Source organism: Pipistrellus kuhlii, unplaced genomic scaffold, assembly GCF_014108245.1.
Source record: "Pipistrellus kuhlii isolate mPipKuh1 unplaced genomic scaffold, mPipKuh1.p scaffold_m20_p_1, whole genome shotgun sequence".
Classification (NCBI taxonomy): domain Eukaryota; kingdom Metazoa; phylum Chordata; class Mammalia; order Chiroptera; family Vespertilionidae; genus Pipistrellus; species Pipistrellus kuhlii.
The window spans coordinates 152,561,146-153,650,446 of record NW_023425404.1 but is presented as its reverse complement, the minus strand read 5'-3'; the positions used below and the strand labels follow the sequence as shown (position 1 = coordinate 153,650,446).

General features: G+C 39.8%; 5 protein-coding genes, 2 long non-coding RNA genes, 1 other non-coding gene and 4 pseudogenes across 17 annotated transcripts; 7 read left to right on the top strand and 5 right to left on the bottom strand.

Moving 5' to 3' along the window:
* Positions 1-16,236: 16,236 nt before the first annotated feature.
* Positions 16,237-65,829, top strand: MRPL1 (mitochondrial ribosomal protein L1). 3 transcript variants are annotated; one of them, XM_036412826.2, is made up of 9 exons: positions 16,242-16,423; positions 18,520-18,637; positions 32,121-32,379; positions 34,739-34,822; positions 36,586-36,657; positions 37,548-37,659; positions 54,142-54,248; positions 63,978-64,059; positions 65,634-65,829. In XM_036412826.2, exons 1-9 carry the CDS (start codon positions 16,384-16,386, stop codon positions 65,750-65,752), a joined length of 993 nt encoding a protein of 330 aa, XP_036268719.1. In that variant the 5' UTR covers positions 16,242-16,383; the 3' UTR covers positions 65,753-65,829. The 3 variants fall into 3 exon arrangements, with proteins under 3 accessions (XP_036268729.1, XP_036268739.1, XP_036268719.1); XM_036412836.2 differs by lacking the exon at positions 34,739-34,822 and having other exon boundaries at positions 16,237-16,423; XM_036412846.2 differs by lacking the exon at positions 63,978-64,059 and having other exon boundaries at positions 16,237-16,423.
* Positions 65,830-126,956: 61,127 nt separating this feature from the next.
* FRAS1 (Fraser extracellular matrix complex subunit 1) lies at positions 126,957-572,987 on the top strand. The gene is made up of 74 exons (XM_036412793.2): positions 126,957-127,324; positions 134,168-134,199; positions 291,095-291,202; positions 298,472-298,564; positions 306,068-306,227; positions 308,684-308,817; positions 320,685-320,768; positions 322,372-322,473; positions 322,784-322,975; positions 328,801-328,890; positions 330,905-330,940; positions 332,355-332,502; positions 333,941-334,084; positions 335,988-336,122; positions 350,494-350,637; positions 358,381-358,521; positions 359,702-359,842; positions 361,327-361,503; positions 377,846-377,986; positions 381,580-381,723; positions 401,760-401,912; positions 402,323-402,469; positions 406,506-406,652; positions 409,994-410,134; positions 411,278-411,418; positions 412,902-413,042; positions 416,534-416,804; positions 420,192-420,276; positions 423,021-423,347; positions 435,105-435,258; positions 442,332-442,510; positions 447,804-447,920; positions 456,118-456,232; positions 457,761-457,898; positions 460,007-460,039; positions 465,303-465,434; positions 466,453-466,578; positions 469,109-469,356; positions 475,849-475,997; positions 476,850-477,012; positions 478,494-478,629; positions 481,232-481,422; positions 482,434-482,587; positions 483,772-484,035; positions 486,626-486,814; positions 488,261-488,380; positions 488,750-488,929; positions 498,461-498,585; positions 498,846-498,986; positions 501,419-501,646; positions 504,256-504,369; positions 506,808-506,958; positions 508,060-508,219; positions 508,615-508,783; positions 510,781-511,027; positions 513,031-513,375; positions 516,346-516,506; positions 517,079-517,226; positions 525,654-525,859; positions 529,868-530,024; positions 532,866-533,066; positions 534,753-534,940; positions 536,311-536,586; positions 540,209-540,441; positions 542,284-542,444; positions 544,926-545,140; positions 547,970-548,120; positions 549,744-549,851; positions 551,104-551,263; positions 556,303-556,419; positions 561,959-562,125; positions 565,712-565,917; positions 567,521-567,667; positions 569,159-572,987. The coding sequence occupies exons 1-74, from the start codon at positions 127,249-127,251 to the stop codon at positions 569,750-569,752; spliced, it is 12,039 nt and encodes a 4,012-aa protein (XP_036268686.1). The 5' UTR covers positions 126,957-127,248; the 3' UTR covers positions 569,753-572,987.
* LOC123651563 lies at positions 277,882-289,828 on the bottom strand (annotated as a pseudogene).
* Positions 547,361-547,668, bottom strand: LOC118704844 (annotated as a pseudogene).
* Positions 572,988-578,690: 5,703 nt separating the features above from the next.
* On the top strand, positions 578,691-625,833 carry ANXA3 (annexin A3). 3 transcript variants are annotated; one of them, XM_036412770.2, is made up of 14 exons: positions 578,720-578,836; positions 579,359-579,414; positions 582,718-582,770; positions 596,715-596,802; positions 599,915-600,009; positions 600,262-600,375; positions 602,905-602,995; positions 607,490-607,569; positions 610,671-610,727; positions 611,067-611,160; positions 612,743-612,838; positions 614,943-615,001; positions 616,956-617,078; positions 625,442-625,833. In XM_036412770.2, exons 3-14 carry the CDS (start codon positions 582,756-582,758, stop codon positions 625,499-625,501), a joined length of 972 nt encoding a protein of 323 aa, XP_036268663.1. In that variant the 5' UTR covers positions 578,720-578,836; positions 579,359-579,414; positions 582,718-582,755; the 3' UTR covers positions 625,502-625,833. The 3 variants fall into 3 exon arrangements, with proteins under 3 accessions (XP_045427393.1, XP_036268655.1, XP_036268663.1); XM_036412762.2 differs by lacking the exon at positions 579,359-579,414 and having other exon boundaries at positions 578,692-578,836; XM_045571437.1 differs by lacking the exons at positions 579,359-579,414; positions 616,956-617,078 and having other exon boundaries at positions 578,691-578,836.
* Positions 621,095-621,221, top strand: LOC118710506. The gene has a single exon (XR_004985427.1). It is a non-coding gene; the product is annotated as a small nucleolar RNA SNORA9 (small nucleolar RNA).
* A 26,986-nt stretch (positions 625,834-652,819) lies between the features above and the next one.
* On the bottom strand, positions 652,820-675,133 carry LOC118704810. Its single transcript, XR_004983525.1, has 3 exons — positions 674,982-675,133; positions 664,656-664,665; positions 652,820-652,834 (listed from the first exon to the last, which is right to left on the bottom strand). It is a non-coding gene; the product is annotated as an uncharacterized LOC118704810 (long non-coding RNA).
* Positions 675,134-711,902: 36,769 nt separating this feature from the next.
* Positions 711,903-712,506, top strand: LOC118704800 (annotated as a pseudogene).
* A 61,812-nt stretch (positions 712,507-774,318) lies between these two features.
* On the top strand, positions 774,319-892,986 carry BMP2K (BMP2 inducible kinase). 3 transcript variants are annotated; one of them, XM_036412682.2, is made up of 16 exons: positions 774,319-774,676; positions 812,335-812,453; positions 815,731-815,836; positions 825,744-825,886; positions 828,678-828,799; positions 831,493-831,574; positions 835,708-835,840; positions 849,472-849,575; positions 849,821-849,900; positions 854,285-854,445; positions 859,210-859,382; positions 860,780-860,878; positions 863,247-863,431; positions 864,455-864,612; positions 872,921-873,031; positions 888,834-892,986. In XM_036412682.2, exons 1-16 carry the CDS (start codon positions 774,499-774,501, stop codon positions 890,267-890,269), a joined length of 3,390 nt encoding a protein of 1,129 aa, XP_036268575.1. In that variant the 5' UTR covers positions 774,319-774,498; the 3' UTR covers positions 890,270-892,986. The 3 variants fall into 3 exon arrangements, with proteins under 3 accessions (XP_036268575.1, XP_036268565.1, XP_036268584.1); XM_036412672.2 differs by having other exon boundaries at positions 859,207-859,382; XM_036412691.2 differs by lacking the exon at positions 872,921-873,031 and having other exon boundaries at positions 859,207-859,382.
* On the top strand, positions 788,160-788,285 carry LOC118710667 (annotated as a pseudogene).
* PAQR3 (progestin and adipoQ receptor family member 3) lies at positions 889,646-919,236 on the bottom strand. 4 transcript variants are annotated; one of them, XM_036412706.2, is made up of 7 exons: positions 918,854-919,229; positions 915,376-915,538; positions 908,975-909,130; positions 905,762-905,959; positions 902,847-902,937; positions 897,079-897,191; positions 889,646-890,299 (listed from the first exon to the last, which is right to left on the bottom strand). In XM_036412706.2, the coding sequence occupies exons 1-7, from the start codon at positions 919,036-919,038 to the stop codon at positions 890,228-890,230; spliced, it is 978 nt and encodes a 325-aa protein (XP_036268599.1). In that variant the 5' UTR covers positions 919,039-919,229; the 3' UTR covers positions 889,646-890,227. The 4 variants fall into 4 exon arrangements, with proteins under 4 accessions (XP_036268599.1, XP_036268624.1, XP_036268633.1 ...); XM_036412731.2 differs by lacking the exon at positions 897,079-897,191 and adding an exon at positions 900,237-900,385 and having other exon boundaries at positions 918,854-919,225; XM_036412722.2 differs by lacking the exon at positions 889,646-890,299 and adding an exon at positions 900,237-900,385 and having other exon boundaries at positions 897,073-897,191; positions 918,854-919,225.
* LOC123651183 lies at positions 892,995-897,071 on the bottom strand. Its single transcript, XR_006739716.1, has 2 exons — positions 894,652-897,071; positions 892,995-894,614 (listed from the first exon to the last, which is right to left on the bottom strand). It is a non-coding gene; the product is annotated as an uncharacterized LOC123651183 (long non-coding RNA).
* Positions 919,237-1,089,301: the final 170,065 nt, after the last annotated feature.

The following is a 1,089,301-nucleotide window of genomic DNA, read 5'->3' as shown; positions in this document are numbered from 1 at the left end:
TTATATTTGTGAATTGAATATTTGTTAACTTAGGGAGTTTGACAATGTTAAAATCAGGTAAGAAAATTTAGTAAGGTCATTTATCATGTGGATTAAAATCTTCATTAGCTCGTGTGTGTGTGTGTGTGTGTGTGTGTGTGTGTGTGTGTTATATTTTTATTGTTGGAAGTATTACAAATAGGAGTACATGTGTCTCTTTTTTTTCCTCCCATTGACCTTCCCCCTGCCTCCCCTACACCCTCACACATGCCCTCACCACCCACCCCACCCCATGTCTTGTGTCCATTGGTTATGCTTATATGTATGCTTCATTAGTTCTTCTATGATATTTTTATCCCAAAGATTATGCATTTGCATACTAAAGATGTGCCATAAAGAGAGCATTAGAATAGAAATATGTCAGCATAATTTAATCCTTCCTTTATATGAGTGAGAAGAGAGCTTGACCCAAGACACTTAATAAATACAGCAGGCCCTTCATGTCCCCCTAAGAATTTTGCATCGGGTTTTGTTCTGCCTGTTGGAAAGTCTTTAGATCTAAAACATGATCAGTTTACATGGGCTTATAAGAGGCTCAGAAAGGAGACTAGATTATTAATCCCGCTTTTGGTGTTTTTTGTATGTTGCTCTATTTTTCTGCTCTCAGTAGTAATTTCTTGGAAGTCATAAAGGATTGTTAAGTACCTAATCATTCTACTTTAAAAAATATATATATTTATCTTAAAATGTTGCCCTTTTTTCTCTCTCAAATGTTGTTCTGTTTTCTTGGAGAGCTTACATCTCCTAGAAGCTCCCTTCCATGTCGTAGTCCCCTAACCTGGATACCGACCCAGGTCCTGAGTTAACGCTTCTGAACCAGTCAACTGTGTAATTTTGAAAAAAACCTTCACTTCTTGGACCTCAATTTTCTTATCTATGAAAATGAGAATTTTGGCCTTGATGTCCTCTCAGGGTATTTCTTCTTAAATGTTCATTGACATAAAGAAGGTTTCCAAAAATACTCATTGAAGGAATAAGTATTAGCCTATTTTTTTTTTTTACGTGCATGTTTGGTCAGAGTTATCATAATCTCTTAGATATCAATAGAATAAGAGCACCAGCTGAAAAATGGGGCATGTTGAAGGCCTCTCTGCTGGTAATATGCAACATGGGGTGTCATGAAGTTCTAGGATGTGCTAAAGCCTTGTGAAGAGCAATGACCAAATTTTGATAATGTGATTGTTCTGAAGTTCTCAATTCTTACTTTTTATCAACAGGTCTAGGAAGGGTTGAATAGATTTGTTCTCTGTACCCAGATACTCTTATACTACTGTGGCAAAGAAGCACAACAGACCACTGATAACAAGAGAGGCATGCAATGTTGCACTGTTGGCAATCTTTGGGTAACTAGAGATTGTCCTGGCTCTCATCAGAGAAGAGGTTTGACAGTCAGATTTCTCAGTACTTTAGAAATATCTATTTTCTTTCAACTGTTATAATTTATTGCATAGAAAAAAATCTGGATGTTTACTCATGTTAATAGTGTTCCTATGCCAAAGGAATGAGATAACTGGAGAGTTCCATTTTAACTTTACACTCTTTGGAATTATTTATATTACTTTTACTATTAAAAAAAAACTTCAGTGTGCCCTTGATGGTTTGGCTGAGTGGTCAGGGCTGAGAGGTTGCAGGTTCGATTCATGTTAAGGTCACAGACTTCAGACATCAATGTTTCTCTAGTCTTTACCCATCCCTTCCACTCTCTCTAAAAGTCAATAAAAATATCCTCAGGTCAGGATTAACAACAATAACAAAAAACCCCACAAACTTTAATGCATTATATTAATAGTCCAAAGTTGAAAATAGGCTTGTTATCAAGACATTTTAGTAAATGAGTGTGATTCTCTGGCTGAAAAAGAAGTACTCACTACTATCTAAAGCAAATTTTATCAGTATGGTTTACAATTATGGGTGTTTGGCAGAAAATATTTTCATTCACTTCCTTCCCTTCACCAGCACATTATTTTCATTCCCTTCACAATATTTTATTGTATCCAGAGCAATATGTCTAATTTTTCAAGGGATAGACTATAGTCTTGACACATAGTAGGTCATTATTAAATGTTTCCTGAATTAAAGCATTAAATAAGCCTTAGTCCTATTCTATTTTGAAATCAGAACAATTTTAAAAATAGGATACCAGTTTGGGCTCTGAAACAGTTTTTTTTTTCTCCATAGTAACCTAAAAGATTTTACAATATCTCTAAAAGTTTATTTTGAATTTCCTAGTTATTTTTAAGGAATAGTTTAGATAATTTAAAAATCTGATTTAACAAGTAAGTTGTATATGATATTTCAATGTTTAAAAGAATTATTAAGTAAAGCATTTTATGTTATTCATATTATTCATTTTATGTTATTTGCTCATATTATTTAGTTAGCTTTTCCTTACAACTACTGTGGTGTCTCCTTTGAGTCCAAAGGACGTGATTAAATGAATGAATGGACGTATAAATAAATGCTTTGCTTAAGATCCCAAAGGCAAGGAATGGCAAAGACAGGTTAGTGTTCATTGACCCTGTCACCCCAAACTACTGTTTGGTCCCCTGAGCCCTGTTGTCTCCCCAGAACAAAGAGGCTCTGCAATGCTTTCTTTCTGTGGCAGTAAATAAGTGGGTCATTTGTTATAGTAAATGCTTGACAGGAAATCATGCAAGACTAAGTCAGATAAGAAATGTCTTCTTGCTAGAGGTACAGTTTAGCATCTTGGTTTATAACCAATCTATAGTAAACATTCTGATTATCATTAACAAGACTTTGTAGTCTTTAAATATGCAAACTCACACTTCTTGTCCAGTGCCAAAAGATAATTTCCCTTTGTTACATGCCTGGGAAAAAGGGGTGGGAAGAGAGGGAGGAAGGGAAAAGATTTTCAGTGTTTTAGTTCTTTTGATAGAAGAAAGCTTCTTTTGTAACTCAGTTGGAATCAGTAGCTGGTTAGTAAATTATATAAAATGATAACTATATATCTTCAGTTAGTAAATTATATAAAATGATAACTATATATCTTCAACAGTTTTTCATTTAAAATGTACATAACTCATTGATTTACTAAACTGTTCTTTGAATATAGATCTAATGATTATTGTTCATAATCATCTTTTTAAAGAATAAAGCAATACCTATATTATCTGTTTTCAGCTAGAAGTCAGACTTCTTAGGTTTAAAACTGGGCTCCAATATGCAATTATTTAGAACACTTAACATCTTCGAACTCTCATTTCCTCATCTATAAAATGAGAGTAATAGTAGTACCTACCTATAAGAGAATACAATTTATACTAATAAAAGGGTAATATGCTAATTAGACAGAGAGACTGGTCCTCCTTCTGGACAAAGCCAAGGTGGCAGGAGCCAAGGCAGAGACAATTAGGGGCAATCAGGCAGGCAGGAAGGCAAGGTGGTTAGGGATGATCAGGCAGGTGAGTGGTGAGGAGCCAGCGGTCCCAGATTGCGAGAGGGACGTTCCCCAAGGAGTCCCTGAGAGCCCCCCTTCCTGTGCATGAATTTTGTGCACTGGGCCTCTAGTGAGCTAATATATGTTAACCACTTAGAACACTTGTATGACACATAGTAAATATAATATATGTATTTGCATAAAGTGAAACAAGAACTTGAGCAAGAGCAAGCTGAGGAAAAATTCCTCTGGTTTTTTATCCTTTTTTTGTGTGTGTGTCATATTTTTATAGTTGGTACCCCAAATTTGGCAGCTATGATTTTTAGCAGCATGACTTTATTAATTCTTTCTGAAATACTCAGGTTAATTTCCATATTTAAAAAACTTTCTTTCTTGTACATATAGTTCATCAACAAACATAAACAGATTTGCGGAAACAGTGAAGTCTTGAGTATAAAACTTTACTCATGGGAGAATTGCTGGGCAGATTACAGAATAGATTGCTAGCCAAGATTTCAAGGTGCTGTGGGAATCAATCAATGTTTTTACTAAAGCACTGAAAAGGTTCAGTTAATTTAGTTAATTGATTACCCGAAAGTTGTTTAATAATGTGTGCACTACAAATGCAACAAGACCACCTTTTCTTTATTGTTGTTTTTAAGCCAGCACTGAGTGACTAGACCATGACAAAGTTTAAAGGAGCACTGTGCGATGCACCAGTGCACAAACTAGTCTTACAAGTTTTAGCACCTTCAAAATATAAGTAAAGTTTTCCTTGGCAATGGAGATTCCATTTAGCACATAACAATCTTATTACAATTCCTATCTAATCAATTAAATGAAGTGCCTCATTATATTTTCATATGTAATGCAGGAGGTCAAGTTTAAACAATGAGTTGGAATGGTCGTGGAGGGCCTCAAATAAGAATTCTGGATTTGGGGATAAAATGTCTCAGCTAGCACTATAATGTATTCCACAGCATGTAATTCAAAATTGAGAAAATACAGGATTCAATTAAAAAAAAACCTTTTAGTAATTCATTCATTTAAAAAGCATACTTGAGTGAGTTTAAACTAATTTACTGATAACTAGTTTACCTCAACCAATTTGATTGAAGTTTCTAAGGTGTTCCAGTACATAAAATGGAAAAGAAAGCATCAGGATGCAAAACATCCACCCACTTACAAAAACTAGAAAATTTTATAAATACCATTAAACAGAAAGGTTGAGGTGGAAACACCTTTGGCGAATTGCCTAAAATATGAAAGGTTTTAGTTGGACACTTACAGATGATAATTGCAAAGCTGTAGCCTCGTGTTTTTTGCTAATGAAACCAACATTATGAGGTTTGTTCTTCAGCAATAGGCCTATTTCTTATTCTGACTGACTGCAGAGGACATCATTTGAAAAGGAGTGAGGGTGATGTTTGCAAATTCAAGTGTCTGCAGGGTTTAGGCAGACACTATAAAAGAGTGATGTGTCTAGAGAGGCATACAAAGTGGTGATGATTGCTGTACATGGGGACTATTTAGATGCTCCATCTGAAAAGTGGGCCATGGCCATGTAGAAATATGAGCCCTGTATGGCCTGATCAGCAGATTACTCACAAAAGAAGAGGGGTGGGGGAACCTAGATTTTTAGCTTAATTAGTTATCAAGTTAACTTAAAAAGAAATGTTTGTAGGCCAATACTGTATTAACAAAGTATATCGTCTTTGAGAATTCAATTTCTGCTTAGGAGTTTGTGTGTGTGTGTTTTTAATAGTTACCTGCTAGACCCATGGTTGGCAAACTGTGGCTCACGAGTCACATGTGGCTCTTTGGCCCCTTGAGTGTGGCTCTCCCACAAAATTCCATGGCCTGGGCGCATCTATTTTGAAGAAGTGGCATTAGAATAAGTTTAAGTTTAAAAAATTTGGCTCTCAAAAGAAATTTCAATCATTGTACTGTTGATATTTGGCTTTGTTAACTAATGAGTTTGCCGACCACTATGTTAGACAATTGAAAGAACAAAGAGGGGTTTTTGCAACTCACACTTGAGAGAAACGTTAAAGAGGATCTGACTGCAGTACCAATGTCCTCTGGACACTTCTATAGGCCTTTATAGAATGCTAATGTGCTGGGGCTGACCAGCAGACGTGAGCAATGGATGAACAGATTACTCGGATACATATTTCTGTGAAAGAGAGGCTAAGGGGCTGGTTGGCTTTAGAAACCAAAACAGCCTTGATTGCCTGCCTCGTTAAGCTTTTTTTTTTTTTTTTTTTAAATATATTTTATTGATATTTTACAGAGAGAAGGGAGAGGGATAGAAAGTTAGAAACATTGATGAGAGAGAAACATTGATCAGCTGCCCCTTGCACACCCCCTACTGGGGATGTGCCCACAACCAAGGTACATGCCCTTGACTAGAATCGAACCCGGGACCCTTCGGTCCAGAAGCTGACGCTCTATCCACTGAGCCAAACCGGTTTTGGCCTTGTTAGGCTTTTATTGTAACAACAGCTTGAGCTAAAATTAACCTCTAGATACAATCAGCAGGTTAAGTATCCTTAAGAAAGCTCATGCTTTTCTCTAAGACTAAACATAGAGATTCCAGCAAAACACCTTTGCTCAGAATTGTTTGGAAAAGTCAAGGCAGGGCTGCTGCCTTCAGCAAGGTCCTTTAAGAGGCCCCGGACCTTTCAGAGAATCCTCCTTACAGACTTTCCAACCAAGCCCCATGCTTCCCCACACTAAAGGATACAACAAACTGTCTTGTTGGATTCCCGTGTTCTTGACTAAACAGTTCCAAATGCTGGACACATATTGTGTTGAAAAGGTTGTAGATTATGAAGGGATTGCCATCCATTTTATGTATGAAAGGGGTTTCAGCAAAGGCTGAAAGTGTAGCATTTTACATAGGAGGTACAATGAAGATAATTTTCTTATTGGAAGACACAGACCCCAGGACAGAGTTAAAAACTAAAGCCAACCTGCTGTGAATGGTTTGACCTCTTGCCTACATTTCTTTTAACCTGTGGGAATTGTTATTATTAGCAGAGTATTACATTTTCCCCCCACCAATTGTTTATCTCACCCCTGCAGTTAAAGTCTGATCTAGCAATATATTGACTAGGTGTCTGCTTTTAGTTACTTCCTGTGTATAAGAAAGGGGCTAAGTGTGCCACAGGCTACAGCATGTTGCTTTGGAAAGTTTCTCTCATGACCTTCCTCTTTGTTACCTGGTTCCCATAAACAAGATGTCCTATGCTCACAGGTCCCTCAGAGATTTCAGAGAAGTGTCTCTTTTCCATAATTTTCTTTTGCCTGGCTTGCCCAGCTAGTCACACTTGTCCCTGGAAGGTACTGGGCAGAAGCAGGGCCCTGAGGAACACCCTGCACATTGCCTTCCCTTTTACGCTAGACCTGGGCCTATCAAATGCTCTCACGTGTCCCTTAAAATAAACTGCTCCTCAGAGCCATGCCAAGACAGCAGGCAGGTCCTCTGTGTGTCCAACGCATATCTGAATCTCAGGCTGCACACAGCTTGGCTGAAGCACAGCCTTCCTATTACGTTGCTGCCACTTCCTGAATCTGGTCTGTGAGCTGTTTAAATGGTGAGTTGTGGTAACACTGTGAAAGTCCCCACCCTCAAGGCAACCACCACAGAAGGCAGATGGCGTCAGGCCTGTTCCTGGAGCAGAGCTTTGGGAACCAGGGCGTCTTATTCGCCCTAATCTTCTGTAGCCTTCCTTCTGGAGAGGGCTTAGGAGAGCAATGCATTCTGTGTTTTCTTGAAGAAGTACATGTTTTTTACGACTGAAATATATTTCTAGGCTCAACATGGAGCTGCTCCAGCCTGGGGTGCCACGTAAGCAAAACGAAGGTTAGATAACGTTCTTGTCCCAGTAAATGCTCACCTGCACTAGAAACCCAGTCAGCTAATCCCCATCTCTAAGTCAACTCTGAGCCTTCTCGCCCTAAGTAAGGCCCAGTGAATTAGATATTTTTTATTTTTTCCCTCCTGTTCTCTAATATATTTTTTATTTATTTCAGAGGGGAAGAAAGAGGCAGAGAGAGATAGAAACATCAATGATGAGAGAGAATCATTGATCAACTGCCTCCTGCATGCCCCTCACTGGGATGGAGCTCTCAACCCACACATAACCTCCTGGTTCATAGGTCCATGCTAAACCACGGAGCCATGCAGCCCCTTCCTGTTCTTTATCCTATAAAAGCTTCCGGCCTTTTGTCCCGTTTTGCAGTTCTCTGCAGGAGACCGTCGCTTCATGTAGTGTTGAAGTTTTTGTTTGTATCATCTCAGTTGTCTTCTTTCATCATTCTTGAAGGATACCATTTACAATGCTTCAAAGGAAAGATAAGCAATTGTAGTACATATTTTAGAACCTTTAGATTATTATAGCTGAATAGAAATTTTAGTTAGTGACCCATCTGTCCTTATCTCTATGCCTAGCCATTATTATTTTCCTTTGACCCATGGAGAAATCCATTAATTTTCCTAAATACAATCTATTGGAATATTTTTCCTGATGGATCAGGCTGTTACCCCCTCTTCTTGGGTGCCAGGGTATTCATTTGATCTTTTTTTAAAAAAATATATATTTTTATTGATTTTTTACAGAGAGGAAGGGAGAGAGATAGAGAGCTAGAAATGTTGATGAGAGAGAAACATCGACCAGCTGCCTCTTGCACACCCCCTACCAGGGATGTGCCCGCAACCAAAATACATGCCCTTGACCGGAATCGAACCCGGGACCTTTCAGTCCGCAGACCGACACTCTACCACTGAGCCAAACCGGTTTCAGCTGGTCTTTTTTTTTTTTCTTTTCTTTTCTTTTCTTTTTTTCTCTCTTGGATTAGAGCTCTGTCATCTCTCCCAGAGGAGTCCAAAAGCAACTTTTATTTCTCTATTAAAAAGTAACCCTTAACAATTCTCCATAGTTGTTTATCATAAATTAATGTCACCAGAGCTGAGGAACTGCAGTGGAGAATCCTGTGGCACAAAAATGTTGTCATTCCTGTCTTCAGGTGGGAAGCGGAGGCACCACGTGAGGACATAATGCGCCTGGGTTAGCCGTGTGGAAAGCCTGACATGAACTTCCTTGATTGTTAAAGGGTCCTCCATGCTGAGCCTCTTCTCCCTATCTCTCCTCTCCTTCCCTCCAACACCACAACTGTCCTACCTTTACCACTTGGTAACTATAGGAAGCAGAAAAACGCTAACCATAGCAATAGGGAAATAATTTGTTAAATGGAATAAAATAATTTAGACAAAGATGAGATGCTACTAGACATGGGTGAACATTGGAACATTTGGACTTAATATTTTTGGGATAAAAATGACTAAGAAACAGTTTCCAAGATTCCCTATACACCGTAGGCTCCTGTCCTGAAGCAGCCACGGAGCCTTCTGGAGACAGAGACAGCTTATTAACCCCTCCGGGCCCTGGGGCTTGGTGAGGAACTCAGCCTCAGTTTGAGCTCACCTAGAAGAAAGACAGGACCTGCAAGGAGTACAACAACAAAAGGTCAAGTTCACTTCTAAGTCTACAAAACAAGAAAGCCACACAGTACAAAAGGGAGGAAGGGAGTCACATCCTTTCAGCTGCTAACAGCCTCCTCTTGTGAGCGGTGCACACTCTTATATAAAAATAAAACGCCTTCCTGGGAATTTGCTTTGTGGATATTTTTATTTTCCTCAGACCTATACATTTTAAAAAATGCATTTTCATATTTTAGATAAGCATTTCAAACAAGTTTTACTCCTGCCTGCATTAGAGATTTTTAAAAAATTAACTCTAATTAGTGTTTTGTTGGTGCTTGTAATTTACATGCTTGGCTTTGAAGATCAAAAAAAAAGTACATGTGCTTCCATGTTATTTACTTTCTCCCACACCCACTGATATTATCTGGCCATTTTCAAATTTAAAACACTGGCATCAAAAATATTGAGTCATCACCGCCAAACTAGTATTATATGAAACGTTGAAGGGTATTCTTTAAGAAGAGGAAGAAGAAGAAAAAGGTAAAGATAAAAATTATGAACAACAAAGTGACAACAAATTCCTATCTATCAACAAGTGAATCTAAAAATCAGGTGAATAAAATATCTGGTGAACAGAATAAACTGGTGAATATAATAGAATCAGGGGCATAGAAAGGGAGTGGACTGACAATTCTCGGGGGGAGTGGGTATGGGGAGTGCGGGAAGAGACTGGACAAAAATCTTACATCTATGGACCAGGACAGTGGGGCAGGGTAAGGGCATGGGGTGGGGTGGAAACCAGGTGGAGGGGAGCTATGGGGGGGAAAAAAAGGAACAACTGTAATAATCTGAACAATAAAGATTTATGAAACCCTAAAAAAATAAAATATTGAGTCATGAATGTCTATAGGTAAACAGCAGCGTTTCAGGGCGGCAGTCAAGCAGGAGGAGGTACAGTGATGAGATGCACTGCCTCTGCTCTTAGGCTTTGATACTAGTCATGTGGCCTTGGACTATCTCTTTGGATCCTCAGTTTCTTCAGTAAAATGACAATTAAGCAAGATATTATATGTCCAGTACTTTCACAGCTTTCAGCCCGAAATATGTATGTGATACACATATAGCAGTGATCAAGAACATAGCTTCTTGCCATAACCGGTTTTTTCTCAGTGGTAGAGCATCGGTCTGTGGACTGAAAGGTCCCGGGTTCGATTCTGATCAAGGGCATGTACCTTGGTTGCGTGCACATCCCCGGTAGGGGGTATGCAAGAGGCAGCTGGTTGATGTTCCTCTCTCATTGACGTTTCTAGCTCTCTATCTCTCTCCCTTCCTCTCTGTAAAAAATCAATAAAATATATTTTTAAAAAAAGAAAAGAAAAAAAGAATATAGTTTCTGGCCCTGGCCAGTGTGGCTCAGTTGGTTGGACATCATTTTGTGCACTGACAAGTTGCCGGTTCAATTCCAGTCAGGACACATGCCTGAATTGCAGGCTTGATGACCGACAGGAAGCATGCAGGAGTCAGCCAAGCAATGTTTCACTCTCACATCAATGTTTTTCTTTCTCTCCCTTCCTCTCTCTCTAAAACATCAATTTTTAAAATAGAATAAAAACAAAAACAATATAGTTTCCATATCCAGGCATCCTAGGTTCAAATCCCTACTAATTAGGCAAGTTATTTAACTCCTCGGTACTTCTGTTACTTCATCTATAAAATGAAAATAATTGCAGTGTTTATCTCATAGTGTTACTGTAAATATTTAAAAATTTTAAATATGCAAGTTTTATAAAAGCATCTGGCATACAGTGTGTCAAATAAGCATTACTGTAAAATTGTGCTGTCTAATATGGTAGCCAAATATGGCTATTGAGCATTGATTCCTAAATGTGACATGCTATAAGTGTAAAATACATATCAAATTTGAAAATCTTACTATAAAATATGTAATATCTCAATGATTTTTATATTACATGTTAAACTAATAATAATATGGTGAATATACGGGGTTAATTTATTAAAATTAGGTTTACTTGCTTCTCTTTGCTTTTTTAATGTAGCTACTAGACAACTTAAAAGTACATATGTGCCGAAACCACTTTGGCTCATTGAATAGAGCATCGGCCTGCAGACTGAAAGTTCCTGGGTTCGATTTTGGTCAAGGGCATGTACCTTGGTTGCGGGCACATCCCCAATAGGGGGTGTTGCAAGAGGCAGCTGATTGATGTTTCTAACTCTCTATCCCTTTCCCTTCCTCTCTATAAAAAAAATCAATAATATATATATATATATATATATATATATATATATATTTTTTTTTTTTTAAGTACATATGTGATATGCATAGCCCATTAACATAGACAATAGTGTGGTGAAGGCCCTGGGTGTGGGGCTGGGCTCTGTGGAGGTAGACAAAGAAATAACGTCAACGATAAAAAACAAAAAGTTTTTTTTAAAGTACATATGTGACTTGCATTGTATTTGTACTGGACAGAACTATTCTAGAATATAGAAATCTTAAAGCAAGAAACTTATCAAAAAGAACCTTCCTAGTTCAAAGTTTGGGATACTTTTGGTATGCTGTTCATCATAAATAATATTGCAGAAAAGCAAGGGAATCTAAGTACTAAGGGAAGCCATGGGATTGCCAAAGAAGTTAGTGCAATTTTAGGTTGTATTGATTTTTACCAGGAAAGATTAACTATTCTTTTCTCTTCTGAAGTGTTTTTGTTTGTTCGTTTGCTTTGGGTTCATATTTTAAGAAAGATATAGGCAATCTAGATTGTATCCTTGGTAAGACTCCGACGAAGACGAGAAGGCCTCATCACCACCCCATGGAAGGCAGCAGCTATTGGTGGGCAAAAACAAACATATTCAGCCAAGTGCGGAGACTCAAGAGACATGATCGCTGTTGTCACTAGCAGGAAGTTTGCCATGTGAAAGTGGAATTGACCCAAAAGGTTCAATTAGGTCCAAGTTACTACTAGAGAAGATGATTGTAACTTTAATACTATATGGAACAATTTTAACAATTTGGGTTGTCCAAAAATAGAAGGAACTACCTTATGAGAGTTTGTCACCAATAATTCAAGCAGGGAATTATACAGAGGGTTATACTTCAGGTAGACAGACTTTCCAAGTTTTTCAACCAGTGAAATTCCATGATTAGGTCTTTATTTACAACTAATTCTGGCAGAGAGCTGCCAATTCATGGATTATGACCAGAAAAACTACAGTTCCATGACTTAAATTCGCTTTTTGTTTAAAATATATAATAATTCATTTGATTAAGTTCAAGGAACCAGGGATTATTGTAGGAAAATGTATGGTAAATACGGATCTCACAAGACACAGGGAGAGGCACAGTGATACAGCAGACTTGACAGAAACTGTAACAGGAACTGAAGCAGCATCTGCTATCTTCCCCTCAGGCTGGTCAATCTCTTTCTTCTTTATGGTATCTGCCATTCTCAGCCTTCTCCTGCCATTCTATTCTTGATACTGACTGGCTTCATGTAACTCTACTCAGGCATCATTTCTGCTTGTTAATTCATTTTGGCTTGCCTTTCAAGGCTTCTATGACCTTATAGCATGAGTCTTCCCACAGCAAAGAAAATGATGTCTTTCTCGTTTTTCTCTAGTCTTCTATTTTCCCAATTTTAGTTTCATGAGAACAATTGGCCCAGCTTTTCTTTTCAAGCCCAGATCACTGGCTACAGAATGGATGGACTTTTCTTGGGTCAGATGGCTTCCACTGATCCAAAGAGCCAGGACTGGGGAATTTTACTTACATAGGAGAAGGAGGTTTCCACCAGGAGCAGATGTGGGTTGGGCAGGAAATTACTGATATTTCTGTAATCTCCACTGTTGGAGATCATGGAGGTTATACTAAAAATTCAGGGATCTACTTAAGTTATTCTCTGTATAGGAAGAGAGAACCTATTAAAAAAGTTCTGGTTTGGGGCTATTGATAAAAATATGAATTTTGCAGTAGGATGTGTTGTAGGATCCTGCTACTCAAAGTGTAGTCCATAGAGCAGCAATGTACACACCACTTACAAGCCTGTTGGAAATCAGAATCTAAGGCTCTACCCCAGACCTACTAATTTAAAATTTACATTTTAATAAGATTTCCTGGTGATTTGCATTCACGGTTCAGTTTGAGAAGTGTAACTCTAAGATGAACTGATTTGATTGATCTATAGACATGTGAGAACCAAGTGTGAAGTTGTCAGAAGTTTTGTGAGTTAGCTGATTTCATGTTTGGTAGCTTGAAATCAGCTATTGTGTGAACATTTACACCATGGAGATAGGCAGATGTTACAAATTCATTTCCTTTGTATCAGGAGCCAGTCGTCAAACACTTACCAGCAATTCCACTGAGCAATCTAGGATTTAGTCTCCTAGGGGTTTTTGAAGAGAAGCATCCGTTCATGGGGGAGGGAAGACAGAAAAAATGAGTTCCAATTCCTTCCAAACTTTCAACTTTATGGCTAAGAAATCATTATTCGAGATAGTAATTTCTTTATGAAAAAAATAATCTGAGTCTGAAGTAAGCCCAAGGAAGGAAGGGAATCTAGGAGGTGGTAATACTTAAAATCCAAAGAGGCAGATAGGCAAACATTGGACATTTGCCCAGCTGACAGATGGCTAGTTTAGTAGCTGCAATCAGGTGTGCAGAAGCAGTTTCTGTGTAGAGGAGATAGATAAGAGTGGATAGATTCTGGTCCTAAATACACCATGTGGGGGAAATTCATGTTTTTATTGCCTTATTATTTGGAGCATTAAATTATTAAACAAAACAACAACTCCTCCCCAAGATAATGACAGGTAGGATGCAAATGTTTCATAGTATTACAGAGGGAGTGGTACTGGACCAGTACATCAACATCACCTGAATACTTATTATATCCTCGTACATGCAAATTCACAGGCCCACCCTAGGCCTGTTGGATCAGGAACACAGTAGGGTGGAGCCTGGCTATCTGAGTTTTAACAGGTCTTCTGGGTAACTCTGATGCACACACGGAAGTAGGAAGTGTCATGGAGTTCCTTTTTTTTGGTCCAGTAAGACTCATTTCCCATTTGAACCCCAAATGAGAAGTGACTCTTCTTGCAATGAAGTCTTCAGCTCAACTGGAAGATGGTTGGTTGAGGGAGGCAGAAAACACAGATCAGGAGAATTACAGGGCTAAGCAAATATTTAAAAGCTTTGCTTAGCCAAGCAGGCAGGCAACTGGCATGTTGCCAAGACTCCTAGAGAGTATAAGCCTCTCTAGAAATCAACTGGAAAAGGTTGTTTTAAAGTGAACTTTGAGGAAGTGCATAAACACAGCCTAAAGATTTCCTTCAAATACAAATAAAAGTTCTGATATAAAGTGACTTCCTAGTACATAGGGATAAGAAGAGGGATAAGAATAGCAGGTATCATATTAAGAAATAAGCAGATATTGGAAAAAGGGATATTAGAACAGCATATTCATTTTGCCTCTCTGGTTAAGAACACTCACTGGTTCCTTACTAATAACAACATTTAGCATTAAATGAGTGTTGATTCTGTGTCAGGCACTGTAGTAAGTACCTCAGTAAATTATCTCATTATTAGTTCCAGATGAGGAATCTGAGCTCAGAGAGATATAGTAACTTGCCCTGGGTCATATGGCTAGTTAGTGGTGATACTGGGATTCAAAACCCAGGAAATTTAGCTTTCAGAGCACCACTGCTTAACCAGAATGTTCTACTGCCTCTCTTCAATGAGAATTTCACATGTATTAAACATTTAGAGTCTTGGAGTTCCCCATTTCAGAGTGTGGATTTCTGTAGTTATTATAAGTTTCAAATTAAATAACCTCTTTCTATGGTGTTATATATAGATAACGGGACTCTGAATCCCACCAATTAAAGTCATTTAATTCTAGTGCTCCGAGTGAGTAATTAGGTAAAGAAGCTGCTCCTCTATAGGACATTGTTTTAATAGGGCTTACAAGCATAGTACATGAGTTCCACATTGAATGTTTAAATTCTCTTGTTTTGAAAGAAGACACAAAGAAGTACACAGATGGGGGCCAGCTCACTCTGGCTACAGAAAGGGCGGGCTGTCGAGTCTAAGGACCAGCACCTCTAATCTGGGTGTTTGTTTTGTCTGAATGGATTTGGTAAATTTGCTCCTATTCTGGCATTTGTCCACAAGTAAAGTTCATTTTTATACAGAGGTTAAAAAAATAAACAAGACATGATTTCTGCCCACACTGAGCTCAGAATGATGGGGAAAACAGAAATATTGTGGGGATGGTCGCACGGCTCTGTGAATGTTTGAATTGTACAATTTAGATGGTTGGGTTGTTTGGTATGTAAATTAAATATCAATAAAACTCTTGAATCTATTCTAAAATTGACTTATATCTGGTTTTGTTTGTTTGTAAACAGTTTTATTGATATTTAATTTAGAAGAGATGGTTATAACTCAGCCTGGGAAGAGAGAAGGGAGGCTTCACCAGTGATTAAAGTCTGCACTGAAATCTTTAAAAACAGTTACCTGGGTGATATGGTACAAGATATTCTAAACAGAGGGGCCAGAATGAGCAGCCGAGCATGGTCGGCAGGAAAATTGAGGCTGGGGAGGTAGGTGGTGGCAGAAGCAGCTTCAGAGGTAGTCCCTGGAGGGTTTTGTTTAAACCGGGAAGTGACACAATCTGTGACCAGATTTGCTTTAGATAAACCACACGGTCAGCTGTAATGTAATGGGAAGAATATGGTTTCTTTATCTCCTCCCCTCCCCCCCGCCAGTCTGAATAACCTGTGCTAGGTCTTACATCTTGCCATATTAAAACTAATAGTGTTCTATCAACTTAAGTCTTGTTATTCAGTTGATCCTAATTTAATGCCATAGTTAGCCAGCAGGGGCAAAATGGAGAGCTGATAAATATGACCGTTCCCTCTCTGACCTTGCGCTGAGTTAAAAGGTTTGTCAGTGATTGGGGCACCCACCTCGGGTGTAGTGGAAAGCCTCGCGAATTTTTAAAATCTTTACAAGATTGGCAAGGTGGCGGTGGAAGCTGGTGAGATTCTTCAGAGTTTCTATTTTTCATACTTTCCGGGGTTACTTTCACAACCTATTAAAACGATCGTCCCGAGTACACCTGCAGAATCAAACATTAAGATGGTTAGGACATCGCCAGCAGGACCGTGTTCTGCAGGAAGAGCAGATTTCCTTGAACACGGTCACGTTCTCCAGCCGGAACCTTGAAGCTGCGGCGTCCGGGGCAGCACGGAGCGCTGAGGGGAACACCGCCACGGGGCACGCCGTCAAGCGCCCTTCCCACTCAGCACCGGAGCCGGTTGGGGTATCGCCCCTTTCTTGCGCCTCTTAATCACCTTCCCCCTCCGCCAATTCCGGAAGGGAACCCTTTCAAAATTTATTCCACGTGGGAGCGTAGGACCAATTTCATCAGCACCATCCGGAATGGCCAACATGGCGGCGGCCGTCAGATGCCTCGGTAGAGGTAAAGCCAGGCGTTGTGTGGGCTTGGGGGACAAATGACCTGTGGCGCGGGGGTCTCCTGTGGTCCAGGGTGCAAGCCAGACTCCTGCGCACGGGTCTGCGCTGGGGGCTGGAAAGCCTCCTGCTCTTTTGGGCTCCAAGTTCTTCAGGGGGTCATTACTGTGGAAAAGCCACTTTCTCCGCGGTCTCCCTCCCTCTGGAGCCGTCCACAGAGGGAGTGCAATGGGAGGAGGAGGTACATGGACACCCCTCCGGCCGCTCGTGGCGGCCGAGGCTGTTTCCGATGCCGGTGGGTGCAGGGAGAGAGAGGAGTTGGCTGCGCGAAGGGAGTTGTGATCAGGAAAAGGTTCTGTATATGCAGGTGTGTGGCTCACCCCTGTAAACTTTAATGTTTACAGAATGCTGGGGCGTTCAGGGTACTGCATGGTTGCAGCTGATTTCAGTTCTTAAACTTCCGAAGACCGTTGTCTAATTGGGATCAGCAGTTGTCATCTGATGGCTAATTCAGGCATACTTCTTTTAAAAAATATATATATATATATTATTGATTTTTTATAGAGAGGAAGAGAGAGGGATAGAGAGTTAGAAACATCGATCAGCTGCCTCCTGCACACCCGCCACTGGGGATGCGCCCTCAACCAAGGTACATGCCCCTGACCGGAATCCAATCTGGGACCCCTCAGTCCGCAGGCCGAGGCCCTATCCACTGAGAGGCATCCTTCTTGGTAGCAGCTCTTCCTCAGCATTTCACAAGGTCCAGTGAAGGGCTAGGATGCCAGCCCTTGTTTGGCACATTGCTTTTTAATTTTTGTTCTGTGTTGTGTTTTTGAAGCACAGGAATGTGTATTATTTAGTTACGACGGATCTTTTGGTGGAAGCATCATCTAGCATCACCCCCATTTTATATATGTCCAAGATCCATACGTGCACGAATCTGTTGTTGGGCTGTTTATTGTTTTATTACGTTGTCTTTCTATACCTGTGCCAATACCACAGTCTTAATTACCATAGCTTTATAACAAGTCTTGATCTCTTGATCAGTTCCTTCACTTTTTAAAAAAAATATATTTTATTGATTTTGTACAGAGAGGAAGGGAGAGAGATAGCGAGTTAGAAACATCGACGAGAGAGTGTCATCGATCAGCTGCCTCCTGCACACCCCCTACTGGAGATGTGCCCGCAACCAAGGTACATGCCCTTGACCGGAATCGAACCCGGGACCCTTCAGTCCCCAAGCCAACGCTCTATCCATTGTGCCAAACCGGTTTCGGCCCTTCACTTTTTTTATATCTTTCATAAGCAACTCTGTGAATGTATTATCTATTTTTAAAAATGATTAAAATTTTGCCGAAACCGGTTTGGCTCCGTGGATAGAGCGTCTACCTGCGGACTGAAGGGTCCCAGGTTCGATTCCCGTCAAGGGCATGTCCATTGGTTGCGGGTGCATCCCCAGTGAGGGGTGTGCAAGAGGCAGCTGATCGATGATTCTCTTTCATCAATGTTTCTAACTCTCTATCCCTCTCTCTTCCTCTCTGTAAGAAATTAATATAATATATATATTTTAAAATGAGTAAAATTTAAATTATTTTATATATTCAGAACAGACATACATATTCTGTAACATACTTTGAGCCTGAACTGGATTAAGTTAAAAATAAGTGAAGGCAAAATTGTTCAGTTAGTTGTGTTTACTTGGCTTTAGTTTTAAGAAGTGGAGTGTCCATTATTACACTTTTTAAAAAATATATATTTTATTGATTTTTTACAGAGAGGAAGGGAGAGATATAGAGAGCTAGAAACATCGATGAGAGAGAAACATCTACCAGCTGCCTCTTGCACACCCCCTACTGGGGATGTACCCGCAACTCAGGTACATGCCCTTGACCGGAATCGAACCTGGGACCTTTCAGTCCGTAGACCGACGCTTTACCACTGAGCCAAACCGGTTTTGGCCATTATTACACTTTTTAAAGAATGGTTAAGAATCACAAAATATTGAATGTTTTTGTTTTGGAAAAACGGTGATTAAGAATATAAAAATTGTGAATGTAATTATTATTTAATATTAATATTTTACATGTTTTTTTTTCTTTCAAGTCGTGATACATCAAAGGCATAATCTTTCCAAGACGGCTTATCAGACCCGTCTTTATCCTTGTTCTGCATCTGTTCATGTGCTTAGTAGACATTTCGCTGCTGCTGCTGCTGCTAGGAAGTAAGTATTTTTTTTTAGTTATTTCGTTTGCTGTTATCCTAAACTTTGATTAAAAAAATTATGCTCAGTTCCATAAACAGATATAGGGACATATAGTTGTAAAAGCCTATCATCTCTGCTTTTTTGGCTTTGTAGTACTGAATAAAGTATATAACTTAAAACAATACTTAATATTGACATTCAGTTATTGAATTTAATCCCTACAGCAACCTTATGTGGAAGCTATTGTTATTATATTCTCTTTTAGAAACAAAAAGCAAGGCACGGATAGATTATGTAACTTGTGTAACATCACAGAGCTAATACGTGTGGAGGCTAGGATTTTGTGACATAATACGTATTTAGTGATCCATTGGTCTCTGCCCAGTTCCTGACAGAGCTTCTAAAAGTTTGTAAATCTCCTAAGTTATAGGGATGCTAGGAGCATCTTTTGTTCTTATATCGGGATCTTTGACCCTTTTCCTGATACGAAGTTTCTAAAACCCTCGTAATCTCCTGGGCGATAGGAGCACCTTTTTACTAACAAAGCAACTCTTGGTGGGCTCCTGGATTGGGGCTGGTCACCAGAGAGACCAAAACATGGTTAGAAGCTAAGAACTTTCAGGTCCACTCTCCATCCTCCAGACTGTAGAGGTGTCGAACTCAATCAGAGAAGGGGCCAAAATCTAAAATTCAGCCTAAATCGCGGGCCAAATGGTTTACTGAACAGTCATAAACTATCATTGTGATGGAAACGCAGCGGAGTGCAGTGATGACAGCGCAGTGAGGGCCACATTGCAAGGCCTGGCGGGACGGATTTGGCCCGCGGGCCTTGTGTTTGACACATGTGCTCCAGAGGAAAGGAGAAGGCCTAGAGATTGAATTCATAATTGAGCATGCCTACATGATGAAGCAGCCATTAAAATCTCTGAACTATGAGGTTCAGAGAGATTCTAGATTGGTGCACACAACTTATGTGTCAGAGGGTAGTGCTCCCAACCCAATGGGGACAGATCCTTCTGGATCTCGTCCTATATACTGACTTACCTAGCTGTTCATCTGTAATCCTTTATCATATTCTTTGTTATATAAGAAACCAGTAGCCGAAACCGGTTTGGCTCAATGGATAGAGCATCAGCTTGGGTACTGAAGGGACCCGGGTTCGATTCAGGTCAAGGGCATGTACCTTGGTTGCGGGCATATCCCCAGTAGGGGGTGTGCAAGAGGCAGCTGATCGATGACTCTCTGTCATCGATGTTTCTAACTCTCTATCTCTCTCCCTTCCTCTCTGTACAAAATCAATAAAAATAAAAAAAATAAAAAAAAAAAGAAACCAGTAAATATTTAAGGGTTTCTCTGAGTTCTCTGAGGCTTTCTAGCAAATGATGAAGTCTGAGGAGGGGATTATACTTCACCGTGATTTATAGCTTGTTGGTCAGAAGTACTAGAGGCCTGGACTTGAGGTTGGCATCTGCAGGGAAGGCAGTCTTGTGAGACTGAGCCTGTAACTTGTGGGATCTAATGCTAAACCAGGTAGCTACCATCAGAATTGTATTGAATTGTGGAACACCTAGCTGATGTCAGAGAATTAGATGGTGTGGGTAAAAAGCCTGTGCATTTGGTATCAGAATTCTTGTGAGTAGAGGAAAATAGTTTCTATTTAACCAGATACTCTGTTCTGTTCTTCCTTACTTTTAACTTTTAATTTGCTTATTACTTTTAACTTTTAACCATATACTCTGTTCTGTTGTTCTTGCTTACTTTGAATAATCTCCAGGTCTATCTCTACATATCTCAGAGATTGTTTCAGATAGGACTGTGTAGTCATTCTTTTGTTATTGAGTTGTAATGAACATATAACATAGTTTCAGGTGTACAGCATAATGATTTGGTATTTATATATATTGTGAAATGTTCACCACAATCAGGCTAGTTAACATCTATTATTATAGAATTACAACTTTTTTTTCTTAAAATGAGAACTTTTAAGGTTTTCCTCTGCAATTTTCAAGAATACAGTACAGTATTATTTATACAGTCACCATGCTGTACATTACATTTCCATTATTTATTGTAAGGTTTATACATTTTGACCATTTTACCGACCCCTCACCTCTGACAACCACTAATCCAGTGTTTTTCAACCTTTTTTAAGCAAAGGCACACTTGTTTCATGAAAAAAATCACGAGGCACACCACCATTAGAAAATGTTAAAAAATTTAACTCTGTGCCTATATTGACTATATATAAAGTAATTCTCTTGAATAGGAATCAAATAAACACAAAGAAAGTATTTTATAATTACTTTATTATGAAATATTAAGTAAACAAAATAGTGAAAAATTATAAAATTCTTGTCTTGTCTGCACCTACGGCACACCAGGCACACTAGTGTGCCGCGGAACAGCGGTTGAAAAACGCTGCACTAATCTATTCTCTTTTTTCCCCCTATTCCACATATAAGTGAGATCAGATATTGTAGTACTTGTCTTTCTCTGACTTATTTCACTTAGCATAATATCTTCAAGATCCATCTATGTTGCAAATGACAAGATTTTGTGGCTTAATAATATTCTATAGTTATGAGAACATGAAACACAGAGTTTGTTATTTTATTTTCTTACATGAGCAACTGTAAACCAACTTTTGCCCTACGCTGTATATACCACATTTTCTTTGTCCATCCATCAGTTGATACTTAGGTTGCTTCCATGTTTTGGCTATCTGAAATAATGCTGCAGTGAAAATGAGTATATTTCATTATGTGACTTTACTATAATTTAACCATTTCCTATTGCTCTACATTTGTTGTTTCAATTTTTTGTTATTACAAATGATCCTGCAATACTAGTCATGTACATAGATCTTGTCAAATATTATGAATATGTTTATAGTGTAAATTCTGAGATAAAGAATTTTTGAGTATAAAGATGTGCCCTGGCGTTGAACGTTGACATATGAACCAGGGTCATGGTTCGATTTCCAGTCAGGGCACATGCCCCGGATGTGTGCAGGAGGCAGCTGATCAGTGATTCTCATCATTGATGTTTCTATCTCTCTCTCCCTCTCCCTTTCTCTCTGAAGTCAATAAAATATAAAAAACGAACAATTTTAATTAAGAACAAAAAAACTCTTCTCTTTGATATACAAAAAAAGATGTGCATTTATGATTTTGATAGGTAATAACAATTTGCCTTTATAAAGATCTTTTCAGTTTATGTCCTTACCATCAAGTATTATTAGAATGCCTATTTTCCCATATACAGTGTGTAGTTACAATTTTTATTGTTGCCAATTTGCTAGGTAATAAATGGCTTCATTATTGTTTTAATTTATATTTATTTTATTATTGAGGTTGTATGTCTTTCATGTTTAAGAACAATTTTAAAAATATATATATTTTATTGATTTTTCAGAGAGAAAGAAAGGGATAGAGAGTTAGAAACATCGATGAAAGAGAAACATCCATCAGCTGCCTCCTGTGCGCGCGCGGACACACACACACACACACACACACACACACACACACACCCCACCCACCCCACTGGGGATGTGCCCTTGACTAGAATAGAACCTGGGACCTTTCAGTCCGCAGGCCGACGCTCTATCTACTGAGCCAAACCGGTTTCAGCAAGAACAATTTTTTTTACTGTGAATTTTCCGCTCATGTCCTATTCTCGGTTTTTTTTTTGCTTGTTGATTAACAGAAGCTCTCTGTATATTATAAATTATCAAATATCTGCATGATAACTCAACATATTGTAACTGTTATGGTAGAGGAATGGATCCAGTGCTGTGGGATCTCAGATGGAAGGTCATTTAATTCCACCCGTAGTGCAGGGAGTATTGATGTTTGAGCTGGGTCTTGAAAGATAGTTTTGAAGGGGAATTTGAGAATGGTGTTTCAGTGGTATAGAGGCATGAGAGTAAATGATATGGATGTAATACAGTCTGATATGACTTGAATATAGATAAAGAGAGATATGGTGGGAAGTGTAGGTGGGCTGGAGGGGGTTGATGGGGTGGGGAGGAGACATATGTAAAACTTTCAATAATAAAGATTTTTTTTAAAAAGAAAGAGATGGTGGAAATATAACTAGAAAGGAAGCTTCCTTTGAGTGTGAATAGTACCCGGATTATCTTTTCATGTTGAGAAGTTTGAGGACTATTGGTTGTGCCAGTTTACAACCCTACCAGCAGTGAGTGAGAGTGTCCAGTTTTCCATATTCCTAACAACCCTGGATATAATCAATCTTTATATTTCTTTAGTGTATTTCTAATTTATATATTGCCCATGTTTTTATTGGGTTGTTCATTTATTTTTCTGCTTAAAGTATTTGTTTATTAGGGATAGCAATTATTTTGAGAACATTTCATGTTTAAATGTGTGTGTGTGTTTTTTGTCCTACAGAAATTTTTCATTTTATATTGTATTTTCTTTAAATTTGTATTCTAGTACAACTTTTTTTTTTTTTAATACATTTTATTGATTTTTTACAGAAAGGAAGGGAGAGAGATAGAGAGCTAGAAATGTCGATGATAGAGAAACATCAACCAGCTGCCTCTTGCACACGCCCTACCGGGGATGTGCCCACAACCAAAATACATGCCCTTGACCGGAATCGAACCCGGGATCTTTCAGTCCGCAGACCGACGCTCTACCACTGAGCCAAACCGGTTTCGGCATGTATTCTAGTACAACTTTTAAAACAATTTCAGTAACCTAAAAAACATAGTATAAGAAGTTTGCATACTTTAAAAAAAATGAAAAATTATTACCAATATTTTTATGCCTGACATTGAGTTATTCAGTAGCTTGAAGAGGATCATAGTATTCATAATTCTAGTTGTGGTTTTAATTTTTAAATTAAATATACTGACTTTATAATATACTAAAGATAGTTTTTTCATGGCTATTTTTTTTTTTTTTTAAATCAGGGTCTGAGACAGAGGGGCTTGCTTTTTTTCTCTTATCTCTTATCATTTCTGAATCTCCCTGCTCCTCCATACATATAAACCACGGTTTGCCAGTGGCAGTTTCTGGTAAAAAAAAAAAAAAAAAAAAAAAAGCCACTGTATCTGGTTCTTTTTCTCTCCTGAGGTTATTTTTTTCTTCAAGTATTTAAAAAAATTTTGTGGACTGCCAGACATTTTGTGTAGCATGGTCGAGATTGAAGTACGTGGTATTTATGCCTGGAAATGTGCATGCCCCTTCTGTCATAGCCTTGAATCAATCCAGTCAGTTGATCTAGGTTTTGGTTTTATTGTTGCCATGGTTACCATTGGCTTCATATTTCTGTACTGTCACTGTGTGCTTTCAGTGGGGGCTGGGCTGTGGAAGGTTTGTCTTCAGTGTTCTGGGTCCTGATCAGTTTTCTGTCTGCAGTTTTTGGGGGAGAGTGGGGAGTACAGCGCAGAGGTTTGGGGGGTGGGGTGTCTCTGCATACTCCTACCTCTCCCCTAGACTGCTGTTGCTTATTGCCAGTGCTTGTTAGTCTGGGGATAGGTATGTGAGGGAGTCTGTTTTTTCAAATCCAGCATTTATCCTAAGTAGGCACAGTGTGGCTAGACCTTGGGGATGGGTCGTCTTAATGTTTTTGTTCCTTGTCCCCATGGTAGGTATCTGCCACAGACCTTGTGCGAGAATGTCCGGGATCTTTCCCGTCTTTATTGATAGAGGATACTGCTTGCAGGGCTGTTTCCTTCCCTACCCTCAAGGGTAGAAGTTTTAGTACTTTTTTCTTCTTTCTTTTTCCTGCACAGAATGGATGTTTACCTATGCCCTGGGTTTCAGGGTTATGTGCTTTTCTGGCAGCAGTGGCTGATCTTCTCCTTGTCTGCACCCTCAAGGAGGGATTTCTAGTCTCTTGGCCTGCTCTCGTATTTCCTAAGAGTACCAGTGGAGGTCTGTGGAAAGGCCCTACGAATGAAGTGTGGACTTCCCTTGTGTTTGGATCTTCCAACGAGGTTTATACTGACCCTCGCCCTAAAATGTTAGCTGATTTCTTTTCCTTACCTGCTTTCCTTTCTCTCACATCTGCTAGGAGTGAAGCTTGCCCCGGTGGTATGCATGGGGGCGGGGTGAGAGTGTGGACCGGCTCCTTGGATTTCAGGCTACTCATTTGTCCTGTGATCTCAGCTCTGTGATGGATTCAAGAAAGGTGGTGATTTTTATTCCACTCTTTCTTACTGTTAAAGCCTTTTTTTTTTTTTTTTTTTTACTTTCATTTATTTGTATTATTAATGACTGGGTTTTATTCTGTCAGCTTTTACGTTGTAAGTGGAAGCAGAACTTATGCATTTAGTTTAATGAATAAACCAGCATCAGAAATGTTAGTGGATTCATTTATCTGATGTACACTGAGAAATACAAATTCCAGACATTTGCATTCCATTAGTAATTACATGCCCTAGGCATTTTCTCTTTACTGCTGTTTAATTCAGTTTACTTTGCCAGAAGTTGTATGCTTTCCTCCCTCCTCCCCATCCCAACCTTTCAATTCTTCAATGTCAGGTTTCTTTCCTTCAAAGAGCTTGTATCTCTGGAGTCATAGATCTTCAAAGGTCTTGTAGCGAGCTTTATTATAGCGCTGATTTTTTTTTCCTTGTAATTCTTTATTTGGGTGTAACCATGGAATTATTTTTTCTTTCATGCTTTTGGAATTAGGGGACAGATGAGGCAAGCAGAGAGTTATTACCTGAGCACAGTCCTTTTTACTCATTTAATCTTTGTGGTTTGGTTACCCAGGTAACTGCAGCTGAATTCTGTTCTCTTTGATTCAGGCTGCCAGGTGTTTCTCCCTCATTTTCCAAAAAAAGCCTTTCTAGTATGATTTATTTTAGGCTCTGAGAATTAGAGTTTTTAAGCTCTCCTGATAGGGCCTTGCATAATTACATGAACATGAACAACAACAAAGTTCTTCTGGACGTGATTCTTGTGAATAAAGATGGACACTTTTTGGAGAGTCATGGAAAATAAGCAGTTGGTCTAAGAAATTATTAATGGATTTTGTTCAGTTGCAAGTTTTGTTTTTTGTTTTTTGTTTTTGGAAGAAAGTATTTTCCTTAGAGTCCTAGTCAGTCTGTGCTATAATGATTTATACATTAAAGAAATGTTCCATTTGTAACTTAAAAATATTTTCACTGGCCCTGGCCAGGGTGGCTCAGTTGGTTGGGCATCCCATGCACTGAAAGGTTGCTGATTCGATTCCCTGTCAAGGCACATGCCTCAGTTGCTAGCTCCTTCCCCAGTAGGGGTTGTACAGTAGACAGCTGATTGATGTTCTGCTTTCACATCAACATTTCTCTTTCTCTCCCTCTCCCTTCCCCTCGCTCTAAAAAAAAATCAAAAAAAAATCAATGAGTATTTTTAAAAATATATATTCACTGAATCATCTCAAATATGTATTTTGTGAAACAAGGTTCAAAGCATAAATAAGTAAATTGTTGTATACCCAACTCAGTTTCTTCCTTCCTTTCTTTTTTTGTCTGTCTTTACGTTTTGAAAATATTTGTTAATTTAAAAATTATATTTCAGCCCCTGGGAATTTCATATTAATTGCAAATTAATGGTCAGGTTCAGCCATGAATGAAAATTTAGTGGTGAAATAAGCATTTATGTAAAGTAAATCTGTAGGTTACAGCTTGGACTCATTTAAAAAAAATTCTTTATTACTTAAAATATTACGTATGAATCCTTTTCTCCCATTGACCTCTCCCCACTCATTCCCAGCCCTATCCCGTACATGCCTTTCACCCCCCACCCCTCACCCTCCTACTGCTGACTGTGTCCACGGGTTTTGCTTATATGCATGCATACTAGGCCTTTGGTTGATCCCTCCTTCCCCTCCACCCCCAATCATTCCTCTTTTCCACTGAGGTTGGATGGTCTGTTTGATGCTTCTCTGTCTCTGAATCTATTTTAGTTCACCAGTTTATGTTGTTCATTATAGTCCACATTTGAGTGAGATCATGTGATGTTTATCTTTCTCCTATTGGCTTATTTTGCTTACTATAATGCTCTCCAGTGCCATCCATGCTGTTGCAAATGGTAAGATTTCCTACTTTTATAATACAGCAGCTTAGTGTTCAATTGTGTAGATGTACCACAGTTTGTTAATCCACTCATCTGCTGATGGGCACTTAGGCTGTTTCCAAATCTTAACTATGGTGAATTGTACTGCTGTGAACATAGGGGTGCATATATCTGGTTTCTGGTTTTTTGGTATTTCTGGTTTCTTGGGATATATTCCTAGAAGTGGGATTCTGGGTCAAATGGGAGTTCCATTTTTAGTTTTTTGAGGAAGCTCCATACTGTTCTCCACAGTGGCTGTACCAGTCTGCATTCCCACCAGCAGTGAAGGAGGGTTCCTTTTCCTCTGCATCCTCGCCAGCACTTGGCGTTTGTTGATGATAGCCATTCTGAGGTGTGAGATATGACCTCATTGCCATTTTGACTTTAATCTGATGATTAGTGACTTTGAGATGTTTTTATATGTTTCTTGACTTTCTGTATGTCCTTTTTCATAAGGAGTCTATTTAGGTCCTTTGCCCATTCTTTGATTGGGTCATTTATTTTCCTTTTGTTAAATTGTATGAGTTCCCTATAAATTTTGTAGATTAAACCTTTATCGGATATAACATTGGCAAATATGTTCTCCCATGCAGTGGGCTTTCTTGTTTTGTTGATGGTTTCTTTTGCTGTGCAAAAGTTTTTTATTTTTTTATTTTGATGTAGTCCCATTTGTTTATTTTCTCTTTACAGCTAGGACTCTTATTCGTGTGTTTTGTTTTTTTTTTTTGCTTTTTTAATTTTAGGTAGAGAGTTTATTACTAAAACAGGTTCTCTAAGCTTCTTCTATTGGCTTCACTACTCTTCTACTAAATGTAAAATAAAAATGGGATTTCTCCAGTTTGGAAGGTTTCAGGGTTTTGTGGGGTACTTCCCAGGGAGCTGAGGCATGTTGCCTCCGTTCACTTGGGCTCCTGCTTAGACTTAGACAGTGAGCTTTGGCATTGTCTCCTGTTCTGTTAAATTGCTCATGAGCTGAGAGAATATTATTATTAGTTGAGGTAATGAGGTTTCATTGAGTCTAAAAGTGAGAATGGAATTAACTTTGGAATGGTTTCTGAGGTACTTTTTAAAAATTTATTTACTGCATCCACGTCTTTCACATAAATGTTATAGATCCTTGTATTAATTTTCTTTTGCTGCTATTACCAATTACCTTATATATTGTGGCTTATTATCCTGCAGTTGTGTAGGTCAGAAAGCTAACATGGATTTCACTAGGCTAAGATCAGGTGTCAGCAGGGCTTCATTCCGTTCTCGAGGCTCTGTGGAGGCATTTGCTTCCTCCCATTCCCAGCGTGGAGAGGCCACCTACATTCCTTGGGTCCTTACCCCAGGTTCTCCACCTCAAAGCCAGGAATGGCAAATTGATTCTCTTTTCATGCTGGGATGTCTCTTATCTCTTACCATCTCCGTCAGATGCAGGTGGGAAAGGGGAAAGTTTCTCTGCTTTTAAGGATTTGGTATGATTAGATTGGGCCCACTTGGATAATTCAGGATACTCTCCCATTTTCAGATCTTTAACCTTAATCACATCTTCAAAGTCCTTCTTGCATGTAGTGATGGACATTTTTGGGAAGCCATTATTATGTCTACCACAGAACCCAAACATCTTTATAGAATACTAGAGGCCCGATGCACTAAGATTCATGCAAGAATAGTCCTTCCTTCCCCTGGCTGCCAGCACCAGGTTCCCTCTGGCACCTGGGACCTGGGCCTTTGCTTTGGCTGCTGCCTTCTGCCTTTGCTCTGGCCCTGCTGCCCTCCTGTAGCTCCATCCACCTCCCATCCCTCCCCCCCATCATAGCAGCCACCCACCCCGCCCACTTGGAGCAGCAAGGGTGGGGCGGAATGCCTGCACCATAGCCATGGTGACAACACAAGTGTCCCTGCGTGGCCGCCTCCATCTTTGTCTTGTTAATTTGCATATTCCCTCCTTATTGGCTCTGGGTGCCACCATTTTTGTCAAGGAATGATGGTCAATTTGCATATTGCCCTTTTATTAAATAGGATTATTTCACTGATTTAATACATTAGCCTCCTGTCAGTCACCAGGAACTGACACTATACTTTCCATCTGAAAGACAAAACAGGCTGGGCGCTTAAGGTGTTTTAAAGTGCTTATGGTTAAGAGATTATAGGTGTGATTTGACTTAATGCTGAGAAAATATATCACCTCTAGTTCTGTCTTTTCTTCTTAGCTTCAAACTCTTACCTGCAATTACCTGTTGAACATATTTTCTTAGATATTTTTGTAAGCACCTTGTTAGCTTTTGCTATGTAACAAACCACCCACAATTATTTGTCATTGCCCACATATCTGTGGGTCAGCTGATGTAAGCTAGGTTTGGATGGGTGTCTCTGATGACCTTGGTTGGGCAAGCCGTGCATCTGTGAGTAGGCAGCTCAAGTGAGAATTGTCTAACTTAGCCTGGGGCTCTCTGGGGGCAGCTGTGTTTCACATGTCTCATCTTCCCACCTTTGGGCTAGCCCAGGCATGTTCTTGTGAAAATGGCAGAAATACAAACATGTAAGTGTAAACACATGAAGCCTCGTGTAACCTAAGTTTAGAGCAGAGAAACGGTCACTTTTGCTTATTCTATTGTCCAAACTAGTCACATGGCCAAGTCAACATGCTGGGAAAGCTACTTTTATCTTTTTAAATAGGAGGAATTTAGCAAAGGAACTTGAATGGATAAAGGGGTGTAAACAATAATATAAACAGAGCCACTTTAAAGAAGTGTTGGAGCTGTCATCCCAGAGGAACTTGCCTGGCTGGTCTTCTCCTCAGACCTTTGGAATGTTAAAATAACCTTTAGACTGGCCTAAAGCAATCTTACATCCCAAACAATGTTTGCAAAGGTAACAGGAAAGCTGTAACTATTTGAGTTTCTGCCTGGGTCAGTTTTTCCAGAATCACTATTAGTTTGTATCTCAAATAAATGCTTGCTGCCTCTCTCTCACTCTGGTCTTTTATTTTTTGGTTAACAGGGGATAAAGAATTGGGGCCAGTGATATAATTAACCCCACATTCACCTCTGTTTTTTTCTTAATTACAAATGTTATTTTATTTTTTTTTAATTTCTTTATTGATTAAGGTATCACATATTTGTCCTCAACCCCCCATTCCAATCCCCCATCCCTCCACACTCATACCCCCACTCCATTATTGTCCTCGACCACTGGTTAGGCTCATATGTATGCACACAAGTCCTTTGGTTGATTTCTCCCTTTTATTCCTAACCTCCCTCTGAGGTCCAACAGTCTGACCCATGGCTCCTTGTCTCTGGGTCTGTTCTTGTTCATCAGTCTGTGTTGTTCATCATTTCTTTTAGAGGAGTGAAACCATGTCCTACTGGAAATATAAGAGTAAAAAAATGAGATAATCAATAATGGTTATGCTGAAAGGCAAATTAATCAGTCTGTAGTGAGTTCATCCTCGTGTGTCAGGATGGCCGAGTGGTCTAAGGCACCAGACTCAAGCTTAGCTTCCCACACTCACCTCTGTACTACTTTCCCGTTTTACTTTATTTCTGGTCTTAGTAATGATACTACTCTATGCCTAGTCATCTAAGCCAGAAACCTAAGAAGTATTTAAAATCTTCTCTTTCCCTTTTTCCTATATTCAGTAGCTACCTTGTAAATATCTTTCTAAACTCTCACCTATTACCCTCACTGTTCTGGTTCAGGGTGTCATGTCTCTTGGAAGAAAGGGACAGAATAGTCTCTCATGGTCCCTAATCTAGTTTCCTTTGAACCATTCTTTGTATTGCAGCTGGAATACTCTACCTGAAATACATTGCCTCTAGAGGATGCCCTCTGGGATGAGAGCCACCAACTTTTATTTTCTGCTGTTTCCTGTCTTTTGCTTCACTCTTCAGTTCAAGAGTGAATAAAATAAGGCCAGTGGGTCAAAAAATCTAGCCCACAATCTCTGTTTGTGCAGTTCATGAACTAAAAATGGTTTTACGTTTTTAAATGACTGGAAAAAATGAAAAGAACAGTCACTTAAAAATGTAACATTTTTGTGACACATGAAAATTATGAAATCTAAACCAATAAATAAAATTTTATTGGAATACAACTATGTTCATTCATTTTTGTATATGGATGCTTTCATATTATAATGGCAAAGTTGAGTCATTGAAACAAGAGACCATTAAATGCTTGCTATCTCATCATTTTCAGAAAAAGGTTGCCAGCCCTTGCTCTAGTCAAGTAGAACTTTCTGTACTATTCTATTTCATGCCTCAACATGTTTATTATGTTGTTTCTTTGCCTGGCTAACTATGTTCTTAAATAATAGCTTTATTGAGATACAACTAACATATTATGAAGTTCGTCCATTTAAAATGTACATTTCAGTGGTTTGTAGTATATTAAGAGTTAATTTTAGAACATTTTCATTACCTTTCAAAAAAACCCCATGTTCATTAGCAGTCACTCCCCATTTCCCTGACCCTCTCCCCCAAGCCTTAGAAATCACTAAATCTACTTTCATCTACATAGATTTGCCCATTCTTGATATTTCATGTAAATGGAGTCATACAATATGTGGGGTTTTGTGACTGTCATCTTCACTTACATAATGTTTTTAAGGTTTATACATATTGCAGCAGATATCAGTATTTCATTCCTTTCCATTGCTGATTAATATACCATTGTATGTATGTAACATGTACCCATTTGTGATATAATGGACATCCATTTTGTTTTTACTTTTTGACGGTAATGAGTAATGCTGTTATGAATATTTGTGTACAAGTTTTTGTGTGGTCATGAATTTTCATTTCTCTTAGGTATATACTTGGGCAAATTCTTCATTATTCTTCAAGAATTGACTTTGGGATCTTCTCTTGCAGATCCCTTTGCTAGCTTCCTGATCTGGATTAAATGTTCATTCCCTGTTGCTCAAATAACACTTGTAGTACTTTACACATGATAGTGACATTATCTGTTTGCATGTTTATTCCTCTGTTCCTCTAAGTTTTTAGAGAGCAGCATCAATGCCTTTTCTACTTTGTATCAACTGCAAACAGTCCAAAAATTCACTTAACCTTTATCGGACAAAAGGGAACTTTAGTTCCCGGCGAGGAGTGGTTAAAAGATAACTTTAATACATTTTCTTTATAAATGTTTTTACTTTTCATAAATAACTCAAAAAATAGATAAGATAGAGGCAAAAAAGTAAATGCCTGCAGCGCTGAATTTATTGTAAATGCCCAAAAAGGCTCCGGCCGGGAGACCCCACTACGGGAATTTAATATTTGTTGAACTAGAAAAACTGTAATGCAGTCTATGCTTTTAAATTAAAATAAACTTTATATTTTGTTATTTTTTTTGTCTTATATACATGGGTCTTTTTCTTTTCTTTTTTCAGTTTCTTGGAATACATATAGAGATAACTGATCTTGAGTTTCTCTTTTTTCAAGGCCTGAAAGGAAAACAAAAAAAGGTACCAAAGAAAAAGCACCAACTGAAAAACAAGAAGACATAGAAAAAATAAAGTCAATCCCCTTTATGGAAGGTGAACCTGAGGATGATGTTTATTTAAAACGCTTATATCCAAGACAGATATATGATGTGGAGAAAGCTATTCATTTACTTAAGAAATTTCAGATTCTGGACTTTACATATCCAAAGCAAGGTGTTTATCTTGATTTGACACTGGACATGTCACAGGGGAAGAAGGTATATAGACCCAAAATAAATTTATTTGTGAACAGTAGTTATATGAATCGACATTTCTTAATGTTTTAATTCTTGCCTTTTATAATAATTTTTAGAAAAACTTATGCTCTTTCTATAGTTTAGCATGAAAAATACGTATATTTGTTTTTTAACTTACAAATATAAAACAGAATGTTAAGCATACTCTTCATAGTTTATGAACATATATCTCCTATTCAGCAGAAAATCATCATTGGTATAAAGTTCAACAAAAATAATATTAAAGTTAATTGAGGTGTTACTATAACTTTGAAAAATTACTTATACTGCCTGTGTGTCCTGTTCCTTCTCTGTAAATGAGAGTTTTGGAATAGATCATTGCCCTTCAGATATTTCCTTAGAGTCCTAGATTGAGACCAAGTTTGCATGAGTGGGGTGCTTCAATCACAATTTCTCTGCTTTATCTGTTTGTATATTGCAGTTCTGTGGAAGACTTTTGTTTATAAAACTAAAAGTAGGAAAAACACTTGATTAGATTTGATGTCCATTATAGCTCTAAATTTTGTAAGCTTCTCACTCAAAAAACCTAATTTTCTTGGAAATGATATTTAAAGTTTTATTCTCAAGATCTTTTTGGTCAAACTAGAAAGTGTAAGTTTTTTGAATACAACTGAACAACCTCAATAATAACAATAATGATTGAGCATGTAAGAGGAGGCAGGATAAAGTCAGCTTACAGTACAGGCCAGCATCTTGTTGTTAACTCTTTGAGCTTGAGTTACTGGTTTTACCTCTTCAAATCTCACTTTTTTCATCTCTTTTAAAAAGGGAGATAAAAAGCTTTGTTCATATGATTATAGCAGATTGAATATGGTCATGCATGTAAGGACTTGGTAGGTGTTTAATAATAACAGTCAACATTTATTGGCAAGTTTTTATGTACCAACCACCATACTAATGCTTTGCATGCATTTTCTCATTTAATCCTTTAATAATTTCAGAAGAAGCCAAGACACAAAAAGTAAAGTACCTTGCTCAAGGTCAGAGAGTAGGGGTAGAGTTAGAATTTGAATTAAAGTCTGTCTCATGTCTTAGAAACAGTTTATACTAGCCTTGTTATAATTTTATTTTATATCACAGTGTTCTGTTAGTTTGTTTATTTAAAAAATGTTGTGGTGTCCAAGATGATCACTCTCTCAGTCAACTGTTAATATATTTCATAAGGAAGCCACTTGTAAGCTAGACACATTGGAAGGATACTGTTTTCTTCCTAAGACATTTTCTTAATCTTGATAGACTGCTTGTAACAGGCTGGTATTCTGCAGGGAATGCTATTATGATTGCTTGCCATTGAAAAATTTACTGGAACCAGTTGTGACATGTTAATGGCAAAGGAATGCCAGTGAATAAAATTGAGTTTCATTGTCTCATAGAATGCACACTTAAGAGTTGGTGCTTTCTTGTCTGAAAAACCCTCAGAAGGTTATCTCAAAATAAACTAAAAACACAGTCTTTCAGTTTTAATTAGGGAACACCCCTTTTCTCTTTTTTTCAGATCTTAAGACTCTATCAAAACTATGGACTTAGAACTTGTTTCCATGTAAAGTTTCCCTCAGAGATCTGAGCCACAAGCCTAGACAGGCAGGATTTTGACCAAATGACTGAACAAATTAGTTCTGAGGCCCTGTGGAATCTCTGTCCATATTAGGGTGACTCAAGTGCATGCTACTCCTTATTTTAGATGTTCCATTTTTCTTCACACAGATGTCTGAAAGTTGGTAGGTGGATTAGGTTGTTTTCAAATAGACCCACTCAGAAGAGCCTTTCAGGCTTGGCATTCTGTCTTGGATTTAAAAGTTAATATCACCAGATTGTTTAGAGTCAGTGATGGAGATTAGTGTGTCCTACTGAGCAGATCAGCTGGATATTGTCTATTGCTCAGTATGCACAGTTGCTTTCATGTCCTCTTTGATGGTGTCAAAAGATTACACATTCTTTTAAATTTAATTCATGGTGGCAAAAATTATTGGCATCCATGTAGAAAGCATTGTACTAGGTGCTGGGGAAGATATGGATATGCAAATACATCTTTCATTATATGAAACACTGATGAATGATGTAGAGATAGAAGCCAAGTACCATGAGAGTATGGAGCTGGGAAGAGGGGTTTAGATTTTCATGATGGTTTCTTACAAAAGAAATAAAATTACTTATGCCTTAAATTATAATCAGTGAATAGTTCTGGATTAAGGAGAGGATATTTGGTAGAATTGAAACATTGAAAAACAAAACATGTTAGTTCTGTTTTTTTACAGATGTGAGAGGCACCAAAAAGATGAATGAATTTTTCACAATTATTTTTCCATTGTTGTGTGTTTAGAAAAAAGTGGAGCCATTTTCCAGTGTTGTTAGTTTGCCATACCCATTCGCTTCAGAAATCAATAAAGTTGCTGTATTTACAGGGGTGAGTAACCTTTACCAACTTTTTATATCGTTTAACTTGTTTAATATAACATTGGTAAGTGATTAGAATAACTGAATGGGTAGAGTTAGAGAAAATTCTAGCATTCACCAAATCTTATTTTCTCCATTTGAACCTCAAAGCAATAAGGTGACTCATTTGAGGTTATGTCATTAAAGTAAGAAAAAGCTAAACTAGAACATTAACTTCATCATTATTTATTCTACCATATTCTGTTACTCACAAAAAAAGCTGAAGGGAAGTACAAAATTTATTCTATTAGCTCCTGCTTCTGACTCAAACTCTTCAAACAATAAAATTATTTTGGCCCCATGCAGTGCTTTGAAGTCACAGAAACCACACTTTAAAAAATATCTAGTGTGGAAAGTGAAGGACGTCAAGGCTATAACAAATACAGTAACAACAGTTTTTTTGGTCAAACTTTTTGTGTTTATAAACATCTGTTTATAATGTGTTTATGATTTTATTTTGTAAGGTATTTTGATTCTTCTCCATCTGTCTCACTTTCAAGGAAGAAATTCTTTACTTTTTCCCCCCTAGAAAAGTGGAGCATATAGCTGTTGGAATGCCACAAAACTTGAGTAAGGGCGTGATACATTTCATAGTATGGTATAAATGGAGTATAGAGGAAGAAAATAACTAATGCTGTGTATTTTTCTTTGAATTTTCAGACAACAGGCTAAATTTTGGTTCTTTAATTTATTAAAAATATTTTTCTCTTCCTAACCAGTATGGCTCAGTTGGTTGGGCATCATCTCATGCACTGAAGGGTTGCTGCTTAGATTCCTGGTCAGGGCATAAGCCCACGTTGTAGGCTTAATCCCTGGTAGGGGGCATGCACGAGGCAGACAATCTATGTTTCCCTTTCACATCCATGTTTTTCTCTCCCTCTCCCTTCCTCTCTCTAAAAATCAGTTTTAAAAATATTTAAAAATAAAATTTTCTCTCTATATTGGTTTGGTAAAATATCTTCATGGAAGGATCAAAATTAAATATATTTTAATTTTTACTTTTGGAAGATGATATATTTATGGTATTAGAGACTTAGGCTGAACTACCTCATGCATTTTTATTTTTATTTTTATTATTTTAAAAAATATATATTTTATTGATTTTTTTACAGAGAGGAAGAGAGAGGGATAGAGAGCCAGAAACATTGATGAGAGAGAATCACTGATCAGCCGTCTCCTGCACACCCCCCATCAGGGAAGCGCCTGCACATGCCCTTGACCGGAATCGAACCTGGGACCTTAAAGTCTGCAGGCCGACTCTCTGCCTGCTGATCCAAACTGGTTTCAGTTCCTCATGCATTTTCAAAAAATATTTTTATTGATTTCAGAGAGAAAGGGAGAGAGAAATAGAAACAGTAATGATAAGAGAGAATTATTGATTAGTTGCCTCCTCCATGCTTTCTACTGGGGATCGAGCCTGCAACCCAGGTATGTGCCCTTGACTAGAATTGAGCCTGGGACCCTTTAGTCTGCAGGTCAATGCTCTATCCACTAAGCCAAACCGGCTAGGGCCGCATGCATTTTTTAGGTATTTGCTCATGTTATAAGAAATATCTCAATTACCTAAAAACTAAACTTGTTCTGGATGTAATATTTCTGATGCATCTCATTGAAAATTGTTGCATTTCCAATTAAAAGTAAAAGCCACAGTTTTTATTTTGAGCTGTAATACTATTTCTGACAAAATACTTGAAAGCAGACTGAATTGATGTTTAAACTATTGTGTTTTGGTAGAATGCATCAGAGATTAAAATAGCAGAAGAACATGGAGCTGCGTTTGCAGGAGGAACTAATCTGGTTAAGAAGGTACAGTGTTATTTTCACGTTCATTAGTTATATGAATTGTTTTGTTATCTTTGCCATCCATTTATTTATTACATGTTTTAGAACTAGTATTGGAAAGTCTTAGAGTAGAAATTTCACATACCGTTCTTTGACATTTCAAAATTACCTCTGCTTAATATTTCTAGCGATAAGAGCCCTGGTTCTGGATCCACACTGCCTTTGTTTGAATTCTGGGTCTGTCCCTTATAAGTATACAGACTGACTCATCCTCCCTAAGTCTTCAATTTCTGCATCAGGAATGTGTGGTCAATATTAGTACTTGCCTCATAGGATTATTGTTAAGACTGGATTTATTAAACTATGTTAAGTATTGAGCCAAATGCTTGGCATGTGATAAGTGTTTGCTTAATGTAAGTTATTGTTAAGAGGAATACAGAATGTTATTTAGGGAATAAAGAATTTATAAAAATAAAGAATAGTAACAAGAAAATGAAATTTCAGAGACACAGCTTAATTTTGCCAGGGTTCAAGTCTTTAGGGTTCATTGTAATCCCAAACCACAGCTTTGAATGATATATTGTGGTATGATTGAAGCAAAAGGAATCATTGGTAAAATATTTGTTTTTGGAAGTACTATTCTAAAAAGTTGCTTCATTTTATAATCAACTAAATGGAAGAATTTAACCCATTAAATACATATATTTTAAATGGATATGACTATTTTTAAGAGAAAAGTTCAGAAAATGTTTTGCTTCTAATACTGGTAGTTTTCATAATTTGGTAAATGTGTTCATATGATCCTTGTTTAAAGGAAAACATTGTGTTTAATGTGTGTTTTCTAAATTATAAGGGGAATTACTACATTATATTAAATTTTCAGAATGAAAGTTATCTTTTATCTTGATTTTTAGATTTTGGATGATGAAATTGAACCAGACTTTTATATAGCTGTTCCAGAAATTATGTCTGAGCTTAATCCATTAAAGAAGAAATTGAAAAAAAGATTTCCAAAGCTTAATCGAAGTAAGGGAGAATTCTTTTTCATTATTTCAATATGCTATGAACAACTTTCTAATTTATATATTTTGTTAGAAAACAAAATTGCTAATATATATGCAGAATAAGTAATATGTCCTGCTATTTTAGTTTTATGTAAGAACATGTAGATTTTTTTTCCTCTTGACATTGATATTGGTAATCTATTGTAATTTGCAAACCTCATTACTATATAATACTTTAAATTTAGGCCATATTTTAATTTGAAATTAAGTGAAAGTATTACCCACTAGACATGTTGTTATCATATTGTGTATGTGTGTGTATGTTTTTTTTTTATCATTGTTTTTGACTTCTTTATCAATATAATAGGTATGCTAATTTATGTCAGCATTCAACTTATATGAATGCTTACAGTGTGCATGGGTCTGCAGATATTTTCCATAACATGTTAAGTGCCATATCAGTCACCAGTGACTGACACTATACTTTCTATTTGGATCTCGTCAGTCTGGCCACCAGCATATCAGTGAAATTGGATATTGTGGGCTAAATGGAAAAGAAGAAAAAACAGGCTTTGCACTTAATGTGCTAAGGAACTTTTCTCTTATGGATATTTATCCCTTATGAAATCTAGTAAGCAAAGTAACATCCTATATAATAAAAGCCTAATATACAAATTGTTCAACTGGGAGTTCACCACTTGCTATGACATGCACTGACTACCAGGGGGTGTCATGGAATATGACAGGCATCAGCAACGTGGTGCTGGCAGCGGACTGCAGTGGAGGTTCTGCCAGCCCTGATGGGCCCTGATGAAAGGGGGACTGTGACGGGATGGCAGAGCAGGTGATTGGGAGGCGCCAGGCCAAGGTGGGTGCAAGCAGGGCCCGATTGCTCTGCCAATTGCCTCACAGACAGAGACCATCAGCAGTGGCAGTGCGGGGGTGGGGCCACCACCTGGCTCCAGGTGCTGAGGGAGCTGGGTGGGGACCCAATGACTCAGGTGGAGGGGAGCACATGGTGGCCCAGGGGCCCAGGTGCTGCCCAGGGCCCAGAGGTCAGCTGGGACTTGCCCTTCCACGCCAGATGCTCGTGCTTCGATTGCCAGCCAGGCCTAGGGATGAATTTCTTGCACCGGGCCTCTAGTTGCTACATAAATAGCTATGTTTTAAAGTCTAACATAAATGATAAACTCACAAGGTGCTGAAGATTTTCAGTAGAAGAATTTACATATAGGTGAGGAAGTTAGCGTTTAAAGTGATCTTGAATAATTGGATGAGTAGATTAAGGGAAATACATTTTAAGTATGAAACGGAACTATAGTTCTGCTGCCTGCTGCAATGAAAGCCAAACTTGTGAGACAGGTGCTGGCAAGAAGGAAAGTGGTTTATTCAAGTGCCCGCAACTTGTGATGGGGGACTCCTGTCCCAAAGCCCATCTTATTAGTCCTTGTCAAGCCAGATAATTACATAAGATAAAAGGGAAGTGGGAATTGAGTTGAGGGGAGTAGCAGGAATTTTTCTGTGGACCAGATGTGCAGTTTGACTCAACTAGTCATCCTGTTCTTAATACTAATTTTGCTCTCTTGTGGTTGGCCAGTGTGTTGCACATCTGGTGGTGACAAGAAACAGGAACAGTGTGCTCTGCAAAGATACTTAGGCAAAAATATGTGATTTTTTTTAAAGCATATAAATCTCTATTATTAGTTAGCTTTTGCTAGAATTTCAATGTTAGTTTGGTAGTAACAAGAAGAAAATCTATTAATCATAGACATTGAAGTAAGTCAGAAATTATAGTCCATGTATAAGAAATATCAGTTAGTTCTCTTTAGCTGTATTGAAAAATATTCCTACATTGATATGAAAGAGAATTGGAAATTGTGTTGGAAAGGTAGATTGATGTCATATTGAGAAGGATCTGGAATAAGATCCTAGTAAGCTTGGACTTTAATTTTTTCTGTATTCAGCAGAATCCCTTAGAAGTTTTTAAGGTGGGGAATACTTTACAGATTTAATCTAGCAAGAGTTCATAAGATGTATTGGCATCAATCAAAACTAGAAGCAGGGAGACCAGCTTTGACACAATCACCAGAGACTAATAAAGTTAATGTGTAAACTAAAGTCTCATAATGAGGCTGGAATAAAGACGATAGATGTCAAATATATTAGGACTGCACTAAGTAATTAAAAATGGACAGGAAAGACAGAAAAGAAAGAGTCAAATGGTGCTGGTATTTTTATTTATTTTTTTTACTGTATATCTGCTATAGATAGATATTATTTCAAATAAAATTTCATTTTAATACTGTTTTAGTAGCTTGGTCTTCACATTTTAGCTATACTTGAGCTGAAAATTCCTACCAAAATTCTTCAGACTTGGTAGCCACTAAACCATGGATCATATATTATGTTTTATACTTTAAACAATTTTATATGTACTCTCAAATTCTTTGTTGTACTAGAGTTTTATTTGTTTATTTTGATAGCCTGCTTTGAATAACACATCCTTATTAGATATTGAACTGAAGTTGGGCACTTTTTATTAGGGATTTCCAGTACAATAATGTTTGTCGTCATGTAATCAGGTGTAATTTTTCAAAGTAAGACCTGAAATTGAACATTATTTTCAAAATTAAATGTGAATTCCAGTTCAGTTTGATGAAAATATTTCTCATACTTTTTTTCTAATTAAATTAAAGCTCAACAAAACCAGACATACTAAATATAGTCAATTAAAACTGAAACTAAATGCTAAATATATCTATATTTATCTATTTCCTTTCTTTGAACTGGCTTTACACAGAAGTTAATTTTGTCACCTTTGCTACTTTATCTATTTTCTGAACAACCCTTTAGGCCTTTATGGTTTTTAGCCTGAGGGTTGTATTTTTTTTTATTTTTTATAATGAGATGTTCATCACAAAATTAGGCACTGTTGTTTTTAGTCTGAAAGGTTTTCAAATAACTTCATTTCAAATAAGAAAAGTTTCCCTTCAAATTGCTAATTTTTGTTAATGGGCTTTATTTTTACTTTCATAATGAGTCATAGTTTCTGTACACCAAGGTCAAGTTACCTAGGTGTACTCCCCCTTCTCCTCCTCCACCTTTGTTTAACAAAACATCTTGAAAAAACAGAGAGACCTTTCTCCTCTAGCTTTTTCTATTCACCCCTACATGATCTGTGTAACAGCACTGGCAAAACATTCGTGTTCTTTAAACATGAAGACAAATGATTAACCTGTCAAAAATGTTAAAACAAAATACACCAGATGTGCATTAGAACAAATGAAGCTTGTATTATGCATTTTCAGAGCTTGTTCTGATTTTTGTTTAGGAACATTTGATTCTCCTTATAGCCAACAAAAGACTTTAGGGTAAAATAGAAATTACATTTTGAGCAAATGGATGAAATTAAAAAACAAACAGGCCCCTACAGCTAAGCTCGTTAGTTTCCCATTTTGTCCTACATTTTGTTTTAGTAATGGGAGTGGGTGTAACCATCTTGGCTGGATTAAATGTTCACATTTTGCAGCATGGTTAGTGCTGCAGCTTTATTTGTTTTATTTATTATCTTAATTGCTCACATAACTGTAGGCAAGTTCTCTGTTTTTAAATGCACATTTGGCTTGTTTTTTAGTATTTCCTTTTTATTTCAGAAAAAAAAGACATTTAAAACTTTTAAAAATTTCTTGGAAGAAAGTGGGTTTCCTTATACTTGTAAACTACAATAGCTTCCCCCTAATCCCATAACATCATTGCCCTCTGAAATTCTTTTATCTCTAATATCAATATGTTTTGTTGATATTTTTAACATTTTTATTCTTAATTTTATATGTTATTTAGAATTTACTTAAACAAAAAATACTAGTATGAAAAATATCTTGATTTAATTGAGTCAGTCTTCTAATAATGCATATTGGACCATGGTAGATGGTATCTGTATATATAAAAGCATAATATGCAAATAGACTGGTCAACTATGATGCACACTGACCACGAGGGGGCAGACGCTCAACACAGGAACTGCTCCCAGTCCGCAGGCCCCAATTGCCTAATGGGGAACAGGGGAACCGGGGGTGGGTGGCCCTGGGTGTGGGCGGCACCAGGGCCCCAATCACCCTACTGGCTGCCCCACACATAGAAGGTAACCAGCGGTGGTGGGTGGGGAGCAGGTGGGAATAGTCATCCTCTTGGTTCCTCCCCCTGGCCGGCAGGCTCTGATCGTCTGATGGGGAACCAAGAACTGGGGGTGGGTGGCAGCTGATGTGAGTGGCACTGGGGCACGAGCACCCCGCCGGTTGCCTCACACACAGGGCGACCAGTGGCAGAGGGTGGGGCCAGCTGCTGGCAGCCAGGGAAGATGGCCCTGATCGCTGGCCAGGCCTGGGGACCCTACCTATGCATCAATTTGTGCACCAGGCCTCTAGTAGTATATGAAAATAATTGAATTCTTTTAAATCATACTCAGTTATTGATAGGTGGGAATAGGAACATGATTAAAAAATTGGACCCTCTAGTGTGTATTTCTCTTAATATATAGCTCTTAGAATTGAATGTTAGTACTCTTATTTATAGTCTTATCAAAAGGATATTCCAGCAGACTTGTCCAAAGTGTATTCACTTCTGCCTTTTGTAAGGAAGTGGCATTGCATCGTATTTGAGAGTAATGGATGTAAAATTGTTGAAATCTAATGTGAAATATTTTTAACACATAGACTAAACATGGTATTGCTTGCATTATTTAAACAATTAGAACTCTTCTTGGTTCTATTAAGAAATACTGAAAAAGGACCTTTTGCAGAGTAATCTATTTGAAATTTTTCTGTTTTCCCCCACTTGTGCATCAGTTTAAAAAGTATTTATGTGTGAAAGATTCCAATGATGATTAAGTATGGCTATAATTATTATAGATGAATTATTGATGTATTACAGCTGTTTCTGTTATTCTTTCCTTCATTTCCTGTACTACAGCTGCCCTTCCTCATACACACTAAATGTTCTCTCTTCTCAGGTCTTTGGACTTATTGTCTCATCTGTGTATAATGCTCTTTGCTTATTTTCCTGGCTCACTTTCTCATTCAGATATCACCTAAACAAAAATGCCTTCCATGACCAATTTTTTTTTTTTAATCTCACCCAAGGACGTGCTTGAGAGAGAGAGAGAGAGAAATGTCACCGTGAGAGAGAAACATTGATCAGTTGGCTTCCGTCCATGCCCTGACTAGGGATTTAAGCTGCAGCCCAGATATGTGTCTATGATGATGCTCAACCAACTGAGCCACTCCAGCCAGGCAATAACCACCTCATATGGGATATTACCATCACTTCCCATTAACACTGGCTTTCTTATTTTATGTTTTTATATTACTTTTAGGACTTACACATAGGCTTCTTACATTCTTTATTTGTGGTTGTGTGTTTGGTTCTTCCCATTAGAGTAAGGGCTTTTTTTTTCTTCCCCCCACTACTGTATTTCTATGGCCTAGAATAGTACCTGGCACATAGTAGGTACTCAATAAATATTTGTACAGTGCATGAACATTTAGTGCAGCATTCAGTTGATAGAAGATATAGATTAAATACTGCAACTGAAGAGTATATTTATCTTTAGTTTTTTTTTTTGTTTTTTGTTTTAAGATTAGGATAATTGTATTTATAGTTATTGAGTATCTGCTATGTGCCAAGCCTGGAGTGTAATGGCTGTGAAAAAGACAGACAAGACCCTTGCTGTCTCGGAGCGAAGTGTTTTGTTTTCTGCAGTATATAATTTTTTTTTTATTAATATATTTTATTGATTTTGTACAGAGAGGAAGGGAGAGAGATAGAGAGTTAGAAACATTGATGAGAGAGAGTCATCGATCAGCTGCCTCTTGCACACCCCCTACTGGGGATATGCCTGCAACCAAGGTACATGCCCCTGACCGGAATCGAACCCGGGACCCTTCAGTCCCCAAGCCGATGCTCTATCCATTGAGCCAAACCGGTTTCGGCTTGTTTTCTGCAGTATATAAACTGACTTAACTGAGCATTTCGCTAAACAAACAAAACAAAACACATCTCCCAGCATTTACATTTGATTCAGCTGTCCTTTCTAGCTATAATCTTAATCCTTTCTTTGGTTTCATGCAAGTTTTTCAAATAGTGGTCTTTAGTGCTGTCTCAGTTTCCTTAGCTAGTGTTATTCTTTCTTTTATCCTTCTCTCCCGTATTCATCTAAAATGTGGTTCTTAGTAATAATCACGGGTCTTTCTTTTGCTGCATTTAAAGATTTGTTCTTAGTGTTTTTTCTTTCTTGCAACCTTCTTTTACACTTAGTAATCTTCACTTACCTCCTTTCTCAGTAGCTATTCCTTCTTTGTTTTCCCTAGCTTCTGTTATTTGACTTGCTTCTTCCCTGCAATATTCCCTAGTAAAGAAGAAGAGAGAAAGTACATCTCTGTGAAACATCCGACAATATAGTTTCTTACATGTTATGTTCTTTATGGAAATCAAATTGCAGGAAGAGAAAGTAACAAGGAAGGAGAAGAACATAAAAGTACAGAGAAAAAGGAGAGCAATTTCATAGCAATAAGGGATAGCAAATTCCTAGAAATAAGAGTGAAGATTTAACATTGGATTGTACTGAAAAACAGAATAGATTAGTGGTTAACATAGACCTCTCTCAGACTTGGCTTTGACACTTACTGTGACCTTAAATTATTTAAAACATTTTTGTGCCTCTGTTTATTCATCTACAAAATGGGTTTTATGCTCCCCATGGTGTTTTTGTTATATAATGTATGCAAGAGCTTTATATAACCTGCGTACATAGCAAGTTTGTAATATACATGTGCCTCGGTTATTATTGACTCCCTACAAGTCCTAAAGTGACTACTTATGCTCCATAATTACTTAGGAACTCATTCTTTTTCATGTCTTCAGATATCATTCTTACCTTCATAATTCATTTATTGATTAAGCATCTAATATTGAGTGCTTACTGTGTTCCAGGCAGTACACTTAGTATTGAGGATTGAAAGATGAAACTATAGTTCCCATCTTTATGGAGGTAATGAGAGAAATGAGAACAGAAATGCTATAGTAAAATGCAGAAAGTGTACCAATGGAAAAGGTACAATGCACTGAGAGGAATGAGGGACTTCTTTGTAGAATCAGGTCATATAAAGAAAGTATAGCTATGTTGAACATTTAAGCACACATAGGCATTTTCTTTCCCAACATGCCTGGGGAGAACATTGCATGTGGAGGAAATGGCCAGTATTAATGCACAAAAGTATGTGTGAGCCAGTTATGCTCAGGAAATTAAAGATAGCTTTCTTTCATTTTGTACATAAAGTATTATTAGGTTATTGTGGTCACTGAGGTTAGATAGTGATAGGTAGTGGGCCAGATCATGGAGGGTATTCTGTACCATGCCATGGAGATTTGATTTTATCCTCTATGTAGGTAGGAACCATTGAAAAATATTGCTCAGAAGGATGATATAAGATTTGCTTATTAGAATATCTATATATACAAACTATGTAAATGATAGAGTGGTGATTTGAGGACAATGAAACCTTAAGGGGTGGCCAGTGCAGTAGGCTGGGTCAAAGATGGATAACAGAATCTGAACAGTGGCAGTAATGACAGAGAAGAAGAAGGCTGTTGTGGGATATAGAGGAGGTAGGAATAACAGGAGTTATTGATAAGCTGTTGGGGTAAGGGATAGGGAAGAATCTAGAATGATTCCCTAATTTCTATCTTGAGTAGCATAGTGAATACTATTTTAAAGGTAGATACACAGGAGATGAAGCAGTTTGGGTGAGATAGGGAGGATGGAGATAGGCTGGTACAAACTTAATGTTTTCCTGGAAGAAGTCAGTATTAAGATGAAGTAGGTTGTGTTAAATAAATGTGCACATTGTAATCTCTAGAGCAAATGAAAAACACATACACAAAAAAGAGACATTTCTTCAAACTAAATAGAGGAATAAAAATGATATACTAAAAACTTTTTGTTTAACATAAAAAAAAAAGGCAGTAAAGAATGAACAGAGGAATAAATGAGATGAGACAAATAGAAAATACATTAAAATAAAGAACTAAATCCAACCATATCAAAATTTATGTTAACTGGAAAGAGAAAGTACATCGGGGTGAAACACTTCAACCAAAAGGCAGAAATGATAAGACTACAAAAAAGCAATCCAATTATATATGTCTACAGGAGACACACTTGATATTCAAACAGAAACAGGCTGAAAGTATAATGAAAAGTAAAGATACACCATGAAAGCAGTAAGTATTAGAGAGTTGGGTTAACTGTATTAATATCTGACAAAATAGACTTTTAAGACAAGGAATTTACTTGAGAAAAAGATGGATGGATATCTTATAATAATAAAAGGACATACTTGTCTAAAACAGAACTACAAAATACATGAAGCAAAAACTGACAGAATTGAAGGAGAAATGGACTGATCATCAAGTACAGTTAGAACTTTTTGTATTCTTTTCCCAGTAACTGATAGAATCCTATAAAATAAAAAGCTAATATGCAAATAGTCATCATGCTCTCACACTGTAATGACCAATCAGCATGAGGTTGTGTGTACGGTGAGGCGTGTGTGGGTGAGCGGGGCTGCGTGCACGACCAGTCACCAGGAGATGCATGGAGCACCTCTTAGTCCCTCCCCATCAGCTCTTGTAGGTGGTGGTGGCTCGCTCCCACCTCCCACGGCCGATGGCCTTCTGTGCAAGATTTCATGCACTGGGCCACTAGTCTTTATATATAAAAGCCTAGGTGATTGTTATGACCAAAGGACCAGACCAACCAATCAACCAGTTGCTATGACACACACTGACCACCAAGGGGCAGATGCTTAACATAGGAGCTGCCCCCTGGTGGTCAGTGTGCTCCCAAAGCCAACCTTCCGTGGCCCCTCCCCCTGGATGGCTAACCTCCTGCAATACCACCCCATGGCTGGTCGGTCCCCCAATAGGTTTTGATCACTGGCCAGGCTGAGGGACCCCACTCGTGCACAAATTCATGCACCAGGCCTCTAGTCTATAGATAAGAAAAACCATAAAGATACAGAAGGCTTGAGTAATACTACCAACAAACATGGCCTAATTTATAGAACATTTTCTCCAACAATAAGAAGTGTTTGGTCTACACTTTTCAAGTGTACATGAAACTTTCGCCAGGTTAGACCATTTATTGGGTTGTAAGGCAAGTCTTAATAAGTTTATAAGTATTGAAATCTTACAGACTGTGTTTTCTAATCACAATAGTTAAATCAAATTAGGTAACCAAAGGAAGTATGAGAAATCTCAAAATACTTTAAATTTAAAAAAACCTAGATAACTGATAGATCAAAGAAAGATATCCCAAGGTAAATTAGAAAATATTTTGAACTGAATGACAATGAAAACAGAACACATCCGAACTTGTGGGGTGCAGCTAAAGCAATAGTGTAATGCGTACATTATAATCTGTAAAGGGAAATTTATAGTTTTAAAGTCTAACAGAAAAGAAAGGTTTTAATTTTCTTTGTTCTAAGCTTTAACCTTTAGAACTTAGGAACAAAGAAACAGATTAATAAAAAGAAGAAAATAATAAGTGGAGTGGAAATCAATTACAAAAGGGTAAATAATACAGAAAAGCAATGAAAGGATAACTGATTCACTGAAAATGTTATTGAAAAGATCAGTAAAATTGGACTGATTTCTTTAAAAGAGAGAATGCAGATTATCAAAATTAGGAATGAAAGGGGGACTTCAATACCAATCCCATAGACATTAAAAGATAATAAAATAATATTACAAACAACTTTATGTCAATAAATGTGACAACTTACATGAAATGGGTAAATTCCATGAAAAATACAAATTTCCAAAAGTATCCAGAAGAAATGAAAATATCTAAATTGATCTGTATCAAGTAAAGAAATTGAATTAGTGAGTTCTATTTTCCACAATGAAAAGTTCAGGCCCACATGACTTCTCACTGGTGAATTCTGTCTAACACTTATGACAGAAATAATATCAATTCCTCACAACCTCTTTTTAAAAATAGTGGGAAAGGAATACTTACCAACTCATTAATGAGCTCAGTATTACCCTGGTATCAAAGCTAGACAAGGACATCACCAGAAAAGAAAACTTCAGATTAATATCCCTTATGAGCAAAAGCAAAAATTCTTAACAAAATAGAATCCTGCAGTAAATATATATGTATATATATGAAGATTAGTAAATCTTAACCAAGGAGATTTAGTCTAGGAATACAGTTAATTTAACATTTGTTGGACATCAATATAATAGGTCAACAGAATAAAGAATAGAGACTTTAAGATCATCTCAGTAAATGAAAGAACTTGACAAAATCAAATATCCATTTGCAGTAACTAGAATTATCAGAATACTAGAGACCTGGTGCATGAAATTCGTGCATGGGAGGGGGGGTCCCCTTAGCCCAGCTTGCACCCTGTCCAATCTGGGACTCCTCAGGGGTAGGGGATTCTCATAATATGGTACTGCTGGCTCTTAACTGCTCACCTGCCTGCCTGCCTACCTCCCCTCCCCGCCCCCTAGCCTGGTCACCCCTAACCACCTCTGCCTGCCAGCCTGTTTGCCCTCAACTTGCCCCTGCTGGCCTGGTTGCCCCATGCAGCCTTCTGTTCAGTCGTTTGGTCATCCCTCACTAACCCTCCTGCCAGCCTGGTCACACTACGCAGCCAGCCCTTGACCCATCAGTCCACAGCAGGGGTCCTCAAACTTTTTAAAGTGGGGGCCAGATCACGGTCCCTCAGAGAGCTGGAGGGCCGGACTATATGAACTACTAATTCCTACTGTAACATCTCGGCTGCGCTCACTGCCCAAAAAACCTGGCGGGCCGGATCAGACTCCTCTGCGGGCCGCATGTGGCCCGTGGGCCGTAGTTTGAAGACGCCTGGTCCACAGGCTCTATCCATTGAGCCAAACCGGCCAGGGCTCATTTTGATATTTAAATGGAAAGACAAAGAACCTGGAATAGAAAAATGATTTTAAAAAGGAAGAACAAAATTCTTCAAAATTTTTAATCTGGTTTAAGACTTTACTAGAGAATTATAGTAATCAAGAGAGTCTGGTATGGCATAAGGATGGATGTATATAAACTAGAGGCCCAGTGCACGAAATTCTTTGTCTCACACCTCACCTGGGGCCCAGAATTCCCGACTCCGGCCAGCTGCAGGCACCCAGGACCCTGGCCCACTTTGTCCTGGCCAGCCTCAGCCATAGGAGACCGCAGGGTGGGTGACTTGTCCCTCTCCCGGGCCGCAGCCTCAGGCACTGGCTTGTCCTTCTCCCAGGCCGCAATCTGGCCAGTCCCCATTCCTCTCTCACAAGCTCATTTGTGCCTGGCTGGTCCCCATTTCTATCTTGTGAGCTCATTTGTGCTTGGCTGGTCCTCATACCTCTCTCCCCAGAGTTGAGTGTCTGCATGAGGGAGTGACAACCATTTGCATATTAGCTCTTTATTATATAGGAGGATAAGCATTGAGAGTTCAGAAATGACCCAACCCTTAGGGATACATTTTTGTATCCTCACTGTAGGACTTGTATCCATTGATTCTACAGAGAGAGGAAGGAAGAAAGAGAAACATCAAACATCAATCGATTGACTCCCCCACATACCCCTACCGGGAATTAAACCCACAACCTGGGTATGTGCCCTAACTGGGATTTGAACCTGAGACCCTTTGGTACATGGGAAGACATTCTAACCAAATGAGCCACATCAGCCAGGTTAGGGTCAACTAGTGTTTGACAGAGGTGCCAAAGTTACATAGAAAAGAATGGGTTTATCAATGAATGATGCTGAAATTACTCGATATCCTTTCCCTCAAATCAAACACATAAATTAATTCAAAATGGATTGTAGTCCTAAGTGTAAGGACTAAAGCCATGAAATTGTAAAATAAAAATTTCTAAGAAAATCTTTATGACCTTGGATTAGGTAAGGATTTATTAGGACACAAAAAGCACAAGCCACAGAAGAAAAATTTGCTAAATTGGACTTTATCAAACTTAAAGTCTTTACTCATAGAAAGACATCACTAAAAATGGAAAGACAAGGTACAAATTGGGGGGGAGGGGGAATACTTGGCATACACATATCTAACAAAGGACTTGTATACAGAATATTTAAAGAACTCTTATAACTCAGTAAGAAGACTGTCTAATCTAGGGGCCAAGACTGTCGAACTCAATCAGAGAAGGGGCCAAAATCTAAAATCCAGCCTAACTCGCGGGCCGAATGGTTTACTGAACAGTCATAAACTGTCATTGTGATGGAAACGCAGCGGAGTGCAGTGATGACAGCGCGGTACGGGCCACATTGCAAGGCCTGGCGGGACAGATTTGGCCCGCGGGCCTTGTGTTTGACACATGTGGAAAGAGGAGGCTAAAGAATTGAACAGACACTATACAAAAGAATATATGCAGTTGGCATTAAGAACATGAAATGATGCTCTCAACATGTTAGTCATTAGGCAAATGGAAATTCACATCAAGAGAAAGAGAGATAGAAAATATTTTAGGTCAAAGGAAGGTTGTGTTTGTTTTAGGATAGAACTGGCTTAACAACTCAAATACATATCATTATCCCCAATCTCTCAATTTTTTCCCTAGTTCTTCTAACTGTATACAGTATCTCATGGGCACCTTCACTTCATTATATTTTAATACAGAACTACAGTGGTTCCCTTTCATCATTAAGCCCTATTTTCCCCATTTCATTATCACTATAACATCAGTTTGATATCAGACTCAAAATTATGAAGTAATTTATTTGCTCATTCTTTCAGCATACATTTCAGCATACTCAAAATTATGAAGTAATTTATTTGCTCATTCTTTCAGCATACATTTGTCATATTGTATTCCTTACTTTTTCTATATATATCTATGATAAAATGGAATATATATATATATATGGAACAGTTCTAACAATATGTTGTATTAAAAGTTAGGTAAATGTAGTCTCTCTCTGATGATAGAGACAGTCACTAACTGTCTGACAGACTGGTAGCATATACAGTGGGGGTGCGCTGGACAAAAGGATCACTCATGTCCCAGTGGGATGATGGTGTGAGGTGTCATCATGCTCCTTAGCACAGCATGCAATTTAAAACTTAAGAATTTTTTACTTTTGGAATTTTTCATTTAATATTTTTGAACTGCAGTTAACCATAGGTAGCTGAAAGCATGGAAAACTAAATGGTTGAAATGGGGGACTACTGCTTTAGCATCTTATTGTTTATTATTATAATATCTATCATACTATTTAGTACTCAATTATATCAGAATGTGATACTAAGAAAAACCAACTTTTCAGTAGTTGCTTCTAGGTCCTTTGCCCACATCCCTTTTCTCCTAATTAGATTTGAAGCTCTTTGTGAGTAAAGTGCTCCTGAGCAATACGGAATGACTCAGATGATCCTTAGAAGTAATATATGCTGAGTATATATTGTGCTTTCTATAGAATAAGGTTTTAAAAACATTTTTATTAGGGTGGCATTGGTTAATAAAGTTATATAGGTTACAGGTGTTCAATTTTATAATACATCATCTGTATATTGTAGTGTGTATTTACTACCCGAAGTCAAGTCTCCTTTCATCACCGTTTATCCACCCTTTACCTTCTCCTTCCCTCCCACCCCCTTTTCCTTTGATAATCACCATACTGATATTTGTGTGTATGAGTTTTGTTTTGTTTTTTATTTAATCCCTTCTTTTTTCCACCCAGCCCTTCCTCTCTCCTCTCTAACAGCTGATAGTTTGTTTTCTGCATCTGTGAATCTGTTTCTATTTTCTTCCTTAGATTCCACATATAAGTGAAATCATATGGTACTTGTTTTTCTCTGACTGGCTTGTTTCAGTTAGCATAATACTCTCCAGGTCCATTCATGCTGTTGCAAAATGTAGAGTTGCTTTTTTTAATGACCAAGCAGTATTTTATTATGTAAATGTATCCCAGCTTTCTTTTCTTTTCTTTTCTCTTTTCTCTTTTCTCTTCTTTTCTTTTCTTTTCTTTTCTCTTCTCTTCTTTTCTTTTCTTTTCTTTTCTTTTCTTTTCTTTTCTTTTCTTTCTTTTCTTTTCTTTTCTTTTCTTTTCTTTCTTTTCTTTCCTTTCCTTTTCTTTTCTTTTCTTTTCTTTTCTTTTCAATATCTTTTTACTGAGGGGGAGAGAGAAACATCAATGATGAGAATCATTGATTGGCTGTTTCTTGCATGCCCCCTACTGGAGGTCCAGCCGGCAATCTGGGCTTGTGTTCTAGGCCGGAATTGAACCCAGGACCCTTAAGTCTTCAGGCCAACACTATCCATTATCATAGCTTTTTTATCCACTCATCTACTGATGGCCACTTGGGCTGCTTCCAAACCTTAGCTATTGTAAATGACACAGCAATGAACATAGAGGTGCATACATTCTTTTGAATCAGTGTTTCAGTTTTCTTTGGATATATTCCCAGAAGTAGAACTGCTGGGTCATAAAGCTATTCCATTTTTAATTTTTTGCTTTCCATAGTGGCTGCACCATCTGTATTCCAACAAACAGTGTACAAGGGTTCCCTCTTCTCTGCATCCTTGCCAACACTTGTTTGTTGATGTATTGATGTTAGCTATTCTAGCAGGTGTGAGGTGATATCTCATGATTTTAATTTGCATTTCTCTGATGACTAGTGACATTGAGCATCTTTTCACATGCCTGTTGGCCATCAGTATGTCCTCTTTGAAAAAATGTCTATTTAGGTCCTTTGCCCATTTTCTTTTAGTAATTGGATTGTTGGGGGGTTTTTTTTGGTGTTGAGTTGTGTAAGTTCTTTATAAATTTTAAATATTGACATCATGGGAAGAATTGCTGGAGACACAGTGATAGTAGTGTGTCTTTAATAGCACATTCCTTATTTGACTTCCTACCCTTCAAGTAATTCCCATTTTCTATGTACAAAATCAAAAAATTTTCAAGTCAATTATAGTATTGTAGAATATTAAAAATATGTATTTATTTTATTTTATTTTTTAAATTTATTTTATTGATTTTTTACAGAGAGGAAAGGAGAGGTATAGAGAGTTAGAAACATTGATGAGAAACATTGATTAGCTGCCTCTTGCACGCCTCCTACTGGGGATGTGCCCACAACCAACGTACATGCCCTTAACCAGAATCGAATTAGGGACCCTTCAGTTTACAGGCCGATGCTCTATCCACTGAGTCAAACTGGTCAGGGCAAAAATATGTATTTTTATGTATTAAATTCAAGTTAAAATTTTAATGACTAATGATTAGGAAAATTAGCTTATGTTTGGAGTTTCCAATGTGATTTTTTTTTTTTTTTTTTTTTACCTTGATTCTGTTTTTCTTCTTTCTATATTCAAGTGCATCTTTTTTTTTTTTTTTTCCCCATGTTGAGGGATGACAAAGTGACATTAGAATTCAATAAATTAAGTTTTAATTCTTAACTTGTTTTTCATGCCAGCTTTGTACAGTAATGAGCTGTATCATTCACTATGATATTATTTCTGCTGCTAAATCTTGCTACTTTTCCTAGTTTCTACCTTTCTTTATGGTAAGGCAGGTCAGGTGAATTTTATACAAAGGTAGGCAAAATCTTAAAAGATCTCAAGACTCCACTGTTACCTTTTATTATGGATTACAGGCCTGGTGCATGAAATTCGTGCACGAGTAGGGTTCCTAGGCCTGGCCAGTGATCAGGGACTATTGCAGCCTTCCTTCCCTGGCTGCCGGCTGCCAGCCGGGGTCTTCCTTTGTTCCATGCTACCCCCTGGTGGTCCATGCACGTCATAGTGAGCGGTCTGAGGGGACACTTTGTATATTAGCCTTTTATTATTATATAGGATTGTTTTAGAGACTTTAATTTGTCATTAGTGTTTCTAAAGTAGATAAGCACCATAATTACACTTACTTTTTTATTAGTTATCTATTACTGTGTAGCAATATTACCACAAATGTAGTGGCTTATAACAACACACATTTATTATCTCAGCTTCAGGGTCTGAGGCGTCAGTCAGGGAGTAGAGTAGAGCTGTGGTCTCATCTGAGATATGACTGGGGAAGGATTCACTTCTATATTCAAGTGACTTTTTGGGCAGAATTCAGTTCCTTTCTAGCTGCTGGACTGAGGGTCTTAGTTTCTTATCTTGTGGCCATATGCACCTCATAATTGCAGCTTGCTCTTTCACAGCCAGTAGGGGGAGAGTCTCCTCTAAAATAGGCATTGTAGTTCTATTTAATGTAATCTGTACACATAATCATCCTGTTGGTGAGAGCAAGTTGCAGGTCCCATCCCCACTCAAAGGGGGTTACACAAGGGCATAAACTCCAGGAACTAGGACCACTCTGGAATATCTCTGCCACAACTTATTTAGTATATCTTAACATGAGATTAATGCTTTTCTTATTCATTCATTTTTGCTATGGAATGATTAACTTTGGATATTTTATTTTTCTAACCAGATTCCATTGGCCGTGACATCCCCAAAATGCTTGAATTATATAAAACTGGAATTGAAATTAAGGTAGATGAAGAAAGGGAGAACTTTCTCTCTACTAAAATAGCAACAGTAAGTTAACAGTGGAAATTATTCAATAACCCTTTTATATTTTTTTGCTTAAGTGATTCATTGATAATTTATAACGTATCAGTCCTTTGAACTTGTTCTTGACACTAGCATTAGAAATGGCACATAGATAATTTTTTTATTGATTGAACTCATAAATTTTAATGGTACTATAGAATTCCTTCTGAGTTAGGTGCTACTCTCTGACATTTACTTGTTACTTTGCTTTATTTCATTATCTATTCTATGTTATTTCTGTCCCCTAATAGAGTAGGGTCTAGATCTTACCTATGCCCTATAAGACTTTGCATAATACTGAGCCCATAATAGGTATTTAATACTACTTTAATGGAATTGAGTAATTTCCTTTATTTTTATGAATTATTTCTGATTATCTCTGAATAGTTTTAAAACCTTTTTGTCTATTTACAGAAGATGCTAGAAATCAATTTCCAAAGCTACTTTTAGGAAACTACTATAGACCTGTCAAATACTTATAGGATTATGTTTTTAAATACACAGTTATTTGCTAATATCTTTTTTTAAAAATATATTTTTATTGTATTCCTAGAAGGAGGGAAAGGGAGAGAAAGATAGAAACATCAATGATAAGAGAGAATCGTTGATTGGCTGCCTTTTGCACACCCCCCACTGGGGATTGAGCTTGCAACCTAGGCATGTGCCCTTGACTAGAATCAAACCCAGGACCCTTCAGTCCGCAGGCTGGCGCTCTGTCCCCTGAGCCAAAACCAGCTATCTTCTTTATAGTAAAGAATTTCTAAAATATCTATGTAATGTAATTTTATTTTGTGCAATAACTATAGGGATAATAGTAATATTGATAGCAAATTTTAAATTGCTTACCAAGTGTCAGGCACCATTCTAAATACTTTTTATATACTGTATCTTTTAATCCTTAAACGTGTGAGAGGTCAATTATCCCCATTTTATAGATGAAGGCGTGGAAGCTCAGGGAGGTTCAATACCTTTTCCAAGGTCTCATAGCTAGTACAAGGCAGAATAGATATTTGAATCTTGGCAGTCTCCTCCAGATGTTCTTTACCTCTGTACCACCCAGCCTCATGGCTGGAATTATGTGAATAGCTTTTATATTCCTTCTCCCATCCTGCTCCTAAGAGGAATTATGCATTATAGCCAACAGGTAGTAGTCCAAGTTAATTGAACTGTGCCCACTGTAGATCGTCAGCAATGTGGAAAAGGTGCTCAGATAGTTTTATGGAAAAAAAACTTGCTTTAGAAAGGGGTAAAGCAGGTTTAATTCAGTCAGGGATTGGGAAACTGCTCATTGTCGTCATTACCATCAAAGCTCAGCTCCAGTTCATTTAGCTTTGACCTCTGCTAGAACCTGATGTAGGAATTTCCTTATTCCCCATAGGCTCTTGGCAGTGCTTCTTGTTTCTTAGGGATGACAACATTGTAATGTAAAACCGCCCCCCCAAAACCAACCAACCAAACAAACAAACAAAAAATACAAATTTTAAGAAAATATTCTGGAGCTATAGAGACATGAGTTTAAATACCAATACTGCTACTTAAGGAATGGCAGATTTTAAACAAGTTTCTTAATGTTGTTGTGTCTCACATTTCCTCATTCATAAAACTTACATGGTAATATCTGTTTCACAATGTGGTTTTAAAGATTAAATAAAAGTTTAAAATGGTAGCAGCTATTGTTACTCTTTTGGTTGGACTTTTGGGGATTATAGAATAGCTTTAGAAAACTCTTTACAGCTAGATTTTTTCTTTTTAAGTAATGTTTTCAGTATACCCAATAGTTAGCAGTTTATATAGTTTCAGACTTAGAATATACTAAGTCATGGCAACTTATTCTTTTCAACAAATACTATAGTGACTAAGACATGGGCTTCAGCTCAGCCAGTGTGGCACAGTGCTTGAGTGTTGACCTATGAACCAGGAAGTCAGTTCAATTCCTGGTCAGGACACATGCACAGTTGCAGCTGAATACCCAGTATGGAGCATGCAGGAGGCAGCCGATCAATGATTCTCATCATTGATGTTGCTGTCTCTCTTTCCCTCATCCTTTCTCTCTGAAATCAATAAAAATATATTATTATTTTTAAAAAAAGACATGGGCTTCAGATCAGACTCCCTGGATCTTTTAGAGATATAATCCTATATAATAAAATCCAATTATGGAAATCAACTGAACACTAGAACCACCAGAAGAACGACTGGTTGCTATGATGCACACTGACCACCAGGGGACAGACGCTCAATGCAAGAGCTGCACCCAGCCCGCAGAGGAAGGCGACAGGTGGTGGCGTTGGGGGGGTGGGGAGCAGGGGAAAGCTGGTGAGTGGGCAGCACCAGGCCGGCCAAGGTGAGTGGCAGTGGAAGCCCCTTGATCACCCCTCTGGTCTCCCCAATGATTGACCCTGATCACCGGCCAGGCCTAGGGACCCTACCTGTGCACGAATTTTGTGCACTGGGCCTCTAGTAATTTTTATAATAAAAAACAACTTATTCTGTGTGTTTAAACTGAATCTTTTTGAATACTACTTAAATATTGTAGTATAATAATGGGTTTTAGATTCATACTGTCTGCTTCAAATCCTAGTTCCAGATTAGAACTCTGCCACCTTGCTCTCTGAGTTGCAGTTTCTTCCCATGCCCTGTATATGTACAATAAAATGAAGTTAATAGTGATACAGACTTTCTAGGCTAGGAAGGGATAGATAAAATGACATGGTAACTATCAAAGACTTTCTAGGTTGAATTGGAGTTAATAGGAACAGAAACATCAATGATGAGAATCATTGATCAGCCTCTTGCATGCACCCTACTGGGTATCGATCCCACAACCCAGGCATGTGCCCTTGACCAGAATCAAACCCGGGACACTTCAGTTCACAGGCTGACTATATCCACTGAGCCAAACTGGCTATGGCAATATATTAACACTTCAAAGATGTGCAGCAGATCCATGGAATACCATTTAGCAATAAATAGGAACAAACTATGGATACATACTATGTTGTGGATGAACCTCAAAAACATTATGCTTAGCGAAAGACATCAGACATGGAAATCACTTACTGTGTGCTACTACTTATATGAAATATCCCAAAAAGATGTTTGGGTTTTTTTTGAGACAAAAAGTAGATTAGTGTTTACCGGGGGTGGCAGCAGGAAGAAACAGGCATAACATTAAATGTGCATAAGTCATGTTGGGTTGATGAAGATGTTTTAAAACTGCTTGCTGGTGATGGTTGCCCAACTTGGTAAACATATTAAAAATAATATTTTTAAGCTCATTTTCTAAAAAGAAAAAACAGGGTAGGACAACTCAAGTGTTTATACCAGATTATGTCAAGACCTGAATTAAACTAATGTTTCTTGTCTGGGTTTCAAATATACTTGGATCTTTTACATACTTAATATAGAGGCAGTGTCTTTGATGTACTTTTCTCTCACTTGATTTTAATGTAGACATGGTCCATTCATAGGCATGTATCACTATACTTCACTTGAGTAATAGTGAATTATTTTGTGGCAAGAATATTATCAACCTGGAAGCTGATAAAAGATGAAGTATATTCTAACAAAAATAAACAAGTTCAGGGAAAGGGGATAAGCATCATAAATCTTGTGTTGAAATCAGAGTCTTTAGTTTCAGCGAACATGTTAGAACAGGAAAAGTGAATGTGTTGGAGTTCCGTTAAAATGTGGATTGCATATAGTGCATGGAAATTGAAGACTTATTTTAAAGCATCTAGGTCCATAAGTTGGAAAACTGTCAAGCAAGGAATATTGCTTAAATCAATTAGAAGCAATCAAGGATCACTGTTATTTCCCTTCCTTTTCCACCATTCCTTCTAATTGATGATTAACTTTTTTTTGGTTGCATTATTTTTGGTGTATGATAGTGTGCAGTGCCATGGCTCAGAGGCTTATAAAAAGAAGGTAAATTATAGAATGTAAAAATCAAATTCTGTACTTGTTAGTTCTCATTAAAATCAAAGGAAGTAAATTGGCAATAGATCTTAGACCTCCAATAATATGGGACTAAGAATAAGGGGAAACTAAGATTTATTTAAAACTCAATATATGCCAGCATTTTGCTTGCTGCTTTGTTGTGAAAGATATATATTTAACTGGTAATCCTTGTAGTATTTTAGGTTGCATTCGTTGGATGATTTTTATTAGTATTCTTACCATTAGGAATATTAGAATAAAAAATAGTTTATTATTTCCAGTTTTCTTACCTATACTTTGTGAAATCAGATGATAATTTCCAAGATTTGGGGGAATTGAAAGTGTGTATCTCCCCTTCTTTAGATAAATAATAGCATAAGAAAAACCATAGTATTTGGGAAAACAGCTAACTTGCTTCTTTAATTCATTGCATTCACTCAACATTGTAGTGACCACCAATCAATAGAATAGCACAGATGACAAATATAAAATGGCATAATGTGTAAAAGGAAAGTGAATTGGCATGCTTTCCTTTCTTTGCTCGTCCATCCTATATAATCCTATATAATAAAGATGTAATATGCAAATTGACTGTCACACCCTCACACAAATAGCCGCTCCCATATGGTAACAAGATGACCATCACAAGATGGCTGGCAGAGGAGGGCAGTTGTGAGTAATCAGGCCAGTAAGGGAGGGCAGTTAGGGGCAACCAGGCCAGCAGGGGAGGGCAGTTGGGGGTGACCAGGCCAGCAGGGGAGGGCAGTTGGGGATGACCAGACCTGCAGGGGAGGGCAGTGGGGCGATCGGGCCGGCAGGGGAGGGCAGTTAGGGGCAATCGGGCTGGCAGGGGAGCAGTTAGGCATTGATCAGGCTGGCAGGGAAGTGGTTAGGGATGATCAGACTTGCAGGCAGAGTGATTAGGGGCAACCAGGCAGTCAGGCAGGTGAGTGGTTGAGAGTCAGCAGTCCCAGATTGTGAAAGGGATGTTCTTATGGGGGATCATGCCTAAACTGCCAGTCAGACATCCCCTGAGGGGTCCCAGATTGGAGAGGGTGCAGGTTAGGTTGAGGGACATTTCTGGCTCCCCCAACCGGGCCTCTAGTTTGTTAATAAGTTGTTGTCAGTATCCTGCCCACACAGCTTTCTTTTGTAAACTTTATTTAAAAAAAAAACCAAAAACAGTGATAACTATGGTAGCTTTTACAGAATTTTGTTTTTAAACAGCTTTATCATAAGCAATGGTGAAAGCTATTTATTCCTTTAGATTTTGGTCAATTATTTGTTAAAGTGACATAAAACATAACTCATACCACAACTTGTCTTTGCATGCATTTTTATACATTTGTAGACAAATAGTGTATACTAATACAATAGTTGGCAAATCATGGCTTAATTGTCATTTTTAAAGTCATATTTGAACTTACAATGGCCTTTTAAAGGGTTGTAGAAAAAAAAAAGAATATGTAGCAGAAATTATATGTGGCCCTCAGAGCCTAAAATATTTATATCAAATATAAATATCTGATCCTTTACAGAAAATGTTTGCCAACCCTAAAATATAAATACATAACTCATAAGCTTGGGAAGTTCCAGTTCCAGATGAGGAGGTATAATGACATGAACCCATCTCTCTCAGGATGCCACTATTATAAACCTGCACAGAATGCATGGAGCAGCTGTTCAAAAATGCTGAAAAGTAAATAGTGGCAGGGAAATTAGGGAAGACCAGAATTTGAAGTACCACCAAACTGGCTGTGAGTTTGCCATTTTTCCCTTGTGTTGTCACATGGCCTGGTCTCAACTTAGACTGAAACAAGGCAGCAGACAGCAGTGCAGGCAGAGCGCGGCAGGCTTGAGGAGAGGTATGGGTCCTAGTAGTAGCAGTGGGTGCAGAGGGGGACCAGGTATGCTGAGGTAGGGAGCCTTCCTTTGTGACTAGAGGATCTGTGGTCACAAGAGGGTGGGGCGCACTGCCTTTGCTTTTTTTCTTTTCTTTTCTCTGTCTGCCTACCAGTTGGCCCCACTGCAGGAACAGTTGCAGATAGTGGCAAAATGGGGGAGGGGGAGGTTAAAATAAAGCTCCAGCTTTCTGGGCAGACTGCCAAAAGGGAGAGCCCCAGGGAACCAGACAGTCCTAGGGAGATCAGGGAGAGATAGGAACTTGGGAAAGGGACCTCATGAAGTTATTTATGTCTTAGGAGACATGAATGATAATATCGTTGTAATGCTTAGAATGGAGCTTGAATAAGAGTAAGACCCAATAAACAGCTAGTTAATAAATCAGTTATTATTTTCCTTAGTGTTATATAGGAAACACAGATTATCTTCCTTTTCTTGGTTTAGATTGTTAGGAGCCATGGGGATTAAGAGTGTTGGCCCATCTGCAGCAACCATATGCCAGGCCACATTCATTTCATCTTAGAACATTGCACTTGGAAGCGATTTTGGAGGTCAGATGTTCTAAAACGTAAAGGAGCAGCCCTCTCTGCAGTTCCATTTAGAGATGATCAGCCACATACAGTGACAGAGTTAGCCACTTCGGGAGGCTCATGTGATTGTCTAACAATCGTGTATTCATATGTGCCCTTTTTTTCTAGCCTCTGTAAAATAAAATAAAAATTAAATTGAATCATTTTTTCACACTGTAGTCCTTAATCATTCAGAATATTTGAACAGACTTCATTCTGTTTTCATGATTCTCAAAGTGTGGCCCCAAGATCTTGCTTCACTGACAGACTTTTCTCAAGACGCCTACTTTTCTCTTCCCCCTTCTTTTAATCATGAAGATATACCCTGATTTTTTTGTGTGTGCCTGTGTGCATTTTTCTGGAATGAGGTTTGATAACCTGAAGAACATTTAAGAATCACTGCTTTAGACATGCTCACGACTCAATTTGTCCTGCATACATTTGTGTCTCAAAGGGACAGAAAATGTTGTATAATTTTCTCATAGTGGTAGAAAGTGATTGAAGACAGAGTTTAGGAGTTTCACAGAAAGAGGAAAATCTGAGAGTTAAAGCAAAGAGGTAGAGTTCATGTATATTCACTGCACGAACCTTCTGGTTTCTGTGGTCAGTCTTCCATCTAGTCTGCTTAGGGAATTATTTCTGACATAATAAGAAATGTTAAGCAGAAAGTAGGATTCAGTGAAGCAGTCTTTTCTTGAAAACATCTATGCTGCAGATGAGGAATGACTTTTGTCCTGCAGTGGATAATTATTTTAGCTAAAGATAGTTAGTATTGTAACTATTATATATTCAAGTACACACATTATGCATATTGCCAGATATGGTGCTTAACATAGTTCATTTACCCTTCAAGGTCAACCCAGTCCTGTTTTGTTGTTGTTTTAAGCTGCTGAACTAAGTCTCATGCTCTGCTGTTGAGAATAGAACAGGTATTGTTTCCTCATAATGGTCATCCTTGACTTCCTTCGTAAGACCACAAAATGTAATTGCATGGGAGAGCACCATTGGAAGTGCATAGTAACTGATGTTGCTTTCATGAGTTATCTCTAGATTGTTATCAGCCCAAATAAATTTTTCATGCATGCATACATTTTATAACTGTACAGAGTTATGTCATCAATAGCCAATTAAATAACCACAGTTATGCCCATAAAACATATAACTTTTTAATAAGATTGCAAAGTACCTAAAAAAAAACATATAATGAAGTATTATGGCTACAAATATAGTTTTAGTTCACTAGAGACATAGTATGCAGTAAAGATAGAGGTAATATAATTTGCATAAAAGTATTAACTATTTTAAAATTTATTGAAATCATCCTACTGATGAAAATTCTAAGGGAAATATTTGTTTTTCATTTCTAAAGCCATGTCATTATTAGTTGACTATAGGATTGGCAAGATAGGTCAGCAGAAATTATAAAGTAGTTATAAAGATCTGATAAATTTAGTCTATATAGCATAACAAACTATTTAAAAAATTGTGATGCACATCTTGCTTTTCCTTGTGTCAATTGCTATCCTAAATTTAGGGTAGATCTTTAGCAAAGGGTAAAAGAACTTATTAGATCTGTGGTGATTGCTTCAGTTGATATAGAAGGAAAGCCGATTTGAGGTAAGGTGGAGAATTAAGGGGGAAATGAAAGGAGTTAGGGACACATATTGATACCTTTGGCGTTTTGTTTTGTTTTCTAACATAACAAATATCAGGTGCCTTGCCTTCAGTGTAGTACTTGCTACAATGCAAATTTAAAGACTATCAGGTCTGTGGGCTTGGTAAGGTGAACTAAGCATTGCTTGATACTTTTCTTTTTCTTTTTTCTTTTTTTTAAATATATATTTTATTGATTTTGTACAGAGAGGAAGGGAAAGAGATAGAGAGTTAGAAACATCGATGAGAGAGAGTCATCGATCAGCTGCCTCTTGCACACCCCCTTACTGGGGATGTGCCCGCATCCAAGGTATATGCCCTTGACCGGAATCAAACCCGGGACCTTTCAGTCCCCAAGCCGACGCTTCTATCCATTGAGCCAAATCGGTTTCGGCTGCTTGATACTTTTCTTCCCAGATTGGCATAAAAGTGAAAATTCCTAGCCGAAACCGGTTTGGCTCAGCGGTAGAGCGTCGGTCTGCGGACTGAAAGGTCCCAGGTTCGATTCCGGTAAAGGGCATGTACATTGGTTGCGGGCACATCCCCAGTAGGGGGTGTGCAAGAGGCAGCCGGTCGATGTTTTTCTCTCATCGATGTTTCTAGCTCTCTATCTCTCTCCCTTCCTCTCTGTAAGAAAATCAATAAAATATATTAAAAAAAAAAAAAAAAGAAAGTGAAAATTCCTCAAGTAATGACCATATCCTCTTATATAGGGTTTGGTACTGCATCTTGCCCAAGAGAGTGTCAGGTAAATGTTGTCTGAGAGGATGAGGATATATTTTTTCCCTTGAGGTATTATCTTTATGGTTATGGGACCCATTTCTCAGGGTCATTGGAAAATAGAAATCTTGTTTGAACTTGAACTCTTACTATGTGGCTTTTTCTGGTTACACTATTATAAGTTTTAAATGAAATTTTAAAAAATGGACTTACTTTATAAAGTACAAAATCCTCTAAATATTGAAATGTAATATAACTGGTTTTAAGTGGGATATTTAAGAATACCATGCATTGAATATGAATAATAAACATAAGGACTTTCTGAAGATGTGATTTTTCCCAAGGTTTAGGAGTTTATGAATAGATCTTGTTTCCTGTATTTATTTGCTTGCTGTATTTATTTTTGGTAAATAGCAGGATAATTATTATGGCATAGAGTGTTAGCATAGCATCCTGAAAATGTCTCTGTGTGAGATTTGTGCTTGTCTGAATGTATGTAGTCAAGTCTTTTTATTTTGATCTTATGAAAGCATTAATTTCTAAACGTTCTCTTTTTGTTTTATTCAAAAGTAAGTTAGTAACCTCAAAAGAAAATATTACTTATTTCTTGAGAGTTAGGGGTGAGAGGTGTGCCTGAGGATAAGTTTTGGGGAAATTACTTGGAAATCAAGGAATCGCAAGTGTAATAACTTCAAAACATTTAGCTGTAATATGTTCTGTAAGGTAATTAAGTATTGGCATATAAAGACATATAAATGTAGCATTCTAAAAGAAGAGTTAGAGGCTTTTCTTTTACAGTAGGGACTCTTAATAGGTAATTTACATTGGTTGAATATTTGAAAAATACTGTCTAGAATAAACACTGGTACAGTTACCAAAATTGTATTTTTTTTTCACCTTCACGTCATTAATGCTGTATTTTTTTTTAAAGCTGGATATGTCAGGTGACCAGATAACTGCCAATCTGCAAGCTGTTATCAATGACGTTTGTAGGCACAGACCACTGGACTTGGGTGAGTGGGTAGCAGGGTTAGACTTCCCTGTAGCCCTGTGATACTTTAAAAATGTAAAATATTAAGACAATTAAGTCATATGCAACTACAATAGCAACAGTATTTCCAGGGATTAAATAAATAGCATTTAATTCTTCAAGGAATTCTTTTCTTTCTTTCTTTCTTTTTTTTTTTTTTTTAATATATTGATTTTTTTACAGAGAGGAAGAGAGAGGAATAGAGAGTTAGAAACATCAATGAGAGAGAATCATCAATCAGCTGCCTCTTGCACACCCCCTACTGGGGATGTGCCCGCAAGCCAGGTACATGCCCTTGACCGGAATCGAACTGGGGACCTTTCAGTCTGCAGACCGACGCTCTACCACTGAGCCAAACCGGTTTCGGCTCTTCAAGGGATTCTTAGTTGCCTTATTAACAACTGTAGTTGAGAAGACCTCTTTAACATTAGTGGGAGTACTCTATATCCCTGAAACCCTTGTAAATTCCCACCTGATTTCTTCCATTACATGTAATAAATAAAATTTGAAGGAAAACGGTAACTGATGGCCTTAAACTTACAATGGCATTGAATAGAAAATAAATAAAACATAGAAATGGTATGAAGCCTCACCACTCACGTTGCCACTGGCACTAGCTTTCTAAATCTTATTCATTTCAGAAAAGAGACGAGGTTTTAATCATGTCATGAGAACGGTGAGACGTGATCGGGGCTGTGTAGTAGACTAGGCGCACGTCCAGTGCCCCTGTCATTGCGTACTTGCTACGCATTCCGTCCCGAGGCAAGTTTCACCCGCAGCTGTGTGAAGCCAAGCAAGTGTCTTTATCTTCAGTGGACTATCCACTTATAACTCTTTCCTTAGAGGAATCTGCCACTTTGAGTTTCATAACCAAGTGACTAACTACATCACAGTATTTCACAATTTTTCACTTTCTTTGAGAGTTAAAACATACTGATGATAACTACTTTATTTGCTAAGTCTGTTGTCCTAGATTTGACCATAGTGCCTAGTAATGGTATATGTATGGATTCTTGTATTCCATGGATTACTTTGGTTTGAGTATGGGCTCCTCTGAGACTCTGGCGGAGTAGAATGATAGTAAATCTCTAAAAACAATGTAGTTGTCTGGTTTTTGCCACTTTGAACAAAGTCCCTTAACATTAGTCATAGGGAAAAACCTAATTCTTTTAATTTTTAGGAATTTTATTAAATCTGTGTTGACTACTTTAAATAAATATTTAGACTATTTTCATCAAATGTAAATATTACCCACCTGCTCTTTCATTGTTGACTTTGCTATAAAATAAATTGTTAAGTGATCATTTCTGGAAGAGAGAAATGAATTATTCGTGATTATGTGTAGTTTAAAGGATAAATCTGATATTCTATAGTGTAGCTAGTTTGTCTTCTAGAAGTAAAATGATTTTTCCTTTCTTATACTTAAAAATATTAATTCAGTAATGTCAGTACTTACAAGCTATCTCATGAGTTCTATAAGGTATATTGTTTTATGTTTATATTTGCTTATTAGGTATCTCGAATAAAATGAAAGTTGATTATTCTCTTTGTTTCCAGGACCCTTTGTGGTACGAGCTTTCCTTCGTAGTTCGACAAGCGAAGGTTTGCTACTAAAGATGGAGCCATTTTTGCCTAAAGAAGTGGAAACCAAAGAAAGTAGCACAGTAGCTGCCTGATTATAAGTGTTATATTGTGAAATTATTCATAGTGGATGAAAAAGCAACAGAAAAATCATAAAACTGTATAATTTTTATGTTTGGTGTCTTGTTATTTATTTATGTACTAGGGGCCCATTGCATGAATTTGTGCACATTGGAAGGAACTGTGGGCTGCAAGGCTGTGGTAGGCACAGGGGTGGGTCTCAGCCCATCCTCCATGCTCCCGCCTGGCTCCTTCTGCTGTGGCTCCCAGTCCCTTGTTTGCCAGCAGCCCTGCTTCTCCTCCTCTCCCTCATGCTGACAGCAGCAGCCCTGCTTGCACTCACTGACAGTGTGGAGTGATGGGAGCCGGCGCCAGTAGTAGGTGCGAGTGACGGCTGCTGCCCCGATCGCCCCTCATCAGCAGAGGAAGGTGGAGAAGCCCTTGGGTGATCAGGACTGGCAGCTGCAGCTCGCACCCGCTGATATTACTGAGTGATTGGGACTGTCGCTGGGCACTGGCAGTGGATGCGAGTGGTGGCTCTGGCGCCGGTAACAGGTGCAAGTGTGACCAGTGCCAGCAGAAGGTGTGAGAGCTGCATGGGACTGTGGTGCACGGGAGCAAAGAATTTTCAGTAAACATCAGAGGCTCACTCCGCTAACAGCAACCGGCGCCCCGACTTGGTCTGGCGCCCCTGCTCACCTGCTTCACCATCCCGCTGCAGTCAACCCCCGCCATGTTATTATGCACATGCCCCTGGTGGTCAACACAAGTCATAGTGACCAGTTGTCTGGTTGTTCCACTGTTCGATCCTTTTATGATATAGGATGTATGTATTTATTTATTTTGTTAATCCTCACCCATTGATTTTTAGAGAGTGGAAAGGAGGGGGAGAGACAGAGAGAGAAACATAGATGTGAGAGAGAACCATCAGTTGGTTGCCTTCAGCACAGACCCTGACCAGGGCTGGGGATCAACCCTGCAACCCAGGTACAAGCCCTTGACCGGAATTGAACCCATGACCCTTTAGTCTGTGGGCTAATGCTCTATCCACTGAGCGAGACTAGCACTTTTTTAAAAATTTTTATTTACTAGTATTAATTTCAGAGAGGAAGGGAGAGGGATAGATAGAAACATCAATGATGAGAGAGAATCTGATATGCCACCTCCTGCACACCCCCTACTGGGGTAGAACAGGAAACCTGGACATGTGCCCTGACTGGGAATCATGACTTTCTGCTTTGTACTTCGTAGGTGGATGCTCAACCACTGAGCGACACTGGCTGGACTAGGCTGTCTTGTTATTTTTTGAACATCTTACTTAGAAGTGGATTTTAACACTGGAAAATCTTACAACACTTTCAAAAATAAGAAAATTAAATTTTCTCTGTGTCTGAGCCTGCCTTTAGATCTTTTTAAATCTTCCTTAGAATTCAGCTTTTACATGCTGAATTATTATGTTATTATAGCAGCAATTTTTAGCTTAATAACTTTGCCTTGAGAACTATAACATCTGAGGGAAAAGAAACATCCTCAATTCCCATAAGAGAGAATGGCAGAGTAGTGAAGTACATCACAAATATGACTATTTTCTAAAGAAAAAATATGGAAAATGTTCATACTAAAAAAATTCTGAATGTTATTTGATGTAACATGAATATAGAAAATGACTAAACCATTTAAATGTCGGTATAAAATCTTTTTATTTCCTCTTAGGAATCAATATATAATATTTTTATTTTTATAATAACAATACTTTTTGTTTTTATGGTGCTTTGCGATATACAAGCACTGTGTATAGTGTTTTCATACACTTAACCTCGTTTGATTCTGAATTCCTCTGCTTAATAGGAAGTGATCACTTTGCTTAGTGTTTGTTGAATGAACATCCCAGGAGGTAGCTAGAGCAACCTCCTGTATGGATGAAGAATCAGGTTAAGAAGTTATGTGTCTTTCATCAAGTGCCAGTTTGCAAACTGGTATTGGTCCTCAAGTGTTTACTGATAGAGGACAACCCAAGGGGTGGGGGGAAAGGTAGATAAGTTTGTCAAACAGTTGCCAACTGTCCTTTCTTGGTAATGATTTCTCATTCTGAGGCTGTCTTTCACCATTTTTAGGATGTTCAAATGCTCTTCGTGAAATAACAGTACTGATAAATTTGATGGTGGGTTTTAGTAACAGCCAGTTGGTGAAGAATATTTTGACAGCTCCATGTAAGTCTCCCAAGTTGGTTTTGAAATTTTAGTATTTTGAGAAGTCCAAACAACTGCAAGCACTGAACCTCGGTAGGCTTTTTTTCCTACAGAGAAATTAAAATGTAAAGGCTGTTCACAAAAAGCAGCTAACCACATTAACTATAAAACAATCATGGCAGTCGCCTTCCATCTTATGCTTTATCTGCGTGTCTCATTTCATCCTTACAGCAATCCAGGGAAGAGGAGAATATTGCTCCCATTTTATAGATAAGGAAGTTTAAACTTGTAGGTGGTCCCATACATGGCAAGCTAAGATTCTAAACTAGGTCTGTCTGATTTTGCAGCATGTTCTTTTAACCATTAGGCTATTTTACTTTCTGCTTGTACATTTTAGGTAAATTTAACAGCACTTAAAATTTAAAAATATTGAATAATTACACCTCAGTTTCTTAGTATCTTAGATTATGGGGTAATGATGGCTGATGGGAAGAAAGTAGAAATAAAAGGGGTGGGATGAATAAGATACGAATAATGCAGGATGGATAGTAACACTAATTTTCAAAATCACATAATCCTACCACTCATAGGTAACCAGCATTAATATATTTCTAATATATTTTTATTGATTTCAGAGAGAGAGGGAGAGGGAGAGAGGAAGGGAAACATCAATGATGAGAGAGAATCATTGATAGGCTGCCTCCTGCATGCCCTCTGTTGGGGACAGAGCCAGTAAACAAGGCAGGTGCCCTGATGTGGAGGGAATCCAACCATGACCTTTGGGTTCATAGGTTCATGCTCAGCCACTGAGCTACGTCAGCCAGGAGTATTGAAATTTTGATGCTTTCCATTGTCTTTTTCAACTGACAGAACATTAACACATGTATTGTTATCAAACAATTCTCCTTATTATATAAATTGTATATGAAAAACACCCTTTGAATGGTTAAAAAAGATTCCATCCTGTTGATGCTTTAATTTATGGAGTCATTTCCCAGCTTGGGAGCATGTATTGTAGTAGCTTGGGTCTTCCTTCCCCTCTTATTTTTAATGCTTTACAGAAACTCTTTGGGCAAAATTTATTTTCTCTATTTCTGGAAGTGACATTCCTGGGTTAGAAGGTATGACATGGCTTAAGGTCTTATGTTTTAAAAAGATGCCTTTTGATCAGAACAAGAGAATATGGTGGGAAAACTTTCTCTGGGCAAGAACATTCCAGGGTCTTACTAACTGGCCTATCCTATCTAATAAAAGAGTAATATGCAAATTGTCATCACTCCAACACACAAGTGCTGCCCCCATGTGGACACAAGATGGTTGCCACAAGATGGCCAGCAGGGGAGAGCAGTTGTGGGGAGACCCAGGCCTGTAGGGGAGAGCAGTTGGGGGACCAGGCTTGCAGGAAAGGAAAGTTGGGGGCTACCAAGGCCTGCAGGGGAGGAAATTTGGGGGAGGGGGGAACCCAGGCCTTCAGGGTTAGAGCAGTTGGGGGGGGGGGGGACCAGGCCTGCAAGGGAGGGCAGTTTGGGGCGATCAAGCCTTCAGGGGAGGGCAGTTTGGGGGGGACAGGCCTGCAGGGGAGGGCAGTTAGGCATCAATCAGGCTGGCAGGGGAGTGGTTAGGAGGTGATCGGGCTGGCAGGCAGAAGGGGTTAGGGGCAATCAGGAAGGCAGGCAGGCAGGCAAGCAGTTGGGAGTCAGTAGCCTGGATTGTGAGAGGGATGTCTGACTAGGATGTAAAGTTGTGATAAAAATCAAGATTTTAAAAGACTGAGATAAAAATAAAATAGCAACATATTTAAGAGCCAGGACTAGTTTCTAGCTTTCTAGTTTATCCTTATGTGTAAATAACTTAATTCTGTGTTCCAACCCCTCTGGAAAACTATTTAAAATAGGGATTTTCTATTAAAGAAGGACATCATTCAGTGATCACCAATGTACTTTCAAACAAAAATTTTGATATACCTTTTGCAGGTGGCATTTCATGCTGTTAGAAATTGAATCATATAACATTTTTAATTAATATTAGGAGTGTAAACACACACACAGAAACATAAATTTAATAGTACTGGCATTATCTTAGAGACCAAAGGCTTGGGATAGGATAGGACTGTGGTTGGCACACAGGCTCGTGAGCCACAGGCGGCTCTTTGGCCCCTTGAGTGTGGCTCTTCCACAAAACACCACGGCCTGGGCGAGTCTGTTTTGAAGAAGTGGTGTTAGAAGGAGTTTAAAAAATTTGGTTCTCAAAAGAAATTTCAATCGTCGTACTGTAGATATTTGGCTCTGTTGTCTAATGAGTTTGCTGACCACTGGGATAGGAGAATCTATTCAATAGTGATTTTTAAAATATAAGTAGTTAATCACAATGTCCAATAGGTGGCGATAATAACCTTTCATGCAACTTGAAAATAGTGGATTTAATGGTAAAAGATTTTTTCATTTTACTATACAAATTAAATAGCAAGAATACTTATAGACCTCTTGGCGTTTTGTTTTGGAATGATTTTTTGTTGTTGTTGTTTATTTTCTATTTTGGGCACTACAGTGGTTGCTTTAAGTTGTTTCTGTAACTGCATATTAAGGGTTTTATCTGTTTTTGTTTAACTTTTAATGTAGAATCAAATATTTAGAAAATTTAAAAAATAAATTAACACCTATTTAGTCACTACCAAGCTTTCACAAATATCAATATTATGTTGTTCTGGTTACATTTATCCATTTCATCTACCCACCACCCCTAGCTTGTCCTCAGTCCTGCTGGAGTAATTAAAGGAAGTTCTGTATATCATATCCCTTAACCTATAGAGTTCTAAGAATAATCAAACCATAATTACAGGAAGATTTTAGGTCCATTTTGCAGAACCTATTGTGTTTGTATTCTATTCTGGCCTTTGAGAGCATTTCGTTCTTTTGGTTTATATTTTTTATGTAATAATGAAAAAAATAATATGTTTTTAGTGTTTTGAGAACTTAAAGAACATAGTTATACAATTAGCCACAAACGGTGGATTGAGTGTCAGTACTTAAAAAAAGAAATTAATATTTCCACTTAAATTTTTATTTTTGAATTAAATAGAAGATTGGAAATAAGATTAGAAATTTAACTATGATTATAATTTAAAACATTAAATTTTCATCTGAAGGTATCCAAAAGAATGAAATTTTTACTGTATTTTATTTTTAAAAATTGATGCACATTAATTAAGTTTGGCAAGTAGAGAAAGGAAGAACACTGAAGAAAACAATGACCTCACAATTCTTTATGTAAGGACATTTTTTAATACTTCCCTTTTCTCTCTTCCTGTGTGGAGGCCTTTCTCACATCACAGGCTGAGGCCATGGCGGGGCCCAGTAGGAGAGAAGACGTCTTGGCTCTGGAGATCGGTCGGATCTCCAGCTCTTTAGTTACTTTCAATTGAGAAAAGCCAGCCCAAGTCCTTTCCAAGTAATTACTAATTGAAAAATCTGATTCTTTTTGTATTTCAGTATGTGCTGCATAAAGTTTATATTATTCTTTTCTAAGTTGGTGACTGCTTTAATGAAAATTAATTTATGCAAATATTTACGTTAAATAGAATATAACCTAATGTTTCCCAGAGGGCACTGTGTATAGTGCATTAGTGGCACGAGAGATTAATTTTATTTTTAAAATATATTTTATTGACTTTTTACAGAGAGGAAGGGAAAGAGATAGAGAGCTAGAAACGTCGATGAGAGAGAAACATCTATCAGCTGCCTCTTGCACACCCCCTACTGGGGATGTGCCCACAACCAATATACATGCCCTTGCCGGGAGTCGAACCTGGGACCTTTCAGTCCACAGACCGACGCTCTACCACTGAGCCAAACCGGCTTTGGCGAGAGATTAATTTTAATAGTAAGTGATCCACATTTTAAATTAATAGTTAAGTAATAGTAAGTGATCCACTATTTTAAATTAATAGTTAATGTGTATAGGACCATGATTTCATGCATATTACTGCTTAGGATAACATTACAGTAGGTGAGTCTTTGTAGTCCATTTAAAAATATTAATTACATCAATATGTAAATTACATAAACTGTTTTTCAGAAGTGGCTGCCTCATTTTACATTCTCTCCAGCAATGTATAAGAGTTCCACTTTCTCCACATCCTTGTTAACACTTTGAATGGTCGGTCTTTTATACTGTAGGCATTCGCGTGGGAGTGTGGTAGTCGTACATGTTTTAATCGAGAAAACAAATTAATTTGCTGAGAAAGTATTTAAGGATAAATGAGAGTAGTTTTTAAATACGTGCCATTTGGAAGGTAGAGTACACTTATGCTATGAGCTTCCAGAAATAGAGCTGGGACTGATGTAGACAATAGAGAAGCAAATTCTGGAGCAAAGTTAAACAAAATGCTGTGGATAGTGGTGACCTTTTTATTTTATGTATTTACCTGCAGCCCTGTCAGTGTTCTTCAGTTACAATCAACATCAGTGACTGACTGACTAACCCAGAGAGGACTGTATTGTGAGGACATGGGGTAATTCACAGAATTGGAAGCAGCTCAGCTCAAGCAATCTAAATAGGAATCAGTTGGCAGTGTCCCCAGAGAGATGCTGTCAAGGCAAATCAGCTGTTTTCTGACCTCCTGTTCCTCCACTCAGGATTCTAAGGGGAGAGAGTCTGCTTGGCCTAGTTTAGCTTACATGTCCACTCCTTGGTCAGGAGAAGGCAGAGTTGATAATCTCACCAAAAGTATATGTGGTAGGGTAGAAGAAATCCCAGGGGGGTATTGAAGTACCTTTACCAAAAGAAAGGGCTACTGGGTGCTGGGCTGGCAAAACCAATAAATGCCCACTGTACCAGGCCACCACCTCTGATGAATATTTAGGGAGAATCAGTGACAATGACAGGAGGCTCCACAAACCTCTAAGGCCCATTCATTCATTGAATATTTATTCAGTGTCTCCTAGGATGTCTGAAATCCATAACTATATTAAGTTTGTTACTCTAAAAGTTTTTTACATTCAAAAAATAGAAAATATTTTAATGTAAAAGAAATGTTGCCTTTTTTGGAGGAGAGAAATGTCAATTTCATTTTGTTAAACGTACACACATGAACAGATTCCATGGTAAATCAGAGCAACATTTGCATGATTTCCCCACCCATCCTCCCTGTGGCTTCATGAGGATCTTCTATACTTGTACAAATTATGTTCCTTGATCTATACAGTTTATTGCCTTTTGGCATATGGAGGGTTTCCATATTTATAAATAGATAGTATTATACCGTATACATCACTTTGCAATTTAATTTTTTAATTTAATTTTTAAAAAATCTTATTGTTGAAAATATTACATACGTCTCTTCTCCCCACAACATTGATCCTTTCTAGCCCACCCCTGCTCATCCCCTTGCCCCTGCACCCTTACTCATGCCCCCTGCCTCCACCCTGGGCCTTCACCACACTATTGCCTGTGTTCATGGGTTATGCATATATGTATGCAAGTTATTTGGTTGTTCTCTTCCCACACACCCACCTACCCAGGCCTCTCCTTTGAGATTTGACAGACTGCTCCATGCTTCTATATTTCTGAATCTATGTTGTTCGTCAGTTTATTTTGTTCATTTGATTCCACGTGTGAGTGATATCATGTAATACTTGTCTTTCTCTGATTGGCTTATTTTGCTCAGCATAATAACTCTCTAGGTCCCTCCATGCTAGAATGAAGGGTAAGAGATCCTTCATTTTTATTGCTGCATAGTATTCCATGATGTAAATGTACCACAGCTTTTTTATCCACTCATCTTCTGATGGGCACTTGGGCTGTTTCCAGATCTTAGCTATTGTAAATAGCGCTGCTATAAACATAGGGGTGCATATGTTCTTCCTGATTGGTGTTTCAGGCTTCTTAGGATATATTCCTAGAAGTGGGATCACTGGTTCAAATGGCAGTTCCATTTTTAATTTTTTTGAGAAAACACCACACTGATTTCCATAGTGGCTGCACCAGAATGGCTGCCTCTGGCGAGGCTGTTGAGAAAAAGGAGCCTTAGAACACTGCTGATGGGGATGCAATTAATTTTCTTACTCAACATTATATAGAGCAGTATTCCATGCCCACTGCATTTTAAAGAATGCTTTGTGGTACTCCATAATATGAACATACCATGGTAGATAGTATATTAGCAGATATGTGTTACAGTCCTTATTGATAGGCATGTCATATTGAAATTGGTGAGAACCAGTGATAAAATGAAACTCAAAGAGCAGTCAGAGAAACAAAACACTAGGGTTACTGAGATCAGAATTACTACAGATTTCTTGTCAGCAATCATGCAAGCCAAAAGGAATGGAATGATAACTTTAGCATGTTTTTTTTTTTTTTAAAGTTAACTTAGGATTCTAAGTGAAAATATCCTTACAAAAGCACAAACATTTTTTTCCTCAGCAGACATGAATTATAAGAAATATTAAAGGAAGTTGTAGGGAAGGAAAATGATGCCAGATATACAATCAGTTCTGAACAAATGTTGAAGAATGCTAGAAATATGTGGAAAATACAAGATGTTTTTCTCATTTTCTCATTTATATTTAAAAAAATACCTTTTAAAATAAAATGTAATAACACTAAATAAGTTTAGTGAACATTCATCACCACACATAGTTATATATTTTTTTCTTATGATGAGAACTTTTAAGATCTACTCACCTAGCAACTTTCAAATGTACAATACAGTATTCTTTTTTCTAAATATATATTTTATTGATTTTTTTTTTTTTTTTTACAGAGAAGGGAGAGGGAAAGAGAAACATCGATGAAAGAAACATTATCAGCTGCCTCCTGCACACCCCGCACTGGGGATGTGCCTGTAACCAATGTACATGCCTTTGACCAGAATCGAACCTGGAACCCTTCAGTCCCCAGGCTGACACTCTAGCCACCGAGCCAAATCAGTCAGGGCAGTATTCTTAACTATAGTCACCATGTTGTACATTATATGCCCTGGACGTACTTATTTCATAACTGGAAGTTTTTATCCTTTGACAACCTTCATGCATTTTCTCCACTCCTCATTCCCCAACCCTACCTCTGGCAATCATTAATCTGGTTTTACTATGCTTTTCTGCATGGTTGATACCGTGTTTCCCCGAAAATAAGACATCCTCCAAAAATAAGACCTAGTGCATGGAAAGATAAGACATCCCCTGAAAATAAGACCTAGCGCAACTTTGGGAGAAAAAATTAATATAAGACACTGTCTTATTTTCAGGGAAACAGTAATGTCTTCTTTTTCATTCCTGGTTTTAATTACTTTACTCTTTTATTTGCTTGAATAGTCTAAAGTTTGAATTTTATTGATCTTTCAAAGAATTAAGTTTTGGTTTTAGTAGTTGTTTCTATTATTTTTCTATTTCTTACTTGATTTATTACCACCCTATTCTATTATGTCCATCATTCCCCTTGTTTTTTCTAATGTCTTCAGGTGAAAGTTTAGGTTATTGATTTGATATCATTTTCTCTTATAGGCATTTAAAGTTATCAATGTTCCTTTAAGTGCTGATTTAGTTAAATTTTAAGTTTTGATATGTTATATTTCATCATCTCAAATTATTTCCCAGTTTCCCTTGTGATTTCTTCTTTGATCCATTGGTTATTTAGTTTTGTACTGATTTCTATATCTTTGTTAATTTTTCAAATTTACTTGTTATTAATTTATAATTTTACTCAATCTGATAGTTGGAGAACATACTTAGCATGATTTCAATCCCTTAAATTTATTAAGTTTTGTTTTATGGCCTGGAATATAGTCTATCCTATAGAATGTTCTGTATGCACTTGTGAAGACTATATGTTCTAATTGTATTGGATAAAGTGTTTTATAAATATCTGTTGGTTTAAAGTTGTTCAAGTGTGTTATCTTTTTATTAGGTTGTTTTTGTTTGTTTGTTTGTTTGTTTAGTGTATCAATGACATAGTCTTTGACTATTGTTCTCCTCACCCCATTTTCCCCCTGGCCCCTTTATTTTCCTATTGTGGGAATTTATATAGCACTATTTTTTTTTTGAAATTTAATAAATCTTTATTGTTCAGATTATTACAGTTGTTCCTCTTTTCCCCCCCCTCCATAGCTCCCTTTGCCAGGTTCCTACCCTATCCTCTGACCTTACCTTCCCACTCTGTCCTCATCCTTAGGTGTACGCTTTTTGTCCAGTCTCTTCCCACACCCCCCACTCCCCTTTTCCCCCCGAGATTTGTCAGTCCACTCCTTTTCTATGCCCCTGATTCTATTATATTCACCAGTTAATACTGTTCATCAGACTTTTTTATTCCCTTGGCTTTTAGATTCACTTGTTGATAGATATGTATTTGTTGTTCATAATTTTTATCTTCATATTTTTCTTCTTCTTCCTCTTCTTAGAGAATACCTTTCAGCATTTCATACAATTCTGGTTTGGTGGTGATGAACTCCTTTAGCTTTTTCTTATCTGTGAAGCTCTTTATCTGACCTTCAATTCTGAATGATAGCTTTGCTGGGTAGAGTAATCTTGGTTGTAGGTTCTTGTTATACATCACTTTGAATATTTCTTGCCATTTCCGTATGGCCTGCATAGTTTCTGTTGAGAAATCAGCTGACAATTGTATGGGTGCTCCCTTGTAAGTAAATAACTGTTTTTCTCTTGCTTCTTTTAAGATTCTCTCTTTGTCTTCTGCTCTTGGCATTTTAATTATGATTTGTCTTGGTGTGGTCTTCTTTGGATTCCTTTTGTTTGGGGTTCTGTGCACTTCCTGGACTTATAAGTCTGTTTCTTTCACCAGGTGAGGGAAGTTTTCTGTCATTATTTCTTCAAATAGGTTTTCAGTATCTTGCTCTCTCTCTTCTGGCACCCCCATAATTTGGATGTTGGTACGCTTGAAGTTGTCCCAGAGGCTCCTTACACTATCTTCATATTTTGTATTCTTTTTTCTTTTTGCCTTTTTAGAGGAGTGTTTTTTGCTTCTTTGTATTTCAAATCTTTGACTTGATTCTTGTGATCCTCTAGTTTGCTTTTAGGTCTCTGTATAATATTTTTTATTTTAGTCGGTGTATGCTTAATTTCTAGTTGATCACTTTTCATATCCTTGAGGGTCTCATTAAATTTATCAGTCTTTTCTATGAAATTCTTGAAAAATCTTATAACCATGGTTTTAAACTCTATATCCCGTGGTTTGTTTTCCTCCATTTCTTTTGTTTGTGATCTGTTTCTTTGTCTCTGCATATCACTGCTTCCCTGAGTTGATAGAGTGGTTTTGTGTGCTAGGTGTCCTAGCAGGATCCAGTGGCTCAGCCTCCCCAGTTACCTGAGGTTAACACTCCTGGTGTGCCCCTTTGTGGGCTATGTGTGCAATCTTGTAGTTAAGCCTAGATTGTTGTTAGTATCACTTGGGGGATTGACCTCCAGGCCAATTGGCTCTGAGGATCAGCTGTGTCTCTGCTGTGAGAGCTTCTGTGCTCAGCTTAGTTGGGGTGGAGTCTCAGGGTGGAGCCTTGGTTTCCCGTCAGCCCTGCTCTAAGAGGCACCTGTGTCTCAGTGTCCCATGGCAATGGCTGCACACACCTCTGAGAGAAGGCTGCTCTTGAGTTTTGTCTGCTGCCAGACAGACCAGTTTCTCCCCCAATGAGTCTTGGTACCCAAAGTCTTGCCCAAAATTGATTTCAGTGCAGTTGGGAGGTTTTGTTTCCCTCCTGAATGAGAAAGCTAGTTGAGTGCTTGCTGCCTGCCCTCTGCACACCACGAGTAAGCCAACAGTATATTCAGCTGCCCACCCTTTCCACACACTTGGGTCTCCACACCTCTGTCCTCCACAGCTCCTCTGGGTCTCAGTGCCCTTTTCTCTTTCCTTCTAGTTGTAGAATTTCCACTCAGCCAGCTCTCTGGTGGTTCTGGATAATGTCCGCTCTGTCTTCCAGTTGCAGTTTTGAAATTATTATGCAAGGCAGCAGTGTAGGTGTTTACTTGTGCTGCCATCTTGGTTTCTCCTCTAGCACTAAATTTTTTAGGAATATTTATGCTGAGTTATAGAATAAGTGACCATATGCTTAAAATGGTATATTTTATTTTATATACATTATGCCTTGATATAGTTGATTTTTAAAAGAAACTAATTTTGGGGAAGAGTTATTTAAAACTATAAATTGCAGTTTTTTTAGAGTAACAAATTATTGTATTGAACAGAAAGATTTTTGAAAACTTACCCCTTAAAAAAGATTTTAAAAAATCTATCATACCTTTCCTAATGAATATTTAAATCCATTTTTCTACTTCTACTAATCTTGTCATAAAAAAATCTATATTTTTTTTCCCTCAAAGGCTTGATTATTTTTTTCTCTTAAATTATTTAGTGAAATGCTTCTGCTTTTATTATTTGTTTTAAAGATTTAAAAAACTATTGATAATTAGAAATATCTGAACTTAAAATTTTAGCTGTCAACCATGTCAGGCTAAGAGAGCCTATCTACCAACAGTTGCTCTTTAATACAGGATACAATGTTCTCTTTCTTTATGTGCATTTAAAAAGAAAGGGTTGATTTCAGCTATTGGTCTTCTCCCAGCATTGCCAGCAAGTTAGACAGTAATTTCACATAGATTAAAAGCCTAAATTAACCATTAAAAGCAGGTGGACTTGTCAAGTGATCTCAATGGCTTCATTGAGAATTCAAAGGAATGATAAGACAGAGCCTTCATTACATGTCTTTAGTTTGGAAAAAATATTTTTTTAATGAGAAAGCTAATCATTTAACAAATATGTGTTCCCATGGGAAACAGAAATTTGGCTATCCCAGTGGTAACTCTCACCATTCTAAAAGAATATAATTCAACACAACAAAATCCTTTGAGTGCCTACTAAAAGTAGGGCAAGGTGTGAGTTTGGTTTAATGACCGTATTTGTAATTTTGGAAACAAGTTTTAAAATTTATAGCCAAGTTTTTAATATTAAGGTTAACAAACATAATTGAGCTTATAGTTGTTAGAACAAAAATGCAAGGATGAGTGAATAATGTCATTGTTTTTCCAAATTTTTATTTTAATAGATTTGTCTTGGATGGTTCATTCTAAATGATATTAGAAAGTTTCTCCTGACTGGGTAATATCTAGAAACAGTGACAGTATAAAAATGAATGAGCATTCTCTAAAAATACATGTCTTGTCAAAAGAGTGAGCTGTTTTTGTTGATAAAGCTTAGCTTAGATGTAAATTATGGCACCTTCACTTCCTGTTTTCCTTTCATCAGATGCTGTTCTTCATTTATAGCACTTATTAAACTTTGTGTGTTCATTGGTTTAACATACAGCTATGTCCCATATCTTACTATTATGAATCATATACATTTTTACCACTATAAATCTAGTTCCTAATATTATGACTGGTGTATAATATGTACACTAAAAATTTGGTGGATAATCAAATAGATAAAATGTCTAGACCTCAAAATCCAGTCTTAACTTCATTCTGACTTAAGAAATAATATAAGCTATTCACTTCCTCTCTTTTTGCCATTTCTGCCTTCTGTAGTTTAGTGAATAATAATAAAACATTACATACATTACATGTCTTTAAAAATGAAATCATTTCATAGCACTCACTGAATGATTATGTATGCCAGATACAATTCTAGGCATTAAGCCAAAACATGAGCCAAAAAAAGACAAAACTGTTTGCCTTTGTGAAGCTTACATTCTAGTGAATTGTTTGGTTTTGGTCTTCACAACAACCTTGTGAAGTGGTAAGACTGATGTTATTAATAATTTACTAATGTGGAAATAAAGACTTGGTGCAGTTAAGTATTTACTCAAGATCAACCAGCTAGTGAGTCCAAGAAACAGCTCCTTTAGCCATTGCTTTTCCTTCCTCCCCTAACACCTCATCTATCAAGTAGGAGTTTCTTGGGGAAAAGTAATATCCAATTTACTCAACATCTCCTATGAAATATATGACATAAATGCAAAGTGATGGCATGATTCAGGTTGTTATTGTTTTTCTAATTGAGGCATAATTGACATACAGGTGTACAATGTAGTGATTCTATATTTGTATATATTGTGAAATGAGCACCACACGTCTAGTTAACTTCCAATCATAATTCAGGGTTTTAAAGCTATGGAATTTCAACCTTAAAAACCAAAGAAAATTTAGAATTTAAATCTGAACTCCTGCCGAAACCGGTTTGGCTCAATGGATAGAGCGTCGGCTTGGGGACTGAAAGGTCCCGGGTTCGATTCCGGTGAAGGGCATATACCTTGGTTGCGGGCATATCCCCAGTGGGGGGTGTGCAAGAGGCAGCTGATCGATGACTCTCTCTCATCGATGTTTCTAACTCTCTATCTCTCTCCCTTCCTCTCTGTACAAAATCAATAAAATATATTAAAAAATAAAAATAAAAATAAATAAATAAATCTGAACTCCTTTGTTTAGATGCAGCTGGCTGTTATGTAACATCTGACTCATACCCAGACCCGTGACTACAGGAGCTGGGGCTTCCTATTGTTAAATGTTCTAACACTGCACATTAGTATGGAAATCTAGACAGTGCTTATAGTGGATAAGGTATTAGTTGCCAAGCAGGGGAAATTATTATGCCATCTGCTGCCTCTTACAAGGTGTGTTATTACCTAACTCATTTTCTGAATCAACATTCTGAAAGTACCATAGTAAGTGAAGTAAATTATAGTAGCTTGCACACCTCTCAATTAAATGAGCAGTTTATAAGAAAAAACCCTCACCAATTTTGTGCCTCTTCTCAATTTTAATGGATGCCTTGAAAAAATCACTTTTGTCCTTCAAACTTTGTTTTCATAAGATAACTTTTATTAGCCATCAGAGATCTCATATTCAAATTTAAACAAGAATTCTTCTTTGTTATGAACTTACAACAGTTCTTTAACTCTGAGAGTAAGATACTCATGGAAAATTTGGTATTTATTTTGACTTGAGCACTTCAAATTCTAAAAGCATTAAAATGCCCCCAGCATAGCTGTAAACTTACATAGAAGAACCTAGATATAGAAAATATATGTATTTGACAGAAATGACAAAGTAATTTCTTCATAAATCTACCCTAAAAACCTCATCTTTGACATAATTCTATTTGACCTTTTATTCTATTGAAGGATTAGATTATCATAGAAAAACACTTCTCAAAATGTGTTCCTTGGGTGTGTTTTTAAGATAGTAACAACGATTATTGAGGGAGAAGAAAGGTGTCTGTAGCCAAATATAATTAAAATGTTAAAGGTTTCTTCACTCTCAGACTTCTCAGAGCCTTTATGTTGATATGTTATTGTGTACTATTATAATTTCTAGTGGCCGAAATTTTTCTCAACATTTTGCCACAGAACAATTTTTTAGGAGTATCTTGTAGGACTAAAGTGCCACAAAACGTAATTTGGAGATCACTACCTTAGAGTGTACGTTTGCATAATAGCCTAGGAAAACTGTGTGCTCCAGGTTGCTCCTCAGATTTCTGGTCTCTGGGCACTCTCAGTTGTACCAATGGCTTTCAAAGTGATTTGTAGTCTGATGATGCCCAAATATGTAAAGCCACCCCCTCTGTCTCCTGAGCTCCACCTCCATATGTACACCTGCCTTTTCCAACTGGATATTGATGTATTCAAGATGGAACTCAAAATTTTCCTCTTAAATCTGCTTCTTTTGTTCATTTCCTAGCTCATTAAAGACTATGAGTATCCACTCAGTTATCTTGCCACTCATTTTTTCTTTTCATCCAACTATCAACATGACCTAATTATCCTCATCATTCTCTATCATTGTTCATGTTTTTATCTTTTCCTCTCCCTTCTTCTCTCTGAAATCAATAAAACATATTTTTAAAAATATTTCAACCTTTATATCTGTTACATTAATTTATGATTTACATGCATTAATTTATTTGAACATAGAGGACCTATCATGCCAGATACTGCTAAGCAACAGGGCTATAAAGATGAATTAAATATAGTTCCCATCTTCAAATAACTTAGTCTTGCATGAAAATAGTCATGGATGGGTAATATGGAGAAATTGGGGTAAGCTTCATAGAAGAGATTGGCCTAGGATAAATATTAATTTACCCATTGGATATGATGGGGAAAAGTTCTAGAATACCAACAGAGGGAATGGCACAGGAGCAGGTACCAAAACAGAAGAGAGGCATGTAAGTTTAATAACTACATGTAATTCAGAATTTCAAGAATATTGTGTTCTTGTGTGTGTTTGTTGGGAGAGGTGGGGCAGAAAGAATGACTGGTGATAAGACCAGATAGGCAAGCAGGAGTCAGATCATGAGGGCTTTGTATACCAGGACCAGGGATTTCAATTTCATCTCGTGTACAATGGGAATTCATGAAAAGTCTCAAGCAAGGGGCTGCAATGGTCAGATTTCCATATTAAAATGAGCAAAGGGACAAAGATGATGAGAACAGCTGGTAGGCGAGTTAAACATAACAGCTTGGTATAAGTAGTTCTTTTGAAGTTTTTTTTCTCCTCCACCCCAAAGATTTGGGGAGTGTTTTTTTCTCTGTGTGCTTGAGATACCTGAATTATGTGACAATTTTGTGAGTTTATTATGAAGTCAGAGGTCAACCATGTAGGGGAAAGGAAATCTATTCCCTTCCTTTTTACTAAGATTACAGCGTGAAAGTGGGAACTGGAAGCACACATTCCAGGTTTTACTTTACTAGATAATGTTGAGGCAGGAATTTCTTTTTTTTTTTTTTTTTTTTGATTAAGCATGCTAGAGTTTATTACAGATTGAATCCAGGCTCAAACCTTGGCTGACGCAGCAGCCGGTAAACACCCAGGTGAGAGCCCCGATGGAAGGGCAGTCCCTCCAGTGCGCTCACACAAAAACACAGACAAATACACACCTACCGAGGCCAGTCAGACTCTCCGGATTGGGGTTCCTCATGGTTCTGGCTGGGGATTCCAGACGAATTCATGATCCCCAAGGACCACCAGGGAGCCGAGTCCGATGCAATAAACAAAAGAGCCTTCTCCATGCTAGCATGGGCTGTCCCACTCACGCCAGCAGCATGGCGGAAGAGAGCAGGAATTTCATTTTCTTAGAGGGTCCTCCAACTAGCATGAAGTGAATGGCTCCAGGGCATACAGATGAACACGTGAGTCATAAAGTGTCTAGTTCTAGCAATCAATGCGCGAGAAACAGCAACTCACTCTTTGATCTATAACAACAAGAACCATTCCCTCGAAGAAGTAAAGTGTCAGATTATAGATGAAACTCTCATACCAGTATTGTGACAGTTGGTTCAGAGAGTGATGTGATCCCAAATTGCTGAGCCTTGTTTCTTCAACCAGAGAGAGCATCAGAAATGAAGGTGAATAAAAATTGAGCTATAACGCAGGACAGACAATCCAGCTGGAGCAGACTGCCTTCTCACTGGCAGCGCCCCTGCTCTGCTGTGGTTCTGCTGTAAAAGGCAGCCTGCTTGACAGCACCATCAAGTAAGTGTATGGTGCCAAAGTGTCTAAGGATCCCACCAGCATCTACTGCAGTGTTTTTCAACCTTTTTTGGGCAAAGGCACACTTGTTTCATGAAAAAAATCACGAGGCACACCACCATTAGAAAATGTTAAAAAATTTAACTCTGTGCCTATATTGACTATATATAAAGTAATTCTCTTGAATAGGAATCAAATAAACACAAAGAAAGTATTTTATAATTACTTTATTATGAAATATTAAGTAACAAATAGTGAAAAATTATAAAATTCTTGTCTTGTCTGCACCTACGGCACACCAGGCAACATCTCGCGGCACACTAGTGTGCCGCGGAACAGCGGTTGAAAAACGCTGATCTACTGATCTAACACGGTTCTTTCTTCATCACTCACTTCCTAATAAATAGAAACAAAGCCAGAATGATTGAGTGCCTAGAAAGGGTCAGTGTTTCTAGCTCTGGCAACACACCCTGTTTTCCTTCCCCATTGACTTCTCATCAGTGGATTTTTGCCAGCAGTTATCCGGCAGCAGGGAGACCATTATTGCATGAAAATGTTCCATGTCAGTGACATTCATTAATTTCCTAAAACTAAGCATGGACTCAGGGTCCCTCTGTATAACACAAGCAGCTTACATTTTGAATAGTCATTGAACACTTTTAAAATTTGGAAAACTCAAGTTTATTCATATTTAGTAACAGCAATGGTTAATTTTCCATTTGTAAGACCTGGAGATATCAAAAACAATGAAAAATTCCTGAAATTTTCAAAACATTATTTGTACTATTGTGTATACCTCAGCATTCTCTTCTAGCAAACTCTTCCATTAGAACTGCTGTGGGATAGCAATATTAATGTTGACCTCACCTTTCTGCCTCTCTACAAGCCCTGGGTGAAAGGAGGAAATGGCAAATAGAGAAGGTACAAGTAGCACGAGGAAGAGAAAAGGGAGGAGGAAAAAAAAAGATTTCTAGATCACCCACACTGAATTAACTAGCACTGACTTTCCTTAAGGCATTTGTGATTGTAAACCAATCTACCCATTTCAGTCTGTCTGTCTTGAACCAGCATCTTGTATGATGTGGTTTTATCCTGTTATTTGAATAAAGGCCCTGATTTTAATCACATGGAAATTGATGTTTACTATGAGCTTTTATGAAGAGTAATTATTGCATTGGAAAAGGATCCAGAGCATAGTCATTTATCTTTACAGTCTTTTATTTGTCTGTAAACATGTCTGATCTCTAAGGTTTAATACTAAGAATGAATTTGTTCATTACATCCACATTTACATATCTCTTTTTTTTTTTTAGTTATCAGATTCTTGGTGCATTTGTAGTTTTTACATATTCATACATGCTGACATCAAGGCTTTGTTTAAGTTACTTCCTTTTCAATATATTGCTCTCCAAGAATGCTTGGACAAATCAGAATTTTTGCTTCCATGACTAGATGTTGCCTTCATCAAGGTCAGAGATCCCTATCTTAACCGTCTTTGTGAATCTCCCTATAAAACACAATGCCTAGCTCATAGGAGGCATCATATATATATATATATATATATATATATATATATATATACACACACACACACACACACACACACAGTGGTGCCTCACACAACGAACTTAATTCGTTCCAGGAGCAAGTTTGTTGTGCGAAAAGTTCGTTATGTGAAACGCGTTTTCCCATAACAATACATGTTAAAAAAAATAATTCATTCTGTAGCATAAAATATGCTAAGATGACATAAAAAAAGATAAATTTCTTGTTATTATTTTTATTTAGATACATCTAAAAACATAATTAAAAAACAAACAAACACATTTTTTTAATTTTAAGACAGACTAAGTAGAGTCTACCGAATCTTGCACATCTTCATCCATTTTCTGCTTTTTGGCCGATGGTTTCATGAAAAACCTGTCCAAAGTCGTTTGTTTTTCTCTTTTCTCCAACATCTGCCGGAAATAACGGACAGAGTATCGGAGTAAAGATCGTTGATCCTGTTTGCTTCAGCTGAATCCGGATAGTGGGCATTGGTAAACTCCGGAACTGCTTTCCATTTGACCAGGATGTTCTTGATGTCAGCAGTTGGGATTGGTTGATTGTTTGATTGTTGCTCCTCGTTATCAGATGATGCTTCCCTTTGAGCATTGTCCTGTTGCTGGACCAGAAGTGCTTGGAGCTCTTCAGTTGTCAGCTCTTCTTCGTGTTTCTCAATAAGCTCCTCTACATCCTCTTCCTCTACCTCTAATTCCAACCTTTGGGCCACTGTGATGATGTCCTTCACCACTTCTGTGTCATCAACTACTGCTTCTTCCTGGGTCCACGAAGGCACAAGCATCTTCCAAGCAGAAATGAGGGTCCTTTGTGACACTTCTTCCCAGGCCTTCTGTATAAGTCGTATTGCCATAAGGACATCAAATTTCTCCTTCCAAAACTTTCGGACAGTCATATTGTCTCCACCAAACTCGCATTCTTCAAATACCTTATTAAAGAGGGCTCTAGTGTAGAGTTTTTTAAAGTTCGCAATAACTTGCTGATCCATTGGCTGAAGAATGGATGTGGTGTTTGGTGGCAAATACTGCACCTTGATAAAAGGATAATTTTCCTGCAATATTTCCTCTAGGTCTTTTGGGTGAGAAGGGGCATTGTCAAGTATCAGAAGGGCTTTGAGCGGCAGTTCTTTTTCCAGCAAGAATTTCTTCACAGCAGGAGCAAAGGTTTCCAGAATCCATTCGTTGAAGATAACTTGGGTCACCCAGGCTTTTTGATTGGACTTCCAATGGACGGGCAGTTTGGACTTAATAACGTTATTTTTCTTGAAAATTCTTGGATTTTCAAAGTGATAAACCAATAGAGGTTTGATCTTGAGGTCTCCACTGGCATTAGACGAAAACATAAGGGTAAGTCTGTCCTTCATGGCTTTGTGTCCTGGCAATTTCTTCTCCTCTTTTGTAATGAAGGTTCTGCTCGGCATTCTTTTCCAGAAAAGACCCGTTTCATCGGCATTGAACACTTGTTGTGGGCAGTATCCTTCATCCTTAATACATTTTTGAAAGTTAATAGAGAACTTTTCTGCTTCTTTCTTGTCAGCACTGCCAGCCTCACCATGCATAGTAACTCTGTGGATTCCACACCTTTTCTTAAATCTAAAAAACCACCCCCTGCTGGCTTTGAATTCTTCTTCATTATCTTGATTGCTGCTACTTCCAGGGACGTTTTTCTTTAGATCATCATAAATTCTCTTGGCTTTGTGACAGATAATATCTTGGGTTGTTACGTCACCTTTCACCTGCCTGTCCTTAATCCAAATCGCTAATAGCCTCTCCATTTCCTCGTGGATTGAAGACCTATGTTTTTCATGAAATAGTTTTGATACTCCTTTGGCTACTTTGGCTGATTTGATTGCATCCTTATTTGTCAAAGTGGTGAAAATGGTGGTCTTGCTGAGGCCAAACTCTTTGACGAGGTCACACTGTTTTACCCCACATTCACTCCTTCTAATTATTTCCTGCTTCATTTCAACAGAAATCACCTTCCTGCTTTTTTTAGAAGCCATGATATAAAAAAAATATTGAGTTTAACTTAAAAGGACGACTGCCGTGATACGTGAGTGATTTAATTCGTAATGAAGAATGATTGCCACGATACGTGCTTAAGTTAAGCGCAGTGACTAACGACTGCCTGCAGTGCCTGCGCGGAAGGATGCAATACATCGGCAGCGATCGTGGAAGCTCGGGCGAAGCAGTCGTGGAAGCTTGGGCAAAGCGGTCGTGGAAGCTCGGGCGACTTCGTTGTGTGAAACGAAGTTCGTTGTATGAATCATGAAATGAAGTTCGTTGTGTGCAGCGTTCGCTGTGTGAGGCATTCTTTATGCGAGGCACCACTGTATATATAAAACCAGTCAAACAATTGCTATGACATGCATTGACCGCCAGGAGAAGATGCTGTAACCAGTAGGTGAGCTTGCTGCTGGGGTCTGGCTGATTAGGATTGAGCAAGATGGGCTGAGCATGCCCTGGAGCCCTCTTGCGGTCCCTCCCAGTGTGGCCAACCTCCCACATCCTCCCCTGCCCCGATCATGCACCAGTGGGATCCCTCAGTCTGGCCTGTGCCTTCTTGAAATCCAGGACCCTTTGGGGGATGTCAGAGAGCTGGTTTTGGATTAATCCCGCAGGCCAGGCTGTGGGACCCCACTGGTGTATGAATTTGTGTACCAAGCCTCTAGTTTATTTTTTTTTATAGTATATTTTATTGATTTTTCACAGAGAGGAGGAGAGAAGGATAGAGAGCTAGAAACGTCGATGAGAGAGAAACATCAACCAGCTGCCTCCTGCACACCCCCCACCGGGGATGTGCCCACAACCAATGTACATGCCCTTGACTGGAATTGAACCTGGGACCCAACACTCTACCACTGAGCCAAACCGATTTTGGCCCAAGCCTCTAGTTTAAATATAAGTTGAAGAAAATGAATCTAGCCCAAATGGATGATTTCAGACAAATGAAATAATCTGTTTGACTGCATTGCTTTATCTGAAAAAAATAGGCAAATAGCTTGATGTAAATAGCTTGATTTACATTATGGGTATATGTATTTTAAGGTTCAATATATAGTGGTAAGAGAGTAATTGCTCAGAAGATGGTTGTCATACAAAATACAAGGGGAACATTTTTTCCTCTGAGTCTCTGCTTGATATGTCTATATGAAATCCTTCTCTGCTTGTTCTGCTGATGTTGCAAGTACTTGAGCAATTTGCTGTTCCCACCTATCCCTGGATCCATATAGTATTCATGCTTTCTCAATTCCATTGAATAGCAGCTCTTCAGATTTAGTATAATTTGAGAATTTAATTAAGAATCAGAGCAAAGGTCAATTGGAGTCTCACTGTTTGGGCTGATGGGGCCGGATGGTTGAAGGTGATTACATTTTTGCCTGGTGCCCATGCTCATTTCAAAGAAAAGTTAAGCCAGCAATAGTGTGAGGCCAGGTGTGTTCCCATCTGCTGTCCCCGGTAGCTGAAGCTACTTCATCAACATTGCTTAATATGCTCTGGCAGGTGCAGGTCTTTGGAAATGAGTTTAAATGATTAAACACTTTATTCACCAGGGGGTTCCTAGAATATACATCCCAACTTCACTTTCTGCCCATGGTCAGAGGATCCTGAGGGGGCTGAACCATCCTTTGTGACTCTTCCAATCCAGTTGGGATTTGGAGTCATTATTTAAAGTCTCAGCCTGCCTTAAACATGCTCTTACCCTTTGACCCAGTAATTCCCCTTCTTGGAATTTAATAGAACAAAATAGTCAGAGATCCATGTATCTGTCATTTGTTTTAACATGTTTATAATATAAAAAACCTGGAAACAATCAAAATGCTTAAGTAGAAGATTGATTAAGTGGTATAATCACACAGTAGACTCCTATGTAGCTACTAATAATTATTTATTTAACAAGGTGGGGAAATGCTTATTATATAATATAAAGTGAAAAGAGAAGACTGCAAATGTATTATAGTTAGACATAGCCATAATTGTGTAAAACAAGCTGTACATGTAAAAATGTATTTATAGTTGGTGAGATTATAGATGTCTGGGAATATTATTCCCATTTAAGTCTATCTGTATTTTCCAAGTTTTATTTTTATAATTTTATCAAAACAAGTTAATTTATTAACAATAAATTATTTCAGCTACTTTTTTTGTCCTGAGTGATAACCAAAAGGCAGTGATCCGCATGCAGAAAGTATGGAAACTGTCTATAAAGCAGAGACTGCAGAGGTAAGAAACAGGGGTGATAGCTCAATAGGGTCAAGGTACCAGTGTGAGAGAGGAAACTCTCTCACAGACTGGGGTCACTCTAGCCTGGGAATCTCTGAGAAAAAGGGGAAAATCCCATGTCAAGTCAAATATATACAGAGACACCACCGCTTTCAGATGAACCATTAATATACCACTGATGTTTATAGGGAGACAGCCAAGTCTGGCTCTGCTGGCTGTAGCCGGGGGTGCAAGAAGGAGGAAACTTAGCAGGCAGCAGCCTGCCAGGCTAAGGAAGAGTTTGGAAGTAGAGATGAAGGGACAGAGGCTGTTATAAGTGGAGAGGCAGAAGGGAGCCAGCCAGCAGAGCAGGAGTAAGATTTCCTCACCAAACTGGCACAGCCCAGCGATGGGAAACACAGGACTGAGGAGTATCTGGAGGCCCGGATGCAGCAGAAGGAGCCTTGGGAAGTTCAGGTCCTCGGTCATTCCTCTGCTCAGAACCCTTCAGTAGCAACTCCGTTCACTCTGAGGAAAAGCCATAGTCAGAGCAGCTACATTTTAAAAGGTGTCCTTGGATATCGGCTTGAGGCATCACACTGCCTCCCTCAACGAGGTTCTTGGTCTGGGTGAGGATGGCAGATCCCCGAACCCTCAAAGAGCCTCATCTACTAAGCCTGGGACCTCGGAGCCCAGAGCACATCTAATCCAGAAGACAGCGCAGAGGGAAACCTTGAGTAATAGTTGCAGGTTGGATTCTGGGCCTGGGGCTGGGCCAGGGGATTCAGCGAAACTGGTGATGTGGGTCTGGAATATCAGTGTCCCCTTTGGGATGTAATTGCTTTTGTGCCGAGGTGGAATTCTCTAGTTGGAACATGGTCACCAACGTGCTCATCGGCTCCAAGCAGTTTTAAGTCATGGGATTGTGTATTTAAAAAGACTCAGCTGCCTATATTTTATTAACTTGTATCTCCGAGTTCTGAAATTATGCCATAGTCATTCTTGCTATTACCGGTTGTACAAGTGGCATTTTAAGCAACCTTGTGGACATGTAGAGCGAGGGAGAGGAAGGGATGTGGACGAGAGTGAAAGGGGAAAGGGACTGGTTAAGATGGTATGTGGCTGCACCCAGACCTGCTCCATCAGAGCAGAGTGAAAAGCGCTGCTGTTCAGAGTTTTGAGTGAACGTTCTGACTGTACACCCAGGAGCCCTGGGTCTAAATCTACCCCAGCTTTTCTGAGGTCACAGTCTGAGTCAGTGAGAGAGCTAAGAATAGAGCCCCTGAGCACCGGTGCCTGCCGGTGACCTGTCTGTTAAACCACAAGGAGCAAGGTGTGTGCACACAAAGCATTTTTATTATTAGTGGTGCGAAACCGCCTTGCCAGGTTTAGAGACTTCTTTGAAACCAGAGGTTCAGTCTTGACAACCTGAATACTGACATATACCTGCCCAAAGCATATATTCCTTTTTCTCCTTAGGAAAAGGGGCTGTCTCAAATAATAAGTTATCGAAGATGTTTTCCTAGACATGAATGGTTGTCTTAAAGCAGCACTTTAACAAATGGAGATGCAAATGAAAGGGCTGGATTTAACGGACAAATGCGTTTCTAAATCACATTGTTTTCCACCCAAGCCTACCCAGAGAAAACCGGCAGTGAAAGCCAGAGCTCAAAGCTCCTCATAAACCAGTGTAAAAAGCTCACCACTTCAAGGTGACCACACAAGGCTTCTGGTTCTGTCTGTGTTGTTTGGGTCTTTACTTTGAGTCAAATAAGAGAAAAGCCTTGTAACAGCCTGGCATGGGGCAGACCTAAGCCAAGTGGCTAATAATTCTGAGCATCTACCAACTGTTACTAAATAAATATTTCTTCAACTGAGTGCAGCAAGGAGGGAGAGAACTTTGTGGCCACACCTGATATCTTCTATCCCGTGCTGGCCAATATGGTAGCGATTAGACATATGTGACTATTTAATTTTAAACTCAAATTAATTAAACTAAATTAAAATTTTAGTTATTTATTCACGCTAGGCATGTTTCAAGGGCTCAGTATCCATCTGTGGGTAGTGGCTATTGTACTGATGGCACAGAATCTTTGCATCACTGCACGAAGGAAAGTGCTCTGGGCACCATTGTTATGTCCAAGTTATTTAGGTTCCAGATGTGTGTGCCCCGCACAGCATAGCAAGAGCCCTACCGTTTGTCTACTGACAGGGCAGTTTAGTGGCATTCTGTTATACTCGAACATTCACTCATTCAAAAAATGTTTATTGAGCACCTGTTACATTTTCTGGCTTTGCTTGCCTTTGGGCCACCTGGATTCAGGTTTCAATGAAGGACCTTGAATAGGAAATGGGGAGACTGGTCGTGGTGTTGGAGGTGAGACTGTCAATGATCACTGGTGATCAGGAGGGGGCTGAAAGGATGTGACCATAGAGATCAAAAGTACCCGCTATCAACACTTTGCAGCTGCAACATTTTGCCTTGATTTTAGCATTTGCGGATATAACTTAAAATGCTTTTACTACCCAATAGAAATGCCATCAAGGCGCTCCAGTAAATGTGCTGAAAAACTAGGCCTGAAAAATCAATGTTTTTGGAATGGAAGTTAGATGTGCTGAAATAAGATGAAACACCCTAATGCACTAGGCTATTACCTTTGGAGAAAGCACATTATGATATATTAGGGTAATCTTGAGAAAACTTAAGGCAAAAATAGGCAACAATGATGATAGATGCATATGCTGTGAGATTTCATTTCTTGCTAGTTTGTTTCTTCCCCTTTGGAAATATTAGTCTGAATTATGAACGGGAGGCTTAAGGAACATGGTGACTCTCACATGGGATAGCCCTGAACAACTTTCTCGGTCTAGACATATTGCCAGTGAAGGCTCCCTATAGAGTGGCCCCCTTGGCAACTGCCCAGCTAGCTCACCCTATTGCTCAGCTTCAGTCTGGTAGTAAAACCTGGTGATAAAAACCTTTGGTTTCCTCTGTAATATCCATTTCACCCTCTTGCTTGGGTTAGAAACCATGGGGCTGGGCAGAATCAGCTGCTTCAGTAGCTCTAGAGGTGGGATGTCATTAGATTAGTCTAGCTTTGGCTATGTTATTGGCTCAGGCCTGAAATTAGTATGGTGCATGACTTCCCTGGCCACGGTGATTTTTTTCAGAGGTGGGAAAGTCCAGACGGTGTAAAGCCCAAGAATTTGGTTTTATGATTGGAAGGAAGGATAGCCCCTCATAATTACTCCTCTCCCTTCGCACCCCCTCCCCCCCGCATGTAAATGATGAGAAAGCAGTTAGTCCTGGGAGCTGCTGGCAATCACTTTGCTACCATAAGGAGCACCAGTCTAAGAAGCTAATACAAGAAGGTGGGCACAACCAAGAGAATTGCAAAAATTGAAAAGCACTGGCCCTGATGATGTTACAAACCTTTGGCTCAAACTGACCCTGAAGTTTGCTCTCTATCTCTCTGGTTCTGAGTCAATAGATGCCCCTATTCTCAGCCAGTTTAAATGGTATTTGTGCTACAGAAAGCTTCCAAACTGATAGCAGACACTTAGAAATAACTGTCCCATCCTCTCCCTTCCATCAGCGGTGTCTTCAAAGCAACCAGGACTTCAAACCAGAAAGTTATACTTGAAGCCTGTTGGAAGACTGTGTTTTTTTCATGACCCAAATCAAATGTTCTGATCTTTTTCCACTCAAACTGTTTTTTTGTTTGTATAACCTTATTATTTTATTATCAGTACCTAATCACTGGCAATCCACTTCTAAATTGGTTTACGTTGCTAATAAAGTGAAACATCATCCGATACTCAGTTTAATTATTGAATTCTGATTGCTGACATAAATAAGCAACTCTCTGCATGTGACAGCCCAGGCACTGCTGACCTCAGATTGGTTCCCATGGTGATCAATGATGTGCATGGGTTGAACTTCCGATTATAATAATGCTCTGGTGCAACAAAGGAATGCTGCATAGTTTCATATTTTACAAAGAACATAATTGCTTCCATTTGTCCTGGTTATACAGCTAACAATGTTTATTTCAACAGATTCTGCAAATTATCTCCCAATAGAAATGACTGAAAATATGAATGCATTTTTATGTTATAGTTCACGCAAAGCCATTTGTGTAAATGTAATGCATATCCGCTTGGACTCTTTCTGTTGCCAGTAATGAAGGACCCAACTTTAGTTGGTTTAATAAGAAGGAGGATTGGTGGGCTTTCGGGAGGGAAGGATTTGTGGTTCAAACGGTGCTCTCAGAACTCAGCTTTTCTCTGTCTCCATCTCTGTCCGAGCTCTTCTCTCAGCTGCTTTGGCTCTATCCTGAGGCTCTACTCCGTGTCCTCTGGCAGCTGCAGTTTCCCTCAGATCTCTTAGCCCAACAGAAGTGATAATATTCTCCCCACAAAACTCAGAGAGGCCCCAGAATTTAGGTTGTAGGCATTGACTGGCCTGAACCAATTACAGTAAGTGCCAAGAGATAGAACTCATGGATTGGCTTAGAATAGTGCATGTTCTCAACCTCTGCATTAAGTGGAAGAGGCAGTTCACTTGAACCATATTCACATCTACTGAAAGTAGGGAGAATCCTAACTATGTATATATTGTATGTTCTTATCTCAAAAGAGGGTGGGAAGTGAAATGAATATGAACCATCACAAAGTGAGGCCGTATCCTATTCTCGTCTGCCCTGTGGGGAACTTACTGAGGTCTAGCTGAAGCCCTGAACACTTACTAAGGCTTTTTCACATCAGATTCCCAGAAAGTAACCATGTGGCCTTTTGGTGGCACTTCTTTGCCTTTCCTTCTGGCCCAATTTGGGTCCCATCTGAGCACTGATTTCTGGGTAAGGTCAATTCTTACTCTGTCACACAAAGTTCATGATTATAAAGGAACTGTTAAATCCATTGGCTCTTTGCTCTTTCCTTTAAAGCTATTTGTGTTAGCCTCACAGTATGATTGATGGGTACCAATAGTGGTTAGGTAGAGAAGGAATATTCTGCCTGATAGGTTCTGAGGCTGCTGGCTAATCTTAATTAATAGAAAACAATTAACCTCAGAGGTCAGGGAGAGTACATTGGAACTATCCAACATGATGCATAGGTTTGTGTTCCCCATCTCCCCCCATCCCCAAAATAGTTAAATAGGTTCTGAGAAATTTGCAGGCCTGAGGCTGCTGCTGGATGATCTGCTTCGGATCAGTGTCCTGAAGAGGGGTTGTTTTCACTTTTAAATAGGGTAGTGGACATGCAAGGGCATTTCCAAATCTGGAAAGTTAAAATTGCCCCCTGAGAAATGTGCTAAGCTTCTAATTTGGCCATTTAATAAAATAATCTAAAAATAAGGACTGCTTTAAATAAAAGACCAAAATAAATCACCCAAAGGAAACTCCTATATCTGTTCCTATCAAGCAGTCCAATTACACCATTTAATCATTTATTTCCCACTAAAGCTAACATAGTTGCATTTGTTCTTTTCACATAACTGTATGAACCCCCCTTTTAAAGTTATGTGCAAAAAAAATGATATCCCTCTGTTGCCTATTAAGAGAGCATATTTTGTTAATATTTTTTTGCCAAGGGAGATGTTACTTAGAGTGAATTCAAGGAGTCCCAGAGAAGAAGCTGAAATAATATAAGCAACTGGGAGCTGTTGAGACAACACAATGAATTCAGAGTGAAAAATTGAAATTTTAATTTTGTTCACTCATTACTGTGTTACCTTGACCAGTTTACCTAACCTCTCTGAGCTTCAGTTTTTGAAGAAAACAGAGAACAAGCAACAGAGTATCTAAAACAACATGGTAATTTGAACTTCCTGGAAAGAACTGGAGTCTGAGGTGGCCTTTATATCCTATCTCTTCAGACTTAAATCATTGTGGGTAGATGGATATTTACTCTATTTTAAGATATAACAATAATATCTTTGGTTTATGTAAACTTTGCCCTCAAAAAACTTTTCTGAAAAGGGAATAACATTCTAACATCTTTAATACGAAGGAATAAATGACATCTTAAAATTGTCAGCGCTTTGTTGTCATATTGTTATAATGATAAGCATGAAGTCCTGAGAACTAGATATAAGTCAAGTCCCACTAAAATCATAGTTTTCTCTGGATCGTATCCAGGCATTGCTGAACCTTGCATCCAGCCTGAGCATGAAGATGGAGAAAATAACGTGATGGGCTTGGGAGGAGACGGCATCCAAATGCCCTGGTGAGATGTTTTGCATTCCAAGTCCCAAACTCAGCATTTTAAAAGTAGCCTCTTTATATGAAAGGAAGGCAGGGTTTTTCTGGCTCCATTTTATTGCTCAGAACTTACTTTTTTAATGGGGGGGGGGGGGAAAAAAACTAGCTCAAAAAAACATTTCTTCAGGTTTGGTTTTGTTCTTTTCCTTTCCACATCACTTTTTTGGATATTATCTTCTCCTGGTGACCAGATTAGAACTATTTGAAGTGGTTATAACCAATCATGGTTAATTTTGAAATAATTTCATCCTCCTTATTTCCTTCATAATTCTATACTCTAAAAAAATCTCATATTACATACATACTACATTATTTAGCTAATACTTTTATTCTTTTGAAAAATCTTTATTGTTGAGATTATTACAGATGTCCCTTTTTCCCCCTGCTATTGCTCTCCTCCACCAGTTTACTGCTCTACCCCAGGCCTTCACCACCCTATTGTCTGTGTCCATAGGTAATGCATATATATATGTATATGTTGTTTGTTTAATCTCTTCTTGTCTTCCCACCCCCTCCTTACCTCTGAGAATTGTCAGTCTGTTCCATTTCCATGACTCTGATTCTATTTTATTCACCAGTTTATTCTGATCATTAGATTTCTTATTCATTTACTTTTATTTTTATATTCAATTGTTAATAGAAAATGTATTTGGGGTAATTTGTTGTTTATATTTTTGACCTTTTTTTTCTTCCTCTTCTTAAAGAATACCCATCAACATTTCATATAATACTGGTTTGGTGGTGATAAACTCCTTTAGCTTTTTTTTTTTTTGTCTGTGGAGTTCTTTATTTGACCTTCAATTCTGAATGATAGCTTTGCTGGGTAGAGTATTGTTGGTTATAGGTTCTTTGTATTCATCACTTTGAATATTTCTTGCCACTCCCTCTGGCCTGCATAGTTTCAATTGAGAAATCAGTTGACACTAGTATGGGCATTCCCTTTTCTCTTACTTATTTTAAGATTTTCTCTTTGTCTTTAGCCCATGGCATTTTAATTATGATGTGTCTTGGTTCCTCTTGTTTGGGTTCCCCTGTGCTTCCTAAACTTGTAAGTTTTTTCTTTCACCAAAGGAAGTTTTCTGTCATTTCTTCAAATAGGTTTTCAATATCTTGCTCTTTCTCTTCTTCTGGCACCCCCACAATGGAAATTTTGGTATGCTTGAACTTGACCCAGAGATTACTTACACTATCTTCATATTTTTGGATTCTTTTCCCTTTTTGTTCTTCAGGCTGGGTGTTTCTGCTTCCCTGTATATTATTCTTTATTTTAGTCAGTGTGTACTTAATTTCTGACTGGTCCTTTTCCATTTTTCAGATGTTTCTAAAAGATTCTTGAGTAACCTTATAACCGTGGTTTTGAACTCTATATTTAGTAGTAACATTAAGAGATATTACCACACCTTAGTTTTTTTTATTTTATCAACTATAGGTGTTGTTGACCACCCATCTTATCAGATGAAAACACTAGGGCCTCCATCCTTCCATTTAGTGTTTCTCCACTCCTTCCCTTTCCTAACTTCTAACATCTATACTTTTTCATTTGCATTGTTAAAGTTGTAACATTTATAGTCTATTCTGTAACCAAAATTTAGTCTTTCATATGTTACCTATAAGTTGAGCCAAAAGTTGAAAAGCAACAAAATGTTATTATTTTGACTTTGTAAAAATCTAAATTGCTACATTATACTATGATTAATACAATATTTTTCTTGTATAACATTTCTTACTGTGATGTTTTAAAAGTCCCCCTTTTCTTGCACTTTTTCTTTATAATAGTCTTATTATCTCCATATTCTATATAACATCAGTTATGCTATTGAGTGCATACTTTCCCTGGAGCCTCCTTCCCACCTTTCCCAACTAATATGTTCTATCATTATATTTAACTAGAGGCCTAGTGCATGAATTAGTGCATGGGTAGGGTTGGCTGGTCTGCCTTAATCAGGGCAGATTGAGCCAGGCCGGCCGGAAGGAGGGGCTTCGGGCGGTTAGTGGGCTGGCCTCACCCCCTGGTGGAACTCCCAGTTGAAGTACCCATTGAGGGGACAATTTGCACATTAACCTTTGATTATATAGGATTTGAATTCCTCTCAAGTCATTACAGGAGGGACTTCCTTTCACTTTATTGAGTTATTCTCATGTTTTAATGGAACACACCCTCATAAAATTTTCTAAGAAATGGTGTGGAATATAAATTTTCTCAGCTGTTGCACATTTGAAAATGGGTTTATTCTACCTCTTACTTGATTGACAATTTGGGTGGGTATAGAATTCTAGTTTCAAAATCCTTTCCCACTAGAATTATAAAAATATTATTCCACTATTTTCATGCAACCCTCATTGTCATTGAGAAGCTGAACACTATTCTGAGTAACACTTCTTTATTTCAGGGAAAATTTTATGATCTTAACTTTATTCTTTGTATTCACAATTATCTATATGGATATGGTTCTTTTTTCATTCATTGTGCTGGGCAGGTGAGGACTTCTTTAATATGCAGACTTATATTCTTTTTCTCTAGCAAATTTTCTTATTTATTTGAAAATGCCCTTATTTCTGTATTTTTTCTGTTCTAGGACTCCTAATAGATGATGTTAAATCTCTTGCATTGATCATGTTCAATTTCTCTAGAAAAGAACACTCTATGTTTTCTTTAAGATAGACACTACAAAAAAATTTGAGAGTTGGAGAGGTAAAGTTTTCTGAAAACACACTTTAATTAACCCCTCTGTTTTTACCCCTATAAGTCAATGCCACCATTTGTTGTACCTGGTACATCTGTATCCTATGCCACTCTTGTATTCTTCAGATTATTTTTCTCTTTGTTTGTGTTCCCTGCCCCATCCCCAATACTTGCATGTATACACCCTCTCCTCTCCCTTTAGATTGAGGCTTCTTCCTTCTTGCTTCACCAGTAAACACTTCTCTGTCAGCACTCATTCTTCCAGAAATTGGTCTTAACTATTGCTCACCAATGGAGCCCTTCCTCTGTGTTATTATTTTTTGGGGGGAGGTGGGAGGGGCAATTAAAAATTATTCTCTTTATAGTCTGTTTCTGTCATTTTAATAGCACCTCAACAGAAAGAGGAGATAAATGTATGTGATTGTTTCCCCATATTGACCCTCTAACAAATCAAGCTCTTCATTTGACATCATCCGCAATTGCTCTGCCCAGATCCTTATCGTTAATTACTTCTTCTTCCTTCAGATTACATGATTGGCTCTACATGATCCATTGTCTTGACTTAATTGCTCATTATTCTTCTTGGTACAGAGAATTTTCTTGGTATATTACAAAACAGGTCTGAGAATCACTGTCTAATGTTGAAGACTACTGATTTCCAAGTGTAGAAAGATTACTCCTTTATTTCCTTTCAGAGCAATGAAAGTGTTGGAGCAAATAGCTGTGTGTTGGGGGTGGGTCCCAGGGGTGTGAGAAGGGAAGAGGAAGACCAGGCCATAATTTTCTTCAAGCACAGCATCTGCAAGATCACTAAATAGAGTGATACACTGTTCTCCATCCACAGTAAAGACAGCAAGGAGAAACAGGCTGAAGTTGCAACATGAGAGGTTTTTAGGAAACCTAGGAAACATTTCTGAGTGAACCAGAGTTCCTATAGGGAAATCATATACTTTCTTTTTCTTAACTACCCTTAAAAATAGGAGAGGGACTCATTTTGTTTTCAGTAAGTATTTAAATGTGATCCAAATTAGAAACAGAGGGATGGGCCAGAAGACTTATCTAGTGCTCCTTCTCCTGCTAGGATGATGCTAAGAAATAACAACAAAAATGATGATAGCTATCATGTATTGAGTGCTTACAATATGCCAACTTCTGGGCTAAGAACTTCATATGCCAATCTCATTTCATTTCTACTATAAGCCTGTGAGGTGGGAAATAATAACGTTTCCACTGTGCAGAGGAAGAAGTCATTGTCCCAGATCCCTAAAGTAACACAGACTCGGATCTGGGTCTGTTCCGCCACAAGATCCTTGCTTTGACTCGCCACACTAATTTCTTTCTTCTGGGATACCATGATTTCCATTTTCAAAACAATGCCTTTCCTGAGGACCACCCACTCCACTTCACTGTTCTGAAAGAGATGTGTAATTGTAGGTGCTTCTAGGGGATTTGTTCTTTGTTCTGCATTTTACCATCCTGTCAGAGTGCAATGATGCCTCCTTATTTCTGGGACTTGCACTAGTTTTCCAGTCTTATAAAAACGTGCCACCTGCAAGCTGTCTTTCATGTCAGATAACTTTTCACTGTCTACACAGAAGATTAGCAAAACCCCTCCTCCAGTGTGGAGCTTAGCCTCTGCCCTGAATGGACTGGTTCAGGAAATGGCTTCCTGCCCCACCCCAGGGCAGTCCCACCCCAGGGCAATCCCAATCCCAGGGCAGCCCCAATCCCAGGGCAGCCTGCCAACACTTAACAGGCCCGGGAGTGCTGGCAGCTTGCCAACCAGAGCAGGTGAGCATTTCTTCCTCATGAGGACACTCTTCCCATTCGTCTATTCCCGTGTGGCTGCCTCATGGAGGGCAAAAGATTGCTGGTTAAAGAAAAACCTTCACCCCACAGACTCTTCACTTGGATTCTATTGTACTCTACCAGCTCAATTGTATGTTTATTCTTTTTTTTTTTAAATATATTTTATTGATTTTTTACAGAGAGGAAGGGAGAGAGATAGAGAGCTAGAAACGTCAATGAGAGAGAATCATCGATCAGCTGCCTCTTGCACACCCCCTACTGGGGATGTGCCCACAACCAATGTATTGTACATGCCCCTGACCAGAATTGAACCCGCGACGCTCTACCACTGAGCCAAACCGGTTTCGGCAACAAGTGTAATTAAAAAGAGACAAATAAACGTAGGTAATAGGAAAAGAACCAGCATGTATAAAATCTTAATAAATGATACTGGAAGGCATGACAAATCAATCAAAGAGGGTAAAATTGTCCATTAAATGATCTTGAAAGGCAAGATTTGATAGTCAGAAAAAAAAGATCAATTTCACTTTACACTGTGTGTGAAAATTTATTCCAGGCTGACTAAATATAAGTTATTAATAAATAGGGAGAAATTATAAGTGACTGATGTCTGGAAGGGAATGTGTTCTCTTGGCATTAGACCAAAGATAAAAATTATAAAGTAATTTATACATTTGAATAGATGACAATGTAGAACTTCTGTACAGCAAAAACCAATTATGACACAAAGGGCTAATATCTTTTCTCAAGAAAAACACTTAGACCCCAAGAGGAAAATTGGACAAAGAACATGAATAGTAAGTTCACAAAAGAGGCGATGTCAGAGTCTAATAAAGATAAATATTCACTCAAATCTGTAATCAAAGAAATGAAACTAAATGAATGAAATGTCTTTTATGTGCCCATCAATTAGCAAAGTTTCTATATGGTTGGGTCCTCTGGGGAGCAGATGCAAGGTGGGGTTAGGAATACAAAGGTTTGCGAGTCAGTTCTCTGAAAGACAGAAGTGGGAGGAAGCAGGGTCTGACATTTGTGGAGTCTAAATATTCCACCACACTACATGATGACCTATCAGGAAAAATAGAGGCAATTAGTGCTAATAACACTCAAATATAAATGCATTCAATATTCACTTAAATGTAGTCTATAAGGCACATCCTTTTGAGCTCCAGACCAGTGTATTAGAGATGAAGAAGCTAATGCACAGAGAGAATAAGTAAAATGCTCAAGGAGAGTTGGAACTTGAATCCAGGTAATCTGGCTCCGGAATCTTTGGTCTTGGTTTTATATCGCACTGCCTGTTCAATATTAAATAGTTTTTAAAATGATGTTAAGAAAAAAAAGTTAGTCATGTGGGAAAATGCGTATGATATAAAATTAATTGCAAAGAGTGAAATTCTAAATTAGCTACATAATGAAATCTCTATTAATTATAATGTGCATGAAGTACTGGGTGAAAATAGCATACATTATTAATAGTGACTACTGAGTGAGAGATGAGGTATGGGGTAACCAACTCATGCTTGATTTTCTGTTTGTTTTTTTCCCCCCTATGTGCTGGGAATTTCTTCTCCTCTTGGACAAACTAGAATCTTAGTGATTTTAATTATCTTTTTATATGACTTAGGTTTTCCACCCATATTTTCTAAAATGGACATCTATTAACTAGGTAATTAGGAAAAATAAATACATTATTGAGAGAAGAAGAGAAAGCATGTTGGCTGTATTTTGGCTGAGAAGAGATCAGGAATAGAGGAGAAGCATCCAATAAAATGACCCAGATCAGAAGGACTGAAAACGAGTAGCAGGAGCTATTAGTTCATTTTCTCATTCATTCCATCCACTGCTAGGCCCTGGGGAGACAGGAATGGAGATGGTGACAAGTCACTTGCTCTCAGGAATTTACACTCTAGTAGGCTCAGGCATTCAGTGAACAATGGCAATACTTACACACTGTGATGAATCCTAGGAAAAAACGAACCGGGGTGATGTAATAGAGAGCAATGGGATTGCAACACTCTAGAGAGGAGGGTTAGGGAAGGCCTCTGTAGATTGGTGACATTTGATTTGGGACTGAATGAGAAGTGCCATTATAAACATTATTAATTCAAGTGTAAAATGAAACCCTGGGGGAAAGAAAAAAATTCCTGGCAATGTATTTCTTCCCAGACCTGAGATTAAGACATTCCATTTCTGGAATTCCTTGGCCTCATGCTTCCAACTCACATGAATGATAACACAGAGTATGTTCACATTTTTGAAGTCTGGAAGAAACTGGGCAAGTTTGCAAAAATGGAGATTTTTTAGAGGGGAAAATAGATGAAACGTCAGTTTTCAGAGACCTTTTTCCTGAATATGTGAAGCAGTAATAAAACACCTTGCATGTATAATTATTCACCAAAATAAGGGTTTTTGAAAACATTTTCATGTGTTTGAGTGATCTCATTTTTAGCATGATGCTGCTTAGAAGCATTACAAATCTTGAATGGCTGAAGAAGAGCATAAAGGAAGCTGCAGGCTGAAACCAGTTTGGCTCAGTGGATAGAGCATCAGCCTGCAGACTGAAAGGTCCCAGATTCAATTCCGGTCAAGGGCATGTACCTTGGTTGCGGGCCCATCCCCAGAGGGAGTGTGTAGGGGGCAGCTAATCGATGTTTCCCTCTCATCAATATTTCTAGCTCTCTATCCCTCTCCTTTATTCTCTGTAAAAAAATCAATAAAATATATTTAAAAAAAGAAAAGAAAAGGAGGCTGCAATCTCCCTTTCTTCACTTAGCAAAAGTACCTCCCTTACAATGAAGACTGAGTGTGCAGTTTCCAGGGGGGAAAACAAAACATGCAAGTCTTGCCCAAGTCAGCAGAGCTTCTCTGGGGTCATCAGAAGTAAGGTCTTCACCAAAACTGCTCTTAAACCTTGAGAGCCTGTTTTGTAAACAGTGACAAGGGGTTACAGCACTCCCTGCCTTCTCCTCAAGGTGAGTGACAATTAGCAAAATAAATTATTCAATAGGAAACACAGAAGGGCCACACTGGAGCGGAAAAGGAGGGGTTTTTTTTGTTTGTTTTTAGATTCGAAGAGGCTGATATGTTCCTAAAGTCTAGCCTGGTAATAAATTAAGACCAGAGTGTCAACAGTCTATTTTAGATGATCGTGCTCGTTAGAGAATCCATCCTAAAAAGACTGTCGTGTTTGTTCTTCCACATTCCTCCCCTGCTGCTACTCCTCTCCTTTCTGAAATACTCGCTAGGAAAAAAATTGTTAAAATGCTTATTAAACAATTTTTTTTTTTTTTTTTTTTTTTTTTTTTTGCTTTAAGCTGATTATGAGTTTGGACTTTTAAAAAGGAAAACAGCAGGATGGATTTTTTTAAATCCTCAGAAAAATGTCTATGGAAGGGACGCCTTTTGGGGGGTAGGAATTCAGGTTGGATATCAGTGTCTGTTGGTAGGCTTATCGTAACTGAGAACACTGAGCCTTTTCTTAAAAAAAAAAATTCCTTGGCTGGAATGAATAATTGAAAATGCTGATCCATTAAAACTTCAAAGATTAATCTTCTCCATTAATGGCACAAGGTGATAGAGAGAAACAATTAGGCTAAAGAAGAATAATCAGACTAACCCACGTGGGGCATTTCATCTGATATTCAGAGTTGCTGGGCCAAAAAACTTTGATCTCCTTCAGTTTGGTTCGAGGGAGTTTTAGGTCATTTAAACCTGCAGAAACCTTCTGTCTTTGTAACCCAGAACTGTGTTCTGATGTATGATTTTCTTTTAATCCCTTCAGGTAATATGATACAAAGTGCTATTTCTGGGCACTGTGAGCTGCAGGATGGGTATTTAATGACCAGCCTCAGATATTCCCAAACGGCCTTGGCTATATTTTTAATGTGCTTACTTGATAACCACAAGTCCATTCCGTTATATTAAACTTGGAGACAGACCATCTCACTTAGCTAAAGAAAGAACAATGATGCAACAGGAAGTCAGATGGCAAAGACAAGACTCCTGTGTTCTAAGAAAAACCAAATAAGGCAGAACAACTATAACTTGTGTTTGAATAACAGTTGGGATGGGTAGATTTAACTTAAAGCTTTTCTTGTTAGCAGCCAATTCTCCCAGGCATGGTTAAGGCTTATAACCAAGAATATAGAGGATAGGTTCTTTTACTATCAGGTGGATTATATTCCCTCTGCCAGTGAAATTTTCATACTGTGTAAGTCTAATAAAAATGTGTCATAAGTGCTTATCAGGATTATTTTATAGTTATGGAAACTTTCTGTTTCAGAAATTGTAAATCAGATCATTATAACGATTGTTGTCATTAATATTGGCAAAATCAATGGCATAATATAGTTATATATTATATAGAGTTTCTGCCTATTTTATTTAGTTACTGTTATGTCAGAGGCACTGTTTTGGGCCTATTTAAAAATCTCTATTTCTTACAATAATCCTGCAAAGTAAATAAGTATAGTTAGTTTCATTTAATACTTGAGGAACTAGAGTTTAAGTCATTTGCCCAAGGATTACAAATGGATGCACGGTAGGTTTCAAGAGTCCAGTAGGAGCTTCTTGGGTTCCCAAAAACAAATTCCATCACAATTACTCTCTCTCCAGTTTTTATGCTGCTTTTCCTTCAGAATTAATGGTTGGAGTGGTTTTCCTTGTCAATGTCACTTGGGAGCGAATGTTCTTTCTTTGCAGCAGACTGAATCTACTGAATATTCACAAGTTCTTTAGTGCCATGCTATCTAACTGGTGGGAGCAAAAGAGACAGATAAGGGTGGAGAACTCCAAAGCATCTTCATTATCATCAGAGTCAAATCCAGCACACACATTACTTTTAACCCTAATACTTGGAACTCTGGTGGGAAATGCACACTACCATTTGAGTTTTTTTACACAATGGGCTGCAGAACTTAACAATTTCCAACTCTGAGTCCTTTCCAGGTCTGAGGCATTTTGCATAGATAATCTTATCAGTCAACACCTCTAGAGTTCAGTACTATTGTCATTATCATCACCATATTACAAATAAGGTTAAGGTCATTCACAAAGAGTAGAATTGTTCATAATTTGATAATTCTTTAGTGTTTTCAAGTATCTTGACACTCTAATGTATTGTAATTTTCAAACAATCTGAGTTATTTATAATCAAAATAGATACAATACTAAAATTTGCAAATAGTTGACCTTTCTCTTTGTAAACTAGAGAAAATTTTAGGATTTCTCTTGAATACCATCATCTGCTACTGTTTGCATTCAAATATATTTCCTTTTGTATGAGAGAAATATGTGTAATTGCAGCAATATTCAGGAAATTAAACATAACCCTGTCTGTTATCCCTTGTGCTGCTGTATCTATTTCCTGTCTTGGTTCTTTGAAAGCTGTGTGAAGACTTTCTGCCACCTAAAGGGCTAGACACAAGTCCTTCCTGACATGTAGCAAGTGCAGTAAGTTCTTGCTGAAAGCATTGAGTAAGGAACTGGGTGGTTAAAAGCACAGATTGCAGGGCTGAGCCAGCCTGCCAGCACTTACCACCTCTGTGATAGTAGGCCGTTATTTACCCTCTCCAAGCCTCCGTTTCCTCATTAAAGAAATGGGGTAATAGTAGTACCTAAGTCATGGGGTTGTTGTGAGGATTAAAGAAAATAATGTAAATAGAAGTGTTTAGTACAGTGTCTGACTGACAGTAAATGCTCAATAATATCAGCACATATTATCTGCTATTCTTAAAGGTTTCCCTTCCCCCTCCCTTAAAGTCTAGTTACATCATAACCACACAAAATAAGGGGCTATATTTTTGCCTTTGGGTTGAGCTAAGGAAGTCTGGGACATATTACTAGAAATAAATATATATTATTTTATTTATTTTATAAGAAATGCCATGTATTGTGAGGGGAGGGAGGACACGTAGTCAACAAGTAATTGGAAAGTTTAATAAAATATTTACTCTTTGCCTCCCAATCTTGTAAACTAGTGGGGGAAAAACCCAATTTTTAAGTCTTGTTAATAGCTACGGTGCACTGAAGATGATAAATCTGTGTGTGGGCAGGCCTTTAATCATTTCTTGAAAGTTATTGATTAAAAAAAACTAATTATCAACATAATGGAAATTAGTGCACTTTGAATTCTTAAGGAATTTTTTCTTCTTCACTTTATAAGAGACTTGAAAATAGCTAGCGCAATCTGCACAGAAAACTAAAGAAAAAGATCCACACAGTTGCAGAGGCACTTGGTGTAATAACCAATAGAAGGAACTGGGAAGTCTGTTAACAATACACACGGTAGGAAACATCACTCAGAGGGGAACTTCCACAAAGGTGTTGTCAGATATCACTTGCTGTACTGTGGCAGTCAGCACAATGGCTCTCATTTTCCTGATCTGTAGCATGAAAACATAGCTCGCATGTCTAGGTAAGCTCTGACTTCAACAAGTGCCACACAGATTTCTCATCTTCAATAATATTCTACTAATATTTTTTGTCTCAGCATCACATACCTTACACATACTACAGGACAGCAGCAAAGATTTCTGGCTTCAGAGACGAAGAGTAGAGCTTCTATGGGTAGCCTTATCTTTCCAATCTCTTTAGTATCTACCTCTCTGCCACCTGAGTGTCCAGCACAACCTTTCCTGTCTAGGTCTTGACTGAATGCCTTCTTACTGCCTGTAGTTAGTTATTCTTTCCAGCAGGAGGAGTATGATGATTATGCTGGTATCAGGTTTCCTTCTTTGACTTATAAAACACAAAAGGCACTTTAACAACAATAAAATGATGTCAGAAGTTGTAAATGACTAAAAATTGGAGAAAGCAATTTTGCTTTTATTGATATAATCTTATTAAGCAAATGAATTGAATAGGAAACTTTATTATACAAACTCCACTTCTGGTGAGGAAGGCAGAGTGATGAAGTAAAAGAAACATACACATAAACACACACAAAACAAAAACTGAATCAAGACAGGGAAATATGAGTTCTGGCCCTAATCTGGCCAACCACAAGTTAGGAAATTTCGGGTTAGTTACTGAGCTTTCCTAGAACACAATTTCCTTATGAGTAAAGCTAGAATATTGGGACAGGTGTTCTGAAAGACCTCTCATAACCCTATCATTTGGTATTCTAAGATAAACAAAGCCATCATCTCTAGTGGACAATTTCCCAAGAGATGATCATGAACCTATCAATGTAAATCAATGTTATAGTTTTTTTTTTAATGGCTTAATTCTACCCAGAGGATTTTAAGATAAATAGAAGTGAAATAAACAGAGATATTTCAGACCAGAGATAAGAAACAGTAGATTCTCAGTGATTATAAAAATCTCCATAACTAAACAAAGTAACTTAGCAAGAAAAGCAAGCAAAAAAAAATTTTTTTTTTTCAAAGTTCAGATCCCAAAGAATTATTAACAAAATTTTACATAGAACAGACTGTCAAACTACAGTGGGAAGGCTGTGGAGGGTCGGGGGAAGAGGGGGAGTAAGAGATCAACAGGAGGACTTGTAGGCATGCAAATAAGCATAGCCAATGGATGCAAGACACTGATGGTAATGGTGGTGGTGTGAGGGTGTGTGTGGGGGTTTTGAGGGCATGTGTGAGGGGGACGGGTAGGGGAGGCCAGGGGGAGGTCAATGGGGGAAAAAAGGAGACATATGTACTATTATTTATAATACTTTAAGCAATAAAATAACATAAAAAACAGAAAAGTTTATTTATATTCCTTTTAAACACTGAAAGTGTTCCTTTATAAAAACGAAGATAGACTTCCATTTCTGGACTTGGGGGAGGAACTGGTACCAGACTTTTCTTCCTACTAGGAAGAGCTAAAAATCTCAACAAAACAAATGGAATAGCTGTTATATATATTGGGCAATAGGCAGTGCAAGAATATGATTCCTGAGAGAAGGGACAAACAAAATGAGCCCCAAATCACCTGAGTTTCAGTTGGAAGCATTTTCTAGATCATGATGTAGGGAGGGAGAACCCATGTAGAGCATATATGAGCCTCCCACTGAATTGAAGGGATAGAGTTTGAAGTTTGGGGAACACTGAAGTGGCTGAGACTTGTGGGGAGAACAGTAGAAGAAATAAAGTTACCTAACAAAAAACAAACAAACAAACAAACAAACAAAGCACAAAACTCCAACAAATATGAATAGGACCCCCCGTGAGTTGGCTGCTGAATACTAGACTATGCATTTTGGTAAACCCTCATTAGTTAAAGTAAAGAACAAGAAGGGTGTTATACATGCAACAATTTCCAGAATTAACATTGGGAGAAGAAATTTAAATTCTCATCATCCAGAATGAAGAGACTTTGAATTCCTGGGACATTCATAGAGAACCCAGAGGATCATGCATTAGTAGTATGGCTAAGCCAGCTCTAGAATAAAGGTTACTCTAGATCCATTCTAACAAAGTTTAAAGAGAAGCCTTAAAATGATCTAGTTGATCTTCAAGTAACTTAATTTTCAGTAATGTAAGTAATTTAATGAAATGACATAACAAATTTCAACACTAGATGAAAAAGTTGAGACAATTAATATAATATTCAGAGTCCCAAATCCAATAAAAGTAGTTACACATACAAGGAAACAAGGAAATGTAACCTATAACCAGAAGAAAAATCAATCAATAGTAATAAGAGAAAAAGTGAAAGAGATAATGGAGTTCTAACAGATAAGAGCTTTAACAGAAACATTAACAACACATTCAAGGTTTTAAAGGAAAGTATAAATATAATGAGGAAGGAAGTCAAATTTATATGTATATATAAAGATTGAGTGGAAATCTGTAAGGTAAAAAATTAACAAAGCCTCATTGAAAGAAGGCTGAAACAAAAATCTGTCTGCTCCCTCCCATGCCTCTCCCCCCATTATAAGCCAGATACTTACCGTGGGTAGAAGGCCAAAGGCTACAAGGGGAAGGGTATGACAAATGGGTATTTACAGATAATGGGGACTAGAGATTTGCAATGGGCCTGCAGGTGTGCAAAGGCTGGAGATCTTCAAAGGCCTAGCAATGTGCAAAGGGCTGGGATCTTAAAAGGGCTAGTAGTATGCAAAGACAGGATCTTCAAAGGGCTGGGGGCTCTGATTTCTGGCTTTGGTTTCTGCAATGATTGCTAAGCTTTCCACAATAGTGGGCAGTTCCCTGATGGTGAGGATGGGCTGCATTTCCACGTGAGCTCCTGGTGCCAGCCAGGTTAAAATGTGCCTTTTTTAATCAGAATAGAGCAACCATGGTTAACAAAGCATGATTAATATTTCTTACATTATAGTTGGACTCCAATATTCTATTTCTGCCCCTATCAACTATAAGAGGAGTCTATATTGCCGTAGTGAAATCCATGTGTCCACCTCTCTACCATTACAGAAAAGAGCAGGTGACTCTAGCTGGCTAGTCAGAGCAACTCATTTGTCTAGAGTCTAGACATAAAAATTGAATCAAGAATGAACTCATCTCTGATAAAAATCTACCCTGGAATAAAAATGACTATAACCTCCTTCTTCTTTCACTAAAGTGACCTGTTTTGTTGAAATCATTTTAGATCTTAATATGTTTTTATATTATAGCTATTTCATTTTCATGATATTTAAACAATTCTTTATCAAGATTTATATCCATAATAACACTTCTTATACCTTTCTATAAGTTTATTAGTTTCTTTGCTCAATGCTATTTCTTTTTTTATGTCTTCTTACCTCTTTCGATAATTTATTTGTAGAAATGTGTCTTGAAGTTTTTCAGAAAGATTGTGTGAACAGGAGGTATTTAGTAGTTGAGTAAAAATTTCTCATTTGTTTTCACATGTCAATAATGACTTATTTGCCTTTGTATAAAATTTTTAATAAAATTTTAGGTTCAAAGTCCCTTTCTTTTACAACTCCACAAAAATTATTCCATTGTCTCTTTGCACTCCCATGTAAAAGATGAAAGTATAAATCCTTCTGAGTCTTAATTATGTAGGACTATTTAAAAAAAAATAAGTTTATTCCTAAAGCTGAGAAGTCTTACTTGAATGATCTTAAGTGTTTCCTTTTTCAGTATTCCTGCTTGGGACTAAATCTAAACATTCTCTGTCTCCCTGAGTCAAAGAAAATTTCTTTTAATATTATTTTAGAAAGTGTTTTAAAATAATTCAAATTACATATGAACACAGATTTAACATGTTCAATTATAGTACCCTGTTTCCCCAAAAATAAGACAGTGTCTTATATTAATTTTTGCTCCCAAAGATGGGCTAGGTCTTATTTTCAGGGGATGTCTTATTTTTCCATGAAGAAGAATACAGTACACATTTATTGTTAAATGAAAATAAAGGAAATTTCTTACCTGTATACGGTATGGTAGTACGGTAGTTGTCAACACAAACCAGACAAACTGTGAATCTTACAGTATCAAGAATTTACTCATTTATTCAATGACAATCATGTCATCATCTTCTGGAACATCATCATAACAATCCAATTCCTGAATTTCTGGGTGAATTTCTTGTGACTCCATTTCTTTCAGAATCAGTGGACCAAATCTCTCATGTTTAGCCTGGGGGGGGGCTTATTTTCTGGGGGGATGCCTTATATTTCACTCAGAAGGAAACCTGTAAGTAGGTCTTATTTTCGGAGGATGTCTTATTTTTGGGGAAACATGGTAGTACGCAGAGTAAAAGCTTTGAGTCCTTCATAATCCCTTTACTTTCCCTGTGGTCATCTGGACCCGTGCCACCTTTATCGCCCTGCAGGAAGAGCTTCTTGTCCAAGCAGTCAACAAACAGCTTCTTGCTTCGAGGTCTGGCTCAGTGGCAGAGAGCATGGCTTCCTAAGATGACTTACATTCAATGAGTTGTTAAGTCGGGGGTATAAGGGCCCAGCAAAGTCTGCCCAGTGTGATTTGTCATGCCTGGAAGTCTATATTCTGCAGAAGTTCCAATGGCATTGGCCAAGGCTTTGTCTGGCCCTCATCATCGTTAAACTTCTGCCCAGTCCTGTTTTCTCTCTCTGAGATAATGCCTAAAGCATATCATGTCTATCAAACTCGGGCTTAGCATCTGCTGGAAGAGAGCCTAACTTAGAAGAGTTGGCGGCAGAAGTTTTATGAGAAAGCAGGTGATATGCCAGCGTTTGAGAAATGGATAATTTATTGGTCACCTGGCAGTGAAGACCCCATTATTAGTGGGAGGTGGAGCACAGCCCTTGGCACAAAGTACAATTCTAAAACTCTCACTGATGGGAAATTGTAATGGTATATTGGTGAAAGGGGATATACTAGATGGTATAACTTATCAGGTATTTCAGTAGCGTATGAGAAATAGTAACGCTAAAGGCAATGGGATTGGATGCTAAAAGCTCATGATTAACCTTTGATTAATGCTTCCCAAAGTATCTACTGGGAACTTGTGTAAACTACAAATTGTTGGGCCCCATCACAGACATACAGAATCAGAAACTGTATAGATTGGGTCCAAAAATCTGAGTTTTAACAAGCCTCCCATGTTAAAGTTTTACAACCACTCTTCATAAAAAAAAGATAAGGAAAAGCTGCTGGCATTAGCAGGCAATTGGAAGCCAAGTGTGAAAGTCAGAAGGCCTCTCTCTCTCTCTCTCTCGCTCTCGCTCTCGCTCTCGCTCTCGCTCTCGCTCTCGCTCTCGCTCTCGCTCTCTCTTTCAGCTTACAAAGAGGCTCCTATCTCTTGCAGAGTACGCTGTGGACTGGTCCCAGGGAGAGATAAGAGGCTGAGCTCCAGAGAATGTATAACTCCCAACTAAGGCAGGCCTATTATGCCGAGGTCAGAGCCTTGGGATAGGGACCTCTGAACAGATTTTGAGCCCCTAGAATTATCTGATTTTGCAATAGATTACTCCACCATATTAAAAGTTAGCATTTCCCTCTTGCCTGAAGAAAATTCAGATGCCTCTTCCAGGCAAGACAACACGTGGTTCCCTCAGAATCTACTTCCACATCCTTCCTTAGACACAAGGTTTGTATCCTAAGTGACATACATCATGCACAGTTGGGCCTGATAAGGGAGGAAGGAGAATATATCCCAGAGGAGCTATAAATCTAGCCAGAAGCTGCTAGTCTGAATTGTGGGTGCTTGATTAGAGGGCAGGGACATAAGATTAAACAGTAGAGAGTTTACTGTATTGAGAGCATGCACCTGAGACTTAGAATTTGATGCCCTGGCACAGTCCCCAGGAGATGGTATGGACTTGCCATGAGGATGCTTCTAGAAGCATGAAGAAAAATGATGGCTAATACATATGAACTTGAAGAGCCAGAATTTCTGTGGGCGACAATAGAGGAAGGGTGCTAAAGACCCAAGGAAGTGGGCATGTTGAAGTAGGTGTAACATGTGAAGACCCACTGGAGTATCACATTCCACAGGTGCCCTCAGGGGATATACCACCCATCAAGGTCATAGAGAACGTTCTGGAGGCAGAGTACCAGTTTCACTAAAAATATTCAGTGCTGCAATCTACAATAGCCAGAATTTGGAAACAGCCTACGTGCCCGTCAGCAGATGATTGGATCAAAAAACTATGGTACATCTACACAATGGAATACTATGCTGCCATAAAAAAGAAGGAATTCTCATCATTTGCAGCAACCTGGATGGAATTGGAGAACATCATGCTGAGTGAAATAAGCCAATCAATGAAAGAGAAACACCACATGACCTCACTCATTTATGGATGATACAGAACATTATAAACTGATGAACCAAAAGATAGATATAGAGACAGTAAAGCAACAAGCAGATTGTCAAATTACAGTGGGGAGGGGAGGGAGATCTGGGGGAGATAAGAGATCAACCAAAGGACGTGTATACATGCATATAAGTACAACCAATGGACACAAAACTCTGGGGAGGGAGGGTATCTATGGGAGGGAGGGAGGGGGGCAAAAAAAATCAATAAAATATATTTAAAAAAATGTTCAGTGCTGTTTCCTAGGACTGATGGGAGGAGACTATTCTAGAACTAGGCTGATAGGAACCCCAAACAACAGAAGTCAGGTGGATGCAATTATTGTAATCATCCTTAGGGATGATAGCCAAAGGAATACGACCAGAAGAGGGTTGTAGAATAGTAGATGATTAATCAAACATGTGACCCAAGGGGCAAAATAGATTAGAACCAACATAGATACTACTCAGTGTGTATCATCATAAAAAAATTGAGGACAAAGGACCAGAAGGCTGAGAGCAATTGGCACAATAAAAAACCATGATACTTTGCCTGAATCCAGATCTGAACCAGTGTTTAAATCTGGAGCATATTGACTAGAGTGGAGGCTGGATCCACAGGAAGAAGAACCTGGCAACACCATTGACAGTTATGACTTGTAATAATTCTCCCAGTTCTTCTCCAAAGGATGTGGCCACATACTCAAGTAACTGCACTCTCGGGAAAGAGTTCTTGTGGTCATAATAATAGTCTCCCCAAGGATGTCCAGGTCCTGATCCCTGGAACCTGTGACTGAGTTATGTAACGTGCCAGGGAGAATTAAGGTTGCAGATGGAATTAAGGTTGCTAATCAGTTCACTCCGAAGGTGTAACAGTGATAAGAGACAGGGCGTTTGGGTGGGTGATGCAATGTGAGAAGGACTGAACCTGCTGTTGCTAGCTTTGAAGATAGAGGGAGACCATGAGCCAGGAGAGTATGGGCAAAGCTGGAAAAGACAAGGAAATGGATTTCAGGAGAAATGCTAACCTTGATTTTAGTCCAGTGAGATTCATTTTAGATTTCAACTTCCAGAAATGTATGATAATCAGTTTTTGTTGTTTAAGCCACCAAGTTTGTAGTAATTTGTTACAGAGGCAATAGGAAACAAACAAGCAATAGAATACATACACTAATACTCATCCATTTTATTTACAAGTCTGGCCACAAAAGGAGCCCGATGAATCATAGAAAATCCCTGCAGACCAAAAACTCAACCAAGCAGCTGCTATTTCAAATGTAAATTTGCTAGCAGATTAACATGGCCTCAGGTACATGGAATGTAGTCCCTGAGTTGGCAAACACATTCTTTTCTATTCCAATCAGAAAAAACATTCACATGAAATGGGCAATAAGACATATTTGCAGTTTTCCCCAGGCTATGTTAAATCTATCTTTTATCGTAATACTAGAGGCTCGATGCACAAAATTTGTGCATGGGTGGGGGAGGTCTCCTCAGCCTAGCCTGCATGCTCTCCAATACAGGACCCCTTGGTGGACAGCCCTCTTACAATCCTGCCTGCCTCGTCACTCCTAACTGCCCCTCCCACCCACCAGCCTAGTCACCCCCAACTGCACCCTCCCAGTCGCCACTCACTGCCCCCCCCACCAGTCTAATCGCCCCAACTGCTCCCCCTACTGACCTGGTTGCCCTCAACTGCACCCCCCCACTAGACTGGTCACCTCTAACTGCCCCCCCGCCCTCATTGGCCTGGTCACCTCTTACTGGTCCCCCCTGCCTGCCTGGTCACCCCTAGCTGACCCCCCCCCTGCCAGCTGGTCAACCCCAACTGCCAGCTTCCTCCTCCCCCCATTGGCCTGGTCACCCCACTCACCCACTCAGCCTGCTTGTTCAGTCATTTGGTCATCCCTCATTAGCCCCCCTGCCAGTCATGGCAGCCATCTTGTGAGGGCGTGAGGATTAATTTGAATATTACCTCTTTATTATATAGGATAGTCTGAAGAGATCTAGACCATGTGGACACTCCCCCAGAAACTGATATGAAACATCAAAGATATTATTCTAATAGGGTCAGAGGTGCAAAAAGTGGTAAGCACACTAGAGGCCTTGGAAAGTCACCTTTGTGCCTGATAATGGGAGATAAACCCTACAAAGATTCAAGAGTCATAGGTGTGCCCACATATCCCTTTAAAATGAAAGACAAATTGCCGAGACCAGTTTGGCTCAATGGATAGAGCGTTGGCTTGCAGACTGAGGGGTCCCAGGTTTGATTCCAGTCAAGGGCATGTATCTTGGTTGTGGGCACATCCTCAGTGGGCGGTGTGCAAAAGGCAGCTAATCAATGATTCTCTCTCATCGGTGTTTCTAACTCTCTATCCCTCTCTCTTCCTCTCTGTAAAAAATCAATAAAATATATATTAAAAAAAAAAAAAGAAAGACAAATTATTGCATCTTGCAACTCCACCATGAAGACGGGAATACAATGCCTGGTAGGCCCCTTTGAAGTTTGGAAGCAGCAGCATATTCTGCACCTGGGAATCCTGCTCCAGCCTCTATCCTAGACAACACTGAAGACTGTTATCATAAAGTAGAGTGCAGAGCAAGAGAGAGTTCTAGAGCAGGACCTGCAGTGATGTAAGCAGCCCAGCTGCGTGGCCCAAAGGACCCAGCAGACTATTAGATTGAAGCATAAGTGGTGGGAATGATGCTGCATGGTGTTCATGACAAACTGCTGTAGGCCCTCAGCATTCGATAGCTAGACTATGCCCTCGCGGAAGACACTGGTGTTTTTTGAAAAACAACTCCAGCTGAACCACTGGATTCTGATGGAGACGTTCACTCCTGAGAGGGCCACACTATGTTCCACAGCCCAACGCCCTCTCCACATCAGCTGTTTCCCTCACTATTGGTCAGGAGAGAGGGGGATATGTGTTCAGCCTTCCATTGTCTCTGCATGAATAACTACTGTCCTTTTACTGCTATCTTCCTTATGTTATCTCTGTTTTCCCCAGTGAGAACTCTTATTAGATAGTTACAGTGTCTCCTGGAGCTATATTATGTTTTATAGCTCTAAGTTTTGAAAAGATCCTGTTTTAATCCTTCAGGCTGATTAAAGTTTGCAGCTATGGATGTTTTATTATACAGAACTTCTATTAAGTTGTTCTTACTTTGGAAATGATATCTTTGTTTTCCAGAAACTTTTTTGTGTTATTTTGCATAGTGACTAGTGGTAGTATTTCAGTAATACTGTCCTTTCCAATAACTATGAGAATATAAATCCATTTTGTGTGTGTGTGTGTGTGTGTGTGAAAGTTTTCTTGTGTTTCTTGCATGATGTTTTTTTTACTCAGGGAACAGTTCTTCTTATTTTTGGTTCATTTTTATATTCTTACTTCAAGCTGTGGCTCCTTTCTCAGAGGTGTTTTGATTTTGGTTGTGTTTTTCTATTTACAGCAGGACTAGCACAGGTAGCTGATAAGTATTTCTTCAGCAAACCTTAGTTGCTTTCTTCCTGAATGAGCATGCATATTTGGGGATGCCAGAAGGTAGGTTAGTTAGGAGCTCTGTGGATAATTGCCCGCAGGTAAGATTCCTTCCAATCACATAGCCCCTAGCAGGCAGGCTAGCTGGGAACCTCTATAACTGTTCACGTTGAGAGGCATTATCCTGGGTAGACTCTATGCCATGAATAATACTAATTGATTTGTCTATTCACTGGAGCGGCATTTTATTTCTAATTGATGTAGGTAGACACTTATGGAATCCCCACATTTATAATGAAAATTAAAATGACTGAAGTTATTTTTGATGATGTATGTAAAATACCATCATGTTGACAACTTTCCAGTTCAATTCAAAGCTTATTGTAAGTCTTTTAATATATTCATATTAAAAGAGGATTTATGAAGACAATTTTGGATGAAAACAATTGCCCTATTTTTCAAATTAATTAGAGAAAATCAGAGAAGAAAACTTTTATTTGTAATTTTTTTCTATGAAGGGAAGAGCACACAAAATATCATGATATTCTGGCCATGCTAGGTCACCTAAGTACATATAGGTATAAACTTTTCTGTTCTCAGATATCTAGGTAATTAATTGCATTGTTTGCAATTCTTCCCCTTTACTTATTAGAGTGACATCTCTTTTATAGCATCTTATGTAAAGTAAGACAATATATATCTTTACATTTTGATAAAAAGCTTTGGCCATATTCATTGCAAGTTAGATTTTCTATGCCAACACTGCATTTGATGCATCATTGATTCAGATCCATGTTGATACAATTTGATGAGAAGAGGCATAATGGTGGTTCTGATGATCATGATGGAATTGATAAGAAGGGGCCATCTACGGGAGATACAAACATTTCTCCCATCTCCAAGGCGCGTTCAAATTCTGTATACCTTTTGGTTCTAAGCCAGGTGTGAAGGGACACAGGGACATGGCTCTTCACTATTTGCTTTCCCACCTTCTTCTTGTCCTGTCCCCACAAGGGAAATATTTATCAACTCTGTAACCTCCTAAAAATGACAGCAGGTCCAGGACTGCCTGTCTGCCAGGGGACTCCCCTGAGAACCCATGGCCAGCTCTTACCTGTCTTTTCAAAATCCACCATCATTTTAAGACTGAATCACTCCAGAGGCATCAAAGCCAGACATATAGCAGCTCAGATGCTACTAGGTACTCACAGGATAAAGGAGAAAAACAGCAAAATTAAAAGCCAATGGATTAGCATGAGCAAACATATTAGACTCCCTTTGCTAGTAAAAGTTGCAGCTCTGATTATATCATTACTGAAAATCTATTAAAAAGTAAAGATGCTAAAAGGTACTTAGTCTTTTTCCATGGATTAAGGTGTGAGATCATTATCTTTGCTCCCTGCCTCTCATTCACGATTAGAGAAATATCATCATGTCATCATCAACATCATCATCATCAGTTTTGATTTATCTGAATAGCCTGCTGAAATAGACCTCTGAGAGCATTTACATATCCAATTACCACAGAATGATTATTCACAGCCTTAAAACTGCCTTGCACATAAAAATGCCTGACCTAGCTGAAAGTTCTCAATAATAATTCTTTTACACTGTGTAGTGCTCTTAATATTTCAAAAGATTTTCATATCCATTTTCTTAATTCGAGCCTCCAAAACAACCCAGTTGAATAAGTGGGTTCCAAGTATTATTGTCTCCCTTCTACAGATGAGGACTTAGAAGGACATCTCATCTAGTAAGGGTTTGTCTAAAGTCAGTCAACCAGTTAGTCTTAGAACTTAGACTGCATCCTGGGTGCCACTTCCCGGGCTCAGTGAGACGATCCAGTCTCTTGTTCCTTGAATTGTGGAGGCTAATATCTTTGGGTTGCAGTGAAAATGATCTCAAAGCCATGATTCTTTACTTCTGAGAAGGTGTTGTTCTTTGTCGTTTCTACACTGAAGTCGTTAAAAAGTCTCAGGGAGCCCAGGACACATCAGCAGGAGTGAGCTCCCTAATGCAGATTTCCTTACGTTACCCTGGAAAGAATTTCTTGAAAACAGGTTGGATTCAAAAGCAAGCTTTGCAGTTTGCTGAATTTTCTCTCATAGAGAGTATATGGTAATTATGACCTCAGGGACTCTTTGTTTTCTTTGTAGGTGTTATGGACTGAATGCTTATATCCTTCCACCTCCCCCCCCAAATTCATATGTTTAAACCTAATCCCCAATGTGATGGCATTTGGAGGTGAAGCCTTTGTGAGGTAATTAAATCATGAGGTTGAAGCCCTCATGAATGGGATTAGTGCCCTTATAAAAAGAGACCCCAGAGCCCTCCCTCACCCCTCTTGCCTTGGGACGACATAGCAAGAAGGCAGCCATCTGTGATCAGGAAGCATGTTCTCACCACATACTGAAATTGCCCATCTCAGACTTCTCCGTCTCCAGAACTGAGAACAATTTTTGTTCTTTATAAGTCACTCAGTCTGCAGTATTTCAGTATAGCAGCCTGAGTGGACTAAGACAAATAGGTATGGATGTGGTTTAAAATAATTTTTTAAATGGCCATTGTGATTATCTCTCCAATATTCAATCCACTTTCTCTTACTAGATACCCAGTTTTCATTCAGGTACCCACATCTTCCTTAGGAAGCCGTATACTTTGGTAGCCCTGGTTTGCTAGTGTGATTCTTAATACACTAGAGGCCCGGTGCACAGGCCTCTAGTGCATTAATTTGTGCACTCTGGCGGAGTCCCTCAGCCCACTCTGCATCCTCTCGCAGTCCAGGAGCCCTTGGGGGATGTCCACCTGCCAGCTTAGGCTTGCTCCCAGGGGATCAGGCCTAAGCTGACAGTCAGATATCCCTCTGGCAGCCTAGGAGTCCTTGAGAGATGTTTAATTGATGGCTTAGGCCTGCTCCCTGAGAACTTCCTTAGTGTTGCCGCAGAGGCGGGAAAGGCTCCAGTCACTACTGCTGCACTAATAGCATTAGCCCCTGTGGGAGCACACTGACCACCAAGGGCAGCTCCTGCATTGAGCGTCTTCCCCCTGGTGGTCAGTGTGTGTCATAGCGACCAGTCATTCCCGGTAACTTGCATATTTCCCTTTTATTATATAGGATTATCTATTACCTTCTAAAGTAGGGGTGTCGAACTCAATCAGAGAAGGGGCCAAAATCTAAAATCCAGCCTAAATCGCGGGCCGAATGGTTTACTGAACAGTCATAAACTGTCATTGTGATGGAAATGCAGCAGAGTGCAGTGATGACAGCGCGGTGCGGGCCACATTGCAAGGCCTGGCGGGACGGATTTGGCCCGCGGGCCTTGTGTTTGACACATGTGTTCTAAAGCATCTTGGTTTGGCTAACTAACCACCTTAATGTGGGGGGGAAGTTAACTTTACTTCTGACTGTAGGGGTGGGGCATTTTTGATGACTCAGATCTTAGCTAGTTCATGAAATTTCATACTCTGTCCAATGTGTTGAATCAGGGATGAGCATGGGAAAGAATGTGGGCCAATGAAACAAAGAAATGTTTGCTGCACGTGCGCAAGAAAATAGGTTCCTTGCTTTTCTTAGATAACTTGCCATCAACCTCTCTATAGATTGGTCAAATAAATGCATGCTGCTCTGAGAATTACTGGCAGTTATTTTTATTTTTAAATTTTATTTTTTAAAATTTATCTTTATTGGAAAGTGTTACAGATGTGCCCTTTTCCCCCACATTGACCACCCCCCCCCCCCCCCCGCCTTATCCCTGCCCACTCTCCTTCCCAGGCCTAAGGGGAACCCCAGTGGAAGGTGGAACTGACGCAATGAAAGGCAGCATTCTTCAGGATGGGCTAGGGCATGCGGAAGTAACAAACAACCCCCAAATCTTTGTTACTTAACAAAATAAAGTTTATTTCTCACATTATCTGTCCAATGAATGTTGGCAGGGGCCTTTTTTCAAATAATCACTCAGGGACTTGGGCTTATTGAGGGTTCACCATCTTACGATGCTGCCATCATAAACTTTGGACTTCACTGAGGCAGGGGAGGGGAGCTTTGCTGTAATTGTTTTGGCCTCAAAGTGCCAAAGCCCATTACATAAAACAGTGATCTCTAATAAAAATATAATGTGATCCATATGTGCAAGTATTTCGGCTAACTCTATTATTGCTGTTCTTTTTACCAAATTTGGAAGTAATGCTTGTTTGCTAAGATTTGCTTGTTTTCCATGCTTTTAAATTAGTGTTTAATTTATAGACAGTAAAGTTTACAACTTTGTAGTGTACAGTTCTGGGGGTTTCAACAAACATACAGTCAGGTAATTACCATTTCAAGCATGTTTTTGAACAGTTCCATCTCTCTCCAAAATTACCCTGTGCCCTTTGTAGTCAACTCCCTGCTTACCCTCTGCCTCTGGGACCTCTGATCTGTTTTCTGACCCTATGGTTTTACCATTCAAGGATGTCACTTAAGTGGAACCAGAGTATATAGTTTTTTGAGTCTGGCTTCTTTCATTTATCATAATGTATTTGAGATTCATCTTTGCTGTGGTGTGTCTCAGTAGTTTGTTCTTTTTTGTTGCTGACTAGTATTCCATTGTATATGTATACCACCGTTTGTTTATTCATTTTCCAGATGAGGTTGTTTCTAGTTTTGGTGACTGATAAAGCCAAAGTAAACATTCATAAATAGGTTTTTGTGGAAACATGAGTCTTCATTTCTCTACGGTAAATATTTAGGTGTGGGAAGGCTATGCCATATGGTAACTTCATAAGAAACTGCCAAACTTTTCTAATGTGTCTGCTCCATTTTGCATTAATACCAGCAAAACATATGAGAGTTCCAATTGTTCTACATTCTTGTCAGTTTTTAAAATATGTATATTTTATTGATTTCAGAGAGGAAGGAAGATATATATATATATATATATATATATATATATATATAGAGGAGAGAGAATCACTGATTGTCTGCCTCCTGCACGCCTCACACTGAGGAATGAGCTCTCAACCTGGGCATGTGCCCTGACCGGGAATTGAACTGTGACCTCCTGGTTCATAGGTCAACACTAAGCTACTGATCCACGCAGGCTGGGCTCAGTATTTTTTTTTTCTAATTGCCATGGCTATGTTGTATTTATTATCTGCGTGGATTAGCTATAATAGTTAGGTTATTCAAGGTGGTTGAGGTGTAACTAGAGGATAATTGGTGATACAGAGAACAACCAAGTTTTTTTTTTTTTTTTTTTTAAAGTTAGAAGTTAATATGCAATGGTGAAGTTCAGGATGAATCAGGCCCAGACCTATAGGACTTTTCTTTGTAAAACAAAGCCAGTGTAATCTGTGCAGAAAAAAGTTGATTAAATGTGCTGAGATGACCTAGCAACTTCCCTTTATTGGCTGCTGTGACCATTTGTCATTTTCAGTGGCTTCTGATGTTTGGCTTTCTGCTATGTTGTTGTGGTAGGCAAGGGGTTATATTAAAATTATTAACCACTGATGAAGCGGGGTATTGACCAGTGGAAAAGACTGAACCAGTGTGTAAGGATTGGGTGGCTGTTCCAAATGGGATTTTGTTTATTTTATCCCAGGAAGAAAGTTTTAGATAAAAAGCCTTTTTTCCCCTCTTTCTTGGTTTTGGTCTTACATGTCCTTCCGGTAACACATTACTGAGGGACCTATCATTTTCCACAAAAATAAATGGTCAGTGGCCACTCCCTTTCTGCAAAGCAATGTCCACATTCATAAAAAAGGATTAGTATTCTGAATATGTATTAAAAAAAACCCTTATAATTCTACATAAAGTAAAAAACCCTATTTACACACACACAAAGAAATACAGTAAGTATAAGAAAAAGTTTTACCTTACTAAAGAGCAAAGAGATGCAAATTTAAAAAATACCCGTATTTCACTTGTCCAACATCTGTGAAGTGGCTAACGTGTGTCAGGTATGGTGCTTTTATCTTATTTAATGCAAAAAAAGTCCTGTAAAGTTGGCACCATTACAAAGTCTATTTCATAGACAGGGAATCAGAGGTTCAGGGAGGTTAATATGTCTGAGGTAACAAAGTGGTATTAAGCTAAGTGGTATTAAGCAAAATGCTATTTTACCTTTTGAATTTGCAACGATTAAATGACTGTATGAAAATGGAAAATATGACTGCTTCTCACACAGCAATTTCACCTACAAAGTTTATCCCAGGGAGATAATTAGGTAAGTACATAAAGAACTTTTATAAAGATGTGTTAGTACCATATAATTTATAACAGCAAAAAATTGGAAACAACCTAAATGTTCTTCAAAAGCGGTTTGCTAAATAGGTAAAGACATATCTGTGCAGTGTAAACCCAAATGGCCCTTAAGAATGAGGTAGAGAAATATGATTAGGCTTAGAAACGTGTGGCCTAGCTATTTTGCTCAGTGGGAGAAAAAAGGCAGGTTACAAAATAGCATGTAAACCCTGAGTCTATTTTTATAAAAAAATAATTACATTAGTCAACACAGAAAAGTGCCAGAATGTATTTTCTGCAGCTATCCTGTGTGTGTGTGTGTGTGTGTGTGTGTGTGTGTGTATGTGAAGGGAGAGGGGAGGAGAAGTATTTTAGATTATAGCAGAGCCTATCAGTTTATACTCTGCATTATCTGACTATTCTTTTTTGATCTAACTATTTGAAGCAGAAAAAAAGGCAACAAATATTGCCACATGCTGAAAGTGACAAGCCAGGACAAATGCACTAATACTGCAGGAACACTGCCGGAGCAGGTGGAAGGAATCCAGAGAAGGCACATCTAGGAGAAAGATACAAGACTTAATCCTTCAAGTGGGGTTGTACAGAAAAAAAGAACGTGAGACGCAGAGGAAAGGGGGATGGAGGGAAAAGGGGAAAGGAGAGCAAAGTGGAAGGGTTGCAAAGTGGAGTAAAGACAGGTTGGAGAAACAGTAGAGCATCTGCAATGAAGGTCAGCAAAGCTGAGTGTTCATTGAGAAGGTTTGGTGAGACTGAGCTGGTGTAGCTGGGGAGTTAAGAGGGTTAGAGCGTGGGCGCTGGAGTGGAGCAGTACAATAGTGCTCACTAAATATCCCTGTGTTCCCCTCTGGCCCCCAGCCCTTCTTGCAGTCAGGTTGGGGTCATGTGACTTATTCTGTCACAGGATGCTTGAGAGAAAGACTTAGGTACTGCATTGCCTCTATCACTCTCTTGCCCATTTGCAGAAGCAGTGCATGTGTTCCATGATGGCCTTGCAACAATAGGTCACCAATATCAGTGGCCAGCTATGGGCAGCGGCCAGGATGTAATAGAGAAATAAACTTTTGTTGTTTCAAGACACTGCAGTGTGGGGGTTTGTCTGTTACTGCAGCTAGAGTTGCTTGCTCTAATACGCTTTGTCATTTACTAGCTGTCTACTAGTAATTTTGGATAGATTACTTAATCCTCTGAACATTCATGATTTCTCCCGTAAATGGAAAAAAAATAATAGTACTTAAATCATAAGGCTACTGGAGGATCAAGTGGGAAAGTGTGCAGTGTTAGGAACAACGTATTCAATATGTGTTAGCTGTTCTTGCTGTTATCACTATCATGCACGGCAGGAATTGATAAATCAGTCCCTCAAGACCAGGGCAATGTCAGTCGATGACAGCAGGGCTGAGCCAAGGAGATAGATATTGTGGGACATATGAACAGAAGTTGTAGAATCCAGATGTGTGAATGAAGAGCACTGGAGATATAGATCCAAGTATGTGGCTAGTGAATTGCCAACTCCCTGTCACTGGAAGCGTTGGTTGCTGAAAGAAAGCAGTCATAAGTAGAGGTTAGCTTATAGAGATGAGCTAGTTCTGAGTAGCTGCTTATCTATAAAAAATGCTTACTAGCCTTGACCGGTTTGGCTCAGTGGATAGAGCGTTGGCCTTCAGACTCAAGGGTCCCAAGTTCGATTCTGTTGAAGGGTATGTACCTTGGTTACAGGCACATCCTCAGGAGAGGGTGTGCAGGAGGCAGCTGATCAATGTTTCTCTCCCATCGATGTTTCTAACTCTCTATTCCTTTTCCTTCCTCTCTGTTAAAAAAAAAAAAAATCAATAAAAATATTTTTAAAAAATGCTTACTAAACGTCCATCATAATGAAATAGGTTGTGCTAATATAATTCTTTTTCCAACATCTCAATTTAAATGGACACCCGATATGCCTAATATTACTAAATTATTAGTTGATCCTTTTAACCATTTGGTCATTCAAGGATCTTGGTGCAGGGACTCTGGGGCTACCAACTAGCTCTCTGTCTAATTAGGGTAGAGGGAGGATGATTTCAATGAGCTAGTGCACATGTGTCAAACACAAGGCCCGCGGGCCAAATCCGTCCCGCCAGGCCTTGCAATGTGGCCCGCACCGCACTGTCATCATTGCATTCCGCTGCGTTTCCATCACAATGACAGTTTATGACTGTTCAGTAAACCATTCGGCCCGCGATTTAGGCTGGATTTTAGATTTTGGCCCCTTCTCTGATTGAGTTTGACACCCCTAAGCTAGTGTGTGCCCCTGTGCCAGGCTGATGGTGGAAGGGGGATGCTATCAATATTTATAACTATAGCATATGATGAATTCGGGGAAACTTGGTGATGCCGTTCTCCTCCCTCCCTTCCCTCCTCCTTTCATTTCCTTTCCCTTTTTAAAAAGCAGCACATTTGCATTTAACATGAAAATAACAGATGTCTTATTGAGACTAATTCGAGTGTCATGATTGTATGATTTTTTTAAATAATAAAATCATATTGACTCTTGAAAGAGCCAAATCGTCTAAGTTACTCTTATTCAGTGGTGGCTTCAAAACTTCTATGAGGGATAGGGGTAGGAACACTGTTTGAAGCGGAGTTTTCATAGCACTTTACAAGGTAGTGAGAAAATGTCAACTTTCTAAAGAAAAGAGGGAGTGGATCCTTTTCTGGGGAGGGGGGCGGTTAAGACACCTAACTTCACTTGACATGGCCACTGCTCTCAGGGACTTACCGTTTTTCTCAGTCCATTCTGTCAACAGACTTTTAATGAACATTTACTATGTGCTTCAAACATACAAAGCTGAAAAACAGCCTCTGTCCCTGAGACCACCACAACCCAGGAGGGCCAGAGAGCCAGCTGCACAATATCTGGGACCTCTCAGTACTCACAAACCAGTGCCAGGTTGTCAGAGATTTCCTCTTAGTTCAGGGATCCGCCAGTTACAAGTTAATGAGTCAAACAGTGGGACCCCTCTTGGCGTTCAATGCTTGGACAAACTCTACTCCTTGGACAAACTCCTTCCCACAGGCTCGTCCATCTCAGGTCAGCGGAGCGGCCCAGAATGTCTCTTCTCGGAGCCAATCAGAAGCCAGTCAGCCAGCATCTCCTAGATGCAAACATTCTCATCTTAAAGAATGCTTATTTAACCTTAGCTCAGCTATTTTTATTTTGTTAAAAAAAACACCAAAAAAACTAAAAGCAAACAAAAACAACAATAAAAAAAAATACAAACAGCTTCGGTTACTCAGTGCTGACCGGGAATCAAGGCCTCCGAGTTATAAGTGTGCGCTGGAGTCTGCCTTGCCCTGACATTTACTTCCCAGTCGGGGGCGTTTGGGGGCGCAGAGCCCGCATCCCGGGGAGGTGGAGGTGCTCTCTCGGTGGGAGGCCCCGCCTGGACACACACGCCCAGAGCCTCCCAGGCTGCTGGGTAAACCCGCGACGCGGCGACGGAGGGTCCCAGAGCGAGGAAGATGGATCGGTTCTGCCTTTCGCACTTAGTCCTGCAGGAGTGGCGGGGTGTGTGTGTGTGTGTGTGTGTGTGGGGGGGGGGGGGGGTGAGGGGAGCGCCAGGGCCTTTGAATGGGGGTGCACCCTACTCCGTTCATGGGTCTCTCCCTGCGTAAGGGGTGTGGACCCGGCTCACACAACCCTCCGCTGCGCCTGAGCAAGGACCATGCCACCTCCCCTCCCACCCCTCCTCGGTGGTGTGACCACTTCTGATCCCGCTCCAGACAAAGGCCATCTGAACTCCTGCAGAACGCAGGAGGGGATCAGGTTGCTCTCTAGGTTTCCCCTCACCACCACCGCCCCTCCCCGCGCCCCCCCTTCCCCACGTGACTCTCTGGAATCTTTGCCAAAGCCCCGTGTCCCTGGGTCCGTTTTCACGCCCCGCACTGGAGGGAGGAGAGCGGGGAGGGAGGCGGAGCGTGCCTTTCGCACACCGGCATCCAAAGGGGGCCTTATTCTGTGCGTCTCCGCGCTCTTGGGTGTGAGTGGCATCGAGTTCGGGGGTCCTTTCCAGCCCCTGTACCTCTTTCCCTCCGTGCATTTACCATGATGGCTCCTCCCCCTCTCCCGTGAGCACACCTCGACCCCGCAGACCCGCTCCGCGGCGCTCAGTGCGGAGGCAGCTGTGGGCGTGGAGCGAGCCGCGCCGCCACAGCCCCGCTCACCGCGGCGGCGGGGGTCGGGGGCGAGCCCAGTAGCTGCAGCGCCCCCCGCGCCGCCGGCGCCCGGGTCTTTCCTCGGAAGCTCCGGGACCTCCCTGCTGCAGGGAGCGCAGCCCGAGGCGGCGCCCGGCGGCTGCAGCGCCCGCGACTCCAACACCCGCGACTCCCCGGAGCTGCCCGCAGCGGCCGCGCGTCCCCGGAGCTGCCCGCAGCGCCGAGCAAAGTTTCTTGCGAGCGGCCCCCCGCGGCCAAGGTCCGCCGAGCCCCGCGACCCGCGGAAGGGTGGGTGGGTCCTTCCGGGCTCCTGGCGACCCTCTCTGCCGACGCAGCGCCGACGTCAGGTGCCCAGCGAACTTTCCAAAGCCGCTGCTGCAGGCGCACCAGCGCGGGGAGCTCCGCGGCGGGGAGACCCCGGAGCGCAAGGCGCCGGCCTCAGGGAAATAGACGTTGGGCGAGCCCGCAACTTTCCTGCGAGACCAGCGCCGGAGAACTGCGCCCTGCCTCCTCCCGAGCTCAGCCCGCGCGTTGGCGCCCAGCTTGGCTGGAGAGCTGGGCGGAGAGGGGATCGGATCCCCCGCCCACCCCGGCGGCGCCTCCGGGGCTGGATTGAGCGAGCTCTCCATCCAGCGCCTCGTTTCCCAGGAGGGGCCGCCCGCCCTCTCCCCCCGCCTGGAGCCGGCGTGTTGGCCGCCCGCGGGCTCTCGGATGCTGAAGGCTGGGCGCCGCCAGCGCGGGTGCCGAGGCGGCGATGGGTGCCTGGAAAGTGTGGCTCGGGGTGACCCTCGCGCTGGCGGAATTGGCAGGATTGCCTCATCCCTCTGAAGGTGAGAGCGCGGCGGTGTGTGTGTGTGTGTGTGTGTGTGTGTGTGTGTATCCGTGCTGTTTAACAAACCAGCGGCTTTATGGGATGGTGGGCCAGGTGAAAGTTTTTTTGGGAGGATGGGTAGGTGGGAATAGAACAGGAAGGGGCTTTTTCTGAGACTTCCACTCCTGATGGTTTTGCATTTGGATCACCAGCCCATCTCTCTCTTCTCTCTCTCTCTCTCTCTCTCTCTCTCTCTCTCTCTCCCTCTCTCCCCCCCCCCCCCCCCCCCAATGCGTTTGGGTGGGTGGGTGCCGGGTTGAGGTGGAGTCTCTGAAACTGGATTCTCTATCTTCCCACTTACCCGCTGCTCCCATGGGAAAGCAACTACATGGAGCGTAGGTGCCGAGCGAGCAAGCGCTCTCACCTGTGTGAAAACACGTTTTGCTGCTCCCAGGAAACATGCAATCGGCACCCAAAGCCCCCGTGGCTCCCCCACCCTCCTCGTCCCAAAACATCTCCCTTCCAGCCCAGGGGAGATTTTTTTACACCGAGCTGCTGAGAGCGTGTTCTGGACGGAGGCAATTCCATGGCACGGAAAGGAGTCTTCCCGGTACAGGGAAGCAGGAAGCTTCCTGCCCGGAGAAGAAGCGGTTAATAAGTTTCGCCTAATTCTCTTACTTAGCCCCCCCCTCCTGCCTCCAACTTTTCTTCCCAAACACCCCGGGGCTCGGGTAGAGAGAGGAGGCGGTGGGGATTGTTGTCGCCATGATAGCCAAAGCCATCTGGGCGCGGGGAACTAAATGAATTAATAAGTAAATCAATTGATCCGGGGGCGGGGGGATCGTGGGGTGGCGTCCCCTGCGCCCACCTGCTCGGAGCAGCCGGGAAGTCGCCCCTCTAGCGCGCAGGGAGGGAGCAGGGGCCGGCGGGCTGGAAGGAAGGCGGCTAATTCCCGGGCACTCGGCTTCCCCCCTGGGCTCCATTCATTATTCATCCAGCTGCGGAGGGAGAGCTCACCTGCCCCGCCGCGATCAGAGCCGCAGCCTCCGAGTGCGCGGGGCGGGGCGGGGCGTGGCGCCTTCCGGGTCCCGGCGCCGCGTGGGGGCGGCTCGCGGGTGCTGAGCCTCCGGCGCGGGACTGGGGACGGCGGCTGGCTCCCCGCCCCCCAGGTCTCCTCGACCCTCGGGAGGACAAAGCCCTGCCTTGGGTCGACCTCCAGCCGCCAGGGCAGGTGCCTTTTCCTTGCTAGTTTCCTACTTTCCCGGGACCAAGTGGCATAGCCTGGGAAGTCCATGCAGAGCTGTGAGGACTTTTCCATGGATCAAGGAACTGCCTGGAAGTATGTCAAACGTGTTCTTTCCCCCGCGAAAAGCACGTCTGAGGCCTGGGCAGCCTTCCTTCAAAACAGGGCAAACCTGTACAAACATGTCTGTATTCTATATGTGCGTGTGTATGTGCACACTTAAAAAATAAAATAAAACGTATAGGGCTTAATTATGACAATAAACCCAGATGGGAGAATCGATCCAGGCCACCCGAATCAGAACTGGAGACTTAGAAAAATGACGTTTTCCTTTGGTGGTGACAGTGTCTGATTCAGAGTCACATCCCAGCAGCGCAGGAAAAAACGTGCTACCTTTCCCAGATAGCTCACCAGGGGGCAGTTGGAATGAGTCAGTTTTACAAAACCAAATCTTTTGAATTACAAAAGCCATTATTATTAAGAGCCTGCAGGGTTCACTCTCTGGAAGACTGGTTGATGTACTGGGCAAAGTTCAAGAAACTTTTGAAGGGGGAGGAGGAGTACAGGGCACAAGGGGGCTATTCTTCCAAAGCCCAAAGCCAGAAGGCAGATATCCCCTGAGGGGTCCCAGACTGCCAGGGGGGACAGACGAGACACCCGCCCCCCTCCCCCCACCACTGTATGAATTTTGTACACCGGGCCTTTAGCTATTGATAAAGGCCCGGTTTCCATCTTTCTCACTTAACTGAGGGTTTAATTAGGATGGGTCCTAATTATTCTTATATATCCAACTCAGTTCCTACTATACAGTAGGTGCTTAAAAATATTGGTTAGAAGTATTGCCAAATCATATTCTTTTGAACTAAGATGGACTGGCTTCCCCCATAAGCTTCCCTATGACTTTGAATGAATCTCCTAACTTCTTTGGGTTGTAATGGTTACCTGTCTTACCAAATGCAGAGTTGGACGAGTGATAGTTCTAAAATACTTTTGCTAATCATCCAGACTAGGGGGGGGGGGGGGGGAAATCAATATTTGCTGTCTTATTCTGTGGTCAGTTGCAACTTCCTCAATCTGAATTTTATTTTAATTATTAAGAGAAACATGAATTATTGGCACAGATAATTTACGTTGTCTTATATTGCCTTCTGACAAACTATTATGGTTTGAGAACTATATAAAATTAAGATGTTACAGAGACACTTCTAGCAAATATGACTGCTTTTTTAATCTGACTAGTTCTGCCATGGAATTTTCTGGAGAAGTGCATCTTGAGTTATATTGATGGGGAAGACCTGTGAACTTTCACGATAGAACATGTTGGCTTGGGGACAGGAAAAGACTACCTAATTGGCTGTTAAGACAACTGAATTCTAGCCTGTGTCCCATCACTGCGCATGTGACTTCCACCAGTTCCACAATCTTCCAGGCTTCCCCTTAAATGTCATTAACAGAATGCAATGAAAAGGATCAGTTGATTGTGTGTTTTATTCAAGGGTGTACCCGCATGTTTGCTTCTACTCTTGGCTGGAGAGTCTCTTCTGTGTAAGATTCAATCCTCAAAACTCAATATTAAGAAAGAAGACATTGGCTGAGAAAAATAGCCTCTCTTCACTTTTTTTTTTTTTTTCATTCTACAAATCTTTATTGAGAGCTTATGTGTGAAGTTATTTCTGTTAGGGGGATACAAACATAAAATAATAAACCTGTCCTTAGGAATTTAAATATCCAGAAATCATCAATTCCATAAAGTAGCAGTAGGGGTATGTGAATATTGGTCCTTGGTGGGTTTCCCAATATTGAATAATGGCAACTTTGCCTCTTTTCGTTTTCAGATTTTGGGTGTTGTACACCAAATATTCCTTATTCAGTGAGGGCTCAGCCATCTGCATTCACTGTTGTGGACCTGAGTGGCAATATCACTCCATTTTGCTCAGGCAGATATAATCATAAAGCTTCCAGGAGAGAGGAGAGGACTTCCCACTGGCAAAGTTAGAGCCCTGTGCCAAGTCTTGGAATAGTTCAAGAACAGTTGCCCCATTTTCATTTTAACTACTTTATTAATTGATCTGAATCCTGATTGGTAATAAACAGGATGTGGATAGTCCTGTCAGTCTAGAAAATGGATCTGCTTTAATGCTTCCATATAAGCCATATGTTGAACTGTAACATGACATAAAGCTCAAACATTTAAATGGCAACATGTGGCTGCTTGTTCCTAAGGAGTCATGTTTTTGTGATACCATGCTCTCCAAGTCTCTTTATATCTTACGGTCATATCTGTTCTTTGAACTAATGGGTCTGACTTTTGTTTGGATTTGACTTCTCTAACTTACTTAGTTTACCAGGTTCAGTTTCTATAGTGAATAATACTGGTGCAAATTATAGCTCAAATTTTATCTGTAAACTTTAGATTCATTGTAACGTGCAAAAGGGATTAAAAGCAGACACTTACTCGTTTAAATGATATGAAGTAACATTTTGCCTATGAAACTTGCAAGAAAGGAGCCAACCACCTGGGAGAAAGACCTTCCTTCTTGGTGCATATGATCACTTCACCCTGCAAAACTTCATGTGCTTTCTCACAGGGTGCTAGAAATTAAATCAGTTAGCATCTCAGTTGTATTCGATGCCCTGACACTAGCAAATATTTTGGTCAGAGAACGCCAGGTCTCGTTATCTGATTTTTCTTGTTTTCCCTTGAAGAAGGTTTGTTTCTAGATGAACACCATCTGTCAGAAGTCACCTTGAAGAGTTTTCTTTAAAGTTCAAGAACTATCTAATAAAGAGTGAATATGCAGATTGACCACCACACCATCACAAAGACAGTGGCACCCATAGCCACAAGATGGTGGTGCCCAGTCCCCTCAGCCTCGTTGGAGTCCTTTCTGCCCTGCTGAGTGGGGTGGGCAGCAGGCATACAGTGTGGCCAGACCTTCCCTCAGCCCCCTAGCCACTCAGGGAGAGCCTTAGGTGCAGGCAAACCTTGGATGGTGGCTGGTCAGCCAGCCAGGGCCACTCAAGCTCAGGTAACCTGGGCTGGCTGAGGCTTGCACTGCTGGCAGTGGCAGCAGCAGAGGTGTGATGGGGGCATCACCTTCCCCTGATTGCTGGGTTGCCTCCCACCCCTGAAGGCTTCCAAACTGTAAGAGGGGGCAGGCTGGGCTGAGGGGCTCCCCTCCAGTGCATGAATTTTCATGCACCAGGCCTCTAGTGAAGTCATAAATGTAAACCTCAGATAGAGCTGCAATCATTCCAGTACTCCTTACTATGAAAGAAAGTGATGAGTGGAGTGAGTAATTTTGTTTTCTGCATTATATGAGTTGATTGATGATGGAAAAGGCCTGTGTGCTAGGTCAGAACCTGAAGCTGCTCCCAGCATCCAATGCCAGCAAGCCTCCCAACTTCATCTGCTGCTGGGTGTGAAGCATGTGCCAGTGTGGGAGAAATAAGCTTGCTTGGAGGACTGCATCTGGCCATGGGTGGTGATAAATGTTTGATAGGACTGGGCATCACTGGAATGCTTTATTTTCTCTAGAGAGTAGAAATGAGGTTTTGGAAGCTGTGTTAATGAAGACTCATTTGTGCAGCTGCCTTCCGGGGAAAGCTGTTCTGGTTTAGGAAAGCCCTCAGAGGGCAAAGCTTATTCTTTTGGAATTGTACATCATGGAGCGACCCACATTGAGTTGTTTCCCTTTCCTAATGATGGGATTTACCAGCACTTACACACCATTTTTGACTTGAGTCTCTAGCAGATGTTTGGCTTCACCAAATGTGTATGTGGTGGTGGCACACGCTCAATGCTGATTTATTTATTTATGTATGTATGTATGTATGTATGTATGTTATAGTGAGTTTATAGCATCCACCTAAAACTTCCAGAAATGGACTTTGATGTGGGTACTTGAATACTTCTTTAGACACTTGATTTCTTTTGGAGCTTTGAAAAGATATTGGCTTGTGTAAAGCAATGCAATGAAATTATTTGAGGATAGTCTCATTCTAATGGTTAACTTTTGTTGTTTATTCTAAAGGTTAAATTTTGTTAAATTGTGCCTACGTGATGATCTTTATGTTTATTTTTAAACATCAGAAGTAATTAAATATATCTATTTAATTTAGAAATGCAGTTGTCTTGATATATATTTATTTTGAGTTATGTATGATTATTTTATATATTGAGTGGGACAAAAATAGGTTTGTAGTTGTTCAAATGGAAAATAATACAATAATCAATAAGTAATAATACAAGAATAAACTCTGTTTTGCATACTCACAACTATAAATCTACTTTTGCCCTACTCTGTGTACATATATATTTCACATATGAATATTCATCCTTTTTAATGGCATACTATAGACTGAAATACTAAGTCTTAGGATTAGGGTTTCTTAAAGAAAAATAAGTCAGTTGGATTCAAGGTTTTTATCTTGAGTTATTCTTAGTTGAATGTCAAGGGCACAAAAGTTATTTCAGTAAATTTGTCCACAGAGATCTTTGATTCAAATGCTAAGTGTAAATAGCCATCTCATTTTTTTTTTTGAAAATTGTTTTTAATTCCATTATTAGTGGATGAGATAGACCAGTCTTTTCCTGGTTAATATTTTTGAATGATCTGTTGAAGGCCAAGCACTGTAGTAAAATTAAAATGTTTCCTTCCCTCTGGACACCAAGAGTAGCCTGGTGTGAAGCTGCGCTTCTGCTAACCCAGTCTCAGTGCAGCCTCAGTCTCTGAGTGAGCAGCTGTTAGCACACAACCCACATGTTCCTAGATTAAAGCAACAACTATTGTGCTGTTCAAACACTGGTTGTGAATATACGTGAACGTTTTTGTTAATTAATGTTGTAATTTCACATTGTTTTCAAATATAAAGCTTAGAAAAGATTTATTTTATAATACACTAGTTATTCAGACTATATAGGCTGCCCCATTCAAATTCAGCCTTATTTTCTAACAGAGCAAATCTGTGGGGGTGGATACAACACTTCCACATCCTTAGCAAGGCTGTCACAAGGGAGTCCACAAGAATGAATTCATAAACCGTGGATACAGGCACAAAGTGCTATGAGCTCAAAGGAGAAAGGGCATAATCTTATGGACTGGAAAGCTTCACGAAGGAGGTGGGATCATGTTCAATGAACTTGAGGAGACCGCATGCATCTCCTGCAGGTAACACAGATGAGCAAAGGCATTGAAATACGAAAGCATTATCACAGGATCCTAAGTTGGCCTCTTGAGTTGAGCTGGAGAACTCATGTTAGCAAAGAGTGGCAGAGAAGCCTGGATGAGTCAATTGGGGCTGGATTATGAAGGCTTTGCTGATTTATCACAAATGAAAATAGACACTGTAATTATAGCATGTCATTATAAATGCATTTATTTTAAAACTCAAATACTAAATATTAATGATGCTTTTTCTCATGTATACACAAGAAGTCTTATTTTGGTGTATGAGGTTATTTCCCCCAGGGTCAGGATGCTCAAATTTTTAAGGTTTTGGGAAGTGCAGTTTGCTGATTACGATGCATATAGACTCAATATTTCCGTAAGTCTGTTGGGGTAGTGCCAGTTGGCTTCCTATGCATCCCTTTTAATTCTTATTTTGTTTTCTCCACAGGTGCTTGTGTCTATCAGGGTTCCTTGTTGGAGGTAGGTCATTCTTAATATTTTTTGGCTTACTTCTTTTGAATGTAAAATGCTTGGCTGAGGTTATTGAGTGAGTGAGGTGACCCTGTCAACCTGAAATATGTTTATTTTCCTTCGAAGTTTGAGGATTATCCCTCATCCTGGCACAACCATACTCAATTACTTGATACCTTTTTCAGAGTGAATTAGTTCCATTCGGATACTCAGGTATTGAAGGAGAAGTATAAACACTCTGCACAATTTGCATTCCATGGCTGTCGTTGGTGTTTTTTCAATCAGAGAGAAAATTAGATCCCGTTCTCTTGTCAGATATGCACTAGGGCACAATTTGTTTATCTTCCTGTTGCATTTGCCTCTTCTCTTGAACACTCTCCAAAAAAAGGTGTGATTATTAAATTGAGTGCAATGTGGAGGATCCTTGACTGTTGCTTGGAATTATAAATTTAAGGTTTGGTAAACAACAAACAAATTAACATTTTATTGCTGAAACTTTGCCATGTAGAGTGGAATTGATTTTGAATTTAAAGTCAGGATAACTTGGGGGAAAAGCTGAGGCAAGTCTCAAGCATTTCTTTTCATTAATAATGTACTATGGTGCATAACAGTGTGTTAAAGCCTTATTGAAAAAACTGTCTATGCTCCATCAACTCTAATAAATGGTGCGACAAGTCATTCTTCACCACTTTTTTATTCTGGTTTAATAAATGCTGTAATAAAAACAGAACTGAAATGGTTGGAACGAGTTTGCTCATTTCCATCACAACCTGCTGTTGACATGTGTGATATTAATAAGTCATCTTGGATTATCCTGGTGGTGTTGAAATAGATGAAAGATTTCTGAAATATCTAGGAGTCCAGATAATTGTAGATGTTTACAGTAATATTCTTGAATCTGAACTTTATGCAATATAGTAACTGGAGATTTATGGGATTTTCTTTTTCTGTCTTTATGTTTCTCTATTGAAGAATCAGGAGAAAGACATTTTCCTGTCTTTCTCATTTCATACCCTTAAAAACCTACTTTTCCTTCTGTTTATTCTTTAATACATTTTAGGACTCATTTAAAAAAATCAATGTGCTTTAAAATACATCATCAGTTTTGGGGAGCTATAGTAGCTGTTATAGACAAGTCAGTTATCCATGTTAATACAAAGAAAATTGCTTATTGTATAGAGTGTTTTATAATTTTTCAATATATTTTCATAGCTATTGATCCACCTGATACTTACAATAGACCAGTGAAATAAGCAAGCCACACATTAGTTTACACCTTCCCCCTTTTTAACAAAGAACCAAGGATGAGAGAAAGATTAAAAGATTTGCTAAAGGTAATCAACTATTAAAAACAACCCATCTTTTTTTAAAAAAAATATTTTATTGATTTTTGTACAGAGCAGAAGGGAGAGAGATAGTCAGATCGATGAGAGAGAGTCATCGATCAGCTGCCTCTTGCATATCCTTTATTGGGGATATGCCCACAAACAAGATACATGCCCTTGACCGGAATTGAACCTGGGACCGTTCAGTCCCCAAGCCGACGCTCTATCCATTGAGCCAAACCAGTTTTGGCCAAAAAGCAACCCATCTTTTTTTCCCCCCTGTCGTTCTGCTTTTATCTGAATAAAAGTGACTAGACTATCTTGTATATTTGACGTTGTTGTGTGTTATTGTACATTTGAATATGAAAGCATCAAGTACTTGGAGAGGTCAATTTGATCAAGATAAAGTAGAGGCTGTCTAGTCCATTTGTATTTAACAGATGATCTTGCTCCAATCTTTCAGGCCCCAAGGTTCATGGCTGCCCAGGTCTAGTATTTTGTACTTTAGTGCAGCATCAGCACAGTCTTGACCCTTCTGGTTGGCTTCTTGGTTTACCAAGACTCTGCTATGTTTGTTCCTAAACCTCCTCAAGCGTGAGGTACTTACTATTGTAGTTCTGCAATTCAATCAGAAAGGCAATACACTTACTGCAATCACAAACGTTATTTTTAAATTATTTTTAATTGTTCAACTATAGTTGACATACAATATTAGATTAATTTCAGGTGTAAACTCCAGTGATTAGACATTACATAACTTACTAAGTGATCATCCTGATAAATCTTGCACCCATCTGTCACCATATGTAGTTATTAGAATATTACTGACTGTATTTCCTATGCGGTACTTTGCATCCTCATGACTGTTCTGTAACAACCCATTTGTACTTCTTAATCCCTTCACATTTTTCATCCATTCTCACAATCCCACTTCCATCTGACAACCTTCAAAATGTTCTCTGTATCTATTGGTAAGTTTCTGTTCTGCTTGTTGGTTTATTTTGATTTTTAGATTCAATTGTTGCTAGATATGTATTTATTTCCATTTTATTGTTCATATTTTTTACTTTTTTTCTTCCTCTTAAAGAATACTCTAACATTTACTGTAATACTGGTTTGGTGTGGTGAATACCTTTAGTTTTTCTTGTCTGGGAAGCTCTTTATCTGTTCTTTGATTCTAAATGATAGCTTTGCTGGGTAAAGTAATCTTGCTTGTAGGTCCTTGCTTTTCATCACTTTGAATATTTCTTGTTAATCCATTCTGGTTTGCAAAGTTTCTGTTGAAAAATCAACTGGCAGTCTAACTCCCTTATTGGTAATTAACTGCTTTTCTCTTGCTGCTTTTAAGATTCTCTCTTTGTCTTTAACTTTTGGCATTTTAATTATGATGTGTCTTGGTGTGGGTCTCTTTGGAGTTATCTTGTTTGGGACTCTCTGTGCTTTCCTGGACTTACCAAGTTAGGGAAATTTTTGTTATTATTTTTTAAATAGGCTTTCAATTTCTTGCTCTTTCTCTTCTTCTTTGGATACCCCCATGATGCAAATGTTGGCACTCTTGAAGTTGTCCTAGAGGCTCCTTACACTGTCCTCATATATATATATTTTCTGTTCTGATTGAGTATTTTTTGCTTCCTTATATTCCAACTCGCTGATATGATTCTTGGCTTTTTCTACTCTACTGTTGACTCTCTATAAATTATTCTCATTTTTGTTAGTGTATTGAAGATTATTACTAAACAAACATTTACTGAGTGACAACTGTACCTGCTATTCTAGGCATTAAGAGTGCATCAGTGAACAAACAAACAAAATCCTTGCCCTCATGAAGCTCTAATTCTAATGAATAAAATATATACTTATGCCAGATAAGTGCTATGGAGAAAAACAATATAGGGTAGAAAAGGCTGAATGGGGGCAAGGATGGCCACTTGAAATAGGATGATAGGGAAGTCTTCACTAAGAAGGTGACATTTGAATAAATACCTGATTATAAGAGCTACCTTCCTAGCTATCCAAGAGAAGAGAATTCCAGAGAATGGAAGAACAGCAAGTATAAAGTATGTGTGTCCTTTTGAAAAAGTGTGTGGAGGTCAGAGTGACTGGAGCACATGACCAAGGGGGAGGATGGCAGGCGATGAAGTTAGAGAGGTGGGCAGAGTATATGTCATTTTAGTAAGCGTGTGAGTCATCGGAGGCACTTGACTAGAATGACAAAGTCTGACTTACAGTTTAGTTAAACCGCTGAAATGTGAATGTGAAAAGAAATAGCATTCTTGTTTCTAGGGAAACAATGTTGAACACTTTAAAAAGACTCCATAGAGGTGAGTCACTAAAAGTTTGCTGTCAAATTAAGTGTGAGAGAAACAACAGCAAAAGATTGGGGAAAAACACAAAGATCCAGAGAGATTTTGCATTTGAATTTATTTGCAACCATTTTAAGGAACTTCACACTGGAAATGGAGATGATGCATTTTGGAGAGATAGTTAATTGTCTGCATAATCCATTGCTGCTCTCATTGTGACCTAATCTTGAAGAAAGGCATATGCTAATGAAATGGAGTGAAGGCACATTTACATTTTTTAAAATTAAAATAAAGAATTTAAGAGCATGTATATTATTCTAGGATTCTCTGATTAAACAACATGGTGAGTGAGAGGATTTCTACTCAGTTGGGAGCTGGCTCTGAGGATGGTGGTGTGGTGTCCTTGTGCCAAGCTTTGTAATTTCTCCCACAGCATTTTAGAACTAGGAATGACTTCAAAGAGCATGTAGTCCACACTTTCTATCTTATGGTGGCAAGAAGATGAAATTCTTGAACTTCATTCATTTCTCAGAATGGAGAGTAGGTCTGTGAAAATGGCAAAGCATCAGTTTTACCTGGAAGAATTCCGTAAAAAATATCAGGCAAACCAGGACACTGATCTAGGCACCAGCTGCTAATTGCCAATTCTCAACCTGTCTAGTTAGGCTTCCTTGCACTGATAACTTTTCAGTTGCCTAGGAAGCTGCCATGTTTAGTCAGATATTCATGGCCCCATGTTTCTCTTCTCCCTCCTCTGCTAAAGACCAGCTCTGTGACCTGGAACAGCTACATGGCCTTCCCGAATCTCTTTCACCTCATCTCTGAAATGGGGATAACTAAAGCCTCTCCTGGAGTGTTTTTGTGGAGTAAGAAGATAATGTGGAAGATGCCCAGAGGCAGCACCTAGCATGTGCTTTTCCACCCTGACACATTCCTCTTTACCAACCAAGAATAAGAAGAGTCAGGGATAGTTATTAAGCATGTACTATGCATTTCATACTCTCCACTTTGTCCTTTACAGATAAGGAAACCGAGGCTCAGGAAGTCTGAAACATTTACCCAAAATTACACAGTTAGTCAGTGTTGGAGGAAGAGAGGGTTCTAATCCAGTTCCGGCTCTGACACCATTTAACTGAGCATCTTGTTTCTCACTGCCAAGCCAGCCTGCTTGTTGTCTCTGAACACAACTAGCTTATTTCACCGTCAGTCCTGTGTGCCCACCCCCTCCCTGCTGCACCTGCCACGCAGTTGTCTCTGCCAGTCTCTGTCCTGACCTGCAAAAGCCAGCTGTCCCTGGCTAACCCCTTTCCACTTCGCTGAGGCTCAACTGCGCTAGTGTGTATGAGATTTGCATACCAGGCAGAAACATTTAGGGGGTCACTTCATCTTAAAAAAATGTATGATCACACACACACACTCACTCACACACACACTCACACATTCCCAACAATATATTGTGTTTCCCAACTTTTGACAACTCAGTGGACTAGCGGTGACATTCTGGATTATCTGGTTCTTAGCCACCTGAAACTATCTCATGTATGTACTGACTTCAGCTGTCTCTCTTCTCCCTTCTTTAACATTACTTCCTCTACCTTTCTTTCCATGCCTCAGGTCAGAAATTACCTGAAGGCATTCAAAATACCCAGGAAGGTCTTATACCTTCAGGAACACTGGCTACTCCACTTGGGGGTATTTTTCCTCCCCTCCAATATCCCTGCACCTCTGGGCTCTCAGGACTTTATTTTTATTTATTTATTTTTTTAAGTCAGCCCTTGTGGAAAAGAGAGCATGGCTGGGTTAAATCAGAAACCTATCAGAGGAAAACTACATGCTTAATATGTTCATTTGTCACTGGGGCATTTAATGGGAAGAGGAAAACACATGTTGTATATCAAAGTTTTCACCTATCTTCTGTTCTTTTCCAATTGTCTGAGTAGAAGAATTTCACTTTATTTTGGCATCGCCACAAGCAAACATGCCTTTGGTAGGTTCTTCCTGGGGGTAGATGGACTTTTCACCTCAGTCTTTACATCTGGAAAATGGAGGTGAGCTGTTTCCTTCACTGGGTTGTTGTGAAGATTAAAGGAGATAAACAGGAAGCCGTACACTTCTTCCCTAGACCAAAAGTATCAAATGTTTGGATTTTCCTACTTGGGATAGTTTTACTTACAAATGCTGGCAGAGTGAATCATGAGGCACTAAAGTATAGCACACTTGAAAGGAAAAAAAAAATCAAGGATAATTAAACACATGGAGTGTCTCCTATATATGGTATAACACTGGAAAGACCCAGACTTTGGCGCTGGAATCTCGGTAGTGCTGCATGCTTGCTGTGAGTCCTCAGATGTGATATTTAGTGCAGAGAGCTATGTTCCTCATCCTGCTGATGTGAAGATTAACCGAAAGTATGCATGGGTGTGAACTTCAGAGCTGTGCTCGGCAAGGAACCAGCACTCATATCATCTTAGTTGGCAACACAGTGTCAGAGTGGAAACAACGGAGTGATAAAGCCCAGGTCCTGTCTTGGTTTTTGGGCCCTGGCTCTGTAATTGCGAGCTGTGTCACACTGAGTAAATTGTTTGAATGAAATGAGGTCTCCGTTTCTAAATTTGTACGATGAGAGAGTTAGATTAGGTCCTCTCCCAGATTCCTCAGGGCAGTGCTGTCCAATGGAACTTTTCACTGCTGATGGAAATGTCCCAGAGAGGCTTTCCAGGAGGGAGCCACGACCCGTATGCGCTCAGTGAGTACTTGAAATGTGGCTAGTGACACTGAGAAACTAATGTTAAGTTTTTTGCTTGAAATTAATGAATTTACATTCAATAGCCACATGTGCCCCTTGATTACTATATTGGACATGCGGCTTTAGAGCTTTAAAATTCTTAACACACTTGCGTACTTACACTTGAATTATAGTATCATGGGTGGTTCCCACCCTGGTGAAGGCTCACTGTAGTGTTGTTAGCAGTTGAAAGGAAGGTTGCAAGGAATTTGATCCCTGGTCAGGGCATATATAAGAATCAACCAATGAATGCAACATAAGTAGAACAACAACCAATGTTTCTCTCTTTCCCTTCCTTCCTCTCTCTCTAAAATCAATAAAAGAAAAGAAAAGAAGCCCAGCTGGTATGGTACAGTGGTTGAACATTGACCTATGAATCAGGAGATCATGGTTCAATTCTGGCCAGGGCTCATACTGTTTTCCAATAGAGTTTTACTAGTTTCCATTCTCACCAACAGTGTACAAGGGTTCCCTTTTCCCCTTGTACCATCCTCACCATCACTTGTTATCTTTTGTCTTTAGTAATAGGCAACTTAACAGATATGAGGCGATATCTCATTGTGGTTTTGATTTGTACTCATTATACTTTTTACCAAATACTTTTGGTGTTTTATCAAAGTCTGATATTTTGTGGGAGTGTTATCCACTGCTTATGTTGTTGCATAAAAAAGTTGAGAACTTCTGGTCCAATCTGTAAGCCTTGTTTACTAAGTTTAAGGAAGATTAAGGAAGACAGAGCTCTTCAGTGCTAGTGTTCTTTTAAAAAATTTGGTGTGCTATTGCATTACTTTTATTGAAACAAACACAAAAGAGACAGCTCACAGTAGTGAAAATGCCTGACTTGCATTTGTGCTGGCATTCACCAACATGCTCAAGAGGTTTTATGATGAAGAGAAATGACAAAAATTTGGAAGCTTTCTCTATTAAGTGCTCAAAGATCTGCTAAACATGAAGTGAATCTCGGTCAGTGGCTACTATTAAACACCCTAAACTTCTCAGCAGTAGGGGATTACTTGGTATCCTGTGGATATACTCAGAGGGGAAGCAATAAAACCAGCCATTTCTTAATTTCCTTTAAGAGCACTACTGGGTATTGTAGGATATTGCTCTTTTTTGTTATTGCTTAACAAGAATTCATCACTTTTTAATACCTCTGGTCCTTCATTTATTTTTAAATACTGAATAATATGATTTTAAGTGGGGAAGCTACTCTTAATTTAAATGTACTTATTCGGGGGTAAAACCTTTATATATATATATATATATATATATATATATATATATATATATATATATATATATATATGGGAAACCATTGAGCACATCATCATTGTGCTAGATCTGGAATAAATCTTGGGAAGTTATAAGCTTCCTTTGGGATGAAAGTGGAGATGGGACAGCCACGTACGAGAAATGGCAGATGACTCCCAAGGGGCTTTCTGATTTGGGTTCTTACCGGTGTGGACTGAAGGTTAGAGCTGAGTGTTTCTGCCCAAGACGGCCCCTATAGAGGACGAGGGAATCTCCAGACTGTACAGTGACTAGTTTCTCTCCTGCATCTCTTCAAAGGCAGCAATGGTGAGAATTTGGCTCTAGGTGATTCAGATTATTCTTTTTTTTCTTCCTGGGTTTTTTAAATTGTTCATCATAATCAGATGTGCTAGCTTCATTTTGGGAATTTATATCTTAGAATGCTTGTGTGAGAGGAATAACATAAGAGATTTTGTGCTTTTTATTGATGAATAATCCATATGCACTTTCATTCTTATTCATATTCTTTTGGTAGGAACATATGTTTAAGTTAACAAACACGTATCTTATGCTTTGTTTTGAATTTAGAAGATGCAACTGAGCTTGGCAGCCATATTAATTTGTTCAAATAATGGTAGGCATGATTATATATCTCAGTTTTTCAGTCAGAACATACATTCATCATACTTTAAAAAAAATTGTGTCATTTTTTGCTTCAAATTGCCTTATAATCTAGTACCTCATTTTTGTTTATCATTTGTTTATAAATACATGTGTTTATTTTATACATAGTACATTTATATGTGCATATGTATATATCTCCTAGAGAAAACTTTCACTCATTTATGACAATTTATGGTATAATCTTATCATTTATTTACTTTGTAAAGCCATGTGCTTTCTAAGGGAAAAGATAATATATAAATATCAAGTTACAATTATGAGTTAAGCTTATGTTTTCATGGGAATTTGAATGACAAATATTTTTTAAAAAGTTGACTTTGAAAATTTCATATGGATGGCATCTTGCTTCTGTGATATGAAGGGACACTTAAATATAAAATTGGCACAAAATACATATTTTAAAATCTGAGCAATTTTATGTAAAATAAGTGCATAGCCTCTGGTGTCCCGGCTAAGTCCTTTTCAGCAATGATTTCTTAGGCTCCCAGAGTTTATAAGCTACATGAAAGGAAGGAGAGAAAAACTATCACAGTAAGAGACAGTTTATTGTTAGTATCCAGGAGGTCCTTGAGTTTGGGTCATGACCTGTGAGTTCTTTTCTGATAGCCTCCAAGATTGGTTATTTATTAAATTTATGTCATTTCTTTCTTCTAAAGAGAAAAAGAATGGGTGGAGGAGGTGCTGGGGAGAGGAAGGCATCAACCTTGGAGAGCAGATTTCACAATTCTCCTACCTTACATTCTTGAAATGGTTTTGTAATAGTGAGCAGGAGAGAATTATTAACAGAAACGGTTGCTTATTCTTTGGTGCTTTTACTGTGCTGAGTTTCCCTATAATCCAGGAGGAACTTGGTCTAAGAGATCAGAGAGCAGGAATAGAAGGAAACCTAACCTGGAATTAGTGGTTAAGAAGAAACCTCTCTCTCTTTCATATTTGCCATAGGTATATGGTAGCAGTGGAGATCCCACCATATTCCAGATATATTTATCGGTCAACCTCCAGGTGCTAGAAGATAGCAATTATATCCCCCAGTCACATAGTAGCAGACCCGATAGCTCCTCTTCTACTTTTCTCTCCTGGAAAAGTCTTAGTTTTTTTTCAGTCCCCACCCCCTTTCCACATGACATGTGTACATTCTAAGTATATGCTAATTAGGAAGTTTCAATCCCTGGCCGAGATTGGTTCAGGAGTGGGTATATGACCTATATGGCCATGAGATATGCATGGATATCTGCCAAGTTGTGGGTGTTTGAAAAGACCCTCATAAAGAACACTTCTCTCCCCCCAGTTCTGAACAAGTTAAGAAGTAAACTAAGAGTAAATACAGAAGTAAAATACCACTTTTTATTTTTTAATCAGTGAAGCTAGGGTGGAAGATATAGCTTTAAATTTCTTAGCCAAATGGGCACACTCACGCATTCACAGGTAGAGCTTTACTAAGGAAACTTCCATACATACAGCAGGGCTACTCAGGGAAGAATTAGAGGAAAACTTATCCTCTTGGTTGGTAGGTTTGCTTCCTAAAAGAGGAAAGAAGACAAAACTGAGGTAAGCATCCCCAATTGCTTTTTTAAGTTAACCAGTTATATAAATCAAGCCACCTTCCCAGGGCTAAGAAAAGTCTGGTTGATGTGTTGATATCTCTTCACAATAAGGAACTGCAAGAGAAAGAAGAATACTCCATTAATGGGAAATAGTAAAACTTATTCTTTGAACATTGGCACGTGGATATGTGATCCCTGGAACTGTTACAACCATTTGCAACCATTAGAACACCTAGCCAACACACAGAGGTTGATGGAGGAGAAAGATGAAGAGAGTTTGGTTCCTCAAGGAGTTTAATGGTTGTTCTGCTTACTTAACTACCAGCACAGAACAGACCTTTCTGGGGAATTGATATATGACCTAAAAAATACACTCCTTGACCTAACCAGTTTGGCTCAGTGGATAGAGAGGTGGCCTGTGGACTGAAGGGTCCCGGGTTCGATTCCGGTCAAGGGCATGTACATTGGCTGTAGGCACATCCCCAGTATGGGATGTGCAGGAGGCAGCTGATGGATGTTTCTCTCTCATCGATGTTTCAGCTTTCTATCCCTCTCCCTTCCTCTCTGTAAAAAAATCAATAAAATATATTAAAAAAAAATACCCTCCTTGTTTAAATCAATATAAAAAGGATTTTATGTTACTGTAGCCAAAAATATTCTGACCAGTGCCCTATAATCAAGTAATTAACTCAATTCAAAGCACTTTGGAATAAATATCAGGAATATAATAGCAGGTGAAGATTCAGACTTCCTGATCTTGAACCCGAGTTCTTCACTGTTCTTTGACCTGGGGTAAGGTTACTTACCTCCTCTTTAAAATGGAGACGGTAGTCATGCCTATATTACAGAGCGGTTACAAAGATAATTGAGTTAATACATTCACGTACCTGGGATATATAGTAAGTAGTACTAGTAAGAATGTGCTAGCATTTGAGAATACTGTTATTCACAAAGAAAACTTTACTTTTGAGATTGGCCTTGAAATTTGGGTTAGTTTAGAATTGGAAGATATGCGGGGAAAGCTCTTAAGATAGAGGATCTGTATGATTAAAAACGTACTGGCAAAGATAGTCCAGTTTGATTGAAACGTGGGAAGTGATGCGATGAGACACTAAGAAGAGATTTTTAAAGTCCGGATCACATGGCCCTGGAATAAGGCATTTGAATTACATTCTGCAGGCAGTGGGGATCCTTTGAAATGGAGATCATATGCTCTTGAATTCTAACTCTGTCACTACAGAGTTGTTCGGAGTGAGATATCAGGGCACCCTCCTCCCTCTTCTCATTTTCGCCATGGTCCAGATGTAGTTGCTCTGTTAAGCTTTGGAGAAAGTGTGGGTGGCTCCATGTAACTGATCATCACTGCTGGGGAAAAAAGAAAGATCAGTTTGCAGTTTGCAGACATATTCTTACTGTGAGTCAGAACTGTTATGTTCATTATTGGTTCAGCAAAAATGGGTTCATCTGGCCTTATGTCAACTGAAGCTCCCTATTAATAGGCACTAATCCACTTCTTTAATACTGATGTTCATAACGATGCCCCTTGAGGTGGTGGCATAATCCTTCCCTTATTTAACTCAGTTGGCATTTCTTATTTTTCTTTCACAATTTGCAAAGGTTAAATTATGTTCTGTATAGTATTAGGATAAAGTACATTTTATTGTGTTAAAAACATTTTTTTTCTCCCTGCTGAAATCGGTTTGGCTTGGTGGATAGAGCATCAGCCTGCGGACTGAAGGGTTTTGGGGTTCGATTCCAGTCAAGGGCATGTACCTTGGTTGTGAGCACATCCCCAGTGGGAGGTGTGCAGGAGGCAGCTGATGGATGTTTCTAGCTCTTTATCCCTCTCCCTTCCTCTCTATAAAAAAAATCAATAAAATATATTAAAAATATTTTTTTCATGGAAACCTAATGATTTGACATATACTGTCCCAGATTTTGAAGAGCATGGTTTTTCTCCCAGGATGGACAATACAAATTGCTATCTGTTTGTTTGTTTGTTTTCTAGAATTTTATCAGAGTATTAATTCCTACATTGAAAATGTTTTCTAACTTTTAAAAATGATTTTTTAAAATTTAGTTTCAATTACAGTTGATATACAATATTATGTTAGTTCCAGGTATACATCATAGTAGTTAGACATTTGTATAACTTATGAAGTGATTACCTGGCTAAATCTAGTACCCATGTGATATCATATATAGTTATTACAATATTATTGGCTACAGTTCCTGTGCTATACTTCACATTCCCATGCCTATTAAAAATGTGTAATTGTTACCGGAGAATCAAATTCCTTCCTCGCTCATGGGAATGAGGCTAAGGTTCTTGCGATATCTTTAGAAAATGGATTTCCTAAGGTTTACATGGGAGAATGAGATGTGACAAAAGGCATTATTTGTGTGAAGTTACATTTCTCAGGTTCTAAAGTCCCAGTCCTGAAAGAGGTTCAGCTGGGGGTCCAGTAGAGCCCAAAGCAAGGCCAGCGGACAGAGCTTCCTTCCGTTCCTGTTGCAGCTGGGTGAGGTTCAGCATTCAAGCCAATTAAAGCCCAGTAGTCCGTTTTGGAGGCCCATGTGGCTGTGAGCCACATGGGTTTAGGGGAGTGCATCCTGCCACAGGAAAAGGGGGGGGGGGGGAGAGAGAGAGAGAGAGAGAACCAAGAGCTCATGCTTCTTTGTTCAGAAATTTAATTACTTAGGTTTTGTGCACTTGCCGTGGCCACGGACTCACTCCTAGCTGAGGTTGATGGGACAGTGCCTCCCCTACAGCGCTCAGACCTTTCTGGGCATGTGTCTCACCTGCCTTTGTCCAGTCCCTTTCCCCATCAACAGGGAACAGACTTGGATAGTGTAAACGCAGCTTTTTGACGGCAGCATAAGTTGATTCTTAAAAAGATTTTAAAATGATTTTTAGAGAGAGAAGAAAAGAGAGGGGGAGAAACATCAATGTGAGAGTGAAACATTGATGGGCTGCCTCCTGCATGCCCCCTGCCAGGGGATCCAGCCTGCAACCCAGGCCTGTGCCCTGACTGGGAATCGAACCTGCAACCTTTTGGTACATGGGATTACGCCCAACCAAATGATTTGTAATGGCCAGGGCCTGAGTTGATTTTATTTTTTTTTTACTTACATTAAAAGCATTTAATATTATTGCAAATTGATAAACATTAAAACACATCAATTTTAAATGTAATTTTTAGTTAAATTTATTAATTTTTGTATGGATAGGAGATTAGAAGCAAAAAGTTGTGTTTTTTTTTAAAAGAAAGATCAAGTGTGGTAGGATACTTTAAGGAATACTAGGACCTTTGGAAAAACATGAACTGCTGAAAAGATTCTTAATAGCTTAAGGATTTAGGAGAGGAAAGAAGAGGAAGATTTTATGGGCATAAGATAACTCAAGTGCATATGAAAAGAGAAACTCATTTAAACAGCTGCTTTGGTTACTACTTTAGCAGAGTAAGTTAAGCTGTTAAAAAACTTTTTATATTTCTTACTGTTTCACTGTTGACTTGAAAGAAAAAACTTCAATAATAACTTTCAAGAGATAAATATAAAACATAATAAAAGAAATTCTGTGAGCATTAAGATGTGTGGTGCTTTTATACAAATTAAGGTTAATGATACTTGCTCAGTAAGGGAGAGTGCATCTTTAAATCGAAGAATTCAGTTTTTTATGTACTATAAATAAATTATTGAGTTAAGAAGAAAAAAATTAAAAAGGGTAAACAATAGTGTTTTAAAAACCAAACCTCATAAGCAGTCAATGAAAGAGAAATACCACATGACCTCACTTATTTATGGATAATATAGAACATTATAAACTGAAGAACCAAAAGATAGATATAGAGACAGTAAAGCAACAAGCAGACTGTCAAATTACAGCGGGGAGGAGAGGGAGATCTGGGGGAGATAAGAGATCAACCGAAGGACTTGTATACATGCATATAAGTACAACCAATGGACACAATCTGGGAAGGGAGGGCATGTATGGGGGGGGGGCAATGGTATATGTACACAGATAATAATTTAATTTAAAAAATTACTAGAAAAAACAAACAAACAAAAAAACCAAACTATAAAACTCATCCAACTTTTGAGAATGATATCTTTCTTTTCTGTTTTTTTTCTAAATGAAAATGAACGTATTGTTTTTTTATATTAAAAATAATTCAAGTTTGTTTTAAAAGAAAAGAAACCAAATCCTATATAATAAAAGCCTAGGTGGCATCACACCTTCGTGCGACATCATCACAAGATGGCCATCCTCATGTCATCACAAGATGGCCACCACAAGATGGCCAGCAGTGGAGGGCAGTTGGGGGCGATCAGGCTGGCAAGGGAGGGGAGCTGGGGCAATCAGGCCAGCAGAGGAGCAGTTAGGCATCAATCAGGCTGACAGGGGAGCGATTAGTAGGGGTGTCGAACTCAATCAGAGAAGGGGCCAAAATCTAAAATCCAGCCTAAATCGCGGGCCGAATGGCTTACTGAACAGTCATAAACTGTCATTGTGATGGAAACGCAGCAGAGTGCAGTGATGACAGCGCGGTGCGGGCCACATTGCAAGGCCTGGCGGGACGGATTTGGCCCGTGGGCCTTGTGTTTGACACATGTGGATTAGGGGGTGATCAGGCTGGCAGGCAGAAGTGATTAGGAGCAATCAAACAGGCAGGCAGGTGAGCAGTTAGCACCCCCTAATTGCTCCTCTGTTAGTAGTCCAGGATTGTGAGAGGGACGTCCGACTGCTGGTTAGGGATTGGGCCTAACCTAGCAGTTGGACATCCCCCAAGAGGTCCCAGATTGGAGAGGGTGCAGACCAGGCTGAGGGACACCCCACCCAAGCATGAATTTCATGCACCAGGCTTCTAGTATAAAATATATAAAGAAAAGTCTCCAGTAATTCCACAAACAAAAATAATTACTACTAAACATTAGATGAATTTATTGCAGAACTTTTTCTATAAATATGTATATGTATGTGTCTGCTTACCAAAAACAGGAATCACAATATACACATTGCTTGGCCATTTGTATTTTTTATTCAATACTGCATAATGACTATCTTTTTATGTCAATATATTGATTTATATAATAAATTGATCACGGAAAAACTGTAAGTTACTTTAACCAACCCTGTTGATTAGTATTTATATTCCAATATTTTGATATTATAAACAACACTGTGATGAACATCTTGCATACCTTTTAGTTATTTCTGGAGGGTAAATTTTAATTATTTCCTGCAGGTAAATTCCTTAAATATACACTTTTTTGAGTCATGTTATATATAAATTTTAAAAATATATTTGTGTACATGTTTAATACATATTACCAAATTGCCCTTCAGGGAGGTCATACAAGTTTTTGCTGCTATTAGTTGGTATTAATAGAGAATTTTGAGGGTAAAACTAACAGTTGATTTTTGAATGATTGATTTTTAAAGGTTGATAGAATTAGATGAGAGCACTGACAAATATGATACAATTCTAAAATTTTATAACAATGTAAAACTAAAAAACCCAAAAGTATACAATTTCAAATAATTATGTTATAAAAATTTACTTAATATTCATAAGGAATTCATGCAAATATTTAAGAATATCATGAAACTTTTGGAATTAAACTGACTAAAATTAAGAGTAGAGAGTTCACATAAGAGAAAATGCAATAAGCACTAACTGGGTGGCTTAATTGGTTGGAGTGTTGTCCTATACACTAAAAGGTTGCAGGTTTTATTTCCTGTCAGGTCACGTACCTAGGTTGCAGGTTCAATTCCCAGTTGGGGCACTTATGGGAGGCAACTAATTGATGTTTCTCTCTCACTTTAATATTTCTCTCATTCTCTTTCTCTCTTCTTCTCTTTCTCTCAAATCAATAAACATATCCTGGGGTGATATACACTGAGTGGCCAGATTATTATGATCTCTGAATGCATAATAATCTGGCCACTCAGTTTGTGTGTGTGTGTGTATAAAATCTTTATTATATATAATAATCTTTATTATATAGGATATATTATATATATAAAGTATATATATAAAGTATATATATATATATATATGAGGCTAGGGGGAGGGGACATGGGCAGTTGGCTAGCCTGCCTGCTGGTCAAAGGGACAATTTGCATTTTAGCCTTTTATTATATAGGATATACACTGGGTGGCCAGATTATTATGCATTCAGAGATCATAATAATCTGGCCACTCAGTGTGTGTGTGTGTGTGTGTGTGTGTATACACCAATCATGGGATATTATCTTGCACTTATTAGAAAAAAAATTTAAATGATCAGATTCAGTTTTGATGAACCTTCTAGGAATTTGACCATAGGAATTAATTTAGAAGAAATAAAAATTATACCTAAAGAAGTGTTCTTTCCAGCATTATTTATAATATAAACTAAGAAGTTCTCTTGATGTCTATATTAGAGGAGTGATTAAAGAGGAGTGAGTAAGTCATTATGGACTATGTTGACACAGGACATCATAGAGCTATCTAGCCATCATGTGAAGAGCATCTAGCTGTGTAGCTGCAATTTGAGGTCATGTTAAGTGAAAGGCAGAGCACCTACTTCAAACCCCATGATTAAAATTATTTTTAAAAATGTGCCTTTTCGTGATTGGAATCTGGTAAGGGGGGAAAAAACCCCAGTTTATGTTAAAAGGAAGGAGAAAGCTTCTAAGTAGAGGATATGGAACCAGAGGAGAGAGAGGAGAGAAGTTATGAGAATAAAAAGACAATGGATGGAGAAATGGAGAAAAGACGAGATGGATAGAGGGATCAAACTATAAATTGAAATGACAGGGATAATCTACACATGGTTCTTTTTCAAAAACAGAGGCAAAGCCTCAGAAAGTATATGAAAATTACATCATTTAGGGCTCTTAGTATGAGTGATGGAAACTCAACTCAAACTGGCATAAGTAAAGCCTGAAATTTATTGCTACCATAACCTGAAGTCCAAAGGCTTAGCTCCAGATGCAGCTGCATCCATGTATTCACATGACATCTCTCTTGGCTGTGCTCTACTCTGGGCTGACATCCTTCTTAGGCAGCCTTTTTGTGAAGGCGATGTTGGCCTACACAGTTCAAATAGCTCATATTCACAGATAACTTTTTTTTTGTGTGTGTGTGTGTGTGTATGATATTTCCAGTCAAAGTTCTAGGCTTGAGCCAAGCATCATACCCCCAGGTGTAATCACACCCTCACTGAGGAGGAAGAAACCTTATGATTTACCAGACAGTCAAGTAGAGGAGGGCAGTTCTAACAATGAAAGCACCCTGGCTAAAGGGACAGAGCAGATGTTCTCTACAAAAATGAATAGACACTTGGAGTGATTAAAGAGAAGTGAGTAAGTGGCTTAGCTGGTTGGCTTAGTAAGTGGCTTAGCTGGAGGCAGAGTGGCTCATTCAGTAAGTCTTAAGTGAGAGCTACCATCTGCTTGATTGGCCTAATCACGAGGCTGGAGAAAGCATCTTTGGGACCAGGTCCCCTATCTCTTGCCTACCCTATTGTGGTCAGCCCTAGACTAACATCCATATTTCCTTTCTGTGATATTTCTTTTCATGCTTTTATCTGAAGTGGAGAAAACTTCTTGGGCTTCTTTTACTCTACAATAAACTTTTACTTGTTTGAACAGAACACTCAGCAAAACCATGGACATATTTGATGAATTAGGGCCATGTTGATGTCCTTTTGGTAATTTAGAGGGGGCAGTGGTGAAGTAAATGGGTGGTAGGTTAGTTATTAGTGCATTTTGAAATGAAATGTTTTATTGCTTGCTTGGAACACTTTTGGGTACTTACAATAGTTCTTTGTTTCATTTATTTCCTTGTGATAAATGACTTGTAGAAAGAGAAAACTGTCTGAAATGGAGACTGAAAATTTATTGACTAGCAGGCTGGAGCCCAAAGTGTATGGGACCAAACATTTTTCCAGTCCTCTGAAACGAGTCAATGATTTGATGGACAACTTCCATGGCAAAATCATTGTCCTGCCATGAGGAGTGAGAGTAGGGTAGGTTAAACCATGGTACTTCATATGTTTGGGAACTTTAGACTATTATTTGAAAGTGTTATGATTTCTAGCCTTTTGGGAGTTACAATGTCCTCTTTCTCCCTTTCTTCCCCTTTAACTCCTAAGTGTGGAAGAATGATAGCTTTGTGATATCGGAAATTGAGAAGTTTGATAATTTCCCTTGACTTAATTTAATGCCTTATATTGGCTATAAATTAAGCTTCCCTCTTTTAGTGTAAGGAAGCTTTCTTTGGTATATTTAGCTTACTTGCTTGTATTCACTGAGACCCTCAAAAAGTACTTTTAGGGAAAGAAAATTAAGACTTGGCCTATTTGTCTTTAATCAAAGATAGAAGGTTAGTGACTCAATGTTTACATTTGAGGTAAGTTGCGTTTCACTCTGGTGCTAATATTTCTCCACATGGGTTTTGTATAGTTGAAGGAGAGTGCTTGTGGCTCAAGGGTTATAGATACAACTGATACAAAGCAAAGAGAAACTGGATGAGTTTGGGTAGTTTAGGCAAAGAGCATAGGTAAGGATTGAGCAGGAAAGAATAGAGTCTTGACAATATCCTGGATAGAATGCCCCATGTAATTTTCTGTTGGTGTGAGTCAGAAATATTTATGAGTATTTATGTAGAGAATATTTTAAAAACTTTGGTGGTATACTGGAGAGAAAGAACAAGGAAACAGAAACGTGAGTCAAAAGGATCTTTTTTAAAAGAACTTTGGGTGCCACTGCCATAGCGTAGTTTTTAATAACTGGAACTGTTCTTTCTTAGAAAACATGGCATACTACATTGTTCATACTTTATTTTTTAACCTCACTGTAAAGATTTGTGTATGGATATAAGAAGTAGCTTGAATGTTAATATCGAGATTGTTCTATGTCTCTGTCTTTTGGTGTGTTCTCTAAATTTTGGATTATTTCTCCTCTCACTCCCTTCTCCCCTTCTCCCCTCTCTCTTTCTTTTCCTCTTCTTTTTCCCTTCCCCCTCTCTCTCCTTCTCCATCTTCTTTTCTGTATATTTCCCAGCTTCCCCCCCCCTCTACATCCCTCTACTAACATCTCAATTTTTACCTCAAACTGATGATGTAATAAAACATGGAAGTAAATCAGGAGCCAGAACTAAGAGTTGTTATTTTCAATATTTACAATCATCTTCTTATTGTATTTGATGATGATGATGATGTTGGGGTGTGTGTGTGTGTGTGTGTGTGTGTGTGTGTGTAGCTATAAAAACTATTCTTCCATTAGTTCTGTCTTAAAACCTGATGTCTTCTGGATCCCTGAGTGGTCCCAAGTATTAATACACATGATATTATATACAACTGACACCACGCAGACAGAATGACATCTCTCCTTTGGTAATTCAGTTTTTGGCAAACTCAGCTAAGAAACAGGAGCTAACAACAAAGGTCTGTGAAGAGTCAAACTAGATACGACAACGATGTATATGTCCAGAAAGGCTGATTGATTTATTCCCGTGGGGCTGCTGAGAGCGGTCCAGCAGCTGTGGGTTGGAGGAGGAAGCATAATTGCAGTGTTCAGCAGTGTTGCTTAGAGAAGAGGCTGATGCACTCAGGCGTTGAGGTGAAAGAGTGGCAGGCATAAGTGAATGCATTGGGCAAATATTCTGAGTCTTGTTTCTTTGTCATTATATGCATTTAAAATAGTTTTTTTTTCTATCATTGTTAGGATGTCAATAAAAGAAATCAAATCTTCACTCAGTGAATAGGCTTTATCTTAATAACATACATTCAGTTGTCCAGAGTTGGTACACATGAACTGCTGGTGATGGATGTGCTTTGGAAAATGTGCAGTTCTGCTCTTGTTATGAATACATAGTTTAAACTCCACAAATTCATTATACAAGCATATACATGTAAACATTCCATGAGATGTATTTTGGGATGCATTCATTTTGGGCTTACTGACAGTTTCCTGCTTGAAATTTTTTTGTAGTTATGGAATATTTATTTTCAGTTCACTTTTTAATCTCCCATTTGTGTGGCAAGGCTGTTTTTCTTTTTCTTTTAAATTCTTCATAGTTTCATTGCCTTTCAAATTGGCCGTAGGATGCCGTGCTGGGTCAGATCTGAAACTGGGAAATGCAGGCGGGTAGAGCTGGGGTATGCCTCCCTGAAATCTGTCCTCCTTTCCTGTGCTGGAAAAACAAAACCTCCCCAAGTGACATTGAACATGTTGGGATATTAAACTGGTGTTTAGCTGCAGTCCCTGGTTTTGGGCCTGGATCTTCCAGGGAAAGAGCTTACTTACATAAATGGAATTCAGACAACTGATGCTGTATCTTAAAAGCTCTGAGGATGGGATCAAGATGGTGGCAGAGCAGGTGGAGTTAAATTCATCTCCTTCCAGGACCAAACTGGAATTGCAACTAAAATACTTGGGTTGCATAATCAACCCAAGACTAACTGAACAGAAGTCTTTTTTATTTTTATTTTTAAAAATATATTTTATTGATTTTCCACAGAGAGGAAGGAAGAGGGATAGAGAGCTACAATAGAAACGTCGATGAGAGAGAAACATCGACCAGCTGCCTCCTGCACACCCCCTACCAGGGATGTGCCCGCAACCAATGTACTTGCCCTTGACTGGAATCGAACCTGGGACCCTTCAGTCCGCAGACCGACACTCCATCCACTGAGCCAAACCGGTTTTGGCTGAACAGAAGTCTTATAAGCAGGGATTTACAGAAGAAGCCACAGGGACACTGAATGTGGAGGAGAAAGAAGGCTCTTGCACAAAAGTTGTGGGAGATGGAAGAGGCAAAAATGGGAGACGCTGGGATGTCTGAATCATGGAGAAGCCCACCATTAAATATTAGTTGAATGAAAAATAAACATTTATTGCATTATTACAAAAAATAGACTCTGAGGGTGAAATAGTGTGAGGCCAAGGATAAAAAAGCTAGGTAAAGAGGGACAACTGGTTTCCTGAGAGGAGAATTCCCACAAATGAGCGTGGCGTTTGGCATGGTGGAATCTTCTAAGAGTTCTTTCTCAACAATGGAAATGTTCAGTAACTGTGCTGGTGGCTTTTGAGCATTTGACCTGTGGCTACTGGGAAAGAGGAGGAAGTAGATTATAAATCTTATTTTTAATTACATTTCATTAGCTGCCTGTGGCTAGTAGCTACCATAACAGACAGCATGGGCATAGACTCTGTAGTAAAAGTGATGACTGAAGAAAGCAGTGATTCTAGGTATAGTTTGGGGCAACACATCAACTCATGACACCCCGCCTCTCAAAGCAATTTTGTACCTGGAAAGAAGATGGCGGTGGGGTTGGGGAGGAGAGATAAAATGGAAAGAATCCTATTACTTGGGATTCAAACCCTCTTAGATACCTTGGAGAAAAATTGATAAGAACCTTCACTAGCTTTCCCAGCCCCCACTATTCACCTGCTCATGTCAACTAGAGATAGATGGGCTCCCAGAGTCAGGAGGTAGGGGACAGGGGGTGCCATACCTTGGCAGCTGATGGAGCGCCTTATGGGTCAATGACAGATGAACAGAAACTCTGGTTACCTAAGAAGCCTTCATTTCTCTTTCCCCTTGGTTCCTTCCTCAAGTAGCCCTGGTTATTTTCAGGCATTTTTCTTTCTCATGGCCATATCCTTTCGAAGAGAGAGGCCTCTCTCTCAGGCTTAAAGATATGTTTCCTATGGTCTGAGTCAGGGCTCTTATTCTGCTATTTTTCATTTTTACTCATATCTCCTCAAAATAGTTTTGAAAACCATGTATCTCCTCACACATTTACAATTTTATATCTAAATTTTTTACCATAAGATGCATGAGTTGTAATGTATGTAATTATTTGCATATGGAAAACATTGACATTTTAGGTCTTACAGCTCTAACCTAAAACATCAGTGTATCTGATAGAATCTGAATACTGTAGCAATTTGATTCCCACTGTCTCCCATAAAAAAATGCACAAACTTATCTTCATAGAAATGTACATTGTATTTTTCTTCTTAAACTTTCATTCCTGATCCAATTTTCCCACTGAGTTTATCCTCATGTAATTTATTTTTATGCTTGAAAGTCTTTTATTGATCACCTTATTATACTTCTCTGCAACAAAATGTGTATATAAATTTTATTTTAAAACACTTGTAATGTTTTGTTTGTTTTTTTGGTGTGAACATAAGGCCCTTAAGTGTAAGTAGTTTCTTTTGGATTGAGTTATCATGGTTGAGCAAAACAACATAAATACATTACAAATTTTGATAAATACATGTTAAACATTATAAAGTACAGTCTCAGTGATAATGCATCCTTAATGAGATGGATGGGGCTTTTCTTCCTTCAGTTAGTTTATGTAGGATGCATATTATTTATTGCTGGATGATACTGGTTCAGCATCAGTTCTATTTGTACTTTTCACTTGTCTAGGTGTAAACTCCATGAAATCTTGTTCCTATAATAAACAGATAGAAAAGGAAGGAATTTGTTTTATATAATCTCTGAATTCATTCTGAATTATAGGCCAAAAAACAAATTGTGATCTATCATTAAAAATTATTTTTAATGATCAGCTGACAACTTGACCAAGGGTTGGTAACTGCCTGATTTGCAGAAGGATTAGTTGTGAGTTATTATAGTAATTTACTTTCTTAACTTACACATTGATGTTTCATAATGGCCCGTGCTTGATGACCCTGATATTTTAATATGCCAGAGCATCACACTACAAAAAAAAAAAAATAAATAAAAAAAAATGCAGGGTAGTGAGAGGTACACCTTTCTTTTATAGTGTGAAAAGGAAGTTAGTGTAAGGCTTAGCTTATTCTTAGGAAAGGAAACAAATAGATATGTGGATCTGGAAAATACTAAGTGATCTATTTTCATTATACCCTTGAGGAGACTTCATGGCTACAGTGGTCTAATATCCTTATTCTGAAGGCCCAGAATCTAGGTGTTTCCGTGCTTCCCTTTCCTTGGCTTGTGATTGGTTAAAACATGGCATAGGATGTAATTCTGGATACTGAGGGGCGAGGGGAAATACGTTGCAGGATTTTGGGAAATGTGTCCTTGTGTATAAGAAGAGATCCAGGGAATATTCCGTCTCTTTTTCCTTTGGGTATGGTTGTGTCTGGTTGTGTGGAACAGCTGCAGAAATATTTTGATCACCAGGGGACCTAGCTTAAGGACCATCTAAGCATATCAGAACAGGAACAAACAGCAGAATTGGGACCTTAATGTTACTCTTGAACCACTCAATTAACCAAGCCTAAATATACACCCTACCTTAGAACTTCTTAGTTAAGAATTTTTTTCTTATTGTTTAAACCATATATTTTTGGCTACCATTGTATTATTATTATTATTATTATTATTATTAATAATAATAACAGCTTTATCATGATAGAATCCACATACCATCAGTCAACTCATTTAAATGATACAATTCAACGGTTGCTAAGTATATCTCAGAATTGTGCAACTATCACCACAATCAATTTTAGAACATTTTCTTCATCCCAAAGAAGAAATCCATACCCTTTATTAATCACCCTTTCCCCCCAGCCCCTATACTCCAGCCTCAGCCAACCATTGCTCTGCTTTCTGTCTATACAGATTTGCCTATTCTGGATATTTCATAAAAATGAAATAATTCACTCTGTGGATTTTTTTTTTTTATGACTGGCTTCTTTCACTTAATATAATTTTTTTCAAAGTTCATGCTGTAGCAAGTATCAGTATTTCATTCTTTTATATTGTCAAATATTTCATTATGCATACCACATTTTATTTATCCACTCATCACTTGATGCAGTTAGAACTGTTTCCACTTTTTTGGGCTATTGTGAATAATGTTGCTACAAACATTTGTGTACAGGTTTGTGTGTGAACATGTGTTTTTAATTCTCTCAGGCATACACCTAAGAGCAGAATTTCTAGTCCTATCGTCACTTGATGTTTAATCATTCGAGGAGAGTGCTTACCAAAGTGGCCATACCATTTATAGTCTCACCTGCAATGTATTAGGCCTAGTAATAATTAATGTCGTTTTCTAATACTTTTTTAATATCGAATTTATTTAAACAATACAACAAAATTTAATCAACAATATAGTTGCCGTTGTTTTCTACTACTTGTGCCCAATGCTCAGGAAGCATTTTAATCCCTCTGTTGTAAAATTCTTGTGATTTTGATGCAAAAAATTCGGTCAATGCATTTTTGAGGCATTCTTCATTATTAAATTTTTTTCCAAGAAGAAAGTTTTGCAAAGAACGAAACAAATGGTAATCGGAAGGGGCAATATCAGGAGAATATGCAGGTTGAGGGAGAACTTCCCATTCCAACTGGCGCAGTTTTTCAGCAGTGATTCTTGCAGTATGCGGTCGTGCATTATCGTGATGAAGAATTACGCCCTTCCGATTAATCAGCGCGGGTTCTTTTTCTCTTAAAGCTTGGGCTAACCTTTCCAATTGGGCACTATACACTGCACTTGTAATGGTTTGGTTAGATGGTAAAAGTTCATAATGAAGAATTCTTTTAAAATTCCACCAAACACACAACATCACTTTTTTCGCATGCAAGTCAGGTTTTGGCGTGGGCTGCGGAGCCTCATTTTTGTCCAACCATTGAGGCCGCCTTTTCAAATTAACATACAGCACCCATTCTTTATCTCCGGAAACAATTTGCTCTAAAAACTGCAAACGGTTTTGACGAGAGAGGAGCGAACTGCAAATTGTGACTCTTTGATTACGGTTGTTGTCGGTCAACTCATGAGGAACCCATTTTCCAAACTTTTGGACTTTGCCAAGTGCACACAATTGATTGGAAATTGTTTTTTGTGAACAATTTAAAGTTGTCGCAAGCTCTTGTTGGGTAATTTGAGGATTTTGCACCAAAAGAGCTTGAAGAGCTTCTTGATCAAAATTGGACACACGGCCTTGACCACTCTTGTCATCTAATGAAAAATTTCCCTCGCGAAATTTCTCAAACCAATGCTAGCATTTTCTGGCGCTAACTGCATCTTGACCAAGAGCACTACAGATGTTTTTTGCAGCCTCACTTGCTTTTCTTCCTAATTGGAACTCGTAAAGCATGCAGTGCTGAATATGCTCTTCATCCGCCATCTTCTTAGCCCTAGTTTTACAACAAAAACCAAACCAAACACAAACTTTTTAAGCAAAACTTGTTAATTGCACTTCACACGTTCTGTAGATACCACGTGTTTGAAGGTTATGTCAATACAAGTCAACATCAAGCAAGATTTTAAACGAATGTTAAAAAACGACATTAATTATTACTAGACTCGATATGAAGGTTCAAATTTCTCCATGTCCTTGGGAAAACTTGCTATTTTCTGGGTTTTTGTAGCCATCTTACAGGATATAAATTGGATTGTCATTGTGGTTTTGATTTGTATTTCCCTGACAGCTAATGATCTGGGACATCATTTATGTGCTTTCCTGGACATTTATATATCTTTTGGGATATTACAGTATTACAATTTTTTTTAATTTCAGAAAATTTTAAATATATGCAAAAGGAAGGACTGGTATTATAACCACCCATGTACCCATTGCCCATCATTAATAATTTTCTGTTTATGATCAAACTTGTCTTATTTAATTTCCCTTCTGTTCACTTATCCTGGATCTCAGAAATTATGTTGGTTTATATCACTAATGATACATATATTTAAAGTACATATGACAGTGGCTTAAAGAACATAACACTGTTATTATGGCTTAGAATTTGACCATATTGCTTTTTGTCATCAAATTTTCCCATGTTTACATCTGGATTGTTCAAATCATTACAAATATAGTCTACACATCTCATTTTATCTTTAAATTTCTCCATTTTTTTGTTTGTTTTTTGCTCTGCAGTTTATTTGTTGAAGATACTTGTTCACTTGTTAATAAGGGTTCCCACATGACAGATTTTTCTGTGGTGTCATTTAACCTTTTTTTTTTTTTTTTGTCCTCAATATTTTCTGTATATTGGGAATTAGACCACTGTCTCATTCAGGTTCCATTTGTTTGGCAAGAATTCAACATAGACTACAAAACCACTTCGATTGGAGGTACATGGTTATTTCTTCTTAGTGATGTTCAGAGTGGTAATGAAGTTCAGATGTTATCATTCTGACTGTATGTTGTCAAGTTACCCATCAGCTTTTCACCTAGTAGTGTTAGCACTCATCAATCAGCATAACTTGGATTCCTAATTTCATTAGATTTAGTAAAATGCTGACATGTCACTTCTATTGTCCACTTTATGATCTCTAATCCATCTAAAACATAAAACTTTCCAGTATCATGCATTTGGTTAGTCTATGGCACAGTGCAGAGAGGAAAAGCAGGGTAAATTCTTGTTTTGTTTTGTTTTTTTCCTTTTTATTTACTAGTTTTCAAAGTAATAATTTGGATCTTTGGTATCCACTAAAGGGAGTCAATGAGGTTCTTTTTTTATTTTGTTAAACTACTATTGTGGATTCATGGACGTTTAACATGTATGAAGTGTATCAATTCATTGCAGTTCCTGTTTCTTCTGCTGTCAGTTTGTCCCATCTTTGGGTAGGGAGAACCTCTTCATCTTTATTTTTTTATTTTTATTTATTTATTAATTTTTCTTTTTTAAAAAATATATTTTTATTGATTTTTTACAGAGAAGAAGAGAGAGGAATAGAGAGTTAGAAACATCGATGAGAGAGAATCATCGATCAGCTGCCTCTTGCACACCCCCTACTGGGGATATGCCGCAACCAAGGTACATGCCCTTGACCGGAATCGAACCTGGGATCTTTCAGTCTGCAGGCCGACTCTCTACCCACTGAGCCAAACCGGTTTCGGCGAGAACCTCTTCATCTTTAGATATGACTGCACTACACTGAGCGTCCTTTCCTGCCGCAGTCCTAGGGTCAGCCAGTTTTTCAATAGGCTCTGGTTCTTTAAATAATATTCTGGGACCAATATGTAGATGCTTAATGGTGCTTACTGTTACTGGATTGATCATTGTTTTCTGGCCCTTTCAGAGAACAGAGTTAGGAAATACAATACATATCTCCTTCTAAATAGAAAAATAAAGTGTGAATTTATACTTATTCCATTTCAAATTTAGGAATATTTTTGTTTTTACTGTATTTCTTATTTTGAAAAGCTTTCAATTTCCCACTGACACTAATATAATTGTATATATACATGGCTGCTACATATTGAATTTATCACTATAATTAATTACTGCAAAAGTTTAAGCTTTATTTGGCCTTTAGAATGTATTCTGCTAAGGATAACCCAATGTCTGTAATGTAAAGACACTTGAAATTGTTCTCTGCATGATCATGTATGTGTTCAGACTTTTGGATTGGAAAGAAATAGTATCTCAGCATAGTTTTAATTGCATTTCTGTTTTTATACATTGAAGGGTCATTTATGTTTCTTTTATGCACTTTCTGTTTACACCTCCTGCCCATCATTGTTGGTCTTTTAATTCTCTATTTTAGAAAAATTTCAACCACTTTTACTTTTGTGAAGACATCCTGATCAATAAGTCAAAACCAGCAACTCGCAGGCCTAAGGATCAGTAGTAAAAGCCAGATAGCAGTAACCAGAGTGATGGCAGAGGCAGAGCTGCAGGGAGCAGGTTCTCAAATGTTTGGAAGCCCTACCCCTGTGTCCTCTCTCCCTGCCTTCTGGGGACGCTTAGACTGAGAAGGGGAGAGGAGACTCACCTGGAGGGAGTCAGGTTGTAAGTATTGATCCAGTGGGGTTAGTAACAGTTTAACAAAACTCTCACATTGGCAGAGCCCGAGGGGCCTTGCCTTTGTATGACACCTTTGGATTACATACCAATCCCCTATTTTGACTTTTAGTTGTTTTCCTTTTTTGTGGATTCCACGTTTCTAACTTTTCTCTGACTTTGCAAAACAAACTTCAGGTCATTTGACCCCTCCTTTGTCTGCTTGGAGAACACAGAATGCAAAACCAGCCCATTGTCTGGGCTCCTTGTGAAGGAAGAGAAATAAACAGGAGGAAATATAAATTCGATCGAGATCTTCAAACTTCACGTTTTCAGAGTGTACTTGAAGTCAGCCATGTGGACAGTGTGTAACAAGTGTCAGCGATCATGGCATCCCAAGCTTGTGGTTTAGACCCAACTGACCCTAGAGCTGTGCTCCCACAGTCCAGCGATAATGCGCGGACACAGACTGGACATAAGAGCAACATCATTCTCTAGCAAAAAATACTGCGCTTATGACCGGCTGAAGGCATCAGCCTTTATTTCCAAATTGGAAGAAAGTGAATTCACTTCATTTTAGAGACACTTTTAAATGTACTGAACAGTTGCTAATACTGGACAATATGCTAATGTAGAAGGTCTCGGACACCTCTGGAATCTGAGAGCCAACTGATTGTTCAAAACTACAGGGGACCAGTTTGGCTCAGTGGATAGAGCGTAGGCCTCGGGACTGAAGGGTCCCGGGTTTGATTCCAGTCAAAGGCGTGTACCTTGGTTGCGGGCACATCCCCAGTAGGGGGTGTGCAGGAGGCAGCTGATCGATGTTTCTCTCTTGTCGATGTTTCTAACTCCCTATCCTCTCTCTTCCTCTCTGTAAAAAACCAATAAAATATATATTACAAACAAACAAACAAACAAACAAACAAAAACTACAAGGGAGGTAAAATCATAGACTCAAAATTACACCAAATTGGAAGCTATTTGAAAAAAAATTTCCCCTTGTTTTCCAAACTTGACTTACAAACTGCCATGGTAGAGAGTCGGGTCTGGTTAAGTGCAAAATGGGGCTCTGAGGGCCAAAAGGGGCCTTCCTGAGCTGCGTCACTGTCTTCATTGCTGAGTTTGGCTAGTGCTCTTCCCGTGGCCCTCAAACCACGAACTCATTTATGCGCAGGATCATTAAGGCCATAAATCCGTGATATTCCTCCAGTGCAGCTGTGTGCTGCAAAAAAGATGACTTTCCCACCGTCATTAGGAGAACACATGCCACAGGACATTTTTTTTTCCTCTAAGTTGACAACTGAACAAAGGCATTTTTCCTCCAGTTGATATAAAAGTTGTCACTGCATAGAATGGCCTGCCTGTCTTATGCTTCCGTGCATTAACTGCGCATAATTTTCAATCGTAGAACCTCAGAGAGGAGCATAATTCTGGAAATGGCAAGATTATAATTATGTGCCGTAGAAAGGATACATCTGCATTTTATAAATCACGGATATTAATATATTCAGCAGCAGCCTAATTCACAGCAAAACTTGAAATAACTACATTGTTAAAAAGAATTGAATTTCAGTTTTAGTGGAAATTTTAGCCGTTAAAGATTATTTTTGTGTGAGGAGGGCTTCTGGCCATTTGGGATTTACATTTGCATTTTGGTGGGGCTTTTTCCATTGCTCTTCAAGACAGTGGCATATATTTAAATTCGCTTCGATTATATTTCTCATTCCTACTCCCTGTCCCTCTGCCTCTAATCTGTCACAAATGCTTGGTTATTTAACTTTGCGTATATTTGTGGAATCGCTCCTTTCCTGCTGTTACTGCTGACACCATCTTGATTTCTGCAGGGGCCTGCAACATGTCCCCCAGCCTCCAGTCTTATGTCCCTCAAATCTGTATTATGTAGCATCAAGAGAAATCTAGTTAATATGTGACTCTCACATTATCCCTTTGCTTGCGACTGCTTGCTGCCACCTCAGTAGCTACAGAAATGGAACGTCCTGTGCTCTGAAGGTTGCTTAAGTGCAATGAATGGGCCAAAATATATTTTACTGTTGAGTAAGGCTGAACTTTTTTCAGTCGGTCTTGATCGTTACTGATTTTCAAAGGGATGTTTATGTTTATTTAATTAATTTATTTAAAAGGATAAGCAGGTTTGTGTTTTTTTTCTTCTTTTTAAAAATGTATTTTTTTGTTGATTTCAGAGAGAAAGGGAGAGGGAGAGAGAGTTAGAAACCATCAGCGTTGAGAGAGAATCTTTGAACGGCTGCTTCCTTCATGTTCCTCCTCTGGGGATCGAGCTCACAACCCAGAATCAAGCCACGACTGCCTGGTTCATAGGTTGAAGCTCAACCACTGAGCCATGCCGGTCTGGAGGGGTATTTCTTTTGAAACAAATATATTTTTAAAAATCGCAAATGCTTCAACTTTGGGATCCTGAAGTTTGAATGGCTCAGCGGTGGGACTTCCTTGGCTGACACTTCTGGGGCTTCATGTTTTCCTCATTCCTTCAGTGTTTTGTTGGTGAGAAGAAGCATAGGGTGGTAGAATAAAGGGGTTGTGGGGAGGACCTGAGTTCAAATTCTGCTCCGCTGCTCTCTTATGGAGTGATTTTACATGCTATTTATCCCGTGCACACCTCCGGTCCCTGTTCTGTAGGATGGGTTATTGTGAGGACTGGCATGCGGTAGGCACTTCAATGGCAGTGGCCTTGAGGTTTAAAGTGGACCTGGGAGAGGTGGGTTTCAAGGACTTCACAGTAGAAATGGGCTCTTCTTTGAAGTAAAGCTTGGCACTTTTGTTACCCTTGGATGCATGCATAGATCACGGGTTAAAGTATACCATATGATTTCACTCATGTGTGGAATTTAATGAACAAACTGAACTACCAAGCAAAATAGAGACAGACTTAGATAGAGAGCAAGTGAACAGCTATGGTGGTGATGGCGGTGGTAGAGGGTGGTGGGGGAGGTGGAGGGATTGAGAAGAAAAAAAAAAAAGACAGAGAGAGAGAGAGAGAGAGAGAGAGAGAGAGAGAGAGAGAGAGAGAGAGAAAGAACTCATGGATGTGGACAACAGTGTGGTGATTGCAGAGTGGGGGTGGAGGTATAAGAGGACATAAAGGGGCCAAAACCGGCTTGGCTCAGTGGTAGAGTGTCGGTCTGCAGACTGAAAGGTCCCAGGTTCGATTCCGGTCAGGGGCATGTACGTTGTTTGCGGGCACATCCGCAATGCGGGGTGTGCAGGAGGCAGCTGGTCGATGTTTCTCTCTCATCGACATTTCTAGCTCTCTATCTCTCTCCCTTCCTCTCTGTAGAAAATCAATAAAATATATATTAAAAAAAAAAGAGGACATAAAGGGGATAAAAGCTGATTGAAAAAATAAAATGAAATTAAAAATTAAACAACAATAACAATAAAAAAGGAATCAGAAGACTTCAGAATAACTTCTGCGGGTGCTCAAAGCAGGCAGATGCTCTTTTTTTTTAAAATATATACATACAACCCAGTGGCCTTCATGCTCAGAGTAGAGGCTGACAGTCACAGGGGTAGTTTATTATGAGTGACAGTTTGAGAAAAACTCTCCTGGCTCTAACCTTTGCTTTTCGTATAGCCAGGTGTCCACCAAAGATCGAGATGAGGTTGGTGTAATTTTCATTCAAAGCCACCTTTTTGACAACATTGATTCACCCATGAACATCGGAGCCCAAGCCTGTGTTCACGTCTTAAGTTGGGAACAGCCAAAAGGAAGAAGCTGCTCTCAAACCAAGAATAATTAGCTACGCACTGAGAGGCATCCAAGATACGATAAAATTATTCCCAAATGGAAAAATACCACAAGCATCAGCCTAAAACTCAAATGCCTGTGCAGAAGCCATGAAAAAATAAACATTGCAGTAATGGATGGAAGTTAACCAGGGTTTCTAGATGCTAAGTTAGAGAGTGCTAAGTATAAATCGAAGGGCATCTTTATTTTTGCAGCTGTTACGACTAAAACATGTGGCTTATATTGAGAAAGAAAAACACTATTCATACCACTATGACAACTGATTATATTTAATATCTACTCCCATAAAAACCTTAGGAGGATTTCAGAAGAGCAGAAAATTAAGTTACCAGGATTAAAATTATTTTTATCTGATCAGGAATAATGAGTATTTAAAATGTGAACGATCAGATCTGATATATCTGGCCAGATGCTCCCCAACTTTTTATTTTTACTCTTTTTTTTTTTTTTTTTTTTTTTTAATAAGGAACCATCTGCTGCAAGTAGAGTTGCCTATTAACTTTTCCAGTAAAAAAAAAAAAAAAAAAAAAAAAAAGAAGAAGAAGAAGAAATTAGCTTCAGAAGACACAGCCAGTGAATTGTGAAAGAACACAGTTATGGAAACAAAATTAAAAAAAATCCTCTGGCACCCCAAGGACCAATTAAAAAGAGTTCTATTTAGAGCAATTCTGTTTGCAAAGCATATATATTTCAGTTATTTCTCTGAAAGTTACTATTTGTAGCAATTTCAGAAGTTTATTTTAATAGATACTGTATTGTGTTGCATTTAATGAGAATGAACTCTGGATCACAGCTCATCTGTTTATGGAACATACTCTGCTGTCCTCACCCCCTACCTCAATTCTTGATGACCAGTCTGGAATATCACAACAGGTTATCTGGAAGTTGCTGTGTAGTTAGAAACATAACATCAGGGTGGAAGGAACAGGTAAGATTATTTATGGATAACCAAGTAGTTTTTTTTTTTTTTTTTTTGCAACTGTGAAAGTGAAATTAGGACAATATGTTGTGTTCCATTTTTATATTAGCTTTATATTTCCCAAGAAATTGGATCACACAGCATCTCTCATATTAGGGAAAATATAAAAAATGAGATCAGTGCATTTTAGATAATTTTCAAAAAATTAAAAATGGAACTGCCTTTTGACCCAGCAACTCCATTTCTAAGAAGATATCCAAGAAACCTGAAACACCAATTCAAAAAGATATATGCACTCCTATATTCATTGCAGCATTGTTTACAATAACCAAGATTTGGAAGCAGCTCAAGTATCATCAGTAGATGAGTGGATAAAAAGCTGTGGTAAATTTACACAATGGAATACTACATAGCTATTAAAAAAACCCTCACAAAAATCCTCATTGACATAGATACAATATGGTCATTGTCAGAAAGGAAGGGTGGGGGTGGGAGAAGGTAGATGAGGGTAAAGGGGAGATATATGGTGATGGAAGGAGATTTTACTTGGGTGGTGAATACCAAACAATATACAGATGATGTGTTATTAAATTGAACACCTAAAACCTATATAATTTTATTAACCAATGTCACCCCAATGAATTCAATGAAAAAAGGGGAAAAAATGATGGCACATGCTCTTATTTTGATTGAGGTAGCATAGCTTTTTCTTGAGGCAAACTGTGTTAAAGCCACATGCAAAATTATTTTCTTCCCCTATATTGTATCAAATGCATTTTGGAATCTTCAACTTAAAAAGTTCTCAAATTGGATTTTCCCCCCCTGACTTTTATCTATAATAGAATCTTAACTTTAAGATAATACTTGCTGTCCCATTAATGCCATTGTCCATCTGCGATGTCTGGCCAGAACGTTGCAATCGTCATATGAAACAATTCGTATTAAAGTTATTTGTGGACTTAGGAATTTTGCTTGGTTTCATTTTTGGTTAATCAGGTGCCAAGTTAACCTGAGAAGCCAGAAAAAAATGAAGTTAACACTCAGCCTGTGTTCAGCGGGAACAATGCTCTTCGTGTGACCGGCCCTTTCACCAGGAAACCTTTTAAAAATCACAATCTTAAAAGCAACGTAATAGATGTAAATAAAGAAATGATTAAAACCCATCTAATTGATCTAAAAGACCTTTATTTTAAATGTAAAAATGTCAAAACTTTTCCAGGAGAAGAATGTCTGTCCTTAAGTAGTTAGATCCCGCTTGGTTAGGTTTCATTTAAACAGTGAAAGCCTCATCGTAGGAGGGAAAAGAGACTATGTCCAGATGGTCTATTAAATTGATAGCTCTAAGAGTTTATTTTTAATTTGTTTATTTGGAAATTGGAACATATTTCCCCCACAAAATAGTTCATAAAAGCTGGGTGGATCTATTTAATGCTTGGTGAAGTTTCCCATTATATTATCTTGGTTTTGATCTTGAAAGTAGAGGGCTGTTCTGGGCTGCACTGTGTCCTCCATAGATTATATCTCCAAGTTTTAAACTCCCAGTACCTTAGACTGTGACTATATTGGGAAATGGGGAATTGAGAAGTAATTAAGTTAAAACGAGATCATTTGGGTTGGGCCCTAATCCAAAGTGAGTGGTGTCCTTTAAGAAGAGGAAATCGGACACAGATGCAGAGTGGGAAGACCGCGAGAAGACTCTGGAAGAAGACAGCCATCGACAAGTCAAGGAGAGAGGCCTTGGAAAAAGCCAGCCTTGACCTTGGACTTCTAAGTCCAGAATTGTGAGAAGATAACTTCCTGTCGTTTAAGGCACAGAGGCCGTGGTCTCTGATGGCAGCCCTAACAAACGTATACAAGGACCACGTAGTGTTGGAAGAGCAGGCCTGGTGGTTGTAGGTTAAAATGAAAAAGCAGAAGAGGTTAGGCTTTAGTCCTCTTTTACCCTTTGCTACCTTTCTCTCCCTTCCCCCTTAACTTCTTGCCGCCCCGAGTTCCACTCTAACCCTCTTCTTTAATGTGTTGAGTTAGGATGGATCTGGATTCCCTCCAAAGTGCTCCCTGCTCCTCTTGCTCCAGATGAAGTTAGAAAATATGTAATGTGTGTGGCTTCGCTCATACATCCTAAAATATGAGTGCCCCATGGCCCCTTAATTCCTTAAATACGAGTTCCATGGGCATGGGTGTTGTTTGCTGGCCAGCATATTCCCAGAGCCAAGGATCGAGTCTAACGTGGTAATTACTTCAATTAATATCCGAGAGTGAATGTTTCATTTTAAAAGCCGGAGTCGAACTCAAGCAGCTCTCTTGCTGTAGGAATTGTAGGCAGTACAGGCCAGTAGAGTAGATCATTTCAAGCACTTGGGGATGTGCTCCATTTTTTATGGTGGCGGTTGTTGGTTGGGGTGTGAGTAGAGCCTGAACTAAGAGCCTGCTCCTGGGATCAGCCTGTCCTCCTCTGTATACTTTCCTTTATCTTTCCAAGTTTGCATTCACAGATTAAAAAAATATCCTCATTGCTTTAGTTCAGAAGGGCTCTCCTGGCATTGCAAACGGGTCTCAGCTTTGGGCAATAGGGAGAGATTTAGGCGATTGGGTAGGAGAGGGAGGTCTTTGTGCATCAGGGTCATTTGTAAATTATTTTTACCTTGTCCCGTGCGTATGCAGTGCTTGAAGGGGATGGTGTGAAGTGTGGGAGTTGGAACAAGTAAATTTGGATTGCTTCTTACTTGTTCCTTTCCAGACAGGAATAATAGCTGTGAGGGGAGGTGTGCAGTTAGAGGGCCGGCAGGCTCTGAGCACTTCTCTTGTCCCTGTCCCCTATTTCAGCTGTACCCTCCACCTGTGGAACCCACTGGGCCAACCTTTTAAAAGAAGGAGGTGAAGGGGCACATGAGATAGGAGTAAAATAAAAATTTGTGTATTTAATTTATTCACTCAGTAAACACTTATATAGCACTTACTATGTTCCAGGCACTGTTCCAAGTGTCTTATACATATTCATTCATTTAATCTTTATAATAACCCTGTGAAAGAACCCTGGCCAGAGAGGTTCTTGCTGCAGGTTACACAGTGAGAAGATGTGTGAGTGGGGGCTTAGGCCCGGGGGGTGTGATTCCAGAGTGAACCCCCACATGAAAGAACTGATACGAGTCAGGTGCCTTGTGAAGTGGAATTTAAAAAAAAGGGGGGGATTCCAGATTTGGGAGTGAGATATTGTATATACATGAGGCACAATTTGGGTACAAACAGAATAAGCTTATTATCATATTGAATTGATCTCAAATTCATCTTGTTTTTCTTAAAAAAAAAAAGAAAAAGATTAACTTCTTTTAAATTGATTTTATTGTCGAAAGTATTACAGATGTCCCCCACTATTGCCCCTCTTGTCCCTCTCTACCCATCTCCCACCCCAATCTAGGCCTTCACTGGTTTATTGTCTGTGTCCATGGGCTATGAATATCCTATATCACATGTGTCAAACACAAGGCCCGCGGGCCAAATCCGTCCCGCCAGGCCTTGCAATGTGGCCCGCACGGCGCTGTCATCACTGCACTCCGCTGCGTTTCCATCACAATGACAGTTTATGACTGTTCAGTAAACCATTCGGCCCGCGATTTAGGCTGGATTTTAGATTTTGGCCCCTTCTCTGATTGAGTTCGACACCCCTATCCTATATAATAAAACCCTAATATGCAAATCGACTGAATGGCAGAACGACTGGTTGCTATGATGCACATTGATCACCAGGGGGCAGACACTCCATACAGGAGCTGCCCCTTGGTGGTCAGTGCGCTACCACAGGGGGAGTGCTGCTCAGCCAGAAGCCAGGCTCAAGGCTGATGAGCACAGAGGAAGTGGCGGGAGCCTCTGCCTGGAGGTGGGTGGTAAAGAGCAAGGGGTCCCTGACTGTGAGAGCCCCGGATTGTGAGAGGGATATCTGACTGCTGGCTTAGGCCTGATCCTCGGGGGGATGGGGCCTAAGCCCACAGGCAGAAATCCCGGATGGTGAGAGGGTACAGGCTGGGCTGAGGGGACCCGTGCTCACCACCCCACAGTGCACTAATTTTGTGCGCTGAGCCTCTAGATATGCTTATAAATTTTTTGGTTAGTCTCTTCCCACTCTCAACCCTTTCCTCTGAAGTCTGTCAGTCTGTTTTATGCTTCCATGTTTGTGATCCTATCTTGTTCATCAATTTATTTTGTCCCTTAGATTTCACATATAAGTGAGATAATGTGATATTTGTCCTTCTCTGGCTTACTTTGTTTAGCATAACACTCTCCAGGTCCCTCCATGCTGTCTCAAAGGGTAAGAGATCCTTCTTTTTTTTACTGCGGCATAGTGTTCCATTGAATAAATGTACCACAGCTTTCTTCTGCTCATCTACTGATGGGCACTTAGGCTGTTTCCAGATCTTAGCTATTTGTAGATAGTGCTGCTATGAACATAGGGGTTTTATAGCCCTCTTCTATTGTGGTCTCATTAACACTGCAGTTACTTAGAGGAAATATCCTTGGAAGGAAGTATTTTCTGGATCCTGGAGGAGAGACGTAGCCCAGGAAAGAAACTGCTGTTGGCGTGGGGAAGGCAGGGTTCAGTTAGTAACACATTCTTGGATAAGATGTTGACCCTCTCTGTTAGTTTCTTTACAACTAGAGATGATGATTGCTATCATATACAGTAACGTGCACACGAAGACATTTTGGGTGGTGACGGACTGCATCTATGACATTGGTCCCGTAATAGAATGCAGCTGAAAAACTATCACCGAGTGATGTTATAGTCATCGGATCATCATAGCACAGTACATTACAGTTGTCTGTAGTATATGGGACAGCATCATGCTCGACGGGCTTGTAGCTTAGGAGCAATAGGATATAACAAATAGCCTAGGTGTGTTGCAGCCTGTACCTTCCAGGTTGGTGTAGATACACTCTGTGATGTTTGCATACTGACAAAATTGCCTAATGATACACTTCTCTGAATGTTTCCCAGTTGTTAAGCAACCCCTAACTGTACTTACAAGGTTGTTATGAAGCTATAATAAAAAGAGAGCATATAACTTAAAATTGGAAAGACTGCAAGTTCAACAAATCTAATAATTTTCTCCTAACTCATTTTTTTTCAAATGAAGGTAAGAATGTCAAACAGAGTCACTGTTTCAATTAACAGTGATTTATTCAGCTTGCCCCTCGTCACCTGCCCTTTCTGTCCTTAACATAATACTCTCCATGGGTTCTTCAGAGCATAGTTTCAAAGCATAGTTTGAGTCAACTGCTGTTCTGAATATGAAGAAATGTAGGCCATCCATGAAACATTCCGTGGCATTCCTGCAGTTGTTCGATATTTCCACTCTCTGAGGGTTTTTTCTCTACTGGGAAAACCACCTCCTGGTGAAAATACTCTCAAAAGTTAAAAGTTCAGTTGAAAGCCAGCATGTTTGCTTTAACAATGCCTGCCACTTATTGGATAACCCCAGCGCTCTTGGACAGAGACAGCTGCACAGCGTGTGATCCGGGCAGTTGCACAGTCCCACGCTCAGAAGGGCCGTGCTCTTGGTTTCATGCTCCCCTGTTGCCGTGTTGAAATTCTTAGTAGTTTTTGAACAAGGTGCCTGTGTTTTCTTTTTTTATTGGGCCCCACAAATAATAACCCTGGCTCCTGGTATTTATATATCTTGCCTCATTTAAAATTCATAATTACCTGCCGAAACCGGTTTGGCTCAGTGGATAGAGCGTCGGCCTGCAGACTGAAGGGTCCCAGGTTTGATTCCAGTCAAGGGCATGTACTTTCGTTGCGGCACAGTCCCAGTGGGGGTGTGCAAGAGGCAGCTGGTTGATGTTTCTCTCTCATCGATGTTTCTAGCTTTCTATCCCTCTTCCTTCCTCTCTGTAAAAAAATCAATAAAAATATATTTATATTAAAAAAGTTCACAATAACCTGCAAGGTGTGAATATTATTATCCCTATTGTGCAATCAAGGACATTGAGGCTAAGAGAATTTCCTGAAGATCACAGGTGTTGTAAAGGGAAATGTAGTCAAGAAATGTTGGCCTGAAAGCCCACTGTCTTTCTACCTCAGGCCAATGTGAATCTAACCTAAGAGTGTGCTGGGAAGGGAAAATAAGTTAATGGTAAATCTTTATTTTCGGGGAGACATGGGGGCCAGTTAGGCAATGTAAGAACTGCTGAAATGTTTAACACGGGGAGCACTCAATGTATGTAAATATTCTTTAATTTTTAAAGGCAATTGACTCAATTTAAAAATATATATATATTTTATTGATTTTTTTTTTACAGAGAGGAAGGAAGAGAGATAGAGAGTTAGAAACATTGATGAGAGAGTCATCAATCAGCTGCCTCTTGCATGCCCCCCACGAGATGTGCCCGCAACCAAGGCACATGCCCTTGACCGGAATCGAACCAGGGACCCTTCAGCCTGCAGGTTGATGCTCTATCCACTGAGCCAAACCAGTTTCAGCTTGACTCAATTTTTAAGAAAAGGTAGTTTGTTATGAGACTAATTTACATAGGACCTTTACACCACTAATCTGGTGGCTGACCCAACATGTGTGATTTTGTTTTCTTTCTTAGGAGCAGCTGAGAAACATTTGTAAAAGAAACATTTTAGCTCAAGCTGTGCCTTGGAGGCAGGTTTAGGATTAGAGCTGAGTTGTGCTTGCTTCTGCTTCAACATTCACTTCATATATTTCCTTATTTTTTTCAATGTAGTCGTGGTTTCAGAGTTGTTTCTATGATGAACATTGTAAGGGTAGAACGTACAATTACTTGATATTCTGTGTTCACACCTATAAGAACCTAAAACTTTATGTTTAGCTTTTTCTCTCCTCCACCCCCATAATTTCAAAGTGAGAGTATAATTTTTCACATTTCTTTTTCATCCAGAGAATTAGTGAATTTTTAAATAGTTGCCTAGGTAGAAATGGGGATTTTCTATCTGGAGAAAGTTTTTAAAGAACTGAGAATTTCTGGTTCTAATATTCTTGGACAACATTATGGCTCATGTTCTAATAATAGTTTGTATTTGTATAGAGCTTTTCGTCTGTGATGTGTTTTCATGCTTGTGATAGGAAAGAGGGATAAGACCACAGAATGAAGGAAAGCAAGGATGGTGACCTGATATTCTGACAGAACATGAAGACACTAAATGAGGGTTTCATAACAAGAGCAAAGCAAGTGGGCACCTCCGCACAGGATTTAGGAGTACAGGTTTTCACTCTCCTAGTGTCCATGGGTGTCTGCTTTAGTCAGTTGGCAAGTATAAATGATTGTCAAAATACCAAACCTTGAATACCCTTTAATATACCAAATTAGACTGCAGTGGCCCATCAAGACCTAAAACTGCAGCTTTATATCAACACCATCCTTTAATCTGAATGGCACACTTTCAAAGTGTTCTAACCAATTGAACTTTGACCAGGTTTAAATCTGGTGATTTTTCAAAAGGAAAAATGAGACCAAAAAGTTGGAACAATTTCCTTCTTTGTCTGAACTGTTGAAAATACTTCCTTAGAGACTTTTCAGAAAAGAAGCCATTTCCAAAGGACCACCAGAGGCACTTCCACAGCGCATAGAATGTATCCCCATGGCTAATCTTCACCTAAATCCTTGAAAACTCAATTAGTGAAGTTCATGCCCAGAATCTGTCAGACAGGTTGTAACCAGAGAGCGCTAATGGCTTAATTCTTTAGTTATCAAAATGTCACTTCATATTAAGTGAATGAACTCCAAGTACCCATATGCTAATTGGATTTATTCCATACATGTTGGCTGTGGTCCTTATCACACCGAGCATAAACTTTACTAAAGGATTTCTACAAATTCTCCAAGTCAGGATGGCATTGAGTATCACCTTCATAAAGGTATTTTAACTTCCCGCTTGACAGTGTAAAGTAAAAGCTGAAAGATGGAGAAAAGGCTTAAAGAATGAGAAGAAGATTACAAAAAACCTAATAGAAATAAGCTTTGTAAACCAAATATATAAAGTACTGAAGACTACTATAAAGATTTTATTATCTTAAGATTGAAGTTACCACATTACTATAGATTTCTCTCAGTCAGCCATATCTGAATTTATTGCCATATAATGAGTGCACCCACCCCATTTTAAGATCTGAGAGAAGGGGACAAAAGAGTAAAATAGCTTCATCCAGAGTAGAAATAAATGCAGAAGTTGGACGTTGAGCAGCTCTCCTATTCTTTGAACCAGGTGAAACATAATCTGGACTTGCATCCTATTTGAAGAATAACAAAATGCTTTTGGAAATGATGCAGTGGGTGTGGCTTTCTCTTCCACATCTGGAATAGACCAGTGCCTACCTATCTGTGCTCATCCTGGAGCACAAGGAGGTGGAGGAAGCAGCCACCTGCTTCCCAATGAGCTGCTTTCTCTGCCTCTTCCTTTAAGACAGAAAGGCAAATATAGTATCTTGGATTGAGGGCCTGTGAAAGTGACTTTATGGGAGCTCCGAGCAATGCCAGCCTTGAAACCATGATGTGACCAGTATTTAGACTTTTTATGTTATCTCCAGTAGCCACGAACTATTGGATATAAGGCTGTATTAGAAGAAGACATTCATCAACTAATTTTAATTGTTAAATGAAACATTCTTAGTACTTTAAAAGTATGTTTAACCTACCTAGAGTCTCAAAACTGCAAGTTATTCTCATTTTCTCTTGCCTTCTGAGAGGTTATGTTTGGTATGTGACCTCATAGGTTTTCTTGTGTAGACAACAACCATTTCTCATAGTTCTTTTTTTTTTCTTTTGCCCCTAGAATAAGGGGATGTAGTGAAGATGGGGGTTTGGGGACAGAATAGAGAGGTGGGCATAGTGAGGGATATCCATTTATGAAGAGTACTGTGCTATTCTTCACCTTAGGGTTGAAAATCAGTGATACTGCTGGGAGGCTAAGCTTGTGCACAGCCAGCCAGCTAGCAACACCTTCCTGTAGCCAGCATGTAACAGGATCAGCTAGCTGGAACCCCACCTGTAGAAAGTAGCCTCCTCCATACTTAAAGCTCATTTAGCTCAGAGCTCTCAGCTAGAGACTCCTGTTTTGCTATGGAACCGTGACAGTATTTGTTATTCAACATTTTATTCCTGCTCCTTCCAAGAGTGGTTGTGTCAACTTTGAGATTAAACACAAGGTGAAGATGTTTAGTAATAAATCTATAGAAGCCCCTTGAGAGGTTTTTGGATTGCCCATGAGCCAAGCTATCATCAGATACACTACAGTTTTTTTGATCACTCTAACTTTAATATATTTGCTCCATAATGTGGAAAATAATTTTAGGAGATAGCGAGAAGTCTGGAAACAATCTTGGCAAACATGAAGAGAAGAGAGAGATTTGGTGCTGTCCACCAGGTTTTATCTGTATTCTAAGCAGACCATCATCTTTTATTATTTATATAAATAGGCATGATCTTTGTAGCAAGGCTAAATGATTCACCATGTGCATTTTTGCTAACTTTCTTGTTTGTTTGTTAATTTGTTCTAGTTTATATGCTTTCAGAAAAAAGAGAGAATAAGAAAGAAACTGACTATCCATTCAGCAGAACTTCAATGCACAGCTAATATGTCTACCATGTTAGGTGCTGGTGGTATAGAGATGCAAGGCCAAATGCCTGTCTTCCAGGAACCTACAGTCATATCAGAAAACCTTTTAACTGAAAGCAAATATTTAGTTCAACTTTTAAGAACATATTAAACAAAATAAGCCTTATTTTGAAATCAAACCTTTTATCCTACAACATTTTCTGCTAATATTAGAGAGTGTTTTCTATTGTCATATTTTGTAATGGAAATGAATTAATCCTGAGTCTCAGACAGGGTGTTCAGCCTAACATTCTGCATCTTGCCTGCTTTCATTGATTGCTTTTCTCATTTCAGCTGATCAAATGTATTTGTTTTCTCAGCAGTGGGTGGGTTTCCTTTCCAGTCTTCCTTTACTTTAGATCCAGATTCCTTAGGAAACCTGCTGTTCTGCTCCCTGGTTTCTTCTCCTGGCATCAGGTGGTTCCATGTGGACAGCTTCCATCCATCTGAAAGAATCTTTATCTTGTTCAGAAGCCAGAATTCAGGCTTGGCTTGGCATGATGCTCAGAAGAGAAAATTTTTTGATGGGAATAGTTGCCTTCCACATCTGCTCTGGACTGTTGGTTTTACTTGCCTGGTATGTTTCTACATGATTATACAGCATTCACTCATAATCTTTATTTTGGAAGAGGGGAGAAGGATAGGGTGGTTGGTAGGCACCATGAAGTTATAGAAATTTGCTTATTCAAAGCACCCTAAATGTACTTTTTTGTTCTCTCTCTCAACATACTGGAAGGCTTAGTGATAGGAGAGCTCTCTAATTGCCCCTCTCAGAGGGAGAGGGAGGAGATGAGAAAAGGGGATGGGGAGGGAGAGCGCTTGGTATTTATATAGTACAGGAGGGTATGCACAGTCCTCACCATTGTTTTTTGAATACATTGGTCTGACATCACAGAGGGAAAGTGCAACTGTTGGAAATAGGATGCAATATGAAGCACAGTAATACATGAGTTCAGTGCATAAATTGTGAAATGTTAGATGAGGTTCAGTTTTGCAACAATATAGAAGTCTTGAATAGTTAATTAAGGTAGAAGCTAGACACACTGAAAAAACTAAGAGAGTAATAAGGTAGGAAGAAGACCTACTGCCGTCCCCTTTTATCCCCATTTGAAGTTGCTCTTGGGTGATAGGAAAGAATTGTGAATCAGATAACATTTTAAGAATGTGTGTTTTTAATAACAATAAAAAAGCAATTTTTAGCCAGGACTGGTTTGGCTCAGTGGATAGAGCGTCGGCCTGCAGACTGAAAGGTCCCGGGTTCAATTCCAGTCAAGGGCATGTACTTTGGTTGCGGGCACATCCCCAGTGGGGGGTGTGCAAGAGGCAGCTGGTCGATGTTTCTCTCTCATCGACATTTCTAACTCTCTGTCCCTCTCAATTCCTCTCTGTGTAAAATCAATAAAATATATTTTAAAAAAAATGTGAGGAAGCAGCCAACAAAATCCAAAAAAAAAGCAATTTTTAGAATTCTTGACATCCAAATTTTACACTATATTAGAATTTCTTTGATAATTTCCATCACTTGAGTAAGTATATTGCCCTTCTTTCTATGTTTTTCATATAAAGAATCTAAATTTTAGTTTTATTAAGCATTCTTCAAAGTAGGAAGGGAAATATCTAATTGTATGTGGTCAGCATATTTCTAATGCTTGATTAAAAGTTGTAATAATATTATCTTATAATATGTAGAAAAGCCATATAGAAAACTGGCTAAATGAAATTAATGAATAACTGATCAACAAATATATATTAAGAATCTGGCCTTTACTATTGCTTTTAAGGGAATCACACAGTCACTTCATGTACATATTTACAAATTTAAAAAAATATATTTTATTGATATTTTACAGAGAGGAAGGGAGAGAGATAGAGAGCTAGAAACGTCGATGAGAGAGAAACATCGACCAGCTGCCTTTTGCACACCCCCTACCAGGGATGTGCCTGCAACCAATGTACATGCCCTTGACCGGAATCGAACCTGGGACCTTTCCAGTTTGCAGACCGATGCTCTACCACTGAGCCAAACCGGTTTTGGCCATATTTACAAATCTAATTTCTACTTTAGGATCCATAGATCTGGAGATCATGGATCTACAATTTCTATTATTTTACACCTGAGCACCCGTGAGCTTTTCCATTAGGTGACTCTCTTTCCCGAAAGCTATTTCTTGAGGCCTATAGCTTGTGGTAGAGCTTTGGACACATTAATGTGCAATACAGATAAGTAAGAGTCAAATCATTAATATCTTGTCCTCTAGAAACGGCTTGTGAAAGTACTATGAGAGTAGTAATATGTACCATCCTATTGAAATAGATTCTGTGCAGGGCTACTTACTTGTCAGTTAATACGGTTCTGAAATGGTCCAACCAGAACGATCAAAGGGCTATCCTCAATATTTTTTTCTTTTAACATGTTTATTGTATTTCTACTAATTCCCCAAAATTTATGTCAGCAAGTTGAGGTCAGACTTTTCAGCATAGTAGTTCCCAAACCTGACTTCAGAGTTAGTAAAAGCACAGACACCTATGTTGTGGGGATGCTAACTCAATGGGACAACAGAGGGGTCCTGAGTGTTGACTTCTAAAACGTCTCCTAGGTGATTTAATGACTGGTCTGTGGGCCAATCTATGGGAAATGCTGCTTTCAAAAACCTCGCTGTCAGGAAACAAATGAGCAAAACCTTGTGACTGATAGCTGGCATTGTGATGGGCCGTTCACATTATGCTCTGCATGAGCTGCCAAAACCACTACAGTGATGAGAGAGGAAAGCTTTCTTCTCTTTTCCTTGTCTGCTGAAGTGAAGCAGAATTGTAAACTATGTCTCCCCCCGCCCCCCCGTTTAACCCTTGTCCTTTGACCTTAATCAGATTAATGGAAAGACTTTTTTAAAGTTACAAATGGATGTATCTCAGACTCCTACCTATCCACTACTGCCCAGGTCATATTAGAACAAAAGATGAGTTTCTTCTATTCTTCTCGTTTGGGAGTTGACAGCATTTTGGTTTCTTTAAAATGTACACAGATTTCTTATGACCAATATTTATGCCAAATAGCTTAAATCTGAACAAATGGTTTTTCTTATAAATAACAAAACAACAACAAATTATACGTGATTTCAGGTAACAAAGGAATTGTCCTTTGGAATGGCGGCAGTAGGGCACTGCTCTCTCTATGGTGCATCTCTAAGGTTTAATTTAGAGTGGTCCAGGAAGTGCTATGTATTTTCAATGAGACTCACTAGTATTTCTGAGATTATAAAAATATCTCTCATGTTTCTCTGATTCCCATCAGTTCTCTGTGCAGGCCTGATGGTCCTGTGGCGAGACAGTGTAAGATAGGGGTGTCGAACTCAATCAGAGAAGGGGCCAAAATCTAAAATCCAGCCTAAATCGCAGGCCGAATGGTTTACTGAACAGTCATAAACTGTCATTGTGATGGAAACGCAGCAGAGTGCAGTGATGACAGCGCGGTGCGGGCCACATTGCAAGGCCTGGCGGGACGGATTTGGCCCGCGGGCCTTGTGTTTGACACATGTGGTGTAAGAGCTCTGACTTGCTCTGCATTGGGTCCACAACAACCATTTCTAGGGGGAAAAGGGCTGTGTGCACAGTTGCAGCCTGGGTCCGTCTTGTTCAGAGGAGACCATTTTGTACATGTCTGACCTCACAGTTGAAGTTGGGATTGTTTTGGTGCAGGATTGAGCATACTCTGTGGGCTGCCGACTTTAGGGGCCTATTCCACAGTGATTTACGGCCTCTGAGTTTTTGAATCTTAGGATACTTAGGCTTAATTCCTAGACTTTCTCTGTCATCGTCTCAACTACATTAAAATATTGCTAAAAGTGGGGCCAGAAGTTAGGTTTGGGTCTAATCTATTTTTTAGTAATACTTTTGTTTTAATCTTCACCCAAGGATACATTCTGTATTGATTTTTAGAGAGAGAAAGAGATAGGGAGAGAGAAAAACATCCGTCAGTTGCTTCCTGTAGGCACCCCGATCAGGGTTTGGGCCTGCAGCCTGGGTCTGTGCTTTGATCAGGTGTAGAACCCACAACCCTTTGGTGTTCAGGACAATGTTCCAACCAACCGAGCCACCCAGCTAGGGCTGGACCGAATCTAGAGCTATACACATGAGATGGATGAAGTGATGGTGGTTCTGGTGTTGGCTTGATGGCCTTTGCTGCTTGGTGGGAAATTGAAAGGTGGCTTCTTAAGCCCAAAACAAATCAAGGAAGACATTCAGGAGGACAGCCAGGGATCCTTAAATAGCACAGCCTTGGGTGCTTTGGTACATTTTCTGGGCCACCAGGTTTTTTAGAGGATGCAGTGAAAACCTCTCAGCCAGCGAATTTGCCTTCTCTGGAACCTGAGTGATCCTTGGTGCAGCCTGGTATGACTTTTCTCCTTGCAGCAACAGTTGCACGTACTTATTTGCATATAGTTTCATGAATAGGAAGAGTCTGGTTAGGATTTCTGCCCAATAGGGTGGGCTACAGTAAAACATTTTGGTTCAATGCCTCACCAATTGTAGATGCTTTTAAATCCATTCTGAGGTTTAAATTTCTTAAAGCAGGCCCAACACATATTGGGAGCATCCTGGGGGCCTCTGTAACAGAGTGGGAATCCTGTTTGGGTGAGGGTTTTTGGCACAGTGCTGGCCTGCTTTTCTTCCTTTCTGAGTCCACAGGGCCCTAGTCAACAAGTAATGTAATCAAGCAAACTCTGCCTTATGTGCCTCTTGGCATGCGATGGGAAAACACTTAATATAGTGAAGGAATTAGCCAGCCCTGCCTGGGAGATTTATTCCCTTGCTGCATAGTAGGCAAGGGGTGTTTTATCAGACTCTCTGCCATGATTTAGACTTATTGCATAAACAAAGACTTCTTTGGCTATACTTGAGCTCTGTTTCAGATTGGACTGTGTATGCTTTGCAGTGAAACAGCTATGTTGTGCTTCTCTAAAGCAGCACAGTAGACCTGGCTGTGTCCTTGAGAATCACAGCACATGTGGCGGACTTCATTCAGAGTAGCTATGGATGGCAGTTGGAATATGAATAGCTTTTGGATGATGAGCCTTGGCATGCCAAAAGTCAAAGATGTTGATGTGGCCTGGACATGTGTTGCTTTCTTAAACTCTAGAATCTAGAGTCTAGATTCTGAAAGGATAAGACCTGTGTCTATTTGTAGCACCTGCCTCAGGAGCACAATAGGTATATGATACAGAAAGCTCTTGATATTCTTTGTATTGAAAATCCTTGGTTTTATCTATCTGCCCTGGTGCTAGATCAGCCCACCTTCTCTTCCTCAAATCTCATTCTATTCTTTACTATTTTTTGGATCCAGCACATTGTATAATTTAAGTATTAATTCATATTTTAATTATAGATTAAAGACATAGATTAGGGAATAGTGAATAAGTAAAAAGGTCAAGCAGGAAAGTGTATTGACATGGTGTAATATTCAGCAACTTCCCATGCATTCATAGAGACCTCTAAAATATATTTATTTTGTATTAGTCAAAGCTTTTTTTTCTTTTATTAGCAAATTAGTAGCTCCTTGAAATTATAACCTGAGAATAATTAAAAGTGACTCATACTGAACCCCAGTATGTATTCCTTTATTAATTCAGAAAACACTTAGTCTCCCAACATTGTAGTAGGCACTAGGATGCAATGAATCACACAGATGCAATTCTGTATTCATGGAACTAAGAGTGTTAATGGAGATGTGATTACACAAACAATTATTAAGGAGAATGGGTAAGGGATAGGCCATGGGAAATAATATACTTGAAGAGAGGGAGGGAGGGAGGGATGGAGGGAGGGAGGGATAGTTAAAAAGAGAGAGAGAGAGAGAGAGAGAGAGAGAGAGAGAGAGAGAGAGAGAGAGAGAGAAGAAGAAGAAGAAGAAGAAGAAGAAGAAGAAGAAGGAGGAGGAGGAGGAGGAGGAGGAGGAGGAGGAGGAGGAGGAGGAGGACGACGACAGAAGTTAAGGAAGGGAAGGGAAGGGAGGAAGAGAGAAATAGCATATTGGAGGAACTAAAAGGATTCAGAATGGGTGAATGTGGAGGGGGAGGAGGAGAGTGGTGAGAGGTGAGGTTAAAGAGATAATTCTGGGCTCCCTAATGAAGGGTTGCAGCCCTTTTAAGGGGTTTAGGCTTTATCTTAAAGCAACAGGAATTAATATAGAATTTAGAGCTAGAGAGATGTGATCAGATTTGCAGTGTCATAAAGATATCAGTGTTCTGGCCGAAACCGGTTTGGCTCAGAGGTAGAGCATCGGTCTGCGGACTGAAGAGTCCCGGGTTCGATTCCGGTCAAGGGTATGTACATTGGTTGTGGGTACATCCCTGGTAGGGGGTGTGCAAGAGGCAGCTGGTCGATGTTTCTCTCTCATCGACTTTCTGGCTCTCTATCCCTCTCTCCTCCTCTCTGTAAAAAATCAATAAAAATATATTAAAAAAAAAAAAAAAGCTATCAGTGTTCTGGATAGGGACTGAAGAACAGATTGGATGGGGCAAGAGTGAATGATGGTGATGCTGACCAAGGTGGTAGCCCGGGTGGAGAGGAGTAGGGTTTTAAAAGATGCTTAGGAAGCAAGGTTTATAAGACTCGGTAATTGAAGGGGATCAAGGATGATTTCCAGGTGCCAAGGCTCAGGCCAACTCGGTGAACAGTGATACCATTCACTGGGAGAAGATGATGAAGTAAGTTTTGGGCAAATTCACTTTGTGACATCTATGAAAAAGCCAAGGGTGGGAGTCCTTGGATTCAGATGCTGAGTTGAGAATTTATGGTAAACCCTGGGAAATGAAGAAACAATCTGATTAATGGCCTATGGCCTCCTGGTATGTGAAGTTAAATTTGGGTCAATGAAGACTTGTATACACAGAATAAGAGTGCCAGCACAATATGGCTCAGTGATAACCTGAGTGACACAGTGGGTATTCTCAGTCTTAAGAAGGAAAGATTCAATAGCCTGGGATAATCAAGGGTGTTTTGAAGCTAGTGAAATCTTTCTGAAGTTCATATCCCCCTGCCCAAAACCATCAGAGTTCCCTCATTGATTTTAGAATGACCTCCAAATTTCTTAGCTTGGTCGCCAAGGCCCATCCTAACCTAAGTTCTCCCCACCTCTTAACTCTTCACCTTCCATTCTTTTTCTTCTTTCATTTCCATTTTGGCACATATCTATTCCCAAGCATAAAAGCTGATTCTTACTTCTGTGTCTGCAGTGATGCTCCCTCACTGTATTCTGGCCTGCTCTTCTAGATCTTGTCTACTGGCAACGCCAATTGATCCTTCCATCAGAGCTCTGCCTGGGTTGTTCTCCTTAAGTTGCTTTCACTAACCCCTAAGTATAGCATCAATTCCTCCTGTGTACTTCTCTCCCTTGAACATCCTTTTATTATTATACTAGAGGCCCAGTGCATGAATTTGTGCATGGGCGGGGTCCAGCTAGCAGGGCCCCAATTGGCAGATTGTGGCTGGGCCTGTCAGGAGGAGGAGACAACAGGAGGTTGGCCATATGGCATGTCCCATCTGGCTGATTGGAGTGGGGGATGGATGGGGAGCTTGGAGTGGGGGATGGATGGGGAGCGGAGCTGACTGGGGGGAAGGGCTAACCAGGGGTGGGGCCAGCTGTGGTGAGGGGCTGTGGGTGGTGGGCTGGCTGGCCCCACCCCTGAATGGGGTATGGAGGGCTGATTAGGGCCAGTAGCCTTGGAGAGGGGCCATGGGTGGTTGGATGGCTGGCTCCACCCCTGATTGGAGTGTGGGGCCCACTGGGGACAGAGCTGGATGGGGGGAGGGGCCGTAGGCCAATTGGGATGGTGGGGACCATCAGAAGTGGGACTGGCCAGGGAGAGGGGCCGAGGGAGGTTGGCCAGTTCGCTGGCTGCAGTGGGTGTCATAGTGACCAGTCTTTCTGGTCATTCTGGCATTCTGGTCACTGGCTTTTTATATATATATACTGTAGATGATATAGTGCTTTTTTTGCTTTTTGTTATTGTTTTATTTCTATCACCCATTCCAGACCTTTAAGATCCTTATTGACAATGACCAGTTTTTATTCCCCAACAGATACCCTGTACTATCTAGCAGAGTGTTTGGCATATACAAGATGCTCAATAAATTCTGTACTGGAATGATTCAGGTATGAAAGTCTAAGGTAGATTACTGGAATATAGGACCTATATAGAGGACTCTATTGACTAGGTTTTTCTTGTATGTAATAGCTTTATTAGCACTGATTACAAACTCAGTGCTATATACTTATGGCTTGTGATAGTGGCATTAATCAAGTCCAGCCCAGTCAGCACTTCCACAGTTTTGGGGCTCCATTGTCCCCAGAATCATTTGGATTCAAACTTTGTTTTACTTCCATTCTTCTGTCTCAAAAAATTAAATCTATATCATCTACAGTATATATATATAAAAAGCCAGTGACCAGAATGCCAGAATGACCAGAAAGACTGGTCACTATGACACCCACTGCAGCCAGCGAACTGGCCAACCTCCCTCGGCCCCTCTCCCTGGCCAGTCCCACTTCTGATGGTCCCCACCATCCCAATTGGCCTACGGCCCCTCCCCCCATCCAGCTCTGTGAAAACTGTAACCAACCCCTAAAACTTGTTCAACTTAATATTCAGTCATACATTAGCTCCATTCATTCATAGATAGTTACCGAGTGTCTACCCTGGGTCCAGGCACCGAGGATTTGGTTCACACTCACTTTCATTGTGTCTTGGGTGAATGTGATTTTTATTCAGGGGAGTGATTCTTCCAGAATTAAAATTCTGATACTGCCATGTATTCATATAGGATTTGATATAGAGATTTAAATTTATAGAAAAGTTCTGGACTAGGTCTTTTTGATCAAGCCTGGCACTGCCTTCCCAGACTTTTTGACTCAGCTTAGCTTTTCTTGATGCTCCTCCATTCCCATCTAGACTATTTTTCTTTATCCTTCCCCTACTCTTCCCGCCCATGCCTGTAGAGTTGCCATGCTAATCCTTATGGTATAAAGTGAGGGAGGTCTTGGTGTCTTTATGATCATAGAGGAATTATGTAGTCTGGTGAGAGGAATGACTGTTATGTTAAAAATGTCTGTGCTAAGTCTTCATAACAAAAGCTGTGTGAGCAGAAGCCAAATCTGTGCCACTTGGAGAAGATGATGCGTCGGTGTTAGGAAGGCATGTTTGCCTCTGGGTTGCTTTGGATCTTGGAGCATTGTGTCAGGGAGCCCAGTGGTGTTGAGTGACTAGTAGCATAGATTCAAGTGGGAAGAAAAGAAGTTAGCTATTAACGACTTATTCAGGCATGTAGCCTACAAGAATGGGAAAATCTGAAATTATTTTGCCAGCATTAGCTGGAGCTTTAAATCAAGCACTAAGCAATAACTTCAACGTGGATTTAAGTAGTTGCTGATAAATAGGTACCTGGGACCATCTCCAGGGGCATTGCTTGTTTTATTAACAAAACGCACTAAACAGGCTATTAAAGCTCTGTGTTAGTTCAGTGTGGTCACAGACTTAGCCTGTAAAATCCCTTTGCGTTGTCTTACTGTGTGTGGTTCAAGTCTGTAGAGTTGGTGCCCTACCTGTGTTTCTTGGTGGTTTTCCCTCTGTCTACCTTGTACAGACCAGAGGCCCCGTGGACAGGATGTGGGGAGCCAGGAGGGGTAGCCAAAAGCTCTTGACTTTTACTTCAGGATTGGCTGGGAAAACAATCCCATTCCTGTTTTCTTAGAGAATTGTTTTAGTGTTTATGTAGAAATCAGGTCTTGGTTTGGTGGTCTATAATGTACCTTTTTAAAAAACAAAACAAATCCACACACACAAAAAAAGTATCTCTGGCAATATGAGCAGGAGCACTAGCCGTTTTCTGCATTGGGGTATTCAGAGCTGTCAGTCCAGGAGTGCAGCACTCTCAGTCTTGTGGAATGAATGCATGAATAACAATCTCAGTTTAAGTATTGCAGAACTGTAGGCATCTTTTTGGACTAAGATAAGGAGACATCTAGAGAAATACGAAGGAATATCTGGAGAATAGGGAGAGAGGAGGATTTATAGATTCACTCGTATAATTAGCATCAGAAGGGGATAGATTAGGGGTGTCGAACTCAATCAGAGAAGGGGCCAAAATCTAAAATCCAGCCTAAATCGCGGGCCGAATGGTTTACTGAACAGTCATAAACTGTCATTGTGATGGAAACGCAGCGGAGTGCAGTGATGACAGTGCGGTGCGGGCCACATTGCAAGGCCTGGCGGGACGGATTTGGCCCGCGGGCCTTGTGTTTGACACATGTGGGATAGATAGAGAGTAGACAGAGATTTGCCTGGGACGGAAGAAGAAATATATCTCTCACTGAGCAGCGACAAAGAAGGGATGGCAGCTGGCTGATGTGGCTCAGTGGTTGAGCATTGACCTACGAACCGGGAGGTCACAGTTTGATTCCCAGTTGGGGCACATGCCCCAGTTATGTGCTTGGTCCCCATTGTGGAGTCTGCAGGAGGCAGATGAGTTCTCTGTCATCATTGATGTTTCTATCTCTCTCACTCTCTCTCATTTCCTGTCTGAAGTCAACTAAATATATATATCCATTTGTAAGTCAACCTCCATTTGTAAGTTAAATGGATGACAGGTTTAGAAGAAGGTTCGGCAGAGATGACACGCTCAGAAGAAGGTTTGTGGTGGGTGGGTGGGAGAGTGGTTTGGGATATTTGGGGTGGCTTGCATGTGATGACAAAGGGTTTGTAAAGAGTGGTCCAAGTTGGAAGAACCACTGATGGAGTGGGAGGGATCCTAGCTTGGTTTGGCCTCCCCAGGGCATTCAGGGCAGATGCTGGGGCCTGCACAGTAGGAATGGCCCTGCTAGATGGTCGCATGTCTACAAGTTTAGATTTGGAGCTGGCTGCTCGCTTTATACCTCACTTTGTTGTTTCTAGCTCCTCGGTTTTTGATTTCTCAATCCTCTCTCCATTTGTAAGTCAACCTCAACACCTCCAGTTAGGCATATAATCAGCTTCTCTGCCTCTTTAACTTCAACTGTACTTCCTAACTGTAGTTTCTGTCTTTCCACAGCTCAGCAATTTTGCAAATGGATTTCTGGATAAGAAATTCATGGCAGGACCCAGCCCTCAAAACTTCCTCTTCTTTCCAAGCTTTAAACAGGAAACCCTGACTATTCTAGCTTGTGGGTTGGATTCAGACAGAGAGATCAGACCAAGGACAACTAAAAGGATTATGACCTGGTCAGGGGTCCAGCTGTGAAGTGAAATCACAAATCTGAAGTGGAGTCCAATGTATGAGTATGCAAGTCCAATGTAATGGTATGCAGCAGTCCCAAGAGATCAGATTTTAGGTTTATTCCAGAGTTAGTGGCTTGTTGGGAGCTATGTGATAAGGCACAAGGATGAAAAAAATTAGGGTGCTGGCAGGAATAGTAGTCACTGGACTACTATTCCATGGGGTCCATAATGGGATTGAAGAGATACCAGCAATAGATGGGCTGATAGATTGAGAGCAGAGGAGGTGTCAGATGACCAACCCTGGTATGGCTGAAGACAGTGGGAGGGAGTGGATTGGAATTCTTATACCCATTTTATGTTTTTATAGACTACTTCTTATATCCCATCTCAACCTTCTCACCTTTCTCAAAACCACAGGTCTATGTTGAGGATTCATAGCCATGTTAGCAGATTGTATTAGATGAACCAAAAGGTCTCTCCAAAGCCCATGATTCCATTATGTTCTACATGAAGAAAGAAAGAGAACAGTTAAATAACGCACTGATCAATGATCAGCTATGATGACTGGAAGACAATGTGTCTTTAGCCCTACGGTGGCCTCTTTTCTTTTTTCAGCCTTGTTTGTCTTGCACATGAATTTTTAATATTTGACCTGGAGGATTCCTGAGCTGTGCCTCTGAGAGGTGTTTTCTGATACGCTGATGCCAGTACTTAGTTTTTTTCTTTTCCTTTTTTAAATGATGTATTTTATAATTCCTTTCCTCAGTGATTTTATTCACAAGATTCCATTATAAGTATTCCTGCAGTTAGGGCTGGTGGAAAGCTTCCTATAGAGCATAACCAAGACTATTTTACTGCTATGGTAGGCATGTGAAGCTGCTAGACATTTCCCTTTCTTTGAGCCTCAGAATTCTTTATTTCTCCCCCTGTTCTTAACTGCTTATGATGGAGACTTTGGCCTTAGAAGTATTTTCCCTTTGTCTGCTACACATTTTCCCAAGTTTATTTTCGTATCACTCGTCCCTCTTTTTCATGTCAGTGGGATATCAGTGTGGCTTCCAAGTGCTGAGCCTGTGATCACATCATTTTCACTTGTAGGATTAGTTTTGGTCTCTGGGAAGTCACTGATCTGTTACTTATCAATGAGAGAAGAAAAGCAGAAAGCCTGAAGAACTCAAGAGGAAATTGCTGTGTCCTCTTCTTTCTCCTGCTGACATCAATCCTTTCATGATAGATAACTCCAAAGATGTTCCTGTGAGATGGGTTCCATTCTGGGGTTTTACCTACTAATTTAAAGCCCCCATATGGCCTAGATCTGTATGCAATTTAACAGTTATAATATGTTAATAAATGACATTTTTCATATTCCAGGTATGGTATTAGGTGTTTTATATTCAATATTTCATTTAATTATCAAAACCTTATTCAGTAGGTGCTGTTAGTATTCCCACTTTACAAATGAGAAATCTGAATTTTAAAAGATAAACCACTTACTGACAGCTGTGTGGCTAAGTGGTTTCAGTGGGAGGTGAGCTTCACATTGGAGTTCAGAGTTTATATGGAGTATGCTCTTTTATCCTAATTTTGACAGCCTTAAAGGACAGTTGCATGCTGGCAGGGCTTAATTGTATGAAATTGTGATGTGGTTGGGCTGACTATATAGTTGAGATGTATAGTTACAAGTCATATCCTATATAAAAAAGCCTAATATGCTAAGTGTCAGGTTGTCTGGTTGGCTGTTCAACCAATCAAAGCATAATATGCTGATGATATGCTAAGGCCGCTCAAGCAATTGCTATAACATGCACTGACCACTAGGGGGCAGACGCTTCTACTGATAGGCAAGCTTGCTGCTGGGGTCTGGCCAATTGGAGTTGAGTGAGATAGGCTGGACATACCCTGGAGACCTTCTGAGGTCCCTCCCCAGGTGGCCAACTTCCCACATCCCTCCCCAGCTCTGATCATGCACCAGTGGTGTCCCTTGGCTTGGCCTGGGATCCCTTGGGGGATGTTGGAGAGCCGGTTTTGGCCTGATCCTGCAGGCCAGGCTGAGAGACCCCACTGGTGTACAAATTCGTGCACTGAGCCTCTAATTATTAAAAAAAAAAAAAAAAAAAAAAAAAAAAAAGCCCACTAAAACTTCCCCCAACTTGTAAAAGGAAACAAATTTTGATCTAAATTGATGATAATAAGCCTTTCTTAAATGGCATTTATTTCTAAAGCTTCTCTTCCTGTTTTTTTTTTTCTTCTCTTTCTTTCTTTCTTTCTTTCTTTCTTTTTTTTTCCTCTTGTGTTTCCACTCTTTTCAAAAGAAATCTCCCAGTGTATCTTTCCAGTAGAATTTTAGGTGAGCGCATGAATTATTCATTGTTACTGTCCTGTGTTTCTGCAGTGGATTTGTGGAGAACCTTCTCATGGAGCACCATCTGCAATTATTAATGACAGTTTACTCACTGATCTGAAGAGAGAGCTTAGAAACACTTGGATTTTTGCTTGCAAAATTTAGAATATCTATATTAGCATAAGAGAGATGGAGGAAATGCATTTCAGGAGACACCCAGGTTCGAAGATGGGCATTCCATGCCAGGAGCCTGGGTCATGTGCAATAATTTCAATCATGAGCTCAGACTAAAGGTTCTAGAGAAGTTTTTTTTTATTTGGGATATGTTAAGGGTAGAGCTTTCCATTTTAAAAAATCTATTTTTATTGATACCAGAGAGAAGAAGGGAGACAAAAACATCAATGATGAGAGAGAATCATTGATCAGCTAGCTGTCTCCTGCACATCCCACACTGGGGTTGAGCCCACAATCTGGGCATGTGCCCTGACTTGGAATAGAACCATGTGCTTCAGGTTTATAGGTCGATGCTCAACCACTGAACCACACCTGCTGGGCAAGAAGTTTCCATTTTCGTTTTCTCAGTCATGTTCATTCTAACTAGATCATATCTCCAGGGTTGTGCTACTACACATGATTGAGCCGGCTGTACACTGTGCAACTCGAGGGGATGCCATTTACACTGTTGTAGATGAAGCTCAGAGTTAGAGTGTACAGTCAATTCTCATTATTCACAACAGTTATGTTCTATAAAGTTACCACAAACACTGAATTAGCAAGTACTGCACCATCGCTCCCAGGGGAAATATTTATTTCCCGCAGGCACCTCTAATCAAACATTTTCATCTACTGATCAATACGTAACCTTGTTTTATGTGTGTTTCTGTTTAAAGACATCTTGTTTAATATCTACTGCTGATTTATTAACACTGAAATCATGGCCAACAGCATTGTAACTCACGCCTTAAAGAAGCTTATCTAACACACATATTTTCTCCATAAAGATCATCACCATCTTCTTGAGCTCAGGAACACCAGACAGCACTTCAACACTGTACTTAGGGACCATTTTTAAAAATATATATATATTTTATTGATTTTGTACAGAGAGGAAGAGAGAGGGATAGAGGGAGAGAAACATTGATCAGCTGCCTCTTGCACACCCCCTACTGCGAATGTGCCCACAACCAAGGTACATGCCCTTGACGGAATCGAATCTGGGACCTTTCAGTCTGCAGGCTGACGCTCTGTCCACTGAGCCAAACCGGTTTTGACTTAGGGACCATTTTAAAGAGCAGAATCATCAACAAAAAAGTTCAAAAATTTGAAAAATAGAACAATAAATAGAATACAAAGAAGGACACGATGGGAGCTGAAACAAGAAGGCAGAGGGTCAGCTTATTTGACTTCAGCTGGGAATGTGCATGCCAATATTTACTCAAATATTTTGTTGCTCTGGAGTGTTCTCAGATGACCAGGAAAGTACTGCAAGTGTTAATTTGGGGGCTATAAATAAATTTTAGCCAGTAAGTGAATGCCCAAATATGGACTCCTTGTGTAATGAGGATCAACTGTATATTCTTTTAACCAAGAACTGAGGAAACTCAAAGGAGATGTTGGGCTGAGAATGACTTTAAGAGAAGTAGGATTATAAAAGAGTTACACAGCACTCAGCCTAATCTCTTCTGTTCTCGAATGAGGAAGAGCCTCACAGACATTATGTTACTTGCTGAAGGCCAGGTAGCTGATGAATAGTGGAGACAACATTTGAGCCGGAGTAGTACCCTGTTTCCCCAAAAATAAGACTGTCTTATATTAATTTTTTCTCCCAAAATTGGCGAGGCTTTATTTTCAGGGGATGTCTTATCTTTCCATGCGCTAGGTCTTATTTTCGGATGTCTTATTTTCGGGGAAACACGGTAGTTCAGGGGAACCCAAGTCTTGACATAACCCCATTGATGCCCCCCCCCCCCCCCCCCCCCCGCTCATGTGTGCCAGGGTAAAAGTCCTCCCAGGACTGTCCAGAGCTCTCTGTGGAAAGGAATGGGCAAGGGCATGACAGCACTGAGTAGCTCTTATAAGTGCTGGTTTCTGGCTCAGTCTGGCGAGGCTGCTGTGACAGAATGCTGTAGACTGGGTGGTCTACAAACAAGAGAAATTTATTTTTTATACGTCTGAAAGCTGGGAAGTTCAAGATCAAGTCACCAGCAGACATGGTGTCTGGGAAGTGTCCACTTCCTAGTTCATAGATGACATTCCTCTTACTGTAACCTCACGTGGCGAAGGGACCAGGGATACTGCCCTATTGGAGATTAGGTTTTAACATACAATTTTTTGGGGGGAGGGGACATAAGTATTCAGTGTGTAGCAGCTTCCTACCCATTAGTTTAATTCTTCATTCAAGAATTGTTTTTTTGTATTCTTACCATGTGCCAGTACAAGGCTAGGTGCTGGGTACCAGGAGGAATGGGACCTCACGAGAAGCTAGCAGTTCCCCGTGGAGCCTTTGCAGGAGGAGTGGGCCCCAGCACCATGAGGCCTGAGGCTGCTGGCACCGAGATATCTAGAAGAAAAATCCCTTTACCAGCAAGGAAAGCTCTCCAAAGGAACAAAACTTAATTTTCCTTCTCAAAATCCTGCCTAGAAACCTCTCATGTCACCCACGTAGCTATGGTTTTTCTGCCCCTAGACAGGGCCAGACTGCAGGTGACCCTTGAGCAAAATGGATTTGAACTGTGAGGACCCACTTATATGTGGATTAAAAAAAAAATACTATAAGTGTATTTTCTCTTATGATTTTCTTTTAAAAAATATATATTTTATTGATTTTTTTACAGAGAGGAAGGGAGAGGGATAGAGAGCTAGAAACATCGATGAGAGAGAAACATCCACCAGCTGCCTCCTGCACACACCCTACCGGGGATGTACCCACAACCAATGTACATGCATTTGATCAGAGTCGAACCTGAGACCTTTCAGTCCGCAGGCCAACACTCTATCCACTGAGCCAAACCGGTTTCAGCTCTTCCTTAGGATTTTCTTTTATTTATTTATTTATCTATCCATTTATTTATTTATTTATTTTTTAAAAAAATATATTTTATTGATTTTTCACAGAGAGGAAGGGAGAGAGATAGAGAGCTAGAAACGTCGATGAGAGAGAAACACCGACCAACTGCCTCTTGCACATCCCCTACTGGGGATGTGCCCACAACCAAGGTACATGCCCTTGACCGGAATCGAACCCGGGACCTTTCAGTCCGCAGACCGACGCTCTACCACTGAGCCAAACTGGTTTTGGCCTTATGATTTTCTTAACATTCTATTTCTGTAGCTTTATGGCAAGAATACAGTATATAATACATATAACAAAATATGTTACTTGACTATTTTATTGGTAAGGCTTTTGGTCAACAATTGGCTATTAGTAGTTAAGTTTTAGGGAATCAGAAGTTATATGTGCATTTTTGACTATGTGAGGAATAGGTGCTCCTGACCCCTGCATTATTCAAGGGTCAGCTGTATACTTCAATACTTTTATAGTCCTTTGGATTACTCCCCCTCTTCCACTCCCCTCAGCTTAAGAAAGATGTGAAGCCTATGACAGAGTTAGATGCCTCCCTCTTATATGGCCACAGTAGATGGTCCACAGGCTCTGTATAGGCCCTGTTGGTTCTAGGGAATTATTTGAATCAGTAATTTGTACTTACTAAATGTCACTTTGTACACACAGATACACACACATATAGTTAAAGAAGCTGTGTTACTCAACATTGAATAAGATGATATTCTCTTTTATTTAAGACTAGGGGCCCAGTGCACGAATTCATGCACCTTGAAAGGAACTGTGAGCCGTTAAGCTGCCATAGCCCCTGGTCCCTTGTTTGCTGGCAGCCCCACGCTCACTGCTGCCGCTCCCATTTGCTGATGGCACTGGCCCCCGCTGATGACACAGAGTGATTGGGGCTGGTGCCAGCAGTGTGTGTGAGCAGTGGCTGCTGCCCTGATTGCCTCTCATGAGCAAGGGAATGTAGAGAAGCCCTCAGGGATGATCGGGGCCAGCAGCCGCTCGCACTTGCAGGGCACCAGCAGCGGGTGTGAAACTTACAGGGCAGTTTCACACCAGACCCTTCAAGGAAACTGGAAGGGAGGCTCTCCACAGGCAAGAGCCTGAGGCCAACTGCAGGAGGCAGGCACGTGCTGGGGGGTAGCCCAGGGTTGGAAGCTCCCATCTTAGATTACTAGTGTGAAGAGATCCACTCTTCACACGAGCATACGTGCCCCCAAATCCAGATGTGAAGTTCATCTCTCCTTGAGAGAGTGAGTGAAGAGACACCTGCCAGTGCCAAGTGTTTGGAGTTAGGCTGATCTGGGCTCTAATCTTACCTCCATGTCATCTTGGACACATTACAAAGACTGACTATGCTTCCAGATTCTTATCTGTTAAGTGGTAAGAATAGCATGAACCTCACTGGATTGTTTTAAGAATTAATATAGGTGATTGTATAAAAAGCTTAGTGTATTTCGTTGTAGAGAAGGCGGATACATGGTGTTTTTTGGTGGTAGTAGTGGCCATGTACACTCAGTGTGCACTGGCTTAATCTAAGATGGGAGCTTCCAACCCTGGGCTCCCCCCCAGCACGTGCCTGCCTCCTGCAGTTGGCCTCAGGCTCTTGCCTGTGGAGAGCCTCCCTTCCAGTTTCCTTGAAGGGTCTGGTGTGAAACTGCCCTGTAAGTTCCTTTCCTTTTGAGTGGAAGAGTGATCACTGCATTGAATAAACACTACTCTGGTTCATGTTTTTATTTTATCCACATGCAGAGTTTAGCTAAGAAACGTAAGGATGACCATAGATTGGCTCCAGGGCCCAGAACTGAATTGTTTTATTTCTGGAGGACCCTAGGTTAATAATACCTGGTGAGGATGTGGTCAGAAGTTCAGGGAATATTAATCCAGGGATCAGCAGGATTATAGAGAAGTCCAAATGGTCATCCTAGAGGTATGTAGAGGAATTTATCCAAAGGGTTATGCAATTTCTTTTAACTAAATGTTCTTAACTGCTTGCTTTCAAAATCAGATTAGTTTTTCAGCCTTGATAAGAAGTTCACAACTATTACATAATAATTCCATGGTTCCTAGCACTGTGTGTCCCTGACCAAGTGACTTAATCTCTCTGAGCTTCAGATTCTCTGGGGGCATGTATATGTGGGGGCATGTATATGTGGGGGGCCAAGGTTGGGGGGAAGAAGATATTTTTAGTACCTATCCCCTAGAGTTGTTCTGAACATTAATTGAGATAAATAAGTACGTGAGCAAATGAATGTGCATGAGGTAGTGTGAGATCATGAACTCAGCATTGTGGCTGCCTTCTTATATCAGAGTAAACATTTGATAAATGTTAATTGCCATTATTTAAGTTGCTGTGGAATTGTAGTTAAAAATTGGGTAAAATACGGAGCAGCGGCTGCCAGGCTGGGAGCGGCCAGGCCCAGAGCAGCCGGGTCTGGTGTGGCCAGGCCCGAAGCAGCAGCTGCCAGGCTGGGAGCGGCCAGGCCCAGAGCGGCTGCCAGGCTGGGAGCGGCCAGGCCCGGAGAAGCCGGGTCGGGTGCGGCCAGGCCCGGAGCAGCAGTTACCAAGTCCAGAGCAACTAGGTCGGGAGCGGCAGTGACCAGACCCAGAGCAGCTGGTTGTGGGGCGAACCAGAGCAACAGAGGCCAGGCTCGGAGCATCCAGGCCAGGAACAGCTCGCTCCTCGCCTGCCCCTGCCCCACGGCTGCCTCTCAGACATGGCTGGAAACTTTTGTGGGAACTTGAGGGTCTGCTGAATCAAGTGATGAAGGCTTAGATCTGGATGTGTTGAGTTAGTATAGCGCTGGGGTGTTGATCCGTGAGTGCCTTGGGTGGGGCCTGGATGAGGCTGGTTGACCTATTTGGAAATGTCTTTTGTGTGAAGTGTATCATTGGGCATGTGGAGGTATTATTGATGTGAGAAAATGCTAAGTAACTTAGCAATAGTAAATCCCTTTTCAGACTTACTATCTGAAAAGGGATTTACTATCAGGGAAAGGGAGGGAGGAAGAGACTGAACATAAACTGTGCACCTATGGATGAGGACAGTGGGGGATGAGGAGGGGGCGGAGGGAGGGTGGGAACCTGGTGGAGGGGGGAAGAAATGAGGAACCTTTGTAATAATATGAACAATAAAGATTGATTTAAAAAATAAATAAATAAAAATTGGGTAAAATAAGTGTGATCTTCCGTTGTTTTAATACGTAAACGCTGACCGAATATTGAGGATTTTCCTAGTTTCTGGTACGTGCGCGCGCATGCATGCACGCACATGTGTACGTTTGCATATCTGTGTATTTAAATTAGGATGGACTAGCTCAGTGAGAGTTCACATTCTGGGATTAAGGGACTTGCCTAGTTTGCAAAAGTTCTGTAGTGTTTTTGGAGGGGAGTTAGTACCTCTTCCCATCCCCCACCAAAATAATATGCTGTCTCCTGCAAGCAGTCATTGGTGAGGGGCAGCACAGTGCCCGAGTACCAGTCTCACAGGCAGAGAGGCGTGCAGATGTTGAAGAGCTGGGCCTCTGCATGTGACAGTAGGATACAGGGGAATAAAGAAAGGCATTGGGACCAAACAAACACTTAGCAGACTATTCGTTGAACAGGGAACATTTGATGGAGGGTATGATAAAAAATCATTTTCCAAAATTTTTTCCTATTTTTATTTGGACTAGCCCCCATTCCTCAAGTTACGACTTTTTAGGTATATTTATGTCCAAAAAAAAAAAAAAAAAAGCAGTTTGCAGGGGGCCTGGGACATTAATTGGTTTTTATCTTTGCTATTACATTTCAGCTTCCAACTCCTACTTCCACCAATTTATCCTTTTCTCTCTAATAAGTCTTGGATTCTGAGATACCTTAAATATAGCTAACATTCCGCAGTACTGTGCTTTGTTAGTAGGAAAGAATCTGGGTTATAAAATATTAAGAATGTGTTAACCACTGAATGTTGCATTAGCATAAATAAAATTATTTCTTTTAGATTTTAAAACAGATTATAGTTGATAACACTGCATTGTATAATTGAAATTTACTAAGAGAGTAGAACTTAAAAGTTCTTACACACACAAAAAGATAAATATGTGGGGTGATGGATGTGTTAATTAACTAGATGGGAGGAATCCTTTTCATAAATTACCACGCATATAAATCACCAGGATGGACACTAAATATTTTACTACTTCACTTGCCAATTAATCTTCAATAAAGCTGGGGACAATATTATTAGTATTTTTATTAGTATTTATATGCTGATATATAAAAAAGGGTTTTTGAATTATACTAAATAATGCATCCTTTTGCCTCTTGCTTAGCTTACATAATTTATAGAAGTTATTATTTAAGGCATTTGTATTATTGGCTGAGATTTTATATCTAGAGATATTTGTTGAACTGAATTATTATAATTGGATTTGGCTTTTAGTCCCCATTAATTCATTCATTTGGCAACTTTTTAAAAAGAAGAAATAAAATAACAGATAGATGTTTTACTTCCTTTTTATTTTATTTTTACTTTTTATTGTGGAAGATTTTACATAACTATGAAAGAACACTATAATGAACAACTATGTATTATCACCATCTCTCAATTCCTGGCCATTGTTTAATCTATATACTCTCTTCTTCATATCTTATATTATTTTGAAGTAAATCCTAATTATATTTCATCAACAAATATTTAATGTGTATGTGTAAATGATAGTGACTCTTTTAAAAATGTACCAAAACTAACATTACATGTCTAACAAAATAATAAACTCAGATATTTAGACTTGGTAAAATTTATAATTACTTCTGGTTTTTCCTTGGATTGTTTGTAAGGCTCCATATTAACTTCAGATATCATGATTGGTTATGTTCCATTTTATTTGTTTATTTAATAAGCTTTTTTTTTTTGAAGCTGTGCTTTTTATTTTATTTTAAATATCTAGTGCAGATGCCCTTAATGTGAACTGGATTAGTTTCCTAGTTCTTTCAGGAACTTGTATGACCACGAATAAATTACCTCATCCCTTAAAGCCTCAGTTTTATAATTTGTAAAATTACAATGTTGAGCTAGAAGACCTTTAAAGTCATCTACAGTTCTCATATTTTGTAATGACATAAACCAATAGCAAAAAAGGGATATTTGAACTTTCTTTTTTTTTCTTTTATGAGGGTAAATGGCTTTTATAAAGGTCTTAATTCAGAGCCATGGATAAAATGTTAGGTGATGGGCTGGGAGATTCTTTTTGAGTGTTTTGAAAAAAAAAAAAAAATTACCCTCTCATAGAATTGGCATTTGGCTTATTACCCCTAGAGTACACAGTCTATCCCTTTCACCCTTATTTAACTGAGCATGGTCCAGAGATGAATTGAAATGTGTTATGAAAACAAACTTATTTGGGATATAATTTAAAAACTTCTCAGGCAGGGGAGTTTTATATTTGCAATGGTAGATTATGTTATTTTAAATCAACTCTCCCACTTAAAGAACTGAAAAATATGTAAAAAATATTAAAAACCTTTGTTTAAAGGAATAGGAGAGCTATTAGGATAGAAAGAAATTATAGGACCAAGATACAGGGGAGAAGTGTCTGATAGCAGTTATTGAGAAGCTAAGAAACTAAGGACGGCTTTTAATACAATTGTCGGGCTGATGGAGGATCAAAATGGGATGAGAGCCTACCTAAGAGTGGGGCTGCTAAAACCTTAGACCTACATTTAAGGACATGAAGGGCTGCAGCCTAGAATCAAGAGTGAGCAGGAAATATGCCATTCTCACAAGGACTGAAGCTGTGGGCTGAATCAGATCAATCGCTGGTAAGATTAAGATGATTTTAGAATTATTGGTGCCCTTAGACTAGTTGCCCATAGTGAAATTATTCCTTTCTGGAAGTGTCACCCAGACCTTGCAAATAACTCTACTTTTTAAATTCAAAATGTTCTGTACTTAAGCAGAATGGCCAAGCCTATGAGAAGACAAAATGTAAGTGAAAACAAAAGAAAAAGAAGGAAAGAGGACAGGAAAAACTCCATCGGGTCTCTCAGAAAATGGAATTATCAGAGTCTTTACAACTATAATTAATATGTTCAAGAAAAAGACTGAGGATTCAGTAGATAACTGTATTCAGTAGATAACAAAATTATATAGTTAACAAAATGCAACTGAAATTAAGGACTCCGTGAATGGCTTTAACAGATTTGACACAATTAGTGTGAAGTAGTGAACTGATGGAACAGAAGAAACTATTCAATTGGAAGCACAGAGAGCAAAAAGAAAGGAAAATACAGAAAAACAAACAAACAACCACACCAATTCTAAAAAGGACTCCTGATCACTGAGAAATTAAGCTAGAAATTAGTAACAGAACTACTTAGAAAATGCCTAAATATTTTGGAAAAAGTCAATATTTTTCTAAATAATAAGTCAAAAAGAAATTATAAGATAAACTAGAAAGCATTTTGAACAGAATGATAAAGATACTATAAATTACAGTTAAGAATTGAATAGTGAGAAATTCATAACCTTAAAAAATATGTAAATAAAAATTTAAAAAGAGATGCTGAAAATCTAAAAAAGTTGGAGAAGAGAATAATAAATGCAATGTAAAAAGTTATAGAAGGAAGAAAGTAATATAGGAGCAGATATTATTGAAATAGAAACAAACATACAATAAAGAGAATGAACAATATCAAAACTGGTGTTTTTGAAAAGATTAGAAAAACTGATAAAACTCTGATGAGACTATATTCCCAGATTTTGGAAAATTATTGTTTGGGCCAACAAATATATTCCAAAATCAACATTATTGCTTGACCATTATATGTTCTTTTTCCTCCTACTCCTTTCTTATTCTAAAAAATTATGTATATATTATGTTAAAAATTCCAGTACTTTTGTAGCTCACTTGTATGTTCTTTGCTTAATCAGCTTTAGAAAGAAACAACTATAAAGTGATATATGTTCATTGAGCAAAATGCAAATATTCAAAAAGATTTCCTGAGAAATTTTAAATCTCACATAATTGCTTTTGATACAGTCTTTGAAACTCATTTCTTTTTTAAAAATATGTTTTTATTGACTTTAGAGAAAGTAAAAGAGAGAGCAATATAAACAATGAGGAGAGAGAATCATAAATCAGTTGTCTCTTCTATGCCCCTCACCGGAGATTGAGCTGAATCCTGGACATGTGCCCTGACCAGGAATCAAATCCTGACATCCTGGTTCATAGGTCAATGCTCAACCACTGAGCCACACCTGTTGGGCTGAAACGCATTTATTTGCTTATAGATTCACACGTATTTAAAAAATGTGCTCACTGTATCTGTTCTATACCTTTCCCCAATACTATATAATGACTATTTTCCATGCCATTAAATGACTTTCCATTGAGTTTTTTAATGACCACATGACCTAATCTATTCAAGTGTACCAACTGTCTATATTTGGACATTTAGGTTATTTGCAGTATTTTTGCTATTATTAAGGGTGCTATGATAAACATACTTGTAATTAAATTTTTGTGCAAATTGCTGATCATTTTCATCTGAAAGTGAAATTGATGAGGGGGAACAATTCATTTTTAAGGCTTCCTCTATTTTTTGTACAATTGCCTTCTAGAAAGATGTGCCAAGTTATAATCTCATTGTAAGATTTGAGGTGCAGGAAACTGACCACCAAGGAGTTTTAAAGTAAAGTTTATTCCCCAGTAATGAGCGGGACTCATTAAGGAGGTAGAGAAATCAGAATTGAAGGAGTTGGGAGGGGAGAGGGACCCAGCAGGGCTGCCGCCTGGACATGGAGGATCAGCAGCACATGGCTGGTTTGGGGGTCTTTTAAGCGGAGGAACAGAAGAGGGTTGGACCCAGGGCAGAACAGGAAGGGGTGGGCTCCAGGACACTTTGGCAGGCGCTGATTGATGGCTCAATGTCTTGGAGATGTCTCTGAGACAGGTGCCAGAAATGTCATAACTCCGCCCATCAGTTGGGAGGAGGGAGAACCTTATACTCATCAACATCAACGAATCCATTTCCAATACTGTCTCTAACATTAAGGCATAAACTTTTTAAGTGAGCTTCACCTAATTATCTGAACCTATTCTGAAAGGGCCGAGTCAGAGTTTCCGAAAGGATGACAGCTGTGGGCCTCGGCGCGGGGGAACTTTGCAATATGCCTTACTCTGTGGATACCTCATGGGAGGGACAGGGATGGAGTAAGGTCGTTTCTGCTCAGTGGTTTCCACAGTTCATTTCTAAGAGTTTTTCAGCAGCCAGGCACCATACACAAACCAGGAGAAGTGAAAGCATGGCTGTTTTTTATTCTCTACCTTTATTTCCATAGTTAATAGTACTAGTATTTTATTTCTTAAAATTATGTTCACATAGATACCAAAAAATGGCTCACTTGAGGCAGGTGCAGTGGGTGAAGGGAGGATGAGAGAACCTCACGGAGCTGTGTGAAGCTCCGTGGGGGTCTGTTCTGTAAGTCAGCAGCCTCAAGGAGCTCAGAACCTCCATTTATAAAATACTTTAAAGTTTACAAAGCTTTTGACACTTGGTGTATCTGAAAATGCCTTTATTCTCAATTAATTATAAGGTTGGCTTTAGAATTCTAGGCTATAAATGGTTTCTCTCAGGATTTTGAATTTACTAGTATTATGCCACCATCTTCTGTCTTCCGGTGTTATTGGGAAAACTTAAGCCATTGTGATTCTCCATCATTTGTTTTATTCCTGTCCAGAATACTTTAGGATCTTCTTTTTGTCTCTTGTGTTCTGAAATTTCATGATGATGTACTATGATGTGTGTTTTTTGTGTGTGTATGTGTGTGTGTTTTTATCTTAGTGCTAAACACACACAGTGAACTCATACCCTTTGGTTCTGGAAAATATTTGTAAATTACTGCATTGATGACCTCCTTCTCCCTTCCATTCTGTGTTGTGCCTCAGTCAGAACACATTTACTTCTTCCCCTCCCCTCCCCTCCCCTCCCCTCCCCTCCCCTCTTCTCCCTGCTCCCTCCTTTTCTGTCATTTCATTTTGGATCTTCCTGCAAAGGGAGCTGAGGAGTCAGTATTTCTGGGACACAAGTGGGGCTGGGGGCGGGGGGGGGGGGGGTGTCTCCTCGTATACAAGCATTCACTTACCGCTCCCCTTTCTGTAAGATGCTTCATTCAGTTCTTGGGAATCCTGGGTTCAGAACATTTCTGGTTTAGCCTCTTCCCAGGGTAAATCTCTGTCTTCTACTAGGGTTGTGGGAGGGGGGTCAGGGGTACCTACATAGCTCTCATTCTCAGCCTTTCCCCCACCCTTAAAGGCACTTAAAGCGGAGAAACCTGAAATGCCAGTCACTGTCTGTCTGCTTTCTTTCTTTAAATAATTGTGATTGCTATCACTCACTGTCATTGTCTCCTCTGCTCTTTGAAGCTCTGTGTTTGTATACTTTTATCTCTTTCTTTCATTTCAGCGGTGCTTTAAGAAAAACTGGAGATGGACACTTGTTCCATCCCCTAGTCTGTTTCAGTGAAGGTGTTTTCAGTACAAAGATTTTTATTTCTGTAGGTGACCTTTCTAATGTACTTGATATACAAGGCAGCAGAATGAGAAAGGGGCCGAAAGGAAGAGAGGGGGGGAAAGGAGAGGGTGTAGATACGTGGAAGGAGCACTGCTGATCCTTGTGCCATAGATCCCTCATGGGGAACAAAGCCAGAACTGGGTCAGGGCTTGAGTTTGATTCCTGGGATGATGTGTAAGTAGCCTTTGTAAGGTCCCAGCTGAGAGGTTTGCGACGCAGAAGCAAGACATGGAATCCAGGTGATTAAAAGGGAGGAGGTTTTAATCTGCGCTCACTGGCGAAGCTCGCTGGTCCGAGGGTGGGCCAGGGAAGTTCCCGCCAAAAGGCTGCATAGGTACTTCTTTTATACAGCTGTTTAGTGAGGGGAGGGCGGAGGGCATGAGAGGTGTGGAATTCCTGTCTCGGGCCAGGGGTCTAGGAAGGCCCTAGGAAGGTGCCAGCTAGCCAGCTATCTTTGTCACCATCCACCTTGCAGATGCTTGTATGGCTCTGGGCTTCCCCCCAGCCTCCACCTAACAGGCTTCATCTGGAGAAAGACATTGATATTTGCCAAAGAAGACACCGATGGTCTTTGGCTCAATACAGCTTTTATTTATTACAAAACGATTCCCCAGAGTCATTAATTTCATCTTCTTATTTTATTTTATCAAATAGGGGATTAGATTTCTTTTGATTCCCATGGGGAGGGGAATGGAAGCATTTCCATTTCCATTATGGTTTTTTCGGATATATCGATAAGTTTCTGATCAATCACCAACTAAAATTTGGGTTCCATAAATGAGTTCATTTATTCACTTACTCTTCCTTTTAATTCCCAGAGCAGGGTAACATTTTTAGTAGACACTGTGACATAGGGCTTAAGGTTTGCAGGTCTGTGTTCATTGTTAAGTGTTTAAACACAGATTAATTGATCACTATTATGTGGCATTGTTTTGGGTCCTTTGGACCAAAGTTGAACAAGGTATGACTTTTTTTTTTGTCAGCCTGAGATTACAGCCTTGTAAAAATCTGACCCCCATTCTAAAGAAATAAATGTACTGTGAGTTGACACTAATTTTGCACGTATGATGAATGAACAGTTTTGGGGCCCAGTTTCTAGCAGGGAGACCTTATTCCATAATGGGAAACCACATAAGCTTAGGATCAGTTAGACTTAGCTTTCATTCCGGACTGGGCGTTAGTTATGCCATATCTCCTCTTTGAGTCTCAGTTTCCCCGTCTACAAGATGGGGAGAATGATACCACTTTTTACATGTTGGTTTAAATGTGCTAACACAGGTAAAAGCCTTAGACCTGGCTCTGAGGAAAGAGGATATTAATGGCAAGTAGGAGCTTTAGAAGGACAGCAGAGAATGTCAGACAAAGGTATTTAGCTCATGTTCTAGGTTTGCCCCTTTCTAGTTATGTGATGTTTGGTAAAATAATGTCTCTTGGCTTCAGTTTTCTTATGTTTAAAATTGGGATAGGGTGTGTGCCTTATAGAGTTGTTCTGTGGATAGTGTTAAATGGGATAATACCAGCCACTCTGGGTCATGCATAAGTGCTATTGTAAGTTTTATTATTAAAATGTTAGGGATCATGGGATGCCCTGTAAGATTATGTCTGAGGAAAACCAAGCATTTGATTGAGATTTGGCCTGCTACTCTGTTTGGTAACTCAGATTTGCTATCCTGAAAACTTAATTTAAATCTAATTGCTCATTGTGAGAATTTTCTTGACATGTTCTATGGAAGTAGTTCAATCTGGAGGTGACTTAGGGAGTAATAAAAAAGTAGAAGGAGCTACCGTGTGTGTGTATGATGAAAATGCCATTGCCTCACTTTAAATTCCAAGACCTTCTCTTCTGCAAAACATATGAACAGCTTCTAGGAATTAAGTTGTTTGGGATTTTGGGTTTGTTTCTTTAAAAGAGTAAAGAAATTGTGAGCAGTATGCTAATGGGGACTCATAAAGGTGAAAAGTATAGGGTAGTGACCTGATTAAAATTTTCAATTTTTTATTGATGAAGAAATTAAGCTTTAGAAAGCCTGTTACTTGTCTAAGACCACAAAGCTATTAACTAGTGAAGCTCAAGAAAATAGATCTCCACTTAAATTTCAGTTAAAACAACATTGTAATAAAACAACTCAATGTAATATTATAATTGAATACTTTAATGCTATCTCACCAGACTCAGCCTAGAATAGAAAATATGGACTCCCACAGGGTTTTCGAAACATTTTGTTGTAAGAAAATTAAAACAAAAAACTTCGTAAGTGAATAGAGATTTAGTAAGCATTTTTGAGTTTCTCAGTTAACACTTCGATTTTCATATGCAACATATTTGTGTTCCTAATTATTTATTTCAAAATGTATCTAAAGCATCAAGTTCCCCTGTGTTAAGAATTCTGGTGATATCACTGCTTATTTGTGGACCATAGTCACTGATACCCAGTAATTTGACCAGATATTCATCTTTTTTTATTTATCTTTACATTGATCCATTCTTTTGTTCTCAGGTGTGTTTATTGTTGCAAGTTTTAGTGACCATGAAAGCTCAGTGTTTTTGAGGACCTTGAAAGTAAAGGAAGACATTCATAAGCAAAGTCCATGTGATTTGTGTTTTATCAAATGAACATGAGGGTTTTTCATGATTGGCAGTAGAAGTGGTCCAACTCTCCTGTGAATAATATTGTCTTAGTTTGAAATATAGGCTGCAGAAATAGTCTTCTTTTAAAACTCTCAAATAATGTAATCACACTCTTTGTGGAGAGCCATTCTGATGTTGCTGTTTCTTTATGTGCCAAGAAAAGCTCCAGATTTGGAATTTATTGCCCGACTAGAGGCCTGGTACACGAAATTTGTGCACAGGTAGGGTCCCTGGGCATGGCCTGTGATCAGGGCCAATCAGGTTCCTCACTTCCCCACCTCCCCACCTCCTTCCCTTGCCACAAATAATAGTGAACGATTAAACTCCCGGTCTCCTGGTCAAACTCCTCAGCGGACACTTTGCATATTAGCCTTTTGTATATATAGATTGTATTTTGGCTTCCCTTTAAATCCTTTGAGGTGGCAGTAGCTGGGAACAGCATGATCCTGGAAATGGTGGAGTTGGGATAGTGCTGGCAGAGTGACATGTTCTATGGAGATAGTTCAATCTGGTGGCAGTGAGTGTTTTGTTTGGTTAATTGATCTCAGGACCTAAGCATTCTTGGCAGCAAATATGCAGTTGGCTTTTGAATATCTGGCTTTGGATTTGTGTTACTGATTCCTTCTCCTCCTGAAATTTTGTTTCTGAGGAGTTAACTTTTCTCAAGCTTCTTCATCTTCACATATATTAAGAAATTATGAGGCCAATATATGTTTGTAGTAAAAAATTCAAACAGAACTAAAAGATTATATAATGTACTGTAGACTCCTTCTAGTCTCATGGTTTATAGGAAACACAATCTCTTGATTTGGAGTTTTCTTCTAGACAGTAGAGGCCTGGTGCATGAATTCGTGCATGGGTGGGGTCTGGTCAGCCTGTCCCAATAGGGGCCAATCGGGCTGGGTTGGCCGGGGGGAGGGGCCATGGGTGGCGGCTGGCCCACCAGCCTCGCCCCCTTGTTGAACTCCTGGTCAAACTCCTGGTTGAAGGGATGATTTGCATATTAGCCTTTTATTATATAGGATTTTCTATGTGAACATACCCATGTACATATACATATATTCTTTTCTTGAATGAGAGTATAGTACACATACAATTCTCTACCTTGTCTTTTCACTTAATATAGTTTGGAGATCTTTTGCATCACCATATAGGGTGAACTCATTCTTTTAAATTGCTAGGTAGTTCTATCAATTTATAGAGATATCCCATTACTTATTAGATTTTTCTCATATCCTTTTCCTCTTCCTCAGACAACATGCCTCGAGATAGGCCTTGAGTTATTCTCACACTCAAGGCATGTGTCTCCTGGAGGGGGCTCAATCTCCAGCCTCAAGAAAGCAGGCTGGTGGCAGCCTGGAACTGCAATTAGCTGTTACCTCCTGTACTTCCCTTTCACCTTCTGGTACATGAGGATTGGCGTATGTTTGCCAGCCAAAGTCAGAGCTGCCATGTGGCTCCAAGGGGCATTGGAGTGAGGAAAAGTGAGTGAGAACCTTAGATTGGATATAATGGAGCAGAAAATCAAGGTATTGTGCTGTCAGAACTTTCAAGGCCAATAATGCTTCTCACTCTCTTCAAGTCCCATAGCTTTGCCTGCTTTCCCAGATGGGAGGAGAGTCTCAGCACTTGTAAAGCCCATCTCAGGAAGAGCCTGCAGATTCCCAGAGGAAATGGAACTATCGGTTTTAGCCTGCCTTCCAGCCAGAGGGCTAAACTTTGGACAGGATAAGTCGTTTTCAAACTTCTTTTAGAAAGGGAACCGATTTTTCTAATGAAATCTCTTTTACAATTCCCAGTGTATAAAAGAGATAAAAGTGCAGTGGCAGGGTTTTGGGTTGGGTTGGGGAATCTGTTGATTTCCCCCCAACAATTTTCATTGTCTGGCAGTTTTGCAGAACACAGACTAAAAAAACAACGCACTAGATAGCATTTCATGTCAACAAAGATGTTATGATTTTATCTTTCTTCGTTTTTAGAATATTATTTAGACAGGGTTTCTAATAGTATGTATTGAATAGAAGTAATTATCTGCTTTGCCTATAATTTTGAAGAGGAAACATTTTTTTTTGTGTCCTTTTTTGAAGGGCCTGTTTTTACTTTGCTGCCTTGAAGGGCAGCCTGCTAGTTGATACTAGTATACCACTTCAGTTAACTTTTAGCTACTAAAGGAAAAGTTAAATAAAAGTATCCAGACTGGAGAAACTAGTTTGTAAAGGCAGCAAGTCTTTACAAACTCCAAAGCCCCTGAGATTGATTGCTTTCAGTGTTTACTGCGGCCAAATGATTAACTAGAACCCTGAGACCGAGCCTCCTGAGAAGTGATTTATGCTGTGAATGCGCAAAGGATGTTTGCCTATGACCACTGGGTTCTTGTTGGAGCCTTTTAAACATTGTTTATCTTGGGGCACCCACTGCTTACAGCATTATTTTCTTTTGTATTTTGTCGTCTTATGCCAAAGGCCAAGGCCAGCCTTGTAGTATTTACTGCGTTTGGTTGTTCAGGGCTTTCTAGGGGGCAATGAGTGTGTGGGAGAAAAGCAGGCTTCAAACCCTTTATAAAGTGCAGTGCTCTGAAAATTTTCACCGTTGCTAACAAGGCGTTTTGTAACTAAAAGAAGCACCGTGCCCACAGACATTGAATCATACTATAATTATTTGGGATTTAAAAGATGAGATGTATGTTCAAGCCAGAGCCAAATTTTATGGAATCTTCTTTTTAACACCTCTCTTATGCCTTGAAGTTTTATTACAGATGAAACATTCCCATTTCCCCATATTGAAATAACATACTTCATTCAAAAGTACTTACTGAGCACCTACTATGTGTGAGTCAGGATTCTAGGTCATTGGGATATAACAGTGAGCAGAACAGACAAAATTCCACCCCTCAGGGGACTCTAATTTTTGTTCTCCTAGCTAGTCATTAAAAAATCTGAAAAGTCATTGCCTCGCCTTCTGCAAAAGGTATTATTTGAGGAAGACAGTGTGTTTTAGGGTAGTGAAGCCTGTTATTTTGGGAGGGAACTTTCTGTGCACTCAGGGTAGGCTAATGGAAGATGATCATGGACTTGTCCTGATTACAGAAGATAAATAACACGCAGCTTCTCAAAAGGTGCTATTACCTACCTGCATGTGGAAGAGTAAGACATTTTCTTAAAAACACACATTCCTCAAGGTGTAGTGCAGACTTAAAAGAAAAAGCATTCAGTTGCAATTCTCTTCTAATAGGGAGCATCAAGAGAGCTGAAGAATAGCTAAGAGAGAAAGGCTTTTCTTGGCTCCCTAGAGTGAGGGATCTCTAAAGCTTTCATGTTCCTTATCAGTTTTTTTTATAACCAGGAGAGTTTGAAGGCCTACCCACTGACCAGAACTTTCAAGAATTTTTACTCCGCCGAAACCGGTTTGGCTCAATGGATAGAGCGTCAGCTTGGGAACTGAAGGGTCCCGGGTTCGATTCCGGTCAAGGGCATGTACCTTGGTTGTGGGCACATCCCCAGTAGGGGGTGTGCAAGAGGTAGCTGATCGATGACTCTCTCTCATCGATGTTTCTAACTCTCTATCTTATTTTATTGCCGAAACTGGTTTGGCTCAGTGGATAGAGTGTCAGCCTGTGGACTGAAGGGTCCCAGGTTCTATTCTGGTCAAGGGCATGTACCTTGGTTGCGGGCACATCCCCAGTAGGGGGTGTGCAAGAGGCAGCTGATCAATGATTCTCTCTCATCAATGTTTCTCTCTCTCCCTTCCTCTCTGTTAAAAAAAAACATTTATATATATATATATATATATATATATATATATATATATATATATACACACACATATATATAACATCGATGTTTCTAACTCTCTATCTCTCTCCCTTCCTCTCTGTACAAAATCAATTAAAAAATATATTAAAAAAAAGAATTCTTACTCTTTGTAGGGAAGATATATGAATTTTTAAGATACTGCCTTAGCTTTTTTTTTTTAAATAAAATTCTTCATCTGGAGATGGAAGAAATCATACTTGGTGAACTACTGTTCTGAAAAGGACTGATTCTAAGTGACAGCCCAGAAACTAAATCAATATTTGCATTATTTATATCACATTATATGTCACTGTCCTATGATGCTATATTTTAGAGAAATGCATGTTGGTGTTGCCACTGAGAAAGGTTGAAATTTCTGTCCACTCTTGAATTGGTATCATTCCTTATGGATCTGTGTGAGGGCGTGGAGTGCTGCCCCTAGTGTACCTTCTGGAGAGGCAGGGTACTGCTCAAGGCCCCTCCCCCACCACTGTCACAGGAGGATTAAGGTACAGGAAGGAGACTGAGTGGATTAAGGTAACTGAACACCTGGGGGGTCAAGTTGAGCTTCTTACCTGCATGCTTTTGTTTAGGGTTCAGGGTTGCTTATACCAGGCTCCAAGGGGCAGTCAAAAACTTGCTGAATTTAAATTGAGAATATGCTTTAATTCAGGCCTAATTGTATAAAGTTGTATACATGTATTTTCTTCTCAACCAGTGGCAAGCATGTTGAATTCAAGATTTTTCCCTTGCACTTTTGTTTGCATATCCCTAATGTCATGTGGACTTATTCTTAGCATATAAACCTTTGGTTAATATTTGTTGATTGACCAAGAGTGGCCCAGGGTCAATATCTCGCAGATAATGACTGATTCAATATCAGAAAATTTATTGATTCACTCAACAGATATTTGTCTCCGGCTGAAGGACCAGTGGGAATAAATAACTTACTCTTTGGTTGGATATGATGCATTACCACTCTCAGTGGTAATGCATTGTAGTTGACATGATTATAAATTGATGAGGCATTTTCCAGGGAAATTGCTCTCAGTGCTTGTAGTCATGTTCCATTGGCCTACTAGTCCTACTCACTTTATTGCCTAAATATAGCACAGAGCACTCCTTTCTTTCTATCGCCAATGACACAGCATAAACCTGAGCCTTCATCATTGCTTGCCTGGATTGTTGTTGTAGTTGAACAATTCTCCCTGTTTCATTGGTGTTGTTGCCTCCCTCCTATCCATCTTCTAAGTTCTTCCACACTGATGCTACAAGGATCTTTCTAACCAGAAGACTGGTCATATCCCTAGAAGGTTTTGTCAGTGACATACAAAATCTTCTGCTAGCCTTCCAGCCTTAATTCCATCTATGCCTCCGTGCCCATATTCTGTGTTCTAGGAATGTCCAGTGTTAATACCTCCTAGATTGAGAGTTCTGTGAGAATTGGGTCCATGTCTGCATGTTCCTATCTGAATCTCTGGGACCCAGAATGGTGCCCAGAATAGAGTGGGGTTCTATAAGATTTTGTAGAGTTGAACTGAATCAGGTAACTCTCTGAAATTAACAAGATTTAAACGTGTTAGCAAAGCAGATTACATTGCCTTCTGTCTAATCCTTTAAATTCTTATTGGATGGATTCAGCACTGTTTGCCAAAGCACTTTGTGAAATGAAAAATAGATGGCTCTTTCCTCTCACTGCTCAACAAAACATAGAAATATATTTAGAACATTTAGCACTTGTCTATTGCTGAAGACTATGTGTATTTCACCCGATTGTCTTCTCCTCTGATACGAGGAGGTGGTATTAATTTCTAAAATAATAGAAAAGGAGAGGTAAAGAAATGCAAGGGACTCATACTATGTTCTTTCAAAGTATCTTTTGCTTTATGGTTATCTTGAGAAGTAAACATGCAAAAATTTAATAGATTTCTCAGTATTTTAAAATCTGCTTTACAATTCATAATTTTCCTTTTTTCATATTCTACAAAGAAATTTTCTTTATAACATTGATTCTACATTTACCCAGTGATGCTCGACCAAAGTTTATGGATTCAGTGTTATTTCAAGATCTTCCTTGTCCAACTAGATCAAATTATTTACTAAAGAAATCTCTGCAAATTCTATGGTCTTCTTCATTCAGTAGAAATTTACCTATTCTTACAAATTTGAATTGAAGATCATTCACTGGGATTTGCCTTCTTCACAACCACTTTTAATTTATGGAATTTGTTTCCTTACTCCCATTTCATGAGGCTAAGAGACTCATACATATGCATGTAGTTAATATGTGGCATACCCTTTATAATCAAAGATGAAGCCACTTACTATTGGGTTTGGTATCTTGAGTTGTGCTTCATGGAAACACATGGACAATAATTTCACCCACAATTTCTCTTGATCCCCTCATTCTCTTAGAACTAATGATGTCCACGTTAGAGGGAATTGTATGATCTCTGTGTAAAGAAGAGCCAATTCAGACTTAGTGGAGTTAAGTAACATGCTTATCTGGTCTGTTTGCCTAAAAACCACTTAAAATATTTTTTATCATGCAGTTTTATAAAAATTCTGAAAAGGAAAAAGGACATTGTAAGGAATTCTCATGTACCCGTCATTCAGCTTTAAAAGCTGGCAACATCTACCAGTTTGGGAGCCCAGTCTTTAGCACCATTGTGCTTGTTCTACCCTGACATAGGTTCAAATAAATTCAGTTCACATTGGGAGGAGCTGGAAATATTACATTTCTTTGTAGGCCTATTTTAATTGCATTTATGTAATTATGCTCATCACCACTTAAAATCATTCTCATTGTTAATATTTGAAAACTCACACAACTAAGAAAATCCATATTTAATCCCTGGAGGGGAAAAATGCAAAAGTAAGCAAAGTGAAAAATCTTAGCAGATGGGTAATTAAAAGCAAACAAAGCAGAATTATCCTGAGAGTTTAATCACAGTTCCATAGACTGAGAATGTGTGCTTTATCTGGGAGATTAAATGCACTCAGTCCTTGAATATCTGGCAGCGGATAATTGACTTTGTCTTGGCGTTTTCTCCACTCTGGTCTGATGTGCTTCCTTCCACTGTCTTCCTGGCTCAGCCAGTCACAGAGGTAGTAGAGTAACCAACATGATCCTGTGTGATTGTCTTTTTATGATTTGCATTATTTTTGGATGAGCCATTAGATTGTTTTGATTGTTCATATCACTTATCTATGATTTTCACTCACTTAATAAAACATGGATTCATGGATCTGCATTAAACTATAAAAACTTGAGTCCATGGCCCTTTCATCATCTATCTATATCACATAGGACAGGGTCTGACTTCTGATAGGTTCTTGGTTCTGGGTCCTAGGCTGGAGGAGACCCACCCTGAGACAATAAGGACATTGGTCAGGAACCTCTATGTCGATTGCTTTATTTTCAAACTGGGTCTCTAGACCCTGAACAAAAGCATTTTGGCATGTGTTTAAATCTAAGAAAAAGATGGTGTTGTTGAAAACAAACTGAAAAATGAGAAAATTAAACCGGTCTAATTTTACTCAGAGCACGTGACTGAGAATAAAGTAAACAGTAAACTGTGCTGCAGTGCAAAGAAAACAACATCTGAGGCAGAGATTATAGTTAGAAAGCAAAGTTATTTTTCAAAACTATTGTTTCTGCTGTGACCTTTTTTTCAAGTTAACTGATGATACAGTCCCTTGCTTTTTCTAATAGTGAAACACATGGCATTCAAGGAGCTTATTTATAACCCACTGGGAAGAGCCAGCAGTAAAGAAGAAAGCTCAGTTGCACATTTTAAACACTGTGCTTCGTGTGGTCAGGATGAAATGTTATTCTGCTTGTACTATGGTATCTTTTATATCGGAGCAAACATACCTGGCTTTCTTTCCCCAGCTTCCTCCTCTCTCCTTTCTCTGTTCAGGAAATCATTTTGGTTGAGCTTATTGTATAGGGTGAAACCCATGGACGGGTGCGGAGCTGGTGAGTGGCCCATCAATGGGATCTCTGTTAGCTCATTTTTCATCAGGGAGATACATTTCTTTCCCAAAGCTGTGATCTAGGAGAGTTGCCAAGCAGCTAAAGTTTAAAACACACACACACACACACACACACACACACACACACACACAAAACAGCAAACAACGTAATTCTTTCATGTGGCGATCTCTTCCCTTGTGCTCATTATGCTGTCGCTGACTGACCAGTTCTAAAGCAGAGTCCACACTTCCGTTGCCTTCAACAGCTCCTGGGCTCTTGGAATCTTAGTTAAAGCTTGATTCCACATTTTTATTAAAAAAAAAAATTTTTTTTTACTGATCTCTCTGACCCAACTAGATCAACTTATTTACTTAAGAAATCTCTGAAAATTCTTTAGTCTTTTGTTCAGTAGAAATGTATCTATCCTTACAAATTTGAATTGCTGATCATTCACTGGGATTTGCCTTCTTCACAGCCACTGTTAATTTATGGGATTTGTTTTCTTATTCCCATTTCACCAGGCTGAGAGATGCATACATATGCGTGTAGTTAATATGTGGCATGCCCTTTATATTCAGAGATGAAGCCACTTACCATTGGGATTGGTATGTTGAGCTGTGCTTCATGGAAACACCTGGACAATAATTTCACCCACAATTTCTCTTGATCTTCTCTTTCACAGTTCTGTAGACTGAGAATGTGTGTTTATCTGGGAGATTAAATGCACCCAGTCCTTGAATATCTGGCAGCAGATAATTGACTTAAGGTGGACGTGGAAGACTCTTTTTGTGAGTTGGGACCTAATTGAAAAATGATAAAAATTCATGAGCGATTTCTCAGGTTTACTTTGGCGTGCTCCACAGGTGTAAAACATTTACAAAGCATTCATGTTCATATCTGACCATATGTGTTCTTTGAACCTAAAGTCTTCACCTTTTTTTGATATCGCTGTTTATCTCTTTGACGGACTCTACAGTGGAGGCTTAAAACTGAGATATGTATTCTTTTCTTTCTGGGTCTTCAGCAGGGCTGGTATGGAAAAAGCCAGTTGACTCAATTTGCTTCCACCTGGTTTGTTTCATGAATGCCTCTGGTGGCCACAGCCAAGCTCCCCTGGCCGGAGGAAACAGTGATGCCCACCCAGTGGGTGGGGATGATTTTTTAAAAATTGTGAGTACTTGAATTTGGCTTCTGTGTAACAGCCTGTAAAGAAGCAGTTGTTCCCCCTTACCTCCGGTAGCTTTAGAAATCCGAATGAAAATGATCTCTGTCTCAAAGGATGCCTTTGAGATGATTGAATTGACTAATTCTAAATGTAGCACCACATTGAGACATGTCTAACACTCAGTTCTGTGTGCCAACAGTGGTTGGACAGAAGTGGTTTTAGCTCAACGGTTTTCCTGGTGGCGACTCTCCCACTGCTTCAGTTCCTGAAGGATGGCGTGGAAGACACACTGCCAGTGTCCACCAATGCAGTGCTCATCTCCTTCTAGTGCCTTCTCCGTTCTGCTGCTGCCACGAGTTCAGGACGCCCACTCTTTCTGTCTTCTAACCTTGGAACACCAGCAGCCTCTTCTAGATTGGCCTTTCCAGTGGCTCTCTGCTCTGATTGCTTAGTGGAAGTGCTCCTTTAAACTCTGCTGAGTGAAAAGAGGGATCGCCAGCTATGGTGCTCCAGCCACATGCAATGAATTCAGTTTCCTTGTGTACATTGTAGTCAACAACCAAAATATTTTTATTTCACCTTGAAAATATATCACGTTATGTTTTTAGGCTTGCTGCAATGTATAATGTGTTCCAGGCAGATGGTGCTTGGGTTCTTTGTAATGAAACTAAGACTTATTTATTGTACCTTACATGTCTCCATTTTCCATATTAGGGTGGTTGTTGGACTCTCTTGTTCATGTAGCTTTGCCATTACTGTTTCATTGTGTGAAGTCTCTTACTGAAGAATGGCTGTTGTGTTGATATGGCGTTAAATTTAGGATCACTGTGTTTTGGCCTTGGGTACCCAGTAGATGGAGAGGAACCAAATAGTGATAGGAATCTGTAAGCTGTGTTTGGGATAGTGTAACCACAGCCCTTGAGCCAAACAGTAGCAGGAACTCTTTGACATCTAAGGCAGCACCTCTCAATCAAATGTCATAATGTTTGGTCAGCAGTGCAGTGTGATGGGGCAAAACCTATCAGTAGGTGGATGTTCAGAGCTTCTCAGAATGCCTACTTTCTGAGAAAGAAAACATTAAACCCAGTGAATGAATTTTGAGAGGAAAAACAGTCAAGTTGGAATACAAACTAAGTCCTTGCAAGCTTCGTTGGCGGGGAACTTGATGTAGTGGGACTATGAAGGCTGGGCTGGGAAAGTTCAGGGAGAAGTGAGCTAGGAAAGCAGATAGGAAATGTGTGATGGTAGGTGAGCGACAGTCCTTGTGGAGCGGGCCAGTGAGGGGCTCCTGTGAGTCATGTGTTGTTTGAGAATAATATAAGGCAGGGCTCTCATGTGGCACTGGACTCTGTTCTGGAACTCCTTTAAATGATTGTGAGGGCTGCAATAATAATTGGAAAATCTTATTTGGCCGATGAGTTTTAATTGTGACATTGTGGTTCATGGCTTTATGTTTGCAGTAATGATTACTATTCTGATTTTTTTCTTATATATTTTATTTTATTTTATTTTTTTTTTTATTTTTTTTATTTTTTACAGAGAGGAAGAGAGAGGAATAGAGAGTTAGAAACATCGATCAGCTGCTTCCTGCACATTCCCCACTGGGGATGTGCCTGCAACCTAAGTACATGCCCTTGACCGGAATCGAACCTGGGACCCTTCAGTCCACAGGCCAATGCTCTATCCACTGAGCCAAACTGGTTAGGGCTGATTTTTATTATTATTATTTTTTTTTGTATAATAGGCCTTTAAAAATAATTTAGGACTAATTCATGATTATTCCTATATTATTACTTTCTCTCTCATAAGCATTTAAAGCATTCCCTTCACCTTGGGAGAGAAAGGATGCTCTAGGGATTATACCTACTCTCTTACCTATTTTATCTTTGTTACAGTTCAGAGCAAGTATCTGTTGCTATTAATTAGTGTGGGAATTACCACTTATTTATAATGCTTGTGATTTGTTATTTTATAGTATGTCATTTACCCCTGGGTAAATTTTTAATAAGGAAGAAGGCGAGGGTAGATGAAGAAAGCCTGAGTAATGTGTCTGCATCTCTGCTGAACATGAAAAAGAAATATGTTTTAAATGTTTCCTTTAGTAAGAACCCAATAGTTCCATGGGTCATAAGTGAAAGGACTGTAGGTCAAATACATCAAAAACAGCCTACATTCATGTTTTTTTTTTGTCTCTTTGGTGTTTTAAAAAAGTTGAGCCTAGACCAGCCAGTGTAGCTCAGTGGTTGAATGTTGACCCATGCACCAAGAACTCACTGGTTTGATTCTGGTCAGGGCACATACCAGGTTGGGGGCTAGATCCCTAGTAGGAGCTTTGCAGGAAGCAGCTGATTGATGTTCTCTCACAGCTATATGTCTATCTCTCTCTTCCTCTGCCTTCCTTTCTCTGGAGTCAATAAAAACATTTTTTTTTTTAAAAAAAAAGTTGAGTCTATTGCAAAAATATCAAATAAGGAGATTTAATAGGAAAATCTGACTTTCTAACTTCTCTTGAATAATTGAAAGACTTGGGAACATTGGGCTCATAGTCCCATGGCAAAAACTAGCTGGATGTGTTTAAGAAGTCTTGCTTATTAGGTGGTCACGTGTACTTTAGTTTGCTGATGTCCACATGCTGTTTCCTGAGGCACTGGCTGCTTCCTTTGCTGATGCAGACACTGGGGCATGCCAGTCCTAGCTAATCACCAACTCCAAGGTAGGCAAAATGATGACTTTTTAACAGTTTGTAGTAGTTCTAGTAATATTGATAATGTTAAATACCTGTGTATCCCATCTAATAAAAGAGTAATATGCAAATTAAATGTGGATTGCTTTATTTTCAAACTGGGTCTCTAGACAAAAATGGCAACACCCACAGACATAAGATGGCGGTGCCCAGTCCTCTCAGGCCTGCTGGAGTCCCCAGTCCCAGGGAGGGCTGCCACTGAGAGCCGGCAGTGGTAAGTAGCTTGGTGGAATGCTGCCCAGAGGCCCTCCTGATCCTTTATGAAAAACAAAAACAAATTTACTTTACCCATGGAGTGATCCCCCCCCCCCCCCCCCCCACACACACACACACACCTGCAGCCTCAGGCCTTAGCCTTAGAAGTCCCTGTACTCACACGGAGCGATCCCCTCCCAGCGGCAGCCTGGGGTCTCAGCCTCAAAAGCAGCTAAGCCCCCATGGAGTGATCCGCGCCCCCCCCCCCCCCCCCACTTCTCTCTCTCTCTCTCTCTCTCTCTCTCTCTCTCTCTCTCTCTCTCTCTCTCTCTCTCTCTCTCTCTCACACACACACACACACACACACACACACACACTTATAGCCTCAGAGTCTCAGCCTCAGAAGCGCGTGCGATCCGGTGCGTGGTCCTGCCCCACTGGCAGCCTAGGAGAGTCTGTCTGCTTTGGAACTTTCCTTGCCCCCAGCCCAGTGATTGGAGATGTGGGGCAGGTATCTGGGCGATGCTGCCCAGCAAACCTCTCCCATTGGGTAGAAACTTCTGACCAGGTTAGGGAGGTAAATGGGTTTTGTTTAAAATCTTTAGAAACCGCAAAGGAAATGTCTGAGGTAGGGTTTCACATTAGAAGTAACTTACAACTAATTTCTGAAGGCAAACGGGGACATTGCAGTTACATGACTGGAGAATACACCGAGGTCCGGTCCGGAGGTTGGCTCTGCAAGGGCAGTGGCGGGTGCTCCCCGCCCTGGCTCCTCAGCACCTTGGCAGGGCCTGAGCCCACCCAGGAAGGCCTTTTCCCCGACAGTTTTCACCAAGGCAGGGAGGTTTTGTAGACATGAATAAGAAGTGCCCACGCACAAGTCCTGAAGATGCCGGGGACTGGCAGAAATGACAAACAAACCGGGAAAAGAGCAAAACCAGAAACACCACCAATCTCAACATAGATCATCTTTTTCTTTAGACGGTGTGTTTCCTCTCCTTTATCTTCTGGAAGCAAGATAGATTCAAATACTGATGATTCTACCAATGGAAAATTTAAGAGAAAGAGAGGACAGAAAAGGAGAAAAGAAAGAAAGGACAAAGGATGAAACATCAAGAAAAAGGAAGAGAAGGAAAAAAGAAACAACCACATGATACCACTTTTCCAAGGTCTCATGAAATTCCTGTTTAAGGAGTTTATTTTATGGCACTTTTAGTTTGGGTTTACATTTTTACTCGTGGTTTATTAAGACCATGGAAAGTACACGGATCAATATTAAAATATATATATATATATATATATATATATATATATATATATATATTATTGATTTTTTACAGAGAGGAAGGTTAAGGGATAGAGAGCTAGGATAATCTATGACAGAGAAACATCGATTAGCTGCCTCCTGCACATTCCCCACTGGGTATGTGCCCCCAACCAAGGTACATGCCCTTGACTGGAATTGAACCTGGGACCCTTGAGTCTGCAGGCCAATGCTCCATCCACTGAGCCAAACCAGTTATGGCTATCCAATATGTTAAAGAAAAAAATCCTATCTAATAAAGAGGGAACATGTAGGGAAGGGCATTTGGGAGTGACTGGGCTTTCAGGGGAGGGCAGTTGGAGACGATCGGGCTGGCAGGGGAGCAGTTAGGCGTTGACCAGGCTGGCAGGGGAGTGGTTAGGAGGTGATCAGGCTGGCAGGCAGAAGTGGTTAGGGGCAATCAGGCAGGCAGGTGAGCAGTTGGGAGCCAGCAGTCCTGGATTGTGAAAGTGATGTCCAAATGCCTGTCTTTGTGCAAAGGGATTGGGCCTAAATAGGCAGTCAGACATCCCCTGAGCGGTCCCAGATTGGAGAGGGTGCAGGTTGGGCTGAGGGACAACCCTCCCCTCCCTAGGGGACGAATTTTGTACACCAGGTCTCTAGTTATAATATAAAATTTATAAAGTGGGGTTTATTTCTTTTAATTAGAATATTTTATTTTTAAAAATACATATTTATTGATTTCAGAGATGAAGGGAGAGGGAGAAAGAGATAGTAACATCCGTGATGAGAGAGAATTATCGATTGGCAGCCTTCTCTATGCCTCACATTGGGGATTGAGCCTGCAACCCTGGCATGTGCCTTACTGGGAGGTGAACCATTACTTCCTGGTTCATAGGTTCACGCTCAACCAGTGAGCCACACCTGCCAGGTAAATATCTTATTTTTTATATAGCTCCATTTCCAATATCTTTCAATGTCTTATTACCCAGATGCAAACACCACTTAAAGATATAAAAAAAGATGTTTTATAATTCAAGAAATATGATTATTCTAATCCAAAGAACTAATGACAGTTTTTTTTAATGAGAACTTATATTTTTTAGCTCTCAAATCCACAGACTATATTAGCAAGTGAGCCAGTATACATAAATAAACTATTTTATTATTTTATATTACTATTTTATTATTTTATATTACTATCTAGATTTTGTGGGTTTGAATTCTGACTCTGTCACATATAAGCTGTATAACCTGGATGAACCAGAGCTTCTCTATGTCTTGATCTTCTCACCTGTGATATGGGAATCATTATAGGATTTACCTCAGATGATTTATTTTAATTAAATCAAATGATCTAGACAGAACAGTTGGCTCAGAATAAGAATTCAAAAAATGTTACCTATTATTACTACTTTAAGATAAAGAGTTTTGTGTTATTTATTTTATTACTTTTTTTTTTTCCTGAGAAAATCTTGGGGTCAATATTGGGTGTATGTTAGACATGTCTATATCATATGTCAGAAGAAAGGTTGCAAAATTCTACTCTAGAAAATGTTCTCAACTTTCACAATTTCATCTGGTATCATAGATCTTTATCTGTAAAATAAGGACATCTCTTTGTCATCTACCAAGTTATAAAGTAAAACAAAGCAGGAAATTGTATTGATAATTGAGGCTACAAAGGTGCTGAAAAGACTTTGTCTGCCATAAATGAATTTGAATATGAATTTCATATTCCAATTCCATGCTTTTTCCAAGCTTTGGTAATCGAATATAGAAAAGCATAAGTATCATGTTGTGTCTAATAGATATGCAAACTACTAATTTATTGATATGGAAATAAACTTTGTCCTTCATGTTTGTGGCCTTGTAATTCTATTTCTTGATGTTGACTTTGAATTTTTGCTAGAAGGAGGAAAAGCAGGTTTTACGCCTCTGCATAAAATGAATTTATAAGAAAAATGTTTTTAATCAGCATATGTGGGACATAGCACTAACTTGGGACAGAGAAATGTCTGATCATGTCCGTCCATCTTGTTTTTCGCTCTCCCAGAAAAAATTGGGTTTTAAGTGGGACAGGATAGAAGTGGTGCCACAAAAACTATTTAAAAAATATATATTTTATTGATTTTTTACAGAGAGGAAGAGAGAGTGATAGAGAGTTAGAGACATCGATGAGAGAGATATCGATCAGCTGCCTCTTGCACACCCCCTACTGGGGATGTGCCCGCAACCAAGATATGTGCCCTTGATGGGAATCGAACCCAGGACCCTTCAGTCCGCAGGCTGATGCTCTATCCACTGAGCCAAACTGGTTTCGGCAAAACTATTTTTTTTTAAATTCAAAATGCTGTTTTTTGGCACCCTAGGAAGCCTACACTGTGGACCACCACTGTCCTTCCTGGGGAAAAAGAAGGCAGCATTTTAAGGCTGTAGATGAAGATGGAGTGTGATGGGTTACAACAGACGAAAATGTCCCCTTAAATGATTGCAGAAACACAAATCTATTGCAGCTGTAGGGTTTTCAGTGTAGAGGATCTTGTAAATTTTGTCTGGCTGCCATTGTCATTGTGGTTACATGTATTCCCTTTCTGTCACTGCTTGTTAGGCGAATGTTTTGCTTTTATCTGATAACTTTGGAAACCCAAGGTATTTCTCCTGAGGCGACCAGGTAGAAGCATCTCGCAGGAGCTGGTTGATTCTGAAGTGCGAAGTTGCTTTTCCTGAAGGGAAGGTGTATTATTAGACATGGTTTTGCTCCCTTGCGGTGTCAGTGTAAACCATCCTGAATTGGGGAAAACAATAAAGTGGAATTACCTACGAAAGGAAAAAATCCAAGAAGCAGTGCTGTTGTTTTTATAGCTAACTGCTAGGAAACAATTTGTGTTATGAGACCTTGTCCCCCGCTCCAACTTGCTCTCTCACAGAGCATGGGAGCTCTGAGGCCCCACGCTGGAAGTGGAATTAGACAAGAAGCAACAAGCAGAAGACGCACAGCTGTCACCATTTCACTGCCTGCTTGTCTCTAGAAGAACACTCCCAAACCTCAGACGGTAGAAAAGGTGGTAAAAATACCACTAATGGAGACTCTTGGAACATTGCCCAGATCTTACAAGGAGCATTATATTCACATTTCTCCATTCCATTTTATTCATCTTTTTATTAGTAAATTTAAGGGCATAGACCCTTGTTTATATAGCTGTACTCCTTAACATATATGACTCATTGTACATAAATTACATGTTTTATTTCTCATTCTTTGAAAATTTGGTCTTTTCCTCCCTGTTGTTTTATAAAAATCTATATAGTATTATATTTCCCACTATTAAAAAAAACACCACCTCTATTTTAATTAAAGTTTATGGCCAAAGGTTTTTCACATTCCTGAGACAAGTTAATTGAGTTACTTAATTATTCTAAGAGCAAGTTTTGCTTATAATGGTGTTGTTAGCAGAGATCATAATTTAGACCTGGTGTTTAAGCTGTGGGAACTTTCTAAAAGTTATTGGGTGCTCAGATTTCAAACCATCCTCCTCTGCCTTCCATTCCTGCCAAGGGAACAATATTCTAAATTATAATACATGAAGATTAGATTTCCATAGTAACCCAGGAACCTATGCACTCCACACTGGGGCTGATCTCTAGAGCTACAGTTTCTTATTGCTTCTTCGGAAAAATTAGTCCCAAGTCACAGTGTTACATATGACTTCCATAACTCCAGTATTGACAAAAATCATAGTGTGCCTTTCCCTTTGTACTTGGACTTGTTGGAAGTTTTTGTTTCTTCTCCTTCCACTCTAACCTGAGCAGTGTGAATAGTTCTATTCATTTTCCTCCTTTTGGTGCAGGGATCTGAAAGGAGTTGGATGTGGTTACATCTGATGGGGATTGCATTGGCCACCTTACTGGTACAAGTGATGTGTTCCCAGAGGCACTGGGCATAGAAAGCAAAAGGGGGAAGGAGGACAATTCAAGTCAGAGTTCCTAAGCACAGACACTAAATCAATGGTCTGTGATAGGATGTTGCAGAGCAGACAAATGATTTTAGGCAGAAAGGGGGTCCAAGGATGGGCATGCAGAAACACCTTTGTGTGGTATGTTCAGTGTTTTCCATCGGAGAGAGTGCGGCAGCATGTGATACTTGAAGCATGGAACAGACTGGCACATCTCAGAGGGGAAGGGGTTGAGGGACAGGAAGCGATTAACCAAAAGCATATACACATATATGGACACAGACTGGTCTGGTGAAGGCCTGGGGGGGTGATGGTGGTGCATCAGGGACCTCTGTAATACTGTCAGCAATAAAATAAATAAAAGTAAATAAGGAGTATTTTTAAAGCAGTGTGTTTGTAACTTCAAGCCACTCATATTGCTTTAGGGCAGTATAATTTTTGAATCCCAGCACAGATTAAGAAATATAACATAACAATGGAAACCATATTTATAACCGGTTAATAAAATTAATCCTTTATAAGTCCTATGAAATATTAAAAAAGACGTAAGAAGAGATTTAGAAAGGTTTTGATTTTGTAAAAATGCTAATGTAAATTTAATACTTACTAAAAGCACTAAAATGGTTGAAAAGGAAAAAAAAATCTTACCTGAGATAATGCCTTACATAAATGTAAATGATTACTATATAATAACTTTTCTGCAGAAGCAATCTAAAGACTATTTAAAATCTCAATTTTAATTATGAGGAAGTTGAGTATTTTAATGAGGTTGTATTTAAACATGGGCACAAACAGAGTTAATATCTGTTTCTTTTTTAAAAGTGTTCTAATATTTTCCTCATTCTTTTTTGTCCTCTTTTTCATGTAGGTCTTTTATAAAGTAACGTTATTTTTCCTGCTTTATCAGACTATAGCCAGCATAAAGTCCTTTTTCAAAACTCCTATCTTCTTGAATCTATATCTGAAGCCTCCCTGAAGATCAGACTCTGCTTGGAATCTGTTTGTTTATTCACTCATTCAGATCCATTGCTAGGCCGTGGTAATACACTAATTAAAAAAATCAAGGTTTCTGCCCTTCTAGCCTTTAGTTCCTTAAGCCAGAATACATGTTAAAAAGGCAAATTTGAGAGTAATTCCCTTGATGCTCTAAAAACTAATGAGCAATTATGCTGAAATTTCTTCCCCCCATTTTTTTTTTTGAGAATGATTAATGTCTAAGTAAAAATCAGAGCTTTCTGAGCTAATGACATGATAAAGCTGACCCACTGACCTTTCTTTTTGCAAAGCAAAGGCTTATAAAATACTTTCATCCATGTCTCTGGCATATGGTAGGATATTTTGCCTTTTTTTTAGTACTTTACAGTGTGTTTCACACGATTTCCTCATATGAGAAGGCACAACATTCCTACATGTGGCAACCCTCAGTGTCCAGCTCTTATTGGATCCTAATTTTTATTTTAACTTGAGGAACTCCAAAGATTTTAGAAGTAAATCAAGATAACTTCATGGAAAGCACATCAAACTGCTAAGTTAGAAGACCTGAGTTCTAATCCTTGCTTTACTAGTGTTGGTTTTACTGCTTTCCTTCTCAAGACTTCTGTTTACTCATCAGTAAAAGGAAGGGCCATGTTAGGGAAAAAGTAAAGGTCTATATTAGGTAGTTTGTGTAATAGACCACCCCGCAACATCTGTGTCAAAACAATAGATATGCATTATTACTCTGGAGGCATCTGTGGTCCATCTGGGCAGTTCTGATCACATGGGTCAGGCTTGCTTGATTTTTGACTAGACTTGCTTATGGTTTGAGTTGGCTAGAGTTGGCTGGCCAGGGCCTGGGTCCTCTGGAATGGCCTCTTGCCCATGCCTGGTTAATAACTGGGCAAAAAGATGAGAGTGCCATCTATTTATCACCAGGCTAGCCTGGGCATATTCTCTCAGCCAAAGCATGTATCCCAAGAGTGTGAGCAGACACGTAGAAGGCCTCTTGAGGATTATTAACTTCACATCCTGTTGGCTGAAGCAAATCTCAAGGTTAGCCCAGATTCTTTCATGAAATATTAGAAATTGACTCCAAAATCTCATTGAAAGGGCATGGAAGCAGGGAGCAGGGGAAGAATTATAGTTCTTTTGCAATTAATTGACTATAGGTCCCTTTGAGCCTTAACTTTTTGTTAAGCCTGTAAGTGATCTAATTGGTTATTTAAATACCTACCACTGTGCTTAGGTACTGAAAGAAAGGCAAATTAAAAAAATAACAGTTGACTATACTGAAGGCATTTTATAAAACCATTTTCACTTTCAGAGAAACATAAAGTAAAAGATACCCTTGAGGAGCTGGCAGTGTGGTTAAGCAAATAAGGCTCATATGTTAAAACATAAAATATTTTAAGACCATCTTTTTTTTTTTTCTTCTTTTTTTTTTCAAAGGGCTACAGAACACAGAAAAGCAAATGTGGGCTGGAATTGTGTAGTAAGCCTTGAAGGATGAAGTGTCATTGATTAGATCCAAACTAATTAGACTTTTTTTTCCTTTTGATTATCCCCTTATATTTATACATACAAAGAGAACAAACTGTTTTAATTAGGCAAGGGAAACAAACAATTTGCTGGTGGATAGTCAGTCTCAATACTTATTTCTTGCTAACTTAAGGAAGAAGTTACACCTTGACTATAGATTAAATAAGAGTTATTTTCACAAGAATGTTTAGTTTTATCAACATTCACCAAATGAGTGTAGGCAGTGATTCCTTTGAATAAAGCAAATGGTATTAATTTCTACCACTGGCAGAGGTTGATGGCTGTTCACTACATCTCCTTTCTTCATTCCCAGCCTCTCTTGCAGGTAGATGTATCATTAGACTAAGTTCTAGCTTGCAGTATATGAGTGGAAAAACACGTGCCACTTCCTGTTTGTTCTATAAAACCTCCAACAGGTGCTTCTCCATGCAGTCTCCCTTGTCTGGCTGTGTGGGTGGCCCCACCCAGGGCGACTTTGGAAGCCACAGATTGGTATTGGAAGAGCTGCTGTCACCTGTGTTCTGAAATGTTTGCCTGGAACAGAACCCCTCTTTCAAATAGGAGCATCTGCCCTAAGTTATTAACGGAGCAAAACATGAAATTCTGTTGTGTTCAGCACAATAACACAGTGGACCTATTCCAATGAATAGAGCAAATAATACCTTTACTTACAAAATCAAGGTAGCTAAAGCATAATTAAAAAGTTTTATAGCTTATTTTCTCTATTCAAGACCTAATTCTTTATACGAAGTTGAGTTCAATAAATACTGATTGACTCTCTTCCATCTATAAAAGGCTGAGGTCATTGCTATACCAAGAACTGAATGAGACTATTTAGCTTCAGGGAGCACATAGTCTCATAGGATAGAATGATTATTAACAATGTAGTAAACCTATTTTGTGGTACAGGCTGAATTAATGAACCATAGAGACCCCATATTTAGTGTCTAGAACAAGATATAAAATTCCTTTTTTTCTGTAATAATGATCATCACTATTGTTATCAATTATTATTATAACTAGAGGCCCAGTGCATGAAAGTTATGCATGAAGGTGTGTGTCCCCCAGCCCAGCCTGCACCCTCTCCAATCTGGGACCCCTCAAGGGATGTTCAACTACTCGTTTAGGCCCGATGCAACTGCTTGCCTGCCTGCCTACCTGCCTGATCACCCCCTAAGCATACCCCTGCCAGCATGATTGACACCTAAATGCTCCCTTACCAGCCCGATTGTGCCTAACTGCCCTTCCCTGCAGGCCTGGTCACCCACAACTGTCCTACCCTACAGGCCTGGTCCTCCTCAACTGCCCTCCCTTGCAGGCCTGGTTTCTCCCAACTGTCCCCCCACCCCTGCTGGCCTGATTGCCCAAAATTGCTTTCCCCTGCTCTCCATCTTGTGGTGGCCATCTTGTGTCCACATGGGGGTGGCCGTCTTTGACCACATGGGAGCAGCCATCTTGTGTATTGGAGTGATGGATTGCATATTACTCTTTTATTAGATAGGATTGCACATACTGTGCTTTAGGATCTTTTCCAAGTCTTTAGGTGTAATGAATAACTATTTTGTTTGTTATAAAACCCACATGCATTAGGTGTTTTTTATTTCCCCATTTTACAGATAAGAAAAACTAATGCACAAATTGCTTAAGTAATTTACTCAAGGTCACGTAGGTAGGAAGTGACTTAGCTGGGCTTTGAGCCAGACAATCTGAGCCTATATTGTTAACCACCAGGCTATCTATAATAATAAAAGCATAATATACTAATTAGACCAGACATCCTTCCAGATGACCTTCCAGATGAAGCTGGGGCTAAGAGGGAAGCCAGTGGTGGCAGCTGGGGGAAGGAAAGCCTACTCTTGCATGAATTTTGTGCATTGGGCCTCTAGTGCTTAGATAAGAAAGTTGATGCAGTTGGTAGTCATTGAAGTATGGGAACATCCACTAATCTGGGTGGACATTTGACTGACACCTTTGCACTTAATTCTTTTAGCACTTACAAGCTCAGGTTGTAAAAGTGTACTTGGTCTTCATGGTTATGCTGCATTACATGGTTCTTATGTGTTTTGTGTTCTAGGTATATCATGATATTTTGAGGCAATTATTTTAATTTTTGTGGGTTTCTATTTTTTTCCCCTCCTTTTTTGAAAAATATATTTTTATTGATTTTTTTACAGAGAGGAAGAGAGAGAGTTAGAAACATCAATGAGAGAGAAACATTGATCAGCTGCCTCTTGCACACCCCCTACTGGGGACGTGCCCGCAACCAAGGTACATGCCCTTGACTGGACTCGAACCTGGGACCCTTCAGTCCCCAGGCCAACGCTCTATCCACTGAGCCAAACCGGTTTCGGCTCTGTTTTCTTATTTAGCAGATTAAGATTGTACCAGTTCAAAGAAGTTAGTAATGACTATTTGCAAGTATTTTCTTCCCAAGCTGACTTTTAAAAGTTATTTAAAATATATAATATCAACCTTCACCCATACTGAGTGGCTTCTTGCTGAGCAAATCTGTAATAATAAAAGTGTAATATGCTAATTAGACCAGATGCCCTTCCGAATGGCCTTCCTGACAAAGCCAGGGCTGCGAGGGAAGTCCGGGTCCCAGGTGCATTCTAGTAGCCGAAGGGAAGCCCAGGTCCCAGATGCCAGAGGGAAGCCAGTGCTGGCAGCTGGGGGAAGGAAGGCCTACTCTTGCATTAATTTCATGCATCGGGCCTCTAGTATATAATAATACACTAGGTAGATTTCTCTCTCAAACTCTTATCAGAAGCATACTGTACTGGTCTTCCCCGCTCCTGGTCTACTGCATTTGCCCTGTAGCGTTGACTCAGAGGACAGTTTCTGATCCTTCCTTTCTCTCAGCCACTGCTCAAGGAAGGCTGGGTTTCTAGACAGGATGCAAACTGCTTTTCCATAGCACTTCTGCTTTCCCCCATTGCAATATTTACACAAGATGCTTTGGTGAATGTAAACCTAATCTGGAACCTAAATTCTCTTTTCCTTGAGTAGGCACAGTTGAAATGTGCAAAATGCCACTTGTATTACTGTCCATGACATTTTTTTTTCATTTTATGAGGTTGTTGAACTTTTTCTGAGATTTATACTGTATCAGCTCTCTAGTGGGGATAATTTCAGTTTTCCTTAAATTATTGTGACTGCTGTCCTACTTTTTTTTGTCCACTTGTGATCATTTTCTCTCATAGAGGATGCTGGGTAGAAGCGTTTTCTGAGCATCCCATCTGTTACACGCTGGAGTCCTCTGGTAATTGAGCCAGCTCCTGGGAAAGAGGCTATACAGGTGCTAAAGGATTCTTAGAAGTGCTTTTTTTTTTTTTTTTTTTTCCTGGGGTCATTGTGTCCAGCTAATTCTGGGCCTTGTTGGATTTTGTGAGGGTGCTTTGTGTGCTAGATGTCTGGCAAGACAGAACAAAAGAAGGAACTGGCAGTGTCCATTGACTAAAGTTGGCAGCTCTTCACTGGGAAATGTAGATGTAAATTATGATCCAGGTTGGGGCTGCTGCATGTCCTACAAGAAGGGCTTTGAAAGTGCAGCAGGTCTAACAAGGGACTTGTGAACTGCAGGCTGCCCTTTTATTCCTTGAATACAATGGACTGGAGCCATTCAGGAATGAATGAAGTAATTCCCCCCCCCCCCCCCCCCCCAATAATCATGCATTCATCTTCTTTGCCCAAGATATGCTACTGAAGTCAGGAAGTGAATGGGCAGTCAGGAATTCCGATTTTCACTAGCCAGGTTGCCTTTGACCAATTGTTTTACCTGTGTTCTTTCTCCCTGCAGCAAAGCTGTTTGTGGCTCATAGAATGCATGAGCTGGTGAAGGGAATGACATGGTTAGTGTACTACATTGGAGTTGGTCTCATGTTGCTTATTGTCTCAACTTCAAATTTACTTATTTATTGATTAATTATTGTTATTTTTTTGAGAGAGAAAGAAACATTGATCTGCAGTTCCACACATTTATGCATTTGTTTATTGCTTCTTGACCAGAGATTGAAATCACAACCTTGGTGTACTGGGACAGCATTCTAACCAACTGAGCTACCCAGCCAGGGCTAATCTCTCAACTTTAGATGCCATTTCTCAAATTGGGAAAGTAATGCCCACCTCATGTTACAGGACGAAATAAAGCTGTGATGGATACTACCAAGCATACATGTCTAGCACATAGCAGGTGCCCATTAAATTTTAGTTATTATACTTAATTATTATTATTAGCTTTTATCAAGTTCTCAAATTAGGTGAGATGCTGGCAAAATATCAACAGAGGTGCAAAGATTGTTCTTTTAGAAAAATTCATGCGTATTGCTAGATGAAGGCACGATTTTTCAATGCCTTACTAATTATTACATTACTATTAAAGAGTTTTTCTCCAGAGCCTTATTTTCACAAATAAAAGAGTAGCTTGGGAGTGCATGTGAGTTGAGAGTCAATGGGGCATAGTGGAGAAAGCAGGAGATTCAGGAATGGCCCAGATCTCACCTTGAATTCTGTCACTACCACTTTACTACCTGTAACCTTGTAAAAGTTAATTAACTTCTGTAAGCTGTGGTTTACTTGTCCATAAGATGGAGATGAGATGATAATGTTGACTTAAACAAGACTCATTTTGAGGCTTGGAGATCATTAATATAGAGTTAAAGTCTTGCACATTGCCATGTGTTTGGTCAATAGAAAAACAAAATGTTGCCATGTGCTCTCTTAAGGTGGTTTATAATGCCATCATGAGCTTTCAAGAACATCAATTGTGTAGTCTGTTTTAAAGCATCCTGTTCTTTTCCTTCATAGTTCTTAATCACAATGTGTATTTCTCCATTTATTCATATGTTTGTTTACTATCTCTTCTTTTCCTGGGCCGAGAACTGGATGTGTATTTGCATTTTCACCATTATATGGCTAGCATAGTACCTGGCAAAGAGTTAGTGCTCAATCAATCTTTGTTAAATGACTGGTTGAAAGGATAATCAACTACTAACAGAGATGTTTCTCTTCTGTAAGCACATAGCATTAATTTGTCACTTCATTTCATATTGCCTTGTCACATCTACTGTTGCTTTGTTAATTAGCTCTTGAAAAATTGCTAATTATTTTCTTAGACTTTCTGAAAAGTTGCAAACCCCTTAAGGGTTGGAGCCATAGATTAGGTCTCCATTCCCCAAAGGCAGTACAGTGCTTTGCACAGTAATTATTTGTTGGACAGATGCAACAAAAAAGGAAAGGAAAAACTCATTCTGCATATTTCACCAAAGATTGAACTTTTGGGAAATGTCAAGAGATCAGTTGCATTCAGTCTTTTTCTCTAGTGCTTCTATCTATCCTATCTAATAAAAAAGGAATGTGCTAGTTGACCATCACACCTTCACAAAAGATGGTGGCACCCACAGCCAATAAGGAGGGAATATGCTAATTGACTGCCACGCCCTCAAAGATGGTGGTGCCCACAGCCACAAGATGGAGGTGCTCAGTCCCCTCAAGTCCCGCTGGGGCAGCAGGCATATGGCATGGTTGGGCCCGCCCCCGGGCAGGTCTGGCCATGCTTCGTGCCTGCCTCCAGAGTCCCCCAGTTCCCTCAGCTCCCCAGCTGCCCAGGGCTGGCCTGAGGTGCAAGCAAGCCTTGGATAGCAGCTGCCCAGCCAATGCCCAAGGCACAGGCAGGCAAGCCTCAGATGGTGGCTGCCCAGCCGCCCACAGCCGCATGAGTCTCAGGTAACGAGGGTCAGCCAAAGCTTGTGCTGCTGACAGTGGCAGCAGCAGGGGTGTGATGGGGGTGTCACTTTCCCCTGATCACTGGGTTGCCTCCCACCCCAGAGGGCTCCCAGACTGTGAGAGAGGGCAGGTCAGGCTGAGGGACCCTCCTCCAGTGCATGAATTTTCATGCACTGGGCCTCTAGTTGTATTATAATACTGATAATTGATGTTTAGAGATGAGAAACAAGGCATATGCTCAACTAATTCTACGACACTGTCCTAACCGTTCTTCATATGCTCATCTCCATGATTCTTTCCTCATTCCTCTGGTGGTCCTACCCCATGGCCACACAGCATCAGTTCCTCTCCCTCTCTCTCTCCTGCTGAACTGCCCTTTGTCTTCCTTTTGGCTTCTGGCATCCCAGTCCACTCTCTTCTTCTCAGTTCTCTTTTTCATTTTTAGTATCTGTCTTTACTTTCCTGCCTTAGTCACATTCAAGTTCAGAGTGGACCAGCTACCACTTTAGGGATTAGGAATCTTCCTGTGGGCCTTTATTGCCTTCCATTCTTGGCCCTCTTACTGCTCTGATTTTGGTACCTTGAAAACTGTGAAATCTAACTTCAATTAGACACTCACTATTGCCAAACAATATGTTAGTAATTAAAAAAAAAATCCCTACACAACTTCACCTTTCTGCTTTCCATAAGCTTTCCTGCTTTATTCTTCCCTGGATGTTCAGTGATTTGCCCAGCACCACAAAACTGATAATTGTCAGAAGTGGGATTTGAACCCATGCACTTTGTCCAAAGTCATTTAATTGCTGTTCTCTACTGCTTCTATATGTGCCCATATGATAGATGTTTTAAAGATTTTCTTTTATATAGATATATTATACTTAGAATTGGCTACTTGCTCTTTTTTAGTCAACAAAATATTTTGGGGATTGAAGTGATTATTAACTTCCTCACATTTTTGCCACAATAAATCCTCAAGGACTCACTTTTCGGTTTCTGTTAGCATTCTGACCATGCCCAGAATCACTTTTGTACCCAAGCCATTTTACCTCGGATATCAATGTCACCTTCTGGCTAGGGGGGGAAAAAAGGATACCTCCTGTCTTAAACTGGTTGCTCTCTACAGCACATCACCATAGCCTTTTATGTTTTCTTTGATCCGTGGTTGGCAAACTGCGGCCCACAAGCCACATGCGGCTCTTTGGCCCTTTGAGTGTGGCTCTTCCACAAAATACCACGGCCTGGGAAGTCTATTTTGAAGAAATGGCATTTGAAGAAGTTTAAGTTAAAAAAAATTTGCCTCTCAAAAGAAATTTCAATCATTGTACTGTTGATATTTGGCTCTGTTGACTAATGAGTTTGCCGACCACTGTCTTACTTAGATCTAACTTGCACCTTACTTCTTCCCTCCTCAAGTACTTCTTTGGCTGTTTCCTACCAAAGTAAATAGTGGCTCCTTGACCTGGCCCTTAAAGAGCTCTTAATACAGCTTTACCCATCTTTCCAGTGGTATCTATGTACAACCTGCAAAATTTTCTATGCTTTCCCGTAGCCATTTCCTTTTCATGTGATTTCCTGAAACAAGTCTAGCGCCTTCCGTCTTTACCTGTTAAAACCTTACTCACCCTTCAATCTTAATTGCTGCTCCTCATTTAGGTACTCTTTTATGCCCTTCCTCCTTCACCTTCTCCTCTCCCCCTCATCCTCCATTGCATGCTACACCTGACTGTTTTTTCTACATTGGCTTCTTCTGTGCAAGTGCATTAGGCCCATCCAGTCTGCACACGCCTTGCCCTTCTCTTTACGGCTGTCATTTCCTGGCTCAGTGCATGGATAGTGTAAGAATTCGACATGAGTTATTTGTTTTCTTTGAATAGAACCATCCCCCAAAAGTTGTTATATTGATCACCCCATTAAAAACCTCCTATTTTCATTCATGTTATTAGTCTGAAGAACATTAGGCTATTGAGAATCTTCTGTGAAGTTTTTGACTGAAAAGTTCTTTGGGGCCCCTCTGTATTTTAAAACTTTACTTTGCCTCAGAGTGTCACCGTTTCGGATTGAATTTAGAGGTGGCCATATGATAAAAATACTGCCTTCATGGTCTCCTTGTTGGCAGTATTATTTTATCCATGACACCCAACAAAGAGAAGTACATTGCAAAAGGTTAATTTAGGAGATGGGTGCAAATCTTGGTCCATAACTCAGGAGTGCTAGAAACACTGTATGTAACTCTAATCAACTCCTGACATCGAGTCTCTGTGTTGTCAGGTGGGCAGAGCACCATCTTAAGTCTTTCTGCTGTGTCCCTTTGTCTTCCTGGGATTTTGTCAGAGTTTGAGGTCTGACACACCGCCAGTTTTGAAGGAGGTGGTTCATCTCTGTCGTGAACCCAAACTACTAGCTGCCAGGAGATATCTCCAACCCATCTTCACTCCTCCCCAACCTCGTAGGGTGTAGGAGCTTGTGCTGCTTCTGCTCTGGGAAGCATGGGCATCTACCCTGGGACAGTCCCTTCTCCCTGGGACACCATGAACACAAAGCCATTCATCTCTGGAGGAGTCACATCACTTCCCAGAGGTGAGGTAGACAAGTGGGTTCCAAACTCTCTCTTTCCCAGGACTCCTCCCTCTCCTTACCCTTGATTTCTGTCATTTCATATAATCACCTAGAAACTCTCACACTCCCAATCCCTAAGAGCTACCAAACTCATTGTTTACATAAACTTCAAAAATTTGGTGCTGTGCTTACTGATTCGTGATGAGATCCAACAAATTCTAATTGGGGAAACTATTAGATTTTTAAAGACCATTTTCATTTCTTATTGGGAAGCTATGGGAAACCTCACTTAAAGCACCACTTTGCAGAACCCTCATGGATAAAAATGGCAGGCTGGTTGAAGTAATAAAAAATTTTATATTTGCATTAGGCTGTTATTGTCAACATGCTTAGTAATTTTTACTGGGGCTTATCACCAATTACTGTGTACACTCAGCTTCATTGTACAGATGGCCTAACTGGGTGCTACGTGACTAACTCTTGGTTATCATGTCCCTTGGTGTCTACTGAATCTCCCGTGTTTCAGCTGAGCACACAATTGCATCTGTGAGGTCAGCATAGCAGTCTCTTTTATTTTTAGAATGAATCTCTGATACTTGGCCTCTCTGAATGTGCCTTGTGTGTCCCAGGAGCTAACTGTAAATTGAATTTTGCTGCATTCACTGCTTCCACTTGGAAATTTGTTGGCTCATGGTCTCAACTACAAGAAATCATGGTCCACTTAGGTCACATAAAATACCTTATTGTTAATTTGGGGCCTGGCAAATATACCTGTGTCCATGCATCTCTTCCATATTTGGTAATGGCCGTGGGACCTGCTTAACAAAGGTTTGAATATCATTTGAGTATAGAGGAGGATTATTGTCTAAAGAGAAGATAATGAAGAGGCAGCTTGATGGATAGTGAAGTTTTCTACCAGTAATGGCAGAAAAATTCCAGGCCCCATGCCCACTTTATCCCACCCACACGACCTTTTGCTTTCCTGAAACCAGGAGTTATTATCTGTTTTGGATAGAACCCATACAGAGGGGAAGGGAAAGATAGAGGGGTGTGTTCACTCATCTGTCACAAAAATGCTGAGCATACAAGTTGTCTAACAATTAAGATGAGCCAGATATTTGGCTGACTAGTACTGGTCGTCTCCAGGCATTAAAGTAGCCTGCAACATAATTTATCTTGGCGGCAAAATGACAGGACTGTAAATCTTTAACCAAGCTCTTTTAAATCTAGGAAAATGAAAGACCGAATTAGGTCAGAAGTCTCAGGCAAGAGAATGCAATCTAACTTCTTGAGGTATTTGCTTGAAGTGGGATTACCTGTGTAGGAATTGTTGTCAGGATGGATATTTTCATTTGGAAACAAAACATAAGTCCTAAATGTAAATCACTGAATTTTCTCCTACTCGCATGCGAATAATGCACTACATTCATGCATAGGCTGTGGTGTTATTGAGGCAGAAAGGCATTACTGTATTCAATAATGTGCTGTGAAGATTTTCATTATTGGGTCTCAGCAGGCTTGGTTCTAAGCAGAAAGATGAAATGGGTGAAATACAATTTTTTTTTAACCTACTGCAAATGCAGGCCGGCTCCTTCCATTGGTCCAACCTGACACAGTAGGCTCCTTGTCTAGGGGATGTTTTTGTTGGGGAGGGCAGGATCTCCTTTTGGGCTCCTACTGTGTGCCTGCCATTGCTTGAGATGCTCTACGTACATTCTGACTCTAGTATTTGTGCCCTGGTGGAGAGCAGTTCTCTCTCCATTGTTCTTCTCTTGGACTCTGCCTTCCCATGTTCTGCCCTCCTTGGTATCCCACCATTTCTCCTCTCTCCTATGACTTCCCTCAGATGGACATATTTACTACTCAGATATCAGCCACATTTCCACAAGTTAAAGTTCTTAGAACCTGGGGGAAACTAAGCCAATACATTAGTGTATGATAATAGTTAACATTCATTAAACACAAATCATGTGCCAGATCCTGTGCTAAACATTCTGTCTCCTTTAATCTTCACAACAGCTTCTCATGGTAGGAATAATTATCTCTTTTTTATAAATGAGAAAACTGAGAGGCTAAGTAATGTCTCCAAGGTCATTGGCTAGTAAGTGCTAGAATTAAGATTTGAGTTCGGGGCTGCCTGATGTTTCAAGAGAGTGATAATGAGAGAAGAGCCAAAGCAGAGTGAGAGAGAGCAAGAGCAAGAAAGAGAGAAAGGGGGAGGGAGGGGTAGGAAGAGAGAGAGAGAGAGAGAGAGAGAGAGAGAGAGAGAGAGAGAGAGAGAGAGAGAGAGAGAGAGAGAGAGAGAGAGAGAGAGATTTGCTCTCCACTCTATCCTCTCTGGTACCTTTATCTTCTTTCTTTCCTTTCAGCATTAAAATAGTGCAATATTAGCTTCTTTAGGCCACACCAGCCTTAAGTGCTCATAAAAAAGTTATTTTAGGCCAAATAGAGACTAAGAAGAAATGGCAGATAGGATTCTGGACATATCAAACTAGGCGACAAGTATCTATCACTTAAAGCTTAAGTAATCAAGTTTAAAGTATTAAGAGATGGAGGCATTTGTGATATCAATCAGAAAATAGTTACATCCTTCTTGTCCAAATCTCATAAGAGGGAATGAAGATTATTTTCCTCTGAATTTGGAAAAAAGACGAACTTTTGTCTCTTAGTTTGTTTTTTATACAACTTGTATTTTCTCATGGATTGACTATCATCCTCACTGTAACTGGTTGCTGCTGCTGTTTGCTCCAAGGTTGGACTGGCAGTGCTGGAGAGACTCTCGCAGGCTGCTGGCCTGTGTGAGGGTGGCAGCACTCCTGTCTGTGTCCCTGGGGAGGAGGCACACACTTGCTCTGCCTTGGCTCTGCCTTGGGAACCACCCTTCAGTGAATGGATCTTGACTGGTGTCCAGCTGTGATAATCAGAACTCCAGCAGGAAACAGACTACCCACCTCAACCAGGTAATTTGAGGAGGGACTCTTTCAAAGTGGAGAGCAGAGCTTTGTATAAGGAAAGCACAGGATGGTGCAGTGCCTCAGGGTTAGTTGCAGCAAAGGTAGCATTAATCCTATGTCTGAGGGGTCCAGAAAGGGAGCAGTTATGGAAACTTAAGGCAGAGCCAGCCTGTGGAGAGGGTTGCTGTAATGGAGCTGGGACCTTCAACATGAAGGATGTGGCCAGACCTTTGGTATTCAGCAGTGAAGGAGGCAGGAGGGTAACAAAACACTTATCCTTTCTCTAATCTTTTGCCAGCCCTCACTTCTGGCCAAATCCTAGTGGAAGCCAGGGGACACATGATCCTGCTGATGTGGTTCAGATTGGCTGCCTGTCTTGGCCAAGAGGAGGCCTAAATGGAAGATATCAGCACATGAGCTCTCAAACATGTGACATAATTACCCCCCTGAGAGATGCTAGATTACTGTCATTTTGCTGGATGTCATTTTGCAAATTAATAGGATTAAGATTTCATCTACTCAGGTATTAGTAAACTGAATATCAAATGCTGCATTGGGCATCAGGAAAATTTTATATTGACTCTAACCATTTACGCCTAACAAATATAGTTCAGTTGTACCCAGTTCAGAAACAAAATAATTTTTTCTTTTGTAGATATTTTTCTATTGTATGGGAGATGTCAACACTTCATGTATCAACCCTATAAAAATTGGGCAATTTAAGAAAAAGATCTGAAAGCTAAAAAGCCTAAAATTTCATTGTGTCTTAGACTTGAAAGAGAGTATCTAATTTATTCTTTTAGACCAAGAATCCTTCCATATGTGCCCTCAGTAATCATCAAAAGGAGGACTCAAAACTCACCCCAGTCCCTTTGCCATCAAATGTAATTGTTAGAAAGAGCTTCCCTACACTGGACAGAAATCAATTCACTATTCCTTTCACCAGTTGTTGGATTTTCCCCCCTCCAGAGCTACATAGCTTAAATCTCATCATCCTTCAGATATATGAAGACAGCCATCATTTCTCCCTTACACCTTCTCACTTCCAAGCTGCACATTCCCAATTTCAGCAACCTGCCCTAAAATGATAGAGTTTAATTCAATAGACTTTATTGAACCTCCAGTACTTGGGGTTCCAGTATATGCACTTGGTTCCAGGAGGGTATAGCTACAAAGCTTACAATACAGTGAAGATGAGGAATGTAAACATTTACCACTAAACAGGACAGAATGAACTGTGTTGAGTAGAAGTTTAACTCACATATTCCTAAGTCTTCATGCAAGTTGTGGGTTAAAATGTTACACAGGACAGGAATTAGCAGAAGGCTCTTTGGCATGCCAGTAAAGAGCCATCTCCAGAAAGAGACCAATCAGTTAACTGACATTCAACCTGCATCTTCACTCTGGCCATCTTATCTACCCAATCTAGACATCATGGGGCACCTTTATCATTAAGTTTGTTCCAATAGTTGTCACTCAGAAGGCTATACACCTCCATGGAGTAGGTAGGTTAAAACTTCAAAGGGGAGGGAGAGACAAGATTAATTTTTTTAAAATATTCATCAAAAGAGGGGACATGGCTTAAAATTAAAATTGAGAAAACAAAATAAATGTGCCAAATGTTAAAAGTTGTTGAAGCTCAGGGGTGGTCCATGGTATTTATATTATCCTACATACTTTTCAAATACTTCAAAATTTATTAAAGGAAGAAATAAGCACTGCCAATGGCCCATTAGTGGAACCGTAAATGTTGAGTTTGGCCATGGCAGATCCTAAGCCACTAGAGACAAGTGGTTGGGGACACTGGTTCATGCTCATTACTCTCCTGCTGTTCCTGTTTAGTTTCATTGTTAAAATTGTTCTTAGAGTTAAAAACAGAACAAACAACCTCCCCTGGGTGAAGTCAGTTGGGGGTTTCTGGTTCCTGGCTTACTACCGGTGAGCTGTGTGTTTGAGGCGCAGGTGTTGGGGGAGAATCTGACAATAGTGCTTGAGGTCTTGCTTCAAGCACTCCTGATCCATCATCACTAAGGCCCAGGAATTCAGCCATCTCTCCATCCCTTACATTTTTGGGAGGGGTGCCTTCCCTGCCCTTTAATCCACCCGCCCCCATGGAGATGGTTATTGGATTGACTCTGGTTTGTTGCTTCCTATGTGAAAGTTACCCTATGTACTTTATGTTCAATTTCTGCATCAGTAAAGTGGCGATAAAAGTTACCTACTGTTTAGGATTTGTATTAGTTTCCTAGGGCTGCCATAGCAAGTGCCCACAAATTGGTCCCTTAATACAACAAAAGTTTATTTCCTCACAGTTCTAGAGGCCAGAAATCAGAAATCAAGTTATTGGCAAAGCCATGCTCTCCCTGAAGGCCATAAGAGAGTCTTTCTTATCCTTCTACCTTCTGGTGGCCCTAGGCATTCCTTGGTTTGTGGCAGCAAGACTTTCTTCTCTTTCTCTGTCTTCTCATGGCTGTCTTTTCTCTGTGTGCTTTCACCTCTTCAGTGATTGGGTTTAGAGTTCACCCTAACCCAGTTGGACCTCGTTTTAATGTAACTAAGTTCATCTGCAAAAACCCTGTTTCCAAATGCGGCCACATTCTGAGTTCCTGGTCCACAGAAATTTGGAGGAGGCACTGCCAGGATATGATCTTCATGATACTTTTCCATTTACCAAAATGGGGCCAATCATTCATCTGTAAAGTGTATAGTAATGTAGAAAAGGGGAAGTGTTCTTTAAAAATTCTTGTTCAGGTTTTCCAGTTATGAATATAGCAAAGGAAAACTTCTTGAGAATGTAGCTTAGAATCAGGACACGGAATGGAGTTGGGAAAACACAGTTGTTCGCACTGTGTGAAAGTGCATTAGCAGTTCAGGCCCCCTTTGGATCATTTGCATTCTTTTCATTTTTTCAGCCTGGGGGCCCTCTCGTGACATCTGCTTCTCCACAGAAAAAGCACCTGTGGTGGCCTCTCCTTTTTAATAACAAGTGCCAGCAGGTAGTGGGGCATGCTGTGCTGAGACACTGCTCAGTATCCTCAGGCTTCAGATGAAAGGGAGTGGAATTCCCCTAAATGAGTGGGAAGTGTTTTATTAAAAATCTTAGTTGCATAAAACTGTCATAAAGGTTTTATTTCCATGCTCCAGAAAATTTATTTAAAATGACATCTCTATAAACTTTGTGTTGTGTGTACAGAAATCCAGAGAAGTAAAATAAACGAGTGATTCCAGATACTCATTTAGTCCAAATAACTTGTATCAGGGAGTTTACTTTCACGTGAAGGTGGAGTAAAGCTGATGCTATTAAAAGACGCCTTTTATATGTCTCTAGGCATTTAAAGTGTCTAGTTGGCAGGCAAAAGGATGTGAGACAAAAGGATGCAAATGTCATTACTACTGGCCCTTGTAAATAGGAGCCACCCCAGAGAGAGTCGGGGCTGGTGTGAGGATGCTGAGGCCATTGGTGGCATCCTTGAATAGATGTGGCTGAAAGATTTGATTAACACATATATGAAGCTTACTCTTTGACTACTGGTGATACCATTATATTTATATTGACTTATTCAATCAACCAACATTTATGAAGCAATTACTACATACTAGGCACTAGGGGTAGAGAAATAAAAGTCAGTTCCTATTCCTAAGGGCCCCCAGTCTAATGGAAGAGATACACAGGTAAATGTTCATTCATTCAACAACTAATTGAGCAAATACAATGTCTCAGGCACTGGGATGTGCTGCTGGGCCTAATGAATAAAATAGATGGTCTCTAATGTTATGGAATCTTCAGCCTCATTCAATAATTGTACACATTATTGTGGAATTATAGTCATAAGAAAATGTGTAAAGCAAAAATTCAGGGTGCTGTGAGAGTATATAACAGGGTCAACAAAATTATTGTTGTTTTTCAATTACAATATGACAAGTGCTGCAATGGACATAGGACTCACACAGGAGTGGAACTTTGCCCTGACTGAGGCAGTTACGGAAGGGTTGTAGGAGAGGCAGCACCTGGATCTTGACTAAGTGTTGCATGATGAATAAGAGGAAACCAGGCATAGAAGCGGGTGGATTTCCTCTCAGGTTTCCAACTTATTTTCCCTGAGTACATGATGATGCTATTTCAGTAAAACAGAATACAGGAGGAAAGTAGTACAAAGAGTGACAGTCAGTTCACTTTCAGTCTAAGATACTTGTGAACATCTAAATTAAGATGCCCAGAAGGCAGGGGGCTCTATGGGTCCAGAGCTCAGGATGACCCAGAAATCATTATCAACAACTAAAAATTTGGGAATGGATGATGGAGGAAAACAAGAACTCAGACTGGGTTGCAGAGGTCAAGCCAACTATGGACTTACTTGATCACTGGGTTGGGCATAAGGAGGCCACTGACATCTTCACTAGGTGTAGTTTCATGGGCAATGAGAGCAGTAGATTGAAGGATGAGTGTGGACATGGACACAGGCATCACAGTTTCTTAAGTTCTCATTTGTATTTTCCTCAAGGCTATTTTTATTCTCAAGGAAGCAAAGCCTTATAGCACAAGAACAAAGTTTTACATAGACTGTTAATAGTCCCAGGTAGTGAGAGTGAGAGCGAGGCGAAGTTAGTCTCTGCACAGGAATTTTGAAATTACACCACATTCAGATGAGTGGATGAGTGGATGAGACTGATTAGGAATGTACTTACTGCGCCCAGAGAACATAATACGTGATTTCTGTTGGTATTTGACTGTGTTCTGCTTTTAGCCCTATAAATAGTGACCATGCTTTACTCTACTGTCAAATGATCTCTTAGGTCTTTGAGTTAAAGTGTCTCCTATCAATTGGGTTGTAACAGTTCAGGCCTGTGAGAGTAGTCTTTAGTTCTGGGTATGGGATATGGGAGGGCATTGTTTAGTATTTATTTCTTTCTATTTTTTCACTTTTCTTTGTGGCTTTTAAAAAAAATTATAGCCATTTAAAGCACTGGGGGAAAGTGGTCAGTGCATAATATATTTCAATTGCACTAATTAATTAAAAATAAAAACAAACCAAAAGAAACTTGAAAATTGTGAGAGCAAAAAGGTGGTATGGGGAAAGCAAACTAGTGTTTATTATCTTCTAGAATGGTTCTTGTTAGTTGGAATGTGTCCACTGACCAGTGATGTTAGCATCAACTGGGCTCCTGTTAGAAATGCAGGCTCTTGGATCCCACCCCAGACCTGCTGGCTCAGAAGCTGCAACCCAGGTGATTTGTGCTCATAGTAGAGTTTGACGAATACTGCTTTAGGCACTGTATAAACTATCACATTAAATTCCCATAGCAAATCTGTGAAGTACAGGTAGTTATTCCCTTTATCACATTGGGGCTAAGTGGAAAAACATAACCAATAGAAGATAATATTAAAGATTTGTTACAATTAATTGGCTTACCTCTAGTTTCAAGTCAACTGATTAGGGACTTTAATTACATCTGCAAAAATCCCTTCACATCAGCACCTGCATTAATGTTTGATTAAATAATTGGGAAAAAGTCTGTATGTGCTACCCATGGCTTTGCCCTTTCACCCTTGTAGTTTAGCCTGGCCAAATTGACAGCAAAAGACATAACGTCTGTATAATTCAACAAATAGTGGTCAAGTAAATTATCTTGGATCATATAGTTGGCAAATGGTACTTTGGCATTCAGTCCTAAGATATGGCAAACCATGTTGCCTCTGAAAGGATTATTACTTTTTAAAATGTGTTGCTCACACTGATACTTGTAGCATTAATCCTGCATGTCAGTTGATTAACTATGATCTGCAGAGCTCCTGGTGAGTCTTGTGAAGGCCTGAGGTAGGTGCTGTGTCTGTGGGTCATTTAGTAGAGTGCAAGTAAGGTGAAACAGTCACTGATTGAAGTGGTTTATAGTGTGTAGCTGTTTTTATTGGCCTATGCTTTGTTAAAGTAAACTTGATTTATCAAGATTATTGCTCTGCAGAATCTAGACAGAGTGCATTTGTGTCAGAGATTTCAAGTTGGTTGCTAGCCTGTTTGAATAAACTTGGAGTTGATGTTTGGGCATCTATGTTCTTGTTTTTTGTGTTTTTTTTCCCACTCCAAAGGTCTATGTTTTTTAACCTTAGGATGTTAGTTTTAGAGGAGACTTACAAGTGTTTGGGTTTTTCTTTTAGTCTAATAAAGCTATTTGCTTTTCTTAATTGTTAGAAAATGTGCTCCAACAAGTTGTGACCAGGCGTCTTACATGCTGACTGATTGATCATCACTCAGTTCTAATTTTAGAACATGCATTACTTTGGTTAGCATTTAAAAATATCTACTCTTGAAGCAGATCAGGACAAGCCACTTCTTGGGACCATAAATAAGTACAATTTGCCCACTTCTTGAAAACCATCAACCCTTGATTTGAACTCTTACCTGTTTTATGATTTCCATTTCTTCATTCTTGGATTCCCTTGTTCTATTCTCTTGACCCACATTTCAAGTCAAGGCCCAATTTTTTGGCAATTTCTATTAGACCTATTTTTGTGGTTCCCTTTGAAGCTGCTGTTCTCTTTGCTGACCCTGTCCTATAAACCTGCTGATCCTTGTTATTTTCTATGATTCTCATGGCTCCAAAAGGGTCTTAACCCCAAAGTTGAATATTCTGCAGTTGCCCATGGGAAAGCACTATGTGTGAGTCTCTCTCTCTCTCTCTCTCTCTCTCTCTCTCTCTCTCTCTCTCTCTCTCTATATATATATATATATATATATATATATATATATATATATATCTTCAGTAACATTGGAAGCTTGGGGCTTTCAAAATATATAGGTCAGGATATTAGGAACTGTGATTCAAGTTGCAGAAGACTCAAATACAGTTGGCCTTGAACAATGCGGGTTTGAATTGCATGGGTCACCTGAACTGAGAGGGTCAATTGAAAAAAATCTGTGCATAAGTGGACCCACACAGTTCCAACACTGAGTTATTCAGGGGTCAAATGTGTAAAATTTAATTTAACTTTTCTTTAAAAAAAATAGCTTTGATGAATGGCTGACTTACAGAGTGGTGAGAAACAGCTGCTTGACAGACTGCTTGGGAGATTAAGAGCTTGCTCAGACTTTTTTCCTCTTCTAGAATCATGAAATCTTGGTATGAGCCTGGGCCAGAGAATACTAAATGGTGATCAGTTATCAGGGGTATCTATTATAAATGCCATCTGTTCAAGGTTTCACATATATTTAATAGCATTTTTACTGAAGTACTCTATTTATCATAAAACCTGTCACTTGTGAACTATGTGGAAGTCTATATTAATTTGGAGCCAGCATACTACTGAGTTTGAATCACATGAGGCTTATTAGCATTTGCCAGGTCAGGACCTACTTGGGCTCTTGCCCTGATTCTTTATATGCATGTAGCTCTTAAAGAAAACGTTATTATTTTTTCATCCCAAATTTGTCAGCTGGAGCAAAGCAGCAATATTCAAAGTGACACAAATTACTATACGAACTGTGTAGCAATTCTGTTCTTTGGTGATTTCCCTGTAGACCACATCAAAATTGTGTTCTGGTTAACTACTTTTCTAGTGGCAACTCAATATATAAATAACAAGATCTTAATGCGGTGCATAAAAGCTCTCATATATCATGACATTACTTTCCTCTTTTCCCCTTCTTTTCAGTCTGTCACCCACTATGTCTAACTATGTCCAAACTCCTGTAGGATTCTTACATGTATAATTAATGTCAACATGTATTATAGTAATAGATGTACATCCATTCTCTCCAAATCCTGGACTCTAAAATCTGGTCTGATTTATTTTAGTATCTTCCAAAGCACCTGATACATGGTTTGGAGTGAATGAGTGCACAAATGAAAATGTTGGTGAGTTTTAAGAGAAACTGTGATTAACTCTGTATACCAAAGGTGGAAGGAGAACTGGAAGGGACACATTCTTGAGTCCAGCTCCCTTCTTGGTGCTGAAGGGCCAAACAGAGCTGCAAAATGACTTGTTGCTCTTTGAAGTGTTCCTTTACTAGAAAAGTGCATCCTTTGACTGAGTGAGATGTTCTAGAATGAACATACCTGTTGAGAGGGGAGCGAACCCCTACTCTTGTTATCTAGACCACCTGGGCACCCAGAGATGACCACCCCCCCTGACCTATTGGGGAGGAGGATGACTCATAGACCTCACATTCAAAGGTGAGTAAGAGTGAGAGGAGAAAACTGAGCATTTTCTCTCTGGAAAAGGAAAGAATCAAACTTTATCCCTGTAGTTCCCAGCTCCAGATTGTCCACTTTCTGCCCAGGTGTTTCTGGGGAGAACTTAAGAGACTCAACTCAAGGAACTAAAGCTAAGATTTAAGTTAGCATCAGCAATAGATTTTATACAGCTGTTTCTGGACATTGGATTTAACAGAGAAGTGCTATTGGCTGTACAATTAAACTAGACCTAAGAACCTGGTATTAAAGCTTAGATTTGCCAAGTGCATGGAGCATCTGATTAATGGGAAGTACAAGTTTTCTGGCTGGATCGTTGTCACCTGTCAATAGCTATGCTTCCTTTTGCCTCCCAGGAGAAAGGGGATTAACTTTATTCATTTTCCTTCAATGGAAAGAAGTTCTCTTTAATTGTAATAGTATGCATTTACGTATATAAACTTGGTATCTTTTATCTGTGGAGAAAGGAAGGTGTATAAGTCAGAGTTCCACCAGACAAACAGAGCAAGAAGGAATACACACACACACACACACACACACACACACACACACACACAGTAGTCCCTCCTGTCCATGGGAGTTATGTTCCCAGACCCCCAGTGGATGCCTGAAACCAATAATACCAAATCCTATATATACTATTTTTTTTCTATGAATACCTATTTATAATAAAGTTTAATTTATAATTTAGGCACAGTAACATATTTATAATAATTAATAGTAAAAATAACAATTATAACAGTATCCTATAATAAAAGTTATGTGAATATGTTCTCTCTCGGCAAACTAGCATAAATTTATTTTTCCCCCCACACTTTTACTGATAAAAGATTTGTTCTTAACTGTAGATCTTAGCAACCTCAGCATGTGATTTTTTTTTCTTATTAAGATGAGAATGTTTACCTTTTAACTTAACAGCAGCAATTTACGGCTTCTATTTGAATATCTAAATTGCCAGCATTACTCCTGTTGTGCTTTGGAGGTACTCTGAAGTAAAGTAAGGATTATAAGCACTAAGATACTGCAATATTCCATAGGACTTGAGATAGCTACAAGTGACTACCCGGGCAGGTGTACAGCGTGGATACACTGGACAAAAAAATGATTCATGTCCCAGGTGGGATGAAGTTGGATAGCACGAGATTTCATCCTGGTACTCAGAATGACACACAATTTAAAGCTTATGAGTTATTTATTTCTGGAATCTTCCATTTATTATTTTCATATCATGGCCCTGGGTAAGGTAACTGAAGCCACGGAAAGCAAAACTGCAGATGGGGAACTACTGTGTGTATATCCCTGTGTATAGTACATATATGTCTTTGTATTTTCACAAACACTCATATATGTATACACACACACACACACACACACACACACACACACATTTACGTGTTTACTTTTGTAAGGAATTGGCTTATACAACTGTGAGATCTGGACTCTACAGTCTGCCAGGGCATTGCGTCTCTGGGAAATGTCAGCTCTACTCTTAAGGCCTTTCAACTATTTGGATCAGGTCCACCCAGATTATGGAGCATAATCTTCATTACTTACAGTCGGCTGAGTGTGGATATTAGGGACCTCTACAAAATATCTTCAGAGTTACACCTAGATTAGTGTATGAATAAATGGGATTGCAGCCTAGCCAAGATGACACAATCAACTGACCGTCACAGGAGAGTTTTGCACATTAAGACTTCCAGACTACACATGGATTCTGTGCAATGGAGTTTTCTGCATTGTTCCAGTGAAAGGTTACTGATCCTGTGGTCACAAATTCAGTCCCTGCATGGGCAGTTGGCACTACTCTGCCTCCTGCCCTCATGTGGTCAGTGCTCCTCAACAGTAAGAATGGACAGTCTTAAAGCACCATCACAAGTGGGAAGTAGCTCAAGGTGCATGCCTTCCAGATGTGGCTTTATTTTTAGCTGTGCACTATTTAGTTCTGCCCAGGCGAAGAGGCACTGTGGCATTAATGCTGAATTCCAAGGGCTCATCCATTCTGTAGGACATAGTAAGTCCCTGGGGACTTGCCTTGATGTAGCCATTATCTGCTTCCAGTTCTGGTGTAAGCTTTTCTTCCCTTGATTTAACTGATCACATGCATGATTACACCATGTCTCATTAAAATGCACAATTTTGGACATGGTCATTTTCATTGACCTTAGGTTTGACTTTTCAATACAAAATGATAAAGGCACGCTTCTCACTTAATTGTGTTGGGAATTAGTGGGCAAGTCAGAGCCTCCCACTTGGTTTCCTTCAGTCCAGATTGGACAGCCTTCATCATTTCCTTTAATATTCCTACAACAGTCTTTCCTGCATTTCTCTGAGTCTTCTCTCATGTTCTTAAAGTACAGAGGTTGAAATACACTCTCAGTTCTCCAGAGTCAGAGAATAGTGTGAGAAAGGCAGGGAGGTGGTATTTATCATCCTGAAGAGGCTTGGATGACCTCTTCTCCTCTAAAAGTTGGTGTGCTGTTGTAGACCTGCCTCTCTAGCTATTGGCTCTTCCTAGGTTTTCATTCAGCTCTGTGGTTCAGATGTGTCATCTCTATACTGATTTGCAAATGCATCCCTCTAGCAATGATCTCTCTGTGGCAGACACAGATGGCAAATCTCTATAGTACTTCTCCATTTGCATGTCTAGTGGGTCCTCAGACTTCACAAGTTCAAAAGAGAAACCCTGACTCCATGCATCCTTTCCAACTTGCTTTATCCAATTTCTCTCCACTTCTTATAATTTTTGACATGTTAAATATTTCAATTATTTATAATTCTACCCCCATATCCAATCCATGACCATGTAGACCCTAAGTTCTTCTCTCTAAACTTCATTACCTCAACCCATTTCCCAAATGCACCATTTTTCTAAGTCTTTTAACCTGATTTTGCTGTTTTTACTCTTGCCAAGCTACTAGATCCTTTCCTTATAGAAAAACCCGACTATAGCAGTGTTGCCAGATCAGGCTTCCGTCCCTGTTTTCCAGTGCATTCCTGTTGCTGTTAGTCTAACTGCGAACTCTTTATCATGGTCTATATCTTCCTATATCCTTTCCAGACCTCATCTCATATTGTTTGCCCCACGATTTACTAGAGCCCAGCCACTGTGACCTCTTTTCCTCTCATGTGCCAAGCTCATTATTGCCCCAAGCTTTTGCACTGTCTATTCTTGCTCCCTAGAACGCATTCCCAGAAAACTCATGTGACTGGCACACTCTCTCCTCCTTCAGATCTCTGTGTAAAAGCACTTTCTCTGAGAGGCCATCCCAGTACCAGTTGTCTGAATTGGTCATCTCTGCCAATTCTCTTCCCCTTCCGCTTCGCCCCCTGAAGGTTCTTCTTCATTTCCTTGTTTGATAATTTATTGTTTATCATCATCTGCTAGAATGTACTATTATGAGGGCAGGGACTTTAACTCCTTCCTCCCTCCCACTTTCCCTCCTTCCTTTCTTTCTCCCACAACACAAGATAGTACTTGGTTCAGAGTATTTATTAATATATATTTAAATGGTTGATTAACTACTTATTATTTTTTTGTGCTTTTGGTCTGGAGCAATATACTAGGTTGACTTCAAGGGATGCTGTGGACTGAATTGTGTTCCCCCAAATTCAAATGTTGAAGCCCTAACCCCCATGTGACTGTATTTGGAGATAGGGCTTTTATGGCAGTAATTAAAGTTAAATGTGGTCATAAGGGTAGACTTAATCTGATTAGATTAATATCCTATAAAATCTTGGACTTCTCATAGTGTAAGAAAAAATTTTTTGTTATTTAAATATCTAGTCGGTATGGCAACCTGAGCAAATTAATTCTAGGGTTGATCCACAGTGATGATTGGGTAGCTTTTGTAGGTCTTAGCACATGTCATCTTCCACAGATAATTCATGTTGAAGTTTACTAATTGCACTAAATTAGATTCTCCTTCATTATTTATTATCTACCAATTTTCTGCCTTATCACCTAGCTTCTGAGATATTCTGTTCGGCTGACATTTTATTACTCAAGGGAGTTAGTGTTATGTGATAAATTAGAAATTTCACAAAAAGGTTAAAATATTTTAAAGTAACATTTAAAAATGTTGAAAAAAAGCTATACCTACCTACTAAGTCTCAGGGAATCTGTGTTTATTTTCAGCTATGGAAATGATCATTTATTCCTATTTTTTTTAAAGCTCCAAGTCATTTCTTATATAAACAAAATCATGTCTTATTGATCATAGTATCTCTAGTATCTCAGGCAGTAGAACATCTATTCTAGAACATAGTGTCAATACAAAATGTTTATTGAAAGAATAATTTAAGTTTTCAGGACCCATGCTAATTTGTTCTTAGTCTTTGGTATAACACCTTATTAGAAGTCGTTTGAAAGATTTTAAAAAGTATATACCTTAGCATAATCTGTATGTATTCATATTTTACTTTTTATTTTCATTTTTTCATCTTGGTGTTCAAAGTTAAAACCCTGAGCTAAATTTAGAGAATTACCTTTTCTTCCTGAATTGGTTTCTCTAACTCTGTTTTAATGGTGTCTGTGGACATACATTCTATAGTATTACTGGTAGTGATTGCATATTGCTTTCACTCCAAGATTCTCTGTCTCCCAGAAATGGTGGAGGAGAAGAAAAGCTATATGAAAAAATTGAAATAATGATCTATTTATCATATAATTTGATACTGGGAAACTTCAACATTAATTCTTAGAGCCTGATGAAGATTCTTTTTCCCTGAAGAGTTTTACTAAAAATCATGGAATTTCATAGATGTTATTTATAGACCTTTTGAAATGGAAGTCAAGAATGAGCACAAATTTGTTGCAATGAACAGGGGTATGAAAAACAGTGATTTGGGTGGGGGATGATTGTGACAAAATAGAGCAGAAATATGGGTGATATTCCTGGTATTTGCTGGATACTTTAGATGATTTTTGTTTGTTTATACAGGCAACTCATTTTTTTTAAAACTCTGTAATCATGCTAATACTTACTATGATTATTTTGTCTCTCTTCCTACTCCATCTTTCCTTGGCTCTGAAGTCATACTGTCTAGGTCCAAATTCTAGCTCCTTCACTTCATATTTGTGTGATTTTGGTCAAGTTACTAAATGTCTCAATGATTCAGTGAAGTGAAGAAACACCTATAAAATGGGGCAGTTAGTTTGAAGAATTGTCATGGGGATTGAATGTGTTCATACATGTAAAGAACTGGCATATAAGACCTCAGTAATTAGTAGTTGTTATTTTAATCATCATTATCATTATTATCATCATCATTATCATCATCATCATGTTTATTTCTCCCAGGGAACCTAGCACATCAATATTTTATTAATTGAAAAACAATTTTCAAATGATACATGGCATTATGAAATTTTTATTTTATTTTAAAAATACATTTAATTGATTTTTTTTACAGAGAGGAAGATAGAGGGATAGAGAGTTAGAAAAATTGATGAGAGAGAAACATTGATCAGCTGCCTCCTGCACACCCCCTCCTGGGGATATACCTGTAACCAAGATGCATGACCTTGATCAGAATTAAACCTGGGGCCCTTCAGTCCACTAAGCCAAACCAGTTAGGGCATTATGAAATACTGATAATTTTAAAGTATAAAAGGCAATTTTGGGGGCAAGAAAAAGTAGCTTGTTTCAGGCACATAGAGAAGATTGGGCAAGGAAGGAGGACTAAGACTAGGGAAAAGGTTAAGAGTAAAGAGTGGACTAAATACTATATCCATAAGAGAGCAGAGGATTTACACCAGCGTTTTTCAACCACTGTTCCGCGGCACACTAGTGTGCCGCGAGATGTTGCCTGGTGTGCCGTAGGTGCAGACAAGACAAGAATTTTATAATTTTTCACTATTTTGTTTACTTAATATTTCATAATAAAGTAATTATAAAATACTTTCTTTGTGTTTATTTGATTCCTATTCAAGAGAATTACTTTATATATAGTCAATATAGGCACAGAGTTAAATTCTTTAACATTTTCTAATGGTGGTGTGCCTCGTGATTTTTTTCATGAAACAAGTGTGCCTTTGCCCAAAAAAGGTTGAAAAACACTGATTTACACAATACTTTTAGAGCAGGACTGTGTAGCAGTAGGTGCTTTTGATGCTTCACATCACCTCTCCTCTGCCCACCTCTGAATTAGGTCTTGCAGTGGAGGTTGGAAGAGTGATAGTTCCATGGGAGCTCAGACTCACACTAACTGTGCCCCATCTTAACCAGCAGGCAAGGCAGCTTCTTCACTTTCTATCTCAGGACCTTTTCAGATCACTAGAATCAGCTTGGCCAGCGAGCAAGTACAGCCTACACATTTGGGAGAGATACCCCTAACTTCCCTTAACTAATAAGCCCAGACTCCAGCCCTGCCAATGAACATTCTAGGAGACATCCTCTTTGCCTCTTAGAGGTATCACTGGCATACAGCCCCAATCAACTATGATCTTTATAACACACCCTCTTATGGTCTTTCCCTTTGTCTTTATCTCACTCTTCCCTCCTACTCACTCGTACTTTCTGGGACTTCTTCCAAATGTATTATTTTCCCCTCGATCCTTGACCTTGTCTCAAAACCTTCTTTGGGAAGAACCCAATCAAAGAAGAAAATGAAAGAAAGAGGGTAGTAAATTAATAGACCAGCATTCACTTGGGAGACTTCTTGCCATTCTCTCTGGCACACAAGTTGTTGATAAAATACCTTAGCAGTATTGCAGTATTTTAACTTTTTTCAACACTATTGAAGCTTTCTTAAGAACAAGGACAATTTTAAAAATGTATTTAATGTACTTACCTTCTGTCACTCAGAGGTAGGCACATTTGTTGATGGATTGTTTCTAGCTGAATCTCAAATTCCTCTTGGGACTATCATTCAGAATAATCTAGTTTTATCAGTGGGAAATCAGTGTCAATGATAAATGAGTTCTATTAGTTTGGGAGTTTTAGTTTTTAAGAGCAGTGGCTCGTGTGAGCTTTCTAGCTGAAGAATAACTGTAGCTTCTGTGAGTAATTATCTCTCCAGAGATGATTGCCTCCTTAGGTTGCCCCTTCATGTAACAGTGAAGTTTCTTGGCATTTTTTTTTTATCTGCTCCTATGAGAAAAAATGAATTTTGGGAAGAGGACACTATTGTAGGCATTTGTCTACAGAGTATGAAAGCAATTTTCTCAAATTGATATCTGAGCAAATCAGTAAAAAAATGAAGTAAAGCTGATCAGTATTTTGAAATATTTAGTACTTGTAAAATGCCAATTTAACTTCTTCAGCCTTAACTCACATTCCCTTATAAAGAGATCCATGAGAAGACCTGTGCCCTGGCATGCTACCCAGACTTCCAGCTCCTATAGAATTATGATACCACTGATTGTATTAAGAAAAGAAAGACTTCATTGGGGTGAATGATGGTGCCACATGTGACCAAGCCTGTGAAGTTGGAAAGACAGAAACTCATTTCAATGATTTAATACATGTAAAGTGCTTAAAATTATGCCTGGCACATGGTAAGTGCTCAGTAAATATTATCTCTGATGATGATATATGAATAACAAGCACTGAAACAATAGGAAAAGAGCCCTAAAGCCTTCAATGTGTACGTTTTCCCTTATCATTTGAGATTATACACTGAGTGGCCAGATTATTATGACCTCTGAACCCATAATAATCTGGCCTCTCAGTAACTATCCTATATAATAAAAGGCTAATATGCAAATTGTCCTGTCGACCAGGAGTTTGACCAGTAGGCAGGCCAGCTAACTGCCCATGTCCCCTCCCCTTGGCCAGGCTGGCTGGACCCTACCCATGCATGAATTCATGCACCAGGCTTCTAATATATATATATATATATAATATTATACACACACACTATACATTGAGTGGCCAGGTTACTATGCGTTCAGAGATCATGATAATTTGGCCTCTCAATGTAGGTTAGAGGATGCCTAAAGGATAGTCAAAGAGAGCTCTGTCTATATTTGGGTTTACTATAACAGAATATCATGAGCTGAGTAGCTTACAAACAACAGAAATTATTTCTCACAGTTTTAGAGGCTGTGTAGTCAAAGATTAAGGTGCTAACAGGTTCAGTGTCTGGTGAGGGTTTGCTTCCTGGTTATTGACAATTGTCTCCTCCCTCTGACCTCACAGGACAGAAGGGTGAGGGAGCTCTCTGGGGTCTTTTCTAAGGGCACTATTTCCACCCATGAGGGCTCTACCCTCCTGACCTAATCACCTCCCGGAGGCCCCATCCCACATTGGAGGGTTAGGTTTCCAAATAGGAATTTTGGGGAGATAACAAACATAGAATCTTTAACTCTGCTTTATTAAAGGTAACTTCTTTACAGAAGAAATACAGGTAGTAAGAACTATTTTAGCTGTCTGCCCATTTAATGTGGAGAAATTGAAAGCTGGTCTTATCTCACGGCTCATGTGATGTGACTTTGACTTGGGAAGATGAGGCAGTTCTGTTGATAGGAGGTTTCTAGCCCTTATTAGAACCTTATTTTTGCTGTTGTTGTTACTCCTCTAAATAGATGTCAAGTTAACTAAAAATGAACAGAGCTCTTTTCTTGAACATAACATGTGCTCCACCACAAATAATTCACTGTATACTTCAGGGAGACATGAGTCTGTGCTTCATATTTTAGCACACAAAATATGGAGCTACTGACAGGTCGGCCACACCCCTATCATACGTTATTGCTGACATTTCTCCCAGAGCAGCACTGCTGATTATTATGAAGACAGAGCAGGTACAAGTGGAGAAAGAGTATGCTGCGTTGAAAGACAACAGAGACTAACTTGTAACTCATACTTGAAGGCTATTATTCAACCATTTCCCTGTGTAATTTTGAATCAAATAAAGGAATTGCTACAATACTGATGTGATCAGGCTATTCAAGAAAGTGATATAACCAACTCAGCTAATTGGCCAGGGCCTCATCTTTTTCTGACCTCATATTTGTCCTTATTGTTTTTGTAATGAGCACATGTTTTTATATGGTTTTTGGTTATGTGTCTGCCTATCCTCCTTGAGTCAGAGACCAAGTCTTATCTTTTGGTGTTGGTGGGAAGATTGAAACTCAAGAACTGTTACATTGAAGAAATGTTTATTGAGTAAATGTTAAAATATTATAGTTATGTCAATATTAAAAGTATGAAATTATTGATGGACTAGAAGCCAGCTAAATGAACAAAATATTAATAGTTAACTAGAATCATAGAATTTTTAAAAATATGTGGAATTTTAGAGAAACAAAATTTTATTTATTTATTTATTAATATATTTTATTGATTTTTCACAGAGAGGAAGAGAGAGGCATAGAGAGTTAGAAACATTGATGAGAGAGAAGCATCGATCAGCTGCCTCCTGCACACCCCCCACTGGGGATGTGCCCGCAACCACAGTATATGCCCTTGACCGGAATCGAACCCGGGACCCTTCAGTCCGCAGGCTGACGCTCTATCCACTGAGCCAAACCGGTCCCAGTGAAACATGAGATTTTAATCCAACCTCTGTTTCACAGATAGAGAATCTTTGACTTGCTTTGAGTGACAAATTCATGGTCCATGTACTCCAATCATTTAGTGCTGTGACCAGAGAGCCAGGGAATTGGCCTATGAAAGACCTGTTGTCAAATTAACTCTAAGCCTGTTATAAGGGCTTTGAGCTTTCACCCCATATTTATACTTCTACATATTATATGAATAAATTCTGAAATTTAGACTCAACCAATTGCTTTAGAAGGTTTGTAATATTAAGAACAAAATAAATTTAATTTTGTAGCCTAACAGAGCCAATGTCACTGATGAGAAACAAAGGAAATATTATAAATACAAAGGGCTTTGAGGACCTTCTTAAAAACTGTCTGTACCTTTCTCCTCTAAGGATTCATTGAATTGAGGGAGAAAAACGAAAATAAATTTATCGATAGCCTACCACATGTTAGACCCTGTCACATTTTTAGGGCCAACAATCCTTTAAGCCAGTGGGTCTCAACCAGCAGTCACTTTGCCTCTCCCCCTACAGAGGACATTTGGAAGTGTCTGGAAATAATTTTGATTATCACTATTGGGGTATTGCTCTTGGCATTAGTAGCTCAAATCCATGAATGCAGCTACAGCCTACAATGCACAGGATAGTCCTCACTAAAAATAGTTATCTGGCCCAAAATGTCAATAGTGTCATGGTAGAGCAACCCTGTCAACTAAATATTATACTGTCTTCATATGTACAGATGAGAAAATAGAGGCTCCATGTTACCTGGCTAGTAAGTGGATTGGGCTTTGAACCCATATTTCTCAGCAACCAAAACTTGGGACCCTCTCACTACTCCCACTCTCTAGGTGGAGCAGTGACTCCCAAATGTAGGTTTGCATCAGCATGCAGAGGAAGCTTGATAAGAATTCAGCTGTTTGGATCACCCTTCTGTTTTATTCTTACTTTTTTTGTTAATACTCAACTCATTAATTTTTAAAGAGAATGGAAGTGGGGGAAAGGGAAAGAGGGATGGGGGAAGAAGGTAACAGAGAGAATTATTGACCTGGGAGATACACATCAATTGGTTGCCTTTCCCATAGGCCCCAACAGGGGCTGGGAATTGAACCTGAGACCCTGGGTCGGCACTCTACCATTGTACAATGTGGGCCAGAGATTCTGTTTTATTTGGTCTGCTGTGGAACATGGATTCTGCACATTTTAACAAGCACTCAAGTTTCTCAGATGCATACTTTGAGAATCTCTGCCTCAGGCAAGGGTATCAGTACTTGGGCAATGCTGCTTTCATTGTCCCTGTGGCTGGGACCTAGAGAATTGGCTCCTTTTGTTTTGTTCTGGTTTCTCACCTCTTTAACATCATACCTTCCCCTCCTTGGATTTTGCCTTAGGCAGTGATAGGGGTTTTCTTAGTTGTATATATGAATGTTCCTGAGACTGGGTGAATGGAGATTGGAAGGCATATCCTTTTATTTCATCGGGGTATTTTATCTTTTCATTCTCAGCTACTATTTTAGATCAATGATGTTGTTTGGTACCTGGGTATTGGAAATGATATAGAACGGTTTTGTAACACTAGTTGCAGGGAGAAATGACTAAAAAAAAGCTTCCTTTAGGGTCAGCCTGACTGGTGAGATTAACTTAATAAACATTAATGGAGTGCTTCCTCTGTGGCCACTAGGAATTTTACTGCATGGTTGCTAGGTAAAAATATAAGGTAAAACAGTCTCTGTGTTGCTGGACCTTAGGATCTGGGAGACCTCACAGTGGACTGGATTTTAGGAACTGGGAGACCTCACAGTGGATCAGGAAGCGGCTTAGAGTTAAGTAAGGGATAAGAGAGTTGGAAGTGTTTCTTACAACACATGATACAGTCAACTCTCATTATTTATGGATTCTATATTTGAGAATTTACCTATTGCTCACATTTATCTGTAACACCCAGATCAGGCCTCACAGCACTTTTGTTTTTTATTGGGTTCGTGAGCGAGTGGCAGAAAATCAAGTCTCTTTGTTGAGCATGCTCCCAGCTGCAGTCAACAGGTGATGATCCACCTTCTTGTTTCACTTTCCATACTGTACACATGGTCTGTTTACTGCCATATTTTTCACATTTTTGTGCTTTCCGGTGGTGATTTCACTGTTTCCAATAGCCTCCCAATGTTAGTGTTGAACTGCTACCTAGTGTTTCTAAGCAAGAAGGCTGTGATGCGCATATGAAAAAAGTACTTGTTAGAGAAGTTTTGTTTAGACATGGATTATAGTGCTGTGACCCGAGTTCAATGTTTATGAATCAACAATTTATATTCAATAGGTCTCTTTAAACAAAAACACAAAATAAAGTTACATATTGACTGCTTAATGAAAAATAATATATAAAATTGTGACCTAGGTTTGTAAGAATGTTACCCTGTACATCCCTAGGAGCAACGGTTAAATATTTACTAATTCAGTGATTGTGGAAACTTTGTAGAATGTAATTATCACAAATAATGAGTATCTGCTGTATCTGGATTGTCTTAACATCTATGCAGTAGAGTTAAGATTTTCTAGTGTTATAGATTTGTCAGAGACTTTCATTTTGTCTGAGACAAATGAGTGTTTTTCTGAATATGGGTAATCTCCATCCATATAGCAACTGCAGTTGTAGATTAAGTTAATTGCTTACTAAAGGAAAAAAGCAAATTTAAAATAAAGCTGTCCCATTTAAAGACATAATTGTCCAAGAGATTTAAGGGCCAGTTGATTCATTTTCAAGAACCAATATGAGTGTCTGGACTGATTTCTCGGCTCGCTATCATGTAGTTTTATTAATCTTGCCCTGGCTTTTCCACTGATTGAAGAAAGAATTTTCACTTACAGTCCACAGAGTGCTCCTTACCAAGAAGGAGAAGGCCCTTTGAGTTAACTATCCTTCACCCATTTAGGTTGTATATTTTCAAAAATTCAGGAAAAAAATTGTTTGATTTAGTTTCTAAGTGAAAAGAATAAGTCATGTATACACTGACAGAAAATTATGGGAAGCCTTTACACACAGACTGATGTTTTGAGCTATCCCTTCTTCATCAAAATTTTCATCTTTTTTGTATTTGAGAATCAGATACTAGTTTTTGGCAGAGCGTGCATATTAAGGACACCTTGCTTAGGAGGTCCAACACATACACAGTTTGCACTTCGTTTTGTACCCAAACTTCAGCAGACTTTTTCTGGAGGGTCGATCTGGAGGTAGGGAATTGGTCCCTGATGATGTCCAGATGCACGCTGTTGATTCCATGATTGGGAAGGAGTTAGAATGCCTCTAAAATAAAAATAACATTTAAAAGGCTAGTCTTTGAAGTTTCCAGCCAATTAGATTCTTTTGGGATAATAAAACATCTCTGTGAGCCTTGGCTGGTGTGGCTCAGTTGATTCGGAATCGTCCTGTGCCTGCCTGTGTTGCGGGCTCATGCACAGTAGGGGTTATGCAGGAGGCAGCCTATCTATGCTTTTCTGCCATCACTGCTGTGTTTTTTTTCTCTCTCCCTCCCTCTCCATTTCTCTCTCTAAAAATCAATAAACTGTTCTTTAAAAACAAAGCCCACATCTCTATGAAAATGAAAAATTCTTTGAAGTCTGTTTGTAAATTCCTTGAACCAGCAACTCTAACCAACATGTAACCTAGTTGCTCCTGAACTGTCAGGTTGGGAGTAGAAAAGAGAATGTGAAAGCAATGCAGTGGCGTGGAGACCTTCTGACCATTGTAACCCAAACCTAAAGAAAACGCTCTGGAGAGAAGCAGCAGGAAGAGGGTCAGGCCATTGAGGGCAGCGTTTGGAGACTTTGCTATTGCAGGTCCAAACCATGCTACAGTCCAGCCTCTGCAGGTGAGCTTGATTCCTCCCATTTCCCCAGTTTTTTCTGCACCCCCTCTTGTGCTCAGAGAGTACCCAGGGAAGGAAAAGAAAAAGAACAGGTTAGGTCTTTGGATTTTCAGTCCACTGTACGCATAATTCCAACTTTATGTTTTAAAAGTGTCAATCGTACATATCTACCTGTGGTAGGCTGAGTAATAGCCCTCCAAGTTGTCCACATTCTATTTCCCACTGTGCCATACCCTCCTTAGATGGCAACAGGGACTTGGCAGGTATGATGAAGTTTTGGATTTTGAGATGGGAGATTGATGAGCTTGGATTGCGCAGATGGGCCCAATCATGTAATCACAAGGGTCCTCAAGATGGGAGGTTTCTACCACTGAAGAAGAGAAGGTGTGATGGTAGAAGTGGCGATTAAAGTAAGTGCTTTCAAAACAGAGGGAGGGACTCTAAGCCAAGGAACACTGTAGCTGCAGCAGGCCATAGATTCTCCCCTCAGAGCCTCAATAAACCAGACCTGCTGACACCTGGACTTCTACCTCCAGAACTGTAAAGGAAAAGAATGTGTGGTGCTATAAGTGATAGTTACAGCAGCCATAGGAACTAATACTCTACCGAAAGGGCGGTTTTATGACACTGTTATATTATTTCCTTTTAGAAAAGTAAGATCATATATTGTGGGAATATGCCTTTTGTGCAAATGGTTCCTCACATTTTATCTTTTCTTTATCAGGAGACTAAACATATTTATTTAAGCATTTTGAGGTGAATGGCTGGGAGGGTTCATAAAATTATGGCATTCAAGGGCATCTGGAGAAATTTTAATCTGTTTTCTTTTTTAAAAACATTTTAAAACTGATTTGAGAGTGAGAGGAAGGAAGAGAGAGAGAAGAGAAAGGAGGGAGGGAGAGAGAGAAGGAGAGAGAAAGAGAGAGAAAGAGAGAGAGAGAGAGAGAGACAGACAGACAGACAGACAGACATTGATATGTGAGAGAAGCATCAGTTGCACCCAGACTGTGACTGAACCCAAAACCTGGGTATGTGCCCTGACCAGAAATGTACCTGCGACCTTCTGGTGTACAAGATGACACTCCAGTCTACTGAGCCGCATGGACTAGGGCTAGTCTAACTGTTTTCCAGATGAACTGATCCGGACTAAAATCTAACGGGGTAGAAGATGAAGCAAGGTACTCACTGTCCCTCTGTCTGGCCATTTGTGATGGTCACATTTCTGAGAACTATGAGCCCAAGTCACATTGCCCCGACTTTGTTACAGATAGGAAGGGGGTATGAAAAAAACAGGCTCCAGTTGGAATAAAGTTATTTTTAAAAAGTTATCCCAAATGTAAAGCTATCACTAAAGAACTGCACTATATACTCTGATGTTTTCATCCTTCCTTAAGAAATGAAAGGAGTTTTTTCCAAACCATACCTATTCAATCTTGAAATCCACTTTTTGCTCATTGAATGTAACTTCTGGAGAGGAAATAAAATGCCATAAATTACCTTGATTAAAAGTTTTTCTTTTGTTGTGTTGTTTGGAGACTAGTCCAGTGAGAACAAGAATGCATAAGACATCAAACTTCCAACAATGACTATAATACTAAAAAATCGGAGCCTAATTATAGCCATTCTTTACCTTGCAGACTGCTCAGATAAATAAAGGTTATTGAGTAATATTTAGGACTACAGATATAGGAAAGCTTTTAAAGTATTTTTCCCCCACTTAGATGGGAGATAGTAATCCTGATACAGCTACATATTTGTAAAATGGTGTAGAAATGCCAACCTAAAGTTTCCTGTGTTTGAAGGGGAGGAAGGAGGTATAACAATGTTAGATAGTTGCTTCTGGTAGCTTCTGTAATCCTGGCAACAATCTAGGAGCCAAATATTTTTTGTTTTATTTGTCAAGAAATCAAGTTAATTCAGTGAGATAAAGCGATTAGAAAAGTTACAGTGAGCAATTTGAGAATAATTCAGGTCTCAAGACCCCAGAGTGAGAGACCGGGCTGTTATAATTTCTTCTAAACTGGTGCTCTTCCTCACATTTAGGGCCTGTGCACAGTATAAAGTGCAGGTCCAAGTGCAGGGCCATACCTTCCCGAGTCAGGTTTTTAGGTATGTCTTCATTGATTTATTTATAGATCTGTTATTCACTTATTTATATCATATATATTACTTTTTATTTTATCATTGACAGTATTACAGATGTCTCCCATTTTCTCCCTTTTTGCCCCTTTCCACCCAACCCTCACCCCATCCCAGGCCTTCAATAGGATACATGGAACAGAATAATAGATTTCAGTGGGGGGAGTCTGGAGGGAAGGGGACAGGAAGAGCTTAACCAAAGAACACCTATGCATATTTATTTATAATATTATTTTAATTTTTTCTTTATTATATATTTTGGCCATCACCATTTATCCCTCTTTTAGCTTCACCCATTTCCTGTAATCACCACCCTGCTGTCCATGTCCATTTTTCTATTTTTCTTATTTATTGCTCAATCCCTCTCCACCTCACCCCACTAGAGCTGTCTGCCTGCTCTCTATGAGTCTATCTCTATTTTGCTTGTTATTCCTTTTGTTCAGTAGAGTCCACAAAAGAGTGAAACCATATGGTACTTGTCTTACTCTGACTGGCTTATATCGCTTAGTATAATGCTCCCCTGGTCCATTCATGCTGTCACAAAGGGTAAAACATTTTTCCTTTTTATGGCCAAGTAGTATTCCATGGTATAAATATACTGTAGCATTTTTTTCTTCACTCATCTGCTGATGGGCCCTTGGGCTGCTTCCAGATGTTGGCTGTTGTAAAAAAAAAAAAAATGTTTATTTATTTATATTAAACTTTTCTATGTTTATAATTTGTTCTGAAAGTAACAGCATGCTCATTGTAAACAAGGTTAAAAGTATGGATATTCTTCCACCACTTTTACCAGATTCATAAATTGGAGAACTGTCATTTTAAAGAAAAGCATTGCCTATTTTAGATTTGACTGAACAAAGAAAAATGAATTGTAATTTATGTACCTATTATTCACATGTAAATCATTGCCCATAAAACAATGAATAGTCTTTGTTCTCTTCAGTAGTAAAATATTTCCCTGCATTTTGGCTTATCCTCAGCCTAGTCAGGGATACCTCCAGTTCCAATGTCGTCACTCATGAATCAATGAGATTTTGATGTGTACATCACTGTACATCAGGCATGTGTAACTCTACTAACCTGAACATTGGTCCCCTTGGAATGGCTGGTATCTAAGTATCAGTATCCCTGAAGAAGAAGCTTCTTGGACTTTTGGTACAATGTCTCATGATGACATTAGGACTCCTCCACCTGTAAGAGGAGCTGCTGCCCTAGGGACCAGTGGGCCCACCAAAGCCTGTTGAAATTAGCAGTAACCCACTTACTGGAAAGTACTGTGTGCAATAAGTACCGTGATCAATACCCAATTTTCCAAGTGTATCATGGCTTGTGGCTCTAGATTTTGGTTTTCAGGCAACCCCTTAGCAATTGTCCTCAGCCTTCTATGATTTTCCGATTTTTACCCCCTACCCCCTGTTTAGTCTCTTTCTAGAATAACAGGAACAAGACCATCCTTGTTTCCACATTCCTAATGCTGACTTAGTTTGTTTCCCATCTTATCACAGATGGATCACTTCTGCAGCAGGCTGACCATGGTCCACTAATGATCATAGCACATCACTTCTGCCTATCTTAAAAAATAGAGCCATAGAGGTCAACTCTGCAGTAGGCAAAGTATTTTGATTGGACATTTTCCATTTACCTTCCCAAGCCTATTGCTCCCTCTGCTCTGCAACCCAAGAGGATTCATGCATTGATGGGCCTTCTCCCTTCTGGCAATGGGAGACCCTAGCGGGAGGTGAGAGGGCTGCAGGAGAGTGAGGTAGGTCTGCTTATTCTACCAGCTCCACCCTCTGACTTACTTGTGGTCGATTGAGTTTGTCTGCTTCCAAAGGCCAAGCTCTGCTGAGTTCTGGGAACTATTTATCCCTATGTCCCTTCAGGCCTAGTAATGGTCATGGCTCCTTGGGTCCCTGCTGGTGCCTGGTGTTCCTTATATTCTGCCTACACTCTGTCAACAGTCTCAGTCTTACCTTTCCCTCAGTGCCTCTGTGGGAGTGAGCCATCTGTTTCTGCCAGGACCAGAGCTTCTGGCTTTCTTTTTCCAGGTCTCCTCCCTCTCCATTTTCCCATGAATGGCTCCTCTTCCCCCTTTATGTGTTAGTACACCCATCACCATGCCTCTTTCCCCAAGCCCCATGGTTTGAACAAAAGTCTATCATTAGATAATTCCTACCTAGTAGGAAATTACCTCAGAAAGCAGCGTCAGAACCAGAAGGCATTTGAAAAATTGTGTGCTCTAATGGGTTTTTATTCAGAAGTGAAGAAAATAGGGCCAGAGAAGATAGGTGTATTATTTGAGATCCCCTGTATACTACTTAGAGGCTGGTCTACTGTTCTTTCCCCTGTACAATACAGAGAGTGGGGATAAATGTCCCAAATAGCAGACATCATAAAAAAATGAAGATCAGTCTATGCCATCTTCTAAACTTAAAACCAGCAAGATCCAATACCAGAGAGATGGAATCATTCCTCTGTAGAAATAAAATGCATTCTATGAGGAGATAGATACTGGTTTTGAAAATGTATTCCTGACAAGTCAATATGTTTCACAGTCTTCAAGGAGAAGACCTAGAGAGATTCCCAAGAAATGAAGATGTGCTTTCATCTAGTGGATTTTACATGTATAAAGGAATGCATTATCACAGAAGGAAAAGAGAAATGTGTAAGGCTTTATACATGCATCTCTGGTATTGACTACCTCAACTGTCATCCCAACTGACTGACTCAGATGCTCCGATTCAATTTCCAACATATCCCTTTAATGAATTTAATGTATCCCTGGTAAATTCCACAAATACTGGCCACCTACTACGAGCTCCTCACTGTACTAGAGATTGGCCATGTAAAGATGACCTAGATGTAGATTTGCCTATGAGTAGACTATGATGGGAAAGAGACACAAACCAGGTTTCAATGTAGACTATTTTAGTTCTCCTTGCCACCTTATCCCTGCCTTTTTTTTTTTTTTTTTTTTTTTTTTTTCAAAACACCTAGCTTCTAGGAAATGCTTGGAAAATCACCTCTCATGGTGTTTGCTTTCACTCTCCTTTGATGGTAGCAGACTAGGATGTTCTGGAATTCTTGCCTGGTACACGAGGAAGTGTCCAGGCCAAGTGTGAGATTCAGCTTCTGGGTGAGACTGAGGCATAGGGAGGAGATAAGTTACCACCCTTGGCTGGCACATAGTATTTGCTCAGCAAATTAATTTATTTAATGAGTATCTACTAACTGCTAGGGATAAATAGGTACATAACTCAGGAGTCAGTGAGAGTAAGTCTTTGCCTTTCTGGAGCCTATATCCTGAGGAATATTTTGAAAGAGTGTTTCCTGGAGAGAGTGGTGAGTCTGAGAGGAGAGAGAAGCAGGTAAACCAAAAGCTCAAACCTGGAACAGAAGTAGAAGCAGTGGGAGTGCAGAATACTTAATGTGGTCTGGGGTGGAGGGAGGAGTGAGGAGTGAGGAGTGAGGGGACTGGAGAACACTTTATAGAGATTTGAGTCTATGGCCATCCTCAGGGCTACTTTCCCCTGAGGTTTGTGCATTTCTGGGGGTTTCAGGACAGACCTTTAGACTATCAGGATCCCCGTGGATACTTCTTTGTTATGGTTATAGCAGTAGGGCTCATTGAAACTGACCTTTGAAAATAACTGCTCTTAATTCAGAGGAGTATTTGATTCTGTGTAGGTTGTCAAGAAGGCTAATTTCATTTACATTCTTTACTGCTGTGCTGCCTCCCAACCAAGCTGACCAAAGGCCTGCATTTTCTAGAACAACTCATTGACTCTGCATTTTTTAGCTCCCTGTGCCCTTGGTTTAGGGGTCTCTGACTGTGTCCTGTTTGGTTCACAGAGCAGAGTTACCAATGCTCTTTACCCTCCTTGACCTGGGCTCTGCTGAGCTCACTCACCTCATCTCTTGCTAGTCCTGGCCTTTCCCTGTAAGCAGTGGCAGTACAAACCACGTCCATGCCACTTCACATAGCTCTTCTCGAGTTCCCACACTTCTCATTCCTGGAACTGCCTCTTCTGCCTACTTCCTTCCTCCCCAGTTCCCTCATCTCCCTGCTTCTAAGATTCAATCCAGGCACCACCACTTCCCAGAAGCCTTCTCTGCTTCCCCAGCTGGACTGAAGGCCCTCGTCTCAGGCTCTCATTCTAAGCCACACAAACCTTTATCAGAGCACTCATCACCATGTATGTAAATTACCCACTATGATAAGTTTTGTTTTTAAATGTACTGTTTATTCTCTCCCTGGGCTCGATCAGGCTTGGGTCTATGTCACTCTGGAGCCTCAGCAACAAATACTGTGCCTGTCACAGACTAAGTAGACACTCATCTTGGAAGAAGTAGTTCTGATTTGTAAGAAACAGGTTATATGTTGGGGTTTTCCTGACACCCATAGAGTTTGTCAAGTTTTTACTTTGCTTTCCTCTGTCGCAAGCTCTTGTGTGCCCTGAGAAATTGGGGCCATAGGGATGGTTCCCATGCCATATCTCGTCCCTGCCTAGGAGAAGGATGACGCAGTTGTGGGAAATAGGTTTGCCTGGTGTGGCAGCCCCATAGAAAGAGAAAAGAGAAGTGAATTACCTTCTGTCTAAACAATCATTGCAGAGGTAGGGGATTGCAGGTGTCAGAGCTCTTGGCAGAAACCAGCGGTTGTTAGGTTATAAAATCACAGAGACTGTTAGGGAGTAATGCCTCGGGAAAAGCAATCGGCTGCTTTCTTTGTGGGCATGCATTGTGGAAAAGCTATGGGCATCCTATGATTACATGAGGACCATGGCTTCAGCTGTATACAGATTCTGAGGACACAGCAGTTTCCTTTCTCTGAGATGGAAGCATTCTTCTCCCCATTATGAGATGGTGGTGGGCATTATGGCCTCTCTGAGGGACTTGTTTATTGTGAAATCTAATTTTATTTTAAATACATTTCTATTTTTCAATTATAGTTGACATAAAATACTATATTAGTTTAGGGATACAACGTGATGATTAGACATTTATATACCTTACAGAGTGATCATCCGATAAGTCTAATACTCATCTGATACCATGCATAGTTATTACAATATTATTGACTATATTCCCTGTGTTGTACTTAACATCCCCGTGACTGTTTTTAAATCTGGCAATTTGTACGTCTTAATCCTTCCCCCTTTTTTTACCCAACCCCCCTCCCATTTTCAACCATCAAAATATTCTCTGTCTCTATGAGTTTGTTTCTGTTTTGTTTGTTCATTTATTTTGTTTTTTACATTCCACATATACATGAAATTATGTTGATTTGTCTTTGCCTGTCTTATTTTACTTAGCTTAATATCCTCTAGGTCCATCCATATTGTTGCAGGTAGCAAGATTTTATTCTTTTTATGGCTAAGATGTATTCCAATATATATATATATATATATATATATATATATATATATACACACATATATACACATACACATATACATATACATATACATGTATACATACATACATACAGTCTTCTCAACATATAACATATATAACACATATAACATATTTAACATATATAATATATATAATGTCTTCTTTATGCATCTGTCCATCAATGAACATTTAGGTTGCCTTCGTATCTTGGCCATTGTAAAGAATGCTGCGGTGAACAAGAATGCATATGAGATGGGACTTATTGGCAAAGAAAGGCAGCTGTGGATGTTTAGGTGCTTAGATTATAGTGAGAGGTTTTATTTAGAAAGCAATTTCTGACATAACTAGTTGATATTTAGAGTCAGAATAAAAGTTATTTCAGAAGGAGGTGGATTATAGGTTGGGAAGGAGCATGAAGGGAACTTCTGAGGTGCTGGACAGGCTCCTAGACCTGCATGGTGGTGCATGGCTGTCTAAATATGCGCAAGTACTGTTGAGCTGCACACCGAAGGCCAGTGCACTGCATGCCACCTTACTGTATGAATGTCACCCGTAAGCAAACTTAAAAAAGAAAATACATTACTTGCAAAAGTTTATAGCTATCATCGAAAAAATAGGGAGGCAGGAGGCTGATTCTGACATTTCAAGACAGTGGCCTGTGACAAAAAGGCTGCCTGCAAACGTACATAGTCGATAGATTCACAGAAGGTCCCTGCATGTGGCTTCTCTCCCAAAACCAAGAGAGAGGGCAGCTCAAGTCAAAGACGCTTGTGGAAGTGTGAAGCTTCTAAATCTTGTGAAGAAAGGAATCATGGAGTTTGTTCCAAGGAAACTAGGGAAACTGAAACAGTATGCCCTTTGACCAGCATTCCCCTTAGAACATTATTATTATACTTTTGTCTGTCTCTGTAAGCCACAAATGAAAGAAACCCAAAGAATGAAACTGGTTATTTTAGTTCTTTTACTTCCTATCTTATTTCCCATGTCCTTATTTTATGCCTTATTTTTCTGGAGTGAGCACTTAGAGCTTTTGCAATTAGGATACATATTATTAATGTGTAAAGCAAATGTAATTGATTGCTGGAAGAAAATGAACTTGTAAAAAAGGAACTCTTAATTGGTTTTTATATCAAATATGGGAACCACAGAGAGGAAGAAGTCGGTGAAGAGTTGCCCCCAAATGGCTTTTAATTAATTATTTACTCAATTCTTTAATTCAACAAAACACTGAGCATTCTTCTTGACCAGGGGAAAATTCCTTCTGCTACTTTTAGTAAATGTTCATTGGTCATCACCTCTGTGAACTCCTGAGATTGAAAGTTAATCAACTACAAAGTGGGATACATTTTCAAGTTGGAGACACTTATGTGTATAATTCTAGCCCAAATGTGCCCCAAAAACTTTGATAGGTGTCGGATTTATTATTTATGATTCCACTGGATGTAGCGTGAAGCTGGAACATTTGCCAAAAGGTCCCTGATCTTCAGGGAAGCCATGGGTTATGGGGAATTTGGTGGAGGGAGCTGACTTCACTGCCATGTCTCTCTTAGACAGGGTGATTTAGCTGAAAAAGGCAGAGGTTAGAAGTCTCCTTTGTTTTTTTTAGTTATTATTATTATTTAAAAAAATATATTTTATTGATTTTTCACAGAGGAAGAGAGAGGGATAGAGAGTTAGAAATATCGATGAGAGAGAATCATCAATCAGCTGCCTCTTGCACACCCCCTACTGGGGATGTGCCTGCAACCAAGGTACATGCCCTTGACCGGAATCGAACCCGGGACGTTTCAGTCCACAGGCCAAATCGGTCCCAGCTGTTTTTTTTTTTTTTAGTTATTTTAAAGTATTTTTAAAAAAATGGATTTCAGGGAGGAAGGGAGAAAGAGATAGAAACATCATGATGGGAGAGAATTATTGATCAGCTACCTCTTGCAGGATCTAAACTGGGGACCAAGACCACAACCTAGGGATGTGCCCTGAACTGAAATGAACTGTGACTTCCTAGTTCATAGGTCAATGCTCAACTATCGCTGGCCTAGAAGTCTCCTTTGTTATTTCTCACTCACTTCCCCTGCCTGCACACTTGTGCTCCATGACTCAACTTGGCAAAGGCTCCATAACGTTCTATCAGTAATAAATTTTCCTGCTTAATTTTATAGTCTCTTGATGGGTAGGGAATAATCTAAATTCTGTGTCTGTCTTGAAGTCATCCACAGGCCTGTTGTAAATTGTTCTGCCACATGCACATTTAAAAAATAAACTTTTATTACAGAAAATTTCAACTAAACACGAAACGTAGGGAGAATGACATAATGAACCCCAGGTAATCGCCATCTAGCTTCAAGAATTATTAACATCTTTCCCATCTTGCTTTATCTACCTTGCCCATTTTTTATTTTTTGCAGGAGGATTTGAAAGCGAATCCTTTATTGTGTCTGAACATCCCACACACTTCTTGATAAAAGCAGCACACCCTTCACAGCTACCTCTCAGCCTTCCTTGAGGGCTGCGTGTGAAAAGCGTTTTTTATTTTACAGCAGAATTTTTCCTCGAGGCAATAAGTTGCTGTGCCAAGAACAATTAATTTACTCATTCGTAAGGGAGAGAAGCAGTCTGTGCTGTGAGCCAGTGAGCCGTGGAGCCCTTACCTGGCTTTTGCTTGCAGTTTATTTTAATTTGTTGGCCCTCACACAGCATTACTAGCCAGTCACATCTTGACATCCTTGAATGAATGGAGGGGCCTTTGTCACAGAATTAGGGGACCAAGAGACAGCTTTCTTTGCACAAAGGCTGTGCTTGCAGCCTTGTGATCTAGGTACAAAGTCCGTGATCCCTAGGATCAATGACTATGCCAGAGGTGCCTTTTTAGTTATGATTTTGCCCTTTCCCTAAAGCAGTCAATCACTAGCCAGTTTGTAAACCTGCCTTTCAGAATGTTGAGTGTGAAGGTAAGTGCAGAAAGAACTGAGGTTTGGAGCACACCTGATTGCTATCTCAACCATACTGTTTAACTTCACCTTAGTCTAGAAAATGTTACGTTTTGTTTTTATTGTGGTAAAATAGACATAACATAAAATTTACCATCTGAATCATTTTTAAGTGTACAGTTCAGTGGTGTTAAGTATATCTACATACTTGTGCAAGGAATCCACAAAACTTTTCATTTTATGAACTGAAACTCTGTACCCATCTATAATAATAAAAGCGTAATATGCTAATTAGACAAAGCCGAGGGAGGTGGGGGGCAGTGGCAGAGGCAGAGGCGTGCAGAAGAGGCAGGGGTTGGGGGGTGGCAGGGACTCAAGGCCCTTGCACGAATTTCATGCATCAGGCCTCTAGTTAAACTATAACCCCCTAATCTACCTATCCCTGCCCCAGCCCCTGGCAGCCATCATTTCTGTCTCTAGGAACTTGACTACTCTAGGTGCCTCATATAAGTAGAATCATACAGTATTTGTCTTTTGTGATGTATTTATTTCACTTAGCATAGTGTCCTCAGGGTTCATCCATGTTGTAGCATGTATCAGAATTACCTTCCTTTTTTCCCCCCAGGAGGATAGTAAATACTTTATTGATTACATATGATAATGATGATACACAAGCTTCATATCCATCTATAATTTTGTATAGTATCATAATTCAATTTAGATATATTGCATAGGATGTGCCAATAATCATTAATAACCAAATAAACTCCATGACTATGCTTGGGTGACCCTTTGAGTGGTGAACTCAAGGTCAAAACCCAGTAACTGACAATTTAACTACACCGCAGTTTCTGAAGACAATGGCTTCTCCGCCCAAGCAGGTTGTAAATACATTTCAAATGGAACCTGGCATCACTCTGAAGGAAATCTAGCTGATCACTGTTGGGGTAATTTACCAAGATGACTTCCAAGCTAATTAACTTCACACAGTACATTAAAAAAATATTTATTCATTGTCATAACCAGACTATTATATTTAGCAATCAACAGCATGGGTGCAAAAAAAGAATCTACATTAAAACCCTTTGTTGGAATGCTTTAACTTTCCACAGAACAGAAACTAAAATAACCTGTTATACAATTAGTCACAAATACAGTCCTCCAGTTCTTTTTGTGCATTCATATGAGTGTTCTCTAACACATGTCTTCTTTGTAGCAGATAGGCCCTGCCACCACCATGCTTGGCTGAGTTCACAAATCTGTTGTAATCTGTAGCTTCCCTGTCGCTTCTCTGGCTCTCCTCTCCTGCCCTCTCACAATCGGGGACCCTTTGGGGGATGTCAGAGAGCCAGTTTCTACCTGATCCCACAGGCCAGGCTGAGGGGCCCTACTGGTACACGAATTCGTGCACTGGGCCTCTAGTTATAAATAATGCTGCAATGACTGAAGAATAGTATGATCTAATTTCTGTCTTTAAAAGTTCACCCAGGTTGCTGTGTGGACAATTGTTGAGGGATGGATCTAGAAGAGGAGTGTGCTGTCAGGGCTGCTACAACAATAACCCAGAGAGACAAGGGTGGCCTGGACTAGAGGTAGGATGCAGGGAGATGTGGTGTTTGGCGATAAGAGATTGTCTTCCTCATCTTGGTATTTGGGCTGCTTATTTCTGTATTTATTATGTTACCTCTGAAGGCAATTTCTCAGTATCTGTGGAATGTATTGCTGCTGTTGTCACTGCCATTTTAACAAAATATATATTTTTATTGATTTCGGAGAGGAAGGGAAAGGGAGATAGAGATAGAATTATCAATAATGAGAGAGAATCATTGATTGGCTGCAACGTGGGCATGTGCCCTGACCAGAATTTATTTGTGACCTCCTGGTTCATAGGTTGATATTCAACAACTGAGCCACCGTGACTGGGCATCACTGCCATTTTTATGTGTAACTTCACCTGGTACTTTGCTAGAGTCTCATCAGCATTAGTTCATTGGACAATAGCTATTTCAAGTTTCTATTCCCTCTCATTCAAGAAGCTAAAATCCTTCTCTCTCTCTTACACATACATCAAAGCAAAAAATAGTTCTAGGTATTTAAGTTACTATTTCACTGAATAAAATATAATTCTGTCCATTGATTCCTGAGAAACTGTATTTTATAGAATATTCACAGGGGAAAAAGAACAGTCTTAGAAGGATCTATGTTTAAAAAATATCACATTATGCTATCCTAAAATTCACTATTTGTTCATAGAAGGTGGTAAGACTTGAGTATATCTGGAAATAAGTTCACATATGCTATGATTTGTTTAACCTTTTTCTGAATTGGAGAAGAGTAGACTATATATTTTTCCTAGTATAGTTCAGTTCATTATCTGAATATCTTAGCACCAAACCAGGAGTAATGATTGCAGGAGTGACATCAGGAGATTATGTGGAGACTGAGAGCCAAATGCATGTTGTTTGCCTTGTGTTTACTTGAAATCTGGGTTCTGACTTAAGCCTTAAATATTGTCCAAGGGCAGATCTAAGAGAATTACTCTGTAGAATCCTTAGACCCACTATCATTTTGACCCTGCTCTTGAAATCATAGAGGGTTGGTTAGCTCCAGAATCAATCAAACCAGTCTTCCAAGAGTCTTTACACAAATGATGCACCTAGGAAGACCCCACTTGCCACCCTTGTCCTGCAGGAAGGGGTGGGAAGCTAACTGGCTGTTGGGATTAAAGAGATGTGAACATGTGGATTCCTTGCCCCAAAACATTCTGAACTCTGCATTCTTTCTGGGTGATTTTCCAGATATGAAATGTGACTTTCTTAGAACATGATAATTAAAATGAATTTTTATCTTTTTAATTCACAAAATAGGACTGGTGAATTTAAAAAGACACATTCATTTCTTACAGAGGAAACACTGTGTATTCCAGAATTTATTTTCTCTAATATGGGTTTTCAGCTTCATATATAAGTCAGGAGGTGCTTATAATTACATTCGTTTGCTGATTTTTCTCTTGGTCATCTTGAAGATGATTTCATTTTCTCAATCTATACACTAAATGCTACTTAGTGTCCTTATTAGGGAAGAACAATTAACGTATCAGTGAATTGTGGCCCTATTTCTACAACTATTATCAGAGAGAATTACTTGTTTGCTTAGGAATGTTCTACCTAATTTAAAACCATTTTTGCCTGTTAGCAATTGAATTCTATTTGAGTTTTATGAGAATGTTTTATTTTACACATACCAAAAAGCCATTATTTTAGAAAATCAGAACTTAAAACATTTAAACAAATATAAAATGTATTATCTGCATATAATCTTATATAATAAGAGCCTAATATGTAAGTGTCTGGTTATCTGGTCAGCCATTCAACCAATCAAAGCATATCAATTTGCTAATAATATGCTAAGGCCACTCAACCACTCACCATGATGTGCGCTGATCACCGGGGACAGGCAGTTGATAGGTCGACCAGTCACTCTGACGTGCACTGACCACCAGGGGCAGATGCTCCAACCAGTAGGTTAGCTTACTGCTGGAGTTCAGCTGACTGGGACTGAGTTAGATGGGCTGGACATACCTGGAGCCCTCCCATAGTCTCTACCCACCTGGCCAACTTCTTGCATCCCTCCCTGGCTCCAGTCGTGCACCAGTGGTGTCCCTTGGTCTGGCCTGTGCCCTTTCACAATCCAGGACTCCTCGGGGGATGTTAGAGAGCCTGTTTCGGCCAGATAGCAAGACAACCAGTTGCTATGGTATGCACTGACCACCTGGGGGCAGATGGTCAATGCAGGAGTTGCCTCTTGGTGGTCAATGCACTCCCACAGGGGGAGCACTGCTCAGACAGAAGCCGGGCTCATGGCTGGAGAGCACAGCTGTGGTGATGGGAGCCTCTCCCCACTCTGTGGCAGCACTAAAAATGTCTAACTTCTGGGAAGCGGGCCTAAGCCACCAGCTGGACATCCCCTAAGGGCTCCCTGTGAGAGGGTCCAGGCTCGGCTGAGGGACCCCATGAATTTTCTGCACTGGGCCTCTACTATATACACTACTAAAAGAGAAACATGCAAATTGACCATCCCTCTGCTACACCTACCAACCAACCAGAGCGAGAATGCAAATTATCTCAACAAAGATGGCAGTTAATTTGTATACACAGGCGTGGAGCGAAGACTGAAGACAGCATAGAAGGAAGTCAAGCACTGCAGAAGGGAGCGAAGCTGTGGAGAAGCTAACAGGGTAGCAGAGATGGGAGAGAAGCAAGCAGGGTGGCAGCCAGGCTTCACTCTCTTCTTTGCTTCACTCAGGGCGCAGGAAACCCTATTCTTGCAGGAATAGGCCCGAAGAAGCCCTGTTCTTACAGGAATCTTCCTGCAACAGGCCTCTATTATTTCATAATTGCTTTTTCTTTTAGAACTAGCGACAACTGATCATGGATAAAGTTGATATCAGCCAGTTTCTTGGATAAACCATATGTACAGTTAAATAAAAACATATTTTAAAAGAGCTTTCAAAAAACAACCTGCCAGGTCAAATTGATAAGGCATCTCAATAACATGTTGGATTTAAAATACGTTTGTGTGAGTTCTGTTTCATCCTTGAGGAACAATAATGAACCTTGTTGAGAAGGTTGAGCTTTTTGCAGAGTTTATTTGAGATGTCAGGATAAGTAATTGCCTTGCTGCTGCAAATTTGGAGCTTAACATTTTGTTGGGTCTATTTTTGCTGCCACTCAATAGATAATAAATTTCATGAAGGGATCGTTCCATTGGCAGAAGTTAGTTCCTTTTGTTTTCTCTGAAGAAAATGAGTTGCTTCATTTTGTGATGGGCAGGTATCCAAACACTAATACTTTTCTTTTCAGTCTGGAATCAGGTAATGAAGGCCCATCATTCTCACTGACAGCGGGGAGAACAGTCTTGCTCATCCCATATCTTCTAGTACAGCTCAAGGACAGACACAGTGGCTCGAATTTTATCAGCAGGCTCATGAGTCAAGGGACAGAAGTCATATGGGTTGGAAAAGATTATTAACTCTTTGAGGACTCTGTTATCAACTCAGAAGGTGCTATTTTACTGTAGAACCCTGACTTTCTTTCTTCACTGACCCCTCTGGAATGATACAAACACAATCTATTTTATTGATTCATCTCTCTCTCTCTCTCTCAATAGATCACATGTTGGTCAACAATAAACCCAATCTATGGCTGGTAAGCTAGTTAGAATGGGTTTTACATTTTTAAATGGTTGAAAAAATGAGAACAATATTTGCAACACACAAAAATGATGTCAATGACCATAAGTAAAATTTGATTGGAATACAGCCTGCTGATTCATTTGCATAATATATGGTTGTTTGTCTGCCATGTTGACAAAGTTGAGTTGAGTAGTTAGAACAGACAGTGAATGGCCCACAAAGTCAAGGTTAAGGCAAGTTGAGGTAGTTATTAGGTTTTCTACTATGTGAGTAGTTACAGCTCTGTTCTTAACTAGTGGTGATTTTCCTACATTATAGAAAATATATTTTTTTCAGGAGCCAAACAGAGAAAACTTTTGCACATTTCTCATATTTGGTATAATCTAGTTGTATTATGGGAAAAGTCAAAGCAACAGCATAGTAGAACCAGTTTAGACTGTAGACTATTTAATCTGAAGGTTTACTGATTTAACATACTCTTTCTTTTTCCAGCCATTGTTTTTAGGAGCTCATCTCAACTTGTTAGGTAAACTATTGAGATATTTCAGGAATACCAGCAGCATTTCTTTCTTTCTTTTCTTTTTATTTCTTTCTTTCTTTTCTTTTCTTTCTTTCTTTCTTTCTTTCTTTCTTTCTTTCTTCCTTCCTTCCTTCCTTCCTTCCTTCCTTCCTTCCTTCCTTCCTTCCTTCCTTCCTTCCTTTCTTTCTTTCTTTCTTCTTTCTTTTTTTCAAGAAATAATACATTTACCATAAAAAATAATATATGACCATCTATTTTAATGAAAAAAGAGATTATGAAATTGATTATGAAGAGTAAAAATAAATTTCTTTAGTGATTTCCATTAGTTTTTTTTTAAACATTTCTTTCTTTCTCTATAATCCTTGTATATATGCAAAGTTAATGTGATGGTAAACAACTTCTGGGCTGATTAATTGATAGTTGAAATAAAATTACCTGAGGGTTTTTTGCATATGTATTAGATACTTAAACATTTGCATATATTCTGTCTTCACTTCTACAGATCAGCTAAATAGAATGCTAGTTACATTTACTGCATTTGGAAGAGTTGTCATTCAGCTCTAACTAATCATTTTGGTATGCCTGGAAAGGACCAATACTGTTATCATTTTCTACAGATATACATTTATCCTTGCCAAACCTCATTTCATTCTTTGCATGGCTTACCATCCCCACCATCCTCTCATGCATAGAATGGAATCCTGGTTGAATGAACCACACAATGTGCACTGAGCAATGTAGTTCATGGATATAGGGTTCTATGGAGAGTTGTGAGACCCTGAGGGTGGCTGATCTGATTTGCAAATGAATGCTTCCTCCTGACTACACTGGACATTCAGCTTTAGGTCAATGTCACAAAACCCCTTCAGTCCATATTAAGTGTCAATCACAGGGCCAAAAATGGATAAAGGCTAAAACAGAATATTTTGGATGAAGCCCAGGAAACATATTATAATGTATGCTCTGTCTTGAATGGAATCGTTCCCCCAAGGGTGCTTGGAAATCCCGGGCTCATCCTCAGCAGCGCCACACAGAACTCTCCCTGGCTGTTTACATGGGCTGCCATTAGCCTCCTGTAAGCTCTGGATGAATATAGGAGGCCAGGGCAATGCTGTGGAGCCTTGCCTGGGTTCAGTCTGCACTATTGCTGGGGCTAAGGCACTGGCTGAGTCTGCTCAGTCCTGGAAGAATCACTGCATTATCCAGCCAGAAGTTGTGAGGATTCCAGTACAACCTATCAGAACCCCTCTGTGAGATTCACCTGGGAGCCTGACACTGGTCAGCAGATCCCAATGTTCATGTATTCAGGTACTCTGTACCTCCCACTGTTTGCTGTATGGTCTCCTAGTTTCCTGTGTGCATTTCACCTCACTGACAAGACCGGGAGCTCCCCCAGAAACTCACTGTTTTCTGTTTCTTTAACAGCCCCTCCATGCCTCTGCATTCAGTTCAGTCACTTCTCTGTACATGTTGACTGTGGAGAAGGGTGGGAGAAGTTACACATTATCAAGCCAAGGTGTGCTTTTGCCTGTCTGCTGTGCGATGTTAGTAAGTCCCAGCCAGACCTTGAAGGAGGAAAATGATTCAATGGTGTTGCCATTAGTCAAACAAAGAGTAGGTGGGATGGGTGTTGAGCTTAAATATCTCCGGTGTACCATTTAACCCATACCTACCACCTGCGGATTGTCTGTAGCCTGCCCTTTGTTGCAAAGGGTCCCCTAATTCTCCTTTCAGTCCCTTTCCTGTCATCATTGTTCTTGGAGGCATAGCTCTAGGAACCACATAAAGGCCTTTCACTTCCCTTGAATTTTGTTGTATTCAGCCAATTGACTAGGCTGTCAGCTAATTGGAGTGGAAATGTAAAATGAAAGCTGCATTATTCAGCTGCCAAGTCTCTTCACTTGGCAGGGAGTGGGTGATGCTGGTAATTGTACCAGAAGTGTAATTGCCCTGGGTTCTGCCTCTGGATTTCACAGTGAGCCCTGGGAGGGTCTTCCTCCGAGACACCTGATACCTGCTTCTCTTCAGTGGCTTCCTGGCAAACAGAGAGGCTTGAAAAAAATCTAATCAAGCATTCTTATGTTGTCAGGGGGCTCAACCACTGTGGATTTTGCTGACTGCGGGAGTGGATTGCTTGGTCTAAGGACCTAGTCAATATGTCATCCCCATCAGAACTGGCAGCTAATTTCTTCTCCGTTTGGAAGGGGTGAAGATGCTAACCTCATATGCCAGTCATGGCCTGAACCCAGCTGTTCTTGGGAACAGTAGCTGATGCAGAATAGAAACTTCTTTTGTAAACTAGCAATGAATGAGGAAAGGCTTATATGTCTGGAAAGAGTTAAATAGCTTAAAGGAAAAATAAGGAAAGTTATAGTTGGTTTGTTCTCCATTATAATTGATCATCTCAGTGTTTTGGGCCCAGCCAGCCCCCCTCCCCCCCTACTTAAACTTACAAATTAAATGAGATTGGTAAGCAATATCTCATGGTTGATTATGTTGGGTCTAGCATGTCGAAACATATGGCACAGGTAACTTCTAGTCCTTCCCACAACTTAACCCTGAACCCATGGCTTAGCCTACTTAGAGCTCCAGAACCCTTCTCAGCACAGCATTTTATTTATTTATTTTTAATTTATTTTATTGATTTAGGTTTCACATAATTATCCTTATTCTCCCATTCCCATCCCAAACCCCTCCCTACATATGCCCCCACCCCCACCCCCGTTGTCCATGGCCACTGGCTAGGCCCATATGTATGCACACAAGTGCTTTGGTTGATCTCTTCCCTTCACCCCCATCCTCTCAGCACAGCATTTTAAATAGCTATTTCCATAGCTGGCATATGTGATAAAACATGTTTACTATCTCTGACTTAGAAATTTAGAAATATTTCCATTGTGAACTTAGGAAATGGAAACAGCAGCAGCTAAGTAATTATTAAACTCTTCTCATTTACCAAACAATCAAGAAAATTGTTTTGAGCAGTGTTGTCTGGTACAGTTTTGTTACCAAATCATTATTTTATTATGCCATGTGGCTTTATAGAAAGCTTTCTCAAACAGAGGAAGACGTGTTTTTGTTTTCATAGAAGTTTAAGACCTTGAGTAAAGATATTGAGAGTCAGATTGTCCAGGCAGAGCTAGCTAACCTTGTTGGGTCCCAATTCCCTCCTTTCCAGAAATCCTGGAGGGGTGTAGGTGGCAGCAGCAGCCCAAGTCAATCAGGTCTATTGATTAGTTATATTCAAACCTGTTGAGATCTGTTCTCTTTAGAACTATGGCTCTAGAAACCCATCAGTCCTGGCTTCAAATTCTGGCTTTACCAGTTATAACTGATTAAATGATTTATTTAAGACTAATTTCTTTTTCTGTAAAAAACGAGTAATAATAACTCACTCATAGGATTTGGGTGAGAATTAAATTTCACATGTGTAATATAGGTACATATATACATAGATGCACAGATAGTATACATATATAATACATGTACATGTAATATATGCATGTATATAGTAGTTGCTCAGTAAATAGTAGTTACAAGTACTATATGTATAATGGGATTTGGGAAGTTGTGTGCAGTATCTCTAAGTATAAAATTTTGAAAAGTAAGCTTTTAACTTGTAACATTAGGAGTGGTTGTATATTGATGAATGTGGTCATGAAATGTACACATGAGAAAAAATCCAGCAGATGATGAACTGCTTTATCAATTCTCCAAATTTGTAATGAGTTGTAAAACAATGACCCCTCTGGGAGACAGAGGTCATATAGAGGTTTGTCTGGAGTATAGAAGGGGACTGAAGATGGAGAACTGAAGGCCTTTGTTCTAACCTGTAAGTGTGGGTACCATGCTAAGGAATTACAAATGTGTTCTCTAATTTATCCTCCTAATATTCCTCCAGGGTTGGTTTTATTATCTTTGTTCTTTTTACCTAAAAGAATAATTAGGTAATTACCTTGCTTCAGGTTCTATAATGTTAAGGCAAGGAAATATGTTCCACACAGAGCTGTTTGACTCCAACATCTATATCTAGATTACGAACGATGTGATCTAATCTCTGTATTTTATGGAGGAGGAACCTAAGGCCCAGCAAGTGACTTGTTCAGTGGGCGCAGCTTGGTAAAATCAGGTTCTAAGTCCTAGATTCCTTTTTTCATACTATGTTCTCTCTCTAATTATATTCTTTTTCTTTGTTCTCCAGTTGCTTCAAAAGTCTTTCTCTTCAACTAATAATTACAATTCAAGAGCAAATGTAATGGATTGGGTTGTATTTTTCTGTATCTCCCACAATAATAGATCCTCAATCCTTTTTTTATCAATTGATAAAATTTTTTTTATCAATACAAAAGTTTATTTAACAAAAGTTCAATGTGAAAATGGACAGGACTCTGTTTTTATATTGTAGTAAAACAAGTGCTGTGGGAAGGGGACATGTGGAAGCTGTTGATTTCTCTGGTAACTACAGCCATTCTTTATACTTGTTCCAAGGTTTCTAACATGATGATACTATTTCTTCGTATTACCACCATTCCAATATTGTTCTGTTGCCCATCAGTTGACATCTCCACACATTCATCTATCACAAGATTAATAAAAGGATCAAACCCCCAGAATATTCCTTGGACATGTCTGCCACCATTTAATTTAATGATAATTTCTTGTCCATAAATTTTTTTAACTCGGGAGGGTGAGCTTTGCTTATAGTGTCCAAGCGAGCTCAAAGATACTTCCAAACAGAATTCGTGACCTCTCTTGATCCTTAATCCTTGATGAATTGAATTCTTATAAGAATTAGTTTCTGAATCCTATTTTGAATGCAGCAGAGGTATAAATACATATAAATATACAAATATATTTATTGGGTTTTATCTTGGAGAAATTAAGTTGTTACTTTATGATACTGGCTCGCGAATGTTATGGGGTCCACTCCCTATTTTTATGCAGTCTGACAGTTTTTATCTTTTAACATTTTCATTCAGTATAATTAATTATATTTTAAGTTTTCTATCTATTATCTTACTATTTGTTTTCTGCCTTTCCTATATTACTTTCCTCTCTCTTTTCTTCTTTTGGTTCAATCCAATTATTTTTATTTTCCCACCTATTAGCTTCTCAGTTATACATGCTTTTCATATTTCTTTTGTAATTAATCCTAGAAATTATAGCATGCATTAATTATTTTATTTACCTCCTCCCCACTAGTACTAGGACCTTAAAACACTTTATTTACTCCTCACTGTCTTATGTGTTATTGTTGTTATGAACTTTATATTTACATACATTTTAAATCCTACAATATGTTATTATTTTTGTGTCATATAGTTCTTTATTTAGATTTACCCACATATTTGTCCTTTCCATTACTTTAAATTTTTCCTACATTATTGTGATTCCATCTAGATCCACTTTGTTTTTGCCTAAATAACTTACTTTATTATTATTATTATTATTATTATTATTACTTAGTTTTGGTCTGCAGGTGACAAATTCTCACAGGTCTTATTACTTTAAAACATCTTTATTTCACTTTCATTTTTGAAGGCTATCTTGCTGGGTATAGAATTCTAAGTTGGTGATTATTTTCATTTACCACTTTAAAGATTTGTTTTCTAACTGCTATAATTTGTGTGTGTGTGTGTGTGTGTGTGTGTATGTGTGTGTGTGTATGTGTGTGTGTGTATGTAGAAGTTCGCTGTCAGGTTTAGTGTTCTTCTTTGACAATTCCCTACCCATATATGGCTTTTAAGATTTTTATTTAGGCAAACAACTAAGTGTCCATTGATGGATGAGTGAATAAAGAAAAAAATGGTATATTATTAAGCTTTACAAGAAAGAAGGGAATCCTGTAATCCATCTGGAGGGTATTATGCTAAGTGAAATAAGCCAGAAAGAGAAAGACCAAATATTGCAGAGTAGCACTTATATGTGAAATCTAAACAACAACAACAACAACAACAAAAATTAGTCAAACTCATAGAAACAGAGAGTGGAAAAGTGGTTTCCAGAGGCTGCAGGGTGGGGAGAATACCAGGATATTGGGGAAGAATACTATTCTCTTTGCTATTTATTTTTATTAGTCTTACTCTGATGTGCTTAGGTATTTATATTTATTCTGCTTGATATTTACTATAGCACTTTTAAATCTATGGATTGATGTTTTCTTTCATTTTGGAAATATTTTAGCTATTATTTCTTAAAAAATTTGTATCCACCATTTTCTGTTATTTCTCTGTGAGAACTCAGTTGCCCATATGTTAAGCCTTGCAACACATTCCATGTGTTTTCCATGCTCTTTTCTGTTTTTTGTACTTTTTGTTCTTTGTTCTTTAGATTATATATTTTCCATTGACTTATCTTCTTGTTTACTAATATTCTTTTGAGCTATCTAATATGCAGTTCAACAAAATTAATCTCATTTGTTTGTATTTTTTTGTTCCTGAATTTCAAATTAATTATGCTTGTAGCTACTTCTTACCTGATTAAATATTCATAGTTATTTTTAAATCTCCAATATATGGTTTTATTTTCTTCTTTTATCCACAAAGTTAGAAAAAAAATAAAGTATAATCTATCTTCTGTTACTGAGTAATTTAGTGTACATTTGTTGCTGCTGAATAAATTCTTTGTGTTAATATGTAAAACAGAGTTGAGATATGTAGTCAATAATGTTAAACAGATTTTTCATTGATATGAATGTTTGGTGGGGCATTAAAGTCATGTGTAAATGATACAATTTTTCTTTGTGTAGGAGTGTGTTGCCTATTCATGACATCTGGAGTTTATGATTTCTATTCATTAAATATCAGTGGATAAACACCAACATTCAGTCTTCAGAACGAATTTTCAAATACCTCTTGAGGTGGCATAGCTCCTGTGTAAATGCTTGCTTTACATTAAATAGTGAGGCTGGGTCACCAGTCATGAATTCTTTGACCCAGGTCCTTGGCTGGGCCTGAAAACAGGCATTGTAGGATGTGACTTTACCTGGTAGTCATTTACAGGATGGCTGGTTTTACTAAGCCAACTGCCAAGAGGTTGGCTAGCATAAGAAGTTAGGGACTGAGGACATGAAGCAGATATTCAAATGATATGACACAATTCTGGCATCAGGCAGATGAGCCTGGCATCCAGTCGGCAATAGAGGGGCTCTTTTAGAGCAAACATCTTGACTGAGACATAAGTCTAGAAAGGAAGATCTCAAACAGTGGGTACTGAAAATGGCTACTGCAGCCACAAGGCAGGTATTATAGGATAGTATGGAGAGTAGAGTGCTGTGGTCTGTATTTGACTTTTAGCAATTACATCACAAAATAGCTAGCAATTATTTAAATTTAAGAATATCCATTCATCCATTTATCCATCTATTTATTCATCCATCCATCCACTCTATAAAAACACTACCAATACCTGTTATGTTTCATTCACTATGGGAATGCAACACCACCTATATATAAAGAAACTGTTCTCACTCTTGGGAATGGAGAGAGGCAGTAAACAACTAATAATGATCCAGTGGAGAAGGAAAACAAAAAAATAAATATGTTTAATATAAGAGATAATGGTATAGCTATAATTTAATTTTGTCTACAAGCATTTTGAATGCTTAATTTTTTTCTCTCCATTTGCCTTAGGAATATGAAATGAAGCCTGAGAGCTGAATTGTTAGAGGGGGGGAAAAAGTTAATTACTAGTTTAAGCTCTATTAGTCTCCCTGGTATCTGCATTGCTTAAGTAGAAATATGAGGCAGACTGTTTAATCATTATAGAACTTTTTATATGGTTAATGTCTCTAGGAATTAATTTTGTCATTCAGGTGCTCTTTGCTGGGCTTTCACTATAGCAGAATTGTGTTAGAACAAATGGAAAAATTAGAAGGGCTACAGAGCTAAACCTGTGTTTCCATTGCTTCAGAATTTAGAATGTGAAGCACATTCACTGGGTAATTAATTTTATTCTACATTTTAAAGAGATTTACCCACCTTCCCTCCTGTATATCACTCTATATTGGAATATTTTATAAACATTTAAGTGATGGGAAAGTTAACTTCTCCTTATTGTGGTAGCTGAAGGGATTTTTCTAAATCTCTAAATGCTACAACTATTCTTATGTCACAGAAAATATCTTGATCAACAGGTTAAGATTGTGGCAAGTGACCAGACTCCTATCATAGATACCATTTATTGAGTGTTGCCTATGGGCCATCACTGTACTAAACACATTAGCTTATTTCATCTCTACCATCATCCTGTTGGGTCCTATCTTCTCCTTAGTTTAAATATTGTATAAGGAAATGGAAACTCAGAAAAACAAAGAGATTTGTCTAAGTCCCCAAAATTGGGAAGTAATTGAATTGATATTTGAACCCAAGTTTACTTACCCTACCATATTGGCATGGTTACTTGAATTAGTGAGGTATATAGCCTGTGTTCATAGACCAAGGCTGTGGTACAGAGGTGGATATGGTGGGAAAAACAATCTTCAGAATCCAATGGACACTGGTTCAAATATGATTATCCTTACTTATAAGCTTTGGAAACATTATTTAACCTCTCTGAACCTTGTGTTTCTCATTTGTAAATTGAGGATGATAATCATATCTATCTTAACATATTATATGAAGAAACAAAAGATATGTGAATGTCAAATAATATGGAACCCAGAGGGCCCTCTTTCTCCTTTTTCTTTTCAATGCAAAATGGAGCTTGGAGGAGTAAGTTAGAAGAAGGGTGAGTTTTGGAAACATGAGACAGGGAAATATGGCTTAGTTAAGGAGGCAGAGAAGGCCTCCCAAGGAAGTGATATTTTAGCTGAGACTTGGAGGATGTTTGGAAGTTAGATTGAGAGGGCGGGCCTGGCTGGCGTGGCTCAGTGGTTGAGTGGTTGAGTGTTGACCTCTGAACCAGGAGGTCATGGTTCGATTCCAGTCAGGGCACGGGTCTGGATTGCAGGCCTGATCACCAATGTGGGGCATGCAGGAGGCAGCCAGTCAATGAGTCTCTCTCATCATTGATGTTTCTGTCTTTCTCTCCCTCTTCCTCTCTAAAATTAATCAAAATATATATGTATATTTTTTTTTAAATGAGGGTGGGAGTGTGCTGTTGTAAGCACAGGGAACATCTTAGGCAGGTAAGTCACTCAACCTCATAATTTCTTCCTCTGCAAATTTGGGAGCACTGCCTCAGGGTGTCTCACTCTGTGGTATATTGAAGTGAGAAAGTGGAAGTAAGAATGATCTGAAATGGTAAGACTGCTATTCAATATAAGGCACTCTTTTAAAAAAAAATATATATATATATATATATTTTATTGATTTTTTTACAGAGAGGAAGGGAGAGAGCTAGAGAGCTAGAAACGTCGATGAGAGAGAAACATCGACCAGCTGCCTCCTGCACACCCCCTACCGGGGATGTGCCCGCAACCAATGTACATGCCCCAGACCGGAATCAAACCCGGGACCCTTCAGTCTGCAGATCAACACTCTACCACTGAGCTAAACCGGTTTCGGCAAGGCACTCTTTATATGATAGTATAGGATAACAATATAGCACAGAAGAAAAAGGATGTGTTTGAATCCCAGATCTACTCATTGCTAGAGGTGCTATGGACAATTCACTTTGCCTTTTTCTTCAACCCTATTCTGTTATTTATAAAATAAGGCAGTGATGCCCTGTTCACAGGATGCTGGGAAGAGCAGTGAGATCATAAGTATGTGGAAGACCAGAAGGACCGGCCCCTGGAGGTAGTTTGTTCCCTTTCCTTTCCTGCCACCACCCGTGCTTCCACTCTATTCTAAGAAGACACATGTACAAGAACATGATGTTAACTTGCCATGCTATTCAGGGTCTCTTGTCAGCAACTGAACAAAGACATTTTCAGTTATATATAGCAGCTATCTTTTCATCTGTGATTCATGCTGTTCTTTCTGTAGCCAAATGATATTCTTATAGCTGATGTTTTCGGATTTATCATTTTAAGACAGCAGCAGGAGGAGAACAGGTACAAGCTAATCTCTCCAGGATGCTGACATGGGAAACTACTTAGGTCCTTGGTATGGGAAACAAGAAACTCCATAAGAGGATGTTCTGTGAAGCAAGCCTTTGAAATAGGCTTCAGACAGGAAGTGGTTTGCCTTTTTCGCTTTTATTTGACATTAAAATGTGTTTTCTCCCCCTGAAAGGAGAGAATGTAAACACAAGGACTCGTATCTTTTTTTTAACAATAAGTATCCTCTGCTCCTGTTTACTGGGTCTAGATGAGGAGTTTTACAGGAACTTTAAAATGAGACCAAATGAAAAAGGTATTGTTTATCTAAGCTGTCTGAGGAAGGGCACTTGGGGAAAGAATTGAACTCTAAAATGACCTTATGAAAGTTATTGATTTGTTTCTTTATGGTGCCTTTCCAAATAAGAGCCATTATTTCCATGCCTGAACTGGAGCTGGGTCAAGGAACCCTTTTTTATGGATTATCTTTCCTGAAAATCAGACTTGTCAGGAATAATGAACCCTCTGAAATGAATACACGAGGTCCAGTTGAATGGTATGGCCCTTTTATTGCTTTGAAGGACAAGTAGGGAGCACAGTTAATTTTTAAAACCTCACTGAGTGCAAGAAAGTTATGGAATAGCTTGGGTGTGATCAATGGCTCCCTGTTATGTATTGGTAGGTGGTTGTAAATAACTCCATTCTCCCCATGCCTGCTGGACTCCAAAGCTCAGTTTTACTGACTCTTTTGAACCGTATATTAAAAAATTAACTTTAATTAAGCAATCACATATGTTTCATCTACTATGTGTGAGAACTGTTCTAGGCATTAGGGACATAGTAGTGAATGAACATAACAAACAAAATTTCTGCTTTCCTAGAGAGAGACCATAAATAAGCAACTGTCTAATGTAATATCAGTTGGCGAATGCTCGGAAGAAAACAGAGTAAAGGATTTGGTTGACAGCAAAATAACATCTGAGGAGGTGGTATTTGAGCAGCCACTTAAATACAGTGAAGAATAAGCCATGTTGATACTTAGGGGAAGAGCACTCCAGGCAGAGAGAATGGCACGGTCTAAGACCCTGAGTTGGGAACATACTAGTACTTGGTAGTTCCAGGAACTGCAATAAAACCAGTGTAGCTAGATGTTGGTAGAAAAGGCTGGGAAAGAGGGTAGGAAATGAGGTCAGAGAGAGAAATAAATGGCCACTGGAACTTTTTAAGCAGTAGAGAAGATGCCATGAGCTATGGCAGTTCTTTCCTGAAGCCATCTCCGCATTCTAAATCCCATCTTGGAGCCCGGTTTGCTCTACGTAACAAGCTAGGCTCCCCAGAAGATGCGTGGGGAGACTTAGCATCCACTTTCTCCAAGGTGGTTCCAAACTTGTACCCTCAACACATTATCTCCAGCTGGGTCCTCCCATTTGATTCAAGGAATCTGGGTCTACTAAAAGCCTAACATAAGAAAAGGAGATTCAGTAATTCCTGATGTCAGAAGATCCATGAGAACTAAGGGAAAAAAAACCACACACACGAATTTTTTTTTTAAATAGAAGAAGAGTATTGTACTATCTTTCAAGATACTAGTATGCAGGCATCTGAGGCCCAAAGCTGCCCACAATTATCCCTATCCACCCACCTAGGGAAGTCAGGGGTCCTGGTGGTCAAACTCCTCTTACCTGTGAGGTTCTCATCAGCTCTGTATCTTAACACGAAGTTACTTAGAGATGGCTTTGAGAATATGAGATTTTTGTGAAAATACTTTATTTAAAGAAATAGGTTTTACAAGTACATATACCCATTATTACTAGTCATGCTATTTTGGGAAATTTTAATATGCAAAAAAAATCACATTAAGTTTTGTATTTTTGTTGCTAGAAAATAGAAAATATGGATAAGAGTAAAGGAAAAAACAAACAAATAAAAAAAATCACCTAGATTCCATGCCTAGGGATGACTGCCCTTCACTTACTGGTTTTCATAATTCCATACTTTGTTCCTCTGCATGGATTTTTTTTAAAGAGAGGAATATTTTAATACTGTTTTATAACTTGAAAGCACTGCTTTGGGGGAACTCTGTTCCCTCTTTCTCATTTTTGGTCTAAGAACCAAGGGAATTTAAAATGAGATGAATTCATCAATAGTTGAAGTGGGATTAGTATACCATTTAGATGAAAGAAAATTTATGTGAACAGTTTATATACTGCTCTTATAGAATATTATAAATAATTTCCCCCAGAAATTGAGGACTGGTGAGGAATGTAGTCCTTGTTTCTTTTTAGCACTAATGAAATGTTTAGTAAATACTTAACCAGGTGAAATACGTGCATATTTTTAATTGAAGCATCTTGCTATTACTTAAGAATAAATATTTCTTTTTGTGATAGCATGGATGAACCTGGAATTGTTACGCTAAATGAAATAAGTCATTCAGAGAAAGACAAATACCATATGCTTTCACTTATATGTGGAGTCTAATGAATAAAATAAACTCATGAACAAAATAGAAAAAGAGGTATGGACGCATGGAACAGACAGACAGCTTTTAGAGGGGAGGGGGATGGGGAGAGTGGAAGAAAGAACCTGAAGGGGTTAGCCAGAGAACATATATGCATAACCCATAAGCACAGACAGCAGTGTGGTGTTGTCCAGAGGGAAGGGGAGCCCAGGGCTGGGGGAAGGTGGGCAAAGAAGGACATCTATAATAGTGTCAACAATAAAAATAAGATTAGGTAAAAAAAAAATATTTAGGGATGGAGGCACTATATTATTTGCAAGAACATTTCATTAACATATTTTAAATACTATATAAAAATCTGTTGAAATAGGTCATGCTTTGATTGCTTTGTGGTTTTGTCAACATCTAATCCTTTAATTTATATTCTAGAGAAAAATGATTTTAAGACTATTTCTTTTGCAGGGTGTGTTAGATTGGGAGAGAGAATTGCAATAGTAACACGGAAAACCTGTAAACTTATTTTACAGTGTTATTTCTTTGGTCTTTATGACTTTATCCAAAGTTTCAACTATTGAGGAACTCTGGTATCCCTACTGTCATAAAGCAATTTTATAGGACCATAGAAATTGATTCTTAAAGTTTTAGAGCTAAAAAAGAAAAAAAAAATATGGCCATCTGTCCAGGTTTTACTTTATTTAAAATTAACCATAGACCTGGCCAGTGTGACTCGGTTAGGTATAGTCCCATGCACCAAAAGGTTGCTGGTTCGATTCCCTGTCAGGGCACATGCCTGGATTGTGGGCTTGATCCCTGGTAGGGGGCATGCAAGAGGCAGCCAATTGATGTTTATTTCTCCCCCTCCCTTCCTTTCTCTCTAAAAATCAATTTAAGAAATCTTTAAAAATAAAGTTAACCATAAATTATTTACTCCATGAGGACATTATTATAAGTACTTCTTTGACAAGTCCGATGCCTTAGGAAATTTTTCTTCAAACATAACCTTGTACATTATGGGGATTTTATAGTGACATCACTTAAACATTGCATTATCACGTCTTGCATTCTAACTGGGGTATCTCAGTTCACATGGACAAGTATTATCCTGAGGGTAAGCAAGTACTCAGGGTCATTCTTTAATGAATTCATCCAACACTCAGGAACTGTGTTAGGTGATGAGGACAAAGAAGAAGCGATTTCTCTCCTTGGAGAGTCATAGTCTGGTGGAAAGACAGACATGTAAACAAATTCAGGAAGGCTTCCTGGGGCCAGATAACTTTAACTTTGAATTAACATAGAGGAAAATTGTGGTTCTATGAACACAAGTGGGAAATTATTCCATGTTTTTAGAACTCTACTGTGTAGAGTGCAGTAAGCCAAGTCCAGTGACTGGGAGCTGCTGAAAAGAGTCATGGGCTGTTTTGGAGTCTGGGGTCACTGAAGAAATAACTGAAGGGCAAAGAACTTGATGCCGAGTATGAGAATGCTGCATCTGGGGTGAATGTGCAGCACCTTAGAGCCATCCTGACCGGAAGGGAGCACACGGAACTGGTGTAGCCCTTGCCTTCTGTGTGAAATGAAGATGTGGATTCATGGCCTAGTGGGACAGAGGCTCTTCCCGTTACCTGAGTAGTCCTGCAAACACCACCTGTGGATTCATGCCTCCTTTCAACTGCAGAGCCCTAGGTCATCTCAGTGTGAGAGTGGTAATTCAGTCATAATCTTACTATTTTACCTGAGTAGGCTGGAATAGGACTATGTGAAAGTCAAGAAACTTATGAGACTATTTTCCCTATGAAAAAAGGGAAAACAATGAAAGATATTTGCTAAATGCCTGTGACATTGTACAAAATATTTGGATTAAAAGTAAATTACAGTTAGCTCTAGCCAGTTTGGCTTAGTGGATAGAGTATCGGCCTGTGGACTGAAGGATCCTGAGTTTGATTCTAGTCAAGGGCACATGCCCAGGTTGTGGATTCGACCCCCACTAGGCGGTGTGTAGGAGACAGCCAATCAAAGATTCTCTCTTATCATTGATGTTTTTAGTTCTCTCTCCCTCTCTCTTCCCCTCTGAAATCAATAAAAAAAATATTAAAAAAGTAAATTACATTTAATGAGCCCTTAGTAACTTGTAGGCACTGTTCAAACCTCTTTAAATACATCCTTTCAATAACCCAGTGAGTTAAATACTTTGTCATTCCTATTTTACAGATAAAGAACCTGGGACACAGACATCTTAACTTGATAAGGGCCTCACCAATAATAAATGGTGACACCAGGATTCAAGCTCAGGGAGCCTGAGTTCTTAGAGCCCATGGAGCTTTGTGAACTGGGGTAAATTGCTCAATCTCTTGAGAATTTATCTGTAAAATAGGAATAGTCATCATAAGGATAGTGCCAGGTCCTAAGGTTATTATGCAGGTAAGTGCTTTGCACAGGTAGCATCTAAGTGCACTTTTGTCCCTCTCTGTTGGGCCCTGCCCCCCGGCATGAGGGCAGAGGCTGGGAAAGCAAACCAGGCCCCCTCCTCCAGGACCACAAGTGCCTCCTTCCATCAGTGTTTCCTGTTCCATTATCTTAGTCAGTATAAGATAATGCTCAATAAGTGGTAGCTGCTGCCTTTGTGTAGTTGTCATTTTATTTAATCTGTATCCTGAAACTGATATCGTTTTCTTGAAATCAGCAGGAAAGATACAGTATATTACATGTGCTTGGGGATGGAATTTGCTTTTCCTCACCCACTTGCCATTGCTCTTTGGGTGAAGAGTCAACATAGTTGGCACACTATTGTCAATTTCAGAGGAATGAGCTATAACAATAAAGAGAAAGAGATTCAGAGGTTTCGTAAGTCAGGTTCCAGTACTCATTTGCTTCGATTCCGATTTTTGTGTGAATTGGCTACTGTGAATGTAATCTCACTTCAGAGGCACTTTGTATTTCTTAAATGACGTTGTTTCTGAAGCATATTCCCCTAAGAGGTTATGTAGGCATTTAACATTTCTCAGCCTAAAAGGATGACTTCATTTTGTGTGGGAATGTTGTGCACATCCGGGTAAGTCAGTACATGGTATGTCAGATACGGTCCTGCGGAGAAACGGAACCAAGGAAAGACGTGTATCTTGGCTTGTACAGTAATTGTGGGGACTGGCAAGTTCCAAGCCTGTAGGCTGGAAGAGTTGAAAATACAGTCTTGGGTCTGAAATTTTGAAATCTGTAGGGCAGGCTGGTAGTCTGGAAATTCCAACAGAATTCCTGTGTTCCAGTTTTCAGGCTGAATTTTTTCCTCTCCAGGAAACCCCAGGTTTGGTTTAGTAAGCCTTCAACGGGTTGGCTGAGGCTCACCCAGGTTATCAAGGGTAATCTCTTTACTTAATCAACTGATTGTCAGTTAACTAGTTACAAAACCTTCACAGCAACATCGAGGTTGGTGTTTGACCAAACAGTAGGGTGCCATATCCTAGCCAAGTTGACACACAACATTAACCATTGCATTTGATTTTAGCCTTACAGAGTGAAAGTATCTATTGCTAGCATCTGCCAGCTTCCCAGCTTATCCAGTTAAAGTTGAATGCTAGTGTTCTAAAGACTCTGTCATGAGCATGGACACTGCTCTGACTCTGTCCCAAAGAATTCTAATAACACTTCATTTGCTTGACTAAGGAATAAAGGATGAGAATCTTTAGAAAGAAGGAAAATGTCCTTACCAAGCAACTTATGAACTGTGCACCTTGGTTTATAAAGAACCTACAGAGGCCAGCCAACGACCGTGCCTGTGTTGAGGGCTTACATTCTGGTCTAGCAGCTAACAGGAATGTAGATGAATGCAGGAAATAGTGAAGAGCCATATCTGAGTGTGTGTGTGTGTGTGTGTATATGAGATGTGCAGGGTGAAGAGATAGGAAATACTTATTCTTGAGGTTGAGGCTTCAAAGAAGCATGCTGGTTTAAAAACTGTCCCTGGGGAAGTGAAGGAGAAGTGGGGATAGATAAGTGAGGCTGGGGCTGTCCAATGGTTTGGCCAATTTAAGTGAGGGATGAAAGTCTCAGGACTGGGAGATTGGCCAAGGCCCAAGAGAGAGGCGAGTGCTTGATCATGGCGTCTGCACTTTATCCCATCAGAGGTAAAGATGAGAGACATCATAGTTTTGAACCAGAGAATAACACTGACAGCCCTCTTAAAAGAGGCTGAGTGTGTAAAACCCAGCCAACAGTATGGCTGTTTTTAACCCACACAAAATAGGAAATGAGGTTAGGAAATCTCTGAGCAAATATATTTCAGTATGGTCTATTTGAAGCCTACGGAGCAGCCTTGCAAAGGACAGAGACTGGTTCTGTGCTATAGTTGGGCTCAGAGGTGCTTCCGATGGACACAATGAAATATGGATTCAGCAGGACAGGAAGTGAGAAATAGGAAGGACATTTCTAAGGCCTTTTTGCACTGAGCCCAGTTTTACTTTTCTGGTCTGATATTTACTTTGCTTTTCAATTTGATGAGAACTAACATAATGTTGTAAATTTTTTGTTTATTTAATACCCATGTGCATAATCCAAAATAATTTGTGAAGTCCTATGGATGGTGCTTTATTTATATCCCCCTATGCCTGGACTACAGCTGGACACCCTCAGTGTGTTGGTTGATCTGCCTTAAAAACTTTGAAATGCGTCCTAAGATCCTTCTTGATTCCGATGAGCATTCAAGTGTGTAATAGGCAAAGCGCTGGAAAATGCTGATTAGTGCTTGTCCAAGTGTCGTTTTCCTTTAAACAGGGTCTGATGGTTTCTGCTGCTTAATAGCCAAGAGAAACTTCTAGTCAGGGAGCAGCTTGTCCCCCTGACGTTTCAGGTCAATCGATGGTTTTTACTCTGGGTATCGACAGCTCTCTGCTGCATGCCCTTGTCGTGGGCTACGTGGGTTGACTGTGGTGAAATGGATTATACGGCTTTTATTGCCTCTCGAGATTTAATCAGTACCCAGTGAGCACAGCGCGTGCCTGTGACTTTTCCTCTGCCTTTTAATTGTTCAGGCTGTAGGGCCTCTGAAGATGCTGCTGTTGTGTGTGTTCATACCTTGACTGATCAGTTTTTAACTCGGAGCCTATGCTTCTTTGCAGGATGCCACAATTTGGAAGCCCGATTCGTGCCAGCATTGCCGTTGCCATGGTGATATTGTTATCTGCAAACCTGCTGTTTGCAGAAACCCTCAGTGTGCCTTCGAGAAGGTATGATGTGCTAAATGTGCCCTAAACGTATTGGTAAAGTCAGTGAACTGGTAGGGTTTTGGCACTTTTTCTCAGCCATCTAGTTTTTTATTTTATTTTATTTTTATCCCAAACTAATTGAAAACTTTATGAAACACAGAAGATAATCTTTGCATATCCTATTTAAGAATATCTTAATTTCTCTTTATTGAGCATTTAGTACTCTGGGCCAGGCACTCATTTAAAGGTTTTACAAATATTCTTCCATTTACTTTTATGTGGGGTGGATATCTTTATTCCCACTTTACAGGTGAGGAAAGTGAAGCCTAGAGATTGTAAGCAGCTCAACCATGACTATGCAGTTAATAAACCAACTGCCACCCAAGATTTTTCCTGGGCTCGACAGTTGCCACGACGACTACTTGATACTAACCACAGCATTTATAAGCCATCGAATGGATTGAAAGTCAGGATCAACTTCTTAAAGATGGTTTTCTGATTGTAAAATTGTGCTGCCTTTGGGCTTCCTAGAATATGAGAGGCTTTGACACAAAATTTTCTGATACTTGACTAAGTGTATGAAGAATATTTCATCTTATTCCTCTGTTAAATTATTTTCAGGTTTTTTTCTCTACGCTGTTGGAATATTTTTTTTCAGGTGCTGACTCTTTTGTTTTTAAAGTGAGTCTATTAAAATAAAAAGAGCTTAAGTTTCAAATTTGAACATTTGAAACTCCCTGGAGAAGACCAATTATTTGCTCTGAAAAAGCATTCCATCAGTTTCACAGTTTATTTTTTCTAGTTTTCTTGCTCCCCCACAATAATTAATCTTGAGCTTTCATACCTTCTAGTGCTAATAAATTTCTGTTTCTAACTTTGGTGTGAAGGTTCTGTATACCTTTAAGGTATTATTCAATTTCTCTGTGTATATATTTATGAGAAGTTGGTTGTACATCAAGCGCTGGTAAATTTGATAATGTTTTGTTGTATATTATAGAGCTTTCTACTTTATGGAGTAAACACTCTTAAAATATCATTGTTTAGCTTGCTGAGTAATTCATGTCAAAATCTGAGCTGATTGTGTAATAGCCATGAAAACATGCTCTTTTCCATGCCACATGAATAATTGTGGTATCACAACAAAAGCCCTGAACTCACTGTTACAAGACACTGATTGCATCACTGAAAGCTAAATGTGTTCTGTACAACAGAATCTAGCCTCTATGACTTCAAACAAACGATAATTTTTGCATTTTGACATGGTTGGAAAAGATCAACAGAGAACAGCATTTCACAATGTGAAAATTATATGAAATCAAGTTTCAGTGTCCATGAATAAAGTTTTATTGAAACACACACAGACTCATCTGTTGCCATGACTGCATTATAGTGACAAGTTGTGTAGTTGTGACGCAAATCAAAGGAAACAATATTTTGTAGAAAAAGGTTCTGACCCTTGTTTTATACCAAACATGATGTTATGCCTTCTTCGTTTGTTCCTCTCCTAATCTTTCCCATCTCAGTAAAGGGCAGCTCCCTTTTCCCACTTCCTCAGGCTAGCAAACAGCACCTTCCTCAGCTCCCTACTTTCTCCCACATCCCACATCATTAGCAAATCTGCCACTCTTCATGAAACAGTACATTCCACATGGGGCTTCTCTGCTCTTACTGTTATCATCTTTTGCTTCATTCTCACACTAACCTCTTAACTTGTTTCACTGTTTCTGTATTTGCCTATTTCACTGCAATCTTGATATAGTAGCCAAGATGATCCTACTAAAATTGAAGTCAGATCATGTTGCTTCTTTCCTGAGATCCCTCCAGTGGCTTCCAATGGCTTCTTTTCTCACAGTAACTCTTCACAGTGTCCTTTAAGGTGCTATTGCACCCTATTAATTAACCAACTGTTCTCTCCCTTGCTCTCTCTGCCTTAGACATCATGCCTGCTTGCTGTTGAGTGGCTATGCCAAGCACATTTATGCCCAAGGGTCTTTGCTCTGTTGTTCCCACAGAGATATTTTTGCTGTGTGTGTGTGTGTGTGTGTGTGTATCCTACCTAATAAAATAGTAATATGCAAATTAACCATCACTCTGCTCCACAAACCACACCCACAAGCCACACCCACAAGCCAATCAGAGTGAGTATGCAAATAAACCCAACCAAAATGGTTACAGCCACAGAGAGCAGGAGGGAGGCATTTTCCTGGCAACGGAGGAAGCCAAGCTTTCCGCCCGCTCTTGCCAGCCTAAGCCTCCACTCAAGGCTACAAAGTTACAATTGTAGAAGGTAAATAAATTCCAGATACCAGGGCCTCTGCTTGGGTCGCTGGGGGGCATGGCCAGCCTGCAAACCATCACAGGCCCCTCTCTCAAGGCACCCCATGCCCCAAGGGAACCCCCACCCTGATCCAGGACACCCTTCAGGGCAAACCAGCTGGCCCCCACTCGTGCATCAGGTCTCTATCCTATATATATAATAAAAGAGTAAAATGCAAATTGACCATCACTCCAACACATAACATGGCTGCCCCTATGTGGTCAAAGATCCTGCCCCTATGTGGACACAAGTTGGCCAGCAGGGGAGGACAGTTGAGAGGGACCAGGCCTGCAAGGGAGGGCAGTTGTGGGTAGGGGAGGGCAGTTGGGAGGCACCAGGTCTGCAAGGAGGGCATTTAAAGATGATCAACCCTGCAGGAGAGGGCAGTTAGCGTGACCAGACTGGCAGAAGAGGGAAGTTGGTGGTAAACTGGCTGGCAGGGGAGCAGTTAGACATCAATCAGGCTGGCATAGGAGTGGTTAGGGGATGATCAGGCTGGCAGGCAGAAATGGTTAGGGGTAATCAGGAAGGCAGGCAGGCTGGCAGTTGGAAGTCAGCAGTCCTGGATTGTGAGTGGGATGTCCCAGATTGGAGAGGGTGCAGGCTAGGCTGAGGGACACCCCTCTGCCCCTGTGCACAAATTTCATGCACCGGGCCTCTAAATATATATATGCCTTGATCTTTTTTTTTTTTCTTTATGTTTTGCCTGAATATCTTTTCATTTAAAATTGCAAACCTCCATCCCATATCACACCTTTCTTATCCCTTTTCCATGCTTTTGTTTTCTTCCTGTCATTCACTACTCTCTGACATACTCTATATTTTACTTACCATTCTTGTTACTGTCTCTTTTGTTTACTGTATATCCTCAACATCTACAATGGCAACTGACACATGGTAGGCATCAGTAAATATTATTTGACTGACTATATGAATAAATGAGAGATGGGGCCAGAGAGTTGGTAAGTTAAGGTTATGGAGAGCTTGTATGGTATACTACGATGCTTACAATTTTATTTTTAAGATGATTGAATACTAATAAAGTTTCAGGCATATGGGTAAATAGCGAGCTTTTCTTTTAGAAATCTCTCTTTGGTTTTTAGAAGATAATACATAATGCTAGATATGAGGAGATGAGTTCAGAGGCTGTGATATTAATCCAGATGAGAGGGAAAGTACTTAAATCGGCAACACTGGTAGTGTCGGAGCCAGAGGAAAGGGGATAAATCAACAGGATTGGGTGTAAGTAGGAGGGCAAGGGAAAGGAAACAGAGAGATGACTCCCGTATTTATGACTTGATGACTAGTTGGTTAGCTGAGCCATCAACTGATATTGAGAATATAGGGGAGTGAAGGAAAGCATCCCATCTGGGAGGAAAATGATGATTTCAGTTTTGGGCACACCGACTTTGAAGTGTCCATGGCAACCCCACATGGATATTTCATAAAGACAGCTGGGTATAAGTCTAAATTTCAGAGGAGAAGATAGGGTTGGAGGTAGTATGTGGATATGATTAGTATATAGATAGTAGTGCAAACTTTTAGAATTAATGAGGTCACCCTAAGAGATTGTGTGAGGAAAAAAAAGTACAAGGCCAACCAGGGCTGGATCAGGGCTGGGCCAGCTGGGGGAAGGGGCCTTGGGCAATTGGTCGGTGGGCCTGTCCCTGATTGGAGTTGGGGGGCTTACTGGGGGTGGGGCTGGCCATGGGGAGGGGCTGTGGATGGTGGGCCAGTCGGCCCCACTCCCAAATGGGATGGGGTGTCGATCAGGGCCAGTGGTCTGCGGGAAGGGCCATGGGTAGTTGGCTGGCCAGCCCTGCTCCTGATTGGGTGATGGAGCTGATCTGGGCTGGCCCTGCCCCTTATTGATGTAGGGGGGTGGGGAGCAATCAGAGACAGGGCAAGCAGAAGGGGCTGTAGGTTGATCAGGGTAGTGGGGACCCATTGGGGGCCCATCCAGCTGGAAAGAGGGGCTGCAGGGGGTTGGCCGCCCAGCCCCACCTCCTATTGGGAAGAGGGAGGGGGTGTCTGGCTGGCAGGCAGCTCTTGATTGGCAGGAGGGGAAGGGCCGTGAGGTTAGCCAGCCCCACCCCCTGATCCCTGGCTTGCTGGCCATAGTGGGCCTCCTAGCAACTGATCGTTATCATTGTTATGGCCATTATGGTCACTGGCTTTATATATAATAATAATAATAATAATAATAATAATAATTGTTATTATTATTATTATTATTATTATTATTATTATTATTATTATTTACTAGAGGCCCAGTGCACAAAATTTGTGCATGGGTTAGGGTCCCTAGGCTTGGCTGGTGATCAGGGCTGATCTGTGGGCCCCCACTGGCACCCTCCTTGGCTGGTCTGGTGCTGCCCACTCACTGGCCCTACCCCCTTCCCCCCTTCTGCCTCCAGTTGCCTCCCTCTGCGAGGCAAATTGCAGTGCAATCGGGGCCTCTGCTGGTACCTACCTGAGCTGGACTGGGGCCTGTGGGTTGGGGAAGCTCCCACATTGAGCATCTGCCCCCCGGTGGTCAGTATGCATCATAGTGACCAGTTGTTCAGCCAGTAGTTCCACCATTTGGTTGATTTGCATATTAGGTTTTTATTATATAGGATTCTTGTATTATATATTTTTCTGCATGAACAACTGTAAATGTCCTTTTACATATATATAATATTAGAGGCCCAGTGCATGAATTTGTGCATGGGTGGGGTTCAGCCAGCCTGGCCAGGGGGAGGGGACATGGTGGTTGGCCAGCCTGCCAGGTGGTTGAACTCCTGGTCGAGGGAACAATTTGCATATTAGCCTTTTATTATATAGGATATACACTGAGTGGCCAGAATATTATGCGTTCAGAGATCATAATAATCTGGCCACTCAGTGTATATATACATATAACATACAACATATATACATATGTTATATATGTATACATATACATATAACATATATAGATATTTTAGTATGTATACTGGCATGTATGTATGTATGTATATATGTATATATTCTTGGAAGAGTACCTGGCTATTTTAAGTTCTCAATTAGCATTAACTATAATTATCAAATTATCATCATAATTGTTGTTAGTTGGTTCTTCTAGATCCTATGCAGGTAATCTTGCCCAGCTTCCTTAGTGATCTTCATTGATGTCTCTTGCCTGCGTGGCCACTTCCAGTGCTTATGTTTCATGTAGCCCATAGTTCACACAGCTGTGCAAGGTTACATGGTTATATAGCAAGAACTTCCTGTCTCTCCTTCTCTAAGCATCCAAATTATATTGCTCTTCCATTAGCTCCAAATCACTTTTCATGTTCAATCAGAAATTCAATAGATAGACTCAAGATGGAAACCCCTCACTGCCATTCATAAATAGGGGATATTATATTTATGACATGAGGTTTGAGGGCCATATCTGAAAATTAGTTTTTATATAAAACAAAGAAAACTAACATGGGGGCATATAATAGCCCTTGAAATCTCCCATTCTACCTGCTTTCTCCACTTGCTGTTTGTTTCCATATTAGAATATAAACACTTGGTTTATCTCATTTTCTATTTATATGGAATTCTTAGTGTAAATTAGGCTAATATAGTTTCCACATTTTACTATCTTAGTGGGAATTATACAAGTGTTGCTTCTCTTGGGGTTCAGAGGACACTTCTGAAAAGTCACTAACATCCCATAGTATGTAGAATTTTATAAAATCCCATATCTTACGTTTATCTTTTATCAAGCAAGTAGGAAGAATTTGGTGATTACTGTTACTGGTGTATTTATCTGCTTTATGGATTGATAGTTGTAAAATCTTAGTCCCATTGCTCACCCACTCTTATGAATGTAGTTATATAAAATTACAATTTTCTTGTATGCTCGATATTTTTAATAGAAGCAGCCCCAAATAACAAGGAAACATGAACACACACACACACACACACACACACACACACACACATATGCATACACACACACACACACTTTTTTTTTTTTTCATTCTAACAGCTGAATTCTTTGTAGACTTTTATTCTGTGAATAAGTTATGACTTCCCGGCTAATGTAGGGTCTACTACCATTTTTGACCGAAATCACTCATTGCCTGCTTTGCCACATCTCAAGACTTGAGGAAACACTAACATATATATAGTAGAGGAACAAGAGAAAGCAGAGAGTCACTGGCCGCAAAGACAAACATAAGCTCTTTGCTCCATAGCTTTAATAACTCTTAGATAAATGGATTACTCACAGTGGCAAATGGATGGTTAGTTCATGTGATAACTTCCCAATAAATTCTGGGGTGTCTCATGGTAGCACATTCCCTTGATAGTATCACATCTTGTTAGGAAACAAAATTGCCATTATGGAAGTCTTAAAAAGCAATGTAGGTCTTTCCTGGAGCCCATGAATTCTACTAGCTCTCCACAGTACACACGATACCTCAACAATGCTGTTTCATCTCCCAGCTTTGTCTTTCAATATTGCCTTGCTTTACAAGTTCCTGGTAAAAGGGAACCTCAAATCTCAGCCTCCCCACTCCCCCGCTAGAGGCTGACTGCATCTGACCTGTCTAGGAGATCTGGAAGGCCTGGGGCCACCAGCTCTGTGGCCACCCCTCACCCCTATCCAAGTCAAGATGACAGTTCTTCTCTCACCCTTTTTATCCTTTATCAAACACAAAGAATGTGATATTCAGATGAAGCATTGCTAGTGAAAAAATTCTTCATTTCATTAGATGTGAAAAGATGTAGACAATTTCCAAGGAAATTGCTTCCACCAGGGTGTTCATTGTATCTTTGAAGAAGCTCATCTTGACAGAGAGAATCCCTTTTGTTCGTTTATTTGGTTGATCCTGCCTATTATTGTCACCAGTGGAAACATATGTAGAGGTGTAGTGCATCCAAGGTGGCTAAGGTGCAAAGCACCAAGGTGACTGCCGCCACTGCTTAACACTGAGCTGCTTTTCAATGCACAGGGAGAAGTGCTTCAAATAGCCGCCAACCAGTGCTGCCCTGAGTGTGTGTCCATGACTCACGGATCTTGCCATCACGAAAAGAAAATCTATGCGGTAAGTGTTTTCTGACCCAGGGGTGATTCTCTGTCTGTAGATCATTGACAAGGGGAGGCTGAAGGCTAACCTTATGTTGACAAGAGAGGTGTTTTTTCCCTTTGTCTGGGCTCTGGAGGACCAGAAGCTCATTTGACTTTCCATGGGCATTTGGGTTCCTTGAATAAGATTAACACCACCCTATTTATTCCTTAGGCCCTCTGTAAATATGCATAGATTGAATTTGTGTCTGTGTAAAGGGTAGTCTGAGAATGTTGATGTTGAAGAAGTTGTAATGCTAAATAATAAAAATGCCGACTCAGCTTTAGATACCACATACAAGTTTTTCATTTGAGCGGTAAGTGGAGCAGATATTATTATTCCTGTGTTAAAGATGAAACACTTGAATTGCAAAGAGCTTGAAGTACTTGCCCAATGTAGTATTGCTAATAAGTGGGATAACCGGACCTAGAACCCTGGTCTTCTTTCTCTTAGGGGAGAGTTTCTAAATCTGAGGACTATAGGTATTTTCAGCTTTGTTGTGGGGGCTGTCCTATGCATTGTAAGAAATTTAGCAACATCCCTGGCCTTTACCCACTCAATGGTAGCAGTACCCCACCGCCCTCGCCCAGTCTAATGATCAGAAAAGTCAGCATTCATGGCCAAATTTCCCCAACAGCTACCCCCTTTTAGAATCACAGTACTAGAAATTGGTCCAGAAATCTCTTTATTACACTTTCTCATTTCAGACCATTTGGGATTAATTTTGAGATACTAAATACTGATTTAAAAGCACATTGCCAGATTTATAATAGAAGTTATGAAAATGGAATGGTTACAGTTCGTTCATCTTTACTCATACCCAAACTTTACCCGGAGGCAGCAGGGGAAGTTGAATGTGATGGAAAGAAGCTCTTTGCTTTAATCCTCATCTTCCACCTGATACAAAACTTTCTCCTCATCAGGGCCTCTCCCCATTCAGGAGAAAGCAGAGGTTAGCAGGATTTGATAATATCCGCTCTCGGCTGCTATTCAGTGTGTGGGCCTAAAGCTCGGCAAGTACAATGCACTGTCCCTGTGGGATGGGATCATCTCCCCTGAGCCACTGTCTCCAACTTACCCGAGGAAGTCACTCTTTCACTTCTGCACAATGTGCTGCTGGAAGGCGGCCAGGCAGGATCTATGTTGGGGATGTCTTCGTAGCACATATCCTCTGTGCTGCTCGATTCAGCCCGTTATACTGGGTGATGTAAGGTTTACCCTCCACGGAAGAGGATCCCTGTGAAACGGAAGGTGCTGCAGGACAGACCGGTGATGGGAATAATGCCTGTGCGTAACGATTGCATTAGGTAGGTGGTTCAAGGTAAAAAACAGCAAGCTAAATTATTCAAGGGAAGGAGCACGTAGTGTCAAAATAAGATCAGGAACGGGGGAACATCAGATATCTCGAATAAGAGCTGGTACCAGGGACACGGAAAATCGGAGTTCATTAACTCTTTGCATGGACCTCTCTACTGACCCTTGCCATTTTGCTCTCTCGTGTTATGTTTGTGCACATGCGCAGTCTTCCTATCCGGATATAAGAGGCCTGAGAACACTGATATTTCCTATATCTTTAGAGTGATCTTCCCTGCACCCCACCTAACCAGGCACTCAGCACCAAACTGTTCCCAGAGTAGGTGCTCAGTAAACATTGATGACAGGAGGACTCGGACCATGGGCATGTCTCTTTTCAGCTCATCCACGGACTTGTCCCAGGGCACATTGGTTGTTGGACCGCAGACCTGCCAATAGGTTAGTTGGAGATCCGCTTGGCCTGCTTTTTCTGGGAGAGTTCAGAAAGTCTTCCTTCTGCCCACCTCCCTGCGGTTCACCCCTTCCACTGTAACACATCACGAGGAGAGCTCTAAACTGGGTCAGAACGGATCCACATGCCCTTTTCCATATGCAAGTTTCAAAATACACTCCCTCAGAAGATGCTATAATTATACTTCTGGTATGGATGTAGCTGAGAGAAGGCTATATTTAAGGAACTGTAGTATAAGGGGGGAAAAAAACCCTCTACTTCTTCAAATAGAGATGGAAGAACGATTTATTTTAAGTCTTAATAGAGTTAAAATGCTCATGTTTTCAGTCTTCCTGTTCTTCCTTCTCTTTCTTTTTCCACTTCCTCTAGATGGTTGCTACTTCCTTCTTAATAGTGTGTATCTTCTTGAGTGGATTAAATGCTTTTCTGGGTTTGCTCTGATAAAGTTTGACCTTATCACCTGCATCACAGGTGACCCTCTCCCCCCTCCCATCCCCCCGAATTTTGGAGCCTTCCCTCCCCCCCCATTTCCCAGCCCCATCCCCCATCCCATTTAGCTTGTTTGGTAAGCAGTGTCCAGAGCACTTTACTCTCTTGCCTCTGGCTTGCATCTCATGGAGCTGGCTATGGAGACTCGTTCCCAGAAGCTATAAAATAGCCTGGTGTTTTAGGAACTTTGGAACTGTGATCTGTGGTGAAAGCTTCCCCTTAAGAGGGATGTAGAAGAAGCTTTAGGAGATAGTGTGGCAGGAAGGGAACCAGTGGAAATGCCCCAGAGAACAGGGTTGAAACAAAGGAACATCAGGGTTAGTAGAGCTCAGGGCAGCCAAGAGGCCCTGCCCTGAGTGAGCAGCCTTGCCTCCTGCTGGAGAACCTCCTTTGCATGCAGGGCAGCAGCATCTCCTACACCTGGCATCCCAGCCAGTCAAGACAAGCCCCAGCACTTCCCCTGGAGGGAGGAAAACACTTGAGCCTGTTGGCTGACTGCAGGTGATTTGACAGTTTTACTCGGGCTTATTACCGCCAGCATTTGGGGGACCGTTTCATCCATGACCTCCCCAAAGCTATCCCTCCAAATTAGCATTTGGATCTCTGCCCAGCCTTGCCAACCAGACAGGGAGACAAGCCTGAAATATGTTTTCTTAGAGTGCCGGAGCACTTCCCCCCTGTCCTTGCCCCCACAAATTAGCTTGTGAAAGAGAGGGGAAAGGACCATTAGTCCCCTTTCTTCTCCTCTGTACTAATTTATACAAGCACCAGATACAATCCTGTCAGAGAAAAAGGATGCTTGGAGATTCACTAAGAAAGGAAGTGGCAAGTGGTAACGCCCTGGTGCCCGCATAGGACGGAATAGAGGAGTGTGGAGAGAGAGGTTTGCTCACATTGCCTGTTCTGAGGCTAAGAGGAGAACTAATTTATGTATGTGGGGGAAGAAGTGAGTATTGAATTCGGCAGCCTCGTTCTTCTCAACCTAGAGGATGTGATTATAATATGCACTGAACATTGCCAGATAGTTAGTATTCTACCTCTATAACTTCATGATGGGAACAAATTATATGAAGAAAAATTATTTCGTTGCTCTGACAGTAAGTGAGGCAAATGCTTTATGACCTTATCTTTCCTTTGGAGTTATATCAACAGCCAAGCTGACTTGTTGGTTAGCTGTGCATAAGAATACATTTAAGCCCTGGCCATTTGCACAGTGGATAGAGCATCAGCCTGTGGACCAAAAGGTTTCAGGTTCGATTCCTGGTCAAGGGCATTATATTGGTTGCAGGTTCCCCAGCTCCAGTAGGGGCCCTTGAGGGAGGCAACCAATTAATGTGTCTCTGTCATGTCCCTGTTTCTCTCTGTACCTCCCATTACACTCCCCCGCCCCCCCCCCCCCCCCCCCCCCGCTCCGGTCCCTTCAACTCTTTCTTGAAATCAAAAGAATATATTTAAGATGCCTGCAGAATGCTTTCCTCACAGTGTCTAAAACTCATATTTTCTATAAATATTAATGAGGTTAAGATGGCACAGATAAACCTGGGTCTTTTGGGTGGGCGGCTGTTACTCTTTGATTTTACAAAGCTCTCTTTGCTGCTACAGTGTCTATAAAATAAATAAGACTTTTCTATATAGGTATATAGAGCACTGAAATTATATCTGTCTACAGTATCTATCTATCTATCTATCTATCTATCTATCTATCTATCTATCTATCAGCACGTGATGAACCACTTGATCCCTAATCTCCCTTTGGTGAGAGAGATGTTGCCTTAGGGACAGGCATAGGCAGTGGAAAGGAAGGGACTTCTGTGCCTCCACCCTGAGTGAGAGATGGGAGTAATTCCTTTACTTGTGCACTTTGAGTCACTGTCTGGTGCTTATTCTGTGGCTTTAACAGTTTTCCTGCTGAATGTTCTATCTTATTGCCATAGTTCTCCAGCTTATTGTGAAGAAGGAACCCTCTGCTTAATTTTATGTCTCTTGAGCTAGATAATAGATTTACATCATTAGGGAGTTTGAAGGTACGGGAGAGATTATAGAACACAGCCCTCTCATTTTACAGATGAAACTCTTTTGGTGATTGACAGATTGTTGTTATAATTAATTTTTGTGGTCTCTGTCTGATTGCAAATGTTTCAGAAATGATAGTGTTTCTGAGTAGTAAAAAAAAAAAAATCATGCTCTTGTTTTAATGAAGTGGCTAGATGCTTAGGAGCAATCTCCTAATTTGTAATAAAGAAGTTCACTTCAAGTTGTTTTATATGTATTCTTCAAATTTTACTTTACTTAAGGTATATAAATGACTCATTATATATTTTAAATAGGAATTTGCTCTCTGATGACAAAAGTAAAAATATGCTTATTGATGAAAATTTGGAAAATAGAGAAGTATACAAAACCATAGGGGGAAAAAACCACTAGTAATCTCCAAACTCTTAAAAACTGCTGTTACTGTTCTTTCAGTGTTTTGGAGGGGGAGGGGGTGTTGCAGTGTTGATGGATAGACACAGAGATAGATGGATAGATAGAGCCATAGAGTTTACATAGTTGTAATTATACTGTGTATACAGTTTACATTTGTTTTTGTTTTTTGTTTTTTTAAAATATGTATTTTTTTATTATTGATTTTTTTACAGAGAGAAAGGGTATAGGGAGAGAGAGTTAGAAACGTCAATGAGAGAGAAACATCAATCAGCTGCCTCCTGCACACCCACTACTGGGGATGTGCCGAAACTAAGGTATATGCCCTTGACTGGAATCAAACCTGGGACCCTTCCGTCCACAGGCCGACACTCTATCCACTGAGCCAGACTGGTTAGGGCTATATATCTTGCCTTTTTATTTAATATTATTTTTAATAGTTCCCTAGCATATTCTTAGAGAACATGATTTCCTATTATTAGGCATTTGGGTAACTTCCAGTTTTCACTAAAATGTTTCTAATTTTATTATAAAGAACAGTGACATGGAATTTCTTGTATTTAAACTTTTATTTAAAAGTGAAATTAATATGTCAAAGCATCTAAAGGTGCTGAGTATTGAGGTTGTGACATCTATGGTCATAATGAAATTCATTTTAAATCCTCTGTGTCTAATGATAAACCCCGTGGGGCTATCACAGAGCCCACAGGTCCAGGCTGGCTGAGTCATTCCCATCCTACAGGGAGGAAGGCTTTTGGCTGGAGAAACTCTCTCCCCTGCAGCTTCCAGCACTAACTGTTGTGAATTTTAACTCCTCCTTTACCTGACTTTACATAATATCCAAATTTTATTTTAATCAACATTTTTCTGCAATCAAGAAAGTTGAATCTTCTAATAAGCTTATTGCCATTTTTTTCCCATTGAGATTTTTCTTATTGTTTGCCAGTACTTTTAGATATCAATTTTGTTTGAATTAATGTAATTTGCAATCTTTAAATCAGTTTGTCATTTGCCTTTTAAGTTTGTTTATAATGTATTTTTGACAGACTTTTAAAATTCTATCTCACCGGGACTTGTCAATTTTTCTCTTGAAATATCTTGCTTTGCTTGTGTGCTCAGGCCTATCAGCAAGTTGTGGGCTTGCCCGTTTAGGTGCTGTGCCGTCTTCAAATTTTACTTTACTTAAGATATATAAATGACTAAAGTTTGTGTTTCATTATGGCAGAAGTGAACATTGATGGGAGAGGACTTGGTCTTGGCACACATGTCCTTCCCCACAATCACAGCTGGCAGGTCTGTGTGGAAACGGGGAGGAAGGCAGAAACTCATGTGGGGGAAATTGGGGAGAGAATTGAGCACCTTTTATCTGCCACCCCCTCTTGTTGGCTCTTTAATCAGCTACCTTGAAACTGAGATTTAGAAAGATCAAGTCACTGACCCATAGTCCCCAAAGCAGACTGGGCGGTGAGTTGGGATTCCAGAACACACAAGCATCCCAGGAAATCCTTGGTTTGTCGGACTGGGCACATGACTTGCATTGATGCCCCTTGTGCTGCCAGTCAGTCAACCTAGAGGACAGAAACCTTCATGACAGTAAGGTGAGGACTTGATTCCCAAATAATTAAATGACTATGACTACCTATTATTATCATTGCTACAACAATAGCACAGGTTATTAGTAATTCCAAAATGAAAGGTTTGCAGTGCTTGCAATGTTGCAGCCATTTGTGGAATAAAGAGGTACTGGCTTGCTTAGGCAAGACAGAGTTCTTTTGTGTTTGAGAGAGATGAATAATGATGCTGGATGCTGGCTTGTGGAGAAGCATTTTCTATGCTTCTCAGTGACACAGTTGTAATCCCCAGATTACCTTAGGTGATTGAGCACCGGGAATGTATGATTTTAAAAAAAATAGAAGTCTACACTACATTAACAGAGCCAAAGGAAAGAAGGTTCCAGTATTAAAGAAAATATTATAGGAGGAAAACTTCATTCATTAAGCTTATTCATTTCCCCCCTGCATCTTGTAAAAGGCCACTATTATGTCATTCTGCCGTTGAGAACATATTTTGACAGCTACTTCCCTGAGCAATCAACATATCTGTAGCTTTTTACCTTTAGGGTTCACCTCCTCCTAGTCTAAATCATATGGCAACTCAAAACGGGGCTCTGCTGGACCACTGGGGCAGCGTTAGCTTTGGGAATGCTATATCCCAGACCAAAGCAGATTAGGAGCATTCTCTAAGTGTCGATGGGCATTCTCCCGGGAATGAGTTGATACTGCAGTTTGCGTGAGAACTGGATGGAGCAGGTGCCTCCTGCTGGAGGTCACACTTCCCCCAGGACCATGAGGTCATTGGAAGAAAGGAGGGAGGAAGAAAGGGGAGGGGAGCTGAGGGACAAAAAGAATTGAGAAAGCTATTGAAAACAACATCATCGTTATAAAATATTAAGTAGCTGTATGTATAAGTGTGTGCAATTTACTCTGGGCTTTATAGAATTTTCAATGATAGGATTGGGGTGATTGTGTGTGTGTGTGTGTGTGTGTGTGTGTGTGTGTGCGTGCGTGCTTTTCTGAAAATTTCAAATATAATCTTAGGGATAATAAAAATAAAATAAAAGCTGGTTTTTAGACTTGGGACATTGCAAACCCTAGTCTTAATCTTGCAAGCTTAGAGCCTCCTTCTATTTTTCCTGGGCTCCATCCTTCATTTGAAAAGGTTGGTTTGTGTTTGGCCAAATGAAAACCTGTATTCTAGCAATAACCTTCTTTTTCTCCCCTCCCTATTCCACCCCCGATACTCAGCATGGGACAGAGTGGGCCTCCTCTGTGTGTAGTGTGTGCGCCTGCGCTCACGGAGAAGTCCGGTGTAGCCCCCAACCATGCCCGCTGCTGCTGTGTGGAGACCAGGAGCTGGAGTTCATCCCTGAAGGAAGCTGCTGCCCCATCTGTGTGGGCCGTGGGAGTGAGTATGAGCTTGTAAAAATAACCCTTTTGCCTTTGAGGTTCACCCAGTGACATCCCGAGTCTTCTCTTTCACGTTCAATGTGGTTCAAAGATTCCCAACTCCATTTCCTATTGGAACAAGATGGAGCCTTGCACTTGGCAGGAAGGGGTGTTGCAAAGAGTGAGGCTGGAACTAATTTTAAAGCTTCATCCCAAACTTAGGATTCTGCAAGTCACTGACTTACCTATTTTGCCTTGGCTGGATGCATCCCTCTGCCTTCATAGCTTCTGGGAAGGAAAGGAAGGAGGGACAAGATCCTTTGATGTGATTTCATAAGGTAGTTCCTCTGGCCTCCTGGCAGAGAGGAGAATGAACAAATCTCTCTGAGTGTGGTATCCCTGGCATTAATTCTGCTGACTGGTCTTTGAGATGGCATAACATTTTTCTCCAAGACACACTGAGCAGGAAGCAGGTATTTCATCTGTCATTATTGCATCTTCGCTGTGGGGATCCTGCTGCCTCCAAACCAAGGCGCTGTTCAGCAGGCCAGCAGCACACTGCCAGGCCCTCTCCTTGGAATTCACTCTTGGACGAGGTACCACTTTTAGTACATTTAAGGATATATGTCCCCTTCCTTCACAATAAATGTGAATTGTTGTCATGGCTGCATTATGCTCTCTCCTGGCAAGTAATAGCTAATTAAAAAAACAAACAAACAAACAAAAAAAACTTAATGGCATCTGGAAGCTCTACTCTTCTTGCCTTTTCCCTTTAAAAAGACCCCTGGTTTCTTTCCAATCCCCCATTAGTCCATCTCTGGCCAGCTCTTCCCCTGGAGAACCATTCCAGGGGCTAAATAGCATGTGAGGAAAGGATGGAAGTAGAATGCATGCCTCCTACCTTTCTCATGTCACTCACCAGAAAGGGGCTGGCAGCTGCTTTAAGTCAAATTACCCTGTAGGTAAAAAAATGCTTGAACCACAGGGTGTAGGGGTGGAGTGGAGAGTGGGCAGGGTGAGTCTGTGGGGGTGCTGGCCTCCATGAGAAAGACTCATTGGAAGCATTTTGTGTGGAGAGGCTGGAAGGTCAGCTAGGGCCAACTCCATCATTTGCTGGGTGGTGTGCAAAATGGAAAAGTGCCAGGCGCCTTGTGCAGAAAGCCAGGCGTGCGGAGGATTTTTTTTTTTTTCTTTCCTTCTGTGGGTTTGTTCAACCTGTCCTGTTTTCAGTTTGCTATTTTATATCATACTAGAGGCCCAGTGCACATGGGGGGTTGGGGGGTGTCCCTCAGCCCAGTCTGCACCCTCTCCAATTCGGGACCCCTCGAGGACAGTCAGACATTCTTCTTACAATCCAGGACTGCTGGCTCCCAATAGCTTGCCTGTCTGCCTGCCTGATTGCCCCTAACTACTTCTGCATGCAAGCCTGATCACCTCCTGACCACTCCCCTGTTAGCCTGATCAATGCCTAACTGCTCCCTTGCCTGCCTGATTGTCCCTAACTGCCCTCCCCTGCTGGCCCAGTCACCCCTAACTGCCCTCCATTACCAGCCTGGTCACCCCTAAATGCCATCTCCTGCCATCCTGGTTGCCCTCTAACTGCCCTCCCTTGCTGGCCTGGTCACCCTAACTGCTCTACCATGCTGACCTGGTTACCCCCAATTGCCCTTCCCTCAGGCCTGGTCATCCCTAACTGCCATCTCCTGTAGGCTTGGTCACCCCCAACTTTCCTCCCCTGCAGGCCTGGTCCCTCATAACTTATCTCCCTTGCAGGCCTGGTCCTCCCAACTGTCCTCCCCTGTAGGCCTGGTTGCCCCAACTGCCCTCTTCTGCCAGCCCAGTCACCCCTTACTGCCCTCTCTTGCAGGCCTGGTCCCTCCCACTGCCTTCCCCTGCTGGCCTGATCACCCACAACTGCCCTCCCCTGTTGGCCATCTTGAGGCAGCCATGTTGTGTCCACATGGGGGTGGCCATCTTTGACCATATGGAAGTGGCCATCTTGTGTGTTGGAGTTACAGTCAATTTGCATATTACTTCTTTATTGTAAAGGATTCCCTCCAGTGTGGAGATACTTGCTGGTGGGTGGAGTCCTCCATGGGCTCCCAGGACCCCGCCCTGCTACTTGGTGCTTAGCACTGCATCCAGGCCCCAGGCCCCCTGTGGTGGAGGGCAGAGGTTTTGGAGCAGGAGGTGGAGAGCCCATCCCAGAAAGACAGAGGAAGCAGGAGATGGGACTGTGCACCAGCTGAGACCCTGAACCCCAGTGCATGCTCACTGGACTTCCCTTACAAAATGGAGAGTTATTAACTCCATATAGTGACTACAAAGCATTAAACCCTAAGAATGGGGCCCCCTTCTTTGTACTGGGGCCCAACATGGGACCCCATGTGATTGCAATGGCCACATACCCATGCATCAGCCCTGGGATCAGCAAGTACAGTCCCCCCAGTAATTTTTCTTTCTCTGACCTTCCAGAGTCCTGTTCCTATGAAGGCCATGTGTTTCAGGATGGGGAGGACTGGCCATTGAGTTTGTGTGCCAGATGCACGTGTAGAAATGGAGTCACTCAGTGCTTCACGGCTCAGTGTCAGCCTCTGTTTTGTAACAAGGTAAGTGAGACAGCCTCAGAATGGATCTTTCCCAGTCTGTTAACTTCACTGTCCAGGAGTTGGAGTCCCTTCGGAGATTGTGTCAGGCCATTGCGGAAGTTTCAGAACAAGGAGCCAAGGCTGTTTTGTTTCCCATATACTTTTGGAGACCACTGCTGAGACCTTGATTTTACCTTGAGAGGCTATAGTTAGTCTAATTACCAGCCATTTAGGCTAATTGTTACATTATGAAACTGAGCCTTGAGGGTGAGCAAAAGGAAGCTGCCCACCCCAGTTGCAGATGTTCCAAAAATGTCAAGCTCAACATCTGGAAAATTCAGTAGTACTGTTCAGATTTGTTACTGTCGGACAATGCAGAGGTATAGCTGCTTTTTGAAGACACATGTGTGTCTTTAGACATGATTATTCATGTCTAAACACAGATAGCCGCCCACTATTTAATTCTTATAAGATAGTGCTTCAAATTATCAAAGGATCTCTGGAGTGGTTTAAAATAGTGGGATCTTATTGTACTTTTAAAGCTGATCTTATTTTCAAAACATTAGGCTCTTCACACAAATTTAAAACAGAAAATCAATTGCAAATAAATGTAGTACACATGATATTTTATAGTTTTTTACTCTTCCAGAGGCTCCTACGGAGGTATGTTGGCAGTTGACTGATAACCACGAGAAGGGTTTGCTTCCAGTGAAAAAAAATAGCTCATTTTTTGATCCAGGGAAAAGCTAGAAGCCAACATTCAGTTGATACAGAGCAGTACTTTGTGTCAAATAAAACAAAATCAATAACATGGCATATTGTGACAATTGGGCAATAATTTTAAAGGCAGACAAAAGGCAATTAGACAAGAAATACTAAATGCCAAATAAAAGGAAAAAGTATCTAATTGAAAGACTAGATTGTATTACCCACATTACACCCAACTACGCTCATGACATATCTCTTAATTTACCACAAAGTCTGCTCTAGCTTTAAGATTACAAATGAGCTTCTTGGAGGAGATGTACAATATCTTACTTTCAGAGGACACTGTAGTGTTGAGGCATTTTGATTTGCACATTCCGGGTCTCATTCCCCTCCTGAATAAAGGATAATTAAGCAGTTTGCCGCCATTGCAATTAAGGAGATGGGAGGAGGGATGGAGGAAACACCCATTGGGACCCTTTTCTTTAAATCTTTAAAAACATAGCCAGGGACTGTGTATTAGGGGGTTGGATATTATATTAATTGAAATTAATATTTCCCATTAAATATAAATTCTGGCTTAAAGTGGTAGCTTCCAAACACATATAGCCTGCATTGTTTAAAAAAATGGAATTTGGTAGCACACTTTAGAGTTAATTGATACGTAAGCATTCTGAAGTATTGGAAATAGGTTGATTTTAACCACTGTTGCATTATTAAGTCTACATTTTTGTCATGACATAATTAAAAACAAACAAACAACTATCAGGTTATTTAGAACCATGTTTTATTTAATATCAGTATTAAATAATGGTGTTCTGATGATGTAAAGAAACTGGAGTAGTTTAAAATAACTACTTCTTCTCCCTTATTGTTCTGCTATTCCCTCTGAGCTTTTCTCTTCTTTCTTTGAATGAGAAGTTTCCTTCCCTTTATTCTGTAAGTGTGTACCTTTTGCTACTTTCAGTTCCCTTGTCTTATGGAAATGTGCCCTTCTGTAGCCCTGTGTTTTTATCCATGGATCCCTTATTGTTTTAAATTTTCCTAAACCTGCTTATTTCACCCCTAAAAATTCCTTTCAGTAACTCATTTCAATTTTTGATAGGCAAATGTGGATACATTTCTTTGTTTGCATAGTTATGATTACATTTTAGAAGTTGGTAAAAATCCTGTTGAAAGGAGAAATGTCTTTTTTTTTCTTTCTTTCTTTTTTATTAAATTATTATCTGTGTACATATTTTAACATTGCCCCCCCTTCCATACATACCCTCCCTCCCCAGGGTTTTGTGTCCATTGGTTATGCATGTATACAAGTCCTTCAGTTGATCTATTATCTCCCTCAGATCTCCCTACCCTACCTGCTATAATTTGACAGTCTGCTCGTTGCTTTACTGTCTCTATATCTATCTTTTGGTTCATCAGTTTATAATATTCTTTATTATCCATAAATGAGTGAGGTCATGTGGTGTTTCTCTTTCATTGACTGGCTTATTTCACTCAGCATGATGTTCTCCAATTCCATCCAGGTTGCTACAAATGATGAGAATTCCTTCTTTTTTATGGCAGCATAGTATTCCATTGTGTAGATGTACCATGGTTTTTGGATCCAATCATCTGCTGACGGGCACCTAGGCTGTTTCCAAATTCTGGCTATTGTAGATTGTGCTGCTATGAACATAGGGGTGCATATATCCTTTCTGATTGGTGTTTCTAGTTTCTTGGGATATATTCCTAGGAGTGGGATTACTGGGTCAAATGGGAGTTCCATTTTCAGTTTTTTAAAGCAACTCCACACTGTTCTCCACAGTGGTTGCACCAGTCTGCATTCCCACCAGCAGTGCACGAGGTTCCTTTTTCTCCACAACCTCACCAACACTTGTCGTTTGTTGATTTGTTGATGTTGGCCATTCTGACAGGTGTGAGATGGTACCACATTGTGGTTTTGATTTGCATCTTTTGTATAATTAGTGACTTTGAGCATGTTTTCATGTTGGTAAAAATCCTGTTGAAAGGAGAAATGTCTTTCTCCTTTTGGCCTTCCTTCTGTCTTCTTTTGAAAATATTCTATTTAGGTCCAGTGCCCATTTTTTAATTGGATCATTCATCTTCCTTTTATTTAGTTGTATAAGCTATCTGTAGATGTTGGAGATTAAACCTTTATCAGTGGTAAAATTTGCAAATATGTTCTCCCACACAGTGGGCTTTCTTGTTAATTTGCTGATGGTTTCTTTTGCTGTAAAAAAGCTTTTTATTTTGATGTAGTCCCTTTTGTTTATTTTTTCTTTAGCTTCCATTGCCCTAGAGATGTGTCAAACACAAGGCCCGTGGGCCAAATCCGTCCTTGCAATGTGGCCCGCACCGCGCTGTCATCACTGCACTCCGCTGCGTTTCCATCACAATGACAGTTTATGACTGTTCAGTAAACCATTCAGCCCGCGATTTAGGCTGGATTTTAGATTTTGGACCCTTCTCTGATTGAGTTCGACACCCCTACCCTAGAGGCAGTATCAGTGAAGAAGTTCTTTCTGCATATGTCTGAGATTTTGCTGCCTGTGGATGCCTCTAGTATTTTTATGGTTTCCCATCTGATGTTTAAGTCCTGTATCTATTTTGAGTTTATTTTTGTATATGGTGCAAGTTGGTGATCTAGTTTCATTCTTTTGCATGTATCTGTCCAATTTTCCCAACCATTTATTGAAAAGACTGTCTTGACTCCATTGTATATTCGTGCCTCCTTTGTCAAATATTAATTGAGCATAGTGATTTGGGTTGATATCTGGGTTCTCAATTCAATTCCATTGATTTATATGTCTTTTCTTGTGCCAGTACCAGGCTGTTTTGAGAATAGTTGCTTTGTAATACAGCTTGAAGTCTGGTATTGAGATCCCTCCTACTTTACTCTTCTTTCTCAGGATTGCTGTGGCTATTCGAGGTCTTTTATTGTTCCAAATGAACTTTTGGAGAGTTCTTTGTAGTTCAGTGAAATATGTCGTTGGTATTTTAATGGGGAATGCATTGAATCTATAAATTACTTTAGGAAGTATGGACATTTTGATGATGTTGATTCTACCAATCCATGAACATGGTATGTTCTTCTATCTGTTTACATCTTCCTCTATCTCTTTTTTCAGTGTCGTGTAGTTTTCCGCATATAGGTCCTTTACTTCCTTAGTTAAATTTATTCCTAGGTATCTTAATTTTTTTTGGTGCGATAGTAAATGGAATTGCTTTTTTAGTCTCTGTTTCTATAATTTCATTGTTGTTGTATAGAAATGCCATGGATTTCTTGGCCTTAATTTTGTGTCCTGCTACATTGCCAAATTCATTTATTAAGCCAATTAGTTTTTTAATGGATTCTTTTGGTTTTTTTATGTACAATATCATGTCATCTGCAAATAAGGATAACTTTACTTCTTCTTTTCCAATTTGGATACCTTTTATTTCCTCTTTTTGTGTAATTGCAATGGCTAGTACTTCCAGTATTATGTCAAACAGGAGTGGTGAGAATGGGCATCCCTGTCTTGTTCCTGTTCTTAGAGGGAATGGTTTTAGTTTTTGCCCATTGAGTATGATGTTGGCTGTGGGTTTACCATATATAGCTTTTATTATGTTGAGGTATGACCCTTGTACTCCCACTTTGTTGAGAGTTTTTATCAGGAAAGGGTGTTGGATTTTATCAAATGCTTTTTCTGCAGCAATTGATATGACTATAAGATTTTTATCTTTCATTTTGTTTATGTGATTTATCACGTTTATTGATTTGCAGATATTGTACTATCCTTGCATTCCTAGAATAAATCCTACTTGGTCGTGGTGTATGATCTTTGTGATGTTCTGCTGGAGCCGATTTGCTAGAATTTTGTTGAGGATTTTGGCATCTATGTTCATAAGGGATATTGGTCTGTAATTCTCTTTTATTGAGTTGTCTTTATCTGGTTTTGGTATTAGGGTGATGCTGGTCTCATAGAAGGAGTTTGGTAGTGTTCCTTCCTCTTGAATTTTTAGGAATAGTCTGAGGAGGATAGGTTTTAGTTCTTCCTTGAATATTTGGTAAAACTTTCCTGTGAAGCCATCTGGCCCTGGGCTTTTGTTTGCTGGAAGCTTTTTGATGACTGTTTCAATTTCTTCACAAGTCACTAGTCTCTTGAGATTTTTAGATTCTTCCTGATTGAGTTTTTGAAGTTTGTATTTTTCTAGAAATATGTCCATTTCCTCCAGGTCGTTCAGTTGTTGGAATAGAGTTGTCCGTAGTATTTTGTAACAATCCATTATATTTCTGTGGGGTCTGTTGTTATTTCACCTCTTTAATTTCTGATTTTGTTTATTTGAGTCCTGTCTCTTTGTTTCTTGGTTAGCCTGGCTAGAGGTTCATCTATCTTGTTTATCCTTTCAAAGAACCAGCTCTTGGTTTTGTTGATCTTATGTATTGTTTCTTTAGTCTCTATGTTGTTTATCTTCGCTCTGATTTTTGTTTATTTCCTTCCTTCTGCTTACACTGGGCTTTTCTTGTTGCTCTTTTTCTAACTCTTTGAGTTGTAGAGTTAGATAATTTGTTACCATTTTTTCTTTTTTTCTCTTTTTTTTAGGCTTGTAGGGATATGAACTTCCCTCTCAAAACTGCTTTTGCTGTGTCCCATAGATTTTGGATTGTTGTGTTTTCATTGTCATTTGTTTCCAGGATGTTTTTAATTTCTTCCTTGATTTCTCTGGTAACCCAGTCCTTGTTTAATAGCATGCTGTTTAGTCTCCATGTGTTTGATTTCTTTGGGTTATTTTTATTGTAGTTAATTTCCAGTTTTATGCTACTGTGATCTGAGAAGTTGCTTGATATGATTTCTATCTTCTTGAACTTGAAGAGACTTTGCCTATGTCCCAAAATGTGGTCTATCTTTGAGAATGTCCCATGTGCACTTGAGAATGTATATTCTGTGGCTTTGGAGTGGAATGTTCTGAAGATGTCAATTAATTCCATCTGGTCTAGTGAGTCATTTAGGATTGATATTTCTTTGCTGATTTTTTGTTTAGATGATTTGTCCAAGGGTGACATTGGGGTATTAAAATCTCCTACTATGATTATATTGCTATTAATCTCTCCCTTAATGTCCTGCAGCAGTTTTTTTTTAATGTATTTGGGTGCTCCCGTATTGGGTGCATATATATTTACCAGGGTTATTTCTTCTTGTTGGATTGCTCCCGTTAGTATTATGAAGTGGCCTTCATTATCTCTTGTTATTTCCTTCACTCTGAGATCTAATTTGTCAGATATAAGTATTGCTTCCCCAGCTTTTTTTTCATTTCCATTCGCCTGGAAAACCTTTTTCCATCCCTTCACCCTCAGTCTGTGTGCGCCTTTTTTTCTGAAGTGGGTTTCTTGTAGACAACAGATATATGGGTCTTGTTTTCTTATCCAATCTGTTACCCTATGTCTTTTGATTGGAGCATTTAATCCATTTACATTTAAAGATATTATTGATATACATTTGATGCCATTTTTATTCTATACCCCTGTGTTCCTCCATCACTTCCTATTACTTTATTTTTACAGTAGACCCTTTAGCATTTCTTGCATTGATGGTTTGGTGGAGATAAATTCCTTCAGTCTTTTTTTGTCTGGGAAGCTCCTGATTTCCCCTTCAATTTTGATTGATAGCCTTGCTGGGTACAGTATTCTTGGATTCAGACCCTTCCTTTGCATGACTTTGTATATTTCATCCCATTCCCTTCTGGCCTCATGAGTTTCTGTTGAGAAATCAGTTGCTAGTCTGATGGGGGTTCTTTTATATAATTTCTGTCTCTCTGGCTGCTTTTAAGATTCTTACTTTGTCATTGTATTTGCAATTACAATATAATGTGCCTTGGGGTCGGTCTTATGGGATTCATTTTGCTTGGGACTCTGCGAGCATCTTGGATTTGTGAGGGTTTTTTCTTCTCTATCTCACGAAAGTTTTCTGTCATTATTTCTTGAAATACTTTTTCCATTCTTCCTCAGTTTCCTTTCCTTCTGGAACCCCTATTATTCTAGTATTGTTTTGTTTTGTATTGTCCCAAAGTTCCCTTAGGCTCTCCTCCTGCTTTTTATTTATTTTTTCTCCAGAAGCTGCTCTAATTGGGTATTTTTTCCCATCTAATCTTCTAGCTCACTGATGCGGTCCTCTGCTTCTTCTAGTCTACTCTTGATGCTTCTATTGAGTTCTTCATAGTAACGATGTCATTTTTCATTTCTTCTTTGTTCATCTTCATTTCCTCTTGGTTCTTCTTCAATTCCTCTTGGTTCTTCTTCATTTCCTCTTGTTTCTTATTCATATCATCAAATTTCTCTTCCATTCTTTTTAGCCATCCTATGATCATTACTCTGAATTCTTGCTCTGGTAGGTTGCTTGCCTCTAACTTATGTACTTACTTTTCTGGTGATGCCTGCTTTTCTTTCATGTGTGGGCTATTTCTTTGTCTTCCCATGGTCTCTCTTTTCAGGATGTCTGGTTATGTGGTATTCCTTCTCCTTTCCATGGGTGATTGAAGATTTCCCTTGAATCCACGTGTTTGCGCCGATTGGGGCGTCACAGCTGCTCGATGGACTCCTCTGCTGGGGGTTTTCCAGGCCTCAGAGAAGATCCTTCTTTCCTGGTCGCAAATTTTTTATTCTGATATATCTCCTTTCTCCAGGATCTCTCCCTCTCAACAGCATTGGTCTTTATCTCTTAAGGGGTTCTTGCATCAGCTCGTTGAAGCCCTCCTGCAGGATGTCCAGAAAGTTCCCCTGGGCCAGGCACGCTAGCATGGTTCCCGCTGGGGCTCCCGTGCGGGGCTGCAGGCGGCGGTGCTGCTCCTCCCCTGCACACAAAGGCTTTGGCCCGCTCGCGGGGATTCCTCCGGGGTCCCGCACACCGCTCACGGGAAGCCGGCCCTGAGCCAAACTCGAGAAATGTCTTACGTATAAATAAGGAGTGGTTCCCTTAGTGAGGAATATAAATACTAAAATTGCTTGCTCTGAGCTGTTCAGATGCCTTATGAAAAGAGCTCTAACCCAGCCACATTTTTTGCGGATTCATTAAAATTGCCTCTTTGGTCTGATCAGAGTTGTTCCAAATGATGTTACCACCAGTTTTTAATACTATCTTTTTCTCATTCCCAAAATTGGTTAATCTGAGTAGGCTAAACTTCATCTTCAGATATGTTGTTTTCTGAGACACTAAGTATTTGTGAATCAATTTCTTGTTGTCTATATGACAGAAAGATAATTGGTGAAGTCTAAAATTTGGGATGACTATGTTCTCTTTCCATCCCAGCCCCTTTGTCTTCTTTCTATTGAATTCTGTAATTTAGTGCCATGGAGGTCTGTCTGCTTTCTATTCCATTCTATTTAGCTTGTTTCACTCTGCTGGATTCTTGAGGGATTTATTTTTTTTTATCTTTAAATTCAAACATTTTCCCAGACATTTGTTTTCACGTATTTCACCTAGAATACTGTGAAGCCCTCTCAGTCTGTATTCTAGTTTTTGAAATGTTTTCTTTGGTTACAGCTCTGATTAATCATATTCTTTCCAGTTATCCCTATTTCTTCAGAAACACCTATGATTCTTAGAGTCCTCTTTATCTTCCCCCTCATTATGAATCATATTCTTTCTCACCATTTTTTACTCTTTGTCTTTCCCCTGCATTATGGAGAGAGCCGCTTGAGTTTGTATTTACTACCAGTAGTATTGATTTTAATTTAAAGATTTCACATCAATTTTCTTTTGATTCTTCCTTATTTCTCCTATCGTTGGATCATCTAATTTTTCTATCCCAATTCTTTTTTTATTGCTTCCCACTTGTATTTAATAAAGACTGTATTTTCTTACGTCCTACTAAAGTTGTAAAACTGCTTTTAAATATTTTCTTTTGGATCTTATTGTATATAGTGTTTAGAAATCTGCTCTTTCTCTGAATCTTTAGAATGTTCTTCCTTTCACTTTTTTCTTCAAGGTTCCCCGCCACCCCCCAAGTTCCTTTCTTTCTGTTTACTCATCCTGGATCAAGAGAAATCTACCCATACCCACTGCTTGAAAGCTGCAAGGATAAGAGGCCTGCCCTGGCTAATTCCGCTTCATAGAGCCTTAGCCAGATGCTAAGACACGTGCATGTCCTCCCGGTCCAGTGGTCTGCCAATTTTTATGTAGTGTAGCTCTATTGTACTGACATCAAATATTTTCCTAACCCCACTGTCCAACCCTCTTACATTCTGAATGCATGAAACAAAAACCATAATCCCCAGTTTGAACTGTTGCAAAGGGCTCTTTCCATCTCTCTCAGAAGCTGTATGTTTTACATGTGGGGTGTCCTCCTCCCCCCCACCCCTGCTTTTTATCACTCCCTCCATCTTCCCAAACACACACAATTTCATTCTTTTTTAAACTTATAGGGCTCTGACCAGGTGCAGAAAGGAAGATCCTGAGGTTCCCTGATTGCCTCACACAGTAGCATCCACACACCAGAGGGATGAAGGCCATGCTGTGTTTGATATAGGAAGGCAGAGAGTTGGGAACGTGATAGTTCTTATTCCTATTTAGGCTTACAAACCAAAGGAAGTCCGCAGAGTGCCTTGTGTAGATGGGATTTCCTCTTGGCAATGGCAGGAGGTAGGCTCTTTTACTTTTTGTTGATGGAAGTTACATCTCTTTCTAAATCTTCAGAAGTGTCATAGTGGGAAAATACTTTTTCAAGAGCTGCTAGGCATATGACACTATACACTTCTTTATCTTAGGTATTTTTATTTAGAAAATACAATGGATTGTATCCTAAATGTAGTCGAGCCAAAGTTGCAAGGATATTAATTATATACACATATATTTTAATTGAACTCCTGTGAAAACTGAGGGTAATATATTAGACTCGGGGTTAGCGCACTTTTGCAGATGGCGAAGAATTTCAGCTTTGAATGCCAAACAGTTGGAACAACTACTCAGGTCTGCCATTGTATCACAAAATGTGCTGGAGATAACGGGTAAATGAATGGATGTTATTGTGCTGCAATGAAACTGAACTTATAGAACAGGTGGTGGGCTGGATTTGGCTAAGGTCCGTAGTTTTCTGGCCCCGTATTAAACTGTACATTCGGAAGAGCAAATCTACGAAGGCCAGAATGATAGGATCCAGGTGTGTGATAGCAACAAAAGGCATGTTAAAAAGCCGTTCTCATTTCTCTGACCCACTTCGCTGCTCACCTTCTTACTTGCCTCTGCTGTCGTCCAGCTTGGATCTCACCTCTGAATCATAGAGTTCTCTGGTATCCCGGGATTTTCTCCTGAAATATTTTTCCTTTCTGCCCTAGTTGGACTGTATTTGTGAAGGAAGCTTCTGTTTCTGGCAACAAATTACATAATTAGGTACTGCCAATAAGAATCAGAAAGCTTGATATTCCCTGTGCCAACCTCCATATCAGCTACTCCTCCCTCCCCTACTCTCCTGCTGACTCTGCTGCTATACTTGGGCTTAGTCCAGGTTGGTGAAGATAGATTGATACTAACACAATTTCTCCTCAAGATTTGTGATCATGACATTTGTCCCCTGTTTACTTAGCGTTGTTTAAGTTCATTTGTTTACTTCAATGAAGACATTGAAGACTGTGACATCAGATGAACCTTTATTTTACTCCTCACTGCAATGTCATTAAACTAAAGAGTTCTGAAGTCAAGAAATGCTCAGTGATTTCAGTCCATACCCAGTTTTCGCAGGCTCTGTTAAACATCAATGGTCATAATATTTTGCACATAGAATTGAAAGAAATAAAATAACCTAAAGCATAGAAAACAGTTGTCAGCTTAATTACAGTGATTCAGGTGTTTGAAATAGATCCCATTATATAGTAACATGTTAATCTTAACTCATCGTATATAATTGGGGTAAAGGAACTACTGAAGTATGAGTTTCCCAAGAAAAATTAAGGTATTTGGCAGCTTTCCCCCACCCTCCCCCTAGAACATTGACCTTGTTTTTCCTACTCTGAACACCAGAGTAGCCATGGTAATAAAATCTCATTTTCTGCTGCTAATAAGAGAAGGAAGAGAACTGTTAGGAAGTACTCTATCCAAGATCTACCACTTTCTAGTCATTGAAACTTGGTTTGTTCGAATCCTCCTTCCCCTGCCTTTAATTGGTCTACCTTCCTGCCCATCAATAAGACTGTAGTGATGGCCGAAACCAGGTTGGCTCAATGGATAGAGCATCGGCCTGCGGACTGAAAGGTCCTGGGTTCGATTCCGGTCAAGGGCATGTACCTTGGTTGCGGCACATCCCCAATAGGGGCTGTGCAAGAAGCAGCTGATCGATGACTCTCTCTCATCGATGTTTCTAACTCTATCCCTCTCTCTTCCTCTCTGTAAAAAATCAATAAAATATATATATATTTTAAAAAGACTAGTGATAAGTCAGAGTGAGAAGCTGGCTTTGGGGCATTCAGGAGGAGATGGTTGCTGTGAAAATTCTTAGGACAGCAGAGACAGAATGGTCTCATATTCTGGGGTTAAGGTAGGGTGTTAGAGGTACAAAGTGCTGACATAGTCCCAGATATCTAGAGCTAGCATTAATTTTTTTTTCATGTTAAGGACCTCCCTAATGCACATATGTAAGTGTATGGGTTCACATAAAGATGCAAAAAAGTAGTGAAGTAGTCTATGAGGGATACCTTCTCTTTGAATTTAAAGGCAACTCATCAGGGCTGTGAATGCTCCTTGGTATTGATATGGTTAGTGTTCTAAGTTTCCACTACTGACCATTTACTACTCCCAGGTCAGCTGTACGACCGAGGGTGAGTCACATGACCTCTCTGTGTCTTCTTTTCTTGTTTGTAAAGCAGCGATAAGGGCATCTACTTCAGAGGTCCATGGCAAGCACTTAAAACAATGCCTGACAAACACTAAGTACTATTATTATTGTTATGGTTATCATTTGTGCTTTTGTTTGTTTTTAGAAGAGGCTGGGACTTAATGGATGTGCAAACTTCTTAATAGTCACACTGACCTTGGAATTGCTAATTTTTATCAAAGCACTGGGTTATTAATAGATACCAAATTCCTCAAATGTGAGGAATTGCTGTTTGTAGATGCTTGAGGAACATGCTTCAGTTGGCTAGGAATAAAAATTTCCTACTTTTATGGTTTTTATTAATGCTTCCTTTTGATGGATTATCCTTTTTGGGTATTCAGGATGAAACTGTGGTTCGAGTTCCTGGAAAATGCTGCCCCCAGTGCTCTTCCGGATCCTGCTCCGCTGCTGGCCAAGTATACCAGGTAACCTCTGCTGTGCCCCATGCAGGTGTTCGACATACATTTTCACACATCTGCCCTCCGTCCTTCCAACCACTGAACCTCTCCTGCCCTCATGTCTGACTCTTTGCCAGGATTAGTAACTCAGTACATGAACATCTTTTTTTCTTCTGTACATGGAAGGCCTTTATGAAAAAAATTAAACGGGAGGGGATTAGAAATATAAAGGAATGTGCTGGCAAGCAGCCCCCAGCTCATGAACCTTGGTGAACTTACTGTTCATACATCTTGAGGAGAAAAAAGGGCTGTCATTGGTTATATCACTTTATACTTAGGTTGTCTGCTTTGGTTGGATTTTATGTACTGATATTTAGAGATAATGCCCCCTTACTTTACACTTAGCCGGAGTCCTTGGAGGTGGTAGGTGAGAGCAGGAAGGGAGGCAGGAGTTTGGTGGTAATGGATCATCTAAACTTCAAAGTACTATTGGGCAGCCTGGATAGCCACTTAATAGATAGTAGGCATCAAGTATAGACCAGTCCAACAAAGGGAATAAATCAATGAATATTCTGTCTCAGGAGTGCCCAACTGAGCCAAAAGAAGGTTTCATTATTCAAAAGCAAAAAACATATTGTATTAAGAATGAACCCAAGTACTTCTCTTGCTTGTCAACTACTGTAAGGAAGACTAAATAGAAATTGGGATTATGACTCTCAGTAGAGAATCTGGGGTGGGAGTGGGTGGAGTGTCACAAATTACAGGTGGATCACATTAAATCTGAAAGCAAATAACTAACGGGGAAAGGATTTTTGTGTGCACTAGATCTGTGCTGCCCAGTACAGTAGCCATATATATGCAGATTAATTTCTCATGGAAGAGATAGCCTCTGTGTCTGTTATGAGATTTTTAGCTGCAAGGAACAGAAACATTCCTCTAAAGTAGCTAAAATGAAGACATTTATTATCTTGTCTAACAGAAAGTTCAAAGGTAGGGCAATTCCAGGGTTGCTCAGTTTGGGTCTCAAGGATCTAAGCTCTTTCGATCTCCCCACCCTGCCATGCCCAGCATGTAGCATTTGCCCTCTGTCCTGTCTCCTCCAGACCCCAGGGTGGCCTCAACTCAGGCAGCTTATCTTCACATAACCACCACTAAAGGCTGGTGGGACAAAAGAGTGTCCTTTTCAACATGGGGAGACGAGTTTTCCTTTTGGGCTCTGCCTCTCTAGCAAACTTCTCCTCGGTCCCCTCCGTTAGGATTGGGACAATGCTGTGCCCTGCTACAAGGGAAACTGGGAAAATAAATATGTGGCAGAGAGAGTTGGGTCGCCTGGCAAAGAAGAACTAACGAATGACCATGGTCTAGCCAACAAACAAGCTCTTCCTGTGCGACCTCTGTGTCCCTGGCATGGGGCAGGCCCTCCACACATCTGTGGGGTGAAGAGAGTGGAATGACAGTTAATCCAGAGTTCCCTCTGGACACTTACTGACTTTGTTCTGAGAGGCTGTTGCTACCCAAATGGCATCATTTCTCATGAGTGCATGAAAACTGAAATAAAAAAAAAATCATTCATCTTACGCACCTGTGAGACATTGGATTTTCCCCTTTCTCCTTCCCCTTCTTCACTCAGCATGGTGAACAGTGGAGCGAAAACGCCTGCACCACGTGCCTGTGTGACCAGGGCGAGGTCCGGTGTCACACGCAAGCCTGCCCACCTCTGAGATGTGAAAAGGTACTGAGAGAGCGTGTGGTGTGAAGTTTCATTCTGGGCCACTTCAGAGATGGGTTTCTTAGTCCAGTGTGTCCTTCGAGGCAATCAAAAGTTTATAATGTTTAGTATATTAGATAAAGACATGGAAGGTCTGCTTCTAGGAAGGAGGGCTGAGGGGAGGGAGCCTTGCTCGGCTGGGTGAGTGGGGGGGAGGGGGGAGTGGGGAAGGGAGAGAAGAAGAGAGTGGGGTGGTGCCTTATGGCCTCCTGTCCCACTGGCTGGGATGTCTCCTAAGCACTCTCCTTCACTCCCCTTCTCCCTGTCTCCTCAGGGTCAGAGAAGAGCTCAGCGCCCGGGGGCGTGCTGTGAGGAATGTGTGTCTCCTGCTGGCCGCTGCTCCCACCACGGGAGGGTGCGGTACCAGGATGAGATGTGGAAGAGCTCAGCCTGTGAGTTCTGCGTGTGTGACCGCGGCCGAGTCACCTGCCACACGGGAGCGTGTGCCAGGGTGGAGTGTGCCCAGGTGAGAAGCAAGGGCATTTCCCCCTGGACTGTGGGAGCGCTCTCCCATGGGGTTGGGGGGGCGGGTCCCTCCCCTGGTCCCTACTTCTTGGCAGCAGAGGGGCCCACCAGGCCACCAGGTGTACTGCTTCCAGAGCAGGGATTCTGTGGTTGAAAGAAACGCCTGTTTGCTCAGACAGGCTTCGGACAATCCCCTGGAGCCTTCAGCGCTCAGGGCATCTGGTCAACAGGAAGGCCTAGGACAGACACCGGAAGGGAAGGACACCATTAGACTTTAATAGATGAAATAGAGTGGGCCGAAGACGGGGATGCCAGGACACAGACTTTATTGAAGAGAAGAGTAACCCTGCCAGCTGGAGAGAGAGAGGGGGGGGGGAGGAGAGAGAGAGAGAGAGAGAGAGAGAGAGAGAGAGAGAGAGAGAGAGAGAAAGAGAGAGAGGGCTGGGATACAAACACCTTTAAGAGGAGTAAAGAGAGGGGATGGGGCTTAGGGCACTCAGCACACGCTGATTGGTGATTAGGGACCTAGGGGTGGGGGCTTGGGGTATTAGGCAGGTGCTGATTGGTGGGTCAGTGCTCAGGAATGTCTGGCCACAGGTGGGGTTTAAGTCCGTCCAACAACTGGAGGAAGGGAGGATCTATCAGACATGAGCCTCTCAGCCAGAGCGCTGGACCCCATTGCTGGCGCCTGCCCAGCTGGGGGACAGAGGCCCTCGGGGGCTCCAGGCTCAGCTTCTGCTGCAGGCCCCACGGGCAGCGTTTACGCAGCGAGGAGGGCTGCTCCTGGTGCCCAGGAAAGAGAATAAAATGTTTTTATGTTTTTGTTCTAAGTGGGGAGATGGGAGTGAGGTGGGGGGAGTAATTAACTCCCTTGACCTCTTTTATTATAACTTCTCTGTCTGCTGAATTTCTAGAAGCCTCTCACAAAATAGCCTCTGTTTGCACTAGAGTATATTGTAGGGAAATTGCTTTTTTCTTTCGTTCTCTTTGAACTCAATTTTTACCCACTGCAAAACAAATTGCTTTTAAAGTTGTCTCTTTCTCCCCTACCGCTCCCTTCGCCCCACCAGTTCCCCGCGGGCTGTGAACTTGAATAGAAGAGGGAAACTCGAGGGATCAGAGACACTGGTTGTCTGTAAAGCCATTTTTCTTTCTAATTCGTCCTCTCCACATCTCAGCTCCTCCTCAGACTGAGCCTAAGGAGGAACAACCTCTCAAACAAGCCTGTCTCGACAGGGTCATTTTTCATTTGCCTCCTACGTCGGAATCCTGGCAGACCTGAGACATGTTTAAGTAAAAAGGGTCTTGCTTCTTGCAGGTTTACTTCCCCCGCCAACACCTTTTCATTTCTTCTCTTTGATTATGTCAGGGCATTCGAATGGTTGGATGAAGATGAGAAAAACCCTAATCAGGGCCCTTGTCTTTCTCCCTCTCTCAGGCTGAGGCAGGGCTTCCTGGCCTCGGCAGTCTGCCCAGAGGATGCTGGGTTATTTCCCAAGCTTTTAACTTGTCTCAGATCTTTGGGTTTATGGAAAACATGGAAGAGATGATCCTGGTAGGGTGAGTCCTTCCGCTATCTATTTTGTCTGAACAAGGAGTTGCTCTCAGAAAAAATCATTTGACCTACCACAAGGTCGGTGAGTTTCCAAGTGCTTCCTGTGACACCTACGTGTGGCAGCATAAGCCGGGTTTCTCTGTTTTTAGGGAAAATGAGGAGCAACTGTGGCAGTGAGTGGAGAGGGCCTCAATAGCCTTCAATAGCACCGCCTCACCTCTTTCCACCTTCACCTCCCACCCCCACCTCATCTTCTCTTCTATTTCTTCAGGTGGTTAATCAACTAAATTGCTTTTTTCCACATTACTTTTATGTTCCTAAATTTCATTGAAGGTGCAAGGTTCTACATTGGAAACTCTATCAGAAGTGAAATTTGCCTGACCGGAGTGGCTCAGTAGTTGAGCATCGGCCTATGAACCAGGAGGTCATGGTTTGATTCCGGGTATATGCCTGGGTTGTGGGCTTGATCCCCAGTAGGGGGCATGCAGGAGGCAGCCCGTCAATGATTATTTCTCATCATTGATGTTTTCTATCTCTTTCTCGCTCTCGCTTTCTCTCTGAAATAAATAAAAATGTATTTTTAAAAAGAAGTGAAATTTTAACTAAATTTGAATCTTACAGAGAATATTCCTTAGCTTTCTTTCTATGCCATACATCTGTAAATAATGACCTTGGTTGATGACCTTGTGTAAACCTGAGCATGTTAACCTTGGTTTGGGTTAATGTCCTTGGAAAAGCCTGGACATACTGACTTCCCAGCTTCTGTTTAGTTACATATAGAAAGATGAACAAGACACATTCTGATCTAAGAGTTCCTAACCTTTGGGGAAGTCAGATACACAGACAGAAATTATAATATGTGGTGACACCAACAATTATGGAAGTAAGAATTAAATGCATTAGGAACACCTGGAGAAAATGATTATGTCTGCTCAAGGGAACAGTGAAAATATGCTACTGGTATTTTTATTCAATTCTCACCTACTTGCTGCCTTTTCTAGAATATCAAGGTCATTAGATTTCTAATCTTGGATACCAAGGGTGGATGAAGTCTAAGTGTTTGCATATCCACAAATATGAGGAAGACAATTGTGCAGCTTCACAATTGTAATGATTATCTCACTGGTTATCAACAGCAGTATTCTGAAGAGCATTGAAATCAGCACACAATTTTTCTTTAAGAAGGAGAACACGGTGCCCTGACAGGTGTTGCTCAGTGGTTAGAGCATTGGCCCACACACTGAAGGGTCTCAGGTTTGATTCCTGGCCAAGGGAATATACCTGGGTTGCAGGGTTGATCCCTGGCTCCAGTGGGGGCACGTGAAGGAGGCAACCAATTGATGTGTCTCTCTCACATTGATGTTTCTCTCTCCCTCCTTCCCATTCTCTCTAAAAATCAATGGAAAAAATATCTTCCAGTGAGGATTAACAAAAAACAAACAAAGGAGAACTTGTCTTTGGTATAGTAAACCAAATTCCTAGACATAGAAACATAAATATAATAAATCAACAGTAGAATAGCACAATATAATGATTTTCATTTTCTTATATTTTGTGTTATCTTTAAAGATGAATTCAGATAAAAAAGATTTTTGTTTTTTTTTTAAAGGTACCTAGCATTCATTCATACAGGGGTGGGCAAAGTAGGTGTATAGTTGTGAATACGTGAAACAGAGTTTATTACAGTATTATGTGTATTAATCATTTTTATGTTATTTTCCATGTGAACTACTATAAGCCTTCTTTGCCCCACCCTGTACACGAGACATAAACTTATGGGGACTTGATGGGTGATTGTAGCAAAGTGCATGGGAGAGGGTAGGATGCCATAAAGGTGAGGTTCCTTCCCCTTCTCCAGTAGAGGAAAACCTCTCCGAAGAGTGTTTCCTTTCCCAGCGGGCAGGTGTGCGGAGACTTTTGCCTGATGGGTGGATACAGGTGTGATTCAGTGGGGAGGGGTGAGCAGATTTAATCTGGCCTATGCAGCAGAATCTTCTCAAAAGAAAAAGAATTAGTTTTGTTTCACAAAGCAATTTTTTCTCAAAGCAAAAGTCAAAAGCTAATTGGAGTGAGTTCCCCACCGCAGTGAACTGACACAGCTTGGGGCATTCGGGCTTCTTCTATAAAAGACAAATCCATTGAGAATGAACCACCTCACCAAAACCGAACCCTTGGCTGCTCTGGAGCAGTGCTTGCTGTTATTTTCAGGAGAAAGGAAGACTCCCCTCTTTGCTTTGTTGGGGTGATGCAGGCTCTATCTTCAGTGTTGTCTCTGTGACATGGTAGGCACTCAAGAATGTCATGCGTTTTGTCTTTAATAGAAACACATACTCTGTCTTGTTTTAAAACATTGTTTTAAGCAACCTAGATTACATGCCTATAAACTCCTTTTTACGCTTTCAAATTAAATTTCACTGTGTTTCTGGGTTATGCCTTCACTACTAGCTCATTTGTCAGATTTCTGCAAAACAACTTATATGTAAATAGTCTCTCTGTAGCACCCATCTAGGGGTCCTCAAACTTTTTAAAGTGGGGGCTAGATCACAGTTCCTCAGAGAGCTGGAGGGCCGGACTATATGAACTACTAATTCCTATTGTAACACCTCGGCTGCGCTCACTGCCCCAAAAACCTGGCGGGCCGGATCAGACTCCTCTGCGGGCCGCATGTGGCCCACGGGCCGTAGTTTGAAGACATTAGCCTCTGGTTGTCATTGGATTTTGATAGGCAGCGATCTATACAGAACTCTCTTCTTATTGACATAACTTCTCAGACACTAAAAAGTTTATACGTGTGTTTATTTGTTTCTTTCTTTTAAAAGTTTATGTTTTCCTTTTTAAAAATGATACATTTTCATTTTAGGAAATTAAAGGCAAGAAAAGTGGAAGAGACTTTAAAATCTATTCATAATGCTACAATTCAAAGCAACCAATGCTATTTTTAAAAAATATATATATTTTATTGATTTTTTACAGAGAAGAGGAGAGAGGGATAGAGAGCTAGAAATGTCAATGAAAGAGAAACATTGACCAGCTGCCTCTTGCACACCCCCTACTGGGGATGTGCCCGCAACCAATGTACATGCCCTTGACCGGAATCGAACATGGAACCCTTCAGTCCGCAGACCAACGCTCTACCACTGAGCCAAACCGGTTTTGGCAACCAATGCTATTTTTATATATATATTTTTAATGCACAGTGTTTTAAACATAAAATATCATTGTGATTATTCTGTTTAAGCTATCTTGCATGATTTAATTTTTTGCCTAACATGGTCTCTGCACTTTAGATATAATATAGTTTCCAAATTCAATAATGTCTTCATTTAGAGACATCACCATTTTTTAGAAAATAGACATATCTTTTTAAAGTGAAAAGTGCTTTCAAGAATACTTTTTAGCTCATAGATATTCAATATTAGGATATGCATACAAAAATTATAAACAGAGATTGTATTTTTAACAGGAGATTCCCTGGGAGGTAGAGCTCCAGTGGAATTGTACTTTCTAAGTTACAAAATTCAGAATTATTTAATTTTTATAGTAAGCATTTATTATTATTTTATAATTAAAAACAAAAATTCTGAAGTTGCTGAAAATGGGAAGTTAAAATAATAACAATTTGAAAGTCAAACTTCTACTTTCCTAGTGTGGCATTTCTTTCCTTCCTCATAATTAAAAAAAATTAATTAAGTTAGATAACAGTTTCAAAATACTGAATAGCCATTGTTCTATGTTTAACTTATGCCTAAGACTACATCTGTGCACAATGGACGTGTCTGGTTTTGTTTTCAAGGGAAAACATTGGTTTGACTTGAGCACCATAAATGAAACCGAACCACAAGTTCAAAGCTTATGTATCAAAGAACGCCTGATCCTTTTCTGAAGCTCATTGCTTTCTAAGACTGTAACATTAACCTTGGCCATGCTTGTTATTCTCATGAGCTCCTGATCTGGGGTAGGAAATTATGGAGGGTTCTGTGCACAAGTATCACCAGAACTATAAAGAAAAAGGTTTTGGGGATGACTAGTGACTGTAACTGAGCAGACTTTCTGAAGGAAGACAATGTGGGGGGTGCGGTTTGTGTGGGGGAGGGGGGTGAGGAGGGAGAAAGAGGGGAGTTGGGGGAGAGATTCCATGAGTCCTGGGCCAAGGCAAAGGAGAACGCTCAACGTCTTTCATTCCAGTCAGGGAATATAGCTGCTTCGAAATTTAGCACTGCTACCCGGGGATGTTAATTTGATAAGTCTCTCTGCAACCCTTATTTCTATAGGGTGAAGAATTAATTCACTTAGATGGAAAATGCTGTCCTGAATGCATTTCAAGGAGTGGCTATTGTGTTTATGAAGAAAACACAGAATTTGTGAGTATAACTAAAGGCCATTAAGAACAAATAATTCAAAATTAATTTAATGAGGGGGTATTACCTTCTCTTTTCTTTCACCTATTCATTTGTTCAACAAATTGATTATGGACCTCCTGTGTGACAGGTACTGGGGATGCAGATGCAGACACAGTAGGTACAGTCCATACTCTCATGGAGCTTAAGTTGTAATGTGGGGATAGAGGACAGAGTTCTGCCTAGAGTATAAAGCAGCTTAATGGGGCTAGGGAGTATCTGGGATGGACGCAGGTGCTCTTTTACATAAGGTGGTCGGGGAAGTCCTCTCAGGCAGAGAAATTTGGGCACAATTTCTCAGCAATTGCAAAAGCCTGAAGGAGAAATATGTTTGGCACGTTCAAGAAACTGCAAGAGGGAGTATTGCCGCCCGAATGGTGTGGCTCAGTGAATGTCAACCAAAGAACCAGAAGGTCACCATTCGATTCTGGTCAGGGTTGCAGGTTTGATCCCCCTATGGGGGGTGCAGGAGGCAGCTGATCAATGATACTCTCTCATCATTGATGTTTCTATCTCTTCCTCTCCCTTCTCTGAAGTTAATGAAAAAAACAGATATTTTAAAAAGTGAGTTTGACTGAGGGGAAAGGAGTCAGAGATGAGGTTCAGTAGTGGCCTGGATGCAATGATAAAGATGTGTTTACCTTGATGCAGATGGCAGCTGCTGGGCAGTGCTAAGTAGATCAGTGTCTGGGATATGACTTACCTGCGAGAGGATCATTTGGGCTGCTGCTTGGGCAAGGGGTAGGAGACGAGTCTGGAAGTAGATAGTTCAGTTCAAAGGTTTTGCCATAGCCCAGAGAAAGGGTGAGAATATCTTGGCCTAGGGAGGAAGTGGTGAAAAGTGACCAGATAGGATCGAAAGAATTTTGATGGATTGGATGTTTTAAAACTCTATTTGCTAAGGTTTTATTTCTCCCTATACTTTTTTACTGTGTAGCCAAAAGAAAAAAAAATATTTATCTTAATCTTTTTAAATGCACTCTATTCATGTAGCTCATATTTTTTCACATGAGGTTGTAGAATGTTAATATGTTCACCAAGTTCTTATAAAACATGCCCGTTGATCATAAATACAACTGCTTCATTGACCAACCAGAGGAGCATTGTAAGAATTAGGATTAGGTCCTATGATTTGTGAACTGATTCCTATATACTTTTTCTTTGTGATCTGGGTAGATTGCATCTATCTACCCACCAGTGTTCTGTATATGCTGTGGAGGCAGTATTGTTTGTGTCGGGTTAATGTGCAGGCACCAGGTTGAGATCCCTACTTTGCCACGTACTGTGATCTTGGGCAAGTTACGTAATCCTCAGCTATAAAGTAGAGATAAAAATGGTACTCACCTCATGGGTCTATTGAGATGATATGTATAAAGCACTTAGAACAGTGCCTGGCACACACAAAACACAGCTTTAAAATGATATTATTGTTACTATGGCATTGGTATTGTTTGTTTAATAGCGGTGTTTCATAGTTCAGTCATTCTTGTTTCTTGAGAATTTAAGAGATTAAAGGTTCCCTAAAAATGCTGAATCTGTATTTTCTCAATCATAGTATTAATTTTTATGCTCATTTTTGGAGGTCAATTAAGCTCATTGGAATTAAACAAAGAAAATTATTTTAAATAAGCTCCAATCACCATAATGCTCTATCTAGTTCTGCTCAAGATTCAAGAGTGTTCTTACAAGCTTAGATCTCTTGACTGTGAAGTCCTTTCTGTTAAGGGGAATGGAAGCCAAGTGCTCAAACACAAAGTGAGAATGAGAATTTAAAACTACTTTCTGGGCATCTTGTCTTTACCTCATATTGGTATGCTTTTCTTGTTTTATATAAAGACAGATTTTATTCCTATTCATAACTGATGAATGTTGTTGCATGTCACTTGGGAGAAAATGGATGGTTCCTAATGAAAAAAGAGATAGATCAGCCTAATGGTGTTTTTAGTGGTATAATAAAAACATTTCTCTTTGTTCCTAGATGTCCTCAAATGCGAGTGAAGTTAAACATATTCCGGTAAGTATAGATTTTTAACTTTATACAGATATTTATAAAATTGTTTTAAACGATGATCTGCATAAACTGTTCTGTGGAACCTTACTGCTTAGGATTTTTAAGTCATATTTGATGGCCATGGCCTCAGATTAAGAATCTTAATGATAACGAAGACTTTGATTCATTGAACTTTCCCTCCTTTCTTTAGCTTGTTCTTCTCCCCACAGTTGACAATTAATAATTCAACTACAAGCTCCTACATGGATCCTTTTCCATTCTTGTGATGATTTTCTCCTCCTGAATTTTCTGGCCTAAAATAACTCTGTTTAGCCATTAGTGCAATTTCATGTACTGCTACTGCAAAGCATTCAAGAGAGAGCTTTTTGGGTCTTGAGAGTGTTCACTCCCCAGGCAATACCACGTGAGAGAGAGAGAGTGTTCACTCTCTCTATAGTGTTTGCAGGGCAGTTTTGTATGGTTTCTTTTTAAGGGAAAATGTAAGCGTGCTTGTTCACCTAAGCAACCTTACACTGTTGGAGGTTATAGAATCTGGTCTGCCTTGAAATGGAAGAAAAGCACTTCTTCTTTCTCAAGATAATCTTTCTCATTTTTGTAATATTGTCATTCATTGTTGCTAAATACTGCCACATTGGAATTTTAACATGGTTTGGCTTAATAAATATTTTATCAAATCTTTGTCTTAAAATATGTTCTCCTATCAATATTATTACCTGTTTTGCCTCCTTCATTACCCCAAAATATTCTGGTGGGAACCTCTGTCTCTTTCCTATACTCTGGGCAAGTGGGATAGCAATAAACAAATGAATAAATAAATACTCTTGATATTTCACCGTAGATTCTCTGTCAAAGTACTAATGTTTATTACCATAATTTGCTTGGAAGAAAAGAATATTTTAGTGTGAGGTTGCCTGTGGCACATCTGCAGCCCGCTAAAAAGGTTCCTGCCAAAACTTCCACTTTAAGAATACAATGACACTACTGTTACTCTTACCGTAGCAACCATAAGAAAACTCAGGGCTTCCACCAGCTTCCCCTGTTATCATAAAAATTGTACGGGATGTACCTGTTAGTCACTGGGTACCACGTAAACCCCTCTGCTGTTTTCTCCATGAGATGGGATGGGAAACAAGTGCTCAATGCTTCTTGCTTATTGTGAGAGCCCCAGGATGCTTTCACAAAGTATCTGTCTGGCTGGGTTCTATATTAAAATAGCCCAATCAAAAACAAAGAATTAGAAATACTGTCCTTTTAAATTTAGGACATCTCTACTAATGTCCTATTTCAGGGTTAAGTTTGACATGGCACTGATCAGGAGCCTTCACTTTATCCCATATGGAAATGATAAATTCTCCAGCAGCAAACTGTCTTCAGGATCTCTGCACTCTGCTAACAACACTTTTACTATCTCATGCAGGAGGGTAAGAAGTGGGAGGAAGGCCCTTGCAAGCTGTGTGAGTGCCGAGGGGCTGAGGTAACTTGCTATGAGCCCTCATGTCCACCATGTCCAGTGGCCACACTAGCCCAGGTGGTGAAGGGACAGTGCTGCCCAGAATGCACGGCAGGTGGGTCCATGTCTACTTGATTTCTACTGAGATGTTTTCAACTGTCAAAATAACTCAGAGGTCCTCTCCCTCTGCTCTTGATTTTTTTTTCAGACCACCCATTGATTTTTTAATTTTTTGTTGTTTTTTCCCTTCCGAATATTTTAACAAATGATGCTAATTAATCTTTGTCCACGTATTTGCCAAATTCAATGGATGATGAGTATTATATATGACCTCTGGCCAAGTCATTGACCATTTCTATATCTTAATTTTCTTATTGATAGTATGTGTTTTATCTACCTCACAAAATTATTGTGAAAAATCAAATAACATAATTTTTGAAAACTTGTAAAGGCAACTATTTGGTAGGACTGTTTCATTTTTTAAGCTACAAGGACAATTGCTAAAAGTGTTTGTTATGGTTGTCCACTTTTTTTTTAAAGGTGAGCTATTAAACAGATGGTTCCTTTTTCAATTCTCAAAAGGGTTTTTGAAGTTTAAAGACTCATTAATTTCTTCAAAAAGAAAATTTTACCTACTTGTTCTGCATCTCTGCTTTCAAATCACCTGGGGTTGAATTAGTTCCAGTTAATAATTGTTGGCAAAGCACTGGAGTTACTCTGGTTGAGCAGTAATTTGCCTATGAGCTTTGTCTCTCAGAGAAGTGGCATTTTCTTCCATTCATATTTCACAATTAATTGTTTTCATCCATGGGTTGCAATTTTTTCATATTGGCAGTTGTAGCACTCAACTTATTTTGGCTAATCACAGTGTTCCGTGAAGAGTGTATTATGGGAAGAGCAAAGCAACGTTATGTTTTAATCACATTACCTTCACCAAAGTGGCTCTCTGGGTTTTCCAAAGCAAACATTTAGCACATTATAATGTAGCGTACCTTGACAACTTTAAAACCTGAAAGAAATTCTTTCCTGACAATTATCGTTAAATTCAGTGATAATTTCAGTTACTGGGAATGAGATTTGAAATTTTAGAGAAAAAGAAGAAAACTGGCTGTATTTTTTTTTTAAAGAAAATACAATTTTAAAAAATGTCGGTTTTATGTCTTAACATTTTATGCACATCAAAGCTTAAGAACAATGAAAAGCCATAATTTATTGAATCTGTTTAAATCATATATTGTAGAGCTAGTCATTCCAGTCTTAAGTGGAGTTCCTGCAGGTAGAAGCATTAATAGGCTGGTTTGGTAATGTTCTTAGCATCTTTAATTTGAAGCTATAGGAGATAATGATGTCATTTCAGATAAGGAGAGATTTTAGGAAATCTTGCATTAAAAGATATATGTATTTTTTCTATTTGGGAGCCTTTTTCATACTTAAGTTCTAGAGTTTTCTGTTCTTTATTTTCTATACAGCTTTTTTTTGGGGGGGGGATGATGTCAGAGAAATAAATTAACTGGTCTCTACTGTGTTTTCTTCTTCTTTGTCTTTGATTGTAGTTTACTGCCACCCCGACTGCTTGACCTGCTCTCAATCTCCAGACCACTGTGTCCTCTGCCAGGACCCCACCAAGCTGCTGCGGAATGGGCGGTGTGTGCACAGCTGCGGCCCGGGATTTTACCAAGCTGGGGCCCTCTGTTTAGGTATGGCTCCAGGCAGTGCATCCAGAGGTGGACAGAGGCTGACTGCTGTCCAGGAGGGGGTCCTGGATGCAGGACATGCACATTATTAGATAGTAAAGCCATCCATAGGTTACTTGCTTCTTTACCTGCAGGTCTCTTTCTTCTAATATTTTACAGGCATTTCTAGACTTACCGGCAGATAGGTGATGGGGAGGGCAGATGCTTGCTATGTAGTCATGGCTGGATTTTTCTTTTTTTGAAGGATAGCACTATCAGGATGCTTGGCGTCATTTATTAAAACATGCAGTAAATCCAAGGTAGAAATTTAGTATTGACACGGAACTTTGAGATCACTTACTAGAACTTTCTCATTTTGCAAATGTGGAACCTGTGGGGCAGAGAATTAACCTGCTTTCTCAACACCACACAGGTAATCAGTAATAGAGCTCATTTCTCATGGGTTCTTACCAGAGGATCCAGAATGTGTCCATATATATTTTAGAATTTTTATATAAAGTGAAAAGGAGAACTTACCTGGAAAAATTTAGTATGGTTAGGGTCAAATCATAGTTACTTTTTTTTTTCTTTTCTATTTCTGAATCATAAGGTTAACTATGAATTAAGAGTGTGTAGGTTCATACCCTGGCTGTGAGTATTTAACTTCTCTGTGCCTCAGTATTCTCATCTGCAAAGTGGGGTAATGCTGGTGCCTTCCTCAAAGGGTTCTTGTGAAAATTAAGTGTGTCAATACATGTGAACTGTCTAGGATATAGTCATGAATCACTATAGGTTACTGCTTTTATTATTTTTGCAATTATTAATTTACTCATACTTTCCTGATTTATAATCTATAGACTATATAAATTTATAAAAATCTATATTTATATCTCTGCCATAGGTTGTGGAGGAAAAGAGACAAGGGGTACTTTTGTGAAATGGTTGAGTGAGAAAGATATTGGGGTCTATTGGATAAAAAAAAAGTAACTCAGATCCCTGAACCTAACTGTCTGACTTTAAAGGCCAGCTTCATGTGACCTTGGTCAGCCCAGCCTGCTCCCTCTCCAATCTGGGATCCCTCTCGCAATCCGGAACCACTGGCTCCTAACTGCTCACCTGCCTGCTTGCCTGATGCCCCTAATTGCTCCCCTGCAGGCCTGATTCTTCTAACTACTCTCCCCTGCCAGCCTGATCCCCCTAACTGCCCTCCTCTCCTGGCCTGATCCCCCTAACTGCCTAACTGCCACCTTCTTCCTTCTGCCTTTTCTCATGGCACCAGCTTTCTCACCTTCTCCCACAGCACAGCCTTCTCCCTTCTGCCTTCTGCTGCAGTGCTGGCCTTCTCCCTTCTCCCTCTGTCTTCTTCCTTTTGCCTTCTCCCTCTGCCTTCTCCCTCTGCCTTCTCCCTCTGCCTTCTTCCTTCTGCCTTCTCCCTCTGCCTTCTTCCTCTGCCTTCTCCCTTCTGGCTTCTCCCTCTGCCTTCTCCCTTCTGGCTTCTCCCTCTGCCTTCTTCCTCCTGCCTTCTGCTGCAGTGCTGGCCTTCTCCCTTCTCACGAGGCTAAGCTTTCTTCCTTCTGCTTTGTTCCATGGCCTGCTGATCAGTTGGTTCTTACTGTGACAATGTCCTGACTAATTTGCATATTACCCTATTATAAGTATAGATGGGGTTAATAATATCTATCCCCTATGGTTGTCATAAAGATGAAATGCATTTGTATATGTAAAGCACTTTGTACAGTGCTTGGCATGAAACATGATTGAAGGCTAAGATATTTTGTTGTGTGTGTGTTTTTGTTGTTTGTTGTTTGCTTTTTTATTCCCTCTGACCTCAGAGCCTCAGAATTGAGCTGTGCAGGAAATGACTGCAGTGGTGTCTTTGAGCTAATTAGAGCTTCCCTTTTTTTTCTCCCAACCCTGCCTGGAGCAGCCTGCAAGCCTCAGTGTTCCACGTGTTCCAGTGGCCTGGAGTGCTCCTCTTGCCAGCCGCCCCTGCTGATGCGGCATGGGCAGTGTGTGTCCACCTGCGGGGATGGCTTCTACCAAGATCGCCACTCCTGTGCAGGTAACCACTGGCCAGACCAACAGCTGGCTGGGCCATTGAGAAAGCCACTCCCTACTCCTAAGCCATCTGGGGTCACTAGGAGATGTAAACAGCTTACCAGAAATTCTGAACGGACTCCTCATGGGATGACAACAGTGGATAAGAGAGAGGACATACGTTGTTTTTATAACCTCGTTAGTGCTTTAGTGATGTGCATATGTGATGTAATTTTTATAAGTCCTTCTGCACACATTTGGGGGCACTGGGATAGTATTTAGTTAACCCCATTCTTGTGGTTCAGGATTTTCACTATGTTATAAGTTAGATTCCATCATAGTATAAACACAAAGGGCTTAAATGAAAATAAAGGAGAAAATACATCTACATATTTTTTAAACTTCATTTCCACCTAAAGAGAGGGAGAGAAACAAATAAGAAAGTGAAATCATAATAATGAACTTGGACAAAACAAAGTAGGCATTTAAATGTGCGCTTGCCTTATTATCTATGTATTTTATTAGCTTTATATGCCTACTTTTATTCTAAATTAATATCTAATTGAAATTCTTATATTGTAACAGTCCCTGGAGGTAGGAGTAGTCTTAATATCATATAATTTGTTGTTTATACTTGAATCACTTTTTCAGTAGTGTTATGATCTTAGGTATAAGGAAAAAAGTAAATATATGAAGAATTTTTAAGTGCAGAAATGGGAGAAGGGGATAACAGTGCAAGGAAAGACAGGCCAAATCCTAAAGGCAGAGTCCTCTTCCGGAGGAGACAGGTAACCACGTGTGATCAGAGGCTAAGGCAGTGGCAAGTAAATTTGAAAAGATAGGCCAGAAGGAGCTTTTGGAATGTCACCCAGGTATTACCGTAACTACACTATCAGCTGAGCAGAAAATGGGCAGATCCATGATGAGAATCGGAAGATTGGCCAGTCTGAAGGTCAGCTGATATGGCTCCTCTCTTTCATGTCCTTGGTTAGATTTTCAGGGAAATCATATGAAGGAAAAAGATTAAAAAAGAACCCTACCTAATAAAAGAGTAACATGCAAACTGACCATACCTCCACTACACCACAAGCCACACCCATCCCGCCATGCCCACCAGCCAATCAGAGCGAGTATGCAAATTAGCCCCAACCAAGATGGCTGCGGCCACAGAGAACAGGAGGGAGGCTTGGGTTTCCCAGGCAATGGAAGAAGCTGCCTGTGCATGCACATGTGAGGATGGTGGGGCCAGTCCCACTATAGAATATGGTAGCCACACTAGCTTCAGAGCCTGGCTTGAGGGCTACAAGAATATCTTCTATGTCTCTGCATCCCTAACATCAATGGCTGCACAAAGCATTCAGCATTTGTTGAACAAGTGTTTGATGGAACATACTACCCGTTGGTGATTTTTTTTAAAAAAAATATATATATTTTATTGATTTCACACAGAGAGGAATTGAGAGGGACAGAGAGTTAGAAACGTCGATGAGAGAGAAACACCAACCAGCTGCCTCCTGCACACCCCCCACCGGGGATGTGCCCGCAACCAAGGCACATGCCCTTGACCGGAATCGAACCCGGAACCTTTCAGTCCGCAGGCCGACGCTCTATCCACTGAGCCAAACCGGTCCCGGCCCGTTGGTGATTCTTGAAGGACCGGGTTTCAATATAAGTTTCAACCATAAAAGAGAAAGGAACCCTTACTGTTTATTATTTGTTATCTTCTATTTACCTGTTATTTTAGAACAGGTTCAGAGTGGGCACATACAAATGGCTTTGTATGTGTCTAATGTTTGGGCAATTTAGGTAAACTGCTAAAATTTCAATTTGATGAAATTACTAGATGTATTCTTCACTCCTTTCTTCTATCCCATCAAAGAGACCTCCTATGAGCACTGCTGTGACAAATTTGCTTTTAAGAGGGAATTAATTTCCCTTAGATTTTATTCTACCCTCCCTACTGCTTCCACCCGCCTGCCACATATTCCACATATATATTTACTTTTTAATTTTTTTCCTGTTTCTTTTAGAGGAGGCATTCTTCTTTCTCTTGTGCCCAGTGTTTTAATTGGTGATGTTAATGCTGTTTTAGGGCACTTTAGAATAGGTAATGTTTCACTTGATTATTGGTTTATGTAGCTGACTCTTTCACATTCCATTCACAAAGCCATACACAAATGCCTCTAGTAGAGAGTTGCTGGGAAAATTTAATTCCTTCCAGGGAATTAAACCAATTTGCTTTAGTTCAGCTTGGTTGCATTTTTATGCATAAAATGAGAAGAAAGGAGAGAGCAAGAGAAGAGAGGGAGAGCAAAGAAGAGAGAGAAAATGGTTTTAAAAATTAAAGCTAAATATGTGACAATTTCTATATGCTGTCTCGATGCTGCAATTACTACCCAAACAATCTTTTTTTAAATTGAATTTTTAAGGGTTATATTGGTTCTCAAAACCATATAGGTTTCAAGTGTACAACTCAATAAGGCATCATCTTCACACTATATTGTGTACCCATCTCTCCAAGCAAAGTCTCTTTCCGTCCCCATTCCTTCCTTTTGTCTACCTCCATCTCCCCCACCACACCCTTTTCCCTCTGGCTACCACCATACTGTTGTCTGTGTCTCTATATACATGTCTTTTTGTTTAATCCCTTCTCATTATTGGAATTTTTCCCCAATATTTCTGCTTGTGTCACTTTGGGTGACTTTTCACCATTGACCTTGGAAGCCAGTCAGCCAACCAGTGCTCTTTCAGTATGTGTTAAACTTTTCAAAAAGAAGCCTATGGTTACAGCAGGTTTTTTTTTTTTTTTTTTTTTTTTTTTTTTTTTTTTTTTTTTTGGATTCATTCCTCTTGGCAGGGTCATTTGTGTCATTTTGGCATAATTCCCCACGTTATTGACCCATCAAAACCAAAAGAAAGTGAACATTGTGCTGAGAAAACTAATTACCAGGAATTACCTGATTAATATTCATGCTCACTGTGTGAGGTATAGGCAGAGTGAAAAATGTGGGGCAGAGCCCAGCAGCACATAAGCATGGCTCTTCAACAAAAGAGTTCAAGCAAGTGAGCCAGGGCGGAGTGAAAGAAGACAGGAGTCCTGCCGGAAACCACATCCCTGGGAGCCCTTACCATGTTCCCTTTCCCTAGTCCTGTGGCATATACACACATATACCATGCTGAATGCATACAGACCTAGGCATTTTTGTACATATGTTAATATTATTGTTATATTCTCCTGCTTGACTACAACTGAAGAATGTTGTACTTATAGATCATATCATGTGCCCCATACCAGTCCCTGCTTCATTTCCCTTACCTTCTCCAACTTTGGAGTTTGATGCTTTATCACTAACACTCAGAGCCACCCAGTTTTTATACTAGTATCAATCAGAGATAGGTAACGTGTAAGTTGCCTCTTTCCTACAACTGGTAAGGCCAAGGCATAATCTCCCTCTGAGTACCCACGTCTCACCTTTTAGGCCTGGAGTCTGGGCTTCTGCCTTAACCTCTTGGCTAACCTGGGATCTGGTCCAACATTCCTGTTGCCTACCCTGTCCTATTCTTGATGCCATGGACTTCAGGCCCTAGGATTGGGCTTCTACTTTGCTTCCTGCTACCTTTCCCTGTTGTGACCCATTTTCAGGAAGGAATAGCCCATCTTATCTTCGCCTCCAGCCTGATGGTCAGGCTTTAGGCACGTGTGGATGCTCCTTGCCCCACCCCTCACCCCCATCACGCCACATAACCTGCACCCTTTCTGCATGGCTCTTGGATACCACTTGTCCTGAATGTATGGTATTCTCCTATCAGAGTGGTGGTTCCACTGCCTCTTCTTAGAAATCAGGGATTAAATCTAAGTCTGGATTCAGGCTGAGCTCACCATGACCTCAGGACATTCTTGCTTGCTTGTCTTGCTCCTCTTTTCAGTCGAACTCTGTTCCAATCTGGCGGGATCATTGAATTGTAAGGATGAGGCTGAATGTACCCCATGGCAAAAGCATGGAGCAAGGGAGTGCAACATGGCACTTAAGACTGTGGACTCTGGAGCCAAACCGCCTGGATTCCAGCCCTGGCTCTGCCCTTTACAACGAACACCTCTTGAACTCTGTGCTTTAGTTGCCTTATGGGTAAAGCAGAGACAATAAATGGGCCACATAGCGTTCTTTAAAAAAAATAAATAAAAGTAATATTATATATATATATATATATATATATATATATATATATATATATATATATTATTGCTGAAACTGGTTTGGCTCAGCAGTAGAGCGTCAGTCTGCGGACTGAAAGGTCCCAGGTTCGATTCCGGTCAAGGGCATGTACATTGGTTGCGGGCACATCCTCGGTAGGGGGTGTGCAAGAGGCATCTGGTCAATGTTTCTCTCTCATCAATGTTTCTAGCTCTCTATCTCTCTCCCTTCCTCTCTGTAAGAAAATCAATAAAATATATTTTAAAATATATATATATATATATATATATATATATATATTTTATTGATTTTTTTTTTTTTTTTTTTTTTTTTTTACAGAGAGTAAGAGAGAGGGACAGAGAGTTAGAAACATCGATGAGAGAGTCATCGATCAGCTGCCTCTTGCACACCCCCCACTAGGGATGTGCCCGCAACCGAGGCACATGCCCCTGACTGGAATCGAACCTCGGAACCTTTCAGTCTGCAGGCCGACGCTCTATCCATTGAGCCAAACCGGTTTCGGCACACAGAGTTCTTGTGAGGATTAGATGAGTAATAAATGCACGCATGTCCTTAAGGATGGTGCCTGGTACCTAGAAGCCCTGCATATATGTTAGGAGATTTGAAATGTGCTTTCCATTACCCCTCTACCCTCTCCCCTTTCTCTCACTCCTCCATTATTCCCTTTTGACCTCTCTAGGTCCTGAGGATCTGAAGATAAATAAGACTCTGTCTTTACCTATAGTGAGCTTCACTCAAGGCAGGGTTAGCCGCTGCTTACAGAGTAATACAACAAATATAAAAACACAAAGACCTATGAAGTTTATCCTATATCTGATTGCCATGTGGTCTTATCTTTTGCAACTTAAAGAATCAAACAGTTGAACTCTACCACTTGATGCTATAGGGTTTGGAGCAAGTCACTTAATCTCTTTGAGTTTCAATTTCTTCAACTAGAAAAAGGGGATAGTATTATCTACTTCAAACCACCAATCTGAAGTTAGAAAAGATGTTTGAAAATGTAAATATGTTATGCCTTGCGCACAGTGTATGTCTGACAAAGGGCAGCTATTTTCATTATTGAATTTGTTCCTTTATTCTTCAATTTACAGCAATAAAAACCAGATAGCCTACATTCATAAACAAAGAGTCATGCCATTAGTGTCTGAACTAAAACAAAATCTACTTTTATGTGTTATGGGGAAGTAAATATAATACAGAGAACAGATTACTGTATTCATTAGTCACAACAAGTAAAAATCCTTCTATTTTCTTTAAATGCTCAGATTAAATGATGAGAATCTGTAATTATTTGTTTCTCAGCCAATATTATGGCCTATTGAGAGAGAAGCTGTATTAAGAAAACCCATAAAATTTACATATAGGTTGCTAGTCCAGCCGAGATGTCAAAGCTGTGGTGTGAACAGAGGAAGTTCTCCAGTTAATTATTTGTTGGATCCATGGTTGACTAGCACAGCCCCGCTCTTGTGGAAATGAAGCACTCTCCCCGGGAGCCAGGTCCAAAGCAGTGAGGACCGGATGGGTCTTGGCATTATGCTCCAGCATGTGGCTTAGCCCAGCCAGCGAGCCCGGGGCAGACCTCTTAGCAAAGGCATCTAGGAAACTGTTTTTCTGAAATCTCCAAGAAGTTAGGAGCCCTCCTTGCTCTGTTGGGATAGTCATGGTTAGGCAGGTATTTTCCGTGGCCCATCCCCCACACCCCAGAATCGGAGGGTCAGTCCCAGTTTTATCGCCAAATCACATATTCACTTAGGGGGCCTGGCACATCCTAGCACTTGGTCATCACTCATTTTGTTCTGGCCTTTTAAGTCTTGAATGTTCAAACATTCTCTGGTGTTCTAGAGCAGTGATGGTCTGTCAGTTGCTGAATGCCTGGTAAAGGGGACTTACTGCTTCCAGTGATATTCCTGTCTTCTGCATTCTGTTTAACAAATATCTGTTGAGCCTCTTCATTGTGGTACCAGGCACCAGGGATAGGGCAGTGAACCGACCCACAACTGCCCAGTGGTTAGGGAACTTTCCTTTCCCACCCAGAGAAGAGTGTCCTTAAACAAGTAAGATAATCAGAGAGTTACCGCTCTCTGAATTCATTGCTATCAGTGCTATAAAGACAGCTTTAAAGGTATGTTAATATGAAGTGACTGATTACTGAGGCAGAGATAGGTCTTAAGACCTTTGAATTCCTCACATTGCTAAGTACATATAAGGCCTCTGGAATCATTTTTGTTTGGAAAAGTGTGATAAACCATTGCGTGAAGGAGAAAGAACAGGAATGTACAGGCATGCCCAGGCGTTGGCGTTCAGGTGATCTGTCTTCCATTAGCTTCTACTATTTCCTCCCTGTCAGCATTCCTGCCTAGGTGTGGCCTGAGGAAAACTGCAGAATCTCTACTTTTTCCCCAGCTCTCTTTTTCTTCTCTTAATTTCCCTCTTAAGGTAGTGGGGTGATTCTTTGAAACCACTGTCGCTGGAACTTGGGGAGTGTCCATGGACTGCGTTAAGCTGTGCAGAAGGAAGTGCCAGCACATCCTACCACTTCCTTATATGTACGTTTCTAGAGTTAACGGAACCCAAAACAGCAGGTGACAGTGGCATTCTAAGTCCCCTTCCTCTTTGGACACTCACGCCAAGGATACTTGACTAGAAGGTGGAAGCAGCTGGTGGAGTTTTGCGCGGGACCTCTCCTGCAGCAGGAGAGTGGCTGTTTGGCATTCGTCTGCCTGGCTTGTAGACCCCAGCTGTGCACGGACCCAGGCTGTGTGTGCCGAGAGACAAATGACAGAACGAAAGGACCACATTCCAGCGGAGGAAACCCACCACAAATGCAAGGGAGTTTATCCTCCAGACAGATCCCATTCTTCCTGACAAATCTGAACCCCCAACTATTTCAGCTATGGATTACAAACTGGTGACAAGTCTTCTGGCTTTCTGCCCAGTGCCTAGTGTTCTCAGTTATTTTAGCTAGACTGGGTGACATACATGCTTTCTCTTTCCTGTATCCAACCCCAACACTCTTGCTGTTCCTCCCTCCCCTTCTGCTTCCTGCTGCCTACAGCGCTCATGGTGCCTCTGTGCTATCACTGCCCAGATCTGAGTGGATTATGCTAGAGCAGCCAGGAAGTCTGAGAACTCCGCTCATCAAAAACCTGGTTTTGGTTGGTGGTCCCTCCTTTGGCTCTTCAGATTCTGTAGACAAAGAGACTCAATGTGTCCCTGGAGAAATCAACAGCCATTTAATTAACAGGTGCTGAGGAAATACCCAGGGAGTCCTAGCAGCTGTGGGTGGTCACAGGGGAGCGTGGAATCTGAGGGTCCCTTATGGCTCATCAAGCTGGGCCTAGCTAGTCACTGCACTGATAATCCTTGGAGTGTACTGGTGTTGTAGAGTTAGCAGTATAGGTAGAAGGGCAGGAGGTAGAAAGGATGAACATGTTTCTGCTAAGCTGGCCTGGCTGCCTCTATCCCCTGACTTGCATACCAATGAAAAGCTGGCCGCTGGTACATCTCTCTCCACAGGACCTGCCAAAGTCTCCCTCAGTTCAAGCTCCAGAAGACCCTGTAAAAGATTCAAATAGGTTACCCAAGACGAGTAAATGACTCAGCTATATCACAAATGTGGTTACCAGATTAGCTGTTTCTCCAGCATGTGCCTTAGGGAAAGGGCCACTGGCTTTTTCTTTTTCTCCTTCAGTAATTTTTCCCCTAAGTACTAAATGAATTAATGTTTATTAAAAAAAAATAATTTGATAAAGTTAACAAAATTCAAGGCACAATACAAAAAAAAAAAAAAAAAAAAAAGTCAGTGAAAATTCCTGACTCAAGCTCTCCCAAATCATTACTGATAGTATTTTGATGAATGTCTTCCTAGTTTTTGCATTTTCTGTGTGTGTTGTATACAAGACATATGTGTACACATTGACTGTGTGTAAGAATTCATTAGCCAAACCTCTTTTGCTTGGTGTTTCTTCCTAAATTTTCCATTATCATAAATAAGCATGATGTGAAAAATTTTAATAGAAATTTTGGTGAATTTATTTGATTAGGGTAAATTCTTAGACGTGATTTCTGAGTACTATATATATATATATATATGTGTGTTGTCATGTGTACGTCTAATCCATGGCACATAGTTGCCACTCTCCTGTTTAGTTTGCTTTTCTCTGGCTCTTCATGAGACTAGAGATTTTTACACGTGTCTACATTTTTTCTACTATAAACTTCCTAAGTCCACATGGGTTTTCAGAACACATGGAGACCGGACATCCCTGTTGCAGGGGACAAAAGCGTCAGTTAGCACAGGGAGGGAGGAGGAGGGCAGAGACCCAGCCTGATAGGGGACAGAAGTAAAAGGACTGGAGTAAAAGGATCCAAAATGATGACTACTCAGATGAGCTTCTCCTTTTAAATAGGTCTGGCATTTGAGCTTCTTAGGCAAGTAGCATTGACCTCATGTGGGTCTGAGATAGGCGGAGGGGAGAATATTCTGCCCAGCATCTGGGCTTCTCCAGGAGCCTCACCAAGCTTGCTTGATCTTTGTAGAGATTGCCAGGAAAGAACTTTAGAGTGGGAGGCCTCTGCTAGAATAATCCACGAGGGCTCTGTCACTTCCTTTCACTCCCTTTGGAAGTCAGCCTGCCTCTCCCATAGTCTTTTATGCCCTTTCCTCTTCTGTCTGTGTTGCACTTTAATATGCTCCCTTTATAATTCCTCTGTCTCTGACACCAGTGGAAACAAATGTGCTGGATTTCCTGGGATATGCCACTCATATGATCACATATAACATTCTCTGTTTTCTCAAGCATGCCATCTCATCATATCCCTGTGAACAATGTACAACAAATACAGTTGACCCTTGGAAAACAAGGGCTTGAAATGAGCAGGTTCACTTATACACAGATTTTTTTCAGTGAATATACAGTTGGCCCTCCATATCCCTGGGTTTTGCATCCACAGATTCAACCAATCATGAACTGAGAATAGTATTTTTGATCTGCAATTAGGAACCCAAGGATGCAGAAGGCTGACTTTATCCATTGATCCTTCCCATTTTATATAGGAGACTTGAGCATCCTCAGAATTAGATATCTCTGGGGATCCTAGAACCAGTCCTTTGTGGATACAAAGGGATTCCTTAAGTTTGGGAGGAGTCAAAACTTATACACAGACTTACTGCATGGGGGTTGGTACCCAAACCTCCGTATGGCTCAAGGGTCAACTGTATTACTACCCCCACTTTGCAGAGTAGGAAAGCACGGAACAGTGAAGTTGAGTTGAAGACAGAAACATTTCCCATCCAACAAGAGCTTCTTATTGGAAACTGACCCACTAAAACTTGGCAAGGGCTTCCTGGTCATTGGTGAGGTGAGAAGGAAAGCAAGCCTTTGCCACAAAATGGGTAAAGAACAGAATGAAGGCATCTGTGTCTGGCATATCTGCCTGTGCCTGGAATTTTGGCTGTTTCTGTGGAGGGGTTGGGAGTGGATACTTCTTGGTGCTTTGGAAATCTGAACTGCAGCCTCAACTGATGCCTGAAAGGGGCTGCTGATCAAGTGTGTGAGTTCCCTGGTAGTGGCAAAGCAACTTGGCCAGGAGAGCATGGAAGAAGTGTGAAACCCAGGCTGCTTTTCCTGAGGGGCAGTCCCGGCCATGCAGAGCTCTCTGTGCCTACTGCCTGGGTCTGGGTAGGCTCCCTGGAGCATCAGCGGCCTCTAGGAAGTGCTTGTGTTTAGTATTTCCATAGAAAGGCTGCCTTTTGTTCTTAGAGAAGCACAGGCTAGACAATTTTTAAAGCAATCTTCTATGTCAGAATTATCACATACAAAAAGTGTTTCTTATTTTGAGAGTAGGGTTTCCATATGGCATTGCCCCCAAAGTAATGTGTTCCTTTTCATTAGAAACACATTGCTCAGCAAGCCAATACATGTCGTGTTAGGCTCCAGCAGAGTCAGGGGCTTTCCCAAAGAAATGATCGACTGCATGCAAGATCAGAAGATAGCTAGCTTTCCCTCATTCTTCCTCTTTGAATTTATTTGCCACAATTTTCACAGTGTATTACTCAAACCCTAGGTGATCTGAAATGTATCACAAAGAGGACTTACAATGAAAAGTCAGGGAATGACCTTTTATTTTCCATAATAACCCCAATGTAATAAAAGTCACATATAAAATAAGTCTGCAAGAAGAGATTATCTGCAGTAGCATATGTTCAGTTAGAAATTAGAAATCAATGGCAGAACACAGTGGGAGTATGTCATAAGAAATGACAGCTAAAAAAAAGGAAACTGACAGCTCAGCATAGTCCTGGGTAGAAATAAAAATTCCTTCTGCTGTTCTACAATATCTGGCCGTGGAACATGGCTTTTGTCTGATATGGAAAAAAATAGAGAAAGAGAGAGAGAGAGAGAGATAGAGAGAGAGAGAGAGAGAGAGAGAGAGAGAGAGAGAGAGAGAGAAGGCCTGGCATCACTGGTTACTTTGTATGAATATGGCAGCAGTATTTGTCATCATAAGCAGATCTGGGCTCTAACACTTACCAGGTTAATTTTATAGCCTTAAGTTTATCTGTCTTAAGGTATCATATTTTTAGACTATGACCTGATGGTTACAACTCATCATGTGGCATTACTATATAGAAGATAACTGATAGGATGAATTCCCGGTAGAAAAAAAAGTCATTAATTAATTCCTTTAACATACATTTAAGGAGTCTTGACTGTGCACCAGGCATCGATCCTGACACAGGGGTTAAGATGACTGAAACATGGCCCCTGTTTTGGAGGATATTACATTCCATTGAAGGGGACTGATCTGTAGCTGAGTAATTAGTACAGTAGGATAAATAGAACAAGATAGGCATGTACAAAGGGCCGCAGGAACATAAAGGAAGGTGCGACCAACTTTGTTTGGACATGTTCAGCAAAGCTTCGCAGAAGTAGTGACAACTTAGGAGTCCTTCTGGAGTGTCAACAGCATTTCAGGAGCTGATGAATCCCCGGTGGGGCATCCAAAACCTATGAGAGGCACATGACATTCTTTAGGTACCCAATTTCATGGAACTGGCAAGCATGAGGGAGGCTGCAGAAGGCAGGTCTGAAGAGTTCCGTAGGGCTCAGTGTGTGATGGGCCTGAGTGCATCCCTGAGTCTGTGGCCTCTCTCCTGCTCACCCTTGGCCCCTGTTCTGATGGGCAATGCCAGGGGTAATATTAAAGATATTTAACACAGTATGACACAAATCAGATCAGTCAGGAGGAGGGAGGACCTGAGAGCCTCTTCTGTCCTTAGCCTCTCGGTTTGCTGAAGCATGGTGCCGGCCAGGTTCCAGGAACGAAGCCAGAGTGTCATGGAGGGACAGGACAGTGACCAATTACCAACCAGATTGAAAGTATTTGTACTATTTTAACAGCCAGCGCAGTTGAGTGTATGCTGTGCCATCAGCTAGTCCATGGAGAGAACTAGTTGTTCTTTCTCATCTCCGCTTCACCCGCTGGACTAAGATGATTTCATCTCTCACAGATTTCTTAATCACCCTCTCCTCTCCCCACTGCAGAGCAAACTGTCTAGAAAGCAAAAACAGTCACTTCCACTGCCCTGATTAAAAATAAATAAATGACAGGATGAAGTTCAAGGTCCTTACCCAGTCCTGCCCACATTTGTGATCTGGCCCCTGTTATCTTTTTAGCCTCAGTTCCCATCATCCCCTGGGGTACATACTCCCTGAGCAGTTTGCACAGTACCTCCAGTGTGCTCAAGTGAGAGGTGGTTTCATCATTTCTTCTACAGGCATCAGGTATTCAGCTTACCTGTGGCTCCGGGAAGGCCCCACAGGCTAGCGCAGCATCTTGCACAGAGTAGGTGCTTCTGAGCATTGATAGGTCAACTGGGCGGCCCTTCTTAGATGTGAGGTTGGGCTTCTTTTGTTTATTTGTTTAGGAAAATACTTCGTATCAACTCCTGAGTCAGTGTGACAGAGGCATGAACAGTGTTAGACACTTCAGACAATGACTATGGCCCCAGATTGAAGGGCAGTTAAATAAATAAATGACAGTCAGATTTCATGTGTATTGAGGGGTAGTAGAATTTGTTATTGGGATCTTTGCATCCATGTCTTTAGTTATAATGTAGTGTTAGTAGTTATCCTAATATGAAAAGAATTCTTGTGTACCACTTGTAAAGTACCAATGAGATGTGAAATGTAAATTTACTCTCCAGAGATGTTTGTAGAGCACCAAACAGTATGCTTGGTGAGGAGTTAACCAAATAGTAATGGGCTCTGCCCTCATAAAGTTTATGGTCTCATGAAACCAAATAATAAGTAAAGGTTCCTCCATTTCTACTTCCTACCTGCCATCGGTATCTCTCACCTGGACGACAGCATTGCCTCCACATTGGTCTCCCTACCTTCACGGAAGCCCTTAAATCCTCTCTTCATGGCAACCAGAGAGAGCCTTTAAAAATCTAAATCAGGCCAAAACCGGTGTGGCTCAGTGGTAGAGCGTCGGTCTGCAGACTGAAAGGTCCCAGATTCGATTCCGGTCAGGGGCATGTACGTTGGTTGCGGGCACATTCCCGGTAGGGGGTGTGCAAGAGGCAGCTGGTCGATGTTTCTCTCTCATCGACATTTCTAGCTCTCTATCTCTCTCCCTTCCTCTCTGTAAAAAATCAATAAATTATTTTTTAAAAAATAAAAAATAAAAATAAAAATAAAAATCAGGGCTTGTTTCTATCCTACTTATGCCTGTTCATGACTTCACATTGCAATTAGGATGGAATCCTAATTTCTTTACATGGACTCCAAGGTCAAGTTTAATAGGGCCTCTGCCTTTCCTCCAGTAATGAATCAGGCCATCCTGCCCTGCTTTGCCCCACCCGCACCCTAGCAGCTCCAGCTCTAGCCAGGAGGTCAGCCTTCAGTTTCTAGAATACCCAAGCTCCTTCCCTTCTCAGTACCTCTGTATTGTTCTTTGCTCTGACCATGTTGGCTTCTTCTCATCCTTTAGATCCACTTAAAGCCAGTCCTTTCCATCATCTCCACTGTTATTCTTTATCAGAGTCCTGCTACCATTTAACACAAATTGTCATTTTCTCTAAATTCATTGGGGAGAAAAATTGTCTGAGGTTGTGCTTTCAGTTTAGAACAGAGATTTAGATTGGGTCTTGAGATTTGCAATTTAGGTGTCCTTTCTTCTGTTTCCAAACAGACACTTAATTAAATTACCGAAGTGAAATCCCCAAGTCACTTGCGATCAGCTAAGGTATTCTTCTCACCAGTTTTGGTCTGGCTGAATAATTCTGCAAAACAGGTTGTGTTCCATTATGAAGCAAACATTTTGAAAATTAGAATGCATAACAAAAGCAAAGGTGGGGTTGGCCATACAGAGAGTTACGTCTGAATATACTCAGTCTAGAATAGGCCTCTCTAAAGCGAAGAGCAAGCCGAAAGAGTAATAAAAAATTAAATGCTGGGAGAGGTGAATATTTTGGAGTCTTAAAGGACAAACAACACAGGTCAGGGAACAACATATAGTTAAAAACCTAAAGTGTAAGGAAAAAGCAGGCTCTGTGAATCCTCAGGGGGCATGCTGAGAGCCCATGCTACTGGGGGTAACCAGAAACTGGGGGAGATTGAAGGAGTTGTGAGGGAGAGCAGGGGAAGGTGTGCTGAGGGATGGAGAGAGAGGAGATGGAAAGGGAGGGGAAAAGCCACATGGTCAAGCGATACTAGGTCCTTCAAGGGTCTAATAAAGAACTGAAGGACATGGCATCCTTCCTTAGCTGATTGTAGGTGGCACTGGAGACAGAAGTGTCTTCAGCTGCGTGGCTTTCACTTTGCTGTGTGGCTGCAAAGGCAACATGACAGTGCACCGTCTGATCTAGTCAGACAGTCCATCTTCGTCTAGAACATTATGGTCTCCTTCCCTGTGATTTCCATTTCTCAAAAGCTCCTGATTTCTTATTTCAATTTTTTTTTTCAGCAGTGATTTATTGGAATTGTAGTTCTGGCCAAGAGAAATCATTTTTTTTTTGGGGGGGGTGGGTGTCTTCTGGGGTGTACACATGTGCAGAGTGATTTAGGGATGAAGGGGCCAACATCCTCCTCATACTAAATTTCAGAACTTTTCCAGGAGAAACTGACCAGTCCTTTCTCCTATGGCTTGTTCACTGACTCTGCTGTTTGCCTGCAGCCTGCCACGAGTCCTGTGAGGCCTGCTGGGGTCCCGCGGAGAAACAATGCCTGGCCTGCAGGGACCCGCTCCGCGTGCTGAGAGAGGGCGCCTGTGTGAGCAGCTGTGGCCCTGGGTTTTACAACAAGCAGGGCACCTGCAGTGGTAGGTACCACATTCTGCATCTTTCCCTCTCCCAGCGGTCCCACGTCTAATTCAAATCATAGCACCAGTAACTAATGCTTCTTTTACTCAATGAATATGCAATATGCTGACATTGCTGGTGCTTTAATAGTTTAGAAAACATGTGGGGGGTTTTTGTACTTAGCGGGGGGGATCTCCTTTAATATCTCCCCTCCCCCTCAGGGTGTTTAGCTTCTTCTGCAGATAAAGACAGTGAGGACTGGGCAGCTTGGTCCAGACCCACAGCTGTAGGTTTAGGAGCAGGGCTTCCTTCCTCTAATTCTCAGACGGCCTTCCAAGTATACATGGAGACAAGGAAACTTTCAGGCCAGCCAAGGGCAGACCTGCCTTTGTTATTTGGTGCCATTGACTTAGAACTAAAGCAGTTCTTATTTAGTCTACCTTTAATACCACTGCACAACAGTAAGCGTTAACCCGGCTTCCTGTATCCTTGTGCCTGTCACTGTCCCAAGTACGTTATAAACATGCACCCACTAAAAAGCAGGAAAGTACGGTGGGAAAACTGTGACCTTGGGCAAGTTACATAATCTCTTCATGTGCAGTTTGCCAGATGGGGATAATACAGCACCTGGGGTAGACAGAATAATGGCCCCTCAAAGATGTCTACATCCTAATCACCGAAACTTGTGATTATGCCGCCTTAAAGGGCAGAAGGGGTTGGGAGGTATGATTAAGTTAAGGATCTTGAGTTGTGAGATTATCCTGGATTAACCTGCCTGGGCCAGTGTCATCACAAGGATCCTTACAGGAGGGAGGCTTGAAAAGAAGATGGGAGATGAAAGCAGGGGTTAGAGAGATGCCAGGAAGGGGCTCATGAGCTGCCAGGCAGCCTCCAGAACCTGGAAAAAGATAGGAAATGACACACACACACACACACACACACACACACACCCCTTGCACACACACACCCTCAGGACTTCCAGAAGGAATGCAGCTCTGCAAACATATTGATTTTAGGACTTCTGATCTCTAGAGTGATTATGAATTTGTGTTATTTTAAACCACTGAGTTGGTGGCAATTTGTTAAGGCAGCATGGGAAATTAATACACACCCACCTCGGAAGGCTGTTGAGAGGAATGAGTTAATAGCATTGCATTTAGCACAGTGACCAGCACAGAGTAAGTGCTATGTAAGTGTTTGATGTTTAATCCTCACAACAATTTTATAAGATAGTTATTATCATCATGCTCATTTTCCTGATGAAAAACATAGCTCGTAAGGGGTAGCGTTGGGCAGGAGCCTTGGTCTCTGGCTCTAGGTGTTAACTGCCTCTTCACCAGTCTGCTGCTCACTACAGTGTGACCTACCATACACACCTCTGCCTGTTTTCCCCTCTCTTCTTTTTCTATTTTCCTCTCCCCTCTTTCTCTTCTCCTCCTTCCTCCTGCCCTCCTGTCCATCTTCAGATCATTCCCCTGCCCTGTAGGCATTAACAAATAGACAGGTAGCCACCTGACAGTGAGTGATGGCATTTGCTTTGGGCACACCAATAGGAAGGCCAGTAGCAAAGGATGAGATGATCTTTGGGAGCTGACAAATCCACTAGCCTTAGCAGCTGCTTGCTTAAAGCTGTGCAGACATTCCTCAGCATCACTAGCGTGAAAAATCTCACTTGATTTGGAGGAGTCATAGGTGGCCAAGGTGTGGATTTGGGAGCGAAAAGGAAGGAAAGGCCAGGCTGCCATTCATAAGCATTTCCAACTTTTTCTGCCAGCATCACTTTCCTTCTCAATTAAGCCAGAATACATCTAAAGGTCAGCGGGTGTCAAATTTGCACTAATCCAAAGGCCTAACGGTGTTTACCCAAGTCCCAAAGGAGCTGTCTCCTGTCACTGACAGGAGCCATGACAGTATCCAGTTACTGAGAAGGTATTGTCTGGATTGAGAATCAGCTTTTGCTGGGAAGTGTGCATTTAAAAGGAGAGATGGTTAGTGTGCACCTGGAGGCGAAGAGGTTCAGCATACACACAGGCTCCGAGGTTGGGTGAAAAACACTGGAGTTCCTTGGGGACAGACAGTAGTGTGGAGAAGGACTGGGATGGGGTGGGAACCAGGTGAAGGGGGACAATGGGGGAAAGGAAGGGGGGGCATCTGTAATACTCTCAACACTGAATATATTGTAAACAAGACTGCTTAACAGATAGTTGAGGAAAAGAGTATACATCTGAAGTACTATCTTTATACATTTTGAAACAAAGCACCAGGAAAAAAACTTCCAAACAGAAGATGGGCCATTTCTGACAGTTAGCCAACCAATCAGTTGATCAACAAGTAATCAGTGGAACACCTGCTCTGTTGCTTAGCACTGTGGTCAGCAAACTACTGTTTGCGAGCTACCTGCGGCTCTTTGGCCTCTTGAGTGTGGCTCTTCCACAAAATACGATGGCCTGGGCAGGTCTATTTTGAAGAAGTGGCGTTAGAAGAAGTTTAAGTTTAAAAAATCTGGCTCTCCAAAGAAATCTCAATCATTGTACTGTTGATATTTGGCTCTGTTGACTAATAAGTTTGCCAACCACTGGCTTAGCACATGCAAGACTCCATAAAGCAACTGGTATTCACCAACGTGCCCTTTGATAGACAAGATTAGAATTTACACTTTTTAGAATTTTCTAAGTTTTCATCAAGTGCTTTCAGAAATGTTCAAATAATATTTCCTGAACAGCGGTGAACCAAGTCACTGATTGGTATCAGAATGTTAATTATGATGTCTGATGCTGATAATGCTGACTCATTTCCAATTCAGATTAGTGCTATTCAAGATAAAGACTGCTGGTGTTGGTTTAATAATTTATAACCAAGCAGCTCCTATCTGTAGCAATCTCAAGGTCAAGTGCTGAAAAAATCCAGAATAACTTGTTATGATCGGTGGTATGCTCTGGTTGAAAAAACTTACAGTAACCACGTTCATCTGTGGTACATGCTTTGAGTTTTACAAATATTAGATATAAAGGGTAGGGAAACTCAAAGGACAAACCTCCTCATTCTTTAGTAATTTAAATACTTGTGTTATTAAGAAGGCTTTCATGACTCTAGCTAACATAAATTAAAGCAAGTTCAGAGGTTTCTGTTAACTGTTCTCTCCATTTTTCTGCCATTTTCCCCTTCTATTCTCATTTCCCTTCTTTACCTGGACAACTATTTTATTTTATTTTTTAATCTTTTTGTTTTTATATAAAAAAGACAAGGAAGGGAAAATTTCCTTTTGAGTACAGTTGACCCTCAAACAACACAGGCTTGAACTGTGTGAGTCCACTTATATGCGGATTTTTTTCAATAAATACCTGTACTGTTTTCAACTCATGGTTGGGTTGCTGAGGAATAAGTGTCACATTGATCCTTGCTAGTGTGTATAGGGAACCTGAGCATTTGCAGATTTTGGTGTTTGTGAAGGCCCTGAAACCAATTCCCCACAGGTACTTAGGGTAGTTAAATTTTGGAAGAGTCAAACACTGCATGTGGATTTTGACCGCCTGGGGAGAATTGATACCCCAAAGAGTAACTGTGTGTGTATGTATATTTAATAATATCATATTATGGAAGTCATGTTGTTCTTTTTTTCTCAGCATTATGTTTTTAAGATTCATCCATGTTACTATATCATCTAGCCCTTTGCTTCTTGCTGCTGCATAGTCCTCCCTCGTCTCTATCCCCATAGCTCATGCATCTACCCTAGTGACGGCCTCCCTGGGTTTCTTCCATCTAAGTGCCATCAATAGAGAGCACTAGGAAATAGCTGCAAAAATGTCGCTTCATGAACTGTGTGGGAGGTTATCTGGAATGGCTAACCCAGGAGTAGAATTGTTGGTTTCTAATAATTATAACATTATATAAAAATATAACTTTATTTTATTGTTGACACTATTACTTCTTGAATCTGCATATTCTCTATGACTAAATAGTGCCAGGAAGCTCTCCACCATCTATAACCCAAAGCATGAGATCTCCCATTGCCATATCCTTGCCACCACTTGGCATTATCAAGCTTTGGATTTTCCTCTGGTTAATAGATATATAGGGACATCCCATTTTAATTGGATTATTAATGAGCTTGAAAATATCTTCAACTCCTTTTGGACTTTTGTGTTTCCTCTTCTATAAATTGTATTGTATGATGTTTTCCCCATTGTTTCATGGAGGGCCTTTCTGCCTTTTGGTTATTGATTTTATGGAATTATTTGTTTGTTACAGGTATTAACTCTTATCAGTCTCAAATATGCAAATATTCACCAATTTTGTACCTTTTAGCTGTTACTATGGTGCCCTTTGTTGAACAGAAAATTTTAATTCATCATTTTTTACTTTAAGATTTTGATTTTGAATTTTTAAAAAAAATTCTGCCCATTTTGAACTTGAATTATCTTTTTTTTCCTGCTCAAGTTCACAAAGAAATTATTCTACATTTTCTCCTATTAATGGGGCAGTTTTATCTTAACTTACTTTTTTGAACCACTTGGAGTCCACTTATGGATATGGGTTTAAGTAGGGATCCAGTTTTATTTTTCTTCATTTTATGATCCAGTTTTCTCAAGATCATCTAATAATTCAATCTAACCATCTCCATTGATCTTTATTGTATATTAAATTTCTGTGTGCACATAGGTCTGTCTTTGAGCTATTCCAGAAGTCTAGATTTCTGTCCTGTATGGGATCACATTGTTTTGTTTTATGTTTTCATTAATTTTTGTTGCTTTCAGTATGTCTTAATATGTGATTGGGTAAACTTTCCCTTTCTTGTCTCTTCAGTTTCAAGGTTGACTTAGTTATTCTGGGTTTTAGAACATGTTTATTAAATTCCTAATAAAATACAGCTGAAATTTTTATTAATACTAAGTTGAAGTTATAGACTAGTTTGGGAAGAAATCACATCTTCCTAGTAATTTTACTTAAATTTACAAATTATACTCTAAGTATTACATTAGATGGGTGTTAAAAATGTTTGACTGCTGGAACCGGTTTGGCTCAGTGGAGAGAGCGTCGACTTGCGGACTGAGAGGTCCTGGGTTCGATTCCGGCCAAGGGCATGTACCTTAGTTGCGGGCACATCCCCAGTGGGGGGCGTGCAAGAGGCAGCTGATCGATGATGTCTCTCTCATCGATGTTTCTGACTCTATCCCTCTCTCTTCCTCTCTGTAAGAAATCAATAAAATATATTTATTTAAAAAAATGTTTGACTTACATTGTTTTTTATTGTTGGTCAATTCTACATTAAAAAAATTTTTTTTCTGCTACTATTTATTTCTGAGGAAATCCACTTAGCTTAAAGATTGTTCTGTTCTGTTGAGATGTCAGTTCCAGAGTTAGAAACTGTGGAGATTTTTATGGAGGCTGGGTGGAAAGGTGCTTTCAGATTTATTTTTACTTCTTTGTTCCAGGTATGAGTTGAGGGGATGATTTTCTTTTTCTTTGGTATAGAGATCATTGTCTTTGACCATTTACTGAATATTATCTTGCCTTACACAGTTGCTTCTGGAAAGATGCTGAATCCTCCAGGATGCAGGATGGAACATTTGGCCCTATTATTCGCATCTTATTTCCCTAGGTCTTAAATTATTTTTCAGGAAGTTAGCATGGTGTAGGTGGATGAAAAGAACAGATAGAATAGATCTCAGCGTCGATTCTCTAATAGTGAGAAGGTCTGTTTTGTTTTTAAAGTATTTAAGCAATGGGTATAGAGTAGACGAGTCCCAGACTTACCTGCCGGTGCATTCACCCTCACCTGCCTTCTTTTGCTTTCAGGAAAGAAGGCTTCTTCTGGACTGTCCAAGGCTAATCTCTCCTTCTGTACTTTTGAATGTACAGCCCCCTTTCCTCCTTGGCATTCTTTGAAGAATTATTTAAACTATTCTCTTTCAAAAACCTTTCCTGGGGTCTATGCTTGCCTTGAACTTTTACAATATCAGAGAGATAAAACATCCTCTTTCCCTTTTAATTATTTCTCTCTCAGTCCCCATCCATTCACAGCCAGGAGCCTTTAAGGGAACAGTTAATAATCATGGCCTTCACTTTCATTCTAATGACTCCACTTAAACAGTAGTGGTACAGGTTACCCATATCTCAATGTCTTCATGTAGTGAGCCATGTTCAGATTTTATTTGTCCTTTCTGCACTTTAATCACCCCTTCTTGAAACATTTTCCCCCTCAGCTTCTCAGCTGTCACACGCCTATTTTCTCTTCTACCTTTGTGTCATTTCTTCTTGGTCACATTTGCTAGTTTTTTTTTTTACGTTAAATGTTGGCGCTCTCAGATCCCTGACTACTGCTGCCTTATCCTTTATGCTTTTCCTGAATAAATCAACTAACTTCTGATTTCAACAACCACCTGTATGTGATGACCCCACGTCTCCCCCAAAGCTCCAGAACTATAAATCGGCTGTTTCCTGGACTGCACCAATCCAAAACAGCCCGTGAGAATCCTTACGGCCATTCTCCTTCTTGCATTCCGTGAGGGGCATCACTGATCCCCCAAGCCATTCCCCTGGAACGCATCTGAGACACTTTCTCCTACACAGGTCTCCAATCTACCATCTTCTCCACAGCCTTGATTCAATCCCTGATTGTCTTGTTCTGTGAGCATAGCCATGGTCTTCCTGCTAGACCCCCAACTCTCCTTTTTCACCTCTCCAAACTACCCTCCAAACTGAAGCCAAAGTAATCTTTCTTATACCCAACATGACAATGTTTCTATTGTAATTAAAATTTGGCAAGGGCTCTTGCTGCCTTCCTTCATAAAGATGAGAATCTATATGGTAGAGTCTGGCATACTAGTTTATATAGTCTGGCCCGGTCCACGTTTCTAGCCAAATGGAGCTGCTCTTTTCCTGGGCATCCCAAACTTTTGCCAGGCCCTGGACCTTCCCTTGCCTTGCTGCTGAAGCTATTCTCATTAGCTAAGCACATGCTGACACACTGCCCAAGACAATATTCAAGGATTGCTCTTATACAAATCCTTTCCTGACCTTTTATATCTCCTATATCACACAGATATTTTGAGGAATTTTTCTTGTACCTATACAAACTGATCTGAGTAATATCTGTAGTATTTCTCATATTGATTATCTATCTTCCTTTATAAGACTCTTCAAACAAAGACCAATTTGATTTGATTTTTGTATCTCTACCACCTGGAATAGTACCTGACACACAGAGCATAACAATTGTTTTATGAACTAAATGAATGTATACGTGAATGAGTAGATCCTGAAGATTGGGAGAGTTCAACAACTTAACATTTTTATAGTATGACCTTGCTTAGTAGAACTCCGAGTTTCTGAATTCTCTCCCCAACTAGGGTTGCCAGATAAAAGATGAAATATTTGGGACAAACTTAAACTAACTATTCATTATTTATCTGAAGTTCAAATTTAACTGGGCATTTGGTATTTTTATGTGCTAAATCTGGCAACTCTATCTCTGAGGCCACTTTAACTTTAAATCCTATATTAAATTGGATATACTGGAGGGGGGTGGAATGCCCCAGAGTATTTGTTATGCTTAGTCTAATGAATAATTCTTTGGTTCTTCAACTGTGAAGGCAGAAAGTGCAGGTCCTTTGAAATATTGGAATCAAGGAAACAGAACTCAGTTGAGCAGTCAGAGAATGAGATTACTATGTCGATACCGACTGTGGACATTATAATGAATAGACTTTTCTGCTCCATTGGCTCACTATTGACTTTCTCTGATGGGTTTTCCTCTCCCTTAGCTTGTGACCAATCCTGTGAAAGTTGTGGCCCCAATAGTCCCAGATGCCTTACCTGTGCGGAGAAGGCACTGTTGCATGATGGCAAGTGCATTTCTGAGTGTCCTGCTGGATACTATGCTGATGCCACTGGCAGATGCAAAGGTAAGACAAGGGCCGTCATCATCATGATCACCATTGACTGGACTGGGGGCTGCATGCTGCTCACTTGGGAAACTATGTGCCTGATGGGAAAATGTCAAAGGGAATAGCTTTTTCATTAGAGAATCTATATGCATGTGGTATGGGAATGGGAGACATGGGTGGATGCTGAGATACTAGAGTGATTAAATAAAGAATATATATATATCACCATTAGAGATCATTTGGTCTTTCTGAAATGCTAAGATCTTTAAGACCTTCATAGAGTTCTTGTTACTTGTAAACCATCACCAACTTAGATCAGAGGTATGACAGAATCATTCCTTAGATGGCATTTATAAATACTACAGGGTGATAAAAAGTAGGTTAATAATAAATGATAATATAATAATTAATACATAAATAATAGTACAATAATAAACTCTGTGTTTTGCATACTCACAACTGTAGACCTATGTTTTGCCCACCACCCAGGACCCAAGAAGAGGTGTGTGTGCCTGACCTTGTCATAGGCAGTGGGCAGATTCTTAAATGTAATTCTTACTTAGGGTCTCAGAATATCCGAGTTGAAAGTACCTTAAATAATCATTTAGTCCAACTTCTCTCAGTGTGTAAGCCAACCAGGCCTGGAAATACTCAGGCTTGGTGAAGGACATAAATAAATTCAGGGACTTGACAGTCAAAATTCCACTTCTCCCAATACTCAAGCCTCTGAACTTTATACTCGCCCCTATTCAGGTGGGCAATTTTAGATTCAGACAGACCCAGGGCTAAAATCCAGACGTGATTACTTCTGTGACCATAGATAAAATTTTTAACTTCCCAAGACCAGTTTCTTCATCTTCAAAATGATGTTAATAATGCCTATCATAATATTTCTGTGAAGATTAAAAGTGTAATGTGTCTAAAACACTTAATACAAATACTAAATGAAGGATAACTAGTAATAAGTAATAGATATAAGTATATATAACATGGGTAAAAGTGGATAATTGGGCAATGTGGGCAGTTCTAGAGATATAATTACCCCCTCACACATCTTTTCTTTTGATTTGGTGTGAGAGCTGAAAAGAGATTGAGAGTGATGGAGGAGAGGGCTTCCCAGCATGTATGGAACCCAGCCAAGAAGTGGGCTTTTAGTCACTTGGGTCCCTTTGTGTTCATCTCTCACTCTCTTCCTCAGTATGTCATAACTCGTGTGCCAGCTGCTCTGGACCCAGGGCCTCTCACTGTACAGCCTGCATCCACTCCCGGGCTCTGCGCCAAGGCCACTGTCTGCCCAACTGTGGAGAGGGCTTCTACCCTGACCACGGGATCTGCAAAGGTATCATTGGTGTTAGCCGTATTCTTAAGAGACTTTCTCATCATAAGGACATAGATTTAAGTTACTATAATTTTTATTGATTAATTTTAGAGAGAGAAAGGGAGAGAGAAACATTGATTTGTTGTTCCACTTACTCACGCATTCACTGGTTGATTTTTATATGTGCCCTGACTGGGAATTTTACACACAAATCCAGGGCTCTAACCAACTGAACTACCTGGCCAGGACCTGAGTTACTTTTCAGTTCAGCTTTTCCTCTGGTATATCTTATTGGCAATACATACAGTATATGCTTTTTTTCTTACCAAGAGATCATCTGAAAAATTACATTTAAATATCTGTGAATACACCCACAAGTTCATGACTTTTTTTGGCCATTCTTCAGAGGAATGCCATTTCCTTTGCCATACATTAGAACCACTCTCATTTTCCTCCCTTTTCTATTCTTCTAGCATTGCTAATGTCTTTCTTAGTCTTCATTTTGTTTTTCCCCGAAGAAGCTCTTTTTGTTAATGATACTGCCGAGCACACTGAGCGTCACCAGCGATGCCTGTGGGCTGAGGAAAATGGAAAATCTGAAATAGCTGTTTGCCAAGAAAGGCTTTGGGCTGCTTTGGAAGGCAGCATCATTTCAGCTTTTTAGAGCTAGAGCATTGGGAGCAAACGCTTCAAGTGAAATTAACTTATATTTATTTATGCACAGGGCATCTTAGAAAAGAGCTTCAGCATAGTTACAAGAAAAACGTTTTTAAAACAGGCAGCTGCAATAAATATTATGAAAAGGAAAATGCAGCGAGTCTTTTAAAGAACAGGCAAGCTAATTGTATAAAACGCGGGCCTGAGAGAACTCGTGTACTCCATTTGGCTCTGATTTCCACCGGTAGCCAGGGAAAACAAGGAGCTGTGATGGATTATGAAATTATTGTGGCTGCTCCAAAGAGGCCTCTTCCTTGTTTAGAAGAGCAGCCTTTCCTCTCATAAATTCTAAAGGGAATTTGTTGCCTGGACTCCCGATATACTGGGTGATGAATAACATAATGGACAATATCACAATGACCGTGTTTGCGAAAAACACAGCAATAGCCTTTTTGTGAATGCTTCTTAAAAATCTTCAATAAAAGCTGAAGACATAATGTTAAATCGCCATTCAGTGAATGTGTTTCTCTGGAGAACCAAGCCAATATAGTCCATTTTGCTGTTATTTTTGTGTTGTGTTTGGTTGTTGTTGTTCTTTTTAAATCTAGCTAGGCAGCTCTTATGGGACCTGAGAGATATGACTAGTTAGCCTCACCCTCATTTTGCCCTTCACAAGTCTTATTATTATTACCTTGTGCTTTGGTATAGCACACTAGAAAAACAATGTTCTGGAGGGATGTATCTGATGAACTTCTCTTAGAATGGTTTTGATTTAATGATAGCTCCACATTGGTTGCAACCTATATATGACCCTGGGATTGTTTTCTGCGTTCTCTTCTTGTTGGCAGCCTGTCATTCCTCTTGTCTGACTTGTGTGGGTCCAGAGCGCTCTCACTGTACCCAGTGCAAGAAGCCGGAGGAAGGACTGCAAGCCGAGCAGCCGTCTGGTGTGAACATCAGCTCGGGCGAGTGTCTGTCTCCCTGTAGAGCCCAGTTTTACCTGGAGAACACTGGGCTGTGTGAAGGTGAGTGATCGTGATTTGAGAAAATGTTAGGACCTTCTGGCCTTACTACTTCAGAGAGCCCGTGAGGTGAAGCCACAGCCAGGAAGGTCTGTGTTTTCATATAAGTCTGGTTAGGGATGCTCGTGGATGAAGCAGAAGACGGACATGCCAAAGAGGACCCCGCTGATGTGCTCCTTCCCTTGTGAGGAATAGGTGATCTGAAGGCGCTGTTCCTTTTACCCAACACTGTCCCCAAAGTTACACTCAGAAGCTCCAGACAGGAATTCTTTCAGAGGCCATTATGAGGAGCTAAGAAAGACTCAGTGCTCATGTAGAATTCTGTTTATTATTTCTTCTAATTTGCTGCTCAGAATATGAATTTGTTCCTTCAGGGCAAAATCTGGACTTCTGTCAAAATTTAGAAATGATTCCTGTCATTTCTAAATTTGGCATATATATAGGAAATTGATGTCATCCTGAATAATTTGACTTAATAGCTAGGTCAACTATGAGTGGTTGAGGAGAAAAAGGGTATATATACAAGAATCTGCCTTACTGTTGGAGAATTATTTGACTCTCAAGCTACCTGAAAAAATTTTATTACTCATATTTCCCATTGTAAGCATAACATGTGTATCATTAAATAAATTTTTGAGTGTAAAAAAATATATAAAAATAATCTTCCCATCACCTTCCACCTAAGCCCACTTGCCTTTACTATTTTGCTGTAATATACATGATGGTTTTTTTCCTCTGCATTGCTTCGAGTTTTTATTTTTGCAACATAACTCTAAACATGCTGCAGATGCAATTTTGTATCCTACAGGCCCATTTATTACAGTGTCTTCCCTTTCACATTGGAATGCACTCTCACATGGCAATGCTGGATTTCAAGGTTAGGCTAAAAGATCTTGGATGCAGTGAGTCACAGTCAGAGTAGGAAGTATGCAGATTGGAATATAGAGACCCCAGGCAAGACACTTAAGCTCCATGAGCCTTGGCATTCACTGCATTACAAGAGGGATAATTTCCTTTCATACTGGCTTTTTACCAGGGCTGGAGGAGGTTAGGAGTATGAAAGCGCTTGGTAAACTGGTAAAGCCCCATGCTCAAATGGTGTAAACCTCAGCCATATACTCAGGTGTTCAGGAACGCTGTAGGGGTAACTTTCTGCTCCCTGGGAAGCATCAGGACCCCAGGGTGTTTACATTGATATCTAACAATTGGGGGAAAGGTTACTACTTTCTGGATATCCGGGTTACTGCCCATGTATACATTGCCCAAATTCCCTGTGGTCCCTTAGCTCCCCTGGCTCTGTTTCCACGGCACTTGAGAAACAGGAGGATCTTCGTTGCTGCCGAGAGAGCCAACGCCTTCCAAAGCAAGTCACACAGCCTTCCCCTTGCATCCCAGGAGCAATGGAGAAGAAATCTCCCCAAGCTGCTTCGCACAGTTAGCTTCTTTCTACAGTTTTAAGCACTGTCATAAAAATGAAATGATTAAGGTCTTAAGTTATGCTGCAAATAAAAATTATAGGGACTAGGGTTATTCTGCCAGAAAATCATGTTACTGGTGATTTGGTACACAAATCATGAGCCAGGCACTGTGAAACATGCCATACTTGTTTACTCACTTGTCCTGATGCCAGCCTAATGGGGTCAGTGATACAACTAGAGAAGTAACGAAGGCTTGAGGAAGTTAAGGCTGTAACTTGCTCAAAGTTATGTAGGCAGCACAGAGCTGAGTCTAGTGGGACATAAGTCTGCCTGTCTCCAATTCCCGTGCTCTAAACCAGGATGCTACTGTGTTGGTGGCTGAAGGGCAGAAGCACTGAGTGCTGAGGGTGCAGGATTGAATCATTATACATTGACAAAGGGGTGTTTTCTGGGAATTTCTTTATACAGACACTTTTTTAAAAAGAGGATTAGATCTAATCCCTCTGGAATGGCTTCATTGTGGTCCTGAGTGAAAGGATTAGGTTGACCTCTTGAGTCCTTGTAGCCCCGTGATTTCATGCTAGTTAATATAATATTATTAGGTGTCACACATAGAGCCGTCTACTCTCATTTATTACCAAATCCCTGTGCAATCTCCGCTAGATAGATAGATTGTTGTACTCAATTTATAAGTGATGAGAATGTGGCAGAAAGAGGTTAATTGAGTTGCCTAAGATTTCATTGGGAAACTGAGTGCAAACACCAATTGTTTCGAATCCTGCCTGAGTGTTGATTGATGTACTTCCTGTCACTCATCCTGTATCTTTGGAAACTGTTCTGCCTTCCCCAAATCTGTTCCATTTTCCATTCTGCCGGAGTGTGTCTGTGAAATCAGGCCCTGGGAGTGCTAAGAGATTGCAAGGGACTCTCCTCACACAGTCCCAGAAATGTCCTTGCCTCTTTGCAGAACGTTTAGAAAGGCTGTGTGTGTGTGTGTGTGTGTGTGTGTGTGTGTGTGTGTGTGTTTGCCATTAAGATTTTATTTTACAGTGCCTTTGATCTCGAGTGCTTTTCTATAAAGAAGAGAAAAACAACTGTTTCCGGAACTCTTCCTCTTCCTTTTTCTGAGACTGCAGCATGGGGTGATCAGAATATAACTGCAACTAATAAGGGTGAGAAGCAAGTTACTTAGCCTTTGATATGGTATCAGAGTTATTATTATAAAAGTTTCTTTCTGAGCTACAAGACAAAAGCAGGCATTACCTATTGAAAAATGAAGCAAAAATGTATTCAAGATATTAGACTAAACTCCAAGTCATTGATTAATGAATGAAAAAATATAAAATTAACAAGCAGTGATCAGAGAGAACATTGGGTATTCCTAGCTATAGGACATCTTTATTTATTTCTTCTACAAATATTTACAGAGTGCCTTATGGGTGCTGGGCATTTTCTAGGTTCTGGGATACACTCGTGAATGAGTCAGATGAAAATCCTGTTCTCATGGAATTTATATTCTGGTGAGAGAAATGGATAATAAAGAAATAAATGAATAACAAGAGCAGCAACAAAATCCATGGCTCACACTTGGTTAGCAGTCTATGCTCTGATGCCCACACAGGGTAATGGGGGAAGGAGGGACGGAATTGAGATGGCCTCTGAGGTGGAGTTGCTCTGGCAAGATGGGGACAGACAGCCACCTGTTGGTCCTGTGTCTTTGGCTCATTCTCTGAAACTTGGATACCTCAGAAGATGGGCTTTGACATCCTGCTTCTTTTTCATGTGATCTCTAGTTTTCCAGCATGTGGCTGGATGTGCTAGGACAAAGGGGAGTCCATTACTAATTGTGAGATAATTTGGAGGCATTTGGTGACTGACAAAACTTGTTCATGTTTATTAAGTACTAGAGGCCTGGTGCACTGACTTGTGCACTGATGGGAGGCATGGATTGCAGGATCAGCCTACTATAAGAGCACTGCTCATCCTGGTCAGCCAAGTGGCGCTCCACTGTGGGAGCAGACTGACCACCAGGGGCAGCTCCTGTGTTGAGCATCTGCCTGCTGGAGGTCAGTGTGCATCATAAATACTGGTCGGCAGATCATCCTGGTCATTCTGCCATTTGGTTGCTGGGCTTTTATATATATAGATAGATAGATAGATAGATAGATAGATAGATAAGCATTTATAATTCATTAAAAGAAAAATTGTAATAATCTTACCTAGAATAAATCTCACCCATTTTAACTTATTATTCATTGGTATTAACAAATTCAAGTTGAAAGAAAAAAAGTTGAAAGGAAAAAAAGTACATCACCCCTCTTGCCCTAACAAAACAAACTACAAATCAATAAAATCCCATGTTCTCCAAAACAACATAAAAAAATCCATCCCCATCACTTTTCCATGCCTGTAGGCACTACTAGGCCGGGGTCTCTCTACTGCACAGCTCCGGGGGCACCATGCTCCCAGTCACTTGTTTGAGGCATTAGTGACTGCAGCCCTGAGCACAAAGCAGCCATGGGGGATGGACAAGACTGAGCACCTGGGGCTCCTGACCCTGAGAGTCCTCTTCTCTCTCGCTGATACTCTTGGCTTCAGGTCAGATTGCTCAACTCAGTCTCAGATTCTCCTTTCACTCTTGTTGAGAATTTTTTTTTTTTCTCTCAAAAAGGATTCAGTTATTTTGAAGATAGCTTTTCGTTGAGTTTGTAGAGTGGAGGCTCTGGTTTGAGTCTCCTAGGATTGTGTTAAGATGTGACTCAGATTTATTAGGTCTGGGTGCGTGTGTCTGCATTTGTGATGTGCTGCTCCCAGGTGAGGCTGCTGCTCCTGGTCCAGTGACCAGAGTTTGAGGAAGGAAGGCCTCTAGTGAAAGAAGATAAGCACACCACTTATCTCTGGCATGTTTCTAACGAAAACTGTTTTTGTTTTTTGTTTTTTTATTTCAACTGTTATTTCTTCTCATTGCCAGAAATATACATGCCACTGAAACTCTAAAAAATACAGATAAGGAAATAATCTATTACCAAGTTACCCAGATTTAGCACATAAAAGTACAGAATTAGGAAATAAAAATGCAGGAGGAGGCAAAAGTATGTTTATAGTTATTGGTATGGAAAAGGATATGATAATTAATAAATAATAATACAAGTATAAACTGTTTCATGTACTTACAGCTATCAACCTACTTTTCCACGACGTGTATTTTGAAAATAAAAAAAAATAATTTTTTTAGTATAAGTATTTTGTAAATATTACCTGAGATATTCCAAAATATTATTTGTTGTTTACTTGGAATTCAAATTTAATTAAGTATTTTTATTTTATCTGTAAACCATACCTATGCATACCTCTGTCCATTCTATCTTGAGGTAACCTCTTTTAATCTTTTGGCATAGAGTCTTACAGTTATTTACACACACACATACACACACACACACACACACATACACACACACACATATATACCTTTATAGTTTATCAATCCCACAAGTTTATTGGAGATCCTGTGAATGTACATTTACTCCCATTTTATAGATGAAGAAAGTGAGGCTTAGAAGGAACCAACTAAAGGATAATTTAGCAATGGGAATTTTAGATCCTGGGATCTAAGAGAGGACATAGTTGCTTACAAAATATTTTCTTTCCAAACCCAGATACCTTGTTCTTCATTTCACACTATAGTTTTACAACCTAATTTCAGGCCAGGCCATCTTAATTAACAATGCAGTTCAATCACCATGTCCACAATTGGCAGTGGTGACCAGGAAAGGATATGAACATGATCAGGATGATTAGTTTAGCATGTAATTGCCTCAATTCTGTGACAAATTAATGATGGATTCTTTCAATTCCCAAACAGTTCAGCAAGAGGTTGAAAATGATATACTTTTAAATTCCAAGCTTTATGTTAAAAATGAACTCTATACTATGATAATGAATTCAACTTACACGTTTTCTAATGTATTATGTCAGGAGAAACTGCTTTAAAGAAAAATGCAGAGGTTGCCAACATCCCAGTGGCCACCATCCATCACCCACACCAGCAGCCTTTCCATTATACTCACAGCACATTGGTCAGGTAAACGTCAGGGAAGTTTTAGCAACTAGTATTGCCTTTTTAAGCTCGATGTTAATGCATGGTGCAAAATTGCACAAATTTATACTGATTTGATAGCAATATTTAAAGCTTTTCAACTTTATTGAAATATAATTGACACATGACATTGTTTTAATGTAAGGTGTACAACATAATGATTTGATATAAGGACATATTGGGAAGTGATCCCCACAATAAGTTCAGGTGATATTCATTACCTATAGTTACACTTTTTTGGGGGGAGGGGTGTGATGAGAACTTTTAAGATTTATTCTCTAAACAACTTTTTCATATACAATATGGTATTTTTAGCTATTGTCACCATGCTGTACATTACATCCCCACATCCCCAGGACTTATGTACCTTATGATTGGAAGTTTGTACTTTTGGACTACCTTCACTCATTTTCCCTGACCCCATCTCCACCCCTCCCTCACCCCTGTCCCAATCACTAGTTTGTTCTCTGAACCTTATCATTCAGCCGCCATAACTCTTGCTTGTCTCTCAAACATTTGTGATCGTCCAAGCTACTTTCTTTGTTCTTATTGGCGGGTAGTTGAGAGTATGCTAAGACCTGTCAGTGTCCCAAAGGAGAGGAAGCTAGGCAGCCCCTAGATGCAGGCTGATTGAAAGCCGGATCACCAGGCAGCAGCTTATAAGTATGTAAAAACCTCTTTTGGGGGAACACTGAGAGATGGGTGTTTATGCTTGCTCTTTTTGGGGAACACCGAGAGATGTTTATGTTCGCTCCCTCTGAGCCCAGGAGGGTAGCTGATTTGCTACTGTCCTGTTAAACCCAAGAACTCCAAGCCCTGCTGGCCACCAGAGCCAGGCTATCAAGGGTGTGCCTTTGGGTGGCAGCAGCAGAAGTCAGGCATCGGACATATGTATAAGCTCTTTCTGAGGAGACACCAGTGATCTGGAGCAGGCTAGAGGGAGAGGGTGAATCAGTGTTTGCCTGCCTCCCAGGTCTCAGAAGACATTACAGATAGTCTTGTTAAATTAGAAGTATGACCTTCAGGCTACTGCTTTTAAGAAATGCACACATGTCTCAGGGTAAGTCTGGGAGATGGGCGTTTCTGACTGCTGCCTCTGTTCTGAGCTTAGGGAACAACTTCCATGAGCCTTTGCAAGCCATTAAGGACTGCTTCTTTATTCTCTATAGTCTGATGGATCTTGTAGGAGCAAGGCTTTCAACCCTGCAGTTTTGGGGACCCATTCCTTAGATAGAAATCCTAAAAGTTGGGGCACTAGATGTTGGGTCCAAACCCTTCACTCCTCAGAGAGAAGCTGGGTGTGGGGGTTCCCTGGCATGTCTGTTGCTGTTCTGGGGGTAGGGTAGATGGCACCAACAGTGCCTCAGCCTTTCCTACCCAGGTTGATAAGGTGTTTTTTTTTTTTAATTTTATTTATTTATTTTTTCCTTTGCTGATATGTGGTAGGATTTGCTCTGCTAGTTGCTGGATTCTTTCAGAGGAAATTGTCTCATTTGTATCTGTGGGAGGAAGTGAGTCAGGAGCCTGCTGTCACCATCTTGGATGAGAACACTAGTTTTCTTTTAAATAACAAATTCGCCAGTTATTTTGGTCAATTAATTAACTTGCTTTAGATAAATGGGAAGAAACAAAGTGTACTGTGAGTATTTTGATCTATTTAGTTGTTGCTAAGATTCACCCAAGGCCTCAAGGCAAAGAGTTTTAATTAAAGAAATAAATGGGCAGGAGTCTGCCTGCTCAGTTTAAGAGCATGTTACTATTTATGAAGTTGGGGTTCCCTTGAATTAACTGAATAAAAGACGTGGCTTCTGTAGTAAGCAGTACTCTTTCATGTAGGCCCCAGAGGGCTGACATAAGCTCTCCAAACACATGCCTCCTGGTAATGTTCAGTCTTCTTCACTTCCTCCTCCTTGCTTCTGTAGCTTGGGTGCACTCAGCTTTAGGGATAGAAAGATGAAAAGGATACAGACCATGCCTTAAGGAAGCATGATCAAGTAGGGGAGACTGACATTTGAACAAGTCATTAAAAGAACATGCAGCATGCTGGAATGGCAGTAGGCTTAGGCTACAGAAAGAGCCCAAACAAAGGAGACTGACTCTGTCGGGGGTACAGTATATCATCAGGCTGTCTGTGGAAGGATTGATGGGAGCTCACCAGGGGAAAAGGAGGGAAAGGACATTCTAGGCCAAGGAAATAGCGAGGGCACAGGCATGGTGTGTTGGGAGAAGGTCAGTATATTTGGTATTCCTGCAGTGTAAAGGCAGAGCAGTGAATTGTGGGGACTGGCACTGGAAACATGGGATGAGTCATGTCATGAAGTGCTTAAAGTGCTGGACTAAGGAGCTTAGAGTTGACACTATTGGCATTGGAGAATCATGAAAATATGTTAAGGGGAATAATTCAGTCAATTGGCATTTTATAAAGATCTATCTGAGAGTTGTATGACAGGAAAGTGAAAACAGAGGGGGGCTGGTTGGGAAGCCAGCCCCCCCTTACCAAAGTGAGGGACCAGGGATGGTGAGGTTGAGACAGATGTAACAGAGATTTAAGAAGTAAAAAACCAATGTATCGTGGATGCATTGTAGTGATGGAAAAGTAGAAGTCTACAGTTTTCAGCATGAGTGTCTTGGTGAATGGGGAGGCTAACAAGTGAGGCAGAGAATACAAAAGAGAGACCAGGTAAAGGAGAGCATGTGGGGTTGGGGGTGATTGATAAGTACAGTTTTTGAGGGAAGGAATGTGATATAATTTAAACTAAGTAGGTATGGACCGAGCTTAGATGTGGTAATGAGTAGTATTTTAGAAGTTTGGAGTATCAGATACTGATGAAACACCATGTAAAAATATCCCTTAGGCAGTTTAGATTTATGTGATTGGAGTTCAGAGTAAAAGTCAGAGCTATACACATAAATTCAGGACTCACCGCATGCAGGGCATCATTAAAGCTGTGGATTACTTTGCCAGAGAAGGAGAAGAAAAAGGGCAGAGGGTACAATTTTTGGAATCTCTAATATTCATGACATAAATAGAGAAAGGCTAAAAAGAAATGATCAGAGAAATAGGATAATTAGAAGAGTTTGCTGCCAAAATTTCCATGGAAAAGATGTGATTTTTACTCTTAAGGCATTCCCAATATACTTAAGTGAAATCATGTTCATTAATAAAAGAAAAAAAGAAAGAGAATAAGGAATAGGAGGGTGAAGGGGAGAGGGAAACCGATTTTATTTGACTTCACTCATTTCAGTTTTTATTTTTTATGGTAGTACTCATACCGTATATCATAGAGGATTTTCATATTTACATCATAATTTGGGAGATGTCTACCTCAAAAATTGTTTTGACATGAAAAGCCAGGAAATTTCATATGATATGAAAATAGGCATGCTGGACTACTCTTTATATCATCAAAAGGGAAAAAATAAGTGTTGTTTGTGTCCCTCATTCAGGAACCAGTTGTTGGAGCCCCTCATTGGAACATTAATTGCCGGGGTTCTTTTTCCCCAGCCTTACAAAGGGTTCAGCATTCTGGAAAGAGGGCTGCACATAGATGATTAAGAAGGAGTCTGTGGAGGAAAGATAGTTTTGAAAGGCATTGGGGGTCAGAGGAGCTTCTAGCTGAAGGAGCTAGAAGACTCTCCTTGTCTCAGGACCCCATCCTTTTATTAAACACAATTTGTCCCAAGGCTAGGTGGAAATATTCACTTCAAAGGGTAAGGTATCAAAGGATACAGAAGCATTATCAGTTTCGGGAATAGCCTACAGCTGTTCATGTGTTTGGCCCACAGGAGGCATTAAAATGCCCTGAGCTGTCTGGCTGCTAACAATCCCATTCAGGTTTGGGAGAGATGCTTTGTAGCTGTTTCCAACAGATAAACTATTGTACATGTGACTCAACCCTGTTGAGCTCCCCAAGCTTCACCAACCTTTTGGTAAAACTCTTGTAATTATTACATGCTGGAATCGGTTCTTGGCAATTATATAAAAATAGGCATGCTGGACTACTCTTTATATCATCAAAAGGGGAAAAAATAAGTGGTGTTCGCTGTCTGAAATTTAAATAGAAAATTGAGCAAATAAAAATTGATAATATTTTAATTGTCTTAGATAATTTTTTTTTCCCAGAGTCAGATCAACTGGAATTTATAACCATCTAAGGGACACTTTTAATATTTAAGCAGCTCAGTTCTGCTTCTTCAGAAATATACTTAGCCATCAACTGGAAAGCTACTCTCTAAAAATGTAGTACTATGTGGAGAAATAATTCATAGACCTTCTTTCCAATCTCTTCCATATATACCCCATAATGAAGTTACTCTTCCTTGAAGGATCTTAGACTTCACACCAGAACGCTGGCTATGAAATCAGCTTCCGAGGCATGATCAGGCCTCATAAAAGTCAGTGAGTTGGTGTGGACATTTCCACCCCCAGCACAGAATTCAAGTTTTATAAGATTTTGTGGTAAAGATGCAGATGCAGATGCCTGTCCTTACAGAAAGAGGGCATGATAGAGAAAAAGGTACTTTGAGAGGATGATCACCTCAGTGCACATGGCAGCTTAAGTAGTTGATTGCCTACTTGGCTCTTGAGCATTTCCAGTGAAGGCAGTTCCGAAGGCTGCCATGGTGATGTTCATTGGGGCATATTTCTTTAAGGTCTAGATTCCCCTTGAATTTTTGGTCCTTGGCCCTCTTTGCTTTCCTTATATAATTCTGTAATATCTTTATTCACACTGAGTCAGGTTATCACATTGACTTTGTGACCAAATGGAATGATGTAAAATATGCTGTGTGCTCATAATGTATTGATTCATATTTCCCTAGTTTCCAATTCCACAATGAGATGCTTTGATTTACTATTTATTCGGGGAGTATTACAGAAAGAACCGAGGAATTTAACAATCTTGTGAAGCCTAGTACAAACATATTGGCATTATTGAAGGAATATTTAAATAGAAAATATTATATGGCTTCTAATTGCTTCCTCCAGATCATCCTGGAAACTCAGTGTCAACAATATAATTTTGCTGTTACTGAAATATTGCCACCTGACTTTTCACTGCATGCTGCTTCATTTGGGTTAAACATGTCTTAAATAATGGGCTAATGTGTACCCTTTTAAATAATATTTGCTTAAATGTCAGTTTACCTGTTTGTCTTATTTTAAATATGTTTTTATTGATTTCTGAGAGGAAAGGAGAAGGGGAGAGAGAGAGAACTATTAATGTTAAGAGAGAATCATTGATATGCTGCCTCCTGCATGCCCTCCACTGGGGATCAAGCCCACAATCTGGCATATGCCCTGACTGGGAATCAAAACATGACTTCCTGGTTCATAGGTCGATGCTCAAGTACTGAGCCACCCCAGCTGGGTGACCTTTGGGGGATCTGTGAGTAAAGTTTCCATCACCGTTCTATTTGTCTTTTAATGAAAAAATATTTTATAGTGATTCTGAAAGTAATTAGAAAGAAAATTTCTAATTGTGACTTGTGCTAATAGAGCTATTAACAAGGTCATCTAGAAAAAATAAAGAAGTTACTTTAAATTGTGGTTCTAGCTCTGTTTTCATATAGTAATAAAAACTGCTAAATAAATATTAAGCTCTACCGCATATTCAGGGATAATAATTAAAATATTTATCAAAGAGGGAGATAAGGTTACTGCCCTGTGGGAATGGGCCCTGGCCTTGGGTTAGGACCAAGGCCCTGAGGGCTCCTGGTATAGGTGTTAACCCTTTAGGTGCTGGGTTATCAATCAGTCAGGGTGCTAGGATGGAGCCAAGCTTCACGGGATCATTGGAAGGCTCAGGACAGCAGCATAGTGCAGTCATATAATAGTAGTTTAATACTGTAACAGCATACTGCTGGGCCAGACAGCCCATCTTATTTCAGCCCCATGTACATCCAAGATTGTAGGTGACATTTTTGTTGGGGGTTTGTTGAGACTGCAGTAGTATAAAACCACATGCCACTCTTCCAAGCTGTTCATCTGTAAGTCTTCTGGGTATTTCATCGAAGACTCAGAGTGGTGTCGCTGAGTCGGTGGATCTTGTCCATTGGACAGAACGTGCCCTGAAATGCATGGGGTCATCTATATGGGCCAGTTCTTGTCTTACTATTGTATCCCCAGCACCTAGACTTTCTTGACAGATAATCTCTCTCTCTCTCTCTCTTTATATATATATATATATATATATATATATATATATATATATATATACACACACACACACACACACACACACACACACACACACGCACGCACCGTATTTTCCAGCATATAAGACGACCCCCTAATATACAGTTAAAGCATAGGTTTAGGCCCATATTCGCTGTATAAGACTACCCCCCACTTCCGAGGCAACACCAGTTCTTTTTTTAATTAAATTTTTAATGAATGACATTTTTAGAACATACCGTGTTATACCGTACATTGATACGATAAATGGAAGGTCTCTTCACAAATGGCAATGCCATGAACTTGACCGAGAAACAAGAAATCCAAAAGAGAACATTAACAATGATGGCATCATCTGGAAAGAAAATTACATGAAGAACTTGCAGAAAACGCTTGTTTGTGACTGACTGGGATGATAAGAGGTTTTTCTAGGCAGAGGAGCATTGTGAGCTTAAAATCCTTCAAAATCCTCATCATGTTCTTTTTCTGACATCATAAGTTCATCAATGACCTCTTGTGGTACATTCGTAAGACAGTCATCATATGGATCAAATTCCGAATCAGATGGTGTGGCTTCAGCTTCGGCTTCCCCTTCATCTTGCCACAAGAAGTCATCCTCCATACCGTCCAAAGAATTTGATATGCCACACTTCTTGAAAGACCTGATTACTGTTTCTTCAGTAATGTCATTCCAGGCTTTTATGACAAAGTTACACAAAACATCCAATTGTGGCGCACGCAGGTTTCCTCCTTTTGTGAATAACTTTTCGCCGCTAACCATCCACTCATTCCACTGTTCTTTAATGCGATCTTTAAATGGCTTGTTTAGGCACACATCCAGTGGCTGTACCAATGATGTCAATCCTCCAGGAATAACTGCCGCATCTGTGTTTATTCTTGCCAGCCTGTTCTTTGTGCTGGTAGTTAAATGAGCCCTGAACATATCCCACACCAGTAGGCTACATTCTTGATGAAGTCCACCTGGTCGCCTACTCCATACATTATCAAGCCATAGCTTTACCCCTTCTTCATCCATCCATCCCTTTTCATTCACAAGTACAAAAACTCCAACAGGGAACTTGATTTTTGGCATTGTTTTTCTTTTAAAAATAATCATTGGTCTTAGTTTGGCACCATCAGCTGTACATGCTATATCACTGTAAAACTGGACTTCTCATGTCCTGTTGCTTTAATTAACACTGTTTTTGCACCTTTTGGATTAACAGTTTTATTTCCAACCATATCGAAATTCATAGGAGTTTCATCCATATTTCCAATCTGACTTAATGCATAGCCATGTTTCTTGTGCTGTTGTATTACATATTGATGGAAAAGACTTACTTTGCCGTCAAGATCTGCAGGTAATTTTTGTGCAATTTTGGTCTTTTGCCTCAGTACCAGATTGTGCCTTTCCAAGAACCTAGTACTCCAGGATACAATGGCCTTAAATCCTTTGCTGTTATTTGGGTTAGATTTGGCCCACTGAAGTGCAAACATACGTATTTTGTTTCGTGTCACTACATAACCATTTTGACGATGCTCAAGAACCATGTCTGCTACATGCTTTTTGAGTTCTGGCCAATAAGGGGTGCCTCTTCTTAATGCACTCTTACTCCTTGGCATACTCTTTAATGCATCTTCATTTGCTTTTCAGTCTCGGACCATCTTTTCTGTTACTCCATATTGTCTTGCCGCAGCACAGTTATTGTGTTCCTTGGCAAAGTTTACAACTTTCAGTTTGAAACTGGCTTCAAATTTCCTTCTTCTTGCTGGAGCCATGATGGGTTCTTTTCTACCAGCCATTTGTTGTACACCCACTAATCTTTTAGGCCGGGGGTTATACAGTACTGTAGCTTCAGCTACACACAGAATGTTCTATTATGGTACCTTTTAACTCACTGTATGTGTCCTGATACAGCAGCTTTGGCTACACAGAACGTTCCTGTGCTGCAACTATATGTACCATAGTGAGCCAATCACAACAAGCAAAGGTTCAAAGGTTATAATAGACTGCCTCTCTGACTCTGGCCAATCTGAGCAGGCTTTTTACTAGAACCCAGTGTAGCTTTGGGTACAGAACATGTATAATTTGCATGCATAAAAAGCCTGCTTGGATTGGCTGAGTTAGAGAGGCGGTCCGAGCAGCCTTGTAGTGATTGGTGCCGGATCGAGTTGGAAAATTCATTTAGCGGCATAGCGAGACGTTTTTCGGGATATACTCGGCGTATAAGACGACCCCCCTCCCCGCACGCCCCCCCCCCCTCGATTTTCGGTTGACTTTTTTTTTTGGTTTCAAAGTCGTCTTATACGCCGGAAAAAACGGTATATAATATATAAAAGTGTAATGATGTATACTGACCACCAGGGGGTCAGACTCTCAACACAGGAGCTCTCTCCAGCCCTCTGGCCCTGATAGATCACCTACCTGATGGGGCCTGCCTGCCAAGTTCTTGTCCCTGCCCCTGGCCAGCAGGCTCCAATCACCTGATGGGGACCAGGGACCAGGGGTGGGTGGTGGTGGATGCAGGCGACGCCAGGGTCCTGATCACCCTGCTGGTCGTCCCACAGAAAGAGGGCAACCGTGGTGGTGGTGGCAGGGGGTGGGGCTGGCTGCTGGCAGCTGGGGAAGATCAGCCCTGATCACAGGCCAAGCCTAGGGACCCTATCAATGCATAAATTTTGTGCACCAGGCCTCTAGTAAGGAATGAATGAATGATTGAAGATGCATATCAGGCTATTTCAAGATGTAAGTTTTCTTATTCAGATTTGGTAAGGCTAACAGATTAGCAGACAATTTCTATTGGAAATACAGTTTGTTAGTCACATTCCCCAGAGGAGAGGGCACATTACTCCACAGAGGGGCCACACAGGGAAACACCTGAGCCGTCGGGAGGTGAGGGAGGGAGGAGGAAACAGGCAAGAGCCTTTCTTTTGGTTTCACTGGGAAAGAGTAAGTGAGGCAGCGTGAACAGGCTTTGAATTGGCTGGTCTGAGTAATTCCAGAGTCTCCAGGTGTAGAGGCTGTCTGGCACCCAGCACTGGAGCGCTTAGGGCCAAGGGATAGTTATGATCCTCAGGAGAGGTGATGGGGGTATGGACTTTGGACTGAGCAGTAGGCAGATGAAAGGCATGCTCACAGGCTAGTCACCCACCATCTCTAGAAACTGGTTAACCCTAAAAGGGGCAATTTCTCCAGGACCACCAGGGCACCTGATGTCAAAGCATGAGAAACACCGAAAAATTTTTTTAAAAAAGCATCATTAAGACACTGGCCACACTTGGGAAATGGTGTGAATATTCCTTTCATCCTTAAAAGTCTCATGTAGGCAAGCAGATATGTTTTCTTTCTCTTTGCTTTCCACATTTACTCTACCTAGCAAAGCTATCATTCAGAATTGAAGGGCAGATAAAAAGCTTCACAGATCAGAAAAAGCTAAAGGGAGTACATCACCACCAAACCAGTATTATATGAAATGCTAAAAGGTGTTCTTTAAAAAGAAGAAAAAAGTAAAGATAAAAATTATGAACAACAAATACATATCTATCAACAAGTGAATCTAAAAGTCAAGTGAATTAAAAATCTGAGGAACAGAATAAACTGGTGAATATAATAGAATCAGGGGCATGGAATGGGAAGGGATTGATAATTCTCAGGGGGAAAGGGGTTTCTGTGTGGGGGGTACGGGAAGAGACTGGACAAAAATCATATACCTATGGATGAGGATGGGGGGGGGGTAAGGGCAGAAGGTGGAGTGGGGTCCCGGTGGGGGGGAACAATGAGGGAAGGGAGGAAAAACAATTGTAACAATCTGAACAATAAAGATTTATTAGAAAAATAAAAACCTATGTGTACTTGTGTAACAGTATTTACTAATAATAGTTATAACTAAGATGTATTAAACCCTTATTCTGTGTTTTGCACTAGCATAAGAACTTTACATGCATCAACCCAATTAGTGTCCACAACATCCCATGCAGAGTGTATAGTTCATATTCTCATTGTGTACATGAGGAATTAGGAGCCTTGAGAAATTACATGACTTATCAAGGTCACATAGAGTGGCTATGTGACACTCTTATTCTCTGTGCTATTCTCTGTCTCCCATTCATTTTATTCCAGATATTTGCTTGTGTGTCTGTTGATGTGGCTAGTTTCAGCAGTGTGATGGGCATTTGGCGTAACTCATTCTTCTCACCTGTGTGGTGCCATCAGAGAGCAGGCACCACATAAACCTTTGGGGGATCTGCAAAGAAAGCTTCCATCACCATTCTCTTTAATTTTTGAGTAGCCTGATCAGCAGCCCATAGTCTGGTAGTGGTGGAGGAGCTGTCCTGGGGGAAGGAAGACCTCTTCTATGACTTCCTGATCTTTTCTTGACATTCTCTGAGAATGGGAACTTGGGAAGAAAGAAATGTGTGACTCTGCAAATAGTTATTTCTGCTTTGTGGCATTTGTGCCTTATTTAAGCTGAGTGCTACAGATGCTTGCTTTGTAGGACAGGGCCTTTAGAAAGAAGTATGTGAGATGTGTCCTTGGGAAACTGAAATGAATGTGCAGAATGTGTCTCAACCCATGGATGCTAATGGGAGAGACAGAGCACCCACACTTGTCATATGGTGACTTTCCTGATTGTCTGTTCTGCTTTGTCTTCCCAGCCTGTCACCAATCCTGTTTCGGGTGTGCAGGGCAGAGCCCGCATAACTGCACAGCCTGCTGGCCTTCCCATGTGCTGATGGAGGGGCAGTGCCTCTCCCAGTGCCCGGATGGCTACTTTAACCATGAAGGCAGCTGTACAGGTGAGTGTGTGATATGCTGGGGCATATTCTCTGTACCCCTGTTTTGTTTTCATAATGTGGCCAGATACTGTAATTAGAAACATTGTCATACCCATGGGACTAAGGGCTGGGTTGTAAATCCCTATCTTGAACTCATAGGAGTAAAGGGAACAAGAGAAAATTCAGTTCTTCCAATAAGGAAGCATGGAGGAAGTGATGAATTTGAACCAGCTTACCCTGTGCATATAGTGAGGGATGGGTGTGATAGCAGGCATCCCAGAGACAGAGTACTCAGGCTCCAAGGCATCTGTGTAGGATTGGGCATTTGGTGTGACCTCTGCAGTTCTCAGCCCCACTTTCCCTGGCTACAGCCTAATAAAGCAAAGGCCGGGGGTGGGGGGGTGGATGCAGGGGAGCATATATTTGATATATATAGAGCCAGGGTCTGTAACGACCAAGGCTGGACTGAATACTGGCACAGTGACCCATCACTGACTGCTGAGGGGGCTGCGGATCAGGCCCAGAAAGAAGCCCAGAGATTCTGACTGGCATAGAAACCAACCAGTCAGAACCAAATCTGGGTGAAGTGTGAGGAGCTAATGGTTGCCTAGGAGGTGGAGCTTTTGATGCTGACTGGCATAGAAACTGACCAATCAGAAGCTAATCTGGGTGAACTTCGAAGTCAGAACCTAAAGTGGGGGCTGAGGAGGGGTGTTAAGGGCAACAGCTGTTTGAGGTAAGGTGTAAGACAGCTTCAATTTTTTTTCATGACCGGTTTGGTAGTATAATGCATATGGCTAGCTATAAGTCTAAATATAGGGATTATGTGTTTTTGTCTGCCAAGAGCATCTCCTGCTGAAAAAGGCTTCTTGCTCCCCCTCCCCCCATTTAAGCAATCCTATCCTATATAATCTATCTATACTACTAAAAGGGTAATGTGCTAATTAGACTGGGTTCTACTGGCCATCTTCCAGATGTCCGACTTCCTTCCAGACAAAGCCATGGTGGTGGGGGCTGAAGCAGAGGCAGTTAGTGGTGATCAGGCCAGCAGGGGAGGACAGTTGGGGGCAAGATCAAGCTGGCAGGAGGGTAGGGGCAAATCAGGTCAGCAGGGGAAGACAGTTGTGGGGGAGATCAGGTTGGCAGGGGAAGGCCGTTGGGGGTGAGATCAGGTCAGCAGGGGAGGGCACTTGAGGGCAGTTAGGGATGATCAGGCAGGCAGAGACAGTTGGGGACAAAGAGGCAGGCAGGCAGGCAGGCAGGCAGGTGAGTGGCTAGAAGCCAGCAGTCCAGATTGCAAGAGGGATGTCCCACCACTAGTTTAGGCCCTATCCCAGCAGTCAGGCATCTCATGAGGGGTTCCAGATTGGAGAGGGTGCGGGCTGTGCACCGGGCCCCTAGTAAAATAAAACAAAGCAAAGTATTTATTTTTTTCCTTGACAGGTCAGTCCCATATGTTTTTTAGAGCACTTTCATGTCTCTGTGACAGAGTGTCTAGAGATTAGTGCAGGGATTATATTGGAATTGACAAAATGCTAAAATGGAAGCATCTCATTGTAGCACTGTATTTTCTTGTATCTACAGGGGGAAAAGAAAGCTAAACACATTCTATCATGATGACTGTTTTATTTCTAATAATACACTTGTTGGCACCAGCTTATAGGAAAAAGCCCACTGTTATGAAATTGTATTACATGTATTTCTAGAGTCAGAAAACATGTAGTATATTTGTAAAATATTTTTAAAATAAATTAATACTTGTTAGATTCCTCTAGCCTCAAACTCCAAAGAGAAAATTTAATGTGAACACAGATTTAGATGATTGAAGATCAATATGATATTTCTTCTGAAATTTTCTTCTACCATGTACCTTTTTAATCTCTCCAGACCCCTGATGGGTTGCTTTCCTTTAAACCCTCTATCACGCTCAGAGGGGAGTGTTCCTGGTTTGTCATTGGCGGTGTCCTTGAAGACCAGTCTGTCCTGCGCTTTCACACTAGCCCAGTGGTTTGTGTGTGAGAAGTGGTCTGGGAAGTAAAGTCTGAGTAGCTCTAACTCCTCTCTGCCTATGCCTCTTCCTGCTTGAAGCCAGCGGGTGGATGGTACCACAAGCGCCAGGGCCACCAGGTCACTGAAAATATTCTGGTAGGGAGGCAACTCGGCAGGTGGAAACCATCTTGAGAACACCAGTATCTTGGGGATGGGCGTTTTCAAAGTTCAGAGCCTCAGGAATGTAGAAGGGGTGCTGTTTAATGCAAGCCTTTTAATCAGCAGTTCATTTTCTTGCTTGCTTGCCTTTTTAAAATATATATATTTATAACTCCTTATCTTCATTTGGTCTCTTGCCAGAAGAAGCGAGAAGCAGGTGATTTTATTTGAAGTCTGTGCCTTTGCTTTTCACCAGCTGTGTGCCAGGAGGGAATTCTTTGTCATCAGTTCCAGCAAGTGCTACCCAGTTCCCCTCCTCTTGGAACCAGACATGCTTAGACCTCCTGGTCCTTGGCAGAGAGATCCTCGCTTCTCCTTCTCTGCGCTCAGTCCTGCTGCTGCCTTGGCAGTGCGCACGCAGCTGCAGCTGCAACCTGCTTTTATTTCTTGCCATCCTTATCTTTATTGCCCACACCTACTGTGATTCACTTGGTTTTCTTCCACTGTGGTGCTTTTGTTAATTTGGTGGTTTTTCTGGGGAAAACATAGCTTTGATATGATTTTGTCTAAGGAATTGAACTTCAAACGCAGCTCATGATAACCTCCAGGAAGAGGGCTTTTTCTGTTCTCTGTTCTTTAATGGAGTCTTGCTACCACAACAGGCATCCAAGTTGTGCCATCTGACTCTAGTGAGGTGGTTCAGTATCCATTGCTGTGCAAGATTTCCCCTTTGTCTGTCAGGAGTTTGTGAGAAGCAAAGCCTCCCTCTCTTCCCGCGCCTTGCTGCCTTTGAATCCGGATGTTTTGGGGGCGGGGGAGTCTTACCACTCACTTTTTTTTGTTTGGTCACTTTGATCTTCACTTCCTTATTTCCATAGATAGGGATGGTCATGCTGGCCCCCTTAGAATGTGTGGCCAGTTACTCAAATTTTTATGGTTCTAGATTTCATGTTCTATTCATGGGTGGCATTTTCATTGACTCAAAAAATGCACTCCCTTGGTCAGTCCTAAGGATACACCAGGCTTGATCAGGAATCTTCAAGAGATGAGTAGTGTTGCCTGACGAGTGTTGCTCAGTGGTTGAGCATCAACCTATGAACTGGGAGGTCCCAGTCAGGGCACATTCCTGGTTTCTGGCTTGATCTCCAGTAGTGGGGTGCAGGAGGCATCCAATGAATGATTCTCATCATTGATGTTTCTCTCTCTCTCTCTCTCTCTCTCTCTCTCTCTCTCTCTCTCTCTTTTCTCTCTCTTTCCCTTCTTCTCTCTGAAATTAGTAAATATATATATATATATATATATATATATATATATATATATATATATATATATTAAAGAAGAAGAAAGTAAAGATGAGTAGTATTTGAGTTCTATTCTGAATATAATTTGTGGAGTTCATAAAATATTTTATATATTTACATGCTGAGCTGCTAATTCTCATCTTGGTTCTTGTTTTTCCCCCTTAGAATGCCACCCCACCTGCAGGCAGTGCCATGGCCCATCTGAATCTGACTGCATTTCTTGTCACCCTCGTGTCACTATTAATGGTGGAAACTGCAGGACCAGCTGCAAGGACAAGCAGTTCCTCAACCTTATGGGGTACTGTGCTGGTGAGTGATACCTCCTCAGAGTCTCAGACCCCTGCCAAAGGCTGGTGAGTCTTCATTCCAGGCTTTAAAGGCTCTTGTTCCTGTTTATCGGCTGAGGAAGAGCTCTTTTCTCAGGAGACACTTATTTCACGTCTGGGAACTCATTTCACTGCTACCTAGCAGGTGTTTAGTAAATAATAGTGGATTCAAATGGAATCTTCTAATAATGTTCTTGCAATTTCTGAAAGAACTTAAGAACTTAAAATCTCATATGAATGAAGGCTGAAGTCATGATAATAGTATCATCTATGCACACGGCACACTTTGGCTTACAATAGCAGAACGTATTTTCAACACAATCTCTCTGAAGACTGTCTCCCTCTTGTCTACACTGTCTCCTGCCTCTTACTATGGAGAACCTTTGCCATCAGCCCCAGCACCAAAATTTAGATAAATTAACCCAAAAGTAAATCAGTTGCCTCAGGAGTTGGGATTATTCCTCCTCATTTAGAACACATCTCAAAAAGAAATAAGTTAGGAGAGCAGCATGGAGTTTGGATAATGATGAAGGAGCCATACAGTGTTTGTGGTCATCCATTCATTCATATTGCAAGTATCTTTGAAAGTCTACTAATGGCCAGAACACACACACACACACACACACACACACACACACACACACACACACAAAAAAAAAAAAAAAAAAAAAAAAAAAAAAAAAAAAAAAAACTTAAAAAAAAAAGCCAAATAAGACAAGGACTCTGTCCCCAAAGAGGTAATAGTCTGGAAAGAGTAAATTATAGGCTAGTTGGTCATTATTTATTTCCTGACCCATTTTTCTCAATTTAGGAGAAATGTGAAGAGATTTGCTTGTGTAGCTGTTGAAGGACTTGCCTGAGAGGCATTCTGGGATGCCACTGGGCAAGTGGGAAGCCAGAATCTGGTTGGATTGATTTGGCTGTAGAGCTTGTTCCTAGACAGTAGGAAGTATAGCTGAGTGTCTAGATCATAGCATGAACAGGCACATTCAGTCTGGGATAGCATTGATATTTCAACTGTAAAGTTTGATGGTGGGGGCATAGCAAGTCAAGGGTAGTGCTCCAAGTATACCCAATGGTGCCAGGATCCTGGGGATTCCTTCCTTTTTGCACACGACCTTGCGGTCCAAAACCCATAGAAGGACTGTATTGTCAAGAACAAATTTGCAACCAAAAATGCTGGCATTCAGGGCAAAAACCAGTTGTTGTATGAGTTCAGAGAAGAGAGAAGAAAAAGATAGGGAAGGCATTGTGAAGGAGGTGGGACCTAAAATTCTTCCTGAAGAATAGCTAGGATTGCATTAGACAGAGGGAGGTCAGGCAGACTTTCTGAGTGTGGTTCCACCAAGAGATAGGCATAGTGGAAGAGCATGTGGGCCGTTCATGGCCAGTGAGATCCAACTTGGCTGAAGAGCATGGTTTGTAGTAAGGCAAAGTAGATGAAACAGTTGGGAAATTTAAGTTGGAACCGAGGAATAGCAAACCCAGAATTTCAGGCCAAAAACATTAGATGGGATTTTGTGGGCAATGCAGTCATGAGAGTTTTGGAGAGGTCAGTGACTTGACTAAAATGGTGTGTTTTGGGCAGGAAATGTGCGTGCTGTGTGGGAGATAGCCTGGAGCAAGGCAAGATGAGAGTCAGAGAGAGGAGTTAGAAGGTAGAATCTTCATTATGCCTTTCTATTTCCAACCTATTCAGTGTGTGCACCTTGAAATTTTATGCTGGAGAAATGTAAAAATAAATGTTTATATAAGGATATTGGAAACATTTAATTTTTAATGAGCTTTGTTCTCTCCAATGTCCAGGGCTCTCTTTGAGAGTAAATTAAGTGATTACGAGTACATTACTTTTTAAAGGTTAATAGGGGACCATTAGAATAAAGAATCATAACCCTCGCCAGCTTGCTCAGTGTTTAGAGCATTAGCCTGTGAACTGAAGGTTCTCGGGTTCGATTCCAGTCATGGGCATGTACCTGGGTTGCAGATTCCCCACCCCAGTTGGGGTCATGTGGGAAGAAACAAATTGATATGGCTCTCTCACATCTATGTGTCTCTCTCTTTCCCCCTTCCCTTCCACTTTCTCTAAAATCAATGAGGGAAAAAATACCTCTACAGAGTATTAAAAAAACAAATGAACCAGCAATGAATAAAAAATTATGGGACTAGGATATATAATTCTAAAAATTTCTAGACCTAGAAGGTCCACTAAAATAGCTTGACTGTCCAAAAGTCAAGAGACAAACCTTGACTGTCCTTAGCATTAGGTATATTGAGTATTGGTTTTAAATAAGATAACCATTGTCCAGTGCTTGGATATTCTTTGTTGAATAGAGACAGGTATATGAGTGTCTAGTATAGAAAAATTTGACCAGTAATTTTCAATTGTTGATCCTTCAGAGAAGTGTATTGATCTCAAAGTTTACTTTTTCAATGAATATGTATCATTTCCAAAACAGCTCTCACTTCTCTCTGTAGCATTTTAATGCATTTGTTCATTTACTGTTTAATCAAATATTTATGAAGCACATGCTTCATGCCAAGCTCAGTGCTTGGCTCTAGGGATACAGATATGAATAAGATATAATGCTTGCATTCAAGAAACATCGAGTGTAAGAACGAAGGGGATATGTGTTGAATATGATATTACTGTGGATATGAGATAAGCCTGTGGGACAGGACTCCAACTCAGACCAGAGGGGATGTGTGTGTGTGTGTGTGTGTGTGTGTGTGTGTGTGTAGAACGGATATAGAAGGCTTCTAGAACATTTCATAACTGAGATAATTTTTAAATATTGAGAGGGGTTCAGAAATTTAGAAGGAAGAGCATTCCAGAAAATGGTCCAAAGAATATTATCTCTTCAGGCACCAGCAAAGAGTTAAGTAGAATGCCAGGCCCTAGCTTGAGCAGAACCAGTTCAGGAGACCATTGTATTTTCTGTGTAAGGAGGACATACTTTTTTATCAAGGCTGTTGGGATCTCTTGAAGGTTTTAAGACATTATGGAGGCTGCTGTTTTGTGGGCACAGATGGTCAAATAGTGACGATTTCATATGGTTCAATGCCCTAATACAGTGCCCTCCCTACCCCCCTTATCTGTGGGGGAGGCATTCCAAGACCCCCAGTGGATTGTACTAAACCATGGATAGTACTGAACCCTATACATATATACACTTTATTTTTTCCTTCATTTAAAGACAGTGCTATAAGGCTTCTCTTTGGCATATCTCAATTGCCAGCATCGCTACTCATGCTTTTTGGAGCCATCATTAAGTAAATTTCAAGTTACTTGAACACAAGACACTGCAATACCACAACCGTCAATATGATAACTCAGATGGCTACTAAGTGACTATGGGGCAGGTCACATAAAGAGCACGGGTATGCTAGACAAAAGGATGGTTCACATTTTCAAAGGGACCCTGTGGAATGGGTGAGACGGTATTGAATGGCACAAGATTTCACCATGTTACTCAGAAAGTCATGCTATTTATAATTTATAAATTGTTTATTTCTGGATTTTCCATTTAATATTTTTGAACAGGGGTTGACCAAAGGTAACTGAAACTATGGAAAGCATAATTGTGAATAAGGGGAGCTTACTGGAGAAGCAATGGAAATTATTGATCTCTTAACCCTGGGGGCTGAGGGAGAAGGAGTTTGGGGGATGATTTCCCGATTTCTGATCAAGAAAATTCAAGAAATGAGAGTGCCATCGACCAATGGCCAGAACAGGAAGATAAGATGTTTGAATTTAGTCATGTTGAATATGGGGTGACTGCTGGATATCCATGAAGAGCTGTCCAGGAGGAGGTTAAAGACCCAAGTTAACAGGTGTTTTACTGGAACCACCAGGAGCTCATCTGCTATCTTTCTTTTACCCTGAACCTAATGTGCTAGAATGTTTCTTTCTTTTTTTAGTCAGGTCAGAGTTAACCTCATGGAACATTTCAATGACTTTTATCTGAACTCAGGAATTTGTTAGGAAGAGTCCGGCGATGATTGACAAAGCAGAAGAAAATCCTACCCAGACAGTGCCATCCGGGGAATATATTTTCATCATCCTTGGGGAGTTCTGGCACAGTGAATGCCCCGGGGAAAGCCCTGTCTGCTCCCTCTATCATGTGTGAGATTTGCACGGTGGTGGGATTTACTCACAGGATTTATATCTATCTGAGCTGTACCTGTGATCATCATCACAGACCTCTTAATTGCACTTGGCTGTTTAAGAAAGAAAATTACATCTAATCTATCACACAGACAAGAATAAACATATCCTGGGAACAGGTCCAATAACCTTAATGTGGTTATCAGATACAGAGATGTCATATGTGTGGGAATTTTTTTTTTCCCTTTAAGTCTATCAAAGCAAATATACAGTTTGTGAGATTTACTAGTAGACCAGGACTGAAGGTTTTCAATAGAGATAAATGCACTGGGGTGAGAGGCAGGAGTGGATAAGATTACAGCAGACATGGATAAGCATTGCGGAAAGCCAGGTTTTTTCTTCATAGATTTTTTCCTTAGAATTTTGCACACATCTCAGCAACATTATCTAAAAATTCCAAAGCCTTAGGTACTTCCTCCTTCTGTTTTTTTTTTTTTTTCCATCTAAATCTTTTCTCCTACTTATAGAAAATGATAGAAATTAAAAAGAAAGCATGAGTGAGAAATATGTAAATGCAAGTGCAAAATAGAAGAGTCTTGGACTTTAAGGCATGGCCTAGTGGAATGGCCATACTTTGAGTTCTTATGTAGAAAAGGAGATAACACTGAGACTAATACTGTAGAAAGGACGAATGAAAAATTATAAACAGCAGATTTATTATGGTGGTGGAATCCTGGGGGATTAAAATTTGTTTGCTTATGCAGTGATTTTTTAAATACTGATTCATTTTCTTCATAAATCTGAGCCAGAATTTAAGCAAAAGGAGACTTGTCAGTAAAGAACTTCTATTCTGGGCATTTCCATATTGTAATTCCATGGTACTCAAGTCCTAGGCAATGGTTAGTAGGTGTTACATGCAAAACAGATTCCTGGCTACATAAATTTGGGGACCTCTGAGTTGAATAACTTAAGCAAATTTTTTTATTGCAGGATATCTCAGAACCTTAAATAAACAGATGTGCACTGTGAATCTCTAAGATGAAGGAGGCTGGACATCATTTCCCAAACATTTAATTGCATATCCCTCCCTTCATTTATTATAGCCTCTCACAGAGTTAACCAGTGGTTTGCAGAAAAAAACTTTGGAAATCTCTAAGTGATGTTAACATGTTGAACAAATTATTGGCACTCCTTAAAGGTAAAATGAAATAATGAACCAGTCCTCAAATTGTGTACTTCCTTCCTCCCTTCCTCCCTTCCTTCCTCCTTCTCTCCCTTCCCTCCTCTTTGGTGGGCAAGCAGAGGATTTACAGAGGAGACTCTTTTGCTTACCAAAGAGCACTGAGGAGTAATCAGTAATTATCCTCCATTGTTGGGTCTGAGAAATGTTTGCTCTCTGAACCTGCGTGAAGCCATTTGTTGACTGGTGAGAAAAACCTGTTAACATTTTTCTTCCAAATCAAAAAAAAAAAAAAAAAAAAAAAAAAGCCTTTGGAGCCCTTTCCATGATTTTCTTCATTTATTTTCATCATTTCTGAAAGAGAGCCCTAAAAAAGGTGGTGCAAAAGTTGAAATGCAGATTAAAGAGTAACAAATCCTTATTTTGGAATAAGCTGCCATAACTACAATACTAAGTAGTGAAAAAAATAAAAATAAAAAACCAACTCAAGTTGAACGTAATTAAGGACCTGGGAAGGAGCCCTGTGCCAGCCAGTGTGCCAGGTCTCTGCTTCCAAACACAGTGACTTGCAGCCAGAGAGGTGAAAGCCAATTCTGTTTTACAATTCTATGTAAGGGGAGGCGGTTGGCACTGCCCTACATCTTGCTTGTAGCTGCTCAGGGGGCTGGTACTGGAAGACTACAAATGTGTAGCACTTACTGCCTCATTCTGATTCAACACCCTACCCATCCATCTCTCAGGGCCTGGCTCAGATTTCTTCCCTAAGAGGATCAGCTTCCTCTTGGTCTCTCCCATACTGTAGTTCCTGGTGTGCGGATCATTTCTACCACTTACCTTGCACTTGTCACTGGCGAGCTCCTGTTCTCTGTCAGGGATTGCTTCCCGGGGGTCTAATAATAGGTGACTGTTCTGAGGGCTTGTTATGTAACAAGCGCTGTGCTAATTGCTTTGCATGCATTTTCCCATTTAATAGTGGCAATAATTCTCCAAGATAGATACTAATTTGGTCTCCATTTTATATATGAAGAAACTGACATATGGAAAGGTTGAGTAACTTTCTCAAAATGACAGACGTTGGAAGATAGAACCAAGATTTGAACTAGAGAATTCCACACAACAGAAATTTGTGATTTCACACTATAGAGACTTAAGAACGATTTTTTGATTGGTGGATTAAAAGATGGATTGATACAGACTGGTATGAAGGTGGCTAGGAGAAGCACTGTTGGAAAAAGTTGCAAGAACTCTGCTTTAAATGCTCAGGGAACTAATGTCTAATGCAGGGGTCTTCAAACTACGGCCCGCGGGCCACATGCGGCCCTCAGAGGAGTCTGATCTGGCCCGCCAGGTTTTTTTGGGCAGTGAGCGCAGCCGAGGTGTTACAGTTCGGCCGCCAGGACCTGCATATACACTGTCACTGCACGGCCGCTCTGACCCCTCTGCCTCTTTAAGAGCACAGTGCCTGCTGGGGCTCAGAGCGTGCGACGTGCCGCCCGCACAGGCACGTCTGTGCTGTGCTGCGCGGCAATGATGTAAAAAGGCGCCCGCTTCACCCCCAGGCAACGTGGTGTCTGTGTGCTGTGCCTGCCTGTCAGTGAGGTTCTCCTCCTCTCCCTCCACTGCCTTCACCAAAGGTCGGTCGAAAGTGCCATAGAAAGAAATTTTTGCCAGATGGGGGGTTTCTGCCCGATTGGGGGGTGGGGGGTTGCTGACTCATATGAAAATTTCCCTTTGGGGGGGGGGGGCGTTCGGTGCTGAAATAAAAATTCTGCCAATTGGGGGGTGGGCGGTGGGGGGTGGTTGGGAGGTCAGGGCTTCGGTGCTGAATTGCCCATATGGAAAATTCTGCCAGTTTTGGGGGGAAGGTGTTCGGTGCTGATATGTGAAATCAAAATTCTGCCAGGTGGGAGGTGGGGGGAGGTTAGGGGTTCGGTGCTGAATTGCCCACATGGAAAATTCTGCCAGTTTTGGGGGGAAGGTGTTTGGTGCTGATATGAGAAATCAAAATTCTGCCAGGAGGCGGGGAGGGGGGACTTGGACCAAGTCTCTTTGTGGAAGAATTGAGACTGACAGCATGCCGCCCCAGCCAAAAGTAGGCCCACAGTTCCCATTGAAATACTGGTAAGTGATCTGTTTATTTATAAATGTTCTTCATTTTATTTATATTGTATTTGTTACCTTTTTGCGAAATAAGATATGTGCAGTGTGGGTAGGAATTAGTAGTTCATATAGTCCGGCCCTCCAGCTCTCTGAGGGACCGTGATCTGGCCCCCACTTTAAAAAGTTTGAGGACCCCTGCTCTAATGTAATCACCTTCTAATACATCATAGGTAATTATAACAAGGTTCTTTCTCCCTCGTGTGACTCATTTATTTGATTCTTATATCTTCTGTTTCACCTCCTACTTTATTCCAACTGGTCCTATTCTTCTATCTCTATTTTTTTCAATTTTTCTTGTGTCTTCTATGTGTTTTTTTTTAACACTTGCTTGTTTATTTTCCTCCTCCTCTTCTCCTTCTTCTCCTAGATGGATGAAAGGGGGAGGGGCGTGAGGAAGCGGAGGGGAGAAGTAGGAGAAGGAGACTGAGGAAGGCTCTCGCGGGCCTGAAATGTGCATGTAGGTTCTTGCGGGGAGCTTGGAGCGGGGGGACGGAGGAGGAGACGTCGCTTCTTTCCGTCGCCTGGCCGCATTCGAATGCTCTCTACATCCCTTCTTCTCCGTCCTCACCTCTACTCCTTCCGTCTTCTTCTCTTCTCTTCTCTTCTTCTTCTTCTTTCTTCTTCTTCGTCTTCTTCTTCTCTTCTTCTTTCTTCTTGTCCTCTCCTCTCTTCTCCTTCTCCTCTCCCTCCTCCTCCTCCTCCTCCTCCTCCTCCTCCTCCTCCTCCTCCTTCTTCTTCTTCTTCTTCTTCTTCTTCTTCTTCTTCTTCTTCTTCTTCTTCTGCTGCTGCTGCTGCTGCTGCTTCTTCTTCTTCTTCTTCTTCTTCTTCTTCTTCTTCTTCTTCTTCTTCTCAATGCACTCTCTTTTCTTATTTCTCATTTTGTTGCCCTATCTCCTTTTGCTTGAACTCTGAATTGCATATCCAATCTCTCTCTCCAGGACTTTCAATGACTGTCTCTTCCTTGTGCTCCTTATTTATGTTTTATTTAAGAGGCCACCCTGACTGCTGAAGGATGATCGAATATTTCAAGGCGTGTTTTTTTTTTTCTTTGAACTTTCCCTTTCAGAATAAAAGAATACGACATGATTAAATTGGGCCTTCCTAAATTAAAAAGAACTTGTATTTTCTTCTTCATGTGACTTTCACTAAACACTGTCTTTCCTAGCTTTGGTAATGACAGAAAGATCTTAACGTATAAACTCAACTTGGCAGAGCTCCCCATGAAGTCAGGATTGCTGTTATCTTCCTAGGCACTGCAGGTCAGGGCTTGCATTGCAGAGAAGGCCTTTGAGGGTCTGTGCCTAAAGAACACAGCTGAATTTAGATTCCTACGTAATTCTTTCAGTACTGAAGAGAGCAAAACTGCAGAGGCTATATTTACCTACTTTCCTCTCTGTCAATCTCTGTGGTTTTCATGGGTAAAATAGTGATTAGATGGATGCATGATCATCACTATTAATGTCAGTTCTGATCAGATCCATTGCAGATAATGCTTATCGAGCACTTAATATGTTCCAGCTCCTAACATACATGATCTCAATTAGTCCTGACTGCATCCCCAGGAGGTTGGTCCTGTGATTAATAGCATCTCCATTTTATAGCCCAAGAGGCAGATAGATGGCATTAGTCAATTTACCAATGTTTCACAGCTAGTGAGCAGTAGTGCTAGGTTTTGAAGTGATGCCACTTCAGAGGACACGCGTGGGTCACTGTGTCATCAGCCTTCATCACCTGATCTGGTTCCAGTATGACCTTCTCTGCTTCCTGGGAGGGCAGTGATACTCTTTACAGCTCTTTGAGATGTTTTGTCATCTTGCCCACCATGCCCTTCCCCTATGCACCCTCCTCTCTTTCCCAACTCACATTTTACTCAGTTTGCATCTTTGCTTTCTTTATTGTTCAGAATATTAACATAATCTGATTAAAACAACAATAAATTCACCATTTCTGCTCAAATGTCTGGTATTTTCTTCTAGATGCCTCTTTTCCCTCATGATTTCTCTTCCTCCTCATCCTTCTCCTTCTTCTTTTGGATATGTTTGCTGTTATTGTTTTGTTTGTTTGTTCTTTGAGAAAGAGAGCGAAACATCAATGTGAGAGAGAAACATGAATCAGTTGTCTCCTGTAAACGCCGACAGGGTATCGAACCCACAACCTAGGTATGTGCCCTGACCAAGAATCAAACCCATAACCTTTTGGTGTATGGAATGACACTCCAACCAACTGAGCCACCCATCTGGGGCTCCTCACTTCTTCCTTTGAGAAAGGAGCTCCCTTATCCTGGCCCATGGGGCCCCTCATCTGTGACCCAGAAGCTATCTGCCCCTCACCTCCATAAGCTGGTCTTTCCAGTCAGTTATTTCCTCTTCTGGTTACTCATTTCATCTCCCTCTTTTTCTCTCTTCTTCCTCCCATCCCCTTTCTTCTAGGACCTTAGTGTCTTTCACAACCTTAAAGAGACCCTCATTTCTGTTTCCTCCTTCGAGTCTGTCCCAGGTACACACATGATGATCATCTGCAGGCCCTCATTTTTATCTACTTGCTGGACAACTGACCCACAGCAATATCATACTCAAAAACCTTCAAAGAAAACCTACCCCATCTTCCTTTCCTCGATCCACCCATCCACAATGTCTTTTTCTTTCTTTGTCTGTCTTTCTTGTCCATCCGCTGCTGATTTTTTCAATCAGCACAATTCAAACAGTTGAGTTACATCTATTTCCCTCCTACCCTTACCCCATGCCACATTCTAATCACTGCATATTCTGCAAACTCTCCTTCCCAATGCCTCTTAAATGCATTCCCCTTTCTCTGCTAATAAAGAGAAACCTAAGCTTATCTTTCTCCTGAAGGCTCTGCCCACTCCTTCCTAAGAGAGGGTGACTCTTTTGGAAGATCTGCTTTGGCTTAGAAAACACTTTGATGGTGGGAACTTGTTGATCGTTTCCCATGGTCCACACAGTCAGTATACATTTGTCACCCTGCGTTTTAAGCCCTCCTGGTATCCCTTGGTTCCTGAGTGAATATCTGAAGCTCTGTCTCTGCTGGGTGCTCCCCACTCCCCACTGTCCCTCCTGTGTACCTGTGCATGTTGTTCTTGCCTTCTAACGAGGATGTCTCAGCCAGCACCATTTATAAAGATCACATAAGCATACAAGTTTAAGTCTGTCTTACCCCTGTTAGATAAATATTCTCTGGTCCTCCTTTGACACCTATTGCATTTTAGATGTGGCTTTGTTCTGACATTAGACCTTGTCATGACCATCTCAAAGGAATGTTCTGAGCCTGGCTTACTCCTCTGTCTCCCACAGTAACTTCCATAGTACCTCACACCCAATTGATGCTCCAAGCATGTTAATAGAAGTGGGTATTTTTCTATCGTGGGTGTAAACTGAGAGTAAAATATAAACTGATGGGAGGCTGGTTACTTGGGCAGGAGTGGGGCTCATGTCTCCTTGTTGGCAGCAAGAACTGCCACCAAAAATGAGGCAAGAACTTTGCTCGTATATCTGAGAGTGCCTCTTGCCCCTCCTTTTTCAAACTGTGACTCCCCAGGTCTTGCTGCAGCCTTCTCTACATGCTTGTGAGTTTGCTCACACTGAGTTGAGGCAGAATCTGCAGGTCAGTCTATTGTAGCGGGGTATGTTTTTTTTATGGGGTCAGGGTGTGTGAATTTTTTTAGGATGAGACAATAGCTGCAGACCTTGAAAAAAGGGGGAAGTTTTGTTTTGTTTTATGGTCTCTGTACTAATCCAGAGCCCCTAACAAAAAGAACACGATTCATAAGAGCTCAGGGCTGGGCTAGGAACAAAGTCATGATCCAAAAGGGAAGAGAGGATGCTTCTTTCTACTCCGCCATCTTGGTGCTTTCTTGGAATCCATCTGTAGTTATCTCATGAGTAACACCTTTTGGTTTCAAAAGTGGCATCAGAATTCAAATTCCATGAACACTTTCTGGGCCCTGAGTTTTGGTATGAAATCATTTCTTTTGCTCCTGATGAGGAATAGCTATGAGTGCTGAGTATTGTAACCGCTTCCAAACACATTTAACGTGGTTGCATTAAGAACCTAATCAACTGACAGGTGATTATTAAAAATCTCACTGTGTGTCTAAATTTGTCTTTATAGGTCATTATTTATTAGCTAAGGAGTCACTGTCCCATAAAACCAACATCCAAAGCCATTGCTTCGACAGTACACATTTACTTTAATATCTTCAAGCTTTTTTGACTTCATTCCAAAGATGCGAAATAAGTCATTTCGCTGCCATGTGCTTCCATCCATCATGATTGTGGGTAATCCTCGCTGATCCTCGAAGCAGAGCCTTTGTGATGTGAAGAAAGAACCACGCAGAGATGACCACCTGTCATTTCCTCACAGCTGCAGGGTGGCACATTACAGGGTTTTGCAACTGCCGAGTCAAAATATTAAATTTTTTAGCTATTTCAATTTCTAGCACATCTGCATGCTGTGCATATTTAGGAAATGAATAGAATCCTTTGCTTGCTCAAAACCAAGAAATGTATTCGTTTCAGCTCAAGCTAATACTCCCTTCCCAGGCTTCCTTGTAATGTGTTCATTAATTTGTTTGTTTAAAGTGCTAATTCCCTGGGTTTGTTAGCGAGCAGGCTCATAGATAAACAACTGGAATTCCATCTGCCTTCCCCCATTCCCACCACATGCTTACGCTACACCAGAAAGCTGAAACAGGCCATCCATAAATGTATCCTGGGCCTCTAGTCTTCCCTTGTCACCCTTAATGAGTTTTATATTTAAAGACTTTTCACTGTAATTGAAATAGTGACAAATAAGGATTTACGTACTGAGTAGCAATGGGAGTGATGGCCTCCGGAACGGCTCTGTTTTTAGGCATTTAATGGATATCCACTGGCCATTTAGACACATTTGAGGTTAGCCTCCTCTTTTGATTATAGGCAGGGGGGTGAGAGGCAAATGCCTTACTGCACAGATGGGGCTTTTAGGACGGGATGTTAATCTTGCAGAGGCTGCTGGGCTGGCGGGTTGGGCACTCAGCTCCCCTATTTTAGCAGCCGCAGTCCTGGTACAGATAAAGCGGCGACGGTATACACTTCCTGTCGTGCATCCTGTGAAACTGTTCCAAATATCACCTGTGGGGAGGAGTGGACGTGGAAGGTGGTTCTGGGGAAATTCACTCTGTGGTGTGTTGGCCTCTCCGGGAATACTGCCAATTGCGGGACTCGCTTTCTGACAGCTGTGCTCCTCCAGCGCGGGTCCAGAAAGAATATGAATTAGACTTTGTCAGGTGGTCAACGCCCACCAAGAAGAATTCAAGACTTGCCTCCAAATCAGCTTAGTCTTTAGAAAGTGTGCCCACAGATTTTACCGTGCCTAAAGCAACTGGTGCCTTAGCAGCTCCCCAGGACACAGCATGACCTCCTGCCGGGCCTGGAGATGGCTCCTGCCACCTCTTAATTATGTGTAGATTATATAATCAATGCAGTTGACCGACCACAGAGATATTTCTCTTCATTATGTCCAATGGCACTGACAAGGCAGTTGTATGTTGTCACAGCACAGCCGAGGAGTAGTGCCCTTCCCGCTTGGCCTGAAGTAGCTTTTGAAAACCTTTTTCAAGGGCCTCCAAGTTTCCCATTTCCTAGTGTTATTACTCCAGTAATTTTTTTTAAATATATTTTATTAATTTTTGTACAGCGAGGAAGGTAAAGAGATAGAGAGTTAGAAACATCAATGAGAGAGAGTCATCGATCAGCTGCCTCTTGCACACCCCCTACTGGGGATATGCCCGCAACCAAGGTACATGCCCTTGACCGGAATCGAACCCAGGGCCCTTCAGTCCCCAAGCCGACGCTCTATCCATTGAGCCAAACTGGTCCCAACTACTCCAGTAATTTTTTTCTTTCATTCAATGAATAGGGAGTGGCCACTTTCTAGGTACAACTGTTGTGGCCAAATTCTACTCTTGTTTTCATTTTTAAAGATGCTTTAGAAACTGGCAATTTGTAAAAAGATCTTCCTCGGTCATTATCTGGGACACAAACCAGTGGTATGTTTATGTTATTCTTCTTTTTCCTAAGGGACACCCCAGATTTCCATGCCTGCTCATGATAGCTTTCATGTACCTATGTTCTAGTATTCTTAATATACCTAAGCTAGCATAAGCCCCTGGAGAGCAATTCAGCTGGGGGATGTTATCGACAGAGAAGGGCCTTTTATATTCCTAATGGAGAGAACTGGAGAGGTCCTCCCAGCCCCAGTTTCATATTGAGAGCTGTTGGATGTTCTCTTGGATTGTTGGTTGTCTGCAGTAGTTCTAATGTCTTCTCCCATCACTAATTACCTTTCACATAATAATTTCCTATTCATGTCTGTATTAAAAGCAGATAGCTCAGTAAATAGACTGGTAAAGGACAAACACACTCACAAACTGACCCCCAATTGCCTATAGGATAAAATCTACACCCGTTTTCCTGATTTACAGGCTATTCCAAAACTGACCCACTCAGGTCCTGAATGGCTCCTGCGGCTGAGCCACACAGTGCTCCTGTCTCGGCCTCCTCTAGCAATCCTTCTGGACTGAGTGATAGCCCTTTTATTGGCTTTCATTTTATGGAACAGTCTCCTGGCAGTCCTGTGTCTCAGTGTCTCTTCTTGCTTGTCCTGCTGTGCCACCATCTCCCTTGCCCTGTGACACAGGACTCCATTTGGAGACAGACCTATTTAAGTCAAGAAGCACAGCCCAAGTCCACTCTACTCTTGGATTTTTAGATATCCCACTGGGCTGCCACCAACCTATTCTGCAAGGGGTTGGGGCAGGGGCAAAGCAGATGGTCTCTCTGCTCCTTCTTCCTCTCCAGAGTGAAGGGTTTTTCTAGGCTGGGGAATGAAGATGGAGAGTAAAGGGGTTATGTTGATGGGGAGGGGACTGCGTCTATTAGCTCCAGTGCACATTCAAGTCTGTGTTTTCTTCTTTCACCTGTGCTGGGCTTTTGAATTTGGTGTCTTCAAAGGCCTGAGTCTGAAACCTTTCTTACTGGCCCAATGGGGGGTAGTTACAGTGGATGAGGAGAGAGCTGACTGGTTGATATTTCAGATTATTGTGTTGTGTGTGTTTTTTTGTTTTTTGGGTTGTTTTTTTTTTTTTTTACATATTTTATACATCCAGGGTCACTGTTCTCCACCATACTGAGCTCTGTGAGTATACTAAATGTTAAACATTTTTGTTGTTTGAAAGAAAATATTTTTAAAGTGTTTAATCTCATGATGTAACACCAGTTTTCACCAGCCAAATTAGCCAAGGTTGTTTTACTATTTTTAAAATCTCAGTGCAGGCAAAAATATAATGAAACAGTCTCATGAATGGCCGTTTGAAATGTAAATTGATACAAGCTTTCTGGAAAGAAAATTTTAATACTTATTAAGTATTTTATATTTTTTCATGTCCTTAGTGGTTAAAAGTGTATGCTCTGGAGTCAGTATGGATATGGTGTGTGCAAGCAAAAGATTTAACTTCTAAGTCTCAATTTCTTTATCTTTCAAATAGGAATAATAATGCTTACTTCATCTTCTTAATGTGATTATGTATTTATAATAATTAGCATAGTGCTTAATATACATTCAGAGCTCAATAAATATCTGCTATAATAATATGAATTGTACTCTTTGACATTGTCTTTTAGGAAATACAGTTGACCCTTGAATAACATGATTTTAGAACCATCTTAGTCCACTTATACATGGATATTTTTTCAGTAAATACACAATCAATCCTCTATGTCTCTAGGCTTTACAGATTCAACCACCACATAGCAAAAATAATATTTTTTAATATGTTTTTATTTATTTATTTTTTTAGAGAGAGAGGAAGAAAAAGGGAAATAGAGATAGAAACATCAATGTGAGAGAGAAACATCAATGGGCTGTCTCTTGCACACCCAGTACTGGGGATCAAGCCCACAACCTGGGCATGTGCCCTGACTGGGGATCCAACTGGTGGCCTCTTGTTGCATGGGATGATGCTCAGTCCTCTGAGCCACAACTGCCAGGGGAAAATAGTATTTTTGATCCATGGTTAAGAATCTAACAATATAGAGAGCCAACTGTATACCTTGTTCTACATTATTTTACATAAGGGACTGAGCATCTTCAGATTTTAGTATCCATAGGAGGTCCTGGACACAATCCTCCACAGATACCCAGGGATGACTGTAATAACATTTTAGGGAAGTAATGATTATATACAAATTTTTTACTGCACATGGGGTTGGTACCCTTAACCCCCTGTATTGTTCAAGGGTCAACTTTAATTTAAAACACTCAAAGGTGTTATCATTGCTTTACTGAATATCATGGAGCCCCTAACAATTATGTTTACAATGAGTGTCTAATGACACATGGAAATGCTGATGTTATTGAGTAAAAATAAAGATATTGCAAAAACAATGTTTAATATAATCTAATTTATTAAAAATGTATCTAAAGTGCCGGAACCAGTTTGGCTCAGTGGATAGAGCGTCGGCCTGTGGACTGAAAGGTCCCAGGTTCGATTCCAGTCAAGGGCATGTATATAGGTTGTGGGCACACCCTCAGTAGGGAGTGTGCAAGAGGCAGCTGATTGATGATTCTCTCTCATTGATGTTTCTAACTCTCTATCGCTCTCTTCCTCTCTGTAAAAAAAAAAATCAAAAAAAAATCAATAAAATATATCTTTTAAAAAAATGTATCTAAACTAATAAAAGAGAAACATGCAAATTGACCTCCGCTACACCCACCAGTCAATCAGAGCGAGTATGCAAATTAACCCAACAAAGATGGTGGTTAATTTGCATACTCAGATGTGGAGTGAAGACTGAAGATAGCATAGAAGGAAGAAGGAAGAAAAGCAGAAAGTGGGGTAGTGATGGCAGTCGGAGGGAAACCACAGGGCAGCAGCAGTGGCAGCAGTGGCTGCGGGAGGGAAAGTGGAGGAAAGCACAGGGTGGTCGTGGTGGGAGGGAAGCCCACAGGAAGCCCTGTTCTTGCAACAGGCTTCTAATATATATATTGTATAGAAAACTAAGAAAAATGTCACTGTTAGTATTTCATCTGAAAGCCCTACATATGGTGATTTTTATGCTTACTTAAACTTTGTAAAAATGTTCTTAATATTTACAATCATAGTTCATTTTGTAGTCAGAAAAATAAAACCTTAGGATCCTCATTCGAGTCCCATTCAGCCCCTGTCCTGGGAGAGGGTCACAGTGGTGCTCTGGGCATGAGCCTGAAGTTTGCTGCTGGTGGTGCCCGGTGGGACTGGCCACTTCAGCCTGCTGTGCCTGAGTTCTGCAGGCTGCCCTCGGGAACCATGCTTCTCTGATTACAAGTCAGAACACTGGTATTAATCCTCAAGCCCTTGTTGCTCTGATTTTTGGCTTTTTTCCATGCACATCATCACTCATTTTGAGCTCTCCCGAGATACTCTCCCCTACAAAGCGATTTTGATGTCAAGCTTCTTAAGACAAAGGTGTTTCTTGGGTTTTAGGATTTTTTTTTTTCTGGTTGGTTTAATAAAAGTCAGTCAACTTTCAGATTGACTTTGGAGCATATTTACTTAAGTGCTCTTCTGTCGGGGACTTGTGTATGATAGCATTGGGAATGGAGGTTTGCATGAGTGTATTATCAGGGGACCCACTAACATTGTTGTTTTGGAATGAATCGATTCATGGGATTGGGTGTTTAGAAGACTTTTAAAATCGTGGGTGAATGGATAAAGGATGAATACAGGTAGTGAATCAAAACAGAGAGTTCAACTCGGGTAGTTATGTGCGTGAGGTAAAACGATAACCCAACTTGGGTTAATGTGATGCATTGGGCAACCTGCAGTTGATTGTTTTATATTTTCAGTTGTCAGTTATTGGTTTCTCTTTGCCTCTGGGTACTCATTCCATCATGCAAGTGATGTGTCTTAAGATTTAACATGAAACCATGGAGGGAATCAGTAGCCTGAGATTTGGAAGTTGAGGTCAAGGAAAGCAAATAGAGACGAAGGAAAGTATGAAATAATGCTGAATTTCAAATAATGTTGAAAATTGGTCCAGCCTCGCCAGTTTGACTCAATGGCATCAGCCTGAGGACTGAAGGGTCCCGGGTTCGATTCCAGTCAAGGGCATGCGCCTTGGTTGCAGCCTTGATCCACAGCCCCATCTGGGGCTTGTGTAGGAGGCAACCAGTTGACGTATTTCTCTCACATTAATGTTTCTCTTTATGTGTCTCTTCCCTTTCCTTCTACTTTCTCTAAAAATCAATGAAAAAATGTCCCTGGGTGAGGATTAATAACAACAAAAAAAGAATGTAGGTGGAAGAATTAGCTATTTCGTTCTGTGAGAGAAGGACTGAAATAAAAATGGGTAAATACAGATGTGCTGAGGTTGACAGGGAGGAACTGAAGGTGCTCATGCTTGAAGAGCCGAAATAGGTAGAAGATGAAATAACATGGGAAGGAAGGAGGTGGGCAGGTGGGGGGTGGTGACTAGACTAGAGTAATAAAGGTTTAAAAGCAGCTGCCATGAAGTGTGAAGGAGCGTCCATAACCCAGCTCTATCTGCCTTTAAAAATAACACTACACATTATGCTCCTTTATTTTTTTAACAGCGTCTAGAGATCCTTAAGATAAGTCAAATCCGTAAATATTTATTTATCGTACCCACTAAACACTCCCGAGACCTGCTTACTGTCTCTTCAAAGCATCCCCTGAGAGATTACTCTTTTTCGTTTCTCTAATTGCACACTAGAGAAAGCTGCAGTTAGTTGCAACTAGTGTTTAGATCTCTGCACACCTGCAGATCTTGTGGATGCATGCCTGAGCCCAGAACGCCCTGCAAGTACTTGCTTTAAAGAGGAAGAGGCCATGACCTTTCCAGTGATCGCCCCTTGAGTCAGTAATGTGCCCAATCCTAACATGCATCCATGCATTTAGGTAACCACAAAGCACGGTCCCTCCATTGGCTCCAGCAACTTTTAAAGCTTGTTTGAGTCTCCCCTTTGTACATGTAGGATTGTGCTCCTGGCACTGTGAGTAGGGCACAGGGAAAAAAGATTTTAAAAAGGTTGGCATTGTGTGGAAACCATATATTAAATCAAGGAACATTGCCTCCTTATCATATTTCTCTCCATACAGTCATAATTTCCTTTATGAATCTCTGAAGGGCTGTCATGAGGCTTAATTTGGCTCTTAGGATACTCAGAATTGTTCCTAAGACTAGCAAAGGCTGCCTGTAACTTGAAACTCCGAAAGTTCAGAGCAAGGTCAGGGCTGTTAGTTTGCTGTGCTTCAGGAGGGTCAGCATTTTTTAGGAGGGCTCTTGTGCTTCAACTGCTGGAGTCGCTATAAAGGTCCTAGCACGGCTTCTCATGCAGATGAGTGGGTGCTGGGTATGGGACTCAGATCTGCTTCTTGCACAGGGAACACATCTCGGATGATCAGCAGTTAAGAAAATGTGTCACTGAAGGTAGAGAGAGAAAGACCTGTTTTAGCAGAGTTTGGGGTCAGCAATCTGTTCCGATGACAGGATTGTTTTTAGTCTAAGCATCAGTAGAAATTCCAATCTATATCTACAAGACTTTGAGATGAAACAAGACTTAACTGGTCCCTGCATGAGATATTAGCAAGTACGAACAGTGCTTTGAATCCTAAAGGGGAAGATGGAAAGGCCTTATAACCAGAGCTCTCTCTTCTTTTTCCTAGGTCTTTTACTCCTCTTTTATTTTGGTGGGTAATTATGGATTTGGGTATTTTCTCCCACCTTTGGAATGGAGGATGGTAAATGGGATGTAAAGATATTAACAGGACAGATGTTTTCACCTAAATGGGAGATGAACACTATCAAGTTCTTTAATTAAAGGGTGTCCATTATATGGGCGAGAACAAGAGTCAGCGCTCGCCATACCAGATAATTTGTCTTACAGCTTCAATCCTAACTGGTACAACAGAGCTTCTGAGAGCTATGTTTCGCGTCCTGAAAATGAATTTTCAACTCATAACTCTTTGTCATAAATTTTCCTTTAGTTAAACATTAAAGTTTTCCACTAACTGAAACCGATGGTTTACTAACTCCAATCCCTCGGTACCAATGCCTGAGACTGGCATACTGCCTCTGGAAGACCGAATCTGGGGGCAGGAGGGAGGTACTGAGCATAGCTCAGAAGCACGGGGAAGGGGAGCATGCTGTCCTCCAGTTCTCGGAGCTCTTGGGGAAATGGTGATAGTATCGGTGGTACTGTTTCTGTGAGTCTGACAGCTCTCTGTATACCCCTTGCAAGTATCTTTCGCATGCTGCCCTAGAACTTGAAGGTCGTTCAATTGGAAAGGGATGAAAACTCAGTTGCTGTGCTGGGCTTGGCCATTTGCTAAAAACCTCAAACAACGCAATTTGTGCAGATCCCTCACTTCGGTTTTACTGCCAGATATACCGCCTTTGGGCGCTCAAGCTGTCCGTGCGGCAACGGTGGTAATTGCGGTTCCATCTGCCCTTTGGTGTAGTGATGAGTCTTGGTGCTTCCATCATCTGCTTTCTCTGTGCTCCCCTGCCCTCTCCAGACTGCCATCCTCTGTGCCAGCAATGTGCAGCTGATTTCCACAATACCGGGAGCATCTGCCTGAGGTGTCAGAACACCCAGTACCTGCTGCTGGGGGACCACTGTGTGCACGATTGCCCTTCTGGATATTACACAGAGAAAGGAGCTTGTAAAAGTAAGTAAGTGCTGGACACAGGAGCTGGTGGCACCCATTGAGCTTCTCTTTTGGGTAATAGCTGAGAAGATGAGAGCCGGGGCGGGGGGGGGGGGGGGGGAGAGTGGGGGGGGAGCAGGAAGTAACAAGAAGGGAGGGGGGAGTAAGGTGGAAGGGAGGAGTAGGAATGGAAGCAGAGGGAGCACACTGTGATCACTGTGATAATACATCAGACCAGCTAATGCTCTCAGCATTGGGACTTTAAGAAAAAAATTATCCTTATTGTTGAAAGTATCACAGATGTCCCTCTTTCTCCTCCATTGACCCCCTCTTTCCCACACCCACCTCAGCATTGGGCTTTCATGAACAGTTCTTGGGCTACTACTTTGAAAAGGAGTCTGGCTTCATAGGTTCTCTTTGTGTCTCCGCAGGATGTCACTTCTCCTGTAGAACCTGCCAGGGCGGAGGACCCTTCTCCTGCTCCTCCTGTGACACCGGCCTCGTTCTGTCCCACCTTGGCACCTGCAGCACCACCTGCTTCCCAGGGCACTATCTCGATGACAGCCATTCTTGTCAACGTAGGTCTTAAAAAATGAGCTTTCTCTCCTTTCTTGTTGCTTCCTTGTTCTTACCTGTAGCCTTTGTTTTTATAAGAGGAAGAACATTAATCTAAAAAGGCATATGGATGCCATTAGCAGATTTAATCAGATATCACCCTAATTCAAAGGGCTGGGCATGGACTCTCCTCTGCCAGTACCAGATGTGTGAGCTTGGGTCAGTCATTTATTTACTCTCTCTGTTCCATAGTTATTTTATTAAAAAATAAAAAAACATTAGTGTATTTCCTTTTATTGTTTCCCTCAGCGTTTGAATTCCAAGATCCTGAGCAGAGCTCATTCTAGCACACAACCAGTGACCTAACCACTTCTCTGGATTTAATTTGTTTTTGACATGTATTTGTTGAATATTGACAATATGCAAGGCTTGACATGCACAGAGTATTTAGTTTCTGCCCAAACAGTGGTTATTTTGTCTTGCAGGAGAGTTACTTGTATAGATGTCTTATTTTTGAAATAAGTCAAAATATGATTAATTACTGAGTCAGGCAAAACAAAGAGTTAGGATAAATTAGGGAAAGGGCAAATCTGAGGGGAACAAATTAGGAAATCCTTCACAGATGACAGAACACTTTTAAAAATGGACTGAGACGGCTGACTCTATTTCAATCACTGAAGTGTCATTTGCAAAATATATATATTGTTATACTTTCTCATTTGAAAATGAAAGTTAACAAATAGAGTGCTGATATTTCAATTTTATGGACTAGGGTTAGGAGAGTTGGCTGTAGAGTCAGGAGTTCAAATCCTACCTACCACTCACTAGCTTTGTTACTTTGAGCAAGTTATTAATCACTAGTTCACTCAGTTCTTTCTTCACTGTCTACTATCCATAAAGTCAGTGACCTTAGAGAACTGTACCTGCTACTCCAGATGTGTTCATCCCAGCATGACTGCAATAGGACTAATACCTCATGGAAATGCCCCTTATCCACATCCCTCTGAAAATGGAAGCTGAGGACCAAAGTGGGTCTGGTACGTGCAGAACTGTCCTGAGTGAGACAAGCACATTTGCAGATTGCCTTGGAGAAGGATGAGGGGATAGATGAGAGAGGAAGAATGGTTCAGACAGAAACAGTAGAAGCCTGTGCTACTCAGTGTGACACTAGTGCATCCCTCCAAGTCCTCTTAACGTTTCAAGATACTCAATGTGAATCTATATTTTTTGGAAGTCAGTGAAGGGACTGAGTATTACATTGAGTTGGCAAGGGGAAATGACTGCATAAAAGGATTCAAGAGCATGGAGGCAGACAGAGGCTTGAGGAAGTATTACAGGAAACTCAGCTGTGTATTGACCTGTGACCTCAGTCCAAGGAACTGGCATTTGGACCTCTTTTTGCAGCTCCCTGTCAAGTAGGGGGTTCCAGGTGACATTTAGTTTACATCTAGGCTCTTCAGCTCAAAAGTGTATTCATTTCCTTAGTAACCATATCACAGTTGTAATAAGCTTTTAATCAACCTAACTTTCAGATCCTTTTTTATAGGAATTGCTGTCTAAGGCCTTTTGTATCCTCTATTTGTGTTAATTTGTTATGGAACATAAATGTAAGGCTTATGGTTTTGTTTATTTTATCTGATTACTTTTAGTTTATTGCATCAACTGGCAAAATACACTTGAGTTGTTATTCTTTCAGCTAGTAAAACTTAACTACTGTGTTTCCTATATGGTTATATATGGCATATTTCAATGTCATTAGAATGACATCATTGTTTTCATTACAGTTATTAATAAAAATACTGATCAAGTAAAAAACAATGACTTGGTCATATTACTCTATTAGACATTTCTTTTACCAATTACAGAGATTTCCTGATCACTTTTGAGTATGCATTTCAACCATCTTCAAAACCACCTACAACTACTAGACCCCTTTATTTGTGTATTCACAAGTTTATCTTTGGGATCATTGTCAAACACTTTGCCAAAATTAAGATGCACTATGTGTTGAAATCTTATTAAAACAAAAAAAAAAGGATAAAAGTTTACTATCATGTAAGTTTCCAACATTTAAAATATTCTTTACTAACTACTCCCAAATTATCTGAAATTCCCATCTAGAATTTTTATGGGAACTTTCATTCCAAATCTCCATACTCTAATGAATATGTTATATCATTGCTTTTTTTTTATAGGTAAAACAAGAGGGTTTTTTTTTCTTTTTATTTCACAGGGAGATAATTTCCTGCAGTGTGCCTCATGCTTTGATATCCCATAGATTTAAAATTCCCATGATCACTCTCTAGACTTTTCCTGTGACCTATACTTAGAGAAGATTTCAGAATGAGGCAGAGATGCTAGTGCTTGAGTGTATATAATTAAAATATCTGTCTTCTTTCATTTATGCAACAGGTGTTTACTAAACACCTACAAGATGATAGATAACAAGTTAGGTGCTGGGATTCTTGCAAGGAACAAAGCAACCTTTACTTTTATGAAGCTTTTAGCTTAAAGGATACAGATGTTAAATAATCACTTAAATGAAAATGGTTATATATGGCATGAGAGAAATGTATAGAACATTATAGAACTAGTAACTGGGAGACCTATTCTAGACTGGAGAATCAGGGAAAGCCTTCTTGAAGAAGAGACTGGAGAATGAGTACAAGTTAAAGATAAGAGACTTGGAGATTATGTTGAGAGGATTCAAATATGTGAGTTAAGATTTATAGATGGGACGAATAAAGGGAATGATGGAGGAGCAGTATTTGTAGAAATGAAAGCTGGAAATTAATTTTTCAGGATTAAGGAAAAATATAAATGTATAGATGAAGTTGACCTCGGGAGCTTGAGCAATATGAATGAAAATATTACTCTGGTGGAAACATGGACAATAGATTGCAAAGGGGTCAGATTAGATTTAGGGAAACTAATTAGGAGACTATGGTAGCAATCCAACAGGAAATGATGATGGTTTGGATCTATTGGTGGCATATGTGGATATGGAGAATGAAAGATGAAATAGAGAGGGGCTGGAGACGGGGATGCGAGGACACAGACTTTATTGAAGAGAAGAGTACCACTGCTGGCTGCTTCCTGAGAAAAAGAGAGAGAGCGAGGGCCGGGGTTCATGCACTTTTTAAGGGGAGGAGACAGGACAGGACGGGGCTTAGGGCACTCAGCACATGCTGATTGGTGGTTTCATGTAAGGCCTATGATTAGGGACCTAGGGACTTAAGAATCGGGGGCTTAGGGTATTTGGCAGGTGCTGATTGGTGGTTCAGAGCTCAGAAATGTCAGGCTGCAGGTAGAGTTTACATCGTTCTCTGTCCATCAGTTGGAGGAAGGGAGGATCTATCAGAGAAAAGCAAAAAGTTCTGAGAATTACATAGGAGAGTTCCAATAAACAGGATCCAGTGAGTGATTGGGAGTGAGAAAAAAAGGCTGTCAAAATAGACTCCCAGGTTTCTAGCATGAACAGTTGAGTTGATGGAGAAATGTCAGTTGCTCAGTTAGGGAAGATGAAAGTATGATCAGATTTAGGGATCATCCCTGAATGCCTAAATTAAGTAAATGGCTGCTAAGAATCACAACTGGGCAAATCAATAAGCCAATTCACCTTTACATCTGTTGTATCTTAAAGTTGATGCCTAATTTTAATCTTGACATCACATTAAATCTGAATCTATGTCATTAACTAAGGGGGGTTGATTTCTTAAGAAATAAGGTTCAAGTAAAACTCTGGACTATCTATCATTTCAGAGATCGCGGGCTAAGTATAAGTTCTGTTGCTGAATCACAAGGTAATTTGAATGTGGGATTTCCATTCGTGGGTTTATAATTTATCTTTGCTGGAAAATAAGATTATCTTTTTTTTAATTTTGGAAAATAAGACTAACATTCTCTGTTTCTGTTGATCACAGGGGAGAGCTATGCACCATAATTAAAGAACAGGTTGGCACTGGGCTTTGTTTCTTTGCAGCATCTGTCTGGGTTTGATCAGTATGTCAGTATTTGCAATTGTAATCATCTGGTCATTTTCTTTTCCTTTCTGCTCAGCATGCAAGCCGCACTGTGGGAGCTGTGATTCACAGGCCAGCTGTACCTCCTGTCGAGAACCAAGCAAGGTCCTGCTCTTTGGGGACTGTCAGAATGAGAGCTGTGCCCCACAGTACTATCTTGACTTCTCCACCAAGACATGCAAAGGTGGGGCTCATCCTGAACTGTACAGTTCTTTAACCAGCGATGCCCCTTTACTATCCATGTTCACCCGCCACCTTGGGAAAATACTGTCATTGTGCATTTAGACTTTCTCTGATGATAGCAAGAAGTCATTATGTATGTATATATGCATGTATTCATGTATTCACTCATTAATTTATGTGTTAAAGGTTCAAGCAGGTATTACTTGTTAAATCTTTCTGAGCACCTACTATGTACGAGCATTGTGCAAGTTACTGGTAACAAGACCAAGGGTGGCAAACTGGAAACCCTCTGGTTGTATTTGGCCCACCTAATTTTCCAGTGTTTCAAAATGTTTAATATTTGCCTTTTAAAAATCAGGAAGCATGCCATACAAAAATTGAGATTTTTCTAAGTCAGAAGATCTGGCAAAACTGGATTTGCATTCCCAGAATGCAACAGGAGGTTGGCATGAGTGGCTGTTGTCTCTGTTGGACAAAGCAGGATCTCCAAAGGTCACAACACTCCTCACTGTTCCCTATTTCATCACCCCAGGCCTATTTAAAAGATTTACTCTACCTTCCAGGGCCCCTTAGGCACTTTTATTTACAACTCTATAATGCTTAATGAGGACAGGAGTTGTGTCTGATTTGTTCATCTCTGCTTAACATACTGAAATGAGTGAAGACAGTCCTTGTTCTCAAGGAGTTAATAATGTCAAAAACCAGTTGCCTTTTTCTTTGTTCTCTGGGGGTGGTTGGAATTCTTGGAAATTTTGCTCTTTGAATGGCAGTGCTCAGCCAGAATTCAAGGGTGATTTTCCTTGCTCTTGTTCTTTCCCTTTTCCAGTCCACACTTCCCTCTATATCTTCAGATCTGGAGGTCAAACATGTGTCCAGTAAACTTGGGATGCTTGAAGCCTTTAAAACATTGCACTTTAGCCATTCCAGGAAATTCTCCTTGGTTGTCAACTTAGGTGGTCTGCCGTGCTCAAGACCAAAGAAGCTTTTCTGTTTCTTCCCTCCTAACCACTGGTGTTAGTTTGCGGTGAAAAACAAAATTATCACAAATCCTCCGTGATGTAAATTATTCCATAACCACGCTGGCAGTTTTCAAGGCTCTATTTTAGTCATTTTCCCTCGGGACTGATTCAGCCAAATAAATGAGTGAGATTCACTTTATAAATCTTCTTGGAAGCACATGTACTGTCTTGCACATTTACGTGCTTCCTTGGGACTTAGAAATATTGCATCAAGGAAGAGGGAAAGTGACTAATGAGAGGTTTTCCCAGCTTCTTCTCAGGGAGGGAAGGTAGGCTGAGGCAGCACTGAGTGGAGATATTTCTCCAAGATAAACAGTTCAGCAGCAAAGCTTTAGGAAGCTGCTGCCATATGTCAGGCTCTATGCTGAGTTCTTTACATTCATTATTTCCGTCTTCACAGAAGCCTTATGCAATAGGAACGATTCTTTTCTTTCCAATTAAAATATATTAAAATTTATTTCAAAATGGATACAATATTATTCTGTTATACTGATTTGACTTAAGCTCCAAAAATGCTCAAATATTCCTGTTGAAATTAGAATAGTTCAATTGTAGAGAAGAAGCAACAGACATTTCGAATCTATAAGTACTCTTCAAGGATAAGGATTTCCATATTTAGAGAACATCATGTCCCTAATTGCTTATTGTGGCTCAAGTCTAATTCATCCATGCTGTATTTTAATTCTGCTCAAATATTTTTAAAATTCTGAAGTATCTTTAGCACCAGTTCCCTGACAATGTTAGCTGTTTAAATTAAATCAAATATATTTCCATACCCTGGATTAGATAGATGATAAAAATGCAAACACACACACAAACAAACAAACCCTGTTTTTTGCACCGTTAATAGTTCCTTTTTCATAAATATTATTTTAAATATCTGAGCACCTTACCCACAACAAACAATGTGTTTATACCCCACAAATCTTCCCATGCAAAGATTTTGCATACTACTAACTCCTCTTCTGAGGGCGACAACCCGTTCTAATTCTACTGTAGGCATTAGTTATAATTAAAGGATGAACAGGTATGATTCTCATTTCTGTTTTACAGACAAGGAAACTGAGGCTTAAAGCATTTAAGGGAGGCATGTGAGATATGCAGATAAAAAGCAGGCAAGCCATGACTTGCATAAAGACTTACCTGACTTCAAAACCTATTCCTTAATCGTGCTGCTGTCCCATCTCCCATGCATGAAGAACATACCTTGTTAGCAAGAACTTTGTTTTCAAACATGAGTTTTCTGACTATATCTGCACTACCTGGGCCATTAACACAATAGCAACAGCTAGAGTAATCACAATAACAAAACAATAGCAGCAGCCACATGTTTTTCTTGCCTCAACCTCTGAGATTGACTGTAGTTCTGATTACCTGTGTTTCTTTTATTTCTTTAAATATATTTTTATTGACTTCAGAGAGGAAGGGAGAGGGAGAGAGAGATAGAAACATCAATGATGAGAGAAGCATTGGTCTGCTGCCTCCTGAACACCCTCTACTGGGGATGGAGCCCACAACTTGGGCCTGTGCCCTGATCAGGAATTGAACCATGATCCTACTTCAGAGGTCAACACTCAACCACTGAGCCATGCTGGCTAGGCCACCTGTGTTTCTAACAACCCCACTGGATTATTTGGGTCACATCTAGGGCTGGGACCCACTAACATAAGCTCCTTGAGGGCAGGGTCTACACCTCTCACTTTACATCCTCACTCAGTGCTGAGTAACTCGCAGGTGCTTGTTGAGTGAAAGAACCTGTAAATGAATCAGTTCTGCTCTACATGAGATCATCTGTTCCTTCAATAAGCCCTTTATTTCTAGGCAGGTCCTTCATGCCCTGTTTAACTCTAGCATAGTTGGTTTTTTCTGTTGTGTTGGTCAGCATCTGCGTTTTGAGAAGTAGAGAGTTGTGGGCAGGTCATGGAGATAGCAGATGCATTCTTAGTTGACTCTCTGACATCCTTTCTCTCTCAAGCATTTGGAGAGGGTCTGCAAATTGGCTACTCCCTACAGCGGGCTTTGCATGAAGATGTGTGACTCAGCAATAAGGAACGTGGGGCTTGTGAAATAAGACTGAGTTGATTTGGCTTCTCAGCAGCCCCACTGGCAAGCAGGCTCAGGAGCAGGAGCGATCCATGCACACGCTCATGTCTAACATAATTAGGAAACACTAACCCTCAGAAAAGTGCTCAGACTACTATAAGTAGAGTCACTAGAGCTCACTTATCTGACATCTCTTTCCTCCTTGCAGCTGTAGGCAGCATCCTCATAAATTAGGTGCTGGACAGAAAGGAAGCTGGTCTAATGTGGCCTTTCTTTCTAGAGTGCCATTGGAGTTGCAATGCATGCACCGGGCCTCTGAGGACAGACTGCCTGCAGTGCCTGGATGGCTACGTTCTCCAGGACAGCACCTGCGTGGAGCAGTGCACACCATCATTCTACCGGGCCTCGGGCCTCTGCAAGAGTAAGTGTCTGGAGCCCATACTCTGTGCTTATCCAGTTGTCAGCCTCTCCTCATTGTACTCTTCTGAGAAGGAGCCTGTGGCTGGTTCCCATTCCTGGCTTTGTATCTAATTTCTGGTTCCTTTTCTGAGAACTTCTCTTTGCTATAATGAAAATGCCCTTTCCCTTTCATGCCCAAATACATTTCTTAAAATTTGAGGGCACCATGGAAATAATGGGAGTATTTGGCTATAGAAATAATGGGAGTATATGGGTATGTTTGGGCCATTACGTTTGGGTTTCCTTAAATATTGAATAGGCCTGCGCTCCAGAAGGAAAGGTCTGTGTCCTCTGGTCCATTGAGTATGTGGAAAGACCTCATTCTTTGCCATCTGTTTCCCACAGCCCTCCATACATTTTTAAAAATATATATTTTATTGATTTTTCACAGAGAGGAAGAGAGAGGGATAGAGAGTTAGAAACATCGATGAGAGAGAATCATCGATCGGCTGCCTCTTGCACACCCCCTACTGGGGATGTCCCCGCAACCAAGGTACATGCCCTTTACCAGAATCAAACCCGGGACTTTTCAGTCCACAAGCCAACACTCTATCCACTGAGCCAAACTGGTTTCGGCACTCCATACATCTTATGTCTCACCATCACCTTTCTCTGGCCCAGGACCCCTGTCAGCCTCAATTTAACACCACAAAGTCTTCAGACCCTGAAATGCCCACTCAAAGTGCCCAGAAAACGTTCTTAGGAGCATTGCTGAGAGACTCTGATAACTGACGGGGTGAATCAGGCAAAGAATGACATTTTGGTGAAAATGGTGCAGAGAGCCAAGGACTTGTTAATAACAATAATGACGAATACCTGTTCATTTCTGATTTGCCTAGTATTTTCCATTATTTAATTTGATCTTCACCCAGGGAGCTGGGGGGATAGCGCATCCACTCCCATTTTGTAGGAGAGAGCACTGAGGCTCAGAGAAGTGGGGTAACTACTTCTGTCCCCCAGCTGGTAAGTACCACAGTCTCAACCAGGAGCCCGGTTCCTTGACTCCTGAGGGCAGCTTTGCCCAGCCACCAGGTTATATTGCCTCACTGTCAGGCCCAGGAGCCCCTGGGAAAGCCATACACATTCCTGTCAACTTGTCTTTCAGGCTGTGACAGCCACTGTCTCCAGTGCCAAGGTCCCCAGGAGTGTGTCCACTGTGAGGAACCGTTTCTCCTCTTAGGAGCCCAGTGTGTCCAGGAATGCGGGAAGGGATACTTTGCAGATCATGCCAGTCACAAATGCACAGGTAACTTGGAGACCAGGCTGAATTCTCTGGAGAGACATGAGGGAGCAAGCTATTCAGGTCTGCTGATCCTCAGGTTACCAAGGAGAATCGGAACCAGAAGCAGCATGAAAACCCAGGGAGCTTGGCCTAAGCAATTGATGACTTCCCATGCACTCTGCCAATTGCTGCTTAAATGGAATATAGAAGAGCAGGCCAATGATTCTCTTGCACAAATCAATATTGGCCCTAACAGTCTTTATGGAAATGAAGCCAGTATTTTATGGAATGGAAAGCTTATATATATCCATTAAGAGTGGGTCAGCCCTGTTGATATGAGCATAGAATTTTCAGTGAGTAAGGCTAAATAATCAGTGATCCTGATATTTGCCATAATATCCTTGAAGAGTAGAATTTCTGGAGGTACGTTAGTGAGACACATGAATCTTTTATTATGAAACTGAAGTTAAACCCACAGCCTAAATTACCTTGTCTTGTGAGTGTTTGAGGAGAGTTTCCTTAGTGTGTTCTCATCATTTCTGTCAGAACTTAGCAATGTTTGCCCCACTTTAATGAGTACCTGACATTTAATAGTAATGCCATTACCCAGGCCTAGCATTTCATACTTCACCAAGTTCCCTTCATCAGCATTATATCATTTGATATTTACAATGGCCTGGTAACATATGGCAGGCACTATGAATCCTGATTTACAAGTGAAAAACAACACACAAAAAAAACAAAGGCTAAGAGCAACATAAAATAAGATATTAAACACATGTTTTGTTCTAAACCAGTGCCTTTTAGACTATACTGTGCTGCATTTCTCTAACAAAGTCTTATTTACTGAAGCAGAAAAATAATTCTAGATTATTAACTTGACCCAAAGAAATAATCTATGGTCCTTCAAATAGCTTGCTCGCCTGTTGTATTTAAAATAATAATAATAATAATAATAATAATAATAATAATAATAGAGTAGCAGTGCTAGTTGTAGTGCGATTGAACCCTTTTGCTGGCCAGGCACTGTTCTAGTCATGACATATGTAGCACATGTATTCCTCCCAACAATCATCTGTATTAGGTCCTATCAGTTTCCCCATTTTTTCAAAAAGAAACTTGTCCCACAGGTAGTTAGAGGAACTGCCCATGTTTGGCAGCTGGTTAAGTGGGAGAGGAGGAACAGTACCCAGAAAGAGCCTGTGCGCTTAATTACTATAAACTGCCTCTCTTATAACTCAGTATGGTTAACTTCCTAAACAATTCATTTATATGAAACATTTTCAGATCACAGTGTATAAGGCTAGAGTGCCACTCCCTATCACATTCCTTCCGAGGGTCGACCAGCACTCTGTGAAATTCTGTAAGAAACTGTTAGAATTCTCTTTTGCTGCAATTGGCGGCCATGTGTGTTTGTGTGCTCACTCTTCTTTGCTTTACCACCAGGGCCCTGGATGGGTGCCCGTGCCTTTGTGGTGCATCATTTAGCATGTCCTCTCTTCCACAGCCTGCCCTCAGAGGTGCATGCAGTGCAGCCACGGAAGCCGGTGTCACCGCTGTGACCATGGCTTCTCTCTGAAGAGTGGCCTTTGCGTTTCCAACTGTGTTCCTGGCTTCTCTGCCCACTCACCTAACGAAACATGTGCTGGTAAGTGCTTCTCCACTGGTGGCTGATGGGATCCCCTGCAGGTTCTACATGCAAAGGCTGTGTCTGCACATGCAGTTGACTCATGTGGTATAAAATGCAGGATTCCCATTCCCGGGGAAAACACCGGTGCCACTAAGGAATAAGGAAATCTTTATAGAACATGAAAGCTTGGGGAAACTCAACTTCTAAACATTTTAGAGAAGAAAAAAGAAGCACTCTTTTAAAAAAATTAATTGTGCCCTTGCCAATTGCTCAATGGTCAGAGCGTCGCCCTGCAGACCAAGAGTCCCCTGGTTCAATTCCTGGTCCAGGCATGTACTTTAAGTTTCAAGTTCAATCCCCAGCCCTTATTGGGACATGTGTGGTAGGCAACCAATTGATGTGTCTCTCTCACATTCATGTTTCTCTCTCTCCTCCTCTCTCCCTTCTACTCTCTCTAAATATCAATGGAAAAATGTCCTTGGGTGAGGATAAATAAATAAATAGAAAGTCAACTGTCAGATCAGAAATTTGGCATAAAACTTATGTTTCTGAATTACAATTATGTTGTAGAAAATTACTTATATACTTATATAGATATAATTTATTTATATTTATATAAACTTGTAGAGCTGGTAATGCCAGGATGCAATGGTGCATCCTTTGTACATATGCTGGAGATAATTTATAAATAAATAATGAATAGTGTGAGGAGCTTGTCTCATTAGTTTCATACATTTGAAGTAAATGGATTTCAAGCCATATTGTTTGCCATTAAGAATGAGGTAATAGCCCTAGCTAGTTTGGCTCAGTGGATAGAGCATCAGCCTGTAGGCTGAGGGGTCCCAGGTTCAATTCCAGTCGCACATGCTCAGGTTATGGGCTCAATCCCCAGTGTGGGGCGTGCAGGAGGCAGCCAACCAGTGATTGTTTGAAACATCTCATCATTGATATTTCTATCTCTCACTCCCTCTCCCTTCCTCTCTGAAATTAATAAAATATATATATATATATATATATTTTTAAAAGAATGAGGTAACAAAGGGTGGAGCTAGTCTTGTCCAAAACATCAATGAACACTTTATACGACAAAGAGAAGTAAATTTAAATTGTCTTACTTTTAATCTCAAAAGTTTCAGAGGTGAATAAAATGGGAGTTCTGTTAGCTGAGCATTCCTTGGCTTTGGGTATCTTTTATCAATAGCATGAGGCATACTTTAATGCATGCAGTCAGTCATGTTTTCCATCTCTGTATTTCTGACCTCTAAAGATATTAAAACTTCATATGAGAAAAAGTATCTTTTGCTTATTTTATTGGGATCTTTCTAGAAACCCCAAGTACTTGAGAGTCAGCTTGTTCCTCATGGGATGTAATACAGGTCAATGTGTGAATGTGAATTACTCTGACCTTGTTAGAGTAATCTTACAGTAGAAGTCCCCCTGAAAAATTGACATCCCTAGCTGTCCTGTTTGACCTACCTTCAAGTCCAGGCAAAACAACTCGTAGGAGACAGAATGGTCAGAAATTTTAATTCATCCATCAGATGTTTCCTGTGGACAAAGATTGTAAAACTCTCAAACGAAGTATGTATATTTCACATGAATTCTGAATATAAGCCATTGATAATCCTGCTCCATTGGATATTAAGTGGTACTATGCTAGCATTGGCATTAAACGCCCTTTTTTCATGTCCTTGGTGTGTCTGATGGTCAGATATGACAGATGTCTTAGAACTGTGGTTCTCAACCCTGGAACCTATTGAGATTGCCTGGGAGTTTGTAAAATCATGAAGGTCCCACCCCAGAACATGTTAGGCAGGATCTTTGGTGGTGGAGCCCAAGTATCAGTATTGTTTTAAAGATCCATATGTAGCCGAAACCAGTTTGGCTCAGTGGTAGAGCATTGGTCTGCATCGACGTTTCTAGCTCTCTATCTCTCTCCCTTCTTCTCTGTAAAAAATCAATACAAATATATTTAAAAAATAAAATAAAATAAAATAAAATAAAGATACATATGTAATTCTTTATTGTTATTATTATTGAATATAATTCCCATACCATAAAATTCACCCTTTAAAGTATACAATGCAGTGATATTTAATATATTTTTAATATATTCACAAACTTATTCATCCATCACCATTATCTAATTCTAAGACACTTTACTTACCCTAAAGAGAAATTCAGTAACCATTGGACGTCTTTCCCCATTACCCCCTCACTATAGCACTGGCTACCACAGATCTACTTTTTGTCTGTACGAATTTGCCTATTTTGGACATTTCACATAAATGAAGTCATACAATACGTAGCCTTTTATGTCTGGTTTATTTCACTTGGCATAACATTTTCAAAGTTCTTCCATTTGTAACATGTCCTAGTATGTCATTTCTTTTTTATGCTTGAATAATATTCCATTGTGTGGATATACCACCTTTTTATTCCTTCATCGGTTGAACATTTGGCTTGCTTCTACGTTTTAGCTATTATGAATAATGCTGCTATGAATATTTGTGTAGAAGTTTTTGTGTGGAAATAGGTTTTTAATTCTCTTGAGTATATGGCCAAGAGCGAAATTGGTGGGTCATATGATAGTAGCTCAATTCTTAATAATTTGAGGAACTATCAGACTGCTTTACATTCCTGTCAGCAATGTATGAGGGTTCTAATTTCTCCACATCTTCAGGAACAGGTTTTACCATTGCTCCTAATGGGTGTGAAATGGCATCATTTTGTGGTTTTAATTTGCATTTTCCTGATTGCTAATGATCTTGAGCACCTTTTCGTATGTTTATTGGCCTTTTTATACATTCTTTGGGGAAATGTTTATTCAAATTCTTTGCCTATTTTAAAATTGGATTGTCTTTACTATATTGGAAGAGTTCTTTATATATTCTGGATTCAAGTTCAGTTTCAGGTATATCTGATTTGTAAATATTTTATCTCATTCTGTGGGCTGTCTTTTCACTTTCTTGCTGGTGTCCTGGTGAAGCACATTTTTTTAGTTTTAATAATGTCTGGTTTATCTATTTTTTCTTTTGTCACATTTTTTATTTTTGTGTTATAGCTAAGAAAGCATTGTCTAATCCAAGTTCACAAAGATTTACTCCTTATTTTCTTCTAGAGTTTTATAGTGTATAGGGATGGGGAGCCATTTTTTATGCCAAGGACCATTTGGATATTTATAACATCATTCGTGGGCCATACAAAATTATCAACTTAAAAATTAGCCTGCTATATTTGGTCAAACATTTAATTAACTCACTCCTAATGCCTGGGGCTTATATGGTCCTAGAGCTGGACATTTCCCACCCCTGTAAAAGAGCCTGTGTTCTTTTCCTGTACATCCATAGTGAGAACCACTGGAGTAGAAGGACATTTATGGTGGACAGTAACCTAGAGTCTCATCTTTGTAGCTCTCTGAATGAACATTACAAGCCTATTTTTTAAAATGCCCCCCTACCCCTGACGTGTGAATTACCAAGCCTGACCTTTGGATCCATGTTTTCCAGGCAGAACACACACCCCTGGTCTTCATGTGAATGGTTCTCTCACTCTGGCCATTGGTTTCATGAAACCACTGGATTTTTCCCTCCTGAACGTCCAAGACCAGGATGGCAGGGTTGAAGACTTGCTCTTCCATGTTGTGAGCACGCCCACCAACGGGCAGCTGGTGCTCTCGAGGAATGGGAAAGAGGTGCAACTCGACAAGGCTGGCCATTTCAGCTGGAAAGATGTGAAGGAGAAAAGAGTGCGCTTTGTGCACAGCAAAGAAAAGCCCAGGTGACTCTGTGTTCCATTGTTTTCCTCCTGCCTCCTTTCCACCAGTGCTTTGCACCTCCCTCATTCCCCATCCCCCCCGCCAACTCCCTTTTCTCCACAGTTATCCCTTCTCCTCTGAGAAAGATCCATACTTCACAAATGCCAAACGCTTTCAGCTGCCTGTTATCATTTCACTGTAATTGCTCAGAGAGTGTGCTTCTGTTAGAGGCATTTTCATTTTATCACATAATTATGGGTAATTCTCTGATGTGACAGGAAAGTTCCTGGTACAATTACCCAGCTTTCTGGCCCAGCAGAGACAAAATTGGTTACACACCCAGATGCTCCAGCTGCTTCTTCAATGCTAGTGTAATATACTGGGAAGAGGGAGTGGCTGAAGGATAGAGTGCATGCTTTTCAAGATGTTGTATGGGTCTTAGAATTTCAGAGTTGGAAGGAAACAAAGAGTCACAGTTAACTTTCCATTATCCACTTTATGGGATTAATTGTGGTTAATAGCTAAGCCTGATCCAGTTTTCCTCTGATGCCTAGCACACTTCTGGCTGTCTTCCCCGCCCCAGATGACATATGCTTCAGGAATGCAATTGAATGTTAACACTTAACACTAACCCAAGCAAATATAGCCATGTAATTAGCAGAGTAATTCTACTAAGCAGAAATCAGAGAATGCACCCCAAAGATTAGCCTCTTGGATTATCCTTCACCCTCCTCTGCTTCATTAGTGCAGGTAATTCAAACGAGTTTATTTGTAAACAACGAGTTGATACCCAGGGAATAGTGATAAGGAAACTGTGAATATTTTCTACTGTCATGACTAAACTTGAGATTTTTTTTTTTTTTTTAAGGTTTGGGCTAGGACATAGGTGGGGAAAAAAGTAAATGGCACTTTCTCCATTTGCAGTTGAGAGCTGGTGAGCAAAGAACCTCTTAGAGAAATAAGAGCAAGTAACATTCACTGAACACTAGCTGTTAGCCAGGCACTGTGTGAACTACTTTATATAAATTCTGTATATTTATATCCCCAGTCTCCAGGCCTTCAGAGTATAAAGTAATCTTACCCAAGGCCTTGCATCCTATGAGGCACAGCTGAGGCTCCAACCCAAGGCTCTCTGATTCCACAGCCCAGGCCTTTGGCCACTTATGATTTCTGTCTTACTAATAGTAGGAATAATCGGCATGTTTCCATTTCCGGGGGCATGAAGAAGTATTGCTATAAATGGTGCTTAGAACTGTAGTACTTGATACTATAGAATCACTCATCAAACTCATGCTCCATCTCCTGCATTCCTTTTGCTGCAAGTATAGTTAAATGTTTGCATATCTCATACACACACACACACACACACACACACACACACCTATAGTTGTTTGTCTTGGAATCACTTGTGAAATGTGTATAAAGTACTTAAAGCCTCGAAGACAATCAAATCGAAAAGCCTCTTGTTTCTCTAATCTTAACTTTTTAATCTCTCATCATCTATTTCCTCAGCTTTGTACCCATAAACAAAGAATGGCAACTATTTTTTAGGGAATTTTTAGTACTTTTTGGGGGTACACATTTACCATTGGATTTCCTTTACCTAAACATTTAAACAAAAGAAAGAATGAGAGGCATAGTAAAAGAAACAGGCTTGGAAGAAACTCATGAGAAAAGGAAACGGTATGTCTCTGAATGATACAAAAACAAAAGACACAACCTGCCACTCAGGTTTGTGGTTTTGTTTCCCCCCATGCAAACACTGACCCTGATTCTTTAGGACTAGAATTCTTTAGGATTGCATTCCTCTGGGGTTGGAATGCTCCTGTGGAGTATGAGACAGATTGTAAATATAGTCATAGGAGACGAGATAAGCTCCATTGCTGAGATGCTGAGCACGGTTATTGGAAGCTCACTGTCAACGAAACATCATCTCCCCCCAGTAGGTTGGGAGTAACTAGTCCTTCACTGTTCATTGTTGCTCCCATCATTTGTATTCTCTTGAAGGCTGCAAGTGGGGATGGAGAGGACCAGGGTTTCAATGGGGCAGAAAATGAAGGGAATACAGCAAACTTTTTTAAATTAAGTTTTCTGAGGAACAGTTTGCATGTGATAAAATTTCCTATTTTAAATTACTGTTCTATGAGTATGAATAAATGTATATGTCTTTCAGTCTTGAAAACACAACCATATTCAAGGTATAAATCCCCCAAAACTCCATTTATAGTCACTACCTTCCCCAACCCTGGTAAACACTGATCTATTTTTACCCTTGTAGTTTTGCCCTTTCTGAAATGTCATGTGAATGAAAATCAGCAAGTATATAATCTTTTATTTCTGGCTTTTGCCATAATGCTTTTGAGATCCATCCACATTCTTCCATGTATTGGTAATTAATACCTTTTAAAGAGCTTTGAAAACAGTGGTCCCACCATAGACCAGAATTTAAACCCTCTCATATACATAAATTATGCCTTATCAGCCCACAGTGAGTTCTGTGCTTGGTTTGGCTTTCATGGGGGCACCTCCTACCTTTCCTTCTAGTAGTCTCTGAAGCTGTTGAAACAACACACTTTATGAGAAGTACAAACCACAGCAAAGAGTGAGCCTTAATTTTGTTTTCTTCATTAGGATTCTTTGGTTGTAAGTAAGGAAAGTCAACTTGAACTAGATTAAGGAAATAGTAAGGTTTGCTGTAACATTGCAGGTGTGACCTAGATCAAGGGCAACTGGGCCCCAGGGCAAGCCTGGAAGCTAGAACCAGCACCAGGAAGCAGGAGGTTCTTTCTCTTGTCTCTGTGTCTTGGCTCTTAGGCTTTATTGACCTCTCTCCTACAAACTGGCTTTCTCCACACTATGGTTTCCCAACAGTCAATAATCAGACATCCTTCCCTAGTCAAGTCTACATTAAATGTTGCATTTGTGTGGCTGGACACGGAGGTGGATAGAGTTATGTAATGAAACCATTGTTATTTGGGACCCATTCATATGAATTGGGTAGGACTTGGCAAGAGGGTTTGCAGGGAATAGGGACTCACTGAGATCTACTCAAAGATTATGAAAGATTCCTTTTTCATTCTTTAGTTTTACCATTAGCCTACAATATATCACTAACTTTTCTTGGCCCCAAACTGATTTTTAACCTTTTATAGATTCAACTTAGGAAGATGGGAAAAGAATTTATATAATTGTTACAATGAGATCTAAGAACTCACAGTAGTTTTGTCTGCATTTCACTAGGTTCATATTTACCTGGTCATTTTTATTTATAGTATGAATGTTATATTACCGTAGTGGTCTGATCCAAATTCATCCATGCATATTGCCTGGAAATATTTTTAATCATTGTCATTCTAATGACTAATTTAATGATTGCATTTTCTCATTTCTTTCTTTGGGATTTATTTTAGGAAAGGTTACTTTTCCCTGAAAATTAGTGACCAGCAGTTCTTCTCTGAGCCACAGCTGATCAACATACAAGCATTTTCACCACAGGTAATACAAATGCCACACTGTTACTAATTTTATATGCCTACCAATTCTCAAGCACAAATGAAGATTTCTTGTAGTTGTAGACAAATGAATGAGCTGAATTAGTCTTATCTTAGTTTTCTCTTGAAATAATTTTTCAATGCTTCTAGGCAATAACAATAGCAGCAACCATTACTAATACATCTGTAGTACTCTTTGTAGTGTTTCTCATTTAATCCTCATGCCATCCCCATGGGAAATTATTATCCCCAATTTAAAAGTGAGTATACTCTAAGTCACAGGGAGCTTAAGTAACTTGTCTATGGTGATACACCTAATCAATAGAGAGCCAAGACCTGAGCTCATTAACTCTGAATACAGATTCTATGCTCTTGATCATTACATTAGGTGCCATTTTTGCTATACTGAATCAGAAACTAGCCCATCAGAATAATTTGAGGTGGTTCTAGTTCTTAAGACTTTCCTTATTCTTAGATAAATGAGTTAGTTTTGTAAATGTTTCTCTCTCATGGGTATGAGATTATGTTGGTTATTTTTGCTTATCTACTAGCATTATGCAGCCAGACTGCATTTATCTTAGTTGGCAGTAGTTAGATGATCTTATTAAGGATATCCTTAAATGTTGTGCCAGTGCGGTCATCAGCCAAGCACTGGTCTGAGGAAATCATGGAAGCTGTTGTATAACTCAGTGTGATGGTTCTTCTCTTCTCATCACTCATCTCAGTCAAGTTGTACTTATGTATGCAGAATACATATAGTGGTAGAAACTCTGAGTAATTGGGCTTGAGGATTTGAACAGCTGAAATGTGCAAAGAGTATAGGAAGATAGATATACTCTTTAGGGTGTTAATGGCAAAAGAAAAGGACATTATGATAGGGAGCCAAGGCTACCTAAATATCCAGATCTCAGGAGTGTGTCAGACATGATTCAAGGAAGGACATGAGGTCATTGTTTTTAAACTGATATTTTTATATCTTTGGTCCAAAAATGAAAGGACCATAGCCTGTGAACCAGAAGTGGCTGCCAAATGATATGAATACCCAGCTCAGCTCTTCTTGATGGCATTCTCATTTTAGGGATGGCTGAAATTAAGGAATGATTATAAATTAATTTGATCTCAGAGTTGAGCTAAGAGTATGAACTTTGTTTTAATTGTAGCTAAAATGTGATCTCTGTAAATATGGGCCAGAGGGTGACGTCAAGCCCCAAGACTTATTGGTTTAGATGTTTTTCACTAAGCTCAGAAGTTTTGTTTTGTTCTTTTTGTTTATGTGATATAGTTACACTAAACATGTGAATAAAAGCTCTAGTGCAGGTATAAGCGAGTGGCTTTCTCACCTAGATAGTGAGTTCTTCTGATGGTTCCCTGATATTTGTTGTTTTCCTAAAATCAAGTGATTAGATAGTGAGGGCACATTTTTATTTAACTTATGAGAAACTTTTATCATTTTAACTTTTCAAAAAATGAAATTTTAGAAATGAGCTTTAGCTTATTTTTGTTCCTTTACATTTCTGTGGTATTTGAACATGTCTTGAGGCTCCGTGACATTTTCTCATGTAACTTAAGTCAATCTTTTCCATTTATGGATTTTGATGTCACTTCTGACTTCTCTCTTTGTAATCCAAGAGGCCTCTCATTCCCATGTATAGAATCACAGCTTTGGGTTCTCATTTGGAATTCTCAGCAGCTATTTTCTAGTTTCCTATTATATGATTGTTATGATCATGCATTCATTATACATAACTCTAATAGATATCAAAATTCTCAGGAGGTCAGGAGGGCTAGTTTTAAAAGAAAGCCTTTTGGATTAAAGAGGGCAGTGTGCTGAGAAAAGTCCTAGATTGTTCAACTTCAGATGCTATAAAAAACTGAGACAATGTTTTTTGGTTTTTTATTTTTTTATTTATTTTTTTTATTTGTGTGTGTGTGTGTGTGTGTGTGTGTGTGTGTGTGTGGTTTTGTGGTTTTTTTGTTTTGTTTATTTTTTCAAATAAGGTTCATTATCTTTTATCTTTGTGAATGAACATTTTATCTGCTTACTCAAGTTGGTAAGAGCACACCTGATAATCCTAAGGAAACATATTAAAATTTGCTATATGAGCAGTGCCCACTTGAATTAACCAGGTGCTTGCCTTACTCAGATCAGGATCTTGTCAGGCTTTATAACCTGAACTGGGTTGGGTCCCTTCAAGATATGAATGAAACAGCTTGAAGAAAATTACTGGGAGGGACAAGAAGTAGTATGAATTGAGAATGCAAAATTATCTTACTCCAAGTCAGCATGCTGCAACATGGCCTGTAATGAAGGGCTCGACTCCCAACACCAATGCAAACATTCCATATGTCTTTTAGCATCTCTTGGATGCAGATAACTGACTGGGTTACCTGACACTGACCTGATCACAGTTACAGTGAAAGGGATGAGGTATAACTTAAGATAGCAGAGACTTCAAAGATTAGAAGTAAGCAGTTCTTGATGGCCTCTGATGAATATTATAGTCCTGAAGTGGCTAGAGATGCTTCCAGAATCAGAGATGTGAGCCTCATTTGCTGTGATTCCTAGGACCAACCCTACTTTTGAAAAATACTGTGAATATGCAATAGTTTGGCACTTTGCTAGAACATCTAGAGTTCCATAAAAAGCAACAAAATATCAATTAGGCTGCACACAGCTGATATCTAGCCCACTGGATGGTCCTCTCTCTTCCTGATCAATGCTTTCTTTTCTTCTCCTTCATTCCACAGTCCCCCTATGTACTGAGAAATGAGGTTCTCCACATTAGCAGAGGAGAGAGGGGAACCATCACCCCCCAGCTGCTTGACATCCGAGATGATGACAATCCACAGGATGTTGTAGTTGAAGTGTTGGATCCTCCACTTCATGGCCAATTGCTTCAAACACTTCAGTCCCCTGCAACTCCTATCTATCAATTTCGGCTGGACGAAGTCGCCAGGGGCCTTCTCTGCTATGCTCACGATGGCTTGGATAGCACATCTGATGTTGCAGTTTTGCAAGCCAATGATGGATACTCCTTCCAAAATATACTGTTCCACGTGAAGATAGTGCCCAAGGTATGTGTCATCCCCAGAGGTACACTTTCCATTCTCCTAGATGTTAAGTTTTGTTGATATCATTTTTTAATTTCATAAAGATAAGGGTGGTTATTTATTCCATTTGGTAAGCACCTATTATGGAGATACTTAGGACATTCAAAGATTAAGAGAACATATTACCTAATCCCAGGAATAGTATACGTTTTGTTAGGAGCACCTTTGATCTGAAAGACCTGGCCCCATTCTCTCTACAAAAGATAAACTTTTGAATCTTTATGTTGACTTGCTTCCATAAAAGTGTTTCATTGTCCACTGATCCTTTTGTCTCCTTCCTGAGCATCATCATAATCAAATGCACCCCTGTTCTTGTCTGCTCTTCTAAAACAGTTCATGAAATATGTAAAGCTCATAGTCCAGGTCTCAATGGATCAATAAGGATGAGTTCAGCTATTCTGTTAGCCCAGTGGTCAGCAAACTCAGTAGTCAACAGAGCCAAATATCAACAGTACAACGAATGAAATTTCTTTTGAGAGCCATGTTTTTTAAACTTAAACTTCTTCTAATGCCACTTCTTCAAAATAGACTCGCCCAGGCCGTGGTATTTTGTGGAAGAGCCACACGCAAGGGGCCAAAGAGCCACATGTGGCTCAAGAGCCCACTTTGCCAACCATGGTGTTATCCCAACAGAAGCAAGACTGGGAACTTTCACTTAGTTATGATAGAAATCGTAGGCTTATGGGGTGGAAACAGTGTTTCTCAGCCTGAGTCATTCCTGTGCTATTTCTGTTAGTTTCTGCCATATGTGCAAACACCTGCCTTGTTGTTTATTTGGGTCAACTTCCTTTTTTACCGTGCCCTCATCCTTATAAACAATAGTTGTGAAATCATGGGTTTAATGTACAGTTATACTTTTTACTATAATGCTAAAATTAATATGTAACCATTTTATAAACTTTCATTCATGTCTTCCATAAAACACTAGAGGCCCGGTGCACGAAATTCGTGCACTCGTGGGGGAAGAGTCCCTCAGCCTGGTCTATGCCCTCTCACAGTCTGGGACTCCTCAGGGGATGTCTGCCTGCTGGCTTAGGGGGAGTGGGCCTCCGCCAGTAAGGCTCCTGCCACCACCATTGCACTTGCCAGCCATGAGCCGGGCTTGTTGCTCCCTTAGGGCTGTCTCAGAGGCAGGAGAAGCTCCTGCCACTGCTGCTGTGCTTGCCAGCTGTGAGCCCAGCTTCTGGCTGAGCAGTGGCCCACCCTGTGAGAGCACACTGACCACCAGGGGCAGCTCCTGCATTGAGCGTCTGCCCCCTGATGGTCAGTGCATGACGTACCAACCAGTCATTTCACCATTTGGTCAATTTGCATATTAGGGTTTTATTACATAGGATTCTTGGCATATCTATCATATTTTGTGGAAACAGTGTGCTACATCAAAGAGATCTATCAAAAATATTTTCTAAACCATTTATTACATAATGATACTTCATTAGAAGCTCTTTTCTCATTTATACTAGTAAAAAGAATGGCTCTTTCCATGATGATAGACTGAGATACATAACTTTTTGAAACTTTTCATTCCAAATATTGGTACCTAATGAAAGGTCATTAGTGGTCAGCTAAAGAGATTGATCACTTGTCACTTTCTCACCAGTGATCACTCAAAATTTGAGATTGGTCCTCATGAAGGTGAATACCTGAATCTAAAATGATCTGCTCACTACTTTCTCAGGCTCTTGTCTCATTAGTTTCAGTTGCTGAAAACAGTGATGGTGAGATAGATGGGAGTAACTGAAGGCTGATTATGAGACGGAGTTGGCAGACAGCCACCTTGTAGCTAATCCTAATTATCACCCTTTCACAATTGCCCTGGGAAATGAGGTTTAATTCTGAAGAGATGAAGTCTATACAGACACAGAAAGTTTCATTTTCTTCTTTCATGGTTTCTTTTCAAAGATTGTTACAGGACTTCCATGCAACCCTAGCAGCTGCCTTCCTTATCGTGGCTTCAGTCTCCATGTGTGGAGCTCAGTTCAGTGTCTTGCACAGTCAGTTTGTGTGCAAGGTTGAAGTCCCAAGGTTGAAGGATATTGCTAGGATTTTTGCTGCTTTGACTATACAAAAACAAAAACAAAGAAAAATAGATTTTTTAATGTATAAGTAGGTCATAAGCACAGAACTTGAGAATCCTTGTGGTGCTATATTGAGTCATGCTGCTATTTATGGTGTCTATCCCTCCTTCCCCTGCCATCTCTCATCCCCTATCATGCTGAGCTTACCTGTCCATCAGGTGAACTAGTGGTTTATAGGCAATGAATTGGGGTAATGAAACCAGTGACCAGAGCCTAACATTCATCTGGATATACTATTAATAAATTTGACTCTGCAGTACCGATAAAGTTTTATAAGCATATGCTACATATTTTGAAGGAATTCAAAGTACTTTCCCTCTTATTGATTCTACTGATCTTTACAATATCTTAGTAAAGAAGATTAGAATATAATTTATATGACCTTATTTCTTAAATAGGAAATTTTACTATGGATGGTGGGTGTTTTTGTTTGTTTCATTTTAAAATCTTTATTGGGCATGAATGCTTAATATCAATTATTTCATTTTATCTTCATGATCGTTTTAGGGTGTTTGTGCAATTATTATGTCTAATTTTTCAAAAGAGAAAACTAAAATGGAAGTTTGAGCATATTTAGAGGCTTAAAACATTTTTCATACAGGCATTTAGCGCTGGAGCTGAGATTTCAATTCAAGTGCGTTCCAGCTCCTCACACTTACTCTCATGGCTATTTTCATTCTAGTCCATCTCTTTCAATATTTTGGTCATATATTTTCTTATCCCCTTAATGGACTGAATGGAGACAGTAAGTTAGTCGTTTTCTCAATGTCCTATTCTAGCAGTCTAGGCCTGAAACCTGAAATCTTCCCTCTGGGCTCAGCACATCTTGATACAAGTGAAGCTATTTGTAACCAGTAGTCTGCTGGAGCCCACAAAGAAAAGATTGTCCCAACTGTTAATAGTTTCCAGTAGATGTGAGGTCAGACATGACTGATTTTGTTCTGATAGCTATTTCTGAAAATGGGCATCCAAATCCTTACCTTGAGGCTACTACCTGTGTATTAAATTTGGAGTGAGGCCCAGTTACTGGCTGATGTCTAGCTGGTGGCTTACATGGAATGGCCAAGAGGGTTAGGTTTAATTCCTAGTAAATGGATGTATGATTTAATCCAAGTGTTGTTCAACAGAAAACTTCACGTGGTAAGAGAGATGGAAAGGAAGAAGAGGTAGAGAAAGGAAGCTTTGTGAGAGCAGCAACTATTTCAGTCTTACTCTCCTGAGCCAGGTAAAGCATAGGCGTTTATTAGGTTTTTGTTGGATGGATGGATGGATAGACGGAGGGAGTGCCTGGGTCCTGTCTTTGAATGGATCTCTTGCACCAGATGAGAAGCCTTCAGAGCCCATTGAGACTGAGGATGGGCGCTGTCAATTCCACTCTTGCTTCTCTAGTTCTACATCACTTCTATCAATTTATGCCTTTATCCTGGGCCTGGCAGGGAATAAACTTGACTGTCACCCTCCAGGCCTTTGTTGAGTGGTTGAGGAGGGAACAGACTCAGGACTGGTGCTGAAACATGTTCTGTTGAAGGGAGGAGGCAAAAGAAATAAAAAAAGATTAAGAAGTAATAAAGAGTGCTGTGCTGAGCAGGCTTTCATTAATTGGGTGGATTAGCAAAGCCAAGCCTGCTAGATGTACTATTCTAAAATAGCTCAGCTTTTAATGAGGGCTAAAAGTGTGGGCAGGAAAAAGTCAAGCTTATTGGCGAGTTTCTCTCCACGGCTGGGCTTTCAAAGAATTACCTTCCTTTTTATTAATTAAGGCATCTCTGAACATTGTGCATCTTTTCCCACATTGGCAATAAATCTGATGATCCTTCTGACCTCATTTGTTGTTGTTTGAACAGTTATTTCTGCCACTGGGTAATGCTTTGATGTTAAAAAGCCCCCAGTGTCATACTTATGAACCGAATGGAAAATTCAATTATTGAGAGTCTGTTCTGGCTGTTTGACCTTGGAAAGGCCCCTGTGCAGCTTTAAAAGCCCTGCTGTACTTTCCCTCAATTTTCTTTATTTTTATTTTTTTTAAATCTTCGTTGTTTAAAGTATTACATATGACCCCTTTTCTCCCCATTGACCCCTTCCTCAATTTTCTTTAAAGCTCTCCTCCCGTTGGTTTGTCTTGCAGGGATACAGTTTGACGATTAGGATGTTTTTGATCATTATAAATAACAATGGCACAAAAAGTGTTTATTTTTCTCAATAAGAGTCTATGTCATAAATAAATCCTTAGCACATGTTAGGGTTTCACCTTTTTTTTTTTTTCTTTTTTTTTTGACTTGCTTAAGTTGTTCAATGCAGTGTTTTTAAGATGTATTACTCAAAGTATACACCCAAAAATCTTTGTTGATTCCAAAAAAATTTGTATTTGTTTGTTTGTTTATAAAGCAGTTAAATCTACATGGAGAGAAGGTTCTATATTCTTGACCTGAGGGACCAAAGCTTCTTCATACACACATTGACAAACACAAAACATTCTAATTATCTTTCCATTATTCTCCATCTTGGTAAATAGCATCAAAGATTCACCTTACATGTGCCACCCTGCATGATCCTTCCCTAAAATCTTATAAGATTAAGGGATGGGAAGGTGGGTGGGAGAGATTTACCAAAGAACTTATATGCGTATATCCATAACTCCTGGACATAGACAATAGTGTGAAGACCTGGGGAGGGTGGGAAGAGGAGAAAGGGTCAATGGGAAAAAAGGGGAAAACTCTGTAATACTTTCAACAATAAAGATACATTTAAAAAGTAAATGTATGGTATAAATGAACCTTTGCAAATTAAGGTATATTTATAGAATAAATAAAATGTTAGTGTTGACATTGACATAGACTATATCCACTTATAGTCATTTTCTATTTAATTAAGTTTAATTTTTTTATCTTAAATATTTTGGCCTGAAGTTGAGGTACATTATCATTTGAGCTCACCATTTTGTCCCAAGCTTTAATTTAGAAGTGAGGAGGATTTCATTGTATTTATGAGATTATTATAATTTGCTTTACAACATTAATATTTTTATTTGTAACACAATAAACAATGATGAAAATTTATTATCAGCATTTCTGTATGCCTTCTGTTCTATGAAATGAACTTTTTAATTTAAAGCACTGTTTTAATTATGCCCTCTTAATCTCTGGTTGAAATTTCATTCTATCTAATAAAAGAGTAATATGCAAATTGACTGTCACTCCAAGACATAAGTTGGCCACCCCATGTGGTCAAGGATAGCTGCCTCTATATGGACACAAGATGACCACCACAAGATGGCTGGCAGGGAGGGCAGTTGTGGGCAGTTGGGGGAGACCAGGCCAGCAAGGGGAGGGCAGTGGTGGGTGATCAGGCAAGCAGGGAGGGCAGTAAGGGGTGACTGGTCCAACAGAGGAGGGCAATTGGGGGAGACCAGGTCAGTGGGGAGAGCAGTTGCAAGGGAACAGGACTGCAAGGGAGGGCAGTTGTGGAGGGCCAGGCCTTCAAGAGAGAGTAGTTAACGATGACCAGGCCAGCAGGGAAGGACAGTAAGCATGACCAGGCCAGCTGGAAAGGGCAGTTAGGGGTGACCGGGCCAGCAGTGGAGGGCAGTTGGTGGCAACCAGACCTGCAGGGGAGGGCAGTTAGGGGTGACCAGACTGGCAAGGGAGGGCAGTTAGGGGCAATCAGGCTGGCCAGGGAGCAGTTAGGCATCAATCACGCTGGCAGTGGAGTGGTTAGGGAATGATCAGGCTGTCAGGCAGAAGTGGTTAGGGACAATCAGGCAGAAGCAAGCAAGCGTGACTCCATATCTCATGGGGATCTTGTTAAAATGCATGTGAGAATGCATCCAGCTACAAAGCTGCACAGCAAAGGAAACAATCTACAAAATGCAAAGGCAACCTCTGGAATGAAAGAAAATATTTGAAACCATATATCTGATAAGCGATTGATATCTAAAATGTATAAGGAACTCAAACAGCTCATTAGTGACAAAACAACATTATTAGAGATGGAATAGAGACTTGCATAGATATTTCTCAGAAGAAGACATACAGTAGCCAACAGGTACATGAAAAGGTGCTCAATGTCACCAATCATCAGAGAAATACAAATCTAAGCCACAACGAGATATCACTTCACATCTGTTAGAATGGCTGTTACTAAAAACACACAAGACAACAAGTGTTGGTGAGGGTGTGGAGAAAAGACAACCTTTATACACCATTGGTGGGAATATAAACTGAGGTAACACTTTGAAAAACAGTAAAGAGGTTTCTAAATTATTTAAAAATGAAATTACCATATACTCCAGCAATCCCACTTCTGGGTATTGATCCAATCAAAATGAAATCAGAGTCTCAAAGAGATATCTGCACTCCCATGTTAATCGCAGCATTATTCACAATAACCCAGGTATGGAAGCAATCTAAGTGTCCTTCAGTGGATAGATAAATAAAGAAAATGTGGTCCATATGCACAATGCAATGTTGTTCAGCCTTAAAAAGAAAGGAAATCCTGTCATTTGTGACAACATGGGTGAGCCCGAAGGACATTATCCTAAGTAAAATAAGCCAGATACAGAAAGGCACATACTACATGATCTCACTTAAATTTGGAATCTCAAAATGTTAAACTCATTAAAGCAGAGTAGAATGGTAGTTTCTGGGGGTCGGGGAAATGGAGAGATGTTGGTTATAGGGTACAAAGGTTCAGTTTTAAGGGATGAATAGCTTCTAGAGATCTAATGTACAGCATGGAAACCATACTTAATAAAAACGTATTTTATATTTGAAATTTGTTAAGAGAGTGATCATGTTTTTAGCACAGTAGAAAAGTTATAGCTATGTGAGATAAGGATACCTTAGTTTGATTTCACAATGTACCGTATTTTTCGGACCATAAGACGCTCCGGACCATAAGACGCGCCAGTTTTTAGAGAAGGGAAATGAAGAAAAAAAGATTCTGAAACAAATAGTGTCCTAAAATATTTTATGTGCATTAAAACCCAACATCACAGTCATAAACACATGTAATCAACCCTGTAAAGTAAACAGCAGCATTTAGAACCATTTTAGAGCCGGGCAAGCACACAGAGACCACACAGAGCCGGGCAAGTAAAATAACTTTTTTTTAAAAGTATATGTGTAGGCTATATTTGGACCATAAGACTCAGGGACTTTTTCCCCCCACTTCTGGGGGAAGAAAAGTGCGTCTTATGGTCGGAAAAATACGGTATACGTACATCAAAGCATCACATTGTTTTCCTTAAATATAGACAGTTTTTAATTGGTCAAGTATACTTTAATAAAGCTGATGAACAAAACTAAAATGAAGATTCTAATTCAGAAGGTCTGATCCAGAAGTCTGGGGTAGATGCCTAAGATTCTAAACTACTAATGCACTTTTAGATGTCGCTATTCTCTGAACACCAACTTGCAAGGAGTCCCGTCTCCTAAAAATGTACTCACACAGGAATTGTAGGGGATTGTGTTGATGAAGAGTAGTCAAGTAAGAGAAGCGTCTGGGACATGCATTTGAGTCCCAGTGCTTACTTGCTTGGAATATGAAAAGCCACATTGCCTCGTCCGTCCAAGATTGTAGTCTTTGGTGTATGGCTGATCTCCGTAACCATAATCAAAGTTGACAAGGCTTTTTAGCAGTTGAGACACCTGGGTCCAAGTGCATTATGTTATGTAAAATTCTGCTGGAGTTTTAACAGGGCTTTCCCCCCCAGAGTTCTGGTAGACGGCATGCCAGGTTCTTGACACACTGTGATATTTTTTTAAATAATATTCTATATCAATTGTGAAAGGAGAAAGCTCTCTGGGATTTTGCTCCCGGGCATTTGTCACAATAGAAGGTGCCCCGGCTGCTGTTCTCCTGGGTGCTGTTGGACTCAGTTTTCTGGTGAAAATAGCTGTGATGCCTCCTCACGGGGAAAAGTGACCTCCTGTCAGGTGACTTGGAAAGGGTATGTTGTCTTCTGTTCTGAAGGCCGCCTCCTGGGAGTGCTGTTTACTCTGTTCTCTTTGTTAGCATATTTGAAAGTAATAATAATAATTTAGAAAAACATCTGTTCAGAAACGCCATATTTTAAAATATCAGATTTACTGACTATGAAAGCATGAAAACAAACTGAAAACTGAACATGAGCCGCCTCACTAATCTCATCCATGCAAAGTGTCAATTAGGAGGCTGCAGAAGAGGGGCGCTCCTTGGCAGGGCTGTTTGATATCATTGGCTTTCTCAGTGACAATGGTCCCTTCTCAGGAGTGCTGTTAGGGTAACTCCTTCCAGTCAGCTACTCCCAGCTGTTGTTTCTAAGGCTTTGCTTTCAGCCGTCCAGGCCTGTCAGTCTGGCCTCTGTTGTATTTCTGGGATCTGTTTTTTAAACTATGCATTCCCACTGCAACTATCTTCTCATAGTTTCTCACCTGAGCCATGGTAAGATGTGTCAAAGGGTTTCCGTAGCTCCAGATCACCCCAACTCTTGTCCCTTCCATCTCTTGCTGCTGGAGGCTTTCCACAACCTAGATCTGATCATTCCATTTCCTTCTTCAAGACTCGTGCTGACTTTACAGAGCCTACAGTGTAGATTAAGTCTTTTAGCAGCTTTTGCCTTCTACTAGCCAACAGGGTGTCATTCTTTTTCTTTCTTTCTTTTTTTCAACCTTTTTAAAAAAATGTATTATGTATTGGTTTCATGTACCGCTTAGTGGTTAGACAATCATATATTTTATATCATGTTCCCCTTGATATTTCCAGTACCTCAACTGATACCTTACATAGTTATTAAAATATAAGAGGACTTGTGCATGAATTTATGCACCAGTGGGGTCTCTCTGACCTGGCTTGCAGGATTGGGCTGAAACTGGCTTTCCAATTGCAAACGGGTGCAGGGGTCCCGGATTGCAAAAGGGTGCAGGCCAGGCCAAGGGACCCCACTGGTTCACGATCAGGGTGGGGAGAGACATGGGAAGTTGGCCAGCTAGGGAGGGACTTCAGGAGAGCTCCAGGTCATGTCTGGCCCATCTTGCTCAGTCCTGGACCAGCCGGACCCCAGCAGCAAGCTAATCTACTGGTCGGAGCGTTTCCTCTCTGATGGTCAGGCACGTCATAGTGAGTAGTTGAGTGGCCTTATCAAATCATTAGCATATTATGCTTTAATTGGTTGAATGGATGACTAGACACTTAGCATATTAGGCTTTTATTATATAGGATTGTCAACTCTATTTCCTATGCTTTACTTAGTTCCCCATGACTATTTTATAGCTATTTTTAAAAGAAATAGATATAAAATAGTTTTTATTTCTTTTTAAAATATTTTTATTGAATTTTAGAGGGAGAAAGAAAAGGAGTGGGAGAGAGAAAAATAATAACATTATGGCTCAGTGGTTGAGCATCAATCTATGAATCTGGAGGTCATGGTTTGATTTCCAGTCAGGGTACATACCAGGTTGCAGGCTTGATCCCTAGTGTCCATCAAAAGGTTGATTGAGGTTTCTTATGTTGGTTCGCTTGAAGTTGTCCCAGAGGTTTCTTACTGAAAGAAATAGTGACAGAAAACTTCCCCCACCTGGTGAAAGAATTAGACTTACAAGTCCAGGAAGCGCACAAAACTCCAAACAAAAAGAATCCAAAGAAGACCACACCAAGACAAATCATAATTAAAATTCCAAGAGCAAAAGACAAAGAGAGAATATTAAAAGGAGCAAGAGCAAATCAGGTAGTTACCTATAAAGGAGCATCTATACGATTGTCAGCTCATTTCTCAACAGAAATCATGCAGGCCAGACAGGAATGGCAAGAAATATTCAAGGTGATGAATAGTAAGAACCTACAGCCAAAAATAAGCTAAAGGAGTTCATCACCACCAAACCAGAATTATATGAATTGCTGAAGGGGGTTCTTTTGGAAGAGAAAGTAAATAAAGATAAAAACTATGAACAACAAATACGTAACTATCAACAAGTGAATCTAAAAACCAAAAAAATAAAAAAAAAATCTGATGAACAATATTAACTGGTGAATATAATAGAATCAGAGGTATGGAAGGGGAGTGAACTGACGATTCTTGGGGAAAAGGGAAGAGGGAGTGTGGGAAGAGACTGAACATAAACTGTGCACCTATGAATGAGGACAATGGGTGGTGGGGAAAGGGCAGAGGGTGGGGTGGGAACCTGGTGGAGGAGAGCAATGGAGGGGGGTGGGGAGGAACATTTGTAATAATATGAACAATAAAAATTTATTTAAAAAAATAAAATAAAACACAGATCTGGGGGGGAGGGGGAGAAAGTTGATTGACACCTTCAGCAGAGCTGAAGATCTGCATATGATGGACTGCTGTTGGACAGCTGAGGGCAGTTTCCCCCAACCTGATGGTCCTTTATTGTTTACTAAGCCCTACCTTTGATATGTATATCTGCTTTGCTAGAGTGCAAAAGGTGTGAATAAAAAGCCCTGGGTTCAGAAACTCAAGAAACTTACCGTATTTTTCGGACCATAAGACGCACTTTTTTTCCCCCAGAAGTGGGGGGAAAAAGTCCCTGAGTCTTATGGTCCAAATATAGCCTACACATATACTTTAAAAAAAAAAGTTTTTTTACTTGCCCTGCTCTGTGTGGTCTCTGTGTGCTTGCCCGGCTCTAAAATGGTTCTAAATGCTGCTGTTTACTTTACAGGGTTGATTACATGTGTTTATGACTGTGATGTTGGGTTTTAATGCACATAAAATATTTTAGGACACTATTTGTTTCAGAATCTTTTTTTCTTCATTTCCCTTCTCTAAAAACTGGTGCGTCTTATGGTCCGGAGCGTCTTATGGTCCGAAAACTATGGTAGTTACTAGAACTAAGCCTCCTCTGGTTCCCCCAAAAATGCATTCCAAACTTATATTTCATGTCTAGCTTATTTCAGTTACTTGCAACCCCTTCTCCAGATTCCCAAACCCTAGTAAATGTGAATAACACCACAGCAGTGATGCATCCTAATTATTCATTTCTCCTCCCCTACACTGTCAGTTCTGAAACTGAAGTCATATTTTAGCCATCCTTATGTACCTTCGCCCTCTAGCAAAAGAGCTGAACAAATAGTTGTTGAATTTTGGATGGATGGGGAGAATGGGAGGACAGGTATATGGGCAAATGATAGAAAGAAATGAAGAGACTTAGTCTTCCTAAATGAAGTAAGTTATTTGCTCATGATAAATTAAGAGAAAATACAGGAAAATATATACATATACACATACATACAAACACACATGTATACACATAGTATATACACAAATACAGTTAATCCTTAATGTGGGGCTTGGGTGCTGATCACCTGAATGATCAACACTGCATGTATTACTTAATTTCAGTTCCATGCATAGGGGCTCCTGACCTTGGTTGTAGATTCCTAACTGTCAAGGTGATCCTTGAACAACAAAGTTTGAACTTCACCAGTCAATTGATTGCACAGGTCAATTGTAAAAACAAAATCAATGGACTCATGCAGCTCAAATCTGTGTTGTTCAAGCAGCTGTAGTTCATAGTGTGACTCTAAAGCCACGAATCTCTCTTATTAGACAATCGTTAGCAGCAGTGAGACCTGATAACATATTTTTAAGGACTGATACTTTATTATTTTTGCTTGGACCTAATTCTGTGCTCTCTCCTTATTCTAGAATAACAAAGGTCTTCGGCTTGTGGCCAATTCAATGGTGTGGGTTCCGGAAGGGGGGATGCTGCAGATTACCAACAGGATCTTACAGGCTGAAGCCCCAGGTGCCAGAGCCTCAGAAGTCATCTACAAAATTATGCAGGACCACCCCCAATTTGGTAACTACTCTTTCCTTTGCCATGATGTCATCATCACTGTGCTCAGTAGTCTTTGTCTTGCTTTTGTAAGATGCCATACAGCAAGACTGTGACTTCAATGAACTTGACTTCCTAATATCTCACACTTCCCTTTAAAAACAGGATAATCAAAAGAGCTACCACACTGTACACATGTTATATACTAGTTAGTATGCTCAGTAATATAAACAAATTGTATAAAAATCTAAAATTTAAGCTTTAAAAGGACTTTATTTTATACAAATACTAGAGGCCCAGTGCATGAAATTTGTGCACTGGTCGGGGGGGGGGGGGGGGGGAGGAAGAGAGGGTCCCTTAGCCCAGCCTGCACCCTCTCCAATCTTAGACATCCCTCTCACAATCTGGGACAGTTGGCCTAACTGCTCACCTGCCTGCCTGCCTGATTCCCCTAACTGCTTCTATCTGCCAGTTTGATCACCCCTAACTGCTCCCCTGCCATCCTGATTGATGCCTAACTGCTCCCCTTTTGGCCCAATCACCCCCCAACTGCCCTCCCCTGCCAACCTGATTGCCTCCAACTGTCCTCCCCTGCTGGCCATTTTGTGGTGACTATCTCGTGGTGGTCATCTTGTGATGACATAGGGGCAGCCATTTTGTGATGATGTGAGGGCAAGATGCCACCTAGGCTTTTGTTAGTATAGATATAACATGCTAAGAATTGCCCACCTAATATATGGCAGTTTAATTTCAAAACTCAGGCTTTCAGTCTTGTGTCCCTCCCAGAATATCACCAGACTTTTTGATGAGACTTTCTTTTTTAAGAAAAACTTTACACAAAAACATTTTTTAAGATCTCCATTGTTACTTGAACTTCTAGCAGGATAGTAGAGTATGATCATCTGAAAAGTTTTCCATCATTATCAAGTAGAAATGCTGATAAAAGATTATAAGAATTATAAGCCATTCATAGCTCATTTTGCAAGGATAGAAATAAATCTTGAGGTGACAGAAACAAAGAATGAACTAAAGCCAGTCTGGGCATGCAATGATGAGAAGGCTTTCCTGAGAGGAGCTGGGTGTGTCTTAAGAACCCAGAGGCTTGGGATTTAATGCCTATTCAGACAGTAAGTTGTAATTAAGATCTTGCATAAAACCTGGACTCTGGAAAGACTTACCTTCAATTATAGGAACAGAATAGAAAACAAGAAGTTAACCAGCACAGAGGAATTGCAAGGAAACCTACCCGTGTTTTTCAGGGCTCAGAGTAAAGCAAAACAAACAAACAAACAAACAAATAAATAAATAAATAAATAGTCTGCTGAGAATTCAGAACTTCAAGCCCATTTTTTCTTGCAGATCCAGAGTTAACCTGTTAACCGAGCGGGATGTATAAATACATCAAACATAAACAATATTGGGATGGGTAGGATGTATGAATACATCCTGGAAATATACGTTTGCCCTGAGAGGGACGGTATATATTTTTTGTAATCTTTATAATTATTTGTAAAACTTACAATTTTTTAATTCGATGTTTCCATTTTTTTGGTATTCTTTTCTATTTGTTTGTAATTTTGTATTTTCCTTTGTGCTTTACATATAAATAAGCGAAAAATATATATTTCATTTATTTTAATTAAATATAAATAAAAATAAAAATAATAATAATATAAAATTACGTCCACGTGATGTACTGACACGTCCTAGTGAAAGAGTATGCGCCCATTGTACATTGAGTAATTAAAAAGGGAACTCCCGGGTTAACAGGTTGTTATACTCTGTACATTATTTGAGAAACCCAGGGCCGAGACGTTAATATGAAAATTAATCTCAGACTGATTATACTTCTTGGGTTTTTTAGAGAAACTAATAGAAAGTACTGTAGAATGCCCACCCTCAATTCCAGAACACTCAGGATTCTCACAAATAATACCACTGAAGATTAACTTAGAATTCAAAATTACAGAACATATGACGAGGAAACAATCTATAGTACTATAAGTAAAAAAGAAAATGAAAACCCCAAGGATTTGAAATAAAGGAACAATCTTATAAAAACTATGAGATAAATATATCTAAAATTATTTAAAGCCAGTGTGGCTCTGTAGTTGAGTGTCCTAGGAACCAGGAGGTCACAGTTTGATTCCCAGTAAGGACATATGCCTAGATTCAGGGCTCCATCCCCAGTGTGGGGCATCCAGTAGACAGCCAATCAATGATTCTGTCTCATCATTGATGTTTCTATCTCTCTTTTCCTCTCTGAAATCAATAAAAATATATTTTGAAAAATGATTTAAAGGCACAAAAAAGAATTAAAACTCTAAGGAAATAACAAAATGCTATAAACATAAAAGAATAAGCAGATAGATTTGTACAAAAAAATAAACAGATCATCTGAAAATGAAAATTATATTCATTAATAGTAAAAACTTGCTTGGCATGTTAAATAGAGGAATAATTTATTTTTCCTCTAGGTTATCAGATTTGCAAAACTACATATTTTCTGTAGTGAAGAAAAATTAACTTTTGTATAATTTTAAAAATAATTTTAATATCCACAAAGATACTGATATAATTACAAAAGCAGTAGGTCTAGCTGCGATGTCATTTATTATAGTTGTGTAACCTTGAGGAAGGCAAGTGGAGCCATAAGTTTCTTTGAAAGATTAAACTAGATATTTTTTAACTTTTTATCTTTTTTTTTTTTTTTTTTTTTTTTTTTTTAGCAGAGAGGAAGGGAGAGGGATAGAAAGCTAGAAACATCGATGAGAGAGAAGCATCGACTAGCTGCCTCCTGCACACCACCTATCAGGGATGTACCCGCAACCAATGTACATGCCCTTGACCGGAATCGAACTGGCCCTCTATCCACTGAACCAAACTGGTTTTGGCTAACTTTTTATCTTAAAGTAATTTTGGATTTACTGAAAAGTTGCAAAAATAATATACTAGTAAAAAGCTTATGAATACCCTTTATCCAGTGTTCCCCAATGTCAGCATTTTACATTACCATAGAATAATTATCAAAGCCAAGAAATTAATATTGATACAATACTATTATTTAGCCCATAGACCTTATTCAACTTTGCCTTACTTTCTCCCACTGATAGTAAGCTAGATGATGTTTAAGAGCTTTCTGGTTCTAAAAGTCATTGACATGCTTGATGTACTAAATTATCTACCTTATCTTGATTATTAAAAACCAAAGATTAAATTTTCTAGTGAAAGCCCACTATTCCAATATTCTGTGTAAGTGTAAAACAGAAAAATGCTGAATTAAATTATTTTTAAGTCATTTAACTTGAAAAATACCATGTAGGCTTGACTGTGACCCTTTCCTAATATAACTCTCTTGATTTACTTCTTCCTACGAACATAATCCTCTTTCTGTGTCCAGAGCTCTGTGTTAGTAATAAACAAATCACATTATCATTGGGATCCATTCAAGAGTAAAAAACATGGTGGGAACTAGAAGCCCAACCAACACAAATCCCAGGGGTGTCAGGTGTGGGGCCTTTGCCTCTTTGCCACCCCAGCTACTATATACTTACTCCCTCAGCACTTTAGAATGTTCTAGGTGGGTTTTAGGCCTTTTGTGAAAACCTGATCATGGAATGGAACAAGTTGTATATTGCTGGTATAGTCTATGCATGAAGGACCTACCTTCAACCACTGGCAGGCTCCTCACTGTCTTCAAGTATATTTAGATAAGTGGATTACTACTGTACCTTTAGCTACTTCACAGGTTAGAAAATCAATTTAATGAAATGATTTTAATGAAGTATCTTCAGTATCATATGAAAAAGAACCTGATTTAATCCAGTACACTACCAACTCTAAATTATTGATATTTAGCATAGTGTAAGAAAACTACTATAAATGATCTCAATCTCAAATGAATTTATGGTGACTTCAGTAAGATCCCAATTTTTAATACCTATTAAGTTTTTCTTTCAGAATTCTTGGTTAAAATATAAACATCAGTATAAAGAAAATCGGAAGTAGAGATTATTTTCTTTAAAAACAAAACAAAACAAAAAACCCCTGCATTTTCATGTATTTAAAGGGTCATCTTCTGTTATAATAAAAATAAAGGTGAGGTACTACACAAAAGCCCTCACCTCCCTGGGGTAAACCCTACAAAACACTGGTATTTCTTCCTGTCTATTCATGGACTTTTCACAAAGGCACCATTTATTCAACATACCAAGTGCTGAACTCTTCATCTTCCCTCCAACCTGCTCAACCCCATCAGTGGCATCACTTGTTTACTCATTGTTTTACCTCATAGGCGATTTTCCAATTTCTCCCTCTCATCCTTCACAGCCACATTTGTCAGGTCTGTTACTTTCACTTCCTCAGTGGTTCTTGTGTCTGTTTATTTCTTTCCACTCTTACTTCTGTTGCCTTAATTCAGGTCCCCATCTCTCATCTGAATTTTACAGTAGCCTTATAATTGGTCATACTGTCCACATAAATATTAGCTATTATTATTATCATTTTTTTATAGAATCAAATCCAGTCTTATAGTTCAGGTCCCCATTCCGATCATGTACCTTCCATGTTCTAAATCATTCACCTACTGAAAATCTCACAGTGACTCCTAATTGCTTATGCAGGGGGTTTGATTTTCAGAGGAATGAAGTAGATTTTACTTATTGTTGAATTCCCCAACCTTTTTTTTTTTAATATTTTTTATTGATTTTTTACATAGAGGGAGGGAGAGGGATAGAGAGCCAGAAACATCAATGAGAGAGAAACATCAATCAGCTGCCTGCACAACCCCTACTTGGGATGTGCCTACAACCAAGGTATATGCCCTTGACCGGAATCAAACCTGGGACCCTTCAATCCATAGGCTGACACTCTATCCACTGAGCAAAACCATTTAGGGCTGAATTCCTCAACCTTAAGAGCCTACCACAGCAGCTAGCACCTAACAGGTATCCATTGACTATTTACTAAGTTGAAATTAATGGAGTTAGCCAATATCCTAGGATTCCTGTTAATTTTCGCAGTATGACAGTGATTTTCTATATCTTAAAAATAGATGTATTTTATTGTTAGGAAAAGTCTGCTTAGCTTTTACATTTTAAAACAGAATAGCTAGGTTCTTGGCATTTAAATGTTTTCTATGCTCACTTTCCACATTTTCATTGTGGACATCTTTTAAAATAGTTTGCAGCTGTACTCACATTCATAAACAGTCTACATCCTGGAAGAGCATGTTTATTAGTAGCATCTTATGAACAGAAGCTGAATCAGGGAGAGACATGTAATGGAATTTGTGACTTAGGTACAAATGAGAAATAATACAAAAGAAGAAACTAGAGTGAACTGATTCTGCACACAATTATGCAAAGCAGAGTACTGCTACTTTTTTCTCGTTTTAGTATTTCATCATCATCCAGGATATTACACTGATTTTTAACTTGAATTTAGTGCAGAATATTTATTAGAATGGGTATTTCCTTTGAGAAAAAACAAAATATTTCTAGGGTGATCAAAGTTTGTTATCAATTGGCCAGTATGTTTAGTGTACTAAGATCTGGGTATCCTCCTACTTAACATTGTTAAACATGCACAGTTTCTCTCTCTCTCTCTCTTTCTCTTTCACACACACACACACACACACACACACACACACACAATTTTCGTGAGAACACAGCTTCTATTTTCAGCGGTATATCCATTCTTCTGTTTGGTCTTCACTTGAAGGCATATTCTCCTTGTGAAATTTTAATTGTTTCTATAACACCTCTGTATTTTCAATCTCACTTTTAAAAGCTAGTAGCTTCAGGTGAAGAATAAGCAATAGAAACAGATTGGCTGTTGGTAGTGGTGTTATTTAGATTTAGATTTCCTTGCTTCAATTCTAATGAAGTTTAGAGAATGAAGGAGGAGAATGTTTATCAGGGTAAATATTGGCCTGTGAACACAAAATAATCATGATTGTTAACAGAGTTTCATGACCAAGAATATGAGATTAGGACTCAAATACCAGCTGCTCCACTTATCATTTGTATGACATTGAACAAGTTATTGAACTGCTTTGAGCCTAAAGAACTTTGTCTTTAAAATGGCGATAACAATAGCTTCTTCAGAAGGAGGAAAAACATAATGATAAGGATGACTGACATTTTTAAAGCACCTAAGAGGTATGGATCATTATTCTTGTTTCATCAATGATGAGCAGAGCTTATAGAGCATAAGTCAGCTCACACAGTTGGATGTGATGGTGCTGGGTTTGAACCAGCTTCATGCAGTGGCTCCCATATGCATTCCAGAATTAGGTGTTATTATGTTCATTATACAGAATTCTCCCAAAGATAACTTTTTCTGAAATGTCTTCTGATTTCCCATTGTGTTTACACCAAAAACTTTCTGATTGGAAAGCATTTTCTGTTCATAGAAAGGTGTGGGTAGAAATGAATGCAGTTGCCCAGTATTTAAAGATTTGTTTGCAATGTTCAAAGGCTGTTTGGGTCTCCTTATGTACTTTTAATAGATATAAGATAGTAATTTTATATATGAATTAACCTTAAGTACTTTTAGTTCTTTTAGCTAACATACTGGGAATTCTATTGTATATCTAAAGATGGGTTTAATGATATCTATTGAATTCTGCATTAATGTTCTTCCCTTTACCTTATCCTATATAATAAGAGAGGAGTATGCTAATTATCTGTTATGCCCTGAGGCGTAACAACCTACCAGAATAATGACCAAATCACGGATCAGTAGGAGGGTGAGGCAGCTAGCTACAAGAGGGAGGTGGAGAGCTACTGGAGGGGGAAGGGCAACAAGCTATGAGGGGAGGGGTGGGGGGAGAGTGGCAGTGAGCTACTGGCTACAAATGGGTGGCAGAGAGCTATAGGAGGGGGCAGGACTGCAAGCAAGTGGGAGGCAAAGAGCTACAGGAGGGCGGCAGTGAGCTACTGGTGCACAGATTCGTGCACAGGGGTACTAGTACAAGAATAAAGAAATACATAATTTCTTTTCTGGAGAGAAAAAAAAAAAAGTGGTAGAAAGGAGATGAGAGCTTTGACTTTCACTTTTCCCAGGGGTCCTCACTAACTCTGTGGCTTTTGTAGGGGAGGTGGTCCTCCTGGTTAATATGCCTGCAGACAGCCCCGCTGAAGGAGGCCAGCACCTACCTGATGGGAGGACAGCAACCCCCACCAGCACCTTCAGCCAGCAAGACATCAATGAAGGCATTGTGTGGTACAGGCACTCTGGAGTCCCGGCCCAGAGTGACTCCTTCCGCTTCCAGGTACCCTTTGCTTCCTAACTTTTCTGATGTCTGAATGGTCTGATGAAAACCATCACCATTATTTATAAGCAACTTGGGGAATTTTCTATGATTGCCTAGAAATCTTATTTGGGGGAAGAGGAAATATTGATATAACTAATAGTATTGAGAGACATTTTTAATCTGCTAATTCATTCTTATAAGTATCTCTACAAACAGAGACATTTTACAGCAAGGAGATTTATAATAGATAATGGCTAAAGTGTTTAGGAAAATAATGTTTCCAGAATATTAAAATGCTTATTTTAATATAGTCTTATTTTCTTTTTTTTCAAATGTTTTCGGAACATTTGCCATCTTCTGATAAGATCATAGACTTGACAGCCAAATCCAGTGGGTTCATATTTCAGTTCTGCCATATCTTAACTACACAACTTGGGGAAAATTACTTGGAAAAATACTTGTCCTTCAGATTCCTCATCTGTAGAATAGAATTATTATAAGGATTTAGTGAGTTAATACATACAAAAATTTAAAATAGTGCCTGTCCCTAGGTAAGGATTGTTACTATCATTTATAAAGATTGGTCAGATGCCAGTACTGTAGACTGAATGTTTGTGTCCTGAAATAATTAATATCTTCATACCTGCCCCTCTTCATGTGGTAGGTGATTAGCATTAGATGAGTGGGATTAGTACACTGACAAGAGTCACAGGGAAGCTGCTTCCCTCTCTACTCCCAAACATGGGGCTATAGTGCAAAGATGGCAGTCTGCAACCCCAAACACAACCCTGCTGGCACCCTGACCTCAGACTTCCAGCCACCAGAACTAGGAGAAATACATTTCTGTTGTTTATGAGCCACCCAGTCTGTGGCATTTTTGTTATAGTAGTCTAAGCCAGCTAAAACAATCAGATCATAAAAGACTGCCAAAAAGGGGGATATTCTCTGGCTATTATGAAATACTAGAGACCCAGTGGATGAAATTTGTGCACTTCGGGGGCTGGAGAGGTAGAAGGAGGGTCTCTCAGCCTGGCCTGCACCCTCTCGCAGTCCGGGAGCCCTTAGGGGAGAGGCTTTCACCAGCTGTGAGCTTGGCTTCTGGCTGAGCAGTGCTCCCACTGTGGGAGCACACTGACCACCAAAGGACAGTTCCTTCATTGAGCGTCTTCCTCCTGTGGTCAGTGCGCATCATAGTGTCCAGTTGTTCTGCAGTTTGATCAATTTGCATATTAGCCTTTTATTAGGATATTTATATAGGATACTTAGAAATTCATTTAAAAAAGGTAAAACAATTCAAACCACTGGAATTTTTAAAATAGTCTCCCAAATAATTATATTTCTAAAAGGAAATCAGAATAGCAAACTATTAAGAAATAATGATGAAGAGGAAATAAATTATTAGTACTTCAATGATCTGGATAAAATAACACTCAAGTAAATTGATGATCTTAAGCTCTTATTATTGAGCAGAAGATCATGAAAATAAATGGACTAAATATTTAGCTCAAGAAGCTAGAGAACTACAAAGGAAACCTAAGGAAATAAAACAAGATAGAAATTAATAGAAATGAGCACACAGCTAACTATAAAATGCTAGAATTGATAAATGAGTACAAGACCTCATTCTTTGGAAAGACCGATAAAATCAGACAAACATGTTGTGGACAAATTGGGAATAAAGAACTGAACAGAAGTATAAAGGAATGAGGGAATATGAATGAGAAAGAGCTTTTAAACATAGATACAGAAGAGAATGTGGGCAAGTGTAGAGGAAATATGAAGATGCATTCATGATAATCAGCCAAAGCCCCTCTGAGTCTGAGACTCTTCCTTTGTCTCAAATCCAGCTGGGGATAAGCCTCCACAATAGCTCACCTTGTTAAAATGATCATACATTCTGCCTCTAAGACCTGGTGTGCACATCTTTGTTGCTTGACAAATTTATATGATATAAAAGATGTGCTTTTCCAGAGAGCAAATTAAAATAAACTTGAAAACCATTAAAAGGAGATTTTACTAGCACATTAATGTCCAATGAGTGAGAGCAAACATTTGCCCTTTGCTAGAATTAACTTTTCATTTTTGGCACCTGGGGACTCAGCAGTCCTCAAAGAATGAGTCAGAATGGAGGCAAAGACCTCAATCAAAAAAAGTCACCTCAGCAAGCTAGAATCCTCAGCTCTGCCTTTGCCATGCTAGGCCTGAGGAAGAACGTTATCAACATGGGGCATTTTCCTGGAAAGGGATTCTCAGCACCTGCTCATAATGATATTTGATTGCTTTTGCAAGTTGGTTACTAAGTGGATAATTATAATATAAAATAGCTAAACGTACTGATTTTTTTTTTTTAACAAACTCACTTGAGTTTAAGACATTCAGTTGAACATCATTACTTAGTAAATGGTTCCCTTTGAAGAGTCTTCACACAATTTGCTCAAAATGTGTTTAGAACTCCTATTGTAAATCTCCTTCCAAACCCATGGGATATTCTGAAGAATATCCTCCGTAGAGACGTTATAGCATCCTTTGGAAGTAGGTTTTAAAACGTAACCATATAGCCAGTCATTCAGAATCATGTCTGGTATGAAGAAGAGTAGTAATGACTTCGGGTTGACACAGGGAGTAATTATGAAGTAACAAGTTCCTTTTTCTCACGTGATTTTTGAACTTGTTCAAAAGGCATTTCAAAAGTGCATTTTGAACACTCACAGTGTCTCTATTGCACTTATGAAACAGCTCTCTGAGATCATGTCCTCCTGGATGTAAAAGCTTTGGTGTGCTTGCTTTTAAAGTCTCATTGTTTTATGGACTTACCTCATCTTCTGATTTGAAATGACACTTTAACTATGTGCCAAAATAAACAGCAACTTTTCCCATTCATTTTAATGTCCCTCAAGGATTTTAAACTAAAAAGAAAAAAAAATGCTGTTTTTCATGATTCTCCTTTTTCTTCCCTTTTGTTCTTTCAAGCAAAACTTGCAATACAATGAGTTGCATCAATTTCATTTCATTTTAATGTTTATGTGCTGTCATGAGCCATCAGTGCATTCCATCTGTTACTTTGCCTATAAGACTTGGGATTTATGTAATGCTTGTGGTTTTTCAAAATAAAGCATGGCATAGGGAGGAGAAAGCACGCACTCTTATGTCACTTTTGGCCTGGGCAGAAGCCCTGGTCTTGGTGTATGCAGATCATGTTGATACAGCCTCAGGGGATGGCGTTTTAAAAAGATCAACATGGTTCACACCAGTGTCTTGACTACAGAATCAAGAACAGATTCCCTTGCTTGGCAATATGTTCACATTATATTACCTGCACAGCGTTCTTCAAGAGATGGGAGAACAGTTTTCCTAATCTTCTAAAGCTTTGAGACTGAGTCATATTGATCAATAGGAAGACCAGGGTCTACTAACCTGTTAAATACCAACCCTTTTGTTTCTTTTCTTGTGATTTTTGACACCTTGCTTAACAGTTTCCTCATCTATAGAAAAGGAGATAATATCCATTTGGTGGGAATTATATATGATGGCTTTTGAGAAATAGCTAGCCCATGATAGACATTTAGTGAATTATCGCTGATGTTACTCATTTTATATATAGTGACTAGAGGCCTGGTGCTTGAAATTCCTGCACTGGGGGGGGGAGGGGTCCCTCAGCCCAGCCTGCACCCTCTCCAATCTGGGACCCCTCAGGGGATGTCTGACTTCTGGTTTAGGCTAACTGCCTCTGCCTGCCGGCCTAATTGCCCCTACCTTGCTCTCCTGCTGGCAAGATCAACCCTAACTTGCTCCTCTGCTGGCCTGATCACCCCTAACCACCTCTGCCTTGGCTCCTGGCCTAAGCCACAGTCTGGCCTCCCTCTTCGGGAGGCAACCTGGTGTATAATATAAGAGGAAGGTGCCGCCTCCATTAACCCACTGCTGGTGCCACTGCTGGTCTGAGCCTTGGCCCTTTGCAGCTACACCTCGGCCCTTCACAGCCACCTGTGGCTGCCTGAGCCTTGGCCCTCACAGCCACTGTGGCTTTGTCCAGAAGGACATCTGGAAGGTCCTCTGGAAGGTCTTCTGGAAGACATCCGCCCTAATTAGCATATTCCCCTTTTATTATATAGATACTGTAAGATGGTGCTTTGACAACCTGTAGATATTCTGAATTTAAGCTCCAGGCATCGGATGTGATTAAGATAAAGAGAAGACAGTTTTTAAATTTTCTTTAAAAAAATAGTTTATTGTTTTTTTTAGAGAGAGGAAAAGGCCGAGGGAGAGAGAGAAACATCGATATGAGAGTACAACATCAATTGGCTGCCTCCAGCACACTCCTTACCAGGAATGAAGCCCACAACCCAGACATATGCCCTGATGGGATTGAACCTTCAAACTCCTGGTGCATGGGACAAATCCCAGCCACTAAGCCACATTGGCCAGGGCAGAGAAGACAGTTTTGTTGTTGTTGGCCTAATAGTTGAAGACATAAGGAAGGACTGCTATTTCTGCCTTTTTCTTAGAATGTATGGCACCCTACTCCCTCTCATAAGAAATTAGTGTAACTACACATGGCCACACAGGCCTTTGCAATTCTTATAACAAGCTTCAGCTGGAGCAGACCACAGAGAAGGGGGTGTGAGGGAGCAGCTCAGTAGCCCTGAGGGAGGGGAGAAGCTGCATTGGGAAAATCATCAGTGTTTTCAGCATTTTTGAAGCAAGAAAAATTTGATTTTGGGATCACTACACTAATTATTATATGACTCTTGACTTGCAGGGGTGTGTCATTTATAACCGAACTGTAGGTATCTGTGCTTAGATATATCTTTTAAAAATGGAATAAAAATCACATATCTAACATGTGTTGTGTGTGCTCACAGTGAAACATTATGCAGCTATCAAAAATTGTGTTTTGAAGAATGTTTAATGTATTATATTCAGTAAAAATGTGTAGTACACAAATGAATATAGAGTTTGACGTATGCATAGGAAAGAAATTAAACTAAAAATGTGTCAATGTGTTAATAACCATTATTTGTAGGTATTGTAATTCTAGATGATTTTTTATGTCTTATTTAGACTTCCTTGCATTTTCAGGGCTGCCTCAAAGGATTCTGGCAATCCTGAAAATGCAGGAAAGTCTAAGTAAGACATAAAAAATCATCTAGAATTACAATACCTACAAATAGGTTATTAACACATTGATGCACTTTGTCATGCAGGAAAAAATGGAATTCAAAGACAGATGATTTAAAGGTGGCGCGGGGGGATAAACACATGCAATATGCTCTGCCCAACCGAGGCTCACCAGTAGGATGTTTCTTTCCAGGTGTCCAGTGCCACCGATGCCCACACCCACCTGGAGAGCCGCATGTTCAACATCGCCATCTTACCACAGACACCGGAAGCGCCTCAGCTCTCTCTGGGAGCATCTCTCCATATGACTGTGAGTTGGGTGGGAGGGCTCTCGGTTTTTGAGGCATGCTGACGGGATCTGGCAGAATGACCTGTGTTTTTTTGTATCTGATGAATGCCTGGCCCAGAACCCAGACCATACCAGCCCTGTAAACCCATTTCTCCTTGATTTGAAAAATAAACTTAAATTCTCAGAGTAACAGGAAACTTAGACGGAATTCACCTCAAACAATTATCCAGTGCTGGCGTCCTCTTTTCAGCATCCCAGACAGTCCCAGGACTCCTCCTTGAGTAGTTAGAAGGGATTTCAGGCCTGTATCTGTTTAATCAGTACCTTTTGGGTATAATTACTCAGTTAGTTATAGCTCCATATAGCTGGAGAAACTGTCATTCCATTTCTTAGAGCCCCATTAGAAGTTTCCTTTCTGTTATCAATGTTTCCCAAAGAAGCAGGTTTCTATGCCGAGTCCAGAGAGATAAGTAGCAATTATCCAAGTGAAAGTCTGGGGGGCAGGTGATGGCAAAGGGCACTAAAATGCAAAGACCCAGAGGCCAGCAAGAATATGATTGTTGGGGGAAATTGTAAATAGTTTAATAAGACTGGAAATGAGGACAGCAGAGGAGAAATGGTGAGGATGGGGAAGCCGTGAGCTCCACCACAAGGGGCCTGCTTGCTGTGTGGGAAGAGCATGGGCTCACGAAAAGGTTTGAAGTGAGGTGACAGCTATATTAGTTCAGACAATTAGCAGCCCCCCTGCAACCCTGTATCTAGGGGTGAGGTGATACCAGGACCGCTCTTTTAGTCAGAGCCACAGCATCGAAGGCTGAAAATGAATCATTACGGACCTACATTTTAGTTAGCGCCCACATAATTACACTCCAAAGTGTATCAGCCTTGAGCCACGACAAAGAAATCACCTGTAGTTTTAGAAATTATGGGTCTGGGGCATGACAGAGACATAAAGGGGGAAATAGGAGGTTTTTAATGAATAGCTGATATCGGCATTTCCACTGTAAACCATAATTTAAAGAAATCATAATTCAGTAGCACTATAAAGTCTATAATTCATCATTCTGACTGGAGGAACTAGGATCAGAATTTTCTTTAAACTGTGAAGAAAAATGTGCATGCATGTTTTTTGCCAAATGCTAATGCACTGTTATTTGGACTTTAGAAGGGAAAAATGGGCCAGGAGCCATGAAGATGGCACTGTTCCCACTCCATTGCTATGGACCACTAGACATGTCAAGCTCCTTGACCTTTAGGGTTTTAGATTGCTAGTTTTCAAACTAGGTCTGTCCAATTTAGGATATCACAAAGGTTAGTTTATCATAAAATGAAATTAGCCTAATCTTCAGTGCATAAGATATACATAGTTTCTATTTCTTTTAATTTGTTTTAATTTTTAAAATATTAATATATTTGTTTATTGATTTCAGAGAGGAAGGGAGAGGGAGAGAGAGATAGAAACATCAATGATGAGAGAGAACCATTGATTGACTGCCTCTTGCTAGTCCCTCCCTAGGGATCAAGTCCACAACCTGGGCATGTGCCTTGACTGGGAATTGAACCCTGACCTCCTGGTTTATAGTTGATGCTTAATCACTGAGCCACACCAGCTGGGTTTCAGTCGTACATTTTTGAGCCCCTAATTTTTGCCAAGTGCTATAGAAGACATTGGTGATTTGATGACAATAAAATACAGTCACTATTCTTAAGGAACTTGGAGTCTAAAATGGGAGAGGAGTGAATCAACAAACACTGACAATATAATAATACATGCCATAATGGAGACATGATATGGAAGCAAATAAAAGACACCTGGCCCAGTGGGGGGTGGCAAGGTCATGGGAGGCTTCTTCTGGGGGGTGAACAAAGCTGACTGAAGTGAAAGATTGTCTCTAAAGCAGGGTCTCAAACTTCAGCCTGCATTGGGTTCACCTACAATGTTTGTTACATCACAGATGGCTAGAGCCTACCCCAAAGTTTTCTAATTCAGTCCATTTGCTGTAGGGCTGAGAATTTGAGTTTCTAACAAGTTCCCAGGTGGGTCTATTGCTGCTGCTCTGCTTGAAGAACCACTTCAAGAAATAGGGCGACATTCATTGTAGACAAAGGAGCAGCAGGTGAAAAAAGATGGAGATGTAGGAGAACATGTCCTATTGAGCAAGAATTCATGTGGCCAGAGCATAAATTCCTAGGTGAATAAGAAATAATATATGAAAGTCACATCATGGAGGGCCTTAAGATAAAATGAAGGGATTTCCACTGTGTCCTGAATGGCTGTTGGGACAGATACTATGTAGCAGACAGGCAACCTGATCAGATTTTCTATTTAGGAAGGTCATTCTGGCTGCAGGATAGAGAATACTCTAGATGGGGACCAGATAGAGATCCTGGAAATAGACCACTGCAGTCATCTAGAACAAGAAAGGTTAGTGGCATGATATCATGCAGTGGCAATGAAGATTAAAGTTAGTGAGATCTTGAAGAGATACTTGTACACCCATGTCCATTGCAGCATTATTCACACTAGCTAAGAGGTGGAAGCAGCCTAAATGTCCTTTGGCAGGTAGGTGGATAGAAAAAAATGTGGTATACACAACAATGGAGTCTTATTCAACCTTTATAAAGGAAATCCTGTCGTATGCTACAATATGATTGAACCTTAAGGACATTGTTCTAAATGAAATAATCCAGTCACAGAAAGACAGAGTCTGATGATTCTACTTATATGGGCTATCTAAAGAAATCGGACAAAGGTGGTTGTCCTTGTGAGGGTAGGGAGAGGGAAAAGCCTACTTTTGTTCAATCCATACAGAGTTTCAGTTTTACAAGTGGAAAAACTTTCTAGAAATCAGTTGCATAACAATATAGTTATTTTGTATTATACACTTAAAAGTGTTTAAGGTCCGGGGCAAGGGGATGACAATAGAGAAAGAATGAGAGATATTTACAGATATCATGGTCAATTAGATTTGAGAGAAAGGTGAAAAGCCCTGATTTCTGAGTATATCAAAATGAGTAACTTCAGACCTGAGAATGACTACAATCAACAAATCAACAAAATGACAAGTGCTGGTGAGGAAGTAGAGAAAAGAGAACCCTAGTCCACTGCTGGTAGGAATGCAGACTAGTGCAGCCATATGGAAAACAGTATGGAGTTTCTTCAAAAATTACATATGGATTACCATTTGACCCAGTGGTTCCACTTTTATGAATATATCCTAAGAAACCCCAAACACCAATCAAAAAGAATGTGTTTTCCTCTATGTTTATAGCATCTGAAAACAGCCCAAGTGCCCATCAGTAGAGGAGTGGACAAAAAAGTTGCGGTACCTTTTCACCATGGAATACTACGAAGCAGTACAAAAGAAGGCTCTCTTACTCTCTGAGACAGTAATGAGGGACCTGGAGAGTATTATGTTGAGCAAAATAAGCCAGTCAGAGAAAGACAAATATTACAAGATATCACTCATATATGGAATCTAATGAACAAAATAAACTGTTGAACAAAATAAATCAAGAGACATAGAAACATGGGACATACTGTGGACTCTAAGAGGGAAATAAAAAAGAAATCTAGTTTCATCCACAGAAGCATTTTAAAGAATCTGTAAATTATATATTTTCACATAATAAACTTTTTTTTTTTCTTCAAAAAAAGATGCCATTCATTGAGATAGAAATGTATGAGGACTCTAGGGGGAGGGGTGAAAGTCATGATAAGTTCCATTTAGGGTACGTCTATTAAGGGTGTTAGGAGATCAGTAGATAGTCTGATAGAGAAATAAACTATTAAGAATCACTAATGGTTCATAGTGGTTAACTACAAACATAACTGGAACATAACTAAGAAAGATTGAATAGAGTGAAAAGCAACATAATCAAATACCTATCTAAGTTGAAATTGGTTCTGTGGTCTTTCTATAATTATGTTATTCATCAAATCTAAGATCCTTTAAATGGGATCTTATGGTTTAATTTGCAGTGTCCATCAGAATTATATGTAACACGCCTATATAAGTATATGTATATGTGTATATGTATATGTATATACATATGTACAATATTATAAGATACAGAGTTATATAAGTACATATGATATGTATACATTTAGGATACATAGTATATATGGGCAAGGAGATCCAAAAACATGCATAATTACCAATAAATATTATAGCCTAGACAGTATAAGATTCTGCAGATGAGTTAATAGATTCACATCAACTCAAGGTTTTCCAAGTAATCATCCACTATTTGACTTGGAAAACCCTTAAGGGCAAAACTTTTGATTAATTACTCTTGGAAATCTTCCTCACCATCTCACACTATGCCATGTATAAAGTAATTGCTTAGTGAACATTTGCTGGTTAAATGTATATTTTCAGACCTACTTTCTCATAATTAATAACTCCCTAAATTGTATCCCCTTCTAATTCATGTAAATTAATCATATAGGCATACACACACACAATTTGAACATCATATTTCCCATTCCTTTCTTAAAGGGCATTGTGAAAGACATATCATTTATTATTTCCTTTTTCAAATGGTTGCAGTACTCAGGGTTGGGTTGGCCAAAGTCACCACTTGTGGGAAAGGCCCTGAATAAGCTTTTCTTTCCCGTTTCCTTTGTTTCCAGAGTGATTGTTGTAGCAGAGTTCTCTTAAAACCACCTATTGGGCCCAGCAGGGATCCAGTTAGATGATCTCTTTTGTGATGCAGACTCAGGTCTGAGCTTGCTCTGTTTATTGTGTGGCAGCCAGCTTCTGTGTCCATGTTTATACTTGAGACCTGTCAAAAACTAATAGAATTATTATCTGCACTCTCTGGAAATGTTTGTTTACCCTTGGAATTCTTGCTGTGCTTTGTCTGAGCCTTTCACACCACTCAGAATTTCCTACCTTAGAGTTATTTATGATTTTCCGCTCCAAAAAAAAACTAGAATTCCTTGAAAAAAGGATCTATATCTGATTCATCTTGTATATCTTTGCTTGGTACATTGCACATAGTAGGTTCTTTATAATTTGCTACATGAATATATGAATGGATTAATTTGCTGTCCTAATAAACAATGGGAGAAGAAAATTTCTTAAAGAACCTCCATTTTATTTATCTCATCTTATTATTCATGGGCACCTGATTTCTCAGGCCCACTGTGGGCTTTTGTCTTTACTAGAATGGCCATCAACATGTGAAACTGGTCTTTTTGAATAGAGGGGGACAAGATAATGTTTGTAAATCCTGACCTAGAAGTTTAAGCTATGCATACTTTGCTAAGGCTTAAGTGTTAAAATGTTTGTGTCCCCATTTCCCATCCAATTCTTCAGATGACATTGAAATGCAACGGAAAGTATTAGAAAAAGTTACTTATTACGTTATTATACAAAGTATTTTATTATTTTATTTCTTAGCCTAATCTTTTTATGATGATATGTTTCATTTACTCAACAAATTTTTATCATGTAATGATATGTGCCATATGCTAGGTGGTTGGAATCTACCCATAAATGAAAAAATTCCTTGTTTTTATGAAGTTTACACTCTCTTAGATATAAGTAATAAAATAAATAACTCACATATAGCAAGTTAGTGAGAAGTGTTATGGTAAAACAAAAAGTAGGTCAGAAGTAGGAAATGCAGTGATGGGGGCAGAGTAGACCTATGTTGTAATTTTAAATAAGGTGATCAGCATAGCTCAGTGGTTGAGTGTTGACCTATGAACCAGGAGGTCTTGGTTCAATTCCCTGTCAGGGCATATGTACCAGTTGTGGGCTCAATCCCCAGTGTGGAGTGTGCAGAAGGCAGCCCATCAATGATTCCCTCTCATCAATGATGTTTCTGTCTCTCTCACCCTCTCCCTTCTCTGAAATCAATAAAAATGTTTTTAAAAATAAATAAATGAATAATGTGGTCAGGGTGGACTTTATTAAGACAATGACATTTCAAGAAAGACTTGCAAGAAGTGAAGGAGATGGCCACACATATATTGAGCATTCCAGGCCTAAGGAACCAGGCATTTACAGGCATCCAATTGAGAGTTTGCTTAGATATTCAAGGCATAGCAAGGAAGCCAGTAGGGCTGGAGCAGAGTGAGTGAAAGCAAGTGTAATTGGCATGAATTCACAGATGTGCAAAGTGTTTGGGGGAGCGAAGGGGACAGATCATGGTAAAATGAGGGTGTTGAGCAGAGGGCTACTGTCCTTGTTAAAGAGGTCAGGCTGACTGCCATGCTAAAATAACCTGGGGGCTGTGGGATGGGGCAGGAGAGCAGCTGGGAGGCCATCCTAATAACCCAGCAAGGTGGTGGCAGTGGCCATGGGGAAAGTGGTTGGATTCTGGATATATGCAAAAGTAATATGAGTATTATAAACTCATTATTCTGTAAGGTTCTCTTGTTGACAGATATTTGAATAAAAAATGTCTTCTGTAATGATTTCTATGAAATTTAATTTCTCATTTCTTACTATGTTTAATTGATAAGTACTGAACATTCCAAATAGGCAATATTAACATTGATTATACTTTGATACATCTCAACCTTAATATTGCTTTCTTTGGAGAATCAGGTCCTTTTTCTACCTAGTGTATATTTCTATTAGAGAAATAGTATCCATAAATTTCATGGATATGAAATATCAGTTACCTTGGCTGTTACATATTTCTCTTTTCCATAGTCCTATGTCCATGCTAATTCTCTCTTCTTATCACTTTATTGTTTTAGGAACATCCAGATTTTAAAAAATATTTCACAATACTAAGGATTTGCAGTCATTCTGATGGTTTTGAGATTACAGTGGAGGCAAATAGACTGAACAAGATATTGACCCTACACCTTTTGTCCATACATCTGTGCACACGCTTGTCCACATTTGTAGCTATGTGCACACATTCATGGGCTGTAAATACCTTATATAGGGCATATGTTTTTAACTTGTTGCCCTTACTTGTTTTATTTTAGGGTGAGACACTAGGTACTATTTTGCCGTCCTGATTTTCCTTGCTCTGTACATTACAGAGCTGAGCAATGGCCTGAAATATAATTCTTTGGGACAGGAGGATTTTCCTAACCTGCTAATGCTGCCTCTCCCCAGGACAAGTATGCCTTGGGGACAATTAAAAGAGCAACTGTAATCTTCAATCTTTTCCTGGTTACAAGGAAGAACACCACACCCTATTCCATGATAATTACAGAGCCCTGCTTTCTTAAACAGGAAATTTCTCCTGAAAGGAGGAAAGCTTCAAAGAGCAAGAGAGGCTGTCAAACTAACCCTTCAGGGGTCAGTTAGGAATATCTGCAAAGAGCCTGATATTTTCATTCTGATTTATTGACAGTGTGACCCAGTCAAAGGGCCCATGCTCACATTACTTTCCCCACTCTTCCTCCATTGTGTGTTTGCTGCTGTCTCCAACTCAGTGTTATGCCGGGATTCTGAATCTCTCCCCCTGCCCCCTTTTTTGAGTGTTGTCATTGTTAGTTGGTGATTGATGTTCACAGGTGAATGGATAGTAAAAGCTATGTACACATTGGGCTTCTGATTAATTTTGTTTGAGTCTTCATTGGGTTCGGAAAGCCAGAAGAGAAAAGCAATATCTAGTTCATTTGAGTAGATATTGGAGACAAAGAAATATTGACTATTTCATTATTTACTTTTACAAATAAATAAAAATCTCTGAATTCAAATGATGAGCCTCTGTTGGTTTTTGAGCTCATCTTTAGTCCTTGAAATTATCACAGTTTCAAAAAACTCACAAACCAAAACAGAAAGAATCAAAGTTCCTGTCAGCAAAGCTGGGAGGGGGGAGGGAGGCTAAGAAGGAACTTTTTACCAGATGAACCTTAGCTCATTAAGTTGGAGGAGCAAAGATGTAGCAATCCAGCTGTGAATCCTAGAATATCCAGCTCTGATGGCTCATTTTCAAACCTGCAGCACCATGAGCTCCACATAGGGATAGTGATCATATTAGGATTCCCAGAGCATGCACCAGCATAAACCTGGGGCAGAGGGCAGGGGAGAGAAGAGTCAGGGTGCAAGAAGACATGAAGAGGACTGTACTCCTAAGACTGGGACCAGTCTGTGGTGCCAGACCAGCCTCTTCTGTTGACCTCTCAGAGAAAATTTTGTTATGTGTGTGTAACTAATTTAAAAGCCCAGAGTGAGTTTGTTTGCTTAAATACGGTTTGTTTTTGCCTCTGACTATTCTTCCTTCTTAAACTCTTTAGGCTCGGGAAGATGACCTGACTGTGATTCAGCCTAATTCTCTGTCTTTTGTAAACTCTGAGAAGCCAAGTGGGAAGATTCTATACAATGTCACTTTACCTCTGCATCCAACTCAAGGTAAGATGTGCAGTGAATGGTCTCTTAAGTGATGTCTTCTAGCTGTTGATGAGTCTCCAAAGCTCTGGAGTTTTGTCTGCTTCTACTTATTGAGTTTTCAGAAGTAATAATTATTGATACCCCTTGTTCCCATCCTGTGAGTTTAGAACCAACTGAGAAAGGGAGAGACATTGTGGTCAGACCTATGGAGATGAATGTGTCAACTTTGGTTTCAGTGGAGTTGTACTGGTGAACATAGTGTGCATATAACTTCATTCACTGGATTGAGCATGCGGCCTGTGAATAGGCAGAATTGGACAGACACGCCACTGTTTGTAGAGACAGAGCCTGCCCTGGTGTGGTTAGAGGTGAGCGGACTAGAGAATGTGCTAAGGACAAGGAGCTCTGCCAGAGAGTTCAGAGGGGACTGAGCCACCCAGACCCTTTCCCAATTGGATAGGTCTCTCCCACTCCCATAGGGGATCATGGAAATGTGAACTACAGTCAGAGGAGTGGTGGGCCCCTACCATCAGTCCTCAGCCTGAAGATCTCTGAATGCTGGGTTTGACTAATAAGCCTATGCCCAATAGAGGTGTTGGGGAGGAGATCAACTTCTATTAAGATAATTCTGCTTCCGTCTCTGAGGCTGCTCTCCCAAGACCAGTCACTGCCCTAAATGTAAACCTTTCAGATGATCAAATTCCCAAGGAGAAATCAAAGTCTAAAAACCCTATTACCCTTTTGATAAAATACAAATAAATAAAAAGTCTAAAAGTCTCCATACCCAATTTTTACCCTGCTAAGTCACAGCTAGAGTCGTTCTCCCTGTGCTGCTAGGGAGAGATGAAGTACTTTCAGACTTGTGTCCTGATAGGCTGTCTCTCAGCCCTTCAGAAGTTGAATTAGTGCAACACTAAGCCTCATTCATGTCCTCCTGTGGAAGAGGTAAGAGGACATGAAAGATGATTACAGCATCAGTTCTGTATTTTCAAAATTTAGAAATGACAGGCAAATAGGCAAACTCCTAAAGCATTTATTATAAGCAAAGTGATCATTGTAAATTCAGGTTTTAGAATCATCAAGACTCAAGTTACTATTGCCAGAGATCATCGCAGAGACTAAGGAGTTCCTAAAAAAATAAAATTAAAAAAATATAGGGTAGATAGGTAAAAATCTCTCTGCAGCTCACCAGGAAACCAGTCTGTGCCATTTCCCAGTCACTTTGACCTTTGAACTTAAACTTAGTTGAGAGAATCTCATAATTATAGTATAGTGTCTATGACTTCTGCAGAATTGCCTGGGCTAAGTACGGGCAGTTTGTGTCTGTCTGTTGTTTATAGTCAACGATTCCTTGTCAAGAACCTATTTGGGTTTCAGATTTGCATTTTCTTGAATATCAGGAGAATAGTAAACCAAGAACAACCTGAGAGCAGTGGTTCCTGAAGGATAAAAGACTCTCACCAGTGGTAAAGGCAGCTGATGTCTCTGGTAATGCAGTTAGTCATCCAGAACTACTCTTAATGCTCATGCTCAGTCTCCTTCTCCCCAGGTATCATCGAACATAGGGACCAGCCTCACTCTCCCATCCGGTATTTCACACAGGAAGATATTAACCAGGGCAAAATCATGTACCGCCCTCCCACGGCAGCCCCCCACCTCCAGGAAATCATGGCCTTCTCCTTCGCTGGTAATGCTTTTTTTTCTATTTTCAGGCACCTAAACTGTCCTCTGTGGCTCTTCATGGCAGACTCACCCTAACTCTTCCTGTCATCCTCTTAGGTAGTTTGGTGATGCTGCTTTATAGCTGTTCAAAATAGCTCGAGACTTGCAGGCTAATATGTACCTTGGGCTCAGTTCATCCCTTTTCTTAATTTATTCATGCATCTAGAAATACTGTCAATAAATATTTATTTTATGCCTACTATGTGGCAATCACTGAGTGAGGCCTTGAATATCTAGTGATAAGCAAAAAGGGGCATGAATCCTGTTCTTGGCGACTTTGGGCTTCTATGTACAGAGACAGAATTTGGTAAATAATCCCAGTAATGAATTTTTAATTGTGTTTAATTGAGACTGAAATAAGAGCTCTGATAAGTGGTGGAATTAGGTGTAACAATGCTGACCTAGAGGGCTCAGTGGAGTCTACCCAGTATGATATGGATCTGGGAGAAATAGGGAAAAGCTAAGTAGGCTAAGTGTGCATAAGTTGTTTAGTTATAGAACATTCCTGAAGAAAGAACACACACTGCTTGTGCAAAATCCCTCGCGAGGGAGCGAATGTGGTATTCTTGGGATTGAACAAAAGTCCAGTGTGTCTGGGATGTGAATGGTTGAGCAGAGTGGGATGGATCTGGAGGGAGACAGAAGCCAGACCTTAGAGGCTCTCTATACTTATAGAGATTTGAATCTTCATCCCAACAACAAGAACCCAGTGGAGGGTTTAGGATCTAGGAGGATGACTTTTCATAAGGAACTCTCCAATTGCAGTGATATGAATGGATTTGAGGAGGGAGCCAGGGTGGATGGACATGTGAGTGAAAGGAATACAGTGTGAAGGATCCTGCAGTGCTTCAGGAAAGATTGCGTGTAGGAGTGGAGAGTACAAGTGACCTTTGGGGATTAAAACACAGATTTGTCAGTAGGTATCTTTTTAAAGGAAGAGAAGGCTAAGTAAGAGAATAACTGAATTTTAAAAATCAAGCCAGTGTGGGCCCTGCCACTAGGCCAAGATAGCCTAATCCTTACTACCCCTTATGTCTCCCCTTGACCCAGTAATCAAAGCTGCTCCTGGGAAAGCAGGAGGCTTGAGTCCCTACCCTAAATATTTCTGTGCCTCGAAATGATTCTAAAAATCTTGAAGCTATTTCTTTATGATCGTTAAAGTATATGTATTTAAGACAACTAATATACAGTATTATTTTTATATGGTAACTTTGATAATATGGAAAAGCCTTTCATTTCTTATGATGAGTTGAACATGGATAAAATAATTTTAGAGTTCTGTCTTAAATTATGGGCAACATTTAAGTAATAATTGCCATTATTTATATAACTCTAATTGTCTAGGACATGATTAACTACTCAATTAGATTGAAAATCTCTAAGGCTAGAGGTAGGCCGCTTCTCTAAGGAGTAGTCCCAGTGTTTAGTACTGGGTAACCAATAGCCCATGAAAATGTTCATGGTTCCCTAACCTCTACTTTATAAGACCTACTTTACAAGAAACTCAGGGTAGTCTGGGATTAGAGGAAAAGAAAACATGTCAGCCATAGTTGAAGTTATTTCCATATCCATTATACTCGCCTCAGTTCCTAGAGACTCTTTAGAGAGAGCAGAATCCTGTCCTGTATAATCTATGAGGTAAATGCCAGGAGATAAATCTCTCACACTGTTACACTGTGTAACTCATTGTCCCAGGCATCACTCAATTCTACAATGGAATTGACCCACCAGACAGCCTTGTCAGTGATATATGACATCACCCACACTCACGGATTTGTTAGGTTTTATGTACTGATAAAATGGGATCTGAATGAATGTGTTATAAATCACTCTGACTGCTGTGATATAAAATTATAGCACTTTGTGGTCCTCTTGGTTACTTAAAATTAGTGGTGGCACTAATTTTAAATTCAACATAACATTATCAGCCTGGTGGCCTTTCCTTCAAGTATAATAATTTAGATGAAAGCATCCTTTATTTTTCTAACCTCTGCCACATATTGTACACCTTCCACATCTGTTTCTGACCTCAAAATGTTTAGTACACTGATTTTATCTCTTCTGTTCTTGCAGGTCTGCCAGAATCGGTGAAATTCCACTTCACAGGTGAAAATTTTAATCTCAATTTTATTAGAAAATGGAATTTTTCCTTTCCCTATTAGTCCTTTCATTCTTTTTTCCCCCCTCTCTTCATCATTACTTTTAACTATTTTCTAAGAACTGCTTAAAAGTTACATGAGACAAGTTTCTTCTAAAATAATCACATGGCTAGTTAAATAGTCATACCTTAACTTTGTATTCATAGGGAAAACAATCCACCAAGGACACTAAAGGTTAGTGTTGTTTGAGCCCCATTTTAACTTGTTCAAATGCTTATTACAATAAAAAAAGGTAATAGTGGTTAAGATGATAGACTCTGGATCTATACTGTCTGGGGTTCAGCCTACTCTGGGAAAGTTTTTTAACCTCTCTGTTCCTAAATGCCTCATCTATCAGTGGGGAAAGTAAGTCATAATTATGTTTATGTAAAGTTCCCAGGACAATGATTGGCACATTATCATCTCTGCATGACACTCACCTAATGAAAGTGGTTGTACATAGTCTCAAATAGAGCCTTTCATTGAATACCTTGTTACTGGATGGAGAAGTGTTATGGCCCAGAGAGTGAGTTGTGAAAGCTGTGTGTAGGAGACCTCATCATCCCAGCGTTAGTTCACAGTCCACTAGAAGCTGAGTGCCAGCAAGAAAAAGCAGAGTCAGATCTGACATATAGGCTGGGCCAAACAGAGACAAGCATTCTTGTTTAGATTTAAAGTGAGGATGCTTGATTATAAATGGCATCCTTAAGTAGTTGTCTAGTTAGGATTGACTATTCCATTAGAATCAGCCATCCATATGTCCTGTCACTTTCCATGTAGATGTAAATCTTGGTGGGAGAGAGAGCCACCTTCCTCAAACTCCCAGACCTGCCTTTTTTCTTTGAGGGTTAAAAATCACACTTGAATCAACAGTGAATTTTAATGTTATGTCATGTTTTTAAATTTTCTTATTGAGATATAACGTATTAGTTTCAGGTATACAACATAATCAGTTGATATTTGTGCATACTAAGAAATGATTACCACAATAAGTCTAGCTAACATTAGTTACCATATACAGTTGCAAAGGTTATTTTCTTGTCTGAGAACTTTTTTATTGAATTTACTGGGATGACATTGGTTAATAAAATTACATTTTAAAATTAGATTTTTAAGTGTACAATTCTATAATACATCGTTTGTATATTGTATTGTGTTCACCACCCAAAGACAAGTCTCCTTTCATAACCATTTATACCCTCTGTACCCTCTCTTACCCCCTTTTCTCATTGGTAATCACCATACTGTTGTCCATCTGTGAGTGTTTTTGGTGTTTGTTTGTTGTTTTATTTTTGCTTAATCCCTTCAGCTTTTTTATCTAACTCCCTTCCCTTGGTTGTCAGTCTGTTCTCTGTATCTATGAATGTGTCTCTATATTGTTTTTACTTTATTTTGTTTATTAGATTCCACATATAAGTAAAATCATATTGTACTTGGCTTTCTCTTTTAAAACATATTTTTTAAAGAAAAAAAGAGTAAGTCTTTCAATAATGTACAAGCCAAAGCAATGTACAGTATTGTCTTATTCCACTGGCTTATTTCACTTAGCATAATACTCTTCAGGTCTAGCCATGCAGTTTTAAAAAGTAAGATTTCCTTCTTTTTTGTGGCCAAATACTATTCCATTGTGTAAATATACCACAACTTTTTTAATCTACTCATTTACTGATGGACACTTGGACTGCTTCCAAATCTTGGCTACTGTAATTAATGCTGCAATAAATATAGGGGTGCATATATTCTTTCAAATTAGTGTTTTGAGTTTCTTTGGATTTACTAGTATTTCTAGAAGTGGAATCATTGGGTCATAAGACCATTCCATTTTTAATTTTTTGTAATAACTTCATCCTGTTCTCCACAGTGGCTGCAGCAATTTGCATTCCTACCAACAGGGAACAAGGGTCCTCTTTCCTGTACATATATGCCAACACTTGTTGTTTGTTGATTTATTGAAAATAGCCATTTTAACAGGTGTAACATGGTTATCTCATTCTGAATTTCTCTAATGATTAATGACATTGAGCATCTTTTCATATGTTTATTGGCCACCTGTATCTCCTCTTTGAAGAAGAATCTATTTAGGTCTTTGCCCATTTTCTTAATTGGATTATTTGTTTTTATGGGTGTTGAATTTTATAAGTTCTTTATAAATTTTGGATGACAACCGCTTATCAGATATATCATTGGTGAATACGTTCTCCCATTCACTGTGTTGTTTTTTCATTTTGTTGTGCAAAAACTTTTTAGTTTGATGTAATCCCATTTTTTTGTTTGTTTTTTTGTTTCTCTTGCTGAGGAAATATATCAGAAAAAAATTCCTACCAAAAAATCTTAGATTTTACTGCCTATGTTTTCTTCTAGGATTTTTATGGTTTTTGAGTCTTTCATTTAAGTCTTCAATTTATTTTGTGTATGGTGTAAAAAGGTAGTCTAGTTTTGTTTTGTTTTTTTGCATATATTTGTCTAATTTTCCCAATACCATTTAGTGAATAGACTATCTTTACTCCATTATATGTTTTTGCCTCCTTTCTCAAATTAGCCATGAAGGCCTGGGTTTATTTCTGGGCTCTCTATTCTGTTCCATTGAACTCTATGTATGTTTTTATGCTCGTACCATGCTGTTTTGATTACTATGATTTTGTTGTATAGTTTGATATCAGATAGTGTGATTCTTCTAACTTTGTTTTTCTTTCTTAAGATTGCTGTGATATTTATGGTCTTTTTGTTTGCTTGTTTGTTTCTTATAAATTTTTGGACTGTTTGTCCTAGTTCTATGAAATACACCATTGGTCTCTTGATAGGAGTTGTCCTGAATCTATAGATTGCTTCGGGTGGTATGGACATTTTAATTATGTTAATTCTTCCTTTCCATGAGCACAGTATATGCTTCCACTTATTTGTATCTCCTTCATTTTCTTTCTTCAGTCTTTCATAATTTTATGAGTACAGGTTTTTTATATTCTTGGTTAAATTTAGTCCTGTCTATTTTCTTTGATGCAATTGTGAATGGGATTGTTTTCTGAGTTTTTCTTTTTGATAGTTAATTATTGTTGTACAGAAATGCAACTGATTTATTTTGCATCCTGCTGCTTTATTGAATTCATTGATCAGTTCTATTAATTTCTTGGTGGAATCTTTAGGATTTTCATCATCTGCAAATAATGATAGCTTTACTTCTTCTTTTATAGTTTTACTTCTTCTTTTATAGTTAGATGCCTTTTATTTCTTCTTATCTAATTGCGAGTTGGCAGGGGAGGGCAGTTGGGGGTGATCAGGATGGCAGGGGAGCAGTTAGGCATCAACTAGGCTGGCAGGGGAGTGGTTAGGGAATGATCAGGCTGTCAGGCAGAAGCAGTTAGGGGCAATCAAGCTGGCAGGCAGGCAAGCAAGCGGTTGGGAGCCAGGAGTCCCTAATTGTGAGAGGGACATCCCCCAAGGAGTCCCAGATTAAAGAAGATGCAGGCTGGGCTGAAGGAAAACGTCCCCCATCCCCCCACCCCAGTGCATGAAGAGTGGTGAAAGCAGACATTCCTGTCTTGTTCCTGTGCTTAATTTTTAAGATCTACTCTCTTAGCAACTTTCAAATATGCAATACAGTATTATTTACTTTAGTCACCATGTTGTGCATTACATCCTTAGGGCTTATTTATCTTACAACTGGAAGTTTGAACCTTTTAGCCACCTTCACTCAGATAACCCACCTCCTATCCCTTACCTCTGGCAACCACTAATCTGTTCATTTTTTAGAGCCCACATAACTGTATAAGTGAAATTATATGGTGTGTCTTCAATGTCCATCCATGTTGTCTGTTGCAATATTTCATTCTTTTTTGTGGCTGAATAATATTCCATCACATATATATGATGTTTTCTTTATCCACTTATCCATTAATGGACACTTAGATTGTTTCCATGCCTTGCCAATTATAAATTATGCTGCAGTAAATACAGGAATGCAGATATCTTTTCAAGTTAGTGTTTTGTTTTGTGTGTGTTTTTTTCTTTGGATAAATACCCAAAATTGGGATTGCTGAGTCATATTGTAATTCTATTTTAAATTTTATGAGGAACCTTCACACTATTTTTCATGGTGGCTGCAACAATATACATTCTCACAAACAGCACACAAAGGTTTTCTTCGTCCTACATCCTCACCAACACTTGTTAATTACTGTGCTTTTGATAATAGCCATACTCACAGGTGTGAGGCAATATCTCACTGTGGTTTTGATTTGCATTTTCCTGATGATTAGTGATGTGAACACCTTCTCATGTACCTGTTTGTCATATGTATGTCTTCTTTGGAAAAATACTGATCAGATCCTATTGACCTTTACTAAGTTCAGAAGAAAGTGAAGAAGGAAACCAGTTTTCTTATAACCAACCCCTCTAAAAACATAGCACACATTCAAAAATAATCCATAGTAAATAAAGTTAAAAATAATAAAAATAAAGTAATCAATAGGGCAGTTTTCTCAGTTGCCACTACAAATAAACACATCAGTGAGCTAGTAATGCAGGTAATCCTCTTGGCGTTCAGAGAAGCCAGGTGTGTTAAGTTATGGGGAAGTAGAAATACGAATCAAGGATCAGGCAATTCTGCTTTCATTTCCCTCAGGTGATCAGTATTCACTTGGCTGTCAGGTAATCCAGGGAAATAAATCTTAAGGTCACTGTTTTGTTCACCAAGGTGTCTTCCATTTATTGTGTTGTGCATAACAGCCAGGTAAAAATAGGTCTGCTTACTTCCAAACAAATGCCATTAGAGATATTTGTATGGACATTTTCTGTCCTGTTCAAAAGTTATTTTCTAAGGAGACAAAGACATGTCCTCTCTAAAAAGATTTCTTGAAAAAATAAATCTTTCTCTGGAACATTGGAAGAATGAATTTAATAAAAAAATAATAATCCCATAAATAAAAGCCTTTACCAACATCATATAAGGGTACAAGTTTTGTATTATTTTTCTTTCTACTAACATTTATCAACATCACCTTGTTGGGAAACTTGCTTCTTGGAATGACCTTGTTGTTATGGCCCTTTACCCTTCTTGTTATCCCACAGAAAAGGTTTTGTTAGAACAGCTCACAGTATCTTGCTTACTCACTTTTCCCATTTGTCAGCATCTCTTCAAAGTGCTATGGTAATCTAAAAATCTCTGGATACACGTTTATGGAAATAGCCTGAAGGTGACCAGCCTACAGCAGATTTATGTGTGTGTACCTTTCTAGTTTCGGATGGAGAACACACGAGTCCAGAGATGGCCCTCACCATTCACTTACTTCACTCTAACCGGCACCCTCCGGTGTTCCAGGTCACAGCTCCGCTGCTCAAGGTCAGCCCAGGAGGCAGAACTTCCGTAGGTAAGAACTGGGAGCCTGAAAGAAGCATGGCTCTGAAAACGGGACCATATTTTAGCAACGGTTCCTATTCAAACCTCTTGATGCTTACCAAAAAATAATGACCTCCTCTTTCAGAAGGTACTTGCTCCTCATCTGTATCCTTTCCTCTGCCCATTTCCATGAAAATAGAAATAGCATGGAGAGAAGGCAATAAGCCCTTCTGAGGCCAATGCTCAGTGATGGAATATAACACAGAATTTATTGTCCAGCCTCCATGAGACTGATTTGTGGCCATCACTAAAATATAAAGTAACAGAAAGCAGAGAAAATAGGGGGGGGACCTTTTCAATGACTTCCTTCATTTCCTATTTAGAAAGTAAAGAGTAACGGGAGAAATGACAGATCACAATAACCTTGGGAAGCTGTGAAGAGTGAGTGTTGGCCCAGTTCTTTTGTATGTGATATACCTATTACTATACTCACGCTTTAAAAGTGTATTCATTTGCCAAGAACATCCTAAGTGCAGATTCTTATCCAGTTTCTACATGGGGTATTGGCCAAAAATCAATTATCATCCAATTTATAAACAACTGTCACTTTCACCCTACTTCTCACTCCAGTGAGGGCAGGAGCAGCTATTGTTAAAATAACTTGGCTCTTAAGTCGATTCAGAGAAAGAAGAAGGAAAGAAACAATGAAAAGGAAAGACAGTTTTGGAGAGTATTTTTTGGTAGAAAACCTACCCTATGGTTAGTCAGGACTGACCATGCCTTCATTTGTGTGGAAATAAGAACGGTTTCTGCCTTCAGAGCTACCTACCTATAAGTTAGCTTGTAGAAGAATCTACTTGTAATTTAGGAATTGACTGTATTATCAGTTTTTATTCCTTTGTGGTTGATTGGAATTAAGCAGTGCTTTCTTATAACTATCAGATTACCCACAACATGGCTTCCAGCCGGGCCTGTGGCTTCAGTGTACACAGAGAATACAGTGTTTAATGTGCACACCTTCTCACCAGGCTTTATTCTCCTGACCGCAGGGCTGCAGGTGGTGATGAGAGATGCTGAGACAGCCTCTGAAGAACTCCTCTTTGAGCTTCGGAAGCTGCCGGAGCACGGTGTGCTCCTCAAGGACACAGCTGAGTTCCCAGGGCCCATGGCCCCAGGTAGCTGCTCACTCTGTCATCAAGGGATTTCTTGTTCTGCAGTCAGTTTTATGTGTCTCAGACAAGAAGTCAGCAGTTGTGTGGGACAAACTATGAGGAGATAACTTAGAAGTGCGGGGAATTAGTGTTTAGTTCATTAGCTTAAATATTTGGGACTTCTCTGTGCCACCTCCTATGCCCAAAACTTTGAAGTTGTTTCCTCAAGTTGTAGGTGAAATTGGTTGATTTCTGAAACCTGGAGTAAACACATTCAGAACAACCTTGTAGGAGTTGTCAGTTGTCACTCTCCTATAGACTGTTCATGAACATGAATTTCTTTCCTTACTATGATATGTAAATCTTCACAGTATTTATAGCACTGTGATTCCAATAGTGTGAACTATACGTATCTTCATAATAAAAAGGGAACATGTTTTTAAAATAGTATTTACGGAGTATAACAGTGTGGTGATGTGACAAGCTTTCCAAAAATAATATTTACTGCACCTTTCCAGCTATAAAAAATAGCACATATTGTTTAGAATGTTATAGAAAAGCACAAAGAATATAACTAAATCTAATTTTTAATAGTCATTTATTATATATCAAAGTAGATATTACCCCTTTGAAAGTTGTTACCTTGGGAAGCTCTATGCTTATTCTGACAATCTGTACTTTCTCAAAACCTTCATATAATTTCTAGTTGTCATGTAAAAATGCATTATTCCGAATATCCCTGCAGAGGTAGGGGGCATGAGTTTGACCTTGAAGGTAGATTGAATTTGTGAGAACAAGCAGTAGGCACTTGGGAGTCACAAAGGCAGATTTTTTTTACAAATTTACTGAACAACAACAAATTATTAGAATAGATTTCTAGTACCCTAAGGGAACTACTTTAGGAGCATAATAGTCATAACCCAGATATGTGAACATTATATTTCACCTATATTTGTGTAATTAACATAGAGATCCAAAGATGCTAGTAAAATGTTCTTTTTAATGTATTACAATAAAATTATCAGTTTTATTACTTTTTTAAAGCACATCACCACTAGCACCAGTAAATCACCGTAACACAGTGTTGAAAGAGAAGGCTTAGAAGACTAATAAAGACCATGAATAAATTATTTAGTTTAATTACATCATACCAGTTATGAGAGCCAATAATCTATCAGGAGCTAGAGTTGAATATAACATCCAAGAAGACCAGTACCTCGACTGTGCTCTGTGGAATTGTTGGGACCCAGGACACAATTAGAATTTCTCATAAAAAGGGATCCTTGACCAAACAGTTTTGAGAAGCTATAATATTGTATATTAAAGATTCTAAAATTCTAATAAATCCTGCATTGTAAAAATTAGAGAAAGACAAATACCATATTGATTTCACTCATATGTGGAATTTAATGAACAAACTGAACTACAAAGTAAATAGGGATAAGCTTATGGCTAGAGGAATTTGGGGGGGGGGACAGGGTCGGGGGCATGGGTGGTTTGAGCAAAAAAGAAAGAGGAAAGAAATTCATGGACATGGACAACTGTGGTGATTGCAGAGGCAGGGGAGTTGAAGAGAATAAATAGTGATGGGGAAAAAATAATAAATGAATGGATAAATAAATAAAATCAGAAAAATAGTTTTCAATTTTAAATTTTGTTTAAACCTATTTTTCCTAAATTAATATGACCTTTTTCACACAGCATATATCAAATCTATCATGAATTAGTGCTCCAGACTAAAGTTTTTAATTTCAAGTACATTTTTTTAATTTTTAGGTATTTTTTTAATTTAAAAATACCTTACACTCTCAATTAAAACAAAGACCTCTTAGAGATTCATTAAGAATAATTTATTTTATTGTTCAAAATTTTTTTCATATCAAGATTAGATACTAGAAGGACTATCATAAAGAATAAAGGCATGCCGGGACCGGTTTGGCTCAGTGGATAGAGCGTCGGCCTGCAGACTGAAAGGTCCCGAGTTCGATTCATGTCAAGGGCATGTATATTGGTTGCGAGCACATCCCCAGTGGGAGGTGTGCAAGAGGCGGCTGATTGATGGTTCTCTCTCATCGATGTTTCTAACTCTCTGTCCCTCTCTCTTCCTCTCTGTGAAAACTCAATAAAAATATATTTTTAAAAAAAGGAAAAAAAGAAAAGAAAAGAAAGAATAAAGGCTTGTCTTTTATTCTCTAGACCTGAAAGTGATGAATGGATCTTCTAGAGGCAGATTTAAAACACACACACACACACACACACACACACACACACACACACACATATACACACAGTAGAGCTGCCTCCCATGGAATAAGCCACCTCGTCAAACAGGGATCCTTTCACCTTGAGAAGTGTTGAAGGACAGTCTAAATACCTTTTTCAAGGGCAGTGTAAAGGGAATTCTATATTGGGTGGGTGGCTGGACTAATTAGCTTCCATCTCCCAGCTTGTGATCCTATATGTGCTTTGAAATCCTGAGATCAAAGGAGTTATATAAATGAAAAGCGTCATTCCCAGAAGTAATTGGTTCTGTAATTTGTTTTATTCTTGAAAGGTGACACTTTCACATACGAGGATATGAAGAAAAATGTGCTGCAGTATCTCCATGACGGCTCTTCTGCGCGGGAGGACAGCATGGAGATCTCGGTCACGGACGGCCTCTCGGCGACGACAGTGGACGTGAGAGTGGAGGTGTCACTGGCAGGGCCCCCAGCACCTCAGCTGGCTGCTGGTGCCTCGCTGAGCATGACCGTTGCCAGTGAGAGCACAGCTGTAATCACTAGCTCTCACCTTGCTTACATCGTAAGTGCTCACACTTGCCTTCCTCTTCTCTGCTCCCTGAGCGGGCTGACTAGCGGGCAGCGCCATGTCTGAGTATCTGGGGCTTCAGGTGGATGGCTCCATAGAAAGAGCTTTTTCTCAACTTCCCTATAGCTCTGCTCTTCAGAATAGTTACACTCTTTGTTCCAACAGCTCTCACTGTATCATGCACAGACAAGTGAATGGGCAAACCTTGTTGAACACACAATGTGTACGTGTAGGGATGAGTGATTGTCAATAGGAAACATTGCCAATGTTAGAAAAGCCCAAGTCCCCACATTTTAAGCTCCATCCATAATGTTTCAAATGAGAATGTTATGGAGAGAGCATGTCCGAAGAACTTGCCTCGTCCGTGACTAACAGGTAATACTATTGCATGGCCCACTTTTCTGAGAGAAAGCCCACTCTTCACCAGCTTTCGTCTCAGGTCCAACTCTAGACAGAACATGGCTCAACCCTCAGCAGTGCCTCTCTGCCAGGCCTCCTGGGCAAGGTTCTGGTCTCTGCCTCCGTCCATGCCCTGAGAGAAGCAGGGTGATTGGGGCACAAGGGTAAGCTAAGGAGTCCTAGTTCGTTTTTTTTTTCTAATCTGACCTTAACTTGTTAATAATTCTTGTTAATTAAAAACTCATCTTTCTTTGATTTTACCTTTAACCTTAAGGAATTAGGATAATTCATTTTATTTTTCAATTATATATGTTGTAAAACAGATAGCAGCTCTCAATGTAAGCATAATAATGAGAAGTTTTGACAAATGTACTGACAATAAGAATGATTATCTGAGTGGTAGTCATTCTTAATATTTTATTTTTCCTTTACTAATATAATATTAAAATTCTAAGCAATGAGCTGGCTTTTTTTTTTTTTTTTTAGCTGATCTTTTTAGAGAGCGGAAAGGAGAGAGAGAGAGAGAGAGAGAAAGAAAAAGAAAGAAAGAAAGAAAGAAAGAAAGAAAGAAAGAAAGAAAGAAAGAAAGAAAGAAAGAAAGAAAGAGAGATGTGAGAAACATTGATTGGTTGCCCAGGCTGGGGATCAACTGAAAACTGGGTATGAGGGCTGACCTAGTGTCATACCTGCCACCTTTTGATATATGGGACATCTCTTCAACCAACTGAGCCATCCAGACATGGCAACCTTTAAAAATAACACTATGTAGTTTTAAGTAATCTTTTATTATACTGGGCTGAAGAGTCTGGCTATAAAATCTAGTCCTAAGTAGTAGTATGAAAGATAAAGCATTGGCTTGGGAACAATTTTTTCAATTTCTTTTGCACAGATTTTCCCCCTCAGATTGTCTTTTCTTAAATTATGGGAAACTGTATTCCATCCTATTCTTCTCCTGGGTCTAGTACAGTTTCAGAACAGTTTTTATTTTGTTTTGCTTTTTAATTGACAGGTGATTTTTACCATAGGTTATGCTCTTAAATTGTATGAAACTCATGAATTCATAAAAAATGTATGAATACAGATTTAATCAATAGATCACCAAGGCTTGAAAAATGTTTGACAGACCAAAATTGCACTCCAGGAGCGGTTCCTGCCCATTAACTGCATATTATAAGCTGCATATCAAAATGCAAGCCCATTGGCAACTGAACGTGTATTTTCAGAAATTGATTGAATGAGAATTTACCCACTAGAGCAGAAAGACTCCTACAGAACTGTCCTAGCCTGCTGAAAGCATAGCATATTTTAAAGACTTAGCTAAAGCATATACTAACTTTCTCTGAGGGCTGTAGAAGAATTTTATATTTAGTATAATGGGGAAATTTTTTCTAGATGTGCGTAGTCAGTCAGCTAGCAGTAAACATTCAGGAAGGTTGGAAAAGCTATATGAACTCTGATCATTAATGAGGCACAATACAAAGGGAGAGGAGCAGGTGAGCCTATTCTTAATTAGAGTTCATTAACGGGATGTCGGGAGAGACAAAAGGCAGAAATGGGATTCTGTGTGATTTGCTTATTAATGGTGATTCTTTTACACCGTTTATATGCACTGCAAGTAAACAAGTAGGGGAGGGATGCTATGGATTTTGTAGTTAGAACAGATGGGTTTTAATCCAAGCTCACCACTTACTGGCATAGGAATACTTAGCAAATTACTTAACTCTCTAGAGCTCCGTGTTTTGTTTTGTTTTGTTTTGTTTTTTTATCTATAATATGAGGAGGGTGATATAAGATTGATCTTAAAAAGTTAATGATGTTTATATGTACCAGCCAAAACTATAAGAATTCAGCCCTGGCCAGTGTGGTCCAGTTGGTTGAGAGTTATCCCATTCACAGAGAGGCTGCTGGTTCGATTTCCAGTCAGGGCCCATGCCAGGGTTTTAGGCTTGATCCCCAGTAGGAGGCATGCAGGAGGCAGCCATTCTGTTTCTCTCTAAATTGATGTTTCTCTCCCTCTCCCTTCCACTCTCTGTAAAAAAGAACAAAAAACAAAAAACAAAACAAACAAAAAACACATACAATGAAAACACATTAAAAAACTACAGTAATTCAAAATATAATACCATCCCAATATATAAAGAGCCAGGGTTCATAACGTCCAAAATACCATCCCAATATATAAAGAGCCAGGGTTCATAACGTCCGAATGCCAGGCTGCACGCACAGCAGGCTCAGGTGGATGGGGACTGGCGAGTGGGCTGAACTGCTGACCTCGCAGTCCCTCCTGGGTCGCAGGCATCACAACGACCCAGCGCTGACTGCTGACCCAGCGCTGACTGCCGCCGCCAAGGTGGGTGCAATGCGATTGGTCGGGGAGGGGGTTTGCCATTGTCCCATGATTGCCCCAGAGAGGGAGGCCCAGGCTGCCCACCCGGTGGCAGTGGGTGGGGCCTCCCTCTGCAGGAGGATCAATCACAGAGCTCCCAGATAGCGAGAGGGTGCAAGCTAGCCCCCACCCCCGAGTGCACAAATTTTGTGCACCGGGCCTCTTGTCTATAATAATATTGTATAATACATGTCTAGGGATAAATGTAACAAAAAGTGCATAAATTCTAGGGATAATTAATGCTATAACTGATTATAAAGAAAATCCAAAGAACCTCTTGACAAAGTATTAGAAATAAAAAATTTACCAAGAGGCCAAATGGAAGATCAATAAAACAATAGCATTGCTATATATAAGCAAACAATAGCCAGTACATGTAACTAAGAATAGCTTATAATACCATTACAAAAATCATGTCCATTGGACAAAATCTAATAAAAACCAGGCATTCTTTCTCAGGGAAAATTTGTCACTTCACTGACAGACATTTTTAAAAGCTCTAAATAAATTATGTGTTTTCCATTTTCATGAAGAGGAAGGTTTAGTATCAAAAAGGTTATCAATTTTCCCACAAAAATGACCTTTCTATTCAGCTGAGATCCAATCAAAACCAGTAGCCTTTTTATGGCTTGTGATAAGCTGATTCTTCAATATATAAGGAAGAACAAAGGTTCAAAATTATGAAAAAAAATTATAGGAGGGCAGGTACTTGCCCTATCATATATCAGGCTTTATTATAAAACTGCACTATTTAAAGCAGTGTAGCACAGGAATATGCTGAAGAGTCCAGAAACAGACCCACACATGGGACAATATAAAACAGATGTAGCAAGTCAGTTCTGTAAAAACAAGAGAAACTGATTAAGCCATGGATCTGCACAAAATGAGTATTCATGTGGAAAAACAAAAGAACTTGTACCACTACCTCACAGCCTACATGGATATTAATTCCAGACAAATCATGTACTTAAGTATCATAAGCAAAATTTTATAATTTTTTTTAGGATATAGGTGAAATATATATATATATATATATATATATATATATATATATATATGATATTGGGAAAGGAAAGCATTTCTTAAACTAGAAAATATTGATAAATTTAACTATATTAACATTAAATTTATGTTTCCCAAAACACATTATAAATATAAAAACAGGAAAATTAAAAATTGGGAAAAGGTATTTGTAACACATAAACCAAAAATAACATAGAAAAGATAAACAACATCTGCAAATCAAAAAGCAAAAGCAAAGCCAATCCAATAGAAAATGAGCAAGAGACAGTAACAGGAATTTCATAAGATGAATCATAGGGCCAATAAATCTCAGAAGGGATATTTATCTTTTTGTCATTAGGGAAAGCAAGTTCAGATTACATATCAATTTATACCAATTCAATTGGCAGATATTTAAAAATCTGACAATACCAAATGTTACGAAATTGGTCTAAGGAAGGTTTTTGACTTTGCTCATGGAAGTATAAACTGGAATAACCATTTGGGGTGAATATATACCTTAACCCTTTCACTCCTAGATTCCTATGCAACAGGAGAAACTCATATATTTATACGAAAGAATATGCACAAAAATGTTCATAGCAATATTATCTATTATAAACCAAATGCCTATCACCAGGATAACAGATAACTTGTAGTATACTTACTCAATGGAATATTAAAGAACACTCAAAACAGATGAATTATCTTTTAAACAGTTGAACTATTGCTACACAAAACAACATTGATGGCTCTTAGCATTCCATTATTAAATAAAAAGAAATCCCACAAGATTAATACTTTGTAGTAAAATATCAAACTATATTGCAAAATTCTAAGAAACAAGATTCAGGGTGATGATAGACCCAGCAACAGGATAGAGGAAAAACACATAGACAGATATTAATTCTCAAAGTAATAGCTCTAATGTTGAATCGATGACAGACCATAGATTTATAAATAATAAAAAGAAAATGACAAAATAGATTATTAATACAGAAGGGGTAAGAAGGTCTTCAAGTAGAAAAGTTACATGAGAACAAGTTCTATATTCTTATAAAAAGTTTAAATGTATTTTCTTATTGATTTCAGAGAGGGAGAGGAGAGAAGATGGAAATATCAACGATGAGAGAGAATCATTGATCAGCTGCTTCTGGCACGATACCTACTGAGTGTCCAACCAGGACTTCTGGGTTTATAGCTTGATACTCAACCACTGAACCATACCATCCAGACTTATACATTTTTGCACCTGCAATGTCTTGGATATCCCAAAATAGTAATTTCTTTAAATTATGACAGTATTTTCAGGGGGAAGAAATGTATAAGTTTTTTCAAACCCAGCAGTCCTTTGAGATTGGAAACATTAAAATAAGATGTGCCAGACATTAAAATAAATTAATTAATTAATTAATTAATTAAATAAAAATATTTCTTTGCCAAATTTGCCAATGAGGAATTTAGAGTCAAGAGTTCTGTCCTTGTAGTCCATTGCCATTCTGGAAGACAATATTTAGAATTCTCAGCTACCTTTTTAAAATTCTCTTTCAGGGAGTACTCACAGTAATATTAAGTAGTCTTTTGGAAGTCTGCCTATTATATTTGACAACCCATGTGGAAAAATAGAGAAACTTTTTTTAAAGCATAAATTTAGGGGAAACTTTCTGAAGTGTAGCAGTCTCAATGAATTTAGTTTCCTCTCTTGCTAGTGTCAAAAAAAATGTGAGGAAATCTGGAAAGTTCTATGATCTTGCCTTGAGGCTCTGAACAGCCAACTTAAAAAGGCCTCTGAGGCTAGAATGAGAACTGATTAAAATCACCAGATCACCACGTACCCGTGCTCACATTTCTGCCCAGGACCTCCACTAACTGTTCAACATGGCTGTGAACATTTGCACTTGAGAGAACACCCAACTATGCTATATTGACCTTCACTATTGCCATGGAAGAGTGTAAAGTGCCCCCACGTTCACATCAAGTGCTCTGAAAGATGAGTGATTTCCAAGAAAACCTTCCAAGATGTTACCTACCTTCTAGATATTCCCAAAAATATCCGTGAAGAAAGAGGAAATTGTTTATTAAGACACTCAATTGTTATCCATGTAGAAACATACAATAGAAAGCCAATTTTATCTCCTGATATGCAATTCAGAAAGAAAAGGAAATGGTCTTTTCAGTACTGACAGAACGAAATCCATAACATTCCCTAAATTCTATTTAACTAAAAATTTTATCATGTTGAACATTAAAGTGAGTCATTGGCTGAGCTAAGTAACTTCTATTCTCTCCGTATTGCAGAATTTTCTTTATTATTGTATTAATGTTATGAGAGAATTTGCCTGTTTCTAAAAAGGAAATCATTCTTAGAAACTCTGACCCTGTTTTGTTCTTCACTAGATGCTTATAATAAAGACGAGACCTTGTGTGGCTCTTCTAGAAGCAGTAGAGTTTTATGCCCCATACCTAATGGGCATTTCCCAATTGTTATCTTGAGCTACTTTTGAAAAAAGAGATTATCAAAGAGGCATTTTAGGAGGAATGAGAACTGAGATTTTTTCTACAGTTTGAAATGGTGTTGCTTTGTCACAAAGGGAAAGAGACTTCTAATTAGCAGAGCAGGAATCACCCTGATCTTTAACTGCTGGAGTATTTATTTCTGCAAATGTGCATTCATGTCTTACCTCATATTTGCTGATTAGGATGATTCTTCCCCTGACTCCGAGATCTGGATTCAGTTAAGTTCTCTGCCCACGTATGGGACTCTTTTAAGAACCTCAGGACTTGAAGTGGAAGAAATCTCAGAGGGTTCCAATTTCACGATGGAAGATATCAACAACCAGAAAATTAGGTATGTTGCCACTTTGTATTACCTGACAATTTTTTTTATTTTTTTTAATATATGTTTTATTGATTTTTTTTACAGAAAGGAAGGGAAAAGGATATAGAGTTAGAAACATCGATGAGAGAGAAACATCAATCAGCTGCCTCCTGCACACCCCCCACTGGGGATGTGCCCACAACCAAGGTACATGCCCTTGACCAAAATTGAACCTGGGACCCTTCAGTCCGCAGCCTGACGCTCTATCCACTGAGCCAAACCAGTTTCGGCCTGATGGAATATTTTTAATTGTATTATATAAGGGGGACACCTGCAATGTGTCAATATTAAAAATTTTTAATATAAAAAAGTTAACCTTGACTTTGGATGGTGAGCAACAGTACAATATATAGATGATGTATTATAGAATTGTACATTTGAAACTCATATAATTTTATTAGCCAACGTCACCCTAATAAATTCAATAATTTTTTTTAAGATATGGAACAAAATTTTTAAAAAGTTAACAACTAAATAGCAACTCCCTTGGAAGATTGTATTGCTTCTGGCCCCATTTTTTTGTTGTTGTTAATCCCTATTTTAAGATATTTTTCCGTTGATTTTTAGAGAGAGTGGAAGGGAGGGAGAGACATATCTATTAGTTGCCTCCTGCACCTTCCCCGACCAGAGCTGGGGATTGAACCTGAAACTAAGGTACATGCCCTTGACCAGAATCAAACCCAGGACCCTTTAGTTCATTAGCTCTATCCACTGAGCCAAACCAGCTAGGGCCTGGCCCCATTTTTTAAAAAAAACAAAACACTCATTTACTTGGCTTCTCAGTGTAGCTCATTCATTTGATTCTTCTCTTGACCTCTGTAGATACTCAGCTGTGTTTGAGACTGAGGGTCAGCTGATTACTGATAGCTTCCATTTCTCTGTGTCTGATATGGACCACAACCGACTGGAAAATCAGATGTTTACCATCATGATCACTCCTGTCAAGAATCCACCTCCAGTCATTGCCTTTGCTGACCTTATCACGGTAAACAATTCTCAGATCAATAGATATTGAGTGCTACAGAGAGCTGGAATATGTGGGAATGTAAATGAAGAATTTCTTTCTAATAAATTGGCTGCCAACTTCTTCCTGCAAGGTTTCCAGGCAATAGTATCAAGATATGCATTCTTTTCAATCAACAAAAAGTAAGAAAATAATTGTATGCAGAAAATCAAATCATTATATCGACATTGTTTAGTCAACACATATTTATGTGCCAGACATAAATCCTAGATGTGTATAGAAGAGGGAGCAAAATTAAAAATGGAATATATCTTTAAGGAGTCTATAATCTAATGTTCGCAGCAAACTAAAACATGGGGATATGAGAAATGTTCCTCCAAGTCAGTCCTTAAATTAGGTTGATACTTATCACTATTTATACTGTGTTAACAGTTCCATGGAGTGGGGAGACTGGGGGGAGGAGGGATAGTTAGATAGTAAATCCTAATCATGAAGTTACACAGACAGGAGTTTAAGTGCCTGTCCTGTTACTTACTAGCTGAGTGACCTTGGGACAATATCTAATCTTTCTTAGCCTCAACTTCTCCATCTTTAAAATATGAGTAATTCCAGGAGGCTGCTTTGATAATTAATAAAATAGCATTTAAAAAAACACACACAAAAAAACAGTACAGTACTGGCATGGTGTAGGAATTACATAAAAGTTAATTCACTTTCCTCATCCTGAACTCAGGAGATTTTCTTGTTTATTGTTGAGCGACCCAAAATTGATCAAACTGAGTGTTTCTGAATGATTCTGATGTTCCACCCATTTTCCCATCTCCACACCTTGGGACAGCCATTTGGACTTTTCCCGTTCCCAGAGCCAGGGGCGGAGCCAGCAGGCCAGCAAAACATGCCAGACTGGGCTTGCAGCTGAGCACACAAAGCAAGGCCCCCAAAGGAGAAAGTTAGTGCGAGCAACTGCCTTTACTTCCACTGACTTATTGTTCTCATTGGCATTAAGATAAGCACTAGTTTTGAGATATGTTGAGCCCTTTCTTTCTGCACACCGATAAATATGTCCTGTGACGTTTCTCCTGCATGGCACCGCCTGTAGGACAGTCGCCCTCTCGGTGTCGGGGGAGGGCTGGATGATCATTCCCTAGCTGTGGGCTTTTGAATGTTGCTATGGGAGGAAGGCAGCGTCCTGTGTGTAGCTGGGCGACGTGGGTGATTGGAGTGGGCCCAAGCTGCTTTATAACCGGATCCATCATAGAAGGAAGCACGGCTTTGAAGGGAGACACTCACGTCATTGTGCCTGAATGTTGCTTTGCCAGGTGCTGAGAGATTGCCTGGCTTCAGCGGCGTGCATATTCCTCATCTCATCTGCCTCCTCAAAGATGTGAAATTGGTGCCAGCAGGTCACCCCAGGCGGCACTTTGCAATTCAGTTTTTCTTACCGCAGTGCAGTTACCTGCAACCGCCCAAGGACACTCTCTCTGCAATCTTTTCTTCCTCAGGTTGACGAGGGAGGGAGAATCCCGCTCTCCTTCCATCATTTCTTTGCTGCTGAACATCAGGACTACCTCCAGGGTGATGCCGTTATCAGACTAAGCTCGCTGCCCAAGTACGGCTGCATTGAGAACACAGGAACAGGTACCCGCGGGAGCTTCGCCTATAGAACTGAGAGAAGGGGGCTGGAGGGGTAACCGCCTCTGATTAAACCTGGACGTGGGCAACCAAAGAGGAATGGAACCATTTCAAAGAAATGGAAGGAAGGAAGCTTTCATTCACTCATCCACTCATCAGAAATTTACTGAGCATGTTCTGTGTGCCAGGCGCTAGGGACATATCAATAAACAAAACAGCCAGAAACCATGACCGTCATGGTGCCTTAGATCCTGGGAGAAAAGGGGAGGAGTCAAATAAGAAACCTAACAAGTGAGAAAATCCTGTAAGATGTTAGGTGGTAAACCAGTGTTAAGGGAGGAAAATAGAGCGGGGTCCCAGCCTTGTGGATTACACTCAGAATTGAGGGTCAAGGAAATAAAGGCTCTGCCCTTTTATTGTGATGCAGCAGCAGTTTAGAAGAACCATAGCTTATGTCTCGACTCCTTCTGAAGATAGGACATGAATTAAAATGTGTGCTTGTCTATCTGTGACTCTCCTCAGCATCCCTCCCCCTCTCCCTCCCTCCCCTCTCCCACCGGCCTGGATCCGCCACCCTTGGTGGTTGTCACAGAGAAGAAGTGAGATGTGTGCCATGCACAGGCCCCCTGAGACCGCAGTGGCTGGAAGCTGAGATGGCCCCTGTCAGGTTACAGTGAGGTTCCAGAAGGTGGCAGCTCTTGGTTCTAATTGGCTTGCGGCAGGCAGCTCCCACAGAGAGGCATTGACTGAAGGTGTCTCCGGCCAGCATGGTGCCTGAGATTTGAGGCTGGTTACAGGAAACTGATTTTGCAGTGACCATGCTTTCCTATAGAAAATCTTGGCTCTTTTCCCCCATCTTTCAGTGTGTGCACTTCGCTTTGTTTACCGCTGAATTTGATTTATCTCCGCAAATGCTTATGCTTGACACAATGGATGTAAAGATGAATAGGATTCAGCCTCTGCCCTGAGTGGGAGACAGATATGAAGACCGATACATTACACAATACATAAAATGCCAGTGCAGGGAAGGGAGCAAAGCGCTGAGAAAGTACATAGAGCAAAATAGTTAGCTGTGCCTGGGAAGGCAGGAAAAAAAATCTAAGGAAGTGATGTCTGAGTTGGAACTTGAAGGGTTAGAGGGAGTTGCTGTGGGAAGAGGGAAAATGGCATTTCTTGCAGAGGGAAGAACATGGACAAAGGGTGGGAAGCAGCCAAGGATGGTTGCACCTGGCCTTCTCTTCCCTCCAGGTGGTTTTCTTTTTTTCTTTTAAATATATTTTATTGATTTTTTACAGAGAGGAAAGGAAAAGGATAGAGAGAAATATCGATGAGAGCCGAAACTGGTTTGGCTCAGTGGATAGAGCATAGGCCTGCGGACTGAAAGGTCCCTGGTTTGATTCCGGTCAAGGGCATGTACCTTGGTTGTGGGCACATCCCCAGAAGAGGGTGTGCAAGAGACAGCTGATCGATGATTCTCTCTCATCAATGTTTCTAACTCTCTATCTGTCTCTCTTCCTCTCTGTGAAAAATCAATAAAAATATATTTTTTTAAAAAAGAGAAAGAAACAGAAAGCTAACCAAAAAGACTAATTCCTAGTCTTTCTGTTGGGAGGTCAACAAAAATGAGACTGTCTACAATTCAGGAAGTCTGTGGCCTTTTAATATATGGCCTGGCCTTTGCAAAGGGCGATGGAAGAAGGAAAGAGAAGGCCTTGGAGCTTTCAGATCCTCTGTCTGTACTTTCCTTTGTGGATACGTCTAGGGAATGTTTGAAGACACAGGGGTTTCTTTTTTCTCCTTTATTTTTTTTAAAAAGAAAATGTGATAACAATTTGAAATCCATCAGAGAAACTCAGACCAAGTAAGGGGAAAGTCATCCATCATGTAGACAGTGCTTACTCTTCCCTGGGTTGGTTAAGCTTTGTGGGGTTGGGATGAAAGGAAGAGTTAGCTAGAGCCAGCACTTCCTATGGAGCTCTGGATGGTCCTGGAGCATCTTGGTACCTGAATGGCACCTGAGTTCTGGATGGTCCTTTGAGCATCACAGTGACCCTGGTGGGCCATCCCAAAGACTGAACTGTGATCCATACTGAGGTTTCCTTAAGGTCAAATGAAAACATGCTTAAGGAGATGTTTCTTACATATAAAGGTTTCTTACAGTCAGCCTTTTCTTATGTAGAGAAAGTTCCTTTTGCAGGATATGCCAAGTAGAGTGGTTTTGAAATGGACTGAAGCTTAAGGTAGAACATTTGCTACTATGTCATTACTTGCCCCAGCACTTATTTTATCAAAGATTTCTAACAGAACAACCGTGGATTCTGTGCTGTATAAAACAATGACATTCTGAGTGCTTTCATGCATATTACCTCTTTTGATTTTCCTATGAAAATTGCAGGGCAGCTATATCCATTTACAGATGAGAAATAGTGGGGAAATGGGTGATCCAACCCCAAGTCTTCCAATTTCTGGTCTTGTGCTCCTTCCATACCCCAGCCTTTATCCTCTCACATGCTTTCATCTTTTGCTGATAATGCTGTCATGTTTTCCAGTTCAGCCTAGTAATCAGGGATTGATGGAGCAAGGTAAAAGTTCTCTCTTGTTGGTGCAGGTGAACGTTTTGGCCCTGGAACTACTGGTGACTCAGAAGCATCCTTCCCAGTTCAACATATTCTGGAAAACTACATTTACTACTTTCAGAGTGTTCATGAAAGCATTGAGCCAACTCATGATATCTTTAGTTATTATATAAGTAATGGAAACAGCCGTTCAGAAATCCACAGCATCAATATCACCATAGAGGTAAGGGCTTTGGAAGTTGGGCCTTTGACCATAATATCCCACCGTGAAATAGATTTATATAAACTGAAAAGCAAAGGAAATTGAATTTGACCTTCAGTTTTAGAGGTTAATGTGAAAAAATAACCTTAACCTACAGGAAATTTATAGAATTAAGGCTGGCATTTGGGGATGGTCTGACCTAGAAATCTAAACTTCCATTTCAGGGTAAAATCTATTCTTTCTGTGTGAAAAGAGTTTGTGAGGGTCAGACAGAGAAACCTTGCTAATCTCATATTTAGATGAAAACTAGCATGTGCCAATTTCCCCCCGAAATTGTTCTATGTGCATATTTGCTTTCTCTTAAGTTTTTAATGCATTTATTCATTAAATTATAGCATCAAAGAACTATGTTCCTTGACACTGTATTTATTTTCACTGGAGCACTACGTAGGCTTGCTCTACCAGCCCAGGGAGAGAGAGAGGGGAAAAAAAAAAAGATAAAAACTCAGAATGGAATACCCTTTACCTTGACCAAATAAAACAGATGGTACCCTCAGTACCTTTCAGGGACAGCGATGGGGTGGCTCTGGCATAAGAGCAAGGGGACAACTTTAAAAACCCACACTTTCAAATGTGGTGTCCTCCTACAGACACTATGATATGCTTAGAGTTTTCTAAGACAGTTATGATTTCAAATAATGTGTCCTTTTATCCCCATAATCTACTTGTACTTGCCTAACCATATGTCCATTTTTTTTTTTGTCTGGAAAATATGATCATTGTACATATGGAAAAGATCTGAGAAGATTTGTGTAGAATGTCCTCCTGTTTGTTTTCAAGGGGACATTTGCTTTGTGTGACTTGCCCTCCTTTGAAGCTAACCATTTTGATTGGGAATTAAACATAGTGACACATTAAACGCTGTTTTGGTAGTGAAAGTTGGTGCACCAATATTACTTCCTGTGAATAATGTGCATTTCTCCTTCTTAAGCCGGCATCTGTATGAGACCTAACATTCTGTGCTTTAATCAGAGGAAGGATGATGAGCCTCCCAGGATGACTTTGCAGCCTCTGCGTGTGCAGCTGAGCTCGGGAGTGGTGATAAGCAATTTTTCTTTGAGCTTGCAAGACCTGGACACCCCAGATAACGAGCTGATTTTTGTATTGACAAGACAGCCTGACCACGGTAGGACGCAACTGCTGTATAAAGTTCCTTAATTGAGGTGCCCAATGGGTTATGAGAATAAACACGTAGATTCCAGCTGATTGTTTCTCTGCCTCGCCTGTGTATCATTCATTCTTTGTATCTAATTACAAATCAAACTCACAGCTAGCTGATATTCTCTGGACTCACAGAAGACACCAGTTGCTCTAAAAGCCTGAATCCTAGGTAATTGGTGTTTCTGCCACCAATTTCAGCTATTTTCTCGCTTTCCCATGTAACTTCAGACAAAACAGGTTTCAGAAGCTGCATATTCTCTTCTCAGAGAAAGCATCATCACTTGGTAATCTGGGGCCATCTTATGCAAGGAACTGCCTTGTTATTGATTGCAAAAGGTGTTCATTTTAGGTTAGAGGCATGGTGGATGTCTTTATGAACTTTTGCCCACACAAAAAGTCACTTTTCTTGATTAAACCAGAGGTTTAAGTAGGGGTCTTCTACGTAATTCTTTCCTAAGCATCATCCCCCTATATTAGCTAACGTTGGAATTTTCATCTCCCAAGGGTCCATCCTAACATCCGTTGGTCTCTTAAAGATGAAACTGTTGTTGATGGAGGGTTAATTGAAGCTGCTATTGGCTGCTGTATTTTATTTTGTCTTCATTCATTCTTATTTTCTTTAATGAAGCATGTTAACTGTTTCATTGTGGTACACATGACCCATGAAAACAGCAAATTATGTCTCTACCCAAAGATGCTTTGGTGTCTTTCTGAATTTAAAAGGAATTCAAAACATCTCCTTATCTCCTATCCCGGATGCCCTGGGAGGAAGGCAGCGAGTGAAGAGTGCTATTTTCACTTTGCATAAGGGAAAAGCAAGGTTTAGATAATGAAATGAGTTTGAATTCATGGAGTGGGATTTGATTTCTAAGCCATTAGATTACCACATCCATTTGTGTCTCCTTAAGAGATTTTTAAGAGAAAAAAAAAATGGGACTTTATCTTTTTTATTTGTAGAAGATGCCAGAGGGAAGCACCCTGTGCTTTTTATTTATAAGATGCTAAGTTTTTGGTCGCTAACGTATGTATCACCAAGAGCCTCTGAGGTGATTGACATTCTTCCAGGGTCATACTGGTTGACAAAACCAGGCAATGTCTTGGTGCCATATATATTCTACCATTGCCTCTTTGTTTTTCTTCCTTCCTCAGGTCATCTACGCCAGAGGCAGACTGCTTCTGAGCTTCTGGAGAACGGGAGGATTTTAGACCAGGGCTCTTCCTTCACCTACCAGGACATCCTGGGTGGGCTGGTGGGATACACGCCTGGTGGGTCCGGTGTGGCAGTGGATGAGTTCTGGTTCTCTCTCTCTGATGGACTCCACGTGGACACAGGGAGGATGGAGATATACATTGAGCTGCCTACAGGTGACGCCCCCCACTTGGCTGTTAACCGAGGCCTACAGCTCTCAGCAGGTACCAGAGGAATGGAAGAGGGTGGCATGGTTCTTTGTCAGAGTGCAGGCCTTCCTTACATGTGAGCTCTGTAGGAGGTTATGAGCCACGTGTTCAGAACTCAGGGAGACTGGAGTTGGGGAGAACTGATGCTTTGGGGACACTGAAAGTTGTGACAAATGTGCATCTCTGAAATTCTTTGGGCCAGAGGCCTATGTCTGTGAATTTGAGAAAAGATTGAGAAGAGTTTATAGTATTTCTTTTTTTTCTTTTTCTTTTTTAAATATATTTTATTGATTTTTTACAGAGAGGAAGGGAGAGGGATAGACAGCTAGAAACGTCGATGAGAAACATCGACCAGCTGCCTCTTGCACACCCCCTACCAGGGATGTGCCCAAACCAACGTACATGCCCTTGCCTGGAATAGAACCTGGGACCTTTCAGTCCGCAGACCAATGCTCTACCACTGAGCCAAACCAGCTTCGGCGAGAGTTTATAGTATTTCTAAGGGTGAACATTGCCACTGCCCAACCAATCCCACATAGAAACAATAAAAGAAATCCAATAAAATTTTCAACATGCTTGTTATTATTATTTTTATTTTATTTTATTGATTTTTTACAGAGAGGAAGGAAGAGAGATAGCATCGATGAGAGAGAAACATCGATCAGCTGCCTCCTGCACACCCCCTACTGGGGATGTGCCTGCAACCAAGGTACATGCCCTTGACCGGAATCAAACCTGGGACCCTTCAGTCTTCAGGCCGATGCTCTATCCACTGAGCCAAACCGGTCTCGGCTCAACATGCTTGTTAAAAAGAAAATGGCATGGTGGGGCAATTGGGAAGCTGTCATTCACTAAAAATATTGTGTAAATAATTGAGACTCATTTGATATGGTAATTATTATACATATAATTTTGCGTATATATAAGCAACCCGAAGAACTTGTGACACCTGTCGGTTTTAGAGTCAGTTTGCATTAGGATGTTAATTAGGGAGTGGGCCTTTTACTCTCAGAGCAGCTACATTCCACTGGAGTTCTGTCTCTTAGTTTACCATGTATTCTTTAGTAAAAATAAAATAATGGTACTTGAAAAATTGGAGAGCTGGCCAGTGTCACTCAGTGGTTGAGTGTTAACCCATGAACCAAAAGGTCACTGGTTCGATTCCTCATCAGGGCACATGCCTGGGTTGTGAACTCCATCCACAATAGGGGGCATGCAGGAAGCAGATGATTGATCATGTTTCTCTCTCATCAGTGTTTCTATCTCTATATTCTTCTCCCTTATTCTCTCTCTAAAAATCAATTAAAAAAACAACACATTTTAAAAATATATATATTTTATTGATTTTTTACAGAGAGGAAGGGAGAGGGATAGAGTCAGAAACATCAATGAGAATCATCGATCAGCTGCCTCCTGCACACTCCCTACTGGGGATGTGCCCGCAACCAATGTACATGCCCTTGACCAGAATTGAACATGGGACCTTTCAGTTTGCAGGCCAATGCTCTATCCACTGAGCCAAACCGGTTAGGGCACAACAACACATTTTAAGAAAAAAAAATTTGGAGCTTCCCAAAGGTCTCAAGTATTAGGTCTGGGATTTAAGTTTACTCTATTTACAAGCGATTTCATTAGCCTGCTTCTGTTTCATGAGTGCTAGCGGAAGACACAGATTCCTGGGTCCGAGACAAAATGCTCTGTTATAAGCACAACAGGCAGCATTACCGTCAGCAAGTTTGCTTTAGTTCTCTCTGCCCTCCAAGTCTCGTGATGGTGCAGAGGGCCCAGACGGACATCTCCACATGCAGTGGGATGCATTTCAGGAGAGGAACACTGGGCAATATGCAAGCTTGATCATTGTCCCAGGGGAAGACATCACCTCATCCCCGAGAACAGCCTGGGTAACGAGCGGTCAGGCCTTGCATTCTGCACATTACCCAGCAGGACATGCAGGGGCACTCAGGGCCCATGATGGATTGTCTCTCTGAACACCTGGGTGACAAGGATCTACTTGACCAAAATTTACTATTTGTAATATGAGAAATCAGCTGGACAGAAAAGCAAGGGCATGGCCCTCAGAAGAGGTGTTTTCCAAGAACCAGTGCTTTCCTCCATCCCCAACAGCTGTGCAGCCTCAGAGGGCCCAGCACTCAGCTCCTCCCACCCCACCCCACCCCCGTCCCCCCTGCTCTGTCATCTCACCATATCTTCTGTGGTGAGGAGCAATGCCTTTGACTATTTGGTCTGAGATGGCAACCAGATATGTTTGTGAGTTTAAGATTTGGTGATCCTCAAGGCAGTCAATAAATTAGGTCCAAGCAGGTTTTATCATAGGGTTAACTAATAGGTTGTGGAACTAGAGCAGACATAGAGAGTGAGAATGCATCAGGAGAGAAAAGGGGCTCAGACTTACACTCAAGGGCTGATAGCAAATTGGGAGGTTGGGAAATTAACTTTTATTGAGATGGAAACAGAAGGGCAAGCACCTTCTACTTGCTTAGGCCCAGAGAACGTATGATAACTGACTCTCCATCTCCTGAAATCATTTGACGTCCTATTCGAAGGCAATGATGGGGATTGACCTGCGTCTCCTGTGCTCTCCCAGGGTCTGCAGCACGCATCACAGAACAGCACCTGAAAGTGACAGACACCGACTCTGATGAAAGTGAGGTGATGTTCATTATGAAGGAAGATCCTGGTGCTGGGTGCCTGCAGACGGTGAAACATGGCAAACTGGAGCAAATCTCGGTCCAAGGCCCCATCCGGAGTTTCACGCAGGCCGATATCAGCCAAGGTCAGCCAGGGGTCCTCAGCCTACCCAGACTTCCTCAGACTCCACCCACAATAGCGAATGGGAGTTAAATGCCTGGTAGCCTATGGCAGTCAATGGTATACTCTGTTTTGAATAAGAACTGAGTTATAGCTCCGTTTATTCCTTCTTGACTCCTCAATTTTTTTTTTTAAACTATCATTCTTGGCTAAAATGTGCTCATCCTTTGACAAAGCATTGATGAAACTTGGGGCTGTTGTGGAGGGGGGAAAATCATTTGACTTGCTGTAATGCTGAGAAGTGTATGTGAGAGAGGAAAAGGAAAAAGAAGTGAATTGGGATGGATTTAGGTGAAAATTATGCCTGCCTTAGGTGAACAATTTATATCTCTTTTCAGCTCCCCGAAGAGCGCAAGTTAATGAACTAAGCAAAATGGAAGGGCATAAATCGGAGGTGCCCGGGGGAGATTGCATAGCTCATCCCTCCTCCAGGAAATGCTGATGTCATGTAAAAGCATAAATGTTAAATGCTACGCAGTTACTGCACGGTGCTTTCAGGGATAAAAAAAGGGGGAGTGTTACATATTGTGGGGGAAAGTAATCCAACATCTTGTGGTGATGTGCAATTCCATTTAGAGGTGGAAATATGCCCCCAAGGAGCATAAAATAAGGGTCCTGTCCATGTACTAACACATCCAAGTGGTAGCAGCCTAAGTCTCATCGGACCTGCCTGCACTTTAATAAAGGGGGCAGAATTAGCAAAGCGATAGTCATTCCTTAATTACTCCTAGCATCAGTGTCTCTTTTTAAAAACGAGATCAGGCCCCTCTTCCCAGAGAACTGGTTATAGCTGCATTGCTGGGGACTTAGAAGTGATGTTGTGGGGTCAAAACAGTGTGACACATTGCACTTCTGTATAGAGTTTATTTTTTTGTTGTTGTTGTCCACTTACTTGTTGGTTATGGTTTGTGTTTTTCCAAAAATGATGTAAGGCTGTATTGGAAAGTGGAAATGATGCTTTCTAGAGGAATGTGGGCTGAGCTCTGCAGCCTTTTATCCTGTGACATGGGTATAGATAGGGTCACACAAGGGACGTGGGTATATACAGGGTCCCACCAGTGACGTGGGTATAGATAGGGTCACACCAGTGATGTGGGTGTGGTCAGCTCACATTTCCCACATTGGCGGTTTTGCTGATCTAGTTATACATGAGACTTCCTCAGACTCTTTCTCAAAAGCTGAGCCCCAGCTATAAGCAGTGCTATTTCAGGTGACTTTAACAGGAGGAAGCCCAGAGTAGGAGAGGAAAACAGGAAATAAAAACTTTAGTTTAAAATGTCAAAAACAAAGTCAGGAGAGTGTTCATTGATTCCTTGGTATGGATACCAATCGAATTACCACCTCACACTTCAGAAATAAGAGCAGAAAGCACGATAGCAAATCTTGATTTTTGTTGTTGTTCTTTTTACAGGCCACGTAGAATACAGTCACAGAAGAGGAGAATCTGGTGGGAACTTTGATTTTAAGTTTGATGTGGTGGATGGAGAAGGCAACAAATTGACCAGCCAGTCATTTTCCATCATTGTTTTGGGTAAGGGGGCATTGGTCTCTAAAAAGAAGCCAGTGGTTCTGAAGTTAAAGAATCTATACTGTGATTACCTTGAGGCTGAGCCTTTCCTTTACACCCAACTAGTAAGGAAATCTGAGATGGTGTCCTCATTGCTGTGTGAAGCTCTGGCTTCTTGTGGGGCTCTCTCTCTCTCTCTCTCTCTCTCTCTCTCTCTCTCTCTCTTTCTCTCTCTCTCTCTCTCTCTCTCTCTCTCTCTCTCTCTCTCTCTCTCTCTCTCTCTCTCTCTCTCTCTCTACTATTCTGATCTTATCCCCCCAACACTAGATCCAGAATTGAAAAAAGGAGGCTAAAAATATCACAAATTCAAATGACTATTTCTAATATTTTCAGAAGACAAATCCCCACCAGTCATCACCACCAATAAAGGGCTGGTCTTAGATGAAAACTCAGTGAAGAAAATCACCACTCTGCAGCTCTCTGCCACTGACCAGGAGAGCGAGCCAGCAGCACTGACCTACAGAATCACCAGACAGCCCCGGCTGGGCCACCTGGAGAATGCAGGGTCACCAGGTAAGCCTGTCGATGCTTTATCAAACCAAAGTTGGCATTTAGTCCATGTCGGGGTAGCCACAGCCTGTGACTACAAACACCTAGAATCTATGAGTATTTATTTTCTGCATCACTAATCCTGACCATTATATACTGCCTTGCATTATATTTAGCAAACAGTAAATGCTCAGTAATTGCTCAGTGAAAGTTGAATAAAAATTTGCAATTTTATAAAAGCAGTCTTGTCTTTATAACTAGATTGTCAGTTTCTTAAAGCAAACACTGCACCCTGTTCTTTTTGTTTAATATATTTTATTGATTTTTTTACAGAGAGGAAAGGAGAGGGATAGAGAATTAGAAACATCGATGAGAGAGAATCATCAATCAGCTGCCTCTTGCACACCCCCTACTGGGGATATGCCCACAACCCAGGTACATGCCCTTAACCAGAATCAAATCCAGAACCTTTCAGTCTGCAGGCTGATGCTCTATCCACTGAGCCAAACCAGTTTCGACACCCTGTTCTTCTTTTAAAGTCTGGCCTGGTGTGCATGCGTTGTGCTTAAAATTTTAATTCAGCAAAGAGCAAGTGAGCATGTGTATTGAGCGAGATTCTAGTTTAGCTACTGCTGGTAAAGAAAAAAAAAAGGTAAATAAAGTACAATTCTTCCCTTCCAGAGTTTTCTTCTGGGTGAGATAAGGAACTTCTTCCCTGCAGATAACCTTAACTCAGGGAAGACTATGGCAGGTGTTTTAAGAACTGCAAAAACCTGTTGTCATAAGAGTTCAAAAGTGGGACAGGCTACATGGGGTGGTAAGGTGCCCGGCGGTGGCATTTGAAAGGCAGAGTTTGGGCAGACAGAAATTGTGCTATTTCCAGAGATGGGGACAGCATGTGGGCACATTAAAAAAAAAAATGACTGGGCTAGTTCAGCTAAAGCATATGCTCTGAAAATTGAAATAGATGGGGCATATGAGTAAATTGACATTTCATGGAGGGTCTTCAAATCTGAGATAATTCCTATTTAAATAGGCAATAGGAAGTCATTGCAGAATTTTGAGGCAGGAAAGGAAGTGAAATTCATCTAGAATCCAACAGAATGAACCACAAGAAGGGAAAAGGAGGCAGTGACATGGGTAGGAGGTTCATATTTGACCAGGTGGGAGCTAGTGAAGCTTCCCCCAGGGCACTGTAGTGGGACCAGGTTAGAGGAGAATAATGTCTGAGGTAAAACCTGGTACCTACTAAGTATTCACTGAGCAACAGCCGGTGAAGGAAGGAGAGAAGGAAGAGAAGAATTTCAGGGACAGAACCAATGGAACATGCCAATGGAAGGAAGATGAAGGACAAGAGACACTTGCTGAATAAACAATCTAAAGTTCAAATTGTCTTTATTTTGTACATCATACAGGCTAGAGGCAGCTGGTAGGATATATAGATCCTCATTGCTTTACTTTGGATTTTAGGCTACAGAGTCTTCACTCAACCAGGGAAATAGCAAAATGGGGAAGTTATTTGCCCTGATGGTACTGACCATCTAATGCAGGGAACCAGACAGTAAGCAGTCAAGCAAGAGAATACATCATATGTCCCTGGTGATCCGTGCTGGGGGAGAAACAAGGACATCACCAGGATGCACAGGGAGCAAGGGGTGAGGGAGGGCCCTCTAATAAGAAGATGGCGTTTGAACAGAGATCCAAAGAAAGTGAGGGAGCTGGGCAAACTGGCAGATAAAGAAAGAGCATCCCAAACAGAGGCATCAGCGAGTGTGAACAGAAAGTCAGGATCAGCCCTCACTGGTTTGGCTCAGTGGATAGAGCATCCGCCTGCAGACTGAAAGGTTCCAGGTTTGATTCCAGTCAAGGGCATGTACCTTGGTTGCAGGCACATCCCCAGTAGGGGGTGTGCAGGAGGCAGCTGATGTATGTTTCTCTCCAATCAATGTTTCAAACCCTCTATCCTCTCCCTTCCTCTCCCTTTCTCTCTGTAAAAAATCAATAAAATATATTTTAAAAAAAATAGAAAGAAAGAAAGAAAAAAGAAAGTCAGGATCAACTTGGCACACCAGGTTCCAGATGCAGCAAAGAGACCAGTGTGCCTGCGGCAGTGAGTGTGGGCAAGGGCGGGGGGAGATGAGTTACCAGAGCTAGAGGCTGATGCAGCAGACCATGTCGGGGGGGTCCACCGTGATGCTAGAAGAAGTGTCATGTGCATATGGTGGGATGGCCTGGGGAGGGATGGACAGACTGGCCAAAACCCTAATGCAAATTGAAGCAGGTGGCCTACCCTTTGTTGTCCCCGGGGAGAATGCAGATCAGCACTTCTAACACCTTGGCTGCATGAGATGTTTGATAACTAATTCATGAGATAATTGCTTCTGCCAGAACCCTGTCAGGTTGCTGATTGTTTCTCTCCAAAGATGAAAGGGCAGACTCTTGGCTGTTGTGTGGAGCAACTGCGTGCTCACTGCACAGGGCTCAGAGCTTCCTGCAAGACATTGCCAGGGCCCAGGGCTGGCAAATCGCAGCCTCACTCTTCTCTGACCCCAGGATCTGCTGGGTACTGTGTGAGGCTGCTCCAAATCTGCCTTTTTGGTGTTCACAGTGTCACCATTACTGAGCTTGAATTCTATCTGCAAAGACCACACCAGTGTGGCTCAGGGAGCGGCCCGTAGGGGAACACACTTCTTCCTCCTCTTGGGAAAGTACCTTCTCAAAATAGGGGGATGTCTTGCTCTACCTGGGACTCTTCCTTCACCTGCCCTTTTCCTCCAGGTCTGATGTTCTAATCCAGGTAGTCTCCAGGCCCAACCAGTTTTTCTTAATTCACTTGTTTCTGGTAACTCTTAAGTAAACCAGATACTGGATGCAGTCCCTTCCCTGCCATTCTTGGGTGCTCACACCATTGCTAATAGGGTAGGACTTCCCTTCCCCTCCTTCATTGCAAATTCCATTTCAGCAGCATCCTCTCCTTCCCTATCTCCCCTATATGAGAATATTTTCATGTATTTGATTCTTTCTCAATGTCAAAGGTCTTCCTTCAGAGGAAATCCATGTTGCTGACTCATCATCCTCTCTTAAGGCAGCTGACTACAGCTTACAGAGCAGCGGCACCTGCCCTGACCAGGTGAATTAGTTGGTTGGAGCATCATCCCATACACCAGAAGTGGTGGGTTCGATTGCCGGTCAAGGTCAAGGCACATACTTAGATTATCCCTAGTCAGGGCATGTACCGGAGGCAACCAATCAATGTCTCTCTGTCTTTGTCTTTCTTTCTCCCTTTCTCCTCCCCAACACACACACACACACACACACCTCCTCTAAAATCCTTGGGTGAGGATTTAAAAATTCTTTTTTTTAAGAGTAGCAGCACCTCACCCCATTTGTCTCCGAGGGTGAGCATGTCTCTACCAGGAGTGGGGGCTGGGCTGGACCTGGTCTTTCTGGGAAGAACAGCCCATCTTCCAGGCCAGGTGGTAGTTCAGGCGCTGAGCTATCTTGGGACCTGTGCTGCGTGCAGCGATCACTTGCCGCTGGTGTTGCAGACATCCTCCCGATGGCTCGCGGTGAAGTGGGCTGATTCTCAGGCTGCCTTTCATGGCCGCCGATGGTGAGCGATTGCTCTCTAGGGATATAGACAGGAAAGCTGTGCAGAGCCTCTTTTCTTCCCCGGGGGCGATGTCACGAGCCATCTGCCTGTGCAAACTGTGGAAGACAGACACCAGACACCAGACTGTGAGGATCTGGGAGTCTAGTCCCTCAAGTGCTCTGTCAAGGTTGAGGTGGCCCCAACCTCACATCAGGGAGACAAGAGTCTCTTTTTCTTGGGAACTCAGAGAAAGGAATTAATTATTAGGCAGAAGCAAGGCTGCTGGAATAAAGAGACTTCAAAATACAATGCCTGAAGCAAGACGTTTCCTTTTCCTTTTCAGAAAAACCAAGAGGCAGGTGGCCCTGATGGCCCAGGTGGCTCAGTGGTCCCCAGCATGAGGCTCCCGTTTCTACTCTAACAACGACTTCAGTCGTGTCCTCTCCCCCGCCAGCAGTGGGGGAGGGGGCGAGGCTAGAAAGCCCACTTCCGTCTCCTTCCAGGGTATTACTAGAAGAAAGCACATCACTTTTGGTCACATCCAAGTGGCAAGAACAGTCACACCCCGCTGTGAGGTGGCTGGGAATGAAGACTCTACCTGGGGATTCAGTTGATTAGCTAGTGGTCAGGAGGTGTGTTTTTAAAGTAGGGGAGGAGTTGGGAATGCAGCGATGACCAGCATCACACTGGTTCCCACCTTTATGTTTCAGAAGTTGTCGGCATGCGAATGAAGAGGTGCAGGTGTGTGTTAGTAGCTGTGATAGCAACGAGGCAGAGGACAGAAGGAGCCAGAGGACAGCCAGTTCCACTGAGAGAGAGGGGTGGGGTGAGTCAGGAAAGACTTCCCAGAAGTGATCTTGAGCCTAGGTATGCTTTGGTTTTCTCTTAATGTCAGCCTTCCTCAGTATTATGACTCCAAACAAAATTGTCTTAGTTTGGGTTCTCTGTGACAGCAGCATATATGAGCCTGCTAGGACTGCCATACTCGGTACCACAGACTATGCAGCTTAAACAGAATTTATTGTCTCACAGATCTGGGAGCTGGAAATCCCAGATTGTGGTGTCAGTAGCATTGGTTCCTTTTGAGAGAAAGGTCTTTCCCTGGCCTCTAGATGCCATATTCATGTTCACATGGTGTTCTCTCTATCCTATATAACAAAAGCCCAGTGATCGAAATGGCAGAACGACCAGAGACCAGAATGATGGTGGCCTGCAAACCCCCAGTGACTCCTCGCTCAGGCCAGCCTGCCCCACAGTGGGGACCCCCAACCTGATCCTGGGTCCATCAGGGCAGGCCAGCTAACCCCCAACTGTGTACCAGGTCTCTGTCCTATATAATGAAAGGGTATTATGCAAATTGACCCTAACAGCAGAACAACCAGAAAGACCACTGGACCAGTCACTATGAGGCACACTTACTACTTCTTGGTCCCTTTCCCCAGCCAGCAGGCTTTGATTGCCTTATGGCAAATGGGGAAATGGTGTGTGTATGTGTGTGTGTGTGGGGGGGGGAGAGACAGAAGAGGCAGGGGATGCCGGGCCAAGGCACCCACATACAGAGGGTGACCCACAGTGGGGGCGGGGCCAGCAAGAGGGTGGGAACATCAACCTTTAGATCCCTTCCCGCAGCCATCAGGCACTGATCACTGGGGGTGGATGGTGATGGGGGCGGGAAGGGGGTCAGCTGTGGGAAGCAGGGGAAGATGGCCCTGATTGCAGGCCAAGCCTAGGAACCATACCTGCACACAAATTTCATGCACCAGGCCTCAAGCATGTGTATATCTAAAGTTTCCCTTTTATATGGACAATGGTCATATTGGATTAGATCCCACCCTAGTGGCCTCATTACTTTCGTAATGTTCCTGTTTCCAAGTAATGTCATACCTGATGCATTACGGGTTAGGACTGCAACATATGAATTGGCGGTTGGGGACAGGGCAGTGGGCAGGCAGCACAATTTAGCCCATAACTGGAGGCTTCGAAAAAAAGCTGAGAGTCTCCCATGGCATGAGCCTGCGGTGGTTCAGCACTGGTTCTGACATAGCACTGTTCCACTGTTCGCACGCACAGGGCCATCCTGGCCGGGCTGAAAGCAGCAGGCCAAGGCAATTGCCTGACCTCCACTTAGGAAGGCAATTTCTTCAGAGATGCTTTCTTCCCACACCACTCTCCTGACCTGGACGGAATTTTCTCTAATGTGCTGGCCTTCCGAGGGGATTGGAAAAGCTGGCAGGGTTAATGTGGGTCCCTGTAATACTGCCAGAGACGTAGTGTAGCCAGTAGGTTGGTGACTGTAAATGCCTTCCATGGGATTAAAAGCCTGCAACCTTTCAAACAGTAACTACCTGCTGTGACAGCCAACAGGGAGAACATGTTTTTGGAAACACCATCTTGATGGTGAGCAAGTAGCTGAAGTTTTCCAATGCCCAATTAGCAAAGGCTAAAATGGGGGGGGGGGGGCAGCTCAGACATTGATTATAGTGGGTGAGCTAAAACCAATTATCAAAAAATGTTTTGAGCACCTACTGTGTGTAAGGCACTATTCTAGGTGCACGTTGGTGAGGAAACCACCAAAATGCTTGTCCCCTTGAAGCTTGCATTCTAGGTGCAGCTTATTACTCTCTGGCACTTAATCATTAATATCATCTAAATAATAATAGTAAATACCCCATCAAAATCAATATTTCAAATTTAAGAAAGTTATGGCCAATCAAGTATAAGAACCAGTTCAATTCAGAAATATTACAATGGTGATATTTAGTGGTAAAGATATGAGTGATTCTTGTGATTCCATCCTATGAGTGATTTTTGTGATTCATTACTACTTTTTTGTGCTTTTTACATTTCCTTTAATAGCCATGTATTACTTTTATATTGAAAACAATTAAAGGATAAGGATAATACCCAAGAGGCTCCTTATCTAGTCCAAAAAGTCTAGATGAGTTTTATTATTTTTATTTTATTTTTTTATTTCATTGATTTTTTTATAGAAAATATCCACATAATGGAATACTACTTAGCCATAAAAAGGATGAACTGTTAACACATGGTACAGAGAGGAAGGAAGAGAGATAGAGAGCTAGAAACGTCGATGAGAGAGAAACATTGACCAGCTGCCTCTTGCACACCCCCTACTGGGGATGTGCCCGAAACTGATGTACATGCCCTTGACCAGAATCGAACCTGGGACCTTTCAGTCCGCAGACCGACACTCTACCACTGAGCCAAACCAGCTTCAGCTAGATGAGTTTTATAAAAACATACTCCTAGCAGGCACAAATTTGGAGTTAGACAACCCTGGTCTCCAGTTCCAGCTCTGTCCCCCTATTAGATGTGCGACCCGGGATAGGCCACATTGCTACTCTAATTGCATTGCAGTCTCCTAATTTTTCAAAATGAGGTAACCTGCCAACCTTGAGCTCCCAGAGTTGTTAAAAGATAAAATATATAAGCACGCCTGCAATAGTATTCTGCACAGTAGGTGTTCAGCATTTTCTAGATGGAAGTGGGAAAGGCCCACTAAGAGGAAGCCCAGAGCTCTCATGCACTGCTGTGGGAATGGAAAGTAGTACTTACGCCTTCTTTGGAAAATAGTTTCTCAGTTTCCTAAAAAGTTAAGTATCCAAGACATATTCCAGCCATTTCACTCTTAGAGATTTGCCCAGAAACAATGAAAACTTAGGTCAGTACAAAGACTTGTACACAAATGACCATAGCAGCCTTATCTATAAAAGCCACAAACTGGAACTAACCTAAATGTTCATCAACATGTGAATGCATAAACAAATGATGGCATATCCACATAATGGAATACTACTTAGCCATAAAAAGGATGAACTGTTAACACGTGGTACGATATGGATAAATTATAAAAGTGATTATACCAAGTGAAAAAAAACTATGCATAAAATAGTACATACTGTATGAATCTAGTTATTTAAAAAATCAGAAGAAAATGCCAACTAATCTAGAGTGACAGGAAGCAATTTATTGATTGCTTTGGGATAGGGTAGAGGATGGGAAGAATGGAAGAGTTATCAAGTGTCAGCTGGAAACTTTGGAGGTGATGGATATGTTCACTATTTTGATTGAGGTGGTGGTTTTATGGATATGCTAAAGCTTATGAAATTGTACATTTTTAATGTGTGCTATTTATTATATCTCCATTTCCTCTTTAAAATGTTTTAAAAATTAATCCCAGCACTTCCTTCCCAAGAAGAAGGAAAATCCTATCATCGTCCTCAGTCAGGCCTAGGTTCTCATAAAGAGAAGAGTGAATTAGGTGGCCAGTGGACGGTGAGAATCCAGACAAGCATTTCCCCGTGAGCTATGAGGAGGGAGTCACCGCAGGGGAAGGGATTTAAATTTCTCAGCGCAGCCAGTCTGAAGTTATTAAATTTTTAAAGAATGGTATGGATTTCTGTCCAGACTACAAGACAGAGCTGTAAGACAGGGGGCTACATTTTTTTGCCTGTCAAGAGCTCATGTAGCAAGCACAGAAATATAAAATGCCTCATCAAAAAATTAATGCCCCAGAATCAAGAGGCTGTTGTATCTGCGCGACAAATTTTAGATGATAAAGAAAGATGCAGATGTAAACCATGCAGGGATATTAATTTTTTAGGATGGCAATGATACTGGTGTCACAAAGTACAATTTCTGGGTTTATGTGTGAGTGTGTGTGTTTTTTTGTTTGTTTGTTTTTTATAGGAAAGCTATGCATGCTGGTTTTGCTAGGATTTACAATGACAAATAATAAATTCTAGGCATCAACAAATGAATTGCAGGGCCAAACAGAAGGGTTCGATTAAATGGATTAATACCCCAACACTCACATTAGGCTGAGGGAATTGATGCTGAGGGTCTAAACTAGGGGTGTCGAACTCAATCAGAGAAGGGGCCAAACTCTAAAATCCAGCCTAAATCGCGGGCCGAATGGTTTACTGAACAGTCATAAACTGTCATTGTGATGGAAACGCAGTGAAGTGCAGTGATGACAGCTCGGTGCGGGCCACATTGCAAGGCCTGGCGGGACGGATTTGGCCTGCGGGCCTTGTGTTTGACACATGTGGTCTAAATGATGGGATTTTGTTTCAGTCTTGTCTGAGACCAGGAAGTAAGTCCCAGGGCCCTAAGATGGAAGCAAGAATTCTACGCTAATCATTGTTTGGCATTTAAAAACATAGAGATGTTATTACTTGTGGGATACTTTTGGCATTCGTTATTCAGAGTCACTTTAGATTTTTGTACTTTCAAAATGACTGTAAGCAAATTAACATGTTTTCTATCATGTTGTTAAAGGGTAGTGGTTTTCTGGGTCATTTTAGAGTTGATATAGAATGATCGCCCAAAACCCAGAGCCACACAGTAAGTCTACTGTCAGCCCGGCCGGCATGGTATAAGAGAAGCTATTGTAGAATCACAGACCTGGGAAGGGACCTTGAAGAATTTCCAATGAAACTGTGGAGGCTGGGGAAACCCCACCAATCACAGACACAAGTCTGTGGTTTAGCCAAGCCCTATTAGCCAGGGTTCCCATTGCACAATGTTAACAATTAGGATAGGCTTTCAGGAAGGACTATGAGGCTATGGGGGAATATAAAACTTAAAAGAGAGGAGTTTGGAGAATAAGGCAATGTCTCCGCCTGTCACAGATTTGACCTGCATACAAAAGCCCCAAGAGAAAGGAGAGTAACATTTATTGAGCACCTGCTGTTGGCTTGGCATATAGTAGAAGCCTGGATAATTACGTTAACATGTGCTCCCACAGAACATATGCTGTTGTAGGGGGGAAAAAAGAGGAGGCAAACAACTCTAACACCAGGTCTCAGGGAGAAGTGTATAAATGCTAGGAAACAAATACCAAGGACTGTATCTCATGAGCATATGATATTTCCCCAGCCTTAGAAGTATGGAGAGCATTTTTACATCCTTTCTCTGTTTCTCTTCTTCCCTTTGGCCAGGCATCCTGATCACTTCTTTCACTCAGGCTGACCTGGCTTCGCGAAACGTTCAGTATGTCCACACCAGTGAGTCCGAGAAGCATTCAGACGCCTTCGGCTTCACGCTCTCAGATGGAGTCCATGAGGTAGGTGAGGAGCTGGGCTCCCTTAGTGGCTGCAGGGTGGCTGGTGCTGTCTGAACTTCACTTCCCTCTGCTCTCAGCCAAGGTCAGGCGGCTTCTGACAGCCCCCAGGGGGCTCTTGTCCCAGAGATTTCACTTTTGGGTTCCTGCTCAATCCATCACGTGAGGAATGGTGTGAAGGGGAAAGTAGAGGCCACCTACCTTCTACGTGGGTGGGGTTGGAGGCCTGTGTCTCTCTAGCCTGCATGTGGCTGCCATTCTAGGTGACCCAGACGTTCCACATCACCATCCGCCCCGTGGATGACTCGCTGCCCGTGGTACAGAATGTGGGGATGCGGGTGCAGGAGGGAGTGAGGAAGACCATCACAGAATTTGAGCTCAAGGCCGTGGATGCAGATACAGAGGTGAGAGTGTGCCCCTGGGTTCGCTGGCTGAATGAGAAGCTGACCTGGTGAGTTCAGCGGCTGCTTTGTGACTGAGCATCCCAAGGGGAGGGCAGAGGGGGTGAGGTTAGTACAAGTGTCCTTGAAGGACTAAAAACCTGAAGAGACCACAGCCCTCTGAAAAAGAGCAAATGAACACATTTGCATCAAATTGCTTTTAAACCCTTTCTGAAACCCTAAGGATGCTCACCCTCTCCCCTGATTACATGTGACAGTCTTTTTAACATGCTGAATTTTTATCATGATTTATAAGAAATTATTCCTTATTAGCATGAACAAAGATTTATGGTGCCTATATATCTTTCCCTCATTTCTTTCTAATGTTATATTTATTGTTGAAAGTATAATATGATAGATATCCCATTTTTCCCCATTGATCCTCTCCACCCTGCTCCTACTCCTTCCCAGGCCTTCACTGCACTATTGTCTATGTGCATGGGTTATGCATATCTTATATAATAAAAGGCTAATATGCAAATTGACCAAACGACTAGTTGCTATGATGCACACTGACCACCAGGGGGGCAGATGCTCAATGCAGGAGCTGCCCCCCGGTGGTCAGTGTGCTCCCACAGGAGGAGCGCCGCTCAGCCAGAACCCCTGAGCGGAGCTCTCAGCTGGTGAGCACAGTAGTGGTGGCAGGAACCTCTCCCGCCTCCACAGTAGTGCTAAGGATGTCTGACTGACAGCTTAGGCCCGCTCTAGCTTAGACATCCCCCGAGGGGTCCAAGTGCACAAATGTTATGCACCAGGCCTCTAGTATGCATATAAATTCTTTGGTTAATCTCTTCCCACCCCTCCTCTCATCCCCCACTTCCCTCTGAGAATCATGTCTGTTGCATCGATCACATGATCTCACTTATATGTAGAATCTAATGAATTAAAGAAACTGGCAAAATAGATCTTTCCCTTTTTAAAATTTTCTTCTTTCAGACTTCTCTGGATGACAGCTAATTATTACAATGTAGGCATCCTCAGAGAACGAGGCTTTATATAGTAAAACAGAGCCTACAGAGATGGAACTCTCATTCTCATGATGCTTTCACATAAAAGCGCGCAACCTCTGGCACAATTTAGTTCCCATAAGAGTACCACAGCAATTATTAATTAGTTCTATGTGCACTCTACCCTCTGCCAGTGCTCTTTCATTCATCTGTTCACTCTCACAGCAAATACTCATTACCTACCCATGCCGGCTCTGCTCTAGATGTGAAGGACAGAGCCGTGAACAAAACACATAAAGTTCCAGCCTTAGGGAGTTTTCAACCTTTGTTGGGGAAGACAGACAATAAAGAAAGAACATATAATACCATGTCAGATGTGTAAGTGCTATGAATAAAACTAAAGAAAGCTAGCTGTGACTGGTTTGGCATAGTGGATAGAGCGTCGGCCTGTGGACTCAAGGGTCCCAGGTTCGATTCAGGTCAAGGGCATGTACCTTGGTTGTGGGCTCATCCCCAGTGGGGGGTGTGCAGGAGGCAGCTAATCAATGCTTCTCTCTCATCGGTGTTTCTGGCTCTCTGTCCCTCTCCCTTCCTCTCTGTAAAAAATCAATAAAATATATTTTAAAAAAAAACCAATCAAAACAAAAAACTAAAGCAAGCTAAAGAAGAGGGATTGTGCTATATTAGACAGAGTGGGCAGGGAAGGCTTCTCTGAGGAGCAGAGATATGAAGCAAAAGAGCAAACTATGCAGTCATCTGGGAGCCTCATGCCCTGGGCAGAAGAACCAGAAGTGCAAAGGCCCTTGAGTCAAGTGTGCTTGGGACTTCAGAGTTACAACAAGAGGCCAGGAGGTGGGAACCTCGTGAACAAGCAGGAGAGGGGAAGAGAGGGCTCAGAGAGGAGTCCTGGGACTAGGTCACAATAGGCCTGGTTGACCCAGGAAGGCCTTTACATTTTATTCTAAGTTGGTGGGAAATCATTGGAAAGTCTTGAGCAGGGTTTTCTACCTCTATTTTTGCTTCAATGTGTCTCCCTAGAAGCAGTGACTAGAAATGGGAAATAAACTTCTGTTCTGATGCATATGGAATTCTGGTTATAAGAGTTTTGGGAAGTGGGGGGAAATGGATAGGAAAATAAGTGATTAATTTTTAAAGGTCTAGTTCCTCCTGGGAGAGGTTAAAGATTCAGGCTTTCCCCTCTGACGATTCTCCCTCCCCTCCCCCGCAAAGGACAAATGTAAATGTCTTAGTCTTAGAGTTCTAAGGCACCAGAATATAAATTCAATTATAGTAACCAATATAATTTACCTCCTTAGTTTTATTCTTGATAGCCATAAAAAATGCAGTTCTTATTTTATAAATGACTACACTGGACCACCTGTTGGCCATCACTGACAAATCTGGTTTCTCTTAAGAAGTCCCTTCTCTTGCTTTTTGCCTCCTCCACAGGCCGACTCCGTCACATTCACCATTGTGCAGCCCCCACGGCACGGCAGCATCGAGCGAACCACCGATGGGCAGCATTTCCAGTTCGTCTCCACCTTCACCATGGAGGACGTCTACCAGAACCGAGTCAGCTACAGCCACGATGGCAGCAACTCTCTCAAAGACTGGTTCACCTTCACCGTGGCTGATGGGAAAAACCCCTTCTTTATTGTTGAGGAAGGAGGGAAAGAGGTGAGGGGGGACAGTGGAGGGGGAGGCATAGCAGAGCAGGCCAGAGGTGGTCGAGAAGATGGCATTTCAAGGCCAAGGACAGCCTGGTTTTAGTTCTTGTCTTGTCACTGATCAATTGGCCTTCAGCAAATCACTTACTAGCTCCTCTAAACCTCCTCTTGTCATCTGCAAAATGGATACAATAATAATCACCAGCTTCCATTAGGTGAGGGTTCAAAGAGATAATTCATAGTAAGTGACTTAACACTGTTAGCAAATTATGAACACTTTCAATAGAAGTTGATAGTTATTGTTATTATCCTGTTATTATTTCTCCGTTCCTTTCATTTTTCTTTCATCTGTTTTTTTTTTTGTTTTTTTTTTTTTACTAATTTCACATGGTTCTACCCTGTTTCCCCGAAAATAAGACAGTGTCTTATATTAATTTTTGCTCCCAAAGATGCGCTAGATCTTATTTCCAGGGGATGTCTTATTTTTCCATGTGCTAGGTCTTATTTTCGGAGGATGTCTTATTTTCGGGGAAACATGGTAGATTGTCTTTCTCTCTTATATATCCCCTTAGTCAGCCGAAGTTTCTTAGCCTCATGAAGAATAACAATGTCTAAGAGTACCGTTTCTGCATCCAAAAGACACTGATTTAAATTCTAGCTCTGTCACTGACTGGCTGAGTGACTTTGCAAGTCATTTAGCCTTTCTAAGCCTCAGCTTCCCTATCTATAAAATGGGGATGATACCACCTTCGTGCTGTAGGTAAAGCACTTAGCCAATGCCGTGCAGAGTAACATCCAATCCACTCTGGCTGTCATCATCACCTGTGTCACCATTTTAGAATCAGCAAGTGAAACAGGTGAAGACTTTTGTCTTGAAGTCATGCAGCCATTCAGCTTTATTTCTTTAAGAGAATTGTTTCCTTCTGACATCCAGGCATCTGGAAGAAACTTTAAGACAGCCCCTGCAAAAAATAGTTATAAAGAACCGTTGAACAGACTGTCAAACTATAGCGGAAGGCGAGGGAGGTTGGGGGCGGGGGCGGGGGGGGAGGAGGAGGAGGGCTGTAAGAGATCAACCGAAGGATTTGTATGCATGCATATAAACACAACCAATGGATATAAGACATGGGGGGAGGTGAAGACATATATGGGAGAGTAGGGGAGGCTGAGAGGAGGTCAGGGAGGGGAGGGGGGAAAGAGACATGTACTACTATTTATAATCCTTCAAACAATAAAATTTAAAAAAAGGAAGAAAAAAAAAAAGACAGCCCCTGCACTACCTCCCCTTGCTATTTTCTCACTCCTTCATTCCTTAGCTGGGTGTCCTGCAGTCCCACACCCTCTGCTGGGAATAATTGAAACCCGGGTAAGAGGTAGGTGTGGGCTCCTACATCAGAGGCGTCTGTCTCTGACTTCGCAGAAGCAGTTTGAGTGAGCTATATCGTCACACCCTGCCATCCTTCCGGAGTTACCGAGGGGCCAGCTCCGTCCTGCAGTCCCTTTCAGACTTTGGTGATGAATGGGGATGGCTCTTTGTGGGAGAAAGGCCTTCCTGCACCCTTTAGAGACGAGCCTGTGAGGAGGTCGTTCTCAGTGGGTCGAAGAGCCAGATTCCCCTGCCCCTCAGGGTCTGCGAGGCATCACTCCCAGGGAGCTCATCGCCTGTATTCTCCCTCCTGCACTGCAGCTGCTCCCAGTTAGCGTGACCTTCAGGAGAGAAAAACGATCTCAGGATAAATCAGCAAGGCGGCTACTTCTCTGATACACATAAAAGGTCACTGCAGGTCTCCAGAGGGACCCTGTTATTTTACGAATGGAAATTGCTTACAAGGAGGGTGGCAGGAGGTTGAAAAGCCACCATTTGCTGCCCTGCGTGGCAGCCGCCTCTCCCCCTCCCACAGGGAGGTGCCGCGCTTGTGTCGTGTGTGTGTGTGTGTGTGTGTGTGTGTGTGTGTGTGTGTGTGGATCCATCTGAGTGAGATTGAAATTATAAACCAAAGTTTCTTTTTGTTATCTCCACAAATATTTTATTCTTTTTTAATTTAAATTCTTCATTGTTTCAAGTATTCCATAAGTCTCCTTTTTCCCCCATTGACACAAATATTTTATTTTTAATTTCTTCTGTTTTTCCCCATATGGATAGTTCTCTCAAAAAAAAAAAAAGGAATAAAAAAGGGGGAAAGAGAATCTCTTCCCAGGAAACCTCTTTCTACATCTGGCAGAGTTCCACCTGGAGACTTTGACATTAACATTTTAATGATGGTTTTCTTCTGCCTCACAGGAAAAATTTAACAAGAGTAATTGAAAGGAAAATGTTTTGTTTATGGTTTCACCTCAGGGTAACATTGAACTCACTACATGCAGAGGGGTGTAAATGTCAGCTTCCATGGCAGGCGAATCCCAGCCTGGCCCTGTGCCCCTGGTTTCTGGCTTTCCTTCTCATAGTGCCCTTCAGCAGGCAGTATTCTCCCTGAGCCCCAGGCCAAAAGGTGCTAAGTGGTGGAAACCGGCTCAGTGCCCACTCTGAAGTGTCAACTGATTTCAGGGTTCCAGACCTGACAGTTCAGATGTCTGTGAATGATGGGGTTTTTTTTTGGCTCTCTCCTCCCCCTGCCCCAGATTATGACAGCAGCACCTCAGCAGTTCCAAGTAGACATCCTCCCAGTGGATGACAGCACCCCGAGAATTGTCACCAACCTGGGGCTCCAGTGGCTGGAGCATATGGATGGCAAGGTAAGACCCCCTCCATCACCCCATTCTACACTAAACAGCTTGGGCAGTAGCCTTGAATATGACGATAGCTTATCAATAGAACTCCGCCTCAAGTCATGTTTATTCCCCTCTAAGTGAGTTGATATTCCTGAGATTGGAGAGGCTTCATGGGTTTGATTCGGATTGTATATAGTTCTTATACAGTGACTCCCAAAATATAGTAGCGCAAACCAAATAGCAGTTATTTTCCCCCCTCACATTTAGGGTGGAAGTTTAGGGCTCTGCATAACGATTCAGAGGCACAGGTTCCTTCTCTCTTGCAGTTCTGCCATCAGTGGCTTGTAGCTATTGACTGGAGTTACTCTAATCTCTTCAGTTAGTCATCAGTATTTTAGTTCATGGGAAGAGGAAAATAGAAAAGTAGAGAACAAGGAATATATAGATATTTTATTTCTCACCTGAAGATATTTTTCCCATTGTTTTTCAGAGAGAGAGTGGAAGGGAGGGAGGGAGGGAGAAAGAGAGAGAGAAGATAACATCAATGTAAGAGAGACGCTTTGACTGGTTGCCTCCTGCATGTGCCCCACTGGGTGGGGAGTGAACCAGAAACTCAGGTATGTGCCCTTGACCAGGAATCAAACTGAATACTGTTCAGTATGTGAGCTGATGCTCTAACCCCTTAACAACTCTAGCCATGGCAAGGGCAAGGAATATATTTTAAGCAAGTGGTACATCTCTTGCACTCATATTATTTTGGCAAGAAATAGTTCATAGAGAAATAGTCCCATCTGTTGCATGGGAGGCTGAGAAATAAAGTGTCTAGCTGGTCAGCCAGGTACCCAGCTAAAAGTTTGTTATCTAGAAGAAGGGAAAGATAGATTTTGGGACATATCTGGAATATGCCATTAATGGGAAAGAAGTATTTTTGTAGGTAAATGTCCTTAGAGGAATACTTTAGAAATTTCATTCTCCTTCTCCTAAAGCCCAATTTGGTCATTTTAAGATATGCCGTAACCATGTCTAGCGTTAAATTCCTGTTAACTGGAGTTACTCTAATCTCTTTGGCTAGCCACCCAAACACACAGAGTTCTTGAGTTCAGTTAGAGAACTGGTCTCTTTCTTTTGTGTGTGGTTTCCCCTCTAAGACATAGATTTTCTCGTCTCTATGGAGCTGATCAGTTGGTTGTATAGGCATACCTCAGAGATATTGTGGGTTCAGTTCCAGACCATTGCAATAGAGCGATTATCTCAGTAAACAGAGTCATAACCTTTTTTTGTTGATGAAGGGTCTTGCCTTCAATTTCTGAAACACACAGCATCTGTGAAGCACAATAAAACAAGGTATCCTTTTATATGTAGGTGTTATGCTATAGCTTTCCATCAACTTTATCAAAATTTTTAAAACGTGTCAACAAAATTAATATTAATTCTCTTGCCCTACTTTATTTACCTTTTTTCGGATTCAGAACCATCTCACTCTCTTCTAAACCCTCTGCAATTCTACTTCCCACCCCTACCCTACTGCGGGGACTCTTGTCAGAGACACCAATGACCTCTATTTTGTCAAGTCCAAAGGTCACTTACATGGCCTTACTTTCCTAGAGTTAATAACATTTAGTACTATTGACCACCCCTTTCTTCTCTCAAGCCTCTGCTCTCATTAAATATTATTTGAGTGAGTTAAAATACAGGCAGTATATTTGGGCAAAATTGGGGTATCATATACACTGAGTGGCCAGATTATTATGATCTCTGAATGCATAATAATCTGGCCACTCAGTATATATTAGAGGCCTGGTGCATGAATTTGTGCATGGGTGGGGTCCAGCCAGCCTGGCCAGAGGGAGGGGACATGGGCGGTTGGCCAGCCTGCCTGCTGGTGAACTCCTGGTCGAGGGGACAATTTGCATATTAGCTTTTTATTATGTAGGATATATACTGAGTGGCCATATTATTATGCGTTCAGAGATCATAATAATCTGGCCACTTAGTGTATATCTTACTCACTTGCAAACATTGCATTTGACTCCTGTATTTTCAGGAGTGGCCATCTTTCCTGTGTTATATCATTCTTTCAAAGTCCCAGCCTTCTTTAAAGGCCAAGCTCAGATTTTAACATCTCAAATCTCTTCTGTCCCAGTTCATATGGAATTATCTCTCCCACTCCCAAAAAAGTGCATAGCACTCTTTTTTTTTCTTTCTTTTTTTTTTATTTCCTGATATAGCTCTTGCCACAGCTACATTGCTTATCATCCTTTCTTTCCCATTAAAGTGTGAACACATGAAGGGCAGAGGCCGGCTGGCTTTTATCATTAGAGCCTCTTCAACACTGACAGAGTTTTCTGTGCAGTAAATGCGCTCAGTCAATCATTGTTGAGCTGAATTAAATCTGAGTCACTGGGTCTTGTTCTTGCTTTATTCCCACAACAGGAGTTAAATTTAATGGGTTTCTATTCCAGGCAACCAACTTGATCACCAAGAAGGAACTGCTGACCCTGGACCCAGACACGGAAGACCTGCAACTTGTCTATGAGATTGCTGCGGGTCCCAGGCATGGCCACGTGGAGAACAAGCTGCAGCCTGGCCGAGCTGCCGTGACCTTCACACAGGGTGGGCCTCGGGGAACTGGGGAATGGGAGGAATCTGTTCTACCACCACTCTCATCCCTACAGAACCTATATATTAATACAAACAAACAGACTTTTTAATGTCTAACCATCCAACTTTGGAATCTTACTTCTCTGAGTTTTTTTCCTGTTATTCTGAATTATGTCCCCATTCCTCCCCCTCTTTCCCCCCCCCCCAAAAAAAAAAAAAATATCACCTTTACCATGCTTCCTCAGCTCCCAAATTGCTTCAGGTTTTGGCCAGGTTTTCTTGAAGGGATCTTGTGAATGCTTGGTTTTCTTTAAAAACAAAACACAAAAACAGCCACCAGGATTTATGAAAGATCTGTGATCCTGTGTGGTTTATTTTTTGTTCACTAAGGGTTATGGACATTTTTAAAAATCTTCAGCAAAGAAATTAAAATCAATGTGGGCAGATTCCTTAACAGAAATGTTTTCCTGCTTTGAATCATATCAGACCGTTTTGTATTTTAGTTTCCCAGATGCCTCTTGCGGCTTTCTAGGATCTAGATGACTCTGAGGAAGGACTTCATTGGGAGTAGTTATGAGAAACTGCCTGTTATGACTCATGTGTCATATTTCCTTTTTCTCTCTCTCCTCATATTCTAGGCTCTCCTAGCCCATGTTATCTGTGCCTTGTGTGGGGGCTGTTTGAATCAAACCTTAGCTTTTCTTAGTAACACATGCCTTCCAAGGAACCTTATTAGAAGGAAGTGGTATGGATATGAGCATATGGACACAGAGGATGGGGTCGAAGACTTTACTCTGTCAGCTCTCAGATCTGCCGCTAACATTCCATAGACATTTATTGAAGTGTCCTTTTGCCAAGACCTAGAAATTCTCATTTATAGCAGCATACTGCATTTCCTGTATATAAAGATAGCTTTTTGTCACGCAGAGCTACAGGATCTTATTTTTGCATCTGGCAGAAACAGTAATTTTTAAGACTATTATCCCTTTTTGTCCTTGGGAGAACATGTTCTGTCCATGAACCGTTAGAAGAATAGACTGAGTGTGTCAGTGTGGACAACTATGGGGCTGTTTTTATAACCCGGGCTAATGCACTGGTTTTTTTTCCTCACAGAGGATGTGAACTTGGGCTTGATTCGTTACGTGCTGCATGAAGAGAAGATCCATGAGATGATGGATAGTTTTCAGTTTCTGGTGAAAGACAGTAAACCCAATGTGGTCAGAGACAATGTCTTCCACATCCAGTGGTCCCTCATCAGCTTTAAACATACTAGGTACGAGCGTCATTGTGTCTGCATTCTTGAGAAATGAGTCAGGCAAGCAGAGGATTCCGGGCAAAGCACTCTATGGGTCAGCTGTAGTCATCTGATGAGGGGGTGGTGATAGCAATAATAAAAATAATAATTGTACCAGTATTTCTTGACTACTATAAGTATCAGGCACTGAACTAAGCCCTGACGTACGACACTTTAATACTTGCAATTATGAGATGCATGCCCCTGCAACAGCAAAGCAATAGAGACAGAAAGAGAGTTACTTGCCCAAAGTTGCACAACTAATCAGCAGTAAAACCAGGATATACGTAACCAGAAGACACTGGCATTGAACTAGCAGATTCTTCACAACCCAGGGGCAGAATTTTAGAGACTACCTTTTTGTGTGTTTGTAGCTACAATGTCAGTGAGAAGGCGGGGTCTGTCAGTGTCACCGTGCAGAGGACTGGGAACCTGAACCAATACGCCATAGTCCTGTGTCACACGGAACAAGGCACCGCCAGCTCCAGCTCCAGGATCAGCTCCCAGCCCGGGCAGCAGGACTACGTGGAGTATGCTGGCCAGGTAAATGGGCGAGAGGGCCTCTGATTCCTCAACGGCCTGCAAGGACTCTGACGAGATTGTAGGCTACTGTGGCACCTTCCAATTTTCTCTTATCTCACCTTCCTTTCCACTGGCAGTTTTCTTCAGTAATTTTGCTATCTTTGAGTCTCACAGTATTTTGTTCTTCATGGTCTGCCTAAAGTCCGTTGACATTCTAACTGCTGAAGCTTAAGTTGTTATCTAGCTTCTCAGTCTACATTTTGCTTTATGACAAAAAAAAAAAAAAAAAAAAAAAATCTCCAAGGTATCATGTTCTACACTCAGCCTTTGGGATTCTCTCCATCTTCTTGGAGCTTAAGCTGCAGCTATAAAGTGAAGGAGGAGAGAAGTGAATGGATTCAACTGATGAGGAAGCCATCAACTGCTAGAACTTAGCAGTGGATTAGAAAGTGGAGCAGAAGGGAAGTGAATGCCCCTTGCTGAGAGGGGACACCATAGAGGAGCAGCTTTGGTGAGGGGGTGCTCTTGACTTTGCTTTGAACATGGTGAATGTGAGTTGCCTCAGAGCCATCAGTTGCCTGCTATGTACATCGGAGGGGGTACAGAGAGGAGTTCTGGGGTAGGGAGATAAATTTGTCATCTCTATATAGAGCAGTGGTGGTAATCAGTGTCAGGGTGGTGTGAGAGAGAGAGAAAGGGGAGAATGAAAGCAAAAGAGAAAAGAGCAGACGTAAACAGTAAGCTCCTTTATGGCAGAATACCCTGTTATTGACATCTTTTATGTATGTCACAATGCCTGGCACCTATTAGGTATTGATTAAATGTTCTTCTTGTTGTTTTTCAAAGTAATTTCATTATTCTTATGGCAACATAAAGTAACAGGAACCATAAAGAGGAAAGGGCTTTCTTTGAGTCATTTCAGCAGAACTAAGCTAAGGCCGCTTACGTCAGATTTAAGTGAGGAACAAGAAGAGTCCTTAAAAAATGATAAAAAGAGGTCTGTATTCCTGTTTTTGAGGGAAAGATAAAAGGAAGTGTGTTCTAGGTCTTAAACAGAGATTTGTGGAGGGTTTTATTTAGTTGGGAGTGTTTTGATATGTGGGGTTTAGTAAAAGTTTGATTAGCTGACTAGATAGTAATAATAATTTTCTTTTAATGAAAATTATGTGTTTTTAGAGGTTTATGACTATTTTTACACATTTCATTTGTTTCTGTTTACACAAAGTATATTCCAAGCCCATTTCCTACCCTTTCAATTTTGAACAGATCCAGAGCCCTGATTTCATTTGAAGATTTATCTTCCTCTTTTATTTTTGGGTAAAGTAAAACCACCATATATCCCTGTTTGTTCACAATTAAGTGCATGTACAATAATTTATCTCCTTTGTACCAGGCTAAAAGTACTCACACTATAGGTTTCATTTGCAAAGGATGTAGTCAAATATAAAGTTAAAATTCAGCCTGGCTTATTCACAATATAATTTTCCTTCATTATTCAATACACTGAGATTCTATATCAGTTTTAATTGTACAATAATATGATAATATGATAATAGTAGTAGGATAATATCTTGCATTTGTTCAGTGCTTTAAAGTAAACTGATGTTTGTGAAGTTTCAAAGCCTGACCCAGCTTGGAACTAAAAAAACAGAACTTCAGCCTAGAACTTCACATTCCAAGTTCAAAGATCTTTCCAGTTAAACTTGCCACAAATGGAAGGGGGACTAAGTAATCAAATAACTCCTGATCAAGTTAGTAAAACAGGATATGAACAGTTACCTGCATGTTTCAATATAGTCACTAAATGGGAGGGGATGTCTTCAGTCCAGTTGCAGATGAAGAACAGGAAGAGGCAGCCAGGTGTTCCAGGTAATTCAGCAGAAAGTTGGGGTTAGAAGAACCAGCTACTTCATTCAGTGCTCGCTGTATTTGGGCCCTCTTTGCCCATGGCCTTCTGAGGGAGCAGAGCAGGGGAAGCTGAGGCACAGGTTAATTCCTTGTTGTTCCCTTTGTGACAGGTGCAGTTTGATGAACGAGAGGACACCAAATCCTGCACCATTGTCATCAACGATGATGACGTGTTTGAGAAGGTGGAGAGTTTCACTGTGGAGCTCAGCATGCCAGCATATGCCCTACTAGGGGAGTTCACTCAGGCCAAGGTCATTATCAATGACACCGAGGACGAACCCACGTTAGAGTTTAATAAGAAGACCTACCGGATCAACGAGAGCACTGGTTTTCTATTTGCACCTATTGAAAGAAAAGGTCTGTTGGTGCCAAATGTGACACGGAGCTTTGTAATAGCTAACATTTGTTGAGTCCCATTTATGTGCCACGTGCTCACGTACCATATTAACTCATATGTGCAAATGCTTTAACTCATTTAAATTCAGCATGGCCCTAAGAGAGATCCTACCTAGTGAGTTCTATCAGAAGGCTTCTCTTGGTAATTCAAGCTGTTAATATACCCAGTTATTCTTTGATGACCCTAAAACACTTTATATTTGGCCTTGCAAACTGATTTCCCATCTTAGTTCTTGAAAGACATGTGTTTAAAGATTGCATTCTGTTAGAGCAGTGGTTCTCAACCTTTCTAATGTCACGACCTTTTAATACAGTTCCTCATGTTGTGGTGACCCCCAACCATAAAATTATTTTTGTTGCTACTTTATAAGTTTAATCTTGCTACTGTTATGAATTGTAATGTAAATATCTGTGTTTTCCGATGGACTTAGGCAACCCACAGGTTGAGATATCCCTGCTGTAGAGTCTAAGACCATCAGAAAACACAGATATTTACATTATGATTCATTAACAGTAGCAAAATTATAGTTATGAAGTAGCAATGAAAATAATTTTACAGTTGGGGACCACCATATTTTATGGTTGGGGGCCAACATGAGGAACTATATTAAAGGGTTGCAGCATTAGAAAGGTTGAGAACCACTGTGTGAGAGTCACATATTGAGCTCAAATGAGAAATAAACTGTGTATAAGAACTACAGGTCAATTCTTGAAGGGCTGAAATTCAAACCAAAGATCATATGGACTTATTTTTGTGCAACATTGAGACTTTAAAACACATGGGACTTAAATCTTCATTCAAAGCCACACAACAACTATTAGTAATGTTGTCAGGTTTTTTTGTTTGTTTTTCTTTTGTTTTTAATATATTTTTATTGATTTCAGAGAGGAAGAGGGAGATAGAAACATCAATGATGAGAGAATCATTGATTGGATGCCTCCTGCATTATCCCCCCTCCCCTCACCTCCCTTCTCCCCGCCCCAGAATTGAGGCAACTCAGTCATGTGCCCTTGACTGGAATGAAACCCAGACCCTATAGTCTAGGGGTGTCGAACTCAATCAGAGAAGGGGCCAAAATCTAAAATCCAGCCTAAATCGCCGGCAGAATGGTTTACTGAACAGTCATAAACTGTCATTGTGATGGAAACGCAGCCGAGTGCAGTGATGACAGCGCGGTGCGGGCCACATTGCAAGGCCTGGCGGGACGGATTTGGCCCGCGGGCCTTGTGTTTGACACATGTGCTATATAGTCTATAGGCTGATGCTCTATCCACTGAGCCAAACCGACTAGGGCTGATGTCAGGTTTTTTATTGAATCTGCTGCCTGGGTGTTAGTGTAACAAACACTGTAAATATTGCAAACCTTTGGAGGTGCCACTTGGAAAACAAGCGAGTCCCACTGATTGCTCTAGACCAGCAAATGGGCCCAGAATAGGCCATCACTCAGGGCAGTGGCAGCATTAATAAGTAAAGGCATTTGTACAGAAAAGCAGGTTTTATTTTGTTTTGTCTTTCTTTTTTTAAAATAAGCTTGTTTTCCCCAGGGAGTTAAAGTTCCAAGTTTATTCAGAAAGGCAGTGAACTGTGCCCATAGCACTACCTTCAGGACACAATTGCTTTGCTACTTAAAGTACCAAATGTGTCTCTTATCTTTCCACCCGCTGTGGTCTTAGATGATGGGCAATGAGTCTTGTGAATTAACAGAGCACAAAATTCACAGACTAGGAAATCCATTTTAAGTAGTTTGGTGAAGTATCTGGGGTATATTAAGTCCTCAAGTGGTTTATTTCATAAGCTCAAAAGAGACTGCAATGTGGGAAGGTTTCATGTCAGATCGTGAACATGGATATTGATGTAATATTTAATACATCAGAAGGAACCAAGCTCACTAATTTATCAGAGATTTTGGAATTTGAGAAGCACACATTCAAATGTTTGGTTTTCTTGCCATTTTGTATTTCAGGGGACGCAAGCAGCATTGTGTCTGTGATTTGCTACACTATCCCTAAGTCAGCTATGGGAAGTAGCCTCTACGCTCTAGAATCGGGCTCTGATTTTAAGTCTAGAGGGAGGTCTGCTGACAGTCGTGTGATATTCAGGCCTGGTGTCACCATGTCCACCTGTGACATCATGCTCATTGATGACAGTGAATATGAAGAGGAAGAAGAGTTTGAGATTGCCCTGGCAGATGCTTCTGACAATGCCCGCATCGGAAGGGTGTCACTGGCCAAGGTGTTCATCAATGGTCCCAATGATGCCTCCACTGTGTCCCTGAGCAACACAGCTTTCACTGTCAGTGAGGATGCAGGTAAAGGAGCGTCTCTGGGGTTCTATCACCCATCTCTTGATCACTTTCTTAAATGATTTCCTCTCATCTTTGAGAATATCCTTAAGACATTGAGAATGCCATTCCTCAGTGATATCATTGTTGATCTGAGACATTATATGATGCTAGGCTTTTCAACCAAGAATCGAAGGTAGTAAAGAATCACTTTTCTTGCTCTGATTACTGATGGCAGGGAGGGATCTGGCTTACAGTCATTGGCAGACCTCTGTGGTACAGAGGGAAGGCATGATGCTAACCATTTTGGCTTGCAATGGAGGGGAATGAGATCGGTTGATAATAGAAGTAAGTGGTTTTGTATACTTCTCACTGCTAAACCAAATGTCAGTCTCTTCACAAGTGGAATTTACTGGTTCATATTACAGCCCAAAGCAGTCAGTGGGCAGATTTTCCCACCCAGGCTCCTTCCCTCTCCTGGCTGCACAGGGGTCCTCCACATACTGCTGGCAGTCATACTACCAGATGGGGCAGCAGTATCTGTAGTATCTACTGATGGGAGCCATTTGACCCAGTTCTCTCACCTCTTTGAAGGTGATATTCTGAGAGACAGTGGGAACTGATCTTCTTGAGTACTTATGGAATGCCAGGTACCGAGCAACATGCATTTCATGCATTCTCACTTAATCATCTGTAGAGAAGATGGCATTATAGAGGAGAGCAAATGGAGACTCAGAGAGATTAAATAAATCATCAAATATCAAGCAGTTAATATTCCAGAACAGGATTTGGAACCCAGGCCTTTCTACAATGCCACTTCCTTTGCCATACACTAAAGACTCAGTCATGACTAATGTCATTTCACAACTGACTAGAAAAATGTGACTGATGGGTTTTCGTGTAGCTTTGCTCTCACTTTGATTGTGAAAACAGCTAAAATCTACATGTGTATCATTAGGACCCTATGAAGTATGATGTCACAATGGACCAGAAAATGAGTTTCATTTCTAAGATAAGCAATAAGCACATATGGTTTAAGTAATGATGTGTGCACCACTCAAATAAAATGGGGAAATCAAACCAGTTAGGAACATTTAATTAGGAACATTCAGCTTCAGGTCCCATAGAGTCCCATAGCTGTTTCTTCCTTAATTGACTATTTTCTCTCTCATCCCTGAGGCGCTCGTCTGAGTTTCTTCTCCCTATATAGGCTTGAGATTTTTTCCAATGGATCCTTCCCCCCCTTAAGTTCATTGTTCTTCTGTGAACAGTCTCCTTTGTGAAACTACAAAATCATTTTCCTCTAAGGGCTACTTTCTTCTTTTATTTTTTTTTCAACACATTTTTTTTAATTTCTTTATTGATTAAGGTATCACATATTTGTCCTCAACCCCCTATTCCAATCCCCCACCCCTTCCCACTCATGTCCCCACCCCCCTATTGTCCTTGAACACTGGTTAGGCTCATATGTATGCACACAAGTCCTTTGGTTGATCTCTCCCTTTTATCCCCACCCTCCCTTTGAAGTCCAACAGTCTGACCCACGACTCCTTATCTCTGGATCTGTTCTTGTTCATCAGTCTATGTTGTTCACTATTTCCCCTAGATGACTGCAATCATGTCCTACTGGAGATATAAGAATCAAAAATGAGACAAGCAATAATGGTTATGCTAAAAGACATATGAATCAATTTGTAGTGAGTTTCTTTCTGGGACAACAGTTCTTTTGAGACCCAATTTTAATGCCAAACAGTTCCTTATGGTATATGTCAGCAATGATATTTCAGTTCTGGACGGTGGACAAATGGTGGTAATGTATTTGCCCGACCCTCTCTGGTTTGGTCCTGGGCAACCTGCAGTGATACACAGCTGCTGACTGCTATTATGGCAAGGCGTCATCAGCATTTTCCATCTCTGGACTGCTTCTCTTCCGTCTTCATGGTTGGACTAGTCCTGTCAATTCCTCTCTGTTGCCACGACCAGAAGTTAATAAAGGAATATTTTCTATAAATTTGACTTGGGATTCTTTTTCATTTTTTGCCCAAATGATTTTCCTCTGGCTTGTTTTGACACCATGTGTGCTTTTCATGGGTGTCTTGCTGTTAGCATTACAATTAATTTTCTAAAGTACAAATTTCCTAGATGTAACTTACAGGATATTTTTCCTAACATGATATTCTTCTACTTTTCCCCTTTTTTATTTAAATATTAGGAGGCTTTTGAAAATTTTATAATGTAGACTTGATAGCTTTTAAATTTTAATTTTTTGCACTAAAATATGACTGCTTTGGCTTCATTTTCTGTTGTGAGATTTTATCATGAGATGAAATACCAATAAAAATTTTAGTTAACACTTTAGGAACAGCTTTTTGTCCAGTGCAACTAATTTTTCTAGAATATTCGCTTATTTCAACTAGCCAATTTAAATTAGCCTGAAAACTTGTCTACTATTTTACTGTCAAATTTATTACTCTAAAACAATCTTATTTTACTGTGTAAATATTAGTGGAGAGGATTATTTGCCTTCTTGAGTAGGCCCTGAGCATTCCTGATGGTAGGCTGGATTTAGATATCAAAAACTCACTTCCCCACACCATGGGTACAAGACAACTCAAACAAATCTTGTTGTAGTGAGAAGGCAGCTGCTGTCAGCCAAGTCTCTGTATTTTACCCGATTTCAGCTGGGCATGGTAAGTTAAGCAGGGTTCAGGCCCCTGCCTAAGGGCTACTTTCCAGCACAACCTGCATGAGACCCTCCTCTAGGTCTGCTCTTAATCTCAGTGTTGATAAAAAGAAGGGCAGAGGGAGCTCCAAGCATTGCTTGGGTTAGAGGGAGCAGCAAAAGCTCCTCAGAGGGAGTACCAAGCATTGCTGAGGTTAGAATAGACAGGCCAGCAGGATAAAACTGTTGCTGCTGCTGAAAAAGAGAACATGTTGGAAAAGTACTGTTGATTTTCTGGGTCAAGGTTGACCTTGGGAATCTGAATCTTATTTCAGGAACAGTGAAGATCCCAGTAATCCGCCATGGGACTGATCTTTCGACCTTCACATCTGTCTGGTGTGCTACGCGTCCCTCAGACCCAGCTTCTGCCACTCCGGGAGTTGACTATGTTCCCAGCTCTAGGAAGGTGGAATTCGAACCAGGTGTCACTGAGCAGGTGAGCATATAGCCATGAATAGCTGGATGGTTCTGTTAATGTGCTATATAGTCTGCTTTCTAAACTCTCTGGAGGACACTAAACTCCACTTGCAATATTACTATCTTCCCTTTCTTCAAAAACACAAATATACAATCAAGAGAACAGACTTAGAGGGATTATCTACAAAACTCTTCAAGTGATGTTTTTATCATATTTTAGCCAGCACCACAGATTTAGGATAGAAACAACATCTGTTTGATCTAAATATCTAGAAATAAAACACCTACAGGTGTGTAATAAAAGGGGTGTAATTTTATGGATAAAAGAAACTTAATTTAAGACTACCAAAGAAAGACAAGTTGTTGCCTGTGTCCTAATTTCCCAAAATAAATAGGTGTTATGTGTTTGGCATTCTGTAAGGTTTACTTGAATTTTTCTTTTTTTTTAATTAAAAATAATTTTTTTAATGAGATGTAATTAACATATAACACTATAGTAGTTTCAGTTGTACAATGCAGTGATTCAATGTTTATATATATTGAAGACAATCAAAACAGCAAATCTAGTTAACATCCTGATTTTTCTCCTAGTATTGCACCTTGACGATCTTAGATGACATTCAGTATCCAGCAATTGAAGGGCTGGAGACATTTGTGGTGTTCCTCAGCTCAGCACAGGGGGCCGAACTGACCAAACCTTTCCAAGCTGTCATTGCCATTAATGACACATTCCAGGATGGTAAGAGATTGAGGCTGCCAGCTGGTGGCTGACTATAGTTCTATTTTTTCCTTAACATCCATATATATGCATTGGACCTCATTCACATTTCACTCAAGAAATGTGAGTGTGTGTGTGTGTGTGTGTGTGTGTGTGAGAGAGAGAGTTCATTTGTATGTATGTGTGCATATGTGTGTTATATCTGTGTGTGTACAAGTACCTACATGCACACATTTACATAAAATAGAGGAAAGAAATAATTGTTCATGTTTTTGGCACTCTACTAGATACACAAAAAATGTTTTTAAGCCTTGGTTTAGGCCATGTTCTCAAGAAGTTCAATGTCTAGTTAGGGGATCAGACCCTTATACTGAAAAGTTAGGATATCCTATATAATAAAAAGCAAATATGCAAATCTACCGAACAGTGGAACGACTGGTCACTATGATGCGCACTGAACAGGGGCAGACACTCAGCACAGGAGCTGCCCCATGGTGGTTAGTGTGCTCCCACAGGGGGAGCACCGCTCAGCCAGAAGCCAGGCTCATGGCTGGTGAGTGCAGTGGTGGTGGCAGGATCCTCTTCTGTCTCTGTGGCAGCGCTGACTGACGGCTTAGTCCTGCTCCGAAAAGGGCCTAAGCTGTCTGTCGGATATCTCTCAAGGGCTCCCAGATTGCGAGAGGGCACAGGCCAGGCTGAGGGACTCCACAATGAATGCACAAATTTTGTGCACCGAATCTCTACTATTATGATAAATGGCCTAACACTGCTATAAATCCAGTGCTATCTGGCTGGGACTGAACAGTAACATTGTGTGGAAGAATCATAGAAGATTTAACAAAGGAGTTGATATTTAAGCTGAGTCTTCAGGTGTGACAGTAATTTACCTAATGGATAATAAAATAAAGCTTTGTCAAATAAACAGATATAGCATGTACATGGCATGAAATTTTGAAAGGTGCATATTTGGAAAACAGTGAGATGCTTACTTTTGCTTTGAATCCAGTAGGAGGTGAATAAAAGGAAATGAAGTGGAAAGATAGGTTGGAGTCAAGTTCTAAGAGTCTTACATTCCAGCCTAAGAGGGAAGCAACAGATTCTTATCAGCACACGAGTGTGTGATTTTGTCTTAGGAAACTCATTGTCCTGTAGACGATGTGCAGGAATGAAGAGACAAGTATATGAACAGAATGTAAGTTGCCACTGAAGAGCTAACCTAAGTAACATGCGGGTGAAGAAGAAGGAACAGGTGCTTCTTAGGAAGAGTTGATGAAATTTAGAATTATCAGATTCTAGAATTGGATGGAGAGAATCAAGGCAAACCTCCCACCTCAAGCAGAAGGATTCCAATCAGCATTCCTATTGTTGACAATAGAGTCCACTATTAAACTATTACAATGAATGGAAAGGCATCAAAAAAGGAACAGGCAGCCAACAGAGCAATCTCTAATATTTTTATTTATTTTAAATTATTTATTCATTTATATTTTTTTAAATCAAATGACAAAAATGGTATACTATGAAAATTAAGTCTTCCTTCTACTCCTGTCTCCCAATTCTCCAGTTCCACTCCCTAGAAACAACCATTTTAACCACTTTTTTGTTGTGTGTAGCCTTCAAGAGAGAAAAGAAATATATGCATATGTTTAAAATGGTATCTTATTTTATTTTATTTTTTTAATATATATTTTTATTGATTTCAGAGAGGAAGGAAGAGAGAGAGATAGAAACATCAATGATGAGAGAGAATCATTGATCAGCTATCTCCCGCACACTCCCTGCTGGGCATCAAGCCCACAACTCAGGCATATGCCTTGACCAGGAATTGAACTACTGTGACTCCTGGTTATAGGTCGACACTCAATCACTGAGCCACCCAGCCAGGCAAAAAATGGTATATTATTTTAGAGCTAGTTTTATTTAGGTTTAATTTACATGAATTAAAGTCATCCTTTCTGGTATAGTTTTATGAGTTTTGACAAATGGACAATATTGTGTCCACCACCAAGTTATTGAACAGCTCTGGCTGGTATGGTTCATTTGGTTGGGCATTGTCTCATGCACAGAAAGTTGCTAGTTCATTTTCTAATCAAGGTACATGCCCGGGTTGTGGGCTTGATCACCCTAGGAGGCATATAGGAGGCAGCCAATTGATGTTGTACTCTCACATTAATGTTTTTCTCTCTCTTCCTCTCCCTCTTTATTTCTCTAAAATCCAATAAACTATGTTTTTAAATGTTGAACAGTTCTACAAAGTTTTCTCACATCCCTATCAGTCAACCTCTTACCCATCCTGAGTCCTGGCAACCACTGATCTATTTTCTATCCATAAAATTATGCCATTTCCAGAATGTCTAAACAGAATCCAGTAATATGAGCAGCTTGAGTCTGGTTCTTTCCATCAGAACACTTACTGCCTTTGAGAGTCATCCACATTGTTGCACATAAGAGTAGTTTGCTCTTTTCATTGCTGAGTAATCTCTATTGCATGGATGTACCACCGTTTGTTTATCTACTCACCTGTTGAATGACATTTGGACTGTTTCCAGGTTTTGGCAATTATGATCAGAAGGGCTATAACATTTGCATATAGGTTTTTGTGTGAATATAGGTTTTCATTTCTCTGGAGTAAATACTTAGGAATGGAATTGTTGGATCATATGGTCAGTGTTTAACATTCTAAGAAACTGCCAGCTTGTTTTCCAAAGAGGTTGTTACTATTTGTGTTACCACCAGCAGTGTGTGAGAATTCTAGTTACTCCACATCCACACCAACATTTGGTACTGTCAGTTCTTTAATAAGTGTTTTAGTTATTCCAGAAGGTGGATAGTGAATAAGTGATGACATTGAGATATTTTCAGGTTCTTACTTGCCATCCATATTTCTTCTTTGGAAAAGCATTGTAGAAAACTCCCATTTTTTAATTGGGTTGTTTATTTTATTATTTTAGGCTCTGGAAAAAGATTTGTATTTTGCAAATATTTTATCCAAATCTATTGCTGCTTTTTTCTCTCTCTTAATGATATCTTTTAAAGAGCAATGGGCTTTTATTTTGAAGCAGTTCCATTTATTGACATTCCTATTACTGATCATGCTTTCAGTGTTGTATCTAAGAAATCTTTGCCTAACCAAAGTTTCCAATATTTTTCTCCTATGTTTTCTCCTGGTAGTTTTATAGTTTTAAGTTTTGCAATTAGATTTATGATTCACAAAATGTAACTTTAACCACGAACAAGATTATAACAATACTCTATTTTATATTGCATGTTACTTCAGAGTTTACAGAGTGATCTGTTAGATATTATCTCATTTGCTCATAATCCAGTGGTTTCACTTTTACTTCTATTTTGTAGATGAGAATACTGATTGGGGAAGAAACATTCACCAAGTGTAGTATGTGGAGGAACCAGCATACATTCTGGGACTTTTAGCTCCAAACCCATAGTCCTTATACAACACTAAATGGTTCTGTGTGTTTAATAGTAGACTCTGTGGGATTGTTTTTCCTTAGTGAAGTTGAAAAAGAAAGAAAAAGGAAATCATTTATTTTTTATTCTTGAAAAGTCTTCTTATTCTTTTGCATGAAAAGATAGCCAATTTTCCTCTGATAAAGTGGAAAGTGAATGCAAAGTCAGAAGTCCTAAAATTTAATCCCACCACTTCTTTGCTCTTTCAGCCTTAAGGTTATTGAGCCCCATTTTGTTCATCTACAAAACATGTAAATACCCACCTTATAAGATTGTTGTAAGGAATAAATTAGATAAAATGTGTGGAAATACCTATCATAGTATCAGGCACATAGAAGATTTTATTGCATGTTAATTTCTTTTCTTCCTGACACACCTGTAATTTATTGTACTTGCCAGTGGGACTCCAGTAACGCAAACTTCATTGTATTCTGATCAATACAAGATTCCATTTAGATTATTTTTATATTTTGTTGATGGGCATTGGGACTGCAAACTTAGAAAATGAATATGTTAATATATATATATATATATATGTGTGTGTGTGTGTATGTATATATATATATATGTGTGTGTATATATATATATATATTTTTTTTTTCAGGAAGACTACTATAATATATATTCAGTTCAGAATTTATCTCAAAGAAATCCCCAAATATATTTCAGTGACCCATTGTAGTGTTCAGCAATTACTTCTTCCTAGTGAGTACTTTTGTTGAATCTCTTCAATGTGCACATTGTAAGGCAGAAAGATCTCACTGGCTCTTCAAATTGTGAAACTAAAGTTAAATAATTTAAGACCACACGGAGAGGAAGTAATGTATGTGTAAAACCTAGATCCACTCTATCCAAGTCCAATATTATGCTTTTATTCTCTACCATGCTCACTTTCCATAGAAGTGGAATCATTGGGTCATAAGGCAGTTCCATTTTTAATTTTTTGAAGAAACTCCATACTGTTTTCCACAGCAGCTATACCAATCTGCATTCCCACCAACAGAGCACAAGGGTTCTCTTTTCTTCACATCCTTGCCAGTACTTGTTTGTTGATTTATTGATAATAGCCATTCTGACAGGTCTGAAGTGATATCTCATTGTGGTTTGAATTTGCATTTCTTTGATGATTAGTGACATTAAGCACATTTTCATGTTTCTTGGCCATCTATATGTACTCTTTGGAGAAATGTCTATTCAGATCTTTTGCCCATTTTTTAATTGGATTGGTGTTTTTTGTTTGTTTTTGGTGTTGAGTTTTATAAGTTCTTTATAAATTTTGGCTATCAACCCCCATCAGATGTATCATTGCTGAATATGTTCTTCCATTCAGTGGGAGTACAGGGAACAATCATCAACATAATAAAGGCCATATATGACACACCCCAGCCAACATCATACTCAATGGGCAGAAACCACAAACGTTTCCCTTAAGGCACATGTGTCAAACACAAGGCCCGCGGGCCAAATCCGTCCCGCCAGGCCTTGCAATGTGGCCCGCACCGCGCTGTCATCACTGCACTCCGCTGCGTTTCCATCACAATGATAGTTTATGACTGTTCAGTAAACCATTCGGCCTGCAATTTAGGCTGGATTTTAGATTTTGGCCCCTTCTCTGATTGAGTTCGACACCCCTACCTTAAGGTCAAGAACAAAACAGGGGTGACTGTTTTCACCACTTTTATTCAATATAGCCACAGCAATCAGATAAGAAGAAATTAAAGGCATGGAAATTGTAAAGAAAGAAATAAAACTCATTATTTGCAGATGACATGATATTATATATAGAGAACCCTAAATATTTCCCCAAAAAAATACTGGAGTTGATAAATGAATTCAGTAGAGTAGCAGAATACAAACTAAATATTCATTAATCAGCTGCATTTTTATGCACCTATAGTGAATTATCAGAAAGGGAAACTAAAAAAACTATCTCATTTACAATTGCATCCAGAAAAAAAAAAATACCTAGGAATAAATTTAACCAAGGATGTAAAAGACCTATTCTTGAAAAATTATATGACAGTGAAGAAAGAAATTGAAGAAGATACAAATAGTAGAAGCATACACCATGTTCATGGATAGGAAGAATTACTATCATTATAATGCCCATACTACCCAAAGCAATCTATAGATTCAATGCAATTCCTATCAGGATATCAATGGCATGTTTCTCAGAATTAGAACAAATATTCCAAAAAATAATATGAAACTGCAAAGACCCCAAATAACCACAGCAATTTTGAGAAAGAGGAACCAACTTGGAGGAATCATGCTACCTGATATCAAACTATACAACAAAGCCATAGTAATCAAAACAGCATGGTACTGGCATAAAATCAGATGTATAGATCAATGGAATAGAATAGAGAGCCCCAAGATAAACCCACACCTTTATAGTCAATTAATATTTAACAGAAGAAGCAAGAACATAATATGGGCTAAAGATAATCTATTCAATAAATGGTATTGGGAAAATTGGACAGATACGTGCAAAAAAAATGAAATTAGACCACCTTTTATATCACATACATTAATCTCAGAATGGATCAAAGCTTAAAAGTAAGAATCAAAACCATAAAAATCCTAGAAGAAAACATAGGCAGTAAAATCTCAGACATTTTTTGTGGCAATATTTTTTCTGATATTTCTCCTGGGGCAAGGGATACAAAAGAAAAATTAAACATATGGGACCACTATAAAGATTTTGCACAACAAAGGAAACCATTACCAAAGTGAAAAGACACCCACTCTAGCTTTTAACTCTCATCTTGACTTGATGCCTGTCAGGCCAGCAAGAAAAATCAATCCAAAGCATTAGATAATCAGCCAGAGCAGAAAAGCTTTCTTGCTTGTGTTACTTTTTACTTGGCAGCAAGCTTCCTTCTTGTCCTCCTGTGCGAGGTCATGTCATTGCCACCTACTTCTTTTTTTCTTTTTCTTTTTTTTTTAAGCACCTTATTCTTTAAAAATATACTTTACAGATTTTTTGACAGAGGAAGGGAGAGGGATAGAGTTAGAAACATCTGATGAGAGAGAAATATTGATCAGCTGCCTCCTGCCCACTCCCTACTGAGGATGTTGTGCCTGCAACCAAGGTACATGCCCTTGACTGGAATCAAACCTGGGACTTTTCAGTCTGCAGGCCAATGCTCTATCCACTGGGCCAAACCAGTTAGGGCACCACCTACTTCTTAATATCACAGACCATTTTACTGGATGACAGAGCACTAAATGGTAATTGTTCAGACCCTAATGCTAAAGTTGTTAATTTCCCTTTAGATGTGGTGCTCTGAGTTTTTCACGGTAATAAGTGGGAATTGTTAGGTTTAGTTCAGCTCATGGTTTTATGTTATTTTGCTAATGCAAACAGTTCTGAGCAGAGGTGCAGGTTGGAGGCAAGCAGCTTTCAACAAGAGGACCTGCAGAATGCTGGGGTGCTCACCCTTTCTGTTTCCTCCTTTCAGGTTTGGCAGGGCATACCCAGGACACAGCCAGGAACTAGTGTCCTGCAGCCCCAAAGACTAAGGTGGCACATGACTGGAGGGACTACCTCTTTGTATTTTTTATTAAGAAATTAATAATCTGCATTCAACAAAATGTTCTCAGAAAGAAACATGTCTTAATTACCAGGAACACTGTAGAAAGTAAGGAGGGGAAAAAATGACCTTTCATATAAAGAAGCCTGGAGTTGGGGGCAATATAAATCATATGATAATAATCCCTACCAAAATTTGAGTGTCTCTATGTGCCAGATACTGCATTGGACACCATTCCCATACAATCTTGTAAATTCAATACTCCTGATAACTCTGTGAGTTAGATATTAACATTTCCAATTTACATAATGAAGAAACCCAAGTCTCATAAAATCTAAGTAGATTGCTTTATATCAGATAGCTATAAGTAGCAGAGCTGGGGTGGAAATTCAAGCCTGCTTACTCCAAAACCTTTGCTTTTAACCACCATTTGGCTACTGTCCCTCCCTAAAGTCAAATGAGGTCTTATGAGTTATGAGAACAGGTAACTCTCCAGCAGTGGTCACAGACTGGGTGCCCACTGGACATTTCGGCATGTGGATATGTTTCATTTGGCTCACGTAGTTTTGACTTATCTGGAATTTCTTTTTCCTTATCTTAATGGGTTGCTATTTTAAAATTTAGGAGATGTGACATAAAAATTCAGATAAGAGATCTTGTTTTGTTTGAAAATAGGAAGATCTGCCAACAAAAAACTGGAGTTGCAAGGCAACCTCCTTTAAATAAGGCCTGTTCTTCTCTCTTTTAAAAAAATATATTTTATTTATTTTTTTTACAGAGAGAAAGAGATAGTTAGAAACATTGATGAGAGAGAAACATTGATCAGCTGCCTTCTGCACACCTCCTATTGGGAATGTGCCCACAACCAAGTGCATGCCCTTGATTGGAATCGAACCTGGGATCTTTCAGTCCGCAGGCTGAGGCTCTATCCACTGAGCCAAACTGGTTAGGGCTGCTCTTCCCTCTTTACCAACATCCCAACTCCTCCCTGTTGTCTTCCTGGCCCCAGGACCAGTGTGAGTGGCCATTTATCAGCAGGCTTGCACTGCTGTTTGTCTGATTGTAGCCTTAGAAGGAAAGTGAACTTATTTTGAGTACTCAAGTCTCTATCAAAATTTTTTCTTATACCTGGCCCATTTTTTTTTTTTTTTTACTTGAATTACTTGTCTGCATTTGGGATGGTGACCATACTCTGAAGCTGGGCAAAAAAAGGTGCAAAAATAATTTGTTCTATTTTATTGGAACCACATTCACAGTGGAAGCAATTCCCTTGCTCTGAGAGCAGCAATGAGGCCTTGAAATCGGCTTACCACCTGTGATTGGCCAGCCTAGGGTGGCCCTTCCTGGAGCCCTCCTGCCACGTGGCTGCCCAGAGCTGCAGAGGGCTGTGGCACCTCCCTATCTCCCTCTCACGATGCCGCCATCTTTCCTTCTGCTCCCCCAGTGCCCAGCATGCAGTTTGCCAAGGACTTGCTCCTAGTGAAGGAGAAGGAGGGAGTTCTGCACGTGCCTATCATTCGGAGTGGAGACCTGAGCTATGAGTCCTCAGTGCGGTGCTATACTCGGAGCCTTTCGGCTCTGGTTGCAGAGGACTTTGAGGAGAGAAGAAATGCAGACTCTTCACGGATTACGTTTCTGAAAGGGGAGAAAGTAAGTGGATTTGTGGTTACTGAAGGATAAGATGGTGACCATACCCTGAAGCTGGGCACCTTGCTTTCTTGATGCCTTTTTTTGTCCACAGTGAAGTAATTTAGATAAATTCTGAACATTGTAGGGTATTTCTTACTAATTGATAGTATATTTTAGTAATATCATACATTCTATGTGGCTATCTTCTTGGTCTCTCACTTAAAATCAAACACATAATCATTGGTTGAGTTGGGAAATTTAGGTGATGAGTAATATTTTTGGAATTTAACAGAATCAAATGAACAAGGCTCCTTTTAATTTGAAACATTAGAGATGAAGAGCTTCTACATCTAAAGGAGAAATAGACAATACTCTGGGCCTCTGTTCTAAGGCAAAATATGTGCTAATAGAACCAATAGAATAAGCCCAAATGAGAAGACATTGAGCAGATGCAAGTGAGTTGAATAGCAATGCATAGTGCACGGGACACCTGAAAACACCAATCACTAAGTATGGCTGCATCAAATTTAGTGTATCACAAAAATATCTACTGGATGAGACCCACATTTCTCCATTTTTTGGATCTCAATTGCAGATGGTTGATTCCATTGTGCCCCTTGATTCAAGGCACAAATTCTGATCAGTTAGTTCAAGGCCCTTCTCTTATTCTGTTTATTTTTATTCTACGCCTCTTCTCCTAATTCCCTTCCTCACCTCAGAGCTAATCAATATGTTGTATTTAATATATATCTTTTTAAAAATATATTTTATTGATTTTTCACAGAGAGGAAGAGAGAGATAGAGAGTCAGAAACATTGATGAGAGAGAATCATCAATCAGCTGTCTCTTGCACATCCCCTACTGGGGATGTGACCGCAACCAAGGTACATGCCATTGACCGGAATCAAACCTGGGACCTTTCAGTCCGCAGGCTGACGCTCTATCCACTGAGCCAAACCGGTTTCGGCTTAATATATATCTTTTAATTTGTATTTATTCTTTTAAAATGCTTGTTTTGTGTGCATAGTTTTATTTTCTAAAATTTTGATTGTGTTGTATCTTTTTCAAACTTTTACTGTGTTTACTCAGCAATATGCATTATTCATCCATGTCATTTATGTGTACATTTAATCAGTAGCTTCACACTATTACATAATTTTTATGATGTGCATCTATTAGCTTTTTAAAAAAAAATTTTTTTATTAATTTTAGAGAAAGAGGAGGGGAAAGGAAGAGAGAGATGGAAACATCGATGAGAGAGAAACATCAACATTGACCTGCTGCCTCCTATATGCCCCCGGGGGATAAAGTCCAAAACTCAGTCTTGTGCCCTGACTGGGAATCAAACCAGTGACCTCCTGGTGCATAGGTCAACACTCACTGAGTCATACCTGCAGGTTCATCTCCTACCTTTTCTTACTTTTGTTCTTTTTAGAGAGAGAGAGAGAAAGAGAGAGAGAGAGAAAGAGAAGAGAAGGGAAGGGAAGGGGAGAGACAGGGAGAGAAACATCGATGCAAGAGAGACACATGGATTGGTTGCCTCACACACACACCCTGACCAGGGCCTGGAGATGGAGCCTGTAACCGGGGTATGTACCCTTGACCAGAATGGAACCCAAGACCTTTAAGTCCTCAAGCTGATGCTCTATCCACTGAGCCAAACCAGCTAGAACTGTATCTACTACCTTTTATCCACCTGTTCTCAGCAATAGACAGTGAGGAACCACAGAAATAGCCGACAGTCAACACCTCACATTATGCCACCACTAATAATGCTGCGGTGCACATCCTCATACTTATCTACTCGCAGATGAGAGCTGAAATTTCTTTGGATACATATATAGCAGTCAAGTTGCTGTACAATAGGGCATGCATGTGCTTAATTTTTTTTTTAAAGGAATATTGTCAGAATTCTTTCCAGAATGTCACTAGCAATATACAAGGATTGTTGTTACCCAACATCCTCTTCAACACTTAGCATTATTCATCTTTTGACTTTTTGCTAATCTAATATGTGTAAAGTTACATCTTGTTTTAATTTGCATTTTTCTAATTAATGATGGTTTATACACTTGTTAACTTATTGAACTTTCTCTTATTGAAATTCATTATTTTTATTATTTTAATCCTCATTAGAGGATTTTTTTTTTTCCATTGATTTCTAGAGAAAGTGAGAGGGATGAGAGGGAAAGACACACACACACACACACACACACACACACACACATTAATTGGTTGCCTCCCACACAGACCCCTACCAGTGCTGGAGAACCTGCAGCCAAGATACGTGCCTTTATCAGAGAATTGATCCTGTGACCCTTCAGTCCATGGGGCAATGGTCTAACCACTGAGCAAACTAGCCAGGGCAAAAATGTATTATTTTAATCCTCTGTTTCTTATTTTGTTACATTGCAGTCGTTTTCTTACTGATCTACTATACTTTCTTAGATATTCTAAATATTGATTCCTTACCGGTTAGACATTTTAGATATTATAGATATACTTTCCCTTTCTGTCACTTATCTATTGCCTTGGTCTATGATGTTCTTCGTTAAACAGAAGTCTTTGATTTTGATACAATTCAATGTATATAATTTTGGTTTTATGATTAATCCTTTTGAAGTTTAGCATAAGAAGATCTTACTCATACCAGTTCACCCCAGATTCTTCTTCTGTTCATATTTAATGACATTAAAAAACAGATAGCTTTCTTCTTTGGGACTCTCAGTCTTTTACACATTTATGACTCAGAAAAGTCCTGGATCAGTTATATATTTAATAAGAATTTTACCGGTGGCTGCTTGAAACATGTATTTAAAAATACACACACATACTACAGATGCAATCTTAGTCTTTGAGTCTACATGTCTGTATTTGTTTTAAGTTCAAAAAAGGATTCTCTACCTATCCAAGATACAGTTTGTCATTTAATAAAATTTTAAAGAAATGTAGTGTAATGGTCTAAATGTTACCCACATGGCTTATCATTCATAAGCACACTTGGGAATCTTCATTTTTCCTGGCATACTAAGCAATTTGTCTTTGGAACTTGTCATTCACTAGAATGTCTTTTTTTAGAGCTTTCCTGAAGATTCACTACTAAATTCATATTTTCTATAAAAAAATTGTTATTGTAAGAAATATGTGATGGGGGGAAAAAGGAACATTCTTTAGGGATTTAAAACTGGGTTAGCAAGCTACTTATCATGTTCACAGGGATGCTCTCCTTTCATTTAAAATAATTAGGAAGTATGAGAATGAAACTTCTCTATACCCACATAGACTATGCAATACGGTAGTATAGTGGCTTTTAAGTGGTTCAACTAAAAATAACCCACCTTATCACATAATGCCACTATTGAGGCTGCTCTATTTTCCAAAATGTTATGACCTTATTTTACATATCTCAAGGACACAATCCTTAGTAGAAAATGACCAGTTTGAGAAACACTATTTCCTTGCATCAAACAGGGGTTTAGGTTATGTTCTGAGACTCAATCAATACTCAGCAGTTTTCCGATGAGACAACATTTGGCAGCGCATTTGAGAATTCTGCAGCACGTAAAGGTGTCCTTAGCCTAATGGGAAGCCTTTCGAAGCTCGTTATCAGACTGTTCCATTTTTACAATGAAAAAGGAACATTGTTCAGCTCTCCAGGAAGTCTAATCCATTTGTTAAACCCCCAGATAAGAAATCTGCCTATCATAACATGTACAAGAGTATTGATCAGCCCAGGCATAATGTGGGAAAGCATGCAAATGTTCTATACGTAATCATTAGTGGGTTCGGTATTTGATCTTCTTTTTTCATAATTCATCACCAATAATTCAAATGAATTGGAATGTTCTCATACAAGGCTCCACATATAGGTAAGTCCCACACAGGCATGAACTCCAAATAACATTCTATTTTAACTAAAATTTGTGTCGACTCTTTGATGCTACAAAGAACAGCTATTTTCTAGGAAAACCAATGAAGTTATTAACATGTCAATGCAAATTTGACTTTATCTTGTTCTCTTGACTCTAGATGAAGAACTGCACTGTCTTCATCCATGATGACTCCATGTTTGAGCCTGAGGAACAGTTCAGAGTCTTCCTCGGCCATCCCCTTGGGAATCACTGGAGTGGAGCCAGAGTTGGAAAGAATAGCATGGCCACCATCACCATATCCAATGATGAAGATGGTAACCATTATTCTAATGTACACTTGCTGTACATCACATTTACTAACCATGTAATTATAAGTGTCTTGAAAAATGAAAGGGCTACAAAGATGCCTACTGATAACAGTCCTGTATTATATTTATAACACTAGAGCACATGTGTCAAACACAAGGCCCGCGGGCCAAATCCGTCCTGCCAGGCCTTGCAATGTGGCCCGCACCGCGCTGTCATCACTGCACTCCGCTGCGTTTCCATCACAATGACAGTTTATGACTGTTCAGTAAACCATTCAGCCCGCGATTTAGGCTGGATTTTAGATTTTGGCCCCTTCTCTGATTGAGTTAGACACCCCTACACTAGAGGCTCGGTGCATGAAAATTCATGCACTTGGAGGGGTGGGTCTCAGCCAGCCTGTGCCTTCTCACAGTCCAGGACCCCTTGGGGGATGTCCTACTGATGGCTTAGGCCTGCTCCCTGGGGGATTGGACTTATGCTGGCAGTCAGACATCCATCTGGCAGCCCAGGAGCCCTACGGGGATGTCCAACAGACATCCTAAGTGCTACCATGGAGGCAGAAGAAGCTCCCGCCACTGCCGCTGCACTGGCCAGCCATGAACCAGCTTCTGGCTAAGCAGCACTCCCCCTGTGGAAGCACACTGACCACCAGGGGCAGCTCCTGTGTTGAACGTCTGCCCCCTGGTGGACAGTGTGCATCATAGCGACTGGTTGTTCTGCCATTAGGGTCAATTTTCATATTACCCTTTTATTATATAGGATGTTGGCAGCAAATGATCATCATCTTCAAAGCTCCTATAAATTTACTAGGGCTATAGGTAGTCTTAATCTCTTTATTCCCTATCACACTGCCAAGAGAAAGGAAAGAGTATGGTTAAAGGCTAGGACAGAGACACTAAGACAGACAGAGAATAAAACTATTTTAATCACTGTAGTTGGAGCAGAATTGGAAATACAATCAGAATGAGGTGAATCCAATGAACTGATTTAAACATTGCAATTAGAAAAGTCTAGTTTCTCAGTTTTGTTTTCTTCCATTGACTCGGCCTACTAACCTAAAAAAAACAAATCTTAAATTCTTCAATCAGGTTGTAGTAAAGAGTGACCCAGGCACCAGGGAAAACAAAATCTGTTCCAAATTGGGACATAATTATTCTATTAAAAGTTATATTTTAATGAGTTAATGGATAATAACATTATACACGGTAATAGCAATTTTACTTTATATTTATACCACTATTCATCCTCACATATAGAAAATCAGGGACTAGTTTGGACATTGGGTGAAATAAGAAAAGCCAGCCTTGAAGCTGAATGACTCCTTTACCCAGGGAAACTCGGGCTCTCCCCCTGCAGTGACCTTCTCCCAGTCACACAGAGAAGCCCGGGGCTGAAGCTTAGAGGGGTAACAAAGTCACAGTGTATTGCAGAGACACACCTAATTTCAAAGAACATTCTTTTTTTTTTAAATATATTTTTTATTGATCTTTTACAGAGAGGTGGAGAGAGGGATAGAGAGCTAGAAACATCAATGAGAGAGAAACACCGCCCGCAACCAATGTACATGCCCTTGACCGGAATCGAACCTGGAACCTTTTAGTCTGCAGACCGACGCTCTACCACTGAGCCAAACCGGTTTCGGCTCAAATAACATTCTTTTTTAAAACTATGCCATGTCAAATGAGGCTTATCTTCTACAATTAGGAAGAATTGATTTTCTGAGGGGGAAATGAACCTAGAGACTCTAGAAATTTCTGCAAAATTATATATATGAAAAATGGTGTACCACTTGTAATTGCTCTTAATTGTTTCTTATTCTCTCTACTAATGCCACCTAGCCCTTCCCCATAAGAGTATATTGGGGGGGGAAAAAGGCATAATTTTATATTTTTGTAAGAATAGTCACTATATCATTAACTGTACCCTAGCAATAACAATAATACTTTAAACCAGAATGTGTTCAGAAGTCTTCCATTCCTGAATTATCATTTGTAGTCAGTCACTAAAACCACCCATTCTTAATTGAGTAACCTGTGAGAAAGTTAGGAAAAGCTGAGCTTGGGGGGAGGTGATAGCTCGAGGAGCGAGGATTCAAAAGACCAGAGATGAGCATAGATGCATTTGGTAAAATTAAGATGTATATAAATGAGGTAAATTATTAACCTTGGAAATTCATGTATCATCAATGAAAAGGAGTTGATTCCTGCAATCAGTTGATACAAATTGATCAGGTGCTCGCTGTGGCTCAGTCCCTTAATGAAGCACGCACATTTAAAAACATACTGTGAGCCGAAGCCGGTTTGGCTCAGTGGATAGAGCGTCGGTCTGTGGACTGAAAGGTCCCAGGTTTGATTCTGGTCAAGGGCATGTACGTTGGTTGCGGGCACATCCCCGGTAGAGGGTGTGCAAGAGGCAGCTGGCCAATGTTTCTCTCTCATAGACGTTTCTAGCTCTCTATCTCTCTCCCTTCCTCTCTGTAAAAAATCAATTAAAAAATACTTTTTAAATAAAATAAAATAAAAAAATAAAAACATTCTGTGAGTCGTGATGCCTTAATGGAAACTTGGACATCATGCTTCCAAAGTCCTTAAAAATATTTCCCTCGCTGTCCTGTTTTCAAATAAGAAATGAATAAGAAATGGCTTCCATAAAATCAGAAAGAAATTTCTTTTTCCCAAGCATTGCTTAGGGGTGAATACTGATTGATTTTCATAACAGGAAGGCATTTTGTCTTTGTGTTGTTAACTGTAAAAACCCCTTCCTGTCATTAGCAGGTGTTTCCATGGGAGTTGGAATCCTTCCTGCTTTTCTAACTTGCTCTTGTCTCCCTGGCCATGTTTCCTCAGCCCCCACCATTGAGTTCGAAGAAGCTGCATACCAAGTCCGGGAACCCTCGGGGCCCGAGGCCACGGCCGTGCTGAACATCAAGGTGATCCGCAGAGGGGATCAGAACAGGACGTCCAAGATCCGCTGCAGCACGCGGGATGGGTCTGCCCAGTCTGGGGTGGATTACTACCCAAAGAGCCGAGTCCTGAAGTTCAGTCCCGGTAACTGAATGCCAATCCCCACCTGTGGGCTTTACTTAATAGAAAACCTAATATCTCATAGTTGAAGAAAGGAATGAGCAGAAAATTTAATGAGGAAAACAGTCTTTCCAGTAGCATCAAGTATTTTTTAAGCACACACTTGAAATGGAAGGAATCTTTAAATTTTTTATTAGTAAAAGTGGCATGGGGGGAAACATAGGCCACTGATTTCAGAACATCCTTGGCATTTTGCTTTATTTAAAAGGATTTTTGTTGTTGTCGTTAGCCTGAGATTTGGTTAATAGGAGTACTTGATTTTTTTTTTAATATATTTTATTGATTTTTCACAGAAAGGAAGAGAGGGGGAAAGAGAGTTAGAAACATCGATGAGAGAGAATTATTGATTAGCTGCCTCTTGCACACCCCCTACTGGGAATAGGCCCACAACCAAGGTACATGTCCTTTCCCGGAATCAAACCTACGACCTTTCAGTCTGCAGGCCAACACCCTATCCACTAAGCCAAACCAGTTTTGGCGGAGCACTTGATTTTTAAAAAGTGTACGGGACTGCCATCATGCAACAAACATTGGTGCAAACCACCGCGCGCTGCCCTTTAGGGCTAAAATCCAGAAGGCACGCTCTGCTTAACAACTAAAATAGGTTTATCCCAGAGAGAGCAATGGAGACAAGTCAGGGAAGAGAGGAAGATGGGATTAAAGTCACAACCGGCTGTCTCATGCATTAATTTGATGGGAGGAGTGAGACAGGAAAGGAGTTGAATTATATGCTCCCAGATTTTTTCACAGAACTTTCTGGAATAGTGTAACGGTAAAGAGGTGAATGTAGACAATGGCTCATTTGTAATGTAGCCAGAATTGGGCAACAGTGTTAGAAGGTCTTTTCAGAGATGTCTTGGCAAGTGGAGGGAGAAAATGACTTCCCCAGAAGTGAGTCTGGGGGTCTCTGTTGTCTCTTTCATGCCCCCAAAGCTTCAAAGGGCTTTCGCTCTGTCCTTTGTGTGTCTGGTTGGTGTTTGCTGAGAAGGTAGCTGCCCTCCTTCCACACTTGCTCAGGGACCTCTCTTCTGAGTAGCTTTACTTTTTCATTTTCTGCATGAGGATCTGGGGAAAAGACTGATCTTAGAAGTAACCGAGTAGAGAATCATTTTAGGAAAAGGTGAGGGTTTCTGAGATTCAAACCCTCCCCCTTTAAGGCCTGCAAAGTACATTCTTGACTTGGCAGTGACTGGCCTGGTAGGTAGCCTCTGAGCTATTGCTTCTCGGGAGACAGCTTTGAAGGGTGTCTGTGTGCAAGCACTGGCAGCCACATAGGTGCGCATGCCTAAGTATAAAGGGGAAAGAAAAATTAAGGGGAAAAAAAAAGAAAAGAAAAAAAGCACAAACCCTCATAACCAGGGTGGAGTGTGTTTTGGATCATAGATTTTTATTACTGCCAACTAGTGTCAGGCAGGGGCCATTAATCCTCATATGGTGTTGAATAGTAAATCTGCAATACTGGGCCTCCACCACAGGTGGAATTAGGTCTGTAAAACAGATTCCCTGTTTGAGATGGAGCCAGTGTGACCAGCAGCTGCTGCAGTCATAGAAAACCCTTAAGAGGAAAGGGCATACTTAGATATGAAGCCGTGTCTTAGGTCAGTCACCTAACTGGGACCTCTGCTGTCCTGTGTTCTGTCCTTGCCGAAGGTGTGGACCACATCTTTTTTAAAGTTGAGATCCTGTCCAACGAAGACCGGGAATGGCATGAGTCGTTCTCTCTAGTCCTCGGCCCGGATGACCCGGTGGAAGCAGTTCTTGGTGAGGTGACCACTGCCACAGTGACAATCCTAGACCAGGAGGCAGCGGGGAGTCTCATACTGCCAGCACCGCCCATCGTGAGTGGCTTGACGGGAAGGATTGCTTTTATGTGTTAGTGACTAGTAGATGAGAACTTGCGATAAGTACCAGTAGGACTTCCAGTGCTATATACTTCTTCACTCCTCTAACACAGTGGGTTCTTAACCAGGAGTAATCCTGTCCCCTCCGCAACACCCCCACCCTCCACCACCACCTTCATGGCACATTTGGCAATCTCTGGTGACATTATTTGTTGTTATGACTGTCACAGTAGATGCTGGTAGCATCTAGTGGGTAGGAGCCAGAGATGCTACTAAACATCCTACAAGGCACAGGACAGCTCCAATGACAAATAATTATTTGGCACAAATGTCAAGAGAACAGAGGATGAGAAATTCTGTTTCAACATAAGAGGAAGACCAAACCATGCCCATACCTTAGTCTGATAAAACAGAAAGTACAATACAAATTGATATTCTCACTTCTTTGGTGGGACCTAAAAGAGTAAAAAGAAAAAAAGAAAAAAATGATGCTATCCTATATCTATTATTCTACCTATTGGCCACACATATATAGAATTAAATATCTGTAGAAATGTAATATGATGATTCCCAGTTTTGGGGTGTAGAGAATGAATGCACTGACTTTACAGTTCTGAAGAAAATGCCTGGAGGTTGCCAAAGGGATTCTAACCCATGGTAAACAAGCAGTCCGAATAAGTCTTCTAACCTTCCCAGACTAGTCTCATACTAGAAGGGTCATTTCTAAATGTGTCTCTTGATTGATCATAGAAGAAATGCACTACCTTCATTTACTTTTATTTTGCTGAATGCACTACTGCATACCATTAACAATTTAGGGCAACCTTAAACTAGTAACTACCATTCATGATATAGCTTCAGTTACAGTTTGCAGGAACATAAAAGTAGTTTCCACATGAGTGATAGCGCTCTGCTCTAGGAATAATGCTAATAAGATAATAAAGCTTCTAGCTGACCAGTAGGAGGATCTTCTGCACCGCCTAAGGTCTGCATTACCTTTTAGGGATGCTTGGTAAAGCATTGTAAACTCCTGTTATATTTTCAAGAATCCCTGGAAATTAAGTGATCTTATGGAGCCTGTAGAGCAGTGGTGGGGAACCTCTTTCTGCCAAGGGTCATTGGATATTTATAACATGATTTGCTCAATGTAATTCACTTAACATAAATTTATGTTGCTATGAATAAAAGCTCCCAGATTTATTGAATTTTGAGTCCTGCCTGCGGATGCCTTGGCAGGGTGAGACCAAATGATTCCATGGGTCTTGCAGGGTCCGCGAGCCGAACATTCCCCACCCCTGCTTCAGAGCCTTAGCACTCTGACCTTCCCGATACCTAACCAGGGCTGAAGCTTTGTTGCTCCTTTGCAGGTTGTCACACTTGCGGACTATGATCACGTGGAAGAGGTCACCAAGGAAGGGGCCAAGAAATCTCCCTCCCCAGGTTACCCGCTGGTCTGTGTCACCCCGTGTGACCCTCATTTTCCCAAGTATGCCATCACGAGGGAGCGCTGCAGCGAGGCCGGCATCAACCAGACATCCGTGCAGTTCAGCTGGGAAGTGGCCGCCCCCACTGATGGCAACGGGGCCCGGTCTCCCTTTGAGACTATCACCGACAACACGCCGTTCACCAGTGTCAACCACATGGTAGGTCTGGGGTCTGGGCCTGGTTGTGTAAAAAAGAACTGATATATCTGTTTATTCCTCTGAGTCTGTCAAGCTATATGTGGCATTTGGAATAAAATAAGCAAATGAGTCCTAGTGGCTTTGGCTCAGTGGACAGAGCATCGGCCTGAAAGGTCCCAGGTTCAATCCCAGTCAAGGGCAAATGCCTGGGTTATAGGCTTGATCCCCACCAGGGGTCGTGCAAGAGGAAGCCTATCAATAATTCTCATCATTGATGTTTGTATCTCTCTCCCTCTCCTTCCCTCTCTGAAATCAATAAAAACATGTTTCTAAAAATTAATAATAAATAAAATAAGCAAAAGAGCAGGTACACATAGTCTTTTTATTCTTATGTATAAGGAAGGTAACTTGGTGTAGCAGAAAGAACTAAGCGAGTACTCCGACAACCTATTTACAAATCTTAATTCTGCCTGTTTTTAATTATGTGATGTTGAGAGGTTTGGTATTACTCTTATGCTGGAACAGAATTTCTCATCCTCTGCACTCTTGACATTTGTGCCAAACAAGTCTCCACCTTTCTGAGTCTCAGTTTCCTGATCTGCAAAATCATACCTCTCCCACTTAGCCACTTGACAAAGTCATTGGCAAATCAGATATAAAAAGGACCTATAAATGGTATAGTTAGTCAAAGGTTCCAGTTAGGTACAATCGAAGATCACTTTTTGCTCACAGCTCTCTAATCGTTCAACAAGTAGGCATGAAACTTTATAAAGACATGGACCAAGAGTCCTACCACATTTGTATTTTTCAAAGTGGCCAGCACATTGCCGAAACCAGTTTGGCTCAGTAGATAGAGCATCGGTCTGCAAACTCAAGGGTCCCAGGTCAAGGGCATGTACCTTGGTTGTGGGCACATCCTCAGAAGGGGGTGTGCAGGAGGCAGCTGGTCAATGTCTCTCTCATCAATGTTTTTCTCTATCCCTCTCCCTTCCTCTCTATAAAAAATCAATAAAATATATTTTTTTAAAAACCAACAAAGTGGCTGAGACCGGTTTGGCTCAGTGGATAGAGCACATGTGTCAAACACAAGGCCCGCGGGCCAAATCCGTCCCGCCAGGCCTTGCAATGTGGCCCGCACCGCGCTGTCATCACTGCACTCCGCTGCGTTTCCATCACAATGACAGTTTATGACTGTTCAGTAAACCATTCAGCCCGCGATTTAGGCTGGATTTTAGATTTTGGTCCCTTCTCTGATTGAGTTCAACACCCCTAGGATAGAGCGTCGGCTTGGGGACTGAAAGATCCCGGGTTCGATTCCAGTCAAGGGCATGTACCTTGGTTGCGGGCATATCCCCAGTGGGGGGTGTGCAGGAGGCAGCTGGTCGATGACTCTCTCTCTCATTGATGTTTCTAGCTCTCTGTCTCTCTCCCTTCCTCTCTGTACAAAATCAATAAAATATATTTTTTTAAAAATAATAATAAAAATAAAAAATAAAAAACAACAAAGTGGCCAGCAGATCCATGGCACATAGTAGGGACCAGTAATTAAACAAAAAGATAAAATTCTTAGTAAGCAATCAGCATTGTACAAAGTCTTGTGGGAAAACATGAAAGCAAGGTCACAATGCCATTGCTGTCCTCAAAGAGATAGGAGGCCAGACCAACACCTCTGCCACCACCAGAGAGCAGTGAGCAGAGATGGTTTCCCAGGCTTGGGAAACAGGGACTGCTCATCGCACCAGCCAAGTTCATCTCTTTGGAGAGAGAGAGAGCTGGAAGCAGTGGAGATGCAGGCTCAGTCCCATATCTGGCACATAGCAAGCACTCAATGATTTCGTACTGAAATTATGCACTTAATTATTTGGGAAATTAGAAATTTCTTTCAGACTGAATTTCTCCTATTCAAACCACAGTTTGTTCCCACTTTAATAACTGAGTCACTCAATGGGATGCCAGCGGAGGAAGCTATTAGACATAGATGGGAGGCTTTGGATAAAGTGAGGTGACTGATGCCCAGAGCTTTGGCACAGCTTATTCAGAAAGGCTAGAAGGTTAAGTCATTTGCAGCATAACCTAGCTCAAATTTAAAGTATATTTTATATGATTAAGAACTCTAAATGGCAAGCCTTTACAGATTATTGCTTCATAAGTATCTAATTCTCCATTCAACAAAACCATGATTTGAGTTTGCTCTGATGTGAGCCAAATATAGATTTTTAACAGGAACCAAGTTCATAATTTTACTTCGTATTTCAGTTTTCCTTCTTGGCAACGAATTGGTGACTGATACTTTTACCCTAGTTCCCTTTGCTCTCTTTCTATTTCTTCAATTATTTATTTAATATCATTGTATTTTATGCATTTTGGTAAGCTGCCTCAAATCCCTTCTGAACTCAGTCCATGTATAAATAAACAAATAAGGCATTGGCAGCTAATTAAAAATTTTAATGGGAAAGATCTTCTTTAATTTTTAATAGACTTCAGTGAAAATTGTTTTCATGGGTAGAATTTATAAGTTTGTATGCTTGCTCTGTGGGAGGTCTGTGGCACACAGGACTGCCAATTAACTATTCCTGTTGTTTGCTTCTCTATCTGTGTGCGCACATAACCTAAGCATCCTGGTGACCACGCTGCCTCTGCATTGGCGGAGTTAAGCACTCTGTGGCCTCTGTATGTCTGGGAGCATGAGAGAATCTGTAGGAAGACCTCCAAAGGCCAGTCGGTGTCAGTAGCCAAGTTCCCAGCTTTAAGCTATGTTGTGGTCGTTAGATGGGGGTTGAAGGAGAGAAAGAATTAGAAAACTAGGAACTCCTGGGAAGGAAGCATCTCTCCTCTGTATCTAGGCACCAAGCCTGAAGCAAACTTGACTTGGAGGCCAATGATTCTTGTTAGAAGGGCTGGAAACCTGTTGAGAGCGTGTTTTTTGTTGTTGTTGTTGTTTGTTTGTTTGTTTTTTCTTCTCATGATAGTAGTCCCTTTAGCATTTCTTTTTTTTTTCTTCTTTCATTTTTTTATTAAGGTATTAAATGTGTACATATCTTACCAATCCCCCCCCACTCCCATACATGCCCTCCCTCCCCAGAGTTTTGTGTCCATTGGTTTTGCTTATATGCATGCATACAAGTCCTTTCTTCGGTTGATTTCTTATCTTCCCCCTATCTCTCTCCCCTCCCCACTGTAATTTGACGGTCTGTTTGTTGCTTTACTGTCTCTGTATTATTTTTTGTTCGTCAGTTTATAATGTTCCTTATTACCCATAAATGAGTGAGATCATGTGGTGTTTTTCTTTTATTGACTGGCTTATTTCACTCAGCAGAGAGGTTCTTATGCAGAACCTAACAGATAAAGAGAACAGGATGTCACTCGTAACCAGTCATCTCCGGTCACTCTTGCTCCACGTCTGTCTATTTGCTCGTTGTCTGGCTTACTGAATTAGGTTATAAGTACTCACCATTCTGTCCATAGTGCCTGGCTCCTGGGAGAAAGTCACACTTAAGTGGTGGGAGGGAGGGTGGGTGGATGATGAATTGTCTTCACAGATTATCTGGTATCAGGAACTAATGTCATATCATCCAGAAGATGCATGTGAAGGAGCAGCTTAAATAGTGTACCCTTGTCTGAGGTGTTTCATTCTTCCCGGTAGGTCCTGGATAGCATTTACTTCAGCCGGAGGTTCCATGTGCGTTGTGTGGCAAAGGCCGTAGACAAAGTGGGTCACGTGGGCACCCCCTTAAGGAGCAACATTGTTACCATCGGGACGGACAGCGCCATCTGCCACACACCCGTGGTGGCGGGGACAGCCCGAGGCTTCCAGGCCCAGTCCTTCATCGCAACCTTGAAATACCTGGATGTCAGGCACAAGGAGCATCCGAACAGGTCAGGCGGGTGTGCTTTCCACGGTGACAGAGCTGAGAGCTCTTCTCTGTGAGTCCTCTAGGTAGGGCAGGTCTAAGAGCGACGCTTTAGCAAAACAGGTGGAGAGGTGAGGCAGGCTTCTGAAAAACTTTCTGGCCTCTGGCCTGTCCTAGACCTTTTCCCCTGCCAGTCCACCGCAGAGAATCACTGCAACTTCCCCAGGGCTTCAAACTCTTTCAGGTGGTGTGCCCAGCCATGCTGCTACTCCTGACCCCAGCTCCCCCTTCCTCTCCCACTCAGCTAGTTAGATCTAGCTGTCCTACTAGACTTAGCTCAGGGCATATCTTTTAGGAACTTCTCATCATCACCTCCCATTTCTTTTGGAAAGAGCTTCCTTCCAGCTCTCCTGGCACCCATGTGCCTCTTTCATTCTCTCTCTGTACTGATGGTAGATGGTGAGGGCAGGGACCATGAGTGTTTGTTTTGTACCCCCTGTGCCTAGATCATTGCTTCTTGGCACCACAGAGGATATATGTGCTTTTATATTTCCCTGTGCCACCTGATTTTGATGAAAGATGAATACTTTCATTTTTGCATAGCAAAAAAAAGAAAAAGAAAAAAGAAAAAGAATTGATGTGTGTTGCACATATTCATTAAACTTCACAGTGTTTATATGTGTGCCTTTTTGAGCAACTGAGTTCAGGGAAAGGGGCTCATTTGCATGGAGAAGAAAACAGATTTGAATATATAGCTAAATTTAGGCAAATCCTTCTTTTGTTCTAACAGAATAAACTTTATCTTTGTTAAAAAGCGATAACAGAAGTACCCAGGGCACTCCTGACCAGGAGCCATCCTGTTCATGTCCCAGAATTCTAGTTGCTCTTATCAATGTGGGTCTTTGCTCTGAAAGATTAGCTGTAAAACTCAAAATGCATCTCAATAAACATTCTGAAAATTTAAACTTGTACAATGAAAAAAAAACCACACACACACACACAGCCTGTAAGTACAGGTCCACTGTGGTGCAGTCTCAACCAATATTTATTAGGCTTATATTTTATTTAGAATGGTATACTGCGTGCTCTAGAGAAACAAAGGAAGCGAAGGAAATGGTCTGGTCCTCAGAGTGGGGAGGCAGGGAAACATATAAGAAATAGCAGCCAGTATAGATAAGATACAGACTCTCTGGTGCAAAGGCACGCAGAGGCTGACGAATGTAGATCACAGGAGAGCGTATTGCCCACTGAGGCCCATGAGCAGGGGGAAGGTCTTTTGGCTGGGGAGGCACAGGATGAGTAGAATATTATTACTCGAAGGTATTTTCTTGGATAGAGATATTGGCCTTAGCGTGTGAGAGCTCAATGATGTCTTTTATTTTAATATTTATTTTTAAAACATATTTTTTAAAGAAACATGCATGTTGACCCCTCTCAACCCCCTCACACTCACTGTGACAGAAGGAAAGCCTATAGCCGTCAGTACCGAAAGCCGTCGTCATTCAGCTTTGGCTTCTGAGAAAACAAAGCTTCCATTTAAAGCAAAAGAAAGCTTTAAAGTAATTTGTGGTTGTAATGTTATCTTTCCTTGTATTGAACAAAAAAAAATCTATACCTCTTGATTGCTATCAGTCCTGCGTCTGAAGGCTGAAGGATTTCTTGGGAGAAGAAAACAACCCATTGTGTGCCTCAGACCCTCATGTTCAGAGAGAAATCCTACAACATGGAAAGCTTCGGGAAACAAAACAAAACAAAAAATTGGGAAATTCGCTGATGAAGACACAGTGGGTTTGGAGAAAGAAATGGACCCTGTGGACGACTTACAGCATGCACCTAAACAGTTGGTTCTGCCCTCTCCCCCTCTTAGAATCCACATTTCGGTGCAGATCCCGCACCAGGATGGAATGCTGCCCCTCATCTCCACCATGCCCTTGCACAACCTGCACTTCCTGTTGTCCGAGTCCATCTACAGACACCAGCACATCTGCTCCAATCTCGTCACCACCCGCGATCTGAGAGGCGTCTCAGGTGAGATGCCTTCCGTGCTGGCTTACCCACTCCTGCCCAGTGCAGTGGCCCGGCTGAGTGAACCCTGCTTGTCATGTTTCCCCCAACCCATGATGCGTAGGGTTAGTGGATTTCCTTCTTAGCAGGCAACCAAACCTAAGCAGCTCAGACAGGGGCATGAATAGGAAAGACCAGAGACTTTGGAATCAAACCGACTTAGATTCCCATCCTTCGTCTATTACCTATACTACTGCACAAAAATAGCTGGTCCTCCCCAAGGGAAGGTGAGGATTAAATGCATTAGCATTTTTTTAAAATTTATTCACTTATTTTTTTATCTACAGTTTGCCGTCAATATTATTTGTATTAGTTCCAGATGTACAGTATAGTAGTTAACCAATCATATACTTTACAAAGTGTTCCCACTGATATTTCTATTACCCACCTGGCACCATAGGTAGTTATTACAACATTATTGATTATATTCCCTGTGCCATGCTTTCCATTCTCCTGACTATTTTGTAACTACCGTTCTGTACTTCTCAATCCCGTCACATTTTCACCCAGTCCTCCAAGCCTCCTCTCCTCTGGCAACCATCAGTCTGTTCTTGGTATCTAGGAGTCTGTTTCTGTTTTGTTTGTTTGTTTGTATTATTCTTTAGGTTCCACAAACAAGTGAAATCATTTGGTATTTGTCTTTTTCTGACTGACTTAAGTGCACTGGCGCTTTTAAAGCACCAACTATGTTACATTCTCTTTCTTTCCCTCCCCTTTAGAAGCATGTTATGCTCTGTGCCCATAAATCGCATTACCACTGCCTCTTTAGGAAGCTCAAGCGCAGATGTTACCTGTTCTAGGATAGGTTCTCCAGGAACAGGAGCAGAGATGGAGTCAGGGACCAAGATGAAAGGGAAGGGGAGGAAGCAGGATTGGACAGAGAGAGAAGTCCAGCTGAGGAAGCCTGTACTAGCTAGCTCTTTAGGGAGCTTTGGAGAGAGCCCACCAGTCAGACTGTCCTATTGTCCTAAGATCCAAGGGACAGACCTCTCTACCCACCTTGCTCAGTCACTGGATGCTGGCCGGCCCAGCCAGGGCGTGACCTCGGGCTGAGTGGCTCTGTGGCTGACACAGACCCAGGGGAGCTGACGGCTGGCATAATGCCTCTCCCACAGCAGCCATTACTCTACCGAGAACCCAGTCCCTTCCCATAGTCATTAAGCATCACTTTGTGTAGTGATGGTCTTCATACAGTAGAAATCAGTTGAGTGTAAATTATTCCCAAGTCACTGAGCTACACATGAAAGCTTAATCGCTCCACGTATGTAGCTAGAGAAAGTTTGCACCTCTTCCTACTCAAATCATTAAATTCAACACAAGTGAATTGAGATCCTAGTCCTCGTGGGACAGATGATTGGGTGCTGAAGGAATGCATCCACTTTTTCAGAATACTAGAGTTCTTTTAGTACTCTAAAAATCTCAACCCTAATATTCTGCATAAAGGTCTTCATTAATTTAAAGTAGTTCAGTTGCTTGGCAGCATTTGATCCAATAATTTTTGCCTGTGGTGGGGAAGGTTTAGTCAGACATCATTAGCAAACTATTTACTCATTAACCCAAAATTAAAACCTTTTTCTCCTAAGAGTTCAGGGACTTTGTGGGGTGGACAAGGCATAGACAGATGTTTGTTGGCTTTTCATAAAAGCTATTTTATAAAAATCAGTCTTTAAAAATTGGTCTTAGAAAAATAATAACTCATCAACAGATTATCCATATAGTAAACCCATTTCTTTATATTCTGAGAGGCACCACTCATATCTATTCAAAACTGACTGAGAAGCACAGAACCAGACTTGCCAGGTGTGACAAAGCTTCAATTTGTTTCCTTGTCCAAGATAAGCAGGGCCACCGAGCTGAGGTCTTCATTTATGGTATCATTTGTTCCCCTTTTTCCCCCCAGGTTCCTGCAGCCCCTCAGAGGAGTCTATGAACCCAGGCACACATGGCAGCAGGCAGCTAACCAATGCCCATCTACTTCTTGTGTGTGTTAGGAGTCCTGGGTTGCTCTATTAACAGAGACTGCCCCAGCTGGTTTGTCTCGGTGGATAGAGCGTCAGCCTGTGGACTGAAGGGTCCCGGCTTTGATTCCAGTCAAGGGCACATGCCCATGTTTAGGCTCAATCCCCAGTAGGGGGCATGCAGGAAGCAGCTGATCAATGATTCTCTCATCATTGATTTTTCTAACACTCTCCCTCTCCTTCTTCTCTGAAATCAATTTTATATATATATACATACATACATATATATATGTGTGTGTGTGTGTGTGTGTGTGTGTGTGTGTGTGTATATATATATATATATATATATATATATATATATATATATATATAATAGAGTCTCAGATGGAGCGAAAACTAGAGGAACGTCTCCCTTCTCCCCACCCAGCTCCTGGGCAGCCAGCGAGGGCACACTAGGTTACTGTTTCTTGTCCCCCATCTCCCACAGAAACAGGGTTCCTGGACGACAAGGTCTACGACAGCACGGCCATGGGGCCTGGCTATGACCGCCCCTTCCAGTTTGACCCCAGTGTCCGGGAGCCCAAGACCATCCAGCTCTACAAACACCTCAACCTAAAGAGCTGCGTCTGGACCTTTGATGCCTATTACGACATGACCGAGCTAATTGACGTCTGCGGGGGGTCCGTCACGGCCGACTTCCAGGTGGGTGCACCAAGGCTTGTCTGAAGGCTGTGCTCTGGGTGCCCTGTGAAACCTGCTCATTCCTAAAGCGCTTCAGGTAACACTTTCCATCCAGTGGCTCCCAGCACGGGGCCGGCGAACTAAGGGAGTCTGTGTAAGTCCCGCAAGTGAGACCTCAGTGGTAGTGCCGCCAGAGAGAGTCCTCTAAATCTACTAATTGGACGTGTGGTGTGGAAAATGTTCACATTAATGTGGAAAAAGCTTACTCTCTGGCACAGTTTGTTTATATAAAAATCGAATGCTTACTTTTCTGAGAATGTATGGTTTTTTTTCCTCTGAGTATATTTTGGAAAGCCAAAAAGATTTATATTCTATCATAGAGTGTTCCCTTCCCCACCTGGGGAAATGAGTCAAAATGACAGGTAAGTAGAACACTGCCATCCTAAGACTAAGGGAGAGATAATTTTTATAAACACCTTGATTTTGCCTAAACCGGTTTGGCTCAGTGGATAGAGCGTTGGCCTGCGGACTGAAAGGTCCCAGGTTCGATTCCAGTCAAGGGCATGTACCTGGGTTGCAGGCACATCCCCACTAGGAGGTGTGCAAAGAAGCAGCTGATCTATGATTCTCTCTCATTGATGTTTCTAACTCTCTATCCCCCTCCTTTCCTCTCTGTAAAAAAAAATCAATAAAATATATTAAAAAATAAAATAAAATAAAAAAGCACCTTGATTTTATATCTATTCAAAACTGACAACCCTTGTAAATACAGACCCTTTTTAATAGTCATTAAACATAGTGACAAAGGAAAATTTTACAGCAAGAAGCCACTTGCGGGGCCGTTATATCAAAGAGACTAGATTAATGCATACTCATGGGGAAAACAATTCTAAAGTATGTTCTCAGTGAACTGAAAATTACACGTGGTCTTCATTTCAAATCAGGTTTAACCACACTGACAGAGGGAGCTTGTAAAGGGAGTTAGACTAATCTTTTTGGAAAAGTGCCTTTGCGTCAAGTTTGTTTTGTTTGCGGTGCCTCTCACTTTGGTTAACTTGCATTTTATGTTCACTACTGCCCTCTACTGAGTAGAACTTTAAGGCATGATTACGTTTTTCTTTTTATCACTGCAATTCTATAACCTCCATTCACTTTTGAAAATGCAAAACTGAATGATTGGTTCTTCCCAGGCCTCTCAAAAGTTAGTTTTTTTTATGATTTTACTTTGATTATGTTTCAGGCTATTTTGTTCAGACTATGCGTGAAAATCTCAAAGATAGGATTCTTATATGCCCCACTTCTTAAACCAACAGAGGAAGAATATATATTAGTACATAGAAATACTTCATCATTGTCCAAATTTGGTTTTTGTTTTTTTAATCCTCCCAAAAACATGCTTAGAGAGAGAGAGGAAGGGAGAGAAAAAGAGACAGAGAAAAAGAGAAACACATTGATTGGTTGCCTTTCGTATGGTCTCCAACTGGGAATCAAACCTACAACCCAGGTATGTGCTTCTGTTTATTCTCCTTTAACCTTCATATAATATATATATATATATATATATATATATATATATATATATATATATATATTTTAATGAAAAAAAACATTTTAAAATGAATAAACCAACTCCCTACTCATGCACACATATGCACTGAGCCTCCACGTGAAGCCTTCTGCTCATGTTATCTTTCCATCCAGTTTTTGTTCATTGCATGGTAAAATGAAAACAGAAATTCCCTTAGGAAGTACTATATTCTACCTTTTCAAAGTTATTTCAACACAGCGTTGTATGAGATGGCAAATTATCCAAGCATACGCAGCTCTAAGCTGTCAGTAAGTCTCCTATAAATGAGCTGTGAGTGCTCACTGAAACATCCAAGTCAGTCACACATTAATCCCTGGGATCCGGACCTGGGCATTTCCCGCTTGGGGTTAATTCAGGCTCTCCTACAGGTCACTGGAAAGTTCGGTCCATGAGGGGCTGCTGTGTACCGACAGTACATCCTAGGTCTGTGTGTTCAACCCTTTAGGAATAGCTGTGAAACTGTAAAATCTCAGCCAAGGCTTTCAGCAATTGAACAGTGGAAAACAAAGCTCCTTCTCACTCTTTAAAAGTTTTCGTCCAAGTGTCACCTCCTCAGAAAAGCCTTCCCAGATTACCCTGCCTAGGAAGTACCCTGGCCACTACCCATCCCTTTATTTATTTATTTATTTATTTATTTATTTGTTTGTTTGTTTAGGGAAGCATGTTTCAGTTTATTGGCATTGTCAATCCATCCATAAGACAGGTGTTATTATCCCCATGAAGTGAGATCGTTTTCAATCTGCATAACCTCTGCCCACACATCTTCACCTTGAAAATGTAGCACTTCAAGCTTTAGGCAGGGCACATTATTCCTCCTTCACTTTCACAATTTTGACACTGCTGCCAGAAGACTTCTCGGCGCCTGCTTTGAATTCAGTTTTCAGTGCATCCCTCACTGCTTTGCACAGATCTGGGAGTAGCGGATATAGCTGAGTCCAGCCTGTCACCAGTAAGCCACCATGATGCCGTGAGAGGGAGGATAGTTTGACCTAATCGTGAGGATGCCTCAATCCTTTATTTATTTTTTAAGTTGATGTATCTTCCTTACTAGACTGTGGGCTCCATAAGGGCAGTCATTTAGCTCTTTCCACTTTGAGCGCCCAGCTCCTTTGCCTGGTCCCTGCCACAATCATGAGCACTTGGGTGAATAATTACTGAGTGAGTGACTGAGGGAGTGGAGATTGAACTGAGGTGTGATAACCGTCTGCCTTTTTACCCAGGGAAGAAATAACCTCCCTGTGTGCACTCCGTTTGCTTGGCAGGTGCGAGACTCGGCCCAGTCGTTCCTGACCGTGCACGTGCCCCTCTATGTGTCCTACATCTATGTGACGGCCCCCAGGGGCTGGGCCTCCTTGGAGCACCACACCGAGATGGAGTTTTCCTTCTTCTATGACACTGTTCTCTGGAGAACAGGTACACCCACTGGCATCTTCACTGTTCCCACCTTATGCTCCAGCAAGATTAAGAGAAAAAATAAATACTGTCTTTTAATAGAAGATGCACTCTTCATCCTATTGTTCTATGTCCAGTGCAAGGAGAACTGCCTGGAGTCTGGGAAGTGTAAATCTGTGGTTCCTGAAAAAGAAGGAGGTCCATCCGTGTTGATGTTGATGCTGGCAGACCTCCAGGGCTGTGAAATTGGGCGCAGGTGGCGAGGGGCCCAGAGTAAAGGATGGCAAGTGACAGATGGGTCCTTACTGCCCGTTAGGATCCCAAGGGATGTATGTTCTTTTGGAGCATAATCATATTTATTCTCTTTTTAACTAAAAATGGTGGGGTTCACATTTAAAGAGCAAAAGGAGTCTTCAAATTAGATATATGGAAATCGAAACATATATCAAAAGCCACTTAGCTCACTTTATTTGTCAGGCTTAGAGTTGTTTGCACTCTTAAAAGCTGAGAGAGAGAGAAAGAGAGAGACTGACTTTAATCCTACTATTACTCCAGGCATTTCAATGCTGAATTTTTAAAATGACCGTCACCTCAGGCTTGGATTGGTGACAGCCCCTCAGCTGGGAGCTCACGCCTTACTCATGTCCCCCCGCCACCACCTTCTCCCACTGCTGCCACATGAATGTCCCTTAAAACTGCGTGATCCCCCTCCCTTCACTCCAGTGGGTCTGTTATTTTTTGCCTTTTTCCCATTTTCTGTGTCCTAGACTTCAAAAATTACGCCCAATTTATTTCCCTTCCTTCTCCTGCTCTCACTCTCCCTCCGCTCTTCCCAGGGGTGATTTCACTGGTTCTGAGGCAGACATGCTAAAAGACTACAGGAGTTTTCCTTATGTGGGCCTCATTTCTAGTCATGGAAAGTATAGCCCGTTCTTCTGTTAAATGATTTAAACTCAAATCACTTATTTCCATATATCTCTCATAGGAAAATAACTTCAGGAAGTTTTCTTACTTTGGGTTAGCTAAGTCCTTGAGCTTTGGTTTGTTTTCTTTAACATTTTCTCCCCTTTCTTTGGTTATGCTTTAATTTTTGGCCTAATTGAACTCCTTGGTATCATGGTTGCGCTTGCTGAAGCTATAGCTTACTCATGTCATGCCACTGTATCTGGCTTTCTAGGCTAACCTTTCATTCTTCATTGGCTTGAATACTGAGTATAAGCACCAAGACTTTGTTTAGGGTTTTGTTAAGTCTTGAAAGGTACCCTGGAGGACAGCAGAAACTACACTGTGAAGCAGATGTGTTGTAACCACATCCTGGAGGAAAGCTGATATAAGACGTTTTAGGAACCACTTTTTTCCGAGCTCTGGGCTGGAGGCCCTGCATCTGGGCCAGTGGCACTTACAGGAACTATGGAAAAGAATGAAGTAGAATGAACTGTCCAGATGTTTAGAGATATTTTATTGGCAAACGTCTCTATATAGATTCTATGTTTATGTGAATATATAATTTTTTCCTTAAGCTACATTCAAAAACTGTTTATGTTTACATAGAGGTGTCACTGGGGAAACTTCCACGTAGGTTACTGTTCGGGAGGTCTTCTCCACACCCTAACTTGGATGCTTTGTGTATGGTTGCTTGCCTAGGAATCCAGACAGACAGCGTGCTCTCTGCAAGGCTTCAGATATTAAGAATCTATATTCGAGAAGATGGCCGACTCGTCATTGAATTCAAGACCCATGCCAAATTCAGAGGTAATGTCAGGGCTGTTGTTCTCCTCAACTTCATTTTATTTTATTTTATTTTATTTTATTTTATTTTATTTTATTTTATTTTATTTTATTTTATTTTGTTGTGTGTTGTTGTTTGTTAATTTTATTGACTTTTAGAGAGAGGGAGAGAAACGTCTATCGGCTGCCTCCTACACACCCTCTACAGGACATCGAGCCTGAAACCCTTATTGGTAATTGAACCAGCAACCTTTCAGGATAGCAGACAATGCCCAACCAACTGAGCCACACTGGTCACGGCTCTCCTCAGCTTCTTATTAAGAAACATTTTGAATATAGAGAAAAGTTTAAAGATCAGAACAATTAAAAGCAAATTCAGTAGTTGTTAACCTTTTGCTATGTGTGTGTGCACATACAAACATGCACACACATTTTTTGTCACAACATTTGGCAGGCTGCTTGTCAAGTTACCCAAGTACCTCAGTAGTCCTCTTCTGAGAACAAGGACATTCTCCTACACATCATAGTAGCATGACATTGTCCAAGATATTGACTTGCTCCAATGATATCAAGTCCCTATTCTTATTTTCCCATTGTACCCCAAATGTCTTTTCTACTTGTTTTTGTATGAGTTTATATTTATTTTATATCTGTTTATATAAAAGGAAGAACCCAATCAAGATTCAAATTATATTTTAATTGTTGTCTTTTAATATAGTTTCTTTTAATCTAGAATAGTCTTCCTACTTTTGTTTATTCATGACACCATATGACTGCAGTTTTAAGAATAAAGGTGCCTTGCTGAATAATATTTGCCTTTTTAATCCAATTTATAATTATCTCCCTCCACCAAGGATTTGAGTGGTGCTAAATGAGATACTTTTTAATCCAAATTTGGTATTTCTATTTATAAACCACCGAGACCTTTCTATGTTTAAGAAACGTGTCGGTTGGAATTCAATGCTAAGTGTATTCAATGTGGATTATCACATAAGGACCCCTACTATTATGGATGTACTCATCAGCCCCATTTCCACAAGGCACATTCGTATTATGTACAAATCTCTATGATCATAATGGCCTTCACAAATAGGATGATGGACTGAGGAGAGGTACTATGCTTTCTCCATCAGATTAGAATATATTCTAAGGACAAGAGAATGGATATTACCTTAATAGTTTCACTGAAGACTACCAATTCAGTTCTAAGATGTGAAGGACATCTCTGTAAGTATGCTAAAGCTCACAAGTAAGCATGTGCTTTCCCTTTGAATAGGACAGTTTGTGATGGAGCACCACACCCTGCCGGATGTGAAGTCTTTCATAATGACTCCAGACCACCTGGGAGGAATGGAATTTGGCCTGCAGCTCCTGTGGAGTGCACAGACCTTTGATTCTCCTTATCAACTCTGGAGAGCCACAAGCTCTTACAACAGGTGAATACGGGGTTAGAGATACTCATGGGTAGGACCAACAAGTTTACAGATCCTTTTAGGAGCAGCTTGGGAAATAAGGCTTTTTTTCAAAGGCTGGATTTCTTTCTTTTTTAATTTATGTGGGTGACATTGGTTAATAAAATTATCGGTTTCAAGGTACATTTTTGTGCTACATGATCTGTAGGTTGTATTGTGTGCCCACCACCCAAAGTCAAATCTTTTTCTGTCACCATATATTTGTCCCCCTTTACCACCCATCCCTCACCCTCCCTCCCTCCCTCTGGTAACCACTATACCTATTATCTGTGTCAATGAGTTTTTCTTCATTTTTCTTGTTTGTTTATTTGTTGCTTTCAGTTTTATATCCCACATGTGAGTGAAATCATATGGTTCTTGACTTTTTCTGTCTGACTTATTTCCGGCTTAACATCATATCCTCAACATCCATCCACATTGTTGCAAATGGCAGTATTTCGTTTTTTTTCTTATGATTAGCTAAGTAGTATTCCATGGTAGGTTTGCACTACATTCTTTTTATCCAGTCATCTAATTTCTATTTTAAAAGGAGGATGGATAGAAACAACACTGGCTAATAGAGAAGAAAGCAATATAGCTCAGATCAGTTTCTGAAAAACAAAACAAAGCAAAACAAAAATAGGAAGGTATTCACTTTATTCTAAGGGTAAGACCAGGCAGAGCATACATGACTTTTACTCACATTCCATTGGTTAGAATTTAATTATATGGTTCTTCTGCCTGCAAGGAAAGCTGGGGAATGTGCCCACTAAGACCTTAGTGTAAAAAAGGAATTTCATTCCAGTTGCCTCAGGCAGGGACAATTCAGGATCTCTGATTATTAGGTCCACATGTTAGTCCTTATGTCCCTATGCCCTGTAAAATAAATAACAATATGTATTCCTTCTCACACCCAACACAGAGGTAGAGTAGAAATTGGATAGATACAGTAAATTATCTCATTTGTAAAAGGGAAAATAGGAAAAACAAAATTTAAAGTATTACCATGAGAAGAATAGTGGGAAACCAGAAGTCTGTCATAAATAATGTTATCCCCAAGTTATAGACTGTGAAAGTAAGATCTATATTTGCCATGGAGATGTTGTTCTAACCTTATAGTTAAGAAGTGACATATTGCCCTAAGAATTGTTTTCAAAAAGATTTCTTTATTTATAAACTTTTGGTCTTTTGAGAGAGAGGAAGAGGAGGGAGAAACAGAGAGAGATATTTGTTGTTCCACTTATTTATGCATTCATTGGTTGGTTACTGTATGTACCCTGACTGGAGATGGAACCCACAACCTTGTGTTTATTGGGATTTTGCTCTAACCAACTTAACTACCCATCTGGGATCATAAACTTTTTATCTTCTGTCATGTATTTTTGTGGGTATGATTCCTTTGAAATCATTACCATGAGATTATGCATGTAATTTGTCCCAATTTATAGCTGAGAAACTGTCCTCTTTAAATCCTATGCTGACTCTCCACCACCTACTAAAGTCCAATTCTTTGTACAAGGCCATCCCCTCCTTTCTAGCCTCATCTCAAATTCAGGCTTCTCACCACATTCAATATATTACCAACCCTAAACCCATAGCCCATCTGTACCCCCTGCCTCTGCCTTTCCCACTTCCTTCCTCTTATAAAACTCCAACTCCTTTGAGCTATAGCTCAAATGCTAACCCTCTGTGATACCTTCCCTGACTCCTTTTCAGTGCTAGCAACTCTCCCCTCCCCTTGTTCCCACTTTGTTCCAGCTTCTACTATGACCCAGCTCATCCTATATAATAAAAGCCTAATATGCTAAGTGTCCGGTTGACTGGTCAGCCATCCAACCAATTAAAGCATAATATGCTAATGATATGCTAAGGCACCTCAACCATTTGCTATGATGTGCACTGACCACCAGGGAGCAAATGCTCCAACTGGTAGGTTAGCTTGCTGCTGGGATCCAGCCAATGGGACTGAGCGAGACCAGCCGGACATGCCTTAGAGCCCTCTCATGGCTGGCCAACCTCTGGCATCCCTCTCTAGCCCCAGCTGTGCACCAGTGGGGTCCCTCAGCCTGGTAATTTGGGACCCCTTAGGGATTGTTAGAGAGCCAGTTTCAGCTCAATTCCACAGTCCAGGCCGAGGGACCCCACTGGTGCATGAATTCATGAATTGGACCTCTAGTTATATTATAATGGTCTAAATAGACTCTCATTTTCCACTAGATTGTGAGCTTCCCAAGAGTAAAAGACATGCTTGTTTTCTATTGAATTCCCAGAACTGTAGGTTTTAGCACACATATGTCCTAAATAAACATCCCGTAGGAGATTCTATTTGCAGTAAGGAGATAAAATATATAGAAACATTCTCAAAGTGAAGAATGACACCACAAATCTGTGCTCTGTGCACGGTGAGAGAAGCCCAAGGCCATGGTTGTCCAGGGAATGGAGAGCCCAGGATAGGCTGGGAGCTGAGCTCAGCTTCCTGGGGGAAGCGGGGCAACTGGTGCTCCAGGTTTTGATGTGGGAAATGTCTAGTTTTTACAAAGGAGAAGGAAAGAGCTGTCTGATTAAAGACCTGCACCCAGGACAGTGTTTGGCATATTGGCAGGGATAGTGAAGAAATTAATTTAAATGGTATTTAAGGATGGGGAAAAGTGGGGCTGTAAGCCCGAGAGACCATGCAATTTGTCTTGCATTCATTTGTCTAACAAATATTTATTAAGCCTTTGCTATGTGTCAGTGAAAAAAATAAATATCCCTGCATGCAGCACTATGGGTAAGAAGACACAGGAGCAGGAATAACATATAAATATAAGTATAACATGTTAGAAGGTGGTGAGTGCTGTGAGGAAAAAAAATGATATAGAGCAGGGTAAGGGGACTCAGGAGGAGAAGATGATGTCATTTTAATTAGGATGTTCAGAATAGGCCTCACAGGAGGTGCATCTGAACAAAGACCTGATGGAGGGAGAGGCTTGCCCTGAAGATTATCTGGGGAAGAGGTTTCAGACAAAGTCCCTGAGCTGGCAGCATTTCTGACATGCACAGAATAGCACGGAGCCCAGAGTGGCTGGAGCAGAGGAGGGTCGTGGCAATAATGAAGCAAGGAGATGGGGTAAGGCAAGGGGGTGGGCCTGGTAGGCCAGGGTGTAGACTTTGGCTTTTAGTGTGAGCCACCATAGCGTTTGAGTAAAAATCTGGCCTGACTTTTTGGAAGCCAGGGTCAGGCAAGGAGAGTTCTGCCTAATTAGGTGTTTCTGTTAAATAAGGGTTAATATTCACCTTATACATGTAAATGTTCATGCCTTCCAAATATGGTGTATAAGATTTCATTTTCTGCTGCTCCAGGCTTTATAGGAAGATGGGAAAACTGCAGACATACAGACATATAGATTTTCAGGGCAGAGCATGAATGGCCCTAGAAACTAAGCCCTGAAGATTTGATGGTTTGTCTAACCTCGCATACAAGAGGCCTGGCTGGTGTGGTTCATGGCTGAGCATTAACCCATGAACCAAGAGGTCACTGGTTTGATTCCTGGTCAGGGCACATGCCCAGGTTGCAGGCTCAATCCCCAGTAGGAGGTGTTCAGGAGGCAGCCAATAGATGATGTTTCTCTGTCATTGTTTCTATCTCTCTATCCCTCCCCCTTCCTCTTTCTGTAAAGTCAATAAAATAAAATATCTTAAAAAAAAAAAAAAAATTCAGCCCAAGCTGGCTTTGCTCAGTGACTAGAGCATAGGCCCAAGGACCCAAGGGTCTCAGGTTCAATTCCAGTCAAGGACACGTTACCTCAGTTTCAGGCTTGATCCCACACCAGATAGGGCCCATATGGGAGGCAACCAATCAATGTGTCTCTGTCACATTGTTGTTTCTCTCTCTCCCTCACTCCCACTGTCTCTAAAAAAATCAATGGAAAAATTTCTTCTGGTGAGAATTAATAATAAATAAATAAGTAAGTAAGTAAATAAATAAATAAAATCATACAGCCAAAGCAGAGGCAAAGCCAAGCCCAGGTTAGACTATCTCCTGGGTTCCACCCAGGCCCATTCCACTAATCTGACCCTAGGATGACCTATAAAAGTTTTAGTTATATATGTATGTATGTATGTATGTATGTATGTATGTATTTCCAAATCTTTTTTGTATGAAATAGATATAAAGAATACAAAAGAAACGGTGAAAGGATAAACACGTGGCTGTGAGAACCATTTGCAGGTTGCTCCCAGCAGTCTAAATTAAGATTCACAGCTCAGCACTCTTCTCTCAATGGATGGCAGCCTCCCAAGGCCCTTGAAGAATCTCCTGGAAGCTTGTGGATGTCTGGCTGCCTTCCGGGCAACCTGCCAGGGCCGGACTGTTACTCTATGGCAAGGGTGGGAAGTGAAGTAGGTGAGGGTGCCAATGCCCATGCCCCCCGTGCCGTGACCTGCAGAATCCCGTGCCCACCGTGAACAGGGCCGTTCCCAGCGAGTACTCTCCTATGAGAAGTGATGTTTTTCTCCAGCTTCATAAAGCAATGAGTCTGTAGTTTTTGGAGAGGATTGGATGCCAATGAATTGGAGTTCAGGGCTTCCTCTGGACGGTAGGCATTTGCTACCTCTTCTGTGAGAGCAGCAGCAGCCGACATGGTTGTATGTTAATAAATAAAGCTTTTGTAGTTGAGGATGCATTCGTTGAACAGCGTGTCAGTCAACAGGAAACATTACACAGAAATTGTCCAACAAGTTTAGGGAATCTACAGGACGTGGCCAGTTCTGCTTTGTCTTCACCTGGGCCTGTTAGGTTTCTATAAACAGTGTGTCTTTCTAGCTTTTCCTCACGAAAAGGACTTGAAGAGATGAAAGTAGCTCTAGTTAGCACCTGGCTGGTACTCTGAAGATTAGAATGATCAGTGATGAATTCCTGAAAATTGTGTTTGCGGACTCCTGGAGTTTTTACCATCTGAAGACTGTTCGGGGACTGGGTGTGTTTCTGGGTGAGCAACCGGTAAATTATTCCCCCTAACCACATTCTGCTCTGTGTGTTCCAGGAAGGACTACTCCGGGGAGTACACCATCTTCCTGATCCCTTGCACCGTGCAGCCCACACAGCCTTGGGTCGACCCAGGAGAGAAGCCTTTGGCCTGCACCGCACACGCCCCAGAAAGGTAGGGAAATAGTGTCAATCTTCATTAGGAATGAATTTACCTACTGGATAGCAGTTACTTGTAATCCCAAAACCAATTTGGCTGGGGGAGGGTCACTTAAGAACATGCACATTGGCAAAATGTCGAGTCTCCTGATACACATTCCCAGCTCAGGCTGAGGAAGGCAATGGTCCGAGATCATGTTTCAGCTCCCATACTATAAATAGGTGTCCTTCTCAGAGTCTGTTTAGTACAATGTTTGAATATTTATCATTTTCATGGATGATTTCCTTGTTTAAAATGTCTCCCGCCCAGCTGACATGGCTCAGTGGTTGAGCATTGTTGAACTATGAACCAGGAGGTCGCAGTTTGATTCCCAGTCAGGGCACATGCTCGGTTGTGGGCTCCATCCCCAATAGAGGCAGTGCAGGAAGTAGCCGATCAATGATTCTCATCATTGATGTTTCTCTTTCTCCCTTCCTCTCTAATATCAATATTAAAAAACAACAACAACAACAATAAAACACACACACACTCTCTTAAAATAGCTCTCAGGTAGAGTGCCGAAGGGCCATCTGGTGTTCCTAAGTGCAGGAAGACTGTGATGCACCTTGGGGGTGTCAGGTGTGACTTTGAATGCTGTTGCCATGAGTTCTATGTCAATGAATTAACAATATATACCAAGATGTCTTTAAGCAGAAACACACATAGAACAAGGCAGGTGTTAATCAGTTGATGACCATGTTGGGCCCAAGGCTGCAGGAACTCTGTCCTGTATTTCCCCCTGGAAGCAGGGTCAGGGTTCACTAACTCAAGGGTTCACTGTGCCTTTACAGACCATAATTACCACAAATAAAGAGAATCAACCATGCATCAGCTCACACCCACCTCAGACCTGAGACTGAGTCATATCTATGTTCATTCATTCAACCAGTACTTACTCAGTTCTTATTATGTGCTTCACTCTGGCCTGGACTTGAACATTCTAGCAGGGATTAAAGGAACCTCTGCTCCCAGGCCGTTTATTGCCCAATGCCCCCTTTCTAGGAGCTGAGCAAAGTGAATTAGAAACATTTCTAAGAAAAGTTGCTGAGGACAGAATTTGACATTGTTACTAAGAGGAGACAACTTGGAATGGCTTTCAAATTAAGAGTGTGAGTTGGCCATTGGCTTTAGTGATGAGGAAGTCATTGAAGACAAAGGGCAGGTTCAGTGGACTAAGAGAAATAAAGCCTGATTGGAATGGGTTCAAGGGAGAGGCAAAAATTAGGGACAACAGTGAAAACAGTGAGTAAAGGACATTGGGACATAGGGCCATAGCTAGAAACATGAGGTGTCAGGGGAGGTTTTGTTTGTGTTTTAGGTTGGAAAATATTTCAGAATGTGTGTATGCTGGTGAGAATAGCCCTATCGTTCTGTGATGGGAAATTTGATGGTGCTGTGAGAGGGGGGAATCTGCAGAGCCAGGTCTTGGAGTAAAGCAGGGACAGAACCAGGACAGGGCTGGCCTTCAGTAGAAGCAGAGAGAGCTCATCCACTGGAAGAGGAAGGCAGCAGTCCATGGAGACAGGTGGAGGGGGGATTCATGGATTGGGAAGGTAAGGAGGACAAAGTGGATATTTGATTGGATCTATTTTCTATATAAGGATCTCTAAGATTTGGGAGGAGAGGTGGAAGTATTTTTCTTATGATTCTCTTACTGACATTTTCTTTCTCCACTTTGCTTTGTTGTAAGAATACCATATATAATATATAAAATGTACAGCCTACATTTTAACTGTTTATGTTATCAGTAAGGCTTCCAGCCAACAGTATGCTATTGTAAAGTTTTGGGCAAGTCAAAAGTTGCATGCACATTTTCAGCTGGGCAGGTGTTAGCACCGCTCCCCACATTGTTCAAGGTCAATTATACATACACACGTAACACTTCACCACAGTTAAGATAGTAAATATACCTGTTTCCTCCAAAAATTTCATCACACTTCTTTGTAATTTCTTCCTCCCAGCCCACCCTAACTGCCGGGGCTGACCAGCAGACCCTGAGCGAGGGATGAATGGATGACTCCCACACAATGTTTGCTGTGAAAGAGAGGGCTAAGGGACTGCCTGGCTAAAGGAACCAGGCAGCCTCCATTGCCTGCCTCATTAGGCTTTTATTGTAGCAGCAGTTTGAAGTAAAGTTTATCTTTTAGATGCAATCAGTAGGATAAGTAATCTTGGGAGGACATATGTGTTTGTAGTGCCCTTTAAGCAAGGACACCCAAAGGTTAAGCATAAGAATTCCAGTAAACACCAGGAGTGTCTGTCTGCATGCACACAGACTTGTTTGGAAAGGGCACCTCCTTCAGCACTCCCCTAAGTCTCCCCTAAGTCAGAATTCCTATAAACAGGGCAGGCGGCCTTCTGCACACTCCCCTTTTCTCAGAATGTCCTCCTTACAAACTTTCCAACCAAGTTTCACCTTTCCCAACACGTAACCACTCCTTATCCTAGGTTCCCACTGATCTGCTTTCTGTCCCTGCAGATTAGCTTATATTTCTAGAAAGTTCTATAAATGCTACCATACAGTACACATTCTTCTTCTCTGGCTTCTTTTCTTCAGCATGATTATTTTGATCCATTCATGTGTTTGTATATAGACATTTTGTTCCTGTTATTACTGGATTGTAGTCCATGGCATGGCTATGCTACAATTTGTTTGTCCATGTATGGGTTGATGGACATTTGGGTTGTTCCCAAGTTGTGGCAATGATAAATAAAGCTGCTAAGAATATTTATATATATGCCTTTATATGGACATATGCTGTTTATTTTCTTGTGTAAATACCTAGGAATGGAATGGCTGGATCGTGTATGTTTAACTTTTTAAGGAACTGCCACACTGTTTCTGAAGTGTTTGCAAATATGGGACAATGTGTGTACATTTCCCTCATGGGTGTGTCGGAGTTCTAGTTCCCTGTGCCCTGGTGAAAGTGGCCAGGGAGGTCCTGGTGAGGTTGCAGGACTAATGAGTGTGTGTGGAAGAAGAGAGCTGGAAAGAGAGGAGGTGCTAGTTAGAGAAGTAAGGAGTTTGAAAATGAGATTTTGGAGGTGGTGCATAGTAGGACTGGGAAGTTATGGGTGTCTTCAGAGGACAAGCTCTTTGGAGGTGAGGACGTCAGGAACTGGGAGGCTGGGGTGTTAGAGGGTTCATCCATTTGGGAGCTGAAATCACCAAAGTGGATGGCAGGAGCGATGCTAGAGAGCACCATAGTCAGCCAAGTGTGGGAGGGGAGGTGACCAGGAAAGTGGTAGTTGGCTGCAATGAAGGGCAAACGTGAAATATGCTGGGGAATCTTACTTATATTAAGTTTTTAAATTGTGAGATGTTTTAGGTATTCAGAACACCATACATAGAACATATATAAAACCTCAAGAAATAGAACATTACCTGATGTGAATTGCAACTGCAAAGAATTGAATATCCCCTGGTCTGTGATGCTGATGATGAAATGAATTATAATAACTGCCAGTGATGTTAATGACGAGGTGTGGAGTGTGAACTAGGTGGTGGGCCTGCACTAAGCTCTTCATGTTTAATTCTCACAACAGTGATTCCCCACAAGATTGACCCTGTTTTTTCCATTTTGTAACAAATGGAGTCAAAGAAATAAAAAAAAGTAGAGCATTACCAGGACCTTTTAAATACCCTCAGTGCCCTTTCCAACTGTACTCCCTCAGGTAACAGCTAGCCTGAGGCTGTATTTCTCTTCCCTTGTTTTCATTTATGGTCACCTCATGCTTACTGTTGTGTGGTTTTACCTGGTATTTCTTTTTAACTCTATATAAAAATTTCAGCCCTGGCTAATATGGCTCAGTCAGTTGGTGGATCTTCAGGCACATACCCAGGTTGTGGGTTCCATCCTCAGTTGGGCCCCCTGCAGGAGGCAACCAATTGATGCTTCTGACATCGATGTTTTTTCTCTTTCTCTCTAAAAAATATAAATAAATAAATAAATAAATAAATAAATAAATAAACAAACTTCAGACCACATGAATTCTCTTTGCAGCTCCCCTCCCCCCCCCCCGGTGAATCATATGTTGATTCATAAGTGAATCTATGTTTGCGTTGGTTCATGTAGCTGTGGTTTGGTTTTCATTGCGTTAAGGTATTCATTGTAGGAATATCCCATAACTTATTTACCACTCTATTTGGTTTATAATTCCAGATTCTCTCTATTACATGTGTCTTTTAGTGTATATGGGGAAGAAGTCTTTCTCCAGGGTAGGTGCTGGATATGTGTGTGTGTGTGTGTGTGTGTGTGTGTGTGTGTGTGTGTGTTTTACAAGACAGGAATGCTTGTGTGAAAATGGCAAAAGGAGCAGAAAAGACACCAGCCTATATGCAGGCCCAGTGCTGTGTGGGTGAGGAAAGCTGCAGGGGAAGGTTGTTGCTGAGTATATTGAGGCTTCGAGTTGGAAATCCTTCCCCATTATTCCCAGAGTGACTTTCTCCCTGGGCCTCACCTGCTGTGGATCATCTCTATGGCTCTGTGTGGATGCAATAGAAGTGTAACACACAAGCAATCAAGACAGACTCAGGGAACTCAGGCTTAATTCAAAAGAATTGTGTTTCATATTATGCCTAATTTTGTGAGCTCTGTCAAACATTCTAACCTTATAAATCATCGTCATCATCACCATCGCGAGTCCGTTGTTCCTTCTACTTAATCAATAAAGATTTATTGGGTGTCCTATGTCTCTGGCACTATGTGGATTCTGATAATGCCACTATTAACAAGAACAAATGGTTTCCCTGAGTCAGGTATATGAGCTCTTAGTGCAACTAATGGTTATAGCAAAGCTGTTGAAGTAGGAACAACCCTGGCTTGTGTGGGTATCTCGTATACCCCAAGTTCCTTCTCCCACCCTTTCAAATCTATCCCCTGGAGCACCTTCGATAAAAGTAAGGAGTAGTCAGCTGAAACCGGTTTGGCTCAGTGGATAGAGCATCGGCCTGCGGACTGAAAGATCCTGGGTTCGATTCCAATCAAGGGCATGTACCTTGGTTGCAGGCACATCCCCAGTAGAGGGTGTGCAAGAGGCAGCTGATCGATGTCTCTCTCTCGTCGATGTTTCTAACTCTCTATCCCTCTCTCTTTCTCTCTGTAAAAAATCAATAAAATATATTTATTAAAAAAAAAAAGTAAGGAGTGGTCAGATGGGCTCTATTGGAAGAGTACAGCATTGAAATCATTGCGCATGCATTACTCTGTAACAAATATAGGTCTGGAGCTTGGCTAGCATTGAAGATACAATGGTGAGCAAATAGATATGGGCCATGAAGTAGATTTCAGTCATCTAGTGACACATTTCACCAAAATATTAAGCCATGACCAGTACTACAAAAGAAAGCCGATGAAGTTCCTCTCCTATACACATCTCCTTACTCAGTGAATATTTAACACCAGCAACAACACGCTCTTCACAATCCTGAGAAGGGTGGGGAGGGGAGTGCAGCCTCAAGGACCTTTGCAAAGTTGACCGGCTTCCAAGGAGCTCTTGTTTCTCCCACTTTTAGATTCCTGATACCCATCGCATTCCAGCAGACCAACCGCCCTGTGCCAGTCGTGTATTCTCTCAATACTGAGTTTCAGCTCTGCAATAATGAGAAAGTGTTTCTGATGGATCCCAACACATCTGATATGTCCCTTGCAGAAATGGATTACAAAGGAGCCTTCTCAAAAGGTGAGTTGTTCCCTTCACCTGCACAAAGAGACCGTGGCTGGAAGCGAGAAGTTTTCAAGTTAAGTCCCCGGACCAGCATCTCCGCTCATCAGCTTTCAGTCAACTTGCCAGGGAAGATTCCCTTGGGGAGGATGCCAGGGCAGACTGATTCCTAGAGTCAAAGGAACAGACCCGTGTTCTTCCTTTATGTCATTTCACAATCAGATCACATGTTTGGCAGTGTCGTTATTGGCAGTGTGGCACTGTGGGAAAGCACTGAGTGGTCTGAGTAGTAAGACTGGAGTTTTCTATCAGATTCTAACACACTGACTCTAGGCAGGTTGCTTTACCTCTCAGTTCCTCAGAGAGATTGCAACATAACCCTCACTGCCTGCCAGCTTCAAAGATATGCCAAACATATATGTGCTCTCCGTCATGCTTCCTCTGCTTGGAATGGTTCCTCTGCCCCCTCCTTACCCCACACATGGTTCCCTTGACTTTTCAAAAGGCGCTCTCTCTTTTTCTCTCTCTCTCCTCCTTTGGATCTCTACTTACATGTTCATCTTCTCAATAAGCCTTTCCCTGATCACACTAGGCAGCCTAACGTACATAGGCCTTCATAGTTTTCATTTTCACAGAACACTCTTCAGTTTTTATAGTACTTGTCACATTTTTAATATTTTATAATACATATTATTTCCCTATTTGTTGCCTATGTCTACCAGTAGACTGTAACTTGGTTGAGAACAGAGATTGTGATCCAATTTGCACAACATACCACCAGTGCCTGGGTGCTCAATAAATACTTGTTGAATTAATAAATTAATAAAACAAGATCTGCCTTTCCTCTCTCCATTACCCCTTCTGCCTTTTTCTTACTTTTAATCTTCTCCCCATAGCTGAGGTTTCTCTCTCATCCTAAAAACACATCCAAGTCTTGCCCTGAACAGGAAAAAAAAAAAAAAAAAAAATTCTCAACCTTACCTCCACTTCAAACCTTCTTTTCTTTTCTTTGAGGAACTTCCTGGGGCAGCGGTGAGCATACACTGTCTCCATGGCCTTTCTTCATGGGCAGTGCTCCGGCCACCCATTCCAGACTGGGTCTGTCACACACACACACACACACCCGCGCAGAACTCTCTTTTGTTGGTGACACTTGGCTTCCTTTGCACCAGCCTCACCAGACACGGTCTTGCCTGTCTGACCTCTCCTCACTCTCCTTCCCTGGGTCTCTGTTCTCTGCCCTGTGTGTGCTGTTGTCCCCATGTTCTTTGCTTGGCTGCTTCTGTTTTCATTTCAGTGCTACCTCTGGCCATCCCCGTGGCTTGTGCCATCTGTTTACTCTGAACCTGCTAGAGCTGTGGTTGGCAAACTGCGGCTCGCGAGCCATATGCGGTTCTTTGGCCCCTTGAGTGTGGCTCTTCCACAAAACACCACGGCCTGGGCGAGTCTATGTTGAAGAAGTGGCGTTAGAAGAAGTTTAAGTTTTAAAAATTTGGCTCTCAAAAGAAATTTCAATCGTTGTACTGTTGATATTTGGCTCTGTTGACTAATGAGTTTGCTGACCACCTGTGCTAGAGTCCTACTACTCCACAGCCATTTCACAAAAGCTGACCTTATTTCTGATCTCGCCTGAGCTTCATTCCTCACTTCCATGTGCAATCTGTCCACCACGCCTCTCCAGTGGATGTCTCTCAGACACCTAGCGATGCCTAGAGCTGGACTTACCTCCCTCTAAATATGCTTCTCCCCTATCCCCTGCCCCGCTGACAGCATCCCCATACTTGAGGTGCCCCAGGAAACAACCTCAGGGTTATCCTTCCCTTCTTCACCTCCTCATCCCATGCATCATTTAAAATGAATGGAATCCAACTCCTAGACATTGCTTGAATCCACCCCCTTGCCTCCCAGCTATAGTTTAGCTATCTATCACTAGAGCATTAAAATAGCCCTCATTTGATCTCTGTGACTCAAGTCTCTTAGGCTCCTCCATTCTGTTTTCTGAAGCCCAGATGTGTTGATATTATGTCCAGGCTTAAAACCTTCCCATGTTCCCTGTTATTTACATACTGAAGGCCAGAATCCTCAGCACCAGGAGTCTATCTTCACAGGAGTCTCTCTCCTCCAATCAAATCACACTGACTTACCACAGAGCAAATGCTCTGGACAAGTGTTTGGAGTCGGACAGATTTGTGCTCAACTTCTGTGCCTCATGTCACAGAGAGGAAAACTTGGATGAGTTTTTATTTTATTTTATTAATATGTTTTATTGATTTTTCACAGAGAGTAAGGGAGAGGGAGAGAAAGTTAGAAACATTGATGAGAGAGAAACATCAATCAGCTGCCTCCCACACACCCCCTACTGGGGATGTGCCCAAAACCAAGGTACATGACCTGGACCAGAATCAAACCTGGGACCCTTCTGTCCGCAGGCCGATGCTCTATCCACTGAGCCAAACCGGTCAGGGCTGGATGAGTTATTTTAAACAGGATAATCATTGAATCTATCTCTTTGGGCTCATGGGAGGATGTAAATAAGACAGTGTAGCTGAAGAACTTGTTGCCACGTCAGGCACTAAATGCCAGGGACTCATACCCTTCCGGCATTCAATATTTTGTACTGGAGTTTCTTTCCCCTAGAACAGCGTTTTTCAACCGCTGTTCCGTGGCACACTAGTGTGCCGCGAGATGTTGCCTGGTGTGCCGTAGGTGCAGACAAGACAAGAATTTTATAATTTTTCACTATTTTGTTTACTTAATATTTCATAATAAAGTAATTATAAAATACTTTCTTTGTGTTTATTTGATTCCTATTCAAGAGAATTACTTTATATATAGTCAATATAGGCACAGAGTTAAATTTTTTAACATTTTCTAATGGTGGTGTGCCTCGAGATTTTTTTCATGAAACAAGTGTGCCTTTGCCCAAAAAAGGTTGAAAAACACTGCCCTAGAATGCTCTACCTGCCTCTTCCTTCCATCTCAAATGCTCTTTCTGACAAACACCTACTCATGTTTCAGGATTATGCTCCAATATCCTTGTTATATCCTTCCATACCTCTCCCCAGGCAGATTTCTGTGCTTGTTTAACATCATGTACCTCCCTCTATTGTGGTTGACAACAGCATAGAGTTGTGGTGGTTAATAGTGTAGGCTGTAGAGCCAAAGAACCTTGACTTTGAATCCCACCCTCACCACTTCCTAGCTTTGTGACCTTCAACAAGTCACTTAACCACTCTGTGCCTCGATTTTCTCATTTGTGAAATTGTCAGTACTACATGAGTTCTTACGTGGGAAGGACTTAGTTCAGTATCCAGCATATAGTATAAGTTTGATAAATGTTAGCTATTTTAGCAATTATTAGCTATTATGACTGTTCTCTCAGCTATTATACATCTCACGCACCCTTTGTATCCCCTGCACATAAAAGAATGCTTGGCACACTTTAAATGCTTAATACATTTTGAATAAAAGAAGCATGTGGATTCAAAAAGCTCTTCATAGAAAGATATTTTTGTCTCTAAGAGAGTGTGTTAAATCCTTTTTTACCCTTGACATTTCTTTCTCTTTAAAGTCTGACCTAATTAATGCCTCTCAATCTTTCCAGGTCAAATCCTTTATGGCCGAGTACTTTGGAATCCAGAACAAAACCTTAATTCTGCTTACAAACTCCAGCTGGAGAAAGTCTATCTATGTACTGGCAAGGATGGCTATGTGCCTTTCTTTGATCCCACGGGGACAATCTACAATGAAGGGCCACAGTATGGATGCATTCAGCCAAACAAATACCTAAAACACAGATTCTTGCTGCTGGTATGTAACTGTTGATGTTAAAAAGATGACACTTGAGCCAAAACTGGTTTGGCTCAGTGGATAGAGTGTCGGCCTGCGGACTGAGAGGTCCCGGGTTTGATTCTGGTCAAGGGCATGTATATTGGTTGCGGGCACATCCCCAGTAGAGGGTGTGAAGGAAGCAGCTGGTTGATGTTCCTCTCTCATCGATGTTTCTAGCTCTCTATCTTTCTCCCTTCCTTTCTGTAAAAATCAATAAAATATATATATTTTTTTAAAAAGATGACACTTGAGTAGATTTTCTCAGCTCTGAATCCTATCTAGAGCTAGACCTAATAGAACTCTACTCTTTATGATTTTATATATTTGTGTGTATATTTATGTGTATAATTTGTTGCTTCTCTCTGATCAGCTGAATTCTAGTACATATCTGATAGTATGGTGGGTAACAGACAAGCTATTATTAATGTCCCAGGAAAAGGAAAGTCTAGCCCAGTGTTTCTCAAGGTGAGGTCCAGAGACCCTGAACATCCTCAGTACTCATTCAGGGAGTCCACAAGGTCAAAACTACATTCCTAACAGTATGATGACACTTGCCTTTTCCACACTCATTCCTTCATGAGTGTAGAGAGCATGAAAGGTTTATCGATATGATTTCAGATTCCACGTTGTAACTAATATTTTTTAAATTGCACTTATCAACTTATTGATAAAAGTTATTGATAAAAGCTATTAAAACATTCTTACCTTTAAACTGCATAGCTGTGTGAGATCATTTTCTTCATATACATCAGCCAAAACAACATAGCACAATTGACTGAATACAGGAGTTACGAGAATCTAGTTCTTTTCCAGAGATTTGCAAAAATATAAAGGAATACCAGCTCCTTTTTGGGAAGGTGGGGGTGAATATAGATATTTTCTCTAAAATATATATATATATATATATATATATATATATATATATATAATGTTAATATGTCATGGGTTTTGCTGAAACCGGTTTAGCTCAGTGGTAGAGCGTCGGTCTGTGGACTGAAAGGTCCTGGGTTCGATTCCGGTCAGGGGCATGTACATTGGTTGCAGGCACATCCCCAGTAGGGTGTGTGCAAGAGGCAGCTGGTCGATGTTTCTCTCTCATTGACATTTCTAGCTCTCTATCTCTCTCCCTTCCTCTCTGTAAAGAAATCAATAAAAAATACATTTTTTTAAAAATGTCATGGGTTTTTCACTGCCATTTTAAAACAAATTCATAAATAGTATTTTTTTTATTTTTCAGTGTTAATTTTAATACAATAAATACTGATAGATACAAACCACATAAACAAGAGACTTTTGGGGTCCTTGATGTTTAAGTGTATAAAGGTTTCTGAGACCACATAGCTTGAGAGTTATTTGCCTGGACACGCCGCTCTCTGTGTATTGAGATCAGAGGCCACCAGGTGTCCTCCCTGGAAGAGGGGGTGGTGCCCAGAGGCGACCCCAGGAGAGGGCTTCTGCTTCTCTCCTGACCCCAGCCCAAGGCAGGGGAAGAGGCCCTTTCTCTTCCCAGTGCCTGCTGCTTGCCAGTCCAGTGGTCCCCTCTTTCTAACTCTCTTTCTCTTTTTTTCTCCTGAAAACCCAGGACCGCAGTCAGCCAGAGGTAACCGATAGGTACTTCCACGACGTGCCCTTTGAGGCCCACTTTGCTTCCGAGTTGCCTGATCTCCACGTGGTCAGCAGCATGCCAGGCGTGGATGGGTTTACTCTGAAAGTTGATGCGCTCTATAAGGTGAGTGCGATAAGAAGAGAAGCAAAGGACCACGGCCACTTTAAAGATTGCAAAAGGAAGACATATCATCTGTGGACTGTCAGTTTCTTTGTACAGCATCTAGCAAGTCCTTTTTATTGTTGTTAAGCTTATCATTCACCCCAGATTTTTAACATTTACCCCCAATATGACAAATTAATGGTAAAAATTATTTAATTTGCATATAGTCTCTTGTGTATTGGGTGCCTACCATATCCTAGTTTTTCCTAATTATTCTTTACATTGCCTGCCTTCTGGGCTCTATTTTTACAAGCATGTGGAAAACATTTAACAAAATCATAAACATAATACAATAATTTAGAATGGCAATAATAAGTAATATTTGATAAGAAAAAGTACTCTTAAGTCCCAGTAATAAACAAGAACTTCCAAGATCAAATTCCACTTTTTTTTGTCTCCAAATAGTAATCTATGACCTTAGGTTTTAGAACTATTATCAGTCTTTGGAGGTTAGTTCAAAATCATGGAGGGTGTCAATGGGGCCAGATGACATGGCAATAAAATACTTGATGGTATAACCGCTCAGGGGATGTCCAGAGAATATTCAGATTTAGCAAATTTTTGTCAAGTATCTGCTTCTTATGCACAGAGTAGATATTTAGTGAATAAAGTATCTGCTTCTTATGCACAGAGTAGGTATTTAATGAATATTTGTTGAATGACTATTTTAGCTAACATTCATTATTAAGTAGTAAATTAGCATAACAACAATTAAAGGTCCCTTGGATTTAAAATGGTTATTGATACTGTTACTTGTCTATAATCAAGGAAGACCAACAAACATAAGCATTTACCAGCTACAGAGAAATAAATTCTTAGCACTATTCTATACACAGATAGACAAAGAGAAAAAGAATGTGAATAGCTGGACCAGCATCACCCTAATTTAGAAATAAAATGGAATCCATAAACTCCATCATATTTGGTTGAATTCTCTAATGGTAAACACCAACCATTGCAAATGCCTTTCTTGAAATGCATCACTTGCATTTATCTATCGAGCTAAATAGTGACAACTGTCTTTTTTTTTTTTAAGGCATTATATGTGTACATAATGGTAATTTAAAGTAGGAGTTGGTCAAAATCTAAGTTCAAACATACATTGGAGGTCTGACTATATACTAAGTCAGTATTATATAACTAGTTGATGATTAGTTTAGATAAGCAATTCAATTTGTGTGAATTAAATTACCATTTTTTTTCTCAAACCAAAAATCAAAATGTATAGTCTTAACATAGCTTTATCCTGATCTATTTATTTGTTAAATGAAAAATCTTAGGTATGAAAATTAAATCATGTTTATTTCACATTTATTAAGCATGTAAAATTATATAAGCTTTGTTGGGACTGGCCTGGAAAATCTTGGTTGTTGTACCGTTTCCTTTTGTCAGAGGTCGTCTGTGGGCAGCAATGACATGCTCGGTTTGTCTCCCGTTTTCCTCCTCCTGCAGGTGGAAGCAGGACACCAGTGGTACCTCCAGGTCATCTACATCATTGGCCCAGACAGCCTGTCGGGGCCCCGGGTCCAGCGCTCTCTCGCAGCCCCTCTGAGGCGCCACCGAAGGGACCTGATGGACCCCAGTGGCCGGCTGGCCCTTGCCGACTCCCTCATCTACGACAATGAAGGGGACCAAGTCAAGAATGGCACCAACATGAAGTCCCTCACTCTGGACATGCAGGAGCCCGTGGTAGCCGCCTCTCTGTCCCAGACGGGGGCGTCTATCGGCAGTGCGCTCGCTGCTATCATGCTTCTGCTCCTGGTGTTCTTGGTGGCTTGTTTCGTCACCAGGAAGTGCCAGAAGCAGAGGAAGGAACCGCCCATGGAGGACATTGTGGAGGAATACCCTCTGAACACCAAGGTGGAGGTGCCCAAGAGGAGCCCCGACAGGGTGGAGAAGAACGTGAGCAGACAGTACTGCACCGTGCGGAACGTCAACATCCTGAGCCACGCTGAGGGGGCGTACGTGTTCAAAGGTGCTAAAGTGAAAAAACTGAATCTGGAAGTCAGAGTTCACAACAACTTACAAGACGGAACAGAAGTTTAAGGGAGGAGACCCATGTGTATTTTTTTCTAAAAATCATTTTTTTATAAAACGGGAGAAATACTGGTATTTTTATAATCTTGCAGAGGAAAAGGGAAAACTAATAGCTTTGAGCAGGGGAAGGTACACATCACTTGCATCCACTCACAACTGAGCTACCTCATGCGACAGAGAACCACTAGGACTCCCAGAGGATTGGAGTCGCTGTTTCTGTGGATCCCTTTAGTAGTCTCGGTAGCCACAGCTGCTCCTGGAAGGCTGATCTCCTAAAGCAAGTGTGTTAGAGTTAGGACAGGAGGTAGACGTTTAGGTTAGACTCTCAATTCCAATAATTATAGGCTGTTGCTGTTCCTTGTGATTATGCCTTTATCCTAGTGGTTGGCAAACTCATTCGTCAACAAAGCGGCAAACCGCAGCTCATGAGCCGTATGTGGCTCTCAAGCTGCAGTTTGCCCACCACTGGGTTAGCTGATGCAGTTCCGAGGACCGGGGGATGGACAGTGGCAGATCTCAGAAAGTGGCCTTCAGGGCCTCTGGTCTCCTCCCCCACTTCCAGCTTTCTTCTACTTGGGCTTCGCCTGGGCCTCTGGACAACAGAGTTCAAATTGCTGACACCCAGATTCCATTCAAAATTCTGCTAATCAGCACAATGTTGTATTTCTCATTGCATCCACTGGACAGCCTGCACGCACTCCGTGGCCTCTAATTGCACTTTGCCATTTCCAAAGTCCTTTTCACCCGGGGGTTCAAAGTGCTCCATTACAGGAGAAACCTCGGGCATGGCGGGAGGGGGGGACTGAAACCTACAGAAAAGGAGGGCCTGGCAAGCACCTCGGAACACATCATTGGCGCACTGCACCCTAGTCCCAGGGAGATGTCCCTGTGCCCGACTAGGTGATGCTGCATCAAGGACATGGCAGGACCCCTTTCTGTCAAAGGATGCTACAACACAAGGTCACTGCACATGACCTTTTTCTACATCGCCATGGATGCTTTAAAAACCTACCACATTTCCTGCTACCCCAGGCTTTGCCTAGTCCAGTGATAGACAAGCCCATGTGCTTTGCTCGCTGTGGGGTGTTTGTTGTGCTAGGATTTCAGGAAAGTGAGCGACTCATTTGAATAAAGCAAATTAGGATAAAGCCCAGGCCAGAGTGGAATCAGTGAATAGATGCCTACTAATATAACACAGCAGATAAAGCACTAGTACTCACAGCAGATAAAGGCACCATTCCTGGTACCGTACGTATTTCAGGGATTTCTCTTCGTGGGGGTTCTTTCCTGGTAGCTCAGGCACTTATTTTTACCATATCAGCACATGACAAGGCCATAAACACATGGCTTTTAAATGATTTAGTGTTCAAATAGCAACGACTTTGCACATTGCGTACACACTGCTTGCTTTTGTGCTTCTTTTTGGTGCTTGCCGTATTGCAAAACCATAAGCATGCAGGTCTTCAACTGGAGACACCATTTCATTATTCTCTTCCTGATGCATGGCACACCATAATCACTGAACAAATGACCCAAGCCCTTTGGAACATTCCAGACTGGGAACACTTCGGTACTAAAAGATAGAAAGAATGAACTCGGAAAGGTTTTTGGCACCTCTACCAGATTCCAAGCTCCTTGAGAGTAGGACCTGTGTGAGCCATGACTTTGGTTATTGAGCAGTGCCTTGCATATAACAAGCACTCCGGAAATATTTGTTGAGTGAACAGTTGACTGGTGTCATAGGTGATTTATAGAGAAATACATTTAGAAATGGGAGGGAAGAGGGTGTGGTGGCAATATCACAAGGGAAAGTAGAGAGAAAAGCAAAAACTGACTTCTCCTTGGATTATGAAATAATCTCATTGGAACAAAGCACAAAGAAGCACCAGTTTACGTAAACATGAATCTGGCCATGGTCTTAAGGAGGACTAAACAGACAAGTTGTAATAGTGCATTAGCAGGAGGTGAGACTGTCCTTGGTCTCCAGAGCAGGACATTTAGAGGAATGTCTGACTTAGCATGTCGAGATGAATGTAGTGTTTTCATGATAGGATGAACTGAGAGAGCCCAGAGCCGGAAACGCTAGCCTGACTGGTCTGGTGCCACTTGAGACACCAGACAATTTGGGGCAGAATTTATGTACCCACCTCACAAATCCAGCATTGGTGTTTCATGGCTCCCTGCTCACCATAGGGGCAGACTCTTCTAACAACCTAGAGGGCTCATGCTAATTCTTCAGGGACAGGAAGCCAGTCATGTGAAGAGCAACTTTGACATGGTCCTTTATTTATAGTTCCTCGTGCCAGTTGCTTACACATTAAAGCAACATCTTTCCATTTGCTCAAATATTCGTCTTGCTCATCCTCTCTATTGCTACCACATGGGACACGTGCATGGGGAGAGGGCAGGCAGTTGGCAGGATGAAGCTAGTTGGAAAGCGCTGGACACTGAGATCTCTGCGGGCCCCTAGCAGCCTCCACGGAGGAGGTCTTGCATGACGGGCAGTGTCCTGTGAAGACCTTGAGGTAGCGAATCGTCTGTGTGAAGAGAAGCCCTTGGAATAGTCCTGCCTTCCTTCCTCTCAGCCTTTCCTCCCACCACATACACGTTCCTGAATGAGGTGCTTCTCTAGTGGATGACACATTACATGGAAAGTGTTAAGAGATGTGAACTTGAGATTGACTTCTTTGATACAGAAATTTTTTATTTCGTTTATGTTTTATATTTTATTTAGGGATCAGATCATTTGGTGACTGATGTGGGATTATACTTCAGTCAAAATCCTGCTTTCTGTTCCTGACTTGCTCACTAAAGCCTCGTGTGTGTTTACTAACTTCTCATAGCATGCCTTCAGGTAAGAAGGAACAAAGCCCCTCGGGGGCTGCTATTTGCTGTCACACACTGGCTGGCTGTGGAGGTTAAAAGAAAGCTTTTTCCTGCCTGCATTGTCCCCGGGCCTCCTGGAGGCCTCCCACAGTCTCATTGGTGGATGGGAAATCATAGTAGAATATGTTTGCACAGCCTTCTGACATTCAGGCTCGGTGTCCTATAAGGATTCTTGTGATTCTTGGATACTGCGCTCCTGCTCAGACTGAGTAAAATATTTGTGGTGCTGTCAACCCGATTTCTTGACTCTCAAATGATTTTTGTATTTCCAATACCAATTTGTGTGTTATGAATTTCTGATCTCTTCAATAGCATATGTCATTATATAAATTTGTATTAATAAAACAGTCTGGTTGCATTTTTTTTTTTTTTTTTTTTGCTATGTTCATTTTAGATTATTCATCTCATAAGACCTTGCCCTTGAGATGGAGAAATCCTTTTGCGGCAAAGTTTTTTGGAAAAAGTCCCTCTGAAGGGGTTGAATTTGAGACACATACTAACTGCTAAGAGCATGCTGGAGAATTACACATCTCCAGATAATCATAGCTCTTTTCTTGCAATCAGTTGCAACCCGGGGCAAAGAGGAATCCTTAAAATCTCCATGTGCGATACAATAAGATGATTATTCACACTATGTTACCATCAAACTTTCTCAGGGCTGTGATCTAGTCTGAGAATGGCTATGAGCTCTTATGCACACACAAAGGTTCATTAAGTGTCCATAACACCCAGGAGATGACCAAAGCACCAAATAATAGTTTATTGGCCTATGAAGGGGAAAATGGCAGAGTCCAAATGGGACTATGCCCAGGCAGTCTTATCATTCTGCAAGCATGTGCATTTGTGTGCCTCCCCCCGTGTGGAATTGTTTTATATGAAAAAAACAAAAATATTGCCAAGGATGGTGATCAGGAGGCCTCTGTTGGCACCTTTTTATGGTACATTAGCAAACTCAGCAAGACTTGAGGAAGAATGTTTTTATAAAATCTGGGAAAGGAACCACAATCAAGCCTAGGATTTCCTTAGGTGCTGCCAGGACTTACCTTGAGTTTTACTTCCTCACAATTTCCTGTGATTGTCCCATGCCTCACAGCAGGCTTTAAGCCATGGGGTGCATTTCTCTGGGGTCCAGGGAGAAGCTGTGTCAAACATTAATCTATGAATTGTTAGGTATGGCTATGAAAATGCTCCCTAAGACCTGAGATTTCATAGCTATAATATTTGGAAAACTTGGGAGTAAGTGGCAGAAAACAAGTTCTTATATAAATTCAAAAGCCACATGCAGCTCTTTGGCCTCTTGAGTGTGGCTCTTCTACAAATACCACGGCCTGGGAGAGTCTATTTTGAAGAATTGGCTTTAGAAGAAGTTTAAGTTTAAAAAATTTGGCTCTCAAAAGGAATTTCAATCGTTGTACTATTGATATTTGGCTCTGTTGACTAATGAGTTTGCCAACCACTGCCTTAAGGTAATATAATATATATAAAAATCCAGGGTCTGTAGGGACCGAAGGCTCAACCAAATGTGAGGCTGCTTCCACAACAGGCTCTGGTGGGACTGGTGAGCTGGTTGAACTGCTGACATCTCAGGAAGAGAGCAACGGCTACCATGGCTGCTGGTGAGAGGGGGAGAGAGAGAGAGAGAGAGAGAGAGAGAGAGAGAGAGAGAGAGAGAGAGAGAGCGCGCGCGAAGCAGCCTCGAGGCTGCAGATCAGACCCTGCTTCTCTCTCTCTGTCTCTGTCTCTGCCTCACCAGCAGTCACACCTTTCTCTCTCTTAGAGATCAGCAGTTCAGCCTGCAGCCTGGGGGGATATTAATCAGCCCTGCCTTTCTGATCAGGCCCAGAGATAGGTCCAGAGACACTGACTGGCATAGAAATTGACCAATCAGAACCAAATCTGGGTGAACTGTGAAAACAGAACTTAAGGTGGAGGCTGAAGAGAGGTTTTAATGGCAACAGCTGTTTGAGGTAAGGCGTAAGAAAGTATTATAGTTCAATTTTTTAATGACTGGTTTGGCAGCATAGTGCATATGGCTGGCTATCAGTCCAGATATAGGGATTATGTATTTTTTCTGCCAAGAACATCTCCTCCTGATGAAAAAAGCCCCCAGTCCCCCCATTTAAGCAATCTTATCCTTTATAATCAATTCCTACTAATAAAAGGGTAATATGCTAATTAGAGCAGGTCAACCAGCCATCTTCTGAACATCCAACTTACTTCAGGACAAAGCCATAGTGGTGGGGGCCAAGACAAAGGCAGTTAGGAGCAGATCAGGTCAGCAGGGGAGGGCAGTTGGGGTCAAGATCAGGCCAGCAGGGGAGAGCTGTTAGGGGTGATCAGGGAGGCAGGCAGAGAAGTTAGGGGTGATTAGACAGGCAGGCAGGTGAGTGGTTAGGAGCCAGTGGTCTCATATTGCCAGAGGGATGTCCAACTGCTGGTTTATGCCTGATCCCTGTGGGGTCCCCGATTGAAAAGGGTGCAGGCTAGGCTGAGGGAATCCTCTCCCCATACACAAATTTCATGCACCAGGATGAAATTAGTGTGTGTGTGTGTATGTGTGTGTGTGTGTGTGTGTGTGTGTGTGTGTGTGTGTATTCACTTCTTTACATTCTTTACCCCATTCAGTTCCTGTAACCACCTAAGACATGGTTCTTGGTGACTGTCCTGGATAATTTTTCTTGAAAATTTCACATGAATCCGGGATTTCAAATCTTTGCCAAAGACCCTCATAAGCACAAATTGGTGTTGCTTAATAGTAGTCCAAAGCTCCTATAACTTGGATTCAATGCGTGTCATTAAAAATTTCAGTCACTTGATTACTACAACAAAATAGACCAAGATTGCAACTCTCTAAAAAAAAATCTAGCAAATATTATTCCTGGGCTCATTTGGTTTAAGGCCATTAAGTTCTAAGACCAGTAAGTTATAAAAGTTTACTAGAATCCTACTCTCTGGGACAACTTTCATAAATTGTTAAAAACCAATTTCAAGCCAAAACTGGTTTGGCTCAGTGGACAGAGCTTCGGCCTGCGGACTGAAGGGTTCCGAGTTCGGTTTCGGTCTGGGGCATGTGCCTTGGTTGTGGGCACATCCCCAGTAGAGGGTGTGTGGGAGGCAGCTGATCGATGATTCTCTCTCATTGATGTTTCTAGCTCTCTGTCCCTCTATCTTCCTCTCTGTAAAGAATCAATAAAATATATATTTTAAAAATTTTTCAAGATGTCTCCCTTAAACATCCCATTAAAGAGTGTGTCCAAAATGAACACGCATGTGATAACAGTGACTCCCGAAAGTCCCATGCTGCTTATTCTGTTTGTCTCCATAGGCATTCTCTGCCTTGTTTATGCTCCAGGAAACTCTTTCCAAACTGCTTCTCCAAGGCTCCTCTGCCCCTTGGCTTCTGGCTGAGATGGGCCAAATGATGGGAGAGAAGTTGGGATGTGTCTGTTCCTCCCCACTGCTTAGCTGTGGTTCTGATGGTGCCTGCAGCCTGCCCAGGCCACAGTCCAGTTCTCAACGGCTCTAAGACTGTCCTTCCCGTGTCCAGGAAGGCTAACAGCCTCTTTTGATTTCAGCCTGTTCCTAGTCCTTGGGGTTTCATCACCACCTATTACTCATTTCCTTCTGGATATCTAGTTCTAGTACTTCCTGGTGTGTGGCATACAACCTGTGGAAGTTACCATATTGAGCTAGTGAGTAAGCATGAAGTAAGTGCATTACTCAGTGTCTGGCATAAGTCATCGCTCTCGGTAAATATCCCCTTTCTGCCCCATGCTCATCCTAGAAGTATCCAGAATGAGGTGGGGCTTCATCTATTGCAGTGATCTCTACATGGGAGTCAGGAATTAGAATGGAAAACGGAAGACAGAACATGGTCATATCTTCTCTTGGTAGAAAGCTCATCACTCTCAATTTGTAAATCTGGTGCAAAGCTGCGGGCTCCAGCTTTTTAAGCCAGACTGTCTCTGCTTTCTCCATTGCGGCTCCTCTTTTATTTAAGGAAAGGTGTCCCCTTGAACCAGTGGTTCTTCAGCTCTAGGATCCAGCAGAATCACCTGGAGGACTTTTTTTTTTTTTTTTTTTTTTTTGAGGGCTTTCTAAGAGGGTAGGAGAGGGTAGGATCTGAGAGAATTATTGCTTTGACAGGTTCCCAGGTCCAGCACCCAGTGTGGAGAACCTCTGCTCCGGCCTCCTCAGTTCCCACTTAGCAGTCCAAGCCAGGCCTTCTCCTCTGAATCCCAGCACCTACTGTGTGGGTTAAAGTGGCATCATGAACTGTCCTGCTGAAAGACTAAGGGGAAAAACATATTCTGATAGTTTAAGTAGCTGTCGATAAACCAAACCAAAAGTGTTCAATCAACTAAGTGACAATTCATCAGTCCTAATGCTTTTCTTCAAATGAATACTTTTACTAAAAGTATTTTTTCAGAATAGCAGGAATGGCAGGAGGCAACCTGACACCATGATTGAGAAACACGGGGCACACTAATTTGAAGTTAAATAGAAACTAAGAATTCTTTCAGATGACAGTATCCAAATCTTTCCAATGTCATTGCTTCTCCCCTGCCTGTCCCAGTCTTCTTGTTCCTGTGATCCTAATGCTGCCATGTTCCAGGTCCTTTCCCCAGAATTCAGCATCATGTATAAAGCACCACACATTACTGACTTCAGTTCCACACGAGTTTGTCTGGACCTCAGATTGTAAACTCACTATAGATATTCCAACTACATCTGATTATTTCCTTTTAATCTTCCACAGCACATGCCTTTCAGGAAGTGTGCCATCAACAAATACTTTTTGCTTATGTGTTCTTGGGTGAATCATTTAACCTTCCTAAGCCTCAGTTTCCCCTGCTGCAAATTCTAATAAAAATAGCACCTCCCAGGGTTGCCTTGAAGGTAAAAGAGGTGGTGGAAGCAAGCACTTAATTCAAGGCCCAACATCAAAGAAACGGTAGCTTTAACTCCATCCTTCCTCACACAACTGCTCATAAGTCCCCCATGCAAGCAGGGCTCTCCTTTCTAGCCTTCTTTTTGTTCTGTTGTGCCAAATGCCCAGTATGCCCACCACCTGGGCTCCTCCAGGCTTGGGTCTAATCCTCATACTAAAGAGCCTGCAAGCTTAGCAGAATGACTACAAAGCCACCTGGGTTCAAAAATGCGGTCTGTGCAGAAACCGGTTTGGCTCAGTGGATAGAGCATCTGCCTGCGGACTGAAGGGTCTCAGGTTCGATTCCGGTCAAGGGCATGTGCCTTGGTTGCGGGCGCATCCCCAGTAGGGGGTGTGCAAGAGGCAGCTGATTGATGTTTCTCTCTCATTGATGTTTCTAACTCCCTATCCCTCTTCCTTTCTCTTTGTAAAGAATCAATTAAAATGTATTTTATTGAGTTTTTACAGAGAGGAAGAGGGAGGAATAGAGAGTTAGAACTATTGATGAGAGAGAAACATCAACCAGCTGCCTCCTGCACACCCCCACTGGAGATGTGCTTGCAACCAAGGCACAAGCCCTGACTGGAATGGAACCTGGGACCCTTCAGTCCGCAGGCCGATGCTCTATCCACTGAGCCAAACCTGTTTCGGCTAAATATATATATTTTAAATGCAGTCTGCCATTTATTCCCCGTGTGGCTTTGTTTAAGTGACCTAATCTCTGAGTCTCTCTTTCCTTGTTTATAAAATGGGAGGAAAAATAGTATCTGTCTTATATAGCTGTTCGATTATTTAAAGAATGTTGACCATGCATGGCACAAAGTAAACGCTAGCTAGTCGCTATCCCTGTTAGCTGTCCGCCCTCTGCACCAGGCCCTTGGCAGTGAGGACTAAGTACCTCCTGTCTGCATCAGCAGCGCCTGGAGCAAAATCAGCGCTGCAACCAATCCGAACCAGAACTTTAATGGAAGTTAAAAGGTGAAACCCGAGGAAGTGGGTTTCCAGGTGAGGATGGGGGGGGACCGGGAGGGAAAGTTGAGCGAGGCCCGAGGGCGGAGAGTTCTGGGCATGGGAACCGAACCCGAGCTCAGCGGCGAGGGGCGCGGCTTCCCGTCCTGCCGGCGGCAAGCAGGTGGGGCCCCGCCGGAGGAGGAGCGGGAGGAAGGGGTGTGGCTGCTGTAGCGGTCGCCTTTGCCAGCCGCGCAGGGAACCGGCTTCGGAGCAGCAGCGCGGGACGCACACCTGGCTCACCGAACTCCCGCCCGGGCCGCTTCACGGTGAGTCCAGCGCCGCGCGGTCCTGGGCGCAGCTAACGTGGCGCCTTCGCTGCAAACCAACCGGGCAGCGCGGGTGCGGGGTCCGAGGGGCCTCAGACGCACAGAGTCAAGATCCCAAAGTGCTGCGCTCTGGGAGGGCCACCCAGCTAGGGTCACCCCGCAGCCCCAGGCCCTGCACCTTTCCCTTTTCATCACAGCTAACGGAGTAGATTGCCAGTTCAACCTTCCCAGTCCCAAAGGTCTTGGGACAGAAGAGCAAAGCGTTGGGAGGGTACTATGGGTCCAGATGCCTGGGGAAGGGAGACCCTGGCTCCAACCTCTGTACGCATTACTCGGAACCGCACTCATCTTTGTGAGCATGCTGTCCTCTTCACAGGCGCAATTTATTTTGTTTTACTTATTTTTATTTTTTTTAGGAGGTAGGAAAGTGTGTTTAGATATTGGGCGTTGGGAGTCCGAGAAGTTTGCTTAAATTTAAGAAATTTTCTTAAACAGTCTCATCGTTTCCTTTTATTGCAACAGAACTCCATTCCCTGGATGTGACTCATTCTCCTGGCATTTGGCATTGGAGCCGGCAGGTGGGGGATGTGGGCACCTGATTGCAAATGACCGCACCTATGGAGTAAACTGTGGCTGGGAGGTTCTGGGCGGCTGGAGGCCTCTCTGGCTGCAGATAAGAAGTTGCACCACCAAAGCTAAATTCTTTCCAGGAGGGATTTCTGATCACAGACAGCAAGACTTTGCCCTCATGTACAACTTTTTAAAATCAACATCATAAAAAAAAGTAACTTACAGCTCTCATGAATGCAGAAAACTTCAAATGGACAAGAAAGGGAACTTAAAGATGTAAAGGAAATCAGAATCTTGTTCCCAGAGCCACGAGGCTGTGTAGGAAAATCTGTTAAGAAAGAGGGATTCAGGCCCTCTCTGGTTTGGCTCAGTGGATAGAGTGTCAGCCTAGGAACTCAAGGTTCCCAGGTTCAATTCCAGTCTAAGGCATGTACCTTGGTTGTGGGCACATACCCAGTAGGGAGTGTGCAGGAGGCAGCTGATCGAAGTTTCTCTCTCATTGATGTTTCTAACTCTCTATCCCTCTCTATCCCTCTCCCTTCCTCTCTATAGAAAATCAATAAAATTTATTTTTTTTTTTTAAAAAAAAGGAAAGCAGGGATGCAGGAGGAAGTGATAAAAGGAAATGATGTCACTGCTTTAACGCTTTCAGAAGAAGCTATTTAAAGTTCTATTGTTAGGCTGTATGACCTCCACTGTGGAGTAATTCTTTTTTTTCTTAAAGTATAAGTCAATAATAATTATTAATACTTTAGAAATGATACTGGATCAACATATATTGAGTATCAGCGTTGACCATGTCTGGAACAGCCACTTGGGTAAGTCAGAAGCATGTGGTTAAGGTTATGTCTTTGGAGGATGACTGAATTCAGTCCCTATGTGACCAGACAACCAAGCGGTCTGGGCTGTCTGTCACTACTTGAGCCGCTTAAGTGGAGACAGGGTTAAATCATATATGAGCGTTAATTCCAATACTGCCGGCAGTATGGGAGAGCAGCAGGTCACCCACAAAACTCTGCTCTGCCTCTCCCCATAATCAGCTGCTTATGTTGGGTAGAAGGACAAAGATTACATGAGAAAGTAAGAATTACAGACATGGAAGGTAGGCATGATATCATCATTACAGGTTATAATGTGGGCTTGGCGGGGCGCAGAGGGTAGGTGCCTCCGGATGCTCTGGGCCGGCGCCCGCAAAGGGCAGGCGCCTCTGGGATTAGATGGTTTCAGCCAGGAGGTAGTAAATCTCCCCATTATGATAGGCTGTTCTCGGGAAAGAAAGATGGACAACATGCCGATGTTAGCTCCCATGTCCCAGGGCATACAGCTCTCAGCAGGTTAGAATGTACTTTCTCTAATCAGAACAGAACCATCCCGGCTAACAGAGCATGGTTCATATTTCTTGTACTTGTGGCTAGACCCCAATATTCTACTTCTGTCCCTAATGACTACTCATTAGCTGTATGACTGTTATTTTACTTCTCTGTGCCCCACCTTCTTCATATGCATAGTGGAAATGATATTAATGATAGTTAGTGCCCTAGATTATTGTGAGGCTTATATTAAATCATTCATTCATTCAATGAGTATTTCTTATATTGCCTTGTATGCCCCAGTGAGCAAACATGAAAAAATGTCTAGCTTTACAAAATCAACCTTTTAGTGCTTTTTATATTATCTGGAACATAGTAAGGACTCAAAAGCTAGCTGATATGATAACACATGTTATTTTATTCAATACCAGCTACAGCCTTCCTCTCCCTTTTTTATAGATAAGGAAACGGAGGGTCAAATAAATTGTGTCTAGTTTTAAGAGGTAAAACCAAAACTAGTGAAACCTTGTATCCACTATATAGATAGAGGAATATACACTGAGTGGCCAGATTATTATGATCTCTGAATGCATAATAATCTGGCCACTCAGTGTATATGTTAGAGGCCTGGTGCATGAATTCGTGCATGGGTGGGGTCCAGCCAGCCTGGCCAGGGGGAGGGAACATGGGCTGTTGGCCAGCCTGCCTGCTGGTCGAACTCCTGGTTGAGGGGACAATTTGCATATTAGCCTTTTATTATATAGGATATACACTGATTGGCCAGATTATTAACCAATCAGTGAATCAGATTATTATTATGATTCAGAGATCATAATAATCTGGCTACTCAGTGTGTATGTATGTGTGTATGTGTATGTGTGTGTGTGTGTATGTGTGTATGTGTGTATGTGTGTGTATATATGTGTCTCTCTGTGTGTGTGTGTATATGTGTGTGTGTGTGTGTGTGTGTGTGTGTGTGTGTGTGTGTCTCAGAGGCCTGATGCACAAAATTCATGCAGGAGTAGGCCTTCCTTCCATTTGCTTCCTTCCACTTTCGGCTTCCCTCTGGCACCCGGGACCAGGCTTCCCTTGCAGCCCCAGCTTTTGTCCAGAAGGTCTTCCGGAAGGACATCCGGTCTAATTAGCATATTAAGCTTTTATTATTATAGATGCTGTTAGACCCTGTAACTAGAGGGCCAATCTCCCTCTGCTACAAAGAGAGAGAGAAAGAGCCTGAAAAAATCAGGGCTAAATATTTGCAGGGACTAATGGTGTAATTTCCTGTCGAACCTTGTTTTGAGGCTATCATGGTATTTTTAGAATGTTTTGTTCCAAGGATGGGTGGGAGCAACTAGCATTTCTAAGTCAACCCCTGGAGACAGGCCAGCATGTCTGAATAATGTTGACATATGCGTTCCCAGCGGAGGCTCCGCGAAAGAGCTGCCCTTTTTACCCCTGCATCTGCCCCAAGGACCAGACTGCCTCCCAAGAGCAGGCAGGTCTGTCTGTAACTGTAGGCTTGGAGCCCTGTAAAGTGTAAATGCACATTTCACAATCAAACACAAGGAATCAAATGGAAGCCAAGTGAAATTCATGTTGATGGGGGACAATTTCCTGGGTTTTTGTTGTTTCCTAGATGGTAGTCTGTCTTGATTAAAAGAAGTCAACAATCAAAGTAGTTCTACTGGATTTTAAATGAGTCAAAAATTGGCATTCTAGGAAACATGTGTAAACCCCTTAAATCTGAGCGGTTTTTTTTTTTTTCTTTTTCTCTTTTTGAGTCCTTCGCTGGTCTAGCTCTGCCTTTTGTAGAAGGTAGGCACTGAGTAAATATTTGTTTAGCAAATGGGCTACTTGATGTTAAAGACACATCCTCTTCTCCAGGGGGTTTCTCTTTGAACATGGGTTCTGCTTTCTGGATTAAAGATTGAGAGTTGGTGAATTTACTGTGTTTGGAATCCTAGGCTTATTCCATTTAGCAATTTTTTTTTCTTTTAATAGGTTAGTGTGATCTGAACTCAAGGCAAAGGTGGGATAGCATGGCATCTCTCTGGGTAAGTAAAAATCAAGTCTTCCTAACACAATCTACCTGAGTCCAATCAAAATACAAATATATATATAGAAAGTTTATTTTTTAAAAAGTTCATCTGAAAAATATTAACATGCCAAAAAAGTTCATGGTTGTCCAAAAATAATACTGTATTGTACATGTATGTAATTAAAATAATTTATGATGATACCAAAGCAGAGAGGTCAATAGCAGAGAATTTAGTATATGATTTGGGAACTTACTAAATGATAAAGATGATATTTCATAGCAGAGAGAGGAAAAGATGGCTTATTCAATAAATTATGCTAGGAAAACTTCTAGCCATTTAGAAAAAAAGTAAATCTATATTCTGTCTCCCTTCTTACATTGAAATAAAAATACTGAAATGAAAGAGATGGGATATGAATAAAATTTAAAAATAATCTTGGAGTGGGGAAGGTACTTATCACTGTGGCATAAGTTAAAAGCCTGAAAGAAAAGTATTGTTCTACTTAATATATATAAATTTATAATTTTTGACAGCAAACAATACTGTTAATAGTCAGAAGACAACCCACAGCGGGAAAACATTTGCAGCACATCACACAAAAGACTTATTTCCTTAACATATAAGTAACTTCAATAAATTATTTGAAAAAAGAACTCCATGGAAAAATTTGCAAGGGACATGAAAAGAAATTATAAATGTTCAATAAACATATGAAAACTTGATACACCTTACTGAAAATTAAAGAAAGGTAAACAACACAATGAGAAATCATTTTCTACCTAAAAAATTGGTAAAGGTGAAGAAAATATAGCAAGATCAATGCTTCAGCGGATTTGGACAAGACAGGTCTTCTCATCCTCTACTCCTGGGAGAAGGAACTTGGCACCCTTGGAGGTGTTATTTTGGCAATATCTGTCAATGTTTCAATACACACATCATTTAACCCTGTAATTTCACTTCTGGGTATTTATCATGTAGATATACTGACATAAGGATATTCATTTGTATTAAAGGAAATATACAGGCAGCATAAATGGCCACCTATGGGTATAAAATTAGTAAATTACTCATTTGTAATTTAGAGCCATTTTTATGTGACCAATAAAATGAATAGGGGAAAAATGGGTCAGTTTTATATATACTGACATAAGAAAATGTCAAAAGCTATACTAACCAATGAATACAATCAAGTTACAGAATAACAAGTGCAAAGTGATTATATATATATAATATATATATATATATATATATATATATATATATATATATATATACTGTATCACATGAAAACTTGTGAAAAGATGGAACTATGAACAAGGATACTTTTTTAATGCATCACCTCATCACATTCTATGCTTTGATTATTTTCAACAATGAACATACATTATAATTTATAAGTAGAGGGCAGAGTAGGCTTAAAGAATAGCTTGTAGGGAGCAGTGACCAGCCCTTATATGAGCAGTGTCAGGAGAAGGGATGCTATTATAAGACCCCCAATATCACTGGCCAAGAGGCTGACCTCCCCTCTCTCCAGGTCTGAAATCCCTGCTACTATTATGGATATCTAGTAGAATCAGATGGGGGGAAATTTTTCTCCAAAAAGCTGGTATTTAAAATAAAATAAAATATTTCCCTCTAGCCCTTATCCATTAGTAAACAGATGTGGAGTTAGTTTGTCAGACTGTCTGGTTGATACTGTCAAAGTCTTGGCACATTTTTGAACAGCTGGGAGAGACCCAGGAGATTATGAGAGAGGGTACATTAGTCTCCTGTTGTAACACCCATTCATTACATCACAGTTTTACACGTTAGAATCCCAAAGTGGGTCTCATGGCACTAAAATGAAGCAGTTGGCAGGGCTGTGTTTCTTTCTGAAGACTTCAGGAAGAATCCACCTCTGAACTCATTTAGGTTGTTGGCCAAATGTAGTTCCTTGCAGTTGAGGATCCTGGTTTTCTTGCCAGGCCTTGTGTGTGGCTGCTGCAGCTCAGAATAGCAACTGTGCATCAGTCCTCCTGCATGCAATCTGTTGATCCTCCCTCTGGGGCTTCTCTCGTCTACCTTCCTTTTCTCCCTCCAGCTGGAGGCAGTTTATGCTTTTAAAGCTCAAGTGACTGACTCATTGGGCCCACCCAGATAATCCAGGATACTTTCCTGATGTTGAGGTCTGGAACCTTCATCACATTGGCAAAGTCCCGTTTGTCATGCAACATAACACATTCACAGGGCCCAAGGATTACGGGAAGGACATTTTAGAACAGGGGTCCTCAAACTTTTTAAAGTGGGGGCCAGGTCACGGTCCCTCAGAGAGCTGGAGGGCCGGACTATATGAACTACTAATTCCTACTGTAACACCTCGGCTGCGTTCACTGCCCAAAAAACCTGGCGGGCCGGATCAGACTCCTCTGCAGGCCGCATGTGGCCCGCGGGCCGTAGTTTGAAGACACCTGTTTTAGAAGGAAGCTGTTATTCTGTCTTCACTCTGTGCCTGCATATGCAAATTAACCCACCACATTTGTTGGGTTAATTTGCATACCCACTCCTGATTGGCTGGTGGGCATTGGGAAGGTATGGTCAATTTGCATATTTCTCTTTTATTAATGTAGATATCCAAAGTAGTCAAATTTGTGGAGATAGGATAGAATTGTGGTTGCTCAGGTTTGGGAGGGGGAATAGGAGAGTCATTGTCTTATGAGTACTGTTTCTAGGTCCACACACTGAACAGTTTCACCTCTGCCAAACTATGCACTTCAAAAGGGTCAATTTTATGTTGTTGTTTTTACCACAATAAAAAACACAACCTTCTGATTTGTATACATACTCTTACCACATCTGTTCCCTTGTTCCCTCTTACACACAAAAGCACATAAACACAAACACAAATGAGCAATCCAGTCAGTGTGTTTCTACAAACTGTAGAAGGTTTGGGTTACCAGTGTATGGTGAGTTCACTGGCATAATCTGATCAAGAGAGAAGACTTCAGTTTCAATTTCAGTCTGAAAGAAAGATTGGTTTGCTAGGCCTGGATAGTCTCTCCAGGGGTTTTGCAATCTCCCATTGTTTCAGATGAGCAAACCGGCTATGCTGCAGTACTGTTTCCTGTTGGGAAACGGTCACTCACTCTGTTCAGCTTGTGTTGTACTACTTTGATGAAAGGACTTGATGGCGTAGTAGTTTATACTCTTCGATGTCTTGTCCCTTGATCCCTTGTCATATATTGCCTTTAGGATCCATAGCAAGTACTCAGGAAACTCACAATTAAAATGTCTTGGAACATGATTTTTTATTAAAATATGTAGTAGTATTTTTTTTTTTTTACATGCACCTTCTACAATGCTGGCTTTCTCATTCAAATATTCTGAGCTCTTTCCTCCTTGGTCAATTCCTAAATTACTTTTGCAGAATAATGAATGTAATTACTCTTTGTTTGAACCCTCACATTAGTATTTTTATTATGGAACTAAAATACTTCTAAATTAACTCATAATCATTGTAATTATCATGAGCCTTTATAACATCCTAACTTGTGATAGCTTCTTCCTTCCCCATTTCAGACTCTAATTTGCAGAATGAGGACATAGAACACAGAGACTCTAGACCCAAGGGATAAAATCAGTTTCACACAAAAATAACTTCCCATAAATATGATGCCTACTAACTTTGTTTTGAAAGAGTAGTTAAACAATTAAAGCAGCAAGTACCTGGTGTAATGAGCTCTGAGAGCAGGATGAAGACAGTAAAGCCACAGTCCCAGTTCTCCTTTTCATAACTGTCTACTTGGCTAAAAGGCAGACTCTTGACTATAATGTGGAGCAAAATATCTAGTCCCTCACTGTCAGTCTCCTCATCTGTAAATGAGTGTACTAATACCGTGTTTCCCCAAAAATAAGACATCCTCCAAAACTAAGACCTAGTGCCTGGAAAGATAAGACATCCCCTGAAAATAAGACCTAGCGCAACTTTGGGAGAAAAAATTAATATAAGACACTGTCTTATTTTTGGGGAAACAGGGTAGTACCTACATTATCTGGTGTTTGTAAGCATTAAATCAGTTATAGAAAATGTATTAACAGTGCCTGGCATGGAGTGAGCACTCAGTATATATTATAATAATTCTTTTCAATATATTAATTTTTTTCTAAAAACATAATTTTTGCTAATCAATATCCTTGCAACTGTATTAGGAGAGTCTGCTTATTTCCTGGGCCTGAATTTTTCCAAATCAACAGTATTCCTCCCTCCCCATTGAAATGATTTCTCTGAGCTACCTGCAACAGATGGCTTTTCCCCAGGAGAATCTTTTTGACCACTCCTGTTTTCAATATTTTCAATATTTTAAGACTTTTTTGTTTTAGAGCAATTTTTGGTTCACAACAAAATTGAAAGGAAGGTACAGAGATTCCCCATGTACCCCCAGTCCCACACATGCACAGCCTCCCCCAATATCAATATTGCCCACCAGAGTGGTTCATTTCTTATAATTGATGAATCTACACGTCATTATCACTCACAGTCCATAGTTCAGTTCACTGCTGGTGTTGTATAGCTAAGACATATAATGCCCCATCCCCACTCCAAGTGGATGTGCTGCAGCACAATTCTCCCATTTCCAGGATCACCATCAGCCTCCACAAGTTTAACAGCTCAGCCCTTATTTCAGACATCAGTCTTAGAGCCTCCTCCATTTCTGACCAATTAGCTATAAATTTGGGGAAAGAGCCCCCTCAGGTGGGGTAATTCTCTAGAACAATTTACAGAGCTCACTGAAAGTGCTATCATCACAGTTACACATTTATTACAAAGGCTACACACAGAGTGAGATCTGGAAAGGCCCTGGATGCAAGCTCTGTGCACCCTCCCCGTGGAGTCATGGTGTGAACCCTCCTACACATCCCTGTGCTCACAGCTAGGAAGTTCCTGCAGGCCTCAGTGCCCAGGGTTTTCACAGGGTTTCAGGACAAGTGTGATTGAACTCAATCTCCAGGTGCCACCACCCTAATTAAGCCTTGACTGGTCTTTTTAGTGCCAGCCTGGATGCTGGGGCCCACAAGGAGTCACCTGATTAGCATAACAAAGACACTCTTATCACTCAGGAATCTCCAGGGGTTTTTGAACCTCTGTACCTGGAACCCAGGACAAAGACCAGATGTGTTCTTCATTATACCTCATGTATACAGCTCACACCAGGGCCTACAGTTTCCAAAACATCACTATTTCTTTATGTTTTTTACTAAAAATTTATCAACATGGGCACCGGTTATCTTCTGCTGATCAGAAGTTCTGACTGGAAGTTAATATATCTTTCATAGTAAGTCACAGAAAAATGAGTTAATATTTTGTAATAAATGCAGATAGAGTGGCAGGCAGAATCATTCAAAGCATGGGGTCCATGGAAAAGAAATAACAAAAGGGATTCCTGATGGTGGAAAAGTTGAAGAAGGTGTATCTAAAGCAGAAGGAAAAGCTGGTCCATATTAATGTATTCATGGTGAGCATTAGAGAATACAGCTTCCCTCTCCCACCCACCCCTTGCCCTAATATGAGAGGGGATTGTGGGAAGATAATGCCTTTCAAACTTTGTCCCATGGATGACACCAGCCCTGAGCATTTGGCTGCTGTTGGTCCTGGGTACAAGAAGCCTGTGAGAGCCTTGTCCAGTTTTATATTTCTTGCTTTGGTGGGGACATCCCATTAGACCTTTATTTTCTGGTGTGCTCTTCCCGACCATGCAGATTTAATACATGTGGCGAGAACCCCTATGGATGCACTGAATTTCTTCTCTGGCCTCCTTCCTGTCTCCATATCTCAAAGTTTTCATTGAAATAGACTTTTTGAATCTCAAGCAGAGCAGTGTATACCAGCAGTTTTCTGGTGTGCAGCAAAAAAATTCAAAACATGCAGTACCTGACCATTTAGTCTGTGGCACTGACCTCTTTCCACATAAAAATTGTCACATAAAACAGTGACAATAGCCAACACAACCATTGCTGTCTGGTATGAATGGAACAAATGTATACCTATTTTTTGTCAGATGATATTATATTTTTTGGTATGCTGCAGAATTTTTTGGTATGCTGCAGAATTTTAGTAATTAGTTTATGTGTGACATGAAATAAAAAAAGGTTGAAAATCGCTGGTAAATACTCATGAAGAATTTTGTATTCTTCAACAAAATTGCAACTTCCCGTTAGTGTGTTTTAAGCCATGTTCCCTGAAGCTTCTTTAGATAAATATTGGCACTCAGATAGTTACACAAATGGCTCTCTGCAGGAAGTTAATGAAAAACAGGGTAGACCTGGATTTCAAATCAAAACATGAGAGCTTTGTTTCAGGACAAAGCCTGGAGAGAATCCTATGTAGGTAAGCTCAGTGAGAGGAGAGAGGCTTTCTGGAAATGAATGGAATTAACATTAAAGAACTGTTCTTTGCCACTCTCTGAACCAAGTTCAACCAATGAGGGAGGGCATATCTATATATATAAAAAGCCAGTGACCAGAATGCTGGAACGATGGAACTGACCAGTTGCTATGACACCCATTGCAGCCAGCCAACCAGTCCCATCGGGGGCGGGGCCGGCTAGCCAACCTCCCATGGCCCCTCGCCCCTCCTCCTGGCTTGCCCCACCCCCGATCGGCCCCCCAAGATCCCGATTCGCCCTTGGCCCTCTTCTTCGTTGGCCACACCCATGATGTCCCCCTCCCCACCCTAATCAAGGGCGACCAACCTCCCATGCCCCTCCCCTCAGCTGGCCCCGCCCTCAATTGGCCTCTCCCCCCACCAGCCTGGTCCCAATCAGCCCCCATTGGGGTGGGTCAGCTGGACCCCACCCTTGCAGGCTTCTAGTTTAATCACAATAAGAAGTATAATTTGCCAATCTAATGAGTAGCCTTTGAAGAAGCCTGGTAAGTCAGAACCAAAGAGGAAAAGAAAAGGTTTTACAATGAGGGCAAGAAATATGAAGGGGAAAAGTACCAGTGTGATTTTATTCTCTTGTATGTCTACTTATTGGTAGATGCAAAGGAGTTAGAAAAACATTTTAGAGTCCCGAACAATAGAGTAGTACAGAATTCTCATATGAATTAAAAGAATAAGTTAAAATGTTATCATCATAATTAGCTAGTTAATATTAATAATAGGAGAGGAGCAGAAGGGAGGCCAGACAAAAGCTAAATCATCGAGGTAGCTTCACTAGGAAGCTGCATCTTCACGCTCCCCAGAAAACCCCAGTCCATTCCCTGCAAATCACTGGGCAAAGGGGTCCAAAAGAGGGTTAAATGGCCCTAACCAGTGTGGCTCAGTGGATAGAGTATCGGTCTGTGGACTGAAGGGTTCCATATTCGATTCCAGACAAGGGCATGTGCCTTGGTTGCAGGCGCATCCCCAGTAGGGGGTATGCAGGAGGCAGCTGACCGATGTTTCTTTCTCATTGATGTTTCTAGCTCTCTATCCCTCTGTCTTCTTCTCTGTAAAAGTTAATAAAATATATTTTTTTTAAAGGGGAGAAATGAACAAATGAGCAGTGACATCAGGGTGACGTAGGGAAGGTACTTGCTTGTCGGTCTAACCTGGCAGCAAAGATCCTTGGCTAGGAGGTGGACCCCAGTGCAAGTCCATGAAAATCTGGGAATGCATAATCCCAGGCAAAGACATTCTCTCGCTCTTGTTCCTCTGGCTTTGCTCCTGCTTCCCTGTACTTAGCCATGCTCCTTCCATAGCCACGTGGCCTGTGGCCATGCGGACCCCACACACAGTGGACTGCACCTGGGACACCAGCTAAGCTGGCCAGGTGCTGGACTGGACTGTGCAAATGTGGAGCGGAGGCTCTGGGCAGTGGCTTTGATCCTAGCTCTGCCGAAGACAAAATGAGACTTTTTCCATGGCGGGACAGAGGGAGCTGGGACCTTGAAATCTCAGGGGGTTAATTCCACAGAAGTAAATACCTCATCTCCCCTTGAGTCTTCAGGAAATTCTTTTCCCTCTGGGACCCAAGTAGCCCACTTCCACCAGCAACAGGTGGGGACACAAAGAGCACCCAACAACACAAAGAACAAAAATTCTTCAAGTCTGCCCCTTCCTCTCTTATCATATCTTTGCTCCTTTCACTTTCAACTCTCTGTGTCTCATGAAATACCTCCCCTATGTTCTGGGGGAATGTTTTTCTGGGAGTGGTAACAGGACTGAGAAAAGGCAGAGAATGCATTTGTTAGGTGTTTGACATGCAATGTGCAGCTTTGAAAAGTCGGTATGCCGTTTGAGAATTATCAAAGAAAGCAAGATCCAGAATAAGAAAGCACTTTATTCATTTATTCACTTAACAAATATCTACTAAACATCTCCTATGTGCCAGAAGCTGTTTTAGGCTCTGGGGATACAGCAGAGAAAGAGAAATCAAATTTAGAAAGCATAAAGCTTGCATGCCCCAGGTTTTATCATGGAAGACAAATAATAAACAAAGAAGCGAATGTATAATATATACAGTCCATTTTAAGCACTCTGGAGAAAAGCAGAGGTATATAATGAGAGTGATGGGAATGTTTTTTTTCTGCTCATGTATGTGTTCAAAACAGAATTCTAGACTGGATATATACAGGTGGGAGATGTCTGCAGACAGAGGGATAGGGGTGGAAATAACCCACAGCAGGATAAGAGGGAAAGAAAAGAGAGCCTTAATTTTATTTTATTTTTTTAAATATATATATTGTATTGATTTTTTTACAGAGAGGAAAGGAGTGGGATAGAGAGCTAGAAACATCAATGAGAGAGAATCATTGATCAGCTGCCTCTTGCACACCTCCTACTGGGGATGTGCCTGCAACCAAGGTACATGCCCTTGACCGGAATTGAACCCAGGACCTTTCAGTCCACAGGCTGATGCTCTATCCACTGAGCCAAACCAGTTTCAGCGAGACTTCATTTTAGAAGAACTGATTTTATAAAGGTCAGGCAAAGGGGAAAATAAATGGAAGCTGGAAAGCTTTGGCCCAGGTGCCAAAGAAAGACAGAGATCCAGCTGGTTAACCATGAGTGACACATGCTTCAGAGGGATTGGGATTTTTTATTATAATCGGGGTTTCATGGAATCTAGAACATGAGTTGCTTGCTTGTCCCTGTCTTCCTGACCAAATCACATGCATCTATCTGCTTCAGCCCAGCACTTGCCTCTGTGGTGACATTCCAACACTCCTGCTCTGGTGACATCAGAAAAGGAGAGTTGGCTGGTGTGGAAATTTTCCCCTTGAGTGAGTGCAAGGTAAAATGCAAACATGTCCTTAGACCTCTCAGGCACATCGCTAACACAACAAAGCTGTGATGTCAGCCTGGCTTCCATCAGGCATCTCTGCAGCTGCCAACCTCTGCTTCCTATGCCCCGCCTCTCTTTGCTGCCCTGGGCAGACAGCACGCCTGCCATGTTCATGGGGAGCCCTCTGTTAGCTATGGCCCCTACCAGCCTATGTTTGAAAATAAGGCCCCTGGTGTTTGCCCTGCAGGACCTTCTGGTCACCAGTGCTTTTCTCTGACATCTGACCTGCTGTATTCGTTTCTTGGGTCTTTTGTAATAAAGTGCCACAAACTGGATGGGTTTTAAACAAGAGAAATATATTGCCTCACAGTTCTGGAGGCTAAACGTCTGAAATCATGGTGTTGGTTTGACTGTGCTCCCTCTGAAACCTGTAGGGGACCTACCAAGTGCTCCCTCTGAAACCTGTAGGGGAATTGGCAAGAAATTAAACGTTAATATTTAGAAGAAGCAGTGAAAGATGTTGGTAGGACCGTGCTCCCTCTGAAACCTGTAGGGGAGTCCTTCACGGACTCTTCCTGGCTTCTGGTGGTTTGCAGGCAATCTTGGTGTTCCTGGTACAACTCTAATCTATGCCTTCATTCCCTCTTCATCACATCACATTCTCCCTGAATCTATCTGTCTTCACGTGGCGATCTTCTAAGGACTCCTTCTAGTGTAGTAGGGGCTCACCCTACTCCAGCAGAACCTCATCTTAACTCATCACATCAGCAATGACCTCATTCCAAAGAGGCCCCCATGCTGAGTAATGTCCGTTAGGACATCGCTTTCTGGGAGGCACACAATGCAGCGCATCACACCTGCCTCACGTGACCATGTCTCATTGCAGGGCCTCTCATGGTAAACATCCTTTAGTTTTGAAAATCACCTTTTACTTGAAAAATCAAAAGAGAAGGCTTACATTTTCCAAGTTCTAATTTATTTATTTATTTATTTATTTTATTTATTTATTTATTTTTTTTAGCCTACTCCATTTTTCCTTTGATCATAAACCTCCAGGACAGACTTGTTTTGACATGAGCAGAGAATGACCATTTCTCTGTGGCTCCTCACGAGTTCCTAAGTCCTGGAGGTTTCCCTGGGGCATTGGTTTGAAAGGTTAGCATTTGGGTATGACCTGTACAGCGCTCTTCTTCAAAGCATACCTGTGGCAACCACTGTTCTTTTTCTGGAGCATTTGGCTTTAAGCATGTTTCTTGTCCACAGAATGGACACCTTTTGATTTTCTCTTTCACTGCTTCTTCTAAATATTAACGTTTAATTTCTTGCCAGTTCAGTGCATGTTGCATAAAGAAACAGACCGATTGCCTTTCATGAGTCAAGAACAGACTGGCCTCTCTTAGGGGTTGTAGCCGACAAATCCCCAGGCCCAGCTCGGCCACATCCATGGCTTCAACGCCTCGTGTCTGACCTCCAAAGGACAGTTTTAGAAGATCAGGGGAAATTATACTGACACGAAGAAGATGGTTCAAATAAGAGGCAGCCTAGCCCAGGATTTAGCAGCATAGATTAAAGAGACTGATCACTTGCTGGCTGTGAACTTGGGCAAGTTACGTAAGCATCCGTTTCATTCTCTGTGAAGAGACGTCATTATAGCTACCTTCTAAGTTTGTTGTGAGGATTGAATGGGCTAATGCTGGGCACATGGTTAGCACAGTACTTGGCTCATAGTAGGCAGCAGCAATGCTTATTGATGTAAAGAGCTCTGGTTATTCCTTTTTTACTTACACATTGCTTGCTTTACTTTCTTTTCCAACTGGTTTCAGGTTCATTTTTCCTTTCCGGGCATCTGAAGGTCAAGTTTGAGAAGAGGAAAGCAACTATGTTTAAAGGATGTGGGTGGAAATCTGATTAAACATGAGGTTTCTTTTTTTAAAAAAAGAAAGACTTTGAGGAGTTTTCATGCCACATCCTACTCTAGCACTGACACTTTGTTTGGGTAGTAGAATTAGTGGAATAAACTAAGTCAGATATTGTTTAGTAATTTAAATGTCAGGGAATTAAGCCTGCAGAGAAGCAGGAAGGCAAATAGTTTTGCTTGGCTGCAAAAAAAAAAAAAAAGCCAACATTCCTGAAACAATGAGCTCATCAACAAATTCTTCCACACCCATAAAAGAATCTAGAACTTGTTTGCTCACTTTTGCTTTGGTTTCCTGGGCAGCAAAGACTAAATAGAGCAGCGGTTTTTAACTATAGAATCTATTAGAATCATCTGGAAGGCTTTGTTAAAAAAACAAAACAAAACACAAAAACAGAACACAAATCCTAAGTCTTAGCCCCAGAACTGTTCATTTCTAAGACTGGATTGGGACCTGATAATTTGCATTGCTAATAAGCTCTGGGCTACTTACTGACCCAGGAACCACACTTTGAGAACCACTCTGGACTTCTGTGAGGCACTGTGATGTGCTGTAGAGCACAAGGAGGTGGGTTCAAGTTCGGGGGGGTTGTCCTTACTAGCAGATTGAATGTCTTCCATTTTGAAATGGAAATAATAAAATCCCCTTGTTAAGACCATCATAAGAGTTAAATAATTTGTCTATAAATCACTATGTTCACTGCCTGGCATGTATTTGTTTAAAAGATTCTATTTCTAAGATTTTTTTTTCATAATCTATGTAAATATTTCTGAATGTTCTGGGCAACCAAGTTATTCAGATAAACAATACTGCTATTTAAATGACTGAAGCAGCTTGAAATAACTAAGATTCTACTTCAGAATGCCTGTGGCATATTTTTGCAATCTGGAGTATGTGTCTGGTGTTGTTTAGATTTTTTTCCTTTTATTTAAATGAGTGGTTCCTTCCCACTTAATTCTTACTGAGTATCAAGTTGCATAACAGATTGGGAATTTCTCTCTAATTTTGCACATTGGAATTTCAGCATGCTTTGATGCGTAGGTGGTACAGGGCAGTGGAAAGGTCACGGCTAGACTGGAAACCTGGGTTTTCATAATTCATGAAATATTTAGAATTGGACACTCATTTTGTCTTTTTGCATTCAGAAGCAGCAGTGTTTATCTGCATGGCACAGAATAGCCTGAGGGGCTTCTTGAATGTGTAATGTCTACCTTAACACCTCAAGTGTAAGGAATAGGCTTCAGGGTGTCTGTAACAGGGCCTGTTCGGTGCATTTTAAAGAAGCACTCCAGGCCAGATTTCAAGAAAGGATAGGAGTGGGCTGTAACGGTGAAGACCACATTCAAATCCAGGTGCTGCTACTTACCTAGTTGTGAGGACTTGAGCAAATTCTCCACCTTCTGAAATCCTGGCGTCTTATATGTGAAATGCGACACTTTTACTCATTCATCAGGACTGTGATGCCGGTTATATTGTAGTTAATGCATAGAAAGCGCCTTGAACAGTGCTGGGCATGAGGCACCCAAATGCTGCAATATTGCGGTGGTTCTTCTAAAATGCCACACATGGAAGGTGGGCAAAGAGATAAACACAAAGTTCACAGAAGGGTAGAATTGAAATGAGGCCATTTGGCTCTGGGAATCCATAATATATTTCTTAAGCCCCAGAGAAAGAGAATTCTCCCATGATTATGTAGACGTGACTGGCTTCTTACAGTGCCTTTAGAACAGGCACATTCACATCTAGTTTCTGATTCATTAGAATTACTTTTTTAGAATCAAAACTTTTATTTTGGATACTTTAAGGTTAAGTGATATTTGGTTGTACTGAAACAAATTACTCAATCTAATCTATTAAATTACTATCAAATTTTACTGTGCCAGAACATTAGTTTTCCATCACTTTAATGTGACAAGATAATGTCTTTTCATTAAAATACTAAACACTTCAGGAGAGCCTAGATAATGCCATAGTAACAGAGCTACTATTATTCATTAACAAGATAGGAAATCAGTTTAGGGAAAAAGCATTATTACTGTAAAGGTAGGTTTTTATTCAAAAAGTTAAAAAATACCATTGAAGAGCATGTTTACTTGGACTTTTCTCAACGTCTTAATGGCTCTTCTACCGTCTCTTGAGCAGGTTTAAGATATTTTATCCTTTCTACAGGATGGTCTTTCCCAGCTTCCTGACACAGTTCTGATTTGTGTTTAGAGTTGGTATCATGGCAGTTTTCATTTCCATGCTATTCCTGAAGATCTATGTCAGTGGAACTTTCCGAAGAGAATTTATCAGCCACAAATGCACATACATTAAACAAAGCTCAACAACAGGCAGTCCTAATGGGGTTTTCATTTATGGATCCCTTAGTGCAGAGTTCCCCAAGGACAATGGACACTATTAATTCAAACAATTGAAGTCTGCAAACCTCAATTACTTCTGTGTGGGATGCAGGGAAATGCTTTGAATTATCACTTGAAAACAAAGAGGATGTAGGAAATTTCCACTTTTTCTTTGCTGTGATGCAGATCCCACTTTAAAATAAATACTCTTCAGAGTTCCAGGGTTAATACTATTTATATTTCTAATTTGTTACACGAGAGGGGGAAAGGAGAGGCCTCATAACCCATGGGGTAGCCATCATATTGCCTGCATTTCTCTTGAGTCATTCCTGAAGGCAGAGGAAGGTGTGCAAATTCTGGGCTTGTTCTTTTTACAAGAGATGAATGGGGAAATGCATGTGTAATGTAAACAAAAGTGTCATTTTTGAACTGGTGGGACTTTCAAATATTTCCTTCCAGGTGGGACACCGTGGGACGGTGCGTGATTATCCAGGCTTTAGCCCGTCAGTGGATGCTGAAGCGATTCGAAAGGCAATCCGAGGAATTGGTGAGTGGTGCTTTATAATTCCTCTCTTCATGTTGAAGCAAATTAGATTGTATTTCACAATCCAAAAGTGAAATGGTTCAGTTTGCCCAAGTTGGTTTACTCAGTTAGAGAAATTGTGAAATACCTTAAAACTGTGAAATAATGAGGCAAAGTATAGGGCACCCAGTTTTGTTAAATCCCAAAATTTGCCCTATTTACTTAATATTAAATGCTTCCATCACCATCACTGCTACCAGCAACAGTAATTATCATCAACATTATAAATCATCACAAATACAGTCCCTGCCAATCCTTCTAGGGCCTCATTCCCTAGAGATAAACACTATCTTAAATTAGAATTGATTCCCATGAAACCTGACACTTTGTAAAATCATTTTGTTTTGTGTGGTCTCAAACAATTGAAATCATACTGCATGAATTCTTCTGTAACTTTTTATCCCTTAACATTATGTTTTTGAGATTTATCCATGTTGATATGTTTAGCTCTAGTTCATTAATTTTAACTGCATAGCAGTTTATTAGATTACTATATTGTAAGATGGGGATATTAATGGAATAGTTAAGTTGCCTATAATTCTTTTCTATTACAACATAAAAATACCACATTAAATATTCCTGCTTCTGTCTCATGTGCACACTTGCTAACATTTCTGTAGAACAAAACAATTGGAATTCCTAAGTTGAAGATGTTTATCTTCAAATTAAAATTATTTCCAAACTACTCATTGGAATTATTATACAAAATAGCATTCGTTGCAGGAATACATGAGATTTCCTCTTGCTCCATATTCTTATCAATAAATCCTAAGGTCATACTATTCCATATTTCCAATTGAGATGAAAATGATGCCTCATTTGACCCTGTGGCTGGGTAGCTCAGTTGGTTAGAGAATTATCCCAACATGCCAAGATTCTGGGTTCCATCCCCAGTCAGAGCACATAAAAGAATCAACCAATTAATGCATAAATAAATGGAACAACAAATCTCTCCCCCTCCCTCTCTTTCTCTCTCAAAATTAAAAAGTAAAAGAATTTAAAATTGCACCTCATTCTGAATGTGTGTTTGTTTCCTCTCTTCTCCACATTCCCATGACCAAATAATCATTTCTGGATTATGTGCTTCTTCTTCCATGATTGACTTCTTCATATCTTTTATCTGGTTTTTAGTTGGATTGCCTTCTTCATGATTGCCAGGATTTTTATTATAAATTTTGGATATTAAACTTAAAAAAAAAAAATTACAGGCCATGAAAATATCTTCTTCTGATTTGTGGTTTTCTTCTAACATTGGTTATAGTAAATTTTATTGCACGTTTATAAGTCTGAAATGGTTCAGAGAGGGATATACATGTTTTCTAGACAGAGATTTGGGTCCAGGTTTCTGCTGCCAGAATGATTGTTGCTCCCTGGAGAAATCAAATTCTCTCACAGGAAACAGACCCATGTTATCTTCTCATGACATTAAATCTGGTCCCTCTGGCAGTAGCTGTGATCCTTCTGTATAGTCAGTCATATGCTAAAGCAGGCTTCATAAAGCATCTGAGCTAGAACCTAATGACCTGCTCTACATGTAAAGGAGTGTAACCTTCATCCTAAAGGTTGCAGAGAGTATTATGATTTCAAGCAAGAAATTAATATGATCAGATGCATGTTTAGGCAGTAATATACAGTATGAATTACAAGGAGGTCAAGATAGGAAGCTGTTGAAGTTTCTGAGTAATACATGATGAGCACACAGTGGGTGATCAGACTGGCAGCAGAAGAGGTTAGGGGCAATCAAGAAGGCAGGCAGGTGACCAGTTGGGAGCCAATAGTCTTGGATTGTGAAGGGATGTCTGACTGCCCAATCCTACCGGGCAGTCGGATATCCCTTTAGGGGTCCCAGATTGGAGATGGTGCAGGCTGAGCTGAGGGATTACCACCCCCTACATGAATTTAGTGCACTGGGCCTCTAATATATATATCTTCACTGAGTGGCCAGATTACTATATGTTCAGAGATCATAATAATCTGGCCACTCAGTGTATATGTTTTGGAGTCAGAAATTTGGGTTCAAATTCTTGTTCACCACTTAAAAGCTGCATGACTCTGGCAAGTGAGGTAAGTTTTCTAAGCGTTAGTATTTCATCTTTAGGACAGTTTAATCACACTTATTTCTAGGGCCCTCCTGAATATTAAATATGACAGTAATTATTAGTAAAAGGTGTCTAGTACATGGTGGGTTCTCAGTAAATGTCAGTTTCTTTTTTTAGAGGAAAGAAGATTTTGATATCAAGTATAGAGATAAGAAAGAGAAAAGGTCAGGATAGTAACTGAACCTCATATGGTTAAAACATCTGGTCCAAAAGCAGTATGTCCCTTGTGCTGCTCCCTCGGTCAGAGAAATATTTAGGCAGTGATTGTTTTCTTCCCCAAAACTATACAAATAAAGTTAATTTCCTTTTCCAAAAGTCAGGTAAACAAAGAAATAAAGATTTAAACTTGGAAATTAAAAATTTAAATGCCCCCCTTACTGGTATAGCTCAGTTGGTTGAGTTCATCCCATGCACCAAGAGTTTACCAGTTCAATTCCAGGTCAGGGCACATGCCTGGGTTTAGGGTTGGTTAGTGTGTTAAGAGTTTCAGGGTCTATAGCCAATAGCGGGCATGCAAGAGGCAACTGTTTCTCTCTTCTCATCTTCCTTCCTGCCTCTCTCTAAAATCAATAAAAACATATTCTTGTGTACCCAATTTTACTCGGGTTAGCTCGTGGACTGAAGGGTCTTAGGTTTGACACTAGTCAAGGCCATGACCTAGGTTGCAAGTTCAACCACTGCATGTGCAGGAGGCAACCAATGGATGCATCTCTCTCACATCAATGTTTCTCCCTCTGTTTCTTCACTCGATACCATTCTAAAAAAAAAAAAAAAAAAAAAAAAAAAAAAAAAAAAAGGAAAAAATATCTTTCAGTGAGGATTAACAACAACAAAAAATTCTAAAACGAATAATAATAAAAATTAAAATGCCTTCCTGTCTGCATTTGTTTCAGACCATCAATCATTTTCTTTTGTTCATGACAGGTACTAAGGATCTTTAAATTAATAGTAAGTAACATTATTTTCATTTCATTTAGGAACTGATGAGAAAACGCTTATCAGCATTCTGACTGAGAGATCGAATGCACAGCGGCAGCTGATCGTTAAGGAATATCAAGCAGCATATGAAAAGGTACAATTGATTAACATGGGCAAAATCCAGGTGGGGACATTTAAGTAACAGAAAAAGTTCCAATATGACAGCAATATAGAAAGTCAAAGATATGGATGTAAGAGGAAGCAGAAGGAAGAGATGACGTTAGAGAGAGTTTTAGAACATTCATGTTTTCATCTATATTGTTACAGATGATCACCTTTCACTAGGTGACTTAGAGAAAGAAGAGTATGTTACACTTAGCATTTTTATTTTTATTTTTTGTTTTAGAAACTGAAAGATGACCTAAAGAGTGACCTCTCTGGCAACTTCGAGCATCTCATGGTGGCCCTCGTGACTCCTCCAGCAATGTTTGATGCCAAGCAGCTAAAGAAATCCATGAAGGTATGAGCCCTGCGTGAGTCACTTTTGCCCAGGATTTGATTATGTCATCAAAAATGGTGACTTTCTTCCTGTGCAAAGTTGAGATATGATGTAAATTTGATAGATTTGGGTGTCATTTTGATTCTGTACTCCCCAGCTGGTAGAGCAACCCCTGAAATGGGAAGCAGTTGTAGAACCTTGAACCCAGGTGATCCTGGGCTGAAAGGATATTGTCATTCTAATTTGTTTGTTTTTTGACCTGAAGAGTCAAATTCTCTATTTTATTGTTATTCAAAATGAATGGTACCACCATCAACCCCACTGGTTTAGGCCAGTGGTCGGCAAAACATTGCTCACTGGCCACATGCTCTTTGGCCCCTTGAGTGTGGCTCTTCCACAAAATACCATGGCCTGAGTGAGTCTATTTTGAAGAAGTGGCATTAGAAGAAGTTTAAGTTTAAAAAATGTGGCTCTCAAAAGAAATTCCAATCATTGTACTGTTGATATTTGGCTCTGTTGACTAATGCGTTTGCCAACCACTGGGTTAGGCCAAAGACCTAGTGTTGTCTTTGATCCCGTGCTTTCCCTCTTCCTTCAGAGCTCCCAAATCTATCTGGGGGCCCATCAGATCTACTCCAAGCTTTATAAAATATGAGAGCACATCTCTCAAAATCCGTTGCTAATATTCTAGTTCATCACATCATCTTTTGTCTGGACCGTACCAATGGCCTCCTAATTGGTCCCTTTGCCTCTGTTTTTACACATCTCACATTTATTCACACAGAATAGCCAAAATTATTTTTATAAAGTTTCTAGAATTGATTATATTATTCAGCTGCATAAGTTGCCAATGAATTTAAATACTTAAAATTTAAACTCCTTACTATGACCTTCATTATCCAGCACAGTCTAGCTCCTGTCTATCTCTGTGTCTTTTTAAAATTCTATCTGTTATCAGTCAGGGTTCCCCAGAGAGACAGAACCAGTAGGCAGGAGATTTATTGAGATGTATTACAAGGACTTGGTTACATGGTTATGGCTAGGCAAATCTAAAATCTCAAGGGCAGGCTTGAACTCTTAGCACCACCTTGAGCTGCTGCCCACGGGTAGAATTTTTTCTTCAGAGAAGCCTCAGGTCTGCTCATACAGTCTTTCAACCGACTAAATTAGTCCCACATAAAATATCTAAGATAATCTCCCTTATTTAAAGTCAACTGATAATGGACTTCAGTTATATCTACAAAACACCTTTAAAGCAAACCTAATTAGTGTTTGGTTAAATAACTGAGGCATGTAGCCTGGCCAAGTTGAAATGTAAAACCATCATACCCTCTCCTGACCATCCCATTCCAACAAAGATCCAGTTTTAGTCCAGCTGTTATGTCTTCATCCAAGCTAAAAAGAGTTAAGGGACAAAGAAGTGTTCATCCTGGATCCTTGAGGACTGTCAGAAAATGTATGGGGAACTTCACATACATCCTATTGATGAGAGTTAAGTTAGATGGAGAAACCTCACTCTAAGGGAAGCTAAGACACATAGTATGTATTTATTTGGGTAACTATGTGCTAAGTAAAAAAATTAGGCATTCTATTACTAAGCAAGGAAGATAAAAGACATATTGGGCCCACTCAGTTTTGCTGTGAACCTAAAAGTGCTCTAAAAATTCATGTATTTAAAATTTTTTAATTAATAATTTTTAAAGGCAAGATATGGGGGCAAGTAGGACTCTGCCATGGAGGGACAAGAATTCAGCCTCTGTTTCCATGCTGCATTGATGTTTGTTTGTTTTTTAAAAAGTATATTTTTATTGATTTCAGAGAGGAAGGGAGAGGGAGAGATAGAAACATCAATGATGAGAGAGAATCATTGGTTGGCTGCCTCCTGCATGCCCCTCTTCCCACGAAACCTGGGCATGTGCCATTACCAGGAATCCAACCATGACCTCCTGGTCCATAGTTTGACGTTCAACCACAGAGCCACACCAGCCAGGCCATTGGTCTTATTTTTATCAAATCCTAGTGTAAGTGGCTTCTTTTGAGTCACAGAGTGATTCAGTGATCTCAATATAGACCAAGGCTCAGGCGTAACTAATCCTTAAACCAAGTGGGCCCATTATACATTACTGAGGCTTTAAAATCTCCCTGAATGAAGAGGGTGATACATGTTGACCAACCTAGTACATCAGTGTAGTACATCATTCAAAAGAATTGCAGAGCCTTTCCTAACTACAAAGGTGTGTTTGAATGCTCACTTCTGATCTCAAATGACGTAGGCTCTTCCCTTTCTACTATTTCTTCCTAAAATTATTCAATTGATTTTTGTATCAGAGTATGAAATTTTGGGGGGAAATTTGATGTCAGTTAACTCTACATGATTCATATTATTTAAGACTAAAATAGAGAATATCAGAAAACTGCTTTAGATCCATAAAGACCCTTGTGCTGATTTATTCAAAACTGTTCTTTACATTCATATAAAACAAGATATTAAGACTGAAATGCATGAATTTAAGTTTTTTAAGTGCTCTAAAAACAGATTCTCTTTTTTAGGGCACCGGAACAGATGAAGATGCATTGATTGAAATCTTAGCCACCAGGACAAGCCGGCAGATGAAGGAGATCTCTCAGGCCTACTACACAGGTCATCCTCTTCCCTGCTTTCCTTTACCACCATCCACACGTATATGAGCCATTGTTGCCTTTCCCAGAAACCCGCCCATCGCTCCTTCACAAGGCTTTTGAGAAGGCAAGACATCAAAAAGAGGCTCCAGTCTAAAATGGGCTAAGGTCTGTGGGATTTTCAGAGAAAACTGAATATGATTGAGCTAGAAACTGCTGCACAATGCTGGCATTAACACTTTGCCTTTTGCTCTCAGCGATCGCCGCTTAATTGAATCAGCTAATTTCATCAGTGTAAGAGACTCAAATCATTGTATGTTAACATTATATGTTAAAAGCCACTTAGAGCAGCCTCATGGCTTTTGGTGGGAAATTAGATGAACCATTTAGAGAGCATGTTCAGCAATTAGCTGAAGTCCTAATAGCCTGTCATATATACAAAACACTGACGGCCCAGGGTTAGCGTGACTTCGCAAGGTAGAAGCACAGGCCTAAGCAGGCCCCCCTGACTTTGGAAATGAGCCACAAGTGCAAGTGTTCCCAGGCCACATACACTTCTAACCCAATGGCTGCAAATTGAGGGCTTCACACTCTTCCCTCAGGTGCGATAGCTCACTGGAATGACTGGTAGAACTCAAGAAAGTGCTCTCTGCACAAGTAGGGGTTTACTATAAAGAATACAAATCAGGATTGCTCCAAGGAAGAGATGCATAGGGAGGGAGAGGCCTGGGAGGGTCCCAAATGCACAGCTTCCGTGTCCTCAGGATGCACGACCCTCCCAGCACATCGATGTATAATTATCAACCAGGGAAGCTCACTCGAACTTGGATTCCACAGTCTTTATTGGGGTTTCATTACACAGGCATGATTGATTGGACCACTGGCCACATGATTAAACTCATCTCCAGTGCTCCTCCCCCAAGAGGTCAGGCCAATCTCATGTAGCTCAGAATCTGAATCCCCCAATCACATGGTTCATCTTTCTGGTGTGACCAGCCCCTCATCACTCAGATCCTAAGTCATCTTGTCAGCGAATACTCAAGTGTGGCTCATGGGACCTGCCAGGAACAACAAAGACATTTCTATTATTTAGTAATTTCCAAGGACTTAGAGGTGACTTACCAGGAACCAGGGACAAATACCAGCATTCGTCTGTATTATCCAACAGAACAGCCTCTGTAAACCTCACCAAGAACCTCAGGAGAGCCATGGTTTCTGAGTTTGTGTGTCAGGAAGCATCTGCGGTGAGAGGGGTCTCAATAAGGGCCATCCTGTCCCCCTGGTGGGGGTTAGAGAGGCCACTTTGAGAAATTCTCATTAGAAGGTAAGTCAGTGACTTTCGTTACTGATGCATAGGGAGGTCTAGTGAGAAAAACAGAAATGGCAGTCGGTATTTTAACAGAGAGAATTTGATGTAGAGGATTGTTTGAACACCTTTGGAAGGAATGAAAAAGCGAAAAGGGCACACAGGTGTGGCACAGAGGTATAACTCCCAAAGCTGGGATGACAGAGGAAAGAGGTTGGGGTTTTCAGATGTGAGAAGCTCAGAGGAGAGGCACTGTCTTGCAGGTGTTGATGCCTCAGGGGCTGGGAGGAGAGGCTTAAGGAGCTGGAGTCCAGACTCTGCCAAAGTTTCCATCTGGCTGGAACTGGACCCCCAGGGGGGTGCTAAGCGACTTGTCCTAGTAGTCGGGAACAGCTGCTGCTGTCAGGGAGAAAGTCCCTCTCAGGGTTGCCATTGACCTGAATAGCATGCAAATAGCATGTTCTTCTTTCCTCCTCCTGCCTTCCAGTCTCCCTCTGGTGCCTCCCTCCCCCCCAAATTGGTGGACCCTAACGGGTGTTTGGGATGCGTACAAAAGAGAAATGTAATTTGTAGAGTCCCAAACCCAGCTCCACAAAGCAGGGTAAATTTGGAGTAGATGAGATCATTGCTAAATGGGCAAAGTGGGTACATTGTAAGTGTTTAAAAAAAAAAAAATTCAGTTCCATTAGTTCCACATATACCAGTAATTTGGTTCCATTAGTTTATTTACGTATATATAAAAAAAAATAATCAGAGCCAGGTTCCCTGCTGCTTCCTGGTGTTTTTTAGAAAAGTCACTGCTCCATGAGGTGACCTGCCACAGGATAGCTCCCTGGAGCCCAGCACTTACTCACAAACAGCCCTGGGATGTATGCTCTGTGGAGGTGGGCCTTTTGTCTGTTTCGTTCACTGCTGTAGCTCCAGCGCTCAGATCAGCGGAAGGCAAATTCAAATATTTATTTAATGAATATCATCAAGAGCCAGTTTGGGATCTTAAGAGCCAAGAGACATACCCAGCATTTAGGACTGTGGTTTGGTATGTATGACAAGCGACAATAGTTCCAACCACCAGATGCCGTGATACCTGGGTGAGCTGAGCTCTCTGAGGCTAAAAGAAATGGAATTGCATGTAGATTACAGTAAGCAGAGGTTAATAATACACAAAATGTAAAGAGAGGAAACAGTCTCAATTAGGTACAGCCGAGCTTTACAGAGACTCAGGACCCAGCAGCCCTGCTCCAGGGACTCAGCTCCCGTGTCACTCCCTCAGCATCAGGCCTGCATTGCGCCCCAAGCTGATGTTTCCATTACAGCAGCTTTCTCCTCCCTCACTGCTCCTGCTGTTTTTGACACTGCCGAGTAACTTCTCTTCCCTGGCCATACAGTGTCTGTCTACTCAGGGCTTCTATTTGCCCTTGGATTCTGGTTATATTTGGCCTCTGTTTTGTGCCTTATTCCTCGGAGTCTTCTCACTCTTCTGCTACTCTGTTGTCTCTGCCTCCTTTCCCTGGACAGCTCACTCCCTGAGGGAGAACATTCAATGGGCTCAGGAAGGCACTTGCTCGTGGACAACGCTCTCCCACCCGGTCACCTCCTAGGTTGCTGGCCACCTGGAGTCAGATGCCAACCCTGATGCAGTCCAGCTGCAGCAAGAACAGTGGTGCCATGAAATGTGAAATGGTGACCGAGGCATGAGAAATCTATTCAGGGGGGCTAGCTACTTGGCCCTCATAAAGGGCCTAGGCATTGTATCCCCTATTCTTACTTCTTGAAAAATATCTGAGGTCAAGGGAGGTATGGGGAGGCTACATAAAATGACTATAAGGCCTCATCTAGATTATTCTAAAATGTAAAATACTTCCTCAAATTTTAATAAAGTGAGAGCTTTGTTCTTTGGCTTGATATTTTTAAATAATTATTTTTTTTCTAATTGAAGTGAAGAACAGACACAGTGATACCATGACTGCTAGGTAAAATGGTGCCTACCTAAAGTTATTATTACTTAGATAATTTATAGTGAATTTTGCGTATTTGCATTGCTCTGCAAAAATTTAGATTTCATAAAAAGAGACTAAAGCATGCTGGAAGAGTTTCGATCTCTACACAGTTTTTGCTACTAGATAACCTCATATCACTTTCTATAATAGTCTTTTATTGATTTAAAAGGACAAGCATTCATGTGACTAGTTTATAGACCCTTAAAAGTGATGCAGGCAGAGTTCAAATGGCCACTGGGTGTCAGCTACACCCAGGCACATGACTCCTAGAGGATCAGTGAGGCATGGATGGAGCAGAGCAGGGCCATAAACTCAGTGCACACTACAAAAGGAGCTACAGCTAGTCAGCTCTGAAACGGGAACATGCAGTTGTCATTTGTTATGGAAAATTAGTATCTTTTAGGGTAGGTTTCTTTTGAGAGCTATCAAGTAATACGTTCTAGCTCTATGCACCCATAAAACAAATATTACAGTGGCTCAGATAAGATCTAAGTGTATTTCTCCCACATGTAGACGGGGTCTAGGACTGGCATGAGAGCTCCTCAGAACTTTCAGAAGTACAGGCCCCTTCCTGCTTACGTTTCTGCCATCATTTAGATGTAGTCCTTATCCTCATAGTCCAGGATGGCTCCCTGAGCTTCAGGTATGCTCCAGATATGCCTCTACAGACCAGGCATGAGGTTGGAGGAAGGGACTAAGATGGGCGTGAGCCATCCCTTATGGAGATTTCTCAGCAATGCCGCATTTGTCTGCCTACATTCCACTGACAAGAACTTAGTCATGAAGCTGTACCTCGCTAAGAGGAGAGCTGAGAATGTAGTCTTTACGCTGCGGGCATTATGACTTGCTCAAGATGAGGGTTCTATTGCTATGGTAGAAAGAGAATAGAAACTGGAAGGCAGACTAGCAGTTAGCCCACTCAAGCTGCCCACTGTACATGTGTTCCTGGGTGCCATTGTCAGTTGAAGCAGACCATGGTTTGATCCAGAATGGCAGTTCTTTCTGTCCCTGAGCATCTACCACAACTCATTACAACAGGGTATTCATTCTCAGAAGAACCCAGGAAATAGAAAAAAAAAAGAAGAACAAGGTTTATTTTATCATTATTATTAGGTATTCGTTTCTGGGCAATGTGGATATTTAAACGTTTCTCCGTTTTATAATAATATTTTCCAGTTTGTCAAGGCTTAACTCCATTCTTGTGTGGTTTCAGTGTATAAGAAGAGTCTTGGAGATGACATCAGCTCTGAAACATCTGGTGACTTCCGGAAAGCTCTGTTGACTTTGGCAGATGTAAGGTTTATCTTTTATTTTTTTAATTCCTTAATTATCTGCATGCTCAGCAATAATTATTAGGGAGGTTAAAAATAACCAAAGAGAGACAATGAGCTTGCAGTTTTCCTTATGAAATGATTCACTCACTTTGTGTTTGCATTGCCACGGAGCAGTATAATGTTTAACCACCATCAGAAAAGTATAACATCATCATGTAACAGAAAAATCTTTTGATTGTTAGTATATGGATTGAAAGTGTTTAAATCAGGTTTCACAATACATTAGAAATGTTCTGTTAATTCATCTGACATAAAATAATTGTCCATTTCTATTTTAAGTATCTCCATTTTAAGGACATGCTTATTTTTATCTGTACTCCAAAGAATAACTATTCCTTTTGTTAGCATTAAAATTAAATAAGAAACATAATACAGACAAATTATGAGATGGGTATGATAGCCTCAGGATTAAAAACAAACAAACTTGTAGCTACTTCATCCTTATGCCTTTAGAAGAGTTGCTAAATCATCATCACCATGTGACTAAATGATGCCACACTTCGCTGTCTCTTTTTAGGAGGCTCATGACTTTATAATAAAGGTGGGCAGTGTCGAGGATGAGCTGTAATCCCAGGTGTGGGTAAGAGAGGAAATAAGCCCGTCCCACTGGCCTCTTTCAGCTGATTTGCACAGCCTGTAACGTGTCAGAGAACCCCACCAGTGGTCTCAGCCTGAGGGCTGGAGCAGCACCTGTCAAACCAAGTGAGGCATATGCCACTAAGAAACAAGTCACCCTAATTTTTGTTTCAGTTATTTCAAATGGTGAAAGCCTTAGGAGGGAACCCAATTTATGGGGAGTTGCTGCAAACATACACCTCAAGAGGCTTTTATATTCAAAAGTACACGTCTATGTGAGTGCAAGGGCACACACACATACTCACAGGCGGCAGCAAACATTAGGGCTTCCGGGCAGGGTTTCAGAATCAGACAGGCCTGGAATGGTATGCTCCTCTGTTGCTTTACTAGCTTTACTAGTATGTGTCTGGACACATTACTTTAAGCCTCAAAGCCCTTGTTTTCACATGTGTGAAATTAAAGTAATAACAGTACTAATGTCTTAGATGCTGCAAAGATAGATAGATAGATAGATAGATGATAGATAGATAGATAGATAGATAGATAATATGAAGTACTCAGCATGTAGAAAATGCCCAGTACATGGTAGTGGTGGCTGATTATTATTATGCTGATAATCAGCATTTTTATGACTAGAGCAGAGTATACAATGAGAAAACAAGAATGCAAACAAAGTAACAGTAGAGAATCAGCAGCACTGAAAAGCAAATAAATCATGCAAAAATCAGACAGGCATACGAGGGTCTACTCAAAAATGCTTTTTGAATATTATAGCCAGTATTTCATTCACCTATCATTTTCAGAGTAATTCAGGCAATCCTCTTTCCCTTTCTACCTCAAGTCTCTATGAGCTAAAGTGCTTGCACATGAGCACACACTTAGCCACAGAGGCTTCAACAGCAGAGCTGAGGGGACCTTTGAACTGCATTTTTGCTGTTGTTTGTTTGTTTTAAGTAGACTATTTTTTAGAGAAGTTTTAGATTTACAGAAAATTTGAGCAGAAAGTACAGAGATCCCATATGCCCCTCCTCCCATCCCCTCACTATTTCTCCTATTTTTAACATATTGCGTTAAAGTGGTACATTTGTTACAGTTGATGAATACTTATATTGAATACATTATTATTATTAACTAAAGTCCGTAGTGTACAATAGGGTTTACTCTTTGTGTTACACAGCCTATGAGTTTTGACAAATGTCATGTGTCCATTAGTACAGTATCATTCAGAATAGCTTTACTGCCCTAGAAATATTCTGTGCTCCAACTATTCATCTCTCTCTTCCTCCCTCCAAACCCCTCACAACAACTGGACTTTGTACTGTCTCTATGGTTTTGCCTTTTCTAGACTGTTATATAGTTGGAATTATACAGTGGGTAGTCTTTTCAGACCTGCCCTTAGCAACATGCTAAGTGTCTTTTCTTTTTTTTTCTTCTTCTTTTTTTAATTGATTTTTTACAGAGAGGAAGAGAGAGGGACAGAGAGTCAGAAACATCGATAAGAGAGAGTCATTGATCAGCTGCCTCTTGCACATCTCCTACTGGGGACGTGCCCACAACCAAGATACATGCCTTTGACCGGAATCAAACCTGTCACCCTTCAGTCTGCAGGCCAACACTCTATCCACTGAGGCAAACCAGTTTCAAACTAAGTGTCTTTTCTTGGCTTGATAGCTCATTTTCTTTTTATCGCAAATATTATTCCAATATATGGGTATACTGTAGTAGTATGTCTCACCTGTTGAAGGGCCTCTTGGTTGCTTGCAAGTCTGGGTGATGATGAATAGAAATTTCTGTGAACATTCATGTGCAAGTTTTTATGTAAATATAAATGTTCAACTCCTTTGGGTAAATACTGAGGAGTAGGACTATGTTTAGTTTTGTTAAACTGCCAATCGGTGTGGCTGTACCATTTTGTATTCCCACCAGCAATAAATGAGAGTTCCTGTTGCTGCAATCCTGGCCAGCAATAAGGTGTTATCGGTGTTTTGGATTCTAGCCATTCTAATAAGTAGTATCTTATTGTTTTAATTTTCAACTCCTTAATGATAGTTGATGTTGAGCATCTTTTCATGTGCTTTTTTTTTTTTTTTTTTTTACCATCTGTGCATTCGAGGGTGCTCAGACCTTTTGCCCATTTTTCAGTTGGGTTGTTTGTTATCTTATTGTTGAATGTTAAGTATTCTTTATATGTTTTGGAGATAAGTCCTATATCAGATATGAGTTTGCTAACAATATTTTCTCCCAGTCTGTGGCTTGTCTTTTCATTCCCTTATGATCTTTGAATTTTCAGAGTAGGACACTAAAGCTCAGAAAATTGTGTGATTTTGCTACAAATTTCGTGGCTCATCAGTGACAGAGCAACAACTAGAGCCCAGGAGCCCAGGTCCTCTGTGAACCTCTCAGACACCCTGCTGATGGGACTCCCAAGCGTTAGAATCCTCTGACATTACAAGGGTTGCCCTTGCTCTTATCTTCCTTGTTTAGGGCAGAAGAGATGAGAGTCTGAAAGTGGATGAACAGCTGGCCAAAAAGGATGCCCAGGTCAGTAACAGAGCAAAGAAAACATCTCCTTTACTACCTGCCCCCCAACACTCCACTACCCGTCTACCTTTTCATTTCTACCTTTTCACAGCTGGGGTTGTGGTGTTCTGTCCTTTCTGAGGAGAAGGCTGAGGATCAGCCTTCCTCAGGAGGGTTATTATTCCCCTAGCCCCTGCAGCCATCCCCACCTCTCAGATTTCTAGTCTGCTAAATGTGAGAAATCTGAATAATCATCTCGCTGACTCTACAACAAAGTAAACCTCTCCTTCCAACCCTTCAAAAAGAGACAAGAGGACTGTGACCATAAGAACATTTAAGTCTCCCCGCCTTGTCCCGCAGATTCTCTACAATGCCGGTGAGAAGAAGTGGGGCACAGACGAAGATGCGTTCACAGAGATCCTGTGTCTAAGGAGCTTTCCCCAGCTGAAACGAAGTAAGGACTCTCGCTGCAATCCTTTTGGCTCTGTGTTGCTTTGCAAATATTTTTTGCATTTAATATACAAAAGTCTGGAAAACGAAGTTAAAAATTGCCAAGGTGGTTCCATTTTTATTTGTCAACAGTTCAGGAAATAACAAGTCAGAGCAGAACTGACATGACTCTTGTTCCCCTAGAGGCTGAGTAGACACCTAGTGACGGGTAACAAGCAGATGGGGTGGGATGGCGGGAGGAGAAAAGGGGCCGCCCTCTGGGGTGAGAGCAGAGAGGAGTGTTCCTGTGGATGCAGGACCCTGGCTGCATTGCTTTCACCCCAACACTTCCGTAGTTAGGCACTTTCCAGAAACACCAGGTGCTGTGGTGTCTCTGTTAATGCGTTAGCATGGATTACCGTGCACCTCTCTCTGAAATGAAGGTAAGTTGGGGAGCCCTCTTTGTCAGGACAACTATTATATGGAATTGCTGAGCATCCACCCTCTCACTCGTACATTCCCCTGAGCCATTCTGGAAGCCAAGAAGCCCATGTCCTGTGAGCACCTCCTGTGGCTTCCAGCTGCAGAGCAAGAGAACAGTGACAGTCACAGTGCATGACCAGGCTCCTGCTGAGTCATGGGGAAATGAGAAAATACGAAGACAGTACCAGGATTTTTTAATTCTGAAGTTGCCCTTCCTTAAGTTTGGCATCAGAATTTCACTTATAAAATAATGGTAATTGTATTTCATGGTTGCTTTATTAACATCTTTATTTTATTTATTTAATCCTCACTCAAGGATGTTTTTCCATTGACTTTTAGAAAGAATACAATAGGGAAAGACAGAGCGAAATATCGACGTGAGAGAAACATATCGATTGGTTGCCTCTTGCATGTGACCTGACCAGGGCCTGGGCCAGGGAGGAACCAACATCTTTATTTGAAAAACAAAAAACGAGCAATCCTAGATCTCTCTCCAAAATTTCTTTCTTTTTTTTTCTCTCCAAAATTTACTTGGAAAAAAAATTACTTGACTTGCAAAATATGCCATATATTTGGTGATGTACGTACAGGTTCTGCTTTAGGGCAAAAATTGATCAAGAAATTGGAATGCCTTCAGGTACGTGTGAAGTAGGCCAGGCCCCTGAGGGAGTGGTCTGCTCAGCAATAAGAAATCTTCATATTGAAGACTGCGTTGGTAGATAAAATATATTTGATTAATTGCCCAGGTCCTGCTATAATTTAAACACAGCCCACTTTACTAGACGTATTATTTAACCTTTGGGGCTATTTTAAATGCTAATAACCTGGGGGGAGAGAGCAGAGAAAGAGAGAGGAAGATCATTGAAGAAAATGACCTATGAAGTTCAGGTTTTATTGTAGTTTTTTTTTGTCTTGTTTTTTGTTTGTTTGTTTGTTTGCTTGCTTGTTTGCATGCTTGCTTGTTTAAGACACACAAAAATTAAGAACTTCCAAGTTCAAATTTTGATGATTTAAAGAAGGGGTTTTTTGAGCTCATTACTTGACAACTGGATTTGCTGCATATCAACTAAAACACTGGCATATAATCATGTGTGATCAAGTGGGTTGCTTTCACTGTTTTTTAGCATTTGATGAATACAGAAATATTAGCCAGAAGGACATTGAGGATAGCATCAAAGGAGAATTATCTGGACATTTTGAAGACCTCCTGCTGGCCATCGGTAAGCTCTTGTGTGCTCCCAAACTGAGTTGCTTTGCACTTGATGTAAACAACACCGGGGTTAGCTCCTCGCAAGAATCCTGACTGATCCCTCTTTAGGCTCCCACCGCGTCCACGTAACAACATGCTCAACAGATATTGATAAAGGGATGTATGAAAAAGTAACTTTTTTTGCATCTTACTTTGCTTCAAACTTCGTATTTGTCGTGGGAGTTGGATAAGCCAAGGAGCATGATCGTTGGGGTTTGACAGGAGATGTGCTTGGCTCTGTCACCTCAGGACAAGCTGGTAGGAAGGTGTTTCATGTTTTAGTGTTTGCTCGGGCGAGGGGCAGCCAGAGTTCAAGGGCCTGGGGGAGGGGAAAGGAATGACTGAAGTTTAGTCAAGACATCTCAGGAGGTGAGGCATGGGCAACGGTGGCTTCTTGGTCACTGCAGTTCATTTCAGTGGACTCCCTTCCTGTCAGAGGTTTCCCGGAGTTTTCCTACTTCCGAGGTTGGGTGCTAAAGCAAACTTTGTATCACTACATCTAACAACACTTCTTAAGATTTCAGGGCACAAAGAACAAACCTGGTGGTTAAAACAGAAAGCAGAAGAAAAGCTAAAGGGTTATGAGGGCAGGGGGAAGGATTCTAGAAGGATTTAGTTTAGAGAGAGAGAGATGACTGAAAAGCTTACTAGGATAAAAGTGGGCATAACGACTTTTAATCAAAGTATTAAGGCTTGCTTAATATGAATTTTAGGAAAAAATAAATAGGTACAACTGATCCAAATGGCTGGTTTATTCTCAGAAAACTTCACATCTGACACTGTTTTCTTATCTGCCCCAGATTCCACGTTTGAGTGTCTAATACAGCGTTTTTCAACCGCTGTTCCGCGGCACACTAGTGTGCCGCGAGATGTTGCCTGGTGTGCCGTAGGTGCAGACAAGACAAGAATTTTATAATTTTTCACTATTTTGTTTACTTAATATTTCATAATAAAGTAATTATAAAATACTTTCTTTGTGTTTATTTGATTCCTATTCAAGAGAATTACTTTATATATAGTCAATATAGGCACAGAGTTAAATTAACATTTTCTAATGGTGGTGTGCCTCGTGATTTTTTTCATGAAACAAGTGTGCTTTTGCCCAAAAAAGGTTGAAAAACACTGGTCTAATACATCCTCTCCTCCCCCTAATACCTCCCATTTCCCTAAGTCAATTACACAAATGGAAGGCTTTTTCGGTTCCTTAAGTCAGCCAGGAAGGCACTCTTAGAAAGCTACTTATCCTTGTTCTGACCTCTAAGATTCAGTATAAAATGTACTCACTTTCATCAGATTCCAGTGCAGATCACATTTGCTGCAATAAAAGTACTCGTGTTGCAATAAATAGATTTTTCTCTCTACAGACATTTCTATTCCTGATGATTTTCACTTTATTTAAACTATACTTAATTTGCTCATGTTTTTGCCAATTTCTTTTTTTTGTTTGTTTTGTTTTACTTCTGCTTTACCTGTTATTTCAAAATAAAAAATTAAAAGATGGCAGTATTTTTTTACTAACTGAATCTAGAGACAGCCACTTAAGAGAAAAACCATTCCATTTGAAATGAGCTCCGGCACCTCTTCTTGCCTAATGAGCTATTTGGGCAACATCTCTTTGCAGTCTTTAGGCCCACAGTATCCATCAGTAGTCAGAGCCGTTAGCAATGGAGCAGTGGCCCACCCTGGGGAGTTAGCAGTGGAAGCGAAGGTGTTGGTGTGTCTGAGATCTGGAGATGAGTCATGTGCTGTGGGAGTTCCTTTGGCAGGTGATTTTATTTTCCCCACGGCAAAAGACGGCCTCTGCTAACGTTTTGCGCAAATATAATGTTACAAGGCTTTGGAATCTAGGTTAAGTATTCATTCTTTCTTTCTAAATAAAAGCCAGAAGTGGGGAGGAAGTAAAATGGATATGAATTTGTTTGTTTTAACTCTTTATTGGCTGAAGTATTACATATAGTATTACACATGACTCCTTTCCCCACCCTGGGTATGAATCGTTTTTAAAAACATTTTATTACTGTATATTAACTCAACTTCAATTAAATGACAGTGAACATACTTTATTTTTTCTACAGTTCATTGTGCAAGGAACGTGCCTGCCTTTTTAGCTGAAAGACTGCATGGAGCTTTGAAGGTTGGTCTGGGAATTGCATACATGTTCTTAGCTTCCCTCACAGAAAATGTAAAATCATGGCCATTATTGATGGAATTCCACTTCGTTTGATGGGCTCTCTTTTGTAGCTAATCTGTGCCGTGGATTGATCCCGAGTGTCCTAATCATCAGAGCGGTTGGTACAGTAAAATGTTGACTAAATTACCTCCCCCTGTTCACTGGAATAGAACCTGTTTTAGAGCTGCACACCTCACACCTGAGCGCTGAGGTCCAGTGGCCTCTCCAGCCGCCTTGCTTAAAATAGACCAAACGGAGTGAGCTGCCTTTCAGGGCAGAGAGACCCTCTGCTGCCTTGTCTGTTGCCCCTGCTAGACGGTGAGCTCCGTGAGCAGAGGACTTTGCTTTTCTCTTTTGTATCTTCAGACCCTAGCACTGGACCTGGCTCCTAGAAGACGCCTGCTCCACTTCCCTACTGGACATCTCCTATGGGAGTCCATGTACACCTTCTGAGTTATGTCCAAAGTGGACACCTCACTTCACCGCCCCTCCACCCCAGTTCTGCTCCCCTTCCTGCGTTCAGTCGTCTCAGTGGAAATCCCCAGAGGACATGCCCTTGCCCAGCTCCTGAAGCCATGCTACTCCTCCCATCCTTGTTCTCTGTGCCTCAGCCTCTTCAGCCTTTCTGTCCCTTGACTACGCCACGTCTCTTCCCGTGTCAGAGTCTGTACCTCCTCCAGGTCTACCTGTGATTGGCTCCTTCTCACCTGTCAGGTCTCTGCTCAGACATCACCTCCTGAGAAAGGTCTTCCCTGACTACTCAGGTCAATTGTCTCCCTTTTCTTCAGGTCAATTGTCTCCCTTTTCGTCAGTCACACGCCATTCCATAGTTCTCCTTGGTTTTTATTTAAACACTTGGTTAATTTTCTCTACTGACCGTCTCCATTCATTAGAATGTTAACTCCATGAAAAGAGGTACGGTCTGTGTTGTTCACCATCATATGGGCAGTGCATGAAACAATGCCTGGCACACAGGACACGCTTAATGTACATTTGTTGAATAAATGAATTGTGTCCATGTAACTGCTCCGGAATTTTACAAGTCTCCCTTTCCTTCATTCTATGCATATGATACATCCCGTTTTGTCATCTGCCTTATAAGCAGCTCTTAAATAGACCCATTTTCTCCATCGCACTGCCATTTTTCTAGGTCAGGCCATCCACTTCTCTCTTGTATGTTAGTGCCAAAGCATCCAGGCTCATTCTCTTATCTTCATCCTCCTCCTGCCCCGCACTCCATTCCTCACATTGCTGCCAGAGCCATCTTCGGAAGGCGCAGCTCTGCTCCGATCTCGGAGCTCTCCTGTTGAAAGGACTGCAGTAGTTCCTCACTCTTGGGATAAAGTCAGAACTTCATGTCGTGGCTTATGAGGTCCTGCCTTTCCATTCACCTCTCTTGCTGTTCCTCTTCATTATGTGTCCTTGAGTGTGGCATTCCTTCTTGCCCTAACCCTTCACAACTGCTGTTTTCTCCATTGGAATGTCTTTTTCCCTCTTTCTGGCAACCTCATCCCTTCTCCTGTCTGGTTATTTAGGCCTTAGCTTAAATACCACTTTCTCAGACAGACTTTTTCTAATCCTTAATCTATTATATTTTAGGCTCCCCTCATATGTGTGCCTTTAGTACCCAATATTTCTTATATGTCACATTATATTACATGGCCTGTTTTCCTACCTGTTTCCTTCGCAAAATTGGAAGTGTCCCATCTCTGTTTTCAGCATGGGGCATGGTACTGGCACAAAGTAAGCTGTCGATAAATATTTCTTAAACAAATGAATAATGAGAGTTGATGCTAAACGAGGAAGGAGAGTCACCACGGTGGACTATTTTGTGCACCGTTATCTGTTCCTTATAAATGTAGATCTATATGCTGTTTTGTGGCTGATTTGTGCTGTGGATGTCTACCTCTCTTACCAGGGTGCTGGAACCGACGAGTTTACTCTGAACCGAATAATGGTCTCAAGATCAGAAATTGACCTTTTGGACATTCGAGCAGAGTTTAAGAAGCGTTGTGGCTATTCTCTATATTCAGCAATTAAAGTAAGTCTCTTCTTAAAAGTAACAAAATACATTTTGCCTTTCTCTCCCTATTCTCTTTCCCTTATAATGCTTAGATCGTAGATATATGTGACTTAGACTTCTCTCTCTTTGTCGGTGTGTCAATGTGTAGTGGTAGCAAAACAGCCCTTAAACACAGAAACTGTTTTCGGCTCTAGAATCTCAGCCACATGATAGATACCCACTTTTTTTTGTTTTGTTTTTTCTGTTTAGTGGCCACTAATTTTTCTTCTTTTTTGAATCGCATATGCAAATTGTTTACCTATTTTTTTTATATTTTATTTATTTTAGTGTTTCTTTATGAAAATGACAGGAAAGAAAACTACATAATTTAAATTTTCTCTCTATTTCACACAAAAGATAGCATGGTTCTGCACCTTGGAGTTCTTTCCATTGCCGTATATTGGAAGCTTTCTCAGTCTTTTAAAAGCTGTGTATCATTCTATAACTTGTTTATTTATACCCACCACATCAACTGATGTTTCCAGTTTCTTGCTAATGCGAACAATGCTGCCATATGCATACAGTTTCCTAAGGTACAAGTGTATCTGTGGGATAAATTTGAGCAGTTTTTTCCTGAGATAAATTCTCAAAAGTGTGTAGGATTGCTGAGACACATGTGAATATATTTGTAATTTTGGTAAACATTACCAGTTGACTTCCATCCATACTTCCATGAAGAATATATGAGTCCTTATTTCTCGACAGCTTTGGCACAGAGGGTGTTTTCAAACTTTGGGTTTATAAAATCTGATAGGTGAGAAATTGCATCTCAGTTTATCTTTTTCTTAATATGAAGAAAGCTGAACATGTTTTCATGTTTTAAATGCCATTTGAATTTCCCTTCTGGTAATTTTTCATGTTACTTGCCCATTATTCTATTGAAATTTGGGTTTTAATTTTTTGAGGGGAGTGTCAATTTCTAAGATCTCTTTTTATGTATGTTAGATTGGTGAATGGCTTTGTCTATGAATTATAAATATTTCCCCAAGTTTGTTGGTTTTTTATTGACATGACTGAAGTTGTTTTTTTCATATTGTTTGGCACCAAATAGAATTCATCAATGTTTTATAGTTTCTTGATTTAAAAGAAAAAGTAATTCCTTACAGCCTATCATTCTGGATGAGAATCCTAAAATATGTTACACAACTTCCTTTCCGTTTTAAAGAATGAAACCAGTTTCCATTGTCCTCAAGATCTTAGTTGATATTATATATGTAGACAAACCCCAAATAAATGACAAATTATAAGGAAGTAAGACCTTCAAAAATTGTGTAAGAGGCTTCCATACATGGAGCTAATGGTAAAGCCACAGTCCCAATAAGAATATGACAACTTCGCTGATCAGGAGGCAGCTGATCGATGTTTCTCTCTCATCGATGTTTTTGACTTTCTATCCCTCTCCCTTCCTCTCTGTAAAAAATCAATAAAATATTTTTTTTAAAAAAACAAAAATGATGGTAAATGTAAAAAAAAAAAAAAAGAATATGACCAACTTGGAAACGATGATCAAAGGGCCATTGAAGATTGTTCTCTATGTCAGCTTCCAAGATAGCATGCAGGCATGAGTGGTAGAGAGGGGTGGTCCACGCTGGGTTCCTGAACAAAATGGGAGCCCAGGTTGAAGAAAAGGCCATCACATTGTCCCAACCTCCAGGGTCACTGGCTGGTGCAAAGATGGAGCTCAGGGCTGGCTTCACAGACGTCCTCCAGGTCTCTCTGTGCCTCAGCTTCCTCCACCTAACAGCTGTCTGGAAAAATCAGCTTTGGCAATCATTAGCTCAGACATAAAGATAAATGGATCTCGATCAGTGAAGGGTCACTGAGGCCCAAGCTCGGAGGTGGCACCCAGAAAACAAACCTAGTCTGAGAGAAGGACATAATTTGCTCTGAGTACTGGTAGTCTAGAGTCGGGTGTGGACTCTGAGCTGTTCAGACATCTGGGGACCAGCTATAGAATTATTTTATGAGCCCTGTGGATTCTGATCCTGGGACAACCTCCCTCAAGCCTCTCTTCAAGGCTGGAGTTCCATGCCACGCAGGAGATGACATCCAGTTGCCCCCCAAGGACTCCTCCATTCTGTCCGCCCACGGCCCAGCCTTTGAAGTGGCCCTGCCCAGCCAAGCTTCCCTCGACCACCTTCGGGCAGCATCCTGAGAACTCTCTGTCCTCAGGCTCCACAAATGGTTTTACGGAGGATGCATAAATGAACATCACTCAGTCAACTGGAGTCTTAAACTCCCTACCCTATTTTTTGTTCCAGCTAGAGCTTTTGCTTTTTACTAAACCTTTGCAGAAAGAGACCCATGCCTAATTTGAAATCGGAAACTTACTCAAAAAGGCAACTCTCAGATTGTGCCTGGGGCTTAGCACAGATTTCATCAGCTGCTCACACTCAATGCAATTTGAATCGATCCTGACACATTACAATCTTTTCAATCAACAGGAAGATTCAATAATGTTAACCATATTGTTCTTACTAAGACAGAAAAGTAGACGCATAACTTTTATAAAGGTTGTCAGTAATAAGATTGAAACATAAAGAGGGCTCTCTGTTCACCCTCAGCAAACCGGAAAATTAAGTTAAGCCGTAGCTCTCCCTCCCGCAGTGGTCTGGGTAATTGAGGCTGATTATATTAGGAAACATTTAAACTATGGGTATCTTGATAGAAATAATTCATTGCTGAAGAGTTCAGTTTGCAATTTAAAATTATATAAGGTGTCTTCATTTCTATCACCTGAAAGTACATTATTAGGCGATATCATTACATTTTCACTACTAATGAATAAGATCATGTCAGATGATTCCATTTCTGTCATTCAGAAGCTAGAATTTCATTTTGTATATTGTCAGGGAGGAAGAAAGTTTCACCTGGTCTAATCATTAAATCTACATGGGACATATTAATAAGAGAAAATAACCAAATTTAACTGCATATGTGTGCATGGGAACTCCACTGAGAGAGTAAGAAACCTCACATACAGGAGAGGCTGAGGGATAGAAAGGTAAAATGAGCTATATCTGACTACCTCTTGGTCATATATGAGTTGAGATGCCAAGAAGTTCAGAGGGTCACTGCAAGATGATAAGAACAGAGTTCAATAATTTCTAGTTTGCTCTGCTTTATAGATAGGTCAGAAAGGTTATCTCTGATAATCTCTCATTATGGGCAAAACCCCCAATTCAAATTCTTCTCGGTAATTAAGGGGGGAGGACAGAAGTTTCTCTGTCACCTTTAGTTTAAAATAATTTGCTTCCCACAGAGGCACATTTTGGGATGACTCATTCTGAACCTACAATATCAGCCTGGCCTTTAGTTCTGTTTTCCTCTTCCTTCTGCCTATTATTTAGACATTTTTCTGCTCATTAACACCCTTCTCATGTGCTGATTGGTGGGGAGAAGGAGAGAAAGACAACGTAGGTTAAAAAAAAAATGTGTGTCTCTTATTCATTAATAATAAAAAATTAAGAGCATATTTGGGTGGAATTGCATTTTTGGTAGATGTCCTTGATCAACAGATTAAGTACATATTTAACAAATAGCCCAAGTCCAGGCTCTTTAAGGGAAAGCATAGTAGTCACCTTCAATTTATAATCTGTGTGAAGTGAGGTGGGCATAAATAAAATAATGAAAAGATAATAATATGAAACAACATACAATTAAATACTTGATTGTAGAGAGGAGAGTAATATAGGAATTGAGAGTAAAACAAGTTTGAGATTAGATAGGGAAATGGGTTTGACCCTATCTTTCAGGCTAATAAGCATGTGTTGATTGCCTCCTAGGAGTCAGGAGGTATGCTGGTCAGTGGGGTCTCACAAGTGAATGCTCTAGAAACATGTATGGTGAGAAGTTTGAGGGAAATAAGGAATAAGTCACTTGAGTTATTAGGAGGTCTACTTTGGGGAGTATTGAAAAGTAAAATCCAAATAGCAAGATGAATTCAGTTGAAAGAGAGCTCTGAGATCATGGAATTTGCATTTCATTTATTCAATTAGAAATATTTTCTGAATGACTGCGGTGACCCTGTGCATTCCTACAGTGCTTGCAAGAACATCTTGGAACGGTTTGAGGCCTTGCCCTGCTGCATCCAGAGCAAGGTTATAGAAATTTCAGACACGGGGGGGGGAAAAAAAAAAAAAAAAAAAAAAAAAAGAAATATTTTCTGAATGAGAATTATGTGCCAAGCTCTGGATTACAATTATAGGCAAAGGAAAAAAGTTTCCTGTCCTTATGGAATTAGAAGTAAATGTTAAATTTGTTTATACAACTATGCTAAATGGAAAGGAAAGGAATATTGTGATATGAGACCATATAATAAGAGGATTTGACCTATAAGAAGGTTTGCTTCATATCTGAAAGGCAGAGGTTGTGTGTGTTGGGAGAAAGCAGAGCATTCTAACAAAAGGAGTCACAAGTGAAAACCCCTAATGTTGGAGGAAAAACAATTAAAAATGAGGCTGAGGGACCAAGTCATAGGGGATCTTTTTGACAATCTTTAAAGGTTTTGGGAAGCCACTGAAGAATTTTCATTTTAACACATAATGTCATAATTAGAAGTACACTTTGAAAAGATCCCTGAGCCAAAACCGGTTTGGCTCATGGATAGAGCGTCGGTCTGCGACTGAAAGGTCCCAGGTTCAATTCCGGTCAAGGGCATGTAATTGGGAGTGTTCAAGAGGGAGCTGGTCAATGTTTCTCTCTCATAGATGTTTCTAGCTATCTATCCCTCTCTCTTCTGCTCTGTAAAAAATCAATAAAATATATCTTTTAAAAAAAAGAAAGAAAGAAAGAAAGAAAGAAAGAAAGAAAGAAAGAAAGAAAGAAAGAAAGGAAAGAAAAAAGATCCCCAAGACTGTGGAGGATGAATTGGACAGAAGATAGAAGAGATTTGGAGGGATAAGTTATTATACTGGACATATGAGAGTAGCTATGACCTGGTAGTGCAAAGTAGTAAGCAAAGCTATTGGCAATGCAAAGAGAAGAAAGAACAAAAACTTCAGAGACATATAGGAGTTAAAATGAAGGTGTCCGGTTTTTCTGTTGGTGTTTGTTTGTTTGTTTGTTTGTTTATTTGTTTGTTCCTGGGAGTGGAGGAGAAAGTTCAGGGGTTTGGTTTTACACATGCTGAATTTGAAATGTCTTTGAGCTGTAAATGGAGATGACAAGCAGTAAGCTAATATAATATAAGCTAATATAAGATATATTTTCAGGGTCAATTATGTTATCAAGCGGCAGCTGATTGATGTTTCTCTCTCATCAATGCTTCTGGCTCTCTATCCCTCTCCCTTCCTCTCTGTAAAAAAATCAATAAAATATATTTAAAAAAAGAAAATAACAGATTGAGAAGAGAAGAAAGCTGAGAACAGATTTAAGCATTACTAATAATGGGTGGCTGGATCAAAGAAGACAAAGGTGGAGCTGCCAAAAAGGAGGAAGGGAAAGCCTGGGCTCCTTACAGGGCTCCCTGCTGTGCATATGGCGGTGACTGGACTAGCTTTACAAAGCAGAAGAAGGACAACTTGTGGTTTCTTTGGCTCTAAATGATTCACACATTTAGAACCAAAGAAACTAGTGACAAGAGATGAGAGCCCAGAGTAGGTTTGTTGTAGTCAGGATGGAAAAAAAGAGTAACTTAAGAAACACCACAGGATTTAATTGGGAAGCCAGATTAAATGTAAAGGGTAAAAGATGTAATCAAAGTTGGGAGAAGAGAGGACTTCTGTTAAAAACAGGCCAACAGAAACATTTAGTTATTTATCTAAATAAATCAATGTTATTTAAAACATTTAGTTATAAAATTTGATTTCATAAAGGAAATGAAGAGGGAAAAAGAGAGACATCATTGATTGGCTGGCTCCTGCATGCTCCCTACTGTGGATTGACCCTGGGCATGTGCCCTTGACCAAAATCGAACCAGGGACCCTTCAGTCTGTAGGCCAACACTCTATCCACTGAGCCAAACTGGCTAGGACAATTAGTTTCTTAAGAACAATTAATATGGCCTAATTAGGAAAGCATGAATTATGTCCAAAGGTTTTAAAATTACACTAATTCCAAATTAGTATAAATTTTTTGTGTGATAAAATTTCTAAAATACCATATAAATAGAATAGCTATTTTACTAGAAGACATAGGGAATAGAGATAGGAATAAAGGATGAGTATTTGTTTAGTGTCTACGGTGGATCAGAAAGGTTTTTTTGTTTTGTTTTGTTTTGTTTTAACTATATTTTATTGAGAGGAAGAGAGAGGGATAGTGAGTTAGAAACATCGATGAGAGAGAATCATCAATCAGCTGCCTCTTGCACACCCCCTACTGGGGATGTGCCCGCAACAAGGTACATGCCCTTGACCGGAATCGAACCCGGGACCTTCCAGTCCACAGGCTGATGCTCTATTCACTGAGCCAAACCGGTTTCAGCAAGTTGTTGTTGTTTTTTTAATCCCATATCTCAGTATTTCATTGTATACTTACAAAGACAGGACTATATAGTTTGCATAATTTTACTTAATATCTCAACTATACCAAGGCTCCCCTGTTTTATAGCAGCACCCTCTGAAACATGTAGCATCCTTGATTGTTGTCCAAAGGGAAGAAATATAAAAAATATAAGCAAGCAGATGGAATTCAGTTGAGCAGCAGATATTTTTCAATGCTTCTCAAATATATCAGAGATGTTTAGTTGATAGTACAGGGATCATATTACTCTTTAAAATCTGTTCTTTCAGGGGTTTTTTCTGCTCCCCCCTCCTCCCCCCTTATTGTTGAGAGTATTACAGATGTCCCCTTTGTTTGTTTTTCCTATTGACGTCCTCCACCCCATATCCATCCCTCTCAGGCCTTCACCACTCTATTGTCTGTGTCCATATATGCATGTAAGTTCCCTGTTAATCACTCCCCACCAGAAGATATCTGTGTGCTAAGCTACTTGGATGTATTTTCTCAACTAACTGATAGAACCCCTAATAATTCTTACCACTTTGTGATTAGAGGGAGTTGTTTTAATGCAAAACTAGAGCACTATTGACTTGTCAGCAGTTTGAGAAATTATTACCTATGGCAGAGGAAGATTTAAGAAAATCAATAAGGGAAGAACTAAAAACTATTAAAAAAAGGATGTATGTTGTGTCTTATGAAAATAATGCTTAACTTCTTTTCTAAATAGCCTTTCTTCATTGCTTCTTTTGCATTAACTACTACTTAATATTCACTCCAATGTGAAACTTAAATGATAACAAATGCTCATCATTTGAGTTGCCTTGAATAAAATAAGAATAATGTGAGGTTTTTGTGCAATTTAGGTTCAAAGACAAGTTTTGCCTCCAATGCTGTGCAAACATTTTTTACCTCCTTTGCATAGTAAACATTGCATCTTAGTATTTTAAGCTTCAATCTCATATAGTATGTTTTCTGAGTCGAGATTTTTTTGGCTAGTCTAGGGGAAAGGAAATCAGAAATATACTCTTTGGAGTTGTAGTTCATTTTACTTTCTTAAGTATATAGTGTTAAGGAGCCAGGAGATCGGGGTTCAGATTCTGCTTCTGTCGCTCATGATATGATTTGGCACAAAGTTTCTAGCCTCTCTTTTTCTCATCTTACTGATGTGTTAAATGGAGATACGTATGAACCTATTGCTTAGAGTTCTCCTAAGGGTTAAAGTGATTGGTAATTATTTATTTACTAAGCATTTGGTAAATAATATATATTACTAAAACTATACAGAAGGTCCTCGGGTTATATCAGAGATCCGGAACCCACCTCCATAAGCACCTACGTCACTCACATGGAGCACATACACAGCAGTAATGAAGTGAGACAGTAAAAAAAAAAAAAAAAAGGAAAAGAAAAATAACAATTCCTGACCTTTACTTGTGGCAAATAAATAATAAAAAGCATAAAGTACATGTGTACATATGTCAAAATGATGGAACTTTTATTTTTTTAATAAATAAATGGGAGATGGCGTCGTAACCACAAAATAATGTACATTAAGTCCGATGTAACCCAAAGACTGCCTGTAATTTTTAAAGTTTTGCTTAAAACTTAATATTATGTAACATTGCATAATTGATGAAAAATATTTTATTAAACCCAAATTGAAATGTAATTGAATTCTATCAGGAAGAGTTTAAACAATATTGTGAAAAAGATGCTAGGCTGAAAAATAACTACACTCAGGTATGAATGGAAGATAGAATTACAGGTGCATTTTACTAAATGGTACAGGTCACGAATCTCGCACCCCAGTGAATCCCCCAGTGCTATGAGACTTGGTTCCTTTACGGTCCCCTCATTATTCATGCTGCACCTTGTCCTTCTCTCCTTCCTGGGCATTGCAGTCGGACACTTCTGGAGACTACGAAGCCGCACTCTTAAAGCTCTGTGGAGGAGATGACTGAGCCACGCACGTCGCCTGCGAAGGTTGTCTGCTCCCACAATGGGCTTTTCCAACAGCTCCGCTCGCTTCTTTCTCTCGTTTACAAGTACAAGCAAGTCCAGACAGCAGCCTGTTTTCCTAACAAATTTCCATTGTTCCATAACAACAATAACGACACAATTACTTTAGAGCATCTCATCATACATCATGTAGCAGTTTATGAATGAAAATGTAAAATGATGTGAAGTATCTCCTAATACTATCTAAATATATTGTTCATGAAGTGAGGATCTTTATACAGTTCTAAAATATCAAATGCAAAGTAGGATAATAAAAATTGTTGCCGTTGTTAAATTGTCTGTTTCTAGCATCTACTGACATTGTTGGTACCTGGTGCCAACAACTAATTATATTTCATAACATGCTTTTGTTACAGAAGCTGTTGTTGCATCAATCTATCTATAATATTTCCGTATTAATCACGTCCATCTTTAAGAAAAGGAATAAAAATGAAGATGTATGTTATCCTGCCTACCCTTTCTAGTCATGATCAAGCTACATGAGTGGCAATGTGTAATAAGTTATTTAGCCGTCAGGAAGCATCTGCGGAACTATTAATCTAACCACTTTCTGCCTGAATGGCAAGCATGAATTTGGGTTATTTTACACTAAATACTGCTTTAGCAGAATCAAGTCTACAAGTTTTCCTTTTCCTCTAAAATAACTTTGCAAAACTATGCACTTTTAAAATCCCTCATGTTATCTTTGAAAGGGACCTACCATGAAATATCTTGACCAACATGAAATATCTGAGGTAAAAAATTTCAGTTGGAGTTATTAGTCTGAACTAGACAGAAATGATAGATGTGTGAGAAATAAAAACAGTGAGGTGTGGGCTCAGAAATTATCTCTTGTCCTGGAATTTCCAAATTGCATAAAGGGGAAAAAGTGTAGGGAATTAAGAGTCTTCCACACATGGTTTTGACTTCCTGCTCTACTGTGTACCAGCTCTGTGAACCTGGCAACTAAACCCTGCTAACCTAAAGTTTCCTCATCTGTAAAATGGTGATAATCATAGCACCTGTCTCTTACTTAAAGATTAAAGTAAAGAAGCCCTGGCAGATGTGGCTCGGTTGGAGCATTGTCCCATACACCATTTATTCTGAGAGTTCTTATACTGTTAAGTGCTTGAAACAAAACATGGTTATGTGTTAATATTACCCTATTTTACAGATGATGAAAATGCTCAGAAAGGTTAGGTTACTAGCTCAAGGTTGCAGAGCAGGAAAGCCAAGGATTTAGAATCCAGGTCAGTGTGTATCTATCTGTGTCTGAGTAAGTCTGAGGAGGGTGAGAACAAAGGAAATGAAGATCACTTGAGATGATTCTCCATGTAGAAAGCAGCATGGTACTAAAAAGAAAAGGCTCCAAGGAAAGCCTTCTTCCTTCAAGCTTTTTATTCTCATTCTTCTTGCATCATATGCATTGGACCAGCTAGTAACTACTGAAAGTATATTTCTAATGATTCTGATGGAACACAGCTAACTCAAGATGAAGGATTGTGGTCAGTGATCCTTCCAAAGAACTACAATACTTACTTAAATATTTAAATTCTAGAATGAGAGGGGTAATACAGGCACAGGGCAGTGCCAGCATGGGCCTTAACCGATCTAGGCAGCATGACTCCAAGTTATTTTACTTTAGGCAACTTATTTTACTTTGCTACTTTCTCCTTTAAAATTGGAACAGTAATAGCTTACTAGTAGTTACTTTGATAATTAAATTTGAAGACAAAATGTGTTCAAAATAGTGCATACCATATAGTAAGCCCTTAATAAATGTTAGCCTAGATCAGTGATTTTCAACCAATGTGTCACAATAATTTTTTAAACAAGCAATACCTGAGCATTTATTCAGGGGCACTGGCCACTTTTCCTTTAGATTGTCAAATAAAAAATGAAAACAGCCAACACAATAGCTGTCCAGTGTGAATGAATCAAATTATGCCTATTATTTTTGTCAGATTGGCAAAAAAAAAATGTTTTTTGGTGTGTGACAGAATTTTAGAATTTAGTTGATATGTGCCATGAGATGAAATAGGAAAATTGCTGGCTTAGGTCATATTACTGCCATTTATTATTCAAGGGACATGGTTTTTATTGCCTTCAATTTCCACAAGGTGGCAGGTCGAGTTCAAAGTGTACCTCAGGACTCTGTATCCCAAAGGCTAAAACCTACTTACTTGACTTGTTTCTGAAAACCTGGGCCAGATATGATCTGTTTGGGAAACAATCTCCATTATTTTGTCCATCCATAGGATGTCTTCCAGGCACCTTATTGTTGGGATAAAATCCTTCTTAATAGAACATATGAACCACTTCACTTAACCCTTTTGTTTCTCACCATCTACACTTACATGAAACCTATACGGAAAACTTCTCCGTAGATCACCCGCCTAAGTGAGTACTTTTAAGTCATCTCTTTACTCACTATGTTTAGTCCCTGTAGACTGTGAAGGAGGAGGAATTAGCAAACTGGAAAGAGTCCTGGATTCTGTGTGAGGTGAACTGCAACAGGCAGGAGATTTGCATACCTCACTCTAGAGTGATGGGATGTTGGTTTAGTCATTAGGAACCACAGAAGTGACAAATGAAGATGTTGAGTGGGAGACTCTCTAGCCTATTTATAAGGGCATATTGGAGGGCAATTTGTTTTTCGTGCTGAAATCCAGGACATTTTTAAAGAGCATAATTTAGACTTTTCTTCCGTGTATCCTTCCCTTCTTCCATTTATTTCCCTCATTTCATGTCATATTGATAACCTCTCATTTCTATAATTTTACTTTGTCTTTAAAACATTGGTTTTGGGGCCAATCAAACTGGGTCTAAATCTTGGCTTCACTGCCTATGATAACAATTTTATAGTAGTACGTATTTGACAACTACTTAACTTCTTTGCACCTCAATTCTTTACCTGATAGTAACAGCTCTTACCTAAAGAGTTCTTGCGAGGATTAAATGAAACAAAACATGAAGAATGTAACTCAATCAAAAGTAGTTACTGGTCACTGCATTGGCATAGTTTTGCCTAGTGAGTGGGAGATAGTTTTCCATAAGCATTTGCAGAATAAATAAATGATGTACTATATGGTGATAGTAACTCTAAGACTGGCCTTGGAAGTCTTCAAAAAATACGCACTGAAATGAGTGTTGTCAAAAAAAAAAAAAATGTGTCCTCTAACAATGGGAATGACAGGTGTGCACTTGAGTGGTCAGGTGAGCAGGATCTGAAAACAGGTTCCCTCCATTTACTTCCTGCCCACCACATGGGAGTGAGCAACCTACTCAATCTTTGTGTGCCTCAGTCTCCTTATCTGTAAGGCCATGGTGGCAATAGAATGTATTGTTCTGATTCTGATAGGGGTGAGGTTTCGATAAGTTGGTTTAGGCCAGTGGTCGGCAAACTCATTAATCAACAGAGCCAAATATCAACAGTACAACTTTGAAAAGATTGAAATTTCTTTTGAGAACCAAAATTTTTTAACTTAAACATCTAACGCTACTTCTTCAAAATAGACTCGCCCAGGCCGTGGTATTTTGTGGAAGAGCCACACTTAAGGGGCCAAAGAACCACATGTGGCTCGCAAGCCGCAGTTTGCCGATCACAGGTTCAGGCAAAACTCTTAGCAAAGGGCCTCCCATCCTGTAAGTGCTCAACAAATGTCAGCTGTAATTCTCTGGCTCAGTTTGGAAGAGTTACAATTGCTTATCCTCAATTCACTTGGGAGTTTTGGGGATGCTGTAAAGTGAACCCTTCTAGTTTGTAATTAGGAGAGAAGGTAAAGCAGACCTCTTGGCAATTTCCTGCCTATGAAACCTGTGTTTTATGAACCATGGAAAGTACCCCGAATTTTTTTTCAACCCACCCCCTCACCCCCAACAAACTGATAAACGCTGGTCTTTCACACCCACTCGCTGTGCATCTCGCGTAGGACTCTGAAATCAAAGCAGATATAAGTTGCTTTGTGCTCAAGCAATTTATTAGTGGGATGTTCCTGCAGTCTCCACACTCAGCTTCATGCCAGTTTTATCTCCCAGAGGGTCAGCCCTGCTCAGAGGCCGGAGTTTGCCTGCTTCCATGGATTTTATAGTCCAAGGTGGAAGAGAGGATATCAAATGGGCAGGAGTCCCACTGAATGGTGGCTGCTGTAAACTGTGAAAAGAAATCCCAAACCTCCAACCCAAGCCACCAAAACAGCCCATTCACCTGTATGCGTTGTGTGTGTATGTGTGTGTGTGTTTTAGATTTTTATTTCAGAATGAGGAGAAGGAGAGATAGAAACATCAATGATGAGAGAGAATCACTGATCAGCTGCCTCCTGCACGCCCCACCCTTGGGATCAAGCTTGCAAGCTGGGCACATGCCCTGACCAGGAATTGAACTTTGACCTCCTGGTTTGTAGGTCGATGCTCAACCACTGAACCATGCTGACCGGGCTCAGCTGTGTGCGTTTTAAAACACAGCCATGCACTAGGGAAAATGTGCCCTCAGAAGTCCTCTTCAGCACAAGCTCTGTGGGACTGGATGTGGCAGTAACAGCCGAAGGCCAGGAGGTGCAGAGCTCTGAGCATGCGCTGGAGTAACAAGTGACACAATATCAGGCAAAAAGAACTTCGTAAAAGGACATTGAGATCAAATCAGCTCCTCCAGAAAGGAGCAGGCACACTGGGTAGGAGGTGGGAGAACAAATTCCCCAGGTGGGAAGCGGGTGGAAATGAACCACATTCTCCTCCCTTCAGAGAACTGAAAGTCAACCAGAGCATGGCGGCCTCTGTTGGTGCTCAGCCAATTTCCTCACGTGGAGTTTAGAGATGGCCAATGTGAAAACCTTAAACAACTTGTTTTGTTTTGCGTTGGAGACCTAAGTCTACAAAGAACAACCCAGATCACACACTGCACATTCTAGGTAAACGGGTTAACTGATCTCTTCCTGCAAAATATCTTCTCGGTTGCTCTTGGTCAAACCAACTCCTTGAATCCTTTATTCTTTCAGTTATTGTCTGGTTACCAAGGTCCAGGATCTGTGGTCAGTGCTGGGGTGTGAAGATGAATAAAGCGGCACATTTCCTAATTTTAAGGAGTTGATATTCTAGAGCACGTGTCAAACACAAGGCCCGCGGGCCAAATCCGTCCCGCCAGGCCTTTCAATGTGGCCCGCACCGCGCTGTCATCACTGCACTCCGCTGCGTTTCCATCACAATGACAGTTTATGACTGTTCAGTAAACCATTCGGCCCGCGATTTAGGCTGGATTTTAGATTTTGGCCCCTTCTCTGATTGAGTTCGACACCCCTATTCTAGAGAATGAAGCAGGGAAAATGAAGACATACCTGGCTAATTAGCAAAGGGAGCAAGGTGGGGGGAGTGGTGGTGATGATGGAGGTTGTGGTGATGGTGAGTAGATTTGTGGTTCAGGCAGGCCTGGTCGCCCTACTTCCCAGCTGTTTGACCTCAGACAAGATTCTCACACTGCAGTTCTTGACTTCCAGAGTTGTAAGCTATTTGAAGAAGCTGCTGATTATTAGGTACTCAACTAATGGCTGTTAAAGTTGTATAGCACAGTGGTTAAGAATCTGAAGCCAGGCTAGCTCAGGTTCAAATACCAGCTCCAAACACACTACCTGTGTGTTTATGGACAAATTACTTAAAGTCTTTATGCCTCAGTTTTCTAATCTCTGAAATGTGAATGAGAGTCATCTTTCAACCAACCACCTAGGAGGACACAGCTCAAGTGGATCAGTGCATGTAAGTACTTAGAATGGCCCAGCAGCACATAGGAAACCCTCTGTAAGTCCTAACTTTATCATTAACTGTAATAAAATGTGATCTGTGCTGCAATGCTATTAAAAATGTATACAAGAGATACTCATGATATTTTGCTAAATAGAAAAAAAAAAAGCATGTTGACAAATCAGTGGGGAAAAGTAAGCCAGAAAGACTGGAAGAACATACACAATAACTTTTTCTAATTCATGTTTTCTTAATTTTAAATAATTACGGGTTTATTAAATTTTGAAACATTTTATATGAAGTGTAAGAAACTTTGATTATTAAAAGGTGCCTAGAGCTCAGATGAAGGTGGTGGTGGTGGTGATGGTGGTGGTGGTGGTGGTGGTGGTGGTAGTGGGTGGGTTTGGGGATCAGGCAGACCTGGCTGTCCCCCATCACAGCTGTCTGGCGTCAGACAAGATTCTCACACTGCTGTTCCTGATTTCTAGAGTGAATGAATGAGATATTTAAAGAAAGTGCTGGTTGGCTCTGCCAGGGAAGGATAACTCTGAGTTGGGTAATAAATGAATTAAGTGGGAGGGGCTTTGAAGATTCAAGATTGGCATGGCGATGAGAACAGGCTCCCGAGAGCTGCCAGGGTGGTGTATTATTTGATTGTATTGGAAGATCTGCAGTGATAAGTGGGTGGGCTGAGTGAACCATTGATCCTCAGTGAGGAGGCCTCCTCCAGACACACACAGAAGAATCCGTACTTAATGTTCACTTGTCTTCCTGTCTCTGTGGTATCCGGTGGGAAGTTTGGCTCCTCTCTCTCTCTCTCTCTCTCTCTCTCTCTCATTTCAGAAATTTAATTGTGGATCCTTTCTGTTAAGGTACTGGAAGCCAGTTTAAATCTTTGTGATAGAACCCACAGAATAGTTGCTAATTCTATTTCCTACTTTCTGGAAGCTGGCCGGGAACATGAGAGCTGAGTAGACATCCCTGTTGTGGATTAGGGCTGTAGCCCCCACTTTGTGTATCCCTGAGGGAAGAATGACACCCAGCTGAGAATGCTTCTACTTTTCCTCCTCTTTCTGTGCCTCGCTCAGGCTGCAGGACCCTAAGGAGGGACCAGAATGTGCTGTGGGCAGGGCCAGGTAGCCCGGGGCCCCTCATGGTCATTTCAGGTCTTCTGAGCACCAGCCCACACCCTCTAAGCCTTCCTCACTGGAGGCTAAATTTAACAGCAGTGACTGAAGAATGTCTCTAGTTCATCTAGACGTGGTTCTGGAGAGAAGATTTATTATAGTGCCAGGAGAAAAAAGCAGCTTCCTTCCTCTCTTCACTGCCTGTCTGCTCCTCTGCCTTCACTCCTGGCTAACTTAAGCAGTGTTAACAAGAGAATGAGAAGTCTTTGCACTGTTTAGTCTACTTTTAATTATTCCAATATGGAAACCTTTCCTGGCCACCAGGCTACAAATTGTCCGTTCCTGATGTTCTCCTTGCTCTTTCTTTTGGGTATTGGTGATGTGGTTTGGCTGGGCCAGGAGCAGCCAGAAACTTCTTGGGAGGTTCAGGGTTTCCCAGATTAACCCCCAGGGGGAGCCCCATACACCTTCCTCTGTTTATGTCTCTGAAGACATGGGCTGCTCTCCTGGCTGCTCTTGGCTTCCTCTGTTTATTGATCTTGTCTTCCCCCTGAGCTTTCCCTTCCTAGGCATAAAGGGATGGCACCAGGCTCTAGAACAGTGGTTTTAACCTTCCTAATGCCATGACCCTTTAATACAGTTCCTCATGTTGTAGTGACCCCCAACCATAAAATTATTTTCGTTGCTATTTCATAACTGTAATTTTGCTACTATTATGAATCGTAATGTAAATACTATCTGTGTTTTCCAATGGTCTTAGGCGACCCTGCACACTCTGAGTTTGCATATCATCTGCTGGCTGTGTAACTTTGGGCAATTACCTAGTGATGGCGATCCATAGTTTTCTTTATCAGATGGGAGTAGTGAAACAAGGAATTGCCCAAAGTTACATAGCCAGCAGGTGATATGCAAACTCAGAGTTTGCTCTGGAGAAAGATAAATACTGTATGATCTCACTTCTTTGTGGAATCTAAAACACAAACAAACAAAAACCACACCTGAACTCATAGATTACAGAGAACAAATTAGTGATTTCAGGCAGGGTGGGGTGGGGGGGGAAGACATGAAATGGATGAAGGTACAAAATTCCCATTATAAGATAAATAATTCCTGGGAATAAATAATGTACAGCATGGTGACTATAGTTAATAATTCTGTATTGTATATTTGAAAGTTGCTAAGAGAATACATCTTCAAAGTCATCACAAGAAAGAAATTTTAACCATGGTGGTGGATGTTAAACTTGTGCAAATTATTTCATAACACGTACATATATCAAATCATTATGTTGTACACTTAAAATTAACACAACATTAATGTCAATAAAATCTCAATTTCAAAAAAGATTGAATAAGTTATCTAGCTCACAGTGTCAGAAGATCCCAAGGAGGGAATGATTAGATCTGCTATGTAACATCTAAAGAATTAAATGAAGTAACGAAAGTTACCTAATGAAGAGCACCTAACACAACATCTGAAATGTGCTGTACCAGCACAGCCAAGGGTTCAGCGAGCCTGAGCGGGAAGGGGCTGAGCGGGAAGGGGGGGGGGGGGGGGCACGAAAGATGGAGAAATGATAGACAAAGAGAATAAGCTGCGTCAAGGTGGATCTTCTATGCTTGGCTGAGGCACAGAACAGATCCAGACTGCAAAGCTGATGCTTTATTTATCGCCAGGGGCAAACAAGGTAATTTACAATGTTCTTGTAAGTTTTACTTGTTTTGGCAGCACTTGCTGCCCCTTCCACAGCCCACTAGCTACCCAGGAAAGATCTAGGGAGCAGTCACAAGATCAAGCTTAATTATGCTTAGAGGACTGTGCCCTCCAAGCTGAGACTTGTTTGCGACTTTGCCAGCAGGTCAGTCCGAGTCTTAACCCTATAACCGCTTCTTACACTGAAATATAGTGATAATTGGATATCTTTTACACGTTTCCCCAATTTCTCATTCTCTTTTGCTATATACCAAGTACATGCATAAGATCCTTTTTTGTTTCAAAAGTTTTACTATTGCCCTTGACGATTTGACTCAGTGGTTAGAGGATTGGTCCATAGATTGAAGGATCACGGATTTGATTCTGGACAAGGGCATGTACTTCTGTTGCAGGCTCAATCCCTTACCCGAGTCAGGGAGTGTGAAGTAGGCAACCAATCAATGTGTCTCCATCACACTGATGTTTCTCTCTCTGCATCTCCCCTCCCTTCCACTCTCTCCAAAAATCAATGGGAAAAAAATATCCTCAGATAAGGATTAATAGCAACTAAAGTTTTACTATTAATAACTACAAGGACAGGACAAGAGGCATCATATTCTGTATAATAACCATGGGGAGTTTTTGCAGTGTAACCACCACCACCACATTCTGGACTCCCTTAGAGAGAGGAGAATTCAACTTCTCTTGAACTTTGGCTTTAAGACCTCATAATTCTCTTCTCAGAAAACACACCTGAAGACTCAATAGGTGTTGACTTGCTCTATCCTTTCAGGTGTCAATAATAACAGGCACAGTTTTCTTAACAGTCTGAGCAATTATAGATGTTAAGTCGTTTTAACCTCACAACATCCCCCCCCCCCCTTAATAGTTAGGAAACTGATCCTCAGAAAGGTTAGGTGCCACCCTAACTCACACAACCATGTCATTTTGGAGCCACAATACAAAGATGTCTGTGGTTCAAAAATCTACTCGACTGAGGCTCCCGTGGTGCCTCGATGCAACAGAAGCTCTTGCCTTTAGAAGCCTGTTTTCCAAGGGGAGAAGGGCTGGAAACTTGAATGTCTCAGGAACCCTCTGGCTTCACACCCCACACACATTCTCAATACGTCACTGGCATCTAACGGCCATAAATACTGAAGTCAAGATCAGTCCCTCAGCAATTGACAGATCAAATACCAAGTCACCTAGTACAGGACAAAAGCCATCTCAATAAGGAAAGCAGTACTGGTATCTTTAATGCTGATGAGGTGGGTCAGGAGGCTCTCAGACCAGAAGTTAGTGGCGACTGCAGGTCTTCGCTTGCTGAGTTCTGTGCCATCAAGTGTGGAGATGTCTAGAGTGTGCAAGGCAGGGCACAGGGGAAAAGGTAGAGCTGGAACACTGAGTCAACTTTCCACCATTGCTTACCTGGATCTCCTTACTTTTCAAGGAGGAAGCAATGTGTGTGAGCCCTCCATTCCCTGAGCCCTGTGCCACATAGAGCGACGGTACTGAAACCATCCAGCACTGAGGACTTGGCAGCTTCCAAAGGTCATGTGGCTGGCGGCTGTAGTTTGAGTTGAAGTAATTGCAGACATGCAGGCAAACATCCAGAAGGTCAGCAGGCTCTGGGCCGGGCAGGCCAAGCCAGAGGGGAATCCACAGTTTCTGGAGTGGGAGTGGGAGGGGAGGGGGAGTCCAGAGAGGAAATGGAATGAAAACCAGGAGAATAATGGAGAGTTCTGGAGAGGCAGCAGAGTTGCCATTGCACCTGAAACATCTTTAATAAGCCAGGGTACGGGGTGGGGAATGGGGTGGGAGGAGGCTAACAGCACATCTGGGGCTGTGTGCTCAGCACTTGCTCCTGTGGCCCTGAGGCACAGTGTGAGGTTAGAAAGACCTCAATTATCCTAACTTTCTTCTACCAGCTACCCTGTTTCCCCGAAAATAAGACAGTGTCTTATATTAATTTTTTCTCCCAAAGTTGTGCTAGGTCTTATTTTCAGGGGATGTCTTATCTTTCCATGCGCTAGGTCTTATTTTTGGGGAAACACGGGTAGTATTGAGAAATTGGGAAGATCATTCAATCTCTCTGAGTGGTTATTTCAGCTATAAAATTGGAATAATCACATCTGTATTATTTATTGAGCTCCTCAATAATAATTGAAGGCCTCTTATATGCTAAGCATTATAAAAGCTGGATATATACAGGTAAATTAAAATAAATATGTATCATCAATTCTGGGGATGTAGTGTACAGCATGGTGACTATGGTTAACAATAGTATATTATATACTTCAAAGTTGCTAAGAGAGTAAATCTTAAAAGTTCTCATCACAAAAAAAAGTATGACTATGTGTGCTGATGGATGTTAACTGAACTTATATAATAACTGTTGCAAAGTATATGCAAATATCAAATTATTATATTGTACACATTAAAGTTACATATGTCAGTTATCTTCTTATCTCAATTTACTTCAATAAAACTTGAAAAAAATTTAATAAGATACAATAAGTCGGTGCCTATTTTCTTGGAACTTATTATAGTCTATAGATAAAGGCAAGTGTGATAAATTACATAAAATGCTTGGTATTTGGCAGTTTTTATTTCATGTAATCCCCACATGCAATTTTTTTTTTAAAAAGTCTAAAAACTTTTTTTTGGTTCCAAAACTATTATTGCCAACTAAAAACTTCTAGACTAGACTAGATTCTTCTAACCTTAAAAGAATGTCTATACAGAGTATTTTCCACTGTTCTTGTGTCTGTGAGTCTGACAATCAGAAAAGTGAGTCATTAGTTAGGCTTCATTTTTGGACAGATTTATTATTTGCCAATTGTCGGTACCTGGAAATTCTATTTTAAGATCGGAAAGACATGCAGCAAGTTTTTCCTGGGACAGGTTTGCAATAACATTTGACAGAAAGGAGGAGGATATAGGCCTAAGTAGCTAGAGGGAGCTTCAGCTGTGTGAAGGCTGTCTAGAGCAATGGTTCTCAACCTTCCTAATGCCGCGACCCTTTGATATAGTTCCTCAAGTTGTGTCCCCCAACCATAAAATTATTTTCGTTGCTACTTTATAACTGTAATTTTGCTACTGTTAATGAATTGTAATGTAAATATCTGTGTTTTCCTGCCGAAACCGGTTTGGCTCAGTGGATAGAGCATCGACCTGGGGACTGAAAGGTCTCAGGTTCAATTCCTGTCAAGGGCACGTACCTTGGTTGCGGGCACATCCCCAGTGGGGGGGTGTGCAAGAGGCAGCTGGTCGATGTTTCTCTTTCATCGACATTTCTAACTCTCTCTCCCTCTCAATTTCTCTCTATGTAAAATCAATAAAATACATTTAAAAGAAAAACATATATATATATATATATATATATATCTGTGTTTTCCGATGGTCTTACGTGACCCTGCTAGTGGTTTTCAACCTGTGGGTTGCGACAGAACGGCTACTGTAGAGCCTAAGACCATTGGTGCCACTGCTCTAGAGCGTCACACTTTGTTGGGAGAAAGTCTGGAGGCCTGACAATTAGGGCTGGGGCAGGTGCCCTCTCATCGCTCACCTGGAAGAGCATGGCACCAAGGAAAGCACTGCTGGCTTTCAGTTTCCTTTTGTGGCCAGTCCATTGTCATGTGTGATGCAATTTTTCAGGAAATAGCTGTTACTCCATTCTTTTCTCCCCTCCTCAAGAAAGAGTATAGGAATGTAATGGACTAAGGATTCATTATTATAGGATATTTTCATGAAGGTCTTTCTGAAAAGACCAAAAAACCCTAGTCAACCCGACTTACTCAAGAGAAGGAATTTATTGGATCATGTAACTAAAAACTTGGAAATTGTGGGCTTCAGGCACAGTTGGATTCAGGGTTCAATGTGTATCATGAGGATATGGTTTTTCTTCGTCTCTCAGCTCTGCCTTCCACTGATTCGTCTCAACCTCGGGTTTCATATGGCACCAAATGACTGTGGACGTTACAGCTTCCTTATTATCTCCGGTTCAGGCCTGAGAAAGCGTGTCTGCCTCTGTCCCAAAGCCTTAGCAAAGATTTGATTAAATATTTAAGACGTATGGGCCCTGTGTCATCCCTCAACTAAATCTGCAGCCTAGAGAATGCTAGACCCGAGTACTTCTGGGTTGGGGATGGAAAAATCACCAGAATTATGGGGATGGAATAAGTTTCTAACTAAAAATCAGGGAGTTTTGTGAAGAATGCCAAAAATCCAGATAATCAGAAATACTAGTATCCACAAGATGGGGAAAACCTACAGGTTATTTGTGAAATAATAGAAAATATATATTGGTCTCTGCCTCTGGTTCCTGGTACAGAGCTTCAAAACCCCTGAGATTTCCATAGTGATGGCAATACTAACTAGGAGAATCTTTTGCTCTAATATTTGGTCTTTGACCCTGGTTCTTAACACCAAGCACCTAAATCCTTGGAATTTCATAGAGATAGGAATGTCTTGTTCTAATGAGGTGACTCTGGGATGACTCCTGGAGGTGAGGCAGTCACCAGAAAGACCAAGCCATGAGTAGGAGCTTGGAATTTTCAGCCCCATCCCACCTCATCTTCTAGGTCTATGAGAAGAGCTAGAAATGGAGTTAATGATTAATCATGTGTATGCGATAAAGTCTCCCATAAAATACCAGTGATATGGGGTTCAGGGAGCTTCCAGGTTGGCAAACACATCCACACTGGTAGGATGACACACCCAACTCCATGGGGACAGAAGCTCCTGTGCTGGGGGTGGTAGGCAGTTAGACAGACATGAGAGGAGCAAGACGATGGGACAGGTACAGAAGCTCACCAGGGTGGCTGAAACTGGTTTGACTCAGTGGATAGAGCATCAGCCTGTGGACTGAAGGGTCTGGGTTCGATTCTGGTCAAGGGCATGCACCTTGGTTGCGGGCACATCCCCAGTAGGGGGTGTGCAAGAGGTAGCTGATCGATGACTCATCGATGTTTCTAACTCTCATCTCTCTCCCTTCCTCTCTGTAAAATATCAATAAAATACATTATTAAAAAAAAAAAAAGTCACCAGTGTGGGAAGGCCCAGGTGCCTAGCAAAGGCCAATTATAGGATGGGACCTCTTCCCCAAGGCGGCCTTTCCTTCCCTAGCATATCGCTGGTCAGGAGATTTGGACCCCCTACCTTCCTCTCTGGAGATAATATCTAGGCCTCAGTTGAATTTCAGCTCCAGGCCCAGAAAAGCAGCAAAACCAGACTAGTGACGCCATGGCTTACGTCAGGATCAGCTGCACTGAATAATGACCCCCTGCCCTGGTGCGGGCCAATCAACCCTGAAAGGACACACCTGGATAGCTGCTGGATCTTCTATAAGATCTTTCCCTGGGCCCTCTCCTAAAATCTCTGCCCTTAAAACCCTTAGGATGGAGGATCCAGCTCCAGCCCTCCCTCCGGGGAGCATGCCTGTGCCTTTCCCTCCCCCTTCCCCTCCCTCTCAGCCCCAGGTGTGTTATGATGACCTCCTCACTCCCAAGCTCCAAGGGCCTTCCTTTACCTCTATAACTTGCTTCCTAAGCCCATTTCTTCTAGGAATCCCTTCTTCCCGTGATTTATGAAATAAGCGTTCTCTTATAGTCTGGGTCTTGGCTCTGAATTTATTTTCTAGCCAGAACCCAAAAACCGAGGTTTCTGAAACCTGGTCCAGTCTGATTCCATGGGTCAAACACCTGGTGCTGTTCCCACCCCTTACACCACTCACAACTTCCTAGACCTCTCCCTATGTGTCTCTTCATCTGGCTGTACTAGTACAGCTGTTTCCTTTATCAGATCCTTTAGTAAACCAGTAAGCATACATGTTTCCCTGAGCTCTGTGAGCCACTCTAACACATTAGTCAAACCTGAAGAGGGACAATGGGAAACTCTAATTTGTAGCAAAATTAGACAGATTTTGGTGCTAACATTAGGTGGTAACATTAGATTGTGGGTAACATTAGGAACCTACTTACTACTCAGAATTGGCATCTGAGTGAAGGTGGGAGCAGTCCTGTGGGACTGAGCCCTTCCCCTGTGGGCTCTGACACTATCTTCTGGTAGATGCAGTCAGAATTGAGCTAAATTTTAGGACACCCAGTGTATGTTGTGGAGAATTACTTGTTTTGTGGAAAGCCCCACGCACATTTGGTGACCAGAGTGTCAGGAATGAAGTCTTCTGTGTAAGTAGTAAAGGACACACCCGGGAAAAGGGAGAACTAAGATTTTTCCAGTACATTGTTCATATTCAAATGTACTACAATAAATATGTGACTTTTCAGACATCCCACCACGGAAGGAGATAGTGTGTGTTAAGAGGAAGGTCCAGAGGTTAGAGACACTGGATTGGTAAAAAGATTATGGAACTAGGCTTCAGTATTGCTAAAACACTATTAATCTTGTTTTAATCACTAACGTTTCAATGTGATCCTATGTTATTCATCTTATCTTCCTGGTTCTCAGGCTTTTTTTTTTTTTTTAATCTGTTAAACAGATATATTTGCCTGTGTTACTTGAGGCTGAAATAAAATAAAAACACTATGCAAGGTGAGGCACATAGTTTTATTAGTTCATTGTAAGAGATAGTTCCATCCAGATATCATATATATTTGTCTTAATAAAGGATCATTAGGTTAACCTACCCAATATATTTTTAAGTATCATGCAGTTCTTAAATTCCTGACTACAAAATTGAGGCAAATAATTTTTATTGGTTCCAACAGCTGAGTCCAAAGTTTAACTAGATATTTCTTTACTCATCTTTTGCTAAAAAAAAGAATATTTGAAGAGCCCTGGCCAGGTGGCTCACTTGGTTGAGCATCATCCTGTGCACCAAAAGTTTGGGGTTCTATTCCCGGTCAGGATATATACCTAGGTTTGACCCCTGTTGGGGCATGTATGGAAGAAAACCAATAGATCTCTCTCTCTCTCTCTCTCTCTCTCTCTCTCTCTCTCTCTCTCTCTCTCCTCTCTTCTCTCTCGCAAATCAATGAACATATCCTCAGGTGAGGATTTAAAAAATAAAACAAGAACATTTGAAGAGATACCATAAGATTTTAGATAAAGGCCATCCGTTGACAGATTTTCTTTCATTCTTATTAATTCCTTCCATTCACTGATATTTTCTACTTTCTATGGTATGATGAAACATAGAGACACTGTCCTAAATTCATAGAGCTTAGAAACAAAATGGCATTGATATATTAAATTAACAATCATAGGCCAAAACCGGTTTGGCTTAATGGATAGAGTGTCGGCTTGGAGACTGAAGGGTCCTGGGTTCGATTCTGGTCAAGGGCATGTACCTTGGTTGCGGGCACATCCCCAGTAGGGGGTGTGCAAGAGGCAGCTGATCGATGTCTCTCTCTCATCGATGTTTCTAACTCTCTATCTCTCTCCCTTCTTCTCTGTACAAAATCAATAAAAAATATATTTTAAAAAAATTAACAGTCATAGCAATAAATACATAAACAATGACAAGAACAATAAGATACTCTCATGGAGACATGCATTTTGATTGAAGGAAGATTCTCTAGTGAAGTAACATTTAATCTGTAACTCAATAGTGAGTAGAATTCATAATTTAAAAAACTGTGGTCAGGGTGGGGGTAATGAATGAGAATCAGGAGGGAAATGTAGATGCAAATGCCGCATGGTGGATGTTGTTTTTGTTCACTCAGTATCCCTATACCCGTTCTTTCAGAAATCTAAACTTTCTCTTCAGTAAGGAGCTGATTTCCTGTAATTTAGGCAGATAGTCTGACCGAGACTGACCACAGCACTCTTTTCTCCAGGCTATGGTGACTGAGTCAGGGATGGGCCCTTATTTCAAGCTAGCAGTCAAGGTGTTTCCTAGAACCTTCTTTTTAGGGTCCCAGGAAAAACAGAATCATTAGCTGCAGCTATTTTGCCAAGAAAGTGTGAGAGAGTTGGCCGACTATATGGTGAGAAGAGCACAAGACACTCTCATTTCTGACACCAATGGCAGTTTGGTGTCCTCGATTTTGACAGTTTACTAAAGGGACTCAGAGAGCTTCCTCAAAGCTGCTGGACTCATGGTCACAGTTCATGGCAGGGCACGGAGTCAGAGTAAAACAAGCCAAAGGGAAGGGCACAAACTGGCCAGGAGGGTACCAGTCCCGGAGCTCCCAGTTGTCCTCTCCCTGTGGAGTCAGGCTAGCTTACTTTCCTGGCATCTGTGTGTGCCAGTGCTCAGAGTGTTGCCAACCAGGAAACTCATTTGATCCTCAGTACCCAGCATTTTATTGGGGTTCAATCACCCACCTCAGCATGATTGATTACCCATATAACTGATCTCAATTTTCACCCCCTCCAGAAGTCCACTGACAGACAGCCTGTGACTCAAACTCTTCACCTTAAACCACATTGTTACTATCTGGCTGGTCTATTGCTCCAGGCAAACAAAGAAATTTTTATAAAACAGGGTATTCCAAAAGCCTAGAAATTACCTCCTAGAAGCCAATGGCAAGATTGACTCTGTACTACACAGTTAGCCCTCTCTTGCCTTGAGGATATCTTGTCTCTATGAGGACAAAGTGTTGAAAAGAAATTGAATCTAAGATAAGTAGAGAAAAAAGCAACAGGGCAATAAAGCCATAATGTAAGTTCTTGGAATCAGCCCTGTCTGACGTGAGCTGCATGTTAGGCTCTTTATATGAGCCTAACTTTTCCTTTAGTTTGTTTGAGTTGGGTTTTATCCTTGCAATTAGAGAGATTTCTGAAGTAGAAAAGAACTTGTTAACTTCAAATATTTGTAAGAAAAGCTAGAATATAATGAGCAAGAGGAAGTGATGTTAGATAAGGCTAAAGATTTAGGCAGCAGTAAGATCATATAAGAGTTTGTATGCTTTATTAAGGATTAGGAAATTTATCCTAAGTACAGTGGAATCTTCTGAAGGATTTTAAGAGGGAAGTAATATTATCTAATTTGTATTTTTAATAATATATAGGGTGTCCCATAAATTATTATACACATTTTAAATAATTGTAAAGACAGTATTTATTAAAATACATTTCATTTTCAAAATTGAGCTATCAGTTGTTAAAGTATGTATACATTTCTTGGGACACCCTGTATAAGAATAAAAAGGGTTGTGGGAAAGAGTGCAGAGTACTGCCTTGCCAGCATGTCTCAGTGGTCAAGCCTCAACCAATAACCAGGTAGTCATGGTTCTATTCCAGGTTAGGGCACGTGCCCAGGTTTCAGGTTCAGTCCTTGGTGTGAGATGTGCAGGAGGTAGCTAATCAATGATTCTCTCTCATCATTGATGTTTTTATCTCTCTTTCCCTCTTCATCCTTTCTCTGATATCAATAAAAAATATATTTTTTAAAATTGTCTACAATGAGGAAAGTAATATTGGCTGGATATGATGATTGATTGGCTATGAATTAAGAGAAAGAATGATATCTCATAACTTACTCCCAGATTTCTGGCCTGAGACACTGGTGGATGGAAGTGTCTCATTTTCCCATTTATTGAGATGGGAAAATAGAGGGGTAGAAATTGGAGATCAGTTTTGGGTATGATTCATTTAAAATGTCTGTGAGAAAAAAATATGTCTTGAAAGAAAGAATGGTTGCCGAAACCAGTTTGGCTCAGTGGATAGAGCATCGGTTTGTGGACTGAAAGGTTCTAGGTTTGATTCTGGTCAAGGGTATGTACATTTGTTGCCGGCATATCTCCGGTAGAGGGTGTGCAGGAGGCAGCTAGTCGATGTTTCTCTCTCATTGACGTTTCTAGCTCTCTATCCCTCTCCCTTCATCTCTGTAAAAAATCAATATAATATATATTTTTTTAAAAAAGAGTGGTCGACTCTGTTAAGCCCTGAGAGTTACAATGACAATCCCACAGTGTCTGCTGAACTTGAAAACGTGACCCTTATTGAGGACTTCAGCAAGAGCAGCTTTAATGAAGTGGTGGCAAAAAAAAAAAAAAAAAAAAAAAAAAAAAAAAAAAGCTACATGAATTGGGATTAAGAGTGAATAGGAAGCAAGCAATTAAGACGATATATAAACACTTTTCTAATTAAGATGGTCTAAGAAATGAAGTAATGAGAAACTGAGCAGGAATGTGGAGTCACAGGAAAGTGTTTTGTTGTTATTGTTTTAAAGATGGAAGATGTTTGGTCATGTCTGAATGCAGATAGATAGATTCCAGTAGAGAAAAATGTGCAAGATATAGAGGAAAGAAAAATAATGTGATAGTTAGAATAATAGTAACTGTTAAAACAAAAGGACCAAACAATATATAATACCGGTAGATCGAACACAATAGAAATTTATTTCTCACAAAAAGTGGTCAAAACTGAAATTCTTAATGGCAGGTGGGTCTCTTGAACTGATGATTCAGAGACCCAGATGGCAGTCACCTGTGGACCCTTATCTTTAATGTATGGGTTCCAGCTTTGTTGTGCCCCTTGTGTCATGTGACTAGAGGGGGGGGGGGAGAAGCACTCCTGCTTTTAAGCTACTTGGTCAAGAGGTGATCCATGTCACTTCGAATCACACTACATCCACCAGAACTAGTTGCATGGCCTCATCTAAAGGCAAGGGAGGTTTGGGATCATAATGTTTAGCTGGACAACCACTTTCTACCAACAACAATATACCGTACAAGACAGAAGCCTGGATGTAGGAGGACAAACCGTTTCTGCTGCAGATAATAACCAATGAAGCACATTCTCTGAGAAGGCACGGGATAGGATTCAGAATGTGTCTGGAAGAATTTGCCTTTGATAGGAGAAGAGATAAATCCTCCATTGTAAGGGAATGAAGATGAAAATGGAAGCTTATATTTTTATCACCAAACACAGTGGGTGCCAATTAGAGCAACAGAATAAGGCAAACAGGAGTTGAAACCTGGCTGTGTCCAAATGTGGAGCCCTAGCCTATCGTCCAGGAGTTGGCTAAGGAATACAGCCTGCTGGTCACCTATTTTAGCAAGAATTTTTACTAAGAAGGTAGAATCAATAGAAAAGATCCAGCCAGGATCAGCCATGCCTGAAGAAATTTAAGATGAATTCCTTTGGGAGCCACATCACATGATTTCTGGCCTCTGTCATGATAACCTGAGAGACAACCTCAGGGAGAATGAGGTTTTGTCTCCAAATGAAATCATCCTAAAGTAGAGTCCAAGGCTTTGCACGCCTTTGAATTTCACAGCATAAAAAAACAAACTGAAACCTTGCTCAAAGAAACCTGGGGAGAGGAGGCCAAGAGTTGAACAATAACCTGCTCTTGACCTTGTAGAAGCCAAGGGAAAGCTGATCAGGAGCTAGGGCAGGTTAGCCAGATTCTGACACCGCCACTGGCGGTGAAGTCAGCAGTACACACTCAAAAAGCCTGGCTGTACTAACATTTCTCCGATCTTGGCTCTCAGACAAGAAAGAGAACTTGTGACCAAAAGGGACACTCCAAAAAGAATTTCAATGAAGCACAACTTGAGCACAAACAATAAGCTTCCCACATTGCTTGGATCATGGCAGAGGGCTTGGCATGTGGAATGAATGCCATCAGCTGAGAACACAGCCTTTTGATTGGTAGCTATGGAGCCTGGTGCCCACGTGGTCCCCATGGGCTGGCTTCCTGGTGAATGCTATTCGGTGAGTGCCAATCTTCTGTTTGCTGGTTATTGTTTTTTTGTGTGTGTTTTTTTCTTTTCCTTCCTCCAAATGATTCCCACAGAAATCTTTCCCACTCTAGGCACTGTGATAAATATTCTTTACTAAGATGTCATCATAGGTTGGTTTTGTAAAAATTGTCCTTTAGGAGGCAGAGAGAGCAACTTAGATGGTATGAATGCGAAATGGTTCAACCCTTTGGAGAATTGTTTGGCAGTGTTTTTTTTCCCTCTTTTTTTTTTTTTTTTTAATTATATTTGGGAAATTACTTCATGTTGTTACACGTTGTAATCTGTTCATTTGCTTTGCTGTGTGAAATATTGCATAAAATTTATCTAACCCCTCAATAGCACATGACTTTTGGATCATTTTCCAGTTTGGTATATTAGAGGTAGTACAACCAGGAGCATTCTTGTACATGTGAGTGGATGAGCATCTGTAACATTTCCACAGGATAGATTTCTCTATAGGGAGACCCTGGGTCAGAGAATATGGGTGTGTTCAGCTTTAATAGATACTGCCAGTTTTCCACAGTGTCTTCATCAATTTACACTCTTGCCAGCACTGTATGAGAGTTCCAGTTGCTCCATAGTCTCACCAGAACTGAGGGTTTTGTGTCTGTTACTTTAGCTAATCTGGTAGGTGTCTATTGATAATTCATTGTTAATTTAACTTACTTTTCTGTGATAAGTAAACTAGAGCATCTTTTTCTATGTTTATTGGCCATTTGAATTTCCTTTTGTGAGAAATTTCTTCTCAAGTATTTGACTATTTTTTTTTTAAATTTATCTTCACAGTTGAAAGCATCACAGATGTCCCCCATTGTCCCCTTCTAGCCTATACTTGTTCCCCCTCCCATTTCTTTATGGGACTGTCCTTTACCTTAAAGATTTGTAGGAAGTTTTGCTGGATATATTTATTGTGATTATCTTCTCCACCATGTGGCCTACCTTTTGATTCTGTTTATGTCATTTAATAAAGACTTTGCCTTTTCATTGAGTTTATTGAGATGCAGTGGTTAACAAAATTACACAGGTTTCAGGCATACAATTCCCCATTGTATTGTGTGTTCACCACCCCAAGTCAAGTCTCCTTCTTATACTATTTAACCCCCCATATTATTTTCCCCTCCTCACCCCACTCCCCCAGCAGTTTCTTATAATGGTAAACATACATTTTAGCCTATGACCCAACAGTTCTGTCCCTAGGTATTTACCCAAGAACAATGAAAACACATTTACACCGACACTTTTACAAGAACATTCACAGCAACCTTATTCATAATATCCAAAAGTGGGCTAAACAAATACAATGGAATACTACTATACAATGGAATACTACTTGGCAATAAAAATAGGCTACTGATAAAAGCAATGATATGGATGCATCTCAAAAATATTATGTTGAGTGAAATACACACACACACACACACACAACATAAATAGCACAATTCGGGGGTGACCAAAATGTTTTATATTTTGTTTTGGATAGTGGTTGCATGGGTGTATAAAGTTATTCAAAAACATCTCACTGAACATCTAAGATCAATACTATACATCTAAGATCAATTTATTGAAGATAAATATGCCTCAATTTAAAAAAATAACTATTCCTTATGATATGCTGTTAATATGCCCTTGCATATTTTTAGACTTCAATCATTTGGAAATAGGCGTTGTGTTGTGAGGTCAATCCCAGAAGAATTCAAAAGCAAACACCAATAGAGGTAAATGGCAAACTGTAGCTAAACCGAAGGAGAAACTGGACAAGTGCTAGAGCCCAGTCAAGCAGCACTAGGATAAACTCTGCTAGCTGTTTGCCAAAAACAGATACCTCTTCTAGTGTGGCTTTGTAGAGAGATTAGTTTTAATCTAACTTGGGCATTCCAGCCATACTGGCCCCTGGGGTTTGCACAGAGAGAATTTACTAGGAGTTGGCCACTGTAGTCCATCCCTATATGGACCACTCCCACCTTGAGTTTCTACCATATTTTTAGCTATAGAATAAAAATCAGTTCTTTGGGTTTAATACATTACTGATTACATAGGCAATATAGTGTAATGGTTAAAAGTATGGTCTTTGTAATCAAAGAGACACGAGTTCAAATTCTATAGCTGTCATTTACTATCTATCTACATTTAGACAATGTATTCAACTTCTGTAAGGTTCAGTAACCTTTTTTTTTTTATGAAGTAGCATTTTTTAAAAATATATTTTATTGATTTTTTACAGAGAGGAAGAGAAAGGGATAGTTAGAAACATCAATGAGAGATAATCATCTATCAGCTGCCTCTTGCACACCCCCTACTGGGGATGTGCCCACAACCAAGGTACATGCCCTTGACCAAAATCGAACCTTGGACCTTTCAGTCCGCAGGCCAACACTCTATCCACTGAGCCAAACCTGTTTTTAACCTTTTGTGCTAGACAGAGGGGCTTCCCAGTGGGAGCGATTAAAGGGATATGCTACATTTCAATGTCATGCTATGGCAAAGCAGGCTTCCCATCACACTTTATAATGAAAAGTGCTCTTCAAAATCATAAATTTGTACAATCACGAAGTTCACAATGAGCACCTACACCTTCTATAAGTAGACAAAAGGCTTTTCAATAATTTTTATAAATGTCTAATATGGGCAAACTTTTCTTATTTTCTTTATTTACAAATTAAATCCATAAAGAAAATCCATTAAAAAGTATGCAGTTTACAAATTGTACTTATGCATGTTGTCAGTACCCAGATTGAGTGTTAACACTCCCACCACCTTCAAAGACCTGCTCCCCTCCCAGTGCCTTCGGTCTGTATCCCACCCACAAGAATAACCACATCTTGTCTTCGGCTATAGTCTCAATGTCTGTGTTCCCTTCCAATTTATATGTTGAAACCCAATCAGTCCCCAAGGAGATAGCATTTGCAAGTGAGGCCTTTGGAAATGATTGGGATTAGTGCCCTTATAAAAGAGACCCCGAGAGCTTGCTTTCCACTTCCACCATGTGAGGACACAGTGAGAAGATGGCCATCTATGAACCAGGATGCGGGCTCTCACCAGACACCAAATCTGCTGGCCCCTTAACCTTAGACTTCCCAGCCTCCAGGACTGTGAACAACAAAATTCTGTTCTTTATAAACTGCCCAGTCTCTGGTTTTCTGTTATAGCTGCTGGGATGGCAAGAGGTTTAACACTCAAACTACCGGTGCCTGTTGTTTTAACTGTATACAGTGGAATTGTATGGATGCACAGCAGGCACCCTTCTGTATCCCTTGCCTCTCTGTTTTGTGCGTTTCGCCTATGTTGTTGTGATCCTTCCATTCTCCTTGCAGTACAGAACCTTCCATACCGTGTCTGTCTATTTTCAGGGCAGAGGCGTTCGGGGAGTTTCCAGTTGGGAACTTTTGTGATTACTGTTGCTATTAGTATAAATGACCGAATATGTGTATTTTTAGTCAGTAAACACCTGGGCACACAGTGGCTGAGCTCGAGGCTGTGCTTGTGTATGTTCAGCTTGCATGGATATCCTCAAGCAATTTTCCAAAGAGATCGCACCAATTTGCATTTCTACCCACAGCAGTTCCTTTTGTTCCAATACTTGTCACCACCAGTCCTTTTCATTTTAGCCATTCAGGTGGGTGGGGCTGGGGCAGGGCTTTATCTTTATTTTGATTTCAGTACCAGTGGTTGGCAAGTTTGTTTTTTGTCTGAGGCTTGCATTTCCTTTCCTTCCTTAGTGGCTGAGATACTTCTGTTCCAGTTTCTTCTTAAAGTTATCCATCCTACAGGAAATCTGCTGACTTCCTTCTTGTGTCTTCCTCATCTTTGCATTGTTATCTCTCCCTGGCGGCTGCTTTCAGCCACTTTTGCACACACATCACAGCCACATCTCTGAGCAACTCCTACTGGTGCTCCTGTGACATCCTTGGGAGTTCTGTGTGAATCACCATCTCCTGTGGATTCTCAGGGTCCTTGGTTCAAATGTTCAGCCCTCCCTTGACAAACCTCATCCATACCCATCCTGGGACTAATTCTTACCCTGTTTCTTACTGGGCCCGGCCCTGAAAATTCTCAGACATTAAAAATAATTAATACTTATTAAGAGTTCACAGCCCTCCAGAAACTTTACAATGCTCTTGCACCCTACACAAAAGTCCTGCAGTTTACAGAGGAGGAAGCAGAGGTCCAGGCAGCGGAGGCAAATTTTCCCATTTCAAACTGTTCCCAATGGACAGAGCCAGGATTCAAACACAGGGACGCTGACCCCTGAGCATGCTCTCAGTTGGTGAAGCTAGAACCTCCTACAGCACCTACTGTCTGTCCCACTTGCCTGGCAGTTAGTCAGATCTTCACGTTTTCTCTCATCCTTTTATTTCCAGCATCATTATTTTGAATCTTTAAGATCACCTTCTGATTTTACAGGGCATTTAAAGAGTGAAGATATTGACTGAACAGGGAATAATAGTAAATAGTAATAGAAAGAGACTTGACTTGGGGTGGCAAACACACCATACAATGGAGAAAGGACACCACAAAAAGACAGATGACAAACCAGAAGAGGGAAATATATGACCAATATTTAATATCCTTAACTACAAAAAAAAAAAAAGGTTTTTATACAAATCCATAAGGAAGGAAGCAACTTAGTAATTAAGTAAAAACATGTTAAAGGGTAACAGGAGTAAAGGAAGCAACTCACACTAGTAGAAATGCTTAATTCACAAAAAGCCTACTTTACTGGAAATCACATGCTGGAAATCAAAATGATTTTTACTTGCTTTATACTTTCCTATGCTCTCTATGCACTTATTTTGCAAGAAGTATGTGTTGGTTTTATCCTTCTCTGAAGGAAGTTATTTCTATCTCAGGAAGACAAGAGTGAGCATCACGTGATTTGCTAGGCAGTATCGAGACTGGAACTCACTGGAGTCTCGTGACAGGGCTTACACAGTTTGGCCAAACAGCTGCATTCCTCAGAGGCCGTTTATCATTCACTCGCTTTCTTTCTTATGGATAGTCCATTTCCTGACGCAGTGCTTCTGCAAATGTCTGGACTCTGCCATCAGAACCTGACTAGACTTGCTTCCTTCCCTCTCTACCCCCTCCCCGCCCCCCTTTTGTCCTAGGGCCACAGGAGGGCCCTGTGCGTCACTCCCAGGGCCTCACCTGCAGGATTTATCACCCTTCCCACCCAGATCCCAGCCAGACAGGGTTCGTTTGTGACCGGGCAGATGCTCTAGGCCCTAAGATGACCTACTATTGTAAAACCTGTGCTGCGGGTTGACAGGACACACCTTCCTGGCAGAAATCTCATCTGTTAGCTCAGACCCCAAACCAACACCTCTTGGACCCCTCTTAGCTTCTAACAGTTTCAGTCAAAAGTTTACCAGGGTCATGTGGGACTCAATAAAAGACACTGTTAACAATTTATGGAGGGCTTACTTGATGCCCAGAAATTGACATAGGCACTCTATTTTCATCCTCCCAATAATACTTTTAGTTACAGATAGTCACCGAAAACACAGTGTTGCCAAGAAGTGCACAGCCAGGATTCAGAGGCATGTCTGACTTTCTTCTGACCTGGGGGTCTCTCTCGCCTCAGCTTTTCTTTCACCAAGAGGAACCCCTGACTTGATTCTCTGCTAAGGGCTGGATGGCTCCCACCACCTGGAAATCTGCTCTTTCTCCTGCACAGAAACTTTGCTTGCTTTCTACACAGACACTTGTAAAATTAGAGATGCTCAAAAGTCCATTCCTGAATCTGCATTCTGAAACCTGTCAATCTAGCACCATCCAAGTCAGAGACCCCTCCCCTTGTCTCCAGAAACCCGCAGAACCAGATCCATTTCAAGTTTGGGAAGATACTGTGTTTCCCTCCTTGTGTTTTAAAAGGGTGTATCTATCAAGGTAAATTGCTAATGTTAGCAAATTCTGTAATGGGAAGAAGTTCAGAATAGTGTATAGTGGTATTTAATCCCTATTTTACAAAAGAGGAAACCAGCCCTCGCCGGTTTGGCTCAGTGGATAGAGCATCAGTCTGTGGTATAAAGGGTCCCGGACTTGATTCCTGTCAAGGGCACATGCCTGGGTTCCTCAACCCGCACTAGGGGGTGTTCAGGAGGCAGCCAGTCAATGATTCTCCGTCATCCTTGTTGTTTCTATCTCTCTCTCCCTCTCCCTTCGTCTAAGTCTCAGACGATCTTTGTCTTGGCCAAAGTAAACAACCAGATGTGAAATTAATCTCTACTTTCTCATTATTGAACCCAAACCTGTCCTTTCTGCCCCACCTGGTGCCAGTCTTCCTCAGCCACCAATGGGGCACTAAACCCCTCCTTCACCAGGTCCTCGTGCTTGTAGGAGTCCCTTTCTTCGAGTCCTAGAGAGGGGGCTGGGGCAGGGCTCCCTCCTTCCCTCCAAGGCGGTCCTTCATCCAGAAGCTCAGTGAGCCCTCTGGAGAAACAGTGTTGATAAGACCACTCACTCCACTGCAATATTTTATGTTATTATTATTTAACTAGAGGCCTGGTGCACGAAATTCATGTGCAGGTATGGTCCCTAGGTCTGGCCTGTTATCAGGATCATCTCCCCCAGCTGCCAGTCCTACCCCCAGCTACCATCCACACCGGGTTCCCCTCTAACTTCCAGGCAATAGGAGCCTGAAGCCGGGGTGTGGTGGGGGAGAGTGGAGGGATCGAGAGGTGGTCAGTGCACCTCATAGCGACTGGTAGAGCTGTCGTTCCACCATTCGGTCAATTTGCATATTACTTTTTTATATAGAGAGATGAGATACAATGCTCAGATCTAGATTACTAGACCCTCCCAATTTTCCACCAAGGACATGATCTCTGTATACTTAAAGGTTCCATAGAGCTTTTTCATTCATCTATTTGTTCAAACCATGGGAAAAGAAAGAAGGGCTCTGTTCCCCACAGGATCAGGGGGTTCATTTTATGAAATGTGGTGATCTAAATTTACTGGACCCTCCTCAACTCCCAAACAGGTGATCTCTCTAACCCACAACTCAAGGTGAGCTTGCATTCTGCCACTCTTTCAAATCATGCAACTCTGTGGGCTAGGTTCACTCGATGCCCCACCCCACTTGCTTTGCTTTCTGACCATGGCAGCCAAGGCAACAGCTAGCAGTGTTGAAAGGCATGGAGCTAGATCACTGCTGCCACTACTGCCACCATTTGCTCCCTGACACCATGGAACAGATTTTCACAGTCACACCCTGTAGCTGCTGCTCCTGAGCTCCTCGGTCGTCACACTACCCACACTTAGCACATTGCATTGTATGGGGTGTACCACAGACTTATGTCCACTCACTGCTCCAGCTGCTGTCCTGACATCTGGCCTCCTTAGAGACAACTAGAGCGGCCAGGTGCAGAGTCCTGTAGTAGAGGTCATGTCATAAACATCTTTGCATTCCAAGCACCTAGATCATGGCAGGAGCTCAGCAGGTGTTTGTTGAACAAAGAAATGAACATTGAGGTGACCTGCCTAAGACACCTAGTTTAGTAGAGAACTAGACAGAAACCCTGGCTCCCTGTGTTTTGTTATCAGTGCTCATCTAACTCTACTTTCCTAAGGCTACATTAGCCTCCTGCCAGGAAAGACGGAAAAAAAAAAAAAAAAAAAAAAAAAGATGAATAAGAACAAGGAAAGGAGGAGATGGAAGAGAAAGCACAAGGAAGTAAAATTTGAGGTTGAATTTACAGGTGATATAGCAGCAACAGCAGAGATGACATTTTCTAGGTCTGATAAACTGTATTTATGAGTAAATGACACTGTCATTCAAATTCTCACACCTGGAGCAGGCCTGGCAAAACACTTGACCGCAAGCATAGCGAAAGTAGCTCAAAATGTATTCACAAAATTGAAATGTGCCAGTTTACCAGTTATACACTTGTAATTGTTAACTCTTATTATATTTTTAATTAATTTCTTTATTGATTAAGGCATCACATATTTGTCTCAACCCCCCATTTCAATCCCTCTCCCCACTCATGCCCCACCCCCTATTGTCCTTGACCACTGGTTAGGCTCATATGTGTGCACATAAGTCCTTTGGTTGATCTCTTCCTTTTATCCCAACCCTCCCTTTGAGGTCCAACAGTCTGACCAATGATTCTTTATCTCTGGGTCTGTACTTGTTCATCAGTCTATTATATGTTTTTCACCATTTCCCCTAGATGAGTGAGATCATGTCCTACTGGAAATATAAGAATCAAAAATGAGACAAACAATAATCTTGTCTTATGCTGAAAGGCATATGAATCAGTCTGTAGTGAGCTTCTTTCTGGGCCACAACTCTTATTATATTTTGTTTTTAAAATAAATAATTACCCTTTCCTAGCATGGTAAGCATCTCTTAAGAATTTGATATTGTTTTTGTTGCTGTTACTTCAGTTTTTAAAATTTTTTTTTTTGTGTGTCTGTGTTTATTGATTTCAGAGAGAAAGGGAGAGGAAGAGATTGGCTGCCTCATGCATACCCCCTACCAGGGATTGAGCCCGCAACCTGGGCATGTGCCCTTGATCGGAATCAAACCTAGGACCCTTCAGTCTGCAAGCTGATGCGCTATCCACTGAGCCAAACCAGTTGGGGAATGTTGCTGTTACTTTAAACAGATTAAGTAAATCAAGCATACTAGATATTAGTGATTTTAATTTAATTAGTATGGATCACATAATATGCAGAAGTCACAGTGGGAATTCCAGTAAGTAATTTCTCTTCAGAATATGACTTAGATGTGCCTTTTTTTTTTTCCAACAAGGTATAGATTGAGGAAGAGGAGGGAAGAAAAAGAATCTTAAGAGGAAACTTCTTTGCATTAGCTATACTGTTAACCAAGACTACCAACTTGAAGCAGAGAAACAGAATAATTAAAAAGTGATGACAGTGCAAGATTTAGGCATGCTGTCACAGAGTCCAGCAAAATGGTTTTGGAAATTACCTTTAATTCTCTGACTTAATGGGGGAAATTTTTATACAGAAAACTATGAAAGGATAAATATTCCCCGTAAATTTCTCTACTTGACAACTACAGTTAACATGTTATAATAGTATCGTCTATTCTGTTAGCTAAATATTTGCATCCCTAAGAAATCTTAAATTGCCCAAAGGGAGATAAGACATAGGTAATGCTGACTGTAGCTGAGGAGAGTGTCTGGGTAGTAAGCGTGGGAGAGACATTTTTCACTTAGATAATGCTTTTTTTAAGAAAACTTAGATAATGCTATTATGTTTTAATAGATAAATGCTATTATTGTTTTTAAAGTTCATCCTTGATGAATGTAATCCCTATCAAAAAAGTAAATCAAGCTGAAATTTAAAGTCAAGATTCTACAAATATTTTCATGGGAACAGAGCAGTTTTAGACTCATGGTAGAATAGGCTTTCTTTTTCTTCATAGTAATTTCAATAATGCATGTGCTTTCATAATCACAAGTGTATTTGGTTGTTAATTCCAGCTTTTAAAAATGGTGGATCAAAAACCACAAAAAGAAGCAGACTCTTCCCTCCTGCCCTTTGCTTCCGGCACTCAGGGCCCTCTGACCCCTGTCGCTTTTGCTGTGCGGTTCTGCCTGCAGCAGAGTCCACAGTGGCCAGGAGAAACGGCAGCTTCACTGCTAGTCGGATGAGGCTGGTTCTCAATCAGTAGTTACCACTATGAGTAGTACATTTAAATCATGTTTCATAATTGCTCACTGGGCTATATCCAGTTCTTGTTATGGATACTTTATGAGAAGGATAAATGCCTGTATAATTTTCCATGTTTTTTTTCTCTAGGCATGTTTATACATATTTTATAATACATAGTATAAAATATTTAGGATCATAATAAACATACTACATTAGACTTCTTTTTCTTACTGAACAGTATGTTCCAAGAACCTCTTTCATGGTGATCAACATTGATCTACACGATCATTTTTTTTAAATATATATTTTTATTGATTTTTTATTTTTATTTTTTTTTACAGAGAGGGATAGAGAGTTAGAAACATCAATGTGAAAGAATCATCAATCAGCTGCCTCTTGCACACCCCCTACTGGGGATGTTCCCACAACCAAGGTACATGCCCTTGACAGGAATCGAACCCGGTCTGACGCTCTATCCACTGAGCCAAACCGGTTCCAGCTACACGATCATTTTAATATACCACATTCCACTTAATCTACAATAAAACTTTAAGTAATCCCCTATGCATGGTCATTTATTTCCTGGGGGGGGGGAAAAAAACACAACAACAACACTTCAAAAAGTGGTTGTTCTTCATCAAATAAGACCATGTTGGTCTTTTCAGTGTCTTTACAATGTTAGCATATGAACTATTAAAGTGAATGTGATTCCATGATGATTTAAAGACAGACCCTAAGGCCAGTGTAGGCAGAGATACTTATGGGACATAGCAACCCTGGGAGATATGCCTCTGCTGAAGCTACAGCAAACCAAGGGGTAACTGAGGTCCATCCGAGGAGGGCAGGACCTGTGCGTGACTCAACATCCTCAGGTCTACTAGAAATCAAATCATCTCCTTAGGCTTTGATTCCACTCAGTTCAAGCATTTTTATTTAATAAAATGCAAGGCATTGTGCTAACAGAAAGGGATGCAAATGAAACCAGGTCACTCTGATTGTCCAGGTCACCAGTAGGGAAATACATATACATAAAACATATTTAAAGAGCGTGCTACAAGGAAGACTTGTAAGTTAGACAGAGTAAACAAGTGTTATAGGAAACACAGAAGAGGACCAGGTTCATTAGGCTGGGGAAGGTAGCATTAGAGTTGCTCCTAGAAGTGTAGGGGGGATTGCAACCAAGAGAAGAGAGTGGAAAGGCTCTAGGGCAGTGGTTTTCAACCTTCCTAATGCCGCGCCCCTTTAATGCGGATCCTCATGTTGCGGTGACTCCCAACCATGAAATTATTTTTTTTGTACTTCATAACTGTAATTTTGCTACTGTTATGAATCGTAATGTAAAGATCTGTGTTTTCCATTGGTGCTAGCGGTTCTCATCCTGTGGGTCGAGACCCCACTGTTGTAGAGCCTAAGACCATCGGGAAACACAGATATTTACATTACGATTCATAACAGTAGCAAAATTACAGTTATGAAGTAGCAATGAAAATAATTTCATGGTTGGAGATCACCACAGCATGAGGAACTATATTAAAGGTTCACGGCATTCGAAAGGTTGAGAACCTCTGCTCTAGGGAGTAACAAGACTCTAGGCTGTTGACATAGGCTTGATTCAAGTTGCTCAGAGCTGTAAAGTCTTTCTCCGGTTGTCACTCTGTCTCTTTAGTTCTCTCTTCCTGAGGCCCCTGGGTTTCTGGGCACGCCCAAGGATCCCCAGACTTTACAAACCGGTTGTGCAGAGCCAGGCATTTCAATACAAAACAAAATGCTGAGTAACAACATGAAGTCAATACATTGCTTGCCAAGAGCTAGGAGGGCTGGGTGGTTTCTCAATCTTAAAGAGGCAGGATATTAAAGCCAGCCTCCCAGGAAAAACCTGGATGGATTTACCAACACAGAAAATGCTCTGCACTAGTCCAATGTGGGCAGGTGTACTGCCTATGATTATTCCCAAATCAGAGGGACTAACTGCAGTTCCCAGTTATTTTGCCTTTTTCTTTTTTCATAATAGCCTATCACATCACTGACTTACCATTGTGAAGACTCTTTCATGCTCTGTAGGACGGAGATTATTTTCAGTCAGTCCTGGTCTTTGAAGAAGAAAAGTTGAAGAGTTTTAAACAGGAAATGACCCTGCTACAAAGAATTCAGGAGTACTAGTGAACAAACAATCCAGACACAAATGACAAGTTCTAGGTGTTCTCATAACAGGGCTCTTTGCCAACTCAAATGGGTGAGACTCCAGTCTAATGAAAGCCCTGGACCCCTCGAGGAGATAACTGATGGATCTATCACACTGGTGTCACCAGCTCAGCTCTTACTCAACATCCTGAGGCCTTTTGCCCAATCACTCATATTTGAACACTTGTTTTAGGACCAAGGTACTGAATATTTGGGAGGCCTCATAGAACCCATAACTGAAATGAACAGAGAAACTAGCAGTCAGACCAATCCAAGGAGCATTGGGGCAACTCAGGAATTTCTTTCTTTCTTTCTTTCTTCCTTCCTTCCTTCCTTCCTTCCTTCCTTCCTTCCTTCCTTCCTTCCTTTCTTTCTTTATTTCTTTCTTTCTTTCTTTCTTTCAAGAAGAGAGAGGGAGGGAGAGAGGGAGAGAGAGAAACATAAATGTGAGAGATAAACATTGATTAGCTGCCTCTCCCATTAACCCCCAACCAGGGATCAAACATACAAGCTGGGAATGTGCCCTGACCAGGGAATCAAACCTGCCACCATTGGGTATTTGGATGGACACTCCAACCAATTGAGCCAGAGCCATACTGGTCAGGGTAGGAATTTCTTATTTTAATCTCCACTTAAATTTTTTTTAAATCTGGGTCGTATTTTATAAACGTATTTATTTGTGTATATCAATTTTTTTCTAGTTGTTAATCCCCACCTGGGGATGTTTTTTTCTATTGAATTTGACAGAGAGAGAGAGAGAGAGAGAGAGGAGAGAGATACATGGACTGGTTGCCAACCTGGCTGGGAATGAACCTGCAACCCAGGCACATGCCCTTGACCAAGAATTGAACCCACACCCCTTGGTGCTAAGGCCAATGCTCTACCACTTAGCCACATCACCCAGGACTTGTGTTCATTTTTATCTAATATTATACTATAGACATCTCCCATGTTATTGAGCATTGTTGTAAACATGATTTTTAATGGCTAAATATTTTAGCCTATAGGTATATGGCAATTTATTGAAATATTCCCCTTCTTGGACTTAGATTGTTACCAAGTGTTTTAAAATTATTGTTATTATTACAAATAACACTGTGATGGATAGCTGTACATATAACTATTTTACTAAAATTTAATCTACTATTTACTTAGAATTTATGTCAGTAAGTAGAATTACTGCATCAAAGAGAGCTATAATTTTTAAAAGTTATGAACAGATAAACCGTGCTGTGTGAACAACGTTATAAGTCTGAATCACTCTCTGAGTCAGTCAGGGCATCTCTTCCCTTACTTAGCCTTCTTTTGTACATTTCACCTGCAGTTCCTCAGCTTCCTCAGGCCCTACTCCAGCCCCTAGTGTAGCCAGTGTTCTCCCATAACTGATCATCTTTTTCATTTGAAGGATTTTGAAACTCGTTTGCTCAATGGTTCCCCCTTTCTCTTCCCAGACAAATGATTACAAGGAGCAATCCCTCTGAGCCATGACATTAAATTTACTAATCCATCTTATCTACCTGCCCACTTCTATACACACATATACCTTTCTCCTTTTTTTAAATATCACGTATAATGACAACACCCAACTTCATATCACTACCCCAGGCCTCTCCTCTAGACTCTGAATGATATCTAATGTTCTACACAACTTCTCTATTTGGATATCTAATAATCATCTCAAATTTAATATGGCTAGAACCAAACTGTTGGTCTTTCCCAATCCTGTTCCTCTTCTGGTCTTCTGCACATTCCTTAATGGCAAAACCATGTTTAATTCTTCATGCCAAACAACTTGGAGCCATCTTTGACTCCTCCCTGTTTCTCACATCCAAGCTATCAGCAAATATTTGCATCATTTCTCACCAGATTATTTCAAAAATCTCCTTACTGGTTTCACTGCTTTTCAGCCTATCTCTCCATACAGTAGTCAGAATAGTCCTATTAAAATGTAAGTCAGGTCATGTTGCCTTTGTGTTCAAACCCACTTATTGTAAAAGACAAAGTCTTGTCAAATTACAGTTGGGAGGGGAGGAAGATCTGGGGGAGATAATAGATCAACCAAAGGACTTGTGTACATGCATATAAGTACAACCAATGGACATAAAACTTTGGGGAAGGAGGGTATGTATGGGAGGGAGGGAGGGGGGCAAAAAAAATCAATAAAATATATTAAAAAAATAAAAATAAAAAAACAAAAACTCTGAAACCACAAAAAAATAAAAATAAATAAATAAATAAGTATATAAAAAAAAAAAAAGACAAAGTCTTCATGGTGGCCATACACAGCCTGCCACCTCCCTGCCTCCTTACCATTTTACTTTATGTCTGTTTTCTCCTTTATTGTCTCTGCTGTAGCCACACTGGCCTTCTTGCTATTCTGTGCACACTTTTCCTGCCTGAGGATTTGTGTATATTCCATGCCTTCTACCATCCTCCCAGATTTCTGCATGACTCATGCACCAACTCTTCAGGTCTTTACTTGTTCATCTTCACATGTAATGTCTTCTGACCATTAAATTTTAATTGCAAACTTTTTCCCCAACACTCCATATCTCCCTTTCTTTCTCCATTATGCATATCACTCACCAGTAGACCATATTTACCATATTTGGTTTGTTGTCTACTAAGAGAGGATTACTTTCTGTTTTGTTCCTTAATATATGCTCAGCACCTCAAGTAGTGCCTGGCACATAGCTGGTGCTTCAAAAATACTTGCTGAATAAAGTAAAGGCAAACTATAAAAATAAATAAATTAAATAATAATAATAACAATAATTAAAAAAAAAAAAGTGTGGACAAGGACAAGGATTTCTAGGTCAAGATCATGAGAAAGTGATAGGCACCAAAATGTCTCTACTCAATATTCTGGTTTCTATTATAGAATCTGGGCCTAAAGGACATGAAAGAACAAGAATAATTGTAGGCCAAGCGAACCAGGTCATGTGTCTTGTAGATTTTCTTAGGTATTTTTGTAAATTTTACTTATTATGGGAATTTTTAAACTTCTGTACACAAAAACAAATTGAAGGTTTTTGTAAAGATTATATTGGGTTTCTCATATTTTCTACTTGGTCACCGAATTTGGCAAGGGTTTCTGAAAATAGAGCCAATATTAAAGAGAGAAGGAATGAAACTAACATCGAATTGAGTGACTTCTAAATTGCTCCTAAGGCAACTTACAGTATCGCATTTACCGTCAACCTTTGACAACTCTGAGAGTCCAACAGTATTATCCCAAACACAAATATATTAATATTGATGTTCAGAGAAAATAATGTAGATGTAGTCACACAAGTAGTAAGTGGCAGGCTTAGATGTTCTTCTTATTAGCTCTCTGACTAATATAGGGCTCAAATCTAATTGATCTGATCTTGATGAATTAGATAACTTGGGAGAAATCATTTAATATTTCTGTCTCAATCATCTGCACAATCTATGGACTTAAACCTTAGAGAAAATCAGGGTGATGATTTCAGGGTTTGTTGGCTTTGTTCATTTCTCAGCTCTCTCAGAAGAAAGACAATGCTCTAAATGGTAGGCTTTACTGTGGCTCTTGTGTTTCCCAGTTTAAATATTAAAGAAATCCTCAAGTTAAACCACCACAACACAAAGCCTCCTGGAACTTTTTCCCAAGTAAAACAAAAACCCTAGCTCTGGGAGGGGTCAGAAATGAGACTCTTTGCCGATTATTCATATGAAGGATTTTGTTTAAGGGAATCCTATGTTGCCAGCACAGTCACTTGTCAAGGACAATAGCTGTTGGCACAGCATTAATATGTGAAGACTGGGAGAGCTGCCAGTGAAAGCAAACTCTTTTGTGGTGTGTGCAGGTTTGTGCTGAGCCATCAGTTGAAGTTCACCATTGATGTCCATCTGAATACTAGTACTGCCTTTCACTGACAGCACACCCAAATGGACAACTCAGCAAATTGGAGAATTAATTTCTAGGGAGAGGCAATGCAGTGTAATAGGAAAAAATTAGAATTGGATGAGGAAACCCTAATTTTAATTCCAGTATTGTGACACCGATACCTCCTTTTCCTCTCCTGAGCCTCTTTTTCCATATTCACTCACTCACCAGTCACCCATCCAGGCATTCATCAAGTATTTATTAAATAGCAACTTATTTTCAAGGCTTTGGGTTGGATGATGTGAGCATTTCATGATTCTGCCTTGTGAGTATTAAGGATAATAACAGCCTCATCTACCTCAAAGTGATGTAATGAACAGGAGAACCCAGTTACCACATTAGTAAAAATGGAAATAGTTATGTTTGTCTTACCTCATGGCCCTATTATGAGAATCATATCAGATAAGTATGTGTGTATATTTTATAACTTAGAGTATTGTATAAAAACATAGAAAAATATATACTTTGACTAGATGAAACTTATACTATTCCTGGATATTAATGAGAATGAGAGAGAAACAGAGCTGGGGAAGCTAATATCTTGTGCCATTTTCCAAACTAAAAATAGAAACTAGTTTAAATAATTGTTTCTATGGATTTTGAAAGAAAATACATAGATAATAACAAAACCTATGGCTCAAACTCTACTCTTGTATCATATGAGTAGTTTTAGATGTTCAAGCTCTAAAATTCAATATTAGGACTGGGGGTGAAATTTTTTTTTTTTTATTGTAATGTATCTGTTAGGATTAGGTGTTTCAGCACATAAAAGAAAAATGTATACTGTTAGGTCTAAAGCAAGCCACAATTTGGGGGAGTTTTTTTTTTTTTCTCTCTCTCAATATTTTCTCTCAATATTTTTTCAAATAAAATAAATCTGGAGGGAGGCAATCTAGCTATGGCCATTGCAGGATGTCACATCCTAACATGTGGCTTTTATTATCAAGGCCATCTCAAGGCTGGTCATGCTCCAGTTGTCACATCTGCACTGCAGGCCAAAAAAAGGAAGGAACAGCAGACAGGACTCCCCCCAGCTGAGCTGAATCCCCTTAAACAGCCTCTCTGGGCTTTCCAGTTACGAAGTAGGCTTCAATATCTTTGACAGAAAATATCACATGGCCATACTTAGAAAGGAGGCTGGGAAATGTACTTTTTGCCTTGAGAGACTCTGCACCTAGCTGAAAATTGAGGTTCCTTCAAAGAGAGAGGGGAGAATGGATAGGCAACTTACAGTCTTTTCCATGCAAAATATTTTTTAAAAATAAGTCAATAGACAAAATACCTGAATTTTAAGTTTTTCTCCATAATGTTTCCTAATCCTTTGGTTTTAATAACATTACCATCCTCTTAAGATAGTATCTGATTCAATACAAAATGATACAGCTATGGGTCTTTAAAAATTTTTTAACTCTAGCCAGTTTGGCTCAGTGGAGAAAGCATCGGCCTGTGACTAAAGGAAGGGTCCTGGGTTCAATTCCAATCAAGAGCATGTACCTTGGTTGCAGGCTCCTTACCTGGCCCGGGCCCTGGTCAGGGCATCTGACAACCAATCAATGTGTTTCTCTCACATTGATGTTTCTCTCTGTCTTTTCCTCTCTCTTCCACTCTCCCTAAAAATAGTCTATGGAAAAATATCCTCTGGTGAGGATTAACAACAACAACAATAATAATAATAATAATAATAATAATAATAATAATAATAATTACTATTATTATTATTTAAGTGTTTATATTTCATTTTATTCCATAAAACACAACAAGGTTTTCAGGTGTTTCATCACATAAATATCTTTAAGCCCCATTAACCCAAAACAAACATTCAACATTCACAATGTCCTCACATTGTGGCCACAGCAACTTTCTACATCTGTCCTCAAATTCCCAACAACACAATTGTTCTCTCAATGGAATCCCTTTGGTATTAAGTGTTGACCTTACTTGTATGAATATTTGTGGACTTCCTTGTTCATTTAGAAGTTGCCTTCTTAAGACCTTAAATAACGTTGTGCAATAGTGCCTAAGGGGCTTATTTCCTAACCCAAGGAGCATGGCAAACCAACTGGATTATGAAAGAGCAGTGGAGCATCCAAAACTGTCCTGGTGGTTAGAGGAAGTATCCTCTGCCTGCTGCATACCAGGATGGCAACCAATGAACATCAACTCTGGGTTCTGAAGCAAAACTTTTATTTATTTAAAAACAACCATTGCTGCCCTAGCCAGTTTGGCTCAATGGATAGAGCATCGGCCCATGGACTGCAGAGTCTTGGGTTCAACTCCAGTCAAGGGCACATACCTCAGTTGCAGGCTCAATCCCTGGGCCTGGTTGTGGGGCACATGCAGGAGGCAATCAATTGATGTGTCTCTCTCACATTGATGTTATTATCTTTCTCTGTCTCTCCTCCTCCCTTCCACTCTCTCCAAAAATCAATAAAAAAAAATATCCTCAGGTGAGGATTAACAATAAAACAATAACCATTGCTATGTGACATAAGCTTAAAGTCAATTGAATTTGGGCCTTGCTGGCAATAGTATAATTCCTGGATGAAATAAGGTTTGGAGAAATTTGAAAAAAATCTACTATGTTATGTAACCTTGGGCAAATCATTTACCCATACCAAATTGTTGTTATTTTATAAATAATAATAATAGCTATGTTAGATTATTAATACAATAATTCCCCCAAAGTATTGCAAATAAATATATGAAACATAGCTACTGATCATTCTCCATTCAGTCAAAAGATTTTGTTACTTTTAGTAAGATGGTTAATTGGGGGTCAGTAGGTTACTCGCTCTAATGAGAGAACTGAAATCAACAATCTATACTATCCTAGCACTCTGCCATTCTAGACTTTATTATTTCTAGACTATTATTTTCTTCTTTGGGCTGCTCCTTAATTCTGAACATTTTATTGTGTCTCCCTGTAAAGGTCGGTAAAGGAAAACAACAGCAATTCTGGAAAATAGATCAAATATAAAGGGAAATGAACCAGAGGTGAATCATTATGTTCAGTAGAATGTCAAGTATCGACCAAATGGCTCTATACTTGGGATGCAAGATGAAATGGCAGCTAGAATATAGATTGTGAAGTTGAGAGTAAGAAATTTATGTCCTGAGTCTATCCTGCACTGGCCACTTGACCCCTAACAAATGATACAACCTCAGAGAATGCATCTAGGAACTAAGGATGGTAAACTACATACTTCCTAAGACTTGTGAGAATGAGATAATATTACTCATAGTGTTGGCAATCTATTCACCTATTACTATAGAGATACAGACTTCTCTATATAACAGCAAAACAGAATTCCCTACATTGGAAGGTCCATTTATTTCAAGCAATATTTGATGCAAACCTAGTACAATAGAACATCCCTGGAATAACTGTAATAGTTCTAAGCCTCTTTCCAGGTCATTTCAGTAGGAAAACTTGAGACTTCGTTATCTATTTGTAAATGCGTTATTTAGTCCATAGTTCTCTCTGAGTCCCTCACTACTTTCATTTTGTCCTCTTCCAGTGTCTTTACCAGCTCTGTGGCTTGAGTCTTTGCTCTCTTCCCGATTTGCAGTTCAGTTTCATCAGCACTCCTGTTTCCTGTTTTGTCCCTGTCTAGGCTGCTTGTTTTGCCCTCTACCTCCTTCCCCTTCCTCTTCAGTGGATGTCATCAACATTTCCAGGAGGGATGAGCAATACCACCAGCTTCTCTGGCTGTATAGATTTTCTTCTTCTTTTTTAAGCTTTCTTTGAAACTTCCTAAGCTTCCTGTAATGACTATGTCTCTGTTTCAGCTATTTCAGTATTTTTGTGGCTTTTGATTTTGATCTGGATTCAGGTCATCTACCCAAAACCATCTCAAGCAAGTAGTTTGAGGTTTTTGCTGGAAGGTAATTTGAATTTGTTTACATGGCCACCAACTCCCAATTTAGATGTCATGAGATTTCTGGAGTGGAGGAGTGAACTTCCCAGATTACTTTCCTCTTATTATCACTGAGCTACATTATTAGTGGGGCTGGGCTATTTTGTTTATGAGTCAAACTTGCTTCCTATAATTCTAAATAATTACTGCTAAATCAGTAGAATTAGGATTTCAGGAGGACTGATGAAAAGTTGACTAAAGTCAGCCATAACCATGGCAATGTCTATAGAATCTTATATATCTACATCTAAAGAACAATCACATGCACACGTGGCTACACAAAAACATGATTGTTTAGCTTTTATATTCTGGCATCTTCTCTGCAAAGATGCCACAAATACAAATTGAATCTGAACAAAGTAACTCAGTTACTATGGCAGATGACAGATGACCTTTTCTACTGCATGTCTTTTTCTTTCATTTTTTTCATCATCATTGTCTATGTGAAGAGCGAAATATTTCTTAGTCTGCTCTTAGATGATGGGACCTTGAGGTGTGCAAATTCATTCATTCATTCACTGAATGCCTACTATGCTCACAACATAGCTGTGTACAAAATAGACCAGACCCCTGCCATCATAATCTTCTGTCATGATCAAACATCTGACTCATTTGACAAAAAACTCAATGTGGTTTAAGATTTCATGAGAAGCACGTCAAGGCAAGAGCAGGGACAGAGTTTGCCCCATGACCCACCACGTGGTTTTCTAACAGGCCAAATGCAATACAGACTAGGGTATTGCTCACTCTTCCTTCCTGTTTCTGTCACTCAGAACTCACAGCAATATTTCAGGAGCTGAATATTCCATCTCCTACCAAGCTAAGACTTTTACTGTATTTCTTGTTATTCTCATCAAGTGAGAAGGCTCTTCCCTTACATAACAATATTCTGCCTTGCACCTTGGCAACCCCGAGTAGAAATCATCTTGCCTTAATTTTCTCCAGGAAGCAAGATAGTTCCTCACAGGAACTTGCTTTTGCTTTGTAATATCACTGCTTAGACTGATTGAGAAACTTACTAGAAAATGTTACCTAGTAAAAGCCACTAAGCTCTTAACTGAATCCCTACTTTAGTCTTTTATCCTTCTGATTAAAAAAAAAAAAGTATGCTAAGTATTTGTTATTCATTATTTTTGTTTATTTGTGTGTGCTTAGAGTTTTGTAGTGAGCCTGCATTTATAAAGCTCTTTCCAAGTCTCTTTAATATTATCTGCTTTGTGTGGAGTAAGGATGTAACAGTGAGTGTTTTGTGTATAGGTAGTTGTGAATATTTCTAAAAGTTCACTACTTTCTAAGATCTCTTACAGTTCTTGTCTTCAACTAAGAACAATTGGAAAATTAAGATTGTGGGAGTATAAAATGAATGCTTGCAATGTTTGTCATTTTTTTTAAACTCTATTTTTGTGGCTCTTGTATTTTTTCTAAGATGACTTCACCTAAAAGCCAAGGCCAAGCCAGAGCCTTTGTTGTACAAGTGACAAGGGACATGATAGCCCGTCAGGAATACAATCTGGGCTATCGTGGCCTACTGCGTGGATAAAAGGCAAAAAGCCAATTTTGAATAAAAAGAAAATGAATGAAGCCTCTTACCACTAAGAGAATTAAGACTATTGGAAGACAGAAACATTCTATGCAGCTAGACCTATACCCTCTCCCAGACTGGTAACAACTCGATGTGGTTAGGAAACCCATCCCCTACCCAAGTGACTCATATTCAATTCTACTTTTGAGCAAGAGTTGGGAGGAGGTGGAGAATAGCAGTTAAAAGAAGGCTTGGGTTAAAATCCTGACTTCACCTCTTATTTTCTATGTGTCTTCTTAATAACCTGAATACTGATTAACAGTACTTGACTCAGATGGCTGTTATGAAGTTTAAATGAGATATTCCATGTGGACCACACTGCTTATAGGGCACATAGTAATGAATGTGAGATGATGGTGGGTGTCCAGGGAGATCCCAGGCTGAATGCACCTAGAATGCCTTTGAAGGTTACTGAAAATCAGGAATCAGAAGTGAGTGTGAACCAAACATGCCTCAGAAGATAGAGAACTGACTGGGTAAGCTTGCAAGGGTTACAATGTGGAATCTAAGTAATCATCAAAATAAACTGATGAACAGCTGAAACTGGTTTGGCTCAGTGGCTAGAGCATCAGTTTGCAGACTGAAAGGTCCCAGGCTTGATTCCGGTCAAGGGCATGTACCTAGGTTGTGGGCACATCCCCAGTAAGGGGTGTGCAGGAGGCAGCTGGTTGATGTTTCTCATCGATGTTTCTCTCTCATTGATGTTTCTAACTCTCTATCCCTTGCCCTTCTTCTCTGTAAAAAATCAATAAAATATATTTTAAAAATAAATAAATAAACTGATGAATGGAATGGATCCAGATCCATAGAAACATGGAACAGAGAGCAGAAACTCAGAGGGAAGGCAGGGACAGGGGAGGAAAGGGCTAAAAGGGGAAAAAGGGGGGACATATGTAATACTTTCAACAATAAAGAATTTTTAAAAAAATATATTTTATTGATTTTTTTTGCCCCCCTCCCTCCCTCCCATACATACCCTCCCTCCCCAGAGTTTTATGTCCATTGGTTGTACTTATATGCATGTACACAAGTCCTTCGGTTGATCTATTATTCATGACCTCACTCATTTGTGGATGATAAAGAACATTATAAATTGATGAACCAAGAGACAAATATAGACAGTAAAGCAACAGGCAAACTGTCAAATTACAGTGGGGAGGGGAGGAAGATCTGGGGGAGATAATAGATCAAGAATTATTTTTTTTATAAAAAAGAAAGAATACAGGGCAGTGCCTGTAAAACCAAGAGTTGTGAGGGCGCCCTTTGTCTCCTGTGAAACAAAGAGGACATCACCTGGTCTGCATCCAACTACACAGGGCCTGGACCTCAGCAGAGAAGATGCTGAACACAGCGTGGTTATGATCAAATAGGGCAAAACTCCTTTGGTTTTCTGTTTGCCTGTCTGGTTTGGAATATATCTGCGGAGGAATTGTATGGTTCTTCTAATTCGTTCCTCTAATATTTGCTTCTGTAGAAAGAAGGGGAAAGGGCAATCCAGTGATCCTCTAGAAAGCCATGCGCATACATAACTGAACAAGGAGACCCTGTGTAAGGTGATGAGAATGACAATTCTCATCCTATCCAAGCATGAAGGTAATAAATTCCCTTCTAAACATGTTACAGCTACATAAGCTATAAAATATAGTGAGCCATCAATTTGAAAATCCTGTTGCATATAGTTTGTATAATTACAAAACTAGTAATTGAAAATGTCCAGCTGCCAAAAATAGAGGGTTGGGAGTACCTAATGTGTGCGAGGTATTATTCAGTGATGGCAGAGTCATGCTATCCTGTTTACTTTATGCATAGATTTGCATTGACTAGTTGGTGTCTAATGAATTTCTTTAATCTTCAGGAAAAAAATAATGATCTAGAATCTCCTACTGGGAATATGGCAGAATAGAATCATAAATTCAGCATTTTAAAGCTGAAGGACTCCTAGAAGAGAATGAAAATCAGTTCCTTAGGCTTTCTTCAAAATGCTAGTTAATATCCTAAGGGGCTTTTAAAATTTTTAAAGGTTTTTTTAAAAAACATAAAAGAAAATAGTTAGCCAAATATATCAACTGGCTCATTGAATCCCCATCCATTATAAGAATTTGTTCCTATTAGCAATGTCAATTTTAGCACATGCAGAATAGAAACTCAAATAACCTAAGTGACAGATTTCAGGTGGATGGCACGAGCCATTCATTAGAGGGAGATGACAATCGGTAGGGCATCCAAATAAATCAGGCCTAGCATTTGACCTGGTTGATTATTTCTGTTCCCAGCTGAAAAATATTTTCTGAATTCTGTCCAGCTCATCTTGAGGTAGACAAATGTTAAAACAGAAAGAGATGGTGATGTGCTTTTGTTCAGTATGGGCTCATGGGGAAAGTCTTTATATTTTCAGCTGGTTGCTATGGAGGCAGCCAGCAGCGAGCTCAGCTAATAAATTCGGGCTGACATCGTTGTTAATAGACAACTGAGCATTGCAATTGTGCAGCAGAGGAAAAGTAAGGCGGGAGGACAACAGCAAAGCTCGCCAAATAGAAAATCACAAGGTGCACACAGAAAGGTATGTTTCTCCAACATCACAAGGCATTTACAAATCCTGGTGAGCGAGAGATGCACGTTACTTTCCCATCGGCCCTCCCACAGGCAGATAGATATCCCAGAGAGAGCTATTTACCTGCACACTGTAGTCAGGGCACTAGAGGAAACTGGTTTAACTACTTGGGGATTTAGCTGAGCTTTGAAAAACTATGTTCCAGGCTCATTAGATTTCTAGAGTTGTCTGAGCCACACCACAGGACTTGTAAAAATAATCACAAGTTCAATTGGAAAGAGTCAAAGAACAAGCTGCCTTCATTCGTTAAAACGGTCAGGGGAGGATCAATGAAAGTCATCCTTAGTTATTCTCTTCTGTGCTCCGGACAGAAGTTTTCTTCCTGTTCAGAACTTCCTGCTCGGTGTTTGTCTAAGCAGGGAGGAAAGCCATCACTCAAATTCTGAAACAGATCGCAAGCTAAGGCTTTTCTGCGCTTTGTTTAATGTTCCTGAAGTGTCCTTTTTCCAGAAATGATTTATTGGAGACCTAGAATGCTTTTCTTCTTACTCAACACTCCCCTGGGGACATAGTTAAAACACCACTCTGAGCTGTAGTTCTCCCAGGTGGGGAAGTGGCCGGTGGTGGCAATGAAACCAAAGCCCAGATTTGAGCAACTGTGGGCTGTTGACTTGATGCTAGTCTTTCATAAAGGGAACCCACAAAACACCATGGCCATTCAGCAAACAGTGTGCATTTCATCTGAGCCTGGCTGGCTTTGCGCTTGCCTTTCTTCAGGCTAGAATGATCCTAACCAGCAATGTCTTTGTGTCATGATGCAGACAGTTGGCAAGTTGGCATGAGGATAATGCTGAGTGTAACTTCTGAGTGTGTGTGGTGGGGAGGGGCGGGTCAGGGAGAGAAATAAAGCTCTTCACAATGGCTAGTGGTTCTCTCTCATGATGTCTTTCCCAACAGAGATCAATCATTATGCATTGTCTCTGCGGGAGTGAATACAACATATTATTTTTGAGTAAAAAATTAAGATTTCTTTTGGTGGCAAAGTATATGGAAAAATAGAAACTCTCTGTACTTATTTTTTTTATTTTTATTTAAAAGCCTCCAGAGACATTCTTCTGTGAGAAGAAGAATGACATAATAGTCTCTAAAGATTAAACTGTTTTGATGATAGAAATATTCAATATTAAATCCATTAGAACTACTAGGAAATTGTTACCAACATTTTAAAAATTTCTTGTATGTAGTGAGCTTTGTTGATTATCTACTCAACAAAATATCTTCCCCTTCTTCCTAAAAGAATTTTAATTTTTCTTACCTTTCATCTAGCCAAGTGCCTAAAGGAAGCTGATCTCAACTGCAAAGACAAGTCTGGTTGGTTTGAGCAGGGAGAATATGGTCAATAATAGTGTGATAAGTTTACATGGTGACTTATGATGCCATCTCTCCATCTGCCAACCACTCGGGAATGGACATATAATTCAATTCTGGCCAATAAGATGTAAGCAAAAATTTGCTGAATGGTTCTGGGAAGTTATCCCTTGCTATCAGAAAACCACAGGAATCCAGCCTTTTTCCAACCACATGAATACTTGGATGAAGAAAATCAGGAAGCACATATTCTCAATTGCTCCTGCAGTCGTCCCATGTCCATAAGAGGTATAAAATTGAGGCCAATGAATTGAGCCAGTGACTCAATCAATACTTTTTAAAAATGAGGCTACAGAACCCGAACCCTGAACCATGCAGATGTGAAAGGGGTTTCCACAAACCGTGACCTTCTGGTTCATAGGTCAATACTCAACCACTGAGCTATGCCAGCTGAGCCACATTTGATTTTTAAGACTGTATTCAATACAATGCAAACTGGTTAATTGTACAGAAGCCTTAGGCTCTCCCTTATCTATTATCTATCTATCTATCTATCTATCTATCTATCTATAAGCCAAGCAATCATGACAACCAGAATGACTAGCCAACCAGCCCAATCGGGGACAGGGTTGGCCAGCCAACCTCCCGTGGCCCCTCCACCCAGCCAGCCTGGCCCCAATCAGCTCCAATCAGGACAGGCCATCCAGACTCCATCTGTGCACAAATTTGTGCACATGGCCTCTAGTTGGATATATTAGGAAACTAGTTTTCTTCTACATATATTTATCTTTATAATGTAACATATCCAGAATTGATAAATATGTAACATAGTCCTAGTAGTTAAGACAAGATTTTGGAGACAGAAACTCTTTAAATACAGTTTTATTTTTACCTTTGAGTAATTCGGTGAAATTGAATGAGTTCTGATATTTCTCATCCAAAAAATAGGGATAATATAATTCACTTTCACAAGCTGTTACAGGATTGAGTTTATCTCTACCCATTAAGTTAAGTTCATATTCACCAATGGATTGTGACCACCAAAAACACAGCCTTAACTCACAGCATAAACTCTGATATTAAGAATTATGGGCACATGACAAATGAGCAGTATGTGGAGTATCTGTGTGTGTAAACCACTGAGCAATGATGATACTGAGCAAAAGCTCAATAAGTGGTAGCTATTAACAATAATGACTAAGGATAACCATATTTTTTATCCTGTGACTCCATCACTGTGAAGAAATGCAGAAATCTAGCATGTAATACTTCTTGCTCTCTCGTTAGTGTAGGGGTTTTCTCCAGTGCTTCCCAAATCACCCATGTGTCATGGGCCATGGTGCTTAAAGTATGCAATAATACTGTAATACATATTTCTAAATCTTCAAGGTGTTGTGTGTGTGTGTGTGTGTGTGTGTGTGTGTGTGTGTATGGAGAGAGAGATGGAGAGAGGGGGGAGAAAAAGAGAGAACTGGCTTCTCTCTTCTTGTTAAAGGAATTTCTTTAAAAAATAAATATACTAAAAAATAATGACAGGAAACTTCACAAAATCTAAAGAGGATGTCAGGAAGTACAGGATGTGAGGTCTTTTCATTTCCTTCAGTGTTTTTCTTACTAATCATATATATATTTATAACTTTAAAAAGCAGGAAGGTTCACTTAAGACCCAGTTTATAAAATAAAAAAGCTGTGACAATAAAGAACCAGTTAAACACTTTCTATGTTATAAACAGCATTTAAGTCTCTGATCCTACATTATTGGACATCTTAATAGGACTTTTCACATTTATTCTTATTCCTTTATAAAACTGTTTCCTTCTCAGGCACGTCATGCCAATATGAAAAGGATATAAAATCACAGTGCCTGAATTAGAAACTAATAAGGAAAGTTGTGGTTTTGTTTTGTTTTTAATTATTCTGATCATTACTTTTTACCAGAAGACAGCTTTCATACACAAGCAAGAGCCTGGACAAATTAACAAATATTTAAACCAGAAAACCCAATTCTCCCTTTTGAAAAATGAGGCTACAGGGCTTGTAGAAACAGAGATCAAAAGGTATGCTTACCAGAAGGGAGAAAGTGTGTATGTGTGTGTATGTGGAGGGGTGGGGGGAGAGAGAACAGGTGAAAAGAGCAGGGGGAATATGGTCAATAATACTGTGATAACTTTACATGGTGACTTATGATTACCAGAATTAGTCAGTGATCACATTGTAAGGTATAAAACATAGAATCACCATATTGTATACCTGGAACAATATAACCAAAGTAAGGTTGCATGCCATTAGGAACATCAGTACTTCCATTGTCTTAGCAATGGGAAGGGTGAATATTCTATTTTTCTGTATGCATCTGAAAATGAGCATGTTGCCTGCAGATTTTTCTCCATGAAGTGGGGAATTGCCTCCTGGGGTAGGCACCCAGTAGCACATTTCCTCTCAGACATTGAAACACAACTTATCTATAAACAAATTTCTAGAATTTCTATTGGGCCTAAAGCCAGAACAAACCAAAAAAATGGCTTTTAGTCTTCTGCTTTGCTGAACAGATAGAGATGAAGGTTATAGGTAGGCTTGTCTCTGTAATTGACTTATTAATACCTTGAGAGTCAAAAAAATAAAGTACAGTCCATCTTTTAGTAATTTAGGATCTAAGTTAAACAGTTCAAATGGGCACAAATTTAGCTCCATCCAGAGAGTTAGATTTGAGAGGCAGGAAGTTGCTTGATATTAAAAGCAGCCTCTCCTTTACTTAGTAGAATTCCATGTGAAAGTATATGGAAGACATATGTTGTTTTCATCTACCCAATATCTCTTGCTCTGGGAAAATACCATTCCCCACTTCCATGTGGTTTGAAAAGGGCTGCCAATCACTGTACCCTGCCCCAACAAAGGATACAGGTTTGGCCAATCCTCAAATTCTTTTTTCCTAAAATTAAGAGACTGATATTGCAATAAATATGCTTTCTTTCCCCTGGATCCAAACTAGGGCAGAGATCCCAGAGCTACCACCTGCCATCTTCACTGTGCATGGAGGAGGTAGAAGAGGGCTGCTGCCAAGGAGAATAAGACAGAGAAAAAGAAGGGAGAGCTGAGAGGCTGAGAGGAAGAGGATAGGGAGGAGAATAGGGAGATGGGAGGGGAAAAGGAAGAAGAGAAGTGGGTGGGAAGTAAGAGAGTAAGTTTAACCTAATCTCAATGAAACTGTGATTAAACTTCCTAGATATTCAATTCCACAATTTTCCATCTCTGTTCAAGCTAGTTTGAATGAGGGGTCTGCAACTGAGAGAGTCCTCCTGAATACAGTAGCTGATGTTCAATCATTCCTTCAGTCAACAAATGTTTATTACATGCCTACTATGTGCCAGACACTAAATGGGTACAGAGTTGGAATGAACAAGGGAGGCACATGGTCCTTGCTTTCATAGAATTTATATTCTGGTTGTGGAAATAATCATTATACACATACACACAGTTCCATTTGAATGCATATATATTCAATTTTTCATCTTGTAGATGATATTATAAGAATAGGATCCTGAGAAATGGCATTAGAGGAGAATGAGGTGGTGGTCTACAGTGTTCTTACGATACCATCATAATTAAACCAAATATTAATACTAGATAAGAAGAAAAGGAAGGCCAGATATTATAGGCGTGTCATTTAGACATCTTCACCAGGAAGCTACAACAACTTTGTGCTCCCCAGGGGTCCAACTGCATGCCCAGTGAAGTTGGGATGACTAGGAAGGGTGCTTGCTGTCAGTCACACCTGGGCACAGTGGTCATTGGACAGAATGGGGATGGCCACTGCAACCACATAGAAATTGGGATATTAATCCCCTGATCTAAGTTAAATTGTTCAAAGGGTCATAACTTAGCTCCATCCCCTGACAAAGGAGTTCACACTCTTGATTCCTCTTGGTGTCATTTTGCTTTCAGGACCCTTGGGATTTTGTTGCTTGGGGCACACTCTCCTGAATTCTCTCTTGTGGCCCATAGCTATGCAGATCCCACACACACAGGACTAATGGAGTATAGCTATCTTGGGGGGAAAAACTGACACTGACTTTGTTTCTAGCTTTACTGGAACCCCAGCTATACTTCTGTGACTAGACAAGGGGAAATGGGACTTTGGAAACACAAAGATGTAATTCCATCCAAATAAAAATCACTCGTTCTCCGTGTGAGTCTCAGACAATTCTTTTTCTCAAGATATTGTAAGGACTTCACCCCCCAGCACCCAGTGAAGAAAAGGACCCCCACTTCATCTGACAACAATTAGAGTAATACTTATAAAATGGAGTGTGTGAATTGTGATTTAGAAATGCAGATGAGGCAGAAATAAAGAGAGCAATCCTTATCAGCAAGGAAGTAGTAACTATCTTTATTCCTCAAGGGTTATCATGCAAATCAAATGAGAAAATATGGCTAATGCACATTGGAAAAGAGGAGTATGTTATTCAACTTCAATGTGTGTATGGTAGTGAGAATAACAGGACAACCTGGTGCACATATTAGGAGGCCTGGACTTGGTCTCATGGTCAGGGAGGCATTGAAGAGGCCAAAGCTGGAAAAACAAGTGAAGATTAATGGCCCACTAATAGTCACGGAGAGGATTGTTTGCATTTATAAAAGACCCGAAACACAATCTTTACTTACTTACTTATTTTATCCTTTAATGTGTCACTGAGTGCATTCTAGTCCAACATTCATTGTTCAACAATTTTCTAATGAAAAAGCTCTCAGTAATGTTTAACATATTAATATGTTTTTTAAACCCCTTCAGGTGTTTTTGCTTTTCATTTCCCATGCCCTCCTCACAAAACACCTTTAGGTCATTTTCAAAAGAAGTATAAATAAATAAATAAATAAATAAATAAATAAATAAATAGCAAAGGAGGCACTACCTTTTCTCTAATTCTTGAGTGAACTTGTCAAAACCCAATTGTAAAAATAATACACTAGTACTGTGAAAACTTCAAGTAGTATAGAAGGACATAAAGTAAAAGATTCCTTTTCCACCCACCCCTATTTTTTCTTGCCCAGTTTACTCTGAATCCTTCTGTGGTAGGGAGTTAGGTAGACATGAGCAGAGCAAAGATGGGCCAGTTACAGAAGGTCACCATTGCAGAACATTGGACACCTACCAATGAAAAAGAACTGGTAGAGCAGATATTGGAGATACTAGGAAATATTGTCATTCAGGATCTTGCTCCTAAGACCCCCTCTTCACCCTAGAGTGCCTCTAGTCATGCATGTCGGAATCTCCTGACCTTTTCTCCCCTAACATGTGGTTAATCCTATGCTAGACACCCCACCCTTAGAGTAGAACAACAGGGCTGGAGGGCCGCCCCATGTAACTTCATGCAGGGACAGAAGACGACAGGACAGGCCCTAATAGGTCAGTTTTTTTTTTGGTTTTTTTTTTATTCTTTTTTGGTTTATTTTATTTTTATTTTTTATTTATTTATTTATTTATTTTTTATTATTATTTTTTAAATCAATCTTTATTGTTCATATTATTACACAGGTTCCTCATTTCTTCCCCCCTCCACCAGGTTCCCACCCCACCCTCTGCCCCCTCATCCTCATCCATTGGTGCACAGTTTATGTTCAGTCTCTTCCTCCCTCCCTTTCCCCGATAGTAAATCCCTTTTCAGATAGCAAATCTGTTACTTAGCATTTTCTCATATCAATAATACCTCCACATGCCCAATGATACACTTCACACAAAAGACATTTCCTAATAGTACAACCAGCCTCATCCAGGCCCCACCCAAGGTACTCACAGATCAATACCCCAGGACTATACTAACTCAACACATCCAGATCTAAGCCTTCATCACTTGATTCAGCAGACCCTCAAGTTCCCGCAAAAGTTTCCAGCCATGTTTGAGAGGCAGCCGTGGGGCAGGGGCAGGCAAGGAGCGAGCTGTTCCGGGCCTGGCTGCTCCGGGCCTGGCCTCTGTTGCTCTGGTTCGTTCCACAACCAGCTGCTCCGTGTCTGGTCACTGCCGCTCCTGACCCAGTTGCTCTGGACTTGGCTGTTGCTGCTACAGGCCTGGCCACACCCGACTCGGCTGCTCTGGGCCCAATTGCTCCGGGCCCCGCCGTTCCGGGCCTGGCCGCACCCAGCCTGGCAGCCGCTGCTCTGGGCCTGGCCGCACCGGACCCGGCTGCTCCGGGCCTGGCCGCTCCCAGCCTGGCAGCCGCTGCTCCAAGCCTGGCCGCTCCCAGCCTGGCAGCCACTGCTCCGGGCCTGGCCACACCAGACCCGGCTGTTCCGGGCCTGGCCGCTCCCAGCCTGGCAGTTGCTGCTCCGGGTCTGGTCACTGCCACTCCCGACCTAGTTGCTCTGGACTTGGCTGTTGCTGCTACAGACCTGGCCACACCCGACCCGGCTGCTCTGGGCCCGGTTGCTCCGGGCCCAGCCACTCCGGGCCTGGCTGCTCCCAGCCTGTCAGCCGCTGCTCCTGGCCTGGCCGCACCAGACCCAGCTGCTCCGGGCCTGGCTGCTCCCAGCCTGGCAGCCGCTGCTCCGAGCCTGGCCGCTCCCAGCCTGGCAGCCTCTGCTCTGGGCCTGGCCACACCAGACCCGGCTGTTCCAGGCTTGGCCGCTCCCAGCCTGGCAGTCGCTGCTCCGGGTCTGGTCACTGCCACTCCTGACCTAGTTGCTCTGGACCTGACTGTTGTTGCTATAGGCCTGGCCACACCCGACCCAGCTGCTCTGGGCCCGGTTGCTCCGGGCCCGGCCGTTCCGGGCCTGGCTGCTTCCAGCCTGGCAGCCGCTGCTCCGAGCCTGGCCACTCCCAGCCTGGCAGCCACTGCTCCGGGCCTGGCCACACCAGACTTGGCTGCTCCGGGCCTGGCCGCTCCCAGCCTGGCAGCCGCTGCTCCGAGCCTGGCCACTCCCAGCCTGGCAGCCACTGCTCCGGGCCTGGCCGCACCAGACCCGGCTGCTCCGGGCCTGGCCGCTCCCAGCCTGGCAGTCGCTGCTCCGGGTCTGGTCACTGCCACTCCCGACCTAGTTGCTCTGGACTTGGCTGTTGCTGCTACAGGCCTGGCCACACCCGACCCGGCTGCTCTGGGCCCGGTTGCTCTGGGCCCGGCCGTTCCGGGCCTGGCAGCTCCCAGCCTGGCAGCCGCGGCTCCTAGCCTGGCCGCTCCCAGCCTGGCAGTCGCTGCTCCGGGCCTGGCCGCACCAGACCCGGCTGCTCTGGGCCCAGTTGCCCCGGGCCCGGCTGCTCCGAGCCTGGCCGCACCCGGGCTGGATGCTTTGGGCTTGGCTTCTGCTGTTCTGGGCCTGGCTGCTCCCAACCCGGCTGCTCTGGGCCCGGCTTCTTCGGGCCCGGCCACTCCGGGTCTGGGTGTTCCTGGACTGGCCACCCTGGGCTTGGCCGCCTCTGCCTCAAGCCTGGCTGCCCCTGCCCCAGGTCTGGCTGCTCCAGTGCTGGCCGTTGATGCTCTGGTTCTGGCTGCTGCTGCTCTGGGGCCTGGCTGCTGCTGCTCCGGGTCCGGCTGCCACTGCCTTGTGCCTGGCCACTCTAGGTCTGGTCGCCGCTGTTCCAACATTCTGTCCCTTTTTCTTTCTTTCTTTCTTTCTTTTTTTTTTTTTTTTTTTTTTTTTTTAAAAAACACATTTATGTTGCAATGTTGGCTGGTGAGTTGAGTTCTGACTTAGTCTTTGATTTTTCAAGATATTCTTTGCATTCTTTCTTAAGTAATTTTACTATCATTTCCTCTCACTTGATTTCTTCACATTGAGAACTTCTGTGGTTTCTTCCTCCCCGTCCTGGAATCTCAGCAGGTTGGCCTGTGGCACCCCTTTGTTCTCCGCGGGCTCCTGCGCTGCTTCAGCCTGTCGCCCGGGTTGGAGCCGCCCAGGAAGCATCCCGGTCCTTGGCTCCATTGCCTGCGCTCAGCGGTCGAGGGCTCAGGGGCACCCCCACCCCTGGGGGCCCCGTCACCTGGCTCCTTGCTGGCACCCGGCTGGCCGGTGTCCAGCGGGGGCTCCTGCTCCTCGTCAAGATCCTCCAGTCTGGAGCTTTCTTTCTCTCTCCCGCTAGGGGAGTCCAGGATCAGAGTCAACAGACTGTCCTCTGCGCGCAGTGTGCGCGACTCGGGGGCTCGGCCTTTCGCCGCGCTCCCAGGACTCCACCTCACAGCCCCGTCTCCCACTGCCCAGCCTGGGTCCCCAGGGACTGGCCCAGACCGGGAGTTCGGGGCGGTCCGGTCTGAGGCTCAGCGCCGCCGGAGGCTTTGTTTCTTCTGGCTAGGGTAATCCAGCATCAGAGTCAACATTCAGTCCTCTGCGCACAAAGCGCGCGACTCCGGGGGACCCCGCCTTTCGCGCCATCCCCGGGATTTCGCCTCACAGCCCCATCTCCCCGTGCCCGGGCCTGGGTCCCCAGGGACTGGCCCAGACCGGGAGTTCGGGGCGCTCCGTTCTGAGGCTCAGCGCCACCGGAGGCTTTGTTCCTTCCGGCTAGGGTAATCCAGCATCAGAGTCTACATTCAGTCCTCTGCGCACAAAGCGCGCGACTCCAGGGGCCCCCGCCTTTCGTTTTTCCCCTGGGATTCAGCCTCCCAGCCCCGTCTCCCCCTGCCGGAGCCTGGGTCCCCAGAATCTGGCCCATAATGGGGCTCAGCGCTGCCGGTTCGGGGGTTCAGCCCAGGCTGGGGGTTTTATTTCCTTCCTGCTAGGGAACGCCAGGCAGCATCCAGCCCTCTCCTCCTCTCCGGCTGCGACCTCTCGGTGCGCGCGTACGTGTGAGCGCGCAGCATGTCTCCGTACCTTAGGCTCTTTTTTCAGCTCCTCTGACTTTCCCTCTGGCTTTCTCCCACCTTCCTATTGTAGAGTTTTCAGTCAGTCGACCACCTGTAGGTCTGGGCAATGTCCACTCTACATTTTAGTTGTATTCCATTGAAATTGTTGTGAGCTGCTGCGGTTAGGTGTCTATCCAAGCAGCCATCTTGGATCCTCCCCTAATAGGTCAGTTTGAAGAAGAAAGCAGTTAACTCCCCTCCGAGGGTTTAAAATGAATTCTAGCCCACTCGCCAAAGTGGCTCAAAGAGCTGCCCACTTGAAATTTCTCTTTGAGTGTACTTTCTTTTTGCTTTCCCAAATAAATCTCTAGCATGTTTAAGTCTTGACTCTCTATTCTTTTCTTAGCCAGAGCTCAAGTACCAAGGTTGCTGAACCTAGGTTTGATCTGTTGGTCTGACCCCACCCACCAATCAGACACCTGGTGCCATTCCCTTCCCATCCCCGCCTACCACACTTCCACCACTTATCTGGCATAGTCAGCTGAGTCTTGAAAGCTAAGCACAGTCTCTTGGCAATCAACAGAAGGAAGGTTATTTCCACAAGTGGAAGAATAACATGAGCGTGCATGGTCACGGGTAAGGTAGTTTTCCAGTCCACATATATACAATTCTCTTCCTAATTAAGTATAATTTGGCCTGCAATCACATTAGTAATCAGGCAAAATATTCCATGGTATTCATTTGAGTGACTTTTTGAACTCTTTCTGTGGATCAAAACAAGCATCCCAGCATTATGTCAGGGCAGTAAAATGGGATGGAGGGTTGAATTTGCTTCTTTAGCTACTTACTGCTCTTTGATGTGGTCCCTGTGCTGTGCTACCCAGGTTCTGTGCCCTGAGAAGGCTCAGTGGTCCTCTCCACTGAGCACAGGCTGGCCATGCCTCTATCCACAGCAGTGTGCCATGGGATGGGGGAGGTAGTATTACTCTCTTCCTTCAGTCTCAAAGCATCAGCCCAAACCTAGGAAGGACCCTGCCTTCATTCCCTCCCTGTCTAGACGATCCCACAACACTGACCTTTTCTGAGGAAAAATATCAGTATGCTAGTTTTTTGTTTTTTAAATGCCTTTATAGTTCCCCTTTTACAAAAGGAAAGGCAAAGAGGCATGAAACCTGCATGACCCACTGGGGAAACTAGCATTTAAGCCAGTCAGAAGGGTTCCTTAAAGGATGAGAAGCACAGAAGAATATGGCTATGGAGGCAGATGATGATTGGAGGTATGTGCATGGTATTCTAATGGGTTTGCATTGAGAGGAGGAGATCAGTGAAGGCTTTAAACAGACCAAGGGCAGATATCAGATTTTCCTCTGAAAAAGAAATTCTGGTGCCAGCAGGGACAGTGGGTTGGAGGGGACCAGAGCTGGATAGCTGGGAGGAGTCCATGGTAACAGTTGAAGAAAGAGATGTCTTGGACCCAGTGTCATAATCCCCTCTGATATCTGAGGGATTTCCCACTCAATTGGCTTATGATTTGGATCTTAGGCCAATCTCTTACCATAGACACAACTAACAACAACAAAAACCCCTGGTATGCACATTTCTTGCCTCCCTTGCAGTTAGAGTTAGGCTTAGCTGAGACCACATTCATCTTGGTAGTGCTGGTAGAAGCAGGGGCCGCAATGACCCACTGCAGCCTGCCTCCGGGCCAGCGGTGATGGCAGCATCCAGAGGCTGCTGGCGGCAGCAGTTAGTACCGGGCTGTCACATGATGACCTTTGGCTGTGTGCTGCTTGCCTGAATTCCTTTTGTTCCTGCCTATTTTCCAAGCCTGGGTTTTCAAATCTCTGCGCAATTTTCATTCAATTTAAAAAACAATCCTTTAAGGAGGTAAGGTAGGTGTTATTATTCTTATTAAAGTGAAAAGACTAGAACTCTGAAAAGATGGTGATTCTATCAGATCAAAAGCTAGTAAGTGGCATACCTCAGGTTGGGTCCAAGTCTTTATGATGAGACTCAGTACTTGCTCCTCTTGCTTATCCAACTTGGTAGCTCATAACCCCTGACATATATGACAAAGTGAAGGGAAGTGCTAGAAACTGGAGCTTACTCCTGGCACAACTTCTAGAGTTATGTAGAAGTCTTACTGCCGAAACCGTTTTTGGCTCAGTGGATAGAGCGTCAGCCTGTGGACTGAAAGGTCCCAGATTCAATTCCTGTCAAGGGCATGTACCTTGGTTACGGTCACATCCCCAGTAGAGGGTATGCAGGAGGTAGCTGGTTGATGTTTCTCTCTCATCGATGTTTCTAACTATATCCTCTCTTCCTCTTGTAAATAATCATATATATATATATATATATATATATATATATATATATATATATATATATGTCTTACTAGTAAGTCAGTTACTTAGAGCAATTTTTAATGGAGTAAAATGCAAAATCTAGGTACAATTAGCAAATCGAAATAAGTTTTACCTTAGTAGGAAGTGAACTTCTAGTTTCTCTAGGGTTACAAAAGCATTCATCTCTTTGGTGTATACTTTGGTAGAAATCTATAGGAAGTCTTGAAATGAAACATTAGCCAATCTTTAGGCTAGTGTTGCAATTAGCTAAATGTCCCCATTTAATTTAGTAAACACTTATATGATCTATGTGCACATATATAATAACCTTATTTATTTATGTTCTTATACCCCAGAATTCCAGAACATCTTAATAAATGTCAAATAAAATGTATTTGATTATATATTGATAGATATGCAGATACTAATTCTACTAAAAATACTTGAAACACTGTGGTAAACATCCTACAAAAAAAAAGATAAAAATGTAAGATTTTTTTTTCCATATCTCTGTGTTATGCTGAAATGACTATTTGTCATCTGGAGATGATTATGTACAATGATTTCATAGTGAGGAAACAAACTCATGTTTCAATGAAAGGGTAAGGTAGATATGAATCATAATCATTTTAAATTATAGTTATTACATTTTTATAAATTCAAAACATTTCAATTCTATATGAGTCCAGCCCAAGTAGCATTGACCAAATACTATTATTTTCAGATGTTCTAAAAATACCAGGTTACGTCTGACCACAAAATGTTTCTCTAAATTATTATTACACATGCCCATTTATTATTTCTGCTATTCATTCAAGCATTGCGAGGTCTTAAGGCAAAGATAAATACCACCTTGACATGTAAATACAAATTATAATATGATCTATGTACATAAAATTCTAATATGCAAATAGACCGAACAACAGGACAACTGAACAACTGAACAACTGGTTGCTATGAAATGCACTGACCATGAGGGAGTGCACACGGAACATGGCGGGGGTAGGAAGCACACAGCAGAGAGTGGAACATGGCGGGTGTCAGCCCTGGAGGGATGGTGGAGCAGGTGAGTGGGGGGGCCAGACCAAGGCAGGGCACTGGTCACTGTCATTGTAGCGAGCCTCTGGTGGTTACTGAAATGTTTTTGCTCCTTCCCGCCACAATCCTGCCCATTGCTTTCACCTGCTGCCAGCGCCAGCCCTGTTCACGCCCACAGCTGGCTCCGGATCACCGCTGGCACCCACTACTGGTGCTTGGTGCCATCAGTAGGTACCAACGGCAGTTGCTGGCCCCAATAGCCCCTGAGGGTTTCTCCACCTCCCCCTGCTCCTGAGAAGTGATGGGGTCTGGCAGCTGCCATTCGCACCCACTGACAGCGCTGGCTCCACTCACACCCTCCACTGGTGCCGACCCCAATCACTCCGCATCGTCAGCAGTGCAAGAGGGGCTGGCGCCATCGGTATGTGGGAGCTGCAGCAGCAGAAGCAGGGCTGCCACAGACAGGGGATGGGGCTGTGGTGGGAGGGGCCAGGTGGGGGATACAAAGGATGGGCTGAGACCTGTCCCTCTGCTCAGCACAGCCTCACAGCCCACAGTTCCTTTTAAGGTGCACGAATCTGTGCACTTGGCCCCTAGTATGATATACTATAACAATAGCAATACATACAAGATGCAGTGTAAGCATCAAAAAATAACCTCTGCCTATTGCCTTCCCTGAAGGGTTGATTCTTACACTCAGGTTGAGTGTTGAAGGATGAATATGAGAACAACAGTGGACAACATGCTCAGAAGTAGGAAAGTATTTTATATATAGAAACTGGAGTTTACTCCTGACACAGTTTCTAGAGTTATGTAGAAGTCTTATTAGTATATATACCAGAGAGGAAGGGAGAGAGAGAAAGATAGAAACATCAATTATGAGAATCATTGATCAGCTGCCTCCTACACGCCCCCTTCTGGGGATCAAGCCCACAACCCATGCACGTGTCCTTGACTGCAATCGAACCTGGACCCTTCAATCCGCAGGCTGATGCTCTATCCACTGAGCCAAACAGGCTAGGGCTAGGATAGTAATTTAGATAGAGGGAATGTATGTGTAAGGACATGGAGTTTAATAACTAAAAAATTGCGAGTATTTTTGCTTTATGGAAACTAACATTAAGAAGCTATAGTGGAATAGAAGTTAGGCCAAGAGGGATTATATGAAGGTCCTTAAATAACCATGCTATATGTGCTTCCTTTACTGAACATGAGGAAGACAGGAAGAGTTTCAGGCAAGAGCACAGAGAATATTTACCTTTTGGGGAAACCACTGTAACATATTGTGGAGAATACCTTGAAAAGGAAAGAAGCATAGACAATGGAATACATGGAAGGGGTCAGGGCTGGCTATACTATTTAAGTCATCAGTGACACAGATAGCAATGACAACTATGGGAATGAATGAGATTGCATAATTAGAAAAAAAAAGATATTCTTAAAGCGTATGGTGTATATGCCTGAAGCGTTGTTAGTAGCCATCATATCCTTGTCAATAGTAATTATTGGCGTCTGTTTTCTCCATTTCATGCCTGGGAATGTGCATCAGGTGTGGTAGAGGAATGCTGGGCTGGCGAGAGGCCTGGCTCCCCATCCCGGGTCTCTTAGGAAGTCATTGCATGATGTTGGGCAAGTCATGCAGCCATTCCCTTCCTTGGTTTTCTTATCTGTGAAACAAAGAGGCTGGGCTAGATGAACTTTAACACCGTGCTATCATTCATTAACCAGTTCCCTGTATCTCATGATTTCCCCTCATGGGCTCTGATGAAGTTGCCAAATAACTGAAACATAGGCACCAAGGGAGAAATTTAGCCTAGTAAGAGACACAAACTACATAACTCTCCTCTGATTAATGGAAAGCTGACTTTAAAAAATAATTTTGCTATAATTTGGGAGCGATTATTATAGTCTAGTATGAAAAGAAATGGGTTTTTTAATGGAAAGTGATTGATACTTGGTCACAAATATTAGGGTTTTGACTGAATGACTTTTTGGGTTCAAAAATTTTAGAAAATATTTATATAAGTTTGTCCTATTTTAAAAAGCCACCTAAGCACAACTTCATCACATTAGGAATTACATGATAGAACTGATAATATTTATTCCTTCTGGCCAATTATGACTGCCTACAAGTAATGCGGGAATAGAAAACATGTATTGTCTGTCCTTATGATGGCGAACAGTGCAGATGAAGCCCCAGAAAGACCTTAGTGATAGATGGCTCAGCGATGCTGAGCTGGCACCCAAACTGAATACATAAAAAGCTTCCCTTTTTGCCCTAACTGGTCTGGCTTAGTGGATAGAGCATTGGCCTGCGGACTGAAGGGTCCCAGGTTTGATTCCAGTCAAGGGCATGTATCTTAGTTGCGGGCACATCCTCATTTGGGGTGTGTAGGAGGCAGCTGATCGATGTTTCTCTCTCATCGATGTTTCTAACTCTCTATCCCTCACCCTTCCTCTCTGTAAAAAATCAATTAAAAAAAATATATTTTTTTAAAGTTTCCCTTTTGTGTTCTCCCAAATGTAAGATAAGTGGACTATAAGCATCAAGGAAACATGGACTGTAGTTCAACTAACTATCTAAACACCTGTGCAGATGTTCACTAGCTGTATTGAAGTATATGAGTGGTACAGTTTTTATAAAGTTATTTGTAGTTTTAATTGAGCTTCAATCTGTCAGCACCATTAAGCTTCTGAGTTATAATTACTCTCTGATGTCAGAGTAAAATATACAAGGGATAGAACAGTATGTAAAATATTATACTTTTCATATAAAAAAAGAAAAATAAGAATCTACATTTGTATTTACTTGTCTATAAAAAAAAACTCTGAAAAGATTCATAAGGAATACCTACAGAGGGTATGAAAAATGAGTGAAATAAGAGACAAGAACCAGAGAGAAGCTTTTTCAAATTGCTATAGAGCTCTTCCTCATTTCTTTAATAGTTCTATAGCATCCCAGTCTTTAATTTCATATACTAATAGTTGTAGTATAATTTGTTTAAATCAGGCTCCTGATATTTAGGTTGTTTCCAGTCATTTGCCATTAAAATCAGTTTTGCAATTAATCTTGTAAACAATTACCCTTTCCAAAACAAACAAACAAGTTTTAAACCTTAAATAAAAGTTATTCTAAAAAGAAATCCAGAAATAAAAAACAAGCACTTTCAAATGAAAGCTCCAACTTCTTAAATATAAACAGTGAAGGTCAAAATGGCAAGTCTTAGGAGTAAGCTAAGTCTAGGGTGAACAGTCACTCTCCTTCCTCCCCCTCCCATCCATATACCACCATCCAAACCACACCAGCTCTCTCCCTTATGAATAAAGAAGCATTCCATGCCATGTGTGCATTGAAAACCTTTCTGTGTAGATGAGAAACAAGCTAAGGGATATCATCCAAGCAAGTCAGCACAAGGCTCAAAAGTCGCCTCTGTTAATCAGCTGTTGTTATTTTCAGTGTCTCTTGCCACGGTGGCTGTTTTGCTACGCTGGTGGGTGTGGCAAAGTGATGTATTAAAGTATTAACTTGTGTTGATCACTCTAGTTTTCTCTCCTACATTTGAAGCAGATCATTGGTCTCATAGATGGTTTGTAGCTAAACAGAAAGCATGAGCTTCCTGAGGAAAAGCATTGTATTTGTCCATAAAAACCTCAACTCACAGAGAAGAGTGTACTAGATGTCCTGAACGGAGGAAAGAGAAAGGGAAAGGAAGTGTGCCTGTGAAATTGGCAAGCGGATCAAAAAGTTATCTTTTCCATCCAGGGCAGGATAACAGCCCACTGGTTTATACAGTAGTGGGGACCTGCTCCTGACTCCCAGACTGGGCTCAGCAAGATGCTGTATGGCTTTTGAGCCTTAGACACCAGTCCTGATCATTTCCTATGTCCAATAAAGGGCCCAGGAACTGCTGGCCCCTGAATTTCAAGAAACCACTGGACAATAAGAATATCAGCAGCAACCATGACCAACTGGAAAATAGACCCGTGTCCTCTACGAATCAGTCAAAAATGCCTGAAGCAGAAAATAATGAAAGACGCAGAATACAGTGGTGTAAACAAAGAGGGTGTTCCTTTTCTCTCTCACAACAGAAATCCTGAAAGAAAGTGGGTGGCAGAACTGGTTCCGCGGCTCAGTGATGTTGGGGCCACCAAGTCTGCAATTCTCTTGGCCTGTCCTTTTCGGTTGCAGGAGGACTCTGCCATTTCAGATACCGTGTTCATATCGGGTCAGGAGAGAGGGAGAGGGAGCCTTAGGATCCTGCATTTATTTTATCTGGGAAAGAAAAGTGTTGCCTACACCTCCAGCAGAAGTTCTCTTCCCTCTTATAGGCTGGCACTGTCAGTTAACCATTTGTCCACCCCTAGCAGCAAGGAAGGTGACAAAGCAGGAGGGGTTTGGGGATGACCATCAGGTAAGCCAAAACCACAGAGGCGCTAACATCCAACTTTCTGGGCACCACATACACATTCTGAGTCCTGTGTGACCAAGGGGAGACAAAACCCCAATAATGTCAGCGATTCCATATTCCACTACCCAGTGAGACAGCAGAATGAAGATCATTTCAAAGAAACTTGTCCAGACAAAATAAACACACATTTAAGAAAACAAAAAACAAAAAAAAACTAACAATACCAAAATAAGAAAAGGTTAAAAGTTGATGTTTCTTGTATCTGGGAGTTTCACACAGGTAGCACTGACCTTCTCTTTGGATGACTCATCCTTAAACAAAGTAAAAGATAAAAGGAACAGCAGGACTAGAAGCTTCCGAGCAAGTAGTCTGTGTGGACTCATTTGAACACTGGCAGCGAACATAAACTCAGTCTATGAGGCACTTTGACTGAAGGTCACATTACTCGAATGGAGTCACAGAACCGCTTAACTCTGTGAATCAGGCGGCTGGATACAGACTCTCCAAACCTCCCTTACTCAGAAAATGCCTATATTTTATTTATTTATTTATTTATTTTTTAATATATTTTATTGATTTTTTTTTGCCCCCCTCCTTCCCTCCCATACATCCCCTCCCTCCCCAGAGTTTTGTGTCCATTGGTTGTACTTATATGCATGTATAAAAGTCCTTCGGTTGATCTATTATCTCTCCCAGATCTTCCTCCCCTCCCCACTGTAATTTGACAGTCTACTTGTTGATATACTGTCTCTATATCTATCTTTTGGTTCATCAGTTTATAATGTTCTTTATCATCCACAAATGAGTGAGGTCATGTGGTGTTTCTCTTTCATTGATTGGCTTATTTCACTCAGCATGATGTTCTCCAGTTCCATCCAGGCTGCTGCAAATGATGAAAATTCCTTCTTTTTTATGGCAGCATAGTATTCCATTGTGTAGATGTACCATAGTTTCTGGATCCAATCATCTGCTGATGGGCACCTAGGCTGTTTCCAAATTCTGGCAATTGTAGATTGTGCTGCTATGAATATAGGGGTGCATATATCCTTTCTGATTGGTATTTCTAGTTTCTTGGGATATATTCCTAGAAGTGGGATTACTGGGTCAAATGGGAGTTCCATTTTCAGTTTTCTGAGGAAACTCCACACTGTTCTCCACAGTGGTTGCACCAGTCTGCATTCCCACCAGCAGTGCACGAGGGTTCCTTTTTCTCCACAACCTCGCCAACACTTGTCGTTTGTTGACTTGTTGATGTTGGCCATTCTGACAGGTGTGAGATGGTACCGCATTGTTGTTTTGATTTGCATCTCTCAGACAATTAGTGACTTTGAGCATGTTTTCATGTGCCTTTTGGCCTTCCTTCTGTCTTCCTTTGAAAATGTTCTATTTAGGTCCATTGCCCATTTTTTAATTGGATTATTCATCTTCCTTTTATTTAGTTATATAAGCTGTTTGTAGATGTTGGAGATTAAACCTTTATCAGTGGTATCATTTGCAAATATGTTCTCCCACATAAACAAATTGAAAGATAAAAATCATATAGTCATATCAATTGATGCAGAAAAAACATTTGATAAAGTCCAACACCCTTTTCTGATAAAAACTCTTAACAAGGTGGGAGTACAAGGATCGTACCGCAACATAATAAAAGCTATATATGATAAACCCACAGCCAACATTATACTCAATGGGCAAAAACTAAAACCATTCCCTCTAAGAACAGGAACAAGACAGGGATGCCCACTCTCGCGACTCCTGTTTGACATAGTACTGGAAGTACTAGCCATTGCAATTAGACAAGAGGAGGAAATAAAAGGCATCCAAATTGGAAAAGAAGAAGTAAAGTTATCCTTATTTGCAGATGACATGATATTGTACATAAAAAAACCAAAAGACTCCGTTAAAAAACTAATTGACTTTTTAATGAATTTGGCAATGTAGCAGGATACAAAATTAATGCCAAGAAATCCATGGCATTTCTATACACCAACAGTGAAACTGCAGAAACAGAGACTAAAAAAGCAATTCCATTTACCATCGCACCAAAAAAATTAAGATACCTAGGAATAAATTTAACTAAGGAAGTAAAGGACCTATTTGCGGAAAACTACATGACACTGAAAAAAGAGATAGAGGAAGATGTAAGGAGATGGAAGAACATACCATGTTCATGGATTGGTAGAATCAACATCATCAAAATGTCCATACTTCCTAAAGCAATCTATAGGTTCAATGCACTCCCCATTAAAATACCGACATATTTCACCGACCTAGAAAGAACTCTCCAAAAGTTCATTTGGAACAATAAAAGACCCCGAATAGCCACAGCAATCCTGAGAAAGAAGAGTAAGGTAGGAGGGATCTCAATACCAGACTTCAAACTATATTACAAAGCCACTGTTCTCAAAACAGCCTGGTACTGGCACAAGAACAGACATATAGATCAATGGGATCGAATCGAGAACCCAGATATCAACCCAAATCACTATGCTCAATTAATACTTGGAAAATGCCTATATTTTAAATGTCAGCTGTGAGTCTTTCTCTGTTAAAGGTAGTCCGTTGCACTAAAACCCTAATCTTGTTTGGCAGGTCGCCCATTGTACTAAATTTCTGTTCTATGCTTAGTATTTATTTTTAATTGATTTTCACTTTGTTTTTAACTGCCATTCTAATTAATTCTATTGTCTGTTAACCCTGGTCTGGATCCCTCTCCTCTTTCCTCTCCACTCTGCTTATGTTTTCTTTTCTACTGCTCTTCCAGGGCGTGTACTCATCTCCTCCTCAGCCAGCCGATACTTCTCTCCTCGGAAGCATTGTCATGCTGCTTGCCTGGGGAATGGCAGCAGAACCTGAGGCCAGGCAAGCAAGATGCTGCCTGTTACAGAGATGGATCATTAACTTCAGATCACTAAGCACAATTTGTCAGCTTATCTCTTTCAAACTTAGTATGAGGAAGTCATTTCCTGATGGTAACTTCTTGCCAGCTGGAGTGGGGTTTTTGTGTGTGTGTGTGTGTGTGTGTGTGTGTGTGTTTTGTTTTGTTTGTTTTTTGTATGTGTGTTTTAAAAATATTTTTTTATTGATTTCAGAGAGGAAGGAAGAGGAAGGGAGGGAGGAAGAGAGAGAGAGAGAAAGAGAGAGAGAGAGAGAGAGAGAGAGAGAGAGAGAGAGAGAGAGAGAGAAACATCAAAGATGAGAGAGCATCATTGATCGGCTGCCTCCTGCATGCCTCCCACTGGGGATCAAACCCACAACCCGGACATGTGCCCTTGACTGGAATCGAACTTGGGACCCTTCAGTTGGCAGGCTGACGCTCTATCCATTGAGCTAAACAAGCTAGGGCCCAGCTGGAGCTTTTTATGCATATGGTCAGGACAGATGAAATTGGTGGGAGCCCTCTGAATTCCTCCCAAGGAATGTTCTCTACAATGTGACACTTCCCTCCATATCATATTGTTAATATTAACAAGAATTTTCTAGAAGGTGTTTGGGCTTTCTAAGATGAAAGATGTCACACTCATGGAACAAATCCACTTGGGGAGGTAGAATGTCAATATGGGGACTATTACATACATCATGGAGCTGACACCTGTAGGCCTGTGGGCTCATTCTCACTGATGTGTAGCTAAGGACAGTGGTAAACACTTTTTGAACATGGTTTCTCCCCATTGGAAAGGGCAGATAATTTGTTTTTCTCCACATGTGTGCATACAGGTCATACAGATCAGATCTGCCACAATACCAACTGAGCTTACACTTCAGACCCCTCTCCTACATGAGTCCCTTCCAAAGTGTATAAGATCATTGTTCACAGACATCATTTATAGCTTCATATTATTTTTCTTAAAGGAGACTCCCCCACCACCACTAAATTGCATCAGCTTCAAACTTCCTAAAATCTGGATCCATATTTTATCTAATATATGACACAACTTTCTATTTTGAATTTTTAGTTGTATGCCTCATTTCATTGGAAATGAGCAAGCATATTAGTGGCATCATTTAAAAATAATTATTATTTTTGTTTGCTTCTATGGCTTTATATTTAGTGTTGTAGTTAAATCTAACCACCTGGAAGCATTTTCAAATAATCCCTATTGAAAGCAATTCAGCGATAACTTTAAAAATTATAAAGATACTTGCATAGTTATAAGCAGCCATGGCTATAAAACTGTTCAGTATCCTAAGATTGAAAACACCCCAATGCTTAATAAATTATGAAAAGTAAATAAATTATAGTACATCCTTAGGAACACTGTGCAGCTGTAAAAACAAAAATGAGGAAGTTATCCATGTGCTGATATAGACAGGTGTCCAACAAGTGTTGCTAAGTCAAGTATAGAATGGTGAAAATATAGCCAGGACCGGTTTGGCTCAATGGATAGAGCGTCGGCTTGGGGATTGAAGGGCCACGGGTTCGATTCCTGTCAAGGGCATGTACCTTGGTTGCGGGCATATCCCCAGTGGGGGGAGGGGGGGTGCAAGAGGCAGCTGATCGATGACTCTCTCTCATTGATGTTTCTGACTCTCTATCTCTCTCCCTTCTTCTCTGTACAAAAATCAATAAAATATATTTAAAAAAAAAAAGAATGGTGAAAATATAAATAGTATGTTGTATAGTGCAGGAAAAGGAAGTGGGGATAAAAATGTATATTCACAATTGTTTGTGTTTGATAATTTTGTTAGGACATATCAACAACTAATAAAAGAGATTACCTATGAGCTCTGAGAATGGGATGAGTGAGAAATACAAGTGTCTAAGTGTCTAAGTGTTAATATAATGACTTCATGAAGCCTCCTCCAGGGTGGACTTTTACCATTCTCTTCACTCCCATAGCATAGCATCGTAAGCAACCTCTGCTAGGACAAACCACCCTCCACCATGTATGACCATTGTTCACATATGTCATTTTCAAGACTGTTCTCCATTCATCTCCTGCCATTCTCACCTTCACCTCTACATGACCTTCTTGTGTTTCTCTTCACTTCGTGAATAGGCTACATTTCCCCACAGAGAAGCCTTCCTTGACCCCCTTTACTTGGAAAAGTTACCTGCTATTTTCTCCTATCCCTATACATACCTTTTCAAAACATGTATCTTACTTGTTATTACTTCCCGACTGACTAGTATAGATTGGCAATTTTCAATCTTTTTCACCTCATGGCACACACAAATCAATTACTAAAAAATACATTTTGCTGATCTGATCTGACACACACACACACACACACACACACACACACACACAAAATAGGTGTAATTTTGATTCATTCACACCATATGGCTAGTGTTGTGTTGGCTATTGCCATTTTTAAAAATTTGACAATCTAAGAAAAAAGAGGCCAGTGCCCATGACTAAATAGTCAGCTATTGCATGTTTTAAAAATTCTTGTGGCACACCAGTTGAAAATTGCTGGTTTAAACCAAAAGTTCCATGCTGACCTGGGCTATGTTTATATTGTTTGCTTGTGTGTCCTTGAAGCTTAATACAGATTCTTGTAAGATTAGCAAATACATTGACTGGAAGTGAATGTCTCCCCTCCCTTACCCGAGGGAGATTTCCTTATGTGTAAGCTTTGCCATCCTTCTATAGTCCACATGATATAGAAAACAAGAGTGTAGCATGAATAAGAGACAGAGGTTCAAATATGGGCTTAGCCACTTACCACCCCTGGGATCTTAACCTTTTAGCCTCTCTGAGCCATCTTTTTTATATATTCTATCATTCCATAAAAATTCACTGAGCATCAGCCATGAACCAGGCACTATTCTAATAACTGTGGTACACAAGACAGAAAAGTTCTAATTGGGATAACAAAGGAGGTGGGTAAGAAAAGCACAATAAACTCATAAGTTGAATAAATTAAAAATTTCAAGTAGTGATAAAGGCTACAATAAAGCACCTGAGGATGACTAATTCAGAGCAGGCAGAGAAGTCCTCTTGGAGGAGATAATTATTGAGCTGAGTTTTTGAGTAGGTTAAATGAGGTAGTGTCTGGCAATTATTTAAAATAATGTCTGGTATGTACTCTCATATAGCAATAAATAGTAACTACTAGTATTAATTAAAAACTTGTTAAAAGGGTGAACTGGAAGTATATGAAAATATAAATAGATTGTCTTTAATATATAAAATGCCTTAATCATAACATGTAGATGTGGACTTATATGTATTTATAGGGTATGTGTGTGTGTGTGTGTGTGTGTGTGTACATGCTCATGTGTTGAGTCAGCAAATACTTTTCTAATAGAAAGAATCTTCTTTTTTGATTCTGAAATAGTGAATTTATACTCTGAGAGTGACTTAATTACTCACAGCATCTGTTTAACAACATAGTCAGAGAGAAATCACAGAAATTAGTAATATACATGTTTAATAAGTGGATTCATAGGTGGATTATGATTATAATCATGCAAGTAATACAAATATATATACATGCTTGTATACATAAAATATATACATGTAAGTAGTAGGTAAGTGTATTCATAAGTGGATTCAATCTTCCCTAAGTTCTCATGAACCTATGAATTTTTACATGTTTTTTTTTTCTATCTGAGCTGATGGAAAAATGATTAGGCTAAAGATCTGAGAGAGAAAGGCTATGGATATGTCAATAGAAACCCATTCCAAAACCATTAAAGAGACATTGACAATTCACTTCTTCCTGATATGATTGTAAAATCAATGGAGTATATTAGCTGGTATATATCATGGGGTAGGGTTAAGAACCTCCTCTGTGCCAAGCACTTCTCGTTTAAGCCCCCAAATTATATGAAATAAGTAACTGTCTTAACTTGGGCTCCCACAGCTGACCCTTAGATGACTGGAGTAAGGGTGATTTCTTGGTGAAATCTCTACTTGGGATGGAAGCCCCAGGGAGGCTGGGGTATAAATTTGTCCCCATTTGAGGTAGGGAGTGGATGTGACTTACACAGAAATAATAAATGGGATGCAGGGAATGTGGGCAGAGCACCGGCAGTGTGCTCTATGGTATTTATAGCTTTAATTTACATAAGAGGACATCTAGAAGTTCATGTACTCAGGGTAAATACTTTGCTCAAGGTCGCCTACTTATTAAGTGGCAGCACTGGGATACAAACCCAAATAGATCTGACACTACAGTTCATGCTCATTCTCCTCTACCAAAGGCACTTCCCTTTCCTGAACACCGGCCATCAGCACAGAAACATATTCTGTATTTATACAAAGAGACATTCTTACCTAGTTTCTTGAGGCAGAAGACTATCTGGAGTTTCCATGAAACATTATATTTTGGAGCCTCTAGAAAAACAGTGTCCAACAGAAATATAATGACTGTCACTATAAAAAAGAAACGAGTGAGCCCTGGCTGGGGGGCTCGGGAGGTTGGAGAATCCTGTGCACCAGAAAGCTTCGGGTTCGATTCCCAGTCAGATACCTAGGTTGCAGGTTCAATCCCCGGTCGTGGCATGTACTGTATAGGAAACAACTGATGGTTTTCTCTCTCTCACATCAACGTCTCTTTCTCTCTCTCTTCCTCTCTCTCTAAAATCAATAAATGTTTGTCCTAGCCAGTTTGGCTCAGAGGATAGAGAATCGGCCTGCTGACCAAAGGGTCCTGAGTTCCATTATGATCAAGGACATTTACCTCGGTTGCAGGCTCCTCCCTGGCCTGGGCCCTGGTCTGGGCTCATGGAGGAGGCAATCAATCAGTGTGTTTCTCTCACATCGATATTTCTCTGTCTTTCCCTCTCTCTTCCATTCTCTCTAAAAATTAATGGAAAAGTATTTTTGGGTGAAGATTTAAAACAATAATAAATTTTTTAAAATAAATGTATATGTATGTATATAAATATATAAATATAGAATATAGAATATAGAATATAGAATATAGAATATAGAATATAGAATATATAAATATACACATATATACATATATACATATATATCTGTATCTTCAGGTGAGAATTTAAAAAAGACACAAGTGAAATTAATTACCTGATTTAGCTCAATATATTCAAAATATTATTAACATGTAATCAATATTTAAAAATTTAAGGAGACATTGTACATGCTTTTTAAATACTACGTCTTTTAGATTTTTTATACTACAGCACATCTCAATTTAGTTGAAAAATCAGAAATACTTTATGTAGATTTAGGTTTCATAAAAGTTACAGTTGGAAAAGGTAGGTTCACATAGCCAAGTTGGTCCAAAATACTTAAGTTTTCTTAACAAACTCAATATCATTTTTTACTTTAAAACAGTTAAAATCAAATATCAAAAATAATTCAGCTCCTCAGTCATACTGGCCTGACCTCAAATGCTTAATAGTACCCTTTTCTCCACATCAACACCTGTTATTTGTTGTCTTTTTTATAACAGCCATTCTGCAGGTGTGAGGTGATATCTCATTGTGGTTTTAATCTGTATGTCCCTGATGATTAGTGATGTTGAGCATGTGTCTGTTGGACATGTGTATGACTTCTTTGGAGAAATGTCTATTCAGGTCCTCTGCCCATATTTTAATTGTATTGTTTGTTTTGTTTGATGCTGAATCATATGAGTTCTTTACATGCTTTAAATATTAACCCCTTATCAGAAGATGCAAATATCTTCTATTCAGTAGATCTCCTTTTTGTCTTGTTCATGGTTTCCTTCACAAACCCACAAATTCCACTTCTGGATATTTACCCAAAGAAAATAAATACAGTAAGTTTAAAATATATATGCACCCCTATGTTCATTGCAGCATTGTTTACAATGGCCAAATCATGGAAGCAACCTAGGTGTCCTTTGATAGATGAATGGATAAAGAATATGTGACATATAGAGAGAGATAAGCAATAGATGTGATGTATGTGTGTGTGTGTGTGTGTGTGTGTGTGTGTATTACATCATACTAATGGAATATCACTCAGCCGTAAAAAAGAATGAAATCTTGCCATTTACAACAACATATATGGACCTAGAGAGTATTATATTAAGTGAAATAAGCCAGACAAAAAAAAGACAAAAATGTATGATTTCACTTACATGTGAAATTTAAAAAACAAAGTAAATGAACAAACAAAATGAAACAAACAAATTCACAGATACAGAGAACAAACTGATGGTTGCCAGAGGGAGGAGAGTAGGGGGATGGGCAAAAAACAGGAAGGAGATTAAGAAGTACAATAAATAAGTCATGGGGATATCATGTACAGCATAATGAATATAGTCAATAATATAGTAATAACTAGGTATGATGACAGATGGTTACCAGACTTATTGTAGTGATTATTTTGTTAGATATGTAAATGTTCAATCATTATGTTGTGCACCTGAAACTAGTATAATATTATATCAACTATAATTTAAAAATAAATTTTAAAAAATGCTCAATAGTTTCATGTAGCTAGTGATTACCATACTGTACAGTACAGAAAATTTGCTCTATGAGAAAGTACAGGATATGACTCTGTATACCATCAGAAACCAAACCAGTCAATCTATCAACAAATCAATATTGAGTATTATCCTGTATTGCATATAGTATGTAGGTAGTGAACAAAGACCCTTGGCCAGGAACAGTTAGCTACAGGACTTTGCAATTGGTGTTGCTCAGAAGGAATGAAAATTAGCTGAGTTAATACTTTTGGATCAGAGCAGCTCAGGAATAAGATAGGGACAGCTTTTGATTGATCTTTGCTAAACCACCTGAGTGAGATATTTTATTTTTATCTCTGTAGGCCTGGTTACCTGGTCTCAGAGCATATTTTAATCCAGTGAGAAATTCTGCATCAAACCCCAGAGTACTGGTAAGAGGCCATTTTGACCTCATAACCTCCCCTGTCCATGCTGGGTGGTGCTGGAAGCACAGCCAAGGGCAAACACACACAGGAAAGCATTATAAAGAACATGACAAACTTTAAAACACAGGTGCAGGTTTAAGCTCAAAGGAAATGAGTCTATTTCCAAAGGCATGGCGAGAATATTTATGGTAGCAGTGTTCCTAATTGCCCCAAACTGGAGATTATTCAAGCACACATCAACAGTAGAATGATTTATTGTAAAATAGTGGAACTTGCCAAAACTGGTTTGTCTGAGTGGATAGAGCGTCGGTCTGCAGACTGAAGGGTCCCAGGTTCAATTCCTGTCAAGGGCATGTACATTGGTTGCGGGCACATCCTCAGTGGGGGGGGTGCAGGAGGCAGCTGGTCGGTGTTTCTCTCTCATCGATGTTTCTAGCTCTCTCTCTCCCTTCCTCTCTGTAAAAAATCAATAAAAATATTAAAAAATAAAATAAAATAATGGAACTTTCTGGGATATTTATGCATTGAAATCCCTACCATTCAGCAATGCGAATGAAAAACTTATAGCTATATCCCACAATATAGATGCATCCTACAAATATACTGAGTAAGAGAAACCAGACCCCCCAAAATGAACAAAATGTAGGATAGCATTTATTCCAAGTTCAAAAATAGACAAAACTAATAAGTGAGTTTAGAAATCAGGGTAATAATTAATTTGGGGAGGGGATTAAAAAGTAGCATGAAGGGGCTACTGGAATGCTGGCAAAATTTTTCTTAACTATAAGCTGGTTAAACAGGTATGTTTATTTAATGACAATACTTATATTCAGTGCATGTTTCTCTATATATGTTATTGTTTAAGTGTATATTTAATTACTAAATTTATTTTATTTTTTTCTGTGAAGACCAACAAAGTTTTTTGTTTGTTTGTTTATCCATTCTAGAACTCGAAAGACAAGCTGTACATGTGTAAGAAAATAAAGGTCAGCATTCTACTCTGTGGTTCTGCCTTCTTAAAATCCCAAACATCTCTTTTGGTGGCAGAGAACGGAAAAACAAGCTTATCATAGAGCATGGGAGTCCATGAGGAGAGCATATGATGAAAAAGAGAACTTAGTCCAGCCAGGTTGGCTAAGTGGTTGTGCATTGACCTATGAGCCAGGAGGCCAAGGTTTGATTCTCAGTCAAGGCACATGCTGGGGTTGTGGGCTCAACCCCCAGGGTGGGGCAAGCAGGAGGCAGCCAATCAATGATTCTCTCTCATCACTGATGTTTCTATCTCTCCCTTCTTCTCTCTTCCTCTCTGAAATCAATAAAAATATATTTTTTAAAAATAAAGAAAAACATGTCTTTAAAAAGAGAGAGAGAGAGAACGTAGTCCTCACTGAGGCTCATCTGCCTGGCATGTCCTAATGAAATATTAACTTCCTTCAAGTTCCATTTAATGACAATTCCTCCAGGAAGTCTTCCTTGATTTCCCTAGATAAAAATTGCCTCTCTTTCTTCTAAATTTGTAGGGCATTTGTGGATACAATTAATCATAATCACATTTTACCACACATAACAGCAATTTCTAGAAAACAGTGCAGCTTAGTGCTGAAAAGCTTGGGTGGAGATTCAACTAAGGTTCAAAACCTGCCTGTGTGATCTGGAGCAAATTGCTGTGTGACTTGGAGCAAATCGCTATGCATTTGTTTCCTCAGTTGTAAAATAGAGATAATAATGATAGGGGACCTCTGCAACAGGCTGTTATAAAGATGAAAAGAATTAACAAATATACAGCTTCTAGAAATCAGTAAGAGCTTGGGAAATGTTAACCATCAGTATTCTTGAGTATTATCTTTTCTAGCAACTAATAATTTCCTGAAGAATATGGAACATGACTTAGATGCCTTACAATGAATAAACTCATTACACACATCCCACGTTGGCTTGCTTTATGAGTAGTCATGTTCTTTTCTATTTTTTTCCACTATCCCAAGCTCCTCAAGAACTGGAACAACAATTATTCATTGTAATAGCTTTCACGTTGCATAACACTGGGATTTAGGCTATGCAGTTGCTTAGTAATGGGTAGAAGCAACTGAGGAGCCTAGCCCTTTCTCATTTGGTGATACTCAAAGCAATCCAGAGAGAACTTCCATAAACACTTACCCCAAATTTGCCTGCCTCTGATGTGATCAACCATTCCTCTTTGTCCTTGGCTGTGCCAATTTGGCCACTGTAAGTTCCATGATCCAAGAAACCCCTCAGGCCCAGACCAGAATGGTTGGACCCCTACCTGCATCTGTGCCCCTAAGCTTGGGCTAACCTATGTCTTATGGAAGAACAGTGGTTCATGCTCCTGTGTAAGGCCAAGCACTCATTCTGGTTGGCATTTCCTCTGCCTACTCAAGGACTGGGGGCTTGAAATTCTCCCCCCTCCTTGCATCATTAATCTTTCCTCTCAACTGAGCCATTCCCATCAGCCTTCAAACACGCTGTAGTTTTTGCCTACGAAAATAAAAGCTTAAAAATTAAACAAAAAGCCTTGACCTTTATCTCCCTCAAGCTACCCTGGCTCTCCTTTATAATAAGACTGCTCAAATGAATTGTCTATTCACAGTCTCCAATGCCAACCACTCCCTTTTCCATTCTTTATTGAACAACTTCAATCAGGTTTTTGTCCCCAACTCTCCATAGAAATTGTCACAATTTGCTGATCATCTGGAACTTCCCTAGTCTGTTGACTTATGAGAGAAAGAAAACTTCTATTACTGAGCCATTGTATTTTGTCATTTTTTAAAATCACTCAAGTTTACCCTAGTTTAATAGAAATGAAAAGAACTCCCCCACTTGTATCTTCAGTTTATACTAGTATACCTCCTCTGCACTTCACACTTGTGTAGCCAGCTGTCTACTCTGCAAGCAACTGAATGTACAGTAAGCATCTCATACTTAATACATCAACTCAGACTTGCCATTTTTATCCCGAAGCAGTCTCCCCGTCTCATAAGACAGCCTTCATTCTTCTTGCTCAGACCACAAACCATGAAGTCATCCCTGGGCCTCTCCCTCTCTTGTGTCTCACATCCAGTCCACCATCATCTCTCACCAGATTATTGCAATAGTTTCTTATCTGCTCTCCCTGCTTCCTCCCTGGTGCTGACTCCTCTCTTCACGGGAACCAGAATAATCCTCTAATAGCATAGGTCAATACAAGTCACTCTTCTGCTCAAAATTCCTTCCACAGGCTTTTCATCTCATTCAGAATAAAGTCCAGGGCCCTCACCTTGACCTGCAAACAACATGATCTGTTCTGTTACCTGCCTGACCAAAACTCCGACCACTGTCCTCCTTCCTTACTCTGCCCTGCAAGCTGGCCTCATTGCCCTTCCTCCAACACACCACAGCCATCCAGCCTCCCCACCATGCACTTGCTGCTTCTCCTGCCCAGAAAGCTATTCCCCCAAATAATGACACGATTCACTCCCATACTTCCTTGGTCTCTCTTCAAATTTTAGACTCTTCCTTTTGGCTTTTAAATCATTCACTTATTGTAAGAAGTTTTTCCTACACAGTAGACACTGTGGTGGGGATATAAAGATGAACACAACAAGGCCTCTGCCCTGAAGAAACTGCTCACTATGACTGGAGCCTGGGTTTTCCAGGAAGTTTTCTGAGGGGAGGTGGCTCCTATGCTGAATCCTGAAGTGAGTTCATGGGAGTGGGGGTGATAAGGCAAGTGCCTTTCAGAGAGAGAGAGAGAGAGAGAGGGCATAGTGATTGCTAATGCTTGCGGGTGTCAGACCATATGCTATATTCAGAGACTGCAAGATCAGCTTTACCCGTCACAGAGCATGGTCATGTGCTACAATATGAGCGCTAGACTGTTCTGTTTACTGCAGAGGGAGGGGAGGAGAGGGGAGAGCCAGCACGCCTGGACGCTAGGATGGTGCGGGAGAGACTGCCAAGAGCAGCGACCAGAATGGACACCGCACAGCACTGCCAATGACAAGAGGAGACGGTCAAGCAAGAAGTTAGAATGAGCTCCCCATGAGGAGAGAGATAGCCGGACCTGTGGGCAGGATTCAGAAACAGAGATTCCTGCAGCATGCTGGGCTCAGAGTCAGTAATAGCCGTGGGAGTCTGTTTCACTGATGCCTCTCAATGAACCAAGCCTCTCCCCTTCAATTTGGGCTGAATCTGTGACTTCCTTTAACCAAACAGCTTCCAACCAGGGGCGATTTTGCCTCCTATGGGACGTTTGACAGTGTTTGGAGACAGTTTTGTTTGTCACAGTTGGGAGGGAGGGGGTGGTGCTACTGGCATCCCGTAGGTGGAGGCCAGGGAGGTGTTACAGACCCAGGAATGCACAGCGCAGTCCCCATGACAAAGAATTATTCAGCTCAAAAGGTCAATAGTGCTGCGGTTGAAAAACTTAAGCCTTAAGGCTTAAGGACCAAAAAGCTTCCACTTCTCCACTCTTGAAAGCAGGATAGCTATGGGCAGCTCAGAGACTCCATTCGAGGCCACAGGGCAGGAGGGACCCTAAGGCAATATGGAGGAGAACTGAGAACCCAGCTGACAGCAAGAAGCAAGGTCCCAGATGTATGATCCCAGACAAGGCTTCCAGCCAGCCCCCAACCATGTGAGCCATCTTTGTGGAGGTGCCAGATATGGGAGCCAAGATGATATCACAAATGTTCCAGCACCAGCAGACGTCAGGGTGTAGACACAAGTTGTCCCCTATGAGCCCTGTCCAAATTACAGAATCGTGAGCAAATAAGTAAAATGTTGATCTAAGTCACTAAGGTTTGGGATAGCTGGTTACACAGCAATAGATGAAACAATAGCCAACATAATCAGCACTGTTCTAAGTTCACCCTAAATACTTCTTTTCTAAGTGGTAAGTGTATTCTAGCAACAACCCGATGAAAAGGCCCTTATTATCAATGCTTTAGGTTTAGGTATAGGAAGCCTAAGCCCAGAGGCACAAAGAAGTTAAGACCTCACTCAAGATGAACACAACTTGGAACTAAGAGTGTCTGGCTCTGAACCCAGGCAGCCAGACTCCAGAAGCTACGTCTGAACCATTATCCCAAAAAACCTCTCTAGGCATTCATTCATTTCTTCAACAAATGCGTATGAAGAACCTGCCAGGTGCCAGGCACTGTTCTAAGCACATGGGATACAATAAAAACCCAAACAGATTTTTAAAAGATCTACTCCTGGAACGTACTTCTTGTGCAGTCTGAGAAGCCATAGAAGTGTGCTACCGGGTAGTGAGATACTGATAGCTTTTTTGACTGCCAGGCATCTGTTCTAGAATCCCCATCTCCACCGAGGAATTACCTATCTTACCCTTCCTTTTGGATACACTCTATTTAAGAGTGTTGCTCAAAGTGGGCAACCTTCCCCTCTCCAAGTCAGGCCAGCTATTCCTGTCCTAAGATTTGGATCTTAGGAAAAGTAGCAAAAAGATTGGAAACAATTGGGACGTATTGTCAGGGCTGGCTCCCAGACAAAACTATCAAGAAGCTCCTGCTACCCAGACCCCTAAATCTGCCATGCTTCCTATCCACTTATGAGCCTTGTTATCTAGATTTCTTATTGTTCTGTGAGCCAGCTGATATCTTTCTAATAAATTTCCATGTTGCCAGGCAGAGATTGGTTCTAATGTTTGTGACTAAAGGACTCTAACCACAAATCTGGAGTTCAGGAGAAGGTCTCTAGGCCTGAGGGGGGAGAGACTGGTATCAATAAAATAGTAATGGTGTTCCCAATCATCTCCATTAATTTTCTTTCCGATTTCTAGTTTGGGCAACTGATATTTCCTCAACATTATGAAAAGTGCTAAGCAAAAGCATCAGGCCTTTTTCAAACCAGATTTCTGTACTAGCATCTTTTTGCATAGAAGTTCTAAAGCCAACAATGACGAACGTTTTAAAGCAAACACTGCGACACGGGACACTGGCTAAAGAACTGTGACAAAGACACAAGACTATGTAGAAGCCCATTTGACAGAACTGAGGCTGAGCTCACACCCAGACCAGGAGGACATGCCCCCCCCAAAGAAAGATTTCAAACCCAGACTCCCTGAGTCAAAAGCCTGGGAGTGAGGATCAGAAATGTTCATTTTTGTATAAATGATTCTATCAGTAATTCTGAGGCTCGCTAAAGTTTGGTGACCATCCAGGGAAGTGCCTGGCTAGAGCCCCTTAGAACAGTGCTTGTCAAACTTTAACGTGCAGACCTGTGGCCTTGCTAAAATGCAGATTCTGATTCTGAATCAGAGACTTGGGAGGAACCTGAGAGTCATCATTCCTAACAAGGGAGCAGGTTATGCCCTTGCTGCTCAGATAGCATTTTGTGTAGTCAAAGCTCTAGAACACTCCGGCCTCCGCACTAGATAGGTCATGGAGTCTGGATGAGGCCAAAACCTGAAGCTGGGAAGCAGAAGGCTAAGACGCAAAAGAGAAGCTGGGATGTAGACAGAACCTGACAGCTCATTTCTTGGTGAAGTAACAGAATAAAATTACAGAGTCTGCAAAACCGACAGCTAGATTCTTCACCACGGAGGTGCTGCCTTCCTTCTGACTTAACCTTAGCAGCCTCTAAAGCAGCTATGAGACCCAATCCGTTAATTAAATCCTCAAATAACTGCTTCGCCTGACCCTTTCCCACTGCTTCCTTGTCCAGTCTTAACAAGATGAAACAAAAGCGAAGGTGTGATTCCAAAGTTCAGTCTGCTGTAATTGGGCGCTTTGTTTTTAATTAGAGTGCAAGGCACTCTTTTTGTAGGCCATTGAGTCTACATAGATAATAGCTTTGTGTTTACTGTTCTAATAAAAACTATGTTTCATTGTGAGAATAAAAGTATCTAAAAGCTGATGAAGGCAGTTTCCAAATGATGGATCAAATCAAATTATTCTGAAGAGCTTGTGTAGATTTAATTACTGGGCATGGCCCCTCCCTCTCTAGTCACCAATACTTTTAACAGTGATCATGGCCCAAGTACCATTTCTTTTAAGAGTATGTGGTCCCAAGGGCCTGGCCAAGAAATTTAGAAATTTAGCCTCTATATGTTGTTTGATGCAACAGGATCCACTCCATCACTGAATGTATTTACTAAATGGAAGATGGAGTGCAAATTCCTCTTCCATGGCCTCTGGTGGAAACCCAGAAGTGAAGGTAGAGTTCCACATGGTAAGGAATAAACAGCAGGTGGTCTGGGCTCCATTCAAAATGTGAGTCACACTAAAAATGAGTGTGGGTTTTTTAAAAGGAGTCAATTCCATCCTATATTTCCATATACGTTACTCAACAGAAAGTGGGGATTTAATAGTTACCCAATGGCTGTATAATAAGGCAAAGCTCACCCTGGCTAGTGTGGCTCAGTTGGTTGAGCCTCCTCTCAAGCACCTAGAGGTTGCCAGTTTGATTCCCAGGTTGCAGGCTTGATCATGAGTAGAGGGTGTGCAGGAGACAGCCTATTGATGTGACATTTCTCTCTCTCTCTCTCTCTCCCCCTCACTCTCTAAAAATCAATTTTCAAAAATAAGGCAAAGCTTGATTGCGCTGATATATTTATAAGCATAGGTGGCACTTGGAGGACTGAGCAGAAGGAACTGGGAAGGATACCTCTCTCTTTCAGACCCTTTGGTCCCCTACTTAAAGCAGGGCATCAACCTAAAAGTTGGGAAACCTCTGGTTTATACTAGAATTATTTCTCAAATAGCAATTTCTGAGGCATATGCATGATAGTACAATCACTTAGAAGTCTGTGATAAACTCCCACATGTAAATTCTTTGTGACAGGGTTATGCTATTTATGGAAACTCCTAGGATAATTAGGGAGAAAACAGGAGACAGTCAGGAAGGAGCAGTCCAGAGAGGGAGCAAGCGGGAGGAAAGTATAATAGTTCAGTCACAGAAAGGGCTGAATGGAGGATGTGATAAGAAGGGTGATGTATCGATAGAATGAGAGGTACAGAATCAGATCACCAACAACTGGAAAGACCTGAGGAGAAAGGACAGCCATCAAAGAAATGTGACCTCTTTGAAGCGGCCTTGTCAGACCAATGTACCTAAAGTAACACCCTGATCCCAACACAGTGTTCTCCATCCACTGACACCACTGTATTGTATTTTATGATGCTTATTACTACATGACGTTATTGCATGTGTTGTAAATGTATATTTGGTTATCTTTGTTTTCAATTACATGATGCCTGATCTTGTTCAGCACTGTATCTCCAAACCTAGAGCAGTCCCTGGCAATAGTATCGTATTTTCAGGCGTATAAGACGATTCCCTAATTTTACAGTTAAAACATAGGTTTAGGCCTATTTTTGCTGTATAAGACTACCCCCCACTTTCGAGGCAACACCAGTTCTTTTTTTAATAGACCGCCTCTCTAACTCAGCCAATCCAAGCAGGCTTTTTATGCATGCAAATTATACATGTTCTGTACCCGAAGCTACACTGTGTTCTAGTAAAAAGCCTGCTCAGATTGGCCAGAGTCAGAGAGGCGGTCTATTAAAAAAAGAACTGGTGTTGCCTCGGAAGTGGGGAGTAGTCTTATACAGCAAATATAGGCCTAAACCTATGTTTTAACTGTAAAATTAGGGAGTCATCTTATATGCCGGAAAATACGGTAACTGGTCAACAAAATATGCACTGAATGAATTAATGAATGAAACTAATAAAAATATTTGAGGAGGAAAAAAGGCAGAATGCTAGAACAAAGATGCAATGAATAAATGGGAAAAAGAGAGCAAATAAAAGTAGAATATTTTATCACCTATCTCAAAATTCAAGAGAATAAGCTATGTGAGTCCTAAACTCACCCCAATTCTAATCTAAATCTCTTAGAAACATCTATAATAATAAAAGTGTAATATGATAATTAGACAGGACATCCTTCCAGACAACCTTTCAGAGGAAGCCAGGGCTGTGAGGGAAGCCAGTGCCAGCAGCCAGAGGAAGGCCTACTCTTGCATGAATTTCGTGCATCGAGCCTCTAGTGGTAAAATATTTGTGAACTTCAAAAGAAGAGCATCAAATACTTTCAAAGAGAAAAACTGGACTCTTGATTCTAGGTAAAAGGTAAAAACCACAGACTTCAGAAACCCTCTAACTCCTCCCACCCTCAGTTACAAAGAAAGGCCTTAGGCAAGTTGCATTGCCCTGAGGGGCTTATCGGACCCTCTATGGAAAGTCACCTACAGGGAACATCAAATAGCAGCAAGACAGAAGAGAATTAGCCAGTCCTCCCACCACCCTCTAGTCCCCACAGACAGTGTCTCATTGTTGGGATTGTGTTTGTTTGAGGAAAGACAAAGCCTTAGCTGTGAGCCTGTGGTTGTGCATACCCAGTACTTACTTTACCAAATGTCTTGGTGCCAGCAGGAGTGATGCTGAAGGGGCTGGTTTAGGCAAAGGACAAAAGAGCAACTCATGACTCCACCAAGAAGAGAATATATTCCAAGGCACCTTCTCCACAGGAGACCCACATTACTTAGTCCTTGCCTTGTGTTGATTGCCTGCTATTGATCATCCTCAGACCAACAGTATACACACAATGCTTCTTTCTTAACACAACATTCAAACACAGTCTAATCTGGTGGTGGTAGTCATCTCTGAAGAGTGAATAGGAAAAGTGAGGAACATTTACCAATTGTGCGGTGAAGTCATTTAAAAAGTGGTGAAATTTGTTTTGTTTTGTTCCATTTGTTATTTCTGAAACTGTAATTTTACTAAATAAAAAAGTGATGGAGTATGGGTACTTTTTGCCATCATTTTTCCCCATTTGATATTTCTAACATACAGATATTTGTAAGAAAGTTATGTTTAAAAGGTTGGCAGCAATTAGGTTAAAAATGGTTTGAAAATATAACTACCAGCCAGGTATATTTTACAATGCTATGGAAATTTTAACACAGCTGTGTCATCACAACAACTAATTCTTACTTATTACTAACTACATCCCATAATCTGTTCGTATTTCTTTGCTCTGTGTTCATTTGTTTAGTCCTTACAACAACCAGATGAGGAAAGTATTGGGGAGGAGTGGAAGATATAAGCAATTAACAAAGTTTTATGTTTTGTCACCCATGACTCTACAGTCAGTAATACAGAGATGTGATGTAAACTGTCCCAGATTATTTTTTTAACTCTTTAATTGAAATTTTACATATGTATAGTATGTAATACCAATGTTAAGTGAACAATTTGTTGAATTTTTACATCTATATCCACCAGGAAACACCAGATTAAAATATAAATTATTTTCAGCAATCCAAAAAAAAAGTTCCTGTGAACCCCTTCTTGTCAATATTTTCCCAAAAGATTACCATTTTTCTGACTTTTATTGTATGGATTAGTTTTACCTGATTCTGAGCTTCATGGAATCATACAGCATGTACTCATTTCTGGCTTCTTTCATTAAACATTATGTCTGTGAAAGTCATCTGATGCCATTGTAATAACCTGGTTATTATTTAACAGGAAAGGAGGAAAAGGAAAGCTAAATAATATAGGCGGGCCATTTATACAGCTTTTCCAAAATGTTGCATTTAACATTCTCAAGTCTGTTCCTCACTGATCAGTGAGGGAAGGGACAGGACAAAGGCAGTTTACATGCCCAGTAAGGTCTGAGTGACTTGAGAATGTACCTAACTGATTACCCATCAATCACACCTGGGAATGAGTTGGTAACCAGAATAGGCATGACCACTGCAAGCAGGAGAAACCTGAATATTTGAAACTTTCAAGCAAAGTAACCTCCCCTTCTCCTCTCTTCTCTCTATTGCAAGCCGAGTTCCTGGCTCTTCTGGGGCAGGGGGATGTGCTCCCCTGTGCCCATGTGACCCAGTGCCTTGTTGGACTCCACACAATAGACTAATGGACTCAATTAGCTTGGATGCTGAACTACACCTGGCTACAACATGGAAGGAAAGCTCAGGACACTGGCCTTACTTCTGGCTGTACTGACCCCACAGCTGCATCTTTTCCAAGTCTAGCAAAAGGGGCAGAGGACTCTGGAACCTGAGAAATGTAACTTCATGCCAATAAGGCCTTTTTCCACATTCCATCTTCCAATGGGGGTTCCTGAACATGATTATTTCAGCAGTACTCAAAGACCCCACTTCCACTCCTGTCTGGGAAATCTAGCTCATTAATTCCTCTTGCAAAAATCTATGCTATTGTGTATATTAGAAATTCATTTTAATTGTTGTATAGTATTTCATCATAGAAATAATAGAGGCCCGCTGCACAAAATTCATGCAAGGAGCTGACCCCTCTCAGCCTCGGCTTCTTCCGGAAGATCATCCAGACAGTCATTCTGCTGTTTGGTCTAATTAGTGTATTAGCTCTTTATTATATAGGATTTTACAATTATTTATCTATTCTCCTGCTGATGGACTTTTGGGTTCTTTCCAATTTGGGGGTATTATTAATAAAGCTACCATGAATATTCTTTTTTATGTCTTTTAAAGAACTAATGCCTTATTTCTCTTCAGTGTATATTTAAGAGTGGATTTGTTGGGTTATAGAAATAGGTGTGTATTTACAGTTCATAGATATTGACAGTTTACTAAAATGGCTTTGCCAATTTATACTCCCACTAGCAATGCATGAGAGTTCCAGTTGCTCCACATCCTTGCCAACTCTGTCATGCTAGTAGGTGTATAGTGGAATCTCATTGTAGTTTTCATTTGCATTTCCCTGATAACTAATTATGTCAAGTGCCTTTTAATATTCTAGTTAGCCGTATGGGTATCCTCATTCATGAAATGGCTATTTAAATATTTTGCTTTATATTTTAATTAGGTAGTTTTTCTTTTCCCTATTAAACTATAGAAGCACTTAGCCCATTCTTATTTGGACTCATTTGTCAAATACAAGTATTTGGGAATAAATTCTCAGTCTGGCTGTTCTTTTAACTCCCTCAGTGGTGTCTTTAAATATCAAATCATTTTCAGGAATTAGGTGATAAATACTATATTTTATATAACACATATAAAGGAGAGAGCTTACCTAATTAGTCAATAGCTTCAAATAAAATCTATTTCAAATAATCAGTTTATTCAGTCAAGCATAGATTTCAATATTTATCCCAAGTTAATTATGTGTAAGACTGTGACTTGGGTGCAAACCTGGCTGGGATTCTTCTTGTTCTCAAGAAACTCCCTGACTGTGGGAGCCCCTTTCTCGTCCCGCATGATTCAGGGTTCTGGTTCAGGATTCGGGTTCTGGAGAAGGCCTCACACAAATGAAAAGAGACTTTAGAAAAGATTTAATTTGGGAAATAGGGGCCAGGCAGTAGTCCAACTCTAGTGGGAAAACTACCATACTACTCGCTCTGGCTTTTCCATCCCTTTTATTAAGGTTAAAATTATAGGATACACCCATATGCCCTAGACAGGAAACTCCAATAAAAGCCAATTAGTGAATTTAAAACTAACAGGTGGGGATTTGTTCAACTACCAATATCTAGTAATAGTTCTTACCCTTTAAACTGCAGTATTTCCCAAACTTCTTTCATGATAAGAATCAACTGGTGGAGCTGTTAAAATACAGATTCCTGAATCCCAACTAAGAAGTGCTAAACTAGAATTTTTGGGAACATATAGGTAAAATTGTATACTTAGCTAGTGCTCTAAGCAATACAATAAAGCTTAGAGAACTAGTTAAGTATACAATTTTACTAGTATACAATAGACAATTTTACCTATATGTTCCCAAAAATTCTAGTTTAGCATTTCTTAGCTGGGATTCAGGAATCTGTATTTTAACAACTCCACCAGGTGATTCTCATCATGAGAGAAGTTTGGGAAACACTGCTTTAGAGCATTTAAGGTTGACCAGCCCTCCGAATTCTCTGTGCACGGCTCTCTATTATTAAAACAATGATCGGCTTGCAGCACCTGAGATTGGCAGGTGATAAATCACAATAATGTAATGAGAGAAATGATAATACTTATGTGTACATTTTCATGCTGTCAGGCTAGAGTGAATGTACTATGAGGGAGCCCAGTAGGGAGGACATTAAAAGAGTTTCACGGAGACATTTGCCCAGACCCTTGAATGAAGAGGAAAGAAGGGTTCACCAAGCACACTTGTTGGAAGGGGCATGGAAGATATGGAGGTGTCAAATGCAAATACATTTTTTGTCGCTAAAGCAGTGATTTCCACTATGTGGTTTTCAGACCACCTGAGCTAGATTAATCTGGAGTACTTGTAAAAATTGCAGATTACCACCTCTCATCCCAGAACTTCTTTAAAAAAATGTAATAGATTCCAGAGAGGAAGAGAGAGAGAGGGATCGAAATACCAATGATGAGAGAGAATCATTGATCGCCTGCCTCCTGTATACCCCCTACTGGGGATCAAGTCCAAAACCCAGGCATGTGCCCTGATCAGGAATTGAACCCTTATCTGGTTCATAGGCTGATACCACACCAGCAGGGCAACCCAGACATTCTTAATTTAAATCTTTGGAGGTAGTTAGGACTTGATAGTTGGCAATTTAATCATGCCCCCTTGAGTGATTGTGTGTGACTGTGTGTGTGTGTGTGTGTGTGTGTGTGTGTGTGTGTGTGTTTTACATCCTTATGTTTGAAAACCACTGAACTAGAAGGCAGGGGAACAAATATGACAAAGGAAATGGTGCCAAGAGTCAGGTTGTGAAGAGCCTTTCAATGAATTTCAGACTGAAGAGTTTGGATTAAATCCAAGTGGTCAACATAGGGCCAGGAAAAGAGTTTTTAAGAGGGAGAAATATTTAAAATCAAGAATAATGATCTTGATAAATGTTGTTCTTTCTACTTCCCCATTGTTAAAATTATCAAGGGAATCTGTGAGACCTACTTGATAGTATTTGAACCATGCCTTGACTAAAAGTCAAAGAAGGAAGTAACATTTGTATTTTTTGTTTTAAATTAGTGATCAGCAAACTTATTTTATGGAGGGCCAGATAGTAAACATTTTTTTAGTCTTTGCAGGCCACCCAGCTTCTGCTACACCTACTCATCTCTGCCTTCTTGGCAAGAAAGCAGCCAAAGAGCCATAGAAAATATATAAATGAGAGGTTGTGGCTGAGTTCCAACAAAACATTATTTAGAAAATCAGGCAGGCCAATTTGCCAGGGAAGTAGTAGTTTTCCTTCCTTGGTTCTAGATGATTTCACTTAGTGTTGTTAAAGGCTTTTAGTTCAAGGTTTACTTTCAAGAAGTTTGGCTCATGGTAGCCAACTTCTTCCTCAGAATCAGGTTTAATGATTATAGGCTTAAATAAATGTAAATATAGAACAAATTATTCAGAAGAAAATTAGTGAAATCTATACTGTGATATATCCTAAAAGAAAAACTCTATGGTAAACACACAATGCAATATACAGATAATGTACTATACAACTGTACACTTGAAACTTAAACAATCATATTAGCCAATGTCACCCCAATAAACTTAATTTAAAAAATACCCAATCCCTGGTTGATGTGGCTCAATTGTCTGAGCTTCACCCTATGCAGTGAAAGATTGCTGGTTCCATTCCAGGTCAGGGCACATGCTGGAGTTGCAGGCTCCATCCCCTTTAGGGGGCATGCAGGAGGCATGCTACTGAGGGTTCTCATAAATGTTTCTCTTTCTCTCTCCCTCTTCCTTCCTTCCTCTCTAAAAAATAAATAGCTTCTCTGCACTGGCAGCAGCGCCCCTCATCCCCTGAAAATGTGTGCCTGCACCAAGTTTGTCTCCACCCCCTCCTTGGTCTGAGCGCCTCTCAGCTGAGCCGGTCAATGTCTGCAGTGGTGCTGAAAGACCAGAGACACTGACAGAGGAGAGCCTCAGCAGCTTGGCAACCCCACATCACCTGACCTCACTAATTTCTAGCCGCAGCTTCCAAACCAGTGCCATTTCAAAGGACATCAACACAGCAGCCAGGTTTATTGGGGCTGGGGCTGCCGTAGTAGGGGTGGCCAGCTCTGGGGCTGGAATTGGGACTGTGTTTGGGAGCCTCATCATTGGTTATGCCAGGAACCCTTCTCTGAAGCAACAGCTCTTCTCCTACACCATCTGGGCTTTGCCCTCTCAGAGGCCAGGGGGCTCTTCTGCCTGATGGTGGCCTTTCTCATCCTTTTCGCCATGGGAAGGAGCTGTCTCCACCTCCCATAGTTCTTTTCCCCGTATCTTGTCTGACCCTGTATGTTCCCTTCCCTATACCTCCCTAGGCAGCCTGGGGAAAGTGGTTGGCTCAGGGTTTGACAAAAGAAAGACAAATAAATACTGTATTAATAAGAAAGAAAAAAAGAAAGAAAAAAAAAGTTCCCTAGATGTTGAAATGTGGTGAGAAATGAGGGGGAAAGCAAACTCTTTTAATATAGATTAAAAAGACTTGCCAAAACCGGTTTGGCTCAGTGGTAGAGCGTGGATCTGCAGACTGAAAGGTCCCAGGTTCAATTCCGGTCAGGGGTATGTACGTTGGTTGCAGGCACATCCCCAGTAGGGGGTGTGCAAGAGGCAGCTGGTCAGTGCTTCTCTCTCATCGATGTTTCTAGCTCTCTATCTCTCTCCCTTCCTCTCTGTAAAAAATCAATAAAATATATTTTAAAAAAAACAAAACTTTAAGATATTTTACAACCAAATAAAATGCATGAAGCTTGATTGGATTCTGGGTCAAAAAGGGGGGAAAAGCTATAAAGACTATATATGGAACAATCAAAGAAATTTGAATATGATCTGTATACTAGTATTAGGTGATATTAAATCAATGTTATAGTTCTTAGATGTGATCATGGTATTTTATATATAGAGAGAATGTTTTTGTTCTTAGATATACATGCTTATATTTAGGGATTAGAATTGTGAAAATAATTTACCAAAAACAGAGAGAGAATATGGCAAAATATTAACAATTGTTACATCTATCAATAGGTAAAGGGTACAAAAGTTTCATTGTATTATTATTTCATCTTTTCTGTGGCTTTGAATTTTTAAAAAATAAAATTGGGGGAGCCCTGGCTGGTTTACTCAGTAGTTAGAGCAGTGGCCTGAGGACTGAAGAGCCACAGGTTCGATTTCCGGACAAGGTCACATACCTTGGTTGCAGGTTGATCTCCAGCCCCTGTCAGGGCAGGAGCAGAAGGCAACCAATCTATGTATTTCTCTCACATTGATGTCTCTCTCTCTCTCTCCCTCCTCTCTCCTTTCTCCTTTCCACTCTCTCTTAAAAATAATAATAATAATAAATAAGTAAATAAATAAATAAATAAAGGGAAGAGAATCCTCAGGTGAGTATTTTAAAAAATAAAATAAAATTGGGGAGAATACATATTGTAGAGCTCAATATACAGTATAACATTTTTTCTCTTTTGAACTACAGTAGGACTTGGTCTACTTCAAAAACAAGTTAATTGAGAATTAGAATTCTATCATAAAATAATGGAAAGCTTCATAGCAATCTTCATTTTAGGCTCAGAGTTGCCATTTATAACCTTTGGCTCCAGGTTGCCACATTCTCACCTTTCAACTCCATATCTTTTTTTCCTCCTCTCTCTTTTTACCACCCCCCCCCCCACCTTGCTGGAGGGAGGGGCATGGAAAAGTTCACGTTCCACCAGCGTTTATGACATGTCATAAAACTGTGGACTGTGGCCGTGTTCAGAGCCCCACATCCTTTCTGGTGAGGGTGTCCCACGTTGTGGCCCTGACTTTGTCCCTGTTGACACTTTGAGTCCCTTCTGTGTGGAGTGTGGGAAGTTGATCAGAAGGAGGTGCCAAAGGCAGAACTGCCAAAGGTGACAGAATCATCTATTTACACAGTTCTCCTGTTTCCGGTTTCCAGTCCTCAGCTCTTTTATCTCCCTCCCCTTTCTGGCACAGCCCGAGCTCCCCTGGGGTCATTTCCGGAGTGGAAAGCTTGCTCTGTCACCGACTTTCTGTTTCCTTCCCTTTCCCCATGCCAGTTATGCTGAAAATTGCTTGAAGGGGAACCGCGTGGTTGGTAGCTACAAATAACTAAAGTTAAAACTTATGAAAAAGAGCACTAATTCATGCTGTTATATAAATTTATCCTGAAAAAAAAAAATGACATACTAGTAAATATAAAGGGAAAGACATGTAGAGGGCTGTTTATAAAAAGAATATAATAATAATTACCAAAGCATCATTCCCATGAAAAATCATGAGCTTTAGCGTTAGGTAGACCTGGGCTCGGTCTCTGCTATGCCACTCAACTGGCAGGATGATCTTGGACAAATTCTCTGAGCCCCAATTTCCTTATCTCTAAAATGGAACAAAGATTATCTACTTCTTGTTAGGATCACATGTCTTTCCTTCTTAGCTGAGACACTTCTAGAGGTCTGAACGTTGATCTAATATAATGGCTTGTTCAACCTTATGTGATACTTTGTATTCCATAAGAATGGCTAGTATCCAACCAAAAATCTAGAAAAGGGGGCTGTTAAATCCATTCCGGCAAAGTGGAAAACCCTTCTTTGGAGCCTTTCACCATTCAAATGCATCTAGATGTGATTGGTGCTCCTCAGACTCTAAGGAGTCACCTGGGGCAGAGTTCTGAACTTTTATCAAACTTCCAGGTGATACTGATGCTGTTCTTCCACCAAATGCATGCTGATTGAAGGCTCCAGGGTATATATACCAGCTTTTCCAGACTGGGAACACATGGGATTTCCAGGCTCTTTCTACTGGTAATTCATCTCCATTCTGTGGGGTAAGAAAAAAGAGTTTTCTTCTCACTTTTCTAAATTCTTCTGGCTGGAATAATAATCAAACCAACATGAGATGGATTAACAGGAGAAAACAACCAAATGTATTATGGCTGTGCAGATGGGGGTTCTATAAGCATATGAGACCTAAGGAGGCATTGGGCCATTGAGGTGGAGATGCCATTCTAGACTAAGGAGAGGTAGGAAGGGGTCTAAGATTTCAAAGGGAAAGTAGTCAATTCACTGGTAGATGAGAAAAAAACAAACATGTGGTAAACATTCTTGCTGAGCCCCCAGAAATGATAAGACACAGAGGAGAGCCCAACAAATAGGCTTGCTTAGATGCTCCTATGTGCTACACTTAATTCATATGTGCTAAGGCGGATGTGTTCAAGTTCCCTTTCCAAAGCAGGTGTTTTTATCTGAATTTCTTTAGGCATGTAAAGGGGTCGCAGGTTCTTTTCAGTCTTGTGTTTGTCTTTTTAAAAAGAGCCAGCTTTAGGAAAAGGAAAAAAAAAAAAAGTGACCAGCTTAAAATAATTAATATCCCCAAACGCATATTTGGGGGATGGTAAGCTCTGATCCCCTACGATTCTCATTCTGATCCTGGGGCAACAACTCACTTCACATGCCCATGTTTGGTTTTCTTTCTGTTAAGTGTGATGTTCCACCATGTGTTAATGGACTAAAACTCTTTTTCAAAATGAACTAACAACACTGTTAGCGGCCAGCTGAGCCCTCACTAAAGAAGAACTAAAACCATGAGCTCCGCAGACATGAAGGAATGAGCTTGCGGTGGGAAATTGGGAACAAGAGAGAAAGCTTGGCAAACAAGTGCCCCTGTGTGCAACATTGACTCCCGGTCGCCAAGGGTGGGCAAGAGACCTACCATCCCTTGTAATTGTGAAAGCGAAGTTTAGAGAGGTGAACTCCTGAATGCGTGCATTTACTAGTAGGCTTTGAACCTTAGCCTTTTTCTTCAGTTCCCTCTTCAGCCTACATGCCAGTACTCGCATGGCCCTGGGAGAATGCAAACACCGGACCTCCTGGAGGGACTGGAGGCCCAGGACTTGCCCAGCAGGTTTGGGCCCATTCAAAAGGCTTCCCTTTGTGAGGCCTGGTAGCTAGGATGGCCCAGAGAGTTTGAATGGCTTGATTTAGCATGTGTCTAACGCTGGTGAGGTGTGAACATGAAAGGGTTGGCTAAATTTCTCAAAATCAAAATAGTTTTGATATATATTTTGATTTTTAGAAATTTATATATCAGCCCTAGTGGGTTTGGCTCAGTGGATAGAGCATCAGCCTGGGGACCAAAGGGTCCCGGGTTCCATTCCAGTCAAGGGCACTTATGTTGGTTGCAGGTGCAGGCTCCTCCCAAGCCCAGGCCCTGGTTGAGGTATGTGCAGGAGGCAACCAATTGATGTGTTTCTCTCACATTGATATTTCTCTCTGTCTTTCCCTCTCCCACACTCTCTAAAAATCAACAGAAAAATGTTCTTGGGTGAGGATTAAAAAAAAAAAATTTATATATATATATATATATATATATATATATATATATATATATATGATATACATATGTATATATGCATATGTATATATGTATATGCATGTGTGTATGTATATATATGTGTATATATATATATATATGTGTGTGTGTGTGTGTGTGTGTGTGTGTGTGTGTAACAACTAACACTTATTGAGAGTCCATTAAAAGCCAAGTATTAGGTTAAAGACTATGGAAAATCAAGTTTAGGAGAGACCTCACTACCTTAGGAGTTTTACTATTATTTAAGAAGACAGACAACTAAACTTAAAATCCACAAGACACAAATAAATGCTGTATCAGTGAAACCAGTAAGAAGGTGCAACTAATGAGAGATTAGAATGCTGTAATCCATTAAAGTATAGTCTGTATCTGCCCAACAAGTTCCCCAAGGCCCGATATAAAAGTGCATAAATTGCAAGGTTAGCCTGGTGGTGCGGGGGTGGGCAGGCTAAACAGCCATGTTATGGTAGGTAAAGAAAATTTGAATTCACTTAAGGAAAGGGGAAGGGGAGATATCCAAAGGGAAGGGCAGCACAGCCCCTAGCCAAGGGGACCTTGGGTCCATGATGGCGGCACCCAGGAGCTGGAGTTCCATCCTTGTGTGGGTCACTGGCGGGAAACTCTGGCTGGTGGGCCTGGGCCTGAGCTGGTGGGCTTGCCATGCGGGTGGCATGCAGGTGTGTGACCAGGGGTCTGCGGGACAGTTTCCATTCCTTATGTGGTGTGACTCATGGTGTCCGGCACGTTTTTCCTGGCCTTTGTCCTCCTCTGGCAGGCAGCTTACAAATGGCCACCAAGGATTATATTGCCTTATTATCCTAAGATAAATATTGCTGAATGAACCAACTGAAGATTGTGAATGAGTAAATGAATACAGAGCAATACATTAATTTCTTAATAAGTAAACATGCCGAAACCGGTTTGGCTCAGTGGATAAAGTGTTGGTCTGTGGACTGAAAGGTCCGAGGTCCGATTCCGGTAAAGGGCTTGTACTTTGGTTGCGGGCACATCCCCAGTGGAGGGTGTGCAGGAGGCGGCTGATTGATATTTCTAACTCTCTATCCCTCTCTCTTCCTCTCTGTAAAAAAATCAATAAAATATATTTTAGAAGAAGAAGAAGAAGAATAGAAGAAGAAGAAGAAGAAGAAGAAGAAGAAGAAGAAGAAGAAGAAGAAGAAGAAGAGGAGGAGGAGGAGGAGGAGGAGGAGGAGGAGGAGGAGGAGGAGGAGGAGAAGAAGGAAACACATTGCCCTCGTTGTTGTTTCTTTTTCTGAACTGATTATCGCCTCTGGCCTCACACCCCACTCAGCCAGCACCCTGCTGTCCACTGGACTGAGAGCGGTGCAGCTTCACCTTCACATCTCCCTGGCTTGGCCTGTCATGGACTTTGGGGGCTGGGGGAGTTTCATGTACATTGGTAGCAATGTCTGCCTGTTGTTACCCTCAACTATCAGCAGATATCCTGAGAGGACTCCCGTAACCTTAGAATCAGCTGTTGCCAGTTTTCTTATCAACGAAAGCAATGTGGGGAGGAGAAAAGAGTTACAAAGATGGCCCAGGGAATGTACAATGACTGCAAAGGACTGAACATTCTGGAACAATATAGTACCTAGTTTCCTGTGGTTGGCTAATCATGCCTAGAGCAGTAATTTTCAACCCTTTTCATCTCATGGCACACATAGACCACTACAATTCTGTTGTACACCCCCCCCCAAAAAATATATATATATATATACATATACATACATATATATATATATATATATATATATATATATATATATATATATATATATATACACACATTTTTTGCGGAGCTGACAAAAAAAAAACACATAATTTTGATTCATTCGCACCAAATGGCTGTTATGTTGGCTGTTGTCTTTTGTTTGGCTTTGTTTAACCATCTAAGAGAAAAGAGGTCAGTGCCTCCTGACTAATAGTCAGGTATTACATGTTTTAAATATGCTTGTGGCACACTCACTGAACATCGCTGCCCTGGAGCGATGTGGGTGAAGGAGGACAAGGGCCAGCGCACTGTTCCTGGGGGAGGGAGCTTGTCTGCAGGTCCCATTGTGCCGTCTGACCTCAATAACGCATTCAGCTGCACAGAGTGATGGAATGGTCACCGACAAGTGGAAAGTAAAAGCTGTTAGAGCCTATAGAACGCTCTTCCAGAGCATATATAACACTGCTCTCCTCAATGAGCACGTACAGTGCCAATTAAGTACCCACTCACAAAACCTGCTGGTTGTCTTTCATTGTAACTGTGTGTGTGTGTGTGTGTGTGTGTGTGTGAGAGAGATCAGTTATGTCTTTGAGGAAAGTTTGTGAGAGCCTGAAATAGGAAAATTTTAAAACATGCTTTAGATGTGCAGGCGTCCTTTGAATGAAATACCAGTGTTGTCTAGCAAAGCTTTCAGGGTTTAACTTACAGGGTCTGTGCCTTTCATTGTCCTTAAGCTATTTTACAGCTCTGTAAATGGTACAGACTTGATGATGATGCCAAGAATTCCTGATCAGAGACATGCTAATGAATTTAATAATACTAATAATGGCCGAAACTGGTTTGGCTCAGTGGATAGAGCTTCGGTCTGCGGACTGAAAGGTCCCAGGTTCGATTCCGGTTAAGGGCATGTACATTGGTTGCGGGCACATCCCTGGTGGGGGGTGTGCAGGAGGCAGCTGGTCAATGATTCTCTCTCATCGCTATTTCTGGCTATCTATCCCTTTCTCTTTGTCTCTATGAAAATTCAATAAAATATATATTTTTAAAAAATAATACTAATAATAATATTAATGATGAAAAAGGAGCAAAGGGAAGGCCAGGCAAGCATGGCCATTAGGGCAGCTTCACTAAGAAGCTGCAATTTCACATTCCCCCGGAACCCCTGTCCCTTCCCTGCAGGCCCCTGGGATAAGGGGCCCAACAAAAGGGAGATGGGTGCATGCACAGCGAAGTAGGGTGACATAGGGAAGGTGCCTGTCAGTCTAATCTGGAAACAAAACTAATGTGGTCACTACAAGTACAAAAAAATCTTAGGAGATTAAAATCCACAGACAAAAGAATTCTCTCTTGTTCCTCTGGTTTTGCTCCTTTTTCCTTGTACTCACCCATGCTCCCTCTATAGCCATGTGGCCCTAGAAACTGCATGCCCCATGGCCATAGAGACACCATCTGCAGAGAACTGCAGCTGGGAATGTTACTGGAGAACCAAATTTCCGTTGTTCATGGGAGCAAAGTGGAGGTCTTTGGAGGCACTTCTGAAATAAGAATTTTCAGCCAAAACTGGTTTGGCTCAGTGGATAGAGCGTCGGCCTGCGGAATGAAAGGTGCCAGGTTCGATTCTGGTCAAGGGCATGTACCTTGGTTCCGGGCACCTCCCCAGTGGGGGGTGTGCAGGAGGCAGCTGATCGATGATTCTCTCTCATCGATGTTTCTAGCTCTCTCTTCCTCTCTGTAAAAAATCAATAAAATATATTTTTTAAAAAAAGAAATAAGAATTTTCAGAAGCCCCCATGAGAGGATGGGATGTGGAAGAAGACTATATTTGCATGAATTTACATTTCTTGGATTACAAAGTCCCCTGCCCTTTAAGGCAGTCCTGGAAAAGATGCAGCTGGAGTTTCAGCAGAGCCAGAAACAAGGCCAGTGTCCAGATCTTCTGTTCCGTGTTGCAGCTGGAAGTAGTTCAACATTCAAGTTAATTAAAGTTCATTGTTCCATGGGTGTCCTCCCTGGCTCACAACACAGAGGAGAGCAGAGCCCCCTAGAAGGCCTGGCACAGGTGGAGGGAGAGGGAGAGGAAGACAGGAGGAGGAAGGAGAGGGGAAGGAGAGGAAGGGAAAGAGGAAGAGGGAGAAGGGAAACAGGGGAGGGGGAGGGGAGGGAGAGGAGGGAAAAGAGGGAGAGGAAGGGGAAAAGGGAAAGGGGGGGAGGGGAAGGTCTTCCTTTGTTCGGAAGTTTAAATATTTAGGTTTTGCATGCTTGCAGTGGCCACATCTATTCTGGCCAATTATTTGTTTCCAGGTGTGATTGATGGGCAAGCACTTTCCGTCACTCAAACCTTACTGGTCATGTGCCTAAATTACCTTTGTCTAGTCCCTTTCTCATCCATCAGTGTGGAACAGCCTTAGAGAGTGTTAAATGCAGTTTTTCAGCAAAGCTGTGTAAATGGCATGCCTGTATCATATAGCCTTCCCTTTCCTCCTTTTCTGTTAAATAATAACCAGGTCACCACATCAGCATCAGGAAAACAAGCTAAGCCAGCCTGAAGCTGGATTGGATTGTACAATTATGGAACAAAACTTTAGGCAAAAGCTTTCATCCTATCTCTGCTAAAGACACAGCTGGGCTGCCTCCACAGAGGGATGGAGGGAGAGGGGACTTTGGAATTAATTCCACGCAAAGAAATGTGACTCATTCTCCCATGGGAGTCTCAGAAAAACTCCTCTTCCTGTGACATCACCAGAGGCCTGCTTCCAGCAGCAACAGGGGGGACAAGAGGAGCTCCCCACTGATAACAAATGTGCAGAAGCTTCCACCAGATAGAAGAGGCCAGCTTTGCCCTTCCCCAGTTCATGTCAATGCTCCTGTCTGCCTGAGGGTGTCTGAAGGCTGACGTCTCCTTTGAATTAGTTTTTACATCGTACTGGTTTCCTTCTTAACTAATGAGCTACATCAAATATTTACATATATCCAATTGATATTTGTATGAAAAGTATATTTTCTTTCTTTTTAAAAACAGCCCAGCCTCTGTGGCTTAGTGGTTGAGCATTGAAATATGAACCAGGAGGTCACAGTTCGATTCCCAGTCAAGGCACATGCCCAGGTTGTGAGCATACAGGAGACAGCAGGTCAAAGATTTTTTTCTCATCATTGATGTTTCTATCTCTCTACCTTTCTCCCCTTCCTCTCCCTGAAATAAAGACAAAACAAAACAACAATAACAAAAAAACAAACACAGCAACACAAAAAGCAAGCCTTTACCCTAGGAAAAATAAGCTAAACAAGGTATTGACATTCATATCTTACTGGCAATGGAGAAAATAGACCAAGTACCAGTTTGTAATGACAAAAGAGGGTGCTTTGTTTAACAGGATGAATATTAAAATGTTATCTACTGGAACTGATAGTTTTAAATACACCATGTTACCATCAGTTTTCCTCCCAGAACAGTATTTGTAAGTCAGAGAACAATTTGACATCTTCATATCTTTACTTTTTTTTTTTTTGAACTGTTTGTCAGTGGAAATATCAATGATAGTGGTGGAGTGGGAACGGTATTTGTCCTCTACCCTCTTAATGTCAGTGACTGAGGCCTGCAAATTAAACTGACAAAAGATAGATTAACTGAAGAAACGGTATGTTTTGTATGCACACAGGGGCATACAGGAAAGAAGTAAAGACCTTATGAACTCGTTAGGCCTACGAGCTTCCATAGCATTTTAACAAAGAAGGATACATCGTGGGGAAGTGTCTTCACAAAGAATAAGAGGTTTGCGCTTCCAGGGGCAGGGAATGGTGGAAGGTGACTATGTGGGAAAATTAACGGAAGATAGGAGTTAATGCTAAGGCTTGTTTATGTGGACTCATCTTGGTGCTGACTTTCTGTCTCCTGCAGGGAGGGATGTTCTGCTGCCGCAGAGGGAGGTGGCACTCCTTCCCAAAGGGAAATTCATGTTACCTTTACAAAAAAAAAAAGTATGCCCTGCTTGTATCTGAAAGCGAAAGAGCAAAGAGTACCTTGTGTGTTTGCTGTTTCTTAATTGCCTTCAGCTAAAAATAATCCTCATGCAAAAGCAACATCCTTGGGGCCAGCGTATTGTGATCCTCTTCACTGACGTCACTTAGGCTGCTTTAATTGTGCCTGCTTCCTAATATCAGTAAAATACTTAAATTACTTTTCTTAATATTATAAAATCCCTGAAGATCCCCTTTAAAGCTGTTAGAGCCAAGTCTAGTTTTCTGCATGGCTGAGCTGCCTCCCTTTACTTTCTCATCACTTCTAGACACTGCTTTTTAAAAGTATATTTATAGCCAAAACCGGTTTGGCTCAGTGGATAGAGCGTCAGCCTGCGGACTGAAAGGTCCCAGGTTTGATTCCGGTCAAGAGCATGTACCTTGGTTGCGGGCACATCCCCATTAGGGGGTATGCAGGAGGCAGCTGATCGATGTTTCTAACTCTCTATCCCTCTCCCTTCCTCTCTGTAAAAAATCAATAAAATATATTTTTTAAAAATAAAAGTATATTTATAACTGAAAAAGGAAAACAACAACAACAACAATATCTACTTGCCATTAGGGATCCCCAGACGATAACCTATTGTAGATTAGATCAGAACTGCTGTTCTAGTCAAAATAATTAAAGTTATAACTGAATCAGTTTCCAGAGGACTTGGAGAATGATATAAGAACGAGCTCTTTCATTTTTGACATCTACATGTAGTGGTTTTAACCTGTAGGTGCATAACCACTATTCTGTCCCTCACCTCCATGTCCTAATATGGAGTGAGCTCTGATATGTTAACTGGAAAAAAAAAGCCAGGTGCAGAACAGGGTCTACAATATGCTGCCTTCTGTGTAAAAAAGGGAGGGTGATAAGAATCTGAATTAGAATTTGCTTGTATATGATAACAAAGAATTCAGAAGAATATGTTTTAAAATGAAGAGAATTTTGATGGGAGCAACACTGGGCATTTAGGATACAAAAAAAGATAGAAAAAAAAGATTTTTAGATTGTACACCATTTTAGGCTTTCTGCATTTTTATCCTTGTGACTGTATTATTAAAAAATAAATAAATAAACATTTTTTTTTTTTGGCTCAGTGTATAGAGAGCATCGGCCTGCGGACTGAAGGGTCCCAGGTTCGATTCCAGTCAAGGACATGTACCTTGGTTGCAGGCACATCCCCAGTGGGAGGTGTGCAGGAGGCAGCTGGTTGATGTTTCTCTCTCATGGATGTCTCTGGCTCTCTATCCCTCTCCCTTCCTCTCTGTAAAAAAAATCAATAAAAATATATATATTTTTAAAAACTAAACATTTTTCAAAAACCTAAAAAAAAAAATTTAAGTACAATATAGCCCATTGGGCTTTTCTTAAGTTTCAATTTCAACATGTTACGAAAACAAAAAAAGCATTGAGATAAAATGTGTGTCTGCGTTTGCAGATGCTGTGTGTGAGGAATGACGCCTCAGAAATACAGCCTGTGAAGGCTGCGGGCGCCAAGCAGACGACTCCTGACACTGGCGGCACAGTCACTGTTGAGCACTAGCAACCCTGTGTATAACCTCTAATTAGAGAAGAGGAGAGGCGGTAGGAGGGAGAGAGAAGAGATCGAAAAGCAAACAGGGCAAAATATTGAAGACTAGAGACTCTGGTAAAGGGCATATGGGTGTTATCCTTACTATTCTTGCAATTTTTCTGTAAGTTCAGTTTTAAGGTAAAAGTTTTTTTAAAAGTATATTTATGACTGAAAAAGAAAAAAAAAAGCAATATTTACTACTTAGTGAGAACTTAGATGCCAAATACATATGACAAAAAAACAATGCTTTCCAAATAGCTATTCTTTGTTTCTTCTGAAAGTAATATATATATAGCCCTGATTTTGGTGAGGGACAAATCCTGCCATCAGTTTTTTTTTGTTTTTAATAATGTTTACTAGAGCACTGCCATTCATTTATGGGTTTTGTTTTTCTTTAATGGCTGTTTTTGTGTTACAATAGTTAAGTAGTTGCCACCAAGACTATCTGGTCTACAAAACAAAAAATATTTACTGTTGAGTCCTTTACAGAAACAATTTTCTGACCCCCATTCTAAATTAGTAGGACTCAAACTTTACGGAGTATTAGAAAGACAAACACACACACTCTTTTTTGAACCTCTTTGCCCTTTAAGGGTGTGTTTCCTCAGAACGAGGATATTTCTTATATAACCACAATACAGCAATCAAATTCAGGAAATTTAAAATAAATATAATACTTTTATCCAACTTACAAGCCCACATTTCAATTTTGTCATTTGCCCCAATAATGTCCTTAACAGAACTTTCTTCCTCCAATACAGGATCTAGTCCAGGATCACATTTTGTACTTTTGTAGCTTTTTGTGAGTTGTCTTTCATGGTTTCCCCCTGTTTTTCAATAAGATTTGAAATCCTTTTTTCAATTTAAAAAGATTTCTGAGTATTAGAGATATTAACCCTTTATCTATCACTAGTGATATGGTGCACAGATTCGTGTACATTGAAATGAAATTAATTAGAAGGTGGCCGGTGGGGCAGGACTGGGCAAAATGGTCTGGTCACACCCTGGAGCCAACCTCCCGTGGTTCCTCCCCTGCTGGCCACACCTGGGATGGCGTCATGGCTGTGGAGTGAATGGGGTCCCTCTGGCAGGTGGGGACCCTCAGCCTGGCCTGCAGGGATTGGGCTAAAACCGGCTCTCCGACATCCCCTGAGGAGTCCCGAGAGGGCACTTTGCAAAGTTGCTATTGTACAGGTTGTGGAATACAAACACAAGTGTACAGTAAACCGGATTTGGAGCCAACAATGCCCCAGCAACATAACCCACAGCCAAAGATGGAATCACATGGCCCACATGAGGAATTAGGCTCCCTCCTCTCTGGTTTCTGGGTATGTCACCTGAGAACCACCACTGCCAAGTCACCACAGCTTGGCAGCTCCTGCATTGAGCATCTGTTCCCTGGTGGTCAGTGCACATCATAGCTACCAGTCGGACAGACACTTAGTACATATATATACCCATATGTATAAAAGGCATATATGTATATGCCTTTTATACATATGGGTATATATAGCAAATATTTTCTTTCTTTTTTTAAGATTTTTAAGAAATATATTATTGATATTTTACAGAGAGGAAGAGAGGATAGAGTTAGAAACATCGATTTCTGGACTTTTAATTTTATTTCATTGGTCATTTGATTATGCATGTGCCAGTATCATACACATAGTTTTCATTTGTAGAGGCCTCGTGGTGTATTTTAACAGTGGGCATGGCTAGTCTTTCCTTGTAGTTCTGACTTTGCCACATTTTCCTAGGTATTCCAGGATGCTTATTTTTCCATATGAATTTTATTTCATATCAACTTCTCTAGCTCCAAAAGAAGTTTTGGTATTTTTATTGGGATCCCATTAAAATTCTTAATTAGGAACAAAGTTAATAAGGTTGGTGATTTTGAGACAAGAATAAGGTATAAACTCTTCCTCAAATGGAAATGAAACAAGAGGGAGTATGTTCTTCCACCATCCTTTCCACAGGAAGCCTCCAGGAACAGTTTGAGATTGTTTGGATTTATATTGTTTGGACATTTTTCGCAGATGAATAAAAACTTCACATATTTTTGTACAAAAATTAAAATAATATTCTGTATACTACTTTTCAACCTCCTTTTCCTGGCTTAAAATACATTGTAGACTTTTTCTTTCAAATAGGTATGTATAGATCCAACTTACTCTTTTAAAATAATAATTTTAATAAATTTTGTTTCCCTACTGATTGACAATTAAATTCTTCTGACTTATTTTATTACTATTAAAAAATAATACTTCCATGAACATCATTGCTTATACAAGGACAGGTACTTGAATAGTGTTGTTTTAGGTGTAATGACCTACTCATTGCTGTACATATTTAAACAGAGACCTGATCTTGGCAGGTATCATTAGAAATATCGGGAGCTGCAGATGAGTAGTTAGAGAAAATGACAATTGTGGGCTGCACCAACAGAAGCACTCCAGCAAGTAAAGGAATTATGTACTATGCATTGCCAAAGTTCTTCCAGCCTTAACAAGAAAGAGCTGCCTTGCATGCATTTGCTAGCAAGTGTATTTTTGGTTCATTGTCTTTGCTAATTCAGCAAGGGATTTCCTGACCAAAGTTTCCAAGAAACCCAGGGAAGAAATCATATCAGCATATGACCTTTGAACCCCACATCTCAGCTGTTTTATCACTTTTTAATAAATTGTCCCAGGAACAGTTTGGGCTATCAAGATAAAAGAAGGACCAGCTAAGTTTTCTTTTTTTCCTTTTTCAACAAATGTTATAAAATATGCTTTGGGTTAGATGATTTTGTCAAACTGCAGGCTAATGTAAGTGTCCCGAGCATATTTGAGGTAGGCTAAGCTAAGCTATGATGTTGGGTAGGTTAATGGTTTAAATGCGTTTTCCAGCCAAGTTTTCAAAGGCAACAGCCAACATTACTTTTTGTTTTTAAGTGGGAGAAAGTGTGACTGTTTATAATCACTTCCAAGTGAATGCTTCCTCTTCTCCTTAGCCAAAGGCGGAGCCCTGAAAACATTAACTTGTCAGCATTTCAGGACCTTTTTTATGTGGCTGTGAGGCATCCTCAGTGACTGGGGCAGATGCGTGCTATCCTGGGGTTTGGTATCAGCAAGGCCCACTGCTGCCTCACCTAGGGCCACATTCTATTATACATCGTTCTCACAGTAACAAACCTGCCTGACTCTGTCTCTAATTGTGTCTGAACTTGGGTGAGAATCATTCATTAGAAGTCCTCAAATATTTTCTATTCTTACATATTATTTGCATTTTTATACAAATGAGCATGTGTTATATATAAACAATACAAATATAGAGACATATACCTCTAGGCATAGAGATAAGAGCTCATAGAATATATAGATAGCTTTATAATTTTTACTTAGTATTTGGATTTCCTTTGATTTGTATTGTCCCTTATACTTCAATTGCATTTAAGCAGCCACAATGCCTTCCAAGCTGGGAGGAGGTACTTTGACTTGACCTACCCTGTATTCCGGTGGTCACTAGACACCAGTTCTCCTGTTCCATTCATACTTTTCCCCTTCTAGTTTAAACCACCAAATTTGGCTTCTTTCAAGGAGGCCACTGCCTTTCTGTTCCAGTAAGTCCTTCTTATTTTGACTTGGGAAAAGATTCTCCCTATTTTTCTAGGCCCCCATGATACTGCTGCTTTGGTGACAGCCTAAGCATTGACTCAAAAGCATTTAAGAATATAGCCTTCATTTTCCACATCATAGGCTGCTTGCTAGAATCTTTTTTTTTTTTTTCAGGCAAAATAAATCCATTTTTTTTAGTTATATATGATATGACATGGTTTATTCCATGTGCTTTCAGGAAATCTGATTCTATCCTCACCTCTTGATCACAATTAGTCTAAAGTTTAGAACAATCTGTATGTGGCATTTCCCTGACAACTCCAATACTGGTTTGGAGAAACCCTGTCCTCCTATGTCCAGAAGAAGACAGTAAAATGACAGTAAAATATTCACACACTGGATGACCCCAGGTCTGAATGGTTTGGGGACAGGGTTTCTCTTCTTCTGGACATAGGAGGACATTTGTAGCCCAGTGACCACTGGCAGCCATCTTCCAGCAAAGGAAAAAACTAAAGGTTGAAACCACTCCTGAGGACAGCAAAGCAGGGAGAAAAAATATATATATAATTTTTGGTGACATCATTGAGCCACTGAATCAGCCAACATTGGGTCCTGTTCTTCCTCTGGACTCTTTGTTATACCAGAAAAACAATGTTGTTATCATTTAAGGCACTTCCAGAGAGAATTTCTGTTATTATAGCCCAAAGCATCTTAGCATTCATCTAGATGTAACTTGATAAGATTAAGTGCCTTAAATGCACTTGAATTAGATGATTATCTCTTTATAATGTCTTCAATCTTCTTATATATTAACCTTAGTAGTTACCTTTTTCCAATAGGTATTTTAGAACTCTATATTCAAATATCACTGAGATGTACTGACTGGTGCTACCTTCCAGAAGAGTAAGGGAAAACTAATAACAAGAACTTCTTCCTGTCCAGCTGAGTGTAGCTCAGCAATTGAGTATCAAGGAACTAGGAAGCAAGAGGTCACTGGTTCATTTCCTAGTTGGAGCATATGCCCAGGTTGCAGGCTCAATCCCCAGTAGAAGGCATTCAGGATGCAGCCAATCAATGATTCTCTCTCATCATGAATGTTTCTATCTCACTCTCTCTCTTTCTTCCTCTCTGAAATAAACACAAATATATTGAATTTTTTTAAAAAGGAAGCTGAGCTGAAACCGGTTTGGCTCAGTGGTAGAGCATCGGTCTGCAGACTAAAAGGTCCCAGGTTCGATTCCGGTCAGGGGCATGTATGTTGGTTGAGGGCACATCCCCAGTAGGGGGTGTGCAAGAGGCAGCTGGTCAATGTTTCTCTCTTATTGATGTTTCTAGCTCTGTCACTCTCCCTTCCTCTCTGTAAAAAATCAATAAAATATATTAAAAAAAAAAAAAAAGGAAGCTGAACTTCTTTCTATTCCAAGACTTGCAAGGGAGTCAATATTGATTTTCACTTATCCAGTACAACAAGCAAGTTGTTAGTTTTATTTATTTATTTGTTTATTATTTAAATAACATGAATCTGAGATACTTCTAGAAAGAAATACCTGAATGGTAGGACTATACAGTTTGGAGGAGTTAAGAAATTTGTCATCCAGTGTGTGAATATTTTACTGTCATTGGCAAAAAAAAAAAAAAAAGACTTTCATTCATCACTCTTGACTTGCTATATTCTTTTCTTATTCTTCAGAGGAAAACAGAGGTGGTGTATTTGTTAGTTTCTGAAAGTTTTATAGAGCAGATGCAGAAAAGAATCATTTCCAAATGACCTTATAGCTGAGAGAACATTATAATTTTATCTTTCTTGAAGAAGTTAAGTTTTCAGATATTAAAATTAGAAGTCTTTTTTTTCCTTTTTTATTAAATTATTATCTGTGTACATATTTTAACATTGCCCCCCCTCCTATACATACCCTCCCTCCCCACAGTTTTGTGTCCATTGGTTGTACTTATATGCATGTATACAAGTCCTAGAAGTCTTTTTTAAAATGACACTACAAATTGACAATTTTCTTGATGATTTATTGTGTTTCCTGCATTTTTGGCAACATAAGTCACTGTTAAGGTGGTTTTCAAAGAGATCCAAAAGCATCTAAAGGCAAAAAAAAAAACCCAAAAACCCAAAATCACCAAAAGCAGTGATTTTCAACTGGTATGCCACCACACACTGGTGTACCACAAGAATTTCTAAAACATGCAATACCTGACTATTTAGTCAGGGCATTGACCTTTTTTCCCTTAGATTGTCGAATAAAAATGACAACAGCCAACACAACAAAAGACTTTCAGTGTGAATAAATTAAAATTACACCTTTTTTTTTTTTTTTTGTCAGATTGCCAAAAAATATTCTTTTGGTGTGCCACATAATGTTATAATTAGTTTATGTGTGCCAGGAGATGAAAAAGGTTGAAAATTGCTGACCTAAAGAACAACTGTAAAAACTACAAATTGATCAAATGAATTACAAATTAGGTAGGGAAAGTTCAAATGCTCCTTCTAGTTGAGAATATAAATCTAAATTAAAGTATTTCATACAATCAATTTCTTGTACAAACAAAAAACATATATAATGAATTGTTTGCATATGTTTGCATTAAAAGATGAAATTATCTTGGTCTTCTTTAAATTGAAGCAATAAAAATACTTTTAGAAACTATAACTTGTGGAATCACTATTTCTCCCTCTACTAGCCAAAGGATTCTGCAGTAAGATAAGGCTGTTTCCCATCTCCTTATGTAAATTAAACTTCCCTTAGTCACAATTCAATTAACATTTTCTTTTCTGTAGAGCTCTTATCACTGTCTGCAATGTTCTTATCTGTTTGTTGTCTAATTCTACTACTAGAATGGAAACCACAAGAGCAGCAACCTCATCTAGTTTATTTGCTCCTATATTCCTGGCAAGGCACCTAGAACATCTGGTGCCTTTTAGGGCCTCAGCAGATACTTGTTGGGAAAAAATAAATAAATGTGGAAAAAATAAATAAATCTCAGCTAAAATCTATTTTAATTTACAGAGGAAAAGACTTTGTAAAGTAGATTCTTACTAATGCAATTATTTAGGAAAACTTTCACTGGGAAGTGTTAATGATGTGATATTGTTAATTGATAGGCATGTGTATTTGGAACTGGTATAAACAAACAAAAAAAATGCTAAATATGTGCTGTGGATGGGGGGGTGGAAGGGTAGGGTTCTATGGAAAGTAACCTCTAGGGTGATCTGATGAGAAATTTCTAACTGGGCAGGTTGTAGTGGAGGGTATTCACACCAAACGTATATAACTTCTTTAGTAAAAAGTTTATCTTTGCCTTAAGCACTACCCATTGTTTCTGTGCATCTAGATTAGCACACCTTTGAAATTAAAATTCTCATTACCACCCTGGAGAGAGAACTTAATCTCCTTAACTGTTCTGTAATCAGATCCCACTTTACTTTCTCCCTCCTTTCTATAATCTTCCTTATGTTCCCTCCTTAATTTCAAATGTATAAAAGAAACTGCAAAACTGGGATTTTCAGAAGCATTTGAGATCTTGCCTCCCAGCAATTACCATCAGTTTGGCTCAAATAAATTCTTATAAAAATTCTCTACAGCCGGGACCTGTTTGGCTCAATGGATAGAGCGTCGGCTTGGGGACTGAAGGGTCCCGGGTTCGATTCCGGTCAAGGGCATGTACCTTGGTTGCGGGCACATCCCCAGTAGGGGGTGTGCAAGAGGCAGCTAATCGATGATTCTCTCTCATCGATGTTTCTAACTCTCTATCTCTCTCCCTTCCTCTCTGTATAAAATCAATAAAATATATTTTTAAAAAAAATTCTCTACAGGCTTGGCTATTTCCTATATCAATTGAAGTCCAAGAGCAAAGCGCTGGCAGAATCAGTGGTCATGTCACCCGAAAGGAACTGGGCCCTGAGCAGGTCTGCCATGGACCCACCAATGGTGTGTGTGCTCTTGAGTTTGTGCAGGAAAGATTTCACAAAACAAGTTCAGGTGATTTTGAGAGTGAGCTTATTAAATCTGGAGACAGTGAAACGTAGGAAAGGTTTAGGGTAGAAAAGCAGAGCTTTGCTTGGGCTCTCTAGAAACATTACAGGAAAGAAATGAGCCAAGGCAGGGCTGCTGTCACATTACTGAATAGTCAGAGAAAAGGGGGTCTTGACAGGTTGAGAGGGTTAGCTGGGGACCAGCTGCCACTGCCTGTTGCTCCCCTGGTTGCAAGGCTCATGGGGATTCTTAGAGTTCAGGAAAGAAAAGTAAAGATGCACACTGAGAGGGAAGAAAGGCATGGGCATGCTCCAGAGAAAGAGCACATATTGGGCCTTTGTGTGGAGGGTTGTTAATCTGTTTTCTTACAGATGTATGTGTATATGTGTGTATGTATGGATTACATATGTATTTATTCAAATTTTTTTACTCCAGAGAGGGAGGAAGGGAGAGAGTCAGAAAGAGAGAAACTTCAAGTCAGAGGGAAACATTGATCCATTACCTCCTATACATGCCCCTATTGGAGATAGAACCAGAAACCTAAGTGTGTGTCCTGACCAGAAATCAACCCATAAACAGACACTCCAACCAAAGAGCCACACCATGCATGGCATCTCTTAATTTCAGACTATCCTTTGTGGTTACTTTAAGTGTTTGAGTTTGTAAGACCGCCATGCAGGCCTTCCCTGAGCTTGTCAGGTTAGCACGTGGCCCCTTTCGCCCACACTGTGTACCTGACAATTCTCCAACCAGCCAGGCTGAGAGTCCAATTCTTAGGTGACCATCTTTTTGCTGTAAACTCAGATGGTGGAAGGGAAGAGGCATCGTTCTAGGGTCTCTTTTATGAGGGTGCTAACCCCATTTATATGGGATTAGACCCCATCTCCTAATGCGTCCACCGTTGGGATTAGGATTTTAACATATTCAATTGGGGAAGGAGAAAGAAAGGGGACAAACATTCAGTATCTAACTTCAAAGTCTCTATTTTTTTTTTTTTTTTTTAGTAGAAGATGTTTTCCAGTAGATCAGAGTTTGATGAACTCTATTATATGAAAAGTAAAATAGAGAAAAGAAAGTGTTAAGAATCGTTTGGAGGAATAAATGCCTAGCATTTACAAAATAACCTGCTTTTCGTGGGCATCATAAAATATCTGTGGTTGATCAAAAGTGAAGGTTACATTAGTAAGGGACTATTTGTTGTCAGACAAAAGTCAGGTCAGATCATATCTACAAACAGCATGTGTAATATCCCATATAGAGAGGGCCCCATCTCCATCCTCATGCCATTAAAAAATTCATATTGAAGAGCCCTGGATGACATATCAGGTGTTATGTTTTAACTCAAGGATTTGGAACAATAAATTTGATACTCAAAAGATGTCATTTGTTGTGTTAACCAACAAAAAAACACAACAAAAAAACTAGAAAGTTTTAAAGTGTCCACAATAAGTTAGCATGGCAAAATTAAAATATGGACCTTTGTCAAGGATTTCCTTCTCCCTGTTTCCATGCATTAGAAATAAAATGTATTATTAGTAAGAATTTGTTCAAGGTGTAAAAACTGGTAAATTCTGTATGTATTAAAATTAAGTGTTAGCTTTCTCGCCTTGAACACTTAAATTAATATTTTGTTTTCTCTGTGAGATCTGATTGCACGTAATATAAATGAAAATAAAAATGTCTTGAAATACAAAAGAAGCTACCAAGGTCAAATAACATTTGTTAAAAGTTTGAAATGTGGTATTAAAAACATAGGGGGGGGGGGAATGACAGCATTTTTTATTATTTATTTATTTATTTATTTAGATTCAAGACAGGACCAACTTCCCTCCCCAGATCAATTAAGTCAGTTTCAGTCAAGAGTTTGGTCTGATAGATTCCTTTGCTTCTTAGCCTAAAACTGATGCTGCCAGAATAAAGGAGGCCAAGTGTTTGAGTGTTAACCTATGAACCGGGAGATCACAGTTCAATTCCCATCAAGGCACATGCCCGGGCTGCAGGCTCAATCCCCAGTATGGGATGTGCGGGCAACATCCCATCTATGATTCTCTCTCATCATTAATGTTTTTCTCTTTCTCTCTCTCTTTCTCTCTCTCTCTCTCTTCTTCCCCTTTCCTCTCTGAAATCAATAAAAATACATATATTTTTTTAAATCGGGGGAAAAAGGAACATTTAAACAAAATTGACCCATTTAATATTCATTTCAATTTTTTTTCAGTGCACCCTAATTCCTGATATAGTTATTGTTTTATTTCTCTCAATGAAAATTGAAAAGGGAACTTTAGTTAAAATAAGCCACATAGCCCAGATTTCGAAAGTCTCATAATTTTTGGCAAGTTTATCTAGAAGTTTTGCTTGGACTTCTAGCAGGGCTGTAGTTATACATAGCTTTGTATATATGAACAGAATTCACGGTTACCTTTTTGGCCAAAGCTAAGGAAATCCCTTTCATAATGAATATTAATACTTCATGTAATGCAATCTGCTTTGCCACCTGTTGTTGAAAATGTTCTATTTTGCCAAAGCCGGTTTGGCTCAGTGGTAGAGCGTTGGTCTGCGAACTGAAAGGTCCCAAGTTCGATTCCGGTCAAGGGCATATACATTGGTTGCAGGCACATCCCCGGTAGGAGATGTGCAAAAGGCAGCTGGTTGATGTTTCTCTCTCATCGATGTTTCTAGTTCTCTCTCTCTCTCTCTCTCTCTCTCTCCCTTCCTCTCTGAAAAAAAAAAATCAATAAAATATATATATTTTTTTTAATTTTTTTAAAAAAGAAAATGTTCTATTTCACTGTTGCTGGAAGATTGCTTTGTTTACACTTTGATTTCACACATCTTCTGTGAGCCTTTCATTAGAAGAAAATACTAAATTTTGTAGCTAGATTCTGAATAAAAAATACATGTTTAAATTCTAAACTACCTGATCAGTAGTGGTGGAAGGGAGAGCTAAGTGACCTGAAAGAGGGAAATAGAATATATGTTTTCTGAGATATTGGCCTGCAAGATATAAATTCATCTTGGTTATAGCTATAGAAAGTAGGCAGTGTTTTTGGCCCCAAGCAGTTGCTTTTCTTGGCCTCCTCTATTCTGACAGCATCAGCCTAAGCCCAGGTAGCAAAGGAATCTATCAGACCAAATCTATCAGACCTGCTTGATTGATCTGGGGAGAAAAGTTGGTCCTGTCTTGTATTTAAGCAAAAAATTGCTGTGCACCATCTTTTATAAATGTAACACTCAAGAGAAATACTTATTAAACTTTGACAGGCTGTCCTTGTGTCTCTAATCTTCTTTTCTCTGAATATGAACCTTTCCTATAAGTGAGTAGCATGAGAACTTAAAAAAATATATAAATACTAAATTCTTATTAAAAATGATGGGCTTAATTTTTTTAGTTCTGAAAAACATTTTCTATTTTAGCTTTAAAAATGAATACATTAAAAAAAAAAAAAAAGAATACATTTAAGAATGAGATATAGAATAGACAGCATCTCACCCAGATGGCATGGCTCAGTGGTTGTGTCATCTTATGAACCAGGAGGTCATGGTTTGATTCCCAGTCAGGGCACATACTCAGGTTGCAGGCTCAGTCCCTACTGTTGAGCATGCAGGAGGCAGCCGATTAATGATTTTCTCTCTTCACTGATGTTTCTAACTCTCTGTTCCTCTCCTTTCCTCTCTGAAATCAATAAAAATACATTAAAAAAAAAAAAAAGAATAGACACCATCTCAAAATCTGTACTAATTCTTAGGAGACAGAGAATAATTAATGAATATGCCTAGAAATAGCTTACAAATAAAAGCCTTTTTATTAACCACACTAGAGGCTCAGTGCATGAAATTCATGAATGGAAGTGGGTCTCTCAGCTCTGCCTGTACCCTCTCCAATCCAGGACCCCTTGGGGGATGTCAGACTGTAGGTTTAAGCCCAATCCCGCAGGTATTGAGCCTAAACTACAGTCAGAAATCCCTCTTGCAATCTGGGATGGCTGGCTCCTAACTGCTCACCTGCCTGTCTGCCTGCCTGATCACCCCTAACCACTCTGCCTGCCTGCCTGCCTGATCACCCCTAACCACTCTGCCTGCCTGCCTGATCATCCCTAACCCCTCAGCTTGCCTGCCTGGTCACCCCTAACCATATCTGCCTTCCTCCCTGATGCCCCTAACTGCTCCCCTGCCAGCCTGATCACCCCTAACTGCTCTCCCCTGCCTGCCTGATCACCCTAAGTGCTCTTCCCTGCTGGCCTGATTGTTCCTAACCGCTCTCCTCTACTGGCCTGATCACCCATAATCACTCTGCCTGCCTACATGATTGCCTCTAATCACTTCTGCCTTGGCCCCCACCACAGTGCCTTTGTCCAGAAGATGGCTGGTCTATCCCATCTAATTAGCATATTACCTTTTTATTATTATAGATAGTCAAGATAAACAGTTGATTAGTTGAGGATTTTAAAAAATTATCTAAATAAATAATATTTGTTGTTATATTATTATAATTACCAAAGCAATGCATGCCCATTATGGAAAAGTTGATAAATATGAAGAAAAAAAAATCCAAAGGACAAAATCCAATAATTCAATCCCATCTTTCAATTATAATTACCATTTTTTAATTGTGTGTCTGTTGGGCTTTTCTACCCACAGATGACATATATATTTAAATAAAAGCAAGCTTAAATTATATGTATTGCTTTATCATTTGTCCCCCCCCCCCCCCCCCCCCGCTCAGTATTATGCATAACTAGTTTCCCTTTACTACCTTTAATCTCTTGTGGTTGATATGTAACTTGTTGCCTGTTTTGTTATTATGAATATATATGTAATAAATTATTTTTAATTTTTATACCTACTTTTAATTATTTCATGAGAGAAATCTTAGCACTGGAATCCTAAGATAATTATTAAGGCTCTTGAAACATTTAGTCTTTTAGAAACATTGAAAGAAATTATACACTTACAAATAGTGATAAGAAGGCTAGTTTGCCAGTGCACTAGCTAACACTTGGAATTAGCAAACATCTGTTTTCATATGTAGACAGAGCACAATCTAATAAATGCAGGAGGCAGACAAATACATATATTTCCTTCTAAAAGGTCCAGAGATTTCCCTTAAATTTCCCTTATGCCCACATAAAATGTGTTAGAACAAAGTTTTCAAAAACAAGGACGGAGGGACTAAACTGACATCATAATTTCGACCACCATGTCCATAACTTCCCTTGTCTGACTAATTTGTTCCTTTTACACTCATGTGTCTTAGCTTTGAGGCTGCCTTTGTTTCAGGCCACTCATGAATTACAAAAGTCTAATCAGCATCAAAAGAAGTGAGTAGAATACAGTATGAGAGAGGACCCTTTTATCACTACAAATTCAATGTTTATTAAAGTATATATTTGTCTATTTAGATCTGAGACTAAAAAGCTGTGATTTGTTTAATTTTTTATTACCCACAACAAAAGTAAATATATTTAAAACAAACTAAAATAAATGTGTTTCCTAAGAAGATCCCAAAGGAATTACACTATAACAGACATCAACAAATTTTCTGTGAAGAACAAGATAGTAAACATTTTAGTCCTTGCAAACCATATGGTCTCAGGAAAAATTATCAACTCTTCCCTTGTAGCATGAAAACAGTAATAGACTATAAGTAAGCCAATAAGCATGGCTGTGTTCCAATGAAACTTTATTTACAAAATTAGGCAGTTGGCTAGATTTGACAATAGGCTATAGTTTACCAACCCTTTCTTTAAATTACTGTTTGTCTGTTTTCTGTATTTTATTTTTTGCAATTTTTTAATTATTACTTTTACAAAATACAAAATAAACCTATTACCAGATTGTAGATACAAAATAATTAGCCATTTACATGCAATAAACATTAATATTTCAAGAAAAACGATTTTAAATATGATTTAAATGTAATATTACCAAAACTGTGCTAACATAGTATCACAAAAGTTGTAGGAAATATTAAAAATTTGAAAATAACTGGATTACTTCTAAAATATTCTCAGATATTTTTTTCCTCTGGCTCTATTTTTGTTCATCATTTTATGTTGTTCATTATATTTCACAAATGAGTGAGATCAGATGATATTTATCTTTCTCTGACTGGCTTATTTCACTTAGCATAATACTCTCCAGGGCCATCCATGCTATTGCAAATGGTAAAAGTTCCTTCTTTGTACAGCAATGTAGCATTCCATTGTGTAGATGTAGCACTGTTGTTTAATCCACTCATCTGCTGATGGGAACTTAGGCTGTTTCCAAATCTTAGCTATTGTAAATTGTGCTGCTATGAACAAAAGGGTGCATATATTCTTTCTTATAGAAGTTTCTGATTTCTTTGGATATATTCCTAGAAGTGGAATTACTGGGTCAAATGGAAGTTCCATTTTTAATTTTTGAGGAAGCTCCATATACTTTCCACAGTGGCTGCTCCAGTTTGCATTCCCAACTGCAGTGCAGGAGGATTTCTTCTTCTCTGCATTCTTACCAGCAGTTCTCCTTTGTTGATGATAGCCATTCTATAGTGACTGAGCATGTTTTCATATGTCTCTTGGCCTTCTTTATGTCCTCTTTCGAAAAGTGTTTATTTAGGTCCTTTGCCCATTTTTTTTTATTGGATTGTTTATCAGTCTTTTGTTAAGTTTTATGAGTTCCCTGTAAATTTTGGAGATTAAATCCTTATCTGAGATAGTATTGGCAAATATGTTCTCCCATGCAGTGGGCTTCCTTGTTGTTTTGTTGATGGTTTCTTTAGCTGTGCAGAAGCTTTTAATTTTGATGTAGTCACATTTGTTTATTTTCTCCTTAGTTTTCATTGTCCTAGGAGCTGTATCAGTAAAGATATCACTATGACAAATGTCTGATATTTTGCTGCCTATGGATTCTTCTAAGATTTTTATGGTTCCCCATCTTACATTTAAGTCCTTTATCCATTTTGATTTTATTTTTGTGCATGGCATAAGTTTGTGATCTAGTTTCATTTTTTTTTTTTGCAGGTATTTGTCCAATTTTCCCAACACCATTTATTGAAGAAACTGTCTTGACTCCATTGTATGTTCTTGCCTCCTTTGTCAAATATTAATAGAGCATAATGGCTTGGATCTATTGCTGGGTTCTCTGTTTTGTTCCATTGGTCTATATATCTGTTCTTGTGCCAGTACCAGTTTTGAGAACAGTGGCTTTGTATTATAGCTTGATACCTGGTATTGTGATCCCTCCAACCTTGTTCTTCTTTCTCAGGATTGCTGTGGCCATTCAAGGTCTTTTTTTCATTCCAGATTAATTTTTGGAGAGTTTGTTCTAGGTCTATGAAATATGCCATTGATATCTGAATGGGGATTGCATTTAATCTATAGATTGCTTTGGGTAGTATGGACATTTTATTGATGTTGATTCTACCAATCCATGAACATAATATATTCTTCCATTTGGTTACGTCTTCTTCTATCTCTTTTTCAACATTCAGTAGTTTTTAGAGTATAGATCTTTTATCTCCTTAGTTAAGTTTATCCCTAGGTATCTTAATTCTTTTGTTGCAAGAGTAAATAGGATTATTTTTTGTTTGTTGGTTGGTTGGTTTCTCTTTCTGTGAGTTAATTACCGGTGTATAAAAATGTCACACCGTGTTTCCCTGAAAATAAAACATTCTCCGAAAATAAGACCTAGCGCATGGAAAGATAAGACATCCCCTGAAAATAAGACCTAGCACAACTTTGGGAGAAAAAATTAATGTAAGACACTATCATATTTTCGGGGAAACAGGGTAGATTTGGGGTGTTAATTTTTTATTCTTGCTACATTGCTGAATTCATTTATTAAGTCTAGTGGTTTTTTTATGGAATCTTTGGGTTTTTGTGTGTACAATATCATGTCATCTGCAAACAATGACAGTTTTACTTCTCAGTTTTGGTGCTTTCTGCTGAGTGGGGGGGAGCAGCTTGGGGATTAGATCCCGGAGTTCTCAGTGGCAACCCCCCACAGCTGAGATATCTCTCTGGGACTTCAGTTGCTGTCTGTGGGCTCCTGACCTGCCTTTTCATGCCAGTCTCTATGTGATCCCCACTTTTGGTCCTCAGCTATCTGATTTCTCTCCTGCGAGTTTTCAGTTCATTATTCAGGAAGTTTTTCTGTATTTTAGTTATAATTCCAGTTTGTTCCTAGGAGCGTGTCCATGCAGCATCCACTTACTCTGCCACCATTTTTAATCCTAGCTTATGGTTTGGTTGTAAAGAAAAATACAACATAAAGGAATGCATGTATAATTATTCCCTGAAATTAAATAATCTACATGAAGTGGAATCATTCTTTCCATTAAAATAAAGTTTTTATTAAATATCTGATAAGTGAGAATGGGTCACATGAAGCCAATGACATCATCATCATTATTATTATTATTATTATTGTTATTATTAATATCTTCACCTGAAAGAAAGGGAGAGACAGAGAAAGAGAAACATTGACCAGTTGCCTTCCATATGTGCCCAACAACCCAGGATTAAATGCCCAACCCAGATATCTACCTTGATTTGGAATCAAACCAAAAACCTTTCGGTGTACAAGATGACACACAACCAACTGAGCTATACTGGCCAAACAGAGCCACTGATATTCTAAGAAAGGCTCGATACTTCTGCAGAAGGGGCATCAAAGACAAAGGTTGAAGTTAAAAGGGTCTTCACAAGGCTCTCTTTGCCTCACCCAAATAAAACTTAAAACAAACTCTTCTGAAGTATTTTAGAATTATAAATCTTCATAGATAAGAACAAAGGTAGTTAGGAATACAGATTGGTGTAAGCTCTATGGAAAATTATGGAGAGTCCTCAAAAAATTAGAAATGGAACTGCCTTATGACCTAGCAATTTTACCTCTGAATAAAAAAAAACCAAAACCCTCAAAACATGAATTTGAAGGAATATATTGATATGTGCCCCTATATTCATTGCAGTGTTATTACAGTAGCCAAGACATGGAAGCAACCCAAGTGCCACAGTATATAACTAGATAAAAAGCTGGTGGTACATGTATAATGGAATATTTCTCAGCCATCCTATCTAATAAAGGGAATATGCTAATTGACCCTCACACTATCACAAAGATGGCAGTGCCTACAGCCAATAAGGAGGGAATATGCTAATTGACTTCCCCTCCCTCAAAGATGGCAGCACCCACAGCCACAAGTTGGCGGTACCCAGTCCCCTCAGCCCAGCCTCCAGAGTCCCCCAATCTCATGAGCCCCCAGCCACCCAGGGCCACCCAAGGCTTGTGCTTCCAGCAGTGACAGCAGCAGAGGTGTGATGGGGTGTCACCTTCCCCTAATCACCGGGTTGCCTCCTGTCCCTGAGGGTTTCTGGACTGTGAGTGGGGGCAGGCTGGGCTGGGATACCCCCCTCCAGTCCATGAATTTTTATGCACCATGCCTCTAGTAAAAAGAATAAAATCTTACCATTTGCAACAGAGGGTATTCTGCTAAGTAAAAGAAGTCAGTCAGAGAAAGACAAAACCATATGATTTCACTTATATATGGAATCAATAGAAAAACATAAACAAAATTAAACACACTAATAGATACAGAAACAGACTGATGGTTGCCAGAGGGGTGAGGATTGAGAGACTGGATGAAAAAGGGAAAGGGATTAAGAAGTACAAACTGTTAGTTACAAAATAGTCACAAAGATGTAAAGTACAGCATGGGAAATGTAGTCAATAATATTTTAGTAGCTATGTATGCTGACAGGGATGACTGGAAATATCAGCGGGAACACTTTGTAAAGTATATGATTGTCTAACCGCTATGCTGTACATCTGAAACTAATACAAAATAATAATGAATGCAAATTTTAAATTTTAAAAAAGGGGGGAGAAAAGACAAAGATAGCCCCCAAAGCAAAGAGAAAAAACAGAAACTAATGCTCTGCTCAGTTCAAAGACACATCTCTACCATTATCAGACAGTGAAGAATAGCCATTGCCATTTTGATCATTGTGTTATTAGTATTAACAGGTTTGCTTTACTTTTTGGCTTATTTTGGTACTTATTTTTTATGTGTTAGTTCTTAAGGCTAGTAGGAACATAACAATAAAGGAATAATGAAATTTCTTGAAAGTTCTTACATGAGGCAAAAGATGAGAAATAAATGTTCAAATGGTGAGTCAGAACCAACACATACTATAGTTCATTTATAACATGACCTCATAGAAATGTGTCATATTGTATATATTTTTATAGTGCCGCTTTAACTTCACAAATAAAAGGAGTTATATATCAAAGGACCAACATGTTCAAAAGTTCAGTAGACCATTCATATATTTTTATTTCATGACACAAACCTTTCTGCCAAAGAGTTTGGCCTATCTTTCAGATTAACAATGGCCACAGATCCTTCAATACACCTACTGGAGTTGGACTCTATAATCTGTCACGTCTCTGACTAAAGAATAGAATGAAAGCAACCTTGTGCCAGTTTCCAGGTCCAATAATTTTTATTTCTAGTCTCTTGTAACACTTGAGCCTTGAAACATTGAGAAGGCCTGAGACTACATGAAGAGGAGTGAGTAGGGGCCCATCAGAGCCCAGCCTTCCAGCCATCCCAGCAAGGTGCCAGGCATATAGACAAAGCCATCTTGGACATTTTAGAGCATCTTGGTTACCAATACTTTTAAAAAAAAATAGATAACTTGAACAGCATGCATGAATAACAAACAAGAGATACTTAAATGCATTCTATGGTAACCAATTAATTTGGGTTTGTCTCTTATTTTTTGGTTACTTTCAATCATATATCTCAGCTTTTGCAATTCTGTAGGTGTAGTCATCTGAAAGTAATAAAATGTCACTTCCTAAATGATAAATTTCACCAAGAAATTTGAGATTTTTATGAATTCATGATTACTAATAAAAAATTACTTTAAAAAAATTTTGGAAGCCTGCTACAGAGCCAATGAGAATTGGTGGACAGATTCTATTGATAAAAATAATCAGTAGACAAAAAAAACAACAACAACTGAATTTATAATTAATTTCATAGCCAAATCCAACTTCATTACCTTGTTCAATGATTTTTAATCCTAGCTTTAAAACATGCCACGCATCAATAATGGATTCAAGGAATCACATAATTCTCCATATCTTAAAAAAATTCATTCACATTAGAATAAAAATATAAAGCATGTTAAACAGCAGGAATTTAGGAAAGGGGTAAATGGTACCTTCCATGTATAAATAAACTTATTCAAAAATGTAGAAATGTACCATAAGAATAGGTGATACTTGTTTATATGCTTTCTTGGTATTCCCATCTGGTATGCTCACGTCTGTAATTCCACAGAAACGTACTGTTCTCTGGGCTGAGCAAGGAAGTTTGTTGAATCACTATAACCACCTGGCTTATGAACTCATGAGATCTACTGGTTAACTCATTAAAAAAAATATGGAAAATATATATTTTTAACATGAAGAAAAAGGATAGTTTAAAATGACAATCTTTTTCTATAGAAAATACTTTTAATATGGTCTGGCATGTTGCTGTGTTTCTCAAAAAAGAGTTAAATGGGATTCTGTTCCTCAGGCCCCTAACATGTGTTTGTTGGAGTGAACAGTGCCCTGACAATAAGTTTCAGAAAATTTAGGAAGGAAATTGTTAAATACATTTTCTGCCCAGAATTTTCTGGAATCTTGAATGTGCTAAGCTCTCTGAACCTCTGAGGGATCCCATGGTGTGCTGAACCAAGCAGAGTTGATTGTGGCATCTCTTCTGGGAAAGCATTTTGGGGATGAGTGTGGACTGAAACACACTTTGGGAAGCCCTGGCAGAGTGGAAAGAGTCTGGAACTTGGAGTGCAAAGGCCTTGGCTATAATCCTTATCTTCCATTTACTGATTGAGCAAGTCATTTATCCACTATCAATGTCAATCCCTTGTCATGTGAAATGAGGATAATTACACATGCACCAACTGGTAGTCCATAGAGTTCTCATAAGGAATAAGTGAGAAATTTTAAATAAAAATGGTTAACTCAATGCCTGGCATGAGGCAGGCCATGGTCACCAAATGCAGGAGGAGTGATCGTCTTTTTATAAAGCAATGTCCTTAGTTTTTAATGTCCTGGCAAGAGGCTCACATGCTTATGAATTCTGGTGCTGATTTCTTATCAACTTCCAAACCTTGACCCCGTTAGATGAGCTGAGGCTCAGTTCTCCAAAGTGAACGCCTGCAGCTTCGCCTCATTTTGTGGCAGTGACCGCAGAACACACTGCGCTGTCTTCTGAACTGAAGGTCAAGTTGGTTTTGTTGTTAAGCCCATTTTAGTGTTGGAGAACAAAACCGAGAGATTAACAAGAAGATTCTCAATAAAACACAAGATGGAAATGAAACCTTAAAGCAGAGGGCTATACCAGAAACCTGGGACATGGCTTGCTTACTCTCTCTTACCCTTTGTTTCCTCACTCACAAGTAGAAATAATTGTCCTATGAGAATATTATGAGAATTAAATCTGATATCATGTATGGTAAGCAATTATACTATACCAAACTTAGTATAGTATAAATCATTCTAAACTAGCATCAAAAGAGATTTTTCATAGAATTTTATACAGTTGACTCTTAATGTGGGGGCTAGGAGTGCAAACCTCTCCACTCCCAGAGTAAAAAAATCCACATTTAAATTTTGACTTCCCAAAACTCAGTTGTTCCTTGGTATCTGTTGGGGGTTTAGTTCCAGAACATTCAGTAGTTACCAAAATCTGTGGATATTCAAGTTCCCTATATAAAATGGTGTAGATCAAACAAACAAACAAACAAACAAATAAATGGTGTAGATCCATGCCTACAATTGGCCTTCTACATCTGTGGATTCCCAACTAAAGATTAAAAATATTTCAGGTATTTATTTTATTTTTAAAAAATATATTTTATTGATTTTTTACAGAGAGAAAGAGAGAGGGATAGAGAGTTAGAAACATTGATGAGAGAGAATCATTGATCAGCTGCCTCTTGCACACCCCCTACTGGAGATGTGCCCGCAACCAAGGTATTATACATGCCCTTGACCAGAATAGAACCTGGGACCTTTCGTCCACAGGCTGACACTCTATCCACAGAGCAAACTGGTTTCGGCTAAGGTATTTATTGAAAAAATCTACATATAAGTGGACTCATGCAGTTCAAACCCATGTTATTCAAGGTTTAATTGTAATATTAAAATTAAAGGGTCAGTTATAGATCACCTACTCCAATTCCCTCCTTTCTAGAATAAAAAAACAAAAGCAAAACACAAAAGTCAGAGGGATGAAGAAACTTAGCCAAGATCATACAGCTTTTAATACCAGGCAGGATATCATAGCTTTCTTCAAATATTCAAAGAAGGAAAATAGTTTTCTCCCAAGGGATAAAATCAGTGGTAAAAGCTAGAGAAGACGATGTGGAGAAGGCATGTCTAACAATCTCAGTGTTTCCCCGTTGAAATAGGCTGCCTCAGCTGCCACTTTCCCCCTATTTATGCTTTGAAATTCATCTCAGACACTAGTCTTAGCTTTCTGTATTGCAGCAGGCCAGAAGTATAGCTATCACCCTTGGTGTTGCGTGCATTGGAGATGAATCACATGCATTATGCTTGGCCACATGATTGACATGTTGACTGAGGTAGGCCCTGACCTATGAGAGAGCCAGCTCTGGAATTTGCACTTTACAGGAATACAGGAGCCACAACTTCACTGGAAGAAAGGACTCAAGTCTGTTATTTCTTAGTACTTCATATGAGATTGATAAAATGTCAAATCCATATCAAAGAAGGGTTTCAAGGAGATTATAGAGAGGCTAAATTCCTTTAACCACTGGGTATATATAAAAGCTTGGCCCAACTGTGCTGGATGGTTGACCATAATTGTAGAGTCTATCATTTTCCTGTTATTTGTACTGACAGCCTTTTTTTTTATTTATGTGGGTAATTGAAAATTGACTGTAATTACGAAATTTGACAACCCCAAAACAAACTCGTTGAGCATCACTCTTTAGAAACAATCACGCCCTAACCAGTTTGGCTCAGCGGATAGAGTATGAGCCTGTGAACTGAAAGGTCCCAGGTTCGATTCCGATCAAGGGCAGGTTGTGGGCACATTTTGCAGGAGGCAGTTGATCAGTGTTTCTAACTCTCTCTCTCTCCCTCCCTTCCTATCTGTAAAAAGCAATAAAATATATTTTTAAAAAGCCGAAACCAGTTTGGCTCTGTGGATAGAGCGTCAGTCTATGGACTGAAAGGTCCCAGGTTCGATTCCAGTCGAAGGCATGTATGTTGGTTACGGGCACATCCCCGGAGGCGGGTATGCAGGAGGCAGCTGGTCGATGTTTCTCTCTCATTGATGTTTCTAACTCTATATCCCTTTCCCTTCCTCTCTGTAAAAAATCAATACAATATATTTTTTAAAAAAGAAACAATCACTCTTTAGAATTAAAATGTTCCACCTACTAGACTACCCAAGTAATGTTTGCTCGTGGTTAAAGAATGTGCTATCAATCACAATTACCCCTCCCCCCCAAAACACACACACACACACACACACACACACACACACACACACACACAATCTACAACAAAGAAAATTCTCTCTTAGAAACAATCTTGAGTGGCAAGATTGACATTAACAACAAAAGAGAAGTGAGAGGTGATTTGAGGAAGTAAAATGCAGTTCAGTCAAGGCTGGGATATTTCTGTGGAACCTGTTAAAAGGGGAACTCCAAGATAATGTCTTGCATTTGCTCAGATCTGGACCGGAGTTTGCATTTTCTTTTTTTACTTCAGAGTGTGTTCTGACTAAAACAGCAAATATACTTGGTATAAGTGGTGAATGAAGCTAGCAGTTAAGTGGGCACATCCTGTTACAATGCACATAATAATAATGAAGCTAATATTAACCATGAGCTTACCCTTGGGCAGGCACTGTGCTGAAACGTTTCACATGAGTTACCTTGTTTAATCTTCATAACAAGCCTGTGACGTAGGTCCTAATCTTAACCCCATTTTCAGGAAACTGAAATTTAGAGAGATTTCACAGCTGTTCAGTGGCTAACCGTAGGCTTGAATCACAACCTTCTGACCCCATATCCATGCTCCTCACTATGGCTTTAAAGTGCATTGTGTGGTATAACTCATGGATACAGACAATAGGGTGGTAAAGGCCTGTGGTAGGAGGTGTGGGCAGGTTAGAAGGGTCAATGAGGGGGGTGGGGGAAGGGAACATATGTAATGCTTTCAACAATATTTTAAAAATAAAATAAGTAAAGTACACTGTGTGCTATTCTGTCCATTTACCGTTACAACATCTGGCATGAAATTTAGGCTTGCTGTGTTAGAACTACTGCCCTTGTCACTGGAGAAGCCCATTATTTTCCACTGTGATTAGCCTGCTCTATACAAGCCAGACTTTGGGGCACCCTGTACCTCTTTTGTGCTAATCCTTGGAAGAAACTGACTCAAAAATAAGTTATTTTTCCATCAGTGTCATGACAGGTCAAACATCTACTAAAGATGACAGACTTTCTTTGGGAGAAGTGGAATAAACTGACCAGAAAAACTTCATCAACATTATTTCATTTATATCTAGAGGCCCGATGCACAAAATTTGTGCACAGGGAAGGAGGGAGTGTGTGTCCCTCAGCCCAGTGTGCACCCTCTCTAATCTGGGACCTCTCAAGAAATGACATCTCTATCACAATCCAGCACTACTGGCTCCCAACTGCTCACCTGCCTGCCTGCCTGATTGCCCCTAACTGCTTCTGCCTGCCAGCCTGATCACCCCCTAACAACTCCCCTGCCAGCCTGATTGATGCCTAACTGCCCCCTCCCCCCACCCCCACCAGCCCAATTGCCCCTAATTGCCCTCCCCTGCTGGCCTGGTCACTCCTATCTGCCCTCCCCTGCAGGCCTGATCTTCCACAACTGCCCTCCCCTGCTGGCCATCTTGTGGCAGCCATCTTGTGTCCACATGGGGTGGACATCTTTGACCATATGCGGGTGACCATTTTGTGTTGAGTGACAGTCAATTTGCATATTACCTGTTTACTATATAGGATGGTACTTAAAAATTAAGTGTGGCTCACAGAGGCTGCTGAAGAAAGTATTCAAAGGCCCAGGCTATCTGTGGCAGGACTAACATTCCTAAACCTAAGGAAGGTTGAGAGGGCCAACCATCAACATAGGTAGAGCAGCTAAATGTGCAGGATGCTGGAAAGGGCACCTGCACCCAAATCATCTTCTCCCAGAACTGCAAACTGGTCTAAAATTCTCACCACTACTATCACTTACTTGGATAAAGCCCCTCTATTAGGATATAAATATGTTCTCAAGAATATGACTACATTTATCCTCCAGCATTCACTATAGACCAGGGAGCTGTAAACTCAGGAAGGAGAGCTGGCTCCACCCAGGGCTTTGAGAGAATGAGACCAGGGTAGCACGTTTTGATGGAAAAGAGAATTGGAAAGATCACTGCAGGGTTCCCAGACACGGGCCTGCAAAATTAAACTTGGTTCAAGATGAAGTTTTTATTCATTTGTGGTGCTATGTGAGCAACAAAGACAATGTAGTAAATTTTTCAATTAAAATTACAAGTTCTGAGATCATGTTCTCCTTTTTGAATGGTACCATGTTGTTTCTTTTATGAAATGATTGTTATAGTACATGATTTTAAACTAACATCATAAAATCCTAAATTATTTACTTGGCAAAATAGAAAACTAGCAACTTTTTGTTGCTCTTGAGGGTGTACATGGGTGTGTGCTAAGTGCTTTGTGTTCAGTGTTTTATTTAAACTACACAGTGACTATATGAGTGACTATTTTATAAATGAGGGATTGCAGGCTTAGAGGATAAATAAAGGCTATAGGGCTACTGAGTGGCAGAACTGTGATTTGTCCTCTTTACTGTTCTCATCTCTGGGAGGGAGACTGGGCCTTTCTGCAAGACATGGGTGCTAAAAACAAGGAGAAATGTTAGAGGAGCTGAGTACAGGAGATAAATTTCACCTACTTAGTTTTACCAAAGACTCCCTAGAAAATTGCTTGCAAAAATGTTTCCCTTTATGGTCAACATTTATAAACTAACATCATAAAATCCTAAAAGGCTAAGAGCAAAAGAATATTGAAGTTTATCGTCTTTGTAATAAATGAGGAAACTTAGAGGTAGTGCCTGACTTAAAATTCTAACTACTCGCCTATTGCCAGCACTTAGAAATGTTTACTTAAAGCAAAAGACATAACATAGCCATTACTGCTAATGTAGAAAAAATTAGAGAAAAGTGCAGCCTGACCAACCAGCAAAGTATCTGATCTTATAAACTCCAGTTCAGCTAACTCAGTCATCTGTGAAAATTAAGAACAATTAATAGTAGAGAGAAAAAAAGATGCCAAAACACAGTTAATCTCAACTCAGTGCTTTGTACATAGTAAGGACTCAACAAATAATCAATTACCAGAAAAATGAATGAATCCCTAGTTTTATGTTGCTCATAATAACATGAGCAACATATCTTTTTGTTTGTTCTAGATATAAACATTGAAGACCTGTGAATATTCTTAATCATGAAATAACTCTCACAAAGCTACATTTTGATGGACTAAGTGTGATTGCCATTAAATACAGATGTGGAGTTTAAAATCTACAAATATGCTAATTCAGACACCATACGTGTTGTGGTAGAGTCCTAAAATTGTATCATTATTTGGTATTTTTCCAAACTCAAGATTTGAAAACATGTTACATTACTAAACCTCTCTGCCACCAGGCTGCCCAACTACATCCAGAATTACGCTTTCTTCAAGGAGGGAAGGGGAGTTTCCATCAGTCACAACAACCTTGGCAGATAGCTCTCCTCTGCTTACTCTGGAACACATATCCAAGAATTAGAATAAATCCTGAAAAATATGCTCAGCTATATTATCTGCAAAAGTTAGCACTTATCAAGCTCTAATGCCTGCTTCAGGCCTCCTGTTCTGATGTGGGGTTTCCTGAAGCTCTGTGAAGGGCTGGGTTATGGAGGGACACAGTCTTGAACATATCACTCCCACTGTCCTGTGTGTGTGGCCAGCAATCATTTCAGGAACCCGTGGAAGTTTAAATATAAACCAACGTTGAATTTGGGTTACAGGATCTTGGAGAATTGCCTTCTAGGTGGGATGCTAGACTCATTGCTTCATTTGTTCAGCAAAAAAATGTATTAAGTACCTATTTTGTGACACTAGAGAGGATGGGATCACATCATTTCCAAGACCCTATGTACCCCTAATTGACATCCTCTGTTGATTGGGACAATGAATGAACACTCAAGTAAATTACTTTTGGGGGCCTTGAGAGGGGGACAAAACCAAATGTTGTTCTGTGGCCTCAGCTCTAAGCTTCAGGAAATCCTATTGTAATTCATACCTCTAATCCCCAGGGTGCAACCAGTTTGAAGACCATTTCATAGAAGTAGTGAAATGAAACTAGGATTTAGGATTGCTAGCCATGTTCAGCACTGTATGGGGTTGAGGTATTTCCCATTTATACCCCTACCCCACACGTTACTTATTCCCTCAAACAGAAAAGATCTATTTGGCATCATCATTCACTTTGTCAGATTTTTTTTTCCTCCCGAAAATGTCTAAGCAAGATCTAATTACACAGGAAATATCAAGGCTGACACTGTAGACTGTATATTAACCAACTAGATCTAATTTAAATCAATAAAAACAAAGACCTTGATTTAATTTTCTTGTTGGCCTCCAGTGCACGCATAGTACAGTGCTTATTCCATAGAGGACATTTCATAAATGTTTACTGCATTGAAACACATTCCATGGTGAGGAATTTTTACCTTGAGCTTTGTTTGGTTAGATGCAGTTCTATATATCTATATATATATATATATATATATATATATATATATATATATATATATATATATATATATTTTTATTTTTTTTTTTAATTTTTTTTTTACAGAGAGGAAGAGAGAGAAATAGAGAGTTAGAAACATCGATGAGAGAGAATCATCGACCAGCTGCCTCTTGCACACCCCCTACTGGGGATGTGCCCGCAACCAAGGTACATGCTCTTCACTGGAATCAAACCTGGGACCTTTCAATCTGCAGGCTGATGCTCTATTCACTGAGCCAAACCGGTTTCGGCAAGATGCAATTATTTGCTTGACATTTTTCATTTGAAATGTTTTGAACTGGTGAATGGTAATACCGAGTGTAACTACTGATTTATTTAACTTTTTAGGCCAGGAAATTTTGCCCACCAAAATTCACTCATACAGTCCACTGATGCTTACTTTAATGCCAAATTTCAGCTTCTGTTGATGTATTCATCAAGAGTGTTAATCTGAAACTCTATTAAAACTATTTATTTTATAATTTTTGCCCTTGGTCTCAACTTCTCTATTTGTAAAATCAACATATAATTGTCCATCCCCTAGGAATTGGCAGAAGGTATGTCATCTACCAATTAGGTATTACTATATCCATACAGTTAGTATTACTCTGAATGCCAATGATTCAATATTCAGATGTATTTGAAATAAATTGTATATTGCAAACACTAAAGTACTGAATTTTTTTTAAATTATATATTTTGAAAACATATTCAGATTTAGAACTATCACAATAGCACACATTCATGCTGACATTTGAATTTATTATCCTGAGAGAAAACAAGGTGGAATTATAGCCAGGTACGAGGAATTATATGGAGCATACAAGAAGTCTCACTGGCCCTAACCTGTTTGGCTCAGTGGCTAGAGCATCAGCCTACGGACTTATGGGTCCCAAGTTCAATTCCAGTGAAGGGCATGTACCTTGGTTGCAGGCACATACCCAGTAGGCAATATGCAGGAGGCAGCTGATCAATGTTTGTCTCACATCGATGTTTCTAACTCTCTATCCCTCTCCCTTTCTCTCTGAAAGAAATCAATAAAATATATTTTTTTAAAAATAAAAAAGAAGCCTCACTGGCCACTGGCTCACTTAAGGGAATATGTGACACACATGAATGTCATAAGTCACATGTGTCACAGTGGAGGGAAAGGTTGCAAATTCCTGTTCTACAGTTATAGTCTTTACTGGGAAAATTTACATGCTACAGTAGGATTGTTCACCATTAAAAATAAGAGTTTTCCTGATAAGTTTTCAAAATATATAGTTAAAAAACTCAGTACTTTATTTAATATTGCTAGTGCACCTAGTCACATTCCCTAGCCCCCTTTTCTGCCTTTATTCTCCTCCAGAGCCCTCCTCTCCATTTGACATACTATATATTTTAATTATCTCTTTATATCTTCCTTCTAGAATATAAACACTCAGTGAGGACAAAGATAATTGTCTTGTTTTCTACTGTTTCCTGAATTTCTACAACATTGCCAAAAGTAAAAATAAAGTGGTAATGGAAGAGAAACCATCAAATGTAGTAGTTAGTTTATCTCTTTAATGAATTAGAAACAATTACAACATTTTTCAAAGACTTAAGTAATATATAAATTCCAAGAGCTTGTGAAGAAACACTTCTCAAATCAATATATTCTAAAGGAAAACTATACATCAATTGTCAGATGGGACAGTACTATTAACTAAACAATAGATTAGTAATTCTACTAAATGAGACTAATAAAACTTTTCTTTGAAATATAGTATTAAGAAGGGTGAAACTAGATGAATCAATTTTTAATTGGCAGCTAGAAGTAAAAATATTATAAAGTCTTAATTTATTGCACTAAAAAGTGATAAACTTGAATAATGCTGAACATGAATGGGCTCAGGAAATATATTAATTTTAATTAAACTTTTTATTTTGAGATAATTATTGATTCACATGAAGATGTAATAAAAAATTCAGAGAGATTCCATGTATTGATTACCCAGTTTTTCCCAATGGTAACATCTTGCAAAACTATAACACAATTTCACAGCCAGAATATTGGCATTGGTACAGTTAATACATACAACATTTCCACCAACACAAGAAACTCTCACATTGCTATTTTATAGCCACATCTACTTCCTGTTCCAACTCCCTCTGTAACTCCTAGGAACTACTAATGCATTAGACATTTTTATAATTTTGTCATGACAAGAATCTATATATATAAGGGACAAGCTACCAGAACGACTGGAATGACCAGAATGACAGGAATGACTGGTTGCTATGATGTGCACTGCAGCTGGCCAACATTCTGTGGCCCCTCCCTCCAGCTGGCTCAGCCCCCAATCAGCCACCCCCAGGGCCATGGCTAGCTGGTCAACTTCCTGTGGCCCCTCCCCCTACTGCCCCAATCAGGGCAGGCCAGCTGGATCCAGTTTTTCCCAATGGTAACATCTTGCAAAACTACAAGAAACTCTCACATTGACCTTTTATAGCCACATCTATAAAAGGGCAGGGGAGGGCAGTTAGGGGCCAGCAGGCTGGCACAGGAGGGTAGTGAGAGGTGACCAGGCCAGCAGGGGAAGGCAGTTGGGGTTGACCAGGCCAGCAGGGGAGCTGTTAGGCATCAATCAGGCTGGCAGAGGAGTGGTTAGGGGTGATCAGGCTGGCAGGCAAAAGCAGTTAGGGGCAATCAGGCAGGCAAGCAGATGAGCAGTTGGGAACCAGCAGTCCTGGATTGTGAGAGGGGTCCCAGATTAGAGAGGGTGCAGGCTGGGCAGAGGGACAAACCCTTTGCCCGTGCATGAATTTCTTGCACTGGGCCTCTAGTGTTATATAAAAGGAATTGCTTGTTCTAAGGTTACACCATTTGTTTCTTTGAAATTGGTTTCTTTTCATTCAGCATAATTCTCTGGTGATTCATATAGATAGTTGAGTGTATCAATAGCACCCTTCCTTTTTATTAAATAGTACTCCATAGTATAGATGTGCCACAATTTGTTTAATCATTTATGTGTTAAAGGACATCTGATTGTTTCCAGTTTTTGGCTATTATGAATAAAGCAGCTATAAATATTCATGTAGAGATCGTCATAAGGACACAAGTCTCCGATTCTTTGGGATAAATGCTCAAGAGTGCCATTGCTGGGTTGTAGAGTAGTTGCATGTTTAGTTTTTGAAGAAACTGTGGAACTGTTTTTCAGAATGTTTATACTCTTTTATATTCCCACCAGCAATGCAGGAGTTACCCACTTTCTCTGCATTCTTGCCAGCATTTGGGCAATATTTTTATTTTGATACCGTGTTTCCCCAAAAATAAGACATCCTCCGAAAATAAGAGCTACTTACAGGTTTCCTTCTGAGTGAAATATAAGGCATCCCCCCGAAAATAAGCCCCCCCCCCCCCCAGGCTAAACATGAGAGATTTGGTCCACTGATTCTGAAAGAAATGGAGTCACAAGAAATTCACCAGGAAATTCAGGAATTGGATTGTTATGATGATGTTCCAGAAGATGATGACATGATTGTCATTGAATAAATGAGTAAATTCTTGATACTGTAGGATTCACAGTTTGTCTGGTTTGTGTTGACAACTACCATACTACCGTACCTTATATAGGTAATAAATTTCCTTTATTTCCATTTAACAATAAATGTGTACCGTATTCTTCTTCATGGAAAAATAAGACATCCCCTGAAAATAAGACCTAGCGCATTTTTGGGAGCAAAATTAATATAAGACACTGTCTTATTTTTGGGGAAACAGGGTAGTTACTGATATTTTGATGTGATTTAAATTGTGGTTGATAGTGTTGTGCATCTTTTCATGGACACTTTTATATACTTTCAGTGAAATGTCTGTTCATATCTTTTGCCAGTTTTCCAATTGAACTGCATTTGTGTTGTTTTTTTTATTATTATTATTGAATTTAGAAAGTTATTTATATATTCTAGATACTAGTTCTTTATCACAGATGTGGTTTACAGATATTTTCTTCCAGTCTGGAGCTTGTCTTTTTACGTTCTTAACAGGGTTGTTTTATAAGCAAATTTTTTTCATTTTGATTGAATAACTTCATCAATTTTCTTGGATTGATCATGTCTTTGGTGCCAAGTCTAAGAATTCTTTGCCTAGTTCTATATGCCCAATATTTTCTCCTACATTTTTTTCTAAAAGGTTTATAGTTTTAAGTTTTATATTTGAATCCAAGATCCATTTTGAGTTAGTTTTGTATATGGTATGAGATCTCTCTATATGTCCCTTTATTCTCTCCTATTTACCATAAATGTCTTAAATATTTCCTCTGTAGAACCACATTTGACAGTGTTATAATTTTTGGCTGCAGCTATCAATTTTAATTTATAAAACTCAAGAGAAGAGAAACCTATTGTAATTACCTATGTTTTTGCTTACCATGTTCTTCTGATGTTCTGAGATACCTTCTTTTACCATGCTCTTTCTGTTTAGAGAATTTTCTTTAGCCATTCTATTAGTGTGTGTTTGTTGCTGACAAATTCTCTCTTTTTTCTTCACCTGAGAATTTCTTGATATATTTTTTTAAATTAATGTCTTAATTCCTGAAGGCTAATTTTGCTGGATTTAGGATTCTGGATTTGACAGTTCTTTTCTTTTAACATTTGAAGACCTGGTGCAACTCCTTTGGGCTCTATATTTTCTGATGAATTATTTTTTAATTATTTTTCCTCTTTAGGTAGAGTGTCATTTTTCTTTGTCTGCCTTCATTTTAGTTTTTAGAAGTTTAATTTAAATGTGTTATAGTGTGAATTTCTTTGGGCTATTTCTATTTGAGGTTTGCTCAGCCTCCTGAATCTGTAGGTTTTTGCCTCTTGAAAATTTGGGAAGTTTCCAGTAATTATTTCTTCAAATCCTTTTTCAGTCCCACAATCTTTCTCTTCTCCTTTGGGACTCTGATAGCATAAATGTTTATCTTTTGTTTTGATTGCACTGGTTCCTGAAACTCTGTTTTTTGTTTTGCTTTGTTTTTCCTATGTTCATATTGAGTAATTTCTGTTTTCCAGTTGACTGATTCTTTCCTTTGTCCACTACATTCTGCCGTTTAGCCTGTCCACTGAGAATTTTATTTTGGTTATTGTATTTCCCCCCCAGTTTTCTAAAATTACCAGTGGGTTTTTCTTCATATATTCTATTTTATTTCTGAGGTTATTTTTAAAATCTATTTCAAATGTGTTTATAATTGCTCATTGAAGCTTTTTTAATGGCTGCTTTAAAATCTGTTAGATCATTTTAACATCTCTCTCCTCTCAGTGTTGGTATCTGATGAGTTTGAGATACATTCATTTGGTTGAGGTTCATTCCTTACTGAACCTTTGAAAGAACAATATCAGTTTCAGTTCTTTCTGCTTCTTGGTATAATAAGTAATTTTTTAAATGAGAACTAAATGTTTTTGTGTTATAAGGTTCTGGATTTATTTAAACCTTCAATCTTAATTGGCTTTCTCTGAAATCACTTTGGCAGGAGAAGGGTAGACACTGCCTCCTTACAGCCAGGTGGAGTTAGGAAGTCAACATTCCATATTTAACCTATGTGGTCACCTGATGGAGGTAGGCTCTTCTTATTACTGGCAGGAGTGGGAGCTCATCTCTCCATATGGGCTCCACTGGCACCACAGGTGGAGGCCTCATTACTGCTGAGTGCTTGTAAAAGTCTTAACTCTTCATGAGACTTCCTCTGACCCAAACTCAGTGGGGAGAGGCAGGGGTGTATTGGTACTGCCGGGAGAGAATGTCATCTCAACTAACACTCCAGGGGACTCATTCCAGACTAGCAGAGGTGAAATTTCTGGCACCCTACTGGACCCTCCCTGATACCATCTTGGGGGGTTGAGGCACCTCCTTACAGCGTGAGAATGGAAATCTTGGTTCCTACTCAGCCTTTGTCAGTCTGGGTAAGGGTGGCACTTCAGAAAAGAGAAGTCTGGAAGTAGAGCGAATGATGTCTAAAACTTTTTATTTTTGTCTTGCTAGTGTGCTCCTTTCTTGGTCTTTTAGTTTGAAAGAGTAGGCTTTTTAGTTTTTTATCTGGGCTCCTGCTGTCTCAGGTTGTTGCTTTTGCGGCAAGTCTAGGATTATATGAGGCAAAAAGAAAGCCCAAAGAACTCACACCATGTTGTTTTTCCCATCCCAGAGTCCCTAGCTGGTCTGCCCTCTCCTACCTCTCAGAGTCTTCTCATGTTTGTTTTATATGTAAAGTCCAGAGAGAAATGGGGAATTAGGAATAGAGAAAAATATCTCTCCTTTATCTTCCTGGATGTGGAAGGCCAAACAATATATTTTATTCCATAATATTGTCAAATAGATAAGCAGGTAGTTGTCAAACCTTCTGGAAAAAACAAACAAATATCTAGATCTGTGTTGTTTTGTTTTGGCTGTGATTTAACAGCCACTAGCTGCTGGAAACCAATCATTGTCTCACTAATTAGAAAAGTGTGGACAAGGAACCTGGAAGGCTGGTCAACATTGAAGCTCTGAAAGGTCAGAGCCAACCACTCCGTATCTAATTAAGACAATGGTAACTGAAGCAACTTCCCCACTAAATAATCATGTAAATCTTTACTGATAAGATACTCTGCTTGTTACAAGAATTGCCTGCCTATGGGCAATGGGTGTATCACAAACCTGAATAAAAGGGATGGCAACCCCAAAGCAAAGGGTAGTCCTTCCACTAAAGGTGGGCTCCCGCCTGGCCTCCATTATTCCCAAATTAATACTTTTCTAGTCTTTTTTCATTTGTGTGTGGCTTTCTACAGAACCTAAACCCTGAACCAGAACCCTGAACCACGTGGGATGTGAAAGGGGTTCCCACAACTAGCCACATGGGAGTATTTAAATTTAAAATTAATTAAAATTAAGCAGAATTAAGGATCTAATTCCTCAGTTGCACTAGCAACATTTGAGTGCTCAGTAATAGCCACATGTGTCTAATAGCTATCATATTGGACTGTGCAGATACAGACCATTTTAAACATCTCAGAAAATCTGTTGGACAAGGGTGAACTAGACACTGAACAAAATGGCTCATAACACTAATAAGCGTTGATTTAAAAAACAAGGGGAAAAAAATTAAAATATGAAACAGATTGGTGAATAAGTGACCCTGTGAATTATAGGAATAAAAAGAATATGGATTTATTCACAAGGCAAATTTGCATAAGGACACCAACCTATCACCATACCATAGATTTTTAGTGATTCTAAGCTGCATGGTTCCATCCCTATAATCCATTTTTCTATAAGTGGATGCAGTTTGGAACATTACTAGCTAATTGATGTGGCAGCTGAAATTAGTGTATATTTAACCTGACATTATATGTTATGTTACTTCAGATATCATCTGACAAATTTTAGACATATTCATTTAACATAATTTTATAGTATTTGTGGAAGGAGATGCATTCACTTTATAGAATTCAGGTTTTTAAAAATAATAAACTGAAATGATATAGATGCAATTTTAGCAAGAGAGTAAAATTTCAGAGTAGCAAAGCCCAAGTAAAAATAAAATATATATAAAAGTAAAAGGTAAAATGGCTAAAAATCATAAAAATTTCAGAACTAGAGCTTCTTGCTATTTATTTTATTCAATAACTTTTATAACATGTGTGTTATCACAGTTCAGCCATCAATTTCAAATTGGCTTCATTAGTTAATAAAAATGTAAGGAAAAAAAAGCCCATTTCATTCTATATCTAGTTTCCTTTCCTATTTATATCATACTAGAGGCCTGATGCATGAAAATTCATGTAAGAGTAGGCCTTCCTTCCCCCAGCTGCCGGCACCAGCTTCTCTCCAGCACCCAGGACCCAGGCTGGCTTCCCTCTGCCACCCACGGGCACTTGAGACCCAGGCTTCATCAGGGTCTAGAAGGATGTCTGGTCTAATTAGCATATTACTCTTATTATCGTAGACTAGAGATTCAGTGCACAAAATTCATGCATGGGTCCCTCGGCCAGATCTGCACCCTCTCCAATCTGGGACCGGTTTAGGCCTGCACCCTATCTCAATCCGGGACCACTGGCTCCTAACCGCTCACCTGCCTACCTGCCTGATCGCCCCTAACCACTCTGCCTGCCTGCCTGATCACTCTAAACACCTCTGTCTCAGCCCCACCACCGTGGCTTTGTCTGGAAAGATGTCAGGAAGACATCTGGTCTATCCAGTCTAATTAGCATATTACCCTTTTATTAATATAGATGACTATAAGTATCTTTTATAGTCATACCAGCCACATTGGACCCCTTATTATTTGGGGGGAAAAAATACTTTGCCCTCTCTGCTTCTCTGGTTAATTTATATCTTACCCTCATTAGCTTATTCCATACGTATTTATCAAGTGCCTACATTAAGCTGGGAAATACTAGTATCAGAGTATATCCACCAACAAAATAAAAACCCCTGTATAAACACAGTCTAATAAGGAGCAAATAAATAATACATATAATAAATAAATTAGAAGATAAGTGCTATGGAAAAAGAAAACGAACAGGTTAAAGAAGGATAAAATGGGAGGTTGGGGGTAGATTAAGTCGCTGTCTCAGGATCATTAGTTGATAACTCAGGCCTTCTAAAATATTTATCTCAAATGCCACCTCTCTATGAAGCCTCCTTAATATATTAGTTAGAATTTACTTCTCCCACTATGTTCCTTTAGCACTTCCTTTCTCTATTATAACACTTAGCATTCTGCCTTGTGTTAGATATGAATGCATCTGTCCTTTATTATCCTACATAATAAAAAGCTAATATGCAAATGGTCATCACATCCTCATGCTGTCATGCCATAACAGCTTAGACACTCAACACTGGAGAGAGAGGAATGAGGACCAGCCAGGCTGTGGCCTGGGAGAGAGACAAATCACCCGCCCTGAAGTCCCAGGTACCAGCAGCTGCACCTGTGCCTGTGGCTCAGGAGAGGGAGAAATTGCCTTCCCCATAGTCCTGGGCACCAGAAGCTGCATCTGTGCCTGTGTCCTGGGAGAGGTACAAGCCGCCCGCCCTGTGGTCCCGGGCATCTGTGGCCACAGCCCGGGCGAAGCTGCCTGCCCACGATCCCCTGTGGCTGAGGCCAGCCCAGGTGAAGCCAGCCCAGGTACCGGGTGCCTGTGGCTGGCCAGAGGGAGGAAAGCCTGGGTCCCGGGTGCCTGCGATTGGCTGAAGAAGGGAATCCTGGGTCCCGGATGTGGGGCAAGGCAGAGGCAGTTAGGGGCCATCAGGCAGGCAGGCAGGTGAGCAGTTAGGAGCCAGCAGTCCTAGATTGTGAGAGGTAATTAGATATCCCCCAAGGGTCCCAAATTGGAGAGGGGGCAGGCTGAGCTGAGGATCTCTCCTTCCTCTTCCCCCCGTCCCTCCCTCCCCCACCCATGCAAGATTTTTGTGCCCTGGGCCTCTAGTCCTTAATAAAGATAAGGTGCCTTATTAATAATTTTATCTCTTGCAGAGACACACCTAGTGGTTGGCTTAATAAGTGTTTATTCAGTAATGAACTGTAAATTGAACATGAATTATAAAAGACCCAGATTACATATAAAAGATAATCCTAATATTAGGATTCAAGTATAAAATCCAGCATGTAGTTATGGGGTGCCAATCTCTGTTCATATTTACATTGTTCCCTTCTGCTAATGTCTACAGGGCTAAATGTTTTGTTACAGGAAGTCTTTTTCTGCTCTTGCTGGAATTCTAGTAAAAAAAAAAAAAATACTATATATCAACATGCCCAACAAATCAAGCAAGATAGTGGCATCATCAAGTACTTAAATTTGTCTTTAGAGCTGGGATACATTATCCATACAGCCTACTAAATTAACTGTTATGCTTCAGATTTTAGGCAATTTAACCAGCTCTGTTGTCTTTATATAATACCATGCTTTTATCTGTGAAAATATGATTTCTATGAAATTGTTAATCTTTATTTTTCTTTTTGTCAATGATTTAAAAAAACTACATTCTTTTCTATGTCTATCACAAAATAGACTGCTTTACATGCCCAAGATCCAGTAGAACTTGTTGGTTAAGAAATTGTATTTCTTACAACATAATAGTACACTATCCTGAAAGTGCTGTTATAAATAATACTTACTACATTCATGAGTACTGAATAAAGCATAGCTATGACATTGACTTTGATTACACATTCTGTAAACGTTGTAATCGATAAGTATAAATAAAAGACTTCCCCCAAACAATCACATAACTAAAGTACATGTTGTTTTTTCATTTTACTTATTTTTAAAGATGTTTTAGAATATAAAAATTTAGTTACTGCATAGAGGGCATTTATAAATTCTTTTTTAAAAATAAGTTTTTATTGAATTTTAGAGAGAGAAGAGAGAGAGAGAGATTGTTGCTTTACACACCCTGCTGATGATGGAATTCAAAACCTGGGCATGTGCCCTGACTAGGAATTGAACTGATGACCCTTTAGTGCATGGGACAATGTTCAATCAATTGAGCCATACCAGCCAGGGATCCCATAAATTCTTAGTAATTCAAATAGAATGAATTGCTTGCATTAGTGATTAGTGTTGCTTTTTTGAACAGAGATGTGACAACATGAAATATTAATGACTATTCTACTGAAATTGTTGATGATGAATTCTCATGATGATGCAGAATTTAAAACAAACCTCTTTTACATAAGGTAATTTGTATTCTTAATTTTTTTTTTCCTTTGGAGAGCCAAATTTTTTATTTTATTTTATTTTATTTTATTTTAATAAATCTTTATTGTTCATATTATTACAAAAGTTCCTCATTTTTTTCCCCCTCTACCAGGTTCCCACCCCACCCTATGCCCTTTCCCCACCCCCCAATGTCCTCATCCATAGGTGCACAGTTTTATATTCAGTCTCTTCCCACATCCCCCACTCCTTTTTCCCCCGAGATTTGCCAGTCACTCCCCTTCCATATCTCTGATTCTATTATATTCAACAGTTAATATTGTTCATCAGGTTTTTAATTTCTTTGGTTTTTAGATTCACTTGTTGATAGTTACATATTTTTTGTTCATAATTTTTATCTTCATTTTCTTCCTCTTCCTAAAGAACCCGCTTCAGCAATTCATATAATTCTGGTTTGGCAGTGATGAACTCCTTTAGCTTTTTTTTATTTGTGAAGCTCTTTATCTGGCCTTCAATTCTGAGTGATAACTTTGCTGGGTAGAGTATTTTTGCTGTAGGTTCTTGTTATTCATTACCTTGAATATTTCTTGTCATTTCCATCTGGCCTGCATGGTTTCTGTTGAGAAATCAGCTGACAATCGTATGGGTGCTCCTTTATAGGTAACTACCTGCTTTTCTCTTGCTGCTTTTAATATTCTCTCTTTGTCTTTTGCTCTTGGAATTTTAATTATGATGTGTCTTGGTGTGGTCCTCTTTGGATTCTTTTTGTTTGGGGTTCTGTGCACTTCCTGGACTTGTAAGTCTATTTCTTTCACCAGGTGGGGAAGTTTTCTGTCACTATTTTTTCCAGTATGATTTCGGTATCTTGCTCTCTCTCATCTTCTGGGACCCCCATAATTCTGATGTTGGTTCGCTTGAAGTTGTCCCAGAGGTTTCTTACATTATCTTCAACTTTCTGGATTCTCTTGTCTTCTTGCTTCTGTGGAGGAGTGTCTTCTGGCTCTTTATATTCCAAATCTTTGACTTGATTCTTGCGATCTTCCATTCTGTTTTTAGGACTCTGTATAATATTTTTTATTTCAGAGAATGTATTCTTTATTTCTAGTTGATCCTTTTTCATATCCTCATAGGTCTTATTTATTTTCTTGGCCTTTTCTAGGAAATTCTTGAAAAACCTTATAAGTATGGTTTTGAACTCTATATCCAGTCACTTTTTGTCCTCCATTTCTTTCGTTTGTGATCTGTTTCCTTGTCTCGGCATTTTCGCTGCTTCCCTGAGTTGGTAGGGTGGCTTTGTGTGCTAAAGTGTCCTATATGGTTCAGTGGGTCAGCCTCCCAGTTATTTGAGGTAGACACTCTTGGTGCACCCCTTTGTGGACTATGTGTACAGCCTTTTGTAGTTAAGTCTTAATTGTTGTTGGTATCACTGAGAGGAACTGACCTCCAGGCCAATTGGCTGTGAGGATCAGCTGTGTCTATGCCGGGAGACAGCCTTATTCAAAAGCTTCTGTGCTCAGCTTGGATGGGACGGAGTTTCAGGGTGGAGCCTATAGCCTTGGCTTTCTGTCAGCCCCTCCCTATGAGGTTTCTGAGTCTCAGTGTTCCTTAGTGTCCTTAGGTACTCGCTGCTTTGGGACTCACTGTTAGCACCTCTGAGAGAAAGGTTCCTTCAAGTTTCACCCACTACCAGACAGTCTAGTCTTTCCCCCATGAGCCTCGAACTGCAGTTCAGTGCAGTTGGAGGTGGGGTTCAGTGCAGTCCAGAGCTATTGTCTCCTTCCCGCTAGGGCAATCCAGCGGCACAGTCAACAGTCCATCCTCTGCATGCAACGTGCGCAACTCTGGGGCTCTGCTTTACGTCGCTCCCCTGAGTTTCTGCCTTACAGCCTAGATTCCTTCTGTATGAGCTTGGGTCCCCAGGATCTGGTCTAGAACTGGGTTCAGTGCAGTCGGAACTGGAGTTCAGCACAGTTTGGAGCTTTTGTCTCCTTCCCGCTAGGGCAATCCAGTGGCATAGTCAACAGTCCTCTGCACGCAATGTGAGCGACTCCAGGGCTCTGCTTTATGCCGCTCCCTTGAATTTCCACCTTACAGCTTAGAATCCCTCTGTATGAGCCTGGGTCCCCAGGGTCTCGCCCAGAACTGGGGTTCAGTGCAGTTGAAACTGGGGCTTGGCACAGTCCAGAGCTTTTATCTCCTTCCCGCTAGGGAACGCCAGCCAGGCACTCAGCCTCCCCCTCCTCTCTGGTTCCATCCTCTCCACGTGTGCAACGTGTCTCTGTACCTTAGGCTTTTACAGCTCCTCTAATTTACCTTCTGGTTTTCTCTTTCCTTTTAGTTGTAGAATTTCCAGTCAGTCAACTTTCCTGTAGTTCTGCATGATGTCCACTTTATATTTTAATTGTATTTTTTGAAATTGTTGTGTGAGGCTGCAGTTAGGTGCTTACCTATGCCGCCATCTTGGTTTCTCTATATTCTTAATATTTTTATTAAACAGAAACATTGATGTTTCTATTAAAGGTATTTATTTTTATCAAAAATGCACATAATGCCATACATTTCTATTCAGTTTTATCTTTGATGTGCAGAGAATTACCATAGAGGTGCTATTTCTGTTTTCCCATGTGACTAATACAACACTATGTGCATTTGTATGTATATATAGGCATGCAGTAAGTGCCTATTAAGTTAATTTAATTACTTACACCAGGCCAGACAAGTTTGTCTTCTGGGCTGTTTGCAAATGCTATCAAAACAAGTGGTAAATTAGACAAAAATAAAAATTGCTTTTAGACAATTTTAGTTGTTTGACTTCATTACTAAGATTTTTATTATCAATTTGTTGTCATCCTATCTAATAAAGAGGGAATATGCTAACTGACCCTCATGCGGACGCAAAAATGGTGGTGCCCACAACCACAAGGTGGTGGCATCTAGTCCCCTCAACCCCGCTGTGATGGCACTCTGCACGCCTGCCTCTGGAGTTCCCCAGTCCCCTCAGCCCCTCAGAGCTGGCCCGAGGTGCAGACAAGTATCAAATGGTGGCTGCCCAGCTGCCCAGGGCAGCCCAAGGCTTAGGTAACCAGGGCCGGCCAAGGCTTGTGCTGCTGGCAGTAGCAGCAGCAGAGATGTGACAGGATGTTGCTTTCCCCTGTTTACCGGGTTGTCTCCTGCCCCAAGGGCTCCCAGACAGTGAGAGGGGGCAGGCCAGGATGAGGGACCCCCCCTCCAGTGCATGAATTTTCATGCACTAAGTCTCTAGTCCTATACAATAGAGATAATATGCAAATTGACCCATCACTCCAACACATAAGATGGCCACCCCCATGTGTTTAAAGATGACTGCCCCCATGTGGAGACAAAATGGCCACCCCAAGATGGCCAGAGCAGGGGAAGGCAGTTGGGAGGGATCAGGCCTATAGGGGAGAGCAGTTATGGGTGACCAGGTTGGCAATAGTGGGCAGTTGGGGGGCGGGAGAGGGGACCAGGACTGCAGGGAGGGCCATTGGGAGTAACCAGTGCTGCAGAGGAGGGCAGTTAGGGGTGACTGGACCAGGAGGGGAGGGCAGATAGGGGCAACTAGGCCTGCAGGGGAGGGCAGCTGTGAGGGAGAAGGCCTTACAAGGGAAGGCAGTTGGAGCGGGGGACCAGGCCTGCAGGGGAGGGTAGTTGGAAGGAACAATGCCTGCAGAAGAGGGGAGTTGAGGGGTTCCAGGCCTGCAGGAGAGGGCAGTTAGGGGTGACCCTGCCTGTGGTGGAGGGCAATTTGGGGGAACCAAGCCAGCAAGGGAGGGCAGTTAGGGGCAATTGGGCCAGCAGGGGAACAGTGAGGCATCGATCAGGCTGGCAGGGGAGTGATTAGGGGGTGATCAGGCTGGCTGGCAGGCAGGCAGGCAAACATTTAGAAGCCAGCAGTCCTGGATTGTGAGAGGGATGTCCGACTGGGATTGGGACTAAATGGGCAGTCAGACATCCCTCAAGGGGTTCCAGATTGGAGAGGGTGCAGGCTGGGCTGAGGGACACACACACCCCTGCCCCCGTGCATGAATTTTGTGTACCGGCCAAAATTTAAACTTAGTATTATTATAAGTTTAAAGTTTAAGTGGGCCAAATCTATAGTTGATTAATCTTCTTATAAAAAAAAAAGTCAGCATTAGTATCTTTCATAATAGTTATTTTTTTATTAAAATGTATTGTTATATGGGAGGGCAATGGGGGGATAAGGACACATATGTAACCCCTTAATCAATAAAATAAAAAAAATGTATTGTTAAACATATTTTTCAAAGACCGAGTATGTTTATATATGTGCAAAATTTAAATTAGGTGTCTGTCAACACAGAATGAATATTTTAGTGCTTAGCTGCTGAAATATACACATACACACACACTAAATTTTTAAGTTTAGAGCTTATAATAAATGAGCTTATCTATAGAAAGGATACAACATGGTGACTCAACAGAGAACATTTCATTTGCATAAAAATGAAAAGAATTCTAATAAATTGTTAACAATATATGTTTTTCTTTTAGCTATACAATTTCTTTCACTACTGAATTCTTAATTAGGGTGTAAATTCCTCTTCATCTTTTAGATGTTCTGACTTGCTACTAGTTTATCAGTAAACAGTAGCTGAGTGTTGTCATGGTAAGAGAAAAAAAAAATGTTTTTAATCTATCCACATAAGCAGGCCCACTGCTGCCAGCAGATAAGAGAGCAGAAACAAGGTACAGTGTTGAAGTATGAAAAACTAAAAGGTTAAAAAAAAAACATACTTATCCTTTAAGAATAATTTCCTTGAATATTATTTTTAGAGCAACATGCAAATAATATAACTGAAGGTCAACAAAGTGCAATCTTCAAATATAATGTAAGAAGTGGGTACATAAATATAATTTTTATTTTAGCTTGAAAATGTGCATTAAGTTGGTGTTTGAGCCTCATTAAGTTGTAAACAAATGATGAAAATCTCTTTTCTGTAATATCGGATCACACTTCTTAAAGATTTTTCTGAGGGAAGACCTATCATTGGAACTTCTCTTTTAAGTTTAAAGAACAGCACAGTCAAATTTAGCTTTGTTTATCTAGACTTTGATCGATTTAACTCTCCCCTCAAAGCATTCATCTTTAATTCTTTCTGTGAATCCAAAGCAAAACAAAAACTCAAACCAAACAAACGAACACATTTCAAAATATCAATTCAAAGTGGCATTTGTTAAATAGGCACTTTATTTTTTTATTTTTATTTATTTATATTTTTAAATTCAGTGCCCCAGAACAGAAACCCGTTGTGTGGTTTAAGAAGCAAATTCAAGAGCCGTGCTTTTTTAAAATATATATTTTTTATTGATTTTTTTACAGAGAGGAAGAGAGAGGGATAGAGTTAGAAATATAGATGAGAGAGAATCATCGATCAACTGCCTCTTGCACACCCCCTAATGGGGATGTGCCCGCAACCAAGGTACATACCCTTGACCGGAATCGAACCCGGGATGGAAGAACCCAGAACCCTTCTGTCTGCAGGCCGACGCTCTATCCATTAGCCAAACCAATTTCAGCTAAATAGGCACTTTAATAAGTATTTTTTCACCTATAACTTGCCTAAGGCTAGGTTATGTATGCATTGCAATTACTTAAAATGAAAACCGTACACTGTGTATTTTGTTTGACAGTTAAGACTTCTATACCCTGGCCGATTCAAGAATACAGTATCCTAGGCTTTTATGCAAACAAAAGTGTTTTCATGGTTCAGAGAAATGATGGATTATTATGTAGTAGGAAGTTGGAAAAAACTTCCTGGAGGTGGTAAGTTACTAGGAAGTTGGGAAAGCTGTACAAGCTCACAGTGGATGAGGAGGAGGGAAAACCAGAGTTCAAGTTCTGGGAAACAGCAAGAGCAAAAGGAAAGGGTGAGATAGGTTAGCCTGTGGCAGGTAACTCAGCCTCTTAGAGCACATTTGTTTGGAGTGGTGGGAACCCAGCCTTTGCTTTAGCCTCAGACTATGCTTTCAGATTTACAAGTTTCAGAGCTCTCACCTCTCATTGGTCTTTATTTTGTTGATGATATTACTATGGTATTCTCTTGTTCACGCTGCCCAGATTTTACCTTTTCTAAAAAATAAGTTGTTTATTTTTCAATTATACTTAACATACTATTGATATATTGGTTTCAGGTATACAACATGGCAATTAGACATTTACATAACTTAAGAAGTGACCACCCTGATAAATCTAGTATGCATTTGTACCACACATAGCTATTACAATATTATTGACTATATTACTTATGACAAACTTTACATCCCCATGACTATTTTGTAAATACTAATTTGTATTTCTTAATCCCTTCCCCTTTTTCACCCATCCCCCCCAACACCCTTCCTATCGAGAAATCGTCATAATGTTCTGTTTATTTATTTTTTAGATTCCACATATAAGTGAAATCATACTTGTCTTTCTCTGTCTCACTTATTTCACTTAGCGTAATACCCTCTAGGTCCATCCATGCTGCAGATGGCATCCTTGTGGTCTAAGTTTTCTGCTCCAGAATCAGAATATCCTTTCTTATAATGCCACACCCTGAGCAGTAGCCTGTTTCCTCTTTTCTTCAGTTACGTGTCTTTCTTTTTTTCCTTCTTTTTAAAAAATAACAGATTTTTATTGATCTCAGAGAGGAAAGGAGACAGAGAGAGAGAAACATCAGTTAGAGAATCACCAATCGGCTGCCTCCTGCATGCCCTTGCTGGGGATTGAGCCCACAACCCAGGCATGTGCCCTGAACGGGAATCGAATCTTCATCTCCTGATTCGAATGCTCATCCATTGAGCCATGCAGGCTGGGCCAGCTACCTATATTTCTTCCCTAAAGACTGTCCTTAAAGGTCCAGAAAACCTTCCAGGTTTAAGTTGGCCAAGGTGCTTAAGTTCCACAGATCTTCATTAAGCGCTTACTAGGAGACCCGAATATTCAGAGATAAAGAAGTCATGGTTCTCACTCTCATGAAGCTTTCAGGCAGGTAAAGCTCTTCCTGCCCTGAGTCTGCCTATATTGCCCTCTATTACAATTACAGTTTAATGTCTTCCGAAACAGAAAATAAATAAAATCACTGATAAATGCAAAGAAGCCCAATACCCCAAGTAAGAACCAATAGATTATATCTGTGAAGCATCTGCGATGAGAGGGTGGCATTGTTGAGTAATTTGGGTCCCAGCTCTCACTTCCAGTATAACTTAGAACAGTGGTTCTCAACCTTTCTAATGCCATAACCCTTTAACACAGTTTCTCATGTTGTGGTGACCCCAACCATAAAATTATTTTCGTTGCTATTTTATAACTGAAATTTTGCTACTGTTATGAATCGTAATGTAAATGTCTGTGTTTTCCTATGGTCTTAGGAGACCCTGCTAGCAGTTTTCAACCTGAGGGTCGCCACCCACAGGTTGAGAGCCGCTGCTGTAGAGCCTAAGACTATCGGAAAACACAGATATTTACATTATGATTCATAACAGTAGCAAAATTTCAGTTATGAAGAAGCAACGGTAATACTTTTATGGTTGGGGGTCACCACAACATGAGGAACTGTATTAAAGGGTTGTGGCATTAAAAGGGTTGAGAACCACTGAGTCTTAGAACAAGATGATATGGGAAAAGGGGAGCGGAACTGGTATTTCTTGATTACCTACTATATGTCCATCACTATAATTGGTATTGATTGTGTACTGAATCCTCAGAGATCACATCACCTCCCAGCTTCCACTTCAAAAACAAACATAAAACCAGAACCATCATCAAAAACAAAATAAAGAAAGCACATTCTTCCTATTTTAAGATCTCCCAACCTCAGGTTTCAAACACATCTGAAATTTGAGCCTGGTTTCAACCCCCGCCACACTCTACCACTTACTGGATTTTTTACTGTTCATTCATTTACTAAAACTCACTGCATGCCAGGCACGTTGCTTGGCATTGGGTTTTAAGAAAATAATGTGACATGGTCCCTTCCCTTAAAAGCTCTGACAATGCACTGAAGGGAGACAGGCATATAAGGAAGCCTTATGATCCAGAGGTAAGTGTAGCTCTGAGTCTGTGAAGCACAGTGGGGGGTACAAGTGAGTCCACTGTAACCAGATCTGCCAGACAGCAGAAGTCAGGAAAGATTTCACAAGCGAGTGGCCCTGTAGTTCCACAGTCATCCAGTGAGTCTGGTGATGATGAGCGAGAACAAGTTATTCTAACTTGAGCAGTGGGGCCTGAAAGTTTGTAAGAAATCGAAATGGTTCGTGGCTGGAATGAAAGAGCTCCAAGTCAGGGCTAGTATAATCCACTTCCCTTGTTAGGGGATATAATAAGTGACATATATACTGTGCTAAACATACTGTTCACGTAGGTGCTCAATAAATACTTCTATTGTTCCTCTTTTGGTTTGTTTTACCATATCAACTTCTAGCTCTGACATTCCATGATTCTTACCATACTGCATGGGTTCTATTGTGTATTGGTTTATACACTGTCCAGCACATTGTACATGTTAAATAAATAGTCTCTACGATGGCTGGCAGAAGCCTGAGTAAAAGAGGATAAGTGGTTGAAACAAAAGCTGAACTAAGCTTCAATCCTTCTGTCTCTTACAGTAACTTGTGGGAACCCCTTTCATGTCCGGCGTGGCTCAGGGTTCCAATTCAGAGTTTAGGTTCTGGAGAAGGCCACACACAAATGAAAAAAGACTAGAAAAGTATTAATTTGGGAATATTGGGGGCCAGGAGGGAGCCCACCTCCAGTGGGAGGACTACCGCCTTGCTTTGGCCTTTTATTCAGGTTTGGGACACACCCATTGCCGTTAGACAGGTAATTCCAGTAACGGGCAGATTATCTTATCAGTAAGGATTTACATGATTATTTGGTGGGGAAGTTGCTTCAGTTACCATTGTCTTAGATAGGAAGTGGTTGGCTCTGATCTTTCAGAGTTTAAAGGTAGATCAGCCTTCCAGGTTTCCTGTCTACATCTCTCTATTAGTGGGACAATGATAAGTTTCCGGCAGTAACTGGCATAGCATTTTGCATGTGTATATGTGAATGGTGTGGAAGTGTAGAGTGCAACACATTGAGGTAGAATTCAGGATTTTTCCATGGGAGCTGCTAACCTGCTTCCAAACCCAGAAAAACTGCTTTTCTGTCCCCAGAAGAAGTCTCTAAGATCATAATATCAAACCATACTGCCAGTAGATTTGAAGGCCACATACCACAATAGCATAACCTTTAGAGCTCATTTCTATAGAGCTTGCAGTCAACTCTATTTCCATTCTCAGTCTCCCCTCTGTCTTTATTATATGATTGTGTGCATACTTGTATTTCCTCCCCAAAGAATATAAACTCCTTGAAACCTTGATTTGTCTTATTCAACTTTGCCTAGCCTAGTCACCTCCCCACAGACTATCCTACCCATTGTAGATATTCAGCAAGTATTTAAGTTTAAAAAATCTCACCTGTTAATCAGAAGGTAAAGATGATCTCACTTATTATCTCGTAGTGTCCCTTGAGCTCTAGCAGCACACTCACGTTGAGGTGAGCGATGTGGCCAGAGGGCATAGGAGGGGACTCTGTTACCTCCTCAGATTGTAGCTATCATATCACTGACTGCACATTTCAAGGGAAGTCTACCTGGTGTAGTGGTTAAGAGGATGAGCTATAAGCCATTTTACCTGTTTTTGAACCTTGTTACAATCACATGATTTCTCTGTGCATTAGTATTTTCTCATCTGCAAAGTAGAAGTGATAATCTGAAATGCTGATAGCATTGTCATAAAGGTTTACTGAGTTAACACATGCAGTGCACTTTAGAATAGCACTGGGCTATCACAAGTGCCTAGAATTAGTTATTTTACACTCCGCTAAAGTTTTATAGAAATGTAACCGGTAGAGCTGGGTAGTAATCAGCCATAGGAAGGAAATGCAAAGGGTATTAGGAAGAGGGAGGGTAGGAACATATCCAGGAATGTGACTATAATCCCAATTTAGGACAAATAAGTTCTTTACACAGATAAATATCCCTGTCATGAAGTGTGAGGCTGAGGTGCCGTGTACCTGGTGGAGCCCATTCACCTGGGTGGGGGAATCAAAGTCTCTCTCTTGGTGGTGAAGTAGCCTACCTCTTGAAGTCTTTTTTTTTTTAATAAGCTCGGTCAAGTTATAGGGAAAATTCTATCATAAAAAAAGCATTTCATGCCGAAAACTGGTTTGGCTCAGTGGATAGAGCGTCGGCCTGCGAACTGAAGGATCCTGGGTTCAATTCCGGTCAAGGGCATGTACCTTGGTTGTGGGTACATCCCCAGGAGGGGGTGTGCAAGAGGCAGCTGATTGATGATTCTCTCCCATCAATGTTTGTAGCTCTCTATCCCTCTCTTCCTCTCTGTAAAACATCAATAATATATATATATATATATATATATATATATATATATAAGCATTTCATGTCAAATGAGTTATTTTTATTAAGAATATTTGTGAGCAGATTGATATTTTAAATACTGAAATTGATTTTTTTAGCTATATATAAATTTACAAGGTATAATGATAATATGGAATACTTTAAATAGAGGATTTAAATATCAGTGATATAAAAAGCCAATTCTTTTAATAATAGACACATATTATTTAATGAATTTTATTACTTTTTTTTGGAAAGCAAAGATTTGTGTGTTTAATAAGGCAATTTTAGGCAAGGAGAATAACATTTCCAGTGGTAAAATGTTATGAGGCTAATAATAGAAGACACATCTTCAAAGGAAAACAGTGACTTGTGAGAAAAAAGGACTTATCAGACATTGGAAGTGATGACTTATAAAGGCAATTATGGCTCTGGACTAAGCCTTTTGGGATATTTTGTTATCTGTCAGAGAATATTGTGCAGTTAACATTCTGTGAAGATTATAAGCTATTCAAATTTTATTACATGCTTGGTGAAAAATTAAAGAACACATTGCTTAGTGTTACTCATAGTTTTAGAGTGTGTATGTGTGTGTGTGTGTGTGTGTGGTCTATGCCTTAGACCAGTGGTCGGGAAACTTATTAGTCAACAGAGCCAAATATCAACAGTACAATGACTAAAATTTCTTATGAGAGCCAAATTATTTATTTATTTTATTTTAAAATAGATTTTATTGATTTTAGAGAGGAAGGGAGGGAGGGAGGGAGGGAGGAGAGAGAGAGAGAGAGAGAGAGAGAGAGAGAGAGAGAGAGAGAGAGAGAGAGAGAGGTCAATGATGAGAATCATTGATTGGCTGCCTCCTGCATGCCCCCACTGGGGATGAGCCCACAACCCAGGCATGTGCCCTTGGCTGGAATTGAACCTGGGACCCCCTCAGTCCACAGGCTGACGCTCTATCCATTGAGCCAACCAGCTAGGGCGAGAGCCAAAATTTTAAACTTAAACTTCTTCTAACACTACTTCTTCAAAATAGACTAGTCCAGGCCATGGTATTTTGTGGAAGATCCACACTCAAGAAGCCAAAGAGCTGCATGTGGCTCACAAACCGCAGTTTGCAGACCATAGCCTTAGACTAATCATCAACTTTCACGTCAGACATTAGGTTCTATGGGTGCACAGAAGTGGTTTTTCTTACCATAGCTGTTATAGTAAACTGTTTCCCAAACTGACCATATGCGCCTATTTATTCTTGTGACCAGGTAAAGTTGTATTAGGCCCAAACTTTGTATGCTGTACTGGTTCGGGTGTTGAATTGTTTATGACTAAATTTCTCCTTAATCTGCTTAAAAATGTAATTCAAATGTAGGAATGAGACTCCACAGTGAGTCCCCACAGTAAGGAGGGGAAAAAAAAGCCAGCTTATTTCTAAATGGCAATCTTCAATTGTCAGACCACATCAATCACCTGACTTCTTCTATTCAGCCCTAATGTACTTTCAAGGTCAGGTCTCCTGATGAAGAAATTTGGCATAGTGGGCTATGCGGCAAAAAAACGCCCAAAGCCAGAGCACTGCTGTGGTGTTGGCAGCAATAGTTGCTCTTCAAACAGCAAAGGGGAGGAAAGAATGGAAGACTAAGTTTTTTTTCCCCCCCCTAAGCACATTTCCTAACGTTTCTGCCTGTATCTCATTAAAAAGTTGGGTAAAGAAATGTGGGTGGAGATTTCATGGAAGGTCCATCCGGAGTCCTACAGGCGCAACTCATTTAACTTATCTTTCACAAATTTAGGAAATGCCATGTTAGAAAACATTACCCAGATTTCTCTGATTTCCCAAGAAACTGGGACCTCCGGCCGCAGTGGGCCTGTACTCCTACGGGGAAAACGCTGCTCTGCACACATGCCCTACAAATACGCACATCTTTGTTAAAGGGACAGTGGGGGGACGGGGAACCCAATGCTGGTTTTCTTCCAAACAGTCCTAAATTTCCCGTTCTGCAATGATCTGTAACCCAAACCTACTCTTCCGGAACCAAGTGTGGAAGGACGGACCCTGTAGCCCCAGCTCTGGGGTGACCTTGGGGGCCGGTCCGTGCGGAGCTCTTGGCCGCAGGTGGTCCGGTCTGTAAGGTCCTGTACCCGGGGTGTGAACATCACCCTCGGCCCTTGCACAGCACCCCGAGATTTGGAAAGTTCTCCTAATGCACAAACCGCAGCGCGCTCCCAGCACGCGCGGCGGCGCAGGGCGCGCCAAGGCAGCTTCCGAAGCCGGTTACCGGAATCCGCGCGGTTCCCGCCTCCCACGCGCGGGGCGTGCGAGCGGAAGGCGGTTTTGGGGGTGGCGGTGGGGGGTCTGGACGGCGGCGTTGGAGGGTCCCCGGTGGGGATAAAGTTGCCGGCGGCATTCTTCAGCCCCCAGAGCGACAAGCTCCTCGCGCAGAGGACGGACCGCTGCGCCCGGGAAGCGGTTCCCGGGCAGGTCCCGGCTCCGACCCGCCGGGAGGGACCCCAGACCCAGGACCCCTGCCACGCCCTCCGCCCCGCCCCGCCCCCTCTACGTGACAGAAGCCGCAACGTCACTTCCGGCGGCGGCGCGAAGGGCGCGCCTGCGCGGGGCCCGGGCCTCCTAGAGCCGTTGGTGGCAGCGCCGCGCCGCCGGCAGCCGCGAGTGGCGGGCGGCGTGGGTCCGGCCCGGGCAGTCGCGGCGGCGGCGGCGGCGGCGGCGGCGGCTGCGCGGGCCGCGCTCCGGGCACAGCGTGTCCAGGGAGGTTCAGCCACTCCCCGGAGGGGTGCCGCCCCGCCCCTTCTCCGTTTCCCTCTCTCACGCGCTCCTCCCCGGGCTGCGCGCCGTGAGCTCCGAGAGGCGGGGGCGCCCAGTGCAGTCGCCGCGGCTTTGGAGTCGAGGCGGGGGGGCCCTCTGCCCCCGCCCCGCGCTCGGGCCCGCCCCCCGCGCCCCTCCCCGCCCCGTCCCGCCCTCCCAGCCGCCCTCTGCGGGAGCCCGGCTGCTGCGGAGCGGGCGGCGGGCTGGGCAGTGCGCTCTGGCGCGCGGCATGTGAGGCTCGCGGGCCGCTGCGCGCTCGGACGCTCGGGGCCCGCCGACCCCTCGCGGACGCTCGGAACTCGCCCCCTCGCGCGCTCCCCGCGCCCCGCGGCGCCGGCGGGAACCATGAAGAAGTTCTCTCGGATGCCCAAGTCGGAGGGCGGCGGCGGCGGCGGCGGCGGAGCAGGGGCCGGCGGGGCTGGCGGGGCCGTGGCCGCCTCCGGCTCCGGGGGCTCGTCCGTTGGGGCGCGGGTGTTCGCCGTGGGCCGCTACCAGGTCACCCTGGAGGAGGCGCTGGCGGAAGGTACGGGGAAGGGGAGGCCGGGCGGGCAGGTGAGGTTGGGCTGGGCTGGGGTGTGGCGGGGGCTCCTCCGGGCGCCCTCTTCGGGTCCCTCTTTCCCCATCTCTGCAACTCCTGTCCGGCCGGCCGGGGGCTCTCTCGGGGATTTCGCTCTCCAGCCGGCTCCTCTGGCCGCAGGCAGCCCTCCTGACAAGTTTTTTTTTTTTTTTTTTTTTTTTTAGTCGTTTTCAGCCCTTCTTGACGCGAGGAAATAAATAGAAAAACGTCCCAGCGAGTGATGTGGGCTACGATGGGGCCAGTGACTCACGGGAGGGTCAGATCGGGCAGGATTGGGGCGTTGCGCTGCCAGCTACCGCTCCAGCGGGGCTCATGCATTTGGCTTCTTCGTGGGACTCTCCGCCCGCAGCCCCCGGGGTGCAGCCTGGTTTTGCTCCTGGCTCTGTCATCAGTTGAAAAAGAAAAATCACAATATATTTCTCTGTGCGCGCGCGTGTTACAGGTGATAATCCGTCCCAGGTTTTGTTAGTGGGTAGCTTTGGGCAAGCTGGTAAACTGGAAGTCTATCTTTGTGATCTGGAGTCTTTCCTATTCATTCTCTTTCAGAGTTGTCCTTTCTGGTGGTAGTACTTGAAAAGGTGGTGTGAGAACAGTTTAACTTTCCCTTGTGAAGTTCTGTGTTGGGTCCCTCGTTATCTTTACCCCAGACTGTGTCAGCAGTTGCAGGTCTGCTTACAGAAAAAGTTTGCACCATTTTAAAGAGAAGAGATTGCGCTCTTTAGTTTTGTATCGTTTGTATAACTGCCTTGTAGAAAATACTTTCTCTTGCGTGTTACCTGCATCACATTGACCTTTGAGTTCCTAATTGCAAAATTATATTACAAAATAAATATTTTTAAAAGCCCATAAAGAAATGTTTGGTTGATGAACGGTCCTTTTAGGTCTTAAGGTTAAGAGAGAAGAAATTTGAAGGTTGATTCTCTGAGAGATGATGTGGTTTGAAGACAGTAGGCTGAGATTACACTTTTTTTTGTGGAATGTTATAAACAATAGCAAATTAGTGTAAGAAGGATCTGAAGGTTTTTTTTTGTCTATAACAATGTTCTAAAGGGAAAGAAATGTTGAATTATTTAGAGGTGGTTGTCATTGTTTTGGAAAACTTTGCCCATACTAATGAACCTCGATGAACCTTGTTGAGGTGGAAGAATCCTCAGCTTCTCTAGAGATTGAATATAGAGGTTGTATCCCTAAAATGCATTTACACACTTTGACTAATTATAAAGACAGTGATTATTAAAATACATTTCATTTCGGAGTAGAGTTATTAGCTGTTAAAGTATGTGTATGTTTTTTGGGACACCCTACAGTAATTGGTCATGATAGATAGATTTACTATGCTTTAAAATTTCCTAGCCCTTTATTATAAGTGAATTTCAATATAATAGGTTTAAATTGAGTTGTAGGTTTTGAGAAGACGGCTAATACCCCACGTGCTATACTTCTGTTTGAATTGTATTAACTAATTGAAGTGCAGCTTGAGTAGTAGTGCACTCACTTCATTTCACTAAATCTCAGATGAGTCTTTTATTTAGTAGAAAGGAAACTAACTTGAATCAAATTAGACTGGTTTTGTACCTCCTATCATTCACTGCTCTAAGCATATTGTCATTACCCTTGGCAAATCATTTTCAATAAAAAAGAAGTAAATTTTGGAAATGAAATTAAAAATGAATTTCTAAAGGAGTGCTCAACCACTAAAAAATGTAAAACAATTTCAAGTGCTAAAGTTGTTCTACTGATTTGGCCTTTCTCTTGGAAATAGTCTGTAAACTAGTGCTAGGAGGAAGCAAAGGTGGAAGAAACTCTTAAGGTAGATGGGACTTGACCACCCAACACCCCAACCCTTAGGACTAGGCTTTAGCTTTCCCTGGAGGGAAGGCTGAGGCCTAGGCTTTCTTCCCTTGTGTATTTCTTCTTTCTTCAGAATATACACTAAAATTACCGATATTTGGTTTACTTTTTGATTCTGATAATTCATTCCTATTTCAGATGCTTAATATCCTCCTCTTCTTTTCAAATAAGAAATGCCAAAATTTAGGCACGATGTTTAAGCACAAGTCTATGCTTCACATTCAAGAATGATCACTCAATAACTGACAGATACATTACCCTGATTATAAGATTAGGGCAAGTGCTTCTGAAAAGGCTAGAGTTTAAAGTACCTGAGTTGAGGAGAGTTATGCCATTAAGTGGCAAAAGAGGTAGAAACAAAGACCAAAAAACAAACTTGGTAGATTTTTTATTTTTTTCTTAGGTCAGTATTGTTTAAACAGGCCAAGACCCTATAGATGCTGTGCTCTGAGGTGTTTTGACTCTCATGCAAACATAGGCAGTTTGCTCAGAATGACCTCTGCAGTGCCTTTGAGAGGCTTCATAAACTCTGGTTCTCTTCTTTATATATATGTACACACATATGTACATGTATACATGTATATGTATGTATAAATATATGTATACTAGTGGCCTGGTGCACGAATCCGTGCACATTGAAAGGCAATTAATTAGAAGAAATATTTTAATATTGCTGTTGGCCCTTTCTCTATAATAGAAGTGTCAACTAAATTTATGATCGACAATGACAGATCGAAACACATTGGCACCAGCAAGAGTTTTATATATATAGATAAAGTTATTTAGTTAGACCTGCTTTCTGATTTAGCTAAACTTTTCCCAGCCCAGTGAAGCACCCCAACTTCTCTTTCAGGTAATTGTCAGCATCACAGAAGTAAATATCAACATGAAGTAGATTATTATTGTAGATCATGCAGAGAGAACAAAGGGTAAAATATGTAACTGCAGCAGTGTTTGATTATATTCTGTACAGTGAGAAAACCTGAAGTCATTTTCAAGATCCACACTTTCTTCTTTTCAGTCAGGTCAAGTTTCTAAGCTTTTTAAATCTCCATTTTCCAGCTAATGAAAAGAAAATAGGATTCCACCGAGTTTCCTATCTGCCCACTCCAGGACTTCTGTGAGGATCAAATGAGATGAGGCATGGGAAAACGCTTCACAGACATTTGGTTAAAGAGTAATATGTTTCCACTTGGCTGTAAAGCAAGTCCTGCTTCTAGGCTGAAGAAACTGCAAGGAGGCTAGTCGTTAGGGAGAGGAAGCTGGGCATTGATACTGATGTCATTACCCAGCGCCCACAGCCACCTTTTCCAGGCTGAGCTGGGCTGTGGGATGCATTTTGTGCCACGGGGTCTTGACAACATAGATTTGGTGAGGTGTCACTCTGTGGTGGTGGCAAGGCCTGTTGGGGGAAGCTGAATGTTGCTTTGTGGGCACCAGTTCCGAAGTGCCATTTATGGTTAAAAGGCCTGTCTCTAGGGAGAGGAAGCCGGACGTTGCTATGTGATGTGATTACCTGGTGTCCACAGCCATCTTTCAGCCTGGGCTGGCTTGTGGGCTGCATTTTGTGCCATGGGGTCTCGGCAGCGTCAGCTGTGATTTGGTGGGTTGTCTGGGATGGTGGCGGGGCCTGTGTTCCACTTGGGGAAGCCTAGTGTTGCTTAGTGCCAGGTCCCTGGTGCCATTTCTCTGTAAAGTCAACATAAACATGAACCATTGGTTTGAGGGGAAATACAGGGTTAGGGTACTGCAGGCCTCTCTGTTAACACCATTTTTGTCAGCCAGTGAGTTCAGAACCTTGCTTTGTGTGTGTTTCTGTTTATGTATTTATTTATTTTTTAAAAAAATATATTTTATTGATATTACACAGAGAGGAATTGAGAGGGACAGAGAGTCAGAAACGTCGATGAGAGAGAAACATCGACCAGCTGCCTCTTGCACACCCCGCACTGGGGATGTGCCCGCAACCAAGGTACATGCCCTTGACCGGAATCGAACCTGGGACCTTTCAGTCCACAGGCCGACGCTCTATCCACTGAGCCAAACCGGTCCTGGCAGTTTCTGTTTAAATACACCATCCAATATAATAAAAGCCTAATAATGCTAAGTGTCTGATCATCTGGTAGTTGTTCAATCAAAGAGTAATATGATAATGATAAGCTAAGGCCACGCAACTGCTTGCTGTGATGTGCATTGACTACCAGGGGGCAGAGAGTCAACTGGTCAACCAGTCGCTATTATGTGCACTGACCACCAGGGGGCAGACAGGCGAACAGTCGCTATGTCATGCACTGACCTCCAGGGGGCAGATGTTCAGTAGGTTAGCTTGCTGCTGGTGTCCTGCTGATCGGCACTGAGTGAGACAGGCTGGACACGGCCTGCAGCCCTCCCGTGGTCCCTTCCCAGCTGGCCAACCTCCCTTGCCCCTCCTTGGCCCTGATTGTGCACCAGTGAGGTCCCTGGGCTTGGCCTGTGCCCTCTTACAATTCAGGATCCCTCAGGAGATGTCGTAGAGCTGATTTTGACGCGATCCTGCAGGCCAGACCAAGGGACCCCACTGTTGCACGAATTTGTGCACCGGGCCTCTAGTATTTAATATAAATGGTTGACTGATTAACATTGAACTCATGGTCAGCAGCACTGCAGTTTATGCCTAAGTGAAGTTTAGCTCATACACATATGTTCTCTGTGAGGGGCATCACAGCCTTCTTGGGTTTAGTAACACTAGACAACACTTTAGCACTATACTTGGGAGACATTTAAAAAAAACATCACTAATAAAAAGCACAAAAATGAGAAAACATAGCACTAAATAGATCTTGGAAAGGGCACTTGTTAGAAATATGAGAGCTGAGATCAGAAGGCACAGCATCAACTTTTTTACTCTAACTGGTCTATTCAAAATTTTCACCACTATGTGCATGAGTGCATATAACTGTGAAATTGTCATTGAATGGATTGGGGGTATTGTGTTGATTTTGGGATACAGATACATTTTAGCAAGTAGGTGACTTTTCAAATATGGAACTCTCAAATGAGGATAAAACTATTCAATATATATGTGCATAGATAAACATATACCTGCATGTTTATACATTATATACATTTGATTTTAAAAAATATAAATAGTTCCCAGGGGTACGTATACTTCTATTGCATATGATACCTAAACCATTGGAGTAGTTTCCTCTCTGAAATATATGCTTTGTATAATAATGTCTTTCTGGTTAAGTACATATATGTTTGAAGTGCTGACAACTTGCACCTATTTAGTTTTATATTTTATAACTGGACATTTTCATGTTTCTTTCCAAAACAGTTTAGCTTCAGTTGTGCATGCTAACCAAATTCAACTTTGAATTCTAGAAATGAGATAGGGACATAGGTAGATTTCATCAAATTGTTAAGCACATAAAATTCAATGTAATCTTCCAAGTTCCTATTACTGGCTTTTTGATCACATGCCTCCATAGGCCTTCAGTTGCTAGTCAGAGGAATTTAATATTGGTTGGTAATGGGAAGAATTTGGTCCTGGAGTAGGGGAACATTTTTTTTTTTTTTTCCTAAATTATTTTTGGTACAAAGTGGATTTACCTGGTTAGTGTAGAGTCTGGTATAGCATCCATAATTTGTTGAGATGGTTCTAATCATGAAGTTATAGGAGCTGGACAGGAATGGTTTCTTGAATATGATTGTGGGGGTAAGACTTTCTGACAGGGCGTGGGGGTTGATGCTGTCAGTAATTAGCCGCCAGGAATTTACTACAGAGTTATGGGTAAACATAGTAAGCGCTCTCAGAGTTAACGACTAAGATTAGGGTGAGCCAATTTAGGTTTAAGTGTTAATCCGTTCTTATTAATTTTACAGGAAGGCAGTAAAGGACATTTGATTTTGCTATATAAATCAGTAGGAAAATGATGTATTTAAATAAATCTCATTTGCAGAAATAATCCCTTGCTTTCCAGTAATTTGTAAGTTAAAGTTCTGGAGAGATGACAAAGAGAACAGAAGGGAAGGACTTAACAAAAATAACAATAACTGTTGCTATTCCACAGTTTATTTAAATGCCCTTGTGTGCCATGCTCTGTACTACATGTTATTTTAGTTACACAGTGGAGAACAAAACACATTCTTCTCTGGCCTTGAGAAACTAGTGTGAAAGATAATGTTAAGCAGAAATCATCAAGTTAATGTACTTAACAATTTTTATAATTACATGAGAAGAAAGCACAGGGTTTTATGAGATAAAAGCTGATTCAATTTATTTTAGAGGATAAAGGAAGTCTTTATAAAAATATTTTTGCAGAAATCTGAACCATAAGAAAAGTTAGGTAAAGGCAAAATATTAACAAAATAATGTGCAACTACCTAACAGTGTATGCCAAGTCTCTCAATAAATATGGGTCATTTTTAGGTCCAATTTGCTTGTGAGTTTTTAGTTAAATCTGATTCTGGAGTTGTAATAGGTTACTTTTAGATTAGGTATTTACATTGATCCTGTGTTAAGTATCACATTTATATTTGTAAACAATTGGAATCATTTTAATTAGGTAATTGCTGTATAGCATTCAGCCATACATAATTTTTAAACTTCAATCAACTATGTAGAGTTTTGACATTGAAAGCAGCATATGTTTTCATAATAAATGAAAGGTAATTTGCAGCAAAGGACATTAACCTACATACTTTTCTTTTGGGTCATTTATGTTATCATTGTAGGTATAGCACCTATATTGTAATTTTGGTTGTTCACTGATATCTTTTCTCTAGAGGTGGAAGTTTTACTAAAACAATTGTAACACTAAAACAATTCTCAACTGTAACATTAAAACAATTCTCAATTTTTTCTATTTCAGAAAAAGTAGTGGAAATTATGCATTTATCTTCAATAAAAGTGCTCAATTTCACTAATGTCAATTTTGTTTGCTATTGGCTAAGTCATCTTTGTATGATTTATACTGACATTCTCATGCTGAGCAGAATGGAAAGGTTGTCTGATAATATTTAAAATTATGGAAGTAATATTGTTAATATCTTTCTATCAGAGGGTCTGCAGAAGGGAAAACTTGAAATGGTCTTTGATTGTTCTTATTAAGAAATATACTAGAAGGTAGAATTGATGTCTGTTCTTACATTATGTGCAGTCTTCGAAAATGTTTTAAAAAAATATATTTTTATTGATGTTAGGAAGGGAGAGATAGAAACATCAATGACCTAATCATTGATCAGTTGCTTCCTACACGCCCCTTACTGGGGATCAAGCCCGCAACCTGGGCATGTGCCAAGACCTGGAATCGAGTCATGATCTCTTGGTTCACCACTGAGCCAAACTGGCTGGGTTTCTTTAATGTTTTTAAATTAATATTCTATATTATCTTGGTTCTCTTTCACCCCTTCTCTCCCATTTTTTGGTGAGAACTTATACTTATTGGTAGCTATCAAAATGGTTAAAGCCTTGACTTTGAATTCTGAAATTAAAAGTCCAGAAGGGCAATTTCAAAACTGCATAAGGTTTCATCAGCAGGAGATTGAGACTGCTTTTTAGTTTTCTACTGCATCAATCTGGTAAACCATTCATCTGCCCACAAGCCTACCATATTTCCCCGAAAATAAGACATCCTCCGAAAATAAGACCTACTTACAGGTTTCCTTCTGAGTGAAATATAAGGCATCCCTCCCCCCGAAAATAAGGCCCCCCTAAGCTAAACGAAAGATTTGGTCCACTGATTCTGAAAGAAATGGAGTCACAGGAAATTTAGGAATTGCATTGTTATGATGATGTTCCAGAAGATGATGACATGATTGTCATTGAATAAATGAGTAAATTCTTGATACTGTAGGATTCACAGTTTGTCTGGTTTGTGTTGACAACTACCGTACTACCGTACCGTATACAGGTAACAAATTTCCTTTATTTTCATTTAACAGTAAATGTGTACTGTATTCTTCTTCATGGAAAAATAAGACATTTTCTGAAAATAAGACCTAGCGCATCTTTGGGAGCAAAAATTAATATAAGACACTGTCTTATTTTTGGGGAAGTGGTATTTTTAGGGAGTTGATTGGTTAATGACTGAGCTTTGTTAAATAGTTGGCACTTAGTTAATTTGGAGATTCTCTGTGTGTATCATCTTTACAAATGAGATCAGTCAGCAAATTTCTGCTAACATTTTCACGAATCTGCAGGAAAGTGGTTGTCCGGCCTTTCCATACTTTGTTTTTGAAATTTTTGGTTTGTCCTGGTCTCACAGAATTTCTGTAACACTAAGGGCATAATTTGGGATGTAGCCTTTGGGGAGGCATTTTACAAGAGATACTATTTTAAAATAGAAAAACAGTTGTTACTACTAGTTTATCTATTTTAACATTTTATTAAATCTTTTTCAATGGTGCCTTGGAGTTAACTTTTAAAAGAAAAGACAAAACTTGGATTTGGGCCAGCTGCTGATCCTAGTCCTGCTACCAACTCTCATTATGACATTTTGATCCCGGTTTCCTCAAAAAATGAGGACAAAAATGAATCCGTAGCATCTTTTTCCATTTTAGCATTCTCTGTCTGTAAAACTGATTTTCATGTTTTGATGAGAGAAGAGCTTGGGAAGGAGGAGGGATGAAGATGAACAGTTTTAGGACTGGACGATAATGGAAAGATTGTGTTTGATTATCATGCATTTGAGTTCTTTGGCAAGCTTCACTATGGATTAGCAATTTATTTTTTATCCCACAGTGTAAAATTGTTTCTTAATCATTGGGAATACATGTTTTCTTCCCCTAAGAAATTGCCTTGTGTGGTTTCCCTTGAGACAAGGGGATAGGAGCTCAAAATTGTTTAGCATTTCAGAGTACTGTTTAGTTTCAAAGGATATGCCACTTCTAATACATCTTTTGTCACTTAATTTGTGTTCTCCAACTGATTCATTTGTAATATATATAATTTAGAGAGTACCTGGAAGTAAGATACTTTGTTTTTCAAATTTTATTTGGGAATAATATATGAGAAACACTTAATGGCAATATTTTCTCTAAGTGAGTTTATGGATAGAGTGCTTACCCATGATGATAGATGTGAGAAATTACTTTTGTTTCTAGTGCTGTCTAATTTGGGTTTTTAACACTTATCAGAGAACTAGAGGCCCGGTGCACAAAATTTGTGCAGGGGAGGAGGGAAGGGGTCACCCCAGCCTGGCCTGCGCCCTCTTGCGGTCTGGGAGCCTTCAGGGGATGTGGGAGTGGGCCTAATCGGCAGTCGGACATCCTTAGTGCTGCCGCAGAGGTGGGAGAGGTCCCGCCACTGCCGCTGCACTCACCAGCAGTGAGCCTGGCTTCGGGGGGGCGCACTGACCACCACGGGACAGCTCCGGCATTCAGCGCCTGCCTCCTGATGGTCAGTGCGAGTCATAGTGACCTGTTGTTCCTCCGTTTGGTCTATTTGTATATTAGTCTTTTATTATATAGGATTACGTTATCAGGCAGGCTCTTTTGTTAGGCTCTTTACTCACCAAATCAACTCCTATATTCCTTCTAGCTTTTTTTCCCCAGAAATGGATCTCTGCCTTGTTATCCTCTTAGTTGCCTATCCAAGTGAAATACAAAGTCATTATCTGGGATGGATTCAAGGCTCTCTGCAGTGTGACCCTGCCCACCTCTCCAACCCTAATCTCTCACTCCAATCCTGTATGTATATTGACATATTTGTACTTGATATCTTCTGCATTTCTCTCACGCTTTCTCATTTTCAGCTTATATTGTTACATTTGCCTAGAGTGCAGAAACCTGCCCTATTATGTTGAAATTAGATCTTGCAGGATGCATTTAAAAATACAATTACTTTCTTGCAATCTTTATTTTTTTTGTGTGTGAAACCCTATTAGGAACCAAATGAGTATACTTATGCCTTCCTTTGATATCTGGTGTAGCAACTGTTACTAATATTGCACTTCTTTTACACAGCTTTGTTCTATTTCAATAAAATAACCAATAAAAAGTTTCCTCTACTGCGAGATTAAGAGCTCCTTTAAGGTTTGGCTTATACTCATCTTTTATCTCTTGCAGTGCTGCACTCTATAGGTATTCAATACATTTGTAAGAGATTAAAGCTTGAATTGAAAAGCAATCAGAGGTCTGCTTTTACTATGAAACACCTGGATAGCAAGTATTTTTGACATATCAAACTGTTCAATCAATATTTAGGAGCACCGTGACCCTGTTTTTCAAGTTTAGTTTATAAACACTAAATTAGCAATAGCAATATTTAGGGATAATGTAGGTGTGTAATATTATCTAGAAGGATGGAAAAAATACGGCCAGAATTATTGGTTATTCCTAGGCTGTTTGATTTCTGTTATGATAACATGGAGAGTACATCTTTGTTTTGTGGGCGCTGCATTGTTCTTCTTATTAGCTATGCCTCTCAAAAATGTACAAAATAGTCCCCTTGATTTATATAATCTGTAAAGAAAGCCACTGCTGTAGGACAAAGAGAGCAGGCTGAACAAGTCTAAAGTAGTACTCTGAGTCCCTAATCTTAAGAAAGTAACTATATTGGAAATGGTCAACTTACCATGGCTTTCTTGTGAGTGGCTGACAGTACCGAGCTTAATGAGACAACTGGTATCTAAGAGAATGAGAGATTAGGAAGAAGGGGCCTCATCTCCTTAATGTCTGGAGGGAAGAAACATGTGACTTTTACTTTGGGGGATCCCTCTAACTAGTCTATGAGGTGCTCATTTTTAGGTAGCAAGACATTGAATTTCCTTTGAGACAAGGAAATCTATAAGCCTGGCATAACAGATCAGAGGGTAGCAAATTAAGTCTGTGTAGTTTTGCTAATATCTAATTATTACCATCCTCAACATTCTTCTATTTCTTCTTTGGTTTTCTGGAAGAGAGGTTTCCAGCACACCACTTTCCCTGCCCAAATACTGTGTTTACTCTTTTGTTTAATTTATGTGGTGGGGTCATTGTTAGGGCTGATTAGACCTTTTACATACTTAAGTATTTTCCTTTGAATTAGATTGCCAGTAATTAGTTAAGGTTTTACTAATCATTCTGAAATCATTAAGATATTAGTACTAAAATGATGTTTATATAGTGCAGTGAAATATTTTACTTAGTGAATATTGTCATGACTGTTTTTCTAGGGAGTGGGATTGTGCATCACTGGCCATGACCCACTTTTCATTTTCTGGCCTGCTTAACAGAATCTCTCCTACTGAATGTTAATGGTCTATTATTTGTATACAAAAGAAAAGAAAAGAAAAAAAAAAAGATGCTGCTCAATTGGACATAGATTTTGAATTATTTTTATAGAAGTAGGATTTTGAATATGCCTAGCTGTGCATAGGCTTTTGATGAGTGATTAGTGACCGAAGTTGGTAAAATAATTAACTGGTAGTGTATACAGTGTTATGTAGATCTAAAAAAGTACTGTTTATAGCTGGGCCAGTTTGAATAATTAACTGGATTGTTAAAAGTTAATTTTTTTTTTATCTTTAAGCAAAATATTGTTTATACAATCCAAAGGAAACATTTTAAGGATCTCAGTCCAAATTTATAGTTTTCATATGGATTTTATGTTTTTCAGCTCACTGAAGTGGGAATTTAAGAAATGTTGTAAATCCATGGATTTAAAAAAAAAAAAAGTGTGTGTATATGGCACTTTGCTGATAGTATCCTGTCCATAGGAATATAAGTTTGCAAGGTGCTATAATGAAAGTTGCATGTAACTAATTTAATGTCCCATACATTTCTAGCATGAGAATTAGCTCCTCTTTACAGATTTGAGGTTAAAATATGTTCTTATGTTGGAGAAGTGCCTGTCATTCTATTATAATAAAGACTATATATATTTAAAAAATTATAGTGGGCCATTATAGGTATTGTGAAGTCAGTCCTACTGATACTTGCTTTTTAGAAGAAAAAATATAGGGATGGAGGGTAGGGGGTGGTATACAAGAATCTGAATTGAGCTTTTTTCCCCCCAGAAAATGTCCTAAGTATTAATTGGAGTTGGTATTATTGGAATAACAGTCTTTATTTTACTTTTGTTAATCTTCAATCAAGGCTATATTTTTTTCCATTGAGGGAGTGGAAGGAAGAGAAGAAAGGGGATAAGAGTGGAAAAGAAGGAGGGAAGGATGGAAGTAGGGAGGGAGGGGAGAGAGGGAGAGACAGATAGATATTGATGTGAGAGAGATCGATTGGTTGCCTCCTGCACATACTCTCACCAGGCCAGGGATCCAACCTTCAACCCAGGTACGAACCCTTAACTAGGAATCGAATTGAACTTGCCACCCTTTGGTGTGTGGGCTGAGGTTCTAACCACTGAACCACATTGGGCAGCAGTTTTTATTGTAAAATTCTAGTGTGTCTTTAAACCTTCCATAGTTATAGAAATTATCCAATTTAATTCATTTATTCAACTGTGAGAAAGTAGAGTAAGGGATGAACCTAGAGTAACACTATAGTATTTGTTGTGGAGGGCAGAATTTCGGACAAATAAACTTAAGCACTTTTCCCACTTAATTGGATCCTGTGCCCATACAGGCATTGGCCCTTGATTGAAGCAGGCTTGAAGGATGAGGGGGTTTTTAATATTCTGGAGCTAGCTGGAGTATTATTGGGTGAATGTTTAGGAGCCTCAGGAGTCTGTGGAAAGGGCATATTCCCAAACATATTTGAGTTAAATCTTTGTTTGCTCTTTCCTAAGGCCATCCAATTATTATTACAGTTGTTTAAGATGTCAGGATTAATATTAAAATTTTAAAATTTAAGCTTCTCCCAAATTAGTCTGTTGTCTCAGCCTAGAAAGGTCCATTTCTAAATGAAATAATTCATTTGTGAACTGTAAAGTAATTAACCTCACAGTACTTTAGCTTCTTCAATTGCATATAGCATAGTATATCTAGGACTTCCTGTATGGTGGAAGGAAAATGAAAAGAGGAAGAGGAGTAGCCGAGCTATTATTCTCCACTTTTTCCTGTTCCTAGTTCACGGTTATGAAAACATTAAGGCTTGGAGTCAGAGGAACTATAATATCAAATTCTGTTAGCATTTTATTTAACAAACATGTGCTACATTTATTAAAAATAAAATAAAGTTTTTTCAACTTTTCATTTTATTTGACCATGGCACAAATGCATTTGATTTAAAACTGGAATACTAAACGTTGTCTTTGTAGTGAAATAAAGTCCAATGACATCTTAAAACAATTTTCTTGAAAATGACCTTACATTGCTTCTGTGATACATGTTGCATGTTTTTGTACACAAGCAAGTAAAAAGTAAAAATGGAATGGTGTTTGATCTATGATTTTACAATATTAGAAGAAAAAAATTTAATGTCATTTAATTGTGGAATTATCACCATCAGTATCAATAAGCATTTTATCTAGTATCTGTATTTTTCTAAATAGCTTTTCAAAAAATTGAGATCTTACTGACATTTTAGTTTCTGGTGTACAAGATAATGATTCGATGTTTGTTTATATTACAAAATGATCACAATAAGTCTTGTAACATTAATCATATACATTACAAATTTTTATTTGTGATGATTTACTTTTAAAATTTACTCTCTCCAAAAGAACCTTGTCATGAGTGGCACACGTAGAGCAGCTTAATTGCTCTACGTTTGGAATTGACATCAAGAGATGCATAATATTTTGATACTTGGGCAGCTGGTGATCCTTGGTCCTGGTGTCCGCAAAAAAAAAAAAAAAAAAAAAAAAAAAAAAAAATTTACTCTTTCAGAAACTTTCAAATACATTATACAGTATTACTAACTATAGTCCCCATGCTGTAAATTGCATCCTCAGGACTTAGAGTATAACCCCCTACCCCAATCAACCTCTAATATCTTTCCCTCCTTTACACCCAGCTTTAGAGGCTGTGCCCCTCATTACTTCTCACTCCTGTTTTTTCTTCATCAATTTATCTGATTTTCTTCTGTTTTCTACTTCCTTTAAAAAAAAAATATATATATATATATATATGTATATATATATATATATATATATATATATATATATATATATATATGTGTGTGTGTGTGTGTGTGTGTGTGTGTGTGTGTGTGTGTGTGTGTTTTTCTTTATTTCAGAGAGGAAGGGAGAGGGATAATTAGAAACATCCATGGGAGAGAAACATCAATCAGCTGCCTCCTGCACACCCCATACTGGGGATGAGCCCACAACCAAGGTACATGCCCTTGACTGGAATCGAACCTGGGACCTTTCATTCTGTAAGGCCTACGCTTTCTACACTGAGCCAAACTGTTTAGGGCTCTATTTGTTTCTTAATACTTACTATATCTGATTCCTGCTCAGCATATATGCCTGTTTGTTTCTTTCACCTGAAAAAATAAACAAAAACAAGGTTGGCCCAGTTTACCTAACTGAAAAAGGGGTTCCCCAGATCCAAGCCACCAGCAGTGCCCAAGTAACTATAATACAAGCAACAACTGGAAAGTGTGACCTACAAATTCTACAGCAGTTCCTAACTTTTCTTTGTGTGTTCTTTGGAGAATATACTGAAAACCTTAAACCCATTCCTAAGAAAAACACACGTGGATGTCTGTGAACCCCAGGTGAACAATCCCAACTGCAAAATGTAGGTCCACAAAATAAACTCTGCACTATAAATTAGTATTTTCCAACATATGTCCACTATAGTGGGAGCTACATATATTCTTATTATAACTTAGACCAGTGTCGGCAAATTGCATCTCGTGAGTTACATTAAGCTCTTTCACCCCTTGTGTGTGGCTCTTCTACAAAATACCCCATGCAGGCGCGCACATACAGTGTGATTGAAACTTGGTGGCTCATGCGCAGAAGTCGGTTTTCAGCTCTCAATTTCGGCTTTCAAAAGAAATTTCAATTGTACTCTTGATATTTCTCTCCGTTGACTAATGAGTTTGCCGACCATTGACTTAGACCTTAGGAATTGAAGATAAACAGACATAGACTCTATCTATGAAGGTCTAGCGATCTGTTAGGTTTTAAAATAACTATAGTTTCTCTAAATACAGGTAGGTCAGGTCAGTATAGAAAAATATTGTAGTCATAAATGTGAGAATTATAATCTGATACGATTTTAGTTGAAAGAAACAAATGAAAAGGCAACAAAGTACCTGTTCGGTGTGTGAGAAAGTTAACCTTTTCTAAGGCTCTCTCTGTTACTTGGGCTTTTTAGGGTCAAAATCCATTAAGAGTTTTTAGGTCACAGGAATAATTTTAGAAATGTTAACATATATAGAGCCTTGCCAAGGGAGGAGGAAAACTGGTTTTCTTTTTTTTAGTTTTCTTGGTATTGCGATTCTATAAGTTATTTCATTCAGAAGGCATTTGTTGTTAAAAATGTTATGATCATATTCTGCCATAAGTGTGACTCTTTCCTAGTTTCTGAATAAATCATTTCGGGTATAAAGTTTTTTTTTTTTTTTTAAATGTTTTTTATTTTAGAGAGGATAGGAGTGGGAGAGAGAAATAGAAACATCAGTGATGAAAGAGAGAATCACTGATTGGCACGCCCCCTGCTGGGGATCGAGCCCCCAAACTGGGCATTTGCCCTGACCAGAATCGAATTGTGACCTCCTGGTTCAGGATTGATGCTCAGCCAGTGGAGCACACCAGCCAGGCCAGGTGTGCAGTAATTTTAACAAAGTTTTAGTGGGTGCCTGGAATTCTCTTACTCGGGAGTTTCATTGTAATCATTGTTAAGTAAAAAAATGCACACGACTGCTGATACCCTCATTCAAGTAAAATATATTCTAATATAAACCTACATGTCTTTTTAAAAAATATATTTTTATTGATTTCAGAGAGGGAGGAAGAGAGAGAGAAACATCAGTGATGAGAGGGAATCATTGATTGGCTGCCATACACACCCCCTTAAAGGGATGGAGCCTGTAACGTGAGCAAGTGCCCTTGACTGGAATCAAACCTGGGACCCTTCAGTCAGTCAGTCTGCAGTCGATGCTCTATCCACTGAGTGAAACAGGCTAGGGCTAAACCTACATGCCTTTTCTTTCATTGTTTGAAGTAATACATGTCTCCTTTTCCACTGATTGACTCCTCCTTCCCCAGTTCATTGCCTCCCCTGAGGACAAGCCCCCACCGCCCCAGTTGTCCGTGTCCATTGGTTATGCTAATATGCATGCATGCAAGTCCTTTTGTTGATCTCCACCCCCCGCCCCACCCCTTGTCTCTGGATCTACTTTTGTTCATCAGTTTATATTGATCATTATATCCCATATATGAGTGAGATCATATGATATTTATCTTTCTCCGACTGGCTTATTTTGCTTAGCATAATGCTGTCCAGTTCCATCCATGCTGTTGCAAATGGTAAAAGTTCCTTCTTTTTTATAGCGCATAGTATTCCATTGTGTAGATGTACCACAGTTTTTTAATCCACTCATCTGCTGATGGGAATTTAGGCTGTTTCCAAATCTTACCTATGGTGAATTGTGCTGCTATGAACATAGCAGTGCATATATCCTTTCTGAATAGTGTTTCTGTTTTCTCAGGATATATTCCTAGAAGTGGGATTATTGGGTTAAATGGAAGTTCCATTTTTAATTTTTTGAGAAATACCATACTGTTTTCCACAGTGGCTGCACCAGTCTGCATTCCCACCAGCGGTGCATGATGGTTCCTTCTCCGAATTCTCTTCAGCACTTGTTGTTTGTTGATTTGTTGATGATAGCTATTCTGACAGGTGTGAGATGGAACCACAGTGTCATTTTGATTTGCATCTCTCGAATGATTAGTGACTTTGAGCATGTTTTCATATGTCTCTCAGCCTTCTTTATGTCCTCTTTTGAAAAGTGTCTATTAAGGTCCTTTACCCATTTTTTGATTTGATTGTTTATCTTCCTTTTGTTAAGTTGCATGAGTTCTCTGTAAATTTTGGAGATTAAACCCTTATCTGAAATAGCATTGGCAAATACGTCTTCCCATGCAGTGGGCTTTCTCGTATTGTTGATTTTTTTAAATTAAAAAAAAAAATAATTTTTTTTATTTTGATGTAGTCCCCTTTGTTTATTTTCTCCTTAGTTTCCATTGCCCTAAGAACAATATATTGATAAATATATTGCTACAACATATGTCTGCTATTTTGTTGCCTATGGAGTCCTCTATAGGATTTTTATAGTTTTCCATCTTAGATTTAAGTGCTTTAACCATTTAGAGTTTGTTTTTGTATTTTGTGTAAGTTGGTGATCTAGTTTCATTTTTTTGCATGTATCTGACCAAATTTCCCAGCACTGTTTATTGAAGAGACTGTCTTGACTCCATTGTATGCTCTTGCCTCCTTTGTAAAATATTTATTGAGCATAGTGGCCTGCATCTATTTCTGTCTCTGTTCTGTTCTTGTGCCAGTACCAGACAGTTTTGAGATCCTTGGCTTTGTAATACTGCTGGATATCTGGTATTATGATCCCTCCAACTTTTTTCTTCTTGCTCAGGATTGCTGTGGCTATTTGGGGTCTTTTTAAATTCCAGATGATTTTTTGGATATTTTTTTCTAGATCTGTGAAATATGCCGTTGCTATTTTAATGGGGAATGCATTGAATCTATAAATTGCTTTGAGTAGTATGGACATTTTAATGATGTTGATTCTACCAGAGTATGAACATGGTATGTTCTTCCATCTGTTTGTCTTCCTCTATCTCTTTTTTCAGTGTCCTATAGTTTTCTGAGTACAGGTCTTTTACCTACCTAGATTTATTTCTAGGTATCTTAATTTTTTTGGTGCAATGGTAAGTGGGATTGTTTTCCAGTTTCTCTTTCTGTGAGTTCATTATCTATATTAATACATAAAAGAGTAATATGTTAATTAGATTGGGAGACCTTCCAGGAGAGCTTTCAGATGTCCTTCCAGACAAAGCCATGGTGATGGGGCCTAGGCAGAGGTGGTTAGGGGTGATCAGGCTGGCAGGGGAGGGCAGTTGGGGGCAAGCAGACCTGCAGGGAAGCAGTTGGGGTTGAGCAGGCCAGCAGGGGGGACAGTTGGGGGCAATCAGTCTGGCAGGAGTGGGCAGTTAGGGGTGATCATGCTGGAATGAGGGAGCAGTTGGGGTTGATAAGCCTGGCATGCTGAATGGTTAGGAGTGATCAGGTAGGCAGGCAGGTGAATGTTTAGGAGCCAGCAGTCCCAGATTGCGAGAGGGTGCAGGCAGGGCTGAGGGACACCCCCCATGCAGATTGGTGTATAAAAAGTCATAGATTTCTGGGTGTTAACTTTGTATCCTACTACATTGCAGAATTAATTTTTATTTAAGTGTAGTAGTTTTTGATGGAATCTTTGGGGTTTTCATGTCATCTGTGAATAAGGACAGTTTTACTTCTTTTCCAAATTGGATGCCTTTTATTTCTCTCCTTGTCTGATCACTATGCTAGCACTTGCAGTGCTGTGTCGAATAGGAGTGGTGCAAGTGGGCATCCCTGTCTTGTTCCTATTCTTAGGGGAAATGGTTTTAGTTTTTACCCTTTGAGTATGATGTTGGCTGTAGGTTTCTCATATAAGGCTTTTATTATGTTGAGGTCTGCTCCCTCTATTCCCACTTTGCTGAGAGTTTTTATCATGAAACGGTGTTGGATTTTGTCACGTGCTTTTTCTGCATCGATTTATATAATTATGTGATTTTTGTCTCAATTTGTTTATGTGATATATCACATTTATTGATTTGCGGATATTGTACCATCCTTGCATCCCTAGAATAAATTCCACTTGGTCATGGTGTATGATCTTTCTAATGTAATGCTGGATCTGATTTGCTAGAATTTTTGTTTAGGATTTTAGCATCTAAGATCATCAAGGATAATGGCCTCTAGTTCTCTTTCTTGTGGTGTCTTCATCTGGTTTTGGAATTAGGGAAATGCTGGCTTCATAGAAAAAGCTTGGAAGTGTGCCTTCCTCTTGAATTTTTTGAAATAGTCTGAAGGGGACAGGTTTTAGTTCTTTTTTGAATGCTTGGTAGAACTTCCCTGTAAAGCCCACATTAGGGCTTTGGTTTACTGGGAGATTTTTGATTACTGCTTCAATTTCTTTGGTAGTTATTGGCCTATTGAGTTTTGGAAGCTTGTATTTTTCCAAGAATATGTCCATTTCTTCTAGGTTGACCAGTTTGTTGGAATAGAGTTGTTCATAATATTTTTTCATAATTTTTTGTATGTCTTGGGGGAGTCAGTTGTTACTTCACCTCTTTCATTTCTGACTTTGTTTACTTGGGTCCTCTCTCTCTGCTTCTTGGTGAGCCTCGTTAGAGGTTCATCAATCTTGTTTATCCTTTCAAAAAACCAGCTCTTGGTTTTATTGATTTTTTTTTTTTTGTCTTTATGTTGTTTATTTCTTCTCTGATCTTTATTATTTTTTTTCCTTCTATTCATTCTGGGCTTTTCTTGTTGCTTACTTTCTAATTCTTTGAGTTGTTGGGTTAGGTAATTTATTACCATTTTTTGTTTTTGTTTTTTTGAGGTAAGCCTGTAGAGCACATGTGTCAAACACAAGGCCCGCGGGCCAAATCCGTCCCGCCAGGCCTTGCAATGTGGCCCGCACCGCGCTGTCATCACTGCACTCCGCTGCGTTTCCATCACAATGACAGTTTATGACTGTTCAGTAAACCATTCGGCCCGCGATTTAGGCTGGATTTTAGATTTTGGCCCCTTCTCTGATTGAGTTCGACACCCCTACTGTAGAGCATTGAACTTCCCTCTCAAGACTAGTACTTTTATTCTGTCTTCTATCTGCTCTGTGAGAAGGTGCAGGACGTGTCTCCCTATTTGGCAGCCACCTTGTCTATCCCTAGACAGTTTTTAGGCACCCGTGGCTGGGTAAGCTCGAGTCTTGGTGTTCGTGGGTTCGCAGCCTAGGCAGCTGGTCCCTGGCCGGTGTGGCTGTAGGGTTCCAGGTGGTGTCTGAGGGCTCCACAGGTGGAGGTGAGGGTGGACCCCCAGTCACAGCAGCTCTCCCAGATGGTGTGGTCTCTGCAGCAGAGACCTGCCCCGGGAGAAATTGCAGCTGTAGCAGATGCTGCCCAGCCAGGGGAGCCTGATCTGCCAGTCCCAGACAGTCTTGTAGAGTATAACTGTCCCTCCCTGCCTCACACACACCCCACACACACCCCACACGTCCACGCACTCTCCTTTCCCTCTCTCATTCACACTCTCCTCCTCACTATTGTCCTGTCAGCCACCATCTTGACTCCTAAACCTACATGTCTTAAAGATCCACAAACTGAATGAAAGAACCAAAGGCTGGGCATATCAATGATTTTAAGACAGAGGTTGGGTTTTCTTTCTTTTTTTTTTTTTTTCTTTTAACACATTGCAATAGGTAGTTTTATTGTTAGCTTTATCCAGTAGCCAGATGAGTTTCTATTGAACTAGTACAAAAAACTTTTTTTGTTTGTTTGTTTTTTAAATACATCTTTATTGATTTCAGAGAGGAAGGCGGAGGGAAAGGAAGAAACATCAGTGATGAGAATCATTGATTGGCTGCCTCCTGCACATCCCCCAATGGGGATCAAGCCTGCAACCCAGGCATCTGCCCTGCTCTGGAATCGAACCCGGGACCCTTCAGTTTGCAGGCTGATGCTCTATCCTAGGGGTGTCGAACTCAATCAGAGAAAGGGCCAAAATCTAAAATCCAGCCTAAATCGCGGGCCGAATGGTTTACTGAACAGTCATAAACTGTCATTGTGATGGAAACGCAGCGGAGTGCAGTGATGACAGCGCGGTGCGGGCCACATTGCAAGGCCTGGCGGGACGGATTTGGCCCGCGGGCCTTGTGTTTGACACATGTGCTCTATCCACTGAACCAAACCAGCCAGGGCACACAAAAAACATTTTACATAAATGTTAAAGACACGCTTTAAAAATTAAATACCCATTGCATTTTGAAGTTACTTATTTCATGCTCTTACAAGCTAATATCTTTTTAAAATATAATACTTTGTAAAACACTGTGTAATATGAAGCAAGAATTCTTGTGATCAGTCTGTAATGTGTTAATATAAAATACTGCACTTATTCTCTGAAATTTTAAATGTTTTTGTATATCATTTTAGCAGATAAAATATCAATGATAAACAATACTAAATTATTTTGCACTGACATATTTTGATAGAGATGTCTAATTGCCTAGAGAACTTTCTCCTGCATTGCCAAGTTTAATGTGTTCAACAGTTCTTAAGTAGAGAGGCAACAGCACTGTTTCCATTTTCACAGAGAAGGAATCTGAGGCCAAGAAAGGTCATGTACCCTTAGAAGTCAGTTAAATAGACAGTTTTAAGAAGGGGACATAGAGGACCAGAATTTGGAAAAAGTCCTTTGTGTTGCATATTCTAGTTAAGAGTAGTAAAAATAACTTTTTTGGATTGCATATTTCTTCGAGGATCTAGTGAAATTTATTCAGACCCTTTCCTCAGGAAACTTATACTGCAGACTTCAGAATACATAAACATTATATAAATTATATTTGTAATATTCTTGATTTTCTGTGATGTTTACAATTAAAATATGATATTCAAGGTTTTGTATTTTAGTGACTTATATAATAGTGGTCGTAGGTACTTATAATATGCATGAAAATACTGGGAAGTGAAAGTGTATAGAGATTTTATGCTTCTAACCTGAATATAAATACTTGTTTCATTGGAGGAGATTTTGGTGTTAAGTCAAGTGTGTGTGTGTGTGTGTGTAATGAAAAAGTTTTATGCATAAGTTTTCTCAGTCTGGTTGGCTTTTCTATCAAAAGTATAACAAATGTTTGTAAGGCAGTATCTAGTCTTATCTCTAATATCAGAAGAGTTTAGCCAAGTTCTCCCTACTGATGTGCAGTGCACATACCAATGGTGCCACAATGGGTTGTAGGTGTGCCAAGGTGATTCCTTCTCAGCCCTCAGAGTTGTTCTGTTGTGGTTGGCAATCCCTGTGTGTCAACTCAGGCTGAAAGCAGACTCAGTCATTTAACCAGGGGCCTGGCCAAGTAGCTGGAGAGCACTTAGATAATACTGGATGGTTTTCCATTAATAGGACAAACTGTATTTAGTCAATGGAGCATTAAGCCCAGGGAATGGTGGAATAATGCAAAGGATATGCAGTACTCTGCCTGACAGAAATAAGTAATCAGAAAGACTTGAGCTGTCTTTGAAAAGGACAAATTATACAAGCTATTCTTTGAATTTGTGTCTTTAAAAAAAAATATATTTTTTATTGATTCTTTACAGAAAGGAAGAGAAAGGGATAGAGAGTTAGAAACACCGATGAGAGAGAATCATAGACCAGCTGCCTCCTGTACACCCCCTACTGGGGATGTGCCCGCAACCAATGTACATGCCCTTGACCGGAATCGAACCTGGGACCTTTCAGTCTGCAGGCCAACGCTCTATCCACTGAGCCAAACAGGTCTCAGCTGAATTTGTGCCTTGTTTGTATTTAGTAACACCAAGATAAACAGATTTTAAACATTGTAGAGTGTGCTTTGCCTAGGATTACACAGAATGTTTAAATATGCATCTGTTTTCTCAGCCAAGGTTTTGGTATCAGGTCTTGGAGTAATGGATACTGGTTCTCTGCTGATAAGTTCAGCTCTGTGCTGCGATTTTTCTCAGTAATCCCTTTACTCCTTCTGAAGTAATTACAGGAGGTTCTGTGTTTACTTGGCACACTTGAGATTGTTATACAAAGTGTATGCATAGACATGGGCATGTTAGGGCCAGTATAGTGACAAAGGATAGTGCCAGGAGGAGTTAACATATCCCGTGCAGTACACTCTATATTCTTTGTGACTTACTAAAAGGTTTATCTTACTTGGTAGAATTACCAAGCTTCCTAACTTGTTCATGTGCATATTAGTAGTACAGTTTTTATTTATTTATTTATTTATTTATTTATTTATTTATTTATTTATTTATTTTTTTAGAGGCCAAGTTTATTTTTTATTTTATTATTATTATTTTTTTTTATAAATCAATCTTTATTATTCATATTGTTACAAAGGTTCCTCATTTCTTCCCCCCTCCACCAGGTTCCCACCCCACCCTCACACCCCACCCTTTGTCCTTTCCCCATCCCCCATTGTCCTCATCCATAGGTGCACAGTTTTTGTTCAGTCTCTTCCCGCAACCCCACGCCCCTTTTCCCTGAGAATCGTCAGTCCACTCCCCTTCCATACCTCTGATTCTATTATATTCACCCGTTAATATTGTTCATCAGATTTTTAAATTCCCTTGGTTTTTAGATTCACTTGTTGATAGCTACGTATTTGTTGATCCTAATTTTTATCTTTATCTTCTTCCTCTTCCTAAATAACCTCCTTCAGCAATTCATATAATTCTGGTTTGGTGGTGATGAACTCTTTTAGTTTTTTTTATTTGTGAAGCTCTTTATCTGTCCTTTGATTCTGAGTGATAGCTTTGCTGGGTAGATTATTTTTGGCTGTAGGTTCTTGTTATTCATCACCTTGAATATTTCTTGCCATTCCCGTCTGGCCTGCATGGTTTCTGTTGAGAAATCAGCTGACAATCTTATGGGTGCTCCTTTATAGGTCACTACCTGCTTTTCTCTTGCTGCTTTTAATATTCTCTCTTTGTCTTTTGCTCTTGGAATTTTAATTATGATATGTCTTGGTGTGGTCCTCCTTGGATTCCTTTTGTTTGGGGTTCTGCGGGCTTCCTGGACTTGTAAGTCTATTCCTTTCCCCAGGTGGGGGAAGTTTTCTGTCACTATTTCTTCTAGTACTCTTTCGGTATCTTGCTCTCTCTCTTCTGGAATCCCCATAATTCTGATGTTGGTTCACTTGAAATTGTCCCGGAGGTTTCTTACACTATCTTCAACTTTCTGGATTCTCTTATCTTCTCCCTTCTGCAGAGGAGTGTCCTCTGGCTCTTTGTGTTCTAAATGTTTGTCTTGATTCTTGCGATCTTCCAGTCTGTTTTTAGGACTTTGTGTAATATTTTTTATTTCAGACAATGTTTTCTTCATTTCTTGTTGATCCCTTATTTCTAGTTGCTCCCTTTTCATATCCTCATAGGTCTCATTTATTTTATCGGCCTTTTTTAGGATATTGTTGAATAACCTTATAACTGTAGTTTTGAACTCGATGTCCAATCTTTTCTTTTCCTCCATCTCCTTCCTTTGTGTCCTTCTTCTTGTCTGCATTTTAGTTGTTTCCCTGATTTGATGGAATAGCTTTGTGTGCTAGGTGTTCTGGTAGAGCCCAGTAGCACAGCCTTCCCAGTTACCTGCGGTGGACAGTCTTGGTGTAGCCCTTTGTGGGCTGTGTGTGCAGTCTTGTTGTTAAGCCTTGCTTTTTGTTGGTATTACTGAGAAGCATTGATCTCCAAGCCAATTGGCTGTGAGGATCGGCAGTGTCTCAGCTAGGAGGGTTTCCGTACTCTGCGTGAATAGGGCGGTGTCTCAGGGTGGCGCAGACAATATTTGGTTCCCTGTCAGTCTCGCCTTAGAAAAGACCTGTTCTCGGAGAGTTTTGGAAGATTGGTTGCAGGCTCGCACGCACCTCTTTGGTAAAGGCGCAGACAAGCTTTGGATTCCTGCAAGTCCCTCCTTAGAGAAAGCCAGCCTCTGGGAGAGCTTCTGTGCTCAGCCACAGGTAGGGCAGAGTCTCGGGTTGGTGCAGACAAACTTTGTTTTCCCTTGGGCTCCTCCCCAAGTCCCGCAGTAATGGCCTCTGGCTTCACACACCTCCGAGAAATCTCTGCCCACTGCCTGACAGTCTGGCCTCTCCCTGTCTGGGGCCGTTTATCAGAGCAATAGGCTGATTCTGTTTTCCTCTCGGACAAGAAAGCCAGCCGCGTTAGCTGTTCGCCCTCTCCGTGCCAGGAGTAAGCCAGTAGCGAACTCAGCCCGGCCCGCCCTCTCTGCGTGCAGGGAGTAAGCCAGCAGCAATCTCGGTCCGGCCCTTCCTCTCCGCACCGGGATTAAGCCAGCGCCTTTTCGCGCACACAGTTCTCCGTACCTTCACAGTTCCTGAGGTTCAGCGTGCCTTCTCTCTCCTTCCCAGATGGCAGAGCCTCCTCTCAGCCAGCCGTCTGGTGCTTCAGGGCAATGCCTCCCCTGTTTTTCAGTTCTAAATTCAAATTTGTTGTGGTAGGCTGCATTCAGGTGTCTACCCTATGCCGCCATCTTGGTTTCTCCTCAGTAGTACAGTTTTTAGTGGTTTTTGTTTGCTAACCATAGGCTGTTGTGATTTTAACTACTTTGATGAACTAAATACTAGTTATGTATGCAAATTTTCTAGTATCAGGTGAGCCTAAATTTCATGTATTGTAAAAAAATGGATTTGTTTTTTTCTCTGATCATTTCATGTTAATATTTTAAATTGAAATAGCTTGAACTATACCTGTCTTCAAAACTTTGAAATAGAGCTGTTTTTATTTAAGAATAATATATCCTATATAATAAAAACTTAATATGTTAAGTGTCCGTTTGACAGGTCGGCTATTCAACCAATCAAAGCACAATATGCTAATAATATGCTAAGGCTGCTCAACCGCTTCAGTGACATGCACTGACCATCAGGAGGCAGATGCTTCAACTGGTAGGTTAGCTTGCTGCTGAGGTCTGGCCAATTGGGACTGAGCAAGACGGGCCGGACACACCCTGGCACCCTCCCACAGTCCCTCCCTGGCTGGCCAACATCCTGTTTTCTTCCCTGGCCCTGATTGTGCACCGGTGGGTCCCTCGGCCTGGCCTGCGCCCTCTTGCAATCCAGGACCCCTTGGGGGATGTTGGAGAGTTGGTTTTGGCCCAATCCTACAGGCTGAGGGACCCCACTGGTGCATGAATTTGTGCATCGGGCCTCTAGTTTGTATTATAAAGTAACTACCTAAAATGTAAAAGTGGCCAACAGCTCATTTGTAAATGGACTTTAAGTTGAATTGCCTTGCTTTTATATAAGAAGTATCTAAATGTTATACATACTAAATTTTATTATTTATTTTTTAAATATGTTTCTTATTGATTTTAATGAAGGGAGAGATAGAAACATCAGTGATGAGAGAATCATACATTGGCTCTGCCTCCTGCATACCTCCCACTGATGATAGAGCCCACAACCTGGGCATATGCCCTGACTGGGAATCAAACCGTGACCTCTTGGTTCATAGGTTGACGCTCAGCCACTCGGCCACACCATACTCAATTTTAAATAAGTTTTTGAAGGGTGAATATATTTTAGTAAACCTTTTGGTGTATTTATGAATTTTCTTTTAATTTTTTAATAGCAGTTGTCCAAAATATTTTAAGGTGGAGTTAGAACATTTCATAATTCTCACCGAGTAATTCTTCCTTTGCCTAGTGTTGATGTTTTACCTGTCCTATATTTTCCCACAATATCTCTATGTGATGGATATATTCACAATCACAAAATCCCCAAATCTATCTGTAGTCCAGGCTTTCTTGCATCTGGAATAGACATGGTATCACACTATTAAAATATATTTTAAAATTGTTGAAAACACAAAGTTCTTACCAAATCAATGACTCATGTGTCTTAGGTGAGTGAGGAGCCAGCACATAGTGGTCACCTACTTTCTGTGAATAACTGTTATTTACTGTGGTCTGGTACATGAAATTCATACACATTAAAAGGGAATTTATTAGAGGAAATACTTTAATATTGCTATTTTCCCTTTCTTTATAATAGAAGTGTCAGAGATGAAAGAAAATTAGTAGAATATATTTGAAAATCTTTCTGTCAGAGTTGGGGGCATGCCATAGGAACCAGAATCAAGTTCCTGCCCACCCATGTGTGCCTTGAAATTGTGTGAGACCCAGAACCGGCTGGCTTCACCCCCATTGGGCTAGATCCAGACCTGACTGGCCTCACCCCCATCAAGCCCTGCTGGATGGGGGACGCCACCTCAGGTTGCCTGGCCCAGCACGGGGGTGGGGGGTGAGACCTGAGATTCCCTGTCAAGTGTGCCTTGAGGTACCCTGTCAAGCCCTGAGGGAGGGGAGCGAGACCTCAGGACCCACGGCCCAGTGCCAGGGTGTGAGGCACTGCCTCAGGTCCCCTGGCCTGTTGCCGGGGCGGGAGGGTGGGTGGGTTGGTGCGGCCTGAGGTCTCCTATCAAGCTCTGCCAAGCAGGGGATGCAGCCTGAGTTCCCCCGTCAAGCCCTACCTGGTGGGGGCACTGCCTCAGGTCTCTGCTGATTGCTCATTAATTCTCATTACAGGAATTCGGCCTCTGCTGTGGATGCAGCCATCTTGTGTTATAAAATCCCTGCCTCCTCTGGGGGTGTAGTAATCTTGATACAGTGTGATGGTCAATTTGCATATCCACTCTTTATTATCAATAGATAGGATTTCCTGGACTATTGAAGTAGCTTGTAGTGTGTGTGTGTACATGTGTGCATGTATGTGTGTGAACATCACAAGTAATAGATAACTTTTTGCTATAAAGTAATCCAAAAGTATAGATATGGCAAAACGTTCTTCATCTTTACCTCTTATTTTAATGATCATCCTGTGGCCTTTGAGACCCTTTTTTTCCCCACACTGAAATGCTTTTCTAATTTGTCTCCTGATTTTTCCCATGACTCCTCTTCAAATAATGCTTGCCAATTACCTTAACATTTTTTTTCTTCCTTTGTTTTGGACCTATTAAGGTTCTCTTCCTTCATTTTATTTTTCTCCTCCATTAATTAGAAGTTATATACTAAATTCTTTATACTTTCACTGGTTAATACAAGGCTAAAGTTAACATCTGTAGGCCTCACAAATATTATAAGAACTTTAGTAGAATACTTTAACTTCTATCGTCATTCTCTTCTACTGATTTATGATATTATTGTCCAGGATCTACACTTTTCTTTAGATCACAAATTAGTCATTACTAGTATACTTTTTCTTTATAAAGTCAATGCTCTCATCTAGGCTCAGTTTTCATTCTGATACCTTCTTCCTTTAAAGTTCCTTTAGTGAAGGTGATTTTGTTAGCCTGGAAAATCTTTATTTCATCTTCATTCTGTAGAGTTTTTCTTGATATGGAACTAGGCAGAAAGTTATTTTCTTTCAGTATTTTGAAGGTATCATTTTATTGTTGAAAAGTTGGTAATCACTCCAATTGTCTTTGTGGGTAATCTGTCTTTTCTCACGGATGGCTTTGGTGTCTGATCTTGGTTGCTGTACTCATTATTTCACTGTGATGGTATGAATGTGGTTTTCAGTTATTTTATTTTATAATTCTTTGGTTTTTAAAAAACTTGGAGGCCCTAGGTAGTTTGGCTCAGTGGATAGAGCATTGGACTGCAGACTGAAAAGTTCTGGGTTTGATTATGGGGTCAAGGGCACATGCTTGGGTTGTGGGCTCTATCCCCATTGGGGAGAGTGCAAGAGGCAGCATATCAATGATACTCTCTCATCACTGATGTTTCTGTTTCTCTCTTTCCCTTCCTCTCTGAAATCAATCAAAATAAAAAAAATAAATAAATGGCGGATTGGTGTGTTTCATCAGATCTGGAGAATTCTCAACTGAATCTATTCTAATAATGCTTCTTCCCAGTTATCTTAGGTGACAGGTGTATATTGAATCTTCTCACTGTAAACTCCATGTCTCATAACCTTTTCTAGCTTCTATCTTTAACCCTTTGTGCTGCATTTTGGTTTATATCAGCATTCTACTTCATTCAGCATATATCTTCCACTTCCCTCTTTCCCGTATGCTTCATATGCTGTTACCCTTTTTATTTATTATATTTTTCATATTAGAAATTGAATTTGTATTATAAAGTAGCCTGGCCATATTTTTGTCATTATTAATATTAGTAACCTATGGATCCTCTTTTATGCTCTCAGTTTCCTATTTTGTTTCTTTAAATATGTGGAACATAATTATTTTATACTGAAGACCCGGTGCAGGAATTTGTGCACAGGTGGGGTCCCTCAGCCTGGCTGGCAATGGGGCCATTGGAGGCCAACTGGGGCGGTGGGAGGTTGGCTGTAGGAGCACACTGACTACCAGGGGGCAGCTCCTGCATTGAGCATGTGCCTCCCTGGTGGTCAGTGTTTTAAGGATTTTATCCAGCATTTTAAGGATTACTGTAACTGTACCAGGGAGATTTTTGTCTGAATCTCTATCATGTTCCTGAAAACAGAAATTGTAATTTAAATTTTAACATGGTCAAATTTATTAGTTTCATCCTTTTGAATTGTGTTTTTTATGTCTAATGTAAGACATTCTACCTTAAAGTCATACATGTATTTTAAGGCTTTTAATGTTTAATTTTCCATATTTAGGTTGCTAAGCCATCGAATTTATATTTAATATGTTATGGGGTAAAGATCAAATTCTCTTATTAACCCTAGTTCAAGCAACTTCCTAATAACATGCAATGTGTCTGCTGTTATGCATTTTTTAAATAATTTTCACATTTAAATAGTTCTGTTTCCAAGGTAGCTCTGTTATTCTGTAGCCCTTTGTTTATTTCTATGCCATTACCTTATAATCTTATCAGAGTTTATAATGTTGATAATTAGTAAAGTGACTAATGCCTACTTCATCTTTTATTCCTTTTAAAAATTTTTAGCTATTTTTAATTCTTTGCACTTCCATGTGAATCTTAGAATCAACATATCCAAGTCTATGAAAAATGGTAGGATTTTTATTTGAATTTTAATGTATTTATCAAATGCTGTGTGAGAAATTGAAATCTTTATAATCTTTTCCATTAAACAAACATACAAATTCCGGTTAAATTTTCTTTGAATTTTATTAAAGTTTTATAATTTCCCTTCTAAAGTTCTCATGCATCTTCTATTTGATTTATTCCTAAAGTGCTTTGATTTTTTGTTGCTATTATAAATGATATCTTTCCCCCCATTTATTTTAATGTATATAATTTTACTGATTTCAGAGAGGAAGGGAAAAGGAAAGAGAGATATAAACGTCAACGATGAGAATCATTGGTCGGCTGCCTCTTGCACACCCCTTTTGGAATTGAGCCCACAACCTAGGCATGTGCCCTTGACTAGAATAGAATCCAGGACCTTTCAATAAGCAGGCTGATGCTCTATCCACTGAGCGAAACTGGAGAGGGCTCCATTTTTCTTTTTATTGCTCATGTATAGGAGTGTAGTTACTAATTACTTCCCAATGAAAATCTGATGAATATATATACCTTTGCTTAAAAATCTTCCTATGGTTTCCTTACCTTCTACATACAAAGTTCAAACAGCAATGATTTTTCATGATTAGAACCATTTCTGACTGTATCATGCCTCATCTTCTGTAACTTCATATTTTGAGACTTGTGCTTTAATTACATAGAATCTGTTACAATTCTAGGGACAAACTCAGATTTTTAAAATAAGAGGTTTATTGAGGCATAATTTACGTATCTCAGAATTCAATTTTTTAAGCACAATTTAGTGATTTTTAATATATTTAGTATATTGGACTACCACTGCTATCTAAATCTAGAACATTTTCATCAACCCAAAAAAGGAAGCCCTATACTCATTAGCAGTCACTTCTCATTCCTCCCTTTATGCCCCAATCATTTGTCAGTAATCTAGTTCCTTTTTTTTTTTTATAGATATGTCTGTTTTGGACATTTCATACAGCTGTACTCAGATGATATGAGGCCTCAGTGTCTTGTTTCTTTCACTTAGCAGGTTTTCAAGTTTCATCCATGTTTTGCATGTATCTGTATGCCATTCATTTTGTATGGTTGAATAATATTAAATTATATGGGTAGTATCACATTTTGTTTATCCATTTACGAGTTGATGGACATAGGGTTGTTTCCACTTTTTGGCTATTATGAACATTTCTGTACAAGTTTTTGTACGAATATTTTCAGTTTTTCTGGGTATATTTTTAGGAATAGTATTCCTGGGCCATATGGTAACTCCATGTTTAAATTTTTGAGACCTGCCAAAGTTTTCCACAATGGCTGTCCCATTTTACATTCTCACTGGCAATGTATGAGGGTTTCCAATTTCCTCACATCCTTCTAATATGTTGACATTTTTTTTTTTTTTATTATAGCCATCTTAGTGGATATGAAGAGGTTTTGATTCAGATTTCCATGACTAATGCTGTTGAGCATCTTTTCATGGGCTTAATGGTCATTTTTATATCTCTTTGGAGAATTTTCTATTAAAATCTTTTGCCTTTTAGCCTGGTCAGCATGGCTCAGTGGTTGAGTGTTGACTTATGAACCAGGTGGTGCCAGCCTGCCCCACCTCCCTATTGTTCCTCTGCCACTGCTGGTCACCTCAGTCCCCCTTGCTGGCCTGGTGCTGCCTGCTGCTTACTGGCTCTGTCCCCTGTTGACTGGTCTTTCCTCTGATCGGTTTATTTGCATATTAGGCTTTTATTATATGGGCTTAGGTCTTTAATCCATTTTTGGATCACTTTTTTGTATAGTGTGAGGTAGAGGTTTGACTTCATTCATTTACATGTGAATATTGCCACAGTGCCTTATTAAAAGGGCTATTCTTCACTGAATTGTTTTGTCATTCTTATAGGAAATCAGTTGACTATAAATATATGGGTATATTTCTAGGCTCAATTCTATTCCATTGACTTGTACGTTTAACATATGCCAATACCACACTGTCTTGATTGCAGTAGCTTCATAAGTTTTGAGATTAGAAAGTGTAAGTCCTCTAACTTGGTTCTTTTTAATATTGTTTAGGATATTTTGGGTTCCTTGCATTTCTTTATTGCCCAAGGATATTTTTTCCCATTGATTTTTAGAGAGAGTGGAATGGAGGGTGAGAGACACAGAAAGAAACATCGATGTGAGAGAAACACATGGATTGGGTGCTTACAAGCCTCCCCCCCCCCCCCAATGCAATGCACGAATTTCGTGCACCAGTCCACTAGTCTATACCAGTGGTTGGCAAACAACAGCTTGCGACCACATGTGGCTCTTCGGCTCCTTGAGTGTGGCTCTTCCACAAAATACCACATGTGGGCAGGCATGTACAGTGCGATTGAAATTTCGTGGCCCATGCGCAGAAGTTGGTTTTCGGCCTGGGTGAGTCTGTTTTGAAGAAGTGGCGTTAGAACACTCAAGGGGCCAAAGAGCAGACTACTGGTCTATACGATAAGAATAACAGTTAAATTGCCTCACGATGGAATGAGAATTAAATAATGTACTTGGAAATGCTTTGTATGTTGTCAGTGCTCTGAGTGTTGTGTTCTTGCCTTTCTTCTCTTTTCAACTCCTCTTCCTCCCATTCCCCAGCCATTCAATTGTACCTGACTCATTCTTTTATTGCATTGCACTAGATAGCACCTACTGATAGAATAACTTGTACAATTTTAAAGTTACTAATCCTCTTTAGGGATATTTTCAGTTTTAAAAGAAACTCCTAGAGGCATTGCCTTAACCTAATGTTATAAAGGCCAGAGGTTATTGAGTAGGCAGCTCTGTGTCTCAAATCCCACAACCAAATAAGTGCCTGTTCCACTTATCTTGAAGACAGCTTTCAAATAACATTGTTTTCTTTGGCAGTAGTTGAAACCAGAAGTTGCTGACAACTTGATATTTTCTCTCTCGTTGATTTGCATGGTGTCTGAAGATAAACACAATACAGAAAGACACATGTAATTTTATCTTTTCCTTCCATCTCTCTTCTTCCATTCCTAGGGAAACAAACTTATAGGAATAAGCACTGCTAAAACCCAGTCTTTCATAAACATGAAATGCTTGTGTGTGTTGGGATGTTGGAGCTGTAGGTATCTAGGATACCATAAACATTTTCAGTGGCAAGAGACTTGTGGTGCCTTTGGGAAGCTGTGTCTGAATAACAAGTAGCAGTGTCTTTCTTGTGAAATAATTCTTAGTGGTGGTGGTAAGGTTGGTGGATGGCAAGGGAGAGAAGAATTACCTGGGGAAAAGAATCCTGTGTTTCTTGTTTCTTTTCTTTTTGTTCAATTTACTATGAAAAATTGAAAGAGTACTATAATGAATAACCATATAACCATGATGTAGATATAACAACTAATCTTTCCTCTATACATTTAAAAATAATATATATTTTATTGATTTTTTTTACAGAGAGGAAGAAAGAGGGATAGAGAGTTAGAAACATTGATGAGAGAGAATCATCGATCAGCTGCCTCTTGCACACCCCCCACTGAGGATGTGCCAGCAACCGGAATCAAACCTAGGACCCTTCAGTCCGCAGGCTGACGCTCTATTCACTGAGCCAAACCAGTTTTGGCTCCTCTATACACTTTTAAAAAGCATATGGATAACTTTGAATAAGGTTGATGTGTATGAACTAGATTATTGTTCATTTTCTTAGGTGGGACAGAAAGGTACCATGGTTAGTTAGGATAATATATCCATCTTAAGAATGTAAATGTGTTTAAGTAACTGTTAAGCATTATTTATTTTTATTTTTCAATTACAGTTTACGTTCAGTATTAATTTGTATTAGTTTCAGGTGTACAATATAGTGGTTAGACAGTCATATACTTTACAAGGTTTTTGCCCTGGTATTTCCAGTACCCACCTGGCACCATACACAGTTACAGTAATATTATTGACTATGTTCCCTATAATGTACTTTACATTATGTATAAAATGTGACTATTTTATAAATACTAGTTTGTACTTCTTAATCTCTTCACTTCTTTTACCCAATACCCTTTAAGTATTAATTAGTAAAATGACATGATACCTACAACTGACTTTCAAATTGTTCACCAATGAAAAAGTTTACTTTCAAGATTGGATTTAATCAAGGATTATGTATGGCATTTAAAAATATATATATTTTATTGATTTTTTTACAGAGAGGAAGGGAGGAGGATAGAGAGCTAGAAACATCGATGAGAGAGAAACATCGATCAGGCCTCCTGCACACCCTTCACTGGGGATGTGGCTGCAACCAAGGTACATGTCCCTGACCGGAATTGAACCTGGAACATTTCAGTCCACAGGCTGACGCTCTATCCACTGAGCCAAACCGGTTTCGGCATGTATGGCATTTTATTGTAATGTCTTTTACAATCTAGAATAACCCTACCCCTCCATTTTTTGTTTTTGTTTTTATTTCACATGTGGAAATTGTATAAGACAATTAGCCAAGTAGTCAGTATCTTGGACTTCGTAGAATTGTTTCTTTGTGTTTTATTTTCCTTCTAGCCCCTGTTTTCTTAACTGGAAGTTAAGCCTTAAGATTTATTAGGTTAAAGGTTTTTGGCAGAGGCACTGCAAAGGTAATGCTGATTACTTCATATTCTATCACATCAGGAAGCACATAATGTTTATATTAATGCCAATGTTAGTGATGCCAAGATTTCTTCCTTGTGGCCTAACCGGTTTGGGCTCAGTCTATAGAGCATCAGTCTGTGGACTCAAGGGTCCCAGATTTGATTCCGGTCAAGGGCATGTACTTGGTTGCGGGTACATCACCAGTAGAGAGTGTGTAAGAGGCAGTTGATTGATGTTTCTTGTTCATCAATGATTTTGACTCTCTCCTTTTCCCTTTTCTGTAAAAAATCAATAAAATATAGTACTTCAAAAAAAAAAAAAAAAGAGATTTCTTCCTTGTAAAGGAATGTTTTGCCTTTTGATAATTTGGCATCATGTGATTATCCTATTTCTCATCAACCTTTCATCAAGGATTTTGGTGTACATTGAAGATGCTTGCTGAATCAATGTTTTAATAATATACTTCTCAATTTTGATATCTTTTTCTCCCAATTCTGTTGACAGTCTTTACCATTTTGGGGAATGAATAGTGTCCTTCAAAGTATTGGCTAAAATAAGGGATTGAAATCAGAATTATAGAAAACATTTAATGGTATCTAATTTTATTAACTCATTTCAAGCTAGATTTTCATTTCTTTGGAAAGAAAGTACTGATTAGGAGCCAATAGTCATTTATTGATTGTACATTATGCTTGAAAAAATTAATTTCTTGACTAAGAAACTGTTTACTTGTAGCCAGGTTATGTCAAAGATACTAGTGTATGCTAGTTTTAGCAAGGCATCTAAAAATACCTCTTTTTAAAAAAAATTTGGAGCCATTTGGTTAATTCAAAAGTGTTTTAATAGTTATGCTCTAAACACATTGATTATTTATTTTGCATTTACAGTGAGTGAGGTCCTTGTCAGGTTGCTTAGCATCTAGTGGAATAGATAGCATCCAGGTATCCTATCATACGTACAGGAAGCTAAGAGTTTTTTTTTTCTAATGCAAACTCAAAAAATTATTGATATTTTCTAAGTATTTCTTTACATTAGCAGACGCCATTTGGCAGAGCAGTAAATAAAAACAGCAGGGCTTCTCAGATTAGGCCTAGTTTTACATTACTAATCATTTAAAAAATATCTGTTGTTCAGATTATTACAGATGTCCCTCTTTTTTCTCCCCCATAGCTCTCCTCCACCCGGTTCCCATCCCACCCCAGACCCTCGCCACCCCACTGTCCACATCTATAGGAATTGCATATATACATATAAGATCTTTGTCCCATCTCTTTCCCCACACCCCCCACACCTCTTTTCCCCTGAGAATTGTCAGTCTGCTCCAATTCCATGCCCCTGATTCTTTTATATTCACCACTGTCTTCTGTTCCAGATTTTTTTCAGTTGATTTTTAGATTCACTTGTTGATGTGTATTTGTTGTCGCTTTTTTGTTCATAATTTTTATCTTTACCTTTTTCTTCTTCCTCTTCCTTTTTTTTTTTTTTAAATATATTTTATTGATTTTGTACAGAGAGGAAGGGGGAGAGATAGAGAGTTAGAAACATCGATGAGATAGAGTCATCGATCAGCTGCCTCTTGCACACCCCCTACTGGGGATGTGCCCGCAACCAAGGTACATGCCCTAGACCGGAATCGAACCCGGGACCCTTCAGTCCCTAAGCCGACGCTCTATCCATTGAGCCAAACCGGTCCCGGCCTTCTTCCTCTTCGTAAAGAATACCCTTCAGCATTTCATATAATACTGGTTTGGTGTCCATGAACTCCTTTAGCTTTTTCTTATCTGTGAAGCTCTTTATCTGACCTTCAATTCTGTGCCTCCACATCTCCTACCAGTGTCAATGCAGTTTCTTCTCTACCTCTTTAGTTGTAATATTTCCACTCAGCCTGTTTTCCTGCGGTTTTGGATAATAGTTGTATTTTTAATATGGTTGTGGGAGGCAGCAAGTACAGGTATTTATCTATGTCGCCATCTTGGTTCTCTTGTTATGAGAATTTTAAAAAAGCATTCTGTGAGCTGTAAGGAAGTCTAATTAAATGAACAAATAAATATTTATTAAGTATTCATTAATGCAGTATTGCATGTCTCCAATATATCTGCTGCTTGCTTCTGGGCCCTTTTTTGATCATTCCAAATAGTACATTCTGAATTGTGGTTTGATTTAAAGTTTTTAATGTAGTTGGTAAGGCATATTCTCCTTTTTCTATTGATGCCTTATCCTATATAAACCTATATAATAAAGAGGTAATAAGCAAATTGACTCTCACACCCTCGTACAAGATGGCTGCCCCCATGTGGTCAAAGATGGCAGCCACAAGATGGCCAGCAGGGGAGGGTAGTTGTGGGAGATCAGGCCAGCAGGGGAGGGCACTTGGGGGGGCAGGCCAGCAGGGGAGGGAAGTTCAGGTTGACCAGGCCAGCAGGGAAGGGCAGTTGAGGGTGACTCGGCCTGCAGGGGAGGGAGGGCAGTTGGGGGTGGCCAGGCCAGCAGGGGAGGGCAGGGCAGTTGGGTGCGACCAGGCTGGCATGGGAGGGCAGTTGAGGTTTACTGGACAAGCAGAGGAGGGCAGTTGGGGGCAATCAGTCTAGCAGGGGAGGGCATCAGGGGAGGCCAGTTGGGGGCAATCAGGCTGGCAGGGGAGCAGCTAGGTGTCAATCAGGGTTGGCAAGGGAATGGTTAGGGGGTGATCAGGCTGGCAAGCAGAAGTGTTTTAGAGGCAATCAGGCAGGCAGGCAGGAGAGCGGTTGGGAGCCAGCAGTCCCAGATTGTGAGAGGCATGTTGGATCGGGCCTAAACTGGCAGTTGGATATCCCCCAAGGGGTTTCAGTTTGGAAGGGTGCAGGCTGGGCTGAAGGATACTGCGCCCCCCCCCCCCCCCCGTGCACAGATTTTGTGCACTGGGCCTCTAGTTTTAATTAACATCAGTGTTTTGTCATCACAGAAGAGGCAGAGGCTGAGGGGTAGCCAATCACTAATATATGCCAACTATATTAATTTCTATGCGACAGTTTCCACATACCACATAAAAGATGTTCACATACAAAATGAAATTATGGTATTTTATTTTTTAAATTTTTTTTTTAAGGAATAAACTATTTTTTAAAATATGTTTTATTGATTTTTTACAGATAGGAAGATAGAGGGATAGAGAGTTAGAAACATCGATGAGAGAGAATCATCGATCAGCTGCCTCTTGCACACCCCTCTAAGGGTACATGCCCTTGACAGGAATCGAACCTGCAACCTTTCAGTCCGCAGGCCAATGCTCTGTCCACTGAGCCAAACCAGTTTCAGCTGAAATTATGGTATTTTAATCTTCAAAACACAAGCATATTCATTTTCATGTTGTCCTCTTAAGTGCTACTTCATGGTTGTTAGAGGAAGGCAATGTCACGGGTTTCAATCTAATTTATTAACTGCTTACTGTTTTTATTTTTGTCTTGGGAACAGTCAGTTTATTTTCCAATGAGATTCAGTTCTTCAATATTACATGATTTTGAAAGTAGTTTCTGATTCTTTTTAATTAATTGGTACATGTTCTTCTAGGTGGATTCTCCACAGTTTTCCTGGTGCGGACTCATGGTGGAATCCGCCATGCATTGAAGCGAATGTATGTCAATAACTTGTCTGACCTCAACATTTGTAAAAGGGAAATTAAAATTATGGTAAGTAAAAGAGAAATTCCATTTAAAAAAATTTAGAGTATTTTCTATCACTTTTGTACTATAACTTTAACCAGCTTTTAGGCAAAATGCTTGTTGGTTTATGCACATCTAGAAAACCTTTGAACCTCATTAAATTAATGTGGAAAATTATATGGGAATTTGAAGTACATTCTTTGTAGCCACAGTTAGGTCTAAATACAGCCAACTCTTTTCTGTCCTCTTTCTTTTCTTCTTTACTGTTGTTCATTGGGCATGCTATTCTGCTTTCTTTTTAAAAATTAATTATGGATAATTTTGAGGATAGGAAAATTTAGAGAATTATATAAGAAACACCAATTTACTCACTACCCAGATTAATAATTAGAACCTTACAGACAGTTGAAGTTTTCTGTGTATTCCACTCCAAAAATATCTCTGTACTGTTCCCATCTGGAAAGTAACCACTGTCCTGAGTTTGGTATTTATAATTCACAAAGGTGTTCATATATTTATTGTATGTGTTTGTATTCACAGACAGTGATAAGTTTTGCTTTTTATTTTTAAAATCATGGCATAAGTTGTTCAGTTTTTTTGGTTTTCTTTGCAATATATAAGATACCCTTAAGCAAGAGAACAATTCTTTTTAAATATTAGGAAAAGTGAAAGTATTCTTTTAAAAAAATTTTTTTCTTTTTTTTAAATCCTCACCTGAAGATACATTTATTAATTTTAGAGAAAGAGAAAGTGAGTAAGGGAGAAGGAGAGGGAGAGGGAGGAAGGGAGTGAGGGAGGGAGAAACATCAATATGTTGCTCTCTAACCTGGGATCTAACCGGCAACCTTGGAATGTGCCCTGACCCATGAATCTGCAACCTTTTGGTGTACAGGACAACGCTCCAACTAATTGTGCCACCTGGCTGGGACTAAAAAGTATTTTAATAGGCCATTAAAGAAAAATTCAGTAAGCAGTAAAAAAGATTACAAAACAGCAATTTCCCTATTTTCTAGCATTCTCAGTGTTCTGGATGGCTTCTTGTTACTGTTCTTCCACAATCCCACCTCCTCCCCTTTTCTGTTCTGTTCTCTTCTTCCTCGTCTACTGTTTATCAAGTGCTAGTGTGTGTGTGTGTGTGTGTGTGTGTGTGTGTGTATAATTTTTTAATTGAGGTACAATTCACATAATATAAAACTGATCATTTTAAGATGAATAATTCAATGAATGACATTTAGCACATTCACAATGTTTGTGCAGCCACCACATTGAGCTAGTTCTAAAACCTTTTTATCACTCCAAAAGGAAATCCTCTTGTTCATTAAGCAGTTAAATTCCATTACTTGATTTAGCCACTTACAGCTACCTGTCTATTATATCTCTGTGGATTTATCCTGATTATTTCATATGAATTCCACTTATATGAAATAAAAAGAAGAGATAAATGTGAATTTTTGTATCTGGCTTCTTTCACTTAGCATGTTTTTGAGGTTTACACACATTGTAGCATATATTTCATTCTTTTTTTCTGGCTGAATAATTCATTTTATATACATATATCACAATTTGTTTATCTGTTCATCTGTTGTTGGATATTAAAAAAAATCAGTGAATATTTGGGCTGTTTCTGCTTTTTGGCTATGTGAATAGTGCTGCTATTAATATATGTAGATATGTATTTGTTTGAGTACCTGTTTTCAGTTCTTTGTCTATATATCTGGGAATGGAGTTACTGAGTCATATGGTAATTCTTGTGTTTAACTTTTTAAGGAACCACTAAACTGTTTTCCTCAGTAGCTGAACCACATTATAGTCATATCAGCAATGGATGACTTTCCAATATTTTTTAAAATTAATTTTTAATTACAATTTACATTCTATATTCTGTTAGTTCCAGGTGAGGTGTACAACATGATGGTTAGACATTTATATATGAATGTTCACTTTTTCTACATTCTTATTTTTCCATACTTGTTATTTATACCAGTCCTACTTATCCAGCTATTAATATTAAGAGGGATATTTCCTATTTTTTATCAACATCTTTATCAGCACACCTATTTTTGATTCCTGTCGTTTGAAATAGGTTCATTTGTATAGTCTCGGTCTGTCTTAATCTCAGTTCTGCTTTTGTTGTCCCTATTTCTTACTTTGAGACTTGCTTTTTTTTTTTTTTTTTTTTTTTTTAAAGGCAAGGCTATAAGCAAAAAGAATAAAATGATTTATCCCAAGATAATAGGAGAATCTTAGCCCAAGTTTTCTAACTAACTGGAATTTAGATAAGTACCTATATATGGTACTTTTAGTAGAATGTGTATAATTTAGAGACATAAAAATAAAGTCATCATCAACATTAGCAACACTCAAGTCTTAGGCTTTTGAATAAGATATTTTAGGGAGATTAGCTCTGTAGAGCAGTGGTCTTCCAACTGTTTTTGATAATCCATATCCATTATATATACTTATTTATAAATTAGTGACATGTTCAGCTGCCATTAGCCAATTGTCAAATTTCATTACACAGTTAAAACTAGGTTTATTATTAGTTATAGTGGATATAAATTCACTTAAAATAATATTCTTAATAATTGTTTTTTTAATTTCCAGATAGACCTGATTGGATATGATTACTATAAACCTCAGTATTCTGATGGTTAACTTATACTAGGAGCTGAAAGTGTCAGATTTGCCATTTTATTATTATATCCTTGTTACTTGTATTATAAGTAGTACTGTTATGGTTTCTTAAAAGAAATATTTTTAGGCCATTTTGTTTACACATTAATTGCAACGTTGCATGCAAAACATGCAAATAAGAATATAATTGTTAATTCATAAATATAGGGATAGGCAAAGTAGGTTTACAGTTATTTGTATGGAAAATATAAAATAAACTTTTTTGTACTCACAGCCATAAACCTACCTTGTGCAACTCTGTATTAGAGCTTATTATTTTTCTAGATAAAAATAAATATAAGTAAAATTCTGATATTTTATTCTTGAGTCTCTAAAGACTGTCTTGTACACTTTTGGAGACTATTACTTTAGAGTGAACTATCTTTCTTCTTGATTGAATTTAAAGAAATATTCACTGAATATTTGCCTGTCAGTAAATGATGGTCACATATAAATACTCTCCATCAGAACTATAGAAACCTTTTTGAAATATGTCAGATTCCATACTTAGGCCTGTCTTACTTTATGAAATTCTAGCCTAAGTACATTAATTAAGATTTCAAACCATTGGTAATGATAGAGCTTTAAAATGTGTATTTTCAATTCTTGAAATTTTGTTTCCTTTTTACAGAAAGAGCTATCTGGTCACAAAAATATTGTGGGCTTTTTGGATTGTGCCATTAATTCAATTAGTGATAATGTATGGGAAGTACTTATCTTAATGGAATATTGCCGAGGTAAGTGTTTTTCTGCATTTGTTTTAAATTTTAAAAAGGCCTTAAAATAGGTTAGTAGGTGTCTTGGTTTCTCCCAGGACAGCTTTTACTTTATTCTAGACACTTACTGCAATCTCAGCTTTAATCATCTGTCTAAGGAATGCTGTTAAAAATATTTAAAACGTAAGTCGTAATTGCTGTAGTGATTATATGAGCAGATAAATGAACAAAGAAAATGCTGTTGGGTTTAAAATGGGAAATCTAAGCAGGTAAAGAGCAGTTACTCTTCATGCTTCCTATACAGCTCTTTTTAATCTAGCCAAGAAGAGCATAATGTATCAATATTACATTGTGTCACAAGATTTCTTTCAGCACTCTACCGTGTTATATTTCAACATATTAAATGTAATAAATTCAGAGGATATATTTTGATACATAATTTTTATAAAGTTGTATTATTTGGCATTTTGAGGTTCTTTTGTAGAATATTAGAAGGTAGAAAACCATTTTTTTGGACTTAATGTGATATTAAAAAATAATAATTACTTGTATAATATGCCTTAAGAATAATAAGATAACTTTCAAAAAAATCCTTAAAATTTTTTTTTTTTTACTTTAATGCATGAAAGGGCAATTAATCTATTTCCTGCAAACTTAAAAAAAAAAATCAGACTGTATCTGACAATTTGGGCTCTAGAGAATCCTGGTTTATATTTAGACTAGAGGCCCGGTACACGAAATTTGTGCACTGGGTTTGGGAGAGAGGGGGAAGTCCCTCAACCCGGCCTGCAACCTCTTGCAGTCCAGGATCCCACAGGGATCCCACAGGCTGCCTGCCGGCTTAGGCCCATTCTCCATAGGCCTAAACTGGCAGGCATACACCTCTCTTGCAGTCTGGGACCTTTTGCTCCTTACCACCCGCCTGCTTGCTGCTCCTTACCATTTGGCTTGCTGCTCCTTAGCTCTGCCACGGAGGTGGGAAAAGCTCCAGCCACCGCCACTGTGCTTGACAGCCCTGAGTTTGGCTTTTGGCTGAGCAGTGCTCCCCCTGTGGGAGTGCACTGACCACCAGGGGGCAGCTCCTGCCTTGAGCATCTTCCCCCTGATGGTCAGTGTGCATTATAGTGACTGGTCATTCTGGTGGTTCCACCATAATGGTTGCTTAGGCTTTTATTTATATAGATTGTCTTAAGACAGTTATGATTGTTAATTATGATACCAGAAATTCCCGTCATTTCCTTAAGGCTGTAGGAAAGGGATGATATAGTGGTGATGTAGAAAATATGGTCTTATTTGGTCTCCTAAGGAGGGAGGACAGAGGGAAATAAAATTAATTAATATCATAATATCTATTGTGATGTATTTTTAACTTATTTTCATTTATAATATAAGAAGTTAAATGTTTTCCTTTTATTCATATCTCATGTTCTCTATTGTAAAGCATTTTGATCTCTTTAAGGAGAATATAGTGATTTTCTCTATCTTACTTTCCTGAATCTAGCATTTACAGTTCTAATTCTTACCTGGGTTATAGTTGACCACTAGCCCTAACTTTTTAAAAATAATTGAATTGGGCATAATTATAACCCTAGATGAATTTAAATAATTGTCACCAGAAGATATTTTAAAAGGGGGACCAAATGAACTTCAAATTGTTTTGTAGAAGGCATTCTTTTGCTTTTTAAAATTTAACAGTTTAAAAAATCTGATTTGAATTGACAAGCTTTTTTTTTTTTTTTTTTTAGATCAAAGTTATTCATTTATATATTTTTAAAAGTCAAATATATCTGTTAAGTATGGCTAAATCAATATCTTCCTGCCCCTTCCCTCTCTTCCAAGACATGTTCTTTAAAATACTAAAGATGTTTCTTTTCATGTTTATTCCCGTATTTCTATAATGCATTTTGTAGAAAAGAATTGGTAATTTTAGTGAGATTCTTAGAGTATGAAAGAGAAGGAAGGAACTTAAAAATCAGGGTATGAAATATGTGATTCTGGGCTCTGGAAAGTTTGTTAGTGCTGATTTTCTGTTTTTATGTTTTTAGATAGTATCTTCAAGAAAACATGAAGAATTTTATTTATCAGTGTAGTATAGTCTTAACTTTTGGTTTGAATTAATAATTAGTGTTTAAAATTTTTTGTCTGCCATTAAATTGTGACATATAATAGCCTATAATTGCATTATCTTTTTTATACTTCTTATTTTTCCTGGAGTTAATAATTATGCCAGTTTTCACTTGCTGTGTTTTCTTTTTTTTTTCTTTTTTCTTTTTTTTTATATTTTATTGAATTTTTACAGAGAAGAAGGGACAGAGTTAGAAACATCGATGAGAGAGAATCATCAATCAGCTGCCTCTTGCACACCCCCTATTGGGGCTGTGCCCGCAACCAAGGTACATGCCCTTGACCGTAATCTAACCTGGGACGTTTCAGCTGTGTTTTCTTTATATTAGTATTTTAGTCCCACATTTCCTAATGAAAGTGTAAATCTTTATGCACTACACATAAACATTTTAATATTTGTGTCCATTTCATTTTTTCTTTCCTTAAAAACATCCTTTGGGAGACTTTGTTCTGTTTAATTTTGAACAGCATTTAGTTGTCATTCTTTGAATTTCCTTTGTCTTCCTCCTATTTTAGACTCTATGCTAGTCATGCGTCCCACTTACTTTTATTTTTATTGATTTCAGAGAGGAAGGGAGAGGGAGAGAGAAAGATAAAAACTCAATGATGAGAGTGAATCATTGATTGGCTGCCTACTGTTTGCCCCCTACTGGGGATAGAGCCTACAACCCAGACATATGCCCTTGACTAGAATTAAACCTGGGATCCTTCAGTCCGTAGGCTGATGTTCTATTCACTGAGCCATGCCAGCTAGGGCCTCACTTATTTTTATTACTATCTTTGGTAGTGTACATTTTCATTAGTTTTCTGATAATGGATTTATGGAAGAAAACTTTTTTTTTTTTTTTTTAATTGATTGGGAGAGAAAGAGAGAGAGAGGGAATGAATATCCATATATTGCTCCACTTATTCATTCATTCGTTGGTTGACTTTTGTATATGCCCTGACCAGGGATTGAACACTCAATCTTGGTGAATCAGGACAATGCTCCAACCAACTGAGCTACCTAACCAGGATTGGAAGAAAACATTTTTGAAACCTTGCATATGTAAAAATATTTTTATTCTTCATCCATATTTGTTAATTTGGCTGGTTAAAGAGTTGTAGTTTAGGTATAATTTGATCTATAATTTTAAAAGTATTACTTTTTCCCTATTTTACTATTGAGAATTTGGATGCATTATGCTTGCTCAATCTTTTAATGTGACCTATTTTTTTACTTGGAAACTTTTTAAATCTTTATCTTCAGCATTCCAAAATTTCAAGATATCTGTGCCTTGGTTATAGGTTATTTTGATGGTAACTTTTTTTTTGCTGTGCACTCAATTTTTTACTCTTTCATTTTCTCTGTTCTCTCTTTTTGGACTTTTAATTTTTAGAGTATTAGTCTCCCTAGATTTGTTACTGGAGAGCTGGTCAAGTTGAAGGGAGCTTGGCTCTCTCCTCTTTGGCTCTTGTCATACTTGTGATAAAGCACACGAGTGACAACAGTGTTGAAGTAAAACAAGCCAATTTATTAAGAATACTAGAGGAAGACAACTGGAAGACAGAGCGGACATTGTCCAGAACCACTGGAAAGCTGGCTGAATGGAAATTCTACAACTAGAAGGAAAGAGAAAAGGACACTGAGACTCAGAGGAGCTGTGGAGGTGCAGAGACCTGTGTATGTGGAAAGGGTGGGTGGCTGAACACGCTGCTGGCTTACTCGCAGTATATGGAGGTGGCGGGCAGCATTCACATGGCTAGCTTTCTCGTTCGGGAGGGAAACAAAACCTCCCGACAGTATTGCATTCCAGCTCCGGGTGAGGCTTTTGGGTACCCAGACTCATTCAGGGAGAAATTGGTCTGTCTGGCAGCGGGCGAGACTCAAGAGCAACCTTCTCTCAGAGGTGTGTGCAGCCATTGCTGTGGGACACTGAGACACAGGAGCCTCTTAGGGCGGGGCTTATGGGAAGCCAAGGCTGATTGCTCCACCCTGAGACTCTGCCTCAGCCAAGCTGAGTACAGAAGCTCTCCCAGCGGAGACACTGCTGATCCTCACAGCCATTTGGCCTGGAGGTCAACTCCCCCCAGTGATACCAACAACAATCAAGGCACACACACAGCCCACAAAGGGATACACCAAGAATGTCCACCTTAGGTAACTGGGGAGGCTGAGCCATTGGGCCCTACTAGGACACCTAGCACACAAAGCCACTCTGTGAACTCAGGGTCGCAGCTAAAATGCAGATACAAAGAGGCAGGCCACAAATGAAATGGAGGAAAGCAAAATACTGGACATAGAGTTTAAAACCACGGTTATAAGGTTTTCAAGAATTTCCTAGAAAAGGCCAATAAATTTAACGGGACCTTTGAGGATATGAACAAGGTTCAACTAGAAATTAAGCACATACTAACAAAATAAAAAATATTATACAGAGACCTAAAAGCAGACTAGAGGATCACAAGAGTCAAGTCAAAGATTTGTAATACCAAGAAGCAAAAAACAATCCTTCAGAAAAAAAAAAAAGATTACAGTACGTTGAAGATAGTGTAAGAAGCCTCTGGGATAACTTCAAGCATACCAACATCAGAATTATGGGGGTCCCAGAAGAAGAGAGAGAGCAAGATACTGGAAACCTATTTGAAGAAATAGTGACAGAAAACTTCCCTCACCTGGTGAAAGAAATAGACTTACAAGTCCAGAAAGCACACATAACCCCAAACAAAAAAAATCCAAAGAGGACCACACCAAGACACATCATAATTAAAATGCCAAGAGCAAAAGACAAAGAATCTTAAAAGCAGCAAGAGAAAAACAGTTACCTACAAGGGAGCACCCATATGATTGTCAACTGATTTCTCAACAAAAACTATGCAGGCTAGATGGAAGTGGCAGGAAATATTCAAAGTGATGAATGACAAGAACCTACAGCCAAGATTACTTTACCTAGCAAAGCTATCATTCAGAATTAAAGCTCAGATAAAGAGTTCACAGATAAGAAAAAGCTAAACGAATTTTCATCACCACCAAGCCAGAATTATATGAAATGCTGAAGGTATTCTTTAAGAAAAGGAAGAAGAAAAAGATAAAGATAAAAATTATGAACAACAATATGTATCTATCAACAAGTGAATCTAAAACCCAAGGGAATGAAAGATTTGATGAGCAGTATTAACTGGTGAATATAATAGAATCAGGGGCATAGAAAGGGAGTGGACTGACAATTCTCAGGGGAAAAGGGGAGAGAGGAGGTTGCGGGAAGAGACTGAACAAAAAGCATACAGGTATGGATGCGTACAATGGGAGGGAGGTAAGGGCAAAGGGTGGAGTTGGAACGTGGTGGAGGGAAGCTATGGGTGGGAAAAGAGGGACAATTGTAATAATCTGAACAATAAAGATCTGTTAAATTAAAAATAATATATTTGGCATAAAGCACAAGTGGGCAACTCAGCCAGTCTGAGTGCACTGCCTTGTGGGGATTCAAGGGTTTTATACTCTTTCTTCCCCTCCCCCCTCAATTTTTCAAAGTTCCCCTGCAGAATAGACTGGATTTCAAAGTCCCCCTTTTACATTGTTGCAACCTTTCCCACAATTTCTGAGAACATCTGATTTTTATCTTGGCAAGTCCCAAGACTGCTGACTTCTTTGTTCACTGTTTGAGATAAACTTCCCTTTTTCTTTTCCCTTTTTCCTCTCCCTGTTCTAACTATCTTTCTTGCCTGATATCCCCCAAGTGATATCATCCAAATGCTTTTGGGGTTTTGTTGTTTGTGTCCCAGACTTTATCTGTGGTTGGGTTTAGCTGTCACAAATGGCATTAACTGGTTCTTTGTATAAACCATTTGTTCTCAAGAGTCCTTAGTTGGGGAGGAAAAGGTCTTGTGATTCATAAGCTGGCTAGAAGCTGCCCAAACTGTTTGACCTTGTTTCATTTTCTTGTCTCAGTTTCCCATTCCACTTGTCCAGGAATTTTCCTAGCTTCTTACTATCCTGCCACAGATTGATCAATTCTCTGATTTTCTTTCTTTGATTTTTCTTGTCTTTCTTTTTATTCTTGTGTTGGGAGCATTCCTTCAATTTATCTTTGAGCTTCTCTATATAATTTTGTATTTCTGCCACGTTATTTTTAATTTTTAAGAACTTTTTTTGTTCTCTCAATATTGTTATTCTTTGTTAAAATATACCTTGCTCTTTTTTTAGGTGCAGATATTTTTTTTTTACAGATATTTCAGCTTTTAAAAATATTTTTCTTTTGTTATTGGCAATTTTTTTTTTTTTTTTTTTTTTTTTTTTTTACTATTTGTTAATATATTCTCTCCATTATGTTACAAGTTTTCTTTAAATATTTTACCTTATAAGTTCTAGGATCTGAGTAGAGTATTCTCAGTTCCTTCTCTCAGATGAATAAATGAGAAATTCACAGTGGACTGAGAAGGGTGAACAAAAATGCTCTTCCTTTATTTCCTCCGTAAAAGCTAATTGTTTTACAAAAGATTGTTTAAGAATGAAGGTGCTTTAGTGAGGGAGTCAGTGTTATATATATATAGTTCAGGTACATTGTGTTTTGCATTATGTAGAGAGAAAACTGTATAGAAAGTAGAAGAATATATTAAATAGCTTATATAACCCACCATGATTTCAAGTATCAAATGTTTATAATCATCTTTTGTCCAGTATTAGATTTCTGCAGGTTCATGATGTGACACTGCTTAATTTGCTAATGTTCTTAAGTAAAGAGAGGTTTTATGTGCTTTATTTACCAAACTTTGAGGAATCAGAGTTTAATATATATATATTTAATATATTTTTATTTTATGAAGAGATTTTTTTTTTGGGGGGGGATGTTTTACAGAAATTTCTATGGATAATAATCTGTTAGCTTTTGCTTAATAACAAAACATCACACCTAAAACCAGTTTGGCTCAGTGGATAGAGCATCGGCCTGTGGACTGAAAGGTCCCAGGTTCGATTCCGGTCAAGGGCACATACCTTTGTTTCGGGCACATCCCTAGTGGGGAATGTGCAGGAGGCAGCTGATCGATGTTTCTAACTCTCTATCTCTCTCTCTTCCTCTCTGTAAAAAAATCAATAAAACATATTAAAAAATTACAAAATTCAATATCATAAAACAACAGTTATTTATTATTACTTGTGTATCAATCAGCTAGCTGTTCTAGATTGAGCTTGGTGGGGTGACACTACTCATTTTGACTGGGCTTTCTCATATGCCCGTGGGTTTGCTGGGACTGATTTTACATATTTCTCATCATCTTGGCACTAGCAAGCTATCCTGGGAATATTTTTCCTTGGAGATCGTAGAAACATAAGAGGGCAGGTAGAGGATGTGAGGGCTCTCAGGCCCAGGCTTTGGACTGGCACACTGCCACTTCTGCCTTACTCTGTTGTATGATCAGATAGGAAGAGTTGGCTGCCTACTTTGAGAGGTGAGGGAAATGTTTACTTTTTTTATTTTAGTGCTGAAATTGGCAAGAGTATATTAGGTTTTGCTTAGGAGATGATACCAGTTTAGAAACTATGGAAATATTTGAGAGCTCTATGCATCTTGTTTTAAAAGACCTTCAGTATATATAGTTAAATCTTACTTTTCTTTAAAAAAAAATATTTTATTGATTTTTTACAAAGAGTAAGAGAGAGGGATAGAGAGTTAGAAACATCGATGAGAGAGAAAATCATCGATCCACTGCCTCTTGCTCACCCCCTACTGGGGATGTGCCTGCAACCAAGGTACATGCCCTTGACCAGAATTGAACCTGGGACCTGAATTTTGTCATTCAAGGTTATTAGCTCAAATATCTCTCAGTGGAAGGAAGAGCATTAACATTGTTTAAAATTCATTCTACTCATTACAACATTGAGCCTTTATAAGAGGTGAAATGAGTTTAAGATTTTGATTTCTTTAGCGGTGAAATGATATTTCAAGAATGTGAATGAATACATAGAAAATATTTTTTATCCTGTTTAATTTTGGATCAAAATGAGTTAGGGTGTCTCACAAGAGGGTAAAGAAAATTGTTGCCTGGTCAGGCACCTCACTCTTATTAGATAACCCTGAACAACTCACAGCGAAATGGGCTTGTGTTTTCAGAAAGTTGGAGGTTATTAGGTAAATGTTCATGTTCTTTTTGCTTTAAAATTCTAAGAAAAGAAACAACCATTTCAGAAAACATAAGAAAATGCTGTTGAGACAGTAATAGTAAAAAGAAGAGCTGTATATGCACCTTCTTAAAGATTTCAAAGTAGGGAGGATTCATTTATTCTAGCTTATTAAAAGAAAGTTTCAAGTTAACATAAACTTGAATATGATTTTTATCAGATATTTCTGAATTCACATATTTACTTTTGCTCTTAAAATATAATGATAATTTCTTAATTAAGAATTATCATTACTGGACTGCAATTATTGTGGTATATTATAGTATATAATAATTCTCTCAGGACTTATGTGTGGCTATTTAATTTTAGCAAATTATTTTGCCCATTATCCTTTACCTAGTTTAGAGTATTAGCCTCTTATTTATTTCCACTCTTTTGATTTCCTTATCCCTCAAAAAAGGAAATCTTTTTAAAAAAGTAAGATAAGGAAATTTCTTTTGTTCTTAAATTAAATGTAAGTTTTTCTGATTGCTTTCTGCCTTGTCAGTCTCTTCTCACCTTATCCTCTTCTCTGCTTTTTAGACCATGCCCACTTGGCCTTTCTTTAAGCTACTTAAAGTCATTAAGTTCTTTCCCAAATTAGAGGCCTTTGTAATTGCCACTAGCTATCCCTAATCTGCTCTTGTTCCAGATCTCTTCCTGGTTAATTCCTACCTACCCTTCATTCTAAACATAAATATCACTTCCTTAGATTGCCCTTATCTGGCACTCTTTCATCCTTATCCTTCTTCACCAATTTAACATAGGTTTCTCTCATTATTCTTATTAGAGGCCCAGTGCACGAATTCGTGCACCACTGGTGTCCCTCAGCCTTGCCTGTGGGATTGGGCCCAAACTGGCTTTCCAACATCCCCTGAGGGGTTACAGATTGCGAGAGGGTGCAGGCCAGGTGAGGGTCCCCTCTGGTGCACGATCAGAGAGGGACGCAGGAGGTTGGCCAGCCAGGAAGGGACTGTGGGAAGGCTCCAGGGCATGCCCAGCCCATCTCGCTCAATCAGAGCTAACCTACTAGTCGAAGTGTCTACCCCTGGTGATCAGTACATGTCATAGTGACTGGTTGACTGGTCGACTGCCCCCTGATGTCAGTGCATGTCATAGCGGTTGAGGGGTCTTAGCATATCATTAGCATATTTGCTTTAATTGGCTAAACTGACAACTGGATGACCAGACACTTAGCTTATTAGGCTTTTATTATATAGGATTGAACATAATTATGATATGTGTTTATTTATGTGACTTTAATGTTTACCTCTGCCTTTAGATTATAAATTCTATGATAATAGCAACTTTATTTTTGTTTACCATTGTTTACCCAATAATTAGTATAGTGTGAAATAAACTTTTTAAAAGTTTATGATGCTGTCAGTTATAAGGTACACCCTGATTTCAGATATGTTAAAATGTTAAAACATAGCAATTGCATTAGCAGGACATCATCTATGTAAGATGTTCTCAAGTTAGAGATGTAAAATATGAAAAAATGTATTTCATTGAATCAGTACTTAATGGTGTAATAAGTATCCTTACAGGAGAATTATGAAAAAGCCAGTTACCTAGTATCTGAGATCATAAATGCATTTCTTAATTTCTTTGTGATAGACTGCATGCATACAAATATGTCCTCTCAAAATTACTTTTTTTGGTTAGCCGGGCAGGTAGTGAATCAGATGAATAAGAAGCTGCAGACAGGTTTTACGGAACCAGAAGTGTTGCAGATATTTTGTGACACCTGTGAAGCTGTTGCGAGGTTGCATCAGTGTAAGACTCCAATAATTCACCGGGATCTGAAGGTACAACATTTAGAATCCTCATGTATTGATGCATTTTTAACTTTCAAGTTAAAATGTTCTTGGGCTATTTTCATCTAAATCAGTTTTTCTTACCAGCACTGAGCTTGTCCTCTGTCCCCTGCTGCATTTCCTGAGGTCATCTAAAGACTGGCTGTAGATTGGGTGGTGGTTATCTTTAAAGTCATTCTATATTTTAACCTTTTTGCGCACTCAGACCTCTCGTATCTGATACCTTCATTACATTGGAAAAATTCCCTAAAGTGGTTAGAACATTTCTGGTATCATACTCCTAGAGATGCCAGTGCACATACCTTGTAGAACTATAGATGTCGTCTTTGATATCCACAGATATTAAGATTCAGAAATTCCTCTTCCTTAAGTCCTTTATGTGCAGATATCCCATGGCTAACCTTTCACTCTTCAAGTTTGCTCAGGTCCACCTCCTCACTGAGTTCTGTCTTATACTGCCTTAGTTACAGTTACAACCCAACATTCCCACTTTCTACCTGCTCTCCTTTTTATTATCACTTCTCACCTTCTAAGATACTATATAACTTGCTTATGTATTATGCTCTTGTTTATTTCTGTCTTCTCCCATATAATATAAGCTTCAGGTGGACAAGGGTTTTCTCTTTTGTACTAAGAACAGTGCCTTTGTAATTAATATTTAATTACTCTCAATAATTAATATTTAATGAATGAACTAGTGAATCTCAATTCTGACTTACTACACAAAATTTATGAAAGGTGATAAGATACTCTTAAGATGCAAGAGAATAGATGTTATTTAGAATATAGGTTGTAACCACGAAAACATCATCCAGGGAACCCTATGGTAAAAGGATACAAGTTAAGTCAAGGTTGAAATGCATCACTGTGTCCCCAGTAACCAGCAAGTTATACAACTTTACATTTCCCTAATCAATTGTATGATTTTTTTAGATTATTTAAAATACTAAAAGTTATTAAGTTTTTTCATGTAGATATTTTATCTGAGTCTTACTGATTTAAAACTGGAATTGTCTTACTGCACAACTTAGTATACATCATATTTCGTATGTTTAGTTCTTTTTACATGTGTAAATTTAAGCAAACTTATGTAGTTTAAGTAGATTTCTTATACAAATATTTATTGTGTGCAAATCTTTTAAAAAATAGACTAAAATGAAATCTAGAAGAAAAACTATAAGGAAACAGTAATGTATTTTGGTAGGATTGAGAGAAATTGAATTGCTCTCCAAGACTGTGTCATAAAAATAAAAAATATGTATATTGCCCTAGCTGGTTTGGCTCAGTGGATGGAGCATCAGCCTATGGACTGAAGGGTCCCGTTCAATTCTGGTCAAGGGCATATGCCTGGGTTGTGGGCTCAATTCTGCAGTGGGGGGAGGAGGACGTGCAGGAAGCAGCTGATCAATGATTCTCTCTCATTATTGATGTTTCTCTCTCTCCCTCTTCCCTTATCTCTGAAATCAATAAACATATATATTAAAAAAATGAAAAAATAAAAAAATATTGTGGAAAAATGTAATAAAATGGCATCACTTGTTGAGTACTTATCTTATAGTGGTTGAGTGTTCCAGCCACTGTTCTAAGCAATCTACATCTTTGAATTAATTTACTTTTTATAATACTAGATATTGTCTCTCCTATTTTATAGATAGGAAACTAATGCACAGAGTAGTAAAGCAAATTGTCTAAGGGTATGCATGCTAGTGAGGAGCAAAGTTGGGCTGTGAACCCACACACTCCTGTTCTAGAAACTGTGCATGTAATTTGTTTACTTAAATTACTACAACTCTAATCTCCAAGTTGAGGCATAAAGTCAAATCTTGTGTTTCAGTGCAGTAATTTTTTTTTTTTTAATCTTCACCTGAGGATATTTTTTTCATTGATTATTTAGAGCACATGTGTCAAACACAAAGCCCGCGTGCCAAATCCGTCCCGCCAGGCCTTGCAATGTGGCCCGCACCGCGCTGTCATCACTGCACTCCACTGCGTTTCCATCACAATGACAGTTTATGACTGTTCAGTAAACCATTCGGCCCGCGATTTAGGCTGGATTTTAGATTTTGGCCCCTTCTCTGATTGAGTTCGACACCCCTAATTTAGAGTGGAAGGAAAAGAAGAGGGGGGAGGGGAGAGAGAGGGAGAGGAAGAGAGAAAAAACTGGGATGTGAGAGACACACATTGATTGGTTGCTTCCTGCATGCGCCCAACCAGGGGTGGAAAATGAACCTTCACTTCGACTCGAACCCCAGATCCTTTAGTACATGGCTGGCACTCTAATCACTGAATAAAACTGGCCAGGGCTCAGTGTAGTATTTTATATAAAAAAGGTATTAAAAGTCAGAGTTAGAATTTTAAATTTTTTGTTGTTGTTATTGCTTGTTTATAGAAAAGGTAAAGTGTCAGAAATTGAGAGAAATGGTGGTATAGTATAGACTCTGACTTCTACAATTTCCTCTCTTTTCACTGAAGCACTTTTAGAGAGGATTTATTTGGGGTTTCTTGCCCCCTGCAAAAATCATCCTGGGATGGGAGAAGCACTTACCTGTTTTTGGTAAGAGAAGCAGTAGACGTAGCAGAGTATATTTTTTGTCTTGATTCATTTGTCCTTCCTCATAATTTGAGGTATCATATATATAATACATACTCTATATACAGTATATGATATGTATGTGTATATGTATATATCACAAACCTTTCAATGTTTATTGTGTAAGGTCATGGTTGTAAAAAGATAATCATTTTGAAAATAGTACTAATTATTGATTTTTTTTCTCTTAAGGTAGAAAATATTTTGTTGAATGATGGTGGAAACTATGTACTTTGTGACTTTGGCAGTGCCACTAATAAATTTCTTAATCCTCAAAAAGATGGAGTGAATATAGTAGAAGAAGAAATTAAAAAGTAAGTGTTTATCTTTATTGCATTTGTCTTAAGGGAATTTAGTTAACTTGGGTCTGTGATCAGCTCTGCTAATATATTTTAGATATTTCATTAATAGATTTCTTCAAAATACTTTTATACCATAGTCATTGATTAATTTATGTCTGATCTAGCTCAATAGGAAATACATTTTACCATGGATACAAGTTTTTAATCTACGTTTTAAACACATTAATCAAGACAGTTAAAAGAGCTGTAGTAATTAGTGGAACCATTAAAGGGAGTTTTCATGGATTGTTGAATTTAGTTAAGCATCTTTATTTTTAGTAGTACTATTTTGTTAGGAAAAATTAAATTATTTGAAAACATTTAAACTTTTACTTCATATTTAATGTCAACAAGTTGACTTTTGTATGCATTGAAAACTATATTGAAAACATGTTACTTAGTAATAATGTACTGGAAAGCTCTATGATAAATAAAATTACTCATATCTGCTTTATGTTTCCTTATTTTTGTACTTTTCATGGTTGCTAGATTACTTGTTTAGACTTTTCTGCTTTAGAAAATGGAACTGTTTGTAAGTCTTAGATTACCTTAATGAAACGATACAGACTGCAGAAAGATCTATCAGAATACAAATTTATAAATAGTTGCCTTTTCTGAGTTGCCCACTTCTTCACATATTCTCAGTTGTTTTAAACTACCTAGGAGTTGTTATTTGAACTGTAACTTATATTTCAAAATAGCTCAAATGGAGCTGATATAACTCTGGCTTAGTTGTATAGCACTATGGATTTCTAGACTACATATTTCTATCCAGAGAACTTAGCTTATAGTGATTATGTTAGATTTCATAAAAACAAACTCCTTAGTAAACATATAAATGTCCTGAAGAATTCAAGAAGAATAAATTATTGAATTGACTTCTTGGGAATGCAGTTTTAAAAAATGATTGGATTGTGATATATAATGGCTGCTTTGATTCTGCTCAGGTACCCCTAACTTGCTAGGTTTTATTTCTTGTTGTTGAGATCTGAAGTATAGTTAAGTTTTAATAGAAATTTGCATTAATGATGAATGTAAATTAATGAGGGTGTGCTTTGTGGCTCCATTGAGGAGTTAATGGCCCAACCATTTACTTAACTAAAAGGTATTTATTTAGGGCCTGCATAGTGGACACTGAAGGGTAGTATAGTAAGGCGGCGCTGCAGGCTAGCAGTGAACAAAAGTCCTGCCTGCATGCATTTCATATTCTGGCTTCTTGTTGCTTCTCTCTATCATTCAGAATGTCCCACCAATCAGGGTCATTGAAATCAGTAAGATGGTAGAATGCTCACTTTTAAGAATACTTTATGTAAAATAAAACCTATAAATAATCAAAATGAATTTTAAGTTATGCCATGATATAGGAAGTTCTTCCATATTTTGGTAATTTCTGCCATAAAGTCATGCACTACTTCATTAAAATATTCTGTTCATAATGTATTTGGGGCTTTTATATTGGTTAATATTCATAGTGTCTTATGATTTCAGATAGCTTATGATGGCAGTATTAGAATTGTACTTAATTAGTGTAGTTAAAATTATGGCACCTAGATTTTTTAAAACAACAATTATAAAAACAAAACTAAAGGATATTTACTGCATGCGCATGAAAACAAACTCCTTAGTGAACATATAAACTAATATTTAAAAGAAGTTTTATTTTTAAACTAGAGGCCTGGTGCATGAAATTCGTGCACTGGTGTGTGTGTGTGTGTGTGTGTGTGTGTGTCCGTCCCTCAGCCCAGCCTGCACCCTCTCCAATCTGGGATCTCTCTCACAATCTGGGACTGCTGACTCCCACCGCTCACCTACCTGCCTGCCTGCCTGATTACCCCTAACTGCTTCTGCCTGTCAACCTGATCACCCCCTAATCACTCCCCTGCCAGTCTGATTATCCCCAACTGCCCTCCCCTGCCAGCCTGCTCACCCCCAACTGCCCTCCCCTGCAAGTCTAGTCACCCTGGAACTCAAGGAAAACTATGTTTCCAATACATTGTCTTTATTTAAAATTTTTGTATTAAAGAGAACTAAGTTTTTTATCACTAAATTTGTGCATGGGGGGTGGCTACCTTAGCCCAGCTTGTACCCTCTCCAATTGGTGGGACATCCCTCTTGCAATATGGGACCACTGGCTCCTAACTGCTCACCTGCCTGATCTCCCCTAACTGCCTCTGCCTGCTTGCCTGCTTGCCCCTAACTGCCCTCCTCTGCCAGCCTGATCTCACCTTCAACTGCCCTCCCCTGCTGGCCAGATCTCACCCCCAGCTGCCTCTGTCTGCCTGATCACCCCTAATTGCCCTCCCCTGCAACCTGATCTCACCCCCAACTTCCCTCCCCTGCTGGCCTGATCCTGCCCCACCATCATGGCTTTGTCTGGAAGGAAGTTGGACATCCGGAAGAAGACTGGTCCACCTTGTCTAATTAGCATATTACCCTTTTATTAGTATAGATGCTAATGTACTTGTTGAATAAAAATGTGTACATGTACATGTTTTGTATTGTTTAATCCTTGATAGACTTTTAATGCCTTTTAAAAGTAGCATTATTTTTATCTAATGTTATTGAGCAGAGAAATTTTTTTGCAGTATTTTATGTAGAAACAATGTAGTATCTGTCTTTTTATTTTATTTTTATATCTTCACTTCATTTTACTTATTTACTGGCAGGTATACAACTCTGTCATACAGAGCCCCTGAAATGATCAACCTTTATGGAGGGAAACCCATCACTACCAAGGCTGATATCTGGGTAAGGTCAAGAAAGGTTAATGTTTTCTCTAACCAAATTTTAAAAATTTGAGTTCAATTGATTATTTGCCCTCTGTTCCCCAAAAGGTATTTCCTAATAAACAAAAAGTATTGTATAGTAGAGATTCTTACTCAGGAGATGAAAATAGAACATTTTATCTTCTTAATCCGGAGAAGGAAAGCTTAGGTATAAAAAAAGCAAATAAGCCAGGACCGGTTTGGCTCAGTGGATAGAGCGTCGGCCTGCGGACTAAAAGGTCCCGGGCTCGATTCCGGGCAAGGGCATGTACCTTGGTTGTGGGCACGTCCTCAGTGGGGGCTGTGCAAGAGGCAGCTGATCGATGATTCTCTCTCATCGATGTTTCTAACTCTCTATCCCTCTCTCTTCCTCTCTGTGAAAAATCAATTAAAAATATATATATTTTTTAAAAAAGCAAATAACTGGCTTCCATATAATATAACTTTATTTTTTTGTATTTAGATTATATATGAATGTTAACATCTTTTTGATTGAGTGGAATTTTGGTTGATGACTTTATAGAAAAGCTGGATATTACTCTTGAGTAATTACCCTGATAACGTCCTAGAATATTTTAGGAAATTAACTTGCATAAAACTTTTTTTCTAATTATAAACATGTCATTGACTAAAATATATATCAAGTTTTTTTTATTATTATTATTAGCATATCATACATATCTGGATTGAATTATTAAGATAGATTGTGTTTCTGTAAAGTTGAACTTTATGATAGGACCTGAGGCCTGGTGCATGGATTTGTGTACTGGTGAGGATTGGGCTGAAATCAGCAGTCCAACATCCCCTGAGGGGTCCCGGATTGCAAAAGGGTGCAGGCCAGGCAGAGGGACCCTCACCGGTGCATTTATCTGTGCACCAGGCCTACTATGCATGTAAGATCTTTGGTTAATCTCTTCCACCCTATCCCCTTCCCCCTTCCTCCTTCCTTCTGAGATTCATCTGTTCCATGTTTCCATGTCTGTTCATTGAGCGTCTGCCTCCTGTGGTCAGTGCGCGTCATAGCGATTGGTCAGACACTTAGCATATTAGCCTTTTATATATATAAATGTCAGTATCTGTTTAGAACTTATTTCATAAGCAAACTATATTTTAGTAATATTTAATAAACTAGCAGGGAGGTCCTTTAAATGTGAATTCATTTAACTTCAATTAGTATATAGATTTAGCTATATCTACCACTAGTGACCATTTTAGGGATGGAGGGAAAAAAATCCTTTGAAAATAGTTCTAGAGTTTACTAGAAAAGTCACGTTTATTTTGTTTTTAAGACATAATGTTCAGAAAGTAGTTTAAAGTAATGTGTGAAATAAAGTGAGTATCTTCTTGGTTCTCTTCTCCTGGATTCTTCCTCTTGGGGTTGGGATATCCAAATATTCCTGCAAGGTAATAATAAAAAAAAAGAATAGCTTTGATATCTTTTTATCTGTTCACATAATATATACTTTTTTCACCAAATGGTGTTCCTTAAATCTTGTGGTAGTTGAATTTTTAACCATACACATAATTGAATCACACCATGAATAAGTGTGGTTTAATTTGATACTGCTTTCAGAACACAAGCTTGTATAACTCAAATTTAATTTGCTTTTCTCAGCATTAACATTTGACTCATTAAATGGCATGTAGTACAATGTAGAAAGCAAATTCAATTGGATCTGAATTGATAAAATGAAAATACTAGAAAGGGGTGTCTGTGGAAGCGTTTACTGACCTAATTTTGTGACTGGCTGTTGAAATCTCTATTACCTAAAAATCTATTTCAACAGCAGAAGAAACAGACATCATACCTCAATACTGTTTTGCAATAATCAAGGGTTACCCAGTACCTTAATGAAAAGGAGAGGAAATCTTTTTCTTTTATTTATTTTTCACCAGACATGCCAAGCAGCATACTAAGTTGTAAGTGATAAATTTAAAATTTATGCTATTTATAGATTAGTATATGGAATAGAATTTCTCCAATAGCTAACTGGGTATAACTATGGGGTTATAGATACTCAAAGATTAAAAAAAAAAAAAAAGAAGCAGCAAGAAAAATAATCAGAAAACAGAAGCTAAGTTTATATGCTTGACAGAGATAGAACTTTAGTTTGCATGGTGTTTTTTTATGCTTGTCTTGGTCAGGTGAAACGTAAGTAAACTACCACATTTTGGGTGGGAGATGCTTCCTCTTACCTTTTTTGATGAGGAAAATGGAGAATGATGATAGCTTTTAAAATCAGGTCATTTGTTCTGTCTTGTTTTTTGACAATTCTCATAAAATGGATAAAGAGGGAAATGCCTTTGGTGTGAAAAAACTAGAACACCTCATCGTGTTCAAACAACATGAAGCAGAGTATTTTAGATTTATGTTTTTAAGTATACTGACATTGCTATCTAAGACTGTTAACTGAGTACTCCCAGCATTTACTGTAACACATGACATATTACTAAAGGTCTGATTGACGAGATAAAACTGGCTAAAATGGAGATCCCTTTTGCCTATACTGCCATCTGGGTAGGAGAAAGTGTAATTTAATGGAGATATTACATCATTAATAGTATTTTTTAAAAAAATATATTTTATTGATTTTTTTACAAAATGGAAGGGAGAGAGAGAGAGAGTTCGAAACATCAATGAGAGAGTGTCATCGATCAGCTGCCTCTTGCACACCCCCTACTGGGGATATGCCCACAACCAGAATCGAACCCGGGGCCCTTCAGTCCCCAAGCCGACGCTCTATCCATTGAACCAAACCGGTCCCGGCATTAATAGTATTTTTAAAATTATTTTTAAGGAAACCTTATCCTCAATTTACTGCATACATACTGAAGATATCTTACTATAAAACAAAGCATCATAAGTTTTTTAAAGCCACATATTACTGGATTTTTCTATTCAAAATCTTCATAGTTTAAGGAAAATGTTTTTATTGATTTTTTTGAGAGAGAGGAGGGGAAGGGATAGAGAGATAAAATCATCAGTGTGAGAGTATATCATCAGCTGGCTGCTTCCTGCGTACCACCTAATGGGGATCGAGCACAAAACCCTGGACATGTGCCCTAACCAGGAATCTAACCCTGACCTCTTGGTTCCTGGGCCGATGCTGGACCACTGAGCAACACTGGCTGGGCAGAATCTTCACAGTTTTGTTAATCACATAATGAATAACCCTGTAATGTCTTCGAATGGATAATTGAAATTTCTAGAGCCTTTAAATTTTTTTTCTTAGAACACTGTTAAAATGTTGAAAGTAATGGTTAGTAAATTAATATTATTTAACACAGATGTTTCTGTGTATTGTGATCTTCATAATAGTTATGAAGCTTAGAGTATATTTTAGTTGCATTTGCTAAGTTGGTATGTGGAAAAAATTCAACAAAGCAAAACTGATTTGCTGATTTTTAGATGATAAGGACAAATTTTAGTATTGTTGATAAAATTGTGTACTAACTACTGGATAAGTTTGTACAATCTGTTTAGAAATAGAAATACCCCTTACACAGTTAAGGCTTGTAGATTTATAGACTAAAGATCAGAGGGTCATGCAGAAAAATAGTCTAATTTTTTTAGTAGGAAATAATGAAACATGCTTAGTGTCTAATAAATTTAACTGTGCTGGCTAATTCATTTGGAATCCCAGGATTTTAAAACATGTTTTATAGTGAATTTTTAAAAAATGCTGCTACAATAGAAGGTTCGTTATATTTTCTTGGTTGGTTGTTATGTATTAAATATATAGTTAAATATGCTAGTTATGTATTAAATATATATTTTCCCTGTGAAAGAAATAAAAGTAAAATTTTTTTCCTCAAAGGGACCAACCACTTATAATTTTAGTTATTATTTATGATTTAGAGTTCTATGATAGCATTAATTTAGCCAGCTATCCACAGATGTGATAGAAAAAAATGGAAATTATATGTTAAATGTTTTCTCAACAAATAAACTCATTAATTAGTTTAAGGAAGTAATTTGTGAAAAGATTGATTCAGTATAGAAACATTAGTCTTTTAAAATAAGAAATTTAGTTTTTGGCTTAGTGCTATTTTTATGTCTTGTGGTTAAGTTGTTTATTTGAGTTCTGACGGTATTCATGCTTCTTTATTTTACAGGCACTGGGATGCTTACTGTATAAACTTTGTTTCTTCACTCTTCCTTTTGGTGAGAGTCAGGTTGCTATCTGTGATGGCAGCTTCACCATCCCAGACAATTCACGTTACTCTCATAACATCCATTGTTTAATAAGTAAGTATTCGGAAAAAATTTATGACACAATTATGTGATACTGTACATAAGACCTGCTATTACATCCCTTAGCTTAAATCTAGACTGTTAATTTCATTTATTATAATTTTGTGACACTATAGTAAAGAAAAACATTAAAAATGGTGTTTATAGACTTTTATAGAATGAAAACAGCCTAATTACTAGCTAGTACATTAAGCCCCTAGATAAGCTTTTGTAGAACATAGAGATTATGTAATTAGGGAAACTGGAATTTCTGGAAAAACTTAAGCATAACATTTAATTATTTGTTCTTTGTTCTTTTGAAATCCAAATATCCAGATCTGTTGCTTTTTTTGGATCAAAGTATTGCTAATCTTAGATGTAGCTTACTTGGCCACCCTTGTTAACATCTGTTCTTTATGATTATAAAATGGTTATCTGAAGCAACCTAAGTGCATCAGAAGTATATTCTATGGGCCTTTGAATTCAAAAGAATGTTTCACTTTTCCTTCTAGCCTGCTCTGACTTTTTTTCTTCCTTTTTGATAGATACTCTAATTTAATTTCTTTCATACGTACTTGGTAAAATTTCTGAAAAAATGATGATTTGAGGAGGGACAGGACCATCAGGAAGCTGTAGTATTTAAACAGTACCTCTCAATACTGTTTGAATTAAAGTGTCTAACATTTCTACTCTGTTTTCTGCCTGTTAAATATTCCCTGTCATAGCCTGTAACCACACCGAGCAGTGTAATAGAAATGAGGGCCAATTTAAACATGTTTGATACTTTGAATGATAAAAATGACAATTCAACTTAGTGGGGGAAATGGAAATAGAGTTAATAGCAATTTGTAGGTTAAAAAATCAGACTGAATTTCTGCCTTAAACTTTGTGCTAAAATTTCAAATAAGTTAAAGACAAATGTAAAAAATATATTTGAAGAAAACAGTTGTGAATTTATAACACTGGAATGGGTAATCTAAAAGTGAGGCATTGAATCTCAGGAATGAGGAAAGATGAAGCCATTAACCCTTTGCACTCCGCTGTCCCCTCTCAGGGGACATCGGAATTCTAGCATATCACTCGGATGTCCCCTCTCAGGGGGGACATTGCAGTTAATTAGTGATTATGGGGAATTGAGTTAATTCAACGCACGTGTCTGCCGCAAAGTAGCGTCAAGTAGCTGGTAGCCAATGTCCAGAATGGTTCGGAGTGCAAAGGGTTAATACATACAATTAAACCATTGAAAAATCTTCCCAAACTCATGAACCTCAGCATAAAATCAAGTCATCAGTTGGAAAAACAATTTGTTACACATTTGACAAATGACTGACTCTTGTAATTTATGAGATTCATGTAAGTAAAAAAGAGGAAGTACCCAAAAGAAAAATGGTCAAAAGAAAGTATTAAAAGGATAGCTAGCCTTGCTTTGCGAACATATAGTATTTAAAGCACAGTCTTTTTATTTCTATGATGTGGATTTGCTCACATATGTTAGAAATTAGAGAATTTCACCAGTTGAACACAAAAATTACATTGCTGCATGTGGGATGTTTTCCTAGGCAAGGGGAACCAGGGTTGGGGAGATGGTGTTACAACTTACAGGGGAGAGGAAATAGCCCTAAGCTTGGCTGCTGAACTTCCAGCAGAAATATTTGTAGCTCTGATGGGAGAATAATCAATATGAGTGCTTGTACCTAGAATTTTCTTTCCAGAGATTTACCTGTTTTGTGTGGCTCCCTACTAATGGTGGCCCCCTCAAGAGCAGCCGCTCTGGGCCAGGTTCCACTTTTATTGGTTGAGTATCTCCTAGCCTTGTTTTGATGTGTTTTTAATGCTTGTGGCAGCCTCCAGCCACATTAATCGACCGGCCTGTGCAGTCCAGGTTACCTTCCCTGGTACCAATTAATCTTTTTGTCAGTGCCCTGGTGACAGGGTTGTAGTTTTCCAATGGTTTGTTCCAAATCTATTTTGCCCTTAGCCCTGTTAATTTTAGCCTGACATTTTCCTGAATGTGAAAAATTTTAAAAGCAAATATACCATTAGAGTGTATTTGAATAAGCATTAGATCCATATCCCACTCTTATCTAGTCAGTTTCCTCCTTCATTGTACAAAAATTAGGACATTAAGAACATGTAAGATTAATTGGAATTCTCAAAGAATAGATGAAGGAATTTATTCCCCAATTAATTGGAATTCTCAAAGAATAGATGAAGGAATTTGTTTTGGCTATTGTGTGTTCTGGCTAATTGAAGTTTAACTTTTTGTTGAAGCCCTTATTATAAGTCATTGTAACCGTGACTGCTTTGTTGCTAAGTATAATGTTTTAATCACAATTGAACTGAGGATTTTATTGGGGATCTTGCAATGTCTTAGGAATTATGAATATTCTTATTGGACAATATTGTATGGGAAACTGGATATTATATACTCTGATTTGTGATTTAATTTGACTAAAGCAGTAAGAAGGTCTTACTTTCTTGTATTAGGTTTTATCTTTCCCCCTTCTCTCTGTGTATGTGTATGTGACTGTGTTTGTAATGGCAAGGTTGAAAAACTAAACATTATTGATAATTTTAGGATTTAATTAATCCTAGTTAATTGATGCAACATATGGTGCTTTTATTTGTCACTAAATGCACAGATTTTCATTTTTATCAGTGTTTGTATAAATTTGACCATGTATTAATGTTTTTGAACTTATTTTTGAGAGGTAGACAGAAATTTTAAAAAAGTTTGAATAAAATAAAAGTATTCAAGTAAATATTGGCATTTTGTCTCCTATCAAAGGATCTTTATGGACGTTACTTTTTAAATATTGTCTTAGGTAGTAAAGCTTAACAGAGTAGATATTTTTTAGAACCAGAACATATTTACCTATAATATAATGTTTTCAGAAAACATTTAGACTCTTTGCAATTGTATTCTTTTTTCTTTTTCTTTTCCTTTACTTTTTTTTTTTTGCATGTGACCTTGCCTGTTTCTCATGGTCCTATTTAAATTTCTCTGTCTACTTTTATGCTTTGTAATTAGTGACTTATATTTCTTTCAAATAAATCCTGCATTCAGAAAACCAGGAAGTGCCTACCTGTGCGCATAGTTTTGAAAGTGTAACTTTTTATTGCCACTTGTCTATTTATACAGTATATTTGATCTCACATTCTTATAAGATAAAACAGTAAAAACATATATCTTTTTAGTATTGATAGAATTACTAATCCTACTTGCATCAATTTTATGTAATGAGGCTATTTGAAAATGAAATAGTCATGCCTAATCTTAGTTAATACTGTATGGTTTGTGGTTATACAAGTGTATTTGAATATACTATTTTATTTTTTATTTATTTATTTTTTATAAATTTTTATTGTTCTTATTATTAGAAATGTTCCTTCCCTTCCCCCCCTTCCATTGCTCTCCTCCACCAGGTTCCCACCCCACCCTCTGCCCTTTCCCCACCCCCCATTGTCCTCATCCATAGGTGCACAGTTTATGTTCAGTCTCTTCTCACTCCCCCCTCTCCCCTTTTCCCCAAGAATCGTCAGTTCACTCCCCTTCCATACCTCTGATTCTATTATATTCAACAGTTAATATTGTTTATCAGATTAAAAAAAAAAATTTCCTTGGTTTTTAGATTCACTTGTTGATAGTTACGTATTTGTTGTTCATAATTTTTATCTTTATTTACTTTCTCTTTTGAAAGAACCCCCTTCAGCAATTCATATTGATATAATTCTGGTTTGGTGGTGATGAACTCTTTTAGCTTTTTTTTATTAGTGAAGCTCTTTATCTGACCTTTAATTCTGAGTGATAGCTTTGCTGGATAGATTATCTTTGGCTGTAGGTTCTTACTATTCATCACCTTGAATATTTCTTGCCATTCCCATCTGGCCTGCATGGTTTCTGTTGAGAAATCAGCTGACAATCGTATAGGTGCTCCTTTACAGGTAACTACCTGCTTTGCTCTTGCTGCTTTTAATATTCTCTCTTTGTCTTTTGCTCTTGGAATTTTAATTATGATGTGTCTTGGTATGATCCTCTTTGGATTCCTTTTGTTTTGAGTTCTGTGCACTTCCTGGATTTGTAATTCTAATTCTTTCACCAGATGGGGGAAGTTTTCTGTCACTATTTCTTTCAGTATGTTTTTGATATCTTGCTCTCTCTCATCTTCTGGGACCCCCATAATTCTGATGTTCGTTCACTTGAAGTTGTCCCAGAGGTTTCTTACATTATCTTCAATTTTCTGGATTCTCTTGCTTTCTAGCTTCTGCCGAGGAGTGTCTTCTGGTTCTTTATGTTCCAACTCTTTGACTTGATTCTTGCAATCTTCCATTCTGTTTTTAGGACTCTGTATAATATTTTTTATTTCAGACAATGTATTCTTTATTTCTTGTTGATCCCTTATCATTTCTTGTTGACTCCTTATTAATTCTAGTTGGTCCTTTTTCATATTCTCATAGGTATTATCGATATTTTCTAGGAAATTCTTGAAAAACCTTATAAGCGTAGATTTGAACTCTATATGCAGTCGCTTTTTGTTCTCCATTTCTTTCGTTTATGATCTATTTTGTTGCATTTTCACAGCTTCCCTGATGGGGCGGGGTTTCTGGGTGGAGCCTGCAGCCTTGGCTTCCTTAACCCCCGACCTATGCAGTCTCAGTAATCCCCAGGGTCCTTAAGTACTTGTTGCAAGCGCCTCTGAGAGAAAGGTGCCCTTGATTTTCGCCTGCTACCAAACAGTCTAGGCTCTCCCTCAATGAGCCCAGTATTGGGGTTCAGTTCAGTTGGAAGTGGGATTGGAGTTGGCGTTCAGAGCAGTCTGGAGCCCCTGTCTCCTTCCTGCCAGGGCAATCCCGGGGCATAGTCAACCGTCCCTTCTCTGCGCGCAATGTGCGAGCCTCCGGGACCTTCTTTCGCTGCTTCCCCGGGGTTCCACCTCACAGCCCAGCTCCCTATGGATGAGCCTGGGTCCCTGGGGTCTGGCCTAGAACTGGGGTTCAGAGCAGTGGGAACTGGGGCCCAGCACAGTTGGAGCTTTTATCTCCTTCCTGGTAGAGAACTCTAGCCAGGCACTCAGCCTCCCTCCTCTCCGGCTCCGTCCTCTCCACGCACGCCGCGTGTCTTTGTACCTTAGGCTTTTACAGCTCCTCCGCACTTCCTTCTGGTTTTCTCCTTGCTTCTCGTTGTAGAATTTCCAGTCAGTCGACTTTCCTATAGTTCTGGGTAATGTCCATTTTATATTTTAGTTGTATTTTATTGAAATTGTTGTGTGCGGCTGCGGCTAGGTGCCTACCTGAGCAACCATCTTGGATTCCCCTGAATATACTTTTGATTATCACTGTTTGGTCAAGGATAATTATTATTACACTAGAGGCCTGGTGCATAAAATTCATGGAAAGGGGGGTGTCCCTCAGCCTGGCCTGCATCCTCTCGCAATCCAGGACCACTGACTCCTAATCACTCACCTGCCTAATGCCCCCAACTGTCCTTCCCTGCTGGCCTGGTCATCCCCAACTGCCCTCCCCTGCAGGCCTGGTTGCCCCCAACTGCCCTCCCTGCTGGCTTGGTCTCCCCAAACTGCCCTCCCCCGATGGCCTGGTTGCCCCTAACTGCCCTTCCCTGCTGGCCTGATTGCCCTTAACCCCCTGCAAGCCTGGTCTTGCCCCCAACTGCTCTCTTCTGCCCGTCTGATTGCCCTAAACTGCTCTTCCTTGTCCCCCACCACCATGGCTTTGTCCAGAAGGAAGTTGGATGTCCGGAAAATGGCTGGTTGACCTGGTCTAATTAACATATTACCCTTTTAGTAGTATAGCTAGATTATATAGGATAGAATTGCTTAAATGGGGGGAAGCTTTTTTCAGCAGGAGGAGATGTTGGCAGACAAAAAATACATAACCCCTATATCTGAACTGATAGCCAGCCATATGCACTATGCTGCCAAACCAGTTATTGAAAAATTGAACTGCTTTCTTACACCTTACCTCAAACAGCTGTTGCCCTTAAAACCTCTCCTCAGCCCCCACCTTAGGTTCTGCCTTGGCAGTTCACCCAGATTAGGTTTTGATTGGTTGGTTTCTATGCCAGTCAGTGTAAAAAGCTCCACCTCCTAGGCAGCATTGGCTCCTCTGGGAAATACAGAATGGTCCCACCTTCATGTTGGCGCCAGCCCTTCAGTCACAAACCCAGTCCACTTCGGGGTATATCTCTGGCCACTCTGAGAAGTGGCACCTCAGGTCTGAGCTGGTGGCAATTTTGAATTCTCATCCTTGACCTAACTCTCTTACAGTGCAAACTTGTTCATTCTTAGTTCACTCATAGACTTTAACTCTGTTTGTGCATCTATGCTAGCACTCATGGTGACCGGTCATATGGTCGTCATGGTCACTGTCTTTTTATATATAAATTCTTAAGTAGCAGAGTCAGTTATTTTTTTTTAATTTTTAAAAAAATATATTTTATTGATTTTGTACAGAGAGGAAGAGAGAGAGAGAGCTAGAAACATCGACGAGAGAGAGTTATCAATCAGCTGCCTCTTGCACACCCCCTACTGGGGATATGCCCGCAACCAAGGTACATGCCCTTGACCGGAATCGAACCCGGGACCCTTCAGTCCCCAAGCCGACGCTCTATCCATTGAGCCAAACCGGTTTCGGCGCAGAGTCAGTTATTTACAATTTTTTTTCCTTAGCTTCTGTTAACTTTTCCAATAGACAGGTAGTGGAGGTGGATTGGGGATGAGGAGAGAAACATTTTCTACTTATGGATCTAAGACTTAAAAAGAACCTAGAGAACATTTAGAGAAGAGTGAGGAGCAAAACTCTTAACAGAATGACTGAGTAGTTATGATGCATGAACAGAATGCTGGCTGCCTCATCTTTTAGCTTCTGTTAAGGTGGTTGGGGAGGTACATGTGGAGATAAAGAGTAAAATCCAGAAGGCCTGGGCTGCATCTGTTGTCACTTAGTTAGAAAGGAATATTGGATACCTCTGTTTATCTCAGTCTCATTTCTAAAATGAGCATATTAAAAGTACCTACTTCTTAGGTTTATTGTGAAAAGTGAGTTATGAAAAGTACTTAGTATGTGTACGTACTCAGTAAAAGATGACTTTTTTTTTTTTTTAAATACTTACATCATTGCAGCTGTGTTAACTACCACTACCAATACTACTGAAATCTATGTAAGTCTTCCTGAGCTAACCTAATTTCCGATTTTCTGGGTAAGGATCAGGGCATCTGCTGTGCATGTCCTTTTCCTGCAGAGATTTCTTTGGATGCTTTGAAGCAGAAGTTGGTTTGCAGGTTAATGGTTAATCTATCAAATGCCTACCATAAGTTATCATATATTCCAGAATGTATCTTCAATGTAACTAATTACTTTACTTACCTCTTATTTTGTGCAATAATGTAATGAATCATAACAGTAAGGAAAGCTTTTTTGTTGTTGCGTTTGGATTTGCTAACATAGTGTTGCTTTATGATTCTGGATCTTAGCTCTTAGCACTTTATCAGGTTTAAATTTATTTTTAAAATTGAAATAATTAACACATAATGTATTAGGTCTAGGTATGTATATAATGATTTGGTGTATGTATACAGGGCGTCCAAAATATATGTATACATACTTTAACAGCTGATTCTATTACATTTTGAAAATGAAATATATTTAGTAAACTATCTTCATAATTGTTCAAAGTGTGTATACATTTTTTGGGGACAACCTGTATATTGTGAAATGACTACCACAATAATTCTAGTTAACACCTATCACTTCACATAGTTACACATTGTTTTTGCCTTGTTCTGAGACCTTTTAACATCTCTCTTGGCAACTTTTAAAATACAGTAGTGTCGTTAACTATAGTCAGCATATTGTACATTGCATCCCCGGGACTTAATTTATTTTATAACTAGAAGTTTGTACCCTTACGCATAACCCAGCCCCCACCTTTTGCAGCCATCAGTCTGTTCTTTGTATCTATGAGGTTTTTTTGTTTTTATTTTTTTTTAATGATCCCACATATAAGTGAGATCATAGGTATTTGTCTTTCCTCTGACTTCTTTTACCCTGCATGATGCCCTTGTGTGTGCCCCCCCCCCCCCCCCCCCGGTGTCTCAAATGGCACAATTTGCTTTCTTTTTATGGCTGAATAATATTTTTCTGTGTGTGTACATAACGTTTTCTTTATCCATTCATCCATCAGTGGACACTTAGGTTGCTTCCCTGTTGTGGCTATTGTAAATAATGCTGCAATAACATGGGGATGCAGATATCTTTTCCAGTTAGTGTTTGTGTTTCTTTCCAATACATATCTGGAAGTAGCATTGAAGGGATTACATGATAGTTCTATTTTTAAGTTTTTGAGGGGCTTTTATTTATACTGTTTTCCAATATACATTTCCTGTGTCAATTTACATTTCCATCAAAGTGCACAAGGATTCCCTTTCCCCACACTCTCACCAACACTTGTTATTTTTTATCTTTTTGAGAATAAATAAATTTATTTTAATACTTTCTGTGGGAAATAAGGAACTATCTTGTTATAATGTACTTATAATTTATTATGAAAATTTAAAAAATAGAGGCAGCACAGTGCAGTAATGCTTCATTGGGTACCCACTTACGGCTAATCTTGTTTCATATGCGCCCTTACCTAGTCTTTTCTCCTATATTTTTTCAAATGTCAGAAATTTTAATGTATCTTTGAAAAGAAACCAAAGATTAAGGTAGGATTTCCTTGGAGGTTCTCAATCAGTGGCTCCAGGTTACCAACTGGGGAGATATATAAAGAGGGCTCTGATGATAATTTTTAGGGTCAGCTACCAGGACTATCCCAACTATACTGTGCTTACATATTATATTAAAGTTTTAGTTATGATTGAACACATTCATTATGGCTCTTAAAATAGGTTTCATTTCACTAGTCCACAGAATATGGTATGTAGGACTAAGTTTCTGTAATCTCTATTGGTTAACCGATAAAAACAACAAGTTAATACTTGAAGTACTTTTGGCTGCAAAATTAGAGTGAGTATTTCTCTTTTCAGGTAAATTACCATAAAAAGTGGCAGTCTGCGGCAAATAAAAAGTGTCTTTTTGGAAGGAAAAAAATTAAATTTTAAGTAGGAACATTCTTTTGATAATTGTATCCAAAGTCTTTTCCTATTAAATGTGCTGAGCTGTTAGATTAAAAATGCTGGTATACTACTAATTTTGACGTAGGCTAGGCTTGGAGCCATGGTTTTGTGTAACTTGAATTGGAAATCCTTTATTTAATTTTGGCTTAAGCCTTTAATTAAACCATAATTTAACTTTGCCACTGCTATAGCAGCAGCAGCTCCTTTTGCTCTTTTTGTTGGAATATGCATGGTTGTACTTTCCAGTACAAAATAAATACAGAAATAATCCAGCTGCCTCAGATACATGTTATTTAGTCAGATATGTCTTATACATCACTTGGAAATATTGTGATGGTTTAATCATACAACTGCCTTTAACACTGAAACTATATTGTGTTCTCAGGTTGTATTAATGGGTTTTGTGTCAATAGAAAGATTTACCCAATTAAAAGGAGCAGAGAAAAAGTCTTTCATGTCTATGAGGTTACCTTTTTAGAAGTCACTCATATTTGCAGTAGAATCAGGGGCATGGGAGTGTTCTCATGATGATTCACATGAGCATTTTAATTGAGTAAACAAGGCTATATTTTAGCTTCTCTGCTTCTTTTTTTCTTTAAAACTTATTATAATTTCTTAGATGAATTGGACACATGGATTCCTTAATTCACTCCTTCCCCTCAAGAGCATGTTTTGGTAAATGATACCGTTTTATTGTCCTGAAGTGGGAGTTAATAAAAATACTAGAATGGAGGTTTCATTATTGTGAGAGCAAATGGCTTTGAACCAACTATACTTAAAATTAAACTGAAGTGTCTTTCTTGGCAGATATGCCTCTGTGTTTAGCTGAAGTAGAGCTGATCTATGAAATTATATATATATATTTGCCTGATTGCCTAATGGATTGTTTTATTTCTCTGTAGATGATACTATGCATCTTCAGGTTATTGTATTCAGTAGTCTAGGAGTATATTTTGCAATCCATTCCTTTGGATAGTTTGAAAAATTATATTACTTAAATGCTTAACGATGCTTTTTTGAGTTTATTTCTTTTTTTAATGGCTGGTAATATCCATTATAAAAATATTCAGAGATAAAAATGTAGCCATTTTCTACCTGTGAGTTTCAATGTCATCATGCTTTGAATTTAAAACCAAATCAGAGATCGAATACATGAGCTCATCAGATAAAACTGTCAACATCAGTAAATAAAGTAGATTGCAGAATGAAATTTAGACCTGATGCCAAATGGGCCTCTTCATTTGTATTCAGGCCCCAGGTTACTCAAACCCAGTTATAGGCAATGCCAGAAACCTTAGACTTCTTTACTGAAGCAGGCCACCTGCAAAACATGGGCTTGCATAGAATATACAGTAATGTCCTGAGAGTAAACTGTTCTGAAAGAGCAGCAGAGATATGCTTTCCCCTTACCCCAACTTTTTCTTAGCACAAATTACTCTCTTTCCCTTAGAGAGGAATGAGTTACTTAGGGAGTAGTCACTAGCATAGTGGTTTTCAAGGAGTTTGTGATCCACAGTAATAAATACATTTTAGTTATGACCTGTGGCACACATACACGTGGAACAAGTTTCATGAAACATTGCTTATACCACATTAGTGTACTTAATATTTTCTACTTTATTAAAATAAATGCTAGTCACTACCTTTTAAACTGATTTTATATCACATAAATGGGATGGGTATAGTTAGACAAACTAAACTGGCTCCCACAGAGATGTATTCCCACCTGAAAACATGAGCCAGGGATTTAACCGGTCCTTTTGTTTGCTTATAAGATGATATCATTTCTACCCACAGCCTAGCTACCTGAACATTAGAGGATGTTGTGCTATGCTTAACTTGAGATATACAATTACTTATACAAATGCAGAAGTGCACAGAATTCAGGCACGGGTCGGGGAGGGGGGTCCCTTAGTCTGGCCTGTGTCCTCTTGTAGTCTGGGACCCTGCCACCACCATTGTGCTTGCCAGCTGTGAGCCCCTTTTCTGGCTGAGCGGTGCTCCCACACTGACCACCAGGGGGCAGCTCCCGCATTGAGCATCTACCCCTGGTGGTCAGTACACGTCATAGCAACCGTTTGTTCCGCTGTTAGGTCAATTTGCATATTAGGCTTTTATTATATAGGATTTGTTAGAGAACCTCAAATCTCAAATTGATTTATTTCCCTTCAGTGCTTCTCACCTACTGTTAAAAAAAAATATGTAAGATTCCCTAACGTATCATTTTATTTCTCCCTAGATACTTAAAAAGCTTTATCCAGATTCAGATAGGAAGAGAAGTATATTCTCATACCATACTGTTCTCTACCCCTATAGAATTTTGTTTTTACCCAATGGCATGTAGGTGTTTTGTCACTGGTCCACACGGAAGGAGCGGATAAGACATTACCCAGTGTCACTCACTGCAGTTCTTGAAGGGCAGAGTTCACGAAGTGGGAGCCAGCTTTAGAAAGACTAAAGGAGCATTTACTGTTTGCTTTTGATATCAGCAGTCGTGCTTTTTCTTAGCACCTGGTTTATTTTTATGTTAAGGACACTGACTCATGGAATTGATCATGTTGCCCTATTTGTGTTGACAGCTAGAAGGTAGCTGAATTTGTGGCCTATATTTATAAGATCAAATCATATAAATTTATTTATGGCCATCATCATCCTGGTACATTTATTGTGCTTTTTGTTGTTGATATTTTGGGTCTCTCACCATAACTTTTCCATTAGTCCTAATGTTCTATATATTTAAAAAAATTTAGAGGTTGTATGCCACTTCAAGCCTTTTACAGGAATAAATATTTATAATTAGATTTTAAAAGTTAAATAAACTGAATTGTTAGAAAAGTAGAATCTTAAGTTTGTGAATTTGATAAGTTTGTTATGATTTGTTTTTTAAAAATTACATAAACACTTATTATTAAAAGTCTATTTAAATGTATTCCTATGTCATACACTGTTGCTACTTTTAAAACATTTAATATCTGTTGGTATGATAAAATATGATTTTGAAAGATAAAATAAAATTTGTAGATTCTTAAAATCTTTTCAGGAATGAGGTTTGTTATAGTCCAATTAATATTAGAATTAAATGTTTTTAGTTATTTCCATCTAACAGTGGTTATAATATAATAAAAAATAAATTCTATAAGTTATACATGTTAGTGTTTTCCAGTACATAAAATTAAGTTACATGTAGAATTTTTAATACATATTTTTATTGATTTCAGAGAGAGAGAGAGAGAGAGAGAGAGAGAGAGAAAAACATCAATAATAGGAGAATCATTGATTAGCTGCCTCATGCATATCCCACACTGGGGATTGAGCCTGCAACCCCAGGAATATGCCCTGACCTGGAATTGAACCGGTGACCTCTTGGTTCCTGGGTCAACCAATGCTCAATGGCTGAGCCACATCTGGTTGAGCACGTGTAGAATATTTTAAAACTGAGTTCATAATTTTCCAAATAAGTTTCTGCTGAATTTATGCTATTACTTGCCAAACAACTGTGTTTTTAATCAGAATAAGTTTATTATGCTGTGTGAGATGTAAAAATTATTTGTTTAAAAATTACTTAAATGTGAAAGAAAATTTGAATTAATTTTGATTTATAACTTTAATTTAGCTATTTATATACTATGATCTCTAAATATAATTTTATTAGCAAGTTTCAGAATATTATCTAATTAAAATTGTAAATCTTATATTCCAAATAGATTTAAAAATGATTTGAAAATTTTAAGAACTTATAATTCATTAATAAATCAGAGTTAGAACATGGAGAGTTTTAACAAAATATGAATTTCTTAGTTAAAGAAGTGGGTTGAGTCTAAATGTCAGCTTTCTTGTGAAATTGTAAAGTAATGAATAATGGTATGGTCATTTTGGTTAGAAAAAAAGGTCAGGCATTTCAAGCAATGCTGTAAGATTGGTGAACAATCTCTTTATAATAGAGTGAACATTATATGTAGAGTATGTTGAGATACAGAACTATGGTAAATACTACCATCAGTATGGGAAGAATGCATATTTTTGGAAAATTATACTGTCAACCCTTTATTATTTTTTAATTCACACAATTTAGTCTTTTCTTAGTGGCTTAGGGTTACTTAAAATTTAGTAGAGGTATTTTAGATAATAGTGACATTAAGGACCTCTACTATGGCCCTAGAACTTTTCTGAATAATTTCCCAGTGTTCACTAAACTCACTTTTGTTTTATTTTCTCAAAAGAATATTTATATTTGTTAATTGTGCTTCTGGTACAGACCTGTTTATGACTGAGTTGTCTTTAGCATGTGATAATGCTTTAAGTTCATATATAAATGACAATTTTTATATTTTCTGTAGATGTTAACAATATTTGCTTGATTCATCACTAACCTTAGAATGGAAAAAAAGATATCTGTCTATCTACACACACACACACACACACACACACACACACACACACACACTCCTTTTAATGTACCCTTATATACTTTCTGTGTTCAGTGAAACTTAACATTTTAACCTATTCTTGCAGGATTCATGCTTGAACCAGACCCAGAGCGTAGACCTGATATATTTCAAGTGTCCTATTTTGCATTTAAATTTGCCAAAAAGGACTGCCCCATCTCCAATATCAATGTAAGTATTTTAAATGGGATATGAATTTATAATCCATTTTATTACGTGCATGAGTTTGTGTCTGTTTATGTATATACACATACACACTTTCAGAGTTATTTGTTTTGTGACAAGTAGCTGAGGTGAAAATAATAGTATCTCACAGATAGTACATTTAAAATTTAAGAATATATCCATAGCCTTTAAGTAAAGCTTTCTGCAATTAAAATGAAAACTTAAATGACAAGTTTTATTTTTCTTCCCAGAATTCTTCTATACCTTCAGCTCTTCCTGAACCCATGACTGCTAGTGAAGCAGCTTCTAGAAAAAGCCAAATAAAAGCGAGGTAAGCGAAGTTGCTGACATTTGCAAAGGCTTTTAAAAAAGGGAGATATTTCTTGTTTTTAATCTTAGCAAATATAATTAATCTATACCTACATAAAAATATTGTGTTCCTTCTTACATGTGGTATAGAGTTTAGATGTTACCTTTGAGATTTTTTAGTCACAGCTTTTTAATGTTGTATTTTACTGATACAAAGTATTTTATTTGATATAAAATATATTTGTCATGTACCTGTTATATGCAAGATGTAGATACTGGAAATACAAAGAAAAAGAAGCAGTGTTTATTTCCAAAGAGTTCACATCCCAATGAACATAATCAGCTGAATAATTCCATCCTGATAGATATCAGATATCTCTGTGTGTAGAGGAAGGGAAAAATGGGGAGCTGAGAAAATGGGAGCACAGAAAGAACCCAGTCCTTTCTCTAGGGGTGAGGCACGCTGAGCTATTGCTCGAAGGATGAATAATATAGTCCATCACCTGTTATGAGAGGTACTTCAGGCAAGAAAAGTGGCCTTTGTGAGACTGTAAGTCTGGCGCATAGGGGACGCATACGGGTGAGGAGTGTGTATTGGAATATGGGAGATGTGTATGGGTGGGAAGTGTATACTGGAGCATGGGGGATGTATATGGGTGGGAAGTTATACTGGAGTATGGGGGATGGATACAGGAGTGGTGGGAATGAAGCTGAAGAGCTAGGTAAATGTCAGTCAGAAGCATCTTTATTTATATGTCATGCTCAGAAATTTGGCCTTTGGTGTTTACGCCAGTGAATTTTAAACCTTGCAGTCAGTTCTATTTGGGACTTGGTTGTGAGATGTGTTCTAAATAATCTATTATTTATAAATTGTTGAAGTGTCATTTGGGAATGACTTAGTTTAAAAAAAAAATAAGGCATCACTCAAATAATATGTTCATTTACTTGAGTTTTAAAATATTCTTCAGGAAGAGATGAAGGAGTAAAATTACAACTAACCTTCAGGAATCCATTTTGTCTAACAGTGTGTCCTATCTATGACACAGTTGTGGTTAGCAACTACTGTTATAGTCAAGTGGGAATTATGAAGTTTGTCCATTGAATTTTATTGCTACTTATGTTTTTTAAATTGTTATTTGGTTAATTATTAAATCTTAAAGAAACCTTAAAAAAATCTTTAAAAAACATGAGTCAACTGAATAAAAATGATGCTATGAATATCTTCATTAGGATACAAGTTATAGCTATGCTATATAATAAAAGCCCAGCAACCGAATGGTAGAATGACCAGAACGACTGGTCCACCAATCACTCTGACGTGCACTGACCACCACGGGGGAGACACTCAATACAGGAGCTGCCCCCTGGTGGTCAGTGCACTCCCACAGTGGGAGCCCTCCCACAGCAGGAGCAGCTGCTCAGAGGGCGGGTCCACAGCCACTTGGCTGACCAGGATAAGCTGCTGCTCCCACAACGGCTGATTCCCAAGGCCATGACCTCCACCAGTGCACAAATTCTGTGCACAAAGCCTCTAGTCCTATATAATAAGAGGCAAGCAATCAGAATGACTGCTCGACCACTCTCTCTGAGGTGCATTGACCACCTCCCCCTTGGCCCACAGGCTCTGATTGCAGCATGGCAAACAGGGACATGAGTGGGTGTGGCAGCAGCGGGAGCGAAGAACCGGGTCTCAGGTGCTCGAGAGAAGCTAGTGCCAGCAGTTGGGGGAAAGAAGGCTTACTCTTGCACGAATTTTTATGCATCGGGCCTCTAGTTACTAGAGTCTAGTACTATTATAAGCAAATGAAATAGTTAACAGCTAAATTCATAATATGTTAAAACTATACATTATGTATATTAAAAGAAGTTTATTTGTAAATTTACTTTATAGTAATAGTTTCAGAACTTGAGAAAAAACCCTAAATGTATATAAAACTGGTAATAAAAAAATAAGTTAAGAAATCAGCTGACAGTCATATGGGTACTCCCTTATAGGTAACTAACATCTGTAATAATCTGAAAGATAAAGATTTATTTAAAAATAAATAAATAAGCAAGTAAATAAATAAATGCAAACACAAGGAAAAAAATAAGGTAGTCTTTTTCCATGTAAAAGGCATACTTGTGGGGGTGAGGTGAGGTGGAGAAATCTTTGAACAGCTAGTATTACTAATTACATGTTTTAAAACTTTTATGAATATTATGCATCTCCCTGCTTCAATCTCTGGCACTTTGCTTTACTCCTAAAGGGCCCCTGCTGCTTCTCTTGGAAATGTATGAGACCCTTAAAGATTCAGAGGCTGAGATTCCCTTGTGCTAGCAAGAACACTGGGATTTTAAGAGGAGAGAGACAGACTATGCTTTAGGAAGATTGTTCAGGTGATCAGAGGAAGGACAAGAAGGAGAGCAGGGGGAACAGTTTTGTGTCTGTTGCATTATGCAGATGAAGTGGTGCAGCAGCTTTGCTACCAGTACTGACTCAGTCTTTCACTTCAGGCAGGTGTGTGTGTATGTGTGTCTTCTCTTTGCCTTCCTGACCAGGTTTTTCTCCTCATTTCCTCACACACAGTGCTTTGCTTCTTTTCACTGCCTAATAAAACCTTATTTATTTATATCTCCATTTCCTACTTGAAGCCTTCTCAGGCCAATTTAGGCTAAAGGTAGAATTGATTACTCCTCCATGAAACTCTTGATAGTACTAGTGTGGCAATGATGATGTTTACTGGTACATTTTAGTGTATTTTCGTGAACATGTGCTGTATCTCCCTAGGTATACTATAGATTATTTGAAGACAGGGTAGTATGTCATGGTTGCTGGATACCAGTAATTGTATATTAGATATTGATAAATTGGTAAAATAAATGAAGAAGCACTAAACAAAGTCTTCAGAACCTTAGAGAGAGCTTTAGAATAGGAACAAGGCAGGTGAGGTCTGTTAATAAAGAATGGATAAACAGGAAAAGTGTATATAATATGTTCTCTAAATTACTTAATTGTAGGGAGTACAATATTGGTTTTAGTGCCACATCCATCATTTGAATTTAATAAATATTTGATTTACCATAAAAATAAGATCTAGTTGGTTCTATGTATACATGACCTTTTATTTGCTTTTTAGTTCAGTTTTCATATGACATAGACCATCCCCATTTCATCTAAAACATAAATATTATATTTAGGAAACAGCATTCATACAATATCTTTCTGCAATTTTCTAAAATACTTTAACTTCCTTCTTAGAAAGATAGTTGTGCCCATGGCTCCCTCTTGTGGCTCATACAGATATCAGAGAGAACTGGGTCTGTGCAGTCTGGCAGGCAGGACTGCATCCAGATGTGCATTTAATAAATCATGTATATACACAATGTTAAGTGTTAAATCATTTGAAGATATGCTCATGAAACTTGGTAAAGAGATTTTATTGCAGTCTTGTTGAAGAGTGAGATATTAAAAATTGAGTTTTTGTACTGAATTTATAGAAAGCAAAGTTAGTAGGTATGGAAGTTAAAGATTTTTCCTGGGATTTTCTGAGAGAAAAGCAAATATTGTCCTTTGCTTTTAAAATTATGATTGTTACTTGACTTCCCATATCTTGGTCTAAACTAAGTCCTAGTGGGAAAGTTTTATGTTATTTCCTTTCAGGGTTTTAAGAAAAGCAAAGTTTAAGATTCAAGAAGTTAAATGTGAGCAAGTAGCTCCATTTTTTAAAAGTTTTGGCTTCTTTTGTTACTGTGTGTCCTAGGGTGCAGTCTCTTCTTTCTTAGCCTAGAGTCGAAGCTAAAGAAGACTCTTTATTTGTTGTTTCTTATTGGTATTTCCTGGTTGGTTCAGAGAGGGGGCTCTCAATTTTGTCTAAAACCTTAAGAGACAAGGTTTATTTATTTCCTTTATTTCATCTTAAGAGCAATTTTATATTCTTTCCCTGCCAGCTTCAGAGGCAGACTGTGAATGGTTGCATACTGGTTTAAAGGAAATGGTTAGGCTTATCTTACTTTTCTATCTCCAGTAAACATTTATTTATTTAAAAAAATATATTTTTATTGATTTCAGAAAGGAAGGAAGAAGGAAAGAGAGAGAGAAATATCAGTGAAGAGGGAGAATCATCAATCGGCTGTCTTTTGCACATCCCCCACTGGGAATCAAGCCCACAACCTGGGCATATGCCCTTACCAGGATTCGAACTGTGACCTCCGGATTCATAGGTCAATGCTCAACCACTGAGCCATGCCAGCCAGGCTCAGTAAGCATTTAAAACTTGGCAATGAGACTTAGGAAGGAGTCAAGAACTCTTAACATGATTGTAATAAGAATTAAAGTGCATCTGTTGAAATAGATGCTTTGTAGGACAGAGAGTGAATTAGAAATAATCCCAATATTTGGAATGAAATGTATTCTTCTCTTGTAGAATAACAGATACCATTGGACCAACAGAAACCTCAATTGCACCAAGACAAAGACCAAAGGCCAACTCTACTGCTGCCACCCCCAGTGTGCTGACCATTCAGAGTTCAGCTACACCTGTTAAAGTCCCTGTGCCTGGGGAATTCAGTAACCACAGATCAAAAGGTAATATAGCCCTGCCAAATTAGGAATTAATTTATGGTTAATGAACACACACCTTTGATTTCTTAGGAGTATAAATTAGTTCAAACTTACTGTTGTGAAGCAGATAACATAATGCTTTAAGAACCTTTCTACTGATGCCTAATAAACTCAACTACAGTAGGTCTTTGGGTTACATCGGAGATCCGTTCCTATGGCGCGACGTAACACAATTTTCACTGTAAGTCGGAACCCACCTCCATAAGCACCCACGTCACTCACATGGAGCACGGACACAGCAGTAATGAAGTGAAACAGTAAAAGAATTTTAAAAGAAATATAACAATTCCTGACCTTTGCTTGTGGTAAATAAATAATAAAAAACATAAAGCACATATGTACATATGTCAAAATGACGGATTTTTTTTTTTTAAATGAGATGGTGATGTAACCATGAAATGTCGTACGTTGAGTCTGATGTAACCCGAGGATTGCCTGTAATTATTTTTCTAAAGTCCTAGGACATACAAAAGTATGGTATACAAAAACCCACAATTTATTTATCCCTAGTGTCATCAACAAGTAGGGTTTGAGGTTGATGATAAAGTTCAAGAATATAGAAAATCCTGTGTTGTATTGGAAAGGAGGAAGTTGAAACTCTAGCCTCACAAAGTTCTATGTCTTTGCACTGACCTAGAGTCTTGGCCATGGAGTCTGTCTTGGACTGTGTAGACAGTGCAGTATAGAAATTTGTCTTGTCACCTGATTTTGAGAAAAATTGTATTTCTAATATAAATATCTTCTAAGCATTATGAATCAATACAGGGTTTAAAACAATTTATCTTCCCCCCTTCCTCCAATGAAATATTTTTAATATTAGAGAGTAAACTTGTTCTGTCAAAGGTTTGGGCATATAACTTGAAGGCCCATCTCAAGGAAACCTCTCTGGCACTTTATTTCATGATATATATTTTTAAATGTTCAGACTACTCTAATGGTTAAGATCCCATATTTTAAGGCTCTAGATCTGTGTGCCCTTCCCCCCCCCCCCCAATTTTTTAGTAATAGAAGTTAGTAAAATGCTATATTTCTCATAAGATTGTTGTGAGGATTAAATGATTGCTTAATATAATGCCTGTCACATAATATGCCTTAATAAATGTTAACTACCCTGTTTCCCCAAAAATAAGACAGTGTCTTATATTAATTTTTGCTCCCAAAGATGCGCTAGGTCTTATTTTCAGGGGATGTCTTATTTTTCCATGAAGAAGAATATGGTACACATTTATTGTGAAATGAAAATAAAGGAAATTTATTACCTGTATACGGTACGGTAGTACGGTAGTTGTCAACACAAACCAGATAAACTGTGAATCCTACAGTATCAAGAATTTACTCATTTATTCAATGACAATCATGTCATCATCTTCTGGAACATCATCATAACAATCCAATTTCTGAATTTCTTATGACTCCATTTCTTTCAGAATCAGTGGACCAAATCTCTCAATGTTTAAGCAATAGCATTCTGAGACAGAGTGGGGGGGGGGGGGGGGGGGAGGAGCGCGCGCGCACTTATTTTCAGGGGGTTGCCTTATATTTCACTCAGAAGGAAACCTGTAAGTAGGTCTTATTTTCGGAGGATGTCTTATTTTCGTGGAAACACGGTATTAATTACTGTTAGTACTATGAAGTAAAATATATGCTTAGGGATGGTAATATTTATTTTATCTGATGTATTGCTGCATATCTCTGTGTGATCAGGTATACCAGATAGAGTATTTTATGGAAGAGGGGAGGAGAAAATAGGGGAATTTGAAATCCTTTGTGTCCAATTCTCATTTTACCATTTCTTATCCGCACTGTTCTCTTTTAAAATGGGAATAACAACTTTTTTTCTGTCATAAGGAGTAAATAACAAAAGGTGTATGCTAGCTAGGAAAATTACGTTTCATAGTAAACATTCAGTGTGTTAATTTTTCTCTTCTACTCTTTTGGTTTGAAGATCCTATTAGTCAATTATTAATGGCCTTCAGACCAGACTATCACACTTGCAGTTGGACAAATGGGTTTATTACGTGCCGTGGGGATCTGTGGGAGAGTCTCAGTAAAGTGGTATTTGAATTATTAAAGGATTTGGGCTGTGTTAGGTAGTTTTGGGGAGGCTATAAGGAAGTGGGGCCTTGCTCTGAATGGAAAGAGTTAGGAAGGTGGGGCTGTGATATCATAAATAGAAGGAGGGAAGCCAAAGCCTCAGTAGGTGGGAAGCAGCCTTCATTCACGTGAGGCAGGACGGGGAGGGTTCGGTCACTCCTGTGGTTTGGGCAGAGTTCCTGATTTTGTCAGTGCTGAGACATGATCATGGAGTGGTTTTGTTGTCCTGACCCATCATGGTTACAGGAGGGCTTTGTCTGGTGCTGGTATTGAGTGAAACTGCATATGTTCATCTGGGAAACAAGACCTCGCTGTGAGTGCCAGGAGTGCCTGCTGCCTTCCATGTCGGGGGTAGTGTTTATCATTTATGCTTCTAGCCCAAGCTGGAAAAGAAATACTGTTTCCCCATGTAGTCAGAAAGTAACAGATGAATCTATTCTTTTAAAACATTGAGACCAGAGGAAAATGTAAAACTCTCCCTTCTTTTTCTTCTCGGAATAAACCAGCAGCAGTTCAGTTTGTAGCCCATATTTGCTCTTATTAATAGTATTGGGATGAACATTTTTTTTAAAAATATATTTTATTGATTTTGTACAGAGAGGAAGGGAGAGAGATAGAGAGTTAGAAACATCGATGAGAGAGAGAGTCATCGATCAGCTGCCTCTTGCACACCCCCTACTGGGGATATGCCCGCAACCAAGGTACATGCCCTTGACCGGAATCGAACTCGGGACCCTTCAGTCCCCAAACCGATGCTCTATCCATTGAGCCAAACCTGTCTCGGCAGGGATGAACATTCTTATAGCAGACTTTTGATGTGCATGTCAGTACACTTTTCTGAGGAAGATGTTAAAAAGTATGCTTAACCAAAATTTGTTAGATAATGCCAAGTTGCTATCCAAAAAGACTTAAAAAAATTTACATTATCATCAACAGTGAGTGTCCTTTCATTCCTATTCTTATCAACAGTTGGTAGAATCGGTTTTTAAAGATGTTTTCCTACGGATAGGTGAAACTTTTTTTTGTTACATTTAAATATTCTTGATTAATAGTACTCTTTTATATATTTACTGGCCATTTTTCTGTGAATTTTTGCAATTTTAAAATAAGATTGTCTTTATTTTTATTGCTCTGAATGTTTTATTTTTCTGTATTTTGAATATTAGCTCTTAGTCAAAGGTATTATATTTTCTTTTAACTTATCATTTGTCTTTAATTTTATTTGGTAGTTCACTTAATTTCTTTGAGCTGTACTTTCATCATTTGTAAGATGGCGGAAATGTGGTAGGAGCATTTAATGATGTACTTGAAAGCAGTATTTTCTTGTGGGCTTGTTGCGATGCTGTTTGGGAGTTCTCTGGTGCTCCTTGCCCTTGTCTTGAGAACCAAGGAGCTCTATTTAGCTTGATGACACTAAATTAAAGGTCACAGTTTGTGAGATAAGAGGTGAAGCTCAAGAATTATTGCCTGATGATCATTGGTTTGTGATTGGGTTTTATCAAATCCAGCCACGACTATTCTTCCCCTAGATATCAGGTGCTAAAAAAGAATGTTTAGCTGAGGAGTTTAACTTCTAATACTCATAACTAGAAACAAATCTACTTAAAGGCTAAAAATGGTGGTTATGTTTGTGGTGCAATTATGGTTTTAATTTTCTTCCTTATATTTTATAAATATTTTCAGGGGTAATTAAAATGAGCAAGCAGTTTCTTATAATTGGAAGAATTAGAAAAAGCTATAAAGCTATTGTCACAGAGGTGTATACTTCAGGCCTAGAGAGGTTCGAAGATATTAATGTTGATGGAAAAGGACTCTTCTCTTTCTCCTTTTTCCCGTAGGATTAAAGAGTTTCATTTGAATTTATGGTAATCCATTGGCAGAGAATACGTAAATTATAATGTATTTCTCTTTTTTTTCCCCCCCTGGTGTTTTGTATATCTTTTTCATTAATTTCTAAAATTTATTCATAGGATAGTCCTAGAGTAAGATTTGGGAAGCTTACAAATAAATATCCATTTAGGAGATAGTGTTAACACATTTATCACAGTAGCATTTATTGATCTATTGTGTAAAGGTTCTTTGGGGTGCTAAGAGATAAATAAGTCACCACCTCATCCCTCTGCAGCCCTAGTTAGGAAATAACCATTAAACAGTTAATATGTGCAAAGCATGAAACATTATGAACTGAGTAGAAGTGTTAGATGAAGGAACAAGGAAGAAAGTTTTGAGTTAAACTTTAAAGGATAAAAATTTTAGTAGGTAGAAAGGGACATTCTAGGTGGAGAGAATAATTTTGGCGAAGACACAGGCTCATATAGTGCATGACAGAGTTGAGAAATGCAGAAGAAACTGTTTTGGCTGCTTTGTTCATGGAGAGATGAAATGTGAAAGATGAATTGCTTCTAAGATGTTGACTTGTTCAGAGTTGCAGCTGACAAAATTAACTTTCATGGGTACTTAGATTTAGAGTAAATAATCCCTTGAGATTATGTTCTTTTGAAAGTTTCTATGTTATAAAATAAGGCTATAAATGTCTTGGTTAAAGGATTATTGAATTAGTGTTTTGAAATACACCCATTGTTTTTGAAATCCATGAGTATGTTAATATAAGTTTTTGGAAACTCCTTTTAGGAGCACTGAGACCTGGAGTCAGCCCTGAGATTTTACTGGGTCAGGGGCCCCCTCAACAGCCTCCGCAGCAAAACAGAGTACTTCAGCAACTACAGCAGGGAGATTGGAGATTGCAGCAACTTCATTTACAGCCTTGCCATCCTCAGCAGCAGCAGCAGGATGCTTATATGCAGCAGGTACTTCTTTTGTTACTTTAGATGTGAAAGTAGTGTTGAGAAATGCATGCAGCTTTGAATATCAGTGAATTCCTTTTCTTGCCATGGGCACCTTGAACTCTAGATCCAAGTAAACATTTTATTTAATTTTCTGACTAAGGAATATGTATTTTATTTGCATTCTTTATACTCTATTGAAATAGTTGCATCATGGCTTTATAAGGCAAAGAATATTCACCTAGTCATTTGGCATCATGAATAAACACTGCAGTTTATGATAAATATTTTTTTAGTTATATTTTGAGTTCAGATACCTAAGCTATAATTATTTTATTGTTGGGAAGGTGATATTAAGCTTAGAAAAGTAACATTGTCATGAGTTTTTGTTTTTATATGTTTGCTTGGTGTGTTTGTGGATGGTGGAAGGAGACATTTAGAGTTGCAAGGGATATAGAAAAAAAATAACCTTAAGTTCTGTTCTATGCTTTGCCTCATCAGAAACAGCAAATTTCTAGTTTTATTAAACATTTTGAATTTAATGACTGTCACCATTATCTTTCATAATTTCTTGAAATATTTTTGAGTCAACTATATGAATGGCACTTCTTAGGAGTGCCTCCTTCCTCTGGTCTTGACTGATAGCCAAAGTGGAGGGTAGTTAAGTAGGTGATGGCTAGAAGATATAATTGAAGGGAAGATAAGAAGAGCTTGGGAATCCTATATAATAAAGAGATAATATGCAAATTGACCATCACTCCAACACACTGCCCCCATGTAGATACAAGATGGCCGCCACAAGATAGCAAGCAGGGGAGGGCAGTTGGGAGGTGACCGGGCCTGCAGGGGAGGGCAGTTGGGGGGGACCCAGGCCTGCAGAGGAGGGCAGTTGGGGGTGACCAGGCCAGCAGGGGAGGGCAGTTAGGGGTAACCAAGACAGTAGGGGAGGGTAGTTAGGAGCAATTGTGCTTGCAGAGGTACAGTTAGGTGTCAATCAGGTTAGCAGGGGAGTGGTTAGGGGGTGATCAGGCTGGCAGACAGAAGTGGTTAGGGGCAGTCAGGAAGGCAGGCAGGTGAGCAGTTGGGAGCTAGCAGTCCTGAGGTCTCTAGTTGAATAAATGAATTCTGGATACAAGTAACTTCAGGGTCTTCGTCAAACTAGTAAATGTTTAGATTTCTTCCCAACATCCATAAGGTGCTGGAAATGGTTTTGGTTGAATCTATTATGTTTCATTGATAATTCTGAAGCCATTTTCAATAATATATAAGTTGTAGGTACTGACGATAGCTATTTTACATTGGTGTTTGGACTCCTGAGTACCCAAGTCATTGTTATGGTACAATTAGCATGTAAAAAGGAAGACTATGGCACAAAAAAGGCGTGAGTGATATTGGTGAACTTTTTACTTTTCTCATTGTAGTATCAACATGCTTTGCAGCAGCAACAGATACTACAGCAACAATTTTTAATGCACTCAGTATATCAGCCACAGCCTTCTGTATCACAGTATCCTGCAATGGTAAGTTACATAATTTCTAGAGATTTTTCTCTGAATATGCTGTTGGAATTCACAGTGTGAGTGGCATTATTCAGAATTTAATTATTTCAAAATCAATCCAAGTTAGTTAATTATACATCCTATATAATAAAAGCCTAACATGCGAAGTGTCTAGTTGGCCGTTCAACCAATTAAAACATAATATGCTAATGATATGCTAAGGCTGCTCAACTGTTCACTATGATATATACTGACCACTAGGGGGCAGACGCTCCAACCAGTAGGTTAGCTTGTTTTTGGGGTCCAGTCGATCGGGACTGAGTGAGATGGGCTGAACATGCCCTGGAGCCCTCCCACAGCCCCTCTCCAGCTGGCCACCTTCCCACGTCTCTCCCAGGCCCCAATTATGCACCAGTCGGGTCCCTTGGCTTGGCTTGCACGCTCTTGCAATCTGGGACCTCTTGGACGGTGTCAGAGACCCGATTTCAGCCTAATCCCACAGGCCAGGTCAAGGGATCCCACTGGTGCATGAATTTGTGCACTGGGCCACTAGTACTTGTATATATCTCTATGTACATCTATTATAAAATTGAGTTTTAAACAGAGAGAGGAAAAAGGAGAAATGGAGAGATAGAAACATTGATGAGAGAGAAATATCATTAATTGGCTGCCTCCTACACACACACCTCAAAATCCAGACATGTGACCTGACTGGGTATAAGACCATGACCTCTTGGTTCCTGGGTCGGAACTCAACTACTGAGCACACCTGCTGGGCTAATTACACATATTTTACCGAAGCAGTAATATATACTTTTTTTTTTTTTTTTAAAGCAGGACCACTGTGATAGTTTTTGTTTTCTGTTGTGGTAAAATATACACTGAGTGGCCAGATTATTATGATCTCTGAATGCATAATAATCTGGCCACTCAGTGTATATCCTATATAATAAAAGGCTAATATGCAAATTGCAAATTGTCCCCTTGACCAGGTGTTCAACCAGCAGGCAGGCGGGCCAACCGCCCATGTCATAATAATGTCGTAATAGCTATTCTACTTTTTTGTTGTTTTTGTTGAGTCTTTTAGGGATGTTACCCATTTCCCTGCCTACCCCGAACCTTTGCCTCCCTCCACCCAGTTCCTGCTCCTCTCCTCCTCCTCTGCAGGCCTTCACCACATTATTGTCTGTGTCCATGGACTATGTATATATGTATATATATTCTTTGGTTGATCTCTTCCCATCCTCCCCTTTCTTCCTCCCTTCTGAGATATGTCAGTTTGCTCCATTTACTCATGCCTCTGGTCCTATTTTATTTTATTTAGTTTAGTTGATCATCAGTTTTATTCTTTAGGTACCACATATAAGTGAGATCATGTGATTCTTGTCTTTGACTCAAAGCCAGTCATGTATTATAAATCAGCTTTAAAGTGGGCTGAACTATAGCAACTTTAGCACTTTGTAACTAACTGGTAATATTTTTTGTTTATCTCATAGTATAAGGAAAATGGTTCTGTTTCCCATTATCTTTTTGTCCTATGTCTTTCACTTCGCAAATGTCAGTTGAAGAAAATTATGTTAGTTTCAGAGAATAGTTTGATCTTTTTTACAGCAACCACCATATTATAAGGACTAACATACTCTATTATCTTAAAACCTAGAGGCCTAGTGCACGAAATTTGTGCATGGGGAGAGGATGTCCCTCAGCCCGGCCTGCACCCTCTCCAATCTGGAACCCCTTGGGGGATAACTGGCAGTCAGACATCTGTCTCACAATCCAAGACCCCTGCCTCCTAACTGCTTGCCTTGCCTGCCTTGCCTGATTGCCCCAGCTGCTTCTGCCTCCCAGCCTAATTTCCCCCTAACCACTCCCCTTCTGGCCTTATCGCCCCCAACTGCCCTCTCCTGCCAGCCCAATTGCTCCTAGCTGCCCTCCCCTGCAATGATCCACCTCCTCCACTGGGACCCGCCTTCTCCACGTGAGGTGGCAGAAACCCGGGACCAGCCTCCTCTGTGGGGTGCAGAGCTGCGGGATCCCAAAGCCTCACCACACGAAGCGGCCACCAGGCTCTGCCTCTGTTGTGCGTGCAGCCATCTTGTGATGACGTCGTGCATAAGAACCACCTAGGCTTTTATTAGTATAGATATTTAAAGGATAATTTTTGAATCCTTCCAATTAGCCTACCTTTATAATTTCTTAACTATTAATAGATTTATTTCATTTTGTTGTATTTTTCTAGTAGCGAATTGCTCCTTCAGATATAAATTATTTTTAATTTTTTTGATTTTGTTGCCAATGTGAAAAGAAGGAACATAATAAACAGGTATGGAGCTGACAGTGTATTAGTGAACTCGAGCATTGTTTTGTTTAATGGCATTTCTGGTTTCAGGTGCAGCGGTATCAGCAGGCTTTCATGCAGCAGCAAATGCTAGCTCAGCAACAGCAGTCTCAACAACAGGCGTCATCTGAGTATCTTACTTCCCCTCAAGAGTTCTCACCGGCCTTAGTTTCCTATACTCCATCTCTTCCAGCTCAGGTTGGAACCATAATGGACTCCTCTTATAGTGCCAATAGGCAAGTATTTTTCCAATGAATGCTAAGGAAATTCTTGTGGAAGTAGGTGTAATTGTGGATTGGAGTCGTTAAGTGGCTCCTGAATTAGTTTAGAGTCTATCTTTATGTAGCATTCTCCTACTCCCCCATTCTTACCCCCCCACCCCCCTTAAAATCAATGAACATATCCTTGGGTGAGGATTAAAAATAAAAAGAAGCACATAGAGATTGTTCCTCCATTACCAATGTTAGAACATCTGGATCTGAATTCAGAATGAACCTGGCAAACTTTTTGATGCTGCCTCATTCCTATGCTGTGTTTGCAGGTTGGATTGAAGGGAGGTGCCCAGGGATATTCTTAGGTTAAGAAGTCTTGAGATCTTATCTTCCCTTAAGAGCTAAGAGGCTTATTAGATAACTTTTCATAGACCATTGGTCCCAGACTCCAGACTATAGATACTTTAACACCATGAAAGATTTATTATGTAAAAAATAACTCTTACCTAGTTTTAGCTAATTTATAAAGCAATTCTAGCAGTTAATAATTTGTTGGTAGCTACTTAGAAAATGCCTCTGTTAAAAGGAAAGTTATTGTAACTTCTCACAGTAAGGGCATAAAATCACCTTACTAGCGATTTTAGAATGATGACTTTGATATGGCTACTGATTTTCATTTTAAGGCTTATTCACTATGATAATAGTAGTTAATATTTATTGAATGCTTAATATTATTTTTTTACTAGACACTGTTCTCTTTATGTATATTAAATCATTTAATCTCAGTATTCCTATGAGATATATCCTGTTACTCCTGTTTTATAGATAAGGATGCTGAGAAATAGAGAGGATAAGGTTCCTACCCAAGGGTACACAGCAAGTGACCTTAAAGGGCCTGTTAAAATCCCAGTTGGTCTTTCTCTCAATCAATGCCCTTATCTGTCATCTCCATAACAATACAGCCATCTGCTTTCCTAAGCATGTATAAATTAGGGCATTTAAAAAATTCAGTTTTAATATTTTTTCTTCTCTTAATTATTACTCTAGGTCAGTTGTTGAAAAAGAAGCAGTTGCAAATATTACAAATCAGAAGAACTTCAGTAACCCACCTGATATGTCAGGGTGGAATCCTTTCGGAGAGGATAATTTCTCCAAATTAACAGAAGAAGAATTGTTGGACAGAGAATTTGACCTTCTAAGATCAAGTAAGGGACACTTGAAGGCTTATTTTGCTTCAGAGTAAAATAACAGCTCTATGATTATTCAGCAAGGCCAAAGACTGCTTTAAGGGGGTAAAAAGAAAATTCTTTTTGTGCATTTGAGGGCAAAAATCAGGCCATCTTCACTGACATACAGAACTATCAAACTGTGTTGCGTGCATTAGAACTCAGTTGCTTGATAGTAGCTATTAAACCCAAGATTACTGATAATACACTGATTCCTAACGCTTAAAATATATTGCATATTATTGAATGTTAAGTTCACAGTGTCTCCAAAATATGGAGAATTAATGTTCAAATAAAAAGGGAGACATTGGTATCATGCTTTACTAGTAATCATTTTGAAGCTTTGTGTTTTTTTGCATATTCAAAAGAAGATATTGTGGGTCTGAGATGCCCTTTGAAAGTGCCTGAAAGAAAACATGGGCTACTACATTATGTTAATGTTTTGTAATGCCCTTTTAATGAGTGATAATCTGAAAGGGCTGTTTTGTTGTCCTGATGTGGCAAAAATTAAATAAATTCTTTTCCATTTTAAATCAGATATCTCAATGTTTTTACTTGGAATCATTGCCTTTTCTTTTTGCCTTTTCCTAAACTACCTAATATATATGTCAAGCCTCGCCATACATAAATTTAGAAGAGTTCCTTTTTTTGGAAAAGGGAACTGTGGAATGTTTTGAGGAGGTTGCTAAATTGGAGCAAAACACTTCCGGTGCATGTTAATTTTCAGGTTTCTCAAGTGTGTGTGTGTGTGTGTGTGTGTGTGTGTGTGTGTGCGCGCATTCAAGTGTGTTGACCCATTTTTGCATGTGAAAAGAAGGTCTTACTGGTCCCTACTTAAGAGTTTCTAGTTTCTAGTTTATTTTAGGTAACTGGCCTCATGAGAACATTTACTAGATAAAATGCTTTGTTCCACATTGGTATACTATATTTTATGTAAAATTTTAAATCCCTGAGAATAGTTGTTTGGGATTTGAATTTGTATTTCACATATTGGTCATATGATTATCAAAAATTAAATTGATGATTAAATGTAGATATAAAATGAGTTCTGAGCCTTTAATAAAAGTTTGTTAACTTTGGTAAAACCAATCTTACATCTTTTTATTAAAAGTTGTTTTTTAACCACAACTTTCTTGTTTGATATTTCCCCTACATTTTATGTTGAGTGGCCCCAAAGCAAAGTTTTAAAAAAAGGAAACAGCCCTGACCGGTTTGGCTCAGTGGATAGAGCCTCGGCCTGGGGACTGAAAGGTCCCAGGTTTGATTCCAGTCAAGGGCATGTACCTTGGTTGCAGGCACATCCCCTAGGGGGTGTGCAAGAGGCAGCTGATCCATGTTTCTCTCTATCCCTCCCCCTTCTTCTCTGTAAAAAAATCAACACAATATGTATGTATGTGTATATATATATATATATATATATATATATATATATATTAATAAAAAGGAAACAAAGTATTTTTTTTGGGAGGGGGCACGTTGGCAGGGAGGCACAGGGATAACCAGATCATTATAACTTGAGGAATTATTTTTAAAGCAATAGAAAAATTAAAATACTTATCGTATTTTTCGGACCATAAGATGCACTTTTTTCCCCCCAGAAGTGGGGGGAAAAAGTCCCTGCGTCTTATGGTCCAAATATAGCCTACACATATACTTTAAAAAAAAAGTTTTTTTACTTGCCCGGCTCTGTGTGGTCTCTGTGTGCTTGCCCGGCTCTAAAATGGTTCTAAATGCTGCTGTTTACTTTACAGGGTTGATTACATGTGTTTATGACTGTGATGTTGGGTTTTAATGCACATAAAATATTTTAGGACACTATTTGTTTCAGAATCTTTTTTTCTTCATTTCCCTTCTCTAAAAACTGGTGCGTCTTATGGTCCGGAGCGTCTTATGGTCCGAAAAATACGGTATTTAATGTGTTCTTACTGTGAGAGTAACCAAGGGTTTGTTAAATCAGTGTTTTACTCCTTTGATAAAAACTTAAAAAAAAATTAATTTATGGAATGGGTAAACTGTTCACATAATTTTGACTTTGTAAAAATTTGTAATGACATCCAAGTTTTATTTACTTCATATAGGCAAGAATGGCATATAAATATTCATGTGTACAGAATTTCATAAAAATTGGTTTAGCATGTAAAATTTTTTAAAAATATATATTTTATTGATTTTTTACAGAGAGGAAGAGAGAGGGATAGAGAGCTAGAAACATCGATGAGAGAGAAACATCGATCACCTGCCTCCTGCACACTCTCCATTGAGGATGTGCCCGCAACTAAGGTACATATCCTTGACCGGTATCGAACCTGGGACCTTTCAGTCTGCAGGCTGATACTCTATCCACTTTGCCAAACCAGTTTCGGCAACATGTAAAATTCTTTGAAAAAATATTTTTTTTATTGATTTCAGAGGGGAAGGAAGAAGGGGTTGGGGAGGAATAGAAACATCAATGACGAGAGAGAATCATTGATCACCTGCCTCCTGCATGGCCCACACTGGGGGTTTATGCCCCGACCGGGAATCGAATCTCGACCTCCTGGTTCATAGGTTGACAATGCTCAACCACTGACCTATGCCAGCTGGGCAGTTAGAATGTAAAACTCTTAACCAGCTATTTGCTTTCAAGCTTCAAGGTCAGATAATGTGTGTACTTTGCATATGTAATTGTGCACACGTACATATGCCAAAGAGAGTTTAGACTTCATTGCAGTGTTAATTATGGAAAGGTGTTAAGTTCCAACTAAATGTATAGGAAATTTATGTGAAGGTCGTACTTGGAGTAACTCATCCATTTGGCAAATTGCCTGGATAGTCCCTGAGTTATGGAAATCCTTGTCAGAGGCTGATGCACGTTGGCATATAACATCAGAAGATAGGAACTCTGAGCTCTGACAGTGTCGTTTAACTAGCTTGTAATCTCAATGATGTCACTTAACTGCTGTCTCACTTCCTCATTTAAAAGCTGAATATAATGATGCTTTAACTCAGAGTGTTCTCAAGAAAATTAGGTGAAATGTCTTTAAAAAATCTGGGCACTCAATAAAATGTCACTTTTCCTTTTCTCACCTTCTGTGTAAGTCTTTTAGGCTCCAACTTATGAGGTTAGTGCCTCTTAACTAGAATTTGAAAATTATATTTAAATTATCAGGTTTCTCAGCTGGCAACCAAAAAACCAAATTAGAAGGGACTTTGTGAGCAAACACAACAGCAAGAGTGACAGGTAACAACAGTAAGGAAGGAGCAGAAACATATCTTTTTTTCTGTTAGTAATTGATAGTCATAATGGGGTTCAAGAAAGGTGAAATGTTTTAATAAAGTTTACAAAGAAATCAAGAATATATAGAATGTAATTTAGAAAGTCTTCCTCATGAAGTTTTACTTAGCTGTACTGTTCAGTCATCTCTAGCACCTCTTTCACTCACAAACAGAAATGTATCTAATATTTGATCTAGTTGATAGATCAGGTTTAAATTACACTGATGGGCGAAAGACCTCTTTCAGAAACTTAAAAGAGTTTTAATAAAAGCTAATGTCATGAAAGTTGATTGTTTGGTCATTACTGGTTGGTTCCTCTGTCTCTTAATTTTCCAAAAGTGAATAAATAATTTATCGATTCATTTGAAATACCAAATTTATCTCTTTTTCCATTAGGTAGTTATTTTTCACCATTTTTCAAAGTTCTTTATAAAATAATTTAGATTTGGTTTATGAGATACTTTTTAAATATATATATATTTTATTGATTTTTTACAGAGAGGAAGAGAGAAAGATAGAGAGCTAGAAACATCGATGAGAGAGAAACATCGACCAGCTGCCTTCTGCATACCCCCTACCGGGGATGTGCCCGCAACCAATGTACATGCCCCTGACCGGAATGGAACCTGGGACCTTTCAGTCCGCAGACTGACGCTCTACCACTGAGCCAAACCAGTTTCGGCTATGAGATACTTTCTTAAAGATACAGATAAAACCATTGACCATGTAATGATTGCTCACACTAATACATTCTTATTTCACATTTTATTTTTTAAATGATTCATGGTTATTTGTTAAAAGGAAAAAATAAAAAGCAATATGATGTTTAGGAAATACGTGTATTATTCAGAAGATAATGTTAAAATCAAATATTTTGAGTTACTAAAATTAAAACAAAAGCTGTTTTTTAGTGATCTTTAAGAAAACAGAAAGGGATTTAACATGTAGAATAAACCAGATTCTTCTTACTTTTGCTTTTAGTGTAACTGAATATTATTTATGCTTCAGAATTTTTACCTGTTCCTAATTAAAAACAAAACATTAAATCAAAATGAAGAATTATTAATAAAGCTGGTCTCAGTAATATTTTTAAAAATTTAGTAAGTATATTTTTCATTGTCTGTTGTGCCAAAATATCCAGATTAGTATGTAAGCCTTAGTAATCTAATTGTCATAATATTTAACACATTAAATACTAATTAGAATACAGGTGTTTGCTTTGAAAAAATGTTTACTTGCATTTGTTCAAATAGCTGTGTAGCTCTACATGTTAATTAAAAATAATACTTAATGGAATGGAATATTTTTTTGTGGATGGTGAATTTATATTTTGTTTTTGTTTGTGTTTGTTTGCTTGTTTAAAATTACATCAATATTAAAAGGAAGAATAGAAGAAACAAAGACTAGCTATTTTGCAAAATCTACTGAATGTGTGTTTTTCTATGAAGCCACAGAATAAAATATATGTAAACATCTACATATATAATTAGTTTATTCTAAAACAACTCATCATTTTAAGATAATTTATATTACTGTTCCTTCAGAGCAGAATAACAGAAATTTTCATGTATACAAAAACAGTTTCAAAAGTATCAGATGAAGATTGCACTTTTACATCTTATTTATTAACTTTTAGGCTGTTCAAGCCAAAGGTTTTTATATTCCAGAGCCAATGGCTTGAACACCCTAAAGGTTAATAGATAAGGTAATGGCTTAAACAATTTAGAGTAATGAATTTTTTCTGATGATTGATATTATGGAATATAGTTTGATTCTAGGATTTTTCATTCTTATATTTTTGCCATCTGTATCAATTAAAATTTTTGAAAAGATACTGCCTTTACTCACCAATACAGTTCTGTTAGAAAGGCAGGAAGAGGTAAGTTTCTTATACTGAACAAATGAAACAAAAGCTTTGCGCTATTAAAAGTTGTAAACTTTGGTAAAACCAATCTTACATCTTTTTATTAAAATTTTTGTTTTAGCCACAACTTTTTTTTTTGACATTTCTGCTACAATTTATGTTGAGTGACCCCAAAAACAAAATTTTAAAAAAGAAAACAAAATATTTTTTGGGGGGTATTGGCAGGAAGCTACATGGGATAAATCAGACCATTATAACCTATTAATTGAAAACCAATTATTTGAAATGGAATTTAAAATAAATTTTAGGGGTGAGTATATAGTTGAAAAGTAATTCTACAGCCCTGGCTGGTTTGGCTCAGTGGATAGAGTGTTGGCCTTCGGAATAAAGCGTTCCATTCCAGTCAAGAATGCCCGGGTTGCGGACTCGATGTAACCAATCAGTGATTCTTTCTCATCTCTCTCTCTCTCCCAATCCCTTTCTCTCTGAAATCAATAAAAAAATATATTTAAGAAAAAGTAATCCTACATACCACTTCATTAGTTTTTATTTATAAAATAATGGATCATTTAAAATAATTAATACCATATGTGTTTTTATTTATTTTGTGTCCTGGGACCCATATTATCATGTGAACTTTGAAAATATAATTACTTAAAAACTCTTTCATGGGAAAATTGATTCTATGTTTTGTGGAACAATGAGAACATGATTCGTTTTATAGTGAATTTATCCCGATATCTGCTTTGAAATAATTGGATAAATGAACTTTGCATTGAACAGTGTCTTCATATTTTTAATTATGAGGATCCTCTATATAAAAAACATTAGTTTTCTCTTGCATGGTAATGTTTATACTCTTATCATAACTTTATGGTGTTATTTGAACATTTATCATGAATTCACCCACCAGTGTGTAAGGATTTAAAGAATCTTAGTGGTAAGTTTACATTTTATATTCCGAAACCATTGGTATAGTAGTTTATAAACCTGTAGATTTTTTAAAATATAGACTCCCTATCTAAATATTCTGGTTCATTAGGTCTGTGTTAGGTCTCAGGTAACCACATTTTTCACAGGAATCCTGGCAATGATTGATGCAGACAGTTTAGGAAGGAAGTTTGGTCCTGATTTAGACTAAGTTCCTATGAACTCTTATCTTGATTTTCAAGAATGAAGGATCATGGATAACGATATGCTGTGGTTATCACTCTGAGACAGTCTCTCCATTTGTCCTTCCCATCCCTTTTCCTTTGTCCTTACTTTTTATGCACCAGAATTTGGGAAATGAAGAACGGATGGGGGAGTCTAGGACTGTGATACAAAGCAGTCTCTGGTTTTACAGATACTTTATAAATGCACTTATGTCCTGAAAACATGGGTAACCATAACCACAGGTACCCTATGATTCACTGATTCTTAGGCCGCTCTTACCATTTGATTTATGGCTTCCCACCACAATAAATTAGAGACCCTTGGTTACGTAAAGTATCTCCAGTCTTACTTTCCCCCCCAGAAATATGCAAGAGACTAACACCTCCCTCTCTCTTTCTCTCTTTCCCTCTCTCCCTCTCTCTCTTTCTCTCTCTTCAAGATTAAAAAAAAAAATTAATTTATTGGTGTGATGTTAATTAAAGATTATATAGGTTTCAAGTATAGATTCTATGATATGTGATCTGTATATTGCACTGATTTTGGGTGGCCGACACACACTGATATATACAGAGCTAACTTGAATAGGTGTTGAACAACAAAATACTTAAACTTTTTTCTATAGTTCAATCAGCATTCGTTATTGATTTCCTGAATCAAGTACAGAGTTAATATCTTGAAAAAGAAAACCTAAAATAAAAATTTACTGTTATCCATTGCAGTATTGGATTTGAAAAACAGCTCTTAAGTTTTGGAAGTTTTGTTAGTGCATAAGTCAATTGTCAGGTGTGTTTTCTTAACAAAATATTAGTGCTTCAAAAAAATTTTAAGTAAAAATTTAAGCATCCTAAAGTTTCATGTAGACTTTGCAGTTAGTTTTAGCCATAAAAGTTAGTGATTGTATCCATTATCATAAACATATTTAAAGAATTAGTTGTTCGTGTCAGTAACTGAGTATATTCAGGACTATGTGGATGCTGGGCTTTTGCCTTCTGGAGAAGATGCTCCCTTGACCAGTACTATCTCTTCACTTGGGAGCCTGTTGAAGTACAGAATCTCAGGACCCTTTCCATAACCATCCAGTCAGTATCTCCATTAATCCCCATTTCCCCAATACTACATTTTTATCTCTAGCAGGGCTGGGGAACCTTTTTTTTTTTCCTGCTAAGAGCCATTTGAGTATCAATCATTCACTGGCCATACAAAATTATAAACTTAAAAAATTTGGTCAAACATTTAGTTAACTCACCTTGAATGCCTTGGGCAGAGCCAGATCAAATTATTTCAAGGGCCTTGTAAGTTCCCCAGCCCTGGTCTGTAGTTTGTTTTTAACATGCTACATGTATATTTCTCATTTGCTTATTGCTTTTTTGTTTTATTTACTGTTGCATGCCCACTGCCTAAAATAGTTCCTATATCTAAATAATACAGAAGTATTTGCTGGGTGAATAAATAAAGTATGTCATTAAGATGTTTAATAGAGAGATACCTATTGTATATCTTTGTACCCGTGTGTATGTGAACTATTTAATAACTACAAACAATAGGAGAAATGAACTATAAAATAATAGTGTTACTTTTTATTGCTGTTGAGAAATAGGATTTACCTTATTTAATGAATGAGAGACCATTTGCAATGTTGTTTTTCCATATGTATTTATGGAGAAAGTCTGCCAAATATGTCTCTGTTTAGTACGCTGGGTTTAAGTGCAGGTCCAGTATATTACAAGTTGAAGACAACTGGTATTTAAACCAAACCAAATTACTAGGTTAATTGCATTTAGTGAAATCTAGCTCTGTGATTGCATTGTTAAGCTTGCTTTTAGCAACCAAAAATTTGTTAAACTCGGGATTACCTCTAATAGTTATAAAAATAAACTCTGAATGTAATATTTTTCAAAATGCTGTTCTGTTGTTTAATTTTCACTTTTATTTACACTGTAAACCTCTTAAATTTTTTTAAAGACATTTTTTATTTTATTTTATTTTTTGTTTTGTTTCATCTTATTTTTGCAGATAGGCTCGAGGAGAGAGCATCCTCAGATAAGAATGTAGAATTTACTTCTGCTCTACATAACCATCCTCCAGAAGATCCTTTTGGTTCTGTTCCTTTCGTTTCTCACTCAGGCAAGTCACATGTGTAACATCATCACTTTCATTAAAAAGAATATACACAAGAACAAGATAGAGAACAAAACACTACTAATATAAAGCCAAAGTAAGATGTTACAGAAAATAGAAAATTACTTTAACCTTCAGCCATCCTGGTCTTACTAATGTAATTCTTTCCATTGGGTGATTCACTTGTGCTTTTGCCAACATATGAAAATGTGGATTTACGTAATATAACTGTAACTCTTTCCTTTCTTCGTTATTGAATTCTGTTAAAAAAAATCCATGCATGAAATATTTGTCATTTATATATTGAAAACATATAAAAGGTATTTTTATGCTTAGCTTTTGCTTAAAAATCCTATATTTTCCTAATTTATATATGTGCTTACAACTGCATTTTAAAAAGGTTTTGTATTTGTCACAGTCATTAATGATCTATTCTTTTGTTCTTATATTTTTGCTTTGATTTTAATCCAGAATTTAATTATTATTCACTATTTAAAAATATTTGTAGTAACATTTTCTTTTTATTTTATTGATTAAAGTATTACATATGTGTCCTTATCTCCATATGTCTCTCCCCCTGCCCCACTCATGCCCTCACCTCCCTGGTGTCTGTGTCATTGGTTAGACTTATATGCATGCATACAAGTCCTTTAGTTGATCTATCCCCTTTACCTCCTTCTATGGTTTGATGGTTTGATTCATGCTTCTCTGTCTCTGGATTTGTTTTTGTTCATCAGTTTATGTTGTTCATTATATTACACAAATGAATGAGATCATGTGATATTTATCTTTCTCTGACTGGCTTATTTTGCTTAGCATAATGCTCTCCAGTTCCATCCATGCTGTTGCAAATGGTAAGGATTCTTTTTTTACTGCAGCATAATATTCCATTGTGTAGATGTACCAAAGATTTTTAATCCATTCATCTGCTGATGGGCACTTAGGCTGTTTCCAAATCTTAGTTATGGTAAATTGTGATGCTATGAACATAGGGGTGCATGTATTCTTTCTGATTGGTGTTTCTAGTTTCTTGGGATACATTTCTAGAAGTGGGATCACTGGGTCAAATGGGTGTTCCATTTTAAGTGTTTTGAGGAAACTTCATACTGTTCTCCACAGTGGCTGCACCAGTTTGCATTCCCACTAGCTGTGCACAAGGATTCCTTTTTCTCCGAATCCTCGCCAGCACTTGTCATTTGTTGATTTGTTGACGATAGCCATTCTGACAGGTGTGAGATGGTACCACATTGTCCTTTTGCTTTGCATCTCTTAGATGATAGTGACTTTGAGCTTATTTTCATATGTCTCTCAGCCTTCCTCCTGTCCGCTTTAGAAAAGTATCTATTTAGGTCCATTGCCTATTTTTTGATTGGGTTAACATTTTCAAAGTAATTACCCAGTTAACACTGTTGAGGACATTTGTATAGAATAGGGTCTACGATACTTTGGCATAAGTGGATTTTTGTGGGTTTGGTTATAATGGAAAAAATGAGTTTACTCTTGGAAAAGGGAAATGTATTGGGAGAAATGATGCTTCAGTAGAAGGTAAAGATTTTGTTTAATACAGGGGTAGGCAAAAGTAGGTTTATAGTTGTTCATATGGGAGGGGAAACATGCAGGTAATGATAATTACAATAGGTTTATTAACTGTTTCATGCACTAGCAACTGTAAAGCTATTTTTGCCCACCCCTGTATATTCAAGGTAATTGTCAGCCATCTTCTTTGGTTCTGTTCCTTTTATTTCTCAGACAAGTTACATGTGTAATAATTATCACTACCATTTAAAAAAATACACACAAGAATAAACAACAACAAAAGAAACACTATGAATGTAAAGCCTAGATAAGAACTAGGTGAACCGACACCTGGGTGTTAGTCTGTGCCATTCTGAAGGCTCCTCATCTCCAAAGCCAAGCAATGTTGTCCTGGTTACTACTTGGATGGGAGGCTGGGAGACCACCTGTACCCTAGATTTTTGTTCTTGTTTAAAAGAAAGAAATAGGTGTTCAGGATTTTTGGTGGACACATCAAGGCAATGTTACACCTTTTCAATGTTAAGATTTGGTTATCCAGAAACTATAGCATAGTAACTGTCATGGCCCATAGTTTACACTTTGCCATTTGTTGACAAGAGTCTATATTCTTGTCATTTTCTGCTTGTTTTCTAATTATCTTTTTCATGAGTGAGCTGACATTATTAATTCAGGAAGACAGTTTACTGTGTCTGTTTAGTTACTGTGCATCGATGTGCTCCCTCACATTCCCAACAAGCTATACAAATGTTACTGCTTTAAAAAACATTATGGTATCTCTAAATGGTCTCTATAAGTTCTCAGACATAGTACTCAGTGACTTGAAATATTGATCTATTTGTGGCAGAAAGTCATTTCAGTATTAGCTTTATTTTCATACTCTAGAACGGTGGTTCCCAACCTTGCATGCTCTACCTAAGCATTTCTAAAATCCTGATGCCCTCCCTGGGACATGTAATTATTATTATTCAAAAAGTGAACTCCTGGTCATGTGGAGGAAGCCTAAAAGGCCATTAACTTGGTCTAAACAAGCATCCAAAGAACATGGCATCCATGAAAGAGAAAAATAAAAGAATGAAAGGACAGTTGTATTGAGGAAGAAATCACTAAGAAATTATTAAAATAATAATATAAAGTGATATGAAAAATAGCAAATAAAGTTTCAAAATATACTGAAATGCATAAATATGACACAATTTATATCTATATGCTGTAGATGTGGCCCCTAAAACCATAAGAAATGCAGGAAATTCACTATTAATAACTTATTCTTGCCCCCCTTAAAAATGAAATTGTGCCTCATGTTGGGAACCACTGCTCTAGAAGATGATGTGTAATAGATTTCACGTTTGCACATTTCTGTGTTTTTAAAGAGCTTCTGAAGAACCCTGGAAAAATGACTACTAGAATCGGGCTAGTGTGAGTCTCAATAATTTGCCTTTTCCCTGGATGCTTATTTTGGAGTTGGCCTAGGATTTGTGTAGCTAGAAATATACTCACTGATTTTAGCTTGATTGTGGCATTTTATTTTGTTTTCTCTTTTTACTGTGAGTAATTAAAGTCTCTTAGATTTTAAGCTTATAGAGGTGCTAAGGGCTCCTTGGTGGACATCCCCCAAGGGGTTCTAGACTGCAAGGGATCACGAGCCAGGCTGAGGGAACATCCCCCCCCCCCCCCCCATGCACGAATGTCATGCACGCAGCCTCTTGTAGCAAATGTTTGTTGTAACATAAACTATTATAAATTATGAGTCCAAGTGCTGTATCATTTATAAGCCACTAGAGGCCCAGTCCACGAAATTCATACACTATTGGTGGGGGGTCCCTCAGCCGGGCATGTGCCCTCTTGCAGTCTGGGAGCCCTCGGGGAATGTCCAACTGCTGTGGAGGTGGGAGAAGCTCCCACCATTGCCGCTGTGCTCACCAGCTGTGAGCCCAGCTTCTGGTTGAACGAAGCTCCCCTATGGGATCGAGCCAAAACTGGCTCTCCTACATCCCCCGAGGGGTCCTGGATTGCGAGAGGGCACAGACGAAGCCGAGGGATCGCACCACTGCATGATTGGGGCCAGGGAGGTTGGACAGCTGGGGAGGGACGTTGGGAGGGCTCCAGGGCATGTTTGGCCTGTCTTGCTCAGTCCTAATCGGCCAGACTCCAGCAGCAAGCTAACCTACTGGTTGTAGCATCTTCCTCCTGGTGGTCAGTGTGCATCATAGGGATTGGTTGTTTTGCCATTTGGTCGATTTGCATATTAGCCTTTTATTATATAGGATTATTATATAGGACGGTCTTTGATTTATTACCTTTCATCCACCCACCCACAATTGGGGCCAGGAAGGGACACAGGAGGTTGGCCAGCTGGGGAGGGACTGTGGAAGGCTCCATGGCATGTCCAGCCCATCTCACTCAGTCCCAATAGGCCAGACCCCAGCAGTAAACTAAACTACCTGTTAGAGCATCTGCTCCCTGGTGGTCAGTGCACATCATAGCGACTGGTCAACTCTCTACCCCCCTGGTGGTCATTGTACGTTATAGCAAACAGTTGAGCAACCTTTGTATATCATTAGCATATTATGCTTTGATTAGTTGAACGGATGACCATATGACTGTACACTTAGCGTATTAGGCTTTTATTATATAGAAGGATAATGAATTCCTAGGTGTATGGTTTATAGCTTTAGATTAGGGGTGTCGAACTCAATCAGAGAAGGGGCCAAAATCTAAAATCCAGCCTAAATCGCGGGCCGAATGGTTTACTGAACAGTCATAAACTGTCATTGTGATGGAAACTCAGCGGAGTGCAGTGATGACAGCGCGGTGCGGGCCACATTGCAAGGCCTGGCGGGACGGATTTGGTCCGCGGGCCTTGTGTTTGACACATGTGCTTTAGATTGTAGTATATAATTCTTGAAGATCAAGAATTTTTCTATTCCAGGATGTCTACAGTAATGATTAATACTTAGTGAATTCTATTGTAAGCATACAGTGGAAACTGAGACTCAGAGTCAGTGACTTGCTTAAGGTTAGATAGTATATAAGTAGGAGTCTAGCTCTGTGTAATTCCAAACTCTCTTCTGCAAAACAAAAGTATTGGTCTGTTTTAAATAAAAATTGACAACGATATAAGTAACATATTAGAGATGTCAGTTCTATAGCATTTTTGATCTGGCTAGGAAATACTCTTCACAGCTAGTATGATTGTCTTATTCTCGGCCTTGTCGCTCAGCCTGTATTCAGAGAAATAGAACAGATTTTGATAAAACCTTTTCCTAATCCTCTAATCCTTGGGCCTGGCATAGTAAATTGCTGAGAAATGATGGCAGGCAGTATGCTGCCAATTCAAAGTGAGTTTTAAAGTCTTATAGCCTCACCTCCTCCCTTATATAATAGTTGAAGAGACAACAGAAGGCATGTAATTATAATAGCAGTTTCAAGCCATTTATTCCCTATAATCTGATAGCAAAGAAAAGAACATCAAAACAAAATTTATTTGAACCTGGAAGCTTCTTATATGATTAAAATTGTACCACCTGATTTATAACTAAATGAACTGTCCTCTAAAAGATGGAAACCTGATTAGAAGAGTGGTAATATGAATAATATGAGGCAAACATGTCCCACTCTCCACAATTTTGACATTTTCTAAATATATTGAAAATTTTAGTATAGTTTTTGAAGGTGTATTTACTATGTAATTTAAAAACACATTTGCACTATTTTAATCAAATAACTTACATTTATAACCCATGAACACAATAGTTTGGTGAAGACCTGGAATGGGTGGGTGTGAGATGGAGGAGGTTAAAGGGGGAAAGAGAGGGCTGTCTATAATACTTTGAAGAATAAAGATAAATTAAAAAAATAAAATAGACTGGCATTAGCTAGCATCTTATTCTTTTCATGAAGTATTTATTTAAAAGAATACCATAATATATGAAAATCTATGAAAATTGACTACTAATTTACTTTTTGAGTTTGGAATCTTCTTTTAGATTGTATAAAATTATAATTTGGACACCTAGCAATTTCCTTTCATGAAAACTCAAACATGGAATAGATGAATTTATGTTCTTATGTTGATTTGGCAGTTTATGTCCTTCATTTCATTTGGTTAGGAAAGCTTGTTCTTTGGAACCTCCCAGTTTACCTGGGTCAGTCATCTTCTAGGTCACTAGTCAGGATTAGCATGGGGTTTCACAACTGTGGGTCAATGATAAGTTTCTTGTAGGCAGCAGTTGTCTTATTCATATTTGTATGCCATCTGATACCTTGATGAATAAATTATCAAAATATACTTTGGTAATCTTTCTTACTCTCACATATACACACATTAATATTTAATAAGCTTTCAGTAAGTAAGATGAATGCTGTTTAAGGTTTAGCTCTATCAGGAAAGTTCCATTATTTTCCTTATGTAGAGATGAAGTACCTGAGGTTATTTTTGGATGTTTATCTTCCATGGATTTTATAAAGAGTATTCTTTCATTTTTGTATAGTGGTCTGTTTTAAATAAAAATTTACAATGATATGAGTAACATATTAGAATATAGTATCTCTAGAATTTAACTCTACAAAATACTCAAGAGGAATTGATTGTACAGACTTTTTTTCTGAAATAGAAACAATATAATGCCCTTCTATTCATTATTTTTGTTTTGTTTGTTTTTTTACTTTTCAGGCATGGTTTGTAAAGGGGAGACTAAATAAACGTAAGACAAGTCTGTGGTTGTATTTTGTAGGTGGTTGATGATATGCTATATTGAATGTTTGCTGCTGATGATATTCTACTGGTAGTTTGATTGTAGAATTTGTAGATGCGAGTTTTAAACTAGTGGCATCAGCAGAGAAGTCTCTATGGCCTTAATGGATGGCCCTAAACTCGGGCAAGTCATTTTCCTTAGTTTCAAATTATTTATGTGTAAAAAGTGGTTGGATTATATCTCTTAAAATCCATCCTTGTTTTTTGCTTTCAAGATCTAGTTGAAGCAATGAAACAGGATTAAGTTTACCAATAGAAAGAAATGGAAAGAGGAAAGAGAAAGCAAAGGAATGAGCATTGGGAATTAACAGTGGTAGGAAGTCATTGCAGTGATCTGCCATGGAAGGTGAGGGGAGCAGTTTTGAAGATATGGCTGATAAATTGAAGAGAAAAGATTACACCAAACCTTACAGAGCATTTTTACGGTATTGTGTGAGCCTAATGGTAGGCAGTTAGATAACGGGTGAAAAACCCTTGCAGTACTGCATTTGTGCACTTGACGTTATTAGTTACTATCCTCTCATGATTCATTTCTTAGTACCATTTGAAATATGTGGAAGTATATAGCAGGTATTCCATAAATAATCATAAAATGATGGTATAAAACATTAGCAATATCAATAATACAGCCCTTTAATGAGTATCTGCAATATGCCGACACTGTTGTATGTAGTGTATGTATAAGCAGTTTTCTCACTTTAATCCCTGCTACAACTCTGGGGCAGATATAGACAGAGTGGGACAGAGTACATGATTCCAGATGAACACAGGCCATCAAAGGACACTTTCATTTAGTCTCTGCTGATGAAGGAAGGGAAATATTATATATCCATAGTAATCTATAATATTATAATAAAAACATAACTTGCAATTTAGATTACACATCCTTTTGGACAAAGCTGGGGCTTCGAGGGAAGCCCAGGTCCCGGGTGCCTGCCGGGGGCCATAGGGGAAGCCCGGGTCCGGGTGCCTGCTGTTGGCCAGAGGGAAGCCTGGGTCCCAGGTGTCGGAAGGAAGCCAGTGCCGGCAGCTGGGGGAAAGCTGGCTTACTCTTGGAGGAATTTTGTGCATCGGGCCTCTAGTATATATATATATATAAATCCTCACCCAAGGATATGTTTTATATTGATTCTGGAGAGAGAGAAAGAAACATTGATAGGTTGCCTCACACACACACACTCCAACTGGGAATCGAACTTCCAACCTGGGTATGTAGCCTGACCAGGAATCTAATCTGTGACCCTTTGGTGCACGGGATGGCACTTTAGCCACTGAGCAACACCAGCCATGGCTGCCATATATATAGTACAGACTGTTTGCAAATGACTAATTTTGTATTTCACTTATTAGTAAATGTTATTTTACTAATAGTACTGAATAATTGACACACTACTTTAGTTGTATAGTGGTCTGTTCTTTGGAACTACTACCGTGTTTCCCCTAAAATAAGACATCCTCCGAAAATAAGACCTATCGTATGGAAAGATAAGACATCCCCTAAAAATAAGACCTAGCGCAACTTTGGGAGAAAAAAATATAAAACACTGTCTTATTTTTGGGGAAACAGGGTAGTTAGCTTGGAACTACTATCTTGAAATTCTATACATGAGGCGTATTAAGCCAGAAAGCAGTGAGAATAAGTACTGGTTCTCTTGACACTTACCAAAGTGGCTTCCATTGCTCTTCTCCCCTCTTCTCCCCCCCCCCCCCCCGCCCCCAATACTTAACTTGGAATTTCCCAAAAAATAGTTTGCATGTCACACAAGAGAATTTGAGACTTCACAACCCACCATTACTATTATTAATAATTTACCCAAATCTGCATTGCCTATCTTAGCCACTCACCTTATTCTTAGGGTTTGGCTCTGATTGGATTTTGGCTGTTTCCAGCAAAAGATGAGGAATAGTCAAAAAGCTGAAATTTTTACAATTTATCGTTTCAAGGAACAAAACAGAAATAAAGAATATCCTGACTAGGGGCCATCAAAATATAATTCTACTGTATTTAGTACAAGGAAGCCTTACGTAGAATTGATTATAAAATTTGGTCAATATATGCCATTTTAAAGTCAATTAGTAGAGAAAAGATGTAACTGTGGAATGATTCTGGGCACATTCTAGATATTTATGCTTTAAATACATATTCTTAGTATATTCCACATATTATATTTCCCCTTCTATCTACTTGAAAAACAACCATTTTTATGTTAATAGTACAAATCTCAGCAAATGGAGGGATTATTATGATTTAGGATATATTGAATTATAAGGCAATATTTAGGCTATCCTTGTGGGAAATTAACTCAAGCAGTGAAATAAATAATCCTGATTTAAATTTTGTAGTAAATCATGACAGCTTGGAAGAAGCAATTTGGCACCAAGAGCAAACAGTAGGAATATCTAAGCTGTTTTATTTATCTTTTTATTTTTTTTACTATAGGAATATATTTAGGCAAAGAAAGAGATTATAAAAGTTGATAGCACTCTTAGCTATGAAGTCACATTTTAAAGTATTATACATTGTATAGTTGGTAACCAACACTATAAGTTATAATACTAATTTTGACAGTCTTTTATGCCATGGGATAGGACTAAAAGCCATAGAATGTATTGAAATAATTTTTATTTTTGTATAATTTCATTTCTTTCTCTGTTCTTCTATAGTAAAGCGAGGACAATTTAGTAGATAGCTGTTACTACAGAAAATGAAACCTTATCTAGGATTGTTGTAATATGCAGCCTGGAACTTACCTTTTCTTTGGCAGGAAGCACTAGAAAGAGACCACCTATAAGTTTTGTTTATGGCGTTTCACACTTACGTTGCTCTTAGTCTGAATTCAGAGAGGCTCATTGTTTCTCTTGCCTCTACTGCAGTTAACGGAGTGGAAAGATGGAGAAATAGACATTTATACAATGTCAGAGTGGGTTGTGAGAATATGGCAGAAAAAGGAATTTGGACAAATATTATTGATTGCTTACTTAATTTTATGAAGGGGAGGCAATAAAAGAAACAAAACTAGTCTGTCTATACAAACAGAAAATTTCCCTAGTTGCCCATACTTTTTAGGGATGTAATCTGCAACCACAGAGATGGCATAGATCATTATGTGTGTCTTATTCATTTTGAAAGCAGTTCTTTATAATTTCTTATACTGTGTGCTCAACTCTAGCTATTTAAAAATCAGAGATACAGTGTCCAGGATCCAAAATGCACCCCTGTGGTATGTGGACATACAATTATTTGACTACTTATTTCTGGCCAATTCTAAAATGGATGTAAATAGTGTGTGTGTGTGTGTTGATGTATTTAAGTTTTTTTGCAATTACAGTTGACATGCAATATTATTTTAGTTTCAGGTATGAAACAATGACCTGAACTACTCTTGAATTAGCCAAAGAATTACACCCTCCTTTTTCCCTTTTCCTCAGTCTTGCCTCTCATCTATTAATAGATTTACCTTCAACTACTGAGTTCAGAAAAGTTGCTAGAAGTTTAGAGTATAATCAGTGAGATCACTGAGTTTGGCTTTCCCCTGGAAATGACAGTGCTAGTTATCTTTACCAAGTGCTTATTAAATTAAATGTCAGCCTCTACTTTTAAGTGCTTTCTTTACAACAGCCTTATTACATTGTTCCCTCAGAACATGATAATGTATATATTCCCTCATTAGATTAGAAGGAACAGGGAGCATTCAGCTGTGATCTTGTCAGAGACTGTTACTGGGTTAACTTTATTAGCTGTGAATTATGCATAAGGGAGGAATAACAATAAAGTGATAAAAAATTGATTTAAAAAGCAGAGTTTTATCCCCCCTACCCCCAAGGAAAAAGTGCATGTTCATGGCTCTCCTTAAGATGTTAAAAGATTAGAAACAACCTAGAGGTTCCACAGGTAGTGACATGTTGTATATACAGTGTTTTATCATGTTTCTATTAGAATTAGTTATGGACTATTATTGCTACCTGTGAAGATACACTGAAAATGGTTAAGTGAAAAACAAACAAAAACCATCCACAAATTTATATCCTCACTGACAAAATATAGATCTGTATAGCACTTTATAACCAAGAAATGTATAGCTCTATTAATACAACTTTGAAAGCCTGACAAAGGGCAGACAGAATGAGAAGGAAAAGCTGACAGATGTGTTTGGCAAGCAGTGTTGGCCTGCCTGACACATGTAGCTCAGTGGCTGAGCATCGGCCCACGAACCAGCAGGTCACTGTTCAATTTCGATCAAGGCATATGCCCAGATTGTAGGCTGAGGATGTGCAGGAGGCAGCTGATGGATGTTTTCTCTTTTATTTATAATGTTCCTCTCTCATCAATGCTTTTAATCTCTCTATCCCTCTTCCTTCTTCTAAAATCAATTATATATAATATATATATATGTGTGTGTATTTATTAAAGCAGTGTTGGCCAATTGAGTAAAGGAAACAGGCAAATTGAAGGATTTTGTCCTATGTTAAATGTTCCAGAAGACCTTTAGGAACAAAACTGTGCCCTAGAAATGGAAATTTTCTTGTTTCTTGAAGGATATTGCCCTATGTTAAATGTTCAAAAAAAATACCTAGGGAACAAAAACTCTATGCCCGAGAAATGGAATTTTCCCAGAGAAGTTGTAGGGCAGCATTTTCCCAAAGCGCTATTGTTAAAATTCTTTATAAAGGTTAATAGGTGTTACATGTAAATAAAAGTATAGTGAAGCAGATCTGGGAAATTTAGGTTTCATAAAATTAAACAGATTCTCTTGTGTAGGACTGAACAGCCCCTTTACTATACTGAACATTTTCTAGGTGAGCAGCATTTCATAAACTCAGCTCTCTGAGGCCCCAGACCTGCTCAGTTCTTGTTTTGGGAACAGTTTCTGCAGAATATACTTTGGGAAACACACTGGAATGTTGCTGGAAGTGTGCATGAGCAGGCATGAGGAGTGCCCCTTGCGGTTCCCTGTGGGTGGGTAAGTGGCCTGAGGAGGTAATAAGTTATAATGCACCTTAGCGGAAATTTCCCAGAGTGAAGAAGGATTGCGTGTCTTTGCCACAACATCTTTTGCTTTTGAATAAAAATTCATGAAGAAAAATTCTGTGGCTAAACTAAAGTAATCTTTGTTTTTCATATCGGAAGTATGATGTATGGAGAAGTCAAACTGGAAACTCTGAATTTGATTTGGGTTTAATCTGTCAGGATTAAAGATAATCCTGTTATAAATTTGCAAAGAAAGAGCACATAGCTCTTGGCTGGTTTTAAGGAACTAGCAGGTGAATAATGGATGGAGAGTCTATTTGTATTTTAGTGGAACCTGGTGGAATTCTCAGTGTCCTCTCTTCCCTCACGTAGCCCCACTAGATTTCCTGCCCACTTTTCGCTTTAAGATGCCAACCGATTGCAAAGCCGGCCAGAGCCAGTGCCATTTTCTGTCTTCAGTGCATTGGAGCTCTTGGCAGCACCTGCTCAGCTGTCTATTCCCTTCCCAGAAACACTTGCCTCCCTTGGTCTCTAATGCTGCACTCACCTGGTTTGGGGCCTCTTCTCTGGCACTTTTCAGTTTGCTGTGCAGGTCCCCCTGGCGATTTCTAAGTTTTTGACACCTGAGGACTCAGTGTTGGATCCCCTTTTCCTCTTCTGTCCTTTTTTCCTCGGTGGTTTCCTTCAGTATGATTCTGCATATCCGCTGCATGCTGAGGACTCCCAGATCTGTTTCTCCACTAAAAACCAACCAGTGTGCTCAAGCCACAGATACCTGCTCTCACTGCAATGTCTCATAGATACCTCAAGACTTGTGTCCAAAACCAGTTAATGGCCTCTATTCTCAGCTACCTCTTTACTCACTTGCCTGCCTGCCAATGGAATTATCATCCAGAGTTCTCTTCCATCTCTTCCATTTTTTTTTTCACCCCGACACCACCATCGTCAAGCCACCACCTCTAACTTGAAGGACCCCACTTTCCTCTCCCCTGATCTCCCCCTTTGTTCCCTGTCTTCACTCAGTTATCATTGGGAACATCAGTCAGAGCATGACCTCATTTTAAATAAAGCCCGTGAAGACATCCCACCTCCAATTAAGAACCAAACGGAGCCCCTTATCATGGCCACACAGGGACCTGAACAGCGTGGTCCTTGGCCCCTTCCTACCTTGTGTTGTATGGTATCCGCTTTGCTCTCCGTGCTACAGGCACGTGGCCTATTCTCAGTCCCTTAAGCAAACCAACCTCTTCCTAGAATTGGCCTCCGCATGCTGTGGCTCTTACTTGGAGCAGCTTTCTGCCTGTCCAGGGCACGCTGGCTCCTGGTCACTGGTCAGCGTCTCCTTAAGAAGCCTTCGCCAGCTGTCCGGAGCAGGCTGGTGCCTCCCCTGTGCCGGGACGTGTGCCTCTGCTCTGTTCTTTCAGAGCACCAGCCCCATTCGTGTCGACTTGTCCTCTGTCTCCACATTTGATTGTAAACTCCTGGGAGCACAGACCATGTTCATTTTATTTACTATGACCAGTGTGTAAGAAAGTACCTATAAAATGTTTTTGTTGAAACAAAAATTGTGAGTGCCTGATTCTGAGCTAAAACATCTCCAAATGTAAAGGGATTGTTTTCTGTGTAACTTTCTTTATTCTGAGTATATCAAATATGTATGTGTCCATATTTGTGAGCTCAGTGTATTTGTTTCATTCAACAAATATTGGTTCAGCACAGTGCTAGGGTAGAGGTAAATGATAAGTAGGCTTGTGTCTGAAAGCTCATAATAAGTAGGGAAAACAGATAAGTAAACACATCATTGTAATATGGTACAATAGGTACTACAATTAAGGCTTTTACTAGGGTCATCAGAAGCACCAAATACAGACATTTTTCAAGGGGTACCTCCAAAGGGCTATGGCACAGGCTGGGTCTTGAAATATAGCCAGGCCCACTAGGCAGGTCAGGTGGGAGTGGGAATGCTAGAAGGACACGCTGAGGTATGGTATTAAGTGGTAGATGTTAAAACAGCAGAAGTGCCCCAGGTTCCTCAGTTTTTGATAGCAAACATTATGAGGTTGGGTGGCAAGACAGCTAAAAAACAAACAAAAACCACTTTATCCAAATCTATTCAGTTACAGAGTTTGAGTGGGAGAGGCCGAGTGGCTATAATGAAAAAAAACTCATGGGAGTATCAGGGCTCAAGGTCAAAGACAGGTCCAGGCAGAGAATGGCCCCTGTGTGGGCTCATGGTGGGGCTTTAGAGCCATTGAAAGGTTTTACACAGTAGCTACAGGATGAGAGTTTCCGAAAAGTCCTTCTGGTGACAGGAGAAGAGCAGACTGAGGGTGCGGGGCTGTAGGCAGGCAGGTCAGAGGCTGAAGAGCTGCTAGACGAGAGATGAGAGACGAGGGGATGAAATGGCTGAGGGAGAGGAGGGACCCGGGTAAAGAGATTTTTAAAAACACTATTTGGTGGGAAGAGGGAAAATCCTTTCCAGATATCTGCTGGTTTGTAGAAATGTTGTGAAGCAGGAATTTAGAGGGCACTGATGAGGAGCCCATTTTCAGAGGAAAGATGATTCCCTTTGAAATTGCTGAGCTTGGAGTAATAGGATACATATTCATAAGTGTAAGATGAATAAGACAGATAGGTACTCATGGTAGTAGAGAGCCAGTCATTACGGTGCAGTGACAGTTAACATGTATTAGTTAAGACCCAGGGGAAGTCATGCAGACAGAGGATAGCCAAGGACAGGACCCTGGGGAACGTGCATGTTTAAGGAGATGCTACTGGAGGAGAAGTCTCTACAGTTACGACCAGGAGAAGAATCGTCAGAGAGGTGGGAAGTCAGCAGACCTGACTTTCAAAGAGAAGGACATAACTCAGAGGTGTCATGTGCCATAGGAGCACCATGTTACCAACAGGAAAGCAGTAATCCTTCCATCATAAGCAAATTATTTTTATGACTGCAGACTAGACTTATAGCCCTCACTAATTGTTTTAAAAATATATGACTAATCAAAGGAGGGGAAAGGGTGAATGGGTATGTGGTTGGATCAACTCAATTTGGTCTCTACCTCTGGAAAATCAGCTCAGTACCCCAGCGTATTGGGATGGCAGTATATTTTCATGTAAACTAACTTGTTAACCGAGCAGGACCTATAATACGTCAAACGTAAACAATATCGGGAACGGGTAGGACGTATGAATATGTCCTTGAAATATATGTTGCGCCCCGAGAGGGACGGTATATATTTTTTGTAATCTTTTTTTTTCTTTAATATTTTATTGATTTTTTACAGAGAGGAAGGACAGGAGAGGGATAGAGAGTTAGAAATATCGATGAGATGAGAGAGAAACATCGATCAGCTGCCTCTTGCACACCCCCCACTGGGGATGTGCCGGCAATCAAGGTACATGCCCTTGACCGGAATTGAACCTGGGACCTTTAGGTCCGAAGGCTGACGCTCTATCCACTGAGCCAAACCGGTTTCGGCTATTTTTTGTAAACTTTATCATTGTTTGTAAAATTAATAATTTTTTAATTTGATGTGTCCATTTTTTTTTGTCGGTATTCTTTTCTATTCTTTTTTGGTAATTTTGTATTTTCCTTTGTGCTTTATATATATAAATAAATGAAATATATATATATATATATATATATATATATATATATATTTCATTTATTTTCATTAAGTATAAATAAAAAAAATAATATGAAATTACGTCCTCCGGGCGTGACGTACTGACATGTCCTAGTGAAAGAGTACGCGCCCGTTACAGGTTGCGTCATTAAAAAGGGAACTCCCCGGTTAACAGGCTAATAGAGTATATCTTTATTATATACCATACAGTGACGTTGTATAGCATACTGATGCAACTTTATACTAATCATACAGTGACTGTTAACATTATTTTTGTATGGGTGGCATATGCTTTTAATGTAGTGTCTACTGGTGTAGAAATGATGAAGGGAGCTGTGTCATCTGGAGAAGGCAGATGCCCCTGGTTCAGCCTCAGTGCAGAGCTTCCATGCTAACCTGACTTTATACTAATTACAAAAAAAACACAAAAACGAATGTCAATTAAGAAAATTAAAGTGAAACACAAAATTGAGCAGGCAAGCTATTCATGCTTGTTGATATCTCTATATAGATATCAAACGCTATAACAATGAAATGTAGCAAAGGTTGGTAAATATAAGTAAGTAATTGCAGGGGCATTTGTCTGAATAATCTCATTTTGAAAGTGGGAGAAGAAGACCTGCTTGTGTATTTATTCAGAGTTCTATGCCAGGTATTATAAATAAAACTTACCTGTAGGTGAGGGTCAGAGATGAGTAGTAGGTGGCACGTAGGGACAGAGACAAGTAAGTGTCTGCTCTGAAGGACCTGGCCATTCAGTTGGGGACAAATGGCATTCCCTGAGCCTAACTGGCCTTATTTCTTACTCTAAGAGAACTGTTCTGAGGGACTTGGAATGCTTTGTGTTAGAAAATACTGTTTATTGCAAATGGTTTTTGAAATGCATTAGAATTCTATAATGGTTTTTCTTTGAATCTGCAGGTTCTCCTGAAAAGAAAATCGAACATTTATCCCCGAATCAAGAAAATATCCCTGCAGCCCCAATGAAGAGTAAAAAGACAAGTCCAGTGTCTAAAGACCACCGGGCTGGAAAGAAAACCTCCGAGAATTCATCCATACAGGGCCAGGTGCAGAAGGGAAATGACGAGTCTGAAAGCGATTTTGAATCGGATCCCCCTTCTCCTAAGAGCAGTGAAGAGGAAGAGCAAGAGGATGAAGAAGTTCTTCAGGGGGGACAGGATTTCAACGATGACGATACTGAACCGGAAAATCTGGGTCACAGGCCTCTCCTCATGGACTCTGAGGATGAGGAAGAGGAAGAGAAACACAGCTCTGATTCGGAGGATGAACAGGCCAAAGTCAAGTACAGCACTGGGAGCCCCGCCTACAGAGACAAACCCGGCAGTGGACCAGTCCAAGACCCGAAGGCAGCGCTCCCCAGCTCACCCCCAGTGCCCCCTAACGCAGGAGTAAAGACTCCCAGACAGGAGTTCGATGTGTTTGGCGCTGTCCCCTTCTTTGTGGTGCGTGCTCAACAGCCCCAGCAGGGAGAGCATGAGAAGAGCCTCCCTCGGCAGCCCTGCTTTCCTGCTGTGGGCCTGGAGCAGGAGGAATTTGACGTGTTCACGAAGGCCCCCTTCAGCAAGAAGGTGAACGTCCATGACGGCCGTGCCGCGGGGCCGGAAGCACAGACGCTCCCCGGCTGTCCCAAGAGCGTGGATATATTTGGCTCCACTCCGTTTCAGCCCTTCCCCACGCCCACGGGTAAAAGTGACAGCCGCGAGGACCTCTTCGGCCTGGTGCCCTTCGAGGAGATAACGGGGAGTCAGCAGCAGAAAGTCAAGCAGCGTAGCTTACAGAAGCTATCTTCTCGCCAAAGGCGCACGAAGCAGGACTTGTCCAAAAGTAACGGGAAGCGGCACCACGGCACGCCCACCAGCGCGAAGAAGGTGGTGAAGCCCACCTACCGCACCCCGGAGCGGGCCCGCAGGCACAAGAAGGTGGGCCGCCGCGACTCGCAGAGCAGCAACGAGTTCCTGACCATCTCGGACTCCAAGGAGAACATCAGCATCGCGCTGACGGATGGGAAGGACAGGGGGAACGTCCTGCCTCCCGAGGAGGGTCTGCTGGACCCGTTTGGGGCCAAGCCCTTCCACCCCCCGGACGTGCCATGGCACCCTTCCCACCAGGGCCTGGGCGACATCCGCGCCGACCACAACCCCGTGCTGCCCGGGTGGCCCAGACCCAACTCACTCCACGGGTCCTTTCACAGCTCAGAGGCGCTGAAGATGGACGACTTTGGTGCCGTGCCCTTTACAGAACTTGTGGTGCAGAGCATCACCTCACCTCAGGCCCAACAGCCCCAGGCCATCGAATTAGACCCATTTGGTGCTGCTCCGTTTCCTTCCAAACAGTAGAGACTTGTGAGAGACTCTTGGTGTTAACCCCTGTTTCAAAAAAGGATGAATAGTTTTATGAATTTGACAGGAAATTTATTTGTATAGCTCTTTTTTTTTTCTTCTTTTTTTTCTAAATTAAGGTCAAGAGCTGTTTGCAACTAAGGCAACCAAGAACTGCTTGATTATGTCAATGGTGGTTTGAGGCTCAGAAGATTCCATTGCTGCGCTAATGTCTTGATCAGTTAGGCGGTAGGCAGCTCTTATTCCTTCAGCATCTTTGTTATCGAGAATGCGTTTCTTTATTGGTGGTTTAGACAACACAGCATCCATCTCCTTCTCAGGTAAATGGGGAGAGCTGTTCCTTATTGGACTTAGGGTCTGAAAGTAGGGTCAGCTTTCCTCTTGCGAGTGTTTGCAACCTTGCACAGATTTGGAAAACATGCTAGGGCAAGCAGGTCAAGACCTTCAAGCCTTAGAGCCTTCAAGGAAGGAAACATGGCAGGACCATATTTCTCGAGCAGTTTATCCTCAAACATCCATACATTTGTTTATCTCATGACCAACCCCCTGTTGGAAGCTTGTGTGAGACATGCCTTCATGGACAAAGGACTTAATAGTGATGTAGGGAGTCATTTCAGCAACTAATTTTACTTGGGCTACAAATGCATGTTCAGTAGGTCCAACTCTCACACATTCTCGGATGCCCAGTAAACCCCGTAGCAAGCTTCTCATCCTCTGCCGGAGAGCGATGAGGCTGCCTCTGTAAAGTCCGCTGAGGTGTACAAATCGGTAATGTGTGGTGTAACTCCGGGCCGGACTGTAGCAAACATAGCTTGAACCTCCTTTGGATTTGCTCAACAGGATTTTGCTGAGGCTTTTGTACTAAATGGTACATTAAAGACAACGCCACTATAATGTTCTTGTACTTCCCTTCACCAGTCACCTCAATGTTGTCCACTATCCATGGGGCTAGGTCACCATCTTGACTTGAAAGGCCTCTGGTTTCCATGATGTACACATGAATCTGGGGAACTGTATCGTACAACTGGGGAAAGGTTGCTAGAAGTAGTGACAGCATTGCTGCTGTGGTACCACCTCCAATCCGCTGAATAACCCACATTGGACTTGCTAGTATGGTCATAGCTGACAGGATGGCCAGTCTAGGAGGGGGAATAGCCAGAACCTGAAGGCCACCACCGGGTATTTCCACAGAATCTGCCATTGTGTACTTGTATAGCTCTTTATATCATTCATTCTTAGAATTCAATCACAAGAGGTGATTTTTAAATAAACCAAATAGCAAAAGGAAGTATCTCCACAGGGTAGTGACTCGGTGTCTCTTCCAGGCGGGAAGAGGGAGCTGCTTCGGAAGCTCTGGCCAGGGTTTCAGCTACTGACCTGACCACAGCACTGAAATCCAGGGGATGCGTGTGGCCTGGCTCCACATGTGCGTTATTTTTATACCAGAAAATCATGTCTGTGTGCCCATCCAGGCTCATTCCGGAATCCAGCATTAAAGCCAAGGCTGTCTGTACACATACAAGCTGCCCTTGTGGATTTTTTAAGGGTCCTTCTAATTTCCAACAGTAAAACAGTATCCTGTCTTCACAAAGAATCAGAAGGTTGTTATCTGGGGAATGCAGAGATTCTAATCCTTCTACCTTTCCCTACAAAACAGAGCCAGAAATAACTGTCGTGCCTAAAACCTTCATTTTTAAAAAACAAGTGCCATTAATATGGAATATCTACGTAGATGCCTAGAACAAAAACTTGAGAGATACCTGATGTGTGCAAAATCTAAAAGAAAAAAATGATATAAAAAAGAAAAAAAAAAAACAGTACTTGAACATCTATTGTTCCGCTTCTGAATGGCTTCGTGCTCACAACTTTTATTTTCACGTCTCTAATAAAAGAGATTATTGGAAAACTGGGAGTGAGGAGATGAATTATATGGAATTTTTACTTCAGAAAAAAAGAAAAGCTGTAGCTGAAACCCTGAGTTTTTAAGATGTTTTACAATGTAAAATCATGTTCTCTATTAAATCACCACCTTCGCCAATACTCCCCAAGTCAAGAGCGACAGCTTCCTTAGTAAGGTTCCGGGTGGAGAAAGGGGAGGGTCATTGTAATGAAGTGCACAGAGCAGTGACAGCCCCCTGCCTAATGGGCAGGGCCGGAATCCTGCCGGGAACCTCTGCCCTCTGCGGGGCTGTCCGCCTTACACCGGCTACATCATAGTTAGTAAAAGGTATCAGGTGATGAGCAACTAGTGTCTTAACTCTGCTAGTTGATTGTGTCTTTAGTGAAAAGAACTCAGCTACCAAATTGTTGTGTTTTTTTTTTTTTTTTATACCACAAATCCTAATTAGAAACTTGAGATTTTATAGGAACTGTCTAATAAGATAGAAATTAAATATATGAACTAATGTGTCTTCAAGTATTTTAAATTATAATTTACTGTCCCCTTTTCCCTATCAAATTAACATGTAGAAGTTTCTGTGAAAGCTATTCACAGAAAGGGTGGAAACTCTTGTCAACTGGCACTCTCCCTAATTGCTATGTTTTAAATTCTCTTTGAACCCAGGTAAAGTGTATTTTGTGAGTAATCTTATTAAGAATCTCTTGATAGTATCCCAGTTGGGATGAGCCATTTGCTTGTTTTCACAGTTCTAAACTTGGGAAGCAGCAGAGTATATGTAACCAGACCACATATTCATTTTTATTGCCTCTCTTTTCTCTTTTAAAGCAGAAACAAATTTGTGGACTGATAGGGAAGCAATGTGTGAGTCACAGTTAGCAGAGGCAGATCAAGCATCACATCACTGCTTAAGTGCTGCACTTTGGAGCCCGATTACCATACTTGTCCTGTGTGTGCCAAAGGCAAATACTATGTTTGCACCTTTTTTTTTTTTCTTTCTTTCTGATTCTCAGGTTGAATAGTACTGCTAATGCACATGTTTAAGTAGATGTTCTTTAAAAATTTACAAAGTAGATTCACGGATACTTTATTTTAAAAGTGAGTTGATGATTATATACAGTAAATTCATGAACTACAGTAGGTTTGTATCAAACAGAAGAAAATTTTTAAAATGAAAATCTGTTGGTTGATGTGTACACAGTACGCTTTTTTGACTGTTTTAGTCCTTGGCCTTGGTCTCTGCTAGACCTCAGGAGTTCTGTGATTTAGAAGAGGTGGTGGATGAATTAGTGTGGTCTCCATGGGATGTAAACATGAACTAGACTCTCTTTGGTACTAAGGCCTTGCTTACATTTGCTTTTGTTCTAGCCCAGCCCAGCCCAGCCCAGGTGGCTAAGTGGTTGTGTTGATCTATGAACCAGGAGGTCATGGTTTGATTCCTGGGCAGGGCACATGCCCAGGATTGTGTATCAATACATTGAATATGTTTAAGTGACTTGGACTCTGGGTTATAATGTGGATAAATTCTAAAGAAACAACTTTGACATTGTTTAAAATATTTACATTTTTAAATTTCTTATGTCACAGCCCAGTGACTCTCCTCTACAGATTATAGTTCAGAGGAAGCACAGGATTCAATGGAGGAGAGGGAGGAGGAGGAGGGGGGGGGTTCTTGTTGGAGGAGTAGAGCATTCCCCGCAGCAGCACAGGATGAGGGTTGCTTTCCATTTCCAGTCATCTCTCCCACTGCTGTTGGGATATACACACAGCTCCACACAGCTGACACCCAGCTCATTCCCTTGTGAGAATTACAGAAATAAAACTCCCAAAGCATGTGAAAAAGATTGGCACACACTTGGCACACTGCACGCAGGGGAAGTTTGGCTCTATGATGGGTGATCCAATTCTTGTTAAGGGAAGGAAAGTTGAGATTATATTCCTGTCAATCAGGTGTGCTTTGTGCATGTTAAATAATTATAACTCTAAACCTGTAATACTTGAACAAACATCACTAAGGGAAGTAAAATATGAAGCTAGCAAAAATCCGAGGCCAAAGTTATTTCTGCCCTAACAGCTTTAATCATGCTTGTTGATTTTGAATAATCTTTCTAAAAGTGGACCATTTGCTCAATTATTTTAATAGTATCACTTCAGCAAAATGTTAGGTGTTAAAGATTAGCTTTTATGGCATTGAAGAATGTATCTATCAAGACGCAAATGTTGCTTGGTATAAGTGTTGGGTGAAAGAGGAAAGGCTAGCTGTAGGCTGGATGAAAGTTAGACTAGAATATTTATACAAAAGGATCAGCCTGGGAAATGGTGTAATTGTTCCACTGACCCTTGTGTGTGTGTGTGTGTGTGTGTGTGTGTGTGTGTGTGTGTACATATTTGGGCACAGTTACAACATTATTGGGATTGTAGATAAATGTTCCCTTTAACCCTGCCCTGCTTTTTGTTTAACAGCTATGAGTCTTGTCCTCACCTTGCTGGTGGAATACCAAGGGGAGCCCCCTCTTCTGCTCTGGTGTTCACCAGACAGGGCAGTTTTCACTACTCAGCTGCTCTGCTTGGCTCCTCTTAGGTTTTGGTACTTCATACAGGCACTGCTAGAAGGTACATGTGTATTGGTATCACAGGTCCTGAGGAGTTTGGGTACATTAGTTTTCATACATGTAGAACGTGCAGTACACTTTTTTTTTTTCCTTTTTAAGCAAAATTACCATCATTTTAGGTTCAATCTTGAGCTGACAGATTTACTGTGAGAATGAGATGGCATACTTACTGTGAGAATAACATAAATGATAGTTTATTTTGAAAACTTTTATACACACTGGTGTTTATATATTAAGAGAAATATGTAAACACACATGCACATGTCTCTTCAGTAGAGTTAATGTGAATTTTAAATGGAATTGCAACCACAATCATTGCTAAAAGAACTTTCACTCCTCATGAGGGTTTACAAAAGCCACTGAAAGAATACGGTAGACAGGAAAATGCAATGGGCCATCATTTGGGGTGGTTTTTATTAAAAACTAATTGTGCTATTCCTGAAAGAATTGTTTTTATTCCTAGCTCTTTTCGTGATTGAAAGTCATCTATAGTAAGCAGTATGGTAATGAACTACTTTTTAATTGCTGGCAAACAGCTTTAAGTGCACTTTCTTTGATTACATTTCCATTTTTTGTTAAACTTGAATTTTCTGAAGCCTTTTATGTACCACTAAGCAAATAACTTTTATTAAGCCTGATTAACATCTTTATTATATTTCTAATAGTTACAAAACGTACTTTCTATGGTAACTTCAGATATAGCTGGGTAACTGTTATGAGATAGAACCAGTTGCTTTTATTTTCTCCCTTTAATTAAGCACTAACTGATTTTACTACTTTGCCTTGACATTGCTTATTATTGACTGAATTCTGTCCCCCATTCACTTTGTTTTGTTTGAAATTTAAAGTTATTTTCTTACTGTATTTATCATACCTGTTTTAATAATCTGCTTTCTTTAAATGCAATAAATCTCAAATGGATTGCATATTCTTTATAATCAGTGACTTTGGAGTTGTTCATTATTTGTCTTATTGAAAAATTTGGTTGCAAACTTCTATTCTCTTATTTCATTCACACCACAGACATTAAGCACTTACGATGTCTCAGCCAGTGAAAGAGAAAAATGAATAGAATTGGATCTCTGGGTTCACAGTTTAGGCTTCAAATAAGAAAACCCATTTTGACATGGCATTTTTGCCACAAAAATATTTAATAACACAATTTCTTCAGGCATTGCGATTACAGATACTTAAGATGAAGATGAAGCAAAAACGTAAGACTTTGAAGTACCTTTTGAATATTTGGCATAGTTTAGGTATTATGCTTAATTTTTAAAACTTTAAAAACTGGTAACCTACATAACTTAATTTGGTTAAATAAAATATTGTACTCCTTGGTTATGTCAGAAAAGAGGCTTTTCAAGATAAAGAGAATTTGCTGGACTCACTTTGGCATCAGTGTCGCAATATGTATTATCTGAGGTATTTATTCCACAGCCTGGAGTCTTTAGAGAGGTGGCTTGTGGAAAGGTTTATCTTGTCTGTTATGAATGGACTTTTTTGTTGTGTAAGTAGTAACATTTATCTAAAGTTATGTGGAAAAATAAGGCCTTTGTGTCTTTTTAATAAATGGTACAAAGGAGCAAAATATCACAAATTAGAAGTTATATAAAAAAAGAACTGTGGAATGTACCATTGTTCAAATTCAGTTAAAGTTAACTTCTTTAGAGACAAATACATGCCGCAACTAGAGCTGTCAGTATTGAACAGCTAGTCCCTTTGTAGGTAAGTTCGGCTCCAGCATCCTGTGAGGTGTGAGCAGTGTCATATGGAAGGCACGAGCATCTGAGTTTTACTTGTGGCACGTTTAAAAAGATAGTTCACTTTTGCTCCAGATGCTTGACACCGTTGAAATGACAACTCTGTTCTGTAGTGTTTCTGAACCCAGTTTTATAGAGTAGTACTAGACCCTGTGTGGCTATCAGTCCTGCCCTCTGAAGATGGAAGTTTTACTTTCACCTGAGACCCCTCCTGCTACTTCATCTTCCTTCTGAAAACAGTAAGTTTCCGTTTTGGATCATTATCTCCCTACCCTGCTGAGGAAGTATGGTACAGAGTTTCAGTAGCATCTGTGCCTCTCCCATATAAGCAGTTATTGTGATAACGCATGCAGAACTTCTGCCCCTTGTCCACTAGCTGAGCTGACTTCACGTTCTTGGACAGGAGGAATGACTGAAAGTGAGGATTTGGAGTGGATGTGGACCCACGCAGCTCAGCAGCTGGCAGGCATCTGGAAGGCAGGCGTGGCCCCTTGACATTTAATACAGGGTAAAGGGTATATCTAGGTAGGTACATACCTGCCCAACAGGTACAGCTCTATGCCAGTCAATCACAGCCTTAAAATCGGTTACTTTGTCCAGGTGGGAGTCATAAGGTGTGACAGATATTCCCTGACTCTTCATTCCTGGTTCTAAAACATGATTTTGAGACTGTTATGTATTATAAAGAATGAAGAGCAGCACTAAATATATATAGTAAACCAGTTTATTTACATAATACGTATTTTGCCATGCAGCTTGTGAATTGCACTCAGATGAATAACAAAGACAAGCACTAATCTTGCTATTTAAAAATGCCTTATATAGAAAGATAATTGTGTCTTAAATGAGTTAACTACAACCTTATAAATCACTATAAACAATTTAAAGCAGCCATGGGTAATCTTAAAATGTAAAGTCTGTCAGTAAAGCACTTTAACATAGGTAATATTAAAAATTTAATAAAACCAGTAAAACAAAAATAACTTAAATATACATTATTACAAGGCTCAGATTTGAAGGCAATTTTTACATAGTCATTCTTTAATGTTAACAGTGCCTTAAAAATTTTGCCAGTAGTGATGTGCACACAGTAGATGGTCAATAAATGCTGACATACTGAAGTGTTTATAGTTGACAGCAATCCACATTCATTCATTTCTATGTTACAGTAAATACACCATAGTAAAGATAAGAATGAGAAAGGACAGCTTTCTTATAATATTTAACACTTTCATGAAAAGATGAAATGTTTACATGGTATAATTCTTACAGTCAGACCTTTTATACTTGAAAAACAGTTTTAAACACATTATGTTCTTTTTATTTATTAATTCAGATGACAAGTACTATAAACCATACACTATAACAAAAATTCAGGAATATTTTTAAAAATTAAAATAAAACTTAAGGTTTCAATATGTTTTTGAGAAGATTTTATAACAAAAATGATACCAGACCTCAAATTAGTAGACTTCTTCATTTTTAAATTAATTGTAAGTAGTGTATTTTGTTTGGCAAAAATGACAAAATATCTATTGAAAACAAATAATATCAACCGGCTGCTGGTGTGACTCATTGATTGAGGGGTGAACTATGAACCAGGAGGTTGAGGTTCAATGATCGGGGTATATGCCTAGGATGCAGGCTTTGTCCCCAGTGGGGGGTGTGCAGAATGCAGCCGATTGATGATTCTCCCTCATCATTGATGTTTCCATTCCTCTCCCCCTCTCCTTTCCTCTCTCTGAAATCAATAAAAACATTTTTTTTTAAAGCAATAATATTCATGTAAGCCAATAAGGGAAGTTTTAGGGAAAATGTATCCTATTATCATTATACCAGAATCTTATTATTTAGCACATGGATCCAATTTGTGGCCTTATGAGCCCCGCTGGTGCAGCTCAGTGATTAAGTGTCGACCTACCTAGGAACCAAGAGATTGCTGGTTCAGTTCCAGGTCAGGGCACACTCCTGGATGTGGACTTGATTCCCCCAGTAGGGGGCATGCAGGAGGCGGCTGATGGGATGTTTCTCTCTCATTGATGTTTCTATCTCTCTATCACTCTCCCTTTCTCTCTCTAAAAAAAAAAAAAAAATCAATAAAATATATATATATTTTTAAAAAGTATACTTATGAGATAAAATTGTTATCTTCAAAGAGCAGTGTTCCACCAAAATACAGTGTGTCGTTGGCCCTCGGGGGAGAAACTCTTTTCACTGAGATAGCAGCATGGGGAATTTATATTACAAAAACACTACACTGAAAAAAAACAAACAAAATTTTATAGATGCATCAACTGAGGCACAGTGAAGTTAACATTCCTACTATCAAGATATACAAATGGCATTTTGGGAATAAGCTTCACCATTAACACTTCTGATATTTAGAAATTCCAAAGTTCTGAAGACATACCAATATTTAAAGGAGTTCCTGTCAACCTATTAAGAAACCTGGATAATATTCCAATAATCCACATGTTTTTATGAATGACTGCTTTAAGGGATTTAACTTAGGCATATGAAAAAAGACCAAAGAGCAAGAGTGTTTTATTGTATGATAGGGCATTGGTAACTTTTTAAGTATATACAACAAAATGCAAAATTAATGTCACAGGCCCAAATATTAGTATGTATCAACACTCCTGAGTTATCAATACAATGTTAACACGTGCATAAACAGAGAAAGACCACAGCACAGGTGAATCTGCCATCAAATGGGTCATCTGCATGACTTTGTTCTAAGGCTTAAGGTTCATTTCAGGGTCAAGACCCGGCCATCTAGATTTTATGGCCTTAAAAGTAGCACCCATATAGCTGGGAAACTGCCCCCCCCCCCCCAACCCCGTGCCTCCCCTAATCATCAGGGAGTCTAGGATTGCAAATTCAGAGGTGAAAGCTTTTCTGCTGCAGGGATTTTGGAACTAAATATCTGCACTCCACTGGCAAGAGTTCAATTATTATATAAACTTAAACGATATTTGAAATTAAAAAAGCTTCAATGGCTGATTAGTTGGTTATCAGATCATAGAATTTTTCACCTGATCACATAGCTTGCAATGCCACTCTTATCTGATGGGAAATGACAATGCAAGTTCTCTTCTCAACACCTCTTTCAACTTAAAGAAGAAGAGGTTTAAAATTTTTGTTCCAGCAAACTAAAAAATCCCATGTTCCTAGGGAGAAGAGAACCCATGGCTAAAGGCAATAACATCGCATGTGCCAGTTTCTCACAAACCATGTATTCAAAGGCTAGTGATGGTTCAAAAATCACTGTCCTAGCCTATGTTCAGCATAGGCTGTCACAACCCTCGCCTTGATTAGGCACTTGATCATCTGTAAATATTTTCTATCTAAGTATTCACACAGGGTGACCCCATTTCGTAATGGAGGTGAGCCCTTCCTACGGAAATTAAGCTGGTGGTGAGTAAAATGAATACTGTTTTGACACTGGTTTCACATTCATTGCCAATTAATTTTCACTTCCTGTACAAGGAGCAAAATAGTAGTTTTAAGGGCTTGCAAAGCAGTTACTATTACAGCTCCCGACGTATTTTTCCATTTTTTTTTTTTAGAAGGTATTACTCATGATATATTAAATAGGAAAAGGAAGAACTAATGGGGATCTTAGAAATATTGGGGTATACAACTCCCCGTTATATATTGCTTAACAGCCAATCACACCAGGTAGCTAAATATACCTGAATTCACAAATGGGAGACATAGTCGGGGCAAGGCTTGCTGTGTCTGTACTGCATGACGTACACTGTTGACTGGTGCCACCAATATAACATCACTACTGCAAGGATATGCCAGATTTGGTGGCTCGATCCGAGGTAGTTTAGTTGTCCTGGAAAGGAAGGTAGAGAGAAAAGAATATTGGTTGTAATATTTTGACATTAGAATAAAAATAAAGTTTATCTCTGGCTTTGGAAGTACAGCTCTATAGCAAAAAGATTTTGGTAAGCCTCAGAGCTCCAAGAAACTGATTTGAGATTAACTGAGACCCAAATATTTTTCAAGAAAGGAAAGATTCATATTTGAGACTAATTTTAAGGTTTTATTCATAAAGTAGTACACTGGTGAATTTTAGAAATACTATTCCAAATGTGCTTTCAACCATCTATTTTGGTTAATTTCAGGAATTTGACCTTTAATCTCCCTTGTGTCACCTTTTATCTGATGAAGAAAAGACACTGCATGAGAGAAGCAGAGGAAACCCATGCTCCGATCACAGAGTAAGTTGGCATGAAGCAGATGCACTGTGATGTTGGCTCTAAGTCTGCTAGGAGCACTTTTATTTCAAGCAGCCGTGCAAGGAGAGAGCTCATATCTGCATCTTGAACTATCACACTAATGAAATAATCTGCAAAATTTATTAGTGATGGGTTAATTAAGGTTGGTTAATTCATATACAACTTAGGAGAACTATTTCTCTTAGTGGTTAAATGTTAAATTCCAAGGAGATTACATAATTAACATGTGGGAAGCTTCTGAAAAGATAATGAAATGAAATCCAGAATTAAATAATTTTTTCTTGTATAGCAAACATCTCTAATCTTTTTCTTTCTTTTGTCCTACCAAGAAAACCAGTACACTATGTAGATTTTAAAATGCCAGACAATAGAAATATTTCTGTAGGTTTTTTTTTTGCACCTTTTTGTGTGTCATGGACCCCTTGACAGTCTTATGAAATCTATACATTTATTTTTTATTTAAAAATATATTTTATTGATTTTTTACAGAGAGGAAGGGAGAGGCATAGAGAGTTAGAAACATCGATGAGAGAGAAACATCTATCAGCTGCCTCCTGCACACCCCCTACTGGGGATGTGCCCGCAACCAAGATACATGCCCTTGACTGGAATGGAACCCGGGACCCTTCAGTCCGCAGGCCGATGCTCTATCCACTGAGCCAAACCAGTCAGGGCTATAAATTCATTTTTAAAAACCAAGAATACCCAGGATTAAAAAGAAAGGTGATTATGTTGTTACACAAGTATCGCAGAGCTACTAAATCCTGTCCATGGACACCTGAGGGATGCTTGAATTCATTAAATACATTGTGATGTTTATATATTAAAAATTTAACCTGAGCTGAAAGGAAGTTTTTAGGTTTAAGTTTTTTTTCTTTTAAAAACATTTTTATTGATTTCATAGAGGAAGAGAGAGGGAGTGAGAAACAAAAACATCAATGATGAGAGAGAATCATTGATTGGCTGTCTCCTACACACTCAACATGTACCCTGACTGAGAATGGGTCACAGGTCAATGCTCAACCACTGAGCCACTCCAGTTGGGCAAGGTTTAAGTCTCTTTGATTTCACAGTATTCACCCACCATTTCGTCACCAATGCACATGGCCAGACAAGGTCCTTAAGCCTCGCGTCTGTAAACATCTGAGACTGTCACTTTTATCTGTAGACTTTCCACGGTTCCCACATCACTGCTCAAAGGTTTCTATCCTGCACCAACATTAAGCCACATGGGCCACATTTTATGTCAAGTTCACCTAGCTGGAATGTTAAGTTACTTAACATTTGACCTTTTATAAATGTCCTATATTAGACAATTGGGAACTCCTGAGTATTTTATGGCCTACAAATGCTGGAGAACGTTCATGGCTTAATTTTCTACATGTCTGTGATGAAGAGGAAACGCTTTTCAAAAGAAGTATTGATAAAGTGATACAAACATGTATTTTACCAGAACTGTTTTCTGAGGAAAATTCCAGCCTCGCTTGGAGGTTGGGTGGTCTCCCAATTCAGGGACATGTCCTAACTATGGTCCTGAATCCTAACGTTTATTTATAACACTCAGGTTCTTCTTTGTGTTCCATTCTATAAAACTCAGTGCTGAGAGCAAAGTGTACAGAGGAAAGTTGCAGGTTCTATGTTCTATTCATTCTCTTCTTCCCCTGCACACGTGAGCAGCGGCACCTTCAATCCACCGGGAAAGTGATTCTCAGCTCAGGAGAAAGGAAGGCCAAGTCTGCAGTTTGAGTTTATCTACTCCCCTCATCCTGGCCCCCCACCTGAAACAGCACGGCTTTCATATTACTCCTGACTCAGCCAAAGCTTACCTGGGCTCATATCCTGGGCTTGAGTCCACACCTATTGGACTCAATCTATAATGTGAGGATGACAGAAAAAATCTGTGAAAACCCTTTGAAAGTTCAAGTTTTAGATAACATTTGAGAATAGGAGAGCCATTCCATAAGCAATGGTATTGAAAAAGTACATCTTAAGTTTACATGTCAACAATCTATACTCAGAATAAAGTTACTCAGTCACTATACAAGCAATACCCACCTGGAAAGTACCGCTCTGGGACTTTGGAAATGTAGAACAGGAAAGCAAGAAGTGCGATCACGTACATCACAACAACACGGGGTGCAAAGTCCTGGAAAGCAAAACACACTGTTCACAGGTCTCCCACTGTGGCTGAAACCCCAGTTTATTATGAATCCAATTTACAGGCTGAAATTATAGGTGGAATTTAAGTCTGCTAAATCTCAATTGCTTTTGCAGACAGTCTCCAGTGTCAGAAACCTCACTCTTAATACTGCAGAAAGCAGTCCACAAGAGTGGAATTTAGAGTGCCCTAAAGGTTAGGTACTAAAGGAGCCAGAACTTTAACAAGGTTGAAGGACCTACGTCAACAATCCATCTAATAGGCATCTGGGTGAGTGCATCTGGGATGGAATTACCACAGGAATAAGTAAAAAGACAGAAGACCAGGGACTTGGGCTGAAAGACCCAAGAGGTTTAGCCCAGTAATGAAGTCTGTTCCACTATCCTGGGAACATGGCCCTGATGAATACTATTATGAAGCAGTCTATCTGACAGCTCAATCAGCATTTCCTTGCCCTAAGACACATGTGTCAAACACAAGGCCCGCGGGCCAAATCCGTCCCGCCAGGCCTTGCAATGTGGCCCGCACCGCGCTGTCATCACTGCACTCCGCTGCGTTTCCATCACAATGACAGTTTATGACTGTTCAGTAAACCATTCGGCCCGCGATTTAGGCTGGATTTTAGATTTTGGCCCCTTCTCTGATTGAGTTCGACACCCCTACCCTAAGATGATCAGCCAGCTATCGATTATATACCTAATTTGGTTATAAATCCAATTTTCTCAGAGCCCAATAAAGAAATAAAGACAAACTACTTTTCTTTCCTTTTCAAATATCTGAGAATTATCCCGGCCCTCCCTAAATTCTATATCCTTAGATTAATCCCAACCTAAGATTTCTCAAACATTCTAGAACTTGACTCCACCCCACCTCCCAGAATTAGTTCTCCTGGATCTTTTCATCTTTGGTTGTGTTGTTCTTCCCATCTCTTAAAAATCAGAGCGTACTAGAGATTTCCCTGGAAGTCTCCCTTTGCTTCTCCACGGGAATGGCCTGAGTATGTTAGATTTCCATCTGGGAACCACTGTCTTCCTAAGCCAGATTTCTATCTTAAGATTTTTGAACATGGGAAAGTTCCCATTTTTTTTTTCTCTGAGTTCTGTAAAATCCATTATCTTAATGGGTCTGGTTCTCTTTCTTTGTTGTTACAAGCTTAAAAGGCTGTGTCACTCATCCCAAACTTTTGGTCACTTCTCTGTCAACAATCAGTTATCAATTTCTGTTTAGAACTGAATTGAGAGTGGTAGCCCCTTATTCCATTTTCCTTTACTCATTTCAGGAAATCACAATTCTCAGAAAACAGTGTTTTCACAGATAATAGGTTCACTGAAGTTCCTCCTCACAACACTCTCATCTTTCTCCCAATTTCCTCGTCTGAGGAGGAAAGCATCGCCCTTGTCCTCGAGTTGGCAAACGGGCCACACAGATCCTACCACTCCGATTCACTAGATCACAGAACTACCTCCTTTCATTTTTACACCCAAATGTTTTTCACCACGGTGCTGCCAACTTCACGCAAGTATAAGCCCACTATTAGTCCTCCCACTTCTAAAAAAAATGCTAATTCTTTTGAATACAACCTATATTCCAGACAAAGTTCCTATTGTAAAAAGTATACTGTTTTCCACTGCATTTGTGGGCATGCTTACTTAAGTTAAAAATTCTTAACTTTACTCTCTAGTGCATTTTTCTATGAATTTCTAAGAATGTCTTATTTCGAATCTTCAAGAATGTATAGGAGTTTTCTCACTGAGGTCCTTCCTAATGCACTCCAACTATGCTTCTGTAATATCTCTAACAGCTTCTATTTCTTAATATACTTTCCTTGGTTGATGAAATATGCTTCTATGACTCCAGCTACCAATACAATGATTTGAAAATATTTAAAAAATATATTTTTATTGATTTCAGAGAGGGAGAGGGAGAGATAGAAACATCAATGATGAGAGAAAATCATTGATCAGCTGCTTCCTGCACGCCCTTACTGGGGATTGAGCCTGCAATCTGGGCATGTGCCCTGACCAGAAAAGGAACCATAACATCCTGACTCATAGGTGAATGTTCAATCACTGAGCCACACTGGTCAGGCATGATTTTCAAATCTTAATCACTAGTCTCAAACTCTAACCTATTTCTATAATCTATCTCCACTTTTATATCCACAGGTACCTCAGATTCAACGGGTCCAAGAAAAATTTCCTTCCCAACTCCTTCTCCTCTACCCATACGCACACATCACCCAACTGCTCCTGTTTCTGTACTTGCATTATCATGAGCATTCTCTTTGCCTCAGCTGACAAAGTTAGAAATGTGAGTCATCCTTATCAGGCAAGGACTTAGGTACTTACACTCCCAGAAAAAATAGAGAATTCAGAAGGTATTATTTCACAGAAAGCCATCTCAGAATAAAATGGTGATTAGATTTGACTTCTGTTCCCGTACAGTGTTTCCCAAACTTTTGACATATGTGTACCCCTTCTATAATTTTCGTAACGCTGAGTACCCCTCGCACTCATGAGAATATAGAATTAGGCGCAACTAAGCACTATGCAGTGCATATCCCCACCAAACTCCGGTGCAACGCGTACCCCTACTAAACTTTTCCATACCCCTGGGGGTACGCGTACCACACTTATAGTGTAAGACATGCTTGTTTGGGTAGGTGTTTAAATTATGGCATCAGTATGTCACTAAAAATATGTTTTCAAATGACAAGGTCTCAGCCACTTGTCTGATTATACTACTTTACCCAAAAGGAATAAAATCAAAAGGTCACAAAAAATAGGGAAAATGTGGTCTCCTCTCAACCCACCTGTACAATAGGAGCACCTATGCCTCCATTGAGCCAAACCCAGTGAAGAGTAGGAATGACGCCATATCCCGAAACAGAACAGAAGATGATGGAACGCAGCCTCTGCCACTGCTGAGTGAGGTAACTGGGATGGATCTGCGCGAAGAACACTGCCAGGATCATAGCAAGCACTGTGATCAGGTACACCTGCCGCCAATACTGGAATGAAAGGCCATCAGGTTTTAGTTGTTATTGCCGAGGGAAGGAAAAAAGTAATTATGGCTTCTGCTCACACATTCCAAATTATTGGCTTGGTATTTGCATTTGAGAACAAGATTACCTTCCTTCCTTAAAAAAAATGCACGTTCCATTTATAGGTTTAAACAACTAAACAACTTTTAAACAACTTTTAGGTTTCTCAGGATGATAAACCAAATTTCAAGGTGAGTTGGTTAAGAGACCACATTTATTATAAAAAGCATTTTCTGAGTATCGATTACAGGGATGGGAACCTCTTTTGCCAATCGCCATTGGGCTATTTATAACATCATTTGAGGGCCATAGAAAATAAAAATTAGCCTGTTATATTTGGTCAAACGTTTAATTAACTCACCCCTAATGCCTTGGCGGGTCCAGACCAAATGATTTTGCAGGCCTTGTTCTGTACGGCCAGAGGGCCAAATGATCCCCACCTAGTATATGCTAGGGACAATTTATGTCCTGTAGAAACAAAGATGACTATGACACGGACTCACCCAGTGGGTGAGCTCATAGACTGCGGGAGGGGCAGACGTGTAAACAAATGATTACAATCTAGTGATGAGTCCTGTAACCGTGTTATCACCAGCATGCTGTGGAGCCACCAAGGAGGGAGTGATTAATGTTACCTGGAGTGGCCACAAATGCTTCACAGAGGAGGTGACATTGCAGCTGGGTCTTGTGGAATACAATGTGTGGGAAGAGGAGCCCTCAAGGAACAAAGAGGATATGCAGCCGTGTGCAGCAGGTGCATTTTGGGAAGGGAGGCTGAGCGGCAGGTAGATGTCAGACTGAGCATGTGGAGCTTTAGCATGTGGGCACATGTGGAGATTTAGCATGTAGGCTGAGTGGCAGGTGGAGGTCAGACTGAGCATGTGGAGCTTTAGCATGTAGCAGAGTTCTTGAAGAATGGGACGACGTGATTGTTTTTCAAACTGACTTATTAGAAAGAAAACTCTAACAGCCCATGTTGAAAGAATGAGGTGGCAGGAAGGGAGCTAGAAGATAGAATAACTGACTCAACAAGTGAATGAGGGCTTGAATTCTTGTTGAACAAGGAAGATGGCGGTGAGCAGCAGATTCAGGAGGCGTTTTTGAAATGATGTCTTACTGGCTGACTGGATGTGTGAGAGGGCAGCTCAGGATGGCTTGGCTGTTTCCAGTATGAAAGGCCACACACACCTTCTATCAATGGAGAAAATGAACAAAGATGATCCAAATGGTGTGTGTGTGTGTGTGTGTGTGTGTGTGTGTGTGTGTGTATTGGGGGGAAAAAACTCGGGGGGGGGGGGCATGAAACAATATTTACTGAAAAATATGTTAGTTTTGAAGGGCTTATAGAATATTTAGGTTTCTAAATGAGCAGTTGAAAACCTGGTCTTGAAGCTCACAAGTTAGCATCTCATAAGACAGAGTTCATAACCTGGACGCCTAGGACTCTGTGGGGCTGTTCACTTCCTTAAATCACATGTCAAATTATTTAGTTAGTTTGTGCCCAAATGTACATTCTCCTGGAGGGTCCAAAGTTTGCAATCTAGAGCAGCCTGCGCTCCCCAAAAGGGAATGAGCCACTACAGCAAGTGTGTATTCGGGAGGATTAGATACCAGAGGGAAGAAAACGTTCCCCTTAAATGATCATGGACTGTGTTAGCTTTAGTAGTTCTCCTTTCTCTTCAATCTATCCTGGACTTCTAGTTTTTTTCTGAAGAGATTTACAAAAAGTGTCTGACTAATCTCATTGATTATCTGATATGTTTACTAAAAGATAAGCAGAAAACTGGTTTCAGAGAAACAGAGAATAAGATAAGCAAAAGATCCAACACTACATGGCTGTCCTCACTAAGCTCCTAGTTAGCAGGTTCCCTCTCATTTTTCAAGGATATAAACAGTTTCATGCAAAATAAACAAGCTGTGAAGGATGAGCAGACATACTAGGTTGACTACTAAAGTAAAATCAATTTATAATAAGTTAATTGTTTATAAATCTATGTATATAATATCTATATAAAACTCTAATATGCAAATCGACTGAACAGTGGAACGACCTGTGGAACGACCAGTTGGTGGGGGGCAGGGCTGGTGAGTGCAGTGCCAGGACAGCCAAGGCAGGTGCCAGCAGACAGAGGGAGGTGACCTGCCAGCCAAGATGGGTGCCAGCGGGGGCCCCTTAATTGCCCTGCCCGCCAGTTGCCCCACAAATGGCCCTGATCACTGGCCAGGCCTAGGGAACTTACTCTATATATTGGAAACAGTCTGTAAGATTTAAAAATTAAAACCTGGCAAGACTACCATAACACTGAAAAAACAGGATGATGCAGCGATGACATGCATGGACTCTGGCTTGCACATTTTGTGATCAGCCTTGATTCTGACACTTATAACTGTGTGACAAAGCCAATTACTTAATTTCTCTCTGCTTCAGTTTTTCCACCAATAAGATGGGGAAAATGGTACTACTGCCTCAGAAGAATCATGTTATGTGCTATTTTTTATAATCAGGGCAAAAAAAAAATGTAGCTGCCTATATATAATAGCAAGAAGCTTTTAACCTGTATGAAAAGTATGGTCACTGGTGCATGCAACATCCTGGATTTCTAGAGGATGTCCAACTGCCTGTTTAGGTCCATAAACTGGCAGTCGGACATCCCCCGAAGGTCTCGGATTGCTAGAGGGTGCAGGCCAGGCTTTTAGTTTAATTACATGTTTATGTCCCAAACTAGGCTTAAAAAGCACACGGCTCATATGTAAATGGCTTCAATTCATATATACTTTTACATTCAAACCTATGATTTTTCTCTTTCCTAGTTTTACACTGCCACTATGTTGACAGTTTTCTGTTATTGTGTAGTGACAAAGGTCTACACAAAACTCTTCCATAAGTTAATTATGTACTTATTCAGAATTTCAAAGGAACAATGGCAAGAAAACTCCAAACCTAGAGGAAAAATAGAATAAAAAATGTTTTAAATTACTTACATTATTACAATAAAATGCATAAAATACTCCAGAGACATAGCAGCCCAGTATTCCAATAGAAATTCCTGCATAATCTAATGCCATCCATCTTCGACAGGTTTTTTCTGATCGATGGCAGGAAAAAAGATGATAGCCCACAGAGCAAAGCATACAGACCTATGAAGAATAGAACAAACAAAATGAAAATGAAACAAGAAGAAATAAATCAACATATGAACTATGTTCAGGGAAGTGGTAGGTCTAGCCCAGGCTTTCCAGTCAAACACATCTGAGCTTGGAGGTTAGCTGTGTCTGTCAGGCAAACTGTTATTTCTCTAAGCCTCAGTTTCCTCTTTGGTTAAATGGGGATAACTATATAACAAAAGAATTTCAAAACGATAGCTAATTTACAATATAAATATTTAAAATAAATAGTACGATAGTAGGAAAGTTACAAATGTTTTAAAAATATCCACTGAGGCTTATTTTGATCCATGAAGGACTTTCCTTTATAAACAGTATTTACTATTGATATATAAGTAATATATGTCCTTAAAAAGAGTCAAAGATCATAGAATTATATGCTGTAAAATAAATAAATAAATCCCTCCTGTTCAAATCTATTCCCAAAAGATAATCACTGATAACATATATGTCCTTTCAGATATTTTCAATGAATATATCAAAGACCTATAATATAGAAGACTGCACACACCCAAGGATTCTTTTTCCATTGATTTTTTTGAGAGTAGAAGAGAGGGAGAGAGAGAGAAACAGCGATCGATTGGTTGCCTCCCGCACATGCCCCAACTGGGCCAGGATTGAGCCTGCAACTGAGTATGTACCCTTGACTGGAATCAAACCTGCAACCCTCCAGTCTGCAGGCCCATGCTCTAGCCACTGAGCAACTGGCTAGGGCCATATATATACTTCTTTAGATTAATTAAATGGAATCACATTAAGCATTCTGATTTGCAATTTGCTTTTTTCATTTAAGATTTCTCACAGCTGTTTGAGATTTCATTGTATAGAGTTTACTTTTTCTTTCTTTCTTAAATATATTGTATTGATTTTTTTACAGAGAGGAAGGAAGAGGGATAGAGAGTTAGAAACATCGATCAGCTGCCTCCTGCACAACCCCTACTGGGAATGTGTCTGCAACCAAGGTACATGCCCTTGACCAGAATCGAACCTGGGACCCTTGAGTCTGCAGGCCGATGCTCTATCCACTGAGCCAAACCGGTTTTGGCTAGTTTACTTTTTTTTTTTTTTTTTTTAAATATATTTTATTGATTTTTTACAGAGAAGAGGAGAGGGATAGAGAGCTAGAAATGTCGATGAGAGAGAAACATCGACCAGCTGCCTCTTGCACACCCCCTACTGGGGATGTGCCCGCAACCAATGTACATGCCCTTGACCGGAATCGAACCTGGGACCTTTCAGTCCACAGACCGACGCTCTACCACTGAGCCAAACCGGTTTCGGCTAGAGTTTACTTTTAAGTTATAAATTAAACATGGCTTTGTTGTGTCCAAGAAAATATAATTATGACTTTTGTTTACTTTATATCGTTGCCAAATTGAGAGCAAAGTAGTCTGATTCATTGAGCTACTCTGAAAACGGATAAGGTTTCTATGGCTGAAGTCCCTGCAGACATGAAGTATCTGTGATGTGTCGCAAACTGGGGATACATGATGAAACCTATACTCTCAGATGGTGATGTAAGAAGTCCCAAGGGAAAAGCCAATGCAGAGCACAATGAGAAACAGAAGAGGAAGGGTCCTGGCTCCGCGGGTGTGTGTACGGGAGAGGTGGGAGTTATGGGAACACCTGAACTAAAGGTTACGAGGTTAATCTGGTATTCATTAAGGACAACAATAAAGATGTGCACATGCTTACTGGGAGGTCCTCAGGAAAAGCAGCACATTGAGAAACAGACCGTTAAGGAGTATCATGCAGCCTTCTTCATAACATGATTATGGTAAGCTGTACACATCAAGGAGTTTTAACTTCAGTATTATGGGCTAGGTGTGATAATACTGGAGATTTTAAATATTTTATTTTTTATTTTTTACAGAGAGGAAGAGAGAGGGATAGAGAGTAAGAAACATCGATGAGAGAGAAGCATCAATCAGCTGCCTCCTGCACACCCCCACTGGGGATGTGCCCTCAACCAATGTACATGCCCTTGACCGGAATCGAACCCGGGACCTTTCAGTCTGCAGGCCGATGCTCTATCCACTGAGCCAAACCGGTTTCGGCAGTACTGGAGATTTTAAGTGCAACCTTATGGACAGGCTGAGACAAGAGGCTACAAGAGTAGCCCTGGGGAGCAATGACAAGAGCCTAACTAGGCCAGTGACGGGGGTGGTGGAGTAAACAGGACAGATAAACAATATGAAGCAGGTCAAATGTTTAAACATTTGTGAGCAACTACTAAGGTTGCTTATAATTGTCATCTTGCTCTTCTATAATATGGTCATTAAACCTAATCAGTCCCCATGGCCTCAATATCAATATGCAAAACAATGTACCTAGCCACAACCTCTTCCCCCAGTCTAATGGCTTTGGCTATCAAACTACAAGTCAGTTTATTGATTCAATGAAACATAATTCCAAGAAGCTTGATGGTTTTGTCAGATCCTTGAGATTAAACACAGTATATCCAGAAAATATCAAGATGCATATTCTCATTGAAATGGAAAGATCTTAACTAACACCAAACCATGCAGAGATGATTATAGCTTGGAAGTAGGTAGACGGGTAGGTAGGCAGGTGACAGGTGTGAGGCAGCTGTGCACACACAAGTATCAGGAGGAATTTTAACCCAAATTTCACATGTGGTTACCTCTGGGGGTGGAATTTCAAGAGATTTTTACTTTCTTCCAGATACTTTATTATTTGCTTGAATTTCTCCATGAGCATATCTTATAGTGATAATAAAAACAACAATAAAGCTAATTTCTTTGTGAACAAGAAGAGAGGAAAGAGGAAAAAACTACAGTATCAAAAGGGAAAGTACAATATACAGTGTTCATGAGAAGCACTGAGTATTGAGAAAGTTAACCCATACTTCATATGTCCCGTTTTAAAAGGGATGTGTTACTGTTAGAGTTCCTTAGGAAACTGACAGAAAAGTTACCTGGGAAAAAGAGTACATTTCAGTTTTCTTCTGTGGAACATCTCATTTCACCAAGGCAAACAGATAATTAGGTTGTGACATCCTGCGTCTAAGCTCCTTGGCACAATAACCAAGTATCTCAGCATCTGACTCCTGCCTATCTCTCCAGCCCCATCTTTCTCTATTCTCCCCAGAGATGGCCCTAGCCAGTTGCTCAATGGTTAGAGCATGGGCCCACAGACTGAAGGGTTGCAGGTTTGATTCCAGTAAAGGGTACATACTTCAGTTGCAGGCTTAATCCCGGCCCAGCAAGATGACAACTATAAGCAACCATGAAGGCCAGCGCCTGCAAGTCCAGAAAGTGTTAAGCTGCCTCTTGCTTCTGGGCCTTTACAAAAATTATTTTTTCCTACTTAAATGCCCTGCCTCCCTCTCCCTTCTGCTCTCCTACCGGGAGTGACCCAACCTTCATGACAGGTTGGCTTTGTTTAGCACTGTATTCCCAATGCCTAGCTTAGTACCTGGATTTAGGGAGGAGGCATGTAAAAATATTTGTTGTACTGACTGTAAATGCACGGAATCCAAGGAGAGACGTTTTCAGATTCTACTCTTCCTCTAAGACAGAAAGACCTCTGGGGTAGTTGAGAGCCCCCGAAGTCACATTATTACTCAGAATGTACTCTATTAATCTGGTTGAGAGGAAAGCATTGAGTATATAAAATGGGTAAAATTGAAAAGAGGAAAAAAAAGTTATGGTTTAAATCTAAATCAACATAAATATGTACACAGATAATAATTTAATAAAAAAATAAATCAACATAAATACATCTATTTATGGTTTACCATGTTGCCTGCTGATTCTAAGAATTTGGGAAAATTGGTGAACAAATTATAAATGTAATTTCATAAATCCACATATTATAGAAAGCCAGAGACCCTCACGATCGAAACAATCGGACAGACAACCGAACAGACTGCATGGGGCAATCAGGCCAGCAGGGGAGTTAGTGAGGGACGAGCAAATGACTGAACAGCAGGCTGCATGGGGCGATCAGGTCAGAAGGGGGAGCAGTTGGGGGCGACTAGGCCAGGACGGGGAACAATTGGGGGCAATCAGGCCAGCAATCAGAGGTGTGTGGTTAGGAACCAGCGGTCCAGGATTGTGAGAGGGATGTCCGATTGCTGATTTAGGCCTGATCCCTGAGGAGTCCCGGATTGGTGAGGTGCAGGCTGGGCTGAGGAGACCCTCCCTGCACTGCATGAATTTTGTGTACCAGGCCTCTAGTATAAAAATAACAGAAATGATATTTTTAGGAAGGATGTACTCATTTGTCTTCAGCAAGTTTTACAGTGGGTAACAAAAAGTCATTGCATTGCCAGTTAGGAGAATAGGGTTTTACTGTAATGCTGAGTAATCCTTGGCAGATCACTGTAATATTTTGGGTGTTTTTTTACTGGCAGTTTTTTTGTTTTTGTTTTTTTAAACTATTTCATCTTTATAATTGTGCAATGCATTGTTTTCTTAGGCCAATATGAAAACAATATATTTTCCCTGGACCAACATCAGCTATATCTGGGTGGTGAAGGAATTAAAGGGCAGGCCCAAGGGTAGAGGGATTCTCAAAGTAGATAATATCCATATAACCAACAAGAAAATAAAAACCAGTTTTGCTTACTTATGATTATTAAGAGTGTTGGGAGCTAGCAGAGTTGAGGCAAGCAACTCAGTCTTAAGGAAATAGAATTAAGTTCCTTCTAGCAGAGGTTGTGTGGTGCCCTGAGGGCTTGGCCAGAAGATAAGATTAACCTGGGGTTTAGCATCTCCTGTCTTCCTGCCTCTTACCCTTCCTGATCCTCCCCCCTAGATAGCCCAGCCTTGGAATGTCACACCGCCTCTGGCAATTAGTCAATCCTGTGTTGCCATACCAAAGACCCCCCTGCATAAGCGGCCCTGCCCCCCTTTGTCTCTGCTGTATAAATACAGCCATTTCAGATAATAAAACTGAGGCTTGATCAGAACCTTGTCTTGCCTCCATTCTTTCCGCGTTCCTTGTTTGATTCATTCTCTTAGGTGGTTCCTGCGTGCCCCCGTTGTTGTCCCGCGGGACGGGACATAAGAGCACCTCACTCTATGTTAAGATATAGCTAAAAATGTATTAAAAAATTGATTCCTTTTAAAACAGCAGTGGATTCTAAGAGATATTTAGGCTTCAATCGGTACAAAAACTAAACCTGATGAAGAAAATATTTTAAAAAATACTTAAAAGGAAGAGTAATTTTCTAATAATAATAACAACAACACAAAAATACAGAGTATTCTTACCCTCAAAGAACTTCAAAATATTATTCCAGAAACTAGGATTCTAAAATAAAAATGGTGGGGTTGGGGGAGAAGAGATATTTTCTGATGGGTTTCTTAGTCATTTAAGTCTAAAGTTTTGACTTGAGTCAAATGATAATACATGATAAAGCAGATGCTTACAGATTCACCTTTCAAACCTCGTAGCCACAGGTAGACTGCAGGGAGTGGTGGCCTATGTTTGGAGAAAGTGGGATAACACCTTTTTCTTTTCATTTTTATGATCATCTGTACTTTCTGCATTTTTTTAAATTTAAAAATTATCAACAGGAATTTTGTCCACGTTTGTTTTCTTCTTTGGAATGATCTGTGTGCAAAACTATTAAGTATAACTGCTGAAGGCACTCTTATAGAGGTCTGAAGAAAAATGAAAGTGCTAAAGAACTAACAAATGCAAGAGGTAGAGAGGAGAGAAACTGAAGTAAGTATCTGAAACCAGGCAAGTATACAAGAACTAAAGGACATTAACATCAAAGCAACAGAAAAGATCAATACCAGCTAAATAAGACGTTAAAATTAAGATGGTATAGAAATAAGTACAAAAATCACAGATGTATAAGTTGGAAAAAGATGAGACATTTTCTCAAACAAGTGTTAAGCAGCCACTAGTATTCTACTTCAGTCAGAAAATATAGTACAATCAGAGTTTCCTATCATTGTATTAATCTTAAAGCAGAGATGTCTATAAAGGGAAAGAGAAAATGAAACAAAGAAATGTTCTCAATCTTTAAAACTTATTAGGTTTCTAATACACTCTAATAATAACATCCAAATACACTTTTATAAAACATACTTTTGGCGCTTATACTATGAAAGTGATTAAGCTATCCAATACGCAATTTGGGGGCTTTTAAAGCAAGTGGAGGTGAAGTAAGATCACCTGCCCAGACTTGTCTGACTAAAATTCTCTTTCCCACCAACAGTGTTTATGGAATAACTTACCTGGAAGCAGAAAAGACAAATAGAACAAATTACAAAATCTTCTCTGGATGCACTTGCTGAAGGTAACACAGATGTCATGTCATATATTCCCAGTGTGAAGAAGAGAAAGAAACCCAGCAAATGACTCCAAATGTTTACTGTCTCATTAGATAAAATAAACAAACTGAAAGACAAAACAAAACAAAGCCCATGAAGTTCAGAATCATAGTGGCTCACTCACTGTCAGCATTTTAAAGATTAGGAACAATTTTTCCTGGGTTACCTAACACCACTTTAAGCCCTTCACCCCATCTTTGCCTTTATAAATTTGATATATAATTTGGCTTAATTAATCTCTTAGTTTTTCCACAACCAATCCTAGGATCTTAGAGGTTTTTTGATGCTCACCTGTAGTATGATATTGATCATTTTGTTCCTTGTATTAGAGTTATTTATGTATAAATGCCATTTCAACCACCAGCCTATTAACTCCCTGATGGCTGGCACCATTCATCTGTATGACACCACTGTTCTAAGCACAGTGTCTTGCTCCAATTAGATGCTAAATGTCTACAGAAATAAATGTGCAGATTAAAACTGGATATTAGCTAGCATACTCTGATGTTCAATAACAGGTGTCTGAAAACCTAAGTATTAGGTTAGACACAACTTAAAATACCTTTTTAGTTCTTGTTAAGTGCAGAATTAAATGGGTTTGAGAGAAGCAGAATAAATAAAAAATGGATTCACTGGAAAGACCTATAAGACAGGCATGCTGGAACAACTTTTCAAAACCATTGTTTTGCAACCATGGTTTCCAGGTGGCACGTTCTTATTAGGAACAATAGGAGGTTACTATTGCTGACTGACTGGTTTGCAGCACAGGCTGGCGTACCAAGTCCAGGCCTACTGTCCCTTCACCCCCTCTGCCACAAATCAGCTCTGTGGTCATGAGAAAGTCACTTAACCTCTCTGGCTTGGGTATCTTCTAAGGGAGCTGGATTAGATGATGCTGCAAGTTCCTTCCGGCTCCTTCCTTAATCTTGTGAAGTGTTTCTCCTGCTGTGGACAGAACTCACCTGATTATTTATTGAAAGGTGACATCATGACTAAAAAAATTAAAATATTCTTGCATTTCTCTTGCAAAATAATCTTTCTAAAGTAAGCCTTTGGTTTAGTTTACCGATTCAGAATCCTTATTTGCAGCAGTCACCATGGTTTCCCATCTTTGCACAACAACAACAAAAAAAGAGCAGAGTTTCACACTGTCAAACGACCAAGGATAAAGTGAATCATGTATCATGAAGTTCATGTTTTATCAGTACAAGCATCAAGTATAAAGACTACTTACACTGTTGTGTGTGGAGGGGATAGGATGCAGGAATGTGAGGGGACACATCTAACTACAGGTCTGTTTTGACAATCAATGCTATGTTCTGCCTGCTGCTTCAGAACTTTTCATTTTGTGAAGCTCAGTCTAACTGGACTAACTGAACCGACAGATACAATCCTGGCATGTTCTTTCCAACTAACAGAGTCCTGGCAGAACAATTGTGACACAATGCCTCTCCTTATATCTAAGATCTATCCTGGCCGTGCTTGACAGCAACAAGAAGAGGGGCAAAGGCTGAAACCGGAAAAGGCCAAGCTGGTGGAAAAAGCACTTAGGAGAATATCCACAACAGACAACATACTCTTAATTTATGAGAAGTTAGGCCCAGACTGTTCAGTTTCAAAATCAATAATCAGCCTGGCCGGCATGGCTCAATAGTAGAGCGTTGACCTACGAACCAGAAAGACACAGTTCGATTCAGGGCACAAGCCTGGTTTGTGGGTCCCAGCCCCAGTAAGGGGTGTGCAAGAGGCATTCGATCAATGATTCTCTCTCACCATCAGTGTTTCTGTCTCTCCCTCTCCCTTTCCCTCTCAACAATCAATAAAAATATATTTTAAAAAAATCATCTCAATCATCAACATCTGGTTAGCTTTGATGACCATGATAATACCATTTGTTTGAGTGCGTAGGCCCTGTATAGGATTTCACATATACAGTCTCATTTAATCCTTACAGCTTGCTGAAGCAGCTACTATGATCACCCTCACTTTTACAAATGGGGAAAATAAGACTCAGAGAAGTTAACTTTTCCTCAAGGTCCCACAGTTGTTAAGTGGTAGATCTGGATACCCATGTTTTTTTTTTTTTGACTCAACAGCCCAAGATCCAAAGAATTAGATTACATTTCTCAATACATAAGATTTGGACTCTAATAATTAGATCACTGCTAGGTGGGTATAAAATATTTAAGGCAATTCACTACCTGCAGGGCTTAGCTCTGATTTCCTGTGTAATACCTTATACACAGGAGGAGGCACTGGAGAGAAAAAGATTACGTAGGATTCAACTTGTGAAGTCCTATGGGCCATCCATTAAAGCAAAAAAGGGACAGACGGTGATTGTTACCTTGTGACTGTGAGTCACAGAAACACTGTCGAGGCAGGCAAAGGAACTGGGGAAGGATCATGCTGAAAAGGTCAAGAACCAGACCTGTGGGTGCTGCTTGAGCAATTCAACAGCCCACTTTCCAGCACTGGGGTTTGTCTCTACAGTGACCTGGAGCCGGCCAACATCTGCACTGTAATTCTCTTAAAAGTGGGGTCCTGATTGAAGTGCACACAGTGAATTTCCACAGGAAGCTCTTGGAAGGCTTAGAACACTAATTTTTCAGTTGTGAGTGTGTGTGTTTTTTTTTTTTTTTAAGCCCAGGCTTTCCAGGGTGTTCGAGGCTTGGATGACGAAATTCGGAGTTGCTCCTACAGTTCTCTAGTGGAGGGCGGTGCCCGTTATAGTCTCTCCTTGCTTATAGAGTGCCTTTTCCTACACAGCGTTTTTCACAACGGTTATTATGTAATAGCGTCATTATCTCTCTCATGTGTGCCACCCAGGCTGGACTTTAGCAGCCCATGAGAACCGGGGCCTTGTCTGCTGCTCTCTGCACCACCTGGTGAAGGGCCTGTCACCTAGCAGGGGCTCCCAGGACCTGCTGGATGAATGAAGCAGGGCTTCCTCAACATGCGAACTTGTTTCCTAGGACACAGGCATTTGTCTGACCCCAAACACCTGCATTTCCATAGGGCTGCTCTAAAGATAAAGCTTAGATACACACAGGGGGCAAGCAGGGCTCAACCACCATCAGTGGGGTGAGTCCAACCTGTCACCCCCTCAGCACCAAAAGGAATGGAAGATGTGAAAGCCCTTTGTACACAGCAGAGCGCCAGAGCCAGTCATTAGGGTCCCAGTTACTATCCTTATTATTATTAATTACTCGGTGGGTCACACAGCGCGGAGGAGGGAAGGTAACAGGCAGGAGAGGTGGAGAGAGGAAAGGGAAGCACAGGGAGGGGAGCAGCGGGGAAGGCGGCAGGGAGAGCAGACACAAGCCGGGCGGTGGGCGGGGAGGAGGGGCTGCCGGGCGGCGCGCTGGGGGCGGCCGGACGGTACCTTTTGATGCACAGCCGGGAGGGCAGGTAGGCCCGGTAGCCGTCGGTGATGTACGGGTTGTCCTTGAGGGACACGGGGATCTGCTCGTAGGTGTAGAGGCGGATGCCGCGAGGCACCAGCACCGGCCAGTACTGGTAGCTGCCCAGCTCGATGTAATGCGCGCTCTTGAGCAGCTTCTGATGCATCCTCCCCGGCGGCCGCCGCTCCCCGCGGGGAGCCCGCCCGGCTCCGCTCCGCCTCCCCGGGGAGGGGGCTTCGCCGCCGCCGCAGCCCCCGCCCCGGAGCCCCCCGCGGACGCGCTGTGCGAGGTCCTCCGGCGCCCGCCGCTGCCCAGGCCCGGCTGCGAGCGCTCTGGCCGCGGCCGTCAGCGCACGGGGGGTCCGGCGGAGGCCCCGCCCCCGACGTCATCACGCCGCGGAGGCCCCGCCCCTCGCTGGGCCGGCCCGGCGTGCGCGGCGGTGGCTGTGTTGGGGCGGGATCCTTGAACTGCGCTGGTCACTGCCAGTGTCTCCCTTTTTAGGTAAGAAAAGCACAGAACTGCACAGGGGAATACAAGTGGTTTTTTTTTCTTCTTTCTTTTCTTTCTTTTTTTTTTGTTTGTAATTAGAAGCAACAGTTGTTAAATTTTGAAAAGTCAATGAGAAAACATTCGAAGACAAAAACTAAGTGTTCACCGGTTTCTCTATGTTTCCAAGGAATCTCACACACTTAATGGCAGAAGGGAACTTGGAGGTTTCTAAGGTTAGTCCTTTCATGGAGTTGCAATAGAGGAAACCTGATGGTCACAGAACATGTTCCAAAATCTGAGCATCCACCGAGCCATAAAGAAAACCCCAACACACTCAAAACATACTAAAACCATTCAGAGCGTGTCCTTCAACCTAACAGAATGAAACCAGAAATAATCAAGACAACTAAATATCCGGGGGCAACCCAAGCCTCTGGCTGGCTCCTGGTTGTGGCTGCACCATCTTTGTTGGGGTTTATTTATCTTCTATAGTTGAAACTTTGTAGCCTTGAGCAGAGAGGCCAGGGCCAGCCAGGGCGGGCAGGAAGCTTGGCTTCCTCCATCGCTGGGGACAATCCAAGCCTCCTGCTTGCTCCAGCTCTGTGGCCGCTGCCATATTTGTTGAGTTAATTTGAATACTCGCTCCTGATTGGCTGGTGGGCGTGGCTTGTGAGCGTAGTGGAGGTGTGGTCAATTTTCACGTTTCTCTTTTATTAGATAGGATAGTAAAGTTTGTAAGGTGGTGTGGTTTAATGATTAAGTTCTGAACTTTTAAGCCATACTACCAGGGTTTGAATTGTTTTATTTTATTGATTTTTTACAGAGAGGAAGAGAGAGGGATAGAGAGTTAGAAACATCGATCAGCTGCCTCCTTCACACCCCCTCTGGAGATGTGCCCGCAATCAAGGTACAATACATGCCCTTGACCGGAATTGAACCTGAGATTTTTCAGTCTGCAGGCCGATACTCTATCCACTGAGCCAAACTGGTTTTGGCTGTGTTTGTATTCTTGTTCAACCATTTACTAGCTATGTGTCCTTGTGCAAGTACTTAATGTCATCGTGTATCAGTTTTTACATTAATAAAATATGGATACTTTGTGTTGTGAGGATTAAATGAGTGAATATATGTAATACTCTAAACTTATAGGGGTGTTGAACTCAATCAGAGAAGGGGCCAAAATCTAAAATCCAGCCTAAATCGTGGGCCGAATGGTTTACTGAACAGTCATAAACTGTCATTGTGATGGAAACGCAGCGGAGTGCAGTGATGACAGCACGGTGCGGGCCACATTGCAAGGCCTGGCAGGACGGATTTGGCCCGCGGGCCTTGTGTTTGACACATGTGAGTCTAAAGCAAGCATGTCAGACTCAAAGACTAAGATGGGCCAAATAAACAAGGTTTAAGTTTATGTGAGTCGCAAAAAAACAAAATTTCAATTTTCATAGAAACGTAGGTTTATTTCAGTAGAGACATGCTGAATACAAAGAGCTGAAATAAATGAATAATCATCAGCATAAGACAATAGAATATTTTAATAAAAATTAATATTTTTTCTTGAATATTAACTTACCAGACACTGAATAACTGCACAAATTAAAATCGTAACGCAAATAAACCTACTTTTCTTGTTCTCTGAAAGTGAAATATTTTTCTGTTGTGCACACCAAACAAGTTAGTACAAGACTAATGACTTGGCAATCGGCTGCTAAAATATTTGCTGCTAGTATTAGTAGAGAGAAATGGTGCACCTGCATGTAAGGTGTGTAAGGGAAATGAATGCAACACGATTATAGTAATCAGTCATCAGTGAACATTGTAGTTCATTATTAATAACTAGAGCCTCAGTACACAAAACTTGTGCATGGTGGGGGGATGTCCCTCAGCCCAGCCTGCACCCTCTCCAATCTGGGACCCCTCGGGGGGTGTCTGACTGCCAGTTTAGGCTCAGCCCCTGTGGGATAGGGCCTAAACTAGCAGTCAGACATCCCTCTCAAAATCCAGGACCACTGGCTCCTAAACACTCACCTGTCTGCCTGCTTAATACCCCCATCTACCCTCCCTTGGTGTCCTAGTCACCCCCAATGGCTCTCTCCTGCCGGCCTGGTCACCCTCAACAACCCTCACCTGTAGGTCTGATCACCCCCAACAGCCCTCCCCTGCAGGCCTGGTAACCCCCAACTGCCCTCCTCTGCTGCCTGATCTCGTCCCCAACTGCCCTCTCCTGCCAGCCTGATCTCGCCCCCAACTGCCTTCCCCTTCCAGCCTGATTGCCCCTAACCCCCTGTCAGCCTGATCTTGCCCCTAACTGCCTGTGCCTCGGCCCCCACCACCATGGCTTTGTCTGGAAGGAAGTCGGATCTCTAGAAGATGGCCAGTTGACCTGGTCTAATTAGCATATTACCCTTTTATTAGTATAGATTATGTATAACAGGATATTGTAAAAATTAAGTTATGAAATTTTTATTAAAATATTTCTTACATATTGTGGTTTGCGAGTTTGACATGCTTGCTCTAAGAGAAATGCCAGGCATATTGTTAACACCCAAAAAATGTTAGCTATTATTAGAGTTTAAGGGATGATATATTAATACCCTGTTTCCCCGAAAATAAGACAGTGTCTTATATTAATTTTTGCTCCCAAAGATGCGCTAGGTCTTATTTTCAGGGGGTGTCTTTATTTTTCCATGAAGAAGAATACGGTACACATTTATTGTTAAAGGAAAAGGAAGGAAATTTATTACCTGTATACGGTACGGTAGTACAGTTGTTGTCAACACAAACCAGACAAACTGTAAATCCTACAGTATCAAGAATTTACTCATTTATTCAATGACAATCATGTCATCATCTTCTGGAACATCATCATAACAATCCAATTCCTGAATTTCCTGGTGAATTTCTTGTGACTCCATTTCTTTCAGAATCAGTGGACCAAATCTCTCATGTTTAACCTGGGGGGGGGGGGGGCCTTATTTTCAGGAGGATGCCTTATATTTCACTCAGAAGGAAACCTGTAAGTAGGTCTTATTTTGGGGGAAACACGGTAGATTAAAATGAAAAGGTAAGTTGACTCAATGGAATTAAATGTCATATAAAGGAATTAAACTTTTTGTTTAACCCATGGAACTAAAGTTAATATTTGAGAGCTTATTATGTACCTAGTACATTGCCTGTGCTGAATATCACTATGTACAGGAATTCTAATTGTCTAGTGGAGGAAATTCATGCCTGAGAGTGTCTGCCACTTCAAGAGGTTCCATCTACATGTATTCTTGCTGGGACCATATGACATTCTTTTTAAAAAATCTATTTTTATTGATTTCAGAGAGGAAGGGCGATGGGGAGAGAGAGAGGAACATCAGTGATGAGAGAGACTCATTGATTGACTGCCTCCTGCATGCCCCCTACTGGGGATCGAGTTAGCCTGTCACAAATGTCCATACAAAAGCATAGTAATCAGTTTGTTTCTTGGGAATTTGACCTGGAGGTATGGGAAGAGAGCCTGTAGCCGATATTTGAAACAGAAGTAGAAAGATTCCCAGAGATGATCAAAGACAGAGAAAGTAGCTGTGTTATGATAATGGTAGGACACTATAGTAAAGAACTAAGAATGGTAGATGCTTAAGAATGTACCCTGGCCGAAACCGGTTTGGCTCAGTGGATAGAGTGTCGGCCTGTGGACTAAAAGGTCCCAGGTTCGATTCCGGTCAAGGGCACGTACCTTGGTTGCGGGCACATCCCCATTGGGGGTGTGCAAGAGGCAGCTGATCGATGATTCTCTCTCATCGATGTTTCTAGCTCTCTGTCCCTCTCTCTTCCTCTCTATAGAAAATCAATAAAATATATATATATATATATATATATATATATATATAAAGAATGTACCCTGAAGCCTGTTGCAAAATGACTTCTGACTGACTTCAATAACTTATAATCCATTTCAGTTGTCTCTAGATCATTTCTGTTTAATTTTTAAATTAAGCATCTTATTTATTTATTTTTAAATATATTTTTATTGATTTCAGAGAGGAAGATGAGAGAGAGAGAGAGAGAGAGAGAGAGAGAGAGTGAGATGAGAGAGAGAGAGAGATCGATGATGAGATAGAATTATCCATCGGCTGCCTCTTGCATGTCCCCTACTGGGGATCAGTGCGATTGAAACTTCGTGGTCCATGCGCAAAAGTCGGTTTTCAGCCTGGGCGAGTCTATTTTGAAGAAGTGGCATTAGAACACTCAAGGGGCTAAAGAGCCACATGTGGCTTGCAAGCTGCGGTTTGCCGACCACTGCCCTAGTACCTTGGATATAATGTGGGTTTTTTTTTGGAAATAGGGTCTTTGCATATGTAATTAAGTTTAAGATCTCCAGATCATTCTGGATTTAGTGTGGGCTATAAATCCAGTCACTGGATTTATCATAAGAGAAAGGAGAGGAATATTTGAGATATACAAGCACAGAAGAAGGCCATGTGAAGACAGAAGCAGAGATTGAAGTTATACTGCCACAAGCCACGGAATCCCCTTTCATAAGCTGAAAGAGGCGAGGAAGGATCCACCCCCAAAACCTATAGACTTAGGACTTCTGGCCTCCAGAACTCGGAGAGAATACATTTCTATTGCAGTAAGCTACCAAGTTTGTGGCAGCCCTAGGGAACTGATATAGATTGCGATTTGGGGAAGAGGGGTGCTATATTTCATATAGCTATAATGAAAGCTATAAATGTAGAAGTGGCTTTGGACCTGGATAATGGATAGAGGCTAAAAGAATGTTGAGGTAAAATGATAGAAAAAGCCTAAATTTTCTTGAAGAGATGGTTGGTAGAAATATAGTTAATGGCAATTCTAATGAGAGCTAAGAAGGAAGTGAAGAGCTCTTAGAGAATGAATATACTGTATATATACTACTAGAAGTTGGTTGCATGAAATTCGTACGGGGGGGGGGGGGTGTCCCTTAGCCTAGCCTGAACCCTCTCCAATCTGGGACCCCTTGAGGGATGTTCAAGTTCTCGTTTAATGGGAAGTCAGACATCCCTCTCACAATCCAGGACTACTGGCTCTCAACTGCTCACCTACCTGCCTTCCTGATTGCCTCTAACCACTTCTGTCTGTCAGCCTGATCACCCATAACCACTCCCCTGCCAACCTGATTGCCCCTAATTGCCCTTCACTGCTGGCCTGGTCACCCCTAACTGCCCTCCCCTATAGGCTCAGTCGCCCCCAACTTCCCTCCTCTGCTGGCTTGATCACATCTAACTGCCCAAGCCTAGCCATGCTGAAGATTGTGGTGGATGTGGGAGGTTGTGCAATTTCTTTCTATGAGGTCTTTACTACAATCAGGATAGATTGTCATCTCCCTAGAAGGGTTCCTATGGAAAACAACAATAAGCTAAATAACTTGTATAGCCTCTGGTACCTGTCTTCTTGGGCTTTTTTTGTTTCTTAATTTCAAGAAATACAATGTAAGAGCATATACCACCACCACCACCATCACGCAATGAACAAGAATCATTTGTTGAGAGTTTATTATGTGCCAGGCAACTTGCTTTGTGTGTAATCTGTGTGCTGAAGAATGGATTTTTGAGAATTCCGGTGGATTCTGCTATGTAATGACACAGCATTCCTGCAGATGTCACCCTTTTCCTGCAGAATGTTACCCTGGAGACCTTGGCTAAACCTTACACTGAGACTGGGCTGAGGAACTAGTGGCTTTAAAGTTGGTATTACTACAGTTAAAAAAGAAATACACTTATTATCTCTATCTGAATTGAAGTTCCTAAATAGGAATGAACCTGTCCATTAGAATTTAGATTAAAAAATAAAATTAAAATAGAAAACCTAGTGATTAAGTTTATTACTTTTTGAATGACTTTGCAGTTTTACCTTTATCTTTAGTAAAAAGAAAAAGTGATTTGTACTGTTTCTTCAGAAAAACTGAAATAAAGAATATTTATTGAAAGGCAAGCTTCAGAAGATGGATGAAAAGTTCCTTCTCTCCTCCATGCTTTGTTTTGAAATGCTATCTACCTCGTTTCTTTTCCTTCTTTCAGAGTGGGGAGGGTAGCTTTACTTGAGGAAGTTACTCTGGTCACATCTGACTGGTTCCTGGGTGGAGGCACAGGTCACTGTTCTTGGCCATTGCCTGGGCTGCTTCATCTCTTCCCAGACTGTGGATAGTCTCGCTGAGAGCACAGCCCTTCAGAAACTTGCAGATACAGGATGGAAGAGCAAAGCAGATGAACAGCATTCCCAGAAGTAGCCATTTCTTTATTACTATCCCATGGTATTTACAAAAACACTTTGGTAGGCTTGCATGAATTTCTTAATGCTTCTGGGCAAACCTGTAGAACATTTTTAGCTCTGTCGCTCTGTATGTGGTTCTGCTGAGTCATGTCACATCCAGTGACAGCTCCTGGTTTTCTGGGACCTTTGAAACAGCGAGGGTTTCAGATCTCAGAGCCCTGGGATTTTTACCTCATCCATCAGATTCCTTAATATAGCTCAAAGAGAGTAGTCTGTTGATCATGTGCATCTGAATTACAAGGGTCTTTGTTAAGGGGAAAGAAAGCACAATCTTAGGACTATCTTTCTTCACAATCATGGAACCCAACTCTCAGGATAATTTACAAGAAACCATATTGATCCCCCACCACCCCAATAATGTTTGAGAACTTCTGGAAGACAGTGATCTGAGCCAGCAGTTCCCTGAACACAGGTTAGTAATCGGATTTGGTCGTTGCTTCTAGCTACTATCTATCCCTTTTCATGTTGCTCTCCTACATTTTTTATTCTCAGTTAAACTTTGTCCCCAGAGCCCTTATTCAAAGGCTCAGTGCATTTTAATAAAGCCTCGTTGTTAGCTGTAGGGGACCCTAAATCCTGGCATATTTCTCCTGAATTAAGCCTGGCACAATCTGGGCCTCCTGCTTATCATCACCCTTTTTACTTCCATCTGTCTGGAGGTATTCCTGGCCCTCCTCTTTGTCTCCTGTTTTTTAACCAGGCAAGAAAGGATCTTTTAAGATCTGATCCATTGTTTTTCCCAGGGATGAATTCCTCAAGTACTCGAGGAAGAGGCGGTAACCGATCTCTTGCTGCTTTACTCTCTAATTCATTTGTTTCCTATCAGCTTCTTGGAAGTCGTTTTTATCTTCTTTGTATTCCTGCCATCAAGCCTAGTGCCTAGGACATACTAAATGTTCAATAAATGTGTTAACTTTCTAAAGGATTTACAAAAATTATATCTCCCACTTCTATTTTTTGTAAACCAGTATAAACCAACTATGAATAAGAAGCCCATGGCTTCTTCTGTTTACATGAAGGAATCTATCTATTATCTATCTATCTATCTATCTATCTATCTATCTATCTATCTATCTATCTATCTATCATCTATCTATCTAAAAGCCTAAGTGACTGTTATAACCAGTTGACTGAACGACTGGTTGACAGGTTGCTATAATGTGCATTGACCACCAGGGGGAAGACACTTAGTGCAGGAGCTGCCCCCTGGTAGTCAGTGCACTCCCACAGCCAACCTCCTGTGGCTGGCCAACCTCCCATGTTCCTCCCCCTGGCCCAACTGGCCACGATTGGCTTCGATTGGCCCCCATCAGGACTGGGCTAGATAGCCCCCATTGGCCCTGATGGCCTGCCAGGCCAAGGGATCCCACCCGTGCATGAATTCCTACACTGGGCCTCTAGTGAACCTATGAATGACAATGCGTATCTTTTACATCTGTGTCCATATACCAATTTGAGACATCATTGTCTGGAACAGTAAGGGTAGATAGAGGCCATATCTCACTCGTGTCCTGCTCTTGGCATAGCATCTAGCATATACTAGTGCTTGCTGAAATCATTCAAGAAGCTCTTCATGAATCTCTCTACATGACCTCATGTAGTGCAGCAAGAAAAGACAGTTCCCCCTTTACATATAGGCCTGGACTGTGCTCCCAAACAGAGGGTTAGAGGACTTGTTCTGGGTGCTACACTATGCAGAGGTAGATGCCAGAGTAGAACCCAGGGCTGCTCCCGTCTAGAGGAGTCATTGAGCAGCAGAACAGAGAGTAATGCTGGCTGGGGAGCCTCCTAGGGAGGTTCATGGGGAGTTCTCACTTTCCAGAGACAACCCCATTTGATCCACGCACATCATCTTCCACCGAGCAGTTTTGCTTGCTCATCCATCCTCTAAGCTGTAGTCTAGAGAAAGAGTCTATGAGGTTTGTGAAGATTAAAGTCCATTATATATATTTTAGTATGTGCATGGCTCTATCACTGGTGGAAAAAACATCGATTTGAGCAGACTATCATGCAGCATATAGTGGGTAGGGGGCAGTGCTGGAATACAGTACAGAAGAAAGAGGCAGAAGCTCAGAAGAGAGGACTTGGGCAGATTTGTAGAACCTTGTAGCATATAACAGCAACCACTACCAGCACCAGCACCTGCACCAATATTAATGATCACCTATTTCATGGCTGGTGAGTTGCAGCATTGATTTTTTTTTTAACCTTAGTCTACTGATTTTTAGTTCAATATGTTTTCTGTTATACCATAATATGATTTCTTTTAATAGGGATTTTTTGTTTGTTTGTTAAAAATAGTTACATATTTTTCCTGACTGTAAGAATAGTAAATTAGCTTTATAAAAATTCATATTTAGAAACATGAATGTTTAAGAAGGTAAAAGTTTCTCTTAATACAACCTGCTCCCAAAAACATATAATGTTAACAGTTCAGTAGAAATTCTTTTAGTTTTTCCTCTGTGTAAACTTATACCTGTTTTTTAAAATAGAAAGGTAGTTTGGATACTTCCTCCCCGCCCCCCCATTTAAAAGCTTTATGCTGAGTAGACCTACACTTGCACAAGGTACTACCTGCGTTAATATGCTACCTAATTTTAAGCACATCTTTTTTGGCTAATATGTGTGGGTTGCTTTTAAATATTAGTCCTGCAGTTCCTAACAATTGTTCATATCCTATTCTTTTCCAGAGTAGCATTATTATGATTTTAGCCCTTTTAATTTGTAACACATGGTGTGATTCAAACCATTGAGTCTTAGCATCTGTCAGTGATACGATCATTTTTTTAGTGATGTAAATATGGTTGCCAATAATGTGGCAGAATTTGGCTTCTTGTTGTTATGTTAGTAATGACTGCAAAAAAAGAACTTGTGGGTGATATTTTTTTTGACTTAACCTTCAATCAATTTCCTGAAGTCTCTTAAATTTCCACACAAAATTTGCCAAAACCGGTTTGGCTCAGTGGTAGAGCATCGGTCTGCGGACTGAAAGGTCCCAGGTTCTATTCCTGTCAAAGGGCATGTACATTGGTTGCGGGCACATCCCCAGTAGGGGGTGTGCAAGAGGCAGCTGGTCGATGTTTCTCTCTCATCGATGTTTCTAGCTCTCTATCTCTCTCCCTTCCTCTCTGTAAAAAATCAATAAACTATATTAAAAAAAATTTTCAACACAAAATTAAAACGAAGAGGTCTTGGATTTTCCAAAGTAAATCTAGTTTTCTCTATTCCCACAGTTTGTCTTCTAAACCATTTAGGTAGGACTAGCTGACTTCACTCCTCAGAATGTTGCAGGCAGCCATCAAAATGATGGGTCAGGGCAGTCTGGGGTGAGCAGTAGATGGGACCACAAAGGGGCCGCTGGTATGCTTCGTAGACAGAGCTCCCATTGGCACAAGGGCAGGGACCCTTCTTCTTGGATACTGTCCCTGAGCTGCAGATTTAAGGGTCTTATTCTTTCCTTTCAACTTTTTCTTTTACTCTAGTTAGAACTATTTATTTTTATTTTATTTTTTTTAACTTCAACTTTTGTGTGTATTTTTTAGTATGTTATCTCTCTACATAAAGATAGACATATGCTATATGAATATAGTAGCATTGTTATGTATACAGTTGGCCCTTGAACAACATGGCTTTGAACTGCATGGGTCTACTTACTAGTATATGCAGATTTTCTTCAGTAAATACTGTGAATGTATTTTGTCTTATGACTTTTTTCCCCTCCAGCTTACTTTATTGTAAGAACACAGTATAGCACACTCTTTCCCAAGAGCGTGCCGGTACCCACCTTCCACTTTTTCCCCCCACAGGCATGCCTCTTCTAGACTCTAGGGGTCCCCACGAGACTTGTAACCAGGGCAGCAGTGAGCAATGGCAGTTCATCCCAGGCAAACCTGAACCTGTCCCCAAGGCCCCCTTTTCTCTGACTTCTCAGGGAGCCAAACAGCCCAGCCTGGGTTCATTTCCCCAGTCCTTCCTTGTTTCATTGTCCCCAACTTAAAAAAAAAGTTGTCCAAAACTTTTTTTTTTTTTTTAAAGAATACAATATATGATACTTATAACAAACGGAATTTGTGTTAATTGACTGTTTATGTTATTGGCAAGGCTTCTATTAGTAGTTAAGTTTTGGGGAGTCAAAAGTTATATGTGGCTTTTTGACTGCATGGGGTTCGGAGCCTATAACCCACATGTTGTTCAAGGTTAACTACATATATGTTAAACTACATTATATACATACTAGAGGCTCAGTGCATGAATTTGTGAATGGGTAGGGTTCCTAGGCCTTGCCTTCCAGCTGCTGGCGAGGGCCTCCCTTCCCCAACTACCATCTGCCAGCCGGGCCTTCCTTCATTCCATGCTGACCCCTGGTGGTCAGTGCATGTCATAGCAAGTGATAGAACTCCAGATCTTGCAGAAACCGGTTTGGTTCAGTGGATAGCCTGCAGACTGAAAGGTCCTGGGTTCGATTCCAGATGAGGGCATGTACCTTGGTTGTGGGCACATCCCCAGTAGGGGGTGTGCAAGAGGCAGCTGATCAATGATTCTCTCTCATCAATGTTTCTAACTCTCTATCCCTCTCTCTTCCTCTCTGTAAAAAATCAATTAAAAAAAAAAATGAACTCTCAATCTCCTGGTCAAATTCCCACAGGGACACTTTGCATATTACCCTTTTATATATATAGATATATCCTCATGTTAGCACAGTTGTACTTATTTATAATTTACTAGAGGCCTGGTGCACAAAATTTGTGCATGGGTGTGTGTGTACCTCAGCCCAGCCTGCACCCTCTCCAATATGGGATCCCTCTCACAATCCAGGACTGCTGGCTCCCAACCACTTGCCTGCCTGATTGCCCCTAACTGCTTCTGCCTTCCAGCCTAATCACCCCCTAACCACTTTCCTGCCAGCCTGATCGATGCCTAACTGCTCCTCTGCCAGCCCGATTGCCCCTAACTGTCCTCCCCTGCTGGCCTGGTAGCCCCCAAATGCCCTCCCCTGCAGGTCTGATCCCCCCAACTGCCCTCCTCTGCCAGTCTGGTCACCCCAACTGCCCTCTCTTGCTGGTCTGGTTGCTCCCAACTGCCCTTCTCTGCAGGCCTGATTCTCCCCAATTGCTCCCCCTGTAGGACTGGTCCCTCCAAACTGCCCTCCCCTAAAGGCCTGGTTCCCCCCCTCCCCACTGTCCTCCCCTGCATCCCTGGTCCCCCCAACTGCCCTCCTCTGCTGGCCTGGTCACCCCTAACTTCCCTCCCCTGCTGGCCATCTTGAGTGGCCATCTTGTGTGTTGGAGTGATGGTCAATTTGCATACCACCTTTTTATTATATAGGCTAAGTAAGGAAATTCACATTTGTGGTATTGTATGTACCAGTATGTCCTATTTTTTATTTCTTTTTTCATTTTTTTAAATTAAGGTATTATATGTGTACATATTTTACCATTGCTCCCCCTTTCCCAACCCCTCCCACACACATTTTTTCTTGATGGTGGTGTTCAATAAAAATACTTAAGACTGCTGTATGAATTTTTTGAGGACAGGGATATTTCCTTCTTGATATTTCTAATTGCACAAATGTCTGGCCTATAATAAGTTGTTAAGTATTTTTGGCTGAGTTTCTGGATAGATAGATAGATAAATTAATAAATAATGTGAATATGTTTCTCTTGATGAGTAGAGGTTATTTAAGTGACCATTGGGTAACTTTTTCAGTGCTCTAAGGACATATCCGAGTGATCAAACAACGGGACTGTGGTAACCATCTAGATTCCATGTTTGCATGTATTAGAAACAGATTCAGCTTGCCACATTTTCAACAATCCGTCAGCCTGTTGGATTACCATAAAATAAATGGTGATTGTGATTGAGAAAGTTTATGTAACTCCACCTCTGAGGATTCATTCATTTGTCTTAAATATTATTAGAATTCTATCTAGGGCTTAACAAGGGACATGATCTTCATAAACCTCAACATTTAGGCTTCTTGATGTTTCTTTTTACCCAAAAGATGTGATTAGAATAATACAGTGAAATGATCAAAGATAAGGGGAGATGGAAGTTCCACATTTTGTGAGACTCATATTCAATTGAAATGTTAACCTGCTAACATTGGTCTTCTCTCCCCAAATTCATTAAAGTAGTTCTGATGAGACTGAGGGTCACTACCAAGCAGCAGTGCCCCAACTTAGACTTCATGTCACCTCTTCCTTGGCTGCTCTTTCCCATGTCATTGTCATTCTTGATATTCATTTTTGCTGCTACATAACACAGCACTTTCCTAGTAGGTGCTAAAAATGATTTGTTGGACAATCATATAATTTGGTTGGTCAACATATGATTTGTGCTTGTGAGTATGCAAACGCATATGTCTTGGATGGGGGAGTCATGTGCTGGCCAAGGCAAAGTTGGGTGGGAAGCTTCACCACACTCCAAACTCAAGGGAGGCCTGGCCAGTTAATTCTACTCAGCACTACCCAGTCGGCTTGTTGGTGGGGGAATGGCAATTTTGGCTTCTTCAGTTTTATATTCTTTATGCTTCTCCCCAATGCAAATAGATACATAGATGAAAGGACAGGTTGAATCCTATATAATAAAGAGGTAATATGCAAATTGCCCATCACTCCAACACAAGATGGCCACCCCCATATGGTCAAAGATGGTGCCCCCATGTGGACACAAGACAGCCACTATAAGATGGCCAGCAGAGGAGGGCAGTTAGGGGTGACCAGGCCTGCAGGTGAGGGAAGTTGGAAGGGACCAGGCCTGCAAGGGAGGGCAGTTGGGGAGACCAGGGCAACAGGAGAGGGCAGTTGGGAAGGACCAGGCCTACAGGGTGGAATGCTGCAGGGAACCAGGCTTGCAGGGGAGGGCAGTTAGGGGAAACCAGGCCAGCAGGGGAGGACAGTTAGGGGCAATCGGGCCAACAGGGGAGCAGTTAGGCATCAATCAGGCTGGCAGGAGAGTGGTTAGGGGGTGATCAGGCTGGCAGGCAGAAGCGGTTAGGGACAATCAGGTAGGTAGGTAGGTGAGCAGCTGGGAGCCAGCAGTCTTGGATTGTGAGAGGGATGTCTGGGATTGGGCCTAAATGGGCAGTTAGACATCCCTTGAGTGGTCCCATATTGGAGAGAGTGTAGGCTGGACTGAGGAACACCCCCCCCACCCCCACCGTGCATGAATTTCATGCACTGGACCTCTAGTCTTGATAAGATTATAAGCTCCTTTACACCTGGATTTCCCACATCAGATTCAGCGTGGTGCATTGCTTCTTGTTTTGCAAGATTGTTTTAATGATATGGGTAAAAATAGAAGGAACTGTGAATTGCTGTAAGTGTGGACATATTTTGGAGTTTACCTATGAGTTATATGAGTGTGTAGTTTTTTGTGGTTGAGACCATTTTCCACCTCTTGCTCTTCTCCTCTTTTGCCTTGTTCAAAAATCACATATTAAACAGGAATGCGCTCTTTGTGTCGGTACTGTGATGTACCCGATCAATTTTATAAGAGAAAAACACATTGAGGCAGAACAGTTTCTACTAACAAGTGAGGTAAAAGTTATTAATACTCTCTTCTTTTTATTTGAACTCAAGTTAGTTAATTTTTCAAAAATGTCTTAACTGGTAAGTACCCATCATGTGTCAGTGATCTTCCTCTTTAGTGGAAGGTTTAGCACGTGTTACGATACAGCTGTCTTTCCTGCCAAAAGAAGAATTGAAATCTTCCTCAGAACCATAGTAGAGAAATGGTTTGCTACCCAAGATCTGGAACATACATTTTTAGATTAATTACCAGAAGAGTTACACTTTAAAAAAAAAAATGAATTATCTAGGATTGGAATGCACATGGCTCTCTTTCCATGTGTCTAATCCCAGTGGCCCACTATAGCCATTTGAAAAGAACACCTGGAACAGACTTTCTCCTTTTATGTTTCAGGCAGGTAGAAGCAGTGATAGAGGACAGTGGTGATTTAGACTCTAAACTTTAGAGCACCTTAGTTTTTATTGGAAAGGCACCTTGTTCTTACCAGTGTTCTGTTAAAAAAGATCACTATTTTTTAGCAAATGTTCTCTTTGGCTATTTAAAAGGAAATGTTATGACTTTTCATCTGTAAGTGATAATAGTCATAATTATTAATTATTAAGTATTAGGCCAAATAGTAACTTAATGCTAACTCTGAAAGGCTTTCATGTTAAATGAAAATTTCATTTGTTTTAACTATGCAAATGAAAACTTTTTTTTCATGGGAAAAGATATTAATTTAATTACAGGATCATGAATAAGAGAGAGCCTACAAACTGAATATTCAATATTATATATGTTCAAATGTGGCAACGAGGTTAATCTTTCTCCTATTGATTTTTTTTCTGTCTTACAAGATTCAGTTTATTATAGCAGAACTGAGGTTTGAATAGAAATGGCTTTGATCATCTAATCAACCTTTCCTTTTAGCTTTCCTTAAATCTTATACACTTGGAGGAGGACAGCTTGCAGTAAGGTTGCTATTTGAAATTAAAATTCATCCTAAGTGACTAAAGAGACTTGGGTTAGAAAGTTTATTTCAATGACTTAAAACAAAACAAAACTGGGCTATATGTCCCTTATTAATGTTAAATCAGTCCTTTGGATGGAAAAGTTGTTTGCAAGCTTTATCTTTGATATTAGTACATGCGGGCGTACACAATATATTTTTTATTTTTCAAGTGACAAAATGTGAGGCTAAATCCATACTTGCTTGCTGTGACTTCTTTTGGGTTTGAGTTGGAGATTCACCTTTCTCCTCATGATCTGAGAAGGCAGCTGTGGATGGTTTCACAGGAAAAATATCCCCAATAAGGAACTTATGGGAATTGTTGCATGTGCTCTGTATGCTCTTTGTGTTTTGATACACTGAGCAAAGAATGTTGATGAGACATGAGACAGAACAGCTTGTTCCTCCACAGCTATTTTGACTTTGCAATGCTGGCAGTAGCAAAAAATATATATATATAAATAAAATAAAAAAGAAACAAAGAAAAAAAAAGTTGAGTGTGTTAACGAGGCAAACACATGGGCTTTGGAAGAAGGGTAGGGAACAACCAGCCTATTCTTGGTACCAAGAACCCCATCGCTTAGGAACTTTAATTCCAGTTCATGAATGCATGGTACTCGGAGTTCTGCATTTCTCTAGATGTCCTTTGTCTCCGGGGGTGTTAATAGGAACAAATGGTGTTGTTAACAAAATAACAAGTTGTGTTCAGTAATCAAATTTCAGTACAAGGAAGATGACAGAAGAAGAGATACCTCAACAGATTCAGAATGTGATTGTGAAAACTAACTTAGTTAAAATAACTGCTACTTTAAGTATTCATGAATACAAATTATCCTGGAGAAATGGAAAAAGTAAGCAGTGCTGGTTGGTTATATACTAGGGTCACTGCTGGGGATTTTAGGAGACGAATGTGGACGATACACTAGAGTTTTATGATTTACTGTTGCTGGTTTTTTTTTTTTTAATATATTTTATTGATTTTGTACAGAGAGGAAGGGAGAGAGATAGAGAGTTAGAAACATCGATGAGAGAGAGTCATCGATCAGCTGCCTCCTGCACACCCCATATCTTTTTAAAAAAATATATATATTTTATTGTTTTTTTTAAACCACTGAAATTTGGTGGTTGTTGGTTATGCAGCAAAACCCAACTAATACATCTTTTTTAAAAAAAAAATGAATTTTATTGATTTTTTACAGAGAGGAAGGGAGAAGGATAGAGAGTTAGAAACATCGATGAGGGAGAAACATCGATCAGCTGCCTTTGCACACCACCTACTGGGAATGTGTCTGCCACCAAGGTACATGCCCTTGACTGGAATTGAACCTGGTACCCTTCAGTCTGCAGGCCTACACTCTATCCACTGAGCCAAACCAGTTTCGGCCCGACTATTACATCTTTATAAGAGGTTTCTAATTTCAGGCTGTTGGTGAGTGAGAACCATAAAGGTATCTGGCACAGATGTGTGTCCTTTCTCAGAGTCCCTCGGCATGCCATGCTGATTTCCTAGACTAGGGGTGTCGAACTCAATCGGAGAAGGGGCCAAAATCTAAAATCCAGCCTAAATCGCGGGCCGAATGGCTTACTGAACAGTCATAAACTGTCATTGTGATGGAAACGCAGCGGAGTGCAGTGATGACAGCGAGGTGCGGGCCACATTGCAAGGCCTGGCGGGACGGGTTTGGCCCGCGGGCCTTGTGTTTGACACATGTGTGACTATGCTATCAGTGGTTTGACTGAAATACACTGTCACTAACTATGGTTGCTGCAGTGCAGTTAAGTTTAAGAAACTCAGAGTTAAGAAACTGCAGTTAAGAAACTCAGAGTTTCTAACCCCTCCCATCAATTTTACACTTGAATGAAATCTCACAGTTACTGCTTGTGGTGTCCCATATCTTTTTTAAAAATATATATATTTTATTGTTTTTTTACAGAGAGGAAGAGAGAGGGACAGACAGTTAGAAACATCGATGAGAGAGATTCATCGATCAGCTGCCTCCTGCACACCCTGCACTGGGGATGTGCCCGCAACCAAGGTACCTGCCCTTGATGGGAAACGAACCCGGGACCCTTCAGTCCACAGGCCGTAGCTCTATCCACCTAGCCAAACCGGTTTAGGCATGTGTCCCGTATCTTAAGTGGCCACTTAAAGAGCTGGATGGCACAACTCAGAAGTGTGGCATGCTAATTTCCATGGAGCAAACTTTGACCAATGGGAAGCTGAAGATGGGAGGGAGAAAGTGCATACGTCATCCCCTTCTCCCTCTTTCCCAGGGACGATTCCAACCACATAGCCACATAGCTCATCTGAAGAAGGCCCATATGGCCAAACAGGTCCTTATGCTGGGGATCTGTTGTGTGTCTTCTTAAGACTCGCTAAGAAGTAGTAGCCAGCAGGGTGACAGGTTGTTTTGCATGGTTTTCTATCCTTCCTTGCCTCATTTTTCTTTTTTCTTCACATTTAATGCTCTGATTTTTACTTCCCAAAGAAAGCTCCAGCCTTAATCTTAAATCAGGCTCTGTTAACTAGAGAACCCAAGCTAAGAGCTAGACCTAGACCATCATGACAAGATGGATATGATAAAAAAAAAAATGGGGATTATGATAATGTCAACCAATACCTACTGATGACCTCTTACTATATGTCCAGCCATATGATGAATGCTTTGAATTTATTTCATTTAATATTCACTACAACTCATAAACTGAATAGCATTAGTACTTCATTCTATAAAAGGAAATAAAAGCTTAAAAATCACATATCAAATAAGTGGATCCAGAATATAAATCTAGATAATTCATATTTTATGAATTAGCCACTAAATAATACGAATAAACTGCAGAATAGGTAATAGGTACCTAAGTGCAAAGTCTTATGTGCTCTAGTACACCTGAGTGTCTAATACAGGGCATTACATCTAGTGTATATTCAATATGTAACTTGATGATTTTATAAATTGTTTATTAATTTTCCACTTACTAATAATATTCTTGTAAATCTAGAGTTATTCTACATAGAATTTATGGATTGTAACTTTTTAAAAATTAGACTAAAAGAACCATGCTTGCCGAGACCGGTTTGGCTCAATGGATAGAACGTCGGCTTGGGGACTGAGGGGTCCCGGGTTCGATTCCGGTCAAGGGCATGTACCTTGGTTGCGGGCATATCCCCAGTAGGGGGTGTGCAAGAGGCAGCTGATCGATGACTTTCATCGATGTTTCTAACTCTCTATCTCTCTCCCTTTGTCTCTTGTACAAAATCAATAAAATATATATTTAAAAATAAATAAGTAAATAAAAGAGCCATGCTTAACAATAAAACATATTCTAAATCAGAAAACCTCTTACAATTTGATAGGGCTGAAATTATTTTTGTATATTCTTTGAAAATATTATTTATTTGAACCTGATTTATTTGGCATAAGGGAATATTTATTGCAGTAGGGATACCTAAAAAACCACAACAACCTCCTGTTGCTTCATGGAGCTGCTCACTGTAATAGAAAAGCAGTGAACTCAGTAAGTAGATCTGAGTTCTGCCCTTGCATTTGCCACCAACAAGCATACGATTTGGAGGAAGTCAGTCTGGACTTGGACTTCACATGCACCATCTGTAAAATGCAAAATTGGTTTTGAAGAATATTTCCAGCTTTGACTAACATCTGTGGTTTTCCTGAGGTTACTGGGAAGCTGTATCCAGATGGCATGTGGAAGGAGAGTTACAGCCACCCTTTTGCTCATCCTTCTTGTATTTCTCAGTTTGGCAGATCAATTGTTCTTTAAGATTCAGTTCAACTTTGTGTGTGTGTGTGTGTGTGTGTGTGTGTGTGTGTGCGTGTGTGAACCATTCTTGACTTTCTTAGAAAATTTTCTACTTTTTAATCCTGAGTAACTGATGTATCTTGTATGTAATTCTTATTGCATCATGAGTTTATTTATATATGTGTCCATCTCTCACTAAACTGGGCATTTTCAAAACCACACTTGAACATTTATTATATTGATACTTTAAGGAAGCATTTTGCAGAAACTGTATCTTTTTACTTCTTTTTTCTTAATGGCTTCTGTGTTCATGGACTTTATGTGCTACTCATTTTCCAAGTTCTTAAAAAAAAAGTAATTAATCTACTTCAAAAATATTCCCTTCATAAAACCTTTTAGTCTTATATACTATACCAATCAGTTTTAGAACTCCAAATAAATAAATAAGCCTCATTAGAAGGCATATTGAAGTAAAGAGTGATTAAGTTCTGATGGTAGCACGAGGAGACATACTGTTCTGGTATGTCTCAATTTTTCAGATGAGGAAGCTGAAACATAATTAAGAAGTTTGCTCAGCATCTCACAGCTAGTGAAATCATGGGCTCTAGATCTTATGCCCATGACATCCTGGCCGTGTTACCTCTATACAAAGCTTATGTTAGTCCTTTCATTGTTTCTGTTATTATTATTCTTAGTATTTTGCATCTTGGTGGTGGATACTGCCTGTGAATTTGTATTTGTTGGATTTCTGTAGTCTTTGTTCCTTACCAAGTTTAAACTCTTACCTTCTTTGTTGTCCGGTAAGCTTAGTCAGCCCCCTTTATTTCCTTGGGAATGAAAGCTGAATCAACAAAAACATTTGTTACATCACTGCTGCTAGAATAACTGTATTTTAGAACTGTCACTCTCTTCCCCCCCTGAAAAAGTAGTCACAGCCAGTTGATGTAATGATATCTGAATGTCAGTAAAAGTGCTAGGGCAGCAGTGGTGATGACAGTGATGATGGCTGAGTCCATGAACGAGATAGACAGACTCGGTGATCACAGAGGAATCTCTGGGATTGCACATCTTCATTCACGCTAAAACCATTTACTGAACACAGATGTATGTACGAGTACGGTGGAGGACACTGAGAAACAGTGCTAGCCCTCATGCACATTACAGTAGAGTGGGGGAAGATCAGCAGCTCATGAATATTAAGAGCAAACACTGGTGTAGAATACTATGTGCCAGACACTTTTTCTGATGCTTTACATTCATTATCTCACATGTTCTACACAACAGTTCTAAAAGGGGGGGGGGGGGTTGGGGAGGGGAGGAGTCCTTCCTTTTTTCAGATGACAAAACTGAGACACAAAAGATTAAGGCATTTGCTCAAGATCCTGCAGGTAGTAAGTGACAGAGCCAATATTTGAACCCAGGAAGACTGGCTCTCCAGAATCTGGCATCTAAACACTCTCCTAGTCTATTAACATATGGCGAGTCAATGGACAGCTGTGGAAAGAGTTTCATAGACAATGAGAGGATGAGGGCAGTTGAACGTGCTCTGGAAAATCTGGGAAGACTTGCCTGATAAAGTGATGAGGATGGGTGAAAAGAACCAGCCAGTGATGATGTGCTTGTGCATGTGTGTGCACATGTGCATGTGCATACGTATGTTCATGTGTATGTGATAGGGTGGGGTGGGGTGGGTGGTAAAATTGAATATACTTTATGCAATTTTAATGTACTTCTTATTAATTTTTTTATTAATAAGAAGTACATTAAAATTGCATGAAGTATAAATATTACTTGAAATCAGTGCAGACATCACATATCTAAAGGCTTTCATTGCTTGCAGCTGTCTGGACACTATCAGACACATTGAGTTGGACAGTCAGGTTAGTTTGGGCCCCATTCCTGAGTCAGTGGGCCCTTAAAAGGAAAGCTATAGCTGACAGAGGAAAAATGGAATTTGGAGGACCGTGGGTTCAATTACTACAAAGAAATTAAGTGAGAAAGGGAAAAAAGGGAAACTGAGGCACTGAGACTACTTCTCTGCCCAACTTGGTTCTAACATTAAAATGAGATTAAGAAGCAAATAGAAATTAATTTTTTGTTTCTTTTTAAAAAAAAAATATATTATTGATTTTTTTACAGAGAGGGAGAGGGATAGAGAGTTAGAAACATCAATGAAAGAGAAACATCAATCAGCTGCCTCTTGCACACCCCCTACTGGGGATGTGCCCGCAATCAAGGTACATGCCCTTGACCGGAATCGAACCTGGGACCTTTCAGTCCGCAGGCCTATGCTCGCTCCCTCATCCCCTTCTGGCAGTGGAACAAAAGTGAAGAGGACCAAGTCTCAAGTTTGCTACTCAGAGACAACTGAGCTTGACTTAATCTTTCTGCTCTGTAGCTTTCTCTCTGGTAAAATGAGAGAATTCATTAAATAGGTCACCTGTTTTATTATCAAATTCTATAATTCCATTTTCTTTGGTTCTTGAATTATGCATCAAAATATTTGATTGCGCTTTTTTTTTTAATCCTCACCCGAGGATATTTTTTCCATTGACTTTTTAGAGAGAAAAGAAAGGAGAGGGAGAGACAGAGACAGAGAGAAACATCAGTGTGAGAGAAACACATTGATTGGTTGCCTCCTGCATGCCCCTGACCAGGGTCCATGCCCTTGACCAGGGCCCATGTCCCTGACCAGGTGCAGGAACTTGCAACCAAGGTATGTGCCTTTGACCGGAATTGAACCCAGGACCCTTCTGGGTTGTTCTATCCACTGAGCCAAACCAGCTAGGGCTGACCGCACTTTTTGTTACAATGTTGTTTCACTTTTTGCCTGTCCCAAAGAAGCTTGTTATCTAGCTCACTGCCTCTGGAAACCTGGGAAATATTTCCACAGATATAGCTCGACTAAATTAGTAGGTTGCCAGCTGAGTTAGCAGAATCCAGGCTGCTGAATGGATGAGCTTCTATTAACACAGTGATATTTGGTTATATAGCTGTAGCGCTGGGGAGAAGGGACTAAACCAATATTTATGAGTTGAGACTCTAACTTGAACTTTAAAACTAGTTCTCATAGAGTATTTAGCTTATTCTTTTTCATTTTCTTGGGAAAATCAGTAGCCATGTATGGTGGGCTGAATAATCCCTCCATCCCCCCCCCCCCCCCCAAATGTCCATGCTCTACTGCCTAGAACCTGTGAATATGTTAATTTACATGATAAAAGAAACTTTGTAGATGTGGTTTAAAGTCATGGTTTAAAGATGTGAAGAGATTATCTTGGCTTATCCAGTGAGGCCAATATAATCATAAAGTCTTTTTAAGAAGGAGCCAGGCGGGTCAAAGTAAGAAAACAATGATATGATGATAGAAGGGGAGAGAGAGAGTTGAAGATACTGCACAGCTGGCTTCAAAGATGGAGGATGGGCCTGCAAGCCAGGGGATGTGGGCTGGAAAAGGTAGGAAATGCACTCTTTCCTAGTGTCTTGAGAAAAAACACAGCCCTGCTAACACCTGGCCTATAGCCTGTAAGACCCAGTTTAGACTATAGAATGGTACAAGAAGTTTGTATTGTTTAAGATACTGTGTTTGTAGTAATTTGGTTCAGCAGCTGTAGGAAAGTAAATACATCATGGCTCCCAAGATAAAAAAAAAAACTTCTACATTTTGAGACATTCTACATTGGAGGAGATGCTGGGTGACCTGCTCTAAGAATGATTTTACCTATAATGACTTGGTACTTGGAGAAAGGACTTGGTGAATGGAGATGACCTGGATCCTTTAACACTTTGATGTGAGAAAGCTTTTTTTTAAAATATATATTTTATTGATATTTTACAGAGAGGAAGAAGGGAGAGAGATAGAGAGCCAGAAATGTCGACCAGCTGCCTCTTGCTGGGGATGTGCCCGCAACCAACGTACATGCCCTTGATCAGAATCGAACCTGGGACCTTTCAGTCAGCAGACTGACGCTCTACCTCTGAGCCAAACCGGTTTCGGCTGATGTGAGAAAGCTTTGACTGCAGCCTCAGGTGGGCTACAGTAACAAGCTTCCTTCAAGGGAGTTACTGATTTAATGAGGGGAAAACTGGTTAGAGTTGGTATAGTTCCTAATGGGTATCCTCATTAGCTTTTTAGTTTCAGTTCTAGTTCATCTTCCTGTTCTAGGACTATGACCAAGATTACCCCCAGGAAGGCCAATGAATGTTGAATGAGATGGTATTGAGACATTTGCTCTACTACTGAATTACCTTCTTTGTCCAGTTTCACTTTTCTATTTAATATAAAGCTCATTTTGATTTCTCCTTCAGTAAAGGTAGGTGGATATTAGCCACAGTGTGCCCATTAGGTGGGATTAGGGGGAAGGAGGGTGTCATGGACAAAAATGTGGCAATGGATGGACAGTGGGTGGTTCTTAATAAACTTTTCCTCTTTAGGATTCAGTCAAATTTTGCTCTAAAGTAAGAGGGACGCATTTGTCAGGGCAGGTTCTGGGAAATTGACTTTGAGCCAGATACCTGTGTGCAGAAATTTATTGCAGAGTCTTTTAGGAACAGCACTTGTTTGAGAAGCAGGATTGGGAGGAGAGTTGAACTGTGATACAGTTGCAGCAGAGGCCTAAGCTGATCCAACCCAGAGCTCCCAAGCTTGAACAGCCCTTCAAACATGTTCTGAACTGAGGTGAGAGGACTGAGCCTTGCATCTCATATTTATTCAGTCCCTGGATGTGTGGCTGCCCCAGTGAGTTTGCTTAATTTGGGGGTCAGGTAGATTCCTTCCCCCAAGGGCAGTTTCATAGGAGGGACTCGGCTGTGACTCACAAAGGCGGATGGCCAACATATCTGGCCTGGCAGCCAGGAAGATGCCTGCCTCAGTCCTAAGCAGGGAGTGGGTGGTACACCAGAGAGCTCTTGCAGACCAAAGAATGAATGTGGAGAAAGAGAAAGCAGAGAAGTGAGTCAGCACCAGAATGCATGATGGGAGTTCAGAAAAATAGACTTCTAGGTTCTATGCCATTGGCTTAGCCAAAGTTACTAGCTTAATTACTTAGTTCCACTTTCTAATAATGGCCCTTTGCATTGCTTCTATGTCCCCATGAAGGTGAAGAATAAATAATTAAGATAGTTACAAGTCAGAGATCAGCCTCCATTAAATCTCAAACTTCAACCTTTTTGAAGACCGTTTCAATATGCCTTGTCATATTCACCCTCTGAACATCTTCATCTGCCTTTCTCTGACTGTCCTGGTGGAAATAGTATTAATCAAAATAATTATGCAAAGATGGGTAGCAGAAAGGAAAATAAGCAGAATTAAAGGACTTAGAGTCAGTGAGACATGTTTATGGGACTTCTTCTGGGTCCAGACCAAATCTATATTTTAACCAAATATATATTTTATATGATAGAAAATGCATCGATGAAGTAAAGTTTTAAACAAAAGTAGGCAATGGGTTTGGACTGATGGCACACTAAAAAGGACAATAGTCTCTCTTTGGAAGTTCTTTATCCTCAAAGTTATTTCTTAGTTTGTTGCCGTGAAGTTAATGAAAAATCCATTCTTCTATAACCTAGGTAGCATTTGAAAATGACTGAAGGTAGGTTCCAGCTTAATTGTGTCATGTTACCAGTCTTCCTTCATGTTTATCCAGCCCTTGTCACTCAGTTGTTAGACTCTTTTACCACCTCACTTTTCTATTTTACAAATATCATCCTCACCCACCACATCTTTATTACTAATTCATTTAACTTCTGTTACAGGGAGACCAAGCATTTATTCCTTTTTGAACATTCACTTCCCTGCAAGCTTAGAAATACTTGACTGACAGCAACCACTACCCCACGGAGCCTGTGTAAACACGAGTTTACGGGCTGCTGTGCAGGCACCTTCGGTGATTTACTCTCTGGTTATTGAGATTTATTTATTTTTTGATGGACTGGTAAATCATGAGGCCATGGACCTTGCCAGGTTTTCAGGTATCAACTGAAAAAGCCTTGCTGGAAAAACTGTGGTTGGCACAGCAACACAGAGAATGACTGATGATGCATCATATATTTTTAATAGATATAATGTTTTAATAAACACTCTCCTCCTAAAGCAATGGATTTTAAAATAGGCTTTTGCCTTGAGCCATGGAGCTACCCAGCTGTGAGTTTTATAAGGCAACAATCTCCACATCATTAGATGTTATGACTAATATTCCAGCAACTGAAATAATAGCTATTTACATGCACATAAAAAAGTTAAGATGACATTTAAGGTGCACACTCAGAAAGGTGTGCTTGTAAAAGTGATGCCACAAGTTCCTCTTTTATTTCTTCTTGGTGACTTATCTTGTAAAGATCCCTGGCGAACCAAAGGCAGCTTAGAAAACTTGTCCCTGAATCACACCTGGGACGTCTCCAACCTTGAGAGCAGGGAGGGTGACCTCCCACACCCGGGGCCATTGCCCAGCAGAGTTTAGGCATTAGAAGGATTTCTTCTGATTTCATTGACTCCTGGATCCTCTATTTTAATTTCATTACGATTTTGCTCTTTTACTGGTTTCTATAGAAAACCCACTTATATCAAACGTATGGTGAGTTTTTGTGTGGACTTTACTAAAAAGTTGGAGGACTCTGACAGATCAATTTGTGCACCCTACAGCCTCTTGGCACTGTTTTATGGCTCTGCCTGCTTCCCTCCTAGCCCGGCTCTCCACCACCCATCTTTGGAAAAACAAATCTCTCTCTCCTTATCTTATTCAGAGCACTGCCTGACCACCTAAAACCCATCTTCCAAGTATCCATCAAGGCATTTTTCTCGCAACAGTCTGTGCCAATTGTAAGTCTAAAAGTATTGTTCCCACCCTGGCCGAGTAGCTCAGTTGGTTAGAGCAGTGTTTTTCAACCTTTTTTGGGCAAAGGCACACTTTGTTTCATGAAAAAAATCACGAGGCACACCACCATTAGAAAATGTTAAAAAATTTAACTCTGTGCCTATATTGACTATATGTAAAGTAATTCTTTTGAATAGGAATCAAATAAACACAAAGAAAGTATTTTATAATTACTTTATTATGAAATATTAAGTAAACAAAATAGTGAAAAATTATAAAATTCTTGTCTTGTCTGCACCTACGGCACACCAGGCAACATCATGTGCCGCGGAACAGCGGTTGAAAAACGCTGGGTTAGAGCATCACGTCAGTACTCCAAGGTTGTAGGTTCAATCCCGGGTCAGGGCACACACAAGAATCAACCAATGAATGCATAAATAAGCAGAACAACAAATCAAGAAATGTTTTTGGTCAAGGTGTGCTCAGGCAGATTTAACCCTGTGAGGTTTTGTTCACCCTCTTTGTTTTATTTTTTTCATCACCACTTAATACCCCCATGCCCTCCTCCACATCCACTCACCGCTGCAATCACCATACTGTTGTTTGTGTCCATGAGTTATTTTCTCTCTTTTTATTTCCCCCCTCAATCCCTCTACCTTCCACCCCCATGATCTGTAAATTCCTTGAGGGAACTGAGATTGAATCCCTTCAATGGCCTGTCCCCTTTGTAGCCTTGCCCATAATCGATGAACAGTACTCTCTGTAGAGTGAACTCTTCCTCTCTAAATCTGACAAGGGAGCATTATCCTCTGAAACTATCTCATGCAGAGATAGTTTATTAATACAGAAGAAAACATGGACTGCTCTCCAAATTTCCACATCCTTATATCGGAGCCATTTTATATTGGGCATCTAAGAATATTTGCATTTTTCAAACTTAATTATAATGGTGAGTATCTCTACACCCATCCCTTGCTCTTTAGTCATTTATAGCTGGTAGGGTGTTTTATAGAGAGTGGGGGGAAAATCAGAGAACCTTTTAAGAATTCTCTGTATGGTTTTATTAATATTAATGAAACAGCATGGACAAGTTGCTTGAAGAGAAAACAAGAAAGCGGGCCACTGGGTACCAAGAAAACAGAGTTGCCTTCTTGCCAGCATATAACTCTCCTGTTAGAGTTGCTTCAAAATGGGGAGAGGCATTTCTTGTGATTTGATTTCCTCTCCCTCCTTACCTGCAGGAATCCCAGCATTCACAACAGAAGTGTCCTGGCATATGCTCTCTCAGCCACCGTTTCGATACTGAAAAAGGAACACTGCACCACCTAGCACAATGTTTGCACAGCATGCTCGCGGTTTCAGCCCTGTCTTGAAAGACTTTGTGGGTTATGACATTCCCCTAAATGTGCTGAGCTTTCTTTAACCTTTCATAAAACACTGTGATCTTTATGGACTGTATCATATTGTGCAGTAATGTGCTTTATTGTCCACAGAATAAGCTTTTCTTAAAGATAATTGGAAAGCTGGAAATGGCTGCTATCGGCTGATTTTTAAAAAATACATTATTTCTGAAATGGGGCTGGTGTAATAATGACCCTATCTGTTCAAGATTTAAGATTTGTCTTGGCAGAGAAAATTGATCCATTTCACCTTTGTCTAATGGAAATTTTTATCTAGGATTATCTGTTTATGTAAATGAATGTTCCTCTGAAAAGGGAACTTGAAGGGCTGTAAATCTCGGTGACACTTTGGTTTCACAGGGGAGAAATTGGAAAGGATTCCAGTATTTATCTGCCTGAAATTGGTTATAAAAACAAAATTATTTTCATGTACCTGCAGCATCTGATGTTTCCTGGAATTTCATTATTTTTTTTAATAATTCAGTGCAATAGTAAGAATGGTGTTTCTATATTACCTCATTTAGGAATTGTTTTTACTTTTTTATTTTCCAGTTGCTTTCTAGTGCTGACATTAAAAAGGAAGTGAAGCCTTTTGCTTACCCACTCTTTTAGGAAGGAGATTTTTTTTTCCTGAATAATCTTTATAAAAAAATATATTTTATTGATTTTTTACAGAGAGGAAGAGAGAGGGATAGAAAGTTAGAAACATCTATGAGAGAGAATCATTGATCAGCTGCCTCTTGCATACCCCCTACTGGCAATGTGCCTGCAACCAAGGTACATGCCCTTGACTGGAATCGAACCCTGGACCTTTCAGTTTGCAGGCCTATGTTCTATCCACTGAGCCAAACTGGTTTCAGCTTCCTGAATAATCTTAATGCTCTAGCTATTGTAGGCTGTTACCTGCAGTTACATGGAATGTATTAGCAGAATAGTCATCATCTCTCTCTTTAAAAAAATGATTGCTATATTATATGAATTCTGATCTGTTCACCAAAATACTGAGGTTAGTATCAGAATTGCTCTCCATTAAACAAAATACTCTGGTTCTTTGAAGTAATTTGTGGGCCACCCTTAATCTGTCTATTGTACTTGAAAGATGTAAGGTGGTAACTTCTAAAAAGTCATTGGTGTTGCAACAAATTATTTTCCCTCAAATCAAAGGAAAGTTGGAGAGTAAGATCAACTGATTTCAATGTCAACTAATTAGAGAAAAAAGAGAGGTTGCTAATTTAGTTGCATTTACTTTTTTTGAAGAAATGTGTTATTTCTTTATAGAGACTACTAACTTCATTATTACCTGGTAGTTATCAGAATTGCACTGTTCTTATGTTTTTCTTATAGCTCCTTACTTGGAAATTTTTCTCCTTTAGATAATATGTGAATTCATTAGGATTTTGGGGGGAAAAAACCATATTAGCAACATACTATATTCCAAAGATTACATGAATGTATTTACTTAGCTGTGTGACATAAGGACTAAAAACTGTTAAGGAATTTTGTTTTTTCAGTATAAGTTATTCATAACAGTAGAAAGGCAGCAACCGAGAGTACCATCGTCAGTCTGGAATATTCTTTTAACAACCGTATTTGGACATCCATATTCAGGTTCACCATTGCAGATGCTTTTCGGTATTAAATATTTATGAACAACAGGACAGGTGGAGAAATAACTTCTATTTTCTAGGAAATGGAAGGAAAGTACAGCCCTGGGAGATGGAAGGCAGGCTGCTGGGCTGTGTGTCAGAACTGGTCTGGCCAGCTGGGGACTTGTGGGACTATGGCGAGGTCACTGCAGCTTTCCGAACCTTACTTTCCTTGTATTTAAGATGGACATGAAAAGCCTATGCCAAAACACAACCATTGTGAGGAGCCAGAATGGGGGTTACTTTGGTGAGGGGAAGGGGTCGGAGGGATGTTAGTGGCCACAGGGCCCCTGGATGCTGCCCTGGTTCCCTCTCTTGAGCTGGGCATGATTGACACAATCGTGTTCACTTTGGGAACTTTCCCCAGGCTTCATCTATCTCATGATGTCGGTGCTTTTCTGGTTGTACATAGGTATAGTTCAATGTCAAAGTTCCCTCAAATGACTGCTATGTCACAAGATCCTTGGGGGAGCTGTATTTGAAAACGTTTTAAAATATGGTGATGTGCATTCCAATTTTAGATACCAGCCTCTGCAAAAATTTGTATCTTTTTTGTTGTCTAATCTTTCTCCTCTTCTTCTTTCTCCTTCTCCATTACCATGTATTTCAGAATAATTATAAAGGTCCAGTGCCCAGCCAGTGTGGCCCAGTGGGTTGAGTGTCATCCCATGACCAAGAGGTCACCAGTTCAATTCTCCATGCCCAGTTGTAGCCTGGATCCCCAGTGTGGGGGTGTGCAGGAGGCAGCCAATCAATGATACCCCCTCTCTCTTCCTCTCCCTCTAAAATCAATAAAAACATATTTAAAAAAAATGTTTTTTCACTCAATAGCTTTTAAGGACATAAAAAACAAACATTAGTTGCTTTTATACTAACTCCCAACCAACCCATTATTTCTTACTCAGAGCACTGGACACTCTCAAATGTTTCTTACTTCCTGCTGGCATACCCCTAGCCTCGGTGGCTCCTCACTCCTTCCTTTCTCTATATGGAATGACTCGGAACTGCATTTGTTAACTTACAGATTTCATGGGTCGGGAGTCTAGGAGTGGCGTAGCTGGGTTCTCTGCTCAGGATCTTTCCCAGGGCTATACCTGATGTGTCCACTGGGGCTTTTATCTCATCGGAGGCCTTGGGTCCCCGTCTATGATCAAGTGGCTGAGAGAATTTAGTTCCTTATGGCTGTAGACTGTGGCTGCGATAGAGTCTACTCTTAGAGCCTACTTATCTCTGTAGGCACTCCACAATGTGGCTGTTTGTTTCACGGTTAGCAGCAGAGTGCTCTCACCTCTAGACCTGCTCTTAACGGGCTCACCTGATTCGGTCATTCCCACCCATGGGTGTGCCTCCACTGGGAGGACTATGTCAGCTGTAAAGAGAAGGCTTTCCCTCAACAGCAGTGCAGGGGCATGGTGTTTAGTAAGTGGGAAATGCATATTGGATGCATAAATGGATTTGTATTTACCCCTAATCAAACTTCATTGTGGTAGATGAGGGCTATCATTCCAGGCAGTACAAAGCACTTTGGTTCTGTTTTTTTTTCACCCGTGGTAAAAATCAGTCTATGTTTCATTTGCATGTTAGATCAACATAATCAATACACCATTAATATCCTGGTTTCAGGGTACCAGAGACTCATCATTTTATAGTGCAGGGCTACAGGGGTAGGATATTACGTAGTTCAATAACTTGGAGTCAATCTGCCTTGTAAGGTACCATCCCTTCATTACTTGTCACTGTTACTCAACCACTTGATGATCTTAGTTGCATTAGCTCTCCAGTACATCTCTATTTTGGCCACAATGTATCACAAGGTATTTGGTCAGTTGCTTTGCTGAAAGCCGGAGATACTATAAACTAGAGCAAGTTTGGTCTATTTATAGTTTTTTTAGTTGTAATACTATTTCTATGTGTAACAGAAAACACAAAGGTGAACTTCCAGCTCTACCATTACTTATTACTTTTGAAAATAAACATAGGTAGTAAACATTCCATTTCTCATGATAACTAAGAGAATATTTTCTATCTCAAAAGCAGCCCATCCTATATAATAAAGAGGTAATATACAAATTGACCATCACTCCAACACACAAGGTGGTCACCCCCATGTGTTCAAAGATGGCCTCCCCCATGTGGTCACAAGATGGCCACCACAAGATGGCTGGCAGGAGAGGGCAGTTAGGGGTAATTGGGCCAGCAGGGGAGCAATTAGGCATTGATCTGGCTGGCAGGGGAGTAGTAAGGGGGTGGATCAGGCTGGCAGGCAGAAGCGGTTAGGAGCAATCAGTCAAGCAGGCAGTCGAGTGGTTGGAAGCTAGCAGTCCTGCATTGTGTGAGCAATGTCTGACTGCCCTTTTAGGTTTGATCTGGGATTGGGCCTAAAAGGGCAGTCAGACATCCCTTGAGGTGTCTTAGATTGGGTAGGGTGCAAGCTGGGCTGAGGGACTCCCCTTCCCCACCCCATGCACAAATTTCATGCACTGGGACTCTAGTAAAAATATAAAATTTCAACCTACTTTTTAATTGTCAACAGAGTATTTTTGGCAAATGTAACTATAACCATGTATGTGTCTGACTCCCAAGACATGGAGAAAGCAAAGACCCAGACAATTTTCTCAATAGATCAAAATTCAAAAGTAACAGCAGGAAGGCTAGAGGCTAGTCTGGGTGGGAGAGACACACTGTGCATGAACTCTTAATTTAGTCATCCATGCTGAGAACAGAAGTCACTGCCAACTGGTTAGATAGAAAATAAATAAATATTATGTGCTTGGCAGAGTAGAAAAATCAGGCATTGCAGTAATAAAACTCAACATATTTGTCAACCAAAATAAAAAGGGCACGGCCTAAGAGTTGACATTTACCAGGTTGGAGGGAACAGAGAAGTTTTATGTTTGTCATTGTACTTCAAGTCAACTTTCTCAAGTGATATACTAAGACAGAGCCCTGCTGGAATTTGGCACATGAAGTTTATTCAGTGTCATTTTAGTCAAGTTTTTGGTTGAATGTCTTTCTCAGTACAAAGGAGCTGGTAGTCAGGGTACCAACTAAAAAGGACAGAAACTACGAAGTGTCTGTTGATTTTTCTCTTGTTTACTTCCCAGATCGTCGGGAAGACCCTCATCATTTCAAGCCTGAATTATTCAAATTAAAGTTTTTCATTTGTCTGTGGACTTGCTAACTGCTGTTTCTGACTCTTCCTACATCTTAGTGTAAAGTGACATCCTTGTGCCTACTCATCAATTGTGAGTGTCTGGATTTTGATCACGATAGTCTGGCCTCCCTCTCTTAACCAAAATGAATGGTGAAATGCATAATTTATAACAAAACATGATTTAAAGCTACATTTTTACCCATCATCCTCTTTAAGAAATAAAATATTACAAATAGCCGAGTACCCCATCTCCACTGTATTCTTTTTTTAATTACAAAGGTGGCTACTGTCCTGAATTTGAGTTTATTATTTCAATACAGTTCATATATCCATTGATTCGTCATTTTTTTGTGTGTGAGATTTATCCATGTAAATATGAGTAGCTCTGGATTATTCATTTTTACTGATGCGTAGTATTCTATGTATTACAAACCATTCTCCTATTGGCGGACACACTTACATATTTACTATTAAAAACAATGATGCTGTGTGCATTTTTGTCTGTAGCTCCCTCTACACAGTGTAAAACATTGGGTTGTGTTATTCATTTACTAAAAATTTTTATTTAGGATGTATATTTATACCAACCTCACTTAAAATAGTCAAATTACTCTATGATGTGGTTATTGTAACAATATATCATCCTCAGCGTGTAGCAGTTCCTATTGTTCTGTATTTGTGCCAATATATATATATACTAGAGGCTGGTGCATGACATTCATGCACTGGGGAGTGGGAGGTGGGGAGGTTCCTCAGCCTGGCCCACACCCTCTTGCAGTCTAGGACCCCTCAGGGGATGTCCATCTGCCACCCCAGCTGTGCTTGCCCTGCCTTGAGCCCAGCTTCTGGCTGAGCAGTGCTCCCCCTGTGGAAGTGTACTGACCACCAGTAGCAGTTCCTGCATTGAGCGTCTGCCCCCTGGTGGTCAGTGCATGTAGTTGCAAACAGTCTTTCCGTCAATTTGCATATTAGAGTTTTATTATTTAGATATTTCCTGACATTGACCTTTTTGTTTATCTGATAGGTACAAAATGGTATCTCACTGTGGTTTTAATTTTTAAGGCAGAAATACCTTTTCATATGTTTCTTAGTCAATCTGGTTCCTTCTTTGTGAATTGCCTGTACAATTGATTCATTCTATAGTTGATAGATATTTGATTTGTTCTTTATAAATGGTTATTATGAATATGCTGCTTTGGGTATTGACATTTATTTTGAGATACATTATTTAAGTTTCTTTTGAGCATACCCCTACATGTAGAATTTCTGGGTTAAGGTTAGAGGTATAGCCATGTGATCTTTCAGTGTGGTTGTACCAATTTTCCATTCCTATCAGCCATATAAGAGAGTTCTAATATTCACTTTATTTTTATTACACTTTTTATTTTCAGGCTTTTTAAATTTTAGCCAATCTGATTTCTGTATAAAGTTGTAATTTACATTTTGCATCTTCATTAGTGAAATCTAGCAGCTTTTCAGAAACGTACTGACTATTTAGATATCTCTTGTTATGAAATCAATGTACATTATCTTGTCTATTTTTTTCTGTTGAGTTGTATAACTTTTTTTTTCTTCTTTTTTTTCTTTTTTTCTTTTTCCTTTTAGGAGTTCTATGTACATAGTCAATATGAGCCTTTTGTCATGTATAGGTGTTGACAATACCTTCTCACATTTGTGGTTTGCCTTTTTGCTTTCTTCATGGTGTTTTTGGTTTTAATGAACAGAGTTCCTATTTAAAACATATATATGTGTGTGTATATATATATATATATATATATATATATATATATATATATATATATTGTTGACTTTTTACAGAGAAAAAGGGAGAGGGAGAGTTAGAAACATCAATGAGAGAGAAACATCAATGAGCTGCCTCCTGCACACCCCCTACTGGGGATTTGCCCACAACCAAGGTACATGCTCTTAACTGGAATTGAACCTGGGATGCTTGAGTCCACAGGCCAACTCTCTATCCACTGAGCCAAACCAGTTAGAACCAAAGTTCCTATTTTTTAACATTGTTACATTTATAAAAACCTTAATGTTTTGCATTGTACTTAATGTCTTTCCTAACCTGATGGCATCAAGAGACTCTCTCATAGTATTTTTTGGTAACTTTATTACTTATCATTCCTATTTGCATTTATATTTTGCTTATTAATTTTTAGTTTATGTTGCCGTGTAAGGTTGCAGTCAAGTTTAATATTTTCCATGAGGGTATCTAATTGTCAGCACCATTTACTGATGTTGTTCATCAATGCCTTTCACATTTTTCATAAGTCAAGTATACATTTATATACATAAACTAGAGGCCCAGTGCATGAAATTCATGCACAGGTAGGGTCCCTACGCCTGTCAGGTAAACAGGCTGCTCAAGGCCAGGCTGATCAGGGCCTGAAGGCCCAGGCAGGGGTGGGAGAGGAGGTGATGGTGGCTGAGCAGGGTGCAGAAGGAACATATCAGTCATACTTATTAGTTAACATCTATATATATAGAAGGCTAATATGCTAAGTGTCCAACTGTCTGACCGGTTGCTATGATGCACACTGACCACCAGGGGGCAGATGCTCAACACAGTAGATGCTGTGAAGTGCATTGGCCATTTACAGAGAAATGGTACTGTGGACCTGGCACCTACAAAGCAACACTCAGCTTCTCCCAAGTGGGACAGGCCCTGCTACCACCCCAGAGCGATAGCCCATCAAATCACAGCCAATGCTGCCGAGACCCCATGGTGCAAAATGTGGCCCACAGCCCAATCCAGCCCAGCCCAGAGATGGTCAGTCACTGTGGGTGCCAGGTAATGATGTCACATAGCAATACCCATCTACCTCTTCCTAGCGACTAGCCTCCTTGCAGTTTCTTCAGCCCAGGAACTTGATTTGCTTTATAGCCAGGTGGAAACATTTTATGCTTTAACCAAATGTCTGTGAAGCATTTTCCCATGCCTCATCTTATTTGATCCTCACAGAAGTCCTGGAGTAGGTAGATAGGAGACTCAGTGGAATTCTTTTCATTAGCCAAAAAATGGAGATTTAGAAAGCTTCGACACTTGACCCAACTGAAAAGAAATAAGAAATTGTGGACCTTGAAAATGACTTCAGGTTTTCTCACTGCACAGAATATAGTCAAATACTGCCACAGTTACATATTTTAACCTTTTTCTCCCTGTGTGATCTATAATAATAATCTGCTTCTTGTTGATATTTACTGCTGTGTTGCTGAAAATTACCTGAAAGAAAAGTTGGGGTGCTTCACTGGGCTGGAAGAAGTTTAGCTAAATCAGAAAGCAGGTCTAATTAAGCAAGTTTATTCTATATCTAGAAAAGGCTAAATTGACTAGCACATGTGCAATACATATAAATCTCTTGCTGGTGCCAATCGCATGTGTGTGTTTTGATCTGTCATTGTCGATCATGAATAGTTGACACTTCTATTATAGAGAAAGTGTGAATAGTGATATTAAAGTATTTCTTCTAATTAATTTCCTTTCAATGTGCATGAATTCATGCACCAGGCCACTAGTTGTAGTATAAATAAGGGGTTTTCTTCTATCATATTAAGTAATTAATTAGCAGCATGGGCTTGTAAAAATTGTATTGGTGATAATCAGTTACTATCACTATTCACTATCTTGCTTGAATTGCCCCAGATTTGGCTGATGGGAACCCTGTTAAGCTGACTCCTATGTTTTTTTCATGTTTTCATAATTTACTAGTATAAGGACTTCCTTACTGGAACAAAAAGATATTCCTGAAATGTCATATTCCAAGGAACTCTAGTTCTGAGTATAGTTAGAAACGATAATTATTTCCCACGTATGCTTGTGGCTATTGCAGTGGCATTGTTGTTAGGTGACCTCCCCTCCCCCCCCTTCCTTTATTTGCAAAAAGAGCTAGCAAATTCCCTCACTCCCAATTCTGCTTATTTCTTTCTTTTGCTCTCATATTGATATTTCTAATCTGTATGAAATACTACAAGATTAGTCATTACATTTCCCCATTCCTTATTTGTATCTCTAGTTTCCCACAACAAGAACCCTGGATCCCCAAATACATAAATTTATTTACTCTATTTACTCACTTGTTGAATTATATGATACACTTAAAATAGTTTTAAAATATTCTAAAATTTGCCACTCCCTTTTTATTTCTCTTATCTTGTTCCCACCTCCCCCAACCCCTGCCAATACATGCTAGTAACCAGCTTTATAAATGTTTGGTTTCCCTTCCTTTTGTTTCTTTTTGAAGAACAAGTATATATTTTGTCTATCTTTTTTAAACCAAAGGTAGTACATTTTATATACTTTATATATATTTATATACTGCATATTCTTTATCACTATTTAACATCATAGACAGCAAATTTCCTCTTATAAGTTCATAGAGATCTTTTCTTATTCCTTTTTACATTTTGTGGATTCATTATGGTCTATTCAATATTTTCCTGTATCTGAACATTTTATTTTATTTGTTTATTTAAAATTTTTTAAGAAACATTTTTTTAATATATATTTTTATTGATTTTCTTACAGAGAGGAAGGGAGAGAGATAGAGAGCTAGAAACATTGATGAGAGAGAAACATGGACCAGCTGCCTCTTGCACACCCCCCACCGGGGATTTGCCCGCAACCAATGTACATGCCATTGACCGGAATCGAACCTGGGACCCTTGAGTCCACAGACTGACGCTCTACCGCTGAGCCAAACCGGTTTTGGCTGAACATTTTAGATAGTTCCATATTTCACAATTGCAGATAGAGCCACAATGAATAACTTTTTATATATGTTCTAGAAACCGATGCATGAAATTCACGCAGGAGTAGGCCTTCCTTACCCCGGCTGCCAGCATTGGCTTCCCTCAGGCACCTGGGACCCAGGCTTCGCACCAGCCCAGCTTCGTCCAGGGAATGGCTAGTCTAATTACCATATTACCATTTTATTATTATAGATTTTTGTAATGTTAGAAGTATAACTTCATGGAAATTTCCTGGAAATGTGATTGTCATATGCAGTTTTCTTGCATATTGTTAAACTCCCCTTCCCACATTACAGCATTCCACCTTTGCAGAAGTAATGTAGTAGAATGCCATTTCCTTATAGCCTCTCCAATAGAATATGTAGTCAAGTTTTTGATTATGATCTTGAACATCTTTTCATATGTCTATGAGCCATGTAATAATTTTTTGTCAATTGTCTACTTGTATATTTTGCCCATTTTTCTATTATGTTTCCTAATATGTTTCTGGATTTTTCTTTGTCTTGATTTTAAAAGTTTTTTATATAATATGAAAATAGTTTATTTTTTTCATCTTATGTATTTTAAATATTTCCCTCATTTTCATTTGTCTTTCAATTTTTTTATGGTGTTTTCTTTAAATTTCTTGTATTTAATAAAACTCATCAATAGTTTCTTTCAATGAACCTGGATTTTAAGCCATAGTTAGAAAGTTTTTTCCCCACTTGCTTAATCAAGTATATGTAGAGTTTCATTTTTTATATTAGATCTTTGACCGATTGGAATTTATTTTTGTATATGGTGTGAGATAAACATTCTACTTTATTTTTTTCCAAATAGACATTCCATAGCACCAAAATAATTTATTAAAATGTATATCTACAATACATTCATAATTTGGGATATAGATATAGTACATATTATAAAGTAAGTGACCTTATATATTTGAGTCTATTTCTTTTTTTAAAATCTTTTTTTAAAACATATTTTATTGACTTTTTACAGAGAGGAAGAGAGAGAGAGAGTTAGAAACATCGATGAGAGAGAATCATCGATCAGCTGCCTTTTGCACACCCCCTACTGGGGATGTGCCCACAACCAAGGTTCATGCCCTTGACTGGGATCAAACCTGGGACCTTTCAGTCTGCAGGCTGATGCTCTATCCATTGAGCCAAACCGATTTCAGCTTGAGTCTATTTCTGGACTTTCTATCTTGCTTTTCTAATATTCATGGGCCAGGCTCTTCCTGTTTTATTTATGATATGTTTAATATTTCATATGTCTCCTCCTCAGATAGCTCTTTTTCCCCCATTGGTTTTGTGGGTATTCTTCCATGTTATTTTTAAAATATAAACTATTATGTGACCTTGTCTACTTCCATAAAGTAGATATTGTTGATATTTTTGTTAGAATCCTTTACAGTTATAAATTAAAAGTCACCTTGAATTTTAATTATTACTAAATGTCCAGTACCTATCAAATTGGTAGCCTCATAGAAGACACTTAAAAAAATATCTGTTGGATAAACAAATGAATGAAAAAATGAACATTTATATGGTTTATAGATTTTGTAACTTGACATAAATAGGCATGTTCTTGAATATGTTTTAATTAAAAGTTAAATTATCTTGTGATAAAAAAATCAATCACAATGTTAGCAAGTACATTTTTCTATCTTAAAAAAGATCTTCAGCTGAAGCCGGTTTGGCTAAGTGGTATAGCGTCGGTCTGCGGACTGAAAGGTCCCAGGTTTGATTCCAGTCAAGGGCATGTACATTGGTTGCGGGCACATACCCAGTAGGGGGTGTGCAGGAGGCAGCTGGTCGATGTTTCTCTTTCATCGACGTTTCTGGCTCTCTATCTCTCTCCCTTCCTCTCTGTAAAAAATCAATAAAATATATTAAAAAAAAAAGATCTTCATGTAGAATGTAGAATTATTAAAAAATAACAACCAACTAGCGCCTATGGAAAACACACTCTTTCCTTAAAATTTTTTATCATTAGACAGCAAAGTATGATATCCTGATTTTTAAAGGCCAACTTACATTATTGGTATTACTTAAATAAATAAACGTATAATCTCTGTCATGTGACTAGTTTCCCTGGAGTTGTGCAGTCCTCAACATTCACAGTTGTGCAGGGATATACTGTGTAATGGTGTCCAAAACAGATCTGAAGTAGGGTAATGACGTGAGCAATAATGAAAGTGTCATTTTCACCTGAAGATGAAAAGTCTAAACACTAAAAAGTAGGCAAACTGTTCTGAGGCTTTCTCTTTAAGTGTTCCATTAGCTAGTCTGTATTCTCTTTTATGACATAATCCCTACATCTTTGCAAGAGAAGGTAATTTTACACCCTCTTCAGTGCATACACACAGGCACACAACTCCTTTCATTTCAAGAATGTTAGCAAGCACACAACTCCTTTCATTTCAAGGCTTTTCAGTTCTTTTGTGCCTCTCTCTGCTGAAGTGCAGCTGCCCAGCTTTGCAAGACAGCAGCCAACTGGCACAAAACAAGAAGTACAACAGTTGGCAGAAAGGAGATTTTGTTAATGATACCAACAATGTGAGTCCATTTTCTTGTGAAAAACTACAGAATTAAATATTTGATGGAGAAACAGCAAACTTTCCAAGGCCAGTGTGGCACAGTGGTTGAGTGTCAACCTGTGAACCAGGAGGTCATTGTTTGATTCCCAGTCAGGGCACATGCTGGGTTGCAGGCTCTATACCCAGTGGGGGGCATGCAGGAGGCAGCCAATCAATGATTCTCTCTTATAATCGATGTTTCCCTCTCTCTCTCCCTTTCCCTTCCTCTCTGAAATCAATACAAATACATTAGAAAAAAAATAAACATAGATGTGAATTATGTTATTTTTCACACATAATTTTTCAATATCAGTAACATTTTTTTTTGAAAAGAAGGAAGTAGGGAAAACTGTATAAGCTATAAACATTGTTTGTCAGACTTTTTTGTATGTGTCTATGAATGTAAAAATTGTCATTTGCAGTGCCAGGTGAGCAATTAAGGATTCCAGTGGATCTATAGGAAGTTTTCCTCACTCAGACTTCTGGGTAAAGTTAAAAGTATCAGGTTTGAGAGCCAATGATTGGTGTAGCTGCTAGCGCATGTTTCCCTCTTGCCTCATCAACTCCATGGAAGGAGTTAAAGAATCGTAATGCAGGTGTGCTCACTGGGGCGTCCTTGGCATATGCTCCCATGAGCTTGTAGAAGGCACCTAACTCGGCAAGAGGCAGTCTTCCAAAGTGGGAGGAGGAAAGAGTTTGTTGTCAGGCAGACCTGATTCATGTCTTGGCTCTGATGAGTTGTTTTAACAAATTAATAATAAATTAACTCCTTCATTTTTTATTAATAAAATTGGGATATGGATATAAGAATGTATATCCATGTTTGTGGTACAGGGAAAGAGTATTGAGCAATGGAAGAGTCAATAAAATTAATGGAAGAGGCAAAAATATCTATAGTTGATAAAGCTATTTTTCCTCAGAGGCAGTGCTGTCCAATAGAAGTTTCTGTGATAATGGAAATATTCCATTTCTGGGTGGACCAATACAGTAGCCACTAGCCACATGTGACTATTGAGTATTTTTTATGTGTCTAGTGAGGGAGAAACTGAATTTTTAGTGTTTTTTTTTTTAAATAAATGTTAGTTACTTTAGATAGCCAAATGTGATTAGTGGTTATTGTATTGGAGAGCATAGCTTTATGCCATCCAGGCTGTAAATAGAACTGTAAATGATTCTAAAAGGAGAGCATCTCCTCATTCAAAGATTTTTAGAGATCAGTGATATGCAATGTACCAGAGATGATTTTCTGCTAAGTAGTGTCTGTGTGTATCTGCAGTGTACTTCTCAAGAAATGGTTTGCCAGCATTGAGTAAGTTACAGCTCAGTAAATTTGTTGTCTGGATGCAGTGTAGTTCAATGGGACTGAGCACTCACCTGACTAGGGCAGCTTGGCTGTGAACCTTTCATTCTCCCCACCCCAACTTCCAAGAGCTGTGACAAACACTAGGGGAAAATTGTGGACCATCTGTAGCTGCAGATGGGGATTTGTGGACGGTGTACAAGTTGCAGTTATGGAATCAGCAGAGATGCCCAAAATATGTCATCCAAATTGACCAGTCAGAATGGTGAGGAGAACATTATCTCGTTCGGAGACTGGGCCTCACTGCTGTGGTGAATGGGCGCCTGATGGGGTCACAGGCTCATTCTTCTTCCTCACCCTCTGGTAATGCTCCTGCTTAACTTCCAGCAGGCTGGACTCAGACCCAGGGGCAGTTTCATTCCATGGCCATACGAGGTTCCACAAAAGAATTGCTGTTGACATTTTCTACCATTTTGCTGCACTAAATAGGTTGTGTGCAAGTAGTCTTTTGACTTGTTTGAAGCAATGAGCACTTGGGCAAAGTGTTATGCTGCTTTTGTTATGTTGGTGAAGTAAGTTTATTTTTGAGAGAGAGAGAGAGACAGTGTGTGTATGTGTGTGTGTGTGTGCCTCTAAACATACATAATTTTGCCAATTCACTCTTAAAAATCACATGGAGGTTAATATATTAAACTGAATTTGCTGAGGTCATAGTTAAATAGGCAGATGAGGAGGGCCATTTAAGAACACCCAAGTTTCTTGTGAAGCCAACAACAGCCCCTTTCTCTCAGACCCAGCAATTTATACCGCTCTAAGATGCCTTGGTCTGATATATTCATGTAATAATACAGTGGTTTAAGATGCATTGCAATGGCATTGCAGCATTGGCCAGTTTGAGCTTATGAATCTGGTGGAATGATCCTGCAGAGAATACCAATGTGTAAGAAGATAAATCAGAGCACCATTAGCTCAGGTCTTAGTTTGAGCATGCTGGTTTAAGGGAGCATTTTAACTTGGAGAAAGACGTGGAATGTTTTGTGGGGCTTTAGTAGGTGGGCGCTGGTAGGAGGTCACCAGTTTCTGGGACAGTTGGTTAAGGACAATTCTCAGAGGAGGTAGAATTTGGTCTGTGGATGAGCAACAATTGTTAGGCAATTTAGACTTTATCAAGAGGGTTGAAAGGAAATATGCACCCCTATGTTCATAGCAGCACAATTTACAATAGCTAGGATTTGGAAACAGCCTCGACGCCTATCAGCAGATGTTTGGATCAAAAAACTATGGTACATTGAATACTATGCTGCCATAAAAAGAAGGAATTCTTATCATTTGCAGCAACCTGGATGGAATTGGAGAACATCATGCTGAGTGAAATAAGCCAGTCAATGAAAGAGAAACACCACATGACCTCACTCATTTATGGATAATAAAAAACATTATAAACTGATGAACAACAAGATAGAGACAGTAAAGCAACAGACTGTCAAATTACAGTGGGGAGGATAGGGAGATATGGGGGAGATAAGAGATCAACTGAAGGACTTGTATGCATGCATATAAACATAACCAATGGACGAAAAACTCTTGGGGGGGGAGGGCATTTATGGTAGTGGAGGGGCAATGGAAAGATATGTACACATATAATACCTTAATAAAAAAAGAAAAAGAAAAAGAAAAAGAGGCCTGGAGAGGAACCGTTAAGGGCTAAACTTGTGTGCAAGAGACTGGGAGGTACAGCTGAAGGGGTATGCAAGGACCACAGTGGAAAATTTGCAGTCCTTCAGCATCTCTCACAATAAGTTATGCAATTAAATGGTCAAATAGTGTTTTCTGTTAAGAAAACGAAGTTAGGCTAACAGAGCCATAGTTCCGTGGGTTTTTGTGGACCAAGGAAATATATATTCTATAGTGGGATCTAAACCAGGCATTTTGGGGACACTGTGGGTGTGGCTATGGCAGGTGGCCAGTCCTGTCTCTAGGGGGGAGATTAGTCAGAGGGTCCTTGGATTCCTACTGGTTCTTCTCTGCTCCTAGAGGACAGCGTGGTCTAAAAGGAGAATTAGAAGGAGAAGCAAACAACGTGGACCAGTGCCTCCCTGGCTCTCATAGAGGGTGCAATTCGGTCAGCTTACCTTGCTTGACTGTGAACTTGGCAGCGCAGCTCTGCCCTATGCTGGTCCGAGTGCCAGTACCCAGGAGTGTGAGTCTGATTCAGGAGAGTGTCAGCCAGCTTTGTGGCTGCAAAGCTCACCTGTGGTCTCCAGTCCAACTTTCCCAGGAATATGATTGACATTTTTATCTCCACTGGTCTGAATTATGCATCTATTTCTCTGCTAGTTCCAAACTCAGGAGGGGCAACAGGGGGATTTAATTTTTGAACTACCAAATCTCTACAGATCTAGGAATTATTAAATAAAACTACTGCTGTTACATGGAGAAAAGTTTAAGGGTGTGATTGGGCCACCATCTGAACTAATTGCACACTAAATAATAGTAATGCTAATCACTGCTATTAATTAAACACTTAGCATGTGCCAGGTAATGGCTTAAGCACTTTATATGTGTCATCTCATTTCTCATAACCCATACTTTAGGTATGTATGGTGAATAATCCCATTTTTACAGGTCAAGAGACTGAGGCTTAGGGAAGTTAACTACCATGCTCGGGGTCACACTGCTGGAAGTGGTCATCATTGCCACAGTTTCTCATGTGCTTGGGATCTGCATCTATCTCCTTGGGTTGGGCTGACCAGCATTCCCTGGTGAATTGTACAAATGGCCACTCTAGGGTTCAGCCTTGAAACTTCCCTAACCTTCCTTCTGATACTCTTGCACTTGCTTTTATCTTTTCTAGTCCCAGAACCAGACTCAGACAAACCATTCTGACACTCTCTGTTTCGGTGAGCCTCCGAACTCTGCTGGACTTCTCCATACAGTATTTTGGTTTGATCTTATTCTTGGCTTTGTGGTATAGGTTACCTTGATTATAAATAAATATCAGCTCTAATTTTAGTTCCTCAGAACTTAATTTCTGTCTCTCTCCCTATAAGAAGGGGCTTTAGAGAGAAATTCATCTATGCAATGTTCAACATAGCTGTGCAATTCTGTGGTTAGAAAAGAATTATTCCTCAGAAATAGCCTTCCAGCCGAAACCGGTTTGGCTCAGCGGTAGAGCGTCGGTCTGCGGACTGAAAGGTCCCGGGTTCGATTCCGGTCAAGGGCATGTACACTGGTTGCGGGCACATCCCCGGTGGGGTGTGTGCAAGAGGCAGCTGGTCGATGTTTCTCTCTCATCGACGTTTCTAGCTCTCTATCTCTCTCCCTTCCTCTCTGTAAATCAATAAAATATATTAAAAAAAAGAAAAAAAAAAAGAAATAGCCTTCCACTATTTGGTTTATTACAAAGCAATATCTTCTTGCCTTTTGCATAAAAATACCCAGTAGATTACCACAAGCTACTGTAGGTGCACTGGCAGGAGCAGTCAGGGTGAGGCTGAGAGTCTGGCACTGGAAGAGTGTGGAGGACACCAAAATCCCAAATCAGGGGATAAGCAAGTTAGACAATATGTGGGTGAGTCCTCTAGAGAAGCCAGTTTCACAGGGTAAATGTGAGGACAGAGCTTGGGAAAATGTGAAGCCCAAGCCAACAGGAAGGTTTTGGCGTTGGGGAAGGCCTGCAGACCCTTTTGAAGTCCAAGGCACACTTTGCCTTGAAGGCACAGCCTTCTCACTATGGAGCCTGACAGTCATCTCTTACCTACCAGAGCTCACTGTTAATTTTAATCCATGTTGTTCATGTGGTCAATCAATGACTATGTATCGTCTTTATTATGTGCAGGGAGCAGACGATATAGTAGTAAGCAAACTTTGTATGCTAGTGAGACAAACAAAGAGATTAGGAGTCAGAAGACAATGCGGGAACTGCTTTTATAGGGTTCTGCAAGAATATCGAGGAGAGAGGGACATCCAACCAGCTGTTTCCTTGAGAGGCCAAGGAAAGCTTCCTGTAGGTATTCTTAGATTCAAAGGATGAGTAGGAGTCAGCTAAGATTGGGGAGAGGAGTAAAGATATTCTAGGTGAGAGCTTGAGGCAAATGAGCCTGGCACATCAAAACTACCCAGGGGCATTCAGTATAGCCCGATCATAGAGTGTGATGCGGGGATTGTTGGGCATTGACTTTGGAGACAACAGCAGGAGTCAGGCCAGCGAGGGCAGCGGTCAGCAAACCGCGGCTTGAGAGCCACTTATGGCTCTTTGGTCCTTTGAGTGTGGCTTGGCTTTAGAACCACTTCTTCAAAATAGACTCTCCCAGGCCGAAAACCAACTTCTACACATGGGCCATGAAGTTTCAATCCCACTGTACCTGTGCGCCCACACAAATTTGTGGAAGAGCCATACTCAAGGGGCCAAAGAGCCGCATGTGACTCGTGAGCCGTGGTTTGCCGACCACTGAGCTAGGGCTTGTAGCTCATGTTGAGGGCTCTGGAAGCTATGGAGCAATTTTGAGCAGGAGAGCAACCTGGTCAGTTGTTTGCTTTGCCAGAGTGGAGGACTTCAAGTCCAGACACTGGGAGCCCAGTGTGCAGGTTGTGGAATAATCCAGGCGAGAGATAACAGTGCTTTGAATGGGTGCAGTAGTTGCATGACAGGAGAAGTGAAGGAGCCACGGGAACATTCGAAGGTGAGACCTGCAGGATTCCGTCGTTCATTGGAGCAGGAGTTGAGTGAGGGCTAAGGAAACTCTTAAGGACAACTTCTAGGGTGGTCCTTGTGTACCTGGGAGGGAGGTGCAGTCATTGTCTGAGATGGAGGTCATGGAGGGAAACCAGCTTGCTAGGGCCTCTCATGACTTAGACTTCTACGCTCTATTATTTTATGTGTAATTAAAAAGATCAGTACAACCCTCAGTTCCCTTTCTTGCCTAGGGATGGCTGAGTTTGTGTTTTTCATTAGATTACCTTAAACATCCCTAGTTCAATAAGAAAGGCCCCTTTCAAACATGAGACAAACAGAAATGCTGCATATACATTTTGTTTTATCCTGATAAGACAGTGATTATTCCGCATTCACTGCTTCCACCATGGATACTTATGTAATAGCACTTAACAAGAAGCATGCCTCTGGCCCTTCCAGTGGTTGGCAAACTCATTAGTCAGCAGAGCCAAATATCAACAGCACATCGATTGAAATTTCTTTTGAGAGCCAAATTTTTTAAACTTAAACTTCTTCAAAATAGACTCGCCCAGACTGTGGTATTTTGTGGAAGAGCCACACTCAAGGGGCCAAAGAGCTGCATGTGGCTCGCGAGCCGCGGTTTGCTGACCACTGCTGTAGGCTGTCCCTCTCAAACAGGCACATCTGTCATGGAAACTCACAGTGAAAACATTTTAGCAAGAAGACAGAATAGCACGTGGCAGGGCCATGTTTCTCCTTCCCTACCCTCTTTGACCTCCCAGAATGCCTTGCCCCAGCATTCAGATGTGTTTCTACACAGCAAACAGCATTCCACGCAGTGGTGTGCTGGTAAATGTCCAACGACTGGCTGTCTGGAAAAAACAAAACAAAACATGCAACCAGAGTCTTGGTTTGTAGTGTTTACTGATTTCTGTGGTGTCAGTATTCTTACATGGGCCAATCTCAAGCTTCCAGCCTGACTCACTGACCAGAGCTGGGCAGAGAGGTGCATCCCCCGCGCCTGCCAGCTGGCGGGGCCAGCTCAGCCTACCGGCACCCTCATCACATTTCTGCAAACGCTGTTGTAGTCAGCTTCAACCAGACACCATCATATGTTGTAAGAGGTGTTCTTATTTTGTTGTAGCTTTCACATAAGAATATATTTTGTTACTTTTGCTACCAGGTATGTCGGGAGTGGTCCCAGACAAGTGGAAGGTACTTCTAAGAAAGTCTAAGTGAGATTGAGGGGAACGCGAGTTGTGGAAGGAAGGACTGAAAGAAGACTTATGATAACTATCGAGAGGCAGGAGGCACTGTAACTTTTCCCTTGACTTTGTTCAGAGCGAGCGCCTTGCACTGCATGGGTGGGTGGGTGGGTGCTGGGGGTGCGGGTGCCTCTCAGCGCTGGGGTAACCGCGGTGGGGATGCGGGGCCACGGGCCAGGCTGCTGTCAGAGCCTGTCCTCCGCCCGTTACACGTTGCGCCCGGACACAGGGCATTTGTCTGAACTGTTCCTTAGTAACAACTGCGGAGGTCTCAAAACCAGCGTCACTGTTTTGTTTGCATGCTTGCTTTTATTTTTATTGACGTATAACTGACATACAGCTGTCAGTATTTATTTGGTCTTCGGGTTTTAACTTTCAAAATCCCAAGGAATCTGGAATTCTCGGGCTTTTCACTACAGATATTAAAGCTTTGAATAACGACAAACCACCCCAATCCACACCCCTCCTCCTAACAGAAAATAAAGTGAAGAACCTTTTTTAACTTCAATAGGATTTAGGGAATAATTTTTAATTCTTTAAGTTAAACATATAAAAAAGCTCTGTGATTTGAAGTCCTCGGAATAAACAGTCTGAGGCACTGAATGGCTGTTGAAAATGAGCTTCCCTGGGAGATAATATTTAGAGCGATGCACACATGTTCTTCAAGCAGCACTCCACAGACGGCCCCAGGAAAGCAATCTGGCCGCAAACTGTAAAAACACTCTTTGAACAAAAAAATTCGGAAAGACTTTTTTTTTTTTTTTCTTGGTCAGACAACTTAAAATACACTGAAAGAAAACAGAGAAAATGGTTATTTGCTTTGTTCAATATAAGTTTTGTGTGTGTGCCCGAGTCATCTATGGATTCTTGTTTTTAAAAATGTCATATTCTTTTTCGCAGCCTGAATTTCCTAGATAAGAGTTTTTGCCTGTTCAAGGTTTATGTGTTGAGCCCCGAGTGTCTGTTTGCACACATACGAGTCTCTGTGTGTTTAAATATAACGCAGACATGGATGCAAAACATAAATATGCTCAGGGCGGTAGTTGAGAATTGATCAAACCACACGCTGCAGAGGGGTGTGCCTGACGGGTTCCCTCTGCTTCTCCTCCTGCCCCTCCATCTCCCTCTCCCGCCTGCTCCTTCCCCCGTGCCTCTCGCCCTGACCACTGGTCCTGCCCTGCCTAACCTAAGGGAGCCTCTGCACCTTCCTGCTTGTAATTTGTCGCTAATCAGCTGTCACTGTCACAGCCATGATGAGAGGTTCATCTCTGGCTGAGGGTAATGGCCTTAAAAGTCACAGAGTCAATGTCAATGGGATCGCTCCAATTCAATCACGGAGCCGAATGAGGGATGGCACCTGCTGACATTAGCACTCATTTTGAGCTCAAGCATCTGGGCCCCAGTAAATAACCATCAGTGGGTGGGTCTGGGGGACAGGTCATTAGCCCCACGAAAAATAAATATCGCTTCCCTTGATGGCTGCGAGTAATTTAGCTCAGACGAGGAAATTTCACCCTAGATTAAGTATGATGAGCCAATATCAGTCAGAGGAGGCCAAACAGTGAGAGCTTGATGAGACAGAGGGAAATTTATATTCCGCTGGCTGCATGTGAGATGAGCTCAAAGAAACGACTTACCCTTCCGGCCCATCTCCACGTGCCTTCTCAGTGGTGGGCTTATCTCACTGCTTGCCTTTTCTGGTTTATTTATGTTTTTTTTTTTGGGAGGGGGAAGGTTTGGGGGGGTAGGGGAGTTGAAATGGAGATTGGGAGCCAGACTAGGATGAAGAAGGAGGGCAGGGTTCATTGTTTTCCCCACTTTGCTTTTGTCCTCTAGCACTGATGTCACAGCCTCTCCCTTGTGCCAGCACCTGGCCAGTGGAAGGGCTTTGCAGTGCCCGCTGGCTCCGACGCACGGACCTCCCCTCCCGAGAGTTTTAATTGTTTCCGAAGCCCTGGAGGCTCCTTTCTAACCTGAGGAAATGTGCTGGAGAGGGAGGTAAGGCCGGGCTGGTTCCCTCCTTTTGATTCTTGGGAATGAAGAGCCTCCACCCTCAATTCACAAGAACATCTTTTTATTTGTTCCACTGAAGTGATCCATCAAACCCAGAAGGGTTATTAATAGAAGGTCTTTATTAGAAGCAGTTTAGCTCACTTTGGAATCATATTTTATCTCTGTGGGGACCTGCCCTCGGTCCACCCTCTCCCTCAATGAACTAGACATATCTCAAAGCTGGCTGGGTCGAGTTCCCAAGCAGACTCTTACAATAGAAATGGGTGGCAATATAATTGCTTTTGCTGTCTCCTTTGAGAACAGACTAATGTTCAATAGGCACATTAAACATTCATTTAGCATTGTTTGAGTCATGAGCACACCTGATAATCAGCCAAAACATTCTGTAGTATTTTTAAAAATTAAGATTTTGTTACCTGATGTGTGCCTCTGAATTTTGTTTTTGTCATTCTGAAAACAATTTTGCTATAGAGAAATGGGCCATAGTGCCCGCAGTCACAGAGATCAGCAGGATGAGACAGCGTGCCAGCACCTACAGTAAAATGGGAATCTCAGGCAGAGGCACACGTGCAAGTTAGAGGGCTCTCACCTGGGAGACGGGATCTGTGAAACCTCTCACTGTGTAAGAGCTAAATAAATATTTCTTAGTTGAATTCATAAAGCCCTGCTGTGATCACTACAGGCATCTCACATATAATCTCATGGCAAGTGTGTACTTAGAACAATGACCACAATTGTAAATATAAAGATAGATGGGTAATTATTTGTTATTGACCTACAGTGACTCAATAAATACTCAAATGAAAGTTCAGTGTTTGCTTTAATTCTCCTCTTCTAGACTGTACGTTCTAAAGAGGCAGCGACTGTCTGTGTCTTTGACTGCTGTATTCCTATGCCCCGCTCCGGAAATGCCGCACGATAGGTGCTCAATAAATATTTGACAAATGAGTAAGTGATTGAACCTTTTTTGTTGTGCACTCCTTATATGTTAGGCAATATGGGAGGGACTAAAATGTCTAGTACATATATAATGGGCCTTATTTTTTATTTTTATTTTTTATTTTATTTATTTATTTATTTTCGCTGGGACAGATTTTTTAAAAATTTTTTTTAAATTTTTTATTTATTTATTAAATTATTATCTGTGTACATATTTTAACATTGCCCCCCCCCCCCACATACCCTCCTTCCCCAGAGTTTTGTGTCCATTAGTTGTACTTATATGCATGTATACAAGTCCTTTGGTTGATCTCTTATCTCCCCCAGATCTCCCTGCTCTCCCTGGTGTAATTTTACAGTCTGCTTGTTGCTTTACTGTCTTTATATCTATCTTTTGGTTTGTCAGTTTATAATGTTTTTTAATGTCCATAAATGAGTGAGGCCATGTGGTATTTCTCTTTTACTGACTGGCTTATTTCACTCAGCATAATGTTCTCTAGTTCTATCCAGGTTGCTGCAAATGATGAGAATTCCTTCTTTTTTATGGCAGCATAGTATTCCATAGTGTAGATGTACCATGGTTTTTGGATCCAATCATCTGCTGACGGGCACCTAGGCTGTTTCCAGATTCTAGCTATTGTAGATTGTGCTGCTATGAACATAGGGGTGCATATATCCTTTCTGATTGGTGTTTTTAGTTTCTTGGGATATATTCCTAGGAGTGGGATTACTGGGTCAAATGGGAGTTCCATTTTCAGTTTTTTGAGTAAACTCCACACTGTTCTCCACAATGGTTGCACCAGTCTGCATTCCCACCAGCAGTGCACGAGGGTTCCTTTTTCTCCACAACCTCGCCAACACTTGTCGTTTGTTGATTTGTTGATGTTGGCCATTCTGACAGGTGTGAGATGGTACCGCATTGTTGTTTTGATTTTCATCTCTCGGATAATTAGTGACCTTGAGCATGTTTTCGTGTGCCTTTTGGCTTTCCTTCTGTCTTCTTTTGAAAATATTCTATTTAGATCCATTGCCTAATGGGCCTTATTTTTTAATTGGAGAACAATATGTCCATATATAAGAAAGATAAAAAAGAAGAAAGTATGTGTCATACATATGCATTTTCTGTTATATAATCTTGCTTCTGTGTTTACCACAATGTAAGATGAATGAAAGAAAGGAGTACCGCTGTAAAACTAGGCTCTTAAAGGATTCCTGTAGGAAAGAAAATGTACTCCTTGATATATGGAAATTAGAGTATAATGATTTGACATTTGGTTTTACTAGGTAAAAGCTTCAGGATATATTCTTGTTGAACATGCAAGACTATTTAAGCTCTTTTGCCCTTATAATCTGGTAGATTTTTTTCAAAGTGAATTGAGATTCATAATTTTGTTATACATGTATAGAAGGTATTTGATCCATAGTGCAGGTGAGAGATGTAGAGGAGTTAAAACAGTTGCTCAAAATTGCAGATAATGCTGAAAATAGAGCCCAATCCAAGTCACTAAACCTCTAAGGCACATGTGTCAAACACAAGGCCCGCGGGCCAAATCCGTCCCGCCAGGCCTTGCAATGTGGCCCGCACCGCGCTGTCATCACTGCACTCCACTGCGTTTCCATCACAATGACAGTTTATGACTGCTCAGTAAACCATTCGGCCCGCGATTTAGGCTGGATTTTAGATTTTGGCCCCTTCTCTGATTGAGTTTGACACCCCTACTAAGGGAATAAAGAGGACACTATACCTGTTAAACCACATCTTTAATTTATATACATAGTTCAATTTTATCATTGTTGCCATTAAAATTATCCTTATAGACAGAAATGCAAAATCAGAATATATTACTAATTGGCCAATTCTTTCTGGAACCACAGAAAATGAAATTTTTAGACAGATTATTTTTAATATCCTAGCAGTGCTTCTGGCAGGCTAAGTGAAGAAGCGATTCAAATAATTCCACCATATTTCCCATTTCAATGATCTGAAGTCAAAGAAAATGTTCTCTCTATCAGAACTTATGGTATGACGAGATTATATTGACAGATGACTTATTATTTTTTTTTTTAGAAATATTATATGACTCAGATTCTATACTTCTTATTATTTTGCGAAAATTCCAGAATGATTTTTATAATTAGTACTAGAGGCTCAGTGCATGAATTTGTGCATGGTTGGGATCAGGCTGGCTCCAATAGGAGTGGATCAGGGGTGGGCCTGTTGGGAGGAGAATATGGCAGGAGGTTGGCCAGTTGGTCTGCCCCAATCAGGGCCCAATCAGGGCCCGGCAGCTGGGGGAAGAGTCTGCAGGCAATTGGCCTGTAGGCTCCACCCCTGATTGGGGTTGGTGGGCTGATTAGGGGAGGGGCCAACCATGGGAAGGGGCTGTGGGTGGTAGACTGGCTGGACCCAACTCTGAATGTAGTAAGGGCCAATTGGGAGCCAGGGGCCTGGGGGAGGGTTGGCAGGCTGTGGTTGGCGGGCTGGCTGTGACTTCTGTTGGGGTAGGGGGGCAATCTGCGACGGGGCTGGGTAGGGGGAGGAGCTGCAAGAGATAGATGGGTAAGCCACGCCCCCTATTGGGGTGGGGAGTTTTCAGGGGCGGGGCTCTCTGGGGGAGGGACTGTGGGCCAATCAGGGTGGTGGGGCCCATCAGGGAATGGCCAGCTGAGGGAGGTTTCAGGAGGTTGGCTACTCAGCCTTGCCCCCTATTGGGGTGGGGGAGTGCAATAGGGATGGGCCATCTGGGGGTGGGGCTGCGGGCTTTTGTGGTGGGGTGGCTGATCAGCGGTGGGGCAGGGCTGGCCCAGAGGAAGGAAGGGGGCATTTGGCCATAGGCCCACTCTTGATCAGGGTGGAAGAATCTGATCAGAGGCAGGCAGGCAGGGAGGAGGGGCCTCGAGGTTGGCCAGCTGGCTCCACCCCCTGATCTGGCCAGCTCGCTGGCCTCAGTGGGAGTCATAGTAACTGGTTGTTATGGTCATTATGGCCGTTTTGATCACTGGCTTTTTATATATATAGATTTTTTTAAGTGTAGAATTAAGTATTTCTATAAATTAATAAAAATATGTTCAGCCGAAACTGGTTTGTCTCAGTGGATAGAGCGTCAGCCTGCAGACTGAAAGGTCCCAGGTTTGATTCTACAATAGTTAAGGGCATGTACCTTGGTTGTGGGCACATCCCCAGTAGGGGGTTTGCAAGAGGCAGCTGATTAATGATTCTCTCTCATCGATGTTTCTAACTCTCTATCTCTCTCTCTTCCTCTCTGTAAAAAAGTCAATAAAACATATTAAACAAACAAAAAAAAATAAGTTCATACTAATTTTAGGAGTTACATTATTTTCTTAGTATTGGACAGTATTTTCAAGATGAAAATTCTGATTTATTAGTGTTAATCTTAAAAATGTTTATCTTATCCTTATATTTTAGAAGATGTGTTTAGACATGTTTTTTTTTAATAAATATTTTATTGATTTCAGAGAGGAAGGAAGAGGGAGAGAGAGAGAGATAGAAACATCCATGATGAGAGGGAATCATGGATCAGCAGCTTCCTGCAAGTCCCCCACTGGGGATAGAGCCCACAACCTGGGCATGTGCCCTTGGCTGGAATTGACCTGGGGCCTTTCAGTTCGCAGGCTGACGCTCTATCCACTGAGCCAAACCAGCTAGGGCTAGACATGTATTTTGTACCACAGTAGAAATTGTTTCAGAATCAAATGCTGCTGTTATATCTAGCAGGTTGTCTGTTTGCCCTTATTGTTCTTTATTCTACAATAAGAAACAACAGTCACATTTTTAGTCTTTCTATGTAGCATGTCCTAACCTAAAGAGGCACAGAGATTTAATTTCTTATATAATTATATTTGGCTTCTAACACTGCATAATCACAGCATGTGCTAGCCTCACTTTGGAGCTGAAATATGATCTTTCTCATTTTGAGAAGGTTCGGTGCTCAGAGGTAAAAGGTAGTTAAATCTGATATAAATGCAAAAATTGTGATTCAGATTTGGTCACTTTGGTCTATGGTATGTCTAAGTTATTTGAGTGAATTAAAACCAACTTATATGTGAGTGCGTGTGTGTGTATGTGTGTGTGGTAGATGGAGGAAGGAGGAATATGAAATTAAATGGCTCTTCCTTCAAATTCTGAACACTTTTTTGACCAACTTTCCTCTTTGTCACCATCTTCTTTTGCCCATTTTCACCTTGGAGAGAAAAGTTTGGAGGCAAGTGAGAGGAAAAAGGGAGCAGAAGAAGAATAAAAGTGGATAAGTGAAAGAGGAAACAAGGAAAAGCAGAATTAAATACATACTTGCATATGTAATAAGTATAAATGGATAATATATTCATAAAACCCAACAGTGAACCAAACTGGTGCAAAGACTCTGATAGGGGTTGGGATTACTCTACTCTAGGGTCAAGAAGCAAAATGCATGATCTTATCTAATCTTTACAATAGTCATTTATTATTCTCATGTTATATATGAAAATTGAAGCCCAAAGAAATGAATTATCCAAACTCACACAATTAATTATCTTATCATATTTGGAAGTCAGATCTTTCTGATTCTAAAGCCTATCGTTTTAACTGTTCAATTGAATGCATAGAGATACAGATTTTGCTTTATGTTATTTACTGGTAGTATAGCGATAATGACTTTGGAAAATACATTTTAGGCCTCATCACTAGAAAGAGAGTATTTTTTTTTTTTTTTCTGAAAAAGCGGCAGAATATATTATGTACTGAGAATTTGGCAGACGAGTTGGTGCAAATGGTGTCTGCTGTAACTTTAAGCCATAATGAAACAACACCCTGGTGGAGGTGGCGTACACCTTTCCTTCTGGTCTTAGACAGTGAGGGCCGTCAATTCCCTGCTCTTGGAGGAAATGCACACTCTGTTTCTAAAGTCTAAAGTAAAGGATGAGAACGCAGTAGAGCTGTGCTTCTGAGATGTGACCACAGGAAGTTATTTAGGATTTTTGCCTTACCCATGTTCCATGGGCTTCTTTTCATTCCTGCTCTGTGATTTAGGATATGTCACTTTTATTTCTGATTAGTCACTATAGAAGGAGGAGAAGCAGTTGGCTTTGCTAATTGTTAGCAGATGTTTATAGTAGAATAGAAAGGTCACATTCCATGGTGAAAATGAAGTTTAGGGATGATTTACATATTAAACATTTCCACATTTTTTCTTCTTAGCATATAGACCTGAGAATCTTTTATTTTGTAAGCTTGAAAATAAGTGCTAAATGCTTGTCAATCAACATTTGTAAGAAAACACACACACACACACACACACACACACACACACACACAAACAGCCCTTTGTGCTTCAGACTCACTTTGCAGAACAGAGCTCATTAAATTTTCAGAGCTGGTATGTTTTTCCTTAATCAAATGGACAGTGTTGCTATGATGTGATGATGATACGGTAGTCAGGACCTAGTTCAGAGCACTGATCTAAGTAAACCTGCTGATAATTAGGAATTTCAATACTGTAGGTTTTAGTAGTAAATATATATCCTAAAAAGTTATATTTTCATTTTTTTTTTTAGTTAAAATCTCTAATGAACCCATTGAGGGAATTTTAAAGTTAAAAATACACCCCCAACCAGTTTATAAATATCATAATTTAAAAAAAATCCTCTCTACATACATTCATTTTAGAAGTATTATTTCCATTTATTTTGAATTTCTTTAGTGCAGCATTCTGTAAATATGATGATGATGATGAAGAAGATAAAGATTAACACCATTAACATCAGTCTCATCAGAATGTTAGTATTAGTAATAATAAATTACTGAAACAATTTTGTTATAAGTCTTTGAAATGAGATTTGGGCATTGTAGAATCAAAGACTATCGAAAGAAAGGCTATAAATATTTTTATGTTTTTACATTCCTTTTTTTTTAAATTGAGTCTTATTTACATTTCCCCTCCTATTCTGTAATCACTAGCATTTATTATGATTTGATATCTGCTTGTAGTTCGTGTATGAAAAACTAATGAACAAATAGTTGACAAAGTCATCATGATAAAGAGGTTGATGATGAATTGATTGCCATTAGACAGGTATTGTGTGCATTCTACCAGTTGACATATTGAACTTTTCTCCTAATGCACGTCACTTTCTCTCATCTAGGAAACACACCAAAGGCAGGCATTCCCAATTAAGCCTGGGGAGGTCCTATACCTCCTAATTGCAGGCTAACTTACTGTGTCTAACTGTAACAGACAGTTTGTTAGCAAATTGCTTTGAACACCCAGTATGCCCAATAAAGCAAATAGGAAAATACTAGAATTGCTAGTGAAAATGTTCGCTATGTTGAATGTTACTTCTGAATGGTGTATGGTAATATCTTTGAGTCATCTATTTTTCTCTTTTACGTTTCTTTTTAAAGGATGTTGTAGTTTTGGCAGTAATAGCAAGACTAGGAATTAAAAGTGATAAGAAGGGAAAAAACAATGACCACTGTTAGTTAAAGGACACAAAACTCTGTAAGAATATTGTAGGAGGGAATTCAAGTTTGTAGTGACTAAAATATTGTGGGAGAAGACTGATAATATAAAAAAACCCACATAAATTTCACCAAAATGTGTAGTCAAAGATGGTTGCAAAGAGTGGATTGGGGACTGAGTTTGTGTAAATCTGGAAAAAAATTTCATTTCACTTTTTGAATCTCTTTATTCTGTTGTAATACTTTTCTGTTTGAATTTTATGTTGACAACTAGAGGTCTGGTGCAGGAAATATGTGCACTGGGTATGAGTGTGTGTGTGTGTGTGTGTGTGTGTGCGTGTGTCCCCCTCAGGCAGCCTGTACCCTCTTCAATCTGGGATATCCCTCTCACAATCCAGCACTGCTGGCTCCCAAATGCTCACCTGCCTGATTGCCCCTAACTACTTCTGCCTGCCAGCCTGATCACCCTTAAACACTCCCCTGCCAGCCTGATCGATGCCTAATTGCTCCCCTTCTGGCTCGGTTGTCTCCAACTGCCTTCCCCTGCTTGCCTTGTCACCCCTAACTTCCCTCCCTTGCCGGCCTGGTCACCCCCAACTGCCCTCCCTTGCAGGCCTGGTTCCCCCCAACTGCCATCCCCTGTAGGTTTGGTCTCCTCCAACTGCCCTCCCCTGCAGCCCTGGTTTCCTCGAACTGCCTTCCTCTACCGGCCAGTCACCCATAACTGTCCTCCTCTGTAGGCCTGGTTCCTCCCAACTGCCCTCACTTACTGGCCTGATTGCTCACAACTGCCCTCCCCCGCTGGCCATCTTGTGGTGGCTATCTTGTGTCCACATGGGGGAAGCCATCTTTGACCACATGGGGGCGGCCATCTTGTGTGTTGGAGTGATGGTCAACTTGCATATTACTCTTTTATTAGCTAGGATGGGTCAAACAATTTAGATTTATATCACTGTAATACTGATATAAAGGCAAAAAGTGAGATTATAGAATGTAGCTCTCATAATGAATTGTATTTCAAAGCTTCATTTTTAGGTATGTTACAGAGTCACAATCAAAGCAATTGATAAACCAGAAAATGGTTGTTGTTTATCCATCTATTGTAAAATGTTTCTTTTCTCTTACATTTTTTATTTTCATTAATATGTTTTGTAATAGAGTTCTCTTTAGAGTTCTTATAAGGCTTTTTTAAAAAAAAAATATTTTATTGATTTTTTACAGAGAGGAGGAGAGAGGGATAGAGAGCTAGAAATGTCGATGAGAGAGAAACACTGACCTCTTGCACATCCCACACTGGGGATGTGCCTGCAACCAATGTACATGCCCTTGACTGGAATCGAACCTGGGACCCTTCAGTCCGCAGACCAACGCTCTACCACTGAGCCAAACCAGTTTTGGCGAGTTCTTATAAGGCTTAGTGTTACCAGATTTTATCCACTCAAGCCATCTTTGGCAAAGTAATATTTATTAGATTTTGACTGAGGATATGGGATAAATTATTCCTTTTGTTTTTGATTCAAAACTTGTCCAATAAACTCTTAGAAGCAAACCTGAGAGGAGTTCATCAGGAGGCTCATTGTTATGCACAACTTTCAAACCTAAATCCTTTAATTCAAATAATTTAAATTTAACCAACATTTATTGAGCACTATTCCTTCTTTTTATGTTCTGTAGGTTGCAAGGCAGTGTATGTAGCCCTTTACAGTTTATAAGGAATATGGAGTCTGGTTAGCTCTTTACAATTCCTAGGAATGTTTATCCATATTTTCTCACATGATATTTGGTTTGTGTACATACAGACAAATGACTGTATGTACATCCCAATCTGAAGATGCTTACAATCAAACTGAGAAGGTTAACATGCACTAGGTTACTTATTACTCCTCTATGGAACTTCAAACTAACCCTAAGTAGATATTTGGAAAATCTATAATAAAGTATAAGTACATATCAAATTCGACATTTGCTTCAATAGAAATACATGGCCTCGCTTTTAGATATTTGGAAATGTTTAACTAAAGTGCTTTTTATTTTAGAATTTGTACATCAGATACTTTGTATTAATAAAGGAGAAAATAATACCTAACATTTGTAAAGCACAGGTAGTTTATAAGGAGCTTTTAAATCTTGGATTTCATTTTATCCTCATTAATTTGATAATCTTCTGAGGTTCTTTTCTGTCTGATGATTTGACTATAATTGCTATAGAGAAAAAAGAGAAATGGAATCACACTATATTAGATCTTGAAGGAAATATAAAGATAATCTAATTTAATGACTTTATTTTAAAGATGAAACTGAGGCCAAGGTTAAGTGACTCATCTTAGGTCACATTGCTAGTTAGAGCCAAATCTTGTGACATTAAATCAATCACATTTTCTACCAAATCACACTGCTCATGTCCACTATGGGCTTGTGCTATGGAAGACCCATGGGTTTAGGCATAAATTATCTGATTTGACTCCTTGTTCCACCTAAGTGCACTGCTTCCTGCTTGCTCTCTTATCTTCTTGCTTTATCTCCTCTCTGTGTTTCTGCCTCTCTCGCTTCTTTTTTTGTTGTTGTTGTTCTATTTAGATTTCAGTCTTCCATCTATATTAGATAACCTTCTATTGAATATTTTTCATCTCTGCTTGCTAGTGTACATGGCAACTGACTTTTGATCCTGTCCTGGGTATTTGAATATTGAAATTAGTCCATTTGTAAAATAGAGAAAGTGGACTTATGAAATGAAGATGGGATTTGTAACATTTCAATGAGGTCCTCAAGAACTTTTGTTGCTAGAAGGGCATAGTAACAATGTCTACCTAGGAGCACAGGTACTAAATATTTCTGGTCCATGGTTAATCTAATGTCATGGACACCAACATAAGTTTGTTTTAGAATCTTGTGACCTTCAAAAGGTAAATGTGGGCCAAACCCTATTACAGTGGTTGAGTGGGGGAACCCGGGACTCAGATCTCACATGCATGAAAGGCCCCAGTTCATGTATTTTAAGATCAGTCGTGTACAGTCTCAGAGATGTGCTGACAAGATTGAAGGGTGATCATCCTTGTCTCATTACCAGACCTCAATACCTATTCTGCCCTATGATTTGCTAAGTCCTGTAATTATCTTTTGACTAGCCCAGCCATATTACATTGTAATGTTTCCCTGCTAAATACAGCAAATGTCTGGATTTTATATGTATACTACAATTATTCAAACTTGATTTTGGATTTTTTTCATTTTTAAATTTATTTCAATTCTTCATAAGACATGGCACAGACCATTTTAAACTGTGAGAATTCATTTATTTTGTATTTAACTTCCTATTTGTTAATATATATATATATATATATATATATATATATATATATATATATATATTGATCTGAACATTTTTTACTGCTTAGATTGAGTTCTCATGTTTTCCCTAAACATATCCTCAGTAATTCAAGTTGAAGTGCTACTATTATAGATATATTGAGAAGTATCTTATTTAATCTAAAAGTTCCCTCCTTTGCCTTTGGTGAGATTCAGTCCTACTTTTCCAAGGTCAAGCTGGTGACTGAATCAGTGGTGACCTGTTTATACCCTTTGTGACTGTAGATTTCAGAGCTCTGTTCTCTGTACTCTTAGTTACAGAACAGACTATGCCAGTGCCCCTGACCCCTTAGGTGTCCTGAAACTTTAAGAATATTATTAGATTTACTCTAATATATATGTTTTTTTACTCTGATGATTTTTGATCTATAGCCACAAGCATTGCTCCAGAAATTAGCCCACTATGGCTGTGGAAAAGAGTACTTTGTGTTAACTGTTTTTGTTTTATTTTATTTTATTTTATTTTATTTTATTTTATTTTATTTTATTTTATTTTATTGTGTAAAAGTGAATCAGCCTGGCTTTGAAAATTAAACAAAAGCAAAACAGTTTAAAAACAGCAAAAATCTTCTCAGAAGTCTGTGAGTTTTAAAGTTGACATAATTACAAAAGTAAGACACAGGTGATATAAAAATTCAAGCCATGCCAAATATGCAAGGTAGAACATCACAGTTGTTCTCCATTTGCCAGTGTAACTTTTCATCATCAGTAATTTGGTGGGTATCGGTCCACATTCTTTTTTATATTGTCGTATAAAGGAGTCACACTTCTTAGTGTGTTATACTTATTTGAAAATGGTTAAAATGAAAAGTAGCATAAGGTAAAATTTCATTGCTTACACTTATTCTGATTTGTATTCTGTAATTACTTCCTTCTAAACATCCCTTGAAATTTCTGACTGTAATACCAATGATGGAAGCAGCAGTTGGTAATGTAGTAGAAATAGCCTCAAGTTCTGCAACAGAAATCACAGATTATGGAATTTACTAGCTTCATAGTGGTGTGACTGAGTAAATCATTTACATTTCTTTTGTTTATTTCTGGAATTTTTTTTATTTTTGTGATTTTGTAATTCCCTTAACAAAAAAATTATGTATGATTATTATGTATGATTTTATTTTATAAAACAATTGAGCACTTTATAAATAACAAAGAAAGCAGAATTTAGAAAATTTTCAACTAAAGGAATCATATGGCAAAAATAAATGTGAGTACTTTCTTTTTTTAAAATATATTTTATTGATTTTTTACAGAGAGGAAGAGAGAGGGATAGAGAGTTAGAAACATCAATGAGAGTGAATCATCGATTAGCTGCCTCTTGCACACTCCCTGCTGGAGATGTGTCCGCAACCAAGGTACATGCCCTTGACCGGAATCGAACCCGGGACCTTTCAGTTCCCAGGCCGGCGCCCTATCCACTGAGCCAAACCGGTTTCGGCAAATGTGAGTACTATCTAATTGGAACAAGTTAAGTATTGCCCTGGCCTGTTTGGGTCAGTGGCTAGAGCCTTGGCTTGCAGACTTAAAGGTCCCAGGTTCTGGTCAAGGGCATGTACCAGTAGGGGATGTGCAGGAGTCAGCTGATCAATGTTTCTCTCTCATCGGTGTTTCTAACTCTCTGTCCCTCTCCCTTCCTCTCTGTAAGAAAATCAATAAAATATATTTTTAAAAAAAGAGTTGAGTATTGACTATTGCTTTATATTATGGTACAATGTTACCTAAAATAATTTTACTATGATCTTAGCTTTAAAATACTTTAGCTTGAAAAAAAAAAAATAGCTGCAAGAGATAAATCCAAATATAACTGGAGAAATTTTATTATGAAATAATTAATGTTACCTATATTCTTGTTTGTATTGTGATTCTTTTTGTAAAGCTATTACATAAACTCTTAAGAACTATCTATATGTATAAAGAGGTAATATACAAATTATCCAGGTTGCCATAACAGTCACGACTGCTCAGGAGGAGGCTGTGCCCACAGGTGGGCGGGAGGGGACTGCTGTGTGGTGAGGCAAGCCACGGATGGTGCAGGCCCACAGAAAGCAGAGAGCAGGGTGGAGCAAGGCCTGCAGAGAGCAGGGAGCAGGGCCTGCCCAAAGAGAACAGGGCTTGCCTTCCAGCTGCGGTGGCAGTGAGGAGGCCCACAGAGAACAGGACCTGCCAGCAGGTGTGTGCCTGCAGTCCCACCTCTGCACACAAGCTGACCGCTCATTGGCTAAGCTCCCTGTACACTGCCACTCGCAGTGTTCTTGGTAACTTGTGTAATAAGAATCCAAGAAGGTTATCTAGGGTTTTTCCACCTCACTCCTGGAGGAAAAAATGAAGGTCCACCGCTGAAAGGGCTAAGAAATGTTATATCCTGCCCTAGCTGGTTTGGCTCAGAGTATAAAGCCTCAGCTTGCCTACCACAGGGTCAGGGTTTGATTCTGGTCAAGGGCATGTATCTAGGTTGCAGGCTCCTCCCTGGCTGGGGACCAGGGCTCATGCAGGAGGCAATCAATCTAAGTGTCCCTCTTATACTGATGTTTCTCTCTGTCTTTCCCTCTCTCTTCCACACTCTCTAAAAATCAGTGGAAAAATATCCTCAGATAAGGAGAAAGAAAAAGAAAGAAAGAAAGAAAGAAAGAAAGAAAGAAAGAAAGAAAGAAAGAAAGAAAGAAAGAAAGAAGAAAGAGGGAGGGAGGAAGGGAGGAAGGGAGGGAAGGAAAGAGGAAGGAGGGAGGAAAGGAAGAGGGAGGGAGGGAGGAAGAAGAAATGTCATATCCCATGAAAAAGACACCTTGAAAATGCCTAAAGAAAGTTTTCATGGTGAAGGGATTAGAGTCCGTGATGATGAAAACACCTTGGCAGCTGCAGCAGCCAGCAGTGGTAGCAGCAGCACGGTGATGGGGGTGGTGCCTTCCTCTGATCAGCCCAGTCAACTCCCGAAGAGGGAGGCCAGACTGTGGCATAGGCCCACTCCAGAACAGGCCTAAGCTATCAGTAGGACATCCCCTGAGAGCTCCCATATTGGAGAGGGTGCAGGTTGGGCTGAAGGACCTCCCCACTTACATGAATTTCATGCACCAGGCCTCTAATAGGTTATAAATTCGATTTATATTTAAAATTTATCTGTGATATGAATATAAAGTGTCAGTCTATTTTATATTGCTAGTGCTAGAAAATTAATTAAAGAAACAGAAAATGTCTATAAATCTGAGGTTGAGTGAATATGTCCAAAGAATCCCAGGTAATGAAAAAGAAAGCTATTTTTTATCTAGTAAGCAGATCCACCAGTATTTTATGAAATGTGAAGATGGAAGTAACATTATTTACTTCCAGATTTCTTTAGAACACTGTTACAATCATCTTCAGAGGCAACTGTCAAGCTTGATGTCTTTCTGGGTCATAACAGAACATTGTCATTATATATATTTTTTTATATTAAAACTGGGTCTAGGCTGGTAGAAACATGAATGATTCCATGATGTGTGTCAAGGCATTCTATTCTGTCCTTATGGGTAGCAAAAAGCCTTGGAGAGTTGGGTTTTATTCTCTTCTGTCATGTTCCAGTTATATAGTGCTGATCCTTGGATTTTTCTTAGTCATTTTAAGGCAAATAAAATAAAATAAACAGGTATTTAGAAACCTGCTGGGGACATTTTCTTTTTCACACATCTGACCAATTGGCTACAAATTCAGAGAGTTCCCACAACCCCTCTTCCCCCCTCAGATGCAATAGAATAACTAACAGAATTCTGGAAAAAGCTATACTTGACTATAGTTTTATTATCAAGGATACACATTAGGACCAGACAATTGTGGAGACAGGTAGAGCTGGCTCTGGGAGGGTCCTGAATGCAGAACTTACATGCTTTCTCCCCATGGGATCCAGGTGCACCAAACTCCTAGCACATCAATGAGAAACCAACCAGGAAGGTTTCTCGAGTTTTGGTGCCCAGAGTTTTTATTGGGGTTTCATTGTGTAGGCATCGCTGATGGAATCACGGTTCACAGTACTGAATTCAGTCTCCAGTCCCCAGAAGTTGGGAGGTCAGGGTGATATCACAGATCAAAGCCCTAATCTAATAACATGGCCAGCCTTTAACCTGAACTATCCAGGAGTCACCGAATTAGCATAAATTTAGATATAAGACAAAGCTTATTAATTACAAAGACACTCTTTTCTCAGAAAATTCCAAGGATTTAGTCTCTCTTTCAGGAACAAGGACAAAGGCCAGTCATCTTCTTGATTATATGACAAGTGATACACTCCAGAGCCGTCTCTTTAAAATGTTAGTAGTTATTTCACCTATGTATGCACCATAAATTAGTCATAAAGTTAGACATTCTGGTTGTTTTCTTCCACGATATCTGGAAGCATGTAACTCCCTTCTCTTCCAATGTGTTCTTTACCTCTCATAGTCTGGTTGGAGTATGAAATAATGTAATTTTTTCCTGAGAAAACAACACATATGGGTTCTTATATATATAGGCAAAGTATAAAAGACTGAGGCTGAGAACAACTAATTTATTTATTGCCTTTAAAAATTTTTCCTTTATTGTTTAAACCACATGGGCCAAATTCGTCCTGCCAGGCCTTGCAATGTGGCCCGCACCGCGCTGTCATCACTGCACTCCGCTGCGTTTCCATCACAATGACAGTTTATGACTGTTCAGTAAACCATTCGGCCCGAGATTTAGGCTGGATTTTAGATTTTGGCCCCTTCTCTGATTGAGTTCGACACCCCTAGTTTAAACTATTACAAATAGTAGGATATATTTCTCATTTTTCTCCCATTGACCTCTCCCCGACCCTCCTACCCCCTGGCACATGATCTCACCCTCCTAGTATCTGTGTCCATCGGTTATGCTACAAGAATGCATACAAGTCCTTTGGTTGATCTCTTACCCACACCTCAACCCCTCCCCTGCCTTCCAGCTGAAGTTTGACAGTCTGTTTGATGCTTCTTTATCTCTGTATCTATTTTTGTTTATGATGTTCTATATATTCCACAAATGAGTGAGATTATGTGATATTTATCTTTCTTTGACTGGCTTATTTCACTTTGCTCTCCAGTTCCATCCATGCTGTTGCAAATGGTAAGAATTCCTTCCTTTTTACATCAGCATAGTATTCTATTATGTAGATGTACCACAGTTTTCTAATCTACTCATCTGCTGATGGGCACTTAGGCTGTTTCCACATCTGAGATATTATAAGTTGTGCTGCTATGAACATAGGGGTGATATATATCCTTTATGATTGGTGTTTCTGTTTTCTTGGTCTATATTCCTAGAAGTTGTACTGGGTAAAATGGCAGTGCCATTTTTTATTTTTTTTGAGGAAATGCTATACCGTTTTCCACAGTGGCTGCACAAGTCTGCATTTCCACCAGCAGTGCAAGAAGGTTCCTTTTTCTCTGAATCCTCTCCAGCACTTGTTGTTTCTTTATTTGTTGATGATAGTCATTCAGACAGGTGTGAGATAGTACCTTATTGTTGTTTTGATTTGTATCTCTCAGATGATTAGTGACTTTGAGCATGTTTTCATATGTCTTTTAGCCTCTGCATATCTTCTTTCAAAAAGGGTCTATTTAGGGCCTTTGCCCATTTTTTGATTGGATTGTTTATCTTTCTTTTGTTAAATTGTATGTGTTTCCTATAAATTTTGGAGATTAAGCCCTTATTGGACATAACATTGGCAAATATGTTCTCCCATGCGGTGGGCTTTCTTGTTGTTTTGTTGATGGTTTTTTGTGCAGAAGTTTTTTATTTTGATGTAGTCCCATTTATCAATATTTATTTTCTCCTTAGGTTCCATTGCCCTAGGAGCTGTATTGCTAAATAAATTGCTATGACAAATGTCTGCTATTTTGTTGCCTATGGCTTCTTCCAAGATTTTTATGGTTTCCCATCTTACATTTGAGTCCTTAATCCATTTTGAGTTTATTTTTGTGTGTGGTGTAAATTGGTGGTCTAGTTTCATTTTTTTTTTTTTTTTTTTTTTTTTGCATGTATCTGTCCAATTTTCCCAATACCATTTATTGAAGAGACTGTCTTGACTCCTTTGTATGCTCTTGCCTCCTTTGTCAAATATTAATTCGGTATAATGGCTTGGGTTGATTTCTGGGTTCTCTGTTCTGTTCTTGTGCCAGTACCAGGCAGTTTTGAGAATTGTGGCTTTGCAGTGTAGCTTGATATCTGGTATTGTGATCCCTCCAACTTTGTTCTTCTTTCACAAGATTCCTGCAGCTGCCGAAGCCAGTTTGGCTCAGTGGTAGAGCGTTGGCCTGTGGACTGAAAGGTCCCAGGTTCGATTCCGGTGAAGGGCATGTACATTGGTTGTGGGCACATCCCCGGTAGGGGGTGTGTAAGAGGCAGCTGGTCGATGTTTCTCTCTCATCTATGTTTCTAGCTCTCTATCTCTCTCCCTTCCTCTCTGTAAAAAATCAATAAAATATATTAAAAAAAATATTCCTGCAGCTATTCAGTGTCTTTTTTTTTTTTTTAAATTCTAAAAAGACCCTAAATTTTTGGAGAGTGTGTTCTAGGTCTCTGAAGTATACTGTTGGTATTTTAATAGGGATTGCATTGAATCTGTAGATTTCTTTGGATAGTATGGACATTTGAATGATGTTGATTCTACCAATGCATGAACATGGTATATTCTTCTATTTGTTTATGTCTTCCTCTATCTATTTTTTTCAGCATCCTGTAATTTTCTGAGTTCAAGTCCTATACCTCCTTGGTTAAATTGATTCCTAGGTATCTTAATTTTGTTGCAATGGTAAAAGGGATTTAATTTTTTTTTAATTTTTTATTTTTAGTTTCTCTTTCAGTGAGTTCATTATTGGTGTATAAAGAAGCCATAGACTTCCAGGTGTTAATTTTATATCCTGTTATATTGCCAAATTTATTTATTAATTCTAGTAGTTTTTTTGATGGAGTCTTTAGGGTTTTCTATAGATAATATCATGTTATCTACGAACAATGACAATTTTAGTCTTCTTTTCCAGTTTGGATGCCTTTTATTTTTCTTCTTAACTGATTGCATGGCTAGCATTTTCAGTACTGTTGAACAGGAGTGGTGAGAGTGGTCATCCTTGTCTTATTCCTATTATTAGGGGAAATGGTTTTAGTTTTGCCCATTGAGTATGATGTTGGCTGTGGGTTTGACATATATGGCTTTTATTATGTTGAGGTATAATCCTTCTATCCCCATTTTCCTGAGAGTTTTTATCAAGAAAGGTTATTGGATTTTGTCAAATGCTTTTTTCTGCATTAATGGATATGATTATATGGTTTTTATCTCTCAATTCGTTTATGTGGTATATCACATATATTGATTTGTGGATATTGTACCATCTTTGCATCCCCAGAATAAATTCCACTTGGTTATGGTATATGAGCTTTCTAATGTAATGCTGGTTTGATTTGTTAGAATTTTGTTGAGAATTTTGGCATATATGTTCATGAGGGATATTGGTCTGTAAATCTCTTTCATTGTGTTGTCTTTATCTGGTTTTGTTATTAGGGTAATTCTGGATTTGTACAAACAGCTTTTTTTCTCCTTGAACTTTTTGGAATACTCTGAGGAGGATAGGTTTTAGCTCTTCTTTGAATGTTTGATAAAACTCTCCTGTGAAGCCATCTGGTCCAGGGCTTTTGTTTGTTGGAAGTTTTTTGATTATGGCCTCACTTTCCTCCATAGTTATCAGCCTATTCAATTTTTTTTTTATTCTTCCTGATTGAGTTTTGGAAGGTTGTATTTTTCTGGGAATATAGCCATTTCTTCTTGGTTGACCAGTTTGTTGGAATAGAGTTGCTCATAGTATTTTTGAAAGATTCTTTGTATTTGTGTTGGGTCTTGTTATTTTGCCTCTTTCATTTCTGATTTTGTTTATTTGGGTACTCTTTCTTTGCTTCTTGGTGAGCCTGGCTAGAGGTTCATCAATCTTATTTAATTTTTCTTGGTCTCATTGATCTTTTGGTTTCATTGATCAGCTCTTGGTTTCCTTGATCTTTTTTTTATTGCTTTTTTGGTTTCTATGTCATTTATTTCTGCTCTGATCTTTATTATTTTCTTTCTTCTGCTCACTCTGGGCTTTTCTTGTTGTTCTCTTTCTAATTCTTTAAGTTGCAGTTAGATGGTTTATTACCAGTTTTGTGGGGTTTTTGTTGTTGTTGTTGTTTTTTGTTTGTTTTTAGGTAGGCCTGTAGAGCTATTAACTTTCTCTCAGGAATGCTTTCATTGTGTCCCATAGATTTTGGATTATTGTGATTTCATTGTCATTTGTTTCCAGGATTTTTTTATTTCTTCTTTTATCACTTTGATAACCCAATCATTGTTTAATAGCAGCTATTCAGCCTCCAAGTATTTGAATTTTTGTGATTGTTTTTATTGTAGTTTATTTCTAATACTATGCCACTGTGATCTGAGAAGATACTTGATATGATTTCAATCTTCTTGAATTAGGAGATACTTTGTCTGTGTCCTAATATGTGGTCTATTTTTGAAAATGTCCTATATGCACTTGAGAAGAATGTATATTTGTAGCTTTGGGGTGGAATATTCTGAAGATGTTAAGTCCATTTGATCTAATGAGTCATTTTGGCTTGCTGTTTCTTTGTTAATTTTTTGTCTTCATGACTTATCCAGTGATGTTAATGGTGTATTAAAGTCTCCTACTATGATTGTATTGCTATCAGTATCTCCCCTGATATATTACAGTTTTTTCATGTATTTGGGTGCTCCTGCATTGGATGCATATATGCTTACCAGAGTTATATGCTCTTGTCGTATTGATCCCCTTAGAATTATGAAGTGGCCTTCCTTTTCTCTTATGATGGCCTTCATTTTGAGGTCTATTTTGTCAGATATAAATATTGTTACTCACCTTTTTTTTTCCATTTCATTTTTCCTGAAAGATATTTTTCCATCCTTTTACTTTCAGTCTGTGTGAGTCCCTTGTTCTGAGGTGGGTTTCTTGTAGACAGCATTTATATGAGTCATCCTTTCTTATTCATTCATTCACTTGATATCTTTTGATTGGAGCATTTAGTCCATTTACATTTAATGTTTTTATTTACAGGTACTTGCTTGTAGTCATTACTATTTTTTGTGCCTTGTGTTCCTTCTTCCCTTTCTATTTCTTCTTTTTGCAACATTTCCTTTAGCCTTCCTTGCATTTTTAGCTTGGTAGTGATATACTCCCTTAGCCTTTTTTTGTCTGCAGTGCTCCTGATTTCCCCTTCAATTTTGATTGATAACCTTGTTGGATAGAGTATTCTTGGATTAAATCCTTTGCTTTGCATCACTTTGTATACTTCATTCCATTCCCTTCAGGGCTGATATGTTTCTGTTAAGAAATAATTTGATATTCTGATGGGAAATCCTTTGTAGATAACTCTGTCTCTCTTACAGCCTTTAAGATTCTCTCTTTATTATTAATGTTTGCTATTTTAATTATGGCATGTCTGTGTGTCTTGGTGTGGGTCTTTTGGGGTTCATCTTGTTTGGGATTCTATGCCTCTGTGACTTTTTTCTTTCCCATATCAGGGACATTTTCCGTCATTATTTCTTGAAATTGGTTCTCTGATCCTTGATGCTCTTCTTGTTATTATGGCATCCCTATTATACTTATGTTATATAAGTATACTTATGTTATATAAGTACAATATATTGGCAATAACCATTGCCAAATGAAGTAATACACATGACTAAGTCATTTCATTGACCTGGCTCTCTCAAATAGAAACAAGCATTCTGCTTTATACCCAATTATTTTAATACCATTGGGTTTTAGCTGCCACTAACACAACAGGGGTATTTTAGGCATTGGGAAAATTTCACTATATCTTGCTTCTTTCTGACATCACAGACCTTACATAGTCTACTAGCATTGAAATTATGTTCAAAAGTGTCAAACTGCAGTTCCATGGAGATCAGATGGCTGGAAGATACCAATGTTATTGCTCGCTGTGTTGACAGTTTAAGTGGGTGATTCTAAAAAGTTAAAAAATAGTGAAGAGTGTCTAAAGGATGATCTTGAAAAAAATAAAAATAAACTATTAACCCTGCACAATACAACCCTTTCCAACCAGATAGAAAGAGGAGCGGAACTAGTGAGGAACAGCACTTATATTTCAACAGCCTTTGCCACTAAAGATTTTGAGAATAGGAGGAATAGCTTGAAAACCATATATACTTTTTCATAATTTCAAAATTATTTCATTAAACACAATAGGTGTTTATATTAATAAGAACTTAAAGTAAGACTTACCAGAATGAATACTCACATTGGATAATGGATATGCATGTAATTAAAATTGGCTGCAGAGAGTATGTGACAGTTTGTATGCAACATCAGGCTCAAAAAATTCCTCCAAACTTCTCTGTTACAATTATATTCCAACTGAGCACAATTGCATAAATTTTACACATATGACTCAGTGATAATATATACCCTCCCTCCACAAAAACTACATCTGTAGGTCAAATAATAGATTATCTCTGTATATTATATGATGTTTGGTTGCTTGAAGGTTAAAAAAATATTCCATGAAAAAGTAGGATTTAGATAGTCTTATAGTGTCCCTTCCTTAAATCCTCCCCCAAAAAGGAAGAATAATAGCTCAAATTCTGAGGCAATACAGCTAACTGAAATGAGAGAATGGGAGCCAGCCAACCTAACTTCCAATCCCCAATCTGTGTTCATGGCAAGTTGCTTATCTTCTTTGAGACTCAGTTCCATATTTATACTTTGGAGGGGAAAATAACTTGTCAGAGTTGCTGTAAGGATTAGAGATACTGTAAAGCATCCTCATTAAAGTACCAGTTTACTGTTTTATGTATTTCTGTATATTTTCTCAGATAATCCTCAAAACATCCCTTCCATTCTTTTTCCTGCTTTAAAAATTAGAAAACTGAAGCACAAAGAGGTTAAACAACTTGGCCAAGGGCACATACCTAGCAGAGGATCTGGGATTCAACCTGAGTAGTCTAACTCTGGAGGCTAGGTGCTAAATAACTATACCAACCTACTTAAAAAGGGCATCCTTGCCCAGTTGGTGTGGCTGAGTGGTTGAATGTTGACCTACAAACAGGAGGTCCCAGTTAAATTCCCTGTCAGGGCATATGCCCTGATTGCAGGCTCAGTTCCCAGTTGGGAGCGTGCAGGAGGGCAGTCAATGAATGATTCTTTCTCATCATTGAAGTTTCTATCTCTCCCTCTCGCTTCTTCTCTAAAATCAATAAAAATACATATTTTTAAAAAGGCCCCTTTAAATGGAAGCAGTTGGAAATAATAACACTTGTTATTGTTTGTTGTTTTTCTGCTGACTTGTACCAACAGTGCTGCTTATCAAAAAGTGCTACTTATCAACAGTGCTGCTTATCCTTACCAGTTCATATTCTCACAAGCAATGCTGTTTTATATTTATTTTCAACTCACATAGCACTAGAATGGCATAAATATATGTGAATTGGTTAAAAATAACTCCTTAAATGGTTAAAAGTCTTACAAATATAAATCCAGAGCTATTGCACCTTACAGTTCAAGGTAAAGAAGAATGGCTGATGTAAATTGTGCCAGTACACCATCAACATAAACCATCAGGGCACTATATATTACCAGGCAACTTCCACACTCTACATATATCTTGATACAAGCAATACTTTTGACATCAATCACTTCCCAAGATAAAATACAGTCTATAAGGGAGTAATTTCAACAGTACATAAAATGGCACCGTCCTACAAAAGACACATTCATTCCATACAAAAAAAAAAATGCTTAAAATGTTGAATATTGTACCTACCAAACACAAAATAAATGCAGTTCTACATTTTTACACAAATTGCTATATTTAGTCTCATTTTCCAACCAAAGTATTAATTTCTTGTCCACAACAGAAAGTGAATATTAAGAATCTGTCAGTTCTCAAACTTTGAAATAACTATATATTTTCTCCATGTTTTTTCCCCTTGAGATTCATTAGAAATTCTTGGACAAAATAAACCATGATTCTAAATAATAAATACAATGCTGCTTATTAATTACAAATAAATTATTTCAACATACATTATCTCTCTCCCATTATCCTAACTAGCCCTACATGGATAATAGATATCTACTATTTGTTGCTTGATATAAAAAAGGCTTTTCATGACTTGTGCATTTATTATTTTTTAAATTTTTATTGAACTTATTGGTTAATAATAATATTATTAACATTGGTTAATAATAGTATACATGTTTCAGGTGTACAATTCTATAATACATCATCTGTATATTGTGTTGTGTACTCACCATCTAAAGTCAAGTCTCTTTGCATTACCATTTATTCTCCTTTATCCTCTTCTACCTTCTCCCCACTTTCACTCTTGTAATCACCATACTATTGTCTATGCCTATGAGGTTTTTGTTGTTGTTGTTTTCTTAATCCCTTTACCTTTTCCACCCAGCTCCTCAACATGTCCTCTACTCTGACAGCTGTCAGTCTAGTTTCTGTATTTTACTCATTAGATTCCACATATAAATGAAATCATATGGTATTTGTATTTCTCCGGCTAGCTTATTTCACTTGGCATAATGCTCTCCAGGTCCATCCATGCTGTCACCAAAGATAAGAGTTTATGGCCAAGTAACAGTCTATTGTATAAATGTACCATATATAGCTTCTTTATCCATTCATCTACTGACAGGCACTTGGGATGCTTCCAAGTCTTGGCTGCAGTGAACATAAGGGTGCATATATTCTTTTGAATTAGTGTTCCAGGTTTCTTCAGATATATTCCCAGAACTGGAATTGCTGGGTCATCAGGCAGTTCCATTTATTATTTTTTGAGGAAACTCTATACTGTTTACTACAGTAGCTGCACCAATCTGCATTCCCAACAACAGTGAACAAGGGTTCCCTTTTCTCCACATCCTCACCATCATTTTTTGTTTGTTGATTACTAGTGTTGATGATAGCCATACTGACAGGTATGAGATAATATCTCATTGTGGTTTTAATTTGCATTTCTCTGATGATTAGTGACAGTGAGCACCTTTCCTATGTCTATTGACCATCTGTATGTCCTCTTTGGAGAAGTGTCTATTCAGGTCCTTTGTCCATTTTTTAATTGTATTGTTTGTTTGTTTGTTTGGTGTTGAGTTGTATAAGTTCTTTATAACTTTTGGATATTAATCCCTTATCAGGGGTATCATTGAAAATATGTTTTCCCATTCAGTATGTTGTCTGACCAGTGCATTTAACACACTCTGTGACTAACATCAAGGCTGATGTATTTTCACAAGTTTAACACTCAGCATGTGGCATATTTTAGACTACTAAGAACTCCACAAAACATAAAGGCAAATGTCATTGCCATCCAGCCACCATCAAGAGGAAACATGTAGTGATCATAGTTCAAAATGCTTTTCAAAAACAGAAATGCCTTTTGTATATTTTATAGTCTCCATTTGGTTCCATTAAGGTTTTTAAAAATTCCACAAAATATTAGTGTCCTCTCCCCACCCCTTGTAAGTTTATCTGAAAAGGGAACAATAATAACTAATTCTGAGGTTACCAAATTTAGTTAAATGAATCATATCCTGGGAGCAATAAGACCTAACAACAAATCAAATTTATCATAATTTTCTTTATATTTTTCTATGCCGTATGCCATTTGGTAGAGCTGGGACCAAATTTCAAGTAACCATTTGATTTCATCAGACTGTTCTTCTGAAGTACTTTAAATATGAACATGATAGGCCTATCACTTCCATGCCTCTCTCATTCTAAGAACATTTGTATAGGTAAAGGCAAATCATATCTACTCTGACCATAGACTACTTTTCTATGATTTATGGTAGCAACTGCAACAATTATGCATTTTAAATCAATGAATATTAAGAGAAGCATCAGGAAGAAGAGACATATTTTTAACACTTATTAAAATCAGTTGTTTGGAGAACGGGAAGATGGCGACCAGCAGGACGGCAGTGAGGGTGAGAGTGTGAGAGAGTGAGGGAATGAAACAGGCATATGTGGTGTGTGTATGTGTGTGAGCTAGGGACAGTTAGATCCTGCAGGACTTTTGGGGGCTGGCAGATTGGGCAGTCTTGAGCTATGAGACTTGGCTGCCACTGTAAACACTCCCAGGTGGCTGGCATTGCCACAGAAACCATGTCATCTTGAAGGGAAGAACTGCTGTGACTAGGATCCCAGACTCTCCACCACCAAGACTGGCCTCAGATGCAAAACAGGACCCTACAGCCACTCTGGACAAAGACATGCCACCATAGCTGCAGACCCACAGTCACCGAGACTCCAGATATCCTGGCAACAGATTCCTTTGAGTCACACAGCACATCCTCCTCCCCAACAGCCCACCACAGCTGAATAGGGCCCACATGAACTGCAGCTTGCAAGCAGGCCTCCCACAAACACAGGGCAGTTATGCAACCTGGACCACCCCAGCAGGCTGGGGACTCTGATTCTTGGTGACTCTGATTTTTGGGGACTCTGATTCTCAGCATACGCAAAGGCTGCACTGAGTGCCAGTGACTTTAATTCTCAGTGCACGCACATGGGTACTCTGATTCTCAGTGTACACACGAGAACCCTTATTCTCAGCATGTGTGTGAGGCCTCTCTTTGGAGCAGTGATTATGATTCTCGGTGTGTGCACACAGGGACTCTGATTCTCAGCACGTGTGTGCAGGAACCTGGATTCTCAGGGCACACACGAGGCTGCACCAAGCACCAGTGACTCTAATTCTCTGCACGTGCACGAGAACCCTGATTATCGGCACGTGTGCAAGCCTGCACCGAATGCCAGTGACTCTGATTCTCATCACCCACTTGGGACTCTGTGTATCTCTCGACAATTCACAGCAGCCACATGTCTCAGTGCCTGAGCTTTTCAGTGACACTCAGGTGGTGCAATGCTCCAGATGCTCATGGTTCAGGCCCCTGAAACTTGGGATATGGACTTTCTGGTGATAGTTAGACTGGGGAGACAACAAAACAATCCCCAAAGGAAAGAAAAAGAGGAATCTCCAATAAAGGAACTAAATGAAACAGGCATGCAATATGTCAGAAAAATAATTCAGAGTAATGATCATACAGTTCATAGAAGGATGAGAAAATCAACAACCTATGCAAAACTCAGGAAGAAATCAAAAGTTATATAGCTACAAAAAACAAAAAAACACGATGGAAGGTTTCAACAGTAGTCTAGGAGAAGCAGAGAACTGATATCTGAGTCAATGTCCTGGGAATAATCCCCACCCTTCTTTATTTCCACACCCTTTTAGTGATTGGGTCTGATCTTATTCTAAATCTTAACTTGTATTCCCATTCTGCTTTTTTACCTCATTCCCATGGTTACTTCAGTTTTTACAAATTTGGAACTGCAGTGGTTTTTCTCTTCTCTTGAATGAGCATTTATCCATATTATTAAATATTATTCAAAACTTACTTTATTATTATGTATGTGTGCTACTTCATTATATGGTTCTACCAAGTAAAATTTGTTCTTTATTTTTGTTTAGATTATTTCCCATTTGTTGGTTCTTATAAATGAAGTTTCCCCATAAACCCTTATTTAAAAACATATCTGGTCATTTCCTTGGGCTATATTTCTACAAATATAATTTCTGGGCCACAAGATTTCAATATATTTGAAAGGCTCTAGAAACAAATGGTATATTTCTCTTTAGAAAGTTTACCAATTTATTCTTCCATCAGTAGTATGATAGTATCTGTCCCACTAGACCCCTGATTGTTATTATCTAAAACAATTTTATCATTTGGATAGATAAAAATGTTATCATGGTGTTACTTTAATTGGTGTTTTTTAAATGCTGGTGAGGTTGAAGTTTGTTTTTTGTTTTTTTGTTTTTTTTGTTTTGTTTTTTTTTTAGTTGTGTCACTTGCATCTCTAATTTTTGTAGTTTCTGATGTTTAAATGAACATTTTACACTTTAATGTAGCAAAATCTATTTTCCATCATGATTTTTCACTGGTTTTATACCAATAAAATACTTTCAAAAGTCAAATATTTATCCCTGTGTAATAGCATTTAAAAATGATTTAGCTCTTTAATTCATGTGAAATACATTTTGATGTACTTTATAAAATGAATATCTATTTTACTTTCCCCAAATATGTGATGATTTTCCCTCTGATTATTTAATGGTTTCTATACTATATGTGCTACAATCTTTCATGGCTATCTGATTAGTTCCACTAAACTGACTGTTGATTTTTGCACAGGTTCTCAATTTGTCTTAAATACTAATTTTTAAGCTACATTTTGATGTTTGATGGAGTGAGCACCCCACTTCATTGTCTTTATTTTTCAAATACCTTTTGTGTTTATTCGTGTTCTCTGTTCATCCAGAGGGTTTTAAGAATAATTTTTATCATGCTTTCCCCTAAAATATTCCACTGGAAGAACAGACGAAGCATTTTGCGTCTTCATTTAGTTAGATCTTATTTTACATTTTCTGTGAAGTTCTCTAGTTTTAATCATATAAGTTCCACACATTTTTGTCATATTTATTCATAGGCATTTTATATTCTTGATTGCTACTCTGCATAGGACATTTTTTTTCTATAATATTTTTCAGCTCAGTATACTGTTGTATATCTTTGTAAACAGTCTATTCATGGTTGTTTTTATTTGTTCCCACTGTCAGTTTCAGCACCAGAGGGAGCTGTGGTGCAGTGGAAAGAAACCTATGTAGTGAGAAGGCCTGAGTCTGAGTCCTGGCTTTACATATTATTTCCCAGGTAGCCTTGGCTAAATCTCCTGTAAAATGGGAGAATTTCTCCCCTCTCTTACACACTGTTGGGATAATTCATTCAGAGATGTTAATTTCCACGAACCCCTTGGCAGATGATCTGGAGGGGTTGAGATTGGGAACAAGTAGGTGCATTAGGTAACGTGAGCTGCTGATTATATAACCCAGGTCTGAGGCAGAATTTAGGAAATATGATTCCACCTGGAGATGCGAGAAAAGAAAAATATTAGCCACATTTCTAGAATTTGACTTTAAAGTCAACATCAGCTTCTGTTTTTTATGGGTTATAAGTTTCACACAAGTTGAGAGGACAGGCCATTAGAATGGCAGCATGGTGTTGTGGAACAAGTTGCGACGTGGAAGCCAGGGAACGTGGTTCTCGTCTCCACTGTGCCACTTCATTGGGTGATCCTGAGTAGTTCAGTTTTTCTTGACCTCAGTTTGCTACTATGGAAAACAGAGGTTCAAGTGTGAGTTAAGATAGTACAGATGGAAGATTGTTTCTGCAAACAAAATTGGGGGGCAAAGTGGAATGCCTGGTTTATTCTGCATGTGCTTGGTGGTTCACAAGGTTGGATTCCATTGGTTTTGTGTAGATATACAATTCCTGAACTCTCTGAGGTTCATAGATAAAAAAATCATAGATCTTCCAGTAAAGTTGGGTATTTTTTTTAAATAAGTAAAACTATAGTAAAAATGATACTTAAAAAATTTAAATATATCTATTTTAAATCCTTAAACTATTCCTGTCTTTTAGGCTGTACAAGTGTTGACAGATTCTTAACTAGAGCCTTGGGAGGAGCAACCCTGTGATCCAAAGAATAATATCCACGAATCTAGGATCATGTTGGCTATTATCACTCATTACCATGGCGAGAAAAGGATGATTAAACTAATAGTTACTGGGAGACATTTCTGGTGACAGGAGGCAATGATGAAAATAAACTGGCTTCAATATACATTTAGAATCGGGAATAATGGGACATGGCAGGAAGCCAATAAAGGAACATGGCCCTGTGCTAGGATCAATGAATTATGTTCCCCTTTCTCTCCCTCCTCTGGAGAGCAGCACAGGGACCTTAATGAAAAATCAATAGCCCTCTGTAATTCAAAACTGGAATCAATCGTTTGATCTGGCTTTCTTTTTTTTCTTCCTTAGTAGAAGGATGTCTCAGCTCAAGACAGAATTCAGTTGTAGAGAGCAGCTCTTCCAAAAGCCTGCAGGAGAAACCTGAGCTCAGTCCACAATGATTTGGGCCTGCTAGGGGCAGGGCCTTCTCCCTCAGCATTTCAAGGTGTGTGGGGACTTTACATTTCCGTTCTCCCATAGTTCTTCCTTCTCATTCCTTTCTTACGAATTATATGCAACTATCATTTATTTCGTTTTCTTAATGGTTCTCATGGCAGTTACTGCTATCAGGGATGCAGATGTTTTTAAAACATAGGGTTTTAGCTTCAAATGTTATCTTTAGATGCATTTGGGATGTAATGGGAACCAATTTTTCTAGCAGCCCTCCCTCTCCAAATACCTTCTCTCGCATCTGCTAGTTGTTAATTCTGTGCTCAACACAAGTTGGGCCCATGTGCCCTTGACCTGACTAACAGCAGTTAGGACAGGCTGAAATGAAATTGGGATATAGGTCTTAAAATTTGCCTTCTGACCTTTTATTTCAAATACATCACAATATAGGACAGAGCTCCTCAGCGTCTTCACTAGCCCGTGTGTGATGATTGCAATGATAATGTTCAACAACTGGCTCTCCTTTTGGGGACTGCCATTCTTTGCAGAGTTTACTGATTTCCCTGGTGTCCCTCCTCTCACCATAGCTGACTTCAAGGTCCCAGTGTGACTGTCACTGATCATGAGGTTGGGAGATGTACTGATGGACTTAGCTTGACACCTGGTGTGATCTGGTCCAAGTACCACTCTTACTATGAGTACCTTTGCACAAGTTAGAAAACAGTGCTCCCTCCGGGTGGATACAGCATGGCTTAGTGAATGGCACAGAGGATGGAGTTCAGTCCCTACTTCACCCTTGACCAAGCATGATATTGAGCTCTGTGAGTTCTTATTGTGGGGTCTGTAAACTGTGAAGGGCCCATAGATGGGCTTCAGAGGATCTACAGCCTCCCATACAGTCAGGGCTGTGTGTGTGTGTGTGTGTGTGTGTGTGTGTGTGTGTGTGTGGCCTTTATCTGGGGAGAAGAGCTATGGCTTTATCAAATTCTCAGTATCTAATTCAAAGCGATGCATCCTTGAAAATTCGAATTTCATTGGTATGAATCTGAAACTAAAAGTAGATTTTGAAACCACTTTTAAATTGCAATTTTAAAAGATATAGAGCTACAAAAATAAAACACTTAATAATTAGTTTTCGATGTTCGGTACATCTCCCTATTCAATTAAAAAAAATAAAAAATAAAAAATGATAGGAGCCACAAGACCTAGTAAGAGTTCTGACTTTGTAGCTTTCTGGGAAGAAAGACAGCATCATTTTGAAACTGGAGGCACAAGTGGAATTTTGATAGGCATAAGGCACTTTTGAATACCTTCTAAATATATGCAATATTCACATGCTGTAGAGTGATGCAGCCAGAAGCCGATAGGACTTGGTTTTTCTGCATGCAATACATGCAGTCTCAGCAATAGGCATGAAGAAAATAGGGGCATTTACCTCCCTTTCTTCCCTTTGTAAGTGCCATAGAGCACTGCCAGAATCACTGATTCCTTTGCTGTCTTTGCCCTAGACCTGGGCTTACATGCATTCACGGTCATTTTGCTCAGGCTGATCTTGCACAATTTTTAGCATTTGGAGAATGTTTTTATGGCATCACTTACTATATATTGCTGCTGTGTGAAGGTAGGGAAGACACTGGCCTCCATGTCAGTGGCCAAGGCTGTGTAAACCAGAGTCACAATGTATCTCATAGAGAAAGGTTTTTTAAAAGTGCATTTCTGGAGTGCTTCATAATTTCATTAGTTACCCAATAGGGAGGCTGATAGGGCAGGGCTTTGAAGGACCATTTTTTTGTAGAGATTCAGGAACAGAGACCAAGAGGCTTGAAAATATGCTCAATGGAACTGAGAAATAGAAGTGGAGTCAGGCCCCAAACCCAACTCTTCTCAAATTTATCCAATGCTCCTGTACTATTTCTATTGTCACACTGTCCTCCACTCCTGATTGTTCCATGATGTCAGGTGTATCAGTCTAGTTGTGGATGTGCTGAGGGCAGGCATCAGGATTGCTGGTCGAAGTCTACTTATTTAAATACTAGAGGCCTGGTGTATGAAATTCATGCACAGGGGTGGGGGGATTCCTTCAGCCCAACCTGCACCCGCTCCAATCTGGGACATCCTTCTCATAACCCTGGATCACTGGCTCCTAATCGCTTACCTACCTGCCTAGTCACCCCTTATGGCTCCCCCACCACCTGCTGGCCTGGTTACCACCAACTGCCCCCCTCTGCTGGCCTGGTTGCCCTAAACTGCCCCCTCCTGCTGGCCTGGTTGCCCCCAAATATCCTCCCCCTCCCCACTGGCCTAGTTGCCCCATGCAGTCTGCTGTTCAGGTTATTTGGTTGTCCCTCACTAACCCCCTTCCAGCCTGGTCACCCCACACAGCCTGCTTGTTCAGTTGTTTGGTCATCCCTAACTAACTTCCCTGTTGGCCTGGTCATAGACAGCCATGTTGTGAGGGTGTGAGGGTCAATTTGCATATTACCGCCTTATTATATAGGATTTCTGATGACAATTCTTAAGGCCACATATTTTATGAGCATTGACTTTGGGGCCATACAGACCTGAGGTGGAGTCTTGGCCCTGCCACTTCCTGGTCTTATAACCTCTTCACATCATTCTGTAAAGTGGGGGCAACAGCACTCCCCTCAGGATCTTTGTGGAGATTAATGTATATACACTTAGGTCATAGTTGAAAGCCACATGGTAAACCTTCTCTAAATGCTGACTAGATTAATTATTAGTACCATATTCAACATTTTTACCCATTTATCACAATGAAAAACAATATAACTCTATCTAGAAGTTCAAGGTCATAATTTATTGGGAAGCTTTATTTTACAAACTTTATTTGAAAATAGATGCACTAAGATATGTGTAAAAGGTACCAAATAGGGCCGCACAGCCCAGTGAGTATGTTTCTTTTCTTTTCTCTTTAAATTATATATATACATTTTGATTTCAAAGAAGGAAGAGAGAGAGAGAGAGAGATCAATGATGAGAGATATGCCTCCTGCACGCCCCCCATTGAGGATGGAGCTGCAACCCAGGCATGTGCCCTTGACTGGAATCAAACCCAGGAACCTTCAGTTCGCAGGCTGATGCTCTATCTAATGAGCCAGACCAGCTGCAGCTCTGTTTCTACTCTCTACACACAAGAGGAGGCTACCTAACGGACTCCAACATAACAGAAGAAAAATAAAAGAAAATAGAACAAACCTTCAGCTCTTTCAAACCACAAAACTCTCAGGCATCCTTGCTGAGGTTGCTAATGGCCTTTATGTTCAGCTCTGCCTAAATCCATAAAATAATGATGCTTCTCTGCTTATTTTTGTGGGCGACACCTCTGAGTCTCCACTGAGTTACGTCTCATTACATGGTAATTCTGTTCCCAGATAACATGACCCACACCACTGCTGAGTTATAACCATCCTGTGCCACCACCAGTGACCATCTCTTTTCCCCATCTTCTGTGTTATTCCCATGGATGCCTGGATGGTTTCTCCTCTGCTGGACAGATCCCTTCTGCTTCTGTGCCCTTGCTTCTGCCATGTCGTCTGTTTGCTGAGTGTCTGGGCTTCTGGCAAGAGGCAGGCTCCATTCCTGGGCACAGAGCTGAGCACACGCACCCTTGCCAAGGGACCATGCATCACTCCACCTGTATTTTAGGTTTTGGGTGTCTAATCCTCTGACATCTTCTTAAGTCTAAGCAGGGAGGAGCAGTGTTGGAGAGGTTCGGGATGCTGGGGCAGATGGATGCATCCCTCCCTGGAAGGGAGGCCTTGAGAGCTGGCACAGATGGACTGAATCTGCAGTCATTTCTCCTCCACCAAGGTCAGAGTGAGGTTCAGTTGGCATCAAACTCCCTCTTTCCTCCTTCCTCCAAAAACAGGAACAACACGAAAACCTGTTCCAATTGTCAAAAGGACTTCGATTCCTCAAAAGCATTTCTTTTAATTTTCTCGTTGTATTATAAAGGCAAACTTGGCTCCCCCTTTTTGGGAGCTCAGTTTTTTTTTAAAACTTCCATTCCCTCTCTCCCTCTCTCCTTCCTGATGCCTCTCTCCCTCTCATTGTCTTTGTTGGTAAATTTTAATTTAAGGGCATGGGCTTTGGAGCCAGCCTGGTTTTGAATTCCAGCTCTGCCCCTTAGGGGCTGTGTGCCCCAGGACAGGCTCTTTAACCTCTCTGTGATTTGGGTTACTCACCTCTGAGATGTGGATAATAATGGAACTTAATTAATTTCTGTGATAGTCTGATGACTAAATGAGAGAATACGTGTGTGACTGTCAGATAGTGGGTCCTAAATGTTGGCTATTATTTATTTGTTATTTTATAATCCAGATTTATACCACACTGGCTAGAGACATTTTAAGATGCACTATGGTGGATTTTAAACTTAGAAATAAGAACTAAAAATACAAGCACATTAAAAAAATTTCTGTGAACATTCTCCGTATAAAGAAATATATAGGGAAAAAAATAAAGAAGAAATATTTAAAGAAAAAGCATTTTCCAGAACACACTTTGGTGTTGACATTTTTTAGGAACGAGAAAGCACAATTATCCAATCCTGAATACTGTTGGCTTTGGTTGCAAAACCAAATTAAAATATGTAGGTAACTAAATACAACCGTAGGTTTTCACTGCAATCTGCTGTGTGCATCTTTTGGATTTTAGTGTCAGTTGTTTCATGTATATTTAGCTAAATAATGCAGCTATATACGAACAAGTGCGATGCCTATTTTTAAAGACACACTGTTTTAAATGACTACACAAAAATGTTTTGCTTTATTCTGGGTAGAATGCACTCAGATTCAAGGCCCATTCTGCATGGCTTTCCGAGCATGTGAGTATCTCTGGATGCCAGACAGTGGACTGACTTCCTCTAGGACAGAGCCTTGGGAAGACCTTGGCCTAATGCAGTTGTTTCTTTCCTTTTTGTGTACCATCATGCAGGTCTTCCTGGAGTTATCACTAATACCCTTTTTATACATTTTTTATTTTACACTCCAGTGGCTCTCTGTATGTAGAAGTTTTATAAACATTGTTTATATTTCTTTACCCTTAACCTCATGACTCCTCAGTGTCTGGTCTATAACATGGAGATAGTATGCCCATACTTATGGCCTCATTGAACTTTCTAAGGCATATCAAACATCTGTCATATGTGTTGTTTTTTTTTAATTAAAGATCATTTTTATAAAGGATACTTCTAAATGCTGTTTTGACACTATATGTAGATTTCTCGGGAAGGTTGATTTTTGTTGATATGCTGGGAGAAATGCACATTTAGATTCAAAAAATCAAATTATCAAGTGGAGTATAAACAGAGACAACATTAAAGTGTATTTTTAATACTTAGGCATTTTCACATGGGTTTTTGCCAATCAGTTTCCTTTTTATGGCCATAAGCTGGTTTTCCTTCCCTGTCAAGAACAAATGCCCTTTATTTTAGTCATTTCCAACTTGCTGACAGCTTTCTTTTTATATGAATTTTAAGCGCACTATATTATGTGGAGGTCCTGTTTGCCAAACTGTGCCCACGTAGGATCATATTGGTCCTGTCAACGGACAGATGTAACTTACGAAAAGAAACTCTGGTTTGGAAAGCTCAGAAGCTGAAAGTTGGCTATCAATAAGATTTCATTTGCTTCCAAATCTGAATTCTGTTTTTGATGAAAGAATTAAAGATGTGATTTCTGCTAAAAAAATTTTTTTTATGGATAACAAAACATACCCCGAATGCTTCATTAACATTCTGCTCCAAAGAGTGACATTCCTAATGCCATTTGGGACCTGGGAATAGAGAAGGGGAGACTTGATGGCCCTGGACATGGATATCAAGGGGAACAATTAAACCACCTGGAGAACTATAGACATGGAAATGGGACAGGGGGGCTTCCATTGCCAGTTTGCTGATTAAAATCTGGGCTGAGTCAGAAGTGATCTCAAGCCATTAGCATCCTACCCTCTGCCAAGGGCCTCCTGGGAATAAAACAAACACATGAAACGGGCTTGTTCAGCTCCTGGGGCCACATCTCATTCAGATAATTTTCAGTGCTATCATCATTAACAATACCTTTGGAAATAGAAACTTAACTGAGCCCTGACCGTCCCCTTTAATCCTGAACAGACCATGTTGGCGGGGTGAGCCTTGTCTCTCGCTGCTATTGACGGTCACATAAACGGAGGGTCCCCAAGTCTAGGCATGTCAATCTATCACCTCTGGTGAGCACCATCAACCAAACAGTGATGTACTAGCAAGGCTGTTGACCTCTGTGAATCAGAATGACAATGTGCTTACGATTGGAGTGTGAGGTCTGGGGAAGAGGGGTAATAAAAGTCTCATTAATATACTAGATTTGGGTAACAATGGCAGTGAGTGTTATGGAGACAAAGGAAAGGGGGAACCAGCCTCTGCTGGAATCTCAGAGGGCTGGACCTCTCTGTGAAGTGGTTGTAAAATCCTAAGATCGAGGCCCATTCTGCATGCATGGATGCATTGGACTACTTGGGTGTCATCTCCATGCATACACACATGTGTACTTTATAAAGGAAAATGCTGTCGTTCGTGATATGGACAGCTACAAAAGTGTGACTATACTGAGGCTAATTCCACGAACTTGGAACAAAGTTCTCACACTTTTGTGATCTTCTATAAGGCTGTGGGAACTACAATATGAGTTTAAACCACCCCTGTCTGAGTTGAGATGTTGGTATTTGGAAGGCTGGTTGGCAGAGCGGAAAGAATTCTGAGTTGGTTAGCAGAGGACTTTTTTTTTTTTTTTTTTTTTTGCTCAGCTGTCTCACCTAAAAAGCTGTGTAATAGGGGGGAAATTTTTAACCTCTGTGCTTCCTTTGCTATAGACAAATCAGGAGATTAGATGATCTTCCTTTCTAAAATTCTGTGTTTCCCAAATAATTGTTATGGTGGTGATGATGGTTTTTATTAAATTGCTGTAATTTCTGATAGCTTATTATTATTATTATTTTTTTGTCTTCCCTCCTCCTAGGAAATCTTCTCACTTTTTGTTCCTTTGAGTTTTTTTATTTTTTTAATTTTTTTTTTAAAGAAAGAGATTTAAAAAAAAAAAAAAAGAGGGAGTGAGGAACTGAGTACTGAGGTGTCACCCAGGTGCCGAGCTGGCATTCTGTACTTCAAGCCAGTCTCTGCATGCCTGCCTGGCAGCCAACAGGAGCACCTCTCAGCCCGGGTCAGTGCTGAACGTCACGGGGAACAGCCCAGGGTTATAGCTTCGCTTTATTTGTCACACAAAAGGAGCTAATTAAAGGAGCCATAAAAAAAATTCCCTCCAGAGCCTGTTCTTGATCCGCAGGCTTGGTTTATTCACTGATACAGATTTTTGGTTCACTCGCCTGCTGCCATTGCTGAACAATGATCGGTGTGGTCAGGGTGTGTGATGTAGTGGTTGGGGCTCAGGGTGGGATACCAGGTGAGCTATGGCTCCACTTCCTGAGAAACTCAGTGACCACGACACCAGACATTCAGGGCAATGCCAGGAAGCCGATGTCCCCGATCCTGGTGAATGTCCCTCTGCTGCCCTCCTCCTCCTCTTCCTTCATGTTCATGTTTTCCTGGTCCGTTTTATTCCCCCTTTTTCTTCTCCCCCATTCCCTTAAGTAGAGGTGACACAGATCAATACCTTTGATGGAAAGTAATAATCAGGCCTATTAAGTGACAAAGGTTTACTCTGTAACAGCTGTGCTGGCGGGAGAGGAGAGCTTGTCTGACTAATGAATCATGAAACAATCAGGCAGTAGCCATTTGTGTTTAGATCTGTAAATATGGTGTGGTTCAAGTGCCAGACCATTGCCGGCGCTCCAGCTGGGGGCACAGATGGTCCGCATTCAGAGCAGCACGAGTGTGAAGAAAGGGTTTTTTCCCTTTCTCTGTCCCACACTGCACCTCTCCGAGCCTCCACTCAGCTGTCTGCAGGGGGAACTTTAGAGAAAGCAGGGGCCTCTTTTCTCGGAAGGAAGCACCTCCACGGTGCATTTCCATGTAGGTTACCAGTATGTGAGGCTCCCAAGTGCTCCAGCTGGGAGGAGAAGCATGCTAATGGAGAACACGGCTGTTTGCAATTCCCATCAGAAGATATGTGTGGGACTCTGGATGTCTGTACGATCTAGCATAGCCAAATATATTCCTTTCTACTTTTCTTACTCATCTATACTTGATCTCTCATTTTGTCCTTAGCTATAAACTGAACAAACTGAGGGAAAAATATATATCCCAAGATGGAAAACTAACATTTATGGACAAGGCTAATGGGCAAGGCTTCCTTTATATAGTACACATGTGTGCATGCATGGATCTCACACGCAAGTAGCCCAATGCATATTCTGTATAAAAATCTATATATACTGGAGGATCAGTGTATGAAGTTTGTGCAAGGTGGGGAAAGGCGTGGGGGTGGGGGTGTCCCTCAGCCCGGCCTGTACCCTCTCACAATTTAGGACCCCTTGGGGTTGGGTTCTTAGGCCTTGCCGGGCTATCAGGGCCTATCAGGGCTTTCTTTTCCCCAGCTGCTGGGAGCTGGCCCCGCCCCTGCCACTGCCACTGCTTGCCATCTGTGTGGGGCTGCCCTCCCTCACCACCACCAGTCACCTTCCTCTGCAGGCAATAGGTGTGGGGTGCGATTGCTTGATCGGGGCTCCACAATAGATGGCTGCCCACTGGGAGGCCCTGCCCACTCGGCTGGGGCTCCATGATTGATAGCTGGGCAGAGGGTGTCCTGGGCCTACCTCTGTGGGGTGACCGCAGGGCGAGGGCAGGCTCCCTGACCCCCGACCAACTGCATCGCACCTGCCTTAGCTGACCTGGCGCTAGTGCATGTCATAGCGTGGTTATCCCGAAGGTCGTCCAGATGGTTGTTCTGCTGTTCTGTCATTCGGTTGATTTGCATACTATGCTTTTATTATTATAGATAAAAGCCTACACAACTGATTGACCAAATGACTAAATGACCGGTCCACTGGTCACTATAATGCAGACACTCATTGCAGGAGCTGCCCCCTGGTGGTCAGTGCGCTCCCACAAGGGAGCGCCGCTCAGTTGACTGACCCATCCCGGTGGCCCATCAGCTGGGCGGCAGCCACTCATTCCCTCAGTAGTCCTGCAGGTCCAATCTCCAGAGAAGGGGCCAGGCACTGATGGACCAGTGCTGCCAGCACAATCACAACAGTGATGCCAGCCCCACGGCTACTTCCCCTCCCTAGACACTCCACAAGTAAGTAACGATATTAAAGTGGTCGCCAGGTGGAAACCAGTGAGGGTGTCAGCAGGGTGGATCTGGATCCTGGACTGGCAAGGGCGTCCCACAGCCCACTCAGAGGGTCCATTGCATCCCAACCTCCCCTCATCCCCCTTGGGCAGGTGCCACTGTGGTGCCAGCCTGCAGCAGGCACAGCAGGGCTGAGATGAGCAGGAGTGGCAGGCAGCAGTGGCAGGCGGAATTGGACTGCGGATTTATGCACGATCCCTGCAGGCTACCTCAAGGGCCCCCGAATTCGTGCACTGAGCCACTAGTGCGTTAATAATGTCTGTTTGCATTCTGTTTCTTTTAGTTCCTGAAGCTTTTCATGTTCAAGAGATAACATGAAGAGCTACTCATCCTGACCTTAATCCAATATGGCTTTGTGGTGAATATGCCTGCTGTTGTTCACCTTACCTTTATTTATTATTATTTTTTAAACTAGAAGTGGACACTGAGCCTCCATTAAAAAAAACCCCAACATTTAAAGTCATTGTTGTTTCAATTACATATCTATTAATTTATTCAATCAATCCCTTTTTAATTATTTTGTTCTGTAATTGCTTTTGATGCTCTAAAAGCTTTGATACTAAATTTCTGATGTGTTTCCTGCAGAACTTGCACTGTGACTCCCTTTCAACCACAAGAAACACAGTCCTCACCATTTTGTTCACCTTTAAAACATGATGAGAAATGGCCTGTAGAAGACAAATTTACCAATGTCTAAGAATATTTGGGATAGACTATACTTGAAACTATATCCTGGAGTTCACATTTTTCCTTGAATTTGACCTCTTTTGGGGGGACGCCCATTTTCTTTGGCTTCTCTCTGGAGAAATTAACAAAGAAGATTTTTTTTAGGGTGAGCTACAGATATTTTGAAATATGTTTATTTTGAGATAAAACGTATCCATGTTTAAATTGAAGTGCTACCCTCTAAGTTTGCTTTTGAAAGTATAGATAGTTATGAAATATTTATGAGAGTACTGAGTTATGAAGAAAATATGTTGAGTGCAGTCTCCCCATAGCTCTGTAGAGCTGCCTGGGGCTCTCTGACTCTGTTTCCTAACAATGGTCTGGTACGATGATTACTTAGATTTGGTCTGAGACTGAGAAGCAGTGAAAGGGGCACAGTGAGGCTGGGGAGGAGTGTGTGTAAATGTCTCCCCTGGGGCTCCCCACTTCCTCTGGAGGTATGCCCAAAGTTTGGGGGTCAGGGCCTCCTGCCTTCTCTAATGCTTAGAATGTCATCACCCAAGGATCATTCTCTGTCATTTAGGGAAAATCTTGCCACAGCTCCATGTTCCCACCTTGCTGCTTCATCTATCAAGCTTCTAGTACAGTGGTTCTCAACCTTTCTAATGCTGTGACCTTTTAATATAATTCCACATGTTGTGGTTACTCCCAACCATACAATTATTTTCATTGCTACTTCATAACCAGTTTTGCTACTGTTATGAATCATAATGTAAATATCTATGTTTTCTGATGGTATCAGGTTCTACAGCAGCAGTTCTCAACCTGTGGGTCGCGATCCACAGTTTGAGAACCACTAGTAGGGTCACCTAGGAGCATTATCCCAATATGTTGAGATTTTGCTTCCTGGAAACTGTCAACAGTTTGGCTCAAATAAATTCACAAAAGTTCTCTACAGGTTTGAATGTTTTTTATGTTAACACCCATTATATGTCCAGCTCAACACTTGCCCTCTCTGCCCTATACCCTTTAAGTACAAGACCATTTCAATACTTGGCAAACTTGGGATACAGCTGTCAAATGTTTTCTGTTGACTACTTGGTCTGACTTTGTCAGCAAACACTTAAAAATTTGAGATCATAAATCTCTGAAAGTATGATGAGATGCATGGACCCTCTTCTCAGAAAGATATTTGCAAGCATAACATTCTACCACACATTAGAGGATTCCAGGATCCCTCAGAGCCTGTCCATCACCCCCAAATCAACAGCCTGTGCTTTTCTTCTACACTGAGCAATCTGATTTGGGAACAGATCTTTCAGGTCCATCTCAAAACCATCTTATTCTCTTTTGTACCTGACGCCCAATTTAATTTCAACCCTCTACTTTCTTCTAATCAAACTCTAATTTATAATTCTAGTTTTTGCTTTAATCTATTGTCTTTAATGACCATGCCATTCTTTTCTTCCTGCAAATCATGTAATATAATTATTTCTCCGGATTTGTTTTGCCTTTTCTTTACATTTCCATTGATTTTCTATGTTTCCATTAATAAAAATAACTTTTGTTACACTTGTATAACTAAAATATTAATAGTAATAATGTTAGCTAATTATTATTGAGACCCTCCTGGGCATTGCACTAAAGCTTTTTGAACTTTGTTATTTTATTTTTATTTTTATTTTTTTAATTAATTTTGTACAGAGAGGAAGGGAGAGAGATAGAGTTAGAAACATCGATGAGAGAGAGTCATCGATCAGCTGCCTCTTGCACACCCCCTACTGGGGATATGCCCGCAACCAAGGTACATGCCCTTGACCGGAATCGAACCCAGGACCCTTCAGTCCCCAAGCTGACGCTTTATCCATTGAGCCAAACCGGTTTTGGCTGAACTTTGTTATTAATAATCACACAACCCTGAAAGGCATGTTATATCCTGTTGTATTGATAAGGACCCAAGGATTCTTGAGATTAAGAAATTGATACATACTTTTTTTCCCCATTAACCTGATTTCTATTTTTTCCCCCTGAAATAACTGTGTGTTGTTTTCATTTCATTCCTGGAAATGCAAAACAAAAACAATCAATGTAATTGCCAAAAGATAACTGTAGAATAAATGCATAATCCATACCTATTTTTAAGAATCTATATACTACCCCAAATTACTTACTGTACATCCTGTGATATAACATAGCCCTTATGTTACTATAGTCTTTTCTTAATGTAGTGCTTGTTTTCTTTTCCATCACTCTTCTCCTCCCTCCTCTTGCCTCTTTCCTTCCATTCTTAATTATCCCTCTCCTTCTACTCTCACCTTCTATCATCTTATCTCTGAGGAATATCCTCAAATGGAGATCTGATCTAGCCTTTCACCCTCAATCACCAGACTCCCTTAGGTCAAGAAACCCAACATGTGTTTACTGTCCATGTGTCTCCTCAGTGCAAATATTAGCTTTGGAAAGGCTTTGCTCACAGCTCCAGGCAGATGGGGGGAGTGTGGTTTTGCTCACTTCACAGGCAATCTCCAGGTATAGAGCTTCCTACTACCTGAGGTATTGGGTTCATTGGCTCGAGAACCAGGTTGTCAGACAAATCCCAACTATCTCCTTTCTCAGATCTATAAACATTTGTGGTTCTGTACTTAGCCCGCCTACTCAGTAGACCTTGTCTCTTGAGTTGGTCTCAGGCAGTCCCATGACTCCAAATAAAATTTAAAATATGCTGTCTCTTAAACTTATATTTTTGGCCCCGTCATCTCCCTTTCTCTACTCTTGCATCATTTCTCTCATGCTACAGTGATTTTTCTAAAATGGAAATAAGATCACATCACTTGCTGCTTAAAGGTTTCCAGTGAATTCTGTTGTTACTAAGAAACAAATTCAAGCTTATTAACACACCAGAGGCCCGGTGCACGAAATTCGTGCATGGGTAGGGTCCCTAGGCCTGGCTAGCCATCCTGGCCAACCCGGGCCTTCCTTCATTCTGCGCTGCCCTCTGATGGTCAGTGCACATCATAGTGACCGATTGAACTCCCAGTCTCCCAGTCAAACTCCTGAAGGGACACTTTGTATATTAGCCTTTTATATATATAGATAGGGCACACTGGGCCCTGTCAATTCTAGTCCTGCCTACATTCCTGATGTCACCTTCCTCTATATCTGCCCATCTATGAAGCTGCAGCTACCTTGACTTTTTTCTTGTGCTTAGGACATGCTCAGTTTGTTTCTATCGCAAGGACTTTGTGCTTCCTATACTTTTTCCTTGGGAAGTTTTTTTTTTTGTTGTTGTTGTTTTTTTTTTGTTTTTTTTTTACAGATCTCTACATGGCTGCTTGCTTTTTAGCATTCAGATCTCAATTCTATGCCACTTCTTCTGCCCTACAGCAGTCTCCTCAGCTTTAGTCACTAATGTCCTGTCTTCATTATGATACTTATCAATACTTAAAATTCTTTATTTATTAAAGTAAATATGTATTACTGTTTCTTCTTTAGATGGTAAACTTCTTGAGGGCAAAGTCTGCTTGTCTTTCTTCCTGCAGAAGTCCTGCAGCCTAGAACAGCACCTCGCAGTAAGAGGCCCACAATAAATATCATTTGACAGAACGATTCTTCCAGAAATGCTTTAGTTGTTTTGTTATAGAGCTTACTGTGAGATTTTTAATAAAATACAATTTTTTAGAAATATTCCAATGACTTTAGAATCCTAGGAAGCTCTCAGGGGACACCTGGTAGAAAGCCACAGTGTGGAACAGCCTGGCATGGGCCTGTAAAGCTTGGATCTATTCCTACTTGGTAATACCGTGTTTCCCCGAAAATAAGACATCCTCCAAAAATAAGACCTACTTATAGGTTTCCTTCTGAGTGAAATAAAAGGCATCCCCCCAAAATAAGGCCCCCTGGTCCACTGATTCTGAAAGAAATGGAGTCACAAGAAATTCACCAGGAAGTTCAGGAATTGGATTGTTATGATGATGTTCCAGAAGATGATGACATGATTGTCATTGAATAAATGAATAATTTCTTGATATTGTAGGATTCACAGTTTGTCTGGTTTGTGTTGACAACTACCGTACTACTGTACCGTATACAGGTAACAAATTTCCTTCATTTTCATTTAACAATAAATGTGTACCGTATTCTTCTTCATGGAAAAATAAGACATCCCCTGAAAATAAGATGTAGTGCATCTTTGGGAGCAAAAATTAATATAAGACACTGTCTTATTTTCGGGGAAACAGGGTAAGAATGTTTTAAATTGTCAAAAGCTACTCAAGAAGTTAAAGGATTAAAGTGTGGGAGATAGCGTGGGGTTGGGAGCTGGTGCTAGAGAAAGGTGTTAGGTGTGTTGAATTCTCTTTTTGCCCTTCCTATTGTGGGATACATAGAGGAATTTTCTAAGAATTACCATGGGGGTTGGGACCTATTCAGCTCAACTCCATATTTTAAAATTTTACTTTATTTATAAATTAATCTGACTACCTAGTTCTAGTTTTTAGCTTGTGTTTAGTAAAATCCTTCAATTAATGATAATGTTTTGTTTTTGTCTCCCATACTTTTACTTTCTAATTATTTGCAGTTTTCATTAAGAAAACATCACTTAGGCTCTACCTGATTTGGCTCAGTGGATAGAGCGTCTGCCTATGGACTAAAAGGTCCCAGGTTCAATTTCGGTCAAGGACACATGCTCAGGTTGCAGGCTCGAAACCCAGTAGGGGGCGTGCAGGAGGCAGCCAATCAATAATTTTCACTCATCATTGGTGTTTCTATCTTTCTCTCCCTCATCCTTCCTCTCACTACATTTCTGCAAAAATGACCACCGTTAAGAAGTTGTTCTACAGCTTTCTTAGGTCTCTTTTCTCCTTTATAACTGTCAACTATTTTACTAAATATTCATATTGAACAGAGAAGGTCTTGCTTTGGGGAAATGCAGAAAATGAAGACATAATTCTTGATTTTGGGGAATCTATAATTTAAATATGGAGATAGAGCAAATAAGTAAAAGAGACAATACTTCTGAAGACATAAGCAAGCAATTACTAATTAATTCTGTGAAGACGAGAAACATAAGTGTTAGCAGACACAGAGTAATAGAGCAAATGTGGCCAAATGTGGCGGGAAGAGTACGGGTGGTACCATATGATGTCAAAGCGGTAATAGTCAATTCTTTATCTTTCTTTCATGTTTTTCTTCCCAAGCAGTTACAGAAAAGTATACTTAAAGGATATTCTTCTCATACATATAATTGAAAAAATAGGTGATTCCTTTTTAAAGAAATGGCCACCTCTGCTTTAAGCTGCAAAGTCCCTGAAATAACTATGCATTTCTGTGACACAATCAATACACATGGGTCTGTGGGTAAAAGGTGAATAAAATTCTGTCCTTTCCCATGTAATCGGGAAAGGAAAAAGAGATCCTTTTGGGTGGCAAGGGTAAGGAATCACTTGCATGTAGACTGTAATTTAAAATTGACTTTTGAATTCGTTGAGCCTTTTGACCTGCATTCAGAATAGTACTTGGTGAGGGCTCATGCCAGCAAGTTACAATACTGTATTTATCAGCAGCCACCTGCAGGGCTTTAGTCTCCAGCTGCTGCTTTTTTTCAAGCCATTGACATTTTGTATTGAAAATGGCTGTAGACCAAATAGCGTCGACTGAGGAAAGAATGCAACAGGGTAGCATTTCCCTAAAACCATTATTGGATTGGGACAAAGAGCAAGGTTTTCTGAATCAACCTTAAGTACAGATATTGAACTTGTTAACAATTACTAGTGTTCTTCCAAAAAAACCCCCACATTACACCCCACCTCACTGGGCCCATTGAGGGGAGGGTTGTGTACAATGAAAGGGAATAAAGGAGCCCAAACTGCTTCCTCTAACAAGGTGCCATCAATAATGCCCACATGGGCGATCGTTCCCTGATTTAAGACCTTGTCTCCTTCATGCATCCACGGGAAATTCTTTGTTTGGGGGAACACCCCTTCCCCCACCAACAGAACGTTAGCTTCAGAAAGCTTCGGCCCATGCTGCTGCCCTATCCTTATCCAGCCAATTTTCTTGGGCTCTTTCTTGTGTAGCATTTATTATCTTGATCTTTTGTAGTATTGAATTGCTGATGAATATTTGTACTCCTAAACTTAGACCTGTGCATGTGTAAATAAATGTAACACAGAAGCACAAAACCGGAACTTTGTTCTAATTTTCAAGTAGAAAAACATTTTCTTTTTGAAGGCATCTTGCTTAGGAAAAGCAATCAGGGGAGAACATGGCAGGCTTTGGAAAATTGAGTTTCTGCTGGAAGTTTCCTGCTATCCTCTTAGCAATCTTATTCTTATCAAAGCATTTGAATATTAGGCACGACCAAGCTCACTCACTGCAGGGAAGAGAGGAGCTAGACCCTAAGTGGGAGGGGCCACTACCTCTGGGCCCCCTGTTGCAGCCATTATAGTTTAATATCCACATACTGGGAGGCTCCATTTTGCTTGGCTTGTATTGAGCTACTTGATGTGTTTGTTTCTCTTTGGCCAAACCATCAGGGTCTTCCCAGGAAAAGCCTGTAAGACTTCAAATAAAGGATCATGCTGATACTGGCCTAAGGGTAGGATTTCTGTTTTGCCTGGAAGTCAGTAATTTAACTCTTACACTGAGGGAGGCTTCTGGGCTTGGTACAGAATTTATTCCAAGGGTGTATTAAACTTGTTAGTAGATCAATAGTTTTCCTTCTTATTGGCTACTTGTCTCTTCGCAAAAAATAGAGAAGGCACATCCATTAAACGATAAAGACTAGGTACATTGGAGCTGTGACATGCCGATATCCCATTCTATTTGTTTTGTACTTGTGGCTGGATACTTTTTATTTATTTTGCGGTGGATTTAACTCTTTTACCTAAATTTCTGGTTGATATCAGGTAGGATTTGAAGCTGTCATGTTAAAAATGCTAAATAGAAGAGACAGATGATCCTTTCATGTAATTTCTACTCTTGTATTTTCCCTGGTGTCAATGCCGAGATAGCCTCCCTGAAGTCTGTAGGGCATTGTCATTCGAAATAGATCCACAGGCCAGGCTCTCTTAGCATAGCATGTACTCTAAGGAGGATTTGTCTTAGTCTGTAATCTGTGAAAAATGTGGTTATATTTTTATCATAACATTTTACTGTAAAAACATTCGGAGGATAGTTATTGCAGTGAGCTCCAGGGTTTTTCTCTGAGAGAGAGAGAGAAAAAAAAAAATCAATACACTTTCTTTGTAAAACTGATTTAGACTGGGAAGTGGGGGCTTATCCAAGGTTATGAATTTGCTAGAATGTATTGTTAAACTAGGATGACCTGACCACCACGTATTTTTATTTTATTTTATTTTTTATTATCATTGGGCTGTCTCCAAAACACACTTTAAAAAAGAACAAGAAATATTAGTAGAGCTGATAAGCATGTGGTCTTTTGTTTTTGTTCATTTCACTCCAAACAATGGGAAGCTCTCACAGAGAATGCCTGGCTTAGCATATCACAGCACCATGGGGAAGTGGACATTTCAGTTGCTTCTTTTGTTCAACTGCTGAATTTACTTTAGGAGATTTGAAGGCTTTACCTGTCAATAGAGGGGTGGTTTTCTTTTGACCACAAGTCAGATCAGAGTTTAAGCAATGGGAGCTCATGAAGAAATACCAGGTTGTGGTTTGGAATACCCCTTTGAGATTTCTGTGACCACAGTGGTCTTGTCTCTTGCTTTGGAGTCCGGTGACCTCAGGCATGAGGTCAGAGGGCATGCTGGTGTTCTGTGCACTTCTATTGTTTGCATTTGTACTCAGATGGTGAAAGAGTTATCAATGCCAGCCTTCATCTTCAAGTTGGGGTGATAGAGCATTTGAATAGGATTATTATTAATGTACATATGCTTAGTCCCCATGGAGAACAAAGGCTGTTTAGGCAATGGCTCCTAACCATTAGTATGATCATTGTCACGATAACAAAGAAAGTTGTTTAGATTAAGGCACAGACCATCAAGGTTAGTACCCTACTCTTTCTTTGAATGTGTGTGTGTGTGTGTGTGTGTGTGTGTGTGTGTGTATAAAGTACTGGAGAGGCAAACAATAGCATAGGGTGAACATGAGGGAAATTCTTCCTCAATAAAGAATCATAAATGCTGAGGTGAATATTTGTTTAGATGTGTGCATCTCTTTATAAAAAACACCGAATGGTATCTAATGATCAATTTTAAAAAAGAGGTGTGAAATAGACACATAGACTATTCTATGTGACATTTGCATTGTTAATTTTAAAAGGTACAATGTTCCAAACTTGGGTGTAAAGAAGGTAAGAGAGAAGCAACAAAACAAAACAAAACAAAAACAACAAAAAGCATATGTAGAGAGACATTAAACATTGAATTAACTCAGACTCCAGATAACTTAAAAGTTCTACTGGAGAATTTCATTGGGGAAAGTTTAAGGTAAAATTCCCATAGGTTACATATGCTAGCTCCTTGGTGGTGAGCCTGGTAAAACTGTCATCTAATGATGGGCGCGACTATGTGTAGCGGGGCCACTGGTTCCTGCTGAGGAGGAGCTCACATTTTTCTTTTTAAAGTCCCACTTAGCCGGCATCATCTCGCTTTACAGACTAACTGGACACAGACATTATAGCTGAAGGAGGCAGAGCGGCACGGACTCTGGCACTGATTGCTCTGGACTCAGTCCCAGCTCCTCCAATTAGCAGCTGCATGTCCAAGAGCAAGTTATACCTCCCCATGCCTTAGTTTCCTTATTTGTAAGATGAAGTTGTTGTGAAGATTAAGTAATTGTATATATGTATAGAATGTTTTAGCTCTGTGTGCCTCATTTCCTGTGTTAGAGATAGTAATTGTACTCCTCCCATATAGTTATTGTTAGGGTTTAATGAATTAATACTGTAGATTGAAGTGCTTAGAAAATGCCCTGGCACTGTGTAAATTTTAGCAATGTTTATTATTCTACAGAATAAAGATCAGATTTTCCAAACTCCAATTCAGTTCTTTTAGAAAACATGCACAGCTAACTTCATGAGGGAGGTTGCTTCACTTGCAGTTCTTTAAGAAACAAAACAAAAAGTCCTACTAGTTAGAAATTCGGGCACATGGTCACACTGGTGGTTAAAAGGTTTTGAATTCGTTGTTGGAAGCCACATCAGGGTAGGATGAATTAATTCCCATGAAAACAACAATGACTCTCTTTGGGGACCTACTTCCAACTTCTTTTCTTTCTTTCTTTTCTTTTTTTTTTTTTGTTATTTAGAAAGAAATATTTGGGTTCCAGAAAACCCATACTTTTAAAATGTCAGCACTCTCCCTTCACCTCCAACAAATTGCCTTCCTGAGAAAACTTGGGCCACTTTGGGAAGTGACTGACATTTTTCCCTGTTAAATTCTCAGTCCATTCTGGCACAGCAGGTGACAAGCAGGGAGCTGAAGATCATTGCAGTTGTAAGTGTTGGTTTTGGCATAAAAATACCCAATTTGAAGTCTTTAGACTTTGGGCCTTATAAATAATGTTTCATTATATTCATGCACCCATTCATTCAACAAACAATATTAAGATGCCCATGTTCTTGCACTGGATTAGGTGTTGGGTCCCTTAAAAAGAACACGTGTGTGTATTTTTACTGGTCTACATGACCCTGCCTCAGTGTTTCCCACACTGTGGTTTGTGACATATTAATAGGTTGGAATAGAGATATAATGGGTTGTGATTAGAATTTTAAAAAAATGAACTAGAATGGAAAATGTCAGAGTGCCCTGCACATAATATTGTTTCCTGAAAGTTTTTAATGTCTCTATTTTGGTATCTGTCTCTGACACACATGTACTTGTCACTATGTAAAATGTGTTATTTTACATCACTATCCAAAAAGTTTGAAAAACCACATACTCAGTACTAATCCGCATCTCTCTGCATGGCATCCACCTTCCCCGCCTTCTCTCTTGTTCGCTCTGCTCATACTATCTCCTTTGTTTTCCCTTTAGATTCCAAACCTCTCTCAGGACATTTGCATCTGTGGTCAGCTCTGCTTCAAAAGCAATCATTTAGATATATTTCTTTTTGATCTCTGCTCAGATTTCACCTCAGGGAGTCCCTGTTCTGACCACTCTCTAAAATAGCTCATCATCCCCTCCCCACTCCCCACTCACCTCACATTCCTATCTGCCTTGGTCAGCCTTATTTCTAGAGACCAGAGCTTAAATAGTCTCTAACATGTTATTGTCATCTGACATGATTTGTTATTGTTCTGTTTCCATCTGCTTTTTGTCTTTCTTTCCCCATCAGAATGATCACTCCTTCTTGGTCTTGGTTCTGTTCACTACAGTACCGCTGGCACCTAGAACAGTGCCTGGCAGTGTAGCAAATGCTTAAAATGTTGAATAACCAAGAGAAAGATCAAACAGACAATAAAATTAAGATGTCACATTGATTCCTAATTTATTGCTTGCACATGATATTGGGGGGATGACTGATTTAGGTTCCTTACATAGTCCTCAAAGATTTGGACTTGCCCCATCTTTCCATTTTCATCAATTGTCTGTTCCTTCCCTTTCTCGTCCCAGACCCATGTCATAATTGCTATGCTCTGACAACTTGGAGATCCCACAGGGTCTATTAATACACAAAAAATTGGGACATACCTCTGAGCCTTTGCTTATGCTTTTCCCTCTGCCTGGAATGCCTGTTCCCCCCACTCTTACTTCTTCTCTTCCCCTGGATAACTGTGCTGGCCTCTCAAGATCCCATTTGGACCTCGTCTTTTCTTAGAAGTCCTCCATGACCTGCCTGGCTGTGGAAGCTGCTTCCTCTCTGTGCTTTAATATTACTCTGTGAATTTTGAAGACCTATTTTTGTGATTTCTTGCTTAGGAGCTGCTATGAGAACAAAAGAGAATCATTCATAATTTTATGTACCCTAGACATCCCATTGTGCCTGGCATGTCATAGGAAGTCAATAAGTATTTGTTTAACTGAACAAAAACATGTTTGAAATTTCAGACAACTTATTCATTTACCTGAACTGTATTTCCTTGAAATTGACAACTGACCTTTGACAAGTTTTTAAAAAAATATATATTTTATTGATTTTTTACAGAGAGGAAGGGACAGAGATAAGAGAGTTAAAAAACATCGATGAGAGAGAATCATTAATCAGCTGCCTCCTGCACACCCCCTACTGGGTATGTGCCAGCAACCAAGGTACATGCCCTTGACCAGAATCGAACCCGGGGGACCTTTCAGTCCACAGGCTGACGCTTTATTCATTGAGCCAAACCGCTTTTGGCTGACCTTTGACAAGTTTTATAAGTTCTTTGATCCATTATGTGTTTATGGTTATTTCATTGTTTTTCATTGATCAGAAGCAAACATTTCTTTAAGACTGCCTTAAGTGAGAGGACAGGTTAAGTGGCCTGGACGAAGGAAAGATGGCAAGGCAGCGATGCGAACGGCACCCTCCGTCATGTTCTGGTGCACATCTCAGTGGTCTGCAGATGTCCTGTCAGTGGGTGTGTTCTTCTTGCCTTTTCTTTTTTTTTTTTTTTTTCATTTGTCTATTTCCTGAGAACTGATCCCTGGAGATGAAGAAGGGCTTTGAGTAAAACGTGAAGTTATCATTTTAAACTATGAGAACACACTGCTAAAAGACTCAGCCCAAATGAATATTTGGGATTATGTGTGGTTTTCATTTATATTTGATGCTTTGGGTCCTTTTTACTGTGGATAATTGAGAGTTGACTGTACATGTCAACTACCCAACTAAATATAACCCTCCAAGGAAAATTCATTCTTTTCACTCCTTTGCCTTTTTATTGTGATGAAAAAAGAGGGGAAAAAAGCCCAGAGACTCAACGGGCTGTAACTTTAATAGGTCATTCCAGCCAGTGCTTACCTTCACAAAATTCTGATAATGCAGCAAAGACAATACAGTGATCAAAAGCAGTGATGAGATTTTTTAGCAGCATTAACCGTCATGACCTAGCAAAATGAAGGAAAATGGTTTAACAGAACTGTCAGCTTCAATATAGCTAATAAAGGCATGGATAAATGTTTATTACATACCGGAGACAGATCATTTCTGTACAGAAATTGAGGATGACCTTTACTGATAACTCTTATCTGCCTGATATCCTGAGAAAGAGGGAGAGGGAGAGGGAGAGGGGAGGGAAGCATATTTGCTGATATTTATGAAGAGAGAAATTATCATGTGCAAATAAAACATTTTAGTAGTGATTATCTCTGGTTGCCCTCTCGCCCTCACTTCCAACCTCACAGACATACTTCCTGGAGTAATATATAGTTTCCCCTCTAGGGAACCAATTGTGCCTGAGAGTGGAGTTGGGAAATTCAAGGGAAATCCTTCCTAAACTCTCTGTGTCTTAAAAAGCAAAGAACAAGAGCACATAGATAAGAAAACCTACAGAGATAATATTGACTCTTAATTTCTTCTAAGATATCACAAAGATATTGCAGCTGTCTGACATCTTTTTAATAAAATGGTCTCAATTGTAACGAGGAGTTTTAGAAAAATTAGTAATAACAAATCCATGTTCATGCTTCCATGATAAGTTAATTAGCTGATATCCATAATATGTTTAGAACTTTTGAAAGACATTGCTATTTATTTTTTAAAAATCTTTATTGTTGAAAGTATTACATATGTCCCCTTTTTATCAACCCCCTCCAGTCTACCCCTGTCCCCCTGCCCCAGGCCCTACCACCCCACTGTCTGTGTCCATGGGTCCATGGGTTATGCATATATGCAAACAAGGTGAAAGACATTGCTATTTAAATACTAAGACTTATTGATACCAGAATTTTTGTTAAATCTTCTTATCTTGTTTCTGGAATAGTTCTATACATGCAATGGCTGCTAAGTGTATTTTAATTAATGACAGTATTTATGACAAATAGGACATCTTTATAGACACTTGGAAGTTTTCCTAAATGTTCTTATTTTGAGATATGTTTATATATAGGACTAGTTTCACTCTACACTTGCATTTTTTTCCAGAAGGCATGAAACCCAATATGCCCCATAGATTATATGTGGGAAGAACTGACATGTAATGAGTGGAGCTAATTTGACATTGAAATGATCAATTCCTGTTTTTAAATTACATTTGATATAGTAATAGGGTTGGCGCTGGAAAACTCTATCCCTTAGCTTTATGTCTAAATTGAGTGTTTTGTTTTTTTTCCTTTTCTTCAGGAACTCACTTATGTTATCTTTCTATTGGATTTTAAACAAACCTACGGGCAACTGTTTTGCATACCTACTATGCACAAGCTCTGCCAAAAGGGTTGGTGGTATTTAGGAACCATCATTAGCACTTCTGCTTAAAAAAGGAAATGCCTTGCTTCTCTCTCTCTCTCTCTCTCTCTCTCTCTCTCTCTCTCTCTCTCTCTCTCTCTCTCTCTCTCTGTGTGTGTGTGTGTGTGTGTGTTTCTCTCTTTCTTTCTCTCCCTTCCCCTCTTATGTGGGTGTGTTTCTCTCTCGTTCATTGCTGCAGCTGTCATGTGCTCCCTTGGCCCATTTGAGCTGCTCTGAGCCACTGCCTCTGCCACTATTAAGACAGAGATGACTTTTCAGAATGTCATAAGGGGCTTGTTTGGCATTTAGCAATGAATGTAGAGTCCATGGAGGCTAAAAAAAACCAAAACAAAGAAAATCTTCCACATGAGGTAAAACAACAGTTTGTACCTTGTCATAAATATGTCATTTTGTGCCTCTGAGCCAGTCCCCACAACAGGTTTTCCTCTAAGCACTATTTCTCTCTTGACATAGGGGAACTGTTGGACACACACACACACAAACAAGGATGCAAACACAAATCCATAGAGGAAAAGGGAGAGCAAGTCCAAGAATCAGACAAGAAAATCTGTCTCCTTGCTTTGATCTCAATAGCTGAATTAATTTAGAGATTAGAAGATTGCAGATATCTGATATAAGAAAGGAACTAGTAACGTCTTTTAACTACTTTTGTCTACAATCTTAAACTACCGTTTGTTGGACTATAGAGAACAACAAAGATAACACTACAATTTGAAGTTATACCTTGATGAAGAATATTACTGAAATTGTTTCTTTTTAAATATATTTTTATTGAATTCAGAGAAGAAGGGAGAGAGAGAAATATCAACAATGAGAGAGAATCTTTGATTAGCTGCCTCCTGCATGCCCCCTACAGAGGATCAAGCCCATAACCCAGGCATGTGTCCTGACAGGGAATCAAACCATGACCTCTTGGTTCATAGGTCAACGCTCAGCCACTCAGCCACACCAGCTGGGCTGTAAATGTTTTTTACTAGAATAACATCTCTTTTAGACTCATAGTTTTCTTTGGTGCTTGGATTTGGTGTCTAAGGCAAGTTATAACAGGAATGAGGTTGAGTATTTTTGGAGCTGTGTGAAAACTTGGAAATCTATTCAGATTAGTTAATCTTTAAAAGATCGCCCTTCTTTCCTCCTACCCCCCCCCCCCCCCCGCCAGTGAATGGTTATGAGTACTTTGCAGGACAGGTTAGTCAATCAGTTCATATGTCTGATAACAGCTAAGGTGACTCATATTCTGGTGCCATGTTTGTGATAAATATTAATCAAAAAGTATGTTTGTTGCATGTCCTGGGTAATACACTCTATGTTTCTATTTTACCAGCACCTATGTTTCCCTTATAGGCTGGTTTAAGCTATATATAGTAACTCATTTAATCCTATTACTATCCTTATTTTATTTTTTAAAGATATTTTTATTGATTTCAAAGAGGGAGAGAAAGGAAGAGAGAGATGAAAACATCAATGATGAGAGAGAATCATTGATCAGCTGCCTCGTACATGCCCCCTACTGGGGATCGAGCCCGCAACCCTGGGCATGTGCCCTTGATGGGAATCGAACCTGGGAGCTTCTTTATCATTGTACTTTGCTGCTACTTATGTAACATGGGATTGGAATTGGGAAGTTATATAATAGAGTCCTTGTGGTTTTGAGAGGTGTGGTCTGAGTACCAGTTGCTTGTCACTAGTTGTACTAAGTGATTGGAAAGCATTAACTGGCCTTTATTCTCATAAAGCTTGAAGAAGGAAAATGAGGCAAACCTAAATAATATCTTACCTAATAATAGACAAACATGTAAAATGACCATATATCTGCTACACCCATAGCCAATCAGGCTGTATGCAAATTAACCCAACAAATATGGCTGGTTAATTTGCATACCAAGCATGGAACAGCTGGGTAGGGCAGGATGCTTGCTATGAGGAGGAGGGTGGGAGGCTGAGGGAGTTACAGGAGTGGTGCTCTGGCCAGGAGCGAGGACTTCAGGCTGCCAGGGGGCTGGGAGTGAAGCCAGGGGAAGGAAGGCCTATTCTTGATGAATCTTTGTGCAATGGGCCTTTAGTATATTTATACTTACCTGTGCTTGTAGGGTTCAGGTGGGGTAAAAAATGTGTCCCTGTTATCCCATTTCTCTTCCAGTACCTCTTTATATTTCTAAATTGACTTTGATTTGTTTCTTCTGTCAGTCTTTGTCTACGTCTCAGCATTCCAGGGGTGCTGTGGTGCACAGGACAGTCATTTCCCTCATGGTGTTGGCAGCCTGAATGGGGAGACAGATCTATGTCCTGCCCAGGGTGCTGGGGAAGCAGAGGCAGGCCAGTATACACTTCCTAGGGCCAGGGATGATATTTGGTGAAATCTTTTGACTGAAATGAAAATTACTTTTAAAACCACGAAAAGTAATTTCTGATTATAAAAGTAATTCTTTAATATAAAAAATGTAAGAAGCATTGGAAAAAATGATAAGAAAAGACCTATTCCTTTTAAGCTTAGCATACAGAAAAAAATATATAAAATCTTGGTGTATGTCAAGACTTTTTTTTTTGCCCCCAGGCATATCCTATATAACAAAGAGGTAAGATGCAAATTGACCATCACTCCAACACACAAGATGGCCAACCTTATGTGGTCAAAGATGGTCGCAATCAGGCCAGCAAGGGAGGGCAGTTTGGAGGGATCAGGCCTGCAAGGGAGGGCAGTTGAAGATGATCAGGCCTGCAGAGGAGGGCAGTTATGGGTGATCAGGCCTGCAGGGGAGGACAGTTAGGGGTGACCAGGCTGGCAAGGGAGGGCAGTTGGGGGCAACCAGGCCTGCAAGGGAGGGCAGTTGGAGGTGATCAGGCCTGCAGGGGAGGGCAGTTAGGGTTGACCAGACTTGCAGGGGAGGGCAGTTATGGGTGATAAGGCCTGCAGGGGAGAGCAGTTGGGAGTGAGCGAGCCTGCAGAGGAGGGAAGTTGCTTGGGGACCAGACCTCTAGGGAAGGGCAGTTGGAGGCAACCAGGCTAGCAGGGGAGGGCTGTTATGGGTGAGTGACCAACCTGGCAAGGGATGGCAGTTAGGGGCAATTGGGCTGACAGAAGAGTAGTTAGGTGTCAATCAGACTGGCAGGGGAGTGTTTAGGGGGTGATAAGGCTGGCAGGCTAAGTGTTTAGGGACAATCAGGCAGGCAGGCAGGCAGGCGAGTGGTTGGGAGCTAGCAGTCCTGGATTGTGAGAGGGATGTCCCAGATTGAAGAGGGTACAGGCTGGCTGAGGGACACACACACACACACACTGCACATATTTTGTGTACCAGGCCTCTAGTTGTCGACATAAAATTCAAACAGAAAAATATTACAACAGAATGAAGAGATTCAAAAAGTGAAATGAATTTTTTTTCCAGATTTACACAAACTCAGTCCCCAATCCACTCTTTGCAACCATCTTTGACTACACATTTTGGTGAAATTTATGTGGGCTTTTTTATGTTATCAGTCTTCTCCCACAATATTTTAGTCACTACAAACTTGAATTCCCTCCTACAATATTCTTGCAGAGTTTTGTGTCCTTTAACTAACAGTGGTCATTGTTTTTTCCCTTCTTATCACTTTTAATTCCTAGTCTTGCTATTACTGCCAAAACTACAACATCCTTTAAAAAGAAGAGAGAAAAATAGATAACTTAAAGATATTACCATACACCATTCAGAAGTAACATTTAACATAGTGAAGATTTTCACTAGCAATTCTAGTATTTTCCTATTTGCTTTATTGGGCATACTGGGTGTTCAAAGCAATTTGCTAACAAACTGTCTGTTACAGTTAGACACAGTAAATTAGCCTGCAATTAGGAGGTATAGGACCTCCCCAGGCTTAATTGGGAATGCCTGCCTTTGGTGTGTTTCCTAGATGAGAGAAAGTGATGTACATTAGGAGAGAAGTTCAATATGTCAACTGGTAGAATGCACACAATACCTGTCTAATGGCAATCAGTTCATTATCAATCTCTTTATCATGATGACTTTGTCAACTATTTGTTCATTAGTTTCTCATACATGAACTACAGGCAGATATCAAATCATAATAAATGATTAGGAGTGGAAATGTAAATAAGACTCAATGTTTTTTAAAAAAGGAATGTAAAAACATAAAAATATTTATATCCTTTCTTTCGATAAAGTCTTTGATTCTACAACTCCCAAATCTCACTTCAAAAACTTATAACAAAATTGTTTCAGTAATTTATTATTATTAATACTAACATGCTGATGAGACTTATATTAATGGTGTTAATCTTCATCACATAAACTTTTTAGTTCAGTGTAGTCTAACTGGTTTATTGTGTGTGTGTGTGTGTGTGTGTGTGTGTGTGTGTGTGTATACATTTATATATGTATTTTTTATTGTTAATGGTATTACAGATATCTTCCCCCCCCCCCCCAGATCTAACCTATCCCTCCAGGTTTTCACTACCCTATAAATATACTATAAATATAACTATATAAGTTCTTTGGTTTATCTCTTCTCATTCCCCCAGCCACACATCGAGGTATATCAGTCTATTCCATGCTTCAGGTCTTATTTTCTTGGTCAATTTATTTTGTTTATTAGATTCCCCAATTATGAGAGATTATGTAATATTTGTCTTTCTCAGTTTGGTTTATTGTGTCTTTATATTTTAAATTTATTTCTTGTGTACAATATATGGTTTTGGTGTGCTTTTTTATTCATTTTGAAAATCTTTGCTTTTTTACTATAAACTTTAGACAATTTATATTTAATATAATCATTAATATGGTTCAAATTAGTTTTAACATCATCCTATTTATTTTATTTTTATTTGATATATTCTCTTCTTTCCTCTTTTCTGTTTCCATTTGATTAATTTAGTTGAAATTTTATAGCTAAATTTTATATTATTAATATGCATCATTTCACTTAGTTTGTGTATTATTTCCCTCAGAAATGTACTTTCAATTAGCAGTAGACCGTTTTCTGCTTATCGTAATAATCTTAAAGCTGCTTCCATTTTCTTCTCCAACCTTTCGCTCTATTTTTGTAGTACTCCCCTCCCCCCATGCCACAAACCTCAAAATGCTGTCACTATTTTTTAAAACATACACTTAAAGAAACTTTAAAATATCTATTATATTTACCACATATTTACAGCATTGGAATTCTTAGATTTCTTTGTATCTTGACCTTTATATTTGGTTTTATTTTCTTCAGCCTGAAGAATTACTCTTAATATTTTAAAAGGAAGTCTGATGCAAACAATCCTCTGAGGTTTGTTTTTCCTAAAATATACTTCTTTTGCATTCAGTTTAAAAGATATTTTTTTTCAAGTATTCAATTCTAGTTTTACTATTTTTTTTTACTTTAGCATTTCATTTGTTTATATTTTTATTAAATTTATTGGGGTAACAATGGCTAATAAAATCATAGATTTCAAGTACACATTTCTATGGTACGTGATCTTTTCATTGTGTACCCACAATCCTATTTCAGTACTTTAACAATGTCATTGCATTGCCTTTTGCATTACATTGCTTTTGACATCTGAAATTATTCTTATCTTTGTTCCCTGTTTTATTTAATATGGACTTTTTCACTGTCTACATTTACAATTCTCTCTTTATTATTAGTTCCAGCAATTTAATGATGATGTCTTGAATTGCTTTTGAGTTTATTCTGCTTGAGTTTAATTATGATTTTCATCAGTTTTTGAAAAATGATGATTATTATTTCTTCAAATATTTTTCTCCCCCCCACTCTGATGGTTACTGGATTAGACACAAAGAAATATCTGTGATATGCTGTGATAGAATGACTGTGGGAAATAACAGCAAAATAACTTCCATTTTAATATTGTTTTATAATTTTGCAAATTATTATTTACATTTAATATATTATGCAAACAATTATGAAAACTAGTTCATACACTCGATTACTTCATAATATAAATGAGAGTGATAGACCTCATTTATATTATGAATGAGGACTAGATAATGCATACTATAGATTATTTTCTATTGTATGTTGTGATAAGTTCTTGCAATGTAGGCTTGCATTCTGCACCGTGGGAAAGCAAAACATAAAGAACTAACTGCTCTGTGGTGGGATGGCTGATCTGACACGCATGGCCACGTTTCAGCTAGGTGTTAAAGAATGACTATAGCATCCTAGCTAGGAGAAAAAGAGAAGGGAGATACATTGTATACAGAGAAGAACATTTGAAAAGGCTTCAAGTTTGACATGGGACTCATTCTCTGAGGAATAGCGAGCCATTTGTTGCGGCAAAAGCTGGAGTGCTAGAGTTGTGAAGACAGGAGTATTAAACAGGTAGGCTGGCTCCAGATTAGAAAGGTACCTGAGTGCTATATTTGCAAACTTGGATATTGAAATAGAGGTACTGTATTCTTTTCATGGAGATTTATTTTATATCAAGGAAAGGGTGATTCAATCAACTCAGCAAATAACAGTGGCATTTTTAAACAACTTGGATACTGAACTAGTCAGAGGGGTTATCTTTTGCCTCCTGTTCCAAATCTGTCTCCACTTCATATAAACAAATAACCATGAGCTAGGCTTTTATTTGCATGCTACAGTCCCCTGAATGTCAAAATGTGACAGATAAGCTAGAGAACTGCCTAAGTTTTTCTCCCATGAGTCAGAACTCTGACCTTGTATTTTGAGTTTGGGGTATTTGGGATGTTGGTGACTTTTTTTTAGTTCAATGACTTAGTTGACTAAGCTAGGAAGGAACTATCTGAAGCTGACATGGACTCTTGCCAGAAGATTAGCTAGGGAAATATTAGATTTTCCAAATCCAGTCTCTATCACTTTAAAACAGATAATTTAGAGGGGAATAAAATATCTTGGAAATTAATGGCAATTTTGAAATAGAATATTTTGTCAAAATCAAATTCATTTCATTAAATGCTTGAGAAGAATGCAACGAGCAAATGAGGTATGAATAACTGTAAGATGGGACAATTACCACCTCAGAAACAATATATTTGTAAAGTTAATTCTTCTTGAACATGAACAATCCCCTTACACTTGACCCCTTTCTATTGCCTCTTCCATGCTTGAACTCTCCTTGAACTTTGAAGAATCCATCTTGAGAGTATGATATGGCCATCTCTTTTGCATCTGGTTATTTTAGCTCCAATTTGCAGCCCTAAAATGGCAATTATGGTGATGTATTGCAGAAGTCACCCGACATGGATTAGTATCGGGATCAGCACATTTATGCACAGGAGTAGTGAATGGAGACTGCAGCTATGATTTTAAATGACTTGATTAATTCTGAAACAACATTTCAGAGTCCATTAGGTCCAGCAGGTGTTGGGGTGCAGACTGTGCTTTTTTCCTAAACAGCATATTCGATTAAAATGCCAAAGTATTTTGGATTCATCTATTATCTCTCCTAGAATAGTTTCCTTTCACTCTGTTAAATCCCATTAACACTCACCACTCCTCCCGAAAGAGATCCTCTCCTTGTTCTGCTTCTACCCAAGTTCTCTTGTATCAGTTACTGACCGCCAGCTCTGTCTAAGCCACTTGAACAATGTGTTCTGTTCTTGTTCAAGGGAGTATTTACATGACAAAACTCCTGCTAAAAGCTCTTGCTAACTCAGGTCAAAATGAGGCCAATTGTGGTGTATATTCTTAGGGCCATTTCATCAGCAACTCGTGTCAAGGTTAGAAATGTGTCTGGTTAATGCCTTGGTTCAATGCTTTTTTTTACTACTAAATATACATGTACATGACATTATGCATCTCCCCTCTGCCCTCCACCCCATCTGGATGTCACTGGTCTAATAAAAAACATGCAGGGCTGGGCTTTTCATTTGAGTTCTTTGGGTTTTCAAATTCCTAGCCTCTTTGTTGATTTTCATGAATTCTAAGGAATCTTTCTTTGAAAAATTCTGACAATGGGCCTTTCATGCTTCATTACTTCCAATTCCTTTCTTTACAGCACAAAGAGCATTTCAATGGTTCAATGGTACAACATTTGTACAATAATCTCAAAATGCGGTATCATGAATTGTTCTGTCATCTGTTCCCCCTAGCACAATGGGCCCGTCTCTATTACAGCACATAGCAACGTGTATTCTAGCTATTTTTGTGTCACTACATTTGTCCTCCTTAAGAGTCACATTTTATTCTTCTATCTTTAGGCCTGTTTGTTGTACATATATCCATCCATCCTCCCACCCATCCATCCATTCATTCATCAGTCCATCTACTTAACATATGTAAAGCCTTACATTATTATTATTGTTGTTGTTATTCTTTGCTAACCAATGTGCTACATATTCAACAAATATTTTTAATTTCATTGAATTAATATACTTTTGGGAGCCAAACAAATCATACCATTCTAGTCACCTAAAACTAATGTTCTTGTATAAGTATCTAATATAATAGGTATATAAAAATATGTATAAATAGAAGGCAGGACACTTGGTTATTAGTATCAACTTTTTTAATACTAATGGTTGAGTTACTTGAACAAGTCACATAATCTCTTTGTGAATTTTTTTCAATGTAAAATATGGATGAAACTATTTTTCTTACCCAACTTATGGTGCTGTTGAAGGGGTTGAATAAAAGAATATAAGTGAAAATATTTTGAAAAGCATACAAAAATACTACTTGGTATGATAACAAAGATAGTAGTTGAAAGTATGTGGCTGTGTTTCACATGTGGTTTACCTGGTATTAATGTCTTCCATAGCAAGAGAGTTAACGTTCATTATGAAGCTGCCATAGGTAAACTGATGAAACTATTCTCTTGTTCAGACCTTCAAATTATAAATTTATGTATGCTTTTAATATGATGACCAATATAAAAATTATCCATTTTGCATAAGAAATAGATACCATGTTGAGTGATAACAGTTCAAATTTTTCAGTTTTACTAAAAGGAACATAGTATAAAATAGAATACAGATTATTTTAATGTTGAAAACTTGGATCTGAGTTACTTAATAACTTTCTATATTGATTTTTTAAACTATTATCATTTCAAAGGATAGATCATAATTATAGTTTTTTAATTCTTAAGCTTAAATATTGAGACTTCAAAAAAAATGTTTGTTCATTTCTTCTTGCAAATTTGGCATCAACTGAGAAATAGGACCTAAAAGTCAGACAAACAGAAATCTTTATTACTCCTAACAGCTGAGTTAGTGAGTATTACTTTAGATTTACGGCCAGAGGGGGCTTACTAATATATCACTGGATGAGCCTTTCCTCTCCCCTCAGAACTACAGGCCCCATCTTGCAGAGGTAGAACTTGATCTGCTAAGCTACCGCATGGGAGAGTGGCCCAAAGGCTTTCATCTTACAGTCAAGTCGGCTCTTAAAGACAGGGACCCAGAAGATGCTGTATCAAATGTACTCAATTACTTCTCCCAAATTCCTCCATTAGATCAGTCACTTTTCCCATGAGAGGAGTAACTTGTCCATGCTGCCCACTCTGGAGAGCAGAGTGGAGATGTCCTCCTTTAGAGGGAAACATGGGCAGTAACTGTCCTCAACACATCATCATCCTCTGTTATGCACTGAGCAAACTCTACCACAGCAGAAACTCGGGCGGCCCCATGAGGAGTTGTCAGTGTCTACTGAACATCCTGAGGAAGAGACCTTGCCTTTCTATAGGTCTACCTCCACCCTTACACTCCCACCCTACCTTCTCTTTCTAGCAATCTAACCAAGAGTTTGGTCTTTTTGTTTAAAAACAACAACACAAATCTTTTGCTGTAGGAAGTTGGACTTATTAGTTGCTAAGATCTCTTTCTGTTGAGAATATTTAGTGACTCAGGTAGCACCCATGTAGGGAAATCATGAAGTTGCTCAAAAATAGATTTTGCTCTTTTTAGTCATGATTTTTTATTCTTTCTACGTTCATTCCAGAAAACGAAGGTTGTCGATTTTAAATAATAGATGAGCAGGTACTACAAATTCTTAATAGACATTAATAGTAAATTGGTTGATTACTGTTGAAAAGAATAAAAAGTATCAAAATATTATTCCAGTGCATGATGTTTTATAAATATTATAATTTTAGCATCATTTTACTTTTTAAGGCAACGCTTTGTTAGATAGGTGAAAAAAGACTAGTTGAATATCACACACCTTGATGGAGCATATTGTGTGCAAGGCATTGTGCTAAGTGCTATGGAAGACAGAAAAATACTAAAACATGAACAGTTCCTTCATACCATATATGCACAATTCCACCCACAAGCATTTATATTCTAATAAAAATATGCTGAATTAAATCTCAATACTGGAGGCCAAGGACATAATTTAGGGGCCCAAACAGAACAAACCCTGAGCTGCCTGGATTAAAAGTCATGGAAAAGAAATGCTAATGCTAAAGATGTGTATTCCAGCTGGTGGGATGAACACAGAATCCACTGGAGTCTTATACAGCCAACAATAGCACAAAGCCCTAAGTGCCCCAGAGGAAGCTTTGAATAGCTCAGTCAGTCTTTCAGTTTGAATGGATAGGATTGGACAGAAGCGTCTCAGGCATTGGAAGAGTTGGGAGGAAAGAGGAGGAGATGTTATGAATATCTTATCCTGAGCTTTAAGATAACAATGGGCTGCTTATCTAAACTGAATTGAGTTGACCATCCTATTTGAAATAGCCAAGAAACTGCATAACTTAAACCTGGACATGGTTAATGCCATAGGCAGTTTCTATATTTGGAATCACTTTACAAAATAGTACACTGCCATTGCTGGATCTTTTAAAAATTCTTTTTCTTTTTAAAAAAATATATTTTATTGATTTTTTACAGAGAGGAAGAGAGAGAGACAGAGAGAGCTAGAAACGTTGATGAGAGAGAAACATTGACCAGCTGCCTCTTGCACACCCCTACCGGGGATGTGCCGGCAACCAATGTACATGCCCTTGACCGGAATCGAACCTGGGACCTTTCAGTCCACAGGCCGATGTTCTACCACTGAGCCAAAACAGCTTCGGCTAAAAATTCTTCAAACAAAATTAAAGTTCATGAAAATAAAGTTCACACAATCTTCCTGGTTTAGAGACTTACGGCCTGCTGAAAAGGCCAAGTGGGACTCAAGTTTGCCTTGAAGATGACAGTAGAGCAAACAAATGCCTGGTAAGTTTTCTTATGTATTTGCTTGTTTCACAAACATACTTAGCTTTCAATTCACCATAGTTGTAAAATTCTTAAAGTTTAAAGTATTTTTAAAATCATCTAAAAATAACCTCTCACCTATTTTAGTAAAGCTTCCTCCTCAAGTATCTCCCATAGATGGTCAAAACCTTCTGAACGAATTTGGTTGCTTTTGTGATTTAAACTTCCTTATTTTCTAAAAAAATCTCTTTGCAACCAGTACCTTACAACTTTTACTCTTTAATTCCCTATCTGACCTTCCTCATCTATGGACAACCATCATATGTTGGAATATAACTGTCTTCCCTTAGTTTTTCCTTTGGAGCAATCATATTTAGGAACTTCAGCAATTCTTTGTATGGCATCCTTTTCCAAGGGTATATCTTAGGAATATTGTTTCTCTGCATTTTATTTATTTTTATTTATTTCATTACCACTGAAATTACCACATCTCCCTCCCCTCCACCCCTTACCTTCACTTTTTTTGGGGGAAATTTTCCACATTTCCCTTCCCAGAAACTGTTATAAGATGACTTGTAGGGGCATAAACAAGTGTTAGGCTTCGTGTGAGCAGATAGACTCATAGCATTTTATATGTTTGAGAGGCACTCAGGAGGGAGAGCTTTTTGCTCACAAAGACTAGTACTGTGTGTAAGATGCTTACTTGTCCATTTCTGAATGGGCAGGAACATTTGGTAGCCTGTTTTCTTCGCATTTAGTATTGAATTAGCACAAGATAACTGGTCTTCCACTTTCTATGCAGCCATGTATGTGTACATTGGGCTTTATGTCTAGTCTTTGTAAGTCAAAGCAGGAAAAAGTATTTTCAAATGATTGAGACCGAAAATTTCTTGTAGAAAAATGTTTTATGTGGGGCCTAATTTATCTGTTTTGTGACTTGATTCATTTCATGGGCAATTTCTCACATGTTCATTGTTTTAATTTTTCTTGAATCTTTAGAATAGTTGGAATGCAAATACCAATTATTATTCAGAAATGGGCATTCGGTTGATTTTGAAGGAACATGAACTTTTGAGTTGGATTATTTAGTCACTCAAAACTACATTTCTCTGTGAATTTCAAATCATAGCAGGGTTATTTAGTCAACAAAACAATTTTTTTAAGGATGTCCTTAAAGTCTAATTTTAAGGGAGTGGACAAAATAGTGAATGGGCATTCTAACCAGCTAGGGGAACCAATATGTGTATGAGGGTAATGTAGGAGTGATGCCCAAAGTGCAGAGTAGAGTGTGAATTCTTGTGAGGAGCATGAGCGAGGAGGTGATGTATGAAGGACTGTGTCATAGATGACCATCCCTTATTGGAACATCTAAGGTTGACATTTTCCCCAAACAACAGTGATTTGTTAATATGTTTTTCCCGAGAAAAAGGGTAACCAAAACTTCACACCCTCCCAGAGCTTGGAGAGTGGGCAGACTTTGTGTCTCCATGTACCACAGAGGGACTCTCTTTTCACGTCACACTGAACTCCTCTGGAGCCTCCCCCACCATCCTTCCCCAACCTCCATACCTTTGAGACAACCGTCTAGCACTAGCTGTGTCTGTAGTGAATAGGGAAGAGGGACAGCCCCATTCCCTGTTACAGATCTGGAAAATTCCATTGAAATGTTTCCTCAAGCAGAATCTGACCTCAGGCACACAGCATCCTTTGTTCACATTCCTCACTCTGCCCCCTGATAGAGTGGGGGGTTTTAACGGTGGAAGCTCAAAAGAGAGCTACAACATAGAGCATAGGGATACACAAATCCTTATTTTATTAACACTGTAAATTCCATTTCCTCAGAACGGCCAATTTTTCTCTGCCTAGCAGCAAAAAGATAGTTAAAGGGACTTTTGGTGACATTCCCTTTGTTTAATGAAGCTTGGAGTTATGGGCAACTGCCTTGAACTGCCGTTATTATCTGCATGAGTGAATAAGGGCTGAGGGTCCAGGTCTGTGCAAAGACTTTTATTGCAAATAGGCACATTGATCATTCATAATCAGACCTACCAGGTCAGCAGAGCTGCTGTGACAGCAAGCCCTGAAAAAGCTGACCAACGGAGCACTAGTGCTCCTAGGGTAACATAATATTCAAGCAGAATGAGATCCTCCTTTTGTTATACACTTGTCTCTTGGCTTTCTTCTGACAGAGTGGGAATGAGAACCAACACGCATTTGAACTATATCCTATATCACCAACCACAGAACCATCCTCTGCTCATCTGAGGCCTCTGCATGTTTCCAGAGCCCTGTTTTTTTTAAGAGATGTATTCCTTCTGTGTAAAGATTTGTGCTGTCGCTCCCCCATTACCATACGATGTAGGGTATGACGGTGCTGGTTCCCTGCAAATCCATGGCTTTCTAATGCCCAGTATTTACTCACATTAGACTCACATGCAGAAGAGAGCATTTCAAGGACATCCATATTTGAAGCTTCAGAGTGAATGTCAAGCCACGTTTGTTCTCTTATCATTTCCTTGACTAGTAAGCTTTTAAATTATACCTTTGAATACATGGACATCCGATTTGAAAAGTCGGCTTTATTTCATTTTTGTGCTTGTGAAATGGGACAAATATATTACTCTCATGACCAGTCAGTCAGAGAGGTATTTCTTACACAGCAGCAGTTTTGTGTGTTGGTTTGTTGACACAATGACACGGGGACAATGGAAAGGCCTGTACCTTCACCTACATTACAAAATTGGAAGAACTAGATAACACATGCATTTTAGATTTTAGGCCTCCAGATTCTGCTCTAAAGAGTGACAAAGCTTAGGAGGTATTAATCACTACAGGGCAGGACAGTAGTGGCAGGGATATAAAATTTGAGCAGAGTCTGAAATCAAAGAGGAGGATTTTGAGATAGTATATGGTGAAAGCACCAAGAAACTCAATTTGATGTCCTATGTTCATATAGAAAAGTGATGTTGCTAGTTATTTTGAATTGGATATGCTTTGTGAATTATTTTTCTAATGGTGTTGAATTTGCAGTGATCTATCCACACGTGATCACTCAATTGACCTTGTGACCAATGACCAGCATATGTCAAATGGCTGGCAAAGGTGAGGGGTTTCCTGAGTCATTTGAGTGAGGAAAATGTGACCATTTTGATAATCACTTCTTCTGAGACTTGATACAGGCAAGAATCAAGAAGCTGCGATTCTTCCATCAGATGATGAGAAAACAGGAAATACTTTAAGTCTAAAACAACTAAATATATAGTTGTTTATATATTTATAAATTATATACCAATGACAGTATTTTTAGATGTTTTTCCACATTGCCACATAAACTCAAAATCAGCCCAAAATAGCAGTCCAACAAATTTTATAATTAATTTTGCAGTTAGTTAAATACTCAATACATAAATACCAGCAATTTGGTTTTAACCATCAATTGGAAGAAGATTAATCATAGAATTTTGGAAATAAAAGGGACTTGGTGGTTTAATCACTCACTCTAAACTAAATAATCTTGAGGCTTAGGAAAGCAAGTGACTATCCTAAGGTTACTAGGCTGGAGATTTCAGAGATTTAATGGGCTCCTAATTCTAGCTCAATTTTGTTTGTTTGTTTGTTTGTTTTACTCTCTTATAATTTGTATTTTTAGTTTTTTTTATCCATGAGTATTCATTCAAATTTTCTCTTTGGTTCAAATTACATGTTTTAGAGGTTTAGGGTCCAAATGAGAATTATATACTGCCTTTAATTTTTATGATTCTTAAATCTCCTTCGGTCTGGGACAATTCCTCAGTCTTCCCTTATCTTTCATGACCTTGACATTTTTGAAGAGTTACTTTGTAGAGTGTCCCTAATTTGGGTTGTCTGACATTTCCTCCTATCTAAAGTTAGGTTACAAATATTTGGTAGAGTACAACAGAAATGGCGCTATATAATTTTCAGAGTACAATACCAAGGAATACACTCTACCAAGTCTTCCTATCACTGGGAATGTGCCCTTTGAACACTTGGTTAAGGTGTTGTCTGCCAAGCTTCTCCACTGTAAAAGTATGTTTTACTTATTAAATAATAAGCAATTAATAAGTATTTGTGGGGAGATGTTTGAGATCATGTAAGTTTCATTTTTCACATCATACTTTTATCCATTAATATTAGTACCCATTGATGATGTTTTTCTAAAACTATTATTTTCATTGTTGCTAAATAACTACTTTCTACTGCCAAAATTCTGTCTACATTGTTAGTTGACATTTGACTCTAAGCAAGACTTTTCTCATCTCTTGCTTTTATTTAATCATCATGGGTACTAGTACGTATCAGTATGAACTCAAGAATACCCATTTTATTCACTGGGTTATAGTTTTTTACAACCATTTTTAATTTTGATATTCTGTCATGTATTTGACCAGTGAGAGTTTCTTTAAACAGAATCTATGTTTTCTTACCATATACCCTTCATTAGAAAATTTTTTTTTGCACTTTATTGTTTCTGGGAAGCTAAGATATTCTAGTACTTATCATGGGCTTTTTTTTTTTTTTTTTTCCTCTCACCCTAGCCTTGAAATCAGCCAATTCTCTAGAGAACCTTAGGTTTTAGTTGTATTTAGAAATCAAGATATGCACTGTGTTATTTGCTTATGTGCCCTCTCAGCAAAACGACCTACGGTAGGAAATATCGGGTCTAGTAAAAATTAATGTCGTTTTTAAACATTCGTTTAAAATCTTGCTTGGCGTTGACTTGTATTGACATAACCTTCAAACACGTGGTATCTACAGAACGTGTGAAGTGCAACTAACAAGTTTTGCTTGAAAAAGTTTGTGTTTGGTTTGGTTTTTGTTGCAAAACTAGGGCTAAGAAGATGGCGGATGAAGAGATATTCGGCACTGCATGCTTTACGAGTTCCAATTAGGAAGAAAAGCAAGTGAGGCTGCAAAAAACATCTGTAGTGCTCTTGGTCAAGATGCAGTTAGTGCCAGAAAATGCCAGCGTTGGTTTGAGAAATTTCGCGAGGGAAATTTTTCGTTAGATGACAAGAGTGGTCGAGGCTGTGTGTCCAATTTTGATCAAGAAGCTCTTCAAGCTCTTTTGGTGCAAAATCCTCAAATTACCCAACAAGAGCTTGCGACAACTTTAAATTGTTCACAAAAAACAATTTCCAATCAATTGCGTGCACTTGGCAAAGTCCAAAAGTTTGGAAAATGGGTTCCTCATGAGTTGACCGACAACAACCGTAATCAAAGAGTCACAATTTGCAGTTCGCTCCTCTCTCGTCAAAACCGTTTGCCGTTTTTAGAGCAAATTGTTACCGGAGATGAAGAATGGGTGCTGTATGTTAATTTGAAAAGGCGGCCTCAATGGTTGGACAAAAATGAGGCTCCGCAGCCCACGCCAAAACCTGACTTGCATGCGAAAAAAGTGATGTTGTGTGTTTGGTGGAATTTTAAAGGAATTCTTCATTATGAACTTTTACCATCTAACCAAACCATTACAAGTGCAGTGTATAGTGCCCAATTGGAAAGGTTAGCCCAAACTTTAAGTCACAGGCATCTTCAAACTATGGCCCGCGGGCCACATGCGGCCCGCAGAGGAGTCTGATCCGGCCCGCCAGGTTTTTTGGGCAGTGAGCGCAGCCGAGGTGTTACAGTAGGAATTAGTAGTTCATATAGTCCGGCCCTCCAGCTCTCTGAGGGACCGTGATCTGGCCCCCACTTTAAAAAGTTTGAGGACCCCTGCTAGTAGAAAAAGAACTTGCGCTGATTAATCGGAAGGGCGTAATTCTTCACCACGATAACGCACCACCGCATACTGCAAGAATCACTGCTGAAAAACTGCGCCAGTTGGAATGGGAAGTTCTCCCTCAACCTGCATATTCTCCTGATATTGCCCCTTCCGATTACCATTTGTTTCGTTCTTTGCAAAACTTTCTTCTTGGAAAAAAATTTAATAATGAAGAATGCCTCAAAAATGCATTGACCGAATTTTTGGCATCAAAATCACAAGAATTTTACAACAGAGGGATTAAAATGCTTCCTGAGCGTTGGGCACAAGTAGTAGAAAACAACGGCAACTATATTGTTGATTAAATTTTGTTGTATTGTTTAAATAAATTCGATTTAAAAAAGTATTAGAAAACGACATTAATTATTACTAGACCTAATATATATGTGTGTGTGTGTGTGTGTGTGTGTGTGTGTGTAAGTATATATATTTACATTCATACTTATAAATCTGTATTTTCCAAAGCAAGAAAATATGACCACAATATATTTATTTATTTTTCTTAATCCCCTTGTATCTGTCAATCTCAGAGTCAAGTAAGCCATCTCCTCGGGCCCAGTGAAAAGGGATTTCCCCTTAGCATTGGCCCAGAGAAGACACTAGTCAAGTTCCCGAATATGGCTGGAGTGGGCTGAGCTGGCTTCTCTCCTTCCTCCAGTTCAATGAGGCCCTATACAACCCCAGCTGATTAAGCTTTGGTTAACTGGTTTCTCCTGAAGGCGAACCCTGTTAAGAACAGAGAGCTCTGATGTATTTCCTGTCTCCCTGCTAGAAACTCCAGGGGAATTTTTCTCCAATATTTACGGTGAGGACCTGGTCGGGCTCCTAGAGGTAAAATTCACAAAAGTGTGGGGTTCCCCCCTCACCCCAATGACTGGGTCTTTCTGGTGTTTTCCTCTCTCAGACTTGTTCACACTGAGCTTCAAGCAATTCATCAGTTACAGTTCAGATTATCCTACTCTGGCCCTGGTTCCCATGGAGGTTTCACCTTGTGGATTTCTGCCCTGGTAAATTGTGATATTCTGTATTTGCCTGTCCGTGGCTATACTTTGGGGGGCAGTGGTTTGCCCTGTGATTTGACCTCTTTTATGGATCTAAGAAGAGTTGTTGATTTTTTAGTTTGCTCAACCTTTTACCTTTTGTTTTGATGAAGTGGAAACTCCCAAGCTTCTTATATGTCAGGCCAAAAATAGAAGGTTTTACTAGGCTTTTATAAATTATTTTCAACAATGTCTTGTAGTTTTAGGTGTACAGGTCTTGCATCCATTTTGTTAATTTATTTCAAGGTATTTCACATTTCTTGATGGGTATCTTTTTACAATTTTATTTTACAATGGTTCATTGCTACTATATGGAAATATACTTGTGTTTTGCAACCTTACTAGTAAGTAGCATTTTGAACATTCCTTAAGATTTTCTATGTTAATATAATATTGTCTCAACTAGGACAGATTTTAGTCTTTCTCGTTTCCTGTTCATATGCTTTTTCTTTTCTTATTGTAATAGCTAGCACCTTCAAAAAAATGCTGAATAGAGTTGATAACAGTGAGTTTTTTGCCTTGTTCCTAAACGTAGGCACAACTGTGGTTTTTTTTTTTTTGTATTAATATATGCCTCTTGTATCCATGAAGTTACCTTATATTTTTAGTTTGTTAACAGTTTTTAATATTTAATAGGTATTCAGTTTTACCAGATGCTTTCTCCCCCTCCCCACCCGCCCATTCCTTTTTATCGATAAGACTGGTAATATATGGAATATACTCACTTTAATAGATTTCAAATGCTAATCAAATTTGTTTTTTTAGGATAAATCCTACATAGGCATGCTGTATTTATTCATTTTATATATTCCTGGATTTGATTTGCTAAATTTTAAAAATTAATTTTTACATCTATTTTTACGAAGAATATTGGTCTGTAATTTTTTTTTCTTATGGCTTTGATTTTGTTATCTGGATAATGCTGGCTTCATAAAATGAATTGGGAAATGCTACCCACCTCCCTTCTATTTCTGGACGAGTTTGTGCTTTTTTTTGCTTTTTTTCTCTAAAGCATAAGGTAGAATTTACCCAGGAAGGTATGTGGGCCTATTGTTTTCATTGTAGAAAGGTTATTCAAATTTTTCATAGGTCCAGGTGTCTTAGATTATCTACTAATTCTTGAATGCGCTTTGATTGTTGGTGTCTTTTAAACTATTCTTCTATTTTATCTAAGTTCTTGAATTTATTAGGGTACAGTTTATATTAAAATTCCCTTATCCTTTTAATATATAAGATATGCAGTAATGAGCCATCTTGTATTTTTACATTGGCTATTTGAATGCATTTTTGTTGTTGTTTTCTGATAAATCTAAATAGGATATTCAATTTTATTAATGTTTTCAAAGATCAGGTTTTGGCTTCATTGAGTTTTCTCTATCATTTTTGTTTTACATTTAATTGATATCTTCTTTTAATTATCTTAACTTGCTAAGAAATTATTAATATTATTGACCAATATTCCAAATTAGTCACTTGGGAGTTAATTTTGTTTTTCTAGTTTTTTAGTGTGGTAGCTGAGATCTTTGATTTGATCTAAGATTTGACATAAACCTTTTCTCTTTTCTAATACTTAAGTGTTTTATGGTTGTAAATTTCTCTCTGAACACTTTCGTAGCTGCATCCCTAAAATTTTTATGTGTTGTTAATTCAATATCATCTAGTTCAAAATATTTCCTAGTGTCTTTTATTATTCTTATCTTTTTTAAAAAAAATATATTTTATTGATTTTTTACAGAGAGGAGGAAGGGAGAGAGATAGAGAGCTAGAAATGTCCATGAGAGAGAAACATCGACCAGCTGCCTCTTGCATACCCCCTACCAGGGATGTGCCCGCAACCAATGTACATGCCCTTGACCGTAATCGAACCTGGGGCCTTTCAGTCTGCAGACCAGCGCTCTACCACTGAGCCAAACTGACTATTATTCTTATCTTGATTTGAAGGCTGCATAAGCTAAGAAGCAAGTTGCTTAATTTGTGATATTTGAGGCTTTGTAGCTGTTTTATTTTTATTAATTTCTAATTTAAGTTTTGGCTAGAGAAAATACTATTTTAAGATTTTTAGCTTTAAAGTTATATTGACTAAATTATGATTAGTATATGATTAATAATGGTTACTATTTCATATGCACTGGAAAAGATTGTGTAATCTGGAGTTGTGGCATTATAGTGTTCTTTAAATGTCAAGTAAAGTGTGGTGGTTGACAAAGTTGCTCAGGTCTCTATTATCATAGATGTTGTTTTTTTTCCTGATTGTCAAGAAAAGCATGTTAAAGTCTCAACTAAGATTGCATATTTGTTTCCCCCCCCCCCCAGTTTTTGTTTTATATGTTTTGTAGCTCTTTTATTGTATATAGTAGTACCCCTTTATGTACAGGGGGTGTATTCCAAGGCACACAGGGGCTGCCTGAAACCACAGATACTATTAATTTTTATATACAATATATATAAGTATAATAATATTAAGTATAATATTAATAGGTACAATAAGTAAGTATAAAAAGTATAATACAATACATGTATAAGTATATGTATTATAATATATGTATTAGTATAAGTATATGTATATGTAATATATATGCATAACATGTAAATTATACTTACATATCTATGATTAAGTTTAACTTATAAATTAGGTACAGTGAGAGATTAACAACAATTACCACTTATAAATTATAACAATATGCTATGATAAAATTATATGAATATTTTCAACCTCTCTCTCTCAAAGTATCTTATTGTATTATACTCACCCTTCTTGTGATGATGTGAGATGATAAAATGCTTACATGATGAGATAAAGTGAGGTGAAGGAATAATATAGGCACTATGACATAGCGTTAGACTACTACTGACCTTCTGATGATATGTCAGGAAGGTCATCTGCTTCTGGTGATTCTGGATCAAGTCATGAGGACGTCAATGGCTGGATGCCAGGAACAGGTGTCAATGATTGGGGGAAATTCAGTATTTTCAGACGGCAGTTGACTGTGGGTAACTGAAACTGCAAAAAGTAAAACTGTGTGAGGGGGGACTACTGTATTTACAATTGTTTTACCTTCTTAATACATGAGCTTTTATAATAATGACATATATATCTCTAAAAATAGTACTTATCCTCAAGTTTATTTTATTATATTAATATTCAGTTCTTACTTACAAATAAAATTTTAAACTTTTACTTTTAGTAGTTGTGTTTTCTTTTAAGGTCTTATAGGTAGGAGATCATTTATTTGCAAGATCTTTTATATAAAAGACATGAATTAATTCACATCTTTTACATTTAATATAATTATTGATGTGATTGCATCTAGATAGGCTTTTTTACTATAAATTTTATCATTCAGTGTTTTTCTTTTCTTTCATCTTTTCACCTCATTTTGTTAATATAAATTTTAAAATGCTATTTTCATATGTCTACTTTTCTATTTGTAACTGCATTTTTTAGTGGTTGCTGCAGAGGTTAAAATGTATAACTTATGTCTATTCAGTCTACTTAGCTATAATTTTTAATTGCTTCTTGTAAAATATAGGAGGCTTGTAACAATGTATATTTCTAACTTCTCCTCCTTCTTAAAACTATTTCCAAGTGTATCATATCTTTTCACCATGCAAAGCAGGGATGGAGAAGATCCAGCCCTCTGGCCATATAAGGCTCGCAAAATCACTTGTTCTGGCCCTGCCTAGGCATTAGGGGTGAGTTCATTAAATGTTTGACCAAATATAGCAGGTTAATTTTTAAGTCGTAATTTTGTATGGTCCACAAATGATGTTATAAATATCCAAATGGCCTTTGGCAGTAAAAAGGTTCCCCACCCTTGCTATAAAGCAACAAATAATATAAGATACCTTTTTGCCTTATATGCTCATATAACTTCCAAAAACAAAGAAAAAATAGTTATATATTTACTCATACTTTTACCATTTATGATACTTCATTCTTTCCTGTTGATCTGAGTTATCATTTAGTATCATTTACTTTGAGACTGAAGAACTCCTCTTAGCATTTCTTACAGTGTATATCAGTGTTCATGATAGTTTCTTAAATTTTTGTTTATCTAAAAATGTTCTTAATTTGCCTTCAATTTTGAAATATAGCTTTGCTGTAAATATTTTTTTTTATCCTTCCAAGCTTTGAATGTGCCATTATAATGCCTTTGGACTCCCATGACTTCACATGAGAAGTCAGCCTTAAATTTTGTGGTGCCCTCACGTTCTCCAAACCTCCTGAAAAGTTGTTCTCCGGCTTCTTTCAAGATGGTCTCTTTATTTTTGGCTCATAAGCTGTTTGACTATGGTATGTCTAGGTACAGATTTATTTTTTATCCTGACTGGTATTTGTTGAACTTTCTGGTTCTGTAAATTAATATATTCTACTAGATTTGTAAATTTTTAGTTAATTTATTTTCAAATATTTTTTTTACCTCTGTTTCTTTTTCTTTTTCTTTCTTTCTGGAATTCCAATTATATGCATGCTAGATGATCTTAAATGTTCTGTTCTTTTTTTCTCTCTGTTCTTTGAATTGGAGAATTTCCACTGTTTTTTTTTTTTTTTAAGTTCAGTTCTTTTTTTTTTTTTTTTTTTTTTTTTTAAGCCATGTTGGTGTCTGCATTGAACTTATCTAGTTAATTTTATGGATTCCTCATTAATTTCCAACCACTCTGCTCTTTGGGTTCTGTTCTCTGAAACTTCAATCTTTCTGTGACCAAACTGTGCACAGTTGGGAAGTGTACTCAGCTATGAATAACATTAGGCTATGATTCTGCAGAGTTTCACCTTTGAAGAGAATCTCTCTCTCTGGTTTCTCACCATCCTGTCAGCCAGGTAGTTGGACAATTTCTGCTCTGAATTCTGGCCTATTTCCTGCTATGATTCTTTTACTGTCAGGATTTTCCCTTTATATTTCTAATAGTTCGCTGCTCTGCACTTGAGTATGTGACACTTTTACCCTGTATGCTTATGGTTTTTCCCGACATCATGTTCAGTAGTTATGGGGGTTGGTAGTACCCAAAACTTACAAGACTACATTCATATTTCTTTAATTTACAGTTTTTAAAAGGCTGAATTTTCTGCTTCTGTCTAGTCTTAAATGCTTTATAGTATGTTTAAATAGTTGTCTTTGATTTTGTTTTTTGAAAAAAAATCTTATACTTACATGACCACATCATTCTTCTACCATTTACCATTTTCAGTATTTTTTAAATGGTATTGTTTTCTGGTAGATATTATTTATGTATTAATCCATGGCTTTCTGCTTTTCATCTTCTAAGATATTCAGCATTTATATTCTTATGTCATCTTTTATTGTTTTTCAGAAATTATGTATTTATTTTTTTCTGTTATTCAGAAAATTTGAAATTGTAATAGAGGTATCCCACATTAATTCAATATTCTCAAATTGGTTATTTGAATACCATGTGTCTATTAAACTTTACGTTCATATGTTAATTAGTTTGTGCAATCAAGAATAGGTTGAATTATATTTCTTTCAAAAATAATGTTAGAGTAAAAAATTGGTAATTAAAATAAAAGGTTATTAAATTTAGTTATTCAGGATAGAGATCAGGTTAATTGGTAAGACCTCATTCTGTGTTTTGTGTTTTTTTAGGTATATATGTCTATTATGTGTAGTCTTCTAAAATTTTTTCTATAATAATTTTTCTACTCTTTATTTCAAATATATTTACTAGTATAAGCTGCCTCTTATTTTTATTTTTTTTATTCTTGGCTGCATTTTCAAGTCTTGTTTACCTATCTAGATATAAACTTCTGGTAAGTAGGGACTTTTTATTCCCATAGAACCAACTTCAAGGCCTTGGTGATATTGACTGAAAACTCTACCTTACTTTACCTTTCTCTAATCACTAAATCAGTAGATGAAGAGAGCACTTCATTTGTTGTAAATTTTATAAAAAGATTATTTGAAAGGTATAGATATTTTATTTCTTTCTATCACCTGGCTATAAGGCTATAAGTATAAAATTTTATCTTTGTTGTTTTGGGGGAAATTAAGCACTATTGCTTTAAATCTTTCACTTAAATATTTTTTGAAATTTTATATAAACTTTTTAATTTAAGATATAGAGATCTTGTTCTTTAATTTTTATTTTATTTTTTAATTTTTTAGAATTTCAAGGTAGTTTTTTAAGGAAGTCTTGTAAGTTATGGTAATGTAAGGTTTTTGAAAGAATTTTAAGTATGTGTCACATGTAGCCATGGTATGCCGTATGCCGCATTGTTTTGAAGTCCAATCATTTAAATAAGTACACAATTTATTGCCATTAACATCTATTTAAAATGATACAATGAGGAGCTCTCAAATTTTTAGATTAGTTTATTGCATACTTTGCTTTTGTGTGAATTATAATTTTCACAGGAATAGATAAATGATGTATATAAGTAATTACTACCCTGTACAGTATTTTATTAAAACACTAAAGAATATGCCTATATATTTGTAATTAAGTTACTGATTGAATGCTGCATAAATAGTAATATTTTATATGAAGGTATTTTAAATTATAAGTATTTGAAAGAATTATATAGAAACAATCCACCTCATATTTGTTTAGCAAATAATTAGAAATATTTTATTCTTCCATATCTCTGACTATCATTATGTTTGAGACAAGGGTATAGGGGCATATTAATAATTTGAAAAAACTTGACATCTGCTATTTATTGTTCCGAATTTGTGATTTGATCTGACAAGTCAAGTTAATAACTTGAGTATCTTACAATGGATATACATGCCTTTTTTGAGGAATTCAGTATTGTTTTTGCCATTTTGCTTCTTTTATAGTTATGTCATTTTTAAGTATTGCATTAGCAAAATTACAATAATAATCAAAAGGAAAACCAGTGGAATTTATTATTGTCAATTACCAAATATTTCCAGCTGTTTTTTTTCTGTGGTACTGGTTATAACCACAGAACTTGCTTTAGGCTATTGATGTATATCACTTCCTTGTGAAAAATCTTAAGAAACTGTCCGTTGTGTATCTGTGATGTCTGTGGTGACTTTTCCTCTCTCATTCCTCATTTTGCTTATATGGGTCTTTTTCCTTTAGTGAGCCTAGCCAGGTGTTTGTCAATTTTATTAATCTTTTAAAAAAAACCAGCTCTTTGTTTTATTGATTTTTTATAGGTTTTTTTTCCTATTTCATTTAATTCTGTTCTAATTTTTATTTCTTTCTTCTGCTAACTTTGGGTTGCTTTTTCTTCTTCTTTTTCTAGTATTTTAAGATGTATATAGTTCCATTTAGATACTAGAAATATCAGAAGAAATGATTTGTAAATTATCTGATTGTCTACTATGCTGTACACCTGAAACGAATACAAAAATGATATTGAATGTAAACTTTAATTGGAAAAAAAAATAAATGAAGTAAATTATTTCAAAAAAGAAAGAAAGAACCTGTCCATGGTTTGCCATCTTACTTTCTCCCTGCTGCAGAAACCTTAAAAGTCTATATATCAAGGTTATATCCCTATTTTTGAGGGGCTGCAGTGAACAAAGCCATTACTGCCTTGTACCCCAGAAAATGATAAGGCATGAAGATTTTGTTTGTTTCTACAATATATTCTAGCATATTCTAACAGATACAAATTCTTTACCCAAAAGGAACATCATAAGTCTGAAATATGTGACATTGCCTTAACTTTAGGGTGGAGGTAATGAAGAAACTATTTTTGGACAATGGAAGGATGGCAGTCTATTTTTGTTGAGACAAAATATTTGATAAATTGTTTATCTAAATATGAAAGCAAGATAATGTACCTAATGAACTTGTAGCTCTAGGGCAAGAGATTAAAAACCAGTTTTAGTAGTGTGTGTTGGTGATGAGGCTGCATTTCAGTAGGAAGTGTAGAAATAGATAAGACCAGAAAACAATTAGCTTGAAAGTAGGAATGAATGGAAATAGAGTGCATAAACTTAAGATCTTATAGAGTTGAAGAGAAAACTGTTTCTGAATTCCAACTAATAAAGCAGAAAACTGAAAAGCATCTTGAATCACAAGGGCTGATTGAACTCAGCCTATTGACAATAATTAAGTTGTTTAAATTGTTCAGAACTTTTGAATGAATTAAGACCCATCTCAGAGTAAAGTTCTGTGTGATATCACTAAGTCATTACAAGTGGACAAAATGATTGAGGGGTGTGGCTTTTCTCCCAAAGCTTGATAGACTCAAGATACCAATAATTAAATTGAAAGAATATGGGAAAATAAAGAAATATAGCAATATAGCAATATTACAAAATAAGACAAAAAAGAACTATTAGTATGGCTATTGGCACATGATACTGACTGAAATACACCAGATAAGAATCTTACTAAGTTTTCTTTCCTATGAGATTTATTAAAACTAGAGGCTCATTGCATGATATTCATGCAAGAATAGGCCTTCCTTCTCCTGACTTCACTCCCAGCCACCTGGAGCTGGCAAGTCCTTGCTTCTGTCCAGAGCACTGCTCCTGTAACTTTCTCTGCCAATCGATCCCCTTCCCCTCATAGCAGGCACCCTGCCCCTCCCAGCTGCTTTGCACCTATATATGCAAATTAAACCTCCATCTTTGTTGAGTTAATTTGCATACTCACTGGGGTTGTGGGTATAGTAGAGTGATGGTTAATTTGCGTATTTCTCTTTCATTAGGTAAGATAGAAAATCGTGACTTGCAATCAGAGAAGCCTAGGGATTCAGAAAAACCTAATGGGCAAATCTGATTTATTAGGAATTCATACATTTCAACATTATTTGAAAAAAAGATTCATGATAAAATTCTTTATCCTTGAGGATTAAAAAAAAATGTTTTTATTGATTTTAGAGAGATAGGAAGAGAGAGGGAGAGAGAGATAGAAACATCCTGCACATTTCCTGCTGGGCATTGAGCCCTGATTCAGGCATGTGCCCTGACTGGGAATCAAACCAGCAACTTCTTGATGCATGGGTCAGTGTTATACCCCTTAGCCACAGCTGCCAAACTATCCTTAAGGATTTGATGTTCACAGTATTTCTACCTGTTAATGCATTTGTATGTTGTTGTTTTTTAAATAATAGAACTGAAGTAGTGACATAGTCTTTTCTTTACATTGTAACATTTTATAAGTAATTTACCAAATTAATCAAAGGCTATTTAAATACACACACAAATAAAATGTAAGTACTGGATATTTTCTCTATATATCAATAGTGATTATTGCAACACTTTCAAAGCATCCAATTACTATGATCTACCAATAGGAACTGATATAATTTTAAACAACATAAAGAAACTCTTAAAATTACATATAATCCAGTTGCATTTTTATTTTAAGTTTCATATAGCTGCTAACCTAGAACTCTGGCATGCTGGTCAAGTCCTAGAAAGAATGGTTTCTGTTAAAATTGTAAAAATTAAGTATCACTTTTTAAATCTCCTGAAATGAGGGTTGTCACAGTCTTCCCATTTAGGATAAAATATAAAATATTAATTATCTATATTTATTCATGCTATCTTCTATACTTCTTCTTTATAGAAGTTCCACTCATTTCCTAATACAATTATTCCAATATATTCAATGATTTTTTCCTACCATACTACATTTATCTTTTTAAAAAATGTTGATTAATTTTAGAAAGAGGGAGAAGGAGAAATAGAGAAAGAGAAACATCAACTTATTCCATTTATGTATCCATTAATTGGTTAATTCTTGTATGTGCCTTGTCTGGGGATTGAACTCCCAACTTTGGTATACTGGAATGACACTCTAATCAATGAGATACCCAGCCAGGCTCACATTGCATGTTTACTAATGCAAACATCATCATATAACTTCTAACTTTTCAAATAGCTGCTATTTAAAAAATAAAAATAATTTTTACTAATGTCCATGCATTTCAATGATTAATATTAGAGTAACTATTGAAAAATATTATTTGGAATATAATTTATTTTGAGTAGTATTTTTAACTATTGTCAGTCATTATTTTATATAAAACTTACCTAAAATTATTCTTAAGCCAAAAAGCTATTGGCATGTTGTTCTGGATTTGACATGTTGGGTCCTCACATCTGCTTGGTGCATCACCCTTCTCAGAAGCTTGTTTGGCCCATTGACTTTTTCTAGTAGAAAAAGTTTTTCAAAATTTCTGTTCGGGAAAAAGGCCTCAACTTTTTTAAAGGCCTTTATCTTTTTCTATGTGAGGAAATAGTGAAACAAATGGCTTTACCCTAATCACAGGAATATTCTGGGGAGGACACAGATTAGAACTCTCTCTCTCTCTCTCTCTCTCTCTCTCTCTCTCTCTTTCTCTCTTTTAATTTGCTCACTTAAGGAATGAATCAAGACACAGCTGTTTCCCTTAATAACACCTTGCTAAACATGAAACTAACCAACTGAAACATGAATGCATTTTATCTTTTTAGTTCTTAAATATTCTTTTTATTGTAAATAATTCTTGTAGAATAACCATGTGAGAAAGTGTAAGATCTATATGCTTCTTCCTCAGCTAACGTTGTAGATTATTATTATTAATTTTTTTTAAAATATATATTTTATTGATTTTTTACAGAGAGGAAGAGAGAGGGATAGAGAGTTAGAAACATCGATGAGAGAGTACAATCAAGGTACATGCCCTTGACCGGATTCGAACCTGGGATCTTTTGGTCCACAGGCTGACGCTCTATCCACTGAGCCAAACCGGTTTCAGCATAGATTTTTTTACTTAATTATTATTATTTTTTTTAATTTATTTTTTTAATGTATAAGAATGGATACCTAGAACTCTGCTTCAACTACGTTATCCCTGAGAAGAGCAGGCCTAAAGAAGCCATCTGTCCTAAATGTAATGCTCTACAAGTCTGTTGGTATAAAAGCAATTTCCATGTGTTGCTTGTGGAATCGGTTTATTTCTGATCATATATATAATTTAATTTGGCTGCCATTTTATAATAATAGAGACCTCCACTGGGGAGAGAGGAAGTGATAGGTTGGAGATGGAAGTTGAAAAATATATGAGATGTTTTAACAGCTTGGGGGCATCTATTAATCTAGGGAAAGTTGAAAATAAGAACTGAGGGTGTACTTTTTAATATGTTCCTCTAAGGCTACTTCACACAATTTATTTGGATATCCAATTATGTACTTCGTGTGTAAGGCTTAAGTCATATAAGAATTTGGTATATCCAAAGAAATGACATTTTAAGCTCTTTTTTTTAATGATTAAGTGGTTAAAATGCAAGACTGATCAATTGAAATTTTCTATTCCAACTCAAATTTCTAAAAATAATGGATTAGTCATAAATATAAATAATTCAAACAGTATGTTACTTGATTTTGACTGAACGTACCACTGCTTGAATTGTCCTCTCTTACTTATGTAACAACAATTTCATTAAAGAAAAAAATATTAAATGTTTCTCTTGAAGCTCATTTTATATGATTTCTGTTTTTTTTTAATTTTTTTTTCTTTACTTGTAACTGAAGAATATGCTTTATTGAAACTTGAAGTTCCATTGAATAAGATTTTCTTGTGACTATTAACAGCCATATATGCAATTACTGATAGTATATTTTTGGCAAAACATTTATTTTTGTCTAATACTTCAGAAGTCATATATAAATACTAGTGTCACGGCTCTTAAATCTCTTTCCATCTCTTCTCTTTTCTCCCTGTTATCATGCCAATTTCCTGATCATAATCACAATTTCCCAAATGCAAGTGGTAAATTTAACACTAGAAACTTTCCAAAGTCTGCTTCAATTCTAATTATGGCTATCTACACAATTGTCCTCTCTTGACTATTCCATTAAGCTGGCTTTAGCTTTTTTTTTTTTTTTTTTTTTTTTTTTTTGGCTGTTTAATTTTACAGTGATATTATTTTTCCCTGAATATTTTAAATTAATGTAGTCTGGGAATTTGATGCAACTATACTAATGGGGATTCAACCCCATGAACTTGAAATAGTGGTAATCAAAAGTAAATGTGGCCGGGACCGGTTTGGCTCAATGGATAGCGTCGGCTCGGGGACTGAAGGGTCCCGGGTTCGATTCCGATCAAGGGCATGTACCTTGGTTGCGGGCATATCCCCAGTAGGGGATGTGCAAGAGGCAGCTGATCGATGACTCTCTTTCATCGATGTTTCAAACTCTGTCCCTCTCCCTTCCTCTCTGTATAAAATCAATAAAATATATTAAAAAAAAAGTAAATGTGAAGAATATTGATTAATCAAAGAGTAGATCCTAAGTAAGAGAGGGACATCCAAGCAGTGAGGCATTGCATTTCTGTGTTAACAACATGTGTGTTTGTGATAAATTAACAAAATTCACGTCATTGATAAGTTTTAGCGATGTTTCCTGTTCTCTTCTTCCCAGTATTAGGCCGAAGTGAATTTTGAGCCAGTAGCTGTGCAGCTAGAGCAGTCATAATCTGCAGTAGAGGATTAAGAAGTGCCCTTTCAGAGAAATATTCTGTCAGGCATGAGGCATTTGGCCATTTTCCTTCTGAGTCCTTTTCCCTGTGAGTTACTACACCTCTCCCGTGTTCCCTCCCTCACTTATGTCTTCCCATTTTTACATCCGTCCTGGAAGGCCCTCTGCCTGCCAGGGAGGCACACGGGCCAGGCGGCCCTGCTGCTGGCAGGAGCGAGCCTCCACTCAGCCCCGGAGAGCTGGCCGGCTGCAGCACCTCGGACCCCTCATTTGCTGATCTGGAAACCTTTGCTTCCATGTGAACCTTGGACAGGGCTCCTGCTGCATTGCACCGGGTTCGCATTGCTCCCTAAGAGCATCCACTGAGGAAATGAATCCTAGAAAAAGGCATTTATTGTATAGCACACATTTAATGTACCAGCTCTCTGCTCTTGGCAGTGGTACTTTAAATGGCAGATGGTCTCTCCCAAAGTATCATCATTGGATTGCCAAGAAAACCTTTTATTAACATGAAGTCAGTACATTTAAGATTTAAGTAGTTTAATCATTTAGGTACCTCCACCGGGGGCAACAAATGAAGTGCTTAACTGTTTCATCCTTATCCCATGTATTTGATTAAGAGAAATAAGTATAACTTTTTAAAAAAAAGATGAAATTATGGTTTCTAAAGCCTTGAATTGATCTGAATTGTATGCTTTTTGTAAAATTAAAACTGGAATGTCTAGTTTAAAATGACAATTTCTTGGCCTACTTCTTCCTATAGTACCTTGAACTTCCTGAAATATGGGAAAAATCCTTTTCCTTAGAATCATAGATTCTTTAGTATCATAGATTTGCTGGAAAGAAAAGAAGTGTGGACCTGAAAGCAAAGTCGCTGACCACAGGAGAGGAGAAAAAAAAAAAAAAAAAAAAAAAAAAAAAAAAAAGCAAATCTATCGCTTAACTTTGGGGGCGGTGGGACCCCTAATTATGTGGGTAGGGGAAAAGGATTATATATTTTCCATGTTGATTAAAAATTGCATTTTTTTTGCTTGACACTGCAGAATATCTAGAACAGTGAAAATGTTTCACAATTTTCCACCTGACTTTAGGTACTTTTAAAGGGATAAGTCTTTGTGGTGGTTGTTGATAGTCACAAGAGCTGCAAATCTCTTGTCCAATATGAAGTACTAGTGATGAGGAGGACAGGCCCTCCCTCCCATCTATACTTGGTGCTCCTAAATATTTATGTTAGAGCATAATAGAGTTGGCAAAACAGCTCCATGTAGCAGATACCCTCAGGTTTAGACAACTTGAATCTATGGCACAAGAGGACAAATTCATAATTTTTTCATAAGTGTATAATTTAAAAAACACAGTGCTTATACTTATTCTGAGGAACTGAGTTTATTAATAATAATTTGACACCTTTTAACATTTTAGTATAGCTAAGCACTATGACCTATTACCTTGTAATGTTAATACCACTGGCACAAACTGCATAGGATAATTTTGAAGGTTGGATGAGCTGTCATGGGGATTTTTACACTTGTTAAAGTAGCATTATAAGGCATGAGACCTAATAGGTACACTGCATCTTAAGGACCCTTTTGTTTTGTTGCTCTGTCCTCTGTTTAGTTTCATAGTAGAGGCCTAAACTGAGCTTGCTCTGGTAGGCATTTTACTCTCCCTAGAGAAAGACATAAGGCAAACGGATCTGCTTTGTAGAACATGGGGAGTTTAGACATAGAGTTTTACTTTCTGGATATATTTCCTTGTTTGTATACTTAAACAGCTTCAATAATTTGCTCCAGATCTATATTCTAATATTTAACGTAATTACTGGGTATCAGTAATTAAATAATGACTCATAGTGCCAGCAGTTCCTGAGAGTTCTTTTGTCAGCAGGTGGAGAGCCACATTCCTGCCAATTATGACAGTGTGAATGACCAAGTAGCTAAGATGACCCTCCCACATTTACCCATAAAGTCATAATTTAGTTTGGTTATAAATTTGTAGATGTCAACATTATATGTTTGAAAATTCATTTACCTTTAATCTAAGTTTTGGAAGTCGACAAGGGGTATTTCTCTAAGACACAATCCCTAGAATTTTCTGTAATTTACTTTTCTTTTTTTTAATTTTAGCTTTTTAAAAAAAGTGTTTAAAGTATTACAAATAGTAGTACATATGTCTCTTTTTCCCCCCGTTGGCCTCCCCCGACACTCCCCTGCCCTTCACACACACACACACACACACGCACACACACACACTCCAACCTCTAACTTTGAAAAATTCAGCGCAGATAGCATCAGAGTGGCCTTTCCTCACTACCAAACCCAGCATAGCTTCCCATTCACTCTCAATCCCATGACTCTATTTTAATTATTTTCCTAGAATCTATCACTATAATAGCTTTCTTTCATTTAACGATTGTCTCTTATTCTGTTTTATTTCCCCATTTTGGATGGAGAGGCTCTCTCAGGGGAGAGCAGAAATTTTGCACACCGGAATTTGCAAAATCCAATGATGTAGAGACAAAGGTAAAAGGGCACATGACCAACTTTTCTATAGACTGCAGGTGGGCTCAGAGGGTCTGTCTGTCCAGTGTTTGTCTTACTTGTTAAGGAATATTGCCAGACACCAAAGTAAAGTTTCCTTCCAATAGTTTGATTTCTGAACTAGGAAGAGATGACATGACAAAACTGGGTGAGTGGGTCTGGGGGAGGGTTGGAAAGTGCTGTCTTTGCAGGTCAATCGTTGGGCATTTAGTTGTTGACAGCCTTCCTAGCTCCCTAATTAGAACTGTAAAATTTCAGGTGAGTGACAGTAGCTTATACGCTAATTCTGCATTTAGCAGCTGTAAATGCTGGGCAACTAATGCTATAATTGATGGACGCTGCCAGTTTCTGAGATGGATGGAAATTAATACATAAATTACCATTGTAGAGGTCACAGTCACATTTTCACTTGTATCTAAAAAACAGTGTATTTATATTGCCTTTATCAATAAAATGATAATATAATTTGGGGAAACAAAATGCCATGTCTACCTTGTGTGTTGAATATTAAAAATATAGGTATAAATATTTACATTAAGTTTTAAATTTTCATGTGTAATGTATTCAAGTTCCTTCCCATCTCCCAACTAACAGTTCTTTAGGAAAAACACAAAGACAAAATAGTTAAACAGATAAATTTTCAAGAAGAAATTTTTTTTTCCCAAAGGACTGATTTATTTTGAAATTCTTGTAGTTATTGAATATATCTGATTAGTTAAAATAATATATTGTTCACCATATTTTATTTTTATTTTTTTTATATTTTTATTGATTTCAGAGAGGAATAGAGAGATAGAAACATCAATGATGAGAGGAAATCATTGATTGGCTGCCTCCTGCATGCCCCACACTGGGGATAGATCCAGAAACCCCGGCATATGCCCTTGACTAAAATTGAATTCAGGACCTTCAGTCTGCAGGCCAATGTTCTGTCTGCTAAGCCCAATCAACTAGGGCTGCTTCACCATATTTTAAAGGCAATGAAACTTTTGTAAACACACACACACAAACACACACACACATATGGATAGTCATATAATTAATTCTATGTTGGTAAACTAGAACTTGAACTCTTGAAGTGCGATGCTATTGTAATGATGGTCAAAGATTTCCAAAATGGTAGTATATCACAGTATTTTAAAGCAATGCTTATGCTATATTCATTCTGTTCTAGTAAATATCTTTGGAAATATTAAAGTAGTGGTAGGTTATCTTTCTGGTTCTCTTCATGTACTTCTGACTACTTTTTTTGTTTGTTTGTTTTCCTCACGGGCCTACACTCAGGCTCATTACTTATGCAGTAATTCCAGACACTGCTAAACCTCCGTATATTCTGATTTAAGTAGTCTGAGGTATGCTTGGGCATACGTATCTTTTTAATTGATTCTAATATGCCTCCAGAGTTGAGAACCAATGTTTAATGTTGTTTCCTTGGGTAATTTCTTTACTCCCATAATTTGAATTATGCTGATGACTCCCATATGTATGTGTATGTATATGTATGTATATACTTTGAATAATTATAAAGACAGTGTTTTTTAAAATTAATTTCATTTTCAAAATTGAGCTATCAGCTGTTAAAGTGTGTATACATTTTTGGGAGGCACTCTGTGTGTGTGTGTGTGTGTGTGTGTGTGTGTGTGTGTGTATATATATATATATATATATATTCAGCTCTACTTTAACCTGGATTTCACTTTAATTTGAATAGCATGCTTATTCTCTCTTTGGTCTCAACATGACCATACTGAACTCATCAAATACAAAATCTTCTCCATTTGCTTCTTGTTCTGTTTCCTGTCTGGAATCCTAGAAATGATTAGTCTTTTCTTTTCTTTTCCTACTATCCTCGGATATTCAACAATCCTGACGATTTGTCTTCTAAATGTTTCTCAAGGCTTTCCCTTTCTCCTCACCTGAACTTCCTTTGTTTAGATAAAATCTTCACACCTTAGCTTTGTTAATGGATTCAACAGATTTTCCTTGTTTAGATCATCTCCTCTGCTACTCAGATCTACCCAAATTATCTCTCTGGAAGGATAAATAAATTTAAAACACAACTGTAATCAGCCACTTACAGTTAGAATTTGTCAATGTCTTCTCATTTACTGGGTTAGGCTGAAATGCAAGCTTCTTAGCCAGGATAATTAAGGTAATTCCATCACTGATTTATGTCTCCTTTCTCATTGTCGGATTGAGAAAATGATTCACACTTTAGAATCAAAGATATGGACACAAACAATGAAGGCCTGGGGTGGAACATGGAGGGAGGGATGGGCTAGAAGGGATCAATGGGAAAAGAAAGGGAGGGGGGCCATATGTAATACTTTCAAAAATAAAGATTTTTTAAAAAAAGATATGGAACTTCTTATGATAGTTCTTAAACAACTAATTCTCCTAATTATTAATGTTTCTGCTCATGTTATTTGTCTAAAATTACCTTTCCCTTTTCTTAAACTATCTAACTCCTAATCATTCCTTACTACTTACCTCAGGTATTACTTTCCACAAAATGACTTTCCTGTCCTTCCAGATGTGGATAAATGTCCCTCTGTCTTCTCCTAGCTCTCTGGGGATTTCCTTATCATAGAATTAGCCAAGTTAAACTAAAACAATTTACTTGTTGAACTGCCTCTTCCAAAAATGTAAATAGGAGCTATGTCCTACCATCTTTATAGACTCTGTGCCTACCTGGAAATGCACTGAGTGGCCAGATTATTATGATCTCTGAACGCATAATAATCTGGCCAGTGTGTGTGTGTGTGTGTGTGTGTGTGTGTGTGTGTGTGTGTGTGTATGTATGAATTCTTGCATGGGTGGAGTCTGGCCAGCCTAGCCAGGGGGAGGGGACATGAGCTGGTTGAACTCCTGATCGAGGGGACAATTTTAATATTCGTCTTTTATTATATAAGATATACAATGAGTGGCCAGATTATCATGCATTCAGAGATCATAAAATATCTGGAATTTATCAGGCATTACTCACTTTTTGAATGGAATAATTCCTGGTAGCTTTACTAAAATCACCACATATTCTTTATGTATTGTAACTCAATAAATGTGTTTCTCCACTGTGAAATGGGTTTTAATTAAAAAAAAAATCATTTATCTTAAGTCATCAGAAAGCATCAGGAAACTAACAAGAAAATATCATCTTATTTTACAGTTATTCCTCTTTACTTGACATTCCCTTTAAGGCATTCCTACTGATTTTATGTGTGAAGCTGTCCTTACCTAATGCCTAATTGCATTCTCTGCTCTTTGCACAGTCAGTTCTTGATTATCCATGGTCATGACTGAAAGGGAGAGCATGGAAAATATAAAATTTTCATTTTCATCAACTGTTTCTCTCACCAAATACTTTGCCAGAGATAGTAATGAGTGTAGCAAAGCTGGTGGAGGTGCAAATGAGCTGTGAAATGGCAAAAACTCACGTTGCCAGATAAAGAGGAAATGAAAAGCTCTGAGTAATATACATCTGGATAGTCAGTCACAGAATTGACCGTATTTTAAGAATGAGAATTTAGTGTCTCTGGCTGATGACGAAACTCGTGTTTTCAGCTTCTGTAAGGTACGTGGACTTGTTTTACTTATGACAAAGTAAATGGTTGTAGACATACTATTGTGTCAGGTGTTCTGGGTGGAGCCTATTTCCCAAATGTCACGTTCACTCTTGCCTCAGTGCCTGCACTTCCACCATTAAAATATGCAGCATGCTTAAAATAGAGAGCCAGGTGTGCCAAAGATAAACATAAATTCCACCTATACCTAGTTTTCTGAGATCTGGCTGTCCTTAACCTGTGTGAACACCTGCTTTTGTATTCTGATTGCATAGACTTTTAGAGACCATTATATTCTATCCTCGGCTTTAGGGGACAGTTATGAGGCAGGTGAGTCAGTGCAAGTATTATTCCTGTAGACACTTATCAAATGACTATCTTCAGTGGAATTGATAAAGATCAGCTGGCACTTCCAAAACCCTCTTAGAAGCACCTCCAGCTTTCAGTACCCATCTGGTTTTGAATGTTGATATTGCCAGAGATGGAAAAGACCTTAAAGCTTCATACTGCATATGGGATTATGGATAACTAGAGACCTGGTGCACTAATTTGTGCCCCAGTGAGATCCCTTAGCCTGGCCTGCAAGATGGGGCCAAAACTGGCTTTCCAACATCCTCTAAAGGGTCCTGGGTTGTGAGAGGTCACAGGCCAGGCCAAGGGACCCAACTGGTGCACAATCAGGGCCAGGGAGGGACCACTGGAGGGCTCCAGGGAGTGTCTGGCTCATCTTGTTCAGTCCTGATCCTCTGGGCCCCAGCAGCAAGCTAACCTACCAGTCAGAGTGTCTGCCCCCTGGTGGTCAGTGCATGTTATAGCAAGCAGTTGAGTGGCCTTAGCATACCATTAGCATATTACACTTTGATTGGTTGAACAGTCAACTGGGCAACAACACTTAGAATTTTAGGCTTTTATTGTATAGGATGGCACATTCAAAATCTGTATAGTGCACTTGCATGCTGGAAACCTGGGAAATGCTGATACAGCAGTTCAAGTTTCAAGGACACCTGTGTTCTATTCAGGCTTTCAAATGGTTGAATGAGGTTTACCATGAGAAGAAATATTTTTAAAGCAGGGACAGGAAAGAGAGGCAAGTGGAGAACTTCTTCCCCACCTGTTTCAGGGACTGGCTGTGATAGTTTTGTGAGTCCTGGGGCATAAGAAGTGTTGTTTGATAGTTCAGGTGACAAGGCACAATATAGAGGTAGGGCTTGGGGCATGTTTTATATTTTGTGCATCTCACCAGCTCAAAGGCAACACTGTGGTGGGTTCAAGGGTTTTGCAGGGCTGAGACTATAAAACTGAATACTGGCGGGTATGTGGAGGTGCCTCAAACAATAATGGTATCAGGCTCCAGCCAGCAGCAACTTTGCAGGATCCCAAAAGGGAACACTGAAGGCCTCCATGGACACCCTCGGGAATTCTCAGGTCACTCAGGAGGCTGAAAAGCAGACCTGAAGTCCATGAGGTGTGTAGGTTCAAGGCAGTAAGCATCATGTCAAGTTTAGGCATCAAAGATAAGCTACTCATTTGCATCTAAGAGATGGTAAGGCCTGGAGGTTTTTGTAGAATTAATTCTATTTTGACGACTAGATTGTGAGGTCTTGAGAGAGGGACTTGGCCTTGTTCACGATGGGATTCCTAGAATTTGGCACAAGGTCCAATGCATAGAATAATATATTCATTATAAAATTGTTGACTAAATGAATCATAGGTGGTAAAGAAACTGAAAATTCTTTCTTTACCCAGGTTATGGAGGGCAGTCTGCATTACTCACCAATTTAAATGTTAATCTCGCCGAAACTGGTTTGGCTCAGTGGATAGAGCATTGGCCTGCGGACTGAAAGGTCCCAGGTTTGATTCCAGACAAGAGCATGTACCTTGGTTGCAGGCACATCCCCAGTAGGGGATGTGCAAGAGACAACTGATTGATGTTTCTCTCTATCCCTCTCTCTTCCTCTCTGTAAAAAAATCAATCATATATATATATATGATATATATATATATATGATATATATACACACACACACACACACACACACACACATACACACACACAGGTGAAGAAAAATTAAAAATAAATGTTAATCTCATCTACAAACACCCTCACCAAAATATCCAGAATAATGTTTGAGCACATTATTGGACAACATGGCCCAGCCAAGTTAACAGAATAAAATGAACCAGCACATTCTTTATCTACTAGAAGGGCTCAGGGAAGTGAAATGACTTGCCTAAATTTCTGGTAATTGAGTTCAGACTAGTATCCAAATTTTTCTTCATTGGTGCCTTTTTACGACAGAGCACTGATATTTCACAACTGTGATAATGAGGGGAAAAAACCCCCCAGAATTTACCTCAGAAAGAAATGACAGTTGTGTTTCATTTTGAAATGAACAAGACTCTCATGATATTTCAGAATGTCTAGTGTACTTGGTCCCTGCCAAAATTGTTAGTAGTGTGTTTGTATCATTAAAAATAAAAACTTTGTTAAGATATAATTCACATCTTTTGAAGTATATAATTGTTTTATGGTGTATATATAGTGTATTCAAAAGTCATTCAACCATTACCACTATCTATTTCCAGAACATCTTTATCACTCCCATTTCACCACCCTCCATTCCCTGGAAACCACTAATTTATTTTCTAGCTCTACAGAGTTGTCTTTTCTAGATGCTTCATGTAGATGGAATCATATAATATGTGGTCATTGTGACTGGTTTATTTAACTTTGCATAATGTTTTCAAGGTTATTCATGTTGTAGCATGTATCAGTATTTTATTCCTTTTTACTGCCAAATATTAATCCATTATATGGACATAACACATTTTGTTTATCCATTGTAATTGATGGGCATTTGGGTAGTTTTTACTTTTTTAATTTTTAGGTATAAAGCTGACGTGAACATTTGTGTACAAATATTTCCGTAGACATAAGGTTTCAATTCTCTAATGTATATACTTAGTAAGAATTGCTGGCTCCTGTAGTAACTCTATGTTTAACTTTTTGAGATACTGTCTGATAGTTTTCCACAGCAGCTGCACCATTTTACACCATTAACAATGCATGGAGTTCCAATTTCTCCACATCCTCACCAGCAGTTGTTATTACCTATATTTTTTATTAAAGCCTCATGCGTGTGAAATGGTATCTAATTATGGATTTGAATTCTATTTTTCCTAATGACTAAATATTTTAAACATTTTTATGTGCTTATTGATTATGTCTTCTTTGGGAAAATGTTCAAGTCTTTTATCCATTCCTTAATTGGGTTAATTATTTTTTTTCCCTTTTGTTAACTGTTGAGTTGTAAGAGTTCATTGTATATTGTGGCTTCAAGCCCATTTATCAGAAACATAACTTGCAAATATTTACTTTTATTCTGTGACTTTTATCAAGGACACTTTCTTGATGGTATCCATGAAGTATAAACATTTTTTATTTTGATGAAGTCTGATTCGTATATATGTTGTTTATTTATTTATTTTTGCTTCGTGTCATATTTAAGAAATTGTTTAATCCAAGATTTCAAACATTTATCCTTATGTTTACTTCTAAGAGTTTTATACTTTTAGCACTTATATTTAATTCTATGATCCAGTTGGGCTTTTCTGTTTTATTTTTCTGTGATGTAATCATCTAACCTCATTCTTTTGCATGTGGATATCTAGTTGTCCCACTATCATTTGTTAAAAATACTATTTTTTTTTCTATTTAATAGTCCTGACACCCTTGTTAAAAAATTTTTTAGGGGTTGGCCCTGACTGGGTAGCTCAGGTGGTTAGAGCATTGTGCCAAGAAGCAAAGGTTGCAGGTTCAGTCCCCGGTCAGGGCACATACAAGAAGTTACCAATGAATGCATAAATAAGTGGAACAACAGATCTCTCTCTCTCTCTCTCTCTCTCTCTCTCTCTCTCTCAGCCTATTAAAAAATCTGTTAGGGGTTATTTCTGGATCTAATCCTATTCCATTGATCTATATAACTATCCTTATGCTAGTAGCACACTGTCGTGATTACTGTGGCTTTGTAGTAAGTTTTGAAATTGGGAAATATGAGTCCTCCAAATTTTTTTTTTAAGGTTGTTGCCAGCTATCTTGGGTTTCTTGTGTTTTCATATGGATTTTAGGGTCTATATATGCATGTCTAAAAAACAAGAAGTTGGGATGTTGATAGGGATTGCATTGAATCTGTAAATCTGGTTGAAGAGTGTTTTCATCTTAACAATATTGAATCTTTTAATCCACGAACATGGAATATCTTCCTTTTTACTTAGTTCTTTAATTTCCTTCATTGGTGTCTTGTAGTTTTTAGTATACAATGTCTTTCACTTCTTTTTCCTAGTTTATTTCTAAGTTTTTACTCTCTTTGATGTTATTATAAAAGGAATTATTTATTTTATTTCAGAATGTTTATTGCTAGTATTTAGAAATACATCTGATTCTTATATATTAGTCTAGTATCCAGGCATCTTGATGAACTTGGCCCCTGTCATTTTAATAACTAGAAATCACTCCCATGTATTTATAAAAACTAGTTGGTGGGAGAAGCTGGTATCCTGCCCAAATGAGAATCCCAAGTGAAGAGAGCCTGAGCATGATCTTAAAGGTGAGGTTGAATCCCAGAGAACTAAATGCTTCAGCCTAATAAGAAGCTGGGTTTATTAGAATTGTCAGTTGTTAATGTTGGAAATCGGGATTGATAAACTTAAATAGAAAAGAAAAAAAATGCATGACAAGAATACACTCAAGAGAGTAGATCTATAGCACTCATGGTAACAAGTGACCACTCAAGGGAAGAAAAGTCAGAGAAAAGTTTCTTGTGGTGGGGATGGCAGAATTATAACATGTCTTAAACTGTATTCTTATTTTTACTGTGTAAGATACTCCTTGAATATAACTAATCATTTAGTCAAAGCCTGTAACACCTCTGTGTATCTTCTACACTGACAAATGAAGAAGAGGTTGTTTCTTGGTTGGGGATAACTTGGAATCATAAGAATATTCATCTGGCACGGCATGGAAATGAAATACTCTGGTTAATCTTATTTTATTTGAAAAGGTGAGTCAGCTGGTGTGCCTCGGTTAGTTGAGCACCATCCCATGCACTGAGAGGTTGCTGGTTTGATTCCCAGTCAGGGACCATGCTCAGGTTGTGGGCTCAATCCGAAGGAGGGGTCATGCAAGAGGCAGCCAGTTGATGCTTCTTTCTTTCTCTCTCCCTTCTTCTCTCTCCCTCTTCCTCTAAAATAAAATTTAAAAAATAAATAAATAAAAGGAGACTCATTGTTATGTTCCATAAAGCTAGAATATTAAAAAATACATTTACATAAGCTTTCTCTGGATTAAAGAGACACCGTGGCACAATGTTTATCGCATAAAGGAGGTGGGGAAAGACAGAGAAGGAAATTCTCTGAGAACTGTTTTTTATAGATTGTCATGTATAATCTAACATGTCTGTGCTATAGGGATTGCTATTATCATCACCTCATGTCACCGATGAGGAAACTAAAATTCATAGAAATTTAAAAACTATCTGGGCTAATGCAGCTGGTAAGTGGCAAAACTGGGTCCTTAATTCCAAAGCCTTTGTATTTCCACTATAACGCGCAGGTCTTTAGGCAGCAGGAGTGCTGGCCACATGGAACGCTGTGAGCGGTGCCTGCTGGGGTTGGCAGCATAGCAGTCCTGGAAAGGAGAGAGGACTCCAGTTCCAGCCCTGTGACCTGAGAGACTCACCTGCCTTTTCCGAGCTTTTGTTTCCAATACTGTACAATAGGGGTCCTAATATCATATTGTCTCATGTCTCATGGTGATGGCATTGAGCTTTGTTGTGAACCGGAAGAGATTGTGTGAAAGGCTTTGTAAAAATATAAAGGCAGGTAGAAACAAGGAATGGCGAAGAAGGGGCAGAATTCACGTCAATCTCTTAACCTGTGATCAGGCTCTCACGACAAATATTATTTATCATTATTCCAGCGAGAAGAGGTTTAGTAAATAGAATGCTGACCGACAGAGTTTGCCCCTGGGTATTTCTGCAGAATGAAAGCCTCCAGGAGCACAAGGCTGCCCGGCTACGCCCAGATTCTGTATTTAAAGGTGGATGCTCGGAGGACAGCTGGAGAGGCTGTGCTTGACTGGGAGTCTGACAAGCTGCTTAGTATCCTCCTGAAGAGGAAGTAAAAAGATCCTGTAGCATGTTCAGTCAGGGGGCTGCAGGAAATGGGAAAGATTGCCCTATTTGTTATATTTATTGGAGATATTATTATTTGTTTTATGCCGTGTGGAAGGAGGGTCAGAGCTATAATCTATTGATCATTTAGTTTTATGAAGTTCTCAAATGGGTGATCTGGTATTTTTCTGACAGAGAGGCTATGGTTCCTGAACACCAGTAATAAGATTGTCATGTCATTTTCTTCCCTTTGGTCTTTTTATTGCTTTTTATCTCTTTGCTGTTATTACCTCTCCCAACCTCACCTCCTCCTTGTAACTTCCTCCCCGCCCTCCCTCAGGGCCTTGCTTAAGACCAGCTTGATTTGTTTTCTAGAATCTGCCCTAAACTTTTAGTAGATAACTCGTCTTTGCTTTTCATGCTCTGTCCTGTGAAACAGCCTGCCCACTGCAGTCACTGTTGAGAAGACTTCGGAGTAAACCTTGGAATGTAACTTGGGAAGAAATAGGTCAGGGAAGCAGAGACCAAATGTTCCTGTTGCAGCCACAGTGGGAGCAGATGGAGGACAGGATGGGGCAGCTCTTTGTGGGCCTCCGTTTTCTACAAACTCTTTCAGGGCCTCCTGGGACTCGTGTTCCTTCAAGATGCCCGGGAGTTGTGAGTTAGACAAACACGGAGGGTCATGTCCTCCTAAACAAGGCACCAAGGTTATTGCTCTCCTTTCTGCGTTGTTAGTGTACCAACAACCAATTTGATGGAATACACCCTTCCTCGCCCTTATCCTCTGGGACTGCACTAAAGAACACCTTATAAGTATATTTTGAATAGGATATGATCTCACTCATCTAGGGGGAATGGTGGACAACATAGACTGATGAACAAGAACAGACCCAGAGATAAGGAGCCATGGGTCAGGCTGTTGGACCTCAAAGGGAAGGTGGGGATAAAAGGGAGAGATCAACCAAAGGACTTATGTGCACACATATGAGCCTAACCAGTGGTCAAGGACAATAGGGGGGAGGGGGCATGAGTAAGGGGGTGAGAATTGGAACAGGGGGTTGAGGATAAATATGTGACACCTTAATCAAAAAAAGAAATTAATTTTTTTAAAAAAGAACACCAGATCTCCTCAGGAAAAACTGCTAAACACCTTGGCTCTCAACTGGTGACAAACGAGGGGCATTGCCTCTGGGTGGTCACCGGCGGACACAACATGACCTGAACTCCATTCTGGCCCGTACCAGCCTCTCCACCAGATGGGCACTTCCCATTCACTCATAGCCCAGTGATGTCTTTGCTCCCGAGGAAGACAGCGTTAAGGAAGAAAAGGGTGTTTGAAACAAAACAAAAACCAAGATTAGACCTTGGACGGATGGATTGGAAGGCAGGCAGAGACAGCAGGGAGAGTAGCCGTGGCAGGTAGCCTGTGCCCGGGCTACTGAAGAGTTAAGCTCTGGATGACTGTGGGAGGCTGGTGTTACAGCGAGGGAACAACTGCCTAATGTCTTTCAACCGGCCTGTTTAGCAAAGCTTCATTATGAACGTAATTGCGTGCTCGCGCAGGCACACCGCACGGAGGGAGCGCTCGCAGTAAAGGTATGATTGCCTTGCCCGCTGCCATGCCAATTACCGGATATTAATGGCAGGATGGCATGCATATGCCGGAGCTGGGAAGCAGAAGGTTAATAGACGAACAGCACCAGAAGAGCCCATTTATCAGTTTCTATTTATCTCTCCTTGGGAGGTGGCAGGTTTACAGTAAATACCTTCTGTCCTCCTAATTTCCTAATGATGGGGATAATGATGGAGAATGGCGAAGTCATTAACTGGGCCAGGCTCTGTGCATCACTCTGTCAGCCACGTCTCCCCGAGACCTGCGATGAGAAGTGATGGGCCCCAGCTGTTCACAGAAGCCAGCCCCTCCGCCCTAAACTGCAGGCTTGGGAAACGGTTCCCCAGAGGAAGACGATGAGGACCCGGGGCAGGTGGAAGAGCATGCGAGGAGGAGAGCGAGGCTCTTCAGACAGGAGGACCACTTTTCCTGCTGCCCTCCCTCCCTTTGCAGGAAACCCCGAGCAGGCCCTGCAGGCGCGCAGGAGTTCTCTGGTGATGCCAGAGCTGCCCTGAAGTCTGAGCGGACTGGATAAGGAATCAATCACAGAAGCAGGTGTGCTGGGGGAGAGCAGAGAAGCAGATTTCACCAAGTGTTTCTTTTTTCAAAGACAGGGAAACATTTAAAACATGTGTAATTCATTTTTTTCCAACTCATTTGTAAATGGCCTGAAGATACTAGAGGAGAATTCCTCTCCCGGAGGTAAAGTTGTTTTCTTCAGAATTTAGAAGGAAGATTAAAATAGCTTGGATGGATGGACTGCATGGTTGCACTTTTCTCCCCTGCCCCTGATAGTGATCACAGGGTGTCTACTCCATCTAAAGTTACACAAATAATTGTTCCACTTCTAGGTGTTGCCTGCAAGTAGCTTGGGTTTGCCTCCATAGTTTATAGAGCCCTTGAAAAATTAATCTTTTTTTTTTTTGGGGGGGGGGGGGGAGCCCATTGGCTATTTCTAGAAATTGCTGTTAGTTTAGGCAATCTGTTATTTTTTACCTGAATGTGTTAGGATTAGGATAGCTAGTTATGCCAATAATACCCATAAACTGAAGTGTAAGAAGACCAGCCATGCTGAAGACATCATGCTGGAGAGGCCACATGGAAACTACTCCCTGTTAGAGAGAGATGCGTGAGGGGCTCCAGGGCCTCCACTCCTGAGCTGCATTTGAGTCTGCTCAGCCCAAGTGGCAGATATGTGAATGAACAAGTCATCAGATAATTCCAGACCCAATTTTAAGCCACCAGGATGACACTGAGTAGAAGAGAAACAAGCTGTCTTGGTCTAACCAAGCTCAGAATATAGTTGTGAACAACATAAATGCTATCTTAAGCTGCTAGGTTTTGAGCTGGTTTGTCATCCAGCCATTGGTAATAGGAACAAAACTTTCTCAGAGAGTAACATTAGGAATAGGGTCTTAGTTACCAGAGAAGTACAGATGTGAATGATCAGCTTTTCCAGTTTTGAGCACATTAAAACATACTATTATTAATATTGCATGAAGCATTACTTCATTTTCATCCTAAAAAGTTTTCAATATCATTTGTATCACAATATTATCTTAATATTAGCATTAGCTTATATTGTTCTATGAATATGAAGATGTAAACTAGCAAGGGCAATAGAGTACAATGAAAACTAAAATCACAAATGTGCAGAAGCACAGAGAAATGAATAGAATGCAAATGATACTAAATGTAGTCTTTAATCATTAATCATTTAAAAATATATTTTATTGATTTTTTTATAGAATGGAAAGGAGATAGTTAGAAACATTGATGAGAAAGAAACATCAATCAGCTCCCTCCTGTAATCCCCCTATTGGGGCTGTGCCCACAACTGAGGTGCATCTTTAAAAAAACAAAAACAAAAACAAGACATAGAACTTTTGTTTTATGACTACCAGCCTCTCTCTTTCCTCTGTTTTCCCTCTCAGTATTTTTATATCTATGAGACATAAGATAGAAGGGAGGTACAGGTGCTGAGCATCTAATATGGATTTGGGATGAAATCATGGATTATTTTAATGTGAACATAGCACCATTATTGGATAAGATAACATAATTCTTATACTTTCAGTGAAAATATTACTATCCATTCATGGATTATTTACTTTGTGGCTTATCCATGATCAGTGTTTAATCTTAGATTGCCTCTCTCCTGGTTTGGGATGTATATTTAGAAATACTTAGCAAATGATGATTAAAATGACAAATCTACTGTAAAGCACTATTAGCTGAAATGAATTACAAAAAGTAATACAAATAACATGTGGTTGATTTGCTGTTTGGAGATTCTAGGTGGGAAAGTGCCTAGCACAGAGCCTAGTAAGTATGCATTTATCATTAGTTTCCTTATTCCTAATTATTATTTTTCTTCTGTGGGTATAGAAAGTTGGTCAGGTTAAAAACTGAAGACCCTGAGGAGAATATGAATCTATAAAAGGTAGAAAGTAATAAGATTGATAACAAAAAAATAGTATAAATCATGAGCTTGGAAATTTTTCCTCGAGTCTAAATTTCCTTATTCTGAGTCATAATCTGTAGTTTTATCATTTTAACATTGGGAAAGTAGTGTTTTCAATGATTTTGTGACTGCTCTTTAGAATATTAAAGGAAATTAGTGGGAAAATATTATGTCTTAAAACAAGTTTTCCTCACAAGACATGTTTTCTGACATTGAAGCAATTTCCTTGAATCACTTTTCTTTTTCAATTACATTTGACATCTGATATTTAATTTCAGGTGTTTGATATAGTGGTTAGAAGTGATCCCACTGATCACTGATGTCTCGCACCCACCTGGTACCATCCATAGTTATTACAATACTAAAGGCCCAGTGCATGAGATTCGTGCACTAGGGGCAGAGGGGTGGGTGGTCCCTCAGCCCCCTGGTGGTCAGTGCATGTCATAGCAACTGGTCATTCCACCGTTCGGTTGATTTGGATGTTACACTTTTATTATATAAGATTATCGGCTATATCCCCTATGCTGTACTTTACATACTCATGACTATTTTGTAACTGCCAATTTGTACTTCTTAATCCTTTCACCTTTCACCCCTCTCTCCCAATCCTCCTCCCACCTGACAACCATAGTTTGTTCTCTGTATCTATGAGTCTATTTCTGTTTTGTTCATTTATTTTGTTTTTTTAGATTCCAATTGTAAGTGAAATCTCATATGGTATTTGTCTTTGTCTGACTTATTTCACTTAGCTTAATACCCTCTTAGGACCATCCATGTTAAGATGGTAAGATTTTAATTTTTTTATGGCTGAGTAATATTTTATTATATATATGTACCACATATTCTTTATCCAATCCTCTATTGATAGGCACAGATTGCTTCAATATTTTGGCTATTATAAATAATGCTGCAAGTAACATAGGGATGCAAATATATTTTTAAACTAGTGTTTTGAGTTTCTTTGGATCAATACCAAAGTTGGGATTGCTGGGTTATCTGGAAGTTCTATTTTTAATTTTTTGACAAACTTCCATAGTGGCTGTACCAATCCTTGAATCATTCTTGAAACTATTTTATTTTATTAACAAGACCCCTAACATATTGCAAAAAGTACAAATTAAGCCTTTTTTTTTCTTTTGCGTGGGGTGGGGAATTTTATTTTGGGACACATTTGGCAGTTTAATTACATGTTATATAACACTTCCCTATAAAGGCCAAGGAGTTATTTATTTTGTGGACTTTTGTCAAGTGTCTGGATGCCACACAAATGAGCTTTATTTAAACACATGATGAAAATCAACAGTATTCAAAGCTTATTTTAAGAATGTTTCTTTGACAGCTTCTCCTTCAGCTATGTGAGGGTTTCTCACCTCTAGTGATGAACAAAGGTGATTAGAATAATCTGCAGCAGCTTTTTTCAACTATCCCTGTCCTCTGCCCTACCCTAGATTTATAAGCATTGATATATGCTAGGGAAGAGTAACCTCTGGCTCTTCTAGGCCCCCCCCCCCCAAAACAAACAAACAAACAAACAAAAAAAACCACACACACACACACACACACACACAAAATACACTTCATTTAACTCCAGGATGAAAGAACAGAAACTGTCTCTTTGTGGTTATGTCTCAGATATTCCTAAATAGTGGTAAAGGGCATGAATCTGAATCAGACTGCCTACCTGGGCTTCAAACTCAGGATATCACTTATGTCAGGGAAGAACAAAAAGTATTATTCTGCCCTTCTAGGTTCTTCTGGCTGGTTTAACATTAACAATTGATGTGAGACAGAATAATAAGAGAAAACATTAAGTTTAGTTTCATACGCATGGAGGCCTCATTTGATATGGGACCTAAAGAAAGGACCAAAGTAGGTGGCTTTTATACTTTTTAGATCAACAATAGATTTGTGAAGAACTGACAAGACAAAGAGACGTAGGCTTGGGCACTAGTTGGTGAAGAGCCTAAGCCTTCTTGGCCCCGAATGCTCTATCTTTGGAATGAGAATGCCGCTTTACCTCCTGGTGCAGGGAGGGTGGCTTTCACATGGGAGATTTATCTCCTCCTTTCAGGGAGACAGAGAAGAGAGCCAGAGGGTCCTTCATGCACCAGGTGCTTCTCGAGTAACTTTTTAATTTAATTTAATTTAATTTAATTTAATTTAATTTAATTTTATTGATTTTTTACAGAGAGGAGGAGAGAGGGATAGAGAGCTAAAAACGTCAATGAGAGAGAAACATCGACCAGCTGTCTCCTGCACACCCCCTACCGGGGGGGATGTGCCTGCAACCAAGGTACATGCCCTTGACCGGAATCAAACCTGGGATCCTTCAGTCCGCAGACCGATGCTCTATCACTGAGCCAAACCGGTTTCGGCTCGAGTAACTTTTATTCAAATGATCCATTTGCCAAAGTGGCATATTTTGGGGAGGCAGTGTTTGTTCCCTTATACTTATTAGCATCATAATCTTAGCTAAGTGATTAAGGGATGTTATGATCTACCACACAGATCCTCCTTTGGAAATGTAGGGATTCTCACAGGCCACTCTAGAAAAAAAAAAACAACAACAACAAAAAAAACTCAGAGAAGTGTGCATGCTTGACTAGATATCTTATGCAAGCCTGGAAAACCCACCAGAGGACATGTGCCGTGGGAGGCACTGATGATATCCTGATGAGATGTTAGTATATACTAGGGGCTTGCGTCACTCAGAAGTCCAGTGGTGCTGCCACCACAGCACAGGGCTGAAAGGAGGAGGTGCCGTTGTGGGGACACCTCCAGCAATGAGGACAATAGGATTCCAAAACAACAGAAGTCAGGTAATAGCGCGTAAGTATATGAAGTTAAATGGAGGTAATTACTGTGTTGAATAGCAATGTTCTAGGACCGTGTGGGCGGCAAACTGCAGCTCTCGAGCCACATGCGGCTCTTTGGCCCCTTGAGTGTGGCTCTTCCACAAAATACCACGGCCTGGGCGAGTCTATTTTGAAGAAGAGGCACTAGAAGAAGCTTAAGTTTAAAAAAGTTGGCTCTCAAAAGAAATTTCAATTGTTGTACTGTTGATATTTGGCTCTGTTGACTAATGAGTTTGCTGACCAATGTTCTAGGACATCTAAAGGCTGCCCACTGACTTAACCTGGCAGCTAGGGGACAGGTTTTTCTTGGAAGGAGATCTAAGAGGTACCCCCATTTTCACCACAGTGTCCATAAGGGCAGAGCAAGTGGGTGATTAACAAGGGTAATGGTTAATTTATATAATAAAAAACAATATGAGGAAGGCATGAGCAAGAGGCCGAGGGCACATCCTTTGCCTGATTTCTAGACCTGAGCCTGTGTATAGATCCTAATGGAGATGCCATATATCTAGAGGGGAGAGGGCAGTGCCTCCCAAAAGACACCCATGGCAATTTGCTGAATAAATGGAAATACATAGAAATCTTAAGGACTTGTTGCTCATTGATACCTGGAGACCCAAAGCATCATTGTAACCCAACTATTAGACTAAAAGCAACTTTTGTGAGCCTAGATGGGAAAAAGGAGTGACATGATATGATTTATATTTTTAAAAGATCACATCTGTATTTTAATTTATTGATTAAGGTTTTACATATGTGTCCTTTTCCTCCCATTATCCCCCCAGCCTCCCACTCATGACCTCTCCCCCCTGATATCTGTGTCCATTAGTTAGGCCTATATGCATGCATACAAGTCCTTTGGTTGATCTCTCCCCTTACCCCACCCTCCCCTTCCTTCCCTCTGAGGTTTGACGGTCTGATCAATGCTTCTCTGTCTCTGATTCTGTTTTTGTTCATCAGTTTATGTTTTTGCAGTGGTCATGCCTGTTCTGGCCAATGACCTGTTCCCAGGTGTGACTGAAGGACAAGTACCTTTGCTAGTTCCTTCACCTTTACTGGCATGCAGCTGTCTTCCCTCTGTTGGACCCCTGGGGAGTGTAAAGTTGTAGCTTCCTGGTGAAGCTGCCCCAATGACTTGCTATTATAATAGTGTTTGGCCTTCCCTTTGCTTCTTTTCTATTATTAATAAATAACCAGGTTAATTACAACAGTATCAATGCTACACAGAGACTGTGGAAGACATGGAAATGTTTGTATCTAAAGATCCCAGGCTGCTTTACCATGGTTGAGTTACAAATGGTTATATCCGTTCATTTAGCAGTTGCCTCTTTAGCTTTGAAACATCAAGTATGCCATAAATCAAGATGTACATGAATAAAGATGGTATAAAACATCTGTGGATTCTAAATAAGGGAAAATCACATTAATCACAATGTGTGTGATAATTTCCATAAAAGCAAGAGCCCAAATAGACAAAAGAGCTGAAATAGACCCTTTATTCCAAGGCAAATGACATTCAAAAGTATCTATTTATTGTCCCTCCCCACTCCACTACCCAGCATGTAAGGAATATTTAGACAAATATGATTAGATGTCTTTAAATTAAGAGAGACAGGTTATTCTTGAAAGGAAAGGAAAATAATTTTTTTAAGCACATGATTATGGAAAAATGATATTTTTGGTGTATAAGGATTCACACACTGACCATTAGGGTTTGGTGAAAGAGTTTGCTGCTTAATTCTGGACACAGATTCTACCTAGGATCAGTTTGAAGAAAGGTGAGTCTTGAATATCCTATTTAAAAATACATGGTGTTATCTCAGGCATGGTCACTATAAATACTATTTGGCACCAGGTAACTTATGTGCCCAATTGCATAATAGTCTTAGCTGATATATTTCTCCTAGCAGCAAAAAAGCACCGAAGATGGTTGACTGTATGCATCATAAGGTATGAAGAAAATTCCCAAGTTATCTTGTTCTTTTCTTTTCCCTGGAAAATGACACCTGACATTAATCAAGTAGCCTTAGAGTCGCAGGTGTGGAGAATTGTGGGGATAAGAGGCAGGTCTCCTTCCTTTGTCCTTAAAAATCATAAAACTTCTTATTTCAACAATGGTTGAAACTGCCAACGGGAGTTAGCAGTTTGTTTCACCTGTAATTTGTGCTGTATAACAATGAGAATGATGTTTTCATTATTCGTGGTATATCAGTCTGTTCCTTTCCATGCCCCCATTAACAATAAAAAACCATGCAGTTTTGAGCCATTATCATTTTTCTCCTGATAAACCATCTGTGACGTGGAGACCTTGAAGCTGGGAGTTCTGGCCACAATGCTCAATAGACTGTGCACGTAGCTTTTTCAGAGGTAACTGCTGTAAAAAATCGGCTTTACTGTTATATCTCTATGTTATGACTTTTCTCTTGCTCCTTTTTATATATCTATTGTAATGTGAGTTCACATGAATTCAGCCTACGGCACTTTGCCTGACAATAGAAACTCCATCTAAGACTCTTTTTGGGAGCTAGAGCTGTTCCTTCCCTTGATTCCAGCTGCTCTTGCTGCTATATTTAATCCAGGCTAGAAGGAAAATGTTCTCACTACAGAGCTACATTGTCCCTTTTTTATATAGTCTTTCCTTACAGGGTCCAGGAGCTTTCTGCCTTTTTCACATGAACTAGGTCCACATGAACTGATCTTGCTATGAGTAAAATGAAAAGGAAAGTGATGACAAAGTCTTGTCCCCACCAACTGGTTTCATCTATAATAATAAAAGCGTAATATGCTAATTAGACTGACAGACAAATGACCTTCCAGATGTCATTTTAGACGTCCTTCTGGACGAAGCCGTGATGGCAGGGGCAGAGGCAGAGATGGTTTGGGGTGATCAGGCAGGCAGGCAGGCAGACAGCCAGTTAGGAACCAGAGGTCCTGGATTGTGAGAAGGATATCCTGGATGAGGAGAAGGTGCAGAGGAAACCCCCCACCCCTGTATATGAATTTCGTGCACCAGGCCTCAAGTAAATTAATAAACACATGTAGCTCTCCAAAACCTACTGAAGTCTTTGTGAATCTGAAGTCATAGTGCATGGTAGTATGGAAATAATGTGGAAATTTCAGTTATAAAAGTTGATCTAAAGTAGATACTAATGGATCATTTTTAAAAACAAAACAAAACAAAACATTTTTTATTGATTTTTCACAAAGAGGAAGAGAGAGGGATAGAGAGTCAGAAACATCGATGAAATAGAAACATTGATCAGCCACCCCCTGCACACCCCCTACTAGGGATGTTTCCGCAACCAAAGTACATGCCCTTGACTGGAATCAAACCTGGACCCTTCAGTCCACAGGCCGATGCTCTATCCACTGAGCCAAACTGGTTTCGGCTGGATCAATTAAAAAAAAAAAAAAAAAAAAAATATATATATATATATATATATATATATATATATATATATATATATATATATTGACTTCAGAGAGGAAGGAAGAGGTAGATAGAGATAGAAACATCAATGATGAGAATCATTGATCGGCTTCCTCCTGCATGCTCCCCACTGGGGATCGAGTCCACAACCTGAGCATGTGCCCTTGACTGGAATCAAACCTGGAACCCTCCAGTTTACAAGCCAATGCTCTATCCACTGAGACAAACCAGCTAGAGTAAGAATCAATTTTTTATTTTTGTGCATGTGTTTTTTGGGCTTCTCTAGACAAGTAGAACCAATAGCATGTATACAAGTACATAGAGAGATTTAGTTTAAGGAATTGTGATTAGGGGGCTGGGCTAGTCCAAAATTTGTTGGAGGTGGCCAGCAGGCTGGAGACTCAGGAGAGAGCTCCAAGTTGAGTCTACTGGCAGTCTGCTGACAGAATTCCTTCTTGCTAGGGAGAGGTCAGTCTTGGTATCAAGAGAGTAATCTGCTTGATATAAAATCCACTGATTTTAATGTTCATCTTATCCAGAAACACCTTCATAGAAACATCTAGAGAAATGTTTGGCCAAATATCTAGGTCTTGTAGCCCAGCCAAATTGACTCATCCAATTAACCATCACAATTCATATTACCCCTTAATGTTATGTAAGTAATACCCATAATAGATATCACTTAGGATATTTACAAAAGCTCAGAAAGTCATCTGGGCAGGAAAATTTTTCATAAACAATCCAAGGACATAACTCAATATTAAAAAAAAATGGACAGAAGATCTGGACATTTATTCAATGAAGACATATGAATGGTCAACAGGTACATGAAAAGATGGTCAACATCATCAATCATCAGGGAAATTAAATCAAAACCACAATGAGATATCAACTCACACATGTTAAAAGGCTGTTGTCAAAGACACAGGAAATAATAGTTGTTGGTGAGGATGTGGAGAAAAGGGAATCTTTGTGCATTATTTTTGGGAATGTAATTTGGTGCAGCCACTAGGGAAAACAATATGGAGATTTCTTAAAAATTAAAATTAGAACTACCATATCATCCAGCAATTCAGAGTATTCATTCAAAGAAAATTAAAGCACTAACTCAGAAATACATATGCCCGTAATGTTCATTGCAGCATTACTTACAATAGTCCAGGATAGGGAAACAACGAAAGTGTCCATTGATGGATGAATGCATAAAGAAAAGATGGTGTAGACACATACACAGGTATATTATTTAGCTGTAAAAAAAAAGGAAATCTTGTCATTTGCAACAACATGGATAGACCTCGAGGACATTATCAGACAAAGACTAAAACCGTATAGTCTCTTTTATATGTAGAATTTTAAAAAAACACCCCAAATATAAAAATATCAAGCTCATGGAGGCAAATGAGTGAAGAGAGTCAAAAGGTAAAAAAAAAACACAAAAACAAGTTGATGTAAAACAGAAAAGAAAATATAGGATTTTGATTTTTTCACATGTAATGTTCTATATATTTTTTTCTCTTTAGTGTTATTTTTGGTAGAGAACTAGCAGTCATTTATAATATTAAGAAGAGAGGAAAAATTATGCAGCTTGACTTGGGGAAAGTTGTTTAGCCACTCTTTTCCATGCCAGAACTCTGAATGTTAAAAATAAAATATGGTAAAGTAAGTTTTAAAGCAGTAATCCAGGAATATTCTCTATGAAGTTTATTCACATTTTGCCATATCACTGACTACTTTTCCCCCCAAAACCTCGCCTAAGGAGGATTGTTCTTTGAAGGTTCTCCAGAAAAGCTGTACACATCATGGTTTCAGGTACCATTTTAGCCAGGCTGTTCTTTCCTGAGCTGCTTGACCTCACAGTGGCCTTACTCCTTAAAAGCATCTTGGTTAAGGCTGGAGAATGAGAGAAAAATGTTGGTTTTCATGATAAAGCAGTGCTTCCTGAGGAAATGGAAGAGAACATTTCTTTGGTTTTGTACCAAGCAGAAACCCATAGCACATATAATAACAAGCATTCTATCTACCCATAAAAGATGATGAGAGTATTTCCTGGTGATTTTGAGTATGTACATGCTCTGTAAGTTAACTTGTGGAAAACAAAAGAATGGAATGTGTTGCTTCAGGTGAAAGAATAAAATTACAGAACTTGAACTTTAGTTATACTGATAAAAGGAATTTTAAAATATGAGGAGGGAATATATATGGGCCACATATGTTTTCTCTAACAGTTTCAAAACATTGGTGAGTTCACAAATTCATTGTGTACATAGACCATTTCCCCCATATTATAGGTGAATAAACTCAGAATTATTTTCTGCTTGCCTGGAATGTATTCCCATTTGGTATGGAAGGATGTGCCTTTGAGTGTAGATTTTGTCCATGAGAGCCAATGCCCGCTTCTCTGGTCTTCAATGTTCTCCTCTGTAAAGATGGCAGAGAGGAAGCTGGTATGGCTCACATCTGGGACTTCCTAGATGCCTGTACACCTGCCCTGAGTGGGCGAGGTGGCGGGGGGAAGGGAGGGGCGAGGGGACACAGCCCACGCACGGCTGTTCAGCTACCGGTGGACTCCGTGCCCTCACTCAAAGAAGTATTGGCTACATCCGGCTCTGAGAGATTTCCTTCACTTCTTAGAAAGTTCAAGGAAGAAATGACATACTCTGTGGTCATGATTGACAACAGTGAACAAGAAGGAGACTGAAAGACCAAAAGGTGGTTTCCATTAAGGAGAAATTTTACCCCAGAGGCACATTATAGTTAAGTTTCTTGGTTAACAGTCTCATAGTTTATTAGTCTCTGACCTTGTGCTGCTGATTCGAAGCTATGTAACCTGCTCCCAATGCTGTGTCCTCTTGTTTTGCCTGCTTTTAAATGAAGAAAAAGAAGAAAACACTCAATTTAGGAAGATACTAATTTTGCACTAAACTGTGGAGTGAAGACTCATCTGTGGGTGGTTTGGCCACTTCAGTCTGTGGCTACTAGGGGATTTATTTTTTAAATGTAGTTCTTTTATTAAGGCTCATCTGCTGATACTACTAATTTTGCAGGGCACTCCAGATAAAGCATATGAATGGAAATACTTAGACATATCTTCAGTGACGTATTTTATATTTTTTCTTAATTACTAATTAATATTTAAAGAAATTCCATGAGCCAAATAGTATTTGAATTTTAGAGACAAGCCCAAGAATCAGAAAAATTAAATGACATAGTCAGAGTCACAAGTAATAGCCGGTGGGACTAAGATTGTCCTCTGGGTGGAGGATATTAGCAATCACAGACATTTTGGTTTTTCCCTTGATTGGTTTTTTCCAACGTGCTAAATTAATCATTTCTGCAGTATTAAATATAAGAATAACGAGGGTATATCACCATCAGAATAGTAGCATAAATACTTATTTTTTTGAGGTATTAAAATATCTCCATTGTGTATTCATAGCAACAATTAAGCTTCGGGGAAGGCCACAGGGTGAGAATGCTTCAAGGAGTCTTTACCCGCCACCCATTATCAACCGGAAAAGCCAGTGCTAATAGGGAAAGCACAAGAGCGATGACTAAGTTCATTACACGTGATCAGAAAATGAAATGCATCTACCATGTTAATGTCACTTTCAATTTATGGTGACATTTGCTGAGAAATACTCCGCAGTATTTGGCAAAGTTAAAAGAGAGATTGCTCCCCAATTAACGAGAAGATCAAAGAGGGAAGATTAGGGAAGGGAGTGTGGTCTAGCTTTTGTTTTGTATTGTTAAGAAGCAAAATGTTTGGAAAGGTCAGGCTTTGAGTGAGCTGACCTCCACCACTTTTAGTATTCAGGTTGACTAATGAGCACTTCAGTCGCCATTCTAATGGCTGCATTTATTCTGAGGAAGAATAATAAAGTGCTTTTCAATAACTGGTGCCAATAGCAACTCTATAAACATTTCTCTATTATCTATTTAATGGCCTAAAATATCTTAGAGCCAAATATAAACTGTAATTTTACACTATAATATTTTTATCAACTACTTTGGGTTTATTCATTTAATCAGTCATTCAACAAATGTTTATTGAGCATCTACTTTGTGCTGAGCCCTGTTCCGGGCTCTTGTAGAAACCATAGTGTGCCAAGTCCCTCACCTCATGGAGCCCTTGTTCTAGCATGTCTTTTCAGGAATTATCTAAACATAGTTAAGAAAAGTAGTATCTGGCTCCCTATTCTTGTTTTTGTGATGGTAGTGTTTTCCCTCTCTGAACCTGGATTTGGAGTGCATTAAAGGAACTGCATAGATCCTAGCACCATTCCGTGTAATGTGTGAGTCCACTGGATGTGAAGAAAAAGAATAGCTGTAAAACTTTTCATCTCAAGGAGGTTGCTATTAATAGGATGCACGATGTAACTTCTACTCTCTCCCCCACTTTCTCTTTAAACATCATGTCATGCTGGGATAAATGTTCCTGTTTTGGAAAAGTCCCCTTCTCTGCCATTAAAGGGGTATTCGATAAGGCTTTAAAATGGAAGAAACAAATTCTTTGTGGAAGGATGTGATCTATAACGAATGTTTTTAAGTGCTTGCTATTCAGGTAGTAAAGTTTAGTTTGATGTAATAGGCCCTGAAAAGACACAATAGTAATAACTGCCATTTTCAGTGACTTCTGTGGAACATCGTCTCACACTGGTTTAAAAGGGTTTCATGGTCAAACAAGTTGGGAAACTCAAAATAGAAGGCTCCTGCTAGGTTTGTTTTGAACCTTACTATACTGATGCTTTAAGAAGTCCTGAAATTGAGAAACCTCTTTAACTCTCAAGCATATTTGGCCAGGGAACTCTTTCATGAGTCAATAATTAACTTTTAGGGGAAAATTCTTCTCTAATAAAAGGCATACTCTTGTCCATTACAGAAAAAGGATTCCCTCAGATTTCACTAGGATATAAATTTTCAACCTTTTGCATCTCACAGCACACTAATTACTCAAGTTGTATGGCACACACACCAATATATATTTGTCAGTCTGACAAAAAATGGGTATAATATTGACTCATTCGTATTGGATCACTATTCTGTTGACTATTGTTATTTTTTCATTTGGCAGTCTAAGGGAAAATAAGTCAGTGCCCCTGACTAAGTAGTCAAATATTGTATGTTTTAAAAATTCTTGCAGCACACCGTTTGAAAATCGCTGCTCTAGGATGCATTTTTATTAATGATCTAATACCCTGAGGAATCTATAAGTATAATACTTCCCACCTTCAATGTCTGTAGTTGGTTTTTAGTCTAGTATGACAACCCTTATTTTCTTCCCTTATAAATGCAACCCTGCTCAGCCTCCTTCCTTGGGCCTGAGCTGTTTGTTTTCTTCCCAAGATACCATTCATTGCATCCAAACAAGAGCTCCATCTTGTTTGCAATATACCCGTTTCTCTATCATTAAAGGGGTATATTTATATTTTAAATTTCTCATTGTGGTAAGATAATGTTTGGGATTTTTAGTTCTCATTAAAAAAATAATTTTAAGTGAGACTTAAGGTGTGTCACCTGCTGAGTTTCCTTTCACAATTTAAAATCTGCGCTCCCTGGACAACAGCATTTACTGGAAAGCATCCAAAATACTGGCTTCCACTTTTTCTAGGTCACCTACATTTCTATTAACAGCCTCTTAAGACAGAGATAGCTTCTGTCTTTTATTTAAAGACCCGATGGTTCTTCAGCAGTCAAAACATATCCAAAGTCTGCCTGTTCTAGCATTCTAATGTCTGTAGCACACTTATCAAATACTGAATATTGCTATTTCTTTTGATGAAGTCTATATTGTATTAAAACAGATACTAATATTTAAGGTAATCCTGCAGTGATTTTCTCAAATAGTACTTAATGATTGAAAAAACTGCCATTTTCTAATGGTAGGGAGGTTTTTGAAATGTGATAGCCACAAAGACGGTGCCTCGGGTTCCTACGAAGAGTAGCCTAGAGAAAACAGATGAAGTCACAAAGAAGAATTCCAAAAATAAAGGATATTCAAATGTAAAACCGGAAATGTCACACGACAGGGCCAATTTTCTCCTCAAAAAATGGAAATCACAGGTGAACCCCTCAGTGAATGACATAGAAGTTCTGATTCAATGTGATCCATTCCCTCAGATCTCTGCATATAAAACACAGTAGCACTCCTGACTTTAGTTGTGGGATGCCAAGTAGAGGAGAAAGAGATGCATTATTTTTCTTAGGGTTTTACTTCATGCATTGGTTAGAGCTTGCTCAGGCTCCCTGAGGCTCGAAGAGCAGAGCAGTATTCTGTTTCCTAGCAAATGTTGCAAGTAGTGTTTTGCTAAGACTTCCCCTCCTCCAACCTTTGGCAGTGTCTTTTGTGGAAATAAGTACATACTAGCATACTTCTTGAAGAGAAATAGAAGCTGATAGGAAAGCTTACTTCCTTCATACAATGCTAGAGGCCCAATACATGAAGATTTGTGCAAGAATGGGCCTTCCTTCCCCTGGCTGCTGGCATTGCCTTTGCTCCAGGCTGGAGCTGCCTTTCTGCCTTCCCACACTGCCCAGAAGCCCAGAGCAGCTGGGGTGGTGCGGAATGCCTTCATCGTTGTCATAGCAATGACACAAGCGTCCCACCCTGGCCGCTCTCTGCCTGTGTATGGAAATTAACCCACCACCTTTGTTGGGTTAATTTGCATACTCATTCCTGATTGGCTGGTGGGTATCATGAAGTACAATCAATTTGAATATTTTATTTTTTTTAGTGTAGATAGACACTTCAATTTATAATCAATCAGCAAGTTGATTATATCAAGTAAAATCAGTTAATTGGCAAAAAATGAAAACTTAAAAAAAATATTTTGTAGGCCTAACCAATTATCTTATTGACTACATCTTGCCCCCCTCTTTTTTCATTTGCTTTTGAACTTATGAGTGGGTATTTACTACACTGAAAAAGTTATAGATAAAATCTTTTGTCAGGTTAATTTTTGTAACTTAATTTTACATGCCTAAATTTGTATGTTTTAATTGGAAGATTGAGGTAATCCATTTGATATGGATAATCTGAGAACTTTCCCTCATTTGGGGTTCTTTCTTTTCATTTTCTTTTTTCTCTAATAGACGGTATTACATGCAGTTCATGTGTTTAGACATGGGCCACCATGTTTGACAAAACATCATATCTATTTGATTTTTCTCATTAAAGAAACCAGATACATATTGATATTCTTACAGTCACAAATTTTTGACAGAATAAACAATGCCAGAACAGCTGGTCTCCTAGATATTTCCTCTCTAACACACCTTTCTTCCCATAATTCCCATGCAATGGCCTTTCTTTCATGGTGTGTGTGTGTGTGTGTGTGTGTGTGTGTGTGTGTGTGTGTTGTTTTATTTATTTATTATTTTAAATATATTTTATTGATTTTTTACAGAAAGGAAGAGAGAGGGATAGAGAGCTAGAAACATTGATGAGAGAGAGTCATCGATCAGCTGCCTCTTGCACACCCCCTGCTGGGGATGTGCCCGCAGCCAAGTACATGCTCTTGACCAGAATCAAACCCGGGACCTTTCACTCCACTGGCCAACGCTCTATCCACTGAGCCAAACCAGTTTCGGCTGTTTTTTTTTTTTTATTTTTTTTATTTTAGAGAGAGGGGAGGGTGGTAGAGGGAGAGAAAAAGAGACCAATGATTTCCTTCTGCATTCACCTGACTGGGAATGGAACCCGCCACCTTTTGGAGTAACCAATGGACACTCCAACCAACTGAGCCACATTGGCCAGGGCTCTTTTTGTTTGACGCTTAATGGCTAGTGGAGTCACGATGGAAAGATTGTGTCTTTAGTAGGCTGCTGAAGTGGCAAAATGATATTTTTCAAGGCACTGATGGAAAGGATGCTAAGCTCTCTGGGGGCTGGGTTTGGAATTTCCTAGATGATCCTCAAGCTCTTTGGGGGAAGGTGCTATTTTTAATGGGTAAATAAGTCTACCCACTAAAAAACAACAACAGTTATGTTATTTCTTTAAAAAGCTGTTTCTGTGTCTCCCCTCCCCAATTAAAAATCTCTTATTTTATAGATGTGGTTTTAATTTGAAGCAATATGGTATTATTCCCCCTTACCCCCACCCCCATTCTAACTAAATAAACTCTGTAAGAATTAGCTTTGAGTTATTCCATCTGTGGACTTTTAATTTTGTCATAAAAACACAGAAGCCTGGCAGGGAACTCTTTCCAACTGGCTACATGTATCATCTTGTCTGAAAGCTGGTTGAGTAAGTATGGCATTTAAAATGAAATGAAAAAACTTCTTTTATGGAACTAGTTCACACGAACTGTTTGCCCACTTCTTTGACCATCTGCTTATGTTGACAACCACCGCCCCGCATTGTGCCAAAGTGCCCTTGGCTATTAAAAACAGTGTTTTGTGTGTGAGTGGTGTGTGTGTCCTCACACATGCGTGTGTTTTTTGGGGTGCTGTTTTCCTGAGAAGTGTCTTGTGAAAGGTTTTATATGATCCATGTGGAGATATTTCAGGTCAGTTGCTGTTCGGGAAACATCACACTGAAAATGCTACAAGCCCACTCGTTTTTAAAGAAGCTCTCTTTCTGCCCCCACCTGCCCTCCCCGGGTGTTGAGATTTCTTTGAAAAGACTGTGAATGTATTATCAAATACCTGTTGAGTTTGGTTAGCGTGGTAATGATATGTGTTGACCGTAAATCCAAATAGCAATCTAAACATTTCTGAGTACCGAAGTTTTGGAATGACTCATGCATTCTAATCTGTTGGCAAGATGCTTTCTGCTAGCAGGAATATCTGCATTAATTCACAGATGACAGGGGAACCCTTCTTTTACATTGAACAGTGTAAATAAAGCCTCTGGGAGCAAGATGGCCTCCTTGCCCATGAAGAACTGTGGACACAAGGATCCCCAGACTGGCGTCATCACTGGTTTTCACATTTTGTACAGATATTTATTAAAAGTGTTTTGTTTTTTTTTTAATGTACTAAAAAGCAACTAATACATAATACTGTTTTAGGTACTGAGGAAAAAAGAGGCATTTCTCAGTTGTGTCAAAATTGTAATTCTAATGGGTAAGGAGGAGACATGTATGAGAAGAACAATAATACAGCTCACAGAGGGATTTTTGTCAAGATAAAAGGTTTACAAGCATCCCAAGGATGAGAGGAGAGGTCTTGGTGAACTGCTGAGTGCCACTGGCAAGTCAGCTTCTGTCCTGTGTTGGGGGTGTACTTCTTCCCTCAAAGCCCCTTAATGATCTGCGATGTACCTGGGACAACTAAGGCTCCTCACTGGCTTGGAGGATGGAATGCATGCACTGTCACCAGGGGAGCATCCTGAAAGCAGTGATAGTTACGTACCTGAGGGGCACTGGGCAGGCTTAGACACAAGTGAAACGTGTGGTTTGGAGAAGCTGTCACCAATCCCTTTTGGCTGAGGTCCCGTGGGGAGCCTTTGTCTGGCTCTCATCGTAATTATAATTGTTATTATTACATTTTAATCCTCGTAAGATGAAGAGATGGTGCTTTTCTTTTTTTTTTCTACTTGGTTGGTCAGTTTTTTCAAATAGGTTTTCATTTTCTCAAATAATGTTCCATATTTTACCATCAGTGGCCATAGAATTCTTTCTCAAAGCCCAGGTCGGGCTGAATAACAGATATCATTGGTGACAGCTGTAAAGTGAGGCTAATGCATGTCCCAGAGAGGATGTATGCTGCCAGGCTCATCCATCCAGCGGAATTTGCATTGTGAGTGCAAATAGCTGCGCGTCATGGCCCACTGCTGCCCAGGGCTGGAGTCATTTATTTAATAACTCAGTTCGCAAGCATTGCAGGGTAACTGCAGCATTTTATATTATTCCAGACAAATAAGAAATAAAAAAAAAATGCTGCATGGAGAAAAGTGATGTTTTTGTTCTTCTCATTGACTGCGGCTGTTTAAGTGCTGAGCATAACAGTTACTTCTGAGGTGCAAAGCCTTAACAGTTTCTATTAAGTCTAGAGACTCTCTCTCTTGCCAGCTGTGTCATTTGATAGCATGCGGGGTTTTCTTTGTGTTTATTGGGAAGGATTTTTAAGATGTGTTGTTTTTTCCCCCTTAACCTCCAGTATTTAAAGTGCAAACCATTTATGTATTTTAGCAAATGAAACTTGCTTCTAATAGTTGATTCTTAGAAACACTTGTGAGAAAATGTAATAACAATAACAACAACAACAAAACAGTGTCAAATACAAATGTTTTACTTACAATAAAGTTCCCTCTGTGTTCATCTACAATTAGTCTAGGTATTCCACCTTATTTTGAGTATTACAAAGATGTCATTGAAACAGAAAGTTACAAGTAAAACAAAGAAAATGAATTATCTTTAAGTGGAGGCAAAAAACTGTTGAAATAGCAATAAAAAGTCACAAACTTTTATTTGAAATACATAGTCATAACTGTTAATGGTGAAAATGTTTACCCCTTGGAGATGTAGTAAATGCGGTGAAAACTTAACCTATTAATGTTCTTATTATTCATCTCTAGTCACCTTTTATTTTGCGACGTGTGGCTGGATGAGGAAGTAGTGGGAAGCACACCTGGAAAGACAGGCAGAGGCAGGAAGAGAAGGGTCTTTCCTATCAGCCTGCCTTCTTCCTGATAGATGATAGGAAACATGGAGGATCGTGTGGACATAAGAAATGTCCAAACCTATAGATAATTTTTCTGAGTTTATTTGAGCTAAACTGACAACATGCCTGGGTGCCAGATCTCAAATGCTCCCAGCTTCTTTTATGTTTTTGAAAGGAAGGAACATTACGTGGCTGTGGGAGGAAACGACGTGGGGGTTGCATAACAGGAGAGTTAAGATAATGTGCTCTCTGGAGAGTGGCTACAGTTAATTTCAAAGGTGTGTTAACCTAGAAGCACAGAAACAATGGACAGGGCTTACTTAAGGCAAAGATAAACCTTTTACTAGAAAGTGATGTGCCTGGGGCCTGACTGGCTACCAGGACCTGCTCAGTTAGGAATTTATGATCAGACCTGACTGTGGTTACTTTTCACAATTTTAAGCAAGAGAGGACTAAACATTTTAGAAAGATTACTCTGGTAATAGTGAGAACAATGGATTGGGGGAGAGGGGTGGTAGTGAAGGTTTGAGACCAGAAGCAGGAAGACCTGTTGCTGTTTTCACTATTTAAAGGGTCACATTACCACTCCTCTACCTCCCTATTTCGTGGGATTACCTCCTAAATAAAATATTTGCACTGGACTTCTTGTATAAAGGGCCTGTTTCTAAGGATCCCAAAGTAAAGCAGAATTTGTTGAAAAGCAGGAGTTAATTGAATGGGGAAGTTTGAGGATACAAAAAAGAGAATAAATAATCAATGGAACAAGGACTTCATGAGTTGAGAGCGGAATGATGTTGATATAGGAGTCTTGAGAGCAGTCGAGGGAACTGTAAGTGGGAAGAGAAACGTGTGGAAAATGTACAGAGAATTATAAAAGGTTTCAAGTAAGCTGCATGTTATCATTGACATTGGTAGCAAAAGGACAGTGAACTTATGCATGAAGCACATCAAAGTATTTAATAAACATACTTAAACATAGAGTATCAATTGTCTTGTTGATATTAATGGTATTTCATAATTTGGGGGGAAACCCAGTTTCAAATATAACAGAAAATTGAAAGTTACACCTCTGTGGATTATAAAACCAAAGGATGAAATTGAATGTGTTGGTGGGAAAAAAAAGTTATTTTTTGAAATTGTTTTTACAAAGATGAGATTTTTGAAAAAGTATTTTAAGTAAACATTTCTATTTGGTCTAATATGTGAAATTATTTTTTTAAAGGCAGTGTTTAAAGAAACTTTCAAATGCAGCAGTAAAATTTCAGATAACAAATGGGCTATGCCAATTTAAAAAATTTACCATATTGTGGTTTCTTCACCTTTTTTCATCTTAAAAGTGCAAATTAAATTGACAGTAATTTACCTTAATGGCATGATGACAAGAATCAGAGTAGCAATTCCTTCCTTCATTTAACATTTACTGATAACTTAATCACACCGTTGTAATTGCTGTGATAAGCACTGAAGATAAACCAAAAACAAAACAAAACAAAACAAAAAAACAAAAACAAAAAACACACACAATTCTTTCCCTAGAGAAGCTCAGACTTTAGTAAAAGGACCATCATGCAGAGAAATAATTACAAGATAGAGTGTTAAGAAAGTCTTTCTGTGTGATGTGACATGGAAAGTTCAGTGTGGGTCCTTGAGGATGAACGAGAGTGTTATCAGTGGCACATGTGCCAAGAGGGGCAGAGCTGGGCAGAAAGGGTGGAGAGATGGATGGGGAACGAGGTTAGAAAGGGTTTAAAGGGCCTGAGGTGTCACATGCATCAATTGTTTTGCTCTAAGAAACAGAAAATCCTACCTTGCGTGTTTAGGCATATATGGAATTGGTTTTTCCCACATGCCTGGCAAAGTGGATAAGTACTACTTTGCCCCTGTTGCAAGTAAGCATAGAGAAAGAGGACCAGAGGAAGGAGAAGAGTCCTGGGTTTTCTAAACTCTTTTTTGGAAGATGTGAGAGTCAACTGAAATAACACATTTCTTCATTCAAAATCTTTGTGCTGCTGATAAGAGGTGAGATATCGTTAACTGATAATTAAATACCCTAGAACTTTGGACTCTGCTAAACCACCAAATAGTTGAGAATAAATAAGAACCTATAGGATTGGACTCTCAAGAAGTATTTGCCCACAAAAGGTGGCTAAGTGGGGCAAGTTGTCACTTCAGTGGGGCTGAATGCAATTTTGGGTTGAGAAAGCTTATTTAATTCTCTAACTTTATTTATGTTGGTGACCTTACTCAGTTTATATAATTCTGTTTTTAAAAGGTGAGTTTGAAATATGTTTTTATTATTAAAAAAGTGGACATTTATAAATATGAAAAACAATAGTAAGGTTAGACACAGAAATGCTTTATTCCTCTTTTTGGCTTTTTTTTTTATAGATCTTTAAGAAAAGCCATGGTATTTGATAAGCTATTTTATTGAAACAGTACTAGCTAGACTGTTCAATAGAGTAAAGCAGATAAAAAGAACCTCTTTCATTATCTCTGCATGACCTTTATAACATACACAAAACCTATCATGGCATTCCTTTGTTTAATTAAGAAAATCAAACTAACAAACAAAATCATACTATATCCCCTTTGCCTATAGAAGACACCATGGTTTGGCCTAACTCTATACTTCAAGCTGTTTCCCTACATCTTTCTTTTTGCTTTGTCCACATGGGATTTCTAGCTACTCTTCACATAGTTCATGCCCCTTCAATCCCTGTGCCCCTACTTTGGTTCCCATGCTCAGAGGGCCTCTGTCCTTGACTCCAGGAGCATGTAAGCTCAGACCTTATCACTCCATGAAATCACCTATAGCCACTCAGGAAGAATTATTAATGACCCTTCTCTGTGTTCCCATAACACTGCTAAGCTTTCAACTCATATATTTTATGATGATGAATTAGGCTCTCATCTCTTCTAACTCTAAGGTTTAATTAGATGTACTATATTCATAGGATCAAGGGAATTTGAGTTGGAAGGAGCCTTAGAGATCAGCTAAGACAATCTTTTCATTTCACCAGAAACAATTGAAATTTGAAGGGACTTGTCTAATTTACTATTTCTGGTTAGTTCTAGGGCTCAAACTGAAACTGTTTTCTAGATCTGTGCTTTTTTCATTATAATGTGTTGTAGCCATGTTGTAGAAAGAATAATTAAAAAATACATTTTATTGATTTTTTACAGAGAGGAAGGAAGAGGGATAGAGAGCTAGAAACATGGATGAGAGAGAAACATGGATCAGCTGCCTCCTGCACTCCTCCTACTGGGGATGTGCCTGCAACCAGGGTACATGCCCTTGACCGGAATTGAACCTGAGACCCTTCAGTCTGCAGGCAGACGCTGTATCCACTGAGCCAAACCAGTTTTGGCTAGACAGAATAATTGTTCTCACCCCCATCCCCACTTTAAGTTTTCCACATTTTACTCACTGGAACCTATGAAAAGTTTAGGTTATTTAAGACAAAGAGCAATTAAGGTTGTAGATGGAATTAAGATTGCTAAATAACTGAATTTTAAATAGGAAGATTATCATGGATTTTCTGAGTAGGCCAGATAGTCAAGGATCCTTTGCATGTGGAAGAGGAAGGCAAAGAAGAGTATCAGAGTGATATTAAATGAAAAAGAGTTGACTTGCATTCACTGGTTTTGAAGATGGAAGGAGACCATGAGCCGAGGAAAGTGGGCAGCCTTTCAAAGCTAAAAAAGGCAAAAATATGGACTTTCCTCCCGAGTTTCCATAAAGAATACAATCTTGTTAACATTTTGATTCTAGCCCAATGAGACCTATTTCAGACTTTGATTTCCATAGTGAAGATAATAAATTTGTGTTGTTTTAAATCACTAAGTTTGTGGGAATTTTTTATAACAGCGTTAGGAAACTAATACAGGCTTTTAACTGCAAAGTAGTATTTTCTATAAATACTACCACCGTCATGCCTCTTTTACTGAGATTATTTTTAATGCAGATTTGTTCTTTTTCAGCTGAATTGATCCTGGATTCCTTAGATTGTCAAATGGTCTTAACTAAGCATGGACGTCACTGAGTAGTAAGAAGAATTAATAGATTATGGGAAAATCGTGACTAGTATTCATAAACTGTGTCAATAGTGGTGCTAATAAAACCAAAGTCACTGTCTTATTTCCTCAGTGGTTTGGTTTCTGCTAAGCTTTAGGGCATCCTACTATATCCCTACCTAGTTAGCCATTTCCAAAACGTACACTTTAAACCACAGGGGAAGAGAAGAAAGTATACAGTTTTCCCCTTCTATGGAGAACACTAGAATTTTTCCAAATGATCCTGTTCTGTCCAATAAGATGCAAATATGTCAGGATCACCATTTCAACAAAGTTTTGAATTCATTTAACAAGAGAATCCTGGGAGTACTTAAAACCATGTGCACATTGCAATGCTTGTTGAACCTCCCTATATTGTATCTTAAATTTCTAATTTTAATTCATACATTTTTTGGTACTTAGAAATTTTCATATTCACATACCCAAATTCTATGCAACCTGCAGGAAAACATGCATATTCTTTCTCTGTGGGGAATGGCATGTCATTCTAGCATAAGCAGGGTTGAAGATGTTAATAAAAAGGGATCTGCAAGTGTAACTGGTATGATCTTATACTTAAACAATTCACAAATAAATGCGATGGTTGGATTCAGATACCAGATGTCAAACCACATAGTAATGCAGATGCAGTGGCTTGCTTCCCTGTCACCGGTCGCCAGAATGAAACAGATGGTTAAAAAGATATGTAGCTGAGGGAAGGCATGGAAATAGGAAACCGCAGAGCAGAAATTCCGCCATTTAAACAACAGTAATTTTCTAGTCTGGAAAACTTGGCTGTTTTATACCTCCACTTATGTGCTTAAGCAGTATAAATGTGAAACATAGCAAAAATAGTCCAGGCAAGGCTGGCAACTTGCAAATTTTGCAGTGCATAATTACATCTCAAAAATCTCGGAAGCAGACACAGAGCAGTAAAAAGTAAACACTTGTACGCAGTTGAACACAATTATGTGGTGGTTATTACCTAAGCTCATTAGAGCTTCAGAAGGGGCTCTGTGAACTTGTGCTCTAACTAGCAGGTTAGACAAAATGCAAATAGGAACCAAATTTGAAGGCAACTGACAAACCACACACACACACACACACACACACACACACACACACACACACACACACAAAACCAGATACAGTTTAGACTGGGAGTCTATAATTTGGCTTTTAAAAATAATCCATAGCAAGACTCATCCTCATTACAATAATGGCTTGTTTATTCTGCACAACTTGTTTGCAATTACAGATCCCCTTTTAAAGCTGATTTCAACAGGAAATAAGAGCATGCAAAAAAGGGAGGGCTTTGTGGTTGGTCAGTTGTTGTGATTAGAATGGATGCATATATGTATTATAAAATCATTTATGCCTTTATTATAAATCTTTTAGTTTCGGATTTGTATCATTGAAATTGAAAGCTTCACATAGTGGATTATTCCAAAGAAACCATTATAATTGAATTTCTAATGAGTGTGTCTATGGAGCTTTGTTCTTGGTATTTCCATTACAGGACCAGAGTCCCATGCATCCATTATGATCAGGTGACCATGAAATGATGAGCTACAGCTGTTACAGGACATGTCCCTGCTAGTGCTTAATTCATAGGGAATACACATTTAGTGCTAATGTATTTTCTCATTCTTTTCTCCAAATATTCATTCAAATATTCAAGAGGTACCGTAGCAAGGAGGTAGAGAATACCAGGCTGCCAAAGTTGGAACACTGGCCCTGCCACTTACTGGTTGTATGACTTTGGGCCTCTGTGCCTCAGTTTCCTGCTCTTTAAAATGAGGATGCATTTAGTCTTTCCCTCATAGGATTGTTGTAAGAGTTGAGAACAATACCTGGCACATGGTAATATGCTACCTATTAACATTATTTTCTGGGTCTTGGGGGCCGAGTGGTAAATAAAGTGGAGGTGGTTCTTACTCTCATAGAACGTATGTTCTGGGAAAGAAGAAAGAAGGCAGTGAGCAACTAAATATTTACTTAATTATTTAATTACACTTGTGATAACTGCGATAGAGACGTACAGAAGTGT

Bases quoted from the DNA above. Each gene is read 5' to 3' on its own strand.
- FRAS1 (XM_036412793.2), top strand. From the start codon at position 127,249: ATGGGTGCCTGGAAAGTGTGGCTCGGGGTGACCCTCGCGCTGGCGGAA. The intron at 469,357-475,848 runs GTAAGTGCTCAC...TTTGCTGATTAG, and splicing joins GCTCTCACCTTGCTTACATC to GATGATTCTTCCCCTGACTC. The intron at 488,930-498,460 runs GTAAGCCTGTCG...CCCTTTGGCCAG, and splicing joins GGAGAATGCAGGGTCACCAG to GCATCCTGATCACTTCTTTC.
- PAQR3 (XM_036412706.2), bottom strand. From the start codon at position 919,038: ATGCATCAGAAGCTGCTCAAGAGCGCGCATTACATCGAGCTGGGCAGC. The intron at 902,938-905,761 runs GTGGGTTGAGAG...TTTGCTTTCCAG, and splicing joins TAGGTGCTCCTATTGTACAG to GACTTTGCACCCCGTGTTGT. The intron at 890,300-897,078 runs GTATGTACCTAC...TTTTTGAAACAG, and splicing joins GAGCTGTACCTGTTGGGCAG to GGGTTAACACCAAGAGTCTC.
- ANXA3 (XM_036412762.2), top strand. The intron at 612,839-614,942 runs GTAAGCTCTTGT...TTTTTTCTACAG, and splicing joins AGACCTCCTGCTGGCCATCG to TTCATTGTGCAAGGAACGTG. The intron at 615,002-616,955 runs GTTGGTCTGGGA...CTCTCTTACCAG, and splicing joins GACTGCATGGAGCTTTGAAG to GGTGCTGGAACCGACGAGTT.
- BMP2K (XM_036412672.2), top strand. From the start codon at position 774,499: ATGAAGAAGTTCTCTCGGATGCCCAAGTCGGAGGGCGGCGGCGGCGGC. The intron at 825,887-828,677 runs GTACAACATTTA...TTTTCTCTTAAG, and splicing joins TAATTCACCGGGATCTGAAG to GTAGAAAATATTTTGTTGAA. The intron at 860,879-863,246 runs GTAAGTTACATA...TTCTGGTTTCAG, and splicing joins TATCACAGTATCCTGCAATG to GTGCAGCGGTATCAGCAGGC.
- MRPL1 (XM_036412826.2), top strand. From the start codon at position 16,384: ATGGCCAACATGGCGGCGGCCGTCAGATGCCTCGGTAGAG. The intron at 34,823-36,585 runs GTGAGTAACCTT...GTGTTTTGGTAG, and splicing joins AAGTTGCTGTATTTACAGGG to AATGCATCAGAGATTAAAAT. The intron at 64,060-65,633 runs GTGAGTGGGTAG...CTTTGTTTCCAG, and splicing joins GCACAGACCACTGGACTTGG to GACCCTTTGTGGTACGAGCT.